The sequence below is a fragment of the Homo sapiens genome, chromosome 11 (assembly GCF_000001405.40).
Source record: "Homo sapiens chromosome 11, GRCh38.p14 Primary Assembly".
Taxonomy (NCBI): Eukaryota; Metazoa; Chordata; class Mammalia; order Primates; family Hominidae; genus Homo; species Homo sapiens.
In genome coordinates, this window is record NC_000011.10 from 92,122,120 (window position 1) to 93,275,552 (window position 1,153,433).

The 1,153,433-nt window shown below is 39.6% G+C and overlaps 4 protein-coding genes, 4 long non-coding RNA genes and 8 pseudogenes across 27 annotated transcripts, besides 30 other annotated features; 7 read left to right on the top strand and 9 right to left on the bottom strand.

Moving 5' to 3' along the window:
* Nucleotides 1,464-1,758: a silencer, noted in NCBI's record as "tiled region #15181; HepG2 Repressive non-DNase unmatched - State 24:Quies". NCBI's record gives its function as "represses a minimal TATA promoter and a strong SV40 promoter by Sharpr-MPRA in HepG2 cells {active_cell/tissue: HepG2}" and the evidence as "EXISTENCE:reporter gene assay evidence [ECO:0000049][PMID:27701403]".
* Nucleotides 1,464-1,791: a biological region, named in NCBI's record as "Sharpr-MPRA regulatory region 15181".
* Nucleotides 1,591-1,791: a silencer, noted in NCBI's record as "peak1395 fragment used in MPRA reporter construct". NCBI's record gives its function as "represses an SCP1 promoter by STARR-seq MPRAs in K562 erythroleukemia cells {active_cell/tissue: K562}" and the evidence as "EXISTENCE:reporter gene assay evidence [ECO:0000049][PMID:32103011]".
* Nucleotides 24,290-31,784, top strand: LOC105369429 (uncharacterized). Of its 3 annotated transcripts, none has more exons than XR_947892.1 (3): nt 24,290-24,774; nt 27,698-27,921; nt 31,452-31,784. It is a non-coding gene; the product is annotated as an uncharacterized LOC105369429 (long non-coding RNA). The 3 variants fall into 3 exon arrangements; XR_947893.1 differs by having other exon boundaries at nt 24,290-24,496; XR_947894.2 differs by lacking the exon at nt 24,290-24,774 and adding an exon at nt 27,129-27,204.
* Nucleotides 36,078-36,791: an enhancer, noted in NCBI's record as "NANOG-H3K27ac hESC enhancer chr11:91891363-91892076 (GRCh37/hg19 assembly coordinates)". NCBI's record gives its function as "activates a minimal SCP1, AML or CMV promoter by ChIP-STARR-seq in primed H9 embryonic stem cells {active_cell/tissue: H9 hESC(primed)}" and the evidence as "EXISTENCE:reporter gene assay evidence [ECO:0000049][PMID:30033119]".
* RPL7AP57 (ribosomal protein L7a pseudogene 57) lies at nt 38,962-39,828 on the top strand (annotated as a pseudogene).
* Nucleotides 46,757-47,956: an enhancer, noted in NCBI's record as "MED14-independent group 3 enhancer chr11:91902042-91903241 (GRCh37/hg19 assembly coordinates)". NCBI's record gives its function as "activates an origin of replication core promoter dependent on BRD2, BRD4, P300/CBP and CDK7 cofactors, and independent of MED14, by STARR-seq in HCT116 cells {active_cell/tissue: HCT116}" and the evidence as "EXISTENCE:reporter gene assay evidence [ECO:0000049][PMID:35650434]".
* FAT3 (FAT atypical cadherin 3) lies at nt 102,699-774,354 on the top strand. Of its 12 annotated transcripts, XM_017017179.3 has the most exons (30): nt 102,699-103,055; nt 187,485-187,706; nt 229,977-233,285; nt 402,515-402,829; nt 575,265-575,326; nt 639,737-640,051; nt 642,760-642,970; nt 643,388-643,456; nt 651,922-652,061; nt 667,824-668,099; nt 670,648-670,858; nt 675,717-679,790; nt 683,034-683,230; nt 684,243-684,396; nt 687,724-687,957; nt 709,503-709,892; nt 712,751-712,965; nt 714,447-714,584; nt 715,544-715,687; nt 718,443-718,640; nt 721,815-722,613; nt 735,095-735,229; nt 737,046-737,203; nt 744,622-745,090; nt 758,612-758,765; nt 760,619-761,274; nt 764,881-764,994; nt 767,070-767,129; nt 767,737-767,772; nt 768,372-774,354. In XM_017017179.3, exons 3-30 carry the CDS (start codon nt 229,994-229,996, stop codon nt 768,992-768,994), a joined length of 13,839 nt encoding a protein of 4,612 aa, XP_016872668.1. In that variant the 5' UTR covers nt 102,699-103,055; nt 187,485-187,706; nt 229,977-229,993; the 3' UTR covers nt 768,995-774,354. The 12 variants fall into 12 exon arrangements, with proteins under 12 accessions (XP_016872668.1, XP_016872667.1, XP_016872669.1 ...); XM_017017178.3 differs by lacking the exon at nt 187,485-187,706; XM_047426353.1 differs by lacking the exon at nt 102,699-103,055 and having other exon boundaries at nt 187,186-187,706.
* Nucleotides 104,258-105,115: an enhancer, noted in NCBI's record as "H3K4me1 hESC enhancer chr11:91959543-91960400 (GRCh37/hg19 assembly coordinates)". NCBI's record gives its function as "activates a minimal SCP1, AML or CMV promoter by ChIP-STARR-seq in naive H9 embryonic stem cells {active_cell/tissue: H9 hESC(naive)}" and the evidence as "EXISTENCE:reporter gene assay evidence [ECO:0000049][PMID:30033119]".
* Nucleotides 213,827-214,400, bottom strand: NDUFB11P1 (NADH:ubiquinone oxidoreductase subunit B11 pseudogene 1; annotated as a pseudogene).
* Nucleotides 244,180-245,169, bottom strand: PGAM1P9 (phosphoglycerate mutase 1 pseudogene 9; annotated as a pseudogene).
* Nucleotides 354,391-354,591: a silencer, noted in NCBI's record as "peak1397 fragment used in MPRA reporter construct". NCBI's record gives its function as "represses an SCP1 promoter by STARR-seq MPRAs in K562 erythroleukemia cells {active_cell/tissue: K562}" and the evidence as "EXISTENCE:reporter gene assay evidence [ECO:0000049][PMID:32103011]".
* On the bottom strand, nt 375,982-376,839 carry RPS3AP42 (RPS3A pseudogene 42; annotated as a pseudogene).
* Nucleotides 388,339-388,839: an enhancer, noted in NCBI's record as "NANOG-H3K27ac hESC enhancer chr11:92243624-92244124 (GRCh37/hg19 assembly coordinates)". NCBI's record gives its function as "activates a minimal SCP1, AML or CMV promoter by ChIP-STARR-seq in primed H9 embryonic stem cells {active_cell/tissue: H9 hESC(primed)}" and the evidence as "EXISTENCE:reporter gene assay evidence [ECO:0000049][PMID:30033119]".
* Nucleotides 388,840-389,340: an enhancer, noted in NCBI's record as "NANOG-H3K27ac hESC enhancer chr11:92244125-92244625 (GRCh37/hg19 assembly coordinates)". NCBI's record gives its function as "activates a minimal SCP1, AML or CMV promoter by ChIP-STARR-seq in primed H9 embryonic stem cells {active_cell/tissue: H9 hESC(primed)}" and the evidence as "EXISTENCE:reporter gene assay evidence [ECO:0000049][PMID:30033119]".
* Nucleotides 402,370-402,905: an enhancer, noted in NCBI's record as "OCT4-NANOG hESC enhancer chr11:92257655-92258190 (GRCh37/hg19 assembly coordinates)". NCBI's record gives its function as "activates a minimal SCP1, AML or CMV promoter by ChIP-STARR-seq in primed H9 embryonic stem cells {active_cell/tissue: H9 hESC(primed)}" and the evidence as "EXISTENCE:reporter gene assay evidence [ECO:0000049][PMID:30033119]".
* Nucleotides 428,047-428,621: an enhancer, noted in NCBI's record as "OCT4-NANOG hESC enhancer chr11:92283332-92283906 (GRCh37/hg19 assembly coordinates)". NCBI's record gives its function as "activates a minimal SCP1, AML or CMV promoter by ChIP-STARR-seq in naive and primed H9 embryonic stem cells {active_cell/tissue: H9 hESC(naive and primed)}" and the evidence as "EXISTENCE:reporter gene assay evidence [ECO:0000049][PMID:30033119]".
* Nucleotides 428,622-429,196: an enhancer, noted in NCBI's record as "OCT4-NANOG hESC enhancer chr11:92283907-92284481 (GRCh37/hg19 assembly coordinates)". NCBI's record gives its function as "activates a minimal SCP1, AML or CMV promoter by ChIP-STARR-seq in naive H9 embryonic stem cells {active_cell/tissue: H9 hESC(naive)}" and the evidence as "EXISTENCE:reporter gene assay evidence [ECO:0000049][PMID:30033119]".
* Nucleotides 504,914-506,113: an enhancer, noted in NCBI's record as "CDK7 strongly-dependent group 2 enhancer chr11:92360199-92361398 (GRCh37/hg19 assembly coordinates)". NCBI's record gives its function as "activates an origin of replication core promoter dependent on BRD2, BRD4, P300/CBP, MED14 and CDK7 cofactors, with strong dependence on CDK7, by STARR-seq in HCT116 cells {active_cell/tissue: HCT116}" and the evidence as "EXISTENCE:reporter gene assay evidence [ECO:0000049][PMID:35650434]".
* LOC124902732 (uncharacterized) lies at nt 526,036-537,220 on the bottom strand. The gene is made up of 3 exons (XR_007062837.1): nt 532,463-537,220; nt 526,248-526,340; nt 526,036-526,126 (listed from the first exon to the last, which is right to left on the bottom strand). It is a non-coding gene; the product is annotated as an uncharacterized LOC124902732 (long non-coding RNA).
* Nucleotides 545,279-545,851: an enhancer, noted in NCBI's record as "NANOG hESC enhancer chr11:92400564-92401136 (GRCh37/hg19 assembly coordinates)". NCBI's record gives its function as "activates a minimal SCP1, AML or CMV promoter by ChIP-STARR-seq in primed H9 embryonic stem cells {active_cell/tissue: H9 hESC(primed)}" and the evidence as "EXISTENCE:reporter gene assay evidence [ECO:0000049][PMID:30033119]".
* Nucleotides 549,808-550,018: a silencer, noted in NCBI's record as "fragment chr11:92405093-92405303 (GRCh37/hg19 assembly coordinates)". NCBI's record gives its function as "represses an EF-1alpha promoter that drives an FKBP-Casp9 reporter gene in an ReSE screen in K562 erythroleukemia cells {active_cell/tissue: K562}" and the evidence as "EXISTENCE:reporter gene assay evidence [ECO:0000049][PMID:32094911]".
* On the bottom strand, nt 607,211-607,296 carry LOC124902841 (uncharacterized; annotated as a pseudogene).
* Nucleotides 643,764-644,058: a silencer, noted in NCBI's record as "tiled region #7264; K562 Repressive non-DNase unmatched - State 24:Quies". NCBI's record gives its function as "represses a minimal TATA promoter and a strong SV40 promoter by Sharpr-MPRA in K562 cells {active_cell/tissue: K562}" and the evidence as "EXISTENCE:reporter gene assay evidence [ECO:0000049][PMID:27701403]".
* Nucleotides 670,970-671,585: an enhancer, noted in NCBI's record as "OCT4-NANOG-H3K4me1 hESC enhancer chr11:92526255-92526870 (GRCh37/hg19 assembly coordinates)". NCBI's record gives its function as "activates a minimal SCP1, AML or CMV promoter by ChIP-STARR-seq in naive and primed H9 embryonic stem cells {active_cell/tissue: H9 hESC(naive and primed)}" and the evidence as "EXISTENCE:reporter gene assay evidence [ECO:0000049][PMID:30033119]".
* Nucleotides 698,647-699,242: an enhancer, noted in NCBI's record as "OCT4-NANOG hESC enhancer chr11:92553932-92554527 (GRCh37/hg19 assembly coordinates)". NCBI's record gives its function as "activates a minimal SCP1, AML or CMV promoter by ChIP-STARR-seq in primed H9 embryonic stem cells {active_cell/tissue: H9 hESC(primed)}" and the evidence as "EXISTENCE:reporter gene assay evidence [ECO:0000049][PMID:30033119]".
* Nucleotides 716,665-717,165: an enhancer, noted in NCBI's record as "H3K27ac-H3K4me1 hESC enhancer chr11:92571950-92572450 (GRCh37/hg19 assembly coordinates)". NCBI's record gives its function as "activates a minimal SCP1, AML or CMV promoter by ChIP-STARR-seq in naive and primed H9 embryonic stem cells {active_cell/tissue: H9 hESC(naive and primed)}" and the evidence as "EXISTENCE:reporter gene assay evidence [ECO:0000049][PMID:30033119]".
* Nucleotides 731,685-732,185: an enhancer, noted in NCBI's record as "H3K4me1 hESC enhancer chr11:92586970-92587470 (GRCh37/hg19 assembly coordinates)". NCBI's record gives its function as "activates a minimal SCP1, AML or CMV promoter by ChIP-STARR-seq in naive H9 embryonic stem cells {active_cell/tissue: H9 hESC(naive)}" and the evidence as "EXISTENCE:reporter gene assay evidence [ECO:0000049][PMID:30033119]".
* Nucleotides 764,244-764,538: a silencer, noted in NCBI's record as "tiled region #9498; K562 Repressive DNase unmatched - State 12:CtcfO". NCBI's record gives its function as "represses a minimal TATA promoter and a strong SV40 promoter by Sharpr-MPRA in K562 cells {active_cell/tissue: K562}" and the evidence as "EXISTENCE:reporter gene assay evidence [ECO:0000049][PMID:27701403]".
* Nucleotides 766,365-767,564: an enhancer, noted in NCBI's record as "MED14-independent group 3 enhancer chr11:92621650-92622849 (GRCh37/hg19 assembly coordinates)". NCBI's record gives its function as "activates an origin of replication core promoter dependent on BRD2, BRD4, P300/CBP and CDK7 cofactors, and independent of MED14, by STARR-seq in HCT116 cells {active_cell/tissue: HCT116}" and the evidence as "EXISTENCE:reporter gene assay evidence [ECO:0000049][PMID:35650434]".
* On the bottom strand, nt 791,119-793,509 carry LINC02746 (long intergenic non-protein coding RNA 2746). Its single transcript, NR_135091.1, has 3 exons — nt 793,083-793,509; nt 792,904-793,002; nt 791,119-792,356 (listed from the first exon to the last, which is right to left on the bottom strand). It is a non-coding gene; the product is annotated as a long intergenic non-protein coding RNA 2746 (long non-coding RNA).
* Nucleotides 792,484-794,484, top strand: EEF1A1P49 (eukaryotic translation elongation factor 1 alpha 1 pseudogene 49; annotated as a pseudogene).
* Nucleotides 815,322-815,547, top strand: SNRPGP16 (small nuclear ribonucleoprotein polypeptide G pseudogene 16; annotated as a pseudogene).
* On the top strand, nt 843,578-846,796 carry LOC124902733 (uncharacterized). Its single transcript, XR_007062838.1, has 2 exons — nt 843,578-843,878; nt 844,420-846,796. It is a non-coding gene; the product is annotated as an uncharacterized LOC124902733 (long non-coding RNA).
* On the top strand, nt 847,532-862,841 carry MTNR1B (melatonin receptor 1B). Of its 3 annotated transcripts, none has more exons than XM_011542839.3 (3): nt 847,607-847,829; nt 859,328-860,604; nt 862,688-862,841. In XM_011542839.3, the coding sequence occupies exons 1-2, from the start codon at nt 847,607-847,609 to the stop codon at nt 860,191-860,193; spliced, it is 1,089 nt and encodes a 362-aa protein (XP_011541141.1). In that variant the 3' UTR covers nt 860,194-860,604; nt 862,688-862,841. The 3 variants fall into 3 exon arrangements, with proteins under 3 accessions (NP_005950.1, XP_011541141.1, XP_016873266.1); XM_017017777.2 differs by lacking the exon at nt 847,607-847,829 and adding an exon at nt 855,040-855,668; NM_005959.5 differs by lacking the exon at nt 862,688-862,841 and having other exon boundaries at nt 847,532-847,829; nt 859,328-860,663.
* Nucleotides 848,080-848,579: an enhancer, noted in NCBI's record as "H3K4me1 hESC enhancer chr11:92703365-92703864 (GRCh37/hg19 assembly coordinates)". NCBI's record gives its function as "activates a minimal SCP1, AML or CMV promoter by ChIP-STARR-seq in naive H9 embryonic stem cells {active_cell/tissue: H9 hESC(naive)}" and the evidence as "EXISTENCE:reporter gene assay evidence [ECO:0000049][PMID:30033119]".
* Nucleotides 898,124-898,418: an enhancer, noted in NCBI's record as "tiled region #15019; HepG2 Activating non-DNase unmatched - State 24:Quies". NCBI's record gives its function as "activates a minimal TATA promoter and a strong SV40 promoter by Sharpr-MPRA in HepG2 cells {active_cell/tissue: HepG2}" and the evidence as "EXISTENCE:reporter gene assay evidence [ECO:0000049][PMID:27701403]".
* Nucleotides 909,530-910,387: an enhancer, noted in NCBI's record as "H3K27ac hESC enhancer chr11:92764815-92765672 (GRCh37/hg19 assembly coordinates)". NCBI's record gives its function as "activates a minimal SCP1, AML or CMV promoter by ChIP-STARR-seq in naive H9 embryonic stem cells {active_cell/tissue: H9 hESC(naive)}" and the evidence as "EXISTENCE:reporter gene assay evidence [ECO:0000049][PMID:30033119]".
* RPL26P31 (ribosomal protein L26 pseudogene 31) lies at nt 930,259-930,748 on the bottom strand (annotated as a pseudogene).
* Nucleotides 932,228-933,427: an enhancer, noted in NCBI's record as "P300/CBP strongly-dependent group 1 enhancer chr11:92787513-92788712 (GRCh37/hg19 assembly coordinates)". NCBI's record gives its function as "activates an origin of replication core promoter dependent on BRD2, BRD4, P300/CBP, MED14 and CDK7 cofactors, with strong dependence on P300/CBP, by STARR-seq in HCT116 cells {active_cell/tissue: HCT116}" and the evidence as "EXISTENCE:reporter gene assay evidence [ECO:0000049][PMID:35650434]".
* Nucleotides 951,608-952,278: an enhancer, noted in NCBI's record as "NANOG hESC enhancer chr11:92806893-92807563 (GRCh37/hg19 assembly coordinates)". NCBI's record gives its function as "activates a minimal SCP1, AML or CMV promoter by ChIP-STARR-seq in naive H9 embryonic stem cells {active_cell/tissue: H9 hESC(naive)}" and the evidence as "EXISTENCE:reporter gene assay evidence [ECO:0000049][PMID:30033119]".
* Nucleotides 994,843-995,385: an enhancer, noted in NCBI's record as "NANOG-H3K27ac-H3K4me1 hESC enhancer chr11:92850128-92850670 (GRCh37/hg19 assembly coordinates)". NCBI's record gives its function as "activates a minimal SCP1, AML or CMV promoter by ChIP-STARR-seq in primed H9 embryonic stem cells {active_cell/tissue: H9 hESC(primed)}" and the evidence as "EXISTENCE:reporter gene assay evidence [ECO:0000049][PMID:30033119]".
* Nucleotides 1,009,624-1,009,918: a silencer, noted in NCBI's record as "tiled region #7617; HepG2 Repressive non-DNase unmatched - State 13:Ctcf". NCBI's record gives its function as "represses a minimal TATA promoter and a strong SV40 promoter by Sharpr-MPRA in HepG2 cells {active_cell/tissue: HepG2}" and the evidence as "EXISTENCE:reporter gene assay evidence [ECO:0000049][PMID:27701403]".
* Nucleotides 1,022,055-1,075,872, bottom strand: SLC36A4 (solute carrier family 36 member 4). 5 transcript variants are annotated; one of them, NM_152313.4, is made up of 11 exons: nt 1,075,659-1,075,872; nt 1,063,572-1,063,695; nt 1,062,311-1,062,401; nt 1,060,687-1,060,775; nt 1,059,572-1,059,667; nt 1,058,678-1,058,762; nt 1,045,825-1,046,052; nt 1,043,799-1,043,897; nt 1,040,587-1,040,756; nt 1,031,989-1,032,158; nt 1,022,055-1,026,725 (listed from the first exon to the last, which is right to left on the bottom strand). In NM_152313.4, exons 1-11 carry the CDS (start codon nt 1,075,711-1,075,713, stop codon nt 1,026,418-1,026,420), a joined length of 1,515 nt encoding a protein of 504 aa, NP_689526.2. In that variant the 5' UTR covers nt 1,075,714-1,075,872; the 3' UTR covers nt 1,022,055-1,026,417. The 5 variants fall into 5 exon arrangements, with proteins under 5 accessions (NP_689526.2, NP_001273068.1, XP_047282306.1 ...); NM_001286139.2 differs by lacking the exon at nt 1,075,659-1,075,872 and adding an exon at nt 1,075,073-1,075,307 and having other exon boundaries at nt 1,060,716-1,060,775; XM_047426350.1 differs by lacking the exon at nt 1,075,659-1,075,872 and adding an exon at nt 1,075,073-1,075,307.
* Nucleotides 1,075,634-1,076,013: a silencer, noted in NCBI's record as "silent region_3834". NCBI's record gives its function as "represses an Ori minimal core promoter by ATAC-STARR-seq in GM12878 lymphoblastoid cells {active_cell/tissue: GM12878}" and the evidence as "EXISTENCE:reporter gene assay evidence [ECO:0000049][PMID:35858748]".
* LOC112268080 (ATP synthase subunit ATP5MJ, mitochondrial-like) lies at nt 1,099,189-1,100,421 on the bottom strand. Its single transcript, XM_024448785.2, has one exon. The coding sequence runs from the start codon at nt 1,099,509-1,099,511 to the stop codon at nt 1,099,335-1,099,337; it is 177 nt and encodes a 58-aa protein (XP_024304553.1). The 5' UTR covers nt 1,099,512-1,100,421; the 3' UTR covers nt 1,099,189-1,099,334.
* Nucleotides 1,100,422-1,153,433: the final 53,012 nt, after the last annotated feature.

The window sequence follows — 1,153,433 nt, forward strand, 5'->3', positions numbered from 1 at the left end:
GGGAAGTTAATTATAATAATAATCACAATCATATAAACTAACATTTATTGGGTCCTTACTATGGTAAAGTGCTGAGGGCTTTACATGCATTATCTTCTTCATTATCACAGTAACCCTTTAAGTCAGGCACTTTCCTACCTTTAGTTCATGGCAGAGAAAGCCAAAGCACAAAGGAGTGAATTAGCTTTCCCAGGATCACACAGGAAGTTGATGATTCCACTTGCCTCAAAGTCTATTATCTCATTCATTAGGCTACACTGCTTCCTCTGCAAATGAAGAAACTGAGGCTTAGTTGTATTCATTTTTGCATGTCCAGAACTTTACAGTGTACATGGAAAACACTGAACATTTAGTAGCTACTAAGGGATAAAATAAAAGCTGGAGGAAAGAAAAGAAGGAGGGGAGCTCTTTGACTTAGAAAAAAAAATCAGCCAGGAAAGCAGAATAATACATTCATATAGTAAGTGGTAGTGGTAGGACTATCACCACCAGGAAGCAGTTGTTGAAGGGCAACATATTTGCAAATATTTAGAGTTCTGATTTATCTTGAAGAAGGCAGACTGTATACACAGCTGTATTCACACCTGGGTATTTGTTTGTTCTATAAATAATTGCAATGTGTTGTGTTGACAGTCCAGAGCTATGCAGAGAAACCACTCCTGGGTTACTCATCTCACCCCCAAACATCCCAGGATTCTGAGGCCAAGTCTTCATCACAAAGCAAGGGCTTTCTATTCTCTCGTCCTGGCCAGAGAGTCAGGGCAACACAGACACTTAATAGAGGAATGATCAAAGAGTTAGAAAATAGTAACAATGGTCAATTCTTGATTATCAATAAATAAAAAGTACATTAACTTCATAGATTCATAATTTATAATTATTTACAAACATGATTTGAACTTTTATGTCTTTCAGAAATGTTATAATGCTTTGATACTTTTCATTGCCTTTTTTAAAAAAACATACACTATTTAAGGTTATTCTGATATGTGTCTGTCTGATTCTGAATATACACACTTTATGAGCAAAGGCTACATCTTTGTGGCTTTTTAAAAATTTCTTTATCCGCAGTTCCTAGCATAAACATATAAAATGACACATAAAATTTCTCAGTAAATTACTGAGAAATTCATAATTAATCTGTAAATCTTCAGTTTCTCTGTATACCATCAAGAGATTGAGTGTTTTAGTCAGAAGAGAAAATAGGATTTCACCTGTTGTCAGCTTTCTCTGTCTTTTCCATTCCAGTTCATCCTATCTTCTACATCTACTTTCTGCTCATCCTTAAAAGCAGATTGGACTGCCTATTTTTTTAAAGCTGTGCTTTCCATTATGGTAGCCTCTAATCACAAATTTCTGTTTACATTTAAATTAGTTAACATTAAATTATGTTAAAAATTTGATACCTCATTCACACTTGCCACATTTCAAGTGCTCAATAGCCTCATGTGACTAGTGGCTACTGTACTGGATCCAAAGGTAAAAACCTTTCCCTCTTCTCACAAATTTTTGTTGGATAGTGCTGCTGAAACCACTTCCTTTTCTCCAGCTTTTAATGGAAAGATTTTATCAGGAGTCTGACTCAAGCTTCTCTCACCACACATCTATGCTTTTAAATGCACAAACATGACTGCTACAATTTTTCAGAATAATCTGGAGGCAAGCACAGAGCTTGTAGGAAATGTCTGGGGGGCTATTGGTGAAGGAGTAGACTGATGAAAGTGTCTGAGCTATGACCGTGTTCCACATGTGAATCAGCTTTCTCTAGGACCTGTGTTATTTGAGCAATTACATGTCTAAGGCTAGATTGTTTGCCTTCTGATAAAGTCGAGGGGTCAGGTCAAAAAATACCATATTGCTCCATTCTTTTCCTAGGATGTGAGGGAGTGAGTGTGAATCATTTATGTATTTCCTATAAATATTCATGGAAGATTATATATATGTATAGACATATGTATATATTTACTCTGTGTATGGTTAAAATTCATCTACATTATATTTGAAAGATCTGATGTTTACCATGCTAGAACAACTGTTGTACAACTAGAAATCACTTTGAAGGAAGAACAGTAAGGAGGATGCCCTTGCTAAGGAGGAGCATCCTGGAGTGGGCAGCTTGTGAGCAATATGCCTTTTCCCCAGGGATATTGTTTTCATCCTAATACTGCTGGTATAGAGCCCATTGCTGTGACATTACGGGCCTGGCTGTTTACTCTATCAGACGGTCTCTCCCATTGTCAAGCTGCTCTCTCCCACCCATTCCCACTATGGGAATGAGCCAAACCACTTCTTTTTATCCACTCATTTAAACACAACTGCAATGAGAAATTTTTTTGTTAAAAATGGTTGGTTTTCAACAAGCCTTTAATTTATTAATTTATTGAATGCTTACTGTATGTTGGGCCCATTATGGCCATTAGTTTATTTGATCATTGGTAATACCCTGTGAGTGCAATACCAGTAACATACCCATTTGACAGATGAGGAAAGATATATTGAAGCTGAGGGAAGTTAAGCATCTTTCCCAAGGTCACATAGCAGATAAATTTAGAGACTCTGATTCAACATGAAACACATCATTTCAAACAGTTGGAAAAGTGGGTGAATTAGGATAAAAGGAAGAGGATTTCATGTTGTATATTCTAGTGATTTATGTTTGCAACAGAGCTGCCACTGTCTAGGGATCCTTCCCTAATGTGGAAAGGCCATTCCTGCCCCAGACTTGACACTTACACTATAGTGTGCATTCTTGCTATATTATTTCCCCATGGACATGTTCATTTTCCAACTACAGTCTTCCTTCTCAGCCCTGAAACTGCACAGTTGCAGGCCAGCACACTAGGTTTTTAGATTGGTGAATTCCCTGTACACTTCCCTTAATTTCCTCAGCTTTCATTTTCACACCCGTAGAATGAGGCACTGACAGATACCCAGGCAGAGCAACCAAGCACAGCACCAGCTCTTGTTTCAGATAAGATTATTCACAAAGACAAAAGCCCGCAACATTTAACAAATGCAGGTACAAGCAGCCAGTTCAGCCTACCAGGGGCAAGGAAAATAGATTGCAGTGTCAACTTAATCAATGGTTCATCACTGTACTTTTTCAGTGCTTGAATCTTATTAGGATTGATGCTGCATTGCCCAGCTGAAAATCAATCTTGAATTTTTCAAATGGCTCCAAACTGCAGAAATACAATTGTAAATAATTTGGCAACTTTTCCAAATGCCTTGGAAAAATCCATGCAGAGCTAAATGAGGCTGGTACATGAATGTGCTTCTGACTGAGGTTTGGGGGCAGGAAAAGAAGATGAAGAGATCAGCAGAGTGCATGGTGGAGTTCCAAATCCAAGGCAAATTGACTAAATCCAGTAACTGAGGTCAATTTGGAAGATGCTGTGACTCAACACAGCAGTATGAGGGTTAGGATCTCTCAATACAGAAACTGACTGCAGGCTAAGATTGGAATAAAGATCCTATACTAGAATTATTGAGTTTTTCTTTGGAACCTGACTCAGCATGTAGAAATGGCTTCAGGAATAATATGGGTTACCAGGACAAAGGGAAAGATGCAAAGATACAGTGACACATTAGCTAACCTAAAGAGGTAAAGAGGGCATAAGGTGGAATCTTAGAGAACCTAAACAGGTCTATATGTACAGCCTCAAGTTGAGACTAAATATATGACAGATTAATGTTCAGTGCAGACATTAATAAAGAGTTTCTAAGTTATAGGACATAAAAAAATCCTAAAATAGCTAATAGACTCATGAATGTTAAAAAATTAAAAAAGAGAGTGAGCAAGAGAGAAATGTTTGCATTGTGATTAAGAATGTGGACTTTCAAAATTAGTGAGATCTAAATGAAATTCTGGCTCCACCATTTAGAATATGACCTGGTGTAAGGTACTCAACCTCCTTGAATCTCCACTGCACAGCTGTTAACAAGCCTAACACTTCCCACCTCTCACGGCTTGTTGAGAAGATTAAATGAAATAATTGAATGCTGAGCACTGTGATTGGCACATAATGCATGATTCCAAATGGTATAAGTTGATACTATCATAGTTAAAAAGAGAAAAAATAGGATTTTGGTCTTGGCCATTCTTATAGATTAATTGTATGACCCCTCAAAATGTTTGCTGAACTACTAACTCTTGATACCTGCAAATGTGACCTTATTTGGAAGCAGGGTCTTTGCAGCTGTAATCAAGTTAACATGAGGTCTTTAGCATGGTCCTTAATCCAATTTTCTTATATGATTTGCATCCTTATAAGACAATAAGAAACACAGAGATAGACATGCCAGAAGGAAAGATGATATGAAGACACACAGAAGATAGCCATGAATCCCGAGGCAGGGATTGGAGTTATACAGCCACAAGCCAAGGAGCACCTGGGGATACTAGAAGCTCTCTGGTGTATCCTCCAATAATGGCATTAATGGCATTGGACAAGGGTCTCACCTTCATGACCTCATCTGACAATTCTTACTTCCTAAAGGCCCATCTCCAAATACCATCAAGTTGTGGGTTAGGGTTTCAACACGTGAATTTTGGGGGGACACGAACATCCAGTCCATAACATATGTTTTAAACTAGTAAGGTATATATTATCATTTTTCTCTCCCAAATATATCATGAGATATGGTTAAATCAGTTCAAATGACATTTTGGGAGAAAGGGCAGAATATGCCCAGTGATGAGTAAGACTTAGTTTCTGCCCCCAAAGCATCTTACAGACTAATGGAAGAGATAGATTGGTAACAAGACATTCCAACACACTACGGTAAGTGCAGTGCTGGAGGTGAGCCTGATGGGTAGCTCTGGTTGAGAAAAATCTTCCTGCAGGTGACCCCTAAGCTAAGGAAAAATCATGTGTCTCATTCTTTTTCATCCATGAGAGCACCTAGCATACTGCAACTGATATAGTTGGCGCTTAATACATACTTCAATGAATGAATGAATTAATTAATCAATCATATTGCCACCAACCAGATCATCCAAAACCTTACCAAGTTCAAGGATGCTCTATGTTAGAATCTCATTATAATATTCTAAAATGTAAGTTGATATAATCTAGATAGTGCATAGGAAAGAAACACAGAATTTGGAATCTGAAGAATAATTTTTAGTCCTAACTTTGCCTTCACTTAGCCCTGGGACTTTGGATAAGAAAGAGATGGAGAAGGACACATCTAAGAGCAAAGGAAGTGGTTCAGCCTGTCAGCTCTAAAACTGTGATTCTGGGATTCCCTCTTTAGATCTCATCTATGGAGCATTATTTATAACATCCAGAGTGCTAAAAGGAGCTCATTGTTCTATATAAGGTAGTAATTCCTGAAAAGGGCCTAAAAATTCTAATAATAACCACAAAATAAATGTTTGTTGAATTGAAGGAGTAGTATAATGTAGAGGTTCCAATGAATTTTATTCATTCATTCAAAAGTATTATTTAACTACTACTAAGTGTCAGGCTAGGGGCCAGGTAATGATATATTGATATCTGTATTCAAAGGAACGTATACATGTATATATTTAATTTTTTAAAAGTTTAAATATATTTCTCCTAAGAACTTTCTAAAAGGCTTTTTAAACTTTTCAACCTAAGTGTTCTGTTGCCACAGTCTCGTGTTAGCAATGTTCTATGGAAAGGAATTCCATCTAATGCTTTTAGTGCTAGGCTCTTATATCTGAACCATGTGGTTATTGTAGTTGACAAAACCCAAAAATAGCTTTATAAAATGCAGCCTCTTTATTCCCCTTAGAATTTGAAATGTTTTAATATAGTTTATACTTCACTTCCAGCTTTGGGGAATGTAAGTATATTTTACAATTCTCTCTGAATTAAAGCCCATCTCTGTATCAATCCAGGTTTCCTTCTTAGCCTTTTCTACAGCCTAAAAGATAATAGAGTTCAAATATATAAAAGAATGTCAGTCCAAATCTCTCCTCTCTGCCTTGGCCTTAGTTTCCAAAGAATCATAGAATATAAACAGTAAAATGATCACAGCAGTGATTTAATCCAACTCGTTTATTTTACACATAAAGAATAAGGCCTAGAGGCATGAAGTGATTACCCAATGTCACCAGCTAATTACTAGTGGGGTTGAGACCATAACCCCAAGTCTCCCTCTGTGCCAACTACTCACCTCTGCGGTGGTAGTGCAAAAGCAGCCATAGACAATATATAAACAAAGAAATGTGCCTGTGTTTCAATAATACTTTGTTTACAAACACAGACAGTGGGTCAGATGTGGCCAGTGGGCCATAGTTTGCCAATTCCTGGTCTAGACTTGTATTTGCTATTCCTGATCCTAGAAACCCTCTTCCTCTGATTGTCAGGGTTGAGAATGAAAGCTACCATCCTTCTTCCCTTGTTGTAAGAACAACATCATGTGAATGCTATACATTCATTCCACAGATACCTACTAAACACCTACTTGATGGGAAAAAAAAAAACAATGTAACAAAATTAGCTGAAATAATAGTAACAGTGTATTTTATCTGTTGAGTACTTACTATGCCCAAATTACCAGGAAAAGTGCTTATATATGTGTGTATATGCCTCTCATTATTCTTATAAAACCCATGTTACTTCCAAGGAAAGCAAGGCCCAGTAGGGCTAGGAAACTCATGTAAAAGCACTCAGGCCAAAAGTCCTAGAGCTAGAGCTAGGATTTGAATCCAGATCTTCATGGCTCTTACCACTGCCATCTACTGACTTCCTGAGATTGGGGGTGTAGGAAGGAAAGTTATATCCCTGGGTTGCCTTCAGTTAGTACCAGGGATCCCTCTCTCTATTCCTGAACTTCTCTCTTGTTTGGCAGTAATTTGTATACACATAGACAACCAAGAATGATGCGGGTTATTGAATCAAAGTAATTACAGAAAATCACAGTGGTATATTAGTCTAGCTTTCAAAAGAAGGTTGAGAGCCAAACTATAGACATGTTTAAAAATAAGATAGCAATCAATCTCTCAATATGTATGATTCATGCAGTCTGACCAGCACAGTGCCAGGTACTGCTGCTCACACAAGCAAGATTTTCGAGCCCTGAGATTGAGGGTTGACTCTTCAGCTACTTAGCTGAAAGAATTTAGACCACTACCTCAGACTTCAATGGTTACATACTCTTTTAATAAAATAAGAACATTTTATTAAACTCTCACCAAGGCCCCTTCTGGCTCCAGCAGTCTAGTTAGTGAGTCTACCAGAAAGGTGAAGTGCAACACAAGCAGCCCGTCTGGGGTTGGAAAGGTCTTTAAAGAACTACCCCTGCTACATAAGGTTTTTGTGAAGGATCTTTCTAGGGAACAAAATTTAACAAGGAGCACCTGACTTTGATGCAAGGGTATGCAACTGCATTTGCATGAATACACATATGTGCATATTTGCCCAACACTATAATGTTGCTCCCTGAAAATGGAGGGTAAAAGTAGACTGAACAACAGGTCTTCTCCAGCTAAGACATAAGGAGGGAAAGAAATAGAGGTGAGTACATCAGGGGCACCATTGAATAATAAACTAAAACACCACTGATTATGGGAGAAATGTCAGATTCATATAAATTTTTAAAAGAAGATGAAATAGAATGGCTGTAAGCTCACTGTCCGTGGAAAGATTCAAATAGCAGCTGGACAATAACATTTTTGAAAATTATGTAAAGGAAATTCAGGTACCAGATAACAGTATAGCCAGATAGTAACCAAGATTCCTTCTGCCTCTGAAATTGTGTGACCTTAGGAAGTATGAAGAGATTTGTTGGCTCATTCCCTGCACTGACAAATCAAGTGTAGAAGCATTCCAGTGATCATCTGGGTTTAGCTCCCTCTCCCATGGAGTATCATGAGCACTTAACACAGCCTTTCTACAGTCCCAAAGGACATTTTCTCCTGCCTTAGGGCTTAGGCAGCTCTACAATTATTTATTTGTTCAACATGTGTGCAGTGACCTTGAACTCATTGTGTTTTTCACGTAAGATAGATAGTGCCTGAGAGCTACAAAGGTGGCTCCATGGAGTTCCCAGCCCAGTGCTCTCCAACTTCCTGTTCACAATCCACAAATCCTTTGATTGCCATTTGGAGTTTTCCTCTGAGTAATCAGAACCCTCAGTAAAATGACTTACCTCCCTTGTCACTGAAGTGTAAGAGGCGGATTAAATATTCTTTCACTCATTTAACAAATTGTATTGTACCTTCCATGTGACAGGCATGGTGCAAACCACTGGGAATACAGGAGCTACTTGCAATTAGCCTTACCTATCCTTGCTTCACAACATTAGTGTTGTGATTGATAATGCCTTGCATCTGGATCTCTGTGTACACAATGCCAGGACTCAGACATCATTCCAATATTCAACAGAGAGAAGTATCACTGCTGGAGCCAAGTGTGATGAGATGAAATGGAATGCAGTGTCAGCAGTAAGAGTCTGATCACAGGAATGATTTAATCCAACTCCTCTATTTTACAGATAAAGAATAAGGCCTAGAGGAATGAAGTGATTACCCGATGTCACTAGCTAACTACTAGTGGGGTTGAGTGAGACTATAACCCCGTGGGGGTTACACTCTCCTCCACCAGGTACATCTTTGTTTCTAACTCTTTTATTTAACTGCTTTCAGAGGCTTAGCAATAAGTTGCCCAACTTTATCTGTGACTAAGCTCTCAGATGTCTTTATTAAAGTCCATTGTTTGGACTCTATTTTGGAGCTTGTCCATTTCTCCATGCAGATTATCCAACTGAGCATCCAACTCGAAACTTTCTAGAAAGGCCATGATGCCCACCTCCAGTTATCATATGCTCTGACTTCTCTCTCAGTAGATTTCCCTTTACACAATTCCTAAAAGAATAAAGCTGGGGTGAAAACCACAATAATAGTAACAATAACAACAGCGGCACATATTGTCCATTGATACTCAACACATCATACCTGTACTTCTAAGCTGTCAACTCTACTGCAAGGGCCGAAAACCCAGAACCTGGTATTTTCCACATTTGCTTCCTCCAATATTTGTGTTTGATCAAGTGGGCACTTGCACAAGATTTATAAAACATAAAAGAAAAAGGAAACCATTATTTTCAGCTATGTGCAGGCAAGTGTGCGTTAACAGGTAGAGTGTTTTTCCAGAAGCTTTCTGGCATATACTTGATAATCACTCACTTCCATGATCCTGGCAGTCAAGACCACAGGCAGAGGCTCCTCTGTGATCCCTGGACATCTGTATATTCTGAAATCCAACAGTGATCTTCCTAAGTATCCTGTCCCAGGCTGTTCCAAGTTGTATAAGTCTCTCTCTCTGTTAAATCCCTTCCTTCCTGAATGTCCTAAGTGGCTTCAGTTTCCCTAACAGAACTGCATGGAAGATTATAACAACTAACTCACATAAGTAGATCATATTATTGAGTCATACTATTTGTCAGGTAGTCTTCTAAATGCTTTATGAGTATTTTCTTGCTTATTCTTCATGACTAATTATTAGCCTCATTTGTTGATGAAGAAATTGGGAACAGAGATGTGAAGCAACTTCCTCCACAAGGTCTCCCAGGAGCTGAATGGAAAAGCCGAGAGGAAGCAAAGGGCGTCTGAAATCTAGACAGAGCCAGAGTAGTCACCTAGACTGTCTGGGATGAACCATCCCTTGGAGAAGGTGCCGGGAGAAAGTCTAGGCAGGCAGACAGGACATAGGATCCAGAAAACTGTAGTCCAGGAAGAGGTACAAGGGTCAGTTTCAGAGGAGGTAAAACGGAAGATACAGATAGGCAAAGAGGCAGTTAGCATCAGTGAGGCCTGGCAACATGAAGCAAGACACCAATTGCTAAAATAGGACATAGGGCTGGGACTATAGATACCCGCAGGGCTCATCTAAACTATCAAAAGTGTAAGTCTTGAGGAAACTTCGGCACCAGGCCAGCTAGCCAAGCAGGGACTCAATACGGGTAATAAGACAATAATTTGAAGTGGAACATAGGGTCAGAGCAGAACAATGCCTACTGGAAGATAGGAAGCCTTCAAAATATAAAATGTGATGTCATGCCTTAGCATGTTCTTAGCTAGCTCTCCTTAAACCATTCTGAAATTAAACCAAATTGTTATCAGTGTCAAGTAAGAAAACGGGCTTAGAGGTGAATGTCAAGAGGTCTCTATTTTGGAGTTTATAAAAATGAAAGGATAGGAATTAGAGAACTTACTCCTGTATCATGCTACCTTACTCTTTTCCCTTATCTTCCCTTACCTTTTAGCCATTCTCTTGTCGTAGAAAGAACCATGGCTACACAAGACCTAAGGAGTGGAAGCTACAACGGGGTGTATTATGTGGGGTTCCTGCATATTCATTCAACTGCTTTACTCAGGAGGTGTATGCAGGAGAAGGAAGTGAGTGAAGTGGGATAAAGCAATGAGGGGAAAGCCAAATGGTCTCAACTAGAGACTACCTTCATTTTGGTGTCACAGAGAAGCTCCGAAGAACAAATTATACCACAGACTTAGTCCCACCTTGAAGTGAGTGGGCTGGACCTCTTCATCACTATACCAGTGAGTCTTTAGCTGAATGTTGTCCCTAAAGGAGTGAGGAGGGATAGCTTACAAGGTGAGGTGGGTTTTTTTTAGTCTAATACAATTCTACAAAGAAAGAGACAGCTGTAAATTATTTTCAGCTAATGTTCCCAGCAGGTGGGTTATGGATACACTGGTTAATTTAAAACATCTGAGCAACCTCAAGATTGTGGAGAAAAAAAAATGCTTTTAAACTGTTGGTGGGAGTGTGAATTAGTTCAACTGTTGTGGAAGGTAGTGTGGTGATTCCTCAAAGATCTCCAGGCAGAAATACCATTTGACCCAGCAATCCTATTATTGGACATATACCCAAAGGAATACAAATCATTATACTATAAAGACACATGCATGCATATGTTCACTGCAGCATTATTCACAGTAGCAAAGACATGGAATCAACCTAAATGCCCATCAATGATAGGCTGGATAAAGAAAATGTGGTACATATATACCATGGAATACTATGCAGCCATAAAAAGGAATGAGACCATGTCCTTTGCAGAGACATGGATGGAGTTGGCAGCCATTATCCTCAGCAAACTAATGCAGGAACAGAAACCAAACACTGCATGTTCTCACTTATAAGTGGGAGCTGAATGATGAGAACGCATGCACACATGGTGGAGAACAACACACACTGGGGCCTGTTCAGTGGTGGAGGGAGGGAGAGCATCAAAAGAATAGCTAATGCATGCTAGGTTTAAAACCTACGTGATGGGATGATCTTTGCAGCAAACCACCATGGTACATGTTTACCTATTTAACAAACCTGCACATCCTGCACATGTAGCCCTGAACTTAAAAATTGAAGAGAAAAAAATCTGAGCAAGGCAAGAGACCACTACATGATTGCAGCCACTACAATCGACCCCTTGCACCACTTAGATCCATTTGTTTCTTCCATTAAATTCACTCTATTGAGGTATAGCTTCTCCAGAATTCTGATGATCCCAATTTCTTTGGGATCGTTTACAAGAGGATAGTCAACTGGGATAAATTACAGCCTTTGCTGCTGCTGTTAAAGCATAACTGATATTAATTACCCCTAACTTCTAAAAACATTTTAAATTTCCCTCCCCTTGGGCCAGCACCTCTACCAGTCTAGGTGACTTGTCTGATGGGTTCCCCCAAATGTTTAGCCCTAGGGTGTCTGAAACCCTGGTTACTATGCTCTCATTAGGCCATGATTATTCTATTTTCCAATTTGCAGTTACAAATAGTCATGAGAGTATCAAGAGATGCCCAAGTGAATTATCTCTATGCTAAATATATTTCTCCTTGACTTCATTATGTAGGAGCAACTCTACAACCTCATGATAATCAGGGTTAAATATCCCCACCACTACAGCAACTCTTTTCTTTGGTTGATAGTCAACAGGGTTGAGGGTAGCTAGCACAAGGTGGAAGCCATAGCTTTACATTAGGAATACATTTACTGTGTCCCCTGGTGGAAGCATCCCCCTCTTGGACCTAAGACCTCTAAACCTGCAGCACAAACATTTTCAAAAATTAGATGTAAAAACATCATAATTTTTAAAATATTGGGAGTGAATATTAATGGTGCCACTTCTACTCTCACCCCTTGTTTCTGAGACTGATATATTCTACTTATTGGTTATTATCATGCTTAATGGTTTAAAATGTACACCGACAGCTCCTTATCTTTTCATGGTATCTTCTCAAAGCTAGTGCTTCAGCTGTGGCAGCAACAGGTTATTTCATTGCTCTACAATGTCATCAATTTCAGGATTAGGATGTGAGCTAGGACCAATGGATGCCACAGCAATTTGCTCACAACCACATCTCCTTTTCTGTAAAGTGGGCAATGTTATATGGGATTCCATGTTGTTAGATCAGTTATCCCATTTTTCCCACTTCATCGTTTGATTCACATGGCTCTTTCTCTGTACTTTTCGTCCCCAGGTGTCCAACCTTGCTCCTTCCAAAGTTTCAAGTCTGACCAACTAACTAAGCCATTTACCATTGCCCATAAGTCTATGTAGATCCTTAGTCCAAACCACTTTTCTGTACACAGAAAGTGGAAAATCAGGTTCAAGTACCTGAGCTCTTCCCATTGTCCCTATGGAATTGTGGCACTGTTGTTGCATGTATAGGCAACAGAAATCAATGGGAGGTTTGCCTGACTTTTTCAGTGGCATTTTAGGGCCTGCTTCTATTCTCTCTCTCTCTCTCTCTCTCTCTCTCTCTCTCTCTCTCTCTGTGTGTGTGTGTGTGTGTGTGTGTGTCTCTGCCATTTTCCTTCTCCCGCTTTATCTACTTTCATTCAAATACGTAAATGGAAAGGGTTTCCACTCCCCACTGTATTTTAGGGGCTCTCCTGAGTGAGGCTGTCATGCAGCAACAGCTCATGTGTGGTTCATATCCACATACCATGCCAGCCCATCCATTAACCAAATTCGACTTTTTCCCCCTTCATCAGCTGGTCATGGGGAGCCCCCAGCATGAGGGCCTACATGTGAGCCAAGGAAACAGCAGCAGTACAAGATGTGACATTGGGGTCTGGGTCTCCTGTTGTGTAGTTTACTTGTGCCCTTTGGGCCTTCTCAAGCCTGATGCTAGAGGCACCACTTCCATTTAATGACGAAGTATATCTGGGCTTTCTCATCTCAGCATCTCACACAGGACAGAACACATCTCTTGATCTATAGCTCTGGCCACACGATCCCTTGATAAATCATAGTCAGATAATCAATTTCAATCAGGTCCTAAAATCTTGTCAGGAGAAGTTTTAGAATGATATAGCTCTCTGCATATCTTTCTCAACTCTGCCCCCAACCAAAGCTAGAAATATAGGAGTATTTCCATGTTTGGAATATGCTACCTCCAAAATTCAAAGGGGACTCTGAAGTGCTCTGCTTCTTTCTTAGTGGAGAAGGAACAAGGTGAAATAATTTGTCCTTTACTTTCATAGAGATGTACTCGCATGCCTAGACCACTGGGTTCCTATAATCTTCTTCAATATGGCAGATCCTGAATCTTTGTAAGATTCAGCACCCATCTTCTTGGGTGCATGTTTCAATCCAAGGCATCCAAATTACTTGCTACTTACTGTTTATCAGGTCAAATTAACAAGGCATTATTAATTTTGTAGACTAATGTGATGTTTTCAATTGTCCAGACAGTTCAGGCCACATTGGAATAAATTATGGCAGAAAACATGAGAATTTAAAGCTCTGGAACTACATTGTAAATGTATATTTTTGTTTTTAATGATCGTTCTTGATTAGTATGGAAAAGAACACAACTGCCAGATCAATAGCTTCACACCATGCATCAAAGTCTGTGTTAATCTTCTCTAATAAATCTACCACATCAAATATAATAATTGCAATTGGGACTGCTTTTTGTTTACATAAAGATGGTTCACTGTTACCCGTCATGATATATTGGTTTTCATAGGGTCCAGGATGATGAAATAAAAAGGGATATGATGGGGACTGCCAACAAGGATGGCACTAAATGCTGTTATTCCAGGATGTGTTCCTATTTTTATTTACTTGAGGAGGCAGTTTTGGGACCTTCAACTTGACCTTTCTTTTAACAGTTCTTAGTTGTACAGAACACAGAACCAGTGTAGGGATTCTGTCAACTGCTAAATGCCTCTTCCAATTATATATTTGGGAAACAGTGTCCTGATCAGGTAAGCCTGTGGATCTCAGTGAATCTATTTGTTTTCTAACATCCACCACATGCCCATTCTATCAGAGGGACCATGACAGCAAATATCAATGTCAACTCAGAGTCTCTATCCGAAAGCTCTCGAAAGATCTAAACATTCCCCTTGTTCCACTATATTGTGTATACTCAAGTAAATAGCCGAAGAACTTCAGGAGTTATTACTGTGTACACTTGCCATTATGTTTCAGATTCTTTATCATGGGGACCCACCTATTCATCAACTGATTGTCTTGGAGCATGAGAACTATCCCAGGTGTCAAAAAAGAGACTATGACTTCTGTTGTGGCAGCCAATGTCAATCTTTTGCTCACCAATTTATGATCTCTTAATTTTATCTATTAAGCAATATATGTATTGGCTGACCTCCTTTCATGCCTTTGAAAACACCATGTTCTAGAACTCTCTCCACAGATACCTTTGGGATAGGTCTCCTATCGGCTTGTCCAATCTTGTTCTCCATGACAGCAATTACACCTACCTTGCTTCTGATTGCAGATGCTGTCACCTGCCTGTTATACTATGATCCTATCATCTCTGTTGCTACCACAGAGCTCAAATATATAACAGGATCATCTACTGTTTGTTCCTGTCTGCATAGAGCAGCCACTAGGAGGCTATCAGGGATGCTGGTGCCTCCCTCACCAGCACATTCCCTATCACCTGGTAAACAGCGTCCTCTGGGCTTTCATGAAGAACATGGTCAGCTATTGTAGTCTCCTGTAGTGTTCTATTTTAGCATACTCACTTAGCTGGACATTTTTATATTCCTGTTTCCACAGAGAGCAATAGCAGTTCTGGCATTCCTATTTTGTCTGACATGAACCACTGTTTACTTCCAAGATTTTTTAGCCATCCCCACACTCAGGGTTATTGCCAAGGTACTAAATACTGTGTCACAGTAAAGTGCCACACACACCCCCTGTCCTAACAAACTTTATATTGTATGCCCTTGATCTAGCTTCTTTAGGACCCACTCACAGATATGGTCTTTGATTCCCGGCCTATATATATTAGCATAGTCCTAAAGCTATTTTGGCATATAGTCTCTCTCCTACCTTAGTAAGAGAGTTGGGTTATACTGTAACTTAACTTCAGTTATGCACATAGCGACCAGAGGAGGTAGGGCAGATCATGAGGCATCTTGAAAGGCAGGCAGGGGGCCTCATTTATGGCATCTCACAGTATTTAAGTCAGGAGGCTGGGTAGCAGTACTCTATCGCCAACAAAGTGAAGAAAGCTATTTCTGCAGGGCCAGGGAGTTCAGGGGAATTGGGGGATTCAAAGTTCTCAAAGGCATCTACCAACTATCCCCATCCCAATTCTCAGAGTCCCACTCCTTCCCCATGAAGACGATTTTGGCATAGAAGACTTAGCTAGGCAGGGATTTCAGGCTTCTCTGAAGATCTGCTCTCTTCTAATTAAGTCCTGTTTTGACTCTCAGATGTACTTTCCCTCTGCAGGAGATGAGGGCTCGTTTTAAAAGCTTCCAAGGAAGTTTTCTGCCACTCACTTTGACTTAAATTGTTGTTATCTAGATCTGAAACTGTCATTATCTGTCTTACACGAATCAGTGTTGCTTAGGACAGCCACTTAATGCCATAGTCCTTAGAGTTGTTATTTACTGATACATCTCAAACACCCATCATGTTGCACTAGATAGCACATCCCTTCCACTTGGATCTATCCCACTTGACCTCAGGAGAACATCTTGGCAATTACACTGCTACTGCATGCCAGAGACTCTCAAGACTCCACTTAGCACAATGATGGGGTCCCCATTGCCATCCACCCAGTGGGGGATCTAATTTCAGAATACCATCTCAGCATTGTTTGTGGTACCAACTGCCCTATGTCCACAAGCAGAGCCTGAGAGGGGAAATGGAGTGCTCTCAAGAGAGGGAGAGCAAGGGAATCAGTGACAAGGACAGGACAAATGCTAAGCAAGTATCTGACTTTGGACACCACAGAATTAGTCCTTCCTTGAGGCAACTGGACTGGCCTTTTTTTGCCAGTCTGTCACCATCTGAAGTCTACAGTAGGTGAGGAGGGTAGCACATAGCAATTTCTGCTCTCATTTACCAATGTATAATTCCTTAGAGAGAGAACAGCTGTAAGTTGTAATCACCAGCACTCACAGTAACTTGGGAATGATGTGCAGCAGAGAAAGGGAATCTGGGCTGGGCATCAACAGTAACCACTATATAAGAAAGTAGGATTCTGTGCAACAAAATTTAAAAGCTTCTAATATAATTAATCAATTGGTTATTAATAAGTAATCATTAATGATTGATAAATAAAATAATAAATGTTTTAAAGTCAAATAAACAGCTGCTGGTATGGGATAAGTTCCTTGTCACTAGAAAAGTGCAATCAGCCCTGGCTGGTCATATGGAGCGGGCAAGAAGCAGGTTCAGTGGGCTTCAGGTCTCTTCCATGTCCAAGATGCTATTACTAAACTTCAGTTGCCAGGAAGAAAAATTAGGAAAAGGAGTGAGGAAATATGAAAAATTGAGAAGGGAAAAAAAAAAAACAAAATCAAAGCCCTAAAGAAGAGGGTATTTAGCTAAAGTCATTGGCCATGGACTAGGTTGGGGGTGTTTATAAACCCCGGAGATGTTATGCTAAACTGTGTATAAAGGGAACATGGGCCAGGCACAGTGGCTCATGCCTGTAATCTCAGCAATTTGGGAAGCCAAAGTGGGTAGATCATTTGAGCTCAGGAGTTCCAGACCACCTTGGGCAACATAGCAAGACCTTGCCTCTAAAAAAATAAAAACAAAAAATTGGTAAGGTGGCATGCACCCATGTTCCCAGCTACTCAGAAGGCTGAGTTGGGAGGATCCCTTGAGCTCAGGATGTTAAGGCTACAGTGAGCTGTGATTGCACCACTGCACTCCAGCCTGGGCAACAGAGCAAGACCCCATCTCAATAAAAGTGAGGGAGGGAGGAGTGTGCATTTTGGTAGAAAACCAACCCATAGTTTTCTTCATATCCACAGAAGTGCAATGTCTGTGCAATAATCAGACATTAAGGGCACAGTGAGAGAGGAGATCTCTCTTAGAGAAACAAAATTCTTCATTGGGAACTCCCCTCACTTTCCATACATCAGGGCTGAGCTTCCTTGCACTATTTGGAACATGTGTTGATTGAATTTCTATAAGAGAAGATTGAAATAAAAATGTCAGAGAATAAAGACTCCACCTGAAATTCTGCATATGGCTTACAAGTTTTAGACTGACATTTTGCAGGCCTAGTTTTCTAATGGAGAAAAGACCAAAGTGATTAAGGACACTTCATTTGTCCTAAATCTGAAATGAAGCCATTCTTGGTGACTGCCCCCAACCCCTGCTATAACCCATTCCCTTGCCACATACGTTTTGACTCTTACTGGAGTGAGAGAAAGTTCAAATTTGGGAATAAAATTATAAGGAAGAATTGCCACAGAGAAGATAAAATTTGTATTGTATAGATAACACATTTCTCTGGAATCCAATAAGCCCCAGCTCTGCGTCAACAGCACACAGAAAGAGGAAAAGATACTCAGTCCTTGTTACTTACTGAGCAGCTCCACTTCATGATTCATTGGTGAGCATGGGCCTGACCTGCAGGACATGCCCTTCTGTGATTTTTATTAGGACAACATTGATTTGGTCTATTGGATAGACTCATGGAAGGGATTTTATGGTTAATCTAAATGACTTCCTCGTTTTACCAATTAATAAGCTGAGACTCAGAGCAGAGAAGTGTCATGCTTGAAAATGGCAGAGGTGAACCTAGCCCTAGATAATATTGTATGGAACTAAGAGCAAAGAGTCTGCAACCAGATTGCCTGGAGCCAAATACCAACTGCCGTTTATTGGCTGCATGACCTGCAGCAAGCCAGTAACCTCACAGTTTACTCCCAGGTACAATGGAGATAATGTTATTGTAGACACAACTGAGTGCTTGGAATGGCTTAGCACAGGTATGGTACATGGTGAGGGCTAAGTTAATGTTAGCTTTATTGTTGTTATTTGGATAAAGGTCACCAAGCTCCAGATTCAGTATTTTGTTCAATAAAGAACACTGGATTCAAAATTCTGGATCTTTCACCTACTAGGTGGGACACTTTGGACATCTGACAATCTATACGAGCTCATTTTCTTATCTGGAGGGTGGAGGTAATAGATCCTACTTCATGGAACTGTGTAAGTACAAAAATACTGAGTGTCAAGCACCTCATATTGAGAAACACAAAATACTGCTTGTCCTGCCCAGCTATTCGTGACTTCTTTCCTAAGGGCCTTTATTTAGAACTTCATATTTGGAGAGAAGAAGGTAAACAGTAGAGATCTTACAGAAAATTAATGACTATATCATTTTTATACAGTCTATGCAATTTTACCTATGTAATCTTCATTATCCTCAATCCAAAACTGTGTCTACTATTAGCCCCATTTTACAGAGGGGGGAAGAGGGTCAGGAATATTAAAGACCTTCCTCAAGCCTACAGTGTTAATAAGCGCTAGATTAAGGATTCCAACGAAGGTGCCAGGATGCACCGCTCTTGCCATTCTCCTCCTCCGCTCTTGCAGGGTGGGCAACTAACATCACAGTCTTAAGCCACTCCCGTATGTAACTTTCTGTTCTAGTCTCTAAGGTGAATATAGATGTAGGAAAAGGAAGAGAAGAGTCATTTATTGGGTGCTCCTATATCCAGGCTCTCTGCTATTGCCTTTACTGATATTACCACAATTTAGCAAGACACGACATCCCATAAGCCTGGAAACCAACTTTAAAAAGAGAGTGCAGTGTTTTGTCTTGTCTTTCACCACTATTTGATTTTTTATTTCAATACTAAGATAAGCAACATCAGTGAAGAGGCCTGTGAGTCTGTCCACACAGGTGTTTACTCAGACACCTTTCTTCAAACAATTGCATTAAGTGAACTGCAAGTTGAGGAGCAGCCAAAATCAATTGCAGTAGCAGAGTCCATGTGGGTTGTTATCTGCACAAATATTAAAACACCTTCCATGAATTTAGAATTACTTCTAATCCAATAAAGAGTGGTGTCTGGAATTCATCAGCTGCTGGTCCAGAAGCTATCACTGTGGAAGCACCAGCGCTGACACAGACCTGGCTGTGGATAATTTGAGTTTAGGAAATCGGTTTATCTGAGCTGCGGGGTTGTTGCTGCCACTGTAGCCATTTCTTTCTTTCTTTTTTTTTTTTTTTTTTTTGAGACAGAGTTTTGCTCTTGTTGTCCAGGCTGGGTGCAGTGACATGATCCCGGCTCACCACAACCTCCGCTTCCCAGGTTCAAGCAATTCTCCTGCCTCAACCTCCCAGTAGCTGGGATTACAGGTGCCCGCCACCACACCTGGCTAATTTTTTTTTGTATTTTTAGTGGAGAGGGGGGTTTCACCATGTTGGCCAGGCTTGGTCTTAAACTCCTGACCTCAGGTGATCCACCTGCCTCAGCCTCCCAAAGAAACCACAGTTGTTAACAACTGTGATGATTAGGCTGACACATTCCTAGGAGCTCCTTTCTTATCTTTATTTACATATTGCCAACTCAGCATTTTAAAAACTTAAAAAGCATTATAACCAGACCATTGATGATAATTTTAGCTACACACATGGACATAACTGACTTATTACTATATTACTAATAATTAATATGGTATTAGTTTTTCCAAAGTGTATGTAAATATTTTCTTTTATGCTTACAAATCTGGGAAATGGGCTTGAATTATTATTATTGTTCCCAATTTACAGATGAGAAAATAAGAAAGCAGAGAAATTCAATGATTTTACCCAAGATTACACAGCTGAAAATTCAAGCATTCTTAGATAGTCCTGAGTGTTTTCACCTAAAAGATAGCTACTATCCCAAAAGGCCAGATGCTGAGGTTACATTAAATTAAGTCAAATCCTAGCTCTCCCATGTAAGAACTATGAGCCTTTGAATAAAGTACTAAACATGTTTAAACGTGTTAAGATTTTTAATCTGTAAACTAGATTTTTAATCTGTAAAACCTAAATAATATTACTTACATAATATTGTGAGAATTAAAAAAAATCATTCATGTAAATCACTTAGAACAGTACCAGGTATATTGCATGGATTTACTGAATTTTAAATGTCTTAACCTTTCATAGATAATAGACTAACAATATTTTAGCAATAGACTAAAATAACAATTTTGGAAATAGTGTTAAAAAGCACCAATATTCAAACCCTGACCTAATGCTTCCAACAACATAAGTTTGCGTAAGTGTCTAAATATAATATGTCATGTGGGACCAGGTTATTTTTGCCCTACCAACCCCACAGGATGCATGACAAAATATAAGTGGAAATACTTTGAAATTTGCAAAGTGCTTTGTAAATATCAGAAGTTGTTATGTTGGTGTAATACAAACTCTTCAGGCAACAAATAATACTAATGAACATAATATTGACTCACTGCACATATCCCATACGCAGTGTGCCCCATGGGTTTTTTCCCAAATGTATTCATGTATAATTGACAAATAAGAAATGTATAAACATAAGGTATACAACATAATATTTTGATAGATGTAAACATTGTAAAATGATTACCACAATCAAGCTAATTAGCATCTTCATCATCTCACATGGTTACCTTCGGAGGAGGTGAGAACACTCTAGTTCATAGCAAATTAAAGCTACACAGCATAATATTATTAAATAGTCACCATTCGGTACATTAAATCCCCAGAATTTATTCATCCTGCAAAACTGAAACTTTGTACCGTTGGATCATCATCTCCCCATTTCCCTTACCCTCTACCACCTGGCAACCACCATTCTACTCTCTTTGAGAAAGTATCATTCTATTATCTACTCTGCTTTTATGAGTTCATCTTCTTTAGATTGTGCATGTAAGTGATCATGAAGTACTGGTCTTGTCGATTTTGTTTATGTTTTGGAAAATACCAGCTCTTTGTTTTGTTGTTCTTTTCTATTGTTTTTCTTGCCCATTTCTCCACATATCTTTATCGTTTCCTCCTTCTGCTAGCTTTTGACTTAGTTTGTTCTTTTTTGTTTTAGTTCCTTGAGGTGTAAAGTTAGATTGTTTATTTGAAATCACTGTTCTTTTGTAATATATACAGTTATTGCCATAAATTTCCCCCTCTTATGTGCTTTTGCTGCATCCCATGAGTTTTGATATGTTGTGTTTCCATTTTCTAAAGATTTTATCTTATTTCTCTTTGATTTCTTCTTCGACCCATTGGTTGTTTAGGAGTGTATTGCTTACTTTCCACATATATGTGAGTTTTCCTATTCTCCTTAACATTGATTTCTAGTTTTATATTATTGTGGTTGGAAAATATACATGATATGATGTCAATCCTTGTAAATTTGTTTAAAATTGTTTTGTGGCCTAACATATGATCTCTCCTGTAAAATGCATGAGTATGCTTGAGAATGTGTATTCTTCTGCTGTCAGAGTGAACGTTCTGTAAATGACTGTCAGGTCTATTTGGTCCACAGATGATTCTTGGCTTTACAATGATTCAGCTTACAACTTTTTAATTTTATAATGGATTTATGGGGAAATAACCCGATCATAAGTCAAAGACCATCCATATGGTGTTGTCTAGTGTATGCTTTCCTTGCTGATTTCCTATCTGGATGATGTATACATTGTTGAAGTGGGGTCCCCTACTGTAATTGTATTGCTGTCTATTTCTCTATTTGTTTGTTAATATTTGCTTTATGTATTTAGTTGCCCCATCCTTGAGTGTATATATATTTATAATTGGTATATCCTCTTGATGAATTGACCCCTTTATCATTATAACTGCCTTCTTTTTCTCCTGTGACAGTTTTTGACTTAAAGTCTATATTGTCTGATGTAAATATAGCCACACATGCTCTCTTTTGGTTACCATTTATATGAAATATCCTTTACCATGCCTTCACTTTCAGCCTATGCATAATTTTAAAGCTAAAGTGAGTATTTTTGGACACAGCGTATAGTTGGATCTTGTTTTTATGTTTTATCCATTCGGCCACTCTTTATCTTTTGATTGGAGAATGTAATTCATTTATATATAAAGTGGTTATTGATAGCTAAGGGCTTGCTATTGCCATTTTGTTAATTGTTTTCTATTTTGTAGATTTTTATTCCTTTCTTTCTGTCTTCCTTTGTGATTTGATGATTTTCCTAGTAGTACACTTTGATACCTTTTTCTTTATCATTTGTGTATCTGCTAAAGGGATTTTTCTTTGTATTACCACAATGTTTACATAAAACATCTTACAACAGTTGATTTTAAGCTGATAATTTATTTTTGATTGCATATCCTCCCCACACTTTGTTATTGACGACACAATTTACATATTTTATATTGTATAGTCATTAACACATTATTATAGGAGAGTATTTTAATACCTTTGTCTTAAATTTTATGCTAGTGTTAAAATTGATTTATATGTCACCATTACAGTATTAAATGTTCTGAATTTGACTATTTTTTTTACCAGTGAATTTTATATCTTCACATGTTTTCATGTCCTGATTATTGTCCTTTCATTTGAACTTGAAGAACTCCCTTTAGAGTCTTGTAAGGCAGATCAGGAGATGAAGAACTTCCTTAGCTTTTGTGTGTCTGGGAAAGTCTTTATTTTGCCTTCATTTCTGAAAGACAGCTTTGCCAGGTTTAGTATTCTTGACTGGCAGGGTTTTTTCCTTCAGAACTTTGAATATATTATACTACTCTCCTGGCCTGCAAGGTCTCTGATAAGAAATCCATAGCTTTATGGAGGTTCCTTTATATGTCATGAGCAGGTTTTTTCTTGCCGTTTTGAAAATTCACTCTTGGCTTTTTACTTTTGATACTTTGATTATCATTTTTCTCAGGGTAATCTTTTTGGAGTTGATCCAGTTTAGGGACTTTTGAGATAAATGAAGCTGGATGGCTACATCTCTCCCAAGATGTAGGAGGCATTCAGCAGTTGTTTATCTAAATAGCCTTTCTGCCCTTTACTCTCTTTTCTTTTTTTTAAATAATCCTGTAATGCATACAGTGATTTTTTATGGTATTCTATAAGTCTTAGAGACTTTCTCTACTCTTTTTTATTCTTTTTCTTTATTCTCCTCTGATTGGATAATTTCAGATGACCTGCTTCTGAATTCTCAAATGTTTCCTTCTGCTTGATCAACTCTGCTATTGAAGTTCTCCACTGAAGTTTTCATTTCAAACAGCTCCAGAACTTTTTGGTTCCTTTTATGATTTTTATCTCTTTGTTCAACTTCCTGTTTTGCTCAGGTGTTGTTTTCCTGATTTCAATGAGCAGTCTGTGTTCTTTTATAACTCACCGAACTCCCTTAAAATAATTATTTCAAATTGTCAGGCAGTTTATAGATTTCTAATTTCGGGGGTTAAGTTACTGAACAATTACTGTGTTCTTTCAGTCATTGATTTTTCATGCTCCTTGAAGTCTCCTGCTGCAGTATTCACAGCTGAGGAAGCAGTCACCTCTTCCAGTTTTTTGTTTGTTTGTTTGTTTTGGTTTTTGTTTGACTGGCTTTGGGAGAAAAAGACTTTCATCAGTCAGACTGCCTGGGTATTCCTGTGGTCTTTCAGGATTTTTCTATGGATGTACCCTCTCCACTCCTTTTGTTACTTTTGGGAGGGGGAAGTCTTAGGATTGTGTGCTTTTTCTCAATTCCACAAAACTAGGCTGAGTGTGGAGAGTTTACCATTTCATTTCCCTAAGGTAGTATCTTGAAGTGGTCAAGGTTAAGCATCTTTTTTCAAGCCAGCATAGTTGGCGCTAGTTGTCTGTGTGTACACCTGCATGGTCTGCAGGGGCGTACTCACAATAGCTATGGTAAAAGGGGAGGGCACACAGAGCAGTGGGGCATGCATGGGTGTGTTGGTGGGAAAGATGCAGGTGATACATCCTACTAGATAAATGGGTAGGCCTCTTGTGAAGTCATAAGGCAGTTAGTAGAAACCATGGCCCTTTGTTGTATTCCATGCCTGGTTGCTGTGAGGCCCCACCCCATTTCCCTGCTCCTACCTGCCCCCAGACTATTCAGCCATGCTGATCCCCTCAGTATTCTGAGTGCAGAGAGAAAGAAGTGGGCCTTTGGGCAGGAAGCTGCATGGCTAGAGAAGCAGACACTCAACTACTCTCTCACTTTCCCCCGTGGATAAATTCATAAATTGAGAGGATCTGTATTGGCAATGAACTGTGCTACCTTCGGGAGGAGTGATGTGGGCAGGGTAAAACTGTTCTTATGCTCTTCAGTGTGCCTACTCACAAATTTGTTTCTTCCAATAGAATGCCAGGACATCTCTGCTTAACTCCTGGGCTCTTCTCCACGGATGGTTGTCAAAATCAGTGTTTCTGTCAGGATACAAAGGTTGAAAATTCTGATTCTGCCATCTTTCTGACATCCTCAAGGCCTTATATGCTGAATCATATGTCATTTTCACAAAGACCTTACGGGGCAAATATTAATATCCACATCCTATGGATGAATATAGTGAGGCTGAAAGCAGTAAGTAATTTGACCAAAGTCACTCACCTAGTAAGTGATGGATGGGATTTGACCCAAAATAAAATATAGGGAAATATAGCTGTTGAGCTTAAGCTCTTAAACACTAGAGTATAAAGATGAGCTAGTAAGCTGTGTAATGGCAAAGTAAGAACCAACAATAAAAGAATATTTTTTTTTTTGAGACGGAGTCTTGCTCTGTCACCCAGGCTGGAATGCAGTGGCCCCATCCTGGCTCACTGCAAGCTCTGCCTCCTGAGTTCATGCCATTCTCCTGCCTCAGCCTCCCGAGTAGCTGTGACTACAGGCGCCCGACACCACGCCCGGCTAATTTTTTGTATTTTTAGTAGAGATGGAGTTTCACCGTGTTAGCCAGGATGGTCTCGATCTCCTGACCTCGTGATCCGCCCACCCCGGCCTCCCAAAGTGCTGGGATTACAGGTGTGAGCCACCACGCCCAGCAAGAACATACTTTTATAAATGCAAATGCTTATGAGAAAATAATAAATTACCTCTAGCTTGTAGATTTTTCATCTTCATATATGGATACTGTCCATATATGAAGTATCCCAAGTGATGATGAATCCCAAGTGATCTCTAATCAAATATACTTAACTGTTTGTAACTGTTTCAGCTAGAATCCACCACTCAAAGAAAAAAAAAATAGAAAACCAGAAAGCATTTAAAGATAGTGACCCCCCACCCAAGGTATTCCAGGGAAGGAAATTGAAATGCCATTTCAATGGAAAAAAATTTGAATTTATAATCTTGAGTATTTCAATCTGTTATTTTGGAGCTTGACTGTATTACAAATTTATTTGCATCTTTTTAAAGGAAAATACTGTCAGAAATTTGATTGCATTTATTTTTACCTACTAAACCTATTTAGAAGAGGCCAATGTTGAAGGATATTTCTTTTCTTTAACTTAAAAACAGATCAAAATAATTTTTCATTCTTTTTCCCAAAAACAAAAAAAGTTTTCAATGCATTTTAATAAAACTCAAACTGTCTCTCTCTGTGCTTTCCCTCAAGTTATCCATTTTTAATTGTCTTCAGTTCTTGGCATTTTGATGCCATGGATAGGAATTGTGGCTCTTTCCAGTCTCCCCCACCCACTTCCTCGTATGTTCACTGAAATAGGCTTAGAAGCCATCTGCATCTCTGTGTGGAGGCACGCTAAATGTCAGTCTTCCCATTGGCTCCACACAGAAGAGGGCTCCAAAAGACCTGCTGGTCTCATGCCCAAACTGCTGTGACCCTTGCCTTGCTGGGTTTTTTTTTTTCTATTAATATTTTAACATGTGGGTTGCATGAGCTTGGGAAGCACTTTTGTCTCAGTAGGGAGTAGAAGACAAGCTCCAGTGCACAGATTTTTTTTTTTTTTCTCGGAGACAGACAGAGAACTGGTACTTAGGATCTGACTAAAGAGCACAGTCTCCACTACCTCTCTTTTTTGTAGGTTAGAGGGAGTAAGTGTTAATGTTAAACTTTAAGAAAGGCAAAGGAGAAAGAAGAGAAAAGTATAGGTTAGTTCAATATTGGATAGAAGAGAAGAATAGAAAAGAGGAAAAGGAGATGGTAAAGAAAAAGGCTAAAATAGAGAAAGCTGAGAAGGAAGGAAACATTAAGAGGAATGAAGAAAGAAAAAAATGTAAGTCCTATGCTTAGCACTGAGGTTGCAATGATAGGTAAATCTACAGTAGGAAGAAACTATTAAGAAGAGAAGATATGGAGGGAGAAAGGGAGAAATGAAGACTTCTCTAATGTCTACTGTGTACCAGCCATGTGGTAAAACTTTGATATCCACTATCTCATTCAGTCTTTACCACATTTGTATAAAGTGCATATAAAGAAAGTTAAGCTCAGAGTAATTTTGAAAGTTACATAAATTTCAAAGCTAATCACAGAATCCAATCTTCACTGGTCTTTACATTATAGAGTAAACCCTTTTTGAGCATCTTCTGAACAGGTGTCATATGCTGTGTCAGTTTTCCAGATGAGTGGTACAGTCTCTGCTTTTCAGAACCTCACAATAAATAAGAACAGACTTTTTTGACAACAAATGGAAGTCTAACCACAGGTCGATATGGCAGGGCTAAGAATCTGGAGAAGTCTATACAATACAAACCCATCTCTGGGTTTTAAGATCCAAATTAGAAGCTCAAGTTTATTCTAGCTTGGCTGGAATGATCCTAAACACTTTAGACTATTGGTGGAAACTCCTTGGATACAGAATTCAGTTTTACAACAGTTGGAGGAGTTTGCCTGAGGCAAATGCTTCCCACCTATAGTAGGATCAGTCTTGAAAAGATCTCAGTCTAGAATATGGTATGTGGAAGAACTGCAAGCACTAGACTTTAAGGATTGTCACGTGCCAGCAGAGAAACAAGTTCAGAATGACTGAATCTAAGGGAATAGGGAAGAATCAGAAGGTAAGCAAGGGTTATAAATTGGGCAAGGGTTTTAGATTTTATTTTCAGGGTGAAAAGAAGCCACAGAGGGTTTTAAGCAAAGGAATTAGTGTAATCTTATTATGTATTACAAGGATGATTTAGGGAGGGGATGAGAAGAGTAAGTGGACAACAAAGGAAGTGAGAGACCAGTTTGTAGATGAATTCAGTCATCTGGGTAATTAAAGATGATGACAAGAACTGGGTAGTAGCAGTGGAGATGAAGAGAAGAGAGTCAGATTCGAAATACATTGCAGCGACATGGTCGATGGGATTATCTGATCTATTCTATGTGGTAGGGAGGGCAGAATAGAGAAATGAGAAATGCCTCCTTTTTCCAGTTTGGGCAGCATATTGGAAAGTGATATATTTACGAAGACCTGGAAAACTGAGTAAAAAAGAATTTTTCATTGTGTTTGTTAAGTGGTATTGCCATACAGAAACAGCAGTTCTCTCTTGGGCTTTTTCGTTTTAGACGCATATTAAATACACAAGTGAAGCAGTCTGTAGATATACAGTCAAGTTTTAATGGAAGAATCAGGGGAAGAGGCACAAATTGGGCAGTCTCCAGCATATCCAAGAAACACAGCATAGAAGGAGAAAGGAAGAGACCAAGATCTAAGCCATTATGTATTCCAACATCTAATAGGCCAACCAAGAAGGAACCAGCTCAAAGGTGAAGAAGGAATGACCAATGAGGTAACAAGAAAACTGTGGGAGGGTGGTATCAAGAAAGACAAGAAAAGAGAGCATTTCCCTAAGAAGGGGATGGTCAGATTATCTAGATACTGCTTAGAAGTCCTGTACAATGAGAACAAGAAGTAGCCATTGAATTCAGCCAGATAGAGGTCGCTGGTGATCTTGAGAAGAGGAGTTTCAGTCGAGTGTTTAGTGTGGAAAACTGTATTGAGTGGTTTGAGCAAGGAAGGAGAAAAGAATTAGATGCAGGAAGACTGCAAAACTGTTGTGAAAGGGAGCAGAAAAATGGGGCAGTTCTTTGAGATGAACCAGGAATCAAGAGAGAATGCTTTTAGGTTAGGGTTTTCTGAGATGAGAATAAATACACAATGGAATTGGGGAACAGAATGGGACAAGAAGCAGCTCAGCAAAGGTGAGATCCCTGGCAAAATCCTGCTAAGAGTAGCTAGCTCCAGACTGAAGCCTTAAGGAAAGTTACTACCAGATTTCCCTTACCTTAAACAGTGAGATCTGGACTCTCACAATCCTGCCTCCTCCCCACTTAGGAAATAAATTCCAGGCACTTCTGGACTTCTGAGAGGACATGCGAAATGAAGTATAGTAAAAGGAAACATGGGGTATCTGAGTCAAACACCATCTAAGAGATTGATCTACTTTCCTGAAAGAGAAATTTTAGTAGAGACTTGACATATTTCTTTCGGGACACTTGTTTTTATTTTGCAGCACAGATTTTCCTTCAGAAGATCTTTACTGAGCACCTACTATGTGCTTGTACTGAATCTGTGCTGCTGTGTTATGTGGTTTGCAGCAAGGGATGGAATTTGGGCCTTTCTACACTAAGTTGTATGGTTCCTTTAATGGGTGTGAGTGTATATACAATCCAAAGATGAAAATGTGCAAATAATGAAGGTCTTTAATCATGCCTTCAATATCCATTTAACAATTACCTATTTCAAACTCAAAGCCTGAGTATTTACCTGAAGTGCAGTTTATAAAAACAAGTGGTTTTCATCCTGCCTCTGACCAGAAATAAAAATTTTACAATTCAAATTCTGATGACAATTTAGTGTTAACATGAGTGAGATAACAGATTCCTCCTCTCCCACTGTTCTGTTAATGGAAGAAGAATGTAGCTAATACCCACAAGTTGCATGAAAAAGACAAGAGTGTCATGTAATCTGATTTCATATACCCCCTGGCTCTAAGTTTTGTGGTTGACAACAAAAAAAAGCTTCTTCAATCTCCAGTGTAGTTCATCCTGTTAGTGTTGAGACGACAGAAATAAGTCACAGAGACACATCACCTGCTTTTGTAAAGCTATGCAAAATCCAAAGATAATACAGAAGATGCATGTAGTCCTAGCAAACATCGACCTGAAATGATTTGAATTTATCCCCATTTCTCTTCTATCCTGAAGGAATTGCTCATTAAAAATTTACTCTGGGCCGGGCACGGTGGCTCATGCCTGTAATCCCAGCACTTTGGGAGGCCGAGGCGGGTGGATCACTTTGAGGTCAGGAGTTTGAGACCAGCCTGGCCAACATGATAAAACCCCGTGCCTACTAAAAATATGAAAATTAGCTGGGCATGGTGGCGCAGGCCTGTAGTCCCAGCTATTCGCGAAGCTGAGGCAGGAGAATCGCTTGAACCCAGGAGGCAGAGGTGGTTGCAGTGAGCCAAGGTTGTGCTGCTGCACTCCAGCCTGGGCGACAGAGTGTGACCCTGTTTCAAATAAAAAAAAAAAAAGAAAGAAAAACAAATTTACTCTGAACAAGATTGTGACACAATTTCTTTCTTTTCTTTTATTTCTTTTTTCTTTTCTTTCTTTCTTTCTCTCTCTCTTTCTTTCTTCTTTAGAGACAGGGTCTTGCCATGTTGCCTAGGCTGGTCTCAAACTCCTGAGTTCAAGTAATCCTACTTTCTCAGCCTCCTGAGTAGCTGGAGCTATAGGCACATGCCATTGCACCCGACTTAAAGATTTTTTATTCTTTATTTTTGGTACCTCCTTCCTTCTTCATAGCCAGGACTACTGATTTGTTCAAAATCTCATTTCCTTGAACAAGCTGTTCAATAGAACAGTGGTAGTAAGCCCCAAAACAGTCCTAGCCTGACTTGAAACCCTTCTCTATAAATATTCCTCTTTTCTAGGGCACTTCAGAGTAAGTATGTTTCCTGAGCATGTGCAGATCTTCTCCCTTGGTCAGTTTCTAAAGACAGGCTCAAGACAACCATATGTGGCTGAGTGTTTCATTGCAAGGAGGTGTGTGGACATCAGTAGGTGAAAGAATGCGTCAATTTCCTAGGTAGTAGAAAAATACGACCCGGCATTGGTCCAAGCTGGGACCTGAAGACTTTATCGCTCAAGCACCATGGAGCTCCCGTAATAACTACTGTGGTGTGCCACCAGATGGCCTCACTTCAGGACTGCAGCACCGATGGCAGGCTGCTCAATGTGTTGGCAACTGCATTAGTTTCCCAGGACTACCCTAACGAAATACCACATATTGAGTGACTTAAATAACAAAAATGTGTTGTCTCACAGCTCTGGAGGATAGAAGTTCAAAATCAGGGTGTCAGCAGGGTTGGCTCCTTCTGAGGGATGGGAGGGCCGAAAATCTGTCACATGCTTTTCTCCTTGGCTTGTAGGTGGCATTCTCCCTTGTCTTCACATCATCCTCCCTCTACAGATGTATGTCTCTGTGTCCATTCTCCCCTTTTTTATTGGATTAGGGGACATCCTAATGACATCTTTATTTGATCACCTGCAAAAGCCTTATTTCCAAGTAAAGTCACATTCACAAGTTTCAGGGGTTAGGATTTCAATATCTTTTTAGGGAACACAATGTAGCCCACAATGGCAACTAAGAGCTCACAGATAAATCTCCTCCCAAGCTTGCCCTCAGCTGAAGAGAGCCACCTCTCCCAAGTCATTCCTTTTCCCTGTGTTAACCCACATCCTAAAACTGGTCACTGAGTGTGATATCAAGGCCTGAACACTCTACCCTGGTTCGGGACAATTCTGCAGGGATATCCCAGCTCCAAAATTTCATATAAGCTGGTACAGACATCTGTCTGGTCCTTCTTCTTTCACCTTCCCCATAGACATTACTGGAAAACATACCCCAATAAAGTTTCTGCAGGCAACTATCCAAATCAGAATCTGCTTCCTGAGTCACACCACTTGTAGTAGCACTTCTCTGAGCTTGCTCTGTGCCAGATACTGAAGACCAAAAACAACAAGACATATCCTAACCTCTGAAGCCTTCCACAATATCAGAAGACATTATTAAGTACAGAAAGAAAGGTTTTCGTCACACATAATCTGCCTTTGAAACCTTTATTTCCTATTGTATGACTTGTTTATCTTACTCCCTCCTCTCCCAAATCTTAACCAATAATCATATCCTCCATCTTCTTTTTGCAAAATCTGCTTCTTGAATGAAAAAATAAAGAGGACAAACTATTGTCAATTAAGCATAACTATGAGCTAGACATTTTGTATATGTGATCTCATTTAATTCTCTCAACAGCTCTATTGCCTTCACATTACAAATGGAGAAACGGAGATTCTATGAGGATCAATAAGGACTCAGCTCATCTGGCTTATAACAGACCCAGCAAGGATGAAAACCCCAGGGCTTTTGATTCCAGAGCGTGGGCTCTTTCTATCACACCAGTGGTTCCCAGACACATATGCCACAGGCCAATCAATTAAAAGCAAACAAAAAATTGGCAAACAGAAGTAGAGCTAACAACTTTGGATTTTGCCAGGAATATAAAAAAGTAAAAGCTTCAGTCTTCTACCACCACCATTTCATAATAAAATGAACACTTCAACCCAGAAAACTTTGCAAATATCAAATCTCAAAACAGAAGATTAGCACTTACAATTGAATTAATTCAGCTTCGTGAAAAATATACCACATTGCACTTCATTTTACTCATTTTGCAACAGACTTGTGAAATTTTTTTCAAGAACTGGTAGAGCTCTGGAAAGGAAAAAAAAAAAAAAATTGGACATCCCTAAAAGGTCTGGGTTTTATTCACACTAAAGTGTAAATGACCTCTTCAGGTTAGTTAGCAAAATATGTTGAATATCTAAGAAGATGTATCTAAGTCAGTGTTGATATGATCCAACATAACTAAAGACTACATGGGAATGCCATTATACTTTTCAAGAAACAAAGCAAAAGTTAAAAAAAAAATCGTATTTTTAACTTGGCTATTTTTTCCCCAGATTTCAGATCTCTCTTAGAAGTCAAAAGCTGGCAAGGGTCCAATTTCCAATGAGAAGGTTTTTCTTTGGCCATATCCATTCTCATTCAAATTCCCTATAAAAGTTACAGTCAACAATTTTTATTTTACCATCAGTTACCTTTGGTAGGGAAATAGTTAGAATTCACATGCTAATAACTGAAATCTTGTAAAATGCCAGCTCCGTGTTTGAAATGTACACATTTTAAAATGCTTGCTGCACATACTGTATAATTATTTGGGAGAGGTATAATGAGTTAATATATTCAGTAGTTGCAATGAATATGTGTTGAGCAGAAACCCTGACTTATATATTCAAGCATCCTTTATCCAGAAGGCTCCCAACGCACCGCATAGATGATCTAAAGATCAGCCACCCACCAGTGAAAGGCAGATGCCTTAGGTGAGGAAACGCTTGTGCCAGAGGTTTCAGTAGCACAGAGAGCATACTGCAGCATTACACAGGGTGAGGCCCTAATTCCCCAAGTATTACAGATTTAGAACTGATGTGAGGTATTTTGTTTGAAGAACAGAAGTATTTTAAGAAGGCTGAACACAATTTTGAAGTGGCAATCATTCCTTACAAGCAGCTTGTCACTGTCAAAAGAATGAAGTCTCGCAAGTTCATCAGAGCTAAGCTTGAATTCCAATTCCATTATTTATCCAGCTGGGTGACCCTGAACACAGCCCACTTCCTCCTTGTAAATGTGGAGGTGATAATGGTACCTCCTACAAGCTTGCTAAAAAATTGAATACGAGATTGCACTCAAGAAATGATAGTTTTTGTTATTATTTTATCTCTAAAATGGTAATATCTATGGATCTCAAACTGCTGTGAGAGTAATTTAAAAAAAAACTATAAAGAACATTTAGTGAGGAATTACGATGTGTCAGAGAATGTGCCTAGTGCTTTATATGTATTACCTCATTATGTCCTCACAATAATCATATTATTTTACAGATGTAGAAACTGAGTCACTTGAAGAGAAGGTAATTTGTCCAAGTTTGTCACACAGTTAACAAGTGGCAATATCCAAATTTGTAGTGTCTGAGTATATGGTTGGTACCAAACAAATGGTATTTAGTTGATCTCTTTAGAGAATGACCTGGAATGCCCAAGCCATTTCCCTACCTCCATTTATTTTTCCGAATGTACTCAAAGAAAAAGCTCACACTGTACCCCTTTAATCTACCTTCTCCCAGAAAACTCCTTCAATTCTATTCAATGCACAAAGCCATTAGGAAGCTCCTGAAGAAGGCAAAGACTCTTCTAGGTACTGCAAGCATACAAATGTTTTCAGGATGCAGGTCCGGTCCTGTCTTACAACAAGGCCACAATCACAACTAATTATCAAACAGATTAGTCTGTGATCAGCCTTATAAAAAAAGGATTAGCAAATTTTATGAACTCAAAGGAAAAAGTCACTAATTGCACTTAGGAGGAGAGAGCAATCTGCAAAGACGAAGGGCATCTGAGTGAGCCTCACAGTACTCTTTCTAGGCAATCTTTGATGGGGTGTCATTCCTTGGGTTAAGTAGCCCTCTTCTAAAATATAAACACTTCTTCCCAGAAGAGGAAGGCATTGCAGTTTTTACACAGTAATTTTTTAAGATCATTGTCAGCTGTGGCTGGCTGACCTTATAATGTTAGCATGCTGGGCCTTCAGAGAAAAGGAGCAGTAGGACAGGAAGGAAGCAGAAAGCAGTACACAGGTGAGATGCTCCGAGGACATGCTTCAGCTACCTCCCCATTGTGCAGGACTGTTGACCAGCTGTGTCATTGGCAGGAGCACACTGCCCTTCCCGAAAGGGATGGGCAGAAATATCAGAGAGAGGATTATAGTTACACACATGACAGGACATTTCCACACAGCACGTAAATGAACAGTTCTAGAGTCAGTTTCCAGTACTTTGACAGAGCCAGAGGCTAGGACAACGGATAGCTTGGGGGCTTCTCAGCCCTCTTCGTCTTATTCCATAAAGGTGGCTCTCTAAGAAATTCACTTTAATTCCAGAGGGTGACCAACATTTCCAGAGGAAGGAAGATAGCTTTTTATTTGAAAATCTATCTGAAGTTGTAATGATGTTGTAGAAAATATGAGTTTGGAAACCAAACAGATCTGAGAGTCTCTTACCTACAGCAAGACTACAAATTCCTAGCTGTCTAACCTCAAGCAAGTTAACCTTCCAATTTAATAAGGTTGATGTAAAATAACATGCCACACTAGAATATACATTGCATAACAGCAGGGATACTTTTTAATTTTAGCTGCTATGTCCCCAGTGCCTAGAACATTGCTTAGCATTTATTGAATGAATTTGTGAATAAGTGAGTAAATAATAAATCAACAATTATTTTCATTCAAAGCCTATTATGTGCTAGGTATTGTTCTAATAACTAGATTTCTATGAATACTAAATGAGATGCTGTCTACAAGCACTTGGTACACTAACTGCCTGACAGGTTCTTCCTGCCCACTGCACATATAAAAATTATCTTACCAAGATCATGTCATTGCAGTAAAGAAAGAGTTGACCCCCTCGCCCTCCCTCTCCCTCTCCCCACGGTCTCCCTCTCCCTCTCTTTCCACGGCTCCCTCTCCCTCTCCCCACGGTCTCCCTCTCTCTCTCTTTCCACAGTCTCCTTCTGATGCCGAGCCGAAGCTGGACTGTACTGCTGCCATCTCGGCTCACTGCAACCTCCCTGCCTGATTCTCCTGCCTCAGCCTGCCGAGTGCCTGCGATTGCAGGCGCACTGGTTTTCGTATTTTTTTGGTGGAGACGGGGTTTCGCTGTGTTGGCCGGGCTGGTCTCCAGCTCCTAACCGCGAGTGATCCGCCAGCCTCGGCCTCCCGAGGTGCCGGGATTGCAGACGGAGTCTGGTTCACTCAGTGCTCAATGGTGCCCAGGCTGGAGTGCAGTGGCGTGATCTCGGCTTGCCACAACCTCCACCTCCCAGCCGCCTGCCTTGGCCTCCCAAAGTGCTGAGATTGCAGCCTCTGCCCGACCGCCACCCCGTCTGGGAAGTGAGGAGCATCTCTGCCTGGCCGCCCATCATCTGGGAGTTGAGGAGCCCCTCTGCCTGGCTGCCCAGTCTGGAAAGTGAGGAGCGTCTCTGCCCTGCCGCCATCCCATCTAGGAAGTGAGGAGCGCCTCTTCCCGGCCACCATCCCATCTGGGAAGTGAGGAGCGTCTCTGCCCCGCCGCCCATCGTCTGAGATGTGGGGAGCGTCTCTGCCCCGCCGCCCCGTCTGGGATGTGAGGAGCACCTCTGCCCGGCCCGGCAACCCCGTCTGGGAGGTGAGGAGCGTCTCTGCCCGGCCGCCCCGTCTGAGAAGTGAGGAGCCCCTCCGCCCGTCAACCACCCCGTCTGGGAAGTGAGGAGCGTCTCCGCCCGGCAGCCGCCCCGTCCGGGAGGGAGGTGGGGGGGTCAGCCCCCCGCCCGGCCAGCCGCCCCGTCCGGGAGGTGAGGGGCGCCTCTGCCCAGCCGCCCCTACTGGGAAGTGAGGAGCCCCTCTGCCCGGCCAGCCGCCCCATACGGGAGGTGAGGGGCGCCTCTGCCCGGCCGCCCCTACTGGGAAGTGAGGAGCCCCTCTACCCGGCCAGCCATCCCGTCCGGGAGGGAGGTGGGGGGGTCAGCCCCCCGCCCGGCCAGCCGCCCCGTCCGGGAAGGAGGTGGGGGGGTCAGCCCCCTGCCCGGCCAGCCGCCCGGCCAGCCGCCCCGTCAGGGAGTTGAGGGGCGCCTCTGCCCGGCCGCCCCTACTGGGAAGTGAGGAGCCCCTCTGCCCAGCCAGCCGCCCCGTCCGGGAGGGAGGTGGGGGGGTCAGCCCCCCGCCCGGCCAGCCGCCCCATCTGGGAGGTAAGGGGCGACTCTGCCCAGCCGCCCCTACTGGGAAGTGAGGAGCCCCTCTGCCCGGCCAGCCGCCCCGTCCGGGAGCGAGGTGGGGCGTCAGTCCCCCGCCCGGCCAGCCGCCCCATCCAGGAGGGAGGTGGGGGGGTCAGCCCCCCGCCCGGCCAGCCGCCCCGTCTGGGAGGTGAGGGGCACCTCTGCCCGGCCGCCCCTACTGGGAAGTGAGGAGCCCCTCTGCCCAGCCACCACCCCGTCTGGGAGGTTTACCCAACAGCTCATTGAGAACGGGCCATGATGACAATGGCGGTTTTGTGGAATAGAAAGGGGGGAAAGGTGGGGAAAAGATTCAGAAATCGGATGGTTGCCTGTCTGTGTAGAAAGAAGTAGACATGGGAGTCTTTTCATTTTGTTCTGTACTAAGAAAAATTCTTCTGCCGTGGGATCCTGTGGATCTGTGACCTTACCCCCAACCCTGTGCTCTCTGAAACATGTGCTGTGTCCACTCAGGGTTAAATGGATTAAGGGCGGTGCAAGATGTGCTTTGTTAAACAGATGCTTGAAGGTAGCATGCTCCTTAAGAGTCATCACCACTCCCTAATCTCATGTACCCAGGGACACAAACACTGCGGAAGGCCGCAGGGTCCTCTGCCTAGGAAAACCAGAGACCTTTGTTCACTTATCTGCTGACCCTCCCTCCATTATTGTCCTATGACCCTGCCAAATCCCCCTCTGCGAGAAACACCCAAGAATGATCAATAAAAAAAAAAAAAAAAAGGCCAAAAAAAAAAAAAGAATAAAATCCCTCTGGGAATTCCTAGTTAAAAAAAAAAAAAAAAAAAAAAAAAAAAACAAGCCTGTACTTTTCAAAAATGTCAGTGTCATAAAAGATAAAGAAAGGCTCAGCAACGATTCCAGATGAAAAAGACCAAAGGGACAGAACCACTAAATGCATTGTGTGATTATGGATTGAGTCATCAGTTAAGGAAAATTTTGCCATAAAAGGCATTATTGGGACAACTGACAAAATTTGAATTTGTTTCTTGATTTTTGTAATCATCTCATGGTTATGTTCAAGCATGTACTTACGTTCATGTATTTGAGAGAAAAGGAACGTGATATTTACAGATTACTGTCAACTGGTTCAGAGAGAGAGAAAGGGAGAATGATAAAGGTAACATGCTAAAACATTAACAATGGTGAATCTGGGTAAAATGTATGTAGGAGTTCTTTGTACTTTTTTCTGCAGATTTTCTCTAAGTTTGAAATTATATCAAAATAAAAGGTTAAAAAAATAATAAAAAAAAAAAAAAAGAAAGAGTTGAATTAGGCTGAGCCCTGTGGCTCACACCTGTAATCCTAGCACTTTGGGAGGCCAAGATGGGAGGGTCACTTGAGGCCAGGAGTTTGAGACCAGCCTGGCCATCATGACAAAGCCCTATCTCTACTAAAAATACAAAATGTAGCCATGCATGGTGTCACACACCTGTAATCCCAGCTACTCAAGAGGTTGAAGCATGACAATCACTTGAACCCAGGAGACAGAGGTTGTAGTGAGCTGAGATCATGCCACTGCACTCCAGCCTGGGCAATCGAGCAAGACTCTGTCTCAGGAAAAAGAAAAAAAAAAAAAAGAGTAGAATTGACACAAGGCCATGCCATGGGAGACACAGAGTTATTACTCTAATCAATCTCCCCAAAGGCTCCGAGGTTAGCAGTTTTTCAAAAATAGTTTGGTAGTCAGGGGCTAGGGTAAGGGCCATGCTGATTGGCTGGGTCAAAGATGAAATCACAGAGAATCCAAACTGTCCTCTTGTGATGAGTTGGTTCCTGGGTGCAGGCCACAGGAAAGGTTGGCAGGTCTGGGTGGGGCTGTACAGTTGTCAGAAATGCAAAAACCTGAAAAGACATCTCCAAAGGCCAATCTTCCATTCTACAGTAGTAATGTTATCTGCAGGAGTAATTGGGGAAGTTGCAAATTTTATGACTTCCGGAATAATGGCTGGTAATTACTTAGAATTCAAACCCCTTTCATCCTCCTAACTTGGTGGTGTTTCATTAGTTTTAAGTTCAGTGTGGGGGAAATGCTGTTATTATTTAAACTATAAATTAAATTCTCCCAAAGTTAGCTTGGCCCACACCTAGGAAAGAGCAAAGATAGCCAACATATGAGGCCATAAGCAAGGTAGAGTTAGCCTTGTCAGATCTCTTACTGTCATAATTTTGCAAAGACAGTTTCAGTGCAATGCCAGTGCATAGTGTATGGGTAAATAAATATTGTTTCCTTTATGACATTTTAAACAAGAGCAGTGGACAACAGGGGAGAGAGTCAATCCAAGCATTACTAACCACTCATCAGTGGCCCTACACCCTCATACTGACATTCTGAGTTGATCTGAAGGAGCCTCTGTTACTCTGCTCCTTGCCATTAGTTTTTTCACCAGAAGCTGTGCTTTAACCACCAGCTTCAAATCCCCAGATCTTTCTAATTCAGAGACCATCAAGGTTGCAAATCAAAGTGAGCTTCACTTAAAGCAAATGCTAAACATCTAGTCCATAAAAGTCTTCCCCTAAAACAGCACTGGTTTTCTGCCAATGCATATTTTGAACACACATATATTTAAATCTCCTCAGGTATGTCTTTAAGTCTCCAGGGTCCATAAAGAATTTAGCAGTATTTTTCACACAATGGGTCCCCAGTGAGTAGAGTGTTTATTAGGTGAGAGAGAGAAGGCAGAGGAAGAAGAGCAAAATATGGAGAATGAAAGGAGGAGAAGAGGAAGGGAAGTAGAGAAAAGGGATCTTACCCTTGCTTCGTACCTGTCTGGTCCATTTAAGCATCCTTTAAGGTGGTGGGTTTTGAACACCAGTGCATAAAAGAATCATTAGGGGACTTGTTGAAAATGCAGATTCCTGCTCCCCACTCCAAAAGATTCTGACTTGCTCTCTCCTCCCACCACCCAAGATGCTGAAAGGAAAGAGGGGCAAGGGAAAGAAGGTGGCCTAGCCCCTGCTGTTGTGAAGAAGCATGAGGCAAAGAAAGGGGTGAATCCCTGTTTGAGAAAAGGTGAAGAATTTTGGCAATGGACAAGACATCCAGCACAAAAGGGGCCTCACCTGCTTTGTCAAATGGCCTCACTATATCACATTGCAGCTGGCAAAGAGCTAGCCTCTATAAGCAGCTGAAAGTGCCTCCTGCGATTAACCTGTTCACCCAGGCCCTGAACTGCCAAACAGCTACTGACTGCTTAAGCTGGCCCATGAGTACAGACCAGAGACAAAGTAAAAGAAACAGAGCCTGTTGGCCTGGACCGAGAAGAAAGCTGCCAGCGAAGGGGCTGTCCCCACTAAGAAACCACCTGTCCTTTGAGCAGGGGTTAAAACTGTCACCACCTTATTGGACAACAAGAAGTCTCAGCTGGTGGTGACTGCACACGAAGTGGATTCCATCAAGCTGATTGTCTTCCTGACTGTCCTGTGTTGTGAGATGAGGGTCCCTTACTGCATTACCAAGGGGAAGGCAAGAGTGGGATGTCTACTAGCCCACAGGAAGACCTGCACCACTGTTGCCTTCGGAAGAAGACAAAGGAGCTTTGGCTACGCTGGTAGAAGCCATCAGGACCAATTACAATGACAGATATGTTAAGAACCATCCTCACTGGGGAGGCAATGTCCTGGGTCCCAAATCTGTGGCTAGCATTGCCAGGTTGAAAAAGGCAAAGGCTAAAGAACTTGCTACTAAACTGGGTTAAATGTACACTGTTGAGTTTTCTGTACATAAAAATAACTAAAATTATACAATTTTTTTTCCAAAAAAAAAGCTGGGGGGATTCTGATTCAGTAGGGCCCTGGGAAGGTACATGTTAGCAAGTGTCCCCAGTCACTTCTGATACATAGGTAGCCTCTGCAAGCCCTTTTGAGAAACATTGCCCTAGGGAAATAATGATGAAGACTACTGCAAGGAAGGTTAAGTAGTTCAGGAAAAGGCCACCTACACACCGAATTCAAAATACTTTGAAATAAAGGAGTGGCCATTTTCTCTGAACTCTTATCATTGTAGGGAACAGGGTTATAATGTCACTTTTACCATGTTACACTCTTGCTAAACATCCCAACTAGTTCTCACTGCCAGCAAGACAGAGTCACAATGTCAGCAAGGCCTTTCATAAATGAATTCCACTTATTTTTTCCAACTTGGTCTCTTTACTCATGCATATAGCCTTCATTCCAAGCAAAATAATTTATGCATTGTCCCCAAGCACGCTATAAACATCGTCTCTACATCTATGGTGGAGTTTCTAAAAATCACCTAATTTCCACAACTTTGAGTGATCTAAAGCTTAATATTTCTTCAAATCCCAGGACTGATAGCACCTCCATCTTCCAGATGGCTCCTGCAAACCTGCTTCCTAGGTCCTCCAAGTTTGTTGTCCCCAGGTCTCCAAGCAAGACTCTTAAGAATTCCTGGCAGTTCCTAAAAGTCTTTGAATAAATTAGCTTTTTCTCAAGTTTTCAAGAGCATTTTTCTGTTGATTTGAGTTAAAGAATCCTAAGTCATATACAATTTTTTTTCTTTAACCTTTACTCTTCCTACCTTACATTGGGCACTTTACCTACATTGCCTTTTTCCATTTATTTTTCATGCATCTCTGTATTCTTTCCCCAACTAAATTGCAAGATCTTTTGGAGCATAGACTCTCTTATAAATTGTTTATGCATTTCTCCAAAGGCTTAGGACAGTGTCTTAAACAAAACATAAGTGGGTAGGGGTGGGGGTGGGTAATTGACTGCCCTCGGAGGTTCAAAGTCGCCTTTCTGGCCTCAGCATAAAGTGTTCTTAAAATTCTGATATCAAACTAGTTCTGGAATTTTCCAAATCATTACTAATCCTTTGCCAAACCAATCTAAACTGTGATGGACAGGAAGCATTCTTGTCTGTAACATTTCCCTGGTGCTGTTGTTTAATAAAGATTGCAGCCCTGTGAACATCTGCTTAAAAACAAAAACAAAATTCCTCCAGGGTAGCTTGATTTCTGATCTTCATCAGGAAACGTCTTACACTCTAGCACTCCTAAGAGCATTTGTAAATCCCACACTGTAATTACAGAATGCAAACCTACATTTTTCCCTGCGTTTAGAAGGTAAAGGTTGGGCTTCAGAGTCACAAGCCCTCCCTGTAGCTCACCAGGCTCCACTGTCTTGCCTCTTTCTTTCTAATTATCCAAAGTATATACTCTTCTGCACCAAGGCTGCTTTTCATGAGTGAAGGAACATTGCTCAATCAAGTGAATTTACTATGAATCTTGCCCTTTTAATTTCCACATGAAAAACACACAGAAAACATATTATGTAACTAAAATATTTTTAATTTGCTCATTGCAGTAATTTCATATATACTTTAAAAGTACCTATTCCTCAAAATAAGTTGAAATTTTGAAAAAACATGGTAAAAAGATTTAAGCAAGAGCATTTTTTTTTTGGTATTCTGTTCATATAGCTAAAAGCTTAAGAAATTTCTTTGCAGAAACTCAGGGATATACCAAGTAGGCACATAGACATTATCAGTGTACTCAGTCTTGAAAAATACTGTTGACCATTTTTAGTGTGTTTTCAGTATAAAAATAATCTCTTCTTCTCCTACTTCTAATCAGGCCACCTTTTAGTTTCTGGGGACTTGAAAGAAAAGTGATATATATGCAAATAGTAATAACCTTCAAGATTGACAAGAAAAATTATGCTCAAGTCTGAAGCAATCTCAAGAATATTTTCTACTTTCAGGTAACATTTCTTCTACGATAATCTAAGAGAATTCAGCCTGGGGTTACATTAAGAATAAACAAATTATCTTCTAAAGATCTTAATGCTAAAGCTCAGACAGTGAGTGACACAATTTAGATTTCACATGAAATCTGTCTCCATCAAGAATTCCTTAGACAACCAAGTACCACATTTAGAGCTCTTATTCTCTCCAACACAATTGAAAGTGTCACATGCAAAAGAAAGCCAAAGTTTTTTTAATCATAAGAAAACAATGTGACAATGTCTTGCCTTAGACTTCAACTGAATTCCTCACTGCTTATTACTATGATTATTGATAATAGGCATTTCTGTGCCATTGAAATATTCACAGGACTCCTTACCATCACTGTATCTACAAGCTGCTCCTCAACCCCTCCATGAGATGAATTAGTTATATTCTGACTTTTACTAAAAGTGAAACAAAGACCTCAAGTAAATAAGTAATCTGAGCCTTATAAAATGTTTTCACTTAACAGAAATCAGAATTCATAATTTTTTATTACACATCAACATTCTAAAACACTATGAGATGAAAACACACACACAAAATCCACCAACAATGGAGAGAATAATTTAAACAAAAATAGCTCAAAGGGAGCTCCATGAGTCTACAACTTCATTTTCTTTGCAGTTTCATCCAAGAAAGCATATATTAACCTTGTACCCAGTCTTAACTAATTCTTCCAAGCAATTGCCAGAAGCTTTCTTAGACGTGCTAGTTCTTGTTGTAATAGTTATGATATCTAAGTTAGTTCATGTGTGACAGAAACCTTGTTTTACTAAGAACAAGAGAGCATTCTAGTCATGAAACCCACTTTCTTGCCAATAAACTACCACAATACAGTCACCATACAGTTGCTTCCCTGGCCAGTCAGTAATGCATGAGGTACAATTTCAAACTAGGATATTTATCAGTTGTTTATTCCTAATGAAGCCCACAGTGCTACAAGCAGAACTACTGGGTTATTTTTCCTCTTTATAAATGTCAGCTCATATTTTCTTTAAGCACAGAACTTTGAAAGAAAGAGATAAGAAAATAAAGGAAGCAAGCTTTGTTTTGAATATCTCTTGCATAGCCAGTAATGACAAACACTTTACTCCAGCAAGAGGTAATGCATGGAAGCATTTAACACAGTGTATGCCTTACAGACAGTCCTTAGTAACTGATAATTAAAACTAAGATGAAAAACTCAGTGAGCCCTTCCTCTGATTGGCATTTACCTGATGGGAGATAAGCATTTCTTCTTGCCCTAGGAGTGATTATTTCTAGAAGAATCACAGAAAGCTCGATGTACCAGATTGAGTTATTAACAGACAATCTGTTGTCTCTAATTTATCAGAATGTTTCAAACAATGTAAGCAACACATCAAACATATTTCTTTTAAAAAGAGGAGTCTTATTATTTGAAGTTGTTTACAAAGAGGGGAGTTGCACCACCTCCATGGCCCCACAACCCTAGTCCTATTGCCAGCATTGAAAATCAGGGCTATCCCATGGCTACATTGTTCATGGCCCAACTCCTGGAACTCTCCAATGATCAGCAACGGGAGTGGCCCTGCCTGCAAGTTTGCCATATGGTAGCCCTGAAAGACTCTTCCTTAGGCATGTGGGCCCTCAGAATGAATATGGCTTAAAGCAGATGTAGATGTGATGACTCTTTCTGAACTGTGGTTCAGCTTTGGTGTCTGGCTTTTCCTATCCTAGGTAGAATAGATATGTAATGTTAGGTCTCAAGAGATCATTTTAGTGAATGTAGTGACAACTGCAGATAACAGTCCCAGGCTATGACAAGGGCTCAGACTTCATAAAGGGCTCAGTCATCACCTCCTAGCTTAGCTGGTCCCTGTACCCCAAGGCCATTGCCTCAGACATGAATGCTTTCCCTTGAAAGTTGTCTCCTTTGAAACCTGGGACAGAGGGTTAGGATCTTACTAGTATTGGCTCAACAGCTATTTCTTACTTAGCTAAAGAAATATAGTAAGCTAAGGCAGTCTTTTGACTGGGTCATGCTGATCAATATGAAAAAATCTCCTTCTTTTCTATTTATTTCAAGCCAAGACTCTAAATATGATCATTATGACTTGTGTTTTTCTTTGTTTCCAAGGAAAATCATAATAATAAATTTATAGGAAAATTTCCAATATACAGACTGATACCTACATTGTTTTTTCTCATCCTCCAAGTTTAAATACCTACAACAGAACCTTAAAAAAAATCTAAGAAAAATGTGTATATAACACTACATAGGAAACATTTATTCATTCAATACATAATAAACACTTTTGAAGTATCCCAGTGGTACACAAGATAGAGACAGCCACTGCCCTCAAGAAACAATCTGTCCCCAGGTTCTTAAAAGGACTAAAAGATTTCGCCAACACAAATGCCTTCTATAAGGAAAAAGCATCTCATCTAGTGTTATTCCCAAAGTAGGGGCTCAGCAGTGGTTAATTAATAATGATGAAGAACAATCAGTCCCTCATGAAACTGACTCAGTATTCCAGAAGTGTCACTATTTAAATGTGGCCTACATTTTCCCATCTTTTCTTATCAAAGTGACACTTTGTCTCAACACGTTGGCTGCAATGTGCATACAGGTACCTTACTGAAACTGTAAAAACACATCTCTCAGCGTGCTAGGGATGTAGATGCTGACATTTATTTTGCCTGTACTTTCAGGGTGGCATTACAGTTCCATAGAGAAGGAGAAACAAAGAAGTTTGGGCTTACTCTTGATGAATATAAGCTTACAAGTCATGAGCAACCGATAACCTACCAGTACTTAAGTTCATGACTGTACCTAAGTAAAAAGTGAGGAGGTCTCTACTGGGGTCTATGTGGGGCTTCAGCAGTCTCAGCTCCCAGATCCTTCACAGTCAGAAGTCTATTATAGCTTCATGTATTGCTCAATAAGTTATAACTTTATAACTTGACATTTTCCCTAGGCCTTCCAACAGGGCTGTAGGAGTTAAAATTCTTTGAGGCCCAACTGTTCAGTTGAAATTACCAAGGACAGGTCTATTGCTATCGTCAAATGCTCTATGCTCCTATAACACTTATCTTCTCAATACCCCATTCTCTCTTACACTTCAGGACTTTTAAACATGTTGGGTTCTACCAAACCCCATCCCCTCCCCACCACCATCGACACACACACACACACACACACACACACACACACAATTTCTTCACTGTGGAAAATTCTTAGTTATCCTTCAATGCTCAGACCAAAAATCCATTGTCCTATGTCAGTGTCATAGGGGCAGGACTCCTGTAGGATGGTGTTCATAATTCTGTTCTGAAATTTAACATAAATTGTAATACATCTATTTATATACAAGTTCCCAAGTTAATCAATGAAATCCTCAAGTATAGGGACTAAAACTTATTTACCTTTATCTTCACAGGATCCTTGGAACACATTAAAGTACTTATTAAATAGTTAAATTTGATTAAGTGCTTATTAGATGAATAAATACATGGATGAATGAAACAAACCCATCCCATCCAAGATTATTTCATAACCCCACCACCAAAGGTCTTTTGTCAGGACAACCATCCTCAAGTAGATCCAGGTTCACTTTAGATCTCAAGTTAATCCTTAGCGAGACATTCTGAGAACTTCTGACCCTCGGTGAGATTTACGCATGTTAGCAGAAGCCATAAGGTTTTTTTTTAATTACAGCTGAAAATATATATGAATATTAATAGTTATTACAAGAAGCTCTGGAGCTTTGGGAAAAAATATGTGGATTTCAAGGAAAAGAAATATTCTATCTCTGGCACAATTTCAAGTACCAAGAGCAGAGTCTTCTTAATGAAGTGTTAACGAAGTGTCAGCATAGACCAGAATGCTGCTGATTTGCATACTCCTTGGTTAATAATGTTAAAATAGGATTGTGTGGATGTTAAATCCTATGTATTTTATAGAGCTAAAACGCCTGTTAAGATTATTGATTCCTTGTGACAATTCTTAGTACAGAATAGTCTAGTAAATTAAAAGAGGATTCATTTGGTTACTCTGGAATGGTTATAATTCTAATTTTCAAGTAATGTATTTCTTTATTGTATTCACAAAGTAAAAGATTGTATGCCCTTGAATTTCACAGACAAACTCGTGGTCCTGAAAATCTAAGATTTTGTGTACTAGAGAAAGAGTTAATGATCACTAGGCTCATAGTTAATAAACCCAACCATTCACTCTCCTCCACAAAAGTATTGGAGGTAAGGCATAAGTGTCAATGACAAGATTGTATCACTGATTTTTGGAATATAGAGCAATTACTTTCTGAAATATATACCATCAGCAAAGCAGCTTAAATATATATACACACACACACAAAATATATATTTATAAATAAGTATATGTTAGTATATTTTAATATGTCTATATATTTAATACATAATGTATGAAATATAAATTAGTTTATATAAGCATAAGCAAAATTTATAATTATGTATATGTATATAAAAATAAATGATAAATACATTAATTTTAATAGTCATAATGCTTAATATATAAAATATATAATATAAAAATATATTTTATATTAATGTATATTTATGTATTAATTATATATGTATTATATATATAAAGTCATTTCAACTTGACCTTATAAATGTTTTCCAGAAAATATTTTGTTCTATTCCTAGTATGTTCCTGGTTTTAAATCCTTATTATTTGCCTTCTGGGCCACTCATGCAACTCCTTAAATTCAGTATTTTCTCTCTTAAATTCATCCTTCTATCAGCCACCATCATGATTTATCTAAAATCTAAATGTTTCTTTGGTTTAAAGCCCTTTAATGACCCACATTACTTACACTACAGGCTTGAGCTCCTTAACAAAGTAATAAAGAAGTAACTCCTGCTTATCTTTTAATCTCATCTCCAATAATTTCATGCCTTGCTTTTTAAACTGTGAAATACCTAAGTATAATAGTTTCACTCCTTTACATAGAACATAATGATGTTTGTTTGCTTGCTTGGGGTTTTGGGGATTTTTTAAAACCTCTATGGCTTATAATCAGAATTTTCTTCTCACCTTAGGCTTCAAGATTTCAAGACTAAGCTTGGGTGTCACCTTTTCCTTAAAGCTTTCTCTCATCTCCCAAGACGGTGGGAGTGCAGTAGTGCAATCATGACTCACTGCAGCTTTGAACTCCTGGGCTCAAAGGATCCTCCCACTTCAGCCTCCTGAGTAGCTGTGATTACAGGTGTGAGGTACTGCACTCAGCCCCATGCATTCTTTAATGCCTTCTCCTTAGATCTAGTCTTATTCTGAATATTTTGTTTTACATTTTTGTCTGTCCACTAGACAGTGTGCTCCATGAAGGCATGAACTATTTGTAGTTATCTGCCAATCTTAACACATTGCTTGGTGGATAGCTGTTGAATGGATGAAGGAATGGAGACATTCTGGATCACTTCTAACTGCTCTTAAGAAAAAAATGTGTTGGGCGGAGGAGCCAAGATGGCCGAATAGGAACAGCTCCGGTCTACAGCTCCCAGCGTCAGCGACACAGAAGACGGGTGATTTCTGCATTTCCATCTGAGGTACCGGGTTCATCTCACTAGGGAGTGCCAGACAGTGGGCACAGGCCAGTGGGTGCAGCACACCCTGCGCGAGCCGAAGCAGGGCGAGGCATTGACTCACTCGGGAAGTGCAAGGGGTCAGGGAGTTCCCTTTCCTAGTCAAAGAAAGGGGTGACAGACGGCACCTGGAAAATCGGGTCACTCCCACCCGAATACTGCGCTTTTCCGGCGGGCTTAAAAAATGGCGCACCAGGAGATTATATCCCGCACCTGGCTCAGAGGATCCTACGCCCACGGAGTCTCGCTGATTGCTAGCACAGCAGTCTGAGATCAAACTGCAAGGTGGCAGCGAGGCTGGGGGAGGGGCGCCCACCCATTGCCCAGGCTTGCTTAGGTAAACAAAGCAGCCGGAAAACTCCAACTGTGTGGAGCCCACCACAGCTCAAGGAGGCCTGCCTGCCTCTGTAGGCTCCACCTCTGGGGGCAGGGCACAGACAAACAAAAAGACAGCAGTAACTTCTGCAGACTTAAATGTCCCTGTCTGACAGCTTTGAAGAGAGCAGTGGTTCTCCCAGCACGCAGCTGGAGATCTGAGAACACAGGCAGACTGCCTCCTCAAGTGGGTCCCTGACCCCTGACCCCTGAGCAGCCTAACTGGGAGGCACCCCCCAGTAGGGGCAGACTGACACCTCACACGGCCGGGTACTCCTCTGAGACAAAACTTTCGGAGGAACGATCAGACAGCAGCATTCGTGGTTCACGGAAAACCACTGTTCTGCAGACACTGCTGCTGATACCCAGGCAAACAGGGTCTGGAGGGGACCTCTAGCAAACTCCAACAGATGAGCAGCTGAGGGTCCTGTCTGTTAGAAGGAAAACTAACAAACAGAAAGGACATCCACACCAAAAACCCATCTGTACATCACCATCATCAAAGACCAAAAGTAGATAAAACCACAAAGATGGGGAAAAAACAGAGCAGAAAAACTGGAAACTCTAAAAAGCAGAGCACCTCTCCTCCTCCAAAGGATCGCAGTTCCTCACCAGCAATGGAACAGAGCTGGACGGAGAATGACTTTGACAAGTTGAGAGAAGAAGTCTTCAGACGATCAAACTACGAGCTACAGGAGGAAATTCAAACCAAAGGCAAAGAAGTTAAAAACTCTGAAAAAAATTTAGACGAATGTATAACTAGAATAACCAATACAGAGAAGTGCTTAAAGGAGCTGATGGAACTGAAAACCAAGGCACGAGAACTACGTGAAGAATGCAGAAGCCCCAGGAGCTGATGCGATCAACTGGAAGAAAGGGTATCAGCGATGGAAGATGAAATGAATGAAATGAAGTGAGAAGGGAAGTTAACAGAAAAAAGAATAAAAAGAAATGAACAAAACCTCCAAGAAATATGAGACTATGTGAAAAGACCAAATCCACATCTGATTGGTGTACCTGAAAGTGACGAGGACAATGGAACAGAGGGAACATGCCGTTCCCTCTGTTGGAAAACACTCTGCAGGATATTATCCAGGAGAACTTCCTCAATCTAGCAAGGCAGGCCAACATTCAGATTCAGGAAATACAGAGAACGCCACAAAGATACTCCTTGAGAAGAGCAACTCCAAGACACATAATTGTCAGATTCACCAAAGTTGAAATGAAGGAAAAAATGTTAAGGGCAGCCAGAGAGAAAGGTCGGGTTACCCTCAAAGGGAAGCCCATCCGACTAACAGCGGATCTCTCGGCAGAAACTCTACAAGCCTGAAGAGAGTGGGGGCCAATATTCAACATTCTTAAAGAAAAGAATTTTCAACCCAGAATTTCATATCCAGCCAAACTAAGCTTCATAGGTGAAGGAGAAATAAAATCCTTTACAGACAAGCAAATGCTGAGAGATTTTGTCACCACCAGGCCTGCCCTAAAAGAGCTCCTGAAAGAAGCACTAAACATGGAAAGGAACAACCAGTAACAGCCACTGCAAAATCATGCCAAAATGTAAAGACCATCGAGACTAGGAAGAAACTGCATCAACTAACAAGCAAAATAACCAGCTAACATCATAATGACAGGTTCAAATTCACACATAACAATATAAGCTTTAAATGTAAAGGGACTAAATGCTCCAATTAAAAGACACAGACTGGCAAATTGGATAGAGTCAAGACCCATCAGTGTGTTGTATTCAGGAAACCCATCTCACATGCAGAGACACACATAGGCTCAAAATAAAAGGATGGAGGAAGATCTACCAAGCAAATGGAAAACAAAAAAAGGCAGGAGTTGCAATCCTAGTCTCTGATAAAACAGACTTTAAACCAACAAAGATCAAAAGAGACAAAGAAGGCCATTACATAATGGTAAAGGGATCAATTCAACAAGAAGAGCTAACTATCCTAAATATATATGCACCCAATACAGGAGCACCCAGATTCATAAAGCAAGTCCTGAGTGACCTACAAAGAGACTTAGACTCCCACACATTAATAATGGGAGACTTTAACACCCCACTGTCAACATTAGACAGATCAACGAGACAGAAACTCAACAAGGATACCCAGGAATTGAACTCAGCTCTGCACCAAGTGGACCTAATAGACATCTACAGAACTCTCCACCCCAAATCAACAGAATATACATTTTTTTCAGCACCACACCACACCTATGCCAAAATTGACCACATAGTTGGAAGTAAAGCTCTCCTCAGCAAATGTAAAAGAACAGAAATTATAACAAACTATCTCTCAGACCACAGTGCAATCAAACTAGAACTCAGGATGAAGAAACTCACTCAAAACCGCTCAACTACATGGAAACTGAACAACCTGCTCCTGAATGACGACTGGGTACATAACAAAATGAAGGCAGAAATAAAGATGTTCTTTGAAACCAACGAGAACAAAGACACAACATACCAGAATCTCTGGGACACAATCAAAGCAGTGTGTAGAGGGAAATTTATAGCACTAAATGCCCACAAGAGAAAGCAGGAAAGATCTAAAATTGACACCCTACCATCACAATTAAAAGAACTAGAAAAGCAAGAGCAAACACATTGAAAAGCTAGCAGAAGGCAAGAAATAACTAAAATCAGAGCAGAACTGAAGGAAATAGAGACACAAAAAGCCCTTCAAAAAATCAATGAATCCAGGAGCTGGTTTTTTGAAAGGATCAACAAAATTGATAGACTGCTAGCAAGACTAATAAAGAAGAAAAGAGAGAAGAATCAAATAGATGCAATAAAAAATGATAAAGGGGATATCACCACCGATCCCACAGAAATACAAACTACCATCAGAGAATACTACAAACACCTCTTCGCAAATAAACGAGAAAATCTAGAAGAAATGGATAAATTCCTCGACACATACACTCTCCCAAGACTAAACCAGGAAGAAGTTGAATCTCTGAATAGACCAATAACAGGAGCTGAAATTGTGGTAATAATCAATAGCTTACCAACCAAAAAGAGTCCAGGACCAGATGGATTCACAGCCAAATTCTACCAGAGGTACAAGGAGGAACTGGTACCATTCCTTCTGAAAATATTCCAATCAACAGAAAAAGAGGGAAGCCTCCCTAACTCATTTTATGAGGCCAGCATCATCCTGATACCAAAGCCGGGCAGAGAAACAACCAAAAAAGAGAATTTTAGACCAATATCCTTGATGAACATTGATGCAAAAATCCTCAATAAAATACTGGCAAACCGAATCCAGCAGCACATCAAAAAGCTTATCCACCATGATCAAGTGGGCTTCATCCCTGGGATGCAAGGCTGGTTCAATATATGCAAATCAATAAATGTAATCCAGCATATAAACAGAACCAAAGACAACAACCACATGATTATCTCAATAGATGCAGAAAAGGCTTTTGACAAAATTCAACAACGCTTCCTGCTAAAAACTCTCAATAAATTAGGTATTGATGAGATGTATCTCAAAATAATAAGAGCTATCTATGACAAACCCACAGCCAATATCATACTGAATGGGCAAAAACTGGAAGCATTCCCTTTGAAAACTGGCACAAGACAGGGATGCCCTCTCTTACCACTCCTATTCAACATAGTGTTGGAAGTTCTGGCTAGGGCAATAGGCAGGAGAAGGAAATAAAGGGTATTCAATTAGGAAAAGAGGAAGTCGAATTGTCCCTTTTTGCAGATGACATGATTGTATATCTAGAAAACCCCATCGTCTCAGCACAAAATCTCCTTAAGCTGATAAGCAACTTCAGCAAAGTCTCGGGATACAAAATCAATGTACACAAATCACAAGCATTCTTATACACCAATAACAGACAAACAGAGAGCCAAATCATGAGTGAACTCCCATTCACAATTGCTTCAAAGAGAATAAAATACCTAGGAATCCACCTTACAAGGGACGTGAAGGAACTCTTCAAGGAGAACTACAAACCACTGCTCAATGAAATAGAAGAGGATACAAACAAATGGAAGAACATTCCATGCTCATGGGTAGGAAGAATCAATATCGTGAAAATGGCCATACTGACCAAGGTAATTTATAGATTCAACGCCATCCCCATCAAGTTACCAATGACTTTCTTCACAGAATTGGAAAAAACTACTTTAAAGTTCATATGGAACCAAAAAAGAGCCCACATTGCCAAGTCAATCCTAACCCAAAAGAACAAAGCCGGAGGCATCATGCTACCTGACTTCAAACTATACTACAAGGCTACAGTAACCAAAACAGCATGGTACTGGTACCAAAACAGAGATATAGATCAATGGAACAGAACAGAGCCCTCAGAAATAACGCCGCATATCTACAACTATCTGATCTTTGACAAACCTGACAAAAACAAGTAATGGGGAAAGGATTTCCTATTTAATAAATGATTCTGGGAAAACTGGCTAGCCATATGTAGAAAGCTGAAACTGGATCCCTTCCTCACACCTTATACAAAAATCAATTCAAGATGGATTAAAGACTTACATGTTAGACCTAAAACCATAAAAACCCTAGAAGAAAACCTAGGCAATACCATTCAGGACATAGGCATGGGCAAGAACTTCATGTGTAAAACACCAAAAGCAATGGCAACAAAAGTCAAAATTGACAAATGGGATCTAATTAAACTAAAGAGCTTCTGCACAGCAAAAGCAACTACCATCAGAGTGAACAGGCACCCCACAAAATGGGAGAAAATTTTCGCTACCTACTCATCTGACAAAGGGCTAATATCCAGAATCTACAATGAACTCAAACAAATTTACAAGAGAAAAACAAACAACCCCATCAAAAAGTGGGCGAAGGACATGAACAGACACTTCTCAAAAGAAGACATTTATGCAGCCAAAAAACACATGAAAAAATGCTCACCATCACTGGCCATCAGAGAAATGCAAATCAAAACCACAATGAGATATCATCTCACACCAGTTAGAATGGCAATCATTAAAAGTCAGGAAACAACAGGTGCTGGAGAGGATGTGGAGAAATAGGAACACTGTTACACTGTTGGTGGGACTGTAAACTAGTTCAACCATTGTGGAAGTCAGTGTGGCGATTCCTCGGGGATCTAGAACTAGAAATACCATTTGACCCAGCCATCCCATTACTGGGTATATACCCAAAAGACTATAAATCATGCTGCTATAAAGACACATGCACCCGTATGTTTATTGCGGCACTATTCACAATAGCAAAGACTTGGAACCAACCCAAATGTCCAACAATGATAGACTGGATTAAGAAAATTTGGCACATATACACCATGGAATCGTATGCAGCCATAAAAAATGATGAGTTCATGTCCTTTATAGGGACATGGATGAAATTGGAAATCATCATTCTCAGTAAACTATCGCAAGAACAAAAAACCAAACACCGCATATTCTCACTCATAGGTGGGAATTGAATAATGAGAACACATGGACACAGGAAGGGGAACATCACACTCTGGGGACTGTTGTGGGGTGGGGGGAGGGGGGAGGGATAGCATTGGGAGATATACCTAATGCTAGATGAGGAGTTAGTGGGTGCAGCGCACCAGCATGTCACACGTATACATATGTAACTAACCTGCACATTGTGCACATGTACCCTAAAACTTAAAGTATAATAAGAAAAAAAGAAAAAAAGAAAAAAGTTTGTTAAGTTCTTAGGCAAGAGTGAATGAGCTAAAGTCCACTGACCTGCTCTTGCTTCATTCTTTTCTTCATTGTTCATTTACTTTACCAATTCCACTTTTCCCCTTTTTTAGAGTTTTTTAAACTAATTCTTCTTCAGAGGTTTTTTTTATTTTAGAGTTTTTAAAATTAATACCAGAAATTAATGATTTCAGGATGATCTTCATCACCTTTATTTCTATGGCTCCAAACATGCTTGTATTTAATTTTCTACTGGAAATGTCTGTGCAATGCAAGAACATAAGGGTTTCCTCTCCAATATAAACATGGTGAAATTGTTTGCTTTAATTTTCTGTCTTACTGTTATAAAATGGAAAGGGATAATAAATGCATCTTGGATTCTTGATCTTTTGATATAATTTCTAACTTTAATATTACCTTAAAAAATCATCCCCCACTGGACAGAAGAAATTACTTTAGCATTTCTTCTTGCATTACAATAATGCACAAGGAACTGAAATACAGTGAATAGGATCTAATCCTGTCCTCAAGAGGTTTATAGACTTGTAAAGAAATAAGACAAGAAACCAGTCAACTATAATTCAGTTGTGAAAAATGTTCTCTCACTAGAGAGTTACTTTTTGAGATCGGATCCCAAGCACACAGAGCTGGAGTGCAGGAGATCTCCTGAGAATTGGCATCCCCACCACTCTAATGCAGTGCCACAGCTCTGTCAATATGGGGAATGTCCGTCAGTGTTCTGGCAGGGATCAGCAGACACATTTTAGCTCTTCAACCGCAAAGCAAAATAAGCAAAATGTCAGCACTGTCTTAACAAGATTGCCTGTTAAAAGGGTGTTTAATTCTTGGGATAGAATTTCAGTTGACTCAAATGGCAGGCACACCCTCAAGTTCCCAAATGTCCATGTCTAGAAGAGTATCAGAATTATCATGCCCTGGTTCAATTTGGCACATAGCTCAGACAATAGCTCTCACAACCCCACTTATGAGTCAAATATGGGAATGGGTGGCTGACTTTAAACTTCCAAAGCCCATTCTGTTCTCCAAATCTTGGAATTATGGTGTCTTTCAAGAAAGACCATAAAAAGGCATGGAAATATTTGTAAGAGCAACATAAATAATGTGAAATCGATTTTTTAAATCAGGTCCACTCTACATGCATGACCAGGTCAAAGTATTTAAAAACATACATTGACATCATGGCAACTAGCTTAGTGTGAAAAATCTCATCTATGGAAACACACAGGTTTCTGTGACATGAAATGAGATTATTGACCATTTATGCTACAATGGATTGAACAAAAGGAATGGAAGAAGTAATATGCTAAATTAGAATCATGATTAACTTGTTTTACCAGCTTAGGCAACGCATACAACTGTAAACCACTCTGGTCCAGGAAATCAGATATAAGAGTTCTAGTGATGCCTGTCCTACTAACTGCAGCCTTAGGAAAGACCCTTCACCTCTCTAACATAAAGATGATACTTGTCCTTTATGCATTATAAGGCTCAGAACTTGAGGAGTGCAACCAAGGTTTTCTCACAAATGCTTGAGAAAAGTCAGAGCTCTTTTTTAAGGGAAATCACAACCCTAACCACATATGTTCCTGTTCCCCAAGCCTCTACTGAAATGGCTTGGCCCTCCAACTTGGCAAGAATGTGAGTAAAGCTCTTAACATTCATAACATAATGATAACTCTACCTCCCTCATGTCTGGTGTCTAAAGCACATGGCTTTCACATTAGCTAACATAAAAGAATAGCTGTTCCATGGGTAGTTGTAAGAGAGGCGTGAATTGTCTGTGAGCCTGCACCTGACAAAGACTAGCTTGAGACATCTGATATTTGAAAAAGACAGTCTAATGGATATGCTGAATATCCTTCCTTCTAGGTTCTAACATCTTGAGTTAGATCATCAGGAAGCAACGTACCTGGGTGAAATTATCTCAGTTATCCATAGAAATGCCTTCACTGACTAGTGATAAAGGATTTTTTCCTGAGCCTTTACTGAGGGTCGATATGAAAACTGGCTTATCAGTATTTCTATTGTTTTTGGAAAGCTGTTGCCAGGCAGTGTCCACTATGCCTGAAAATAACCAGTTTTGAAAGGGAGCACAGAAATTCACATTTAACTTAATTTCAAGAAGAGGTTAGTTTCTGTCTGTGAGTGTGTATGCTTTCTTTGGTGTGCAGTGAATATCAAGTAACTAATGAGCTTCCCTTTTTGCACAGGTATGAGAAAACTCACAGCTAAATTCATACATACCTTAGAAATTCACTTACTTTAGGTTATGGCACTTTATTCTTCATGGTTTTTAAAAATAGTCTTTCTTCTATTTTAATTATCAAATACCCATTTTACATGTTTGACTTGGGAGCTACTTTCTATATTTTTCAGATTTCAGAAGTATATAGCTGAGGGTAAGTAGGAAAGGAAATAAAACTCATGGAACATGACTCTGTTACAGGGAGTTTAAATACATAACCTTAGGTATTTAACAGCAACACCCTTTCCTAATTTAGAGATGAGGTTCAGATATATCAAATAACATAATCAACATTACAGAACTAGTAAGAGTCACAGCTGATATTTGAACCCAGTTTTTTCTGATTTTGTCCAAAGCCTATCTTCCTATTTATGATCTACTACATATATATTAAACATTCATTATTCATTATTATCATAAGTTAACTTGGGGCTTGGTTATTAAGTTGATTAATTAAATACCCATTCCCTTTTGTTGTATTGTTGTGAGGATAAAATAATACTAAATACATGAAAGCACTCTGAAAGAACTTTATTTTATTTTATTTTAATTTATTTATTTTAGATGGAGTCTTACTCTGTTGCCCTGGCTGGAGTGCAGCGGCACGATCTCGGCCCACTGCAACCTCTGCCTCCCGCATTTAAGTGATTCTCATGTTGCAGCCTCCCAAGTAGCTGGGATTACTGGCACCCACCACATGCCCAGCTAATTTTTGTATTTTTAGTAGAGACAGGGTTTCACCATGTTGGTCAGGCTAGTCTTGATCTCCTGACCTCAGGTCATCCACCTGCCTCGGCCTCCCATAGTGTTGGGATTACAGGCGTGAGCCATCAAGCCTGGCTCTGAAAGAATTTTAAAATGGTATACAACAGTATTGTATTATCTATTACTCTCATATTGATAATTATAAGTCTTGAATTATTATATCAAGATTTAAGGACTGTACGTGAGTATGTAATTCTAAATCTTGAGGGCTTCCTTGCTTACTCTATTAGTACTCAAGAATGATTTTTAACCAAGTGGTGTGCCAAGAAGAGTTTTGGTAAAAGTCCCTAGGATGTAAAATTCTTTACAGAAGTTCACCAACAAATGACATTCTAAAGTAAACTTCAGCTCATAAAATTGCTATTCTAGTAAAGAAATTATTCTGACACAATTCCATCTTCCTGAGCCATCTGAAGCCATCCATTTGAAAATCCTACAGTGGTTCTCTGACCTGCAAACAGGTATTTTCTATTTGTGAGTATGTCAAATAAAGAAGGATAAACTGTTTTTTTTCCTACAGACTGAGAAACAGCCTCAGACTTTAATGAAATGATCAACTGTCTCTAAAAACAGACAAGAACAGTCTCTGCACTCTTCATCTTAGCCCAAATCCTCAGCCAATATTAAAGTGCAACCTCATCATACTTGATCCTATTTCATTAATAAGTTTCACTCTCTCTTCTTATTCCAGCTCTTTATCCTTGCAATAAAAAAGACTTTTACTGCTTCAGCTTTTGAAACTAGTTATATTTTTCATTTTGTGTGTTACTATTTCCTTTAGCTTGTCAGTAAAATATATATATATGAACAAAACATTCTACATTAGAAAGCACAAATATTCTTCTAAGCCCCAACAGCAAGTATCACACAATGAAAACATCACTGTAATGGAAAGATTTCAGTGCCGCTTCATTATTAAAAAGATAAACAACTCAGGAAGTAGACTGCAGAACTTGGTGCTATTTAAATAAAGCTTAATTCCTTCGGTGAACATTTAGCAAACTGCTGACAAAATATTTTCTTTATCTTATTTTTAAATTAATGAATTGCAATAATACCCTCATGTAACCCTTGTCTAGACATTATCATTGCTGGTGGTTGGGGTGCATTTGTTTTAAGAGCCCAGAAATAAGCCCCTACATCTATGATCAATTGATTTTCTTTTTTCTTTTTCTTTTTTTTTTTTTTGACTTATGCTCTCACTGTGTTGCCCAGGTTAGAGTACAGTGGCATGACCATGACTCACTGCAGCCTCGACCTCCCAGGCATAGGACACTTGCTCACCTCTGCCTCCCAAAGTACTGGGATTACAGGCATGAGCCACCATGGCTGGCCGGGGTGCATGTTTTTTTCTTACTTTTATTTGAATTACCAAAGATCCTTGGACATTGACAAAAGCGTATAATGAGAAATGTCATCTAGGCTTCTGGTGCCCTATAAATGATAAAGACAGATGAGATAATAATAACGTGTGACCCTTGGAACCAACATAACAAAGACTGTTCCAGGCAGTCACAGAAACACTATTAGAGAAGTAGCCAAAAGAAAAACTGGGGGTTGCAGAGATAAGAAGTGTCATCCCTTCCTGAGAAGAGTAGCTCTGACCCAAAAGATCAACTGGGGGGAACTGCCCATGGAGCATCAGTACAGGAAGCTTCAGGGCTCCCTTAAAGCCAAGGCTAACACAGAAACAACAACAACAAAAAATCAGCATGGGAGTATTCTTTCAGGTTTCCTGGAAGCAGAGCCTGGTAGAGATTAGGCAAGCAATCTGTAAAGGAGGGAAGCAAGCAGAATAGAGAGGAGAGAGAATCAAGCAAGGATATAGTCAGTGATATCTAGCCTTGGCCTGATGCTTTCAGATAGGTGAGGCTCTAGACTAAGATTGGGCAAGCTTTTCATGTAAACAGCAGGATAGTGTGTCTTGCACCTACTCAATTCTGCCATTGTAGCATACAACCAACCACAGATAATAAAATAAATGAGTCCAGCCCTGTTCTAGTAAAATATTACTTACAAAAGCAGGCAGTGGGCTGGATTTGGCCAAGGGGCTGCAGTTTGTTGACTCTTTCTCTAGGGTATAAATCACACCATGGAGCTGCGACCTTCCCCCTACCCCAGAGGAAGGGAATTTGGCCTTTTGTACCCTGTAACAGTCATCAGCTGTGGCGGTGGGGTGAAGGTGGTGTCTGAACTCTCAGAACCGGTTCCCACCAGCCAGGACAGTGTTTTTCAATCCTCACTGTGAATCAGTATCACATGGAGGGCTCATTAAAACACAGATTTCTGGGCCCAACCCTAGAGTGTGTGACTCAGTAGTTCTGGGATGGAGCCCAAGAATTTATATTTCTAGCAAGTTTCTAGATGATGTTAATGCTGCTTGTTTGGGAGCCACTCTTTGATACCACATAGCTCAGACGGTTCCCCGGAGGAAGGGACAGCTGTGAGCCCTTTGCAATCAACACTCACAACAACTAGAGGCAAGACCAGTAAAGAGTGTCTCAGCAGGGCATCCACAGCACCCAGTACAATGCTATGTCCAACTGGCAGGGTAGAAATATACAGATTTTTAAAATATACCTCTGAATAAGAAAATATTTTTATTCATACTACACTCTGTTTTTGATGAGGCTGCTTATTCCTGAACTGTCCTTCTTGCCTAACCTACTCTGATCCAGCTACTTCTTAACACTCATTTACAACCTTCTGAATATCTATATGTATTTATATGTGTTTTCTACTATGTGTTTATTAATGCATTCACTGGTATTCATTGGCATACTAATCTTTGTTAGGTTCTAATCTCTTTGAAAGCACAGACCATGGTTTTTTTCCTAATTTTATAACTAACACTATCAAGGGAAGAGGATTCTATGCACGTCACAGCTGCTTTAAAACAATATTTCCCTAGGGAATATGAAACTAGTAGCATGTAGAAACTAAGAGTTCCTTCATTTAGTTCCTCTCATCACTCCTATCTTGTTCTTTTCCTGTATTTCTGATATCATAAAATATACTCCCAGCCAACTGACATTAAGGGCATAAATATTGAATCTTTCACTAAATTTGTCTTCATATGTATTACAGTCCCACCAATAATGCCTTTCCATGGGCACTCTAATCTTGGTTCATAGATTCATTTCAAAGAGACCAAAGCAGGAAGAAAAATTTTAATTTGTGCTTTATGAAGTCAGCTGTCTAAGACTCGTATAGTTTGAAGGCAAAAAAAAAAAAAAAAAAAAAGAAATAGATCACTTTTCCTGAACTGTGTATTTAAATCTTGACTTGATCTTTCTTCATACCCTTGAAAGCAAAAAAATGTGGGTTGTAGTTGTAACTAGTTAAATAATCAGGTCAATTTCTACAGTGAAATTAAATCTATCTAAATAATAATGACTGGCCAGGCATAGTAGCTCATGCCTGTAATCCCAAAACTCAGTGGGGACCAACGCAGGAGGATCTCTGGAGCCCAGGTGTCCAAGTCTGCAGTGAGTTTTGACTGTACTCCAATCTGAGTAACAGAGCAAGACTCTGTCTCAAACATACACACACACACACACACACACACACACACGGTTGATGGAGTGACTTTGACTTCAAGTGTTCAGATACTAATACACACACACATGCACACATATACATATACATATACATACACATACAGTAGGCCAAGGAAAAATACCTAGTCATTACACTGGCTCAATTGGCCCAAGCTTGAGATTGGAAACTGAGGGGATGAATAAAATGAGTGGAATTATATTCTATAGAGATCAAAGCAACACACACTCTAGTAGCAAGGCCAAGCCAATATAGTTTAGAAAGCACCGAGAGTCAAAAATCAGGCAAATAAAGTAATAACAGAAAGACCAGAGTGCAAGAGCTAGATCATAAGCCACATATGAATCCACAATCCAAACAAAAATCCAGGAGCAGTTCGGACATAAGAGATCATAAAAAATGGAAGGATAAACAGGTGATAACTGAAAGGAAAGAGGATAAACATATTTGATATGTTTGCTTTTTCTTTATTGCTCAAAAGGTGTGGAGGCATACATGAAAATTGAAAGCAAAGGCATTATTTTGTAATGTTGAACAATAGCATATTTATAATCCAACAATACCTCCTAGGTATGGAAGTTAGAAAAACTTACAAAGGCACACCAACAGCTATAAATAATAGTTCAAAGCAATGCTGTTCATAAAAATAAATAACTAGAAACTGCCCAAAAGCCTATTTATAGGAAATAAATAAATTGTGGTATATACACATAATAGAATATCATACATTGGGGTAATAAATAATCTTCAGCTACATGCAACAACATGAATGAATCTTAAAAATACAATGCTGTATCAAGAAAGTAAATCATACAAACCCTGCTTCCACTTGAACTATGGAAATCTAGAAGAGATTGTTGTTCCCATCCTAATAACAACAGCACATGTCAGATAATATATAAAATCAAAACTTTTATTGAACCTATCAGAGATCCAAAGTCATAAGGCAACCATGAGAAATAAATTCCAGAAACAGACAAATCCCTCCAAGGACAGACAAGATACAGGAATTGTTTACCCTTGTCAAGGCACAAGAGAAATAGGAAGGTCACGCTAGATGAAGGTAAGAAGAAATCAGCTAAAATTTTAATAAATTCGTAAAGGTCAAATATGGGCTAGCATATACATTTAGGATAACTAGTCACCCAGATACAAGAGTAGTTCATACACACAAGCTCTTCTCCATGGGCCTCCAACAGGTGCTCACTCTCAAGAAAAACTAGAGTTAGAACAGAAAACCAGAGAGATTGCCTTTTACTGGTGCAAGTATGCAAAAGGTGAACAGCTGCTTGGATTCAGGCCCCAAACACCACCCACTTCCCTGGACTCATCTCTCATAAAAAAAAGCAAAAGCCTTAAGCCACTTGGGGAGGGACAGCAAATCCTCTTGCCCCCAAGGTCCCTGGAGAAGGAACAGAAGCAAAATGTATCAGCCCTCTGGGGAAAGGGTATGGTACTCTCCTTCCTGCCATCAGAATCTTCTTGAAAGATAGAAACAAAGCTATTTTCTCCAAGGGAAGAAGAAAAAAAGTCTTTATGTCCCACCATTCTGCACCAATACAAAATGGAGGTCTGCTACCCTAGGGGAAGGTCAGAAAACCCTTCTACCCAAGACCTGCCAAAAGATACAGGGCGGTTTGGCTGCCATAAATGGAAATGGCAGGAACACCGAAAAAGCCCTCCTTCCAAGACCAAGGTGCGTAGGTCCTGGCTAAGAAGAAGGCTGGCCCAGGAGAACAAAGTTATCCCTTGTTTCTCACAACGAACCTAGCAGTAAGTAACAAACAATAGCAATCTACCTCTGGGGAAGGGGCAATCATACAGAGAGAGAACCTTGTGACACAGGCATACAGGGACTTCTGAAAGCTCCGGGTAGGGCATAAGCACAGACAAAAACCTCAGTACTCCAGGCCCCAAAACTGTTCACGGCTGGAGCAACTTACAGCCTGTGATACACTGAGAGTAACTTTAGCAACAAGAAAATCAAAACCTAGTTGAACTACTGACTAGGTGGACTCAACTTTACATGCTAGCAGACTGAAAAAAGAGGCATGCCCATTTCCAGGTATAAATGCTATTTACTTCAGTCTCTACTCTCCTTCTACAAATGATATCCCATACTCAATCAAAAATTGTGAGACTAGCAAAAAAGGCAAGAAAAAAAAAGAACCATTGTCAAGAGATAAAGCAATAAACAGAATCAGACTCGGAGATAATTCAGGTTTTAGGAGTATCAGGTAGAGACTTCAGAATAATTATGATGAATATGTTAAAGATTTTAGGAAAAAAATTGATAACATGCATAAACAGATGAGAAATTTCAGCAAAGACATTGAAACTATAAAAACAAAAAATAACAAAGCTAAAAATAAAAACTGGATATCAGAGATAAATAATTGTTTCAACAACTTAACAGTAAATTGCACATAGATGAAGGAAGAATCAGTGAATTTGGGGATAGGACATTAAAAATTAACCAATCTTAAAGACAAAAAGAAAAAGATTGAGCAATGTTGAGAGAGGAGAAAACAAAACCAATCAGAGAGTCCCAGACCTATGGTAACATCATCAAATCGTCGAAAATACCTGCAATTGGAGCTCCAAAATGAGAAAGACAGACTTCTCAACAGAAATTTTGTGAGCTGAAAGACAATGGAGTCTCACTGTTAAAGTGCTGAAAGAAAAATTCCCAATCCAGAGTTCTATACTCAGCAAGATTATTCACCAAAAACAAAGTTACAATAAAGACCTTACCAGAGAATCAAAAGCTGAAACAATTTACAGCCAGCTGACCTGGACTGCAAGCAGAAAGAGGATAATATCAGATTAAAATTTAGATTGAATGGAGAAATGGAGAGCAATAGAGATGATAGAAATGAGAGTAAATATTTAAATGTTTTAGAATTTTAAATAAATGTAAAAGGAAATTAGATATCCAAAATGAGAGTAAATATTTAAATGTTTTAGAATTTTAAATAAAAGTAAAAGGAAATTAGATATCTAAAGCAGGATTTATAACATACAAGAAAAATTTTGTGACAACAATAGTACAAAAGGTGAGAGGGAGGAAATGGAAGTATCCTGTTATAACATTCTAACATTACATATGAAGTGGTATAATATGATATAAAGTTAGACTATGATGAGTTAAAGACACATATTGTAAATCTTAGAGCAAGCACCTAAGAAATTAAAAAGATTTAACAAAAAAGGCAAGTGGGGGTAATAGAGAATCATAAAAAATGTTTAGTTAATCCAAAAGAAATGAGGAAAAGCAGAAAAAAAGGAAAAAAGAACAGATCATAGAAATAAAGGATAAGATGGTATGTTTCAATTCAACCATAACTAAAATACATTAAAGATAAATTGAACACCCTAATTTTTAAAATGATAATTCATGAAACTTAACTACAGTATAATAGCATTTTTATAAGCCTCAAAAATGAGCAAAACTGAACAATATCTTGCTTAAGGATGTGTGTTTATATAACTATTTGAAATCTGAATGATAAGATTCGCAGCCAGGATTACTTCTGCAAGGGAGATGAGAATGGCGGATTTAAAAGGAGCACAGCAATTTTAGTGATTTATTGTAATTCTGGTTTTTGAGTTGGATGTTGGGTATATGTTGCATTACTATGCTTTAATACTCATATATATATTACATAGATATTTTCTCTTAGATATTTAATACAATACTTCCAAAAACAAGATTGAATAAACAAGGACCTCACAATAAACTAGATTGATTTTCAAAAAGTAAAGGGAGAAATGGTTTCTAGAACTGCGAGATATTCCAAAAATTCTAGTTCAATAAAATTTATTGATTACATATTTTATGTATAAGATGCCAAGCTAAGCAGTGGATATAAAATTATGAAAAAGTCGCCATTTCTAACTTTGAATAGCATGGCAGACAAGTTTAATGTCAAATCTCTGTCTGAAAATAATGTTGCTTGGATTTGCTTTAAAATTACATAGTGATGGAGGGCACAAAGAGGGAGTAGGTGGAGATACAGGTGAAATAAAAGGGGCCATGTATTGATAATTTTTGAAGCTGTGTGGTTGGTACAAAGTGTTTATTATACTATTTTTCCACATTTGTATATGTTTTCAATTTTTCTTAACAAGAAATGGATGTGTTTCTTTTGTATAAACTATCTGGTATACTTTTTTCCAATTTTCTTATTTTTAATTTTTGTGGGTACATAGTAGGTGCATATTGGTTCAGTACTTCTAAATGAAAAATAGGAGGAGGAAATTGATGAAATTTGACAAACAATTAAAAAGCTAAGTGACAATTTCATGACCGAAAGTTTTTGACAAGCTAGAACAATGGGCTAAATAAAAAAAAGAAAAATACAATAGAGATGCAAGAAAAAGAAATGATAGACATAGGCATACTAATTGAAAAAGGAAGACAAAAACTGACTCTATTTGTAAATGACATTATTGTCTATGTAGAAAATCTCAAAGAGTCTACCAAAAGGCTATTACAACTATGCATAAAATGCATAAAAGTTTAAGAATACAAGGTCACTATATAAAATTTAATCATATTTCTATATACTAGAAATTTAATTTTTTAGTATCATTTTTGATAGCACCAACAAATGAAGCATTTAGGTAAAATCATATAAGCAGAAGATCTGTATACTAAAAACTGCAAAACCCTAATGAAAGAAAGAAAAGACAACATAAGTAAATGGAAATGTATACCAGTTCATGGATTGGGAGATATGATATTGTTAAGATATCAATGTTCTCAAACTGATCTGTGGATTCCCCATAACCCCAGTCAAAATCCCAGCAATTTTTTTTTTTTTTTAGAAATTAAGAAACTAATTCTAGAAAAGGCAAAGAAACTAAAATAGTGAAATCAGTTTTGAAGAAGGACAACAAAGTTGGAAGTTTTATATTACCTGATTTTCAAACTTACTATAAAGCTACAGAAGACAAAATAGCCTGGTGTTAGAAAAAGCACAGACATATAAATAAGTGAATAAGAATAGAGCATCTAGAAATAGACTACACATATGCTGTTAATTAAACTCTTATGAAAGTGTAAATGGAGAAGGAAAGTCTTTTCAACAAATGGTTCTGGGACAATTGTATAACAATGGAAAAAAAGTTAATAACCTTCAGTTCACCTCTCTTACTCTACACCAGTATTAATTCAGACTGGATCATTGACCTAAATGTAAAACCTGAAACTATAAAATTTCTAGAAGAAAATATAAGAGAAAAACCTTTGCATTCTTGAGTTAAATATAATTTCTTAGATATGATGCCACAACTGCAATCCATTAAAATTTTTGATGAATTGGTCTTCATCAAAACTAAAAATATCTCCTCTTCAAAAGACAATGTTGGTAGAATGAAAAGACAAGCCACAGAAAAGGAGAAAATATTTGCAAATCATATAGCTAAAAAAGAAATTATATCCAGATTATATAAGGAGCTCTCAAATGCAATAATAAAATAAACCAATTAAAAATGAAGAAGATGTCACTTCTGTAATCCCAGCACTTTGGGAGGCCGAGGAGGGTGGATCACCTGAGGTCATGAGTTGGAGACCAGCCTGGCCAACATGGTGAAACTCCATCTCTACTAAAAATACAAAAATTAGCTGGGCGTGGTGGCACCTGCCTGTAATCCCAGCTACTCGGGAGGCTGAGGCAGGAGAATCACTTGAACCCGGGAAGGAGAAGAGGTTACAGTGAGCCGAGATGGGGCCACTGCACTCCAGCCTGGGTAGCAGAGTAACACTCCGTCTCAAAATGAAGAAGATATTTGAACAGAAACTGTGTGAAAGAGATAGAAAGGTTAAGAATAAACACCTGAAAAGATGCTCAATATCAATAGTGACTACTGAAATGCAATTTAAAATTACAATAAGATATAACTGTATACTTATTACATGATAGAATAAATTTGTGAAAATTCATAGGAGTATACATCATAAAGAACACATTTTACTGTATGCAAAATTTACCTAGATTTTTTACGTGAAAAAAATCCTTCCCAAATCTAATAGAAATAATTATATAATACTTTATTTGGTTCACAAACTACACACATAGTTTAGTATGCACACATGTAGAAAAAGTATGAGAAATAATTATGAATTAAATACAGATAGACACTTTGGCATAGTTGACCAAAAAGCCAATTCAATCTTAATATATACACATAGAATTCAAAATAAAGGAGGCAAGAGTACCCTATTTTTCTTCTTCTTTTTTTTTTTTTTTTTAATGGAGATGGATTCTCGCTCGGTCACCCAGGCTGGAGCGCAGTGACATGACCTCGGCTCACTGCAACCTCTGCCCTCTGCCTCCAGGATTCAAGCCCCTATTATTCATTATTACTGGTACCATATATGAGGCAATAATTCATTTGGATCTGGGCCAGATACTAAGAAGGATATGAACCATGTACCACTCTCTGTAAATGGAGTAAGCTTTTTCCAGCCAGTATGAATTCACCTTCACTGAAGGCACTGAAGCAAAGAATATCAAAGTTAATTTTGAAGTGATGTAATGAAGTCAAAGTGTTAGGAATTGTTTTCTTCATCCAAAACAATATTAATAAAACACCTACTCTGGGCCAAAGATTATATAGACATGGGGATATGACAATGGAAAAGGTAGATGTGTATACAGCCTGGAAAAGACTTGGTTGAAGTTATAAAACTAAACATTATTTTCTCCAATCTGTAGAATCTATACTTAGAGAGATAGAAATGCAGAGAGCAAGATGTCCTGAGTTATTTTAATTATGCTCTGGAAACCCTCAGGTCACCATGATCATGAGTAATCAGTCAGATTCTAACTGACTGTTTCTACCTAGAATTCAGTTCTGTTCTGTTTTTGTATTTTGGATAATAAATCTGGACTTCCTCAGCCTTGTTGCTTGTTACCTTACCTTAAACCTCTCTCCAATTAGTATTTGAAATGATGCGAGTACAAAAACCAGAGACAAGCAATTCATCATACACCTCTGCTTTTACTGAGCTTCCATATCTGCTAGATGGTTTATAGAACACAAAGCTAATAATGGCCTTGCCCTATAGTTTGGTACTCTGGGCAGGAGTGTTTTCCACCTATGACCCATTCGTCATATTGTATATTAATATGTTTTATACATGTGGCTATGACTTTACCTTCGGAAATGTGCATACTCTCTTTAAGCAACTTCTTAATCACTTACAATTCGTTCACTCATTTACACTAATTAGCTCACCTGCATTTCCCAAGTGCCTACTATGTACCACTTAACCTGCTGGGCATTAGAGGTAAAAAAATGTTTTTTATAATTATCTCACTATAGTTTAATTTCATTTGGCTTTTATAGCTATCTGTGAACAAAGGAAAATAGCTTTCAAGCTGATAGCTTGTATTAGTATAATTCACACATCTCACCCAGTAACACATGTACACACAAGCACTTGCATACACATGACTAAAATGACTTGTTCTTCACATTGTCTTGTCAGAATCTGCTTTATTTTATAAATCACTTCATTCCTGAAGTTTTCTCTAACTCTCTTAGTTCGAAATGATCTTTCCTTTTATATTTTATTAGTATATTTTACCTTTTCTCATTTCTTGGAATACTTTAAAATATCATGTCTCTGACTATATTTGTGTGTGTGTACCTTCTTTTTTTCCTTCCTTTCTTTCTATTTTTTTTTTTTTTTTTTTTTTTGGTCAAGGTGGAGTCTGGCTCTGTCGCCCAGGCCAGAATGCAGTGGTGTGATCTCAGCTCACTGCAACCTCCGCCTCCCGGGTTCAAGCAATTCTCCTGCCTCTGCCTCCCGAGTAGCTGGGACTACTCCACCACGCCCAGCTGATTTCTTTCATATTTTAGTAGAGATTGGGTTTTACTGTGTTGCGCAGGCTGGTCTCGAACTCCTGACCTCAGGCAATCCTCCAACTTCAGCCTCCCAAAGCGCTAGGATTACAGGCGTGAGCCACCGTGTGTACCTTTTTTATTAAGTACCAAGATAATGTAACCGCATCACATAAGCACATAATAATGATAAAACATGCAGAACAAAAGAAATCATCTTGCAGAACAACAATGACTCCCTGTCTTGTCTCACCCCACCAACACCAAGGGGCCCCAAACTGATTACTCTCTTTGTAATCATCAGTAGATGTTAGTATTTGTAAGTATTCGCTATTTTTGAGTTGTAAATTGGGGGTATTATATCTTAGTTGCTACTCTTAAAGAATAAATTTCGGCTTATTTACCCTGGTTTCCATATTGCTGGTCACTCCCTCCTCACTTTTAGATTTCTGTTCACCTTGTTTCATCATCTTGGGAGTGGATGCTCTTCTTTGCTGGAGACAGTCATTTTAAAACAGCTCTGGCAGATTCTGTCTCTTGATTTGTCTACACCTGCTTCTCTGGCAACCTATCCTTTGCTCAGACAAACTTTCAGGGGTTCAGGCTTCCTGCACTGCCACCTCTCATCCCTCTGCAGTGAACGTGACTAATCAGCCATAGTCCCCAAACCTAACCTTTGTAGGTTTGGCCGAGGCCTTCAGAACAGAGCTCAATCTTTCACAATGGTTTCACTGAAGCTCCTCTCACTCAGCTTGGGAGGAATGTGGACAGAGTGGGTGGTGATATGAAAGAAAATGCCTCAACACTTCAACAACTTTTTCCATGTTAATTCTCTAATTGCCTCCTCTCAATTCTTTTATATGTGAATGTTGATTCAAGAGTATATTCAAGATTGATTGAAACTGGAGTTTGAAGCCTCTTTTGCAAATCCTGCCTAAGTGGCCTGGTACCTCACTGCATTGTACCAGAGCACTTGCACCTGCTGAGTTGGGGCCTCAGCCCAAACCAAGGCAGGAATAGTCTTTTGTAAAGATCCTGTAACCCTTAGTGATGACTCAATAAATGATAGTTCAGCAGCAGTTTTTGTGGGCAAAAGCTTTAATACCATATAAGATAAGCAGACACCATGGAATAAAGTGACAAAAAGATAAAAATCTAGTAAGATACAGGAAATAAGGATTTCAACAAATCTCTATCAGGGAAGACTTGATATAAGCAACAGAATGTCAAAACTTACCTTAGTGAATAAAATATTAATAGTTACCAGCTATTAAGTGTTTATTCTATTGCAAAGACAGTGTGAAACATTTTGTAAACAGGATCTCTTAATCCTCAAGCAACTATATTATTTAAGTATTATTGTCCCTACAATTCACATAAGGAAACCAAGGTTACAAGAGGCTAAACATCTTTTCCAAGTTTATACTGTATGACATTATGTGTAGTTTGCTGAATACCTATATAGTTGAACAGAAGTATTGGACGTCCTCCTATGTCTCCTGTGGAGAACATTTTAAGGTATTGTTAAAGAAAAGTATTTTAATTTGTAGGACCCAAATCGCAATCGTAACCAACGTTCTGGAGCCCACATTGCCCGGGTCAGGGACAAATCACCCGTAACCAGAGTAACTAAATCAGATCTCTTCATACATGTAGTGTCACAGTACAGACGATTCATTTTGTAGAAATGAAACTAAAAATACCTTTGTAACTTATTCAGAGACCTCATAACTCAGATCTTCTAAGATATAACTTCAATATAAGCTAAATCACTTACAAACAGATTTCTCCCCACATATGAAACTATTTAACCCCTAGCATCTTTTCTGGTTTAAGGAAAAGCCATTTTTAATAAGTAGGATGAAAATCACATACATGAAACTTACAAGCTTCCCATCTTTTTTTGCTAATAACTAGGTTGTCCTTACAGAATTTCATAATGTGGTATGTTTCCAATGACTCTTTGTGATTTGACAAAAACTCCTTTGATTTTCCTTCTCTCTTCCCTATAGTAGTTTCTAAGGTTCTTTTGTTTTTTGTATATCTTGTTGCCTATCATGTATTCTTTAATTTGCTCTCTGAGACTTTAAATTTAATTTTTATGTTAGTCATCAGAAAAGAAAATAAGTAGAGAGATAAACTTCATCTTACCATACTTTGAAGTACTAAATATGTTTAAATTAAAAAAAAAAAATGTAAAAAACCCTGAACCCTTGACATTCTATTGAGAAACACCCACCAATCCTTGAAGCCTGTTCCTCCTCCACTTTCTTATTTGAGCAAGAAATGTCTCTATCCACCTACATGCTCAACCCCCTCCATCAAGTCAGCTCCACATCCTGTAAGTTCTAACATCAACAGATATCTCCAAAGGCTCCACTTACCAATTCCATCACAGAAACTGCCCTGGTACAAACCACTAGCTTCTTCTCAGCCTCAGAAGTGATCCCCCTACTCTTGATCTTGCTCCCACCCCAACCACCCCAAGTTAACAGTCACAGAGAGCTTTTAAAAACGCAAACTGCATTTAATTACCTCTCTATTAAAAACCTTCAAAGGCTTCCTATTACTCTTGGAAAAAAATCTAATCTTAAAATGGCCTAAAAGATCCTTTATGATCTGCCTCTGCTAATTCCTCCAATCATATGGTGACCTTCCCCCCTCAAGCTTTTATCCCAATTTGTAAGTATTTGTGTGTTTGGTGTAATGTTTCTCTCCCTTATTGGACTGTGAGTTCCATGAAGTGGGGCCATGATAGTTTTATGCGTTGTTCACCAATTGCGTGTAGCAAAACACCTGGCATGTAGGTTCTCCATAAATTTTGTTAAATGAATAAATGAACTTGAGTAAAAATTACTATAATAAGTAGAAAGTATTTTATGTTATAAGCAGCCAGTAAAATGGAAATCACAAACATAATAGGAAAATGCTTATATATTATATGAGTGAAGCAAAATAGGAAATGTAAAATATAATGTACATAACATTTACAATATGATTACCATAACATTTACAATACGTACATGTTATAGATATATATAACATATACAGTGTGATTGAGCCTATTATAAAATAGAGTAGACATATATTTTTAAGACGCGATTCTGGTTTTTTAGGAGAGATCTATTTTAAGTTATAAGCAGGGTCTGTCTTGTAAGGTGAAAAACAGCGTTTGTCTTAGGAAGACAATCCCTGTGTCTGGAAGGGATGTTTTGGTGGCCCTTTGGTTATACTAGGTGAAGCAAAAACCCTCTCCACAATGCAAAGATATGTGGCATTTAACTATTCTGAATAACAGTAAGTTTGTCTTCAATGTAGGTAGAGTTGCACCTCTGTAGATATTGTTTCCTTTTTGAAAAATAGCCTGTGCCTCTTCTCCCTTTCCCCACTGTGGGTAGCAGTAGTAGACCGGGACTTTCAAGAAGCTTGGACTTGAACTCTGTGCAGGAAAAGCAAGGGGCAGGAAGTCCCATGCTGCAGACAGCTCATGACAACTCTTAAGACACAATTGCTAAATTTTCAGAAATTCTGTTGGATGATTGTTAAAGGCAAACATTATTTGAAAGTAAAATATTTAATATATACTTAAATAAATTTTATTAAAAGTAAAGGCAACAAGTATGCAAGACACATCACTTACTAATTATTTTATTATATTTTGCTATCATCTATGTTATGTCTCTTAAATCTGTAGGGCGGAATTTTTTTTTTTTTTTTCTCAGACGGAGTCTGGCTCTGTCATCAGGCTGGAGTGCAACGGCGTGATCTCAGCTCACGGCAAGCTCCGCCTCCCAGGTTCACGCCATTCTCCTGCCTCAGCCTCCCCAGTAGCTGGGACTACAGGCACCCGCCACCTCGCCTGGCTAATTTTTTGTATTTTTAGTAGAGACGGGGTTTCACCGTGTTAGCCAGGATGGTCTCGATATCCTGACCTCGTGATCTGCCCGCCTTGGCCTCCCAAAGTGCTGGGATTACAGGCGTGAGCCACCGCACCCTGCCAGTACTTTATATATCATTTAATCCTCACAATAATCCTATGAGATGCGGATGTGGTATTGATCTCATTTTGACACCAATTAGAGGTAACAAAAATAATGAGGGGGTAAAAGGCCACCTATTAAAATAACATATTCCTTGGTGAATTGCAATCCTTTTTTACCTATAGGAATGTCAATTTGACCCTATCTTCATCTAGCACAGCAATTATCTTTAAATATTATCATCGATTTATTTTATGTAAAGTTTTATGTGAGAAATCAAATCACAGTAGAAGAGATTTTCCAGATTATCAGGGGCAGCCTTAGGACCCCATATCATCTACTGATGTTTCTGAAAATGTTGCTTGTCACTTTTGGCTTTGCAAAATGAACAACTTTGCAACTCTGTTGCTATACAGTGCAAAGCATTTGATTTATAAGGTTGCCAGGATAGGAAATAAAACACTTTTTACAATTAACACTCTCATTAGAATATATTTCTTATTTTTCCAAGTTAATGGTGGAGATGCTGCTTAGGAGAATTAATGAAGAATTGTTCAGAGACAGATTATAGATATTTCATAATATCAGATTTGGTAAAGGATGTCAGCTGACCACCAAGGAAACAATACATTTAAGTACAGTTTAGCTTTACCTCTAGCATTTATATAATGTAGAGTGTTCTTTGCCCCATCTATCACTCTTTTAAGAAACTATGTTGTCAAACCACTGTATTACTTATTCCTCATTGCTACCTCGTGCACCAGGTTGCTATTTTACCCCTTGGAGATGAAAAACACAATCAATAAAGCCAAACTATTGAACCAGGTTTAGTTATAAATTGAGAGCTAGACTGCAGATCTTCTGAATTTGTGTAGTTCTTAATTTATTGAACTGAGCTGCTCTTTACAACCATGTATTTATTAGGTTTTAACTTTTTCAAAATAATAAAAAATATTGAAAATAAAGGTAAAGAGAATTGCTCCTAAGCACACCACTGTGACTATTTTTCATGGTGCCTATCACTCCCTAGCCCTTGTTTACATGCATGTATATTTCACATGTATGTAATATAGATGCACCCAACAGTCACAGGCTTCAGGAGTACTCTCGCTTTCTGTTCCATAATAGGAATAGTTCAAGTCCTCATCCTGCTCTGCTGCAGGAATGGCAGCCTGTTATTAGGCCCTCCTTCCCAAGAGTTTCTGTGTATCCCAAAGAAAGCTAAGTGTTTCACAAATTTCACTCTGCTACAGAAGTAGCCTAGACTTAGGGATGTGCTCATTCAATAGCTGGCTCTCTAGAAAGAAATGTGTAGTTTGAATCAGAGTAGGTGTGTGTATAATTAATTTTACTGATATAAAATATGTGTAACACAGAATTTACAATAATAATAAAATATACAATATTTTCATTATAAATTCCATATAGCAACTGATTTTCACAGACTCACAGACTGCTTTCATTGATTTTTGCCAAACTTAGTGTTCATGGACAACACATGGTTGCAATTGACAACAAGTACGGTCCTGACAAAAATGCTGTTTGATATTTGGTTTACATTATAGAATACAGTAAAAGTGAAACAACGAAACCATATGTCAGAACCTCACTCATTCATCAAGAGTAAGAGCAACTTTTCACTGAATCAAATAATCGTTTTTGAAGACTAGAAGTTTATTCCTGTTTTGCGTTATTTATAATGTAATAGACAGACATGACACATTTTAAGATTTAATCTGCATTATTAACATATTCCGCATCACTTTCTTAAATCTAGAAAATCAACAAAACAATAAATAGAGCCCTGTTTGGTAGCAGTTGCTGGTTTCAGTGATGTAAATACAACTGCCATGGCTGACTTCGAGCTATCACCATGACATCAAACATGGAGTTGGGAAGAGCTGTGCAGTAACATACTCTTATACAATATTTCTGGCCAGGCGTCGTGGCTCACGCCTGTAATCCCAGCACTTTGGGAGGCTGAGGTGGGCAAATCACCTGATGTCAGGCATTCGAGACCAGCCTGGCCAACATGGCAAAACCCCATCTCTACTATAAACACAAAAATTAGCTGGGTGTGGTGGCGGGTGCCTGTAATCCCAGCTACTTGGGAGGCTGAGACAGGAGAATCACTTGAATCCGGGAGGCAGAGGTTGCAGTGAGCTGAGATCACGCCGTTGCACTCCAGCCTGATGACAGAGCCAGACTCCGTCTGAGAAAAAAAAAAAAAAAAATTCCAGCCTGGGCAACAGAGCGAGACTCCGTCTCAAAAATAAATAAATAAATAAAATATATAAAGTACTTAGAATAGGCAAACAAGGCACACTATAGATATATTGGTATTATTATATTATATTATTATGCATGTTGGCTATGAAAATTTGATTTCAACTCTGTGCTTGCCTGGTGTAGTCCTATGGTACATTTTTGCTGTCTATCTCATAACTGACAGGGCATCTTCCTCAGTAATATTCACTTCTCTGATTTCTTTCTTGTAGTTTCATCCAGATTGCTCCAAGATTCTCTGGCCACCTCATAGAAATCAGAGACAGATAATTAATCTCACTAGAGGTGTAGAGGTAGCAGGTCTCCTAGGACTTTGTGTACTTAGATTCTTATAAAGCCCAATAGATGGACTGTGATTGCTTCTTAGGCTCTTGTCTCATGGTCACCTAGAGAATGTTATTCCTGGTAGTTTGTTTCTTGTTTTGTTTTTTTTTTAATTCATTCTTCCCAATACTGAGTATATAATATTGTTTCTACATGGTATATTTTTAGAACATATGACTAATCTTTTACAATTATGGAATTAAAGAATGGGAAGATTCTTTAAGTAGAAGCTCTCATTAAAAGTTGTATATAGCATTCCAAAACTTCCATCTTGAATCTCTCTCATCTCTCCACCATTGATATTTGTGTAATGGAAACCTTTTGGTGTTGTTGATGTTTTTCTTCTGTCTGCCCTTCCCACCATAGATAAGAGTGGTCAAGTGACACAGGCTGGTCATACGCCCTTAATATAAAATGACTGAATTTTCTTCCAATCATTACTTCAAAAAAATAAAAATAAAAAACATCCTCCCATCTAAATATACACACACAATAATAACCCTGTTTCTCCTGTCTTTATTCCCCTATCTTCTCTTCATGACACGAATTCTTCTCGACATTGCCTTGTCTATAACTCTGCTTACTGGGCTTTCCTGCCTTCTGCAGAGCACTGCTAAGCACATCCTAGTGGCATAAACCAGTGGAGACCTTTGCCCTGTCCCGCTCTGCAGCCCCAGACAAGCCCTGACCTTGGAGCCGGCGTACAGCAAGCCAGCAGCTTACACCAGATTTTCGCTTCCAAAGAGAAGGATCATTCTGTTTCCCCTGCCCAGAAAGCTCCTTTGAAAAGATATTTTCCAAAGGAGATTCTCAGAGCTCTATCTTACCTCCTTCAATATTTCATCCCATTTCAACATGATCATAAATGTCATTTCCCGGCCTCTCATTTTCTTAATCTGCTACTTTATAGTATTGAGGCCTTTCTTCTGTTCCCATAAGAGATTCAGAGTAGACTATGCAAGCAAAATATGTCCTAGCTCTCAGGGCCATACACATTTGCCCAAGGGCACTCTGGACCAGTGCTCCCTGTGCTAATCTTTCCTAAAAATCTTTCCCACCTACTAAAAATCCTTCCCACCTACTAAACTATAATTGGGTACTTTCCAGAAGTCAACCACTGGCTAAGTAATTGTGCTAAGTATACCATCTTGGGAGACCGTCAAAGTGATCTGATCACAGTTTTGGAATTTGCAGTTGAGGAATTGATGATTATAAAGAGAAGCAACTTTGGCAAGGTGCAGTGGTTCACGCCTGTAATTCCATCACTCTGGGAGGCCAGGGCAGGCTAATCACTTGAAGCCAGGAGTTCGAAACCAGCCTGGCCAACATGGTGAAATCCCATTTCTACTAAAAATACAAAAATTAGCTGGGCTTGGTGGCACACACCTGTAGTCTCAGCTACTCGGGAAGCTGAAGCACGAAAATTTCTTGAACCTGGGAGTTGGAGGCTGCAGTTGCTCCACTGCACTCCAGCCTAGACGGCAGAGAAAGACTGTTTCTCAAGAAAAAAAAAAACAGAAAGAAAAGCAATTTAATCTAGGTCACAGAGCAAGTGGCATTGTTTAGACTCAAATCTCAGACTGTCTGATTCCAAAGCCTGTAAGTTTTTTGTTTGTTTGTTTGTTTGTTTAAACTGTGCAGCTTACTGCTTTCCCAGGGAAAGACTAGAAATATGACATCAGAAGGCCTGAATTAACACCTCTGCTCAGCTGTTCATATGTGGACTTGGATGTCATTCACCTCCTCAATAACCACTCCCTCCTTCTGCAGGACCTGCAGGTCTCCAAGTCAGCCATGCCTTTGTTGACTTTGCTCCTTCTGTCTGGAATACCCCCACCTACACAGTGCTTGGCTAAGGACTACCTGCCCTTCAGCCCTCAGCTCCAATGTCCTTCCTGTAGGTGGTTTATCCTCCTCACAGATAAGCTCACATATGGCCCTGTGGTCACCTCTGTTAAGTGCCTCATCAGAATGCACTGTAAGCATCTGCTGTCTTGCACGGGCTCCATATTTATATAATACCAGCTTATCAGTGAACCATGCTTGGGTGTATGGAACCAATAAATGTATAGTTATTTATAGACATTTACAGTACTATATTTATGATATATGATGTATATTATAAATCATATAGAAAGATACAAAAATTTTAATATAATATGGTGTTTAAAAATGATACTCTTAATGTCTTGATAATTATAATGACTTGAGACTTTCATTACTGCTAATAGTGTAGAATACAATTTATACTTAGGGGAAAGCTTACTAAGAGGGTGGTGATAATCAATATTTCAAGTGGTCATCTTGATATATATTTTTATCTGACTTCTCTGCAGATCTGATTAGAATAACACTGTTTTTACCACATAATGTGGCTGACAAAAATTGTCTACCATTCTATACAATTTGTTTGTGGTTGTGTTACAAGCGTTACCTTCCATCCATTATTTCTTGGAAGGGAACTTTTTAAGCCATTTCTCCATGTTGCCAGAGCTAGTTATTTACAAATCCATTTAACAGAAACCTATAGGACACAGCAAACACAGAGAAGGGCAGGGAATGTGAAAAGAAGGAAATCTTCCTGCTCCCTTGTGGGTAGTAGAACTGCTACTCTCCTCAAATCATGCTTCACTCTCCCTAAGGGACAGAGAGCCCACAGACGCCCACACAGCAACTATTGTGATACCCTGATAATTTCCTTTATAAAGGTAAAAAACAAAAATAGATGAGATTTCTCGTCTTGATGATCTTGCTCAACCCGAGGGCACCTGCACCCAACTCTAGAGGACCACTGCTCTGGACAAGTTCATGGAGGGCAAGGATTACGTTTTCTTCATTTTCTCTGTTTAATTCAATCAGAAAGGCTCTTCCTTTTAATAACAGTAATAATAAATACCCATATACTGCTTAAGCATTTTACCTTCATTACTTAATCTTCATATGACACTATGAGGTGGATATTGTTATTACCTACAATTTGTAGATGACTAGAGCATCTGAGCCCATATTCTTCTCAGCGATTTTATTCTTCCTCATCTGAGGTGTGTATGTGTGTGTGTGTGCGTGTGTGTGTGAGTGTTTGTGTGTATGTGTGTGTGTGGTGTATCAGTAGGTAAATCTAATCATGTATCCATTCATTTACTCAATAAATATTTATTCAGCACCAAGCAGGGACAAGACACTGCTCTAGGCACCAAAGATACAGCAATGAATAAAATAGACTAGTCTTTATGAGATGCACTGGGGAGAGACAGAAAAAAAATTTAATACATAAGTGTGTTAAATTTTGTAATACGTTAGAAGGTGGTAAATGCTACAGGGAGAAAAAACAGGGAATTGAGGGTTGAGAGTATTGTGGGGTATAACTTTAAAGACAGTGGTCAGAGAAGGCCTTGCTGAATGGGGAACGTTTGAACAAAGACTCAAAGGATTTGAGGCAGGAGCATGTCCAGGATGCTGGAGGAACAGCCAGGAGGCAGCATCAGTACAGTGTGGTGCGTGTGATAGGGAGAGCAATGGCTCCCCAAAGATGTCTGCATCCTAATCCCATGAATTTGTAAATGTGTGACCTTACATGGCAGAAGGGACTTTGCAGATATGATTAAATTAAGCACCTTGAGATGGGAAGATTATCCTGGATTAGCTGGCGGGCCAGATGTAATCAAAAGAGTCCTTATAAGGGAAAGGACCAAGATTGTGAAGACAAAAGCAGAGGTCAGAGCCTCTGCTGGAAGAACAACATGAGACAAGAACTGTGGGAAGCTCCTAGAAGCTGGAAAAGACAAAGAATGGTTTCTTCCCTAGAGAATTCAGTAGGAAGGCAGCCCCACCAACACATTGCATTTAGCCCAGTGAGACTTCCCTCCTCTAAAACTGTAAGATGATAAGCTTCGTATTGTTTAAACCACTAAATTTGTGGTAATTTGTTACAGCAGCAAGAGAAAACTAATACAGTGAGGAAGAAGAAGAGCAGTAGGAAACACGGCCAAGGAAACAACTGGAGTCAGATCATGCAGGACTGTTTGGGCCATTCTAAAAACTTTGCCTTTTACTTCAAGTGAGATGGTAACCATTGGAGAGCTTTAAGCACAAAAGGAAATTGATGCGAATTACATTATGTTTTTGTTTTTTGAGAGGCGAGGTCTTACTCTGTCACCCAGGCTGGAGCAGTGTAATCATAGCCCATTGCAGCCTGGACCTCCTGGGCTCAAGTAATCCTCCTGCCTCAGACTTCTCGGTACCTAAGACCACAGATGTGTACCACCACACCTGGTTAATTTTTAATTTTTAATTTTTTTATTTTTATTTTTTGTGTGTGTGGAGCAGGGTCTCACTATGTTGCCCAGGCTGGTCTCAAACTCCTGGCCTCAAGTGATCCTCCTGCCCCAGCCTCCCAAAGCATTGAGATTACAGATGTGAGCCACTACAGCCAGCTGAATTTTTAAAAGGATTCTTATGCCTGATGTCTGGAGAAGGCCTGTGGCGTGGGGTGGGGGATAGAGTATGAGTGGCAGCATGTGAGAAGCAATGGCCATGTGGAAGCAGGAGACCACTTAGGAGACAATTGAAATCATCTGCAGAAGAAACCATGGTGGCTTGGCCCAGGACTATGGCAGTGAAGAAGGTGAGAAATAATCAGGTGCTGGAAATATTTTCAAAATAGAGTCCACAGGATTTGCTGATGGATTTGATGTGGAATGTGAGATACACGCCATCAAAGATTTCAAGGTTTGGCCTGAGCAACTGGAAGGACACAGTTGCCGTAAGTAAACTAAGGAATACCTTAGATTTTGGGTAGGATTGGGGGGTGAAGATCAGGAATTCAGTTTTAGATGTGTTAAATTTCTCATTTGAGAAGGCACTTAGAAATGTATCTATTTATATTTGTCATGATTTCTGATATAATTGAATTTATTCCTACCATCTTCTAGTTTTTGTAATTTTCATTTGCCATATATTTTTGTTGTTGCTGTTGTCGTTGTTGTTTTCCTAGCCTGCCTTATGTATGAAGTAATATATTTTGCTATATCCCTTTTTGAAATTTCCCTGATGGCCTGGAAGTTGTAGGTTAGACTTTTGTTCTTTACTGCTTAAATTTTTAGCATATATTTATAAATACTTGAAAGAATGTCTTATTTAAGGCCAGGCACGGTGGCTCACACCTGTAATCACAGCACTTTGGGAGGCCAAGGCTGGTGGATCACCTGAGGTCACGAGTTCAAACCAGCCTGGCCAACATGGTGAAACCCCGTTTCTACTAAAAATACAAAAATTAGCCAGGCATGGTGGCAGGCACCTGTAATCCCAGCTACTTCGGAGGTTGAGGCAGGAGAATTGTTTGAACCCAGGAGACGGAGGTTGCAGTGAGCCGAGATAGCACCACTGCACTCCAGCCTGGGTGACAGAGCAAGATTCTGTCTCGGAAAAATAATAATAATAATTAAAAAATATAATAATAATAATGTCTTATTTAGTATTTCTATTTCATTCCCAAACAACTTGAGACTCTTAGAATGTTTAACCTTTTAACTACACATTGAAGGTCTTCTCTCAACTTGTCCCCACTCATCTTCCTTATTAGAGTTAACTGGAGTTTTCATTTTAGTCTAAAAAAAAAACAAAACAAACAAAGTGAGTTTACCAAAAACTTAGCAAATTTCCCAACATTTTATCAGCTTCTGTGCCCACCAGGATTTCAGTCCTTCCCTCTTGTTTCACTGTTCTATTTTTTGGAATGTCTTATTAATGAGTCTGAGGGTGATAAACTCACAGTCTTTTTATATCTGAATATCTCATTTTTTTGCTGTTATTCTTAAATGATTGTTTATTTGGGTGTATAAATCAGGCTAGAGAGTGATTTTCCTTCAGAACTTTAAGTTACTTTTCCATTAGACTTCTGGCAAATAAGTTAGTTGCTGAATAGTCCTATTTTGGTTTGGTTATTGTTCCTCATATGGAATCTTTTTTCACTGATAGTTTCAAAGATACTCTCTTCATCCTTAGACTTGTGCCTACGTATGCATTTTTATTCATCCTTGTCACCGTTCAAACTATACTGCAAATCTGAGGGCCCCTATAATCTTTCTGTTATAGAAAATTTCTCGTCCTCTCCTCAAGTATTGGTTGTAAGGCATACATAGCTCAGGGCTTTCATTCCCCCTCTGGCTCCATTCACATTACACAATGTGAGTTCCAGAACACAGACTTATTTTTCTCCACTCTCTACTTCCTTTTTCTGAAATTTTTATGAAACATATTTTGGAGCCTCCCAGTCTGTTTTCTTTGTCCTCTATCTGCTTTCTTTTATTAATTTATTATTATAATATCATACATACAAAATAATTTTACCATTTATTAAGTATAATTACTGATACTCATGTCAAATAATCTGCTCAAGAAATTACACATAAACCTTTAAAACTTCTGCTATAGCTTTCCCCAGTTTTTGCCTACTTACCCATAAGAAATAACTAGTATTCTGAATTCTATGTATATAAGGGCCTTGTTTTTCATAACAGTTTTACTAAAGATTTATATATCCCTAAAATAGTTTGATTTTCTACATTTTTAAATGTATGTAAATGGTATGCCGGTATACCCTATGTATTCTTCTGTATTTTGTTTTTTCACTTAACATAATTATTTGTGACAATTATCCACATCAATGAGGGCATCATTAGTTCATTTATTGCTACTGCTGTACAATATTTCATTATTTAAATAAATCACAATTTGGGGCCAGGCCCAGTGACTCACACTGTAATGCCAACACTTTAGGAGGCCAAGGCAGGAGGATCGCTTGAGCCCTGGAGTTCAAGACCAGCCAGGGCAACACAGTGAGACCTCGACACTACAAAAAATAAATAAAACAAAATTAGCCAGGTGTGGTGGTGCTCACCTGTAGTCCCAGCTACTCCAGAGACTGAGGTGGGAGGATCACCTGAGCACAGGACTTGGCGCCACTGCACTCCAGCCTGAGTGACAGAGTGAGATCCTATCTCAAAAAATAAAAAAAATTTAAAAATCACAATTTACCCATTTTCCCATTAACGTACATTTGGGTTAATAATCTACTGCAAACAATGAACAATGCTGCTATAAATATTGTAAAAGTATGCTGGTGGACATGTGAAAGAATTTTTCTAAGATAAATATGTATACACATAGATGTAGATATAGATTTAGATTTAGATGTCTTTGAATTGCAATAGTCATAGCACTAGTATGTAAGAATTCCAGTTATTGATATCCTCACCCACACTTGGTATTCTAAGAACATTTTTAAACTTTTGTTAATATGGTGGGTGTGAAATCATATATTTAGCATTTCTCTGATTACTGGTGAGGTTGACATCTTTTCATATGCATGTTCTTCACAGATTGATTCTTTTGCGAAATGCCTGTTCAATGACTTCTGCCCATCTTTCTATTGGAGATTTTTAATTGATTTATAAGAGCTTTTATTGATTTGTAAGTGTTTGTTTTAAAATATTCTCAATTTTAGACCTTCATGGGTTTATTGCAAATATATTCTCTCAATACATAGTTTGTCTTTTCACTTTTAAATGCTATATTTTGATTCAAAAGATAAGTTTTTAATTCTAATACTTTTTCTCCAAATCTTATTTTGGTGGCTGTAATCTTTAATATTACGTGGAAAAGAATTTATTATAGTGAAATATCTTTTGTATTCTATATTTTTTAAATGTCCTTAATATTTTACTGTGAAGTATGATATTTGCTATAAATATTGTTCATATCTACTTATTTTTGTTTTATTTCTACTTTGTTTTAAAAATATTTCCTGATCTTTCCTATTTAATGGAAGTATTTGTTTCTCTAAAAACAATAAACATACTTATTATATACTCTTTACTCAAATTCTTCTATTTTATTTATTCTGTGGTACCTCATCCTCTGTTTATGGACTTTTTGGACTTCCTTATTATTTGTTCCTTTTAAGTGTACTTTGGATTTGGGGGTGCAGATTTACCTTGTTAGAACGGTTTCTCTGTTTCTCTCTTTCTCTTTCTTATTTCCTTCTTCTGCTCCCTAGCTTTTTTCCTTTCCCTCCTCTTTTTCCACCCCCTCCCCTTCAAACTTTTGAATTTGCTTTCACTCATCCTTTTGCAGAACTAGAAGCCAGTATGGTTCACTTCTCTGTCCTGAGGCTGGGACTATGCCCTCCAGCTTTCATAGCTCTATAGCTACATATCAACTCTAATCTAGAAGCCACTTGGCAATACCCTTTTTACACATCATTTCACCAGTGGGAATTGCAACCCTGGCACTAGTTTCAAGAAGTGAGCCTGGCTCAAGTCCACATCCCACTTGGGAAACACTTTCAGTCCAGTTATCTTGCGTAAACTCAACTCCTGGCTGACTTTGCCTATTTCTGAACAGGGACGGAGCCAGGAGACCAGCAGGACACCCTCTCAGGCTTGCTTTCTCTTTTGCATTTCTACTTCATCTGTGATCCAAGGAGATAATTGTCTTTTTTTGTCTGTTTGTTTTTTGAGTTGGAGTCTCACTCTGTCACCCAGGCTGGAGTGCAATGGCGTGATCTTGACTCACTGCACACTCCACCTCCTGGGTTCAAGTGATTCTCTTGCCTCACCCTCCCTAGTAGCTGGGATTACAGCTGTGTGCCTCCACACCTGACTAATTTTTGTATTTTTAGTAGAGACGGGGTTTCACCATGTTGGCCAGGCTGGTCTTGAACTACTGACCTCAGGTGATCCACCCACCTCGGCCTCCCAAATTGCTGGAATTACAGGCATGAGCCACCATGCCCAGCCAGTTTTCTTGTTTTAAAGCAGAGAAATCTCTTTTAAAATTTATCATTATATGTCTTTTCCTCTGGTGTGATGGGGTAGTACTTAAGCTCACAATTTACAACATTGTCTTAACATAAGGTCTCTTATCTTTGTATCCAGTAATGAGCACAGGTTATCCACAAATGCTTGATAAGTCAATGCAGACATAGACAACTTCATGCACAGAAATAATAATGCCTATCTTACAAGACTGTCTTGAGGCTTTGTTAAATAAAATGTATGGGGAGCCACTGTTTTGAACTGAACTCCTGCACTAGAACCCAATAGACCAAACCCCTTGATAGGGTTTGGCTATGTCCCCACCCAAATCTCATCTTAAATTGTAGCTCCCATGTGTTGTGGGATGGACCCGGTGGGAGATAACTGAATCATGGGGGCAATTTCCACTGTACTGTTCCTGTGGTAGTGAATAAGTCTCATGAGATCTGATGGTTTTATAAGGGGTTTCCCTTTTCACTTGCTTCTCATTCTCTCTTGTCTGCTGCCATGTAAGATGTGCCTTTTGCTTTCCACCATGATTATGAGGCCTCCCCAGCCACATGGAACTGTGAGTCCATTAAACCTCTTTTTCTTTATAAATTACACAGTCTCGGGTATGTCTTTATCAGCAGCATGAGAACGTACTAATACAACCTTCATACTAAGTACTACATGATAAAACTGAAACTACAAGGAAGAAGAAAAATCTTCCAACGGACCAGTTTTTCCTAAAAACAGGAGATTCAAAGACACCCATTGGGAAAGATCCAGTCAACCTGAGCCAGCATGATGTGAAAGTCCTCTGTGCTTTAATCATTACAAGGAAAGTAAACCGATATTAACCAATCTCCTTTTTTTGTTGTTTTATTCTGTTTTCTTGTTACTGCTCAAGCTATGTTATAACAAAAAACTCGTTCTGCCATGCCGAATGGAGCTCTCTGTAATTTTAGATGAGATGCTGCCTGATTCATGAATTACTAATAAAGCCCAATTCTATTTTTAAACTAAAGTTGTTGAGATTTTGTTAACAACTTTAAGTAGTCAGGTCTGACTCTTACTTTTTTTTTTTTTCCAGCTAGTTTTGTACTATCTCAGTTAATACCTTGAGGATCTCTGATTGTTATACAGGAGTTTGTGGTGGAAAGAACATTGCATAAAACTTTCAAAATCTGAAAGCCTTTCGCCTGAGGGCAGATTTGGGGAGGGGAGTGAAATAACTTCATAATTGGAAGGAAGGCATGAATGCTGGACTTACGAAGGAAGCCACTTGGCTCTGGATGGGAGAAGGTGATGTAAAGAGGCTAAAGCCAGATCTCTGGACTAGGATAAAATGAGATGTGGGATTTCACAGTCAGGAGAGACTTACTTAACCTCTTTTTAATCTGTTCTCCTCACACACAAATCAGGAAAAAATAGTTCTGTGCTTTCCATAACCCACAGCATGTGTTAAAAGTTGGCTAAGAATGTTAGCTTCCTGGAGGGGAAAAAGGGCAGCACTGTGTGTATTAATTTTTAAGTGTTTTTGTATTGATGTTATTAGCAAAAGAGTCAAAATATTCTTTTTATGAGCCCTTCTGATTTAGAGGTGTTTATTAGACATGCTGTACAATTCAGTTATTTATATTGCTTTTCCTTAACTTTATTTTTCTCATATGTAATTTAAACAATTTAATAGGAGAACTTGGTTAGGAAAGGCACTAAAACTCCCATTCTCTTTGTTACACACAGTAAAACTTAAATCTCCAAGTGGAAATACATTTTAAACATATTTGTATTCACCATAAGGCAAAAGCTCTATCTATTCCCTCTTTGAACCTGAGAAGAACCTCCATACAAGAACCTCCAACCTCCTTGGAGTTGGCCCTTTTGAATAAAGGTTGACCCAAGGCTGTAAGAAGAGGCATGTCAAATACCTGGCATACCTGCCAACCTATTACTGAATGTATATTTGGCTGCCAAAAAGTCTCTTCTAATAAATAAAAATAAATGTATAAATGAAGGAACCAGATGCTATGGAAATAATTTTGCTCAGTTTGAAGATGGTTTTCATGAACTGCAATTTTCAGAAATAACAATTTGCCTCTGAACAGACTTTAATAATGGAAATTGAAGCAGTTTTAAAGACAAAAGGAAGGTTGGTGTGTTTGAATAACCACAGAATGATTTATTTCCTAATATGAGGTGACAGGTATGAAATGAGACCACAAAATTGTTGGCATTTATAAACACATTATTTATATTCTTTTCTGAATCCAGATATCATACTTTGATTTTTTTTATCCAAAAGTTAAAAAGCTGTGAACCCAGATAAAATTTAACCAAGAGTTATTGTTCTTGTGTCATTACCAAAAAGGGACCTCTTTGATTGCTTGAGTGTAGAGTAAGTCCACTTTCATTTTAACCCTGGTGTCTGTAAGTTTTTCATCTGTAAAACTGTATAAAGGGTTGAAGTTGACATACATTCTTCAGAGTTGCAGGGTTTGCATCAATATTTTCTCTCCTTTAATGACTTTCACATATTTTACTGTGATTACTACAGGAAAAACAAGTTTGATCTGAAGATCAGAATCCTTTAATCACTTGCCTGTGTTGCAAAAGAGAGAACATTCCCATTCTGGGCTGAATTATCAATTGATTATACCTAAAGCAGGGAAGTTGACATTTCAGAACACATATTATGCACCAATCTTTTTCAGATAGTGTGTATTATCTGATCCTTGTAACAGCCTTATAAAGCAGAAAGCATCATTTCCATTTTTATAAATGAGGAAACAAAGTCTTAGAGAGGTAAAAGAACTTTCCAAAGGTCACACAGTAAGCAGGTGGAACAAGAGAAATTCCAACCTAAGTCTTCCTGGCTTCAAAGGCCCTGCTCATTTACATATTCCTCAAAAAGATCTTAATGCTCCAAAATGAGGGCTCTAAGTGGAGTGGTTGGAGGAGGCTTCCAGCTCTATTCATTCTTTTTCTTTAAGTTTATGAGCTTTCAAAGATGATAAGCAGATGTTAAGTATGTAGGCTCAAATCAGAAGTATCCTTATCTTGCATTTTTGCTGTGGAGAGAATTGGGTTCTACCTTCAGAATGAGCTTAAGTAGCTATGCATACTCTCCTTTCAGCCCGCCTCTTCCATCACCATGGAATACCTTCTTCTTACAGACACCAATGCCCTCTTGCCAGCAACAAGCTGTCTTCTGTCTACATCTCAGGTCTTTATTTCCAAAGCAACACCTCATCCTTCAAACCTCTTTGGTCAGTCAGCAAGCATTTCTCAAGGGCCTATATCAGCCCAATAGTAGAAATAAAGGATGTAAGTAGAAATAAATAATACACAGTTCTTGCCCTCCAAGAGTTTATAGTCTTGCAGGGAAAAAAGGCATCCAAAAAGCTAATTGTAGTACAATGTGATAAATACTATATATAATACATGGGACAAATACTCAGGTTTATTTACTGAAGCACAGAGGGAAAACACAGAAGGAGAAATTAACCCTGCCTGTGATATTTGGATCAGGCATCTCAGAGGAGATAAGCTTTCTGTGGTGTTTTGGAGATTGAATAGGAAGTTACATAGCTAAAGAAAAAAATAAAAAATAATTCCAGAAAAGGCAGATTGTATGTATAAGGGCCTGTAGGATTAAGTAAATGGCCGTGGGAGAGGCTTGGTATGACTCAGATAATAAGAAGAATTGTGAAGTGTATTAGTTTCTTGTGTCTGCCATAATAAAGTACCAAAAACTGGGTGGCTTCAAACAACAGAAATTTATTTTTTCACAGTTCTGGAGGCTAGACATCCAAAATCAAGGTTGACAAGGTCATGCTCTTCCTGACAGCTCTAGGAAAGAATCCTTCCTTGCCTCTTTCTGGCTTCTAGTGGTTACCAGAAGCAACCTTAGCATTTTGTGGCTTGTAGGTGCAACACTACAGCCACATGGCCACCTTCTCCAGTGTCTTCACTTTGTCTTCCATATATGTACATATGTCTCTGTGTCCAAATTTCACCTCTTTATAAGGACACCAGTCCTGTTCGAGTCCACCCTGATGACTTCATTTTAATTTGATGATGTCTGTAAAGATCCTACTTCCAAATACGTTTATATTCTGAGGTTCCAAAGGATAGGGCTTCCACATATCTTTTTTGAAAGACACACAGTGCAACTCAATAAGGAGTTAAACCGGGAAAGGTAGCTTGGGAACAATTGTGAGGAAACATTTATTCAAATGAATATTATAAATAAATCACATATCACATGACAAATATTTTGCTACTAAAAAAAGTTTTATAACATAAATAAATGGAAATGAATTTAGGATATAGAAAGAGAAACACTATTGTATCAATGCAGAGAAAGAGCTCTGCAATTAATCATTCTAAATTTAGTGGCTCGAAACAACCACTTGAAACAACCGATCATTATTCTGATTGTGTACCTATGGGTCAGCTGAAGCCCATCTGATCTAGTCCGCACTCGTCTGAGGAGGCTCAGCTTTAAGAATTGCTCATCCTCCTTGGATAACTGGGCCAGTTGGGGGCATGTTCTTATGACAGTGTCAAAAGGGCAGGAGAGTAAATGGAAGTAACTCAGGGCTATCACTTCAGCTCATATGTAATTAGTAAAAGCAAGACTTACGGCCGAGTTCAAAGTTTAGAGGGAGCAACTATAAAGTTACATGGCAAAGGGAACAAATACAGAGAGGAGTGATGAATTGGGAGCCATCTCCCTCTGAACTTTGCAGTCAAACAGATCTAAGGTAATGTGAGATACAAAGATAGATATTTAAAATTATTTTGTTACCTATTACATAACCCCTTTACTCTCTTTATAGCAGGCAATAGCTTGTTCCTGTAGAGTATCTGTAAAATTCTCTCTCTTCTTTACTCATTATCTTTTAACCTTCTCTTATTTTATGGTTAAAGAAGGAAACAGTCGATATTCAAGACAAAATGATAAGGACTAATAATGGTAGAATATAATATCTTCCCAGGAACACACTGAGGGACTCTGCCAAACCTAGGTAGGTTTTGCTTACTCCATCACAATGAGGTAAAAGTGGTGGAATTTCAGTTATATTCTGAGGTTTGGCACAATCTTCCCACTGTCCTTAGGTGATTAGGGGCATCCACCTAATTCAGCCATATGTAAAGTAATTGTGGTGCTAAAGGATACCAGAAAAGCCTCTCTGCCTGTTTCTCCTTATCAATCATCACCAATTGACAGTGATGCCAAGGGCTGTCAGGATGCCTCCTAGAAATGTGGATTAAATCTAGACCCTGAGACTGTGTCCAACTCTGTGGTCTGACAACACCTTTATGCTGTCAGTACTCAATCAGTGCTCTTCCCCTTCATCATTGTCAGTAATATCATCCTCCCACCAGTAAATGTGAACTCTGCCTCACAGCCATGGCAGCTCCCACAGACCTGAAGTGTGAACCCATCTCTGGGCTTCAGTTGGCAATTGAATTGCAGCAGAAACCATACCAACTCCTGATGTGTGAAAAAGACGAGGATCTGAATGGCACTGTGCTTTATCGGCCATAAACACACAGTTTATGAAGAAAAAAACTTAAAGGAAGGAATAAATGACTCTTTAGGTTCACTACTAATGGCTATTCTTTTTCTCTCTAATTTTAAAAGTAGAACGTGGTCATAGACAATTGGGAAAATTACAGAAAGGCATAAAGAGAAATACAAAAATGACCCATAACAGCACCACGCAGAGATAACCACAGTTAACATTTTATTGTTTCTCTTTCCTGTCACTCTTGCATACAGATAAATACATATTTTACATAAAAGTAGATCACAGAAAATAGATGACCCACTTTTTATTCATCTTTAATATTACGGGCACTAACCCAGATCATTTTCATTAAATATTATTCAGAAACATGATTTTTATACATTAGGGTAGTCCACTTTCACATTTCTCTCTGTCCTGTTTGGCATCCATGAGTCCAAAATAAGGACCTCATATTAAGGATAGTTGTTGCTAAAACGTTGACTTTCCATCCTCAATGTTTGTCATACACTGGGTCCTCTAGAAAGTGTCTGTGAGAGAGGGTATGTGGGCTATTAACTGATTGGAAACACAGTTGAAGGAAGCAGTAGCAGAGGATGAGGGGAGAGAGGCTGGGAAGGATGGAGAGTCAATACAATAAAGCATTTTCCAGCAGGTTGCCACAGGACTGCCTGGGAAGCTCTATAATCAGAATCGAAAGATCATCCATAGGAAGACGGAAGGAGACTATCCACATGCAACCATCTGCTGCTGGATGAAGATTCACTCCACAGAGTGCCAGTGTTCTTGCATTTCTGGGTTGCACATGCACGAACACCAGGTGGAGTCTCTTGCCATGGGCCTGAGGCAAAGCCCTGTCAGGCTGGAGCTGTGTGGAGTCATGGGAGCTGGTGCACAGCAGCAGCTGGAAAAGAAACAGGCGGGTCTGATGTACTGCAAAAAAGATGTCTGATTCAATGCCTTGTATACAACTTTATGGCTATTTTTAAAAAAAGAGACAAAAACCATAAATGTTTAAAAGAAATATTTCATTGTTATTTTGACAACGTTAGGCCACAAAGAGAGATAAGAGAGAATAAAACTGTAAAAGTTTTCTTTTACAGGAGAGCAGAGTTGGTGCATCTTATCCTAGTAGGACAGTCACAGGCACCTGCAATTCCTTTCCTTCAAAATCCTCCTAGTAACAACTGCTCTGGGATGTCTTTCTTTATTATTCCCCCTGAATGAGCATTGTCTAGTGCACCCATGGCATTTTTGTACTCTCTTCCCTCTGCAGTCACCATGACAGTATTGTAGGGTGGGTTCTCCACTTAACAGAGTAGAAATTGCTAAATACAACGGTTTAGCCTTTTGTATCTATGTATGTACTCAAAATTGTGAAGTAACTTCAGTCAGAATTTTAGAGGTAAGAACACTTTATTTAAACACATAAATAATATCAAATTCCCATTCTGTAAATAGCAATACTTTAGGCAAGTTCAGTGGACATGGAGATTAAATGAGGTATGTCAGTGAGGCTGCAGATAAGGTAGCACAAGTATACGAATGTCTTGTCCAACAAACACTGCTCAGTCACCCACTTATTCATGCCAAGCACGAATAAGAAGTAAAGAAGAATCAGATACAACCTTTTATTTATTTTACAGTTAAAAAAGGAGCACTTTATATTTGTTACAAGCTGAAAGTGCATTTTTGTATATATTAACTAGTTAGATGTTTATTCTAACCCTGGGGAATGGAAGTTAAGGCCCCAGGCTCTGGACTAAGAGAGGTGTCATTTCAAGTCTCACTTATGTATAAAACAAAAAGAATAATGATAATATGAACTTTACTGGGTTGCTGTGAGAATAAAATAAGATAATGCATATAAAGCACTTAGTACATTGCCAAGCATAAAGTAACTTAATAAATATTAGCTGTTTGTTATATTGTTCCAATTTCACAGTGAGTTTAAATGCATTGTTCAGGATCCCATGTCAGGGTGGAGTTAGAAGAACACTTGTTTTCTGTCTTCCAGGCTAGCAATATTTCTTTTGAGGTACAACACTGAGAAGCACAGTTGCTAGTTTCAGACCTCCTTCCCTAACACTCAGAGCAACTTTCTGCACTAATGGACAGTCAATAAACACGGTTGAATAACTAAGAGGTGGAAGACTGTAAGTCAAATTATATAGTTGCTAATGTATAAAAAAAACAAAACGTGTTTCAGTGCTTTGCTTGGCATTGCTGGGGAGAATATTAAAGATATCAAACATTATCGGTTCCTTTGGTCAACTGTCTGGTGAGAAAAGATTTAGTTGCTCAGCTCATGAACAAATCCTTCAGAGATAGGTTATGTTTTAGCAGAGTTGGCCTGAGCACTGAGCATCAAGATATTCAGGAGATAATTCAAGTTCTCATCATCTTGTCAGGTGAAAAGCAGGGCGTGGTGGTATTGACTGAGGAAAGGAAAGGCTTTTTGCTTCTCACACAGGAAAGACTGGGGGCAGAGACTTCCATGGCCCAGGCATCTCAGAAAGGAAAAGAGTTCTGGATCACCAAAGTCTAACTCAGTGTGTTTACATCAAGAATGTTAAGTGCATGCAGGCGTTGAAATGTTCAAGTTATTGAAGCCCAAGCAAACTGGAACAAAAGGACAGCAGTTGCATTGAGAAAGAGCCAGTGGGATGGAATCCACATCCTGAAATGTAAACCTGTGCTTGTTCTCCGGAGACTAAGGGCTTTGGAAAAGAATGTTGCAATTTTTCTATTTCATTACCTGACTATTACTACAGTAGACTTTCTAGTTACCATTTATTGAGCATCTACTATGTATCAGGAACATACATACATTAGCTCATTTAATTAGCTTCCAATTCTCCTATATCCATAAGGGATTGGAGCTCAGGGAAGGGGCTTTATTCATTTTGCTCACCTCCATATCCCCGTGCCTAAAATAGTGCCTAGCAGAGTAGGTTCTCAGTAGAAGAGGATAAATATTATTATCATCCAAACCTGAAACTCAGAAGGATTATATGGCTTACCTAAGCTAAGAAATGGAGGGGCTGAGTCTGGAATCCAGATCCATCTAACCCCAAGTCCTGCCCTCATCCCCTGCATTAGTTTCTCTTACCAGTTGCCCCACCTCTAGGTTTCTCCCTTTTCAAAGATCATGTCACCACATTTAGTCCCCTAAAACACTGTCCTTATGTTTTTCAACTGAAAATCCTCGAGGTCTCTCAGCTGCCTTAAGATGACATTCAAACTCCCTGGCCTAGCATTCCAGGCCCTATGAAATATGGTCTTTACATCACTAGTTTGCACTAAAGCTTGAGTGCAATATTCTTGCTCTTGCTTGAGTAGGTCTTGTGCACTTCTGCCCTCTATCTCTCTCCCTTTACATATGTCATTTGAAATGACCGATTGATTCCATCTGAATCCCTCCTACTCTTTAGAATTCAGCCCACATTGCACTTCTTCAATGATGCTTTTCTATCCCAGCATGTAATAATTTCTCATTTCCCAGAAATTTCAAATCTCTTATTATGTGCCCCATTCTCTAGTTCATTAGATAATATTTCTCACAATAACTGGTCTTCATTAGGGTATAAAACTTGTCTCCACAACTAGAATGTAAGCACATTGAGAGCAGTAATCATGGCCAGAACTAATTTGTAAAAGACAAACACTACATTTAGCATATAAAAATTATTGGTTGAATGATTAATGCAGTTAAGCATTTTGGGTTAGACTAGCTAGATGGCATATATTAAATACATGTGTGTGTGTGTGTATGTGTGTGCGTGCGTGCATGCATGTAATTATTGGTTTAGATACAAAAAAGTGCAAACACTAATATCTTGATACTGTAAGATGTCCCCTGCTTTTCCTCTTTCTTTGCTCTTTGGCCTTTGCTGTTGGCAGGATCCTTGTGTGTCTCTGTTACATGACAGAGACTGCCAATTCTGGGAGACATCCTGCTGAGAGATAAATCCAGAGTCACATCAGCCTGGCTGGGCTGGAGTTCAAAGATCCTGGCCAAGATTTCAAACTGGCTCTATTCAAGAGCCACGAAGTTTTGAGTGGCAGATTTTGCTGCAAGATTACTGCAAGATTGCTGATGGGGATTCTCAGTGACTTCAACAGGGACATGATCAAGTTCTACCCAAAATGCCAAGTCAAATTAGAGACTGGCACTGTGAAAAGCAAGAATTAGGAAAGATTATTATTTATTAACCCTTGTTAATGCAAAAAAAAAAAAACCACAATGATACACTTCTTAGCTTGGGAGTATCATTCAGACTAAACACTACTGTTCCTTGCAAATCAATCAGTTTTAAGGGAAATGCTCATTTACCTGACAAAATGTTTGCCATGTTAGAGTGGAGGTAGGAGAGAAGCTGTCTCCTTCCTGCACTGGCACATACCACCACAATAAAGAAATACAAAGCTGCCTAAGTCCATTCTCAAAAGGGCAGTTTCTAATCCTTTTAGGGTAAGAGAATGAATTTTACTGAGCAGTCTCCCATCAGTAGCTGTTCCTATTCTCAAAAGAATTCAGTTGTTCCCCCCCAAAAAAACCAACTACTATTTGGAACAATCCCCTGGGAACTATTGAGGAACCAGACTGGGGTCTCTACACCATGTGGAGCAAAGACAAAGATTTGAGCTCCTAGAAGCTGCTCTGGAAATATTATTCAAATAGTTGTTCACTTAAAAAAAATTGTTTCCTTTTCTCTGTACAATAGAAGCAGGTTGGGGGCTTAGAGGTATTCTGAAAGGGACAGCCACTCTGGAAAGGAAGCAAGTATATGTATTACACTAAATTACAATTACTATTGACTTGTCTTCCAGGGTACAATGGAGATAAGTAGAAGCAAGTAGAGAAGACTGAAAGCTCCTTGAGGCAGGAGCTGTCATGTTGACCTCTTGGCTCTCTGCTTCTGGAACATAATAAACACTCAGGAGTGTTTATGTGATTTACTTATGCTTGCACAAGTAAATAAATGGGCTAGGAAATGAATAAAAGTAGTGGGTTTCTTTTCTATCTTGGCTCTTATTGAGTGGATTATTCCCAGGTTATTAGAATATTACCATTTTTAAAACTTCTCTGCCATAAGTAACACCTAAATTTACAGTAATTAAAACCTAATGTTTCCTGAATTTTCTATAGCTTCCAAATATTTAAACCATAGTGGGCTAAAATATGCATATCCACTCAGAATGTTCCACTGGACACATGTCCCAGCTAAAAAACACTAAACATCAACTATGGTGTGATCTCTAAATGTCAGTATTGGGACTTGACCACCTTCCTTGACTCTGACCACTAATGAAAACACTCTGTGCTATGTTCCAGAGCTGCAGGATGCTTGACAGATTTGCTGGAAATTTTCACACTGCTCTGACCTCTCTACTAGCTTCCAGGAACACCGCTTCAATACCTTATAATGCCATTACTGTCACTCCCAAACAGGCTCAGAAATATGTGCTGAGAAATGAAATTTTCTTCAGACATTTCTTCACCTAAACCTTCCAACTCTGAAAGAGAGAAGACTCTATCAAGTGAGTCAATTTTGTCTTAAAGGCAAACAAAAAGTTATTGGTACCAGGTTTCAAATATTTAACAGAAAGTATACTTGAAGCATGGCTAAAAAAAAAAAAGTTACTGCTTTTAGGCGCAACTTGAAGAAAATGAAAATACTTTCTATGTCACTAGCTCCTGAAGCATTCTTTTATTTTTCAAGATGTGTAATCCTTGTAAATAATCTGATTATTTCTTAATACCAACAAGGATTGCTTGTAATTACTTGCCTCAAAATTCTCATCCCAGGTTTTCAGAAATAAAGTGTGTCCCCGTGACTATGATGGCAATAACATTCAAAAGGTGCACAAACTTCAATTTCAGTTCACATTCATGCAAAATGCCACTTAACAGGAAAATCAAAGCAGCTGAGACAATAGACAGCTGAACTTCCTCCAGTTACTTCCCTTCTTCTATTATGATTCCAACTATGGGGAGATGCTCCCCAAGTGTGCTTGACTATATGGGAAAGCACTTCCTTCTATGACTCACAGGCCAGACCTTAGTAGCATAAGATCAAAAGAACCAGGATGTAGAAGAAAGAAAATTGTTAACGTGGCCAAATAGGTGCAGATACTGGCTCTATTCTCTCGCCAAGTGGTTAATTCCCCCTCCTCAGCAGGTCTGTAGTTGGCTTCAACCTGAGGGGAAGAGGCTGGAACACCTTTAGGATACAGTGGATGCTATTACCTCCAGCTGTGCCTACCTAAGTGAAATAAATTGGCTAATTGAAGCAATTATTTGGGAATTCAATCCCAAACACCTCACCATCGGGGAGCAATGAGGATAATTTGGAGTTTTTGCCAAAGTAGGTTAACTAATGACTTTCTTTGCATAGATTTAAAAGTTGGGTTAAAGAAGTATGGTACTTCCATTTTTGAAGACATGGGATCAGGGTGCACCTGGGTTTACACTGAACTGTGAGCAGTGTGTGCATGTAAGGAGTGGGAAGATCTAGGTCAGTGGTTCTCAAATTTTAGCATGTATCAGAATCACCAGGAGAGCTTGTTGAAATGCAAATTGCTGGGCTGCACCCCCAGAATGTCTGCATCACTAAGTCTGGGGCCTGGGAATTTGCATTTCTAACAAGTTACAAATTGATGCAGATGTTGCTGGTCCAGGCACTACATTTTGAGAATCACTGATTTAGGCTTCACTCTTGAGAAATTTAAGACAGTGTAGATGTATGATAACCTCATTCTCTCTGATCTCTTGAAAATCCAAATATATAAGGTTGGCTAATATATTTATTCATTCAACAAAAAAATAGTTTGTTGAGCACTCAACACGTGAAGCTTACCTTGGTAATACAGAGATAAAAGATCAGCCTTTATCCCAAAGAGGCTCCTAGTCACTGGAGACACAAAAACAGATAAAAGATGAGGATGAAGCTGTGTGAGAAGTGATATCACAGAGGTAAAGACCAATTGCCAGGGAGAACACAGAAACTAGACCCAGACTGGCAGTCACCAGAAAATTTCCTAGGCCTGCAGGGTAGCAAAGAACGGAAAATAAAGGTAGTATGGTTGAAGAGATTATTGACATCCCTTAGAGCCAGTGTTCCTAAGCCCAAGTGCAGTGCTCCGTTCGTGGGTAAGCTTCTTGATGTCAAGAACCATTTATACCACAAAGCTGCCCAACACTGGCCACTAGGCACATAGTGGGTTTCAGTGTATGAATGATGTCAGCGCTCCATTAATACTAATGACTCCCCCAGTGGAAAATGTACTAAGAAAAGTACGTTGTTTCAAACTGACTCCTAAAACAGTACCAGAGGAAAAGAGCTATTAATCACCAAAAATCTGATTCAAATTTGGAAGAGCAAATGTTGAAGGGGAAAAAACTGAATCCTATTATCAACTCCTTGAACCCACTACTTCCTCCTAATCAGTAGTTGTTTCACTTTACTGAAAGTCAACCATATTTGATAACTAATTATTTACAGGTGAACAAAGTTACCAGATTTGAAAGAAGACGATGAGGGCCAGGTGCGGTGACTCAAGCCTGTAATCTCACACTTTGGGAGGCCAAGGTGGGCAGATCACCTGAGGTCGGAATTTCCAGACCAGCTTAGCCAACATGGCAAAACCCCATCTCTACTAAAAATACAAAAATGAGCCAGGCATGATGGCACATGCCGGCAATCCCCGCTACTCAGGAGGCTGAGGAAGGGGATTTGCTTGAACCTGAGAGGCGGAGGTTGCAGTGAGCTGTGATTGCACCACTGCACTCCAGCCTGGTGAACAGGGTGAGACTCTGTCAAAAAAAAAAAGAAAAAAAAAAAAGAAGAAGAAGAAAGAAAGAAAGAGAGAGAAAGAGAGAGAGAAAAGAAAAAGAAAGAAAGAAAAGAAAGGAAAATAGATGATGTTTTTGCAGTTTCTTTTTGACAACACAACTGCAGGCAGCAAGGTACTTGTTCACAGTGATTTTTTGTTATGCAAATAGTTTGATACAATTCACTTTTGGAAAATTACATTAACATTCATGGCTAACATTTGCCCTGGTGAAATGAAATGGGTATTAACTCGTTTAGCCAAAGTATTCAAAAATAAGAGTAAATAGCCCTTTTCATGAATTCAAAATGAAAAGGATGTTGATCTTCCTTAATTTGAGGCAACATGCCAACATTTATTCTTAATAGTACTTCCCTACTTTAATTAAGATCAGATAAAAAACAAACTGCTATAATTTACTCACCAACATTTTGGTAAGGCTTTTTTCCCTCTCTTTGGTTTTGGGGCTCCTTAGTTTAGATGTATTTCTTTCTAATTTTTCTTTTCTCCTTTAGTCAACGAATAAGGAAGAAGATTGTGTATTTTTTCCTTTTAGCAAGTAGACAAAAGTCTTCATTCTACACCTAGATTATTTTTGGAAGTGGACTAGAGAAGTAACTAGGGAAAAGAAATAGCAGCTATGATGTAGGCAAATCAAAAGGCAGTGAAATAGATAGATAAGCTTTATCTTCTTTTCTAACTCTAAGACTTCATGGTACCTATTGATACGGTTAGGTTTTGTGTCCCCACCCAAGTCTCATCTGATTTATACTCCCTATAATCCCCACATGTCAAAGGAGAGATGAGGTGGAGGTAATTGGATCATGGGGGCAGTTTCCCCCTGCTGTTCTTGTGATAGTGAGTTCTCACGAGATCTGAGTTTTTCAAGTGTTTGGCATTTCCTTCTGCATTCATTCTCCCTCCTGCTGCCTTATGAAGAACATGCCTTGCTTCCGCTTGCCTTCTGCCACGATTATAAGTTCCCTGAGGTCTTCCCAGCCTTGCAGAAATGTGAGTCAATTAAGCCTCTTCCCTTTATAAATTATCCAGTCTCAGTCAGTTCCCTATAGCAGTGTGAAAATGGACTAATACACCTATAATAAATTATCACCTCACTTTTAGATTACATTACAACTTCCCCTTTGATTGGTAAAGAAACATCTTCATTTGCAAACAAGTCATGTTTCAAAAGTCTGTAAGCCAGTTATTTTAAACATGGAAGGCTTTTGTTCCAGAAATATGTTATAAATGGCAATCAAAGTACATAAGCATATCTCATTCATAATATATCTATTGTACTAAAATATAGGGACACCAATAAGAAATCATAAATTACATGTAAGATTAAAACAGAGGTTTTGAATGAAAAACTCTAATATTCCATCCTCTAGACACTTGAAGAAAAGCAGGTTTAATCAGAGGCCAAGAGGGTGGATGAAAATTTTGCTAAAGATGATAAAGTGGGATCCTGGTACTATTAATAACTTGGTACTTGATAACATTTGCCCTTATTTATAACATTATGTCAAAACATATAACAGGTGTAACACTAAATATCCTTTATGCTCATTAGTCATTGTTCGTGTTGAACTTTAGCTTGTAAATAAATTAGAGAGATGAATAAAAATTCCCCCTCATTGGAACGGCAGTGGTGCTAACTAAACCACTTGAATCATGCAGTTGTAGCCCTTCTCACTTTTGCTTTTCTTTGTTTGATCATTTGATTAATGACTTCTCCACTGGCCCAAAGATCTATAAGGGTAGATATCTCATCAGTTTTTGCTAATCATTACATCCCCGACACTTAAAAGAGAGCCAAGTACACAGCTGCTCAAAAATAATTTTTGAACAGATGAATGGGTGAGTGAATGAACAAATGAGTAAGAAAGAGAAAAAGGAGTGGCCTAAAGAACATAGAATTATAGATGTGTTAAAAATGAGTCTCTGACATTACGTTTATTCTCTGTCTAGCCAAAGAGAAGAAAGCAGTAGCCAAAACAGGGGCATAGAAGGAGTTTCCCAAAGGATAAAGACAGTTAGTAGGACAATTTGCTTGCCGAAAATAGAGTACCTCAGTGTGTCCAAGTTTGGTTTGGTTGCTGTTCCAAAATAAGAGGGATTGAAATTGATCAGCCTTAGGATAGTTGAGTGGCAAAGAAGGCCACCTGCAAGTACAATTAGTGGTATACCAAGGGTGGGCCAGTAGGAGAGATCTGCACAGCAAGCAGGCAAACGGGTGGGTGGGAGCACTATCTGTAGAGAATTTAAAAAGAAAATCAGTCTTTTTTTTTAGTATTACTTTGTAGTTGCAATTCTAAAAAATGTCAGTGATAAAATATTCCTCTGTAACAAGATCATTTTGGTCTAAGTTCTAAAAAATTCCTGTAGTTACTGTTTTGAGTTTTAATTACATATATGTAAATTCAAAATTAGCATATTTTAATTACTTACTTTTTAATAAACCTTGCAGTCTAAGTTGAAATTGATTCAGAAAACTTCTAGTTGTACAACAGGTCCCCAACACAGGTGTCCTTGGGTACACGTTTGTTTAAAAGTAAAATCCTCATAGGGCAGTTTGAAAAATCATTTGGCCGTCCCTTGACGTAAGTATTTAGCATTAGTCGTAGGTGTTTTAGCCTGAGATTGCCAGAAAATAGAGCATGATACAAGGACTTGCTGAAAATATTTTATTTGGGAAGTGTGATCCCAGGAAGCATGTGAGGAACAGATGGGGAGAACCAGGGAAGGATGGAGCGCCAGTACAAGGATGTGTTATCAAGCTGGCCATTGCTTCAGGAGAATGGCTGCTTTGTTTAGCAAAGACCACCAGAGAAGCTCCATGGAACACATTTCTGAATCCTTTCCTTGCAGATGGAAAGAGGAGTATTTATCCATGGGCTCCCACCATAGGCTCTTTAATCTCTCATGCTTCTAGGTTTTGGTTCACATTGTAACTTCAACTAAAAAGCCCTGGGTGGGGGTAAGATGCAAGGGGAGCCCAGAGCAAAGCACTTTCAGATTATACCTGTGTGAAGCTGGTTAGAGCCCACTTAGAACTGGCTGTTCCTGTGGTGGCTAAAAGCAACAGGTAAGGCCCAGATGATCTGAAGTGGTGTATGGAGGCTGTGATACATGGCAAGTAATATGATTTTATTATAGATCTGCAATTTTTTATAGGTTCCTTTCCTATGAGGACTTCAATGTCCTACATACAATAATCATTGGGTCTGATAAAAAAATTCCCAAGTTTTCACCATTTGTTAATTATTTGAATATTTATTGAATATGTACTAATATTTATTGAGTGTGCCAGGCTTTATGCAGGGATAGAAATGTAAATATGACAGATTCTTGACTTTCATAAAGCTCACTGTTTTATCAACTCTATGCCTTCCACTGTAGTGACACAGTGGCACCCCTCCCCCGAGCCACATCACCTTTTTTTAAAGAAAGAGTCTTAATCCATCAGCCATGCTGGAGTGTAATGCGGCAATCATAGCTCACTGTAACCTGAAACTCCTGGGCTCAAGTGATTCTCCTGCTTCAGCCTCCCAAGTAGCTGAGTCTAAAGACATGAGACACTATATGTAGACACTACACTGGCCTAATTTTAATTTTTGAGGAGGTGGAGTCTTGATATGTTGCCTAGGCTGGTCTTGAACTCCTGACCCCAAGTGGTCATCCAGACTTGGCCTCCCAAAGTGCTAGGATTCCAGGCATGAGCCACTGTGTCTGGCTGGCACTTTAAAAAAAAAAATACAGTCCCCTTATACAATCAGAATTATTAGCACAATGAATAGTAAATGCTATGCAAATCTAAAATGACCAGAGGAGTGTCCCATTAGATAAACCACTCTACTATTTTTGCAGGAAGTCTCTTACCCACAGGCTATAATGGCTTATGTCAGCCCTGGGAGTAGAGACTGTTTACTTTATTATGTATGTACTGCCTAGGGATGGGGAGGCTGAAATTTAGACAGATTTCTCTACTTATCTCTAAGGCACCTCTGAGGCATTAAAGAACATTTGGGGAAGCTGAAATCCAGGAGCTACACCAGCAGCAGAAGTGGCCACTCCTCCAATCACCTGGCAGTCTTCCCAGGCAGAAGGTAGAAGATGCCTGGCCTCCTTGCCAGCACTCCTTCCTTGAGCATCCCAGTGGCCAAACCACCACCAGCCGACTCTACCCAAAGTGCCTGGTTGCAGGAGCCAGGCACTCAGGTGGGAAATACCTTGATTCTTTAAAACCTTTGATGCAAAGTTAGCTGCATTCTGTCACAAGGAAAATGCCATGCCAGGGACATATTTATATGACAATAAACTTTTAGTGCCTTAGAAAGTTGCTGAATAAAACTAAAATCAGAATAAAATTAATCAGATGCTAACATTTTGGAGAGCAGGTAAGTTTTCCTAGCTCTGTTAGTGGTTTCCTTCACTCCAGACCTATCTTCTGGCCTTCCGTGACAATGAAGCCCTTGGTAACATCATGCTTATTACCCCCGAATTAGCTGATGTATGAGGAGCTGTCACCGTTCCTTAGTATTCACATTAAAATCTCAGGGCGGAATGACCAGAGCATGCCGGGTGCTTTATGTGGCAGTCAAGGCAGCGAGGCTGCTGGAGGCTTTCAAGGGGAACTTTCCACCCGTGGGGCGTGGCGAGGCCTTTGTGTAACTGTGAACAGGGCAGAGGTCCCAGGCTGGGAGCGCGAAGGCCAGAAAGGTAAACTCAATCGGCATTTTAAAGCGCTTGCTCTAGTGATTGAGCACATAGCCCTCTAGAAGCAGCCCTACTTCGCCCTCCAAAGAGAATTTCGTGTTTCAAAAAAAAGTAACGATTTCCTCTGGGGAAGAGATCTGCAGTCCTGGGGTCCCTTTCTCCTGGTGCCAATGGTAGAGTTGGGGAGAAAGTTCCCGATAGAGAGCATAGGAGGAAATGCGCCAGCTGTGCTTGCCTTAGAGACATATGTGAGTTGAGCTCTCTCTCTCCTCTCTCTCTCTCTCTCTCTCTCTGTGTGTGTGTGTGTGTGTGTGTGTGTGTGTGTGTGTGTGTGTAGGTGGCGAGTGGAGAGGGTTAAGGCTGCTTCTTTGCTGGGGGGAAAAGAAAGGCAAAAGTGTGAGGATACACAGAGCAGGGAACGAGTGGAGTCCCCTCTCCACCGGGGCAGTGTGAGAACGGAGGGCGTGCAGTCAGGGGGTCCTAGGACTTGGGTGGGTGCTGCAGAAGTGACCAGGAGGGCTGACAGGGTGGAGATGCAATCATCAAGCTCCAAATCAATCATCCACCCCTTCAGAGTCCCTGTCCTCCATTAAGACAAAAAAATGTTTAAAACATATTGGGGGCAGAGGAAGAGTGAAGAGATTGGACCACGTTAGCTGCTTAGTCTAGTTCCCTCCTCCACAAGGCAATCGGATGACCCCAGGATCTCAATGTTTAGGAAAGTCGTAGGAGCCCTCACTGGGAGGCACATTTTTAGTCCAGAGGCACGACATTTGATGGTTTAATCTTCACACTACAAACTAGCCTTGGGACGTTATATAAACCATGTTAACCTCGATGTGCCTCAGTTTCCTCTTTGTCCCAGGAGAGTAACGCGTTCTCTGTCTTCACAGGGATGTGGTGCGGGTGAGACTCAATGCACTGTGCGAAAGCTCTCCCAAGCCAGCAAGCACCACGCTCTCCCCGCGGCAGGAAAGTACGTTGGTGTCATCCTAGAGCCCCAGAGGGCTGAGGGAAGACTCGAGCTCTAAAATTAGCCGCTTCCAGGCCCGGCGCCGGGAATGCCCTCCAGTTCGCCGCGCCTCCTCCGCCGCCCCCTCCCGCGCGCCCCCTCTCCCCTGCGCCACGCTCCTAGATCGCTAGTCATCCCCGCCGCCGAGGCTCCTCTCCCCCTCGCCCTTTTCGCTCGCGGTTTGGGAGGAGGAGACTGCGAGAGACAAGCGCGAGGGGGAGACTGGAGAGGGGCTTGGCCGTGCGTCGGCGTCGGCTGTGATGGGGAGCCCGGAGCAGCCAGGCGGCGAGCAGTAGCGGCGGCGGCTGCAGCTCGGAGCAGACAGGAGAGCCGGCGCTCCTCCCCGCAGGCTGCGCTGTGAACTGGCCTGCGGATTGGGATCTCGCGCCTCCCGTCCCTCTCCTCCCGCTGCTGTTCTCTTCATCTCGGCTCCCCTCCTCCGCTTGCGAACCCCCGGCGGCGGCGGCGGCGGCGTCCCGAGCGCAGAGCGCTTCTGCTCGCGGCCTCAGTCCCGGCTAGCGCGCGGTGGGCGCTGCGGCGGCAGCAGCCGGGGGACCGGCTCGCCCGGAGCAAGAGCGCCGAGCACCGGGTGAAGAAGACCACGGGGGAGGCGCCTCGTAGAGCCGTGGATCGCCAGCGGAGGCAAGGGTGCGTGGGGATTTGTAGCGTGATGATTTGGCTGCCTGGTGCACCGACTGGAGCGCGCCTGCCGGAGCACAGCCTCAGCTGCTGGGTGCAAATGGGCTGCGAGGTGGGCTGGGGAGGCGAGAGCCGACGAAGCGCGTGGGGGAAACTTTTCACCTTGTAAAGTTCCAACCTCCGCGCAGCCCCGAGCCGCCGTTGCTACCGCTGCAAACAGGAGAAGAGGGTGGCTTGGCCCCGCGGCGGGAGCCGGGAGGTTTACACGGAGAGTTGGCCAAGTTTGGGGCTGAGGATCTGGGGAGGGGTTGCGAGGGGGGTTGCGGATCAGTGCACCCATCCCCGGCTCCCAGCCGCCCCTGCAGGTGGATGAGAAGGTTCAGGTGGCGAGCCTGCTTGGCAGCCGGTGCCTCTCGGGCGCAGTGGGGGATGTTCAGATGCCGATGGATGATGCACTTAGGGGACCCCGAGGTGCAAGTTGGGTCATCGCTAGGCGAGGCGCGGCGCAGAGAGGGAGCCCAGCCTCCACTTTCGCTAGGAAAGGGAAAGGGTTACCAGTCTGCGGGTCCGTTCCCCACGCCTGACTCGGGCTTGCGGGGCTTGTGGTCAGGGTGAGATGTAGTGAACGGCGGCGGCGGCTCTTCGACTGGGGACGACATCCTTTACGGAGTGGTTGGGGACAGAGACTGTCCCTGCTATCTTGACAAGGAGAGGGAACCGGAATGCTTTGCGAGAGTGCATGATTTTTGGCGGGCGTGTGGGAAGGCTGCTTGTCTTTGAAAAGAAAGCAGCGCGGGTCTGACCATCCCCAGGAGTGCGGAGGAGCTGTCTCCGGATTGGGGGCGAGAACGCCAGGGGCACCAGCTCCGAGCTCAGGCCCCACTCCCGGGCGGTTCGGGACGAATCCCCTCTACAGGCCAGTGTGTGTGCAGGGCAAGTGTAGGGGGCTGAGGGGCGCTGGCGGGGAGGCAGTAGAGGTGGCCTGGACCATCTTGGCGCGGCGCGCGGTGAGCGCGAGGATTCCGCCAGTGGGAGTCGCTGAGCTAAAGTGCATCTGGCCCCCCGGCTTGCATGATGGCGAGCCCGGATATTTTTAGCTGTGCTGTGATCTGAATTCCCTCCTCTCCTCTCTCGTTGACTTTTGTCACATGTGCTTTCCGAGATGGTTTAACATTGAACATGATTGGGCTTTGCGGAAAGCAACTTTTATTCACTTTCCACCGTTCTCCTCTTGTGGGCGGGGGGTGGCGGGGGCGTGCTTGGGGCAAGGATGCAGGGGTGGCCGGAGTTTGGCTGCGAGCTAAGAGAGCCGCTTGGGTTGCTCGGGATGAGAGGAACAGGGGTGCTCCCGGGGTGTGGGTGTGCTGGCGGTGACATCCTGAGGCTGCAGCTCGCTGGAATAATGGGCTCAAACCAGGCGGTGGAGAGGGGTCCCCGGAATGGACGTCGGGGGCGGGGAGGCTGCGGAGACCCTGCGAGGTCTCCGTGAAGGACTAGGAGGGGCTCCCGGGAGGGAGTGGCGCCTGCGGCCCGGAGCGTGGGCGGCCGGTGGCTCTGGCACGCGGAATCTGGTGGACTCCTAGCGCCTCGGCCGGGAGCTCCAGCTCCATCCCGCCGCCGCCGCGCGCCCAATGGGACTCAGCTTCGGGTTTGGGCGAACCTGCAGCAGCCGCGGCGGGAGGGAGGGACGCTGGGACCGCGGTAATGATTGAAGTCTTTTTCCCCCCTCTCCCCTCCTCCCGCTCCTCTCCGCCCCCAGACTCTGGCGCGTTTGTTTTCCAAGTTGGATCCCACTTCCATTTACAAGTGTCAGACAAACCCGCGAGAACCTCCCCCAACCCGCCCCGGCCCCAGCCAGACTAGGGAGGGCGCCCAGGGGGAGGGGGCGAGCTGTCTGGGCAGTGCCTGGGGAGGTGCGACGCGCCCACCCGGGGCTTGAGCGGCTGGGGTTCCTGTGCGTGGGTCCTTAATGTTTAAAAGATACACATGAACAGCAACAAAACCCAAACCACTCGTGGCCACTTGTTTTCTGCCGCTTTTCTCCCACTTGCCTCGGACATATTAATTTTCTGGCCCCGACGCTAGTCTTTTCAAAGGCGAGTCCGGGGTAGTGGGAGGAAGGGGCGGGGGAGCAGGCCTACCAGTTCATCACGGTGGATTTGTGCTCCTGGCTTTGTTGCTAGGATTAGATTCTCTGATTGTGCCCAGGCTAAGTTAAAATAAAAGCAGAGAGACAGAGAAGCGGCCAGAAAGACTGCAGACGACTTTGCCTGGATCCAGGCGGCAAACTCAGGTGGTGGAAAGGGGAAGCCCGCCATCTAGGAATTGAGGACCGAGGTGCCCACATCTCAGTATCGATCAAACAGAGCCCAGATTTCTTCTCCACCAGCAGACACTGAACTTCTCTTCACATTTACTGAATGCTTGAATGATGTTCTGGTGTGACGTGGAGATTTGAATCTGAGAAGGAAAGGAAGGGAGGAGGGGATGGAGGAGAGAAGAGAGAAGAGATTTGAGAGACTGAGATTCTTCAGAATCCTAGAAATTGCACAAAGCCAACTGCTTCTGCTTTTTTTCTTTCTTCTTCTTTTTTTTTTTTTTCTTTATTCCTAAATTGGAGCAATTGAACAGTGAGAGAATAAGGAACAGCCAAGGAAACCAGGGCTCTAAGAGACAAAGACAAAAAAAAAGCATAATAACTTTAGCACTTTGATGTGCTTCTTATTTAATAGGGTTGGAGTGGGGGAAGTTTTTTTTATTTTTTTTTTAACATTTTACAAGGAGAAAAGTTGTCTCTTAGAATTAAACCGAATGTTGATATTCAATCATGAATCTCAGTTGTTGCCTTTTTGGAACTTGAACAATGAGTGATGCTGGGGCCAGTTTCTGTGCACAGTGCACTGGGATGAGAAAGTTCCCAGAACTGTCCAGTTATAATGTCTTCATATCATCTGAATCACACAGAGAACTCCACATGAAAGGCAGCTGGCTCAGAGATCAGAAATCAGTCAGCTGCTGGGCTGGCTCCATCTCTTGTGGCTGCAGGATTTTCACAGCCAGGGTTTGTTGACCAGCGACTGGCTCTCAAGCCTTTTAGAAATCTTTCTTTCAAATTTTATTTATTCTGGTCTCTGGCGGAGTCATTTTGGGGATTTTTTTAATAGGACCCAGTCTGTCTGTTAACTAGCAATTACAGTTGTGCTGAGCTACTCAAAAATGAAATGAGTAGCAATAAACAGTGGATACCCACTGACCTGTATGCTATACGGTTATTTTGCTAGCCCACAGCCTTTGTAAAGCTATGGCTCTTCAGGCTGCTCACAGAAGAACATTTTGATGTGTCAGGTTATGTTATCATCCCTGCTTTCTTCTTCATACGATCCTGAATGACCTTAGCTAATCTGGCTGATGAATTATGTCAAATAGAAAGAAGTAGGCAATTACCAGGCAGGAGAGGGTATTTAGTCATTACCAGCAGGTCTGAGGAGTGCTCCTGGTGGCTGTTGCGTTGTTATGCTATATTAATAGCTCACAAAGCATAAAGGACTATTGTGGCTTTATTTTACCAGTTGTGGCATTGGGGTATGGCATTCCTTCATAGCCCACATCTGTCCAGTTGCCTGGTGGGTTGGCTTTTTCCTCTAGGGCAAGAAGGAGAAAGATAGTAATGAGGATATTTGATTTTTTTTTCCATTGTGGGGTCATCCCCAGGTTTTTCTTTTTTTTCCTTCTGCAGGAGCCTTGAGTAGGGAATCATCTGATGGGAGCAGGTGGGCCTGTCCATTTGAATTGATTTCCTTTGATTGCTGAAGAAGGACTATTGATGAACCACTTCTTTGCTGATTGTGGCAAACATTAGAATTGGAATGGAAATTTAAAAGAAAGGGATCTGACAGACTTAGAGTGAAGGATTTGTGTTCTGCCCAATTCCTTCCTAGAGTTAGCAGAGCCTCTGATTTCTACAGATATGCATGGTCTTAAAAATATTAAAGGAAGCACAACTCCTGTGTATGCAGTTTTACTTATTGGTGAAATTTTCTGCAATGCTTTTTTGATCTCTAACTGTTGAATATGTCATTTTCATCATCTTTCTACCCAAATTGTGAGGAGTGGGTCTTTGTTTTTTAATATATCCTGACCTCTTGAGGATCACCACAGTGTGACAACTTTCTCTGGGAAGACTCAGAGAGTAAATATCTTTTCTGTGTTTTGGTCGATTTAATTCTACAGGCTTCTCAAACTTACTGAGTTTTCTGTCAATTGCAGGGTATCTACTCCTTTAATAAGCTTTATTCCTTTCCTTGTTTTCTTTTTTTGTTTTTTCGTGTTTTTTTTTTTTTTGTTTTTTGTTTTTTTTTACATTGCCTCCCTTTCTCCAAATTTCTAAGAATAATTTTCAGGAAAGACTGCCTTTCCTTGAAAAAGAAATTCAGCTTAATGACACAGACTGCATTTATTGAGAACATATTTGACACTTGTCTAGTGGCTTCAAGCCAGTTTCTGGTCTACCAAAATAGGCTATCAGTTACATGTAATAGTGACAAATGACCCATTCTAGCAGTTCTGAATTGGAATGGCATTTTCAGGTTAGTCTTAATTTTAGCATATTCCAGGACTTAGATTTTTTTTCTTTTTTTTTTTTTTTTTCTGCTAAGTGGAAGGGATGAAAATTTGAGAATGGATTAACTGGCATGATGATAGAAAATAGAAAACAGATTTCAGAACTTAATCAATTAAACTCTTCACATAAACAAAATATTACTTCCTTCACCAGATAGATATATATGAATGTGGAGAGCCTAGAGGAGGTGTGAGGAGGGCCACAGCATTGTCCTTCCTTGAACAATGCATTATTGAAGGTGTTGCCTACCGTGGGCGGAAAAGTCATACAGAGGACCCTGAGAGGAGTCCTTGAGCAGTTGTTAGTATTTCAACGTTCTGCTCTTCCAGGGTTCCAAAACTGTGAATTATAGACTCTTTAATAAAGGAAAGTTGTTTCTTTAACTTTTGCCTTTGTACATCTGAAATATATCCCTTTTTAAAATTCTGTAAAGTCACATGGAATTTAAAATAATTTTTTGTCTTTAAAAAATGTCTTGCTTTCTCCTCTATTTTCCCTATTTTATTTTTGTTATTTATTTATTTAGAAACAGAGTCTCGCTCCATTGCCCAGGCTGGAGTGCAGTGGCGTGTTCTTGGCTCACTGCAACCTCCGCCTCCTGGGTTCAAGTGATTCTCATGCCTCAGTCTCCCGAGTAACTGGGATTACAGGCGCACACCACCATGCCCTCTTAATTTTTATATTTTTAGTAGACAGGGTGTTTCACCATGTTGGCCAGGCTGGTCTCGAACTCCTGGCCTCAAGTGATCCACCCACCTCGGCCTCCCAAAGTGCTCGGATTAGAGGCATGAGCCACCGTCCTCAGCCCTGTTATTTATTTTTTAAAAAAATTATTTTAAAGTTCTTTTCAGCGATATTTACTGAATCTACCTCTTTCACAAGACAGTGGGCAAGATTCAAAGAATAGTAAAATATATCCATTGCTTCTGCTTCGTGCTGTTTATTGAGAAAATGAGAGATGCCTGTGTGTGTACACTAGAAGTCACATCTAAAAATGTTTATTAATTGACAAAAGAATGTCTATGAACAGGAGCCTCAAGGAGGAGGGAGAGATTAATGTGAGGTGGAGTAAACTTTTAAGAGGAGTGTAAGTTATTAAAGTGAATATAATTCCATTTAATAATTCTTACTACAGCCCTAATGTATGCAAGGCACTATGAAATAAATTAATTCCTTCATTTGTCAGGGGGCAGTGCAGAGCTCCTTTTTGGAAGAACGTATTCATGGGGCAGCCCAAATGGGCTGTCGGAATGTTAGTTAATATTTTGAGAAGACTTCAGAATTTATTCATGTCCTTTCTCCACTATCCCCTTGTGGTCTCCCACCCCCCAATTTCAAAGGTAACTTTTAGGATTTTTGAATGTGTCTGGGAGCCTGCATGCAGGTGCACATGGTGTATTCTTAGTCCTCTGTTTTCCTATGTTTGAGACTCAGTTATGAATCTCAAGGTTAACTTTGTCACAGAACACCTCAGAGTGTTCTGTCCTTTAGGTATTCATCATTTAGATCTGTTGCTTGGTTTTTTACCTTAAAAAAATTTGTAAAAAATGGCTTACAAAGTAACATTAGCTTCCAGAATGTGAGTGAAAAGGCAGACTTTTACCTTGGACGTTCTCTATGACTTGATCCTACTTGTACTTTTCAGAGCAGTTGCAAATAATATTTCAGTTAATTCTTTCTTTCTTTTCTTTTTTGAGATGTTGGAGATAAGCCCAGCTGTTGAATGAGGCACAGTTATGAAAGGTTAAGTGGAAGTTTAATTGTAACTTCAGGACTTCAACTAAATTAAATTCCAAACAATCTGAAAAAAATTGTAGCCTTTTCAGTACCATGGAAGGTCAAAAAGTGAGCACTCTGGAGCAGCTATTGATGTTTTATATTTTGAGATAAGCCCCAAATTATTAATGCTACTAAATATCATTGAACATTATTTGATAATTGTAAACATCTAAGAGTATGCCAGATGACACAGATTAAATTTAGTGACAAATGTGCTTAATGACAGTATAAATATCAGGGTTTTTTTTTTTTGTCAGATAAATTCTATGTAAGTCTGTGTGTGTTTTCTTTCAAAGCAAAATGAGGCTATATCTTGGTAGCAGGATCAGCTTGGTCTTTTTTGAAACCTAGAGCATTTATCACACATGACATTTTGTTGATTTTTTAAGTCTATGTGATCAATATTTTGGACCTCTGAAATCTATTTTTGATTGTGGTTTGAAATTCTCTGTTGGTTCTAAGTGGTGGCTTAATGATAGCAGTTGCTGTTGTGATTGGGTGAGCAGTGTGTTATGTGATTCATGTGGTACCGTCCCATGCTAGGGTGGATTTTGCAGCTAGGGTTTTCTCAGATTGGCCTGGCTATGGAGAACTTCACTGCAAAGAAATGTACACATGAAAGTGGGCCAAATGCAGATGACTTTAACATCGCCCATGTTATGGATAGAATGGGGTGTGAATCTTTCCCACACTTTCCACTTAAAAAAAAAACCTTTGCTAATAACAGTTTCAATCAAATGAATAAGAATTCAGAAGTGTGTGGTAATCTCTCTTGAGAATTTGGTACCTATCTGATAGGACTGTAAAGGCATTTCAGAATGTCAATTAAATGGAAAAATATGCCTGGAATTGAATATAATTAAGAAATGTTGAAGTCTGGTGTCTACATATTCAGACACTGTATAAGATGGTTTAATTAGTGAACAAGGATTTGGATTTATTGACAGAAGGTCTCTTTCTCATGGCATGTTTCACTCATTAAAAGCTCATAATGTCTTGGATCTTTTTAGCTGTTGGAACTTGACCATTTGTCATTTTGTGCTTCTTGACTTCAGTGATGTCGTTTTTTTTTTTTTTTTTTTTTTTTTTGTTTAACTGTGCAACTGATTAGGATGATGTTGCTTCTCTCATTGATGATTATTTCCATGGAGTGGACGCATGGTGTCTTGTAAACATTATGAAGCATCACCAAAGCACTAGGCAAAACTCAGTACCTCTGAAAAACAACAATTGGGAGGTAGAATTATTATTGTGGAATTTTTGGCCTAGCAACTTAGAAGTAATTAGAGTAACTTCCTCTTTATAACTACTAGCTTTATATTATATTTACCTGATGGCAGAATTTACATTTAAATTCACATTTCTCTACATCTCTCTCAGTTTTTCAGTTAATGGTTTATTAGTTTAAATCCTTTTTATTCCTGACTGTTGGGCTGAAACAGTTTCTAATCATACAGAAGACTGAAATTCTTTTTTAATATTCTTGTTGTTGGATATATTTCTTTTTGAACTGCATTTGATGATTATAAGTGCCTGAAAGAACTGCAGTTAGTAAAGAGAGAACTTGGGAATGTTGACAAGTGAGGTAGGGAGAAACATGGTTCAGTTAGTCCTTGAGGATTTTTCATTACCTGTTTATAACTTAGATTTTGGCTGTCTCCTATACTGGTACTAATGTGAACAGCTACTTTATAAGATTTTTTAATTCCTCATCTTCATAGGTATGTTCTCTAAGTCAGAGCTATTTAAAGTAATCTAGCGTTCCATCTTTCCTGTAGACATAGCAGATCATTCACAGTCTGGTTGAACTAAGTACACATTACATCGTTGGTCGTTTTGGTGGCATGTGCTGGGTTCTTCAGGCCCGTGTCATTGTTGGCAAAGTATACTAAGAGTGCTACTATTATCTTGGACTAATTTTTTCATGGAGCATATTAAATAAATGTGGTGTCTGACCCTTCAAAAGTTAGCTTCCTCACCTGAGTGATGTTCAGCTAAATAGGTATAAGTCGTAATGTATGTGTGATCCTAAGTCAGTAAGATGGTGAACTGAAGTGACATCATCTGCTTGGAAGTCCCTGGATTAACAATGGGACTTATATTTATATTCAGAAGACAACTGCTACAATGAGGAAATTGGGCAATCTAGGCAATTGAACAATTGAATGGGAAATGTAAGACAAAACATATTATATTGCCAGATCAATTCCCTAGATCTTGTTGAATTATACGATAATTAGATAATCTTCTTTTATTTGGAAGTGTACATTTTGTAAGTGTAATAACTTGCAATAATCACTTTATTCCTAAGTTGTATTCAGCAGTGCACATGTTGTGTTCAGTTTACATTCTGCATATTTTTGTTAAATAGGTAGTATTAATAACATATTTTACCTCATATCCAAAGAGAAAGAGGGAGATGCAGGTATTTTGAGATTTATCACTTTCATACAGCTCATCAGTGGTTACTATAATAATCCAAGTGAATAAACCTAGATTGTTCTTTATACAATAGATATGTTTTTAAACATTGAGTGTAAATGACATTTTTCAAAACAAATCACATCTTAAATGCTTTCAACTAGGGAAAATACACTCTTTATTTAAACAGATGTGGCAAATTATTTTTATAAAGTAAATAACAATTTGTCTCTCTTACATTTATCTGTTTTTTAAGTTTAGATTTTGTATATTAAATTTCTCAAAGAGATGCAAGAGTGTATACATATTGGAAATACGTTTTTGTTCAAATATATAATAAAATGAAAGAGTTTGACCTTCTCCCTCAGTACTGCTTTGACGAGAAGTGGCATCAGAGGGGAAAATAAAGGGAGAAGATGGAACTAGAATGAGAAAAAACAGAAATGTCCACCTAGTTTATGGAGATGTTGAGGAAATGTTAAAGTTTAAGAATTTCTGGGCCAGGAGTGGTGGCTCACGCCTGTAATCCCAGCACTTTGGGAGGCTGAGGCAGGCAGATCACCTGAGGTCAGCAGTTCGAGACCTGCCTGGCCAACATATAGTGAAACTCCGTCTCTACTAAAAAATACAAAAATTGCCAGGCACGGTGGCTCATGCCTGTAATCCCAGCATTTTGGGAGGCCGAGACCAGTGGATCACAAGGTCAGGAGTTCAAGATCAGCCTGACCAACATGGTGAAACCGTATCTCTACTAAAAATATAAAAATTAGCCAGGTGTGGTGGTGGGTGCCTGTAATCCCAGCTACTCAGGAGACTGAGACAGGAGAATCTCTTGAACCCAGGAGACGGAGGTTGCAATGAGCCGAGATTGTGCCATTGAACTCCAGCCTGGGTGACAACAGTGAGACTCCGTCTCAAAAAAAAAAAAAAAAAAATTAGCTGGGCGTGGTGGCACATGCCTGTAGTCCCAGCTACTTGGGAAGCTGAGGCAGGAGAATCGCTTCAACCTAGGAGGCAGAGGTTGCAGTGAGCTAAGATTGCGCCACTGCACTCCAGCCTGGGTGGCAGAGCAAGACTCCATCTCTCAAAAAAAAAAAAAAAATTCTGGACAGAAGGGCCAGGCCAGTCCAACCCAGAATCATACCTCTGACAATGTCAGTACTTTTGCTGACACTCCCATTTCTAGCCTTTGGAGCATCCAGAGAAGTTCCCCTCATCTCTCAGGGCCTCTTGTCTTCTGCAGCCCCTCTGCCTTTTTCTCTCTTTGGTACTTCTTGGCCCCTTTATCTCTCCCAACCCTCTCTAGTTCCTGTAGTCACTGGTTGCAGCTCCATGCCGTCCTGAAGGTATTGCTTACACCTGACCTCTTATATGGTCTCTTCATATCTCTGCACTCAGGTCCCCCTACACTTTGTGGTATTATTGCAGCACTGTTCACATGCCTTGTAATGAAATTACCTGCGCGGGTGTCTCTTTCTCCCATAGGCCATCATTCCCTGGGCTCAGTGGGATAACATATTAACCTTTGGTCTCCCACTCTTATTGCTATATCTTGCTGGTATTTAATATTTAAAATTGAATGACTCTATTTGTTTATGTTCAACTTGGTTAGTGATTATGGACTTCCACAATTGACCATCTATGACCAAATATTGAAAAATATCTCTTTGAGCTATTAAGACTGCGTTATGATTCTGGTACTGCAAAGATATATTACTTCTGAGGTCCACATTTCACAGTTGGAGGAAAGATCCTCTAGGCATAAATACACATGCTCTTTATTGGCTGATCTGCTCAAGCTCTGGATCTTTCCTGTATGTTCTAAGCAAGTGTTGGGAACACATCAAGAGGGCATGTTGGATGCATCCAGGTGTCCAGCCGCCTTTCAGTAGCATCACTTTGTCTTCAAGGAATGTATGATAAGGGTGTTATGTACCTAATAGTACATTTGCATGGCGTTTGATGTTCACAGTCGAAGGTAAAATAGACTGGGAGGTAGGAGCATATCTCAGTGCTGAGTTCTTTGTGTCTCAAGAAAGCATAGAACACATAAGTAAGAATGTTATTATTATAAGAATCCTTGGAGCCTTTCTCAATTCTATTTAAAAATTAAATTATTCATAAACACCTGTGCTGTAACTATTATTACACTAAGTTACAGTCAACACACCTCATAAGGGATTGAGTCTTTCCAGTATATTCTGAGGCCCAGATGCCCACTGGGGTATGGGTCACTCCATAGTGACCATTGTGGGCAAGAAGATCTTTCTTTAAAAGTTGGAGGTACAGTTTCTGGTACATAATAATGCTTGTCTATGTAAAGCGAATGTATGAAGTAATGTGACAGTTCATAATGGAATAGATAAAAATGCAAGTCTTGTAAAATTTAAATCCCCCTCTCCTTTTTTTTTGTTCAATTACACTGCACTATATTCATTATTTGAGGGGCAGGCTGGTGAAATCAACACGTGAGCAGGTGCGTGTCTTGGGAATGTCCTACTACAAAAAATATTCAATGACTATTTCCTGAATGAATAGAAATTGGAAAAGGCTGTGTCTGTCTTTTAGACACTTTGTTATTCTGTGAGTTTAACAAACAAAATCTCATTAACACCAAATCCACAGGAGCATGAGAAATGTGTAATGCTCTTAATTTCTTATTAAGTGATCTGTGTTTATTAAAAATTGGCTCGGAGGTACACTGCACATAATTCATAATATTGGAGTCTATATCCCTGAATCTTTCTTGTACTTAAAATTTGCTCACAGTTCAGTGTTGGGATCTTGGGTAGGAAAAGGGATATCTTATTTCTGGCGAGATTTACTGAAATGGGAAGATGACGAGTTAGACTTTGGAGATCCTTTTTTCATGCTCCCATGCCTTTTAGTTTTGTGTGATTGTTTTAGGCCTTTATTTCTCCAGGCATACTTTGTACATGTCTATAAGCAGATGAGAGGGAGCAAGGGCACATAGGGGCTGATAGAGGCAAATGTAAATCCCGTTTTTTCCCTATTAACTCATGAGGCCTGCTGGGTAGCAGCAGGCATTACCAGACATTTAATTGTGTGTAAGGTAAGGTTGGCACAATTCCAGCATCATGGTGGAGCAAGAATTATACTAATCAGCTGGGATATACTGCATATATTGATTAGAGTTGGATTTTGTTATGCAAAAGAAAAAATCCTTATAAATAGTGGGAAAGTAATTGAGAGTAATTAAAAAGGCAGAGAGTTAATTCACAGTTCTTTAGATGAAAGGGTATTTTGATCCTTTGCTTCCATGCAGATTTCCGGGCAGGCTGGAGCAGTCTGTGAGTGCTGAGTGTAAATGGTATGATCGATGTTACCATTCAACTGGATAGTAAACAGGCAAGCTGTGTAGATGATACACTGGTGACCAATTTCGAACAGTTTCTACTTGGTGACTCTCCTTTGTTTGGGACTAGGGACTTTTCCCTTATTTTTCTTGGACTTTTATATAACTTTTAATCATTATTAATATCCCTGATGAGAACTAAATGTGGACCCCAGTATCCTAGTGAACACTGGTGAGAATATTATACCACTTTGGAGTTACCTGGAATTCCAGCATGTTTTAATGTTGCTGCCCTCCTTCTTCCAAACGAGAAGGCTTTATAGCCTTTGGTGTCACAGAAGACCTGTCATCTGTGAATGGTGACCTGAAATAGTGTATTCACACACACTTTCTTGCCTCTTGAGCCCTTTCACTCATAGACAGTCCTTCCAAAAAATACTCAGTGAATACTGGTCCAATGAATGAATGAGATATTGTAGATTTTGGATGGTAGAATAATTTAGCATCTTGAAGAGAAATTATAGGTGGTATTTGGTGGAGTTCTGAGTATTACTATCTGAGATCCTGAATAAGATGTAGGAAATGGGAATGTGGTGTGGGGAAAGAAGAAAATAGCTATGATTTATTGAGTATCTACTTTATCATACTCTTTGCATACGCACTTTTGTTCTGGCATCACCCATGTCCTATGAAGTAGATATTAATATCATCATTTCACAGGTGACAAAGATAGGGTTAGGAGCAGAAACAAGGTCATAGGCCTTAATTGGCAGGGTTGGGATTTGAATCTAAAGCTCTTGTTGATAATAACATCAAGAGTAGCAGCCCCCATACTGGGAAAGGAGGAGGGTTTCATATTCTCAGAATCTGGGTGTGGGCCCAAAGATAGAACATGAGTATCAGGTGGATTTCTTTGAGGGCTGAGTATTTTTCTTCAAAAATTATGCTAATTTTACAGTCTGTTCCATAATGTGCTTGTTTAAATGTGAAACATATTAACTTACTTAGTCATCAAAGCACTTAAATTTTCTCCCCTAAATCTTTAAGTAAAATTGACCACCCAAAAGTTGCTCCCAGTATATACTCAGAGACACCTCTGGAATGTCCACATAGGGAATCGGAGGGGGCAATCTGGTTGGAAGAGGAACTGAGGGTATCTTGAAATTTCGTTTGTATAGCAAGCAGGTTTTGTTTGTTTGTTTTGTTTTTTGTTTTTGCTTAGATTGCATGCTTACTTAGGGTGGCCTGGGGCTGTTACAGATGGGGAAAGGGCTCATGCTCCAGATTTCATCTTTGTTTACCTAGGAACTTTAGGAATCATTATTGTAACTGCTGTCAATCCAAGTTTGAGAAGCCTGCACAGAACTATACTGCCCTAAATTATTTAAATAATAATAGTAATGAGAACAAATACTATGCATGTGTTTAATTATGAAGGGCTGTTTCTGTTATCTTATTTTTACCATAGAGATGATAAAGTTTATGTGGGAAACTTGAGAAAAAAAGAATGTGGATAAAGAATCCTGAAAAAAACAGAGTACTTCTAAACTTCCTGCTGGTCAGTTGGTATTGAATTGATAGTAGACTATCAAAAAAGAGTTCTTGACAATATTAATAACAGTAACGTGCATTCGTTTGTAACTTTGCCATTTGCAACTTTTCATTCATTTTTGCGTTTGTTAATAACAACTAACATTGCTGAGAGCTTTACATGTATTATCTCATTTATCCCCCAACAACTCTATGAGGCAAATACTATTATTATCTCTACCAAAAGAAATTGGTATTTCTCTACTAAAGAAATTGAGGCATAGAGCTTCTAAGTGACTTGCCCAAGGTAACATTGTTCAGGAGGTGTCAGAATAGGATCCTAACTCTACAACCTGTGCTCTTTACCCCTCTGCCTAAAAGAGCCCCCTGGGCCAACTGCTATTTATTTTCTTACTGGATTCTGGGTTTCTGGCCTGTCTTCAGCCTTACTCATAGTGATCCTATAGTGATCCTGGAGAATCATCCAGCTTCTCCAGGTTGTAGTACCCCTTCAAACATCTGCACGTGCATGGCAAATATGGTTTGAGTTTCTAAAACTTGAGTGTGCACCTAGGAAGCAGAAAGCAAATGGAGCATCTCCTGAGTCAACAGTGCAGATGCTCCCTCTTGAAAATGACTTTTCCTTTCCAGGCTCTCTGACTCCACAAAAGGAAGTGGAAAAGTTAACCAGTGCCCAATAAATGTGGGTTATTGCCCCCTGCCTGAGTAATTTATCACTTGCTGGAACTAACTTCAGAATTGCTTTGAGTCCATGTCATGTTACTCCTGGGAATGGGCTATTATAAGATTCTGAATGACTGTTATGCAGTTCCCTATGGCTGTGCTTGCACAGGAGAGGTTGAATTAGGAAGTTGGAAATCTACTGTTTTCTGATTTTGGCTTCTCAGCTGAATGTAAATAAAAAGATGGAAGATAAAATGTAGAAAACGGCATTAACTTGATTAGGGGTCTTATTTGCATAAAAGAGTCTTTGAATCACAATTACCCTCTGGCTTTGGACCCAGCTTTTCTTGCCTTTCCTATTATCTGGTCCAAGGTCATTACTAAAAGGCTTCCTGTTTCATGGAAGAGGACTTACTGAAATATTAATTTCATTGCCTGAAGTAGATTCATAATGTCTGGTGAATAACCTGAGGTTCTATCAGAATCACTAAGGTAAGAGTTATTTTTTATGCCTTTCGAAAGATGGTTCAGGAATTTGAGTAATAGGCAGCTAAAAGTTCACTTTCATTTTGCCTGTCTTTATGACAGAAATGAGCAGATATCTTTATGTCCTTTGGCAATTACTGCAGTGAAACAACTAACTGGATAAGGTGCATGTTCAAGGAGGTTTTTTAGTTTTACATTTTTTTCATTTAATTGTACTGTGACTGAGTTTGAATTTGATGTATAAGACTCTAGGAAAGAAGTGAACTTGTGACATTTAAAGCTTGGAAACATTTTCCTTTTCTTCTCCTTTTTTAAAAATACAGATAGAACTTGAATATTCAAGATTTTCTTGAATGTCTTTTCAGTTTGTAACTGCTTGTAACACAAAAGCTTGACTTACAATGCTGTTTTTTCTTGTTCTTTTGCAGCCATGGCTGTATGTGTAATTTAATCCAGTGTATTTAAAAGAAGTTGCATTCTTCCATGGTAGAGGTAAAAGCCCCCACTCTCCCTTAGTAGTAACTAATAGTAATACTTGCAAGCACAATTACTTGAAACAAAATGAAACCCCCCCAAAAAAAAAAAACCCAAAAAACCAAATCCCAAACTGTAATTGAAGGTTTTTGCATCAATGTAGACAACAGCCTATACAGCCTAAGGTTGTAACAGATACATTTTGAGTGAGTTTGGCTCATTTTATTGACATATTGTTTTGTCTGTTGTGAGTAGACATGCATTATTCTTGGCTCAAATAATACATATCCATTGACAAAAGCCAGCAACTTACTTACCTGGTCTCATTTTTGGAAATGTCCTGGGAAGTTATTATTTTATTGTTCTTTTCAGCTGGTTTTGCTCAGTTACTCAGTAGCTTTTTGCAGAACTGTTTTCCAGTCTATTTTATAATCCACATCCTTGTAGAATCCCCCCCATGCCCCCCTTCCTGCCACATTGCTGGAATCATTTCTGTTTTTACTTTGTAAAGCAGTTTGCTTAATGTCACAACAAAATAAAGCATGGATTAGAAACAGCATTGCAGTTTCAGACTTAATGCCTTTGTGACATCTCATTGCTATGCAAATGAGATTCAAGGAGGTCATCCCTTTAGCAGTTGCTCTAGCCCTGGTATCTACTTGATATTCGTTGGCCAAACTTACTAAGCATTCATTACTGAGCTATCCTGGGTGTTTAACTCTTTGTTAGCTTTGGACTTTCTATCTGAGGCTCCTGAGCTTAACAGCTCCTTCTTGGGAGCTCCTCCTTGTGAGTAAGGCTTTTCATTTCAGGATCTCCTTGCAACTCTCTTTTGCTTCTTAGCATTGCAGGCACCTCAGCAAATGGAGTACTCATATTTAAAAGATACACTTAATTATATGCCAAGACAGTATTGCAAAAGCTCATTTGTGATGTGTTTCTTTGCTGTTTCAAGTATTTTTATGATTGCAAAATACTCTGTTTTTAGATAGATATTTTATTTACCTGCATCTGTGATGAGTTCTTAAAGATATTTCACAGAAAATGGGTCTGTGCTGGTAAATGTTCATGTAATACTTATTTTAAAATTAAATTTTCTGTAATTCAAATTTGATTTCATCTGATTGAGCAGATGTATTAATAGTTACTGAAGGTGGAGGGGTCCAATTTTAATTCAGTAAGAATCAACTACCTTTAACGAATACAGAATGTTGCTGGTGTTTCATTTGCTTAGTTAAAGGGTATTATTTATTTATCAGTCATTAGTCTGATAGATGTTTTTATTTTAAAATATGCTTGTAAAAGTAAAATTAAAAAAAATCCCATTTGAATGAGCCTTTTGAAGTTTGAGAAACTTGCCATGTTTTAAATGGTTAACTAATTGAGTAATTATTCTCTTTATATTATTTTGGCACAGTGGAGTTATTTTTACACACCTGTAGATACAAAGCTGTCAAGACACTGAGTCTGCACTAAGAGTTTGGCTAAAATCACTGCTAACTCAAGGAAAGCACACTTTACACTCTTACACTTGATATAAGAAAGCTTAGGAACCAGAAAGAAGGACATTCATCTTACACCGTGATCTCCTACACATTAAGAAATAGAATGATGACATTGATGGCAAAGGTGATTTGAGCAACTATTGTGTTTAACATTGAGAACTCTAGGATGAGGATTTGACTCTTTTCAAGGATTAAGAACACAATCCTGGATTAAGGTATCGAATCAAACACAAAATTCTTTAAAGATGCTGCTTTAGACTTTTATAAAACAGACCTTTCCAAAGTGTCTTACCTGTCTACTGATGGTAAGGGACTCAGACATCTGATAAAGACAGGTTTTCTTGAATTCTGCTGAGAGGCATTAATCCTTCACAATCTTAATAAAGGACAACAGAAAACTACTAGTGGTTAAAATAGGGGAAAAATATTTGTATGGCAACTTAAGTGCAATTTTTAAAGTAAAAGCTTAGAACCACCTTTTTTTTGGTAGGATCTTTCATCTCCTATGCTGTTCTTCACTGACTCATAAATGTTCTCAGGAGCCTATTATACTGAGGCAGCTTGCTGGGTGCTAGGAGGTCAAGGAGATAAATAAATCACTGTTCTTGACCTCAAGGAGTTTAAGATCTGTGGATGAAATGAGACCTATAGGCAATTATCAAGAAAGAAAAATTGATATTGCTGTAGTTCATGTGTTCTGCTTGTTCATACATGAAAGTGTGTTTCTGAACTACCAGGGAATTGGTTTCGTATCTGAATCTTATGGTCACCCCTGGAAATAGGACTTATATTCAGTGCTGGCACATCCTGATATAGGAGCTGGGCATGGATTATTATTCAGTAACTACTACTTAAGGAGTCAGAGTTCTGAGCTTGATGCTCTTGATCTATCCTGGCAATTCGTATTTATCCAAGGAACAATTAGAAGGAAATGTTATTTTATTTAGTGGATGTGTTCCAGGGAAAAAAATGTGTACTTTTCGGAGGACTGTTTTTTTTTTAATTGTGGTAAAATCTTTCACTTAAACTTTGCAAGTTATTTTTTGTAAAGAAACAAGTATAATTTATGAGTTGTACATTTGGGATTATGAAACAATGCTAGAAATGTAAAATTGGGTAATAGTTGTATTGAATTTGTAGATTATCCTAGTGCCTGGCAGCTGCCTGTTTCCTATTGTCTTCTTTTTTCCACCTAAACAAGTGTTGAGTACAAGAGCTGTTGAATTGAAATCAACCAATATTGAATAAAATGAAAAGGGGAGACAAAGTTAAAGAGTATGTATTAGCTAAATTGAGATAAAGTCTGAATTTCATTTGTCTCTGCTGTCATTGTTTCCATTACCACAGATGATTCAATTGAATGTGTGCAGGCGTCGGTGAATTATAATAGCAGTTAAGTTTTCTTTTGGGGCTTTTGGGAAAAGTTTTAAAAATGAATTTCCTCAGAGTTAGATGGAAATGTTTTTTGTTGAAAGCCTTGATTTAAAAAAAAAAGACTTGCTTTATGTTTTAGAAACTTGTCTTTTTCCTAAATAGAAAACTTTCAGAAAACTTTAAAAAAATTAATAGGTTAAATATTTTGCATCCTGCCAAATTTATTGTTCTAGCAATCTGCTTTCTTGTTACAAAGCATACTGGTTAATAGAATGCTTCACACTGACTCTTGTCATCAGTGTTTGCAAATGTAATGTTAGAGTTCTCCCTGGATCCTTGTCCTGATAATAGGATAAAATGCTACCAGATGAGCCACAGTACTTTGGTTTGTGGTCTGGAGTTTGAACCATAAGCCAAGGACTTTAGTTTTAGATCCAGATTCCAAACCATGAAATTTTGATTTGGGTATCATTTTTAAACAATGGAACCAATCTTTATTAAAATATTTTAAAATAGAAAGCTTCAACTATGTTATTACTCTTTGCATATAACAATTGATAAAGATCAAAATTTAAGGAAAAGAACATCCGAATAAATTTAATGTCTTTCTTATTATTCATTATGATTCATATTCTAGTCCATTTCTTATATGCACGCCTGATTAGAATGTTACTCTCTGCCTTACCACTCTTTCCTCAACTCCAGAGTCAGAATCTCTTTTTTGTGTGGGTATTTAGAAGAGAACTTTGAAGTAGCTTAACTCACAAAGACCGTGCAGCTGTTAAATAACATCAGAACAGGGAGGTAAATTTTTGAAAGGTGAGATTTTGAGATTATCATATTTTCTTTTACTGTGTTTATGTCATTGGTTCCCTGGCTGAACTTTGTGCTTCTTTTGGGCAGAAACCCTTTCAGTCCTCCTTTTATAACCCTTTTATGGGATTGCTAGATTGAGTACATAAAAATCCGGACTCCCAGTTAAATTTGAAAAACAACAACTAATTCTTTAGCACAAGTATGTCCCAAATGTTGCACGAGACATATTTTATCTGGCAACTTGGCTCTTGCACAGATCACAGCTTACCCTATAAAAGGTATTGAGAAAGGTTTTGCTGAATGACTAAAAGAGCTTGCAGGTAGAAATATCTGGTAGTTGGAAATACTAATTTACAGCAAGCACAGTAGAGCTTTAATCAGGAGTCACCAGTGCATGCATCGGTGGTACCTAAAGTCCTGGGGATTGTCCAGGGTGATTGTATAGACCAGTAATTCTCAAACTTTAATGAGCATCAGAATCACTTGAAGCATTTGTTAAAACATAGATTCCTATACCTAGTCTCATAATTTCTGATTTAGTAGGCTTACGGTGGGGCTTAAAAATTGTATATCACATTGTGGTTTTGATTTGCATTTCTCTAATGACCAGTGATGATGAGCATCATCTCACACCAGTTAGAATAGCGATCATTAAAAAGTCAGGAAACAACAGATGTTGGAGAGGATGTGGAGAAATAGGAACGCTTTTACACTCTTGGTAGGAGTGTAAATTAGTTCAACCATTGTGGAAGACAGTGTGGTGATTCCTCAAGGATCTAGAACTAGAAATACCATCTGACCCAGTAATCCCATTACTGGGTATATACCCAAAGGATTATAAATCATTCTACTATAAAGATACATGCACACATGTGTTATTGCAGCACTGTTCACAATAGCAAAGACCTGGAACCAACCCAAATGCCCATGAATGATAGACTGTATAAAGAAAATGTGGCACATATACACCATGGAATACTATGCAGCCATAAAAAAAGGATGAGTTCATGTCCTTTTCAGGGAAATGGATGATGCTGGAAACCAGCATTCTCAGCAAACTAACACAAGAATAGAAAACCAAACATCGCATGTTCTCACTCATAAGTGGGAGTTGAATAATGAGAACACATGGACACAGGGAGGGGAATATCACATACCGGGGCCTGTCGGGGGGTGGCGGGCTAGGGGAGGAACAGCATTAGGAGAAATACCTAATGTAGATGGCAGGTTGATGGGTGCAGCAAACCACCATGGCACATGTATACCTATGTAACAAACCTGCACATTCTGCATATGTACCCCAGAACTTAAAGTATAATAAAAAAGAATGTATATCACACAAATTCCTAGATAATGTCAATGCTGCTGCTCTGGGACCACCCTTTGGGAGCCATTATGCAAGCTCTCTGGAGAGGGATTGTCCAACATTTTCTATAAAGGATCAGACAGTAAATATTTTAGCCTTTGTGGGCCACACTGTGTCTATTACAACTATTCAACTCTGCCTTTGTAGCTTGAAAGCAGCCATAAACAATATATGAATGAAGGGGCATGGTTATGTTTGAATAAAACTTTATTTGCAAAAACTGGCTACTGGCTGGATTTGGCCAGTGAGCTGTAGTTTGCAACCCCTGCTTTAGAGTAAGAAAAGATGATAGTTGAGGATAGAACTTGAACATTCAGGTTTAAGAAATGGGCAGAGGAAAAGGAATCAGAGAAAGAACCATCTGCGCAATGGGGGAAGACCCAGGGGAGGGGAGTGTCATGGAAGCCAAAGAATCAGATTTTCAAGAATGAAAGCATGCGTCACTCTCATCTCCTGTCAGCAGGGTGATTAAGGATGAGGAAGTGGATGAACGCTGAAAGAGGCCATTGGACTTGGCAGTTAGGATGCCATGACTGACTGTCGACTGAGCAATTTCAATGGATGTGGGGAGGGACCTCTGCCAGATGGCAGTGGATGGAGTGAAGAGGGAGGTGGAGGCAGCAAGTACTGAATACTCTTTTAAGAAGTTTGGCAGTAAAGGAAAGGGGAGGTGGTTGAAGTTGAAGCTTAAGGAGAAAGTTGGGCCCAGGAAGGTTTTTAAGAGGCTACGAGGAAAACAAATATGCATGTAGGCAGAGAGGAGAGGGCTGGTAGAAACAGGAGCCTGAGCTTCAGATGCATTGTCTCCTGAGTGGTGCCCCATGAGTTGTGCACCATGCACTGAAAAGGGAGCAGATGAAAATGTAGGAGAGGAGGGATAATTAAATGAGAAAAATTCTTCAAAGAAACAGGACAGGAAAAGGATTAAGACAGTGTGCAGCTGGTATACCTTGGACTGGAAAAGGGGAACTATTTGCTCTAAGACAAAGAGGGGATATGGATCATTTCAGCAGGGGGAGGAGGAGAAGAAGGAAGAAGGTGAGAGACTTTCCAACTGATTAAGTAGGCAGCTAGGCTAGACTGACATGATTGTGGAAAAGGTAGAGATTCTAAGGAAATTGATGAAGGTTTGGAGTAGACAATGTGGCAGCAAGTATGCCAAATGTAAGTACAAGGCTTACCAGGCAGCACCAGGGGCTGTGTTGGGGTTAGAGCTCATATATTAGAACACATACATCACACTGTTATATGGAACTTCCTGTAGTCCACAGCAACCTGGGTACTACAGAAAACAAAACATAGAGGTTACTGAGAGTTGCAGGTTGTCAAGAGATGTGAGTCAGAAGAACATGAAATGATGTAATTTAAGATGCTCATGAATAGGAATATTAAGGAAAACTAGGTGGAGAAAGAAATGAAACTAAGACTGATACATTTGTCACAGGTCAAAGGACTAGAACTCTTGGTGAAAGTGAACCAGTTTAGAGGGAGCTCTAAGGGAATTGGAGAGACAGAAGGATTGGAAATTACTAGAGAGGTTGGGATGTCTCAGTGATTCCAGCGACGTGGCAGTTCCAAGGAATGACAAGGGTCTGGGGTGTGGCTGTGGAATTAGGCTCCTAATGTGGAGCTGAATGAGTGTAGTCAGGAATATAGGTGAGTGTGTTGGGTAGGTTAGCAGGGTGGACCTTGAGCTCACACACAGTGGCAAAATATAGAAGGCTCTTGCCTTACCTGAACCTGTATCTGCCTTAACTTTGGGTACATGGCTGAGCCTTGAAACCATGTCTTTTTTTTTTTTTTACTTTTGTAGGGCTCCCGAATCCCTGCTCCTTTTTGTCCTCTTTTGCTCTTGCTTGGTGTGACATGCCTCTTCTGCAACTGCTGAAGTAATTCACCGCACGTTTTCACTCTTTCCTCATTTTTTCCACCTGGCAGAAGCGTGAAGAAAGATTACAGACACATGGGATACCTCTGTGTTGGTAACTTAAACTTCTGTGACTATCCCTTCCAAATCAGAAGGGAGTCATTTTTCAATTTCCTCTATAAAAGAGAGAGCAAGTCTGTCTTCCTACCAAGCATTACCAGTTGTTAGGCATTGACGAACATTTGCTGGCAAACTCAACTCTGTATTATGGCTGACTTCTTTGCGGAAGTCTGCCTATTGTAAGATGTTTAGGTTCACCTGTTTTTTTTTTTTTTTTTATATTCAAGCTTCTGATTTCAAGTTTCAGATTACCTCCTAAAAATGAACTAGATCCCTTTCCATTAAAAAATGCAAGTTCTTAGGGCATTGTGGCATGAGCCTGTTGTTGCAGCTACTCAGTAGGCTGACGCTAGAGAATCCCTTGAGTCCAGGAGTTTGAGGCTGTAGTGTGCTGTGCTCCTACCTGTGAATGGCTACTGTACTCTAGTCTGGGTAACACAGCAAGACCCTGTCTCAAAAAAAGCAAGTTCATGTAGATAATAACTTTAAAATTAAATAAGAATAACATTTAAATGAACATTTAAGAAGTATTTAAAAGAAATGATTAAAATGGTTTCCCCATAGAGGATTCATCTTTCAAAAGGAGTTATCTTCCTATTGCCCTCATCTTTCCTTTTTCCCTCAGTCTTACTATGCAAACATTTTCTTTCACCCACAGAAAAGAGAGCTATGTTTTAAATTCATCTTTGAAGACTATTTTTTGCAGGAATGGCTGCATTTATATCTCATACTCTCATGTATCAGTTGCAAAAATCAGATAAAATGAATTGGAAGAGTATATCATTTTTAGTATTTGAATCAACACATCTCACACTAGATTTCATGTCTCATACAGATGGCATTACCCTCTGCATACTTTTCCTCCAGTTTGGAATTGCCAAAAGAAAGATGTAAATACGAAAGGTAATGGATGTTGGAGAAAGATTACTAGAATAGCTGTCAGGTGTTATAAATACCATATCTGTATTGCTAGAATGCATGAAAGTTTACGCTTTGACTAAATCTGTGCAGAAAAATTTACCCTGTACTTGCCACCCATCAGCACTTTGAGAATGCAAACATTAAGAAAACAATTTTAAATTTATTTTAAAGTTACCCCCAATTTTCTTTGTTTATATTGTCATTGTAGAAAATAGTAGATATTGGAAAAAGAGAAAGAAGCAATTGATGGGAACAGTACTTGGAATTCAAACATAAGATTTCAAAACTTAATATATCAAAATGACACACTCACATGTATTTTAGTAAGGCATATAGTTTCTGTTAAAACTACCTGGCCCATACAGACAATTCCCAAGGGGCAGAATAAATTCCAAACACATAGCTACATTAATGATCCAAAAAAGATATAAGAATCATGGAACTTTAGGGCTGGAAGAAACTTTAGAATGAATCTGGTTTAATCTTACAGATAGATTGAGGTTCGGAGAAAGTGAATGGATTACCTACGATCACATAACTAAGTAGGGCTAGAATCCAATATTCTAACATCTGAATTCTGTGGTCCATCACAAATTGGCCATCTAAATTTCAGCATTTTAATATTTATAACATTTAAGGGTAAATTTTAAGGTTGGGGTGGCCATTTTAAAACACTTATTTGTTATTTAAAAGTAAGTTAAAGTACCTGCGTTTTGTTCATGAAATATGGTAACATTTTGACAGCTGCATCACTCTGGAAACAGACGTCATTACCTCAGATGAACTTGCAGGGAGTAATTGAGATGGCAACGATGATCAGAAGGAGAATGGAAGATTGTGATAAGGCAGCCTGTGTTTGTGTGTACAGACTCACCACCTGTGACTTAGGAGAAGGAAAACGCAGAGGCACGTGCAATCTGAAATATGTCTCTCACTCATCAATCAGTGTTTATCAGAATTGGAGGTCTTAGCAAGTGAACTGAATGCTTTCAATCCAGGCATGTCAGTGATTGCCATCGACCAAGCATTCTGTCACACCTGCCTGCTTTTCTTTCTTTTTCTCTTTACTTCATTACATATTGATTGACTTGGGTTTTACAAGTTCATAAATCACCCTCTTTTAAGAGGCTTCTTGGCTTTTGTGTGCGTAGACTTGAGAGTGCTGGGAAAGACTGATACTCGTATCACAGTAACAAAGAACTTCATATTCCCTCCTTCAGCTTCATATGCAAAAGTGAAGCATCAAAAGACAGTGTCATTATGAAGAAATAGATTTCAATACAGTGCAAACACCTTATAAAAACCTGAGGTGCCAGCAGCAAACCCTCCTCCATCTGATGGAAGCTCTTGTGTTGCACCCATGAAGTCATTGGAGAGAGCTTGAGAGACTTTACAACCAAGAAGAGGATTTAATATTAACTACATAATGAGATGCCACTCTTGTAAATAATTGCAGATATTATTACCTGATTGCAAATCTATAATTCTGGTGCAAGATAGAACAGACTTTCATCTGTCATAAAGTGCTTCCCTGTGGTAGAAAAATAGATGAGGTGATACGTATGATTTCTTTCACTCTTAAAATTTTCTGGTTGTAATAATTTTATGAGTTGAAGTCTTATTGTTATTATTTTTATTTAAAAAGATTAATTGCTCTCTGCCCCGGACATTTTAAATTCTTTTATAGATGAATCCTAAACCATTTGTTTCTTATTGTTTACAGATACGAAGTGGTACATAAATTCTGCAAGGATATTTTTCTATTTTTAGCATCTAAGTTTTTAATTGTAATATAAATCAGTTATATGACATTTTAAATTCTTGTTTGATAGGCAGATCTTAAAACATTCATTTCTTGCTGTTTACAGACACAAACTGGTATATGAACACTGAAGGGAGAGTATTCTAATTTTAACATCTAAGCATTTTTATTATAATATAAACCAGTAATAGAGTTTCTATTTTTTATGGAAAGGCCTATGCAGTTGTACAATATTAATGCCCAGCGTCCTCTTAAATAACAAGTCAGTCAACTTTGTAGGTTGGTAGTCCAGTATTAGCAACAAAAAATTATATTCCAAGCAGTGTTTAACAGCTGATTTAATTGGGAGGTATTTGGTTATTCCTTTCTGAATTAATTTCTGACAGCAAATTTAATACATCAGAAGGGAAAAAGAAAGCAAAACTGCATTCAAGAATGTCTGTAATTAATAGAGCTGACTTCTGAAGAGCTGCTAAACTCTTACATGTGAGAAGTGGCTTATTCTGGAGGGACAGTGCTTTGAAAGAGAAAAACAATTGAGGCTTGGGAAGGAGGTCTCTCAACCAATTTCCACTTCATTGCTTCAGAACCATTTTTTGTATTTTCTCTATAAGGGTAAGGCAGGAAGAGGACAAGAAATGTTCTGGGAATAGCTGTCGTTTCTTAGTGGAGTTTGCAAACAGAATTTGCAGGCATAAGTGTGTCTTTTGCACCAGTTTAGTAAAATGACATCCGCTCTTACAATGTTGCTACAGAAAGTCAAATCAATGGAGTGATGTGATAAAGATAGTCATATTTACTGTGGATCAGTCAAATTCTATGGTACATGTGGTGTTTTCTTAGGATACTTTTAGTAAATATACAGATTCAGAAAAGTTCCCTTTAAGCCAGAATAAAAACATTCAAGTCCTCCAGCAATAATAAGCATTACTATTAATTAAAAACTGACTATTCACCAGACACTGTGCTAGGTACTGTCTAGATAGTCTGATCAGTTTCATTGCTTCCGAGGTAGGTTCTGTCATCCATCTTTACAGATGAAGCCCTTGAACCTAAGGGAGGTTACCTCACTTGTTGGTGGGCTCACACAAGTGATAGAACCTAAATGTGTTTTAGATCCTTGTCTTCCTTAAAAACTATGGTGTAAGTAATGTTATATATAGTGCATCCAATTATTTGTCTTAATTTCTTTAGGAATATTTAGAATGTGACAGGCAAAAAAAGCAGGTACTTAATTCTTAAAACACTTGAAAATAATTGATGAAGTTACTGAAATAAAATTGCCTCATGATGATCTGATTGTAGATTTTTCTACAACCAGTTAGTTTTCCTATTCTAGTTTTCTTACCTTTCACTTCTCCAATAATATGCTTATAAACTTCAAATTTATTTTAGTATTAATTAAAGTAGAAATATAGTTTAAAAATCATCAGTTTACTGGGAAAAGACCCATGAGTTATATTTTTTAATTATGAATGACTTTTGTATTGATTGAATAAATAAGAAATTTGAGTGCCTACTGTGCCTACTTCTAGCCAGGCTTTCTCAAGCCCCAGGGGTATATGATGAACAAGACAGATAAGGTCTCACCCTCATGAAGCTTATTGTTTTTTGAGAAAAGAGATAATAAATGAGTAAGCAAGATCTTATTTACTTTTATCCATTATTGTAAGTTACCGATGATCCAGAAAGGCTCTATCAGCAAGCTGAGTGTATGTTGAAAATGCTATTAGTATGCTTGGGAAACCATATCTTTTCTTCTATTTTGCTTTAACAGGCCTGAAAATTCTACACAAGCCAACTTTTGGTTACTTTTAGAGATGTTTAGGTTATCTGGGCCTCTGTGTTACTCCATTTTCAACAGTTACCACGTCATGACTTAGCAAGGCTTGGAATGCCTTGAGCTGTTAAGAAATGTGTGAGGAATGGAAGCTGCTTGGCATGATGGAGCTTCTGCAGAGGTCCTCTGGAGTCAAAACCCACACATCAGAGAAGAATGAAGTGTCAGAAGGGAAAATGCAGAAAACTAATTTAGCAACTTTGCCTAACACTAGCTTTTTGCACAACCCTTGGAATTGAGAGCTCTTTCTATTAAGTTGTGTGTCTGCATGAAGCAAGGTCAATGGAATGGAATGAAAAGTGAAATCCTTTGGGTTTAACTACTTTTGTTTGTGTGCATCTCGACCACACTAACAAACCATACTGGTTAGTGTGACCAGTATGACATGGTTATACTGGCATGGTTAAACAGCTGTAGAGCTAGGACCATTATGACCATTTCATAGGAGTCCTATGCTTACGGTTCTTTGAGATGACATCAAAGAGAGAACAGTCTTTCTCTAAATCATGTCAACAGAGAACCTCAAAGAATTTACTTGGCTGCAAGCACTGTATTGGAACCATGTATCCTTTCCTTACATTTTCTTTTGTTTCATTTCCTTTTCTTTCTACTGTTGTGCCTTGGCCCTGTCCAGTCACTTGCTGGTGTGAAAGCTGTTTCCTAACACATAGTTCTCTATGCTGGCTGTGCATCAGAATCAGGGGAGCTCTAAAAGACAGATTCACAAATCCCACTGACTTAGGCCACTTACTTGGCAAAGAATAAGCAAGTAACTGCAGCTAAACCTTCCTCCAGTAGCAATATGATTAATTATTTCTCTATGAAGCCCCACCAGCAAAACTGCTGAAAAGGCATCTCTTCATCAGGCCCCCATCCTCCCCTCCTGCCCTCTAGAACTTTGGGTAGGGAGGAATACATTGCAGATATTCCATTTGGCTTTTCCTAGGCAGCTTGACTATCACACTGAGACCACTAGTAAAGCTTGGGTACCTCCTGCTCCTGTTACAATTATTGCCACCCCTTCCTTTTACTGCTGCCTTTTGCTTGAATCAGGCACTGTTTTGCAGGCTCACTTGCCTCTCTCCCATTGCCCAGGGTGCCTTGCAGTATGCCTTTTCTTTCCTTTGGGCAGTGCTGGGAGGCCCTAGGCAGGACCCTCACAAGTCTGGCCAAGTTTCTTGCTGTAATGCTGAAGCTGGTTCTCCCTTTTCCCTGTTTCTGAGTGGAGCTAAGAAATGCATCTACTCAGAGGCAGCAAAACAAGTTCATCACACCATGTACCCAACCTTCCACTCTTCCATCTCTGGGATGCCTTCTGCTCCCCTTGCTCTTACCAATGTACTTTAGATTTGAGCCCTCTTCTTTTTGGAGGTTCTCTTCAGTTGATCTATCGTCAACTTGGCATAATTAGTCATGTAAAACACTAACTTCCTAGTGATCAGCATTGCCCTTTGTTCTTAATATGATTTGCATATTTCCTGGGTTTCTGCTCTGAGCTGTTCCTCTGTGGAATGGGCCTTGGTGCTCTCACTTGCCAAGAACACCTAGGACATATTTATTGGCTCTTTGGAAAGGAAACCAACTGGGAAGCTTAAGTATGTGGGATTTATAGAGAGCATTTCTTCACAGTAACTCAGGTTTCTTTTAATATGAAGCAATACTATTTTTAGTCAAAATTGTGACTGTGGTTTAGTCATATTTTTTCTCCCTAGTACTTTTTTAAGAGGTGAGTTTTAAGAAAGTCAGATTTTGTGAGGAATTTGTTTACTGCAGAAACATCCAAGGTAAATGGTCCGGGATGAAAGCAGATTCAGAGTTATAGAATATTCAGTTGGAAAAGATCACATTGCAAATTCCTAGATCACTTGGAGATTTGATTCACTTGGATGTGGATACTTACTAATTCAAATCAGTTATCAGTAGTTTTCTAAACTTGTAAAGAAATGGCATCGTTTATTTGCATTGAAATCCTTCACAGAAGCTCCAAATTCAAAGCAGATAAAAGCAGAACTTCTCTGGTTGCAAGGAAAGGAATCACCACACTCTGATGGGCTCTGGGTTAAGAGTTCTTGCATCATCCTCTCGTTCTTTCTCCCCAGTATACTGTGCTCCCTAGAAGACAGAGGCCACATAGAAGCCCAGCAACGCTGCCTTCTGTCATCTATTGAAATTGTACACCCTCTTTCACACCAGGGGCTGTGTTCTCCACACCCAAATATGGACAATGAGACAAGATTTAAGAAATGTTGATATCCTGAGAAATCTCGCAGAAGGAGCCAAGATTCTGAATTAATCAGAGATAAGTTTTATTTTATTCACCAGACTGTTACAAAGATAAAAAGCTGTATTAATGCATTTTAGAAAGATTTTAAGGGGCAATGTGCGTAAAGAAGTTTCAAACAGTTTAAGATCCTGCTGGCTGGAAATATTAACCCTCTCCACTGAACATTTGAGAAAATTAGGACATTTTTATATATTAAAACTTTCAAATCATTAGGTAGTGGGGAGACTTGGATAAATTCCAAACTAATTTTTGATGTTAGGCTAGGAAGTAGAAAACTACTTATGGCATGTTACCCTATGGAAATTTTACTCCTAGGAGTCACACAGAGCCATGGTGAGGTCAGGGGAGGGTTGGTAGCCATCTTTCATTGTTATTATTATTATTATTTTTTGAGGTGGAGTTTCACTCTTGTCACCCAGGTTGGAGTGCAATGGCATGATCTCGGCTCACTGCAACCTCCCCCTCCCAGGTTGAAGAGTTTCTCCTGCCTCAGCCTCCCGAGTAGCTGGGGCTACAGGCACCTGCCACCATGCCCAGCTAATTTTTGTATTTTTAGTAGAGATCGGTTTTCACCGTGTTAGCCAGGCTGATCTTGAACTCCTGATCTCAGGTAATCTGCCTTACTCGGCCTCCCAAAGTGCTGGGATTACAGGTGTGAGCCACCTCACCCAGCCACTCATTGTTATTTTTTAACATCAGCAATTGGATCAACATTTCTACTGAGCAGGAAACATATCCAAAATTTATAGCAGCAAATATAATAGCTACTTTGCCTTTGCGGAAGCTACAGCTAAAGTTAACTCTGACTAATGTCCCTATGAAGAGCATGAGAGATCTGTACCCTGACCCTTCAGACCCAAGTGGCTACCTGTGCTGTGTCCCCTCACAGGCCCCTCCCTGGGTTTGTAGCAGTGATCCTAACTTTATTTAATAATTATTTGCATACTTTTAACTTTAGTTTAAAAATGTTTTAATTAATTAGATAATTTTTTATTTTAGGGTTTTTTTTTAAAAAAAAAAAAAAGGAAAAACTCTCAGTAGCTTACAAATACCTCGTGGGCAGATACAACATTTGTCTACCTCATTGGATACTCACTCCCTAGCACAGTCCTTGCCACAGAGTATGGACTCACTACATAAAAGCATATTAAATATATGAATGACTGATTGAATCACTGAGGAAACAAGCAGATTTCTACATTTTCACCAGTGGAGAGGAGCCATTATGGGCACTCTGAATATTAAGGAGGCATTCTAATAGAGTACTTAAGAACATATTGCTCTGAACTGGGTCCTCCTGTGCCAGTCTTCAGCTGCTGTGATGTTGGAATTTTCCTAACTTTTCTGTGCCTCGGTGTCCTCTGCAAAGAGGGGATAAGAGTAACACCTGCCCTATAGAATTTTATGGCAATGAAACAGAGTCTGGCGCAAGTGCTCAACATTTGAAGGAAAGGGTCTATATGAATGAACCTGCTCTAAAACTAAGTAAAGGAAAAATTCCATGTCATTCATATTTCACACTGTTGCGAATAGGTAACAGGGCCTTTGTTATGACAAAGATGTCAGGAGTGGCTGAAACCAGAAACAGCATTCATTGCCCAAAGAGTCGAAATGTGGAGGTGACATCTACCCCATGACACAGAAAATTAAGTAAAACTAGAGTGTTGCACTCTGCTGTAAATATCCTTAGCTTTTTGTGAAAAACTGTCCTAAAAAGCACAAAAATCTATCATTCTTTTCAAGATATTGAAGTCTGATAATAGAGAAAACTTGTTGCTGAGTCTAAATAACACTGAATATCTTTGGCTGTTTTTTTCAGCTCTCCTTTTATTGTTTCTCTTTGATTTAGGATCTATCTTTTGGCACAGTAAATAGGTCCTTTATGGAATAGGACATGGAGTTCCAGGAGGCAAATGGGTGTCCAGAGAAGATCGCCCTTAAACGAGTATACACTATTTAATCTACACACATTATTAAATGCTCCTGATTTCCCTCAGCAACAGAGGGAATGCTTTAAATATTTGGAATTTAAAGTTTAGGAATTTCCAGTGATCACAATTGTTTATATATATATATATGAAAAATATATGAAAAAATGTGACTCATTTATAGAGTTGATAAAACACTGTGGGTCATAAGATAAAATTCGAGTTATTAATATTATGAACAAATAAGGAGATAAATAAAAAAGAGATAGGGAATTAGAAAACCAAAGTGTGAAACCAAAAGAAAATCCATGTATCATTTGGCATGTGTAAACCAAGCCCTTTCTAAATGCAAGGTGCTGAGATTCTTTGAAGCTTAATCATAATTTAAAGGTTTGTATCACATTAATATTTATTATGGATTTACTCTGGGCCGTAGGATGTTTTGTGAAAAGCATCATGCATATGTTATGTTAAGCTCATCACAATTCTATGAGGTAGGTATTGTTAGGTTCATTTTTAAATTGAGAAAATAAGTTTAGAGACCTGACTGAATTTGTCTGAGATTATATAGCGAATAAGTTGTGCAGCCAGGATATGAATCCAGATCTTCCCTAATCCCAGTGCTGTGTACTCTTGACCACAATTAGGCTGTAAATCGTATAATCTCAGCTGTTGGGAAGCTTGGATTCCTTGTAATAGTAGCAACATGTCCTATGTTGATGAACAAACTTTGCTCCTCTTCCTTACTGAATTTTTGAGGGTTTTAGAACTCTGTAACCTGCTCTTGACCTTTCTGGTGTCAGCTTAAAAAAAAATATCCAAATAAACTCTTGTCCCTACCTCAGAGGTTGTCACTTCTTTTAAGAATGACAGAACCAAAAAATAAATTCCCATGTGCTAAGACTTGTGGGAGAACAGGTATGCTGAGGCTCATAAATGCATAAAAGCCTGATGTGATCTTTTCCATTTGTACCTAGGATTGTCTTGTCTCCTTGCAAAAAACAGAGATCCTGGTTTTAACGGCTGTTTGTAATTTCAGCTTGGGTCTTGTTATAAAGTTTACATTTAAAGCTTTGCAGTGGTACCAGGTTTAGGGTAAATTTGAAAGTAGCTGTGGGGGAGATGACTTTAACATTTCCCCAGGGAAGTAGACTGGAAAATTGCTGGAGAGTGAACTATAGGGAACAATCTTGAATTGGTCTCTTGGGTCGGACATAATTACCTAATGGATTTTCCATCTTTCAAAATTTTAGGCAGGAAAAAATTGCCTAAAAAAATATCGACAAAATGTGAAGCGTACAACCTGTTCCAGTTCTCTTCAAGACTGTAAACTCCTGGCCTTCTCTGGAACCTTTGAAAAATGGCAGTGTAGTGGAGTAAAGACAGGCAAGGGGAAGACATGTGGAAGAGAAGAAATCAGACTGATGCATGATTGGAAACTCAGAATTACATAACTCGATTTGTCCCTTTTAAGTCATTACTGACTGCTGATTCATCTCCATTCATGAATGTTTTGGGTGCAGTTAGAACTACATTTTAATGAACAATATAACCTAATTATGATTGAGCATTTTACTTTTCCATGGACTGTAAAGATATTTGTTGAGTGGCTTAGAGGTTTGCATACCAGAGTTTCCTGGTCAAAAGCGTGCATTATGCAATCAGTTTTTACCTCAAACATTCACATATGGATTCCCCTATCTTGCTTGGTTACTTTATTGGTACCAAGAACATGAAACCTCTTTCTTTCTTGCACCCCCAGGTATATCCCAATACATGTTCTGTTTTAATGTAATTTACTATTATTCACATTGCTTAAGGGATGACAAAGTATCTACTTGTTCTCAAGTTTTATTACTGGCTGATGTGTGTCAGACTAGACTTGGCTCTGTATATAAATATACTCCAGTAGAGAGACCCAGCCTCTGTGATCCCAAATACATTCATTGGAACAATAAGTGTGAGTGCTTGCTATGTGCCTAGCATGTTACAGCTGAGATGGACCCACAAGTGAAACAGACACTGCTGTGTTTCTTTCTTGAGTAGGAGAAGTAAGTCATGGACAGGAGAAACTAAAGCACTAGGTATACAAAGGCAAGAGCTCCAAGGGATCAAAGTGCTGTCATATTCAAACAAGGGGTCTGCCTTGAGGGATCGTGGGAGAGGGCATTTGCACTAGCTGCAGTCTTGATTGTGCCAAGAAGGAGATGTTCCAACTGGGTATAGGAGCATGAAAGAAGCCCACAGCTGGGGAACACAGAGATGCACTGGGAGGGAGCTGTGTATGGTTTCATTTGATTGGAGTTTTGGTTGTGTGGAGGATGGTAGTTGGAGATAAAATGGGGGCCAAATTTTCAAGATTCCTGGATGTTAGGAAGAGCACTAGAACTTTATTTGTTAGGCAGTTGTGCATCCCTAAAAAATGTGAGCATCTTAACATTATGATGAGAACCATGATTAGTGGAGAGTTACCTGGAGGCAGGCCGTGTACACAAGGAATTGGAGGCACATGGGGGTTAGAGAAAGAGATGCAGTAGAGGCTGGTGAGTTAGGAAGAGTTGTAATAAGGGATGGAGCAGGTGGAATGAAGACACAGAACTAGTGACCAAGGCCTTGTGGAAGAGCCAACACTTTAACCACTGATTCAGAGTGGGATGGAGAGGAAGATGAAGGATTAGGGGTTAGATGGCAAGGAGAAAGATGGTGGCATTAACAGAATTGGATAGGAAAGGAGGAATGTGGTTGGGCTGTGTGTGGGGGGCGGGGGTGGAAGTTGTTGGGCAGGAAAGAGCTATGGCCAAGCTAGTTTTCTTTCTAATCCTGATCTGACACTTCCTTAGCACTGCAATATTAAGTGGTTGTGCCCCTCTGAGCATGCTCCTGCATCTGTAAAATACACCTTTAATTCTTAGGATTCTTTATTTCAATTATTTAAGAGAATTAGAGAATGAAATGGTTCAAGCAGTTCTCAGAAAGTAAGAAAAGGAAAGAGCAGGAAATACAATATGGAAATATGAACTTTCTCCTGCTGCATAAGATTTAAACTCTTGACATTTAAAGCGGAAAAACACAATTTAAAGAATGACTGAAGGGTATGTTAATTATTTGTGAAGAGGCAGAAGATTCTTCTTTGACACTTAAGATGGCAATAATTTTGAGCAGCACATACATTGGCCATGTTTATAATTATGGCTAATTGTACAATGAGTAGTAAATAGGAAATGGATTGAAATTTCCAAAAAAAAGACATGAATGGACTTTAAATGAATATTACAAGCTAACAAAAAATAAATAAATAAAAATAAAAATAAATAAAAAAAGGAGAGCTGTACGAAGCCACAAGAAGAGTTCCACCTTGGATTGGTGGTATGGATGTGTTTGTGCTCAGAACTTAGAACTTCAAAAGAACAGAAGTCCTGCTCCACATCTAACAACTTGTAAATAATTATATGGCTTCTAAGTTACTTGAAATGTTATTGAATTGAAATAAATTGGAAGGAAACCAGACCTGCCATTGAAAACCAAAGGACCGAACTTTCCCCAGTGCTGGAGGGAACCTAAACAAAATCTCCAGCTTTTAAAGGAAGAGATTTTCAACCTGCTTTCATCTCCTCTTCCTTTTGGTGTTTTTCCTAGATGGGATGGAAAGCAGAAGATGTGGCTGGGGTGTTTTTAAGATGGAACTGAGTTTGCCCTCAAGTCTTTCAAAGATAAGACAGTTTTACTTACCAGGGAGAGGATCTATTACACCCTGAACAGCTGCTATTTTTGAGGCAGGAAAGTGAAGCTGAAGAGCTTTGTACAGCTGTCATGTAGAATTCTAAGCACCCATTTGATAAAACCTGTCAGCGTGACCCGGTTTCTTGGGCAGATGCAGCCCTTGGCTGTAGCCCCTTTCCTCTCTACCCCTTTCTGTTCGTCAGTTTTGTTTTTGTTTCCTGTTAGAAATATTCCAGATTTAGCAGCTTAAAGTGGTGTGTGTGTGTGAGTGTACAAGCGTGTGTGTGTTTTAAGAGCGGTCATTTGTATGATTGAACCCAAACTCGTATTTCTCTTTCAGGAGTTATATTAAAAAATATTTGACCCAAGGCTCTAGAAATTTTGCCCTATGGGGAAAAGGAAGAGAAGAAATCTTTATCAGCTTTCTTACTTGGTTATAGAAGTGGTAAGGCATGAAATTGGAACTGATGGCTTAATAATAGCTGGACTTACATCCCTTAGTTGAATTTTGCTGACAATTTCTTTAAAATCTTTATAAACTCCCACTTTTAATAGTTCTTTAAGGCTGTTAAGGCTCTGTGGGTAAATGCACCAGTGTAACAAGGCTTCATCCAGGTATGTTACAGGAAATGGGCCATGAACTAATTCAGGACTCATGATGTAGACCAGGAAGCCTATTTTATGTATCTGTAACAAATAGATTGTAAAGTTAATATTATCACCTGGTCCCTTGTCTATCTTGAAGTTTACACAGTGTCGTTACCATCTTAGGTTGTACCTGAGGGGGTATGTATAGTAGCCGGCCTCTCTTTAATAAGTCAAAGTGGACTTTAGAACATCCTTTAATACAAGAGTCGAGACAATTTTGAGAATTGCAAGCTGACTGAGTATGCCAACATGTAGGACATCAGACAGACAGTAAAAAAACTTAAGTGTGGGTATCCTGTTTGCTTTTTGTCCGCAGATGTTAAGCAGTTTCAATAGCTGGGGAAAAATTGTTGTGTCATTATCTGTGGGTAGTGTGCTGATAGTTTATTATAGGGCAGAGTTATTGAAAGAGAAAGAATTGTATCATTTATTCATATTTTAAAATGCTGTGACAATGTACTACTTCAGATGAGTGTTGTCCCCATAAATCATCCTAGATCCCTGTGCTCAGGAAATCTGTGAAAAGATAGTATTTTCAGAGGCAAAATTATTTCAGTTTCTTCACAGGAGGAATTTTAGAACATAAGGAGGAATTCATCCAAACAAGAAAGCCATCTACTGAGCTTACATCATTAAATAGGAAAGGTAAGGAGGGCTACACCCAGTTTAAAGATATCTTTAAGCTATTGTCTCCAACCTGGGGCCTTAGACCTCTGAGTAATTAGAGTATGTGACTGACATGCATTGTTTGTAGACTGAATGAATTAAAACTGGATTCCCCACTATACTTTGGGTACTAAAGGGGCCTCTTATGCAGAAGGATTGGAAACTGTGCTGTAGGGTAAGATATTTTAGGAACAATGCTTTAGTTTTCTCTTGCTCTTTTTGTCTTTTAACTTGGCTATTTTCTTATATATAGAATTTCTGTCCAAAAATCTAACTGTGTGATTTTTTAGCTCAGCTCAGAGTAGCACAACAAAATTACAGCCACCGGTTGGACCCAGTTCAGTACAGCATTCAATCTAAGGGCCTTGTAGCTTCCAAACGTTTGTATTATTCCAATCCCTGGGTGGCATTGTAACATATATTTATTCTTGATTGCTCCAGAGGTTTATTTTAAAAATCAGAATAATAACACAACTAGGTTAAGTGCAATGTACTTTGAAATTCCAAACCAGTAGTTCTTTAACCTATTCATGCTGGTTGGATGACAAGGCATTTTACCATTCTTTTTTATTTAAAATTACCCATATTTGTGGCTTTTAATTAATTATCTAATTAAATGTATTTTATTTTATTTTGCCTGCATTCCAGGTTTTCTTATTTCTATGTTGTTTCTCCTTTATACATATTTACTCTCTCTTTTTTTTTTAAATTCTGAGGTCTCTCGAACAATAAATGGACTCTAGCATTGTTCCCATGTGACCTAAAGAAACTACCATATTAGAAGAGGCTACCATATTAGATTAGCTTTCACTTAACACAGAGGGATCTGAAAAGATGGAATAGTGGTAAGAACCTCCTAAGAAGTGACATTTCATTGGAAATTGGAAATTCTATTGACTAAATCAGGAAATAGAAGGAGACCTCCTCAACTGCCCTTGATTGGTAATTACAGCTCATGGGTAGTTTTAATAGCCTTCAGAATTCCTCATCTTTCCTTCTCATATGTTTTCCTGTAAGTAGTGTCTTTTTCCAGAAGTTGCTTCAATGGTTCTTTTGAGGACTGAATAGAAAGAGCAAATGTGTAGTCACCTTTACTGAGTTCAAAGGAGTTATTTGACATATCAAGCTTTCCCATTGGCTGAAGAAACCTTAGCTCAGAGTTGGTAGACCCAATCCCTGAGCCATTATGAGATACCAGTGATCCTTGGCCTGGTCCCTCAGGTCAGAACTCAGAAAAGAGCAGCAGATACATCCAGAGTCTCAGGGAATTAGGCAAGTTTCTTTCCCCATCCAGTGGAGTTTTTGCTAGACCTCTCTGAAACAGGATACAGCATGATATATTTTTAGTAATTTACAGAAAGAAAATGGAAACAAGCTTTATTTTGATAATTATTTGATATTTTAGTACATATCTCTTGAGAAAACTAGAATGTCCCACATGGGACTGTGATAAGACCAGAGTTAGGAAACATTCTCAGAATACGGGATGGGTTGACAATGCCCATGTGTCTGAATTTACAACACTTGTCCAAAATGCAAGTGGTTGCAAATGGCTCTGAAGGATGCTTGCCAGTGCTGTCATATAAATAAAAGAATACAGAATCATAGAGGCAATTACTGTCGTCAAGGTGGCTACCGAAATGTAGGTATTTCTCTTTAGCCCCGGTTCCCTCATAATAATCTTTCAGTTTTCTCTCTTTTTTTTTTTATTCCTCATTACTTTGTAGCTGGATGCTATACCACATTGTTGATTCTAATAAATGACATGTTGATCTCATCTACCTGGGAATCCTTGGTTTCCAGTTTTCACAGCTTTGTTTCCAGTATTCACAGCTCAGTGCTGGAGAGTTGACCATTTGTGTAGTTCAGCATTTCTCTGTGTTAATCCTGTGAGGGTTGAGTGTTGTCGACAATTCTAGGCATTCTGTCCATCATTTTTTTTTTCTCGATTCACTTATTCTGGTTTTCCTCGGGGTTTTTATGTCATAGCAGAGTCTGGAATTTGGTCTGGAATATATATACACACACATATACACACACACACACCACACACACACATATTATATAATGTTTGCCCTTGTGTTACATTAGACAGTTGTATATAGAAAATTGATTTCTTGAAAAAGATTTCATATCAATGCTATGGGAGCAATATCTGTATCATTGCTTTATAAAGATTTTTAAGGATTTGTGAAAAACTTTTCTTCCTTCCTCTGAAATTTTCTTTCTGATGTGAAGATTACAGGAGATGTGAATATTGGATCTTCTGAGTAAAATTTCATTTATTCTAAAATGTTGAGTGATAAATGTGGTATTTGAATATAAGTGTGTGTGTGTGTGTGTGTATATATATATATATATAGAGAGAGATGCATATATATTTGCATGCTTATAATTTTAACTTTAATTCAAAATGATTAAAAATGAACAAATTATGAAGCATTTGCCCATTGTATCATGTCAGCATTGATCATGTCCTACTTTGTGTTGCTTTTAATTTTCTCCCTCCCTTTTTTCATCTTGATGTCTTTTGTTAGCCATATTTCTAGAAGCCCCAAGAGCAGGGATCTGCATTTGATATTAGCCCTTAGTGGAAAGAAAGCTGACATATACTGAACAACTACTGGGTTCCAGGCATTACGCTAGTGAGGCAGTGCTCTGAGAAGTGCTATAAAGTAGATAATCATTATGCCCATTTTACAGATTGAGAAATTAAGCTGCAGAGTAGTTAATTTACCTATAGACATGTAGTTATACTTGAGCTATTGACCAATCACTGCCAACCCCATCGTCTCACATCGACTCTATCTGTGTGCCTCTTCTACTTTGTGCATTCAAGGTCTCATTTTGTTGACTTTGGCTAATTTAATGATATAAATGATAAATAATAGAAATCAGAGTAATATAACATTTTCCTTGTCTCATGACAAACTAAGAGACATGAACACTGATACTAACAATTACTTCAGATGTGTATCTGGAATACTTTAAGACTCCAATTCTAAGGCTTGTTTTCTTGTTGTATATGTTTCAGGAGAGTAGGGGCTAACTGCATCAGTTTCCACATTTGAAGAAGAGATACAAAATAGTTATCTATAATGTAAGTGAAATGTGTATTGAAATGGTTAAATTGAAGAAACCAATCTTGGGTTGGTTTAAGGACACTAAGAGTCATCTCTACCCTTTGCCTTGTAGAGCAAACTGTGCATTTAGAGGGAGCTTAACTAGTAATTCAGAATAACCGCTATTGCATACCATGCATTTAAACTGTGGGGGAATCTAGGTTGCTATGACAATGGAAATATTTTCATTTTCTCCATTTTTAGAGTATAAACACATGAATCCTGAATATTGCTTTGGTTTGCACTTTATGTTTTCTGACTTCGTGAGAGAAGTGACAGAGACACTAGCCATGCTTCTTCCCAGTGATGCCATAGATTCTGTCTTTCACTCCAGGCTCCTTGTGGAGGTCCCAGAACTCGGCTTGGCCGTACCTGGGCTTCACTGACATCTTTTCTTTAGGGCGGTCACAGTGAGAGATAAGACACCTTTCCTACTGTTAATCATTCAAAGAATAACATGTATTTATTTCACCTTGGATTTGAAATCCACATCTCCTTGGGTAAAGAGGATTCCAAGTCAGAGACACCCCATGCCCACCTTTAAGATCATAAGGACTGAATTCTGTGAATATTCTGTTGGGGGTTTTTTAGCACTCAGTAAAGGAAAAAAAAGGTTGAAAAAAAAACCAAAATAATTGCTAAGCCGAGTCTAGAAATCACCACAGGTTCCCTGGAGCTTTTTATATTAGAGTATCTTCTTCAGGACTCAGTATGTGAATTAAGAGGACCACTGAAGAGTCAGCTGTAGCCAGTTCACTTATTTTTTAGTGACCTGGGCCCTGAAACTCTGTATTTGCGTGATAGAAAACACATTGCCTTCTGCTTGACTAGACTAGGAACAAAAATTGTTAAGGAAATTAAAAACAAATACTTTTATATATCCTCTCCTTCTATTACGCTGCCGTATGGTTTTTCTTCTCCCTCCCTTACCCTTCAGTATTGACTGCGTTCCAAGCATGGTGTTGGGAGCTGCAGATAAATTGGTGAATGGGGAAGACGTCTTTTTCTGTCTTCACAGCATCCCAGTCTCTGGGGAAGGCAAATGAGTAAACAGGAAATTATACTATGGTACTAAGCCTTCTCTTAGAGGGCAAGGGGAACACTTCTGGTGTGGGGTTGGGAGAATCTGGGGGATTACTAAGGTTGGGTGTCTTAGATCATTTGGGCTGCTATAACCAAAATACCATAAACTAAGTAGGCTATAAATAACAGAAATTTATTTCTCACAGTCCTGGAGGCTGGTAAGTCCAAGGTCAAGGCACTGGCAGATTCGTTATCTAGTGAGAGTCCATTTCCTAGCTCATGGACAATGTCATCTCCTTGTGTTTCTATATGGTAGAAGGGGCAAGGCAGCTCTCTGGTGCCTCTTTTGTAAGGCACTAACCCCACTCATGAGACTCTACCCTCATGATTTAATCACCTCCTAAAGGTCCCACCTGTTAGTACCACCTTGGGGTTAGATTCAACACATACATCTTTGGGGAAGACAAATATTCAGATCATAGCATTGGGGAAAGGGCAGGACGCTCCAGACCTCTTTTTCCCTTCCTTCCTTTCTACCTTGGCCTTTTCAAGTCCATCATTTCTTGATGTTTTTTGAACTTAACTTTAACATTTGTCCCAGCTAAAATTATGGCTTCAATAATTACTTTTTATTATTGAACATAGGATACAATTTGTAATATTTTCCTCCAAGACTTTGACTTGCAAGGAGATTTATCTTAGGTTCTAAATGCCTCTTTTAAAGGAATACCAACTAGTGTTTCATTAAGGGAAAAAGACATTTCTCTTCGAAATTCATTGAAGTAGCTCTCTGAGCCATTCATATGGTTTATTTCATTCTCTAGTTTGAGAACCTGGCCTCACTATGAAAAAGTGTCTAAATACCCTCGACAATGTATTTTCTCTTTAGTATGGGCAGGAGCTGAGGAAGTGTCTTCAGGACCAAAATGCTATTTATTCCGTGTTTGACACGTACAAATCCTCTTTGATAAAATGTCATTAGGGAGGCATATTGAGCTGTGTGGCCTCAGTTGATAGGTACTTTTCAGCTTTTATCACTGTCTGTGTCAGAAAATTAAGTGTAATCTAGGGTGTTTTCATTCCTTTTATTAATTCTAGCGGGTATATGTTATATTAGGGAATTTAGTAGAACATTTTGCCTTTGAGAAACACACGTCCCTTTCCACTCTAACAGCCTCAGCCTTCTCAGTCTGGAGTGTCTGTGGCTGAAAAAGCCTTTTTGCCCATCCTCGAGTAGCAAGCTCTCTGCTCAGGGATGGCAGAAATTGCAGAGACTAATTCCTTGTTCCATTTTGTAGAGAGAGTGTTTCTTCTGTTTGTTGGGATGGTGAATATTTGCCAGAAGTTTTATGGAAATGCCATTAGAAAATCTAGGCTTGGTTCTTGGGTGCCTTTTCCTGATTTCACCTGATGATCTTCATTCTCTGTGATTCATGCTCCATAATTCTCAGTTAACTCTGGCATATCACCCATGGAGTTACATTCTGTGAGCAAATGGCCCATTAGCATGTGTCTGTGTGCTGCTCTGGGCTGATATAAATCTTCTGAAAGAACTTTGGACTTTGCCACTGCTCCAGTCTGGTGTGGAAGGGCATTGAGAGGCTGCCTGCCTGACACTGCCTTGCCTGTCACGCGGGTGTAGCTTTCTCAATTCCCATCCTGCCGACTTTTGCACCAACTCGCTTATTGAAAATGCTTACTCAAAAAGAAGCCTATTTGGCATTCATGACTTTATCATGTTCTTTATTATTCAAGACAGAAAAAAATGGGGGCAAAGACAAGTTCTTATTTATTTGTATGTGCCTACATTTCTTAAAGATGGAAATGGTGTTGAGATTGCTAATTTTGGGCACATTCTTTCTTGTTCTTAAAGAATTTCTAAGTAAATGCTGAAACCTTTTCCCAGAAATCTAATTAGGTAATTAGTTCTGATTAGTTAACTTTAAGCATAAGAAGAGAATGATGGATATGTATTGACTCCGGACAAGGGGAAGGAGACCACAGAAGCTGGAGGTCTCCTTAGGAACCTGGAAAGAGCACAGAGTTTGGCGGAGGGTCCTTGGGCCAAGAGTGGCAGCTTGGGAACAGTAGCTTTTAGAAGGGAGCAGCTCCAGGGTTTGGAAGTATGAAAAGAAAAAAAAAAAAGTGGTGGTGGGAAATGATCCCAAAGAAAATGATCTACCAGTTAGACTTCTCACCTCCTATCCATTTTTTATATCCTCTGATTTAAGTTGCTGAAACATAGTTTTACCTAGAAGAATATTAAAGGAAAATAAAAAGAAATCTTTAATTCTGTTCTCATCGGAAGTTATTGCTTATCATTATTTATTTGCTGATACTCTTTTCCTAAGCTAACACCTTAAAATTAAGTAATTCAAATCTGTGAAAATCCTTTATGGAACTGCGTAAGGCTGTGTCCTTTGCAGGATGACATGTATTAACACTTATTTATTAGGCTCTGGGGAGTTGGTTTTCAGATTGAATGAAGTAGCGCTTTGTCTTGTAGGTGCACAAATTACTGAAAATTGAGGTTTTTCTTCCTTCAGTGTACATTACCAGCATTATAGGCTTTTAGAGTATTAAAGGAATTTAAGTTATCTGCCCTAAGTCCTTCAAAAAAAAAAAAAAAACCTAATCAGTTCAGAGAAGGAAAAGGAGAAAGAAAACAAACACTGGTCCCAACTCTGTGCTAATAGCTTTCAGTACCTTATCTCATTTAATCTTAGCCCTGACAGATAGCTATTATCCCCATTTCACATGTGGGGTAACTGATACTCAGAGAGGTTGAGGACCTTGCCCAGGGAAACACAGCAAGAGGCAGAGATAGGTTTTGAATTTAAGCCTTTGTACTGCCAATGCCCATACCTTTTCCACTACCCCACATTAAAGCCACTCAGCTCCTTAGTGATGAAGAGAATGGACCTAGCTGCCTTAACTTCCCTAAACAGAGATCTTTTCCATAGATTATATGACGTACTTTGGAAAAATCTGAACATGTTTGACAATTGTAACAGAAATTGGTATAGATTTCCTTTTTTTTTTTTAATTTTTAAAAGATAAAAATAATTTTCCTTGAGTCTGTAATTTCAAAATTAACCCCCAACCTTCCCCATTCTTTGTAAAAGTTTGGTTCCTTGCGTAGATAGAAGCTAATTGAGCTTTGAGACACATCACTAACTTAATTTTAATCTCTGGTTGCTCTTCTATATTTACTTCTTTTCCATTCAGATGATAATTATGCAACTGTGGTTACCCTGATTAATGTTTTACATATTTCCCCAGGCATTCATGGAGATTGACTAAAATATAAGTTACCATTGGCTTCAGAAAACTTCTGATTGGCATTTAGAAACATGTACAAAACATACCCCTTGGTAAGCAGTGTTCCAACTAACAATTTTCCTCCTTTTAAGGAAAGGGGAAGAAAAAAGAAACATTTTCAAGGGAGATTTTTGTTGCAGTAAAGGGAGACTATGGTTTGAAGCTATTATTTTTTTCCATTTCAGCCTTTTACTTTGTATGGGAAAAAATTTAAAATGGATGTATTCAGGTGTTTTTAACATGATGAGCTGGAATGGAATGCAGAATCAGCTCCTTTTCCCTCTTCATCTCAAAGGAAAAATATCACATATCTCAAATTGCCTTGGGTCACAACACTATTTATTGAATTATTCAATAGTTTGAACTGGTAGAATTAGAAGATTCATTAGACTGAAGGTCAAAAGTTAAGTTAAAAACATTTCCTCATAGTTATGATATGACTCGCAATGTTGACAGATTCCAGAAATGCCATAGAAGCTGAGAGATGCATAGTCTTAATGAGCTAGAAACATTCTTTCGCCTGGCCATTTAGATCCCTGACCACTCAGAAGTGCCCTGAATTCAAATCATTTAGGTCTGTGTTCACACCAGCAAGCAAGTATGTAGTGGGTCAGGTAGACACTGGTTCCTTTCACAAAGTATTTAGATGAAAGTGAAAATTATCCTATTGATTTAGTTTTATTCTTCTAGTTTTATCTACATCTCATGAAAAAGTGAAGCTGGGACATATACTTTGAACAAGCAGAACTTTTTTGCTTTTCAACTGATCTTTATGCTATCTGTTGGAAGAGCCTTGTAGTTTGAAGTTATAATATGGAAACTGTATTAAGAGGATTTCTCATTAGAAGTTATGGCAAAAGAAAGGGTAATAATAAAACCGTGCATGTCTAGAGTGCCAAGCTTTCCTGGGCAATACAATATTTACCTACCTTCTTTCTAATTTATTTTTATGTCATGAGTACTTAGTTTTGAGTATCACCATATTCGAAATGGGAGGAAATAATTTTCAGAATAAAGTCCCAAGAACTCCATTATCTTGACAGCAATGTAGCCACTGTACCCCACTTCCCCTTCCCATTCAGCAGCCCATCCAGAAAGTTGAGCTTTGAGAAGTTTTCTATTCTACATCCTCTAGGGCCACCCCAAAATTCATTTTCTTGCTGTCTGTTGAAGCTCACTTCTTTTTAAATGCGTTAAGTTATTAGTGTGGACACTTCAGAAATAATTGATGGTGAGGCATCTGAGGAATCAGATGTCTGCTTACTGTTTTGGCTGTGGTTCCTGTCCTCTCCATTAAGGCTCTCTTTCCAGGTGATTGATGACATCTTGTTGATCTGAACTTTAAGATGCTAAGCTGCCAGAGAGGGTGATGTCTCTCAGCAGCGTTTGGTACATATGACTACTTCCATCTTCTTAAAATACTTTATATTCTGGACTTCAATTATATTACCTTGCCCTGGTTTTCCTCCCACTTCACTGGCCTTTCTTTCTCAGTCTCCTTTATTGATCCTCCTACCACCCTCTAAATATTGAGAATGTTTCAGAGCTTGAACTTGGGTCTCCTTCCTTTTTGTCAACATTGTTCTCTCCCACTAGTGATATCATCTAGTCTACTGGTTTTAAATATCATCTACTGGGGCCAAGTGCAGTGGCTCACACCTGTAATCCCAGCATTTTGGGAGGCAGAGGCGGGTGTATCACCTGAGGTCAGGAGTTCAAGATCAGTCTGGCCAACATGGTGAAACCTCGTCTCTAATAAAAATACAAAAAAAAAAAAATTGCTGGGCATGGTGGCACATGCCTGTAATCCCAGCTACTCAGGAGGCTGAGACAGGAGAATCACTTGAACCCAGGAGGCAGAGGTTGCAGTGAGCCGAGATCGTGCCATTGCTCTACAGCCTGGGGGACAAGAGCAAAACTTCACCTCAATAAATAAATAAATAAATAAATATTATATATTGGCTATTCTTAAATCTATATATCCAATTGGACTCCCACTTAGATATTTGAGAAATATCATATACATACATGTCTAAACAGAACTAATGTTATTCCACTATACCCCTAAACCCACTTTTACCCCAGTCTTTCCAATCTCCATAAATGGCACCACCATCCATCCAATTTCTTAGGACCCAAAGTGAGGGGTCATCATCAATTCCTCTCTTTCCCTCATTTTTTACATCCAATCCATTAGCAAAGCCTGTCTGTTTGACTTCCAAAATATATCCCAAAGCAGGCCACTTCTCGTCATTTTTGTTATTATAACCCCTGTTCAAGCCATCAGGATCTCTCCCTTGTGTTCCTGCAGCAGCCTCCAAGCCCTGCCTCTAGACTCACACTCTACAGTCCATTCTGCATACTGAGCCAGAGTATTCATCAGGCTGCCTCACTTCCTTGTGCCATAACACCTTCCAGGGGCTTCCCATGAAGACCAGTGTGACATGTAGACTCCTTACTTTAGCCTCAAGATTCCATGCCTGCAACTCTGGTTTCATCTCTTTCCACTGAATCCCTAGTCTCTGGGCCACACTGGCCTTCCCTCTGGACCTTAACCCTCCCCAATATCCCTATGTGCTTCCTTGTCCTTCATGTCTTCCCTCTGCTGCTTTCTGTCTTCATTTACTCACTCCCCTCCAAGCAGCCATTCCTGACCACCTTAGCTAATGCTGTCCTTCCTCTGCCACTCCCCCTTAGGATGATCATATCTCATTTATTTCGTTTTCTTCACAGCATATTTTAGTACTTGAAATGGACTGTTTATATGTTGTATTCTCTGTCTTCTACTGCACAAGCTTAAGGTCCTTAAGGGTAGGAAATCTGTCTGTTTCACTGTTATCCCTCCAGTGCCCAGAACAGTGCTTGCAACATAGTTGTTGCAATAAATACTGATTGACTGAGTGACATTTAATATTCTTCATTTGTCTCTTCCCTTCTGTAGCTATTTTGATTTATGTTTTAAAGAGAGAGGTAACAATTTGCTTTGATATGCTGGGCTTAGTAAATTGGGTTTGCCCCATTCATCTGAAGAAGCTATGCTGCCAGATCCCATCAATCTTTTAAATGTGACTTTTCTTTTTCTGCCTTCTTCTACGTGCTGGAAGTGGATTTACTTTATGTTGCAAAACTGTTGTCCCATTTTTTAACCAGTATGTGACAACTCTTGGAATAAGTCTATACTGATTCCCTTCACTTCTTTCTTAGTTTGGGGGTAGTTTGTGTGAGACTGTACTCTTTTCATTATATGGCCCTATAAGAACTGAGACCAACTCTGTCAAGCAGTCGTTGTCCTCCATCTCCCTTCTCTGGGATTGCAGAAGGAAAAATCCCTAGCTTATGCATCAAGAAACTCTCTATTATTGATGTTGTAAAGTTCTGCACACATCAGATGGAGAGGTGATGGAAGGAGCAGCAAAGCTGCTGTAAAATCTTGAAGGGGAAATTGAGGAGGGGGTTACCAGTGTTCATTTTGCCCTGCTCCTTGGGAGTCACACCTGCATGGAAAGCTCCAAGCAGAGTAGAAATCAAGCACATAAGGCCGAGTGGGCTATGCCAATTTCTGGTTAAGGATTCTCTGTTCCAGCATAAACTTTGCATTCTCATGACAGAATTAAACTACTGTCTGAGTTCCTAGTAAATGCATGACATATTGTGAATTACTAAGTAGTGGTCTTGATAGGTTAGAGGACAGGATGGTCAGGGAGATAAATGAGACATGGATCCTATTGCTCAAGGAGCTTCTAATGAATAATATAATATAACCCACATAAAAGGGAGAATATGAGTTAGGCCAGTAGAAAGAAACAAGCAAAATGTGATGGATATTTAAAGGGGGGAAATCACAAGTAGGTTGAAGGGAGGATGGGAGAGAATGAAGAGGGAAAGCTGCATGGGAGAGGTGCCGTTTAAGGAGAACATGGGGTGTGGGGTGTGACAACCTGGGGAAAATGTGCCCCAAATGACTGAAATGTTACGGACAGGGATCCTCAGGCCATCCTTACTTCTGTTATGCAAGACTTTGAATAGGCCTGTTAAGGGAAGTATTGCCAAGGAAGCTTGCTAGACCTTTTGCAAAATTAAGAACTGTTGAGCAAAATAAAGTATTCATCTGCAAACCTGCTGTCCAGCTGACAGATGGAGCTCTGGCCAGGAGCCTTGCCCGGTGTTGTGTCTGTCAACAGGGAAACTGGGAGAAGCTTACTCCAAGGGGCCTGGAGGACTATGTTTTTTCATAAACAGATTTTTCCTAATAGCTCTTTCAACTAGGTTGGCCTTGCTGGGCATCCCCCATACCACTACTTACCTCACATTTTTCTATAAATCAATCCTCTATTTTACTTAAATGAATCTCGGCCTATTCTAACAATAGTATCTGTGAAATTATGAGTCTGATCCACCAGTTTTTATGTTTTCCCAAATTTTACACCCCCTGCCATTATCTCATGTATTTTATAAAAGTGATGCCAAATCTGTTTCTGGGGAACTTGTATCTCTGCCTTTAAAATAGCTTCAACTTTTGGGGAAAAGTAAAATTACTTCTTTAACATCCTTGTAGCAGTCCTATTAAGTCCTTCTGCCTCATCTCCCTCCTCCCTCCTATCCCTGCCCCTTTCTAGATTCTGTAACATTCTGAGCCTGCAGGGATTGTAGAGGACATAATAAAAAAGATCTTGGGTATTTTAGGATTTGAAGTGCAATAAAAGGAAATTACTGACACACTGAATTGCCATTTAATGGGAGATGGTGATATCGATCTGGTAATGTTTCCTGCGGTCCTAGTTGTAATAACTGTATAATATCATACACTTTATCAAAATAATTTAGAAGCTGGCAAATGAAGTTGTTACAGAGCCTCTGAGTAAAATGGAATGAAAGTCAGAGGGTCCAGAAGATGGTGAGGGAAGAAGAATGGAAAGGGCTACAGGACTAAATTAGAGGAAGACTATAAAGCTCTGGTCAGAATAGATTTCTGAGGATTAAGTTAATGTCTGCATGGGGCTCTAAGTCTCTTGGATCCTGTTATTCTACGAAGATACAAAATGATGTCCTTATCTCCTCATTTGCTTTAACCATTCTTCTTCTGAGCTGATGTAAGTTAGCATGTACACTTGCTTGATTTGTAGAATATGATTATGTTTATTAGAATATTTCTGATATAATAAACCAACTTTATGACGGGTTTGTTTATCAGCAGGTTGCAAGTTTAGTGCGGGGCTTAACACATTGGTTTTTATAGCGCATAATGAAATGTCTGCTGTTACCAAAAATTTAATGAAAATTATGATAGTATTCCTCAGCTTCCTTATTAAAAAATTAAGTCCTAATATTTCTGAAACTTTCATTATTACTTTAATCAGTTTGTATCCTCAATATCCTTTTTGAGCCCTAAGGTTCTTGAATTTTCAAATTTTCTTCTGTGTTCTTTCTTCACTGTTTTCTTCACATGAGTAATTTAGAACATGACAATAGAGAATTGGTTGAGCATAATTAAGGGAGATTTCTCTTTTTTTGAACAAATAAACCCCTACTTACTACTGAAATAATACATATTGTAAACCTTCTTGATTTGGTCTTCATTTAAAAATTTCTAGTAACTTGGAGAGTCACTGATATTTGATTTTGTATGAATGACAAAAGGGTGTTTTCTAAGAAATTAAATAGTATAAATATGTTTTAAATGGTAGCTTTAAATTTAAAGACCCAGGTTTTTTAGCACTTCAGAAGTATTAATTTTCTTGACCATTTCAGGTTTCTTTTCAACTCTTGTCTTCTGTAAATACAATATGTCAATTTTAAAGAATTTTCAAGTAATTAACCTATATGGGACCTCTTCTAGAAAACATCTTGGCCGAGAGTGTACAGATATTTTTAAACCTTTGAAAATATTTTACATTTAGTTAAAAGCTTTATATTTTTCTATTTCTGTGTTTTCTTTACTAGTTTAGGGACAGAGCTATATTATATTTATCTTAAATATCATCTTAATAGTCTCATTTTACCTTTTTTAAAGTGGAAAAGAAAATAGAACACTGAACTCTTGACCTTCTCTATGAGTCTGTGGGCACTTTTTCTTATATGTTTATTTTGCTGTGCTGTTTACTTCTACAGATGTTTACATAAAGAGCTTTTCACAGATTTTGGAAACTTTTAGGTTCCTATGAAAGCACGGCAACTTTGTAAATGGGGATGGTTAAGAGACAGTTCTAAAAGGTGGCCCTATTTGCACACATACACAGTAGTTACTTCGATATTTTAGCTATGTTTGTCAGGTATTTAGCGCAACATGCAAACCATAGCAGCAGTAACAGGGAACTTCTGTTGTAGTGTGTGCCATGAACGCCAAACCTTGATTCTCTAGTCTTCCCAGGTACCACACTGAAAGTAGGAGCCTCTCCATCCATCTCTTTGTCACGGGTGCCATAATCCTAGGCCAGACCCTCATCTTCTTGTCTCATGCTGGATTAGGGATGCAGCCCTCTCCAAGACGTTTATCTCTCTTTTCTTTCTCCCTAGCAATCCTTCCATGTTGCCAGAGTAATTTCCCACTTTTAGCCACTTACATTTAACACCTTTACCATATGAAATCCAAACTCCTGTGTCTGGATTTCTAATGCTGCAATAAATGGCTTCAACCTTATTCAACCTTATTTTTTTTTCTAAATGCGAACAGGCCTCTTGGCTCATCTTTGGTTCTACTGATTGGCAAACATAAGAATAAGCATGCTTATTCTTATTTCCATGACTTGATTTATGACACCCCTCCCCCAGCTTTTCTGGAATCTGTTTCCTTACTTTCTTTCATTTTATCCAACACCTATCTGCCCTTCAAAGTCCACCTTGATTGTTAGGTTCATCATGTTCACCATCTCACTACTCCTCTTCACTTCAGAAGACCACACTTAAGTCTCTACCAGCAATGTAACATGTAGCTACCAATTGATTGGTTTACTTTTCAGGAGCACATGAGTTGTGTAAAATAAGAAATACCTCTAAATGTTCATTTGGATGATAATGATTCTTAAATGCAAGACTTATGTACATTTATGCTTGCTTATAACCTTTTATTTTTCATAATTCCAGTTTTCTAGCAACTCTCCTAGGTTAAGAAATGAAGAAGTTGGATTAGGTATCTCATCTTTAGAATGTTTTCACCATTAAGATTTGAATAAATTTTCAGAGTGCATAGTTGATCACGTTTATGTGTGTGATACATATAAAGTAACAATATTTTTTAAAAAGAATCTCATATCTTATTAAATCAAGTACTGAATATGAAAAAGAGGCCACTTTGTTGACACATGACAGAATACTTTTTCTGCCAAATTGTAGTTCTTTGTGCTTGAATTTGCATGGGCAAATAGTCCCGAACCAAAATATTTTCTTTAGCACAAACTATTTTACAAAACAATGGCTAATACATTAACCCTTTTTTATTTGTATTAATATTGCCAATCAGCCTAGCAGTATAATACATTTTTATCAAATGAGTCACAAAATTGTAAAATCACAGAAGTTAGAGCCAAAAGTGACACTGAAAATTAGTTTTAAGCAGAATTTTACATATTTAGGACTGCGAGTAAGCATTTTATCTTGGTACATGAGGTGGAAAGTTGAAAATATTCACTTGCTTCCCCCATCTTCATGGGAGGAGTATATTTACTCACGCCAGGATCTTGACCTTGGCCTGTGACTTTCTTTGGCATCTAAGATGGTGGTGTCTACTACCTGTCCCTTGACTTCTGGTATGGCTGTGTGACTCCCTTTGGCCAATGGAATGTTAGCATTCGTGACACTAGGTTTAAAAGGTGTGTTGTGCTTTGCTATTGCCAGGGGAAGAACTTCCCCAGGTAGTTGCTGCATCTTCGGTCTGGGTGCCTCAACGAGTATGTATAGAGTAGACATAGCACAATCTGTAGTGGGGAGTCAAGCTCAGTTAGACCTACTGTTTGAAGCAGAGCCACTGGCCTACTTAGATCACAGCTGAGTTGGGAATCCAGGAGCATGAGAATAGAATGCTTATTGGCATATGCCGTTGAGTTTGGGGTAGTTTGTTATGTGGCATTACTGTGGCAATAGCTAACTGGTATAACCTCGTAGGACAATCTTATTTTTAATAACATAATTTCCATTTCTAGTACTAACTTTCTTAACTAACCCATTTACGTTCCTTTCTGGCTCCAAGACACACTGTTCCCACTCTAAAACAATCTGACTGATGCCTGTGACTCACTGATTGCTTGCAGCTGTAGCTTATTTTTTAGTGGGCCCACATACTTTTGCACCTAGCAGTTGCTAGGTGTTTACAAGAATCAATTTTTGTTGTTTTCAAACTTGCTGATACCAGTTGTACTTATATATTTTAATTAAATATTATGTAAATTAATGAAATGTGCCTGTGTAAAGGTTGCTTCTGGGAAACCAAGTTAAATGCCAGGAAAAAACTAGTTTCCAGAAAGTTTCTGCCAAGATATAACATCTAGAAGGTTGTTTTTTAAGTATTCCTAAGTTATTGCTTTATTTTTAGAGAATGCCTAAATGGAAATCACAGACAATTAACTCTATCTGCTGTTTCATGCAAGACAGAGCAGATCATTACTGGATATATACCCAAGGAAAAATAAACTGATCTATCAAAAAGAAACAAGCACTCAGATGTTTATTGCAGCACGATTCACAACAGCAAGACATGGAATCAACCTAGATGCACATCAGCGGTGGATTGAATAAAGGAAATGTGCATACACACCTTGGAAAACTACACAGTTATAAAAAAGAATGAAATCATGTCCTTTGCAGAAACATAGATGCAGCTGGAGGCCGTTGTCCTAAGTGAGATAACACAGGAGTAAAAAACCAAATACGGAATGTTCCCACTTGTAAGTGGTAGCATTGGGCATACATGGGCGTAAAGATGGCAACAATAGACACTGGGAATACTAGAGTGGAGAGAGAGAGAGGAGGGCAAGGGTTGAAAAGCTACCTGTTGCTTACTATGCATAGCACCTGAGTGACGGGGTCACTTGTACTCCAAACTCAGAATCACACCATATACATTTGTAACAAACCTGTACATGTAACCCCTGATTCTAAAAAGTCAATCTTTTTTTTTTTAAAAAAAAAAGGTAAACTTGGGCAACATGGCAAAACCCCACCTTTACTAAAAACAACAAAAAAATTAGCTGGGCCTGGTGGCACAAGCCTGTATTCCCAGCTCCTCAGGAGGCTGACTGATGGGAGAATCAGCTGAGCCTGGGAAGTCAAGGTGAGCTGTAATTGCACCACTGCACTCCAGCCTGGCTTATAGAGTCAGACCCTGTGTCAAAAAATAGAACACTAAAATTCTAACCCACAGAAATTCCTGAGGGGAGGAGGAGTGGCTGGGTAAGAGGGCTTGACCTTTCTGAAGCGATTGGTGAATGAGCTTATAGTTATGTATTTTATGTTAAAGTTACATGTTTAAGGTATGCATTAATCCTTTAATAAACTTTTATGAGTAATTAATCAACTATTAGGGAGTGGCTTTGTTAGGGATATCTCATTAGGGTTTGCTCCCTATAGAATGGTGTTGAGACAATCATAAAGAATCTTGACTTTGGTGCAAACATTTTCTCATTTTTATGCTTCGCCATGGTAGTTATTTTTATAGGTAGGCCTGTGTTTGGATGTTCTATACCTTTGAGTTTTGCTGGGCCTCTTTGGGTTTCCTAAGTGCAATTTTTGGATTGTATTTTTTGGTGGTTAAATCTAGAAATCTCCCTATGTAATATATAGTGATGGAAGTTGCATTGTGTAGACAACTATTTAAATATGTATTCTTTATGAAGTATATATTTTTATGAAGTTTATGTGTCTACATATATATATACACACACGTAATTTTCCTATATAAGAAAATTATAAGAACCTGTCAAAATAAATAGAAGAATAAAAACAAGTTGTGAGTCAATTCTTTAGTTCTTTAGTTTTGAATCCTATTTGCACATAGTTAATTTGGAACATGCAGCAATTCATCTTAGGTTTCCTGTCATTAGTAGCGATTAGTAAAGGTATGGAGCTAGAGGGAGGGATATTTCTCTGGAGACCAGCCCATCTCAGGAGACAGTGTACCTGGAGTAGGATATGGTCCATGCCTGTTGATCAAGTGTGTGCTGTTCACTCTGAGTTTACAGCATGAGTGGCTTCTCCTCCTCTGGTGGTGGGTGCTGTTGGATTCTAAGGACAGGAATGCCAAGAGAAGATGAGGAAATGAAAACAGTAACTCTTAAATAGGAAATGGCCATACCAAGTGGGTGAAATCCCAGCATGAGTAATGTAAATGTGGGTCCAAGGAAAAGAAATATTATTTTAAATTACATTACTAAACCTTTTATCTAAGACTTTATAAGCCCTGTGTGCTGTGCATACTATAATGACCTTAGGATATGCAGTTTTATTTAAATATCCATCAGGGCTCAGCTGCTTCTGTCCATGGAGTGATCAACCCCAGTGTGTGGCTCAGCCTCTCTCTTCACTGACTGCTGCTGCAGCTGTTATGCCACCCCTGCCTCTTATGTGGGAAGTTACAGGGGTTCTTTACTGTCTTTGGAATCAATCACCAAATCTTGTAGATTCAAGCAGCTTAATATCCTTTGTATGTATCCCTTTTCTGAATAATTATTATAATTATTTAATTTATTGAACACATGTTATGTATCATTCATTTACTTTTCTAAGTGCTTCACATGTATTAACTCAATTATCTTCACACATGTGTGAGTGCATGTGCACACACACACCCACCAAAAAAAGAGGTACTTTGTTCATCGATACATAATATTTTACATATTTATGGGGGCATGGGATATTTTGTTGCATGCATACAATGTGTAGTGATCAAGTCAGGGTATTTGGGACATTCATCACCTTGAGTCTTTATCATTTCTATGTGTTGAGAACATCTCAAGTTCTTTCTTCCGGCTACTTTGAAATATGCAATATGTTGCTGCTAACAAGTCACCCTACTCTACTACAGAACATTAGAACTTACACCTTCTGACTGTATATTTGTACCCATTGACCAACCTCACAAAAAGGAGGTACTTTTTAAAATCCCCACTAAAAGGATAAGATAACTGAGGTTCAGAATATTGCTCCAAGTCTCATGCTAGGTTAGTAGTGGAATAAGGATTTGAAGCCAGTCAGCCTTAAGCCATGATCTCAGTCACCTTGCTCTATTGAATCATTATTAATTGACTTAAGTTTCTCAAGCAAATGTGTTTTCTAGTAAAAATAAAGTTTTTCAACTAATCTTTTCCTACAAATCTAGTATAAAATCATAGGTATCCATAGATTACAACAACAACAAAAAAGACTATATTGTTGAACTAGTGCTAAAGTGTCCTTCCAAGGAAGAGGGAACATTAGTGACTTGCTCAAGAACGATCGAAGACATGAGCTGAGGTACTTTGACTCTCTGACTAGCTTTTCCATTTTATCATACAGATTTAATATGACAAAAGCCTGTTCTTATAGCAGCTATGAACATTGGGTATAGGAAAGAAAATGATTTGAGAGGCCTGGATGTAGGGGTTTGGAAAAAGTTTTTAAAAAATGCTCAGAAGATTTTGGAATTAATTGAAAAGGTGTACTTTGAAACTGGAAATTGACATTTAAGAAATACAGCAGTAAGTAATTAATGGGAATGAAAATGTTGAAAACACATATGTATTCCTTTTTGTGCATTACTGCTGTCCTGCTTAAGGTAATTTTTTCTTTGCTCCTGGATCGTTGCAGTAGCCCTCAAAAATATCTTTTCTGCCAGCTGCAGCTATCTGTCATTGCTGCAAGCATTACCTTTCTAAATCACAAACAGGATCATGAACCTCTTAAAATATTTCAGAGGTCCTCATAACTAACTCTGTGATCAGTTAGATCTCTATAATTCAGCTCCCAAGGCTGTTCATGCTTTATTGTCTGCCCATTTCTCCAGCTTCGTCTTTATTAGGCCACTCCCTCACCCAGCACACATATACCATTTGATCTAGCCTTACCAAATGACTTGAATTTCCTGAAACTTATCATGCTGTTTCATGAGAGACCTTCGTACATACAATTTCTTGTGTCAACCCTGTTCTTCCATTTCCTAGTATGTTATTTTTATTTGTTCTTCAAAACTCAAGCCAACTTCTTAAAATCTAGGTTCTCTTTGACTTAATAATTCCACCTCTAAGAATCTGTTTTAGTGAAATATATATTTATTGCAAATATGTTTATTGCTACTACTTATAATAGCAAAAAATACTGTATTTGAAGCAATTAAATATGCAGTAAGGGATTGATTTAATAACTACTGTGCAATATTACATAGCTATTAGCTTTGTATTGTCAAAAATTTTTTGATAAGATAAAACCTATAATATTAAATGACAAGAGTATGAAACACAAACACATGTATATGTCTTTCCATTTGTACATTACTCTCTGTATGTTAAGTGGGGAGTGGAAGAGAGATTGCAAAAGCTCACTGGAAGGAAATATCTTCAAATTAATAGAAGCTCTTTAGATGATAGGATTATAGGTGATTTTTATATCTTTATATTTATAATTTATTTTATTTTGCAAGTTTCTACAAGTATAGATGTATTTTGTAATCAAGAAAAGAACAATTTAATTACACACATGCAAATGAGTTCAAGGATCTGGCTACCTGGAAAGCCTTCCGCACACTCCCTTGCTGATCAGGATGCCTCTCTTCTGCATTTCCGCAGGGCCTGTGCTTAACTCCAGTTGTGCACCTGTGGCACTGAATGCCAATCACTGACTCATTCATCTCTCCCTGGTCCTAAACTATGATATTCTTAAGGGCAGGCATGAGTCTTAAGTGACTTTTCCTCAGAGCCTAGCATAGTAACTGCCAGATGGTGAGTGCTCAATCAAAGGTATTGAATCAATAAATGAGAAACAAAGGCTTCTCTGGATTTAGTCAGCCACCCTAATCGCTCACTGGTCCACTGCATGAGAACATTAGACCTGGATTTCAGTGGAACCTGGGAGAAATGATTGTATGTTTGGATTACTCCTTTTCCTAGTAGCTTAAACTAGAGTTCTCATATTCAAGGATCCTACTCTTCAAATCTCCATCCCCACCATCTGACTTGTGCAAACATTATCCCTTCTTTTTTTTTTGAGACACAGTCTCTCTCTCTTGCCCAGACTAGAGTGCAGTGGTGTGATCTTTGCTAACTGCAGCCTCCACCTCCTGGGTTCCAGCGATTCTCCTGCCTCAGTCTCCTGGGGAGCTAGGATTACAGGCACACACCACCATGCCCGACTAATTTTTGTATGTTTAGTAGAGATGGGGTTTCACCATGTTTGCCAGGCTGGCCTTAAACTCCTGACTTCAGGTGATCTGCCTGCCTCAGCCTCCCAAAGACATTGTCCCTTCTTTAAGGTCTGTTTCAAATGCCTGAAGCTCCTTGAGGACCTTCCTGATGTCCCTAGTCTGATCTGAAGATTTTAAATCACTTTATCAGGACTTATTGTCACCTGCCTTGTATTAGCCATTTTTTTCTGCATCTTATTCCCTTATGAGACTTTAAGGATTTAATAATTTCACAGTGTATTCATACATGAAAGCATGATGTTGGCCAGGCGCAGTGTCTCATGCCTATAATCTCAGCACTTTGGGAGGCCGAGGCGGATGGATCACCTGAGGTCAGGCGTTCGAGACCAGCCTGGCCAACATGGTGAAAACTCATCTCTACTAAAAAGTACAAAATCAGCTGGGTGTGGTGGAGCATGCCTGTAATCCCAGCTACTCGGGAGGCTGAGGCAGGAGAATCACTTGAACCTGGAGGCAGAAGTTGCAGTGAGCCAAGATCACACCATTGCATAAAGAGTGAAACTCTATCTCAAAAAATAAAAAAAAAAAAAAAGGATGTTGTAAATCACACATATATGTAATTTATGTCAATTAAAATTGTTTTTAAATGCTTTAAGGATCCTAAGTGTACGAAACATCTTGTTTTGATTTTAGTACTTGACAATGCCTAATAGTATTTTGGTACATAGCTTATGCTCTGTAAACGATTGTTTACTTATATCACCAATTCTGATTTATGCATTTTTTTCACTTGGGCCTTCCCTGACCAGGCAATTGAAAATTGAAAATTTTCTTTGCCCTTGAACAAAGAAAATCTGTGATCCTGTTTTTATTTTATTTTGCTCTATAGTAATCATCACCAACAGATATACTAAATTGTTCACTTATTTACTTATCTATAACCTTAAACAGATAGTAGAGATGATTATCTCTTTTGCCTGTGGCTGTATCCCCAAAGCCTATGACTGTGTCCAGCACTTAGTAGGTGTTCTGTGCTCTGTCTACAGCCCAGCCCGATTGTCTTAATCCTTGGAAAAATCTTCCTCCATAATCCTGGTGTTATCCTTCCAGAAAAGGTCATACTACTAACCATTTTATTTCCACTAAAACAAAATAAAATCTGAGACTTATTAGTCAGTGACAAGTTTTGCCCATGAGTGAAGAGGCATTCAGGTTTTTTACTTGACGTGTAGGTTGGAACATTATAAAGTTCATCAGTCAAAGTTTTTGACACCAAACCACCACCTTAAGAATTAAGCTTTAAATCATTTTCCAACACATCCTGGGTGCTGTGACAGTTAGGTAATCCTGGTTCTATCGGTACACTGGCTCTGTAACACCTCCTAGATTCTCTGCTCATTAGTTTTCATGGTTTGGGTTTCAGAGACTTTTGAGCTAGCAGCTCAGTGAATGCCCAAAGAGTTGAATCCAGTTTCTTTGGCAGCTTTTACAGTTAATGATGACCTGTTCACTTGAATGGCTTCTAGTTTCACCTTCAATTCAGGAACAACTAAAAGCTAAGTGATGTACTTGTCTTACCCCTTCTCAGTGAGACTGGAATAGCATGTCTTCATGTTTTCTGGAAGCATTTGTTAAAGTGGCCCGTGCATAAAGTGAGATCCACAGGGTGAATTTGATATGTCATTCATTCAAGCATGCATTGATTATTTTATTTTACAGTTTATTGTGTTAGTGCACCTTGAGATGCCGCACCAGACATTGACCTACCCTTCAAACACCTTAAATTTTAGAAGGGGTGATAAGTCCCTCTTCCTGACCCACCCAAGGAGGTGATATTGTATCTTTTGTGTCTTGGGACACAAAAGAATTCTGGGAACTTTATTAAATCTCTTATCTTTTTGTATTGCATTTCTATATTTATGTGTTTCTGCAAGTTTCCTGAGGGCTTGGAGCAAATTATATTCATTTATTTCTACATCCTCAGAACCAAGCACAGCATAGGATAAGCCTCAATAAATGTAGGGTGAATAGAAAAGAAAGCTAGGTGCAGAATAAAGTGCACCTTTATTCAGATGAAGGTGGTATAGGAGGAGACATTTGAGCTGACTTGATGGTTGGACACATAGAAAAGGGAGGGAAAACATTATGGCAATGGATGCAGCATGTCAAAGGTAGGAAAGTGTAAAAGGGTAACGCCTCCGAGAACTACAGGGAGTGTTTCCGTTTGGGTAGAGGGTGGGGTTCACAATGGGAGAAAAGTAAATTATGTCAGTAAAAGGCTTGGGATCTGATATGAGTATTGCAAAGGAGGCAGTGAATACCTAATGCCATTACTACTCACTAGTTTTTGTTCCAACTCTTAGGACTCCATCTATTAGATTTTAAGGTTAAAGAAAAGATAAAGGGGTCAGAAGGAGAATATTATGTTATAAGAGTCCTGGAGCACAGGACTCAGCAGGATTAGGGTGGGAAGATAGTCAGGGCTCTTGAAATGGGCCCCTCCCACCCTCAGGTTCTTGCATGTTGAATTCATTTGTCAACCTTAGGGCACACTGCGTTTGAAAACCCTGTGTTGGATTTTTTAGATGAACTTTGCAGAGGTTGAGTACTAAGAAGACTTTGTCGCTCTTGACCCTAGCTGTTTGCACATGCTTCCAACAGAGTACCTCACATAGTGCCCGGGGAATGCTGGCAGGTCAGCTTCTCTACAGGATGGCCAGACTGTCGCATGCTTCTTTGTTTCCCAGAGCCAAGTACAGTGCTGGCATGTGGAAGATCCTCTATAAATATCTTCTGGGTGAAATTGCATTGCTGAAATATAGCCAAAGATACTATTACCTCAGGGACATCAGAAACAGGAGTTTTCGTCTAGATTGAAGTTAGATGCTCATAGCTCATGGGTGATAGAATTTTCTATTAGGAAAATGACATTATAGGTATTATTTTTCTGGTTCCTTCCCTCAGTGGGAATGAGAGGTGAGTGGAAACACAGGAGGGCAGTGAATGTCATTAAATCAGTGAATATATCTAGAATATGAATTAGGGAGTGTTCAGAGAAGTTGAGGCTGCATGCTGAAGACAGAAGACTGATGTCTTCCATTTTTAATAGGGAGGAATGAGAGTGCAGAGTGTAAGAGTGCTCTGCAGACTCTGCTTATGTGTTGCATGTGCACAGCTAAGATTACAACTTCTAAAAACAGTTTTTCTAGTTAGACATACAATTGCATGTACATCTGATTTTTGGTAAGGACAAGCTATTACTTATTGATGTATTATTATTAATATTGTTATTATTTTGCTAAATGGTTAGTCGTTCTATTGTGGAAAAAAGCGAATATGCTGTGCAAGCTTTTATGTGTAGGAATGGGAAAGAGGATACTGGGAGAAGTAATGCACATTTCAGATGGTTAAGTGCTGAACATGTTCTATTGAGGGGAGTATCCCATTCTTACAACACTATTGTAGCTCATTTGAGGGGCAACACAAGTGGCTATTGATCATCTGTGTGATATTTTGGGAAAGACACTTAGGTCTCTGTTTCTATGAAATAATCTTAACCAACTTCTAATGTATTCCCTTTATGCTTAGGAAAAAACAGTTATCTTGGCAGAAGAATCATCTGTCTGGTTCCCTTGCGCATGTCCTGTTTTGTCTCATAAGAAGAGGCATTTGTATATTTTAAATTTGGTGCCAAAATTAAGAAGAAGTATCTGTAGTCCTTATGTATCTGTCTATATGTGTTGAATTAAGGTAGCAGAGGGTAGAAATGGCAATGTGGCTTATTTGGAGGATTGTATATTTTGTTTTCTAGAATGTTCCACCTTGTTTCCTACTTCTCCTCCAGGACGTGGGGTGTGGCCAGAAGGATGGCAGGCAGTGGGCACACAGCTTGGCAACAATCTTGAGTGCCACTGCTTGTGCTTTTCCCCGAGATGAGAGTGTCGGTAAAAACTGCTGCTTAAAACAGCGTGACTCCCTCTCTCTCCCTGGAGACTGACTGCCTTCCCTTTTCTGTTGACCTGAAGCTTTAGATCAGAAGACAGTTCCTAATGCGAAACTCTCCCCAGTTTTGGCAGTGGGGATACACATTGCCAGTGATGCTTTGTCATTCTGGCAGTTGATTTATTGCAGAGGTTCAGTATGCAGTGTCTGTGGATTGGAAAAATTCAGGGTTCAAGTCTTTTCTATCGACCTCTAGGCAATCACTGCCAGTGATAGGATCAGTCCAGGGTTTTTGATTATTCCAAATTTCATGTTGCAGAAGCCTGGATAATCGAGCAGTGCGTAATGGGATGTGAATGCCGAAGTCCTGGAAATAGCTTTGAGAACCTTCTTATATGCACGGAGGGAATGACTCCAACTTATCCCGTTTGTTCATTCAGTTCTCTATGTAATCTGCACATGGTAACTGAGTGGACTGGATGGTGTTATTCAAATATAGTATGTGCTTTTGGTGTAGTTGTTTTCCTGAAGGACCATGCTTGAGTTAGCAGTAGTCTCTGATAACTAGTTCACTTAGAAAAGCTTCACATTTCTCTTGTTTTAATAATACATAACACATTTAAGCCACAGTTAAGAGCATTTTACCATAGGATAGCATAGAAGAAAACTATAGCTGTTGCCAGCCATCTTTTGGTTATACACTAAGAGCTCATTTGCCTTTTGCTATTAACGCTTGTGGCATCTGTTAGAGAAAAGCGACTCCTGGTAGTTTAGACTGCATTAGGTGTGTAGCCTGAAGTATTCAATGCATCAAACTGACTTCAAGTTGACTCATTACTCCCTCTTGAACAAAAGACAGTATGTGTGGAATTCTGATTACAGCTTAGATCTTCAGCTTTAAGAAGCTGCCCTTTGAGCTTGCTCTGTAAATAGTGATTAGGTGCAAACCTTGGATTTTGGTCCTTCACCACCCAGAATGGTGCCTGGGTACTGAAGAAAAGAGCTTTTCCCATTGCAGAAGCACTTTAAACAGTAGATTCTTTAGCAGGGAAACTAAAATAGGTTTCCTGTTCTTCAAATGGGTATTTTAAGTGCTTTGCAGGTGTATCTTAGAGAACGGAGGTATTTATTTTTAATGAGAAGAACTGAAGAATAAAAACAATCACAGCCTTGGAGAATTGCAGATCAAAGCTTTTTTTTATAAAACAAATGAAGGCCTCCATCCTACGAGCTAGTAAATTCATTAATTTTTAATAGAGGAATAGGCTATAAATGGTAATTTAATTCTTTTGGCAGAAGATCGTTTAAGTGGTGTTTAAAAATCTACATACTTAGGTGGTTTGGAGTGAAAACCTGCTGTGATATCTAAGGCAGTAAATGTGCAGTGCAGCTGAAAAACTTGTTCAGAAGCACTATGGGTCCTTTATAACTGCTCTGTTTCTACCTAATGTACAGTATAATATTTTGTACTACAGCCATGTTTAGTTACTTTAGAGCTGGGTTTCCCATCTTGCTGTTTGGGTCAGAAATGCTACTGTCAAGAAGTAGAGTTGTAGGCAGCAATAATTAGAAAATCCCAAGCCTTTCAAATCTATTTCATGTTTCTCCTAATTGGTCAGGATCTCCCCTCACCATTCCAAATACTTGTGCTCCCCTCTTAAGTTATCCCTGTGGTTTCTTTCTTTTGCTCTTCAAATAGCAGCTGTAACATTTACCGAAGAAGCCAAGTTCAGCTCTCCAAATGATGGCTAGTTCCATGAGAGAGCCAGTCTGCTTGGAAGTGCCAGAGGTTCCCAGGTAGCAGCTCTTCTAGAACTGTGCTGCTGTGAAATGATCACATTGGAATGGTCATAGAACTCAGGGAAGCCACATTTGTTAAAGTGGCCTAAGTTTGGAGCCGTTTTGCAGGCACAGAAAAACTGCAGAGCAAATGAGTTGTCTATGATATAGGTGTGTGTATGGAGGCACGTCTTTGTAAAATGGAAGTTGTTGCTGGGCTGAGAAGTACCTTTGGGAAATAAGATAAATTGTGCAGTTGAAAAAGGTTAAGGCGTGTTCATCAATAAATGATTGGATAAAAAAACATGATATGTACGTACAGTAGAATACTATTCAGCCTGTAAAACAAAGGAGATTCTGCAATATATGACAACATGGATGAACCTGGAGGACATTATGCAAAGTAAAATAAGGAAGTCACAAAAAAACAAATCTAAAGTAGCCAAATTTATACAATCAGTGACATGATGGTTGGCAGGGTCTCAAGGGCAGGGAGAGTTTGAGAGTTACTAATCAAAGGACATAAAGTTTTAGTTGAGCAAGATGAGTAAATTCTAAAGATCTGCTCTACAGCATTGCACCAGTAGTCAACCATAGCAGGTCATCTGGGTCTATCCTCTGTTTTAGAGATGAGGAAACTGGCTCAAGGGATATCTCTTGAGCCTTAAACCAGTCAGTACCTGAGTCCCCTTGTTGCATCTCCTGTCGTTTAACTCTATATGCTGGCTTATTTATGCCTTTCCTCATCTTAAATCCTCTCCTGGAATACGGCAGTGTGTAAATAAATGGATGAATGTATGCCTTCTGCATTTTAACTGCTAATTCTTATCAATCTGTTTATCTGTATTATAAACTGACATGTGTTTGCCTATCTTGCTTGCCTTCCCTCCCCTACTCCTAAATTTAGAGTTGTATGAAGACAAGGATTTTGTTTAAACTAAAATAAACCTATGGTATCTAAAATTCTGTCATGTGTCAGTGAGTATTCAAAAAACATTGCTAAAAAGGAGTATCATAAATGAAACATTTGCATTTTTTAGTATTCTAGGCTGGCTGGACCACACTTGGTTGGTTCTTTGGTGATGGACAGTTAAACCTGATCCGGAAAAAAGAAAGGTTTCCCATTTCATTGCCTTCCCTTCTATTCCTTGTGAATGTGCTGACAACACCACCTCAGAACTGCTGGAGCCTAAACAATAATCTCCCCTGAGCTTCAGGCCCTGCTTGCGGGACTCACCATTGGCTGGGGGTCAGAGGACTAGGTTAGGCCTTAATGCACAGACTTGCAGGGCTGTGAAAAGAATCATAAATATCCCTTTTTTGGCTCATCTATGAGCAGGTGTTCTGTAAGTTATCTGTTTGGTGGTTTTAGTCACACATGTTGGCTGGCAGTTTAGAAATTTAGTTTTTGAAGGGTTAATCTCTTGGGTCGGATGATTCCAATTCATGTCCACATTAAGGTGAACAGTTTTCCTTCTCTCTAACCTATATTTTAGTACACTTATGCTCCAGAGCCTAATATATTCAGTGATTTTTCTCAGCATCCTGAATAGGATCTTTAAAGGGCATCTAAAATGTCACATGTCCAAGATGGATGTCCAGTTCTTTACCCCACACATTTGCTACTTCTGCCATCTTACTTGTCTCATCTCAATAAATGGTAGCTCCAACCTCCCAGCTTGGAGTCTCCATGATAGATACACACACACACACACACACACACACACACACACACATATATATGTGCACATTTTACATATATATGTGTAATCTTTTATTCAATTTGTCAGCAAATCCTGTTGGCCGTATCTTCAGAATATTTCCAGAATCTGACCACTTTTCATTGTTACTACCTTGGTCCAAGTCAAGAAGACAGGGTAAAAATGTTATAGATCACATCTTTAATGTTTGGGATGGTATCTAATCCCTAACCCTCAGCTTTGGGGCCCATTATCTGTCTGTAGGATTATTGCAGTAGCCTCTTTACTGGTCTCTTTGCTTCTGCCCTTCTTTGCTGTCATCTGTTTGCAACACATCAGCTCAGTAATGTTGAATATTGGTCAGATCCTATCCCTTCTCTGCTCAAAACACTAAGGGTTTCCTGTCTAACTGAGAGTAAACTTTGCAAAGACTCTACAGAATCTGACCCTTTGTTTTTCTGACTTTATTTTTTACCATTCTCTACTCACTGAGTTTTGACACACTGTCCCCTCTTGTTCCTTGAGTATACAAGGCCTGCTCCCACCTGATGGCCTTTGCTTTGGCCGTATCTTCAGCCTGCTGTGCTCTTCCCCATCATCTGCATGGCTCACTCCCTTACCTTCTTGTCTTTATTCAAATGTCCCTTTCTCAATGGGGCCTTATCTGAATACCCTATTGCCTGCCTATCCCTCTTTCCTGCCTTCTTTCTCTCTATAGTCCTTTGCATCATTTGACTTTATATATTACGGTTATTTTCTTTCTTTTCAGTCTCCCTCCTCTAGAATATAGCCCCTTGGGGGCAAAGATTATTGTCAGCTTTTTGTCTGAGCCTGTATCACTAGCTCCTTAATGGTGCCTGTCCCATAATAAGCCATCAGGATATTGAATAAATGAATGAATGCTTTCCAGCACAATCTGCTTTTTCATGGCCAAAAGGTTCTGTTTTCTGTGGCATTAACATTTAATAAGAGAGGCCAGGCGTAGTGGCTCATGCCTGTAATCCCAAAACTTTGGGAGGCTGAGGCAGGTGGATCACCAGCGGTTAGGAGATCGAGACCACCCTTTCCAACATGGCGAAACCCCATTTCCACACACACACAAAAATACAAAAATTAGCCGGTCTTGGTGGTGGGCACCTATAATCTAAGCTACTCAGGAGATTGAGGCAGGAGAATCGCTTGAACCTGGGAGGCAGAGGTTTCAGTGAGGCGAGATCATGCCACTACACTCCAGCCTGGGCGACAGAGTGAGACTCCATCTCAAAAAAAAAATAATAAATGAATAAAAATATATTTTAAAAGAGGTATTCTGAGAACACTAGCAGAAGGAGTAGATTGAGTTTATGTGGCTTTCTTTAGCTGCACACCAGCCACTTGTAGCACCAAGTTACTTCTCTAACTAATTGGAGAATTTCCACATAATTAGACTGGTGATATTTTAAATACTAATTTGAAAGGCTTGAGTTTGCAAATACATATGAGAAGCTAGAAGCCCCTTAGCTGTCCTCTTAAGGTGTCAACCATAGCAAAAATATCTAACACTCATTAAGCTCTTACTCTGCTAAATGCTTTTTATTCTACACACACACACACACACACACACACACACACACACATGCACGCGCGCAGAAGTAGGTGGGTATTTTCTCCATTTTTCAATTGAGGACTCTGAGGTTGAAAGAGCTTATGTAACTTGTCCAGTACAAAGATGTGTAGGCGGCAGAGTCAAGGTGCTGACCTGAGGTATCTCAAGCACTCTATCCTGTTGGAGGGGTTGATGCTTTAAACATGTTAATGAAAGGGATCTTTCTCTCCTTCTTCCTTCGGTGGGAGCTTGACACTTGTACTCATGAAATCAAGCCCAGCAAGGAGTGTAGAGAGAAGACAGGGTAAGAATGTTATAGATCACATTTTTAATGTTTGGGATGGTATCTAATTCATAACCCTCAGCTTTGGAGCCCAGCTCTGTGCTTCAGGATGTAGAGGGGAGGAACACTAGCTAGTTAGAAACTCAGTTGGAAAGAGGAGCCCAGAGTCTCTGTCTTTGCCTTACAGATATATAGTGTGTGCCTCCTTCCTCTGGACGAAGAGAGTTGGTCTAAATACACATTGTATTCTAGTGGCCAAAAGTTATTTCTGCTTTCCTAGGCCTGAGCCACAGATAAAATTCCAATCTACTCTGATCACCAAAATCAGAAGATTTCAGAGCTAGACTGGATTTTGGAGATTTGCAAAACTTTTCTCACCATTGGTGCTCCAGCCATTCAGAAAAGCATGCAAATTCTCCAACACATGATTTTCTTTATTGCCCTGGATCTTTGTGTGTTCTGCTTCCTGTCCTGTTAAAACTTGCCTTCCATGTTCCTCTGGCCAACTCCTTGTACTTTGGGATTCAGCCTAGAAGAGAGAACACAGTTAAAAATATTCAATTATTTTTTTCAAGGAAAAAATATCACTTTTAGCAATATCATGGTTTTTTTAGTGCTTGCAGTTTAGTCCCCCAAACAAAATATTTATTTGTGTAAGTAACAGTATATGTGGATGCTAGCATATGAAAGTTTGGCCTGTCCTTCAACCTCTTTTATCTAAAAAAATGGCAAAATTGAACCACGGATGTGAAATCCAAACAAGTGTATTTATTAATGGATATTGGTTGCCTGTAATCAAGGCACAGCATTTTGGTTAATCCTAGTCTTAGATTAATGATAAACAGAATAATAATTTTTAAAATATGCTAAGTGTATATCTTTAGCATAAGTATGTGACTACATTAAGTATGGGCTTATCATTATTAGCCTTAGTGAAAGAAGGCATTAAGTTATTTTTTAATGAATCCAGATGTCCAGAACTGTATTTTTCCTCAAATTTTAATGTACCTCCAGAGTAGTTTCAAAGCTAGAGTTGTTGAACATGACCATGGGGATGGGAAGTGAGGTGAGACAGCTGCTTTTGTTTGTGAGGAAACTTAATTTGTGTGACACTTGCCTTCTGTCTTCCAGAAAATTAGCATGTGTAGTTTTAAAACACAGAATGAGGATGCTACAGTGTTTATTAAGCAAATCCGGTTTATGTCCCTGCATATTTTTGTGATAGTGTATAAAAATTTGAGGTTATACTGCATATAGCAAATTCTCCCCACCTGGAATGACACTTCTATTTAAAAGAGGCATTTAGGTGTAAGGTTCAGTAGGCAGAGAGAGGATTGACATTTATTGAGAATCATCTGTGTGTCTGGCAGTGGGCTAGAAGCATGCATTGTGCAAATGCTGCATTTCCCACTGGACTCTGATATCACAGGTATTTTAAGAAGGGTAGAGTGATGAGGATGGGACATCCCAAACACTTCTGAATAAAATAAGCTCTCAGTTGGATTTGCTGGTTCTCGCTTGTAGTCACTGCTATTCAGGAGGTCAAGTCAGAAGGATTGCTTGAGCCTAGGAGTTGGAGGGTGTAGTGGACAATGATTGCACTTGTGAATAGCCACAGCCTGGACAACATGGCGAGACTCTGCAAAGGAAGGAAGGAAGGAAGGAAGGAAGGAAGGAAGGAAGGAAGGAAGGAAGGAAGGAAGGAAGGAAAGAAGGAAGGAAGGAAGGAAAGGAAGGAAGGCTGGCTCTCAATGACCTGAAGTGATAGAGGACAACAACAATGTGGGAACCTTAGCACGTAACCTCCCTGAGCCTTTTTGGTTTCCTATAAGAGGGTGGGAGCTAGAAGGCAGAAATGAAGGGGAGGCCATGGAGGGGGGATGAGCTTTCTTTTTACTCCAAGTGCTACTCTCTTACCTTCTGCTGGGGGTAGGGGCTTTCACTTGTGAGATTACCAGGCAGATCATCAGTCTTTTCTTCTTTTTCAACAGTTAAATTTTTCTTTTCCTTAGTATAAAAGTAATTCAATTATTTGCTGAACATTTAGAGTGTATGTCGATATAAAGAAGAAAATTATAATCATACTCATGATCACGTGACCCTGATATATAACCAGTTTTCAATTTGAAGCAGAACCTCAGATTATATATATATATATATATATATATATATATATATATATAAATAAAATATATTCCTTCCAATTTCAATATACAGTGCATATTCTTTTATTTAATATATTAGTGATCAGTTTTCCTAATTGAGCAATTAGACAATGATGGTCACATGGGTAGAGATGGGTCTCAAGAAAAGGATCAGGAGGTCTTCTAGCCCTCATAGCTACAGGAGACCCATGGTCAGAGCACATAGAAAAGGACTGCAGGTATGTTGATAGTAATAATACATCACAGCTTTGCTTTCATAAGGATCTTTTATTACTCAAAGGTACTCAGACCCTTACACTGCCACTAGGAGTAGAGAAAGGAAGTTTTATGTTACCCAGATTTGAGAAGAGGAAAGGCAGTATTGGGCTAAAGCCACTTGCGTGCAAGTACACAATTGGATAGAGATTCAGATTTCCAATGGGGCAGCTTTTCCACATTATTAAATCTGTCAGTTTCCTGCCATCTTAGTCATCTTGGGCTGCCATAACAAAATATCACAGACTGGGTGAACTAAACAATGGATATATTTTCTCACAGTTCTGGAGGCTGGGAAAATCCCAAATCAAGGTTTGGGCCTATTTGGTTTCTGATGAGGGCTCTCTTCCTGGCCTGTAGACAATTGCCTTCTTGCTTTGCCCTCAAATGGCTTTTCCTTGGTGCATGCATGCAGAAAGAAAGAAATAATTCTCTGGTGTGTTTCTTAAAAGGACACTAATCCTATTCAATCAAGGCCCCACCCTTATAACCCCATTTAACCTTAATTACTTCCATAAAGACCTCATCTCCAAATATAGCCACGCTGAGGATTAGGGCTTCGGCATATGAATTTGGGGGTGGAAGGGACACACACATTCAGTCCATACCACTTGTCCAACAAACACTGCTAGGTGCTGACTTTTGTTGTACTGCTAAGGAGCCTAAGCTACAGAGATGAGCCATTGCCAAGTCATACTATAGTGGAGATAAGTGTGGACCTATGTAGGACAAGCTAGAGAAGGTATCCATTGGGAAGTGATTTGTGAGCCTTGAGAGACAAGTATAGGTGTCATGCAGAAAAGAGGACAGCCATCAAGAGTTCATTCTATGTTGTTGTCTATTGCTAACACAAAGAAAAAGACAGAACCTGATTTTGCCTTTTTTTTTTTCTTATTTTGTTCTATTGAATATCATCATGCTGGATTATATGAGCCTTTTGTAAACCATGGAGATCCTTCACTCCATCCCTCTTTTTCTTTGGAAAGGTGGAAAATGAATAAATAAAATGAAATGTAGAACCTGGAGCCAGGTATTTGTCAGAATGTTAATTCCAGGCATGCATTCCTCTCTGTTTCTCTTTCAAGTCTTGTGTTTTTAAAGACATCATTGAAAGATTTAGTAGTGCTTGTGTAATCTCTGTCAATCCCTACTGATGTATCCTAGTGCAGTTTGCTTACTTTATTCACTGGCCATTGGAATGGTTTTTCCTTTAAAGGTCTTTCTGATCACCCTATCATGAGCAAACCTGAAATCTTAATTTGACTGCTAAGAAAAGGACATCAGAAAGCTGGAGGTTTTCTGTAAAATGCATTTCTCCTGTCATCATCTCATTTACTCATTCAGCTCACATCTACTGAGCATTTACTACTTGCCATAAACTCTTCTAGGTGGAACTATTGGGTACAAGACAGAATAAGATAATTCTTTACCCTGGAATGCATGTAGGTTCATGCAGGGATGAAAAATGTCGTTCAATTCAGCCATAGACTTGGTTCACAGAGCCTGCCAAGAGCACTTATGGAAGAGGTTTCTAAGACTGCATTTAAAGTGACTTGGCCAGGAGGCCGTGTTGGATTATTGGGAGTCACCATGGACTTTGGACAGGGAGTTGAGGAAAAGGAAGTAGTGACTTGCAAATTGCATATTTGCTATCCCGAGCTGTGCCGTGTCTGAATACAATTCTTTCACTGAATTATGGATGCAGGGTCAAAAATGCATTATCTTCAGTGGGATAAAAAATCAGCCTCCCACAATGATCAGTTATCTTGTATTTAAATTTTGTTAGAAATACATTTTAGTCTTCTAGAAATTTTTTTCTCCGTGGCTTTTCCTCTCTTTTCTCCCAAGACTTTAAGTTACAGTTGGGAAATTGTTCTCTTCTTAAGGGAATGATTCATCGTCGGCAGGCATTTATTAATGTTTTTCAGCAAAAGCCTGGGATGAAGCCAGCTGCTTTGCTGACTATGGAAAGAAGGGGCCTCAAACCCTTGACTTTTTCTTTTACACAACAATGTTCATTCTTGGATGCACAATAGAATCACCTTAGATGCTTTTTAAAAGCCCAGGACTCACCCTAAACTATAGAACTTCCAGGATGGGACCCAGACATCAGATTTCAATGTATAACCTTGGAGAACCAGTGTCTGACCAGGGCACATGCAGCCGCCACCAGGTTTTGGTCACTTGGATGGCTGGTCTGGCAGCTGTTCTGGTAATTGTGGAGATAGAAGCTAAGACTAGAGGGAGGAGGCCACCTTACAGGTTTCCCCTGGCTCAATGGTGTTTACTCTGGGCAAACTCAAGGTATACAGTTATGGTTGAGATATTCTGGTCCAACTCTGGACCCACAGTCTTTATGCTTCCCCCGAGGGTTAAAAATCTCAGAATTCCACTTCTAATTCCTACACGGTCTTTGGGAAGCAGTACACAGTTGTAGCTAAGAGTGTGTGGTTAAGACCACAGGCTTTGGAGTTGGAAAATACTGAAGTCAAATCCTGATCAAATGTGTGGCCTTAAGCAAGTAACATAACAGTATCATGACTCAGCTTCCATCTCTGGGAAGTGGTGGAATAATACATGCATTTAAGGATTGTTTAAGGGCTAAATGAGACAATGTACACAAAGAGGAAACACTTCATTATACTAGGTATAAAGGGAGGGCTCCAGAAACGTTGGCTGCCATGGTAGCTGCCAGTGTGAGAATCAACCATAGGTATGGGGCCACTGCTGGTCATCCATCTGCTGACCTAGGAGTAGGAAGCAAGTTCAGGAAGCTGCTGGTGGCCACGTGCATGTCAAGTTCAACTTGTTATGGCCTGTCTGTTTCATGGGTTTTTGACAATCAGTGGAATAAATGGATGAAATATTTAATAGATGTCTCAAAGCACTGTGAAAAGGCTCAGCGCGAAATGGAGCTGATCTCAGTGGTTAGCCTGCCTTTTCTATCTCATCCATGACCTCCCTGTTTGCGGATGGTGCCTGAAGTGATAGCCATTGCGCATGCTGCCTTAAATCATGGCAGTCCCTTTGCTCTAGCATTCCCCAGGCTCAGAACCTAGACAAGAGTACTGACTTTCTTCCTGGACTTGAATGTACCTTCTGTGCCATTTAAACAACATAGTGATCCAGAACAGTGAGTATTAAGTGATCTCTAGATTTCATTTTATTAATTAAAGCCTCTGTATGCATCCAATTACCTTTCAAATAAGCAGCAAAATTAGAGCTTGACTTTTAGTTATCTTGCTTCTACCTTACACTCTAGTAACAAGCAAAGCAATATGTAAGAGAAGGAGAAGGAACAACTGAAGAATTAGATGGTTCACAGCCCTGGAATATTGTAGTTGACTGTCAGGTTTAGTTCATCATTGGTAGTCCTTCTCTTTCATGAAGCCCTCCTTAAATTCCTGTTCTCCTCCAGTCAGCTTCAAGATCTTGTTTCCTCTGAATTTTCATAGTGTTTCATTGACTTTTTGGTGCCAATTTTTCTTTTATTAAAATTGTTTATGCAAATATTTTACAAGCTCCTTATGGGGAAGGCCTTGTATTAGTTAGTTTTATATCACCCCTAGTATCTAACACTGAGCCTTGTACCTAGTAAGTAAACATTTGTCAACTAAATGGTTACATACTTTGTAACAGTCACAAGAAAGAAATCCATACAATAAAGACTCATTATTATTCTGACCATCAAATGACAACTGTCATTTATTTTTCAGGTATTTATTGGTAACACGGATATTATGATCTTTCAGACTCCTTTTAAGAATATTTTGATGCCTTAATCCATTCTCCAGACAAAACTCATGACCAAGAGCAGTAAAGAGCTTCCACCATTAATTTTCCCCTCCAAATCTATGACAATTTTCTAAGCCTGCATTTGCAAACATATTGTTTCTGTGTTGCACGGTTTCCAAGTGAGCGTAGTTATCATTTAGAATTCTCCCACCTGCTTCCAGATGTCAAAGGAGTGGGGGATTGCTCCTGAGAGCTCATCAATTCTGCTTCAGTGGACTCTGTGAGGATGCAGAATGGATAAGTTTGCCTGTAAATTCTCTTTTGAAATCTTAAATTGTCCACAATCTGTGGCAACTCTTGTTTTATTTGAATATTTTGGGAAAGTGGGATGGCAGTAATTTGAAAGAGAAATTCTGTCCAGCATTAGCTGGACATAATAAACCAGCATTGGCCTGTCTGGTGGTAAGCTCTTTTTGGAAGAATAAGCTTGTTTCTGTGAGCACAACAAGGAAATGCGGGTGGTGAGGACATCCAGGATAAGACAAGTGGTGATTGACAGCCCAGCTGGTGGAGATGGGTAATTGGAAATTCATGGCACATAAATCTCCCAGTACTTATCTTGAAGCACAGGAAGAGAGGAGATCTGAGCAGGGGAACATTTAGCTCTTTCAAAGGGATCTAATAAGGTAGCAAATCTTTAAGTTCTTCATTTTAACTTTAATTAAATTATGGTTTTCTGTCTTGGAGAGATAAATGCATGCTGCTTAAGGAATGACTCTGTGCATAGAAAATGGAAATGTGCAGGACTATTGGAGGAGTTCTTTGTTTACACAGAATATGCAATCCTTTCCCATGGGTCCCATTCCTTTGGAGAGCAATTGTTTCTTTCTCTTGATGGGTTTCTGGTTTCCCTATGTACAGTCACATCTCCTTTATGTGTCTTAGCTTTCTAGTTTCCAAACTAATATTTAAAAAAAGAAGTGTTATTAGATCATTATGAAGTAACAATAATAGCAGCATAAAGGAAGAGATGTTCTTCCTATTTGTTGAAGTCTCATGCTTTCTGTGCTGGTTTGGGTCTTTGGTTCAGCATCTCTGAGTGGAAAGTCACCTTTCATTGTCTTCTTCATGATAACCCATCATATTAGTAAAGATGGTCGTTAATCAACTTCCAATTTTTTTTCCTCCAGGCCAGGCAACCTGTTCAGCCTAAATAACTAAGAGTTTTCAATCTCAACAAAGTTGAGTATTTTGAACTTGTCAGCATATGAGTGAGATTAGGACTCTCACTAAACCTGACAGATGGAGCTCCCTGGCTCCTTTCTGTAAGTTGGATGGATCTGCTGAAGGAATGGTTCTTTTTTTTCAGCCCAGCTTCCACTGCCTCTGCCTCATTGCTGTTGAAGTTCAGAACACTTATCTAATCTGAGTGCCCTGTGTGTGTGCAAAGATCTCTTTTTCTGGTTGGCAAAACATTTCATCTGTTGCAATGCCAGAGTTCCTGCTGGTGAGTGGAGCTACACAGAAGAGGGGTAGCTTTCTGTGGCTTTGGAGCTTCCATAAGCATCATGCCTAACATCTGGCTGAGGTCTGGAAAGGAAGAAGAGATTGTAGGGGTACACCAAAGTCCAGAGACAGAAGGAAAAGTACTTATAATGGTGGGGTACAAGATGGATTAATCAAACTGAGCAAATGCATTGAGCTTTGGAAGTGCTGAGCACTTGTATTAGGCATCCTGGAAGTACCCAAGAAAGACAAGATTTGCTTCCTGATGACCTGGAGTCAGGAAATTCACATTATCATCTGAGCTCTTCCAAGAGCCAATCTAGTTACCTGGGTTGGACTAGATCTTAAAGGTAAGATGAAAGAGTTAGTCTAGATAATAGGTGCAGTAAAGACAAAGATGACATAGACTTTCTTGCCCTTTCCAAAGGCCATTAAGGCTGCTTTATGCTTCTAATGTGTGCAGTATGTGTTTTCTCACTCCATGCTCCTTGCTGTGCACAGAGGAGGAAGACAATAAATACATATGAATTGACTGATCCGATGTCGAGCAAGGTAACAACAGAGGGGTGGGTCACAGAGAATGGGTGAAGACTTATATTTGACAATCACAGCAGGAAACCTTTAGTAGAAGTGATTATCAAGCTTTTACAACTATGTCTCATATCTTAAAAAGCACTGTAATTAATATATGTCTCTTCAGTGAAGGAAACAAAAAGCCATATCTTCATTTAAATAACATCAGTAGCAGCTGTCAGTACTACCAATATAGGTTTTGCAAAAGAAGCTTCCGGGTTCACTAGTAGGTTAAGTTCACTTTTGTCATCCTGAAGATTTGTTATGAATTGTAAAGCCTTCCATGGCCCCCATAGCTCCAGAAAGAAATCTATCTCTTCAGCAGGGCACATTCTGACTTTCACAAACTGACATTAACCTTTCTTTTTCCTCCTCATCTCATACATTCAACAAACATTATTAACTAAATCTCTGTGCCAGGTATTGATGCTAGATGCTCATGATTCAAAATGAGTAAGTCTCCTGTTGTCAAAGAGTGTGCATCCTAACAATTGGGGGAATCATGAAACCAATTAACACAATTAAGTGCATATGTGTTACAAGAGGAATTTCAACAGGGTACAAATGTAGGCCATAGACATGTCATGCACTTACATGTCATTATTCGTTGGCTCATTATATTTCCTGTGCTCAAGATTTTGTTTTTGCCAGGTCTTACAGCAAAGCACAGCCCTTCAATCAAATTCATGCTCTGAGGTCACTTTCATGGGCTGTTTCCATTTATGTTCCTGTGAGAGTTTGGGTGTGCATTTATCATGTTACTGTGTCTGTGTTTTCTGCTAGACCATGAGAACTTCAAAGGCTGGGGCTTTGTCTTACACACTTTTGTAACAAGTAGGTGCTCACTGAAACTTTACAGGAAGGCAGATAGGCTGTTATGTCAGACTGCAATTACTGTTTCCTCTGTCTGGAATACTTTTTCAGCAGATCTTTTAATTAATGACTTGCTTTCAGAGAGGCCTTCCTTAACAATCTTATCTAAAATAGACCCTTCTCTTTGTCTAAGTCTCTCTTGATCAGTTTGTCAAGGTATGCTGTCTTCATGGCATATGTCGCTATGTGAAATTTCATATTTGTTTTTGTCTGTTGCCACTAAATGCAAGCCCCCTGAGTAGAGATATTGTCTGTCTCATTCACTGCTGTATTAGCTGCAGCTAGAATAGCACATGGCTCATAGTAAAAAACCTTCAGTATATATTTGTCAAATACATGCATGACATTTAGTTTCTGGTATTTCCGGTCTAACACACCTTTATATTATTTTAAAAAATGAGCTCTTCAAAGTTTTTCATAGTGTTTTCTTCTCTCTCTGGGATTGTTTCGTTGTTCTGGTACCTTGAAGATAATGGCAGCAGGGTGGCATTTAACTTCTTCCACATTTGGCTTGGTGCCACTGACCTTTCATGGAGTTTTTCTCAGCAGATGCTGCACAGAAAATGAGCTCTTTCTCAATTATGGGGGCCTGAGGCCTCTCCTCATGTGCTTTTGGTGACGGGCAGCATGGGGTCAGACTTTGGCTTCTGATCTCCTCTTTCTCAGCTGTTTGTCTTCATCTAGATAGTCAGCTGGGCTACACTCACATAGGGGTTACATTTGAAAGGGAAGAGAGCCCAGTTGGTTTTTCTCTTCTTCATGATTGCTGACATTTCCAAATGTAGTAAGGACATACAGTTGAAGGAAGAGGATAGATAGGTGGCGAAAAAGAAAGGGCACTACAGTGGATAAGCTTGTGATTGGGAAGCCCTAGAGCTTCCACCACTTGAGTGCAGAGGGCCCTGCTCACTGGGATGGAGGTGGCTGGGGCAGCATTTCTCTCCCTTCCTCTGTAGGATCTGCTGCCCCTTCCGTTAGGAGGGAGGGGGATGGAACAGAATGCCTTATTTCTGGGCCCATAGCTCTCTGTCAACAAGTCACCTTTACACTTTGATTATCTTTTTCTATGTTGTCTGGGGAATGGCAAATGGGGGCAGAGCCAGCTTTGCTAGATGACAAGTGCAGCACCACTCTTTATTGGGGACACTTATACCCATTAGTCTCAACTTTGGGGATCACAACAGCCAGTTACATTATTATTATTGTTCCTTTATTCTGAGTGAGCTTGCAATTTGTTTCACAGTTATTCCAGGGGAATAGAGGGTCTCAATTATTGAAGGATCAAATGTCCAAACTAGATCATCTTGTGTGCCTCATAGTGGGTCTAGAGTGTTGTTGCTGTTGTTTGTTGTTTGTTTAGGTGCAACTGTAAGCACAAGAATCCATACGATTCCTCACCTCTTTCCAAAGGGCTTTGAGGGGCCCTGAATCATTCGGTATACAACCTAACTCTTCAGAATGTCCCAGAATTCTACTGACATCATACTAATGAAAGGGCAAGGAAGGGGTTAACTGCTGAAACTCTGCTTCAGGGATGAAAATGTGTATGCATACATGCATGCAGATACACACACACACACTCACACACACATATACATTCACATGGTAAATATGTATATACATACTCATGGTTATGGTATATGACCTACTCCACCATAAGGAGCACATGGTTGCCTTGTTTTGATTGGAGATTATTAGTGTAGGTGCTAGAAATGGCCTAAGAAAAGATGTAAAGTATTTCTTTGTAATGTTTTAAAATACTGCTAGGTAATAATATTCAAACCTCCCGGTGGTTTTACATTACAGAAACCGAAGTTCTAAGGAAAAAATAGGCTTTTTTTTTCTGTAACATGGCTACATAATGAGCTAGACTAGCATTTAGTCAGCTGAAAAACTGGCAGTTTATTGTGTCGATATAAATTGTAATTATCTACCTTTCCTTTTTTTCTCATGTTAAGCTTGCCATTCAAAAGGTTGTTTTATTTCCTAATTTTTTTTTTCTTTCAGCCTTGGCACCATTTATTTGTATATTAAGTTTAATTTAGGGAAAAGAAGAAAAAATTGCTAAAACCCATTGGTAGAAATCACCCATTTGTGGAATATTATCTAACCTCTATAGTGGCATAGAAGGCGATGCATTTACAAACAGTTTCTGCATTTATAAACATTTTTTTTTCATACTGGCAGAAAAATCCAAACAGAACTCATAGTCCTACTTTGAATGAGAAGTACTCTCAATTTGGAATTATTATAATCACTGTTTTTATTAATCATTTAACAATTGTATGGTGTTGATTAATTTTCTGGTAGTGTTATGTTAATAAGATTTCAAGGAAGGGAAATAAGTCATTTCATGTATGTGGGTTTAGTTTAATTTTATTCACCAAAATGGTATTTACTTAATAACAACTGTGGAAATAAGCACAGATTCAGGCTTTGTCATCTTCTATTTTAGTGCATAGCTAATGAACAGAGCGGGTGCCTGTGGAAAAATAGGTTGGTAGCACTATTCAGGGTATGAGTCACAGGGGCCTGCTCCGACCTCATTAGAGTTTTTTGCGGTGTGAATCAAAGATGTTTAGCATCTACCGAAGTAGGCACTAAATAGTGATGTATCCATGGATGTTTGGTTGATACAATTAATGAGGAGGGTTGAAAGCCTCTGTACAATTTTACAGTTTTAAATCTGTGCTCATTCATAAACTCAAGGAAAACTTTTAATTTTTCCAAAATTTCCTTGGGAAACCATTTTCCCAAGGAATTTATTTTTAAATTTGGAGGTACCATTTAGGATCGCTTTATTGGCACTAGTTTTTAAATTTTGTTGCATTGCTTCTCTTCCATTTCCCCTCTATTGCACATGATAAGCATTATTTTCTCATTTGTCAGGAAGGAAATTCCCATCACAATATCTAGCAGCTCTTGAGGCTGTGAATGTCTTATAATTTTAGAAGGTTCAGATCAGAAAACATACAGTTTCTGACTCTTAAAAGTACAACCTAGATATGTAACACATTGAAAGACTGACTAATCCAGTCTTGATCACTTAAGGATTTGAGGAGTCGAGTCCTGCACTTTCAACCAAGTGTCAGGCATTGCTTCAGTATTTAGCTCTTCTTGAGTCTAGAAGGTCTTTGAGATTCTGGCCATAAAAATGAACTTAAGAGCAATAAATGTATTGTTGTAGCTTAAAGTTCCAGGAGCACAGCTTAGGTGCTGAACTATCTTTTAAATTTTTTCCTTTGTGAAATGTTTGTAGCTTGGGATGGCTAGTCAGAGGAACAATGGTGTTATAAAAGAGGTGGGTTAGATTCGCCTCACCACCTGATCATTTCATTTTGGATGAAAATTTAGCAGCTGACATTGCAAACCTTGAGAAAGTGTTGACTGCCTATTCAAATGTAGTTTAGAGGGTTTTAGATTCTGATAGTAATAAGTGCAGAACCTTTTTTTCGCAATTGTGTGGTTACAAAAAGATTTCAGTTGATGGCCCATGAGATTTGACAACATATTCTGTTTGATATTTTAACGGTTTGAAAAAGGAGTTTTAGAATATGTATCTGGAAACTGTGTAATGCAGTTTTCAATCTACTGTGTAACCTTTCCATTACAAGACTTTTTCCCTCTTAATCCTGTCCAGTGGATTTCTGGTCCTCTGAGGAGTGTGCCTCAGTACACCTCTCCATGAGTGCTTAGGAAGGGCTTTAGGTGGCTCCTTTGTGGCCTCCAGCTTTCATTCTGCATAATGCATCAGGGTTCCTCCTGGGTCTGCATCTTACTTCCTGGAGTGGTTTCTCTGGGAAGTAATTGACTCAATGTATTGCTTCTTAGTCTTCCCCTTGCTCTTTATGGCAGGGTCTGATTGATACAGGTATAAACATCAGGGCTAGCAGCTGCTTTACAGTTTCAGGGAGGGATAACTGATGAAGACTTGTCCATTAGTTGGGAGTTGGGAAAGCCCCTGTTTTGGTAGCAGTGTGGTCATCTCCTCTGGAATGAATACTCATCCTTCCTCTCACAGAATCTCCTCTTGCTTGAGTTTATTGGCATTCATGTGATTTGCATGACAAATTTCGGTCTAATAGCTTATACTCAAACCACCTCTGCAGTTGTCTGTCAGTTGTTTGTAGATGTGAAGAGGCAAAAATGACTGGTCTCTGGGTCCTGTTCTAACTGGAAGGGCATTCTTTGATGTGTGAAAGTTAAGAGGACAACTTACACCTGGAATTCACGAAACTAGATCCTGCATTGACCTGGAGGAGGTGAGGTGAGACAGGGCACAAATGAAGCACAGGCATGGGGTCCAAGAATAAATGGGGAGCTGGTGGTAAGCAGGTGTGAGGTCTGGATTGTGGACCATCCTATGGGTCCTTTTGGGAGGGACAGTTGCATCATGCTGGGTGAGGATGATCCTTTAAATGGGTCAGACCAACCCAGGCATGAAAACTAAATGCTAAATTCTTTCTGAATTCAATTCTGGACCAGAACAAGGACATAAATGAGACCTGCTGGATATGTCTCCTTAATAGACATTTGTAACAAAAGTCACCCATTTGCTTCAAAGTTCTCTCATTATAAGCCATAGTTGCTGTTGGGAAGCTGATGCCATTTCTCAGTCCTCTCTTTGCTTCTGCCCTCCCCTTTGTTGCAGTAGATCTGCTGAAGAATCTTGAAATGCCAGCAGAAGGTTGAAAGGGAAGACCTTGGAGTTTTCACATTCTCAAAAAATAGGTGGCACTGAGAGGTCTTATTTTATAGATAAACCAGCTATGTTGGTTTCAGAGTAATTCAATTTTCATAGTTGTTTTTCTTTTAAAAGTCCCTATTCTAGAAGGTACACACCCTCCTTACCGTAGAATTCTAGTTAATAAATGTAGAAGAAAAGATGGGAAATGGAAAAGCACCATTTGGTAAACACCACGGCAATAATTGTTGCAAGCAAGAATCATCAATGGATGCTGAAAATAGTAGGTGAAAAGTATGATGAAACAGGATATTTACTTAGTCCCAAAGTATCTCCCCACAAGAAATTTATAAGCTAAAAGGAGAAAATAGTGGTTTTAAGGTGGAAAACCTAGCAAACACCAGCTTAAACAAGTGATCAAAGTTAGTATCATCAGCACTAATACATATCAATATTGTATACCTCTTGATATGATACAGGTGAAAGAACATCACTTCTATGGTATTCGTCCCAAAATGCACACCACAAACTAATAGTGAGGTGATATCAGATAAACCCAAATAGAAAGTCAGTCTGCAAAATTGCCAGCTAATACTCTTCAAATGTCAAGGTCACGGAAGACAAAGACAGACTAAGGAAATGTCCCGGATTGGAGGGGACTTAGTAGAAATGGCATCTAAATTCAGTGTGAGTTCCTGAATTGAATTCTAGACCAGCAGAAGGACATAAATGGAACAATTGGTAAAATTGAGTAGTCTGTTAACTAGTTAAGATTATAGTATCAATGTTAATTTCCTATCATTGTTATGTAGTTACGTAAAATGTTAATATCTGGAAAAGCTGAGTAAAGGGTATGTGGAAACTCTTTGAACAAATTTTTCAACTTTCAGTTTTTTTTGTAAATTTGAAATTATTTTTAAAAAGCAAATGTCTTTTTAGGAGATATTATGCTTTATTGAATTAATGGATTCATTAACTCCTTCATGCCCTGTCTATGTATAGCTAGTTACCCTTCTAAGAAAATGAAAGCCTGTGATAGATTTCCCTTTGCTGGTATCATTTTACTTCAATATTTAGACTAAATGTTTTTAGCTTCTCTAGGTGACTATCTCCTCCCATTACTACCAATGAGAAAATATATTCACAAATCTACTGTGGAATACTGGGGGTGCTCTTAGTAGAGTCCATAGTGGTGCTCTTAGTAGAGTCCTAGTGAAAGTAGAGGCCTATTTACTGTAAAGTTTTTGTAGCTTCAGTTTTAGTACCCTTCCCCCCATGAGCTTTTTCCAAGGCTCTCCACTTTATATATATATAAACTTATATATATATTTATATTATATATGTTATATATATTTATATTATATATGTTATATATATTTATATTATATATGTTATATATATTTATATTATATATTATATATATTTATATTATATATATTATATATTTATATTATATATTTATATTATATTTATATTATATATATTATATATATTATATATATATAAAGTGGAGAGCCTTGGAAGAGCCTTGGAAGAGGCTCATAAATATATATATTTATATATTATATATATATTTATATATAAATATATATAAATATATATATAAATAAATTATATATATATAAATTATATATATATAAATTTGAGATGAGTCTTGCTCTATTGCCCTTGCACTGCTGGAAGGCAGTGGTGTGATCATAGCTCACTGCATTTTCAGATTCCTGGGCTTAAGTGATTCTGCCTCCTTAGCCTCCTGAGTAGCTGGGACTACAGACCTGTGCCACCATGTCCGGCTATTTTTTTTTTAATTTTATTTGTAGTAGAGACAGTTTCTCTATGTTGCCCAGGCTGATCTCCAACTCTTGGGGTCAAGTTATCCTCCAACCTCAGCCTCCCAAAGTGCTGAGATTACAGACATGAGCCACTGTGCCTGGCTTTCCACTTAAGTATGAATTCATAAAGTTATATACTTAAAGGGAGTCCTCCACATGGAATCAGCTTCAGGCCCCCACCCCCACCCCATACCTGGATCTGTTCCTGCTTAATGGGAATACTTTGCCTGAGGCAGTTCCATACAAGATAACACAGCCCGTTTACATCCTGGCTCATTTTCAAAACAGCACAGAAGAAAACAACATCATGTTGAAGCTGGAATAGAATATTTCAAAAGTTTTCCTTTGTTTAATTTGGCTCACTACCTGGCTAGGCAGACATGCAATCAAATGAAACAAAAGTAAATGCAAATGGAAAGCATTCTTGTATGCAGACTGAAATTGAGCACATTTAGTCAGAAGATCAGATTTGCCTCATCCACAAGATCACTGTCCAGAGGAATACCCTTTGGTTACTTGGAAGTGTCATTGCTTAGACTTTGCCTTGAAGCTGCAGCTGTAAACAGCATCTAATACTTGGAACCATTGCTCCCAGCCCCTGCCACCAGTTCATCCCGCTTCATTGTATCTCTCAGATAAGCTCACAGCCCAAGGTTCTTCAACCTTGTACAAGACCTCACAAGAAGAGGCAAATTTTGCATATGTAGAAATCTGTGTTAAATAAAATACAGGATCAAGCCAAGGAGCATGAAATTTGGAGTTGGTGCTGACAGCCCCTCATTCCTGTCACTTATTAATTTTATTTCCCTCCTCAGCTTGTGTCATTGCCTAAAAATTATTTAAACACAGGTTTTCATATGCTGTGATTTAACTCTTTATAACCTTTAGTACCACATGGGAATTAGTAATCTCTTTCTTTATGAACATTTTTATTGAGCTTATTCTTATGGAAATTTGATCTTTAGTAATTTTATCAGAGGGATTTTTTTTTTCTTTTAACCAGATGTAAACCTAGCTCTAGTAGCCCTGAACTTAACAGCAACATTTTTTCCTGGTCACACAATTCTGAAATCAGAGGATTAGTAGTACAATATAAGAAACATGGCACTCACTTTGAAGTTGTCTTCCAGGTTTTCACAGGAGTGTGTGTGTATGTGAGTGTGTGTGCATGTGCCACATGAATGCGTGTGCTTTTTGGAAAGTTTTATTGCCATCTCTTTCTTTCACAGGTTGTTTGATTATCTGTGTTTTCAGAGTAAGCAGAGAACAGAATGTAGAAGTTGTTTGAAATTACAAATTAAACTAGTTGCACTAGGAATAAAATATTAGTGAATGAAGAGTTTGTTGGGAAAGCCTCACATGAGAATGGTTTCTTTTTTTAATTAATGAAATGCTGAAATATACCAATACTGCTTTGGATGTTGTTTTATCTCTGGGCTATGAAGAAAACCAGTTGTTTGATTGTGAAATGAAATCAAAACCAGAGAAAAAAATACTATTTTTAAGGAAGACTTACTATGAAAGTTATTGTGCAAACTAAGTCCTGTTTACCACAGGTTAGCTAACATGTATATGAGTCAATCATTTGCCAAAACACTAGAATTGTGTTATGAAGAACCTAGCAATCATTAGAGCCCCTTGTGAGTTAAGCCCAGAAAACCTCATGTGTGGAACAGCCCTCTGGTCATCAAATATCTGAGGATACAGAAGAGATTATTTAATTGACTTCAAAACTTTATTAGACCTAATGTTCTTAAATATGTTCAGCCAAGTCATGCCCTCTGTATCCTTTCTTAATGTCTTAAATGTGTGTGGCTTCTCTGCCCCACCCTCCCAATTTGGCTGTCAGTCTACAAAGGAAATAAAAAAAAAATAGCAGACCCAGTTTCCAGGCTGTTTTGTTTTATGGAGATGCTAAAAGGCAGCTTATTTCATATTGATCATACCAGGGAACTAGCCAAGTATGGTGTTAATTGGGTCCTCTGGAATTCTACGCCCCCGGGACCAAAAGCTTTCTAGTAAGGAGGGGAATAAACCCACAGGCTGCATAAAAATGAAATCCAGGAGCCCACCATGTCCCGATTGCTGATTACTGGTGATTTGGCCAGCTCGTTTTGTATCCAGTTGCTTATTTCAATTAGCTTGTTTTGTGTTATGTTTCCCCACACCCCCCTTTCCTGCAAAGCTGTGAAGCCTTGTTTTGAAAACTGCTGCCCCAGAGTGCACCGGCTTGGCGGTCCTGTCCTCATTGTTCTAATGCTCATTCCATATGTGGGTCACATCCTAGAGCTCTCCCCCCAGCCCTCCCCCTCACTTCTCCAGCCATCTCTCCTTCCCTTCCCTGTCCATACATTGGTGCTTGCACTCTCGCACTCTTTTACACACACGCATGCACACACACACACACACACACACACACACACACACTTTTCTCCTAAGAGGCAGAGGTAGGGCAGATTCTTCAGGAGCTTGCAAGTAGGATCGTTCAAACTTAAAACGCTGGTTGCTGTGCATTTAGTTTATGGCAAACACTTCACCTTCGGGAAAGTAATTATTCTGCTCCTCTCCCTGTTTCTTTCCCACCCCTTCCCTTTTCTCCTCTCTTCTTCAGGACAAAGGTTTTTAAGAAACTGAGATTGCCACTTCGTGAGGCCCTTCTTGTTACCCTGGTAGCTGGTATCTCAGACAGTGAATGAAGGATGGATCAGACAGGCTGGAGTTTTGATGCACAGTTCTTTGGGTACTGCAGGAGGAGCCCACTGAGAAATGTGCATGGCGGGCATGCCTGCTGAGTTTATTATGCTGGTTATCTGTCACTTACTCTGACTAAAAGGTAAGGGCTTCTGTAATTTGTTGCTGCAAAGAATTGGTACATTGTTCTCTTTCTAAGGCTTCCAACTAATTGGCTCTTGAGGGAAGATTGGAATGAGAGTTAGTGCTCGACTTCTGTAGCTTCTCCTGTTAGATCTCTGTTTTTTTTTTTTTAATATGTGAAGGAAAAATAACCTTGGCAATTTTTTGACTATTGGTGGAATGTCTATTCACTTGTTTTCAAAGAAAAACAACAAAAAACACCCTTTGATTCATGATGTTTATTTTAATTTAAAACTTTTCCTGGACTAGTAAAGAAATGTAGTGTATGTGTAGTCAATCTTTTCAATGATTTCTGTAAACTGTGGGAATAGGAGTTGTGATCTTATCCCAAGATAAGAATATTTTACTTTAACAGATTGCATTTTTACCGATTGAAAATTACAGTGCATTTTATTTAGTAATCAGAGTGAGGAAAGTTAGAGACTATTTAAATGAAGTACAATAGTAACATTTACATTAATTGGTCAGTTACTGTAGTGTGGGAATACACATGTTGATAAATATACATTACTAATTATGCTTCTTGTTTTCTGTATACTTAGAGGAAAGTTTTGTGTCTGTGCAGAATTGAAATATGTACTGAACCACAGGCAAAAGAATCTTAGTAATAAGAATTTTAGCAAAAGAATCTTAGTAGTAAGTACTTAGAAAACTATATAAATTTTTTATTTGTATAAATTTAAGAGATGCAAGTGTAGTTTTGTTACATGGATATAATGTGTATTGGTGAACTGTCAGCTTTTAGTGTATTCATTACCTGAAAAGTATGTGTGTATATACGTGTGTGTGTATATATATATGTGTATGTTTGTATATGTATATACATGTATATACACATATAAGTTTCTGTAGTTGACGGGTAACACATGACCTGAAAATAACCTTTTTAAAGTTTCCACGACAATATTTATTTGACATGCTAAGCATTTTTTCTGTATCATGACGAGTAGTTTCATGGATAAATTTAGGTAATAGCTATTGGAAATCATCTGATGCCACCAAGCAACTGTCTTGCAAGACCAGAGATGTTTTGAGCGTAGGGTACAACCAGATTTTTTTCCATTCTTTTTACTTTTATTTTTAAATTTTTATTTAAAAAACTTTTTTTGAGATGGAATCTCAGTCTTATATGTGTATGTATATATATACACATATATGTATATATATACATACACATATATATACACACACATATATGTGTACATATACACACACACATATATGTATATATCTTAAGGTTATGCTTTTAATCTGTCCTACTTAAAGTAATTAAAACTAGACTATCAGTTGATTGTTATCTCTCGGAAAAATGTACCTTTGGTTAAGAATCATTTCAAAAACAGATTGCCCATCACTATGGAATTTATGCAGTTGGAAACCAACTGAGCTTTATTGAAAAAAATGATTACGTCTTATTTTCTTAAGCACTAGTGATTTACAAGGACCGTTTGGTAGTAGCATAGGATGTATTTTATTGGGGACGGAGATCCCTTTAATGATATTTTCTTTATGGCTGCTGTACAACACTTGTGATGTGTGTTACAGTCTATCTCTATTTATCACTCTGTCTCATGAGCCATAAATGAAGGAAAGGTATATGTTGGGATACCCAATTTAAGTCACCTTATTTTATTTATTACGTTATAGAATTTGCTCCAAAGAGCATGTGGGAAGTGTTTTCTTCAAAAGGAAATATTGATGCATCCACTTAAACAACCTAGGGATATCAGCAAAACAAACTGGGTTTCTTTCATGTTAGACTTTGAGAAGAGACAAGAAGCAATCTGGGTGAAAGGAGGACACTATCAGTAAAAGAGAAGACTGTAATTTTCTTGACCTTGGCTCAAAGGTTTCTGTCAAGACTGCTGGAGGTTGAATAGGTAGAGTAGGGCCCAGATTTAAAGCTGGTGTCTCTCCCACACCTAACCCTCATCCCAGTCCCTCACTGTCCAGTGTCTTTGTCATTCAGTCTCCCCTGGTTTAATGTGTCAGCAGGAGGGCTTTATCTTCTTTTCAAAATCAAAAGGAGATGGCCCAGTGTGGCTCCTACATACCCATGAAAACCTTAAACATTTCCCCTTCCACATTTTATCCCAATCATCTACATTGAGTAAAAATAAACAAGGAAAAAAAAAACAAATACTTCGCCTTCATAATCAATTTTTCTTCTCTTCCAAGTTTTCGAACTTTGTTACTTAAAATGTCAACTGTATATATCCCTTACATAAAGCATAACAGTCTTAGGATACCTTTTCAGGTACAAAATCAGTGACTCTCAACCTGGGCGTATTCAAAGGACTCCCTTGTGGAGTGTTTGAATAATGCAGGCTCCAGCTACTGCCTACAGGAATTCGTGATTCTGTAGTCTTCATTAGTGCTTGGTATATGGGAGTTGTTTAGTAATAGTCACAGAATGTTACACAGTGAAATGTTTTCGCAGTAGTCTGACAGGACAGTGGATAAGTGCATTGCAAAATCTTTTCTGCTTCCTCTTTAGTTGAATTTGGAGAAGGGAAATTCCCTCCCTCTATTCTTCCTACATGTATATTAAGGAAAATGGGGCTTCTTTTGCAGAGGTTTCCAAGCCTCTGAAAGTAGATGAATCACCCTTAAAAGGCTAATAGGTCCCGCTAATCATTTTGCACCACACAAAACAAATAGTGACTTCTGTATCAGTAATACTAGTAAACAGCTGTCCTAGAAATGACTGTGAACATTAGTCCTAGGGCTCTCACAAACCTCAAAGTGATATATGGAGAGAACCCAGCAAATTGAAAACATTCTCTTTTTGTGAGTATATTTTAGGTGTATCTTGTCACTTGAGCCAGTAGGAGCGTGCTTCTTGGATAATAATATGGGTTTCCCAAACAACTCTTGAAGCACCTAGATCCATACATGTCGGATGCAAAACCATATCCATGGACCTGGAACTGGGCTGTGACCTAAGTGCTTGTTTTTCCCATCAAAGCGTCTTTCCTTTGGTACCTTCGCTAGTTTAGACTGGGTCTTGAAAATTTGTTAGTTTCCCTGAAGCTATACGGGCAAATTCTGGGGAAAACAAAACAAAACAAAACTCAAACAACATGCTGATATCTTAATATTATCTGTAATATGAGGACTTGAATTATGATAGCTGTTCTTTAAGTACTTCCCAGCTTTCTAATCTCTAAATTTTAATCTTTATGACTATAATCAATTCTTAGTAAAGTCAGTTCTGCTATCACACTTGTTTTGAAAAGGCAAATTTGTTCCAAAGCAATTGATATATTCAAGACAAGCATAAAACAAATGCTGTATTTGCTTATGTGTGATTTCCTCCCAGAGAAACACTAGGTAAATGCAGAAACTGTAGCCAGCTGAATGCCACATAGGAAAACCAAAAATGCACCCATGTTTTAGGAGCCCCACCCATCCACATCTGGGACTACCAACTTTCTGTCTGATTTCAGAATGCCCTTCTTCCACCACTTCACAATAACCCACAAGCCTCATTCCTTAACCACATTCACTTCCACAGTAAATCCCAGTTTTTTAATGTGATAATATGCCATGTTTATTGTTGTATTTGTATATTTCTCAACAATTTAACACATATAAAACTGTGCTACCATTTTTATTATGTTTCTGCTTCTTTTTAATGTGTTACTGACAATGTTTTTGATTGTTGTACCTCAAACCCATTTTTTGTTTTGTTTTGTTTTGTTTCGTTTTGAGACAGACTCTCACCCTGTCGCCCAGGCTAGAGTGCAGTGGTGCAATCTTGGCTCACTGCAACCTCCGCCTCCTGGGTTCAAGCAGTTCTCCTGCCTCAGCCTCCTGAGTAGCTTGGATTACAGGCATGCGCCAACATGCCTGGCTAATTTTTGTATTTTTAGTAGAGACGGGGTTTCACCATGTTGGTCAGGCCGGTCTTGAACTCCTGACCTAGTGATCTGCCGACCTCGGCCTCCCAAAGTGCTGGGATGACAGGCATGGGCCACCGCACCCGGCCTCAAACCTAATTTTTCCAGTAAGCCACTTGGTTTTTACTGTGCGATTTTGCAGAGCACAAAGAATTTCAGCAACACATACATTCTACTGGAGCAGAACTGACTGTATGGATTTTGATATGATAAAATTCTCAGAGGCTAAGTGCCAAGGATATTTTGCATGCTGTAGCATTGTTTGTTATGAATGTGGTCAACTTAGCCTGTTTTCTCCTACTGTATATTTTTTCAATGACTCTATAGAACTGCCTCAGAAAAACCATTTATCAAACCTTCAAACTTCAGGGAAAGTTGTGTGACATTCTCAAAAGTGAAGACTACAAAAGATGATTAGATACTTGGTCCAATCCTAGGAATGAAGTTTTGTGGTTTTGGCTAATTAATAATTAAGGTCATTGGATCATTTGATTTTTAACAGATTCTAAGGTTCAGATGAGAACATGGAGATGTATTTCTTCAGGTATGCAACTTAAACAAATACAAATTTGATAATTTTTACATTTGTAAAAAAACATATGAAGCCCCTCATTGCATGAAACAAGGAAAATGCTGGACTGGTTTGGTAGAAGGGAAAGAGAATTTTAATCTCCCGAAGCAGTAGAGGGGTAAGTATATACTGTAGGCTTTTTTGTTTGCTTTTATTGTCTGCTTATTGTGGGTCTGGAAATTGGAGTTTGGGTTTTTGTTTCTGATTCTCCTCAGGGTTCTGACTTTTGGCCACAAGCAGTTACAGGCTGCCAGTACTCTGAGTATCCTCTTGCCACTTCCTGCTGGGCTAATGTTTATTTCACCACTGAACTTGCCTTCCAGAACTTTGCAGAAATTCTCTAGGGAACTGAATGTCCCAAGACCTGAGTTTGAAGCCAGAATTGGGACCCTGGAGTTGTCCTAAGGCTCGTTTTTAGCTGTGTTATCTTGCAAACTACAGGGCCAAGCTTTTTTACCCTCAGTTGCCAAGTGGAGCTCTCCTCCCACTCCTTCACTAGAACTTTTCCTTTTAAAGTAGAACCATTTGAAACCTTTCTGGGCACAGCAGTGATAGTGAGGGAAGGTCACATGATCATGCTTTGAACTTGGCTGCTTGGGTGTGTAGCATGGTGCCTTGGGTATGTGGCATGGTACCTGGGTATGTCAGCTCAAGACTTTTTTACTCCTAAATATACATACAGCAGTTTAATTACAACCTTCACGGGCTTCTGGTTGAAGAGAGGAAACATAAGAAACATTGATACTGAAATACACAAACAAGTTGGCAAGGAGAATAAAAATGATAATCCTGTGAATAACCTTGAGATTTTCCTAAGCAGATCTTCAAGCTGACATGATCAGGGTCCTTCTATAGCACATCAGGTGTTAAAAATGTAAAAAACAGTGCCTACTAGATCCAATTTGGCTCTTTATTTACTGAGATTAAAAATTATTCATACTCACTCTATGGTTATTTGTTGAGAGACACTTGCAAATCAAAGCCTGAAACCATGAAAATTACAAAACAAAAGTAAGTTTTTTGAGGACATGATGCAAACATTCCACTATAAGGTCACAAAGTTTACTGTTAACACAATATTGGTTAGTCAAACCTCAGTGTGTGTGTGTATATATATGTGTGTGTGTGTGTGTGTGTGTGTATATATATATATATATATATATATATATATATAGAGAGAGAGAGAGAGAGAGAGAGAGAGAGAGAGAGAGAGAGACTGTGTTGCCCAGGCTGGAGTGCAGTGGCACGATATCAGCTCATTGCAACCACTGCCTTTTAGGCTCAAGTGATCCTCCCGCCTCAGCCTCCCGAGTAGCGGGGACTACAGACATGCATCACCACACCTGGATAATTTTTGTTTTTCATAGAGACAGGGTTTCTCCATGTTGCCCAGGCTGGTGTCAAACTTCCGGTCTCAAGTGATCCACCCACCTTGGCCTCCCAAAGTGCCAGGATTATAGACGTGAGCCACCATGCCTGATCCAATCATAATTTTTAAATAAAATAAATTTAAAGTAAATTGAACAGCATATATTACTTATTCAAAGGGGAAAGGTTGAAATTTGTCTTCATACATAATGAATATTATTAAAATTGTATTAAATGAACTTTCTGATAAAATCTTTAATAATGCATTGATCTCAAGTGAAATGCTTTATTTTAAATCTCTTATATACCATGCAAAAATGATGAAATCATTAAAAGATTTCCTAAGGGATTTCCAGTGATTATATGTTTTGGTGAAAAAAAGGATTCAAAAGTAAAAAATGAATAGAAAATACTAGGCTCAAATATCACCCAGGTCCTCTGTGGAGTCTACAGCTCTGACATGCCTTGAGCCAAGCAGAACTAGGGATAAAAAGAGAAATAGGGGGACCAGCTTACTTTGGAAGTGTAAAAAAGACACTCCACTTGAAGCGCAGTAAATACAGAAGGTTTCCTTTCACTGAAAAGGAGTGAGATTTCAGTACTCAGACGCAATCTGTGCCCTAAGATAACATGCTTGTTGGCAGGAGTATAACTGTTGGTTGTTGAAGAAATATATACAAAATGCATATTTAACAGTTGCTTTGATTAAAAAAAACTAATCTACGAGTCTGTTTTTGTATTGACAATGGTTCTCCTAATGGCATGCCAAAAATATACCCCCAGCTATCCATGCTTAACAAGTTGAATTGGAGATGGATTACCTCTTGAGTACTCTACAATTGACTGCTTCCGTTAGTCTTGGCAAATTATACAGCCAAATTGTCTATCTATTTTCTAATATGTCAGCAAAATTAAGCTGAAAAATGCATACAAGAATAAATTGCTGCTGGAATTGCATGATGCCCACCTTTTCTTTGTGTTGAGGAAAAAAAAATGATTAAATCACACTTTGGAATCATTCTATTTCAATCAACTCTATTTAGATCCTAGGTCTGGTTTAGGGAAGGTCTGTGAGACCTTTAGCTGCTGGGTATTGAGCTCAGTAAACTATTTAATAGCCACATTGTAGCTTTCAGTCAATGATTTTCCACATTCCAATCTTTCTCCACTTTGGAGCCAGCCTTTTTGGGAAAACGGAGACCCATGGTTTCATTTCAACAAAGAAGGAATAACCAATCATGGAACATATTGGCTGTGCCACCAAGGAGGTGGCAGATGAGGATTTGGGGACTTCAGGACTGATGATTCTGAATCTTGACATGTTATTAGACTCATTGCAATATGGCCAAAATTTTGAGTATCCTGGTTACTCAAGGCTACAGGCAAGAATTATTTTGAGTGCAGCTGTCAGAATTAAAAATAAAGGAAAGACTGAATGAATGAATGAATGAAGAAAACCAGGACATGGATGATTAAAATATTTCTCTTCTCTCCCTGCAAACATGTGGACAGGGAGATTCCATGTAAACTCTTTCTCTCTTTTAATCATATTCTTTTGTTCTAAGGAATATTTAGATTATTTTTTCTCCAGTGGAAGTTCTTTCAGTTTTACTTACTACAGCTCAGTGATTGCAGATTGCTAATTTTGCTTGAAAACCAAAGGATTTGGTTGTTTTCACTTCATTAGCATCAGAAAGGGGGATTGGCTAAAGTGCTGGCCAAGGTAGCCTTGCAGAAGGAGGCAGGGTTGGTTTGGTAGGGAGAAAAGATTGTTCTTTGGAAATGTATAGAACTGGCTGTGCAAAAAATAAATAAAGCCATTCTCTAAGGTATTGCTGAATATCAAGTTCTCTTTGCTGGGTTGGAGTGAAGTCTATTGCAGGTATCTATGGCTTTTTCATGGTTGTCAGTAAGTGTATGCCGGAGACTAAATAGTGATGCCTGGTGCTTTTTTAGCACTAATAACTTTTACAAAGGTGTTTTCTACCTCCAAACTCCTAGAATTACATAATGTGTAGGAGACATAGGGGAAGGAAGAGTTCTGGCCAGGATCAAAGTGGGGGCACTGGTGTAATCATTATTCTGAACCTGCTGGTCTTGAGCAGTTTTCCCCAAAGTGGCCTCAGCCCTATCAAGCTTTGAAATATAGTGCCTTGATGCTAATAGTCGTTATTTTTTTGTTTGCATTTATTCAGTACAAAAGTCTCCAGCTGTGATGGAACTTTGCCCACAGTGACAGGAGGGAGTTATTCTCAATCTTCTGCCACTTCTAGGTTGCTTTTTCTTTAGCAGAAATCATATGTCTTCACTCTGAAATTATATGTCTTTACTCTGAAAATATTTTGTAAAGTACTTCGTAAAGTATTTTGTAAAGTACTTTGCAGACTCCAACTCCATGGTGTAGAGGAGACACCATATCATAGTGTGGATTTCTAGAAAGGAGTAGACTGAGATATAGACAGGTGATGTAGCAGCCTTGATATCCTATCCCATAGAGACCTAGTGGTGAAGCAGGAAGCAATCAGCTTCACACTATTTGGAGAAGAGGAAAAGTTGTGATTTTCCTCTTCTGTGGGAAAAGACCCCCACAAAAGAAGATAGGACCATTTGTGCCTCCAATTTCTTTTTTCACGTAGTCATTTCAAAGCATTCTCTCATTTTTGTAGCTCATACAGTTCTGGGGGTTAGCAATGGCAGTATGTTTTGAAAATAAATGATACTCAGAAGGGAGAGGTAATAGGGAGAGTTCTAATTCCGTGAGATTTGTACTGTAAAGTATGTATGGTTCTAGCACCAGAATCCTCCTCCTTTTCAGATTATTTAGCCCTAATTACTTATTTCCCCTTTGCTTCCTAAACTCCTAGGAGATAAACTCCTTGAAGAAAAACTCCAGCTTATGGAAATAAATATTTTTGCTCAGAGAACACAGGAATCATAATTTTTTGGAATTGAAATACCCATAAGAGTAAAAGCATTGTTTTTCTTAAATATATTCAATACTACTGGCCAATCCAGAGGTCTTTCCTGAATTAACACAAACATTAAAAAGTTGAAGTTTAATGCTTGGGGAAGATACCAGGAGAACTGGTAGGCACAAATCTTGCTTTGAGACACTGGCCAAGGAGGGTGTTTTGGTAGATGGTACAGGCAGACCCTATGACACGAATGCTGGATTCTGCAACTGCATGTGCTGAGTGCAGCAAAGAGTCCATGTGCTGAATGTGGAATTCACTCATTCATTTGTTCTCAACTATTTATGGAGCATATTCTATGTGCAATAAACACAACAAACATCCTCTTCTCATGGAACCTTCTCGTGGGAGAGCTTTGATCAGTTGCTTATATGCATGCACTCATACACAATCTAAACAACAACAACAACAATAACAAAAAGCCCAGGTGATTATTGGACATCTCTATGAAAGGCACTGGGCAATAAAATGGCAAGCAAGAATCTTTTCCCCTAGAGTAATCAGCGTGTTTCACAATTAAGAGGTAAAATATCATAAAAGTCTTCCCCTACGTTTGTGTGTGGTTTTCTTTCGTTGTTCAAGTTGATCGGGATATAATTGGTTGATACTCTTGAATAAGTCAAGGTTGCAAGCAGTGGACAATATGTGTTCAACACTGAATGATGGGAAAAATACAAAGTGGTAGAATTCATATAACACTGAATGATAGGAAAAATACAAAGTGGTAGAATTCAAACATTTTTTGGTAGCCCAAGATTTAAGGCAACAATAAACCATTGTTTCTTCAACTCATGTTTTAAAAAGTCATTATAAACTACTTTAATCTCTCTGTGTGTTCAGTAAGTATAATAGTGTGAATATTCCTTCCATCAGCGCCAACAACATTGATGCATCTTATGTCCTGTGCAAAGTGTTGCTGATAGAAAAATGGGTGAGACATAGTTCCTACCCTTAAGGAGAATATAATATTGAGGATTTGAAATATTACGAGAATCTGCTTCTAAAAGTAATTTTTTCTTATACAGTTTTGTAGATGCATGTTTAGGAGATAAGGAAAACTGAGCTATGAATATAAAGTACCCAGTATAAACACAGGCAATCCTCTTGCCATTTCTAATCAAGTATATATAAAAATGACATTCTGAGAATGCTTGTACTAGTGTTTTTCAAACTGTATTCAGTGAAAACATGTTAATAGTTATGGGAGAGGAGTAGGGATGAGGAAGACAGAGGGAGTTTTTATGGTCAAATCAGTTTGTCAAACACGGGTAAAGGAAGTAAGCAAGTTTTTCTTATGCATGCTTCTCCCAAAACTTTAATTTGCTAGTGTGCATTGTGACACTCCAGGATGGGTTATTGCAGTAGTTCCCAAATTTAGCATCATAATCACAAAGTCCTGGGCTCCAGAGATTCACTGAAACAAAACTCTGGCAGGTGAGAACTGGGGATTTTCATTTATTAGGTTGGTGCAAAAGTAATTGCGATTTTTGCAATGAGTAATGGCAAAAGCTGCAGTTACTTTTGCATCAGCCTAATAAAACACATTTGGGAGATTACTTTTAGGTAGTCTTAGTTACTTTTAGGCAGAGTCAGTTTATTTCAGCACTGGTCCCATGTACCATTGACATGCAGGAAGGAGCCCTCCCTGATTTGCATAACAGCAGAACATCGTTTATCCAAGAAATGCATATTGACATTTATGGAACTAACAGTTTGGAAATGCTGGCCCATGCATTCTTTTACCAAAGGCCTAAAGAAAAAAAAAATTATAGGTAACAAGTTCACTAGTTTGGGACTTAGAGTTAATGTATATTTTGTGTGTGGTGGTTAAGATAGCACTAAGGATCAAATTCATTTTTTTGAACCCACATTGATGGTAATTTATTATTTTTAAAGTGGTGCTTATGGCTGGGTGCAGTGGCTCACGCCTGTAATCCCAGCACTTTGGGAGGCCAAGGCAGGTAGGTCACCTGAGGTCAGGAGTTTGAGACCAGCCTGACCAACATGGTGAAACCCCATCTCTACTAAATACAAAAAAAAATTAGCTGGTCATGGTGGCACATACCTGCAATCCCAGGTACTTGAGAGGCTGAGGCAGGAGAATCACTTGAACCCAGGAGGCAGAGGTTGCAGTGAGCTGAGATTGCGCCATTGCACTCCAGCCTGGGCAATGGAGCGAAACTCCATCTCAAAAAAAAAAAGGGGGGGGTACTTATTTATAATGTCCTTAGACCATTTTCCCCCTTTTTTCAGCTAATATTCTCACACAGTTTGAATTTAATTTATAGTAAACTTTGCTTTGTTCTGTCACTTTCCTAGAGAACAATGCTTAAAGTTGTTGGATATATAAAACTCAAATTCCTAGAGATAGGAAATTGTATAATTAGGGTAAATTTGATAAGGTGTTGGCATGAAATAAGATAACTCTTTAAAGAGAGAAGAGAATGAAGGATCTTATTTATATAACTAATTCTTGGCCGGGCACGGTGGCTCACTCCTGTAATCCCAGCACTTTGGGAGGCCAAGGCAGGCGGATCATGAGGTCAGGAGATCGAGACCATCCTGGCTAACACGGTGAAACCCCATCTCTACTAAAAATACAAAAAAAATAGCCAGGCGTGGTGGCGGGTGCCTGTAGTCCCAGCTCCTTGGGAGGCTGAGGCAGGAGAATGGCGTGAACCCGAGAGGCGGAGCTTGCAGTGAGCCGAGATCGCGCCACTGCACTCCAGCCTGAGCAACAGGGCGAGACTCCGTCTCAAAAAAAAAAAAAAATTCTTGGTTGTTTTTAGGTCTGTACTCTAGATTATTAATTTATTATTCTGAGAGGGGTTACAGTGGCATAATTAAGATGATCTAATTAGACAAAAAAATTTACTGGTCCTGAAAACAGATCACTTTCCTGAGAAAAAAAGAAAAAAAAATTGGAAAAACCTTCAAAGAGGTTTGCCTTTCTCTTCATAAACACTATTATGCAGCATTTCAGAGCAAGCTACGGAGCTGGGCTTGGGCAGTTAAATCCTGACTTTGTGGTTTTGTGTAGACTTGGGGGTGCAGCTGTATCTTGAGTGGAGATAATAACCACTAATGGTAACCCCAGACACAGCTATTAGTGTCAGATTAAATCTAAATGCAACCTTCTTTTCCTTTTGAATATTCTCTTTGGTAAAATGTTTTTCGTAAACTCCTATTTGAGTCTCTGCTCACTTACTTTGTTTCAAGAGAGTATAAACCAGATCAGGGTGATTGTTCAAGTAAAAGTGACTGAGGCTCAATGCCATGAACATTGAGATTATAGGTGTATGAAAGGGCTTTGAAAATTTGTGTATAGTCATCATTGAAAACCTTGATTGCTGAAAATCAGACTCTGGTTAGATGTAGGCCTTGTCCTAAGGTCCAAGAAGAAAACATGAATGTAAGATAATGAAATACCACACCAATACAGCCCTACCTTGGAGATAGTGTGGGTTCAGGTCCAGACTACCACAATAAAGTGAAAATAGAAATAAAGCAAATCATGCAAAATTTTTGGTTTCCCAGTGCATATGAAAGTAAGGTTTACACTGTAACCTATTAAGAATACAATAACATTATGCCTTAAAAAATATACATACCTTAATTTAAAAATACTTTATTGCTAAAAAAAAATGCTAAGGGTCATCTGAGCCTTCAGTGAGTCACAATGTTTTTGCTGGTGGAAGGTCTTGCCTCGATGTTGATGGCTGCTGCTGACTAATCAGAGTGATGTTTTCTGAAGTTTGTGGTGGCAGAGGCAGTTTCCTAAAATAGGACAACAATGAAATTGTCCTCATTGACTCTTCCTTTCACGAAAGATTCCTCTGTAGCATGCGATGCTGTTTGATAGCATTTAACCTACAGCAGAACTTTCAAAATTGGAGTCAGTCCTCTCAAACTCTGCTGCTGCTTTATTAACCAAGTTTATGGAATACTCCTAAGTCATTTGTTCTCATTTCAACAAAGTTCACAGCATCTTCACCAGGAATAGATTATATCGGAAGAAATCACTTTCTTTGGTCATACTTGAGAAATAACTTCTCATCTGTTCAAGTTTTATCATAGATTGCAGCAACTCAGTTACATCTTCAGGTTCCACTTGTGATTCTAGTTCTCTCGCTGTTCCCACCACATCTGCCGTGACTTCCTCCTCTGAAGTCTTGAGCCCCTTAAAATCATCCATGAGGGTTACAATTAACTTTTTCCAAACTCCTGTTAATGTTGATATTTTGACCTCCCCCCAAGAATCACAAATCATCTTAATGACCTCTAGAATGATGATTTTTTTCTCCAAAATGTTTCAATTTACTTTACCAGATTCATCAGAGGAATCATTATATATGGCAACTATAGCCATTTGAAATGAATTTCTTAAATAGTAAGACTTGAAGTTGATCCATGGGCTGCATAGTGGATGTTGTGTTAGCAGGCATGAAAACAGCATTAATCTCCTTGTATATCTCCATCAGAGCTCTTGAGTGACCAGGTACATTGTTAATGAGCAGTAATATATATATACATATACATACATATATATATGTGTGTGTGTGTGTATGTGTGTGTATATATATATTTGAAACAGGGTCTTGCTCTGTCACCCAGTTTGGAGTGCAATGGCGTGATCATGGCTCACTGCAGCCTCCGCCTCCTAGGTTCAAGCAGTCCTCCCACCACAGACTCCCAAGTAACTGGGACAGAAGTGCATGTCACCATGCCTGGATAATTTTTTAATTTTTATTTTTGTAGAAACAGGATCTTTCTATGTTGCCCAGGCTGGTCTCAAACTCCTAAGTTCAAGTGATCCCCCCATGTTGACCTCCAAAAGTACTGGGATTATAGGCATAAGCCACTGCACCTGGCACAGTTAATACTTTTAAGGGAATCTTTTTTTTTCTTTTTTTTTTTTTTTTCTGAGCAGTAGGTCTCAACAATGAGCTTAAAATATTCAGTAAACTATGCTATAAACAGATGTGCTGTCACCCAGCCTTTGTTCTATCGACAGTGAACAAGCAGAGTAGATTTAGCATAATTCTTAAGGGCCCTAGATTTTCAGAATGGTAAATGATCAGTGGCTTCAGCTTAAAGTCACCAGCTGCATCAGCCCCTAACAAGAGAGTTAGCTTGTCTTTTGAAGCTTTGAAGTCTGGCGTTGACTGTTTTCTAGCTATGAAAGCTTCTTCTTTCAATAGAAGTCTGTTTTGCCTACAGATGAAACTGATTTTCAAATCAGTTGCTTCAGCGCTTGCTGCCTCATCTTGCACTGTTATGTTATAGAGATGGCTTCTTTTCCTAAACCTCATGAATCAACTTCTGCTAGCTTCGGACTTTTCTTATGCAGCTTCCTCAACTCTGTCAGCCTTCATAGAATTGAAGAAAGTTAGGGCCTTGCTCTGGATTAGACTTTGGCTTAAGGGAATGTTGTGGCTGGTTTGGTCTGCTGTTCAGACCACTAAAACCTTTTCCATATCAGCAATAAGGCTGTTTTGCTTTCTTATCATTCTTGTGTTCACCAAAGTAGCACTTATAATTTCCTGCAAGAATTTTTTCTTTTCAGTCACAACTTGGCTAATTGATGCAAGAGGCCTAGCTTTCAGCACATCTTGGCTTTCAACATGCCTTCCTTACTAAGCTTAATCATTTCTAGCTTTTGATTTAAAATGAGAGATGTGTGACTCTTCCTTTCACTTGAACACTTAGAGGACATTGTAGGGTTATTAATTGGCTGAATTTCAATATTGCCATGTGTCAGGGAATAGGGAGGCCCGAGGAGAGGGAGAGAGATGGGGAATGGCTTATTGGTAGAGCAGTTAGACCACAGTATTTATCAATTAAGTTCACCTTCTTATATGGGTGTGGTTCGTGGGACCCCAAGACAATTACAATAGTAACATCAGAGATCACTGATCACAGACCACCCTAACAGATATAATATGAAAAAGTTTGAAATATCATATTCTGAAATGTGACATAGAGACATGATGTGAGAACATGCTGTTGGAAAAATGGCGCCGATAGACTTGCTCAAAGCAGGGTTGCTGCAGATCTTCAATTTATAAAAACATAATCTGCAGTGTGCAATACAGTGAAGTGCAATAACATGAGGTATGCCTGTCCATGAATAGTGGCATCTAATCTATTTCATGACTATTATCATTAATCTAAAGATACACTGATGAAAAGACCAATTACTGCTGACATTTCTGCAAGTTGGAACTCTGTATATTCACCAGAGGACTTAACTGAAGACTGACACCAGGAATTTGAGGATGGATTCTAGCAGAGATATTCTAGGAACCAGGACCTTTAATCTGATCACATTTAAAACCCGTTTCAAACATGCTAGTTAAATTATGTCAAGTCTCTGGGGAGATATCTCTGGAATCTGAACATTCTCTGGGGATTGTTGTTTGACAGGTGGAGCAGGTGAGACTCATACAGCATGTGAAGTCATTAAGGTACAATTATGACAAGCTTGACTTGATCCTTTCTGATTTGCCTGCCAGCCTTGACAGCTCCAAACAGTTGGTGGGGACCTGAAGACACCACTTCTCTGGTTCCTTACAGCACAAACAGGGAATATATTCTGCTTCCTTTGGCTAGAGCTACATGAAAGAAATTTTTGCTGAGAAAGTGTAGAAAGCCCTTAGGTTGATGGTTAAGTTAGAAACTTTGGCCCTATTATCAGTGACTCCCTAGGTGTACACAATGAGTATAACAGTTTTTTGTTGTTGTTGTTTGTTTTTTGTTTTTACCTTAGTCTTCTTCCTCTTCATTTTTTTAACTCCTTTTTAAACCTGTGCTTTAATTGCAGGTAGACATTTTCTCATTCTGACAGGCAACTCCTTACTTTAGCCCTCATTTGACGTGTGGCTAAAATTGTGTCTGTGCTTTGGAATGCAGGACTTTGGCATGTCTGCAGCAGCTTGAGTGACATAGATTAAGGGACATTCTTCTTTTTTTGAGATGAGTCTCGCTCTGTCACCAGGCTGGAGTGCAGTGGTATGATCTTGGCTCATTTCAACCTTCACCTCCTGAGTTCAATTGATTCTCCTGCCTCAGTCTGCTGAGTAGCTGGGACTACAGGCATGCATCACCACGCCCAGCTAATTTTTGTATTTTTAGTAGATACCGGGTTTCACCGTGTTGGCGAGCATGGTCTCGATCTCTTGACCTCGTGATCTGCCCGCCTGGGCCTCCCAAAGTGCTGGGATTACAGGCATGAGCCACCATACCTGGCCGGGCCATTCTTTATTTGTGGGGATGTGTATATTTCTTTTATGCATTACTAAGCCCTTTCAGCTTATGGTCTAGCTCTCAAGCCATATCCATGTTGGTGAGAAAGTTTAAAACACACAGTAATTCTTGGGTAGGCAACATAATATTGCAGACAACCAGTACTGAACACCAGAGTCATGGAGGCTCCATCATATACTAGCTATGTGATTCTGAGCAAGTAGTTTTTCTTTGAAGCTTCAGTTTACCTATCTGCTGAAATGTGAAAAGTGGCTAATTAAACCTACCTCATAGAGTTGTCGTAAGTGAAATGACATGGGGTTGGACATATTTGCTTTCTAAAGAAACGTGATGTTATTTCAGCAATACCAGGGTAATGAATATTGTGTAGGCAAAAACAATCCTGTACAATATTGCAGACTTCAGCCTAGTTTTTGTGCAAGCTGCTTTCTGAATTAAAGGAATTAAAAACCAGGGAAAGAGTTGATCCTAATCCTTCTAACCGCCTTCCATGTGAATTGAACACACTTAATGTCTGTATTACTTATTGGATGCGGTAGACAAAGAAGGAAACATTTCAACCAGCCATCTACCTGTCCGAAAGCCCAGCCTTTCCTTTAGGACAACATCTCTTCCTTTCATTGCCTCCATCAGGATGGTTGTAGTTGATGGTGGATATAATAGATGTGACCTTATTTGACCATGGCTGGCTCTCCACCAAAGGGCATCCAAATAAATAAGCATGAAGCCTGTTGCTCCTAACCCACTCTGCTGGGACCAGGCGCAGCCCGCTAGTGTATTTTCCTTGTACAGTCTGGAGGAACCCAGCCTCTATCCCTGCTTCATCAGAAACTGGAGTCTTATTTTCTATTGGCTATTTACTCTCAAGACTTAGAAATAGGGACCTATATTGACTCACTTCTTATTTAGATTACTGAGTAAAAGTATAATAATTCTTTAATAATTCTGGGAACTGAAGCTTTCTGGAGTCAGCATTCACTGGCCCAGTGCAAAGTAACTGCTTTTTTATCCTACTATTGCACTTGAGAGGCAACTTGAAGTTTCCTTTCCTTTACTCAGTCACTTTTCAAGGGGAAATAGGAATAATCAGAATTTTAAGATATTCTGTATGCAGTATAGGTGCATTTTAAATAATATTTATTAAAAGACATGGAGTTACTTTTGCTTATCATGCAACTTATTACTGAATTTTTCTTTTTTGTCTGTGTTGAAAAGAAAAAGGTGGAAGAAAAAGACTTATGTAGGCTTCCTATTAAAAGGCACCTAGACTGAATAGAAGATTCCCTTTTATTTTTTTTTCTACTTGCAAAGCCAAGAGTCAGAGCCATGGAATCAGAGAATTCAAGTTCTTTATAGTTCAAGCAGAATGAAGCAGGGAATGGACAGAAATAGGTCATATTGTGATCGCAAAACTAGGACAATGAGGAGTTTCTTGGAGGATTCAAGCTCTGATGGATTCTTACTTTGGGGCAGAGCATTTCAGAAAATTCAGAAGCCAAGAGATATAGTATATGGCAGCCTCTAAAATATTTTAAAAACGCTTACTAGTCTGCATATTCTTTTCTTGTAAAAAGAAGTTAAAAGATGCGTTTTCTTTAATCACTTGTCAAGACAGTGGCTTTCTCCAGGATTATAAGACAGTGGATTAAATGTATCTTTCCCATTGCTTGTGGCCCTTGAATGATTTTCAGACATCATTGACTCCACACATGTTTAAAACGGAGTCAGCAGCAGCAACCCTTTCAGTAGCTGAAAGCTCCGGGTCCCATCCACTGGGTCTGCAAGTAAGTAGCCATTTGGCAGTGACTCTGAGGAAGTCACTTAACCCAAGAGAGTTCTCACCAATAAAACAAGGGGGATAGTTTGCCTCTTTAACTTCTAAAACGAGTATGGTATTCTCACTTTGGAGTGCAGTTTCAAGGTAATCTTGGAATTCTTGAACTGTTGCTCTTGATCTAAACAGTTACAAAAAGATGGAGAGAGAAGAGGCAGAAATTTCCATGAGTCCCTGTGTCTACCTTTCTTTTTCTCTTTCCAACAAGAGGATAGGGTGGTGCCCATGAAGGCTATGATTTTCAGCCTTGCAGACAGCTCTGGGAGTTGTTTGGGCCCCAGTTCCTGTCTTGTTCCTGCTGCTCATCCATTTAGGATTTGAGTATCTCTCTCATTCCTTTTTCTTCTCAGTTCTGCCTGGACATTAAGTGCTTTTGACTCCCATACCTTACCCACTCTTGCCCTCCTGCTTCCAAATGCAACTCCCTACCTCCTGTCAACTCCTGCACTCTGAACACGAAATCATACTTAGCTAGTTGCCAGATTATTTGATTAAAGCAGTAGAAGCTAGGGTGACAAACGATGCTATACTTCAGGGATATTTGCATTTTTAACATCTGGTCCTCCTGAAAGGGATCTCCAGTTGGTGAAATATACACAGGAGATAAGAATAACTGAAATGCTTTTGTTCTATATAAAAGGCTTCATATTGATCATTGAGTTTTCTGTAATCATCGTACAAGGTAAATGAACTAAGTAGTGATATCCTCTGGGTATTTTATTTTATTTTACAGCTGAACCTCAGGGATTAATCAGAAATTGTTCAGGGTTATCTGCCTAGAAAGTAACAGAGAAAGAACTTGCACTCAAGTCTTCCCATCCAATGCTCTGGCTTCTGTAAGAGCCACTACTTCCCAAGTGCCACCTTACGAGGCACGTGACAGCCGTGTGTATAGGGGACATAATGACTTTAGAAGTTGACTGCTAAGTTAGATGTAATTCAAATCCATGTGCCCTCAGGTTTGCAGCCATAAAACATCGATTACCACCTTTTTGGCTTTCCACATATTTTAAAAAGTGGATTCATTGAAGACAGAGGTGATGAATTGTGTGGCATAGAGAAGTGGGGATATTTTTTAACTGTGACTTCAGCTGTTGTCCACCTGGGGAGGGAGGTGGGGTGATGTGACAGTGGGGTAAAGCACTAGGCCACCATCGACTTTGAGGCTTTAAAAGACTGTTTAAATTACCAGATTATAAATAATTACTTAAAAACCTTCAAACAATAAAGAAGAATATGAAATAAAATATACTATCTTTCTCTTTCACTATTCTAATCCCTCTTCTTTTATTTTTGAGTGTGTAATCATCCAGACTTTTTTTTTTTCAATACCATACAAAAATTGGTGCTATAGTTTCAGCATGCCTCTTTTGCTAGGTATTACATGTGGGGGTGCTATGGTCCACTCCAAACCTCATGTTGAAATTTGATCCTAATGTTGGAGGTGAGGCTTAATAGGAAACCTTTGGGTCATGGGGGTGGGTCCTTCTTGAAAAGATTAATGCCCTCCCTCCGAGATGAGTGAGTGTTTGCTCTGTTTGTTTCTAGGAGAGCTGGCTGTTAAAAAGAGCCTGGCATCTCCCCTTTTGCTCTCTTGCTTCCTCTCCTGCCACGTGATCTCTGCACATGCTGACTTCCCTTCCCCTTCCATAGTAAGTAGAAGCAGCCTGAGGCCCTCACCTGATACAGATGCCAACACCATGCTTCTTGTACAGCCTGCAGAACACTGAGCCAAATAAACTTCTTTCCTTTATAAATTACCCAGCCTCAGGTAGGCTGTTAATTAAGTTTATATTCTGCTAGTCACGTGGAATATGTACATCTTTTTATAGAATTTTTTTTTTCTCTTTGTGAAGACACACTACTGTGAAGGTGTAGTTCCTATCCTTGTCCCAAATTTTTAAAAACTATTTGTGTTCCACTTAGCTTTTATTTAATAAGAGCTCTTTATTTTTAGGGAAAAACCCCAAAACCGAAAACAAACAAAAAAACCCTCTCTCCAGTTCTAGCTTGTTAGCTTTTTCCAAACCTTTGGGAGCTTGCCTTACCAATCAATGAGTCAGAAACCTTGACAGTTTCTGCAGTAAGAAACTGTCGGGGAGGAATGAAGTTTGCACACTGGGTGATACCAGAGGAAGATTTGACCTGTGCTTAGTACACTTCAGCTTTATTTGAATGTTTTTCACAGTCATTAGAAATCAGGCAAGTTTTTAAAGTCAAACATTAAAATGACTACATTTTTAAAGTGAAGGTTGCAACACTTAGCATGAGAAGAAAGCTAACAGACAAACCCAAAAACAGTTGAAATGTAGTGGAAAGAGAACTGAAGCAAAAACATTCTCTTCCTAGAGATTGTTTAAGACCTTCAGATGCACTAAACATTGAAAGATGATAATGTGCCCATCTATGTAAGTCAAAACAAAATGAGACCTTTTTGAAATATTACAAAACTCCATGTATGTTGAAACTAAAATAGTGTGTTTCTAGATTTTATGATTGCAGAATTTGGCATTAATCCATGGAAGCTGCCCTATCCCCCTCTCTGCTTTATTCATGTCCTAACAGTTTGTCTGCCTGTTGGAGAATCTAGCAGAGCTATCTGTGTGCCCTCTGCCTTTTAACTCTGAGCAAGACATTTTCATTGTCTTGTCCTTGGCTTCCTCAGCGGTACAATGAAAGATAGTTTATACGTTAAATTTCAGGATGCTTTCAGGAACATGATTTTATAAATAGCTCTGTGAGGTTGGGGAGAAGGAGCAAAGTCAGAGAGTTTAAGTGTTTTGCCCAGGGTCCCAAGACAAACAGAAGTACAACTCAGGTCTTCATGTTCTGAGTGTAGTTCCTTCAGCTGTATTGCGTGGGTTTTGAGTTTTTAATAAACTCTAAGGGCATTGTGTTGGGTGATGGACAAAAATATGCAAATAAATGGAGTACTTTATTGCTTCATTATTATTTATTTGGGTAAATATTCATTTGAATGTTGCTATTATGCCTACAAAATGTGTAATTGTTTTATTTTTTAGAATATTAGCACTTTGGAAGGAAAGGCTTTAAATATCTGATAAACACAACAAATATTGAATAATGTGAAGTATTTTAATGAGTTCACATTGACTTTAGTTTGCAAATTATGGTAATGGAGTAAAGGAAGGGATTTCTTGTTAGGGAAATTGACAGGAGTAAAGGGTGTGTGTGTGTGTGTGTGTGTGTGTGTGTGTGTGTGTGAGAGAGAGAGAGAGAGAAACATTTACAGCTTTTCAGATGTTATTTAATGCTATACACAGTTGTTTAAATGTTAAGAAAATAAAACCTGTAATGAAATACTTTATCATGTCAGATAAAATATATAATTAGGAGGGCTGTTTGAGATAAATTTCAGCCTATCTTTAAGATGTGGTAGATCAAGAGTAATTTAACATGATTTAGCGCTGCTATTGCACAGTTAAGTATTGTCTGTGGTTGAATAGATAATGAAATGCAGTGCATATAAGGTATGTTTTATTTCTTCTTTTTTTTTTTTCAAAATGAGAGTTTCATGAAAACCTCTCTGAGGTATTAAAAGTCCTTTTCTGATCTGAATAAATATTTTCTCTTCAGGCAGGTCATATATTATAGTTTGTTTAACAAAATAAAGGCTTGTGGCAGAAGCACATGAAATGCAGATAATGGTAAAATGACACTAAACATAGCCCCTCAGGGCAGGTGTGGAGTGTTATTTTAGCAGTAAACCCCTTCTTATTAAAGTGTCTGTCATGGGTGTTTTGGAAGCAGCTGACCTTCTTTCTTACAAAGTGGCTATAAAACCACATCCTGACTTCTTTTCCTTTATCATGGACTTAGATACTCCAGAACTGAGGTACTAACCTTCTTGTCTTTGGCTTTGTGAATGTCCTAACACAATGTAGTCTAAAGTAAATGAAAAACTGAATTGGAACTCAGATTTTCTTGTTTTTTAAACGGAATTTTCTGGCCTATGTTCTTGATACCCACTCATTTAGAAAAGTTGTTGACTAAAAATAGTTTTGGCATATAATCATGGGGATTTGTAAGTGGAAAAATAATACATTAAACAGTAATACATATATAAAGTACTAAAGCTGGGATAAATTAACTTGACTAAAGGGCCATGATGTTTTCTTAAGATAGCCTTTTTCAGTTTAGGGTTCCTTATCAAATCCTTCTGCTTCTTATCTATCTACTCCCCTCAATTATATCTCACACATGTTAGCTACAAGAGCCATCATTTTCCTGAAGCAGCTCTTCCATCATGGTGCTAACCTGATCATTAAAGGAAAAAGCAGGTAGGGAGGGGGCTCCTGAAGTGCCCAAGTTTAAAGTTCATGGTCTTCATTTTGACATTTAGGGCTTGTGCTTTGTTCACCCTGTGTATGAGCTTCCTCCAGTTGAACTATACTGGGTCACTGATTCTTTCTCAGACAGTTCTTGCACTTTCCCACATCTGTGTTTTTACTTCCTCTGCTCCATCTGGATTTCGGGCCAAAAAGATTCCAGTTAATCATTAGAATTGTTTCTGTCTTCTGTGATCCACCTCAGATGAGAGCATAATAACATGGTGGGTAAGAGCCTAGGCATTGGAATTAAATACACTTAAGTTGGAATTATAGCTCTACCACATATGAATAAGAACATAAGCCAAATACCTTAATTAACCAAGCTTGTCTAACCTGCCTTATTTTGTTGTTGTTGTTCTGTTTTGTTTTGTTTTAGGCTTTTAGCAGCTTGAAGACATGGTTTTTGGGTTCTGTCTCTAGTGATAAGCAGAAGAGAGGGTTGAGGAAGGGGCTTTACTGGCCCAACCAGAAACAGAAACTAAAAACCCATGACTGTATTCTCTCCCTTGGGTACCCTTAAAACTCAGTTTTACCATCCATAAAATGGAGATAATGATACCCACCGAATTTATTGTGAGAATAAAATAAAATAATGTATTTAAGGCATACATGATCACAATATCTGGCAATTGGTAGGCACTTAGTAAGATACTATTTATTGCCTTCTATTCCATAGAGTTCCTCCATTTTCTTTCTCCTACACAGCAATTAGTCCCTGCTCTGTGTCCTCATAGCCCTTTGTTTCCTTGCTTTATAGTATTTGCTATGTTATGTTAGTATTTTCCCTCCCTTAAGTTCCTTGAAGTTGATCTCTGCTAGGTATTTCATAAATGTTGGCTGAATTAAATTGAGTTGCAGAACCAGTGTACTTAACAACAGTGGGGTTTAAGTGATCTCAGCGTTAAAAAACTAGAAATTTTAGATAATTGATGGCTCCAAGGTCAAGCCAAGAACCCAAGCACCATATTTTTATGTATAAAAACTGGACAGCAAGCTGAAAATCAGCAGAATAGAAGGCCAGATACTTATAAGTCCTACCCAAATGACTGGGGAGGAATGAAGAGGTCAAATAGCTGCCTTAGGTCATTCAACTGCTTTGCAATTCCACATGTGGAATCATGTTAATGGTATTTGGGCTTCAGCACCATTGGTCTGATCCTTTGTAAAGTTACAAATATTTATTATAATAGTGATTCCTGTGTGTTTCAGATTCTCCTTAAGTCATATTAGTAATTTAATTCTCTGACTTACCCTGGAATCATTGAAATTCTAGTATAAGAGAGTCAAGGATTCAAGTAAAGCAGCAGCTGGCCCCGGGACCTGGGACCAAGAGGGAGGTTTAGTAAGTCATCAGTGTCTGTCCAGCTGTCTCTCTGCACCTTGCCTTCTTCTCTTCTCTATACAAGTGTGTTTTCTCTCAGAATCCCCTTATTTGGTGGAGAATTTGAAGCTGCAAGTCCTGTAACATAATCAGAATTCTCCAGATTCTAGCCTTGATCAAAAACTAGAAAAACCATGGAAGTTTTTTTATAAGCTCTAATTATGTTCAAATTATCATTCTCTCTACTTCTGCCTCATAAATATACATCTTACCTTAAAAGTATTTTTTTTTTTCTCCATGAAAACAGTAGCAAGGCATTTTTGAAGGAAGGGTGGGATGTTTGGTACTCTCCTCAGTTATATCTCATACACAGGAGCTACAAAGCATTTATACTCTTCCTAAAACATCTCTTTAATCAAGGCCCTTCTTTGATTCCCCCTCCCCCCCAACAAAAGCTAAAAGGGAGAAAAACTTTTGCATTTTCTCCTCAGTTTAAATAGATTACAGTTAGTGAGAAAATTGAGGGTGAAAATTGAATTGGTAAGCAATGTAGTTAACCAGTATTCAAATATTTACATTTTGCCATGTCTTCTCATTTAAAGTGAGATCATGAAGAAGGGAGACTAATGACTTAAAGGGGGAGGTTGGGTGTGGTGGCTCACCCTGTAATCCCAGCACTTTGAGAGGCCGAGGCAGGTGGATTGCTTGAGCCCAGGAGTTTGAGATCAGCCTGGGCAACATGGCAAAACCCTGTGTCTACTAAAAATACGAAAATTAGCCAGGTGTGGTGGCATGCACCTGTGGTCCCAGCTACTCAGGAGGTGGAGGTGGGAGGACCCCTTGAGCCTGGGAGTCAAGGCTGCAGCCATCCATGATTGCACCACTGCACTCCAGCCTGGATGAAAGACTGAGACCCTGTCTCAATAAAAAGGGAGAATAACATCATTCCATTTGGTAGATCTTTAAAAGTAAGAGTAATGCATTTTTAATTTTAACAAAATTAAAATTTAATGAATTATGCCTTATGACTTGACAGGTTCCACTTCTATCAGGATCCATTTTATACCTTCTACAAAAGAGACTGATCTATTGCCTAGGGTTTTTTTTTTCTTTCTTTCTTTTTAATTTTAATCATCTATAGTGGGATTCCAGAAAATACTGTCAACAAAGAAGTGATTCTGCCCATGAGTTAGGAGGGCACACCCCACTTGCAAATAATGCCATTCATTCATTCATGTCTAGCTTATCATTCTTTCCCTGGTAGAATGTGGAAACACTACCTGGAGGAGAAAAGATAGCTGCCTCAATTATGGAAGATGCCAGTTGAAACAGCCCCAGGCCAGCATATGTGAAACCTGTTCAGAGTTTCTCTCTTCTATGGGTGAAGAGCTGACTCAGATAAGAATTGGCCCCAATTAAATTACGCTTACGTGAGGGAATGTCAGGCTGGAGGGACTGCCCTGCGTGTTCACCATTGATTATACCTGTGGAAATTCTTATCCAGAAGGGACTGGTGTCACCAGGATCTTGATGAGCTCTGCATATATTACAAAGGAGAAATGCTTACTACATTAAAAGTCTGATGATGTCGCCACAATGTTTGATGATGCCGCAGCAGGAACATTAGACATGAAACCATCTCTGTCCTCTGCTGACTTTGAGTATCTTTGGGAGTTACCTGTAGTCCATTTGTCCCCATCTTATGTGTTAGATCTATCTTCTGTTGGTCTACATGAGAAACCTAAACACTTGTTTTTGTTAAAAAAAAAAAAAAAGGAAAAATAATCCCCACCTATCTTTCCCTCCTGACTTAGACACCGAATGTATTCAAAATTCCTAAATGATTTCAAATTGAAGGTTTCACTCTTTGACTTGTTATTTAGGTTAAGTGGCTTTCTTGACAGGCAAGAGTTTTGCAATCGATTAGATGATGGACAGAAGGTGATGTATTGTAATTATTATGCATGTCCTTGGGTTTAAGTGAGGTAATTGTATGAAATTATGTAGTCAATAGCTACTCCCTCCCACTTCCATTCCAAAAATATTGTGGCTGTGCTGTAAAGCTCAGGTGTTCTGCACCTTATATAAAAAACCTTAAAAGTACCATCCCTAAAGAAGGCTTATTTAGAAACATATATATATTTTTTATTTTGAATTGTGTAAAAAAAGAAACATGTAAAATTGACCATCTTAGCCATTTTTAAGTGTACAGTTCAGTAATGTTAAGTATATGCACTTTTTTTTGCAGTTGTAGGTTAGTGGTTTTGAGGTGGCCCTAGTCTAGGATCAAGGGGACACTGTGTGTCACATCAATTATGAACATGTTATAAAAGGAAATTGAAAATGAAATTAAAATGGAATCAGTGGAGAAGGAAGAAGGAGATATATTAGGACAATCATTCCAAAATCAATCCCAAAATCAAACAGACACAACAAAGTCCAAAGTTTCAAAAACATCAGATTGGTATGCATTGACTCCTATGGATTTTTTTTTCAGACTTTCAGCCCCTTTAATTAGGTCAGAATGGCAGGCAAGGGGTGGGGAAGGTGGTGCTTCTTGAGCTCCACTCAGCAACTGGTCAGTTCTCATCCTCTGGCAACTGGATCGTGCTGGGGTTGAAGCAGTTGGATTCCATGATGGGAAGGTCTTTGGCCTCTCGGTATTTCACAAGCATCTCAGCTCTGCAGTGGGCCCACTCTCGCATCCTGTAATCAGGCAGATAGGCCACAAAGGTGCTGCCAAGGACCGGGACAATGGAGACGCCAAAGAAGAAGACAACTCACATGTTCCAGATGTCCAAAATGGGGTCCTTGTCATAGCAATGGGAGTCTGGGTTCTTCTCATAGAAGTTTTTGTCCTCAGGATCTGGGTCCTCCTGCCAATGTACGGTCAGTTCCGGGGGCTGTTTTCCCACCACAGCAGACAGGGCGACCACAGTCCTGGAGAAGCTGGATTCCCAGCGGAGGTGGGTGGCCAAGAGCCTTTGCATCACCACTGCCGCCAAAAGACTGGGAGCGCTCAAACTTAACAGCCCAACTGCCATGACAGATAGTCCTACAGGGTCTCCAACTCCTATAGACTCTATGTGGATTTTATAATACAGATGATAAAGATTTGATGCCTTTCCATGAACTGTAAAGGACAAAATTATACAAATAATTTATCTGCTTCATGTTTACTTAGTGGAGAGATCAATATTATGATGGCCTAGAACAGAACTGAATTTTTTGGCCATTTTTAATAAAACCAAATAACCAGAAGGTATTTGATTAACAAAATCAAATAATCTGAAACTATCAGATAATTTTTCTTGATGGTCTGGTAGTGAAATGTTGAATCCAAGTAAACTCGAGTAGGAGAAGTAGAGTCCTAGGCTATATGACTTTCATCTAAGATTCTGTGAGAGGATGGCAAATAAGCATGTTCTTTGGTCTTCCATTAAAACCCTTTTAAAATATAATAGTATTATAACCACTTACTTTTGGTCTGGGGCTTGGACCCTCATTTTATCGTTGCCATCCGCCAGCCTGTGTGACATATACTCAGCCCTCAGAAGCATTGTTTTACTTCCCTGGTGAGGCTGGTGCTGTAAACATCCGCTGAAGTTCCTGCCTCTTAACATCCCTGACTCTAGAAACACAAACCTTTAAGTTAGCTTAGATAACATAGCAATGATGTGTAAGATCTTGCAACCTGGTAAGAACTTATTCTGTGTTAGCTATTTGCTACACTGTTTCCCAATTCAACAAATATTTCTTTAATGCCTGGTACTTGATCTTGCAGAAATATGTGTGAGGCAAAGGGTAGTTGATGCCCGAATTTCTGGTTCAGGACATTTAGTCTAAGTAATTTTTTGCCAATTTTATCATTTGTTCTTTCTCCCAAAAACATAAAAGTAATGGAAGGATGGTATTGTTAAGCCACATAAGGCTGGGAGCTAACATTTTTCTTTTTGATCTGGAAAACAGTTTTTTTGTTTGTTTGTTTTTTGTTTTGAGATGGAATTTCCCTCTCATTGCCCAGGCTGGAGTGCAATGGTGAGATCTCAGCTCACTGCAACCTCTGCCTCCTGGGTTCAAGCCATCCTCCTGCCTCAGCCTCCTGAGTAGCTGAGATTACAGCTGCCTGCCACCACGCCCAGCTAATTTTTGTATTTTTAGTAGAGACAGGGTTTCGCCATGTTGGCCAGGCTGGTCTCGAACTCCTGACCTCAGGTGATCCATATGCCTCGGCCTCCCAAAGTGCTGGATTACAGGCGTAAGCCACCGCACTTGACGGAAAGTAGTTCTTGAAAACAATAGTATAGTCTATTGGATTATTCAAGTTCAAACCTCGAAGTACTTGTTGTACAAGCTTCTCTGTTGCTAAATTCCTTATTAATATCATTTACTCTTGTAACATTTGTTGCCAAATCATGGGCATTGAAAAGCACGTTTCTGGGCTTACATTTGTAATGGCTGAATGACATTTGTTCATAGTGGTCAAATCACTAGAGCCTCTTCTTTAGATTTTTTTTTAAAAAACGAGGAAATAGGAAAGGCATGTTAAACACAACAATAGAAATCTATTCTAAAAGAAAATTCAGATCTGAACTCCTTGGGTGGAATAGTTTGGTAAAGGTTAAACAAATTTTCCCTGACTCTTGTGGGACATTAAAATAAATTTCATCTAAATTCTTGTCAGCTTCCCTGTACAGCTGCCCTAAACATCTGCTGTGGATGCTCAAAATTGCTGCTTTCCCCATTTCACAGTTTACATATGCTGTGTAAACTATTTATTTGTATTACATAATTAGTGGCAACATGTACACTTGGTTTTTAACAACATATACTCAGGGGTGGCCTAGAAGAAAACTATCTACTTACCTACATGGAATGAGGCTTCTTAGTTTAAGGCTTATCAAAGCAATGATCCTATTTCCTTTGCAGAAGCTGTTGATATTAAGGAGAGGCATTTAAAATCTGTTTAGGTTATTGTAGCTTGGGGTAGAATTATGGGGATTGTGCTTGATTTCACAATGCGGGGCAGGATTTGACAGCCGCTGCCTCGTAAACCATGCTGCAGAGTAAAATGATTTCCTCAAAGCCATGGAAAAGTGAGGCCACTCGAAGGCCTGGGAGGCTGTGGTCTTGGTAGTCAAGCAGAGAAAATTATGCGAGCCTCTGGAGAGGTGGCCCTATGTTGACTTGAGAAGATTAGTCTTCTGGGGTCTTGATTTTGTTGGCAGAATAAATGCGTCTGTAAAGAGTGAGATACGAGTCAGGTTGGCCAAAAACTAGAGAACATTAGTCCTTGGGAACAAACGGGGATTCTAGCTGTCAAGGTGACTGATGGCCTTGCTACATGCGAACAGTTCCTGGAGAAATCTTGGTTCTACCACCAAGAGGTGATGGATCCTTAATTATCTGTTGTGGGTGGGGACCTCAGAACCCAGTCAGGTTTACATTGTAGGGATGGAAGTCATCCCAGCTCCAGTGGAAGGGAACCCAGTTTCTAACCTCAGCCATGCAGAGCTGACCTTGCATGGAACATGATCCCCAGAACCTCTCAATGGCAGCAGAAGAGCTCTATGCAGTGCCTCAGCTATGTAAAAATTCCTTTTGGGAGTTGTTTTTTTCTATTAATATATCATTGGCTCTATCCTTCCCAATATAGTTGAATTAGTTCCGCTAATCTAGGGTTTCTCAACTTCAACAGTATTGACATATTAGGCATGTAAGTTCTGTGTTTTGGGGGCTGTCCTGGGTAGGACATTTAGTAGCATCTCTGGCCTATACCCACTAGATGCCTGCAGCATCATTCTCATTGTGATAACAAAAAATGTCTGTAGAGATTGCCAAATGTCCCATGGGGGTCAAAATTGCCCCTTACTCTATGGGAAAACACTGATCTAATCCTATGTTTTCTTGGAGTTTCATAAGACATTTGTAGTTCATTAAACAACAAATATTTATTGAGCACCTACTATGTGCCCAGTAGTATGTACGTTTTGTGTGGGGTAACTGATGTCCAAAGAGAAAGTGCCTTTCTTCGTTCGGTTTATAGTCAAGTTGGAGTAACAGATATTAGTCAAATAGTCTTACTAAAATATATTTAGAATAATAGTAAGTATTGCAAATGAAATGTTCTGTGTGCTCTGAGGACACATGACAGGGGCCAGACCTAATTGTGGAGATGACATAAATCTGTCCTGAGGAATATGGAAGCTGCAGTGACTCTGTGCATGTTTTTATAATGGGAAATCAGGGCAGGGGAAGCCAGTTGAACTTGGGAAATGTGCAGACTCCTGAGGTGGGACCTGCTCTACTAGGATCAAAAAAAGGCCAGTGTCGCTGGAAAGCAGAGAGTGGTTTGAGATAAGCCAAACAGGAAGCCAGGGGCCAGGCGCGGTGGCTCAAGCCTGTAATTCCAGCACTTTGGGAGGCCAAGATGGGCGATCACGAGGTCAGGAGATCGAGACCATCCTGGCTAACACAGTGAAACCCCGTCTCTACTAAAAATACAAAAAATTAGCCAGGCGTGGTGGCGGGCCCCTGTAGTCCCAGCTACTCGGGAGGCTGAGGCAGGAGAATGGCGTGAACCTGGGAGGCAGAGCTTGCAGTGAGTGGAGATGTTGCCACTGCACTCCAGCCTGGGCAACAGAGCAAGACTCCATCTCAAAAAAAAAAAAAAAAAAAAAAAGCCAGGCTCAAATTTGGCGGAACCTTTTCAGCCACAGCCTTGTCAGTTTTGGTCTTTATTATCCTGAAAGCATGGGAAAGGCATTGAAGTGTTTCTGCAGGGCTAGGATTTGTGTAGGTTTCAGCTAAGTGGCTGGTTGGTTGTAGCAGGAGTCCTATGGAGGGGATGAGAGTGGAGATGTCAGACTGGTAAGCGGCTTAAGGCTGTAGGGTTGCTGTCATCTTTTGCACAGTCAACTGATACCTGGCCCCTTAGTTGTTCTCTCATTCACCTCATTGGCTGTGAAGTGTAATCTGCTGTGTCTCCACGGCCTTAACTGTATTTGAGCTCACTGAGTTCATATGCATTCATGTTCTGTTTGAACCGTCTGCATTGGATTGCTTTCTCACTCTGGCTTTCAGTTTCAAAAATGATACCAGGATCCCAAAGAGGGGATTGGAGGAGCAAAACAAGCTGATTGTCCTTGGTAACTTCATTTCAAGGATACAACATGTCCTAGGAAGTCACTTCATTGGCCATACCTTACCCACCCCGAGTTCTAATTCTTCCAAAGATCCACGTTGACCTGTTGTTAGGAATATTCTGTGGGTAGTCCCATGTGGTGATTGAAGGGGTGACCTTGGTCTCATTAGCACTGAGTACTAACTAATCCAGGCAATGTGGGCTTATATGCACCAGTCAATAATAAATAACTTTAATGGGGACTATGGGAGAGCTGAAGGAGCCAGATTTGCATTTTGCCTTCTTAGCTAAGACGCAGTTGTCAAAATTTGGGATGTGCAGCAGGATTTGCGGAGATCCGGAAGACTAGTTTTCTCTTAGGATGAGCTCCATCACCTGGCTTTGTCTTAGTCTCTGTGGCAGCACCTCTAGGGGGCAGCATTCTACTCAGGCCAACTCTGAAGGGCTGGGCGATGTCACATCTGGTCTATTTGTGGTTGCCTTGGGATAGTAACCCTGTCCTGGACCTAGAATGTTAGGCTGAGGTTGCTTATGCTGAAATAACTAGCTGGAGGTTCTTGGACACTTTCTTTAAGGCGTGTCTACAAAAATGTCTACAGATGTCCCGTCCCTGTAAGAAAATATGTTTTCTTAAGTGAGCATACAGGAAGAGGATCCCACTGACTCAGGATTCTGCAGCCTCGGGCTCTTTAGTGGAGATGGAGGGTAGTTGAGAGGTGTCCATGTTGACCTGTTCTTAGGAAGAAAGACTCTGTGGGTAGTCCCCTGTGGTCATTGAAGGGGTGACCTTGGTCTCATTAGCACTGAGTACTAATCCAGGCAATGTGGGCTTATATGCACCAGTCAATAATAAATAACCTTAATGGGGAATACGGGAGAGCCGAAGGAACAAGATTTGCATTTTGCCTTGTTTGCTAAGACACAGTTTTCAGTGATGGTAATATCAGGAGACAAGACTGACAAGATTTCTGGATTGTCAGCAAACTTTTGGATTGTATTCCTTGACCCACATGCAAGCTCTTTTAAATCCTTGGAATGCTTATTGCTGCCTATTTCCAGATAAGCTTCTTTTTCTCTTCCCATGCTATAATTTCTACCTCTCTGCAGTATGTTCATCCTTCTATTAATATATGTTAAGCTGTTTGGTTTCTTCTTTTCCTTTTTGAGTTCATTCAGATTGCTGCCTGAAATACTATTTTAGAGTCTCAGCCATTTCGTGATATATTGTTTCTTTATTTCTTGCATAATTATTTTCTCCCTTCTCCTCTCCTGATACTCATCTGCTCATATCCCAACCTTCATGAAGCCAGATATAGCTAATATTATCCCATTTTAGAGAGCTGAGTGTGTATCACTCTTCTCATTCAATTCATTTTAGCAAGTTTTCATTGTCTACCTACCATGGATGAACTCAGTGTTGCTGCCTTACATTCTTGGGGGACGTTTAGCCAAATAGACAAGCACTTACAAAACCACCTGCTTGAGCCTGTGTCTGCTTTGTCTAGGGCAAGAACTGGTCCCATGTGTAAACGTGGTAAGATTTGGAACTGAATTATTATTCTCTCATAAGTCCTCCACAAACTTCAGGATGTCTTATCATTTGTTACATCTTTTCTTGGCGTTTCCATTCTTTGGAAAATGGTCACGTGATGCCCCTTCACCTCAATGATGTATGGCAGCTCTACGTATGCCCAAGCCTCCCCTCCCCACCATCCACTGGCTTTCCCCTTGCCCTGCGTTACCATCTCTTTCTCAACAGGAAAGGGGTGCAACAAGGGAAGGTCCTCTATCTTCTGCTTTCGTATCTTCCGATTTTACTTTGTAGATTCTCTTTTCCTTGAAAGAGACTCACTTTTAAAGAGGAATGGCAATTGGGATGGCTAAAAAGATGTTAACTTTTGGAAATATAACAGATGGCAGGAACTTGGCAGAGCAGTAAAAATCCATTGTGTCAGACTGTAGCAATCAGAGGCTCTCCAAGCACTTTTTTTTCTGAACTACATTTTGCCCCCCGACTATTGGAATTAACACTATTTATTTGTCCCATTTGAAATGATTTGGCCCCTTTTCTCTTCCAAGCTGTTTTTCCAGAGTAAGTGCTATTACTAGAAAAGGTTTTCTTTTTTTTCTTTCTTTTTTAAAAATCGTAAGCATGAGAGAATACTAATATATTTACCCTTTGGTTTCTGTCAGCGAGGCCTACAAGAGAAAAAATGAAATCATGCATTTTTCTGGCACATTTTTTCAGACAGCCAAGCATAGGAGCAAATTATATCCTCTCCTTACTTTTTTTTTCTCTTATACCATGATGAATTTCTTTCTCCAGAGAGAGAAGTGATTTTTAAAAGGCTTGAACAACATGCTAATCTTTCCTTCTGATAGCCCCTGGTTGAATTACTCCTGAATTTGAAGCATTTACTGATGAAATGATACTTGACATTAACCAGTGTTGTATGGAAATATTTCTAGTACCTAGGGAGAAAATAAAGGAGGGTATTCGTAACACTGCCGCTGTGTGGCTGAATCTTCCATTTTTCTCAGAATCAACTTGAATTACTCTTGCTGCATGCTGACTGACTTCTTTCCTAAGAGACCACTCTTAGACAGGAAGATTTGCACCACTGGAAAAAGCTAGAATTTACAGTATTATTATGATGAAAAAGGTTGGGTTTTGGTCGTAGTCTACTTGGCTATTTGGCAGAACCAGCTGAAGGCTTTGGTTAGGGATTTTTTTTTCCCTTGTGCAGAATGACAAAGGTGATATCATATCCCTGTAAATAAAATACTCTTCTTGTTATAAAGCCATACTTAGACTTAGAGCTCAGGGTAGACAAGCAGAGTTTTCCACAGAGAGGTGAAATATGACCTTGGCTTTTGGTTTTGTATTTCAGGATATTTTTGACTTGGCTGACTACTTTTGGCCATTGACTAAGTAAAACTAGATAAGAAAAATTATGAAAATATATGGATGATTATTCAACCTTGAGAAGATTCTTCTCTTCGTGTTAGACCTTGTAGCTCACAGAACTGTGCAAATTCTCTATTTGCTTTTTTTCTAGTGGGAAAAAAGTTTAGCACAGCAAATTATGGAGCAGTTGTCTCATTCTTCAGTCGAAATGTGGGGATGTGTTTATATGACAAGTATTGGAACAGTTTCTTCAGGGATGACACTCAGCTTAGTTAACATGAGAATTTGTACCCTATGATATGGTGTAGGAGGAAGGAGAATAATGAAAGTCTTCAGAATCTTGGGATTGATTATACCTCACTTCCAAAGCTTTCCAGGCAGCTAGAGCCACAGTGTCTAGCTTAGACTCAATGTTGACCCAATTTTATTTCACAAAACACTCTTTCTTTAAGACTTTGCAGTATAGGTGTGGGGTATAGGGGGAAAGAAAGGAATTCATGATCAAATAGATTTTTGAAATTGTACATATTATATCCCTTGGGATCCCAAATTACATAGCATGATTGTGCATGTAACAAGTATTTACTGAATTCTGACTATGCACCATGGAACTTCATTTCTAATAGTAAAAGTAGACAATAGGTGCTGTAGTCCTCACTTATCCATGGTTTCACTTCCCAATGTCTCACTTATCCACTGCCAACCACTGTCCCAACATATCAAATGGAAAATTCCAAAAATAAACCATTCATAAGTTTTCAATTTCATTCCATTTTGAGTTACCTGATGAACTCTCAGTTCATCCCTCACTGTTCCTCCAACGTCCTGCTGGGATGAGAATCCTCCCTTTGTCCAGCGTGTCCATGCTGTGCATGTTTTCCGCCCCTTAGTCACTTAGTAGCCATTTTGTTATCAGATCACCAATCCTGGTATTGCAGTATTTGTGTTCAAGTCACCCTTACTGTACTTAATAATGGCCCCAAAGCTCAAGAGTAGTGATTCTGGCAATTTTAATATGCTGGAAAGAAACTGTACACTGCTTCCTTTAAGTGAAAAGGTGTAAGTTCCTGACTTTCATAAGAAAAGAAAAAAATGCTGAGATTGCTAAGACCTAGAGTAAGAGTGAATCTTCTATCCATGAAGTTGTGAAGAAGGAAGAAGAAATCTGTGCTGGTTTTGCTGTCACACCTGAAACTGCAAGAGTTACAGCCACAGTGTGTGATAAGTGCTTAGTTTAGATGGAAAAGGCATTAAGTTTGTGGGTGGAAAACATAAACGGTAACACATCCCGATTGATGGCAATCGGGTTTGGTTTCAGGCATTCACTGGGTGTCTTGAAACGTACCCCCCTCAGATAAGGCTGGGGGAGGGCACTATATCTACTGTGCTTTCATATGGAGATTAAAAAGCAGAGTAAATTTTTAGAGGTGACTCAGGATGGGAGATGAGGGAGGTTTATTTTGGAGCATATTAAAGGCTCCAGGAAGTTCTACTTTAAGAAACCTCTTTATCTTTGTTCAACTAGTGTTTCCTAAAGAGTATTTTAGTTGCCTACCTATACAGAATTAGTGTGTCATGGAACACAGTTTGGGAAATAGTGGGCTAGCTATTTCCACAGGGTCTCTATGTTTTATGATTATAATTCCTATTTGGACTGATGTTCATTTCATCTTCTCCCTGGAGCCTGCTGTAGAGTTAATGGTGTATGCTGACTAGCCCAGTCTCCCTCACCAAAAATTGATTCAATTTTTACCATTTCAAGGCTGTTTGTTAGATACTATAAGAAGAAATAAGGCCCATAACTTTTCTTCAAGGAGCTATGGTCCAATGTATACTTTAAAGATACACATAAGTAACTAATCTAAGGAAGACAGTACTATCAGAAAGGTAGGTAGAAATAAAATACAGACAATATTTAGAGCAGTGGTTCTCAAAGTGGGGTCCCAGGACCAGAATTTCTTCAGAACTTGTTAGAATTTTAAATTCTCAGGCCCCACCCCGGATCAACAGAGTCAGAAACTCTGCAGTGGTACCCCCAAATCTGAAATTTAACAAGCCTTATGATGGTTCTGATGGTCTCTAGAGTTTAAGAGTCATAGCTTTAGAAGAAGTGGTGCTCACATTTGAATGGGGAATCTCCAAAATAGCTTCATAGAATTGGTGGGTGGCATTTTATCTAAACCTTCTGAGTAAAACTTGTAGGTGCAGATGGGTAGAGACCTGCATTCCTAAAGGAGGCAAGAGCTGTCAGAGTCAAATTCACAGTGGAGATCTCAGGTCTAGTTTTAGCTTTCTAATAGGCAAGCTGTGTGACCTTGTTCAAATCACATAACCTGTCTCAATCTGTTTCCTCAATGGTTAAACTAGGGTGTTGGGGTAGATAAGCTTATGATCCCTTTGGCTATAAAACTCAGTGACTTTACATGGCTTTGGCTCAGTATTTCATTATATAATGTGAATAATGGCATAAGCTAAATTATTGTGATTCAAATACTTAGTATATTATCTTATACATTCTCTAGCTACAGTGGTTTGTATTTTAAAGAAATAACCCACATCAAACCCTTTTTCTTCTTTTCAGGCAGCCATTAGCACCAACCAGGGAGTAAAACTTTATTCCCAAGTATGTCATACGAGCAGTCTATAACTGATTTCAGGAGCAAGGACCCAGAACATAAAGTAGCGCCATGAGAATGGTAATTTGGGTGGTATCAGAATAGGCTGCTCTAGAAGATAGGGCTAAGCAGTATCTGGCTGTTCTGGGACTCATCATTGCAAGGAGAAATCTTGCTTGAACTCCCCAGGAATTAAATGCTAGCTCTAAGGAGTAGTTCCCTAACGCAGCTGTAGCTTTTGGAGTTTGAAAGTGCACACACGGGAATTGGAATCAATTACAGAGCTCTGGCAATAGCTTTTGGCCATGTCACCATGCACAGGACCTCTCTGTGGCATTGACTCTGACCCCTGGCACAAGTTTGTGATCTGTGAAAGGGTAGCTTTCATATTAGGTGTGGTCCCTCTCTGGACCCTTTATCCTTACCTCAGTTTTACTCGTTTTTTGTTTTGTATCCCTGCTTCTGAAAACCTTAATAATTATGTCAGTTAATATTCACGGAATATTTACTATGTGCCGGACACTATGTTAAGCCTTTTACCTGAGAGTGTGAACTCTTATACTCCCCATTTTAAAGATAGAGAAACTGAGATTTAATGAAGCTTTCAATATTAGCCCCAAAGTCACCCAGCCACTAGATGGCAAGTCCTGGATTCAACTCAGGTTTCTCTGACCTTTGAGGCTAACATAGTGTTCTTCCTTTGCTTTTAGTAAAGAAAGGACATTCTTTCCTTTACCTTTGATGGGTGTTTTTTTCTACTGGAAAATAAAACGTAGAGTAGGTTGTAAATTTTACTCCCTGTCTTGTGATTCCCAGATTTTGTCTTCTCTAAAATCTGCCTTTATTAATGATAATAGCTAACAATTATATACAATGTGCCATGAAGTGTTTTAAGTATTTTCCATTTATTAACTCAAATCCTATTCGGTAGGCATTATTGTTCTCATTTTATAGAAGAATAAACTGAGGTGCAGAGAGGTTCAATAGCTTGCCTGGGGTTGTAAAGCTAGTAAATGGCATAGATAGGATTCAAATGCAGGCAGTCAAGTGCCAAGGTGCATGTTCTGTAACCATTGCATGCTCTGCCTTTGTGTTGGCATTGGCTCTGGCACTGCATACACCAGAGCAGAGACTGATCTTCCATTTGCAGTTTGAACACGGGTCACCTTCCTCAAGGACTCCTGTCAAGGGGACTCTATATTGACTTTGTTCTTTGCTTTACAGCCTAACATAGCAAATTTCTTGAGTACCCTCCCGATTTGGCTAACAAAATCCCCTCAAAATAGAAAAGATAGGAAGAGAGGGAATGAAAATGAAATATATTTTTAAAATACCTTTGGTAGTGTTCAGAAGTCTCACCAATTTAAGCAGACCAGATTAATGTTGGCAGAAAACAGCTTTATCAGGTTACCAAAGCAAGCATAGGTACCCTACAGAGCCAAGGCTGTCCCAGAGAGGTAGTCTCTGTGATTGCTGTTCCCTGCCCCCAAGGTCTCTGGTATTTATTCATCCATGGAAAGAAAAATCTGCATGCCCTTCTGAGTCCCACAGTAAGATCCATCCTAACAGAGCAGAAGGGCAGGATGGGGAGGCACACCAGGAATGCCTCTGAAAAATAAATGTCTCAAAGATTGATGGCTTGATGATCTCTTTGGAGATTATATCAAAAATTATTGATTATGTTAGTAAGTCGTAGAAAATAGGCTCTGAGGTTGGGAACTAAGTGCTTTCTTTAAAATAATCTAGAAGCAGTAGAATAAATCAATGTGCAGAGCATCTAAAATACTGTATCATATTGGCTTCACAAATAGCTTGGCTTCAATGTGGAAAGGGCAATATTATTTTTAAAAAAAACTTCAACAGTTGTCTTGGCATGCTAAAAAGAAAAGAAGACAAAATTCAATTCTATTATTTGCTTTGCAAAATTTTACAACATTCCTAGCTTCTAGCATTCATTTATTTCCTAATCAGTGGGAAAACTGCAAGGCTTTTTAAAATAATTTGTGCCAGATAGGGCTTTTTTTTTTTCCTTTGCCACAATAAAGATACAAAAGCCTTAAAAGATATTTTGTTTTCAACAACTGAATTTGACAAACTTAGTCCTGCTCAGTTTTTTGGTGGTAGGTCTGAATTTCAGTATGTGATAATACTACTCCATTTATGCTTGTTTTGAAATATTTTCTATTTGCATTTAAGACCACCGATTCCGGTTTTTAAGAAAACAATTCCAGCAATGTATCTTGCTGAAAGAAAAACTCACTATGCAAAAGCACCAATTTTTGAATAGTTAAATTGAATGATACATTTTCATATTATGATAGCATTCTTTGCCTTGAAAGATTCACAGAAAGATTTGTAAAAAGTAACTATCCCCTTAGGGCACTTTAATGTTTATTTATAAACAGTTAACTACTTAGAGGAAGAAATAACACCAGGGAGAGTAATATGGTGTCAGAAAAGGAAGATGACTCCAAAATAATGATAAACCACAGCTCTAAAATTTTAATGTAACTTAATGAAAACTAATTCAATTGAAGCGTGTTTCAGTTTGGTATTAGCTCTGAACCTGGGAAACTTGAGTCCTGGCATTAGGGGAATCTCTTCATTTTATGGACCCTGGTTTCTTCATCTGTAAACTCAGGAGATTGGAACAGATGATCTTTAAGGCTCCTTTGAACCTGTATAATTTCTTGATTCAGTTTCCTGAAGTAAGATGTGCTTTTTGTTGGGGAATAGGAAACGGAGCATATTAAAGGCATCTGGGCCTCTGGTTACATTAGTACTTAGGGTTCTGTTCAACAAACCAGTGTTGTTTGCTTCCTGTGTGGTGGGTGCTGTACTGGATGCTGGGAATAGAGTGATGTACTTCCCATCAGGTTTCCTTAAGTAGAAGTTCAAAGTGTGAATGAGGGGGCAGACTCAGAAAAGTTCAGTTGAACTGTATTTTTCATGGGGGAAGTTTTCCTCTCTGATGACCATGGAGTCTAGACTCCTTGGGCTAAGGATCGGCAAAATTACTGTTACAGGAAGTCTTCTCAGCACAGGATAGTGAGTGGGAAATAAGGCAGAAACTTTATTTGTATTTCTCTGGAGCATTCTGGGAGTGATCCCAGTATTTCACCTTGAGAGAGTGTAACCTAACCTTCACATTCCCTTACGAGAGACTCGCTTACTTTACCGTGTTCACATGTCCACAGTGAGCCTAAAAATGTCTCCACTGCTTTGGAGCCTTTTGAGATGATGAAATAGAGACTCCTGAGGCATACAAAATACTATTAAAGCTTCTGCTAGTGTACTTCTGTGATCACTACAGAGAGGTTCTTTTGCTCCCATATTTCAGTTGACTGTGCTCTACAAAGTAGACACCCCAATCACACTGTGGGCTTCGCCACTCTGCTAGGTAGGACATTTGAACCTACTGCATCCAGAAAACCCCAAATGTATCATTTTCTTAATAAAGTTTCCTTTGAAATGACCAGCAGCCCAGTGATGTCTTTCTAGGAACTTACTGAGCAGGGTCACCAGCGGCCATCTGACTTGGTCCCTGCCCTAGTTACCAGAGCTGCTGTCCACAGGCTGCCTGTTCCACTTACTTAGCATATGCAATGTCTCTAAAGAACTGCATGTGAAATTAACTTCCTTTATAGACGCTTACTCCCTTTTTCAGCTTTTCATTTTTGCTGTCTATTAATGCCTGTAAAGTCCCTAAATTAAACTTGACTTTTTCTATCTGTAACTCCATGTTTTCTACGGGATACTTCAGCAAATGATAGCAGCAAGATATCTTACATTCCCAGGCAGAACCAGCATTTGCATGCTCAGGGTTTCACTTCAGGAGAGTCTCCTGTAAGGTGGAGCTGAAAAAAAAAAAAAAAGAAAAGCCTTGTGGGGTATGGAGAGAGCCTGAGCTCTAATCTAGAGTCTGCTAGACTCTATCAATGACTATTAAATTTAGACAGTTTCCACAGTTTCATGACTATGTGGGTTAAAAGGTAAAAACTTTTTCCTATTTTAGCCAGTAAAATTAATCAAGGAGAGGGGAGAAAGGAGGTATTCAACAAGAAAAAGTTAAGTCTATTTAGACTTAACTAATAAAGTCGAGATAGGAAAATGAGGTTTTATATTATCATTAACAAAAAGGTTATAATAATATGTGCCTTGCTAACCTTGGATATGAAAGGGTTTTATAAACCATACAATTTGTAATATTTTAATATGTTAAACTCCTGTAGGGATTTTTTTTTTTTTCAGTTTGCAGCCAATAACTAGAACTACATTAAAACCAGAGAGGAGATAACCAAAAAGATATGCTGGGGGCAGGGATGGGTTGTACTTTTTAAAATCAATGACATATGTTGACTATTTCATTAGAATTAAATTATGTCATATATGCTTCTAGGATCCTTAATTATTTCATTCTTGCTTGCAGGTAATTTTGAGAGAGTGATTGTGTGATGGGGAAAAGCATGGATTTTAGAGAAAGATTAAGGTCTGAGATCCTGCTTTACTACTTGCCGGCTGGGGAACATTGTTTGGGCAAATGTCTCAACTAAATAGATTAACTTCTCTGACCCTCAGTTTTCTAATATGTCATTGGGTAAAATAGTACCTATTACTTAGGATTATCATGAAGATTAAATACAACAAAGTGGAAAAATGACTGACACAGTGCCTACATCATTACATGCCTGCAAAGAAATTCATTTTCCATCTCCTCTCATCTTCACGTTCCCTGTAAAGGAAGAAAAGGAGAATGTCAAGGGCTTGCAGAGTATAAGACTGGATGGAAGAACTCATATTTGGGGGTTCTAAAAATCTGATCCTTTGGGTATGAATAGACTTAACTTTTTCTTGTTGAATACCTCCTTTCTCCCTTCTCCTTGATTGATTTTACTGGCTAAAATAGGAAAAAGTTTGTATCTTTTAACCCACATAGTCATGAAACTGTAGAAACTGTCCAAATTTAATAGTCATTGATGAAAGTAATTGGAAGTATCTCTTGTAATTTCTAAAGTTTTTCTTGCAAGTAATCACTCTTACCTCCCTTGTTCTGAATAGTTCTGGATATCACTCCAGTCATATAACTCCTTAGGGATTATTGTCTCTGCTTTGTAACTTGACACTTTGTTCATTCTCATGGCATTGCATTATTCATAAACCTTGATCAGTTTAAAAGTAAGCACAATAAAAGATGGTAATACCTTGAAGCATTTTAAAAAGATTATAATTATAAAAGTAATTATGTAACTATTGATGAACAATGTTCATTGAAGAAAAGTTAGAAAATGCAAATATGCCACCAAATCCCAAAACACAGTTAATCCTTTTTAAATATAAAAATTCATTTGCACATATAGGTGTTTATATAATAATAGAACTCATGCTATATATACTGTTTGATGACCTTTTTTCCTTAGCATTACATCTTACTGCATCTGAAAATGCACATCTTTTATGTCTCTATTTTTAATGACTGCATAATATTTTATTTTATGAATACACCATGAATTATTCAGTCCTCTATTGATAGGCATTTAGCATCTCTTCATTTTTTTTTTACTTTAAACTGTGCTATAACAGATAATTGTCTAAATGTTTCTATAGGATAATTACTGCAAAGGCAGTTCTAAGTCAAAGGTAAATGCACTTAAGGCTTCCAATATATCTCTAAATTGACCTTCAGAATGTAAGAAATCTTGTACCAATGAACAACGCTGTCAGTAGTATAAAAGTGTTATTTAAAACAAAGTGTCACTTGAAAACAATTCTTACAAGATTGGGCTAAATTCTAGTAATCTTAAGTTCCTTATTACCTAGTAGTGGCAAGGTTTCTAATTTTTTCTTATATTGCTGTTTTAGTAAAAAGATTTTGTGATAAAGTTTTAAAAAGCATGGCTTCCTAATAGTTATTTCCCACTCTCCCCCTTCTTCTAGGATGGTTAATTTATCTTTTCTCTCTCTCTTTCTTCCCTCCAGGATGGAAGTATGATGTGATGGATATAATTATGGGACACTGTGTGGGCACACGGCCTCCTGCTTGTTGCCTCATCCTCCTGCTTTTCAAGCTTTTGGCCACTGTCTCCCAGGGGCTGCCAGGGACTGGACCCCTGGGCTTCCACTTCACACATTCCATTTATAATGCTACCGTGTATGAGAACTCAGCAGCAAGGACCTACGTCAACAGCCAGAGTAGAATGGGCATCACCTTAATAGATCTATCCTGGGATATCAAATACAGAATAGTGTCCGGAGACGAGGAAGGCTTTTTCAAAGCAGAGGAAGTCATCATTGCAGATTTCTGTTTTCTCAGAATAAGAACTAAAGGTGGCAATTCTGCCATATTAAATAGGGAAATCCAGGATAATTATTTATTGATAGTAAAAGGTTCTGTCAGAGGAGAGGATTTGGAAGCATGGACCAAAGTGAATATACAGGTTTTAGATATGAATGATCTGAGACCTTTGTTTTCACCCACAACATACTCTGTTACCATAGCAGAAAGCACACCTCTAAGGACTAGTGTTGCCCAGGTGACTGCAACAGACGCAGATATTGGTTCCAATGGAGAATTCTACTACTACTTTAAAAATAAAGTTGATCTCTTTTCAGTTCACCCCACGAGTGGTGTCATCTCCTTAAGTGGTCGATTAAATTATGATGAAAAGAATAGGTATGATCTGGAAATTTTGGCTGTGGACCGGGGAATGAAACTGTATGGGAACAATGGAGTGAGCAGTACTGCAAAGCTTTATGTTCACATTGAGCGCATAAATGAACATGCCCCAACAATCCATGTAGTCACTCATGTTCCTTTCTCGTTGGAAAAAGAGCCAACATATGCAGTGGTGACAGTTGATGACTTAGATGATGGAGCGAATGGAGAGATCGAATCTGTTTCCATTGTGGCTGGGGATCCTTTAGATCAGTTCTTCCTGGCTAAGGAAGGAAAGTGGTTGAATGAGTACAAGATTAAGGAGAGGAAGCAGATTGACTGGGAGAGCTTTCCCTATGGCTACAATCTCACTCTTCAAGCAAAAGACAAGGGATCTCCTCAAAAATGTTCAGCATTAAAGGCAGTCTACATTGGCAACCCCACAAGAGACACTGTCCCCATTAGATTTGAAAAAGAAGTGTACGATGTGAGCATAAGTGAATTTTCCCCTCCTGGTGTCGTGGTTGCTATAGTAAAATTAAGTCCTGAACCGATAGATGTGGAATACAAATTATCTCCTGGTGAGGATGCAGTGTACTTTAAAATTAATCCTCGGTCGGGTCTGATTGTTACAGCACGGCCACTGAATACTGTTAAGAAGGAGGTTTATAAACTGGAGGTGACAAACAAGGAAGGAGATTTAAAAGCACAGGTCACCATCAGCATAGAAGATGCAAATGACCACACCCCAGAATTTCAGCAACCACTGTATGATGCTTATGTGAATGAAAGTGTCCCAGTGGGAACCAGCGTTCTAACAGTTTCAGCTTCTGATAAGGATAAAGGAGAAAATGGGTACATCACCTATAGTATCGCTAGCCTGAATTTGTTACCATTTGTCATTAATCAGTTTACAGGTGTTATTAGCACAACTGAAGAACTGGATTTTGAATCCTCCCCAGAAATTTACAGATTCATTGTTAGAGCCTCTGACTGGGGTTCACCATACCGCCATGAAAGTGAGGTCAATGTGACTATTCGAATAGGAAATGTCAACGACAACAGCCCTCTCTTTGAAAAAGTGGCTTGCCAGGGAGTTATTTCATATGACTTTCCAGTTGGTGGTCACATCACAGCAGTCTCAGCGATCGATATCGATGAACTTGAACTTGTAAAGTACAAAATCATTTCTGGAAATGAACTTGGCTTCTTTTATTTAAACCCAGATTCTGGTGTTTTACAGCTTAAAAAATCACTGACAAATTCTGGCATTAAAAATGGCAATTTTGCCCTCAGAATTACAGCAACTGATGGAGAGAATCTTGCAGACCCCATGTCTATTAACATTTCAGTCCTACATGGGAAAGTGTCTTCAAAGAGCTTCAGTTGCAGAGAAACTCGTGTGGCTCAAAAGCTGGCAGAGAAACTACTCATTAAGGCAAAAGCAAATGGGAAACTGAATCTGGAAGATGGATTTCTTGACTTTTATTCAATTAATAGACAGGGACCATATTTTGACAAGTCTTTTCCTTCTGATGTGGCTGTAAAGGAGGATCTGCCAGTTGGTGCTAACATTCTGAAGATTAAAGCCTATGATGCCGACTCTGGCTTCAATGGAAAAGTGCTATTTACAATATCAGATGGAAATACGGATAGTTGCTTTAATATTGATATGGAGACTGGGCAGCTTAAAGTCCTTATGCCCATGGATCGAGAACACACAGACCTCTATCTCCTTAATATCACCATCTATGACTTAGGTAATCCACAGAAATCGTCATGGAGACTGCTGACCATCAATGTGGAGGATGCTAATGACAATAGCCCAGTTTTTATTCAAGACAGTTACTCAGTTAACATTCTTGAAAGTTCAGGCATTGGTACTGAAATCATTCAAGTGGAAGCCAGAGACAAAGACTTAGGTTCTAATGGTGAAGTGACTTACTCAGTCTTGACAGATACACAGCAGTTTGCCATCAATAGCTCAACTGGAATCGTTTATGTAGCCGACCAGTTGGACCGGGAATCCAAAGCCAATTATTCTTTGAAAATAGAAGCCAGGGACAAGGCAGAGAGTGGTCAGCAGCTGTTTTCAGTTGTCACTCTTAAAGTTTTTTTAGATGATGTCAATGACTGCTCCCCAGCTTTCATTCCCAGTAGCTATAGTGTGAAGGTTCTTGAAGATCTCCCTGTTGGCACTGTCATTGCTTGGCTTGAGACCCATGATCCAGATCTTGGACTGGGGGGTCAAGTGCGCTATTCTTTGGTCAATGACTATAATGGGAGATTTGAAATAGATAAAGCAAGTGGTGCCATCCGCTTGAGCAAAGAGCTTGATTATGAGAAACAGCAGTTCTATAACCTTACTGTGCGGGCCAAAGACAAAGGGCGGCCTGTCTCTCTGTCATCTGTTTCCTTTGTTGAGGTGGAAGTGGTGGATGTCAATGAAAACCTCCACACTCCCTATTTCCCAGACTTTGCTGTTGTTGGATCTGTAAAGGAAAACTCACGCATTGGAACAAGCGTGCTGCAGGTGACTGCTCGAGATGAAGACTCCGGAAGGGATGGAGAGATCCAGTACTCCATCAGGGATGGCAGTGGTCTTGGAAGGTTCAGTATAGACGACGAGAGTGGTAAGTGTAATATTTTGTGCCAAGAGTGTTGTTTCACCTCTTTTAAATGGTCAACAGTGGAAAAGTAAAGGGATGTTAGGACACTAAAATAGAATGACAAATGAGGTTGCATTTGGTGCAGAGACGACGCACATAGATGCTTTTTCTTAGGATGTTCTGGTTTGTTAGAAGATCTGTTTATAAACTAACAGCTGTGGTTTCCAGTGGGAGTCCTGGTTTGTTTTGTTTTGTTATTTTCTTGCTCAGCACTATTGCTACCAGGTCATCTTTTGATAAGCCTAAGTAATTGTCACTTCTGTTGATTGTACTCCTGACCCTCTCTAAATGAAGGACTCTGATAAAGTAAATTACATTTGAATTGGCTTTAAGTTAGAAGTGTGAAATGGATTTTCAAATGGATCTTATATAGGAATCTTTCCCTTTACAGTAAGGCTTTGCAGAAGTGATATTGCATTAGTTGCTTGGTCTTTTATCTTTCATGGGTTCATCTGGTCCTTGAATGATGGGCATTTGCACTCTGTAGCTCCATTAATATAAGGAGGTGTGCTTCTACAAATGTTTTCTTAATGGAATAAATGAGTCTTGCTATGAATTTTATTTATAAAAATTGATTTTAAGAATTTATTTGTAAGGAGATATTTACAAAACATTAAAAAATATGGGGCAACATTGTTCCAGTATTTTCATCGCTTCTGACTTACTTTTTAAATTATTCATTCATAGATACAGATACAGGTTTTTTAAAATACTTGTTATTGTCGCTATTTGTCTTTAAAATGTTCATGTGCCTGGACACATGCATCTCTTTGTGTATGTGTGTGTTTCTGTTCCTTTGTTAGCACTGTGCATTTTTCTAGATTTTAGATTGTAGACATCTCAAGTGAGGGCCTGTGTCTTCCCTGTCTTGTTTAAATGGTAATATTAGCACCTTACCATTTTCAGAGCACATTTACATACATTAGATACTTGTCCACAATATTTGTAGAGTGCTTTTTTCCCCTTAGTCAGCTCAAGCTGCTATAGCAAAATACCACAGACTAGGTAGTTTAAACAACAGACATTTATTTCTCATAGTTCGGGAGGCTGGAAGTCCAAGATCAGGGCACCAGCACAGTCAAGATGAAGGCCTTCTTCTGGGCTTGCCAACTACCAACTTCTTTCCATGTCACATGGCAAAGAGAGCAGGCTTTGGTGCTTTTCTTCCCGTAAGGGCACTAATGCCATCATTAAGGCTGTACCCTCATGACCTCATCAAAACCTAACTTCCTCCCAAAGACTCTATCTCTATATAGCATCACATAGGGGGTTAGGGCTTCAGAGTATGAATTTGTAGGGGACACATACATTCAGTTCATAACAGTCCCAGTGATGATGATGATGATTAGAACAGGTGGTAGGAAGGTATCACTATAGACATACTAACTGTATATCCACAATACCAGAAAAAATGATTTAAGAAACTATATTAAATATTAGGTAGCAAGAAAGCTACATGTACCATCTCAAGTTTAAACTATAACTTTTGTATACATAGGCTCTAATTATGGCCAGTGTAAATTATAAAATTGGTCTCCGTGGCTATAGTAGATTAAAAAGTCTATATTAGGAAATTTCACCCCTGACTTTGCCACATACTGTATGTTATTATGTATTCCTTATAATTTAGTTGGAATATATTTCTGCCTTTTAAGCACAAAATGATAAAAGAGGGGAACTAGCCTTTACTGAGTGCCTACTCTGTACTAATACTTTACTACTAATAACAATGAGTTCATCGAGTACTTACAATGTGCCAGACACTGTACAGAGGGTTTTATAGACAGATCTTATTTAATTCTTCCAACAGCACCATGAGCTGGGGCTGATAATTACCAACTCATGAACTGAGGTTCAGAGAAGACATAGAATGTGGAGCCTATTTTCAAACTTAGCTTTGTGTAACTGCAGTATACCTTGCTCTCACACATCTAAAGATAAGTTGGAATTTCCCTGCATGTACCCAACTACACTGAAATTTGGTGTTGAGCTAAAATCTGTAAGTCAATAAAGTATTAAACAGGTTTCAAAATCCTTGCAACCCTGGACTTATTGACTAATGGTGCTGGTCATTGATTAACCTTCCTGTTTTCTTTATAGCCCCATTGTTTATATGGCTCTCCAGTGATGAACTTAGCTTTGAGACTCAGGTAAATGTGGATAGGTAGGTCATAGGAAAAGTATGAGCTGAATCATTCACCACTGCTATACAGATGACTACATCAAGCCATACTGAGGTTTTTTTCTTTTTTTTTTAAAATCAGGAAGTTGCATTTTGGTTTACCTGATACAGTGAAAAGTTGGAACAATTTGGTATTAGTGGCCTAGATTTTCCCACAGGTAACTTGCTACAGTGTTTCTACCTTGGGTGTTATTTAGAAAAGATACGTATCTGCATTTGCTCCATTGTATTCTGAATTATATATATATTAAAAAAACTTTTATTGGTCAGTCATGGTAGCCTATGCCTGTAATTCTAGCACTTTGGGAGGCCAAGGCAAGTGTATCTCTTGAGCTCAGGAGTCCCAGACTAGCTTGGTCAGTATGGTGGAATTCCTAAAAAAAAAAAAAAAATACAGAAAATTATCTGGGTGTGGTGGTGCACGCCTGTAGTCACAGTGACTCAGGAAGCTGAGGCAGGAAGGAGGATCACTTGAACCCAGGAGGTCAAGTCTGCAGTGAGTGGTGACCACACCACTGCACTCTAGCCTGGGTGACAGAGTGACACGCTGTCTTAAAAAAATAATAATTAAAAATAAAAATAAAAACTTTTGTCATCAATGATACTAATGCCACTTACATTTTGACATTGCTTTGTGACTTAAAAACCTCTTTCCTATAAACATTAACTCCTTTGAGTTGAAGAGTAGCTAAGTGAGTTTATAAGGTCACATAGGCTTTAAAGGATATAAGCTGTATCTTGAACCCACATCTCCTCAATCCTAATCCATTGCCCTTTCCTTTCAATTCTTTCATGTTTCTGATGTTTTTTCATAGTTTTAAAATTATAGTAGCAATGTCTTTCCTCCTTTATTATTTCATTCTGTTCCCTTCTCTTAGAAAACACAACTGGGTTTTTTCTCTGTATTACAGGAAAAAAGGTTTGGGCTTGTTGAGATTTTTTTTAAGAAGACTAGAGTGTCCATACAATCTTAACCATCTTTCTTTCTCTCCTCTCAGCACTTGTAGATTTTAGAATCTAAGCCCAAGGAGCTGATGAGGAGTGACCATCTGGATTTGTTTCCAGGTGGTGCTAACACTGAAGAGAAGTTTGGCAATTGTATGTTCAATAAGAGAAGGTGTCACCTTGGTGCCACTGAATTTTTACTACTGTTGAATGATCCATCAATTTTTTGCTTCCAAGTGCTAAAAAAAATATGGTTTGAGTTGCCAGCAGAATGAAAAGCTGTTTAGCCCTGTAGCCATTACTGAGTCTCAGGTCTAGACTCTGTTGTCTTTATTTAACCTGTGGGCATAGAATGGCCTAGACTTGCTTGGATTTAAGTCTTTTAAAACCTTTAAGTTGGCTGACAAAGATTACCCAAGTGTTTGCATTGGTTAGCAGCTCTCAAACTTAGAGTACACATGAGTCATCTACAGGGTTTGTTAACAAATGCAGATTCCCAGGCCAAATTCCCAATTATCGTCATTCAGTAGGTCTGGAGTGGGAGCCCGGGAATCTTCATTTAGGCTTTTCAAGCATTTCCTCCTCATGTGGTTTGCAAACACTACCCTAAATTTACTTGAGCTCCTCAGACAGTGGCTACCAGATTATATATATCTTTTCTGTAAAATATTTTTTCTTAGTTTTTTAAAAGGCAGATACTTGAGCTCATGTCTTAGATAAATTTCTTTTCTAGTCAAATTTTACAATTCAAATAATCTTTTATTATTTATTAGTGGTGATATTTTTCTGAATGCCTTCCGAATGGATAAAAATCTATTTCTATGCTTCAGTAATTGTAGTGCTTAATGTTTTGTGGAAGTGTGTATGCTGGGATTAGTTGATACATTTAGTAGTTTTATGTTCTTGACTTTCTTTTTTTTTATTATTATACTTTAAGTTTTAGGGTACATGTGCACATTGTGCAGGTTAGTTACATATGTATACATGTGCCATGCTGGTGCGCTGCACCCACTAACTCGTCATCTAGCCTTAGGTATATCTCCCAATGCTATCCCTCCCCGCTCCCCCCACCCCACCACAGTCCCCAGAGTGTGATATTCCCCTTCATGTGTCCATGTGATCTCATTGTTCAATTCCCACCTATGAGTGAGAATATGCGGTGTTTGGTTTTTTGTTCTTGCGATAGTTTACTGAGAATGATGATTTCCAATTTCATCCATGTCCCTACAAAGGACATGAACTCGTCATTTTTTATGGCTGCATAGTATTCCATGGTGTATATGTGCCACATTTTCTTAATCCAGTCTATCATTGTTGGACATTTGGGTTGGTTCCAAGTCTTTGCTATTGTGAATAATGCCGCAATAAACATACGTGTGCATGTGTCTTTATAGCAGCATGATTTATAGTCCTTTGGGTATATACCCAGTAATGGGATGGCTGGGTCAAATGGTATTTCTAGTTCTAGATCCCTGAGGAATCGCTACACTGACTTCCACAATGGTTGAACTAGTTTACAGTCCCACCAACAGTGTAAACCCCATCGTCTCAGCCCAAAATCTCCTTAAGCTGATAAGCAACTTCAGCAAAGTCTCAGGATACAAAATCAATGTACAAAAATCACAAGCATTCTTATACACCAGCAACAGACAAACAGAGAGCCAAATCATGAGTGAACTCCCATTCACAATTGCTTCAAAGAGAATGTTCTTGACTTTCTTAGAGCTCTGCGAATCAAACCATACCTTTGAAATTCTTTGCTATGCACAAGCATTTAATATATGTTTAATAATGTTCACAGTAAATGGATTAAATGGGGGCCTCCCCAACTATAGTGGATTTGATCACAATTTAAATCACTAGTCTGGAAGATGCAATTTAATCGTATTTTTCCTTCACAAAGAATGCATTCTTATTCTTTGACACAACAGGGATTCATATTTTTGACTACTCAGAGGTTTTACACCATTTTAGAAAGAGCACAGTATATATCTCAAAATGTAATTTTCTATAAATATTTTGGAAGGTACAAACTTGATCAATGGTTTCACCCTTTCTATTTATCTGGTTAATTAAAGAAATATTTAATTGAGATGAAAAATTTCCAATTGGCACTTTAATCATGGATAATTGGGAAGATATTTTGCCATCCTTTATTACTAATTGGATTATTTCTTCCAGTTATCAAGTACCTATTATGTGCCAGGCACTGTGCAAGGTACATTTTAGGTACTATTTGTAATTGTCACAGTAATGCAACAAGGTAGGGATCACTGAGGCTTGCCCAGACAGGGTCACACATCTGGTAGCTGTTCAGAGCTGAGATTTGAACTCTAGTGTAATGGACTCAAAATTTCATGTTATTGTCCTTCTTTTCCAGTCCAGCATGCCATCATAACCTTGTTACACATATGTATTTGTCAGATTTTTCTGGGTTATTGCTATATAACAAACAATTGTGAAACTTCACTGGCTTATGGAAATATTTTTTTCTTGCCCCAGACTCTGGGGGAACAGCTGAAACAGCACTGTGGCAGACTGGATTGACTTAGGATCTGATCCACATGTCTTTTCATTCCAGAACCCAGGCTGAAGGAGTACTCACTATCTGGGATATGATGTTCTCAAAGTGAGAGGCAGGAGCTCAAGAGGGCTGGTGCAAACTTGCAGTGCCTCTTAAAGTATCTATTCAAAACTGGCTCACTTTCCATTGGCCAAAGCAGGTCATGGGGCCAAACTCAGCACTGTGGAGCAGAAAAGAATATTCCTTGTTATGTCCTAAATGTTTGTGCACCCCTCCCCCACCCCTCATAGCTCATGTTAGAACCTAATAACAAATGTATAGTGTTAAGAGGTGGGGCTTTTGGGAAGGGATTGAATCACGAAGATTCCACCCTCGTGAATGGGATTAATGCCCTGATAAAACAGGCTCCAGCTAGCTCCCCTGCTCTTCTGCCATATGAGGACACCTAGCAGGCAGCATCTGTGAGGAGCAAGCCCTCTCCAAACACTGCTGGCACCTTGATGTTGGACTTCCCAGCTTCTAGAACTGTGAGCAATATATTTCTGTTGCTTACAAATTACCCAGTGTAAGGTTGTAAGGTTTTTTTTTTTATAGCAACTTAAACTGACTATGACACTCCTCCAACAGGGGAAAGGGAGAGAGGAGTGAATAATTACTGAACAATAGAATAGCATGACATAGCACGTGACAGCTCTCACAATTGTCTTCATAAGCTTACATTAATCGAGCACTGCCTATGTGTAAGGCACTGCACCAGGCACTAGTGACACAAACAGGCAGAAGTGTAAGAAATGGGTATCTGACAGGTCAGAATGCAGATGCAAGAGATGATGCTGGTAACAGTGGCAGCAGTGGTTAACATCTACTGAGCACCATCTGTTTGTGTGCCAAGTTCTGTGCACACTGCTTTAAACAGATGGTCTCATTCAGTCATCCCAGGAGGTATGGACAGTTATTTTCTTTTTTTTCTATATCTGGTGTTATGAGGAAAGACTCACAGGCCCGTGCCTATGCATTTACATTTACCTTTCTTTGCACTGAGGCTCTTGAAACATTTCTCCAGCATATCTGAGCACAGAATGCTCTTTATTCCAAATGTTTTGATAGACCTAGCAGAGACTTAGGAGACCTAATGTACACTTTGAATTCAGATAGACAAACCGAAAAGGTATTTGAGACACATTAATTACTGTCAAGCTAATTTCTATATATTGTGAACAGATTATTCCAATAATAAATAAGTATAACTTTATAATCGTGTTCAGAGTTGGGCTAACTCTCTCCCATTTGCCTCTCTGATCCATTCTCACTCTTCTTTCTGCTCTGTGCCCAGAGGCTTTTTGGCCAGTGGGCTCTTTTGCTGTCTGACATCTCTTGGTTCCACCAATGGGAACCTAAGAAAGAAGGAGAGCCAGGTCAGGATATTCATCCCTTTGACTCTTTCTACACTGGTTACTGTGGGCTGGATGCATCCCTCCACAGATGGGTGGAACAGTTCCTTGCTGTTACTAGCCCTAGATTACGACACTATTTTTGTTTTGTTTTGTTTTACTTCTTTAAACTCTGCCCACTCCTTTGTAAATAGTCTATTTATTAAATGTTCCTCATTACCCAGTTTGAGTGTGCCATCTGTTTTCTGCCAGGACCTTGACTGATAAAATATTTTTCTTATTTAAATATTTCTAAAACAGATTTTAAGTTTTAAAATATTTTGAATACTGATATTTTCTAGCAATCTCTACTGCAGTTTCTGTAATACTGCTTTGATGTGTTGGTACATTTCAGTACCAACAGTAGAGAGATAATAATTATCCAATGCTTTTTTAACAAGGTAAGAAAGTGAAACCAGAGGACTGTATCTTCCCATCTAACTTATGCTCTCCACATCTTTTCTACCATAAAAGAACAACTTTTGTTTTGCTAAAGAACCTGTGTCCTCAGACAGAAAAAAGAGGGGTTTGGCCGATGGTAGGGTACCAGGATCTTTCAAGCTCTCAAACATTGTGATGCTGTACTTTGATCTTCTAGAGGGAGAAGGATTTATTTCAGCTGGTGGCCAAGGAAAGAATAAAGGCAAACAATTGAGTAGCTTTTATTTATTTAGTTCAATTGAAGAACTGTTCACTAGCTGCCAGTGCTGAGTCTAATATTCTTTGTCCAAAGCCTCTAATCATCATAGTCAAGAGTGGGTGAGTGAAAACCAAGAAATGGAAGAGCTGTATTGTTTGAAAAAATGAGGAGCTCTTTGTCATTGAAGAAACCATTAGCTTCAGCCCAGATATTTAAAAGGGTGATTAATTCCTATAGTAGCATATCTCTTGCATAATGTAATATAATATAAACTTCCTTTGTCTCATATTCAGAAGCACCAGAAATCATATTTTATCTTATAGCTGGTTGTTAATCTTTCCAACTTCTTTTTCCCAAACTTGCCTGGCAACTTCTCTTTGACATGTTGAGGAATAAGACAGATGTTATTTGGTGGCTTTGGTTTAATTCATGACAAATCCAGACTAAATGGCATCCCTGTCCTCATTCTTTTTTTGAGATGATATTTTTACTCTCGCCCATCTAAATCAAAAGAGGCTTGTTGCATTTTGGCCCAGGCTTGCCCTTAAATTTTCCCCATGAGACCTGAGCAAGCAAGGGAGAGAAATGAAGTTATGATCAAGTGACAGCAGAAACTTTTCTTGGCTCTAGACTTTTTGACCATAATTATTTGAGAGAAAAAAAATAATGTTTCCCTGAGGAGTCCTGAACACTCCACAACATTCTGATGAACTTTGTAGTTGTCATGTAAGCCAGGTGGGAGAAAGGATTAGAAGCTTCTGGAAAATAATAAACAGCATGTTTTTATTACTCTTTTCAGCAGGTGTCTTCTTCTTGACCTTTTTTTAACTGTGGGCTGAGGGCAATTTAGGTTTTAATAGAGGACTGTTGGTTCAAATCTGTAATTATGTCTTCATTGTGTATCAGGCTTGAGCTGCTATTGTCTCTGTATAACTAGTAAATGATAAAAATAATGACAGTCATAAAGAGGTAATCCAAATAGGTTGGCAAACCTACAACCTGGAAACTTGTGTGGTCTTTTCTCTGTATGCAATCTTCCTTTTATATTTAATAATAGACATTTTCAATGGCTTACCGGCCCATCAGGTCAGGGTCCTCATTTCTCCAGTGCCAAGTGATGCTGTGTTATTTTTATTTCTTCAATTATCAAACAGTGAAATTTCAGAAGCCTAGTAAGCATAGATTACCAAAACTACGAGATGATTGCTTCATATATTTGTGACTCTCCAGAAGGCAGTGGGATAAATTTATTGCCCTTCATGACTTCAGATAGCTTGCATCTCATTTCAGTCTTCTAAGAATAGTTTTCTGCTAGTGTTTTGTACGCGCATTGAAAGATACTTTTATTTATCATTACAGTTGGAAGAATTATAGAGTTTGATAAATATTTATGTGATGCCACTACATTCACAATGTTTCGTTGAAAAGAAAATGAAATGAAAATTAAAATGGGCTGTAGTCTGTATTTTTCACTTGCCAGTTTTTATGAAAGCATGTCTTATCGACAGACAGAATCTACAAAGAGTTGTGTGTAGGATTCAGTTCAATTTATATTAAATTCTGGGCATTGGTATACAAGTTATTGAATATAATAGGACTCTCAAAATTTTCCCATTGGATGTTGTAGGACTTAGTGGCTCCTCTGGGCCACTCTTTGTGATTAAATTCACAGATTTTCATTTGCATAACATAGTTAATATTCTAGTTGGTTTTAAAAAGCAGTATACTGGTGAGAATAATACTGAGTAAGATAACAGATTGAATATGAAATGTCTTGAACTGAAAGTGATTAAAAGTTGAAAGAATTAAAATAAAAGGCCAAGCACAGCAGCTCATGCCTATAATCCTAGCTCTTTGGGAGGCCAAGGCAGGAGGATTGCTTGATTCCAGGAGTTCATGACTAGCCTGGGCAACAAAGTAAGATCCCATCTCTACCAACAAAATATAAAAATAAAAAATTTAGCTGGGCATGGTGGCATGCACCTGTGGTCCCAGCTACATGGGAGGCTGAGGTGGGAGGATCACTTGTGCCTAGGAGGTTGAGGGTGCAGTGAGCCATGTTTGCATGATTGCACTCCAGCTTGGGTGACAGAGTGAGACCCTGTATGAAAAACAAACAAATAAAAAATGAATTAAGATAAAAGTTTGAGGTACACACACATACCCTAAAAGATATGGCAAATGGTAAAAAAACAGACTTTGTAGTTACCTTCAAGATGTGTAAAACAGAGTTTAAATCATTTTTATGATTTTTTCTTCCACTTGCTTCCTTAAAAGCCTGCCTCTCTTCCTTTCCTCCTTCCTTTTTCCTTTTTCTTGACCTCTACTTCTTCCTTCTCTCATTTCCACATTTATCATGCACCTGTTCTCTGTTGTTATGGAGCTTTGCACTGAAGAGGATGTATAGATGATTTTTAATTGCATATCATTCCTTTATTATACTGATCTGGAAAAAGGATTTAGTACAGTTATGCTCAAATGAACACTGGGCCTGTGTGGCAGGGCCAAGCAACTAGAATATGATTCAGAAGTCAGTCAGTGAAAGACACACTTGGACAGGACCAAGAGGCATTTCACTGCCTTGAAACAAGGTGGGGGAGAGATTCTAAAATACACAGCAGGAGGCACTCCTACCCCTCATAGGTCAAGGAGCTTATCCCATATTGGTGTGAAGAATGGCTTATTTTCTGATGACCACATGTGGGGCTATTTCAACTGCCATGAGAAACCCCAGAAAGGTTAGTGTTTTGGATTATTTATATACACTATACTTCTATAAAAGTAAATGTAACACATACACTAAAGTCAGGATTGATCTCAACCTGCTAGAGCCAGCTCTCTGGGGTGAGGGAGGAAGGAGTTGTTTGTCACATCACCATGCAGGTTGCATTCATCTTCCACTGGAGTGACTAGAGCTCCCAGGCAATGGCCTGACTCTGAAAAGCACAGGACTGGCTCTAGGAGCAGATCGGCTCTCTTGCGTCTCCTTATTGGTCATGGCTTAGCATGGTTCCTCCCCACAAGTCCTTAGTAAACAAAGCACTGGCAAAAACCCAAGTCACTACCTTTCGACTCTCTTGGACAAGGAGAGCTTTTTCTCAGCTTGGACTGAGAACCTGTGCCCTAGAAGCATTATTCTGACTAGGTTGTAAAGAGAGAGGCTACAGGAGACAAAATGGCTAAAATGAAAATGGGAGCCACTGATCCCCATCTGCAGTTACAACTTAAGATGCTTACAGATGTGGTCAGTGTGACATGTCCAGGAGGGAGGTGCACAGGGGGATGTGACAGACAGGGAGGGTGCTCCTGGGGACAGTAGCTTGCCCGCCAGCCCTCACTTCTTGGCCTTACCCTCGGCAGCCGCAGCTTCCATGGCTTTACCGATCATCCCCCAAGAACTGCATGCGCCTGATGGGCTTCAAGTCCTTGTCCAATTCATAGACAATGGGAATAACCAGTTGACAGGTTCAGCTCCATGATAGCCTCTTCAGAGACCTTCCACATGCTTGACAATGGTTGGAAGGCTGTTTCCATGGGCTGCAATCAGTACTCATTTCCCCTCCTTGATCTGGGGAGCTATTTCTTCATTCCAAAAGAGTAGAGCTCTGGTGGTAGTGTCCTTCAGATGCTCACAGGAAGGTAGCTGATCTTCAGTGAGGTCTGCATACCTGCCATCCTTACTGATGTTGCTGTAGAAAGGATGGTTGGGCTTCATTAGAGGTGGTGGGACATCACAGGTGCACCTCCAGATCTTTACCTGGGCCTCGCCATGCTTTGCAGCAGTTTCTGCTTTATTGACTCTGGTCAGACACCCATAGTGCCCTTATTGAGGTGTCAAGTCCTCATTACTGGCAGCCACATCTGATCAATAACATCTAGCACTGTCCGGACGGTCCAGATCACTCTCTTCTGCACTGAGGTGAAGCAGGTGTCAAATTCAGAGCCAGCGTCTCCCAGTGCCTGCCTGTAGCACTTTGCCTTCTCGTGGCCTGCTGGGCTCAGGTTGGCATTGTACCACCCACTGAAGCAGTTCTCCAGGTTCCACATGCTCTCTCTGTGGTGGATCAGCACCAGCTTGTAGGCAGCCATGGTGGCTGTCTGGGCATGTGGTGCCAACTGGTACAGATGATTAAATGAAGAACTGGTAGTAGAGGCTGGGCATGGTGGTGCACACCTGTAATCCCAGCACTTTGGGAGGCCAAAACAGGAAGACTGCTTGAGCCCAGGCATTCAAGATCGACCTGGGCAATATAGTGAGACCCTCTGTCTAAAAATAAATAAATTAATTAAAAAATAAATAAAATAAATAAATAAGGTGGGCATGGTGGCACACTCACCTGCAGTCCCAGCTAGTGGGGCAGGGGAGGGCTAACATGGGAAGTTCACTTAAGCCTGGGAAATTGAGGCAGCAGTGAGCTATGATCATGCCACTACAATCCAGCTTGGATGACAGAGTGAGACCTTGCCTCCAAAAAAACAACAACAAAAAAAAACTGATAGTAGAGACAGAAAAGCATGTAATCTAATTGTACACCATGTGGTACAACATAAATGAGTGTCTTCTACTGATCATTCATCATGTTCCCTGTGGCCTTAGGCCCATCCTTCGGCATTGTGGGATGAGTTTTACAAATTCCAATTGGAGACATAACAGTATGAAGGATAACTAGAGCACTGAGGTGAGTTGATAATGCTATCTAAGCAAGGGTTAATTGTCAAGGAATGCCTAATCCCAGAAATGAATCCCAGTTTTGTGGGGCTTGAAGTTCATACTATTGCGAATGCCTGCTTTGAGAAAAAGAATAAGTTAGAAGAACAAAATTGTGTTTGTTTAGAACAAGGAAAACAATCACAGCAACTTAAAAGTTTGAAAGTCAACAAATATGACAGATACCACAAAACTCAGAAGAATAACATAGTATTTTTTTAAATGTCTGACACACCTCTCTAATGTTTTTTTTCTTACATTTTTGGGTTGAAATTTTGCTTGATTGCCTTTCCCTAGGATAACAATTTTGTAATCATTGCCATAGAAAATAAGAAAGATTATTTAATTTTTCTCCAGTGTGGTTGACTGAAATTTGTGTTTTTTATTATTGAGAGTTTAGAACCATTTCTCCAAAGTCACAACTTGTTATTTTTAATGACATGCCAATTTTTAACATTGTGTAAAATTTGGAAAAACTTCTATCAAGTTTCTTTTTCATATAAACTTTTACAGATACTCTTGCTATTAATAATACTGCTGCAAGTCTGTGTTCCATAAAGAACAACAACAAAAAAACTAGTAATTTCTGTGTCTGTGAGTTTTGTCAACAAAAGAAAAAACTTACAGTGCATTTTTAACTTGTATGCTGCATCATCCAGGAGAGAACTTTCATTTTGTCTCTGTATGCAAGAACCACATCTTCTAGTGACAAGTTTACATGTCTAATCATTTGGTAGTTTTCCACAGAGTAGCTTCTGGCTCTGTTCATTTTAGCCTAATTTCTCCTCCAAAACTGCTGTAATTCTAGTGCCACCCACCTCAGGTTATATTCATATGGTGGTACCAGTTTTTGTCTTAATTCCATGCTAAAATGCTGGGTGTCTCAGTGCAATGGATAGTGGGAGTGGTTTTGGAAGCCATTTCTACACTGGAATGGCTAACAACAGTATGTTTGTGTGTATACATATATATATATATACACACATACACATATATATATACACACATATACACATATATATACACACACACATATATATATACACATATATATATACACACATATATATATACTGTTGTTAGCCATTCCAGTATGTGTGTATGTGTATATATATGTATGGAATTGAAGATGAGTCATATAAATAATCCCACTAAATGAAAACTAAATGTATCCTCAACTTAATTCTCTTTTAGACAGATCTCTATACTGGCTGCAACCACTTCACCTAATGTGATGTAAAATGTAATCAAGGGGAAAGAGAATAGAAATTTTGAACTGATGCGGTTAAAATATATTTTGCAAAATTTATAAAAATGTAGGACAATGTGAATCATTGTTAGGATCCTCCCTGGGGCTTGGAAGTGTTGGCTTTAATAGCTTCATGTTAAATCTGCATCTGCCCAGCATTACTGGTAAATGAACATTTTTCTGAAAGAAGTCTTTAATGTTATTGCAGGAAGTGTTTGAGCTGGGCCAGGCCACAAAGTCTAGTCCTGATTTTAAGGTTGATGCCAAAGAAACCTGGTTAGACCAGGTTTTAGGTTGTCACTTCTCTTGTATGTTACTGAACCAACAGACAAATGTTGCAAAGGACATAGACCAAGTTTGTATGTGAGTGGATCTGGCTCTTTGGTGTCTCTGTATCGCTGGAGGAGGTGCCCTGGAAATTCTGTAGCCAAAGCAGCCTTTGAAGAATAAGAAATCTGCAAGGTCTTGGTAGGTCAAGGCGGGCAGATCATGAGGTCAAGGCAGGCAGATCATGAGGTCAAGAGATCGAGACCATCCTGGTCAACATGGTGAAACCCATCTGTACTAAAAATACAAAAATTAGCTAGGTATGGTAGCACACGCCTGTAGTCCCAGCTACTCGGGAGGCTGAGGCAGGAGAATCGCTTGAACCTGGGAGACAAAGGTTTCAGTGAGCCGAGATTGCGCCACTGCACTCCAGCCTGGTGACAGAGCAAAACTCTGTCTCAAAACAAAAAACAAACAAAAAAAACTGCAAGTTCAATAAGTATGGAGCTTTGGTCTCACTGCTTTTTCGGAGCAGTTGGCTGTTGAAAGAATTGCATTTTTTCTTGGGCCTACTCCTTCTCATAAAATATCTTTGGGAAATCACGAGTAACAATATACCAGTATCCAGGAAGCACACTAAAAGGGCTTTTGAGAGCTGCGCTAATAACTGTCCCAGAGTTCTTTCACTCAGACTCATTCTCCATATTCTAAAAGTGTAACTTGAGGGATTTCCCTAAATTATAAGAAGTTTCAATTAATCATAATATGCACATTATTGTTGTAATTTACTATAAATAATCTAACTTATAATCTCTATATTAGTAGCGTATCTTAGAATCCATAATTTCCATCCCTGTGGGCCATTGGTTTGGTGGGATGTTTCTGATTTCATTGACTAAACCCTAGATAAAGCACCATGATTCTTAAAAAGAAACATTATTTTGAGGTTGGCTTTGAAAGGAAATTCTTTACTCGGTCTATCCAAGTATGAGATCCGAGGTTGTGAATGGGGCTGTGAAGATGGAAAGTAAGGTTAGTCTCCTTCATGCGTGTTGGTCCTCTGTCCTCATACGTATCACACATCTCTCCCCGATACTGGGTAGAGTTAGGTATTTCTTTCTTACACCTTGAGGATACTTCTAATAGAATATTTGGTTAATAAAGGAATAATGATTAAACTGAATTAGCCTTGAAATAAAAACAGTTATTAAATATTGGATAACCATTTTATACAATACTGCTTTAGATGCTAAAATATCACATGTACTCTTTCTTTCATCTGACTGCTAATTTATCCTACACTGATATTTATCCTAGAAGGTAAACCATCAGAAATGGAGTGAGTTTGAGTTTGGTTTATGGTCACTAAATTCTTGTGTTTCACAACTGAGATACTGTAGGTGCTCAAGGGTGATTATGCTAACTCAAAATTCTGTATTCTGTAGGAATACAGCATGACTCAAACATAGATAATGATACTTTAGCTCATTTAGAACTTCATAATTTGGTAAAATATGTTCAAGAACCAGGATGTAAGCAATAATGGCTATTGGGAGCTTTCTACAGAGTTTGCACTAATATACATTAACTCTGTGGTTTTCATTCAGTCCCTACTTACTTTCACTTTGCACACAATTCTAATAAGATGGATTTCCTGATATGTAATCCTATAGCATTTTAGAAATTGCGAAGTGGAGATATTGCAAAAGATGGTCATACTTACAGCAGTGGGAAATAACCCCGTAAATCAGGCAGCAGGAGAAAGAGTTCACTAACTCTCATTGTGTGTTTTTCTGTGCCAGGTGTTAAATAAGTATTGACATATTTTCTTTTCATAAGGATTCTATGGGGTATGTACTCTGATTATCCACATATTATGGATGAGAAACAAAAGCTTGATTTTAAATTTCTTGTCCAAGGTTTCACAGCTTGTGGTGGAGCTGAGATTTGAATGAGGTAGGTCAGAACTAGAATCTGAAGGCTTAATCTTGGGACTTCAGACATTTTCAGGATAAACAGCCCTAAGTACCTCCTTAGGGGCTGTAAGCCCAGGCCAGGTAGTGGCTTATGCCTATAATCCCAGCACTTTGGGAAGCGAGGCGGGTGGATCACTTGAGTCCAGGAGTTTGAGACCAGCCTTGCCAACATGGTGAAACACCATCTCTACTAAAAAATACAAAAATCAGCCGAGTGTGGTGGCGCACACCTGTAATCCCAACTACTCAGGAGACTGAGGCAGGAAAATTGCTTGAACCCTGGAGGTGGAGGTTGCAGTAAGCAGAGATCGTGCCACTGTGCTCCAGCTTGGACAACAGAGCAGGACTCTGTACACCCCTCCCTGCCCCGCAAATGGAGGCTTTAAGCCCAAAGAGCTCTCATCACTTCATTCATTCCCATGCAGCATAATAGCTAGGTGATGATTGTAATGAAGTTGGGATCATTGTCAAGGCCCAGGTTCCCTAGAAAACAGAACCTAAAGGAAAAGTTACAGTACATGCTAATGTTTTACTAATCACAGGGGAGCAAGAGTGAGGAAAAAGAAGTCATATGGGATGAAATGGAGACCACATATAAATTCGTGTGTTTTTAAGTTGGTCACAGCTTCACAACAATACTCAGCCTGTTTTCAGTTGCTCTGCCTGTCTCCAGAGAGGGCACTGAGAACCACTCTATTTTGGACCATTTACCTGGAGTTGGAAGGAAGGGTAAGCAGTTTCTCTGCTGCCTCCTGCCCATTTCTGGCCTTTTATTGGTCAAATCTGCCACATAGACCATTAAGTCACAAAACTTCTGGGAAGTACTAGTGGGAAGCTAGTACTTCTGTGGGTACCATCTGGTCAGTGTTCACATTACTATCTGTCTTTTATCAATGAGTACTGGATTGGGGGGCTTCCTTATTCTGTGGTAGGAACAGAGAGTTCTTATCAGGGAGTAGGGTGAACAGTCGATGTTTAGGTGTCTGTGGTACAGGTTGGCCTGAGCAGATCTCGGTGTTGCACAAACTGGACCTGGAAAGAGAATTGTAATGCACTTTGGAAAGATTTTTTAAATCAAAAATAGAAAATTAAAAAAACAAAACAAAGCCCATAAAATTATGATGACCATCTGACAGGCTGCTCAACTACTTGGAAAACTGAAGTGTGCAAAATGACACATTTCCCAAGGGTTCTGGTTTATCAAGGTTTTGTGATCCCTCTGTCTCTGGAACCTGGACTGCTTAGAACTACAAAGAGGAAAAGTAGCAGCACTTTGCGTTCTTTGATTGACATGGGCAAACAATTTTTTTTTTTTCTGAGACGGAATCTCACTCTGTCACCCAGGCTGGTGTGCAGTGGCGCGATCTCGGCTCACTGCAAGCTCTGCCTCCCGGGTTCATGCCATTCTCCTGCCTCAGCCTCCTGAGAAGCTGGGACTACAGGCGCCTGCCACCACGCCCGGCTAATTTTTTGTATTTTTAGTAGAGATGGGATTTCATCGTGTTAGCCAGGATGGTCTGGATCTCCTGACCTTGTGATCCGCCTGCCTCAGCCTCCCGAAGTGCTGGGATTACAGGCATGAGCCACCGTGCCCGGCCAGCAAACGATTTTTTAAAAATTACCCATCCTTTCTTGCAAGTATCCGAAGTCAGAGTGCTATTTTATGGAATGTACGTGTATGAATTCATGAGCTGGAAATTGGGAGGGAAGTAGAGGGGCTGAAGTGAAGGAGTTTGGGAATTTAATCTGCTGGACTTATTTTTCCATCGTCCTTCCTAGTCACAATCATCTTTACTTCCTCTACCTTCTCCTCTTCCTTAGCACCATCACCACTATCGTCTAGTACTTACTGAGAGCATGCTATCTGCTAGATACTCTGTAAGTTGTTTAATGTACTTGAGCTCATTCATGCCTCACATTAAACTTATGAGGTAGGTACTCTTACTGCTCCAGATTTGTGGGCATGGGAACTGAAATTTAGAGAAATGAAATAATTTGCCCAAGTCCACAGAACTACTAACAGAGCCAAGGCTATAACTCAGCCTCGTCAAAATCCATGGTTCTATCTCTTGTCCCGACCACATACTCCTCTTGGAGTAGGTATGTTTGGATCTTTTTGTGCACATTTTTGTGTCTACCTTGTGCATTCTATTTTCTCATGTGCCTTTGTTGTTAGGAGCTTAAAGGGAATATCTGTAATATTCATGTATTCATTACAATATGTATTATATATTATGCAATATATAGTATATACTGTTATAATGAACGCGTGATGAACTCCTACAGTATTCTAGGCACTGAGTTAAAAGAGTGATCCAAACAGGCAAAAATCTTTATCCTCGTAACATTCTGTATTAGGCAGGGTTTCCAGAGAGACAGAACCAGTGGAGATATGTATGCACACACACACACACACACACACACACACACACACACACACACACACACAGAGACATAGATAGATATGGATATAGATGTATGAGAGGAGATTAATTAGGGGGATTGGCTCATGTGATAATGGAGGCTAAGTTCTATGAGAGTCCATCTGTAAGCTGGAGAAGGAGGGATGCCGGTAGCATGGGTCAATTCAAGTTCAAAAGCCTCAAAACCAGGGGAGACTATGGTATAACTCTCAGTCTGTGGCCAAAGGACTCTCAGACAGAGAGAGGGAGAGAGAGAGAGAGAGAGAGAGAGAGAATTTGCTTTCCTTCTGCCTTTTTGTTCTATCTGGGTCCCTCTCTAGGTGTATGGTGCCCACCCACATTGGATGAAGATTAATCTTCCTTACTTAGCCCACTGACTCAAATGTCAGTCTCTTCCGAAACACCCTCACTAACATACCCAGAAATAATGCTTTTTCACCTATCTGGGTATCTCTTAATCCAGTCAAGTTAGCACCTAAAATTAAGCATTGTATATTCTAGTGGGGATGTTGCACTTAAAACGGTCTAACATATCACACATTATGCATGTTTTCCTTGATTATTATCAAGTGCTAAGCAGAAAAATAATGCAATTGAAGGATCAATAAATTGTACAGGTGGTGGTGGGTTCCAAGAAGGCCTCACTAGGGAGAGACAACCTCTGGATAAAGTCCTGAAGGAATTTTAGTTTTGTTACCTGGTATTTTAACTTGCAGGAAGGCAAGAAAGATGGAGAATAAGTTTGACTGATTTGCCACAAACTCTGATAACTACTCTTTGTGATTTAAAAACCCACTATGAACTGTAGGAAGAATGTAATTTGAAGTACACAATTATAAATGCAGATTTGTTAAGCATAGAAGTAGCCTGTTTAAAACTATTTAAGAGTGAATCAAAAGTCGTGGTGTAAATGGACCCCATCTCAAACTTCCCTTCACTCCATCATGCCTGTACCATAAGAGGAAAAACACTACCTCCACCCTTTACTGTTGTTAATTGTATGCATATATCCCATCTTCCTTCTGAAATTCCATTTTTCTGAATACTGTCTTACAGCAGTTTTTTTTTTTAATTGTACAATGTAACATCCTTAAACATGACTTAAAATTGAACTGAAGAGCTGCTGTGTCAGGCATGTTGTCTGAATTGCTGGACATGGAGCTATCTCCCTGGTTTAGAGGAATTCCATTCTAGTTGGGAGCATAAAACATTCACGCAGAGAAAGTGGTAGTATGCTGACCTGTTTAATAAAACATGCGCACACACACACACACCATACCTAAATTAGTAATCGTCAAATAATTAGAGTAATTTAATATATATCCTGTTAAACTTATTATATAATTGGATTTTTCTGAGACAGGGTCACCCTGTCTCTGTCTCCCAAGATGCAGGCTGGAGTGCAGTTGTGGGGTCATAGCTTACAGCAGCCTCCAACTCCTGGGCTCAAGTGATCCTCCCACCTCAGTCTCCCAAGGAGCTGGGACTACAGATGCATGCCACCACCCTCAACTAATTTATTTTTATTTTTATCTTTGTAGAGATAGGGTCTTGCCATGTTTCCCAGGCTGGTCGTGAACTCCTAGGCTCAAGCTCTCCTCCTGCCTTGGACTCCCAAATAGCTGAGATTACAAGTGTCAGCCACCACACCCAGTCTAGAATTGGATTTTGTAAAAAGTGTTTAAGGATTCTTTGGAGGCTTGAGCTCATGCCCATGGTTGACATTTGAGGAAGATGAGACTTATTTTCCCTTAGCCCCAGGGATAGTCAGTGGCACAACTGACCCTTGAACCCAGGACTTGTAAACATGGGTACTATTTTGTTCAAGGCTGTCTTGATAATTTAGCAGGTGCATTTGAGGTCTTAGGTTTTCATTTTTAGCTGTATTTATTACTGAGACATGGAGTTACTGACATGGCTGTAAGTAAGCATCACCTTTTATTAGATGCCGATGCCAGAGTTGACTTTGTTTGCACTTTATACTTATATTGTGAGATGTTTGGTGACCATCCTTTATGGTATTTTACAACTTAGTAGTTCACATTTTGTTGTTTACTGACCTAAAAAAAATCATAGCTAACATCTGAAGCAAAGATGAAAGCACATTTTCTTTTATCACACATCTCTGCTTTTACTCACAGAACTCTTTAAATTAGGTCATTAACATATGCAAACACTTCTTTTCCCAAAGTGTTTTTCTACTCTGCAATTATTATGTTGTTTTTGGTAAGATAAATAAGCCCTACATTAAAACGCCAGATATTAAAATGAGAAACAGTAGCACTTTATAAAATATTAGAAAGCTTTGAAAAACACAAATAAATAGAAAGCATCCCCTTGTGGCTTCAGGTAGTGCATGTTAAAGAGTTTGTACCCCTGTACTCTGTCTTCCTGTGGGCTGAGTACTGGGATGTGGCAAAGTCTCCCCTGGAATTGACTGGCAGACCACTTTGCTGGGGGTGGATGGGGAAAGAGAGGCTTCTGCATTCTTTTGTCCTGATCAAACCAAAGCAGTTTCTCCAGCTGTGAGGTCAAGTTTCTAGCCTTTTAGTAAAATTAAATTGTTTGCTTTGTCTGATATCAGTTCTGGTTTCAGACAGAGGGAAATAACAGTGGGAAAGCAGCCTGTGTGGGGAACGCAAGCAAATGTGCTGTGGGCTCTCAGACGAATAGTGAATCATTCTGGGGATCTCACATGCTCACTTAACATGCAGAGCTTGGTAACCAGCTTAAGATAGATGACCTGTCACTTTCAAGAACATGTCAACTGTTTGTTGCAGGGGAATATTTCCTAGTCGGTTCATGGGATTCTTAATAAAGATGTTGGAACCAGCAGTCCTGCTGTGTTTCAGCTTCTAACCAGAAGCTGAATAAAGGTCAGAAGGGTTACTGCCCCTCTCAAATGGATCCCAGAATCCCTCACTTTGGATAGTGGTTGTGGTTTTATCTGCTTTGGTGTTTGTTGTTATTATTTTCTGTCTTCTTAGTGCTTCTGAGTTGCTCAGATTTGGCAAATTTTGAATAGACATATATATGAACCCCAAATAATTGTACTGAGAAATGCAGAAAATATTGAGCAAGACGCTGCTGAATTTCCATGAGTAAGCAAATATATTCTAAGAGCTCACAGGTGAAAATTTCTTTTTATTTAATATGTCATTTTTATTGGAAGGTAATGATTATGTCCAGGCCATAAATACAGTGTAAATTCTCTTCAATAGACATTAAAAAGATGACTTTCAATTGGAAGCAGCTTTTTAAAGGGCTTAAAGGATACTGAGGTATAAATTTTCAGACCTGTACAGTCTGTACGTGTAAGACTAGGAAGAAATGAGTGAAACCCAATACAGGCTCATGCATGGGAACACATGTTTATGACCATAAGCTGTAGTTTCACAAAACATGTTGAAGAAGGACATATAATGGACGTATAATGGCTAAGAGTTTTAAATGTATTGTTGTGTGTGTTAGTTTATAGTTATAATAAAAATATCCAATGGGTTATCAGCCCTATCATCATTTTTCAAATGAGGATACTGAGGTGTGGGATAATTTCTTAAAAATAGAGCTGTGCTTCACAAATACCCAGGAAATAAACACTTGTTCAGTCACTAAGTTCTGACTCCATGTTGTGTATTTTGTCTGTATTAAGATTCTGTTCAGCTGCCCAGATAAAAAGTGATAAAAGTTTTCTAGCTGATATTCCTACTATAAGATATCTTACTGTCTGTTTCCAACTAGCTCTGAAGGGTCAGCTAGTTTTATTAGAATTATTGAGCATGCCCAGGATGTGGTTGTATAGGCTCAGCTTAAATTTACATCAATTGGCAATACTTTCTCTTGGTTCAGGATCAGCTGTATATTCCTCTCATTCCTTATTTCTGCCTGATTGTAGGCTCCTTGAAGGCAGGATTTATTTCTGATGCACTATTGGGTCCTGTGTCTGGCTCAGTCAGAACCTGGCATATGATCACTGCTCAGTAGGTATTTTTGGAAGGAAAGGAAAAGAAAGAAGGGCTAGCTATGTAGATGCAACAGCAGCTCAGTGTCTATCTCTGATTCCTTTCCAAAGGTTAAATTAGATGAGGAAGACACGTTTTCTGGGCATCAGCTTTACCTCCGAGTACATGGGGGATCTGTTCCAGTATCTTTGTTCTTTTGTGGTTCAAAGCTTTGAATAATGTATGTTTTGATGAACAAAATGGACACTGTGGCTCTATGAAGAACTTAACTACAAATACTGCAGTTTGTGTCATTTTTTTCAGCCATTTAAGGTGGTGTCAAAAATTACAGTAGCTTACATTTTAAAAAATATTTGACTTTTAAATAATGTTCACTGTGTCATTGACCCTAGGAAGGATTTTAGCTTACATTTATGGCTTCTTACTGCTACTGCAATAGAGCCAACAACCACAGATCTGCCCATCACTTTCTTATAAATGTGGTTATTTCAGATTTCCAGTGTGTTCTGGTCACCTGGCTTGCTCTTCTCTTAAAATGTGTTTAATGCTCTCTTGGCCAGTGGTTAGGCTCATACTTCTTATATTTCTATTATCCAGGAGACTTTATCATCGAGATAGTTATAATCTTTCTTCTATTTTTCATTAAGGTCTTATAAGCCTATTATTGGTGCTGAAGCTCACCAAGACCTCCATACCCTTGCCTCTCTTCAGCAGGTGCTATCTCTTATACCCCAGTTGGAAATGTAGGTTCATTTCAGACAGCAGTTTTCACATAAGGCATTATATACTATTTTAACTATATCAAGGGCCTTGATTTTCACCATCCTCTTAAAGATTTTTAAAAATATCTTCATTCTGAAGTCTCCGAATTTTTATTTTATATGCATTGACTTCTTCTGTTATTTCCTTGCAAAAATACTTTGGTGTTTGTCTTAGTCCATTGGGATTGCTATAACAGAATACCATAAGCTGAGCAGCTTATAAATAACAGAAATGTATTTCTCACATTACTAGAGGCTTGGAAGTCTAAGTGCAAGGAGCCGACAGATTCAGTGTCTGGTGAGGACCTGCTTTCTGGTTCATGGATGGTGCTTTCTGGTTATGTTTTTACATGGTGGAAGGGATGAAGCATTTTTCTCAGGTTGCTTTTATAAGGGCACTAATCCCATTACTGAGGACTGCTGCCCTGTGATCTAATCACTTTCCAAAGGCCCTACTTCCTAATATTATCACCTTGGGGGTTACGAATTCAACATAGGAAATTTGGGTGCACAAAACGTTCAGACAATAGCAGTGTTTTTCCCATTTAGATCTTTGGCCTTGTCATCATACCCCCTGCCACTCCTCTCTCCATATGCTTTCTGTAAGAAACACTTTTCCAACCTCTTTAAAAATATTCTGTTTTCCTCCTTCAGCTTGGAAAACCAAGTTTTAAGCTTGTTCCACAAGTGATTTTGTGCTTTATAATAAGTGAGTTATTTTACATATAGCACAAAGCACATTGCCTAGATTCTTATATATTTATTTCACTTTTCTCGATCCAAAATACATTCATAAATTTGAACCACAAAAGCATTAAAGTGTCAAACATTTCTGTATTTGCCAAGCCATAGCTTTGTTTCTCTTCTGGAAGGTAGCAGAAGTTACTTTTGATGGAGTTATCTTTTTTGACTGGACCAGGAAAAAGGCCCCCATGATGATGAGCAGGAAAGCATCTTTTCTATCTATACCAGGCAGTTCTAAGGTAAGCCAGACCAAAGCAGATGATTCTGTCCCTGCCTCCACCAAAATCACTGTTGGATTGTAGATGAGAAGACAAAATGACTTAAACCTTGGACTGGGACAATTCATTTTCTGACAGCTGGAGGCTCTTATGAACAAGTGAGACCAATATTTGTGGGTTATCTTGGATTTGGCGTACTCATCTCTTCACAGTCAGGAGCAGTCTTCAGAGATGTGATCAAAAACATCATTAAGTACTAGGGTGAAAAATCCATCTTTTTACATTTGGGTTTGAACTTTATGTTTGTCACTGTTTCAGAATTGCTGAAATTACTAGAACAGGGTCTTTGGAGTGGAAGAATTTTGGTTTCTTCATTCTATCCAAATAAGTACAGAAGAAGGTCAACAAGGAATCAGGCCATAGTCTGGAAGACTGATATCCCAGAGTGGCTGTGAGGTAGATGAGGTAAAAAATCAACCTAAAGGGACTGGTTAGGTTCTGAGCTGGAAGAATGTTTGGAGGAAGTAACCGTGAGAGACAGGATGGATAGTTCTCTTGCTTGATGATGTCGTTGAGTCAGAATGCCATCATGCAAACTGATTCGTGTGTGTGTGTGTGTGTGTGTGTGTGTGTGTGTGTGTTCAATGAAGGATAATTGATGTTACGTTTTATAACAGGGATTTTGTGTGAGGAAGGTTAAATTTGAAAACGAATGCGAATGTACTCACCACATGACTGAGTGTCTCCCACCTTCAAGATTCCCATTTGCAGTTGACCTTTGACATTCCTTGTGCCTCTTGCTAATGCTTGGAGTGAACACTTTGGACCTCGTATGTGAAATTCCACTTGCTCTGTGGTTCTCAGTGCTTTGTGGTCTTTAATCAGTTCTGTATGCCTGCCCTGTCTTCCTCTTCCAAGACAACAAGACTTGGCTGTCAGCTTGATCTGTCCATTGTAGTTTATACAGATGTTTCTTTTGTTTTTGTTTGAACGCCCTCAAAGAAACCATGTTGACTGTGCTCCATCACATGAGGCGGTGCCCATGTGTCCTTCATAGTAACACTGTGAGGCATAATTATCCACACTTCAGAGATAATACACAGCCAACACAATTTAGCTTGCTTTATAGAGCTGAGGCAAATCATTTCCCCTCACCCTCAGGCCAGCTCTCTAGTGAGAGATTACCTCTTGGTGACACTTCAGTCTTTGGTTTAGCAGCTAGAATTCTTTTATAGTTTGGGAAGGATATGGGATCACATTTCTATGAGTGGGTGCTGGAATATAGACTCCCATTTTTCACCCTTATACCCTCAGTTAACTTCTCTATGTGAGTGAGCTTCTGATGGGATAAAGTCTTTGGAGAAACCTTAGAATTCTGGTTTTGTTTTTGTTCTATTAAGGTCAAACTCACATAGTATAAAATTCCCCATTTTAAAGTGTACCTTTCAGTGGCATTTATTACATTCACAGTGTTGTACAACTACTACCTCTATTTAGTTCCAAAACATTTTCATCACCCTACCATCACCCATACCCATTAAACTATCACTCCTCATTCTGCCTCCCCTCATTCCCTGGCAATGACCAGTCTGTTTCCTCTCTTTTGTTTTTGTTTTTATAAGAATAGATTATAGCCATATTAAGAATGAGATGCAACTTGACTCATTTATCCAATGACTCATTTATCCAGATGTTAAAAGAGAAAGTAAGAACTTAGGCACTGGAACTTCTTTTATATTCTTATATATCTAGGAGTTGGGCCAGGTGCAGTGGCTCACGCCTGTAATCCCAGCGTTTAGGGAGGCCGAGGCAGGTGGATCACTTGAGGTCGGTCAGGAGTTTGAGTCTAGCCTAGCCAACATGGTGAAACCCTGTCTCTCCTAAAATACAAAAATTAGCTGGGTATGGTGGCATATACCTGTACTCCTAGCTACTTGGGAGGCTGAGGCATGAGAATTGCTCGAACATGGGAGGCGGAGGTTGCAATGAGCCAAGATCACGCCATTGCACTCTAGCCTGGGTGACAAGAGTGAAATCTTTTTTCACCACTTTTTTTTCACCACTCCTTCCATGTGGTGGGTGCATTCACATTTGTTTTCAAATTTAGCCTGTTGTAAAACGTAACATTAATTATCCTTCCTTCCGAAACACCTTTGATCTGACTTTTAAGAAATAAATAGATATATTTTTGTTTAAGCAGGTATATAGGTAGTTAAAATATAATTATTCAATTAACTTTTTCATTTTAAAATTTGGGATTTTTTGGTGAATTATATTAACAGTCCAGGAAAAATGAAAAAATTATTAATTACTATCCTATTTTAAGTACTTCCTTTTTTTCTTAAAGGGAAATATTTTTGAAATGTTGATTGAATATTTATGAGACGATGAGTGTACCAGGTGTTAAAAAGAAAATGAAGGAAATATGAGATGTCTTTTTCTCAAACATTGGTGGGTAGTTTTTGTCCTTTCAGCAGGATTTTTGCTTCAAGAGTTTTTGTTGGTTCTTCATTGCTGCATTAAAGTTACTTTCAGAGGGCTAAATCTCATAAAATGCCAGGATATCAAGGAGAAAATTGAACTCTGGCTCAAATCAATTGCATATTATGTTAGGAGAGAGAGACCTCATGAAAATGCTTCATGTTAAGGGGCAGGAGCTGGATTTTCCTTTGATTCCGGATTTTAATATCAACTGTCAGTATTTAATAGTAAAAAGACATGGCTTCACATGTATTTTTAATTTCCTCAAATTTGAAAGTTGCGTGAGTCTTAAACTGGCCCTTAGAAGTGGATTTCAGAATTGGTGTTTAAAATATAAAATTCACAGAAACTCCTAGTGGGGGGTCAGCTGGAGTGTCATTTTCAGGAATAAGCAATATCTATATTGTTTTTTGTTCAATATTTTGTACAGTTTTCATTTGGTAAATCTGGTTGTTATTAAAGTGACAAAGCTAATGGAATCACCTGCTGAGGCGCTGTCTCCCAGGAAGGCACCTCTAACAAAACCTTTCCTTTCCTGACGGGAGATCATTATGAGATCCTGCCTCGTAAGAGGGACCCCTAAAGGTAGATCTGGAACATTCCTCCATCCTACCTGAGTGTCACTTGGCTTTAATCCTTCTGCCACCATCTAGATACCCATCAGCCTCCAGCTTGGATTCCTTTCAAAAGATACTTAGAAAAAAAAGAAACAACTTTCAGGTTTTGCTAATCTTGAGATATCTACAGTTCTATGACTTTTTCCATGTGTGTATAGAGAAGGATGTGATTGTGTTCCAGTTCAATCTGTCTTAAAGAGTGGTCCGCATGGAGTCAGCAGGTATGGGTAGGCCAGGCTTCTGCCTTTTTAAAATTTTTATTTTCTTCAAATTTTATTTTAAGTTCATGGGTACATGTGTGGGATGTGCAGGTTTGTTACATAGGTAAATGTGTGCCATGGTGGTTTGCTGCACAGATCATTCCATGACCTAAGTATTAAGCTCAGCATCCATTCGCTATTCTTCCCGATGCTCTCCCTACCCCCAGCCCCTGCCTACAAGCCTCAGTGTGTGTCGTTCCCCACCATGTGTCCATGTGTTCTCATTGTTCACCTCCTGCTTATAAGTGAGAATATGCAGTGTTTGGTTTTTTGTTCCTGCATTAGTTTGCTAAGGATAATGGCTTCTAACTCCATTGATGTCCCTGCACAGGACATGATCTCGTTCCATTTTATGGCTGCATGGGATTCCATGGTATATATGTACCACATTTTCTTTATCCAGTCTGTCACTGATGGACGTTTAGGTTGAATCTATGTCCTTGCTATTGTGAATACTGCTGCAATGAACATACATGTGTGTGTATCTTTATAATAGAATGAATTATACTCCTTTGGGTATATACCCAGTAATGGGACTGCTGGGTCAGGCACCAGCATTCCAGATGATTCTAATGTAGGTGATGTGCAGACCACAGTTTAAGAACCACTGTTCTAGCCCCTGAAATCATTTTGGGCCTGATTTTGTCCCACAGTGTATTTGTTTTCCCTCCCAGTTTTGAAGCATGTGAACATTTGGCTAGAAGGCCATGACCTAATCCCAGCCATTAGGAAAAATGTTGATGGATACAAGAGTGAATCAGAGCCCTGAGGCAAGCCACTGGAGACTTCTCTCCAAGTTGACACTCTGCCTTATGAATACTGAAATTCAATCCGTTTTAAACCCCTTTCTTTGGCTTGTCATTTGGCCCACATTTTTCCTGTCTTATCCTCCAGGATCTCATGAGAGATTTTGTCAAATGCCTTGCTGACATCCAGATATGCCAGATTTGCAGAATTACCCTGATGTACCAGTTCAGCAAACACATTTCATTTTTTTTAAAAGGAAAGAATTAAAAAGAGTGAGAGAGAGAGAAAGGAAAATAAAATTTAAAAAGGAAAAGAAAAATGAGATTTAATTTGGTGTGATATTCCTTTTCCTGCTAATCCAAAGATATAAATTTGAACCCACAATTTTTTTTTTGGTTATTTCATCTGGAATCCTGAGATTATAGGATATATTTCACAGTAGTCTCTAAAGCTCAGCAAAGAAATCCATGTGGATTTTCCAGGGAGGTTTCCCCTCCCCAAAGGAACATGTGCAGACTTAAGTGTGGTAAGTCATTAATACTAGCCTCCTTCTTTGTGTGATGGGAAGCGGGTGGTCATTCACCCTCAAGCAGTGATTTTTTTTGGGAGCAGTGCAGAGAGGGGCATTTCCCTGTATAAATCTGAAGGCTTCAAAGTGGTCACTTCATACCATCTCATTTTGAGTCAGACCACCCTCACTACTGCTAAGAAGCCTTAATAAGTGTGTCTGTTCTTCTTGTGTATTGGAGAGGAAACAGGTAGAGAGTTGTTACCCTAAAGAGAAGGGAAAATTCTTTGAGCACATTTGAATGACAAAATTATATTTCTCATCGAGTTTCTTTTTAGAAAAAGGGAAGAAAATAGATGTGTCTTGGAATTCTGTCCATGAGACCACAGAAAAGAACTTTGACTCATAACTTCTTTAAGCAAATTCCTCCCCCAGCCCTTTGCCCCATGATGTGTTGATTCATTGTGAAAATCTAAAGCAAACCAAATTTCAGCACATACAGAAGCCAGAGTAGTCAGCATCAGGGAGATCATGCACTGCTATCATCCCTGGAAGACTGATGTTTCAAAGGCTCAGCTAATGTGCTTCCTGATGTACGGGTTAAAAAAGTGGGAGAAGCAAATTAATTACATTCAAAAGGAATTTAAAGGAGACTAATCAGTGCAGTGGAAGAGACCAGGAGCTGTTTACAGATGTGCCAAGATGTAGAGAAATCAGTATTGGCTTTGTCTGGAAGAAGGAGTGGGGCTCCTCTTCTCTAGCTAATTAAAGCAAGCTTATCTGTAAATTTAGTTATTCATAAAGCTTGCTTCCACGGAGCTGCTGTTTTTCTAATAGGATGGGAAGGCTGGGTTTCTGTAAATGTGGGTCAGTCATGTGATTAAGTGACCCAGATTTCCGCAGACAACCAAAAGAAAGAGCAGAGAGAGGATGTGCCAGCTCCTGACTGCACAGCACAGCATGGGCACACCTAATGCCTCCTCCCTATGCTAAAGGCAGAGATTGAATGTGAATGTTTTCACTTGAAAATTGCATCATAGTATTACTCCTATAAGAAAGCAGCACCAAGCATCAGCTCTTTCTATTTCTTTTCAATTACTTCTCTTTCTACAGTCAGGAAGAGACCTTTTAAGCATTTAAATTACGGTACATCTTTAAATGCTGTAGCTATGTTTGAGTTATCTGGCATCCCAGGAAATGGGCTGGTGTTTCCAAGTGTCCGTAGGTAGAGAGTCTAGAAGTGGACTCATGCTGATTTTATTTCATTTTTGAGACAGAGTCTTATTTTATTTTATTTATTTTTGAGACAGAATCTTGCTCTGTTGCCCAGGCTGGGGTGCAGTGTCACAATCTTGGCTCACTGCAGTCTCTGCCTCCTGGGTTCTAGCGATTCTCGTGCCTCAGCCTCCCAAGTAGCTGGGATTACAGGCGTGTACCACCACACCCAGCTAATTTTTATATTTTCAGAAGAGATGGAGTTTTGCCATGTTTGCCAGGCTGGTCTTGAACTCCTGGCCTGAGGTGATCCACCTGCCTCGGCCTACCAAAGTGCTGGGATTATAGACATCAGCCACTGCGCTTGGCTACCTCTTGCTGATTTTAGACACCTCATCTCATCAGCATTTTCTTATCTGTTTTTACATTTTCATTATAATGTAGCAACTATTTTCATTGCATGGTCAGCCAGTTTTTTACCTCTTATAAATTATATTCAAGATTACATGGTTTACTGGAGGAAAAGTAGAAAACATGAATATGCAAAACACAAAAGAAAATAAAATTGGTCAGGTGCAGTGGCTCAGCCTGTAATCCCAGCACTTTGAGAGGCCAAGGTGGGCGGATCACTTGAGTCCAGGAGTTCAAGACCAGCCTGGGCAACGCGGTGACACCCCTTCTCTACTAAAAATACAAAACCATTAGCTAGGCATGGTGGTATGTGCCTGTAGTCCCAGCTACTCAGGAAGCTGAGGTGGAAGGATCGCTTGAGCCTGGGAATTTGAGGCTGCAGTGAGTGCCACTGCACTCCAGCCTATGCTGGAAAGAAAGAAAGAAAGGAAAGAAGTTAAAAGTGAGAAAATAAACTCATCCTTTCTACCACCACTCAGAAATAACCATTCTTATTATTTTGGGTCAACAACCAAGAGGCAGTTTTGTTATCTAGCTTGAAATCACAGCTCTGTCACTGTTCAGCTATGGGATTTGGGCAAATTACTTGATCTCTTTGTATTTCAGTTGCCTTGCTGATAAAATATGGACACCTACCTCAAGAAAATGCCTAGGAACATATACAAGACTTCAAACATAGTGAACATTCAATAAACGATTGTTGAAAAAGACATTGAATGAATGCATACATGAAACGTTTCCCATGTAGTATAAAGTTGTTCATGTATCTGGTCCCTAGTTCATTGCCTACTGCAATCATAAAAGCATAAAGGAACTTCACCCAGTGCGTGAGCAATAAGTACATTATAAATGTTAGTTATTATTATTGCCTGACACATCATTAATATTCATTAGATAGTTGTTGAATGAATGGATGTCAGTCACTGCCCTTGGGTAGTTTAAACTTGAGAGAAGACAAGAGAAGATTCATGAAACAATAAATACGTGGTGAGCCATTTGGTACTCAGTTTGAGGGGAGAGCTCCCCAGGGGCTGTTTTATTTGGGGATTTCCTTGGAATGTTCAGCTGATTAAACTGCTCCCATTACAGCTTGAGTGACACTGGGTAACAGATCTGGGACCGGATCCTACATCATCCCACCACGTAAGTGGACTATATCATGCCTTCATTCATTCATCTTTTCCCATTCCTTTTCAACAATGCTTACTGAGTGGCAGGAGCTGTGTGGGATTCTAGACAGCCAAAGACGTTTGCTGTTGCCACCGTCTTGTTAGGAGATCTGTGGCTCAGAGGGGATTCATAATGTACTGTGATAAATGCTATGAGCCAGCAATGCCCAAGGATTATGGGAGCTAGTGTGTGTGTGTGTGTGTGTGTGTGTGTGTGTGTGTGTGTGTGTGTGTAACAGAGGGAAGGAACGTCAGAGCGTCCTTTCCACAAGGAGGTCCAGTTGGAACCAGGTCCAAATAGAGAAATAGGTATTATTCTAAACCAGGAACACAAGAGTAGCATTTGCAAAGATTAGGCAGAGTGAGAGAACTGGGAGGTGCATACAGCATGGCTAGAGCTCTGAGCTGCAGAGAGGCACGAAGGTTCTTTCTTTTAGTGGTGAGTGGGAGTGGTTACATTAAATGGTTTTAAAGCTGGGAGTGACAAGATCAAATCTGCATTTTGGAAAACTAGCCAAAATCTGTGTGTGTTGCAGGGTGAAGGAAAAGGTGGTGGGATAGACTGGGGCCAGGAACACTAGTTGTTGGAAACCAGAAAGAAGGGACTGAAGTAAGGGTAGGGGAGAAGGGATGAATTGAAGCACCCAACTCAAGATATTAGGGAGGGACAGTTCACAGAATTTGTTAACCAGTGGTTGTGTCTGTGTCTGTGTGGCTGGATGTAGGGGTAAGTGACTAAGAAGGAATTAATGATGCTTCTCAAGTTTCTGGCTTGTTGTGGTGTGCATGGAATGGTGAGACCTTTTATCTAGATTAAAAATATAGGAGACAGAGAAAGGTTAAGGCGAGAAGATCCTGTATAAGTGGATTTTGATGAGCCATTGACACATCAGGCAGAGCTTCTGAATGGGAGTGGTGCTGAGGAGGAACAGCAGTGGAGGAGAAGCTGGGAAGCATGGATTTCTTCATGCAGATCATCTCCTACTTGGGTCAATAGATAGCTCTTGATTTTAAGTAGCTTCAGGAGCTAAGTTCTATCTTCTTAGAGTAATTGTCCTGTCAATACTGAACCATGGTATACTGTCCTTGTTCTAAATACAGTACAAAGATCTTTTCTGGCACAGGGACTTAATCTGAGCTACTAATTTCCATTTTGGGGCTTTTTGCCAGGCTATTTGAGGCAGCATTTAGAAGCAGAGAAAAGTAGATTAGCACTGACTATCATTTTTTATGTTTAGACTCCAAGCTGATAAAGCAATGACATTTTTATTATTTCAGCATGGTTTTGTGGATGTGTCACAATTATTTATATAGTTTTTTTTTAGGTAAAGGAAATTAAATTATTTGAGGAACTGTGCCCTCACCTTGTGGCTGAATCTATCTGGTGCTGCTCTTCCTTCTCCTTTCCCTCACTCCCTTACATGGTCAGGTCATTTTAAATATGTCCAGTCTTCAGAGGAGATGCCTCCTGATCTCCCAACTATCACTGAGGGGTGGAAGGTAGTGCTTATTCCTCATTTGTTTGATAGTGCTCAACACCTTGGGTTAAGATCTTTCCTGGAAGAGAAATGGTAGGGAAGCAATATGCAAAAGATGAAGACATGGCTATAATTTAATTCTTAATTGTTCTAAAGTGACGTATTTCAGACATAGCAGGATAAAGACTTGGGTACATGTTTCAACAGAATTTATTTAGGATTTAATATTTTATACCAGATGTTAGGATTTCCTTGTGGAGGGATAAGGGATTGCATGTATATAAGCAACAGGGCCTGGTAGTTCTGACCTGAAGAAGCTTATTCATTTCCTGGGGAAGATGGATTTTCAAAGAAATATATGCAAATCAATGAGAAAAGTACTATAATAAAAGAATATCCAAAATAGTATGGAGATTCAGAGCATAACTGCCTGGAAAATGCTAAGAAATTCTTTACAGAAGAATGCTTCGTGGGAAGTCTATAGGCTTGTCTGTCTTGTTTGGACCAGATGGCAGACTTGTTGAAGGTCATGTCCCTTTCCCTGAACTGGACTTTCTTTCCATTTTATCTGTGCTGCTTCAAATGCATTTGTTGCTTGGCTTTCTATGGCAGTTTCTTAGGCATAAGTCTTTTTCCTATACTCTCCTGGAACATCTTCAGGGCAAGACCCCTGTTTGTTCAGCTCTCCATCCCCTGCCATACCCAGTAGGTGCCATAGCAACACATGAAATCTTACATTTTGTTCTCAGAACAGCACTGTAACATTGATGTTATTATTAGCACCATTTTTAAAGGTAAGAAAACTAACACACAGAGCATTGAAAACTTTTCTCAAGGTGTCTCAGTCAGTTTGGGCTGCTTTAACAAAATGCCATAGACTGGGTGGCTTAAACAACAGAAAATGGATTTCTCACAGTTCTGGAAACTAGGAAGTCTAAGACCAGCTCGTAGATGAGTTTCTTGGGAACCTGGCTTTTGCCCATAACGGACCTAACAATGGTGACTACTGTTTTCTGTCCTGATGTCAGGCTAAGTATTCATAAACACCTTGACTTGATGTTTACAACTTCATAAGGTAGATTATTTGTATTCTTGTTTAAAGGTAAGAAAATAAGTTGGCAAATTTACAAGTATGGAGGAAAAGGCGTACATGCAAGGAAAGTTAAACAAAAATAGATTTAAATGGTAAAGACTAATGATATTAGAATATCTTAAGGCAGAACGGACCTAGTTGCCAGATGCCTGGTACTTAACAATAACTACCATTTATTGTGTTGTATGGATGTGGCTTATTTTTGGTGAAGCACTTTACAATAATCTTCACAGTAGCAGTTAGAAGTGAGGAAAATGGACTTTTCCTTTTACTGATAATAAAATAGAGGCACAGAGAAGGTAATTGCCGATGATCACATGAGTGTCAGGGTACGTGTCAGGTCTGTTTCCACTATTTATTCCCTTAAATACTATGGAATTAGAGCAACGTAACACACTGAGATGTTAAACTTGGAGTTTTTCTTTTTTACCCCGTCTTATGTATGGTCTCTGTCTAATCAACCAGTGTCTTCACATTACCTTGTGGAAAATCAGGGGCATTTTAGGCAGGAGCAGAGTAGGTGGGAGGCACGTCTGTAGAAAAGCAGTGGAAGCAAAAGAAAAAAGCCTGTTTTTTTTTTAAACTTTCAAAATAGACTCTTGAAGTCCACATCAAAAATGACAGTTTTAAAAGCAAAGTTTTTGATCTTAAGAGCTAAGTTTTGTTGAGAGAAGAAAGGGCTCCTGAAATAAAAAATAAAGTTCTTGTAAAGTCAGGAATAGAGTTTATGCCATAATAGATTAGGAAAAAGACTAAAGGAAGATCTAAAAGCTTTCCTCCCTATATAATCCTCCCAAGACTAGGATCCTTAGGCTGGTAGAAAAGGAGAGTTAGGTAGGACTTGAGTAGGGAGCAGTCTCTTGGGCTGCTGTGATGGGACTGGGCCTGGGCTAACCCACAGGGAGAGAAGCAAAGCAAGTATGGAGAGTTTGTCCAGCACTAGCCATGACCATCTCAGGGCACCCAGCCTAAACCTATTCTCCTTCACTTTTGAAATGAACATCTGAAGTCACTGGGGTCAAGGAGCCATAGTGGTTGCTCACCATCACTTACCATGCCTTCCGAGGATGGATGTCTGCCTGCTGCTAATGGATTGACCACTAGAATCCATAGTCCTCCCAGTGCCCCAAGATTGTGCTGAGCTTTGACGTGAACCACTAAGTTTGGGCATTCTCCTTTTTCTATAAGGAGAATGAGGAACAGGATTGCCCTGCAAGGAAAACCAGTTCTTGTCTGAGTGAGAATGACTATTCAAAAGGAGAAGTGAAGAATACTCTAATATGGCCTCCTGGAGCAGGAATGACCAAAACAGGACCTCCAGGAATGGGTAGAAGCTGGGAGGACTGAGGGTGAGAGGAGCCTGAGAGGTCTGGGAGCAGGGTGAGCAAAAATGTAGTCCTGGAGAAGCACAGTTAGAGTTGAACAAGTGCTTCTTCAATCTTGTGGTTCTGGATTGGGGCCACATTCTGGCAAAAGAGCCTTTGAATGGCAGATTAGGGTTTAGACATCAGCTTGTGTGCAGGGGGAAGCCATCAAAGCTGTCTTTTGTTTGCCTGTTGATTTGTGTGACTTGATAAAATTCTCTACTGAGCATTTCTCATAGTACCCACTTAATTTTTAAAAACAACTCCAGAGCAGTTAACAACTCCAAGTAGCCTAAGGCTGTGTAACTGAGAAGAGGTAGAAGTCAGCAGATTTGATTTTATATCCATGTGAGACAAAATTGTGTGCTTGTTCAAACCTTTCACTCTGTCTTCTGTTCCCTCCCCGATGTTTGATAATGCCAGAGCCCAGAGTGGACAGACTCTAAGTGGTATCTAGGGGACAGACCGTCGAAGACCCAGATGTGTTCCTGCAACCTTGCCAATAAGTATAAGTCCCTGACAGCCCCACCTCCCCAAGTGTTTCTAGCTTGTTTATTCCCAGGTTAGGTGTCCCCTTGTTCTCCTAATTTCTACCTCTCTGGGAAGCAAAATGAGTGTCAATCACCCCTAAGCCTTGGCCCCAATGCTGCAGGCAAATAGTTCTTTATCTCAACCTCTTAGTTCCTAGGTCTGTACTTTACACAGGATCAGTGTGTGTAATCTTTTGTTCTTTTGTCTTCACAGTAACTTAATTCCTGTGGTAAGGGAGGATCATGTGTATTCTTAAGTGTGGGTCCTTATTATTTGTATGTAGTTTGCATCTGTATTCTGTCAGCTCATTAGTTTGTCCACTTTTCATTCAGTTAATGACAAATGTGGAGTATGCAAATGTTTGACATTCAAAACAGACAGCTCTGCAGTTCTGTGCTTTTAGATCATTTACTCATTTCTTCTTAGAGATTTATCTAAATTAGCATGACAGTGGCCGTGTTTCCTCATAGTTGTACGTGTCCTTTATGGAGTTATATTTGGCACCCCAGAATTAGGAATGAGATCGTTAACATCAACAATTCATTGAGATAAACAGGACCAGTGTCCTTGTGCTCTTTTCATAGATGAGGAATCCACAATACCCAAGAGGTGCACTACTGTCTGGTGAGGTGGTGGTGATGGCTCAGAATGCTCACTTGTGTTCATTCCTTTGGCATTCAGCTTTACACTCAGGGTAGAAGCAGCTATGATTTCTCCCATAAGAACAGCCAGGTCTGTGCTGGTTTATCACATGCAGTTCTGTGCTTTTAGGTCATTTACTCATTGGCCAGTTCATGTCTCTGGGGAGACATGCACGCACGCACACACGTTATATTCCAGCCAAATCGAACCATGCTTATTTTCCAGAATGTTCCATACATTTTCCTACCTCTAAGTATCTGCAGACATTGTTGTTCTTGTTACTAGTATTACAAAATAATAATAATGATAAAAATAGCTATCAATTATTGAGTGCTAATATCTTAACTCACATTTTCTTATTTAGTGTTACTATTTTCATGTTTAAGAGATGAAGAAATAAGGTTTGGGGCATTTGGTGAGCCAGGACGTATTTCTGTCTCACTCTAAAGCTGCTCCCTCTGCCTCAGCGCTGCTTTCTTCCTGGTCACCTGGCTGACCGCAATTTATCCTTGGGACTCAGGGTATCTGTCTCTTGCTCTCTACCCCTCCCCACAAATCCCCAATCTATACTAAATGCTGCTCCCTTGAAGTGTCTACACCACCCTATACTGTAATGTAGCACATTGCACACTGCACTACATTGGATAGCTTATCTGGCTAACTCCTTTACTACAGAAAGGGACCACCACATCTGTCTGGTTTCCTGTTGTATCTCCAGGCTGAGTAGTGCTAGACTGTCATTGCTCAATAAAGGTGAAATAAGTGGCTGAAAATGACTTGGCAATTGTGGAAGGAGAAAGCTCCCCAGAACCCTTCAGCTATATAGAGATTGTTGCTCTTGAAGCCCCTCCTCTCCTAGCCCATAGCAGGTGATCAGCAAATATTTGTTGATTGACTGAATGAATCTGATGAAGAGGAGTCTGAGCAATTAGTGACAGGGAGCTTTGGGAATCTGGCAGTGCCTCAGTTGCGGGTTGGAGGAGTAGGAGGAACTAGGGGCAGTGGGACGGGTATGGGTGTGAGTGTCTGATCCCATCTCTGAGTTGCTAACAGGCCATCTTTTATTTGGTTTTTGTGAGTTTCTGTTTTCTAAGTGGAACCTAAATGTCAGTTATGTAGGCAAAGAACAAAATAATTCTCTAGCTGCTATTTCTTTTCCAGCTGGCTTTATACCTACCATTAGAGAGAGATGAAAGAGACCTATGGAAGGCAGATCTTACCTGGTTTTACATGCACATGTGTACCTGTGTGTGTGTGCCTGAGTGTGTGTATGCACACACACTCATGTGTGTCTCTCTGGGGACTGGGGAGAGGTTCTGTTTTGCCACCAGCCTCTCTTTGAAAGGCATTGCTGTCATCACAGTGAAACATGTGGCATCAAAGCAGCAGCAGCAATTATGCCACCATTTGGATGTCTGTGCTATGGCAGCATCTGTTGATGCTTTGAGACTCTTCTGCCAGGATTTCGCCGCCAAACCATCTGAACCATATGTTCTCATCAGCAGGAATACCAGCATCCCAAGTCTTTCAGGGGTGAGGCATCATAGATCAATGACCGACATCTCGATCTGGATAAGCACAGCTTGTGTTTGGCTTAGATAGCGGAGGGGAGGGGATGGGATGTTTTGCAATTTTGATTTTTGAAACAAAGGTATTAAAAATAATGTGGAATTTACTTATGATCCACAATAATTGGCAGTGTAATTAATGGATTAATTAATTACGAGTGCAGTATTTTTCCAAGACCTAATCTACTGGCTCGTTAGTGAGAAGAATCATTAAGCAGAATAGCATGAAGGGCTTCACTCAGAAGCAGTTGTTTTTGTAAGTGGCACTAGAGTTTCTTTAACTTCTGGTCAGGGAGGGTCTCACTTTCTGTTGACACTAACATGGGGATTTTATATGCTACTGACTTGTTATGTTGTAATATCTCAAGAATTGCTCTTGATTGCTTTCTAATTGTTACAGATGTACGTGTTCTATTATCTATCCCTCTTTTTCCTAAAGAAGAGAGATGCTTGTCAAGGGTGGGGACTGCATCTCCTATTCCTTTCCACTCCTAGAAACCCACCACAGCACTGGACATGTAGGAGGTGCTCAGTAATTCACTCAAGGAAAGAATAACATTGGCAAGTAAGACTTATTTAGGAGGCACTATAGTGTGGTTAAGTCACTGATAGATTATAAAAATTAAAACTTTTTAGGTCTGGCAGCGGCTCACACCTGTAATCTCAGTACTTTGGGAGGCCAATGCAGGCAGATCGCTTGAGCCCAGCAGTTAGAGACCAGCCTGGGCAACATGGCAAAACCCTGTCTCTATGAAAAGTACAAAAACAATTAGCTGAGGGTGGTGGCATGCACCTGTAGGTGGAAGGATTGCTCAAGCCTGGGAATTGGAGGCTGCAGAGAGCCGAGATTGTGCCACTGTGCTCCAGCCTATGCTGGAAAGAAAGAAAGAAAAGAAAAAAAATTAAAAGTGGGAATATAAACTCACCCTTTCCACCACCAGTTAGAAATAACCATTCTTATTATTTTGGGGCAACAAGCAAGAGGCAGTTTTGCTACCTAACGTGAAATCACAGCTCTGTCACTGCTCAGCTGTGGGATTTGGGCAAATTCCTTGATCTATTGGTATCTCAGTTTCCTGAGATACAAAAAAAGAAAAAAAAAACTTTATCAAAAAACTCTGTATCTTATTTATATATATAACAAAAATTTAAAGGAAAAAAACTCTCATTTTAAAATTGAATCTACAGTCTTTCCATTTTCTTGGACAATTTAAAATTAATAGGAAAAAATTTGTTATTATAGATGCCATAGAATATTCGTACTTACCAGTTATACAGATGAAGGCTATTGGAGTCTTTAAAACTGGTAAAAGTTTCTAGTTCTTTTCCTACACTGCCTAACTTTTAAAATTAAAGCACATTAAATGTATCCTCAGAATTCAGTTCCCATTAAGGCAGGGATGTCTGTTTTGTTTTCTGCCACACCCATTGGCTAGGAGAGTAACTGGTATATAGTAGGTGTTGAATATTTGCTGAATGAATGAATGAACCCAAGGTCCTTTCCAGCCCAGTTGAGAGTGAGTAGTATAAAATAACCATTTTCCTGCTTAATAACATTAGCTAAAATATTTTCAGGAGTACTAAAGACATTTTCCTCCAATTTTTCCAGATATATTCTCTTTTGGTCCTTTACCAATTTCTCACTTTGTCTTCCTGTAATGCTGAACGACTTGAGTTTAAATAGGTACTTGAATTGATTGACAGTATTGACATTGTTCAGCACTTAAGAGTCTCACCTATCATATATAGTGGGTGCTCATTAAGTATTTGTAGGAACAGTGCAGCTTGTCTGATTACCTATCAGGTCTCTTCTGTACATGGCCACCTTTTTGCTCATTAGTATTTATAAGCCAAGGCTGTATGCAATTATGCCCAGGTCTTTCATACCAGCCTCATCTCTTACCATGCCTGTCGAGAGTTCAGCACTACAGCCTCATCACAGTTCTCTCTGTTCTACAAGGATGCCCTTTTTTGCATGCCTTCTTTTTCCTCCTTGCTTTGCATCCCTATGACCCAGATTCAGTGTCACTTTTTTTTTTTTTTGAGATAGAGTCTCGCTCTGTCACCCAGGCCAGAGTGCAGTGGCACAATCTGAGATCACTGCAATCTCCACCTCCCAGTTTCAAGCTATTCTCCTGCCTCACCCTCCTGAGTAGCTGGGATTACAGGAGGCTGCAACCACACCTGACAAATTTTTGTATTTTTAATAGAGACAGGGTTTCACCATGTTGGCCAGGCTGGTCTCGAACTCCTGACCTCAGGTGATCCTCCCACCTTGGCCTCCCAAAGTGCTGGGATTACAGGCATCAGCCACCACGCCCGGCCCAGTGTCACCATTTTTGATGTCTTCCTTGGGCATCCTTGGCTCCTTTTTTCTCCTTCTATGTTAATATTTAGCCACTTGTACAGCAGTATAAATTCATTTGGGTGTCTTTTCCCTTAGGAGAAATTAGTGTTTTACCCTGTCTCCTCTCCCCTACAGCCACTTCACTCTAACATCCAGTCAGTCATGGGCACATCCAGACCCTGTCAATGTTTACAGAAGAAGATAATAGCTTCCTTCACCTACAAGCATAGGAGTAAATAGGTGTTACATCTAATAAATCTGAAGGGAATGGTGCACTTTCATGAGCCAGGCATTTTACAACTTTAATGCTCAAAAACTTTCCAAGATGAATATGATCATGAATCTACTTTGTTCTGAGGAAACAGACACTTGGAGCAGCTGAGTATGGTGTTAAAGTGTAACTAGTCCCAAACCAGGATTTGTTTACTTATCTAAACCTTGGTAGCTCTGCTTTCCTGGCTGCCTTTTTGTCTCATATACAGGTGTTTTATCTAAGCCAGAGGGGCAGAATTTACAAGTGCATACACTTACTCTCATACAGCCTGGCAATGGAAGATCCCGTCTACATGTATGGATAAAATCATGGAGTGGTTTATTGCCAGTAGGAATTGGGTATTGAGGTATGTGGTATGGATCAGTGGCCTCTCCTGGCCCATTGGTGGAGAACATCCAGGGACCCCGTGGAAGTGCAAGGCTGAGATGAGAAATCACAGCTCAGAAGTCAGCCATGGTGGGTCTCCCCATCTCATCATACCGTTCTTAGTAACAGAATAAGTCACTAAGTTGTGTTTTGTTGGCCCTTTGTTATTTATTTATTTTTTTTGAGATGGACTTTCATTCTTGTTGCTCAAGCTGGAGTGTGGTGGTGCAGTCTTAGCTCACTGCAACCTCCACCCTCGGGGTTGAAGCGATTCTCCTGCCTTAGCCTCCCAAGTAGCTGGGATTACAGGCACCCACCACCACACCCAGCTAATTTTTGTATTTCTAGTAGAGACAGGGTTTCACCATGTTGCCCAGGCTGGTCTTGAGCTCCTGACCTCTGTTAATCCGTCTACATCGGCCTCCCAAAATGCTGGGACTGCAGGCATGAGCCACCACGCCTTGGCCCTCTTTGTTACTTTCATGGGCCACACACCTTTATAAATAAATGAGATTTGGTGATAGTGCAGTTTTTATCAATTAATGATAGTACAATCCTATCTTACAGGAATTTCATGACACCTCACTTGTGCCACCAATGTGTGCTACACTAGACTGTAGTGGGGCTAAAACTGTTAACAAAATCCTTTTTGGTTTGGTCTTTATATATATAAAAAAAATTAACTGCGATTTTTGGGGGGAGTTGGGCACTAAGCAGTACATTTGCCCAGATGTTAAAAGTTAATTTCTAAGGGATGGGGAGATTTTGTTTATGGTATGGGAAGGAAGCTTAAAGGGAATTAGTTTAATTGTGTCAGAATATTAAGCAATCTTCTGCCATCTGCTGTCAGCAGCGCATGGGTCCCCTAAGGTTCGCTTTTCCATTACTCTGACTTTCTCCCCATCTAGATGGAGTTCCCAATATCATTAACATGCCTCACATAGTTTCTTTTGAAGCTTTGGCTGGGTTAAATCACTTTTACTTATGCAAAGTGGATTGACTAAAACCTTTTCCCCAAACACCTGCCAGACCAGCTATTTTTGTTTCCCCTTGCAATGGACTCATAGCAAGTCTCACGCATGCATCACCAGATCACCAGCTACTCCGTTTAATTGTGCTGCTCTTTCCACTCATCCTCAGAGAGAAGCTCGCTTTTTCCAGAAACTGCCTTCCATCCCCCGCTTGCGAACACGCCACCTCTTCTCCTTCCCAGAATTTTTTTTTTTTTTTTGCCTGCCTTCTGTCTTAAGGGGATTGCCCAGATAGATATCAGTGACACTCTATTTGCCTGTGTTATGGAATACTATTTTACAAACTTTTTTTGACTGTAATCTACAGTAGGAATTAGAGTTTACATTATGACCCATAATACACACAAATACACACATACATACATACTCATGTACACAAGGACCACCATAACAAAAACTGGGGGGCTTCAACAGCAGAAATGTATTGTCTGACAGTTCTGGAGGTAAGAAGCCTAAAATCAAGGTGTTGAGAGGGCCACACCCTCTCTGACTGTTCTAAGGGAGAATCCTTCCTTGTCTCTTGCTAGCTTCTGGTGGTTGCCAGCACTCCTTGGCTTTCCTTGGCTTATGGATGCATTACTTCAGTCACATGGCCATCTTCTCCCCCTGTCTTCACATTGTCTTCCCTCTGTGTGTGTCTGTCTCTGTCTAAATGTCACCTTTTCACACCTGTAATCCAAGCACTTTGGGAGGCTGAGGCGGGTGGATCACCTGAGGTCAGGAGTTCAAGACCAGCCTGGCCAACATGGCAAAACTCCGTCTCTACTAAAAGTACAAAAATTAGCCAGGCATGGTGGTGCATGCCTGTAATCCCAGCTACTTGGGAGGCTGAGGCAGGAGAATTGCTTGAACCTGGTAGGCGGAGGTTGCAGTGAGCTGGGATGATGCCATTGTACTCCAGCCTGGGAAAAAGAGTGTAACTCCGTCCCAAAAAAAAAAAAAAAAAAAAAAAGTCATCTTTTTATAAGGACACAAGTCATATTGAATTGGAGCCCACCCTATTAATTTTATTTTTAACTTGATTGCCTCTACTACAGACCTTATTTCCACATAAGGTCACATTCTGACATATACTTGGGTGGGGGATACCTACCCAGCTAGGGCTCCAACCTATTGTGTTTAGGGAGACACAATTCAACCGATAATAAATAACTCACCTTAAATAATGCCTTCATGTTCTGTTCTGTTCTAGTTTATTCTATTCCATTCCATTATTTTGTTTAGACATGTTTGTTGCTTTTCACTAACTTGATTTCACATTGATTTGAAAATACTGTTTGGGACAGTGTTCTGAGTCTGAATCCTGGCTTCTCTGATTTTCAGTTTCTTCACATAATAAACACAATCTTACTTCAGAGGATTGTAGTGAGAATGAAGGAGAAATAAGAGAAAGTACTTGGTAAGGTAAATACAGTAAAGACAAGTAAAAATGAGCAGGAAATCAGGAGCATTAATCTGTTCAATGAAACTATATAGAATCCTTTATATCTGATATGATCAGGACCTTGAGTTGTTTGTTAACCAAATAATTCAGTGAAAGTGTGGGATTATTAGCAATTACATACACATATATACACATATTAAGATGTAAATAGTTTATGAGTTCTCCAGCCTTTTAATGTAAGACTAAGAGTTTTGTGGTTTTGTTAAGAGTCCTGTGATTGATATCAGACATCATGTTTCTTGCATAAAGCCCATATCATCTACTGACCATTTCCTCTGGAGTTTCTTTATAATGGAGTGAAAATTTCAAAACACAAAATAACCTGAGGATAGAATTCGGACTAGAGATTCCTTTACCAGTAGAGGAAATAGTTAATGATATTCCTGTAAAATTTTAAGATTCTTTTGTCCACATCTAATTTGATGGGTGATTTTTAAAAAATTGATTCTCATTTAATTTTCTTTCTGTGCACACTCATATGAAATATTTAATTAAATTATAAAATGTTGTTAACAAAACTGGCAAACTAGTAAAACTAGTTTGGGGAACAAACTCAGTTGATTCTTGACACGCCCACAACTTGGTTGGTGGGAGCAGAAGAGGAAATATCCTACAGAAATGCCTATTTTCCATGACCCTTTATTCCAGCTATGGGCATGGGTTCGTATTTTACAGAGGAAATGGAGAGCAATGGTTGATTTGGTGAGCCCCTTAAGTGGCAGTGGATTAAGGGAGCTTTTACCTTTTAACAACCACTTACGCAAATCAGTTGTCAGCCACAGACAGCCTAGATGTTTTAGGAGACCCTTGTGTAAACCTTCTGTAGCACTAATATCCGTGTATTCACCAGGGATCCAGGGTATGTGATCAAAAGGCAGATCTGGCCAACAGGAGGTGCAATACAGACAGAGTTGAGTTGTTCACTAAGTGTTTTTCTTCCTGCCTGCTATACTTCAAGAGTCTGTTGGTGTGGGCTTGGGATGTATATATTCTTATTGAGGCACAGACTATTGGCTTTCCTTGGCTCTTGCCCAACACCTCTGAGATTGTCAGGAAGGGAAAATACACTTCGCAGTGGAGTAGCTTTCTCTATTAACGTGGGTGACTTTTTGCCTGTGTTAGTATTTTTATCTAGCAAAATGAGTTGAAGCTGAACTTTTAAAAAGACATATGCATAATTTCATCAGGTATTTATTATTAAATGTCAAGTGATGATATATTAACTTAGTGAGGTAATGCCAAAGAAATCCACAGAAGGCCTGAAGTCTGGCTGTAAATAGCTGAGAGCCATTTTCTTTGTAACTGTCTTAGGTTTGGATCACTTATCCACAAAATGTATAGGCTTTTGACTTTGATTGTGTCCTTCTAAGTGTTTTCTCTGCAGATCACAGTCCTCAAAAAATAGACCTAATATTCAGAAGATAAGGTTAATGAGAAATGGCGAGTATTGTAAATGGACCAAATTATGAAAGAAACCAAAATAAAGACAAAGATTTCTGAAGTTAAAAGTACTGTAGTTTGGCAATAAAAGGTCATATCATTGCATATTTGTGCATTACTTACTTCCTGTCAGATGCGCATTTTCTTATAAACAGCGCTATGAAGGAGGTACTTTCTATAAAGTTTTTTCTCCAAAGAAACAGACACTTGGACATTTAAATACTAGATAAGTAACAACAGGGTAAGCCACCTAAATAGAAGGGAGATAAATATCAAAATTAAATATAATACATAATAAAGTTATGAAGTAAGTTGATATGAACAGCAAATGAGAGGAAGCACAGATCAATAATATTCAAAAGAGTATATAATTTCATAATTAAAAGATTTATATAAGTATGTACAGATACTCACTAAGAGAATACCATAAAAACAATCTGCTGGTAATTTACAAAACCTAAATGAAATGGAAAAATCCTGGAACAAATATAGATTATTAAACTTGACCTAAGAACAAATAGAAAATCTGAAAAGATTAAAACCATAAAGAAGGAGACACCTTGTTTCAACCGTGACATATATAGAGTTTGGAAGTCCTTATTGCCATTCTTACAACAAGAGAAAAATGAACTAACTAGAAATTTACTTTTCTTGAGATTTGGTTACCTGGAGCAGAAACCACCAGATGCCATAAGCTGGCGGGGATACTTTACTAGTTATTTTGATGAATTGCTGGAAACTGAGTGCAGGCTAGTGGGAGATTAATAAGCTCCTGGGAGTTGCTGTCTAAGGGGATCTTCACACTTTCACAGGCTTTTCCCCCTGGAACTCTACCAGGTGCTCAGTAAGAGGACCCTCATGGCTCTGGGATAGGGGCTTGAAGGGGAGTAGCCTTCGTGAAACCCTTCCTGACTCTTCTCTCTAACAAAGACCTCATCTCTAGGAGGAAAGACTTCCCCACAGGGCAATTCTGAAAACTTATCCCAGCTGGGAGACGAGAATTTGGTCCAAAGAAATAAAAACCATAGTCAACAGGGGAGCTTCAAGGTAATAACCAGGAAAGGGACTAGAGCTGAAGGTTGGGCAGAAATAAAGCTCTACCTGTGAAGAGGGACAGAAACACATCTGAAATTCACACCCTTGAAACACAGCCTCACTGAAAGACTGAGGCTTAATTAAGAAGACTTGCAACACCATCCTCCCCTACACTCCACCACAATGACAAGGCTCCAGTAATAATAATAGGGGAGCCCAGCTGAAAAGCTGCAAGGAACAGACTCTCTGTGAGAATCAGTACAAAGGTAAGCCCCAAAGCTAGGAGGAGAGGAACAAAGAAGCCTGCTATAGGAATTTGAAGACTTTGGCACCAGTAGCTACAATAAACATTAAACACAGCTCATCTCAGATTAATAGAAATTCTCACACCAATGGCCTATTTACTTCAGTGCCTATTATCCTATAGAACATGTCTGGCTTTCAACAAAAATTTACAAGGCATGCCAAAAGGCAAAGAAACAAAAAACATCCAAAGACATAAAGCAAGCTTCAGAACCATACTCAGATATGACACAGATTTTGCAATTATCAAGTAATTTAAAATAATTATGTTTAATTTGTTAAAGGTTCTAATGGAAAAAGTATACAACATGCAAGCCTATATAGGTAATGTAAGCTGAGATATTAAAACTAAAAAAGAATAAAAGTAAATGAAATTAAAAATTAAAACCCACAATAATGGAAATAAAGAATGTTTTCAACAAGTTCATAGGTAGATAACACAACCACGGGAAAAAATATTGATGAACTTGAAGATAAGTTAATAAACCTTCCAAAACTGAAATGTAAACCAAGAAAGGATGGGGAAAAAAGAGACAGAAAATTCAAGAGCTGTGGGAAAGCATAAATGACGGATAATGTTTTCAGGGTGAGTCTTTGTTTATTTTCTGTCCTAGGGGAGAAAATAATTAGAGTAATATTACTCAAGAATTCTCGGTCTGGGTGCAGTGGCTCACACCTGTGATCCCAACACTTTGGGAGGCTGAGGCAGGCAGATCTTTTGATCTCAGGAGTTCCAGACCAGCCTAGGAAACATGGTGAAACCCTGTCTCCACAAAAAAATACAAAAAAATTAGCTGGACATGATGATGCGTGCCTGTAGTCCCAGCTACTTGAGAGGCTGAGGTGGGAGGATCACTTGACCTGGGAGGTTGAGATGGCAGATAGCTGAGATCACACCACAGCGCTCCAGCATAGGTGACAGAGTGAGACCCCCTCTCAAAAAAAAAAAGAAAGAAAGAAAAGAAAAAGAACTTTCCAACATTAATAATAGACACAAAACCATAAGTCCAAGAAGCTCAGGGAACACCAAGCAGAATAAGTATCAAAAACCAAAAAAAAAAAAGGCCAGCACCAAAAACCCCATAGCTAGACATGTCATATTTAAAACTGCAGAAAACCAAAGGCAAAGAGAAAAAACCTTAAAGGAAGGTGGGGGCAAGGGACATAAAGAAGTGGAATTAGAAATCAAAACTTGTCCACTCTCCCTTTCCACCTCCACCCAACCATGCCTCCTTCACTAACAAGATAGCAGGCCCATCAGTCTTACAGACAAGTTTACTTGCAAACTTGGTAGTACCATGGCCTCAGCTTACATACGCAGAGCTTGAGCTCCTCTCCACCATTCTGTCTCCAAAGAAAGAAAAATGAAGATGGATATGGGGGGACAAGTAGATGTAATGTCAACAAGAAGAAAAAGTCTGTGGTACCTGAGCAAGATGTCTGTTTACATTGATTTTGTATTTGAGGTTTTCTTTCTTCTTTTTACTTTACCCACTCTTCTAAGTTCCCACACTCAATGTCTTCTTAAATTGTTTAATTCAAGGATTTTTCACTTACTTGCTGTGTTTCCCTGAGCCAGTCTTATTTGCTTATTTTTCCCTAAAAAGGAATGTTCTTTGTAACATTGAGAAGGCTCCCAGAAACAGTGAGTTAAATAAAATTCATTGCAGTATGTGATTAAGTGCCAGGTGGATATTGCAAAATGTAAATGTGATAGGAGTTTAGAGATGAGAGCTGGAGGTACAATATAGGAAGATATAAAAGAGTTAGATTTGAGGTAGGCCTTAAAATTTGTGGTTGCTATTTACAGAGGTGGAGCTTATTTCCAGGGGTGTTCTAGGCCAGGACAACTGCACTACTAAAGGCCCAGGGCGGGGGAATGTGTAGGACAATGCACTGGCTCATTTGCTCCATCAGCAGAGAAAAGTTTATATTATGGAGTGTTACAAAACAAGTATGGGGGCCGGGTGCAGTGGTTCGCACCTGTAATCCAAACACTTTGGGAGGACAAGGTGGGAGGATCACGAGGTCAGGAGATGGAGACCATCCTGGCTAACATGGTGAAACCCCGTCTCTATGAAAAATACAAAATATTAGCTGGACATGGTGGTGGGTGCCTGTGGTCCCAGCTACTTGGGATGCTGAGGAAGGATAATTGCTTGAACCTGGGAGGCGGAGGTTGCATGAGCCAAGATTGTGCCACTGCACTCCAGCCTGGGCCACAGAACAAGAGTCCGTCAAGAAAAAAAAGGGAGAGAAAGAGAAAGAAAGGAGGGAGGGAGGGAAAAGTTGTATATCCTACCCTGAAGAGAAAAACAACTACAGGTTTTGGAACTTTCATCCATAAACTCATTCATTAGTTCCTCCATTCAACAAATATCAAGGATCTGTATATGTCAGTCCCTACACTACCACAGAGAGTACAAATATTAAAAAAGACATTATTCCTGCTTCCAAGGAGCTTTACTTCTAGAAAGACAGATGTGTTGATGGCTAAAACACACTGTGACAAGTGCTGTACTAGTGGAATGTATGCTGGGTACAGGATAGCCAGAAGAAGGAGTGATTAATTCTGTCAGGTAGGAAGAAGAAAATAAAAAGAACTGGGAGAATGGAATCCCAAGTAAACTACCCTGGATAACCTAGTAGCTAATCCACCTTTGTCAAATTCTCAACATTATTTCTCAGTGAGTGTTCATTTGACCTTTGAGGTCTTCTGCTTGTCTTTGGTCACAGCCTAACTCCATTGTTTGAAGACCATGTCACCATGGTACAATATGGCAGGTGGATGAAACTGACCTACTGGCAATTTCCCCAGGTACCTCTTACTTCCCATGATGGCTAATTTTATGTGTCCACTTGCTTGGGCCAAAGGATGCCCAGATAGCTGGTAAAACATTTCTACATTTGTTTGTGAGGATGCTTCTGAATAGCATTTGATTCAGTAGACTCAGTAAAGAATGCCCTCACCATTGTGGGTGAGTATCACTCAACCCAATCCATTGAGAGCTCATGTAGAACAAAAAGGCAGAAGAAGGGCCATTCACTCTCTTTGCCTGAGCTGGGACATCTATCTTCTCCTACCCTTAAACACAGATGCTCCCGGTTCTTGGGCCTTCAGACTCAGATGGTAACTTATACCATTGGCTTCCCTCGTTTGCAGACCTTTGGGTTTGGTATGGAATTATACCACCGACTTTCCTGGGCCTCCAGCTTGCAGACAGAACATCATGAGACTTCTCAGCCCCCATAATCATGCAAGCCAACTCCTCATAATAAATCTCTTTCTGTATGAACCCAGTTGGTTCATTTTTTTCTGAATAACACTGATTAATATACCACCCTATCCTGTGTTCTTCCTCATGACCATTTTCTCCCAAGCAGATCTCTCCTGTTTGACAGATGTTTCACTTTGGGGCATGGAGGTTGCTTCACTCTGATCATGGAGGATACTTTTCCAGTGCCTTCTCATGGTGCTCTAGAGGATCACAGGCATCATGGAGGGTGCACCTGGGAGCATCCTTACAACAGCATCTGCTGCAATATGAAATTCATTGTGGCACAACCTTTCTCAAGCCCTTCTCCAAAGAGGTTTATTATTCAGCAAGAACTTGCTGTAATATGATCTCATTTAATAATCTTTCCAGTGGCTTCTAAGGATGGCATTCAAACAAGGCTCCAGTTTATACATTAAGATTCATGCCTGTAATCCCAGCACGTGGGGAGGCCAAGGCGGTAGGATCACTTGAGCCCAAGAGTTTGAGACCAGCCTGGGCAACATAACAAGACCCCATCTCTACAAAATAAATTAGCTGGACATGATGGCATGTGCTTGTGGTCCCAGCTACTCAGGAGGCTGAAGTGGGAGGGTCACTTGGGACTAGGAGCTTGAAGCTGCAGTGAGCTGTGATTACACCACTGCACTCTAGCCTGGGTGACAGAAGCAAGACCCCGTCTCACAAGAACAACAACAATAAAAGATTCATTCAACATTTGGAGGACTTTTAGAAAAATATGTATTTGGAAAGGAGGCAATAAGAAGTTAGGGAATGAGAATGGCTAGAAATTTTGTGTCCTTAGGCAATTTGTAGAAATTTAAAATTTTCAGTGAGCAGTGAAATTCTGCTTTCTTTAGCAAAATTGTTTTGTTTTGAGCTTTCCCCCAACTTCCTAGTTAAAACTGTGAACATTTTGAAACTGTGAATATTTCAAGACATATTCTTGAAATTTGAAATGTGTCTTGTTATTGTAAAAGCTGAGAAAAATCTTCATTCCTTGGTTCATAAGTACGTGTGCTTGATTGATACAGTGTTCCTTATATATCCTTCCTAGTTTCCACTATGAGTTCAGTTTTTGTTTTGATTGATACAGTGTTCCTTATATATCCTTCCTAGTTTCCACTATGAGTTCAGTTTTTGTTTTTTAATCTGGCAGCAGCAGAATTTTTAAAAAGAGACTCTTTTACCATTTGAGCCATACTTTCTATCACATTGTCTTAACATTCCTATGGAGATTGTCTTGCTCTCTGGGAAATAAGCTATTTTAGGGGTTATTAGAGAACTAGATATACTTTATTTCTGATTCCTTGTGTTACCCCAGGCTCTGATAAAACTGTATTTTAGTAGCAGTTTATACACTTCCTCTCTGATTGTATTTTTAGCACATAAAGAGTCCTTAAAAATTCCTTTATAAGTAAGTGTTCCTTTCTTAAATAAATGCCTTAGTGCCTCCTAAACTGGAGTAACCAAGGGAACCAAGGTGTTCTCCTCTCCCTGAACTAATCTGATATCTTTGCTTCGTCACCTGGATTAATTTGCTGCCACGAAAGCTGTGCAGATGGTGGTAGACTTCCAGAATTGTTTCAGAAGGATGAGGTGACTCAGATTCTTCCAGTGAGGTGCTCTGTGTGCACTTGGCCTGGAGGAACATTTAGATTTCAACTCCTTTCCAGGAACCAGTAACAGCAAATCATACTAGTTACCCAATGTCCAGATTGCAGGTATCTCTGAAACCCAGGTGACTGAAATCTCCCAAGGTGGATCAGATAAAGGCATCCTAGCAGGCAAACACTAGACAGATCCAGGTTTCTACCCTCTTCCTGGCCAGATGAGGAATCCACTCTACAGAGCATGAAGGGGACTCTGTTTTTATCATGATACTGTCAAGTCAGTGCCTTTTAAGGTTTTCTTCTTAATATCTTAGAAGGGTTGACCCATAAAGACCACAACAGAAAGGGGCTATGAGAGGCTAAACTTGTTTTAAGGTGAAACTCAATTGTTCTAGCTGCCAGATACCAACCTTGTACTATCTCTGCTTAGGCTTAAAGCCAGGTGATTTTATTAGATAGGAAAATTCTTTAAGGAGGTACTACAAGAGGGTAGTGGGGGCAAACTATGTTAACAAGAGAAAGCCAGGGAGATGGAGATTGACTTTGAACAGTTACGGGATATTTTCGAGAGAATGAGTTTTTTTTATTCCCCATTGTGATGGAGGCTCCGGTATGCTAAAGACTGGAGCTGCAGTAGTGAGGGGGAAGGCAAGCACAGTTCTTGAAGAGATTCTTAGAATTATGCCTTTTCACTTCATACATCTCTTAAACACCGACAACACTGACTACAACATAGTAAGTGTTCTATAAATATTTGTTGAGGGGTAACATGAATAAATATTAAGAATGAATTTTCTAAGCTTTTCAGCACTTGTACCTTTGCTTCAGTTCATGCATTTACTGTAGTTTGCCTGTGTAACTTTGGGTTGATTTGAGAGGAAATGCCCTTGATTACATAAATGTAACTAGTCAAGACCGATCAGACTGAAATCTAATGTAGGCACCTAATTTAATGAGGAGAGAAAAAATTACCCAAACAAGAGCATGTGTAATTATGCTAAATTTCATGACTTTGGGGTCATAAATGGATTTTTCTTGATGTTCATCTGACACGTATTAATTCCAGTTGTTGCTGACTATTAAGCAGCGGCTTGTAGGGTCCTTTATAATAAGAGGACATTAATTCCTGTTAAATTATGATGAGCCTCCTGCAGCATCATACATTTCATTCATATGGATGTCACTAATAAGGAGACAATAAAAGACGAGGAGGATCAAAAGGAAGCTTTTGCTGCAGAAATTGATGGGGAATGAAACTTCCCAGCCCATGAGGCAAAGTGGTGGCAAAGAGCTTTAAAATGGGTGTGTCAGTCAGCTGGGCTGCTGTAACAGAATACCACAGAATGGGTGGCTTAAACAACAAACCTTTATTTTCTCATCATTCTAGAGGCTGGAGAGTTCAAGATAAAGATTCCAGCAGTGTTCAGTTTCTGGTGAGGGCTCTCCTTCTGGCTGCTAGATGGCTGCTTTGTCCTCATGTGGCCTTTCCACTGATCACATGCGAAGACCAGCATGAGAGATCTGAGGTGTCTCTTTTCCTAAGGACACTAATCCTATCAGACCAAGACCCCACTCTTATGACCTCATGTAACCTTAACTACCTCCTCATAATTCCAAATGTAGCCACAAAGTGGGGTTAGGGCTTCAACATATGAGTTTGGCAGGGGTGTAGGGAGGGTATCATTTGGTCCATAGCAGGGGGATAGCTTCGTGTTTGAACTCCAGTTCTTTCTCAACTCAGCTTCTTGACTCTGGCCTGTTGCTTAGGCTCTCCGAGCCTTAGTTCCCCCACCTGAAGCATGGGAGCAGTAATCACAGCCTGGGTTGGAAGATGACACTGAATTAAATAAGTGTATGAAACACCTCACTTAAGGCAGGGCACAGAGTGAACACTCACCAAATGCCAGCCCTCACTGGGATTTTGTCCTTCTTTGCCTGTTCAGGCTGGGTTCCAGGTTTGCAAGGACATTTCTGATGTTGGGACTCCTCTTAGTGATAAGTGGATCATATTCTGGGAGAGCAGAAAAATCTTCAGAAGCATGGATCAAATATGGAACATGTGCCTATGTGAATAAGTGGTGATGTTGAGAAAATGAGAGGATTAGAAAGCATATGAACTCCTATGGAAATTACGGCATAGCGATGCAAAGGAAGGCATTTTTAATGATTTGAGTAAATGAGAGAGTGACCTTGATTCTGTTCTTTCAAATTATAGGATTAGGTGAAGGGCTTGCTTTGATGAGAAAATAAAATGGAATAATTTTCGGCAAAAGTTCGTTTTAAAATTATGTCCATATTTAAATATTTTTCTTTAATAATCCTGTCAACTATTAATGAATTAAACATTACGTATAGAAGTGTTGTTTTTATTTCTTCTGCTGCAAATAAGTCTCATGAGGAAAGACTATACATCTTCTCTGGGCTTTCTTCTCGTGATATTTAAAATTAAGTTCCTCTAGCCAAGTGTTATATATAATTCTTATTCATGATTTTAGCACAGATGTTAATAAATGTCACCACAGTATATTTGCTTTCTTTGTTAACCTGAATCAATGAAGCTTTCGTGTGTGTGTGTGTGTCGTGTGTGTGTGTGTGTATGTGTGTATATAAACACACGAGTAGAGCCTGAACAGCAACACTTTTAAAGAGATAAGCATATTTTTCTCCCTTTGTACTTGAGAAAAAAGATGTCATCCTGTGTCGTTCCAGCTGCATTTCAATACATTTGTAAATTTTCGTTAAATACGCTGCTTGTGCCCTGTGTATTAAGCCTTCTAATGAGCTAATATCAGCCCTCCACTACAGTTTATCTGTGGAATTTCCTCAGCTCAGCAAATGCATAATCTTTCATTCATTCATCCTGTAGAGCACTTGTCAGTTGGTGCTATTTAATGTGACAGGAGGAGGAAAAAAAGCTGTGTTTTAAAGTGCTGTCAAATTATTATCATTTTTTTGGTCCCAGTCCTTGTATTTGGTATTCAAAAGAAACCCTTTATTTTAGGGCATTGAGCACAAAATTAGATCAGTTCCATAAGATAATGACCATATTTCACAGTTAGAAGCCAGCATGATTGCAGGGTAGTGCTTACAACTTAGAGTTGTTTCTTGTTGTTCCTAGAAGTGAACTTGTAGATTTATTTTTCTTTTGTGTTTTGCCAGCCTCAGACAGCATTCTATACAAGTGGTTGGGAAAACAGAACTTTAATTTTTCTGAATTCAGTGTAGTGGAGTGGACATAATCTTTTTGACTACTAAAGTGTCCTGATGTGTTGGGTTTTTTTGACTCATTTGTAAGAAGAAGTAAATAAGAAGTATACATTGTTCAATCCTGGGAAAAGAAAAAAATGCATGAGATGAACAAGGGTCAAAAATGTAAGGAATTTTAAAAAGAGTTTACTTTTTACATTTCTTTTACCTGAGGGTGTTTTTAGGATTATGACTATACCTGCTATGTGTGTGGTGGTTGGTGATTTTTTTTTAAATCATCAGATGTGCTGCAGCTGTGGAATTCTACAAATCCAGAAGTCCTTTGTGCTATTTTCTGCACTGCCTTTCTCACCTGCATGCTATGTAGCCACTTAAAAGTTCACTTGAATTTTTTTATAGGTGTGTGTGTGTGTATGTGTCTGTGTGTATGTGTGTGCACGCGAGTGAGAGAGACGGAGAGAGAGAGAGAGACCATAAAAATAAAATTCAAGTACAGTGGGGAGCGGGGAGAGAGAGTAATTACTCTGGGACCATTTTGGTTTGTGGAAGGGTGGAGCTTTAACCTTGCTTCTGAGACATCTGAGAGATTATGATGCGATGCCCTACTGCTGGACATATAATCTGACAATGTCTTTGTTGAGTCAACTTGAAGCCCAAGAGACATTCCCCAGTTTTTCCATTAGGGGGTCCTTATTTTTGCTGCTGTACATTGTTGTGTCCTTTTTTTTTGCTTTTTGTTTTTAGCTAACAAGTAAGCTTAGTAGCTAATGAGAAGAGGGAGTGAGTTTACGGAATAATTTTCCAGATCAGTTTCTGGCCCAGACTTCAACTGCAACCAGCATGATTTCAGAGATGCCAGGTCCTTATTTGCTCATTGACCTCCCTGGCCTCCCTGCCAGAACCAGGCAAAATAAACAATAAATAAAAAATATGGCTCCTTTCCTGCCATTTTCTTGGAATATAATCTTGGGGACATAAGCCAAAGCTCTAATAAGGAAAAATAAACCTTATGGGGTGGAAATTTTTATATATCATACTCAATTTTATTTTTATTTTGAACATTAGGTACTGTTGGTTTATGGGACAACTTCAAATGCATACATCAAAGGTCTTAAAGGTGTGGAGTCTCTTAGGCAAGGAAACAGGGTAAAATGTATATAATATATATATAAATATATATAAATATATGAGAACTATATAGATTATATATATTATATATAAAAATATATATATTTATATATTATATATTATATATATAAATTATATATATATAATATATATATAAATATATGAGAGATGATAAAATCAGTGAAGGCCTCTAGGCAAGTTAGACTGACCTTACTTTTCTAGGAAAAAAGTTAAAGGTAATGTTTTTTGAGCCCTGCCATGTTAGTGTCACCTGCTAGGCATTGTAGGAATTTCAAAGTCTCATTAGACCAAAATCTAGTAGGGAATTATGTAAAATACTATGGTGTAAGAGCAGTGTCGAGTGCCCAGAGAAGTACAGATGCATTTTCATGAGAGGTAAGTGTGGGGAGAGATTGTGTCTAGTTCATTGCTTCTGAAAGTGTGTCTACATACCCACCACTTGTAAGAAATACAATTTCACAGGGCTCACCTGAACCTTTTCTCAGGGCAAGACCCAGGAATCTGTATTTTGACAAGCCTTCTGGTGACACTGAAAAACACTGGCTGTGTTTCGCATGGAAGGAGAGAATCCAGGGATTCTCAGAGGAGGTGGTGATTAAGTTGGGTGGGAGGGGCCGACAGAATAGGAGTAGGCCCTGCAGGAAAGCAAAGTTCGCAAAGTCATTAAGTTGCCACCTATTTTAGTGCCTCCAACTCTTACAATGAAAGATTTATTTTTTCTGAATCTAAATTCATCGTGTCTTCTCAAAAGCCTGTTTCCTCTGTTTGCATTCTCGGTGGAATTGTGAATCATGGTGATCATATTTTGTATAATAGCCTTTGCCATATTTCAAGGAGGATATTAAGTTCCCCACAGTCTTTTCTTCCCCATGCTAATTAATCTTCATTCATCAGCCTTTTCTCTTACATTCCAACCCTTTCATCATTTTCATTGCTCTTGTCTGGGCTTTCCCTAAATTTTTCAGATTTCCCCAAAGATATAAAGAACCAAACTAAACCTGGTGCTGTGTTGATATCTTTACCTCTGCAGGAGTAGATGGGCATCTTATCCCCCACATGTTATTATTATTATTTATTATTTTTTGAGATGGAGTCTCGCTCTGTCGCCAGGCTGGAGCGTAGTGGTGTGATCTAGGCTCACTGCAATCTTTGCCTTCTGGGTTCAAGCAGTTCTCCTGCCTCATCCTCCTGAGTAGCTGGGATTACAGGTGCGTGCCACCACACCCAGCTAATTTTTGTATTTTTAGTAGAGACAGTGTTTCACCATGTTGGCCAGGATGGTCTCAATCTCCTGACCTCGTGATCCACCCACCTCAGCCTCCCAAAGTGCTGGGATTACAGGCATGAGCCACCAGACCCGGCCTATTTTTTTTTTTTTTTTTTTGAGAGTTTACCTAGTGAAGTCGCAGAATGTATAGTAGGATTTGTAACCTGTTACCCTTCAACTCATGGAAGATTGGAGATTGTTCACATTCACATGGGATTCTTAGATCTATATAGGTACCAACCATTGTCTGGAGACTCCATAACTATTATGATTCCCACATAGATACATTTTTTTCTAACATATTTAGCTGTAATAAGAATTAGCAAAATTCAAAATCTGTAATTTTATCTTCTTATGTTTTCTCAACAAAGAGTAAAAGTCCAACTATGATGGTGGTGATATATATATATATATATATATATATATATATATATATATATAAATATACATACATATATATATATTTAATGTAAGACTTTATATTTTTAGAGAAGTTCTGTGTTCACAGCAAAACAGAGAGGTAAGCAGAGATTTCCCATATACCCCCCTACACACACATGCACAGCCTTCCCTATAGTCGATATCCCCACCACCAGAGTGGTATGGTTATTAGAACTGACAAACCTACATTGACACATCATAGTCATCCAACTCCTACAGTTTCCATTAGGGCTCACCCTTGGTATTGGACATTCTGTGGGTTTGGACAAATGTATAGTGACATTTATCCACCATTATAGTATTCAGACTATTTTCACTGAGCTAAAAATCCTGTATTTGGCCTGTTCTTCCTTCTACACCCCAACCCCTGTCAATCACTGATCTTCTTACAGTTTCCATAATTTTGCCTTTTTCATATGTCATATGGATGAAATCATATTCTATACAATTTTTAATGTCAACAAAGGAACCCTTCTGTGTTTGAAAACATGTTTGTTGAAGCATCAGGCCAGACAAGTGGGGCCCATGATCATCTATAAAATAGGGAGAATAGCATTCCTCTTTCCTGAAATTTACTGTGCTGATAAGGTGTTATATATAAAAGAACGTAGTAGGTGTTTAGCAAATGGTGGTTATTATTTACATGTTGAGTATTCTGTCTCATATGTACCTTTTAATCATCATGATCATTTGTTCAAAGAGCCCTAGTTTATTTAGATAACACCTGTCAAATGGGGTCACATTTTTCTCCAACTACACCTCTGTGTTCTTATCATTTTCTTGTTTTTCTGTTTCTGTGGGAAGGGGATAAAGGAAAGGTTCAGTTTTGAGAGCTTCCTCTGTCTGAATTGGCTTTCCCTATGCTGGATCTTGCCATAAGAGGCCCCTTCATACTCAACTGAATGTCTAGAATTTCAGCTTTCCCTGCTTGAACGACAAGCCATAAAAAAGGAAATAGTATCGGGGTGGGTTTGCTGAACAGCACAAAGTTGAAAATTTAAGACACTTTTCTATATAATCATTTGAGCTTTCACCAAGAATATTATTTCCATATATGTTGACAGGCGGGAGAGGAAAGTTTCTTAGCAGAACTGAGATGAAGGCATGGCTGGTCTCAGTGAGTCCTCTCACGAAACAGACACAGTTTTATTGGTCCAATTCTGCCCCTAATTCTGGGATCTGTGCATGCATGTTGGTGATGCTGGCACAGGTTATCCTTCCAGGAGTTGCTATAGAAACAGGTAACAGCCACACCCACTTTCTCTGTCTGTTTTGCATTTTGCGTGTGGAGGTCTGGCGGTGCTGCCTTATGCGCCCTTCTTTGGTGGGTTGCTGCTTGGTTAATGATGCTCAGTCCTTAGGATTTTCTCTTGTTTGGCATACTGAGATATAATTTCCTATCCTTGTCACTTTTGGCTTCACTCCTTAGGCTTTGCTTTGAGTTATCTTGCTAACAAAATTCACATGTCTAAAAACAAGCTGAGAGAGATCACGGACACCTGCCCCTTATCCCCACCCAATTCATGATTGAGGAACTAGAACCTTTCATGAAACCACAACTGCTCCAGAAACTAGAGAACAATTGACAGTTTGATGCTTAAAAAGAGAACTAGAAAAATACCCCACGGATTTGGTGATCTGGTCAATACAGAGTACTTTAAGTCAATTAGAAAGTTATACTTCCTAGGTCATTCTTCTTTTGCCAAGCTCAGTCATTGGTGGCTTTCCATTGCAAAATAAAATGTAGTTACTTTTGTAAAATTTTAAATGTAGTCTGTCATTTCTTATTTTACTTTTTTAAAGCATTGCATTAGTTTTGTATTTCTCCACTACCTCTGCCTAGGAGAAATACAACACATGGGCTTGGATGATTTTCTTTCTTGGAAACATGGTTGACAAAGCTATACAATAAAAGGATAATTTTCTCAGCAGAACAAAACACACTACCCTCTTGTCGCTGGGCTTTTAAAAATCTGAAGAATAGGCCGGGCGTGGTGGCTCATGCCTGTAATCCCAGCACTTTGGGAGGCTGAGGCGGGCGGATCACGAGGTCGGGAGATCGGGATCATCCTGGCTAACACGGTGAAACCCTGTCTCTACTAAAAATACGAAAAGTTAGCCGGGCTTGGTGGCAGGCGCCTGTAGTCCCAGCTACTCCGGAGGCTGAGGCAGGAGAATGGCATGAACCCGGGAGGCGGAGCTTGCAGTGAGCTGAGATCCTGCCACTGCACTCCAGGCTGGGCAAGAGTGCAAGATTTCGTCAAAAAAAAAAAAAAAATTCTGAAGAATACACTTACTTAGATACATTTGGCTTGTATTTTAATATTTCTGCAGTGACATCGCTGCTTCAGGACCTTCTGAATTGAAAAATACCAAACTTTCTTGCCCTGATGTGCTGGGAAAAGAAAAATAGATTTTCCTGCCAATTTCAGTGTGGATAGCCATGGTGCTTGTTTAACTTGTTCTCTTTATAAGTTACAAACCTAGAATAATCCTGCCATTTCAGAAATTAAAATGTGTTCTCGTTTGATCTAGTTTATTCAGCAGTGAGTGCTGAGGACATTCCACAGATTGATCAGCCTCTTCATTTGTTATATGCCTTGGGTATTACATTCCTAGATGTTTGTGTGTTCTTGGCATGTCTGAATAAGGATGGGCATGGAGTCAGGATCCTTGGAGTGGGAACAGATGCTTCAGGCCATTAGCTAATCTGTCCTCCTGCATCACTGGAGCAGCAGGATTGCATTTGATTCACCTCATGTTGGCCATCGTTTCGGAAATGTGGGGCCTTATTAGACTGTACTCTACCTCTATGCTTCAGATGCCAGTGGCTGTGGTTTAAGAAGACACTAGATTGCTGTGGTTGGAAAAATAACATTTGTAGTGTTGGAAAGGACAGTAGGCATAAATCCATTTGCCAGCAGATGGTTCAAAGCATCTGACACCTAGGACTAATTTTGCAGGGTTTCCCTGTTACTAGCTTTGCAACGTGCAAATGGGGACCTGAAATGTACTTTATTATAGCTCCTACCACCCCAAAGTTGATAAATGTGTGAATAATTGTATTAGAAAAAGTACCAATCTTTTAGCATAAGCATTTTTGCTTTTTTTTTTTTTTTTTTTTTTTTAAGAGATTAGGTGTCTGTGTAGCCTAGGCTGACCTCAAACTTCTGGACTTAATGGATGTTGACTTCATCCTTAGCCTCCCAGGTAGCTGGACCTACAAGCAAGTGCCACCATGCCTGGCTATCTTTTGTTTTGTTTTAAACCCTGTTCCACGTGATTCAGAGCCAACCATCTCCACACAGGCAGTCTCCTGGAAGCCTAAAAAAAAAAAAAAAAAAAAAAAGTCCGGCATGGTGGCTGGTGCCTGTAATCCCAGCACTTTGGAAGGCTGAGGTGGGCAGATCACGAGGTCAGGAGTTCAAGACCAGCCTGGCCAACATGGTGAAACCCCATCTCTACTAAAGATACAAAAAAAAAAAAAAAATAGCCAGGTGTGGTGGCACGCACCTGTAACCCCAGCTACTCGGGAGGCTGAGGCAGGAGAATCACCTGAATCCAGGAAGCGGAGGTTGCAGTGAGGCGAGATCGCTCCATTGCACTCCAGCCTGGGCGACAGGGTGAGACTCCATCTCAAAAAAAAAAAAAAGAAAGAAAGAAAAAAAACCTTCCACGTTAACATCAATCAATGATAATTAATTTATATGACACTCAAGTTAGTGTATTTTATACATTGTTCTCTAATTGGGAAAATGGATAGTGTATTTTACACATTTTTCTCTAATTGGGAAAATGGATATGATGTTTTCTTAAGCGCATCTAAGAAACCACTTGAAGAGCCACTTGGTTCAGATTATTTCCAAACTCTGTCAGTGCTTTATCGACTAAACAGCTCTGACTTACTTGGGATGTGAAAACAGTTCAAATAGAAAGCCAGTCCTTGGAAAGCAGTTAACATCTAAGTAATGAGATTTTAGTGGGGCGTGAGGTCACCTGTGAGATGCCCTTGTGTAGCAGGTTCCAGTTAAGAGGGTGAACGCAGACAGAAATTGGTGGGACTCTTTGGATGGCTCCTCTAGCATCCTTTACAGATGCAGATCTGTCCACATCCTGCTGGGAAAGATTGATGCATTTGACCTTTGGTTGGAGCAGATGATGATGAGCACCAGGACAGATGTGGGAAGTTAGGCAGTATCCTAGGGCATTTCGCCAGGGCAGCTTGGATGTGTGCTTTGGAAAATACCAGTCAGACAGGACAAAATCAGGGCCAGAGTAGAAGAATAAAGGATAATGAAGGTATTGAGGCAACTGTTTGATTCTATAAGCTCTCCTTTTGGGTTTAGAGGTGAATTTCTACACGTCACTGTTTTTGCATAACCTGCTGTTTTGATAGTTCTTAAGAATCCATGGTGATTTTGTTGTGGTTCATTTCCTATTTTAAAAATGCTAACCTATTATGCAAGTTTTTTCTAAATCACAGCTGTGGGGAAGAGTTCACTGTCAACTGGTAACAGGGTTGTGTTTCTTATTAGATAACTAAACTCATTACAGGGAATCTATTTTAAATTGTACACACTCTCAAATTCAATATAATATGTATTGGATGCCTCTTAGGTGCATTGCTGAGTTATGGGGATAACAAAATGAGAAGATATGGTCTCTGTCCTCTTGAAACATATTATGTAGTCAGAAGGCAGGTGTATAAACCAATAAATACAAAGTAGTGTAATCAGTGATTGTAGCCACAGAAATATGCTTAAGGTAAATAATAAGCCTGGGAGAGGTCATTGTTTTCATTCCTAGAGAAGGAGTGTATGAATCAGGGAAATCTTCAGAGGGGAAGTGATATCTGAAGCCATTTGACAGGTGGATCAGAACTCAATAGAAAGGGAAAAAATACACAATGGAAAATATACTGGGCAGAGCCATAGCATGGGCAAAGTTTCATAGGTGGGAATTTTTTTAGTCTTAAACCACTCTTGATGAGAGAAAATTGACTAACCAAACATTTAAAAGTAAAACAAAACAACAAAACACATTAAGTAATAGACCCTGACTTTCCTGATTATTAACACAGAACCATTGCAGCTCACTGTGGATCTCCAAGTGATGGTTGTCCTTAAGCTCAGGTGAGAACTATTCTCCTTAAACTTAGGAGAGGACAATAGCAGTAGATATAGAAGGTGCTTTACCCCTAAACCAGCAGGTGCTTAATGAATTCCTGTTGAGTTAATGGGGGTGGAGGGGTAGCAGGGATGATTTTCAGGTGGGAATTCTAGTCTCCTCACTGATTGGGAATGTGAACTTAAGCAAGTCACTTGTTGAAGTCCCACTTGCCTCTTGATCAAAATGAGTTTTTGTATGTAGATTATCTAAATTCTCTTCCAACTCTATTCCATCAACAATCAAAACATCTTTTAATTGATTTCCGCAAATGAAGGAGAATAATTCATGTGTCTGGAAAATTTCCTTATACTGGATAACCGAGGTATTTCATGTCACTTAGCAAATCTCTTAGTAAATCCATCATTTAGTGAATGCATTTTAGGTAATGGTCCCCTTAGACCTTAAAGAAGCCAACTTTTGGTAGGCTAGAAAAAAATACTTTAAAAAATTATTATTTAGGAATAATTACAACAACAGCAACAAACTTCAGTGCAAAAGTTAAACACCCCCCCCACCCCCCCACACACACACAGAGAAAACAAAGATTTCATCATAACAATTTTTGGCATCGATTAGACTCTGTGCCTTGCTGTTGTCCTGGTTGTTATCCTCCAAATGTGACCCTGCTGCATGCCAAGTCATCAGAAGGCTATGAGCACCTTTGGTAAGGATGCTACTTACAGTGAGTCTGCCTCACTGTACTTGCCTCCCCAGGACCCATCTGAACTGCATATTGGCCCTACCACTCTGGGGACCATGCCAAGAGGGTGCATACCTGTGCGTGCTCATTTCTGTCTGCAGTAGTGACAGATGCATAAAGTAGTTTGCTTAGGGAATTTGCTTGGATTCTTTTCTGAATCAAAGCTGTTTCCAAAAGTTGGTTTTTATGGGCATATCTTGCTGGGAATTGCCTTGGTGCTGTTGGTAAATAACAAAGAGAGAGCCCTGTCCTTACAATGCTTGCAGTCTTTCCAAAACAAAATTGTGCCTATGATAGCTTTTAGGAAATCACTGGGCCTGGAGAGAAAACATTTTTATAGTATCTGGACCTCCAAGCCAAACAACAATCTGTCTTTTAAATATTACAGATGAAGCAAAAGAGTTTTCAAAAGGAACTTCAGTGTTTCCCTAACCCCCTCTCCACCAGACCCCTGACTTACATTCCCTGAGTGAAAGCTCTTGGGCACAGGCTCCTTGTTCTCCTACCCCCAATTCATATGCCATTCTCATTTATTAGTGCTCCTTTGGAAACCAGAGCTACTATGTGACCTCTGGATTTTATTTTCCTTATGTAAGTGATCAAATTATAAAACAGCTTTCTTAAAAGCTGAATGTTTGTGTTGCTATTAACTTTTAATGTTTCATGATGTGCTATGCTCCTATTTTCATCTTTGTGTAGCATTCTTAAATGTGGTTTAAAGGACTTCCACATTTCTAAATAGAAATGGCTTCTGGGGAACCTTGTAATAGGTTGCAGGTGAGAGGGATCTAATTAACTTGCATAGATCCAGACTATTCATGGGGCTCCAGTTTTTGTTAATTCTGGTATAGGATGCCTAGAACAGAGAGTTAGGGGCTTGAAAAAACTGAAGATTCCCATGAAGACTAATTGGAAGATACAGAGAAGAGATAGGGGAGTATCTTTATATTTCTTTTATACCTCAGCTTTCTTTAATCCTTAGGTGTGTTGTAATAGCGCTTATCTTCATGATTGGATTGGTATTTTGAATGTCCACTTTCTGCTTTTCCCATACTTTATATTGTTTACTGGTGTTACTGATTTATATTTCTTAACCTCCAGCTGTGTACCTGTCACTAAAGCCAGGGACCCTGACTAGTCTTAAAGGAGATAAATGAGAATCAGGATCTAGTGAGTCGATTTCAGATGGACTCCTTTTATCTGCAAGACTTCCTGCCATTTCTCAGGCTAAATGACAAAATCATAGCCTGTTGGCTCATAGGATACTTGCCATCTTGAGAGGATAACCTTTTAACCTCTTAGTGTCTTCGGGAAGATAGGAAATTTGGTTTATATAAGAAATCATTTCCTTAAGGATAACCAAGACAGGAGGAACACAGAGAGTCCGTTTAGATTTTATGCCCATTCTTATTTCTGTAGGTGATTATCAGAGCAAGGGTCAACAAAGTAAAGCCTGCCGGCTGGCTGCCTGATTTTGTAAATAAAGTTTTAACGGAACACAGGTTTTGTCATTCAAGGGCAGAGTCTAGTAGTTGGCACAGAGACCATCTGACACACAAAGCCCAAAATATTCACAATTTGACTCTTTACAGAAAAACTTTGCTGACTTCTGCCTTAGAATTTTACTGGTGTTTAATATTTATTAGGACCACTTATGGATGATAATTATAAATCATAAATGGAAAAGGTCTTTTTGATAAGTCCATACATCATGGTTTCTGCTTTCCCAAAAGTGGCCACACTTTTATAGATTGCTCCATGAGGATGCAGTGGTAGAAAAGGCTGAACCAAGTTTGCATGTGGATAGCTATGCTCAGTCTTAGTTCAGGGGGACATTCTATAACCCCTCTTCTTGTCTCCCACTCAACTTAGTATCGAGTGGGATTTCACATCAAAGTTCTTGTCCTGAAGGATTCAGCAGTTCCAGAAGACATGGCAAGAATCAGCTCTCAGTCAGCTTTTCAACTCCTTGATGGGGGGGTTAAGAGTAGAGAGAACTATCCATCATAACTAAATCTTTACTAATAATTTAAATTCTACAGATTCCAGGACTATGGCATCTTGACTCAGTAAATCTTTCTTGCCTTTCCTTTTTTTAAAACAAGGGAAAAATATACAAACAGATTAAAGTGCACTTACAAACCCAGCTGGCTTGTTTTAAGCTCCCAAAGGAACACTTGATTCCCAATTATACTATTTTTCCTTTTTATCAAATTGCTAAGAAACAGTAACTCAATTGATTTTAATGATTTCTATCACACATAGCCTTTAAGACTAGTAATAGGTTTATTATGCTCAGTCATAATGATGATATTTTACTTCTATGAATGGTATTTTTAGCAGGGCTCATAAAATACCCAGTTTGATTTTGTTTATTAACTTTCTCATTTTCCATTAGCGGATGTTTTCCTGTCTCAGATAATTCTCCTGCCTGTTGATATTACACTATTCAATAGAAATGTGTGTTTCAAAAGAACAGACCACATACTCTTTCAGGTTTGGATTGGATGCTTTTATTTAAATACTTCCCAAAGAATAATTCTTCAGTTTTTTGTCAAATACCACTTTTAATGTTGTAACTTGACTATCACTTGAATGTCACTTCGAATTTAACTCTTAATTTTGGTGGCTTGCTATTTAGTAGTTTCATATTGCTGAGAGCCTAAACATTAATAGGTAATTTTTTTCTATTTTTTGATAAGAAAATATTCAGTTTCCATTTATTCAGTTTTTATGGTCTGCAAAATTAGAGAAGATGTCTGGTTCTGTATTAGGAGGTTTTAATTTGTTGTTTAAATATCTATTGAGCCTCTTTCAGTCTGTTTGTGCAGTGATCTAAGCTTGCATAAGGCATCTGAATTATTTTTTCAGCTTCCCCCTGTTTTATTGGCAAGTGACCGTGTGTATGGTAATTGAGCAATTGTGTGCTTACATGGATTTATGAAATTTGCATGAGCAACTTTTAGAGATCTTACATTTTTGTCTCTAAGCAGACTTGAAGAGGAAGCTTTCTGAAATATTGTCTTTTGCTTAAAATTATATTTTTGCTTTTTATTGAGAGACAATCGACCTCAAAACATTGAAGATTTGTTTCCCTTTCCTCTTGGCTATATCTTCTGTTTTTGTTCTCTTGAGGACTGAGTCAACTCTCCGTCTCTAAGTGGGGTAGGTGAAATGCTAAGGCAAGGGATAGGTCATGGGCTCAGCCCCAGGTAGAGGAACAGGCAGCGAGCTGAGCCCTCATAGCTCCTCCTGATGCTCAGCTGCTATTTTTTCCTCCCTGTTTGACAAATGAAGACACTGACATTTAGACAGTGAGAGATCCTTTGTCTGAATCAGCCAACAAGTGTGATGGAACAAAGTTGCGAACGCAGGTCTGACTGGCATTACAGGCTGTGAGCTGTACCTGGTGCCCCTTTGTCTGTAAGTGAGCAAACCTTTAAGTAATGTATTACTGGGCTCTCTGGTCAACTTTTTTTGACTGTGCCATCAGGGAGACGCACATGTCTCAGGGAGTTTCCTTTGCCTATACTCCACAAGTCTTTGGAGTACATCTAGTTCTCCTTCCAATGACCAGTGAGAAAGACAAGTTTGCTTTCTTTATTTCACAACCTCTTTCCACAACAATTTTTCTCCTTGTTCAAGTTCCAACTCACTTATTCCTGAAATGGGCTCTACTAGCCCCTGGATGTTTTGCCTGCCACTTCAAATTCTATTTCTGCCCCTGTTTCTTGCTCATACTTCGCTGAGCCTCCTTCACTTTTTCAGTGCCTGGAGCAACTTTTGATGGAAAAGTGCTTGTGTTGAACTTGGGCCCCTCTAGGTTGAGCCAAACTCCATCTTGAAGCTATAGTTCCTTTTCAGTAACTGACAGCATCTGTGAAGGCCCTATGAAGGGAATGGGGTTAAAGGGCCTTTGAAGAGGAGAACTGTGGCAGGGCACATAGGATGGAGGAGACAGGAGAGAGTTCTTTCAAAGGAGGTGAGTGCTTGACCAGAGGCTGAGGGCAGGAAGCAAGGGTGTATAAGTGTCTATAAATGTTGTGTTGGGTGTAGAAGGGGGTGTAGTAAGAGGAACAAAAGGCTGAAAAGAAGGCTGAAGGTGGGATGTAGAGCCTGGAATGTGAACATGGCTTTGGACTTTCTTCTTTTTTTCAGCAAAGAGCTGCTGGGACTTGGTGGCAGGGAAGACTTTGCCTTGTATTGTGGCTGGCACAGTCTATCAGTAGATATTCGTTGCATGGCTAGTGGTCAAATCAGTTGTCTTGCAAGGGACGTTGACCAGACTAGAGGTAAATGACTGGAGGCAGCATCACTGAATAGGATATTAGTGTTATTCATTCTTCCCCCTTCTCTATGTCTGTCACTCAAAGGAAACTTGAGATTCACTAAAGGACAATGGCTCTGGAATCATATTTCTATTTGATGTGTTTACACTAAAAGCATTTCATTTATATTTAGGAGAAATAATAGCAAAGACTGTATGGAGTATAGGCAGAGGAAAATCTCTGAGACATGCCTATCTCTCTTCCTCTCTTCCTGTCTTTAGTGTGTCCTGAGACAATAATCAGCAAAATACACTGGACAGCCATGGATTCCTCCAAGTCAGTACTTTGCAAGCTGAGTTATGACCCTATACACGGATCATGCCATGAAGTTAGTCGGTTGCAAAGAGCATTGGAAATGACACATAATAAAATATAAAACAGCTCATTGCATTGCCATCATAAAGGTCAGTTTTGTGACATAAAATATATTTCTTATTGTGAGTCATGAAGAAGTTTGAAAAACAAGGGTGAAAGGAAAAGGATCTCATTACTTTGGAATACTATAAATCTATCTTTAGCTCTGCGTGTAAGGAGATCATGTAATTTATCATCCACGATGTGTTTCTGAGGGAAAGGGCTACCTCTTAATAATTATATCACAACAACTGGTGTAACCACACTGCCTCACGCTAATTAGGAAATATGGTCACTTTGCCTGTTTTAGTCAGGGTTCTCCAGAGAATATGAATATATTCTCAGCATCCGTATCTACCTATATCTGAATCTATGTCTGTAGAGAGAGGGTGGGGAGGGGGATTTAATTTAAAGAATTGGCTCACATGATTGTGGAGCTGGAGAAGCAGGCCAGCAGGCTGGCCAATCAGGTAAGAGTTTATGTTACAGTCTTGAGGATTCCTTCTTCTTTGGGAAACCTCAGTTGTTACTCTTAAGATCTTCAACTGATTAGATAAGGCCCACCTGCATTTTGAAAAACAATCTGCTTTACCCTTAGTCTACTGATTGTAAATATTAATCATGTCTAAAATATACCTTCACAGTAATATCTAGACTAGTGTTTGATCCAACAAGTGGGTCTCATGGCCTAGCCAAATTGTCATATAAAATTAACCATTAAACCATTTAAAGAGGACAAATGGAGGGTGGACACCTACAAAGGTTTTGTTTTGTTTTGTTTTGTTTTTTGCTTTGTTTTGTTTTTTTATTGTCCAAAGGCCTTTGCTGAAGCTGACCCATTCTTCCTGATTGCTTTGGCACTGTTTGCTTTCATTCATAGTAATAGCTATGAACTTGTTAAATATTGCTGTTGTGACCTTGTGGTTTCTTAAAATAATAATTAACAAAAAGGGGTTGATGTCTCACTTTGCTAATTTTGATAGTTTTTGAATTAGATGTGAATTATACCTGCTTATTTTTATTCAAAGCTGTTTTAATATTTTACATAATGTTTTTATGAAATGACTGGAGGAGAATGCTTCAGAATAGCTTGTCTGCCAAGGCTACAGTGGTTCTCCTATGGACCTTGCCACAACAATAACTTTATAATTACTCAACAACTTGCTATTTCTCTTGCTCCAGAATAAACCATGAAGGGTTTGTAAAATGGCCAGAGAATTTGTGAATGCTTTGATTCTTGGGAAGCTGCAAGGACTGACCACTGATCACTATTGCAGTCTAGTAGTAGACTGCAATAGAGTGGCTGCTATATCCCAGCAGAAATTTAATTTTGGCCTTGTGAAGATATTTGAAGAAGGAGGAAGAACTCTGCAAATTTCCATGCTGAAAAATGTCAAAGTGAAACATTTATCACTTCTTTTTTATTGACATGATATTCAACCTGATGTTCACCTCCTTACGTTTTGAATTTTTTTCTAATTTTGGAAGGATTACTTGCTGATTATAGAAACTATAACTTGGAAAACACTGAAGACATATGAAGGAGAATAAATTGAAAATGATGACTATGATCAGATTGTAATGTGATTATTAACTTTTTAGCATTTCCTTCCCCTCTCCTTTCTGTGATTTTTTTTAAGTAACAGAGATTGCATTGATTACATACTTTTATGTCTTGCATTTTTGTCAGGTGACTTAACAACACTTTCCAATGACAATAATCACCCTTTATAAATGTTATGTTTATTGTCTGTACAATATTTCATCATATGGATGTGTCACATTTAACTTGTTTTGAGTTATTTCTTTTTGGAATCTTTGGGTTTTTTTCCATTTCTTTTCCATTGTAGTAAATAATGCTGTAGTGAACAGCTCTGTGAATGAAGCTTTTCTGTTTCTTCAGAGTGATTTTTTAAAAAGGTATTTTTCTGGTCGCTTTTGAATTCTAGGATTATAGCATTTTCAATGGGCCCTACATGCTTTGGGTCCTGAGATTGGTCAGAGAGGGCCCAAAGATCAGCAAACCCTGAAGATCTTCACGGAAGGCTGAGCTACTTGCAAAGTAGCAACAAAAAGCCACTTCCTTTTTCTTATTTTTTTTAATTTTTATACTTAAGTTCTGGGATACACGTACAGAACGTGCAGGTTTGTTACATAGGTATACATGTGCCGTGGTGGTTTGCTGCACCCATCAACCCGTCATCTACATTAGGTATTTTTCCTAATGCTATCCCTCCCCTTGCCCCCACCCCCAACAGGCTCCAGTGTATGATATTCCCCTCTCTGTGCCTAGATGTTCTCATTGTTCAACTCCCACTTATTAGTGAGAACATGTGGTGTTTGGTTTTCTGTTCCTGTGTTAGTTTGCCGAGAATGGTGGTTTCCGACTTTATCTGTGTCCCTGCAAACGACATGAACTCTCTTTTGTATGGCTGCATTGTATTCCATGGTGTATATGTGCTACATTTTCTTTATTTGGTCTATCACTGATGGGCATTTGGGTTGATTCCAAGCCTTTGCTATTGTGAACAGTGCTCCAGTAAACATATGTGTGCATGTGTCTTTATAATAGAATGATTTATAATCCTTTGAGTATATACCTAGCAATGGTATTATTGTATCAAATGGTATTTCTAGTTCTAGATCCTTGAGGAATCACCACACTGTCTTCTACAATGGTTGAACTAATTTACACTCCCACCAACAATGTAAAAGCATTCCTGTTTCTCCACATCCTCTCCAGCATCTGTTGTTTCCTAACTTTTTAATGATCGCCATTCTAACTAGCGTGAGATGGAATCTCATTGTGGTTTTGATTTGGATTTCTCTAATGACCAGTGATGATGACCTTTTTTTCATATGTTTGTTGGCTGCATAAATGTTGTCTTTTGAGAAGTGTCTGTTAATATCCTTTGCCCACTTTTTGTTGGGGTTGTTTTTTTCTTGTAAATTTGTTTAAGTTCCTTGTAGATTCTGGATATTAGCCCTTTGTCAGATGGATAGATTGCAAAAATGTTCTCCAATTATGTAGGTTGCCTGTTCACTCTGATGATAGTTTCTTTTGCTGTGCAGAAGCTCTTAAATTAGACCCCATTTGTCAATTTTGGCATTTGTTGCAATTGTTTTTGGTGTTTTAGTCATGAAGTCTTTGCCCATGCCTATGTCCTGAAAGGTATTGCCTGTATTTTCTTCTAGCGTTTTTATGGTTTTAGGTCTTACTTTTAAATCTTCAATCCATCTTGAGTTAATTTTTGTATAAGGTGTAAGGAAGGGGTCAAGTTTCAGTTTTCTACATATGGCTAGCCAGTTTTCCCAACACCATTTATTAATTAGGGAATCCTTTCCCCATTGCTTGTTTTTGTCAGGTTTGTCAAAGATCAGATGGTTGTAGATATGTGGTGTTATTTCTGAGGCCTCTGTTCTGTTCCGTTGGTCTATATATCTGTTTTGGTACCAGTACCATGCTGTTTTGGTTACTGTAGCCTTGTACTATAGTTTGAAGTCAGGTAGCATGATGCCTCCAGCTTCGTTCTTTTTGCTTAGGGTTGTCTTGGCTATACAGGCTCTTGTTTGGTTCCATATGAAATTTAAAGTAGTTTTGTCTAATTCTGTGAAGAAAGTAAATGGTAGCTTAATGGGTATAGCATTGAACCTATAAATCACTTTGGGTAGTATGGCCATTTTCACGCTATTGATTCTTCCTATCCATGAGCATGCAATGTTTTTCCATTTGTTTGTGTCCTCTCTTATTTTCTTGAGTGGTGGTTTGTCATTCTCCTTGAAGAGATCCTTCTCATCCCTTGTAAGTTGTATTCCTAGGTATTTTATTCACTTTGTAGCAATTGTGAATGGGAGTTCACTCATGATTTGGCTCTCTGTCTATTATTAGCATATAGGAATGCTTGTGATTTTTACACATTGATTTTGTATCCTGAGACTTTGCTGAAGTTGCTTATCAGCTTAAGGAGTTTTTGGGCTAAGACGATGGAGTTTTCTAAATATACAATCCTGTCATCTGCAGAGACAATTTGACTTCCTCTCTTCCTATTTAAATACCCTTTATTTCTTTCCCTTGCCTGATTGCCCTGGCCAGAACTTCCAATACTATGTTGAATAGGAGTAGTGAGAGAGGGCATCCTTGTCTTGTGCCAGTTTTCAAAGGGAATGCTTCCAGCTTTCGCCCATTCAGTATGATATTGGCTGTGGATTTGTTTTATATGGCTCTTATTATTTTGAGATATGTTCTATCAATACCTAGTCTATTGAGAGTTTTTAGAATGAAGGGGTGTTGAATTTTATCAGAGGCCTTTGTTGCATCTATTGAGATAATCATGTGGTTTTTGTCTTTGGTTCTGTTTATGTGATAGCTTATGTTTATTGATTTGCATATACCGAACTAGCCTTGCATCCCAGGGATGAAGCAGACTTGATCATGGTGGATAAGCTTTTTAATGTACTCCTGGATTTGTTTTGCCAGTATTTTATTGAGGATTTTCACACTGATGTTCATCAGGAATATTGGCATGAAATTTTCTTTTTTTGTTGTGTCTCTGTCAGGTTTTGGTATCAGGATGATCTTGGCCTCATAAATGAGTTAGGGAGGAGTTTCTTCTTTTCTATTTCTTGGAATAGTTTTAGAAGGAATGGTATGAACTCCTCTTTGTACCTCTGGTAGAATTTGGCTGTGAATCCATCTGGTTGGTCCTAGTCTTTTTTTTTGGCTGGTAGGCTATTAGTTACTGCTTCAATTTCAGAACTTGTTATTTGTCTGTTCAGGGATTTGACTTCTTCCTGGTTTAGTCTTGGGAGGGTGTATGTGTCCAGGAATTTATACATTTCTTCTAGATTTTCTAGTTTATTTGCCTAGAAGTGTTTATAGTATTCTCGGATGGTAGTTTGTATTTCTGTGGGATCAGTGGTGATATCCCCTTTATCATTTTTATTGTGTCTATTTGATTCTTCTCTGTTTTCTTCTTTGTTAGTCTGGCTAGCAGTCTATCTATTTTGTTAATCTTTTCAAAAAAAAAAAAACAGCCCTTGGATTCATTGATTTTTTCCAAGGGTTCTTCATGCCTCTAACTCCTTCAGTTCTGCTCTGATCTTGGTTATTTCTTTTCTTCTGCTAGCTTTTGTACTTGTTTGCTCTTGCTTCTCTAGTTCTTTCAATTTTGTGATGTTAGGATGTCAATCTTAGATCTTCTGCACTTTCTCCTGTGGGCATTTAGTGCTGTAAATTTCCCTCTAAACACTGCTTTAGCTGTGTCCCAGAGATTCTGGTACATTCTGTCTTTGTTCTCATTGGTTTCAAAGAGCTTATTTATTTCTACCTCAATTTCATTATTTACTCAGTAGTCATTCAGCAGCAGATTGTTCAGTTTCCATATAGTTGTGCAGTTTTGAGTGAGTTTCTTAATCCTGAGTTCTAATTTGATTGCACCGTGGTCTGAGAGACTGTTATGATTTCTGTTCTTTTGCATTGCCGAGGAGTGTTGTACTTCCAATTATGTGGTCAATTTTAGAATAAAGTGCTATGTGGTGCTGAGATGAATGTATTTTCTGTTGATTCGGGGTGGAGAGTTCTGCAGATGTCTATTAGGTCCACTCGGTCGAGAGCTGAGTTCAAGTCCTGAATATCCTTGTTAATTTTCTGTCTTGTTGATCTGTCTAATAATGACAGTGGGGTGTTAAAGTCCCCACTATTATTGTGTGGGAGTCTAAGTCTCTTTGTAGGTCTCTAAGAACTTGCTTTATGAATCTGGGTGCTCCTTTATTGGATGCGTATATATTTAGGATAATTAGCTCTTCTTGCTGCATTGATCCCTTTACCATTATGTAGTGCCCTTCTTTGTCCTTTTTTATCTTTGCTGGTTTAAGGTCTGTTTTATCAGAGACTAGGATTGCAACCCTTGCTTTTTTTTTGCTTTCCATTTGTTTGGTAAATCTTCATCCATCCCTTTATTTTGAGCTTATGTGTGTCTTTGCAAGTGAGATGGGTCTCCTGAATACAGCAAAGGGATGGGACTTAACTCTTTATACAATTTGCCAGTCTGTGTCTTTTAATTGAGGAATTTAGCCCATTTACATTTGAGGTTAAGATTGTTATGTGTGAATTTGATCCTGTCATTGCATTGCTAGCTGATTATTTTGCCCATTAGTTGATGCAGTTTCTTCATAGTGTTGATGGTCTTTACATTTTGGTATGATTTTGCAGTTGCTGGTACTGGTTTTTCCTCTCCATATTTAGTGCTGCCTTCAGGAGCTCTTGTAAGGCAGGCCTGGTGGTAACAAGATCCCTCAGCATTAGCTTGTCTGTAAAGGATTTTATTTCTCCTTTATGTGTGAAGCTTTGTTTGGCTGGATATGAAATTCTGGGTGGAAAATTCTTTTAAGAATGTTGAATATTGGCCCTCACTCTCTTCTGGCTTGTAAGGTTTCTGCAGAGAGATCTGCTTTTAGTATGATGGGCTTCCCTTTGTGGGTAACCCAACCTTTCTCTCTGGCTGCCCTTAACATTTTTTCCTTCATTTCAATCTTGGTGAATCTGATGATTATGTGTTTTAGGGTTGCTCTTCTCAAGGAGTATCTTTGTGGTGTTCTCTCTATTTCCTGAATTTGAATGTTGGCCTGTCTTGCTAGGTTGGTGAAGTTCTCTGAGATAATATCCTGAAGTGTGTTTTCCAACTTGGTTCCATTCTCCCCATCACTTTCAGGTATACTAATCAAAGGTAGGTTTGGTCTTTTCACATAGTCCCATATTTCATGGAGGTTTTGTTCATTCCTTTTCATTCTTTATTCTCTAATCTTGTCTTCACACTTTATTTCATTAAGTTGATCTTCAATCTCTGATATTCTTTCTTCACTTGATCAATTCAGCTATTGATACTTGTGTGTGCTTCACAAAGTCCTCATGCTGTGTTTTGCAGCTCCCTCAGGTCATTTATGTTCTTCTCTAGACTGGTTATTCCAGTTAGCAGTTCTTGCAACCTCTTATCAATGTTCTTAGCTTCCTTGCATTGGGTTCTGAAGCCTACTTCTGTCAATTCGTCAAACTCATTCTCCACCTAGTTTTGTTCCCTTGCTGGCGAGGAGTTGTGATCCTTTGGAGGAGAAGAGGCATTCTGGTTTTTGGAATTTTCCGCCTTTTGCACTGTTTTTTCCTTATCTTCATGGATTTGTCTACCTTTGGTCTTTGATTTTGGTGGCCTTTGGATGGGGTTTTTTTTTAATATATACTTTAAGTTTTAGGGTACATGTGTACAACGTGCAGGTTAGTTACATATGTATACATGTGTCATGTTGGTGTGCTGCACCCATTAACTCATCATTTAACATCAGGTATATCTCCTAATGCTATGCTTCCCCGCTCCCCCCACCCTACAACAGGCCCTGGTGTGTGATGTTCCCTTTCCTGTGTCCATGTTTTCTCATTGTTCAATTCCCACCTATGAGTGAGAACATGCGATGTTTGGTTTTTTGTCCTTGCAATAGTTTGCTGAGAATGATGGTTTCCAGCCTCATCCATGTCCCTACAAGGGACATGAACTCATCATTTTTTATGGCTGCATAGTATTCCATGGTGTATATGTGCCACATTTTCTTAATCCAGTCTATCATTGTTGGACATTTGGGTTGGTTCCAAGTCTTTGCTTTTGTGAATAGTGCCGCAATAAACATACGTGTGCATGTGTCTTTATAGCAGCATGATTTATAATCCTTTGGGTATATACCCAGTAATGGGATTGCTGGGTCAAATGTTATTTCTAGTTCTAGATCCCTGAGGAATCGCCACACTGACTTCCACAATGGTTGAACTAGTTTACAGTCCCACCAACAGTGTAAAAGTGTTCCTATTTCTCCACATCCTCTCCAGCACCTGTTGTTTCCTGACTTTTTAGTGATTGTCATTCTAACTGGTGTGAGATGATATCTCATTGTGGTTTTGATTTGCATTTCTCTGACGGCCAGTGATGATGAGCATTTTTTCATGTGTCTTTTGGCTGCATAAATGTCTTCTTTTGAGAAGTGTCTGTTCATATCCTTCGCCCACTTTTTGATGGGGTTGTTTGTTTTTTTCTTGTAAATTTGTTTGAGTTCATTGTAGATTCTGGATATTAGCCCTTTGTCAGATCAGTAGATTGCAAAAATTTTCTCCTATTCTGTAGGTTGCCTGTTCACTCTGATGGTAGTTTCTTTTGCTGTGCAGAAGCTCTTTAATTTAATTAGATCCCATTTGTCAATTTTGGCTTTTGTTGCCATTGCTTTTGGTGTTTTAGACATGAAGTCCTTGCCCATGCCTATGTCCTGAATGGTATTGCCTAGGTTTTCTTCTAGGGTTTTTATGGTTTTAGGTCTAACATGTAAGTCTTTAATCCATCTTGAATTAATTTTTGTATAAGGTATAAGGAAGGGATCCGGTTTCAGCTTTCTACATATGGCTAGCACCATTTATTAAATAGGGAATCCTTTCCCCATTGCTTGTTTTTTTCAGGTTTGTCAAAGATCAGATGGTTGTAGATATGCGGAATTATTTCTGAGGGCTCTATTCTATTCCATTGGTCTACATCTCTGTTTTGGTACCAGTACCATGCTGTTTTGGTTACTGTGGCCTTGTAGTATAGTTTGAAGTCAGGTAGCATGATGCCTCCAGCTTTGTTCTTTTGACTTAGGATTGACTTGGCAATGCGGGCTCTTTTTTGGTTCCATATGAACTTTAAGTAGTTTTTTCCAATTCTGTGAAGAAAGTCATTGGTAGCTTGATGGGGATGGCATTGAATCTATAAATTACCTTGGGCAGTATGGCCATTTTCACAATATTGATTCTTCCTACCCATGAGCATGGAATGTTCTTCCATTTGTTTGTATCCTCTTTTATTTCGTTGAGCAGTGGTTTGTAGTTCTCCTTGAAGAGGTCCTTCACGTCCCTTGTAAGTTGGATTCCTAGGTATTTTATTCTCTTTGAAGCAATTGTGAATGGGAGTTCACTCATGATTTGGCTGTTTGTCTGTTATTGGTGTACAAGAATGCTTGTGATTTTTGCACATTGATTTTGTATCCTGAGACTGCTGAAGTTGCCTATCAGCTTAAGGAGATTTTGTGCTGAGACGATGGAGTTTTCTAGGTATACAATCATGTCATCAGATGGGGTTTTTGAGTGGTCCTCCTTTTTGTTGATGTTCATGCTATAGCTTTCTGTTTGTTAGTTTTTCTTCTAACAGTCAGGCCCCTCTTCTGCAGGTCTGCTGGAGTTTGCTGGAGGTGTACTCCAGACCCTGTTTGCCTGAGTGTCACCAGTGGAGGCTGCAGAACAGCAAAGAATGCTGCCTGCTCCTTCCTTTGGAAGATTTGTTCCAGAGGGTCACCTACCAGATGCCAGCCAGAGCTCTCCTGTATGAGGTGTCTCCCTGTCAGGAGGCACGGGGTCAGGGACCCACTTGAGGAGGCAGCCTGTCCCTTAGCTCGAGCACTGTGCTGGGAGATCTGCTGCCCTCTTCAGAGCCGGTAGGGAGGAACGTTTAAGTCTGCTGAAGCTGTGCCCATAGCTGCCCCTTTCCTCAGGTGCTCTGTCCCAGGGAGATAGGAGTTTTATCTATAAGCCCCTAACTGGGGCTGCTGCCTTTCTTTCAGAGATGCCCTGCCCAGAGAGGAGGAATCTAGAGAGGCAGTCTGGCTACAGAGGCTTTGCGGCACTACGTTGGGCTCTGTCCAGTCTGAACTTTGCAGCAGCTTTATTTACACCGTGAAGGGAAAACCACCTACTGAAGCCTCAGTAATGATGGATGCCCCTCCCTCCATCAAGCTCAAGTGTCCCGGGTGGACTTCAAACTGCTGTGCTGACAGCGAGAATTTCAAGGCAGTGGATCTTAGTTTGTTGGCCCCATGGGGGTAGGATCCACTGAACAAGACCACTTGGCTCCCTGGCTTCAGCTGCCTTTCCAGGGGAGTGAACGGTTCTGTCTCACTGGCATTCCAGGCACCACTGGGGTATGAAAAAAAACTCCTGCTGCTAACTCGGTGTCTGCCCAAATGGCCGCCCAGCTTTGTCTTGAAACCCAGGGCCCTAATGGTGTAGGCACCCAAGGGAACCTCCTGGTCTGCAGGTTGCAAAGACAGTGGGCAAAGCGTAGTATCTAGGCTGGATAGCTCTGTCCCTCATGGCACAGTCCCTCACGGCTTTCCTTGGCTAGGGGAGGGAGTTCCCTGACCCCTTCTACTTCCTGGGTGAGGCGATGCCCCACCCTACTTTTGCTCACCCTCCGTGGGCTGCACCCACTATGTAACCAGTCCCAATGAGATGAGCCAAATACCTCAGTTGGAAATGCAGAAATCACCCGCTTTATGCATTGGTCTCACCGGGAGCTGCAGACCAGAGCTGTTCTTATTCGGCCATCTTGCCCAGGAATCGAAAAGCCACTTCTTAAAAAGAGCCATCACTGGCTGGGTGTGGTGGCTCACGCCTGTAATCTCAGCAGTTTGGGAGGCCGAGGCAGGTGGATCATGAGGTCAGGAGATTGAGACCATTCTGGTTAACATGGTGAAACCCCATCTCTGCTTAAAAAAAAAATACAAAAAATTAGCTGGATGTGGTAGTGGGCACCTGTAGTCCCAGCTACTCAGGAGGCTGAGGCAGGATAATGGCGTGAACCCGGGAGGTGGAGTTTGCAGTAAGCCGAGATTGCGCCACTGCACTCCTGCCTGGGCGACAGAGGGAGACTCAGTCTCAAAAAAAAAAAAAAAGAAGAACCATCACTGTGGATTGAGAGGGTTGAACTTCAGAGGATGCTGATCAGAGGAGAAGAGTGTCTCATCTCATAATGGATTAACTATGGCTTAGTTAATCCACCATGAGGCTAGTGGATCCAGCACTCAAAGAACTCCTATTCCGGGAAAGTAAGGTAGTAGTGAAATGGAAATTGCCTTGCTTGGGGTGTTCATGTTCCTCATTGACAGTGACCCCTAGCAAGGAGGATGAAGGCAGACTGTTGCTATCTTAGAATCTCCCATGTACAGCTGTTTACATCATTTCTACTCACAGCCAAAGTATAAAAAGGGCGCATGTCTTACATAGTTCTGTTTACTCTTTAAAATAAATCAGTGGTAAATATGCTCTTCATCCATTAGTCTGAAGAATCCTCAGATTGCCATATTTCTGCATAAAATGTGGTGAGGCAAGCTTGTCCTCACCCCTGAGAGGTGTCATTACTCTAGAAACCTCTGATCAGGATGAAAGTGGGATTTAGGGGACTGAAATATCTCCTGCACCTGACATTTTCCAGTCTAGCAACTTTGGTGCTGGTTCAGTGTTGGTTCTAGAGCAGGCAGATCTCAACTGAAAGTCATCTGCCACTACTGATTAGCTGTGAGGACAGCTGCTTGACCTCACTAGGCCCATTTCCTCCTCTGTGGCATGGATATGTAATGCCTGCTTCACAGAGTTGTTTGAGGATTGGATAAAGATAATGTACTTATAGTAGTTTGCACATTACTTGACATGTAGCAAGTTTCATTAAATGCAGGTGTTTATTTTTATTAATGTATTGGGCCCATATGATCTGAAAATCAGTGTCCTCATATATGAAATTTCAGTGCAACATTGGGTGACTCTGTCATGCTGAATGTGTATCAACTCCAATGGGAATGGAACCACGTTCAGCTGGCTGAAGAAGAGACCTAAAGACATGGGATTTTATTAGGGGCTTGCATACAGTGGGAAGAGTTCCGTGGTGGCAGGCTGGGCAGAAAAACCACAACTGCTTGCAAACAGCATGGAGTTTATATAGCATTTTCACCTATATCCTCCCCCTTAATGACCTCCACCTGGCAAGAGTGATTTAATTCAAAACTCAGGACCTCAAGCCCCTGTGCAGCCTGTGTTCCATGGGACTGGACAGGGGCTCAGATGTTGCTCATAGACAAGGAATGGATCTCCTGATTCCCTAGCTCAGAACTCACATTCAGGGATGTCTGCCAGAGTCATTCTCAGGGTATGCTTAAGCTATTGCTATCAGGTGCATTTACCATACAGGCTTTTCCCTGATGTCTTTTCTGTGACCACTACTAACTGGTGTTAGAATAACAAGACACAGCTAGAGGTGATATGATAATACAGCTCTTAAAGACTTTATTCATTAGGACCCTCCCTCTCTTCTTATTTCTTCACATTTTCTTTTATTTATCCTTCCTTCCTTCCTTCCTTCCTTCCTTCCTTCCTTCCTTCCTTCCTTCCTTTCTCTTTCTTTCTTTCCCTTCCTTCCTTCCTTTCTTTATTCTTTCTCTTTTTTTTTTTTTTTGAAACAGTGTCTTGTTCTATTGCACAGGCTGGAGTACAGTGGTGCCATCTTGGCTCATTGCGACCTCTGCCCCTGGGTTCAAGCAATTCTCATGCCTCAGCCACTTGAGTAGCTGGAATTAAAGGTGTGTGCCACCACACCCAGCTCTAATTGTTGTATTTTTAGTAGAGAGGGTGTTTCACTGTGTTGGCCAAGCTGGTCTTGAACTCCCAACCTCAGGTGATCCACCTGCCTCGGCCTCCCAAAGTGCTGGGATTTCAGGTGTGAGCCACTGTGCCCAGCCTCTTCGCATTTTCATTACCTATTCTGTGTCTAGTACCCTGGTAAGTGCTGGAGATATTAAGTTAAACACCATTCGTAATGTTAAATCATCCATGTGGCCAATTAGTTGTCACGTTACTAACATATATACACATGAATTAAAGCACATGTGATGATGCTCTCTCATTCATCTGTGCACATCCTAACAATTCACAGGCCAGAAGGGCTCTTTATTCTCTCTTTAGGTTGTTTTTTATTTTCTTGCTTTTTTAAATTTTTCTTTTATTTTTTTGAAACAGAGTCTTGCTCTCTCACCCAGGCTGGAGCGTAGTGGCTCTGCTGGATCTGCTGGAGTGCAGATCACGGCTCACTGCAGCCTTGACCTCATGGGCTCAATCAGTACTCCCACGTCAGCCTCCCTATTAGCTGGGACTACAGACATGTGCCACCATGCCTGGCTAATTTTTAAAATTTTTTTCTAGGGACAGGGTTTTGCTATGTTTCCCAAGCTGGTCTCCAGCTCTTGGACTCAAGCGATCCACCTGCCTCAGTCTTTCAAAATGCTGGGATTACAGGCGTGAGCCACTGTGCTTGGCCTCTCCCTTTAGTTTGATACCCAAAGTCCTGTTTGCCTTGCTACAGATCCCTTTGTTAAGGGACAGGTTTCTACCCTGTAGACTTCAGACACTCAGCTCAGTATCATTCCAAGGACCTAGCTCTTCCACTGGTCCATAGCGCCAGTACCTAGCACTGTTTCTTCAGTGGTTTGGTTGGCATCAGGGACCACTCTTCTTATGTGCAAATATGAAAATCTTCATCTCAGATCCTAAAGCAAGGTCTCATCAAGACAAGCCTCTGGCTCGATGCCCTGTGCCAGCTTTGGGGTCCATCTGTTCCATTTTGAACTCTGAGTTTCCAATTTCTGACAGGCCCACTTTGATATTCTGGTTCCTGCTCTGTGTTGTTTTGCTTCCTGAGTACAAGCCAGGGTGGTGTGACGTGTTGCACAGCAGCCCCAGAAAGAAATATCAAGATAAGACATACTGATTTATTTTACACTTGCCATGGAAGCCTCTAGAAATTTTAGTCTTCCATGAAAAAGTTTTATGACATTTTCCTAGTGCTGTCTCAAGCCCTGTCTTTGGATGTTTAGTTAATATTTATGCTGGCATTCTCATCAATTGATTGATCCCTGAGTAGTAATAGCAATGACATTTATTCAATGTGTTGTGATTTTTTATTTCTGTCTCCAGTGAGACAGAAATAGGATGAAATCTTGAAATCTTATTTACCTAAATAATGTTCTAAGCAGGCAGCAAATAAACTCTCATCCTTCTTTTGAAGGATGCAAGGGGCTTGAAAAGCAACATGTGAAATATTTAAGCTACTCTTAACATCTTGTGGAATATCAGAGTTGAATATGTTTTGGTAGTAATTTAACCCACCTTCATTCATTTTAAATGTGAGAAAAGGCCAAGTTAGTTTTTGCCCAGTATTAATTACACAGTATTAATTGTCAGCAGAAGAGCCGAATTCAAATCCATCTCTCCTTATTCGCTGCATGACCTTGGGCAAGCTATTTAACTTCTCTAAGCTTATGTGTCCTCATCTGTATTAAAGGGGGAAATTATCTCAATCTAGTTTATAGAGCTATTTTAAGTAAACAAAATGAGGTTGCCAGTGATTAGTACACTTGAAATATACACTCAATAAACATTGTTATGATGGATTGTAGAGAAGGACATGGAGAAATCCACTCTGAGCTAGGCTTCAAAAAAGGAATCAATTTTCAACAGGTGTCAGTGATGGGTTAGGATATTCCAGTAAAGAAGAGACAGAGGCAGAGAATTGAGGGTCTTAATGGGAACACTGGGGGTAATCCAGCTTGGCTTTTCCGTGTAGTGCATGAATCGAAGTAGTAAGAGACGAGATCTCAAAAAGCAGTTGAAATTTGATCATGGTCAGTCTTGAATGCCAGAACATGGAAAGTAGATTTCAATCATTAGTCTGGGGATCAGCATGGGGGTCACTGATGGCTTTAATTGGTGGGAGAAAGAGAGACACAGTGACAGAGACAGAGACAGTTAGACCTGAGCTAAAGGAAGGGTAATTGGATGATGGCATACAAGAGAGAAAGGCCCTTGTTTTTAAAAGTGGATGTATGGAAGGTATTCTCACAGTTGATGCTGAAAACTTGAAAATGTGCCTGCCTCTGCTGTACTGGCAATTGTGATTTTAGAAAACTTTGCAGATATAATGATTAAAAAACAAGAATAATGTAAATATCTAAAAAGGGGGACTTGGTTAAGTAAATAAACACATGTTAAGTAAGAATTTAAAAATAAAATAAAGACATGTTAAATAATTTCATGTCATCTAGCCATTATGGATGATGTTATTTATCAACATAGATCCTTTGTGATCTATGATTTTAAGTCTAAAATATTAGAATAGTGTGATCTTATTTAAAAAATATGTGTACTTGAGAGGAGTTATTTCTTCATTCAAAGAAGTCCAGAAAGGGTATGAATCAAAATGTTAAACAATAGTTATCCTTGGGTGGTTGTGTCACAGAGGATTCTTTTTATTGTAGTAAAATATACATAGCATTACATTTACTATTTTAACCATTTTTAAATGTGCAATTCTGTAGTATTACGTACACTCACATTATTGTGCGACTATCACCAGTTTCCATCTCTAGAATATAGTTCTTTTTAAATTCATTTTTAATGTATTATTTGAATTTTATAATCAAATCAATTTCATAATCGAAACAATTTTGGTTAAATAATACAAAGTAGAGATTTGAGACTAGGATATTATTGCTGTGATGTGGGAAATTACATGCTAACTCAAGGTCAGGACAGTTGCAATAGAAATGGAGTGTAAGAAAAGAGAGAAGACCATGTTGTCTAATGTTTCTATTTACAATGTTTTATCCCCATGTAGTAGATGGTGCTTTTCCACAAGGTAAAGTTTGGACTCCAAGTTGAAAGTAACTGGATTTAAAAGTTATTGGGGACCTGTAGGCTTCTACTGTGCACCAGTAGATTGTAGTACCATGAAAGGTTTGGCTACACCACCAGATCCATGATCAGGTTTGGTGTTTACACAATCATTCCATCTCAGGCATCCAAGTGACACAGATCTGGTTAAGGTTACATGTGTGAGGAAAACATACAGGCAGAAATTCTTGTGTTGGCAGATCACTGACTATGGGAGAGGCTTACTTTGTTTTTGCAAAAGCATCAAGAATTTCAAAATCAATTTCATTCTGTGTATTATTGGATTCTCTGATGTCTAAATTCCTTCACTTACAGGAACCGTTGTTGCACAAATATTAACAGAAGGCCACAAAGTAATATAAAAAAACCCACAATTTTTAATGCTCTTTTAAAAAAACAGGCCAGTGCCTCTGATCTAAAACAGAGAATTGAGAATATTTTAGCATTTTCCTCTCATATGCCATGTCTTATTAGGTACACTTACTTTCATATTCCACAATATGAAAGCCAGAACTCTCCCTATAAGATAAGAAGAAAAATTCCTAAGGAAGCATCCTTCAATAAGAAACATGTGGTTTTATTTAGGGCTGTTTTTGAAGTTTACCTTTTTTCAGCAGACATTTAATGAATGTCTACCACAGAGAAGCACAGTTGCTCTGGTGAATGCAAGAATGGATATGACAGGGTGTCTGCCTTTCGGGAGCTCACAGTTTAGTCCCTGGATTGCAGTGGAAGTAAATATATTAATACATGTCACTATCCTCCTACTAGACCTGCTAAAGGCCAGGCATGGTGGCTTACACCTGTGATCTCAGCTCTTTGGGAGGTGGAGGCAGGAGGATCCATTGAGCCCAGGAGTTTGAGACCAACCTGGGCAATATAGGGAGACCCTGTCTCTACAAAAACTTCAAAAAGGAAAATTAGCCAGGCGTTTGTGCCTGTGGTTCTAGCTATTCAGGAGGCTGAGGCGGGAGGGTCACTTGAGCTCAGGATGTCGAGGCTGCTGTGAGCGTTGATCGCACCACTGCACTCCATCCTGGATGAGAGAGTGAGACCCTGTCTCAAAAAGAAAGAAAAAGAAAAGAAAGAAAAAAAAAAAACCTGCTGAAGCTGGCAGGTATCAAAGTGAAGCCTGCTATTAAAGAGATACACAACATTCTCCCTGGGGATTGGCTAAGGGTTACTGGTGGAGGGAAGGTTAGTATTGAGCACTGCAGGATGGGTAGTTTTGAGGAGGTGGATCTGAGTGAGAGGTGTGTTCTAGATGGAAAGTACCGAAGAGTAGGAGTATTGGAGATCTACAGGATGGTGTTGGGTCTTACCTTGGGTTCTGCCAGTTGCAGAGGCAAGGATTGGGTGCAATTAGTTTATTAGGGATGGTCCTGGAAGCATTAGTAGGGGAGTAAAGGAGCAAGGCAGGGAAAGGAAAGGAGTCAGTAAATTGTTTGTTATTAAGCCAATGACCACTGTGGGCAAGTGGAGCCAGTGCTGCTGGGAGCTCTGTAAACAGTTTGTAACATCCTGCAGATTTATCCCAACCAAGGGGCAAGAAAGCCACTGCCTGTAACTCTCAGATCATCGTTGGGTTGAGAACTACCTCTAGGAGCATTACTGTGGCCCTTCCAGAGTGCCCTGAATAGTCAGAGTGTGCTTCTGTGGCTAGAATTGCAAGCTCTCATATGTGGCGTACATAGTTAGAGCCTTCAGCCTATAGAGAAGAAAGGGAATAGAATGTTGAGGGCTGCTTCCATTCAATGCATGGTCAGTGGTGGAGATGTCAATCAAAGAAACCAAGAAGGAAGAGGACAGAGATAAAGTAGAATGCCATGAAGTGTTTTGGGAGGCGGTGAAAGGGAGAGTTTCAATAAGGAGGGAAAATTGAAACGAAGATAATATTTTACCAAAGGGTTAGTAATAATTGTGCTTTCCAACCCCAAACTTTTTAAACATGCATTAACCTGAGAAGTATAATGGAATAGGCTTGCCTTTGTAAGTTGGTTGTAGGGTCGTAGTTCTGGCTATGCTATTCACTAGCCATGTGCCCTCAGGTACATTCCTTAACCTGACTGGGTCTCAGCCTCCTGTGGCATAAAACAAAACCATTGTTTCCAATCTCTTGCAGCACTAAGATGCAATTCCTGTGAGTTCAAAGATGTGACATGACTCCTGTCTCACTACTTGTCATTTATTAAGTTCATAAGTGTATTGCATGTTAAACAGAGAAGTAATCTAATTTCACAGTTAAATATAATGCTGATTTAAATTACTTTTGAAATTAAAATGTTAATGGAATAAATAGGCTGTCCTCCCGGCTTCCCCCACATTCTTTGAATTCTCTACATTGTATCATCTCTGTCTGCTCCTGTTTCTCCACCTCATCTTAGACTCTAGAACTATTTTTATTTAGTGTTGGTTTACTTTTATCTGTGGCTGTTTTGGCAGCAGGAATTATATCCATTTGCCTGACACAGAGTTTTACGTGGATCATGTGTTTGAAAGATTAATATAAGCAGTTGCTTCTGAAACAATTTAATCTTGCTTTCCATAGTAATGAAAAATGAATAATCAAAAGCAGTAAATTGTGTCTGGAAGATAATAAATACTTCTTATAGCATTTTAGCACCGACTGTGAATTATAGCCGACCCGCAGATCGGGAGGGGTGAGTATGACCAACTGGAACTCCACAGTGTGTGCTGGCCTTTAATATCAGGCTTTAGCTGCTTGATTCATTTCATTGCTCTCTATCAATACCTGGAGAATCTGCTGTCTGTCCCACTGATTTAAAACTAAAAACAAAACAAAACAAAACAAAAAAACTAAACAATTAGAGGAGTCTCTGTTTAAAACACCACAAAACAGATTTTCTGTCTTTCTCTCAACCAACACACAAGCCTAAGTGGACCTAGGTAAGAATTTCAAACGTAAATAGTAACAACCTGAATTAATTCTAGATTCAGGCACTACAGGGAAGCTCCTAGGGATGGGTCTTACTCAGAACCTCATCAACTTCTTGCAAATGGTTGCTGCTTGAGTGAAATCTGGAAGGATACCCCCAAGACTTAGTCTTACCTTCAAATACCCACTTTCAGCAGACACGTTCACGACTCAGGAGCTACTCAAGAAGGGACAGCTTTTAAAAATTAGTGCATTTCTCTAATGAGGTCTCCTATTGAAGCCCTAAAATAAATGACTTCCTTTTTAAGTGCAAAACTTAAGAAATATATATTTTATATATATATATATATATATATATATATATTTTTTTTTTTTTTTTTTTTGAGATGGAGTCTCTCTCTGTTGCCCAGGCTGGAGTGCAGTGGCTTGATCTTGGCTCACTACAAGCTCTGCCTTCTGGGTTCACACCATTTCCCTGCCTCAGCCTCCTGAGTAGTTGGGACTACAGGCACCCGCCACCACGCCCGGCTAATTTTTTGTATTTTTAGTAGAGACGGGGTTTCACTGTGTTAGCTAGGATGGTCTCGATCTCCTGACCTTGTGATCTGCCTGCCTCGGCCTCCCAAAGTGCTGGGATTACAGGCATGAGCCACCGCGCCTGGCCAGGAAATATATTTGAGCATGGTATTCAGATTTCTAAATAGTAATAAAAATAATAAGTATATAAATAAATAAATAAACTAATAAATAAAATGCATCTATAGCCTCCCTGCTGTGATGAAACTTAAAAATTACTTTTCAAATGTAGACTTAATGTACTCTGTAAAGTAGCAGTCAGGCACAGACACCAAGAGTTTCCTTCAGAGCTGATGGCAAAGGGAATTCAGGTGTGACTTGTGCAGGTCCGGCTTCATCACTCTGTTTATCTGCCTGAATTGAATGTGCTTTAATGTGTTTATATTTGCCTGCTAGTCTGGTGTCCAAAGGACCATATCATCACAACCCCCAAACAGGACATTGTCTATGTCTTGTGTACTGAAAGGAACCCCAAATGACAGGTTCATTTTTTTTTATGCTACCTATTAGTTGAGATACATGAGCTAAGGTGCTTAACCTCACTGAGCCTCAGCATCCTCTAAAATGGTGATAAAGCTTCCCTTCTTTTCTATTTCTAAAATATGTTTTTAATAACAACTGAAACCGTGCATGATATATGTAAACCCCTTTAACAATTCGACACGATAAGCAAACACAAGGGGTGGTTAATCTACCTGACAAATGCTGATTTCTCTTATGTCTGTTTTGATTCTATTTTAATTACGAACATAACTATTTCAAATGTCTAGTCAAGAGATATTTTCGTGCCTTATACTTTTGCATGAGTTTGTGTTTTCAAACTTAGAGGTGCAATTAGGAAATCTAAGTCAATGAGAGAAAAATCAAGTGAGAAAACCAGTCTTTTGAGGGAGGAGAGATTCTTCCTAGTTTATTGTTTCTAAAAATAAGCTTTCCTAATTTAGCACAGCTGTTGAGGAGCAGCAATGGGATGTCAGTAGCTGAAAGTCCCCAAGCGCACACTGTACTGTATTGTCAAATCCTTGCAGAACTACTGAGAACATTCCTGGCATATGGGTTTTGTTCTAACAACTTAACACAGCTCAATTTTTAAAATCTGCTTTTATAGAAATGTTCAGGTTCTCCTGGATTCTTTTGAACTCTTGCCAGTAAGTGATTTAAGCCCTTGACTTGGCCATGAGAACAGAAGTTAAACACCAAAGATGAATAACCATGTGGTCTCTTACACATGAGAATTGTCCAGTTAATTTTTTAAGTCGCCAAGACTAGTCTGGCAGAAAGTATGTATTTTATTTTTGTCCTTAAACATTACATTTTGAGTTATCTCCTGAAGAGATTTTGCAAGAAACTGATCTATTCTGTGTGGAAAGATGGCTATTTCTCAGCGAGTACCTCACTTCAAATCATTTGTTCTGAAGTGTCATGGTGTAATGAAAATAATAAGAAGCATGAGGAGATGGTTACGAAGGAGGAGGTAGGAGGAGGAGTGAGGAGGAGGAGAAGAAGATAAATAAGAAGAGGAGGAAGAGGAGATCATAATGATGCCTTATAAATTGTTTATTTTTCATCATTTACAAAATGGCTTTATGTTTTAGAATCTAATTTAAAACTTAAAACACCCCAGTGGGAGAACTGATATCACAAGTGAGGAAACTCAGTTTCTTGGACAGTGTTTCCTATGCATCATATAGCTTAAAAGAGAGCTGGTATTTGAACTTCCAATTCAAAGTCTGACATTTTTTTCTACCAAAATTTGATTCCAAATCTTAATTCATATCTCTAAATGTATGAATAAAATATTGTGAACCATATAAATGAGAGTATCTTCTCTATAAACCTGGGGAGGGGTGGTGGTTGTGTTCCTTTCTCATCTGTTGTTTTCAAAGGCGAGTCATTTCCAGTTTTCCCTTCCAGAAGTGACATGCTCATTGGGGATTTACTCAATCCAGTTACCCAGTTAATCAAGAAGACTGAGCCCCCAGAGGTTAAGTCACATCATTATGAAGAAGAAGATCAGAAGATCTGAACCCCGGTCTCCTATCCTTTCATTTGTACTATTATATTGTCATGTAATTCACCTTTTCTCAACAAATGTGCAAGTGCTAAACAGTGTGAGTTTACATTATGAGCCTATTGATAAAACGTCTTGGACCAGTGTCCTGCGCAGAGTGAGTGCTATATAGAAATTTGATAAATGAAATAAATAAAAAATTGTGTTATGAGAAGAAAGAATGAAACATGGTAAGTTTATTTAGAGTCCATCTCAGACGTAGGAGGACATATCCACCAAGCTCCCAAGAAGGAAAATACTTTAATGATATTAATGGATATTACTGGGGGGGGGGGAAAACATACAGTTTATATTATTTTCTTAGAAGCACACTAATTTTTAGGACTAGATGGATCAGTTTTATAGCAGTCAGGACATCTGATTGTGGCAGCTGTCAATGCATATGACCTTCTCCTTCTTCAAGACACATCAACAGGAAGTTAGCAGAAACTACACATTTGAAATGTAATGACTACAACCCTTTCAATGGCTTCCGTCTTAGAAGAAAAAAGTTCTGTCATTTTGATGGCACACAATAAATTCCAAAGCCACAGTTTGTTAAAGTCCTAACCTCCAGTGCCTCCAAATGTGACTATATTTGGAGACAGGGTCTTTAAAGAGCAAATTAAATGAGGCCATTAGGGGAAAATTTGTGCTCAGGCACAGGATATGAAGACATGGGTAGAAGATAGCCAAGAAGAGAAGCCACAGAAGAAACGAAATCTGCTGACCTGACACTGTGATCTTGGACTTTTAACCTCCCAAACTATGAGAAAATAAAATACGTTATTTAAGAAACTCAGTCTATGGTACTTTGTTATGGCAGCCTAAGCAAACTAATACACTAATACACTGTTGTACGTCAGTAGCTCTCAAGCCCAGCTGTGTTTTAGAATCACTTTAGAATTTTTTTCAACAATGCTGATACAGCTCCATCCCAGAGCAGTGGAATCATGATCTCTGGGGATGGGGTTTGGGTGGCTGTGTTCTTCAATGCTCCCCAGGAGATTCCGATACTGTTTGGGTTGAGAATCACTGGTTTTCATTGTTCTCCCAGAAGAGTTCCCAACTGGTTCCTTTCAAGGAGGGGAAAAAAAATCTTCCATCCACTGTCTGGCTTGTTGAAGCACATTACTCAGAGAACAGAGGGAGCCAACCCATATGGATCAATAATGGTCCACTGTGACTCACCCTTAGAATCATCTGAGTATCTATGTTTAAGACAACCTATGAGTGATTCTAATGGTAATTTAGGTTAAGAAAGGCCTAATATTTGTTTTGCATATATGAGTGTATATATGTGTGTATGCATTGTCTTCAACAAGGAAAAATTACCTATAAGTCCATCAAGGAGCCTGTTCATTTTTGGGGGGGTGCAGGGGAGCAGGTGGTGGTCTGTGGTTGTTTCCTTGGGTCTTTTTTTCTTTATTATTCTCTTCAATGATGAGAGTGTTCAGGACACTGGGATTGATTTTAACAAGTAGGTGTGGAATTTCACAGTTTGGTGTTTTGTAGTTATGACCTCAGGTTAACCAGTATTTTCCCTTTCTAAAACCTGCTGTTAGAGCAAAAAGTCAGATGCTAACAAATTATGTTCACAATTGAAGTGAAAATTGGACTCTTAATTCGTTTGCTAATCACTCCTATTTATGAATATATTAATCAGCCTCCATGGGGAATTTATCTGTCATGTGCAGTCAAATATATATGCAATATTTCATTGACCTAAAGTCACTGATCCTCAGCCTAAACAAGTTAAGATCATGTTGGAAAAAAGAAACGCCTGTGGCATGTCAAACTAGATGTCAAGCTAATAACTACCACCTGTTGTGAATGATACTATGTGCTTACATGCACAATCACAAAATAGCCCTAGGTGATACTATTCCCTAGTATACATGGGAATGTGTTACTATTCCCATTTTACAGGTGAGGAAATTATGATCAGGTGAGAGATGCTGGGCAACTCAGTGATCCTGGACTGGCATGAAGGAAGAAGCCCTTTGACTCCTCAGCTCAAGCTCTTAACAATTATTACTCTCTGCTGAGCTATGGCATATCCACCAACTCCTCAATGAGATACTTCACAGATTGTTTTATTCTCTTTTGGTCCTAATAGCAAGTTTGGTTTTTGGATTTTCTAACCAATATCAAGTTAGAATAAGCTTCTCAATAAAAAAAAAAAATCAAAACCACAACTTATGAAATAAACATTTTTCAAGGTGATTGATTCCTTTACAAAATTTTATTTTCACTTAAAAGAAGACATACTACCATTTTCTTGAATATAAGGAGATTCTGTAATACATGTTTCCACGCATTAAATTGTAAAGATATCTATATGCCTATAGGCTATATTCGTAATCCCACCCTAATGGAAAAACAGGATCTTCTAGTTTTTGACCTGTTGGTGTCTTTGTATCATTGAAAGTGGAAATGAGTATTTTTAATATTAAGTTTTACACCAAGCAAAACTACTTTCTGTAGTTCCAGGTAGTTCTAGGTAGTCATCAGAGGAAATATCTGCAAATAGTCATTTGAGTTGATAGATTTGAACTTGCAGTTTTATATCTTTGTATTTCCAACACTGTCTACCTCTTAAAATTACCTGGATTATAAGCATTCTGAGGTTGATTACCCTGTCAAAAATTTACCTCTAAATCTGCAGGAGTTCACATACTACAGAACAAATTAGCCAAAAAGTGTTGATTGAATGTAGCCTAATAATTGTTATTAAATATCCTCTAAGTAACTGAAAATGATACACGTGTGTGCCATATGTGTGTATGTATGTGTACATATGTGTGTGTATATGTGTGTTCATATATATGTGTATGTATATGTGTGCGTGTGTGTGTGTGTGTGTGTGTGTGTGTGTGTGTACAGTGGTTTCAAGCACATTTTTCAGAGTTAGGCTGACTTAGACCAAAATTCTTGCTCCACTTTTCACTCCCTGAGTCACCTTGGGGAAGTTACTTAATCTGCTGGAGTCATACCTTTTTTTTTCCTGTAAGATGAGAACAGTAATGCCTACTTGGAGGTGGAGATTAATGACAGAATAAAGGTGGAGCACTTCAAGGTGTGCCATCCTGGCCCGCTGAATGTGTAGTAAGAGCTAAGCAATATTATAGTATTAAACAATTAAACACCATTCTAATGAATGTTTCATTTTCCCCAAACTGAACTACAGTAATTGTACAAAGTAAGGTAACACCTGTATATTTGAGGACAATGATGGTAACAGCACAAATGAAATTTCCCTGGTCTTACTTAGAAGCGCTTTTCTTTTGCTGAATCTTTGTGAGGTTCCCCTGTGTCCTGATGTGAGCAAGACCACCTACTGCTGTGCGCCAAGACCAGTAGTCAGGGATGTGGAAATGTTTTTGGAAGAAGAAGTGGAACGAGAAGAACCAGAATGGCTTCTTTTATCCAAGGCTAATCTTGTGAGCAGTAGGAGGGAAAGTCAGGCCTGTCCAAAGCAGCTTGAGCCTTTCTTTGCAGAAGGGTAGATGCTGAATAAAAACTTGCAAACACAGTGACAAGAAGGCAGGATCCAGAATTAGGTTCAAATTGACCCTAAGTTTTTAAAGGTCATTCTCTAGCTTGGGAGAGAACCTGGGAAAGGTGGCAGAGTGAAGTCACTCTGGGACCACATGGCCGGGACACTGATGGCTCAGCCCCTTACTAGCTGTGTGGCCTCGGACAAGTCTTTATGCTTTTCTGTGGCCAGTTCCCTTAATGTAAACTGTGATTAAAATCACACTTACCTTTTAGAGTTGTTGTGAAGATTGAGTAAATTAATTTATGAAAGTGCTTGGAACAACATAAGGCAAAAAATATAAGGATTCATTAACTGTTAGCTGTCATAATCTACGTATCTCAAAGGCTGAATGGTCAGTTTTTCTCTCTCCAACATTTTTCTCCCTCTTTTTTTCATGATTGCATCTGAACTTATGTGCATTTCTATTTAAGAGGTGACACTTGCCAGTGTGTGGTTTTCTGGGTGCAGACAAATGTATGGCATTATGATTGATAGGTCCTAAGACTGTTCTGTCATTAAATTGTGGTCATGGAAACAGTAACTTTTCATATTAAGACTGACTTATCATTCTTACTAATCTTTAAGATGCAAAATCTATATTATAATAAGCATGGGTTAGCACAGAACACATTTGCAGGCAGAGAACGAAAACATTTCTGAGGTTAGAGCATGAATTAGTTTTTAGAAAAGGTGTTTGCTCAGGATTCAAATAGCATTTCTTGTTCTCTGTGATAAACTTTTTGGAGTTTTTGATAGGTCTGGACTCCCCCACAGCCTTCATTAATTTATCTTCCTTGTTGCCTGCTGAAAGTGTGCTGGGAAAACAGAACTGGTGCTTTCACGTTTCCTTTCTCCCTGCTCTTTTGCATTCAGAATCTTAGGGATTTAACTTGTCACTAAGCCCCATTTAGAGCCACTGATCTCTGAATTCTGCTGTTTGGTTTTTCATGCTGCTATTCTAGAATATGCTACAAGGCTCACAGATGTTGTTATCCAGGAAATTCCAAAGGGCAGCATGGGGCTGCTCAGGTGCCAACCTCTGTCTCCAGTTGAGATGTGTGTGGCTGGCTGACATTTTATGCCAGGGCCTCTTGTGTTGCCGATTCAGCCAACATTTAGTGAAATCTCACACTGGCCCGGGCTCAATGCTAAGAAGTTGCAGATGCCTTCTCATTTACTCCTCACAATATCCTCATCCCTATTTTGCAGACTGCTGAGGAGCCCGAGCAATGCCAATAAAAAAGCATCACTCCTCTCAGCCTGAGTACTGAACAATTTGAGAAATAAAGTGAAAGAATACAGGCCAAAGAATTGTATTTATCAATTAGAAATGCTAAGTTGGTGGATGCAGGTTAGTGTCATAGCCAAATGAGCATGTGATGGCTGAATCTCAGAACTAGGCAGATGTACGCACCAGTCACACAGAAGTGGAAACTTCCTCACTTGGCCCCCTGACCCAAGCAGCATCTGAGCTCTGGGAGGGGCAGTGGAATCGGGTTCCCTATGAGTAGCTTAATCCCAAGACAAAGAAGTGTAGAGCTGAGTGCAGTATACCTGGTTATTCTTCCCAAATGCACTAACTCAATGAGTCACCCCTCTCCCTCCTTAGAAATGAATAGAATGGGTCAAGTGTTGGGGAGAGGCCAGGAGTGCATTTAGGGAACATACATCCTCATGAAAATCAGTGTAGGTTGTTCAGATGAGGAAACTGAAGCATGGAGAAGTTCAGTAACTTGCAAAGGTTACACACATCCTTAGCAGTGGAGCTCAAAGTTTAATACAGTCTTTGTACTTATGTACCTTATGCTGAATTGGGGCTTTTCTCAGAATTGAAAAAATTGGAATTATGACATAGGAAAGAACTGTGGAAAGTCATTCAGCCTCCAGAATTCAAAACGATATTTTATATAAATTATCCAAGAACAATAGGTGGGTATTTTCTCCCTTAGATTGGCTTCATCTTTACTTTCACTGTTAACTTTCTGTTGAAAGTTCTGGCTGCTTCCCCTTCCACAACATGGGCCACTTCCTTTTCTTGAAGTTACCATGGCCAACCATTGAACTTGCTTTTTCTGAAAGTGACTCTGACTTGGTACACTGAAGCTCATGTGTCCTTTCCCCATGCCTTGTCTTGTCTAACTCTAACTACCTCCTTAGCCAGAGGCCAATGCTGCCCCTGCACCAATCGGCTTTGACAACTGTGTATACGGCCCCTGCCTGACCTGCCTGTACTCAGCGTTGGCAGCCTCGTTGAGGTTTCATTCATTGCCTTCAGGCCCTGCTTCTAAAAATTTCTCCTTCTTTTAAATGTGGTTAACATGATGTTTAATATTTAAAATTAACAATTTTGCATTTTTAACCTTGACATTGGATGGCTGAACTGCATCCTCTTCAAGGACAGCTTGCACAGCCTTCTTGAAGGGTAGGACCCTACTTCAAATTGTGTTCAAGGTCAGGTGTCTGCTTTCCTGTGGCTGTGGGGGGTTGGGTAGGGTAGGGATTTATGGGTATGATTCCCATTAGGAGGCTTCTTGGAAGATCTTTATGAATGAGCTAGAGAGAGGGATTGAAGGAGACATAATGTCACAGCCTCTGGTTCCTACAAGGCCTTGGTTCCAACACAAGACTGGAAACAATTAGCAGCAGCAAGAATTTGCTGTTTATGGAGGAGTGGGAGGAATGAAGTAAATCTTGTATTTGGAATTAAACATGGGAATTTGGACCTGTATCTCAATCAGGTGAATCAGAAGATATGCTCCAGAAGCCATGAAATCCCTAAGTCTGTTTACATCTTGGGTGATAATTTTGGAAGCCTAAAATAGCCTTTGCCTTTGTGGCTATGCTAAACTGATACTATGGAACAGTTATAGATTATGTTCTCTTGATATTATTAACTAGATGAATTTGCATTGTTTAGAAACTAGGCTTTCAGTATGGCCCCTTTTAATTGCAATATTGAAAATCCTGGTAAACTTGGACTTCCAAACTTGGGTTTCTCTAGAAATCAAGAAGTTTTAAAACAGAATCCTGATCTTTACTGGTCAGGCTTGAAATTTAGTTTCAAGATAATTTTCCCAGAGACTATAGAACAGCTTTAGTTTAGAATTAGACAAGGTGATTCTTTTTTTTTCCCCTCTTTTCCTCTTTGCTGAACCTCCAATAGATGAGCAGAAAGGTTTAGGTGATTTTGCAAAGTGATTTTTCAAGCACTTGACTGAAAGCTGTAGCCTTGAGGGACCTTGGAAAGAGAATTGCCTTACTGCCTTCTTCACCAAGAGTTACCCACTCGCCTTGTGTGGTGAAGAAGGGTTTCTGATTTATGGCCAGGTTCATTGGTGGGTCACTCTGGTGGAGCTTGTCCTAAGCATTTTAATTTGGATGGTGGAGCTAGGGAAGCCTCAGCACAGCTCCGCGGATAAGGTTGTAACCAGCCTTCCATGACCTGTCTTGTCTCTGATTCCCTTGAGCGAGTGTTATTCTTTGGACTGTCAAATTGGCACCTTTGGATATTTCTCTGACCTTGAAAATTAGAATAATTAAGTTTCCTCTTGCACAGTGGGGTTTGATATGCGTAATTAACAGCAGCCAGCATTCCCCAGAGATCACATTTTGTAAAACATTAAGGGAGGAAAGACACAAACCTTCTTGAATGAAGGGATATGGACGTTAGTTACATATGACTGTGGCAGTATTTGGATGTTCCTTTTCATGTGACTGTAGATATTTCCATGAAATTTAGTAATGCACATTCCCTTTATTTATTTTTGGTAGCTCCTATCATGTGAAACAGAGGGAAGTGAATAATTGGCAACTGGATAATGAGTGGGGACAAGATCTGAAAAAGTCCTTTATAGTGAAGAAGAAAGTTAATTGTAGGCTACATTAACTTTGTTGCAGTAAAACCAATTTTTAGATCATAATAATTGTGTTTGTGCATTTCTGCATGTCATGGTCCCAAGCTATGATGGTGCCCCACATCAACTGGTCACATAGGAGTAGATGCCTAAACAAGTGCAATGCATGTTTTTGAGTCCTTGTCTTTTTAAAGACTTCTTCAAATAACTCTGATCCTTTATGGCACTATTTTCTCTGAAATTTTCTTTGGGCCTTTATACATAGATAGGCAGATAGACAGAGAGAAAGAACACAATCCATTAGGAAACAGTTCTGTCTGTTGATTGCTCTTAGAAATTAACTGTTTGCTTTCAGCCAATGGGAGTTAGAAGAACTAACTGTGGGTATACTGTCAACCAGTGAGCATTAGTGTTCCATACTGTGACTGCTCCCTGCTGCTGAGCTCTCCTAATTAACTCTGGATTCTGGACTCTGATTCTGGCCTTTATTTCATGGTGTGGGAACTGATGTCAAAAAGTATGCAAGTGATAGTATCGGACTGTTTATAAAGATTAAGAAAGAGCATCATTCTTGTTGCAAAAACGTGGATTTTACAGTAATTTTAGATAACTTCAAGGAAATGATCTGGTAATCCAGCAGCAGAGACCAATAGGCAATTAGAAATTAGTGGAGGTCCTTCGAAATTATGAAGGACATCATAATGTCTTGCCACTGGGGAGGGGTTGAGCAATAACTTAAGGGTGGTAGTTGGTAGAGAATATGGCAGAGAAGAAATTTCTGAAGCGCATAGAAAGGTTGTTAAAGTACTACAATGGGACCACATACCCTATAGGGATGGTGCTATTGTGACCTTATATACCGTGATTCAGTTAATGATAAATGGAACAAATGAATACTCACTCTTCGATAGAAAAGACTAAAAGGTGAGTGGGAGAGTGATTAAGTGTATCATAAGCATCTGTGACAGTGATCCTAATTTGGTATCCCTATTTTATTTATTTATATTTTTTGAGACAGTGTCTTGCTCTGTCACCCAGGCTAGAGTGCAGTGGTGAGATCACGGCTCACTGAAGCCTTGACCTTCTCCCCACAACCTGGTCTCAAGCAACCCTCCCACCTCTGCCTCCTGAGTAGCTGGGACTATAGGTGTGTGCTGCCATACCCAGCTAATTTTTGTATTTTTTGTAGAGATGGGGTTTCACCATGTTGCCCAGGCTGATCTTGAACTCCTGGGCTCAAGCAATTGGCCCACTACAGCCTCCCAAAGTGTTGGGATTACAGGTGTGACCCTCTACACCTAGCCTGATATCCCTGTTTTAATTACTGATTTTCACCCAACACCATTCATATCTTTGCCGATTAGCTCCACTTCTCTCAAAAAATAAGTCCGTATTGAAAGGATTTGAATGTTAAGAAAGTCTCCAAAAGCTGTTATCAGGGCCTGGAGTCAGTGAATGAGTCATAGCAAGACAGATTATTACTCAGATGCTGCTTTGCTTCCTATTCACCAGTAAAACCAAATGAGATCAGTTAAATGTTCATCATGTGCTGATACCAAGCTCGCTGCACTTTAAGCCAAGCAAAATGGTTGATTCCCCTTTCTTTGAGTCTTTTCCTTGTTTTAGTCAGCTTTCCAAGTTCTTTGGCCCCAAATAGAAGATTTTTTTTGTACCTATCCAGATTTCAAATTAAGACTAGAACCATTTTCCAATTTTTTTTTTTTGTAAAAAAGAAAGAAAAGAATAAAAGTCACGTGGGATCAAATGAGTCTAAGAATCAATGACCACTTTATTTTTTCTTTGAGAATCAAATTACATATAAGCATAGTCTAGCTCTGAGAAGTCCTTCACTAAAGAAATGTACTTTATTTAAACTCAAGCTTTTACTAACTATATTCAACAAGATAAAATAACTTTTATTAAGACTCTATTGTTTTTGGCATTATTTTATTGCCTACCCATCGTTTTTTCCCCCAAGTAACAACTGTTAATTGTCTAGGTGAAATGCAAAACTATCAAATAAATGTTCATATAAGAAAAACGCAGTGTTGTACAACCATATGTGACTTGTAGACCTCATGATCTAAATCAGTGCTATCTAATAAATATATAATGCCAGCCACATATGTAAGTTTTTTCAAGGAAATTCTTTTATTTGTTTTTTTGTTAACTGAAACACATTTAGATATACATATTTTCAGGTTACAGCCACATATGTAGTTTTATATTTTCCAGTAAAAAAGACAAAAAAGGTAAAAATAATTGTAATAAAATGTTCTATTTAACTCCCTATATCCAAATATTATTTCAACATGTAATGAAAATTAAAAGTTATTGGTAAGATACTTTACATTATTTGCCTACTAAGTCATGAAAATCCAGTGCAAATTTACACTTAAAGCACACCTCAATTTAGACTAGTTCCATTTCAAGAACTTGGTAGCCACACATGACTAATGGCTACCATTTGGGATGATGCAGGTCCAGAGTAAGCTGCAATGCAAAAAGTATGCAAGTGATAGTATCTGACTGTTCATGAAGATTAATAAAAAAGTATCATTCTAGTTGCAAAAACATGGATTTTATAGTAATTCTTCTTCCCACGAGTATAGTGCAACCAGCCTGATCTGGTCCCAACAACATCATCTGGAATTAGGCCAGCCTCTGGAAATCATTTGGTAAAAGACATATAGGAACTCAACATTTATATTTCTTTAATTTTTCTGTTTCATCCCACTCCATTGTCAAGTGTGCCCCCATGAGAAGTGAACACGATTGGTAGAAACCTTGATTACTTAATGGAAGTCAGCAGGAAGGGATTCAAAACCTCACTTAACTTTATCAGGATATATTTTAATTTTACTTATGGTAGGCCTTTGAGTTGATCTTCCATGTTTTAGAACTCTGATAGGCATTTGGATGTGGCTGAAAAATATTGAGACTTATTAAATGGAACCACTGGATTGGACTTTGAAGGGCCAGTGAAATTTTAAATGCAGTATCATTAGAGTAGACGTGTGTGCATGTGTTTATTAGGTAATAGATAATGAAAGTAATACTTAACATTTACTTTTTTTTTCCACGTGCCAAGCCCTATTTAATAGGCATCATCTGTTTTAATCCTTACAATTCCATGAATAGCCTCATTATACAGATAAAGAAAATAAGGCTTAGGCAGCTTAGGGAAATTTGACTGAGGTCCCACAGTTGTTGGCTATATTCAATGCCAGAGCCCATATGCTTATAGAACAGGGAGTTCCCATGTACTGTATTTCCAATAATCTGCAACCTTTGAGGATCAACCGAGATTGAGAAATCAGGATAGTAAGGCTGTAGACCAACCACTTTGCAAGAATGTGTCCTCTGGGGGAATATCCCTGAATATTTTTGACACTAGAATGGTGTTCACATAACTTTCCTCAATTCTATGATTGTGAAGATCATATAATTTCTATTTTAAAGATTGCAATTTGTCCTGGAGAGTCAAGATTATTCTCTGGGTACAGCTTTAGTTTATCCATGCCTTGCAATTTTAAACATGATGACTCTCTCTGTTCCCAGAAATTGTGGCTCTGACAAGCTCCTGCTGCAGTCACTTCATTAATCTTACTCTACCAGGGCACCTGTTCACTATTGTGCGGTGTCGGCTGATATCATATGGTAATTATGTTGTTAATTCATGGGCTGATGTTTTCCAGGCTGAAGCATGGCTTCTTACAGGTAGTGATCTGGGCAATCAAACTGAGCAGACAAGAAAAACACTGACAATTGTCTGCTTCTACTAGCTTGGTTGTATGACATGACTCTGGGTGGAACAATGGCCATTTGTTGAATATGGTCTTTTTCATGGGGCTGCTACTCAGCAGAAAGTCCCTTAGTTAAGTGGTGATATAAAGCACAAACTCTTGAGCAAGATTCAACTTGACCTGAATCCTAGCTCCACTCCTTACTTTTAGATCTTAAAGTTACTTAACCTCTCACTGTCCTTATTTACATGATGGGAATAATAAAAAAGCCAGTATCTGATGCAAACTATTAGCCCAATAAACACACAATAAATGTTCATTTCTATTATTGTTATTTGGCAAATATGTATTGATGCCTAACTTTTACTTAGCAACATGAAAAAGCTTCTTAGAGAAAATGGTACTCTAGTTCAGCTTTCCATAAATAAGACCAAATAAATAGGTTGAGATAAGATAGAAGGATGTTACAGATGGCAGCTTGTGTGGTCTGTTGTGGCTTGGGTTGTTGAACGCTGAGAATCTGCAATGAGATTTTTGCCTTTCAGTCTCATGTGATATAATTTCTGAAGGACTTAGACTACAATTTTGGCTTTACTACTTCTTAGCAGGGTGACTTGGGCAAGTTACTTGACTACTTCGTTTCTTCCAAAAGTGCAGGTAATAATGGTACCTACTTCATAAGGTCTCTCCTAGGATTAAATAAGTAAAGCCTATCAAACACCTAAACCAGTGTCTGGTCCATGGTAAATGTTCAGGAGCAATTAGCTATTGTTTATAATATTATTACTTATGGAGGTTATAGTTTCACTGGGGAGGCAGACTTAGCACATGAAATAATAAGTGACCTATGATTCATTGTCACATGTATAACATGTAGTCAAAGACAGTAGTTTTTAACCATTTCACCAATAAGAACCTCCTTATCATTCCCTCTTCCAGTGACTCTGTTAAAAAAATCACGCAAAACAGCACCACAGAAACTTTTGTTTTCTTATTATAAAAGCAGTGAATGGACATTGTAGACAAATTATAAAATATAGATGAACAAGGTGTGGTGGTGAAACCAGAACTATAATCACATTTCTCAGAGATAACAATTGCTAACACCTTGATATGTTAGCTTTTCATATCTTTGTGTGCACATATATATATTTTTAAAAAATAGAATTATACTATTCATACTATTTTTGTACTTAGTAAATTATGAGTATTTGTATCTATTAATAAATATTTATCAGCCATTTATTAATGATTAAATACTATTCCATTGATGAATGCACTGTCATTCTTTCAAGCAGTCTGTACCGTGGCATGTGTAAGGTCTTCCATTTTTGGGCATGTGTGCCATGGTGAACAGCGCTAGGATGAGACTGCCTTATGCCTACATGACCATGGATGCCTGGGTAAAGAGGATGATCATGGGTCTGTATCTTGGAGGTAAGGGCCTAGGCAGGCCTGTTGTCCACTTCTGGAGCAGGAGAGGACACAGGCAAGGCAGTCCCAAGTGGTGAATCCAAGACTGGAGGGGAGACAGAGTATAAAATGTGATTTATGAGAGCATAGCCAAGGTAAGCCAAAAAGGGCCTGTAGGTCCTGTGGATGAAGACCAGAAAGAGCCTCCAGTTAGCAGGAGAGGCCTTTTCTGGAACACCAGTCCCCTAAGCCTCTCTTTAATCGTGATTCTATGAATTTCTGCCCTACGAGGTCAGAGAAGGGCCAACAGCTCCATGAGATGGGGTAGTTAGAAAACCTCCCTGAAGCAGATGTTTTGGGTAATAAGTAAAAATGAATAGGCAGAGATACAATGGAAGCATGCTTCAGAAGGAAGAATTGCAGGTCTAGTGTGGTGTGGCTTGGAACCTGTGAGTTCTGAGAAGGTGGCAGTGCAGTTGCAGGCTTGTATTCACACTGGGGAGCCTCTGGTAGCTGCCCATGAGTTTCTGTGCAAAGAACCATGACTCATCTTTGTTGGCAGAAAAGTGGGGAAGAAAAACAAACCAATGAACATTAGTCGATATCCTGGCTTAAAAAAAATCTATTAAAAAATCACCATATCCAAATTAGCTTAATCTCCCAAAAACTGTATTTAATATAACCATACATGAAAGTAAATAAACTGAAATAGGCTGGGTGCTGTGGCTCACACCTGTAATCCTAGCACTTTGGGAGGCTGAGGCGGGCGGATCGCCTGAGGTCAGGAGTTCCACACCAGCCTGACCAATATGGTGAAACCCGTCTCTACTCAAGAGTACAAAAATTAGCCCGGTACGGTGGCGTGCACCTGTAGTCCCAGCCACTCAGGAGGCTGAGGCAGGAGAATTGCTTGAACCCAGGAGGGGGAGGTTGCAGTGAGCCAAAATCATGCCACTGCACTCCAGCCTGGGCTACAAAGCGAGACTCCATCTCAAAAAACAAAATAAATAAATAAATAAAAATAAACTGAAATATCTTGGACCACTGTGTCAGAATTATGCCAGCAGCTCTCCTGTCTGTTACCTGGCTGGTAGCTGAGCAGAAAGCATCATCTTCTTCTTTAAAGCCTACTGCTTATGCCCAGAAGAAAACTTCTAGTTTTCCCTAACATATTGCCTATTGTTAGGTTGTTTCCTTTCTTTCCTGCTATGGTAAACAGTGCTACGATGAGACTATGGTATTCCAGCTCAGTTATTTTAAATATTTTATCTAATGGAATTTTACTGTATTTTTGCCCTGGAGACTTGCAGCAGTGGGCAGAACCATGCAGGGCTAACTGATAAATAATAAATGTGATAATGCCCATTAATCTGTATTTGGAAGCAGTGTTTCCTCTGCTCTTTTCAGGTTTTGACATTTACTTGTACTGTTTGCCCTGTATGTGGAGGTTTATATAGTTACACTTTCCATGGAAACATCTTCTTTAAATTTCCAGAACCTGTAACATATATTTTTCTCTACTATTAACCCAGTAGGGAAGAATGTTCATATTAGAATGAGGTCAAGCTTGTTTTCTGTAATTTGCCATGAAACTCTGAGAAACCCAGTGTTCTTATCTGCACCCCCTTATTTCTGCTGTTCCCCTTCCCAGCCACCAGCAGAGTGACCTTTCTTTGTTTATATCTCTGACCTGCTCAGTTTCCATGGTGGTGTGGAGCATTGTGACTGTTTTAGAGATAAATGGCTTTTCACTGGCTTTTCCAATGACATTTTTACATGGTGAGCTTTTATAGCCTGTAATATACTATAGAGAAAAATGACAAGAGGCAGCACAATTTTGCTTGATCTTGGCCCTGAGCAGGCTGTGAGGCAGGGATGGGACCAGTCCTACAAACACCAGAGTCCTTGCTCTCTGATTTTGTGTCAGAGTTTTAATCCATTAACTTTATTCAGCAGAATTCACTAACCAGCATTGTACATGCCTTCCAGGGACCATGCACAGGCACTTGATAACTGTTTGGTAAATTTGAACTTAGGCAAAATTTGCAACTACTTATTATAATGTGTTAAGAAAATTGATTATATTTCTCCATATCAAAAAAGGCATTCACTGACAACTTTGAGATGCAGTTATGATCCTTTACCCCTACTGCATCATGGCCTGCTGGGGTGCAATCCTCATCCATCCTTTGGCAGTAGAAAGACCCTGTGAGTAACACAGTCCATGAAGGGTGGATGCCTGAATGGTGCAGCCCTGGGCACATGTGAGCATGGTACGATGGCCACCCTTCAGTGTGCTGTGAGAGAGCATGCTGCCAGAGAGCCTTGGAATCCATTTCAGACATTTAGAGGGCTTGATGCATCCTCTTACCTGCGGGGAGTTCCAGTTGGCCATTGGAGCTGCTCCTGTAGTGCCCAGGAGGTGAGAGAGCACAGAGTGGTGGAAAGAGTGAAGGAGCAGCTTTCAGTGCCTCATTACACTCCTTGGCAGCTTTGTAGCTTGGGTAAATCTCAACGTATCTCTGAGCCTAACAGTCCACTTCCATATTATTTTAACGGGCCTACTTGTGTACCTACCTTCCAGGTTATTGTCAGGTTCCATTAAATAAACTCCTCTGGTTCTTCACAACTCTCTCCAACTTCACTGCCTATGCCTGGAAGAAGAGGTGTTTGGAAGTATTTGATGATAGAATGAAAAGTATTGCACAGATAATTTTGGTCAAACCTTTTCAATTTTGGAGCAGATGGGGTCTCATTCACTTCCTGCTCATTGGAGGGTAGTGCAAATGCCTCAATTGCTTAATTGAGGGAACAGCCAACTGTGGTTTGATGTCATGATACATTCTATTGTGCCAGTCATCAAACCCACATTTCCTTGGGGCCCAAAATAGGAATCCGGTTGTTGTAGGACATGTATTTTTGCATTGTTTCAAATGCTAGTTGATCTTTAACTTTGCATGCCTTATATACATTCCTGGAGCTCTTTCAAAGTATAATATTAAGCAAGAGAAGCTATGGTTTGTGTATGGCACAAAAAAAAAATAAGAAAAAAGAAAATGTTTTCCTTTGTTTTGTCTTTGGCCCAGGGTTTATTGCTGCCAGGGACCTATTTATTAGCCAGCTTTAAAAAGCAGCTGTTCTCTGTCTTCTTTTTTCCTCCAATGATGCCTGCCTTGGATATTTGGGCATGGCTTAATGTTAGGCGATGCTCTGTAAAGCGAGTTCTGGGAAATGGATTTCATACCTCTTTCAGAGGGTAGAGAAATTGAAGCATAAATATTGAATCCACGTATTAAAGAGAAGGTAGATAATTAAGCTCTTGTCTGGTCCCTGGCAGCTTGTTGATGTGTTTTTATTTTCTAGTGAATGAGTGATATTCTTCAAAGAGAGGTGCCATCTGGGAAATCAGGTCTCTGCTGAAGCATAGCCATGATCCCTGCATTGCCATGTTCTGCACAGGTCCAGCTCTAACCCACAGGCGAACGGCAGGGCTGGACTAATTACGCAGCTGTCAGAATCACACAAATGAATGGACTGGGAGTTCTGCTTCCTTGTCTGTGACAGTGTGTATTGGTTTGGATTTCACTTTTCTAACAGTGGTATTTTAACAGGCAAGAGAGCATTTGTATGAAATTGAAAACTTTCTAAAAACAGTATTAAGAAGTGTATCTGTGCATGCTTGCAGCCCAGTGATACAGAGCTTGCTACCAGCACAAAGCCACCATTGCTTGTAAGACAAATAGATGAAATTTAGCATCCCACTGCAAGAGAGTGACTTTCATACCCTGCAGAAACATACTCACATGCACAACACATGCACCTAGTACCTCTACTCATTAGATATATGTTATGGACATTGTATAGCTGAAGTATAATTATGTTGTAGATATGTAACAGGAAGCTTTTTGATATAGAATGTTTCTCCTTGAATAGGGGAGGCAACTCCCTCTCCTGAATGAACCATCACCACTGCACTACAGACATGTTGTGAAATCATCCAGAAACCAAATAGAAGATCCCCTTTTTTTCTGTTCTGAGCTATGTGAACCAGGAAAATGTGTGAAGGGCCATGCCATGCCTAGCCATATTGGAGTCCATGGCTAAAGGAAAAATCACTAATACTGACTTTGTCTTTATACAAAATTTTGATATTTGGTTTATCATGGGTTGCATTAATTTTGATTTTTAAAAAAGTTTGCATTAAGATATTACTTAATAGGTTGGAACTCTTTGGGCAACCACTTAAACTTTATATCCCTAGTCCCAGCCCTGTTGAGGGTCCCTTTGCATTTCTCTGTGGATGAGAGGAGAGAGATAAGGGCTTCCCATGCTTTTTCTGCTGCCTATCACACTCTCCCCTCCTCCCTACCATATCTGGTTATGGGATAGCAACTGAATCAGGCATAGCCTTCATTCATGAAGTTAATGGTCTGGAAGTAATGATAGACAAAATCAGATTAAACACATTTATAAATATCAGAGTAAATACATTTATAAAAATTAGAGTTAACACATTTATAAATACATTTTTTACAAAGGGAGATGGAAAAAAATGAACATCATAATGTTGAAAACAAGGGTGGGTATGGTGATGAAGAATCTTACTTGAGCAGTTAGAACAGACACACAGATGAGCTGACATTTAAGTTCACACCTGATGAAAAGAAACCACAAGACAAGGTGTCGGGAGAGACCTCCAAGTAGAGGACACTGTGTGAAGACCTAAAGTTAAAAACAGATTGGCTGGTGTCAGCAAGTGTGTTAAGTAAGGCAGGAGGTGAGGCACAGGGAAGAGGGCCAGAGTCAGAGGCAGGGACCAGATGACATACAGTCCTTGAAGGTTAATGTTAGATGTTCAAATAGGGGAATGACGGTGTTTAGAAGACATCTCTGAGAAACTTCCTCTCACCCTCGCCTCGACTTGCTGTACCCACAGCAGCCTCTATCATGGTACTTATTGCAGTGTAGCAAATGCTTTGTTATATGTTTGAAGGTACTCCCACCCTTGATACTGCAGATAGCAGTCTGCTGAAAAAGAGCTTTGGAGATCAGGAAAGCTCTTCGCAGTATCCATTGGGAGTCTTAGGATCAGAATCTCGTACTCTGAATGCATGAATATTTTTTTGTGGTATACATTTTCTTCAGTTACTTCTCTGTCTCCTTAAAGAAAATACTGCCTCATCTCAGCTTTAAGGAATTATTATTTTGCTTTTTGAGGTTGTTTTTATTTTTATTTTTTCTTTCTAATTTTTATTTTAGGTTCAGGGAGTACATGTGCAAGTTTGTCTTATGAATAAATTGCATGTCATGGGGGTTTGATGTACAGATTATTTCATCATCCAGGGAGTAAGCATAGTATCTGATAGGTAGTTTTTCCATCCTCACTCTCCTCCCACCCTCCACCCTTGAGTATGTCCTGGTATCTATCGTTCCCTTCTCTGTGTCCATGTGTACTCGCTGTTTTGCTCCCACTTCTAAGTGAGAACATGTGGTATTTGGTTTTCTGTTCCTGCGTTAATTTGCTTAGGATAATGGCCTCCAGCAAGCTTTAAAGAAATTTTATCTAAAGTTTTAAGGAGAATCCAGTATCCTGCTGTTTCAAGAATCACAAAGGAAGGTAAAACCAAAGTGAGAAAATAGTAAAGGAAAGAGTGGAAGACCACCTAGAGAACTTCTTCCAAAGCAGAGACTCCTTTGTTTCTTATTATCTGCTAAAAACCATAGGATGTTTTAGGCCTTGTTTTACCAAGATTTATTTCTTTGCTCATGCCGAAGAATTTCAATATCTAATTTATTAATTAGCTTTCCATTTCAACAACTTGTTCAGTGACAGATTTTCCTTTGTTGATGTGTTTTAGGAATTGAAATTCCTACAATATATAAGAGGTTAATAAAAAAGTGTTTGTCTTATTCCCTGGCCAATAGAACTTCCAGTACTTCTTGTTCTCATCTGTCTCAGAGAGAAATCTCACTTTCCTGCAGTCAACTCTGTTGCCCATTGGCATTTTTTAAGTCCTTTATCCTCTCCTTCTGCAAACACACATTAGTGTCTGCTGCATGTGACTTGGCAATTGTGCAAAGAAACAAGATGCACAAGCCCCATGCTCAGCGTGGAGCAGCCTGCTTCTTGATGGTTTATGGGGTGACAGCATCATTTGATGTGCTTTGGAAGCATGCTAGAGTGAGAAGTTTATTTTGCTTTGCTATTACCTTCACAGAGGAGCAAATATTTATAACCAGACTCAAAAGATGTCTAATAATGTGTGGTATTGACCAATTTATATCATGTTCCTTGACTATAATTGCTGGCATGCTCTCATTTTGTATCAGTCTTGTCTGAACAAGTGAGAGGCAGATATTCTTTAGCAAATTATTGAATCGTTAGTGTGTTTCTTGGAGATAATGTAACATAGTGTTTAGAATTGCTGGTTCTGGAACAAGACTACCTGTCTACAAATTCCAGGTCTGCCAGCTGACAGCGTCTGTAACCCTGGGAAACATCCTGAAACCCTCCAAAGTTCATATTTCTTACCTGTAAAATGGGGTTGAATACTACTAGAATCTACCTCATACAGTTTCTGTGAAAATAAATGAAATAATCCTTGTAAAGCACTATTTAGCATAGTGACTAGCAACTAACAAACATCCAATCAATGGTACCTATTTTTATTGGCATCAGAATTGACTTGGGGAGTTTATTAAAAACACTGGCCCTTGGGTCCCACTGAGACTCACTGGATCAGCTGTTCAAGGTAATTTTTGGAATCTGTATTTCTAACAAGCACTCCAGGTTATTTACACTGGTAGTCTGGCACTCATATCTTACTGGGGCTTGTCAACTACAGAACTTCAAAGGGTAAATGCCTGGACATTAGTTAGAAAAGCCTGAGCTTGAATTGCAGTTCTCCGACCCCTTTCTGTCGGTGTGACATTGGATGTTTTACCTATTTTTCCTGACCTTCTGTTTCTTAACTTCTAAAATAGGGGTGATGTTTTTCTAGGTTTGTGATGAAACCACGTGAATGTGGTAAAATAATAAATGTTGGATACTAAGCACCTAGCACATGGTTAAGGGCTTTATAAAGCATGGCTTCTGGTCTCACGAGTGTGTGCCAGCCATGGTGTCAGATGCTGGGGATCCAAAGACAATAGACACCTTGAGGTTTGCAGCCAGAAGTGTAAAGGATGAGTGTTTTAATCAAGAATAACACCTAATGGTTGGGAGGGTCCCTAAAAATCACCTAGTCCAAACTGGTGGAGGGATTGTCCTTTAACATTCCCCACAAGTGGTGATCTTCTAAATGGCACACAACTCTGTCACAAGTTAGAGCAAACCACAGTGTGCCTCCTTGTGTATTCTAATTGTTGGTCCTGGCATGTAGGTCCCTCTGGGGGCCCACAGAGTAAGTTTCATCCTTGGATGCAGTTACCATCTTCAAATATCTGAAGGCAGATGTCATATTTCCCCTGCCTTTAATTTTTCAAATCACTATCTCCGATTACTTAAAGTGTTTCTCATATAGGGTAATTTGGGGCTTCCCCAGACCCACATTCTGCTCCCATTAGCAGGGTTTTCTTCAGCCTGAGGGAAGCTCAGGGAACAACTGTCGTGGCATGGATGCCTCAGCAGAAGGGCATATAGGGCCCCTTAAATGGTCTGCATGGGAACAGCATAGGAAATAATGCTGTTGCATGTGATAATCGTACATTAACTAGTTATGCCAAAGTGGGTGGATTTGATAACTGTGGAAGAACATTGGAAGGATAAGTCGGAAAAATAAGGGCTTCTTAGAATGTACCTAGAATATCCTGAGCTTTCATTTAAGCCCAGTGTCTGTTTGAAAGTTATTCTTTTGGAATGTTTAAGTATTTCTAGCACATTAAGCTTATCTGGCTTTGCTGTGCTTATAACAAATAAAAACGTTCTGGGACCTGTTTGAGAGGACCATGCCATTTAAACTCTGTGAGCTAATGAGAAGGCCAAAGCATACATTTGATAAGCTTTGTCATCTTTTTGTCTGCAGATCATAGACCTTGCATTTTAATTTACTATACATAATGCTTTCTTAATGAGTTCCAGTGGATGGCCATTGAAACATGCTGGAGCAGCTGCCGACGTGATTATGGGGGAGAAAAAGCATTTATTTGATTTACGTGATATGCAGTTAGGGTAACTAATATTTGCAGCCGGGGTACAATAATGGCAAGGAAAAAAATTTGCAGTATTACTGTGGACAGGAGAAAGGTGCTGAATCAATTTATTTTTCCCGTACATGTGAAAACTACTAATTGAAAGCTAATGGAATTGCATTTTAAATGTTGAGTATCTTGCTAGACATTGGTTAGCATTGTGCCAGAAAGTTCATATTAAGCCAATGCAATTATCAGAATTATTTTTTAAGTGAAAATTGAATTGAGTTTCCAGGGACTGATTTTGGCTATGTTATAAAACATTGCCCTTCACAATGGTTGAACTAGTTTACAGTCCCACCAACAGTGTAAAAGTGTTCCTGTTTCTCCACATCCTCTCCAGCACCTGTTGTTTCCTGACTTTTAATGATCGCCATTCTAACTGGTGTGAGATGGTATCTCATTGTGGTTTTGATTTGCATTTCTCTGATGGCCAGTGATGATGAGCATTTTTTCATGTGTGAAACCATCATTCTGAGCAAACTGCCACAAGGACAGAAAACCAAACACCGCATGTTCTCACTCATAGGTGGGAATTGAACAATGAGAACACTTGGACACAGGGTGGGGAACATCACACATCAGGGCCTGTCATGGGGTGGGGGGCAGGCAGAGGGATAGCATTCGGAGAAATACCTGATGTAAATGATGAGTTAATGGGTGCAGCACACCAACATGGCACATGTATACATATGTAACAAACCTGCACGTTGTAAAACTTAAAGTATAATAAAAAAAAATGCCTTTAAAAGTTAATTGTGGATTGGTGAAACAGGGAAAAAAAAAGATTGGAGATAATTCCTAAGAGTAAAACATCAACAAAGTCACAGATGTAATTACCATAGTCATAAATAGTAGCATTTAGTATTAATAAGTGTTGAAAAGCACTTTCATGTACATCACCTGATTTCATTATCTTAATTCTATACAGCAGGTACTATTGTCCTACCTTCCAGATGGGGAAATGGAGGCTTTAAAAGCTTAATTATGTATCCAAGGTAGGAATGATAGGAAGAATGGTAGGAATGATCAAATATGATGTGAGCTCTGACTCTTTGACTCTAAATTTTATTTCTAGGGATAATATCTGTTCTAATACCTTCAAACATTTTTGTCTCCAAATATATATTATGAAAGTATTAGTTAAATTGTAAATTACTATCTGTATGGATGTATGGGATGATTATTACTATTAACAATCTCAAATAGTTAAACCAGGAAGTGGAAACGGAAAATGGAAAACAAGCAATCAAAGACCCAAAATTGAAGGGTGTACTTAAAAAGACAAAAATGGCTTTTAGATATTGAGTTATTAGAGTTTTATGTCTTGTTTTCGAAGCCATGCTTCAAATCTATCACTTATGCACTCAGCATCCCCATTGTCTCTGTCCACTCGCCTGGCCAGGTAGCCAAAACTTTGCCTCCATTCCGCATATCTTTTTTTTTTAAATTTTTTAATTATTTTATTTTATTATTATTATACTTTAAGTTTTAGGGTACATGTACACAATGTGCAGGTTAATTACATATGTATACATGTGCCATGCTGGTGTGCTGCACCCATTAACTCGTCATTTAGCATTAGGTGTATCTCCTAATGCTATCCCTCCCCCCTCCCCCCACCCCACAACAGTCCCCAGAGTGTGATGTTCCGCTTCCTGTGTCCATGTGTTCTCATTGTTCAATTCCCACCTATGAGTGAGAACATGCGGTGTTTGGTTTTTTGTCTTTGCTATAGTTTACTGAGAATGATGATTTCCAATTTCATCCATGTCCCTACAAAGGACATGAACTCATCATTTTGTATGGCTGCATAGTATTCCATGGTGTATATGTGCCACATTTTCTTAATCCAGTCTATCATTGTTGGACATTTGGCTTGGTTCCAAGTCTTTGCTATTGTGAATAGTGCCGCAATAAACACGTGTGCATGTGTCTTTATAGCAGCATGATTTATAGTCTTTTGGGTATATACCCAGTAATGGGATGGCTGGGTCAAATGGTATTTCTAGTTCTAGATCCCTGAGGAATCTCCACACTGACTTCCACAATGGTTGAACTAGTTTACAGTCCCACCAACAGTGTAAAAGTGTTCCTATTTCTCCACATCCTCTCCAGCACCTGTTGTTTCCTGACTTTTTAATGATTGCCATTCTAACTGGTGTGAGATGGTATCTCGTTGTTTTGATTTGCATTTCTCTGATGGACAGTGATGGTGAGCATTTTTTCATGTGTTTTTTGGCTGCATAAATATCTTTTGACATATTTAGTAATTCTCCTCTTTTGTGAACACACAAACACACACTGGGGACTCTACTTATTATCTTGCCTTTTTTTGTTAGCCCTTCTTCAGTCCCTACTTTGTGTAAAGACAGAAACCCGTGATTAGCCCACTTGTCAGTACTCAAATGCCCTTATCCTTGGGCCTATACATAATTTAAATAGTTTTATCATGTCTGCATATGTCCAGGGCTTATTACTCACAATTTTGTTTCTTGGTGTTGGTCTGTCATGCATCCCCAGTCCCTTAAAGCTGTGCCTGTGCCACCTGCTCTGTATAGCACCCAGAACAAACCACTTACTTGATGATGGGTGTTGCTGAGGGCTGAGCTTATGCCATGTTCTTCTAATATGGAGGCAATAGCATTTCTGTTTTTGAACATTTTTTCTGAAGTGCCATTGTTTCTCCAATCCTAGGACTGCAGCATTAACTTCCTTCTTCTATCCTGTAAGAAGAAAGTAAAATACAAATATTAACACAGGTCCATAGCCCTATATCAAAACCACTGGGGTCAGATGTATTTTGGAATTCAGAATTTTAGAAAGGCAATTGGGAGTGAGCATATGACATAGGAGAAGTCACATATATAACATATGCATGACATTCTCTGTAGAGCCTAGGGCAGTGCCTTGTAATCAAATACTTTAAGATGTCAGCGGCAAAACATATGGAGAGTCACACCAGTGGGCTGAGTACAATAGCCTCACTTTGGGCCAGGTCGGGTTTAATCATTACATGGTTTCTGATTAGATCAGGTTTTGCAGTTAAATGAGTTTTCAGAGCTTTTGAGATTTTAGAATTGTGGATAGAGCATGGATTGTAGCCCTGTAATAACAGAAAAATCACTTTATGAAGTAACTCCCCTGCCATGCATCTTGTTATAAGAATTTGAGATTCCATTCTCTTAGACAAAAGGACACATTTTCATATAATAAAATGCATCAAATTGGAATATGGTTGGCCTAACATAGTGCTTAATAAACTTGATGGAAGAAGCCTTTGAAAGCTCCCTTGTCATATATAACCTTTTGTATAGCATCTTTAATGCACTGGCTTTTAGTATATTTTAAAGCCAGGTGTAGTGTAATTCTTCTTTTTTCTTCAGAGAAACTGTGGTAGGATCAGTGCAAAGCCAAGCAATGTTTGGAGGGTGTATTAGTCCATTCTCATGCTATTAATAAAGACATACCCAAGACTGGGTGATTTATAAAGGAGAGAGGTTTAACTGACTCACAGTTCAACATGGCTGGGGAGGCCTCAGGAAACTTACAGTCATGGTGGAAGAAGAAGCAAACATGTCCTTCTTCATCTGGCAGCAGCAAGGAGAAGTGCAGAGTGAAGGGGTGGGGAAACTCCCTTATATAACCATGAGATCTCTTGAGAACTCACTCACTATCATGAGAACACCATGGAGGTAAGCGCCCCCATGATGGGAACTACAGTTGAAGATGAGATTTGGGTGGGGACACAGCCATATCATATCAGAGGGTGTGGATAATTTTAGAAGCCCTGTGCCAATCTCTATAAATTATTATGATTTTTTGCTAATGATTTCTTTTTCTTGGATGTGAAGCCATAGCCAAACTTTCAAGGTGTCTTGTCATCTCAAAGTCATTTTCAAATGTATTCTGAATTTTGAGCCAAATCATAATTTCTCAGCATGGGTTCATTGTCTGTGAGGGTCATAACTTAACGAACCATAGGGCTGATCAAGGTCATTGTATATGTTACTGATGATTAAAAAATAAAAGGCAGGCATGTGGGATCTTGATTGTTTCATTCAAAAACCCAAAATTGTTCAGGAACTCATAAATTAGCCCTGTTTAATGTTTATGAAGACAATTAGGGAAAGATTGCTTCAAAGTAATAACTGTTATAAAAATGAGACCTTTTTAAAACCCTGATTTATAAAGCACTTATTTGCCTTCAAGAATTTTGGGGGCTGATTTATAAGCTGATTCGCCATCTGTCTCTTCTTGGCAAAACAAAGGAGAAATGGTTAGATACTATTTTCACAGCTACATTAAGATATTAATTGTGTATTTTACATGAGAAAGAAATAGAGCTAGGATTGGCCTCATCCTTCTTTTAAAGCTTATTTTAAAATGTTCTAATTTGTGATTTTTTTTTTTTGAGATGGAATCTCACCCTGTCACCCAGGCTGGAGTGCAGTGGTGCGATCTCGGCTCACTGCAACCTCAGTCTCCTGGGTTCAAATGATTCTCGTGCCTCAGCCTCCCGAGTAGCTGGGATTACAGGCACCTGCCACCATGCCTAGCTAATTTTTTTTTATTTTTAGTAGAGATGGGGTTTCATCATGTTGGTCAGGCTGGTCTCAAACTCCTGACCTCATGATCTGCCCACCTCAGCCTCCCAAAGTGCTGGGATTACAGGCATGAGCCACCGCACCTGGCCTAATTTGTGATTATTAAAGATAAAAAATATACACTAAACAGAAAAAGTAAAGCTTGAAGCCAAATAAATTGTGTTCCTATTAGACTTTTAATCAAGACTTTAGAGTTTTGTTTCATTTACATGTTGTAACAGTTAAATATCTGGAACATATTATCCAATCATGCTCCAATTCCAAGTGCAGAAGGAACACTATATTCCCATGATTAATATTTTCATGTCACATATAGTATTTATTTTCATTATCTCTAACGGTCCAGTGGTCATGCCACACTGATACTGTGTGATTATCTCCATTCTCATGAGAAAGAATTTGAGCCCTGAGAGATTTATTGCCCGAGGCAGAACCCAGACCTCTCTTACTCTGAAGGAAATTCTCTCTTCCATACTTGACCTTGATTCTTTCAAAATTTTGGATAATTATAAGCAAACGTTTCATAAACTAAAGACAATTATTCTAGTGGACTAGGCCATCAGACTTTGGGGTCAAGGTGTTTTTGAATCTGTTTTCTCATTCTGAGTTGGATGTCTTCCACCATCAGTTATATAATGTATACTTTTTATTTTGTAACTCTTACATCCAGTTTCAGCTATATTTTCTATTTAGATCTGGCTTAAATCTTCTTAAACCTGTCTTGAAATGTAAATATGAACATAGAAACCATATCCCCATTCCATGACTGGGGTACAAATTGCCTTTCCCATCTCTTGTCTGTTGATCTTAATTGTCTCATCTGTCTTTCTTAGATTGTAAGTCCTTTGGGAAACACCAAGCCCTGCTGTACATGGAACTCACAGAACTTCTTGGGTTATTATTTTTCATTAGGTTAGACAGCAGTGATCCAAGGGTGATCATTTTCTGTGGGTTTGGCTGAAATGCCTGGCTTTGGAAACCCAAGTCCTGCACACATGTACACACTGGTCCTATTTGTAGCTTTCAGTGCTACTTGTAATCTGGTACTTTTCAAAATTCTGTCTCTTAGATGCATTTTATCCTGATAGTCCAATTCTTAAAGAGTCATCCCATTATTTTTATATGACGACTTTAAAAAAATTATTTCATATCCTTCATAGAAATTTTAGAAAAAATAAGAATAAAAGGAAGGAAACATACTTGTAATCCCATAAACTAGCAATAGCTACATTTAGTATCATATTTTTCCTTGAGAATTTTTTGCAACCTGCTTTTTTCATTTGATATATTTTTAACATTCTTCTGTAACATTAGTTTTAATGTCTGCGTAGCAGTCTATTTGATAGATATGTCCATCCCTTTGTGTTGGAGAATTTCATATATTTACTTTTTATGACTATTATTTAAGATCAGTGCTTTTAATATTTTCCTATTATAAGCAATGCTTTGATAAGTATCCGAAGCCTAAATCTTTTAGCACACTTTTATTACTTCCTTAGTTTAAGTTAAATGAAGTGTAATTATTGGGGCAAAGGGTGAGAGCATCTTTAAGGGTCTTAATACATAGCACTAATTTGTTTCCTATAAAAACTCTTAACAAAATATTAGTGTTAACATATAAAAAAGAAATCCTACAATAAAGCAAATAGCTTAACAGAAAAATGGCAAATGTCTTAACTAAGCATTTTACGGAAGAGTAAACCAAAATGATCAGTAAACATGAAAAGATGCTCACCTTCATGTAATCAGGGAGACAAATTAAAATGACAAGAGCCATTTGATACCCTTCACGTTGGCAAAAATTAAATTTGGCTATAAATAAATGGTTTTGAGGCTGTGAAGCAATAGAAACTCATACATAGATGGGGATGGTGTAAATTGTTTCAGCAACTTTGGAGGACAACTTAGCCATATGCAAAGGACAGTTGAAAATGCATTTACGCTAATCAGTATCCAAGAAAACTCATCTACAAATGCAGGAAAGTTTATTCTAGCATTCCTTCTAATGGCAGGAAACTGGGAACAACTTAAAAGTCCATCTCTGAAAATATAGTGTGATACATTCATGCAGTTGAATATTATACATCTGTGAAATGAATAAACCAGAGCTACATTTAGTAGCATAAATAAATCTCAAAAAACATATTATTGAAAGGTAAAAGTCTTCAAAAGACCCTACTTTTCATATGCTATATATATATATATATATATATATATATATATATATATATTCTGTAAGTTACATACATAATTTATGTATGTATATTTATGTATGTAATTTATAGACTATTTTTAAAATGCAAAAGATTATTAGGTATTATTTTGGGAGTTCACATGGAATAAACATATCAAAAAGTGTGCATAACAGTGAGAAATATAGTGACACTGTGTGGAGCAGCTTTACAAGAGTTTCTGTTATATCTGAGTTTTAACTCTTAAGCTAAATGAGCAGTGTGTGGGTGTATATTTTTTCTCTACTCTTTTGAATGTTCTGAAATGCTATATTTAATAACAATCATATGAACAACTTTTACTTTTAGCAGTACTGTAAGTGGCTATCAGTTCCCCATACCCTGACCAACACTGACTGCCCCACTTCTGATGGCTCTTTGGTAACCTGGTTTCTGCAGCTTTATTTTGAATATTTTTTTCTACCAGTCATCATAGGTTTGACCTGGTGGACTGATCAACACTCTCTAGTTTAGTCTGTCTTGTGACAACCAGCAAGCATTTTGAGAATACAGACAAGAGATAAGGGTATATACTGAGGCATTGGGACGTAGTATTTGCAGTCAAAAAGAAAAATAAAACTGCCTAGCTCTGTGGACACCAAAGATGTTTCCAGCTAAGATAATAATTCAAGTCGACACATGTTTTTGACTGTCTTGTGTATATAGCATACAGTACCATGAGCTCTAAGTACAATGGAATATTCTACATAAAAACTGAACTACTAACACCCTCTCCATGTCTGAATTCACTTGTCAGTGTAAACACGACATAGCTGTCATGGCCTCCAGAGTGCCCACCACCCTGCTTTGCTTCCCCTTTATCCAGCTTATTAGTATCCTGCGATTAAACCCTTCTGGAGACAGTAGGCAATGTTCAGCACTTAGCTTGGCAGAAGAGGCCTTTTATGATCTAAGCCCCCTCTGCCCCCTTGCCCAGGAACCACTCTTATAGGCCAGTTTTTGGTTCTAAGAAGGCTGCTTGCTCTTCGTTTATCTGTGACTTCCAGTTTGTTCCTCCACATTTTTGGAATTTTCTTCTGCCCTGTATCTGCTTTGCAAACCTGCTTATCCTTTAAGCTTTAGCTTAAATGTAAACTTCTGGGAAAAGTCTCCACTGAGCTGCAGCCTCCCGTATGCTCCTGTGCCTCTGTACATATCACTATCTACACATGGCAGCCTTCACTTGTGACTCTGGGTTCACGTATCTATCTCTCTAATTAGGCTTATAAGTTTCTTAGAGTCAGAAACTATGTTCTTCATGTTTGTATACTTAATTGGCGCAGTACTTACCATAGAGCAGGCACTCAGTAAATGTTTGTTAATTTAATTGGAATTAGCAGTGTTCTCACTTGTGTGTGTGTGTTGGGTGGGGTTGTGCAGAGAGAGATGAAGGGATAGAGATATCAAATCCATCAGCCACCATCTTATTATATTTTCACACCTTCTATCTGTCTTTAGCATTTCATCTTTTTTCTTTGAGACCCTTTTTTAGTTGATTACAATTATTTTGAAATTTTATCATCATTGAGAGTATTTGGAACATCACCTCATTTAACTTCACCTGCAAATGTAGTAAGTACATCCTTGATTATCTCATCTTAAGGCGTCAATACAGACTGAAATAGATTGGATTTTAGGACATATTCCTGTGTGAATGTTTGATAAATCTCTCCCAATGTTTGTGAGACATTTGCTTTCTCTGCTTTTGGACTTAAGTTAAATACCAACTCTTAAAGCCAGGGTCCCAATCACCATGTACAGAAGAGGACTTTGGTCAGCAAACCCTCTCACAGAGAAAAAGACCTTGTGTACACAGGGACTAGCAAGAAACTCAGAATGCTTTTATTTTTCACATAGTTAAATGAAGATACTATTCCTACACTGCTAGCCCAGAATGATTTTGGCACTTCATGGGCCTTATGTGTGGAAAGATGACTAAAGTGACCTCCTCCGGCATTCCTAAGATCTGCTGTCACTCAAGGCTCTTTGTCAGGACACGTCTGCTGCCAGCCTTCCTATGGAGCTGAGAATTACAAACACCACATAGATGCCTTGTCATTAGGTAATGTCAAATCCAACTGGAGAACGTAACTTTTGATTGTCAGAAGATAAAGGAGCAGCCTGATCTTCCTTTGAGAGGAAAGAGATTCCCTTGCACTGCTCCAACAGCTTCTTATAAACCCTGTGCTGAGGCTCACTCCTCTGGTGGTTCCCATTTCAGATGCAGTGCCATTTTGCTTAATGGCAGCTCCTAGACCAGCTAATAAGAAAGAGTAATCCATCTGCTAATGAAGAGTGGTTGTGCCAAGGACATATTTCTTCATGAGAAATTTATTACCAGGAGTATATACATTAGAGGTGATATACAAATATGTTGCCTGGCCTGAAAAGAGTACATATGAAATACAAAGGGTAATGATGAACTCCTATAAAAAGCCTCAAGCCACTGCACCTAAAATAATTCTGGGCTTGGGAGTGGTAGGAAGGGCACAGACTCTACCTTAACTGGTTGTAATTCATGTATCAAATGTGTTCAGTGTGCTGGGCATACAGGAAGGGGAAGGGGATGGATGTCATTCCAGCCCTCAAGATGCTCAGGGTGCAGTGTAGGTGTCAAAAGGCCTTAGACAAGGGACCACAGGGAGATGAGGATCTCAATGAGAACAGGAGACTCCAGGAGCTCAGAGCCTGGGGTGACTAATGGAACCAGGGTCCTGGGAAAGCTCCCTGGAGATGGAAATCAGAAACTAGAAGGTGGAGTGGGAGTTACCAAGTAAAGAGGTGAAGGGAAGAGTGTTTCTTTGGATTTAGGTAATGCCAGGGGTATAGGCTGATGTCACGTTACTCCCAGGCCAGTGATAAAAGAGAATTAAGAAGGTGGACAGTGGGGAAAATACTAGAGATGGCTAAAAATGTGCTTGGCTATCTTTCTAATCTCTTTTCCTTCCTGATTGTATTCATGGCTTGTTCTATTTAGAAAAATGCAAGCAATAATGGCTTTCTGATGATCTGCACCTGGCAGGCCTCATGGGCACATTGCCCTTCCCACATGCCCACTGGTTTTAAATATTTCTCCTTTCTTCGTACCCACCTTGACACAATGGCGGTTTTGGTCTTATCATCCTGGGTCTTGATTAAAGGCTATTTTTGCATATGTGTGCCTCTTTTTCCGTCTTTTTCATGGGAAGGTCTTTGAGGGTGGGGATTGTGTCTCCTCTAGTTTCTAGGGTAACTGTCTTCTTTAGTTCTCTTGTCTGGGAAATTCTGGGATTCTCTGCATCTTTTTAAAAAATCCTTATGCTGTTTTTAATGATCTCTTCCAAGACATGTTTCTTATCTCCTGGCAGAGAACTTCATCCACATACCAGTAATGATCTGCTGACCATTTTGTTTGGGCTGTCTATTTTTTTGTCCTTGGGTCACTGATGAACAATAGATGTGGATATACTCTAGGATGCTACCCTGGCTTTTTTTCATTGTGGGATCCTAGGGTCAGAGGGAAGGTGAAACAGTTCAAAAGAACCTACATATGCTGTGAAAAGCTGGCTGTGGTTTCATGGCCCCCACAGAGACAAAGCCTTGAAACTCTCACTCTTATGTATGGAAGGCTTCAGTTTCTAACATTAGAAACTACTGACATTCTTTGTTAGTTCTTCAGCAATTACTTGTTTACCAGAGGAAGACTGGAAAAAAAAGAAATGCAAAATAACAAAAAGCAAAGAACCAAACAAAAAATTTCAGCTGATTGAGGAATATTTGAGAATATTCCAAATTTTTAAAAAGTTTTAATTATCATTGGTTCACATATTTATGAGTATGAATTTGGAGTGTGATATTTTAAATCTAAAGTTATAGACTAGAATCATGATCAAATATAAATTTAAATTTATTTGTAGGGAGTCACTTCCATACAAATCCTCATAAAAAGGCTTTATGGAGAGAGCAGGTCATAAAATCAAGTGAAAAGGAAGAAATTAAAGACCGAAGGTTAATGTGGAGCAAAGGAAGAAGGTTTAGTGATTTATGAGACAGCTCAAGTGAGAGATCACCTCCCTTTCAAGGTTCACATGTCTAATGGAGACACTGGGCTGGCCAGCAGTGAGTGTGTGAGTGTGTGTGTGTGTGCGTGTGTGTGTGTATACAAGTGTGTGCAGGGGAAGGGAGAGAGTGTCAGGGCTGGGTGGGTGGACAGTAAAGAGGTCTACCAAATACTGAGAAAATGACTTGGGATACGCATATCAAGAAAGCATCCTTTAACTTATTTTGGATTTGGCTAGATCACCATCTTTTTGTTGAAGCCACCTGAAAGCAATTGACCAGATGGAAATGTCAGACTGACAATAATATCTATTATTTGTATAACCTAGTTTCAAAACCATTTATATAAGCCATCTAAGTACATTTGGGTTGTAAGGAAAATTACAGCAAGTCAGGTTTGCTTCTGCCCATCCTAGGTTACTATCTCTTATCTTGGAGGCAGAAAGAGAGTTTAGAATTTCCTTGGTCTTATCAGCAGACCAGTACACACACCACCACCTTGTACACATACACATGCAGAAAGCACAAAATGAGGCAATAACATGAGATGCTGCAGAAAGCAGAGAGCAAATGAATACAGCCGTACTTGGGGGTGAATGGAAGACACATAAATGCATTGACTCTTATCAAAACCTAATAAATGGGCTGTGTGAAAAGTCCTGATCTCTGCAAGAACAAAAAGCTTTATAAACGAAGACACTCAGAGTGCTTGGGGAAAGAAATCAACATGGAGAGAAAAGGGAGCCTCACATTTACTTAAATGCAGTGGGTACTATGAATACTCTGTATTAGAGGATCAAGTTGAAGACAGTGGTACTGAGGAACTAAAAATTAACCACATTTTTTCTGGAAAATTACAAGAAGTTGCCCATATCAGGTATATTTCCTGTGACTTTCTCCTCTACTTGCATATTTGTTCTTCCACCATGACCACCACGTGAAGCTTTGATTTGTGTAGACAGTTGTTTAATTCCGTCCAGACTGCCAGAAGCCAATGGTGGTAATGGAAAACATAAATAGTGTCTTTTAATTGTGTTGGAAATTCCTCCATATGCTACCTTTTAGCTTCTGAATACCTGATGGTAAGTTCGTTAATGAACTTTAGTAGTGAATCCAACGGGACCATAAATGGTCTTTTGTTTATTATTTTTAATTGAGACTGTCTGACAGCTTTATTTAAAATACTTTCCCACAGAAAAGAATGGAGATTTCTATGGTAATGTGAGACTGCTTGTTTTATAGAACAGATGACAATGTAGATTTCACTATTTTGGAGTTTCTGGTGTGAAGTGTATTTTTGTCCACGGCCTCCTGCTTTGTGTAGGTGGCAAACAGGGCATTTTAAAAATACAAACTGTCAGACTTCTAATTTAGGGAATCAAGTAATAGGTACAAAATGATATATGCAATCTAAACACAAAAATTGAATATGTCTTTCCTTTCTTTTTGGATAATTATTGTTTCTGTCCTTTTATAAGTACTTGTTCTTATAGGCATGTCTTTAAATGTTCTCCAGTGTTCTTTCTCTGACCTTATCTATTATCTCACTGGAATCAACTGCTCACTCACATTTTATGTCTACATCTATTCTAGCACCTAATGTTTGCTAGTGTACTTATTTATTTTACTGTCTGTGTTCTGGCTTGAGTGTGAGCTTCTCAAAGACAGAAAATGTGTTATTTCTTTTTATAGCTCTTATACTTAACAACAGCTGGTACCTGACCCTAGAGCAGGTGCCGAGTAAATATCTAAGGTTGAATGTATTCAAGGTTCACTGATTTTTTCTATGTCTGTATTAGAACACAAGACCAGTTAGACAGCTCAGGCTATGCAAGTCATAATCAGACTTGACCTTGCTTAACTTACACAAGAGTGTGCTGCAGGAGTTCTGTCAACATGGCAGCATGGCACGGGGCTAGGAAACTGTGTGCATGTTAGAAGTCAGTAATACTGTCCCAGGTGATAGCCTTCAGTGTAGAAGCCAGAAGGCCTTGTATACCTGTGAGCAAGCTAGAGAGGCATATTACTTTCCTGACGTGTCCTTGGGGAAAAGATTCCAGCATAGAGAAGTTATTTAAGACAGCTAGCTATAGGTTAAACACTGGCTATGTGAGGCCAGGCAAATATTTTCCAAATAAAATGTTTTCCTAGGCCTTGAAAACACAGTTTCAAAGATCAAGATATTTATTTCAAAGAAACTGTCTTCAGCTGGTAACCGAATTCATCACCTTGCCCCTCTTGTAAGCCAGTTTTGCTCTTGAATTTAATCTTACTACGGATGACAACATCATTTTCCCAGTCACCCAGACTTAACATATTAGAGTCATTTTGTTCCCTTTTTGTAAAACTTCCTCCTGGACTTTGAAATTCTGTAGGTTTAACTTCAACATGAAGCTTGGTGTCCATCTCTTTCTTCCAGTTTTACCATCACTGCCCTTCAGCTCATTTGGCCTTGGCGACTACCAATTATTGCTTCCAACGAGTTCCTCACTCAGGAGATGATATAGGGTCTTCTAAGACTCTCAAAGGACTTGGGCATTGTCCTCATATATTAACAATTTTATTTCCCCAAACAACCTGACAACCTCCTGAGATAAACAGAAACGATGCACTTTCTATCTGATACATTTTTTTTTTTCTGAGACAGAGTCTCGCTCTGTCCCCGAGGCTAGAGTGCAGTGGCGTGATCTACGCTCACTGCCACCTCTGCCTCCTGGGTTCAAGTGATTCTCCTGCCTCAGCCTCCTGAGTAGCTGGGATTATAGGTTCCCACCACCACACTTGGCTACTAAAAATTTTTTGTATTTTTAGTAGAGATGGGGTTTCACCATGTTGGCCAGGCTGGTCTTGAACTCAAGTGATCCACCCACCTTGGCCTCCCAAAGTGCAGGGACTACAGGCATGAGCTACTGCGCCTGGCTGGCTTTCTTTCTTTCCTTCTCTTTCTTTCTTTCTTTCTTTTCTTTTCTTTTCTTTTCTTTTCTTTTCTTTTCTTTTCTTTGTTGTTGTTTTTTGTTTTTTTTTAGAGACAGGGTCTTGCACTTTTGCCCAGGCTGGAGTGCAGCGGGGTTATCTTGGTTCATTGCAACCTCTGCCTCCCAGGCTCAAACAATCCACCCATCTCAGCCTCTCTAGTAGCTGAGAACACAGGTGTGTATCACCACGGCCAGCTATTTTTTTTTTTTTTGTATTTTTTTGTAGCGACAGGATTTTTCCATGTTGTTCAGGCTGGTCTCGAACTCCTGGGCCCAAGCATCCTGCCCTCCTCAGCCTCCCAAAGTGCTGGGATTACAGGTATGAGCCACTGCACCCAGACTTAAACATTTTTTAATTGACTGAAATACAACTAAAATGTTCAGTGACTTGCCTAAGGTCATGGGCCAAATACAGCGACTCCAAAGTTTTAAAATGCTTCCATTTTCACAACATTTATTCAATGACTCATTTAGCAAGTATTTGTAAGTATTTACTATGTGCCTAGGGTGTAGGAACTAAAATTAAGGCTCAATATTACGTGCTGCCTTAAAATCTGATAAAATCATGCAGGCCTTGAATGGCCTAAATACAAGCTGTCCTTCCCATTCTGCCTCTGTAGATAAGGTCCCTTGGTCAAACACTCTTCTTTATCAAAGGGACTAAGTAAAATTTCTGCTTATTCCTCATTAGTATGCTTCAGTTCCCTGCCCTCCTGCAAAATTATTCAAACAAGCCAATCACATTGTCTCATGAGAACCAGGGGACACTCTACCCTCTTGGAACTACAAAGCTGGCCTTTCATAGTAGTTATTTGCTTTACTCCCAAGTGTAACTCCTATATGGCCCTGTGTGGTATCCTTCTCCCCTGGACTTTGTGTATACATGACTAATAAACTGCTGTCCATCTCGTCTATCCAGTGTGGGTGTCATGTGGTCAGCCAACCCTACAGTGCTACGGTGGGAATCCCTCCCTCACCAACAGGGTGAATAAGAAGCAATTAAAACAGTGCCAAGGCTGGGCGCGGTTGCTCTCACCTGTAATCCCAGCACTTTGGGAGGCTGAGGCAGGCGGATCACAAGGTCAGAAGATCGAGACCATCCTGGCTAACACGGTGAAACCCCATCTCTACTAAAAATACAAAAAATTAGCCGGGCGTGGTGGCGGGCGCCTGTAGTCCCAGCTACTCAGGAGGCTGAGGCAGGAGAATGGCATGAACCCAAGAGGCAGAGCTTACCGCGAGCCGAGATGGCACCACTGCACTCCAGCCTGGGCGACAGAGTGAGACTCTGTCTCAAAAAACAAAACAAAACAAAACAGTGCCAAGCATGCAAACTTTAAATTGGAGTAAGTTCAAAGACAGTATATTTTGGAGTCAAAGGCAGTATATTTTGGAGTCGGCCACCTCTGTGTACCTCAAATTATGGAAGAAACATATACCAGAGCTTTTACCCATGAATTAAGGAAAGCATTGGCATCAAGGTTCTCCCAGTACCACAACTGCATTGGTGAGTTTTTTTCTGGAATGCAACTCATAGGGTGAAAGGCAAGAGGAACAGCTGACTTTGTGTTCCACTACCCTAGTGAGCTTACATGAAACAAATCTTCTAGTTCTCTCTGACATTAGTAGCAAAATGTAATATGTCCATTCTCAGCAGCATTCTATGATGCATGTGGCTTTTCCTGGGAGATCAGAGAGGCTCCAGGGTTATGAAAGTGGAAGCAATGCACATTTTTTTTGTGTGACTGTAAGTGAACATCAGTGCTTAGTTATAAGCATTGGGGAGTTGTCCAGTTGCTGATTTTGGCTTTAGTGGAATACTTCCATTGGATGCTGCATGACCAGAAATGTCTAAATGAATCAATCGTATGGAGTGAAGTTATGATTTCATGAATGGGACAGTAAGAGAAGATACCTAAGGGGGTGCCCAGCAAACGTTTGTTGTGTGAGTGAAGCTTTAGCTGAGGAAAACTACTAATGTTATGTCCAGCCCCTTTTACTCATTCATATAAATGAAAAGGTATCGTTGCAAACTTAGAAGTTTCTGCCTCCAAAAAGATGATTAAGAGTGTACTTCATTTAAGAGAAACTGAACTGATGGTCAGGAAGGCAGAATTGAATTGTCAATATAATCATTGTGTTAATTCAGTATTTGTCCAATCTATGTCTCATATGTGAGTATGCATTGCAAGGAAAATGCTAAATCATTTCAATCAGTTAAAAGGAATTGTGCTGTTTCCACCTCTTGCCTATTCAAATAGAAATATCTGGGCAATGATGATATTTAAATTATATATAATTTGAAAAATATGTTTCTAAAGAATATCTACCTCTTTATATTATTTATTGGGATGCTAGTGATATTTCTAGCTTTGCATTATTCCCAAAATCAAATTCCAAAGCTTTTGGAAAAAAAAACTATTCAGGATAAGCTATATGGTTATAGGAAACATAAATTCAAGAAAATAGAGTATTACCTATATCAGTGAATATATGCATTAATCTAGTTTATTTTGTGTAGGAATTGTTTTGAAGAGGATTTCTAATTGAAGGTGGATTTGGATTTATTCTCTTGGTATTATTCAACAAAAACTAATATTGCATTGGTTCAGATAATTTCTCAGGATATTAAAAAGGAAACTAATGAAATAAATTGAGTCAACATCTAAAACATAAATGCTTTGTACTTGGTGTTCTAGTTCTCTTAATTACTGTACTTTATTTATTCTCTCCTTTGTGAGATTTCAGAGCAGTGAGGCTTTAAGTTGCTGTCTAGAAATTAGAAAAACACCAGATATTTGAGTTGTGTGGCCAGTGGGACACTGCAGCAAAAAGACTATTCGGAATAAGTTTATTTTTAAAAAGCACTGCTATCTTAAAATCTGCATCTTTAAAATGGTAATAAAAATTATTGTTATAAAATGGATCGATTTTTGTGAAAGCACACATAAAGTATAATTTAGAAAATTAAAGTTTCCTTTAATTTTACTCCATAGAGATAATCATTTTAATTACTTCATATGTATATTTTTTAGATTTTTAAAAAATAACATTTAACTTGCTTACCTAGAGAAATTGGGTAAGACTATATATATGTTCTTAAACGTGGTCTTTTTTTTACTTAACCATACATTTAGACATCTTCAATGTCAGTACACATAGATTTCATTCATTTTAATATAGTAAGAATGCTCTATACCATAAACCCTGCTTTTGTTAGTGAACACTATCAGATTGTTTTCCATTTATCATCATTTCCAACATTATTACAATGAATAGTCTTTTTCACTTATGAGAACACTTCTGTGAATTAAAATTCTTGGCATGGATATTATAGATTTAATAGTAATAGCAGTAGCCATTGGTAACTCTTGGGTCCTTATCACAGTGCCAGGTTTGCTGCTGAGCACATGCAGTGCTCAGCACTTTTTAATCCTTACAACAGTCCTGTTAGGAGGTGTATTTTTTATGTTTCTCCATTTTACCACTGAAGAAAATAAGGCTTAAAAAGATTAAATTGCTCCCCAAAGTCATCTAGCAGGTGAGAAACTAAATCCAGACTCCAACACAGGTCGTTCTGACTTTCCAGCCTATCACTGTCCTGGCCCCATCACATGCCAGCACCACAATTAGAATTGCTCCATCCACATGCTTTCTCTTTTCTCAGCTCCGCATCCCTCTCAGCTCTGCAGTTCTGGCAGCCCAATACAGTAACCTCTCAAAACCTCTTCCTTTGCCCTCATGCCTAGAGTCAGGCCTGAGCAGCCAGTCTCTCTCTCTCTTTTGTGCCGACACCCTTCCTCAACTACATATTCGCCTCCGTTCCTGACACTGCATTCCTGGCAAACAGTGCAGCATCCCTAAGTCTGAGAAAGCGAGAGGGAAAGTTCCTTCTAGGTTTCTGGGATTTATAACACCTTTGCTGTCAGCCAGCAGATTCCAGCTGACCAGCAGTCTCAGAAGCAGTCACAAAGAGCAGTTATCATCGTAAATCAAGAAGGGAAAGGCAAGAAAAATTACTGCATGTACAATATGAAAAGAGTCATAGGTGCTCTTTGGTGTTTTGAATTACACTGGCACAGCTAGTTATTGGGAGCAGCTAAATAAATAAACTGAGAGATGTTGGCATTGTCATTTGGTAAAATGCATCACAGAAAACCACCATAGTGCTGATGCTTGGACAAGCTAAGTGAACTAGAGTGTACAGGTAACACAGTATTTGCACAGGCCCTGGGCAATCTGGAAGGAGTGCATTTGTCTGGAATTTTGCACATGTCCATCATACCCTGACTGCTTTCATAATCTTTCTGTACTTCACCTATCAAACACATCTTTTTTTATCTGTTATTTCTTTTTTTTTTCTTTTCTTTTTCTTTTATTTTTTGAGGCAGAGTCTCGCTCTGTCTCCCAGGCTGGAGTGCAATGGCGCGATCTCAGCTCACTGCAACCTCTGCCTCCTGGGTTCAAGTGATTCTACTGCCTCAGCCTCCTGAGTAGCTGGGATTACAGGTTTTTCTGTTATTTCTAAGCAAAGCTGTTTTCTAACATATTTTTGTGTAGCTCTCTGTCTACTAGACTGTGAGATCTCTGTGGGTATGTATCCTATCTCATTTATCTTTTATCCTCACCTATATTTTCCTCTATCCTTTTTTCCATCCTTTCTTTTATCCCTGTTTATTAAACACCTCTTCTATGCCAAGCACTGCCAAACACATCATATCCCTGGAGGTACAATGATATGCGTGTAAGGTACAAACTCTCACTAGGTTTACAGTCTAATGAAAGTGTCAGATAACCTAGATCATTGCATAGTATCTGGCACAGAGAAGACACTCAGTAAATGCCCATTTATTGCATTTATGTATTAAATTCTTCAAAATAAGCAAACTGATTCTTAGGATTATTAACTGACTTGCTCAGTCACTGGTAGAACTCAAGTTGCAATTACCAGGTCTGCCATAATGCCATTTCCCACTAGATTGCCCACTAGTTATTATGATTGTGGTACACTCACATGAGGGTGCTATGTCACATGTCACAATCAGTGTTAATGATGATAAGAATTAGCCTGTGACACAAGTAAGTGGTCAAGGGCTGAGTCCCTTCAGTTTTCCAATGTGAGCATCTGCATGAATTTTCTAATCCATTATCCTTTGTCCAAAGGTATGTCTTCTTCTTGGCATAGGATCCGCAAATTGGCCTTCTGTCTATGCTATCTATGTAAATTATGAAAATAATTATTCCTATTTCACAAATTCCATGGTGCTGTTTTCCTCCTTAGCAGTTTTATGTTTTCTCTTATTTTATATTTTATTTACTTTCTTATGCTAGAATTGTTACCATAAAGCAAATTTTTCAGTTTAGGCACATTTAAATTATATTTAGACTATTTCCTAGTGTTTGACTATATTATAAGTAAAAGAAAAACCTCTGGGAGATACTGCTTAAAGAATGTCATTGATAAGAGTGCCCATTTGCACGAGGTGGATAAATGCAGGTACAGCGTGCAACTCAAAATCGTTCTGGGAAAGGGCGATGATGAAAAACTACTTCAGAACAATGGAATATAGCCTTCATTAGGCCTCCTCAGGGAAGGCAAAACAGAGCTTTAAAACATTGGATGATGGAAGATGATAATGACGATGCATCAGTTTTATCTTATGTAAATTACTGAAAAAAATCAAATCATTTAATCTTAAACCCACAGCTTATTGTTTGTAAGTTAGATGAGAAGGACTGAGTCACTCTTGCTTTCTCTCCACAGAGTAATAACTGTAAATCTCACTCTATATGTTCGCTTCTACGCTGCATCTTCAGCTAATAACCACCATTAATAATATTCTGCAATCAGGCTGCAGGGTTGTTAGATGGTTACTGTAGTGGGTCTGTAGGTGAACTGAATTTATTTTTTCATAAAGAAGTTAATTGGACAAGTAATTTTTGGGCGATGTCTTTGGAAATGTGTGCATTCTCAGAGTGTGTGAATGTATGTGGCACACATATGTATTTGTATAGCCTAGCAGTTTACTCAGTACACACTTTTTAGAAAACAAGATTTTTGGGTTAAAGAATATTGAGTTAAGCTTATGTGTGGGAACCTCTAAGGAAAAACAGGTCATTTTAAATATTTTGTTGACTTCAAATCAAACAGTTCTACAAATTAAAAAGAAGCTTGGCATGTGCCGTGGTAGACAATAATGTAATGAAAACAGGCCATTATTTAATTTAAACCCCTGGGAATTCTAGTATTGGTTTATATATGTGTCCAATACTTTCTCTCTGAAAATGGTGGCACAGTATAGGTGTTAAATAAATGCTGAAGATTAAAGACTTCTGCATATGTGCCCTCCGCCTCATTTGCTTATTGACAGATTTCATTTTAAAAGACCTTAGGGAGACTGAAGTGCCCCAAGCGCCCTGAACAAAGTCTGGAAGACAGTTGTCTGCAAAGTCATGCTTCTCTAGAGACAGGAAAGGACCAGACTATAGCTGTATTTAGACTATTGGAATAATTGGACTGCATATTGATAGAATGGCTTATTTTAATCATCTTAATGAGGTACCAAATCCAATAGATTACACAGAAACGAAAGGGCCTAAATACCAAGTTAGTGTCTGAACAGCTAATTCTATGGGGATGTATACATTATGTGAATGAAAATATTTGTCTGCATCTTTCTCATCACACACACAAACAAATACAGTTACAAATTCATATACACTAAATACCATAAGTCCCATGGGAATTATATCAGCTGCTAGAACAAACCAGAAAGGCATGGAAACAGTGCTCAATTGCAAAGAATGAAACACCAGCTTTTATGCAGCCTAAGAATTGTAGTATGTTAAAACAACCCCTAATGATTTGATGACAGGACTTCTGATTGGGCAACTGGGTAATTTGCAACCTTATCAAAACTCTGTGAATCTTTTTCTAGATTAATGCTGCTCATGAATAGATAATTCTGAGCATATTCTGCATGCAGGAAATAGAAAAGGGTAAAGCCATGAACCTAGATTTCATACAGAGAGCTATACATGAACAAAGGAATTTTTAGGTTGGCACTGTACACTATAGGTAGGAGATATGGGAAAAATATGAATAATTTCCATGAATTCCTCTAAGGACTCATATGTGAAATAGAGGAGAGGCTGCTGGGGTTTTTTTTTTTTTTTTTTTTTTTTTTTTGGTAGACTCATCTTTGTTTTGCTTTAATTTGCTCTCAGAATAAAACACAGCAGAATTGTCCTTTAGGGGGCTTTTACTATGGATTGGTTAGTTACTTTATTGACTGTGTATTAACACTCTCTGAACTACGTGTTCTGCCTGTTTTTTTACTAAATTATACTTTCCAATCTAGGCAGATGGTGGTGTCTGCTTTGGAGGCACATTTTGTTGTCCTTTTTTTTTACACGTGTCTGCTATTTCCTGGGGTCATGTCCATCTCATATTTTAGTAGTCAACAATGAAAGATTAAATTACAAAGTACAGGGAAAAGAATGTAGGATTTCATTTCGTTCATTTATTAATCCCTTAGTTAATTCTATAAAGCATTTATTTGTGTCAGATACTGTAATTAAGTGCAATTTTAAAAAATCCCAGATTTTTTATGCTCTCTCTTAGACCTGCCCAAATGATTCCATCCGTATCTCCAGAATTAGTTACTGCAATAAATTTGGTTTCCTCCAGACATTTCCTCATGTTTTTCTCTATTGTATCTTCCACTCTATTCTCTAAGTCTTTGTCTGGCTTTGCATGGCTAAAAGCCCATTCAAATGATTTTTCTGAACACAACAGCTTTCTTTTCACAGAGGTGAACTCTGATCCTTACCTTTCTGGGCACCAAGAATTAGAGGAGGGTTTGAAATTATTTTTCCCCTATATCCTGCCAAGATCTTGCTCAGTGTCCCACTCTCATCTGGTTCCTACTAGCAATCATTTCATTAAATGGAAAGCTTTTCTCAAATATTGGGGAGCCTAACCCTGATTGGATAAGGGAGAAAGAGGCATGAAAGAACAAGGGAGAGGAAAAGGCAGAGTTTAAAAGGGTCATTGTCTTTTTGCAGAAGAAACATCTTCTGCCCCTTATTCAGGACAGCTAAGAGCACTGGTTCCTCCAGAATGGGGTCCCCACTTAGTAATCGTTTAGAAGCAATCCTGAGGGTGTTGCTGTAGCTTGGTTTAATCTGTTTCATATTATTTTTTTCAAAGTAGGCAGATATAGGAACTGGGTCTCTGGAGGGTAATCCATGCCTTCCAAGAGGGCCATGCAGGTGATGTTTTTCTATCAAACCAAGGAGGTTGGTAGCTGCTCACTTCTAGCAGCACAGGAAATAAAACATTTGCAGGCTGGATGTTGCTATTACTATTCTAGATATCAGAGAAAAAGTTATAATCTTCTGAAAAGCATAATTTTTTATCTATTACATTTGAATTCTATAACTGAGTGCCTTACATATTGTCTGATCTAATCTCATTTTACGGAAAGAACTGAATCCCACAGATGTTAGCAGTAGCCTGTATTATTGAGCACGTCCTTAGCGTCAGACATACAGATATAATGTACTCTAGAGATCTTTTAACTCTCGCAACAACCCTAAACTCTAAAAAGTAGGTTCCTTGGGATTGCCATAATATATTGATAGATAAAGAGGCAAAAGCATAAGGTTAAGTAACTTGCACAAAGTCGTACAATCTAGAAAATGGCAGAGACTTGAACCTAGATCTTAATGGCTCCAAAGCCCATGCTCTTAACCTCAATGTTAAACTGTATAATCTAATAGGGTTATTATAGCTCCCAGTTCTTATGACCCTACCTTCTAATTCTCTCTCAAATCCATAGTCTGGACTAGTGATTCTCAAACATGAGCATGCACCACAGTCATCTGGAAGACTTGCCAAACACAGGGTACTGGGTCTGTGGTGGACAGACTCTAAGGTGGCCCCCACGATCCCTGTCCCTTGGTGTGCACACCTTGGTATAATCCCCTTCTCTTGTGCAAGGGATCTGTGTCTTGTTTCTAAGCAATAGAAAATAGCAAAGGTGATGGGGTGTCACCCTTACGATTACAATAGCTTATATAAGACTCTGACTTGCTAGCAGATTTATTTCAGAGAGTCTTTGCTGGATGGATGGAGTAAGTAGCCATGCTGAGCAAGCTCATGCAGCAAGGACCTGCAGGGCAGCCTCCAGATGACAGCCAGCAAGAAGCCAGGGATCACAGTCCTATAACCACAAGTGAATTAATTCTACCGGCAGCCTGAATAAGCTTGTAAGTGATTCTTCCCATGTTGAACTTCCAGAAGAGAACACAGCCTGTCTGACACTTTGATTGCAGCCCTATAGAACCCTGAGGAGAGGACTTAGCTAAGTGGTACCCAGACTCCTGGCCCATGGGAACTATGAAATGATAAATATTTTCTGTTTTAAGCTGCTAATTTTGTAGCAATTTGTTACACAGAAATAAATAACTAGCACCGCCCCCCCCCCCGCCCCCCAACCAGCCCTGAGTTTCTTACTCAGTAGACCTGGCACAATAATTTGTACTTATAAGAAGATTCCAGAGGTCAGTGATGCTACTGGTCCAGGGACCGCACTTTAAGAATCAGTTCCTAGATGTAGAGAATCCCATTATATCCTACTTGTCCTCCCTATACTTTCAAGTTTCCCTCCTCTGCCTAGAACCATCCCCCAGGCTCCTTTTGGATTAACTTCTGATCTCTCTTTAGATAAACTCATACTTACCTTTCAGTTTAAGTGTTATTTGCTCAGCAAAGCCTTCTCCCACCTCAGCCTGGATGAGGAGTCTTTGTTACACACTGACTAAAAGCACGGGCACTGAAATCCACCTGCCTGGGTTTGAATTTCAGCTCTGCCACTTACTAGCTGTAAAATCATGGGCAAATTTATTAACCTTTCTATGTCTCCATTTCCTCAACACTAAAGTGATAAGCACAGGTTACTTCATAAAACTAGGAAAGTTAATATCTTCCATATTAAAATTGGGTGATAGTAGTAGCTTACTCCATCCACCTAGGAGAGTCAAATAAGGTAAGTGCATAGTACTATGCCTGGTGAGTAAGTTCTCAGTAAATGGTGTTGGTGGTGGTTGCATTTTGTGTTGATGTTACTCTTGTGATCTCTCATAGACGCATTTACTTCACTGCTTAGAATTCTGCATTTGTTAATGTGAATGCTTATCTCACTTTCTAGATGATAAATTCCATGAGAATGAGAACCATGCCCACTCTTGCTTCTCATGTTAGCCCTAGCACTTAGGGCAGTACCTGGCAGAACAGGAATAGTAAAAAATTACAATATATATTTGATGAATGAATGAATACTCTCAGGGCTAGAGCCACACTCTGGAGGCCTATTCCCGATCATTATGCATTTTTTCCATCTGGTTGGAATGCACTTTCCTCTGTATTTAGTCCCCGAATGTACTTATCCTTTCGCCCTGCTCTTCACTCAATTGTGGTGAGATCTTATGGAGAGTCTGTTAGGTTGGTCCTTGGTCTGGGATTGCAGTGGCCTCTATACGATAGTTTGTTTTTGCCATGGAACATAGAGGAGAGTTGGTCATGGATAATTGTACTTGGGTACAAATTTTTAAAAAAGTACAAAAAAAAGCAAAACATCTTTGCTTTTTGAGATTTTCCTTCTTACTTTAATATCTTTCCAAATTTATAACACCTACCAGATGCTAATAGGACATCATTGCTCTATATCAAACTATATTAGTTCCTCTCTGAGATGAAGAAGGGTGTATCCAGAACTCAGCTACTGTTTGTCGGGCTGGACGGAGTAGGGGAAAATACATTATGACACAGCTCTCTGCAGAAGGCTGAAAAGTAGCTCAGTTCCATTCTTGATTCCAAAAAGTTAAATGAGTTTTCGTAGTTTTTTTCTTTTTCTTTTTTTTTTTTTTTACTTTCTCCCATGAGCAGCGAAAGAGGCAGCTCAGAAAACTAGTCTGCAGGGTTCTCTGGAGATGTTTTCCCTCCCTACCCCATTTCATTAACCTTTCTTCTGAAACTACTTTTGAATGTCTGGGTTTAATTAAGAGATTCTGCATGCAGTATGGAAAGAGCCCATCTCTCCTTTTGGCTTATTCCTTCATCTGATTTGGGTTGAAAATATACTTTTTTAAGAATTAGTTATAATTGTTTTTGACAAAAGAAATAGCTCTTTTTTATGTCTGCAAATCCTTAATGCTGGCTTATATGCAGCTAATGATGATAGCCATCGGCATAATCAGTTCTAATGGTCTCTACTGTCTTTCTAGCTTTGCATATAGGAATGTAATTCAAATTTCAGAAAGGCTGGGGCTGAATGGCTCTTTGTTCTGCATTTAAAATATTACTACAGTGTTCACTGGAAAGAGGTCTGTTATTACAAACTGGATTTGAGTCTCAACTTTACTTTGTAGCTCTGGGAACCTGGGTAGATTCTTGAGTTCTCTTAGGCTGTCTCCTCTCCTTTCAGATAACTTCCTGAGAAGTGGAGACTATCAAAAAACATTGTGTATGAAAGGATTTTGTATGCTGTAAAGTGGTGGGGTTTTTGTTTGTTTGTTTTGTTTGTCTGCTTGTTTTTTGCTGTTGTTGTTGCTTTTACCTAGAAGTGATTATTATTTCTAATTCAAATCATCCTCCCAAAGATTTTTTTTGAATTTCTTTGGATGTTGCATTGAAGGAAAAAAGCTCAATTTTTATCCTGAGTTTTAAAAAATTAGACAGTAAAACCTTAAATTGGTTAGCAGTTGCAGTTTATAAAGCATTCATAGAATTCATAAAACATTTTCTCACACATTAGCCTGTTCCCAGTCTTCTGGAGGAAAGGGGCTGCTGATCTTGCTAGGCAGCTTGATGTATATATTTCATTTAATCCAGAAACCTTACAAGATAGCTAAAATTAGCTTCACTTTTTAGATAGGAAAACTTAGGATCAAGGTCCAAGGTCATAAGGTTTGAACTCCCATCTTTATAATTCATCATTTCCTTGACCTCGGTGGCATAATTCTCTTCTGTGAAGAGGATTGTAAATAAAACAGTTAGGGGCCTTGAGTTTGCCTAGAGGACCATTATTGAAATTCTTCTTTCAAATCTTAACGTTTCCCTATGTTAGCAGAGAAAAATGGGATTAGGAAGGACCTTTAATGATTGATTCCTCTACTTAGATGTCAAGAAAGGCCATTGTAACCACAGCAAAGATTTAGCACTCAAGTACTCTAGCTTAGTGACTCTCAGCTGGTGCCAATTCTCCCTTCCTCCTGTCCCTAAGGGACATTGGCCTATATCTGGAGCCATTTATTTGCCACAACTGGCCAGGTACTATGGGTATCTAATGGATAGAGACCAGAGATGCTGCAAAACCTACTGCAATACACAGGAGAGCCCTACCTTTCACACAAAGAATTGTAAGTCCCAACATATTAATAGTGCTCAGCTGAGAAACCTTGTGGGAAGAATCAGGAAGGCTTCCTGGAGAATGGGGATACTACAACTGGGATTTTGAAGATAATTTAAAATTCTCCAAGCAGACAATGGAAGGAAAGGCATTCCAGACAAAGAGTATGGCATTTGAAAAAGTATAGAGGCCTGAAATAGTGCTGTATATGTAGGAATTTCTGGGCTCTTTGGCATTGCTGTAGCATTTCTGGGAGGAGCAGTAGGGGGATGACATTAGAGCAATGTGTTGAGTTTCTTTTCTCCAACAGTAATTCACATTAAGAGTAGAATTGTAAATTCGTTTTGTTCCTGAGGATAATTCTTTCTGCTAGACAACCTGTGACCATTGTCACCAGTTCTTAAGAGAGTCATGCAGAGACTACTCTTGATCGATGATACAGGTGGGTAGCCTGGCCATGGCTCTTGACAGACCTGTGCTTATTTTCTTTCAGTGGGCACCTATAAGGATTGAACCACAGGAAGGTGATGTACCACCCTGAGCTGAATACTTCCTCACTAGCTTTTTTGTATCCACAGCCCCTGTATCCATCTGCGTGGTCTATATTCCAAAGTAGTTTGATGGGGCAGCATGCAGAAGTGTGTTCTTATGCAGTAATATAGTGGTACTCAGTGTGTTCTTATGCAGTAATTGCTCTCCAGCCAAAGCAATTTGCTAGACCTAGGTGATTCTGAACTAATTTGTAATTATATATGTACTCCTATTACAGAAGATTGCCCTCCTTTGTGTTTTAACACAGCTTCAATTTGGTTAAAATAATCCTATTTAATGAATGCTATTCATCAACTATATATATATTTCCATCCATCCATCCATCCATCCATCCATCCATCCATCCATCCATCCATTCATCCATCCATCCATCCATGCTCACTAACCTTGGTTTGAGTTTGAGTCCTGGCTTTAGCATTTGCTTGCTGTGTGACTACTGGCAAATGCTTTAACCTCTCTAAGATGCAATTTCCACATCTTTAAAATGGAGATCATAATAATTAGCAAGGTTGTATTCTGTACCAGAGATAATACGTGAATAATCTAAAACAGTGATGTATTAGTAGTAGTAGATTTGCTAAATAAATGGTAGCTTTATTATTATTGCTACTATGACAATGATGATGACAGTGTCCAGAGCACTTTAATCTATGGTTTGGAAGATAGGAAGGTTGATAAATCCCTTCCTATCTTTTGGAGTTCATACTGGGAGCTTCCCCTCTCCAGCCCAACATAATTGATACCACATGGTCCCAACATCTAAATCTGGTACCAACCCTGTGGCAGCAACAGAAAGCCTGAGCTTTGTGACCTTGGGTAGGTTATTTAACTTCTCTGAGCATCACTTGGTAATTTGCAAGAATTAAATGAAATAAAACATTTAAAATTCTTGGCACTCAGTAGATGCTGAACAAATGCTGGTTCCCTTCTCCCTGAGGCAGTCATCATCAAGATGTTCTGTGGGTTTCACTGCTGGCAAAAACAAATGAGGTTAAATAAAAGTCAGAGGTGAAAATAAGAGGAGTTAACAGAGTTTCTGTTTTGTTTTTTCTTTACATTTTCTACAATTTACAGAGATTCTTCTCTCCCTCAAACTTAAGTAGATTTCAAACGACTTGTCATTCTCAAGGTGAAATTTATTTTTATGCTTTCTTCTCTAAGTCTAGTCAAGACGTTTCTCATAGATGGGTTTGACCTTTGATGGAGATGTCTCAAACCTGCCTGCACCATTCTCCAGAAATGAATATTTTTTCCCCAATCCTAGCTTGAATTCTCAGAATTTCTCCTCCAGATAAGTCACTTCTGCCCTGGCCTCTTGGTTTGTTTGCATTAGACCCTCAGATAATGGGCAGAAGTTTCCTCCCTATGCCCAGAGCTCTTGCCCTTTGGCTGTTGGCCTTACTCTGAGCTGCAGACACTGGCTCCTTACTGGTGGTGTTCCTGCCTTAAGTACTTAGAGTTCCCCTGGCCTGGACTGAACTCTGCCTAGAACTCAGATCTCTTAAATAAGCTTCCTCTCAATCTTTTGTTATTTTCACAGACACCTGCACGGCTTGCTGTGCTTTGAATACACTAACACTTCACTCATGCTGACTGGATGGGTCTTCCACACTCAAGGATGGGCTTGAATGTTCCTTCTAGGCCTCAACTGGGAGGACTCTGCTTCTTCCCATGTGTCACATAGCACTTGTAATACTTACAGTGTGTGTCCCCAGCAAGATTTTTGAGTTCCTAGGTGACAGGAGCTATGAAGAGTCAATCTGCTCTGAATCCTTTAGGATGTGGCCTAGTGCTTATAATTAAGGAGACAGAGAAGGAAGCAAAAGGGACTAACAGACGTGCTGAAGGCTAGTGGTAACAATGCAGCATGAGTTGATGGCTCAAACTTCATTCTATTAGTACCCCTGGGAATGAACCACATGGGAAGTGAAGACACCAGGAGATACAGGAGTTTCTGAGGCTGAACAGGAATCAGCAGTGGGCTGCAAGAATGACCTAGTGGAATGAGCAGAAGCTACACAGACCTGAGAGAAGTCTTAATTCTGTCATTTAACAGCTGTATGATCTCATGCAAATTGTGTAAGTTATCTGATTCTATTTTTTTTTTTTTTTTGGTAAAAATGTGATGTTTTGGTTTGTTTTCACACTGCTATAAAGAAATACCTGAGAATGGCAGGAGAGAGAGAGTGAGTGCAGGGGAAAACTTATATTTTAAACCATTAGATCTCATTGAGAACTCCCTCACTATCACGAGAACAACATGGAGGAAACTGCCCCCATGATCCAACCACCTCACACCAGGGTCCCTCCCTCAACATGTGGGGATTATAATTCCAGATGAGATTTGGTTGGGGACACAGAGCCAAACCGTATCATGTGGCTACTATCATCTACTTAGGGATAATGCATTTGGCCCATAATAGTCACTCAATAAAATATCATTATTGTTAATTTTGGAATGGAGGATGTACATACCCAAATATATGAGTGAATTTCATGTTGTCTCCAGCATATAAGTATTACATTGTCTGAGTACACTGTAGCTTCTACTTTTATAACTGTGATCACCATGTATAAACTACATGTAACAAACATGTAGTGTGTCAATCACTGTGTGGGTACTTTTATGCATCTTCTTATTTAATTTTTAATAACTGTAGCATAAGAGTTTCCGTTATCATACATATTATAGAGATGAGGAAATTATTACAATATTTAGGCAACTTGCCCAATATTTCTCATAATTAATAATTGGGATTTATAGCCAAGCCATCCTATTGCAGAACCTGCCCTCCTTGCCAGTATCCTAAATGCTGCTTCCAGTGTTGTCAGGAAACACTTAACAGAACATGTGGAAAATGTGATTCCTACCTTATAAAATCTTATATTTCAAGGCTCCCAATATTGACCATCAGGAACGGTTCATAGGACCAGGTAATCCCAACACATTAATAACCCTAATACATGAATTATTTGTTTGAATAATGAGACCACGAAACATTATATAGGGACAGCATGAAAACTGATTTAGGAAATGAATTTTTGATATTCTTCTTTAAAATGCTCAGGTTAGCAGATATACATACTGATTTGCAATAGAAAGAAAATCAACAACCATGTAGCGTGGTTTTTTTTCTTTCCTGCTAGTCCATAACCTTCTCAAGCATATGCAGCATCTTCTGTTTAATAATAAATTATTGTATTTGCCTAGCAAATTATACATTTCAAAGAGGTTTTGTAAACTTGTCTTATTTGATCCACATAGCAAAGCAGCGAGGTAGACAGAACAAGGGACAGTATTCTTTATGAGTAGATGAAATGGCTGAGGTTCTTAGCAAGGGTTAGTTATCCAAGGTCACACAGTTAATTAGTGACAGAGCTGGGGCTGGAATCCAGGTTTCTCTGCCCAGCGCGCATCTCCCAAATGCCTAGTTCAGTGGGATTGGACAGCTGCAACAATTTGTGTACAATGAAGTGTTCAACAAATGTTGACTGGCTTGTTTGGCTCAAAACAATTGAAGATATTTTTCACTATGATTTTCATTGTTTCTCTAAAGTAGCTTAGGAGCACATTATCTCTAGTTTGCTGGTGTGGAGGAGAGAAGCAGAAAGCAACCATTGATCAGCTTTGAAAGTTGTTTACTGAGACACCTAGAAAGTTTTCAGAGGAGAGAAGTTTGCTGTTTCAATCATTGACACATGGACTATCCTGTCTTCAGTCATAGCTGGGTATAATCTCCCTGTACCTAGTAAAATGGAGTTCAGCTTTACATTGCAGAGAACACCCATCCAACTCCAGTGATTTCTGAGACATAACATCCAAAACAAGATCCTCAGAGAGTAATAACACTATGTACACAGTGTACTGTTTTTTCAGACCCTTGATAGAGTAATTTAACAGAGCTGTGTAGTGTGAGCTACATGGGCTGGAGATGATTTTGATTCTTAATTCTCAGCTATTTGAACCCAAATCAGCTGGTTTAAATCAGAGTTGAAGAGACACTTCCAAGTGTTAGCTATTTATTTTGGTAACCTGCAAAATCTTTACTAGACATGCATTTTCTGTAGTGTTGATCCATCCAAAAGATGAGCACAACCAATTTTCAGTGTGTAAATTTGGAGACTGTTGATTGATTAAATCTGTTGTGCGCATTTGGGTGAGGTCTTCAGTTAGGGTCACTTGGCCAGCACATAACCACCCTTTCAACCGTCTTACCTACCGAATGGACAATTAATACAAGCTGCTGGGTTTCGTAACGTATGTAGCCTTTTGCTTAAAGAGTGTTCAGGCTAAATCGAGATTTTGCTCAATTCTACCCTCAGTGCCTAATGCATAAGAGTCAGTAAATATTTGTTGCATGAATACAATATAGTGTCATAAACCTTCTCCATCTGTGCCCCCTGCCTCTCCACCGCACCCTCTGCTGTTCCCCCTCCCTACTTCTAACCTGGGACCACACTTTTTATTGCTTCTTAGAAAATATCTTCTTCCATAGCCCCATCTCTTGCCTGGTGATCTTATTCATCCTGGGAACCCAGATTACATTTCCTTCCTCCGTGGGACATTCACACATGCCCAAATCAGAGTTCACAGTGACCCCCATGTGCCTCTTCTCCCCCTGCACTTATTGTCACCTATCTGGGATGGGGTTGCTCTATGTGCTGCTAGGTTGTAACCGTGACTGCGGTGAGCCTCTGTTTTATTCTCACTTGTAATTCTGTCTCTAGGGCAGTGGTGGGGACACTGTGGACACTTACTAATTCCTTGTTGGGTTGAAGGAAGGAAGGAATGATGCCTGCAGCCCCACGGTGTTAGATTTGCAAATCACTTTAGGAAAGGAGGAAAGGGGTTATGTTTTATAATATGAGAGTTGAGTTTTAAGAGACTCTCTGGTTTTATTGGAGAGTGCCAGAAGAGGCACTGAAGGCAACACCCCAGACCTGGGAAAGGTTAAAGATTCTGGTTTTCATTCACTGCAATGATCCTAAACATGACTCCCGTGCTATTTCCACTTTACAAGCTTCACAATGATGACTTCAACACTCAGTGCACCCCAGGCTGGCCCTTGTTTGGCCTCCTCACTTGGATCAAGTGTATTTCGAATGGAACCTGACTTAGGTGATGCGATTCAGTAGCATTTGTCTGGAGTTTGTCTGGAATTCTATAGCCTAGATTAGGTTTCTCTAGTACTAGTTTCCATAGACGCCTGGGCTTCCCCTTCCATACCTAATTTAGTGCCCAGCTAGTGTCACATTTCTGTCCCCTTAGCCTTCCATGGCACCAGAAAAGGGACCACAACCCCCTTTCTGCTGCCTGGCACTCACATTCTGAGCCCTTTTGTTAGATAATGAGTTTGTATCAAGAGGGTTACTTCTACAGAGAAGATACAAATTCAAGTTAATGTCTGTGCATTTTAAATGCCACCAACAGATGCGTAATGAAGAGCTCTTGGTTGGAAAAAATAATATTTTTTATGGAAAACTCTACACAAATAGAAGCTGAAGTTGATGCAGCTCTTGCACATACATTTTTCTCTTTTAATTTTCTTGACTCCCTTGTGAGGTGTCATTCTCATCTCCATCTTATAAAGAGGGAAACTGAGGCTGTGAGAAATGTAATAGTTGGCTGGAGGTCACACAGCTACTTAATGACAGAGTCACAACTTGACCCAAGCCTGTCTCCAGATTTATGATATGACATCATCTGATAATTATTGAGGTGACACAGTTTAAATTAGTCAGAAGCTATCTATCAATAGGACAAGGATACTATATGAAGGAATCCAGCTTGTGGTCAGTTTTGTAAGGTCTCACTTAAAAGCAAATTTGGAGGAGAGAGGGCTTTTCTAAGTCTCTTCTCTCTACAGCCCAGCAATTAGATGGAGCCTCGGATGAGGTGGTTTGTAATCTTTAATATCGGTAGCATACTTCTGGGGGAGACTTTTCTGCAAGCGAAACAGGCATAAACACAAGAGAATCTGGTTTTCAGATCCCTTTTATGTTGACTCAACAGATATTTATGATAGTCTTTGTTGTTCCAAATTCACATGCTGAGGCCTGGGGGTAGAGTGGTGTGGCAGGGACAGATGGACCTGCTCCTACTCTCAAAGAACTGACCATCTAACATTTTACTCACTGTTACTCTCTTGCTCTTATTTTTTTTTTCCACAAATGGGACTTTTTATCTACCACTATTAAAAGTCTGAACTTTAAAAAGATTTTTGGGCTGGTGATCCATATCCATCAGCTCATTCAACTTAGCACCACTTTCATTCCCAGTAGCTTTTCCAGAACTTCTGCCTTCTCCATGAAGCTCCATGAGTTTTCCCAATTCAAACTTGGGCTTCTTCAGCATTTTTACTTTTCTAACAAAAACATCATGAAGAGGATAAATAGATCGGCAAGCCTTTTCTTTGTCTTTTCCGATGCTGTCTGGAATCTATTTATTGACCATTTCTTTCAAATTATTTGTCTGTACCTCTCAGGTCATGACTTCCTTCAAATTTGGTGGACCTGTTGGTGCTGAGTGTAAGAGGTCCTCTGTCTCTGGTATCTGACCATTGCACATTTTTAGTAAAACTGACACAGAACAGACAAAGCAAATAACCATCTATAGTTTTAACAGCAACATGAGCTTCAATAATGATCTGCCACTTTTTGACCATGAAACACATTTTGTCATGGGCAAGATTCATGTCATGGAAGTTTTCAGGCAGTTTTTGCCCTGAACATCTTTAGTAATTGGCTTGAATTTTCTGAATGCAATTTCATCATTCTGCACATCACCAAGACTCACCTCAATCAGTCCACCCTTGAAGCCATCAGATACAAAATCGGTTCCATGAGTCCCTATGACCAGTGCCTTTCCAATATTTCTTATACTGAACATAGCAGGTGCTTTTACATTATACCAATATATCTTAGAAAATGAAGCAACCACTTTCTTCTCGGTTCCCTTTTTGCCACCTTTTGTATGGCACTTGTTCTTGCTAACCGTCATGGTGCTGCTCAGAGAGCCAAAAGGCTATCTTTCTCTTAAAAGTAACTTTAACCTTCATGTGTTTATAGAGATGTAAACTGCTATTCCTTTTATTTTTTCAATTTTATATTTTGTTATGTGTTATTTTGGTATCATTCATTTAGCAAGCATTTATTGAAGACCTACTCTGCACCCTACCTTGTGCTGGGTGCTGTTGATACAGAGGCAGTTACTACACAACCTCTGACCTTGAGTAGGTATGTCAAAAGGGAAGAGAATGGTAAGTGCTTTATTAATCGTACACAAAATTTGTTTTGGAAATACAGTGGATGAAGTTACTAATTCTGCTAAGGAGAGACAGGAAAGGAATTGGGAAAGTCTCTATATGGTGTGGGCTGGCCCAATTGTCTAAGTTCATTTCCTGAGTGCTGGCTTGGAATCATGTATTTTATTATATAAAGTGCAACTGCCATTTACTATTTAAAGATTAATTAAAAGTGATTACCTAATGAAATCTTAATAAATAGTACCCAGTAGAGTATGCCTTTAGTATTCATTGATTTAATATCAACGGTTTTGATTATTCAAGAACTACTTTGTAGGTGTTTGACATAGGCAGTCCTGATTTTGCTGAGAATCTAATTTTTATCACCTGGTTTTGGGATGCTGATAGCAAAAAAATTTGCAGAGACCCTGACCCTAGCTGACTGCCCAGCATCCACATCTGAGCTTGGCTATGTTGTTCACAGTGTCATCTTGAGTCATCTATGTGAACAAAGTCTTGATCTTGTGTGTGTGTATGTGTGTGTATGTGTGTGTGTGTGTGTGTGTGTGTGTGTGTGAAAAGTCACCATGATTAGAAAGAATAAACCCTCAGAAACTTACAAAGTCAGTTAGCTGGTGTTGGAAGTGGATACACAAGAAGTGTGACTTCCCTCAGGAAAGTGATAGAATAGAGCTAGAAGAGACTGTAACAGCATCAGAGCTTGGAGTATTAATTCTCAGGGTATCCATTCCCTTTACAAATGTCAGGGGTCTGATAGCTATAGAAATTTCTGATGTTCAGATTGGGACTGAAATCTAAGCAATATGCTAGTGATAGTAAGGGTAAATAATGTAAAATTTAAAATGTTTTCATTCCTCCTTGAGGTTTTACATTCTCCACTGGATCTGTAGACTGAGAAAATGCCTGTCATGTAGGAGATGCTTAATGAATATTTGTTGACTAAAATTTAGAAGGCTAGGCTCATTGACATTAAAATGCTAAGACCTGTCACACATATCATATATTTATTTTTCCCTTTAAGGATGAATTCCAAAAGATTGTATTGGACCATACAGTATTAAATTAGACTATGTTATTATGTAATTTAATTTAATTTAATTTCAGATATGGTCATAGATAATCTATCAAGTACTTTTATGATCTATAAGGTATTTTTTTCTTCTAGGAATGGTTTTGTGTTGGAGATTAAAAATACCTGTATTTATCAGGACAAGATTGATGCCCTAAAATGCTGGCTAACGTAATTAGGCTGATTGTAAAAGAAATTTGAAGGAGGAAAAATATGATGAAATGTTTCAAAATAGTGACATCTGTTACATCAGTGCCTAATGTGCATTTTTCCTTTATATATTTCTATCTCTCTCCCTGGAAACATCCTTCTTGGAAGTTTTCCCATTATCAGAACAAAGTGCGAAGAGGTAATTTTTTCAAGTCAGATGTGACAGAACACACATCAGCATTCAGGAATGAGGCTTTTGCAATAGGTAATAGTGTAATCGGTTTTGCCAGCAGCAGAATGTACAATCCTATTAGAGTTGTGGAAAAGGAAAAGTATCACCTTAATTTACCTCCAGGCAATACAGCAATAACTTGAGGTGCCTAGGGCTGCTGTGTAAAGATACTTTAATCACATAGTAAAAACAGTTTTAGTCTACTGCCTACTTTAGATGAGGGAAGACTCTCCTAAGTTAATAAATGAATTTTATCCAGCATACAGTCTGGCAATCATGATATGCTATTTTTAATCTTTTTCAACATTAAATCTGTTAAAGAAATTTATCAGGTTACAATGAGATCGATTTCCCCCTTACATTCCCTATGTTCATTGCAGGAAAATTGGATGACAGCTTTTGGATGAGACTGATAGTGCACAAGAAGGAATTGCTCCAAAATTAAGGGAAGTCAGAGTTTCATTCCACAAGCTTCAAATAGAAGCCGCTTTCTATTGTCTTGTACCTTTGGGACTGAACTCATTATAGTAACCATCAAACTAGAAAGTCTTCAGCTGGGGGTATTTCTCATGTTTGCTTTCTGGCTGTATGGGGAATGTGATCTTTAATTAGTTCAGGTTGTAAAATATTGCAGAGAATTTCCCAGGCACACTTTGCTTTGTGGTCTAGGTCAGCAAATGCAATTCTGTTTTAATTGTGGCTGAGCTATTGTCTTAGACTGGTATTCCTAGAGTGCCTTTTACCAATTAATGGTAATATACTACTGGGAAATCATGTTGCCTTGTGGAAGCCTGTAAATAGCAAAGCCCTAATAGGCTGTCTATTAATAGCAATACAGAGTCAGAGACCTAATGCCATTAAATGGCGGTATTCATGTGTGAAAGCCGTCTAGTAACTACTTTAAGGAATTTCAACAGTCATTTGTGTGTGTGGGAAGTGCGTGTGTGTGGGAAGTGTATGCATGTGCGCATGCCTGTTTTCCTCCTGTCTTTCTCTCTTCTTTGTCTTTTTGTTGGGCTTTTTTCTAATATGAATTTCCATTTTCTGTCAACTCTTTATGATGGATTGGGTTCAGGGAAGCAACATGTGCCAGTCGTTGCCTTTGAACCTGTACTTCAGATATGTGGCATTTTATTTTCTCTCCTGCCTCTTGGCTTATCATCAATTCTAGCAGTGAATTTTGACATGTGCAAATTAATAATCATTCAGTCCAAATGAATACAGTGACCTCTGTGCCCACATGATGTACTAAAAGGAGAGGATGCCATGCTTATGAACTCGAGGAGTTCACAACTTAATGAGAGGAGCAAAAATGCACGCGCGCGTGTGTGTGTATTTCCACCTGTCTCTAATAGGCTGTCAAGTTATAATAGTTTAATGTAATCACATGCTTTTTACATTTGTACGTGATAGACTCCTGAGAATAATAGTTAATTTTGTGAAAGAATTAAAAATTGAAGTGACCTGTCTAGTTTGGAAAGCTGGGCCGGCAGCAAGGCAAGAAAAAATTACAGGGATAAACATAAATCTTTCACCATAGAAATCAGTGTGGAGAGATGGTCTAAGAGTTCATTTAAAAAATGCCTTGATGTTTTAGGTGACCATAACCTGGAGATGAAGCAGAGGATAGGGTAGTTTGTTCCTATGAAGTCTAATGCAGTCTCTGAGGACAGTGATAGACAAGTGTGGGTTTTAGATGAACCAGTTCTCAGAATCTAGTTCTTTGTTCTGAGCAGGCCAATGCATCAGGAGTATTGCATTAGAAGATATTTTCACTCTGAATAACATCTAGGAGAAGATGAACAGCACTGGGGAAGGGATGAGTAACAGGCATCTTATAAGAGTGATGTCCAAAGACAACTAGCAATATTGAATCCAGAGGAGGAAAAGCAGAGAGAAGATAGATTCACTTAGTGTTTTAAGACATGTGAAGCAGAAGAGGCTGAATCTCTATTCTGCGCTGTTTCAATGGGTGGAAAGTGTAGGCAGGCAAATATATGGACAGGATATGAAAAAATATCTTCCTAACAATTGCAACTACTGCTGGAATGGCAAGGCTTGGGAAGTAGTGAGCTCAAGACTATTGGCCTTTCACCCAGACCAAAAGGATGCTAACCATTGAGGCTTTCCATAGATGGGCATTTGTATTTGATCATCATGATGTACTTATTGTGCTGAGGTTCTCAAGATGTGTGGAATGATCATGAATGCAAATCCTGCTTCTATCATTTGCGTGATGTAACCTTGAAAAGGTTACTAAAACTTTAAAATCTGTTTCCTCATTTCTAAAATGGGTTTAATATAATGCCTGTACGTACAGTGAAGTAAACACTCAAAGGTAGCCTATTGCTCTAATCTTATTAAAGCACCTATTTGGCCTTGTTGGCTTTAGTCTGAGAAGTGAACTTAATTAAGACTAGCTGGTGAAGTCCTGATGTAAGGTTCAGTTCACAGTCCCTTGGTGTTAGGGTTCCATTTTTCAGCTGAGTGTGAAGAGGCTGCTAGCAGTTTCAGAGTGTGGCAACAAGAAAATTTCCATCGACTTTGCTTACTTGTGTCCATAGATTTTGGAAAATAATGTTTGATTCTTGCATTTTAATAAAATACCTGATTATAATATGCATATTGCCTTACCAAAAAAAGTAGTAGTCATTTTAAAATAGTAATATTAGCAGCTATGATTAGTAATATTTAAAGAGTCCTTATTATGTGCCAGGCACTGTGCTAAGCAGTTTACATAGTAAATAGTGTTTACTATCATTAGTATTGTAACAGGTGGATTAAATGCATTATATTCTTTAAGTCTGAAGCAACTTTATGAGATAGTATTCCTATTTTATAGGTAAGGAAACAGGTACCTAGAAGAAGTTGTTACTTCCACAAGGGCATATCACTAATAAATGAAATAAATAAAATTAGGATCTTTCAGCTGAACTCTCATTGTGCCACCTGACTCTAGAATCAATCTCTCAACCTCTCTCTTTCTTTTGTTCTCACACAAACATAAGTTTTAAAAATTGCTATTTATTCTCATTACAGACAACACACTCTGATTTTTTTCATTTTACTAAAAAATACACATGTCTGGTCTATTACATTGATTCCCTATCTTAAGTTGATCATTACTAAATATAATTTAAAAAATAATGCACACTTGTTTCATTTTGTTCTTGTGGTAATACAAAGTTCTCTATACCTTAGATGGATTACAGTTCTCACATATGTAAAGGGATTTGCTTTGTGCTCTTTTGAGATGGTCCCTTGAAGCAGTGTCATTTTATAGTGGCAGAGGTTATGGTGAAGGAGAGGCACATTTTATGAATCACATTGTCCAAATAAATTACTGCTGTCATCTGAATTCAAAGAGATACATTGTTCCAAATCAGAGCCCTAAGTGACTTGAACATTTCCATCACAGATTGTGAATTATTATGTAATGGAAGCTAACTAGTTGTAGTTTTTCATTTTAGAGCAGCCATAACTGTCAGGTCCACATCATATGCCAAAAACAAGTTGTGCCATGGAAAACACAATGTGAGAGCCAGAAGACCACACAGATTCCATGAATGAGCCAGACTTCTTGGGAGGTCAGTACTCAGACCTGGGCATTAAAGGAGCAGCTCTAATTTGTTTTAGTAATTTTTCCACCCATCTTTTTTTCAATGGTTCCTAGCTACTACTATGCCTGTTTGTTTAAGTAGCATTTGAAACCTCTCTGGTCTCTGCTCAGCACTCAACTTTGATAGCAGAAACAGAAGGAAGGGTTTCCAAAAGACTGTTGGTCCTGAACAACTATTACTTAGGGGTTTAATATTGGTTCTCTGCAGGAAACATGCAAATGACTGATTACCCACTAAAAATAAAGCCTTTTATAGCTGATTTTAAAATCCTATGTTGCCTATGTCTTTGAAACACTCTTTAATTGCTTATGAATATATTATACTTTTGCCTCCTTTTCCTTGTTATAATTTCTCTTTCTACAAGAATAGCTATCTTGGTGGAATTTATTGATTTCCCCAACAAGATTTACCTGTTAGCATTTTCTCTGGCAGGACGTTCTTGTGACTGGCTGCAGTTCAGGAATGTTTCCCTTTCATTTGGTACACATTTGCCTAGTGATATGTGTATCAGGTACTGGGAGGACAGAAGACGAATAAGACATTGCTCTCCTGTAAAACACTCATTCAATAGTCAGACATAGAAAACTGCAGAATTGTGTATTAAATGCCAAAATAAGGGTAGGTTATAAGTATGGTGGTGAAATGAGTGCATGTCTGTTTTGGAATTAATGACATGACTTCATAAAGAAGGAAGTGTTCAGTTTGTGTCTTAAAGTGTGTGTATTATTGAGGGGTGGGGAGGTAGGTGGTTATTTCAGGCAGAACAATGCAATGCACTTTAGAAACATTCAGATGGTTCTGAGGTATCTGGAGTAGACAGGTGGATGGAGCAGTGAGTGGAGGGAGATGAGGTAGGACAGAAGAGAGGAAAGTTCCTGGAGGTGGTTGTGTGTGCCTACTAGAGACTGTCCAGGCCTGCCTGCTACCTCCGTTGAACCAATTCCTGATGCTGATGCAACCATCAGATCATGTATGGGCCAGCTTTTTCTGATTAAGGGCTCTTGAACTTCTGCTGGGGAGAATGGTTCTGACTGATGCTGCTTCCACAACTGTTGTTGGGCTTCTTTGAACTTTCCTGGACGACTAGATATTACACTTGATTCCTGGCTGTGGGTGTCTGTTTCCCTGGTCTGAGAGTCTGGCTGTGCAGCAGATGCATTTTGGAGGAGCTGAAGCTGAAAGTGCCAGTGTGGTGCTGGTGTGCATCACTGCCCTCTCTGGGATATCTCTGCAGCAGAGCAAGGTTACAGAGCTACATCTGCCGCAGCTTTCTGTGAGTTGTGTAAAAAGACTGTGCCAACCAGTGGGGAGCTTACATTTTCTTATATGGGATTCCTACTATTTTAATTAAATATTGCTTTTAGCAGCTCTTCCTATTTCTACCCTCCTGGGACTAACTAGGTGTTTGTTTGTTTGTTTGTTTTGCCTTACAACTCATCACCACATATAGGACATTGTTAATAGATGTGATAAATGATAATAATTCTCTGCTGGACTCTTCCTGCACAGTCAGGAGTCAAAGCCCCACTGGAAGAAGAAACATTATTCACTCATTCAACAAATATTTATTGTTCGTGTACTATGTGCAATAACTGTCAGGCACTCTGTAGGCGCTGGACTCCATGTTGAGTAAGACAGGAAGGATCCTCTCTGCCCTGGGGGATATTACAGTCTGTCTAGTTGCGGGGTGGGGGATAACTATAAACACCATAATTAAGGTCACGTGCAATGACATCTACTCCTCAGAAAGGCAGGACAGCATATCTGTGGCTACAGAGCATGCCTAAGATTTTGGGCAGGTAGCTGGTCAGAACTGACCTCAAAACCAAAAATTCCCCATAAAACACACAGTCCAGAATGGTCTCCTTGAACTCTAGGGCTGTTCCTAATTTCTCTTTTAACAGCACATTTTGCATTTTTGCAAACCTTTCTGTTGCAACCTCACATAGGTAACTGAAATTTCACTTCTGTTGAACTCAAACTCTAGATATGTGAAGAGAAGAAAGGTGGTTGTAGAATGGCCCCAAGATCCTCCTTTCTGGACGCCTTTCCTCTTTTCTCTTTGCTGCTAGCTTTTCCTTATTGTCTGACCTAAATTGAGCCAAAAGCTACAAATATTGAGGAATACCTCCACAATACCATTCTCATGCATTTTTGCTTCAGTGAGCCAGCTTTCCTTTGGATATTGGATATGTTATCAGTAATGTACATACAATATAACTATAACTAGCATCAGAATCCTTCATTTGAGCCATTCACACAATTTTTAAATAGTATGTTAATATAAGGTCAGAATATTTTTCATATTATCTTGAATTTTCACAGAAGTCCAGATTTCACACTATTATTGCCTTTTTCCAAGTTCCTAATATAGTTGTTTCTGATTATATGCATGTTATCTGCTTCACATTATGAGCAGTGCTTAAATAAATGTTCTTACAAAGGGGAAAAATTATCATGATTTTTCTTCCCCGGCTTGAAGAAACTGCATATCAATTTGTTTGCAAATCTCAATAATTTGTTCTAAAACTAACATTGACCTGTATTGGTATTTACACAGCTTACGATCACTAAGCACATTTAAATATAGAAATTTTTAAAGAACTAGTCTATCTGCAACATAAAGGCAGCATGGTGACAACAGGCTAATATTAAAAACAGCCTTCTCTTTTCTCCTCTTCTTTTCCCTTCTCACTGTGAGTCAACATCCATGCATTTAACAGATATTCAAGCTGTGTGCATATGCACACTGAATTCTGTTTTAAGGAATATAGAGGAGAATTCTTCTGTTTTCTTGTCAAAGCTGGTCTAACACAGTGAGTTAGTATTTATCGAAGTCTTGTCAGTGCCTCTGGTGCTGTCGACAGAGCAAGTGGGCACATTTCATCTCAATTACCAAAAGAAGATGAATACAAGGCGGGATGTGTGTGTCAGAGGTTAGAGCCATTTAATGGGATGAAATGTGAATGAAAATTGGAGAACAATCCAAGAAATCTATAGAAGATGAGAACTGGAGAAACTCAATTAGAGAAAACCATACACTTCCCTCCTTCTGGACCCTGGTTTCTTTGTGCTATTGTAGTTGCTTATTTGGTTATAAATAGGAAAGCAAAGAGTTTATTGTTTCCATTGTGAAGAAAAGGCAAGGTAGTTTTGAGGATTTCACTCATGTACTCTGATGCTTTTATATGTATATATATGTGTGGGGGTGTGTGTATATACACACATATATGTACACATATATATACACATGTATATATACACACATACATATATAGGGTGTATATATATACACACACATATCCTATATCTGTACACCCTATATAACATATATGTGTGTATATACGTATAGGAAAATTGGAGGAGATGTGGAATATATACATATATACACATATATGTACACATATGCACACATGTGTACATATACATGTATATATACAACATATACATGTATATGTACATATATAGGATACATACACACCCTATATATATACACACATATACACACATCCTATATAACATATGTGTATATGTGTGCATGTGTATATGCCCCTTATAACACACACGCACACCCTGTGTGTGTTTGCATGTGCGTGTATACCCCCTATAACCGAATCAACCAAACCTAATTACTGTACCAAAGTATGACATTGGCTATGTGATTGTGTCAACACTGGTCAAAGGAAAAGGCAGTTTGGTGAGATTTAACCTAAAAGGATGAAAGAAAATAGACATTCTGTAGGGCACTTTTCCCATCGTAGGCTTTTATAAACTTGTCATAATAAATGTAGTTATAAGTTTTTAAGTCACACAACATACATAGTTGAAGGAAGAAACAATAATACAAAACTAAGACCCCAATCTGTCTTCCTTTGCTTGTTTTGTGTTTCACTTCCATTACCTAGAATGTGTTTTCCAGGGGATTAAATTTTGCTATTTTGGTCAAAGTTGTCTCTGTGTCATATGTGCAGTTATCTTTGCAACCCCAGTAAAAATGTTTTCTTGGTAAACATAAAATCACCTGTGAAAGAGTGCATTCATTCACTTGAGAAAAGAATAAGTGAGCTATATGCTTTCATTATTTTATTGAGAAATTACTGAAGGCTGTTACTTTATAAGGGGTAGCAAGTATGAGATTTGTATCAGGGTTGATGTAGCTTTACTTACGTTTTTCAGATTCTGATACAGAAAAAATGAAAAAAAGTGTTCTTTTTGCCTTGGAGAAAAAGTTATCTGAAAAGGAAAATTTCCACAAAGTTTCAGCGTAAAAGGAGAGAAGTTCAAGTCCATTCATTACATTTTTAAGAGTATATTTTGTCCTGTCTGGCATATCTCACGGAGGAAATAGTTGGGCTTTTGAGAATATGTGGGTGTGGGCATATGCACCAAGGATTTGCCCAAGTCATTTCACTTTAGGGAACCTTTTTTCCAAGTGTAACTTCGTGAAAGAGAAAAGGCTTTTCTAAGCAAAACTCAAATTCTCAGCCCAAATGCTTAGAGACTCCAGATACTCTTTGTGCTAAGTTAGAGAGTCGGTATTAAATAAGTCTAAAAATTGGATTAAAGTATGGCTAATATCTGACAGCACATCCACCTGAAAATGTTCTTGCTTGAAGAGCTGAAGGTTATGTTCTGACATTTTATTTAAAAATCCCACAACACTTTTCAAGGCTGAAGAATTCAAAGTTTTGTGGACAAATTTTAATTTAAATTATGCCTCATGCAAAATCTTCTCAGCAGAATTTTCAGCACTATCTTTCTATCAACATCAACATCAATGATGTTTTATCTTACTAAACATCATGGAATTTTGTCCTTGAGTAAAATTATCAAAATACAAAAAGGAGCAGTTTAAGGATGTTAATTTATGAAATCAGTTATTATCTCTCTACATGGTAAATGATAGTATTTTTAATTTTTGTGTTTTTTCCCAACAAATAATGCAAATCTTATAACGATTTAATCAAAATGTGATCTGAAACTGCTGGTTAAAATATAATTGACACAATCTTTCTGGAAGGCAATTTAGTCAAATGCATTTAAAAATGTGTATCTCCTTTGACCTGTCAATTCTACTTTTGTGAACTTATCCTAAAGAGTAATTGAAAAAAGATAGGGATACAAGTTTATTCATCTAAACATGAGTTATAATAGTGAAAAATTTTAAAATGACCTAATAAGTGACCTAGCAAGAGTGGACTTCATTAAGTAAATGGTAAACATCACATGAATATTTCAGCCAATATTTATTGAGCACCTCATGTGTGTGTGCTAGACACTCTTCTAGGGTATATGGCAGTGATGGAGGAGAGAACATTCTTACACATAGTTTACATTTTAGTGTGTTATTGGACTAGTGGGCAAGTGGACATCACTACAGTCATTAAAAATGAGTCATAGAACTAAAGTTATTAATGCGGAAAGATGTTCCATGTACAATGGTGAGAATATATTAAGGAATGGTAAAAACTGCAGTTACTTTTGCACCTAAATAAAACTACAGATAAATATACTGCTTTGGGGTGAAAATAATATAGAACAAAGGCAATGCAACAAAGACACCAACAGTTATTATCTCTGGATCATGACATAATCAGCACTTTAAAAACATATTTATATTTCATATTTTCTTCTACAGTGAAGTGTTGATTTTTTAAATGCAGAGATTTGCCTAGTAATTAGTTTGAATGCTCCAAAAGTTTCTGCTGTTCAAAAGATTCATCTATCTTCTACCTATCTGCTTGTCTGTTTATCTATGTATCTATCTCTGAAGCAAGAATAGAAATAAACTTCAGCTTCCTTCAGATAGCTATTTCTGTGTTCACTGACCATTATCGTCAGAAAATATTTCTAGATATCTAACTGAAATCTGTTGTGCTGAAGTTTATGTCCATTTCTTCTTCTCAAGAAATAGAATCCAGTGACCACACTTCATGTTACAACCTCCACGTTTTCAGTCACTTCACACAAGCCATGTCTCGACTTCATTTCATATATTCTCTGAGGGTGTTTTTTCCATTGCTCTAGGTTTCAACCTTCCTTTCTTTCTGTGTGTATGAATCTATACCATTGTGCTGTGTATGGTGGTTATGCAAATTAGCACCCACCAGAGAAAGGATTTGAGGCTGGGAATCATCTAAGTTATAGGAGAGAAAAACAGAGTGCAAGCTGTACATGTCACTCCCAGCTTGGTACTCTTTTGGCTTCCTGTCTTCAAGCTGTTGGTGCCTGGTGCCAACTACACAGACAAGAGTTTTTATAGAGAGAAGAGGTGTGCATTTGGAATCCTATAAAAATGGGTCCTGAAAAGTTTATCTTGAAAACTTCAAGAAGCAAGTATGTGTTTTCTGAACCTACAGAACATCATGGCCAAGGAGGCTTTTGAGCATGCAGCTAAGTTTTAGAATTCCTGAGTCCCAAACAGACAAGGAGAGCTGTCCATTTTCATTAACTCCAAATAAAAGCTTGAATTCAGCCTGAAGCCCTTTGCCTTAATCTTCCTTGCAGCTCTCCAACTTACAGCCTTGAGAAGTAACAGGCACTGAAGGCGGCTTGCATTTCAGTGCATAATTGCTCTCAACAACTGTGTTGTGGGTTTTTCTTCTCCTTCTGCAAAGATGAAAGATGCCTAATCAATGGGCATCCTCATGAGGAGGAGGGAACAGAGTAGAACAAAAGTGTCCAGGGTGGAGGCAAATCTGTGGATGAGAGCCCATCTAGAGCGCCTTGCTGGCGCTTTATCTGGGGCCTGAAGGCACTGATTCTGGCAGCCTGCAGTGTGTACCTGTGGGCAGGGCACCATTTAAGTGCATGATAAAATCAGCTAATGCCTTCATCAAACTATGTCTTTGCTTCTAGGCTTGAGGATATTATCATGACTCCATTTGCGTTCTAGGTAGCAAAGGGAAAACCCAAAACTGGGCATAATTTTAAGAAAATTGTCTTATTACTTAGGATAATTCACAGATGGAGAGTTGAAATTCAGAGCTTGAATTATCACTTCTTCATATGCGTTAAAGAAGTCTGAAATTGACTATAAGCTTATTCTATCCACATTTTATTTTGTCCGGTGATCACAGGATAACAAAATATCTGGTTGACTCTTCTTTTTTTTTTGTTTCCAAATGCTCTTATTCATAGGGGGAGCTTGTCTTTAAAGAACCAGACATTCCAACTTGGCTAAATTTACCAAATGTTATGATGTTATCCTTCATTTACTTATTCCACATTTTTATAGTGTTCCAAATTTCTAGCCACCATCATAGGATAGAGAAAAGCAAATCAAAATGTTTCTTACTAGTGGGGAGCTCACAGTAGGATGGTAGAGGGACAGAAATAAAGTGCTAAGATAAAAGGCAGGAGGGGTCAGCCCCCACCCTGGATGGCTGGCTGGGTGACAGTGCTCTTTGAATCCTCCTTGAGGGTTGAGGAGCAAAGGAGGCCATTTGTGGAGATGGATTGAAGGAGCAGCCTGAGCAGATGTGCACAAAAGCAAAGGAGTGATGGATATTAAAGGAAGAGTTGGCCCTCCAATTTGCCTGGTTCCAGACCAATCCAACATCTGAAAATCTTCAGAGAACATATAATATTGAATTCAAAATAATACATTTCAGCAAATTTTAGAAATTGAGGAAAGTAATAAAATCATTGAATTTCCTATTACCAAAGAGCTGATACTAACCCACTGTGAGGAGCACAAGAACTTGGAATTGCCTTCTTTTTCATGATAATGGACACACGTGGATAGATCAGCAGCATACCTCATGTAATGAAAAGAATGTGTGACTTCTATTCAGTGTGCCACATTCCAGGCCTGACTTTGCCACTTGATTAGCTGGGCAATTCACTTAAAATCCCCAATTTAAAAAAAGTGCATTGAAGTATACATTTAAGTATGTTATATATCTTAATATGTGACATATAAAGTATATAAAAATATATGCACATATAATATAGACAGAGTTGCCAAAAGACAAAATCACAACAAATTTAAAGATCTTAACTGCCTTTTATTTGTGATTCTAGAATCAGGCACCACCTCATTCTCTAAAATAGAATGGGTGCTTTGATGAGCTGAGCAGAGGAGGGTGGCTTTATAGACAGAAAAGGGCTAAGGAGAACAGAACTGGAACAAAAAGCAGATTGATTGTTTCAAAATGACTTTCCTAGTAAAGGTTAAAGCAAAGGGGACTTTCTTATCATGCTAGCTAAAACTGCCCTGTTTTATATCTCAAAAAAAAATATATATAAATATATATAAATTATATTTTAAATTTATATATATAAATATATATAAATTATATTTTAAATTTTTATATATTAAATATGTTTTAATGTATAATATTAAAATATATATATTTAAAATATATATATATCTTGATTTCTTGGAAGGTCAGATAAACAACTTAGTGTTGGCTTGGTGGCATGGAACTTAACATGAGTGACTCCATTTTGGTTTGATCTTTTGGGCCTGGTGCAGGAACTCAGTCCAAACCAGTGACTTTCTGCAAATTGTATTTAACACACTAAAATGTATTTGAAGCATTATAAACATCTAAGTTAAGATTATCGGCCGGGCGCGGTGGCTCACGCCTGTAATCCCAGCACTTTGGGAGGCCGAGGCGGGCGGATCACGAGGTCAGGAGATCGAGACCATCCTGGCTAACACGGTGAAACCCCGTCTCTACTAAAAATACAAAAAATTAGCCGGGCGTGGTAGCGGGCGCCTGTAGTCCCAGCTACTCGGGAGGCTGAGGCAGGAGAATGGCGTGAACCCGGGAGGCGGAGCTTGCAGTGAGCCGAGATCGCGCCACTGCACTCCAGCCTGGGCGACAGAGCTAGACTCCGTCTCAAAAAAAAAAAAAAAAGATTATCTCCACCCACAATTTCTCTACTAATCTCTGTTCATGCCATTTCAATTTGTTTCAGCTGTGTCCATATATTTCAGACTGACAGCAATTACAGATATGACTATAGGAGTGAGTGGAGTGACCCTGGTTGGGCCTATGAGGATAAAATGCCCATTCTTCCTTAACTGTTACCACACACTGTGCTGAACAATGATTTCTGTGAAGGCATTAAGAATCTTATACAGGTCCAAGGATGAATAGAACAAGAAAGAAAAATAGTATCTGTATGATCTTGCTAGAGGCAGGCATGGGGTTGGCTAAAAGTGGTTATGGAGCCCATGAAAGAATTTCATGTGCTCTCAGAAATAAATCTAGTTTAAAGAGTTTGACTCTTGAAGAAATAAGCAATTTAAAAATGCACTGAGATGTTAATATTAGGAAAGATTAGGTAAACAGTGCAGGGAACTCTCTATATATTTCTTTGCACCTTCCTATGAATTTATAATTATTTCAGAATAAGAAGCTAAAAAATCTTTAATGCACTGAAAATTGAGAATTTACATTTTCAATAATTAGAAATAAGCGTTAAATGAATCATGCACAAGTGAACAGACTCTGTTAGAAGCATATACAACAGATATGCCATCAAGGTATTTTTTAAGATTGTTTTTAATGGCCTCAGAGTCTCTAATAATTATCCCAGCAGGATGATTTTTACCATGTTATAAACACATGACCCCCAAAGCATTCCCTGATCCATACGCTGATAGGTTGTTTGGAGCTGTTGTGTTTGGGTGTCATTCTTTTGGAGCAAGATGTCATTTTAGACTTGGCATGTGGCATATGGGGATATGGCTAGAAAGTAGATAAGGTAAACAACCTAGCATGTAATATTTATCTAATTATGAACAGCTTTATATATTTCCCCTTTCATCTCAAATATTTAGGACTGATTCAGTGAGCACAATGTACACATTTTTTTCTAATACTTGTTTGTGAATAAAAATTAATTAAAACAAATATGTGTTTCATGCTGGAATTAAATAATTAAAGTTCAGTCTGTGCACAGTTCTGCCAAAACAAACATACAAATAAATAAATACTTTCTGTGTATCTACTTATTCATTTAAATATTAAGATGCCCAGAGAATTTTGGGTCTGCTCCTGCCTTTATTATACAGCAAATAAAGATAAAAACAGAAAAGAACAATTTTGTAAACATAAGCATACCTCAAAAACAAAGAACATAAAAAATCCAAACTGTATTTCTAATGAATTTTGAAAATGACATTTTTATAAACATCAGGGTAAAATTTGAGCATCTCAACATAATCCACCTTGAGCATTTCAGTGATAGGTAAAAATGTGAGGGATAGGATACATTGCTGTCTGGGATATTCACTTGAGTCCTTTTCACTGAGCAGTACTACCTGAAACATGCTAGAAGCTCATTGTAGATGGTTTATTTTTTAAATGAGGTGTTCTTAATCACTCATTTCTACTCCCACTCAGCATGCACTTATGAATGGACAGAGGTCCTATCCTATTGAATCAGAGACAGAGATCAGAGTGAACAAAGAACCTATATGGCACACGAGGAAGGAATTCTTAGACTGGAGAAGAAAAGCCCAGCAAAGAAATCGTTATCTTTTGATACTGAAAGAGCTGTCACAGAAGAAAGATTGTTTGCAAAGTTGTTCTGTTTTATTCTGAAATGTGAATGGGAATATAGGTATAAATCGCTTTTGAAATTACAGAGACCAAATTTTTGTCTCAGTGTGAAGAAGTTTGTGTTAGCTAAAACTGCCCAGTAAATGGTGAGGATCCTATCACCTGATTTGGAACAGAGTCTGGGTTCTGGGTCAGAGATGTTGTGGAAGGGATGCTTTCATTAGGAGAATTGTATCTAGTGTTCTTTGAGGTCTCTTCCAGGTCTGAGGGAGGCTAATGAATCGCTTCATTGATATAAACTAGCCTACTGCTGAATCAGTGTCATGGACATACACTTATTGAGTGCCTACTATATGTCAGGCAGCCAGAAACTCTGCCATTATAGAACCCACTATGAACAGATAGATGGAAGGAGACCCCTTTCTGGGGATGAATACTCCAGGACTGTGTTGGGTAATGGGTTATGAATATGTCACAGACATTTATATTCTGCCTATCTTTATAAATAAAAACAGACTCTCTTTGAAGAGAGTCAGTAATGCTTTTTAAAAATATTTATATTCTACAAAGATATACCAAGATGTACCAAAAAGTATCTTTTTATGATTTCTACATTCGGTATGGAAAACATGAGTAAGAAAGTAAAATATTAATTAAATAATGTTTGCTTAGTAATGACACTTCTCTATCAGAGGGGAAAAATGTCTTTGGATATGATACTGTATCTGGGTTTTGTATAAATATTGATTAAATAGACAATATGGTTTTTGTTAACAACTGGTCTTGAGTCTGACAAACTAAAGTTTGAGAAGAGAATTTTATATTTACTGGATGAGTGATCACTGGCAAGTTGCTTAACCTATATCTGTTTCTTTATCTGTCAAATGGGGATAAATACAGTAACTGCCTCATGAGTGCTTACAGTAATAAATATTTGTTGAATGAATGAGGGATTTTAAAGAATTAATGAAGACTGAATTTATTGTACCTGTCAAAATACCAGGTGCACAATGATTAAATAGTGATGTGTGTGAAAGTCATGATAGTGATGATAGTGGTTGTAATACTGTCTCTGTTTGGAGATGATATGATCATCTATGTACAAAACTATGGAATTTATAAAAAATTGGTTAGAAGACTAAACCAGGAAGAAGTTGAATCCCTGAATAGACAAATAACAAGTTCTGAAATTGAGGCAGTAATTAATAGCCTACCAACCCAAAAAAGCCCAGGATCAGACAGATTCACAGTCAAATTCTACCAAAGGTACAAAGAGAAGCTGGTACCATTCCTTCTGAAATTATTCCAAACAATAGAAAAAGAGGGACTCTTCCCTAACTCATGTTATGAGGCCAGCATAATCCTGATACCAAAACCTGGCAGAGACACAACAAAAAAAGAAAATTTCAGGCCAATATCCCTGATGAACATCAATGTGAAAATCCTCAATAAAATACTGGCAAACTGAATCCAGCAGCACATCAAAAAGTGTATCCACCATGATCAAGTCGGCTTCATCCCTGGGATGCAAGGCTGGTTCAACATATGCAAATCAATAAACATAAGCCATCACATAAACAGAACCTACGACAAAAACCACATGGTTATCTCAATAGATGCAGAAAAGGCCTTCAATAAAATTAAACACCCCTTCATACTAAAAACACCCAATAAACTAGGTATTGAGGGAACATATCTCAAAATAATAAGAGCTATTTATGACAAGCCCATAGCCAATATCATACTGAATGGGCAAAAGCTAGAAGCATTCCCTTTGAAAACCCACACAAGACAAGGATGCCCTCTCTCACCACTCCTATTCAACATAGTATTGGAAGTTCTGGCCAGAGCAATCAGGCAAAAGAAAGAAGTAAAGGATATTCAAATAGGAAGAGAGGAAGTCAAATTGTCTCTGTTTGCAAATGACATGATTGTATATTTAGAAAACCCCGTCGTCTCAGCCCCAAATTTCCTTAAGCTGATAAGCAACTTCAGCAAAGTCTCAGGATACAAAGCCAATGTGCAAAAATCACAAGCATTCCTATACACCAATAGTAGACAAACAGAGAGCCAAATCATGAGTGAACATTCATTCACAATTACTACAAAGAGAATAAAATACACAACTGACAAGGGATGTGAAGGCCCTCTTCAAGGAGAAGTACACACCACTGCCCAAGGAAATAAGAGAGGATACAAACAAATGGAAAAACATTCCATGCTCATGGATAGGAAGAATAAATATCGTGAAAACGGCCATACTGCCCAAAGAAATTTATAGATTCAATGCTATCCCCATCAAGCTACCATTGACTTTCTTCAAAGAATTGGAAAAAACTACTTTAAATTTCATATGGAACCAAAAGAGAGCCCATATAGCCAAGACAACCCTAAGCAAAAAGAACAAAGCTGGAGGCATCACGCTACCTGACTTCAAACTATACTACAAGGCTACAGTAACCAAAACAGCATGGTACTGATACCAAAACAAATATATAGACCAAAGGGACAGAACAGAGGCCCCAGAAATAACCACACATTTACAACCATCTGATCTTTGATAAACCAGACAAAAACAAGTCATAGATTCCCTATGTAATAAATGGTGTTGGGAAAACTGGCTAGCCATATGCAGAAAACTGAAACTGGACCCCTTTCTTACATCTTGTACAAAAATTAACTCAAGATGAATTAAAGATTTAAATATAAGACCTAAAACCATAAAAACCCTAGAAGAAAACCTAGGCAATACCATTCAGGACATAGGCATGGGCAAAGACTTCATGACTAAAACACCAAAAACAGTGGCAACAAAAGCCAAAATTGACAAATGGGATCTAATTAAACTAAAGAGCTTCTGCACAGCAAAAGAAACTGTCGTCAGAGTGAACAGGCAACCTATAGAATGGGAGAAACTTTTTGCCATCTATCCATCTGACAAAGAGCTAATATCCAGAATCTACAAGGAACTTAAATTTACAAGGAAAAAAACAAACAGCCCCATCAAAAAGTGGGTGAAGGATATGAACAGACACTTCTCAAAAGAAGACATTTATATGGCAAACAAACATATGAAAACAAGCTCATCATCACTGGTCATTAGAGAAATGCAAATTAAAACCACAATGAGATACAGTCTCACACCAGTTAGAATGACAATCATTAAAAAGTCAGGAAATAACAGATGCTGGAGAGGATATGGAGAAATAGGAGTGCTTTTACACTGTTGGTGGGAGTGTAAATTAGTTCAACCATTGTGGAAGACAGTGTGGTGATTCCTCAAGGTTCTAGATCCAGTGAGCCAAATAATGCTAGAAATATTACTAAGAAATTTACTAGACATATACATTTTACCCAGCAATCCCATTACTGTGTATATACCCAAAGGATTATAAATAATTCTGGTATAAATACTCATGCACACGTATGTTTACTGCAGCACTATTCACAATAGCAAAGATTTGCAACCAACCCAAATGCCCATCAATGATAGACTGGTTAAAGAACGTGTGACACATATACACCATGGAATACTATGCAGCCATAAAAAGGATGAGTTCCTGTCTTTTGCAGAGATAGGATGAAGCTGGAAACCATCATTCTCAGCAAACTAACACAGAACAGAAAACCAGACCCTGCACGTTCTCACTCATAAGTGGGAATTGAACAATGAGAACACATGGACACAGGGAGGGTAACATCACACACCAGGGCCTGTCAAGGAGTGGGGGGCTAGGGGAGAGATAGCATTAGGTGAAATACCTAATGTAGATGACAGGTTAATGGGTGCAGCAAATCACCATGGCACATGTATACCTATGTAACAAACCTGCACGTTTTGCACATGTATCCCAGAACTTAAAGTATAACAATAAAAAAAAAAATTGGTTAGAACTAATAAGTAAGTTTAACAATGTTGTAGGATACAAGATTAACATACAAAAATCAACAGTAACTTATATACTAAAATTAAACAATTGACATTAAAATAAAAATAATGCATTTTATAATATGTCAAAAACATGAAATGTTTAGGGATAAATTTGACAAAAGATATGTAAGCTTTGTATACCGAAACTATAAAGCATTCCTTAGAGAAATGAAAGAAGACAAATACATAAAGATAAATACCATTTTTATGGATCAGTAGACTCAAAGCTGTCAAGATGCCAGTTCTTACCAAATTGATTTATAGGTTAAATCTAATTCCAATCAAAATCCTAGTGGGTTTCCTAAGTGTCTTATGGATTTTAAAGATGATTCTATAATTTATATAGAAATGCAAATCACCTGGGTTAGCCTAAACAATTGTGAAAAGAGCAAAGTTGGAAGACTTACACTTCCTGATTTCAAGATTTATAAAGCTACATTAATCAAGACAATGTGATATTGGCATAAAGGTAGTCAAACAGATTAATGGGACAGAATGGAGAGTCCAGAAATAGACCCATACATGTAGCAATTGATTTTTGACACAGGTGCAAAGGCAGTTCAGTGGAAAAAGAAGAGTCTTTTCAACACATGGGGCTGGAACAATGAACATCTACATACAAAAAATAAACTTAGATCTATATCTTTCACCATAAAGAAAACTCAAAATGGATCATAGATATAAATACAACACCTAAGACTATTAGACCAGAAGAAAACACAGGACAAAATTTTTATGACTTTGGATTAGGCAAGGATTTCTAAGATACAATACCAAAACATGACCTATAAAAGAAAAATTGATAAATTGTATATGAAAATATAAGATTTTTACCTTCAAACATTACTATTATAAGAGTGAAAAGCCACAGACTGGGGGGGAAGTTAGCAAATCACTTATCTGATAAAGACTCTTATCCAGAATATATAAAGAACTCTTGAAATTCAAGAAAACAACCCAAATTTAAAAATAGGCAAAACATTTGAACACTTAACCTACGATAACTTCTTTATCTTAGAGAAGATATTCAGGTGAAAAATAAGCACTTTTAAAGATGCTTAACATCATAAAGATGCAAATGAAAACTTCAATGAGATACCATTGTATACCCATTAGAATATCTACATTTGAGACACTGACCATGCCAAGTCAGCCACAAGTGGGGATGTGGAGCAACTGGAACCCTCCACATTCACTGCCAGTGGGAATGTGAAATGGTGCAAATATATGTCTATCCTATGATATAGTCATTCTTACCCCTAAGTTATTATTCAAGAGTAATGGAAGTATTCTTCCATATAAAACTTTTAGATGCATGTTCTTAGCAGCTTTATTTGTAATGGTTAAAAACTGAAAGCAACTCAAATATTCACCAATTGGTCAGTGGTTAAAAAAATAATGCTGTACCGACACAATGGAATATTACTAAGAAATGAAAAGGAATTAACTATTGTTATACACAAAATAACATGGATCAATCTCAAAATAATTACTGTGAGTGAACGAAAACAGAAAAACAGTACAGACTATATTATTTAAGTTCTATAAAATTCTAGAAAATACAAAGTTATTTATAATGACAGAAAGGTAATCTGTGGTTACCTGGGGGTAGAAAGAGTTGAGAGTAAGGGATTGAAAATGAGAAAGAGGCTACTTTGGAGGATGATGGATATGTTTGTTGTTTTGATTGTGGTGATGGTTTCATGAAAATCAAAACTTACCAATTGTTTGTTTTAGACATGGACAGGTTATTGTATTCCAAATACCTCAATTTTTAAAAAAAGTAATAAAGAATGCATTGTGGTTGTCACAATGTTAAGGGCCCTCAAGATGTGATTTTGGCATTCCTTGGTCAATCTTAAAAGTGAGATTTGATTGATAAAAGAGGTAATGTGGATTTACATTCTTAGCTGTGACTATGTTGACTATCATTAGCTATAAGAGGATAGGTATGCAGAAATGCTATCACTGGACATCAGTGGTGTTAGCATGATTAATATTGAGTCTTGGATGAAACTCAGTAATTAACACATTTCAGACTCAGTCCTTTTAAAATTTGTCCTCAAATTTTTGGATCATAAAATTGACATCTGAACATTGTGTTCCAAGATACTCATTCACACTTCTAGTTACTTGGTAAATATAGCCATATACATCTTTTATTTTAACAGGAGAGAATTCTAATTTTTAAGGAAAATGTCTGATCCTTCATTAAGAGTAAAATAAGGTAAAATCCCACCCTTGTATTTTGATTTGTATTAGTGAAGGCATTTCATCTAAGGACTTCTCAAAATCCTTTAATGTCCAAAGGCTGTGATATACCATCTTCCTGTTTGACAAGTGGAAGAAAATAATTTAGTGACTTCCAGGAATCGCAAAGCAATTTTGTGACTGCAAATCTCTATATGAAAGTGCTTTGGTGTGTGTGTGTGTGCGTGCACACACACATACGTGGAAATGTAGGCATGGCAGGTAGTCAGGCAAGGTGACAAATAAAACTGAAAAACTTCCTTGATTTTATTGCTTATTGAATTATGTTCTCTTTTTAGTGACCTTACTTTGATGTTCCCCAAAAAGGCCAGATACTTTCACACACAAAAAAATTATGTAATGGGCAAATCACAAAGACTGTGAGAATGGCACATGACCAGAGAAGAAAAAACATCTGGCATGACAATTCATCCCCAACTTCTTACCTTTCAAGATTATCCCCTGCTTTAGGGTGTGATTACCATTTAGAATGCCTATGGTATTGCTTTTGGTTCACATAGATTTAACACGTACTCAGCATGTGCTATGCCACACACGCATTTTGCCAAACTTTTGGTGTACATTTAATGATTACCACAACACTGAGAGATGGGTATGAAAACAAGATTCGCTTGGGTTGAACATCTTCTCTATGGTCAATTGGGTAGAAAGTGAAGGATTCCAGATTTGAAACTGGGTTATTCAAGGCAGACAGTCTAGGGTTCTTCTACATTTAGCTGTGGAGCCTTGGGCAAGTTACCAACATGGTGTCCTTATCTTTAAGAGATAATTATAAAGTTTATATTATAGAGAATTTGAATTACAGATCTCACAGCACATTATGGATCCTCAGTAAATGCTATTTCCCCTGCCTCCCATCCCCTTCTGGTTCTAGAGTCTTTGGTCTTCCTAGTATATCGGTCTAAACCAGATTAGCCCTTCTGGCTGTTGGGTATGCATTTATCCCCTCAGTACAGATCTCCTTAATAAAGATCTGTGTTCTCCAAAGGACTGGGAGTCTTTTGAGGACAGAGACCCTCTCATTATCTCTGTTCCTCCAATGGCAGCACAGGGTCCAGTGGATGCCTGTAAACTGAATGGACAGGTCTCATGGCAGTGAAGAGGTGCCTTGCAGAGACTGCAGAACATTTATTTTGTGTTACATTACCTGTATCCCTCACCCCAGCTCACACCTTTCTACTCTTAGTTTCCATCCCAGAGACAGCTTAGTTCCCTGTCACTTGTCTGTTCTATGACTTGCAGAGCTCCAGCCTACCTGGGTGGCACCTCATGGCACTGACTGCTATGAGAGTTCCACAAAACTGTCCATGGTGTCTGTGATGTGCTGGTGTCCTGTACTCACAGATGTGCTCACACCTGTTCAGGTATCCAACCCTCAGAGCCCTCCTTCTCTGGTTCTTAATGTCATATTGACAATTGACTCTGTCTGAGAGACCAAAATAGATGGTCCTTTATCAACTAAGATGAATCCTAAGGTTAAAAAACAGAGTAGCTTCTGGGTTGACGGTTCAGGGCCCAGCTGGCATGGCAGATTTCTAAATTCCTACAGGAAAAACCACACTCCTACTAGACTCTCTAACAATAAGTGCTACCAGGCAAATTGTCCTAACTTTGATTTACAACCCAGACCACTAAAACTCTGGTTGGACAGAGGATTTGTCTCACAAACATTACTTTCTGATAAGCTACTGCAGACCTAAGCCAGTATCAGCTGGCTTATGAAGCCTGTGCACAAACTGTCTTTGTGTCCTATAGTTCATCTTTTGATGTAAAGAGCCAAATTCCACCTCATTTTAATGCTAAAATCCTGCCCCAAAGTGAACATAGAATGTATGTTGCATGTATGTTTGCCCACTGCGAATATGGTCTTCTCATAAATATGTATGATGTTTCTCCCAAATCTGCTGAATATGTATGACTGCATTGTGTGCTATGGGCCCTATGAGGCATAAAACCAACCTGGCCTTCCCCTCTTGGAAAAGAGAGCACCTTCGGCACACACTGGACAACATCTCTTCCCAGTTTGCAAACCGATATTGGCTGCCAATAAAGTTCTCCTTTCCACTATTTAGTCATCCTGGTGGTCTTATAGATGGCAGTGTCAACCCAGTTTATAAAGCTGTCTTTATTCATTCAATCAGTGAACACACATCACTGCGTTTATAATAGCTTTTGTTGTTGTTGTTGCTTTTACTTCTCATTTTCTTCCTATTCTATTGTCTAGTACCTATTCCTCTAATGACAGATTGGCATTTCTCTTCTAACTACCAGATATCAGCCATATTCTATAGGAACCCATTGTTTTACATATTTCCATTTAGATTATTTGAGATTAACTTTTGTCCCATGGCCTACCACTATGCAGAGTTCTTTGGTGAATAACATAGCAGCTGAAATTTCAACATCAATCCGGTTATCACCCTTTAAATATTTTATCTGTCTTGAGTTTGAGGAAATTTTGAGTATTCCAGCCTAACTGTTTCTGGACAGATGCCCTCCTCTCTCCCCGTTGCTGTACTTGGCAGTTTGCTTATGCAGGGTCTATAGGCTAAGTTATATGCCTAATTTAGACAAAAGTTTAACAGGAATACAGAGGATAGAGAATTCAGGGCAGAACTGGAGAACTGTTTCTTGACTCTTTTCACAATGTCTTTTATAGTATAAGGATTTACATGAATTTCACGCTTTCTATGAGCCTCCTGACTACTTTTACAGTTTTTATACACTGAGCCCAGAGTTTTCCCATCACGATGGGCTCATGATCCTGTCCCTGTGGTAAGTTTCTGCAGCCTAGTGATTGGGTAAGTGTTGTAAAGATAGACAAGAGCACTGTGTTTTCTCTGGCTTTTTAGGCAGACATCTGATTTCCTGGTTGGCACTTGTTTCAACCATGAAATGGGAAAGACTGGGCATTTTGTGCTCCTAATTTAAAATGATTGTCCATGAGCATCTCTCAAAGTGGCTCAGAGTTTATTAGGGCCCTCTGTAGAGTTCTTAAGGGGGATGGAACTCGTTTGGAACGTGTTTATATGACCTCTTCTCTGATTATGTTGGAATAGCTGTGACATTTCATTTTCGGGGAAAAAGTAAGAAGGAGGGTTACACCTTTGCAGGCAAAATATTTTCCACTCTAACAGGCAAAAAAAGAATATTTGAAAGGTTTTTCTTCTTTCTGTAAATGAACAGATAAAATAATTTACCCTAGGAGAGCTTTTCATTGCATAAGAAGTCAATTCAATATCAGGTCAAATGGAGATATTGACCTGATACTATACTGATTTCCCATGAAACATGGGAAGTGCTTTGACCCCTGGCCCAACCTCTTCTCATTCCTCTATATCATCTATTCTGTGTGTGTGCATCTGAGCTCAGGTTTGTTTGAGAGATATCTATCTCCAAAATTCAAATAAAGTATTTGTAAATGTAATTATACTCTATAAACAGTAGAAGAACTATTTAATCTGGTCCTGCTGAAAATCATTTTCTTATGTAAAGAGTGACATCTTAATTTAACCTTATGTTATGGATTTGGGTGTTTTTCATATGCCAAGATTATTTAGTGTAGTCCTTTGGAATTTGAGATTATTTATTTAATGTCTTCCCTTTCTCTGTGACAGTAACACTTCTCTTTTTTGTCTCAGGGGTCATCACTGCCGCAGACATTCTTGATCGGGAGACAATGGGGTCATACTGGCTAACAGTGTATGCCACAGACAGGGGCGTTGTTCCACTCTACTCCACCATTGAGGTCTACATTGAAGTTGAAGATGTGAATGACAATGCCCCGCTGACCTCAGAACCTATATATTATCCTGTTGTCATGGAAAACTCTCCAAAGGACGTATCTGTCATTCAGATCCAGGCTGAAGATCCTGACTCCAGTTCCAATGAAAAACTGACATACAGGATTACAAGTGGAAATCCTCAGAATTTTTTTGCCATCAATATCAAAACAGGTAAGGGAATGCTTATATGACTTCTTTTTAGTTTGTAGTCCAGCCTTTAAATTCATCAGCCTGACACTTTCTGTACTCATTTACTTTATTTTCTAAAGAATAGCATCTTCCTTTCTGAGAATGGTTTCTGAAAAGGTGAGTGCCACTTCTGCCTATGTGGTATGTTTTAATTTCACTTGACACTGAGTGGGAGTGATCTAATCAAAATCAGAGGTTTTCACAAAAGGCCTTAGATTTGCTTTACTCATAATAATAAAATGTGGTTCCCAGGCCACTCAGAGAGCCAGCTGCTTCCTTCTCTTTCTTGAAAAGAGTAACCTGGCCTCTGCTGGATTCTATGAGCAAGCTGGCTTTGTGATGCCTCTACCTCTAGACACTTCTCCCTTGCTGATCTCCTTAAAGCCTTCACCTCAAACTCCAGATGTTTTTGCGATTCCTGTACTACCCATCAAGGAAGCATCCATGTTTAAAAGAACTTCCAGTGTCTCAATTTTTACATAAAATATGTATAACTTCAATTTTCTGGTCTTTTGCTCAAAACGTTTTTAGAGATTGTAATGAAAACTTAATTGGTTGAGTAAGGGTAAGAAAGGTCTAAGGATCGGGAGCAGGTGTGCATTTGGCTGAATGCATTCTGAGACAGGTATGTACGTTGGAAAAGTTTTTTGCAGATCTGAGAGGTTCATTGCTTTCTTGTGATTTGCCTCTTTTAGGTCTGAACAAAGGAGTAAAATAGTGAGAGTTGTGATGGATGGGGTTTTAATTCTTTGAAATTTAGAATAATTTAAATTAATTTCACCCTGGGCAAGTGAGTTGATATTGGTTCAAAAAGTTAGGCTTAGTTGAGATTTGTTGGTGTGAACAAACTCAGCTCTCCTAATGAACTACTAATCTAGTTGATGGTCGTTTCTCCTGCCTATGTTTGTTAAACAGAAACATGTAGCTGACCTCAAGTATTTTATAAATGTCAGACTCCCATTAATATAATGAAAGAGAATGTCAGGGTTTAAGAAAGAAAATTATTGATTTTCTCTAATTATGAGTGGATCAATCATTTTGTTAAGCAGACTTTTGCATTCTAACAGTGTTGAATCGGGATTTGACTTGTATTTTATTGTAAGACAAAGAGAGTAGTAATTATCAGTATCTGTTGAGGCCTGCTTGTACTTGCAGAAGAGGGCTCAGATTTGGAGCCTTGGCCCAACCTTTCAGAGCCCCATTAAGTAGATAAAATTCTCCATGCTTCTGCGGAACAGGCCTCCAACTTTCCTGGGAAGCCCTCCTGATTTACTTTTTGGTATGGCAAAGAGCTCCTTAGAACATAGCCACAGAGAAATGAATTCAATCACTTTGCAAATTTAAGAGTGAGGGTTGTGGTGGAGGGAGAGAGAGAACAAAAACAAAAACAAACAATGTCACAGTAAAGAAGTTGAGGCCACAGGTATCTTCACATTTCACAACCCAGTGGAGCCTGAAATACCCCAGTCAGATTCTGCTTCTTCCATCTTGATCCCATTGCTACTTGAGTCATTAATGGTAGGCCCAGCACCCTTTTTTTAAAGAATTTAATAAAAAGCTGCAAAAGGGAAGTTTTCTCTGTTCTCATCCTTTACTTAGGAATGAATAGAAAAAATAACTGTCACAGGGAAGAGGGAAGAATTTGGGTTGGATGTGAAGTTCAGAGAAGAACATGCTCATTCATGTAACTAAAGCTTTCTTTTATATGGCTTTTAAAAGTTTGAACATAATTTTTCAGAAAGCCCTGTTTTATCACTATTTGGCCTACGTTGCTAATAAGATCCTTAAGCATGTTCATAATTTCTCTCTTCTTGCCATAGATTTTTAAAAAGCATTTTTGCCAGGAATGACATTTTTGTCCAACTGATCTAATTGTCTAAAGAAATATATAGCATACCTTGTAGTTTCCAGACACATGATAAGAAAATACTGCTTTTTTATCCATTTATTCAATCACCAACCACTTATTGTACCTATTACTTTTCAAGTAAGATCTAATAAAGAGGGTTATAAACTTAAGATATGGTCCCAGCCTTAGGGACCCAAACTTATATGAACTTAACAAATACTTATGATATAGCTAAAGATATAAATGATTCCAGCAGGGGAGCTTCACTCAATATAGGGTTGGTGGGAGTGATGGTCAGGGAGGGCTTCATGGAGGAAGTCACATTTGGAGTTAGAAGTCCTGAGTTTCAAATGCTTGCTCTGTGCTTTCTAACTACGAAACACCATAGAACACAGTGGGGGAAACAGACTGTATTGCACAGTTTTCACCAGCTTCATGAACTTACCAGCTTCATGACCTTGGGGAAATTATTGAACCTCTCTTAAATGTAGTTTTTAGTGAGTAAAAATAGTTGCAAGGAATATAGGAGTCCTCACCAGAAATCCTTTGCACAGTGCCTGGTGCATTGAAATCCCACAAAAAAAGCTGATACCCCATTCTAACTACTTTACTGTAGTTACAGTCATTTAATCTCTTTGGACCTCACTTACTTATCTGGAAAATGAAAATGACCTTGCTTACTCTGCAAGGGTTGCTCATGAAGTCTGAATGTCATCATGATGTGTTTGAAGGCTGTTGGTAAACTACAGAGTTCTGTAAGAGTCATGTTATGCCTATTTCTAATGAGATTCACAGAACTCCAAGTCTGGTGAAATTCTTGTTAATGGTGTTGCTCTAAGTATCATGCTGCCTAGGGGGCAACCTTCAGCCAGCTCAAGGAACTCTCTAATAGAAGTCTTAATTTTTGGCATTTCTTCCTGACTCTAAAGTCATTTGTCTGAAATAGTTACATCAATATAACATTTTTCAGTAATGAAGCTGGATGTGTAGCTAACCAGTGTGTAGATAGATAGATAGATACATAGATAGATACATAGATACATAGACAGAGGCATACTAACCAGTATATTTAGGAAAGATTTATGCTTTAGATTTTTTTCTCAAATGGATGTTGACTCTAGTAAACTAAGCTTTCATTTCCTCCTCTGCTGTACAGTTGGAATTTTTAGAATTTGGTTTTGTTTTGGCAATGTGCTACATAATAAAGATTAAAATGATTAACGCCAACGCAAATAATGCCAAGATGTATGATATACAGCTTGTAGCAGATAACAGATGTTCCCAACCCCAAAATGGAGAGAGATTTCTTTATCGAACATCTGTTCTCTACACAAATAACTGGGTTTTTTTCTACCACATCTAGAATCACGTAGAATCAGTAGTCTGTGGACTTTCTTTAGTAATTCCTGTGGCTTAAGGAAAACAAAAGCTGTAATGCTGTGTGGTTTTTTCTGGCCGGTACAGAGAACTCTTGCTTAATTCCAGGCCAAGCAGTTAAATTCAATCAAATGCAGCCTACCCCCATGTCTGAGGTGGAGATACCATCAGGCCGGTGTTCACTTGCCTCTTTGGGTGAGCAGGAATGTTGCTTCCTTCCAGTTCGCTCAGTCGCCCAGGCTGGAGTGCATTGGCACGATCTCGGCTCACTGCAAGCTCCGCCTCCCGAGTTCACGCCATTCTCCTGCCTCAGCCTCCCGAGTAGCTGGGACTACAGGCGCCTGCCACCACACCCGGCTAATTTTTTGTATTTTTAGTAGAAACGGGGTTTCATCGTGTTAGCCAGGATGGTCTCGATTTCCTGACCTCATGATCCGCCCGCCTTGGCCTCCCAAAGTGCTGGATTACAGGCGTGAGCCACCGTGCCCGGCCTCCAGTTCTTTTGAGGGAGTCCAGGGTGGCCCTCATTGGTCATCCAGGCTGAAGTGGGGAGCAGGGGTGGAAATTTCTTCTAGGGCTTTGGAAGGTTTATTTTAGTCATGTTTACACCATGGAAACCCCATAGTACAGGGCTGACATGCCAGTGTTTAGTAGAGAACTCAATAAATGTTAACTATTACGATCATCATCATCATCCCGTATTTCCCCCTAGAAAAAAAGTCTGTGTAAGCTACAAGCACACTGCTCCTGGACCCCACTATCTTGAGGAAGACATTTCTGAAAGGCAGCCATGTCTTGCCTTAGCAATTGCTAGGTAGCACTGAAATCTTCAACTCAGTTTTATGAAGTGCATGACGTACCGTTGATCTAGACCCCAGGTGTCAGCAGGGTGGGAGACATAACAGAAATACATTGGAAGATACTTTCTGCACTCAGGGAATTTAGTCTCATAGGAAAAACAGAACCATCATACTTACCATTTAAGGCAGCTTATTTAAAACAAAAACAAAACAAAACAAAAAAAGAGTGGAGCTTTGTGGATTATAAGCTATGAACAGTGTAACATGTCAGAGCAGAGCTGAGTAACAGGGGATCTTTGCGGACCTGAAGGGGGCCTGAAGAATGGGCTGACCTGCAGAGACAGAGGCCAGATAACTATACAGGGAATATAAACAAGTGAAGCTTACCAGATAGCTTGAGAGGCATGATATTATTAGAAAGCGAATTTTAAGAGTCATAAATGTCAGGAAAGTGGTAAGATATTAGAAGTAGCAAATACATACATCTCTTTTCATTTGTTTCTGAGTTTGATAATAGTTAAATTTTAAAGGGCCTTGTTTTTTTTGTTTTGTTTTTTTTGTTTGTTTGTTTTTTCCAATCTTCCTTCTGAGAGACCTACTTCTTAAAGGAATTATTTTAAAGGGAAAAACACATACATAAAAGAGACCCCTTCATTCTTTCTTTTGTGTCTGTAAAACATAGATCCAGGATTAGCATATGCTGCATTGAGAGTCTGCCTGTGAAAGTGATTTTTGCTTAATCCAGATCTTTCAATGGTTCACTGTCCAGGGCATGGAATTTCTAAGTTTATTTCTGCAGTTGCTCTGTCTCCCTTTGACCCATGCTCCATTCACTGGCATCTCCACTTGTATTTGAGTAGAGGTGAAGTTCAGCTTTCTTTTGCTTTCTGTGAGCATCTTGAAATAAACCTGAGTAAAACATAGTTTATGTGTTGGTAGACTGGCTACCCCCACTTTAGGCGACTTAGGAGGAAGAAATCCTCTTCAAAAGTGTGTGTGCTGTAAGAATACCTCAAATTCTACCTTTAAGTATTGATTACTCCTAGGATAGACATTTCCTTTCTCTATTAAAATTGGAGGAGATAGCTTATTAAAATATTGGATGTCTTTAGTTTTTTAATCAGCTGCATATAACATCAGCATGCCTTTTGGTATATGGTATACAACATAGTGGATAAGAGAGGGGGTAACAGGGAGAGAAATCCAGACCACACTTCAACCTGAAAATTATTACCTGGTGAGCTTGCTAGACTATAGAGTCTTAGGCCAGAGCTTGATTATTTGCATTTTTAACAAGTTTCTAGGTGATGATGATGTTGCTCTCTCCTGAGAGCCTGATTAGCAAGGTTCTATATGAAACAAATGAGGGAGGTAACAAGGTGCCCAGAGACACCTGAGGACAAGACAGCAAACTTTATGAGTTACCCCAACATCTTACGGGGCTGAGGTTTGAGAGTTAATTCAGTCACCCACTCCCAAAATCAACTCCCATATCCTTACTTATACTTTCTCTTTTATCAAGTGGAGAAAAATGAAAATCCTGTCTCTAACTATCCATGAGCAAAATATCACATGGATTCCTAAGACTTGTAGTTAATAAAAAACCTGGGTCACGTAATGTTTGGATACACTTGTATTATTTCCAAATAGGTAGAATCAAGCAGAATTTGTTATTAAGTGGAGTTCAGACCTACTTTAATGAATCAACAAACATTATTGTATTTTAATATATGATTATAAAAAAGTGTTAGTTCATAAGATATGGATGTTCAAAAATAATTTGTTATCTTAGGTAAGTTAAGCCTTGTGTTTATGCACAGTTCCATGTGGTGGTAATCTGCTTAGAAAACCACCTTTTCTAGGAAAAGAGGAGGAAACCTTACTTTATTTACAAATATAGGGATTTAAAGAAAAAAAAAAAGGTGAGGTACAAGGGTCCAAATATTGGTGCTTGTTTTTCAGTGAACATTGCGGAAATCTATTGTTGTTTTTTGTTCTTTGTTTCTTTCGGGATGGCAGAGCCCCTCCTAATAAAAAGCTAAATTCTCCTGAATGGGTAGAAATGGCTGCCGGATGATGAGTTGATATTCATAACTACAGGCACAAGGCAGATAATGTAGCGAATGAGTATGTGTGAAACTGTAAATCACCCTTGCTCCTTCTTTCAGCCATGAAAGGAGCCCTTGTCCTATAGAACATTAAATTGTGTTCATTTAATCCAACAAGTCCAGTAGAACAAATCGGGCTTATGCAGATTTATCACGGGGGTTATTTAAATTCAGCGGTGACCTTTGCATCCACGTGAATGTGCTCCACATGAACAAGGACAAAGGGAACTTTTCTGCATTGTCATTATGTCCCCAGGGAAGCTGTGCAGTTCCCCACTTGATCAGCTCACAACTGTGGGTTGAGGGTGGGGGTCATGGGGTTCCAAGGATGTGGAGGGCTGGGTCAGGGTGGGCCATCAGGCATGGGAGAGTGTGGTGTATTATATAGCATAAGAAAAATGATGCTCTTGCCCTGGCTGGGACCTTATCCTGGGCAGAGGCAGCTCAGAGGTACTTCCTGGAACTACAGTTCATTCTGGGGGAATAATCGTGTTGCTCTGTGTTCCATGCTGCTTCATGTCTTGCTAACCCACTGAGAACAGGTAGCGATGGTGTGGTATTCCCAGATAACCAGCCTTCCTCTGGGGCTCAGCTGCATTGTGTAGCTGCTGTTGGAAATTAAGTCCAGAGTGTGGACTCGCTCTGCCTTCATATAGCTTCATTTTTTTTTTCATATACTTATTGTGAATGTAAGTACCAACTTCAGAGTTTCTCAACCTCGATACTGTGGATGTTTTTGGTCACATAATTCTTCGTCGTGGGGAGCTGTTCTATATGTTATATAAGATGTTCAGCAGTATCCCTGGCCTCTGCTAGATGCCAGGGTCACCCCTTGCTTCAGTTGTGACAACCAAAATATCACCAGACATTATCATACATTCTAGGGATGGGAGGAACTGCCCCCATTGAGAACCATTGCACTAACGTGGAATACTTTACAGAACCCCATTCCATATGGCCCCTAGCAAAGCACCCTGTGCAAAATGAAATGACTGACAATTGAGATGTGATGGCATATAACTATAACTATTATATGTAATACGTGTGTATGTATGTGTACATATATATGTACACATAAATATTATTAATAATAAAATGAAATACCTAGAGGGAAGGAATGTTACACAAAGAGGCCTTGCTAAGTTTCTCCCAGTTTATTACCATTAGGATGTACCCTCTTTGTCCAGTCATACTTCTACACAACTGACCATTCTTCATCAAACCTAAACACAAAAATACACAGTTTTCCCTTGGCTTTGGGTTTTCTTTTCTGAAGAATCTTCTGTCTTATGTAACTTCAGTTAAATACATTTGTATGTTTTTCTATTGTTAACCCGCCTTTTGTTACAAGTTTTTAAAAATTTAAAAGAGAAGAAATCCAAAGCTGCCTCTCACTTCCCTCTGACTCCAGGTTCTTTGTATTTTAAAGGCTCTATGAATACTTGAAATAGAATCCATTAGAGAAAAAATAATAATAATAACAAAACTTCAAACAGAATACATGTGAATTAAGTTATCATTTTCTCAACTCTTAATATTTGGAGAGGATTTGGCTGGTAACGAAATTCTCCTCAGAGCCCATTTTGAACAGCCTTCTCCAGAAAACATCATGAAGGGATTAATTTCAGAGTTTCAGGGTTTCTTCCCTTGAAATGCTTAAGCAGCTCCAAATCCTGTTCCTGCTTAATGCCAGCCTTCTGACGGATCAATATGTGGATTGTTTCATCATTGGAATGAAACAATCCACATTAGATGAATCCTAGATGAAAAGGGGGGAAGAAAAATCCTTGTGACCTCAGGTAGGGATTCTGCAGTCATGTATCTAGATTAAGGCTCTCTGAGGTGTTGGCATCCATATTAAGTATTCAGTGCCCATTTACAAGCCCCAGGGAACTGCAGATGCATAGGGACTTAGACCAGTGTCCCAGACCACTATCTGTTTGTTTTTTAAGAGACAGAGTCTCCCGCTGTTGCCCAGGCTGGAGTGCAGTAGCATGATCATAGCTTACTACAGCTTCAAACTCCTGGACTCAAGCAATTCTCTTAGCCTCCCAAGTAGCTGGGACTACAGGTATGTACCACCGTATCCAGTTATTATTATTATTATTTTAGAAATGGGGTCTCACTCTGTTGCCCAGGCTATTATTGAACTCCTGGCTTCAAGCAATCCTCCCATCTTCCCATGTGCTGGGATTGCAGGCATAAGCCACTACACATAGCCCCTGAGCCACGTGCTGGATCCCCATCTTCCAGTACGTCATAGGATTTTGAAGCCTTGGGCTAAGTGCGAACTAGTGCCACCATCCATGATAGGAAGTAATTTGACTCCCCAATTAAGTTAGATTCCAATGGACAGGGCAACAGCATGTGTTTTACCCCATTTATGAGAAGCAGATTTGGATCTTCGAGTTAACAGGATTGTTACTTGGAAAATGATTGCTCGATGCTGTTTCTTTATAAAACTGAATTACAGGCAGGGATAGGGAGCTTTAATAAAAGGAAGAGAGGAATCAGCAGTCATGAACTAAATGATAAGAGCATAAGAGAAATGATGCTCTTGACCTGGCTGGGACCTTCCCCAACGCAGGGGCAGCTCACAGGCACTTCCAAGAGCTATAGTTCATTCTAGGAGGAGAATTGTGTTGTTCCTTGTTCCATGCTGCTTCATGTCCTGCTAACCCACTGAGAAAAGGTAGTGATGGAGGTGGTAGTTCCTATAGCCAGCCTTACCCTGGGGCTCAGCTGCATGGTGTAGCTGCTGTTGGAAATTACTGAGAATTATTTGGGAGGGTGATAGAGTCATGTAAATAGAGCAGATGATGGAGCTGTATTTATGTGTTAAAAAAAAGAGAGATTGATTAAGGTCATAAATTTCTCTTTTATTTCTTCTATCTGGGCATTATTTCCACAGCAGTAATTTACTACATTGCTTTATTACTTTCTTCTGTTCTGTGGGAAACAGTGAATTTTAATTGAAACCACTGCCCGCCTCTCTCCATTCTTGGATGCCATTGTTAGGGAGACTCCTAGATACTGCTGGGCTGTGTGTCCCTTGTCTATCAAGTATGAAGGGATGGTGGAAAGAGGAGCCTTAACCCAGAGCACAGGTCTACTCACTGTCTCGAGCCATGCCAACATGTTCATGTATTAGCTCATTCAGCAATAACCACAGTCCTGGGGGGGGAGGGGAACAAAACTCTGGGCTCTGGGCACAAAAGTGGTTTGACCAGGGTCACCCAGCTGGTCAGTGCCGAGCTAGGATTGGTCTGATTGATGGACTTAATGCTAAAAATAAATGCTATTGAATTTGAAAAACATGAGCAAACTAAATAAATAATTAATGATCCTAGAACTTTGTGGGGAAAGTCTTTCAGATGATTAAGCACACATTCTTTGTTTTATAGGTGTGTTAGGGGTTGAATTGTTCCCCAAAAAGACACACAACTCCCAGCCCACACTTGTGAATGTGACCTTATTTGGTAAGGAAGATCTTTGTAGATGTTACCAAGTTAAAATAAATTCATATTGGATGTGTGTGGGCCCTAATTCAGTGACTGGTGTCCTCATAAACAGAGAGAAATTTGGACACAGAGACACAGACCCAGAAGGAAGACAACGTGCAGAGAAAAAGTAACATTTTCGTCACCGAAGACAAGATTCATGCCTGAAGTACCTGTAACAAAAGGCAGGCTAACAAGAGAAAAACATACAAATGTATTTAACTGAAGCCACATAAGACAGAGGAGTCTTCAGAAATGAAAACCCAAAGCCAAGAGAAAACCGTGTTATTTTTACGTTTAGGTTTGATGAAAAATGGACAGTTGTGTAGAAGTATGCTTGGACCAAGAGCGTATATCCTAATGGTAATAAGGGGCAATGTAGCAAGGCCTCTTTGTGTAGATTCCTCTTGGCATTTTTGTGTAACATTCCTTCCCTCTAGGTATAAGGCAGGACACCTGTCACATGAGGGTCTTTAAAAGAAATAAGAGGGTAAGGTCAGAGATACCTTTATGCTTCTGTAGTTTTCTCAGTTTCCTTTAGCTTAAAATACTCCGTATGCCAAGGTGCTGTACTTGAGGTTATTGTGTTGGAGGCCCCAACAACAGCCCTGAGAAGATGGAAGCAGAGACTGGAGTTAGAAGCAGAGATTGGAGTGATGGTGCCACAAGCCAAGGAATTCCAAGGATTGCCAGAAGCTAGGAAAAAACAGGGAAGGATGCTTCCCTAGGGTCCTGATAGGGACCATGAATCTGCCAACAACCTGATTGTGAACTTTCAGCCTTCAGAACTCTATGAGAATAAATATCTGTTCTTTTAAGCTACCCAGTTTGTGGTGCTTGGTTACAGCAGCCCTAGGAAGCTAACATGAGTGCAATTCAGAGAATAGCTGTGAAGGTGAGGTTCTCCTAAAGGAGGGAGGAAGACCCCATGGCAGAATGAAGGACCACTGACTCCTAGTGCAGTACTCTTTTCACTAGACAAAATGGTAAGAACTTTAGCAGTTTTTGAACCACTCAAGCTTGGTTTTAGCTAGATAGTTTTTTTGTTTGTTGTTGTAGTACTTATGATCTAGTTGAATTTAACTATCTGGGTTGTTCTAAAAGGGTAGAAGTTGGATGAGAGACTTCTAAGTCTCTCATTGTTTCTAAGTCATTGCATTACTATAGTCATTTCAAGACTTCTGAAAGATAACCCATGGATAACACCATCATTTCTTACAGGAGTGTTTTTACAGAAGGCCATGAGGTCACGTAGAAGTTAATATTGACTGGCATTCAGTGTGCTTCATAAATCAGGATCTCATCAGTTTAATTCATTTTGTCATTTCTCAGTCTTTTAAAGCAATTTTCTGAAAGCACTTTTTTAAAAAAGCATTGAAGTTGCTATCTGAATAGTTTCTATAGTTTGAACAGTAGTTTATCCATTGATTGTGAGAACTTAAAGTCCAGTTTTAGTATTGTTACCACTTTATATTCTGATCTTGTCCTTTTTTGTCATCTTTGAGTGATTTTGTTCTTAGCTTCTTGACGTTCTTATAAAAGTGTGTAAGTGTTTTAAAAATCCATAAACTTTATTAATATTGAGGTAGATTATTCTGGGAAAGCATATGGAACTTTAACAATAAAATTATAAAACCAACACATGTTGAGTTATTGATAGCAGTCCTGTTGCTCTGTAGTAGAAAGACACATTTGCTTTCTACTTTGCTGTACATAGTCATAGTTAGGCTTCATAATAACCTTGAGAGGGAAAGAAGCTAGATGGAGTAGTAATCATGAGCTTGGACATGAGAAATAAATGTCTTTGCATTTTGATCCCAGCTTCTTGGCCATGTGATGTTGGGCAAGTGACTTCTCTGAGCTTCAGTTTACTCTGTGAAGTGAATAATTATAGCAACTAATGAACTGGCTTGCTATTAACATTAAATGAGTTAAGATATGTAAAGTATTTTAAAGGGTATTTTGCATGTAGTATACTCTCAGTAAACGTTCAATATTATCTGCATATGGACGGAATTTGTTTTAGCTAATTCAATGTCCACATTGTATGATTAAGGCCTTAGACAGTTCGTCTTTTCAAATTATGAAGAACATTTTACCTGGGTTCATTACATTTCATCTTGTAAGATTGTGATCATCTGTTGATTTCTATATATGTGGTTCTCTAAATTAAGTTGTGCCTGATAAGTGGACTGTGATGGGGCTAAACAAAGGACCCTCTCTCAAACTCCTAGAAACCTCTCTCCTTGTCTTCAATATTTCAACTTCCCAAGAGTAAAATTATATGACACCTTGGAAAGTTCACTGGTAGTCATAGCTTATCCAGATTTTAGTCCAGACCCTATCACTATTATTAACAGTGGACAAGTTTACTTCATTTCTATAGGCCACAGAATCCTCACCTATAAATCAAGGAGTTTGAGCAACAATAAAACCATCAATACCTGCTGTGTGTACTGCTACAGCATTTCCTACTCCCACGTAGACATCATTAATCAATTATAATGGCCTTTCATACATGCTCATGCTTTGCATCCATTTCAACCTAACCCTGAGCGGGAGCTGGTTTTGCGAAATGACATTTATTTGCCATTGAGGGCCCTGAGACCGTCTCTATCTCTGACAGTCTTTGAGTCTATATATGAGAATGGTATTGAAGTGAAGGGAAAAAGGAGACTGGTGGGAGAGATGATAGAAATGCAGTTAATCAGGTCTTGGTGACTTGGAGAAGAGCTGAACATGAGAGGAGAAGACAGTCTCAAGGGTGTAGTGAAAAGGAGCAGCAGGTTTGAAACCTCACAGAGAAGATACCTTGCTGTAAATAACTCTGGTGATATCTGTATACCCCTTAGCAGCCTCCTTTCCTGTGTGTACTGACCCCCAGTCTTTCCCTCCTTGTCTCAGCCAGTTAGATTGGGGTAGACACTAGTTCCAGGATTCTCTCTTCCAGGAATTTATTATTGGGATTCAGAGATAATTTCTGGGTGTGGTGGAATTGTGGAGTTATAAACCTGAGAACTGTAGGGTGCCTATGTGCATGAAGCAACTGACAGACAGACAGACAACAGACAAACTCTGATAGGCATTACTGAAACTCAGCTATGCTCCTTGCATTTAAATTCCCTAATATACCCTTGTAATAATAATACGTAATTTTGCTGTCAACGTTTGAAATAGATTTCCCTTTATTTAAGAAAAATATCTTAACAGACTCTAACTGGATCCCCAGTCAGGAGAGAGGCTCAGGAAAGAAGAGCTATTCCCTGATGTCAGTTGCTGCACAATTTTGTTAAAGAGTGGAAGAAGGAAGCCTTTAGGTTGGGTAAGTGGGGGAGATATCAGGGAAAGATATTTATCTTTATAAGTCATGTTATTGCTGGGAGTTTTCATCGATGCTATTTGGATGTTGGCCATCACTTTTTATCTTTCATTTGTGAAATTTTGTGGATCAAAATCTAAAATGTCATGATCTCCAGCATGTATGTGAATTAAGCCCTGTCTCTCTTTATTAATAGTTCTTAGATGGATATTTGCTGGTTTAAATGTTATCTATAGTGTTCTATAAAAATTGCCAACAATTCTATTAAGTGTATTATTCTATTTTAGACAATTCTGCTTATCTTTAACCTGTTGAACAAGATCTGCATGATAAACACCTGTTTTCTCAGAATTTTACCCTGTGAAATTCACCAGTACACCCACAAGAAGGATGGAATCCTCTCAGTTGGAAGCCCATTTCATTCACATACTACCCATAAGGCAATAGCCAAGTTTCTTAACTTGGTATAGCTCAGGTTCCCTATCAAGAAAATGGGTATACTAACTGAGATGCTGAGGAAATTAGGCGGGCTACTGTATTTTATAAAGCACTTAGCTTAGCCTTGCACATACAAAGTGCTCAACAAATGTTAACTGTTATAGCTATTATTAAATGCATTGCTTGTAAAGAATCTTTTCTTGAAAATCGATGAATAATCAATCTGATTAAATGCCTTGAAAGTCTCTGATATATACTACATACTCATGTTTTGTGAGTGCCTGCTATAAACCAGGTACAATGCTAGGCACAGGGTGTACAAGGATGAATAAAACAAGGACTTTACCCCTTTAAGACCTCACAGTTCAGAATAATTTCACCATGCACTGACATTTATTGCTACTGCCACACAGCTTTAAAATGAAGAGATTAAGTAAATAATATTAAGGTTCTTATGGGACCTTTTTTTCTGGCAATAATGAATGGTTATAATATTTATTGGTTGTTTTAGGAAGGAAAGCCTCTGAGAACATGAGTGAGGAGATGTAAAATAAATCCATCACATTAGAAACAGACTATTAAAGGCAGAAAACGCTCAGCCTCTGCCAATGACCATTTTTAAATGTGTGGCCTTTGCAGATACATCAGTTAACCAAGACAAATCCAATTTTACCTCCCACCACTTAAGTAAATTTCTCTTCTTTGTAAAATTTCCTATTTTATAAAGACATGCTTCATCTTGACTATGTACATACTAAATTGTTCATTTTTTACTGAGTTAAATTGTTTTCTGTCATAGTGAGAAATGCATTCTTCTGAAGAAATGATATTCATGCCCGGGAAATGGGGATATTTATTAAAATGTTTTATTAGGAAACTAGATTTAGACATATTTCTATAATTTTCATATTTAAGTATTTTTATTGCCCAATGAAATGACTTTCAGTTTAAAATGGACTCAGATAATCAGTCTCCAAATTCTCACTTTTATACTTAATCAAATATAGTTGGTGGATTTATATTTGCCTGCATATGTTTAGAAATATTAGAGATGTTTTCAGTAGAACTCTATCAATCTTTTGCTGGGTTGTAATAGCTAGTAAATGACTTAAATTATTTTGTGCTTTCATCCAACTCTGATTTAATAAGCCTTTACGGATTTGGGATTGTGTACATAGGTGTGGGAGGAACACAAAAAACAGGAAACTTCTCAGGCCTAAAGAACGAACAGGCTGTTTACAAGACAAAAGCACCTCACAGTAAAAGAAAAACCTGTGTGTAAATGTGAATTTTTGGACTTGTTATTTAAGTTGCCTCTTGGAATTTTAGTCATATCTATTATTTCCAAAGTCAGAAGAATTATCTGTGCCCAGGGTTATTCCAGATAACTGATGTTTAACATTTTGAGTGGCATATAACACACACAAAAAAGATTATATTTCTGGACCACTTTTTAAAGTGTATTAATGTGTCTTTCAGTTTTCAAACATAATCTTTTGAACAAAGTGATAAAAGCAGGGCTGGCTTCATGGGCCTGCCATCTATGTCATCGCATAGGGCCCTGTGCTTAGAAGGGCCACATGCTTGGTGTCCTTCTGTCACTGTCTGGAAATTCTTCACAATTTTTGAACAAAGGGCTTGACATTTTTATTTTGCGCTGAGCCCTGCAAATCATGTAGCCCATCATGCATACAAGGTTTTCACTTGGACTGTTCATTATTGTCTAGGATATCTAGTGCAGTAATATTTGGGTCTCCTCCCTTGAGCTCAGCTTGCCAGCATACACTTCTGTTCTCAGGACGCCTCTTTCTTCCAGGGCTCTGCCTTCTAATTTGCTGCTTCTCATCTGCGGAGCCATCCCATAAATAAGGTATTAGAATAGTAAGTAGGCTGAGAATCACTAGGCTCTGAAGGGTGACCTTGAAGACTCCTCCCATAGAGTGAAAGTACCTCCACGTCAGTAGCCAAGCTTTACTGCATTTATTTCCGGGATCAGAGGCTCCTCTCCTGGATTGATTGCACTGGTGAAGTGGCCATCTCTGTATAAACACCAGGTGGGACCACACCATTCTGGCCCACTTTTATTAAAGGAAGATTGTTGTAAAAAAGCTATTTTAAAAGCCTACTTTTTTGGAAATTAATCATAGAGGGTAAGAAAGTAAGTGAGGCTTCTTTTCATGAGACTCCTGTTGGAGAAATCTTACAAATTACGAATGTTTCACTATTGACCATGACAGATCTCTTGGATTTCAGTAATTTCTGTGTCTTCAAGTTGTTCATATACCTTCAAAGTAGTGTTCATGCAAGTTGTTCATATACCTTCAAAGTAGTGTTCATGCTTGGTGCCCTTGTGCCTTGAGTCCTAAAGTGAACTATGGCATGTTTTTGTTTTGTTTTGTTTTGTTTTGTTTTGTTTTGTTTTTTTTGACACAGATCCCAGTTGCTAAGCTTTCCATATAATTACAGAACTATGTTTTTCACAATCTCCAGAGACCACTACCAGCTAAAGGAAAGTGGGTGGATTCTCTGTGCAATGATTTCTAGTTTTCTTCTGGTGCATTTTTCTAGTTTCTAATATTCAAGCTACAGGAAAAGGAAATAAAAAGGGGAAGCAAAGCCAACTGTTCTGTTGTTATTTTAGGCCATCCATAGCATAAGAAATATATTGGCAATTATGTTACAAGAAAATAAGATTTACCCAAATAGAGAAAAGAGTACTTCTTACTCATTTACTTACTCACTCATTCATTTATTCGCTCAACATTCAGTGTTATTTATTGAACACCTACTGTGTGCTAGGCACTGTGGTGTGTACCAGGGTGCAATGAAGGATAAGAAAATTATTATCCATTCCAAGGATGGAAGCATGTGTGTACTTTATACTCAACAGATGCTCTAAGGTAATACAGAATGAATGAATGAATAAATAAATGAATACATGCTTTGAATAATATGCATCACTGATACTGAGCAGGGATTTCTCAACTCATTTTTGTAGCAAAAGATTCTTATACCTTTCTGAAATTGAATGATGGCAGAAATTCTCCTAACTGCTTTTGTTTAAACTCCTGTTTGACATTTGAACTGTTTTCAAAATGTCATCTCTGGATTCACTTGCCTCTGAGGAATTGAAGGAAATTTTATATTGACATAGTCTGCAAGTTGTCAGAATTCACATAGTACTAGAAATTTCATAAGTATTCATAAAAGAAAATTAAGAGATCATTAATCTCTTTTTAAACTGGTTTACCCCACATTCTCAAAGTGCTTTGGGAATTGCAGTATCAAGTTTGTGCCAGGTCTTAAACATTAACTGAAATGGTTAAAGACTTGGGCATGGTTAACACAGTGCCATGGTGCCCTCCTACCTCTGTGAAACTGTCATTTTATTATGTTTGATTTTAATGCGATTTGATATGTGGGGGGAGAAAGCAGGTAATTATTTGGAAAATGCCCGTTACTTTTATAAATAGGAGAAATACGGGAGTTGGTCTTTGCTAATAGAAATCATAATAGTAATTGCAGTCATGATTATTATATGGTGCTTCACACTATTAAAACACTTTATCTATGATAGGTTTAGAATCACCTGTTTTACATGATGAAAGTCTACCTAGGGAAACTACAGAAAAGTTCTCTAAAGTTAGAATTTTGTACCTCAGAATGAAAAGCAACAGACATTATAACCAACTAAAATTTCAACGAAAATGCCAAGAACACACAATGGAGAAAGGACACCCTCTTAAGTACATGGCACTTGGAAAACTGAATATCCACATGCAAAAGAATGAAGCTAGACCCCTGTCTCTCACCATATACAAAAATAAACTCAGGATGGATTAAAGACTTAAATGTAAGACCCAAAATGATAAAAATACTGAAAGAAAACATAGGGAAAATGTTCATGGCATTGGTTTGGGCAAAGAATTTTTGGATAAGACCCTAAAACACAGGCAACAAAAACAAAACTAGACACATTGGATTATGTCAAACTAAAAGCTTCTGCACAGAAAAGGAGACAACAGAGTAAAAAGAAAACTTAAAGAATGTGAGAAAATATTTGTAAGCTATGCATCTAATAAGGGGCTAATAAATAGGGTATATTAGGAACTCAAATAATTCAACAGCAAAAAAAAAAGACATACATAACTCTGATTAGAAAATGGACAAAAGACCTGAAAAGACATTTCTCCAAAGAAGACATACGAATGGCCAACAGGTATATGAAAAAATACTCAACATTACTTATCATCAGAGAAATGCAAATTGAGATATCACCCCACCCCAATTAAAATGGCTATTATCAAAAAGACAAAAATAACAAATGCTGGCATGGATGTGGAGAAAGGGGAACTATTATGCACTGTTGATGAGAATATAAATTATTATAGCCATTATGGAAAACAGTATGAAGATTCCTGAAAAAAAAATAAAGTTACCATATGATCCAGCTATCCTACTACTGGATAGATATCCAAGAGAAATGAAATCGGTATATTGAAGAGATATTTACACTCTCATGTTTAATGCAGCACTTTTCACAATAGCCAAGATATGGAACCAACCTAAGTGTCCATCCGTGGGTAAATAGGTAAAGAAAATGTGGTGTGTATACAAAAAGGAATACCATTCAGCTGTAAAAAAGAATGAAATCCTGTCATTTGCAGCAACGTGGATGGACCTGGAGGATATTATGTTAAGTGAAATAAGCCAGGAACAGAAAGACAAATACCGCATGATCTCACTCACATGGTGAATCTAAAAAAGTTGATCCCATAGAAATAGAGAGTAGAATAGTGGTTGCCAGAGGCTTAGGATAATAGAGGAAAGGAGAGGATAGGAAGAGATTAATCAACATGTATAAAGTTACACTTAGATAGAAGCAATAAGTTCTAGTGTTTTATTGCACATTGGGGTGACTTTGGTTGCCAGTATTGCATTATATATTTCAAAATAGCTAGAAGACAGGATTTTGAGTGTTCTCACCACACAAAAAAGGTAAGTATATTATGTGATAGATATGCCAATTGCTCGATTTTATTTTTACACAATGTATTCTTGTATCAACACATCATACTGTTCCCACTAAATAGGTACAATTAATGTATGTAAGTTTCTTTTTAAGCAGCAGAGAAATCTAGGTGACTAAACCACCTGATGTAGATCCTTTATTTTTGATGGCAGCCAATCATTGTTTTAATAGTTAAAGGGAGAGGAGTGGTGGTAAAACTAGGGCTAGATGTCTGTAAACCTTATTATAAGCAAAATATTTGTAAAGCTATGCAAATAGTGCACATAGTGCACTGTATGCCTTATGGGTTTGATCTGTAACATGAACTCATCAGAAGTAAGCTAAATTCAACACTCTCCGACCTTTAATGAGTTGATGATATTGTTCTGCCTTGATTTGTATATTAATTATGGATGAATTAATTTAACAAATGGATATGAAAAACCTACTCTATGTCAGGCACTGTGTTAGGCCCTGGAAGCACAAAATGAGTAACACATCTTCCCTCAAGATAGGTAAGGTCTGTCTGTCAGAGCACACTTCTGCTGACTTATGTTCTGTTTTTGCAGTCCTTCATTTCACTTTTATTGATCACTACTGAACAATAGTTTCTTACCCTTTATAGCTTTAATTTTCCCTGCATTCTAGGTTATTTGTCAAGACAGTAATGATTGTAAAACAATACTTCTACGTACTAGGGAAGCTATTTTGTGTGAGATCCCTGTAGTCAGCCCTTGTGTAGAGAAGAATCTCAAATTATTGGTTCTGTTTTGGGGCATATAGTACCCAGTTAAATATTAAAATGTTTAAATTTCTAAAGTGATGTTAACTGGGAGAAGCTGATATCTTTTCAGAGATATATATTGAAGAGAGATTGATTAATGGTTACAAATATGCACTTAGATAGAAGAAATAAGACCTGGTGTTCGATAGATTGTAGGGTAACTATAGTTAACAGTAATCAATTGTACATTTCAAAATAGCTAGAAGGGAATAAGTCAAATGTTTCTAGTATAAAGAAAAGACAAATATTTCAGGTGATGGATATCCTAATTACCTTTACTTGATTATATGAATGCTTCAAATTATCTCATGTACTCTGAAAATATGTACATCTAATAAGTATCAATAAATATAAATAAACAAACAGAAGCAAGTGTTGAACTACCAGTTTGTTATAACTGCCAATCAAATGTGCCCTGGGACAAACTGTGTCTGCCATCACCTGCCACCCCCATTCCAAGTACTAAATTGCACTATAAAAGCAGGACTTTTAACAGGGTCAGCTGTAGCATGGGTGCCCCAGAGCCCTGCCCCCAGTCAGGAAAGCTCTCAGGATTCACAAAGACTCCAGATGCTTCCAGGGTTCAGCATTCTCCTCTGGGAACAGGGAAGGTATCGCCAACCGCTTCAGCCCTCAGGGAGCTCCTGGTTGAGAGGGAACAGCCTTTCCTATGGTTAGGTGCAATCACAAAGAAGATACTAGTGCTCTAACAGGTTTTGAGACTTATGTGTGCCAGACCCTGTGCTAAAGTCTTATTGACTCTTCATAGCTGTTGGAGGCATGTGTTGATAATGCTCACTGTTTTACAGATGCTTAAAGAAATTTGGTGTCTGTCAAAGCCTCTAAGGATAGGTCTTATCTGCTGCCTTCCTTCCTCCTCCGTGCAACCATTCATTACCTCTCTGTCCTCTTGCTCACTCCTCTTTGCCCTCCTCATGTCCCCAAGCACTCAGGCACACTCTTGCCCCAAGGCTGTTGCTGTTCCTGCTGCCTGAACCTCTCTTCTTCTTGATGTCCATGTAACTGGTCCCCTAGTTCTCTTCAAGGCCTTCCTCAGTGTCACCTCTAACAAGATCTTCCTTGGTTACCCAATCCAACATTGCAATTCTCATTTCTTCATGTGCCCCTTCCCTGCTTTATTTCTTTTTATCGCTCATCACTATCTAACAAGGTATATATGTGACCTATTTATTTTGTTGATCTTTTATTTTTTCACAGACTGGAAGAGCCAGGGATACAGAGTTTTTGTCCTTTTGTTCACCATTGGATATAGTTTCTTGAACTGTGACTAGCCAATAGTAGGTATTTACTAAATATTTGTTGAATGAATAAATGAATGAATAGCTAAATTAGTGATAGAATAAATTTGCTAGAATTTTCTCTCTCAAAGATAACAAGTAATGTGGTTCAAATGTATAGTCAGTCTACAGGCTATGCATTAATCTTCCAAGCCAAGGGCCAGGTAGTCGGTAAGATTTGCACTTGCTCTTTAAACATGATAGGTGTTGGTAAATTGCTCAAGGGTAGAAAAGGCAAGGCACTCATGAGGGCATGGAAGCAGAGAGACAGCCAGGCACATCCTTTTCTCTACTGTCCTGGTTTGCTTGGGAATTTGCCTTGCCAAGCATCTATTTAAGACAGCGTTATCCCATATCCAGTCATGGGTGTTTTATGCTATACAGCAAAGCCCTTTCAGAGCCACCTCTGGACATGTAGTTGCCTAGCAAATAACCTTTCCATCTTGAGTTCATAACTGATATTTGAATGTGACTGGGCATTTCTAAAATTAAGCTTTTGATCCTGGAAACATTCACAGCTCTACTAGAGAAATTGTCATTCTTTCTCTACTCCTCTCTCCACGTGCTTGTTAGATTTTTCCATACGTTGTTTATAATAACTTTTCCTTGTGGTTGAAGATAACAGATTTTTGCTTTTAATTCAAGAAATGTCGTCTGCTGTAATGTTTTGCAACATGATACTTTCCAAGTTTCAAAGCGAGCTTGTGTTGTGGGATTGTGTTTTTGCATCTGAAACTGTAGGGGTGGTGATAATATCCCGATCTACAGAGTGCAGATCCTCTGCCCTTCCATCCCTGTCAGTGTGTTTAAGGGAACGTAAAGGATTTTTCTGTCATTGTAATTTAAATTCAGAAGGAGTCTATTTGTATGGTAATCATGAGCTAAGGAAAACAGTGTTTCATTTCTCTCTGGGATTTGTTTTCTGACATCTTCACATTCTCTACTACTTTAACCTGGCAACAGCATATTAACAGCAATTCATACTCTGTATTTTAACATGTAGAACAGTACCCAGAAGATTAATACATGATGAGGAGAAAGAAGTAAGAAGGGAGGTTGAGGCCATAATTAATTTTGCTTTCATGCACCATATGCTGGTGTTTTCTGATCTTAACTGAAATTAGGGTCACCACTGAGTTTTCAATATTTAAAAAAATGACCGTACATAGTGAAGCACAAATAAAATTGCCCTTCTTTTGAATATTAAGCTTCCAACTTGGGGATGCAAATTATATTCTTGTTGTTTGGATTCATTATTTTTCAATGAGGCTCTTTTAGTGGGTGGGGAACGGGGGCTACCAGTGAGAACAATCAGAAAGAACTCCGCTAACTAACTGCTTGTTGGCCTGCCCTGAACAGTGGAAAGATGAATAGTTAAGAGGCTTCTCTCCCAATCTAAGTAATTACTGCATGTTCTTGTTTTAAATGAGAGAGTTGTGAGGCTAGGGGTTATATCTTCAATCACCCCAAATGACACCTCCTTGTTCACAAAACGAATTCAATTAGATTAATTTCCCCAGATGATCCTATTAGGTGAGACGATTCACATAATACGTAAGGTCTCTTTAGATCAAGGGTCTTATGCTCAGACCTTATGCTGCCTACATGAGCAGATAGGTAACATTAGGGAGTGAAATGTGGCTGGTCATCGAGCTGCTTCTCCCAAGAAAGCAGGGCATTGGCTTTGAAGTTCTGGCTGGAAGCTTTACTGTAAACCAATAAAGGTGGCCAAATAGCCAGTCTCACCCTGCCTAAAAGGGGGCAGCCGCTATTTAATCCCAACAGATGATTGACTCTGGAAGGTTGCCCTGAAGTTGCCATATTGCATTCTTCAAGAGACTCTACAAAGTACTGTTTTCTTGTGAAATCCCCTGATTATTATACATGTTAGTTCAAATTGAAAAGAAGCAATATTTTGTGCCAGCCAAGCAAAACATGCCTATAGCCTTAAAATTGGCAGGTCTGGGATCAAAAAGAGAATAAAGGGAGGCTACATACGGCAAGTGTAAAACTGTAAAATGTAATAAATAAAACTAATAAAATATGTTCTGTCTTCCAACTTTGACAGATGTTCAAACCTGAAAGACCAGGTTTGAAATTTTTAGTTGTTTCAGCCCTCTGAGTACCAGCACGAGGTAGAGGGAGGAGAGCAGGCCCTACCTCCCCTGCTTCTGCCCTCTCCCCTTCTCACCCCCAGCTGTGTACCACATGCATGTATGTAGAGACCCCAGGCCCACACTCTGCTCTGTCCCTCATCAACAGCCATCCTTCTGCCAACCTTCTGCCCTGGGTAGTATGAGGCACGGGCTGCCCTAGAGATAATGGATCATGTGAAGAGACCCACTTGGCCCTGAAACAGAGTAGGTGGGCATTTGAGCAGATAATTTCAGAATTCCTGGAACTAGAGTTTGGTCTAGAATCTAGATTTAGCTGATGTGTGGAGGGCTGTGCAGAGGCTCTGGGGGGCACATCTCCTTGGCTTCTTGGGCTCCTGGCCCTGTGTGGAGAGGCATGGTAAAGGAGACAGGTAGACATCTTCGGCCTTGGCTGGAATCTACAAGCAGTACTAGCTTGAGCACTTGATTTATAGAATATTTGTTCCAGATGAGACCTTAGAGTGTTTTATTAATCCCAAGGCCTCAGTATACGCAGAACGATCCTGTCTGATGAGAAATAGAAGAATTACAGGCTTTTTAGTCAGATATATCTGAACTTAATCCATAGTCCAGTCATTTACCATGTTGGTGACTTGTTACTTAGCTTCCCTAAGCCTTGTTGTGCCCCTCAGGAAAATGGAGATGAAGTGGATTTTATACTGTCGTATCAAGGGCTTTTATCACCCGTTATGCTCTTGAGACCTTTGAACAGTGGGTCATCCTGACAGAATACCCTCCCTAGGGAAGGTCTATTCCATGTGACTCTCTCTCAGGCACAGTTGTTTGCTTAAGCTCTTCTGATTAAATACAAGGACATTCTTAGGCTTCCCTTTCAGTCCTTGAATTATCTTTTTATTTTTCATAAGAAAAGGGAGCAGCAAAGAAAGGAAATTCGCAAAATGATGTTGCTTAAACCTCAAAAAGTTCATGCCTTTTCCCTGAACTGATGATGATAACTTTTCAAATTTTAGGGCACTTATAACAATTTTCAAAGCATTTTGTAATTTTAAAAATTAATTTGTACAAAGTACTTGGCACATAGATTATTGGCTAAGTTTCCCTAGAAACCTATAGCAGTGTAACTTTTATGAATCACCTCAGTAAAAGATCTTTCTGAAAAAGTCTTTTGTTTTGCTTTGTTTTTGACTTGGGAAGGTAGGGAAGAAGTGAGAGAGGGGGTATTTTCCTTACTAAGTGAAAAACATATTTTAAATGTAATTTAAACCAAAGCTTATCTGAAGTGATAAGACTGGTTATTTGTGTGGAATTTAAAATTTAATAAAGAAGTGAGAGAAGTTGGCATTTGCAGTTTTTATTGGCCAACAGTGTCAACCATGTATTGTTGGCATCAAGCTTATATTCTCTTATTTAGTATATTAAGTCAATTGATTAAAAGCAGAAAACCTGGCTAATTAGACTGCCAAGATCTTAATGTTAACTGTCAGATTCTAAAGCTATATAAGCCTGAAAACACCTTTATAGATTACTTCTTCTGGGTGCCAAATGGTTCTAAATGCTGAAAAATGTCATAATTGTCCCCCCTTCTTCTGAGAAAGGTAATAGATACTATTGGATATCCACTTCCTTACAGACTCATTCACATTTTTTCTTGTCCTGGATAGTATCCCCACTATCAGGGCGTTTTCATTTAGGGCCAGCAATAATCCGTATTTTGATTCAAGCAGAACTAGTTGTAGATTACAATATTTCAAGCCAAGGTTCCCATTCAAACTGTTTTCTGCTGCTTTAATCATAAAGGAATCATTTACTCTTACAATGCTGGAAATTAAGGATTTATTTTTCACTTACCACCATTTTCACTGGTATTTCAGCAGTCATTGAAGTACCTTTCTCTCCTCTTCGGTTACATGGCCCCATTGAGCTGGAAGATGGATTATGCAGTGAGACTCAGTTTATGGTAGAGGAAGACATATGACAATGTTATGACTTTGGCATTTACTTAAGGTACAGGTTGATGATGATGATGATAACTTATATCTTGGTTTATCTTTGCCAAACATACTTAGCATTCATTATTTAATGCTCACAATAACACACTGAAGTGATATTATATAATGTGGCATTATATAATCACTCCAAGTTTGTCATTGAAGAAATTAATGTTTAGAAATCTAACTTGCCAGAGTCAGTTAGTAAATAGAAGAATCAGGACCCAAGGCCAGATTCATTGACTCAAGATCCTGTTTTTTTGTACAATACACCGTGGATAGAGAGATTAATGATACCCAACATTTTTTAGTAATAGGAACGCTTTACATATATACTCTCATTTCATTTCATTCCAATAAGCCAGAGGAGGGCATTATGATTAGCTGCATTTTATAAACAAGGGTACTGAAGCTCAGAGAGTTTTAGAAATGGGCCATAATCACACAGCCTGTAAATGGAAGAGTTAGGATTAATCCCACTTCTGATATACTCTAGAGCTTGTAGAGTCTGCATTGTCTCTTGACCTGAAAAGGGAAAAACTTTCAAGAATTAAAAGCCAATTTTTGTTTTAAATCACTTTAAATGGTATTTCACAGATAATGCTAAGAAATTAGGCTGTAAAAGAAATGTCAAGGTGTATGTATTTGAGTTCCCCAAGCAAAATTTCCAAAAGGGGTCTTTTTTTCACATATATGAGCATTGTGTACTGTATTACCACTCAGTTTAAAGAAATAGAACACCAGCCAAGAGAGAAGAGCCAGGAAGCTGCTCACTGTGATGTTGTAAATGTTCAGTGATTAGAGTGGATAATTATTGATATTATTTTGTAATTTATTTTGCAGAGGATATATCTATCTGCAGATTTAAATATATATACTGGCTCAAGATGCAGAATCTTTTCCAGGGAAATTTTCATAGTTGTCCTCATTCTAAAACTGCTGTCTTGTGACTTCATTGCATTAGACTATGATGACCACTGGGAGTATTGGCCAAATCCTCCTCCCTGCTGACCTGAGTAGCCTCTCTGCAGAGTCCCCTGCTAAGACAGTCATTCACAAACAATAGGTGGCCATTGCCAGCAATTTGAGCACAGCAGTCCTCATACTTGGCAGCAGTTACCAGCAATTGGCAAGCTATTACCCAAATCTCCTGCCAAGTGAAAGCTAGGACTTTTAGAATTACCTTGTTCCTTTCACCTGGTTGCCACATTTATCTTTTTTTTTTTTTTTTAAAAGAGAGTGTTTTGTGTGCAAGTGTACTTCTTTATAGGCTTCATGCTAAAATGTCCCTGGCATGGGTATATTTGGGTCTTTAAAGTGCTTAGCAAAAGGAGTGCCCTTCCATATTGAAATGCAAATCTTTCCTTGGGTATTAAATTTGATTTGGAAGCCCTCTTCTTCTTGATTTATTGATATCACCTTGAAATCACACCATCCTCAGTCTTTAAGCATCGCCCAGTCCCCGTATTCTGAACTATCTGGCCAAGATGAGGCTGAGTCTCAGACAGAGTGTTGATACCTGTCCACCCATTATTCTTCACAGCCCTGATCTGATCCCTGTGAGGCAGGGCTGAGCTCCAAAGGTTAGTTAGAGACCAATTGGAGGTGAGCAAATACCTCAATTACAGCAGGTATCTGGATCCTGTCTGAATTTCACCTTCTGAAAGAACCTGTAGTAGAAATACAAGGTTCAAACTTGCATTCTCTAGGGCTTTCTAAATCTCTCTACTCTGGGAAAACTATTCTGTAAATGTCTATCCATCTTGGTTGCATTTAAAATATGGGGCCTCATTCTCCTCTGCCTTCCATCTGATTGCAACTTGGGCCTAGGTGATCTTGGTCCCATGTTTTTTTTGTTTTGTGTGTGTGTGTGTGTGTGTGTGTGTGTGTTTTCTCATCAATAAACTTTTCTTCAAGCCTTCTGCTGAAATTTGGATTAACTCAATTTTCATAGACCCTGCAGTTCAACCTTCTGTATTTTACAATGACTCCTGCTATTGTAGAAATAGAAGACAAGTGAGGAATCTTTCCTTTTACAATTCTGTATTATCTTAAAACATTCAAAGAAACCATTTCTTACTGAAACAGCTGTACTTGGTTATGTTATTAGAGGAGACACACTATGGACTTATTTTGACAGTGAAATATATTTAGACTAAAATTTTAAATTACTCATCTAGCTAAGGTGTGTTGCTATTCCATAATACTTCTCAAGTGTTTTGTGTTTCAACTTTCGGGTTTCTTTAAGAAAACAAAAACAAAAACAAAGAAAACTCCATCAAGTTAGAATAGAATGTGAGAAATTTGGTGTATAAGATAAATCTGTCTTTATGTTTCTCCAGGCAAATAATGTTTTATACTAGAGCAGGCTTCCTGCCTTTGGTATGCTCAGATAAATTAATTTGACTGTTTATGATGTTATTTAATTTTCAATAATTATTCAAGCATATATAACCACAGACATCTATGTAGTAGGCAGATGGATCAGCAATTGTGCATGTAATTAGAAATAATCCTTGAAATACAAAAGTAGATTTTAATATTCAGCATCTAAAAAATTGCTAACATTACAAATTGCCCATACCCCGTGGTTGCAGCCAGTGATGTAAAAATTTAAATACAAGAATTCAAATGAAAATTTCTGCCTTCTCAGCATCAAGCAGTTATTGAATAACAGTAGAAAATCATGGACAAGTCACTTAAAGAGACACATTCTTTCTCTCTTAAAATAAAGATTTGATGTGTTTTTAATGAATTACAATGTGAATAAATAAATTGTAAATAATTTAGATTGGAGTGCTCTTTGTAAAAGTCACATACTCACATGGAAAATATTAAATGGGAATTATATTAGTAAATACAAGCTCACTTTTCAAAATCTTATAGAGAAAGAAACAAAAAATATTCTATTTTTGGTTCTTAAAATGTATGCTAGAACTTATATTTACTATTGCCAATAAAATAGGGAATGTACTTTATTCATTTTCTGTTGAGAGAGAGGGAAAGATGAAAATGAGTTCATATGGTAAAATGAGTTATGATTTTTAGATTACTGAGTTCTGAATTCAAGTTCATGGTCTGCTATTTACAAGATAAATAACAAAGCCTTTAATCTTAAAGTCTCAGGATTTGTTGACATTTTTGCTGTAATGCCTACTGTTTATGTTTAGCACTATCTAACATGGTCCCTGACACTTTCATAATATCTTAAAAACTTACAGTAAAAAGAAAAAAAAAAAGAATTGTTAGCCAGGCATGATGGCACGTGCCTGTAATCCCAGCTACAGGGGAGTCTGAGGCAGGAGAATTGCTTGAACCCCAGAGGTGGAAGTTGCAGTGAGCCGAGATCGTGCCACTGCACTCCAGCCTGGGTGACAGAGTGAGACACGTTCAAACAAAAAAAAATAAAAGAAAAGAAAAAAGAATTGGAAATATGGAAGGAAATAGAGGAAATATGGAAGGAAATAGAGGAAGATAGAGACAGAAAGAAAAAAAAGAAATTGAGAGACAGAAAAACAAGAGCACTTTTCAGCTTCTTCTCATTCCTAAGCCAAAAAAACAAAACAGGTTTTTCAAGGAGTAATATCACCACCTTATGGCCTTTTACAATAATGCTGCGAAAAATTAATATTCCAGTTGTATTTTTGCAACTATAAACATCAATTCTTTACTCTTAGATCAAAGGTCACATCTTGTTCATATATAAGATATTTTCTATCTTTTCTTTTTGAAGTAATAATAAGCCCAATATCAGGTATCACAAATGTTTGCAGAGTTCCTGCTTAGTGCCAAAAGATGTATCTCACATCTCTACTTCATTAGATACAAAGATGAATAAGGCACAAGTATTAGCTTCAAAGAGCTTAGAGTTTGGAGGGCTGTTTCTTCCAGAAAGAAGGAATTCATGGCTAGTGTGTTCTGACATTGGGTTCTGTAGGTTACCGGGCATCTGTTCAACTTTAGAATGTGAGAAGGCTGGTAGTACACATTAAAACCAGATGTTTCTGTGCAAAACAATGAAGGAACCTGGGCCTTGGGCCCTTGGCCACACTGGGAGCAGACCTAAACTCTAGGGAGCATTGATGGGAAAATTGTAGACATAAATTCTAGAATCTCCGTCCCTTCCTTCCTTCCTTCCTTCCTTCCTTCCTTCCTTCCTTCCTTCCTTTTTCGTTGTTTCTTTCTTTCTCCCTTTCTCTCTCTCTTTCTCTCTTTCTTTCTCCTTCCTTCCTTCCTTCTTTCTTTTTTCTTTCTTTCTCTTTTTTTTGAGACAGAGTATCACTCTTGTTGCCCAGGCTGGAGTGCAGTGGTGCAATTTCGGCTCACTGCAAGCTCTGCCTACCAGGTTCAAGTGGTTCTCCTGCCTCAGCCTCCCAAGTAGCTGGAATTACAGGAGCCCACTTTTATGCCTGGATAATGTTTGTATCTTTAGTAGAGACGGGATTTCACCATGTTGGCCAGGCTGGTCTGGAACTCCTGACCTCAGGTGATCTGCCCACCTTAGACTCCCAAAGTGCTGGGATTACAGGTGTGAGCCACCGTGTCCAGCTCCCTGTTTCTTTGTTATTGTGAGATGCAGGGCAGGATAGGATTTGGTTCAGGGAAGAAAGAAAATGAATGGAGGAGGCCGGGCGCAGTGGCTCATGCCTGTAATCCCAGCACTGTGGGAGGCCGAGGCGGGCAGATCACAAAGTCAGGAGATCCACACCATCCTGGCTAACACGGTGAAACCCTGTCTCTACTAAAAATAGAAAAAATTAGCCAGGCGTGGTGGCAGGTGCCTGTAGTCACAGCTACTTGGGAGGCTAAGGCAGGAGAATGGCGTGAACCTGGGAGGCGGAGCTTGCAGTGAGCCGAGATTGCGCCACTGCACTCCAACCTGGGCGAAAGAGTGAGACTCCATCTCAAAAAAAAAAAAAAAAAAAAAAAAAAAAAAAAAAAAAGAATGGAGGAGTTGGCAGCATTAACTGTCTATTTCAAAGCCATTACTAGAGGGGATACTGTAGAAGTAGGGAGCAACCCCTGGCTTAGTGCATGAGATCAATGCTGGTAGCAGTTATAGCCTAACTCTAATACCAATTTTGATCTCACTTCTTCTAAACATAATGTAAAAGTCAGGAGTATATTCTCTGCCCCGCTTTTGTGCCAGGCCTTATATTGTCTATTGCCCATACATGCTGGTTACAGGCAAAGTCTCCTTTCCTTATGAAGAACCGTGTGCTATCTGTGTCATGGTGCGTTGTTGCCAGTCTCTTTGATGGCCATGTGCACTGCTGCGCTTGTCACTACAGAAGTGTGAAGCATCTTCTCTGCAGCTTCTGATCCTGCCGTGTCTGCTGCACTGAAGCTCATAATCTGCGAGAGAAGATGCCACTGGGGATTAAAGCGCCAGCAGCATCATTTTATTCATTTGTCTGACTGTGCTAATTTGCCAGTATCTTAGGAAGAAAATACTACTACAGAGCAATGGTTTTCAATCCTATGGTCATGACAAAAGCTTTGAGACCACACACACCCACTATACACACCAATCAACTCTTGTTTCAATTTTTTCCCATTATATCTAGGACTAGTTGGTGCTTTCAATTGAAAATTTGCAGGTACTGCAAACCCAGAGAAAAATGTTCTCTTCCTGGAATATGAGATAACTTGATGAGATGATGCTGCGATTCTGTGATTGTCACTACAATAATGTAATAGGGATTGTATTGCAGCATTAACGATTTCAATAGCTGAGTGGGAAATGAGAAAATATGTTTCCTTTGGTTACGGTTAGTAGTAATATTATGTAACTTTGCATTGGAAATAACTTAAACTGTGTGCCTTAAAATTAGTTTTAAATTGAAATGGGAAGCTGTGGTTATTTGAAGATGTTTTTCTTTTTTATTAAGCCAAGTGCCCTCTGGGATAACAGTTTGCGTACCTCTAACTCCTGGGCCAAATCTAGTTTTTCTTTAAGGCTTGTATTGGTTTGTTCATTCAGGTGTGTCTAGGCCACCTTCTGGTCATTTCCTTTTCAGCTAACACCCAGAGCCAAGCTCAGCAGAGAACTTGCTCTCTTATCACTGCCCCTTTGTGCCTTGTGTCTGAGCAGACAAGGAAAGCAGTGGCCTGTGTTGACTAATCCTGGCAGCTACTCTTCTTCCTCAAGACTGGGTCAGAGCCCTGCTCAGTCATTGGCAGAATCAGCAGGATTCACAGACTCATTCCAAGGCTTTTATGCAGTTCTGTGTTTTTAATGAAAAACACACAAACACACATAAAATTACCACACTCACCACAGACCTTACATTATGTCGTTCCTTTCTATAGCCTATTGGTTAAGAGTGTGATTTTGCATTTATATCCCAGCTCTGCCACTAGTGGCTTGTGACCAGGCAAGGTAAGCATAAACCTTAACAGCCTCGGTCTGCTCGGTTTAAAAATAGGACTGATAATAGTACTGTTTATTGTGGATTACGGTGAGTGTTATATGAGGTCATGAAGGAAACAGTGCTTAATTCAGCACCTGGGACATAATAAGTGCTCAACAAATGTTGGCTATGATGATTGTTTTATGAGTTTGCTCATAGCCAACTCAGTTTACTGTAGAGGGCTGCACTTTTCTGGAAACCATATCAAGTAAAGGCTATTCTCCTGTTCTGCATAACCTGGAGGAAGAGGATTCAAGGTGACTTATATCCAGGCTCTTCTTTTAAATTTTTGCTATTCTTTTAGCTGTTATCTACCAGACTCCTGGATGTTTTCCCACCAGTCACGTGCCCTGTGCCTTGCTTGCCGTCATCCTCTCTGTCCTTGCCCTCACCATTTGTCTCAGTGCCTACAATGCCTCCATGGGTCATTTCCATCTAAGTCATTTCTATTCTTCAGCCCATTTCCTTGGCAAAGATGGTATGTTTTTATCAAGTCCTATTCCTGACACTGAATTCTCATAATCCTTTGGTTCTCTTTTTCTGTTTACATGCCTCCCTACCCATTGAAAAGCTGTGGTGATTTGTTAATTAATTCATGTGTTCATCTTCTGATATCAGAAATATCTGTGAGGCCCTACACTGAGCGCGGTACTCTCCAAGGTGCTGGAATACTACAAGGAACCTTTGTTTCATGAACATGCTTAAGTTTCCACACGCAATTTATCATGCTGTAACTCTGGGTCCCTGCAGTCCTTGGTTGTAACTGCTCTTTTTAGGCTGCCAAGCCCACCACAGGAGAGAAAAAGGTCACAGAATTGCTAATCAGCTCCATTACATATTATTCCTCGAAAATGCTCCATGATTGCCCAATTACAACACTCATAACACCCTAAAATGTAACGTACCATTTACGTATCTGTCTCCCAGCTCTGCCCTGAGCTCCTGACACTGCCTCATTTGTTTATGCCCCTGATCTAAACCTGGCTTAGAGTAGGGATTCAATGAATATTTGTTGAATTCATATCAACTCATTCATATCTTGTTTTCAGCTTTGTAACTGGTCTCTAACTTCTGCTTGGCAAACCCATTTTTCATAGTTTTCATCTTTCTTTCGCTATCTATTGCATTCTTCCCTGTTTCTACTTGAAACTTTTCTACTTTCCTGTACAGCCCCTCCTCCATCTTCACCTTCTGCAGAATAACTTGGTTCGGATTTTATGGAGGATGTTGACTCCATCTGACGTAAGTTTCCTGGCCTTACCATTATGCTGCTTATTACCTTCACGGTACCTCACTACCACCCTGTTATAGGAGCCAGAGAAGTGACCTCAGGTCTTTCCGTCTCCCAGGATTCCCCTGCACCTGTGACTCCCACTGTGCCCGGGCTGATGACTTGTAATAAAGCAAAGACTTAAAGAGAGTTTGTTGAATCCCTTTCCAAGGAGCTGTTCAGATTACTTACCTTAGACTGACAAGATTTCGTGGTGCAGTGGCTCCATACATTGTATCGCCATGTCCCCACTGCTGTGACCAACTCTCAAGCCAGAAGTCAGCCAGATTTCTCTCCAGTTGAACCCCAGGCCACTGATCTCCTTAGCTCTGACCTTCCCAAGATGAGGTTGGTCCATTCTTGATAAATTCTGTATCAGATTCTGTGCCCCACCTGAATCCAGCCATGCTGCAGGTATAGACTGCAGCTCTCTGCCCCAGTCAGACTGTAGGATGCCTTTAAATTCCTGAGCATTAGTGGAGGTGATAAAACTTGCACTTTTGTCCTGATGTGGAAGGGAGGAAAATGAAATCCTGTGATGTCTTAAAATGTCCTGAAATCTTGGCCTATGATATACTAGGAACCTAGAAATGTTCTGAATTTAATAAGGAAAATAAAAGAGCCAATCCTCTATTCCTGAGGGCTAACTTATTTGGAGTGAAGATTCACCAGGATTGCCTTTGACAAAATGTGAGCCTGAAGGCTCTTGCCACATATTATATGAGCCTTATTTTGGAGTGGCTTCTTTTATTTGGCCAGGCTAGATATCTCCTGTTATCACATTCAGGCATTTGCTGCTGCCCCCTGGTTTGTGAGACATGCTTAGAGATATGAATCAGCCTATAAAGCGCATCTTTCTTTAGGAAAGTCCTGGGCTTGCCAGGCATGCAAAAGACTGTGATCCCCAGGAGAGCAGAGGGTACTTTCTGTCCTCACAGAGGCACTTAGTTGTCAGGATGCTTATTCCAGGAAGCTTAATTACAAACCACTGATAGGAATTTATTTTAGTAACTATAGAAAATGTTTATTTAGGTAAGAGGGAATTTTCCATTCCTGAAGATAAGCTCTTGCTTAAACTAGCATTCAATTACTTTTCAAGTGGTCTCAGAAGCCAAAGTGTGAGTGTGGTATGTGATAGATTCATATGTGCACGTGTTGTGTTTATGTGTGTGTGTGTGTGTGTGTATGCACGTGTGTGTTTAAGCTGCTGAGTACTTAAAACCTGCTTTAGTATTGTGATGGTTATTTCTAGTAGGAAATAAGGCTGTCCAATTTATCTCTGGCACTGAGCAAGCCCTATTTGTCTCTGGCATGAAGCAGGCTTAGCTCATCTGGTGCTGTCTCTGGTTATCATACTACTCAGCAGGGGTAATTTGTTTTGTTTTATTTCTGTCCCGAAAGGTAATTAATAATACAAGGACAAAATTGTTTGTGTAGTGTTTTTATATTTTTGATTACCCAAAGAAGTATTTTTCAGGAGCCTTTCCAAATAGCTGCTTTGCACCTGGCTGGAAAACTGTACTCCTCGGCGACAAAGAGCTAACTTTTGGAACCCTTCCAGGGGTCCAATTCTTTACCTTCATTCACCTCTGAGCCCCATTCAATGTGGGTCAAGGAGGATTTTTAGAGGGTATTAATATCAGTGAAAAGTCTTTGGTGCATAGTAACACTGAGCCAGAATGATTTTCTGGCTTCTGGCAGTGATTTAAAGAAATCCTTTGGAACGCTGTTACATGCTAGGTGTCCTGCTAAGTTCCTTCTATACATCTTACTTAATTGTCACAACAACCAATAAGGTTGCTATTACTATTCTCCATTTAAGAGGTGAGGAAATTGAGATTTATGATAATATAGTATTTAAAACATGCTTTTTGTTATTTGTGTGTGCATGTATTTTTTTGGTAACAGTTTAATTAGATGTCATTCACATACCATACAATTCACCTATTCAGATTGTTCAGTTCAATGGTTTTTAGATATATTCAGTTGTGCAACCTTCACCACAATGTATTTTAGAACACTTATATCACCTCAAAAAGAACCTTATACCCTTTAGCTCTCTTATGCCCTGAGCCCCAAGCAACAACTAACCTACTTTCTCTTTATATATATTTCTTATGCTGGGTGATTGTTTACTTATTTTCCTTTTTTTTTTTTTTTTTTTGAAACAGGGTCTTGCTCTGTTGCCCAGGCTGGAATGCAGTGGCATGATCATAGCTCACTGCAATCTCGAACTCCTGGATTCAAGGGATACCCCTGCCTCAGCCTCTTGAGTAGCTGGGACTATAGGCATGCACCGCCATGCCCAGCTACTTTTTTAAATAGTTGAGAGTCTCACTATGTTGCCCAAGCTGGTCTTGATCTCCTGGTCCCAAATGATCCTCTTCCTCTGCCTCCCAAGCACTGGAATTACAGGCATGAGCCACTGTGCCCAGCCCTTATGCTGGACATTTCATATGAATTTCATGTAAGTGGAATCACGTAACATATAGTCTTTTGTGACTGGTTTCTTTCACTTAGCATAATGTTTTTAAGGATCATTTGTGTTGTGTGTATCAGTATTTCATTTCTTTTTATGGCTGAATGTTGTATGCATACATCACCTTTTGTTTATCCATTCATCAGCTGATGGACGTTTGGATTGTTTCTGTCTTTTGACTATTAGAAACAAGGATATGAATATATATAAGTTTTGTATAGATATATATTTTCACTTTTCTTACAAATATATCAAGGAACAGAATTGTTGGAGCATATGGTTACTACTCCGTGTTTAATTTTTTGAGGAACCTCCCTACTGGTTTCCAAAGTGGCTGCACCATTATACATCCCACTATCAGTCTATGAGCATTTCAGTTTTTCCACACACTCCTTAAAACTCATCTGACTTTTTGTTTTTAGCCATCATACTGGATGTTAAGTGGTATCTTATTGTGATTTCGATTTACATTTGCCTAATGGCCAATGATGTTGAACATTTCATGTTCTTCTTAGGTCATTGGTATGTCTTCTTTGGAGAAATGTCTGTTTAAGTACTTCAAAATTGAGCTATTTTTCTTCTTATTAGTGAGTTGTAATAGTTATTTATATGTACTAGATAGAAGACCCGTGTCAGATATATGATTTACAAATATTTGGCTTGTCTTTTACTTTCTTGATAGGGGCATTTGAAGAACAATGGGTTTTCATTTTAATTTTAATAAAGTCTAGGTTTTTTTTTTATTTGTATTGCTTGTGATTTTGCTTTTGCGTCTAACAGCCCATTGCCAAATCCAAGGTCACAAAAATTTACCCCTGTGTTTTCCTTCTTACTTTTGTTGTTCTAAGATATATTTTTCTTTATATGGGCATATTCTCTGGTTGTAGAATCTTGGAATTTGATCACATGGCTATTTAAAACAATAAAAAGAAAAAGACTCTGTTTATGCTGTGTATGATCACAAAAACTTGTGTCATTCAGTTTTAGTGTTGGGCTTTCTAAATACCTCATTCTGCTCATCAGACATCATTTTTGTTCACTGTAGGTGCTGGCAGATCTCTGGTTGGAACTTTGTTGTTATTCATTGGTCAGTTTATGAATGAGTCAGATATTTCAGCTTCTGTGTTTTATCTGATCCTATACTTCTTTTCTGTTATTCCATTGTTCCCTCTAATTGGCCTTATAAAAGTATTTCTGCAGAAATACCAGAGTATTTACTGCAAAAACTTTTCATACTTTAAAAATGCCAAAAGAAGCTTTTAGAAAAGGAAGAATACCTGTCAATGTGGTACTCTCTTATATTAACAACTTTTTTGACAGAATGTTTAAAAAGTGATTTAAGGCTGGGTAGGCAGCACTTATCTGTGGGAAAGAAAATTTTCAGTTACTTAATAGCCTGTCTGAGGCACTTGCAAGGAAAATTCTCCAAATTTCAGACATTTTTGTCACCACAGTACCCTAGTGAATATAGCATGGCTGATACTTTTACAGCTATTCCTTCAGTATTGACAGTCTCTCAGATCCTTCTACTTCGTGTGTGTGTGTGTGTGTGTGTGTGTGTGTGTGTGTGTGTTTACCCAAAATGCTTCCATTATGATGCTTACCTACCTTATGTATTAATAATGTTCTGAGAGCTGTTTGAAGGAAAGTGTGACATTTATACAAAGAAAAGTCAATTATTTGTTTAATATTCATAAAATTTCCATAAAAGTCTAAGCATTTGAAAATACTTGAGAGTACTGAAATATATTTCTTTACATATAGGACTTTGTTCCCATAAAAAATCTTGTCTTTCGTACTTCTTGTGACTTCCTTCTTTCGTTTTCTCAGAGGGAGTATTGGTTTGTTTCAAACTGGCATCAACATTTTGATTCTTTTATTATCTATTTATTTATTTATCATTTATTTATTTATTTATTTATTTTTGAGACGGAGTCTCGCTCTGTCCCCCAGGCTGGAGTGCAGTGGCACAATCTTGGCTCACTGCAGCCTCCACCTCCAGGGTTCAAGCAATTCTCCTGCCTCAGCCTCCCAAGTATCTGGGATTGCAGGCGTGCACCACCACACCCAGCTAATTTTTGTATTTTTAGTAGAGACAGGGTTTCATCATGTTGGCCACGCTGATCTCGAACACCTGGCCTCAAGTGATCCACCCATCTCAGCCTCCCAAAGTGCTGGGATTACAGGCGTGAACCACCATGCCTGGCCTACCATTTGGATAATTTTAAACAATAAATAAGAACGTCTCCTGCTCATGAAGTAGGAGTATTTGTGTCTACATTTATTCATTAAAGTGGGTAATTAAATTCCCTGCCTAGGGTCATTGTTACTTTCTACCTCTTTGCTGTTTTCTGGATGGTTTCACCTCCCCACAGGCAGTATTCACTAATCCCTTTCCTGACTTTCCTTAACTCTGATTATCACTTTTAAGCCCTTCAGTAACAAACATTCAGTTTTTACATATATGAATCAGTACTTGGGTGTTTATATTCATATGCAATTTATATTTATATTCATATACAATACCTCCTATTTGTATCATATACAATACTTCCTACCATATAGAATGGGAAATTCCTTATGGAAGCTATCCTATCTTCTCTCTCTCTTTCTCTACATTCTGTTTCTCACGTATTTTCCCTTGCATATAGAAGGCCAAGATAAATACGTACGGATTTTATTTCATGTTCTCCCAGTTACTCTGATGTAAATTTCTTAACCTTGCTGAGCCTCAGTCTTCTTACCTGTAAAGTGGATATACTATCTCACAATGTGTATAGGTCAGGGTTCTCCAGAGAAACAGAATGAATAGTATATATATGAGGAGATTTATTATGGGAATTGGCTCACACAATGATGGAGGATAAGAAGTCCCATGATATGCTATCTGCAAGCTGGAAAACCAGGAAAGCTGATGGTGCAATTCAGTTAGAGTCAGAAGGCCTAAGAACTAGAGGGTGAAGGGCAGGGGCATAAGGGACTCTGTTATAATTCCTGGAGTTTGAAGGCCCAAGAACCATAAACTCTGATGTCTAAGGATAGGAGAAGATGTTGATGTTTCAGTTAAAGAAAATAGAGTGAGAGAAAATTTGCCTGGATTTTTCTTATATCTGGCCCTCAACAGATTGGATGCTGTCCACTCACACAGGTGAGGGTGGATTATTATTCAGTCTACTAATTAAAACGCTAATCTCTTCTAGAAACACCCTCACAGACACACCTAGAAATAATGTTTTTACCAGCTATCTGGGCACCCTTTAGCCCACTCAAGTTGATGCATAAAATTAACCATCATATAGTGCTATAGTACATATGAATTGAAAAAAATTTTTTGAACAGCTTTGAATTTGGGGCCAAATTTAGAAAGAGCTGGAGAATGTGGCTTCTGCCTGTTATTTCTTTGTTACGTTGTACCCATGGATTCTCCTCTTCCAAGTCCAGTATCATCTTTTGAGTAATTGCTCAGAAAATATTTTCTAATTGGCTTCTGGGTAGCTACTTCATTATCTGAACATAAAAATAATTCTCTGTGCATAATATGGACTATATATATAAGCAACAGCAAATATGTGAGTAAGAGGGAGGGACTGTAAGTAATGCTAGTGATTGACTAACACAGTGGCCTTCCAACTTTTTGATCATGTACTCTTATAAGTAAAACATTTTGAGCAGGCATTCCCCCAATATTTTGTGATTGACTGAAACATAGATTTATATTAGTCAACTTCAGACACTACCAGGTTATTCAAATATATTATTGTAATTACTACTAACAGTAATAAAAATTATCAGTGTTCTTTAAGTTTCAGTCAAGAGATATGAATGAGGATAGGCTCATGATAACTTACTCATTTTCACTGAGAAATTCAAGAAATTCTTGAGACTGAATTTCTCTCGACTTATCCTACTTCGAAACCCAGCTTAAAATTCATACCCTCAAAGGGAAGCCCATCAGACTAACAGCAGATCTCTCGGCAGAAACTCTACAAGCCAGAAGAGAGTGGGGGCCAAAATTCAACATTCTTAAGGAAAAGAATTTTCAACCCAGAATTTCATATCCAGCCAAAATAAGCTTCATAAATGAAGGAGAAATAAAATACTTTACAGACAAGCAATGCTGAGAGATTTTGTCACCACCAGGCCTGCCCTAAAAGAGCTCCTAAAGGAAGCACTAAACATGGAAAGGAACAACCGGTACCAGCCGCTGCAAAATCATGCCAAAATGTAAAGACCATCGAGACTAGGAAGAAACTGCATCAACTAACGAGCAAAATAACCAGCTAACATCATAATGACAAGATCAAATTCACACATAACAATATTAAATTTAAATGTAAATGGACTAAATGCTCCAATTAAAAGACACAGACTGGCAAGTTGGATAAAGAGTCAAGACCCATCAGTGTGCTGTATTCAGTAAACCCATCTCACATGCAGAGACACACATAGGCTCAAAATAAAAGGATGAAGGAAGATCTATCAAACAAATGGAAAACAAAAAAAGGCAGGGGTTGCAATCCTAGTCTCTGATAAAACAGACTTTAAACCAACAAAGATCAAAAGAGACAAAGAAGGCCATTACATAATGGTAAAGGGATCAATTCAACAAGAAGAGCTAACTATCCTAAATATATATGCACCCAATACAGGAGCACCCAGATTCATAAAGCAAGTCCTGAGTGACCTACAAAGAGACTTAGACTCCCACACATTAATAATGGGAGACTTTAACACCCCACTGTCAACATTAGACAGATCAACGAGACAGAAAGTCAACAAGGATACCCAGGAATTGAACTCAGCTCTGCACCAAGTTGACCTAATAGACATCTGCAGAACTCTCCACCCCAAATCAACAGAATATACATTTTTTTCAGCACCACACCACACCTATTCCAAAATTGACCACATAGTTGAAGTAAAGCTCTCCTCAGTAAATGTAAAAGAACAGAAGTTATAACAAACTATCTCTCAGACCACAGTGCAATCAAACTAGAACTCAGGATTAAGGAACTCACTCAAAACCACTCAACTACATGGAAACTGAACAACCTGCTCCTGAATGACTACTGGGTACATAACGAAATGAAGGCAGAAATAAAGATGTTCTTTGAAACCAACGAGAACAAAGACACAACATACCAGAATCTCTGGGACACATTCAAAGCAGTGTGTAGAGGGAAATTTATAGCACTAAATGCCCACAAGAGAAAGCAGGAAAGATCCAAAATTGACACCCTAACATCACAATTAAAAGAACTAGAGAAGCAAGAGCGAACACATTCAAAAGCTAGCAGAAGGCAAGAAATAACTAAAATCAGAGCAGAACTGAAGGAAATAGAGACACAATAAACCCTTCAAAAAATTAATGAATCCAGGAGCTGGTTTTTTGAAAGGATCAACAAAATTGATAGACCGCTAGCAAGACTAATAAAGAAAAAAAGAGAGAAGAATCAAATAGACACAATAAAAAATGATAAAGGGGATATCACCACCGATCCCACGGAAATACAAACTACCATCAGAGATTACTACAAACACCTCTACGCAAATAAACTAGAAAATCTAGAAGAAACGGATAAATTCCTCGACACATACACTCTCCCAAGACTAAACCAGGAAGAAGTTGCATCTCTGAATAGACCAATAACAGGATCTGAAATTGTGGCAATAATCAATAGCTTACCAACCAAAAAGAGTCCAGGACCAGATGGATTCACAGCCGAATTCTACCAGAGGTACAAGGAGGAACTGGTACCATTCCTTCTGAAACTATTCCAATCAATAGAAAAAGAGGGAATCCTCCCTAACTCATTTTATGAGGCCAGCATCATCCTGATACCAAAGCTGGGCAGAGAAACAACCAAAAAAGAGAATTTTAGACCAATATCCTTGATGAACATTGATGCAAAAATCCTCAATAAAATACTGGCAAACCGAATCCAGCAGCACATCAAAAAGCTTATCCACCATGATCAAGTGGGCTTCATCCCTGGGATGCAAGGCTGGTTCAATATACACAAATCAATAAATGTAATCCAGCATATAAACAGAGCCAAAGACAAAAACCACATGATATCTCAATAGATGCAGAAAAGGCCTTTGACAAAATTCAACAACCCTTCATTCTAAAAACTCTCAGTAAATTAGGTATTGATGGGACGTATCTCAAAATAATAAGAGCTATCTATGACAAAACCACAGCCAATATCGTACTGAATGGGCAAAAACTGGAAGCATTCCCTTTGAAAACTGGCACAAGACAGGGATGCCCTCTCTCACCACTCCTATTCAACATAGTCTTGGAAGTTCTGGCTAGGGCAATAGGCAGGAGAAGGAAATAAAGGGTATTCAATTAGGAAAAGAGGAAGTCGAATTGTCCCTGTTTGCAGATGACATGATTGTGTATCTAGAAAACCCCATTGTCTCAGTACAAAATCTCCTTAAGCTGATAAGCAACTTCAGCATAGTCTCAGGATACAAAATCAATGTACAAAAATCACAAGCATTCTTATACACCAATAACAGACAAACAGAGAGCTAAATCATGAGTGAACTCCCATTCACAATTGCTTCAAAGACAATAAAATACCTAGGAATCTACCTTACAAGGGACGTGAAGGAACTCTTCAAGGAGAACTACAAACCACTGCTCAATGAAATAGAAGAGGATACAAACAAATGGAAGAACATTCCATGCTCATGGGTAGGAAGAATCAATATCGTGAAAATGGCCATACTGCCCAAGGTAATTTATAGATTCAATGCCATCCCCATCAAGCTACCAATGACTTTCTTCACAGAATTGGAAAAAAACTACTTTAAAGTTCATATGGAACCAAAAAAGAGCCCGCATTGCCAAGTCAATCCTAAGCCAAAAGAACAAAGCTGGAGGCATCACACTACCTGACTTCAAACTATACTACAAGGCTACAGTAACCAAAACAGCATGGTACTGGTACCAAAACAGAGATACTGATCAATGGAACAGAACAGAGCCCTCAGAAATAACACCGTATATGTACAACTATCTGATCTTTGACAAACCTGAGAAAAACAAGCAATGGGAAAGGATTCCCTATTTAATAAATGGTGCTGGGAAAACTGGCTGGCCATATGTAGAAAGCTGAAACTGGATCCCTTCCACACACCTTATACAAAAATCAATTCAAGATGGATTAAAGACTTAAACGTTAGACCTAAAACCATAAAAACCGTAGAAGAAAACCTAGACATTTCCATTCAGGACATAGGCATGGACAAGGACTTCATGTCTAAAACACCAAAAGCAATGGCAACAAAAGCCAAAATTGACAAATGGGATCTAATTAAACTAAAGAGCTTCTGCACAGCAAAAGAAACTGCCATCAGAGTGAACAGGCAACCTTCAAAATAGGAGAAAATTTTCACAACCTACTCATCTGACAAAGGGCTAATATCCAGAATCTACAATGAACTCAAAGAAATTTACAAGAAAAAAACAAAACCCCATCAAAAAGTGGGCGAAGGACATGAACAGACACTTCTCAAAAGAAGACATTTATGCAGCCAAAAAACACATGAAAAAATGCTCACCATCACTGGCCATCAGAGAAATGCAAATCAAAACCACAATGAGATACCATCTCACACCAGTTAGAATGGCAATCATTAAAAAGTCAGGAATCAACAGGTGCTGGAGAGGATGTGGAGAAATAGGAACACTTTTACACTGTTGGTGGGACTGTAAACTAGTTCAACCATTGTGGAAGTCAGTGTGGCGATTCCTCAGGGATCTAGAACTAGAAATACCATTTGACCCAGCCATCCCATTACTGGGTATATACCCAAAGGACTATAGATCATGCTGCTATAAAGACACATGCACACGTATGTTTATTGCGGCACTATTCACAATAGCAAAGACTTGGAACCAACCTAAATGTCCAACAATGATAGACTGGATTAAGAAAATGTGGCACATATACACCATGGAATACTATGCAGCCATAAAAAATGATGAGTTCATGTTCTTTGTAGGGACATGGATGAAATTGGAAATCATCATTCTCAGTAAACTTTCGCAAGAGCAAAAAACCAAGCACCGCATATTCTCACTCATAGGTGGGAATTGAACAATGAGAACACATGGACACAGGAAGGGGAAGGGAACATCACACTCTGGGGACTGTTGTGGGGTTGGGGGAGGGGGGAGGGATAGCATTGGGAGATACACCTAATGCTAGATGATGAGCTAGTGGGTGCAGTGCACCCGCATGGCACATGTGTACATATGTAACTAACCTGCACATTGTGCACATGTACCCTAAAACTTAAAAGTATAATAATAATAAAAAAAAATTCATGCCATTCAGTCAATCCGCAAATATTTATTGAATGTCTCCTAGGCCACCTGACAGTATTCTAGGCACTGAGAATATACCAAGGAACAAATCAATAAGGTGTCTGTCATTATGCAAATCAACCTGTTAGTAGAGAATCAGCAGAGTGGAGGCAATCACAATGCATTTTGCAATTTCTAAATACGTTTAAGTTCCCCCAAGATAAGAAGAATTTAAATGTTACTGGTATTAATATGCATATTAACATGGATATTGTCCCTTTATCCATGAATTAGATAGTGACCTACCAGGTGCAATATTTGTAGTATCCCGATGGCATGATGAGATAGTGGAAGTAGACTAGTGAGTACATTTTTATATTGTGTGTATAACTTATAGTGAGGAAAAATCATTTATATATGACATTGCCTCACGGGGATTGATGCTAGCAATGGAAAGAACATGAAATTTGTTCCTCTTAGACCCTAGTACACAAAACTGTAAGAAAATCTCAGGCAACATTTAGAACATTTTGATTAGACTGATTATAATGTAGTCCTTCAAACCCTTGAATGTCATTCCATTGCTAACAGAATAAAGTCCATACTCCTTCACCTGGCATGCAAGATATTCACTCTCTGCCTCCTGCCTGCTTTGCTAGTCTTGTTAACTCCTTTTTCAGATTTGTACATGTCTTGAATGTCATCTTCACCCTATTTATCCAACAGTTTCCAACTCGTCCTTCAAAACTCTGCTGAAAGATCTTCCCCTCTGCAGTCTTCCCAGATGTTTCCAGACAGGTACTCACAGTGTGCTCTGACCTCAGGTGGTATCTTCATGTGGATACCTGTCAACCCTCTGGTCACTGTATTTTAATTATCTTTACCTCTCTCTTCCCCTCACTAGACTGTAAACTGGTAACACAAACCTGTCCTCATGAAAACGAAGGCAATTTTACTTTGGGAGGAATTTCAGATACAGCTTAATTTTGGGGGGTTGAAAGGTCTCTCCCAGTCAGCTGTCACATAACTGAACTTCACTGTGCTTATTTCCAAGCCCTCTGTTTGCAAGTAGAAGCTTCTCATGACTTCAGCATAGCCCAGTGGCTGAGACCAGGTGTCAGTCAGCCTGGAGCAATCCCTGCTCTACTGCATACTAGCTCCGTGATCTTATGTTACTTAACCTCTTTGTGCCTTCATTTCCTTCTCAGTAAAATGAAGATAACAAGCGTACCTATTTTATAGCATTGCTGTGAGGTGGGAATGATGTGGAAGTGCATGCAAAGCCCTCAGAATATTCAGTAAATGCTAGCTACTGTTGTTAAAATGCATAGTCTATGCAATCACACATAAGTATGCCTAGCCTTCAGCCAAAGTATAAATGACATATCAGGCTTTTGTTTGTTTTGAGGAAGCCTGATGAGGGGGACAGAGGGAAGGAATGTTAACTCAGAAAGAAAAGTAACGAAAGTTGAGAACAAGGCCTCAAAAACACTATTGCCTCAGTTTTCCCAAGAGAAATCGGTGAGTTTGGTAGATTTCCAGTTGTACTGGTGGGAAATTGAGCAGAAACACTGGCACTCATGTAATTTTTGTTCTTGTTCTTTCTATTGTTGTTTTCTCCAAGAGAAATTGTTAACTTTGCTATATATCCCACCGTATTCATGAGAAATGTAGTGGGAACCCCACTGCATTAATGTCCCCCCTTTACTTGTATCATTTTGCATATTTAGTAGAGCTAAGATGCTTGCTGCCTTCATTAGGAGCTTGCTGTATGCAGTGGGAATTGCAAGCCTCCACCATCTCAGTGGCTCATCTCAGTAATTGGTTGGAAAAGTGATTTCCAACAGCTCATGCTCTCTGGAGCTATGACTTTGAGCACTTCATCTCACCACAGGCCTCCTTGTCAGCCTGTGATATGTTATGGCTCTCTTTTGTCTGACCGTATGTATTCTTTCATTGTCTCTGACAGCAGGGTCTCTGAAATCCACAATTTTGGTTGGTGATGAGAACTGAGGTCAGTGTTTATTTGACAGTCATTTTGGTGCCATGTAGTAAAATTGAGCAATGGCTGTTGAGTAAAGAACACGGTGAATATGCAGCAATTGGCAAGTATGGAAAACTATAATTGATTTAAGTTGAATTCACTCCTGAGCCTCATTCCCTCACAGTGCTTTCCAGTGTCTGCCAAGTGGTAATAAGAGATTCAAACTTTGTATCTCTCCTCTAGACTGTGAGATTCTTGAAGACAAGCCAGTCCTTGGTCATCTTGTACTTGCACATAAAGCAGATTGAGCATATATGAAGTTCTCATCAAATGTCCAATGAAGGATTGTGTGTGAGACAGGATCTAAGCATGGTGTTGGATAATCATTAATGATGTCACCTTGAGAAATGTTCATGAAGTTTTGATTATGAAAATTTGAGAACATATGCACAAGGGAAGAGAACAGTGGAATGGGCCCTTGTATACCCATCCTCCAGTTTCAACAGCCATCCATCCTTAGCCACTCTTGTTTCATTTATACTGATTTTACCCATCAGAATATTCTAAAGAAAACCTATAGGTAAGATTTGGGTATTTATGTGCAGATAATTCCATATATTAAATAAATGCCCTGCTTAATTTACATTGCCAGCCTTCAAGGGATATTTGCTAAGAGCAAGCTCTATACAGCATTTTTCATGCCTCAGATTGAAAAAGGCACCATCCCTATCTGTTTGCACACTGTTTTGACCACAAAGAACCAGTCGTTTTCAGGGTTTCTCAAGATTCTCATTGCTTAGTAGCTTGTGGAACTAAACTATGAGCAAGATATGATTTCAGTGTCAAAGTGTGGAAGCTTGCTCATTTGTTCCTTCGTTCCTTCATTCAGTAAACATGTGTAAGAACATGTCTCCCCATGGAATTGCTGTGGGGATGAAATGCCTGTCATCTAATGAGTGGTCAGTAAAAGTTATTACCATTTTATGATTATTCTGTACCAAAGACCGTGCTGGGTCCTAAGATTAAAAATCAAAAACAAACAAACAAAAATTTAAAATCCAAACCTTTTCTTAGTCTTTTTCTAAAACTCTTTGTCTAGAAATATGATCATTTTAGAGATCCTAAAGAGAGCCTAAATATGAAGAATGAATTAGGAGGAAAGAGGTAAGGAATAGGAGCCTAGAAAAGGGAACTGGATGGACAAGATACATATGGTTAGAGTGAGGCTCTGGTGGGATTCCTTTCCCTGCTTCTTAAGGATGGCATGTACTCTCCCAAGCCCATACTATTCCATGCTGGGGCACAGGCAGCTAGGGGTGAGGGAAGGGTGGGCAAAGGATGCCTGCTGGCCTCAGAATTAGTGACAAGCAGCAGCTATCACCGCAGGACCTGCACCTCACACCCAACAGTCATCAGGATCCTAACTGCCCTAGTGGAGCACAGTTCAGCCTGTTAGCCCCAACTGGAAAGGTCACTTTTTCATAGTGTGACTTTCACCACCATCCATTAGCACCTCACTTCTCTTTGCAGTTTTTACTATGACTTAGTATACATTTTGTGAAACATCATCTTTGGCCTAAAATTTGGGTATGTGATTCCGTTGAATACTCACTTACGTGTCTTTTGCATAGGTCTGGTAAGACTCGCATAGCCACTCACATTTCTTCTTTCTCTCTGTATGTGTTTCTCTCTCTGCATCTCCTTTAGCACTTAGCTCTTCTTTCCTGGTTCTTAGTTTTCTTTATCTATATCTCCCTTCTCCTTTGTGGCTCCTTCCCAATTTTGACTTCCTTCTGCATTTGATTTCTTTCTTTACTCACTATCCCGTTTTTTCTCAGCTTTCTTCTTGGGTGCCTATGCAAGGGCATTCAGGGATGTAGCGTTTTTGCACTTCTGAAAACATCAGAGAACTTTAACATTTCACTGTCCCATATTTGGGGATAGAAAGAGAGCTTGAAGCCTCACCCTTAAATTGAGGTGTGGCTCTTACAGCCCTGACAGGTGCCTTACCATGTACTCTTTTGTTCATTTGGATGCTGGCAGCCGAGTGCTCCATGTGCCTGGCACTGGAGATTCCTGTGAGTGTGAAAAAGACATGGCCCCTGCCCTTATGGGGCTCACCATCCAGTGTACCTTATGGTGAAATGCTGTGCCCCTAAAAGACATTGAATGACAGCTCCAATTGAGTGATCTTACTGGGGGACCTATTATTTTCAAGATATGTACTATTTACTTAGGTTACAGTATCATTCTATCATCAAATTTCATGGGTAATTTTTATGTACAAAAGCTGATAGATTCTGAGATGAGATCCAGCCTGAAGCCAGTCAGGATGAAATGATAACCCTGAACATGTGATGATGAAAATCAAGTGAAATGAACACTATGGATAGTTCGATATTTTCTCACCCACACACTAAATGTCAAGGGATGTTTTAAAGAATGCTGTTCTCTGTGCAGCTAGAGTAGGTTTTTAATATCTGCCCATGCTTAACAAAAACTGTCAATATTGCAACCTTAATGATAGAGTGAAATGGAAGATCGCATGTAGCAATGCATTATTATAATCACTAACACATCAGGTGAGGTATACAAATTAACAATCTCACAGGAATGAAAGGATTAAAATGACTGTGTACATTGAGGTGCTTTTAACTAGTTAACTACTAATTGAAATAGCTAGCTGCTGAATGGGTAAGTTGTCCTTGTTCAGCCTATTGGGTTACCATGACAACAGAATCCTTCATCTTCCATAATATACACTGAATTTTTAGTACTTATAATTTAAGCATTTGATTTCCTCATGAGGTGACTGAAAACATGCAGTAGCTTGCTAACCAAATTTTAAAAACTGAGTCCATAAGAAGATGGTGCCTAGAATTCAAGTGAAAAAGAAAAGGCAGATTATTAGAAATATATCCATGTCAAAATTGAGAAATGCCATGGCTTGATTTAGGCAACAATGATTAATTGTACAAAATTGAAGGAAGCCATTTTATCTTCTATCTCCTATTCTATTTTCTTTAATTTTTCTCCACTTTCCCTGCAACTTCAACTGTGTTAATTTAGCAAATTACTGTGTTTTAGGACTTATGCAGGTGCTATCAGGACAGCAATGAGAAAGGATGCCCATTTCTCATAAGCCAACATACTAGTGGGGAAGCATCATTTAAATTACCATCTTGGGTAATAAATACTTAAATAGGTGTGCCGTGGGATGACCCTGAAGGAGTGACTAACTCTGCCTCTCTTTCCTGACTCCCTGAGGATGGCTATGCTGGTTGCGAATTATGGAGGCCTCTTGAAGAGATCACCCCACATCCCAGCAGGAAGACTCTCAGTGGCCCCTAGTAACATCCCTCTGCTTTCTGTTTTATTGGATGTGAACACAAACAACACAGTCATTACCGGTTGTAGCGGGCTGAATAGTGGCTTCAAAAAGATATGTCCAAGCTTCAACTCCTGGTGCCTGAGAATGTAACCTTATTTGGAATTAGGGTCTTTGCAGATGTAATTAAGCTAATGATCTTAAGATGATATCATCTTTGATTTAAGATGGGTTGTAAATCTAATGATGAGTGTCCTTATAAGGGACAGAAAAAGAGAAGACATAGAGCTACACAGAGAGAAGAAGGCCATGTGAAGATAGAGGCAGAGGTTAGAGCTATGCAGCCCCAAGCCACAGAATTCCAAGGGTAGCCAGCAGCTGCCAGAAGGTAGGAGAGAGTCATGGGACAGATTCTCCCTCAGAGCCTCCAGAGTGAACCAAACCTGCCAACACCTTGGTTTTGGGCTTCTGGCCTCCAGAACTGTGAGAAAAAAAATGTATGTTGTTTTAAGCCACTTGGTTTGTGGTAATTTGTAATGGCAGCCCCAGGAAACTAATACATTGGTCAATTTAAAAAAATGAATAAAGAAAATTGAAATCACCTAAATGAAGGTTTGCCATTCAGCCACAACTTGTAACTGGCGTGTTCCTCTGAAGGCAAATTGAATAAAAGAGCAAACACATATTTTGTCAAGGCTGACATGCATCGAAATATCACAAGGGCCTCAAGAGGGAAGAGAAATTTGATTTATGTCTTCATGCTAGTTGAAAATAGTGTAGCCATGGATGAAGCTGGTTGTCACAGTCAGCCCCACACATCTGTTTAGAAGCGTTATGGTCTTTGGTGGACAAAGTTAAATACAAATGTCTGTGAAAATACTGTAGCAACAGCTTCAGGAAATAAAAATCCCACCTTAAACTCCCCAACCCCACACCAAACATACAAGAGACTGAAATGTGTCCATGGTGCCTGCCAGAGATGACAGAAGTATCTTCTCCCATGAATCCACCCCCTCCAAATCTTTCTGTGGCTCCAAATGCCTTAACCTGGCAGCAGACTCTAGTGGAGGGAGCCCTGTGTCTTGTGTGGCCTCTGCTGTGTGCCTCTGAACCTGGGGCTTAACCTTGCAGGACTTCCATTTCTTCATTGATAAAATGGGAAATAATATGAATCACTATGGGAAATGTACTCACCAGTCCCCATAACAGGGGGAGGAAGCAGCTTTATTTCTCTTCCGTGGTTGCTTTGTTTTCTTCTGATACAACCTGTCAATTAGGAAACATCGTTTTGGCTCTTACCTTAATGGGTTTGAGGTCAAGCCAAATCATGGTGAGCTTCTAGTAAACATTCTGGACCTTTGACACTCATCTTCATGGACTATGTATTGATTGCTATTTTTAGTATTGATGGCTAATATTTGTGGAGCATTCCTGCACTGCAGGCACTGTACCAAGTATGTAATATATATTTTTGGCTGCATACCTTATAGCAACCCTGTGATGGGGGTAGTGATGCTCTCATTATCTGCACTTTGCACATAAGCAAACTGAGGCTTCCAGTGTTTCCCTCATTAACTCAAGGTTCCAGGATTATTAAGGAATAGGAATTAAAAGCTGCTAGCCTGCACTTAGATTCGGGTCTGATGGCTTCAGAGCTCAAGCTCTCAGCCACACAAAACATTATGCCTTATGTCTGACTTTTTAAATATGACTGTCCTTGTTATTTCCCCTTTACCTTGATTTTTTTTCCATTTGTTAGTTAGTTGTCCTGTTGTTTCACTAATATCTTTTAGGTATTTCATGAATTTGGGGGAACAATGCATAAAACTAAGTATAGGTGATGTAAGGATTATTGAGCTAATGTAGGTAGACGCCAACCCATTATCTGGCTCACTAAAGATACACAATCAATACGGTTCTCTTGGCTTCCTATGCAATGCTCACCATCCCCTGTCCCCAGTTGTTTTCTTCTGCTTCTCAGGCAATGACATGAATTGATTGTAAATGATTTCCCAGAAACCACAACAATAATAATACGTTGTATATGAGTGTTAGTTAAATGTATAAGATGAATCAAATTTGTATTAAAATTATTTCTGTATTAGGTCTTTTATAACTTCAACTTCATTATCTAAGTACAAAGTATATCAATCCTCTCTAAAAACCTTGTAAAAGAATTGTTTTGTGTGTGTGGAGTTCACCCTTTGACAATGTTAACATTTCCTTTAAGCCTCAGTTTCCTTATCTTTAAAATGGGGCTGATAATAGTTACTTCATGGATTTGTCGTTATAATTTAGTGATAAGCATATATATGAACTCCACACTTGACACTTCTAAATGAAGTGATAACGTGAATAAATATATACCTCTTTCCTTCTTCCCCTCCCTCTTCCCTGAGAGGGGGTCTTTTTTTTGTTTGTTTTTTTACAAATTGTTTTTAATCTAAATAAGTTAATAGGCAGAAGGAGGAAGGCTTTTCTTCAGGACTGTTTTCTATTTTTTGAGACTAGGAATAGAAAGGTGGAGCTTGGAATAAAAGAAGGTTATTTAAAAGTATCAGAGATGTTGCCTTTTAAGTTGTATTCAAATGTGCCATACTTAGTTTGAGGTTTACATACTAATTACTTTGATCTAATAATTAGCTGTCATATAATGAATTATAAATTGGGAGTTTAAAAATGTGTGCTGTGCTGATCTGAAGTATAATCTCTGCCAGTGTAGGCAATTGCTGAGGCCTGGGACTGGATTCTGAAACAGATGCACATTTTAAGAATAGCGTCTTAAGGGAGGACTTCAGGTCCATAAAGGCTAAACCCGAAGCAGGAGCAGTCTCTGTGTAGGTGCCAGCTTTGTCACCGAGCTGCATTCATTTTCTCTGGTGATTAGGGGCCTTCCCAAAGTTAACCTCTAGAGAATATTTAGTTACTTCGTTGGGTTTTAATTACTTATTGGTCTCAACCTTAACATGACCTTGACTGTGTCATTAAATAGCATCTTGCAATGAGGTCTTTGGGACATTTTTACAAACAGGTGGATTACATCACAAGTAAATTGATAAAACTTCAGTCCAAGAGGAGAGTTAATGTTTCTGTGTTACGGATCGTGTTCATTCCCAAGCAGGATGTGTATGCTGTTCTTACTTTAGTAAGTACAGTCCTTGGAACACTTTCCTACCATTTGGATAATCGATTCAAATTCTAGCCTCTGTGATAAAATGCTAACAATTACTGATTTGGGCAAAGCACACTGTTTACATACTCTGTGGAATACCTCCTCTGACAGCCAGCAGTAACTTAAAGGCAAAGGTTCCAATCAGTGGAGCTTTGTCACACAGAGAAGGGAGAAAGATAGAAAGGAGGATTCCACCTTGCTGCACATGGTAGAAAAAGAGATTTCTTTACAAAAGGAAAAAACAGAAAAACTTTCTTCTTTACCTTAGATTTGCTTTTTATAACTACAAAGAAGAGATTAAAGCAGTATACTTGTACACTGAAGCTATTTTTTTAAATATCAATGTATAATCACATAAGAGAGCTAGATGCCAAGAATGTTACAGCATACAGGCCAAGGAGTAAGACGTTATATTTAAGGTTCACTATGCTGTACACAGTTTATTTTTCTGTATATATTTGAATCATAGACTATTATACCACAAAATAGAATTCAAATCATTCATTCATTCATTCATTCATTCTTTTAGTATATATTGAAAATGTATTATGTGTCAGGCATTACCTTGTTTTTATTTTTTATTTTTATTTATTTATTTATTTTTGAGATGGAGTCTTGCTCTGTTGCCCAGGCTGTAGTGCAGTGACATGATCTTGGTTCTGCAACCTCCGCCTCCTGGGTTCAAGCGATTCTCCCATCTCAGCCTCCTGAGTAGCTGGGATTACAGGCGGTCGCCAACATGCCCCATTAATTTTTGCATTTTTAGTAGAGATGGGGTTTCACCATTTTGACCAGGCTGAACTCAAACTCCTGACCTCAGGTAATCCACCCACCTCACCTCCCAAAGTGCTGAGATCACAGGTATGAGCCACCACACCCAGCCTATTTTTTCTTTTTAAGTATTATTTTTAATTGACAAATAATAATTGTATATATTTATGGGGTACAATATGATGTTTTAATCCATGTATACATTGTGGAATGATCAAATCAGGGTAATTAGCATACACTTCACCTGAAATGTTTATCATTTATTTGTGGGAAAACATTCAAAATAATCTCTTCTAGCTATTTTCAAATATACAATATATTATTAACAGCAGTCACCTTACTGTGCAGTAAGACTTTTAATTTCCTCAAGAAAGGAAAGCTACTTTAGAAAAAATTAATATTGTGTCAGTGAGATTCCTGCAGGCCAGCAGCCTAGGGATCAGCAAAGAAATTTACGGGGCAGCAGTGTGCTGGGAGATACTTGGCCTATTCCAAAGGAAAAAAAATATCTATTTGTGATATGCAATTTTTTTCTTTTTGTGATATGTAATTTTTGATTGTTTTATTTCTTTCTATTATGCCTTGTGGGAAAAAAGGGAGAGAGAGATTGAGATAGAGAAAATAAAGATAGAGAGAGACAGATGGAGAGAGAGAAGAGGAGAAAAAACTGAACTAGAAAATACATACACTGAAAAGTGAATCACTTACAACTGATATATATTAGAAATAAGTCAACAAATATTTATAGTGTTCCTATAGTATGCACAGTATGACGGGACTCATAGCTAGTATGTAAACTCTACGTGTTGTGTTTAGAAAATATGTGCAGGCTAATAAATTATTAAAGAAATACTGAAATAGTTCCAGAAAGTAACAATTTGAGTTTTAAATGTTAAAGATCTTTTAAAATTGTATTTTGACCAACACTGATAATAATATTCACAGGATTACTTGGTTCTCTATATTAACAGATTGTGAGTGTGCTAAATCATTTTAAATAATTATACAATGCATTAAAAATTCAGGGTCTTGAGGGTGGTTTGCTTATTTTCAGTGACAGCTTCTATACCCAGTTTGGAAACACTAGTGTACTCCCTACTTGACCCTGTGGGTCATGTATTGTTATCCTGATCATTTTACCAAACAAAAACATAGGGAACATAAGTAATCTACTGGAAGTCACACATCTAAGAAGTGGTAACCTGTGTCTTCAGACTGTGTACCACGTGGGCATTCCACTGTGCCTTGTTGCCCACAACACAGATCTGCCAAAAAGATCTCCCTTTTGATAATGGACTGCAAATTTGAAAGAATTATTAAACAGTGCTATCTTCCAGCTGCATTAGGCAGCGAAGAGCGTGGAAAAAGCATCCCATTGCTAGTCCCTGAATCACCTGAATCATATAATCTTCCTAGGCCTCACTCTCCCTGTTTATAAAATAAGGGGTAATAAAACCTTCCATCTCTCACAGATGAGTGTTTTAGGGACACATTAGATCACTTATGAGAGAAGCTTTATGGTCTTTGCAAGAAAAGTACATGGCAAAATAACATTTTCCCCCATGATCGTCTAATATATCATAAAAAAAATGCTGGAAAGGTAATTAAGTATGTGGCTTTGACAGACGTGTTGAAAGGAATGAAAAACTGATGAAAATAAAGACAGTTGTTATCTTGGTGACTGGAATGGTATTACTTATAAGGACATTTCTAAGTTTCACTAAGACAGTTCATTATGAAAAACAAGATGGGTATCTATAGTTCCATTAATTGTGTTGTAAGCTAAAATCCAGATTAATCTAAAAGTAAAATTTGTACCATAAAAGATCAGTGGTTGGTTCTTATTAAACTGCTACATCAGGATCCTACAACAAATGAAATATTTGGGAAAGTCCAGGAATGGACCAGTGAAAATGATTCAAGAATTAGGAAGCAGAATCTGTTAAGGAAAGGTTGAAGGGACAAAATAAAGTAGAAGATAAAGCTGAAGGATGAGAGAAATATGGGAGGCAGATGGCAACTAGAGGATAGAATGAAAAGAAATTGGTTTAAATTATGACCAGAGGATTATAGGTAGTGCCCAAGGGAGACCGTGATGCTTCTGAGAGTTGTAAGCTACTGGAATGTACTATTGATTAAATTTATGAAATCTCTTTTTTTCTGGAGATATATTCAATAATAGGCCACCTTTCCATCTCAGCAAATTGCTGGAGGCTGTGGATAAAAGGGTACATTCTATCATATATTGTAGTTATGCCCTAAGATAATTAAATTTGGGGACAGAGTACTTCAATATGTGAAGTCTATCCCTAGAAGGGCTCCTTTATTTCAGGACCCCAATCAAATGCTACTGGGCATATTAATAGGCTCATGTTCCACTTTAAAGAAAAAAAATACCATTACTATTTTTCATAGCTCCAGAATTCTGGCTGCCTTAGCATTGACATCAGAGAAATCTCCCTATAATCAGCACCTGTTATGACAAAATATTAGAGGTTGTAGGATTAGCCACACTGTAGCACCTTATGAAACACCTATGCACCCCAAATGGTAAAGATAATTGAATGCCTCCTTTAAAATTATCAAAAGCTTATAAAATGCAGTAATTATATACTCTCTGAATATTTAAAAATGATTAATATGCTTTAAACACACCAATAGTTAGGGTAACCTAATAATTTGTCATAGGCTAGAATATTACATAAACACAGTTATTCAGGGTACATTATATGCTCGATGACTGCTTGAATTCTTTAAGGCATGTAAAGCATCCCAGCTTATAATCTTGCTTTTGTTATTTTTGTTAAATTAGCATGAAAAATATTTGAAAATATTAGTTTTTGTTGGTGTTAAGGAAAAGAATAGGTGAGTATGAATAATGCCCCATATCTCTTACTGAAGTTCTTACTCTTCATTTTAACCCCAGTTTTGCTTCTCTAGTCAACTCCAGAGCATCCTTACTTAGATGCCTCAATATATCCTGGACCCAATGTGATACCCAATGTCCCACTTTGTCTAGTGATGCTACCATGATTTTTTGACATTATGTATGTTTGAAATGTTCTTCCCCTAACACTAGCTGTGCCTGTCAAAAGTCTTACCCATATTTAAGCTCCAATTCAGAAAATCTTTCTCCAATCCTTTCCTCACCCACAATTTGGTAAGATAGTTTCCCACCTGAGCCACACCCATGTCAGCTTGCTAGTGCCCTCTTGTTGTCACTTATCAGAATCTGGCTGATGTTTTGGTTCTCTGTCTTATCTTTAATCCTTCTCCTTTTGATCAGAAGCACTTTGAAGATGTTGATGTCTTATTCTTGTCTTCTCTGCAAACCCTAGTTATCTTGCTTATGTTGGGTGCTTACTAAATATCTATTAAGTTGGCATCGCCTCCTGCCTCAGTTTTATCCATGTCGTTGGAGTCCTGTTTCATGTATTCAAACTGAATGTTTCTGGCTATCCCCACTTTTGCCATTGTGGTCTGGCCTTCTCTTGGGGATATGTGGCTGAATTCCTGCCCCAGCCACCTCATCTGAGCCTACATGGCCTCCTTGGCAGTTTCACCTTTTCCTGCCAAGCTTTGGAAGCCCTCTTTAAACACCAGAGTTACAATTTAGCAGCCCAGGAAATTTTTCCAACCATTGGTTTCATTCCATTCCCCCAAGTTTGATTTGGGGTTCCTAGATTCTTATTTGTTTACACATAGTTGGGTTTAGCCTCTCTGGCTAATTCCATCATTCATTGCCTGAGCTGGACAGCTGTTGGCTTCGTTTTCCACTTCCCTTCTGCCCAGGAACTGGTTCTTGGCTGTACTTCCCTTGCTTTTGTTACAGTCCAAATACAAGTCTGGCCCTCCCCATCCAGCATACTCCAGATCCTACTAGGGTTACAGAGCTTTGCTGTCCTCCTTAAAGGGAGAGGAATTATGGCCCCTGTGTAAGTAGCAAGTCACCTTCTTACACCAGTATCCAGAGCCTTCCATAACTTGCTCTCACCCTGTCTAGACAGCTTCTCTGCCATGTCCTGTCCAACGGCTCCCTCCTTGCAGTGAGGCTGTTCTTACTCTTGAGGACAACAGACTCAGACTGATCCCCCACTGGGGTTTTGCTTACACTGGGGTGGTCCCTCATTCAGAATATCCACCTCCTTACTCTCATTTTTTTTGTAACAGTTCCTTTAGGTCCTACTTCAAGATGTACTCTCTCTGTGATGCTTTCATGTGACAGTTCAGATCATCTGATTTTTACCCCTTCTTATGCACACATAGCACCTATGAATTTGGCCTTGACTCATTGTTATCCTCTGATTGTTCTAGGAATGGGTGTATCATCTTACCAGTTAGCTTATAAAGGTCTGCCAAGGGGGGGGATTATGCCATAAACTTCTTATTTGCCATTGCACCTTGCTCAGAAAATACATACATATACACGTGTGTGTGTGTATGTATACATACACATACATATATTGATATATGCCAGGCATGATGTAAAATGCTGTACATAAATTATTTAACCTACATAACTAGTGTTGCTGTTACAGGAAAGGGATCCAAATCCAGACTCACAGAGAGGGTTCTTAGATCTTGCACAAGAAAGAATTTAGGGTGAGTCCATAGAGTAAAGTGAAAGCAAGTTTATTAAGAAAGCAAAGGAATAAGAGAGTGGCTGCTTCATAGACAGAGCAGCCCTAAGGGCTCTTGGTTACCCATTTTTATGGTTATTTCCTGATGATATGCTAAACAAGGGGTGGATTATTCATGCCGCCCTTTTTTAGACCATATAGGGTAACTTCCTGACGTTGTCATGGCATCTGTTAACGGTCATGGCACTGGTGGGAGTATAACAGTGAGGACAACTAGAGGTCACTCTTGTCACCATCTTCGTCTTGGTGGGCTTTGGCTGGCTTCTTTATTGCAACCTGTTTTATCAGCAAGGTCTTTATGACCTGTATGTTGTGCCAACCTCCTATCTCATCCTGGGACTTAGAATGCTTTAACTGTCAGGGAATGCAGTCCAGTAGGTTTCAGCCTCATTTTACCCAGCTCCTATTCAAGATGGAGTTGCTCTGGTTCACGTGCCTCTGACACTGCTAGATAAAATATAGGATGCAAATAATACATCCTGTAATATCCTAAAATATTATCCTAAAAATTAATTTTTGTGTATCTGATATTCAAATTTAACTGAACCTCCTATATTTTAATTTGATAATTCTAGCAATCCTTCATATAACATTTCTGAGAGGTAGGTATTTCTTATATACAGAGTTTTATAGATAAGGAAACTGAGGCTCAGAGGCATTGGATAATTTTTCCAAAATTGGACTTCAGATGAAATCTGCTGGTCTGCAGAGGCATATGCTCTCTAAGCATTATTCCTGGCTTGGTGAATGTGAAGTAAGATGCTGCATACTGTGACATGGCATTCTTTGGGACAGCCTAGATTCTATCTGTTTAAAGGAGTGAATTACATGGCCTCTGGGTCATCTTCAGATCTGCTGCTCCTAAGATAAAAGTCCTATCCAATAGTTGGAAAATGCAATACTGTGAATATTATCTTAATGTAGGGATGGAACTCTTTTGAGCACAAAAGCAAAATCTGGGCCAAAAGCCTAGTCACTGTAAGTACTACTGGAAGCAGTGAAGATAAAATACATTGTGCACGATAAGGTACCTTTTAAATAATCTTTTAACAGTTTTTTGTTTTGCTTAATATACTCCCCTGTAAATATTGGTTTCCTTTATTAGACTATTATAGTAAAATTAAATTAGCACTTTGCAGAATATTTTTTTCAAAAAAAAAAACTACTCATTTCTTACAATAACATTAAATTTAATTCAGGCTCCCTTGTCTAAAAGAAAATATCTTTGCATTTAGTGGATCTAATTAGCATTACACAGACCTTTCCCATTAAGGGAGGGGACTTGGAATATTGTCTTTGAATAGAGAAATTCATTTACCTATTAATGAAGAAGAACAGGACGAAAGTCTAGGGAGCTTTACAAGATAGCTTTCTCCTTCTTTTGTCTTTCCCTCCTTTCTGTTGGGTTAAGGCAGGGATTTGGTGGAAAGCTTTGCATCATGTTGGTCTGTGGAAACCAGATCTAATGGGAGAAAATGGATCTGTAGCCTCTTAAAGTGAGATACCTATATATTATCTCAGATATAAGCAACCTAAGATAACATTCCTGACATAATCTGTCTCCAGGAACCTTAGCAAAACCGCAAAGTATAAATGATGTGGTTTTTTGGCCTCCTTGTCCCCCATTCTGAGCCTTGCCCCCTATTCTGCTGTTCTCTTTGCCAATAGTTCTCTTGATGAATTTTCATCACGAAAGTTTCCCGCTTTACCCAGCCCTGCCTCTAAAGCTCCAAAAGGAGCTCTTATACCCTTCAACCGCAGGACACACCCCCATTGTCACTATAGTTGATGTTGGTGGAGCTGATGTTCTGTTTGTTTAAAATTTGACTTCCTCCCAGACAACAGATGCATTGTTCGTTCATTTTAATTGGAAAAGATTTTAGGGATGAGGGTAGCTGACTCTACTCGCCTGCAGAATATGGTTTCACATAGCGTATTAAAACGAGAGAGGGAGCAGATGAAGTATTTGGATTGGGGCATCTAGGTTAGACATCTTAAATTTCTTTTGGTACTAAACGAAGAGAAGTGCATGTTCTGTGGCAATGCAAAGATTGTCCTTAGATAGAACAGCGCTTGAATTCTTTCCGGGTGACCTCAGGCAAGTTTCATAAACTCAACTCTTCTTTTCCTTGTCTAAAAGATTATGTTGAATACTGCTACCTTTCTGTGTTTTTGAGAAGATTAAGGGAAGTAACATGTCTTGGATCTTTTTGAATCTCCATAAATGACAGCTATTACTGTTGTACCTGTTATATGTGTTTGAGATCAGGTGCGCCGTTCATCCCATCAGCTGTTCGTACATAGCTTCAACTCCCCCAGGGCACAGCAACTTTGCTTTGGCAATAACATTGGTGACTGTAATGGTGCTTCTTGAATTCTGCAAAGATCTATTCTTCATATTTTTAATCATTTTTTAAAAAATGATTTATCCCTAATTCATAGAATTAATTGAAGTGGTTTTCATCGTACAGAAAGCTTTTGAGTTGGCATTTTAGCTAATTCTGCTCCTGAAAGGTTAAAGAAAAATATTTGACAGCTTTTTTTCCCCCCCTTTTCATCTTATTGTCCAAATGCCCCTTAACTCATTCATACAACCAAAGATGAGAGCATATGTTGAGTTAGTGTTTCACTTTGTGGCCATATTAGTACCATCTATTTTTGAAACAGGTATGTCCAGGAATATAAAATGGAGGTTGAAACACAGGTCTTCAAACAGGCTACTGACAAGATGATGGAGATGGTAGAAAAGGAGTGGGGAATGCATATATTTTAGTCCTTTGATAGTCTGTGATCTTCACTGAGGTCTGTGTGGTAACTATTTATAAATTAGAATATGTCTTCAGGGGCCACTTCATTTTCTAAACATGCTGAAGAACATCTTCAAGGATTGAAAAAAAGAAAGAAAAATTTAAAAAGAATGATTGGTAGAAAATTAAGTCATTATCTCAGCTGGAGGGCAGTATTTTGCCTTGAGCTGTGTTTTGAATAGCCTGTGGAATTTACTTAGATTATTTGAGCTAGAGATTTGTAATATAAAATGATATCCCTTTGTATTTATGTAGAAGCTTTCATTTTAGAAATGCTAACTGCTAAAAAAAAATGTAACATCCTGTGGCAAGAGAAAAGATAGAAATGATTAAAGCAGTCAAAGACAAGTTATTGAAAAATTAATTAATATTTGCAAATTCTTGATAACCAAGATGTCCCAGATTCTGTTGTATGATATGGACGTTGTATAGACGTGAAGGGTTGGGGGACAAGAAGGAGTTAGGGCTGGATATGATAATAAGTTTCATCTTCAATGTTTCAAATATTGGTGACTATCAATTTAATTTTACACTTTCTGTAGTTTGTATTATCAACATTCTTGCCAGGACATCTTAAGGTAAAAAGATGAAATGTACAAAGCCACACAACAGATTTCCCACTAGTGTGTTGGCCTGGATTGGTAGATATGAAAATATTCCTAAAAAGCCAAAAAGTTTGTCTAGGCTCACTAGTGTCTTAAAATAGTTGTCTCATCAGAGACATCTCTTGTAGTACTAGCTTAAAAAGAGAAATTATAAAGTTCCATAGATAAGTTAGAAAAGTAAACATTCAATTATTCCTACAAAGCACCGGTGCAGCTCCAAATGCTTTACATGTATGAACATGTTAATCCCTATAGCAGTCTCCTAAGATGGATACATGATTGTTGTTTTAAGATGGAGAAGCAGGAGCACAGAGAGGTTAAGTCAATTGGCTGTTTTTATAGCTAATAACAGTTTCAGGATTCAAACTCAGCAAGTCTGATTCCAGGTTCCATGCTCTTAGCCATTATTCTCTGCTATTTCTTTTCTCCTTTTCCCAGTTATTTTCCTCTTTCTCCTCCTCCTCCTTTGTTTGCTTTCCTGTTTTTTTTTTCCCCATTAAAGGCATGGTACTTATTCCTACCAAAAAAATCTAACAATCTGTCCTCCCTTGCTCCCTCCTTCCTTCCCTCCCTTCCTTCCTTCCAGTCAAAAATAAGCAGTCTCATGTGAAGGGAGAAGGTGGCTGGGTAGGGTTAGGTCTGAGCTGGAGGAAGGAAGCTACAGAGAGGAGCAAGGACTGGTCATGTCAGGAGATGACTGATGATATACTGAATAGTGGAAATGTTTTTCCCCATGAGAGGAGAAGGATGTTTCAGATAGAAAAGGTAAAGGCTTGATTGACTCTTGTGATACTGGGTTAGAATTAGAGGTACTGGTATATTCTCAAAGTATATATTCAGCCATAGAAATAAATATATAATAGATACAATGGTGTGTGCATATCTGTGTGTATTTATATAAAAGACATTTTATAGCTCTGCCCAGTGAGAAGTCCTGGGAGGAGTGGCACCTCAGTAGCAATGAGTATACCTATAGCACAGCCTGCAGTCTTAAAAAATACTAAGTCCATGAAAGTCAAAGAGGACTGAAGACTGTTTTCCTGATTGAAGAAAACTAAAGCCTTGTGACCACTCAGTGCCACAGATGATCTCAGGTTGGGTTCTTTTACTATAAAGGACCACTAGTCAAATTTTAAAAGGTGTCTCTGAGTGAAGGATATATGAGAGTTCTTTGGTATACCTCTTGCCATTTTTCTGTGAGTTTGAAAATATGTTCTAATAAAAACTAGAAGAAACAAATAATAATCATGGCCAGGGTAATAGAGTTGTTACCCTCTAGTTCTTTTTGTCAATAAATTTAAATTTTTGGAATTCAGCCAAATACCCAGAACCAAGGATTACTAAACTCTACTAATCATGATTAAAATGTGTCTCTGTTAATTGCAAATAATGAGTCTGAATAATGGTAATATTTTTCTACTCTTTTTGGGGGGAACATACTTTCATGCATTGAAATATCATGCTTTTAAGAAATGGGCTGTATTTCAGCAACCTGTTTCTCTGAACTGCTTTTGTTAAATAATGTTTCTGAATGATACTAACTGGAGAGGTTTTTAGAACATAGAGTCCAGGTAATTAAGGGAAAGGTGCTTTTCTTGCCTTGTAGTAATTTCAAATGTGAGAAGCATGGCAGAAATAAGATGTGCAAAGCCATATAAGAGATTTCTTATTAGTGTATGTTTACATATATAGTAGCTATAGGAATCTTCTTATAGCTGAATTTTCTTCTCGTCACTGACTTTCTTTTAGAGAAGGCCAAATACCATTACATTTCTTAAGGATTTTTAATTTTATATTAAATTGTGTGTACTTTTACAGTCCTCCTAAATTCAGATGAATTCAGTAAATTCTATTTAATATTCTCACACAGAAACCTCGATCTATAGAAAGAGAGGTATTTAATCATATTAACCTGGTTATTGGTGAAATTTCATTACAGTAGATCCCATGCACTACTTATTCTGTTGCCTAAAATATCCACTGTTGGACTGTTTTACACTTTTTACCATTATTTAAAAGGTGCTATGATCAATATTCTTGTAAACGAATCTGCTTTTACTTTTTTCCCCTTAGAACAAATTTCTAGAAGTAGACTTGCAGGTCAAAGGAATGCACATATTTTAGGCTTTTGATAAATGTCACCAAATTATTTGTAGTTGCACAGACTAAAATGTCCCCATCCATTTTAACTTTTTATTTTTAACATGAAAAAGGCTATAATGTAGCATATTTAGCATAACAAAATAAAACCTTGAGTTTGAGTATTTCATTCTGTTTTTAGAATGATGAGTTTATTGAATTCAGGCTGTACCATGGTGTCTTGAGAACATAGAATTTCTCATCCTCAGGGTGGTTTCAGAGTATATGGAATTGTAAGTGCTGGCCCCTGAATCATGTGCTAAAGGGCTAATATGGAACGTGTTCCTCCTTCCTTTAAGAAATGTTTGGTCCTTCCTGCCAATTATTTGCATTTTTGAGGGACAGGACAAAAATTGGAGGCAAAATTTCACTTTTTCCCCATGTTAAGCCTTTTCCTGCCCTATCTAAAGCCAAATCTAAACAAAGGACAAATTTGTTCATTGTTCCTTAATAGTGGAATAAAAACAAGTTTGGCCAGCAGTGATAATAACCCTCCATTTTACTCAAAGTCTGCTGTAAATCCCTCACCACTTCTCTGAGTCTTCTAAAGACTTTCAGGTCTTTAGGTAGTCTGCCTCCCACCTTGCTTCATCCTCAAGAGGTTGACTGTATAGGTCTAAGGATCTCCAAGTTCTGACCTTTACCAATAAGTTTATGCTGTAGACTTGGAGAGCATGCATACTTTCAACAGTGGTGTCTCTTTTCTACCATTTACCTTGGATTTTTTTTTTAGACCAACAGTGTTCCTAATGCTAGCTTCTATTGCTGCTCCTTTTTGATGTCATTTTGTCATGACAATTTTTTGTTTGCTTTTTACAATAAGTTGCTGTTCCAGGGCAGAGATGAATTTTTTTTTCAGTAAGTCATGAGTGTGGTACATCCACTAAATCCAGTTACACATGTAACAGAATGTACTATTATTATTGGCAGTGACCTCATTGATTAATTACAGCCTGACCCTCTTGGCAACTTCCTACTGATTTTACTTCTTGAGTGATTAGTTCCAACATTGCTTATGCAGTTGAAGTAAAGGAGGCTTACAATAATAGTCCTACTTTGGAACACTCTCTGCCCTACTGACATTAATTAACAAAACACTCCACAGAGGAAAATGGGTATTTATTCTGCCTTAGATGAAAAGAGTAAGAGACTTGGTGCAGACCATTCATCAGATTGGATGAGAACAAAATCAACCATTCTTCTGTTAGACATCAGCCAGATGGGTTTGGGTGGAGAGAAGGTAGCCAAAGATCTACAAAAAAGCAAATAGTATGTGACACATTTCCTACAAAATATGCTTATCTATAGCCAGTCCACATTCTGAATTTAGATGGGAAGGTGAATTGCAGCCAAGCCTCCCTCCAACAGTTTGGGGGAAGATTTCTCTTAGGGAATTAATGAGGAATTATATTAATTAGGGTAAAAATTAAGCTGTCGTAACAAAGACACTCCCAAAATGCAGCGGCATAATGAAGACAGACAGTTTATTTCTCATTAATGTGATAGGTCTGAGGTGAGAGTACATGTTGATTGGGTGGCACTATTCTGAATAATTAATCAGAGACAATGATTTCTTTATGGTGAGCCCCACTATCTCACTGGGTATTATCTTTGTCTCTGTAGTTGTAGTTGATGCTGGGTCATAGGCATGTCCATGTTCCAGCTAATAAAAAAGGAAAGAAAGGAACTCCAGGGCACATGGCTTGACTTTTACATTGGAAGTGACCTGGAAGTCACATTCCTTTGGCCTGAAGTAGCCATACCCATTTGTAAAAAAAGGCTGGAAAATGTGTGTGGTTTCCAGTGGGATGACCATGATTTCCCATTATCATGAAAGAAGAAAACAGATATGGGTGAGCAAGTGGCAGTCTTCACCACAGATCCATGTGTTATGGCCCTTCTTTACTACTGAAAATTTTGTCAAAGGACACATGACTAGCACTTAAAGCCACTCCATATATATGTGTTGAATGAGTTGCTTCAAGTATGAAGAAATAGAGCAAATTTCAGTTTACAAATACCAAGTCCTGACTGTATGTAAATACACACTAAACAGTTTTTCCTCCTAATTTAATCATGCTGCTTACTTAAGCCTGAGTTTGTTCACTTGCTCAGCAAAGTGGATATATCATATTTGCTTTACTCAACTAAGCTTTTTTCTTGATTGAGTTTCGGTGGTGTTTCTCTCTCGCTCTCCCCCACACCCCGCCACCACACACACAACATAAATAGCATTCTTTCCCTTCAGATCTCAATAACAGAGATATGACACACATAACTGAAGCCTAATTGAGGCTGTTCATATTGTGAGGCTGCTGTCTACTTCTATATCAAGCACTGTTTGTCATAAAGGGATGCTTAAATACAGGAAATCAATCTTGTACCCACAGCAAGTACACAGAACACTAGGCTGCTACTCATGTAATGAGTAAACCAATGTAAATGGATGTCCAGATGCTCATCTTTAGCCAAAACAGCCTAAATTAAATTTCAGTAGATTTTTAAGTTGGAACAAATTTCTCTCCTTATAGAACTTCACCTTTTTCCTCACTGTATTCTTTTGGTGTCACTGAATGTCATTCCAATAAGTTTTCTCCACGAAACTGCTAGAATTCAAGTTCTATGCGTGATTCAAGTACTCAGTAGGTAAAGGCTGACACAGAGAATTTTCCTAGTCCAGGGAAGTTACTCATAAGTGGTATAATCATGGTATAAGCAGTATACTGTAGAAATATAGGGGAGGCACAGATTAATTCAAAATGAGTAAGTCTGGAAAAGGCTACTTGAGAGAAGGAAGATTTGAACTTGGCCTTTCAAACTTTAGTTGGACTCAACAATTGCAGGAAGGCTGCGTCTGACAGAAAGAAGGGCTGAGCTACAGAGATGGAGAAGTTTAGGAAAACAGCACCTGGCTGTGTTTGGAAAGGGTGGGAGGGTAAGTAAGAATAAACAACATGAGTAGGTAGAGGCCAAATTGTGGGTGGACCAAAAAGCATCTGAGAAATTATGTGAAAGGAAGAGGTCAGGCTCTCAAAAATACAGTTTCTCATAATAAAAGCAAACTCAGATTTTAGTTAATTATCACTACCTCTGTCAAACCCTAAAAATAGCTGACCAAATGTAAAGAGGCTAGAGAAACAAGTACTTAAAAACTAATGTTTATTGATTCATAGAAAAATCCTCTACTTTGTAATCTAGTTGAGTCAGGTACAAGTGTTTCAGTAAGCAAGGGTTTATTGCCTATTCATTATATGCTGGGCATAGTTTGCTGATGCTGAGGAACAGAAAAGAAGGAGATATGTGTAGCAGGCATTTGTTATTTTTGCCTACATTTTTTACTTTTCCTCATTTTTTGTAAACAACTCTCTGTCTCAGTATTTGTGGTCAGATGAGCTGAGATTTTAACACAAAGCCTAAACTGTACTAAGTCGATTACAAGAAAAAATGGATTAGAAATGGATGAGCCAACACAGACCCATTTTCACCACTGGACAGACAATTCAAACACAAGCCTGATCAGTCTGACCTCTGTGTGTGTTCTCAGTCAAATAAAAAATAGGGCAAACTAATGGCCTGGAGGGTTTATGATGGGGTCTCAAAAATGCTAGCTCAAATAAAGGACTCTTTGAAATAATTCTATTTCCAAGCCAAATATAAATTTACCTGCCTTAGGAACAAAGCAATAAAACCCATTTAAAGTACTTAAGATGGCCCTCTGGCTTTGAAAATGTGGCTTTGGTGACCTCATCTCCTCTTAGGCTGAAGTTTAATATCCCTCTTCTCTGAAGTAAGACCAGGATAGCTGATGGTTCTTAATGGGTCCCTGCATCTGCCACAAATGAGCTTTCTGCATTGGATTGGTTTCCTCGGTACAGTCCTTACTTATATGTAGCACTGTGAGAAAAGAACACTGAGGGAGAGATGATTTTGGAAGTATTTAGGAACACTGTGGGATGTATTTATATATTTCTGTTAATCCAAAGAGTATATTAGTTTAACATAAACAACCACATCACTCACAGCAGAACCATAGCAAATAGGACACTTAGTGTGTTAATTACTAAACTCTTAATCTCCTTATTTTACCTGTAATGTTTTCTTTCAGAAAATGTTTTCATGTCTAATGCAGTTTCACTATTGCAGAGACTAGGAGGAATACCAAGTCAATTTTTGCTGAACTATAAGCATACCAGCTATTTTACAAAGCTCATGACAGAAGCTTAAAATATTTTTACTCCCAAAAAGGCATAGAATTTTATCATTTTAGCTGCAGGCAGAATAGCAAGAATCTAGCTTTTGACATACGAATTGTTGCAAAGAAAAATGAACATTTTCTATCTTTATTTCTTTGGATCTGTCTTGTTTCAACAGTAGTTAAACTGAAAGGGCCGACTACCTAGGCATTTATTCAGTATTCATTCTTGAGTTTGAGGGATATAGAATAAATAAGACACATAGTGGATACATGACTTTGTGCATTTGTCAAAACCCAAAACACTGTATAACACGAAGAATGAACTCTAATGTAAACCATGGACTTTAGTTAAAAATAATATATCAATATTGGTTCATAGTTGTGACACATGTTAATAAAACGAGAAACGATGAGGTGGGGGTGGTGGATGGAGTATATAGGAACTCTGTAACTTATGCTCAGTTTTTCTGTAAACCTAGAAGTGTTCTCAAAAATGAGGGATAGTATTAGGGGAATGAAAAAAAGGCACAGTCTCATTAGGTTTGCAAACATGTAACAGTTTTAAACTTATCTAATCACTAACTCTTTTGTAAACAAAGATGTTGCCCAACAATGTATAGGAAATCTCCTAATTGTCTTTTTTTTTTTTTTTTTTTTTGAGATAGAGTCTCGCTCTGTCACCCAGGCTGGAATGCCATGGCACAATCTTGGCTTACTGCAACCTCCACCTCCCAGGTTCAAGCAATTCTCCTGCCTCAGCCTCCTGAGTAGCTAGGATTACAAGCGCGTGCCACCACAGCTGGCTAATATTTGTATTTTTAGTAGAGATGGGATTTCACCGTGTTGGTCAGGCTGGTCTCAAATTCCTGACCTCATGATCTGCCTGGCTCGCCCTCCCAAAGTGCTGGGATTACAGGCGTGAGCCACCACACCTGGCCCTAATTGTCTTTTTAGGAGTATAAATCACTTTTTGATACTGACTAAAACAAACTATGTTTAAAAACATTTATTACATTTATAAGATAACTGAAAATTTGAGCACTAATGGATAGTTGATGATATTAAGGAATTCTATTTCTTTAGGTATTTAAAGATATGGTGCATATTTTATTTCTATTGACTTTATTTTTTCAATTGTGGTAAAATCCATAACATAAAATTTACCATTTTAACCATTTTAAGTATAAAATTCAGTAGTATTACGTATATTCACATTGTTGTACAATCTTCAGAACTGTTTTCATTTTGCAAAACTGAAACCCTATACTCGTTAAACAGCTCCCCATTCTTCCCTCCCCCAGGCCCCTGACAACTTTCTTTTTCTATGAATTTGAATTTGACTGTCCTAAGTACCCCATGTTAGTGGACTCATACAGCATTTGTCTTTTTGTAGCTAGCTTATTTCTGTTAGCATAATGTCCTCAAGGTTTATCCATGTTGTATGTGTCGGAATTTCCTTCCTTTTAAAGATTGACTAGTATTCCATTGTGTGTGTGCATACCACATTTTTTTTTATCCATTCATCTGTCCATAGACACTTGGGTTGCTTCTACATTTTGATTATTGTGAATAATGCTGCTGTGAACATGGGTGAAATCTCTTTGAGTCTCTGCTTCTAATTCTTTTGGGCATATACCCAGAGTGGAGTTTCTGGATCATATGGTAATTTTATTGAGGAATTACCATATTTTTTTCTATAGCAGCTGTGCCATTTTACATTCCTATCTGCAGTGCACGTAACAGTTGTCACATGCCATTTTCTTTTTTTTTTTTAATATTAGCCATCCTAATGAATGTGAGGTGGTCTAATCCCATTTTTGGAGGACCTACTGATTGAAAGATCCTGAGCTAAGCTGTACTGGGCTCTGAGAGTATTTTCCTTATAGTCAGTTGGCTGGTCAATAATTATCCATGGCATCAACTAATAATCAAGTGCCCCCTATATCTTCTACCTTCTAGAAGGGTAACTAACATAAATCTAAGAGTCTGCAGCACTGACCTTGTTGCAAAATATAGTACTCTGTTTCACAAGACTTCACATGAAAGGAGTCCCAAGATTATGAGCAGATACTATTTAAAATGTATTTGCTAATCTCTTATCGGAATGCATGCCAATATAACATATGATTCCATTGCCTGGCTAGGCCAGGAAAGTCTATTGAAACAAAAAATTATAATGAGGTATGGCAAATTTTTGTTATAAAGCGTTATTTCAGTCACATATGTTCCCACTTCTTGTTTGGGGTGCCAGAAACACAGTATCTCTACTCTACACTGCACACATGCTTGCAACAAAACATGAGAAGCAAGGACCCCTTCTCCCTGACCCTCCTTTTTCCCATCTGTAAACAGGGACATGTGTCATGGTGGGAGGTGTGGCACCAGAACCAGAGTCAGGACTTAAGGGGCTGCAGGTGAGAGTGCAAGACCTTGTGATATCCATCCTGTAACGTACACTGCTGCATAAGAGAATAATTTGATGGCTGGGCAGTGGTGCATGCCTGTAATCCCAGTACTTTGGGAGGCCGAGGCCGGCAGATCACCCAAGGTCAGGAGTTCGAGAGCAGCCTGGGCAACATGGAGAAACCCTGTCTCTACTAAAATTACAAAAATTATCTGGACATGCTGGTGGGCTCCTGTAATCCCAGCTACTCAGGAGGCTAAGGCAGGAGAATCACTGAACCCAGGAGGTGGATGTTGCAGTGAGCCAAGATTGCACCACTGCATACCACCCTGAGTGACAGAGTGAGACTGCATCTCAAAACAAAAACAAAGAGAAGAACTTGATGTAGGCTCCTTTGTTCCACAGTCTTCTGAACCATGAAACAAAGGCCATTTTTCATTCCAGTGTATGACCTTAGTCATTCATTTATTTATTCAATCAGCCTGCTAGACTTTTATTGAACACATCTTTTCAGTACCTAGTATGTGTCAAGCACTGTGCTGGATACAGGGGATACAATGGTGAAAAGCACAATTTAGTCTCTGAACTCATGACACTTAGGGTCTGTTGGTATTTATTAATTATTCGTAACTCGGAGGCCTTTAGTCAAAAGACTGCCTATATGTTTTGCAGTAGTACCGTTGTAAAATCCAGCACCCACCCCCATTTCCTACCCTTGATATTTGCTGCCAAAATCCACAATATGTTTCAGAATGCTTTCTATTTTAGTAGTACATCTAAATGGGCATGAGGTAGATTGCTTACGGGAGAAAAAAATGTATAGTATGGTTAGCTTAAAATAAAGTATTAGAAAAATTGTACCTATTAAGGTGCTCATTCATATATATGAATACATATAGACTCATGAATAAATGTGTGTGTGTGTGTGTGTGTGTGTGTGTATCCTTTGGAGCTAGGAATAAGAATAATCATGATGCCCATGTGTACTCCACACAAACCATGTGCATGCCTTATTTTTCACTACCTCCTTTTCCTTTGTAAGATGAAAGCTTCTGTTTGGCAGGGATAATGGGATTTCAGATTGATGTGAGCCTCTCAGCTGAATCTGACTTCAACACCACATGAGTTCAGGAGAGGATGATGGAGGCAGAGTCTCTTGTGAAGCAAGTATGGAGGAGGAGTCCACATCCCCATCAAGGCTTCTCAGAGAGTCCTCCCCTCCCCAGCCTGTGTGTCCTCTTGGCTTCACCTTAGATTGCATTTCTGAGAAGGCTGGAATCTGTTGAATTGAGCACAGGGATGTGGGCAACGGAACAAAAAGTGTTTTATTTATTTCCTGACAGGCTTTTAACAGGCTGTGGTTATAATGGGAGAGAAATGTATTCTGTCCACAACACAAATTGCTTTTCTTCCCGAACATTATGGTAGTACTTCCTGGCCCAGGATTTCCCCACTTGTTGAATTTGGTCTTTCTTTGATTGGTCTATGAACTAAGAAAGAAAAGAACAAGACCTTTGTAACTCACATAATGAAGTAATAATTAAGTCCTTTATAAAGGCAAGCTTATTCCCACATCTTATTCCAAGGTACAGGACATGCTTTCTCATTAGGAAATATTTTAAGTATTCATTGGTAGTGTATCAGGCATTAGACAGAATAAATAAATATGACCTCATTTATATGGAGTTTCACCTTCACAACTGACACCTGATAGGCATGTTCTCCAGTGCCATTCATGTTTTGCGGGAATAGTGTTGGTCAGGTGCCTGAGACTAACTCTCCCAACCTTCTGTCGTGCTGTCATGCTTGGGATCCGGGTTCCTGGGACAGAAAGGGTAATTGACACCTTTTCTTGACTAACCTGGAACAAGAGAGTACATTGGGCAATGTTTGTGAGTATGGCTCGTACAAGTTTGGAGGGGATTGGAGTGACAGAGAGCTAGTTGGATCAAGAAAGTTTATGAAAGTGATGTTTCCAAGGTCATCCTTATCAATAAATAACTCACTCAGGACAACCACTTTTTTGGTTAAGAAATACACTACATTTTTGCATATGTTTTCCTTTTAAGAATTCTTGGGGCGAGCCTACTCGTGTTGGGTAGGCACCCCATTTTTGAGGGCTTCACCATTGCGTTATCTGTAGACTCTGACTACCCAGTCCCACTTTCTGAAGAACCCTGACATCAGCTCCAGAATTTCTATATAGGATGAGTTCAGAGAAGCAGTCTGATTAGAAGGGACTCCAGGGAGCTGTCTTGAAGCCACATTTGTAGAGTCAACACAATTTTATGTTCTGATGGTTGGTACATTCAAGGACACTCCTGGGGCTGATGGAGGTTATGGGTGCTGTACTCTGGTGAAGGTCTCTTTCAGATCAAGTGGCCTGCAGATACAGTGCTCCAGGCCACCACCATTCTCCCTTTGATGACAGAGAGAACTATCTCTCTGTTGACCATCTCATGCACAGACAATGCAAGAGAGTAAACCATGGGTACAGTGAGAATGAGCATTTTTCTCCATTCTGTTGAAGCAGATAGCAGGCTCATTGTTATCCAATTATAAGAACAACAAACCTCCTTCATACTGGCTGTGTTTATTAAAAAAGTTTTGACTAAATAATCTCTGTCAGGCTTCAATTTTGGCAGACACCGTCTATCATAGTACCACCAAGTGCTGGTTTCCTGCTTCTCTCAGTAAGGCCAATGGAATTCTGGTGAGCTTAAATGCAGTTACTGTGTAGCTCTCTCATAGTGGGTCCACCCAGTGTTACTAAGAGTTTGTGAATTTCTTTTCTACTTGAATGACCAGCATTCCTGTGGATTTTGTTCTCTTTCCTTTCTAGTTTAACTCTTCTTTTCTTCTCTGTACCTATCTCTTATTTCATCCCTTTCATCATCTCCACAGACCCCACCCTCAATATCCTTTCTCCATATCCCTGTCTCATTGTATTCTCCTTCATGTACTAATGGCTTGCACACTGTATTAATGAATTAGCCCAATTGTTGAAAATGTGTCTGATGTCACAAATAACTGAGTCATTTATAGGTCATATTCTGGTTGGAAACAACTCTAGGGGAATTTTCTTATGACTGTATTAGCTGTAGCTTAACTGATATCCTTGACATAATTATCTGTCACATCTTTTCAAAGTAAATGAGTACTCCTACCTTGTTTTTTGGCCAACATTTTTTGTGTACCTTACAAGTGACAGGCATTTTCTAATTCTCATAGCAACCCATAGGACATCATTATTCTTGATTCATAGCTGAGGAAATGGAAAATCAGAGTTTAGATCTTTTGCCCAGATTCAGAGAACCAATGAACGGACAGTCACGATGTAAACTTCAGGCTCTGTGGCTCCAGCCAAGCTCTACCATGTGCATTATTCAGGCCCCTTCATGGCTGGGGAGCTCTTGGCTCTTGGAGCCTTAGACCATTTCTCAGGCAGCTCTTCTTTGGCTGCTTGTGTGGAGAGCAGCAGTAAGAGGTTTGCCATATTCCTTGCCTCCCTGGGAGGGTGCAGAAAATGTTGACCACAGGTACATTCTGAAAAATGTAGGCTTTTCTCTGGAACTGGCTTCTATTACATATTATTAATAACAGTATACAAAATGAAATGACCCAGGGATGCATGACTAGTCTCGAGTTTATAACTAAGTTCAACATCCAGACTGATATGAATCAAAATTAGAAAAGCCTTTGGGAAAATTTTGAAATAGCAGAGTAGAAAAATGCATCAGTAATCCATGGGAATACAAAAGTTCTCATTCATTTAAAAGATCTGTATTTCATTTTAAGTTTCTTAAGAGAACAGTCTCTGCAGGATATCTTTTTCTTTGAAGCTTATGGTTGGAGAATAATTTTGAAATCCATATTGAAGATTCTGATGGGGATTGGGGAATGATCAAACATGAACTTGTGGTATACAATGTTGCTGGCTTTTTCTTTTTTAAAATGGTTTTCTTAGGTATGAGAAGAACATGATTTTGTCTGTACCAGGTGGGTGTTCACCCAGAAGTCATGTGCATAATCAGACACATAGTACTTAACTTTGTATATCACATAAAAGCATAAAAGTTTCCACAGGATTTTAAAAATTTATTTTCATGTATATAAATATATATGTATACATATATATATATATATTTTTTTTTTTTTTGAGACAAAGTCTCACTCTGTCACTCAGGCTGGAGTACAGTGTCACAATCTCAGCTTATTTCAGCCTTGTATCCTGGGCTCAAGCAATCTTCCTGCCTCAGTCTCCCAATTAGCTGGGACTATAGGTGCATGCCACCATGCCCAGCTAATTAACAAATTTTTTTAGAGATGAGGTCTCACTATGTTGCCCGGGCTGATCCCGAATTCCTGGTCCCACCTTGGCCTCTCAAAGTGTTTGGATTACAGGTATGAGCCTTCATGCCCAGCTTCCACAGAGTTTTGAAGGTATCATTTGAGCCTCACAGAATTTTATGAGTGAGAGAGTATGGATGCATTTATCCTCATTTTATAAATGTGAATACCAAGGCTCAGAAAGGTTATGTAACTTGTAAGATATTCAGCTAGAAAGTGGCAGGAACAATGGAAGCCTGATCTTTAGAGGCTTTAGAGGATTATACACAGTGTAATTGGCAAGTTGGACTTTGGAGTTAGTCTGTAGTTGAGGCCTGGCTCTTTTATTTACTAACTGGATATCATTGGTCAGGTAGAAGCTTTCTGTCCCTCAGTTTCTCCTATGTGATGATGACAATGATAATGATTAAGACCTGCTATAACTGTTCTTAAGATTAAGTGAGGTAGTGGCCAAAAGTGCTCAGCACAGATCCTAGTGCAAAAATAAATACTCAATGAATGTCAGCTCCTCTCATAATCGTTTTGACTCCCAGCTTGTGCCCTTTGCTCCATGCTACCCTGCTCTGCTGGTCATAGAAGAAGCTTCTGAGAATACAGCCTGTCTGGACTGCATCAGATCTGGGGATAAGAACAGCTCTCTGCTATTTCTCAGCCTCTCTAATGAGTGTTACTATTCAGGGGAGTACACTTCTTGCTCAAGGGAATTGTATTAGTCCATTTCATGCTGCTGATAAAGACATACCCAAGACTGAGTAATTTATGAAGAAAGAGGTTTAATTGACTCACAGTTTTGCATGGCTGGGGAGGCCTCAGGAAACTTACAATCATTGTGGAAGGAAGCAAACACGTCCTTCTTCACATGGTGGCAGCAAGGAGAAGTACAGAATGAAGTGGGGGGTGGGGGAACCCCTTATAAAACCACCAGATCTTGGGAGAACTATCATGAGAACAACATGGAGGTAACTGCCCTCATGATTCAATGACCTCCTACTAGGTTCCTCCCACGACATGAGAGGATTATGGGAACTACAGTTCAAGACGACATTTAGGCAGAGACACAGCCAAACCATATCAGACACAGCCAAGCCATATCAGAAATTGTCTCACATCCTAGGAAGAAAGATGAGTGGGAGGATCAGACATTCCAAGCACCAACCCCCATCATTATCCCAGCCAAATATCCAATCAAACTGTTGTTTGTAACATGAATTAATGATTGCAGAGATTAAAGTTCACATTCTAGACTGGTTTCCTAAGAAAATAGTTTCATCAGTAAAAATTATATCTTAATTATACAGCCAGAATATCTTATTTACTTGACCTCACCAGAGAGGAGGTACTCCATACATAGGGGAGTTGTCTAGACAACCAAAATGTACACCTTTTAGGAGCTTAGACTTCAAAGTACTTCTTTTGATTATAAGCTTATAATACTCCCTATGCCTTTTAAAACTGATCACAATTAAATTGAAAGGTTTAGTGATGACTGCAGGTTATCATATAAAAGATCTATGATCACACAGTGCTGTAATGAAGTGTCTTTTGTGACACTTTAGGCACAGTTGAGGGAGATAGGTTGTTGGCTGTCACCATTAAATGCTCTCTATATGTCTATACATGCTCTCTTTGCATCCCCTCTATGATCTGTGCCTTTTGATTTCTTGTATCTGTTTTTTTCTTTGTATAGCTGTCCTCTTTATCTCTTATTCTTAGTTATCACTTACTGTAGTCAGAACCTGCTTCTGGCACTCCCATGCAATCCACTGTTGTGAATGGAGAAGCTGTAAAATCATAGTTGCTAAAATTATGCCTTAAAAAAGTGTATAGAGACCCCTAGTGAGGCCCAGTCAGCCTTTCCTCTGAGTTAAGTGCATAAACTTCTAATTACTCCTGATTTACAGCTACATTTGAGATGGTTGCTGCCCTCAAGGAAGTTAAAAATCAGTTGGGGAGAGAAGACTTACGTTTCTACAAATGAAAAAGGACAAGTATGTTTATAATAAAGTGCTTAGTCCTGATAGTAAGTGCAATAGGAATTTAGATTAAGTGAAGTCATTAGAGAAGCTTCATAGAATAAGAGCAACTTACACTAGAACTCAAAGAAATGCTTAGAATTGTACATTAACTCATTTATTCATTCATTTGTTCATTTGTTAATTGAGTGTCTACTATTTGCCAGGATGTGTTGTAAGTGCAGAAGATACAATAAATAAGCCAATCAAGGTTTGTGCTTTGATGGAACATGTATTGTAGTAAGGGTAGTAAGATCATAGACAAGAAAATTTTAAAAAGAAATAATAACATTTCAGAGAGTGAAAACTCCTGGAAAAAAAATAAGACAGAAAAGTAGGAAAAAGAATGATAGAGACTAGTTGATTGAGGGCATCAGTGACTACTTTAGAGAAGATGGTTGGGGAAGGCACCTTCTCTAAAGATTAAAGGTAAGATTTCAGTTGAAATTGAATGGTGAGAAGGATCTAGCTCTGGGAAGAATGGAGGAACAGAGATCCAGTAAAAGGAACAGAAATGCAAAGGTCTTGAGGCTGGAGCAAACTTACGGACCAGAGCAAAGGCCTCTGAGACAGGAGTCGGGGGAGAGATGTCATCAGAGAAGGAGGAAGGGATGGAGCATATGGGAGTTTAGATTTTATTATAAGAGCAACAAGAAGCCAGAAGAAGGTTTTTTTTTTTTAAGTGGGGAGTGATATGAGTCAACTGTTTTTTAAAAGATTATCTAGCTGCTATGGGAGGAGGAAGTGAAGGTGCAGGCAGGAGTGGAGATGAGAGTAAAAACAGGCAAAAAACATTCCATACAGGCATCATCAAATTAAAAAGCATAGGCTGCCAGGTGCAGTGACTCACCCCTGTAATCCCGGCACTTTGCGAAGCTGAGGCGGGCAGATCACCTGAGGTCAGGAGTTTGAGACCAGCCTGGTCAACATGGTGAAACACTGTCTCTACTAAAAAATACAAAAATACGAATATACTGTCTCTACTAAAAGTACAAAAATTAGCTGAGTGTGGTGGCAGGTGCCTGTAATCCCAGCTACTTGGGAGGCTGAGGCAGGAGAATCACTTCAACCCAGGAGATGGAGGTTGCAGTGAGCCGAGGTCGCACACCACTGCACTCCAGCCTGGATGACCGAGTAAGACTGTGTCTCAAAAACCAAAGCATACACTACAAGGCATGCGTGTGGTAGGGAGGTAGTCTGACTAGGAGGAGGGGATTGATGAAGGACATAAAGTTGGAGGTAGAGGCATAAATGTGTGGAATTTTAGAATGGAACCTATTATATACAGAATAAGCTTTGTAGCTCAGAGGTCTACTTCTCCGTTTGTCCTTCTGCACCAGAGTTTAGGGTTGAAATAAACATCATTCGTTCCAAGGCTTGATTCCCTCTGAAAGTTCACATTAAAAAAAATAGCAGTGCAGCCAGGTCCTGATTTCAAAATGGCTAGTACTTAACATTTACTGCCGTGTGCCTTTTGTGTATTTGGGGCTTTGGAAGACTGATGTTCCAGCCAGGTGTTTAGAACATACTTGAATCTGCCTCTCCCTCCGTAAGAGGAAGGTGACATTTATTGATTTTACATTGTGGGCACGGCATAGTCCTAACTACTTACGTGTATTACCTTAATTAATTTTTTTTTTTTTGAGATGGAGTTTAGCTCTTGTCATCCAGGCCAGAGTGCAATGGCGCAATCTCGGCTCACTGCAACCTCCGCCTCCAGGGTTCAAGCAGTTCTCCTGCCTCAGCCTCCTGAGTAGCTGGGATTACAGGTGTCTGCCACCACGCCCGGCTAATTTTTGTATTTTTAGTAGAAGGTTTAGGGTTTTCAGTAGAGGGTTTACTTCAGAGTTTCACCATGTTGGCCAGGCTGGTCTTGAACTTCTGACCTCAGGTGATCCGCCCACCTGGGCCTACCAGAGTGCTGGGATTACAGGTGTGAGCCACATCACCTGGCCTACCTTATTTAATTTTTACATCTATTTTTGTCCCAATTTTGCTGATGGGGAGACAGGAACAGATTGGCCGGTTAGCCTGTTCAAGATGACAGATGATGAGAAGTGGTGCCAGAATTTGAACCCAGGCAGTTTGACTTTTGAGTCTATGCTACTAAGTGTTCTATCTCCCTGCAGCTTCATTGGCTGATGCCATGTTCCTGAAAGAATCTTTAGGGATACAAATGTGGCTGAAGCATGCAGCAGGTCACAGAGGCACTGATGATCCACCTACTCAGTGCTTCCTGAAAGGACTTACCCTTCTGCCTGTTTGCTTTGTTGTTAAACAGCTACTGTAATCCACTCCAGCCTGAAAGTGGCTGCTTCATTGATATCTAGATAGTAGATGTGTATTACGTATTAGGTTTATTCCAAGAAGAATAAAGTAGGGCAAGCTTTTTGTGTCCTGTGAACAAAGAATTTGGTGGAATCAGGATTGGTAAATTTTTATTTCATGTATTTGTTAGGCCTACCAGATATCAGCCAAAAACTAAAGTAGTCATCCTCACAGCTTCTACATGCTTCTCAACAAAGATTTAATAGCCTCATGCATATGGAAGGTTCATATTGCAAAGACTTCATTACTTTCAGTATGCATACTGTGAGATAGGGTGATAAATCATTTAACCCAAACTTTACTAATCAGAATAAATGTACAGAAGTCATGTGGTGATGGCTTATGTTTTCTCAGTAATTCCTGAAGTTTGGTAAGCTTCACTGGGCTTCCAAGTCATTAGAGAGAATTACAGAATTTCTTCAACTCTCTGCCACTGCCCCCTCTACACTGTGGCTGCTATTCCTGTCATGTGTTGCCCTAAGAAAAGCATTTCTAGGGGCGTGCAATTTCATAGTAACTTCTGCTTCTTTTGGAGAAACTAGATTGTATATGAATAAGGCCAAAAGCCTTAACTCACCAAAGCATAGATGAGGGAAGAATAATGAATTGTGTTCATCTGTAATTCTCAAGATTAATTGCTTGATTATTTCAATAAAAGATTTTTGCTTTTAATTAAAGCCCTATGAAACAAAATTATGCCTTGATTTCAGCAAGGTACTGGAATTTCACAAGTTCCACATGTCTCACAATTTCGATTTTGAAATTTAGATTTCATTTCAATCATTAGATATTTGGTTTTATGTCTTTGTCTTCTGTCAGAGCCCTCACTTGGGTGTGCTTCTGACCCATTTAATTCTTTATGCTTCCATGTCTTGCTTCATCTTTGGATGGTCACAACACTTAATATCAGGCTTTGTATAGAGTAGGTGTCTATTACATGTTCGTGAAATTGAAAAGCTGTAAACAGTCCACCAGATTGCTCTTAAGTAACTAGCATTGGAAATATAGTACCAAAAACCAAAAAGAACAACAACTTGTGCTTTTAAAATACGTTCTTCTTCTCTGACTTTTAGCCATTCCAGGATCTCTGTTTTCACTGGGACTGGAGTCTTATGTTCTGGATCCTGAAAACAAACTGGGATACATATTTTATCTTTCCCTTCATGCTCAGTCCAAAATACCCTACCAACTACTTATATTCAAAATGCTGTAATGTGCACCATAATTTTCCTGTGAAGCGGGCACCAACACAGCTTTCATTTGCACTGAAATGGATGTCACATGCATATTCTTGAGGTCCTCCTCAACATTTGGATGTGTTCAAGGGTTCTGTTTTCTTTTGTGAGTGCCCATCAGCTATGCTAATTAGTTTTCTGTATTACCAAACAGGAGGGAACTTCTTGAAAGTTTACCCATAGTAATACTGCTGAGCAGATAGCAAAATATGCAAAAGGTGCTTTGTAAAAGGTAGATACTAATATATATGGACCAGTTTGCTGAGTAGAGATTATTTTCTTCTTTTTAATTATGACTTTGTACTCAGGGAATATGGAATAACCTTATAAACTTAATTATATTTAATTAGTCCTTACTTCCTTCTACGTCTACAGTAGTAGGCTGTGAATTGTGAAGAAATAAATGACACAAGGATTATCTTTTCTGCAGGTGATTAGTTGATAATCCTCCCTGGGTAGTCTCCAGTCTCACAGATTATCCCCTAGGCCAACTCATGCTATCCTGCATGACCACATTACTCTTCCAAATACAGAATTTCCTTCCCTTAAACTAGATATGGGTATTTTGGCACTCACTGCTTTTAGTAATTGACCCTAATGTCTATACACATCCTGCGTCACCTTACTCTGTCTATACTCATCCTGTATCACTTTGCCCTGTATATACCCATCCTGTATCACTTTGCCCTGCTCCCAACAGCAGCTTTGGCTTCCAAGAGGGCTGGTCTTTGCTCCTCTGAGCCCCTTCCTGGCATGGCACAGCTACATCTCAGCCAAACCAAGGAAGGAGTGATATTTAGTAATGACTGGAGAAAAGAATTCAAGATCAGGCAGGTCTGGGTTCATCTGTGGGCTCTGCTAGGCATTAGCTAAGTGCCCATGAACAAATTATTTAACCATTTTGAGTTATGTTTCCTCATCTGTAAATATAATGCCTTCTGCGTGATGCTTATGAAGATAAAAACAAGATATGTACAGGAAGCATTAGGCAGTGCCTGGCCTAGGACAGGTGCTGTTCTCAGTGTATAAATCTAAAACAGATTTGTGTCCTGATGAAGCCTTCCCCAGTAACTGCACCATCATTACTGTGTCCCTCCTCCTGCACTTAGAATCTCAGTCACAGACTTCCTACCAGGCAGGAGCATGGATTTCATCTTCTTTTGAATTCCTACACACTACCTACTCTGACAGACAAGAAGGACTTGACAAATCCTTATTGTCTCTTGTGCAAGTGTCAAACGCAACCTTCCCTCTTATCATTGAGGCTATAAATGGGCAGCACATGTGTCAGAGGAGGCCATGATGGAGCCTCACCCTGGATGACGATCCTTCTGTCACTTCCAGGTGGGCTGCAGTGTGATGGGGCCAATGGGCATTTATCCCACAGGCACCCACTCTAACTCAGCCATGAACATAGAAGAACAGTGATTTGCAAGACAGACATGACCTCTGCCCTAGGATAAGTAATTATTTGGTGGGGAAAAGGTCCTTATATAAGCATACACATTAGTATATAATGGGGAAAACAAGGGGCTTCCATAAGAAAGAGTTAAGGAGAGAGAGGACTAATATGGTTTAGAAATTCAGGGAAATTTCCTCTGAGAGGGACAAATGGAATAATAATAGTTAAAATCACTTACAGATTACTTTGTGTACTCTTACAGATATCACAAAATTAAACCTCAAGATAATGCAATAAAATAGCTATGTTTTTTTTTTTTTTTTTTTTTTTTACAAATGAGATTTGGGGAGAGTAATTCTTCCCCAAGTCAATCCCTATTTATTGGCAGAGACTGGTCTGCTGCCAAAAATGTTCCCAGTCTTCTGCCCCTGGTTCAGTGACGGATGTGTAATACTCCTGGCGAGGGCCCCTTTGCCAGATTGCTTGCAAGCATCTGATTTCAGAATGGGTGACCAGTCAGAAAATGTGCTTGAATGTGGCAGACAGCAAATTCAGTGAGCACAGAATGTCATCCTTTAACCAAAAACTCATGTTCTCTCCTCATTTGCAAGCTGGGCAAGTTAGGGTATTATAAAGCTTCTGTGTTTTTCCATCATTAGACAGAGTGTCAACAATTGGTGAGTGAGCCCTAGTCTTTGACTCCCTCCTGATTTATATTATACTATTTCTGTTAAGTCAGGAAACTATGCCAGTGTTTTCTCCATCAAACTAGATATGCATTTTCTGTTACGGCAGTGTTTGTGCCTAATGCTTCTGTCACAGGAGTTTCCTTATGGGGTTTTACTTCTAAAGAATTACTAGGGAGAAAATTCTGTTGTCATTTGGCATGAAGCCACACCATCCCTTCCAGGTTGTTGGTTTGCAAGCATCCCTCCTTCTGCCTGAAGGAGAGTGCAGCATGCATGACCTTCTAGGAGAATGGAGACTTCCCCAGGTTAGGGAGCTGGCACCCTTTAGACAGTACCTGGGCTTTGCCTGCAGCTCAGGCATGCTGGAGAGGTGGGCTGCTTTGGGGCTGCTTCTGCTCTCCCACCTCGTCTTTCCAGCTCACCGATTAGCAAATGTCTTCACTTGCTGAAGATGGTAATAGCAATGATAAAAGCACTCTCATTTGTTGAGTGCTGTCTCAGTGTCAGTCATTCTGCTAACTTTTTTATGTGTGTGGTTTCATTTAGTCCTCACCACTATTTTCTGAGGTCGCTATAATTAAATCACATCTTAGAATTCAGGAAGCTGAGACAAAATGGCCAACTGACTTGTTCAAGGCACAAAATCAGTAAACTGTGGAACTAGCACTTAAAGCTGGTTCTGTCAAAATCACAAGCCTGTTTCTTAACTACTTTGTATAGGCTTTGGAGCAGATGAGGGTAGGAAGTGCCCACACCTCACTTCCATTTTGTATCATCTGACCCACTATGGGTCCCCTGCCCAAGACAGTGAAGGTGGCTGAGGGGCAATGGTCATTACCATGACTCTGACATTTGGATAGATTTCAGAGGAGCTTTAGTGCCTCCCTGCATCTTCATCTTCTCTGTTCCACACCACCTCGCCATTAGCCATGAATAGATATCACTAACCATCACAACTCGTGGATGTCCTTAGTGTTCACCTAAATAGCCTATCCTAATGTTTGTACCCTTGATTGAAAGATTCCAGTTGGAAAACCAACTCATATTTTGGTAGATTTAAGTCTTCTATGATGGTTTGAAATTTTCATTGGTGATCAGTGAAAATATTCACTGGAATCTACCTTATGATATGATTTCCCTTGTAGCCTCTCATCTCTTCATGCATCACCCTGATAGGTAAAGTAGCCTGGCTGCTGAAAGAGGAGACTAAGGAAGGGGGGTGGGGGGAAATGACTTGCCCAAAGTCATGCAGTTAGTGGACTTCATCTGTAATCCATCTGATTAAAGAAACATGACAACAATTACATTGATTTTTTTAAATGAACTTTTAGACAAATTTTAATATAGCATTTGGTTAATAACAGAAAATTTTGCCTTCTGAGGGGACTTTATCTGCCTTCCCTCACTGCTTTAAACTAGCTTTAAAGCAAATGTTTGGCAGTTTCTTAAATATATGAAGGGATAATTGTTGTTTTGCTGTTCAGTTGTAAAACAAATTAACCAAGTAGAACTATACTTTAAACGTGTATTTTGTAGTAGGATAAACAATTCAAATGCTGAGCATCCTTGTGAATACCATGTAATTAAAATTGTCCCCATATTTTATGTGCTATATGATATTATAATCTGTTCTTTCCACATGAGTCACATTATTTAGTCATAAAATTACTACCAATTTCTCATTTACCTTTAAAACGGAAAAGGCAACACTTTACTTTTCTTGCTGATTTATTTTGAGGCCAGTTTTCTATATACCTTTAATATTACCACTTTCCCCTTTCTATAACCCTTTCCAATTTCCTTTGTCCCGATAAGACTTTGAGCTGGCATCTATCATATCTACCTAAATTTCCTTAGATTTGTGATCAAGTAAATAGAGTACCTTCCATTTCTTGAACTTTTTTTTTTAATCTTAAAATGAAATACTACAAATACCATGACATCTAACACTGTGGTTGAGGGTTTAAGTATGTTCAGGAAATTAAAAGCTAGGATCCCTGCAGGAACCATAAGATTATGATACACGGATAAGTGTAACAAGTTTCACATGTATCTGAAAGAGCTGAGTCATCACTGCCTTTTTGTTGTGAACAAGTATCAATTCTCTAACCTTAGAATCTTCAAACATTAATTTAATGCATTTTATTTCCATTTCTAGTGAGTTGTTTGAGGCAATATTACACACATGAGTTCTGATGGGTTTTATGTTACGAGGATATTGATACTTGTCAATGCTCAGGTAATTTACTTTTCGTTTTCAACTCCTTATGGAATGTTATGCTGTTAGTTGTTACTTTTCAACCTTGTGTTCATGCTTTCATATTGCAATTACTCAGTTTTTAATATAAAACTAAATGGAAAAACCTGCTTGGGTGTGAAATATGTGAGTTTGCAGGTTATATATTTTCTGCTTGTTTCTTCTTCTTGCATCATGCTCCAGAATTTCTTCAGGCACTCTTTCTCAACCGCACAATGAAACAAGATATAGCTTTTAGAATGGGCTACCTGATTGTATATTAGTATTCCTGGGTAATTATGCCTATGAGAATCAGAGAACTGATAAAAACCTAATAAATAGTGAGATAATATTCTCCATGAAAATATAGTCCTGAATTCAGCAATAATAATAATAATAATAATAATACTCCTCACATGCAACACAGCAATATTCCACTGCAGCCATCAATGCCTAGGGAACAGCATCTCTGTCTGGAAGGTTGGAAGGAACTTCAAGGAGTCACCAGGAAACATTGAGAACCTCCCTTTGCAGGGGCCTGCTGGGAAGACTTAGGAAGCATACTGGTGCCATGCCCAGGCTTCTGGAGGCTACAGTATCATGGCACAGAGCAAGAAAGAGAGAACCTTTGGATAAACAGGAGTCTTTCTCAGAGATACTCCCGAATTTTGCATTTCTGTGGCCATGGTTTATGAATGCTGCTGTTTATGAATGCAGCTGTTTCAAACGCTCTTTACATAAATTTTGATTATTATACTCTTGAGCATTTACAAAGCAAAGAGGTGATTTCTTTTTTACTGATATTTATTCATGATTTCTGAATAATTAACTGTGGGTGGTTCAGTTGTCAGAACTCTAGTGAACTTGGACACTTTTGCTCCATTGTGTCTCTGTGCCACTTCTGTAGCAGAAGCAAACTTTTAAGTCATTCCTTGATAACAGCAAAGTGCTTACAGAGGCTCAAAATGGAGGAGGGGAGTCTCTGACTAGTATTTAGTATGAATGTGGGTTAAAACCTGTTTAGAATTTGCAAGTGGCTATATCTAATTTTCTGGTGTCTTTGACAGTCTGTGTATATTTGATGTAATGCACATTAGTTTGCATGTTAGCCTATGTTTTAAATGTGTACTATACAAATCCCTGGTGGAATTTGAATTTGGATTCAGTTTTTGAATTTATGAAAAACAAGTATACCAAAAGCTCATTGTAGCTCAGGTATTGTCTAAGCTGAATTAAGTGCTCAGCAAAATAATGTATTTTGGTATCAAAGCAAGTTTTGCTATTAAAAATAACCTAAAGATCAAATATGAAAGTGAAAACCAACAACTATCAACCTGCAAATAAAATAATTTTCATCTTGTGAATAAGAGAGTAAACTAGAAGGATATAATATGAAAGTGTGTGTGTGTGTCTATGATTTAAGCATATCATTTCTTATTGATGTAGTTTCAGTTATAGTCTACAAATAGGCTTGGAAGCTGTATCATATATTAGCATTTTGTGGAGTTCAGACATTGGATAATTTACATAAAACTACTTGAAATAGGCAGACTAAAACTATTTTTTGTTAGTAAGTAAAATTAAGATTTATTTATTAAGTTTGAAACTTCGTCAATAATTCTAGAAATAAATTCCCATTCAGGCTTCTCATTTTTGTACATTGATACTGCACAAAGCATTTTTAAGCAGATTCCTTTTGAGTTTTTTTTCTTCATAATACAAACTTAAGTAAGTCGATATTATGTGAAAATTTAAGGTAATTTAATTTTGATTAAGGTGACATTTACTAGTGCACTTGTAAAAGGGATTTGCTAACTGAATTAAATGATTAAACTAAATTAGCAATAAAATTCACATGAGAAGGGGTGTTTCAGTTACCCTTGCAGAAAATTTTTATTGAGCATCTAGCCGATGTATAGCTTTCAGTCATATGCAAATTTTTCTTAAGGACATTTATTTCTTTTTAAATTTTTTAGACACAACCAGGACTTTGTCAAGTAATTCTAATAAATTCTACACAGGCCTTCAAACAGGTTTGTGTTTTATCTGAAAATTCTTTGATAATGTTTATTTATGTTGTAATACTCATTTTTAAAGTATTAAGCTGTACTCCTTAAAAACTGTCTTTAAGTTGAACCAGTTGTATAGTTTAGACCAATATTTAGGCCCAACTTCCTTTTTTAGACTTTCAAGTGTCTTTTTTCATTTTCTCCTTCGAAGTTACAGGCTTCAGAGATCCCTCCTTTTACCTTCAAAATCTCAGTTTAAGCCTCTTGTCCTCAGGGGAGCTTTCTCTGGCATCTCAGATCAGCTTGGGTTCCTTTTTATATGATCCCAAAGCATCCACCGTTTCTTTTTTGCACTTATCATAATTGAAATGATATAGTTTAAATATTTCTTTAGTGTTTTCTTCCCCTCACTCCTACAAGCTTCACAGAATAAAGACCATGTTCATCCTGCTCACTTACAGTGCCTGGCACACAGTAGGCACTTAGACATTTGTGGAAGGGATGATTGAGTGCATAAAGACTGCAGCAGGCTGAAGCCTCTGCCTCCTCCCTGTGAGATGCTTTTGTCTGAACCCATTTAGTGTTTATAGGAGAATATCCCTAAGCCCAAGATTAAGGATGAATTAAACCCAGTTTCTTTCTTTGACCTTGAATCTTTCATTTGTCCTATTCTGCTGGCCGTTTTATTGTCTCTGATCTTCAAAAACATTTTTCCCTAGTTCAGGGAAAAATGAGTAAACAGCCATACAAGAAGATTATTAAGTGACTATCTTCTCTCTATTTATTTATTTATTTAAGAGACAGAGTCTCACTCTGTCACCCAGGCTGGAGTGCAGTGACAATCATAGCTCACTGCAGCCTTGACCTCCTGGGCTCAAGTGATCCTCCATCCTCAGCCTCCTGAGTACCTGGGACTGCACCATCTTGCCTGGCTAATTTCTTTTTTTCTTACAGAGACAGGGTCTCGTGATGTCACCCAAGCTGATCTCAAACTACTGAGCTCAAGCTCCTCCTTCCTCTGACTCCTCCTTCCAAATTGTTGGGATTGCAGGCATGAGCCACTATGCCCAGCATTTTTTGAAACAGGGTTTTGCTTTGTCTCCCAGGCTAGAATACAGTGGTGTGACCTTGGCCCACTGCAACCTCCACCTCCCGGGTTCAAGCGATTCTTGTGCCTCAGCATCCCAAGTTGGTGGAACTACGGGCCCAGCTAACTTTTGTATTTTTAGTAGAGACAGGGTTTTGCCATGTTAGCCAGGCTGGTCTTGAACTCCTGGCCTCAAGAGATCCGTCTGCTTTAAACTCCCAAAGTGCTGGGATTGCAGGCATGAACCACTGTACCCTGGCCCACCCTTCTATTTCTTGATATACTCCAGTGGTATAGGAATTATAGGGGGAGAGAGGAAATCAAATTGCAATGATCTCAATGGAGGTTATTCAGAAAATATTCTAAAAAGGCCAAAAAGGCCAAACATCTATACAACTTATAAGAAAGAAGAATGGAGAAGTTAGTTGATACTGTGGAAGAAAACTTGACAAGCACATTTGTTTTCACCGCATACCCCTTTAGTAAGTTTCTTAACCTTTTTGTGCTTCAGTTTCTTGACCTTCCAAATGAGGGGAGAACAGTAGGACCTACCTAATAGCAACCCCATTAGGATTAAAGGAGACAATAAGATAATACATAAACAGTGCTTAATTAATGTAGTACTAGGCACATTGGGAACATTTAATAACTATTTTATTGTCTCCCTATATTTAGAGTTAACCCAGAGTGATAGCATCTCTGTGTTTTTCTTTCCTTTTTTTACTTGTAATAGTGTTTTTCCATACAAAGCCATTTCAGTTTTATACTACACATTTTGTCTCTTTGTCCCAGAATAACTACAGAAATGACAATTGGTCACTTTTCTCTCCACCTCACCCCTGCGAAAATCTCCCACTTTGCAAACTGACTCAGGGCCCATGCCCAATAATGAGAATGAGAAGAAATCATTTTATCAGTTTTGCTGGTAGATTTTTTTCTCAATTAGAAGAATAAGAGAATGTTGGAGAATTCAGCAGGACTTAGAATGCTGGTTCATTGGGGAACATAGATACAGCAGAGTAAGAAAAATTGGAAGAAATAAGAACTGGGACTTCTTTATCTGAATAAAGCCAGGATTTCTATGCAATTCAATCAGAAGACCATTTTTTAAAATGTGGGGAATTGAATTGATAAAGATTGATTGAATAGAAGTAACACAAATTGTGCTGGAGAAAAATGATGGTGTTCTCTCTGCTGGAGCCAAACCTCTTGCTCACTTAAATTCTAGTGTGGGGACAGTTTATACTGTACTGCAACATATAATTAAATAAAATACGTTTCAAGGAAGTGCTGTGTGAAGTTTGCAGGTGGGAACGATGGCAGTGGATGGAGGAATCAGGAGAAGCTTCCTGAAAGATAGTGGCATTCAGGACAGGTCTGGAAGGATGGATGCAGTTTTGACATGTGGAGGTAGAACCCTGAAAGGATACTTCAGGCACAGGGAATGGGGTGAGCAAAGGCACAAGGGTGGGAAGATGTGTGGGAAATGGTGATAGCTAATTCAGTATGCATGTGTGCTATGCCAGTGTTGGGAGGAAAAGACTGAGTAATGCAGCATAATAGGTAGGACGGGATCGTAGAGTAACCCTTCTTTTTCTACCTCACTGAAAATGTATCCTAAATTTGGAATCATTTAAGTTCTTTAAAACCTTCTTGGATTCTAAGATCAGAGTTTCCTATAGATCATGTTCAAGTATTCAATGGGCTCCATATGTGCAGCTTTTTCATTCTGTCCATCCTAATATTGTTTAGAATAATGCCTCTTTCCCTCCTTTGGTCGAGAAGACTTTGGAACTCACCAGATGAGGCCATTCACAGGTGTGACTTCCAGCCTCTTGCTTCTCCTCATTTGTAGAAATACAAATCACTCTACCTTCTATTTAGGACTTAAGAAAAATAGAGTTCATTTTAAAATGTCATTTTTGAGAATGAGACTATTGAGTTCAAAAGTAATTAAATATTTTTTTTAAAAAAAACTAAGTTTAAAAATAACACAATTAGCCTCTAAACCAAATTCAGATTAATTTAAAAGTGATTAGAACGAAAACTGGTTCTGACACTTGTTTTAATCGCTGTTTTTAAGTATTTATTTTTAAAATCACATGAGCATATATGTATGCATATTTAATAACCCACCAACTCTCTTCTCTCTTTATTCCTCTGGGATTACCCTCCAAACCCCATCTTCTAGCCTCTGTTTTGGAGCTGGCCTAGGAAAATGAGGAAGCTGAATCCCTAAGAGCTCTCCTCATCACGGTATCAGGCAACTGTACTGGGAAGCTGATCATTGGTGTTTTGGGAGTAAAATAAGTGATAGAGGATGTGTGTTGTTCATTTGCTTGCCTTTTAAAGTGTACAGTTCAGTGATTTTTAGTTTATTCACAGAATTGTGCATCTGTCACCACAATTTTAGGACATGTTATAGCCCCAAAAGCAAACATTTTACCCATTATCAGTCACTTCCCATTTTCCTTTAATCCCCCCAGACTTCAGCAACCATATGTCTATTTTCTGTCTCTGTACATTTGCCTACTGTGGACATTTCATATAAATGGAATCATGTAATATATAATCTTATATGACCAGCTTCTTTTACTTAGCATGTTTTCAAGGGTCATTAATATTGCAGAGTGTATCGGTATTTCATTCTTTCATATTGTAGAATAATATTCCATGGTATAGATATACCATGTTTTATTTATTAATTCATCAGTTAATGGATATTGGGACTGTTTCCATGTTTTTTTGGCTATGATAAATAATACTGCTATGAACATTCATGTACAAGTTTTTGTGTGAATACATATTTTCATTTGTCTTAGGAATATACATAGGTATGGAATTGCTAGGTCATATAGTTATACTATATTAACATTCTAAGTAACTGCCAGACTATTTTGCAAAGGTGCTGGACCTTCTTGCATTTCCTGAGCAATGTACGAGGGTTCCATTTCCCAACATTTTTATCAACACTTGTCATTATCTGTTTATTTTGATTCTAGCCATCCTACTATGTTCAATGTGTTCTTATTTTGGTTTTGATTTTGATTTCTCACATGGCTAATGGTGTTGTGTATCTTTTCATGTGCTATTCACATCCTTTGCCCACTTTTTGATTAGGTTGTTTGTCATTTTATTATTAAGATATAGCCGCTCATTTGGTATTCTGGATAGAAATTCTTCGTATGATTTATGATTTCCAAATTATTTCTCCTGATCAATGCATTGTCTTTTCACTTTCTTGATGATCTTATTTGAAGAAAAAAAGTTTTACAATTGTGATGAAATCCAATTTATCTTCTTTCTTTTCTCACGTGTGTTTTTTGTGTCATACCTAAGAAGTCTTTGCTTCTAACTCAAGGTCACAAAGATTTAATCTTATATTTTCTTCTAAAAGTTACATCGTTCTTACATTTAGATCTATGATTCATTTTGAATCAATTATTTTGTATAATATGAGTAGAGATCCAACTTCATTCATTTTTTTATGGCTATCCAGTTGTCCTAGCACTATATGTTATGTCTGTACAATATATTCCATTCCTGCTGAATTGTCTTAGCACCTTTGTTGAAATCATGTGACTATAAATGTAAGCATTTATTTCTAAAGTCTGTCTCATTGGACTATGTGTCTATTCTAGTGCTAGTACAAAATTGTTTGGATTATTGTAGCTTTACTGTAAGTTTTGAAATCAAAATGAATGACTCAATCAACTTTATTCTTTTTTAAGATTGTTTGGGCTATTTTGTTCCTTGCATTTTCATGTGAATTTTAGAATCAACTTGTTAATTTCTTTTCTTCTTATTATTTTTATTTACTTAATTTTTTTGAGACAGAGTTTCGGTCTTGTTGCCCAGGCTGGAGTGCAGTGGCACGATCTTCGCTCACTGCAACCTCCGCCTCCTGGGTTCAAGCAATTCTCCCGCCTCAGCCTCCCAAGTAGCTGGGGTTACAGGCACCCACCACCACGCCTGGCTAATTTTTGTATTTTTAGTGGAGACAGGGTTTCACCATGTTGGCCAGGCTGGTCTGGAACACCTGACCTCAGGTGATCCACCCACCTCAGCCTCCCGAAGTGCTGGGATTACAGGCGTAAGCCACCGCGCCTGACCTAGTTCTTTTAGTTATGATGTTAGGTTGTCAATTTTAGATCTTTCCTGCTTTCTCTTGTGGGCATTTAGTGCTATAAATTTCCCTCTATGCACTGCTTTAAATGTGTGCCAGAGATTCTGGTATGTTGTGTCTTTGTTCTCATTGGTTTCAAAGAACATCTTTATTTCTGCCTTCATTTCATTATGTACCCAGTAGTCATTCAGGAGCAGGTTGTTCAGTTTCCATGTAGTTGAGTGGTTTTGAGTGAGTTTCTTAATCATGAGTTCTAGTTTGATTGCACTGTGGTCTGAGAGACAGTTTGTTATAATTTCTTTTCTTTTACATTTGCTGAGGAGTGCTTTACTTCCAACTACGTGGTCAATTTTGGAATAAGTGTGATGTGGTGCTGAGAAGAATGTATATTCTGTTGATTTGGGGTGGAGAGTTCTGTAGATGTCTATTAGGTCCACTTGGTGCAGAGCTGAGTTCAATTCCTGGGTATCCTTGTTAACTTTCTGTCTCATTGATCTGTCTAATGTTGACAGTGGGGTGTTAAAATCTCCCATTGTTATTGTGTGAGAGTCTAAGTCTCTTTGTAGGTCTCTAAAGACTTGCTTTATGAATCTGGGTGCTCCTGTATTGGGTGCATATATATTTAGGATAGTTAGCTCTTCTTGTTGAATTGATCCCTTTACCATTATGTAATGGCCTTCTTTGTCTCTTTTGATCTTTGTTGGTTTAAAGTTTGTTTTATCAGAGACTGGGATTGGAACCCCTGCTTTTTTTTTGTTTTCCATTTGCTTGGTACATCTTCCTCCGTCCCTTTATTTTGAGCCTGTGTGTGTCTCTGCAGTGAGATGGGTCTCCTGAATACGGGACACTGATGGGTCTTGACTCTTTATCCAATTTGCCAGTCTGTGTCCTTTAATTGGAGCATTTAGCCCATTTACATTTAAGGTTAATATTGTTATGTGTGAATTTGATCCATCATTATGATGTTAGCTGGTTATTTTGCTCGTTAGTTGATGCAGTTTCTTCCTAGAATCGATGGTCTTTACAATTTGGCATGTTTTTGCAGTAGCTGGTACCGGTTGTTCCTTTCCATGTTTAGTGCTTCCTTCAGGAGCTCTTGTAAGGCAGGCCTGGTGGTGACAAAATCTCTCAGCATTTGTTTTTCTGTAAAGGATTTTATTTCTCCTTCACTTGTGAGCTTATTTTGGCTGGATATGAAATTCTGGGTTGAAAATTCTTTTCTTTAAGAATGTTGAATATTGGGCCTCACTCTCTACTGGCTTGTAGAGTTTCTGCCGAGAGATCTGCTGTTAGTCTGATGGGCTTCCGTTTGTCGGTAACCCCCACCTTTCTCTCTGGCTGCCCTTAACATTTTTTCCTTCATTTCAACTTTGGTGAATCTGACAATTATGTATCTTGGGGTTGCTCTTCTTGAGGAGTATCTTTGTGGCATTCTCTGTATTTCCTGAATTTGAATGTTGGCCTGCCTTGCTAGGTTGGGGAAGTTCTCCTGGATAATATCCTGTAGAGTGTTTTCCAACTTGGTTCCATTTTCCTTGTCACTTTCAGGTACACCAGTCAGACGTATATTTGGTCTTTTCACATAGTCTTATATTTCTTGGAGGCTTTGTTCATTTCTTTTTACTCTTTTTTCTCTAAACTTCTCTTCTCGTTTCATTTCATTCATTTGATCTTCCATCACTGATACCCTTTCTTCCACTTGATCAAATTAGCTACTGAAGCTCATGCATTCATCACGTAGTTCTCATGCCATGGTTTTCAGCTCCATCTGGTCATTTAAGGTCTTCTGTACGCTGTTTATTCTAGTTAGCCATTCGTCTAATCTTTCTTCAAGGTTTTTAGCTTCTTTGAGATGGGTTCGAACTTCCCCCTTTAGCTTGGAGAAGTTTGTTATTACCAATCGTCTGAAGCCTTCTTCTCTCAACTCGTCAAAGTCATTCTCTGTCCCACTTTGTTCCGTTGCTGGAGGAGCTGTGTTTCTTTGGAGGAGAAGAGGCACTCTGATTTTTAGAATTATCAGGTTTTCTGCTCTGGTTTCTCCCCATCTTTATGGTTTTATCTACCTTTGGTCTTTGATGATGGTGACGTACAGATGGGGTTTTGGTGTGGATGTCCTTTCTGTTTGTTAGTTTTCCTTCTAACTGTCAGGACCTTCAGCTGCAGGTCTGTTGGAGTTTGCTGGAGGACCACTCCAGACCTTGTTTGCCCGGGTGTCACCAGCGGAGCCTGCAGAACAGCAAATATTGCAGAAAGGCAAATGTTGCTGCCCAATCCTTCCTCTGGATGCTTCATCTCAGAGGGGCACCCGGCTCTATGAGGTGTCAGTCAGCCCCTACTGGGGGGTGTCTCCCAGTTAGGCTACTCGGGCATCAGGGCCCACTTGAGGAGGCAGTCTGTCCGTTCTCAGATCTCAAACTCCATGCTGGGAGAACCACTACTCTCTTCAAAGCTATCAGACAAGGACGTTTAAGTCTGCAGAAGTTTCTGCTGCCTTTTGTTCAGCTATGCCCTGCCCCCAGAGGTGGAGTCTGCAGAAGCAGGCAGGCCTCCATGAGCTGCGGTGGGCTCCACCCAGTTCGAGCTTCCCAGCCACTTTGTTTACCTACTCAAGCCTCAGCAATGGTGGATGCCCCTCCCCCAGCCTTGCTGCCTTGCAGTTTGATCTCAGACTGCTGTGCTAGCGGTGAGCGAGGCGCCATGGGTGTAGAACCCTCTGAGCCAGGCGCGGGATACAATCTCCTGGTGTGCCATTTGCTAAGACCGTTGGAAAAGTGCAGTATTAGGGGTGGGAGTGTCCCGATTTTCCAGATACCATCTGTCATGGCTTTCCTTGGCTAGGAAAGGGAATTCCCTGACCCCTTGCACTTCCAGGGTGAGGCAATGCCCCGCCCTGCTTCGGCTCACACTCTGTGGGCTGCACCCACTGTCCGACAAGCCCCAGTGAGATGAACCCAGTACCTCAGCTGGAAATGCAGAAATCACCCGTCTTTTGCGTGACTCACGCTTGGAGCTGTAGACTGGAGCTGTTCCTATTCGGCCATCTTGGAACCCCCTCTGGAATGGCTCTTTAAATTTTATTTTTGGATGTTTCATTGCTAATGCATATAAATACATTTATTTTTTATACTTTGAGCTCATACCCTGCAACCTTGCTGAACCCATTTATTAGCTCCAACATTTCTTTGTGTATTCCTAAGGGTCTTCTATATACAAAATCATGTTATCTACACATGGAAATAGTGCTAGTTTTTCCTTTCCAACTTGATTTTTTTTTTCTTTTTCTTATTTAATTGCCCTAGATAGAACTTCCAATAGAAATCTGAGTCAAAGCAGCAAGAGCATACACCCTTTTCTTATTCTTGATCTCAGGAACAATGGATTAAGTATTTTACCACTAAGTATAATTTAGCTGTGCGTTTTTTATGGATGCCCTTTTTCAAGTTGAGAAAGTTCTCTTCTATTCTGATTTGTTTCATGTTTTAATCCTGAAAGGGTTGTTAGATTTCATCAAACTTTTTCTGAGTCTATCAGGATGGTCATGCGGTTTTGTCTTTTATTCTATTGAAATCATGCATCATATTAATTGATTTGTAGATGTTAAGCCAACTTTGTATTTGTGGGAGAAAGCCCAATTAACCATGTTGTATAACCTTTTTTATTCTTTGCTGGATTCAGTTTGCTAGTATTTGTTGATAACTTTTGCATATATATTCATAAGAGATATAACTTTTGCATATATATTCATAAGAGATATTGATCTTTGGTTTTCCTTTCTTGTGATGATTTTGGTATCAGGATAAAACTGTCCTTATAGAATGAATTGAGAAATGTTCTCTTCTCCCCTATATTTTGGAAGAGTTTGTGAAGAATTGGTATTAATTCATTTGTAAATTTGTTCCAATTCACCAGCGAAGCCACCTGGAATTGGTCTTTTATCTGTGGGAAGATTTTTTGTTTTGCTTTTAATTATTAATTCATTCTCTGTACTTCCAATATGCCTATTCAGATTTACTGTTTCTCCCTGAGTCAAGTTTGGTATTTTCCTTCTAGGATTTTTTTCATTTTTTCTAAGTTATCCAATTTGTTGTAATATAGTTATTCATAATATGTCCCTATGATCTCTTTTATTTTTGTAAAGTTAATAGTCGTTTCTCATTTCTGATTTTAGCAATTTGAGTCCCCTCTCTTCTTTTTCTTGATCACTCTAGCTCAATTTTGTCAAATTTGTTGAGCTTTTTAAAAAAAACACTTTTAGTTTTGTTGACTTCTTTTTTTCTATTTCATTGATTTCCACCACCACCTTTCTTCTACTTGCTTTAGGTTTAATTTGCTCTTCCTTTTTCACTGGAAGTTTAGGTTATTGATTTGGTTTTTATAATACATTTTATAAATTTATAGCTATTAAAAAAGTCATTTATAGCTATCAGTTTTCCTCTAAGCATTGCTTTACTGCATCTCATAAGTTGTGGGGTACATCTATGTTATGCTTTTATTTTCATTTATTTCAAAGTATTTCTAATTTCTCTTAGTATTTCTACCTACATTGACCCATTGATTATTTAGGAGTGTGTTGTTTAATTTTCACATATATGAGATTTTTAAAAATGTACTTTTGCTATTAATTTCTAATTTTATTCCACTGTTACAAGGGAACACACTCTGTATAATTCCAATCTTTTTAAATTTATTAAGGATTGTTCTATGGCCTAATAGATGGTCTATCCTGAAGAATGTTCCATGTGCACTTGAGAAAAATACGTGCTCTGTTGCCACTGAATATAGTGTTATGTATTTTTGTCTTTGGTCTAGTTGGCTTAGAGCATTGTTCAAGTCTTCTATTTTATGGTTGATCTTTTGCATAGTTGTTCCATGGCACATGTACTTTCATGTAGAAATATCAATAGTATAAATCTTGTGCTGATTTAAGCCCTGTGCTTGAAAACATTTTACCTTTCTCCCCAGTAGCTAACTGTAGCAATAATCTTGATTTTTTTTAACCAAATTTCAGTCAAACCGTCTTCTAAGCTAATTAGGGAAACTTGTTTTAATTTATTAAGTACATTCTCATTCACACTTATTCTTCCATTATTAAAAAAAATTATATTTTTAATTGATGATTAAGACTACTGGGCTTATTCCTATCAAAGACTCTTTTATTTGATTTTTTTAAAGTTATTTCTTTTATGATTATCTTAATTCAGACTGCTGTAACGGAATACTCTGATGTGGGTGACTTAAGCAACATTTATTTCTCACCATTTAAGGCTGGAAGAGTCTGGGAATTCTAAAGTCAAGGAGCCAGCAGATCTGGTGTCTGGAAGGGGCACTTTTCCTGGATTGCAGAGAGCTGTCTTTTTGTTATGTCCTCACATGACAGAGCAGAGAGAGAAGAAGCAAGCTCTCTCATGTCTCTTCTTATATCAGCACTAATCCCATCATGCAGGCTCCACTCTAATTACCTCCCAGAGGCCTCATTTTAAACTATCATGGTATTAAAGATTAGAGTTTCAACATACAAATTTTGGGGTTGGGAGGGACACAAACATGCAATCCATACAATCACCATCCCAAATCAAGGCTGATCTTGAAAACTCCCTCCTTAAATTTTGATTCCAAAATGTAACTCTGCCTTTATCGTGATCACGTGTCTCCTTCCCAGTCAGCCAAGGGGAAATAGTTACATATGCTCTGGGTTGATCAATGAATCAAGAGTATCCAAACAGATAAATTGAAGGAGTAGGAGAATTATTTATATTATGCAGAAGGTGGGGAGAAGGAAAAAAGAGTTTTAAGAAGGTCTTTGCAAAACAACTATTTCCAGATGGACAAAATCGCTAGCACTTTTTGCTTATCCTTAAGGCTTGTATTTCATCCCCAGCTCCTCCTCCTTGAGATGTTAAAGCTTATTCAACTAGATCAATTTTTTGGAGGAGTTGGAGAAAATCAAGTGCCCCACAAAGATGCTTGGCATAAACTTCACTGTGTGATCTGGCTCACTTCTTCCAATGCCAAATGCTGCTGCAACATCACTAGGTTCCACAGCACATGCAGCTCATGGCCATCTTGTTTCTTTTAGCATTAATGATCAGGATTGTTCTTCTACTTGTTATTTTATTGTAAAGTCTTGTTCTTGTAATCCGTTCTGTTCTTTGAATGTTGTGATTCCTAAGGCCTGTTATTTGAATTGCTTGAATTCGTATATTAAGAATGGCATTAAAATTGTATATGCTTGTAATAAAAGCCAACCTCAATCAATGAATATTCACAGTGTTGTTTTTCACGCCACGATCAGCGGAGCCCTTTATCAGAAACCCCTAGGATGCGTGTTTAAAAATCAGATTTTGGCACAGTGGCTGTAGATAGTGGCTCAGGAATCTACATTTTAACAACCCACGTAATTCGAATGCATTGACATGTTTAGATCCACTGATTTAGGGGCTTGTTAAGTAGGTAGTCCATTGTAGATGCAAATTCTTATCCATTAGCCCCTAGGTAATTTTCCCCCAGCACCTTAAAAAATGTGGTGAACTGGCCTAGCCAACATGGTGAAACCCCGTCTCTACTAAAAATACAAAAATTATCCAGGCATGGTGGTGCGCCTGTAATCCCAGCTAGTCGGGAGACTGAGGCAGAAGAATCGCTTGAATCTAGGAAATGAAGGTTGCAGTGAGCCCATATCATGCCACTGGACTCCAGCATAGGCAAGAGCAAGACTCCATCTCAAAAAAAAAAATGGTGGAACATAATTATGAAAGACTTCCCAAGATTAATGCAGTTAATTCTCTTAGTAATAAAATTATTTTTGTACTAAATAGTATTTATTGATTATAAACAATAATCCCAATAATACCTTGCTAAGTAATTCTTTGGAGGCAGTAAAGTGCATACAATACTGTGTTTGTACAAGCAAATAGAGAGACAGAGGGTGAGATCATTGTTGAGTAAGATTTGATTGTGAATCCATCATTGCTGCTTCCTCAGCCTTGACTTCTGGGGAGCATCTGAGGTTTTCCCTTATGATAAGAAACAAGATTGCTATGTATATTTATATATCAACTGTCTAGCTGAAGCGTCACACATCAGAAGTCATGCATGACCTGTTTTCATGACATTTTAGGAAGAAGTAGTGGAAAACCAGCTAAAAGATTAGGAAAGAGGGCTTTTCAATTGCACGGTCACAGAGAGTTCTCATTTGTGCTCTAGTACTTTCTTCGTAAAGCCCCAAAAGTTAATTAAAAAGAATTTAAATCTTCTGCCTGAAATGATGCTCTTCTTCCCTGAGACTCCCTATAAGACACTTGGCTGCCAAAGGAGCCTCATGTCTACCTATGCTGTGTGAACAAGCTTCCTCTTAAAGAATTATGACCCTACTCCTGGGTGGTTCCATGACAATATATCAGCCCCTGACCACGAGATCCCCCAGAGAAGCATCCCAGCAAGCTTGGATTCAAGGCACTTCCCATAACAAGGCTGACTCCAGTGATGTCTCTGAATGTCTTTTACCCTCTGCTCTTGAAATCCTTGGCGTTCATCTCTGATGTTGTCTTAAAAGCTTAGAAAATAAACCAAATGCAAACACTTTCTATCATGCTGACCTGCCATAGTCCCATGTTGCTACATGTTGCTACATGTTGCTACATTAGTCAAATCTGACTAAATGTTGTAGATGAAGAAGGTATGCTTCCCCCAGTGACCTGTGAGCTTACTGAAGACAAGGGCCATGTCTTACTCATTTTAGCATTTTCAGTCTTCCTCACACCACTTGCTTTTCTCACTCTCCTCTCTTGCCTCCTCTAATATCTTAATGTTCAACACATAGCAGTACTCATACTATCTATATGCTATTAAGTTAGAATTGCATTGAATTGACTTGAGGAACTGGTCTTAAATCAGTTAGATTAGCGGAGGATATGTCAACTCGAGTTTTTGTTATATATACTGAAAAGAGAATGGAAATATGCATGTTGATGTTATATGAAAGCAAGATAGTTCATATTTTTATTTGCTGCCTTAGAAAGAATACTAAATGGTGTGGGTTTTTTAATTATAACATTTAGGGTGTAACAGAATTTGTATTGCCTGCTTTAAAATATTTAAACAGTGGCTGGGCATGGTGTCTCATACCTGTAATCCCAGCACTTTGGGAGGCCAAGGCGGGTGGATCACGAGGTCAGGAGATCGAGACCATCCTGGCTAACATGGTGAAACCCCGTCTCTACTAAAAATACAAAAAATTAGCTGGGCATTGAGGCGGGTGCCTGTAGTCCCAGCTACTCGGGAGGCTGAGGCAGGAGAATGGCGTGAACCCGGGAGGCAGAGCTTGCGGTGAGCTGAGATCGCACCACTGCACTCCAACCTGGATGACAAAGCGAGACTCTGCCTCAAAGAAAAAAAAAATTAAAATCGCTTACCCCGTATAACAGATATTTATGAAACTATTTTTTTGTGGCCAGCATTATGCTAGATACAAATACAAATGGATACATAGACAAACAAAATATGACCTCTGCTCCCAGGGAACTCAGAGGCAAAAAGCTATTACAATGCAAAGACAGTTTTGGAATCATGCACACTACTATGGGAGCAGTTCAAGAAAGTAACTAAGCCCTACTGGAGTCAGGGAAAGCTTCTCAGAGAAGCCCTTGAAAGTGATGACACCTGCCTGTGGTTGTGTAGTATTTTGCCGGATGAAGAGCAAGAAGAAAAACATTCCTTTGCAGAGGTAGGTACATGAACACAGAGATGGGTGATGTCTGACGGACTTAGGAAGCCGGTTAAAGTTGGAACCATGGATTTGACAGTGGAGAAATTAGCAGGAAAAAAACTTAGAACTTGTCTGGGTCAGATCCTAAAGGGCCTGGCATGTTTAGACTAAGGACACTTTTCTCTACTCTGATGCTAGGAGGGGTGCACTGAATGTTTGAAAATGGACTTGCAATACAGAAAGACAACCTTGGCAAATGTGAGAATTGGCAGGTGGCGAAATTCAAGGGCCTTTGCTAGTGATCCATGTGGAAGGCAATGGTGGCCTGAATTAAAGTCTAATAAGGTGGTAGAGAGAAATAACTCCAAAAATAGCAATTAGATACAATCAGTGGGACCATAGACTGCTGGGCTGTGGATTTAGAGAGAGAGGAAATGTCAGAGTCTGGCTTGGGGGTGTTTTAGTTTGCTGGGGCTGCTACAAAAAGCACCACAAACTGAGTGACTTAAACAGCAGAAATTTGTTGTCTTACAGTTCTGGAGGCCAGAATTCTGAAATCAATGTTTTGGCAGGGTGGCCTTCTTCTGAGGACTCTGAGAGACGATCTGTTCAAAGCTGCTCTTCTTGGCTTGAAGATTTCTATTGTTATCGTATGTCTCTTCACATCACCTTCCTCTATGCATTTCTGTCTCTGTATCCAGATTTTCCCCTTTTATTAGAACACCAGTAATATTGGATTAGAGCCTACCCTAATGACCTCATTTTAATTTGATAACCTCTGTAGAGACCATGTCTCCAAATAAGACACAATTTAACCCATCATGGTGGGTGTAGGGCCATTCCCTGAGACAGAGAACACGAGAAAAGGAGATTTGATGGATGCTGGGGCAAGAGGATGAAATTGGTTTCATGCTATGCTGCCCATGCCACATTTTTGTTAAATTTATTATAGTATTATGGCCCAATAACTGCTTGCTTTTGTGACTTTTATGTTATGCCTATGCAACAACTCTCTCTCTGGGTTCCTCTTGCTTTATTGGTTTAGTCTTCTGACAGTGCCTGGAGGAGTGGGGCTCTGAAGAAACCATGGGCTGTCCATCTTATACACTGGCTGTCAGATCCTATAGCCTGGAAGGCATTCTGTTTGGATGACATTAATCCATGTTTCAACTCCCCCTGCCCAAGACAGTGGTTGTTATCATCAAGAATGACACCTGAGGCCTGCAACACCAGCCTCTAGAAGCTCTCCACAATCATACTGTCAGCTGGAGCACCCAACAAAGCTCACACCGATGGCCCAGAGAGCAAAGATGTTACTGTCAAATTTAGCAGCTACATACACACAGATGCCACACTGATGACTCTTTATTTCCCCAAAGTTGTCATTGGCTATGGCTATTTGATGTTTTATGGGGTGAGGTAGGGTGGGCAGATTGTCAGCCCCCAAATCAGGAAACCAAGTATCTGTCCTTCAACTTTTTTTTTTTTTTGAACAGGATAGTCAATATTGGCCAAGTGCTAAGACACACTTAGCTAACCCCAGGCCTGAGATTTCTCTCATTTGTCACTTTGAAACACTGGGTCCTATTGAAGGCAAAGATGAATTGTGACCCAGAGAGGAGAATCACATTGGACAGGGTGACTTCCTGGGTTTAATTAAAGTACTGAAATTAATGAGTATTGTAAGTGACTTGCCAAATTGCCTGACAAAATTATTTCCACAGATAACTCCTTGTTTTCAGAAAAATGCAAGAGAGTAGCCAGAACTTTGAAGTGAACCAAACAAATGACATCCTAATGGAGGATTAGCTGGAGGATGCCTCAGGTTTGGAACGTGACCAAGTATTACTCTGGAAAACTCCCTTTATTGCAGCCCCTGGAGCAGCCCCAAAGCCTGAGTGAATTTATCTAAGGTTGTTTTTCTCCTCAGTTTAAGAAAGGCACTGGAATTATATTTGTCTAAATTATTATTGTTGAAAGTTAATTTTAAAGAAAGATAATTGAGATAATAGTTTCAAAAGTTGAGATTTACTTTGCTAGCCTGATTTAATTCCCTGATTTAATCAGGGGATTTAGAGATAACCACCTGGGACTTTTTAGGTGAGAGAGATCCAAAAAATAATTTAATGTACCAATTTTTTAGCTAAGCAGAAAGACTATTTTTTTAGATCAAGAAAAAGGGAATTTGAAATTGGCGTAGCGTATCTCTTTTTTTTTTTTTCCCTTCAAAAAATAACCTTGATGCTTTTCTTAGTGAGTTCATTTATAAAAGAGCCCAGTGGCATCTCTTCCTGATAGTTGCATGGGTCTTTTCGGGGGGCACTTATTGTGTTCCAGAAGACACTCAAGTGTATCCAGAATGAACTGGGGGAGTAATCTTAGAATTTTGTCTTGATGGAGAAATGGAGAGGGTTTTCATGAGAAACTTGAATAATTGTGGAGAGGTTTAGATTTTCTCCCTAAACCAACAAAGAGTTAAGGAAAGCCTAGAGTAAGTGAGATGGCTGTCACAGGGCTGTCAGGGCAGATATCCTCCGCTCCATTGGATCTGCCAGCTATTAAGCTTGCTTATTCCACTTCTCATGAACTATGCATGGTGCTTGTTCTGCTATGGAGGGAGCCCCCATCATTAATACTCTCCAACCCAGTAAGAGCCATTTGATATAATGACACTGAATTTACCCAGTGATATCCTTAAGAAAAAATGAGTGAATTCTATTAATGGAGCTGTAACATTGTTGAAATAGGCATAGACTTCCTCATTCTGTGAATTTTAATCAGCCTACAAATCCCCATTTATTAGTTATGAGTAATCTATGAATGTCTTACTTTTTAAAGGCCTTCAGAGAAAATTAAATGTTGTCTAATACTTGGGGTCTTCTTTGATATGTGTGTAACTCATGTTAATATTAATGAATGTTCGTCGCTGATTAATAAGAGGGAGACCTCTTTATATAAAGGTTAGTAAGAAAGACACAGAGCAGTGATTTCAGTGTCTCTCTATGAGCAAATAAGGTCAATAGCTTGATTCATAGGTGAAGGTTCTATCGCATCAGGGAAGATAAATACAATCTAAGGATGTATGACTTTATGACGGGCTGGGGAAGGATGGATAAAGGCAGCTGCCTCCTCTGAAGTTCTCCTTATTTAACAGTTCATAGAGTGGAAGGCAGTCTTTTGTGAAAGTGTTTCCTGGGATTTAAACTTTTATCATATAATATGGCTCCTAAATCTTTTGGAATTTATAGTTGGATGGGGTAGAGAGAGGGGAAGGGAGAGGGATAGAGATGTCCCCTTAGGAAAATAATTTATTAATAATAAATAAAAGGATGAAGTCATAAAAGATGTGAGCTGAGGAGAAGCTGTGGTTTGAGAGCCAGGGAAAGACAGTGATTCTAGTCTCACCTTTGTAAAAGGAATTTACTCTCTTTAGACGTTCCTTAGCAATAACATGAGACACTTGGGCAGGTTCCCTTGAAAGGCCCACTTCCTCTAACAGTCAGTGATTACCGTGTAGAAAGCAGAGTGCATGCCATTGATAAATAGGGTGATGGCATTAAAAGGATGAGTTGACATTAATCATGAAGGGATTACAGGAAAAGGTACAATATGAACATCTTTGTGAGTGAGCAAGGCTGTGCAGAGGTGACAGAGCCCATGACTGGAGCGTGGGGCTTTGAAGCCAGGAGACAGGTCTGAGTCAGAGCTTGACACCTACTGTGCGACCTCAGAAATGTTGACTCGCCCAGCCACCATTTCCTCATTTGACACACAGGTCAGTATAGTCTTCCTCACTGGGTTGTTTTATGGGATAGTTCAGATACCGGATGCCTAAGACATAGCATGATGTCTGACCATAATGGGCCATGAGCGACAGGGCCTTTACTACTGAGTAATGCACATGTGCACTGACCCTTTGGTATATTTAGCAAATAGTTCCTGAAATCATTGTTTAAGTAACTTTTAGAATGTAAATTTTGTCTTATGTTCACTAGGGGAGCTTGCTATTTCAAAGGAATCTTACTTGACTCTCTTCATAAGGCCTTTTTATAATGTTAATTACCTCCTTATAATTTATCTGGTTTATTAAGTTTAGCTTCTGTTCTTCGTGTTTTCCTAAAGTGGAGCAAACCTGAAAGCTTACTAATATCTTACTCCATTCACATTTGCCCTTTTTTGTGAGCAGCTATGATAATATGTGATGACTGACTTCAAGAAAAATGCTCTGCCCTCCTCTCTTGAAACATTAAACTAGGGGAAGCTTTTCTTCCAGCTATTATTCTCATAGGTTGAATGGTCTTTAAATTGCAATTGACAGAGTGCTTAGTGAAATGCTATATTTAGGAACTATTGTGTACCTATGTCTATTATCTGTGTTTCCTTTTCTTTTCCAAAAGGCGGTGTTTCCATGGAAAAAGCGCATTTGTTGCTTAGGAGATTGTCCACTCTTGTCTTTTTGCTTATCCTTCCCATTTAGCCCCAGACAGGTTTGTAATATCATTCACAGTTGCTGTGGAGACTATTATGATGTCATGTGTGGGGAGCTATTATTTAAGGTGATGACTTGGCAGCTGGATCTTCTGAAAGAAGAAGGGTGCATGCACGTGTGTGCACAGGCACACGTGCACTCATGCACACACACACACTCACACACACACACTGCAGGACTTCTTCCTTGAAATGACCCTATCACAGACTTTTTGAAGGGAGTAGTGCATTAAGCTTTCTTTTCATAATGTGGTAGAACTTATCTTCTGCTCTTAAGCAGCCCAGCTTTTCAGTCATTCATGATTAAAACAGTGACAAGAGAAAGAAGGAAGTACAACCTTTCTTATATGAGATACCAACTAAAACTGCAGCACTCTCTAGCAGGGCCAACTAACTCATAGTATACACTGAGATCTTTCCCTGCAAGTTGATCATTCTTTATTAATCAGTGCAACTGGAAATAAATCAAGATATAGTAGCAGTGGGAAAATTCAGTTACTCATAACTAAGCTAGAAATATCATTTTACTAAAGGGAAACTGAAAGAAGAAGAGGTGACTGACATTTTATCAAGCTCTTTCTATGTGCTAAGCAGTGGATATCTCTGCCTGGGATCATCTGCCTCTTCTCTGTTGGCACTATTACCTCTCCTTCCCCTACCTTTTTTTTTTTTTTTTTTTCTTTTTAAGAGACTAGGTCTCACACTGTTCACCCAGGCTGCTAGGCTGGAGTATGGCCTCAAACTCCTGGGCTCAAGCAATCCTCCTGCCTCGCCTCAGCCTTCCAAGTAGCTAGGACTATAGGCACGTGCCACCACATCCAGATAATTTTTAAATTCTTTGTAGAGATTGATTCTCACTATGTTGCCCAGGCTGGTCTCAAACTCTTGGTCTCAAGCAATCCTCCTGCCTCAGCCTCCCAAAGTTCTGGGATTATAGGTGTGAGCCAATGTGTCCAACCTCCTTCCCCTTCTTCAGCACCAACCTATAAATATGCCTGTCTCTCCTACTATGCTTGCTTCCCACCATCATCTAAATCAGACTCCTGCCCCATGTCTCTCATTCCATTTTGTGCCAAGTGTCTTGAAATAATAGTCTACTGTTCCCAAACAACATGTACATCAGAATTCACCAGAGGAGCCTATTAAAATACATATTTGTAGGTCTCCATTCAGAGGGGTTGATTCAGAAGATTCAGGGTGTGACCCAAATCTTTGTTTTTTTTAGCAAGCTCTCTGGGTGATTCTGGTGTGCGCTCAGATATTGGACAGTAATTGGTACTCATTTCTTAATTCCTCTCATCTTAATCACTCATCAGTCCTTCTCCATCTGGCTTCTACCTCTCTTGTGTGGGTGAAAATGCTTTTGCCAGGATCGCATGGCCCTCCCTACCTGCTGAATGAAATGGCATGTGTGTTCACTGTAGAACACTAGATGTGGCTGGCCACTCCCACTTTGGAATTCCTTGCCCCTTGATGCCTGTGACACTGTGCTCTCTTAATCAGCCCTTTGGTCTCTTTGATGATTCCAATTCCTCATCCTACTCTGTAACTGTTGGTTTTCCCCAGGATACCATGCTCGGCCCTCTAATTTTATTTCCCTACAGACCAAGCAATTTCATCCATTCCTGTAGCTTAACTACCACATATCTGTTGATGGCACCCACAGGTACTTACAACTTTGACTGTGTCTTACCTAAGCTTCAGATTCATAGATATCTCTGTGTGCTGAGTATATGTGTGTCTGGATGCCCTGTCAGCTCCTTAGGCTCAGCTTGTCCAAAACCAAACTTGTTGTCTTCTCACTAAACCTTCCACAGTATGTTTTCCCCCAACGGAGATCCCACTGTCAACCAAGCTAAAAACCTGAAGCCATCCTCCTCTAATTTTTCTCACTTCCAACATCAAAGAATTATCAAACCCTTCCAATTTTCCTCCTAAATATTTCTTGGATGTGTTTTCTCCTCTGTGTCTCAGCTTCAGATCCTCATCACCCCTTGTGACAGCCTTCTGGCAGGTTCTCCCAGGTATATAGCAGTAATTTATGTTCTCACCCACCCCTATTGAATGCTTAACTCCATGAATTTAGAAAGTATGGCTTCTTCATGCCATATTCTCAGCTAGTAGCAGCATTCATGGTAGGTGATCAATAGAGTTAGATAAATGAAAGCATGAACCATCTAGCTCACAGCTTTTTTGGAAATTATTATTTACAAATACAACATATAAAGCAGTGAGCTTAAGGGCTAACATGTTTAAAATGTGAATTGCCAGCAACCATATTGGTATTGGTATTAAGTCAAGAATTTTGATATTTATTTCCCTCCTTCAGGTCTTCAGCACCAAACTAGGTCAGCTGGAATCTTCTCTCACACTGAGAGGGTGGCTATTTTGTTTAAAAGTGATCTAGCTCTAGTTTTACTGCTATAAATTTGAACTTTACAGTGAGTTCCTCAGACTTGTGTATTCTCCCCTGACCCATTCAGGTTATTGGTGAATTATAGGCATTGTCAGCATGGTTTGATTCTTCTCTGTCAAAAAGGGTCACCATGACAGTCTTCTCACTGAGTCTCTGATTTGTCTTTTGGATCTTTCAGAATGGAGGGTGATATGGTTTGGCTGTGTGTTCCCACCCAGATCTCATCTAGAACTGTAATCCCCAGGTGTTGAGGGAGGGAGCTGGTGGGAGGTGTTTGGATCATGGGGGTGGTTTTTCCCATGCCTTTCTCATGATAGTGAGTGAGTTCTCATGACATCTGATGGTTTTATAAAGGGCTCTTCCCCCTTTGCTTTCTGTCTCTCCTGCTACCATGTAAGACGTGCCTTTCTTCCCCTTCGCCTTCTGCCATGATCACAAGTTTCCTGAGGTCTCCCCAGCCATGCAGAACTGTGAGTCAATTAAACCCGTTTTCTTTATAAATTACCCAGTGTCAGGTATTTCTTTATAGCAATGCCAAAATGAACTAATACAGAGGATTAATTGCTACAATAAAATATGAGGAAATTAAAACCTATAATTCTTTTTTTCCTCAGTAAACCAGAGACAAGCAGAAAGTGGAGCTCAGAGCACTGAGCGCCTTGTCCAGTGAGCCAGTGACTTGGGAAAATGGAGAGCTTCTGTGTTCTTCGATATTATGGAAGCCACTGAGCTTCCCTTTGCCTCTATGTCTCCCTCTGTAAAGCTGCCAGCTTTTCTGGCCCTTCACTGGATAGCTGTACAATGTATAAAGAGCATTTGTAGTTTCTTGGAGGAAATATGTCAGCTTAAATAAGTGGTTCTTGATGTAGCCAGGGTGATAGGTAACATTTGGAAGTCTGTGTTTACAGTTACTGTTTTAAGGATTATATTTGTAGTATTTTTCTTTGCTTCAGCCACTCCTTCTAAAAGATCATCAACACAGAACATCTGTGAAGACTTGTGGGATAGTTTGCTGCACAACCTGCCACATACTAAATACAGCCATTCTAGCAAGACCTTGCCTATCCATGCTAATGAGGACTAGGCACAGTATGGATAATTTAAATCTGCAGGAAAATATAAAAATCTAGAGTCACTCAGTATTTTTTATCTTTCCTGCTGTCAAACCAGCAGTCATTTAAATTTCACATCCCCTTGTTTCCCAGGATGCTTTCATGAAAGGCACTAATGAGAGGCAAAATGGCCGAGAGGCAGACGGGTTACTGGAAAAGGAGCTGTATGCAGTGAGGGGATGAGCAAGGCAACAACTGGATAATCACCACCTGAAAATCGGCTTCAAAAAGCATTTGTTGAACTCGACCTGACTGCTCCTGAAGATTAGGCAGTCACTTCTCTTCTGCAGGCAGAAGGTGAGGCCTCCTTGGGGCCAGGTCCTGTTCAGAGGCATATGAAAGGAGAGGAGTTAAGAAGGTAAACAAGGCAAGGCAGTACACACATTCCCACAGTGGAACTCAGCCCCTGACCAGTTCCTAAGGGAAGTTCCGTGTGCTGCAGGTTCAATGGCAGGAGGCAGAGAGGCATTGATGGAATTCCACCTTCTGGCTAGTAAATTTGCTTGTCCAGATGTCACCTGAGATGTATCATCAGAGGTTAATTCCTGTTGCAGCCTTAGGTCAGAAGGGAAGTGCCTCTCTTCACTCCTCAGTCTTTGGAGAAACACATCTTAGAGTGTGAGTTACAGTCACTGCCCCTAACAAAGTGGCTCATGTGCTATGGAACATTGCCCCTGATCCTTGTTCTCATCACAGTTCTCCTTATTTTGTACCTGCTACCTTTGTGGATAATAATTAACTACAATCATGGTGTTATAATTTACTGTGTTTATTTGATAAGTGGTATGTTCCTGGTTCTTGATTTTTCTTTTATTCTCTAATGCTCTATGACATAGGTGTGGGTTGACTGTCACCAACTCTGTTTATTTATGCATAAATGGCTTTGCAAACAAAAGGAACTTTTCACTTACAAGAGGACTTCAACTGAGGAACTTTGAATCTCTTGTGAGTCAGTAATTTTTTAAATAGAAAAGACAGCTTTCACAGCCTTGATATAAGGGAGTCCTAGTTTCACTTGGGCTCAGTCTTTTTTTTTTATCTGATGGATGTCCCCAGATAACAGAAAATGTGATGGTTATGTCTTCCAGGCCAGCATCAGCCAAATGTGTTGTCAGAGAGTGACTTTAAGAACATTATTTTGTTTGCCAACATCCTAAAAATTAGGACGATGATGTGAACTTTACAAATGTCAATAAGTGGGGGTCAGCATAATCTAGTAGACTGTTGACTAGTTCCACAGTGTGTCCTTCATTCTCTGTGTCCTCAAATTCAGAGGACTGACACGGGGATTGGGATAAAAAAGCAAATTTTTTAGCATATGGATGACAAACAGTCAACACCTCTTTTTAAACAGTACATTGATCAACAAACCGTGTCTACCAGGCTCTTGCTCATCCTGCCACTTATGGGTCAATTGGAGGCAAAGGATAGAAGGAGAAATGTATCACTTCATAAATATGAATCTGATCATTGTCAACCCCCTTTACAATGATGTTGTTTTAAAAGTGATTTTCAATAAGTGAAGTTAACAGAAAAAGTAAAATTGAGCATGTCAGGGTTCAGTTAGGTTCATCTTCTGCCTGCCTGTCATTATTTTTACTTGAGGATAGAAAGATTAATGTATCTGTTGTCTCTATGTACTGAGAACTGTGCTAAGTGCTGTGGATACAGATATTAAATGAACAGTTCCAAGCACAGACTGATACATGAGTATGTGCTGATCATGGTATGCACATAACTTTTCAGTCCTTATGACAAGGAAGTGAGACACCTCTGTCCACTGCTGACTAGAAGGTTATGTTATAAGCAGCGATCTTCTAGACTACAGCAGCCCTACACAGAGATTCAGAAATGCAGAGATTTTTGCAGTGAGTTATTAAATGGGTAGCATCCCAAACACAACAGACAGGAACTAACATGATAGACTCTGTGTTGAGGTTCTGACCTACCAGGATTTCTTCTGGCCATTTTGGATCCCAGCCTATTCTTTATAGCTTTTGGGAACCCAAATCCCCCTTTTGTTTTCTATTTCCCTATCTCTGAATCCTCATGGTCAGTAGAAAAATTTGTATTGTCAAGGAGTTTCCCAGTGTTGTAGCTTCATCCTATTTTCTCCTGACTAGAATAAGGAACAGCCAGACAGGATTTTGTTCATAGTATCTCCTCCTATACTGAAGATTGTTAAGTCCTCTCCATCTTCACTCAGCTGGACAATTCTTGTTCTTGACTGCTTCTAATAAATCTTATTTTCTTATCTTTGAATCATGATTACTGCTCATCTATTCCAAAGAGTAGAGCGCAGGGCTTCTTGCAGACTTCAGCAAGCAGAGGTACTGAGATCCTCTGCAGGAGTTCCTCAGCTGGGGCCAGTTATGCACACTTTGAGGACCTGGCTCTCCACACAGCACAGGAACATATGAGCATTGCTCAGGAATCAATGAGCACTGTACAAGAATGAGATAAGTAGTGTTATGGACTGAACATTTGTGTTCCCCAAAAATTCATATGCTGAAGCCGAGCCCCCAGTGTGGCTGTATTTGGAGAAGGAGCCTCTAAGGAAGTAATTAAGGTTTAGTGAGGTCATAAAAATGGACCCCTGATCCAGTAGGATTAGTGTGTCCTTATAGGAGGAGACCACACAGCGTTCTCTCTTTCCACCATCCCTCTTTCCCTCTGAGCACCCACAGCGGAAAGGCCTTGTGAAGACATACCAACCATAAAGAGAGCCCTTATTAGAAACTGGCCATGCTGATACCTTGATATCGGACTTCTAGCTCCAAGATGGTGAGAAACGATATGCCTATTGTTTAGACTATCCAGTCTGTGGTCTTTGGTGATGGCAGCCTGGACACACTTACATAAGCAGCTCTGGGGCAGTCCTTGTGCTGCTCCCCTGTTCCTCTATCATCATGAGGTCTGTGCATTCTTGAGCATACTATGATGCTTAGATTCAGATTTTTTTTTTCTTTTTATCACTCTGACCTACTCTCCTACAGAATATTTAAGACAAAATTTTCAGCAGGACATTTTTGTGTTACTGATATGGAGAAACCCATTTCATAGAAGAGTTTGTTGAACCAGGCTTCTTCTACATGCTATAGTTAGTTTTCCACTGGAATTGATTTAATCTCTAGTACAATGAAATATATTTGATAATAAGCCATATCATGAAGGCCTTCTACTTTGTTATTAAAATATCAGGAATCACTGTCTGATGAGTTCTTACGCATTATGTTTTAATTATATGGAGAAGAAGAGTTCTTAGGCTTCAACTCAGGGTGTGATTTTTTTAAAATTATTTAAATTGACTTTGAAGCACCTTCCAGCCATTTGTTCAACAGTTAAATTCCCCAGAATGCCTGCTGTTTTCTGTCTAATTTTTGACATTATTATCTTTCTGGAAACAGAGCTGCTATTTAACTCAGCTAGCACTGAACAGAAACTGATTATTCTCTTTCAATGTAACTGGAGTGACTTAAATACTTACAATCTTTTTGTTAAGGGAAGATTAAAGCATAGGAGAAAAGTGTTCTGTCTTGCAACTCAAAATAAATATTTCAATAAGAAGTAGCCATAATTTCCTTATGAAAACTATATTGGGTCATTGGGTGTTCAGTAACAAAGTATTAGAAATAGATGTAAGCAGTTCCTACAAGGTCTTCTTTTTTGTTTTGTTTTGTTTTGTTTTGTTTTTGTTTTTTTGAGACAGGGTCTCACTCTGTCGCCCAGACTCGAATGCAGTGGTGCCATCTTGGCTCACTGCAACCTCTGCCACCCAGGCTCAAGCAGTCCTCCCACCTCAGCCTCCCGAGTAACTGGGACTACAGGTGGGTGCAACCACGCCTGGCTATTTTTGTATTTTTAGTAGAGATGGAGTTTTACCATGTTGGCCAGGCTGGTCTCAAACTCCTGACCTCAAGTGATGCACCCACTCTGCCTCCCAAAATGCTGGGATTACAGATGTGAGCCACTGCACCCTGCAGGTCTTCTATTCTTAAAAGATTCAGAGATTTCCTTTGACTTTGGCCGTGATATGTGATTGGGCAGGAAAAAAGAAAAGCTAAGGCTAAGTTATACTAGGGACTCTTCTTTCTATAAATCAGAGACTTGTCATTACCTTATCCTTAATCCATATTCCAGTCAGAGTTCTTCAGAAATTACATTCCTTTCAGTTACATCTTCTTAAAGGACTTACTGGGTCAGGGACACATGTGGTAGAATTTAGACAAATTAGATCATCTTAATTGTTGGGCAGTGAGTTTTAGTAGCTCTTAAAAAAACATTTTTAGGCAGTGAGAAACAAAGATCCAACAATAAAGAAGAAATCAATCTGTGATAAAAAAGTAAAGTCAGCAAGATTCATGACAGCTATTGGGCTTTCTATTGAGTAGCACAGTTTGGAATTTACTGAAGACTCTGCTTTCACTGGGCTTCAGGCTTCAGAACTCTCTCTTTTGTTTAGGCGAGTAGTGTAGACTATATTGCTCAGGAAGCCTGTTTCTGTCAAAGGAACCATGACAATCCAGCTGTGTTCTTTTCATCATTAGCCTCAGCTGTGTCATTTTTCAAATAACTTAATGACACATCCAAAGCAAAATTAAGTTATCTTGGCTACAAATGTCAATATCACCCATGACATCAGTGCTGGTCTTACATAGCCTCTCTACTTGGACCTCTGGCCATCACTGCAGATGCAGCTGTGAGTGGTTCCTTCATCCTCCTCCAACTTGCCCGTTTCTGTCAGCATTCAAAGGATCGGTCATTCAACAACAGCAGACCTTTAATGAACAAATGTTCAGTGCCAGGCATTAGGCTGGGAGAGTCAGTCAGGATCAAAATGACAAGGGAAATACAAAGATACACAAAAGGGAAAAGACATTTCCTCTCTCACAAAGCTGATAGCCTGTTGAGAATTAGTGTAAGTGAGAGAAGGAATGACTGGAAACCCACTGCCCCATTGAGTATTGGTTAGAGAAGAAGCATGAGACTTCTTGCATACTCTTTCTTCTCAGAGCCCCAGATGTGATTTACAGGTGTCTAGCCCTATTGTCCTGTTATCTTAGAAGAGAGGATGGCTCAAAAGAGAGAATGGCTAAGAGGGGGTCAGGAAGGATGAATTTTCATTTTTGCACCATTTGTTTCAGTAACAAAATAAAGACAATGTAAACTGCCTCCAGCTTGTTGAAAAGATTAAATTCTCTCACTTTTGCAATGAATCATTCCAAAGAATGGCAATAACTGCAGAATCTCTCTGTCATTAATGGCACTGAAGTCACAAATGCCTTTCTCAGAGAAGGGCTTGGCAAATAGCAATGCACCTTTCATTTCCACTAAGTAGTCAGCTAACCTACAGGCTGACAGGAACATACGTTAAGAACTATAGTAACTTCATGACTGTGTGCCTCTGTGTGGTTATGAAGATCTCCCAAGGAAATAAGAGCAAGGTAACTATGAATAATGGGGTTTGTCTTTCCTTGCTGAGCTTTTGAATATGTATCCTATATACTATGTAAATGATTCTGACTCTATCATATTCTAAATAATGACATCCCTTATTATACATGAGGCTTTGGTTTTCAAAATAAATGAACCAGCCTGTCAGGCATATGGAGTTCCTGGAAATAAATTAGAATCTCAGCAAAAGCCGCATGCTGTTTGGATATTGCGTTTTTTACCTTAATATACTGCATATCCCTCCTTCAGGTGACAGATACTCTTGAGGTTTGGGAGGTCCATGTACTTCATGTTATGTTTGGTGCATACTCTGGGATGGATCACAGTCATGTGGAAGTCTGAATGTCACTATATGCATTTTATTGACTTTACCTTCAATAAATAGAACTCTGTCAGATGCCTTTCAGAAAGGTTGAGAGGTACTCATTGGACTGGGTGATAGGGTGACCATTTGCATATTAAATTTAAGCTACATTAAGTAATGTGGAGAGCAGACAGGCATGTATATGCAAGTATGTATCTAACCCTGAACTCATACGTCTTTTCATAATCTATTGAACGTGATCTTGAACCAAATGCAGTAAAGCAGTCAGAGGCCTTTTAGGACCTTTGTGTCTTGGGCATTCTTTACTCTTGTTTCCACATGAGTTTGCCTTAGCTAAGATCTCCAGTGTATTCCACTGTGATTGTCGATTTTTATAGCATCTCTCTTATTCTTTATTTACCTGTAAGTGAATTAAAATAAGCTGTATTGTGAATTTGGACTTTTGGAGCCCAGATTTCATAAATGGGGAAAGCATTGCTTGGAGTTGTATTTAAATCTAAATGAATACGAGTTCTGAAATGTGGTTCCCCTACTTTTTGCTACACATCTGGACCCACTGAATTTTACAATTGAATTGGACACTTGAAGCACGTCTCATAGGAAATGTCAGCACCAATAATTTTCAGAAGTCATGAAGACATTCCGATGTAAATTTTGCTATCCTGGGTTGTGCACGTGAAGGAGTATGTGAAACTTGGCCAATTGTGCTGAGCATACTTGATTTCCAATACCTGTTAATCCCTTCTTGTGAACTGTCAGTGTTTTTAAAGGAACCCAATGACGATTGGTCTGGTAGTGATATTAGTCATGTTTCAGACTATAAGAGTGCTTATTCACTGATTGATTATTAACTTCTTGGAGCCCCTACTAATCTCATATAAGCCATGTCTGACTAAGAAAATTCAGATTCCATGCCTACAAGCATAATCAGCCCATTTTATTCTCCCATTTACCCACATTTCTCTAGGTTAATGCATTAATTAGTTGTTATAATATTATGAGTATATTAATGCTAACAGCTAGAGGCACAGACACAAATGAATTAAGCCAGGCTGACTTCCAGACCAAATCTTCTCTTGGTCAGGAATCAACCATCTAGCCCTTTCCATCTGAATCAGTACCTGCATGATGGATGGGAGATTAATGAGTGTAACACCTTCTAGGATCTCCAGGGCTTCATCATTAGTATCTGCCACTCTAGAGCAAACGTCCCCAGAAACTACCTTTAATGCTGTCTGCCATCTTTTTTATGTTGGGGAGCAACTAATTTTTCTAAGTCTAATAAATTATACTATGAGAACCATGCATACTCAAGAGCTGGGTGCCTCTCTCCATAGTTCAGGGAGCATCACAGAGTCCTGTAGTTCTTTACAAACAGCACTGCAATGTGGTTGTGAAAAAAATCAAGATCACTTCTCTCTTTCTCTCTCTCTCAATCTCTCTTTCTCTCCTCCCCCATGCCCCATCTCTCTCTGAGGTCCCTAACTTACCTGGCCTGCCCACTTTGCTGGGAACCATTTAATGTCTGAGCATGGTGCTTGAAAAGATACCTGAGCATAGAAATGATTCTGCAACAGAAATGCCTGAGTTGTGTGAGTCTACTCAGCCAGTGAGGAGGATGTATTTGAGGGGCCTGCTGGTTCTATTCATTGTATTGTGATTTTCATCCTTTACTAGTCAGTGGCAGTGTTTATTTATAGGTAGACTCTGTTTTTGAGAATCACCACTTAGCATTATGGGCTATCTGGGTTGTAGTCACACCTAGCCACTTTACAAGTGTGTTTTCTGCAGTGGAAATATAATTTATATAATCACCTTACAGGAAAGGGCCGGAGCTACATTGGTTCATGAGTTTGATGTCGGCGACGTCCATGGACAATGCCAGGCCAGTTTCCCTAATGGCTTATACATGCCACCTCCATATCGTTCCTCCTCAGAACATCGATTTCCCCTACTGTCCTTGGCCAGACCCTACTTATCATTTTAATACCTTTCAGTTCCTGGCAGTCTTCATTTTAGTATTCTGATTTTTTTTGCCCTTTTTTTCTTTAAATATATTGGAACAGGGAGTTTAGAGAGGCTACATCAGGGTCCTCTAACTGATTCTGAAGACACAAGAGAATCTCAGGACAGATTTTAGGTTCTCCCTGCCCTCAAGCCTGCTGTATACTGCTTGGAGTCAGGAGCTTTTGGGCCAAGCAGCTGTGGGACAGGAGCCTCTCACTCCTGCCAACTGTGAGAACCACCAGCCAGGGTGAGGTGCTTCATCCTGCTGAACATGATGTTTGCTTTTAAATCTAAAAACAGATATGATAGTACATTCCTCAGAGGAACTCTATGGATTTGTTAAATGAAATAATGCACATAAACAGCTTAGCCTGGTGCCTGAGTCCTAAGTGCTCAGTAATTATTAATTACTGCCATTATGACTATTATTTTATTGTTATTAATAGAACAGGTTAGAAACATGAGAAAGTTTTAGTGTAAATGCATACACATAAAAGTAAGGACACAGAGTCATAAAATAGTTTATATGAATCATTGCTGTAAGTTTCATGCCAGATAGTCCTTTAAATATTGAGCACACTGCACTTTCACCTTTTAATACTTATTTTATGAATGCAGTTAGTATGAACTCTTTCAGGTAGGCCAACTGTATAGAGTATTTAATGAATCATTTTGAGTAAAAGGTAGCCCTGTATTGTTTTCTTTCTCAATTCCCATTTTATGGGCCCCAATGTTGTGTCACTGTTTCTTTCCCCAACATAAGGCACAGTTGGTGAATGTGAATGTGGCTTCCTGTCCATCATTCAACCCAGGATGATGAAGGAATTTAGATACTACGTGATAGAAAAACAGTGTTCTGGTCTGGGCATGGTGGCTCACACCTGCAATCCCAGCACTTTGGAAGGTGGATTGTTTGAGTTCAGGAGTTTGAGACCAGCCAGGGCAACATGGTGAAACCCTGTCTCAACAAAACATACAGAATTAGCCAGGCATGATAGCATGCACCTGTAGTCCCAGCTACTCGGGAGGCTGAGGTGGGAGGATCCCTTAAGCCCAGGGATCAAGGCTGCAGTGAGCCAAGATTGTACCACTGCACTCCAGCATGGATGACAGAGAGAGACCCTGTCCCCTACCACACACAAAAAATGTTCACCATATACTATGCATTCTCTCTCAATATATCTCTCTCTCCCCAGATACATAATATGTATTTATATATTTATTTAACATATATGCTAAATATCTGCATAATTATAAATGTACTCTAATAGCTTTTTAGTTTCCTAGGGCCAATATGACAAGTTACCAGAAACTTCATGGCTTAAAACATCAGGCATTTATTCTCTCACAGTCCTGGATGCCAGAAGTCTGAAATCAAGGTTTCCGCAAGGCCATGCCCTCTCTGAAGGCTCTAGGGAAGCATTCTTCCCTGCTTCCTCCAGCTTCCAGTGGCTCCAGGTATTCCTTGGCTTGAGGCTGCGTCACTCCAATCTCGGCCTCTGTCTTCACATTGCTTTCCACTCCATGTTCCATATCCCCCTCTGCCTTTCTCTTATAAGGATATCTGTCATTGGATTTAGGGTCTACCCAGGTAATCTAGGATGATCTCATCTTGAAGTCTTTAACCTAATTATATCTACAAAGATCCTTTTTCCAAATAGCATCACATTCACGTATTCCAAGGGCTAGAATAGATATGTCTTTTGGGGGTACCCCCTGCAAACATGCTATAATCATTTTGTCACTTTATCATTTATGTTAAGTTTAGAAACAAAGTTTATTGCTATAACTGTAAAACTCAAGCAAACAAAAACAATGGTTCTTAATAGCTGAAAAAGTATATACCAATACCAAATGCTACTGGAATGTTGAGATCTCTGCAACATGAGGTTGAAGGGAGGCACAATGCACACTTGTAGAAGCCGTTTGAGGAAGTCTGAATTTTCATGAAAGCCATTGATCCAACCTGGACCACATGTCCATTCTTCCAAATGGGAACAGCTGTGGCAGGTCATGAAATGCATGTATCTGAAAAGGGGGGCTGTGGATCTTCCTTTGTGTTCTGCCTTTCAGAACCTGAGGAACTGATCCAAGCCAGCCATGGATGCTGGTAGAGGAAAAGTTTCTGCCAGATCTGCCTGGGCTTTAAGCCTCATCCTCTTTTCCCATCTTCACCCTGTGCTGTGATTGCCTTTGGGTTCTCCAGTGCCATGACTCAGAGATGCCCTCATGTGGGAACATGGCCAGTTCACTGCTTTAGTTGTCATCCTCAGAACCCAGTAAGCTGGCAGGATGAATCAACATCAGACATAGAACTGATACAATTTGATATTTTAACCTCCAGTGCAAAACTGGACTGTCATCTCAATTATTTTCTGGGCCCCACACAACCATTTGACTGGCAGGAAGCCCATTCTGCTAAGTGGATATGGAAGGTATTTTGGATTTCATCCTGACCAGAGAATTCACAGACTATATTTAAATCAGCAAGAAATGCTTATGAAAATGCAGACATGGTTGCTATTGTTTTTGCCTTTAATTTCCATCATTAAACAAGGCAGATAGTGATGCATTACTGCCCATTTGAGGATTGGCTGAGCATTTCTAGAGAGCATTGAGACAGGGCTTCTTACCCTTTACTTACTGGGAGACAGCAGACTATGTCATGACTGACACTTCCCTCCAGCTGCCTTGCTGACATTTAGCCAGCAAAAAGGCTTTCTCTAGATGCCTAGAGTCCTGGGGCATTCCCATGATGGGAACTCTTAAGCATATCCTTCTCTCCTTTGCAGAGTAAAACAAAACCCACAGAAAATCTGACAGAAAATGGAACAGAGCTAACCCTTACTCTGCCATGCACTGTACCTGGGCTTTGTCCATGCCATCTCATTCAATTATCCTAGTGACCCTGTGAGGTAATATGAATGAATAAATGAAGCAGAATACATTATTTCAGCCTCAGGATGCTTATCTTTTGCTTTAAATTGCTACACAACACAGACATGATTTCTTATAACGAAGCCAAATCCCAAAGAGATTAAATTACTTCATGGAGCTCATGTGGACCAAGCTGAGCCTTGAACCTGAACCTACTAACTGAAAATCTTTGTTCTTTCTATTACATCAGGTTGCAAATTAATGCAGATACTGTGGTCTTGCCCTAATTCAAATTTCCCCTGGGCTTTGGACCTGCACCGTCAGAAGCAAAGGGGCATTTAAGATGCCAAGCAGCCTAAGTCACCTAAACAAGCTGCCCAGACAGCCCTGCAGTGAGCTGCCCTGACACCCAACTTCTGCTCAGAGGCTTCAGGAAAAACCCTCATCAGCCAGTGCAGTGTCCAGAAAGTTTGTAGGTTTTTCATGTAGTGAGAAAACCTGCATGTGAGTCCTGCTTAGGATTCTTACTGCTGCATAGCTTTGGGCAAGTCCCTTAATGTCTCCCATCCATCTTGTCCATCTGTGAAATTGGGATAAGATCACTTGTTATGCTTCCAACAAGGAGGATGATGAGGGTAAAGATACACTGTAAACTATAAAAATGACTGTACAAATATTAAGGTGCTGTTACAAGGAGATATATACACTCAGAGATAGATGAAGACAGTCCCTGGCATTATGAATTCCCCAATTGTGATCACTGCCCATAAACACCCCAGGCTCTCACAGAAGCCTAAGATGCAAAAACTTTACCACTGCTTGTGTGCAAACACACCAAGCCACCTAAGCACTTTTGTTCTCATACGGTATTGGGTAGGGGACTTTTATGATTGGAACCTGACAATATTTCCAAGGCCAATGTTTTGTTGACATCTGAACTTGCACAAATTGCCTCATGTGATTTATCACACTAAGTAGATGCCTAGTAAATATTTGTTGAATGGATAAAAGAATGGCTACATGCCTTCTAGATTCTTTTCAGTGCATTGCAAAGGTTACTGTCATCATATCAGGGAGAATAAAGTGCTGACCTTGCAGCCATCCTTGTCAATGCCTGGGTGCCTCTGCTGCTGCCTGCGAGGGCAGCCCAGGGCAGTCTCCAGGGCCGGGGGCCAAGGTGGCAGCCCCAGAGCCATCCTTTTGTCAGGCAGGCCAGGGGTGGGGGTGCCTCTGAAGCCTGCATTGACATATAGCATCTCTTTTTAGTAAAAGTGCCTCCCTAGTGCCAAGTACCCTGCTCAGTTGCAGGTCATGGGTTTTCTCTCTATCAATTATGTTCATGAGTTGCAGGTCTGAGGGTTCCCTCTATCAATTATTTTTGGATTTTGACCCCTGGATCAGTAATCATAATGCTAAATTTTGAGATGTCAAGCCAACATCCTGAATATTCCTGACTTCCTCACTGGGTGATGCTGAGGAAGAAGTAGTTTCTGATACCTGTCACTGTGTTTTGTTCTATCGAGGAAGACACACATACCACCCCGCCCCCCCGATAACTCTGATCCTTGGCCTTGTGCCTAAAATAAAATGTTCACTTCCTAACACCCCTTTTCACATACTTCTCACTGGAGATAGACTTTTATGAATTTTCTATTATGAGTTCACGGACACATGTGATTACGTCCCCTTTGCTTTGCAATACAGAGATGTTACCACGTGACTTGACTGTCCTGAGGCCAAAAAACCCATAAAGATGACATACCAGGCTTGTTATGCGCACTGCTGCCTTTTCATAGCTCATTGCTGGCCCAGGTATTGCACTTTGGGGGCAGAGTCAGAAGTTAATTGAAGCGGCTGCCACATCGCATCTCACAGAGAATCCTTTCTCTAACATGCGTGACTGGTTATGTCTCCATGTAGTGATTCTTCTCTTTTGCTGTGCAAAGCATAACTGGAAATATAAAGTCTTGGGGAAGAGGGACTTTCTTCTTGATTGGAGTGAAAATATGACAGAGGCGGGACTTGTTGAGGAAGTGCTTGCTTCCATGGCTGTCAGCACTTTCCTCTAACAGAGTGAGCCATTTTTTCCAAAAAGTGTTTTTTTGATAATCTTCCTGCATTTTATATACTTCAGTCCATGTTAAGAAGTTTTCTGAGTAGATGGCAAAGAACAATTCTTAAAATGTGCGAATACCAAATGTAAGATAAAAAACATAATTGCAGTTTAGACTTCAGATTTATTTGAAAAGGGGATAATGATAGTAATTACCCAGTTTGAGTTTTGTAGAAGGCTAATTAGATCCCCAAAGCATTTGTATGCACAAGGAAAACCATAAATACAAAAGACCATCTGGTCCTTATCAGCTTACAACACTAATACTGTCTGTAATTATTTTTTCTATACTGTTTTGATGTTGACATTTTATGGAGCAATACATTCTACGCTGGTTAGGGAATAACCTACATTTCTGAAAAGCTGGGGGTTTGCCCCCTTTTTTCCTAATAAAAGTTTTAGGACTCCAAAGGCAAAGAAGACACTGCTTTTCAGAAAAAAAAAAAAAACAGGTAAACATCTTTTCATTATACCCATTTGTACTAGAAATGTGTTGTTTATAAACCTCTCTGGCTTATCTGACTTGTCTTGTTAGTAACTTAGTCTACTAAATGCTTGGATTCAGTTAAGTTTCTTTGTTTGCTTTTTTTTAGGTAAAGTTGGGAATGACACATTTAGCTGTGTTGTGTGTGCATAGAAATGCAGCCTTCATTAGTCACTACTTTCTATAGTTAGCGCTGTCCCTGGCAATTTGGATATTACAAAAGTATTTAATAACATTATTTGTTTTCATGTTCATTCTTTGTCTCCCCTACTAGTGTGACAGAGATATTTGTCTCATTCATTTCATTTTATCTCCAGCTCCTACAACATTGCCTTGTACATGGTGGGTATTCCACAGCTCTGTGTTGAAGTGAATGGGTAAATGAAGTAAAATACATGATTTAGATTTACATCATGTATTCTACTTCATTTATCCAATCGCTTCAACAAATAGCCTCTGGATGCTTATGACTGATTTGCTATCAATTGTTACATAACAAATAATCCCAAGATTTAATGTCTTACAACAATCAACATTTCATTCGATTTCAAGATTCTATAGGAATTCAGGCAGGAATTGGATGAGAATTCTTTAGTTCCGGATGGCATTGATGGAGGTCACTTGGTGGTGGTCAGCTGGTTGATGGACTGTCTAGAGAGCCCAGGACAGCTTCAGCATAGGCCTAGTTCATAAAATAGATGGATGGAAGGCTAGGCTCAGTTGCGACTGTTAACAAAAGTACCTGCATGTGGCTTTTTCTCATGGCTTAGAATTTCTACAACATGGCACATCAGGGTTCTAAGAAGTCCAGAGAGAATGTGCTAGTTGTCTGAGAAGATAAGCCTGAATTGCCATGACATTACTTCTACCATATTCTATTGGTCAAGCAAGTCACCAAGGCCAGCCCAGATTCAATGGGAGGATAATTAGACTCTTCTTCTCCATGAGAGAAGTACAAAAGAAATTGCAGCCATCTTTAATGTTTCATACCAGCTAGTTGAAGGGAAAGGCATACTTACTGAGCAACTCTAAAACAATGTTTAAACAAAAACACTAAGTTCCGTATGCAGAACTCTCACATTAATGCAGAGTAAGAAAATCAACATGAGGAAGGAAGTCTTCATGGAGGTCAGGTTTGAGTTTTGGGCTGAGCCTGGAAGAATAGATAAGGTTCAAATCATGAAGGTACTGGAGAAGAGTATTCCCAAAAAAGGAACATTTTGCTTAAACACAGATGTGCACCCAGAGTTGTCAACACTGATAACATTTATCTAGCAGCTGTTAGTTTGCAGTACATTAGTGATAAAAGGACATGGCCATCACCATTTTTGGAAGGACTTGTAGGAAACAGCATACACAATTTCTAAATGTATTTTCTGTGAAATGCTAATTGCATCCCTCATTACAGAATCCCTTGTGAGAATCATACTAGGCATAGCTTTTTTAGACCTGTTCTGCTTGCTTCTTTCTGATAAGAACTAGGACAATTCCTATTTTCTTTTACCCATTGGCTTTTAGGATGCTCAGACCCAAGATTGAAACTGAATCAATAATGTTGAGCCTTCCATTTGGCATTTTTTGCAATATCCCCTTTTCTTTGATCTTAATACTTTAATTATCTTTCGTTTTGCTCTTTTGTAGCATGAATGGTTTGCTTTAATCTCTCTCAAAAACTTTCCACAAACTCAGTTGAGCAACTTAGAAAAAGATATATAAAGATGAATAAATAAAAGTTTGATCTTTATTTTAAAAGAACATATAGTTTAGGTAGGATTCATATACAGGAGGATGTTATGGACAACAGAACATTTGAGGAATGGACTCCAAATGACATAATTGCTCAAAATAAGATGAACAAGGTGAATTGTGGACACTGGATTGAGTCTTTGAAAGCTAGGATGAAGAGTCTAGTCATAACTGGAAAAACTCTACATCAATATTACATAGTATTTTAAACTGATACAGCATGCACTTTTCTGCAGAAGTTAAATATTTCAAGGATATTCTGAACTCTTCTTCATCTAGGAAACAGATGATAATTCTTATAACATTTTTCAGCCCAATAGCATTGAGGGCTCAACATGAACAGCAGCTTCTACCAGGGGCTCTGGGAGATGTCAAGTCCAGTAAGATACATTTCCTACTTCCAATGAGCTTATAGTTTTGCAACCAATAAACTATCAATTAAATGGAATTTCCTCAATCATGTTTCTGGATCTTAATACCTCTGGCCCTCTAAACAAGGAACGCAGGAAACAGTAGACATTTGCTTCATGTTTGGTTGGAGAAATAGATTGCTCCAGGATAAGCAGGGTTTTAAAATAAATGTTAAAAGTACAGAACAGGAAATTATCAAGCAGAATATGTGCCTGTCTTCATGCTGTATGTTCATCCAGTGAAAAAATATGCCTAGTTTTATTTCACTAGTAGACCTGGATTTCAGTAGGTTGATTTCATCTGTTAGGGATAGAAGAGCCGGAAAGAGGATTTCAGTAGGAATTCACCTGACCATGAGGAAAGTGGTCAAGGAATGAAGACATTGGAGGCATAAGGTCTTCTTCTCTTCCTTCTGGAGATTTGGTCTCTCATGCTCTATTCCTATGACAGTAGTGGTAGGTAGGGTAGGGAAGATGGCAGAGTTCTTTCTGGGATGAAGAGAGCAGATGAATTGCATTGCCATGTTTTAGTTTGGAGGAATGAGGCTTTCTGCAAAGAATGTATATGAAGATGATTACTTGAAGAAAAACTATAGTCATTGACCCCACTGAAAATCAGAGGAAGTGCTTTAATAGTTTTGCATATAAGTGGCACCTTTGACCACTCTTACCTTTGGGGGTGTGCTGTGCAGGCCCCTCCAGGACTAAGTCACCAATTCCTCCTGCTTCTGGAAGTTTTGGCAGTTGATGACTCTCAGCTGATTCTAGGAATAGCGTTCAGGTGAAGAGAGCCCCTTTGCCCTCTCCAGGGATAGGTCCAAATGCCTGGCCTGCCTCCCTCAGAGCAGAACAACACTGCAGTACCTTCCCAGCTCCAGAGCTCCTCCTGGATCCACTAATGCCTTCTGTCATTCGTTTTCTGCCTCTGCCCAATCCTACTCCCTTTACAGCCCCACAGCTGTTGACACTTTAAGCTACATGCTCATCTCCACCTCAGTTTGCTTCCTGGAGGATCTGAGCCCAAGACATGGACCATCTATAAAATTGTGTCCCAGAACCAGGATTCAACAAACCATTGTGACGGCCATGCTCATTGCCTTGGACTGGTGCCAGGCATGAAGATCCACATTTAAATAAGGCCTGTGAAGACACTGCAGTCGGAAGCTGTCCAGAAACGAGTATGGATCACACCGGAATACTGCAAAGTATCTCTGGATTACTTCCTCCAGAACTGAACACTGACTCCCCTCTCCTTCTGCTCTCCCTTCTGTTTTCATCTCTTGTTTCTACAGCCCTGTTCTGAGTCCCACCTGCTCCATTTATCTTTATAATTTAGCTTCAAAATGCACCTGCCCAGTGAGGCATAAATGGTGATATTTGTCTCTCATATTCAGTGTGTGGAAAAGTGTCGGGGCACGTGAAGAAACAGATCTCACCCTGGATTGTGATGAAGACTGGCATTTCTCCTAATTATAAAGAATATAGGATTCCTGGATCTATTGATTTCCATTAAACTTGTGTAGAGTTATGAATCTTAAAATGGAAGTTTACAACTATAGATACCTTAGGATAGCGTTTTATAGCAAGCAGGACTCTAGAGAGCACCATACAAATCAGCATTTGATGCTTGTCTTAGGGTTTTATGATTTAAAGAATTGCTTGTACTTTATCTGCAACTATATCCCAGCTATCCCTTGTAATTCTGGCCTGAGTGAGGGAAAAAGCTATTGCCAAGGTGAAGGCAGAGCTCTAGACCTCTCCTGAAATTGGTTATTTTCTTCCTTCACTCCCTTTTCCTTTTAGCTGCTGTTGAGGACTTGTTCCTTATCATGTTGCCAGTGGGTCCCTGCTCTGGATGTCCATCACTCATGATTTGGAAAGATTCTCCCCAAAGTTGCATAGCAGGAGTTTTGATTGTGCCTCAGCGCTTTGTTAGCCAGACCCTCATCACTGTGGGCTACACACATCGCCATGGAATGCAGGGATGTCAGAAAAATGAAACTGGGCCTTCCATCCTAATTTAAAGCCAGATGGGTCTGCCTTAGGTACGTTCTTATGTCAGCGATCTAGATATTAGATGGTGAGAGATCAAAGTGAAATCATAAGTGAATCCTCCTTTCTTCATTATCTTTTCTTATTCTTTAAGCGAGCATTTGTTAAACACCCACTTTGTATGTTCATATATATATATATATATATATATATATATATATATATATATGCACCTTCTTTCTCTTTCTCTCCATTTTCTTTCTCCTTTTCACTTTATTTCTGTAGGAAATAATTGAAGTCATACCCAAAGAGAGTGCTGGGTGCTAACCTTTGTATACGGTGAAGAAAAGTTTCACCTGTCCACCTAAGAGTTATAAAACATTAGAGAACTGATGAATAGGTCTATAGGAGCTGATTGAAATGCCATTTTTTTTTTGCCATTATGATTGGATGTATACCTTGCATCCTACCAGAATGCTGGTGTCTGTTCTTCCTTCCAGGAACCAGAGAGGGGACACTGGCTGCTCTTGAGGGTTATTTGTTCTAGCCTCTGGTGGAGATTGATGAACTATTCTTCCTTCTGCTTTACAAGATCTTAACTTCCTGATGACATGAGTCTTCCAGATATTGTATTTGTCCCCTGTATGCTGGGGATTCTTGACAAATCTTAATATTCACAGCCTCGCTACATACCTATCCTTCTGTTTGCACTCATTAATACGCACTGTCCTTCTTATTTCAACATTCAGCTATTGCTGAGTTCATGTGCTATTATTTTTCAAGTACACAGGGAGTAGTGGTTCCTTAGCACAGAGTCTTTGGAATCAGACAGCCCTAGGCAGTGGACATGCTGATAAGAATTGGCTCTTTAACAACAAAAAAGCCCTGATTGGTAATGCTTGCTGATTTTTGTGGTGTAAATACTCCCATTGCAGCCAATTTCAAGCTACCAAAGTGAAGTCATTGAACATGGAATTGAGGAAGATGAAAGCACAGTTGGTTGTCATGAGCTGGTGCCAGACACCGTCATCCCTAAGACTGAGCCCAAGATCACCCCTTGCTAGTTCTGGAGATCATTACTTAGCTCCTCTCAGTCTCACCTTCCTCATTTATGAAAGGGGGTTAATATGAAAATACTTACCTTAAAGGGATATTGTGAGGATTAAATGATATTTCATGAATAGCACTTAGTTTAGCAGGAGGAACATATTAATAACAATCATTCAGTAATGGATAGCTAGTTAGCTAGGTATGCTAGGTACCTTAACCTCATCAGTAATGCAGCTTGCTCTCTGGAGTAAGCATTCCTTCGGATGAAGTTTTCAGTATAAACCAACTCAGTTCATGATGTTGGTTTCAGTTGTGGAAAGGGGTTGGCCTCCTTTGGTTTGTGGATATACTTAACAAAGTAAGGCTGGTAGCCCTGCTCATCTCCTATAGTTCCAGCATCTTCTTTACTTTACAGCCAATTGTCAAATGGCTACTGTTCACAAAAGAGTCTGCTGTGCTAGATGTTGGGAGGAGAAATGCCTGAGTGTACCTAGACCTTGCTCAGGCAGTTTGTGGTTTAGTGGAAGAAGACAGGAATGTGTGCAGGTAACGTGGAATTGTGAAGATGGCTGGGCTGAAGGGAGTCAGGGAAACAAGCACCTTTGATGCTGCAGGCTACTTCCCATGAGGGCCCGTTTGGGCTTGGTCAATGCACTCAGCTTCAGGAATAGGCACAGTATGGAACATGCTTTCCTGGTGTGTGAATCATTCCCAAGTGTGGAGTAGAAAAGGCTTGTTGCTCCTCTAATCCCTTCTGGAACTATGTGTTCCTTCAGATTAGAGTCTCCATGGGGACATCTGTGTCTTCTAATAGGAGTTGAGACACTTTTTTTTGTCTTAAAATAAATCCACCTGTCCCTACTGCATTCTTTCTCAGTCAGTCTGAGTCAAGGGTGCACAATAAATTCTTTGAAATTGTATTCATGATGAGAGCAGACACCTCTGCCAAAATGGTCAGTCCCCTGCACACTTCCAGATTTCCAGTTTTTCCTCCAGTCTATTTTCTTCCCCCAGATTGTGTAGGGAATGCGAATCCACCAGGTCACCATTTGTCTCTGTTAGACCATGCCAAAGCTATAGTTGTCAAAATTTTATTCCCCAGCTCTTGAACTTCTAAGTGTTTGACGTTGTGTCTAACAACATCAAACATCTAAGCATCTAGGGGATGCTTTTCCTTAAAGAAATGAAAATCAATTTGATCACTTGCATAAACTATTCATTTCCATTGTCCATCTTTTCCTCTGGGTGTAAACACTTTGAAGGTAAAGGATTCACTTTTATATACCTAGCCCCACAGAGAGCTGACAGTGTGGAACACATAGATTCACTTGCAATCATCTCAGCAACCCCAGGAAGGAGGTATTGTTTTATGTCTTTTATATACATATTGAAACACAGGGTTTAGTAACAACCCCCCTCTGCAGTCGTGGGATGTAACCAGGGCTGACTCCAAAGCCTCTGCTCCCAGGCCTTGGCAGCCAACACCCCACTTTTATCCGCTGGGCACAAGGCGCTACCCCTGGCCACACAAATCCATCTGGAAAAGACCTCCATTCTCATTGAAACCACAGGCCATACACATACATTGGTCTGGCTAGTTAAGAAGGTTAGATATTCAAATAACATAATTTTAAAATATTTAATTTCACTGTTCTTTTAAGGCCATAAAACTGACTTGCTTTTAAGAATTTACAAAGACACTTTGAAGAGATAAATTTACGGAAAAATCTGGCCCACATTTTCCAATAAAACTGGTCCTGTGTTCCTCAGAGCTACAAACAAGGCTTTGATGAAAACACAGAAATCAGTAGCTTGCCTAGGATGAAGAACATGAGGCTTCTCCTACTCATTCTCAGTTCCCCAGAGACCATCTTCTTCCCATGGATATTTCCCTTTGCTTTAACTGCTCCTCAGAAACCGGCGAATGGGAGGAAAGGAGTCTAAAGACACCGGGGCTGGGAAACGATAGCTGTTCTTTGGTATGTGTATGTGTGTATCCCTGTAATAATTTCCCCTTTAAATATAGAAGCTGGGAAGATGCTTCCTGAAGGTGCTACCACCTCTTCCAGCCCTGGCTTCTTCCTCATTTCCCTTTGCTTCTGTCCTGCATTTGGGCTCACACTCTGTTTAAAATCCCCTTCTCAGACAGGCACAGTGGCTCACGCCTGTAATCCCAGCAGTTTGGGAAGCCGAGGCGGGTAGATCACCTGAGGTCAGGAGTTCGAGACCAGACTGGCCAACATGGTGAAACCCCGTCTCTACTATACACAAATTAGCTGGGCATGGTGGCACATGCCTGTAACCTCAGCTACTTGATAGCCTGAGGCAGGAGACTCTCTTGAACCCAGGAGGCAGAGGTTGCAGTGAGCTGAGATTGTGCCATTGCACTCCAGCTTAGGCAACAGAGCAAAACTCTGTCTAAAAAATAAATAAATAAAATTAAATCCCCTTCTCTGCTTGACAAAAGTGTATGTGTGTGTGCTCGCATGCGTGTGCACACGTGTGCATGTCCTTCGGTATCCAATTAAAATGTTCCTCCTCCATAAGACCTATTTGAATGCCCGAGCCAGAATTCGTGGAACCTACTTCTGTGTCCTGGTGGCACTTTCTGTCATGCCAGTGGCCCACATCTGCTGCCTTGTGGTATTAGCAATTATGGCTGTGCCTGGTTTCAGAATATTGCTCGAAGCTGATAGATAAGCTCCTTGAGATGGGGCCTGAATCATCCATGCAGGTTACCTTCCTACCAAGATGCTCTGTATACTGCAGTGTTCAGTAAAGGCTACCAAATCATATCTGCTTTCCAAAAATTTACTAAAATATAAATATTCTGGGGACACCCAGAACTCCCTTTACTAAAGCAATTGGTTGCTCTAGCAGTATTAAGAGACAATGGGGTTTGTTTCACAATAGAGCTTAAATCATTACATTAATTGTTTCCATATGTTGCAGTTGGAAAGTCCAGTTCCTTGTTATTCTTCCTACTGTGATCCTAATAAATTACATTGTCTCTTCTTGGCTGCTGGAGCCTAATTAGCATTAATTCTTCAGTGAATTTTAAATATATTCACTATCCTTTCCTATTTTTCACTAGAATAGATTATTTGTGCTGTCACTAAAGCAGGGTCTCTCGTGGTTCTAGAAAAGCCATTTCTACACACATTACCTGCCACTTCTCACAGCTCTCCATAAATCCCATAGCAATACCAAAATATTTCTAAGCTTTTCCATCTTTAGTTTTAAATTTTGCTTTCAAATTTTTAAATTACCCCATTATAAGGTATTGTTTATTTCTTTTTCTGTAGCATATTTTCAAATTAGCTTAACTATCTTTCTTTGCAAATAGTGGCAAAAATCCACTCAGTCAAAGGACTTTAGCTATATTGTACCCCGCTGCAGCATTCAGGAGATAAACTGATGAGAAACTAGTTCATTACACATTTCCCTCAGAATCCCAACCCACCTTTCAATCTGGTTTCCCATTAATTCTTTTCAGTTCTGTAAGTTCCAGCCAGAATGGGTACAGTTTGGAAATCAGAGAGACTAGCATCTGGAGCATCTATACATGGATGATTCACCAAAATGGACCTCTTGCCTATATGTCCAATTTTCTTCTGAACACACACATTCAGATGGCTAACAGATTTGTCCAGCTTAAGAGGAATATAACAGAATTCTTGATTTCTCTCTACCGGGTCCTCTTACCTGTATTACCAAAACCTGCTGCTTCTTGCTGCTTTTCCATCTCCATAAATGGTGCTACCGTCTGCCTAGCTATGCAGGCCAAAAACCAAAGCACAACAATGAAAGATAAAACAAAATAGAAATAAAAAATGTAACTCACCCATTATTTATCTCTCTCTTTTTCTTACTCTTCACTTCCAAGGTGTCAGTAAGTCCTATTGGCCTGTCCCTAACCCAACCACCACTACTATATTTACTGCTGAAACCCTGGCACAACTATCATCTTCTCACCCAGATTACTGCAAAGCACAACAGGTCCGTCTGCTTTTATTCCTGTTTCCTTTGCTCCAGTTCCACATAGCAGCTAAAGTAATCTTTTTGAAAGAACAAGTCAGATCATATCAGTTCCTTATTTATCACCCAACAACAACTTCCTCCTGAAAAAAATAAGATTCAAGTTCCATAATATCCTACATGACCTCACCAAGTCATCTCCTTTTCCTCTCTTCTTGTAGCAGCTTCCATGGCCTGCTTTCATTCCCTCCTGTAAGTTCCTACCTCAAGGCATTTGTAGCCCCATGGGCCTATAATGACCTCTTCCAGGTTTCTGAAAGGTTATTGCTTTCTGATAATTCAGGTCTCAGTTCATATAACACCTCCTCAGTCAGGCCTTCCATATCCCTCTTACTAAAGTAGTCACTCTCCCACTCAACACTATTCACCCAACATGTATTAGTTATCATGTGGCATTCTCCTTCTGGCCTGTATCACTATCTAGGATAGGTAAATGAATGAATGAATGAATGAATGAATGAGATGGGTTACTTGTCTCTTCTCAGGAGAACACAATATCTTGGAGGACAGCAACAGGGTCAGTTTTGATACACTCTGTATTTCCAGCACCTAGAACAATTTTTGGCATTGTGAGGACAATAAATATTGAATGAATTAATGACTGATTGAATGAATTCAGGAATACTGGACCTATCACTTTGGGACCATGGACAAATCACTTAATTCCTCTACATTTGTTTCTTCATCTATAAATTGGTTTTGTTGGCAGGACAGAAGGTAATCATTACATAAAACTCTCAGTAAAATAAGCAATAATCATTGTTCATTGTGACTGTTGTTGTTTCTCTGTATATTTCTTTTCTCATCATCCCATCTACTTACTCCTGACTCTTTGTGCTTGGTTCCCCTTGAGGTACGCCACAAACCTTCCCTGGCCCTCCCAGCTAGAAGTGCCCTCTTCTGACTCCAACTTCCCAGTGTGTTTGCCTTGAATATGGCTCTTACCCAACCCTCTCTGCCTGTATTCAGCTATTCAACGTTCCTTTATTGCCGTCAATGGACCAAACATTTATGCTGGGTGCAAGCATTTATTTTTTGGTCTATTTCTGAAGCTTGCTTAGAAGCTTCTTGAGAGCAGATCTATGTCTGATTAGCTTTGTAACCTTGCATTGTCCAGAATTACGTCTTCATTTAGTCCTCATTTCATAAATATGCAATGAATTACTGTAACTGAAACTTAAGCTACTGGATGCATTAAATCCATCCCATTTTGTCCATTGCCACATTTCACAGGGAAACAAGAGGGATGGGGCTGTGAGATACTTGAAATATTTGCCCATCTCGCTGCCAGAGGCCCACAGAGTTTTGGGGTTATGAGCCCCTAGAACTAGGTTGCCTGGCTCCAAATTTGATTCAAACTATCGGCTCTGCTCTTTTTGACATACGTTCCTACTAGGAACTTTGATTACCAAGTCATCTTGGATATAGAAACAAAATTATACAGTGTTCAGTGGTATAAAGATGGGGGTTGGTTGTTGACTTTCCCTTTGTCACAGCTAGAATACAGCCAGTCAGCACTTGATTAATTTCCTTTGTTCCATTAAAATCTACCATAGTGCTGATCTAGTGACCTAGGGGCTCACAAGTGAATCCTTGCCCTGGGCAAGGTCCATCAGCCTCCAATGTATAGATGCTTTTACTACTTTACTTTCCACTTCATTCTCAAAAACAAATATGTAGGAAGTTTTTATAATTCAAGCCACCTGCTCATTGCATGTAGACATCTTCTTGATGTAATGGCACAACCAAACCACCAGACACCAACATAAACTTTCCACTACAATGGCTTAGACCACCATTAGTTCTGCTTTTTTTTGCCATCCCAGTAATGGGTTGTTAAGTTTAAATTTACTTTCTAATTCACAGCAACTGTAGTTTTGTTAATTACTTTAAATGGTTTCTGTGTAAAAAATACTTAGCATTAATGGCATTCTTTGGATTTTTAAGAGTGAGTTACTTTCATTAATTAGCCAGTTAATATAGCATATCTGGGTAGAGGACTTTATCAGCTTGGATTTCATTTTATTGATGGAAGAACTAAAGCAGATTGATGCAGACTCGACCCTTGGAACTCTTCATAAAATGTCTTTTACCATTTATTTCTTTACCACTTTCTCCTCTGCTTATTTTACCACATCTTCCCACCCCCTAAACACCTGGCTTACAGACTGGAGTATGTGTGTTAGGGGAGGGGGTGCAGGGGTAAGGTGGGGTGGGGAGAAACAGCTGTGGCACAAAAGAAAATGTACCAGTACCAGGGAGTAAGCTAGAGAAGACCCTGTTCTACAGGAAGAGTGTTGGTTGAAGCAGGGGTTTATATTTCCACAGGAAAGTCACATTGGTAAGCATTTTTCAGATCTCTTTGTATAAAGCATGCCCGTTTTCCAGTGGTATTACCAAAGACCCCAACCCCAACCCCAGAATGGGATTGGGCTGATCCCCTATTACTCCAAGTGGTTGGTCATCCCCAAAATATATCTCCAGTAGTACATCCAGCCATCTGCCCAGTAAACTAAAGTGAGTAAATTTTGCTGAACAAAGATAATCATGAAAGGGTAAATGTAGTCATTTCATGCTTCCTGGGCAATAATTTTGCTGGCAGAAGTTCAGTCAACAGCATTTGATTATTCTCTGCATTGTGGGCATGTAGACAGGAAGTAGTGGGCACAGCCCCGGACTCTGAGGTAGCCAAGTTTATGTGAGGGCTGTGAAATTAACATGTAAAGTACAGATGAGTGCCTTCGATGGGCACTGTGAAAGGAGACATCTTTACTTTTACAAATGATGGGATGTTGGAGTGTGCTGTGGAATTCACAAATCTTTGAAGCCCTCCCAGATGAGTTACACAGCATTTTGTCATTTGAACAACTAGGAATATTTATCAAATTTTCAGAGGACATAAAGATAAAAGGGACAGTGAATACTTTCAAATATTTCATCCAGATTCAGGAAGACCTCAGATGCTAAGAACGGGTTGATGAAATCTAAATTAGTAGAAACTGGATTGAAATTCAGTTCATGGCTCTAAAGCCTGGGACATGTTAGACCCAACTAATCCATTACAAAGGATAGGATACTCCTAGCACATTTTTAGTGGTCTGACAATATCTGAAATTTCACGTCCAATTCTGCATTATATAGACCAGCGCTGTTCAATGGAAAAGCAATAGGAGCCATATATGTAATTTTAAATTTTCTACTTGCCACATTAAAAAAGTGAAAAAAAGGCTAAAATAATTTAACAACATATTTTATTTAGCTCAGTATACAGGAAACATTATAATTTTGATATTTAATGAATATTAAGCATGAATAAGATATTTTACATTTTTATACTAAGTCGTCAAAATCCAATGTGCATTTTACGCTAACAGCACATTTCAATATGAATGTTATGTTTTCCTCAGAAATACTTCATCTGTATTTAGATTTCATGAAATTTACAGTTGGAAAAATAAGCTCACTTAAACAAGTTGTTCCAAATATATTTGAGAAGTGTCCAAAAGTGGAATTAAATATAAGTTTTTAAATTTAAGTTTGAACTATTTAAAATTAAGTGAAATTTACAAGTCGTCTTCTCAGTTACACTGGCCGCATTTCATGTGTTCATGTGAAGATGTTAGCTACCATATTGCACAGCACAGGTTCAGACTCAGCATCATTCACAGCATGGTGAGTGGGGTGAGGCAGGGTCTCAATCAGAAACAGTAGGCAAGACAGGGCTTGCTTGGTATCTATCAGAGACACAGGGGAGGAGGCTGGACTGAATGACCTCTACCTTGCTCTGAGTTCATCCAGTTTTTCAGAATCCAGCCCCAGCGATCTTGCCCTTTTGCCTTGCTGCCTCCCTAGAGGCTGCTGACTCCGTACTGACTTAAGTAAACAAGGCCTGAGCAGTTTTAGTCTTTCAGATATTTGCTATGCCACGTGTTTTCTCAAGTTCTTCTCTAAAAGTAGAGATGCTTGTAGCTCCTTGAGGGCCCATCACATTTTCTGAATGGATAAACTCTCCTTTAGAAAGACAGCTGGTTCAGCATGCCCCATCAGCTCAGCATAAGCCCTGTTCAATGAGCTGTCAGTGCCTTATGGATAAAGGGTGTAAAAAATGGTTGTCCTCAATGACTCGCCTATTGTCATCATCGTCATTATCATCATCATCATCATCATCATCATCATCAATATCAACATCAACATTGCCATCATTTTCCTGGCCCCTTTTCAGTTCATCAAATCCTCACTATCTAACTGCAGGCTCCTGTTTGGGGATAGGGGACACTAAATTCTTGTACTACATGTCAAGCTGTGTAGGTTATGGAAAAGAGAAAAGAAAAGAAAATGTGGTAGGCATTTTTATGTAACCTTGCCAGAGGGAAGGTGGGCTAGCTCTTCCTACCTCTTTCTAACAGTTGAAAATACTAAAATTCACAGAGGCTAACCAGCTTGCCGCAGCTCACATGAGTGGGGCTTAGATGTAAATCCAAGTAGGGATTGATTCCCAAGTTCTTGTTATTTCTGTTATTCATTCCTACTGAAGAATAGAACTCAGGGAATAAAATAATACAGGTCCCCATTGTAATATGATTTTGTTGTACATTGAGTTTCTACAACCAAATGAAGGTGCAGTCGTTAGCCTAGAAAGCTGATGGGAAAATTACTTTTTTACTGCTTTGTTATCAGTTCATGGACCTAAACTTCAAATAAGGATTCTACTTCCACTTTTTCCTTCTATGCATGCTCACAAATATTATCTTACACCTTTTCTCACACTTCTTCATAATTATCCCTATTTTGCAGATGAAAAATTCAGGAAGTCTCTGAGAGGAAAAGTAGGTGTTTCAGGTAAAAACATTGGTTTCTTGTGAAATAATATCTCAGGAGGGATGCTACCTAGGTTCAGACCCTCTAGAGCATAAAAGAAAAAGGGTGAGAAGCTGATGGTAGAAGATGGCCTTGTTTCTGTATCGTGAGTTATGAGTGCTGATTGTCAGTGATGAAGACACATTGCAGGAAGTAGCCAAGTGGGAGAGGTGGAGGTGGGTTGCCAAGAGCATCTCAGGAAACTCAGACTGGAACTCCTGCAATTGTGGACACCAACCCTGTGAATGTGTTGTTTTTACACAGTAACTCTCTGAGGGAAGTTGAAAAGGTACTAGGAAAAAATGGCTGAAGCATCAGCCAAGATTTAGAGCCCTTTCTTGTGGTTTTCGCTTAGCCAAATGTTGAGAATATGGCTGTACATTCCAGGCAGCATAGAGGAGAAACTCGAGAGTAAAACCACGGCAGACTTAGTGCAGCAATGATACACACCACTTAGTATTCTTTTTTTTTTCTTAAGCTAGTGAACTAGCAAGAGTTCTACATAATAACAATCCAAATAACTCATTGAATTTCTAGCAACATTTGTTTATTATTTATTATTATTATTGGCAAACTGAACATCTAACCTGAGAGTAAAATGCTGATACGAAACACATGACCATTTGTGCTGCTGGGACAAGGTGGGGGTGGGGAGTTTATAAAGGTGCCTTTAAATGCATGAAATAGATGCTTTTCCTACATTGACACTAGCGTCCCAACAGAAGGATGACACCAAGAGAGTCTCAGTGTCTTTTATAATGTCCTAGAAAGTGATGAAGGCTGGGGTAGGGGTGCCAGGGATCAGCAGGGGCTGGGCAATGAGATAAAAAGGTCTTTTAAGGCTTAGAGCAGAGGTGTGTCTGCTGAGATGTCCAAGAGCAATAACCAAACAGTCATCCTAGGTCCAGATTGCATCCTGCTCTTGCCAGTGGAATCTTGTCTTAAGCATGATGGAGTGGTGTTCCATGGTCAAGACTTTTGAGAATGGTTGAAATTAGTATAAGAGCTAGTATGATGTCAAAAAGAAAACAGGAAACAAGAACTCTGGGTCTCTCATGCTGTGATTTCAATCGTGGTCTTAAACTGTGGACATGGCCTTTTCTTGTTCTGGATTTTATGGCTTTGAGACAAAGGTAAACCACAGAGTCAGCCATTACTGACTTCATGGGCTGAAGGGCTTTCATCATATAGCTGTCACTTAGAATCTTCTCTACAATCATAAGCACATAAAATATGTCTTATTCTAGATTATGTCTTAAACAGCAACAGCTGTCTTCAAGGTGGTGATTTATCAGCATTTAGGTCCAATGGCAATAAGAGTTGTATCAGCAGACCTAGTGAAAGTTAATCATTGAAAAAATATTATTCTACCTCTACATCTACACATAAGTATTTTAATCTGGGCAGTTCACTAGGTGAGTATTTGATTATGAAGTAACAATAGTCACAGGAGTAAGCAAAATAAATGTATTTGGTAGTGTTGGAAATGGCTCAAAAACCCAACAGTAGCCAGTAGAGCTGGGAGGCAAGGCAGGGGTGAGCCAGCAGAAGAAGGGTGGCTTTCCAGGGAAGGCCCATGTGGTCAGCTGTTCAGACACTGACTGTCCAAGTGCACATCAAACACACAATTACATCTGAGGCAAGGATACACAGAAATATTCAGGGGATAACCTTGATTAAAGATGGTCACATGAAGCCGACAGAAAGGTGTGTGGTCTTTTGAACCCTGGCAGTCATCCATGATATATCTAGAACTGCCCCACAGCTCTGAGAGGAGATTCCATTACCATATGTGGTGAACCCTTGAAATAAATTCAATTCCAAGATCCACATCCTGCCTCTGAGGACGCCCTAGCATCCATAAAGACAGTTTCACATGTGGAATCTGAGGTGTAACGGATGGGCATTAATGTGTGTGGTGTGGAGTGCTTTTTTTTTTGCATTCTGCTATAATGCACTGGTGTCTTCTTTTTTTAAGAATATGTTGACACATGCCCATTCAAATAAATAAATGGTCCCGTTTCTACCGATCTGTTTGGAAGCATCAAGAAATTCATGTGGGGGAAAAAACTCATTTCTCTTTAGAAATTGCAAAGAGGAATGTTTCAGAAAGAACTGAAGAGGAGAGGCATTTAACAAATTATCAATAAATCAGCATCTAATTTTTTCCTAATATAAGCCCTGGTTATTTATATAGTTCAGGTGGAGATTGTGAGAAAGGAATTATAAGATGGAGAAATACAAAGAATCTTTGTGTTTTGTTGGAGAGCCAGAAGAGCTTCAAGCAGATGTAAGATGCATGCCTTACACATCTGTGAATGTGGGTGATTATTATGTGGAAAAGTGACTCTCTTGGTAGCCAAGCAGAAGAACTCTATTTTTTTCTACCTCTATATTAATATTATTACGACTGTTATTACAATTATCAGAATGAGATTAACATACCAGACCAGACCAGTATAGATACAGAAGGAGTTGTGTTTTATTACCAGAGTCTAAGGACATATCCATTCCTATTGGCACTCAAAATCCAAGTTACTAGTACTGTGTCAGCTAATGTGAAATAAGAACAGGGCATATTATGCCAGGAGCCATTATCAGGAGCAGGCACAAGTAAGATGTCAGCCATGGAAGCATAGAAGAAACTAGAGGTGGCATTTGGGCCTGGGGAGCATTTTCCTACTTGTTTCTGCATTTCTAATTCTTGAGTGATGAGAGAATTAACAAAGAAGAGGATGCCTCTTCTTTGAGGTCCACTTCTCATTACTCTGCTTCCTTTCATGGAGTAACTGTGTTAAAATGGCTCAGAGGTTGAGCCATGTTGTTTTCCTGGAAGATATTAAACTGCTGACAACTGAGGTTACAGCCTGGATTTAGCCATAGTCAGAGTCACAGATGCCTGTGTTTTCATGCAAGTAGCAAAAATCACTAAAAACATCTAATGAGTACATAAACATCAAAACCTCACAATTAAATTGCCAAAGAAAACACATTTTCCCTCTTCTTGTGTTCTGTTCATGGAAGTCTTGACACTTTGGGCTATGCAGGAAGGGTCATGATACGTAGAGAAGCCGGATGAACACCAGAGAAAAAGGAAGGTCTAATCTTTGCAATTTTGTCAGCTCACTAAGTCATTTGTCATGTTTCATCACATCATCTTGAATTCTTTATTCCCCACTGGGAACTGACTGATCAGCCCTGAAGCTTTTAGCTGGCAATGTGATAAGAAGTCTCTGTGCTCCCATGAGCACAGCAAAGAATGTTGTATGCTGTAAGCCCAAGGAGCCATTCCACTCAGCACTCCTTTAGTTAGGATGTCCTGTGGGAATGGCCCGGTTCCTCACAGACTCCAGTTCATTGCTGGAGACTGGCTTAGGAAGACTGTGATGGGGTAGGCTGGAAGACATAAGACCATGCACCAGGGGTGGGAAGCACGTGTTCCGGAAGCCCAGAGGAAGCGGAAATTTTTTAGAACTAAGAGAGTTTGGGGGAACACTTTAAGGCCAAGCTAGTTGAAACCTGAGACAGTTCAGATTTCAGCACCTGGAGTGAGTCTGGGTAGAAAGGGAATTCCAAGCTTTGGAAATAAGAGCAAGTATGATGAGTTGTATTGCAGGAAGGTTGAGTGGTTTTTCTGTCTTGAGCATTCAGGTTGAAGGAGTTAAGGGTGGGAGAAGAGATTGAGACTAGGTCACAGTGTGCATTGAAGACCAAGATGAGTTTGCACCTGATACCACAGGCAATGGAGAAGCTAACGGAGATTACTAAGCAGAATCAGACCTGCAGTTTAGGGAGAGTATAGTTGCTGATGGACTGAAAAATATAACCATCCCTCTCCTGAGCTTGAGACTTAAATAGCAACTGCCTCTTGAGCAGCGACTCTGTCTGGATTTTATGTGTAAAATCTTACATCTGGCATGTCCCAAAGTTCTACCAATGTAAACTTACTCCTCCTTGTCAAGAAGTAGCACATACACCTGCTCAGTTGGTCAAACTGAAAAGCACATTAAAAAAAGTTATCGCCCTTAAATGCTGTCTCTATCTTCCCACATCACACTTGTCGTCATATCTGATAGATCCAAATTCCCTCTTCATGAATCTGCTCATTTCCTCTTACTCATTGCCACCACTTTGGCTTAAAGAAGACCCACACCAGCCAATTCCATTCATTTTTTATCTTCCCAGTCCAGCTTTCATGTGACTGCCAGTTATTGTTTGAAAATAGAGATGAGCTTATGTAACTTTTAGCATCTTTTGAGATTCTAAAAATCACCACTGGTTCTCTTCTACCAAAGGCTAAAACCCTGCTCCTTAGAATATCATAAAAGAACCTTCATAATTTGCCTTTCTCTACCTTTTCTGTCTTCAATCTTGACACGACCCACCCTCCCCCAAACACACACACACAAAACCGTGAGTGGTCTTGTGTTTTCCAGGTGTATATGCTCATTCTCATCATCACTCTTTTACACAAAATACATGTTCAGCATGGCATGTCCTTTTCTTACTTGGCAAACTCCTACTCACCCTCAGAAATCCAACTGGATTCTTTCCTTTGTTGCCCCTTCAAAGTGATTGGCTTACTACTCTGTGCTCCAGTAATTGAAAGTACATAAAGTGACTAGTTTAGCATTACTAATCTATTGTATTGTAATGAGCTATTTTACCATTTAGGCTTCTTCCACTAGGGTATGAGCTGCTTGAAGGCAGTGATGGTCTCATTGATCTTAGTTCTTCTTATGTCATCTGATACTCAGGAGATGGTCCTCAATATCTGTGGATTAAATGAAGGACAGAGATGACTACAATCTCACATTTTGGTGTGAGATTGATTATTGATGTGCTGTTTCTTAACTAGGCTCTCAAATCTCCTTTAAGTTTGCCTTTTGTTATTCTATAAAATGAGTTACCAGAGATAAAACATCTAACACAATATCTGTGGTTGGCAAATGTGTCACTCCTACCAACACACACATGCACACTTTTTAAAGAGATCATTTATGACTCTTTAAAGAAAAATAATTACCAGTGTAGCTTATGAAAGAGATCATGAACTAGGTAATAAATTTGATACATGCTTTCATCCCAGAATTTTAAACATTAAATTAACTCCTGATCCTTTAGAAAAACATCTTTCTTATGCAATATAGTCAAATTTTACATTGATTGTTTACTTCTTTGCAATTTGAAGTGGATGCTTTTATGAATTCCTCACTTTCTATTTAGTGCTTCTTCCCATCCCCACTCCCAACAAGGGTGGATGGGTTATTTGTTTTGGATTTTGTTTGCGGATTACATTTAATAAAGAAGGAACACTTGTAATTTGGTCATATGTTTGGTCTGAAATATCCACCCTAAAAATCCTCAGCAAGGGGCCACATTTGTCTCATTTGTCATCCATGACAGTTGCAGTGCTGATCTGCACTCACGTTCCTCCAAGAGCTTGTTAGGTCATTTTTATCCAATTCTGTTCTACAGTCAAAATCATTTTAATATTGTAAGATGGAAGAGGTTAGAAGAATCTCTGTTTGCCTCAAAAATAAAGATTCCTTCAGAACCTCCCACAAATGCACGTTGGCATTTGGTTTGAATGCTACTGCCCCGAGTTATCTGACCTCAGTTCGTCTCTGCTGTGCACTTGCCAGAGACGAACGGTTGACCAGATGCCTCTCACAACATGATGTTGTCAAGTACAGAAAAATGACTCCAGTAAAAATAACAGATTTTTGAAAATTTAACAAGCACCAACTGTAGTCATGTTCATCTGGTTCTGTTGACAGCAAGGTTTCTCTTTCTAATTAATAAAAGAGAGAAGAAACAAAATATTCAAAATAGGAAAGACTAGTAATAGCAAGAATTATATTTTTCAGAAGTCTCCTAGAGGTAGTTCTTCTAGAGTTTTTGTAACTTCCCTGAATTGAATTGTAAAGAAATTGGTGTCATCTCAGTGGCTGATCACTGAAACCCTAAAAATTATGGGAATGACCACAGATCAGTCACATGTGAACTCTTCTTTTTCATTTTAGTGGTCTCAGCTCCAAACTCTGGGAGGAAAATGGTCTATTTGCCCATGTTCTCCTGTCTAAATTGTTAGAGTCCTCCCCTCCTCTCTTCTTCATGATACTTCAAGAACTTTTATGTTCATATTATCATGTAGCCATGGTGTTACAATGACAGTGACATTTCCTGTGGTGGAAAGATACCGGTTCCTCTAATTTGGTCTTCCTTCTCTTCTACTTAGAACTTGCTTGCAATAGGCCAGACATAGTGGCTCATGCCTGTAATCTCAGTGCTTTGGGAGACTGAAGCAGGAGGATCACTTGAGGCCAGAAGTTTAAGACCAGCCTGGACAACATAGCAAGACCACATCTCTAAAAAATTTTTTTAAATAAAGGCAAAAATAAAAAACTGCACTCTAAGCTTATATTTTTCTCTATTTAGCACTCTGTTCATAAACACCTTAACCATCTCACTTGATACAAATTTTGTGACATTACCTGTTGGCAGCTTGCTGCTAAAAAGTGGCTCAAAAAAAGGGTTCAGTTATAAAAGTAGTAAAAGTAGTAAACTAGGAACATCAAGCTTGAGAGGAGTCAAGATAAAACATATCCATTTGATGATTTAATTGATAAAGGTGTTAATTTGGCTGAGGAGCAGCTAATACTTGATAGGTTAATATTATTTTAATTTCTAATCCATAATTATGAATCAATTTGAAGGATTTTTTTTTTTTTTTTGAGACGGAATCTCGCTCTGTTGCCTAGGCTGGAGTGCAGTGGCCTGATCTCTGCTCACTGCAAGCTCTGCCTCCCGGGTTCACGCCATTCTCCTGCCTCAGCCTCCCGAGTAGCTGGGACTACAGACAACCGCCACCACGCCCAGCTATTTTTTTTTTTTTTTTGTATCTTTAGTAGAGACGGGGTTTCACCATGTTAGCCAGGATGGTCTCGATCTCCTGACCTCGTGATCCGCCTGCCTCGGCCTCCCAAAGTGCTGAGATTACAGGCATGAGCCACTGTGCCCAGCATTGAAGGACATTTAAGACACATTCTTAAGGGGTAGGTTTCTGGTGTGAATTGTTCTGCTAAAGTGAGAGATAGCAACATGGCATAGCACTGTGGTGGGTGAAAGGGAAGGTAGGAGAGCTGAGCTATAGTCCAGCCATATTGCCGCAAGACAGTAGAAGGGGAAAGAGCATGAAGCAAGGGCATGGGAGCTTATCCTGGACCAGCCTGAGCACACATCCCATCTCCTCACACTCCATTGGTTGGAGTCATTCACATGGTTGTGCCTATGCTGCAAGGCATAATCATGTGAGTAACCCCAGCCAATGGGGTCTAGTCGTGAGGAGATGGGAAGTCTAGTCCAGCTTTGTTTCCAGGAAGAAGCGGAAACCAGCTACACCGAGAGCTAGGTATCTCTTGCCAGCACAGACCAGACAAAGACAGATAATTTCTGGGCCTCAGTTTACTCACCTGTAAGATGAAGGAGTGATGCCTAAGGTTCTACTTGTAACTTTCATATCTGTGATGCCAACTTGGTATTAGATCTGATTTAGCTACACATGTGCATTTAATTCTTAAAGGAACTGTCCACCATTTAAAACATTTTTATAAGCTAGTGAGACGTGGCAGCATCCGTTTTGTTCAAAAGATGTGTCGTGTGGAGTTCTTTCCTGTGCCTGGCAAGTGGGATGAGGTAGGTGCTTCTTGCCCTTCTCCACACCTTCTTGTACCCTTTCCCCTCTTACTTAACCCCAGCAGGCTCATAAACAAAACACAACGGAAACAAAAAACCAAGAGAACATCACCACACCATCATCACCCCTCCCGTCCAAGGTAATTTTGAACATGGGCCAATTTCCTTTAGGATAAAGGCCATGCATTCTGGCAGATCCCTTTGGAAGTTTGAAGCCAGAGTGCTGACAGTCAAGATCTTATTGAATGGGGCTGCCTGCAGAGGAGCCAGTGCTGATTAACGACACACACACACAAGCCGCCCAAAGAATGTTGGCTCTTGCTGGGTCACTGATGTCATCCCTAGCAACAGGTGGCAGCCCCCTTTCTCTGAGCCCTCCTCGAGGAGGTCCTAGTGTTCCCAGTCATGAATGAGGAACAATGAGGCATCCACGGGGTTAACTGCCACTTTCACTCACTCCTTTGTGGAGCTGGGGCTTTTCCCATAGAAATGTCATTGGCCTGAACTGATTTCTTTTTTTCTACTGCCCAAATGTCAGACTCTCATATAAAAGTGGATCATGTGCATCTTTTGCCACCAAGGCCTTTTCAATAGCAGCATAATGATGTGTGTGCTTTCCTTGTGCAAATAGAGGTGAGCCTGTCTCAGGGAAGGGTAACAGGATGTGAGCCTGCCTTGGGCTCTCCATTAGGAAAGATCATCAGAGCAGCATGAAAGCTGCATTGCTTGTTGAGCTCATATTTTACCTTTATTTTTGTCTCCTCTGGTTTGGGAGCAGAGCGTGTCTTTATGACTGGAAGGCAAGATACCAAAGTTGCAAGAACTTATCCAGAGTTCTTATCAGAAGTTGCCAAATGAATACAAATGAAATACAGTAGAGAATTATCAGGATAGTGGTTGGCCAAATATGACATCAATTAATAGGGCTCAATTCTGTTACAGCAGTAAGGTAGCCTTTTTGCAAATACACATCTTCAATACCTTCTATGTATTCTGCACATAAAATAGAAGACACAAAGAAGAATAAGACATGGTCTTTACCCATAGGAGATTCAGGATAGGATATCAGAGTGGGCATGGAAATCTCTATTTCTCCAATAATCCAGATGGTTCCAATTCACATGGGCCTAACACTGTGTCACATCTTAGTAGAAAGAGAGATTGCCATGGGGATGGAGAAATAAGACTGGGTGTTGGACTCACAAATATGGGCTTGTATCTAGACTCCATCACCTGCAAGCTGCGTGACCTTGATCAAGTTATTTAACTTTCCTGAACCTCACTTTTCATTATTTGTAAAATGAAAAAATAATACCTTCCTGCAGGACCTTCATGAGATTTAGAATAAATGTATGTCAAATTCCTAGCACCATGGATGACATAATTTAAATTACTTAGCAAATGGATCTGTTTTTACACTAGGCCTCAGCTACTTCGATCTCTTATATGTAAAATGTGAGGATTGGATCAGATAACTTCTGAGCACCTTCTAAGCTTTAATATTCTGTGGTGCCACTTCAGCATTGGTGTAAACTTTCAGGATCGGTTGTATCGAGCAGCATTTAAGTTCCCCAACAAGGGAAGGAATCTCTTTCTTAGGGATTGGGTAAAATGTGGAAGTCATGAGCTACTCAGGGCACTTAGACAATAGCACCAAAGGATACCTGTGGGTAGACATAGCTGTTTTCAGTTATTTTAATTTACAAGATTACAGGGGGTCCTGTGAAGCATCCCTGGTTTTCCAAGACACCTTCGAAAGTACCATCAACTTTGACTTTTCTAGATCTTTTTTCATCTTACTTGTGGTTTCACCCTGTTCCATGCTCTAGGATAAAGCATCTAAGTTAACTCTTGCAACCTCAAGTAATATGTTCTTTTTACCTGGAGAATTAATTCTTTCACCCTTGAAGGCTTGGGCTTGGCTTCAGACAGATCCCGGCTCCAAAGTTTTCTAGCTTTGTGATCTCACAAAGTCCCTTAATGCATGTAGAGTGATGACTGCAAAATGCATACTACACAGCTATAGTGCAAATTGAATGAAATAACTGGTGCCTCTGCAAGCACATAGGGGAGTCCTCAATACTCAACAGCTCCCTTTTATTATTTCATAGGCAAGCCTGTGTGCATTGCGTTTATGCCTTCATGAATATGCAGATATTGACAACATCCCTCTTATGCCTCTTGATCCCAGATCTGGTCTGTCCTACCCAGAATTTATGCTTTAAAGACAATACCAGTTCCTCAGCACTTTGCCTGTCTTTGTTCTGACCCCATATGAACAAAAAGCCAGTTTTTGCATTCTGGGTTAGGGTAAGAGGGGTTGGCCAGTATATCCAGAGGTGGGGTGGTAATTAACAGTGGTTAAGAACATGTGCTTTCAGGACAGGCAATCCTAGTTTCCAATTCCAGCCCAATCACTTCTAGCCACAGGCCCTGGGACCAATCATGTACTGTCTGAACTGCTGCTCCTAATCCATAAAATGGGAATAATCATACCAACCTTGCAGTGTGATTGTGAAGATTATATGAGAGCATGGAAATTAATCGCTAGACAGCTGTTACTACTATTATTCAAAATAGGCAGCATGGACTGCAGAAGGAAAATTAATCGGAAGTCCAAGACCTAATTTTGCCACCAGTTGGCCACATGACTTCAGAGAAGCCATTTAACCCCTTTGTGTCAGTTTTCTAAGCTGTCAAATGGCACAAAAATTATTCTTGTATGGGTACCACAGTGGTGTTTTCTGGCTAGAAGATAACATAAAAGTGCTGTTAATATTTTTATTAATGCTCTAATTTTTTCTTTTTGCTGCTGCCCGGAGATGGCTGCTGTTCCTGGTGACTTGGCATTTGCTTTATAAACATACTTTTGAAGCACAGGCAGCCTCTTGTTTCTCTTAAGCCAGTATGTTTGTGATAGGGAGGTTTTATTGCTTTTTGTTGAAATAACTGTTTTCCATTCTGGAGCATTCCTTAAAAGCAGACTTCACACTCACAAATTTCAGATCCTCCATGCCCATCAGCACAAAACTAGAGCCTATCCCTATCCAATTATACAAAATCACTGTGCAGCCTTTTCCAGATAGGGATCTGCAACTGCGTTACATGTTTCTTTATTAATGAAATGCTGCAAATAGCATCCTTTTAGAGGATACTCAAATTACCTCTGGGAGGAAGCACTTTGTTAATGTGTCGAACTGCCTTGTTTGGGGGGATGAGTTGTGTTGACATATCAGGTATCCTTTTGAGCCAGCTCGCAAGTGCCTGGGAATTGGGGCCAGACTTTTTCATGACACAAGTTTCCTGAATTCCATTGCCTGAAATTTTCTGTAGCAGAGTGGAAGCTAGATTATTTACCTTGTGATAACATCTGCAAAAGAAATGGCTTGAGTTTCAAAAGAGAAAAAGCATTTTATAAATGGGTCACACCTGTGGCAGGGAAGTGAGACAGGTTAGGGTGAACATATTGTCTGGACATAAAAACACTCTGTGTCTAGCTGGAGCTTATTCACAGGCTAGGGGAAGGCTCAGGAAGCCTCTGAATCCCAGGCTGACAATCAGTCATGTCACTCCTTTCCTCAAAAACCCTTAAGTAGCTTTCCATTGCTATAAAACTAAATTTTTAAAAAATCCCAAGCCTGACATTCAAAGCCCCTGCATGCCCTCCAGCCTCATCTGACACCATCACTCCTTGGCTCACGGTTTTTGTTTTTTGTTTTTTGTTTTTTTTTTAAGACAGAGTCTCGCTCTGTCATCCAGGCTGGAGTGCGGTGGTGCAATCTCTGCTCACTACAACCTCCGCTTCCTGGGTTCAAGTGATTCTTGTGCCTCAGCCTCCTGAGCAGCTGGGATTACATGCATGCACCACCATGCCCAGCTAATTTTCGTATTTTTAGTAGGAACGGGGTTTCGTCATGTTGGTCAGGCTGGTCTGGAACTCCTGGCCTCAAGTGAACCACCCACTCAGTCTCTCAAAGTGCTGGAATTACAGGTGTGTTGACTCACACTTTGAAGCCACACTAGCCTTCTTTCCGTTTCACTAGTTCATCAAGTTTTTTCTTTACTCACCAATTTGTCACCATAATTCATTCATTAATTCATTCCAGAAATTATTTAATAATGGAAACATGCTGGTTACTGCCTAGAACATTTGCCCCCGTCCTCAGCTTGACTAAATTGTGTCCTTCTCCCAGGACTCACCTTTAAGGTCTCTTGATCAAATGGGCCTTCCCTGTACACTGAAATCTAAGTTTGGTCCTCTCATCCTTTTTATTGCATTCACTAGTTTTCCTTCAAAGCATTTATTGTTTCCAATCCCATATTTGTGCACTTATTTGTTTAACATGTGTCTTTCCTGCTAGACTGTACATTCCATGAAGGCATGCATCGGATCTGTTTTGCTCTTCATTATATCCCTTTACATTTGAGTAAGGTGCTTAGATAATAGTAGTGGCTTATTAAATAACTTCTGGAATGAATGAATGAATGAATGTGGCTGGGTGCAGTGGCTTACGCCTGTAATCCCAGCACTTTGGGAGGCCAAGGCAGGTGGATCATCTGAAGTCAGGAGTTCGAGACCAGCCTGGACAATATGGTGAAACCCAGTCTCTACTAAAAATACAAAAAATAATAATAATATTTACCTGGGCGTGGTGGTGGGTGCCTGTAATCCCAGCTATTCAGGAGGCTGAGGCAGGAGAATCGCTTGAACCTGGGAGGCGGAGGTTGCATTGAGCCAAGATCATGCCACTGCACTACAGCCTGGGCAACAAAAGCAAAACTCTGTCTCAAATAAATAAATAAATAAATATTTTTTAAATAACGAATGAATGTGATTTCTACCATGTTTAACTGCTAACCAAACAGAAAAAAATATTCAGTAGGTACCTTCTCATCCCCAGACCTACTCATCAAATCACATTTCACAGGACTTGGTATTCTCACATCATGATCACATTTGAAAGACCCTTTTAGAGTCAGGCATCCATCCACATGCTCTGCAGCCTGCCCATTGTCAGATGGGCAGGAAAATCTAGAAGAAATATCTTTATAGCAGAAATGGACTTTGCAGTGTTTCCAGACATTGAAAATGTTGAAGTAAATATTGCTGAAGACCCTTCCCTTTGTTTTAAATGGTTGTCTCTTAGAATGGAAAGTCTCTGGAAACCATATTGTTGTTTAGGCCCTGGTGACAAACAAAGTAGCAGAATGAGGGCAGGTCTTTGTGCCAATTAGAATTGCCAAAAAAATATATCAGTCAGCATAGTGGTCCCCACCCCTTTGCCTCTTTGGGTGATACACAGATACACAGATTAAGGAGCATATTTAGAGGCAGGTGACCATGATGGAACATGAACTGAAATATTTGAATCTGAGAGAGGAACTGGGACATAACAATTATCTTTGGAAGACAAAGGAGAGGTCAGTGTTTGTCATCACATATTCCAAGAGGTGCCAAGCAGAACAGGAGTAGATTTTCTTTTGTTTTGCTGGAAGGCGGAACTCAGTTAATATTATAGGAATCCATCTTTCAGTCACTGTGAGGAGGAATTTATGATTCCTCTTTTGGATTCCGAAGTAAAGGGTAACCTGTCATAAAGCTGTAAGGAGAATTCAGGTAGAGGTTGGTTGACCATCTGGTAGTGATATTGCAGAAAGGATTCATGTATTGATTCTGAGATCAACTCTAAAATTTTCCAACTCTAACAGTTAATAATTCTTATTCTGTTTTGGATTATTACTAAAAACCACTCATCAGTTTGATTTAGCTTTTAATTTAGGCTACTTTACTATAGACCTTGGGTTCAGAAGGTCAAGCTAATTTTTCATATTGATTTTAAAAAGGGAATTAAATTGAAATTAGGTTATTTCCTCAATTTTATAAGACCAGCTCATATTTGGGGCTCCGCAAAGAAGTCATAAACTACAAACATTTTTCTAAGTGTCATTTTTATTTATACTTTAACTTAAGTATCCAATTATGTTCAATTCAATAAACACTAGTGAACATCCACTATATGTATTCATCCAACGAAACTCTATTGCATATTTATCATGGGCTACATTGTATTAGATAGTGAGAATATAGCTGTTTTAGATAACTCATGGTAGAGTTCAGGCAAGTACATCAGCAATAACAGGTGTTTTGATATGGCAGTATACGAGTGCAAAGAAGACTGTATAAGCCATCCTGGGTGACAATAAGGGGTTGGGGAGACTTCCTAGTGGGGGTTAACTGATAGGCACTCAGATGCAAAGATGGTTGCCTCCAAAAGTTTACAATTAAGTTGGTATTTTGGTGTTCAGAAGATGCCTCAATGGTGCTATGCTATGTTAGTTTTTTATGGTGCACTGTTTTCTTAGCTATGACATGATCTCTATGCATTACTTTTCAAACTAGTCTGGACTCCAATCCTGCAATTTAAAAAAATTTTCAGGAGTCTGGAATGGAGATGGTCCCAAATCTGAACATTGGTAGGAAACCAGGTGAGTGAGGAATCCTCCTAGACTTCCAGGAGGATAAGATTGATAAGTTTCTATGTACTTATCAATAGAAACACTTGTTTTGGGCCAGGTATGGTGGTTCATGCCTATAATCCTAGCATTTTGGAAGGCCAAAGTGGTTGGATCACTTGAGGTCAGGAGTTCGAGACCAGCCTGGCCAACATGGTGAAACCATGTTTCTACTAAAAATACAAAAATTAGCCGGGTGTGGTGGCACGTGCCTGTAATCCCAGCTACTCTGGAAGCTGAGGCAGGAGAATTGCTTCAACCCTGGAGGTGGGGGTTGCAGTGAGCTGAGATCATGCCATTGCACTTCAGCCTGGTTGACAGAGTGAGACTCCATCTCAAAATAATAATAATAATAATAATAATAATAATAATAATAAAGAGACACTTGTTAAGACAAATACTGGGTGTGATGGAGAAAGAAGGAGTTTGGAGATGTGGAGGATGGACCACTGTGATATTGGTTCCTCTAAGGAGCTCCTGAGCTTTAGGACAAGGAGAAAGAAAGAGATTTATGGGTGTATACTATGATGCACAGGAAAGCATGGATTTTAGTGCTCTGAGAAACATTGAGACCCTGGAGTCAGTAAGTTAACTACTCCCTCTTTTCCCCCTACTCACTCTAACCCTGCTTATTGGTTCTGAATTATGTTACTTTACCTTACTCCTTATTTTAATATTAATTTAATTAATTTTTTTTAATGCAGAGTCTCACTCTGTTGCCCAAGCTGGAGTGCAGTGGCGTGACCAGAGCTCCCTGCAGCCTTGAACTCCAGGGCTCAAGTGATTCTCCCACCTCAGCCTCCCAAGTAACTAGGACTACAGGCATGCTCCACCATGCCCAGCTAATTTTTGTATTTTGTGTGTGTGTGGAGACGGGGTCTCGCTATGTTGCTCAGCCTGGCCTCAAGCTCCCATGCTCAAGCGATCTTCCCACTTCGGCCTCCCAAAGTGCTAGGATTACAGGCATAAGCCACTAGCTCAGCCTCTTTATCTTACTTCTTCAAGGCATAAAATGATCTAGAAAAAAATGCACATAATGAGGATTTTGGAAGGAGCACGATAAATGAGTTCTGTTCATTAGGATGTCTTCATAATTAGGCCCTCCTCTGAGAATTAGAACTGCTAGGTTTTATTCCTTGTTCCTCCTCTGAAATTGATCTTCCTCTGTCTCAGTTTTCTTATCATTTTAGTAGGATGAGAATGCTTGTTACCCTCATGATTTAAAAAGGTGCCCTGAGGATTCATTTCCTACAGCTTCAGTAGTTGAGAAATCTAATTCTCAAGCAGGAAGCATGAGTATTATTCTCTTTGTGGTCCTTGAGAAACATTTATCGTCTGTTTGCTCTACCAAGAAGCCAAACTAACAGTGAGAAAAACTTGTCTTCTTAGTTTTAGAGAGCATCTCATCTGTGCAATTGGAAAAAGAAAACAGTTCCTAAATGTATAGCTTGGTCATTTGAGAATCTGTTCTTTGCAACTATATAGTGGTGAACTTCACAGTATAGGAGAAGGACCTAAAGTTCATCTTAACAACACTTAAACTTAAAACTCAATGGGCAGCAATTAGGAGAAATTTAAAGCATACCCAAGAGGCTCCAAAAGTAAATATTTCTCTGGGCAGATGTGTTATAGCTGAATTAACTGGGTGTTTGTGCAACTGCAATGAATTGGAGAGATAACAGTCTTTATTGCCTGTAGATGTAGCCTGTGATTTCAAAATACAAGCGGTGTTAAATGTTCCCAGTAGAGGTTCAGGCAGTTTGCTAAGCAAACCATTGCTGCTGCCAGGTTATAATCATACTGTCTTAGGTTATTTGTCCAATTCTAAGTAATGAGGTTCCCATCACCCTCCATTTGAGGTGCGTTTATCTTACAAGAACTTGGGTCAAATTGAACTTAAATTTAACTTGATCATATTCTCCGCTAAGAACCATTCGGAGAAAAGTGAAACACAAGATTCATTTCTCTTGTATTATTTCTTGTTTAAAGGTTTTGCAGGAGAAAAAAATCATCTCCCCTTTTAGGTTGATTGGGTAATTTTGGGTGATCACTCCAGTCTCTCACTTTAGCAAGTGAGAAAACTATAAAGAGGATGCTGCTGCCTGGATGTTCTGGTCTTTTGTTTTCATCCTGAGACTGTTGACAGGAGCAACCTTCTGTGAGATCCCTGCCAACATCTAATAATAGGAGAGGGTGGCAATGAGCATAGAGATGGAGGCCACAGAGATAAGAAAAAAGAAAGTACGGATGCTTTTAAAGCAGCGAGCAGCAAATATCTGTTCTGGCTTACAATAATTGTTGTTACGTCTACTGTAATATAATACATTTAACCAAAATGAAAACTATTCCAAATGGAAACTGGTTTAGTTTGGGCCCAGCAGAGGACAGGATAAGGCAGTTATTCGCATGTGCTTGTCACCTATAATGCTTCAGGCTTCATGCTAGATGCTTTATATGTATGATCATAATTTATATTTCTAATAAGCACATACAGTTGGTCTTATTCCTCACCTAACAAATAAGGAAATAGAGTCTGCTCAGTGTCACACAGAAATCAAAATAGTAAAGTTTGGACTGAAATCCAGTCTGCCTGGTTCTGGTTATCTTAAAATACAGCTAAGCCCCTCATGATTGTCACTCAGAGGTAAGAAATGGCAGGTCTTATATCCAAAGGGCCACACCTGGAAACCTCCTGAAAGAGGTAAAATTACCTGGTGCCCGGCCTGAAACCGTTCCATTTCAATACATTTTTGTTGAGTGAATCAAAGAATGAGATGAAATTTAAACTGGACTCTGAAATAAGTAAGATTGAGAAGAAGTGGATCTTAGTCAAAGTGAGATTGTTCAATTACGGGATGGCTGGAGAACTTATTATTGTGTATTATTTCTTATTCATAGCTATATATTTAGGCCTGAAAGAGGAGAGACTTTAATTGCTGTTTCATTTTAGCTGAAAATACTTTCTATTTGAAACAGATTATTTAAAGTTGTCTTATTTGGACTCTCTCATTTATATCCATTCTCTCAACTGGCACTTATTAAAGTACTAAGTACAGGCACAGTGCAAAGGAGAGTTAGAACTGGAAAGAAAGGCTGGGATCTGGTCATAATGTGCTCTGAATATCAGGTTGAGTTGGGACTTTAGGCTACTAAAGACACAGTTGTTGAAATGTCATGGATGATGGTAAATGGATGAGCTACGTGGTTAAACTAGGTTATTATTATCCCTGTTACAGGCGAGATACTGGGTCACAGAGTGCTTGTGTGACTTGCATAAGATCATAAATTATCTAAGGCAGAAACTTAGATGTTTAGCCTTGTTCTCTGCGCTCTAGAGCTTTTTCCATTTTCTTTTGGTGCAGCCTCTCTTACCAAAAGCCACAAAGTCCTTTACCAAAAACAGTGACATGATAGAAGAAAAGAGATACAGAACTGCCCCATTTATACAGGAAGAATACACCTGGGTAAAAGGGATATGTAAGTAAGAGATCCTTGCCCGGAGGAGCAGAGAGTTGCTCTGATAGTCTCATTTGCAAGAGGCTAAAATGAACTCTGAGATTTGAATCCAGTCCATTGATACAAATGAGATTAGATATTTTAACCTTCACACTGACCTCTTTTGTCTGATGGCAGCAGTTACATCCATCTCCCTGGAATTTTCTGCCAGCAGGATTATCTTTTGTGCTCCTATAACAGAATACCTGAGAATAGGTAATTTATAAAGAAAAGAGCTTTATTTCTTGCAGCTTTGGAGGATGGAAAGTCCAAGGTCAAGAGGTTTGCATCTGATGAGGGCCTTCTTTGCTGTCTCATCCCATGGAAGAAAGCAGAAGGGTAAGAGAGCAAGAACTCACAGCCTCAAGACCTTTTGTAATGTTACTGATGGAAGGTCTTGACTGCTGATCGTCCAGGTTATTGGTGTTTTGAACAAATAATTGGACAAAACACACAAACGATGCAATGACAGAATGAAGCAACAAAAGCACACATTTATTGAAATGAAAGTACACTCCACACAGTGGGAGTGGGCTCCAGCAAGTGGCTCAAGAGTGCTGGTTACAGAATTTTATGGGGTTTAAATGCTTTCTAGAGGCTCCTCATTGGTTACTTGGTTACACCCTATGTAAATGAAGGAGTGGTCCCAACCAGACTGATTGACTGTGGGAGGTGACCAATCAGAGGCTGAAGTGAAGTTACAAAGTTCGCTTTGTGACTTCAAAGTTAATTACAATTTGTAACTACAAATGTGTAACTACAAATCACCCTGTGCAAATGTCTGGTTGCAAGAGGGAAACAATCAGAGGCTGAAGTGAAATTAGAGTTACACCCTATGTACATGTTTGATTGGTTTTGGGAGGGGATCAATCAGAGGCTGAGGTGGAATTACAAAGTTACACCCTTTGCACATGAAGACTGGTTGCAAGAGGGGACCAGTCAGAGGTACTTCTCATTTTTCATCTGGGAGGCAGTGCAAAGGGAGTAGCCTCTTAGCCTTTTGTTATTTGGGTGTGGAGAGGTGGAGTTTTCCTTTTGATTCAGTTCTAGGAACTCAGTGTGAATCGGCCTTAGGCTCTTTACCTCCAGACCCTATTCTCCAGCCTCATTAATTAGCATCAATCCATGCATGGAGGTGGAGCCCTCATGATCTAAACACTTCCCATTAGGCCTCCCAGTGCTGTTGCACTGGGGATTAAGTTTCCCACACGTGCCTTTTGGGAGAAACTTTCAACTGATAGCAAGAATGCTGATCTTGAGGCATTGCTATGAGACCAAACTTCTAATAATGACTTTTTTTAATAGTTGGCCCCTTAAGACTCCGAGTTTTTTAAATAAAACAGAGCTCTAAGGCTTTCTTAAATATATTCCAAGCTCTCCATGTTCAATTAATAATTTAATTGCTTAGTAATTTACATCTGGGTAATTATGTGAAATTATAGAAGTTAAATATACTTTTTTAACTTTTTTAAATTTGCACAAATTTATGTGGTACATGTGCAATTTTATTACATGCATAGATTGCATAGTGGTCAAATCATGGCTTTTAGGGTCTATCCATCACCCAAATAACATACATTGTATCCATTAACTAATTTTTCATTATCCTAGCTTTCTCATCACCCTTCTGAGTCTTCATTTTTTATCATTTCACTCTCTACATCCATGTGTACACATTTTTTAGCACTCATTTAATCGTGCAAACATGTGATATTTGACATTCTTTGGCTGGCTTGTTTCACTTAAGGTAATGACCTCCAGTTCCATCCATGTCGCTGCAAGAGACATGATTTCATTCCTTTTATGGCTGAATAGTATTCCATTGTGTATATATACATTTTCTTCATACATTCGTCTGTTGATTCCTTAGGTTGATCCTATAGCTTTGTTATTGTGAGTAGTGCTACAATAAACATATGAGTACAAGTATTTTTTTTTTGGTTTATTTATTTATTTATTTATTTATTGGAAGATAACCAGTAGTGGGATTGCTAGATCAAATAGTAGTTCTATTTTTAGGTATTTGAGAATTCCCCATACTGTTTTCTATAATGGCTAAACTAATATACATTCCCTCCAGTAGCATTTATGAGTTCCCTTTTCTCCACGTCCTCATCAACACCTAGTATTTTTTGTTTTTTTAATAATAGCCATTCTAACTGAGGTAAGATAATATCTTACTGTGGTTTAAATTGCACTTCTTTGGTGATTAATAATGTTGAGGCCAGGCACGGTGGCTCACGCCTGTAATCCCAGAACTTTGGGAGTCCGAGGTGGGCGGATCATGAGGTCAAGAGATCAAGACCATCCAGGCTAACATGGTGAAACCCCATCTCTACTAAAAATACAAAAAATTAGCCAGGCGTGGTGGCAAGCACCTGTAGTCCCAGCTACTTGGGAGGCTGAGGCAGGAGAATGGCATGAACCCGGGAGGCGGAGTTTGCAGTGAGCCGAGATTGTGCCACTACACTCCAGCCTGGGCGACAGAGCGAGACTCCATCTCAAAAAAAAAAAAAAAAAAAAAAAAAAAGTTGAACGTTTTTTCAAATACCTGTTAGCCATTTGTATATTTTCTTTTGAAAAATGTCTATTCATGTCCTTTACTCAAGTTTTAATGGGATTTTTTTGTTGCTGTTGTTGTTTCTTGTATATTCTGAATATTTGTCCCTTGTTTGATAAATAGTTTGCAAGCAATTTTTCCCATTCAACAAGTTGTCCATTCACTCCATTTATTACTTATTTTGCTGTGCAGAAATTTTTTAGTGTGATTAAGTCTCATTTTTCTATTTTTGGTTTTTTTTTTTCATCTATGCTTTTGAGATCTTGGCCATAATATCTTTGCCTCAACCAATACCCAGAAGAGTTTTCTTTAGGTTTTCTTCTAGTATTTTTATAATTTCAGATCTTCCATTTAAGTCTTTACTCCATCTTGAGTTGATTTTAATATAGAGTGAGAAACAGTGGTCCAGTTTCATTCTGCATATGGCAATCCAATTTTCCCAACACCATTTATTTTCTGAAGAAGCTATCCTTTCTCAATGTATGTTCTTGTCAACTTTGTCAAAGATAAGTTGGCAATAAATGTGTGACTTTATTTCTGGGTTCTCTATTCTGGTCCATTGATCTATGTGCCTATTTTTATACCAGTACCATGTGGTTTGGTTTACTATAACCTTGTAATATAATTTGAAGTTAGACAATATGATGCTTCCAGCTTTGTTCTTTTTGCTTAGGATTGCTTTAGCTTTTGGGGATCTTTGTTGGTTCCATATGAATTTTACGGTTTTTTTTCCTAAAAAATTAAATGTACTTAATAACTATATAAGGGAAGGGCAAGGACCACATTGAGTACTTGTTGCATTGCAAGTGCTTGCAACACATCTCATCTCAATTCATATTCACTCTTCTTCCCATGAGGTAGATACAAACTTTTTCATTGTTTGGGTAAAAAAGCTTAAGCTCACAGAGTTTAAAATCACTTGCCCAAGGTCATTTAACTGGGCAGCAGGGAGGCTTGGTACTGAGCCTGGATCCTTCTGACTCCCATTCACTGTCCTTCTTGCTAGTTCCCTGATGGGAAACATCTAGAAACTTTTAGTGGTAGAGTCAAAAATGGTACTAAAAACATTCAATATGAAAATTCAAATAGGACAAAAAGCATGCAGAATATTTAAATGCAAGGACAGGAGGGCTTCAGCAATGTTTGGAAGTATTTTTTATATAGACATTCATTCTTTCATTCAAGAGTCATTTAGTGAGGGCCTAGTATGTGCCACAGCACTCCTAGCTGCCATGTATATGACAATGCATACAAAAGATCGAGATGAAATGCCTTTTTGTACCTTACATTCTAGAGAAGGAGCTAGACAATAGATAAGTGAACAAATATGCCCACAGGATGACTTCAGACAGATAGGGATGGATGAAAGTAACACAAAGCAGGGGAGACTTTAGGTGATGTAAGCAGAGAAGGGAAGGATTCTCTTGGGAGGTGACATTTGAACTGGGATCTGTTTGAAAAAGAAAGAATTAGCCATGCAGACATCTGGGTAAGAGAGGAGGACAGGAGAAGGGTGTTGCCAAGGGAAGGTCAAGGGCAAAGGCTTATGGCAGAAATGAGCTTTATGTGGTCAAGGAACACGAAGAATTTCAGGGCAGCTGGAACCTGGTAATAAATTTGCAATGCTTTGGTGAATTTAGTAGAATGTATTTGAGGTGTAAAGACTTTGCTTTCAGAAGAAAGAGGTTAGCAAGTGGGAGAGCTGGAAAAGCCCATAACCTAAGAGCAGAAGCCCTCAGAAGGAAGTAGCAGAAATCTAAATGGTGAAGGTGCTGCAGAGCTCTTAAGAGAAGCATGGCATTTGAATCCCTTTAGGGTCTCCTTCAGCTAATGGGACACCACATGACATTTAATTGGATTGCTCCTATAAGAGCTCAACGGCTTAAGACAGAAAACACTGCCAGCACATCAAATTTGCACTTTTCTGAAGCAGTATCAGTGTGGGAGGGAGGAGGAGGGGGGCCCAAACTCACTGGACAATGCAAAGCAAGCTTAGCTTCTTATCTGAAGATGCCTTTCCAGTGAATGAAAGAATGAGACAGAATAGAAATAAAGTGTGAAAATGGGGAAACCATCCCTGTGCACTTTCACATATTGTGGTTACATGGTGGAGTAATTCTACAGAAATAGTGAAAGATAAAATTTAAAAAGGAGTCCTGTGTCTTTGTGGTTAAGAATAAGGATTCTGGAGTCAGACAACTTGAGTTTCAAATCTCTTCTCACCTACTCATTGCAAAACCTTAGGCAAGTTACACGGTCTTGCTAAGATTCAATCTCCTCAACTACAAAATGGGGGTAAGAATAGTATTTAGCAACTTATAGTAATTTAGAATTGTTATGAGGATTCAGTGAAATTTTGCATGTAAAGTACTCAGCATACTGCCTGCCACATAGGGAATACTCAGACAATTTAATTGGTTGTTAACTATGTCAGGGAAAAGCTGTGAGTTTTTAGAAGCATGTGATTATGTGAGAAAGAAAAAAAATCATAAAGCAGTTCTGAGTGTTTTTGAGCAGGCGCATTACCTAATTGGAGCTAAGCATTGTTTGAATGAATCTAAGTCACTGCTCCTAGCTGGGCCTTACTTTCCTCACCTGCAAAACATTGGATGCAGAGCCAACGTAATAATCGCTCTCACTCATGTTGGTTCAGCCTTGACAATCTACCATTTGGGAAGTTAATCACAAATACTTGGCATTCAGTTGCGAACTGAAACTAGGGTGATCAACCATCTTAGTTTCCTTGATATTGAGGGATTTCTTGGGAAGTAGTACTGAAACTTTTCATGCTAAAACCAGAACAGTCTTGGGCAAACGGGGATGGTTGGTCACCCAACAAATGTGTTCTGAGAGGAGGACAAGGGAATGGGGAGGAAGTGCTATTTAAATGGTATCTGGGCCAGGTGCGGTGGCTCAGTCCTGTAATCCTAGCACTTTGGGAAGCCGAGGTGGGCAGATCACCTGAGGTCAGGAGTTTGAGACCAGCCTGGCCAACATGGCAAAACCCAGTCTCTACTAAAAATACAAAAATTAGCCAGGCATGGTGGTGCATGCCTCTCATCCCAGCTACTTGGGAGGCCAAGGCAGGAGAATTGCTTGAACCCAGGAGGCGGAGGTTGCAGTGAGCTGAGATCATGCCATTGTACTCCAGCCTGGGTGACACAGCAAGACTCTAAAAAAAAAAAAAAGTGGTATCTGACTGGCACTCTCCAGCATTTCCTGCCTGTTTTATTGTGAGGGTTATTTACTTGCTTTCTAATGTGGTCTTGGTCCCTTTATTCTGAGGATGACAGGAATGGAGTGGGGAATTTTCCCATTGTTGCCCACAATGCTGTTTCATAATGTATGAAGACACTTCCACACTGAAAGTTAAGAGAGCTGACTGATTGCATGCCCCTAAAGGAAAGGATATTTCTTTTCTTCCATTTCCAACAATATGTAAAACAAAATTCTAGGGTTTCCCCTAAGGTCTCCTGAGGTAACTTGGGGTTGGGACCAGGGTTCTTCTTCCCTGTATGATTTTCCTTTCCCATCAGAGTATGGTAAAAGTACTCCTTTTCTAACTGGAAAACTTCTACTCATCCCAACCCAAGAGATCCCTTCCTGGGAAGCCTTTTCTTGCACCCCCAGCTGTTGTTAAGGCTTCACCCCTCTGTCCCCCATGTTAACTTTTTGCATAATTTCACCCGATCCTCTAACCACATGTCTCTATTTATTCAATTCCCATTTCCCCTTATTCTCAGCATCCGTTGAAAGCCAACCACCCCAGTGCCTAGCCAGTGGTAGGGCTGGCATTGTAGTACATATGATATTTTAAAACCTAAGCCCAAAATGGCCTATGAGACTATGGAATGCAGCTTCAGTTCGTTAATACAGAAACCTTCCAACAACTTTCTTTTTCCTGGAAAACATGAAATACATTAATATAATTTCAAACCTTAGTTGAACTAGCTAGTCCCAGATTTTCTAGTGCCAAGGCATTAATGTGATTCAAAAGAATTAAAATCACAGCAAAATTAAATAATCTTGTTGAGTGGATGCTAAACCCGGCACGAGTTCCATGACATGTAGCATCGACATGTACAAGTACTAATTATCCACTAATTACAACCACAGTAGCATTGAGCTGGTTTTCCCTAAGAATGAAGGACTGACACAGAGCTGTGAATGGTTTAAAAATCCACTCTCAGGCTCAATGCACAGCCATTTGTTCAGAAGATACTGAATTTTTCAGAGTGCGAACAAAGAAGATGAAAATGTCTTTTAATCTGGGTGGCATGTTCATTTGACTAGTTGGTTTTTAAATGGGTACCTCTTGTGTACCTACCCATTACAAACCCTTAGTCCCAAAGAAAGACTGCTAAATGGCTGAAAATGTAGAAGAAACATTTTGCACCTATTCTCCTGGGACCATTGCTGAACTGCATGGGTGGAATGGAGATCAATCTTGGGATGAAAAGTAATGGTGAAAGGAAAGAAAGTCCCGGGACCCTGGACATGAGTGCCCAGCAGACCCACTGCCAGTTGCAGCTCTTAATTTTAAATTTGCCATGGGGTGTGCACATTTCAGGTCTGCCACCACTGTTCTTGTTTCTGAAACAGGAGGAAAATCTGAACAACCTTCTTCCACTTCTACCAAGGGAACCAGTAAAGCCAAGCAAATACTGTAATTACAGTATACCAGTTCAGGGCACAAATTTAGGAGTCGAACAGATCTAGCTACTTAGTGATGTAACACTCAACAAATGATATGTAGTTATATTTATCCTGTGGATAACTATGGAATAAACAAGCTAGATATAGATGCTTATGGCAGTCTTTGGTGCTTCCTGCCTCTCCCCACACCCCCATACTAGCCCCTATCCCATAGAGCCGGTATTTGCAGCTATCTGATTCTTCCTGACTCTTTCAATGATTCTCTCATTTGATTTACATTTCTTTTTCTTTTCTGAACAAGAAACTAAAATGCCACCTAGCTCATCTTTTCTATAAGACATGGATGATATATGCCTTTAGCACATTTCTTGCTAGATTCTTAGTAGAGTTTTGGAAGGATTAACTCATCAAACTCCAGCCAGGGAGTGTGATCCTACAGGGCGCTTTGTCTTATCCTCCATCTTGATATGTATCGTGGGGTGCTTGGTGGACCTACAGAAATCAGAGACTGACTATTTTTTGTAACCTCTCTTTTCCTTTTTTAAAATGTTTTTTGAGAAATGAAACATGGGCTGAGCCCTCTCTGATAGGTTATCAATCCCTACTTACACATGACAGATTCTTGTTTAAATAACATAATTTAGTTAAACAAAAAGTAAAAACAAAAGAGGAATAAAATACATATCAAAAAGAATCAAGATAAACTCATTAGCACTGGCAATCTGCCATTTCCCTCCATTAACCTCAATTAACCAAACAGACTGCAGACTCTGACATGACACCAAAAAACATGGCTTTTTATGAACCTGTAACATTTTATGTTAAAAACCCATAGCAATAATCATCGCAGCACATAATTCGTTCTGAATTTGGAAACTTTTCCCAAAAAGTCTTTACAAGCCATAATATAAATGCTAAATGAATATTCCCATATGTATAGACCATTACCTGCTTTGGATGGAAGCATGTGTGTGTGTGCACACGCGTACATACACATTTCATTATTATATATTTATTTGATTGTGTTTACTATATATTATATATTTAATTATTTATTATTATTATTATAGTTTATTTAGTCAATAGACCAATATTTATTGATGCCCTTCATATGCCAGGCCCTGTGCTAAGCACAAAAGATACAATGAGTAGCCTGGGCTCTTAAAAGGTATTCCTTTAATGAACATTAAGTGAATAAAAATATGGTTGCCCTGGAGAAGTCACAGTCTATTGACAGAAAAAAACATGTAAACAGAATACAAAATGGTATAAAGGAATTGTTTATGAAGTCCCCTGCTAAAGAGCAGAGGGAAAATACAAGGCTTCTTCCCTGACTTATTCAGCATTTCTTCCAAGGAGTTATAAAGCAGTTATAAATAATACTAATCTCTCCTTTGTTTCCACTTAAGTTTATATGGGAAAAATATCATATGTTACCCCTAGTGATGAAGAGATTATTTGCTCCTCCATAAAATAATTGCTGTGTTACAGAGGAAGAAACTGAGGTGCACATTTTTAAAGACTTGCCCAAAGTTGTATTGGTAAATGATTAAGCACAAATTGTATCATTCTTATGAGAGATGGTACTTCCTCCCTGAGAACAGAAAGACAGTGAAATGCCACTGATTCAGACTCTGAGGAGCACGTTGTAGCAGCTGAAAATGTGGATTTCTAGAATATTTCAGGAAACACATATTTACTGCTCTCAAATAAACACATAAGGTTAATGCTAATATTAGCATAGTGTTGCCAAACAAAAGACCTGCTTGGACAGATTCTAATGAATAGTTACATAGGCTGTTTGCAATTACAACATCAAAATGGTGGTTGTTAAAATTGAAGTGCTCTGCAAATGGTTTATCTTGAGTACAATAAATATTCCCCTGAGACCTCTTCATCCTGTTAATTTACCTAGGTAGTGCAAAGGTAAACTCCAACCAGCTTTGGAACTGTTATATATTCTCAGACAGGTGAAATGAAAACTAATGGGGTTTTACAATGTAAATATAAATTTAAGACAAAAGGGCAAGTTTGAATTAAGTGAAAATTAACTGGAAAATATGTGGGTTTTTTTAAAAAAAAGCATTATCAGTCTTCTGACAGCATTCAAAGCTTTCCATACGAGTGATATTTTTTCCAGGTTTTTAAAATTGAGTTTCAAAACATCACTCCTACCTAAGGGGTCTTGTATAAATTATAGAGCAAAGATGATCTTAAAGGATTGCATGCCTACAAAGCACACATGCATTTTCAAGACTTTGCACATTCTCTGAGTAATTTGCACTTTATCCATCCTCCTGATTTTATCTGTCAGATGAAAACATGTAGAAACAAATCATTTACAGTGACATGATTTCTAAGGGGAGTGCAGTGGCTGTTTTCACACCTCAAGTGTGTCAGGAATTACAGAACTTTAGAGTGTTCATCTGAACAAAAAGAAACTTCAACTTTTAGTTTCCTGGTTATTAAATTTTCAGACATTTTGGGGGTTGAACAATCCAGATACAATAAGGTTTTCCTTTTTAATATAGGCTAGAAATAGCACCCCAGGGCTATTAGGGTTTTTAATAAAAATAAAATATAATACACTGCTTTTTGTAGATACTGTGCCTGCTTTTTAAACAGCATCTGAGTACAAGCCACTGTGCCAAGCACCTCAGCTTTATTGTTTCTAACCGAGCCTCTGAGGAACCTAGTATTGTCCCCATTTCAGAGATGACAAGACTGCGATCAGAGAAGTTATGTAAGTTTCCTTGTCCATACAGCTAAAAAATAGCAGAGCCAGGACTTAGACCCAAGTTTACCGTTTTTGTTAAGCTTCTGTCTCGTTAATCTTAAATGGAGATTGGACATTTTGACTTTTCACAACTTCTCTGTCAGATTCTTATTAAACATTAAAGGCCCAGTACAAACACAGCTCATTCCTTTATGTTTTCTGATTGTACAATTCAGCATTAATCTTTCCTTCTTAGGGACACTCAAAGTTGTCTAGGGTGTGTGTTAGATCTTGCCTTGTACTGTAGTGATTCTTATATGTGTCTACCTCTCTCACTGGATTGTTAGTTTGATGAAGGAAAATATAGAGACTTATTGTTGTATCTTTTTATCTTTTGCCTTGTGTCCAAATGTGTTTTTGTGGGGAAGAGAAAGCATCTGTATGGAGGTGGTGTTCCACCTCTGCTAGGGAGATCTTGGTGGCCAGATGGGGCTAGGCAGTGTGTAACGCTATAGGCGGTAAAAGAAAGTATGCCTGAATGCAGAAGTGAAATTGTAGCTGATGGAAGCCAGTATAGTATGGGAAGGCAGGGCTTCCTGTCTTCCTTGCTAGGCATGCCTAGCATGCCTCAGATCTAAAGTCAAAACAGGCTGGGCAAGGTGACTCACACGTAGAATCCCAGCACTTTGGGAGGCTGAGGCCAGAGGCTCACCTTGAGGCCAGGAATTTGAGACCAGGAATTAGAGACCACATCTCTACCAAAAAAAAAAAAAAATTTTTTTAACTAGCTGGGGATGATGGTGCACCGGTAGTCTCAGCTACTTGGGAGGCTGAGTGAGGAGTATTGCCTGAGCCCAGGAATTTCAGCCTGTAGAGCTATGATCATGCCACTGCACTCAGCCTGGATGACAGAGCGAGACCCTGTCTTTAAATATTAATTAATTAATTAATAAGTAAAGTCAAAACAAACATGGTAACCACATAGTTTAGTCCTTTGCTGGAAGGATTCGGATCAGAACGTTGTGGAATTCAGATGATGACATACGGGAGGCTGTTCCTGGTGCCTCTATTTTATTGTCCTGTAAATTATTTTATTTCATAAAGTTGAGTGTTGTTCATGTTAGAAAAACTAGATATTTAGATAAGCCAATAAAAGTAATTACTATAACCCCATCATCCAGAAGATAACAACTAGATATACAGTCATTCTCACCCCTAGCTGAACATTAGAATCACCTAGGAGAATTCTTTAAAAATACCTATGCCTAGGCTCCACCACATACCAAATAATTCATAATCTCTGGGTGTGGGACCCTGACGTGAGTATTTTTTAAAACTCCCCAGGTGATTCCAGGGCACAGCCAAGTTTGAAAACCAACCATGGTCTAGAGCCAGTCATCTTAAAATTCCTGTGCATACATTATCTAGGTCTGGGGGGAGCCTACAAGTCTGCATTTCTAACCAGCTCCCAAGTAGCACTCATGATGCTAATGCATGCTATGCTTCAAGTAGCAAGAGTATTATATATTATCCTCTCAAAAAAATGTAACCATGCATGGATAAAGGGATTTTTTAAATCAGTAAGTCTTTGAACAGGTTACTTATACTGTAAGCCTCAATTTCCTTATCTGTCAGATGACAGAGTGAGTATTAAATGTTTTAGAACTTTTGCTGCCCAAATATTTAGGTGGGAAGGAAGCAAAGTTAAACCATTGAACACATATGATACTCCACACACTGTTCTTAGAGCTGATAATAAGAATAGTATTATTTGGGCATGTAGTATGTGCCAGGAACCATGCTAAGCATTTTTAATTATTTAATTTAGTAAGCTTCATTTTATAGATGAGGAAGCTAAGTAACCTGCCCAAGGACATGCAGCTGCCTAGAGGTAGAACTGGGATGGGAAATCAGGCAGTCTGATGCCAGAGCCTGAGTACTGCTAGCCAGTATACTACAATGCTTCCTGGACTAGATAATCTCTAGGATTCATCTATATAGTGGAATTTAGATTGCCAGTCACTTAGGCTTCTTTATTTTGATTATCCAATATTCAGAATTATGAAAAAAATCTTGGCAGAAAGGGAAAGGGGGAGAAGTGCGCCATATTGCACATCTAAGCATGCACATCAGTGGTATGTAAATAGCACCTAAAGATGGCATCATTTCATACGACATCCTTAGTATTGGTTCGCCATCTGTGGCTTAATTTCTCTGAAGAAATCCAATATGGCATTCAAGGTTTAACTTAATAGCCTAGAGACTTCTTCAGGTGCATAAGTGCATCCTCATCTAGGCAGAATCGGAAGGCAGAACCGGAGGGCTCTGTGCAGTTGGGAGGAAGAACCATGAAGACTGGTGATGAGGAGAGGAATTGATGGAAGAACAGATGGGAGTGGGAAGTATCCAGGTATTCTGGTAAAATTAGGCATGTACACAGCATCTCTGGTTCTAACTGTATGAATGTGTGCACATGCATGCATGCATGTGTGCATGAGGATGGCAAGACCACTGGGTACAGGAGAGGATTATACAGAGGAGGAGGACTTTGGAAGTATTGTCTATCATACAAGATCATCTTCACTACTCCCTCCCTTGTTGGCCCCACCTTACCCTTCACTCTGATGACAAGTGGACTTGACCCAAATGCTTCTAATCAATCTAGTGTAGCAGTAGAGTTAGGAAGCAGGGCTTGCCTGAACCTTAGAACTCTCCGTCCAGGCTGTGGGCAACTCCATCTGTCAACTAGGCCTGAAGGGAAGTTGCCAGGTCTGTGCCAGCCTCTACAGTTTTCCTCTGCAGGATGGCTTGTTCCCTTTGCTACCTGTAGCGGCTACAGAATCCTGAATCCAAAGGGAAAATATTTCTGGCAGAAAAATACTGCCTGGGATTTCCCTGCTGCTAAGGCAGAATTCAGAAATGCCATCCATTGGCTTGCAAAGAAAGAAATGAAATGTATCTGTTACAGAAAACCAACAGCCATAAACCATGTTTGACCCACAGCATCTTCATACTTTGGTTTAAAATGTACCCTCACTTTTACAGTTTTAAAGCTTCTATTAGCATCTCAGAAATCTCTATTTATGAAGAGAAGTCCAACTTGCAGGCTTAAGCTCCATGGGTGATTTCCCCTTCAACTTTTCTTAAGAAAATTTAATAGCAGCACCATGTGCTCAATTGAGCAATTCCAAGTCTTTACAAACCTGATGAAACAACCCTTACTTAAGAAGCATATCTCGTGGGGGTAGTTTCCAGAATCCTTTTTTTAACCCCCTTATAACTGATGTTGTAGCTCTTGTATATATATTTTTTTCTTTCTGGTATTTTTTCTTTTCAAATAAATATCATCCAGTCTGAAAATACATATTACTTAGTTGTTTATTTTTTAAGGAAATGTGATACAACTCTTCTCTCCAACTTTAATTTTTCCTCTACTCCTGAAAGTTGAATTTACTATGCATGCATTTCATTTCTCTCCAAATTAAGTGCACAGCCTGATGTCCATATGTAAATACTGCAGGGAATATTTTAATGCTTCTTAATGGGCTGAAGGGAAAGAGGTGGAAATAGGGGTTCTAGAAGTCAGAATCTTATAGAAGACATCATAAATGTGGGAATAACCAGTGTGTGTATTTTCCCTATTTAAAAGCACGTACTTAACTGATATTTTTACTTTCCTCCTTTTGAGAAATATGCATAGGATGTTTAATTTCATGTCAATTCTGTGGATAAATAAAAACTATAACACAGCATGTATTGTTCCCGATTGGGTGACCCACCCAGGTCCTGCACTGCCGGGCACAGAACCATTGAGAAGAAAGTGTGCTCAGGGAATAAAGCAGGGAAGGAAGAAGACTAATGATCTTCTTGTAATATTCCTTATATTACTGTACATTCTTCACACTGAAAAGATGCATTACGACTTTCCTAGATGAAGAAACTGAGGCCTAGAGAAGGAATATGATTTCCTGTGATCTTATGACCAGTTATTGACAGAGCCGATTCTGGTACCCAGGTCTCCTGGCCCCTAGACAGATGACTTTGCCAATGCTCCACATCTTCTGCTAGGGAGATAAAAAGGAAACACTGAAGAAGCTCCAGAGTTAGTTTTATTTTTGGTTTACGAGGTTTCTTTTTTTTTAAAGAAAGAGTCCTCTCTCTCTCACCCAGGCTGTAGTGCAGTGACGTAATCATAGCTCAGTGTAACCTCAAACTCCTGGGCTCAAGCCATCCTCCCACTTCAGCCTCCCAAGTAGCTGGAACTATAGGTGCCTGTCTAATTATTATTATTAAAGAGATAGGGTCTTACCATGTTACCCAGGCTGGTCTCATACTCCTGGCCTCAAGCAATCCTCCTGCCTTGGCCTCTCAAAGCATTGGGATTATAGGCATAAGACACCACACCTGGCCAAGAGTTGCTGGGTTTGAATTGTGGTATAGTCATAAATCACAAATTAACCTCGGGCAAGTTTATTTAACTGTTTCCTCCTACAAATGGAGTCAAAATAATTCCTATTTCTCTGAAATTTCAGAGTTAGAGGAAAAATTAAAGTTGTGGTAAAGACATGTATTAGGTCTGTTTTTTAAAAAAGCAACCATGTAATGTATATTCTTAGACTATATGATATCTGAACTATTGTGAGATAAAATGAGATTATGTATATGAACTGTTTAATATGGTGCCTGGCACATATTCAGTACTCAATAAATATTGGATACAACTATATTATTATTATCCTATTTTTCTCCCTAAATTAGGTAGAAATCAGGATGGGAGAGAACAATGGAATGGCCACAAATCCTTTGTGCATAAGATTAAAGATTAAAAATATTTAATCAGCTGCTGAAAAAAATTTTTAAAAGGCTATCAGGAATTGCTCTGATGACCTCCAAAAAACAGGAAAACATTAAAGTTATTCAAAGGATGGAGGAGAGCATTCAGACAGCTTTAACACCCATGCATTGGAACCATTATGGCCACTCTGTATAATAAAATAACATTGAGAGTTCTGGAAGACTACATCCACATCACCTTCATTCAGATAAATTTTGCTTGGTACCTACAATGTGCCAGTTTCTGTGTTAAACACCAGGAATACAACATGAATAAGATTTATTCACCACCCTTTTGCTTGTGCCCTATTAGGGAAGACTGACTGTTTGGAAAATAATTAGAGCAAAATGTTGTGTGCTGCAAAAGTAGTATTTTATTCAAAAAATTGAGGAGGCATTGATCTAAGTTGTGGGCTTAGTTGTGTTTAAAGACCCAAAGCCTTTGCCTTTTGCAGCTGTAGTCTAGATGGAGATTCAGATGATAAATGAATTAATTACATGCAACATGCCAGGTAAGGAAAGGTCCGAGAGGGCTTCACATAGAAAGTAACAACTCAACTGTCTGAAAGGATGGTGAAGGGTTTACCAGATAGCTGGGTACAGACATGAAGAAGTGAGAAGCATAGGGGATGGGATGTGAAGAACACAGAGGAAAGAATTAATTGTCGCTCACAAAGCTGATAATTCTAGTTGTATTTTTAAAATACCAAACCCAGCTTCCAACAGTCTTGGAGAATTATGCTGAAACAGCTAAGACCTGCATTTCTTCAAGTAGCACTTAAAGAAAATGTGAATGTCATGGCAGCAGATTACACAGCTGCGACCCAGGACACCCACAGGCAGAAAAATCAGGGAAAAGAAGTCATCCTTACAAGTATCACTTCTCTGACCATAACTACTTAGAACATTTTGAATTCTGTTTGGAACAGGCAGCCACATTTTCATGCTCAGGCTGTTTCTCAGAGAGAGGTCATTAGATTCTTCCATCTCCATAACAAAAAATCAAAAGCAGCCATTTTAAAAGTAATTGCACAGTTCCAGCCATATGTCTCCCCCACCTCCTTATTGAGTATCATTCACTTAGGACTGGCATACTTCCCCTCCTAAATTGGAGGTTTGCATATGTAATTATATCAAATGATGTGTTTGTTTATATCTCCAAACCACATTCAAAAGCTTGCCTATGATTTATCTTTGAAATTCAGTTTCATCATGTCAGTCCCCAATTTACTGTGCCCAGTGGGTCTACAGTTACATGTGTAATGCACACACCTCTCTCGTATAGATTACAGAATGGGGTTGCCTTCCCCAGTGATGAGTCAGAGTGGTTGAGGAGGGAGGTTGCTCTGTTTTGTCTTGTTCTCTATTCTCTGTATTTTTTCTTGTTCTCTATTGTCTTGTTGTCTTATTCTCTATTTGTTCCAAATGCATTCAGCTACAACAAAGTTATTATAAATGAAGAGGTAGCACTGGTCATTTTAACTAATTCCTCTGGGCCAGGAAGGATGGCTCACTGCATTCTTTTCTGACTGTAAAAAATGGCAGTGCTGCTGAGGTGCCGTAGCTCATCGTAAGTAGGTACTTTGAGCAGGAGGAAAGCTTTTACACCTTAGTGGTTTAGCTGACCCTGGCTTGATAAAAAGATTTATTTTATCAAGATTTTGATAACAAGATGTATTTATTTATTTTCAACTGCAAATAACTACCAGTTGTTGCTGTAACCGTAAAATTTCAATGTTTCCATGTTCCAGATTCCCATGGACAAGCCCAATCAGCTCTATTCATTTCAACCCTTCTTCATGCCTGAGGCCTAAACTAACTAACCTATTCATTCATTCATTCATTCATGTAAATATTTTTAAGAGCCTACCTTTTCCAAACATAAAAGACTTATTAAAACCTTAAAGTCAGGGTTTATGATTTTCTAGTGATTTTTCTAACAGCTTTATTAGCATATAATTTACATGCAATAAACTTCACCTATTCAAAGGATACAATTTAATTGTTTTCAGAATATTTACAGAATTATGCAACCATCACCATAGTCTGTAATTTTAGAACATTTTCATCCCTTCAAAAAGAAACCTTGTACCCATTAGCAGACACTCCCTATCCCCATACCACCTCATCTGATTTCCTACCGATTTCCACTTTTAAGTTACATTTTATTTCTTGCCTTTTATTTCATATCTATGAAAATAAAGGTGGTAGAAGCCAAGAGAACTGTAACCTGCAGAGGCTTTCCTGTGTCTTTTTACTCCAGGAACAGAAACTGCTTGTCTTCCTCACAGCTCCAAGTTCACTGTTGTGTATGTTGTTTCAGACTTTTCAGGAAGCCTGTCTCTCTCTGTTGGCTGATCAATATGTGAGAAACACATCCAGGTGAAGGTATGAAGGTGAAGGGGACCCTGCAGCTCTCCCAGTTACATGTAGGCATTGTGAAAACAAGTGAATGTCCTAAAGAATCGCCCTGAGAATCATCAGGAGAGGAAGCTGACCTCTTCCCTGTGCACAGCCACACCACAATGGGCTGTGGCCATGTGACCCTGGGCAAGGAGCACCTGTGATGATAGAGAGTCCCCAGGGGAACAGAGGGCAAAGGGGTCCTGGTCTTTTGTGGCCGGAAGAGCAGCAGGGTGAAGGCCAACAGCCCTTTGACTCATTTATAGCCTCAATATAACAAGCATGTCTCATTCCTATTGTGGACTCTAATAGAGGAGCCCACACACAGGAGAGGGGAGGCTCCATGAAAGCTTCCCCTGCCTTGTGAGAAGAAAGTTACTCCCCACTTTGAAAGAGCCTCTGTGACATATGACCTTGTCCAATAGAATGGCCCAAAAATGAAGGTGTCAGATATGTGTGTTAGACATCCACTGGGGTGACCACACAGACCCTCTGTCAATGTGACTCAGAGCGATGTGCTGCCCTTTATTCCTCTCCTCACTTCCCCACAGCAGGCACTCACAGGCTATCTCCATCACCCCACCCCACACCCACACCCACTGAGCCCAATGCTCTGATCTAGATGCTAGAGCAGCTCAGTGTATTTCATTCTTGGGCCTGTCTGGTCAGAAGAAGTAAGGTCAATAAAAAGTCACAGTGAGATTCAGTGAAAGATAGTGGAATTGGATAGTACTTTACTCTTAGAATCAGAGGACCGTCACAGGCCTCACCCCAAGAGATTCTGATACAGTAAATGAGGGATGGAGCAGGGAGACAAAAATCCATGTTTTTTACGTTTCCCTGGTGATTCCGATGGTCAGCTAAGGAAGGAAAGTTACTCATCCTCCTTGACCTTCTTGGTGGCAGTCTTTCCTCCTTAATCTCAGACAGTAGCTCTTTACATCCAAGAGTGCCTAGTATTGCTCATTCACACAGAGGAACTCTGCAAACTTTATGAGTACACATGTCACACAAGCCTTTCCCACCCACAAATACACCCTCCACACACAAAACAATACCCTCCTAAACAAACACATTCCAAGTCTGTAGCAAAACTGAAGAATAGAATACAGCAGATCTCTTCCAGAGCAACTTTTCATTAACTAAGCATTAATGAGTTCCTATTCTTTGTTCTAGGTGAGGAACTAGGTAGGCATCAGAGTTTCCGAATCAAAAGACAGGCCCATCCCATGAAGTAACTCTGTCAATTTGTCTAGCGAGGAAATACTGACATGTGAACAAAGGATTCTAGTATAAGGCAGAGATCAATAATGGAGAGCACTGGTTATATGAGGGCAGAGCAGATGGCCACCTAACCCTGTTAAACAGGGTCAGCAAAGGCTAACATCTGAGCTAAACTTAAAAAATCTAGCTCAGTGTAGTAACGTACAGCTTGGGTGAATATAGTTAATAATAGTGTATTGTACATTTCAAAATTGCTAATAAATTTCAAATGTCCTCACCACAAAAAAATGATAAGTATTGTAGGTGATGGATATGTTAATTCACTTGATTTAATTATTTCACATGGTATGCTTGAATCATAAGCTCATTTTTTACTATATATATATATACCATGTGTATATATATATATACCTACAACTTGTCAGTTTACAATGAAAAAGATAAAGAAAAAACTCTGTGGGGCACATTCCAGAATGAATTCATGGAAAGTTAGATCATTTATACACTGGAAACACAGGTTTTCCTCCTGTGGGCAGTGTGGAGGTGGAGAGGAGGGGCTAGCTTGTAAACAGCCATGTTACTCTGAGTGGGATATTATTCTGAAGGCCGTGGGGAGCCATTTAATTTCCTGTGGTATCTTCTTGGCTTTCTCTAAAATCTGTGTGCTCCCACCCACCACTTCTGTATAAGACAGAAGCTTGAGGTCAAGGGCTCTTTCACAGCCCCTGGAAATACCTTTCCACATTGCACCTACCTCACCAGCACTGGGATCACGCTTTTCATATGATTTTTCTCTGTTCCTCCATTGTCCATCAGCATATACCAGGAAAACAGCCCACACCATATTCTCTTTAGGGACATTGTGGAATCAAGAAATGGAACATAAATTTGACCTCCTAATTGCCATTTGACAAAAGGAATAATAAAACCTGCAAAAGACAAATTGGTGCAATAAGCTGAGAGGCCTTGAAGGTTTTGTCTTCTCATTTTCTTTTCTTTGTCTTTATACTCAAAGGGGTGATTCACTTATGAGAAACACCATTGGAAGAAAAGGTAGATATTTTTCATGTGGAACTTGTTTTGTATAAAGATTCAAACACATAAAACAAAATGATAAAATTACAGTATGAAATCTTTTGTGTGTAAGTTATTAAATATGAAATAATTATGTGTACAAGTAGCGATTACAACATTCTTTGTCAAGTATAACAAAAATTATATGTGCATATAAAAGTTAAGTAAGAAAGTACTGTTTCATAGTCTGAATCTAATCAGCATAAACAACCTATTAATTGTTCAGGAACTCTAAAATCTTTAATGAGGTTTCTACTGTAGAATTTCAGTCATATGCAAATGAATCATTGGAATTCTTCATTATCTTAAAAACAGAAGTTTTTTTAGTGATTTTTTACATCCCCAAAGTGGGATGTACCCCAACTGTGGTAGACAGGCTGAAACAATTTTTCAGGTTTTCTTTGTAAATTTTACTTTCTTTTAAGAATAATTCTTGAGACCATTCTGATTGTCATGGGGGATTGGAAAGTTACAGTTCCATACCACTTTTGCTTTTCCTTTAACTGGACTTGTTTCCCCACACTCAGTAAGCTGTTTGCCCCAGATATTTAAAAGTCAAATATTCTCATTTCTACACAGGTCTGATTACAACAACTTCAAGGAAATTGGATCGAGAACAGCAGGCAGAACATTTTCTGGAGGTAAGCGCATAGAGGGAACTGAAATTCATTAAAACTGACTTTCACTAAACTTCTTTAACCTTCAACATAAACTACACCTTCAATATATTTGAACAGTGGATATCAAAGTGAAGATATTTCTCTTGGGCTGCTATGTTCTGAATTTAGGGATTTCTAGTGTGTTCTTCCCAACATGCTCCTGTGTGCTGAGCCAGGGTGGTAGGGCAGCCTTTGCCTTTTGCTGAAGGCAATGGTGTATCACCGTCTCTGCCTTGACTTCAGGCCCTCGTGTCAATAATCAGAAAAGAAAGTTCAGGAGCAGAGCCCTGTGAGCCACGGGGGCCACAGACGTAAAAAGAGAAAGAGCGTCAGTGTACCATTTATGAGGAAGCTTTGCTTTCCTCTTTTCTTTTCGTGGGGAGAGAGTTGAGAAAAAGAAAGCTGCTGGTTGAGTCACTGCCAGAGATGACTATTGCTGAAACCATAAAATGGACTCCTTTAATTCATTAAGACAGAAACTACAGCAAAATCAACTCTAAAAGTGTTATTTCTGGAGAGAGAATAAAAAGCTATGAGATGAGAAAATAAATATGAAAGAGCTTTGCAGCACATTCTTTCTTTAAGCATCGAGTGTCTTTATTGGGAAGCTTGAAGCCTGGGTAGTTTGTATGACACCGTGATTTAATTGTGACTGTGTGATATGAAACAGATGACGATGCTTAGAACTCAAGGCTCTGTTAAGGTTTTATAATGTGTCTACGCTTCTAAAATAATCTTTTAGTTCCTAAGAATCACTTTCTGGAATCCACTACCCCTCCTAACACATACACAAACACACATACACACACACACACGTGCACATGCACACAAACACACCTTTCAAATCTGATGATAGAATCTCTTCTGGTCTACTCCTTTAAATTAGCTCACCAGTCATGATTTATTTAAAGAACACCGGACTAGGAATCAGGCTACCTGGGTCTTGAAGCTGCCCTGCTGTGAATAGCTTGAAGCTATTTAATTGCCTTGAACCTTAGTTTCCCCTACTATGAAATTTGGCAAACAATTACAATCCTTTATACCTCAAAAGATCACTCTTAGGATCAAACCTTCTGTTTTGTATCAACGTATTTTTAAAACTCTTAAAGCATTGGATATAATAAAGGATTATTATTATTATTATCATCATCATACAATACTATGATAATCCTTTTAAAACATTACTATCATCTCATAAAGATAAAAGGCTCCAGGCTGCCAAAAAAAATAATTATAGTAATTCTTTTTTCAAAATCCTTTTAACAGGATGCAGTACCTACCTGGTCCAGAACTTAAATACATTTGCCAGAAAAATAAGACCTTATATTATATTCATGGGCTTCTTTCCTTTCCAGAAGACAGTCCAGGACACCTGGAAAGGCTGTGTTCTTAGATAGTTGAACCCATTACTTCCCAGAAGGAAGCAGGAAGGGTGTCTCATTATCTGAGGAGTCTGGCTGAGATCACTTATGGCCCAGTCCCTTGCAAGGTCGTCTCTGTCATCAGGAGGTTTGTGGTGCAGTGTGACTGTCACAGGACGGATCTATAGCAGAGCAAAGAGGAAGAGTATTTTCCAAGCATTTGAATTCACTCCCCAAAGAACCCTGAATGGATTCACATCCTCTACAGACTTACATAAATACTGAGTAATGTTTTAGTACCTTGGACTAACACAGATTGGGGTCTGGAATATCATTGATTAGTACAAGTTGAGTCTCCACTTATCCAAAATGCTTGGGAAGGGGTGGGAAGTATGAAGAGAAGTTAATAAATTAGTACAAACATATGGTGTGATACAAGACATAAGACTCAGTATTAAATAGATCATTAGGGTGACTAGAGTTTATAATAATGTATTGCATATTTCAAAATAGCTAGAAGAGAAGAATTAGAATGGTTCTAGCATAAAGAAGTAACAAATGTTTAAGATGATAGATAACCTAAGTACACTGATTTGACCTTTACAAGTACATGAATGTATTAAATTATCACATGTACCTTGAAACTATGTACATCTATTATGCATTGTTATAAAAAAATTTTTTAAATGCTTGGGATTCGAAATGTTTAGTATTTTGGAATATTTTCGGTATTCTTAGTTGAGCATCCCTAATTCAAAAATTCAAAATTCAAAATGTTCCATTCAACATTTCCTTCGAGCATCATGTTGGCACTCAAGAAGTTTCAGATTTTTGAGCATTTTGGAATTTGGGTTTTCACATTAGGGATATTCAACTTGTATCTGGTATCATCTGCAGAGGGAAGTAGGACAGCATAGCAATTAACAACTTTATAGGGTTGTTGGGAGATTAAACTATAAAATACATGTAAAACATCCAGTCCAGTGGTGCTAAGTAGGTGCTTAGTAAAGTGTGGTTATCATTGTTGATTGTTGTGGTTTTAAGTATTATCACATGATGACATAATATCAGAAGCTTTCTAAAGATTTAACAGCACCTCCCCACTCCAGGAAAGGTAGAAGCTCCAGACCACTGAAATGCAGAAGGAGCCCCAGGTAGCAAGCCCTGGACTCACCTGGTGTACCAGGGACTGCCCTAAGTCCTGGGGACACAAAGTGAGCAGGAAGGATGGGGAAGCACATGGAAATGAATAAATGCTGTAACTTCAGAAAGAAGCTCTCTGAAGCCACTAAAAGAAAGTTCCATGATAGTGCCTGAAAGCGGGGGGTGACAGGCAACATTCAGTAGACTAGTAGACTTGTTTGACATGGCATTTGATGACATGATGCCAAGACTCTGTTCAAGAAATAGAATCAAGACCACTGTGATGAAGAGTGTAAAGGCAGAGTGGGGATGGGAGCGGAGGTTATAGGAAAGCAGATTGGAAAGGCAAACAGAGGGGACTATGGTAAGGATTTTGAATTTTTCCTGAGTGCAGTGGAAAGCCTTTAAGCAGGGGTGACATGATGTGACTGCCATCATAAGTGATGGCGGGCTGCCCTGCTGGTCAGAGACCGGCTTGGGGTGGGGGCTGAGGGTGACCAGTGGCAGCAGGGAAATGTGGAAAGCTTCTATAGAGATCCAGGTGAGAGATGAGGGTGGTTTGAATGAGGGTAAGGGCAGTGGATCAAGTAGGTCTAACACAAATCCTATCATGATTTCAGCTAGCAACAGCACACTGGCTTTTCTGTGATCTTTGGAGTGAAGATTTTTAAACCACAGGTAATCAGAATCATACCAACTTGCCCTCCAGCAACCTCGTTGCCCTATCCAGCTTCCAAGCTCGCCACACACACCATTTCATTTAATAAATCTGCTAAGGCTTTCAGAAACCAGTTCAATATCAATCTCTCTCTCCCTTTGTCCTCTCTCTCTTTTTCTCTCTCTTATGCACACTGTCTCACTCTCACTCCCTAAAATTGTACAATTTTGGCCACATTTTTTCTTCTATATGACATTGCTGCAGGAGTTTGAACATTTCTTTTTTTTCCCTAAATAGACCATAGAAGGAACATTACTTTAACTTAGTCCTGCAGAAAATAAGTGAAATGGTATCATTGAGAATGTAGAATAGAGTTGTCTGTTATACACAAAATTTTGAAACTGCTGATATATTTTGTGACTTGTAAGGCCTAGGTGTGGGTAATTAACCTCCTGGAGAGTGTTTAATTGCCGAGATAACCTTATGCTCCTCTTAAACTCATATTAACCTTCTGGCTCTATTTCATATCTGTCCTTCCCAATAAAATAAAATTGACTCTTCTTGAAAGGACCCATTTAGAAGCTGACCTGGCAGGTACACTGCTGAATAGATAACCAGGAGGACATTAATGATTTCTTGGTAGTTTGCTATCCCCATGGTAGAAAGCACTTTAGTTGTATACTGCTGACACTCCATCTATACATTGGTTTAAGATATTTAGCTTGATGGTGTATGGGCTGCAAGGGTTTTTCAGTCTGTAGAGCATTTGCCTAAAATCTGTTACTATAAAAGGAGGGTTGTCATTATCAGAATCCAAAGACTTGCTAAAGCAACAAAAGCAGCAAAGAACTGTAGGCAAATTCACAAGTACAGCTTATACTTCTTCAGTGAATTCTAAGTGTTAACTCTTGCCTGGTTTGGAAGTCTGTTATGTGAAAATATTGGCCTGATCTTCTCTTCCTACCATAAAATGCAAAAATGTAGAATTTTTAGCTCATTTGTTCAAAGTCGTATACCTTCCTTGATACCCAGTTATGATTATAGTGGAGATAGAAGACTAATTCCAGCATACAGATGCCAAGAGTTGATAATGGACACGTAAATGAAACAGTGAATTAACGTTTTAGTTTTTTGGTTGTGACTTTAGCTCTGATTACTTCATTATCAGAGAAGGCAGCTGTGAAACAGGAAATAAATGCACTAACTCTGTCTTATTATATAATCACTTGTATGGATTGTGTTTTTTTGTTGTTTTGGGTGGGTGTTTTTGGTTTTCTTTCCTTGTTTTTTACCTATGAGATGTTTAAGCTCCCTGTGGGCATGCAACTTGATTTATCAAGACAGTGAATTAAGGTAGTGTGGGAAAGCTCAGATGTTAAATTCAGGTGTGCCTGTGATTGTATTTTGGTACTGTTCACAGAGCTTAGATGGGCTATTGAACCTCTCTGGATCCCCTTTCTCTCATCTGTGAAGTGGGGATAACAATTCCTACCATAGGGTTGGTATAAAGAGTAGATTAAATGACAGGTGAAGCATGCTCAGGACGCTGTCTGTTAGACAGTACATGTTCCATGAATGGTAGCCATGGTCAGCATGGAATGTCTTAGTCATCTCTGTATACAAGCATCTGTTTGGCACTCAGGAAACAAGGGACGCTTAATAAGTGTGTGAATGAATGCTTACATTAAGAGACGTTATTTCACTCCTCAATGAGACCTTGAAGGGGAGAGAATTAACATGCAAGACAGAGCATGGATGTAGAGACAGGAAGAAGGCATGCTCGGCTTCTTTTCGTCTGCATGAGCGTTGCCACGTTAAATTAACTTTGATCCTCCTTTTCTTCATCTGGAAAATGGGGTTAATAAACTTGCCTCACAGATAAACTGCATGGAAGGCCTGGCACACAGAGATGCTGGTAACCTATTGCTTGCCCTTTCCCTCTTTTCCATCTACTTCCTCCTCCCCTTGTCCTCCACAAACACACTGCCAGTTCCCTTTCTTTTCCTGGACTGGCTCCAGCAGTTTGAAAAGCTTATAGCACTTCGATTATTCTTGAAAGATACATCTACTTAAATAATCCTATAGTCCTGGCTTAATTATGTGTGAATCTTTATCTTGCTTGCTGAAGAGTATTATTTGCCTCCCTTTTGATCTTGAAATGCTTCTGTGTTCAGGGCTGGATGGTTCTGATAAAAGTCTCCCAAAGAGAACACAGAGAGTGTTTTTTATTTGCAAATCAAAAAAAAATTAAAAAGAAGATGACAAGGCCCAGTAACCAGTGTAAAGACAGTGGATGAGCAATTATGTCATATGTATGCATAGAATTTGGAACAGCCCAGAGAATGTGGTTAAATGTAATAGTGAAGTCAGTATGAATAACAGATTACAGAGGAATAGACTAGATCCATAGGAATGTATATTATTTAGTATCTGTCTTTTTTAACAAACTCATCCATTGTCCTCTGTAACATACAACTCATGTGAATAATTTTTCTTCCTGTCTGAAGTTCTCATCCCTTTTTATAGTTTTATTTTCTGAGGGAAAAAAATATTGTTCTTTATTAAGTTTTTATAACATTTTCTCTTGCCTTAGGATGCAAATTGATTTCTTTGCTGAGAGCACACCCTTAACAGCTTCTTCCTTTGGTAAAGCATCTGCTAAGCATCTGCTTTTAAAATGATGATAATTTCTGGTAGAGAAGAACTGCAGGCTCATTTCAACCCATTAAACAGTCCACAGTTTCATAATTTAACTTCAAGAAAAATGGAAGTTTCTCTTCTTAGGCATCTCTTTCTGCCACCTTCAGAGAACTCTACAGGAAGTATCCATGGGCCCTCAAAAAATGGCATGTCTGTGCATAAAAATAGCAGCATGGAGCAGGCATCAGCGTCAGAAGGAGAGTTGATGACACCTTCTGTGCTCCAGAGCTCCCAGGAGGCACCACACACAATTAATGCCCTGTGACACAGCTGCTGACCTCTTTCCACTCATTCCTTCCATTCTCTCATTTGTTCACATTCTTATTCTTATTGTATCAACCTCGATAGTTAATAGATATGCACTCTTTCTGTTTTTACTTCCTTTCATAAAAGCTTTATCGAATGACTGTTCAAGGCCTGGCATTGGGCCAAGTACTAAGGTTTTCTTCTTAGAATTAGTGTGGTTTTCCCACTGGACATTTTTTCCTTTGACTTTCACAGTAAGGTCTCCTAGAGTACTAAACTGCAGATCAAGTAGGGAGCTACTTTCATTAGCTGCTGTCTTGGCATCAAGAAACTGTTATTAATTCGTATATTCCTAACTGTGCTCTCACGTTATATAGATACAGAAACTGAGACCTAGAAAAGAGGAGAGTGATCCAAGGTCATACAACTACTTCATGGCAGTACCCAGGATAGGTCTTTCTCTCTTTATGGAACAAATATGGCTACCAATATCCATCAGCTTATTGAAATGTGGCAAATTGAATCATCTTTTCTCGCTCTCATTTTGTAATAATGGATTGACCCAGGTGTCAAGTTAACCCAGCCTCAAGGATCAGTCTCTATGCATCTGAAGAGCAGGTTTTCTCTCATACTCTGGTTGTCCATCCACCACCCCCTCAGCTAATCCTCAGAGCCCGATACTCTGGCCTGCCCCATCCACCCAGCTCTGGACAAGGCTCACTCTGCTGCTGGGCTGTGCCCTGAGCTCCAAGACCAAGCCCATCTGAGAGGATGCTGTGTCCACATGGTGGGTACCAGCTTGGACTCAGCAGAGGAGTAACTGCAAAGCACGTATTATGGGCTGAATTGTGCACCACCTCCCACCACCAAAATCCATGTGTTAAAATCCTAACCTCCAGTAACTCAGAATGTGACTGGATTTGGAAAGAAGAGTCTTTAAAGAGGTCATTAAATGAAAATGAGGTCACTGGGAAGAGCCCTAATCCAATATGGCTGACTAATGTCCTTATAAGAAGAGGAAATTTGGACACAGATATGTACAGAGGGAAGGCCATTTGAAGAGAGAGGGAAAAGACAGCTGTCTGTACAAGCCAAGGAGAGAGGTGTTGTAAGAAACCAAGCCCTGTCATTACCTTCTCAGATTCCTAGCCTCCAGAACTGTGAAAAAACAAATTTCTGTCATTTCAGGCACTTTAGTCTATGTTCCTCGGTTATGCAGCCCTAGCAGACCAGTAAGCAGCCAGATTTCATCAACTGGCCTGTCCCTGCCCCTCCTCACACCACCACCTCACAAGGCTACACAAATGCATCAGACTTTATTAGGGACTGCAGCAACTACAATACAGTAGAAAAACCTCTGTCTAAATTTGAGGGTTCCCGTGCTTCATGCTCCATATTCCAAGGGAGAATTATCCTCCAAGTTAAAACTCTCCACAGAAGGCCCTCTTGTGGCATACATGGGTTCCTAACTCCTTCCCTGCCTTCAAGTTTCTAGCTTCCTGAGTGCCTCCTTCCTCCATTCTTCTCAGTGAGTGTTGCCAGCGTACCTTTCTCAGAAATCCCAGTGTTTTACCCACAAGAATGCTTCTTGCCCAGGAACAAACCCCTCCTAAGCAGATTTTTTAAAATTCATGTCATTCTTAAATAATCCCCCCAAAAGGTTTTAGTAGGCTAGTTAGGGATGGCCATTGACATTCCAAGTCTAGCTAAACAAGGAGTGGTGATGGTGGTGGTGTGATGATGGTGGTGATGGTGGTGGTGTGATGGTGGTGGTGATGATGGTAGTGTGATGGTGTTGGTGATGGTGTTGGTGGTGGTGGTGGTGATGGTGGTGGTGGTGATGGTGGTAGTGGTGGTGGTGGTGATGGTGGTGGTGTGATGGTGGTGTGATGGTGGTGGTGGTGTGATAGTGGTGTGATGGTGGTGGTGATGGTGGTGGTGTGATAGTGGTGTTGGTGGTGGTGTGATGGTGTGATGGTGGTGGTGTGATGGTGGTGGTGGTGGTGATGGTGGTGGTGTGATGTGGTGGTGTGATGTGGTGGTGGTGGTGTGATGGTGGTGTGTGATGGTGGTTGGTGGTGTGATGGTGGTGTGATGGTGTAGTGATCGTGGTGGTGTGATGGTGGTGTGATCGTGGTGGTGGTGGTGGTGGTGTGATGGTGTGATGGTGGTGGGTGATGGTGCTGTGATGGTGTGATGGTGGTGGTGATGGTGGTGGTGTGATGGTGTTGGTGTTGGTGGTGGTGTGATGGTGGTGGTGATGGTGGTGGTGTGATGGTGGTAGTGATGGTGGTGGTGTGATGGTGGTGGTGGTGGTGTGATGGTGGTGGTGATGGTGGTGGTTTGATGGTGGTGGTGTGATGGTGGTGATTGTGGTGTGGTGGTTGTGATGGTGATGGTAGTGGCAGTGATGGTGATGGTGGTGGTGGTGGTGGAGGAGATGACAGTTGTGACTATAGTGGTGGCAGTGGTGATGATGGAGATGAGGGTGGTAGTGACGACTGTGATGGTGGAGATGGTGTTAATGGTGGTGGTGGTAGTAATGGTGGCATGCTTATGAGATGGGAGTGAGGTTTACTATTCCTAATTTTACAGAACTGTCCAGGTTAGTATGGGCCCTTAAGAATAATCCTTTCTGAGATCTTCCCACCAGTATAAATTGCAGATGTACCACTTAAATTTCCCTATTATCTGAAGAGTAAATATTGAATCTGATGCAGAAAAACAAACCTTTCAGAGCAAATATTAATTCTCAGAGCTAGTACATTCAAAACAGAGATTACAAGATGCCATGGGTCTGGGTAGGTCAGTAATTCAGAGAAGCAGCATGTGTGGGAGCGGTGGGGATGTGGACGGGGAGGAACAGTGGATTCTACCTGCCCCTTCTCCTAAAAAGGCACTGCCAGCAGCAGGTGTGGAAGCAGGTAGGCCCAGTATCAGCAGGAAGTCTTAATTTGTTTCCCAAAAAAAAAATCACATTTACATTCCACATCTCTCTATATTACATGTTGACAACTCCATCATTTTTTTTAAAACACTGTCAGCCAACGAACCCCTGTTTTGCAACAGTTGATAGAAAGGAAGACTTCTTACTTGCCTCATAATTTGTAATCCTCTCAGAATGAAGTAAGTAATTCACATATTTTGTGGGATGTAATTAGTTTCTTATCTTCCCTTCACCTCATGTCTTTAAAAATGTACCCATCTTTTAAAATGTGCATATAAAAATAAATAAGAAATGAGCCTATGGCTGAGTCTTAAGAGACTCTGTTGACATTGGAAATTACCACATATGAAGACTTGGTTGGGATCTCAGCTGAACATTGTCCGCACAGGCATTTCTATCTGAGCCAAGGAACGGAAGGGTGCTGTGGATCTTTGGGGTACCTCAAGTTGTGTGAGCATGTCATCTGGCAGTAGCTCTTCACTTTTTAACTTTGCTTTTCTGTGCTCCTGGTTGACCTACTCATTAATAAGCTGCAGGCAAACACTTATATATATTGGGAGAGTTGTCTGGAATAAGTCTTTGATTCCATAAATAGCCACCTCTAATTTACCTGTTTGTGAAAGGTTGTGTTTATTTTGTTTCTCCTTAAACCTGAACACTAATTAGTAGAGCAGCGGTAGATGAAACCAGTTCACTTGGATCTAGGGAGGTCCTTCCACCCAGTGGCTCCGCCTGGCAATGGAAATGAGCCAGTTTTGACTGCTCTGCTCACCCATGGTGCACAGGCAGATAATTGCTTTGGGCAGGTCACAGCTTGTTGAGCTGTGCACACAGGCCTTAGGGAGCTGAGACTCTGCTTTGTTTTCACTTGTGGATGGGAACGTGGTGCTATGTTGCTGCTTCCTTTTAGTCTTCTGAGCCAAGCAGCTGTAATAGCCTCAACCTCTGGCTGAGTTCTGGGGGTTGGTGGGAGGGAGCCTATTACCCTGAAGGGTTGGTATTGCACAACTGGCTTCTACCTTCTTGGAGAAGAGGTTAGGAGTTTCCTGCATGGCTCTGAACAATCATGAGAACTCCTGACTGTGAATCCCCCATCCTAGGAGCCCAGACTGGCTTCTTCCCCGTAGTGCAATGATGGTAAATTGACTCTCTGCCCTTTACTTCCATAGCTCCTTTTCCTTCTTTCCTTTGTGTTGCTTTCCTAGTTTATTTTATGACACACACTCTCTGAGCTACAGAATGATCTGTCCAGTCTAATTTTATCGAGGCCTTCAGAAACCACTGAAGCTCATGCCTAATGTCAGATGTGTTTGACCCAGTTGAGGACTTCATATCTGTCTGTGGGAAAATTTAAAATGTAATGACAGCAAGTTTAAAATATGGAATTCAACTCAAGTGCTTCTATTAATAATCAGGAAAAACTACTTTGGCATGCTTCCTGCCTGCAGCAGACAGCTTTGTTCAAATGAGCTGTTGTTTCAAGACCTTTCAAGTGCCTTGCTTTTGTGGCAAATTGGGAGCTACCAACCTCATCTATTTTGTGGCAATACTGGTTTACTGAAATACCAAGAGAGTTGTCAGCGTAAGGATGTAGAACATTGTCATGAAAATAAGTCAGGAGAGCCCTGCACGTCAGAGCCAAGGAAAATAGTTTAGAATCTTGGAACAATACCAGCCTTCAAAATGGGGAAAACCTATAATAAGTTTGGTTGTTTAATTTTTGGGAGTGTAGAACTGTAAGGATGTTACACAATTATTCAATCAAACAGTGAAAAAAATCTCTTATAAGACACTGTCCTAATTGTGATCATCCCTTTACATTTATATCAAACTAATATATTATAAATGTAGATAGAGATGGTTAATGCACAAGATATGGAGACAGACATAGTAACTCACTAGCTGTGTGACCTACAGCCAAATTACTTAATCTAAACCTCCGTCTCTTTACCTATAAAATTGGGACAATAATAATACCTTTATAAGATTTGGTGAGGATATTTACACTGCACATGCATTGCACATGTTAAGTGTTTAATATGTTAGCTATTATAATTAGAAGCTTTAAAATTTTCCCTGTGATTCCTGAAGCAGTCATCTTGTGACAAAATTCAGAACACTTAAGGCCTTGTATTATGCATTGTATTTATAGCTTGGTTCATAGTTGTTGAATATACTTATGATACTTTAATAAGATAGCATCTATGAATGAGCCTACAGAAGTTCCTGGCACATGGTATGCACTCAAAAATATATTAATTTTTTTGGCCCTTTTCTGAAGAAAATCCCAAAAGCTTAGAGATTTATCAGCTTCCGCTGGCCACCATCCACTTAAATAAGCTGTAAACATGTAAGTTGCAATAGCTTATTCTCCTAAGACAGGCTAATGAGTCAACCGTGGGTCTGGCATGGCTATGATGAAGGTCATTAGATCTCTACTATTGGATCCACAGTCTTTCCCTCTGGCTTTCTAAACCAGTATCCAATAGGTAGACCGAGGCACCCAAGCTCCAATAATAGAGCAGTAGCATTTCCAAGCATCCAGGAGCTCCATAAATTAGTCTTACGACTAGGATGGGACAAATAACTAATTTCCCCCGGCCAGCCATGTTCAGGCCTGTCCAGCCTTATCACTAACCCCTAAGCTTTCTCCCGGAATCATAACCCCTTTAAGGTCTTAAATTGTGTTTATTTGTTAATGCAGTCAATGTGTTTAACATTTAGACATCTAATGGGAATTTTTTTATGTTTCATTCAAATGTCAAAACCTCAATCGTGTAGAAATACGAAACTGGATGTGACTGTTTAGGAGATGTTCGATGGAGGTAGCCCACAGCATGGTTAATATTCAGCAGCAGATATCATCATTTGAAAATCATTGCCCTGGGTAGTTTCAAACTCCGCCTCTCCTTTAGGCTATTCTTAGCTTCATTAGCAAGCTGCAAGATGAGCTCCACTGAGATTTCTAATCCTCTGTCTTCCTGGCCCTACCTTTAGTGAAGGTCACCCGTAGGAGGAAGGGTCAGATTACTCCGCTTTGTACCCCAGCACCTAAAACAATGCCAGGGATGTAATAGGCACTTGATGAATGTTGGCTGAGTGGAAGTTTAGGGCTCCAGGTAATCCACAACCCAGGTAATCCATGCTTTGCAGGATATAGTGATATGTACTGTCCAGAGATCCACAAAATATACACTAAGCACACAGAGGAGGCACCTAGGTGGGAAGTTTGAGGAGCCCTTGGGGTGCCAGCTGATATGCAGAACAGGGAAGGGCTTTCTCCCACCGCATCCCAGTCTGTACTGAGGTGGCTTGCCAACCCCAGCTCCTGTTTGGAGCCTAAAAGCAGTTCCTAAATCACATTACCTCCGATCATCCTTGGGAGATCATAAATACATAATTCAGAAGAAAGATCTTAGATTTTTCATGATGTACCCATTATAATTCCTGGCATGCCACTCTAGAGTTTTAAAGATGCTGATAAGTCTTGAAATTAGATGTAGGGCTAAGCTCCAGGCTAACGTATACCTTGCTGTTATGTAATTGAAATAAAATCTACTTTTAGGTGACTACTTTCAAATAAAATAGAAAAATGTCAATATTTTAAAAAATGCATAAGTACTCATTAGTAGCCCTCTTAAGAAGCTTCACAAAGACAAAGCACTTTAAACTAAGCAACCAGTACTACAAAGTAGACTGAGCGATCCAGTGTTCTGACTTTCCCCATATTGAGAGAGGCTTAATTTGTTCTTGCTTTGTTTTTGAATTGAAGGCTATGAAAGCAAATTTTGATCCCATAGGATACCAAATGACTGAGATTTTCTCTTCATGGTATATGGCATTCTTCTTGTCACTGCAAATAACTTTGGCAAAGTCTCAACTTTGCATGTCCCATCTTTGCCCTCCAAGGCCTAAGAACCTCTTCTCATTAGGTGAGAAAGTCAGAAAGGCTGCAGTCAAATTTAAAGCAATATTACAGCCTTGTTGGCAGGGAGACATAACCGCAGCAGACAGACTCTTGAGGTATGCAGGAATTAGAGATGCGCTTGTTTGGTATCAGCCAGAACAGAATGGGATTTTTTATTTAGCATTTTTTACAACAGAAGGTGTTGTTCTGTCTCTATCAGCAGTAGCCAGGGCATGCTTGCTTCATCTCTGAATGAAGAATTACAAATATCTCTGCGCAAGGCCGTGACAGACCCATGATGTGTGCTTTGATACATGCACAAAACCATTTACCCGTCTTCAAAAATGATGCTTCCAGAAGCAATTCATTTAAAAGTTCCTGTCATGCCACAAGGGCATCAACATGTAAGGAAGAGTGAACTCAGTTTCTCATGGTGTAAAGCAAGTACACACCTAGGTGAAAGGGAGAAAAAGCCTATTCCAAAACTCCTCTTTTAGAAATTACATAGTGCCTATGGTAGGATTTTTAAAAATACAATTATTTCCGATTATAGAAATATGAGAATCATGTAACTATGATCATATATGATACATGTTCATTGTAAGAAAATTTAACAAAAACAGAGAAGACAAAGATAAATGAATAAAAACATTTAATAATATTCATAGTTTTTCCATAAATTGATGATTGTGTTTTAAATTTTGGTAAATAATCTTTCAGAACTTTCTTTTACATTTATGTATATATGTATACACATATATTTCATATAATCCTACATAAAATTTGTGAAGAAATCTAATAAATACTTTATATAGTTTCATATCCTTGCTTATTTGTTATGGACATTTTTCTATATTAATATATTTACATTCAATATGTTACTTTTTTCCATTGCATGGGATCTCATTAAATAGCAATCTAGGGTAGAGTTGCCAATGACCTTAAGTAGGAACCATCTATCACTTTTTCTAGAATATTGCATGAATATAGCCCAGCCCCCCAGGAGGCCCTAGTGATACTTCTGTAGTGTTGGTTTGGTGCCCAGTTTCAAGCCATTTACTAGCCTTCACTTCTGCCTGTGGATCAGCTAAAGGAAAGACTCTGGACATCATCTAATGTAATTTGGCAGATTATTTCCAATACTTGATCAGCTTGCACGCAAATATGAACAAAAATCTATCCCTTGGCTGGATCTGTAATACTCTACCTTATAGCATTTACCTACTGAAGGAAAAATTATACAGTGTAAGAAATGTTTATGTAAATATCTTTGAAACATTTGGAAAAGAGTACTGCATATTAATTCATGTCCTTTGAAAAATTATATCAAGAACCTAAACATGTAACCTAAATATGTAACTTTAGACATCTAAACAGGTTACCCACAAATATCAGCTACTCTCCTTTCTTCCAGTATAGTTTGATATTCTACCTTACAACATTTTGTCATTGAAGACAAAATGATATATTGTAAGCACCTTTTCACAAAAGTACAAATAAATCCCACAGAATCATAAAATTTCAGAGCTAAATAGTACCTTAGAAATCATCTGCTTGATGATGGATTATTTAAATCCCAAACTAAAGATCTGGATAAACATTTGCCAAATGTGGGCATGCAAGCGACATTCGCATTTGGCATAGCTGTCTGCATTCTCTACTGGTGACAAATTGTAGTGTAAAAAGAGGGAAAGGATCCAAACCAAACTGTAGCTGAGGCTTGACATGTCTCTGAGAGGGCACATATGCCTTCTCATGTTTAAAAGCAAAATCCCTTCAGATGATGCAGGTAGAATAAGGAGAAAGAAGAGCAGCCCCTGTCTCCCGCCACACATCCCCCATCAGTTCCAACTTGGAGCTATTAAGAAAAAGGGACTCTGGAAAGACTCTTACGTGCATGCCAAGAATAAGTCATCTCTGCACTCAGAGAAACCCCACTTTCAGACAACCTTGAAATGTGGTTTTCACGGAGGGAGGGCATGAAAAATAATATGCTTCTATAAAACATCCCTTTTTGAGAGTAAAAATGTAAAGAAATATATAATTCATGAATATGAGTCTGTTGTGAAACCATAGATTACAAGGTCCTTAATGACTGTTTTTGTTTTCTTCCTGGTACTGACTTTGTACTTATTAGACTCTAAGTAAATATTAGCTGAATTAAAATGAAAAAAAATATATTCTTACCTTCTCTTTTCATTGTGTTTAGACAGAGGAAATAGAAAACTAATCTCACCTCAACTTTACAATTAGTTCTTACCTGAGAGGAGCTTTAGCTATCTAGGCTTTTGCCCAGATATTTCCAAAGGCATAAATGTGTAACTATAAATGCCTAACAAATGACAAGGGCAGTTCCGAAACTGTAGCAGAAAACACCATCTATAAGGTTGCCAGTTGGTAACACAAATATTTCTGAACCACCTACAGTTTAACTTAATTATGTTTTCCACAGTAGGGTTACTTGCTCCTGGAAGGACAGAATGCATGAGGCTGAAGTTGCTTAATAAATGGTGTTATCTGGAGATGTGTACATTTCCAAAGCCCAGCCCCAGCTTGCAAGCTTGAAATCAGCACTCTGACCAATACATAAAAGACACTGCACACTGCTTACCACCTCACACAGGTGTTCAGGCTTAAAGTCTGACATAAGAGATTAAGAAGGCAAGTTGGTGAAAAATACAGCTTCTGGAAGCTATAAGTAGACCCAGAGATGGACCCAGGGATCTTAGAAATCATACGTGAAACTTTGAGAAGGAAGTTGCCCTTGACTACCACAACTGAGGTTTGGAGTAAGAGTTCAAAACTGCAAAGAATGATAAGCAAAGGGAAAAGCATTGTTCTCACTGCTTTTCTGTTCTCTCCTTGATTGTCATGCATTTCAATGGCATCCAGATGTTCTATTATTTTAGCTACCAACTTGGGAAATTACATTGTAGTTACTTTCAAAGTTGTCAGAACACTAAACTCAACAATGACAGTTTATAACCCATTTTCTCTAAAGTGCTCAATTTTTTTTCTTAACCCTGATGGGCTGGCATTTAAATAAAGTAAGCCAGGATTCTGAAACTCAATTAGTTTCTGGATATGCAAAGTTATTCTTTGTGCTCATCCACATGCATATTGGTTCTTACATCTTGGGTACCCTGTACTTTAATTTTTTCTCTATTTGTATCTAGATTTGTTTAAAAATAGGAAATTCACTTCATGCTTTAACTTTCAATAGTTTTCAGTCTTTAAAACTAAACTATTTAAATTCTTTTGGCTTTCAAATTTGCATTTTTCAGAAAATTGAAGGCTAGTTAAAAAGACCAATATTATTAAATTTGAAAATGCGTATTTTCCCAGTTGAATCAAAAACATAATAGTATGTATATCATATTTTACAACTGATTTCTTTAAGATTTCCCAGAAAACTCAGTTCATAATTTTCTGTTGCAAAGGGATGAAGTTCTCTTCAGTTTAATGCCTGCAGCATTCTTATGGTAATTTTGAAATTGGGAGACTTGGTCACATTCATAAATGGTAACTGTAGAAAACTGACTACCTTCAAATCAAATAAAAGCATAAAGAACCTTGAGGATACTTTTGAAAAGAGGAGACTCTCTAACAAGTCTAGTTACAGCGTCTATTCCTAGGGCAGATGAATGAGAGAGTTCTTATAAGACTACTGCTGTGGTTTCTTTTTCTTTATTTTTTTTATAGACTGTTTGTATTATCTGTCTGTACAGTACTTAGCACCCTGTTGAACTCAATAAATATGCAGTGGTGATAATATTGCTCCGAATTCACTTAGCACTTTCACATCTTTTGAGTGTCACAATGTTCTGCCTACTAGGTGCAGGGAATTTTAATTTAATGCTCATTCTGAGGCTTAAAGCTTGGAAGTGCAATGACCCATGTAAGATAATCCTCCACTCCAGTAGCACATTTTTGGAGCAAAGCCATTAGGTTGTACAAGAATTCATTAAAAAGCAGAAAAACTGTACTTCCCACACTAAAACACTGATGAGGCTCAGTACACTGTTGTTTCTAATCTCTACCCTGGAAGCCATCCACATCATATTCCCCCAAAGCACAAAAAAGGAAAAAAAAAATTTGAAAACTATGATGATTAAACAGTTCTGACCAACCTCAATCAAACTTTGATCCATGGCAGAAATTAGGAAAGAAATCAAAAGGTCCTGGAACAAGTTCTTCATCAGAACAATACAGTTTGTCCCTCAACCTAATTCAGCTATTACTAGATTGTGGAATACCTAGCAGTTTCCACGTATTTTCTCCTATGAAGTTGCATTTTTCTCTTGGCTTTTTAGAAACTATCTACAGGTAGTTTTAATACCAATAAAATCAATGGTATCTTTAGCACTAACACAGTTTCTAGCATCTAATAAGCACCCTGGAACTATTTAGTTGAATGAATGAATGAATGAATGAGTGAATGATCCATGAAGGGAAATACCAAATTGTTCTGAAAACCCTGGTCTCGGTTATTTTATTGCTTCATTAAAAAGAAAAGACTGTTGGGGTTACCTGACAGAATCTTTAACTTTTTAAAACATTCCAGTAGTTTATGGGGTATGGGTTGTTTTTTGTTACATGGATTTGGGACTTATGAGGACAACTAGCCTCCTCCAAAAAAAAAAAGACTAAAAGTTATCATAAATGTAATAAATGTTCTGGGAATATTAAAATTAAATTGGCCGGGTGCGTTGGCTCACACCTGTAATCCCAGCACTTTGGGAGGCCGAGGTAGGCGGATCATGAGGTCAGGAGATCGAGACCATCCTGGCTAACACGGTGAAAGCCCGTCTCCACTAAAAAAAAAAAAAAAAAATAGCTGGGTGTGGTGGCAGGAGCCTGTAGTCCCAGCTACTCAGGAGGCTGAGGCAGGAGAATGGTGTGAACCCGGGAGGCAGAGCTTGCAGTGAACCAAGATCGCACCACTGCACTGCAGCCTGGGTGACAGTGCAAGACTCTGTCTCAAAAAAATAAAAAAATAAATAAAAATAAAAAATTAATTAATTAATGTTAAATTGATATAAATTATCACTCATGAGAATACACAGATATTTGGTGTGAGATTTAATTGACAGTCCACAATTGATAATTAACCATAAACACACTCATGTATGTGCATGCACACACACATACACACACACGTACTTCCAGCATATAAAACATAATTATACCCAAAGTTACCCTAACACAGTTGAGGATACCAGAATAACACAGGTGAAGTACTTATGAACTGTAGGACAGCACATGATAAAATTTTATACCCAACTTTGAGAAACAACTTGTATGTGCTATAAAGTTAATGGCTGCACTTATCAGGGAGGACTTCACAGAAGAGGGGAGACTTGACCTGGGCCTTGGATAAGAAGAAGATCAACGTAAAAGAAGAGAACACTGATGATTCAAGCAGAAGATATAAAGAGGGATGCATATGGCACCCTTGGGAGACTATGACAGGAGTAGCCTACCTGCCAGTGGAAGTAGGAATTGGAGAGCAGTAGAGGAGGGAAATTGAAGTAGTTTCGACTAGATACTTGATGAAATACAGAACCATAAAAGGTTTTTGAGCAGGATGGTGGCATGATCAACGTCATATACAAAGACAGTTTATCTGGGAAAAGAGGACTTTGGAGTTAGAAGGAGTCTGGGATCAGACCAGCTGGTTAAGAGGAGGCAGATCGAGGTGTGAGGGGATTGCTATCCAACTGCAGGTAGTGGTAGCAGTAAGATAAAAGATACCTGGATAAATGGGCAAAACTCAGTGATTGAATAGGAAGGAGTGAAGGAAGGAACAAGGATAGTTCTTCCTCATGGATGTCAGAAGCTGGTGTTCAGTAGCAGGCATGTATAGACATCATAAGTTTGGTTGGCTTCATTTGTGTTTCTTCCCTTTAAATGAAGTGAGGTGGTCATCCTGCTAGCAACTGACTGCCTAATTAGCTCTTTCTCATTCGCCATCAGTATATGAGCTGAGGACTGATCTACTCTTGACTTGTGCTTTGAGTTTCCAGTGCAGAAAAAAAAAAGGCTTCCATAAGAGTTTTCTGGAAAAAAATATACAAAAATTATCTTTTTACTTTTACAGAAAATTTGCATATATCTTAGTTTTACTCATTTCCATAAGGTTCTTAACTCTGCCTGTTGAAGTAATCACTATGGCAACTGCAGTGTTTCTGGCACAGGTGAGTTGGACTTAGGGTCCATATATTTTAATTTTCTTTTTACTTGCATGTGTACTTGGGGTTGACATGAAGGATTAGGCAATTCACTCACCAGGGTCACTTTGATGAATACATCATCCCAGCCTAATTGCTATGATGTAGAAATGGAATCTAAAGAGAGATTCATTTGGGAAAAGGAGGGAGGTTTCCCTTTATGATTGTAGTAGAGATTTAATGTTGTTACAGTGAATAACAACTGATAGAACATTTGCATAGCTGGAAGAAACCCATTGTTGCAGGATGATGTTAAGCCATATTGGTGGAAAGAGGCTGGGTGTAGGTTCAGGCAGACCAAGGTTTGAATCAAGATTCTGCCATATATTTGCTGAATGATCTAGAGCAAATTCTTACTCTGTGATAGTCTCAGTATCCTCAATTGTAAAATGAAGATAATAACAACCACCTTATCGGGTTGTTTTATGTGTTGTGTAGAAAGCATGTGTGGAGAGACTAACAGAATGTCTTGCGTACAGTAATATATCAACTGTATCAACTGTTAGTTTCCTTCTTCACGTCAAAAAATCCTCCATGTTTCTTTGTCCCCAGTACCTAGCACAGTTTCAACATATTCAATAACTATTTTGCTCAATAGATGCAAATGCAGAAGGGCATTTTGAGGACTAGGAAAAGTAGCAATATCCCTTGTTAAATAGACATGTTTGCTTTCCAATGGGGGTCCTAATTCAGCGCTTCAGCTAAAGGGCATATATACAATTGTGGGTGTGTGCATTGTACTTCCAAAGATGAGCAGTTGTATCCTCTCACAGCTCTGTCAGGAAGCTCATCATGACTCACCCTCCTACAGATCAGGTGGTTAATTATGTTATTAAACTGTCAGAATTATCCAGAATGGCTTTGTCATCCACCTGACAAGAGACCTCAGTTTGATACCACTGTGTTCAAATGGCTGAAAAATGTGAATGTGTTGTGAGATAATGTATGAACATATATGGAAGATTTTTTTCAAAATGTTTTATGCAAGATTTTTTTCCTTTAATTCCTGTGCTTTAGCTATTACATTGTTCTTAACTTAAAATTGATTTTAGTTCACTTCTACAGCTATCTTTCAGAGCCTAAGATATGCAGGTTCTGTGGTCAATGTGATGGGGACAAAGATGAGTAAGATTTGGCTCATTGGGACCACAACCCTCACTTCTTAAAAAAGAAGAGAAGACCTTCATCAGAATAAAAATCACCAGCCATGATCTTTATTATGATATTTTTACTCATCGTGAAATGAGTAAACTGGATGGTAGCAAGCTAGATTCAGCTAAATAGTCATGGTGGATTGCAAAAAATGGCCACAAATTCTTGCAACTCTTTCTTTCAAGAGCTGGAGGCTATTTCCATGCCCCCTTGGGTCTGGGCTGGCTTGGTGACTTGCTGTGACCAGTAGCTTATAGTAGAAGTGATGCCGAACTTTCAGAAGCTCAGCCCCAAGAGACCTGGCTTCTCTTCTTATTGTGCCTATAATCCTGAGACATTGACCAGTTTTCATGATGTGGTCACTCCCTAGTGGCAAGATAGACCCTTCAACTAAACTTTGGTTGGAAAGTCAAGACCATGATGCCACACACACACCAAAAGTATATGTAAAGGTTTATTACTTGCATATGAGCTTTCTGGGGAGAACAGGGTGGGCTTCCAAACTGGTCCACAAATGGCTTCTGAAAGTAGGAAATGGAGATGAGCTTGGGGTTATATGGTGGGTGGGGGTAGGACTAGGTGAGGGTTCCTGCGCTCAAGCTGGGGTCCACGTGGTTTGACCTTCCAGCTAGCACCAAAGGAGGAAGTACCTGGGGTTTCTTAATGTGCCCACATGTGGAGCAGACAGGGACAGGATTGTGATGGGACAGAAGGCTGTCAGCAGTCAAAATGAAAAATGGCATCAATCTTGTTATTACTCTTTCTTACTAGTGTCTTCCTAGTATATAGCATCTGAAATTATTATTTAAAAATATTTATTCTTTATTTCTCTACCCTCTCCATCCTCTACAGTAAGCTCAGTAATGACTGAAACCAAGCATACATTGTTCTCCTCCAAATCTCTGGCTTCTAGATTAGTGTTTGGTACATAGAAAGTGATCAGTAAATATATATGAATGAATTTCTACAAGTGAACATTAGTTTTGCTGTATCCAGTCCTGATGCTTACAGTCTCATTACAGAATGAATGCACTCTAAGTCTAATGATCTTGAGTTTTTAATCCTAATAATCTTAAATTTTAATGACCTGCTCTGCATCTCCTAACAGTTGATACCTCTAAAGAAACGGGTAAGAAATGTTAGCCTTTGGTTCTTCTCTATGCTTTGAGCTATGTCCTTGTATCAAGTCCCATCACCAGAACACCATGTACCTGGATTAGGTTTCTCCAGCTTTCCATGGAAATATTTTTACAGTATTAGGTTCCTGATATTTATTGAAGCTATAGTACACAGCCATATACACCTATCTCTGAATATTTTATAAAGGTACTGCTCAGCACATGGCTATCTATTTTAGTCACTGTTTCCTAGGACAGACCCATGCAGCAGGCATCTCAGAGTTTAGAGCTGGGCCAGTTAGCATTTCCTCCTCTATTAGATGAGGAGTTCAGCCAACTTATAGAAGGAAACTGTTGTGTTAAACTGTAGGAGGTTCCCTTACCCTAGATTTTCTCACATTATTATCTACCAGTTCTTGTCTTTTTATCTTTCTTTTAATTTTATATGTATAGTCGTCTCTCAATATCCGTGGAGGATTGGTTCCAAGAACCCCCTCAGATACCAAAATCAATGTATACTCAAGTCCCTTACATAAAATGATGTAGTATTTGCATATAAACTATGAACTATGAAACCTGTATTCTTTAAGTCATCTGTAGATTACTGATAATACCTAATACAGTGTAAATACCATGTAAATAGTTTTTATACTATATTACTTAGGAAACAAAGACAAGAAAAAACAGTCTGTACATACATGTTCAGTACAGATGTTTTTTTCTTCTCCAAATATTTTTTATCCAAGTTTGGTTGAATCCAGGACACAGAACCCATGGATACAGGAGAACCAACTCTGTGTGTGTGTGTGTGTGTGTGTGTGTGTGTGTGTGTGTGTGTGTGTGTGTATAATTTTCTGTAAATCTCCACAAACTTTCTTTGTAAGTAGATATGGTATTAATAATTAATAAATGGATGCTTGCACACTGGAAAATATTCAAGTAAGACTGTTCCGTTGCCCTTCCCCTGTTTGGGGAAACCTGGTGTTTGGGAAAAAGCAAGGAGTAATGCTGTCTGGTTGCTCCAGCAGAAGTGGCGTGTTCTTTACCTTTATGTCTCCTGTAGCACGTTTAAAGGGATCAAGAAATGTTTGTCACATTAAACTTCCTGGATTTTTTTCTATACCACAGGGGCAGGGGCTTGATTAACGTCATTTATGACCGGAACTCATAGGATATAGGGATCTAGAATTTGAAATACATCTGCTTTCCAGAGATATCCTGAAGGATCTTTTTAAAGTAGAGTAAGAGGTTGATTTTCATCTATATTTTCTCCTTAACATAGTGCCTAACCCTGAGGCTTTAAGCACTGCTGTGGAATAATTACCAATTGATCTTCACGAGCACTTTAATATCTTTGAATCTCTGGGATTGATTCTCTTCTTTTACCTAAAGCTTGATACAGTAAAAATGAAACAATAAGTCATTGCTAATACCATTGCTTTAGTCTATAATTTAAAATGCTTTAAAAATATAATTAGGTTAACCTTTTCTCAGGGAATAGATGGATACACATAAAGAGAGCTACATAGTTCGTTTCTATAAAATGAATCTGTTTTCCTGCCATTTTTGCCATACAGTTGGAGATGTGCTTTCATTGAAAAACATGTCTTAACATAGTGAACTGTTTAGCATTTGGTGAAGGACTTTTGACAGTATTCCACATTGGACGAAAGTGTGGTGAAAAGTGTTTTCTAACACTTTTAGAAATGTGCCACGTACCCTCAACTGTTTTCATTTATCTTTCTCCTCATCCTTATTTCCAGATTTCATGCTGCAGTTTCTGTAATTTAACTCTTCTTCATCTTTTCTAATAGCAATTTGAAGTGTAGCCATCTAAATTTGCTTGTTTTCATTTTTAAAAATGACTTATTATTAAACTATACCTGTGCTTCAAATTCAAAATATGGTAAATAAGGTCCCTTAATGTAAATGATATTTGAACTCAGTGTTTTTTATCCCTTTAGGATTTTTGTGTGATAGTCCAGGATTCCAAATGTTATAGCATTCATTTCTTTTGTTTTTCAACTTTTATTTAAGTTCAGTGGTACATGTGCAGGATGTTACATAGGTAAACATGTGCCATGGTGGTTTATTGCACACATCATCCCATCACCCAGGTATTAAGCCCAGCAGCCATCAGATATTCTTCTTGATGTTCTCCCTCCCCCAATCCCTACAACAGGTGCCCAGTGTGTATTGTCCCCCAATACCATGTGTCCAATAGCATGTTTGTTTAGCAACAATGTACACTGCCTGTGTTGCAATATGGCAAATCAGGATAATGCAAGAAATAGGTTATTATAAAATTAAATGAAAGGTTAAAGGGCCTTATTAGCTATTAGTAATAGAAAAAATGAAGTGAAAATCTGTGTCCTCTGAGGATATTGAAAATATTCTAAAATTTGATTATCATGGTGTGAGTGCCCAACTCTGTAAATATATAAAAACAATTTAATTGTACACATTAAACAGGTGAACTTTATGGTATATAAATTGTATCTCAGTAAAGCTAATTTTTTTAAACAGCTCTGTCCTGGTGAAGGAATGAAATAATGGATTAATTTACATACACTTACATAAACAATAATGATCCTAATAAATCCTCAGTTGAAACAAATTGCAATTGCAATATTAAAGGCGCAAACCTCAACTGCCTAAGGAATTTTTCTAAAAGTCAAATCTTGTCTGTGGCTGTGGGTGCATCTTATGAGATACAAATGTTGTATCCTTGATGCTCATGCCAATTGTATTAAGTCCATTTTCATGCTGCTGATAAAGACATAACTGAGACTGGGCAATTTACAAAAGAAAGAGATTTACTGGACTCACAGTTCCATGTGGCAGGAGAGACCTCACAATCATGGCAGAAGATGAAAGGCATATCTTATGTGCCAGCAGACAAGAGAAGTGAGCTTGTGCAGGGAAACTCCTCTTTTTAAAACAATCAGATCCCATGAAACTTATTCACTATTATGAGAACAGCACAGGAAAAACCCACCTCCATGATTTAAGTACCTCCCACTGGATCCCTCACACAACACGTGGGAATTCAATATGAGATTTGGGTGGGGACAGGGCCAAACCATATCATTCTCCCCTGGCCCCTCCCAAATCTCACATTTCAAAACCAATTATGACTTCTCAACAGTCCCCCAAAGTCAACTCATTTCAGCATTAACTCAAAAGTCCACAGTCCAAGGTCTCATCTGAAACAAAGCAAGTCCCTTCCACCTATGAGCCTGTAAAATCAAAAACAAATTAGTTACTTTCTAGATATAATGGCAGTATACCCATTGGGTAAATACAGCCATTCCAAATGGGAGAAATTGGCCAAAACAAAGGGGTTACAGGCCCCCTGCAAGTCCAGAATCCAGTGGAACAGTCAAATCTTAAAGCTCCAAAATGATCTCCTTTGACTCCATGTCTCATATCCAGGTCATGCTGATACAAGGGGTGGGCTCCCATGGCCCTGGGCAGCTCTGCCTCTGTGGCTTTGCAGGGTACAGCCTCCCTCCAAGCTGCTTTTATGGGCTGGCATTGAGTATCTGCAGCTTTTCCAGACACACAGTGCAAGCTGTCAGTGGATCTACCATTCTGGGGCCTGGAGAACAGTGGCCCTCTTCTCACAGCTCCACTAGGTGGTACCCCAGTAGGGACTGTGTGGTGGCTCTGACCTCACATTTCCCTTTCACACTGCCCTAGCAGAGGTTCTCCATGAGAGCCCCACCCCTGCAGCAAACTTCTGCCTGGACACCCAGGCATTTCTCTATATCTTCTGAAATCTAGGTGGATGTTCCCAAACCTCAATAATTTACTTCTGTGCACTCACAGGCTCAATACCACATGGAAGCTGCTAAGGCTTGGGGCTTGCACCCTCTGAAGCCATGGCCTGAGCTCTATGTTGGCCCCTTTCAGCCATGGCTAGGGTGGCTAGGATGCAAGACACCAAGTCCCTAGGCTGCACACAGCATGGGGACCCTGGGCCTGGCCTACGAAAACATCTTTTCCTCCTAGTTCTCTGGGCCTGTGATGGGGGAGGGACTGCCTTGAAGACCTCTGACATGCCCTGGTGATATTTTCCCCATTACCTTGGGGATTAACATTCAGCTCCTTGTTGCTTGTGCAAATTTCTGCAGACGGCTTGAATTTCTCCTCAGAAAATGGGATTTTCTTTTCTATTGCATTGTCAAGCTGCAAATTTTCCAAACTTTTATGCTGTTTCCCTTATAAAACTGAATGCCTTTAACAGCATCCAAGTCACCTCTTGAACGTTTTGCTGCTTAGTAATTTCTTCCACCAGATACCCTAAATCATCTCTCTCAAGTTCAAAGTTCCACATATCTTTAGGGCAGGGGCAAAATTCCACCAGACTCTTTGCTAAAACATAACAAGAGTCACCTTTGCTCCAGTTGCCAACAAGTTCCTCATCTCCATCTCAGACCACTTCAGCCTGGATTTCATTGTCCATATTATTATTAGCATTTTTGTCAAAGCCATTAAACAAGTCTCTAGGAAGTTCCAAACTTTCCCATATTTTCCTGTCTTCTTCTGAGACCTCCAAATTGTTCCAACCTCTGCCTGTTAGCCAGTTCCAAATTCACTTCCACATTTTCAGGTATCTTTTCAGCAGGGCTTCACTCTCGGTACCAATTTACTGTATTAGTCTGTTTTCACACTGTTAATAAAAACATACTCAAGACTGGGCAATTTACAAAAGAAAGAGGTTTATTGGACTTACAGTTTCACGTGGCTGGGGAGGCCTATCTATCATGGCAGAAGGTGAAAGGCACATCTTATGTGGTGGCAGACAAGAGAAGGGAGCTTGTGCAGGGAAACTCCCCTTTTTAAAACCATCAGATCCCATGAGACTTACTCACTATCACGAGAACAGCACGGGAAAGACCAGCCCACATGATTCAAGTACCTCCCACCAGGTCCCTCCCACAACACGTGGGAATTCAAGATGAGATTTGGGTGGGGATGCAGCCAAACCATATCACCAATCATCAGGTATTTATTGAGTTCCATTGTGATAGAGGCTGCTCTTGGAGAGTCAAAGGTATAAAATACAAAACCAGCTGTATTACTTGCTATTGCTGTTTAACAAAACATAGTGGCTTAAAACAACACCATTTTATTTAGCTCACAGTGTTGTGGGTGGGTTGTTGGTGGGTTGTGTTGTTCTTGTCTGAGCTGGCTCAGCTGATCTCTGCTGGGATTTTTCAAGAAACTGTGGTGAACTGGTGAGAGGGCTAACTGGTGATCTAGGATAGACCCACTCACATGTCTGGCAGTTGGCAGGCTATCTTCTGAGGCACTTGGTTGTCCTCCATGTGGCCCCTCATCCTTTAGGTTGGCCACATAGTACTTTCAGGTTTCCAAGTACAGCAAGAGCAGCAACTATAAAACCTCTTGAGGTTCAGGATCTGGACTTGCACCATGTCACTTAGACTGTATTTTACTGGTCAAAGCAAGTTACTAAGCCATCCCAGATTCAGAGGATAGGGAAATAAAATTCACCTATTGATAGGAGGAGCTGCAAGATTTGATGGATATTTTTAGAGTCAATTTCATAGTCAATCAATTACTAAAATAAGGCTGCTTTCTAGACCTCCATCCAAGTCACTTCAACACTACAGCAATGTAGCTAAATCTGGTTTTGTGCTATCCAGTTTATCCCTTCCGTTTAAGTAAACTAAGTCTCATTATGAAGATGATTTGGGTATGTTAAGTACACACTCACAGTATTCATGTGTATTAAATGTTGAATTAATTACCCCCACTAGAAGTGGGCAGGGATAACAGCAGCTCTTGCTAAAACTGTTTAAATTTTGCTTCAAACTGTTGCCATAGATTTACCTAACATAAAGATTGTTTTGATTTCCTAAAGTACACACCATTAAATGGGTCCAAAGCCAGAGGAGCAGGAGACCACAAGATGGGAATAAAATTACAGTGGCGTGGTTACTTCACATTGAGTAATTAAGAAGCAACTATATTATAATATCTATTTTAATTCTGGCCATTTGCCAGCTATAACTTCTCTCACAGCAATAAGAAAAGTTGAGGAGCAAACCAAAATATTCACCTGAATACAATGAGAAACACACAAGACAAGAATGGAAAAAAAAACCCTAAATCCAATTGACTAATGTTAGAGAAGAAATTTATAAAATTCAACGTATCTGGTAAGCTACCTACCAAAAGGAAAATCAGGAGCAGGTAGTGAGAAATCACCCAATATAGTCTCACAACCTTGTTAAAACTGTGAGATCATTATCCCATTGCCAGTTGTTCCCAAGAAATGGGCCTCTTCTTAAATATGGGGGACTGAATGCTGAGGGCCAGCCAGGGAAAACACTCCCAGCTCCACTGACATCTGACATGAATCACATCAGAACCTAAGACCTTTGCCCACAGCCATTAAAAATTGTGACAGTTCAACTGTGAAAATCTTCAGGTTCAAGCTTGGGTCTCAGACAGAAAAATCCATCTCCCAACTACCTCATCAAAGTGTAGTGTTCAGCTTGACTTTTCCTATCCCTAGGCATCCGCTTTCTATAAACACAGCTCCCAGCATGATGGTGTCAATTAAATACCCACTTTCAATTACCTAATAGAAGAAAAAAAAGAAAAAAAGATCTTGTTACTTAGGAAGTTTTTTTTTTAACCAATTCTATGGATGTAGAAGTCTAGCATCTTAAAAGACACCTTAAATGACCATTTGCTTTCTATAAGCTGTTGCCTCAGATACAGTTGAGATTTATAAAAGTCCTAGGCAAGCTTCTTAGAAGCATACTAACATCAGCTGATAAAGAGTGTTTCTATTTTCCTTTGAATTAGACATCCCTTTCTCTGCTATAATCCTCTTTATATAGAGACTCCTTTTCTATTGAGCCAAGAGTGGAATAATTGCAAAAGCCTTGTCAGGGTGCCATACTGGAGAGACTTTCCATGTCTCCATTATCCCTCTACAAGTAGACAGTTTATTTTTTTTTAGTTTTTAAAAATTTATCATTTAAAAGCATGTTTAATCAGTTACTCAAATAATGCTGCTTTCTAAGTCACTTCATCAAATTTACTAAGGAAAAAATAATTATTTAAGGTGATGGATATCTCAATGACACTGATTTGGTCTTCACAAATAATATAAGTATATTAAATTAGGACATGTCCCCTGAAAACATGTACATCAATTATATACCAATAAAACATACAAAATTAAAAAACTTTAATAAAAGATCAACTATAAGATGGAATTGTTTAATAGCTATGACAATTTCTAGAAAGTTCTACTGCAGAGTTTTCCTTTTCTATATTTATAGAAGCATTTCAAGGAATAATCAACTTCTTAAAAACTATGGATATAAGTGGTTTAATTGTTTTATTATATGTTTAATATTCAGAAAAGCATATTTATAGTCAACAGTTGCAATTTCAAGTATCCTATATATTCATCAAAAATATGAATTTGCTGAGAAAAGACACAGAACAACCATAACAATGGGAACTGGTGAAATTGTGGTTACGATGTTTTAGAAATACAAATTTTAAGCTGATATACTCTTTGAATGGTTAGTAAAAGAATGATAAAATGCCTAAAATTCAAAATATTTTAAATGACATTCAGAAGATGGAAAGATACTCAGATGCTTGAAATGACCCCTTCACACGTGACATGATAAAATTTAACATGTTGCCAGAAGCACCAAATTGTGGCTAAGTCACTCTGGTTGTTAAAGAATGGTTAAACTAAAAAATAATAGAAAGTGACCTTAAAAACAGCTAAAGAAATCTGAAATGGCCAAAATCATCCTATGTCAGCTAATTTGTTATTATCTAGTATCTGGGACATGTATTAAGTGAGATTTGTCAACTCAGTAGCAGTGGGCTGACAGATTCAACATGAAAAGCAAAAACTGTCCAAAACAATGGAAAGGAAATAAGCAATGGAAAGGAAATAAGAGAACAGGACACTATCACATTTACCTTACAGTTAAATCTATTCAATAGAAGTCCACATCTCCCTAGGATTCTTAAATCTCAATAAAATGAACATTTACTAAAATACTGCTCTTATGACAAAATGAAAAAATTGTCATCTAAAGCTTCCCTAAAATATTCAAAAGCTTTTAAAACCACTCAATCTACTATGAATTTCGATTAACTTCATAAACAGCTACAAGAAAACAATGTTTTGGTAAATTTAGCACATTGATTTTTGGCAAGTTGGCTTCTGGCAAACTGGTCGTTTTATATATTGTTTATTTCAGCATATTGATTTTTAGCAATTTGGCTTCTTTCTGATACCTGGTGCCCTCAGAGAACAAGCTGGATAATCAAAGACTTATTTTTAGAAATATATCAAGTGCCAAGAGTCACTAGTTAGGAGACTGAGTATACATGGTGATTGAGACAGACATTGCCACCGACTTCATGGGAGATACAGCCTGTCAGGGAAGACAGACATTAAGTAAAAGTGACATAAATAATTATTTAGCTAGAATTTTAATAATGCTTAAAAAAAAACATGGTATGAAATGAGAGTGTCTGAGAGGAAGACCTGGTAGATAACCTTTTATTTTTAATTGATTTGTAATTAAAAATTATATAATAGAAAATGCAGTCTGGCCTGGTGAAACAGACAGGAGGACCAGTGCTGAGCATCATCATCAGTCAGGTGTGGGTGGCGTGGTAGGTTTGCAGAACCGACATAGACCATGGGCAGCACGCACTGCCTAAGGAGCAGTGACTGGCATCCATTAATGTCTCCAGTGTTCATCTTGTGCAGGGTCCTTTATGTTTTCCTCACATGCCTTAGAGTGGTCTTTGTCTTTAAAGTGACAGGCTCCACTTTCCATGTGCTTCTCTCTCACGGCTTACCTGCAGGCTCCAGTCTTCTCTCAGCCTGCAGCTTGCAACCCCCGTTGCCATTTGCCATGCCGCCACTGAGGCTGGCCTCCCCAGATCCTTTTCCTTGGCTGCTTTTTATTTTTATTCTTACACTTCTTTGTTGCTGGCTGTTCTTCTCAGGGTTCTCCGGGCTTTGAGAGAGCATGCTGGCCAGTGGTGGCACTCCTGTGCCTCTGCACAAGTGTACTGAACAACTGGGTCTCTGACACCTCCCAGGGAGTGGTTTTACATAGCTCTGGTGGTCTAGAGCTTCTCATCCCAAATACCATCTTCATTAGAAATCTAAGGATTCTCGGAGGCTATTTCTGAAATCATCAATGTTTTACCTTAACTAATACCAGAAAACGAGTTGTCCATATTATTAAGAGGAGTTCTAAATAGTTAGAATTTGTTTTCTGTTTTTTGTTTGTTTGTTTGTTTAACTAGTCCTTGTGGAGCAGGGCTACCCCACAGGCAGTGTGCCTTTGTTTAAAAAAGATAAATGAAAGACGGGAGGAAACTATGTATGCCCTGTGATTAAGATGTATCTAAACAATATGTAAATAGCTGTGTTAAAAAAGCAGTCAATAGCACTAAGAGACAAAAATGTTTTTGCTTGCAGTGTTTACAAAGAAGTTTAGACTTCAGCAGAACTGGACTGCTGGAATAAAAGACACAGTCCAGGTTTTGGTGGGGTTTTTTGTTTGTTTTTTTAAAAATCGGCATATTTGTTTTCTGGGGCTGCTATAAAACAAATTACCACAAGCTTGTTGGCTTAAAACAACAAGAATTTATTCTCTCAGAGTTTTAGAGGCTGGAAGTTCAACGTCAATTTCAGGAAGATCAATGTCAATTTCACTCACCTGAAATGAAGGTGTCAGCAGGGCCAGGCACCCTCTGGAGGTTCTGGGGAAGAATCCTTCCTTGCTTCTTGGAGCTTCAAGTAGCTGGCAGCATCCCTGACTTGTGGCCACATCCCTCTAATCTCTGTTTCTTCCTCTTCCGAGTGTAACCTCATCTGCCTGTGTCTCCTTTACAAGGACATTAGTGATGTCATCTATGGCCCACCAGGTTAATCCAGGATGATCTCCTCATCTCAAGATCCTTAACTTAATCGCATTTGCAAAGACCCCTTTTTCAAATTAGCTGACATTTACAGGTTCTAGAGATTAGGATTTGATATATTTGGTTTCATCATTCAACTCACTACACAGGGGTTACATTGTTTCTGTTGAGAATCACAATTCACAGAAAGGGGCCCAAGTCTTTGCTTATCCTGAAGGTAGGGTGATTTGTTCTATGTGTTTCTTTCCAGATATAAAGTTGTTTTTTCCCGACTCTGCTACTGGTGCACTTGATCATCCTGGTAGAGGACAAGGTGCCAGCGCTGCTTTCTCAGTTGTGTGCTTGCAAACAAACTGACTGACAAACGCAGAGCACTCGATAAATGTCATTGTTATTATTGGTGTGGCTACATGCAGGAAAACAGCCTGAAATTTTATTATTTTTTCACATCAGATGGGTAATAAGATTTGAGGGAGACACATCTCTCACGTGTGGGAAAACCCAGTCATCACACTTATGAACTGCAAATGGACCCCAGACTGAATTTTTTTTTTTTTTTTTTGAGATGGAGTCTCGCTCTGTCACCCAGGCTGGAGTGCAGTGGCGTGATCTCGGCTCACTGCACCCTCTGCCTCCCGGGTTCAAGCAATTCTCCTGCCTCAGCCTCCCAAGTAGCTGGGATTACAGGAGCGTGCCCCCGTGCCTGGCTAATTTTTTGTATTTTAGTAGAGACTGGGTTTCACCATGTTGGCCAGGATGGTCTCGATCTCCTGACCTCGTGATCCACCCACCTCGGCCTCCCAAAGTGCTGGGATTATAGGCGTGAGCCACTGCACCTGGCCCCCAGACTGAAATTTTAAAAAAGAAAACACTAACATGATAATGGTAGTTAGTGAATGGAAGGATCAGGGGGTCATACTGCTTTAAAAAATTACGTTGAAATTTAATTTAAAAAAAACATTTTTAAACATTCATTTAATCTGAATACTCTTGAGACTACAAGACTACTCTAAAATTTACTTAGTAAATTCTATGCTCAGAATCTATGAGAGTCTAGTGGTTATCTCTGGGTAATGGGATCATGAGTGATTTTTTAAAAATATTTTACTTTCCTGTTTTCATAATTTTGCTACATAAAACATACATAACATATATAAAAATTGATTAAAATTAATGTATTTGGGCCAGGTAGATCATGTGTGTAATCCCAGCATTTTGGGAGGCCGAGGTGGGAGAATCACTTGAGGCCTAGAGACCAGCCTTGGCAACATACTGAGACCCCCATCTCTACAAAAACCTTTAATAATTGGCCAGTCATGGTGGCTCATGCCTGTAGTCCTAGCTACTCAGAAGGCTGATGAGGGAGGATCGCTTGAGCCCAGGAGTTCAAGGCTGCAGTGAGCCATGATCACACCACTGTACTTCAGTCTGAGAGACAGAGTGAGATCGTGTCTCAAAAAGAAAAATTAATATATCAAAATTTTGATATATAAACTCTGAGCTTTAGAGTTTGCAATTAGTTTTATGTACATTATCACATTTACAGCTCCATGAGGTTTGACATTATTTGGCTATTTGGAAGGTGAGGACGTGAGCTGTACAGGGATCCAATCCAAGGCTGATGTAGCAAGGAAAGGAACAGGACCATAGTCCTTTTTATCTTGACTCCAAGTCTAGTGGTTTATACAGAATTTAAGTTACTGTGAAGTTAATGATACTCCTTATAAAATGTATGTTTGCCTGCTTTTGAATTTGCGCTAGAAGAAAATTTTGCTCATCCAACCCCAGTCTCCATGTGGGATTCCTAGAAGTTTTCAAACCTGTTTATTAATGTATTTTTAACATGTGTCAAAATTCTGCTTAGTTCCACAATCAATCATTATTTCTTGTAATTTCTGAAAAATGCCCATTTATGTCTTGAGACTATTCCATTCAAATCTCAAAAAAGACTATTTTTAATCATGTAGTTTTTAAAATTTTTTTTTCATCCCCCTGCCTTTATCATAGGTCTTCTTATGCCTAAGAACTAAAGCAATTTCTTTAAAATGAGCAGAGCAGGTTCTTTCCATGATAGCTGACCCTTCATTATGAAATCGGGGGCTAAGTCAAATTCGGTTTTGTGTTGTCTTCCCTATCACCCACCCCTTCACCCACCAACTTGCATTTATTGAAGCAAAATGTTTCACAATATTTGTGGTGCTATTAGAATGTCCTTCAGTCCAACACCCTTTATCCTCCTCCTAAAGCTCAGCATTTTGCTATTGAATATGTAGATGTATGTAAGGAAGTTCATTGATGTTTTGCTTTCCAGTTACTCTCAAACCTGTAAATATTTTTGAAGCCTTGAATAGATCATTTGTTCATTATTGGTGCCAGTTTTACCTCCAGGGGACATTTAGAAATGCCTGGAGACAGTTTTTGGTTGTCACAATAGCAGAGAGCAGGTACCTAGTCAGTAGGGAAAAGGATGGTGCCAGCCATCCTACAGGACAGCCCCCACAACAAAATTATATGACCCCAAATGTTCAATACTGCCCTTGTTGAGAAATATGGACCTAGATCAACACCACCCATCTTTCAATTCCATCTTATAGATGTTCACCTCCCCCAGAATACCACAGAGATACAGACTTTACAAAACATGCACTTAAACAAGGAGTGGCAGCATCATTCAGCTGATCCAGGTTCCACCCTTACTTTTTCTTGGTGACCTATGCATAGCAAATGGCTTTCATATCATCTAAAGTCTAGGATAATGATAGTGTCTTACTCTCTGGTGGCTGAAGGATTTCTGTGAGGCCTTAGGTTCATTCTCTTGGGAAAAAAAAAAGCCCTTAAGGCAGTAAGAAGACCCCCCAAGGGCACAGTTAGCTATGCCTTCGTCTGTATCCTCTCTTTATATCTCTAACACAAAAGTTTGTTTGTTTGCTTGGTTTTTCTTTTTTAATAATTTAAGGGAGGTGCTTTAGTCTCCTCAGTAAATTATATTGTGTCATAATGCTAGTACCTAACATAATGACAACACATAAAAATTGCTTAATCAATGTTTGTTGAATGAATGACTTTAATTGTTCAGAGTTTCATGTTCAGTTATAGATCATGAATTCCAATTGCCTATAGTCTCCTGTCACCTTCTTCAGATTTACTCTGTATTCTAACTTCTGTTTTACTTTTTCCACTGGTTTTATTTTTGCCCTTGGGGGATATTTTTTTATTCATTAAATTTACTAATTTACTCACATCAATTTACTAATTGTTTCTTACGCTAGGTACTGTTAGCATTGTCAGAAATGTTTAAGGGGTGAGGAAGCAAAGATGAGTAAAGACAATGTACAATTTAATTATAATACAGAGAGTGACTGAATGCTATTAGAATCTATTTATAGAAAGATCAAAATAAAATTTGAGACATAGAGGAAAAGCTTATAGAAGCGATATAACAATCAATGCTCCTGGAAGTGGGATGAGGTTTGAACAGGCATTTTTTTCATCCACTACTCACTCACTCACCTACTCATTAATCCTGTAAGCATATTTTGAGTGCCTGCTCTGTGGCTAAGGACACAAAAATGAATAAGATATTGCTTATACCCTCAATGCATTTATGGTTTAATATTTGAAAAAATTAATGATAAACCTCTTCACAGCAAGCCATCATCTGACAGTAGAGAATCAGAGAAAAACATTGCTTCTAGATCAGATGGGTTTGCCATGAGAATCCTGGTTTCTCCATTGTTTCTGAGCTATACAACCTTGGGCAAATTTAAATTATGTCTCAATGTCCATATTTGTTACATGGGAATAGCAATATCTACCTCACAGAGATTTTACTAGAATTAAAAGAAATAACATGTTAATTATTCAATAAACATTTATAGAGAACCCATTACTTTCCAGATACTAGGTTAAGCACTAGAGGTTAAGCACTGGGGATACAAAAACAAATGACCCTCCACCTGTCTTCCAAGGGACAGTTTGATAAGTGCTTTGGGAGACATCACAGAGCAGGTGTGCTTCACTTGGACGGTGGAAAGGTGATAAAGGACCACTTCCCTGTGGGATAACCACTGAGTTTGATGTTAAAAAACACTGGAAGTTAGACCCAGGAAAAAACTTCACCGCACAGGATGTTCCAGAAGTAAGAACAGCAGGCTTGCTGAGGGGCAGGTAGCTGACTGGAGCCTAGAGAGGAGGGAAGATGTGGAGTAGGGGAGACAGGGGCAGTGGTTACACAAGGGTAGCAAAGACTGAGGCACAAGGCTGGATGTCAGAAGGCTACGTATGCCTTGTTAGACAGTGTGGATCCAACTGGGAGCCACTCTGGAAGAAACAGGCTCAGTAACCACTTAATACATGAGTAAAACAAGTCTACATTCTGGAAGGTTTGGGGGAAGACTCAAGTGAACTGGGCACATTCTGATGTTACTAGCTGAAGCCTTGTACATGAAAGTTTAGGAAATCAATTTGAATAGGTAATATGAGGCAAGACTGTGATAGAATTTGGTGTCTTGGTGGTCTCTTGTCTACAAAATGATTGATTGTTTTAGCACCATGTGTACAATGTCCTAGATGAGGAAAAGACTTGAGGCTTGAATACCAGATATGAGATTGTGACTTAGTTATCAAATTATAGGGTCCAGGTCTAGGGTAGAGCAATCGAAGCATACATGCAGAGTTGGACAGCAGTCTTCTGAGAAGCATCATCAGTATGAGACAGAGAGGGTAGAGCCCACAGCTCTATAAGCTTAAGTAAATGAAAGCATGGTGGTCCCTAGGTTGAAAGGCCGATGTGACTTGAGAGAGAAGATATGAGTTGAGTTTGGCACGTTATGTTTTAGATGCAAGGGGGGCAAAAAAGTGAAACTTCCTATTGAGACCTTAGATATATGGGATGAAATCTTGTGCAGGAAACTGAAGCTGTAGGTACAGATTTGGGAATCCTCACAATAGAGATGATTGTTTAGGGGTATATAAATACTTCTTGATATTCTTTATTTCCATTTTTGAAAGGTTTTCTAATATTAATTAGGAGCTTTAGTCTGATATTCAATTAACAGAGCAGTGCTTTTAAGTACACTTTCCTTTGCTGCAAAGCATCTGTTTAATATGTGCTACTACCTAATATGCCAGGAAGCTCTGGTTCCCCAATAACTCTGTTATGATAAATTGGCACCTTTGGAAGTTATAGGAAGTTTTCCAGCCTCCAAAGTCCTCTCTGAGTATCTGATGTTTTAATTCAGAGGAGTACATTACTGGTTTAATTGTGGTAAGAATTCTTAATAACCAAACCCTGAGTATGGAGGTCTACCTGCTTCTTCTGGAAAAAGGATTGTCTCTGGAAGGGAGAGAGAAGCAAGCTGTGGTTCAGTTTATGTCACCTGTGTCAGTGCGATACCACATGTTTGAGAACCTAATGTGTATCCAGCACTGGCTTAGACACTAAGGATACAGCAAGTTCTTTTTGTTCCAAGTCCAGCAAACAAGCACAAGATGTGTAGAGAAGGGATTACATAGATGTCTGTTCCAAAGGCTGTTAAGCACTAGAAGAAGCAGAGGCTGACCTTGTCCAGGGCAGTAGGATTTTTTAAAATCGCAGTATAATGGCATGTTAACTGAACGCTAAAGTCTAAGTAACATTTACTCTGGAAGTTAAATGAGATAATGTCGGTTGGTTATCATAATAATAATGCACTAGAAAATAAAGTCAATTAATTTGTTTTAAAAAAGCAATGCTCTTATTTGCTTGGAACACTATAAGTACTCAAAAATGAAGAAAAAGAAAAGTAGACATTTGCCAGGTAGTCAGGGAGAAAAAGGAACAATGTATATATTCCAGAGAGAAGGAACAAGGTGTGTGTAACAAAACCAGACAGACAGGAAGAGTAGGCACAGCGTGTATGTTTGTTGGGAGAGCATACTGAAAATATTGGTAAACAAATTATCATATTTGCTTTACAAAATGATCCCTGAGCCTGCAAAAAGGAGCATGGCTTGTGGATAGAGGAAGATCGGATAAAAGGAGACCAGTCAGGAGGCTATAGACCAGGTCTAGATAAGAATGAATGGGGATCTGAACTAAGGTAGGGGATGGAGAAGAGAGGATAGATTTTAGATAGTTCTAGGTGGTAGAATTAATAGAACTTGGTGGCTAATTAAATGTGATAATAAACAGGCAAAGAGGATTCTAGAACACCTCCCTGCAGGAACTCCCGGTAAAGTTTGAGCATGTCATGTCTGACTTAGGGCATGCATATCTGAAACCACCTGTGCTGAATGACAAGCCTGATTTTTCCAGCACCAATGCTCTTCTTGATTGTTTGCTTGACACTTTGGGAAGTAGCATTAACACTCTCAGGTCACTAGGGGGCTAATCATAGCCATTTTCATGATTGCAATTCTGAATTGGAGTTTTCAGAGAATAATCATGGCAGTTCACATAAGGGTCTTTCCTGGAAGAGGCTCTCACTGTCTTTGGACAATGTCATTTGCATTAAGACCATTCCATGAGGCTAGTGTCATAAAAATCATTACTTATATAGCTTTTGCTCTCAAATCTTTAGTCATTCCAGAGGTCTACTGAATACTAAATTATTTGTTCATTCCAGCTGTAAATGTGTTAAGCTGATGGACACAAACTATTCACAAGTGAATGACTAGAAGGATGGATGGATGAGCATAGATAGATAGATAGATAGATAGATAGATAGATAGATAGATAGAAATTAATGACAGCAGTTAGTGCTCTATTTGCATGAACATGTTAACAATTTTAAAGAAAAATTAATTTACAATGATTTAGTAAAACCATAAACCTGCGTTTAAAACCTATATTGGCTAAACGTAAAACACTGTGTTGGACTATTACATACTAGATTCAGCCTTTAGAAGACATAGGTGGAGGGTTATTTATGTTTGTATATCCAGTGCTTAACCTCTAGTGCTTAACCTAGTATCTGAAAGTAATGGGTTCTCTATATATGTTTGTTGAATAATTAACATGTTATTTCATTTAATTCTAGTAACATCTCTGTGAGGTAGATATTGCTATTCCCATGTAACAAATATGGATATTGAGACATAATTTATATTTGCTCAAGGTTGTACAGCTCAGAAGCAGTGGAAAAACCAGCATTCTTATGGCAAACCTGTCTGATCCAGAAGCAATGTTTTTCTCTTACTCTCTACTGTTGTGAAGATGGCTCTTTGAAGGCACTGTCTGATCCTTCTTGAGCTTCTGCACAGTTCCTAGTTGGGAGCTGAGTTACTCTTTCAGATCATAGAGAAGTCTCATTCTTGGCAACCAAACTGTTGTGCTGACCCAGACATTTTATATCTGGAGCTGCCATTTGAGAGTCGCCAGCAGAGGGTTCAAGTTCAGGTAAGCCACAGCCTACCAGTTTTGGGAAATGATAAGGATAATGACATTCCTGACCCCAGCCTTCCAAGATGCTCACCAAGCCCAAATGTGCACCTGTTCAGAGCAAGCCATAATTCCTCACCTCAGACCACGAACCATGTTCAGGTAATCATGAAGATGATTCCCATTGATTCAGTAGGACCCAATTACACTGCAAAAGAGTGAAATTGAGTAGAAGAATGGCATTTGGGGACAGAATTGTTAAGTAACGAAAAAGAAGTAATGGCAATTGACCCTTGAGGTGTCTGATCAGACCCACACAAGACTGCTAGGAAAATAAATTAGTTGTAAGGGATCTATACCTTCTCTGTGAACCCCAGGCCATTAGCATTGTCCTTTCAATTTCTCCAGAAAGTTCTCAGGCTTCATTTAGCTACTGATACTGTAGAAATTTCATTTTTAGGAAGAAAGTCATAAATATAGCAACACCTATACTCTTTTGAAAAGGAAAGATTCCTAGTATCTGGGCAATAAAGTGAGAATTTGATTCATTTATTTAAAAGATCTCTCAGGTACAAATTCAGTCACTTCTAGGGTGGTCTTTTATTTTTTTCCTTTTATGTCTGTAAAAAGAGATATGATCCTCCCACTCCTGCCCATCTCACTGATGTCTTTAGAAAGCTGGAACCAGAGTCTGATTACAGACATTTGTTGCCATGAAGACACAACGGAACGTGGTTAAGGGAGAAGAAAGAGCCTTAACTATGAATTATTTTCCTGTGATGGCTAATTTTTTTTCTCTTATACCTTTCCAAAAAGGTGGCAAGGTGACATCTATTTAGAATGTATTTAATTGCAACTTTCAGAAGACTGAAACAGTAATATCTCACAGAATCCTCAGTCACAATTCAAAATGTTTGGAAAAGCAGAAGATGAAGTGTACTCTCAGCAGAGGGGAAAGAAATTGAAATTTCAAGTAATCTGCCTAGTCTGCTGATTACACTGTGTGACGGAGGATATACCAGCCCTTGATTTTTGTCTCTGATTTCCATTCATCTGAGGTCCTTTCCTTATGATCAGGGACTCTGTGGGTAGCCATGGTACTTAAAATCTAAGGAATAGCAAAGAGAATTTTCTTCTATTATAAAGTGGTGGTGTCAGATGAAGTAATTGGATCCTAATCCCTATTTACAGCAATTCAAAGACAGATTAAAAACCTCACCCAAAGCATCTTCCTAAACCACAGTCAAATGGTGTGTGTATATATACATCACTGTGTACGTGTGTGTGTGTGTGTCTGTGTGTGTGAGAGAGAGAGAGAGGAATGTTTATTCATAAAGAAACACACAATAAAGTCATGAGGATTATAAAAATTGATGACATAGTCATTAGATAAGAATCAACCTTGTTTAATTTTTACATAGAATTACTAAAAATAAGCAGTCAGAATTTTCCATGTATTTCAGTTAGATTTTTTTTTAATTCAGTGGAATTAATTACTGTAATTTGGGAAGAACGAACTTTGTTTTAGTTCAGAAAATGTATTACTCACATAATGGATCCCAGGAGCCATACAGTGTCAAGAATTGTTCAATTGTGTAACAGTGTTATCAAGAAACCTCATTCCTCCTCCCTGCCATCCTTGGAATCAGGCCTCACAGAATCTGCCCCCTGATTGCTTCAAAAAAGATACCAGAAACAAATACAGCTACCGATTTTTCATTGTTCTCATTGAGACAGGGCATCAGAGTGGTAGGGAGAATTGGGGCAAATAAACTTTCCTATAAACCTTTACTTCTTACATTTCAAAAGGTTGTGTAAAACCTGTGATCTTTTCTTCTATAGCATTTCATGAGAATTAAAGGTCTTAAGGTTAAGCAGGACATTGAGGAATCCTCTAGGAAGCCCTCTGAAATAATACAAATACATCATCACTCCAGATAGATTTTAAACATCCCATTTTATGAGGAAGAATTCCGTAATCACCTTATGAGAAGAGAACTCAATAATATAGATTTTTACTGCAGGGACATTTAATTCCCCAAAAGTAAAGGGCATTTATTTAAAACACCAGGTTCCCCAAGATACTAGAGTAACATTTAAAATGGTACCAAAACATTGATGATCCCACTGGGAATTTTTAGCCTGACTACTTTTGCACACAGCCTACATACAGAGCTTTGTCTCGCTTCCGCATCCCTTTGTGATTTGTAATCATGGCTGTCATCTCCTCCAGATGGGAAGCTCCTGTGGCGCAAGGACCATGTTTTTGTTCATCATCATCTCTCTCCCACAGTGCTTTTACATTGCAGGTCCTCAAGGAGTAATTACTGAACACATAATACATAGTACAGATCAGGAATAGTGAATTCAAAGTACTCTGATATAAACAATACGATTCTTTGATGAAGACATGCTACTTCCCCATTTATGCAACAAATATGTTTAGTTAATTTTTCCTGGAAAAGTATGTACATTTTTTTGTGTTATCCACCTGGATTTCACAACATGCTGAGTCTTGTATGGCTATGCTGTCACCTATAAGCTGAGTGACTCTGGGCAAAGCATTGGATCTTGCTGGATTCTTCATCCATTATCAAGTGGGGTTAATATTTCTTCACCAACTTTCCTAGTCAAGTCGTTGGGAAAATCAAATGTGTTCACAGATATTAAAGTGCTTGGAAGTAGTATGAATGAAGGGGCCTCAATATTATTGTTGCTACTGAAGACTCAGAACATGATGAGTCCCTGTCACACTATAGCTTTCAATAATAAATTACCCTGGCAGCTGACCCACAAACTCAAAAGCACCAAGATAGAGCACTGAGACTTGGGCCAACCTAGGGATCCTAAGTCTGTCTAAGGCAAAGCTACATAAAAGGACAGATGGATCTCACCCTAAGCCTTTCCTGGATTGCAGTGATATGTCTTAGGACTCTGATTATCTGATTTCAAAACCAAAGGGACCAGAACTTGGACAACAGCCATACATCTTTGCCAAGTAGCCTTCAGCTGCTGGTGATGCAATGACCTGATACCTCATGCAATCTTTTTGTTTTTTGTAATTTCTGGAGATTTCCAGGGAAGACTGTGAGCCTGCATGTTATGGTAATGGTCCTATCCACTGAAGCATGCAAACAGATAACTCTTTATGATCAATAGACATTCCTATTGCCTTAAAGCCTATTCAAGTATCATTTTTATTGTAAGCTTTCTGATGGAATTTTTAATGTAGCAAAATTCTAATCAGTTTGGAAGTTTCATAAACTGATTCCTCTTACTGTTATATGACAAGACTTCGCAGAACATTCTCTACATATTTTGGTGAATTATTTCTTCCTAGTTTGGCTGGATATTAGAATCCCTGACATACTCTTTTCACAAAGCCAGAAGGAAAAGAAAGATGCTTATTCACAAAGTTACATGTTTAAGCATAGAATGAGATTTTTCAGGACAGTTGGAGCAAATAACCTTCCGTGAGTGTGCACTGTGGTGTTAAACTCTCTACATGCTTGGCAATCTCTGCTGCCTGTCACATACTCTGAAACATGGTTTGGGAATATTTCTCCCAAAATGCTTTTGCCATAAAATAGAAACAGCTTTGGCTCCCCACTAAATAAAGCTCTTATGAAGAGACATTCATTATTCATTGCTCACTTTTCTCCAGTTCTGTCCACCAGAAATCTCAGGACCTTTCACACATAGGTACTTGTGGGCCTGATCTTCTGAGAACGTTCTGGGAGAAAGTACAACTATCTGGGCAATGTCATGCCCTGCTTCACTAAATGAGCAGTGAGAATATATCCATTAAGCACGAGTATGACTCCGGCCTGAATTAATTTAGCTTCTAGTAGGGAGTTAACTTTGATCATGATAATAACACTCTGAGAGTAATGTCCAAGATTGTAAATCATCATCTGTAAAAACTACTTGTATTCTACTTTCACTCAGCAAAACAACTGAGTACTTATTGGAAGTCTTTCTTTTGAAATGCCTTTTCAATGTTTTTGGCTGGGCAAAAAGACTATTTCTAGAATTTACAGATACACAACTGAGTTACACATTTTTAATTGACTCCAGAGGCAGTGTGACTCTCCTTTATCTTTCATTATTTAACACATTTAATCTGTTTGGCTTTTGACATCCGCAGAAAGTTCACCAGCCACTGTTTTCACATTACTTAGACTTCATGATAGGGGCTGCCTGAGGCGGAATGACTAGAACATTCTTCCTTAGCTGTCTGCCTCCCCTGTTGAAAAGTAAAAGTGAAGAATCATTGGAGTCTTTAAATGGAACTTAAGCAGATGAATGTTAACTGGGAGTGGAGTGGAAGTTTTAGGCTTTAAAAAAAATTCTTTTAGGAGAGTATTATTCATTCTCTTAAATTATTGGATTTCTGAATCCATGTGATTTCATGGTCAAAAGATAATTGCTTTTTCCCCTTATCTCAGGGAAAGAGGATTTTTAAAATCATGTAAGTACTTAAAAAGCATTTCAAATTTTCAAGAATTTATAATGAAAGAGATATTAGAACACTCATGTGATTTTATTTAAACACTCTTTACTACAGTAGTAACATTTCCAGACTTTTCATTTGATTGGTCAGTTTTATATTTTATATTTGTGATTGGTTTCATTTTCTGGATACATTGAGTTATTTCTCTGCCAATATTTTTCATGTCTGAGTTTTTCTGTCTTTGGCAATTTACCTCTTCCATACATTTCCTTTACTTATCCTGCCCTAGGCACCAGGAATAGAAAAATGAAAGACACAACGTCTGCCCTCAGAGAACTCAGAAAGATATATATATATTTTTTTGAGACAGAGTCTCACTCTGTCACCCAGGCTGGAGTGCAGTGGCACATATCATAGCTCACTGCAGCCTGCACTTTTTGTGCTCAAGCAATCCTTCCACCTTAGCCTCCCCAGTAACTGGGACCAAAGGTGCACACCACCACATCCGGTTAATTTTTTAATTTTCGTGGAGACAAAGTCTCACCATGTTCCCCGAGCTGATCTTGAACTCCTGGGTTCAGGCAATCCTCCCACCACCACCTCACAAATTGCTGGTGTTGAACTACCACATAGGCATGAACTACCACACCTGGCCATATACATACTTTTGGAAGAGACAGACAAAGTGGTTATAATACAGGTGCATAAGTGATTTGATGGAAATGAGCATAAATTCTGAAGGAACACAGAAGAGGAACTTCATTTAGACCTGGGACTAAACATGTGTGTCTCACATTCTCCTGGAAAGCAAGAACTGGTGACTATAAATCTATGTATAATAAATGTGCTGAATATACATACATGAAAAATACTTCCTAAATATTAGTTATTAATGACAGTAGTCACCTTGAATTTATCTGTTTGAACCTATTTAAGTCTACGGAGTTGATCTTTATTTAAAATTTACATGTACTCCCTTTCGTCTTGTGGAAGTAATTAAAATACTTTATCCAAGATGAACCATCTTTCTGTTTTAGTAGCTGTATCCTGAGACCCATTTCCCCAGGGACTTGAATTTTATTATGTGTAAAGAAAAAATACTACCTGTTGTGTGTTGAGTACAAGAGTACACAGGGTTTTTAATAGCTCTGTTAATAGGATAATGAATAATGTTTGTTTCCAACCAACAGGATATCTACCTAATTTATTAACAATCAAAGATCCAACTCAAAATTAAAATAGCATGCTATTAGAAGTAGGAAAACAAAACAGAATAATTTCTTCACCAATGCAAGGCCTTGTTCCTGATGCCTCTTATGAAAACCAAAAGGAACTGATATTAGCTCGGCATCCGTTATGTGTCAGGACATGTGCTGGATGCTGCCAGTACAATGGATGATATGGCATTGTCTTATCCCTCAGAGAGCTTACAAGCTAACTGAATGCAGGGGTGTGAAAGAAGACAGATATGCAACAATTAGATATGGAATTGGGGACGTGTTAGCATCTGAACAAAGTCAAGTGAAACATACAAAGGAGTCATTCTATCTGAATGTGGTCTCTGAGAAGGCATCATAAAGGGACAAACAGTACAGCAGGCCTTAGAGGATTTTATAAGAACTACAGGAGTAGGGAGTAAGGGGGATACCATGCAGTGGGAACCCCAATCAAAGCAGCAAGGGCCTTGGAAGTATATTCTCCATGTTGGAAGAACAAATGGACTGTGAATTCCCTGAAGGAAAGAAGCCCATATTGCTTTACCACTGTTTACCTAGTGCTGTGGTTTGGATGTGTCCGCCAAAGTTTATGTGTTGGAAACAATCCCCAATGCAACCATGTCGGAGGTAGAACCTACAAGAGGTGATTAGGTTAGAGGGCTGTGCCTTCGTGGATGGATTGAAGCTCTTATCTCAGGAGTGGGTTCTGGATAAAAAGGATAAGCTATGCCTTCTTCCTCTCTTGCTTTTGTCCTTCCACCTTCCACCATGGAATGATGCAGCAAGAAGATCCTGGCCACATGATGGCACCTTGATGTTGGACTTCCCAGGCTCCAGAACTGTGAGCCAAATAAACTTCTATTGTTTATCCATTTCCCAGTCTCAGATATTCTGTTATAGCAACACAAATCAGACTAAGACACCCAGTGTCTAAAACACTGCACATTGGAGGCACTGTAAATTTATGTTGAATTAAGTGATCTGATTGTGTGATTAAAACTGTAGGTGTAGCGGTGTTAGACACTGGAGGCTAAGAATAGCACAGTGGATAGATGGTGTCAATACTACAGGATCTTGTATGTTAATACTGAAGAGTATGCACTTAATCCAGTAATTAAGCACTTCTTAAAGTATGTTCCTTGAAATATCAGACCTACAGCCCTCAGAATTCTGCCATCAAATATGTTTCGGAAACACTGGTTTAAATGGTTAAGCAGTTTCTTTTGCTTAGACTCCCTTGGTCTTTACTCCAATCATGTACATTGTAAAGCTCCAAGAGGGGTTTATAATATTCTTCAAACTTCTAGGATCCTGGCCCCTCTTTTAAGGGGAGCACCTTGTGGCCTTGGTGTTCTCCATGACACCATTTATGAAATCTGCTGTAAGCAATAAGGAGCCAGTAAAGACCTTTCAGCAGGAGATTGACATGCTTGGAATTTCAGTCTTCTAGAGAATGGCATTGGGTGAGGCAATATTGGAGTCAGGGAGACAAAGTTGAAGAGAGATGCAATGGTTTAGGCAGGAGATAATGAGAGCTTGACACCAAGGGTAGAGAAGGGACCAAGAAATATAACTGACATTTAAGAAGTAGCACTTTAGGGACATTGTTATATTGTATAGCTTGTGCCCTATGCAGGGACACCTGGCCAAATGGGCCCCAGGGCACTGAATCCAGCCCACATTCACTGTTGCCAAGCTGTGCATCCAGGCAGAGGGCCGCATGTGTCCTAAGGAGGACAGCTTGCTATGGTTTGAATATTTGCTTCCTTCAAAACTCATGTTGAAGTTTAATCCCCAATGTGGCAGTATTGGATGACGAGGCCTTGAAGAAATGATTGGATCATGAGGGCTCTGCTATGAATGGATTTATTGGGTTAATAGATTAATGGGTTATCATAACAGGGGAACTGGGGGCTTTGTAAGAGGAAGAGAGACCTGAGCTAGCAAGTTAGTACATACAGCCCCCTTCCTATGTGATGATGCCCTGCACCACCTCACAACTCTCCAGAGTCCCACCAGGAAGAAGGCTCCTACCAGATGCATCCCTCAACCTTGGACTTCTCAGCCTCTATAACTGTAAGAAGCGAGTTTCCTTTCTTTATAAAATGCCCAGGTTCAGGTATTATGTTGTAAGCAATAGAAAGCGACTGAGAGACTGCCAGTATATAATTCACAGCCAGCTATGTCCCTAGTCAATGACTGATGAGATGTTGGGAGGAACAAGGAATTGTCTAAGATGACTCATATTTCTGTTCTAAACTATGATATGGATAAAGATGATTTAATTTCTTATTCTAATTTCTTTTGATTCTTCTAAAACTATACTATCTGAAATCATAATACCTAGAGAAGGAATGATGAATGTGCACCTCTGCTGCTCTGAATGTTCTCTTCCAAGAGTTACAGTTTTATCTTTACCACGCATTAAAGTGTACATACTGTCATTGCAGAGAGATTGTTATCAAGACCTCAAACCAAGGGTTACAAACTCAAATGCCCACAGAACCCATCAAACATAATAAATGGGTGATATATGTAGCAGACCATTTACATATTAAATGTTTTTCATTTACAATAAGAAATATACTCTCTTCATTTGTCTAAACATGCAGTGTTCCCCATTTATATTTTATAACCATTTTTTTATAGGAACATGAGTAGTGAGAAGTACTTTTCTATTCTAAGAAAATCTTCTGCACAACCGTGATGATGAATGATAACTGACATTGCTGTAGTATTAGGGACACAGTAGAGACTGGTGGGCCAGTTTTTTTTAATTTTTAGGAGAATCTGGGAATTTGAATTTTTATATGAAATCTCTCTCATTTTAAATATTGGCAGAAATTTTTACAATACACTGTATGGGCCAAAAAAAAGAAAGCATATTTCTGGGCCACCAGTTCATGATCTCTACCTTAGTCTATTTTATACATACACATAAGCCTAATTTCTGTAAATTGATCTATTTAAAATTCATATATTTAGGTAGGCAAGGTGTTAAATTACCTGCTAAATCGCCCAGAAATCCCTGTTGAATTGCTGAGAGGAGAAAGCAGTGTTTGCTCAGCTAGTAATTAGAGCCGTGTCCTTATTTTTGCATTAAGCCTTTACTGTGGAAAGAAAAGCCAAAAATCTGGTGCTTGGTGGAAGAGTTAGTGCTTAAATCCAAATAACATCATCAGTGGAGCTAAAGCATGAGAATCTGCCAAGACAAAAGTAACTTAAAGCATGAAGTCCAGCACTATGAAATAGAAGGGAAGCTACCAATATATACTTTCTGTTGTAATTTATATCTGGTGGATTCTGTTTCATGGAGAGGGGAATGTGGAATAGTATATCGACTAAGGCCTTGATGTCAGGGGAGTTGTGAACTAGTGCAGAGGGATTTAGATCTGCGGCTAATATGATGTCACATCTTGGTTCATGGCAGAAGTTTCTTAACGGCCCACATGTGAGCACATAGATTGGACTCATCTGTTTGAAAGGGGGAGTGAGCACATGGGTGGTAGTCACCATTGTACTAAAGAAACTTTGAGGAGGTGTTTAGTTCCTGCTGATAGGGAAGATTAGAATCAAGCAAGTTTTATGAATAGAAAATGATGAGCAGATGAGCCTGGAAGGAAATGGAAATGTGATGAGATTAGTAGCTGATGCATACCTCTCTGCAGGGAAAAAAAAAAAAAAAAAGCTTTAAGAGATGTCAGGATGGGAAATACTTTATTTCCTAAAGTGCAAAGAAAAGATTTGGACAAAGCTGTAATATCAGCAGCTGCTGCCAAAGTGAATTGGTCAAGGATCTTTCTGAAAAAGCTGCCATTTAGCAGTTGTTGGGTTTAAACACAGGGAAGAAAAGATACCTTCATTGTCCTGAAATGCAAGGTCCATGCATGCATGCATTCAACCAACAAATATTTGTTGAGAACCAACTATGTGTAGTCCTGTGGTAGGCCCTGGAGTGGCTCACACACCTGTAGGAATCAGTGCCCTGCAGAAGACAGATCATGGGTACCTGGAAAGGGTGGATTATGAGCTGACTTTCTCCTGGTGCTTCCCAATAATGCAATGTCTTTGGACAAAGAGAAAGCTCACCAAAATGAGTAACGTGATTCACTGGCCCCAAGGCCTAGGTTCCCTTGGTTCCATGGATCAGAGCATTTTCAGTTTGAGCATTTTCAAATTGTATTCTTTCCTAAAAGCACAACTTTTTAGGCAAAATGTAAGTTATTAAAGGCAGTTCAGAGAAAACTCTGTATTAGTCTGTTCTCATGCTGCTAATAAAGGCGTAACTGAAGCTCAGTAATTTATAAAGGAAAGAGGTTTAATTAAGTCAAGTTCCACATGGCTGGGGAGAGGTCTCACAATCATGGTGGAAGGCAAATGAGGAGCAAAGCCATGTCTTACATGGCAGCAGGCTAGAGGCTTGTGCAGGGGAACTCTCATTTATAAAACCATCAGATCCCATGAAACTTATTCACTACTGGGAGAACAATATATGAGAAACCGCGCCCATGATTCATTTATCGCCACCTGGTCCCACCGTTGATATGTGGGGATTATTACAATTCAAGGTGAGATTTGGGTGGGGATATGGCCAAATCATATCATTCCACTTCTGGGCCCTCCCAAATCTCATGTCCTCACATTTCAAAACCAGTCATGCATTTCTGAAAGTCCCCCAAAGTCTTAATTCATTTCAGAATTAACTCAAAAGTCCACAGTCCAAAGTCTCATCTGAGACAAGGCAAGTCCCTTCACCTATGAGCCTGTAAAATCAAAAGCAAGTTAGCTACTTCCCAGATACAATGGGGGTACAGGTATTAGGTAAATATACCCATTCCAAATGGGAGAAATTGGCCAAAACATAGGGGCTACAGGCCCCATGCAAGTCCAAAATCCAATAGGGTAGTCATTAAATCTTAAAGTTCCAAAATGATCTTCTTTGACTCCATGTCCCACATCCAGGTCATGCTGATACAAGAGGTGGGCTCCCATGGCCTTGAGTAGCTCCACTCCTGTGGCTTTGCAGGGTACAGCCTCCCTCCTGACTGCTTTCATGGACTGACATTGTGTCTGCAGCTTTTCCAGGTGCACAGTGCAAGCTGTTGGTGGATCTACCATTCTGGGGTTTGGAGGACAGTGGCCCTCTTCTCACAGTTCCACTAGGCAGTGCCCCAGTGGGTAGTCTGTGTGGGGGCTCCAACCCCACATTTTCCTTCTGAACTGCCCTAGCAGAGGTTCTCCATGAGAGCCCTGCCCCTGCAGCAAACTTCTGCCTGGACATCCAGGCATTTCCATACATCCTCTGAAATCTAGGCAGAAGATTCCAAACCTCAGTTCTTGACTTCTGTGCACCCACAGGCCCAACACCACATATAAGCTGCCAAAGCTTAAGGCTTGCACCCTCTGAAGCAATGGCCTGAGCTGTATGTTGGCCCCTTTTAGCCATGGCTGGCACTGAAGCGGTTGGGATGCAGGGCACCATGTCCTGAGGCTGCACAGAGCAGGGGGACCCTGGGCCCAGCCCACAAAACCATTTTTTCCTCCTAGGCCTCCAGGAAGCCTGTGATGGAAGGGGCTGCCTTGAAGGCCTCTGACATGCCCTTAGAGGCGTTTTCCCATTGTCTTGGTGATTAACATTTGGGTCCTCATTACTTGTGCAAATTTCTGCAGCTGGCTTGAATTTCTTCCCAAAAACTGGGTTTTTCTTTTCTATCGCATTGTTAGGCTGCAAAATTTCCAAACATTTATGCTCTGCTTCCTCTGGAATGTTTTGCTGCTTAGAAATTTCTTCTTCCAGATGCCCTAAATCACCTCTTTCAAGTTTAAAGTTCCACAGACATCTAGGGCAGGGACAAAATGCCACCAGTCTCTTTGCATAGCAAGAGTGACTTCTACTCCAGTTTCCAAAAAGTCCCTCATCTCCATCTGAGACAACCTCAGCCTGGACTTTATTGTCCATATCGCCATCAGCATTTTGGTCAAACCCATTCAGCAAGTCTTTAGGAAGTTCCAAACTTTCCCACATTGTTCTCTCTTCTTCTGAGCCCTCCAAACTGTTCCAACCTTTGCCTGTTACTGAGTTCCAAAGTCACTTCCACATTTTTTGGTATCCTTACAGCAGCATCCCACTACCTGGCATCAATTTATTGTATTAGTCTGTTTTCATGCTGCTAATGAAGACATACTCAAGGCTGGGTAATTTATAAAGGAAAGAGGTTTAATTGACTCACAGTTCCATATGGCTGGGGCAGTCTCACAATCATGGTGGAAGGTGAATGAGGAGTAAATCCGTGTCTTCCATGGCAGCAGGCTAGAGGCTTGTGCAGGGGAACTTCCATTTATAAAACCATCAGATCCCATAAGACTTACTCACTACCAGGAGAACAGTATGGGGAAAACCACCCCCATGATTCAGTTACCTCCACCTGGCCCCACCCTTGACATGTGGGGATTATTACAATTCAAGGTGAGATTTGGGTGGGGATAAAGCCAAACCATATGACTCTTTAATTCTGTTTTTCTCTTTTTCTTTCTTCCTTAATTCTCTTCCTTTCTCCTTTCTTCTCCTTCCTTCCTTTCTTTCCTTTGAACCCTCATTCTTTCTTTTCCTTATTTCTGATATTATTTCTGATGAAAACTTTCCCTTATAAACCATTCCACAAGTTTATTCAACATAGTAAGTATACATCTCCTGAAATAATTGATTTACTGAGATTGGAAATAGCAGAGACATGTGTTGAAGCATCACAGAATGAGGAAAGCAGAGTGGGGAGTGACTGGAACACCTATCCATCTCTGGTTTATTTCTTAATACCAAATCATAGGTCAAATAAGAGAAACCACATGTAATGACATTAAGGGCAGACAGTTTAATACTGCCTTCTTTTGCTTTTTCTCCGTGGGTGATAGCGCAAGTTAAGTTTAGTTCAATGACTTCACCTTTCAGAAAGTTTATCTTCAAGAGTTGCTGTTCCTTTGAGATCTACCCTTTAATTTACTGTTTGTGTATACTTTTCTTTCCAGAAATGGCAGGAAGCACTTGTCTTCCCAGGAATGCAGTAGTCTGAGACCATAGACAAAAAGGTCTGAATTCCAGCCTCAACCTTTATAACAGCTCCTGAGTATTCTTTGAGAAGGTCATTTCTCTATTTCTCCACCTGTAAAGAGGAGATAAAGTTTCTTTCAACCTTTTTACTATCTTGAAAGGTTTAAGTATTTAAGGTTTGTGAAACATTTTGAAGATAAAAAGTGGAGCGTAAACATTACATCTACTTTAAATGCAGTTCTTCTCTTTTTTATTATTTTTAAGAGCTCAGCATTCTGGAAAACACCTAAATTAAAACTTCTGCAATATCGAGTTAACACACATACACAAATAGGCACACACACACACAGATACACACACACACATACACACACACATAGATGACAATTTATGAATGCAAGCCTTGTTTGAGGCTCAAAAGCCAGCTTGGAACTAATCTCTTAGAAAGATTGAGGTTATTTCTAATAAGATGATATTAGGCTAAGAAGTACATCTGTCTGGACCTCAGTTTCCTCATCTGTAAAACAAATGGATTGAACGAGAATGATACCTAAGCTCTCATTTACTCTTGAGTTCTCTTAACATCTAGTGACTCTATGCTTTCCTGAGTATAACAGAAGTAAGGAAAGGCAGTTTCCCTTTATCCTGGGGTTCTTTGGGACATATGAGACTATGACGGAGGTAGGAAAATACTCAACGATGGGTACCTTCGTACATTTCTCTACCTATGTGGTGACCAGTAAGTAGAGACAGCCAAGCACACATAACTGGTGATTTACAGGGTCTTGTCAATAAATAGTGAAAATAGATAAGCATCTTTACTACAATTAATTTTCAACAGCCACAACATTAAATTCCTACCCATAGAGACTGTGCTCCTAGGGTCCAGTGACCTCTCTAGGCATATTGTTTTAAATCAATCAGATCCAAGAGAAGGGTAACATATTATTAGTAATTTATCACAGGGCGTCCTAACATTTTACCCATTAGGATACATACAGAAAATGATAATATTTGTATAATATCTTTAGGTAAAGGGAAAAGCTAATCCCAGCCAGAGATGACCAGCCTATGTAGATGAGTTCACATTCGTTCACCTGAGAGCTGAGAGGGTCAATGTGGCAGCACATTGGAAGCCTTCTTGCTGCGTGTGGTTGGATATTCTGCCTTAGTTTAAAAGACTTCATCTTTAGATTTCTTCCCAGCCCAGAACCTGTCAGCTTGGCCCTGAGACTTTTGATAATGAGAGGGGGAGGGAGAAATAAAACTCTTTTGAGCTCTGTCTTCTACCTTAGAAGAGTATCAAGTGCTAAAATAGCTCGCAGCAATCAGGAGAATCAGAGTGAAGGAAGGTGCAGAGTACTATGGAAGAAGTCGGGGGATGGTCAGGATAGGGGGAAGGTATGCAGTGTTGACTGACAAAATTACAACAAATTTAGTTTAAAGATTTTAGTTGGCTTTTATTTGTGATTCTAGAATCTGGCAACATATTATTCCATAAAATAGAATGAATGTTCTGATGAGCTGAGCAGAGGAGCTTGGCTTTATAGACAGAAAATGGCTGAGGAAAGCAGAAACAACAGAAAGCAGATCAGTCATTTCGAAGTTACAAAGGTTAAAGCAAAGGGACTTTCTTATTGTTACAGTTAAACCTGACCTGTCTGGGGATTTGGCTGTTCTCTCTCTCTCTCTCTCTCTCTCTCCTGATTTCTCTGAAGGTCAGATAAACAACTTAATACTGGCTTGGTAGCATGGAACGTTAGCATGCGTGACTCCATTTTGGTTTGGTTTGGTTTGTTGATCCTGGTGCAGGCATTCAGTTCAAGCCAATGGCCTCTTATACATTTTATTTACTAAAGGCAACCCCAGTATGAATGTAAAAATACGTGCTATTTGGGTTGTTTCACCTAGAACAAGAAGTACGCCTAGACAGTGGCAGATTGATTGGTAGTGACAGCTGTCTGGAAAGCTCCATCTCGGAAGAGTCTGAGACCACGTTCCACCTTTGGAATGAACAGTGAATTGTTCACGTTTCCTGTGGCCTCCAGGTGCAGCTGGCAGGATAGAGCAGCCAAAGCCCACATGCTGTATAATTGCCATCCCTGCACAGGACATGCTGAAACTGTGGTGCTGAGGCCAGGGAAAGGACATGTTTGAACTGTGTTCAGAGGAAAGAAAAGGTGGCCATGCCCATGGGGTGGGGCAAGCATTTAGATGAAAGGCAGCATAATGTGATGGTTAGGAGCACAGACCCCAAAGCAGATTGGATCCTACTATGCTTCACCCTTCTGTGCCCTGTTTCTAATCTGTCGTGTGGGGATAATAATCGCATCTTACTCCAAGACTGATAAAAGGATCCATGAGTTAATATTTGTTAAGCATTTGGAAGAGTGCCTACATGTGGTTAACACGGAGTGCCTGATAAATAAGACGTAGAGAGAAACCAAGACCACCCAGGCCCTCCCTCTCGTCTCCATGATCAGGGAGAATAATTTTTGTGCAAAGAAAGGTAGAACAAATTTTGTGAGAGGGAGCTGATGATGTAACCATGTAACAAGATAGTAAGAGAGGATCTAATTGCACAAAATAAGGTTCTCAAGTCTTGAGTGCTGAAAGAAGTTGCAGCCATACCCCACAACCCAGTGGCAGTTTTTAAGCATTGAGGACAGAAAGGTGCCAAAAGACTGGAGCCAGTCAAAGATGGTCCCTATTATCAAAGGAGGAAAAGGAGGCTTGATTCTAGAAGCACATCGAAGTGCTCAATGTTGATCCAAAGGCACACGTGGGAAGGGAATTTTGAACAGATGGTTAACAGATGCTTCTACATGGGCTGCGCAGGGTAGGGAAAAGAGCACGTGCTGCCACGCCAAACAGACTTGGGCGCAAACCCGTGTTCTGTCACTTTCCGGCTGAATGGCCTTGAGAATATTCTTAACGTCTAAGCCTCACCGTCTCCAGCTGCAGAATAGAAATGGCAATGCCTACAGGATTCCTGTGAAAAAGTGACAATCGTAGGTAAATGATCAAGCAGAGGACTGAGCAAAGCAGGCGTGCAATAAGTGCTATCAGTATAACCAAAGAGGCAGCAGCACATAATGTTTTAGACCAGGAGTCAGCAAACTTATTCTGTTAAGGGCACTTAACAGACTTTGTGGGCCATACAGTCTCAGCCTCAACTACTCAACCATGCCTTTGTAGCAGGAAAGCAGCCATAGATAATATGTTATTGCAGCATGGCTGCATTCCAATAAAACTTTATTTACCAAAACAAGCAAACAGATTTTGCCCTTGGGCTATAGTTTGCTGATCCCTGGCTTAGAACCAAAACTGCCAGGTTTAAAACAAGGCTCTGCCACTTGAGAATAGTGTGACCTTTGACTATACAAGGCTCTGCCACTTAAGAATAGTGTGACCTTTAACCAGTTCATAATTCAGTTTCCTTATTGGTTAAATTGGTGTAAAAACAGTATCTATCTTGTGAGATTGTTGTAACAAAGGAGATCGTGCAGGGCTCTGCATCTCACAGTGAGTACTTGATGCATAGCAAGCTTTTAATGCATGTTACCTGTTATCATTATGATTATCCCAACAGCCTAGGGTAGGGAGCCAAAGTTTCTAGTAACATGAAATTTAGTAGAGACAAATATAAAATCTTGCACTTATACCTGCAAAAGGAAACCACACACTTACAGGTGTGATTATATTATATATTGCTTTTTCTAGGAAAAGACCTAAATGCTTTAATTCATTGATATCACAGTGCTGTGTGACATGGCTGCTACCCAAAATAAGCATAGTCATCGACTGAAGAAATAGGTGTGAGATTGTCTCTAGGATAACAGAGGGGCTTTGCACAGTTCTGAGTAAGTTTAATATGCGATCGCTCTATCCTGGCCATCGTATTTTAAGAAGGAAGCTGGTATATGGGAAAACATCTTGAAAGATGTAAACAATATAATAAATAAGGACTCATTATATATAATAAATCATCTGAGAGATAATTATACAAATTAGTTTTTCAACCTGGGTTGAGATTTCTCAAATATATTTAAGTATTTTTATAAGGATGGCAGTTTTAAAACATAGCCTCCCAAATTATTTGACCCTCCTCCCATCTAGAGGTGGGGTTTATGTCCCCACCTCCTAAATCTGGACTCTGAGACTCTTGGTCAGTAGAATGTGGTACAAGTGATGCTGTGCCAGTTTTTGAGCCAAGGCCTTAAGAAACTGATGGCTGCCACTTTCCTTCAGGCCAGTTGCTCTTAGAACCCAGCTGAGGTCCCAGCTAATAGCCATCATCAACCAGCAGATATGTCAGATGACTACAACCCCAGCTACCTATGACATCAATTGCATGAGAGGCTCCAAATAAGAACCGCCCCCATTCAACCCCCAGAACCATGAAAAACAATAAAAAGATTCCAGTTATTTTAAGTCACATAATTTTCTGTTACACAACAATAGGTTGCTGGGGCAACGTGGAAGAGGAATTTGACTTTTTCTGTATAGCTACAACAAGTAAAACTAGTCTATAGGAAGCTCCAAGCACTCTAGGATAGTAAGTACAGGCAGTTAGATTTCGGTTTAATGTTAAGAAAAGCTTTGTGTAAAGTGTTGGGAGGATATGGAAAAAAGGAATCCCTTGTACACTGTTTTCCCAGTGTAAATTAGGACAGCCATAATGGAAAATAGTATGGAGGTTCCTCAAAAACTAAAAATGGAACTACCATATGAACCAGCAATCCAACCTCTGGGTCTACATGCAAAGGAAATAAAATCAGTATATTGAAAAGAAGTCTTGGATAAAGAAACTGTGGTGTGTGTGTGTGTGTGTGTGTGTGTATATATATATGGTGGAATACTACTCAGCCATGAAAATGAATGCATTTGCAGCAACCTGGATGAGATTGAAGACTATTATTCTAAGTAAAGTAACTCAGGAATGGAAAACCAAACATTGTATATTCTCACTGATATGTGGGAGCTAAGCTATGAAGATGCAAAGGCATACAATGTATTTGGAGGACTTGGGGGAAGGTGGAGGAGGGATAAAATACTACAAATATGGTGCAATGTATACTGCTCAGGTGAGGGGTGCACCAACATCCCACAAGTCACCACTAAAGAACTTAATCATGTAGCCAAATACCACCTGTACCCCAATAACATATGGAAATATAATACTAAAAAATATATTTAAAAAATAAAGACAATATTTTCCTATATAAAAACAAGAAAAGAAGTATGCATTTCCATGCTCATTGCAGCACTATTCACAACACTTGAGATATGGAAACAACGTAACTGTCCATCAACAGATGCATGAAGACTATGTTTGTATATATACACAATGGAATACTATTCAGCCTTTAAAAAGAAGGAAATCGGCCGGGCGCGATGGCTCACGCCTGTAATACCAGCAGTTTGGGAGGCCGAGGCGGGCGGATCACGAGGTCAGGAGATCGAGACCATCCTGGCTAACACAGTGAAACCCCGTCTGTACTAAAAATACAAAAAAAAATTAGCCAGGCATGGTGGCGGGTGCCTGTAGTCCCAGCTACTCGGGAGGCTGAGGCAGGAGAATGGCGTGAACCTGGGAGGTGGAGTTTGCAGTGAGCCAAGATAGCACCATTGCACTCCAGCCTGGGCGACAGAGGAAGACTCTGCCTCAAAAAAAAAAAAAAAAAAGGAGATAGAGACCATCCTGGCCAACATGGTGAAAACCCGTCTCTACTAAAAATACAAAAAAAAAAAAAAAAAATTAGCTGGGCGTGGTGGTGTGCACTTGTAATCCCAGCTACTCCGGAAGCTGAGGCAGGAGAATCATTTGAATCTGAGAGGGGGAGGTTGCAGTGAGTGGAGATTGCGCCACCGCATTCCAGCCTGGCAACAGAGCGAGACTTGATCTAAAAAATAATAATAATAATAAAGAAGGAAATCCTGTCATTTGTGACAACATGGAAACGTGGATATACTTGAAGAACATTATGTTAACTCAAATAGAAAGATAAATGCCACATGATCTCACAAATATGTGGAATGTAAAAAAGTCAAATTTATAAGAGCAGAGAATAGAATAGTGGTTACTAGAGGTGATAGAGGAGACAGGAGGGATTGGTAATGGGGAGATGTTGATCAAAGGATACGAAATTTCAGTTAGGCAGGAGGCAAGTTGAAGAGGTCTGTTTTACATCATGGTGATTATACTAATGGTAATAACAATATATTGTATACTTTAAAATTGCTAAGAGAGTAGTTTTTGTTTGTTTGTTTGTTTGTTTTTGAGGTAGAATCTCACTCTGTTGCCCAGGCTGGAGTGCAGTGGTGTGATCTTGGCTCACTGCAACCACTGCCTCCTGGGTTCAAGTGATTCTTCTGCCTCAGCCTCCCGAGTATCTGGGATTACAGGCACGCACCACCATGCCCAGCTAATTTTTTGTATTTTTAGTAGAGACAGGGTCTCACCATGTTGGCCAGCCTGGTATCGAACTCCTGACCTCTGGTGATCCACCTGCCTTCACCTCCCAAAGTGCTGGGATTACAGGCATGAACCACTACACCCTGCCAGAGAGTAGATTTTAAGTCTTCTCACCACAAAAAAAGTTACATGAGGTAATATATACGTTAATTAACCTGTTTTAGCCATTCCGAGGTGTATACATATATCAAAACGTCATGTTGTATATCATAAGTATTTGCAATTTTTATTTGTCAACTAAAAAAATTAGGTAGAGCTTTCTGAAAATTGAATCTATCAAACCACAAATGGGCTGCTAAACAGGGCACTGAGTTCCTCTTACCAAATATACCAAAATTGAGGCCATGTGATTGCAGGTCCCAGATATTACAGAGGATTTAGGTCATGGGGGATTGTGAATTTGGTCAGAATCTGTGTTCGTCGGTTGGTTATTTGGTTGATCTCCCAGTTTGCCTAAAAAAGAGTTTGTTACCTAAAAGGTACTGGATAAATATTTCATTTATTCATTCAACAAATATTTATGGAATTCTTACTACATTCTAGGCACTGTTGTAGATGCTAGGAATATGTCTGAACAAAATAGATGAAAATTCATTCTCTGTGGAGCTCAGGTTCTAGTAAAAGCAGATATGTGATAACCACGTAAGTGAAATATATAACATATTAGGTAACGATAAAGTGTCAAGGACCAATAAAGTAGTTGCCCCTTTTCCATAGGGGATATGTTCCAAGATCCCCAGTGGATGCCTGAAACTCTGCAGATAATACCAAACCCTATATATGCTATCGTTTTTCTTGTACATACATACCTATGACAAAGCTTAATTTATAAATTAGGCACAGTAAGAGTTCAATGACAATGATGATGTAGAAGAGTTATAACAATATACTGTCATAAAAGTTATGTGATTGATCTCTGTCTCACAAAATAGCTTATTGTGCTGAACCACAGGTAACTGAAGTTGTGGAAAGTAAATCCAAAGATAGGAGCAGACCACTGTATAAAACAGGGGAGGGGGATATGTAATATCTGAAGAATGATTTTCCATTATAAATACAATAGCCTGGAAATAATCATTTGTGGTGAATTAATGGATAAGGAAAATGCCAGAGTTTAACTCTTCGGCTTAAAAATATTGAATATATTCTTAGACACTCTTGTAATCACTGGGAACAAGGCAGTAGACAAGATCCAAGATCTCCGCTTTTAGGCAGTTTATATACTTATCTTCTACTTGGGGAAAGGAGACAACAAAAATAAATTCATCAGGCAATTTCAGTGAGTGAGAAGTGTGCCCTCCCACCAGCTTCCATAACTTCAAAATTCTCAGTGTCTGACCATTTTTGGTCCTACGAAGCTCTTGTTTCTTCCAGGAATAGACTTAAAGACATGTTTCTTGTTGTAATTGTCCTGTTTTGTAATTGTCCTGCCTCCTGGCTCTGCCTGGCATTCACAGACCAATGAACTATTTGTGGCTCCATTTTTTTTTTTTTTTTTTTTTTTTTTAGACAGAGGTTTGCTCTTGTTGCCCAGGCTGGAGTGCAGTGGCGCGATCTCAGCTCACTGCAACCTCCGCCTCCCGGGTTCAAGCAATTCTCCTGCCTCAGCCTCCTGAGTAGCTGGAATTACAAGCATGTGCCACCATGCCCAGCTAATTTTGCACTTTTAGTAGAGACAGGGTTTCTCCATGTTGGTCAGGCTGGTCTCGAACTCCCGACCTCAGGTGATCCGCCCACCTCGGCCTCCCAAAGTGCCAGGATTACAGGCATGAGCCACTGCACCCGGCCTATTTGTGGCTCCTTTTATTAGGTGATAGCTGTTATCATCTAAAGAAATTAATCTTTCAGGCTTTGGATTAATTGCCAGCACCACTGATTATTGATTGGCAATAAGAGCAGAAAATCTAGGTGAGGATGGTTCTCTGTTCTTTTGTGAGGCTGTAGCAGAGCGAGAGTACACACGGGTCACTTCTAAACAATGGTGCGTTTCTTGCATCCTTAATAAGAAATGATGCAGAAGAGGAGATGATGGGGATTTATCTCAGCTAGTTTTGCTTTGATCTTCACTGCTGCTACTCCTTTCATATGGGCTAATTCGAAGGGAGGTTTCAGGCCTAACGTATTATGAAGTCTGAAGTCTGAGAATCTGATGGAATGATTGATGATGCCATTGATGATTCCATTAATCATTGTTGATTAATATTCCAGGCACAAATGTGGCAGGGCAGATGAATGGGTCCAGAGAAATAATAATGAAAATTCAGACTTTGAGGTTAGCAGTGTAGTTCAGTTCAGCAAACATTTATCCAGAGGACACTAGGTTTCAGAAAAGGATGAAAAAGACAAGGTTCCTGCTTTTGAGTAGCTCACAGTGCACTGAAGGAGACAGACATGGGAATAAATCATTTCAGGAGACTGGATGAATGTCCACAAAAGTGAGCACAGTTTGAGGAGTGGCTAAAAATCATTCTGCATTATCTTCATAATCTTTAGATTGGTAGTGTTCTCAGTTATGTAAACTGGGTATGAACCTCAGAGTGCATGGTTAAAACTGTCCACCTCTAGCTGACCCCCCATGAGTAGAATCATAACACTAGAAGCACTTGGGAGATTATATGTTAATTTTCATACAGAGACCCTCAGTGTCTGAATGTTCTTTTCACTTATTATCATAGGGAAGAGTTGTAGGTAAGTGAATTCTTGATTTCATAGAATATTTGTCACTTAGAGCTGTACCAGGTGCCAGAACATAACAATGAATAAGAGACAGTTCTCTTGACCTCAAATTGCTCACAGTCTAGAAGGATTGAATGGAGATCAACAAGCAAATAGACACTTAAAATGCAGGATGATAATTAGTGTCCTAGAACTATACACATAGTGGCATAGAAACATACTAAGGGCACCTACATAGGTCTGCAGGAGGCAGGGAATGGCTTTACAGGAATGTTTGGATTGAGGCTTCTAGAATGAGTCAGGTATATTCCCAGGAGAGGGCATTCCATGAAGACAAATGGCTGTGCAAAGGAATGGAGCTATAAGAGCATGGCATGCTCAGGACCTCCCAAGCTCACCATGTAACTGAGCATAGAGATGAGAAAGAGGCAGACAGTACAGGCTGATCAACAAAGCCAGATGCAGAGAGAATCCAGCCAGATCTTTGTCCTCAAGGAGCCCCTGAAGAGTATTACGCAAATCAGCGACATGATCAGATTTTTGAAGAAGAAATATCACTCTACAACAAAGGCAAAGGCTGAAGGCAGGGAGGCCAGGAGGCTACTGTGGCCATCCAAGCAAGATGCAAGGGGGGTCTGTAATAGGGCAGTGTGACAGAAGAGTTGGCATGGGGTGAGGGGTGTGTGTGAGATACCTGTTGGTCCCCAAGTTCAATTGGATATAGATAGTTAGACAGAGGGATGCCTAGGATTCTAGTGTGCACCAGTGTGTGAGTAGATAGGGGTGCCATTTATTAAGACAATGGACATAGGAAAAGGAGGAGGTTTGAGGGTATTGATTTCAGTTTGTGACTTTTGGGGTGCTAGGATCCAGAAAGTAGATTACTAGTAAATAGTTGATCATGTTGGTTTGGTGATCAGGAAATAGGCTTAGGCACAAGAGATACACATTGGAGAATTAGCAGCATGTAGGTAGTAGATGAAACCATGGGTAAGGAGATGGAGGAGTAATTGGCAAAAAGGCAGGAAAAGCAGATTGGAGCTATGTTGTTAAGGCCCTTGAACCATCTCAGAAGGTTTTGCAAGGTGAGACTGATTTGGCTAAAGAGACTGTTCAAGTAGGACCTGCATTAGAGCCTCATTTATTAAATAAGCATGAATGGAGCGTGTTCTGTGGCTTGACACAGGGGTGAGAGCAGTGAGAAAACAAGCACAGTCTGTCTTTGCCCTTATGCAGTTTATCCACTTAAGTGGAGAATCATGTATTTAATTAATTTCCACAATGGTAAGTGCTACAAAAGAAAAGCATAGGGTGATTTAACAGTACAGAATGAGGGGGCGGGAAAGCTGGCACTTGGTCTGTGGGGTCAGAGAAGGTAGCCTTAAGGAAGTGACATTTCAGCTGGACTTAAAGGGTGAGTAGGCAAGCTCCACAGAAAGGATAGGGACAGCTCTCCAAAGAAAAGAGGACCTGAAGGATGCCCTTATGGCCTGAGGGAGCTGGGTGCTTGCAGTAACATGATGACGAGTGACCCGCTATGCGTAGCACTCCTGAGAGATTCTTCAAGGGCTGTGCAGCTACCACACTTCCCGCCTGTAGGTAGACACCTCAAGGATTTGGGTTTGTAAATCCAGGTCCGTTTCAAAGAAAAACATTTTATAGCAGCAGCATCCTCTAGTGAGCAGCGAACTGTTGCCAAGAGGGGCTCCTTTCCCTGGCAGCCACCTGTCCCTGAAGCAGCTCCAGAACACTGTCTCAGAGCCCATTGCAGGGCATTAATTGACAAGGAGGTGATTTTGTGCACGATGAAGACATTGAGAGTTGTCTGAATTTGGACAGGCTTCTCAAGCAGAAAAGAGAGGCAGAGTAGTTGAGCAGCCAAGAAATCAATATGTTTGGTCAACACAGGTCACCTGGGAGTGTAACATTTGCGTTCACCAGCAGCAGCAGAATGTGCCTCTTCAGAACTGGCATGTCAAGGAATTAGCTCAAGAGTCAAAATCCAACCTTGGCACATTTTGGTCCCAATGTGGTTCTTTTGTGAAACACAACAAAGCAATTGGGAAAATAACCTTGGAAGGAAACTTGATTGATTTTTCAAAGAAAGCGAGAACTTGTGTGAAAATTTATCTTAAGTCTATTAAAGCTATCCTCCTAGGCAGCTTGTAAGAGAAACTAAACTAGATTGCAATTCCATTTTGCAAAAAGGCTTTAATGTGTTTTCCCACATTTTTGGCCTTTGTTTCAGTTATACCTGTCAGGTTGTTTTATTAGGTGAAAAAATAGCTGACCAGCTGCTTTGATTCACTGTTGTTTTTCTCCTATTGATGTTGAGCGCATCTTTATGTTCCTTCCAGCCTCCAAGTACATATATGGAAGTAATAATCTGTTTCATTCAAGCTAATGATTTAAAGATTAAATATGGGTTCTTCCTTTTTTTGTTAAACAGAACATTAACAATTTCCAAAAGTTTAATACCTAGCTTTACCACTTATTAACAATGATCTGTTTTGAGCCTCTGTTTTCTCAATTGTGAAATGGGAATAAATAAACCTGCTTCACTTACTGAAGAGGATATTTTGGAAAGTGAATGAGATAATGCATGAAAGAGTGCGTTATAAACTGTGCCACACTATCGACATGTTAGGTGTTAATATCATACTGATTATCACTATGACTAATAAGAAAATTATTTACACTAGGATGCAAAGTCTATATATTCTGTGAAAATTATGTATGTGCTCTTCATTACTCTTTTCTATCTCAATTTTCACAGGCACACATGAGAACAGCATCATAGTGACATGGAGAGAGGTGTACATCCCCCTCCCATTTTCCAGAGAGAAATAGAAAAATATTTTGCAATTGTTAAAGACATTGTAATGTACTTAAAATCAGACATCAAACAGTGGAACATATATCATAGTTTTCCTTTTGTTCAATGACAATGTAAAAATCAAATCTTAACATGGAGATGTGTCTTAGTCTGCTCTGGTTGCTGTAATAAAATACCATAGGCTGGATGGCTTAAATAACAGAAATTTATTGTTCACAATTCTGGAAGCTGGGAAGTCTAAAATCAAGGCACTAGCAGATTCAGTGTCTAGTGATAGCTTGTTCCTCCTAGATGGTGCCTTCTGGTCATGTCCTCATATGGTGGAAGGGAAAAGCAAGCCTTCACAGCCTCTTTCGAAGGGCACTAATCCCATTCATGAGGGTTTGATCCTCATGATCTAATCACCACCTAAAGGCCCCACCTCCTAATACTATTGCATTGGAAATTAGGTTTTAACATATGAATTTTGAAGGGTTACATTCAGACTATAGCATGAAGACTGGAAAGTCCAAGGTCAACATTCCAGCAGGGCTCATTTTGTGGTGTGGGCTCTCTTCCTGGCTTGCAGACAGCTACCTTCTTTTGTGTGTTCACATGGCAGAGAGAGATTGGGATCTCTAGTGTTTCTTTGTCTTTTATAGGGACATGAGTTCTGTCAGATCAGGACTCAATCCTTATGATCTCATTTAACCTTAATAACCACATATGGGCAGTTAGAGCATCAATATATGAATTTTAAGGGGGACACAATTCAATCTATAGAAAGATGAAAAAAGAGAAGAAAATGAATACTAAAAGAATTTGGATAGGATAGCATTGTCCGTGCATTAGAAGAAACACCCATAGGTTAACATGTAATAGCAAGAATAATTTTCTCCTTTCTGATCACATCATACTCTCTTTTTCAGGTGACTGTGACAGATGGTGGTCCCTCTCCAAAACAGTCAACCATTTGGGTGGTGGTTCAGGTTCTAGATGAAAATGACAACAAGCCCCAGTTCCCAGAGAAGGTCTACCAGATCAAGCTGCCAGAACGTGACCGAAAGAAGAGAGGAGAACCGATTTACAGGGCTTTTGCATTTGATAGAGATGAGGGCCCCAACGCAGAAATCTCCTACAGTATTGTGGATGGGAATGATGACGGAAAGTTCTTTATTGACCCTAAAACTGGGATGGTTTCTTCTAGAAAGCAGTTTACAGCAGGCAGTTATGACATCCTAACGGTAAGATCTTCCAAACTCCAGCAGCACAGCAGATGGGGGGAAGTGGTTATGTTCTTATTCAAGTATACTCCTTTGAGCAATAAATCTTTAGAGTAAAAAGTGAAGCCACACAGCTGTGGAAGGGTTCTTTCTGGGAGGCAAGTGCAGGTGAGAACTCTTGCCTGTTTCATTGATATTCTTAAATGACGAGACAATTTCCTTTGGTTGTGTCCTGTCAGCATTTTCCCCCATTCCCAGGCCACAGCCTGTTTCACCACATACTCAACCACTCTTTCTGCAGCCCTAAATCATCCTCAAAGTGCTGAACATAGATGCAAACTAGCGGTAGGGGAACAGCAGGGCAACACATCCTACCCACCACTGAACATATCTCTCAACATGTCCCCGAGACTTCCCATAGAAAACAACTTTTGAAATTATCAACAATGTGATAGAGCATGGATATAGCTGTGTAAATTGTGAGACACAAATCACAATGATGTTTATTCCATAAAAACTGAAAAAACTCAAGTATAAAGTGACTGAATTTTTTATTAAATTAGAAAAGTAAAAACAAGCACGGGCACCATGTCATGTAGAAACTTAAAGCTCCTGTATCTACAGTGCCAGTGTGCTCCCCTGATCCCAACCACTTTAGCCAGGTAGTACCTATTCCAGAAAGGCAGCTGGTATCCTTACGAGCAATGAGCATGGTCCAGGGTCCCAACAAAGTCACGGTGGTTCATGCCTGTAATCCCAGCACTTTGGGAGGCCGAGGCAGGCGGATCACTTGAGGTCAGGAGTTTGAGACCAGCCTGGCCAACATGGTAAAACCCCGTCTCTACCAAAAATATAAAAAATTAGCTGGGCATGGTGGTGTGTGCCTGTAATCCCAGCTGCTCAGGAGGCTGAAGCAGGAGAAACGCTTGAACCCGGGAGGCAGAGGTTGCAGTGAGCCAAGACCACGCCACTGCACTCCAGCCCGGGTGACAGAGCAAGACTCTGTCTCAAAAAAAAAAAAGGCACCATCCACCACTCTTTTCTTTGTCTTTATCCTTCTCTGCTAGGTCTGTCCTTTATTATTTTAAACGATGGCCTGAGTCCCTTGATTTATCCTTTCTCTCCTGTGGTCTAGACGTGGGCTCCTTGCTGTGCTCGGTTATGTGTCCAGAACAGTGGGCAGAGAAAAAAAATATAGTAAAACACCAGCTCTGTATCTACTGTTAGAAGCTCTGATGTGCTGTGTGCCATTGCAGCTATGTGAGACTTGCAGTTTGGGAATCTGAGGACTGGATAGATTCAAGTGGATACTGTTGGTGTCCTGCCCCAATCCCATTCTCAGACTGCAAGTATTGGCTGTCAATGGCTCACAGCTGCCCTGTTCTCCAGAGAATCATCCTTGGATGATTCTTGGTGAAAGAGAGTCTACATTCCCAGCCTCCAGTCTAGCAGCCCACAGCCACTGGCTGACTGACACCCAGATGCAAAAGTCCAATCCCCTTGCCTCAAAGTGGATTCAATTCTGGTGCAATTAATGGTTCAGAGCTCCCCATGGGATCCCTCTGGTCAGCCAGGACCACATCCTGGTTTAACTCCTACCCTGCCCACCCTGATCTCTATTCTCTTTCTCCTGAGAGCACTTCCCCACCAAAAAAAACCATTTGTACTCAAATGCCTGTCTTAGCTCCTGGGGGAACCTGGCTTAAGACATGTATCCTCAAGTTTTCTCACCCCGCAGGGAGTTTCTAGGGCAAAGCAATCATCCATGAACACATAGCATGAGGGTGCTATGCATTGTCACTGTTTCGAAGGGCTATAGCTATCAGTTATGTTCCTATAAATGTTATTTTTTAAATGTAATACTTGAAAGTCCTTTTAAAAATTTATTTTTATTTTTGTTTTGCTTTGGCTTTTGCTTCTTGAAGCTTTTGACCCTCCCATTTGAGTCCAGGGTTCACCTGGACTCTTCACCCTGCCCAGCTGGGGAGGGAGACTTGCTTCCTCAGCCCTTATATCAGCTAATTGTGACCACAGAGGAGAGTCATTAGCCCTGTCTTCCCTTCCACGCTGCCTCCAGGGACTGTGCTATCGAGAGAGTTCTCTGTTACCTTTTTGCAGGTGGCAAAACTGAAGGGCCTCAAGGCAGCTAGCTCCAGGCTGCTCCCTTTCCCAGCCCACTCTATCTTGCTCCTGGGATCCTGTGCTGCTATCAATCACATATAGCAGAAGGGAGGAGCTGCGAAACACAACCACACACTGCAAAACACAACCACACACATACACATGCACACACACACTTCTGCACGTATCATTCACACATATATAAGGTTTCACAATGCACTTTCTTCCCTTTCACATATCACCACCAGAGGTGAGGCTTAGGATCATGCTCTCAGGAATCAAATTAGCTATTTCTATTCATATAACTATTATTCAGGCCCACAAATCACCACAAACTGTAAGTGCAGCATTTGTCTTTCAAGGTCTCAATATCTGTAAAGTTGACTGTGGTCCAGAGAGCCTCTGGCAAACATGGTGCAAGGTCTGCACATGACTGGGTTGTTCCCCTCCATTCCCAAGTCTTTACTCCCCAGACCTCTGCTCCTTTCTTCCCCTTGCTGACACTGTGTTGAAGATGGACTCTTGGCCCAGCAACATGAGTGACAGATCCAAACTCTACAACAATCAGAGGTCTGAGACATCTTTCTCTTCTCTCCCTGTGTGAGTAGATAAAGGCAGTGGACAATGGGCGCCCACAGAAATCCTCCACGGCCCGCCTCCACATTGAATGGATTAAGAAACCACCCCCTTCACCTATACCATTGACCTTCGATGAGCCGTTTTATAACTTCACAGTCATGGAAAGTGATAGAGTGACTGAAATTGTAGGGGTGGTGTCTGTGCAGCCAGCTAACACCCCTCTGTGGTTTGACATAGTTGGTAAGTTCGAGTCTTACAGAGCAGTATCATGCAATGTAATAATTGACTGAAGCAACTAGGAAAAAAAAAAAAAAGAAAGAAAGCAAAAAACTAACAATTAGTGCCAAGATTAAAAGATGTATAGTGCTGGAATGCAAAAGAGCCAGTAAAGTGAATAATCGACCTGTGCTTTCGTTCCAACTCTGTAGCTAAGCTGAACCGAAAGTGCTCTCTGGCTGGATTTTCCATAGTACGTTATTTACTGCAATCTTAATGTCTTTCTGTGTGTCATTTAAATTCTATTGTCACACTTGGCTAATCTCATTTCTAAATGTATTGATGGTACTAGACTTGCTGTCCTTCATTTCTCTCTTTTTCTTCACCTTTTTTCTGCATTCTGTTCTTTTTTTTTTCTGCTCCCGACTGCCCTGCTTCAAGGTGGCAAGCATGCTCGAGAGATGTTCTATATTCTACAGACAGCTTGTGGGCAGAACTGTTCAACAGAAGGTACCCTTAGTGCAAACACATTTGCTAAAATACAGCTATCCAATCTGCCTTTTACGGTTTTTTTTTAAAGCAAATTGAATTACATCTTTCATAACTGCCTGTGACAGGCTGAAGTGCAGCCCACAGATTTCATATATGCCTCTAACAACTATTGCATTACTCGTATCCAATGACTTCTTTGTTTGAGGTTTGATAGGGTTTGGATTTTTTTTGAGGGGGGGGTTGTTTTGACTTTTATTTCTTTGCTTTTGAGGTATGTGGGCTTTTTGTTGTTTTGTTTTTATCTTTTTGTAGGTTGGTTTATTTAACTGGGCCTTTTCCAATGGAAAAAGAAATTAAAATGTATTTCAGCCCCTCTGTTTTGCAGCGGTAGTACCATTCATGCACCAAAAGCCCCATCAGGAGAGTCCCCTGGCTGTCGTCCATAAGAGGAAGGGCAGGAAATGGAACCTAGATATATAGCCAGTCAGCCTCCCCCGCAAGCCGAATAGAGGAAGCAGATGGAAGCATGCAGGATAGACCCTGGGAGCCAACCTTTAAATTCCTTGAAAGAAAGCAAGCAAGCACGCCAGGCTGCAAAAGGAAAGGGCAAAACAGCCCTATGGCCCTTGACAAACCAGCAGGGAGAGGCGCTGGAGAGGAAATGAGTGCCGAGGACCAGGAAACAAAACAGGCTGTTGCTAAAACAGAGGGGAGAGTGTGTGTCGCCCAATCCGACACTGGGTTGAGCTAAAGCTGACTTCCCACGCTTCTCTGTGGGAGGCAGGGGATCCAGGAGAGAGTCGGTCTGGGGGAATCATTTCCTTCCCCATGGCACTGCCTGGATAGGATGGGCAGGAACCTGCCTCTCCCCCCCAGGAATGGCTGTACTTGGGAAAAGCATTTAGAAAGTTCCACAGCGGTTTTAACAAGGCACAGAAAAAGAACGCCCCATGGCCCGCAGTCAAACCTCTATAGAGAGTCCTCTGAACTTCCAAAAAAGCAAAGAGCTGTTTTCTACGTGTTTCATTTGATGAAATGATGGTGGAACATTTTTGTTTTACTTACTTGGTATTAATCATGCCATCGTGTACATGGGCATCCTCACAGCAAGCTTTCACTTCTTTCTTCATTGCTACTCAACATATTTGAAATGAAACTTCTTCTGATCCATGAAAGGGGTCTCCATTTCTTTATCTTCTTAGTAATTTTCAGCTCATTAAGATATTATCTGATGCAGTTTCTTCTTTCTTGGCACCACAAAGGGTTGCACGTAGTCATGGTCTGGTTTTCTGTACAGTCACCTTTAATGATTTCTTCACTTCCACCCCCAGAGTCACAGAAAGTGCAATTCAGTTCTTACACGTGCCCTTAGTGCCAGGTGTCCAGAGACATGTGCAATAGTGATTTTTAGCCGGGCACAGTGGCTCACGCCTGTAATCTCAACACTTGGGGAGGCTGAGGTGGGTGGATCACTTGAGGTCAGAAGTTCGAGACCAACGTGTCCAACATGGCGAAACCCCATCTCTACTAAAAATACAAAAATTAGCTGGGCATGATGGCGGGCGCCTGTAATCCCAGCTACTGGGGAGGCTGAGGCAGGAGAATTGCTTGAACCCGGGAGGTGGAGGTTGCAGTGAGCCAAGATTGCATCACTGTACTCCAGCAGCCTGGGCAACAGAGCAAGACTCTGTCTCAAAAAAAAAAAAAAAAAGCCTAAAGGAGAATGCAGCAGAAACCGAATAGGCAACAGAATGTCTAGTGTGCTGTCCTGAGATTAGATGAGTTGCCCTTTCTCATCAGCCACTGATTTTTCTCCCTCCTCCTTGAACACTCCAGTGTCCAAGCACCTCTACAGCCTGACAGTGTCACATCTCTCCCTGGCATGATCCATGCACTCAACCTGCTGACCCGTAGTACATCCCACCTACCACCCATGTGCCCTGGGATGCCCTCACTTGTACTCTGCTTTTGAAATCCTACTGGCATGCCTTTCTGTAATGGTCAGTCTCACCAGCTGCCTGACCCTAGTTATCCAGGTCAGGCTTGCAACTCTTCATCATTCCTGCATGTGTGTGTGTGACTGTCTGTAGGTAAGCATACCTAGCAGTACTGCATGTAACCTGATTTGCAAGTTTCTCATGTCAGCATGATGAGTGCTGCTGTATGTTTTCATTTGTGCTTATCCTGTCTCCACTCTTAACCCCTATGGTTAAGGCCCATGTGTCCTCATTCCTTCCTCCTGCCAAAACCTCTGTTGCTACCAACCCAGGATGAGTGGAATAAACTATGGTGAATGATGGAGATACCCCAGGCAGCCACTATGCTAACCCTACTGATGCCTCCTGGAACCTACTCAGAGTCAGTGTGACCTTCCACTGTGCTACTGGCCACGGCAACCTACACACTATGCACCTTTGACAAAATAGAAACATCATTGGTCCAAGAAGAGAGAGGCAGTTTACAGATGAGAGCTCTCCCTGGAAGGAGTCCCTTTAAGCTACCTTAAATATAGACCCAGGATCCATCATCAAGAACATGGCATCAGTTTTCATGTTTCTTCATTGGTGTATTTCTAAATGCTATACTTTTCCTAGAGACTGCCTTCAGTTTCAGTGCACTTGTAGGTCTCTGAATGAGGACCTACAGGGTTGTCCCTCTGGTCTGGATGCTTCCATCACAGAGATTTCACTGTAAATCAGGTAACATCTAGCCAAGCTTCTTTTCCAAATTGAACTTACTGGGCCAGATGCCCAAACAGAACATGATTTTATTTCCATCCCCACATCCAGCCAACAACATCTTGAAACACCAAATCTTTATTTCAGCGCAGAAGTAAAATCCTTTTCCCAGGTGCTGGTTACTTCAGTATTGATATGGTCCACGTTCCACCAAATCCTCCTTTTGAAAATCTTTCTAATCCATCAGAGTCATTTTTTCTCAATCTGCTGACAACATCTTTCCCCTTCTTTAAATACCTATTGTTTCCTTTATCATATTCAGATGTTTTAGTCTCGCTCTCAAGATTTCCTGCTTATTTATCTTCAGCCATGGAAACTCTCATCTCTCTGTTCCCTTCCTCCTTACGTAAGCATCTTTTTTGGCCAAGCTAACATACAGAGGAAAGAGGGAACAATGCGCCTCAATGCTTAAGAAACATAGCAGTGAATGCCTGGAATAGGCACTAGGTATGTAATATCAGCATGGATCTGAAATGAGGTCTCAGATATAAGTATGGGCCTTGCCTAGGTAAATACTCTATGACTCTTCCAAGGGAGTGAGAATTTGGCTCCATTAATAGACCCAGTGCTTGCAGACACCTAAAGAGACACTGAGTTACAGAGAAGACATCATCTTGGCATGACACTTACAGCTTACTAATGCTATAACTAATAAATTCTCATTAAGTGAGCAGAAATAGTGTTTCAGCATGCTTTTCCCCTGAGAGTAAAGTCGCCCCATTTCTGCATTTCCAAATCTAGCCAATTCTTGCTTAACTGCATTTCTTTGTCTCCCACCATGATATGAATTCACAAAAGCTGGGTAGCAAGCAAGATTTTGTTCCAAGCCTGGACCCTTGCATCGAGGATCTGTCACACACTTTCTTGTGCCTCCAAGGAGACCACTGCTTACAATATTATGCAGTGAGACTTTTCAGCTTCCAGAAACAGAAGCCCTACTTGTAACTGAGTTAAGAAAGCTGTAATTAAAAGGAAACATAATAAAGTTCAGCTGTTCTGTGTTTAAACAGCCCAACGCACAGCATGTTCCTTCTCTGTGTTAAAAGGGAAAGAAAGTGAAGGGAACACAAATAACCCATAATCCTTTGTGGCTTTATCACATATCTTCACACTTCTCAGGGGACTATGATTTCAACTCCACAGCTCCTTGATTTACAGACTCTCTAATGTGCATGCAATCTGGTTCACAGTTCAGTCCCTGTATCTTTATTCTGTTGGCAAATATTTCAATAGAGAAGGCCACCTTTATTACACACCTCAGACAGTTCCTCTTTACCTGCAGATGGATGGGGGGTGCTGTCACCCATTTTTTAGCTTTTCACCTGACTTAGGGGAGAAAAATAGTTTTCTTTGTAAATAGTAAGCACCTAAAATATCTTTCTTTATCTCGCCTACTGTAAGGCTGCTCTTTGAAAATGTTTCTCTGTTGGTGAGTGATAGAACGTAGTTCCAACTCCAGTTGAAATGTCTTTCTGTGTTGCAGGAAGGCTGCTTTGACCCTTCATTTGTCATAGGTTCCTTCAAACTTTGGGCTCCAGGCTGCTGCTGTGTCATAAGCTTTTGCCTGTCTTTCTTGAACCTTGTCCCCAGTGGAGCCATCGCTTATTTAGAGATGAATGAAGTAGGCCCATTGAAGTCTCTGGTAGGACTAGCAGCAGCCTTGTTCTTCAACTAGAGCTTGGACACCTCTGGGTCTTCCCTAATCAGGTGGCTGTATTTCTCTAGCGAAAGACTCTTACCCAGTGATATGGAGAGAAACCATATTCATACGTCATTTCTATTACAGCTGCTCCTTCATCAGGGTGACCCTTGCTCCAAGTCATTCAACTGACATCAAACACTTCATTTCCCCTATTCTGCCCCTTTTCCCTAATTTGATCCCAAATAAGCCTCTCATTTTTCCATAGCAACAGTCTGGTCCATAGGAGCACATCTGTAGAAACTTCAGGAAAATAAGAAGAAGCCTAGAAACACTTCATATACTATTAATAGTTTTAAGAAAATGAATCCTAAACTCGATTCTAGAAGAGATTTTCTTTCCAGCCACTTTTTCCTGACCTCCACCTGGTGTCCCCTGTCTTCCAAGTAAATATCCTTTTCAGCCAGGTACTGTGCTTGCTTTCATTTCAAGGCAGAAAATTAGGGGAAAATGATAATTGGTGTTTAGCATTTTCAAGATCAAATTGTAACTGGTGTTTAGCATTTTTTCTTAAGTTCGGTGTACATGCGGAACCTGAATCAACAGCTTGTGCACAACTCCCTGAATTCATTGAGGTTCGGCAGCTCCGTGTTCTGGAAGCTGCTCACATAACACCTTCCCCTTGGTGACAACTAGATGTGGGTTGGTATTTTTACAATTATATGTGGAGTGGAAAAGAATCATATGCTAGGGGAGGGACCTGGAAGCTCTCTAAAGGGGAAGCTGTGTGATTCTCACCATTGGGTGTCTTTACGGAGGGACAGAGGTGCTTCGTACCCTTCTTTAAAGAAAAACTAGACTGAATCACGGCCCAGTGCTCCAATGCCCAGCATATTTAAGCAGTAGCTGCTGGCTCAAAATATTTCCATTTATGTCCCATCTTTAAAGCCTTTTGGGACATTCCTACTTGGGATGTTTAACTTTAGAATCCAATAGAAATCCATTGTGCCTCATCTGCTCTTTGTTTACTCTATTACACCTGTCTTGACCGAAAATGGTCAAAGAGACACATCCCTGATGTGAATTATCTGTTATGTGGGCTGTTCACAACCTCGCTTTTAACCATCTCTGCCGCACACCCCTGCAGCAACGCTCAGGCTGTGGCTTTTCTAATTTCCCATTTTGTTGAAACTCAGACCAGCTCTGCGGTGTCCTCCCTCCTCCCCACCTTTTGTTGAGCCTAACGCTGCTGCACTGAACACACTCTGGCTTTGCATGTTCTGTTACTGGCTCTGAGGAAGCACACCTTGTTTAAGCGGAATGCTGCTAGTGAAAATGGACTCCTTGCATTTGATATTCTCACCCTGGACGATTTGGACGTGGTTTCCTATGAAACTGAAATCACTTTCAGGCTAAAAGGGAGCCTGAAAAATGAGACCTGGGGGAGAGATATGGAGTCGTTTATGAAATGGGATGCTTAAGTGGTAGGTTATTAAATTGTGTGAGGGTTGATGGTAAACTGCTGGTCTGGATTCTGTGTCCCTTGTCAGAAATTCATTTTAAAACTCATGGAAGATTTTGTTTTACATTAAATCTTAGTTTAACTAGGAGCAAATGTCCTGGAAATGAGTGTCCGAGGCTGCTAGCTATATTGGTAAGCTGAGAGACATAGTTTGTAGGCTCTCCTTCAAATGCTCTTGGCTCTGCTCTTGGTCTGTCTCCCCTGTCCCTTTAGAGGTTTCTGTTCTAAAGAATTTGAGGGAGATATACACATACACATACACATACAAATACATATATGAACACACACAGGAAGAGAGAGAACTGTAAAAAAAAAAAAAACATAAAATTAGCCAAAAATGGTATTTGATATGAAAAACGACTAAGAAAAAGCACACACTCTATATGCCATATGTAAATGTTATACCACTAAGCACGTGCGATGATTATGTATTTTTATACAGGGCCCTGGGGAAAATGTGAGTCAAATTCAGTGAGAGAGAGCAAATTGGACTGCCCCATTTAAACAGTAACTCAAACTGGAATCTATGCTTGCTGGTTCTCTAAATTTTATTTTTAATCATCTTTAAACTGGAGCAAACTAAAGTTTTATAATTTGCATAATCTTTATTTTGACTTGACTCACACATTTTCACATTTTAAAATGATCAACATTAGAGGATGACTCCTTCCCCCACCTCCAAATAATATCATGACCCAAAGATTTAAGAAAGTTAACATTTTGGTAAAGAAAACATTCTAAATGTGATTTAAAATGGGATTTAATACCCACTAGAAACAACCTGAGAAGTTACATTCTCATCTTTCCTTCCATACAGGACTTATGAGGCAATTTTATGTCCTTTCTTTGAAAGTTTCCATGGCAAATTTTTTCTCAGAATGTACCGCTTAATAGCAAATGATCATGTTTTTTTTCTCTTTTGCTCATGAAGATGGTTTTTCAAGACACTCAAATCAGCCTTCCATTTTATTTCATGTTGTTATCAACATGAAACATTCCCTTTGAATAAGAAATGGTGACCTAAGGCTTGCTTCCCTTTTCAGCCTAGACTCCCCCCTCTCTCCTTATCCTATCTTCAAACAATTTTTTTGGAGTTAATATTTAGTGCTCCTCATCAAATCAATTAAAGATATTAATTGGAAGATGAGTCTCTTTTTAGATGAAATTTTTTAAAAAGTATATAATCTCCAAGCAATTCTCTGATACTCTCGTATCTCCGTAACTTTAATTAAATGTCAAGGGCAATTATATTCTCTCTTGCAATTAAATAATCTTAAGTGTATATGACAGCTGCAAGCAATAAGTATTTGAAATATATATATGACCAGGTTTTTTTTAAGTAAACCATATTATTTATTCCATGTCATTGTACATCAGATTCTAGTAATTCAGGTAAAATTCTCCTTCCCTTAACTGACTATTCGTAACTGTTATATAAAAGTAATATATTGTTCATTGATCAGCAAAATGAAATGCAAAGATGTGGAATGTAAAAATAAACCAAAGTTAGTTTTCTAAAATATGAAATTCAATAAATACATTGCCCTATATGCTGTAGTTAAATAAAATTACTGTCTGAGAACAAAATCAACACCATGAAATTTCAGGCCAAAAGAAATAGAGCTTGTGAACATACACTCATGCTTAATTAAAATTGTTCCCACATACATACCATTATTTTTCTCCCCCTCAAAAAAATCTTTCATTTTGGGAAGATCATAAACCACACTTTGGTTCCCAGAGGTAGAAACATCAGCAGTGATTTCAACAATGGCAGTGTTGTCTTAAGCAAATCACTCACAGACTGTGAGTTATATGTGGCCAGGGGGTTGAGAGGAAAGTAAAGTTTTCTAAACTTCCATGTAAATTGTTTTGTAATTTGGTGTTATATAAGCTGATGTTTTCTTCTACTTCTTTCCCAATTTTATTTTGTGACTTTCCCTAGGCTTTCTGCCTTTTTAGGAGAAAAATAATTTACACTACCAAGATGGCAAAATAAGTATTTCTATAAATATCCCAGCTTGCAGATATAGAATTTTTAATATGAAATTTTTTTGCTTTTTTTTACTGTTTAGAATTCATAATTTTATTTCTGACGTTTAATTAAGGGAATCTGAATTCTAGCAGCCAAATGTTTACCATCAATCCTGGAATAGATTTTAAATGTCTACTCATTCTATTAATAATAATTGGACTATTTATTTACTTGGAATTTAATCTACTTTGGAAAAAACAAAAAGATCTACAAATTTCTAATGCAGAAGCCACAAGAAGTTGAAGGGCCTTTAGGTTTCTAAATATTTAATGGAGTCAGTTTATGCTTCACTACTCTAACATTACTGCTGAGGTTTTTCTTTGCACTACATTCCTTTTTTGTGACATTTGTTATGCATTGTAGAGGCTGTGTTTTGAACTATGAATCAAGTTAGAAATAAAGAGGTCCCATTTAAGATGTACAAAATTGAGCCATAGGGATGCCTGTCAAAAAAAATTTCTGTATAAGAGCTCCCTTTAAAGATATATGATATAATGCATGTAACAAGTTATCAGATTTGCTAATTTCATGTTTCTGTGAAATCATCAGGGGGGAATTTTGACAGCGCTTTTGATGCAGAGAAGGGTGTTGGGACAATTGTCATCGCAAAACCTTTGGATGCAGAGCAGAGGTCCATCTATAATATGAGTGTGGAAGTCACCGATGGGACAAATGTTGCTGTTACTCAGGTGAGATGTTAAATTACTGAATAGCAGGAATGCTGAAAGAGCTGCCAAAGTCAGGGGTGCAAGCAATGAAAAAAAAATGTAATGGAAGTAGTAAATTATGTCGACGGTTTTCTAGTGTTTAAAAAAATCATTTTCAAGAACAAGTGAGAAAAGGGATTCTATAGATGATATCATAGGACTTAGCTGCCGCTTTCAAGAAGTTGTGATTGATCATGCATGGAAAAATAATGCGTGTTTCTTTCCTGATCATCTACTGTAGATTTATCTGTTTGACAATAAAGTCAACTTTCCTTGAATTTACAAAGAGGAGGACATCTATATTGCTTGAGTTAACACACCATGTTATTCTTTACCTCCTCATTTTTTTTAGTCACAGAAAGTTATAGCTAAAGAATACCTAAGAGTCCAAATTCATTTATAGACTTAGATAAGCTAAGTGATGTATCCAAGGTCACACAGCCTTAGTAAAGAAAAAGGACTGGGATCTAGGTGTCCTGACTCTCTTCTGCCATTCTAGCCTCTTTGTCCTTGCTGTCTGTATAGTAGAACCCCCTGGTTGTGGGGAGAGGTTAAAAGCACCCGTGGCTGGACCCCAGCCACAGAAATCCTGTGTGATTCTGACATGCAGCCAGGGTCGAGGACCGCTCCTTATACTTTGCAACCTAAGCGCATGTGAAAGGGCATTGAGAGCAGGAGGAAAAGAAAATCTTTGGGCTTCTCATGTGGCTTAGTACATCTTTCTGAGACTAGCACAATGTTAGATAACAATATGGGGCAGACCTGTACTAAATATGAGAAGATTTTTTTTTCTTATTTTTTAGCACCAGAGACCTAAGCCAGTTATGGCAGAGAGCTGGCACACATGCATATGCTGTAACCCCTCTCTTAGTCCCTACTGCGCTCTGAGATTCCCCTAACCCCAGAAGGCATCACTAATTCATCAAGGCCCATTTTTCTGCTGAGCCCAGATATGTCCTTAGAGTGTTTCTGAACACAGTGCTTCAGGTGGTGAAGGTGAAATTTTTGCCAACCCTGAAGCAAGCAAGTCTTGATTCATCTTAAATATGATGTAAGCATTTGCAACTATGTTGTTTTATAAAGGAGAGAGGATGAATATTTCATGTGTTTGCCTAGCCAGCTGCCTCTTAGTTTGAGACTATTTGAAAAATATAATGCAACTCTTTTCTTTGAATCTGTTTATAATCATAGAATGGTAGAATTTGAAGAAAACAATAGGGTTCACTTTAGTACAACTCCTTTACTTTTCATTTGAATAAACTGAAACCTTAGAAAGGGGAAGTGACTTGCATATAATACGGGAGCCAGTGTGAGACAATTTCTGATCCTCCAACCTGTGTCCTTTCCCAGTAACTAGGATGATCATATGACTCTGTTTGCCTTAAAGAGTCCCATTTATGTCTGTGGAATTGGCATAATTATTCTCCTTCCCTTAACTGACTATTAATAATTGTTATATAAAAGTAATATATTGTTCATTGATCAGCAAAATGAAATGCAAAGAATGTGGAATGTAAAAATAAACCAAAATTAGTTTTCTAAAATATGAAATTCAGTAAATACAGCCACAGAAATCCTATGTGATTCTGACATGCAGCCAGGGTCGAGGACCCCATTAACTCTCAAAATTGCCCCATTTGGGATGATAAATTATATGGTCACCCTATCGAAAATCATACTGTTTCCGGGTATTTTCAAGGCTGAAATATAGACACATGGAAAGAACCCATGGCTGAGGTGTTACGAGAACCACACAGTCCAAAAGCGCACCCCCAAAGACTAATACAAAACAACCCACCTGCTGTATTGCTGTCTTAAGTGTTAATTCATTATAAATGTGAATTTAAGTTTTAAAAATTAGCCTTGTCTTAGCATATTCAACCTTGACTTCTTAGTGCCACTTAAAAACATGACATATTTGAGTAAAATACAAATAAAGCATGAAACCGTATTCATTTCCAGACTTTTCTCCAGAGTTTCATACCAGTTGAATTAAATGGTATTCAGTGTGCCCAGAATACAATTATGGATATTTTAAAAATTGAATATTTTTAGAACAAGTGAATGAATAGTAGATACATATTCAGCAGAGTCTATGCAGCAGATATGCTGGATCTCCAAAGCACAAAACTGATTCATGTTAAAAACAACAACAAAAATTATCAATGATACTTTTACTTTAGAATTTTATTAGAACCAGATGAGAAATCATTTAACAGCGTTTGTTCCACAAATATCTTTAGAGTTCACACCATAGGCTAGGAGCAGTTCTAGATGCTAAGTACTAAGGTCACAGTGATTCACAGTTTTAAATCCAGGTGACTGACATGCATTCATTTTTTTCAAGTTAATATGGAAACATGTATTACAAGACTTTGAATGTACACACTCTTTGAGTCCTGTTTTTGTTTATTTTATTTGTGGCTAGTATACAGTTAGGCTTATCTCCAGGGCTGTTTAGAATTAGTTAGAGAATTAGGTGAACTTTGAGGCACCTTTTGGTAGGGCCAAGATAAGGAAGTTAATGAAGGGTGCCAAGAGATTTTCTTGTCTAAAGTATTCAAGTCACTCTGTGTCTCCAGAGTCATGACCTTTTTATGAAGTGGGAACTAAGAGTTTCCAAAGTACATACTTGTATGTCATTGGTATTGCCATCAGGAAGTCATTACTCTGTCTGCTGAGCTATCTTAGGGCCTGACCACCTCACCAGCCCCTGCCAATCCAGGCCTCTCTCACACTTACCACGGCTTTCCCAGCAGTGGTGGCAGGAATGCTTCTCTGAATTAGTCAGCACCCTCCGTGTCAAGAACACTTTTACAAAAGGACATTTTGGGAAATAAAAGGCATTCTGAATTTCTTTTGGAAACCATGAAAGCATGTTCCCATGCATGACGCTGGGCAACTTAATGATTCTACCATCAAACAGATAACCTTCACCATATAACTAAATAAATGTCCTGTAGCCCCAAAACACCTGTTTAGTTTTCCTTTGGGAACTTTTCTCTGCTTTGTTCATTTGGAATCATAAAACATGATATGACATGGGGTTCAAGTCATCCATAAACAACATGTTGAACTTGGCTTCACAAATGTCAAATAAATCAGATCCTCAGTGATTCTGTATCTACATGAAAACCCTTCCCTCACCTTCAGTTTTGTCCTATTCTCCCAACTCTCACAGGATTCATGTGCCTCAGAGCTACAATATCTAATGACACACATCCTTTTCTTTCCTGAGATTCCTTAGGGTGAGCACAAAACATAAGAAGGTCCTGTGGGTTTTAAGTTGTAAAGATTCCAATGAACTAAACGCAAGAACAAAGCATCCCAACACTGACAAAAACCTCCTAGCAAGATGGACAAGGGCCTCTGCATAAACTAGTTCTTTATTTTGTAAGGGATATTATTATACTTTTTATAATACAATGTTAGTATTTGGCAACATGGGCTTTGTAGCAGGTAATTTTGCATCCCAATCTCAACTCTGTCACGAAACAGATGAGTCACCTCAAGCAAGCCACCTAACTTCTCCGCACCCTAGTCTTCTTGTTTGGAGGTGCCAATACCTACAACATGGCAGTTGCTATGAGGATTACATGAGTTTATGAATGCAGAGTATCAGCATGAGGTCTAACTGTAGTAAGAATTCAGTTAATATTAGCTACTGCTGCTATTATTATTATTCCTATCATCTGTTAGCTTCTCTGAGGCAAACATGGGGTTTGCCTCACATGTTGCTGTGAGAAATGAGTCTATGTTGGATCTTCCACTTCATCAGAGACATCAGAGCCCTGTCTCTGATGAAGTGGAAGATCCAGTGGCTGCATCCCCATCCTTTAGTGAGGACTATTCTGGATACTTTCTGACTTATCCTGGGGTGGAAAGTGCAAGACAGTGCCTTAAGGCACCCTCGGTGCACATGAGGTAGAATTTGTCAAGGGCTCTGTGGCCACACCAGGCCAAAGGTATCTTAGTGGGTTTTTCCCAGTTCCTCATGTGCCATCCCAGGATGGCCGCCTTTAGTGGCTCTTTGATAGTCTTCTCTTTGCCTAAAACCAACTGGCATTTTTTAGTGCTTGCCATGTCCCAAGAATTATCCCAAGTTTTAAAAGCTTACCCATTCTCTACACTACTAATGTTGTGGAATGATAGCAGATAGTCCATTAACTGACACCAGAATTAGCATTTCCCTGGACTAAAGAATGACTAATGTTCACTGGAGTGATTTTAAACCAGCACCCTGATGCCTTCTTATCCAGACCCCTGCCCCACTTCAAATCCTGCTGTCTCTAACAAACCCGTGCAAATCAGGACCTAATTGTACAAACAACTTAAACCTTCCAAAACAGTTTGAGTTCCTAAGAGGTCCTTGAAGCCCATGAACTTGTTAATAAATTTTGGCATGTGTATATGTTTTTCTAGAGAGAAAGTCCATAATTTTCATCAGATGTTCAAATGGGTATGTGATCTAAAAATGGTTAAGATAAACTAACTCCTTAACACTTTTTTTTCAGCCAGTAACTCTAGTTAAAAATTTCAGCATGCAGCCCCCGACACTCCCTGGGAAACATATGCACACACCTGGGGGGATCATTGTCCTCTGAAGGCTCCCCAGCTCTGTCACCGGGCTGCCATGGTGTTTCAAAGCACTATTGTTCTGGGTTAAGAAAGACTGTCCACCAAAGCCTTGGACAGCAAACAGGAGATTCACTCTCTTTGAGAATTTTTTTTAAAAAATAGGAAGATTCTGTGGGAGAAAGGGGTACTACCAGTCTTAAACATTACAGAAGTGTTCCTCATGTTAATGTCTTAGAAGCTCAGAGATGAGTGAGGATGTCTGAAGGGTTTCTGGCACAGGGGGATGAAAAGGTTGAAGGAATCGGTACTGTATCTGCTTGGAAAAGAGTTGAGGAATCACAAGGAGCATTGGCTGTTATGAGCAAGGGAGGAATAGAGAGTATCCAGGTAGAAACAGAGACCCATAAGGAGCAGGAATAATGAAATGCCTAGGAGGATGGGGTTATCGTCCCTCCAAACATAAAGTAGCACTACGAAGCCATTTTAAGAGGAATTCTACCCATAGTGCCCAGACTGTGGTATTTACATACCGTTTACCTTGGAAAGGAGTCAGGATTCCTCATAGAAATGGATAATTGCAGGTTTGGGGCAGGAGCCTAGGGCATCTTTTCCTGCCAGAAAAGCCTACTGGAATCATGGTAAAGCATGACAAGAGGAGACTTAAATGGATTTCCACTGATCAAAGATGGGATAATATGAACATCAAAAAGAATAATGGGATGAGTATAACAGACTGAAACACATGAAATAGATTAAAAAAAACCCAAGTGTTTACATATATTTATCCTCAAAAATAAAATCATTTAACTCTTACAGTTACTCAGTGAAGCAGGTGCTATTTGTGGTAGGCAACAGAGCTCTCCTTCACTTCCCCAAGAAGATGTTCATGTTCTAATCTTTGGATTTGTGAATATGTTATGTTACATGGCAAATGGGACTTCGCAGATGTGATTAGGGTATAAATCTTAAGACACAGAGAGGATCCTGGAGTATCCAGTTAGGCCCAGTCGAATCACATGAGCCCTTAAGCAGAAGAAGAGAGGCAGCAAAAGGGTAAGTAAGAGATTCAAAATGTGAGAAGGACTTGAGACATCATTTCTAATTTGAATATGAAAGCAGCAACATGACAAGGAATTAACGCAGCCTTAAGGAGCTGAGAGAGACTCCCAGCTGACAGCCAGCAGGGAAACCAGGGGCCTCCGTTCTACAACCACAAGGAACTATATTCGGTCAAACAACCTGAATGATTTTGGGGCAGTCATCCCCAGAGCTTCCAGAAAGAAACACATCCATGCCAACCCTTGATTTCGGCCTTGAGTCCTCACCTACACAACTATGAGATAATCAGTGTTTTAAGCTTCTAAGTTTATGGTAACTTTTTTTTTTCTTTTTTTTTTTTTTCCAGGACAGGGTCTCACTCTGTCACCCTGGCTGGAGTGCAGTGGCACAATCACGACTCACGGTAGCCTGGACTTCCTGGGCTCAAACAATCCTCCCACCTCAAGCCTCCCAAGTAGCTGACACTATAGGCATGTACCACCACACCCAGATAATTTTTGTATTTTTTGTAGAGGTGGGTTTTTACCACGTTGCCCAAGCTGGTCTTGAACTCTTGGGCTTTAGTGACCTGCCTGCCTTGGCCTCCCAAAGTGCTAGGATTATAGATAGGCGTGAGGCACTGCACCCAGCCTATAGTAACTTTTTATGATACAAATAGAAAAATAACGTACTACTGTCATGCCCGTTTTACAGATAAGGAAAGAGAGGCAAAGCAAGGTTAAATAACTAGAGTAGATCAGGGTTTATATCCAGGTTCCAGATCCTGTTCTCTTAACCACTACACAATGCTGTCTCTTAAAAGCAAGATGAAAATTTTGATATCTGTTCTAATGCAGGAAAAGAAACTCACCTGGCCCTACTAGTTATGAAGGAGACACTCTTAAGATGGTGGCTTAGGGAACATGATGCCACCTGTGGCTGTCAGATTGTCTTATAGTCAGCCATTCAAAGAAGAGAGCAAAATACTTCAGCCTTCTCATAGCTCTAACTTCAACCCACTGAGCTTTTGGGCCCCAGAGACACACATTACCAAAAATGAGAAATTATGAATTTTAGCACCTTTCCCCATACATCTGCCAAATCAATCTGAGTTACTGCATCATCAGAGCAAGTTTAAATGAAACTAGAACATGGCTCTTTCAAAGAGTTAATGGATGAAAATACATAGTAATATATGATACCTGGTATTTATATAATAATTATTTAAGTAATAAGGTTCTTTTTTTTCTTTTCTTTATTCTTTTTTTTTTTTTTTTTGAGACAGAGTCTCACTCTGTCGCCCAGGCTGGAGTACAGTGGCACAATCTCGTCTCACTGCAACCTCCACCTCCCAGGTTCAAGCAATTCTCCTGCCCTCCTGCCTCAGGCTCCAGAGTAGCTGGGACTACAGGTGCATGCCACCACGCCCGGCTAGTTTTGTATTTTTAGTAGAGATGGGATTATCCCCATGTTGGCCAGGCTGGTCTCAAACTCCTGATCTCAAGTGATCCACCCGCCTTGGCCTCCCACCGAGCCACCGCGCCCGGCCATAAGGCTCATTCTTAAGCTTATTTTCCCTATAACTCTGGGATACTTAAATCAGGTGTTATCATTACACTCATTTCCAGTGAGAAATTGAGGCACAGACTGCTTAGGTGGCCTGCTTAGGTATACATAGGTAAAGAGATATAAACCTGCTTCTTCTCAAAATCATATACGAGTCCAGGAACATTTCCTACACATTTATATATATGAAATACACAATTTAACTCATTATTGAAATCATCTGGTATAATGAAAGGAGCACCAACTCAGAATTAGGCAACCCAAGTTCAAGTCAGCACTTAACCAACTGCTGTCTGTGTAACTACAGAAGGCAGTTCAGTCACTTTGAGACTCAGTTTCTTCAGCATAAAGAGAATAAAACTTTACATGCCTCATAAATTTTAAGATGAAATACGCTATTACAAGAAGATTCTTGGAATCTGTGATATGCTAGACACATACAGACTTTATTAATGTTTGTTTCTCAACTTAAAATTAGCTATAAAATATGTGTATGGCTATTATTGTTATTTATGAAAGACAGCAGAGACAGCCATGTCCAAATTATAATCTAAAAGTTACATTGATTTGATTCAGGGACTCATGTGATTTTGTGGTTTTAATGTTTTTCTTATTCAAGTAATCCTTTAGACTTATAAGGATAGGAAGGCCAGGCATGGTGGCTCACATATGAATCCCAACATTTTGGGAGGCTGAGACGGGAGGATCACTTGAGGCCAGGAATTCAACACTAGCCTGAATAACACAGCGAGAACTTATTTCTGCAATAATAATAATAATAATAATTTTTTAATTAGCCAGATGTGGTGGTCACGTGCATCTATAGTTTCAGCTACTCAAGTGGCTGAGGCAGAAGGATCACTTGAGCCCAAAGGTTCAAGGTTATAATAAGCTATGATCATGCCCTGAGACCCTGTCTCTAAAAAAATTAAAAGGCTGGGTACAGGGGTCATGCTTATAATCCCAACACTTTGGGAGGTCAAGGCAAGAGGATTGCTTGAGCCCAGGTGTTCCAGACCAGCCCAGTATTTACAAAAAATAAAAAAAACCAGACAGGTATGGTGGCACACACCTATAGTCCCAGCTACTTGGATGGCAGGATGATCCCCTGAGCCTGGGAGGTCGAGGCTGCAGTGAGCCATGATCACACCACTATACTCCAAAGACCCTGTCTCAAAAAGTAATTAATTAATTAAAATAAAATTTAAAAGATAGGAAAATCAGCTTGTATCTCTATGCTCCACAGCCAAACTTGAGATTAAAAAGCTCTTTCAGATAATCTCCAAAATTCTAAAGCCTCACAAAGGCAATTAATGAAATTGGCCAGTCTTTCTGCAAAACGACCTTCATGTATTGGGGCTGGGAGGGCTGTGACCTGAATTCCTAAGGTTAGTCTTGACCTTCAATGCTTTGAGGAGTTCATTCTTCCTCTCTCATCTCTAACTGCTGTGTTTGGAGTTTCTAATTGGCCTGCTTCCTTTAAAAGTAGGTTTTTACCTTGAAGATGTGGACTTTGTTTTATGGCCTCCCTTCATCCTGAACCTACTTAAAAGTGGAGAAGAAACAAATCACTTTTGCCAAAGCTGCTCTATGATTCACTAGAACAACAGACTCCCACAGGGCATCTCCCTCATCAGGGTTTTTCTTTCGTCTCCTTTTGTGTCATCTGCCTCTTGGCAGTGAAAAAGGCAGTGGCTTGCCGGGTGCAATGGCTCACGCCTGTAATCCCAACACTTAGGGAGGCCAAGGTGGGGAGATCACGAGGTCAGGAGTTCGAGACCAGCCTGGCCAACATAGTGAAACCCCTTCTCTACTAAAAATACAAAAATTAGCTGGGTGTGGTGGAATGCGCCTGTAGTGCCAGCTACTTGGGAGGCTGAGGTGAGAGAATCACTTGAATCTGGGAGGCAGAGGTTGCAGTAAGCCAAGACCACGCCATTGCACTCCAGCCTGGGTGACAGAGCAAGACTCCATCTCAAAAAAAAAAAAAAAAAAAAAAAGGCAGTGGCCTATACTTCCCTTGTGTATTTAGATTAGGAAAATGCTGGAACAACTACAAATGTATATAGATAAAATAAGGCAGCAAGCCAAATCTTAAAATGTAAGACTTTCTTTTTTAATTAAAAAAAAAAAAAAAAAGACACAGCAAGGTGTGGCAGCTTATGCCTGTAATCCCAACACTTTGGGAGGCCAAGGTGGAAGGATCACTTGAGGCTAGGAGTTTGAGACCAGCCTGGGTAACATAGCGAGGACTCATCTCTACAAAACAAAAAATTAGCCGGGCCTGGTGGTGCAGTCCAATTGTCCCAGCTACTTGGGAGGCTGAGGTGTGAGTCTGAAACTGCAGTGAGCCATGATTGTGCCACTGCGCTCCAGCCTAGGAGACAAAGGAAAACCCTGTCTCATAAAATAATAAAAATGAAATTTTACTGTATGTATAGATCTGGGCTTAACAACTTATGAGGAGATCAATTTTTGAAAATAGATTCTAATTTTAAAGGGACCAGGGATCTTTATATTTAAAATAACCTCATAATGAATGTTCATGAAAAGAGAATGGAATCAGTTATCTATTTTGTAAATTAGGATTTCTCTATAGCAAAGTACATAATATCTGTACACATTGTATGTATAAATGTTAACATGCATTTACTTTTAATGTGTGTGTAACTTAATGCACACGGAAATGATAGGATGGGGTGAATACAGAATTAGCTCTGTAATACCTGGGGTTGAGTCTGGCCTTGACATAGGACTTTAGGCATATCTTTTAACTTCTCTAATTCTCATTTTCCCCACTGGTAAACCAGAAATAATAAAGTCTAGGAAATGAATGTGATACAGATTTATAAACTGTAAAACAAGTACAAGCTGATGTGATTTTTCTACTTATACATTCAAAAAGAAAACTTACAAGCTTGAGGAGAATACAAGGGGCTTCACCCTTGAAATCACAACTATAGAATGTTTTAAATACGGTTTTGAAATGCCAGCAGAGGCAGAAGAGAATTTCAGTAATTCAGGACTTAATTGGTTCTAATAAAAGACAGTGCCTTCACCCTACTGCTCGCCCCATGGACACTTTATACCATGAGCCTTTGTGAAGCAGAGCTTGGCATCTACCCAGACTTAGCTTAGAAGAGCCTGCAAAACCCGAAGTGTTTGTGGTGGGCAGCATTGAAACCAGCTCTGAAGAGATTTCCTATATTCGGGTTTCCTCCTGCTTTGATTTCATTGTACTTCTTTAGGCATTTCAATTACCATTTTGAACACAACATCTTTGAGAGTTACTTTGCTTTGTTTGTTAGTTCGGGAGCTCACAAATGGCCCCGACTGTGGGAAATAAAAAGTAAATGAGGAGAAGGAAGTCTTTTACTGAGAAACACTTGTTCTGACTGTAGATTAGGCGTAAGACAAAGCAAGCAAAAAGAGGCAAGCTTTTCAAGAGCACATCAACTTTGAAACTTCATGAAGGTCAGGGCAGGCTTGCTGGCCGGAAAGGCTTTTTCCTCCCATTAATATAACTGAACACAAATATTTTAGCATCTTGACTAAGTTAACTTGAACTTTCTGAATGAAAGAATTGGCATTCAAAGAATCTAGTATGGTTCTGCAAATACAGTGGAGATAAGAACAATACCCAAAACTTTACTGGCACACTTTTTAACCCTTTTTCTACCACAAAGTACTATAGGGCAAAGCTTGTCCCATGTCCAGCTGACTCTGAATGGCAAGTTATCCCGGCATAGAGGTGGTAGCACCACCATTTGTCTCTCCCTCAAAAAAGGCATATTTGTACCAAAGTGAGTGATAGTGCAGCCATTTATGCAAATAGCCATAATCTGGTTGCATTTATTTTTAAAAGTAAATAATGTTCTGGAATACAGCCAAACACTAGGATAATATTTAATGGAGAATAACTAGAGGATTTTTTTTCTATTAGTCAGGAATCAGACAGGGACATCACTATATTCAGTACTATTTACTGTCATGCTGTAATAGCCAATGCAATTAGACAAGATAAACCAGTTTGTGTCATAAAGAAAAAGGTAAAACTATCTCTGTTTGCATGTAATATAATTATATATCTGAAAAACTCAAAAGACTGAAAGGAAAAACTTCTATAAGTGATAGGAAAATAACAGGTTAAAAATTTAATATACAAAAATCAATAGCCTACATATATATAACCAAAAAAAACAGTGAAATATATATTGGAAGAGAAGACTCTATTTAGGGTAGTACATATATAAACTTTAAAAAGTGTTCAAAACCTATTTAAGGAAAACTAAATGTTCCCAGAAAAGTAAAACAGTAGATTGAACAAATGAAAAAAGACAAACCATATTCTTGGATAGGAAGACTACATTAGAAAGAAGTCAGTTTTCCTTTATTAACCTGTCATTATAGCATAATTGCAATTAAAAATACTATCCAGTTTCTATCAGGTGCTATACAGGTTTATTTAGAAGAACAAGTGAGAATAGCAAGGAAAACCATGAGAAAGAAGAAAAAGAGAGCCTAGCCTTTCCAAACATTAAAATGTACTATAAAGCCTCTATAATTAAAACATGTTGGTACTGATACATGAGAAGTCAGATAAACCAATGGAACAGAATAGAAAATCCAGAAATATGCTAACTGCATGTGTAAATATAGAGTACAATAAAGGTGGCTTCTCAAATCAGTGGGAAGTGATGGTCTTTTAAAGAGTGGCATTGAGATAAATGGAGAGCCATATGGAAAATAATCGCAGTATGCCAGGAAAAATTGCAACTCGATTAGCGATGTAAATGAAAGAAAAGAAAACATACAAATGCATGTTTTAAAATGAATGTGTTCATTTATAACCTGAAAGCTCAAAAAATATTCTAAACTGTGAATTAACATCCAGAAACAATAAGGAAAAAGATTGATGTATTCACTTTTGCATGGCAAAAAAAAACACCATAAGCAAAATAAAAATACATGACAAAATTGAAAGCGTATTTGCAATTTATATCACCAAACTTCCAAAAATAAAGAATGAGAGGCCATCTAACCTATAGAAGAATGAGATGAGATACAAATAATTTAACAAAAAAAGAAATGCAAATGGATCTTAAATATATGAAAAGTTTCTCCAACCTCACTCAAAAATAAGAGAAAGGTAAATGAAAACTATACCGAAATGCCGTTTCTCATCTATCAGATTGGCAAAAAATCTAGAAGTCTTACTACATATTATGTTGGCAAGGTTGTGAGAAACAAACATTCTTATATATTATTATGGGAATGCAAAATGATAAAACCTTTGAGTAGGGGAAATATGGAAACATATATAATAATAAAACTATATAAGCACCTGTACTTTGATCCAACCATCCCAATTCTAGAACCAAATATATGCTAGCAAAAAATATTTTAAAAATGGGCACAAGGCTCTTCCTTGCACACTGTTTCTAAGAACAAAAATTGGAGACATCTTAAATGAACACCAATAGAAAACTAGTTGAATTAACTGATTCATCTACTCACTGGAAGAGTATCTCTGTACTTCTGTGGCATTATCTTCAGGATATAATGCAGGGTTTCTCCACAGCAACACTACTGACATTTTGGGTCAGATGATTCTTTCTTGCGGGGGCTGTCCTGTGCATTGTAGGATGTTTAGCGGCATCCCTGGCCTGTACTACTGGATGTCAGTAACAGCCCTCCTCCAAGTGTTACAACCAAAAATGCCTCCAGACACTACTAAATGTCCCCCGGAAGACAAAACCCTCCCCAGTTGAGAACTGATGTTAATGTTATGTTAACTGTAACTGTAATGTTAAATGAAACAGCATGGCAGGGAAGAGTGTATATAGTATGTTTATATTAACAGAATGTTTGATGAGTAAACCATACATATTTTTAAAGTTATCTGTAGGAGAAGGGAATAGAGTGTAGGGGGAAGGTATAGAAGCTGAACTGCTTTGAATATATCTCTTTTGTAAATTTGACTTTGGTACCTTTATATATAATATTAAATTAAATATTTAAAAAGCAAGTCTAAAATTTGAACACAAGTGGAAACAAATGATGTTAGATGCATATCTAGTTGGTGGCACATCTACACAGAGAAGAACTATTCTAAGTGACTTTAAACATGCTGGTTTGACTTTATATTCCTAGTTGGATAAATTCCTGGTTATTCTTGCTTGTTCTTCTTAAACCTGTATAGCACCTGATAGAAAGTAGATAGTATTTTAAATTGCAATTATGCTATAATAATTGCAATTATTTATCCAACTAGGAATAAATTATAATTTATTTTATTATTATAATGATATAAATACATAATTATAAAATAAAAAGAACTACAAAATAATATTAAAATTATTTTTAATGATCATAGTTATAATATAATAAGAATGTTGGAATTATTCTGAGATTTTTGTGCATGTGGTTCAAATAAAGCAATGAATAATTTTGATGATGTCATTAAGCATGAGAAATTTCAGCATGAGAAAAAGGAGATACCAATGTAAAAATAATGAGATTAAGTAAAAACCTTGATGCTCTAATTTTGAATAGGAAGTAGCAATATGAACTCGTGCAATATTTACTTTTAAAAAACCACAGACCTTTCCTGACTCTGTCCATTGAATGAAACCGAAGCATAATAGCCAATCCAGTAGCAATAAGTATTCCTAGCAGCGGATCATGGTCTCTAAATTCTAACTAAAAAGAAAACAAGCCATTCTGGAGAAATGGATAATGGGAAAATGCACAAGATAACACTGGAAAAAATTACTGGTAGCAATTATCAGAAAGCAAGGAAGCTATCAAAGAATACTAGAGTTATGTCAAAAGATGTCAAGAACTAACTGGAAGAGGCTCCTACAGGCCAAGGTAGGGCTATTTATCATCATTAATATAATAACTACAATAGAGAGAAACAAATCAGATGTGATTAAATTCATGAGTTCATAATAATGGTTAAAAAAGAGTACCTCATTGGTCACTTTGGGAGGAGCTAAGGAACCAACTCACTATTTCAAAAGAATAAAGGGAAAGAATTATTTATCCTAACTTTCCTATATGAAATGTACTTCACAGTAACCAAATAGTTGAGAAGTTTCTTTTTAGAGAACTATTCCAGCTAATAAATGAGGAAGAAAATAATAGAATTAGAACATTATCAATCTGAAATTTTTAATGAATTATCTGTATAATGATTGCCAGTGTCTGCTAATATCACAGAACAAGAGAGAGAACCAGATATTATGTATCTCCAGATGGAAGTACACTAAATCACTCATGAAGGATTTTTGTCAAAGAAAAAGAAACAGAAAAAAGGAAATTGAACCTTAGCAAGCCTTTTAAATCAAACAATTTATAAGAAATACAGGGTACAGAGGGACATGTAAAACAAAACCACAGCGATGCTATGAGCAAAATTCAGACTGTGGAAACTAAACAGAAAATGGCTCAGTTTCTTCAATAACAACAATAACACCATAAAAATTGCAGGGAAATAGTAAGAGAAGAGTTTGAAGGAGAACCTATAAATTAAAATATAATTAACCCATTTATGGATGTATTAACCAAATGCAATGTTTGGACCTTATTTGCATATCTTGGTTAAAAGATTATGAATATATATATGTGTGTATATGTGATAAACAAACAAAACATACTTAAAAAACAATTAGAGAAGTATGAACACCAAATGGGCTGTTTGATGATATTAAGGAACTACTCTTTTCTCTGTTTAGGTGCAGCAATGGTATTGTGTGTGTTTGTGTTTATTCTAAGAGTTCTGTCTTTTAAAGATGCATACCGAAATTACATGATGGGTGGGATTTGCTTTAAAATAACGTGGGAATAGGCAGGGATGAGTGGGAGTTTGATGAAACCAGATTAGCAATTGATTATTATTAAAGCTGAGTGATACATACTTGAGTGTTCATTACACTATTTTATATTTGTCTGAAAATTTACGTAACAAAATGCTTTATGAAAGAAAACAATTAGAAAACTTATTGGGAAACTTCGTACCTTAGCTATCATTAGCGCCACGTTCTTTGCTGGACCCCTACTATCAGGACAACCACAGGGCATGGACACTGCCACTGAGAAGCTGTGACTGCTCTGAGTCCACCTCATTGGCTCCTTTGCCTCTTCTGTACTCCTTTTCCCATTCTGTCACTGCCTCCACAGAGGTCCACCAAGAGAAACACATAATAAGAACTTAAGATAATGGCAACTTAACAAACTAAGGTCATCTTGTGATCATATACATTGTGCATCAAAGAATTCCACAGAATTATCACCTTCAAGTGGTTGTCTCAGCTGTTCAATTAATAGTGAGAATATTGGTCAGCTCATAGTTTATGTTCCTGCTAATATAAACTACTGGTTTATTGTCAACCTCTAATTACAGAATGTTTTTATTAGTGAGTTTCCTCTGTGTTGCAAGAGCTACTAGAAGCTAGGATCCAAGGACGGGGAAGCGGGGAGAAAAAGAGGGAGGGCATACTTTTATTAGCAGTGAGCAAATTGGCATTAGTCATCATTCTTTTCTTCTTTTAACTACAGGTATTTATCAAAGTGCTGGATAATAATGATAATGGCCCAGAATTCTCTCAGCCGAATTACGATGTGACAATTTCCGAGGATGTGCTTCCAGACACGGAGATCCTGCAGATTGAAGCCACAGATAGAGATGAGAAGCACAAGCTGAGCTACACTGTTCATAGCAGCATCGACTCCATCAGCATGAGAAAATTCCGGATTGACCCTAGCACTGGCGTGCTCTATACTGCCGAGAGGCTGGACCATGAGGCCCAGGACAAGCACATTCTCAACATAATGGTAGGACCAAAATCCTAATTAGCACTCCTACAGAACCACTGACTGTTCAGGCCACACACATTAGCCTTCAGAAGTATAGGGCCCCTAAATTTTATAAGTAGTTGTAAATTTAGTCTTTTCACAGAGAGATTGCATTCATTTTTGCCTTTTTATTTCAATGAAGAATTACTGTTGTTAGATAGCAACTCTACATTTTTGCCAAACGAAAATATTAGATAAGTTCTGCAGCAATGGCTGCTCAGTAAATGCTCCAAACAGACTGACTTGAGAGGGAAGGAACAGGTCATGTTCCCAGGCTCTGGGGTTGGTTTGCACCCAGAAGATTTCATAGAAAAATTGAAAAGACATTCCTTAAGAAGTTAATCACAAGGGTAATCATTTACTCAGCCTATGCAATGCTCAGTCCTTGGAAGGATTTACAAAACCAATTTATTATTTATTGTACTGGCACTGGACCTAGTAGTAAATACTGGCACACAAAAGAGATCTCAATACATGCTCAAGCCTACAGAGAGTATAAATCTGAGTTTGTGTTCATGGGGCCTCCAAATTATGTAGGAGATATTGCTTTACTTTTAAAGTAGTGTTTAGCTAGTTCACATAATTGGGAAGTAGAGATGAATGAGAAACATCGTTGATTAATTTATGGCCTGAAGTCTATCTCTTCAACCACCCAAGAATCTCTGCGGCATTGCACAGCCACTTCCTGTCAGAGCCCCCACTGTGTTCCTTTAAGACCAGGTAGAAGGACAGACTTAATCTTCTGCACTGATTGGCTTTAAAATACTACACTAAGACAGTACAAATTCCTAAGCAGCTGAAAGTAATGTTCCACTAAGTGCTACTTTCCTTTCATAAGACTAGAAACCTTCCCCAACAAGAGGAAGCTTGAGTGTCATGCACTTAGCTATGGTTTCCAGCTAAGACTCCAGGAAACAGATGGGGTTACTTATAGAGGTCTTCCAGTCATCACTATGGCCCTTCATTCATTCATTTAACAAATATTTCTCAACCACTTACTGTGCACCAAACTTTCTTCTAGGCACTGAAGATACAAAAAAGACAAAGTTCCTGCACCCTAGGAGCTTACACTAAATTGGAACTGACCTAGATTTCAACAATCCCCAAATAGAGTTCAGCTTGGTCCTTGGGTATGGCAGACCAGTCTGCAGACAGGGAAATTCAGCATATTCACTGAGCTAATTCTGCATGTGTTTTCTCCAAGGGCAGAAACCTTGTGCTAGTGACTAACTCCATTCTCATGATTCTTTAAGTCATTTCTGTTCATTCTTTCTTTAACAAACTCAGAAATCAGTTTGGTCACCCTCTACCATTTATCACTTACATAATTGAATATTTACAGCAAACAAGTGCTTTACACTGCCTTTTTCCTAGCTAAGCCTTTTAGTCATTTTGCTTATTCCTCCTAGGTACTATTTCTGAAAACCCCTTTCTCTTTGATGGCTCTTCTTGGTATATTTTCTAATTTCTTCACATCTCTCTGCAGGTATGGAGTTTAAAATTGAAAAAGCCAAGTGCACATATTTGATTAGTGCTACATCAAATGATAGCAAAACCTTGTGGTTAAAGAAATGATTATTTTCAAACTTCTGCCATATGCAAACTAAAGGAAACTTTAAAACTGCCAAGCAAGGTTTTTTGGTGAAATCAGAAAGGAGGTGCTTCAGCACTTTGAAGAAAATGACAAATGGTTGTGTAAAGTGTGACATTTTATTTAACATTTCTCTAAGTAAGAAATTAAGATTTGATTCATATTCCCGATGGTCAGGGTTCTCTCAGCTCTAGGCTTTTGTATATATTGGCTTTTTTGCCTGAAAATGCCACACACTACTACCACCACCATTTTACCACTCCTACTTGTTCTTGTTACCTTTTTCAGCAAGCTAAATGCTAGGTTAGTTTCTTCTCACTATTCTGCGAGCATCTTTAGTGCATCCCGTGAGAATACTTAGCCCTGAGCATTATACCTATCTATTGTTTGTATTCCCACTTGACTCTAAGCTTCTTGAGGGCAGGAACTGTATCCAATTCACTGCTGAACCACCAGTGCAAAGCCAGGGACTTGAACAGATAGGTGACAATAAATGTTAGTTGAATGGATGAGTGAAAATGCCTACATTGTGTTCATTAATTCCAGTCTTTAATTGCTCCTGCAGAGGAGCCTCTACCCACTATTCTGTTATCAGCTGTGTACACAAATAAGGGGGAGGCCACTATATGGGGAGAGCCAGAGCACAGTGCTGTGTTTGTGATATCAAGGCATCAGTTCTACACACACAGACTGAGCACAGACCACAGGCCAGACATTAGGCTGAGCAGTAAAGGTGTTGTAAACCCTGCTCACGATTTGCTCACAATGTTTCCTCACTTCATGATACTACCATTTACTGAGCACCTACTAGAAGCCTGGAACTGGGTCAAGCACTTTGCGTGCATTATTTCATTTTGTTTTCACCCCAAACATAGCCATGTGAGTTCTTTGCAATTTAAAATTTGAGTCCCACCACTTCTTGTATTTTGCCTAAAGGTCAGAGATCAGGAGTTTCCTTATCGAAGAAACTTGGCCCGAGTCATTGTGAATGTGGAGGATGCTAATGATCACAGTCCTTATTTTACCAACCCACTGTATGAAGCGTCTGTGTTTGAATCTGCTGCTCTGGGATCAGCTGTTCTGCAAGTGACGGCTCTGGACAAAGACAAAGGAGAAAATGCAGAACTCATATATACCATAGAAGCAGGTGAGAGCTGTTGCACTGCACAGATTTCAGCATAATGCAAGGCATTCGACCCTCAGTAGTATTTATCACCATGTAAAATTCAGATCATTAACAGTGGAACATCTCTAAATGAACTTTTTTGGCCAAGCCGCTGTCCTATTTGGGAGATGATGGTGGATAACGTTCTTGATGTTTCAGTAATAGGTTTTCCATCATTAATAGCAAGGAAAATTTCCTTTGTTGTGTTTGATCTTGGATTTTTCTTGGATAGAGAAGAGAAAATAAATACGTAATAAATTTAGTGGCTTTTACCTGTGGACCAACAAGCCAGGGCCTCAGACTAAAATAACAAAAGCCGCCCGCCGATCATCTGAGGCCTGCCAGGGTGTTCTGTGAATTGAATCTTAACAAGTCTTTGTTTACTTGTGAATAGGTGGTCTGTGGGCTTCAGAAATTCCTTCACCCTCATAGTTAGCACAAATTCACATCATTGGAGGCAACCTGAGTAGCAGAGTAGATGGTAGATATGGAGTCTGAACTGCTTGCTGAACCTGACAAATAAATACAGGCTCTTGTTTTGTTAAATTTGAGATGTTTTAAAATTAATTTTAACATCTATAAGGTAAGATCATAGTTTACTGATGGTTTGAAGACTGATAGCTAGAAAGCTTTTATGACTGAGAGATGAATGGCTAAGCAAGAAATAACCTAAAAATGACAAATATCCTTTATCTGCTCTATGTTCTCCTCCCCATTCCATCTTTTTTGAATATTCAAGCCACCTATTTTCAAAATGTTCTGCAACTTATGTCTGTCGTGAATAATGCCAAATGCAATATCCTTTCATGCCAGGGATGGAAAGACTTCTCTCCTTTCATTTAAATGTAGAGCATTTTTGAGAGGAGTTGAATTAAAATATGAATGCTAGAATGACAGTTTTGGACTAGAAATTTTAGAAAAAGAAAAGCCAACAACCTTCTAAAAAAAAAAAGTTCTTTCATTGAATGATAACTTAGAACTATTTCTTGTATTAGGCACCCACATTTTACATGGGTCTGTGCTAAGCTCTACTTAAAAAAAGAAAAAGAAAAGACATGAGTTCATAATAGCAAAGTTTCCGGAGAGAATTTACCTATTTTTTTTCTAGGTTTCCATGGAATTTCCTTTCAATCTAAAGCCTGACCAGTGTTTTTTTAGAAATGCTATTTTACATCTTTTATTTTTCACAGGACATTTTTATTACTTAATTATATAATCTTTGTTCTTTGGGTTCCACAAATAATATAAGGAAACTTTTCCAAAAAATGAATATTTAAATCACATCCCAGAAAATGTCACCTAACCCAACAACTCTTTTTATTCTTTCTATGGTTTTTTCCAATGTTGTGTTTTTTTCTTTTCCCCGTATTCATTCATGCATATACATTGTTTCATGTCACTGTAATTATTTAGATATAGGGTTTTATTTCTACTTTTCTTACCATGTTCTAAACATTAGCTGTGTGTCTCTACCTGCTTTTTATATTTGTCATTAAGCCTGCTACTTATACTCCTTTTAGATAGCCAGATAATGTTTCAACCAGTTTGGAGTTTCTTAAGGAGTAATTTAACTTACCATCCAACCGAAAAGACTGCTCTGCTTATCTTTTGACCTCTACAGACTACAGCATGGTGCCCAGTCGTTTCTTTAACTGACTAAAACAAGACAGAACAGTTATTTCCTTAAAACATCTTTCATAAAGAAAACCCAAACTTCCAGAAAACCATGGGAACAATTGATATCGCAAAAAAAATGACCTTTGATTGTATGTAAGAAACTATTGAGGATTACAATGTTCACAATAAATCTCAAATGACCAGCAGGGCTCTTCACAGACAGACAGACAAACCCACACTGGTCCGCACTGGTCCTAGAGGAGCAAGTTTCTTCCCAGTTGAGGGTGGGAGACAGGCAGATCCCAGATGCTTCAGCACTTTGAAGCAAATGACAAATGGCTGTGTAAAGTATTATGTTTTATTTAACTTTTCTCACACACATCAGATAAGCAAGATTTCACTCTGTTTATTGGTGGGCTATAAATTTCCTGTCTCCTGCCTGTCCTCTAAAGTAACTACGGAAGCTTTTTATTTTGGCCTGAAGGACTGAGGCAGAATTTGAGTGCAGAGCTTCAGGTCTTATATCTAGTTTGAGTTTTGTGTTTGGTGTCAATGGTGAGTCTGAGGCAGGATTGTACAAGAGAGACTGGGACTGAGTTGAGTTCGGGTGAGGGCATATGGATCCCAAGATGCATATGAATAGAGAGTTTAAAATATTTTTTTTAGATTTACCTCTCCTCTCAATCATTCAACAAATATTAAGCAACTTCTTTGTAGCAGATGCTGTGTTGTGTACTAGATAAGGAATGATAAGAAAAGCACAGCTTTTATTCAATTGCCAAAAATCTACAAGAGGCCATAGATTCCAAAAAACAAACAGAGGCCAATTTTTCAGGATTCAAGTGTAGCAGGAAAGAATAAGCAGGAAGTGGATTCCAAGAGAATGGGTCAGTGTGTCAAAGAGGGAAAGAGGAGAAGGGCCCACTTTGGACCTGATGTATCAGCACACCATTCTGGAAGCGTGTCACAAGCAGATCAGCGGCCATGGGATAGCAGGATTATGAATTTCTACTTGAGGCCAGGCACAGTGGCTCGTGCCTGTAATCCCAGCATTTTTGGAGGCCAAGGCAGGTGGATCACTTGAGGTCAGAAGTCTGAGACCAGCCTGACCAACGTGGCAAAACCCCGTCTCTACAAACATGAAAATTAGCCAGGTGTAGTGGTGCCTGCCTGCAGTCCCAGCTACTCTGGAGGCTGAGGCAGGAGAATCACCTGAACCCAGGAGACAGAGGTTGCAGTGAGCCAAGATTGCACCACTGCACTCCAGCCTGGATGACAGAGCGAGACTCCATCTCAAAAAAAAACAAAAAATTATATTTGAGGTCAAAAGCTGGCTCCCTGCCATCCCCACCATAATCTATCTTTCTGGGCATGAAGAAATCTGCCGGGTGTGGAGTGAGGGAGGACTTACCTAGAAACTCTGCAGTCGGGCACCATAATCAGTGAACACCGAGATCCCTGGCTCCAGTAGCATTCATCAGTCAGGGTTGCATGTTGGTGCCATCACTGGAAGGTGACCATTGCTTAGGTGAAGTGATTTCCCCTTATAAAGTTCTGTGGATCACCTGTTGGATTCACACTCAATTCTATGACACTATTCATTGCAAGCTTGAACGTTTACTCATAAGATCATTGAACTTTTTATTATTGTCATCACAAAATGGCCATGTTTAGGTGGCAAAGTAATAAATCATGCCGACATCAAAGACAACATTGTTTAATATTCACATTTGGGGGGGCTGGAATCAAAATGACCTCTTTATTAGATATACTTTGTCTTTTAAAATAAGCAAGTATCTTCTTGAAATAGATGTTACATGAACATGACCATTTTGTGTTCAGACATGGAAAACTTTATATAATTAGCATGTAGGAAGAGGTATGTAGACACATCTCATAACTGCCCTGAAAATCCTGGTCCCTATTTTAATGATTTTAACATTTAAATTATATACCTATCATACTACAATACTCAGAAAGAAAAGTCCAGATAGAGTTGAATAACCAAGATCTTTAACTTTTGATTGGAAAGGATCTCAACACAGAAGTATATGTGTTCTTTGAGAAGTATGAGAAAGCCTGATAAGAGAAGCAAAAAGCAACTTGGTGAGGGATGCAACTTCACACTACCCACTGCCTTTCAGCTCTGTCACCACCTACCTTCTTTACATACTCCACATTGTGTCTTCCCCATTTTTTATTCCTCTGTTATTTCTCTCATTCTCAACAATCCCAGATTTCGAACCACAACATGTTTCTGAAGCAGAGCTGTAAACTACTACAGTGTCATGGCCAGAGCCCTTCCCCTGCCAGCTCTATCAAAGTGGGGTGCCCAGGTTTCAGTTTCACAAGGATTATGTCTCAGGTTCTTGGTTGCAGTGCTGGTTCAGATTCCCAACAGTTTCTTGGTACACTAGAAACACCTCAAATGCTTGGTGAATAGAATGGTTACAGATTGAGCAACTGCCCTATAACTTTTTATGTTTACTTTTATGTCTAGATGTGTGCATGTGTGTGTTCAGAAGCATGAGAGAGGGGTAGAGCATGAGTGGAGAATAGAAGAGAAGTCAGGAAAATTCATCACACTTACAAGGCAAATAATGACTTGCCAAGAATTCTCCACACCTGACTGAACAAACCCCTTCACCAAAGTAGTGTTTTGGATAAAGTCATTTTTGATAGGGTGAAATAATACCAATTCCATGTAGCGAAGTTTGCTTTTGGGATAATCAGAAAACAACTGACTACTTTATAATGCTCTGAAACTATTCCCACAACCCTCTTTCTTTAAACCTAGAACAGAAAATATGACACTGCTACCTAAACCAGTGGCATTCATATGTGGGCTTCCCAATCTATCTGTCTTCTCACAAGGCTGGAAATAAGGAAGTCCTATACATTCTTAGCAGAAAGATCTCTCCTTCGGGCTCTCTTATTTCCCAACTTGAATGCACATAAGACTGTGTCATTGTCATTGTGTTTTTAACCTGGATCTAGAAGTTACTGATCTGAAATTTACTATAATACTGGGAAACTCATTTTGGTTCCTTTTCAGTACCCCTGAAAGAGAAGCCTCTCATTTTATTTCAGAATGACACAGATGAGTACTATAATTGCTTTCTACTTGCCACATTGCAGTAAGGTACCTATAGATAAAGAGTTAATCAAAAAGATTTCAGTGACCCACATGTAACTCATTTCACCATTGATTTCTGTATTTTAGGGAACACTGGGAACATGTTTAAGATCGAACCGGTCCTAGGCATCATCACCATTTGCAAAGAACCAGACATGACGACGATGGGTCAGTTTGTCCTATCCATCAAAGTCACAGATCAGGGATCCCCGCCAATGTCTGCTACTGCAATTGTGCGCATTTCCGTCACCATGTCTGACAATTCTCACCCCAAGTTCATTCACAAAGACTACCAAGCAGAAGTAAATGAAAATGTTGACATTGGAACATCAGTCATTCTAATCTCTGCCATCAGTCAATCTACCCTCATTTATGAAGTCAAAGATGGAGACATTAATGGGATCTTTACCATAAATCCATATTCTGGAGTCATCACCACTCAGAAGGCCCTGGATTATGAGCGCACATCCTCTTATCAACTCATCATTCAGGCCACCAATATGGCAGGAATGGCTTCCAATGCTACAGTCAATATTCAGATTGTTGATGAAAATGATAATGCCCCAGTTTTTCTCTTTTCTCAATACTCAGGCAGCCTAAGTGAGGCTGCCCCAATTAATAGCATTGTCAGGAGCTTGGATAACAGCCCACTGGTGATTCGAGCCACAGATGCTGACAGCAACCGGAATGCTCTGCTTGTGTATCAGATTGTGGAGTCAACAGCAAAAAAGTTTTTCACGGTGGACTCCAGTACAGGTGCAATCAGAACAATTGCCAACCTGGACCATGAAACCATTGCCCATTTCCATTTTCATGTGCATGTGAGAGACAGTGGTAGCCCCCAACTGACTGCAGAGAGTCCCGTTGAAGTCAACATTGAGGTGACAGATGTGAATGATAACCCACCTGTTTTTACTCAGGCTGTGTTTGAGACTATCTTACTTCTACCTACCTATGTTGGAGTGGAGGTTCTGAAAGTTAGTGCCACAGATCCTGACTCTGAGGTACCCCCTGAACTGACATACAGCCTAATGGAAGGCAGTTTGGATCATTTTTTAATTGACTCAAACAGTGGAGTACTTACCATAAAAAACAACAACCTCTCCAAGGATCACTACATGCTGATAGTTAAGGTGTCTGATGGAAAGTTCTACAGTACCTCCATGGTCACCATCATGGTTAAAGAAGCCATGGACAGCGGCCTCCACTTTACACAAAGCTTCTATTCCACCTCAATCTCAGAGAACAACACTAACATAACCAAAGTTGCTATTGTCAATGCAGTTGGAAATCGCCTTAATGAGCCCTTAAAATACAGCATCTTAAACCCAGGAAATAAGTTCAAGATAAAATCTACCTCAGGGGTCATTCAGACGACTGGAGTCCCCTTTGACCGTGAAGAACAAGAGTTATATGAGCTGGTGGTAGAAGCCAGCCGTGAGCTGGACCATCTGCGTGTGGCCAGAGTGGTGGTCAGGGTTAACATTGAAGACATAAATGACAATTCTCCAGTCTTTGTGGGCCTCCCATACTATGCTGCTGTTCAAGTGGATGCGGAACCCGGGACTCTGATTTATCAGGTGACAGCCATTGACAAAGATAAAGGTCCAAATGGAGAAGTGACCTATGTCCTGCAGGATGACTATGGCCACTTTGAAATTAACCCTAATTCAGGGAATGTTATTTTAAAGGAAGCATTCAACTCTGACTTGTCCAACATTGAGTATGGAGTCACCATCCTAGCCAAGGATGGCGGAAAACCTTCTTTGTCTACATCTGTGGAGCTTCCCATCACTATTGTCAACAAAGCAATGCCTGTGTTTGATAAGCCCTTTTATACAGCATCTGTCAATGAAGACATCAGAATGAACACACCCATCCTAAGCATCAATGCCACCAGTCCAGAAGGCCAAGGCATCATATATATCATTATCGATGGGGACCCTTTTAAACAGTTTAACATTGACTTTGACACTGGGGTCCTGAAAGTTGTTAGCCCTTTGGATTATGAAGTTACATCTGCTTACAAGCTGACAATAAGAGCCAGCGACGCCCTTACTGGTGCTAGGGCTGAAGTCACTGTTGACTTGCTAGTTAATGATGTAAATGACAACCCCCCTATTTTCGATCAGCCTACATACAATACAACACTATCAGAAGCATCTCTTATTGGGACACCTGTTTTACAAGTTGTCTCTATTGATGCAGACTCAGAAAACAATAAAATGGTACATTATCAGATTGTCCAGGATACCTACAATAGCACAGATTATTTTCACATAGATAGCTCAAGTGGCTTAATCCTGACAGCACGAATGCTGGACCATGAGTTAGTACAACACTGCACTTTGAAAGTCAGATCAATAGATAGTGGCTTCCCATCACTGAGCAGTGAGGTTCTCGTTCATATCTACATCTCTGATGTAAATGACAACCCTCCAGTTTTTAATCAGCTCATTTATGAGTCATATGTGAGTGAATTAGCCCCCCGGGGCCATTTTGTAACCTGTGTACAAGCCTCTGATGCAGACAGCTCTGATTTTGACCGGTTGGAATATAGCATTTTATCTGGGAATGACCGGACGAGCTTTCTGATGGACAGCAAGAGTGGAGTTATCACATTGTCCAACCATCGGAAGCAGCGGATGGAGCCTCTGTACAGTCTCAATGTGTCTGTCTCTGATGGGTTGTTCACCAGCACTGCACAGGTGCATATTAGGGTACTTGGGGCTAACTTGTACAGCCCTGCCTTTTCACAAAGCACATACGTAGCTGAGGTGAGAGAGAACGTGGCTGCAGGAACAAAGGTAATTCATGTTCGAGCCACAGATGGTGATCCAGGGACTTATGGGCAGATCAGCTATGCCATCATCAATGACTTTGCCAAGGATCGATTCCTCATAGACAGCAATGGGCAGGTCATCACCACAGAAAGGCTAGACCGGGAAAACCCTCTAGAAGGGGATGTTAGTATTTTTGTGAGGGCCCTTGATGGTGGAGGGAGAACAACTTTCTGCACTGTGAGAGTGATTGTTGTGGATGAAAATGACAATGCTCCCCAGTTCATGACAGTGGAATATAGAGCCAGTGTCAGGGCAGATGTTGGAAGGGGCCACTTGGTCACTCAAGTTCAAGCCATAGATCCCGATGATGGAGCAAATTCAAGGATTACTTATTCCCTCTATAGCGAGGCCTCTGTTTCAGTGGCCGACCTCCTGGAAATCGATCCTGACAATGGCTGGATGGTCACAAAGGGTAATTTTAACCAGCTGAAAAATACAGTGCTTTCGTTCTTTGTCAAAGCAGTAGATGGGGGCATCCCAGTAAAGCACTCCCTCATTCCTGTCTATATCCACGTCTTGCCCCCTGAAACGTTCTTGCCATCATTCACCCAGTCTCAGTATTCCTTTACCATTGCAGAAGATACAGCCATTGGGAGTACAGTGGACACCCTGAGGATTTTGCCCAGTCAGAATGTCTGGTTCAGCACAGTTAATGGGGAACGGCCAGAAAATAACAAAGGGGGCATATTCGTCATAGAACAGGAAACAGGCACTATTAAGCTTGACAAACGCCTTGACCGTGAAACCAGCCCAGCTTTCCACTTTAAAGTAGCAGCCACTATACCCCTGGACAAAGTAGACATTGTGTTTACTGTGGATGTAGATATCAAGGTATTGGATTTGAATGACAACAAGCCAGTCTTTGAAACTTCAAGCTATGACACCATTATAATGGAAGGGATGCCTGTTGGCACCAAACTCACACAAGTGAGAGCTATTGATATGGACTGGGGAGCCAATGGACAAGTCACTTACTCCCTCCACTCGGATTCCCAGCCCGAAAAGGTAATGGAAGCATTCAATATTGACAGCAACACGGGCTGGATCAGTACCTTGAAGGACCTAGATCACGAGACAGACCCCACATTCACCTTCTCTGTGGTGGCCTCTGACCTTGGAGAGGCATTCTCTCTTTCCTCCACGGCCTTGGTCTCTGTCAGAGTGACAGATATAAATGACAATGCACCAGTCTTCGCGCAGGAAGTGTACCGAGGGAATGTGAAGGAGAGCGACCCACCGGGCGAGGTGGTAGCCGTCCTCAGCACCTGGGACAGAGACACATCCGACGTTAATCGCCAAGTGAGCTACCATATTACAGGTGAGTAAATACCCCCAGTTTTCATTATGTGCACTGCTTTATAAAGAAAGATGGAAGATGGCGGGGAGAAGAGTAAGAGAGAAGGAAGATGGGATAAGGAGTCCAGTGTAATGAAGCCTCTCTGGAGCTGAGTAAAGGATCTCTGAGCAGACTGCGTTTTTTGCTTGTTGGCTGTTGCTAACTCAGCCTTAGTTTGGAGTTCACAGGTTTGCTGTAAATGTGTTAACCATATTGGTAACTAGTCTTTGTGTCACCTCTTCCTATTTAAAAAGGAGTCCAGCCAAATATCTCAGTTGAAGGAATGAAAATAACAACTTTTTGGTGGAGAGGTTCTGTTTTTAAGCATGTTCCTTTTTTCTACCTTTTGCAATGCTGAGCAAAACAAATAGCTTGATCACAGTAAGCTTCACATGCACACTTCCCCTGGCCATGGCAACACCTGTGCACACATGTACACACATTAGATGGAATGGTTTGATCCTTCCCTGAGAAATCCTAAATTATCACTACAAATCAAGGGGTATTTCTTCTGACAACCAAAATTTTTTGGATTTCTTTTCTGTCTTTCAGAATAGCAAGTAGCAATTCAAGAGGAAAGCCAAGATAGACAAAGTCAGTCATTAGGAAGGCACAGAAAATGTCACTGTTGCCCTGAGAGGCTAAGGATTTCATGTCAGAGTGGTTTCCTGGGGGGCAGGCGACCTTTAACTGAAAGAGGAGAGGGTTGACAGTGTGGGAAGGTTCTTCCTAAAAACTATTTGGGGGGTGGGTTAAAGCTAATATTTTGATGTCGTCACATTCAAAGGCAGAACATAAACAAAGTGCCAAAAGATTGTAAAGAATCATCAATACTTGTAGTCAGGTGGCTTCCGTTTAGAAAAACTACATCATTCAGAGTGAAAAATGAATTAATTAGACTGCCCTTAGGACATAGAATCTGCTTGAGTATGTTAGTAGGAAAGTTAATTAATCACTGCAGAATAAGATCCACAGTAGAGCAAATGTGTCAATGCTTGGGGTTGCCACACTTTTCAGCATGATTCCCTTCCTTTTTCTTCATGGGACTGTTCTCTTGGTGAAGTTTTCCCCTTGAAACACTTTATGATCTATCTGAGACCTCTTTTTTGATTAAAATATGTATTTCTGCAGTTAAAACATGAAAGATAGAAGAAAGAGGTGAGTGAAGCATGACTTTAATTCATTTGCATTTATTTTCAGGAAAAAAAAAGCTTCTTAGGCATTCTGAAGGGTCCTTTTCTATTTGGAGAAACTGTAAAATACTCAGCCTTAATTATTTATAGATAGCCTCTGAATTGTCAATGGATGATTTAAAGGGACTATCCCATCGACTTTACCAAAGTAATGAGTACAGAGTAGCTTAAAGCTACTGTTACTATTAGCAGTGCCAACCACCAACTGATTTTAATTAGATTTAACTTTTGCTCTTGATGTAACACAACTTGGCTGTGCTGCCTCCAATTAACAAAGGACCATTAATCATTTTATGTAACAAAAGAACACTGTGGGCCTGCACTGAAAGCATTTAATAGAGAGGTTAAGTTTGTGTGCACTGAAATAATATTCAACTAAAGCATAATTGAATCCTGGCCAGTGGTGAAGGAAAGTGATATCCCAGGGAGGACCCTGAAGCTCCCTAGAGCAGGGTTGCTCAGCCACACCGCTATTGACATATGGGGCCAGATCATTCTTTGCTGAGGAAGGCTGTCCTGTGCACTGTAGGATGTGTGGCAGCATCCCTGGCCTCTACCCACTAAATGCCAGTAGCACATACCACCACCATCACTTCCCTCCCACCAATGTGACAAGCAAAAATGTCTCCAGACATATGTAATGTCAATACACATATCCCCACAGAGGGGAAGGGCACAGTTGTCCCCAGTTGAGAACCACTGCCCCAGAGGAATAGGCAGCTCTCACCTTTTCTGCACTGTCTGGCTGATTTGGTTTCATTGTATTCCACTGTGGCTTGCCCCCACTCCCAGTGCTGAGGCCCTCAGACTGAGCAGCCCCTTGCATTATAAGCAAGAATGCAGTCTGGCACTCAGAATCCCACCCCTTCCCACTCAGTCTCTTCAGTAGGACCCCGATATTTGCCCTCTGCTTTTTAAAGATTCATTGTAAGTGTGAGATATGGCTCCAAGTTTTCAATGAAGTAGCAGTTGGCATGCAGTATACTTTCCTTACTTGTTTATTTTCAGTCTTTCCCTCCAGAATGTGATCTCTGCTGAGACAGCAGATATTTTTGCTGGTTTTGTCCACTGATGTAGCCCTGCTGCCTAGAACAATGCCTGGCCCAGGGTATATGATAAATACTTGAATGCCCAAATAAATGAAATAGTGATCATCAAACCTGACTCCTGACTTACCGCCAGTGGTCTTCTCAGTCTTTCTCGGTGTCTGAAATGACATTTTTCCCTTCTTACGGATTACATCAAGGTCATCATCTTCTTCCTTCCTCCTCCTATCTTGTTCCCCAAGCTGCTTTTGCCCCCATGTAGCTTAATGATGTGGAAAAGTCATATTGCTGGGACCACTGTCCATGCTTCAGCATCTTAGAAAGCTGTTCCACTTCATCTGTTTTCTTTTCTTCCATGTTCCCCAGCTTCACTCTGATACATTTGGTCTAATTGCAGTGCTTATCTTTGAACTGCTTTTTAAATGACCCCTCGTTAGGGCTATTTAACACTAATGGGCCCTCCTCTGTCGTGAAAACTTTTCTCCGCCAAACTCCAGTTCTTATGAGAAGAGCGCAGCTGTATGATAAAGGCTTCATTAAAAGATTCCTTAATAGAACTAACTGCCTTTCCTTGACTGCATAATCAACGGCTAATGAAATTGTCTTGGTAACAAGAGCTAGAGTGTATTACATCCTCTCTTGAGACTAAGTGGAAAGACGATTGTGTCAGCCTGAGAAGACGATTGATTGTTCACAGTTTGAATTTGATTGTTCTTAAGGGGAACTAAACAAGAGATCATCTCCAGCTTCTCTAAGTGGATTTTATTATCTTGGAAAGTTACTGTTTTGCTTTCCACAGAAGCCAAGCATATAAATATCATGCTTTGTTGCCCAAGAATCAAAGGGAGTCTCAGTATCTTTGTAGTATCCTAAATGATACAGTTTAAGGAGTACCTGGATGACTCCACATGCACCTCTCAAGGTAGATGTAGATTAAGACATTTCATTGCACATCTTCAAAAGCTCTTTTGTTTTTTTAACTGCAGGAGGAAACCCTCGAGGAAGGTTTGCTCTGGGCCTGGTGCAAAGTGAGTGGAAGGTCTATGTGAAGAGGCCTCTAGACAGAGAAGAACAGGACATTTACTTTCTCAATATCACTGCCACTGATGGGCTTTTTGTCACACAGGCCATGGTGGAAGTGAGCGTCAGTGATGTGAATGACAATAGCCCAGTGTGTGATCAGGTGAGATTTGGGGATAGGGTTCTGCTTTTACTCTGCTTCTCCAAAATAAAATAAAAACCCATTTCACTTTTCTTCTTAAGGCCAGGCAAACTTCTGCTCTTATCTGCAATTGGGTGTGGGTATAAGAGGGTAGGAGGTGAAGTTTAGGAAGAAATATTGAAAACATGAAAAGAGTATAGGTAGCAAGATCAGATACCTAATTTTGTACCCTGCCCCCAACAAAAAAAAAAAAAAGAAAGAAACCAATGTCTTAAATAATTTTTTGAGTAATTCATAAAGGACTTTAGGACTTATTCTGTTTAAATCACTGATATCATAAAAGAGAAATGGACCACTCTACAGGATGTTAACTTGTTTATATAAGTTTACACATTTGGTTAGTGGCAATGTTGGTGCTGAACACTGGTCTCCAGGCTCCTTATGAAGTGGCCTTTCTACTACTATATAAAATATAATGCCATTGCAAGGTACAAGTACTAGATTTTATTTTCTCTCATACTGAAATTAAATCACTATTTATTCTTTTCTATCATGTGGACCAAGAGACAATATTGGTGTCCTATAGATTAGAAAAGTATTGCAAATAGATTTAATCTCTCATACTAATGCCAAATGCTGGTAGTGGCTCTTTAAAGAGTTGAAGAGAATTCCTAGGACTTACTGGGGCTCAAGAGAAAAACAGACAGCCATGGTCAATGTGTGGTGTGTGTTATGGTTCCACAAGAGTGGGGATGTTCCTCTGTTTTCTTTGCCGTGGTACTCTTAGTGCTTAGAATGGTACATATAGTGGATGCTCAATAAATATTTGTTAAATGAATAAGCATGGGAGTGGAAGAGCAGCAGATATACTGTGTTTCATAATATATTGAAATATGTTTCTGTAGTGAAGGAAAAAAATAACAAAAGCTAAATTATATAAATGAATTTTTAAAGAAATCCTATATAATGCTAAATATGGCAATTGCCCCCACAAATACTAATGATTTTATTACCTTTCTTCACCTTTGTCCAGGTTGCATATACAGCATTACTTCCTGAAGACATTCCATCAAATAAAATCATCCTGAAAGTCAGTGCAAAGGATGCTGATATTGGATCCAATGGATATATACGATACTCACTCTATGGATCTGGAAACAGTGAATTTTTTCTAGATCCAGAAAGTGGTAAGCTAAAATTTATTATTGAGATAAATGTCATTGTTAATTCATGAGAGAAGTTAAACTTATGTGGTCTCATCACTAGTAAATAGTTAGTAGTATACTTACTCTTATAGGGATGGAGGGAAATTTTCCCTTCCATCCTTTCTGAATGTTTGCTGAAATGAACTGACCACAGACAGATTAACAGGAGAAAAGGCATATGGATTTACTTATGTGAACGTGGGTAACACAGCCCCAAAAATAAGAGACCCAAAGAAAAGCCAGATGGTTAAGGCTGTTGCTAGGGGAGAGGGAAGTTGGGGGACTGTAGGCAATTTTAGAGGAGTAGTCAATGATTTTTAGGGGAAATGAATAATCTGGAGGGCATCCATTATTTTGTAAATAATTCTCCTAGGAAACTCAATGGAACTGGAAAATGTGGGGAGGTGACGGATTGAACTGACTGTGAACAAAGGTTATCTAGTTATGCAGATAAAGTCTCCCAGTTAATCTCTAGGAGCTTCCCTCAGAAGAAGAGATGAAAAATCTGTCTGGACATGGTGATGACTTTTAGTCTCTTTTCTCTTCTCTGGTGGTGAATCTTTCCCAGTTATTTGATGAGATTTCTATGGAGGGGGATCTTAAGACAAATGCATTTCTTTTGGAAAGAAGTTTTCTTAGTCAGATGAGGAAATTTCAAAGAGAGTCTTCACCTGCACTTGAGAGAGATGAGGGAAATAAGAGAAAGTTTGAAAGTTCTTGGTTCTAAGGCAGCTTTAAGGCCTTCCAAATTTTTTTTAATTCAAGGTGCTCAGCATGTCAAAGCACCATACTTTGGGGTATCATTCTCTGTACCCCAAGAATATGATGCTCAGTATCTTGGGCTCTAAGAAATTGTAGGGACATATCCAAATATGGGTACTCTGGACCACAGAAACTTTTTATTTTCTTTGTAAAACTTGCCCAGACTTTACCTACATTTATTAGCATCAAGTAAGCGGACATCTCTGTTTGCTTCTCTTGTTTCTCGTATCTGTAAGTTTTAAGGTATATGCTCGTAACAGGTATAAATGAAGTTGTATCACAAATGCAGGTTGCCACGAAAACCAGACAGCAATTTATAGGAAGGAGAATTTTTCTCACTTTGAAATGGCTTTAGGGTCCTTTTCTGATTCTTATTAACACAGTTGTCTAGTTTTTATTAAACTTTCTTGCCTAGTTTCTCCAAACCTATAAGCCCTCAGATTTGCTTGGTTGTATATTCAGGTAAAACTGACAAGGTGCAAGGTTATGTAAGCTAAAGGCAGATGCCTGCATTGAAGGCCAGAGCTAATGGAAAAACCTTTTATATGGTAGCAAATTATTTTAGTTTTGTAGATTAGATGACCCATCCAATGACATTTTAAATTTAAGCGTAAAGATTGGCTGGCTTGCATATTTCCAGTGTTGTGTTGGTTCTAGTGAACAATAACTGACTATTGAGTCTCCAGAAAGGTAGTGGCTCCTCCCTGCCCCAGTCTTGTAAGAGGTTGCATCCTACAAGGAAGCACTGACTTAGCTACATGGGAATATACTACTCAGCTATATGGGCCTGGTGATTATTTATTCAAAAGGTAACATTTATTGAGTAGCCAGTAGACATAAAAGTATTTTATGGGATATTTGTGGTAGACTCCAAGATAAACAAAATAAATCATGCCCAGGGGATATTGTAATCCAGTAGGGAAGACAGGCAAGTTAACCAATAATAACAATCAAGGCACAATGAAATGAGTGTTCAGGAGAAACATAAGGGGAGCTATATCTGGGCACAGATGAAGATGTAACTAATATTCTGATAAGAGGAAAAAGGAAACTGCTTAAAGGAAGAACTAGCATTTGAACTCAGCCAGGATTCTCAGTGGCTTAAACAGGACACTGCAAGTTATAGGAACAGCATGAGCAGAGAGCATAGCGCATCCAGGTAATGTCATATACAAAAGTGGAGGGAAAACTACTTTAGGCCAGATTGTGGAGTGTCTTGAATGTCCCAATGAAAATCCCTGGATGCTTTTTGAGTAGGAGAGGGAAATGATCCAACCTGTATCTGAGAACTGGCTGGCCATAGCCAGGAAGCTAAAAGATGAACTGCCTTAATAAATATAGGTAGCTTTGGCCAGCACGGTGGCTCACATCTGTAATCCCCGCACTTTGGGAGGCCGAGGTGGGTGGATCACAAAGTCAGGAGATCAAGACCATCCTGGTTAACACAGTGAAACCCCGTCTCCACTAAAAATACAAAAAAATTAGCCAGGCATGGTGGCGGGCACCTGTAGTCCCAGCTACTTGGGAGGCTGAGGCAGGAGAATGGCGTGAACCCAGGAGGCAGAGCTTGCAGTGAGCCGAGATCATGCCACTGCACTCCAGCCTGGGCGACAGAGCAAGACTCAGTCTCAAAAAAATAAATAAATAAAATAAATAAATAAATGAATATAGGTAGCTTCATCCAAATAATATCTACTAATTTTATTTAAGATTGATAATATTTCATGAGTCATACTTTCCACCAAATAACATTTATTCAGGTTTGTCACTGTGCTTGTTGTCATTATCTTATGAAACTTAAACAACAAAAATATCTCCACAAAAGCTGGTTTCCAGCACCAATGCAGCTATTCCAGTGGTTAAAATATAGACATAACATTACTCCACGCGGGATGCTAAGGAACTGCTTTTCCATGCTCCTCAAGTTTTCTCCGACTTGACTCCTCCCCAAGCAATGTCAGGCCCTTCCACAATCCAGCAAGTTAAGGGTTAACCCTTACACAATAGGGGTCCTTCAAGACCCTGCCCCGCTAAAGCCAGCTTCTGTTTTCATTACCTGTTTTCCTGTAAATGATAGAGCAAAAAGTTGAGTATCTGGAGGCAAAGAGACTGCCTTTCTGGGTCTATGGGTTGTTGACAATATTGACCATCAGAGAACCAGATATACCAGTCCATTCTCTGTGTGTTTTCTGGACATATAGCAGAAATCCAGAGACTGATCTCCAGAGTAGATCTTGAGAGGTTTAAAGAGGTTTGAAGCTTCTCCGTGTAGCCAAAAGAAAGAGCCCCTTATACCAGCGGTTTCAAAAAGGGATTAATTAATTTGAAGGTCACACAGCTGTTTTGTTTTTGCATCTAGAATCCCATACATTTTTCCCTGACACATAAACTGTTGAATTTGCTACATTTTTAAAGTATGGGACACTTGGGCCAAATGATGTTAGTCCTTCCTATGTTGAGAATTGTTTGTATAATTGGTCCTCTGCTCTCCAAAGAAAGACAGTTTTTAAAAACTCAGACCAATCATGCTGCCATTTATTTTCACAGGCGAGTTAAAAACCTTGGCTCTGTTGGACCGGGAGAGGATCCCCGTGTACAGCCTGATGGCCAAGGCCACTGACGGGGGTGGCAGGTTCTGCCAGTCCAACATCCACCTAATCCTGGAGGATGTGAATGATAACCCCCCTGTGTTTTCTTCTGACCACTACAACACCTGTGTCTATGAGAACACAGCCACCAAGGCTCTGTTGACCAGAGTTCAAGCCGTGGACCCCGACATTGGTAAGTCAGTTGCAGGCATCTCCCTGTCACACAGTGGACACTTTGTCTTCAGGTGCTGCCATTCCTTTAGTTTTATAAGAACCTTAATCAACCCCCTTGGTTCTTTACCACGAGAACATGTACATTAAACCCCATTTCAGCTATTCAGCTAATACACTTCATATGCATGAGAAAAGTCTGCAAGTTGGCCCTCCTCTTTCTCGAGTTTGAAGAAGAGATACTAAGAAGTCTTTTACCTTTTAGCAAAGGAGTTTGGGTTGGTTTGTTTGGGTTTTGTTTTGTTGTTTTTAGATTTTGACCTTTTGAATAAAAATGATAGATTTCCTCATTGTCTTTTCCTCCTAAACATAGTCAAAAGGCTATGTTGTGAAGCAAGGAGAATTTGATTTGTTTCCATGTCTATGAAGAACTCGGTCACATGCTTTAGCTGAAATATGACAATCTCGATTTAATATAGTGCCCCGTAGTGCAAAGACTAATTACTAAATGTGCTGCCAGTCCAACGTGGATTTTTTAAACTGCCATTTTACAAAGCATTTTTGTCACATATAAACTGACATTGTTTGACAGAGTGGGGGTGGGGGAGATAAGGAATTAGAATTGAAAGTTGCTAATAAAGTTTATGCTCAGATCCACTTTACATAATGAGATGGTGAGTTAGAAAAGACTGGAGTTAATTGCTAGGTAGACCTTCTGAGAATGCATAAGTTATTGAGGTGACTGCATGATGGAATATAAATACAAAAGGGCATATAGACAGCTTCTCGGTTGTGCATTTTAAGAGCTGTAAATCAGAGTACTAGGAAATGATGAGGTGTGTCTGCTATGCTAAACAGACCTTTATATAATTCAGTGTCATATTGCTTAATTCTGAATTGAAAGAAAAATTATTGGACTAATGGAAAAGTAAATACATGATAATTAGTTGAAAACAAACGTAGAGCCTGGGGCCTCTGCATATTTTCCCTTAGAGAAATTAGTGGCTACAATTTGAATTATTGCTGTTACCTCATTAGCATAATTTTCAAGGCTGAGAACCAACCCTTTAAAAGTCTACATATTAAAGAGCTTTGTGAAAAATGGTAAACAAGAAAGACCTCTTATTGATATATATTTATGTAATACCTACAAATAGTCTCTTTTTTAAAGGAGGATTAGAAAACATTCTCTGGACTCTTATTAGCAGATGACTTTGGGGAAAGAGAACAGAATTAATGGAAATGAATCACTTAATCATTTTAAATTTGATTTTGAGAATGTATAATTAGGCCATAGATGATATTTTAAAAGCTGAAAGATTGGAATTTTTCTCCACACTCCATGAAGGAATTGAGTGTACCCAGGCTACTAGACTGGACATGGACGTCTGATTAGTGCACATGGTGTTTTTTGAAACATGAGGGGGTGGAGTGGGGTGTTACTGACTCACAGACGGTGTGCTTGGAGCTGTTTTGCAAGTTGTGAAGAACATACTATGTCCTCCTTTCACTTATTTTGAGTCAGATGGCCAGGTTGGGAGTTGGGGAGGAAGGAATGTCTAGATTCTAGGCATTTAACAGGGCAGAGATGATAAAGACTTTAAGGAACCAAAACTGGAATGAGGATCTTACCAGTACCTTGATCTACTCATTTTTTGCTAATGAGTAAGAGCTTATATTCAAAGCTTCAAATAGAGACAGAGATTATAGGGGTGCTGCTGGCATCTATGTATAAAGTATACTCACCAGGCCATTGCATCAGCCACAGGAAAACTGTGGCATAAGATACCAGATTTTAGTTCATTTTCTCAGTTTTTGTAGATTTCTTTTAGCTTTAAAATGTAAAAGAACTAAGACAGCTGAGGAAGAACCAATGAATATTTCTAACAACACAGACTGAGCACCTACTGTGCCTTAGCCAGCATACTGACGAAGTGGTTGTGAAGGTCTTGGTCAGAGTAGACAGGAGATTCCAGTTGCAGCAGCGTCAGTCTGAGCTGCAATCAAATGAATGCTGACATTCTTCAGAATCCCTGGGTATCAATGATTGGTACACTAATTTTCATTAGTGGCCTGATCAGAACACTTACTGCCTCAAAAGTGACAATTTCTCCGTTTCCTAAGAGATTACAAACCAGTGTGAGCTGTGCACTAAGATTACCAGGTTGTTGAAGGTAGAATTTATCTTGGAGCCAAACTGAACCTCTGTCTGGAAGCTGAGTTTGCACATCAATAGCCATTGCACACAAATCTGGCTTTCTAGTTTGGCCTCTATAGTGTTCAAAAGAGAGGCCGAAGTGGGCGGATCACGAGGTCAGGAGTTCATGACCAGCCCGGCCAATATGGTGAAACCCCATCTCTACTAAAAATACAAAAATTAGCCAGGCATGGTGGTACTACGCCTGTAGTCCCAGCTACTCGGGAAGCTGAGGCAGAAGAATTGCTTGAACCCGGGAGGCGGAGGTTGCAGTGAGCCAATATTGTGCCAGTGCACTCCAGCCTGGGCAACAGAGCAAGACTCCATCTCAAAAAAAAAAAAGAAAGAAGGAAACAAGGAAAGAAAAAAAAACTTATAATAGCTGTTAATATTTAAAAGTCAGAATTTTATTAGAAATTTAGATTTCCAGCATTTTATAAAAACAACAGCACTCAGAAGGCCCTGCAATTCCAGGTACACAGGTCCCACATGGCAGGAGCTAAAGAGCAACTGCATCCTTGACACTGGCCACAGCACTAACCTTGCCTCCTGCTAGCCACTTTACTTGCTTATTGATATGGTTTGGCTGTGACCCCACCCAAATCATATCTTGAATTGTAGTTTCCATAATCCCCATGTGTCGTGGGAGACACCTGGTGGGAGGTAATTTAATCATGGGGGCGGTTATCCTCATGCTGTTCTCATGATAGTGAGTGAGTTCTCATGAGACCTGATGGTTTTATGAGGGGCTTTTCCCCCTTTTGTTTGGCACTTCCCCTTTCTGCCATCATGTGAAAAAGGATGTGTTTGCTTCCCTTTGACCTTCTGCTGTGATTGTAAGTTTCCTGAGGCCTCTCTAGCCATGCAGAACTGTGAGTCAATTAAACCTTTTCCCTTTATAAATTACCCAGTCTCCGGTATATCTTTATTAGCAGCATGAGAACGGACTAATATACTTGTGTTACCTCCTGACCTCGTTTGCAGATCCTTCTCTAGAATGACAAGGAAAGGTCTTATTTTTAAGCTTTTTATTTTGAAATAATTACAGGTTCACAGGAAGTTGCAAAATAATATATAGGGAATTCAAGTGCCCCTTCACCCAGCCCTTCTCCCACTGGTAACATCTTGCTTAACTATAGTAAACCATCAGAGCTAGGAAATTGATCTTGGTACAATCCACAGAGTTTATTCAAATTTCAGGGTGTTTGCCTGTATATATTTCTATGCAATGTTATCACCTGTGCAGCTTCATTTAAGCACCACATTCATACATCACACGCCTCCCACTTGCTGCCCCTTTGGAGCCACACCCACCCACTCCCTGCACCTGCTTCCCAATCCCTAACCCCTGACAACCACTGACTTCCATATCTATAATTCTCTTATTTCAAAAATGCTATTTAAGTTAAATTATATAGTTTGTAACCTTTTGAGATTGGTCTTATTTTTTCACTCAGCATAATTCTCTTAAGATTCATCCAAGTTGTCTAATTGGTTTTTGATCCTGCTGAAGATCATTGGCTACATTTGTGTAAATGACAGGCATATTTGATTCATGAAACTTCTTTGGTTAAGCACATTGCTTTACCAGAAGTTGTAAATTATTCCACCAGTGCTATGATCTGAAATTTGTGTCCCTCTAAAATTCATACGTTGGAACCTAATTCCTCATGTGTCCATATTAAGAGATGCATCCTTTGGGAGGTGATTAGGTCCTGAGGGCTCTTCAGTGCCCTTATAAAAGAGGCTTCAGGGAGCCTGTTCTTCTCTTCTGTCATGCAAGAACATCTAGTGTCTGGTGGAGGCCCATTTCAAATAGAACGTGCCCCCACCAACACCAAATCTGCTGGTGCCTTGATCTTGGACTTCCCAGCCTCCAGAACTATGAGCAATAAATTTCTGTTGTTTATAAATTACGAAGTCTCAGGTATTTTTTATAGCCCAAACAGATTAAGACAGCCAGCGATTGACTACAAAATATACCGTTCATTATGAATTGCAGAGAAAAGACAAGGATATAATCTGAAATCTGACTCTGTGACTTGCTAAACCTTCATATCCTGATTTAAGAAATTTAAAATATATTATTGCTTTTAGCCAAACAACTCTTTTTCTATGAATCACTTATAATGAACTAACATTATTGTTAGAGTCATTGCCTGGGTCAGGAATAAAATAAAAACAGAAGAGGACAAGATAATTTTACACCTATTTTATGAGTTCTAAGAAATACCGTGGCAACTCTCTAGATTTTAGCATGAAGTTCTTAGTTTTCCTGTCAATTGGAAATATCTTTGCCCCCATAAACTGGTGACATGACTTCATGACCCAACATTTATAAAAAAAGGGAAGTTAAAGGGTGAATAGTAGTAAAATGAATAGTTGTTAAAGGGAACACACATACCGTTAATAACACATGGACACAGGGAGGGGAACATTACACACTGGGGCCTGTTGGAGTGTAGGGGACAAGGGGAGGAAGAACATCAGGACAAATACCTAATGCATGTGGGAATTGAAAGCTAGATGATGGGTTGATAGGTGCAGCAAACCACCATGGCACATATATACCTGTGTAACAAACCTACACGTTCTGCACATGTATCCCAGAACTTAAAGTAAAATTTTAAAAGAGCAAATTTCCCAGAATGAATAGGATTTCCACAGTCAGGGGTAGGAACACATTCAGGAAGATAGGAGCCAGGAAGTTGGGAAAGTGTGGACCCAACTAAATAGTTGAGAGAACATCATGTAGTCCAAGAGGGAGGAGAGATTAATGAGATAGGAAAAGTAGACCGGGCCTGATTGTGGTTGTTTGTGAAGGCCACTTAATTAAACAGATGGAAATGAACCATTGAGCACATTTGAGAAAAGAAATAATGAATTTGGAGTTTGGGGGATGCTAATCTGATAGGAGCTTCTGAAATGAATTGGAACAAGGAAAACCAGGGACTAGGAAAGCTCCTAGGAGTGTATTAAGAAAAACAATAAGGGCCAAAATGAGAGTGGTGGCTTTGAGATTTAAAAATAAGGAGCTGGTGGGCTGGGCACGGTGGCTCACACCTGTAATCCCAGCACTTTGGAGGCTGAGGAGGGCAGATCACAAGGTCAGGAGATCGAGACCATCCTGGCTAACACAGTGAAACCCTGTCTCTACTAAAAATACAAAAAATTCGCCGGGCGTGGCAGTGGGCACCTGTAGTCCCAGCTACTTGGGAGGCTGAGGCAGGAGAATGGCATGAACCCAGAAGGCAGAGCTTGCTGTGAGCAGAGATCACGCCACCGCACTCCAGCCTGGGAGACAGAGCGAGACTCCATCTCAAAAAAAAACCAAGTAAATAAATAAATAAGGAGCTGGTGAAAGCCAGATTGAGATTTCAGATGTGAAATCTGTAGATTTTGGCAACTGACTAGACTAAAAGCAAGGTAGGCTATTTAGTCAAAATTTCAAACATGGGCACCAGGTGAAGGTGCTGCATGAGCAGAAGTAGCATAGACGGTCAACAGTACCACCTGGCATGGAGAGGAAGATGAAACATGGGGACACATTGGGAATTCAAGTGTGAACCTCCAGAAGGAAGTCAGGAATAAAGACATGTTTGCTCATCGTGACAGTCTTGCCTTCAAGGGGTTTACAGTCATAGGGAGAAACAGATTTGCACAACAAGATTCCAAGAAAACAATGAAGAATGTGGTAATAAAGTCACATCTGTAAAACTAATGATTTTGTAAGGATTGGTCAGATAGCACATGTAAAATGCTACATAGGTCCATGTGGGAACATTACAATGTAAGCAATGAATTTTCAACTGGGACAACTCAGGAAGGATTCACCAAATGGTATTAGCACTTACCAAAATGCTAAGAGTTGGGACTTGAACTTGGATGGAGATAGACAGAGGAGTGAGACAGAGAGACAGATAGATGGAAAGATGAGTGTTAGCCAGGACAGGCTTGGCAAGACTGAGATCATTTGTAGGAAGTCTGAGTGGCTTAGCAAAGCAAAAGCTTATTTCTTGCCCAGGTGAAGGACAGGTCAGTGCGAGTCTATCTAGTGACTCAGAAATCTGGTCCCTCCATCCTGTCATCTCCACCTTCTGACCTTTGGCTTCCAAGGTCACAGCAGAGGGGAAGAGAGAGATGAAGGCAGCATGCCAGCTGTCAGCTGCCTCAGCCTGGGAGAGACCACATCACTCCACCACTATCCACTGCCCAGAAGGAGTCCCTCAGGCTGGCCCACCTGCACAGGAGCAGGGACACATAGGGGAGGACTGGGGAGACTTGGTGAGCACTCATTACCTCTGCTGCAATGATGAAAGCAGGAAAGAACAACTGCCACAGTGGGTCCCAAAGAGGTCAGAGAAGGTGACATCACTCATGAGCAGGGAAAGTTAGCCTCAAGGGTGTGGAGGGACCACTTGGCTTTAGAAGTAAAAGGAAAGAGCTGGGTGTGGTGGCTCATGCCTGTAATCCCAGCACTTTGGGAGGCGGAGGCGGGCAGATCACTTCAGGTCAGTAGTTCAAGACCAGCCTGACCAACATGGTAAAACCCCATCTCTACTAAAAATACAAAAATTAGCCAGGTGTGGTGACGTGCGCCTGTAATCCCAGCTACTCGGGAGGCTGAGGCAGGAGAATCACTTGAGCCAAGGAGGTGGAGGTTGCAGTGAGCCGAGATCACCCCACTGCATTCCAGCCCAGGTGACAGAGTGAGACTCCATCTCAAAAAAAATCAAAACAAAAATAAAAAAGAAGTAAAAGGAAAGAGAGGCAGAAAGGGAAAATTGAAACACAAAGGAAGATGCTCAAAGGGAGATGCTAAGGAAACCCACTGAGAGGCACACACATGCCCTCGGATGTCTCTATACAGGAAGGGACTGCCATCTGAGATAAGCAGGGCAGCAGCTGGGCTGAGTGCCCTGAGGAGATGCAGGAGTTTGTTTCAGGGTGAGGGGAAAGGTGAGCGGGAGTCAGTAAGAAATGAAGAAGAGAACATCTCACCCAGTGAGGGCTCTGTAGGTGCCAGATTATTTAATACATGAATGGGCAGTGGTCCCAATCAGTAAATTGCATTAATAGAAAATATGAAAAATTCTGAGTCTTCCAGAATACTGCCTTTCCCCTAAAGTTAATAGTTTGATCCTCATATTAACAGAAAATTGGAAAGACACTAAGAGAACTTATCTTTTGATAGAGCTTCCCTGTTTTGCCCCGAGTGTGTATCTCAGCTGTCCTCAGCTTCCTCCATTTTGTGCTGGCATTCACTAATAATGGTGTAAGCTTGCTGTCTATGTTGGGAATTTGTTTAGTGAGTATTTCATGAGAGAGATAGCGTCTTGAACCCTGCACTTTGCTCTCAGAGGGAAGATACTGGAATGAACTGGGTTTTCCAAAGCAAAGCTCTTTTCAGAGGAAGTACAGGGCTGGCCCAGGGTCATGGGGCACCATTTGCCCTGACAGCATAGCTGCCTATGAAGGAGGAATGTATTTATTTGAGAGGAATGTGCATGAAAGTGACCACTAACGATTGTTAGATGGAGATTTTTCTGACCAAACCACCTTCAGTGAATCTCTCCAGTGGTTTTCCTGCCTCTTCTGACACATCTCGCCTTTTTTGTCTGCCACTTTTTGAGAGCCATTAACCGAGACTTAGGAAGAAAAGCTTGGAGGTGACAAAAGTCCACTGGAAATGTGGACGAGATGCTGCAACTCTAGTGGAAAAGCATCTCACATGCCCTGGGTTCTCAGTTTCCTGTATCTTCTTGGGACAGAGTCTGAGGAAGTGTTGCTCAAACCAATCTGTAAGAATCAAAAATGCTTGTCTATACCTGCAGCCCTAGACACTCCACTTTAAATTTGATAGCCAAAGCAAAGTTCCAACTCTCTGTGATGGTGTTTGATGTCAAATCTTCTATCGTCAGCCTTCTGATTTCCCGAAGGAAAACAAACAAGGAAAACAATATACATTCAGCATTTACTCTCTAAAACTCCAGTCTATAAGGGACTTTACTAAATATACTACCTTTGCACTGTGCCTCAAAAGCAAAAAAAAAAAGAGGCACATCTGACAGAAGAGGTGAATCCTGAAGCATCCTTTTTCACTGGCATCAGTATGTGAGTGTGTGGGACAGAGAGAAGGGGCAGTCTGTGGCATCTGGAAGAAACTGGCTCTGTCCGTGTCTTCCATAGTGGAGGCATGCAAACATCCTGCCATTTCTCCCTTTTAGGATTTTCTAAGTAGACAGCTTCCTCGCAGCCTCATCCCTCAGCTGAGACAGCACCCCTGGGTTTCTCCAGACCCTGGAGATCAGGTCACAGGGATATCCCCAAATGTACCCAAGAAACACATCTAGTAACTGGATTGATCAAGAGCTCACAAGAGCATGGGGAAAGCTCTGATGATTAGTGACCTGGGGCAAGTCTTCAGCTTCTCCGAGCCTTTAGTTTCCTCTTCTGTAATGTAAGAATGACAGTAATGTTCCCTTTGCCGACCTCAAAGCATCAGTGTGAGATTGGCCCAAGACTGAATGAAAAGCACTTTGAACTTGTAAGGCCACATTTTCCTTCTCTGGAGTTAGACCTCCCTGTTCTGAGCTCCTGCGCATGTCCTGATTATCCCGACAGAGAGCTGCATGCACGTTTCTTCTCTACTAGTCTTGGACCCTCCTAGGCAAGCTCAGTTACTTAATAAGAATTTTAAATGATAATCATAATATGGCTAATAACATCTGCTTTCAGAGCTTCTGCTCCACTTCAGGCACTGCGCCAAGTGCCTTAGATACATTATTCCCATTTCTCATAATAGCCCTGCAAGTTAGCGTACTTTTTCATTCTATTTAATATATGAATAAACTCTGAGGGGTTAAGTAACTTGCCCTGAGCCACAGCTAGTTAGTTGCAGGGCTGCAGACAACATGATAGGGGCCACAGGAGGGTTGGTTAACAGACATTCAATTAATAGTGATGCTATAGTCAAGGGTAGGACAGTGGTACTCAAAAAGTCTGGACCAACAGTCTCAGTATCACCTGGGAGCTTGTGGAAAATGCAATTTCTGAATAAGACTCTAGATCAGTGGTTCTCAAACTTCAGTGAGCATAAGAGCCACCTCGAGGGTGTATTTGAACAGATTGCTGGGTCCCTCCGCCAGAGTTTCTGACTCAGTAGGTCAGGGAAGGAACCTCCTGATAATTTGCGTTTCAGACTAGTTCCCAGGTGATGTTGATGCTGCTGTTCCCAGAACCACACTTTGAATATCACTTGCTTAGGGATTCTTAATATTTTTGTGTCACAAACGCCTTAACAGTTTGGTAATACCTGTGGATCACCTCTCAGAATAATATTTTACATCTCATAAAATAAAATACAAAAAGTTACAAATAAAATAGTTTTGTCCAAGCATTTTTTAAGTTGTTGTATAGTAATGTGAATTTCTTTTTATATATTAAATAACAAAATCTAGTGCAGTAGGTCTAATAACTCCCATATTTCAAAGTAGTGGTAAGTAGAGGCAGGTACAACAACCATAAAATAATAAGAAAATATCTGATTTATACTGGTTACAAAACCACAGGTGCTGTTCATACCACAGTGACTTGTTGCCTACATTTATTGTAGAATGTGACACTAAAGCCAGTTAGAGGTTAATGAAAATAAAGATGCCAATATTCCTCCGTTATGGTAGCAGCCTCTAAGATAACCCCAGTGATTCCCCACTTCCTGATATTCACACCCCTTCCCTTGAGAGTGGGCTGGACTTACTGACTCACATCTAATGAACAGGATATAGCAGAAGTGATGATATCACTTCAGAGATTAGGTTATAAGAAGACTGTGGCATCCATCTTGACAATGCTTTCTGTATTAGTCTGCTCAGACTGCCATAACGAAGTACCTGAGACTGGATGACTTAAACAACAAACATTTACTTTCTCACAGTTCTGGAGTCTGGGAATTTAAGTTCAGGGTGTCAGCATTGGTCAGGTTTTGTCCAGGGCTCTCTCCTTGGTTTGTAGACAGCTCCTTCTCCCATTGTGTTCACATGGCCTTTCCTAGGTGCACCTGGATGTAGAGAGATCTGTCTTTCTTCTCTTCTTATGGGTCACTAATCCTATCACATTAGGACCCCACCCTTAAGACCTCATTTAACATTAATTGCCTCCTAAAAGCCTTATCTCCAAAGCAGTCTCAGTGGAGATTAGGGCCTCAACATATGAATTTTGGGAGATCACAATTCAGTCTATAACACTCTTTCCTACTGTCTGTGGGATCACTTGCCCCAGGGGAAGACAGCTGTGGTATTGTGAGGCAGCCCTGAGAGAGGCTCACATGGTGAGGGGTCAAGGTCTATCAACAACTGCTCTTGAAAATGGACCCACCCTCCAACCTCCATTTGAGCTTCCAGATGAGACTGCAGCCCTGCCTGACAGCTTGACTGCAACCTCAAGAGAAATGCTGAGCCATAGATAACCAGCTAAAAAATGCCTGGATTCCTGATCCATAGAAACCATGAAATAATAAATATTTGTTTTGTTATGCTGTTAAGTTCTGGGGCAATTTAGCATGGAACAAGAGAGAACTAGTATACTAATGCAAGTTCATGGGCATCTTCAAGTCTATCCACACATCCTTAAGATTCCCTGATCATAGCCATTATCTTTTCACAGGTTCTACTCTCCAAGGAACAAGGGCTCTTGTGCAGATCAATGGCAATTAAAACAGGGCCCACCTTGGGAAGGAGCAGTGCATCTGTGTTGGGAGCACAGCTATTTGACATAGGCAGGGATGAGTGATGGTGGAAAGCTATTGGCTGCTCCTTGTTGCTATTCTCATGGATTCATGGGCCTTCCATGGGGCACTAGGTCCACTTCTTATGGAAATGCCATCCTATTAGATCTTAGGATGTTACCACTGAAAAGACCCTGAGACAAAATCCAGTCAAATCCTGAGGTCCAGAGACAAAGAGACTTTCCCAAGATGACTTAATTAGTGGCAAAGCTGGATTGAAAAGGAGATTATCATCACTTCAGCCTAATGCTTTTTTGTATACTCCAGTAATTTCTACAAGAAAATGTTTTGAAAGAGATTGATTCTATTCTGATTTCAGCCTGTTTTCTCTTAAGTAGCATCTATTCTTTGTTTTTCCTACTGCCTTAGATATTGTTATTTCTAACCTGCATAGGTCACTGATTTAATGTATTTTACCCCCTTCCCCAAAGCTGTTATTCTCCGAAGTGTTGAATCTTTGAAGGTGGCTAAGGGACTATTAAAATGTCAGTAAAAATTAAATAATCCTCCCTACAGACTGAAAAACATAAGTCATTTTCTGGAGTACACTGTGGTCAAAGCCTTTTGTCTGTTGTAGATATCAAAAATATCATCTTCTGTTTTAAGTCTTTCTCTAGAAAGCTCCAAAAACACGCATGTGATGTTACCAGGGAATGAACAGATCTGGATGCTCCCACCTATAGATGGAGAAATTAAGGTTCAAAAACGTTAAGTGGCCCCTCCCAAGGCATCTGTTAAATGGAGTGATCTGAGCAAAGGGCTCTGGGCTCCATAAACCCCTCCCTGAATTATTTACCTCCTACCAGTGTTAGGACACCTTCTACAGTGTCTGCAACCAGATGCAGGGCCATGACACTCTACGATTTCTGTGTCAGAATCCTCTGGAGAGTTTTTAAAAATAAACAGGCTAAACAAACAAACAAGCAAGGGCTCCATCTCCAGAACCTGATTTAGAAAGTCTGGGAGAGAGCTGGACATTTTTTTTTTCTCTGCAGTTGATTATAATGCCTTTCCCTATTTAGAAGTTTTTGCCTTTGACACACGTAAGTTCTTGTTATCATTACCCTTTTAAACATCCAGTTTCTTCCAAACAGGGATCAAAACACTAGCTGTCAAAGGAAACAGCTAATTCCTTCCAAAAAGGAGGTATCTTAAGCAAGTGTTTTAGCACAGTCCCCCATTAGCAGGGAATTCTGACCCATATCAGTTGATCATAGTGGTTCTTTCGCAGAAGCTCCCTCACTCATGTGCTACCTCATTTGTAGACGCCACAGGTTGGTTAAAAAAAAAAAAAGCCTCTGAACTGCTAATTTGGATCAGTCTGGATCGAACACTCGGCAATGCAGAGGACGGATTTAAGGCAGTACTAATATAGCTAGGAAAATCTCCATCCACCCCTGGGCATTTTCTGCAGAAAATCCAAGGACCCCAAGCTTTGACTCCCTGCCTCTCCAGGGCATGTTGAGGCTTTGTGAAATGTGCTTATCAGCTTTGCTGCAGGATACATCCTACCACTTCACCTTGTGAGGCCTCCTTGACAGGCACGATTATGTTGTCCATCATCTGCTCGTAAGCTCTTTTAATAACTTCTCACATATTACAAAACACTTTCCACCCACGCATCCTCTCCACCTTGCTCCTTCCAATCTTTCTTTTTCTCTTTCTGCTAATTTATCCATTAACTTAGGCCCAGTTTCTAGTTTATGCTAACTATAATTGGTTATAACACCTCTGGTAACTTGCAGTTGCCTCTGAAAATAGACAGTTTCAGCTTCTACTGTTGTAAACTTAGGGATTTAACAATGCTGAACCATTTATCCTTCTCTGAGTATACCTTGCAATTTCAGCATTGTTAACTTCACACATGTTCTCACCATTTGTAATGCCCTTTCTTCTTGTCACTCTTCCACCTTATTTTGCTACTGACAACTCCTATCTTTCCTTCAGGACTCAATCCATTTGTTTTCTTCTCTGAGAAACTTCCCTTGACCACCCCTCTCCAACAATCAACTCTATACATGCTTGTCTCCTGAGAAATGAGAGCCGTTTGAGAGCACATAAGTGGTGGGAGCCATCCTTCTTTGTATCCCCAGTGCCTGCCATGCAGCAGGAGTTAAGTATTTCTTGGATGAATGAATGAATGGATCCAGTGGTCACACTTAGTGGCCCATATAGAAAACCCGTTGCATGATCGTTGGGTAGCTATCCAGCACAGACATTCCATGTACCAATAAACATGGAGTTTTGAGTATTTAGTTGATGAATTAGTTTACTTACACTTAATCATCCCAGGTGTAGCTTCATGCCAAGCCATAGATAGTTGAAAAAGTTTAACCCAGATAAGCTGCAGCTTTTTAGGTATCACAGAAGGTATAACTATAGTCTTATCCAGCAATGGGGCCAGTTTTATAGGTGTGCAGTCAAACAGAACTCCTTGCTTAGAAGGGCCCTGTGTTTCACTTAGTGCTCTCTTCTGGCTTGTGTTGAGTGTCTTAATACTGTTTAAACAAGAGTCCCTGTATTTTTATTTTGCATGGGAGCCCACAATCATGTTGTTGCTCCTACCCAGCAGAGCTACAGCCAGCCCAATTGGGAAGTCCTCAACAGATTTTTGGTGCAGTCATCAGGGTCTCCTGGACTCTGTGACTGATGTTACCTTCTGTGTTTTTTGACTTCAAAAAACCGAGGGGCTACTGACTGACCCCAGGAGCTGGTATTCTGCCCATGGGAATGTGCCAGTTTTAGTCATCACCCAATGAAGAACTTTTAAAAGGCACTTAAAACAGAAGTAATTAGGGAGTCTATTTAAAATTAATTGCCAACTGAAAAAGTAATTGCTAATTCCATGGGCCTCTTCATGGCAACTTCCTGTTTTATTTCATATTATCCACAGGCATATTTCAAACAGAGGAAAAAGGAGCCATTAATTTAAGCTGTTTCATTGTAGTGGGATTTTATTTGCCTTCCACAGAGAATGAGAGAAGAATTTTAGGCTAGCCATTTTGTTTGCTTAATTTAAGTATGAAAATCATTTTTAAGGCTGGGTGTGGTGGCTCACCCCTGTAATCCCAACACTTTGGGAGGCTGAGGTGGGTGGATCACCTGAGGTCAGGAGTTTGAGACCAGCCTGGCCAACATAGTGAAACCCCATCTCTACTAAAAATACAAAAATTAGCCGGGCATGGTGGTGTGTGCCTGTAATCCCAGCTACTCCGGAGGCTGAGGCAGGAGAAACGCTTGAACCCAGGAGGCAGAGGTTTCAGTGAGCTGAGATCACACCACTGCACTCCAGCCTGGGTGACAGAGTGAGACTCTGTCTCAAAAAAAAGAAAGAAAGAAAGAAAATCATTTTTAAATCACATTTCTTTAAATAACTTTATAATGAGACCTTGACAAAAGTGATTTTCTAAGTAAAGCCAGTGTCTTTCTGAAGACAAACTATAATGGAGAATAGAAATATCCAGAAAAAGTAGCCTATACAATATGTATCTTTTCTGCATTTTCGAGTGGTATGGATGTTGACAATTAAACTGGCCTGCAAAATAAATTGAGTATTTGATTGCACTCCAAAATTGATATTAAAGAATTATTTCTCATGTACATAATTTTTATAATAGTTCTTTTATTTATTACAAACATAGTGTGTGTTTACAAACATGCTCTTAACCTAGAAGGGTAAACAAAAAAGAAAACAAGTCATTTTTAACCATGGTTACCACTTTGATAGAAATCCCTTCTGCCTTTTTTTTTTCCACAAAACTAGGCTCATAAACTAGATATTATTTTGTAACTTGCTTTTTTGATGACCTGCAACTATATTTCTATGCCATTATATATTCTTTTACATCTTTATTGTGACATTGTACATAGTATTCTATATACATCATATGACCGTGGGATGATGGATTCAACCAGTCCTCATTGTTGGAAAATTGGGTAAGTACCAGTTTTTTTTCACAAATGCAAACATCTATTTAGCAGAAGCTTTGTGTATGTATATGAATGTTTTATATACATTGTTAAATATTAAAAAACTAAATGTTCCTTAATAAAAGAAAGCAGTTTTTTCCACATTGTCCTTTTTCAAGGTTATTTAATTCTTTCAGCACATGCATTTGCAATGGACATATATGTGTACTGTGTGCATCACCTGCATATGTTATGTTAGCAGGAACGTATACTTGCTTTGGTCCCCTAGTTGTTTCTTCTGCGGTTCAACATTCATTGCTCTCTATGTGCCAGGGTCTGTGCTCAGTATTGGGGTTCAAAGATAATAAGACACAGTTCCTTTACCTAAAAGGTACATTAATCTACTGGGAGAGGGGATATGCATATAACTAATGATAATGCAAAAAATAGAGGCAAAAATAACATTAAGGGAACACAGAGGAGGAAATAACTGAGGAAATTAAGGAAGCTGTTCCAGAGGAGACCCTGCAAAGCATATGTAGGATTTTGACAAGAGAAAGAGGTAAGAGAACATTCGGAGAAGAGGGCAAAGCACAAATGCAGACCAGGGAAGGAGATGTGTGGGGGGCCTTCAGGCAGCACTGGGGTAGACAGTACAGGATGGAAGTGGAGCTGGAAATGACACTGGAAAGGGGGGTTGGGACCAGATTGCAAAGGACTAGAATGCCATTCTCAAAAGTTTTTGCTTCTGTTTGTAGGAAGTTGGAAGTCAGTTACTGTCTGAGAAGCTGGGGCAAGCCTGGATCCAGAATTTTAGAAACTTAACACTGGTTAAGTTTAGAGGACAGGGTATCAACTCTGCTGCAGTTTGCAATTAGGAGTCCCTTAAGGCAGTCTAGGCAAGAGAGAATGAGAGCCTCACCTGGCCACAAGACATTCAAGAGATATCTCAGAGGCAGAATCAAAACAACCCAGCATTCCAATTTATGTGAGAGAGGAAGTTAGAAGGTGACATGCAGAAAAGTAAACCTCTAAACTACTATGTCCAGTTCAAATAATTCTTCACCAAGTTGCTAAGCTTCCAGAGTTAGGGATCATGTCTTTGGGACTCCACTTACTCTCAAGTCAATGCCTAGAGTAGTCAAGCAGACAGGTGGCACTTGGCAAGTCCTTATTAAATGGAAGTGTCATAGCCTGTGTCTCCTGCAAGAAAGACAGAAACCTTCCACTTCTCAAAAGAAACAAAACACTGTCTTTTAAGAATAAGGCCATGGCAAAGGAATGCAGTGACATAGTCAAGAACCCAAGCTTTGTTGATCATTTTTCTTCAAAGGATAATTCTTACAGTTTAAATAAGAGCATGAGTTAATCACCAAGCCTGGGTCATAAAGACTGAAATCTAAACATACTTGTGGTATTTCAAGCACTGATGAATACGTATTAATAAAGCCAGGAGAAAGTGTTGGCTCAAAACCAACTTATTAGATAGCCTGCAGCATGGGATTGAGAAACTAACTGCAACAGGACAAGAAGGAACCTAAACAGGGATTGAAATGTTCTAGATCTTGATGAGGGCAGTGGATCCATGAAGGTAGACATTTGTCAGAATGTATGAGGTAGAGACTTAAAATGTACTAATGTTATGATATGTGATTATGACACCTCAATAAAGTTAATATAAAAATTAGAGATTAGAACCCACATTAAAAGTGTTACTAAAATATGATTGTTGAAATTGCTTCACATTATTTCTTCCCAAGATACTTGCTCCTTTGAAGTTTAAATCCCTTTGTAAAAACCAGTTTACTGCAACTTAGTGCAACCCACATTTTTTGTGTGCCACCTGCAGGCTAGATCCCGTGCAGGCAATGAGAGACATAGGAGTGAATGTCAGAGACAAGACCCTGCAGAGAAGTCAGGGCAGCTGCCAGCACAAGACACCAAACCAGGCAGAACATAGCTCTTTCTGGTTCCTTAAGTTTAGGGATCCTGATCTTAGGAGGAGGAGAGAAAATACTTTTTAAAGACCAGATCAAAAACAGCTCAGTGTATATGCTGTGTTGGTGACTCTTGCCATTTGGTTTCAGTGCTGATTTTAACACCTTTAGCAATCTCAGATTTAAAACTAAGTTATTCTGGCACCTGGTAGGTTAGATCCCCAGGGATGATCCTCTCACTGGGGGTTATTTCTCACTGAAGTGTAAGGACCTGTATAACTGTAAGCTGTATGTGTGAATTCTGAGCATTTAACCGAATGGTATGAATCTGCTGTGTTAACTTTTCCTTCCATCCTGAAGATTCTAATAGCTTGTCATGATCCAGCTGAATGTGGATTTTTCCTTTGTTGATTCTGGCCCACTTAGGCCCAGGTCCAGCAACTTAATGAGCAGTTGCAGGGAGCATCCACTGGAAATAGAAATGAAACCAACTCCCTTTATTTAACTTGGAAAGGAGTCATAGTGCTGGAAAATAATCTTAGACCTCAACTGACCAGGGTTCTGCCACTCTAGAAATGCAGACCCAGGGAAACGAAGTGACTTGCCCAAGGACACTTGTGTAGTTTGGGCAGGCTGTGGCCTAGAGGTAAAGTCCCCTGTCTTCCAGTACTAGACCACATTGCCTTCATTTTAATGCATTTTAAACTGACTTTTATGTACAGTCCCACGTCCAAAAAGTCCAACTTTCCATTTGGCCCATTGAGAGGAACATGGACTCCATTTATAAACCTTCCGAGAGGCAGAATATAGATGTCTTTCACAACCCATTCCTGAATTTCACAGCCTTCCCTACTAGGAATTTGTATGTGCTATTTTCTTTCTCCTATCCCACTCCACAAATTGCCACTACCTATTACTTTCTTTGAGCAAAAGGGATTTTAATCATTCTCCTTTTCCTTGATTTCAATTCTCTGAAGGCCTGTCTGCTCCATTTGCCACAGATAACATGCAGAAACCTCACTTGCAATGAAAGTCACACTTCTCTTGGTAACCTGGCATTTCAGCATTTAAAGAAGCTAAGTATCTCCATCCTCATTAAATTAGGCTCAAATTGGAGAAGAGAATTACATAGTTAAAAACACAGAGGCAAAATGATGGATTAATGTTATACCTTAATGTAACACATCATGACATGCAGTAGGAGCATTAGACCAATTAGCAAGCAAGTCTTCTGCTTGGGTTCATCATTTCTGCTGTGTATGTAGAAAGGGATAGCAATTTGAAGGATGGCATTTATCAAATCCCTTTGGATAAAAAGTGTCCACTTTAGCAACATGACCTGCATTCCTTATAAAGATGGCACCCCATTGCCCAGGAACATGGCAAAGACCCAAATGCTATCCCAAAAATACTATTTCCAAATTGGCGACTATGCTTCTGACTTTATTTCTAAAACTTATTGAAATCCATTGCAATTGTGTCTAAATTGGAGGTTTAATATGCTACAAAAATATATCCTGCTCTTTTCTTGAGAGGTAGCAAATCCTAAGTGATGCCATTTAGCAGGTTTTTTGTCCTGGGTCTCCCCCACCCCTTTCTGGTTATGCTTCCTTATCAGTCTGATTGGTAACAGAAAGAAGAGAGGAACAATATATCTTCCAGTTCCTCCTGGTGTGAATGCCCAAGATATTGTCAGAAGGAAAATGTATGAGGAGGTGGGGGGAGTGTGGGTCAGCAACTTGCAGGGGGAAGGGATGGTTTTCTGCTATGGTAAAGCAGAAAAACCCTGTCATGGAGTTAAAATTAACAGAATCTGCCCGGAGGGGAGCCATGGTCTTTGTGTGGCTGATTAATGTCAGTCCTGTAAACGCAGCACTCCAACAACAGGGCTAGTCAGCTGAGCAGGAAGCTTGGAGAATGCAGAATCTCCTGCCTAGGGGATCAGAGCCCAGATGAGTGCCTCTAAACAGGGCTGAAGAGAAGGCTGCAGGCCTGGAACAGAGGTGATAGAATTAGATTTCAGCTTTGTGTCTCAGTGAAGGAAACACAGGCATCCATTAAAAGCACCTTCCCTTCTGGCCTTGCTGCTGCGGAGAGCGGCAGCGTGCAAATCCAGCCCCTACCTCTCCTCACTCATCTGTTCACAGCACTGTGGCCTTCAGAACAGTGTGTCAGAAATTACCTTCTTCCATAACTGATCTTCAGGCCTGAAAAGGAAAAATTTCCAAGCATAGATCTCCTGAAATCCCTAAGGAGATTGGGCAAAGAGCCTAAGGAAAACAGGACTTTGCATGTTGTTCCTCATGCCTACCTAAAAATGCTGGTTGCACCAGGCAAGTCCTTGGTTAATGCATCAGTGAAATGGATTTTGTAGTTCCCAGCACATGCACTAATGGAAGTCCCTGCATGAATTTCATGCCTGCACTTCTTATTGGCAAGAGCAGCGTACCATATGCTGGAGGTGGAAGTTAATTCTGTAGGGAATGTGTGTGATTTGAAAACCTGTGTGCTGTATTTATGTCAATCGCTGATGTGTTTCCATAAATGCATTTTTGTGACTTGGAGAGGCATCCTGAGACCACTGAATCAGTGAAGGCAGCTTCCGGGGCACACAACCTATTCTGACACCCAGACAGGGCCATTGTTTTCCAGGTGCAAGCTTGATCACCTATGCAACCCGTGTGTGTATTCACCTCAGGAATTCATGTTGAAGAATTTAATCTTGCAGCCACTCCAACAATAGCCAGAAAGCACCCCTAAATGTCTGCTCTGAAGCCTTATTTCAAGGAGACAGCAAGAGAAGAGGAAAGCTTTCTTATTTTTAATCCCAGCATCAATAAAATCACAGGTTGATGTGTATACATCACAGGGCAGTTGTTTTGAAAAAGAAATAAAAGTAAATGATGAAACTTTGGAAAAAATGGACTCTCTGGAATGGAACCAAGAACAGGCTCTCAGTGTTGACCTTTTGGTTAAAGCCACATAATGCAATTTATGTCATCCCTCAAGATATATGATTTTATTGGTTTGCTGGGAACTTGGGCTTAAGGGAAATTGTACATTGGGAAAGTAAAATGTTTAGCTCTTATTATTGCCAAATGAGGTGTTATAATAAGAAAAAAAAAATGTCTAAGCCCTCCCCTCTAAGAGCTTATATTCTATGGTTCCACAATTCTCAAAAGACATTTTCAGATGGTTGTCATAACTAAAGACCTCTGACTAATGACCGTCTTCTTTAAGGGTATTTAGGATCAGAATGGTGCTTTTTCAGCCCACAAAGCTGTTACAATTTACTTCTTATAAATCCTAACAAACAACTAAAGTGAACATGAGGTTTCTAAACTGTTTTGAAGTGCTGAAATCCTCTAATGAAACCAGTTAAATCAATATTCAGAAGTAGAAGTCAATCCAACCGTTATTCAATAATTAATTGGTTGTTAATAGACATTTCCTAGTTTGTATGTTTTAGCTTTAGTACATAGTAACATAAAATGGTATTTTGGTAACTAGGTACATTTCTTGAAATCGTAGAGCAGGAGAGCACCCTTGGACTAGATCCTCTCCCTTCCTTGATGGAGTATTCCAGGCTCACTGACCCTTAGATTTCTTTTTTTCCCTCTATAATCCCTTATGACCTCATTCATTTGCATGGCTTTGCATGACATCTGTACACCAATGACACTCAAATTTATGGCTCCAGCTTGGCCCTCTCCTCTGAACTGCAGCCTCTTCTATCTAACTTCCTGCTTGACATCTGCACTTGAATATCAAATGCACATCTCACACTTAATCTGTCCAGAATAGGGCTTCTGCATTCAAAACCTAGTCTTTCTGCAGCCCTCCCCATCTCAGCTAATGACAACCCCCTCTTTCCAATTGCTCAGGCCAAAACCTAAGGGTCATTCTAGAAGCCTCTGTTTCTCTCACATCCTGTATCCTGCCAGCTCCACAATCAGAAAACACTCTCGCCACCTCCAAGTTCAGAATACATCCAGGAACCCTTCATTTCTCACCACCTGGGTGCTTAGAATAGATGTGGAACCTGACCCCTTCTCACCACTTCCGACACCATCTGCCTTGTTCAGGCCGCCAAGATCACGTGCTTATGTTGCTGTAGGAGGCTGCTGACTGGTCTCCCTCCTTCCTCTCTGGCTGCCCTTCCATCTGTTCAGGAGCAGAAGCCAGAGGGATCCTGTTAAAATCTACATCACATCTCATGACTCCCATCTCACAGCTCACCAGTGGCTTCCCCCTCACCACCACTACAGCCCCACTATAATGTAAAATCTCTTCAAGAAATGTTGGACTTGCCCATTGCTAGACCCTCAAGCCCCTAGAAAGTGCCTGGTAGATTCTAAATACATCTGTGTTGAAGTAATTAATTAATTAATTGGTTTTGGTTGGTTTCTATTTCTCTTTCTGTGCCACATCTTTACCCCTGCATCTATTAGCCTCACAGTTTTTCTTAAAGATTTGTGGGGGGCGAGTTGTATATTAAGAATATCCAACTATTTCTGATATTTGTTGCCAGTATTTTCCCAGTTTCTTTGCCTTTTAATTCCATTGTCTTTTTTTTCCCATAAACTGAAATTTACATTTTTGTAGAGCCACAGCTGTCTGTTTCTGTAATAACTATTTTTCTTGTTGTGGCCCTTCAAAAGTCTGCAAAGCTGTAACATTCTAGTGCAGATCATCTGGCCATGTTCTTGCCCACTCATTTTCCTGTGTCTCTCCCACAGGCATCAATAGGAAGGTCGTGTACTCCCTGGCAGACTCAGCTGGTGGGGTCTTCTCCATTGACAGCTCATCTGGCATCATCATCCTGGAGCAGCCACTGGACCGTGAGCAGCAGTCTTCGTACAACATCAGCGTGCGGGCCACTGACCAGAGTCCTGGACAGTCCCTGTCCTCTCTCACTACTGTCACCATCACCGTTCTGGACATTAATGACAACCCCCCTGTGTTTGAGAGGAGGGACTACCTGGTGACGGTGCCTGAGGACACCTCCCCTGGCACCCAAGTCCTTGCTGTTTTTGCCACCAGCAAAGATATTGGCACAAATGCTGAGATCACTTATCTCATCCGGTCTGGGAACGAACAAGGGAAATTTAAGATCAACCCCAAGACAGGTGGGTAAATAGCACTGTACTTAGAATACAGAGCTTCAGCTTGGCACGGTGGCTCACACCTGTAAACCTAGCACTTTGGGAGGCTGAGGCAAGAAGATCGAGTGAGTCCAGGAGTTCAGGACTAGCCTGGACAACAGAGTGAGACCCTGTCTCTACAAAAATTTAAAAAAATATATTAGCCAAGCATGGTGGTATGCACCTGTGGTCCCTACTGCTTGGGACGTTGAGATGGGAGAATTACTTGAGCCCAGGAGCTAGAGGCTCTAGTGAGCAACATTCCTGCCATTGCACTGCAGCCTGGGCAGCAGGGGAAGACTGTGTCCAAAAAAAATAATAATAGTAAGAATGCAGGACTTCACTATATCCTGCTTCTCCCGAAAACACTCTGCCAGCCCTTCTTGGTGGACTCTTTTTCCTCCTCCTACCTCCTTCACAGAGGAAACAAATCTGTTAGCAGGGCCCACATTCAGACCACAGAGTGCCCTCCAGCTTCTAAAGATGGCTCCTGCTAAATTTTAAGCTCCTTGTTGTGGGCTTACTTAGCAAATATCTGACCCCCAGGTTGGCTCCAGGATTTCTAGGTGGGAGGGCTCAGGGGCAGCAATGTGGTTTCTCAATGGAGAGAGGAAATAGTATTTGTATTCCAAGAACAAGAGTTTGTTTGATTTTCTCTCTTTTCTGTTTGATGTTGTTGGGTTTTTTAAACTTAAGTCATATGTGCACATGTTGGAAAATGTTCATGGGGATGAGCCTCCGTGTGCAACTGTCCACACTTGGACTACCACTCCTTCATCACATGCACAGGCAGACACTGATAAGTGATCTGCATGGTGATATGCAGCCTTCTCAACCCAGCACCCCAAGTAGACTCCATCGGTGAGCTGGAACTGGTGCTCTGTTTGAACCCAGTTCACAATTCATGGTCAGAACACTCATTTCTCACCACATCCTTTTCCAACTCTGGGGAACATGTAGCATCACCTAGGAAATAAAAAGGTGCTTCGAAATAAAGCAACAGAATAAGAGAGAACCCTGGGGCTTTCTCTTCACCAGCGAGTTAATAAGTATTAGACGTGCTTCAGGCAAATAAAGGTCGTAATTCTAGAAAACAAGCTTGGATGTTCTTTGAAGACTAAACATACTCATCCTTGTATTTTCATAGACTGTATGGATTTCTATCCCAAAGCCCTTTGGTGAATATTCTCACTTATTTCCCAATTCCCCTATGAATAGTCAAGGAAGTTCCCATTTTGCAGAGAACAAAGGTGAGTCTCTCACCTTCCAGCCTTTGCACATAGTTCCCTCATCACTCAAGGAGTATGCACCTGTTGAACAAGGTGGCAAAGGAGGTCCATTTTCCTTTGGGTAGTCCAGTAAATATAAACAAGAAATCATTATAATTAGCAATGTTTATTTAACATGGCAAATATACCAGGCTCTTACTAAGTACAAAACAGAATTTCAGAGAAGTTAAATAATTACCGCAGTGTCCACTGTTAATAAGTGGTTTATCCAACATTCGAACTCAGATCTTTCTGACTCTAGAATGCGTATTCTAATATAATATAATATAACACTGCTATACTGTAGGGATACCAAAAATGTAAGAAATACAGTCCTGGCCCGTGGTAAGTATTGGAAGGTGAAAATATTGATGGAGGAATTGCATCACAGTCTCTCCTGGCAGTAACTGTTTATTAAGGTCATTATCTCAAATAAAATGTATGGGGGTTTCCCTCATTTAAATATGTGTTGTCCCTAGCCTGTCTAGTTATGACCATTGTATATAAACACCATGGGGAAATGGCTAAGTACTATTTAAATTTAGCACTAGTTAGCAAGACTGGGATGCAAAATAAGCACTAGGGGTGGTAAGTTCCAGAAAACTTAATTATGGGGAGAAAGAGGCTCTTGTTACAGGTATGATTTCTGTGTTTTGCCTTAGGTAGAAGGAGCCTATTGGCAGTCTTAGCAACTAGAGAAGTTGCCTGTCTGGAAATGTGAATGGTCATGACCTTCTCACCAGTCCTCATGATTGTTTACTAGGTGGGAGGAAAATAAATGCCCTTGAGAAGTGTTCTGCAGGCAATACAATGACTGCAGAATGCAGGATTGGGTTACCTCCCAAGAAAGGGCTAGGATGGGAAGGATATAGCACCAACACCCAGCTAGCTGCTTTCACATGTTCTACTTATTTAAGCAATTCTGTGACATGGACATTATCATCTCTCTTCTGTAGTTGTGGGCACTAAACTCAATATGTGGCTGCTGGGCTGTTTGATTTCCAGGTAGTTCCTTTTCTATTCTGTCACTATACCTTGAGATTTCTGAGATCTTTGCCCTCTTTGTGCCACAATTGTTTTAGATAAGTGCATTTTAACTTGGCAAGGCACCTTTGTGGTTAATTCAATTCAGTGAAGTCTGCAAGTATTTACTTGCTGACAAGAATGAGGTCATACCATCACATCCCCAAATCTCAGCTCATTCTTGGTCTTCCTCTGTCCACCTGAGGAATCAGAAGACACCTATCAGGGATGCTTGTTTCTGTTCCTACTCGTTAGTTGTGTGAGAGTGAAGATGCCAGAGATTTTCAAGCTGCCTGAGAGATGTTCATAAACTGTTACAGAAACATGTAAAGACTTTTCATTTCTTCAGTGTTATGTTTGATGGATAGCTATGCTCTCACTGACAGCATTAATCAGACGTCTGTAATACTTTCAGTAAGGCATTAAATAAACAAATTCCTGAATGTTTAAATTCTTGGCTGGAGAGGATGTTAGAAATATTACCATGATTATAGAATTGCTGACCAGTGTTTTTTCCTAATGAAATATAAAGCTCCCCATTTTTCTTCAAAGGGGGTATTTCTGTCTCTGAAGTCCTGGACTATGAATTATGCAAAAGGTTTTACCTGGTAGTGGAAGCCAAAGATGGGGGCACCCCAGCTCTCAGCGCTGTGGCCACTGTCAACATCAACCTCACAGATGTTAATGACAACCCTCCCAAGTTCAGCCAAGACGTCTACAGTGCGGTTATCAGTGAAGACGCCTTGGTGGGAGACTCTGTCATTTTGGTAGGTACCTGGGGTTGGGGATGGTTCTAGATGTTTGGGACTAGTCATCCACAATAAAGTGAAGAAGAAAGCAAAGTCCGTCTTGGGTTTTCTTCACACTTCCCCCTTTCAGTGTCCATTTGTCCCCAAGAATAGGAGCCATCTTTCTATGGCTCCTTCTGTAATTTGTATATTAGGAAGAGTCTGATAGATTAATTTATATCAAGGTGTTAGTGATTGATAATCACTTATTTCCCAGGAGCATATCTTTTTTGAGAAAATAAAACAGACCATGGGATGAATTTTTAATGATGGCCCCCTATGTAGATGTGAACTTATATGACAGGTTATTAGGTGGCTAGGAGGAATATATTCTTTTTTTCTTTTTTTTGAGATCTGTTGCACAGCATGATGAATATAGTTAATAGTGGTATATTGTACATTTCAAAACGGCTAAGAGTAAGTTTCAAATGTTCTTACCACAAAAAATGCTAGGTTTTTGAGATGGTTCATGTGTTAATTAGCTTGATTTAATTATTCCACATTGTATTCATAAATCATAACATCACTTTGTACCCCATAAATATATGCAACTATGATTTGTCAATTTACAATTTAAAATTATTAGATTGCTGAGGATCAAATAAAATCCCTGTCCCCCTTTCCCCCTACACACACAGACACACAGAGTTGGGCAGCTACAATTTGGAGCAAACCTAAGATTGACTAGCCACTCTTAAAGGAGACTTTTCCAGGGGGAACTCTGTCTAACAGTAAGAACAAGCCATGTATCCTGAGAACACAGATTCTGTTAGACCGCAAATTACATTTTGGAACAAAGAGTCCCCTCCTCACCATCCTTCCCCATCCCTTGGCTGGCAGGTCCCTTCCATCCAAGTCATCTCATTGCAGGATGAGGGTGGAGCCGCTCTCTGCTGGAGGACAGTACATTTCTTATACATCAGAAGTGCACCCCTCAGGCCCACTCTGCTTCCTGGAAAGTACATGACTGTTTCCATACATATAAATTTCAACATCATCAACCTGGAGCAATAGACAGAGGGGCGGTATATTTGCTGTGTGGGAAGGGGAACTTTCTTGGCTTCCTTAACATGGAAATGCATAGGCCTAGAGAATCCCTCACTCAATGGCAGAGACCATTACTTGCAGGATTGGGAAGAAATCAAAGCGTTCCTGTCCATTAGCTTTGGGCTCTAACCATACTGTCTCAAACCCTGAGGAAAATCAGGCCTAACAGGCATCAGGCTGTGGGCAGGTAAAAAATTAACATAAAAATAAAATGGCAGCTGCGGGCCTGGTGCCACCCTCCTTCAGCTGATTAATCATCTCTTCTGCTGGGGGCGTGGTCACTAACATTAGAGAGCAGAGCTCCCGAGAAAACTGTCACAGCTGCACCCATTTAAACAGACCTGGGACCCTAAGAATCAACCTTTGCTGCCTTATGTCATGTCTTTTCTTTGTTTTGCTTGTTTTCCATGAAGCTAATAGCAGAAGATGTAGACAGCCAGCCCAACGGACAGATTCATTTTTCCATTGTGAATGGAGATCGGGACAATGAATTTACTGTAGATCCTGTCTTGGGACTTGTGAAAGTTAAGAAGAAATTGGACCGGGAACGGGTAAGCTAGTTTAGGACAGTTTCCTTCCCATCCACATCCACCACTTTCCTAGAATCAGGGGCACAAGCTCCACGGGTGTAAATAGGAAAGTTCTCCATTCTAAGTAATGAGAGTAAATAAGGATGGGCTAAAATGCAGCATGAAATATTAGGGTTAGACCTTTGATAGAATTTTCTACCTATAATAGATGCTGGTTATGGAGGTTTTAAAGAAAAGATAAATATGTATCTTTCTAGGTGGTTTGAATTTTAGCCCTTCCTAGAGCAAAGGGACAGAAAAATACTTTCAGGGTGTTGGGACCCTGTGATCCTGACTTTATGAGCAACTTTAGCCCTCGGTGAGCAGGTACAAAAAGATCACCTGAAGGCATCTAGGTCAGAAAAAATAGTCCAAAAAATTTCTCTGTCCAAGGTTAAGTGAAGTTTCTAAACATTGTCTTTCTTGACCAAAAAATATTCATCTTCGAAGGGAAATTAAATATGGAAAAGGATGACATGGCAATGATGCTAAAAAGCAGATAGACTCTACTGGGTGATACATGCTCATAACCCCAGAAATATTAACATTGATAAATAAGACAGATCAGCAGTGACAACTATTGCACTGAGCAAAGGCCCAGAGCCTGGGTACTAACCAGGGTGGTTTTGTCCCCCAGGGACGTTTGGCAACGTTTGGAGACATTTTTGGCTGTCATAACTGGGCAGGGGGTGATACTGCCTCCCACTTGACAGAAGTCAGGGTTGCTGTTAAACATCCTAAAATGCACAGGTCAGCCCCCAACAACAAAGAATTATCCAGACCCAAATGTCAGTGGTGCCAAGAATCACCCGGTCTGGAAAATCAAACTAAAGATGGTTGCTCTTTAACAAAGCACAGCCTGTAGCTCCAGTTCCTCTGTGTGTGCACAGAAGGAAGGAAGCGCTACACCTCTTTACTGTCACCTCTTTGTACCTTGGCAGGTGTCTGGATACTCTCTGCTTGTCCAGGCCGTAGACAGTGGCATTCCTGCAATGTCATCAACTGCAACTGTCAACATTGATATTTCTGATGTGAATGACAACAGCCCGGTGTTTACACCTGCCAACTATACTGCTGTGATTCAGGTGAGAAAATCTTGCCTGCCAAGCACTTGTCCCTTTGCATTCAGCTTTCTTCCTCTGCTGTGGTTTACTCATTGTGGTTTATTGCTACTATTACTTAATGTCATCTCATCCCTTCATAGGGCAGGTATGAAAAAGAACCTAGTTCTTCTACCACAGATGATTAATAAATGTGAGTAAGAGCTATTGAGGGGTGGATTTTTTTCAACTGTCAGGTGCTTTATGCACTCTGTCTCTCCCCACAACAACACTGTGAAGAGGGATGGTGGATTGGTCCCCACTTTATAATGGAAAGAGCTAAGGATCTGTGAGGTTAAGTAATTCACCAAAGATCATGCAGCTGGTAAGTGGCAGAGTCAGGATTTGAACTTGGGGCTGTCTTCTGCAAAAGAATTCTCTTTCCCCAGTGGCAGGCTACCTTTAAGCAACTTTATGCTATTCTGGCAGATGACAGAGATTGATACGCATTGTCTCATCAGTCAAAGACAGATTGGGCATCAGGATAGAGCTGGTACTCATTAAAATTAATCTTCCATAAGCAATTTGTTTAACACTTTAAATCCACCTGCTCTTTAAAATCAGACTGCAGGATAGAGTAACTTACTGCTGGTATTCTGCTATAAGAGAGAGTGACTCTTCTTCCCATCTATTTTTTATTCCACGGGCACAGTGCTAGGTACTGAGCGTCCTCTACTTCTCAGTATTTCTAGGAGCTGAAAGCCCAACTTTAGGAGGATCAGGAAATCTAGCCCAGGAAAACTGTCAGTGTAGAGGACTTAGAGAAGACAGAGTGATATGCATGACTTGGAGGGCCACAGGTATTCTAGAGAATTAGTTCTTGCATGATCCAGTTTGGCCTCAGAATCACCCCAAAGGAGTCCCAGGGCTTTGTGGGTGGAAGGTGAAATGTGAGTGGGCCAGCTCTTGAGGGTCCCCTTTGGAATAACATTCAAGAATTTGAGCCTGACCATCCATAGCTGGCCTCCTCAGACCCCAGGGCCACTGAGCTGTCCAGCAATCAGACTGGGAGGCAGCCTTGAAGGAAGCAGCTGTCTGCTGGTTCCCACCCCTTTGTCAGCGAAATCTGATTCCTTCCCTGGTGGTGTTTTGGTTTTCTCCTCCTCTCTGATGCTTTTTCCAGCAGCTCTGCATTCTCACCACACTCCTGCTTCCCCAGAGCTTCGCCCAGAGTCCACACCTTCCTCCATTTCTCTTTCTCTCAGCTCACTCTTCTCCATGACTGTTGCTCACAAGGGTGCTCTCTGCCCTCATGGCCTCTGTTTGCTAACCCCAAAACAAAGTGGGTTTCTCCTACTCAACATTCAGTTTTATGACACACATCAATCAGCTTGACAGACTGTTTTCAAATGCGCAACAGGAGGTCAACAGTGAAAGCACGGAGAGGCTCAGCCCATGAGTGATGGTGGGGCCCCTATCCGCAGGGCAGGCATGTCTATGTTACCTTATACCCTTCTTCTCAGATGCTGACCCTGAGGGCCACATTGTCTCTCTCCCTCTCTTCTATGCAGGAAGCGGCCTTTAGAGAGTAAGCAAACAAATCAGTCAGTGTGAAATAGTAAATATATGTGGGGCTATGGTGGTCCCACGACTGATTCCAGAGGGAGACACTGTCTAGTTTTTGATGACCAAAAGGACACTTGTGAAAAGGAGCAAAATAAGAGGTCTATGCAGTCCTTTTCTCTTTCTTCTTCAAAAAATATGCCTCCTTTTTCCCAACCCTGAATGACGTTCTTATTTCCACACATGGTTTTCATAAGACTAATTCAACACATAAAACTTGACTGGGCCTGCCCTCCAAACTGTAGTGTATCATCGTCTCCATCTCTGCAACCCAAACTGGTTTAATCCTTAGGTCGATGGCATCAGGAGGCCTGAGCTGATACAACTGATTTCAGGCCCAAGCTGTGGTATTGCTGAAGTCTAAACAGAGTAGGGGAAAGGACAGCAATACCTGAGCTACAGAGGATTTAATTTGCCGTTTTCAACGTGAGGATGACCTTTGACCCAAGAAGGAGCTTTGCATTCCCATTTGGGGAAAAAAGCAGAGAAGTTCTGCAAAATAATGCTTATGTAATAGAATCAGGACTTCCAAGAATTCTGACAAAATTAAGGATTCCTGTTCTGTTCATTGTCAAATGGAGGAATGTTTTACCCCGATTCGCTTCCCTAAAGGAACATGGCAAAACCGTGTTCTAGAGAATTAGGTAAGGTATAAAGCCCCATTTTCCACCAGGAATATGCCTTTGTATATTGACTAGGAAGTTGCCAGGATGTCCCCCCAAAAAATCTAATGCTGTGACATTGTATCTAGTGTTGGGCCTCAGCATAATTGTGTTGTGACATGTGTGTGTGAGGAAGTGCCTCCCCATCCCAGTGGAGCTCTTCAGGTCAGCTCGGGCATTGCCAGCTAACCCAGGACAAGGTGCACCCAGCACCATGCTCGGAACCTGTAAACCCAGGCAGCTCCAAGTCCTTGTGTTCACACCAGTAGAGGATTGTCCCATAGGTGGTTGTGGGAAGCAGCCAAAGATAAGGAACATGACACTTACAGACACCAACATGTTTTCAGAAGACAAGGTAATGTCACAGGGAATCCCTTCTGCTGAAAGCCCTGTTTTCTAGCTCAGCACTCTCAGCCTGAAATGATGGTATTTTTGATTTGTTTTGTTTTGTTTTAATGAATGTGAAGAGAAGTGTAATTTTTATCTTCATTTTTACTATATACTCTTTTATGCAGGAAAATAAGCCAGTGGGCACCAGCATCTTGCAGCTGGTGGTGACAGACAGAGACTCCTTTCACAATGGGCCTCCCTTTTCATTCTCTATTTTGTCGGGAAATGAAGAGGAGGAGTTTGTGTTGGACCCTCATGGGATCTTGCGGTCGGCTGTGGTCTTCCAGCACACAGAGTCTCTGGAATACGTGTTGTGTGTCCAGGTATGGCATCGCACTCTGTCTCCGTCGTGCTGTCTTTCTTTCTCATGCTTGTTTCTGTCCCCTTTGGTGGATTTTTTTCTTTGCTGAGTAAGTCAACATAATTCATTACCATGCGGGAATGTTCCCCCTTTTAATCTCAAATTCAATTTCACACCAGTAAAAGCTGCCTCTGTGTGTGAAACTGAACAGGAAGGAAGGGAAGCATCATTGTTCAGGAAGGACATTCCTGTAGAGTATGCCCAACAGATGGTCACTGGGCTTAAATCTGCATTCTAAAAACTCCTGCTGCTTTATGCTATTGCCCATCACATTACCCCACTTGGGACAGCTACCAATCCCTGTCATAAGGGGACTTAGCCATTTCATGCCTCTGCTTGATAGGCCTTCCCCAGTGAGGCAGGAGGGGACCAAGGACTCAGCTGGCAGTGGCCCCCAGCATGTCAGTTCCTCATGTTCATTGGCCTGTGTGACGTAAAATGGGCCAAAGAGGCAAACGTGGCAGGTATGCAGAGTATAGAAGGAGCAGGAAATGAGAGGGCCTCCGAAAGTTCCCATGTATGATTTCTGCAAATACCAAGATTTGGATCCCATCAGGGAAACTGAGTGACTTTTTCTATCCACTGTTGCTTACAGAGGGCAACCTAGACTCATTATTAATGGTGACAATAATAGCAATAGTAATTATTGGTATTGGTATAGCATTGGCTTAAATATACATTGTCTCTTTGGATAAATTACACCTTACTTTACTCCATGAAACCTTCTAAATTAATGACTGCCAGCTCCAAGCACATCAATGAACTCTTCAATTGCCATCTGCTCCTCCAACAATATTGTGTAAATAATTTTATATCACAGGGTAGTACTCAAGGCAAGAAGAGCTTTTCAGTGCCTTCTCACAGAAACTAGGACAGTTTGCCTATCCTCTCCGGATATGGAGCAGATTTCACATCTCAGGTTTTAGAATCTTTGTAAAAGGCTCCCTCCCCCAGTCCCTTGTATTAAACTACCACTGAGTCCTGTGTTTTCTTCCTTTCTTCAGTCACATTCCCATTGCCACTGCCTCACTGTATTCTGCACAGCCCCTTCATCATGCTACTGTGGCAGGAGCCTCCTGGGTGCTTCCTCTGGCTTCAGCTTCATTCTCTTCTGACCCAACTCTTCACCCCTCCCATATTAATCATTCCACTTAGAGTACATCATTTCCCTTAGTCAGGGACCAGCAAACTACAGCCCTTAGACCAAATCCTGCCCTCAGCCTGTTTTTAGCATTGAAGTTTTACTGGCACACAGCCTCCTTCATTCAGGTATGCTCCGTGACTGCTTCCTTGCATAGGACAGCCTGGCATGGTTGTGATAAAGGCTGTAAAACCCACAAAGCTGAAAATATTTATTATCCAGTGCTTTACAGAAAATGATTGCTGATCACTGCCATAAAGTAAAACTATCTGTTGGTTTTCTAGTGTTTGAAAACTTAGGCCCTGCAGGCTGAATTCTGCCCCAGACTTTCAGATTTTGAATTTCAGGACCTTTTGACAGGCAGCACTCTCCAGTCCTTCTCTGGCCACAGGTCCATTCCTCTCTCACCTTATACCCAGCAGCTTCATGCCTTTCTTTCATCTTTCTGGCCTCTGACATGTGAACGGGCAACCTCTGGCCTATAAAGTCTAAACTTGTCACTCTCCTTTGAAGCACTCCACAGTTTGACTTCAAGTTCAGTCTCATCTGCTAAAGTTATATCCTTCTCCATGAATTTTACATTCCAGCATCTCTTGTTCACATCATCCATCAAATAAAGCATGTGATGATGGCAATAATAAAAATAACAACAGATGGACACAGTGGCTCACACCTGTAATCCCAGTACTTTGGTAGGCCAAGGCAGGAGGATTGCTTGTGCTCAAGAGTTCAAGACCAGCCTTGGCAACATAGTGAGGCCTCATCTCTACAAAAACAAAAACAAAAAAAAAGTAGCCTGGTGTGGTGGTGCACACCTATATTCCCAGCTACTCAGGAGGCTGAGGTGGGAGGATCACTTGAGCTCAGGAGGTTGAGGCTGCAGTGAGCTGTGATTGTACCACCACTGCACTGCAGCCTAGGTGGCAGGACGAGACCATGCCTCTAAATAAACAAAACAAATAAACAAATAAAAATAACAATCACATGAAACATCAAGTACTAAGTGTGTCTATGGATTAGCCTTGGGTTTAGTGCTTTGCACTGACTCTCTTTTAATCCCCACAATAGAAGGACCCTGTGAAGTTGATGCTGCTATTTTACTCATATTAAAAATACAAAAACTGAGGCTTAGAGAAGTTAACTAACATACTCAAAGCCAGATATGTAGTGGGTGACAGAGACAAGATTCAAACTCAGGTCTGTGTGATGCCCAGGCACCGGCTCTTTCACTGGCTTCCACATACAAGGACACATCTCTCCCCAGATCCCACCTGGTCTGCAGGGTTCACTGCAGCTCCACATCTTCAGATACCTGCTCCATAAACCCAGCCCATGGGAATCTGCCCTTCTCCTGAAGCTCTGCACTACTGAATACCTCCACCTTGCATGCGATGGGTGTTCAGTAAAGACCTGTTGCCAGAGTGGATGTTCTGTTCATTCTTACACATGGAAGGAAGAGAAAAAGGGTTTTTATCAAGCTACTTAGCTTTTCTTTTCAGTGTATTATATTTTATTTGAAACCTTACCATGATATAATTCCCACTTAAACTATGTCATTTCTTAAATATGCAGAAAGGTGCTATCTGGGTCCAGTCAAAAGGAAATAATCCAACAGAAAACAGAAATTTCTCCTCCAAGTGGAAAGACCACTTTATGAGGTTTCCCCTGTGGTTGCTGCATACAATTAAAACAAGCTCAGCCTGTTGTGGGCATGTTGAGTCTTGTAGCCCTCTGTCCTCCTTCTCTCTTCACCCCAGCCGGCTTTATTGTGTTGATACATTTTATTGTCCATAACAGAGTGTACATATGGGGATAGAAGGTGATAAATCACTCCTCTTACTTAAACGCACATCCTCAGCATTTTTCAGAATAGTGGCAAGGAATGAAGGAAGAAGCAAACGTAAAGGTACAGACGTCTTCTATCTGCGGGTTTTTAAAAACTTACTATGATTAGTTTTCTTCCTTTGTTGCCTTTTCACCTCTTGGTTGTTTTAGGCAAAGGATTCAGGCAAACCCCAGCAAGTTTCTCACACTTACATCCGCGTGCGAGTCATTGAGGAAAGCACCCACAAGCCCACAGCCATTCCCCTGGAAATTTTCATTGTCACCATGGAGGATGACTTTCCTGGTGGGGTCATTGGGAAGATTCATGCCACAGATCAAGACATGTATGATGTGCTCACATTTGCCCTGAAATCGGAGCAGAAAAGCTTATTTAAAGTGAACAGTCACGATGGGAAAATCATCGCCCTGGGAGGCCTGGACAGCGGCAAGTATGTCCTGAATGTGTCTGTGAGTGATGGTCGCTTCCAGGTACCCATTGATGTGGTCGTGCATGTGGAGCAGTTGGTGCATGAGATGCTGCAGAACACTGTCACCATCCGCTTTGAAAATGTGTCCCCTGAGGACTTCGTGGGGCTGCACATGCATGGGTTCCGGCGCACCCTGCGGAATGCAGTCCTCACCCAGAAGCAGGACAGCCTGCGCATCATCAGCATCCAGCCCGTGGCAGGCACCAACCAACTGGACATGCTGTTTGCGGTGGAGATGCACAGCAGCGAGTTCTACAAGCCAGCCTACCTGATCCAGAAGCTGTCCAATGCTAGAAGACACCTGGAGAATATCATGCGCATCTCAGCCATCTTGGAGAAGAACTGCTCAGGGCTGGACTGTCAGGAACAGCATTGTGAGCAAGGCTTGTCACTCGATTCCCACGCGCTCATGACCTACAGCACGGCTCGCATCAGCTTTGTGTGTCCGCGTTTCTACAGGAACGTGCGTTGCACCTGCAATGGTGAGTGCAGTTTTGAGTGTTCCCTCTCAACTCCTGAGATTGTAGGAGTAGAATGAGTTACCATTCCAGCATGCCTGCATTCAATCATTCGTTCAACTAAATATTAAATGATCAATTACTGTGTGCCCAAAAGCCATGATAGATGCTGGGGCTGCAGGAGGTACAGTCCCATGTAGCTGTGCCTAAGTGAGCAGCACAGACAGACAAACAGGCGAGCCTATTTTATACATATTGTCAAGAAACATACAAAGTCCTGTGGAGGACCCAGCCGATAGGGATTTCCCCAAAGGGAGTATCCTCTAGGTAGAGATAAGGGTCAAGTAGGAATCAGGGTAGGGGAGGGAGAGCCTTCTAGGCAAGGGGCAGCTTGCATGAGGAAGGCTTAGGGGCATAAGAGGAACCTACACTGGGGATGGAAAGAGCTTTCCTCTGGCTGCAATAAGCAGGGCTGGGATGTGAAATAAGGCTTGAGAGCAGGCCCAGTCATCACACAAGGGCCATTAGCCAAGATGAAGAGTTTAGAAATTATCCCAAGGCAGTGAGAGCCATTGGCTGATGAGAAGCGAAGAAATGGCAGGATCAGATCTGTCTTTCACAGAGGGTGTGCTGATTGCAGAGGGGAATGGATTAGAGGAGGCCAGGCCAGAGGCAGGGAAACAAGTTAGGAAGCTGTTGCCAAGGGTAAGGGCAGTTCGATTTGCTTCAGTGAGAAACAGAGGCCAGATGTCCAGGAGCACAGTCAAGGGATGGATTCAGCCCTCAGAGTGGCAGGGAAGGAATGGTTCATGTTTGTTGATGTAACTGGAGTCACTGAACTTTGACCTTTACTAGTCAAAGCCATAGCTGCACAGAGTCACATGCCCGTAGTGATCGATGAGAAGCATTGCCCTCTCTCTCTTTTCCTCCGTCTGACATGTGGAGCCATAAATTCACTGCCCCCTTCTAAGAAAATTGCAGCCAGAGTTTTTCTAGCCAGTGTGAATTTGGTCCAAAGGGACCATGGCCAGAGGGAGGCCATTTGTAAAACATCCTTTAGGTAATTGGGGACAGGCAGGGCCCCGGCCTCTTCCCTTGCAGAAAGTTCTTGGTTGCAGTTTGGAGAATGAGCTCATCACAGGGAGGCCCTAGGGGTCATAACTCCCTCTGAGAGACACTTTGACAGGCTCCAAGCAGCCCATCAGTGTGCCAGCTGCTCTCTGTGGTATCCAGTGAATTCTGTTTGTGATTGCATCAGGTAGAAGCAGGGATGTCCAGACTTGTTTAATATGTAAATTAGCTGCAAAGTAACTCAAAGCATGCATGCTAGGTGAAATGCATTTCTGGCAGATGTCACCAACATGCAGAATTTATGAATGCCAGCTGTCTGGGCCTTATCTAGATTTCCTTTGTTGACAAACTGATACACCAAAGCTCTGCTAGGGTCTGTATGCGGTGATTCACACCAGGGTTCAAAACGGGTTCAGGACAGGACAGGGTAGACCCTGAAGACGAAACTATACCAGCTAATTAATCCTTGTACTCTGAGAACTCATTTATTTCTGAAAAAAATCTGTGAAGGCAGCAATGTCCTAGGCACTAAAGATTCAAAGCAAAAAAGATACAGTTACTGCCCTTAGGAGCTGACAATTGTAAAGTCAGCTTGCAAGCACCTACTTGCTGTAACAGTGCTACAGTAAATGCTAGGGCATGGAAGGGACAGAATCCCTTCTATGGTCAAAGGAAAGCTGTCTGCAGTATCTGTACACAGAGACCACCAATGTGCTAGGTCTTCAGGGATGACTTCATCAAGAAGAGACTGGGGTGGGAGCAGGGAGCAGACTGAATAATTCTTTAAAAGAAGGATTTAGAGGAGTGGTTTTGATGGAGATAGAGGGGTTGCTCTTGATTTTACATAAGACACTAATGTCTTAAATGCAATATGTTTCAAAGTGATGTTTTGGCCCTGTTCTCTAGTCTCCATAAACCTTTCTACTCCCAGTAAATTTAGAATGCCAGAAGGTTTTGTGAGTCAGGCCCCAGCCATCCCAAGAGGAGGCCTTCTGGGTTTGAAAAGCCAGCATTTGCTCAAGAAGAGCTTTGTGCAGAGTCAGGCCAAGCTCTCAGCCTTTTCTCACCTTCAAGTCACTCTTATAATTAAGCTATAAAATGAAATTCTAGATTTTAGTGGTAAAGGAGCTCCAAAGGTCATCTAGCCCAGCCCTATCTTCAGCAGGTGATACATGATAATCTTTGTTTTATAGATGTGGTAGCTTTGTGCCTTGCCCAGGGCCATACAGCTGATGAGAGTAGCATACTGATTCAAGAAAGGGCCCTCTTGGGCCCCTACTTTATTATCTGCATCTTAAGAACAGGGACTCTTCCTTTTTAAATGTGAATCATAACCTCAGTGCTATGTACTGTATAAGAATCCTCAAATATAGTCATGCATGGCATAACAACGTTTCATCAACAAGGGACCATGTATACAGTGGTAGTCCCATACGATTATAATACCATATTTTTATTATGCCTTTTCTATGTTTAGATTTGTTTAGATATAAAAATACTTACCATTGTGTTACAATTGCTTACAGTGTTCAGTACAGTAGCATGCTGTACAAGCCTGTAGCCTAGGAGCCATAGGCTGTACCATATAGCCTGGGTGCATAGTAGGCTGTGCTATCTAGGTTTGTGTAAGCGCACTCTATGATGTTTGCACAATGACGAAATAGCCCAACGATGCATTTCACAGAATATATCCCCATTATTAAGCAATTCATGACCGTAATGTGATTTTCCTAGCAGAATGATCGCCAGCCTCACAATACAATCCCAGTAAGGCAGAAGTTCTCTCAGACTCCTGTGTGCATGGGGCTTACTAAATGCCCATTGCTGAGCCCCACACTTAGATATGGACAGTTGGGGTGGAGCCTAGGATTCTACACATGTAGCCTGGATGACTCTAATGTTACTGGTCAGGAAACCAAACTTTGAGAAATCACACAGCAAGATAAAGAGGAAAGCGTTTCCTCCAGGGGCAGGAGCAGGCTCTTTGTTTTAATAGCAATAGCTTTCTCACTTCTAGAATTATCTTTCAAATAAAAATACAACCATGAATTGTTAAGGTAAGCGTTAGGCATTTTTAGGCATTTTCTTGTTTATTGGAAAGGAAAAATAATTGAATTCAATAAATGCCCCTCCCCCCAAACACACACACACACACACACACAGACGTGCACCCACAGGTGCACACACTCACATGCAATTAGTATTGGCTGCTCTTCTGTTTACTCTAGGAGGTCGGCAGATTCATTAGATGGAGTTTCCCACCACTTGGTGGAATAATTAGCATGATAAATAGAGGTAACTGTCCACTCTGGGCTGTGTAGTAATGTATAGACAAATTTGGCCTCAATATTCTATCCTCCTCCCAACTTCCAGCTCATCTTTTTCTCATACAGAGAGTTTTTGGTCCAATTATCATCATTAGCATCTTGAACCAAAATGCTGAGTTGTTTTAACAAAATGAAAGCAGACTTGAATTTTGGTGCCAAATAAGCTTATTAGACTCCAGCTACAAACAAGCATCGTGTCTGAACAAACTTCAAGAGATACAAAGGTCTGATGTTGTGAGGTGGTTCCTGGTGAACTTCAGAGGTGCAATGAACATTATCACTTCAGTAAGAAAGACTGACACCAACTTAAATTAATTGAGGATGATAGATGTCCTCGAGCCCGTATAGGAGATGTGCAAGAGAAAGGGGTGTCACGGCAGCCTATGGGGCCTTGTTGATTGTCCATTTTTGAAAAATTGCATTCAAAAATCTAATACATAAATATATCAAAAAGGACACACTTGTCCAGTTGGATGGACTGCCAGTGAGACCATCAGAGTTTACAACCAGTGTGTTTATGGGTGTGGTGGAAGAAGTGGATGCCTGATTTGTCAAGTCTTTATTAAGAAATGTAATATAGAATGGAACCTAGTGCTCCAAATGAAATGGATGGAGTGTTTGCCATGGGCGAAGCCCTGCGATGTACAGAAATGAGTCAGACACCAGCCATGCCCTCAACCAGTGGGGGATGGCACTGTCATAGGGTTTGCTCAGTGTATAAAGAGGAATCACTGGAGGTGGTGCTGCCTGAGCAAGGTCTGAAAGGATGCCTGGAATTATCTAGGTGACCAGGATAGGGGATTCCAAACCAAAGGGCATGAGAGCCAAGGCATGGAGTTAAGAACTGGTGTGCAATTCAGTGCACGGATCGAGGTACGGACAGAGAGAACAGATAATGTTTATCAAGCCATGACCAGTTCGCATGCTGTTTTTCACATACATGTAATTGCATTTAACTCTTACTATAATCCTAAAGAGTAGGTCTCATTAACTTTTTTCAAAAATTAAGGAAACCAAAACTTGGAAAGGTCAATTGACTCACTCAGAATCACAGAGCTACAGAGCTAGTCAATGACAGAGCCAGGATTCATCCTTGACTCTCTTATTCAAAGCATTTTTTAACCACAGCAGCTTACCACTTCTGCACAGATTTGAAAGAAACTCAGAAGTTTCCTAATCCAAACTCCCACCCACAGCAGACATCCTATTTTCTATATTCCTGGCATAGTAATTCAGCCAAAGTTTGAGCACCAGTACTGGGAGCTCACAAGGCAGCACTGAGATGATCTTCTGCCTTATAGCACACCAGGACCTCTCTCCTTGTCACATCATCTAGCTGTATCCCTCAGAGCCACGCAGACCCAACCTGGCTAACCCTGCTTCTACAAGCTGCCCTCTGGATAACTAAGGATAATTGTTATGACCCTTTGAATCCTCTTCCTAGCCAAACACAAGAAGTTCCTTTGCTCCTTGACTGTAAACAAATATGTGCTGTAAAAAGTTATAGATGGTGTTATTGGGGCACGGAGGAAGCATAAAGGAGGGAGTTATCAGCTCTACTTGGAGGAGTACAAGAAAGACATTGGAAGCAATGAAGCATGTCACAATAGGTCTTTACCAGGTAGAGGATGCATTTTAAGCATCCTTTTGTTTACTTATTCTCTCAGCAGTTAATTGAATACTGTTTTGCACCAGGCCCTGGGTGGGGTGCTGGAGATACAGTGGTGAAAGAGGCTGATGTGATCCCCATTCCCATGGAGCATGAAACAGCATCATGCATTGGGCAAATGACAGAGAGCTCAGTGGGGTGGGTGGTAAGAAGTCAGGACAGTCCTTCGGAGGGATAAGGTAGGATAGGTAAAGCAGGCCTGCTGACAGGTGGCCACTGCACTTCTAATAAGCACTGTAAAATAAAATGATGACAGCTTCTGTGAGGTAGTCAGACACTTAAAACATGTTCGTGATGTGTTTTTATATAGCAGAGAAGAATCTGAAATTGGGTTTGCACTTTGGCCGGGGTTTGCTAATGCTAATTTTCTAAGGAGAGAGCCAATCCCAGTGGCTTTGAGTAACCCTCAGTGTTGTCTATTAATCTTAACAGGTTAACTCCCTACAAACTGGGAAGTTTCTATTTTTCATTCATAAGAAATACACCTCGGCAGATCCCTCATCTCCAGTACGCATGAGTCCCACATTGCCAGGAGAGGTGTGGAGGTCCCCATCCTGGTGGTGATACCAGCTTCTCAGTGTATGTGTATTCCTTTCTATAGTCCACCCATACACAGCTGCCCCAGAGAGGAGGTCTTGAATGAAATTGCACTTGGCCTTTAGTGAAATCATACAGAAAATATGGCTGAGTCAAGCAAACACCATCTGGAGGATTCTCTGCTTCCGAGAGAACCATAAGAAATGACTTCAAAGTTGAGACTTCCGTTTTTTAAAACTTCTCACAGGCCATGAATTAAGAAGGGAGCTTATTGACTTATGTGGCATTTGCCAGGACATGGCATGTGGGTAAAGCACGTGAATTCAGGGCATGGGATGTTTACCATTAGTTATTGGATTATTCAATGTATGAGGCAGCAACATAAATCAAGAGGTTGAATCAGCTTAAAGTGGCAGCATAATAATCACAGCTAGATACTGAAATATTGGCTAAAAGCAGAGACTTAATCCAGGGGGCTGCGGGAATGCTGGGGAGATAGGAGAGGAGAGTCATAAATATGGTAGCGAAACCTTATAAAACTTCCAGAGGATCACCCTTCTCCTCCCTGCATGTTCCAAAGCTTTGATGCTTCTGCTGAAGTGAATTGCCTGTTGTCACCTCTACAGAAAGTGACCTAAATTTCCACCTGAGCAAAAAATCAGGAGGTGGAAAACCTTTCAGGGAATGGTCACATGGTGTGCGTGTTTCTCCTGGTGGACAAGGTGCATGAAAAAACACCTGCACCTGAGATGGAGAAGGTGGTGATGGGGTCAACACAGGTGCATGTTCCTGTGACGCGGATGAGTAACAAGCCCCAGGCTTTATTCTGTGCCTACAGTGCACACAGAATTTCATATTTCGTATCACCTACTGCGGACTTACAAATCATGAATCTGATCAAAAAAGGACAACAAGGGAAAAGTTACACCTGAGTTCAGGTCTCTGCCATGTTGCTGGGTCAAATTAGTGTTTCTGGTTTTGAGACCCTGTAGTAATTTGTTTTTATAATAAATGTTTTTCTTTACAAGTTGCTTTCACATACACTAGCCCATTTCATTCTCACAGCACTATAAAGAATCATTATCTTAATTTTTCAGAAAAGGAAATCGAGACCTAGAAAAGACAAGTGAGTAGTTCAAGGCCACACAGTGACTAAATTAAAAAAATTAGCCAGGGCCAAAATCCAGGTCTGCGTCTATGTCAATGCAGTATTGTTTACTTATCTTACTACCCCACCTTCCCAAGAGAAACTGGGAATGGGGAACAGAGCTTACTCTGCCATTTTTGTGACAGGAGCTAAACACATCTGATCCTGCCCTGACATACCATAAATGGCGTCAGTTGGTTTGATGAAGTGGGACCCTTCCCCCTTCATGCTTACTGTGGTACCAAATTGATGGATGTCGAAGATGCAGAGCATGTCAGCCTATGAGCCCACATCCCCCAAGCTGTCACCAAACACAGCACAAGTTAATTAAATCTGCATTACTTCATGATAGCTAATAAGATAAACTTTCTCCCAGAAGCCAGCAGGAGTTGATACTGCCTTCTCTTAACTGGTACTCTGAAGCCAATGGAGCAGTGTTTGCCACCAGAGAGGGGGTCTTTAAGGCTCTTAACAATAACAGGTGTATACACTTCCTGAAAAGGAGATGACAGAAACATGTGATTTCTAAAAGCGAGTTAACCCTTCAGCATCCATTTAAAGCTTACTAGCTTCTATTTAGATAAAGATTGTAGGGCTTTGGCTGGAAAGAGGGTTGCTATCCCCAGAAAAGTGTTTCCTGGACCCAGACATGGGTATATCTGAGACCAAGGGGACACATAACATTGTTCAGGGTTGGCATACAAAGGTTAAGTCTCTCTAACAATATATATTTCATAAAGGACTTAATTTTTTACAATAGTTCATAGAGAGGAAAGAACTGCAATGTGGCATATGGGTGTTATTTCCTTTTGAGGAATCTGTTTTTCAAAAACTAAAAGTTTTTCTAGGCATACACTGCAGTTTGCACACATGATCACATCTGTCCCCTGCTAAGGAGGATGTTACATTTACACTGGCCTGCAGATTCTAATCTGCCTTCATACTTCCTTGAGCCACAAGAGAGTGGGCCCATGAGCAAAGCAAACAGACAACAGCAGCCAGAGCCCAAATGTTTATGGCTGAGCATTTCCAGGCTGGAACTCAGGGAGGAGTCCCCAGAGGATTTTTAAAACATCAAGAGGTACAAAAACTATCCTTGCCAAAAACTATCCCCTTAATCCTAAAGAACCTATTAAAAACAGAAAGAAAGAAAAGGAACCTAGAAAAGTCATTGCTGCTGGAATGAATGTAAATACTCATGATTATATATCTAATATTTATATTGATATTATTCATCTTAGAATGTACTTATAATATTTATATTTGAGTATTTTTTTACACATCCTCAAACTACAGTTTTCACAGTGGGGACTGGATCTAACATAATCCATTAATTAATGACCATGATTTAATTACATGTCATGCTATGGGTTATGACAGAAGGAAATAAGAAAAAGAGCTATGAGGCTGAGCTCCAGTTGCTGGTCTAATTACCTCTGTGCTTTAATCTAAAACAGGAGATATGGGTAAGAAAGTGAGGAACCCTGTTGTCACAGGATCCTTGGGGTGTTGCTTCTCCAGCTGAAAACCTCTATGGCTGGTGACACCTTTTGCCTGAGTATTTCTCACACCCACTGGGCTTATTCTGCCCACTCAGCCCAGCAGACTGCACTTGACTCACACTACTGGCCCAGATCCCACACCTGCCAAGGGCGAGCCAGGCGTGGAGTAGTGAGGGGTGTGTGGGCCACTGCGCACAGCCAGGCATGCTGGCACATGAGCAAGCATGGGGTTCGGCCACTGTGCACAGCAAGGCACGCCCACTGCTATGGCAGGGCAGGCAGCTCCAGGCGCCAGCTCAGGTACCAGCTCTGTGTGAGGCTGCAGCTGGACCAGATGTACCACACATGGCTTCTGCTGCAGGCACTTGCATCCGGACATGCAGAATGCAGTGGTGCCCAGAAGCTTGGAGATACCAGGAACCACAGAACCTCAAAGAGAGTGTCACAGCCCTGACTTGGGGATCCCCTAGGTCTGGGCTTTTCTCTCCTTCTTGTCGCCCGCAATGTGGAGAGCAGGGGAGGTGTTTTTCAGCCCTGTTTGTGTTACAGCTCTTTCAGTCCCACCATTCGTCAGGTCCTGAGTTTTTGTCCTGTGTCCAGGAAGAATGAATCACACAGACAAGTGGAAGGTGAGCAAGGTGGAGAGGAGCTTCACTGAGTGACAGAACAGCTCTCAGGAGCCCCGCGGTGGGTAGCCCCTTACTGCAGGCAGGTTGTCCCAAGGAGTATCCAGCTCTCAGCAGAAAGGAGACCCACAGTGGGTAGCTCCTCTCTGCAGCTGCTAGTCTGGATATCTGTTTGAGTCTGGCAGGATCCAGGGTTTTTATGGGCTCAGAAGAGAGGACATGCATGCTGATTGGTCCATGGCTGGCCATGGCAGACCCAGAAAAAGCACCATAAGTTCTCACTCCAGTCTGTGGAATACCTGGAACTGACAGCCCAGCCCCCAGGCTTCAGATAGTCCCTGGCTTGAAGGTGGGGCATCACTGGGGACCTGCCCTTTTCTGTCCAGGAGCCCATCTGCCTCCTGCCACCATCAACATGTCATCCACCGTATCCAGGCTGTTCATTTTCTGAAGGGCGCCTGCAGGCTTGTGCTGAGCCACCCTCAGCACCCCCGCAGCTTCCCTCCCGTGCTCATCTATGCACAAAGTTGAGATGGGCCCAAGGTGGCAGCGGGACTGATGTGTTAGCACCACCCTGAATGCATGCATATCCATCCAGGTTGCGACAGAACCCAGGTTTGGCCACAACTTCGCTTCAAAATTGGAGTGGGTGCTGGGAGCAGGGAGAGGTCAAGGAGCAGGAGCAGGCACTTCTGAGCTTGCAGGGGAAAGGGGTGGGGCTTCCTGGGCATCCAAGAGTGCAGGGATGCCCAGGTCCAGAGCTGTGGCTGGGCAGCTGTGGCTGTGCCCAGGAGTGCAGGGTTCACACTTGCCAACTCAGTAGGGGGGTGGGGCTCCCACCAGCCCCGTGGAGCATGCAACCCCAGCCACGCCTTCCCTGCTGCAGCTGGCATCTTCACAGTGGCCATTCCAGACAGGCTATCGCTACCATCACTGTGCTAATTACCAGGGTGGGACTGATGGTAAAAGAAAGGGCCAAAACATGTGAATAAAAGGTAGAAGTACCCAAACGCTAGATTTGTTCTGAAATACAGAGTTTAATTTTTATTGTATTCACTTATAGCTGTTTTTTAAAAATGTTACCATTATTCCTATAGGGATAAATATCTTTGCTATCATGCATCTGAAATTATCTGGCCCTTTTTTCCCCCTTTGGAACAGTGGCTTTTAAGCTGGATTTCTGATGATTCAAGGTTTCTTTGCAATGCAGCCATTACATTAGAACAGAACAGCCTATTAATGTAATATCTATAGCTGTATCTCAGAAACACAGAAGCTTATAAAGAGGTTTAGACTTAGACTGGCTGAAATAGAAGGGAAAGGGCATGTCCACAGAATAGAAAGTAACAGATTTCTTAAATACATAAGCTGCTGTTTCCATACGTACTTGAAAGGTAATGCCCAAGTAACTCAGAAGTTACATCTATTTGATGGGATGCATGTTGTGATTCATATGTGTACATTGCCACCTCCATGTGGCTGAGGTTAGCATTGGGCTCAATTTGCATTTTAAGCATAGACTACTGGTCAATATTTAGGAGCTAGCTAGACGTGTGCAGGCTGTCAGAGACTGAGATGAAGTCACATGTGAAAACAGCAGAGTCAGCTGGTAGGGTTGTGAACTTATTATGAATAAACATTAAGGCAGGCCTGAGGTTAAGCTACTAGCTGTGGTTAGCTCGTTCCTTTGTTACTTAAAGGATCTCACCCTTCATGCCTGAGTTAAAATATTCCCTTCCTTTGGGAAGACTTCTGACATTCTCCCAGGAGACAGAATTTTTCCTCCTCTGGTCCCTCCATTGTGCTCACCTACCTGCCAAAGCAGTTATCTTATTATATTATCATCATGTGTTTTCATGTTGTTTCTTGAGGTGAGAGAAAGGAGGCATCATATCCTTTCATCTTTACATTCCCAGGCCTTATACCTCTTTGGCCCCAAACAATTATTTGTTGAATAAATGCACCAAAAGTTATTTAAAAACTAGTTTTCAAAAGTTTCTTGAAATAGATCATGAGATGGTCACACAGGTGTTTTAAGTTCCATGAATATTGATTAATACATGGCAGGACTACAGATTTGGTTGGGGAGGAAAATAGGAAGATGTATTTCAGGGCATTTAAGTATTATAGAACCATTTGTACAGCCCTTTCCAAATTTTCAGTTAAAAACGCCTTCATCTTCTAAGACTTTGTAAGCTGGATCAGTGCCAAGAGTGTCTTTTATGACTGAGCTGTAAACCAGTGGAAAATGGGATTTATGAATTCTGAGTTTGCTGGTGCTACTTATATTGCTCCTGTCAAGGATTACAGATTTTTTAATGTTTATAAGTAGTTAGCATTAAATTCCTGCTTTCTTCTGCACAAAGAAATGACTGTACCTTGGGACAATATGCTTTTTTTTTTTTTTTTTTGAGACAGGGTCTTGTTCTGTTGCCCAGGCTAGTGTGCAGTGGCATAATCATAGCTCACTGTAACCTCAAATTTCTGACCTTAAGTGATCCTCCAACCTTGGCCTCCTGAAGTGCTGGGATTACAGGCATGAACCACTGCACTTGGCTGGGACAATATGCTTAATGATAAGGAAAGACTTAGGATGAAAAGGAGCATGATCATGGGCCAGATCTGGCTGAGGAATGAGCTGCTGGTATGCTACACATTCTCAGTTCACGGGGAAAGGGCACTCCTTTAGGCTATGCCTAACTGATTTAGGAAACCACTGTTTCAGTTGTGGGTTTTTTTAAATTTGTGTCTCCTTTTTTATAATTCTTTTACCACTGAAAGTCTTACCAGATTAAAAGCAGCCTAATTACATGTGAAATACTCAGGACCTTTGGAAAATGTGCTTCCTTCAGTGGGTTCATATTTGCACAGTTCTTAAATAACTCACTTGGGTCCTGAATTCTGCCTTAATCAGTTAATCTGCTTTCCAGGATTTCCCTTCTGAGGGATTAACCTTTCATCTTACTGTGCTGTGAACATCGAACAGGTAGAAGGGAAGCCTTCCCTTGCCAAGGATAATTCTGCTGTTTTTTTGATAGCTGGTAGGGCACATTTACAGCTAATCAATAACATAGCATGTAGTAGAAGGGATTAGGAAACAATGTGAGTTGTGTTTCAACAATTTAAAATTAGTCATACTTTTCTTTAGAAATGTCTTTTTTTTTTCCCCTCTGAAATCAACCTCCAAGTTCTTGAGGGCAGGAGGGAGGTGCAGAAGAAATCTAAACTCAAGTGATACATTCAAATAGCCTCCAATCTGCAGAAACCCCACTCCAATAAATACTACAAGCCCTTGCATTGTGATCTTTCTTCAGCTGAAGTTGGTCCAGATGTAACTTAACATATTTTAGCCTAAAACAAGGAGCTCTGTTTACTCTTTGTACCTAATCTGCACCAGTCTGGCAGTGAAATTTGGCAGATGTAGGGAAATTGGATGGACACCCACACCAGGTGAAGCCCATTCAGGTGTGCCTACTTCTGAGTGGCATCTTTGTGACTCAGCTCAGAGCCCACATATCCCAGCTCTTGAGCCATTTGTGTGTTCCCTTTGAACCTTTTCTATCTTCCCTGGAGTGCAGGGTGAATCCCTTTGTGTACTGATCATGCATATTCCACCTTTGTCACAGGAGGACTGTGTCCGGGGTCCAACGATCCTTGTGTGGAGAAGCCGTGTCCAGGGGACATGCAGTGTGTCAGTTATGAAGCCAGCAGGAGACCGTTCCTCTGCCAGTGTCCACCAGGGAAGCTCGGAGAGTGCTCAGGTGCAGAGTGGAGTGGAATGATGCAGATCTAATTTCATATTCCTGAAACACTTGCCCTTGAGTAAATTACACCATCCAAGTCCTCCCAGAAAACGTTTCTTTATGCATGCAACCTTTTCCTTTAGAATGGACCACAGCTAACATCCACACTCACATTTACTTAGGATTTATCACAGCTGCAGCTTGTGCTAAGGGAGCATGTAAAGACTATGGGCTTCTTACATAATGGAGAGACTGCAACATGTGTTTTTTATCATGTCTCATGGCTGTTAAGGGTGTGAAATTGTGGAAAATAAAAGGCTGTTGGTTGGGCAGAGGAATCTGAGGATCTGTGGCATGGCCTTTGATGCTCAGGGTGCTGCACAAATCCACAGCCGCAAAACCAAGATCCACAGAAGGCATAGCTAAGCCAATCCTGTTGACCTTCCTTAGAGTCATCCCCATCTGGTGAACCAAGTAAGCAGACTCCCTACTGGAAATGTTTAACTAACTTCATGTTCCAGCTGGAGAGGTGCTCACCTCTGCATCTTAAGGAAAAAAAAATCAGTATTTAAGTTATTTTAATCTAAATGATCCTGTTTCTGATCTTCATTCAATTTCTATACTTCATTTGATTCATATATTCTCTGCCACTTCTTTACTCAGAAAAGAATATTTTTCATTTTGGGTACCAATAGAATCCTCTTTAGGTATATTTAAAATATAGGCACATTGATAACAATTTTGGGATCCAATAAATAGTTGGAATAAAAAAATAACCATGCCTAGTATGTGCAAGGAACTTTGCAAGCATTGAGTTCTAGAAATTCAGCCTTTGCAAAGAGAAGCACTGTTCCTAAAAGTAGAAACCAAAGCTCCTTCATAGCTGATTTCAAGAATGGAGCTGCAATTAAGTAAAGGGACCACCTGGATGCTTACCTAAGTCATGTAAGGCTTAGAATTACAGGAAAATTATGCTGTCTCCTGTTTCTACATATGCACTGTGCACATAGCAGGTGGATGGGTAGGGGGATCATAAAGCCAAATCTTCTAAGTTCTGGAGTCACTTCCTGCTGACTTTTCTCCTTTCTATCTAGAAAACTTCTGATTGTCTATAATTATTGTCCATTTGGTATATTTCCACATATTCCACCTTTCCCCCCAGCAAGGCAGCTTTTCAGCCATTACTTTTCTTGTTAAAACATAAAGTTGAAGGCAATTTAAAAAAAAGAGTAAACTCAGAATTGAGCAATCGAGTTGGACAAAATTTAAGGGGAGCCTCGAAATTAATGGCCAGAAAGTGAAAGTGTGACTACATGAATTTCCTTTATATCAGTTATCTTTTTGCAACATTAGTACAAATGACATACATTAGCTATTAGGCATTAGGATACTTGGGGAACATGGATATCATTTGGAAATGGTTTTGTTTTCTTTGTTTCATGGAGCTGAAAGTTCTCGAATGCCTAAGTGATTGGGGGTTGGGGGAGGAATGAAGGGGTATCTTTTAATAATGCTCATTTTAGAAAGTGGGAGTTGGAAATTTAGTAACATTAAGAAAATCCAAGTTGTGGAATTTACCAAGTGGCTCTTGGCATGAGGCAAATAAGATGATTTGGTGGCTGACTGGTTAATATTTTTTTCACTCTGAAATTAGAGTGTGATGTGAAATGGAAAACTGGTTTTTAATCAAAAATGATTTCTCCTCATTGCCTTCATTAACTTCTCATGCATGGTCTTTAATCAACTTGGTTGGTGGTTGTTGGGTGATTTCATGTGTCTCTGTTCCTTTCTGGATGTTAAAAATATATATGTCTTCTCATAACGGTCTTTTCAGGGCACACTTCTCTCAGCTTTGCTGGAAACAGTTACATCAAATATCGGCTTTCTGAAAATAGCAAAGAAGAGGATTTCAAACTAGCTCTGCGTCTTCGAACACTGCAAAGCAATGGGATTATAATGTACACCAGAGCAAATCCCTGCATAATTCTGAAGGTAATTAAAATGGGTTATCTTTTTCTGCAGTCAGTTCTCATGTTAGTGTTTTGGCTCTTGGATTGGGGAACGGCTGAAATCATTTTGTCTTTTAAGTTCAGAAGACCAGAAGCAGACTTCTGGGCAAAGGGGAGCAGCGGCAGAACTGGGAAGGGAGCCAACATCCCATTTCCTTTTGAACATTCAGCTTCAAAATTGGCTCTTGGTACATGGGGCATCTCTCTTGAGAGCGGGTTCAAGGGCTGGCTTCCTTTGAGCTGTAATCGCTCAACAGTTCATTAGAATGTGTCTCCTAATCAATTCCACAACAGGGGTGGTCCTTTAAAAGGATTGGCTGTATCGTTTTCTACCACATGGGTCTATCCCCACTGACTTTTGAAGGCAATTTCTGTTCTTGCTCAGGGAGGAAATTGGAGACAGGGGGTATAGGAGATTTCGTATGTCCTATCATGACCCAAGTAGCCCAATTTTTCAGTCATTTCCTAGCCTCAGAAATGCTCCTAAAGCAGCCAGATTTATTTTAGAGCAAGTCTGACATCTATATTCACCTCAAGGATTCTGGTGCCTTTGTGAAAACAACAATAATAATGGTAATGGGCCAGGTGTGGTGGCTCACACCTGTAATCCCAACACTTTGGGAAGCTGAGGCAGGTGCATCACATGAGGTCAGGAGTTCGAGTTCCAGCCTGGCCAACATGGTGAAACCCTGTCTCTACTAAAAATACAAAAATTAGCTAGGCATGGTAGTCGGCACCTATAATCCCAGCTACTTGGGAGGCTGAGGCCACTGCACAGTAATCTGGGTGACAGAGACTCTTTCTCAAAACAAACAAACAAAAACAAGCAAACAAGATAACAGCTTTTTGTGCATCATTTATTTTTATTATACAGCTAATATGATAAGTTTGTTTCATGTTATCCCCATTTGATCAAGAGGAGGACAGTGGTTCAGAGAGGTTAAGTTATTTACCCAAAGTTGCACATCTAATAAGTGATGAGGCCTGGATCCCACACTCTAGTCTCTCTCACTCCATGCCGTTAATCTCCATACTATCCCTCACTCTCCATCTTGCTACTACAACTCATTTATTAAAAATCACATTCTGGGCATCTGTAGACCAGATTCAGCCTTCTAGTATGGAGGAGAGAAGGCAGGAGAAGGAGGGAGACGTGTTTCATCTCATGCTATTCTCACCAGGTTGCTATGTCAGCCTGTTGTAAATGCTCTTCAGAAACATTCAGAGTCCGTCCAGTGGAAAATGCCTTTTCACCTGGAAATGGCAAGAAATCTTTTTCTTCCCAAGGTTTCAGCTTGAAGAGTACATGGTGGACCTTTCCAGCTTCTGCCCTTTGATTGTTTGATATGTCAGATCCAAGTTGATTAGGTGGCCCAGGCTTTAGTTCTAAAGGCAGGTGAGGAAGGAGAGAAATAGAGAACATTAAATGCCAGTGGGCTTCTCTTAATGATCACATAGGGCTTTACTTACCCACGTCTGGTATTGCCAGGTATTATTTGATGGCCATAGTTGAGTGAGCAGGGAGTCGAAGTTTAAAAGTTGGTTACTTTTGTAAGCAGTCTCCCACTCTCCTTATTCATTCAACTCAGAATTCTAATTTAAGATCCAGAAAGGAAAGCAATATTTTTAAAAGAAAATAAGAAAAGTACTTTGATTGCACAGTTTTAGAGAACGATGCATTCAAATCAGATATTCATGGTGAAAGAAGAAAAACTCAAAAACCTAAGTCCTGCCTTTATTTTCTTCTGGCCCCGGAAGCAGCATGCCTTGGGTCAGTAGATCATTTTCTAAATAGCCCTGAGAGTTGAGGTTTTGTATAATTGCTGGGAAAGTGTTTGGAGCATTCAGAGCTACCAGCTCTTAGGGCTCTACGTGGGCCTCACTGACCTTTCTGTCTCCTCCTTCATGCTCTAACAGGGCTGGTGGTTGAAAATAGTTTCTATTAGTAAATCTCTTATAGAGCATTAAATTTGAGAGAGAACAAAAATATTGAACCTGAATGGCTTGATCCTAAAATGGAGCTTGTGATTTGACACTTCACTGGCAAAAGTCTAAAATGTGCAGATCCCAGAGGATACGAAAGAAGAATAATTAAGCCTTTTAGGCAGCTCCAGCTCCTAAGGTATATTGCATTTCATGAAACAAGCATGTTTCTGAAAGTTGTGTAAATTGAATCTTGGTAAATGGAATTCTAATAAACTAGAGATGGATGCTATTTGAAGGAACCCTTCCATTAATCCCTTTGTGATGTGAATAATCACTCCCAATCTGTCTGTTCTGTAAGTTTGCTTTTCATATGTTGGGTTTGCCTAAAGCAGGACACAGCTGTACTAAACTATTGCAGTTATTCTCCTACAGTCGCCAGGAATATCCACTAAGGGGATTTGAATCTGTTTGCTTAACATTTTCAGCCTCATGCAAGATTTAATTTCCTTGGCTTTAGGTACAGTATGTGCCTTGCACTTTGGTTCAACAACTAAGCTGAAATGCTTTGTTTAAATTGCACCTCTTGGTTGTTTATATTTTCCCAGTCAGAGCACATTCTCTAAAAAGTACTTAAAGTACTCAGTGGGGTGAAGGGCGCCCCTTACAGACAATTAAAGAATTGCACAGAGACCTCGAGAAGTGAAAATGCTCATGGACAAAGAATATCACTGTCTCTCAGCAATAATAAAAGGCACTCATTCTTCTGTTTACCATTGATACCCTATCTTCTTCCAAAAGAAATTCAAGGCTTACCATAAGCATCCAAATGCAATAAAATTAAAGTACCATTAAGATGAAAATACAAGGTTAAGAGCCAACCAGTGAAGTTGGGTAGAGTAGAATATCATTATGAGAAAGTCTAGACCGAGGTGAACTACTTCAGTAGAGCCCAAACCATAACTGAGGTTCCTGGCAGCCAAAGCAACAATGAAAATGGTCAGATAGGCTCTGTGACTTTCCTCACACCTATAAAAGAAACATGGCATTCTTTTTCAAAGGGAGATCTGGAAAAGATTTTTTAAAAAGAAGAAAGAAACATGACAAACCACCAGAAGAGATGTAAGGAGAAATCAGTAGGAGAACACTTTATCTCTGTGTCAGTCTTCCATCTCCAGTATCATGGCAAAAGCACAAGGAGAATATGGTTGTTAATCTATAACTATCACACATTTTATTTTCGGGGGAAGTTATAAATGATTCATTGCTACATTCTGATGATTCTCAGACATGGCTAGCTTCAGACCCCTAAACTGAAAGGAGGATAGGGAAAGCTCATTTGGTTTGTAAAACAGCCCACTTGGCATGGCCAGATCTTTCCAATATAGATCAAAAGAGTAACAAGGAAGCTCCCTACAAGATTTGAGAGTTTCAATGATCTATTTAAGAATGTCACCAAAAAATAAGTTAACCTTAATTACATTTTGTAGTAATAATAAGATAACTAAGAGTTTACAAAGTACTTTCACATACATGTAATTTCGACTCTCATTCCCCTTGCATGTAGGTATGAGTGTCTACTTTTTTTGCCTGTGAGGAAACTAAGGCTCAGAGAAAATTGAATGACTTGCTCAAAGTGACAGCCAGTCAATATCACTTTGGTTCTAGGCCTATGAAAGAGGAGAGCAAGTTGGGAGTTAGATATCTCTTGATAAACTACAGGAGTTTATCAAAAGAAGAAATTCAGAGGGCTGGGATGATTATGCATTCATTTACTCATTTAAAATACTTAATGTATACCAAATGGCTATTAATGGCAGCCTTAAAAATAGGTTTTTGTATTTTTGTTTGTGGGTTTTTTTGTTTTTTGAGATGAGATCTCACCATGTTCCCCAGGCTGGTCTCAAACTGATCACTTGATCCTCCTGCCTCAGCCTCCCAAGTAGCTAGGACTACAGGCACATGCTACTGTGCCCAACTCAGGGAAAACATAAAAAGTTTTTAAAACATCCCCTTTTCAAAGAATATTGAATAATCCTCTTACAAGTTCCATGATTATTATGCATTTGCTATAACCACATGCCAAGAATCTGAAGCAGTAAGACTTCATGCCATAATTTACATTTTTTACTCAAAATCCTACTTTCCTGCAAAAGTAGGACTTCTTAGAACTCTGATTTCTTGTCTTCCAAGCCCCAAGCTACTAAAAATCCAGGGGAAAGCACATCACTGATTTCAAATGATCCTGAGAATCTAAATATTTTATAACATTAGGGCAACACTCTCTCAATTATGTATTTCATTGAACAAATTACCTAGCTACACCCCTAACCCTAGCAAATCATTTCAGTATCGTTGCTATAGACATTTCTTACAGTTTCATGCACACCTCAATTTCTATTAAAATAGCTTCTCCTCTGATTTGAGAAAGCTTCATTCTCTTAAAGAAGATACTTAAAACTAGGTGAACCCAACTCTGAAGACAGAGAAGAATTAAATATGATCAGAATATATTTTCCAGTATAAGAGAACATAGACATGAAAAGACAGTGTTCTTTTCTCTCTCTGGAATAATATAACTGTGCAATAGCAAAAGATTATTAACTTTTCACAAGGTAACTTTTGGCATCAGTGTTCTAGTTTGTCATATAAACAAAGCTGGTAATTTCAAAGTCCTAGGATTTTGACAATCCAAATGATTTTTGTTTGTAAAAGGCTAAGAATCGTGTAGGCATCTGGCTTCCTTCATTCAGCAATGTTGCTGCTGTTATTTTTGCAACAAAAATAAAAATAAAAAGCAAGCTTAACCGTGCCGTGTTAGTATGAGATAATTTTATGTTCTTCAGTTATAGAACTCTGATATATTTGAGTACATCAGAGTCCTGTCATTTCTCCCTGGTGAATATGTAACTTGGTGATTATTCAAAGAGGTAGGAGGTGGGGGTGAGAGAGGAGAATGAACCAAGTAATATGTTAATTGAACATCTTTTTACAAAAACTTAGATAAATTGCACTCTCACCACCAATTTTTCATAATAGACTGAGGACACCAGTTTGTAGCCACAGAGTTAAAAACAGCAGGTGGACTGTGCCAGAAAAAGATACTCCCCAAAGTCACATTTGATGATTTATTACTTACATTAAAATACAAATATGGAAATTATCCAGGAGTTGCCATAGAGCAAGTATTCTGGTATGATTTACAATATCTACTCATTCAATTTTGTGGAACCGAATAAAATGACAAAGATGATAGCATAAGATTACACGTGAGGCTGAGTGCGGTGGCCCACACCTGTAATCCCAGCACTTTGAGAGGCCGAGGCAGGCAGATCACACGGTCAGGAGATCAAGACCATCCTGGCCAACCTGGTGAAACCCTGTCTCTACTGAAAATAGAAAAAATTAGCTGGGCATGGTGGCGCTTGCCTGTAATCCCAGCTACTCGGGAGGCTGAGGCAGGAGAATCCCTTGAACCAGGGAGTTGGATGTTGCAGTGAGCCGAGATCATGCCACTGCACTCCAGCCTGGTGACACAGTGAGACTCCATCTAAAAAAAAAGAAGAAGAAAGAAAGATTACACTTGAAAGCTCTCAGAGAACATAAACATTTGTCTTCAGTCTTTTTACATTTGCACATTTGCATGACAGAGCAAAGTATGTATGTTCTAACTGTGTATGATGTGGCTAACCATTCTGCAGTGGACAGAGTAGCCTTGTAAAATAAGCCATAGCAGTTCTCTCTGCTCTCCAGACCCAAACCCAGAGGGGCCAGACCATTCTCTCCAGGGTACCTGAGTGGTACATGACAAAGCCTGAATTTGATTCAGCATTCCAAAATTCCCACACCTCTGTGTGCTTCTTAAAGCCCCCTGACTTCTAGATACACATGTTTATGTGGCATGACCTACGAAATTTTATGCAGGATGAAGAACATGGAGCTACAAAGGCAGAAATGAGAGTCCCTAAGAATTCAGTTGTCTGTACTGAAGCATAGAGAAATACGTGACGTGTGAGAATGAGAGATGCTCTGATAATCCCGAATAGGTCTATTATGAGTTAAACACGTTTCACAAGGACTGCTTCAGTCTATTTCTGTGAATTCATTTTCTCTGTACCTCCTTGGCTGTTTGTGACCTGGAAGCTCTGTATTGTCCTGTCATTTCCTTTCCTTTTCTTTTTCTTTTCTTTCCTGACAAGTATCTGTTCTCTGCACAGAACTATGAATGCCAACAGACTAGTGTTAGTTGCATGACTCAGACGCTGGCCTCCACAAGGTCCTCTTGCTGGGTCATAGACATAGGCCAGAAAAGAAGCTTTTATTTCACAATTTTTGGCTGTGAATCCCTTCATGACCAAATGTACACTTGTCTAGACAAGGGTGCAGCCCTCATTCCCTGGATCCCAAAGCCACCTTGCATTTCTGAGAAATGTAGAACAAGGTGGACGACACAGGGGATTCAAAGACATGTTTTCTTTGCAGCAGTTGAGCCTGGGGCTCCATGGAGGGCCAATCCCTGCTCTGCAGCTCTCTGCCAGCAAGGATCCTCCATAGCACATGCTTTCTTCCTGTGTGTGATGTCTCCTGGGATTAGCCTCCCGGGCGCAGTGATGCCCTTGCTACACCAATGCACTCACAGCAGCAGGCTGGTCTCTGTTGTCGCACCCCAAACCATGGCTGGGAGCATTCATGAGGGCCAGGTGTCACAAACGATCCAGATATTCTAAGCAAATGGCCAAGCCCTGAGCACCTTGGAAGATAACCTTTACCTAAACCATGAGCATCATCCTAAAGGCCTATTTTAAGAATATGCTAGTGTTTAATATAGAGCAGCTTTTAAATCTTAAATGTAGACAAAGCTGAGAACTAGGAAATTTTTCATTTCTACCAGGCCTCTTTCTTTCCCCTGTGGAGCACTCATATAAATGTATTCAAGGAACATATATGTATTTGTGTGATTATTTGATTAATGGCCACCTACCCTACAGACTGTCAGCCACATGAGGGCAGAGATGATAACTCTATTCACTCAGATGATCTCCTTGGCACTTAGTACACTGCTTACCGTATAGTAGATGTTCAATAAATGCTAATGAGTTCCCGGAATTCATTCCTGTGGTGGTAATGACTAAGAAGGGTGCAGAGAATAAACAGACCCCTAAACCAGATATTGCTGGGAATTTTAAAAGGTAAAGACCCAAGGAGTAGAAACATTCTTAAATATAATTGTGGATATATGAAGGTGTGCCCATATTACTAATCACAAGATTTGTGAAATATAAGGCATGCATTTTCATGGCAGGTAAGGGGGAGGCACAGTGGTTAAAAATCAAACCACAACAGATTTATGAGTAGAGCAAAAGTCATGTCCACATTCCAGCTTTCTTGTGAAGCCCCCGGGCCGGCCAGGAGCAGGGTGTAGGGAACATATTCCCAGTTGCATGTTGAAAAGTGCTGCACTGTTCCTTCCCCACGCAGATTGTGGATGGCAAGCTGTGGTTCCAGCTGGACTGCGGCAGCGGCCCTGGAATCTTGGGCATCTCGGGCCGTGCTGTCAACGACGGGAGCTGGCACTCGGTCTTCCTGGAGCTCAACCGCAATTTCACGAGCCTGTCCCTGGATGACAGCTACGTGGAGCGGCGCCGGGCGCCCCTCTACTTCCAGACGCTGAGCACTGAGAGTAGCATCTACTTCGGCGCCCTGGTGCAAGCGGATAACATCCGCAGCCTGACTGACACGCGGGTCACGCAGGTGCTCAGCGGCTTCCAGGGCTGCCTGGACTCGGTGATACTGAATAACAATGAGCTGCCGCTGCAGAACAAGCGCAGCAGCTTCGCGGAGGTGGTGGGCCTGACGGAGCTGAAGCTGGGCTGCGTGCTCTATCCCGACGCCTGCAAGCGCAGCCCGTGCCAGCACGGGGGCAGCTGCACTGGCCTGCCATCGGGGGGTGAGTGTGGCTACGCAGTGGGCACTGGCCTGGGGGTTTGAGGGGAGAGTGAATGAACTGCAGGGGGATCCCTGCCCTCCCAACGCAAGGACTCTACTAGAGAGGAGTATTCACACCCAAGATGCTCGCCAACCTTCTTAATCTGCTTTAGGGAAGTCTCAGCTCTTGACAATTACAGGAGTGTCCAGTTTTGCCAATCGTTTGCAGCTTCCCATAGGTGCAGTGCAGTGGCACAGGGGCCCAGAGAGGCCATCAACTCTGCCCACTCCCCTGTCCAACCCCTGGCCTTTCAAGCCAGAGGAGGTTGGGCGAATGGAACCCCCTTTTAAATATGCCCTCATGAGCCACCTGCATGTCACTGCAGAATGATAGTAGCACTATGAGTTATGATGCCCATGCACATGAAATTGCTGACCAGACGTAGACATAAAACCTTACTAGAAGCTAAGACTTACAACCTTACTAGAAGCTAAAGCTTACTAGAAGCTGTCCCCCAGGAATAGGAGATCTTGGAACATACTTTTGCAATGTGTATATTAAAAATAAGTCTAGTTACAGCTTTACAAAGGAGTAGAAAGTCAAGAATAAGGAGAAGGGAATTTACTAAAATCTCAGGACAAATAAGCAGGCAATGAAGGCATGATCTTTACTCTAATATTTTTTTCCCACAAGGTACATCATGAAAGAGGAGAGTAGGCATTAAAAAAAAGCAAAAGATTTATAGAGAGTTTCTTTTGTTTGAGGGGAAAGCCAAGATTATTTAAGTCCTAGGAGTCTAGAGATAAAAGAATCCCTGACTTTACCAAGATGCAGTGTCTGTGTTAATGTAAACTAGGTCAGACATGCTCCCGGTTGAAGGCTTGCCACCTCGCAACAGCCCAACCACTGATTCCACTTCAGTCCCTTTGCAGAGTCGCTCAGCAGTCGTGTCATTAGGAAATTTAAACCTTCCTCACAAATCACTTAGAGATTCTGCTGTGCACATTACCATCTAATGTTCGTGAAATCCAACTCCAAATTTAGAGTCCATTTTATTATTAGAATGTTATAAACTGTCCATGAAATGATGCACTATCGAAATACAGACACCAAAGTTGTTTAGACTTGCATATGTTACTACCACAATGAGGGCCAAGTACCCTGGGGGGAAATTTCTGTCGTCTCGATTTAAGAAATCTATTTGCTGTTTTTACTGTCTCAGCAGTGTATGTAAATAAAGGGTTGTTATGGTGCCATAATTCCCAAATGATGGGCAGTAACTATACTTCAGTGGTTCTATAAACCAGCCCATTATGACAAGTCATGGCTAGTTTTTCACCAGGCAAAACAATTCTGCTAGTGTGAGCCATCTACGATATATAAAAGGAGCATATAATTAAATTGGGTTGAAATAGAACACCACTCCATGTCAAATGCTGGGTACATAGCCACAAATTGTAACATACTTTTAACGATGGCAGGACGTTGTTTTTGCTGGCAGGGCTATGGGCTTCCACAATGGATTATCTTTAAAATAATAATAATAATCACTGTATGAGGGAAAGAGACTAGGGAATCTTGCTTTGCAGTGTGCATTTTAATTTTTAAAAAAATTTCATGAAATCCTTAAGCTAAGTATTCAGTGGAACTATGTTAATTAAATGGCTACGACCCACATGGGGAATAGCAATTTTCTCTATTTTTAAATCTCTTCATTTAACCATATTTCAGCACTGATGACCCACTTGCCATATACTTTTCATATAACCTAGAGAACTTGTCTTGCCCTCCCTAGGGCCCCAGCCTTGCCTATAGAGCACACTCTCCAATCTACCTCTTTGTCTTCCTGTTCCCTTCTTCCTTCTGTGATTGGGCATTGGATCAGGATTCTACAACAGGTATTCTTTCTTCCAAGGAGAAATAGCCTCTTATCAGTTCAAGTTTCTCTTTTGTCTGGGGGGACTTACGTTTTCCTAAAATGAAGATGGTATCTTTCCTCACCTTCATCTACACAGTTCCCTTCTCACAGGCCTACTACCTCTGTTCTCTGTTCCGTTGAGGGAGCCCTGCAGGAGCATCCCGCACCAAGGCTACTCCCAAGCCTAGCCAATGGGTTCTTATCTCAGTAGACACCCGGACGTGTCCCAGGTGGGGAAATTTGGGACTCTCATGCACAGCAGTGCTGGGCCCAAGGCTAGCAAACTCCTTGCCACTCACCAGGAGATCCAAGAAATCCAGGACTTCTGTTGCTTTCCTGGGGAGCCAAGGGCATGAGATTCCTCTTCTGATGTGTGAGGGGGTATCTACCTCTTCCTGGCTATAGGGATGAAGCCTTGGCTTCTAAGAAAAGCAGAAAGAGAACCCATTTTCTTGCCCCTATTGTCTATACCAATAGTATATCAATAGAGGAAGTTTTGCTAGAGCCTATATCCTATCTGCAAATTCCTTAAATTCGTGCCAAACAGGGGAGAGAAAAAAGGGAAGAAAAGAAAGAATCAAAATTTGGCCTTTACTTCATATCTATGAAACTATGTAGCTAATTAAAAGGTTACTTAAAAGAAAAATCCTCTGAGCTGTGAGTGATAGTTTAAAAAGAACAATAAGACTGAGTCTTTAATGAAAGAATATTTATGCCTTCAAGAATTCCCTCTGGCTGCCAGGGAAGTCTAATCACAGGAAGAGACAGTGTTGTGCCCCCAGATCAAAGACTAGGCTGCGTGAAGTGTTCAAAGGGGAAATTTGGGCTAGAGATAGTAGAAGGAGGAGCTTGAAATGAGACTGCTTGCACATGAGGCTGATAACAAAACTTAATTGTTTGAACATTTTCTGTTGTTTGGACCCTCTGCTATGTGTTGCTCTAAAATTTCAGGACACATATTTTAGCATAAGCATCCCCTTGACCACTGAAGAATTCTGGAGTATTGGTCATCGGTTCTCCTGGCGGCAGACTCCACTCTCAAACTGAGGCTATCTTAGTACATTCAGAATTGTTAAAGCAGGCAACACACAACAAGAAGCATTTTTCTTTTAGGGATACAGGATTCTGCCCCAACCATCTCTAAGCCCAATCAAACCCTTGGCGTGAAAGTCAGGGAAGCCACAATTACTAGCTTGGAATGACACAGTCAGCAGGTTTGATCAGCATTATAACTCTTGCTGTCCCAGGAGCAGGCCATAGGAACCTCAGGGGAGTCAGATTCCAGAACACTGACTTGTAATGAGAGTATAAATATGACTCTATAAACCAACCACAGAGAGAAGGCTCTCTCTCGGTAAAGCCTTAAAATTATATGTATTTCATAAACATGAACTGGAAATAGCAACCACTGTGGAGAAGCCATGACTAGGTCCCATTGTGATCCCTGCATTTCCAGATGCAGTGGGCAGGGATCAGCCCAATGTCTGAATGTAATATGTCAACACCCACAGTCTGAATAAGGAGTCCTCAGTCCTCCACGCCTTATCATGCTTAGCTCAAGCCCATTAATGGAAAACACATTTGAAGCCAGGCAGTCACCATGCCATAAATAGTCATTCAGGCAGCATGGCATGAAACCAGAAGCCTAACTCCTGAGCTCCTGAGATGGAAACTTGGGGAGATTCTTAATGGTAAGAGCTACCGCTTGTTAGACTCTTACTATGTGCTTGGTACTGTGATAAGTGCTTACCTTGAAAGTGCTTATGCCCTGGGACATTTAATTCTCACCACAGTACTCTGAGGTCAATACTATTCTTCTCTCCCACCTACCCACCCTCATTTTACAGATAAAGAAATAGGCCAGAGGGGCTAAGTCGGTAGCCTAGTATCACATAGCTAGTAAAGTGGTGAAAGCACACTGGCTGGGTGCAGTGGCTCACACCTGTAATCCCAGAGATTTGGGAGGCCAGGAGTTCAAGGTTATAGTGAGCTATGACCATACCACTGCACTTCAGCCTGAATGACAGAGCAAGACCTTTTCTCTAAACAAAAAACAAAAATTAGTTTCCCAAAACAGTGTGTAGTGGTATTGGTTTATATTTTTTTCCTTGAAAATGCAATGGTTAAAAAGAAAACCAAAAAATATTTAAAAAGTGGGAAAGGTGGGATTTGACCCAGGTTTGTAGACCCCTTCCCCACCAGCCTGTACCCTTAACCCTTGCTACTCAAAGTGTTCCAGGGACCAACAGCATTGGCATCACTGGGAATGTTGGAAAGGCAGTATCTCAGATCCCACCCCAAATCCACTGAATCGGAATCTGTATTTTAACAAGATCCCTAGGTGCTATAGTGATTTATCTCCCTGTCTCTGAACTGCCCTGAATCCTGGGGAAACTTTGACTCTTTTTTTCTTACATTGTATGTAGTGTTCTCAAACTCTAAGATGCATCAGCATCACCTAAGGACCTTGTTTAAATGACACCTTGTTATAGAAGACCCATTTGATTGCTATTTACTTGCCTCCAGTATTTGCTGTCCACATCAGGAACTTTCTGCTAGGTCACTGAATCATATTTGCACATTTCTGAACTTTCCTACCGAGAAAATTTATCAGTTGGAAGTTAAGGGGAAACAAACAAACAAACATACAGAATCTGAATTGGCAAGAGTGGAATTCAAGCATCTCTATTTTTAACAAGCCTCCAAGGAGTTTCTATGCACACCCATTGTTTAAGAACCACTGACATTTGGGAATCCTGAAAACTCTATATTTGAAGAAATGCAAGTCAGTGGATTCCAGGAAAGGTAAACAGACATAGGACATTCAGGAATTGAGAGTCGGATGCGCAGCCTGCACTTAAAAAAAAAAATTAGTATAAAGGTGGAGCTTTGTACCCCAGTCAGGAGATTTTGGTAACTCTGAGCTCCCCTTCAAAGATAAGAGTAATAGTGTCTGCCACTCCCTCTAGGCAATTGTGAGTATTCTGCCTGTCAAGTTGGATGAAACAAGTTCTTGGATGTTGCAAATAGTTTGCATAAAACTGTTTTCAGTAGCACTTTGGGGCCACTTTGGATATGTTTTGCTGAATACTTTGTGTTCCTAACTTGTAAGAATCGAGATAAATTTAGTCCATCAAACTTTAATTAAGTACCTCCTTGGTGCTGAGCTCTGTGTTGAATTCTGGGTCTCATTGCTTTCTCTGTGACCAATGGATGCCACTGGTGTGGCCTCCCTCTCCTCACAGCTGGTTTAAGGGAACTGAACAGGGTTCCCCTACATGCTCCACCCACTGGCTTACTGAGCTTCGAGAAGGGAGATGTCAAACTCCCAGTAAATATGCTGTGGACATAATTTGGCTGAGCTTTTCAGCTTATGGAAAAAAATTTTTCTGGGTGACTGTCTTCTAAATGCTGACTTACTCTTATATTTTTGGTACCTTGGAAAAAAACCTCATGGTAACAGCATTAATAATTATAGACACTAATAGAAAAGCTCAAACCCTAAAGTAGGTTATGTGCAGATACATACTAGAAGGTGAGAATTTACTGTGTGGATAATGTTAACACATTAAAGGTTTCCAGATCCTCAAAGAAAATATTAGAGGCTTGGCCCAATATACAATATATAAAATGTGAGCCAGCTTTCCTAGGGAAAAAGTCTCACCTTCAAATTTTTATTTTACAAGGTCTAAAGGTTTTGAATGTACCCTGTTTGGTGAAAGAGAAGAATCGGAATGACTGAAAGTTGAAATGGCAAAGTAACTTCAACTGTAACAGAGCTCATCCTCACTCATAATTAGAATCTCACATGATAACCTATCCACCAGTTTTCTCATACTAATTGAGGCTCACATGGACTAGAGGTTTGGATGTTTCCCAGTCTTCAGCCTAAACATCAGAATAAAAAAACTCCCATGATTTCCAGTTGTTTGGTTTATGAGCAATATAGAGAGGAAGCTGATTTCAGGATCTATAGTAATTACAATAATTACAACAATAAAGCACCTAATGTTGTGTGCTGCATTGTGGTTTATGAATCCAGAAACCTTATTGTTCCCGATGAAGTGAGTATTAGTGAGTCTCATTTATCAGATAAAATAAGGAAGTTCCTAGAGGTCAGGCCATGGTCACACCCAGGTAGTGGGTAACAGCCAGAATCTAAACTTGTACCCAGTGCCTCACCACCACATCACAGCCACTTCCCCGAGCCATGTAAGTTCTTGGAGTTTGTAAATGAAATCCATAACTCAGCAAGCAGAGTGGCTGATGCTGACTTCAGATCCCAGGTGCTACTTACACATTTGTCATTATTTCCACCTTTGTGCAGCAGGCAGATCTTTCCTTATCAAGGCAGCCAAACCTGATCAGAATGATGTTTACCTACACTGGCAAGCAGGGTAGAGCGTTTAAGCCATAACCTGGATGAATCAGGTTGGAAAATGACTACTAAGTCAAAGGAATAAGACAGGAATTATCTTGATTATTTGCCTACACAGCCCAAATTAATGCTATAATTGCTTATACCATTTCCATTTTTGCATTTAATATGTTTTGCAATGCTCTTCTTTGAGCAAGGAAAGGAGGATTCATTTTAAGTTGGTCTGGATGCAGATTTCAAAACCATCTGCATCTGCTATAACTAGAAGGATTGTAAACAGAAACACAGCTTTGAGGCAAGGCTTAAAAATACACTTCTCATTTTGCCAGGATTTGAGGGGAAAGAAGCTATGACTTTTCGGTACATGTATCTCCACACTAGTAGGACCATTTCCTTTCTAAAATCTGAGAACTGGCATGAAGTGCATCTGCCACTCATTGACTGTGTAACCTCGTGAAACCCATCTTATTGACGCTTCAGTTTTCTCATTTGTAAAATAACTATAATAACAATACTTATGGCATAGGGTTGTTGTAAGAATTAAATGAGACAGAATGCACAGAAAGTTCTTAGAATTTTTCACATCACATAAGCTATTGTTCTTGCTAATTATTTCCTTATTTGATATTCTCCCCTCTGAACAAGAAAAAAAATCAATTTTTTAAGAATACGTTGAGATCAACCATTGATATTTTTCTTTCACATTTACAAAAGTGGTAAATATTATTTGTGATCAAAAAATCCCTAGATATCTCTTAGAATTTTGTTCACTTTATTTGTGTTTTATAACAACATATGGTAATGCTTGGGAAGAGTAGAAACTTTTTATTCTATTATCTTTATTATTTAATGATGATTGGATTCCCAGAAGGAGTTTCTAAAATTGTCCATCTCACTGTATCTTATCTGCTTCCCAGAGACTGATGGGAAGTAACAACAAGCTCTTCTTTCTTATCCCTAGAAACTAATGAGCTTGGGCTCAGTGATAAGTTCTAATACAGTCTTGTAGAAAGATTTGAGAATCAGAAAGCCTAGAGTCAAGTTTAAACTCAATCTCTTACTAATGTATGTTGAGATGGAGTTTCGCTCTTGTTGCCTAGGCTGAAGTGCAATGGCGTGATCTCGGCTCACCACAACCTCCGCCTCCTGGATTCAAGTGATTCTCCTGCCTCAGCCTCCCAAGTAGCTGGGATTATAGGCATGCACCACCATGCCCGGCTAATTTTGTATTTTTAGTAGAGACGGGGTTTCACCATATTGGTCAGGCTGGTCTCAAACCCCCGAACTCAGGTGATCCGCCCACCTTGGCCTCCTAAAATGCTGGCATTACAGGCATGAGCCACCACACCCGGCCTAGTATACGCTCTTGAACAAACAGCTTAACCTCTCCAGCAGCCCCAGGAGTTGAGATGTTAATGAGACCTCTTCTTTTTCCTTCATAGGATCACTGTGATCCTTCAGAGAATGAAAGTGATTTAAAAACACTAAAGCATTAGATTACTTAGTATCATTATGGCTACTAATGAATGATAATAATCATTATTGATATTTTTGAAAGTATTAATAATAGGGCTAATACCAGGATAATGAGATTATAAATAATATTTTGTGAGAACAGGTTAATTTTCATAAACAAGCCTTTTCACAGAGGCTGAACAATAGATATCACTCTTCTTTCACTAAAAAAAAAATCTGACCACTTTTAAAAAATTCCAATTGCTTTTCCCTCTCATTGTGTTAACATAAAACTCCTCCGAATTTAAAGTTCTAAAAGCAAGACTTCTTCCAAAAGGCTCTGCCTCCTATGCCCCAAGGGTTTGCAATCATAAGATCCTAGACAGTTTGCTGCTCTTTCTGATAAACAGAATGGGTAATGAAGTGTGGTTGTTAGAAATACAGTTCAGGACTGCAGGAGCCAGACTTCCTGGGTTCAAATCCACACCCACTTTGTGACCATGACAAAGCAATCAGCTTCTCTGTACCTCAGCTGCCTCTTCTATAGCGTGCTTCTAAATGGAGTTTTTCTGTCTTTGTATCCCCAGTGCTTGCCACAGTCCCTATTCCAGGGGTGTGCTGGTAAACCAGTTCTCTAAAAATAAAAGCCCTGATTTGTAGCATTTGCTGATGACTGCAGTGTAAGTACTTCCACCATGGCTGATGTCAGGCTACCCGTGGTTTAACAACTGACCTGCCAAATTCCTGAATATTTAACAGTTACCTCTTGGGACCCTGTATGAGTTGGCACCAGCCACACCACCATCTATGACTTAGGCACTCAGTCGATGTGGATATGTTAATCAGCCAAGCTAGCTGCTGCATCAAGTAGTGCTAGATACTCCACAAAAGATGATGAAAACGGCAAAATTCAGAAGGAACTGTGTATAAGTAAAATTGTGCTCTAGAGGTAGTGTCTTATTTTAAATTCTGATTTTCCAAGGCACAGAGACATCAAATTGCTTCTCTGCCATCAGATCAAAAATCAGTCCCATGACCTGAGTTAGAATCCAGTTTCCATGATAGTGATTTAAATGTCCCTCAGATCTGGACCGCCCCTCCTTGACCCTCCCCTGCCCCCAGGTGCTTCTGATGTAGTTTTATTTAAGAAACTGTCAGAGGCTTGCCAAAGAGGAGCTGGAGAGGGAGTTTTCGCCAAGTTTACCTACCTTGCCTTGGACTCCCCCCATTCCTGACTTCCCTCCCCATCATTGATGTGCTTTTCAGAGTCCTGTACTGTGGTTGTCTAAGATTATATTCTAAAAAAGAATCTAATTCCTCCTCCCAAGTTACTGTTTGTCTAAAGACATGCCATCATAGCCAACAACTAGCCAGGTGACACAAAGAAGCGTTTTTCCCAATCCCAGCTGCCTTCAACAATTTTCAACTCTATTAAAGTGAGCAATTTCCCAAAATGAAAAAAATAACCCCAAGTCAACATAACTTCAAGCAAGCATACCTCAGACTTCTGCCTCTACCCAGAGACCTCAGGCTGGCCTTCTGTAGACATAGCTGGCATCAACAATGGCCTTTCCTTAGGAGCTCCTTGGTCTTTCCTTGGCTTTGCGTTTAAGGGCATTCTTTTTCTAATATCTATGTGTCACTCTCTGAGTCTCAGTCTCTTTCCCTCTGTGTTTCTTGCTGCCAGGAAGGCTGGGGCTGCATAGTCTCCTCCACTTGGAAATATATAGATTGCTCTCTTGGCTCCTGCATCTGTCTCTTGAAGATAAGATTTTCTCTCTGTGAACCTATGAACACACAATCATTCTTCCTTCTGTACCTGGGAGTTATCTGTAATGGGTATTCAGCAAAACATCCATAAGAGCATATGTTCATTTCAAACTATTCATTTTTAACTATCTTTTATCTGTAGAGATCAAGCTTTATAATCCCAACATCAGTCACTGACAAATTTGAAGAGGAGAAACCCAAGAGTCCTTCAAGTAAGAGTGAGAATGGTTCCTTGCAGTAGTTACAAAAGGTCTTAGATATGGGGAAAGCCTTTTTGGCCACTTCAGGGTAAGGGTGGCAGCTTGCTGTTACAACCCCACTGCTATGGAATTAAAGTTATTTTTAAATGAGTCATAAGCCCATAGAAGTGAGGAGAATAGGGAAGTAGACAACACCAACACAGGTTTGGAGGTGGAAGGCAGAGAGACAGGTGGTAAGGAAGAGAGAGAGAAAAGAAGCTCTTAGAGACCTAAATTCCAGCTGGTAGAAGGGACCGAATTCCCAAAAACTCGGGGGACTGAATCCCCAAAAACTCAGGAACTGGAGGCACCAGTCACTTCTGAAGGGGGAGAGATGGGGAAAAGAGCTTAAAATAAGAATTGCTCAAAACGGTTTAGAGGCAGTCAGGATTCAATCTGGATTCCCACCTTCCCTCTGCACAACCAGGCAATTGTTCCCCCAATGCTGTGACGAGGCCTGCAGGTGATGTTGAAATGCAGGGTCTCAGGACTGGAGCATGCCAGACACTGTGCTGTACAGGGGTTAAAGTAAATATGATGTGCTTATTGGATGCTGAAACTCACAACCACCCCTCCTCTGCCACCACCCAACCTCCCAGTATTAGAAACCAGGCCTTTACCTTCCCTCTGAACAGACGATAAGATGAGCTGTTGCTAGGGAAACTGACCATGACAAAGCTACTGACTCAGTTTTACAGTTGCTGAGCCCCATTAATGTGCTCAGAGCTTCTCATCAGATTTCTAGTTTTCTATTGCTATACTCTTCAATGTGAACTAATAAGCAATGGTTACAAGTAAAGAAATCATCTCATTTGGAAGATAGAAAATGTATTAGAGTTCTTCAGAGAAGCAGAACCAATAGGAGATATATGCAGCTACTCCTCAACTTATGATGGGGTTACATCTCAATAAACTCATCATAAGTTGGAAATACCTTAAGTAAAAAATGCATCTAATACACCTAACCTACCAAACATTATAGCTTAGCCTAGCCTACCTGAAACACATTTCTACTGAGTATATATTGCTTTCACACCTTCATAAAGTCAAAAAATCATAAGTTGAACAATCATAAGGCAGAGACCATTTGTGTATATACATGAGCATGTGCACATACATGTATGTGGAGAGAGACTGATTTCAAAGAATTGGCTTATGACTGAGCAGGCTGGCTGGTTGAAAATTCATGTAAGAGTTGATTTTGCAGTCTTGAATTCAAAATCTGCAGAGTAAGCCAGCAGGCTGGAAATTTGGGTAAAATTTATTCTATGTTACAGTCTTGAGGCAGGATTCTTTCTTCATAAGGCCTTGAACTGAATAATGAGGCCCACCCATATTATGGAGAGTAATATGTTTCATTTTAAGGTAACTGATTATACATTTTGTCATACCCAAGTGAGACTCACAGCTAAAAATAGAAATAAATAAATAAATTGATAACATCCACAAATACCCAAATACCTTCACTGCAACATCTAGACTAGTGTTTGACCCAACATCTGGCTACCAATAGGCTACCCAAGTTGACACATAAGGTTAAATATCACAGAGACCAAAACAAAGAAACAGAGAAAAGCAACTTGGAAAAAACTGCAGGGAGAAAACTTCATAAAAGTATTATTAATATCCTCAGACAGATAAGAGAAGATACTATAACCACAACACAGGAGCAGGATGTTATGTGTTAAAAAAAAAAAAAAAAAAAAAAAAAAAAAAAAAGCTCCGCACAAAAAAAGTTCTTGGAAAATGACAAATTAATGAAATCTCAATAAAAGTGAAGGAGATAAGAAACTGTCATAAAAAGTAAAGCAAAACCTCATAGAGATGTAACATAAGAGAGAAAAAATAAAGTTAGAGGAAGGTCCAGGAGATCTGAGATCCAAAAAATAGAAGTTCCATAAAAATAGAATAGAGAAAACAGAGGAAAATAAATTACCAAAGAAATAATAAAAGAAATTTTCCTAAAGTGAAAACACAAAAATTTCCAGATTGCAAGAGCCCACTGAGTATCCAGTATTGGCTGAAAATAAACCCATATAAAGTACATCACTGCAAAATCTCAGAAAATTGGAGGCAAAAAGATCCTCCAAGATGTTAAAGAGAGGGGAAAAAAAAAACAAGTTACATACAAACTCCAAGAGCCAAAATGACTTTGGATTTCTCAAAAGCGACATGGAGGGATTGCTTATAATTTTTTACACAACCTGTCAAAGAGGTATCAGGGTGAAGTAAAGACATGTTCAGCTATGCAAAGTCTCACAAGATTTCCTTCCTATAAACCCTTTTGGAGGAAGTAACTGTGGAATGCGTTCTAGTGAAATGAGAGAGTAAACCAAGAAATAGGCAGACAGGTGATACAGGAATCACCAGATCCAACACAGGACAGCAGGAAAGCAGGGCCAGAGGACAACATTCAGGGTGAAGCCAGTCAGAGGGCCTCAGGAGAGACTAATTCAGGGGATGAAAATACAGGGAAGCAGAGGCAACTAAACTCGGAGAGACCGGGTTGGTGAAGAGTTTCTAGTTAAATTAACAATCAATATTCAGAAATAAGCAAGCAAAAACACTGGACATTTTTTAACTCCAGGGAAAACCAGTTATGCATGAATATAAAAATACAATCGAGCTTACTACATGGCTTAGCTGCAAATAACGTTTCATTGTCATCATAATGCAAACACTGCATTGACTTAACCAAAATTATAATACTATAATATATTGTGAGATAGGGGCATCACAAGAGGTGTTCCTATGTGGTGAGGCTGAAGGTTTGAAATAAAAAAAAGCATAGTGGAAAGCTAATAGAAAATGCCTAACACTAAAATAATCACAAAAATAGTCAAATACTATGGAAGGAAATATTGAAATACCAAAAGGGATACCCAGGTTGCTTCGGAGGAAGTGTAAATGGGAGAGAAGACTGCTAGTGGACAAAATAAAACTTGTAGAACTGCCTTCCTCTTTACTATGTGCATGTATATCTGTAATTTAAAAAAACAAATCTTACGGTTTTTTTTAAAGGAGGGAAGAAAGAACACCCTTACTAGTTATTCATCCCTTCCATCTCAAGAGATAATGCATCTCAAGAGGTCGATAATGCCTCTTTCCACATCTGATATTTCATATTCTCTGTAGTGAGGATATTATATTACTACCAATTTCTGCATGATGGGCTTATGAGGGGAGAAAGTGAAAAAAATGCAAAAATCAGGATCGGACCAGGGGAGCTGGGCAAAGGCTGGAATTCCTTCCATTTCCCTGTGCCTTTGCCAATCTGGGGTTCATTTGAGTTGACAAATATCCTTTTACCTGCTCTCCCCTCATTCCCTCTCTGGGTGGGATTTCAGTACTTGGCTAAGGAGAAGGGGCACACGAGATAGGACAGTGACTCAGGAAAAGAGGTAGCATGGTATCAATAGTAAACCACTCCTGTCTGGAGGCATCTGCCTTGTGCAGTAATAGTGCCGGGGAGAAAACATCTTCCTCCCCATCTTGGGTTCTGCTCTTGAAATCTGTCCCTTGGGTGGGTCTTACAGTTCTCACTAGCATTCATGTATGTGGTTAATTAGGTGAATTTTTGTGGGCTAGCAGGAAATCCCAACTGTAACTTGGCATTTTTGTGGCAAGATGTTTCAAGCAATCAATTTGCTAACCACCTTTGGAATTTGGGCCCTTCCTATTATACGGTTCAACAAAGAATTAGGAGGACATGTTATAGCTGAGTCCAAGCACTCAGCCCTAGCAGTGGCATCCATGGCTCATGAGGTCCTCTGTTTCCCCAGGCTATCAGTGTACCTGTCTCTCACAGTTTACGGGGAGAAACTGTGAATCTGAGATTACAGCCTGCTTCCCAAACCCCTGCCGGAATGGAGGATCCTGCGATCCAATAGGAAACACTTTCATCTGCAATTGTAAAGCTGGGCTCACTGGAGTCACGTAAGTGAGATTACATAAGTGTCTTTCTCTACACTGTTCTTTATTGCTACAACAAACCAGTAAACAACTAATGAGGGTAAAATATTTACCACTAATAGTACAGGCAAAGGGTTAACATCTGCACGATACGTATAAGGAGTGCTTACAGGTGACTAAAATGTTAATAGGAATTATCTCTGGGTAGTAGGGTCATGAGTAATTCATATTTTCTACTTTATGTTTCCCTATACCTTCAAAATTGTGTATGATTACTATGTAGTCTGTAACTAGGGAGAAAAGAAAGTCATCTAGGCCACCTAATATTTCTATTATAATTCGGAGGCAGACATACTACCCATTTCCGCAGAATCCATTAACTGGACTCTACGGCCTATTGTTTTTTGATCATTCTGAGATACTGAAACTTACCTTCCCTTTGCAAACCTTTCTTTCATAAGAAAGAAACAAAATTAAATATTTGCCAAAAGGAAAGAGACCGTTTTAAATTCCTAGTAAAATGCCACTTTCAGCCATCCTTGATCGTTTTAGAAGTATATGTATGTAATCTCAAGCAAGTGATATTCTAATTACAGATCAGTCTTACTTATTCATTAGAGCAAATCTCCCGAGGACTTTACCAGGAAATACTTAACTGATTTTGAATCGTTGGATGTAATTTAAAGTAATAAAGCGGCATTTATTTTTAAATACTCTGTGATTCTGACTAATTTCCGGCTGTCCTCACCTCTATCTGTTCAAATTAGGTTTCGTTTGGCTACATTTTAAAAGGTAGATTACCAAAAATATAGGTGATTGGACCTTTTAAATATCAGAAAAATTGCTGAAATAGAGAAAAGTGAAAAAGAAGGTCTATGTTCTCAAATAATACTAAGCTAAGAAAGAATAAGACTGAAACACTTGCCTTATAATTATACTCAAAGTGAGTCATGGATTGCTTTAAAGAGAATAAAATTGATTTAATTATTTTTCATTAGAATGCTTTAGTCATTCTTCCTGAAAATCTACATGAGTATTAGCCTTTAACATAAGCACAGAATGTTGAAGACATGTAGCCCTTCACCCACCCACCTGCAGCCCCCAGCTTCCCAGAGGGACCAAAAATTACTGTAGCCATTAGAGGAAAATGTCAGAACCAAAGACTTTCCTCTGGGGAAAACCTATAACCGATATATAGATTCACAGCTCTTTGTCTGCAATTCTACAATCCCAAAAGCTCTGAGAACTTAAAGGGTTTGGAGTATGTTAGTGGCAAACTAATTTGGTGGCAAAACCTGTTCAAAACTGTTTTGAGGCTCTTTCTACTCTTTATTTCTCTCATTTAGTGTGAATATCCATATGTTTCACTGCAGAAACACTGGTATTTTTGATTATGGGATACTACGGCCAGCACCAATTTCTGTGAGGGGGAGGAGTATTTTACATAATGTGAAAGATATGTGCTGCATGTCCTTGCTAAAACTGCACAATTTTAAATTCTGAGATGCATCTGCTCCCGCGGATTTGGAGTCCAGTACCTTTTCAATAGCATCTGTTATTCTTTCTCTTTCTCCTCCTCTCCTCTCCCACCTCAGTCTCTTCCTTTCCCCCAACCCAGGTAGGAAAGGAAGACCTGGGAGAGATTGGGTTGGGAGGAACACCTTAAGGCAAGGTGATGACTTGGGGACCACAGTGGCCACAGAAATGCCTAAATTAACTCCCCCTCCCCCCCCCCACCAACCATCTTTGTCCTGCTTCATCTGTACCCTTTAGGTGCATCGTTTTCTTTTAAAGATGTCTGTGTTTTCTCGAGTTCCCGTATACCAACGTGTGTGCACTGGTCCTGACGGTGGGGAGGGGCTTCTGTGTCGCCGCAGGTGTGAGGAGGACATCAATGAGTGCGAACGAGAGGAGTGTGAGAACGGAGGCTCCTGCGTGAACGTGTTCGGCTCCTTCCTCTGCAACTGCACGCCGGGCTACGTGGGCCAGTACTGCGGGCTGCGCCCCGTGGTGGTACCCAATATCCAGGCTGGCCACTCCTACGTGGGGAAGGAGGAGCTCATCGGCATCGCCGTGGTCCTCTTCGTCATCTTCATCCTGGTGGTTCTCTTCATAGTCTTCCGCAAGAAGGTCTTCCGCAAGAACTACTCCCGCAACAACATCACGCTAGTGCAGGACCCGGCCACCGCCGCCCTGCTTAACAAGAGCAATGGCATCCCGTTCCGGAACCTGCGCGGCAGTGGGGACGGCCGCAACGTCTACCAGGAGGTGGGGCCCCCGCAGGTCCCCGTGCGCCCCATGGCCTACACACCCTGCTTCCAGAGTGACTCCAGGAGCAACCTGGATAAGATCGTGGACGGGCTGGGAGGCGAGCACCAGGAAATGACCACGTTTCACCCTGAGTCGCCCCGCATCCTGACAGCCCGGCGGGGCGTGGTCGTGTGCAGTGTGGCCCCCAACCTCCCCGCCGTGTCACCCTGCCGCTCCGACTGCGACTCCATCCGGAAGAATGGCTGGGACGCGGGAACTGAGAGTGAGTAGGAAGTGGTAATGCTCACCCCTCGGTGCTTACAGGGAACCTGCAGGGGCGCTGTGCGAGGACGCTACGGGAAGGGAGAGAGACCCCGCATGCAGAGCATTCGCTATGACATGTGCTGATGTCGAATGTGCACACCAGCTCTGGAAAATTGTCCTGGTTCTGGTTCCCATTTACAGATGGGAGAAATGAAGCTCAGAGAGGGTAACATCATGAGCCCAAGGTGAGGCAGCTAGTAAGAGGCAGTCAGTACCCCAACTCAAGTCTTCCAGGCTCCAAAACCCATCCTCTTCTCACAATAGCGGGCCACTGGTCAAAGTGCAAAAGAAAAGAAGAAAGTATACTAGTTATTGTGTATAAATTATAATAGTGTGTGTGTGTCTGGGCCTATGTACAAAGTGCAAAAAGCCACTTGAGTGATGTCCAGAAGTGTGCTCTGGAAGGCTGGAAGAAGAGAGTATTTCCAGTCTTAGAATGAAGACTTGAGAGAAGCAGAGGGACACTTCAATTGGACCATGATGAGTTAAAGAGTCTGGGGAAAGGAGGATATTCCACCGTAGGGGGACCCATGTGATCAGAAGAAAAGCAAGTCATTTCTTCTTGGCTGGAATGTAGAGACCATGAAACAAGAGGGGGATCCACAAGGCAGAAAGGTGGTCTGGGCCAGATGGAGGTGTTTGCCTCTTCACTTGGCCTCACACAGCAACATTCTAGGCACAGGGAAGAGCCACAGGTGCAAAAGTCCTGGGGTGGGAAGGAGCTTGGTGTGTAGAAGAACACAGAGGAGGTCGGTGCAGTTGGAGCTTGCTGAGCACCAGAGAACGGATACATTTTAACAGCAGCACTATTGCAGGTTTTTAAGTAAGTGACTGGCATGATAATTTACATTTTTTAAAGCTGGCTCTGGCTGATCCTAGGAGAAGAAATTGAACAGGCTTTCTTCCCAAAAAGGGAAGAAAGCAGAGGGCCAGTAAGGTACTCTCTGTGAACATCTCTGTGAGAGATTGTTTTCCCTGCTGTAGTGTCCATCACAAGGAGACTAAAGGAAGCTTTGCTGTAACCTATAACTTCATCAGGACAAATGGCTTTGTATCGCAGTAGCAGCTGTGTCCTAGGTAGCCTAGAAGGCTATGGTTATAGCACTGTGGCATATGCTGAGGGAGAAGGAGGAAACAGGAAGTTTTCAGATGGAGCTAGAGACCATGGGCAGCCAGGGAGATAAAGGTTTTCTTCATGGAGGAAGGGGATATTCCTACTGATATCTTTAAGCATGAGTAAGATTTCAGTAGGACACTTTGGAGATGCCCTCCCAGGAACAGGAAGCAGCTCAGTGTAGAGGACAAGTAAAGGGTTACCCGAGAGATGTCTGGCTCTGTTGTTCAGGTGAGAGGTCAAGGTTAGAAGTGAAAGTTTGAACAACATCTGCATGTAGGATGGTGGACTCTGTAGGAGGGTGAACTCACCAAGGGAACAAGAACAGAGAGGATGGTCAAACCAGGCCTCCAAAAGAACCCTGGAGATGACTACATGTGGGCTTTGGGCAGAAGGGGAGAAGCCAGGCAAGGAGACAAACACTTGCCAACAAAGAAAGAGGAGGGAAAAGGAGAGGACCCTTGTGCAGAAGCCAAGAGAATGTCAGTAAGGTCATCAGTGTTGAATGCTGTGAAACCGCCAAGGAGGACACAGGCTAAAATAGATGTATAGTGAGCCTGATGACGAGAGGAGTCAGCATCTCAAGAGCTTCTCAGTAGAGCCATCAAGGCAGAAGCCAGAATGCAAGGGTTGAGAACCAAGAGGTTTGATGAGAAAGTCAGGGCAGCAGGTGAATGTGAAGCACACTGCTGTGTGTTGCATCATCTCCTTAAACCATCATAGTGCCCCCATGTTGGTACCATTACCAGGCCATCATTCCACGGAGGAAAAAACTCCCTTCAATGGGTGAAATACGCACCTGAAGGCACCTAACTAGCAAAAGGAGAAGTTAGGATTAAAACCTGTGCTCTTACCAGCACTGTTCTTGGGAGCTTTGGCAGGAAGGAGGGTGAGCGGTATTAGAGGAAGAGGATTTCTTGGTGATAACAGAGGGCCAAGAATGAATTCTTTCTATTCTAGTGCTGCCCCAACTTGCTATCTGCTGATTGTCTTTCTGTAGACACATGTATTTTAAGCAGTTGCCCTTGAATTTCAGCCATAAATATACTCCCTCTCAAATTATCTGTTGAGTTAGACTCCACTATAATCTTGCCAATCCACTAGCTAATAGGCTCTTTTTTATTTAGCAATAAAAAAGGGGGGAGTTAATAAATGAAGGAGTGGAGAAAGGAGTTTTATGCTCAGCACTTCATTCACCAGAGTGGATTATTTGTCATTTCCTTCCTTGTGTTCAGGGCTAAGCTTGTGCACACCTTGTGGTTTTCTGAAGCTCATCGTCATATTTTCTGCAACATGGCTGTTAGGAGGTGAATGTCTCCCTGGCATATCTCTCCACTTACATCGGTCGTTTAGCCAACTCCTGTGGCCTCAGCCTCTGACAGCAGATGCAGAGCCACCATGCCTGTTCCTGACACCACCCTTTTTGGAAGAAACGTGATTTCTGTGGCCACGGAGAGGAACAAATGTTCCTTTAATCACAAGTCTGTATCTCTTTGTACCATTGCGTTACATGATGATTTGCAGCTCTTCCTGGTGATCACTGCCCTCACTCCTTGCTGATGTGACAGCTTTATTTCCAGAATTCACCTCAGGCCAAAACTCACATTTCCCCCCAAAGTATTGTTGGGTTGTATTGAATACATTTCCTTCTTTGTTAAGCAAGGCAGAGTTAGCTGGTGAGACAATTTCTGGGCTACTAATTCATTTTGCACTTGGCAACCTCAAGATATAGGCTGTTTTTATTGCTTCCTTTAGTCCATCAAATAAGAAAGTAGCCCTGGTGTGTGTGTGTGTGTGTGTGTGCACGCATGTGCATCTGTGTGTTTCTGACTGTCTTTGTACGGTAAAGAAGGAGGACATATGTGGTTAAGGGCATATCCACACCACTGCCAGCCCTCCTACCTGACACAGGGTGCAGAACATGGTCACTCCCAAAAATGATACAATGCTGCCCTCTAGGAGGCAAAGCTGAAAATTCCACTTACTGTCCAGAGATGGAAGTTAGGATAAATGTAAAGGCATTCTTGCCTATAAAATATTTATACCCCATTTTAAAAGTTATCTCATTTAACCTGGTGTTGACACCTCATCAGTTCATGTAAATGATGTAAATTAACTCTGAATGGCAAAGAGCAATGCAGCCACTTCATCCTCATTTCACTCTTCACTCAGTTGCTTCACTTCGAGGAAGAAACAGCCACTTTTGGCTGTCAGCTGTTTGGAAGCTCATTTACTATGGGCTAAGGGTTTCGAATCCATAATGTAAATCACTTGATTGACAGAACTTTGCCCCCAGTGGCACAGTCAATTTTCTACTGTGGAGCTAAATTATTTTCTCTAAGCAAATGAAAGTGCCTCGAGAAGTGAACTAGCTGAGAGGGGTGGGTGGGACTGGAAATAGGCACAAGGTAACCAGTGTAATTTCTGCTTTCTCTTTCACTGTCCATGAAGACAAAGGGGTTGATGACCCGGGAGAAGTGACCTGCTTTGCAGGTAGTAATAAAGGCAGCAACTCTGAAGTTCAGTCCCTCAGCTCCTTCCAGTCAGATTCTGGTGACGACAATGGTAAGAAGTCATCAGATTTGTTCGGAGCGGGTGGGTTCTGCTTCCTGTTCTGGAAGACCATGGTTGGGAGGAGGGTGGTGCAACTGGCTTTGTTTCTCAACCTGTTCATGGGCTTTTGAGCGTGTTCACCAGGTCCCTGGTTTACTCCATTGTTGGGTGTCATTGCCAAAGGAGCCCCCATTGAGCTGTAGCTGTGAGCAGGCCCAGAGATCTGTATCAGGGGTTGATGTAGTTACCCTGGGCCTCCAGTAGTGAGTCCTCTTTTATTTGGTTTGTGGTGGAACTACTTCATCCCAAATGATATTCTCTAGCAGACAGAGTAATTTCTTTCTTTTTTTATTTTACCAATGATCTCTTCCCTCTTCACTGTACATCCAACATCCCCGTCATTAGAAATTAGTTCAGAGACAAAAACCTTCTTATAGAACCAGTGGAATCTTCATTCAATTGAATCCCCCTTGTAATCATTTGGGTTATGGGCTGTTGGAGAATTTATTAAAAACTGTGAAGCAGCTCCTTAGAAAAATGCACATACACCCAAAATGTTGCATGCAATTTCTCGTGGTTCACAGACTTTGTTGACACTCCAAAGCTGCTACCTCTACCTCTTGTGAACTTATGCTTATGGAGAGGGTGCTAATGTTGGACTGGGTTTTCTGAGCTGAGGAACCAGCTTCGGAGGATGGGTTGTTCTCCCCAGGGCAGGGGAGGGAAGCAGGAACAGTCATAAAACAGTGAGTGTTTTCAACGTGCTGGGTAAACTAAGAATAATTTCAAACAGTCATCCACAGAGACAAGCAGCCTTACCTTAGGTCATTTTCCCATTTGTCAGCAACTAGCAACAAATGGATACTTATTAATTTATGTAATCATTCAATCTATAAATCCTTGCTGAATTTTTTGCATGTGCTGAGTCCTTTTCCCAGAGTACAAAATGAGAAAGGCATAGCCCTTGTCTTCAAGGCAAATACAGAAACAGGTGAGCTCCAAGACCATAGAAGCAATCATGGAAGTAAAAGAGCCTATTTTCATCACCACTTTCAAATGATGGCACTTCTGAGAAGTGCAGATGCCTTCAGTGTATCTATCTACTGGGACAACAAATCACCTAACAGTGGACTTTTTCTGACCATTATCGGAAGGTCAAAGACACACTCCCAGATCTGTCTGCCTTGATGTATCCTCTTTTCCTCCTCCCTAGCCAGAAGAAAAGCTGTGGCTAGTTTGCACTTTATATAGAAATACCTAAGAATATAGAGTCCAGAGTCCAGGCAGCAGCTCCAACAATGATGCCTGGTTAACTGTTCTCATGGGCTCTGCTGTGTGCACCCTGAGGATCACACTCTTGCCCTTTTAGGGTTAACCTTCCAAGTTGGTCCCAAATGAGGCAGGTGGTGTTAGGAACTTTCATCAAATTGGTTTTAAGCCTGATCACCTCTCCACAAGCCTTTGTACTGAGCATTAAGGCAACCCATATAGACCACAGATATCTCCTTCTCTATTCTAATTATTCGAGAGGCCAAATGCTGACTTCTGTCCACACTTTACTGGTGGGAGCTAGGCCTTGGGTCGTTCTGGGCTGTCAGTGGCATTATGTGACCGTGAAGCCATCAACCCTGCAAAGGTTATCCTCTATCACTGGCATTTGGTTCAGAGCAGCATGACTGACCAACAAATAATTATCCCCGGAAATAGTGAGGTCTTCCTCTGAGAGCCTTTGGGAGTTGTTAACGATAAATTAGCAAGAGCTTGATGAGCCACTGCCTTCCTAAATTGATTTTGCTGAGTCATGAGGGGTGACTTTATGACTCAGCAATCATGACCTATCCTGCCTTTCAGGAGGACTGGCATTGGATTTGCTGCCATTTATCTTCCATTCCACAAATCCCGGGACCCTCTAGATAAAGGTGTCCACTGATACACTTCCTAACAGATTGTGGGGAGGCTTTGGGTGTTTGCATGCCGCACCTTCATTGTTGCTGTTGTTGTTGTTGTTAAAATAAGGTGTGTTTAAAATATACAACTAACCTGAAGCTGTCCTTCCCCTACCTCCGACTTCTTTTCCTGACCACAAGCCTCCATAGTGACTGTCATTCAGCTTGTCAACAATGTAGTTGACACTATAGAGAATGAAGGTATTTACTTTTTTTCTTCCATAGCATTTCTTGAAATTTTGCTTCCTTGTTACTTTGGACTAGGAGTGATTTTAATGGATTGGCCACAGAGGGGGCAATAAACAGCTGGTTTCTGATGAGATGTGGGATATTTATGGATCTGTTTTAAAATTTTGAAAAAAAAAAAACCCAGTTCATAATTTGTAAAAAATATATAAGGTACCCTCTTTATAAAATCCCTTTCAAGAAAAGAGCACCCAATTAGTTGCAATCCAGATTAATACTAAATTTATCTTTATATTCAACATGTGTTCATTGAGCACCTATTATGAGCTGGGAATCCTTAAGAAATCATTCACAGCTGCAATATTATGGATACTTATTTCAACCACGTAACTTTTATTAGTAACTTAATAAAATTAGGGCCTGGCATAAATGTGATTTATCTGTTTTGTTTTGCTTTGTTTTTTCCCTAAATAACAATGGGAAGAAATAAAAAAGGCTAAACTTAGTCGTAGCCCACAGGCCTTTAGGAGTATGTTTTTAAAAGTCATCTCAAATGTTCTGTTTTATCCCTCTTCACATGGTTTGGACTGTCAGTTTTACTTTTCACTTTGTATTTAAACAGTGTCTGTCATGGACCAAGGACAGAACTACAACCGAGGTGACTGTGCCGCAACCCTAGCATAACTTTTTGTGTGTTTGTTTTGAATTGCTGAGTTCATTCTTACCCTGTTCCTGTGCCTCTGCCCTGATCTGAATTTTGCATGTCTCAGGTGTCTCGTGCGCTCAGTATTGGAGGTGAAAGCTCCACCAGCATTCCCCTCCTAGCCTCATCCTCTGTGCGTGTGTTTCACCCATTTGCCTGCACGCCTTCCTGCCTCCTGTGGTCCACAGCACAGCTGATGGACCTCTCTGCAAGCATGTTGCCAGTCTGGCTCTGCAATAGCATGTGTCTAGGAAGAGGGAGTGGGGACAGTACTCAGGGGTCCTGGAACTGTCTCCTCGGCGTGCCCTCGCTCTTCGTCTCATGGCATGGCTGAGTGTGAGGCTCTGCAGCAACCAGGCATCAACCTGTCAGAGTTGCCATCACCTTGTTGTCCGCAGGCCAAAGCATGGCTGGCCCCATAGACCCTTGTAATAAGCTTCTTAGGGTTTCTTGGATGCTAAAAATTGCATGTCAGGTCCCTTCCCTGCTCCTTTCCCAGCAAAGCACCAACTCCAGTCTAGAGGAAATTAACTGTCATGGTTTTTCTCTTGCAGCCTATCACTGGGACACCTCTGATTGGATGCCAGGGGCCCGCCTGTCGGACATAGAGGAAGTGCCCAACTATGAGAACCAGGATGGAGGGTCTGCACACCAGGGGAGCACACGGGAGCTGGAGAGCGATTACTACCTGGGTGGTTATGACATTGACAGTGAATACCCACCCCCTCATGAAGAGGAGTTCTTGAGTCAGGACCAGCTGCCTCCTCCTCTCCCGGAGGACTTCCCAGACCAATATGAGGCCCTGCCACCCTCCCAGCCTGTCTCCCTGGCCAGCACACTGAGCCCAGACTGCAGGAGAAGGCCCCAGTTTCATCCTAGCCAGTATCTCCCTCCTCACCCATTCCCCAACGAAACGGATTTGGTGGGCCCGCCTGCCAGCTGTGAATTTAGTACTTTTGCTGTGAGCATGAACCAGGGCACAGAGCCCACAGGCCCAGCAGACAGCGTGTCTCTGTCCTTGCACAATTCCAGAGGCACCTCATCCTCGGATGTGTCTGCCAACTGCGGCTTTGACGATTCCGAAGTAGCCATGAGTGACTACGAGAGCGTGGGAGAGCTCAGCCTCGCCAGCCTTCACATTCCCTTTGTGGAGACTCAGCATCAGACTCAAGTGTAGACATCACATCTTGGGTACTTCACCCTGTTTGTTACAGAAAAGTGGAAGCAGATTGGCTGGGCTTCTGTCCCAGTGGAGCATTGTCTGTGGAATGAGAAGGGAATACTGTATTTTTCCACTAGAAACTTCTTCACAAGTCATACTGTCCCAACAAGCAAGCTTGATTCCAGTTGGGTGAAAATGAAAGGCTCAGAAATTGTTTTTGAGAGGTGACTGGTAATCCTTGATGTAGGTACCTATGTTCACAGCTAAAAATGCAAAGAGGGAAAAATTATTTCACCCACTAAGTTATACAGCCAGTCTTGTATGGCTTTGTGCAGTATTGTGCCCTGGAAAGTGTTACAGCATCAGTCCTTGCAGTATTAAAAACTGGCAACAATCAAAGAGGCATTGTTGCATGTAATTTTGAGCCAATGAAATGAAAATAGTAGTAATGATTGTTGGAAAAGTTAGTCTCTTAGGCGAAAGAGAAGAGAAACAAATATTATTAAACAAACCAGAAAATGGGCTGAAGCCTTTTAAATCAACTCTATTTTTTTGATAAGCTGCCCAATTTTCAGCTATAAAATTAGGCTTGAATAACATGTTTAGTATGCTCAGTTATTTCTGTTTGTTTGTGTTAAGCATCCAATCTAATATAGTTGGGTTTTATGATCTTCAAGAAAGGTATCAATGAAGAGCAACATGAGGCTTTTTGGGTTCCATTTGGTGGGTGGGGGAGGAAGTTAAAGTTGTTTGAACATTAGAAAGAATGTGATTATCTGGTTGGTTTTGTGTTTTCTGGTAAATATTCCAGTTGGTAAATCTAACATTGCTACAGAAGTTGGCTTTGTTCATATAGCTTCTCTACAATTAGATATTTTTAGAAGTTTAAGCAAAACTCACAAATTCAGGGGGGAAAAAAGAAAAAACGATACCTTCAAAGTTTGCGGCCTAGATAATCACAATTCTTCATAATGCAGAGGAAAGGTGTCTGTTATTCTAAATCGGTAGCATCACCATTATAAATACAATTATGTTAAGAAAAGAGGAAAGTAGACTAGTTATTGTGTATAAATTATAATAGTGTGTGTGTGTCTGGGCCTATGTACAAATATGTGCTTGCACTCAGTAAGGCTGCTCTTGAGGAAAGCTAATGTGAAGGTTTTGGGAAATGGACCATGTTGAAAATTCTGCCGGCGAGCATGGCATACCTTTCAATTTCTCTGATCTCTATGGTGTTAGAGAAACATCAAATGCCATATTTTACTCTGGTTCAGTTAACTTTATTTTGGTACTGCCAATAAAGCAAAATTGTGCTTTTTTTTTTTTTTCTCAAGACAGAGTCTTGCTCTGTCACCCAGGCTAGAGTGCAATGGCATGATCTCAGCTCACTGCAATCTCCACCTCCTGGGTTCAAGCGATTCTCCTGCCTCAGCCTCCCAGGTTGCTGGGGTTACAGGTGTGTGCCACCACGCCTGGCTAATTTTTTGTATTTTTAGTAGAGATGGGGTTTCACCATGTTGGCCAGGCTGGTCTCAAACTCCTGACCTCGTAATCCACCTGCCGTGGCCTCCCAAAGTGCTGGGATTACAGGCATGAGCCACCGTGCCCAGCCCAAAACTGTGCTTTTTAAAAACAGTATTTTGTTATAATTTTCCAGAACTTACCTCTGTTTTAAAAGTGTGTAATGTTTGATTACACCCTGGGATTCCCTTCTCATCTGTGGGCTTTGGCCATGATTTCCAAAATTAACAGGAGAATCATTCCACTGGAAATATAACAATCCAGTCCTCAAAACTGAAAGTTGACAGGTTGAGGGACTTTCCTTTTTTGCTTCAATCAGATTACGGCCGCCTGTGCAGTGGCCATGGTAAATATATGCATATTTGCACTATCTGCTTAATGAGCAAATCTGTGTCCACAGTTTCTGATGACATATGGCATTGGTGTGTAAATTGTACTGTCCCTAGTCTGTGCATTATTCACTCAGACATATTTTTAGTTATTTCAATTGCGTTTAATCCACTTCTTTTTTATGAGTCAGTGTTTCTGAATGTTTATGCAAAAAAAAAAATCCTTTTTCATTCCCAAACTTTCTAAGTAAGTGGATACACTACACTTCACAAGTTTTCCAGCCTTTCTCTTCCTGTCTCTTGGTCAGACCTACTCATGGAGGTATTATCCACACTGTGATCTTGAAATAAATGAATTTCACTAAGGCTGCTTTCGAGAACAAAGTCTTTGGTATTTTTCTTATGTAAGAAGCACATTTGCAAGAATCATGGAAAAAAATGACAAACTAATGGCCTAGAATAGAGTGACTGCTACACTTTAAGTAATGCAATGACATAAAAACCATCAAAGTAAAACCAACATGTCATTTCCTGCCCCCAGGAAATATTAGAATGAGATTAATGCTGATGAGTCCCTACTGCTTACACAGCATCTCTTTGAGGGAGAATGCCTGACTGACACAGTAATGAAAGAATAAATAGATCCTAATGCAGTCATGAAGCCACTGAAGAAAATTGTGCCCACCCTTTGCTGTGACCTATATAAAATATCTCTTTCTTTGGGATATCATCCCCTGATTTTCTGCAGAATAGCTCTGCAGCTAAATATATACCAGGCAAGCATGTATTGTGTTTTGATTTATTATCTTTAAACACATGATATCTCTTCACTTTTTGGAAAGTTAGATTTCTCTGTAGATTATGAAATGCTTTGCAGTCAGGCCAAGATGCTACTAGGTGGGGATGATCACTAATTCAAAAAAGCTGGAAGAATCCTATTTGCTAGTCCAAACTCCTTATTTTATCAAAGAGGAAACATACCCAGAGTGGGAAAGAGACTTGCCCAAGCCCACAGAGGAAGTTAATTCGCTTAACAAGGAGTAGAACCCATCCATCTAGCCAATATTCTTTTTACATCATATTGTTCACCCCTACACTGCCTTGAGCATGGGAGTCACCTGGTTCTGATGGACCCTCTGACTTCCACCATTCCTTCTTTGGAATATGCTATAAAAGAAAATTCATGGAGAATATTTTTCTGAAAGCCTCATGATCTTATGTTTCCTTGCAGTCCCCCTAGGGAGAGGGGTTATAGAATTCATACATTTCTGTAGACATTCATCGAAATGCTGCTTTTGCCAAATGAATGTTTGTATAATAGGGATGAAATGATAATTACAGAGTTCAGCTCAGACCAGTCATCAGTTGTAGTGAAACTTTGATTATACTGTTACCTACTGGTTGCATTTTTGGTTTTGGTTTTGCATTTTTTTCTTCCCACAAACACTGGCTACTCTTTGTCCTACCCCCTCCACCATGATGAACCATGTGGAAACTATTTAAATCAATTAATGTCTTTCTCATTTTTCGAACATGTATGTGCCACCTCCTGGAAGCCATTTCCCATAATCTGTTGTAGGCACTTTACTAGTATTGCACACATTCTGGTTAGGTTGAGAATAGCTAGACTCTTGGTGCTCGTCATATAGTAAGCAAGAACTTGGGAGTAATAAAAGGTGAATAAAATGCATGCTTCATTTATTCCCTTTCCTCTATGAATATTTTGCTGCTGCATTCTAGTCTATGCCAGCTTTCCATGTACCCTTGGCCTGCCTATTCATGAAATGCCATATAAAAGACTTAGGAACATGAGTAGGTGGTCCATGCTTTGAGGTTCATCCAATTAGGGAATAAATGTGAAAGGCTGGAAAGGGAACTAGTTTCTGGGATTTGCCTGGAACTTCCCTTGGACATTACTAGCACATTCTGGAAAAAAAGCAAGTTGAACATATCTACCATCAGTCCTCTCCTACTTACTTCCCACCCCACCCTATCCACTACCCCCACTGATGCTATGTTTGCATCATCAAAGTCAGGGGAATTGAGAAAAGAGATTATCAAAATAAATTATTAAAATCCAGAAAACAGTTTTATGTGAAGTAATTCAGGAAGATCTAGTGTTCATTTTGCATGGATTGTCCAGATAATTGGCTCTTCACTCCGCTGCCTTCCCAGTGCACAGGTATTGCTAAAGTGGTTAGGCTTTAATGTTTTATGTTTTTAGTTTCAAACTATGGGAAATGGAGATTTGAAGAGGCATTTATTCCTTGTCATCATTTTGTGTGCTCTGTGAGAAGGTGGTTATATGTTTTTGCTGGTTTGTGTCCCACAGTGTTCAACTGCACATTATTCTGATGAAAATCCACAATGTCTTTGAGCTTCTGGTTGTGTAATGCTGGGGTTTAAAGTCACCATTTGTGGGTTTGGCATCAATTAATATTTAGCCAGCTGGCTAAGAGATAGGAAAAGAATATGATATTTCTTTCCTTATGTAATAATGAAAAGCAATAATTACAAGTAGGTAATAATACACAAAGGCCATAATTAGTCTCTTCTAGTGTTTAGAATGCACTTGAGAATCGTAGAGTCATTTGGAGCGTGTTTGGACCAATTAGTATGTACTGTAGTACCCTTCTGGCAAACAAATAACTGAATTGCTACTATTTAACAATCTTATGAGCCCACACTACTGCATTTTGGGAGTGGCAAATGTGTTTGGAAATGGAAGCAGTTCTTTTTAAGCACTGTATCAGAGAGATTGTCTTGTACGTTTGCCTGTTGCAAACAGGCTGGTTTGTAAAAGATGTATGTTTTGGTGTTTGAAATGTTTATAAAATTGTATATAAATGGTTTCAATTTTCCAGGCTTTTGTAGATACTATATTTGATGCCTATCAGGATGCTTTAATTTGGGGGGTCGAATATAATTGTAAGTCATCCACGCTGTTGGTCTGCAAACTTTTGAGGTAACTACACACACACACACACACACAAGGATTTTAGATTTGAAAATGATGTTTTTTACTCATTTCAAAATGTACTGTAACCTTTCTTTGGTTCTTACTGTTTTCATTTAACTTTCTCTGTTTTCAAGAAAAATTGTCTTTATTGACATTTGTAAAAAAGAATGTGTTTTGCCCAGTTATTAAGTATTTTATTTTTATGCAATTTCAGAATCACAATGAGGTATGCCATTTCTTCATATACATGCACATTCACCTCAACTTGCACACACATCACACACCAAACCTTATGCAAAGGGGAAAGCTAACACTTAGAGTGGATTTTGTCCCTTAAGGAAATGGATTGTTCCTGCATATATTGCTGGTGGCAGTATTCAGTCTTGTGTTCTTTTTCTAAAAAAAAAGAAAAGAAAAGAAAAAAAAAACAAAAGCAAACAAAAAAAAAGACAGCCAAAAAAAAGAAACAACAACAACAAAAAAAAACACAACAGTGTACAGGTTTGTAACTGCCAAAATTTGATGGTTAAAACAAGTTTTCAAGTAAAAAGAAAAAAATGAAACTAGCAATTGTGTTGACTCTTTTTAAGTGTTTCCTTTTCTTTGTCTTTAGTTCATTGCTCGCATGGTATTTAGAGGTGTATTCCACAGGGCATGGTAGAAAGACGTGGTACAGAGCAAAAAAGCTCTTTAGCCCTAGTCTACCTCTCAAAGAGAGGGGTCTCTGGTCTGACAGGGACATTTTAGTTTTGTTGTGTTAGTGTGGCTTCCCCAACCCCCTGAGACTTTTTACCTCCAGAAAAACTTCTATCTGTCCTGGTACACATGTTGAAATCTTATGTAACTTCTTACTGAGCACACGCCTTGTGAGATTTTTTCCCTGGTGGGAAAATTGAAAAGAGTGCTGGAGGCTTGAACAAATAAAGATCATCGAGTCCTACATCTGTGGAAATCTAAGCACATCCCCACCTCTTCTAGACAGCAGCTCCAGCACTCCTCTCCCTCAAAAATAAATAAATAAATAAATAAGGTTTTTTCCAAAAGTTTTCCAAAGGTTTGGGGCACAATTGAGTTTTCCTCCAAAAAGCTCCCGAAAATGTTCCATATGGAGTGAAGGTCTGTTAAAATATACACAGAAGAGGTTACAGACAGGGAGTAGGGCTCAAATTGATACAGCTGACCTTGAGCAAGGGAGGTTTGAACTGCACAGGTACACTTAAGCGCAGATTTTCTTCTGCCTCTGCCCACCCCCCCCCGAGACAGCAAGACCATCCACTCCTTTTCCTCCTCCTCTTCTGTCCACTCAATGTGAAGACGATGATGAAGAACTTTATAGTGATCAACTTCCACTGAATAAATAGTAAATATGTTTTCTCTTATGATTTTCTTAATAACATTTTCTTTTCTCTGGCTTACTTCATTGTAAGAATATGGAAAATAATACATGTAACATACAAAATATGTGTTAATCAACTGTTTATGGTACTGGTCAGGCTTCTAATCAACAGTGGGCTATCAGTAGTTAAGTTTTGGAGTCAAAAGTTATGCATGGGTTTTTACTATGAGTGGGTTGGCACCCCTAACACCCATGCTGTGCAAGAGTTAATTGTAATTTGCAGAAGTGACATCACAAGGAGTTAGCGTGGGACCAGGAAGAACTCCAGAAAGGGAGGAATGCCCTCTGCCTTGCCTCTGCAGTCTGCGCACAAGCAAGGAAAGGCCCCTCTATGGACCTCGCTGGCCGCCACCACAGTGTGTCCCTACCTGCGCCAGCAGCAGAGCTCACCTGCCCCACCCAACCAGGATCCTGGAACTGTGAGGCCACTCCCTGGGGAATGGCCCCTAGCTACATATTCACCTACTCTTTGCTTGAAATCTATGTTGATTTCCAGAGCTCATCTTTGGCAGTACTCACCGCACTGCAGTTCTCTGGATGCTTGTCTGTTCCTCCAGGTAAATGTTTCACAAACTTCTGAAAGAGGAAGAGCACCAATCTGTTGCCTCTGCCAATTTCCATTGTATAAATACTCCGATCATGGCTGATTTCAGGCTACCAAAGTAATAGGAACTAGTTCACAAAATTCCTGACAGTCTAACAGTCAGCTCTCACAAGCCAGTGTGAGCTGACTCCAGCACACCCAGGCTCCCCCATACACTAGTAGCCGTTTGAGATGGAGTCATGTCTTTTCTTTTTATGCCAGATTCCCACTACCTATGTGGTCTTCGTTTTTAATTGAAAAACTAATCAATGATGTCTCCAGATAAATTTCCTTGTCCTCTTAAAACCTACCTAATTTTAGTAAATTTGGCAACTTCAGTGAGAAGGATTTAGAGGGGCAAGTGGAAGTCTCCTGCCTTTCAACCTCACACCACAGTGATGTGTTCATAAATTAAGCATCAGGAAAATATTGATGACTATGTCTATCATGTGGCCATCCTTAGCAGAAAGAGAATTATCGTAAATCTCCATCCATGCCTCAGAACTGATAGAGCAATTCAGAGGTGTCAGTTAAGAAATAGCATTGATTGGCTGGGTGCAGTGGCTCACGCCTGTAATCCCAACACTTTGGGAGGCCAAGGCAGGAGGATCACTTGAGGCCAGGAGTTAAATCAGCCAGAGCAACACAGCAAGACCCCATGTCTGCAAAAACTTTAAAAAAAAATTAGCCAGGTACGGTGGCATATGCTTGTAGTCCTAGCTACTCAGAAGGCTGAGGTGGGAGGATTGCTTGAGCACAGGAATTCAAGGCTGCAGTTAGCCATGTTCATGCCACTGCATTCTAGCCTGGTTGACAGAGCAAGACCCTGTCTAAAAAAAAAAAAAAAAAAAAAAAAAATTAAATAGTATTGATCTCTTGTGGGGAGAGGAAAAAAAAACATTTTATGTCTATCTTCATTCTCTGTTGGTTCATTAGGTTAAAAGGGCTGGCTCCTAGCTTGGAAATAATTATCTAAAGAAAGGTCACTTTTTTCTTCTGTCCCTGGGTCGGGGTCCCCAAGACTATTCCTAGTTTTAGTGATTCACTAGGATGATTTACAAGACTCAGAACATAGTCGTACTCACAGATATGATTTAGTAAAATGAAAGGAAACCAAGAAAATCAGCAAAAAGAAAGGCACATACTATGCGAAGTCCAAGGGGAACAAGTTTCCAAGGGTCCTGTCTCAGTGGAGTCACACAGGACATGCTTAATCCACCCCCAGCAACAAGTTGTGACAACATGTGAAATGTTGCCAACCAGGGAAGCTCATTAGAAACTCAACACCCAGGGCTGGGCACAGTGGCTCATGCCTGTAATCCCAGCACTTTAGGAGGCTGAGGCTGACAAATCACCTGAGGTCAGGAGTTCGAGACCAGCCTGGCCAACATGGTGAAACCCCATCTCTACCAAAAATACAAAAATCAGCCAAGCATGGTGGCGGGTGCCTGTAATTTCAGCTACTTGGGAGGCTGAGGCACGAGAATCACTTGAACTCAGGAGGTGGAGGTTGCAGTGAGCCAAGATGGCACCACTGCACTGCAGCCTAGGTGACAGAGTGAGACTCTGTCTCAAAAAAGAAAGAAAAAGAAAAAGAAAACCCTCAGCACTCAGGGTTTTTACTGGGGGCTGGTCACATGGCAGCCTCTGCCTGGGATGTACTAAATTTCTAGACTCCTAGAAGGAAATTAGGTGTTCAGCATGAACAATATTGTTTGCACAGTTTAGGAATAGTGAACCCCTCTTGTTATTCTAGAAACAACAGGAACCCTCCTGAAGTCCAAGTTCCCAGATGCCAGCCAAAGGCCCACCTTGTAAGCAGGCCTTCCAAAGGATAGCAGTCAGACATGCTATGTGAACTCCTTCATGTACAGTCCTTCTGACTTGTCTACCAAATTGACACTCCTCTGTTGTCCAAACTCTTGGCAATTAACAAGCTCCATTTTCCACAATATCTATTTTGAGAAGTTGAGGCCATGTAGCCCACATGGGGCTGCTCTTCCAATCTTCACCTGTCCTTTTCTGCTGGAGCAAAGGATCTGGCCAACACAATTCTATCAAAACTATCATGGGTGAATGCAAGCTGGTCGATAGAATGACTCTGTCAAATCAGTGAGTCAAGGGAAAATTATCATTTTTGGTGATGAGTTTTGAATAACTGGTAGTTTGGGTGTACAACAGATCAGTTTTCCAACCTACATATGCAGCTTGAAGCAGTTTGGTCTATTTCTCAAAATCCTTCCATTTTGGTCTACATTCTTTTGCTTTTAAAATTCTAATTAATTTTCAGTCAGTTATGCCTACTGTATAATGTTTGTGATAAAGAGAATTTGGAACAACGTGACTATCTAATAATAAGTGATAACTTGGAACTGTCACTAAATTAAGACAGCCTAACAAGCCAAACAGGAACAAGCGGCTTAAAAATGAAAAATTCTTAAACTTTAAAAAAAAAAAAAGGTTCCTTTAATTTTTTTGTACTGTTACTCGAGAAGTTGGCAGTCTTCAACCTGCTAGGGGGCCCTCACCGGAGCCCCACCATGCTGGAGCCAAACTTCCAACTTCTAGAACTGTGAAAAATAAATTTCTGCTGTTTATAAAGAACTTAGTCTATGGTACATTGTTATAGCAGCCCGAACTTATTAAAACAATGTACAAATACACATAGGTAGATGAGAGTTATATAATATATATTTTATATTAAAATATGCTATGTTTTATATATATATAAATGTGCTATATTTTATATGTTGCTCTGAAACTTGCTGTGTTTACTTAGTAGTATGTCTGGGACATCTTCATGGATCAATGCCATATCCTTTTTAATGGCTATATTTCTTACCATGTAATGGTCATTCCATAATTTATTGAATCACACTCTTATTGATGGACTGTTTTATGTTTTGCTATTACAGATCTTCCTATGAACATCTTTGTGCAGATGTGCACAAGTGTTAGGATTTTTGAAGGATAGAGTTCTGGAAGCAGAATTTTTAGGTCAAAGGGAATGTCCGTTTTTAAGTCTGAGAGTTTCTCCCCATTTTTCCTCTTATTTTGTTGAGTTTTTAATTTTTGTAAATGGAGGAAAGCCTTAATGGTTTTCCCAGATAATAATCCCACCAAGTTACACACACTAGGCAGCAATCTATGTAGCTCACTGTCTTCCCAAGGGTGTGGAGCTGGCCCAGTGGACTGGAAGCCACACTGCTGCTGTAGATTCCCAGGTGACCCTGGGCTTGGGACTACCATGGCACCTTGATGCCACCATGAGGACTGGCTCTCTGTCTCAACTTCTATGAACATTATCACCTGTGCTACTCCTCTCTGCCTGTCCAGGGACAGGTGCGCAGAGGAGAGCCAGATAGCAGAACCCCTTCTCTGAAGCACCAAATGCCAGGCTCCCAGGCCGTGCATTTGGATAGGAAGGTCCAGGAAAGATAGATGCTATCCAGAAAAACTTAAGCAATTCTCCAGAGCCTAAATGCTGAGCTCTACTCATAACATCAGGCCATGTATGGATGGTCATAATTCTATAACCTTGAGATTGTTTATCTCTATCATGTAGAAAAACATAAAGGAATTCTTAAAGCATGACTTTCCCTATGAGGTTCATCAGGAGCAATTGTACTACTTAGGCTGTAGAGTTAAGGTCTCCACCTATTTCCTCAAATTGTGGTCCACAGACCAGCAGCATTAGCCTTACTAGGGGGTTTGCTGGAAATACAGAATGCCAGACCCACTGAATCAGAATCTGCATGTCAACAGGTTCTCCAGGAGATCCGTATGCACTTTAACATCTGGGAAGCACTGCTTTAGATTTTTCACTTGGAACAGACACTGAATAGTTGTGTGAACTTGGATGAGTTAATCACTCTGTTGCTCATTTGCTGCATCTGCAAGACAGGATGATTACAAGAAGACAATGATGCAGCACATACAAAGAGCTTAGTACAGTGTCTGACAGTAATAAGCATGTAAATAGTTACTACATGTTATTTTTCTTAATTTTCATTCAGCTTCCACTGTGTAGAATGGGCTTTAATCATTTCCAGGCGTCGCATCTAGCCTGGCTGCTGGAGAAACAGTTCAGTTCATAATGATTTTAAAAATTTATAAAAAAGAAAAATCCTTTGACTTAAAGCTCAGGTAATCTCTGGAGCCATAATTTCTGAGAAAATTATTTGGAGCATTATCCAACATCTTTAAATAAAAGTGTTTTATGCAGATAGGAGTTCCAGGGCTTTGATGCAGTTGTGTATCTGTATTGAGGCTCATCACCCCTCTCACCCAGTGATTTTCTGATGAAGCCAAGGCTCTGATCAATTTCAGGAGCTGCTTCTTAAAGTGGAGACTTAAGACTGTATCATTTCTGTGACCCAGAAAGAAACAGCATTTAACTAGGTCACAAGAGAATTCAGTGACAGGTGAAGGGATCTTGGTGTATGAGAAAGCTAGCAGTTTGGATGCTTGTTGTAAATTGTAGGAAGTTGACTTTGAGAGGAATGGGATTTAAATGACCAAAAAGGACAGCAACTTGAAGGACAAAACTGAAATTCAGTGATAAGATTTACTGTGTACGTAATTCACCTAGCACAGAAAAGTCTTAGAATGGGCTCTAAACACAAAGGGACTTTTACATGTCTCAGAATATAATTAATTAAGAATTCAGGATACAAGGTAATTAGAGAAACCATAACCTGGAGGCATACTGCTGAATTATTCTGATCATTTTTAACAATGAGAAAATCTAATTTTCTGGTCATGTGCCATAGATTTTAAATTTAGATAATGTGAAGAGCAATGTTCATACAGTGCAGTCAGCAAATTAAATTATTTATTTTGATTTTGACTTTCCAGCAAAAATCAGGATCAAATGATTAAATCTAAGTCATGAAAATTATTGTGGAACTGAAAAAATACTTGAGAGAAAAATGTAGAAATTGCAATTGAATCTCATGTCATCCTTAACATAAAGCTGCCAGTGTTGCTCCCTTTGTAATAACTGTGCACATGTGTGCGTGTGTGTGTGTAAATCTATTTCACTATCTGATGTTATACACTGGGGCAACGGAAAATGAATGAACTATTTCTGTATATAATGGAGGTGATGTTGAGTTACTGATGAATTACGCCAGCTTCTCCAGACAGGAAGAGGTTGTACATTTTTTTATCTCCAATTAGTGCTCATTGAGTTAAAAATTAAAAACTAAATTCACTTTTTGATGAACCCAATATTCACAGATGTGCTCCAATCTACTGTAATTACTGAATTACCCATTTTTACATTATTTCAGGCATTGCTTATAGAAATATTTCCAAGTATCTTTGTGATGCTTTGTATTAATTAGTTGTCTAGCATGCATTTTCAAGACTGCTAGAATGATTTTACAATCATCTAACCTCATTTTGTATCTGTAAATTCCTATTTTAATTGCACTATCAAGATTTCCCAGTGCCCCACTGAGAGCTTTGGTTTCAGAGAGACCTAGATTTGACTCTCCCTGCTGTGGGTTACATTGTATTCTCCAAAAAAGACATGTTGAGGTCCCAGCCCCCAGTGTCAGTGGATGTGATCTTATTTGGAAAGAGGGTATTTGCAAATGTATTATAGTTAAAAATGAGATCATATTATATTAAGGAGTTCCCAATCCAAAATGACCATTATCATTATAAGAAGAAGGAAGGAGACATAAACACACAGATGGAGATGGGGGCAATGCCATGTGAAGATGGAGACAGAGATCGAACAGATGTGTCTGCAGGACAAGGAATACCAAAGACTCCAGACTCTAGGAGAGAAGCACAGAACAGTTTCTCCCTCAGACCCTCCAGAAGGAACCAACCGTGCTGACATCTTGATTTTGGAATTCTAGCCTCCAGAACTGTGAAAGAATCAATTTACATTGTTTTAAAACCACCCAGTTTGTGGTATTTTGTAATGGCAGCTCTAGAAAATGGATACACCTTCTGGCCAGGTCTGAGACCTTGCAAGAGTTTTTTTTTTTTTTTTTTTTTGAGACAGAGTCTCGCTCTGTCACCCAGGCTGGAGTGCAGTGGCGCTATCTCAGCTCACTGCAAGCTCTGCCTCCCGGGTTCATGCCATTCTCCTGCCTCAGCCTCCTGAGTACCTGGGACTACAGGTGCCCGCCACCATGCCCGGCTAATTTTTTTTTGTATTTTTAGTAGAGACAGGGTTTCACCATGTTAGCCAGGGTGGTCTCGATCTCCTGACCTCGTGATCCACCCGCCTTGGCCTCCCAAATTGCTGGGATTGCAGGCATGAACCACCACGCCCGGCCGCAAGAGTATTTTTAACTTCTCTGGATTTCTGATTTCTTTTTTTTTCTTTCTCTTTTTTTCATTGTTATTGTTGAATTTCTCTTCAGAATACTGAGTTTGACAACCAAAACTATATCTACCTTACAGAATCAGAATGGTGGTTAAATTAGATGAGGTTTATATGAGTGCTTAGCACTGTGCCTGGCACATGCTGTGCTGTGATTCTAGTTTCTCCTCAGTTCAAGAAGCCTGGAGATAAGAAATACAGCCCAATAGTGAGCCAGCTCGGTCAGTCCATTCTGCATCGCTATAAAGGAATACCTGACACTGGGTAATTCGTAAAGAAAAGAGGTTTATTAAGACTCATGGTTCTGCAGGCTATAAAGGAAGCAGGGCACCAGCATCTGCTCCTGATGAGGGCCTCAGGAATCCTACAATCATGGCAAAAGGTAGAGGAGAGTCAATGAGTCACATGGTGAGAGAAGAAGCAAGAGAGAGACGCAGAGGAGCCAGGCTCCTTTAAACAACCAGCTCTCTTGTAAACTAACAGAGTGAGAACTCATTATTATTCCTCACAAGGAATATATTCTATTTTTTATTGTGTATATTTTAAATAATTTTCTTGAGCTTACAAAGTCATCATAACCAAGTTTTAATGATTTGGCTTCTTTATATTTGAAAGCCATGGATAAGTTTATGGAAGTTGAAGCTTTCAAGATGGAGAGCTGAGGGGAAGTGGTGGTAAGGAGAATCCTTAACCTTCTAAAACTGGCATCAAGGAGGACTTCTGTCCCTTTACCTGGGACATCCCTGGATCATTGGCCTGTCCACTGGGGTAGGGGCTTGTGCTCAAGAATGAGAGCCTTTGGAGATGTGGATGCTGCCAAGGGGCCATGGGAGACCTTCAGGCCAGGGCCTAGCACCTTACTGGTCACAAGGAATGGGAACTTCCCAAAACTTCATACTTTGTTCAGAGGCAACTTCCTCGAATTTCTATGAGGGCTTTCTTGAAGCCGCTTTGGTAGGGCCAACACCTTCTCGGGGTTCATGTTTGTTTGGGGTGGCTGAAGGAGATCATGGAGCTCTAGCCCCTCCCCCAACCAAGTCACCCGTTGGCGTGCCCACTAATAACATGCTTAGTCTCAGGGGACACTCAGAAGAACCACTCCTCTCCTCTCCCTGATGTGTCACTACACAACTAAACCCCAAGCTTCTTATATTAGTCAGGGTTCTCCAAAGAAACAGAACCAATGTATATATACATATATATATGTAGAGAGAGGGAGAGAGAGAGAGACGGAGAGAGAGAGAGACAGAGAGAGACAGAGAGAGATTTAGTCTAAGGAATTTGCACAAGTGATTGTGGGGAAGTTTGGTGAGTCCAAAATCCAGTGGGGTAGGCCCACAGGCTGGAGACTCCAGCAAGAGTTGTGATGCAGTCTGTCGGCAGAATTCCTTCTTGCTCAGGGGAGCTCCTCAGTCTTTGTCTTACTAAGGCCTTCATTTGACTGGATGAGACCCACCCATATTATGAAGGATAATTTGCTTTACTCAAAGCCCACCAATTTAAATGTGAGCCTCATCTAAAAACATTTTCACAGAATAATGTTTCACCAAATATCTGCCAAGCTGGTACAAAAAGTTAATCATCACACTCCTCAAAAGCAGGAAACCCCACTCTCCTAGTAGCCTGAGGCTGGGGGGATGATCCATATTCTTTCTATACAGTTGACCCTCGAACAAGGTCGAGTTTAGGGACACACATTTCCTCAAAGTCAAAAATTCACACATGACTTCTGACTCTCCCCAAAATTAATTACTAATAGCCTATTGTTGACCACAAGCCTTACCAATAGCATAAACAGTCTATTAACACATATTTTGTGTACATATATAAAATATATATATACACACATATATATAAATTATAGTGTATTCTTACAATAAACTAGTGAAAAATGTTATTAAGAAAATTATAAGGAAGAGAAAATATACTTACTATTTATTAAGTAGAAGTGGGTCATTATAAAGGTCTTCATCCTCGTTGCCTTCACATTGAGTAGGCTGAGGAGGAAAAGGAAGAGGAGGAGGGGTTGGTCTTGCTGTCTCATGGGTGGAGAGGTGAAAGAAGTAGAGGAGGTGGAAGGGGAGGCAGGTACATTTGGTGTAACTTTTATTGATTAAAATCCACTAAAGATGAACCCAAGCACTTCAAACCCATATTGTTCAAGAGTCAAATGTATTTTTATTTAACTATAAAAGTAATCTATACAAATTTTAAATCAGAAGACAAATAAAGAAGAAAACAAAAGTCTTTGCTATCCCCAACTTACTCCCAAGAGGCACCCCAGATACTGCTTTGATGCATATCCTTCCTGTCATTTTTCTTCTGTATGTGTGAAATTTGTTTTACAAATATGGGATCCAACTGTACACATTATTCTGAAACTTGCCTTTTTAACCTGGTGGGAGTCTCTGGACATCATTCCATTCTTATCACATTCTTTTAGCAGCTGCATAATATCCCACCAGATGAATGCACCCTAATTTATTTAATAGCCCCCACTTATTTATATACATTTTTCATTATTTTCAGTTTGGGACAATCACAAACAATACTGCAATGAATATCATTCAACATATTTTAGCAATCCTATTCCAGTATGTTGTACAATGAAGATCTAATAATAAACTTGTTATATCAATGAGTATAACTATTTTAAATGTTGCTAGATATTGTCAAGTTAATAGGTGCTTAAGAAATGCGTGTTGAATTGATTTGAAAAGACACATAGTTCTAAAGCCACGATAGAAGAGGGGGAAAGGATAGTGACATGGAAAGGGAAGGAAAGAATCCAGAAAGTTGAGAATATTTCGATCCCAATTTGCATCTTGCTCTGCTGATGCTATAGACAGTACATTGTACCTTTCAGGCCTCTGATGGTTGTGCAAAATTACTCCAATTAGGGAAGCTTCATAAAGGCAGAGCTCCATTTTGTCATTAATGTAACTCAATCTCCTAGAACAGAACCTAATACAAAGATGTTAGATAAATATTTGTTAAATAAATAAATGCATGAAAACCAGGAACCTTGGAGGTTAACTTAAAGAGGATATGCAAACTATCTTGCATGTCATATGCACTGAGTGCATCTTCTAATTATAAGGGTATCATGGTACCTACCCTTATACTAGCAGATGCTGAATTGCACCATCAGTATTAGAACAGTGAGTAAATCCCAGCTTGCTGCCTGCAAAGCACGTACCTTCTTCCCACTGCCACATTTGTAGTGCCCTTGGCTAAGAGACTGCATCTGGAAGTAGGATTCAGGCTCCAGGCATAGGCTGAAATTCACACAAGGACAGGGTCAAATAACTGACAGCAGCACAGTTTGGCATAAGCAAGACAAGGGTTCCTGCAAGATTTAAGCCTGGCCTAGGGCTACATTTTTCACCGAGCCTCTGGTTGCTTGCTGTGTGGGGCATGAGGGGAGGGAATATGCATGTTTTCTTCTGCAGAATTTCCTCTTGCAATGTACAGACCGGTTTTCATCATGGCACTGAAAAAGGTGGCAAGAACATGGTGTAGGTTCTGCCACACACCCTGTAACTGTGGCAATTATACCATTTTGGATAATTGCCTTGTAATTGCTGCTGTGAGTTAAAATCTAATGTTATCCTCCAATTGTTCTGATGTCTTTTCATGAATAATGCAATCACCCCGTGAGCCCTCTGCCAGTTTCTCGTTTAGATTGGCCCTGTGTTTGAGTTATGCACCATTATCCTACTCACCATTGTCTCACAAAACAAATGCGGCAGAGACAATACAGGAAATAATTGGGACTTGGCTGATTATGGAAAATGGGAATGTGAGTGAGTAAGATGTGAAGTTTTTCTGTGGAAATATTTCCAAACCCCAGTTGACCCTACAGGTATACAGGATGGAGAGGGGCAGGTTTTTCTTCATGGGTCTTAGTCTGCTGCTGTCTATGTATGCTGGACACACTTGTTCTGGCTGATGCAGTGGGACTTTTCTTAGAACAGAAGGAAAACATATTTTTCCATAGGGCGATTTTCTCAGTTATACTGTTGTCATCATCAAATGTAAACAGCTCTGTAAACATAAGCTGGTGTGTCTCCCTGCAAGGCCAAAATACCAATTGTTCAATGAATGGGCAATGGCAGCTGGGATTTCTGTTTCCAGTGTCTGGAACTTGGTTTAATATGACAAAAAGAAGTCAACTGCGTTCAGAAGAATGGCAATAGAGTCATTTTAAAATTTCAATTTAGCTTCTACCCAGAAAAGGGACAACCTCAGGTGGTAGAGTATTGCTTAGTTATTTCTATGCCAGTGAAACTGATGCCATCATTACTGGGCCTTCTGAGGCCTAATGAAAGTGGACAGAGGTACCCCGGCAGCCAATGGAGCTTTCAGGTCAGGTCTAGTCTTGATGTTCTTTTTGCATAAGGGCCCAAGTTAAGTTTCTGAGAAAGCTCAAAGCCTGCACTTCTCATTTAAAGGAAAGGCACCCACCTGAGCACCCTATGACTCCTCTCTGCCCTCAGCACTAAGCCTAGATGCCATAGCTTGGCATCAAGGGCCTTCAAGAACTTGGCCGGGCACAGTAGCTCACACCTGTAATCCCCTTTGGGAGGCCGAGGTGGGAGAATCACGAGGTCAAGAATTTGAGACCAGCCTGGACCGAGAGACAGAGAAACCCTGTCTCTACCAAAAAAAATACAAAAATTAGCTGGGCACAGTTGCGGGCACCTGTAATCCCAGCTACTCGGGAGGCTAAGGCAGGAGAATCGCTTGAACCTGGGAGGTGGAGGTTGCAGTGAGCCGAGATCATGCCACTGCACTCCAGCCCTGGAGACAAAGTGAGACTTTGTTTCAAAGAACAAACAAACAAGGAACTTGGCCTTCTGTTCATGTTACCAACCTGCAGTCAGAGCCAGCCATACTGGCCTCCCTGCTGAGTCCTGTATGGGCCATTCTACATGTTTTTTTAGAGGTTGACTTTTTTACCTCTAGAATCAGTTTTCTCTGATTCCTCGAGCTTCACTGTGGCCCCTGTTATGTTCTTCCATAGCCTCCTGAAGTTAGCCCTATCACGGCATTTCTAACATCACATTATAATTTTCAGAATACTTATTTGTCTTCTTTGCCAGACAGTGAGACCTAGGTGGGCAAGACAGTGTTCAACGCAGCTCAACCACAGTTTTCATCAATGAAATCTGGTAAAAGAGGAAGTGAATGAATGAATGGATAGGTGACACCCCATCCTCCTTGCTTTAGTTGGGTGGAGTAAGCCGGGTGCCCGCTGTGAGTCTGAAGGATCAGGAGCCATAAGTGCTAGCCTGGGGTGCCAAGTGGCTGGTGCTGGTGAGGTCTGTGTGTCTTCCCAGGGCAAGGTCCCTTCCCACAGGCATAGACCACCCCAGGGAGTCAGGTGTGAGCTGCACAGCCTCCCAAACTGGCTTGAGGAGATGGGTTTAGAGTCAGCCAGAAAGAAACTTTGTTCGAGCTCTGGAGTCTGACAGGGACAAACAAAAATCTGATTGCCAGAGCATTTTCTCTTGGGTCTGAGATAATTCAGGTAAGCTCTGCAGCCAGGGGCTGCCGGGAAGAGAGGAAACTATAGGGCGCAGCAGGCTGTCACCAGAGAAGGTGATGGGAGGAGAGCCAGGGAGCTCCCCCACTGCTGACCCATGACTGGCAGGAAAGCTCATGCCAGGAAAGTAAATCTGGGCTTCTGGGAAGTGGGCTGGCTATGTTGGGGGCAGCATGACCTCTCAGAGAAGAGTGCATCCAAGGACTTCGAATGCAGTGTCCCCATGAGATATGTGGTCTGCAAGATAGTTTTATTCTAGACCATAGGGGTGGTTGTTTAACATTTGAAGCACCATAATTGGGAACACACACTCTAGAGGTGGTTATGTAGCATGTGACAGAGTAATCAGAAGCCCCCACTCCAGGAGCTTTATTACCGCAAGCCTCAGACAAGCTCAACCTTATTTATCTCCAGTCAGCACCAGATGGTTTGTTGTTTGTCATATTGGATATTAGAAAAGATTTTGTGTTGGTGAAATGAGCGGAGTTCAAGACCTGTAGATTAACTAGAACTATTGTACAGGTGTCTCTGTGGATAAACAGGTGAGCCCAGTAGCCCTGACCCTTTGAACTGGCAGCCAAGACCTAAGGACTCCATCCTGCTGAGAGCCATTTCCAGAGGATTGTCCCCACCCGAAGGCCAGCTGAAGCCTGCTGCCAGGATCCGGTCACACCTGCATGCAAAATGCTCATCAGAGACTGAAAGGGTAGGATGCCGAGACTTCAAACCACACAACAGACATGTGATTGTTTTGTACCTGCTAATTCAGTCTGAGACGTGTTTCATTGTGCTACCTGGTGGCAGGGGTGGGGTGAGGAGGATCTAGCAAGCGATGGCCTCCAATATCTGTCAGAAAAGAACCTAATAATTGTAACTGGCCAATATGGCTTGTATCCATTTCCCACATTACAAAGAGGCCCTGGACCAGCAGGCACTGGAGTTGTGGCCTAAGATGACTACAAAGTTTTTTCTCAGATAAAAAGTCAGAACTCTTACGTCCTAGTGTACATTGCTGTAGCTACAGTTTGGTACAAAACTTTGGCCAGTTCTGCGGCGCTATGCTTGCAGTGCTGCACAGAAGTGTTCTTGGAGTTTCTAATGAGATGACATTCCCCACTTACCAGTATTTTCTGTTATGTTCATTCTACTAGGTGTTTTGAGGCTCCCCCTTCTTCCTGAGCAGTGAGAAATGACAGAGTAGAGAATATGACACTTGGGCTAGGTATAGTGTCTCATGCTTGTAATCCCAGCACTTTGGGAGGCTGAGGCGGGAGAATCCCTTGAATCCAGGAGTTCAAGACCAGCCCCTGGGCAACAAAATGAGACCCCCTATCGATAAATAAAAAAGTAATTAAATTAAAATAATGTTAAAAATAATATGGCACTTGGAGGATTAACCCTGATAGTTTTAGTTTTCTTTTTAAATTAAATTGTTATGATATCCTTAAGAAACAAGCACTAAAACCATGATTATTCTTGAGAACTAAGAGTAAATTGACATTCAGTCATTCACTTGCTTTAGCACATATATAGTGACATTCATTCCCTACTGAGCAAATGTTCATTGAGTACATATTAGAGACCCAGACACTGATAGGTTATATGTTTAGCTCCCCAGTCATTTTTAGCAAAGCTGTAGTTGTGATTTGTAGAAGACAAAATAAAGTGTTCTGGACAAAAAAGACTGTATTGAACAGGCCCGGGAAGGAAGTGAGGAATACAACAGGTGAGCATTCTGCATTCTGTCCCTGCACAGCTCCTGCACCTGCCTGGCTCTCCCGTGCAGGCTGAATGGCCTTTGATGACATTGACAGGCTTGAGGTGTTCCAAAGCTTGGTCCAGCTCCCATTAGGCACTGATTCATGCTGATAACAGCTGGAATTTTGACAGGCTTCCCAGCACTGAAGACAGGTGAGCTTCTTAATGCCTGGCCTAGTGACAGCTCTGATATGTCATCCTGCTATTATTTCCAGGTTTGTGCTGGGTCTCAGGTTTCCCAAGAGATTTGCACTTGAGAGGGAAGCAACATGACAGACAGGAACAGGTAAGGTTATAGTTATTGATCAGTGAGAGAAATAGCCCACTGCACTCCTAGTCTAACCCTGGGACACCAGAATCTCAGGAATGGGCAGGAAATGATGGCATTCCCAATCTGACCCAGAAAGGACTCCAACAGTCCTCCTGGGAATAAAACCATTTTCATAGTCAGCATTCTCAATGTTTGAAGCTTAATTGTTTTCCCAATCATAAAACAGATCACAATCATGCAGTTGATTAATTTCCCTTTCCAGGTGGAACAGAATCTATGTGCACATCCTAGCACCTCCTAGCAGATGCTTAGGAACAAAAGATACTCTTTCCATGTAGAATTGCTCCCCTGATTATGTCATCCCTTTATTCCAGACCATTTCTAACCACCCCAGCATCTCTAATAACAGGCAATGCATCCCCACATCTCATCGGGCAAACTCCATTCTTCTAATTCCTCAGGCCAAAGACCTGGATGTCACTCTGGACTTCCCTTCCTCATACCCCACATCCAATCTTTAGAGATTTCTGTCAGCTCCACCTAAAAAATATATTCAGAACCACCTCTCACCATTTAACTCCATGACTACTCCTCTGGTCCAAGTCATCATCTTGCTTGGATTATTGTTGTAGACTCCATTTGTCTCCATAATTTCCATTCTTCATGGTCTGCTCCCCATCTCTACTATTTTCTTTGCTTATTTTCTTCATGCACTATCACCTGATATTTGCCTTCTGTCTCCACCCACTCAATAAGTACATGGGATCAGAACAGCATCTGGTGCATGGTAAGTGCCAATATTTGATGGACGAATGGGTTAAGAACACATTGCTGGCAGACCCTGGGTCCTGTCTCCCAGGATATGCTGAATGAGCACATAATTTAGCTTAGTAAGCTCCATGAAAAGTTATCCTGTTGCACCCATTAATTGACAACAACAAGATCAAAGATTGTAAGAACTGCAACTGTTCATTCCTTACCCTCTAGGCATATTAACCTAACTTAAATTTAACATGTTGGGCACCAGCTTCTGAGCCCAAGTTCTAAATGAGCTAGTTAGAGTCTCCACCTCACTGCATTAGCTGAATAACCTTCAGCACTGAATGATGGTTATACCAAAAATCATACAATAGAGTTGGACCAATCTATTGGCACTAAGATCCTACCCCAGTGTTGTTATGAGTATGCTTTTCACACCTCAAAACCATCCACCTACTTTATAGGGAGGAGACACCACAGAGGGAACGAAATGGGAGAGAGGTTGGAATGATACCCTGGGTATGAGAATAAGGTAGACAACCCTGAATTGTTTTATGACCCTGGGAAGCCTATGGGCTTTAAATAATAATTATCCTGCCTAGAAGTTCTCCATCTACCCATGCTTTCTTCTTTGAAAGAAACCAGGGCAGCTAGTCAAGTTTTATCCACTTTATTTAGGAAATACATACATTCATTGAATGTTTAGTTATTGGGGGGGAAGGAGGAGCTGAGGACACTGCAGAGAGGAGGGTGGGCTTCATTTCTTGCTGGCTTTTGCTGCAAACTTGGTGACCTTGCCAGCAGTGGAGGACTTCTTGGGGATTCAATTAAGGATCAATTCCAGAATCCCTAACAGAGTAGTCTACCCTCAGCCCCACTCAGGCCTGGGTCACCTCCCATCTTGCACACATCTTGTAGGGGCAGCCTCCTACCACCGCTCCTGCATTGCCTCTTCCCACTTCGGTGCCTAGCTCAGAGCCAGGGACATGAAAGGTTAAACTGAAAAGTAAAACTGATTTGCCCAGGCTCACATCTCCTGGACTAATTCCTTGGCTATATCGGGTACTTCCAAGCAGTCCTGACCCTGACCTTTCTCCTGCATTGGCCATCCCCTGACCACTGGGAGCTTAGACAGCCCCTGTTCATCCAATCAACTTCTATCCCCCCACCTCTGACCCATTTCTAGTACAAGAGATCCTGACCCTCTGTAGTCTGCAGCTTGCTCCTTTAAGTCCTACTTCTAAAAAAGAAGCAGCAGAACTGATCCAGAGATCAACAAGAACCACAACAACTGTCAACAGAGTGAACTCTTTGCCTCCTGCTTTTATGAGCCCAGCCCTACCTGCACTGCCCCTCCTTCTGGTTCTCACCAAATCTGAAATGAGAACCTGTTCAGCTTAAAAAATGCCACTCCTTACCCTTAGGCCCAATGTCAGAGACTTCTTCCTTGACTGGGTGATTGGATAAAGGGAGGGTGGGTGAGGCTGAATATACTTTTTTTGCCCAAATCTTGCAGAATTAAGCAGAACCCCCTTTTTTTTTTTTTTTTTTTTTTTTTTTTACTTTTTTGATACAGTGTTTCACTCTGTCACCCAGAATGGAGTGCAGTCATGTGATCTTGGCACACTGCAACCTCTGCTTCCCAGGCTCAAGTGATTCTCCCACTTCAGCCCCCTCAGGTGCACACTACTGTGCCTGGCTAATTTTTCTTTTCTCTATTTTTAATTTTTTGTAGAGATGGGTTAAATCATATTGCCCAGGCTGGCCTTCTTTTCCTAAGTTCAAGTGATCCTCCTGCTTCAGGCTCCCAAAGTGCTGAGATTACAGGCGTGAGCAACTGTGCCCAGCCCACTGTAATTTTATGGGGACCAAACTTCTGGACATGTGGAGACGGGAAGGAAAAGGATCTGAAAATAAGATAAAAAACATAAATTAATTATTCAGTAAGAGGGAATAGAAGAAGACAGGCCTGGAATAATCTAGTCTCACCACCTGGCTGTCTTGACCAGCAGTTATTCTAGTAAACCTACTGCCATGAGCAAAGAGAAGGCCTTTATCAATATCATCATCATTGGCCATGTGGACTCTGGCAAGTCCACCACCACTGGGCCTCTCACAAATGTGAGGGCATTGACAAGAGAATCATTGAGAAGTTTGAAAAGGAGCCGGCAGAGGTAAGGCTCCCTCTGTGTCTGGAAGTGTGTGGAGGGGAAGCCTCTTTCTTGTGGGTAGTTCTAGCTACAGAGTACAGAAAACCATGCACTCTGCAAGCCTAAAATGCTGCTGTTTGAGGTAGATTTATCTGCTGTCCATCAGTGCATTTATTCTCCCACCCCTTCCCAGGTGGGCGAGGGCTCCTTCAAGTATGCCTGGGTGTTGGACAAGCTGAGGGCAGAAAGAGAACGCAGGATCACCATTGATATCTCCCTGTGGAAGTTCAAGACTAGCACATACTACAGCATTATCATCGATGCTCCAGGCCACAGAGACTTCATCATGACCATGATCAGGGGCACTTCCCAGGTAAAGCAGTCCATGCCTTCAGAAACATTCCTATAGAGGGGGAAACTCAAGATTTATTTCTGAAGCTTGGAGAAGGAAGGTATCATAAGGCTTGTAAGCCTTTTCCTCACCTATGGCCATCATCCATCAATCCTGAAAGAATTAGGGAGGACAGGACTGAAAGTCCCATCACTCTCATGAAGCTCAGATCCTGTTGTCCTGGGGGGGCCTAGAGGGACCAGGTTTTCTTACACTCAGACTAGTAGATCAGTTGGTCCAGAAAGAAGGGACTAAAAGCTGATTTAGATGAGATTAAATGAGAGGAACTGGGAAGCAGGACCCCCATGCACCGCATCTAGGGTGGTCCATGAATCCCATTTGGCCATCTGAGTTCTGGAGGGCATTCCCCAGCTTTACAATGGGATTCGGAACCTCCCAAAGTCAGTCCGATGCCCCCTCCCGCAACCCGGTGTGTTTGTGTATCCCCGCGGTGCAGGCCGACTGCGCGGTGCTCTTCGTGGCAGGCGGCTGGGCGGAGGCCGGCATCTTCAAGAACCCGCAGACCCACGAGCTCGCGCTGCTGGCCAACTGGCGGGACGTCACGCAGCTCATCGTGATCTTCAACGAAATTGACTCCACCGAGCCCGCCTACAGCGGCTCGCGCCTCCAGGTGATCACCAAGGAAGTAAGCGCCTGCATCAAGAAGATCGGCTACAACTGGCTGCCTGGCCTTCAGTCCATCTCGAGCTGGCACGGCGACAGCATGCTGGAGCCCAGCACTGACGCGAGTGTGGCGCGGGTCGGCAGGGACAGCCGGGGTGGAGGCGAGCGGACCACACCCCGGACTCACCTCCCCTCGACATCCCGAAGATGCCCTGGTTCAAGTGCTGGAAGGTAGAGTGGAAGGAGGGGAACGCCATGGGGGTGACTCTGCTGGAAGCTTTGAACTCCATCCTCCCAACAACGCGCAGGGTCGACAATCCCCTGAGGCTGCCCCTGCAAGATGTGTACAAGATGGGAGGTGACCCAGGCCTGAGTGGAGCTGAGGGTAGACTACTCTGTTAGGGATTCTGGAGTTGATCCTTAATTGAATCCCCGAGGGAGTCCACAGGTGTATGATTGCCAGGGTTCAAATCCTGACTCCACCTCTTCCCTGAGCAAGGATAAAGTGGAAAAGCACCTAGCATTTCCAAGCTATCCACTACACAGTTTTAAACAGTCAGAGATCCATCTAGTGCTTTCTACCAATTCCACAGGTGGTCCTTTGTCCTTGAACTCAAAAGCCAAGGGGCCTCCCAGGAAGCCAGTTCTCACTGGGTGTGTCTGGGACTGACTTCCCTTCCTGGGTTGAACAGGCATTGGCAGTGTGCCAGTGGGCCGTGTGGAGGGTGGCTTTTTCAAATTCGGGATAGTGGTCACATTTGCCCCCAGCAATGTCACCACTAAGGTTAAATCTGTGGAGATGCACCATGAGGTCCTGGCGGAAGCCCTGTGGTTAACAATGTAGGATTCCATGTGAAGAATGCAACCACTGCTTGGCTCTGCCCTGGGAACTGTGGATGCAAATATGAGTGACACAGCGCCTGTCTTTGAGGGGGCTCCCACTCTGGTAGGGGAAACAGATGACTACAAAGGAGCTATTTCCGTGTAATGAACGAGGGCTGCAAAGGGGGCACACTGGGGAGATTCCCATGTGTATGGGGAGGTGAGGACACCTTCAGAGAGGAGAAGCTGTATCTGGTCTTCAAGATGAGACAGCACCTCAGGGCCCACATGGGAGGAGGTGCTTGCCAGGCAGAAGAATCGGAGGTGGAGTCCTGTGCTCTTTTTGCCTGGAGGGCAGGAAATGGTGGGAGAAAGTATTGGCTAAAGAGGTGAGGGGAAAAGGGAGGATCATAATGCATGAACTCCTCAGGTTTAATTTTCCTACACTGTAAATCTAATTATATAATCCCTTTGCTTAAATTTTCTGATTACTCTTTTTATTTATTTATTCATTTATTTGGAGATAGGGTCTCGCTTTGTTGCCAAAATGCAGTGGCATGATCATAGCTCACTGTAGCCTTGGCCTCCCAAATCGCTAGGATTATAGGCATGAGCCACCTCTCCAGGCCTCTTGATTACTAGTACTGCCCACAGGGGTAAATTGTAATCTCTTGGCTGTATGGTAAGGAGCTCAGTGGCAACTGAGACTGGAGGCAGGGATCCCTTTAGGGGCCCATGCAGGAGTCCTGGAGGGAGGTGATGGAGCCTGAGCCAGGCAGAACAGTTGAGTGCATTGGACATATTTAGAAAGGGCGATGGGAAGAGAGGGAGGCAAGGCCACGGTGCTAACTAGAGCACATAGCCATGAGGATGGGGAACACTCCTCTGTCAAGATATTCTCCCTTCTCCCAAAGCCAGGCTTGAGCCCCTCCCTGCAGCTCCCAGAAGACTTCGTTGTTCAAATCTAGGTTCCTTCCTTATTCTGCAGCCTATCTGCATGGTAGAAATTAGCTGGTCACTGTCCTCTCTGGGACTAAAATTCCCCAGTTTTACCATGACATTATACAGTAATCCCCATTTATCTGAGATTTTGTTTTCTCTGATTTCAGTTACCTGCAGCATAATACAATAGGATATTTTGAAAGAGACAGAGAGAACATATTTATATAACTTTTATTATAGCATATTGTTTAAATTGTTCTATTTTGTTAATTGTTGTTATTAATATTACTGTACCTAATTTATAAATTAAACTCTATCATAGGTACATATGTAGAGAACAATACAGTACATATAATGCATAGGGTTGGTAACTGTGCCATCCAAGGTTTCAGACATCCACTGGAGGTCTTGGACATATCCCCCACGTATAAGGGGGAACTACTGGAATACCATGCAGAGTTTCAGCCCCTGAAACAGCAGAAAGGCAAATTAAATACAGTATATAAGACAAGTTCACTTTCAAGTCAGATAGACCTAGGTCTAAATCTTGCTTTCTCTACTTACTAACTGTGTGAACTTAGTAACTCTGAACTTCCTCTGCAAACTAGGAATGAAACTGACTTCCTGCTTAGCATAAGAATTAGATGAGGTCATGCAGGCACAGGGCTTAGCACATGGTAATGATCAATAACTGGTATCTACTATTGTAGATACTACTATTTTCTCTACTGTCTTGTATTGCTGGATTGCACTCACTGGGACGTAAAGTACTCACACATAGACAAAATGATTTGCTCAAGGTTATAGAATAAGTTAATGAAGAAATAATATGATACCTCTCAGTACATAGGTTTCCAGCCTTCTGAGCCAGGCTGTCTCCTCATTAAGAATTATTATTATACTTATTCTATTTAAGTTATAGTATGTAGTATCTCTGTGGTGTTGGCTGACTCAGAACTGAAGGAATAATCAGAATTAGAGGTTTCCTGACATTGAAATAAGCTAAAGGGTAACTGTTCCCGATAGAATGACATTCTCTGTCTAGTGCAATTGGCTGTTGCTAGGGAAATATCCCCATTATTTACAAATTTGAAGGGTCAATTCTTTATCATTTTATTAGAAATAATATTCACAATTCATAAATGTAAAGTCATCAGAGTTTCTGGAATGGGATGGTTAAGAGTTAGAAATGAATCTATAGTGACTGTAATGCAGGCTTCAGATGGTTACGATGAAATAAAATCATTTGGAATGAAAAGCACAATGCACTGAGGAGTCACCGAGATAAAACAAGTTACATGATTAAGATGTGCTCATTGGGAAACTGCATAAATACAAGAAAAGGTCATTTTCCAGTGAAAACCAAGGAGGGAGGGTTAATTCCTAAATGACTAGATGATGTAGCCACTATTGGCATAGGGACTAAACACACCTATTAATTAATTTATCGATCTGGAGAACTACTAACCAAAGCCCTTTGTCAGTTATAGTTAGTGAGCAGCAGTGTAGCTACTGGATTCCTCGCATTATCCAAGTTTCTAGACACAGAGAACCCATTGCAGACATAGATTGAGTCTGCATAATAGCACCAGTGTATTTTAGAAATAGCAAAACATAACAAAGTGAAGATGGTGATGGGGAATTTTAAAGGTGAAGTTTTAACACAATATTAAGAAGAGCCACAGCCCTTTGTTAGGACAAGCACAAAAATTTGTTTTTGTTAAGCTATGCAAATAGAACTAATTTACACAAAGTGATGAAATTACTGCATGGTACACATGACTTTTGTGTCCTTGGTAGGGATAAAATCTTTCCATTTGGGGAAAGTTTGGATTCTGGTTGTCTCCTGGGAGGGAAGTGATGGAGGTGGATATGTGGAGGGCCTTTTCTCTGATTCCTCTACTAACCAGGTGTCACCTATCCAATTTGGAAAATAGAATGTTTACAGTTAAAGAATTATTTGACTTAGTTTGCTCCAGTTTCAAGTGTGGGAACATGCAGGGACAGGCAATTTTCCCAGAATCTGCTGCCTGAATAAGGAGATACTCAGTTTGCAGACCTGCAGAAATAAGAAATCAAGTCCTAAGTAGGAAGGAGATGTTTCCTTGCAACAAATACTTATGAAGCATCTTTCATGTGGCAGTCTTGGAGCACAAAAACAGACCATAATATCTGCCCTCCCTGAGTAAATAGCCTATGGGGGAAAATAAGGGCAGATTCACCCGCACCGCACCTCAGAAGCTAGTCATAGCATTGGAGGAGACAAAGGACTTAATAATTTGGTGATTTTATAGTAATGATTTTCTGCTCAAATAACTCTTGCTTGGGGAATGGAGGCAGAGAGAGCCTTTTCGTTTATGTTCCACAGCTTGACAACCTTCAGGAGCCATGGCAGTGTGGGGAGTTCTGGTAAAGCCCTTTTAGAATGGAAAGCTTTTCTTCTGAGCCATCCAAGTATCATTCATCAGCAAATATTTCCTGAGCACTTTCTCTGTGTTACTGAATCTCCACCCCAATGCTATAGACGGGCGTTTTCCCCTGAGCTCCATTTTGCAGATGGGTTGGAGAAGTAAAATGTAGGCAATGGAGGTGGAATTTTAATTTTAAATTTTAAAGCAAGAAATTTAACAAGATGTGTTTTTTTCTAAACCCCTTCTAAAGACAACATTCTTACTCCAGCCTAGACATGCTGCCTCTTTAGAAGTCCCCTAGGCATCATTCTAGTAAAGCATCTTCATCTTAGATGTGGAAACTGAGACCCAGGCAAGTCAGATTATGTCTGATTTGAGTCCAAAAATATTTATATGCCAAGAACAATGCCAAAAGAATCCCTGCCAAGCCAGCTGGGTTGCACACTCACACCCACATACAGTAGGCTATTATAACCCAGAGGTCTGCACACACGTGGTGAGAGCACAGGCCCACAACAGATCCTAAAGATTGATTTGACCAAGTGCCCTCTACTAAGCAGTCATCCAATGAAGGAAGCCCCCAGTAATATTTACATAATCATTTTTCTCCTCTAATGCTTTGGAGGCAACATCTTTTCTGCCAGGACTGCAGAGTTAATTTTAAGGGTCCTAATCTCCACTCACTTTGGATCACGAGCCAGATAGGGATATAAATCTAAAAATAATTGGATTCTGAACCTCAGCCCAGAGCCAGGACAAGGCAGCAGATGGAGACTGAGAGTGTAAAGGCTGCCCCTCTCTCAATGCCAGGGTTTGTTCAAGGAAGTGTCTGAAGGAAGAACCAGGACTCCTTTCCTCTGGTTTGAAGAGAAGGAGAATAAAGAAGCAGGATGAGGAGGTGGTGAGGATGATAAAGGCACAGTTAAAGTTGAATGTCCCAGGGCTTTTTTTGGGTGAGGGAGGAGTCTGATAAGTCAGTGGAGAATGTCATCAAAGAACTTTCTATTCATTAATTCATTCATGGAGCAATGGGAAAAATATACGCAGATGTTCCTTGACTAACCATGGTGTTACATCCCAATAAACCTATTGTAAGTTGAAATATCATAAGTGGAAAGTGCATTTAATATACTTAACTTATCTAACTTCATAGCTTACCTAGTCTGCCTCAAACATGCCCAGGACACTTACATTAGCCTATAGATGGGCAAAATCATGTAACACTGATATGGTTTGGCTGTGTCCCAACTCAAGTTTTATCTTGAATTGTAGTTCCCATAATCCCCATGTGTAATGGGAGGGACCAGGTGGAGATAATTGAATCATGGGGGTGGTTTCCCCATCCTGTTCTCATGATAGTGTGTTAGTTCTCATGAGATCTGATGGTTTTATAGGGGCTTCCCCCTTCCCTGGGCACTCATTCTTCTCTTTTCTGCCACCTTGTGAATAAAGACATGTTTGCTCCCCTTCTGCCATGATTGTAAGTTTTCTGAGTACTCCGAAGCCCTGAGGAACTGTGAGTCAATTAAACCTCTTTCTTTTATAAATTATGCAGTCTTGGGTATGTCCTGATAGCAGCATGAGAATGGACTAATACAAACACAAAGCCTATTTTATAATAAAGTGTTGAATATTTCATGTGATTTATTGAATATTGTACTAGAAGTGAAAAACAGAATTGTTGTATGGGTACTTGAATTAGGTTTCTACTGAATGCATGGGACTTTTGGAACATCATAAAGTTGAGTCATCTTAAGTTGAGGACCATCTGTATTTCCAGTTTTAATTTTTTTAGTTGCAAAGTCTGTAATGTAGAGGAAATCATATTATAGATATATCCCATATTTGTAAGCACCCTTCCCTCCCTCATTTCTAGAAATCTGAGTTCAGGTTCTATCTCCTGTTTATTTTGTGTGACTTTGAATAAGCCATTGATACCGTAACTTTTAAGCTCTTCACCTGTAGGACTGATAACCACTCCTGCCTTGCTCCTGTACCAGTCTTTAGAACAATCAATAATGGGTTGGAAATAAAACCACAGACTCCGTGAGGAAACCACAGAGCAACTACACTCAAAGTGAGTAGAGGTTGGGAGCCCTAAATTTCACTCTGCAGTGATGGTGAATATAGATGTTACTTCCAGAGCACTGGAGGAGAAAAGAGATTATGTAAATATTACCAGGGACTAACTTTGTTGCATTGATGCTGAAAGATCATGACTGACTCATTGATTGCTGTTTCCAAGGTGCCATTCACAGTGCTTTGCAAAGAGTAGACCAATTCTATTGGTGAAGGATAGAATGAAATGCTCAGATATCTATGGAGTGTTCATTTATTAGTATTTAAAACACCTTGTACATTTGAACTCACATTGTTAGCCTGTGAACACATACATGCTTTGTGACTATCTTGTCAGACACAGAAAAAAATCAAAGGGTAAAACAGGAGATGCTTCTAACGTAAGTGCACACTCCCTCTTCCCTCCCCAGACACACATCTGTCCTAATCCAGATGTTAATGATTCAGAGTTGACTACATCAATCAGGTGAGCAACTAAAATATTATCCTGAGAAATGTCAGATTCTATTGCATTGTCTTTGCAATTTAACTGTTATTTACCATTTATGAATAACATATACACTTGCAAATTATTTCACAATCATTTTTATAGCTGCTCTGTGAGAGATAATTAAAGCAAAACCACTTTAAATGAAGCTGCTCAAAGGGACAAAGTTGTTGTGCCAATAATGTGCTATATAAATGCAAATTATCAGGATTCATATTATAGTGAAAACTGCTGGTATCATTTTTCATGAGACCAACATGTAAATATTATAATACTCCTCTGATTTATAGAGCACTTTTCTTCCTAAAAGATAAACATGCCTAGCCATGTATTATTTAACAGATATTTCCAACTCTGAGGGATGAGTAAAACCATTCATTCACTAATCCTTTCACTAAGATACTACAACAATGCACAACTTAAAATAGGTACTCAATGTTTGACAGCTGAATGAATGAGGTGGCATTTAACACAGCACATACACATCAGTAGCCTTCGTGCAGAGAATGAGGGGTGTGGTGGAGCAGGGTATGGTCAATAGAAATGGTGGAAACATTTAGGGAAGTACTGAGGAATTCAAAAGACTCAACCAAAGTAGAAGGGAAAGAATGGAAGCAACAAGGGATAAGGTTGGACAGGTGAACTGAGGCTATCATCAGTATGTGGAAGACATCTAGTTTTCTACCTCTCAGAAAATAAAACTGTGAAAAAGAAGAAATGATGGGAAAATTTACTTGTAATTGGTGAGGTTAATGTTCTGGAGAAATAACCCCAACGGAGCCATAATCTGTACATTTTAAGTGCCTGAGAAGCCAATAAAAATGTAATCTCAAGAGAGCTGTGTCTTCATTAGCATGGATAAAGCAGCAGCCTCATCAGTGGTATCAGCAGAGCAATCCACACTTTGTATTTCACAGGAACCCTGGTTCATAGAAAGAAAAGTCAGAGTTCACCACATGGATTTGACTGGGGAATGCTTTTTTAGAGTCACATTATTAAGCACTCATGGAAATAATGTACTGAGGAATAGTTTTGGAAAATACTGGTTTATAGCACAGAAAAATAGGACAGAAGATAGCTGGGCATGGTGGTGTGTGCCTGTAGTCCCAGCTACTCGGGAGTCTGAGGCAGGAGAATTGCTTGAACCCAGGAGGCGGAGGTTGCAGTGAGCCAAGATTGCACCACTACACTCCAGCCTGGCGACAGAGCAAGACTCCATGTCAAAAAAAAAAAGAAGGAAAGAAAAATAGGACAGAAGAGCAGCCCTCTTGCCCTTCTACCAACCCTTAGAAGAATTAGATAATGGTCATATTTCTTGTAAAAAAAAAATCACATCCTGTTTATCTTTGGCACTAATCACAAGTGATGCCCCCAAACCTTCTCAAATCCCCAGATTTCTGAATACCACCTACAGCATATCAACTTCTGTGTAAATTGTACTGGGAATATAACTGAGATGTTTAAATGATTGCATTAGCCATTGTTGATTCTATAAACATGGGAATAATCTTTTCATTAAATTTACTGATGTCATTTTTTCATATCATTAAAACACAAAATTGTCCTCTGCCTGCAACCACTGGAAACAAGTAGGCTATATCTGGGCAGATCTGTGAGGCCCACACACCATGTAGCCATCTTGGGCCTGGACTGGGAAAATAAATGGCTCATGCTTCTGATTAATTGATATGGTTTAAACTTGTGCTCCTGCCCAAATCTCATGTCTAATTGTAATCCCCAATGTTGGAGGAGGAGCCTGGTGAGAGGTGATTGGATCATGGGGGCAGACTTCCCCTTTGCTGCACTCATGATAGTGAGTGTGTTCCCGTGATAGTGCATGAGTTCTCATGAGATCTTGTTCTTTAAAAGTGTATGACACACACCCCCCCAACTCTCTTTCCTTCTGCTCTGGCCATGTAAGATGTGTCTACTTCCTCTTTGCTTTCCACCATGACTGTAAGTTTCCTGAGACCTCCTCAGCCATGGTTCCTGTATAGCCTGTGGAACTGTAAGCCAATTAAACCTGCTTTCTTTATAAATTACCCAGTCTCAGGTAGTTCTTTATAGCAATGTGAGAATGGACTAATACAGAAAATTAGTACCTAGGAGTGGGGCACTGCTGTAAAGATACCTGAAAATGTGGAAGCAACTTTGGAACTGAGTAAGAGGTAGAAGTTGGAACAGTTTGGAAAGCTCAGAAGACAGGAAGATGAGGGAAAGTTTGGAACTTTCTAGAGACTTGTTAAATTGTTGTGACCAAAATGCTGATAGTGACATGGACAATGAAGTCCAGGCTGAGGTGGTCTCAGATGGAGATGAGGAACTTATTGGGAAATGAAATAAAGGTCACTCTTACTATGCTTTAGCAAAGTGACTGGCAGCATTATGTCCCTGCCCTAGAGATCTGTGGAACGCTAAACTTGACAGAGATTAGGCTATCTAGCAGAAAAAGTTTCTAAGCAGCAAAGCATTGAAGACATGGCTTGGCGGCTTCTAACAGCATATGCTCATATGGATGAGCAAAGATATTATCTACAACTGGAACTTACATTTAAAAGGGAAGCAGAGCAAAAAAGTTTGGAAAATTTGTAGCCTGATAATGTGGTAAAAAAGTAAAACCCATTTTCTTGGAAAGAATTAAAGTCAGCTGCAGAAATTTACTGCATAAGTAAAGAGGAGCCAAATGTTAATAGCCAAGACAATGGGAAAAATGCCTCAAAGGCATTTCAGAGACCTTCATGGCATCCCCTCCCATACAGGCCCAGAGGCCTAGGAGGGAAAAATGCTTTCATATGTCAGGCCCAGGGTCCTGCTGCCCTGTGCAACCTTGGGACACTGATCCCTGCATCCCAGCCACCCTAGCTCCAGTTATGGCTAAAAGGGCCCCAGATATGTCACAGGCTGCTGCTCCAGAGGGTACAAGCCTTAAGCCTTGGCAGCTTCCACATGGTAATAAGCATGTATGTGCACAGAAGGCAAGAGTTGAGGTTTGGGAGCCTCTGCATAGATTTCAGAGGCAGTACAGAAATGCCTGGATGTCCAGGAAGAAGTCTGCTGCAGGGATGGAGCCCTCATGAAGAACCTCTACCAGGGCAATGCAGAGGGGAAACACAGAGTCCCCACTGGGGCACTGCCTAGTGGAGCTGTGAGAAGATTGCCACCATCCTCCAGACCCCAGAATGGTAGATCCACCAACAGCTTGCACCATGTACCTGGAAAAGCCACGGCACTCAACATTTGCCCATGAAAGCAGCTGAGGGGGCATTGTACCCTGCATAGCCACAAGGGCGGAGATGCCTAGGGCCTTGGGAGCCCACCTTTTGCATCAGTGTGGCCTGGATGTGAGACATGGAGTCAAAGGAGATTATTTTGGAGCTTTAAGATTTAATGACTGCCCTGCTGGGTTTTGAACTTGCATGGGGCCTGTAGCCCCTTTGTTTTGGCTGATTTCTCCTTTTGGGAATTGGGCATTTACCCAATGCCTGTACCCCCATTATATCTTGCAAGTAACTAAATTATTTTTTATTTCACAGGCTCATAGGCAGCAGGGACTTGACTTGTCTCAGATGAGACTTTGGACTGTGGACTTTTGAGTTAATGCTGAAATGAGTTAAGACTCGGGGAACTGTGGAAAAGTGATGATTGTATTTTGCAATGAGAGAAGGACATAAAATTTTGGAGGTGCCAGGGGCAGAATGATATGATTTGCATTTGTGCGCTTGCCCAAATCTCATGTTGGATTGTATACCCATTGTTGGAGGAGGGTCCTGATAGCAGGTGACTGGATCATGGGGATGGACTTCCCCCTTACTGTTCTCATGATAGTGAGTGAGTTTTCATGAGACTTGGTTGTTTAAAAGTGTGTGGCACATCCCTCCTCTCTCTCTCTTTTCTTCTGCTCTTACTGTGTAAGGGTTGCCTACTTCCCCTTAGCCCTCTGCCATGATTGAAAGTTTCCTGAGGCCTCCCCAGCCATGCTTCCTGTGCAGCCTGCAGAGCTGTGAGTCAATTAAACCTTTTTTCTTTATAAATTACCCAGTCTCAGGTAGTTCTTTATAGCAGTGCAAAAATGGACTAATACACCAATTTTGATGATGGACTTTGTAAAATTGCAAAGATCATTACTGCAGTTGCCACTTCTAAGATTTGGTTACTTGTAAAACAGCAACAATTATTAAGAGCATGTTGACTTTCCCCATGCCTGACATATTTGGGGGCACTTTTCATGTACTGCTTTATTTCGCCCTCACTATAGCCCTATGAGCTGGGCACTGTTGCAATCCCTCTTTCACAACTGTGGCTGCTGAGATACAGAAACCTCATTTGAATATTGCTTTCCTGATACAACGCAAATGCATTTCATTATCCCCAGGTCTTCATGGCATAAGTGGCATTTAACCTAGCCTCAGGAGAGAACATTGGATATTTTTAAATGTAAGAAATAGGCTGAGATCCTAAGCAAAGAGCTTTAAAAGATCCTCTGAACTTGAAATGAAGGTCACCAGGTCAACTGTTGAAACCTTAATAGTCCTTTCCCCTCCAATAATTTTATCAACTGGTGCCACAGGATAGATAAAATTACTGCAGCTTTCAAGTTCAAGGTAATAAAGGAGATGGGGAAGATGCCATGGTGATGGTGGGAGAAATACAGACTTTTCAATGAATAGGGAAGACTACAGAAATAGAAAAATAACATAAAGGGCTTGATGCCTGGAATCCCAGCACTTTGGGAGGCTGAGCCTGACGTGGGAGCATTGTTTGAAGCCAAGAGTTTGAGAGCAGCCTGAGAAACACAGTGAGACTCCACCTCTACCAAAAAAATTAAACAATTAGCTGGGCATGATGGCACGTGCCTGTAGTACTGGCTACTCAGGAGGATGCAGTGAGATGATTGTCTGAGCCCAGGAGTTTGAGGCTGCAATGAGCTATGATCATGACACTACACTCCAGCCTGGGTGACAGAGCGAGGCCCCGTCTCCAAAAATAAATAACATAAAGGAAGGTGGTGAGAAGACCCAGCAAGTACTTCAGAATGGTGATAGTAAAATGTCAAAATGCACTCATGGCTTTAAAATTTTGGGGCAGAATTATTAGAAGTTAGGAGGAGGCTCAGAATCAGACTGCCTAGGTCAAAACTTCACTCTACTATTTTCTAGCTAAATTACTGAAACAGTTAGTTAGCTTTCTTTCTTTCTTTCTTTCTTTCTTTCCTTTTATTTATTTATTTATATTTTTTGAGACGGAGTCTCACTCTGTCACTAAGGCTGGAGCTGGAGTGCAGAGGCACTATCTCTGCTCACTGCAACCTCCGCTTCCTGGGTTCAAGCATTCTCCTGCCTCAGCTTCCAGCATAGCTAGGATTATAGGCACACACCACCACACCCAGCTAATTTTTGTATTTTTAGTAGAGACGAGGTTTCACCATGTTGACCAGGCTGGTCTTGAACTCCTGACCTCAAATGATATGCCTGCCTCCCAAAGTGCTGGGATTATAGCGCTTTGATTATAGGTGTGAGCCACCATGCCCAGCCAAGTTAGTTGGCTTTCATAAGCCTTGGTTTGCACCAAAAATTGAAGTAATAATATTATCTACTCCAATGGAAGAATTCATAAAATGGTGCCTTATATATGTTAAACTCTCAATAAATGATAGTTTATTATAGTCTCCATCTCAAAAAAATCTATTCATACAGATTTGGATGAAAAATGGTCTTTACAAACCTTCCTATGTTAAATAGGTCTTGAAAAAGGAAGAAGCCAATCTTAGTGATGGATACCTCAATTCTACTTCAAAATCATTTCATAAATGAGATAAGATATGAAAAATTTCTTAGAATAATGTTGAACACATAGTAAGTGCTCCATAAATGGCAGATATTATAATATGAATTATTATTTATGATTGCACAATGGATATTTATGTATGTGGATGGCTGATTTGGGGCTACACCAGCTCTTACCCCAATTCTAAACCAAATTGCATGTCCAAAGAATGTCAGAACCTTTGTAACCCTTATTCTGTGAAAGCATGGACAGCTCACATGTGACCCCCTGTTGGGAAGATGACCAGTGTGGTGAGGGCCAGCCCAGGCACCCCAGGGGTAGGAAGGCCACAGAGCCTTTGTTGGGACAGAGTGAGGGGAAGGCAGTGGATCACATTCTCAGAAGGACAGAGCGGCAGGTGAAAAGTGGAGATTCTCTGTGACTGTGAGAGACATAGGCATGATGTCACACACTTGACACATATCATTATCTAAAATGTGAAAGTAAAGAGATCATGGGCAATCTCAATAATATCTGTAATAAAACCAATATCTAGGCTGGGCATGGTGGCTCATGCCTATAATCCTAGCACTTTGGGAGGCTGAGGCAGGAGGATCGCTTGAGGCCAGGAATTTGAGGCCAGCCTGGGCAACATAGTGAGACCCTGTCTCTACAAAATAAATAAGTAAATAATGTGTAATGTCTATCATATATATATATATATTTGTTTTTTAAAAAATCAATATTTACTATTACTTTGGTGCAGGAATTGGCAAACTATGGCCTGAAGGCCAAAATCTGGCTCTCCTCTAGCTTTTGTACAGCCCATGTGCAAAGAATGGTTTTTATATTTTGATGTGGTTGAAAAAAATCAAAGGAGGAATGATAGTTTATGATGTGTGAAAATCAAATGATATTCAAATTTAAGTGTCCATAAATAAAATTTCATTGGAATACAGCCACACTCATTCATTTATGTATGTGGATGGCTGATTTGGGGCTACACCAGCAGAGTTGAGTAGTTACAACAGCCCCGCAAATCCTGAAACACTAACTCTATTAATCATCTGTACCTTTACAGAAGAAGTTTACCCTGATCTAGGGCATTGTGCAATTCGGTGTCTTCTCATTCATTCACTCATTTAACAAATATTTTGTCCAGGCACCAAGGAGACTGAGATCCAAAGAGGCAGGGAAGAGAAATGAAACTGAGTTATAGCATCCATAGTGCTTCAACAGAGATAAATACATGCCAAAGACAGCAGTGCCATGAGGGAGTGGCTAGCTGATGGGGAGGGTTGCAAGGGTTTAGTCAAGGTTTCAGAAATGAAATAACAGTTCACCGGGTTCTCAAACATACAACACACAATGGGCAGTAGCCAGACAGTCTGCTGTCCCAATTTTGCAGATGAGAATACAGGAGCGCAGAAAGGCCAATGGCATCCTTAAGGTTAACTGGTAAAGCAGGATCAGGGCAAGGTCAGAACCTCCAGCCTTCCCACTCCAGGCCCTTGTGCACTCCAGAAGCAGGCTGTGTGACAACCAGGGAAGAACCCTCTATGCAAGGGTGGGAAGCCAGCAGAGGGGAAAGACAAGATGACTAACACAAGGCATAGATCAGATTTGGTCACGGAGACTGTTACCAGCAGCAAATTCATATGGGTATGAGTCTGCAGACACCACAATTCTTGCCTCCTTAGAAAAAAGAATTCAAAAGCCGGGCGCGGTGGCTCACGCCTGTAATCCTAGCACTTTGGGAGGCCGAGGCGGGCGGATCTCGGGGTCAGGAGATCGAGACCATCCTGGCTAACATGGTGAAACCCCGTCTCTACTAAAAATACAAAAAAAATCAGCCGGGCATGGTAGCGGGTGCCTGTAGTCCCAGCTACTTGGGAGGCTGAGGCAGGAGAATGGCGTGAACCCAGGAGGCGGAGCTTGCAGTGAGCCGAGATTGCGCCATTGCACTCCAGCCTGGGCTAGAGCAAGACTCCGTCTCAAAAAAAAAAAAAAAAAAAAAAGAATTCAACTGGAAGGTCGTAAGGCAGAAGGAGAAACCAAGGCAAGTTTTAGAAAGTTTATTAAAAAGCTTTAGAGCAGAAATGAAAAGAAGTAAAGTACACTTGGAAGAAGGCCAAGCAGGCAACTTGAAAGATCAAGTGTGCATTCTGGCCATTTGACTTGGGGTTTTATATGTTGGCATACTTCTGGGGTCTCCTGTTACCTCTCCCCTGATTCTTCCCTTGGGGTGGGCTCTCCACATGTGCAGTGGCCTGCTAGCACTTGGGAGGGGAGCACATGCAGGGTGTATATTGGAGTTGTATGCATGCTCACCTGAGGCTTCTTCCCCCACCAGTCTAGTTTTCCTAGAGGAAGGTCATATGCCAGTTAAACTTTGCCATTTTGCCTCCTGATGCATGCGCTTAAGCCCACTTGCTCAACTCCTGAGATCTTATCAGGAAGCTGTTGATCACCAGTTTCAGGTTTTTCTATCTATTGGGAAACTGCCTTTCCCTAGCCCCAACTGTAACCAATTATTATTTGAAAGAGACAGTTAACAACCACCTGACCATCACCTGATGGTCAGCTGACATTCCTGGTTTGTGTGGGGGGGTGTTGAAGGTATCTCTCTTCTCCCCTACTCATCCCTAACTAGCTACGTACTATAACAGATACAACCACTGGCAGTGGAAGCTCAAAGTGCATGCTGGTGCAGGACAAGTGGACCTTCCAAATGACCACCTGAGAACATGAGCAATTGCTTTATGGACTGTAAGTTACTATTCTGAGTACTTTATGCTGTTTGTGTTTTAGGAGAACTGATGCCAAAGCCTGCATTTTGTTACCTTCTTTGGAATCATTGGGAATATCCCAAGTTTGAAGTCTGATTTGTTTCTATTGCTCTGGTTTGGGACACATCCATGGAAGCCTAGAAGAGGAGAGGATTATCCTTTTAAATTTAGCCATTTTCCAACCTTTTTTTTAAATTTGCTTTGTTTTGTTTTCTTTCAGCAAATGTGTTAAATGCCTACCATGTGTTAGGAATTTTTACATTATGTCATTTCAATAAATTATGGTTACTAGTAAATGGCAATTGTGCTGAACATATAAATGTTTTATTTTATTTTATTGTATTATCAAAACAGTCCTATGAAATACAGGTTTGTAAATTTGGAAGTGGAAGATCAGAATGAGTGAAAAAGGAAAAACAAACTGACGTTATTTCAGTGCCAGTGACAAAATTCAAAAGGCATGTCATTTTTTTTTTGCTATCATAAATAAGGCAGCAGAGAATAACACTGAAATAAAGAAAAAACTTTTTATTATGCAAAAAATTATATCCAAATTTTTAATTAACATTGATGCTGCCTGATACTCCAGTGGCTACTGATTACCCCTGGAGATGGACATTTGTTAATGTGATATTGAACTTTCCCCTCACACAGAGGAGACCCTGAGTATCTGCTGAAAATGTGCAGTTGGGGATGTAAGGACTCTCGGGGCTCCATAATCTTGAATCTATGCTCAGTCCTTCCTCCCATCTTTCTCCCTCATCCTTGTTCTCTCCATCTCTGGTCCTCATCTGGCTTAGACTATCTCTGGGGGTCCTTCTTAGAGCTGCTGCTGGTGATCCTACAGCTGGAGAGCAGGAAGGGGATACTTAGCTTTCCTATTTTAACAACAGTAATCCACTCAGGTGGAACGAGAGCATTTGCAGGCTGTTAATGTTCTTACTAATTAAAGTTTACAGCATGTGAGAAATTCACCTTTAAGGAGTTACAATTTATTTTCCCATTCACAACCCTTGGTATCATGACCAGTAAATGAAAATCTAATAACTTTCTTTATCATGAGATGCTCTTTGTCTTTTCTTTGTTTTCTTCTAAAGCTGTAGGAGGAAATTGAAGTAAAAATTGGATGAACTGCTTCCCTGTGGGGGTATTAGTCATCCTGCTGACTGAACTCCAGATTTAATCCCTTATCATTTCTCACCCATTACAAAGGCAACTCGGCCATTAGAGAGTATGGCCCTGACACCCATAGATCCTGGCTCAGACTCCAAGAGACCCTGGGTATTGATAACAAGGGGGAGACACAGGAGGACTTTAACTTCTGCAAATACCGTAGCATAATGTATGCAGCACAGGCTGCCTGGGAACTTAGCTCTAGCTTTGTAATTTACTAGCTGTGTGACCTAGAGTAAGTTACTCTCGGGTCTTCATAACCTTGAATCTATGCTCAGTCCTTCCTCCCTTCTTTCTCCCTCATCCTTGTTCTCTCCATCTCTGGTCCTCATCTGGCTTTATGAGCCTCAGTTTCCTCATCTGTCAAATGGGAATGATAATAGCACCTGCCTCATAGAATTGTGAGTATTTAGTTAATCTATATGGTGGGCTTAAAACCGTCCTGAACATAGAGCCCACTAAATGTTCACTATTATTACTTATACTTGTCACTGGCTTATAAAATGGAAGCATCCAAGTCAGAGCTGCCCTGAGAAAAAATATTTCAACCTAGGTAGACAGATTAATTCTCTTGGCAGCTGCATTTGCCTTTGTGGGGATTTATTTGCATGAAGCATTCATTCATTTTTTTCATCCAGTCACTACAAATGGCAAATGGTGAGATCCAGGAATAAACCTATTCATTTATTTATTCATTCAATAAATACTCATTATCAGGTTTTGATGTCCACATAGCAAGTGTATAGATATTTCACAATTACAAATCTAGGTAACAAATCATTATATAAAATGTTTTATACTACTTTGACCCATTCACTTTCAAGATGACCTGAAAAACTAGGTTTGAATATAGAATTCTTGGAACGCTCACAGTTCTGTGCTCAAATGTGACAGTGCGAGGATTGCTGGCCCTAGCCCTCCAACCATGGCCTGACAACTTTTTTCCCACCCAAGCTGAGTTCTGTACCATGTATCCTTGCACACAGGTGTGTGGATGCTCTACCTTGCATGTCCAAGCTGCACACACAGCTTCACCCACCACTCCATGGACATGCCTCAGGCCTAAAGGCACTCATTCTAATGGCATCATCCACCTTCCTGAGAATAGGCCCAGGTAAGAGGCACATAGAGACCATGGACGTGGGTCCTGGGCCTTTGGGGTAGAAATTTTAGAGTCCTGGGCACTTAGAAGGAGGATGTAGCCTTGGGTGGACAATTCCCCTTGGACCTATAGACTTTTTACCTCACACAGCTGGAGGAGGGCAGGAGCAGGATTCAGGCAAAGGCCTCCTTGTTTGGATCTAAGGGCATCATCATTTAGTAAGCCCCTCTGTGTGCACGCACTGTCCTCAAAACTGGAGATACCATGGTGAGAAGATAGACGTGGTATAGAGCTTATAAGATGGAAAAACATTCACCAACCCTTGATATAAACAATACATTCTAATTGTGATGACACCATGAAAAAGAAATCCAAGGTGGTGTGAGCTTGTGGAGAGAGACAGCTCTAATCTCATCTGGGGTTGCACATGCTTTCCTGGGAAAGCTACATAAGCTGAGACCTGGAGGAGACAGAAGGTAAAGAGGGTGTGAGGGAGCCTTCTAAGCACAGGGAGCATCACGTGCAAAGGTACTGCAGTGGAAAGGACCCAAAGAAAGTTAATACTTCTGGAGTGAATAGAAAGACTGGGCTGGGCGCGGTGGCTCACGCCTGTAATCCCAGCACTTTGGGAGGCCAAGGCGGGCGGATCACAAGGTCAGGAGATTGAGACCATCCTGGCAAACACGGTGAAACCCCGTCTCCACTAAAAAATACAAAAAAAATAGCCAGGCGTGGTGGCAGGCACCTGTAGTCCCAGCTACTGGGGAGGCTGAGGCAGGAGAACGGCGTGAACCTGGGAGGCGTAGCTTGCAGTGAGCCGAGATCACGCTACTGCACCCCAGCCTGGGCGACGGAGAGAGACTCGTCTCAAAAAAAAGAAAGAAAGACTGACAGGGTATAGAATATGACTAGGGATGAAGGAAAGGGTAAGATACTTCAGGGTGGGATGGGGATTTTGTTTTGTAAGGACTTTGGTATTTATCTAGGAGCAATGGGAAGGCATTTAAAGATTTTAATCAGGGGTGTAATCTGATGAGATCTGAATTTTTAAAGGTTCTCTTTGCCTGCAGCTTAGAGAAGGGACTGGGGAGAAAGGGCACAGGAGTGGACATCATGAGTCCAGTTGGGAGACTAATGCAAACACAGTGGTGGCTTAGAAAGGATGTGGAGAGAAATGGTGGATGAATAAAACCATTCATTTAGTGCAGAGCTAAATGAATGTGGAGGTGAAGTGCGGGGAAGTATCGCAGATAAACTTCCAAGTGTCTGGCTTAGCACTGGGTGGCTTGTGGGGCATGTTTGGTGGGGACAAGATAGGCTGTGTTTGAGGTGATGGTGAGAAAGCCAAATGGAAACAATGACAGGGAGCTCGGAGAAGATGCCTGGGTTGGACTTGGCAATGAGTAGAAGGCGACTGGCATCACGGGAGGAGATGGGGTCACATAAGCAACGTCTCACTGCAGGACTCTCACCTCAGGGAGAAGAGACCAGGGGCGGCTGAGCCCTCAGGAGTTCCACAATTTCCTGTTGGACTCAATGACTTCCATCATCCTGGTCCAAGCCGCAGTCCTCCCTGTTCCCACGTGGCAGTCAGACTGATCCTTATAGAAAACATGTCAGATGAGCTTAAAACCTTCTCCTCAGCCTAAAACCCTCCAGCAGCCCCCAGTCACTCAGGAGAAAAGCCAGAAACCTCACAGAGGAGCATAAGGCCTTGCAGAATTCAGCACATACACTACTTCCCCCGTTAACTCTCTGACATGATTGTCAAGTGCTCACCCTCTCATCCCTGCACCAGGGCGTTTGCACTGATGTTCCCTCTGCCTGAAATGCTTTTCCCTCTCGTGTTACATGGCTCACTTCCTTAGCTCCATGTGACCTTTTCAGGTTCCTGCTAAACAGTGAGCTTCATGAGGACAAGAGTTTTTCTCTCTCCCTTCATTGCTATTTTCTAGCACCTAGAAAAGTGACTAACACATACTCTGTCTTCAACAAAAATTTGTTGGATGAAAAAAATGAATGAAAAAATTTTAAAAAGTCTGTGTGAGACAAAGTAGCAAACTTAAGAAGCCAAATTTGCTCATTTCTGCTTAAACTTCTGACTCTGTGACACCATGCAGCTCTCTGAAAGATAGTTTGAGGACAAAACAGGAGATAGCACATGGCCCCCATGTCTCTTGCCTGAGTCAACATAATTCCTTAAAAGGATAAATGATCCTGGCCCTTGGCTTTTCTTACACATAAGATGTCTGACCGGGTTAGTGATCATACTTTTACAATCTATAACCAAAAGTACTTTAGTAATCTATGACCAGATGTACTCTTACACTGAAGCCTTGATTTGATTCTGCTATAATACAACTTCTGAGCCAGTTTGATGTGATTTTGCATGTACTGAACCTCCACCACCTGTATCTAAACAGTGGGCTGAAGCCCTGTGTCACAGCGGTCTGACAGAACCTCTGACAGAGCAGAAGGGCTGTTCCTGGGCTGTCGGCCTCTGTCTATAATCCTCAGGAAGCCTTCTGAATAAAACTAACTTTAATTATTTAAAAGTTTTGCCAGGCGTGGTGGCTCATGCCTGTAATCCCAGCACTTTGGGAGTCCAAGGCAGGCGGATCACCTTAAGTCAGGAGTTCGAGACCAGCCTGGCCAACATAGTGAAACCCTGTCTCTACTAAAAATACAAAAATTAGCTGGGTGTGGTGGTGTGTGTTTGTAATCCCAGCTACTCAGGAGGCTCAGGCAGGAGAATCGCTTGAACCCGGGAGGAGGAGGTTGCAATGAGCCGAGATGGTGCCACTGCATTCCAGCCTGGGCCAGAGAGTGAGACTCTGTTAAGAAAAAAAAAAAAAAAAAGGCTGGGCGCGGTGGCTCACGCCTGTAATCCCAGCACTTTGGGAGCCTGAGGAGGGTGGATCACGAGGTCAGGAGATCGAGATCAACCTGGCTAACACGGTGAAACCCCGTCTCTACTAAAAATAAAAAAAAATTAGCCGGGCTTGGTGGCGGGTGCCTGCAGTCCCAGCTACTCAGGAGGCTGAGGCAGGACAATGGTGTGAACTCAGGAGGCGGAGCTTGCAGTGAGCTGAGATCGCACCACTGCACTCCAGCCTGGGCAACAGAGCGAGACTCCGTCTCAAAAAAAAAAAAAAAAAAAAAAAAGCTGCAACTGTTACTATAGGGGGGAAGCTCTTCTCCAGTTCAAGCTGGTTGAGACCACTGATCCTTCAACTGGGCCTGTGCAGGTGACCAAAGAATGACCTTTCAATGTCAGAGAGCCAAAAACTCCACCCTCAGATCATGCTAACACTGCCATTTTCTGCACACATGTCATGTGATGAACTGTGTAGCTCAATTATGCTTGCAGAAATCCCAACAACCTCACCTTTCCTACCCGCCAATCATCTTTTCCAACTCTTTAGACCATCCTGCTTTCTTTCTCATAAGCATCTCCAAGCTCTATTTTTGGGGAGGCCTGCTGGAGATTTGTTCTTCTGCTTCCTTGCATTACAGTGTTGTGAATACAATTTTTCCTCTTAGGCAGAAATCCATCATCACAGTGATTGGATTGCTGTGTGATGGCAGAATGAACCTGGTCACTAACAAAAGAGGTAAAGAAGTAGCTAAAGGGGGATATGAGATCAAGGAGGGTTTTTATTAGGTTTTTAAGAGGGAGAGGTGGAAACTTGCCCAAATGCTTATTGGAAGGAGCCAGGAGAGTCTGAGATACAGATTTACGAGAGAACAGATAAAATTAATATAGTGTAAGCTCCTCAAGAAGGCAGGCTGAGACCCAGACATTGCCTAGGAAGAGAGCCTCTCTTCTCCAGGAACAGGACAGATTGAGGGGTTGACACAGTAGAAGGTGAGTCTGTGGAAGCAATGAGCATTTCCTATGATAGCTTCTGTTTTCTCTGTGTAGTAGGAAGGGGGTCATGGGCTTGGAGAAAGCAAGGGAGGAGGGAAGCTTGGAGGTTTGCAGGCAAAGGAGAAGACTTGAAATTTTGGACACAGGCCCACGATCAATTGGCTAATAGAATGAGTGACATCAGACACTAAACACTGGGCCTATCTGTGAAGTGTGATGGAGGCCATAAATTCCATTTCAGTGCATCTCTGAGCCTGCTCAGTAGACACCATGAACAAAGCTCACTCTCTCAAGTTGAAAAAACTTATGGACAAGTTGTCACTGAAATTAAATGGTGGTAGATGTGTCCAAGGAATACTGTGGGGATTCAGTCATTTTATGAATCTTATGATAGATGAATGTGTGAAGATGGCAATTAGTGGGCAACAGAACAATATTAGAACAGTGGAAATAGGAGGAAACAGTATCATCACGTTAAAAGCCTTGGAACAAGTCTAAATAATGGCTATCCAGCAGAGGAATTCATGTCCCCTCTCCAAAGGGTCTGTTCTCTATGATGTAAAAATTAGATCGTGTACATTTTCATATTAAACTTTTTATTAAATAAACTTTTGTAATAGTCAAAAAAGTTGGACACAGAATGACAGAGGGTAGGTGGTAGTGTTAAATAGGTGGGTGTGATATTGCTATGTACTAAGAAATATACAATTTTATTTTCATCCTCCCCTAAAACCCTTGGAATCATTCCTAAAATCCTTGGAGTCTCCAAAGGGATAAATGTCTCTTTGCATGCAAATAAAATTATTTTTGGCTACGGTGTCCTATAGTGTCTGCGAGTGGGGGTTGGTTGGCAGGGAAACCAACCATGTGATTAGAAGGTTGGAACTTTCAGCCCCCTGTCTCCAGGGAGGGTAAAAAAACTGAAGGTTGAGTTGATCACCAGTGGCCAATTATTTAATCAATCGGCACTACATAAATGAAGCCTCCATAAAAACTCAGAAGGACAGATTCTGAGAGCTTCCAGGTTGCTGAACACATGGAGATACCTGGAGCATGGTGCATCCTGGGAGGGTATGGAAGATCTGTAGCCTTCCCACATACCTCTTATGTACCTCTTCATCTGGCAGTTCATCTACATCCTCCATAACTTTATTTATTTATTTATTTATTTATTTGTTTATTTATTTTTATTTATTTATTTTTGAGACGGAGTCTGACCCTGTCGCCCTGGCTGGAGTGCAGTGGCGCGATCTTGACTCACAGCAGGCTCTGCCTCCCAGGTTCACGCCATTCTCCTGCCTCAGCCCCCGGAGTAGCTGGACTACAGGTGCCCGCCACCACGCCCGGCTAATTTTTTTGTATTTTTAGTAGAGACGGGGTTTCGCCGTATTAGCCAGGATGGTCTCCATCTCCTGACCTCGTGATCCACCTGCCTCGGCCTCCCAAAGTGCTGGGATTACAGGCGTGAGCCACCATGTCTTGCCCATGCTCCATAACTTTGTAACAAACTGGTAAACATAAGTATTTCTCTGAGTTCTGTGAGCTATTCTAGCAAATGGTTAAACCCAAGGAGGAGGTCATGGGAACCGTTGATTTATGGCTAGTTGCTCAGAAGTACAGGTAACAACCTTGTGCTTGCAATTGGTATCTGAAGTTGGGGGCCATCTCGTGGGGCTGAGCCCGTTAGTGGTGGGGTCTGTGCTAACTCTCAGAATTAAATTGTAAGACACCCAGTTAATGCCTACAGAGGATTGGAGAATTGTTGATGTGAAAAACCCACACATCTGGTGTCAAAAGTGAAGTAACTGAGTAAAGAAAAACAGTTTGTTTTTCCCTTTTGAGTGGGGGAGGATGCATGGTGGGGCCCAAATGAGGAAGCCTCTGGTTATTAAATAGAATAGATCAAACAAATATAGCTTGTAGGTCAAGGGGTCTAAGAGCCATAGACCTCAATTTCCTTATTATTTGGAGAAAATAATTATGAGACGAAGTAGCAAACATCTGCCTCTGGCCAGTCTCACAGCCAGCCCTTGCAGTGAAGAAGCCATGCCTCAGGTTTTCATGTCTCTTACCTGAATCACTGTGTTTTTTAGAAAAGATAAGCTCAATGATCTCAGCCCTTGCCTTTTCTTGTACGTAACGTCTGACAGTATTAATGATTTTCCCTCTGCAATCTATAATCAGATGTGCTCTCACACCCAGGCTTTGATGAGATTTTGCTTTAATGTAACTTCTGAGCACATGTAGAACCTCCACCATCTAATACGTAAGTTATGGGTTCATACACTGCTTTGGAGCAGTCTAACCAAAACTGAAAGATTCACCTGGATTGCCATCTGAGGGAAGACTCAGTGAAACTAACTTTAATTCTGTAAAAGCCTAGGTTTCTCTTTCATTGACACAATCTGTGATCTCTCACAGTTTTTACATTTTACAACTCTGCTGGGCCCATATAGTATCAGGATAATGTTGGCTTCTTCTAACATCTTAAGGTAACTGAGAAGGTTGCTTCATCTCCGACAGAAATTCCATTAGAGTCACGGGGCACAGAGGTTTTTTTCTATTCTCCGACCTCTCCAGGAAGCAATAATGCATTATTTCATGAACTAGAAGTAAGTAACCTGAGAATCTCTGCTATTCATATTTGGCATCACTGTGTGGGCATTGACCTCTATGTGTGTGCCCGAGTGATTCAAGGCTTGCAGTGGAAGATAAACTACTATAGGACGTGCAACCCCCACTCCTGTGTGGGGCATGGTGAAAAAGACCACTGGTTCTGGAATCAGGGAATCTGGGTTCAAATACTAGATCTTCCACTTGGGGAAGAGAAGTCATGTTGATGGAGGAGAACCTCTCTAAGCCTCTGGTTTCCTAACCAAAGAGGCCAATGATAAGGCCAGCCAACTGTGCACAGGTACTTACTGGAATACTCAACATTCTGAGCCAGCAGCTATTGTGAGTGTGTCTTATAGTAACTCATTTTATCTTCGCAACTTTCTAAGAAGGTACTATTTTCATCCTTATTTAACAGGTAAAAGAAACTGAGACACAAAGATGTTAAGTGATTTGCCCAAGGACACCCAGTTAGTGAGAGTCAAGCCTGTCTGACTTGGGTTGGTGTTCTCACCCACTCACAGCAGCTGCTCCAGGCACTAGTGAGATGTGCCACTTACTGAAGCCTGCACACCTTATGTGTGTTTAGTTATCACAATAACCCACAGCGTCATTATGACACCTCTTTCATGAATAAGGCTGTGGAAGCTCACAAAAGTTACTCCATTTGCCCAAGACCAACAGAGCCACTCTGGCAAAGCCAAGATTAACTGGCTTCCAGATCTGCTCTCTTCCTATGAAAATAAGGTAACACATGGAAAATGCTTGGTAACTTGTAAAACTCTGTATTGACAATGGTATTACCATTCTCAGTGGTCCTTACTCTCTCTAGAGCTCACAACTTTGTGTTGCTTTTACAGATAAGAAAATTGAGTTCCAGGGCAGTAAGTTAATTTGCTAGCATTCCACAGACAGAGTTGGGTTTGGAACCAGGTCTGTGCTTCTCAAAATGGAGGCTCTTAGGCCCAGGGGTAATGGATAAGGTGTTCTGCATAAAGGTGGTGTATCCTTCTACAGAATTTATTTTATTCAGATATTTGGGTAAAAATATCATTTTTATGTTAAGCATAGTGATATATTAGTGCCTCAGAATGCAACACTCATATTGGTTTTTATAGTAAAATATGAGACTTCAATTCTGCTTTTCCTCCTGCAGCATAGGACTATCTCCTCAGGTCCCTGAGATATGGATTAGCCCCTTTGGTCAGGAGGGGTACTTGGGCGGATGTTGGAGAAGCTTCTGCTACACTGGGCAGCCTCTCGCTGTGCCATGTGCCTCTGCTCCCCTCACCCACAGAGGATGCTTCTAGATGAATCCTGCCTGAACTCAGGGAGGCAGAAAAGACAGTCTCATAAGAAGTCTGTGAGTCCCTGAGAGTACTTTGCTTTTTAACCAAAAGATATAATTACTTCTCTTTACCTGATTCATTCGCCAGTTGATGAAATTGATGTATTAAAATATGTTCGCTCACTAGGTTTCTAACTTTCCCAAAATGCTTCCAGACAGACAGCTTTGTGCCCACAGCTGTGAGTGTCTTGACATTTATCTCTAGCTGGGACGCTGGGATCTAGTCTAGAGTCTGTTGTGTCTTCTTCTGTGACCTCAGGCCGGGCACATTACCTCAGTGGGCTTCAGTAACCTCACTTACAGGGGACAGGAGTTGGAGAATCACTAAGATTTCTTTCCATTTGGGCAGGTTTTGGGACCCAGGGGTTAAGTAAAGACAAGAACATGAGGTTCAGTAGCTGGGAATGTAAGTTCCCTGAGAGCAAGGCCTTTTTTGTTCATTGCCTGAAACAATGCAGGACATACAGTAGACAGTGAGTTACTATTTGTTAAATGAAATGAATAAATCTCCTCAACTTCTTGCCTGGCAGAATCAGTAAATACAAAGGAGGGGACATCCAGACAGATGACCTGAACAGAGTGGGCAGCTGGCTCACCTTTGCTCCACTCCACTCAATGCTAGCCCAGAGCCTGGCATAGGTGGCTGCTCATGGATTGAGCTTTTAAACAGCACTGAGGGTGTTCGGCAGGCAGGAGTAGGGGTGGTCTCAGTGGATTGTGGTCATTAACAGTCCTTAAGCTCCAAGAGGCCAAGGGCAAGATGAGGGAACAACATGACACTTATAGCTTCTGGCTGTGTTTGTACTGGTGGAGGTGACTATTGCTACCTGACTTAGATGTGAATAAAACTGCGGAGGATAAGGGATGAGAGGTGGAAGTGTTTTCTTATTTGTGTGTGTTGTTTTAGCCCCCTAGAGACATTGTTTTGCATTTGTAGTGTAAGCAAAGGCTCCGGAGAGCTGGTGAAAGATGCTTCCTTCCCTTCTCTCCTACCCCGACATCACTGAATGTATTTTCCCTTCTCTACCACTGGGAGTCGCAAGTGCCCACAATAATGCTCCGTTTCTTTTTAATAAAACAAACGGGAAGTATCTTTTTTGTGAAGATTTGTCCTTCACTGATGCACTGCCCTTTGGTTGATGAATATTCAGAAAAGGGGTAAGGGCAGGGGATATTGTGAAGGGTAGAACAGAGGAATAATACGGGGCAAAGCTTGGAGTCTGTTTCCAAAGAGCAAAAGAACGGATCTCCTCCCCAGGTAAGCTGTCACCTCCCAACTGTGGTGGGCATAAGTACATGGTAAAGCAAGTGTGGGGTGGGAGAACGGGATGCCCGGTGTCAACCACATCCCCTACATCTCCAGGTTAAATAGTCTCCCAAGGTGACGCCATCAGGCAGTCAAAGTCAAAAACCATGAGTTTAGGATGAGGCCATATTTTAAAGGTCCATCACTTTAAAGAAAAACATTGAGTTAGAAAAGATTTAAGAAGCCCATGTACATGGCCAAAACAGCGAGTGGCTGAAGCTTGGAAAACGTTATTTTACTGGACCTTTCTTCTCCACTGGGCTGCAAACCTCAGTGTTCATAAGCTTTGCATTCCCAATGCCTGGTGTAGCTCCCGGGCCACTGTAGACTTACAGTAAGCCCTGGAAGGAAGAAGAGAGAATGAGGAAGGAAGGGAAGAGGTAAGGAAGGAAAGAATGGAAGGTGTGCGTAGTAAGAAGGTAAATGTGGCAGATGGCCCCAATGACTCCTGCCCTCTGGTGTTCATGCCTTTGCGTGATCCCTCCGCCGGGAGGTATGGGCTGGACCTAGTGACTGCCGCCCAATAGAGACTACTTCAATAGTGATGGTATCTTACTTACCAGCTTGCAAAAAGGCTGTCACTTCTGTCTTCAGCACCTTTCTCACTCTCTTACTCTTTTGTTTTGAAGAAAGCCAGCTGTCAAGTTGTGAGCTGCCAACAACCAGGTGAGTGAGCTTGGAAGCTTGGAAGAGGGTTTTCCCCCATGTGTCTTGGGATGGCCGCAGCCCCATCCAACATCTTGATTACAGCCTTGTGAGAAACCCTGAGCCAGAGACATCAGCTAACCACACTCAGATTCTGGCCCCACAGAAACTGTGAGATAGTAAGTGTTTCTTCTTTTCAGATGCTAATTTTATGATGACAGTCTTAGGCAGCAATAGGTACCTAATACAGATTTTGGTACCTAGAAGTGATATCTAGAAATGTAGGAGTGTAGGCAGTGGATGGAACCTGGAAGGGTTTTGAAGAGAGGGTTAGAGAAAGCCTAAATTGCCACAGACTTTTTATAGAAATCTGGGTTTTGAAATCACTGCTCTTAATTATTATAACTTCCATGCATCTCAAAAAATGCAGATACTCTGCACATAGAGAAAAAACTTTAGGCAAATACTTGTGTTCCTCTTTAGCTATTGCGGGATCTGGCCAGCAGCCCGCAATGCAATGGGGCTCTCTCTTTGTTCCCAGGCAGATCAGCAGGTTGAGAAATAATAGACACACACAAGATAGTGAAAGCTGGGTCCAGGGGGGGTCACTGCCTTCTGGTCCCACGGTGCCAACGATGCACTGGATATGCCAGCATTTATTATTAAGTTTAGTGAGGAGGGGGTAGGTTAGTGAGGGATTTAGGGTCATTTGATTATGAGGTGAGATGGTCACATGGGGATGAAGTAATTCTTTAACATAACATTTGTATGTAGAAGTACAGTACATTTGTATGTAGAAGTACAGTATACAGAGATAAGAATTTACAATATAGTGTGTGCATCAGTAATTTCTAACAGAGGCTTAAAACAGAAACACAATCTTTCCATAACCTATGATTAGCAAGATATTAATCAGCAGTAACAGTTGCAACAAAAGCTGGTTACAAACAATCCATAGAAACAGGACATGAAGCTAGACAACCGGTTAGACCAGAAATTCTCAGAAGGGAGTATGCCTTAACCCTCAAGAGGCCTAGAAGAGCCGTGGCAAGATGAGGGCATTTATAGCCCTATCTTATCCATATGGACAGGCACCCCCCATGCATCCGTTTATAGGCTCTCCACAAAGGTCGCATTCCATTCCTAGAGCTATGAACATCTGCTTTTCTGGGATAGGAATCTTGATGATGTGAAACCTCCCTGACTGCACGTCCATTCATAGGCTCTCTGCAGGGGGAAGCACATCACATGCTGTTGGCTCATTCTGGCAGTCCAACCTGGCATTGTCTTTACACAATCCTGCATGCAATTTTTTATTTACAATAATCAGGAGCATTTCATCTTTTATTCCATAGCAATAGTTTCAGGGGGTCTCCCTACATCTCCCCCTTTTCTCTGATTTAAATGAACCATAGCAATCATAGCTTGGTGCTGATCACAATTGGATTGAAGAATATTTTTTCCAATTTTACACATGAACAATAAACCAATAGCACAAATTATATACAAAACAAAATTAACGATAGTGGATCCTCCCAAAGATTTTACCTATTGAATGGGGTTGAGATTAGATAATCCCTCAGAGATACCACCTAAAACTTCAGCACCAGGTAAAGCAGTTAAGTGTGCTTGTGAGGCCTCAAAAATCTGTTCTTTTAGCTTGCTTATGTCTAAACTTAAATTATCTTCACTTCCTTGTAAATGACAGTTTACTGATTCCCTATTGTAAACAGACTCATTTTATTGAAACGGAGTTGTACAAAAATTAGAAGTATTCCAATCACATTGCATTTGTAATCTATGTTCTAAACTCATAATTTTATCTCCCATCCATGTAACAGTTTGTCTTAGGTCATTAATTTGGTTAGCCAATTTTTTATCAATACCTGACTGAGAATTCCATATCTGAGTAGAATTTTTTTGCCATTTATCCACAAAATGAACAGTTTGAATAGATTGATGTAATGCAACTCCAGCAGTAGCAGCAGTCGCAGTTACAGCAATCAAGCCCATTATTATTGCAATTAATGTAAAAATAAATCATTTACTCCTTTTAAGAATTTTCTGTAGAATATTGTTAATAACATGGATAGAGGGGGAAGATTCCCAAGGCCCATGTAAGGCTACAGGGAGCCAAATACCTTCTCTGGCTCTGACTATTAAAATACTATGATATTGATTAAAGGATGAGTCAATACAAATACACAAGTAACAATTAACACAGGTAATTATGTTGGTTTCTGAACTATCATGCATCTTTCCTACTAATAACGTATATGGTAGTTTAACACAACTTTTAAGTGATATAGTTTTGTTGGACTCCATATAGATAGTATATATATTTTGAGGTGACAAGGTGGATTTACTTATAACACTTTCTCCAGCCCAAACTCTCATACCAGTCATAGCTATTGTTAATCTCCATAATTCTGAATGTTCAGGTTCTAAGTGCAGAACAATGAGCCTTGGCTTTGGAGGGGCAACCCCTGCCCCTTTCCACTTAAGAGGAAAAAAGGAGTTAAATCTACGATATAACAGGGGAGGGTTGTCACTACTTTTTTGATAAGTAATATCATAGAGAAAATGTTGACAATCTTTGTGACCTTGAGAGCAATCATTAGTAATATGACCTTTGGGAGCCCAGTCAACAATGGTGTACTGAGAAGAATTAAATAACACAGTTCCTTCTGAGCTAACACAATCTTTCCATATTAATTTGTCAGCATTTGAAGACAAGTTGAGAGATCATGCAGGTCCTAAAGGCTTATATTGGGTTGTGTGAATATATTCAGTGATTTCTGTTTTGATCTGCCTTAGAGGTTTTAATGAGAGCCCTGATACCAAGTGTCCCAAAGGAGGGACAGAGTGACCAGATGGTAGTGTGACCGCCCAAGTTTGAATATCTAATGAGAGACATCCATTAGTGGGTCCCAGGCACAAAGGTGGACACCTAAAACCTAAAGTGATATTGAAAGGGATTCCTTCTTCTGAAGGTTGGGCAGGACAACGATCATCTACAGAACCAGGCATCCAAATACTATCATTAACATAGACCTCGATAGGAGCGTCCATCTATGTCATGGCTCGAATAAGAGGAGGAAAAGGAATATAGGCCCAATGTGTATAGTTTTTAACAGTCTGTGGGGCAACAGAGGGTAGAAGGATCAGTGTCATCAGGAGGAGGCAGAGGTTGAGCCAGACCTGGATCTCTGGAGACAAGTTGTTCAGGAAGGCTGACTGGATTGTCTGTTGTAAAGGAGTTAGCGTGGTCATTTTCTTCTTTTTGACGATTGGATGTGTTAGTTGTTTCTTGCTGTGGTGCTTTTTCAGCAAATTTCTCTGTCTCGTTGTTGTATGCATTTTCAGGACACAATTTCATGTGTCTAGCAGGAATCCAAACAGGAGATTGATGTTCACCTGGGGAAACACAAGCATAACCTCTTCCCCACGTTAAAATAGAATTTTTTGACCATATATTAGATTGAACATCTTTCCACCATACTTCTCTTCCTTGGTTTACTGTAGGACGGTTACCAGAGAAATGTTTTTCTGGCATTAGTATAAGTGAGTTGATGAAATTGTTCTGCATCTGTAATGGCTAGAGAAACTAGAGTATCAACTTTATGATTACCACTGGATAAAGGTCCAGGCAAATTAGTATGAGAACGAATGTGAGTGAAGAAAAAAGAGTGGTTTCGGTTTTTTGTAACAAAGACAGTTTTTTGTAACAAAGAGAAAAAGGAAAACAGATTAGTGTCAGTAATATTTTTGATGGTAGCTGTTTCTATTGCCTTAGTGGCATGCACTACATATGCTGAGTCAGAGAAAATATTAAGAGACTGATCAAAATCCTGTAATGCAGAGATAACAGCAAACAACTCAGCTTTTTGAGCAGAATTGTATGGAGTAGAAATGACTTTATCTTTTGGTCCTACATACCCTGCCTTTCCATTACTGGATCCATCACTAAAAATGGTAATGGCTGTCTCTAGTGGTGATGAACGAGTAAGTTTTGGTAGAATCCAGGAAGTATTTCTTAGAAATTGAAAGAATTTTGACTTAGGCAAATGATCATCAATAGTGCCAATGAAGTCAGCCAGATTAGTCTGCCAGCACAAGGATGTAGAAAAGGCATTTTTAACTTCATTTTTTGACAAAGGGACTACAATAATGTTTGGATCAAAGCTGGAAACTTTAGTGATATGTTGACATCCTAACCCAATCAAAGTGGCTATTTGATCAAGATATATTGAAAGAGTTTTAAAGGCTGAATTAGGAAGAAATACCCATTCAACTAGAGAATCATTTTGTACTATAAGTCCCGTAGGAGAGTGGATGGAAGGAAAAACTAAAAATTGTAAAGTCAAATTTGGGTCAATATGAGAGACTTGTGCCTCTCTCACTCTTTGTTTTACAAAAGACAACTCTTGTTTTGCTGGCTCAGATAGAGAGCAAGGACTGTTTAAATCTGTATCTCCTGATAAAGTGGCAAATAGATGAAATAATGCATAAGTAGGGATGCCTAGGGTTGGTCTGAGATAATTGATGTCACCTCGTAATGTTTGAAAATCATTTAAGGTGTTTAAATTGTCAGTATGAAGTTGGACTTTTTGGGGCTTAATGGAGTGAGCTTCTAGCTGCATTCCTAAGTACAGAAAAGGAGTGGCTTGTTGAATTTTATCAGGAGCAATGTGGAGTCCTGCATTGGCATCAGCTAATTTTAAAGAGGTAAAACATTGAATTAATTCATCTTTAGTGGAGGCAGCAATTAGTATATCATCCATATAATGAAGAATGTAATTATTTTTAAAAGTCTGTTGGATAGGTTGTAACACAGTACCGACAAACAACTGACAAATAGTAGGACTGTTAATCATTCCTTGAGGTAAAACTTTCCATTGATATCTAGCTGCGGGAGCTGAATTGTTAATGGAAGGTATAGTGAAAGCAAATTTTTCACAGTCTGACTTGTCTAAAGGAATATGGAAAAAGCAGTCTTTAAGGTCAATGATAATTAAAGGCCATTCCTTAGGAATCATGGAGGGGGAGGGCATACCGGGTTGTAACACCCCCATAGGTTTAATAACTGCATTAGCAGCTCTTAAGTCTGTTACCATCCTCCATTTTCCTGACTTTTTTTGTACAACAAACACAGGAGAGTTCCATGAAGACAATGAGGGCTCAGTAGTGTTTGCTTGTAGTAAATCATTAACAATTTCAATTAAAGCCTCCAACTTGTGTTTGGACAGTGGCCACTGCTCTACCTAAACAGGTGACTCACGCATCCATTGTGCAGGGACAGAGGAAGAGAAGGAGAGTGAGGGCGCTGGGATGCGGACTGAGGGGAAGCAGGGTTCCAAGCCTCTGAAAGAAGGGGTCCCGGAGCATCAAAAGAAACAGTGGGCTTAGAAAAGGGGAGAGGTCCAAAAGGACAAGAGGAACGAGAAACAGACCATTCAGAAGAATGCCGCATGTCCTCCTCTGGCAGAGGGGGCAACAGCTTAGTAGAAGAAGAGTTAACATATACAGTTTCCATGATAGGAGGCGGAGGGAGGGGATCATCACCAGGTTCCTCCTCTTGGGGAGAAAACAAGGAGAGATCGAATTCTTCTTCATCATCAGAAAGAGGACTAGTAGGGGGGTCAGCTACCCGAGGTAAAGGGAGCAGTTCACCATCTGCATTAACTTCTGGCAGTTGAAGAGGACCACCAGACTGAAAAGGAAGTAAAGCAACACAAATGAGAGCCCAGTCAGTACAAACAGAAATAGGAAGTAAAACACCATTCTCTCTTGAGTTGGCAGAGTGTGGCACCAACTCGATCCCAGTCTAACAGGTCCATAGAACCTTTGTCAGGAAACCAAGGACAATGTTTTTCAATAGTCTGAAATAAGAGAATAAAGTTATTGGAATCAGCCTTGATTCCACCCTGTTTAAGAAGAAGTTTAATAAAAGACAGATAAGGCTGGTGTTTAAACTGTGATTGTCCCATAATAAGCCTGGAATATTACTGGTCAACAAACCTGAGAAGAGGGGAGAGTCGGAAAAACCATACCCGGAGACCTTACCGTTGAGACTGAAGACTAGTCATCACAAACTGCACTCAGAGTGCACTGCGCCGAGGAACAAAGAAGGCCATGTTGGGTGCCAGATATTGCGGGATCTGGCCAGCAGCCCGCAATGCAATGGGGCTCTCTCTTTGTTCCCAGGCAGATCAGCAGGTTGAGAAATAATAGACACACACAAGATAGTGAAAGCTGGGTCCAGGGGGTCACCGCCTTCTGGTCCCGCAGTGCCAACAATGCACTGGTTATGTCCAGCATGTATTATTAAGTTTAGTGAGGAGGGGGTAGGTTAGTGAGGGATTTAGGGTCATTTGATTATGAGGTGAGATGGTCACATGGGGATGAAGTAATTCTTTAACATAACATTTGTATGTAGAAGTACAGTACATTAGTATGTAGAAGTACAGTATACAGAGATAAGAATTTACGATATAGTGTGTGCATCAGTAATTTCTAACAGAGGCTTAAAACAGAAACACAATCTTTCCATAACCTATGATTAGCAAGATATTAATCAGCAGTAACAGTTGCAACAAAAGCTGGTTACAAACAATCCATGGAAACAGGACGTGAAGCTAGACAACCGGTTAGACCAGAAATTCTCAGAAGGGAGTATGCCTTAACCCTCAAGAGGCCTAGAAGAGCCGTGGCAAGATGAGGGCATTTATAGCCCTATCTTATCCCTATGGACAGGCACCCCACCATGCGTCCGTTTATAGGCTCTCCACAAAGGTCGCATTCCATTCCTAGAGCTATGAACATCTGCTTTTCTGGGATAGGAATCTTGGTGATGTGAAACCTCCCTGATTGCACGTCCATTCATAGGCTCTCTGCAGGGGGAAGCACATCACGTGCTGTTGGCTCGTTCTGGCAGTCCAACCTGGCATTGTCTTTACACAATCCTGCATGCAATTTTTTATTTACAATAATCAGGAGCATTTCATCTTTTATTCCATAGAAGTAGTTTCAGGGGGTCTCCCTACATTTAGCAACATGAGAGAATTTACTACTTTTTATATTTTTAAACATGAGTGTGCTATCACTGTTATTATCTAGCAGATAGTGCTAGATACGTGCCAGGCACCATGCCAGGCGCTGGCAAGACAAAGGTGTATAAATAATATTTGCCCTTGAGAATATAGGTAAATGTTTTTTGTTTGTTTTTATTTTTGTTTTAAAACTGGACCCTGCGTTGAGAAGTTCTTGCATCTTAGAGTTGTAGGTATTCATTTTATTGACAGCAATGATCATTTCAGCTGCTCTAAATTCAGGATGTTATCTGATTCGAGCCAAGTTTGTACACACAAAAGCTCTTTTTTTGTTTCTTTCTCCCTCCCTCCCTTCCTTCCTTCCTTCTTTCCTCCCTCCCTCCCTTCCTTCCTCCCTCCCTCTCTCTCACTTTCTCTCTCTTCTTTCTTTCTTTTCTTTCTTTCTTTCTCTTTCTTTCTTTCTCTTTCTTTCTTTCTTTCTTTCTTTCTTTCTTTCTTTCTTTTCCTTCTTTCCTTCCTTCCTTACTTCCTTCCTTCCTTCCTTCCTTCCTTTCTTTCTTTCTCTCTTTCTTTCTTTCAGAACAGGGTCTTGCTCTGTCACCCAAGCTGGAGTGCAGTGGCATGATCATAGCTCACTGTAACCTCAAACTCTTGGGCTCAGGTGTTCCCCCTACCTCAGCTTCCCAAGTAGCTGAGACTATTGGGGCACACCACTATGCCCAGCTAATTGTATTATTATTGTTGTTGTTGTTGTAGAGATGGAGGTCTTGCTATGTTGCCCAGGCTGAGGAGCTCTTTTCGTAGTAATCATTGCCTCCCTCTTGGTGCCATAATGTAATGTCAGCATGGTGAGTTCTAAACAATATGTTGAAGGCATCATAATGGAACAGATTCACTGAAAAATCTCAGATGTGTTTCATGAACTTCATTTGACTCAAGGGCAATTTATTAAAATGTGCAGAATCTGGAGGAAAGAGAACTGGGATGAGAGTCAGGAGACAGATGTTTAAGACTTGTCTGTGCCTTTGACTGAATGATTTGGGCTAATCACTTGGATTTTCTGTCCTTCAGGAGGATCAATAAAAATGGAGAGACAGGCTGGGCATGGTGGCTCATGCCTGTAATCCCAGCACTTTGCATGGCCAGTGTGGAAGTATTGCTTGAGGCCAGGAGCTCAAGACCAGCCTGGGAAACATAGGGAGATCCTGTCTCAGGAATAGATAAAATAAAATATATAAATGGAGAAACATGCCAACATGGTTTTTGTGAATATTACATACGATAATACAGGTGAAAATGCTTTGAAAAAAAATTTCTTCCTCATATACATGGTGGTGATCTTGCAATATTTATGGAGAACAAATTATAATTTATCTTCTTTTATGCTGGCAACAGTTTCCTGTGTTCTGAAAACCTTCCCATGGGTATTTTACAGAAAAGCACCAGCAGCCAATAAAATGTTCCAGATTGAGCAATAAGCTTATAACATTGATAAAAGTAAATGAAATGCCTCTTGTCCATCTCTTCACTGTAGAGTCATGCAGGGCACAGCATGCTCACTTGCTTTACAGGTGTCAAATTGAAAGGAATAAGCTGAAGCAAATTTAATATAAGTAGAGAGCGTATTTGAGCCAAGCTTGAGGATTGCAGCTCAGGAACATAGATTCAAGTTGCTCTGAAATACACTTCAATCAGCAGCAGTTACATGTGGATAAGCTGTTAATTGTCTATACATTGTTCTTTGTATCACAAATTCCAAGAATATGAAGATAATGGGTAAGACAGCTAGTCAGGAACAAAATGAGTTGAAACAATTGTCCCCAGGTATATGTGCTGGGGGCATGACTGAAGTCCCATACTCATGCCTGTCTGCACCTGAAAAATTTTGCAAACCTCACATAGCTCAGATTTCTCTGAGCCATTTCTCTCTTCTCACAGGTCCTTCCTCCTCTCCCCATTTCCAACTTTTCCTCTGTCCTCCTCCCCTTCTTCGCCTGAAGAAGAGGGGAAGTATAATTCGTTATAAAACAGATAATGCTTAAAGATAGAAAGGAAATAGCAAAAAAAGACACTGCCATACTATGTTGTTTAAACTAAAAATTGATATAGTCCTTTAAGAGCACCAAATGGCTGTATGTATCAAAATTTAAATGTTTATATTCTTTGACCAACCCACCCCATGAGCAAAGTCCACTTCCAGGAATTATTTCTACAGAAATTACTAACATATATGTGTATTATACATAAAGATAGATGATCAACACAATGCTGTTTGAAATATTGCAAAATAGCAAAGAATATAAATACCATGGGGTGTTTATTATGGTACACTAATACTATGCAGCCTTCAAAAGAATTCAGTATATATATATATACTGGCATGGGAAGAAGTCTAAGACATTATAAGCCAGAAAACAAGCTTACTCACTCATTTTACTCACTGAACATAGAAGTCAATATTTATTGGTTTATGATATATCAAGCACTGGCACAGGTGCAAGGAATATAGCAGTGAACAATTCAGGCAAAATTCCTGCCCTTATTCTAGAATGCCCTGCATTCTAATTGAAGATTAATGTTTAAAGTATAAATCATTGAGGTTAAAAAGAACAATATACATATATATTTATAAATGTATAGGAAATGATTTGAATGATATAAGGATGAATCCAACTAGGAGTCCCTGTTTTTTCTGGGCTTTCAGTGAGAAGGAAGGATGCTCTTTGTGAGAGCAAAAGCATGAGCTCAGAGACAGGGACATGGGGGTAGACGGGCACAGCCTGTGTGACCAGATCACAGGGAAATATGGTAAAAGTGTGGATCAGGCAGCTATGGACTGGTAGAAAGAGTATTGGATGATTAGCTTTCTCTTTATATACGGGTGACCCGTGAATAATATGGGAGTCGGGTACTGACCCCTATACAGTTGAAAATGTGTGTGTAACTTTTGACTTTTCAAAAATTTAATGACTAGTAGCCTACTGTTGACTGGAAGCCTCGCTGATACCAAAAACAGCTGATGAACACATATGTTGTATGCTATATGTATTACATGCTATATTCTTACAATAAAGTGAGCTAGAGAAAATAAAATGTTATTAAGAAAATCATAAAGAAGAGAAGCTGGGGGCACTGGCTCACGTCTCTAATTGCAGCACTTTGGGAAACCAAGGTGGGAGGATCACTTAAAGCCAGGAGTTAGAGACCAGCCTGGGCAACACAGGGAGACCCCATATCTACCAAAGAGAGAAAATATATTTACTATTCATTAAGTGGATATGGATCATCATAAAGGTCTTCATCCTCATTGCCTTCAGCTTGAGTAGCTGAGGAGGAGGAGGAAGAGGAGCAGTTGGTCTTGCCGTCTCAGGAGTGGCAGAGGCAGAAAGGAGTGGAGGTGGAGGGAGAGACAGGAGAGGCAGACACACTCACCATAACTTTTATTGAAAAAATCCACATATAAGTGGACCTGTGCAGTTCAAACCTGTGTTGCTCAAAGATCCATTGTACAAATACTATGTTATCATTGAAAAGATCCAATAATCCACAAAGAACTCTACAACCTCACAGCCCCATCTTATGTTAGGGTGGCATGTGCTCCAAATGTCTTGAAGAATAATGAATCTTTGGGGCCCCGAACTTAGATGCTTCCTGGAGCCAGGCGGGAATGATGCACAAGTGAATCAGCTTAGGCAGGGCTGCAGGCATAGGCCTTCCTCAGAGGGCAGCTGCCATGCCGCCCAGCCAATGGTGGCCATGCTGGGAGAGAGGCCATGGCTATCAGAGCTTCTGATGTTTAAAGAGGAGCCACATAGACTGTGGACATTTGTAAATGTTGCCTCAAAACTTTGTTTCATGCTATGTGGATCCAAAGATCACAGGTGCCAGCAGCACCTGGCCCACAGGCCTCCAGTTTGTGACCCATTAGTCTTTACTGCAGATAAAAAGAGCCCTGAGGGAATGAACACAGCAAGCTTTCCTACAGGCCTCCAGAAGTGGCTCCCGGCTGAGCGGTGCACACCCGACCACTGCTAAAATCTCTCCCTCCCAGTCTCCTGGCCCTGCCAGACCACCCGCAGGGAAGTATACTTTACCACCTACCCTGGCAGCTTTGCTGAAAGAAACAGCCCTCCTGGGAGTCAAGTGAATTCTCAAGTGAAATTCTCTACCTCATAGTTTTTAAATAATACAGAAGAATCCAGAAAAGATGCGAATAATCTAATTCACTCTGTTTGCTCCCACCCCACCCACCTCCAACCAAGTCCCTTTCCCTTTCATTAACTCCTCATTCTTAAAAATATATTTTTAATTGATATATAATAGTTGTACATATTTTGGGGGATACACATGATATTTTAATACCGGTATACAATGTGTAATGATTAAATCAGAGTAATTGGGATATCCGTCACCTCAAATAATTATCTTCTCCTTTTCATTTCCTTTTACTTTTTCTTCCTTTCTTATTTATTTATTTATTTTTTAGACAAGGTCTCACTATGTTGCCCAGGCTGAAGTGCAGTGACTATTCACAGGCGTGATCATGGTGCATTATAGCCTCAAACTCCTAATTTCAAGTGATCCTTCTGCCTCAGCCTCCAAAGTAAGAACTACAGGCACAGTCACTATGCCTGAAACATTTATCTTTTCTTTGTGTTGGGAACATTATAATTCTTCTCTTCTAGTTATTTTGAAATATACAATAAATTATTGTTAACCATCATTTCCTTATCAAATGCTAGAACTTATTCCTTCTATCTGACTGTACTTTTATACCCCTTAACCAGTTTCTTTTCATTCTTCCTTCTTTCTTTCCGGCCTCTGGTAATCACCATTCTACTCTCTACCTCCAGGAGTCCACACTTTTAGTTCCAACATATGAGTGAGAAAATGCAATATTTGTCTTTCTATGCTTGAATTACTTCACTTAACATGATGTCCTCCAGTTCCATCCATGTTGCTGCAAATGAAAGGATTTCATTCTTTTTTATGGCTGAAGAGGATTGTATCAAGCTGAAAAACTTATGTACAGCAAAGGAAACAATAAGTGAAGAGACAGCCTACAGAATGGAAGAAAATATTTGCAAACTCTTCATCTGGCAAGGGATTAATTACCAGAATTTACAAGGAGCTCAAACACCTCAATAGCAAAAACTCAAAAACAAGAACAAAACAAAATGAACAAAAACTGAAACAAGCCCAATTTTAAAATGGGCAAAAGATTTGAGTAGACATTTCTCAAAAGAAGACCTAGAAATGTCCAAGAAGTATATGAAACAATGCTCGACATTAGTAATCAGTGGTGTTGGGCATTGTTGAGCATCAGGGAAATGCAAATCAAAACCACAATGAGATATCATCTCACCCCAGTTAGAATGGCTATTATAAAAAAAGACCAAAAATAACAAATGTTAACATGGATATGGAGAAAGGGGAATGCTTATATACTGTTGGTGAGAATGTGAAGTAGTATAGCCACTATGGAAAACAGTATGGAAGTTCCTCAAAAAACTGCAAATAGAGCTACCATATGATGCAGCAATTTGATTGCTGGGTATCTATCTAAAAAAAAAGGAAATCAGTATATGGAAGAGAGATCTGCCCTCCTATATTGGTTGCAGCACTATTTACAATAGCCAAGATATGGAATCAACCTAAGTGTCCATCAACAGATGAATGAATAAAGAAAATTTGTATATAACTTCTTGTCTTAAGAGCACTGAATTCTGGCCTAAGCTCTATCACTTACCAGCTTTTTAATTTGGAGTTTTTGAGTTTCAGTTTCTTTGGCATAAAATGGGGAAATAAACCTCTGCCTCAAAGGGCCATAGAGATTATATCAAATGACATATGTGAGAGAGCTTTGCCATCTATAAGACATTATGAAATTATAAAATATGCCTATTACTCACATGGGGTCAGACTGAGGAACCAGTAAAAGTTTTCAAGCAGGTTTCAGCATGCTTTGGAAAGTCCCTGGTAGAATTTACAGTATGCTGTTGGGAGGAGAAGGCTGGCAGCAGAGAAAGCAGTCAGGGACTGTTGCAACAGTAGAGGTGAGAGGTGATAAAAGGCATTGATATTGGGGAGGGCTAGAGGTACCACTGTGAGAGAGGATGTGGAGAAGGGGGCAGCAGTTATGGCTCTGAAGGTGTAGTTCGAATGACCGGGATGATAACAAGGCCATTAACCAAAATGGGCAATTTAGCTATTTTATAATGTTTATGGAGTACTGATTATTCCTAGTAGCTGGTTTGGGGACTGGGAATAATCAGGCACTCAATGACCACTACACATTAAGTTCCCTGTTCTCATGGGGTTACATTCTGGAGGGGCATTGTGGATCTTTGCCTGCTGCTAAAATGAGATGTTTACAGTCCAATACAAGGATGAGTTGAGTCTGCATGATCTAAAATGTGTGTCAGAGCCTTGATATGTCTAGGATAGGCATCTGGAAATGTTGTAAGGATATTTTTCTTTCTTACTTTTTTATTATGAAAAATTTCAAACACATGCAAAAGTGGAACGATTAGTAAAATGAATGCCCACGCATGAATCACCCACCTTTAGTAATTACTAACTTATAGCCAATTCACCAACACGCCTACCCATTTTCATTCCCCATTGCCCTGCCCTGATTTATTCTGAAGCCGATCTCAGACATCATATCATTTTATCTATAAGTATTAAATATCTTAGCATGTATCTCTGAAAGATCAAGACTTTTTAGATACATAACCGCCATACCATTGGTCACACCTAAAAAATTAACAATACTTTTCTTTTTCTTTTCTTTTTTTTTTTTTTTGGTAGAGACCAGGTCTTGCTCTGTCACCCAGACTGGAATATAGTGGCTCAATCATAGCTCACTGCATTATCAAACTCCTGGGTTCAAGTGGTCCTCCTGCCTCAGCCTCCTGAGTAACTAAAATTACAGGTGTGCACCACCACCTGGCTATTTTTTTTATGTTTTTTTTGTAGAGATGGGGTCTTGCTATATTGCCCAGGCTGGTCTTGAACTCCTGTCCTCAAGTGATCCTCCCGTCAGCCTCCCAAAGTGCTGAGATTACAGGTGTGAGCCACCATGCCTGGCCAATAATAATTCTTTCATCTTTTTGTTGACCAAACCTAACTACTCTGAGGTTTCTGGTATTAATCTTTAAAGAGTTTAGGTATACAACTATAGCTTATAGGAATCCTCTCAACAAAGGAGAGGATCAACCCAGAACAATGTATCTGCAAGTATGTGTGCTGTTTGTACCTTGTTATAAGGGGGAACAAACAAAAAACAAGTAAAGAAATAAGTGAAGTAGATAAATGCAGTTAATACTAACTGCCAGAAGGAAAATGAAGCAGGGTGGCATGACAATGCTTAGGGTGGTGGGGGTATTATAATTCCTCTGGCCGTAACTTCATTTCTTAGGAAGGAGACAGTCAGGGCTGAGCAGGGAAGTGGATCATTTCAGAGAGGAGAGGCAACAGAAACAAAGATCCTGTTTCAGGAGGCCGGTGAGCTGGAATAAAGGGAGAAGACGGAACACTGGCAGAAGAGAAGGGCAGATCGTGCAGCCATGGGAAGGAGCCTGGAGTTTTTCTTCTAAGTGTGAAGGAAACCACTGGAGGATTCTGAGCAAAGGAGTTGTCTGGCTTATACTTTTAAAAAATATCCCTGTTGGCCTGGTGCAGTGGCTCACACCTGTAATCCCAGCACTTTGGGAGGCCGAGGGGCAGATCACCTGAGGTCAGGAGTTTGAGACCAGCCTGGCCAGCATAGTGGAACCCTGTCTCTACTAAAACTACAAAAATTAGCCTGGTGTGGTGGCGTTTACCTGTAATCCCAGCTACTCAGGAGGCTGAGGCAGGAAAATCGCTTGAACTTGGAAGGCGGAGGCTGCAGTGAGCAGAGGTTGCACCACTACACTCCAGACTGGGCAACAGAGCAAGACTCCATCAAAAAAAAAAAAAAAGCCCTGTGTTCTGCATGAAAAAGAGGTTGGAGGCAGGCAAGGCAGGAGGAAGGAGACTAATCAGAGGCTCTTGCAGTTGTCATCTTACACCCTATAGGAGAGTTGCAGCAAAATGGGAAGAAGTTGATGAATATGGGAATATTTAGAAGGAAATGAAAGAGCACCTGCAGGTTTGGGGATGGCTATGGTAAATTCATTTTTATAGCATAAGAATGAGGTACTGGTGGACTGGTTTGAGGTGTGGTGTGAGGCCATTTGACAGTGTCCACAAAAAAAGCTAGGTTGGTCCTGCTCTGTGAGCAGCATGCTGTACATTCAGGGGCCTGATCTGCAGCAGGCTGCCACTTCTGTGAGCCCACACCAATAGCACATGCCAGGCAATAATGCTGCAATGATGCCTATCCATGCCCCACTGTTTTCATAGAGGGGAGAGCCCTGCCTGCCAAGAAAAATATGCCATAGATACTGCCGGGGGGAAACAAATCCTCCTTGTGAGTGTTCAACTGGGGGAAATAAATCTTTTTAAAATTTTCTGTAGAGACAGGGTCTCCCTGTGTTGTCCAGGCTGGTCTCAAACTCCTAGCTTCAAGTGATACTTCTGTCTTGGCCTCCCAAAGACTTGGGATTTACAAGCGTGAGCCACTGTGCCCAGCTGGGAAATAAGTCTTCTTTATGAGTCTTCCAGATTTAGGATTAAATGGGCAGGACTTGAAGTGGGAAACCTGGAGGCAGATTTCGCCCCAGCTTCTTCCTTCCAAAGTCCCGATTCACTCAGAGTCTCCCTCGGTGCTGAGGAGGCAAGCAAGGAGAAAGAGCTGTGAGAGGGGACAGAGTGATGGAAGGTGATTCAGAGAGTTTTCACTCAGTGGGAAAACATTTTCATTCATTCAAAAAGCATTTTTAAGCACTTGGTGCATGTGTGGTACTACGGCAGGTGCTAATGAGATTAGAAAAGTCAAAAGAAGGTACAGCCCATCTTCAAACTGTTTTGGTCTAATTGAGGAAGAGAATATACATTAATTAGAGGCCAGGAGGGAGCCAACAATGGTAGAGAATAAAGGTGAAGTAGCCTATAGAAAGAGGCAGGTATAAATAAGAAATGAAGTTTCATCGACCCTAACTTTACCCCTTCATCTTAGCCTCAGAATTATCTTTCTCCAGGAAGCATCAGTTTTGCTGGGAAAGAAGCTATATAGTTGTTTTTTTTTGTTTGTTTGTTTTTTTTTTTTTTTTTGGACTAGTGACAATTTCCTTTTCTTTTTATTTTAATGTAAGTCCTGGGATACACGTGCAGCTATATAGTTTTAACTCCCACATTTTCTACAGCAAAACGTCTAGACAGATGGTGTGACAATGAATTCCCTTCTCCCTCATTCTTAAAATTATTTATATGAAAAGACTGACAAAGACATAAGAGTTAGATCACATTTGATTATCCAATTAGCCTATTGTGTGTTATTTTTTAACAATTTTTGTAGAGACAGGATTTCACCATGTTGCCCAGGCTGGTCTCAAATTCCTGGCCTCAAGTGATCTCCTGCCTCGGTCTCTCAAAATGCTGGGATTACAGGTGTGAGTCACTGTGCCTGGTCATCCAATTGTCTCCATTGAAAAAGGTGCTGTTAGGAATACTGGAAAATCTGCCGCAGATGTTCTCTATTCACTGTTCTCACAGAGCAGTGAATTCACTGCTCTGTCAATGCTGTTCCTTTTCCTGGACCTGATTGCCAAAACCTGACCTCTTCTCTTTGAGAAAGGAGACCCAAACTCAGTGATTTAATAGATTATAAATCAATTTGGGGCTACAGAACTGTGAATTATTCATTTCTAACACAGACTTGGCATATAACAAACTAGCTACTGAGAGTCTTCTGCCATGATTTATTGATAGAGCCCTGCTAAGATAGATAATTTTGAAATATTTCCCTTGTTTTCATGGTCACTGATGTTTCAAAAGATTTGGGACTAAGTAGGGCAAAAGGACACTGAGGTTTTCCAGGCATTGAGAAAGGGCTACTTTTCCCCAGGCCACAGCAAGGAAGAGGAAAGGAGAGGAGAGGCAAGCAGTAGAGCAAACAAACAGTGAAGCTTTCTGATTTTTTTTTTTTCCATTCATTCCAGTTCATCAGGAATTGTAGGATACCTGCCAAATATCCAGCAGCACCAGCACCATGGGAAGTACAAAAGAAGCACTCAGTAAAATGGGCTCTCGCATGCCAATGCGTACAGGGACCTGGCGGGTAAGACCAACGAACCAGTGGGTAGGAACAAGAAGCATGGAACACTCTAGGTCTCTTATTTACCTATGTTTAAAATATTTAAACTTTTCTATTTACTGTAAGGAAATAATGTAAGCATGATGATAGATAGCAATTGATTCTACTTCGTTATCAAGAACACAGTGGGGAGTGGTGGGTACTACGATGTCCTGCAGAACCAGGACCCCATCTAAGGTGGGTGGGACTGGCATCCTTTATTAGGTTCTGGCTATAGTCAGGATAGGCATACCAGATCTTCAATTTTTCAAGAGAAGCCAGACATCAATATTTTTATTTTTATGAGATCTTTATATTTCCAATTGTTGGCATCTAATGAAAATATTTAGACATTACCATAGCAGCCATAATTCTGTGGTCAAACAGAATTGGCATAATTCCCTGAAGAAATGGACACTGACCTTATGTAAGTTGCCATCTGCCTGAATGTATAAGACATACATACTAACTTGAGTACAAAATGAAAATATATCTGGCATGTACTTAATATATGTTCAACCTCTTCCTCTTTTTCCCATTATAAAACAGTATTTGTGTGATAGAAAACAAAAGTCAGCAATAGGCATTTCATATCTTTCCTACTTCTTTCTAAGAAGGGTCAATTTCCTTCCTCCAGTTGGGGAAGAAGAGAGACCAAGAAAATCAGCATCAAGCATTCGTTTTGCCAACAAGGTTGATGGGTAAGGAGGTCAGTAGAGGGCTACATTTCTCTACTCAAAGATGGACTCACAGACAAACAGTCTGGAGAGGAAGAGAAAGACTGGGGCAAAGGGGAGAAAAAGCAGAAGATAGAGATTCAGGGCAGGTGCTGATGGGCTAGGAACTTTAGGAAAAGAGAGAGGAAAGTTTAAAGGGGGGGTCCTTAAAATATTTTGCCATGTGATATATACATGACACTCTGCCCTGTATACCCAAGACATTTAAAATAAAATCCACAGTGCTCTTTAATGCATCCATAGTCATATTTGCATTTGCTTTAAGGTGAGAATGAGACAGCCAGGTGGGCTACCTGAGACTGTGCCCCAGTGAGTGGTCATGGCTAAGGAGGATAAAGGAGTGCTGACTGCACTTAACCAACTGAAAACCAAGGAACCCAAGGTCTGACAACAGAATAAGACATCTGACCATAAAGAGATTCCATGCAAAATCCTGGTCCTAGAGCTGGATATTGTAGCAAGAAGAGAAAGCTCATTGAGAGGCGAGGGCGGAGCATGGGCAGAGGTGAGGGTGTGCTTGGTGTATCCTAGCCTGGCAGGTATATGGAGCCACTGTGGTGAGCAGAGGTTTTATGTTCAGAATATGGCTCCTTTTCATGTTAGAAGGGGGATCCTCTGATATCCTCAACTGTAGCTTAGCTTTCAGTTCTGGTCAAATATATAAGCTTGCTTCTCCACCCTCAGTGTGTCAAAGCCCTGCAGGGAAGACCCACAACATCATGTTCTTAGAGACCAGACTGTCAGACATAGCAGCACCAGGTTTTGAATTTTAGAAATAATTTTTATGTGTGTGATGGGCATTTGTAGTTACACTGGCTATGCATGGGCTTTTTCAGGCCTGTGGAACGTGGGTCCAAGACACTGAATTCAGGAGCTAGCTAGTACTGCCGAGGCAGTTTCATGTGTGAGCTGGACACACAGCAAACTGTCAGTTGAGGTTGATCTGAAGGAGATTTGTTCTTTTATTTTTCTGAGACAGTCTTGCTCTGTTGCCTAGACTGCAGTGCAATGGCACAATCTAGGCTCACTGCAACCTCCGCCTCCCAGGTTCAAGTGATTCTCCTGACTCAGCCTCCCAAGTAACTAGGATTACAGGCGTGCACCACCACATCCAAAAAATACAATTTTTTTGTAGAGAAAGGGTTTTGCCACATTGTCCAGGCTCGTCTCGAACTCCTGGCCTCAAATGATCCACCTGCCTCAGCCTCTCAAAGTGCTGGGATTACAAGTGTGAGTCACTGTGCCTGGCCGATGGAGATATGTTCTAACGAAGGGTGGGCCACTTAGCTCAGTGTGTTCGCAAGAGTAAGAGAGAACAGAGGTGGATTAGAGGGGTTGGCAAGCCTGGTTCCAGCTCTGGCTTCCACAGAGGCTATAGAGCCCTTGGCAGGGCAATTAACCTCCAGGGACCTCAGTGTAAAATGAGAACATTTCTATATTAGCTCTTTGAGAAATCTCTATACTATTTTCCATAGTGACTGTGAGAAATCTCTATGCTATTTTCCATAGTGACTGTACTAATGAATATACCTATCAACAGTGTGTGAATTCTGTTTTTTCTGAGTCCTCACCAACATTTTTTTTTTTTAGTCTTTTAAATAATAGTTACCGTAACTGGGGTAAGATGATATCTCATTGTGGTTTTGATTTGCATTTCCCTGATGATAAGTGATGTTGAACACTTTTTCTTTTATTTTTGTGGTACTTTGTTATGTCAGAACATTTTTTCATATACTTTACTTGTTGGCCATTGGTATGTTTTTTTTTTTTTTTTGAGAAATATCTATGTATGATTCAGAAATCTCACTACTGGTATTTATCCAAAAGAAAGGAAATCAATATATCAAAGGGATACCTGCATGCTCATGTTTATTGCAGCTGTATTCACAATTGCAAAGATATGGACTCAACCTAAGTGTTCATCACTGGATGAATGGATAAAGAAAATGTGGTATATACACACAATGGAATATTATTCATCCATATAAAAGAATAAAATCCTGTCATTTGCAGCAACATGGATGGCACTGGAGGTTATTATGCTAAGTGAAATAAACCAGGGACAGAAAGACAAATATTGCATGTTCTTACTCATATGTGGGAGCTAAAAGAGTTGATTTCATGCAGCTAGAAAATAGGATGATAGATACCAGAGGCTAGACTCTGGGAAGGGTGTGTGTGTTTGTGTGTGTGTGTGGCGGGTGGTGGTATAGAGGTTGGTTAATGGGTACAAATATACAGTTGGATAGAAGGTGTAACTTCTAATGTTTAATAGCAAAGTAGAGTGACTATAGTTTATCAACAACGTGTAGTGTATTTCAAAATCAGCTACAATAGAAGATTTGAAATGTTCTCAGCATATAGAAATGATAAATACTAGAGGTGATGCATATCTTGAATATCCTGACTTGATCATTACACATTCTATGCATGTAACAAACTATCACATGTACCATGTACTGTGTAAATATGTTCAAATATTTGTGAACCAAAAAATTTTTAATGAAAACATTCTGGTTCTGCACTTGAGGATTAAATAAGACACAAATCTGAAAGTTCTGGAAAATGTAACAGTAATAGCTAATGTTTACCAGTGCTAATTATGAGCCAGGCATCTCATTTATTCCTCATAACATCCTTGTGATGTAGGTATACTTATCCCAATTTTTACAGATGTCCAAACTGAGGTACAGAGAGGTTATACAGCTCATCCAGGGTCACAGCTAGATCTGGACTTAACTTCCTTTGGTATAATACAAAAATATATTTGGTCTTTGTCCCAGGTTCCTGACCCAGAGCTCCTAAAACCCTTGGAATTTCCCGAGTAATAGGTATGTCTTTTGTTATTCATAAGGAGGAGATTCTTTTGATCACCCCTGAGTTTATCCTAATGAAGTGACTTAGGGTATGGCCCCTAGACAGCTTAGGATGGGGCTATTCACTAGAAATAACAAGTCATTAGAGGATTGGAACTTTCAGCTCTGTCCACAGACCTCCAGGATGTGTTTGCATTGGGTGGTACGGGGATGTTGGGGAGCACTGGAGATTGAGCTCCATAAAAACTCTTGAACCAGGATACCTGGAGAGCTTCCATGTTGGTGAACAGATCAAGGTGCCAGGTAATGGTGTGCCTCTAAAGAAGCTCTGCACACCACACACACACACACACACACACACACACACACACACCTTGCCCTGTGTAGCTATTCCTTTTGGCTGTTCCTGAGTTGTAGACTCTAGAATAAACTGGCAAACATTGAATTATACATAATTCATATGTAGATATATTTATATATTTAAATATGTATGTATTTATTTGCTAAACAATCGATTCTGGGCAGTGGGTGATAATAGAGAAACACTGACCGAGCTTACTTAGGGTCTCTGTATCCCGAGGGAAGGGTCAGACCCTTCCGCTTGAACATTGAGCTGTTAGATTAGATTCAAATCTGAAATAACCGGCACAGCAACTCCCATTCTGATTCCTCTGAAGGGAACGAAAAAGTCAGGAAAGGTAAAGATCATGCAACCAGCAGCAGAGAGAACATGCCTGCTCTGACCCCGCCCAGCCTGGCTCAACTACAGGATCGTCCGACTGGTTTCTGCCACAGGCATGTGCTGGGAAATATGAGGGAGGCTGCCCAGAAGGTGGTGGCTTTGTAGTTGTGTCTTGTTTAAACTCTTTTATTGTAGAGCATCCTTCTTTCCAGGCCATTCTTCACCTGAGGGAAAGATTAGGGCAGCTTCACGATGCTAGGCAGTGGTATATTTTTTTAGTGATCTGTATAAACCATTTTTTTTTCAAAGCTGACAGCAAGAACATCTGGAGTCTTACTCTATTTTCTCTCAGGGTTCAATCTACTCAACATTGTTGAGTTTCCCTATCTTTCTTGTGAGGTAACAAGGGTCTGTATATTTTAATATATCCCACTGCAAGAGTAAAATGGCCCCAGGTTCTAGGATCGGGCAGCCTAGGTTGCAATCCTAGCTCTGAAACCACTAGCTCAGCAACCTTGGGTAGGTTTCTTAACCTGTGTAAATCTCAGTTTCTTCACAGTACACAGTAATATGTTACATAGAGATGAGAGGATTAAACAAAAGAATGCAGATGTCCCCTATGTGTAATGCAGAGCAATTACTAGATATTAGCTGTGTGCTAGTTACTCTTTATAGCATTATTAAAAGTGCTTGTCAGCCATGCTACAAGCTGATTACCAAAAGAAAATTTTGCTTATTTTCTTTGTATATTTCATACTGAAGGAGTAAAAGCTGTCACACTTTATTTATTTATTTATTTATTTATTTATTTATTTATTTAGTGACAGGGTTTCACTGAGTTGCCCAGACTAGAGTGCCCTGGCATGATCACAGCTCGTTCAGCCTAGACCTCCCAGGCTCAAGCAACCCTCCTGCCTCAGCCTTCTGGGTAGCTAGGACCACAGGTGCATGCCATCGTGCCTGCTAATTATTTTATTTTTTGTACAGACAAGGTTTCACTTTGTTGCCTAGCCTCAACTCCTGGCCTCAAGTGATCCTCTGGCCTCAGCCTCCCAAAGTGTTGGGATTACAGGTGTGAGCCACTGTACCTGGACCTCATTACACACTTAATAAAATAAATAGATTGCATAATGCCACTGGTCACTCATCAGCCACCAACCTTGGCAATTCACTTCTCTGACAGTCTGTTTCCTTCTTTTCTAGCTGGGCCAATCACTGCTATCTCCCAAGATACCCTGGTTGAAAGATGTTTGGGAAAGGTTTCAAGTACTATCTGGAGTAAAAGGTGTTACTGTTGGGATACATGACAATGAGCTTCTACGGTCAGATATTCATTTGAGTTTGAACTTGGGATACGTGTTGAGAAAACCAGTTCTGCTCAATTTTTAAATCCTAGGACACTCGGTAAGCATTCAAAATGTTGATTTATTTCTTTGAGAAAACATCTAGTAATCTTGAAACTCTCTTGTCTTTTTTCCCTCTCCTTCTCCAGAGTTTGATTTTCTTCCCATAAAATTTCATTATACTGTTGGCAGCAACTATTATTTTTGCCTTTTGTACAAATAATCTTTTTAGTTTATATTCAGGCACAGCAGTATCTGCGATGCTATAGTTTACATTACAGTTCACTCTTGGTGTTGTACATTCTTTGGGTTTTGACAAATGTATAATGACATGTATTACCCATTATAGTATCATATGAAACAGTTCCTCTGCCTTAAAAATCCTCCGTGCTCAACCTATTCATCTTTCCCTCACCCCAAACTCTTGGCAACCACTAATCTTTTTACTGTATCCATAATTTTGCCTTTTCCAGAATGTCATATAATTGGAATCAAGAAACAGTATGTAGCCCTTTCAGACTGGCTTATTTCACTTAGTAATATGCATTTACAGTTCCTCCATGAGTGTTCATGGCATCATGGCTCATTTCTTTTTAACACAGAATAATATTCCATTGTCTGGATGTGCCACACAGTTTGTTTATTTATTCACCTATTGAAAGACATCTTGGTTGCTTCCAAGTTTGGGAATTATAAGTAAAATTGCTGTAAACATCGGTGTGCAGGTCTTTCTGTGGACATATATTTTCAACTCACTTGGGTAAGTACTAAGGAATACAATTGCTCGATGCGATGGTAAGGGTATGTGTTGTTTTGCAGTGCATCACCAAACTGCCTTCCAAAGTGGCTGTATCATTCCCCCACCATTTTAAGGCACAGCCTGGCCAGCCATGCCAGGATGTAGCATTGACTTCTTAGATAGGTGAACATCCCAATTCTTTGTGCCTATCTTGAGATATGCTATTATGGACAATCACATTCCAAGGCAGCATAGGGCAAATTCCTATGTTTCATGCTCAGTTTAACAAATGTGTGTTATTAGAGGGTGTGTCTGGATGGAGGTAACTTATACTGTGTCCAACTCACCTATTGCTATGTTGGCGTGTGAAAGTTGAGAAGTGCCACGATGTGTTTGCACCTGTAAGACAGGGAAGGCGTGGCTGTCTCTTCTTCCTGAAAAAGCCTCTTGGCTTTGACACTGCCCATTGGTGTCTCTTTCCCCTTTGCTGTTGCTCTCCTGAGGACATGTTGGTCATTCCTCCTCATTCACTGGGGATTCGCCTCCTGACTCATAGTTTTCCTTTTCTTACCCCACCATAATATCCACCCCCGACTTCTCAGTTCCTTTACCTTCTCATCTCTAACAACATTTTTCTCACCTTCCACCAGCAACCCACTACCCATAATCACCCTCAGAGCCTTCACAGCAACAGAATCTACATGCCTCAGACATCTCAGTTTCAAACAACTCACCCTTTCAGCACCACAACTTACATTTTCTGATTCACTCACCACAATTCCTTGAAGTCACAGGGCCTGCAATCTCTTGACTTTTCCTTTGTCTCACAGCCCATCAGCCCCTCTGTTTTCTCATCACCCCTCATTAATGTAAACCCCAGGATCCATCTTCTCACCAGGCCCCTGAACTTTCTTCTGTTATTTGCTCCTACCCAGCAGACCCCAATCCTGACTGAAATTCACTCTGCCTTCTCCATGCCTGTCCTGAGTAGCTCCAAGTTGCTGATTAACAACCACTGGCCAGGCTGAGTGGCATCATTTGAAGCCATCATCTCAAGCTGCAGGGGGACATTCATGCTCCTGACACGCCTGTTATACTTTACTAGTTAATGTTTCCACTTTCTGAAGTGCTCCTTCATATCTTTTTTTTGTCTTCAAATCTCCTACACTGTTCCCCTGAATCCTGGCTAATGGGTAGCCTCTATCTCCCTGAGAATACAGAAGCCAGACAAGAGTTCTCTTCTTTCCTCACACCAGTTTAGAAGTGCATCTGAATTTGCATCTGGCTTCTGATTCCTTTCTACTACAAGAAAGAAAGCCTCCCTCTCCTAACAAATAATATTTCTTCCTTGGGTTTTGGATGAGCTCACTTTAAGGAGTTCTGGATTAGCTCACTTCAAGGATGAGCTCACTTCACCTCTCCCTTCCCTCTCCCTTCCCTTCAACATCCACTCATGCCTCTGCATCATCAGCCCCTCCGTCTCCACTGCATCCTTCCTTCTTTTTTTCCCCCCTTTAAAGGAGAGGGGCAATATAACTTACGTAAAATAACATATGTAAAAATAACAATCCAGAAATTTTTTGGTGTTTGTTTCTCAATACCCACCCTCAAATGTAACCACTTTTCTGATTTCTATTAGAAAATAGATTAATTTTCCCTGATTTTGGACTTCCTATAACTGGAATAATATGGTATATATTTTTTGGTATCTGGCTTCTTTTGTTCAATACAACATATTTGTGATTAATCCATGCTGTTGTGTAGGTCAATCATCTTTATTGCTGAGTAGTATTCCATTGCAAGGTCATACCATAATTTGCTTATCCATTCTTCTGTTGGTGGAAATTGCAGGTGTTACCAGATTTGAGCTCCTATAAACAAGGCTGCTCTGGACATTCTTGTACAGGTCTTTTGGTGGAAATATACTTTCCTTTTCATTTGGAACTTCTGGTCATAGAATAGGTGTATATTTAACTTTATTAGGAGCTAACAGACAGCTCTTCAAAGTGGCTATACCATTTTGCATTCTCATAAAAGCAGTGTATGAGGGTTCTGGTTGCTTAACTTCCTCCACAAATATAGGATAATCAGTCATTTTGATTTTAGTGATTCTAATGGGTGTGAAAAGTGCTTTGGGGTCATAAGATTAGCCCCCATTAGAAGTTATCTATTATTATTATCACCAGATCACGACTCAAACATTTTTAATAAAGGGCACCTGAGTTCCTTCTTTATTGTAATCATGCCTCAATCTTCTTCTTGTCCTAACCCCTCCAAAAACCACATCATAACCCCCAATATTGGCCATACATCTATTTAAGTATTATGTGTAAATATATGTTGGTAAATATGTTAAAGTATTGGCTTTATAAAGAGGACCCAGTAGAGACATCATCAATGCCCCCCACAATACCCAGCGAGTGCTTGGAAAATGGCTAGGTTCGTATTTTTCTGCAGCTCCCTAGAATATAACAGTCTACCCTACTTTGTTCTGGGCTCTGTCCCCACATCTTAGGAGTTGCATTCTCTTTCGGGCTGCACAGCCCTATGGGACGTCAAACCTTGCCTTTCTTGACAACTGATGGGAGGTCCCTACCATCAGCACCTTCTCCAGTCTATCAACCTGGGTTGGACGTCCCTACCTAGACACAGCTTCTCTTGGGGACGCTGTGGAGGAAATCGGGGTCTCGGGTGTGGCTATATACTCAGGGACAGAAGCTAGACGCGCTCCGCAGCCTGAGGTGGGCCAGGCACCTGCTGGGCTCGGGGTGGCAGAGACAGCTGTGCGGTCCCAGCTGTTCCTGAGCGCACCGCTGAGGGACGCACTCCCTTCTACAACGGCTGCACCCCAAGTCCTCCTCCCATTCCTATATTTTTCTCCATCCCCTGCCCACGCTTAATTAGTTATCTCCTCCAGACCCCTCCCCACTGGCCTCCTCCCTTGCACACGCGAGCTGGGCAGGGAAGAGAGCGCCCGGCTCAGTACTGCGCGCGCCCTGCGGCTGTCCGGGGCCGCGCGGTGGCCAAAGCACAGCGCGGGAGAGTCTGCGATGTCAGAGAACGGCTCCTTCGCCAACTGCTGCGAGGCGGGCGGGTGGGCAGTGCGCCCGGGCTGGTCGGGGGCTGGCAGCGCGCGGCCCTCCAGGACCCCTCGACCTCCCTGGGTGGCTCCAGCGCTGTCCGCGGTGCTCATCGTCACCACCGCCGTGGACGTCGTGGGCAACCTCCTGGTGATCCTCTCCGTGCTCAGGAACCGCAAGCTCCGGAACGCAGGTGAGCACCATTCCTGATGCTGGGTGCTGGCATCGGGCCCTTCCTTGTCTTCTGATCTTGTCCCTGACCCCGGGATATGCGCTGCCTTTTCCCTCCTCAGCCCGGGCTCCCCTTTCCCTTCACTCTAACCTATTCCTTAAGTTTGACTCTGCACTCAAAAGTTAGGGTGAGTTTTGCCCCTCCGAAGTGCGGCTGCCCAGGACGCGCTTGGCACAGAGGGAATTGCGGAAAGTTTTACTGGCGCGCTTTTTGGCCGGGCGCCGGCGCTGTGGGAACCCACGCTGCTGGATGCCATCGCTACCCCGTCGCGCTCCAATGCGTGTCTTTCCAGAGGTGCCCACATCAGGCCACAGAAATCTCACCACCTGTACTTGACATCCCACTTCCTTCCTTGCCAAGCACTGTAGCTTTATGTAGTAGTCGCTTAGAAAATCCTTGCTGAAAAAATGAGTTAATCAATGGAAGCATTTCAGTAGGTTTTGTGTCAAAAACTTATCTCCAGGTCATCTGAAGACCCAATTCCAGTTGACGGAGAGTAAATGCAGAAATTGCAGATTCTGCTTGGACTGAACTAAATTGCTTTGAAATATTGTGGTCTTTTCCGAAGACTGGGAATTCCTGGGATTAACTGTGAAAATTAAAGCAATGATTTGGCTAAATCGTGTTGTAATCCTGAAAATATTTTTCCTATTTCAATCCACTCTCATTTCAATATTCCCCTAGTCAGGTCTTCAAAGAAACAAAACCAGAGTGGGGGGCAGTATCTGAACTCTAGCCCTCACAGGTCATGGGGCATGATGACCACTTCAGCTTAGGAAGGAGCTCAGTCACCTGTTTGTTAATTTTGCAGTTTCTTCAAGTTGGGCCTTGGGAGCAAATTCAAATATTAGAGTGAATTAAAATGGAAAGATAGCAGCAGTAAAACAACCATATAGCTTAAAAATGCTTTTCTAAGGAGTCAGACCATTTTTAGCAAATAGTAATATGTATTTGGTGTGGCCTGTGACTCTAGAAATTTTTTTTTTTTGAGATGGAGTCTCTCACTCTGTCACCCAGGCTGGAGTGCAGTGGCATGGTCTAGGCTCACTGCAACCTCTGCCTCCCAGGTTCAAGGGATTCTCTTGCCTCAGCCTCCCGAGTAGCTGGGATTACAGGCGCTCGCCACTACACCCAGGTAATTTTTTATATTTTTGGTAGACACAGTATTTCACCATGTTGGCCAGGCTGGTCTCGAACTCCTGACCTCAAGTGATCCACCCGCCTCGGCCTCCCAAAGTGCTGGAATTACAGGCATGAGCCACTGCGCCCGGCCAACTCTAGGATTTTTAGCTAAAAAAACAAACAAGAAACTCCTCCAACTGTGAGTATCCAGCCATCATATGGGAAACATAACATTATTAAGAAGAAGTAAACTTTCTAACTCACTTCAGTAGTGGTGGCTGTTTTCTGGAATACATTGTTCAAAATATTGTGTCCTTTGAAGAAAAGCTTATATATTAGGGAAAAACAGGTTATGATTAGAAAACTGCATTTAATATTTTTGACACATTGTCCCTTGCAGCCATCATAAACATTCATTTCCAGCACAGGGAAGCAAAAGGGAGACAACTCCTGGCTCTATGGGGGAGAAATGGGTCCTCCTGGTTCTGACATTGGCCCCTTCTGTCCCTGACTTATTGAGTATTTAGAGCAGGTCTGTCAGGCCATGGCTCCCTGCTCAGTAATTTGGATTGCCCACCATGAGAAAGGTGGTTGAGGGAAGTAGGAGTTGCTTCCTTTTGCTGGAAGGAGAAAAGCACCCCTCCCCTCCTGCATCCTACAGAGGGCTGGCCTTTTCTGTGATCCTGGCAGGGTCTGCAGAAACCTAACCAGTTTAAGAGCATCACTGGGGAGGGTCATGAGCATGTTAAATTGCTGGCATATCCTCTGTTCTATCTTTCCTACCTCCTGATGTGTCCGCTACAGCCCAGCACCCGAACAAAAAAAAATAATAATAACACTATATCTAAATGACATCAATTCCTGCCACTGCTGCAGTCTTGCAATTTAACCAGTTCTTATGTGACCTCTGGCTTTATTGGTGACAGTCACAAACAATTGTAGTACTGACTTGAACTAAATGATCTCAGCAGAGTGAGATTTCAAAAGGCGCTTAAAACCTACAGCTCTTTGAATAGTTAGCACACATTCTACTCTTAATCAGGCCTTGTCTTACTGAAGAGTTTGGATTTAATTTAAGAAACGCTTCTTCAGACCTTTCTGTACTTAAGTCTGGCTCCTTAAATCATTGGTATTAAAAAATTAAGTCTGTAACAATGAGAATACATATATTTCCAATAACCAAGATACATAGCCCATATTGAGGTCACAGCATGTTTCCCAGGAGACACCAGTATCCTTTACTTGCCTATCACAAACCCAGTTCCTCTATGGAGCAGATCTGTATCATTCCTAACAGTGCCGCTCCTGATGGCAGGGTGAGTGGTTAGATTAATTGTCTTTTTTTTTTCAGGGATATCCTATCTGTAGTGTCTGTTGCTGCATGTGGTGGGTTGACTTCAGAGATAGCACCAGAGAAAGGCAGACAGGGAGGAGTGGAGGCAAGGTGGGAGGTAGGGTCAGGGCACCGACCCAACTTAAAAGGTAAGGCCAAGTGTGTTCACTCTTTGCTACATTCTCAGAGTCTTGCACAGCCCATGGCACTGGGTTGGCACCTCACGCCTGTCAGATTGTGCTTCCCAGGGACTTGCCACACTTTTGACTCTACTGAGAGCCGTTGAGAACTTTCCCTCCTGGGCTCACCACTGCTGCCCTGACCCTTGAGCTACACCTCGCTAATATTTATCTCTTGCATTTTTGAGCTCTTCCTTTCTCTCTTCTGGAAACTTCCTCCATGTTACACACACACACGATACACAAAGTCTCCTGTTTTAAAAGAACAAAAGACTCTTTTCTTGACTTCATGTCCTCCTAACTTCATCACTACCTCTCTCCCTCCCTTTTCAGCCAGACATTTTAATGTAGTTGTGGACATCTACTGGTTCTACCCCATTGCTTCCCGTCCTTCCTCAGTCCTCTGGGCGCCATTCTCTGGAAATGTTCCTCTGTGCTGTGTGTGACACTGAGGGCCACTCCCTCTGTGGGACCTTTCATTCCCTCGGCTAACCTGGTGCTAGTTTTTGGATCTCCTTTTTCTCTTCATCTCCCGGATACCTGTGCCCTGAAAGTCATCTTTGGTTCCTCCTACTCTTTCATTCCACATGTCCTAATGATTTTACCTTCCACTATTTCTCAATTTCTCCCTTTCCTGCCTCCTTATTCTTACTGCCCCACTTCATGCCTTCATCATCTCTTGAGCAAACACTATCCATAGTGCTTGAGAGCTTTTCCTGCTCCCTCCCCCAGCCACTGTTACCACTGCCAAGAGTTTCCCTGTCTTCAGTGGCTGCCCTCCATCTCCAGAACAGTGTCCAACTCCAGAGCACAGCTCCCACGGCCATTTGCGGCTGGCCTAGCCCACCTAACTTACAGCCTCATTGCCCTCCTCTCACCAGTGTCACAGTGAGCTGCTGCTACTTCCCAAAGGGTCTGCACTCCCTGATGTACTTTCTCTACCTCTTCTGCCCAGTCAACAGCTGCTCCTCCTTCAACTCCTTCCCCAACTCCCCTGAAGGATTATCAATGTTGATTATTAATACCATGAAGGGGATAGTAAGTGTCTCCCTTGTTGGGCTTCTAAGATACCTGTGCCCTCCCCAGTACAGCATCCCCCTCACTGTACTATTGTTCTTTGTCTCTCCCCGCTGGACCGTGTACCTGCTGAGAGCAGACACTTTCATTCAGTTTCTGTCCACAGAGCCAGACACATAGTAAGAACAGAACACATCTCTGATTAAATTGGAAATGGATAAGACACCAGGTAGTGGGGGAAAATTAATTGATTTTGCTCCATGAGCTGGGATAGACCTCAGTTACAGTACTCAGCACTGCATAAGTAATCAATACAGGTTTTCATGAAACTGAACTGCTTTGAGAACAGCCCAAAGTATATCTCATGTTAAGCTGACTATTGGCACCTTCTGCATGAAGGCATGCTTGTTCTGTGATTCTCCTGTGTGAGTAAAGTTGCTCAGCAGTTTCCAGCCATGCCATGGTTGTACCCTACTGATTCCTCTTGGGGAGTTTGCCCCTGATATGCTTTGGCTGTGTCCCTACCCATGTCTCATCTTGAATTCCCACATGTTGTGGGAGGGACCTGGTGGGAGGTAATTGAATCATGAGAGCAAGTCTTTCCCATGCTGTTCTCACAATAGTGAATAAGTCTCATGAGATCTGATGGAAAAAGAGAAACTCCCCTGCACAAGCTCTCTCTCTTTGCCTGCTGCCAGCCACATAAGACATGACTTGCTCTTCCTTGCCTTCCACCATGATTGGGAGGCTTCCCCAGCCATGTAGAACTGTAAGCCCAATGAAACCTTTCTTTTGTAAGTTGTACAGCCTTGGGTATGTCTTTTGTTGTTGTTGTTTTTTGTGAGACAGAGTTTCACTCTTGTTGCCCAGGCTGGAGTGCAATGGCATGATCTCGGCTTACTGCAACCTCTCCTGCCTCAGCCTCCTGAGTAGCTGGGATTACAGGCATGAGCCACCACACCTGGCTAATTTTTTTTTTTTCTGAGACAGAGTCTTGCTGTCGCCCAGGCTGGAGTGCAGTAGCGCAATCTCGGCTCACTGCAAGCTCCGCCCCCTGGGGTTCATGCCATTCTCTTGCCTCAGCCTCCCGAGTAGCTGGGACTACAGGCGACCGCCACCTCGCCCGGCTAATTTTTTGTATTTTTAGTAGAGACAGGGTTTCACCGTGTTAGCCAGGATGGTCTCGATCTCCTGACCTCGTGATCCGCCCGCCTTGGCCTCCCAAAGTGCTGGGATTACAGGCGTGAGCCACCGCGCCCGGCCTAATTTTGTATTTTTTAGTAGAGATGGTGTTTCTCCATGTTGGTCAGGCTGGTCTCAAACTCCTGACCTCAGGTGATCCACCCACCTCAGCCTCCCAAAGTGCTGGGATGACAGGTGTGAGCCACTGTGCCCGGCCTTGGGTATGTCTTTATCAGCAGCGTGAAAACAGACTAATACAGCCCCTTTCTTGGTCTGGCCCGAGGTGGCCACTTTTAAGCTGCCTGTAATATGCTGGCCATATAAGAGAGCTGAGAGAACCATGTCCTCACTGTAACACCCAAGTACTCTCCACTATCAGAGAGGAAGTCATAACAACACCAGTTATTCCTGGCTCCATAGGCACAGCCACCTTAATTTTCCAAGTAGCAGTCAGAAGCTGTGGTCTGACAATGGATTTTTGTGCTGCAAATGGGTTAAAGAGGCTGTCTGGGAGGTTTAGTGAGTGCACGAATTGGCATTTCTGGGGTACGTTGATGATTGGTAAAGCAGAAATATATGAACTATTTGATGTTAAGATTGCCTAGGAAAACATGGAGGATTTGCTTGCTGAACACACAGATCTTTGTCCAAGGTCACTCTGTCTATGCTGGCAAAGCTGCCCCTCCTCCAGGCCCCCAGTGATGCTAAGAATTCACACCATCTCCTATCCAGAACCAGTAACTGCCTGGGAGGTTCCTGATGGGAATATTCTGCCTATGCAGGTGCTTTGCTTCCCCGGTTAGATTAGAAAACAGTCTGCACTGTGGCCCCTGTTCCTTGCCTCCTCTCTTCCAACTTGTTGACTGAGACAGCAAATGATGCTTAATAAGCAGCATGGTTCTGAACAAAGGCTCTGGAAGGCCTAGAGTGAAATGCTTAATAGGCCCACAGCCCCTACCCTCCAAGTTATAGAATGAAGTGGAGCCCACTCCATCAAGGCTTCTATCCTACCACCGACCACTCATTGAGATGTCACTTGGCATCAGGTGTCTTTTGACTTGCTCAGCCTGCAATGTTTAGAGTGCCATTATCAGCCCAAGACCAAACTGGGTAACCTTGGACTCCTTCCTGAATGTTTCTTAAGCTGTCCAACTTTGCATTTCAGCTGTGAATACCTTATTGCCTCTTCACTGAGCAAAAATGAACAGTTTTTAAATCCCATAATTATGTCTTTAGCTGAATAATCAGGAAAGCTAATAATCCTCTTTAATTCCTCCCATGTAACTTTCAGTAGCTCAAGGGTATAAAGACTTTAATGTTTGCCTGTCTTTATCTCCAGAAAGCTGGATTCTGCATTCGGATATGATATACCACAAAATTCAGAGAATACTGAAAGCTCCTACTGGCTCTTTCAATTTAAAATACTTACTGCTGGAGGAGTAGAGATAGAGAATTGGGAAGTAAAGCCCCAGTTCTTAGGGAGTTTGCCATCTAGAAGGAATGTCCTACTTTCTTCATCTTCATGTCCTTACTACTTCTCACATCTTATCTCACAGGGATCCCAGTCCAACCTTATGAGCCTCTTTCTTGATCTGTCAGTACAGCTAATAATATAAAACAGTAATAACAAATAATAGCTAATATTACTAGTGCTTGTTATATGCCAGATTCAAGTCTCTTTCCTTTAAGAGAGAAAGAAAAGGCAAAAAAAGCCCTCCACTGTCCCCTATCAAAGGGATATTCCTTCCTAAGCGCCACTCTCTATCTCCTTCTTTTGAAGGCAACACTGATAGAGCAATCTCCAGGGCAAAACTGGATCCCCAAGCTCTCAACAGAATTTGTTCTTGTTAATGTCACTACTGCCTTCCTAACTACCAAGTCCAATGAGCACTTTTCTGTCCTTTCTCACTTTTGTAGATGACCAAGAAACTCTCTACACCCTTTCTCTTAATTCCCTTGATATTTCTTTTCTTTGGTTTTCTCCTCTTCTTGTTCTTTCTCAATCCTTCTGTGTTATGGCTATGAGCAATTCACACAAACTGGGTGTCTGTTTCTTTATCTATAAAACAGAAATCATGCTGTCAACCTTAAGGAATTCTTGTGAAAAACAATGGAGTCCATTTATGTAAAACTATACTATCAACTTCACCATGTTATATCAATGGTTGTTTTGTTGCTATTAAGTGTAAAGTAATAAAATGTTACCTATCAGAATTTCAAAATGATCTCTTTTGATGGTTATTGAAGAATATTTTGTAAAGCATCTTAGTTATGTTTTTAAATGGATGCTTATGTTCTTAAATATATTTTCTTCTTTTAAGTGGTTGAAATACCCCCATATATATCTGTGTACACTATTGATTAGCCAGTTTTTGTTTTCTAATTAAATCAAAGTTAGATTTCAACTCAGCTCTTGTATGATTCATCCACACATCCTAAGATTTTCATAAATATGTGACTTTGGAAGAAAAAAATATCTGCTCTCAAGAGATTTGGGAATCTAATTACAAGCTTACAATAAATGCATTGTTTTAGTGTTTGTTTGAAAATCAAGTTGTGAATAAATTATATGGTCAATTATTTCAAATGCCCATCCCCAGAACATAATAAGAATATCTCACATTAATTTGGTGATTATTGTTATTTCTCATGACCTTTCCCATACAACATCTTATTTGAGGTAAACAGCCATTCTGGGAGTTAGGAGTTCTGTTGCAAAAGTCTTGGTAATTTTGTGTAGCTCCTTGGTGAATTGTCGTGCCTGACCAACCCCATATCCTGCCATTGTCCCCAGTCCCAAGTTGACTCACAAATTCCCCACTGTTCCCACCACCTTGTTCTGGCCTTTCTTCCAGCTCTCACCTAATTGAATGGCTACTGTTTTCTTTTGTTTCCCTAACAGTTCCATGGGCATCTCAATGGCAGGGGCCATGTCTTTCATCCATCACTGCGTCTTACTTGAATGTGGTAGGCACTCAATAAATATATTACACATTTAAACAGATGGAAGAGTGGAAGAAGACCTCAAGGCACAGAAAGTTTAACACTGTTAGAAAACATAGATCATTTGTTGACTTCCCCAACATATCCCTCTTGGCACCTTGTTTTTATTTGTTTAATGGTCTTCCCTAAGAGACCATAAACTTTATAAGGGGAGGTAGCCTGTCCATCTGGCATAGTCAAAGGCAGAACCTAGTATATACTCAGCAATATTTGTCACATAAATGACTTGATGATTCTCTCTTTCTATCTTGTCTTTTAGCTCAATGACCAAGGAGAATTTATGTCTAACCAAATTTTTCTTCTGAGCATGGAGGGTGAGCACAGAGGAGGGGGGCAAGGGTTACAGGGAGCTTTACCTTCCAGAATTCTCCTATCTGACGAATATTAGATAGCTCAGCACTGGCTGGCTCTTTCCTAGATTACCAGATCTCCATTAAGAAATACATTTTCCAGAAAGAAAGAGAGAGGAAGAGAAGAGGGAGGAGACTGTGATGGTTGTGTGTGTGAAAGGATGCGCTCTGCGTATGAATCCTGAAGGGGATTCCATGTTAGTAAACAAAGCCCTCTTGTCAAAGCCTCTCTCCACTAATACACCCTATCTGCTGGAGGCAGATGGAAACGAGTCACGCCAGGACCCATGACATAAATATTCATTATGCACACGGTGACTGCAGTGCTGTGTGCATACTGAGTGATTTCTCACCTGTCTGGGGAAGAAATGGATGGAGAACTGGATCTCCCCTTGACTATCATCCACATAGGACCTGGCTTCTTACAGATGGAAGACAAAACACAAATTTTATTCATCTAATTTGGAATTGTGCCAAGAAAGCCTGGAGACAGTGGGATGTCTGGGCAGATGAATCTATAGCAGGAAGTGGTTGATTTCAGCCTTTTAGGAACAGCCAGAGTAATAGGGGATAGTAATTGAATCACTTTCCACATGGAGTTGAATGTGTTCTTCTTACTATTTACAAGCTGTTTGCCAGCCTCTGGGGCATTATTAGGGGATAAGCCACATTAACACAGCAGAACTTGACTCTGCCTTCACAGGGAAACAGCTGGCAGAGCTGGCACCGGCTCCCAGCAGCTCTTGACTTTCTCTGCTCAGCTTGCAAGTGCCAAGAGCTTGTGTGTTGCTGGGCCAGGTGCCCAGCGGGTCCTATGGAGACTCATCTTCCTGTGCTGGAGAGAAGTGATTCTCTTCACAGAACCAACCCTATGAGTGTGCAGGGGGAAGTGATGGCAGAGCTCTGAAAGAAAAGAAAGGAGCTCATGTAGGAATAGTCACCAAGAAAGGAACTCGGGAACTCGCCCAAATTCATTCAACCATAAAGTGGCAGGACTCAGATTATCCCAGATTTCTCTGACTTCAGCACAACCCTCCAGATTTCAAAAGGACACATAAAATTCTCAGGAGACAAGGGTTCCTGATTCAGCTGAAGACAAGCAATGTGAGAGAGGGAATCCCTCATGTTCTTGGAACCAAGTGAGGTCTGTGTAGATGAGTCAGAGATGGAGATCCAGCAGTGGAGACAGCCAGCGGGCTGAGAATTAAATTAAAAGGCACAAAACCCCTCCACATCCCAAGCAGGTCCTTGTTGCACATTTTTTGCCTTGCTGTACCAACCAGAAAGGAAATGAGGTCATTTTTAACCCATGAAGTAAATAAATCTGTGAATAGTAGAGTAGGTAGGAATCCAGCAGTTCAGTTGAGTCATGATTCTCCTTTGCCATCCAACTTGCTGGACAATCTTGAGACAGGGAAACTCACTACCTCACAAGCGCTCTAATTGTCCAGACAATCTCCTTTCTATTCAGTTACATCCTGTCTCCCTGGTTTCCTAACCTAGCTGTGGACACAGTAGTATTATAGTTAGGTCTTGAGAACTCCCAGGACTCCAGTAGACTTGTGTGGGTTCTCAGTGGGGTTGACCCCATTCCTCTGAGGTCAAAATAGGCCCTTCATGAAGGCTTCCTGAGGGTCTTTCAAGTTCCCATCCCCATTCGGACCATGCTATGGGGAATCTTCTTTGAGATGGGGTGAATGTGGGAAGGCTGGAGGCAGTCCTTTTCCTACCCTTGTGGGTGAATAAGTCCAGGTGTGCCATCTACTTCACTTGAAGGGCTGACTCAGGTGAAATCCCAGCTGGGCGGCTCTCAGCCTCCCTTTTTCTGTACCCCGTGGAATCCACACAGAGCCTGGCCTCTCCAATTGCTGTGCTTTGGGGGCTCTTTCCACCTGCCTGACCCTCTAGACCCCCAAAGCCACCACAGCCTCTGTGGCAATGGGACAGACACATGGTGGCTGTGGAGTTTCCATGTCTGTGTCTTTGCTGACTTGGGAGTTCCTCCTGCACACCATCCCAGCCGCCCTCTGCATTCCGCCACCCTAAGGCTGGAGGCTTCACCATGTGGCAAGAGACCAGAAAATTTAAAATACCATGCCCAGTGCACATTGCATCACTCAGGGACCCTGCTGGAGGGAGAGTCTGTTATCTTTTGAGCATACAGTAGGTATTCAAAAAGTACAACACTTGGTGAATGAGAAGATTGGCATTAGTGATGGAACTGCTCACACTATGAGCTTTGTATTGCCCAAACGTTTAGGTTCTTGGTGCTCTATTCGTGAGTCAGTGTTGGTTTTAGAACGCAAACACTTGAGGAGCAGAGATTGTGTTCTTTTAGAGTAAGCCCTGCCTCTGCCCTGGGACTCCAGCTTAGAACATGCCTGAAGCATATTAATTGATGGGTGTATCATTTCCTGAGGCTCTCTCTGGTTGACCAAGCTTGGTGATGTTGGATAAGGCTCCATTCAAAGGATAAATGCCTAGATAGTCCAGGAAGGCCACCATGGTGCAGGCAAAGCAGGGAGGCCCCCCAGAGGCTGTGAGCTTAGGAGTGCTGACAGCCCTTTCTCACCCCACAGGGCTGGGGCTCTGTGCCGCTACTGCAAGTGTCTGTCAACATGGCCACAAGGCTGGGAGTACTGGACCCAGACAGGGCACAAATGGGAATACCAGAAACACATGGTTCCCACTCTCAACACCTTTCTTCTAGTCCAGCTGCAAAATGCAATTCACATTTACAAAACCCATGTAAAGACACTTAGAAAGTAGCCTGTTAACCAGTGGGGAGAAAATGCAAAAGGAGACAACCAGAGAGATGTGCGAGGAGGTGAGGGAATGTGAGGGAGCGATGATAGTGATGAGAAATCCACACTCCTGACTTTCAGACTCTCCTCCTCCGAAATCTTTGCTGGAGCTTAAATGGTGCAAAGCCCGTGAGCATCTGTGCCTATCATGGAAACAGTTAGCATGTGTCAGCACCTGTTAAATCCCTGAGCACTTTGTATCATTAATTCTTACAGCTATACTATGAGGTAGGTATCACTGCCCCTAGTTCACAAATGAGGAAAATGGGGCTCTGAGAGCCTAAACAGCTTGCCTCAGTCATATAGCTAGTGAGTGGCAGAAATGCAATCTGAGTCTTCAGTTCTGTGCCTCTAAGAGCCACTTGGTTTCCACTCACATTGCCAAAAGTAACTTCGTGGAGGGTAGGATGTTCTACAGAATCTAAGTCGTGGGGTCTCGTGCTGACTGTTGCTCTGTTTGCTGCTTCAGGTAATTTGTTCTTGGTGAGTCTGGCATTGGCTGACCTGGTGGTGGCCTTCTACCCCTACCCGCTAATCCTCGTGGCCATCTTCTATGACGGCTGGGCCCTGGGGGAGGAGCACTGCAAGGCCAGCGCCTTTGTGATGGGCCTGAGCGTCATCGGCTCTGTCTTCAATATCACTGCCATCGCCATTAACCGCTACTGCTACATCTGCCACAGCATGGCCTACCACCGAATCTACCGGCGCTGGCACACCCCTCTGCACATCTGCCTCATCTGGCTCCTCACCGTGGTGGCCTTGCTGCCCAACTTCTTTGTGGGGTCCCTGGAGTACGACCCACGCATCTATTCCTGCACCTTCATCCAGACCGCCAGCACCCAGTACACGGCGGCAGTGGTGGTCATCCACTTCCTCCTCCCTATCGCTGTCGTGTCCTTCTGCTACCTGCGCATCTGGGTGCTGGTGCTTCAGGCCCGCAGGAAAGCCAAGCCAGAGAGCAGGCTGTGCCTGAAGCCCAGCGACTTGCGGAGCTTTCTAACCATGTTTGTGGTGTTTGTGATCTTTGCCATCTGCTGGGCTCCACTTAACTGCATCGGCCTCGCTGTGGCCATCAACCCCCAAGAAATGGCTCCCCAGATCCCTGAGGGGCTATTTGTCACTAGCTACTTACTGGCTTATTTCAACAGCTGCCTGAATGCCATTGTCTATGGGCTCTTGAACCAAAACTTCCGCAGGGAATACAAGAGGATCCTCTTGGCCCTTTGGAACCCACGGCACTGCATTCAAGATGCTTCCAAGGGCAGCCACGCGGAGGGGCTGCAGAGCCCAGCTCCACCCATCATTGGTGTGCAGCACCAGGCAGATGCTCTCTAGCCTGGATCTGAGGCACACCAGCAGCATGACAAACTCATGAAATGGTGGGAGAGAGTCTGCTGCAAGGGTGAGACCAGGCAGCCTGCTGGGCCACACTGTCCTGTTGGCATCACAGCCCCAAGGCTGGGGGAACTTCATGCTGGGACAAGCAGCCCATCAACGCCATGGGTTCAGGCTGATCCAGGAGATGCTCACAGGCCACAGGACCTGGAAAACACTCTTGGTGGTGTCTTGGGGATTTGGTGCACACAAGACCAAGGAAAGGACAGAATGAGGAAAGGCCTGGGGCAGAAGAGCCCAACTCCTTCTCATAGCTGACCCTCATCCTCCTGCCTTGGCCTCCTGGCTGCTTTCTCCCCTTCCCCCCAGCGTGGCAGGATCTCTTCCTGTTAGCAAGGATGAAAGAGAGAGGTCAGTAGGACTGGAACTTGGTAACTGCAAGGGCCTCAGGTGGGGCAGGTGCAGAGGGCAAGCATTCCACACTCCGCCATTGACCTTCCCTACACACACACAATCACAACCACACATGCATCACACCACAGACACACCACACTATGCACACATACACTGTGTACACATACATATGTTACACACACATAGCCACCACATCACAAACACACTGCACCCCCCCCCCCCACACACACACACACAGTCACACTGCTCCAGCATCTGGAGCACAAAGTCCGCTTGGCCTCCTTTTCTGGTTCCATCATGTTCAGGTTGTGTGACTTGGGGAAAGTCTCCTAACCTCCCTGTTCCTCAGTTTACTCATCTTAAAGTGAAGATCATGCCGTAGTCAGCCTCCCAGGTTGTTGTGAGGATTCTCTGGGATAACACATCTGCAGAGCTGAGGACAGTGCCTGACATGTGGCTAGCAGGCAGTAATCATTAGCTTTTGTTATTATTATAACTACATAAAATGAAGGAGAAAAGTCATATACAAAGAAAGGAAGGGCTATCACCGGATGCGGTGCCTCACCCCTGCCTCAGCTTGAACCCAGGAGTTCAAGACCAGCCTAAGCAACATGGCAAAACCCTGTCTCTACAAAAATTAGCTGGGCATGGTGGCCCATTCCTGTGGTCCTAACTACTCAGGAGGCTGAGGTGGGAGGATCACTTCAGCTCAGCAGGTTGAGGCTACAGTGAGCTGAGATTGTGCCACTGTACCCCAGACTGGGTGACAAAGTGAGAGCAAGACCCTGTCTCAGAAAAAAAAAAAAAAAGAAGAAGAAGTAGAAGGACAGGAAGGGAAGGGGAGAAAATGGGGTAGGGGACATGGAAGTGGGGAAAGGGCAGCTGCACCCCAATTCATTTCTATGGTTATGTATTTGTGGACTTTATATTCGTAGAAATCTCAGATCTTTGTTTAGCGCCAACAGAATTAATAGCTTTCTTCAGTTCCACAAACACTGAGTGCCCTCTGTGGGCCAGGACTGGTTTGTTGCCTGCCCTCTGCAAGGTCACAGTCTGTTGATAAATTAGTATCAAGTAATATCCATTGGTGCTTTCTATGTACCAGGCATTGTGGTAAGGGCTTGATATGCATTATGTCATTTAATCCCCACAAAACTCTTGGAAAAAGATACTATGATCAATTTTCATAGTAAGAAACTGAAACTCAAAAATGTGGAATGATTGCCAGAATTCAGATAGCTATGTTCAGAGCTAGATGTGGAGCTCAAGTCTGTCTGATGACAGCACCCTACTTCTATCCCCCATCATCCCACCTCGGAATATGTGGCAGGGACAAAGTGCAGTGGGCTAAGTACTGCATGTCCACAATGTGCCTGGGGTCCTCAGCCACCCAGCGGCTTTCCTGAATGAAGAACCCAGGATTTTCTTGGTGTGCTGACCTCTTAGCATTATGCTGGATCCTCTTTCTGGCCTTGCAATGTGAGGAATCTAGGCTGGGTGCTGTGCTTAGTCCCCTAGCCACCTGGGAGCTTGCTTAAAAATGCAAATCTTCTGGGCTCTGACAACAAGGTTTTGTGGGGCAGGTCTAGGAATCTGATTCCAATACTTGAGGTCCTTGACCTAACTGTTGGGAATGAAGATGTCTTAGTCCTGATGATGGCAATGGTAGTGTGCTCCACCCAGGGAGACCTCTCAGTCCACACCTCAGTCCCAGAGAGGTGCAGAAGAGTCCTAAGGATTCTCAGCCACTTTTCCTGGCTCTGGGCAAAGTTTGCAGCGACCTGGTCAGGCATGTATTGTTTTCTGTTCTTGCTGCTTCCCCTCCCCCTAGACACAAACTACAGAGATTTGCCCTTTATTCCTAATTTGGAGGAGAAGGAGGCATCAATTTCTTGGCAACAGCATGTCCACACTTCCTCTCCTTATCCCTATCTTTCAGTGCTGAGTTGAATGCATGGCACGTGCTCAGTAAATATGGATTGAAGGCTGTCTTCAGTTTCCTGGGCCCATAGCTGTTACCTGGTTTGCCAGGGTTCGGCACTGACAATCCACTAATTGGAATTTTTTCTTGGATCCATAGGTTTTTGGTGATAAACCAGGAGCTGAGAGAATCAAAAAGAATGGTAAAGCCCAGGCCCAGGACATCAAGCAATGTACATATTTGGAATGACCTCATGCTGTGGGCCCTGATTGTAAATAAAAATGCTTTTGCGGAAACAGCAAAATTTGGGGAAGCCTGTCTTCCACCTCCTTGACTGAAAAGTCTGGTCAGAGGTGCCACCTGGCTACTTCCTCCTCATCCTTCTAGGACCTTCCTCTGGACCCCTCAGTTCTGAGCCCTCCATGAAACCCTCAGCCATCAAGGGGACTCGAATCGGGTCCAGATTTCTGCCTGGGTTGACATCTGGGGTGAACCAACACCTGGACTCACACATCAGCCACACTGGATCAAGCCCAAAGACAACGCAGACACACACACTATTTGTGCCGTCCTCTATCATCTTTTTACCATCCACTCATTTCTTCCCAGTCCCCTTTGTCCACTTCTGAAATGCTGTACTTGTTTGTGAAACTTCTTCTAGGGTCACTTTTTGCTCCATATGAGTGGCTTTCCCCTAGGGATATATATCAAGATAAGATTTTAGAGAATAAACACTACAGAATCACAGCCTATGAGGGCCGGGGTTGCGAACCCCATGTACTTTGAAAATGCTCCTCAGGTGCTTCTCATCTGTAGACCTGGTTGAGGACCCTGCTCTGTGAATGCTTCTCGGATGCTCACCTTCATCCCCATGGTGACAACGGCTGTCTCTACCTGTGGATCTCCAACTGCCTGCCACACATCTCCACCTAGCATGGACTAAGTGCTCACTATATGCCAGGCACTGTTCTAAGGACTTTATGTGGATTAATTATCATATTTAAGCCCCAAAACAATCCTGAGAGGGAGGTACTATTATTTTCTTCAATTTATAGATGAGGAAATTGAGGCACAGGGAAGTTATGTACTTTGCTGAAGGTCACATAGCTAGTAAGTTGTTAAACCAGGTTCTGAAACCAGATAATTTGACTATAGAGCCTGTATCCTTAGCCACTGGCTATATTACCTCCTTCAAACTCACATATTCACAAACGGGATTTCTGGGTCCTATGGTAGTTCCATTTTTAGTATTTTGAGGACCTTCCATACTGTTTTCCATAATGGCTGCAGTGTTTACATGCCCACCAATAGAGCGCAAGTGTTCCAATTTCTCCACATCCTAGCCAACGCTTGTTATAGGATTTGTTTTTGTAATGGCCATTGTAACAGGTATTCGGTGATATCTCATTGTGGTTTTGATTTGCATTTCCCTGGTGATTATTGACGTTGAATGTCTTTTCATATACCTGTTGTCTATATGTATGTCTTCTTTGGAGAAATGTTTATTTACATCTCCTATAGATTGAATGTTTTTGTCTCCCTAAAATTCATATGTTGAAACCTGTATTAGTCAGGGTTCTCTAGAGCGACAGAGCTAAGGAAAATATATATAGTTATAGGTCTAGAAGCAAACAGAGGTGCTGGGGGTGGCTCCTGAGGAGAATCAACATTATCTTGCCTGGCAACTGCCTCAGGAGAGGCCATCACTGTTGCCTTAGGCAGCACAGGGTTTATTTCCTCAGACAAAGGTGGAAGGGCTGATAGCAGCATGGGTTGGGGAGGGGATGTTGCCACTACTGGGGATGTGGAAGGGGAAGCTGTTTCTTCTGGCAAAAAAGGTTCATCAGAGTTTACAAACTCCGTGTCCCGAGCTTCATCAGGGTCATCCCACACATCCCCATTCCAAGTTGCAGGGTCCTATTCTTTTCTAAGCAATACCCTCACTTTAACAGTAGACACCTGGCGAGGCTGTGCATGCACCTTTGATTGCATGTCAGCCACTTGCATGATAAGAACTCGTGTCTATTTTTCCACAATTTCAACTCTTCCTCTACAGGAGATAAGACTGTCACTCTGGGCAATCTTAGCAGATTTGAGATTCAGTATCTGCTTCTGAAGCTGGGAGATAGAATTGCTGAGTTCATCATTTTCTTTCATCACTTTGTCCATGGAACTTAGCAGCAACCAACCAGCTTCATTATGTTCCTTGGTTCTCCACATATGGTCAAAGGTATTATGTATAGAGTCACTAAACTTCTTGCCTCTCATGAGTAATGAATCAGGCGTGTCAAATGCATTTATTTTGCATAACTCTCTAAACAATTCACACCAAGGACTATCAGTGTTCTCCATACTATTAGAAGTAGAGTCCTTAGCATTTTGAAGTCCTAATCATAGTAAACAGCCAACTGCAAAAACCCTAAAACCAATTAAAGAACTCCATCCTTAATATTCTGTTCCTCTAGAACGACTCTTGGTACCAAAATCTGTATTAGTCAGGGTTCTCTAGAGGGACAGAACTAATGGAATATGTATATATATATGTGTGTGTGTGTGTGTGTGTATGTGTGTGTGTGTGTGTGTTTATTAAGTATTAACTCACATGAATTGACAAGGTCCCACATGATGTCACATGATGACAAGGTCCCACAATAGGCCATCTGCAGGCTAAGGAGCAAGGAGAGCCAGTCCAAGTTCCAAAACTGAAGAACTTGGAGTCTGATGTTCAAGGGCAGGAAGCATTCAGCATAGGAGAAAGATGTAGCCTGGGAGGCTAGGCCAGTCTCTCTTTTTACATTTTTCTGCCTGCTTATATTCTGGCCAGGTGGGCAGCTTATTAGATTATGCCCACCCAGATTAAGGGAGGGTCTGCCTTTCCTGGCCCACTGACTCAAATGTTAATCTCCTTTGGCAACACACCTGCACAGACACACTCAGGATCAATACTTTGTATCCTTCAATTCAATCAAGTTGACATTCTATATTAACCATCATAAACCTTAATCCCCAATGTGATGGTGTTTAGAAATGGGAACTTTGGGAGGAGATTGGATCATAAGGATACAGTCCTCATGAATGGGATTAGTGCTTTAATAAAAGGGGCCCTGCAGAGCTCACTGTCCCTTTCACCATGTGAGATTACAATGAGAAGATTGCCATTTATGAACCAGGAAGTGTGCCCTTACCAGACATCTAATCTGCTGGCGCCTTGATCTTGAACTTCCCAGGCTTGAGGATATGAAAAATAAAATTTTGTTGTTTAAAAGCCACTCAGTCTAAGGTATTTTGTTATATCAGCCAAAATGAACTAAGACAAAGTCCTCTGTCTATTTTTTAAAATTGAGTTATTTGTGTTTTTTTTGCTGTTAAGTTGTAAAAGTTATTTATACATTATAGCAATTAACCTCTTATCAGATATGTGGTTTAAAAATATTAATATTTTCTCCCATCCCGTAGGTTGCCTTTTCCCTCTGATGAGTTTTTTCCTTTGCTGTGCATTTCCTTCGCTGGGTGTATTTAAATTTGATGTAATCCTTCTTCTCTATTTTTGCTTTTGTTTTCTGTGCTTTCTGATGTCATATCCAAGAAATGATTGCTAAGATCAATGTCATGAAGCTTTCTCCCCAAGTTTTCTTCTAAGAGTTTTACAGTGTCAAGTCTTATGTTTAAGTCCTTAACCCATTTTGAGTTGGTTTTCTATATGGTGTAAAATGGGCTCCAATTTTATCTTTTTTGCATATGCCTACTTGGTTTTCCCAAAACCACTGAAGACATTGTCCTTTCCCCATTATGTATTCTTGGCACTCTTATCAAATTAGAAATAAACTAATAGAAGGAAATTGCTTCAACTTAATAAAGCCCATATATGAAAAGCTCACATCTAACAGCATCACACTCAATGGTGAAAAACTGAAAGCTTTTTCTCTAAGATTAGGACCAAGACAATGGTGACCACTCTGGCCACTTCTACCCAAGATAATACTGGAAGTCCTAGACAGAGCAATCTGTAAGATAAAGAAATAAAAGGCATCCAAATTAGAAAGGAAGGAGTAAAATTGTCTGTTCACAGATGACATGATCTTACTTATGTCTTAGAAAATTCTAAAGATTCTTTAACAAAACTTGTTAGAATTAATAAGTAAATCCAGTAAGTTTCAGGATACAAAAAAAATCAATATACAAAAGTCAATTGCATTTTCATACACTAACAACAAATAATATGAAAATGAAATTAAGAAAATAATTATATTTATAATAGCATCAAAAAGAATAGGAGTAAACATAACTAAGGAGATGAAAGACTTGTACACTGAAAACTACAAAACATTGCTGAAATAAACATAAAAAGTCACAATTAAATAGATAGACATTCCATGTTCATGTATTGGAAGACTTAATATTGTTAAAATGTCCATACTACCCAAAGGAATATACAGATTCAATCTAATCCCTGTGTAAATCCCAATGACATTTTTTATAGAAATAGAAAAAACAATCCTAAAGTGTGTATAGAACCCACAGGACCCTGAATACTCAAAGCAATCTTGAGAAAGAACAAAGCTCGAGGCCTCACACTTCCTTTCAAAACATATTACAAAATGACAGTAATCAAAACAGTATGATACTGACATAAAGGGACATATAGACCAATAGAAAAGATTAGAACACCCAGAAATAAACCTACACATATACAGTCAATGGATCTTTGACAAGGGTATCAAGAATACACAATGGAAATGGAACTTTTAGTGACCGCGTATTACATGAGAAATTAGAATCTAAACAAACCTCAGCCATAGGGTGAGTTAGTGCTTACCTGCCAGTCCCTTCCTGTGGGCACTTACTAATGCATGAGTGTAGTACACCAAAGGCTGAGACTAAGATAAGACAGCTGAGAGAGGACCCCTGAGGCATAGCCTTCCCATAACCAGATGATGACTGAGGGAAGAGTAATAGAACACTAGGATAAGTCCTACCATGGCACTCCTTCATGGAAAGTTCTGCAGCTACACTCCAAGAAATGGGACAGGGCAGCAGAAAAGAGAGAGATTACTGAAGCATGGAAAGCAACAGTGGCACTGCGAAAAAAAGAGAACTTGACAGCTACCCAGAACCTGGCAGCTGAGCTATGAAGCAGATACAGATTTCTCATGGTTGAGAAAGCTGGTGGCTAGGATATAAAGTATAAAGCAATCTCCAGTCTCATCAATGTTCTCTCATCAAGAGAAAGTTATGTTCCCACCTTCAATATGTTTGAAGCTAACATTTTTAATTTTAATTTTATTTTTTATATTTTTTATAGAGATAGGGTCTCGCTATGCTGCCCAAGCTGTTCTCCAATTCCTGGTCTCAAGCTATCCTCTTGCCTCCACCTGCCATAGTGCTGGGATTATAGGGGTGAGCCACTGCATCAGTGGCTAGCATTAAATAGACCCTAACTAAAGCTGCAACAAAGCCTAGACCCTGGTAACTACAGATTATATTAACTCAGATCCCCACACTTGAGGCCTAACAGGAGACTGAGTGTGCCCTAGGTCCAGTCTGCTTTATATTACTTTACTTTCCTCCTCCTTATTCATAAATAAATGTAAAAGAGAAAATACAAACGTTTACCTAGACAAAGCAAAACATGTCCTCATCTCTTAAAAAAAGACAGTAGGGCTGGTGCAGTGGGCATGGTGGCTCACATCTGTAATCCTAGCACTTTGGGAGGCCAAAGCAGGTGGATCATTTGAGGTAAGGAGTTCAAGATCAGCCTGGCCAACATGGTGAAACCCCATCTCTACTAAAAGTACAAAAATTAGCCAGGCGTGGTGGCAGGCACCTATAATCCCAGCTGCTCAGGAGGCTGAGGCAGGAGAATCCCTTGAACCCCGGAGGCAGATGTTGCAGTGAGCTGAGATTGCAACACTGCACTCCAGCCTGGGCACAGAGCAAGACTCTATCTCAAAAAAAAAAAAAAAAAAACAAAGACAGTGGGAAAGGTGAACAATGAGTGTGATAGAGAATTTTAGCATATAAATGAAAACTATATTTAAAAATGGAATGTTAAAGTGAAAAAAATATTATATGAGAGGTGAAAAGTTTATTTGAAAGACAACAGAAAATTGGGCACAGCAAAGGAAATGGCACAAAACAAAATCAGGAAGGGGAAAAGGAGCATGGAGCAAAACCTGGAGAAAACAGTCATAAGTTTCCAAGAGTCCTTTCCTAGTGGAGTCATAGAGTCATACAGGAAATAATTACTTCAGCAATGAATTGTGACAACACTTGTGTGAAATGTTGTCTACCAGGGAAGCTGGCCTGGGCCTAGATGTCCAGGGTTTTTATTGGGAGATCACTCACATAGGCATCCTCTACCTACCACGGACCCAAATTCCAGAACCCAGAAAGAAAGCAGATACTTATCACAAAGCACTTATTTGTATAAAGTATAGATATAGTGAGCCACTCTTATCAGTTACAGAATGGTGGAACCCTCCTGAAAACTAAGTTCCCAGATAACAGCCAAGGGCCAATCTTGTAAGCAGACCTTTCTAGAGATAGCAGTCTCAAGCCTGCCATGTTAACTATTTCTGCACAACCCCTAATTGCAAATTAAGTATACACTTCTTCATATGTCAAAGAAAAATGATAAGGAAAATAAAATATTTTGAACTGGATCATAATGTAAAAATAGTGTATTAAAATTTGTGGGAGGCAGCTAAAGCAACACTTAGAGGGAAATTCATGACTTTCAATGCCTATATTATAAAATAAAAAAGATGTAAAATTAATAATCTAAGTTTCCACTCCAAGAAAGACTAAGAACGAATGAAAGAGAGACAGAACCCAGAAAGAAAGCAGGTACTTATCACAAAGCACTTATCTGTTTAGAGATATAGTGAGCCACTCTTATCAGTTACAGAATGGTGGAACCCTCCTGAAAACTAAGTTCCCAGATAACAGTCAAGGGCCAGTCTTGTAAGCAGACCTTTCCAGAGACAGCAGTCTCAAGCCTGCCATGTTAACTATTTCTGCACAACCCCTAATTGCAAATTAAGTATACACTTCTTCATATGTCAAAGAAAAATGATAAGGAAAATAAAATATTTTGAACTGGATCATAATGTAAAAATAGTGTATTAAAATTTGTGGGATGCAGCTAAAGCAACACTTAGAGTGAAATTCATGACTTTCAATGCCTATATTATAAAATAAAAAAGATGTAAAATTAATAATCTAAGTTTCCACTCCAAGAAAGACTAAGAATGAGTGAAAGAGAGACAGAACCCAGAAAGAAAGCAGGTACTTATCACAAAGCACTTATCTGTATAGAGATATAGTGAGCCACTCTTATCAGTTACAGAATGGTGGAACCCTCCTGAAAACTAAGTTCCCAGATAACAGCCAAGGGCCAATCTTGTAAGCAGACCTTTCTAGAGATAGCAGTCTCAAGCCTGCCATGTTACAAGATACAAATATCAGGAATAAAGAGAGTATCACTGGAAACCCTAAAGACATTACAACATAAGAGAATATCATGAACAACTTTATGCCAATGAATTTAATAACTTAGACAAAAAGGAAAAAATTCATGAAAGCCATGGATTAACAAAACTGACAAAAAGTAAAATAGAAAAAAATATGAATTTTCCCATATTTATTTTAAAAGTTGAATTTTATTTTAACCTTTATTTTAAGTTCAGGGGTACATGTGCAGTGTTGTTACGTGGGTAAAGTTGTGTCATGGGGGTTTGTTGTACAGATTATTTCCTCACCCAGGTATTAAGCCTAGTACCCATTAGTTATTTTTCCTGCTTCTCTCCCTCCTCTCATCCTTCACCCTCCCGGGGCTCCATTGTGTGTTGTTCCCCTCTATGTGTCCACATGTTCTCATCGTTTAGCTCTCCCTTATAAGTGAGAACATGGAGTATTTGATTTTCTGTTCCTGTGTTAGTTTGCTAAGGATAATGGCCTCCAGCTCCACCCGTGTCCCTGCAAAGGACACGATCTCATTAAAAAGTTGAATTTCTAATAAAAAAATCTTTCCACAAAAAAATTATCAGTCCACATTGTTTCACTTGTGAATTCTATCAAGCATTTAAGAAAGAATAATACTAACCTTATGCATACAGTCAGAAAATAGAGAAAGCACTTCCCAATACATTTTGTGTAATTAGCGTAACACGGTATTATAATAACAGGACAATAAAAATTACAAGCCAATATTTCTCATGAACAAAGATGCAAAAACCCATAATAGTATATTAATAAATTGGTCCCAGCAATATATAAAAAGGACAATATATCATGACCAAAAAAGAGATTTTTCCAGGAATGTGAGGTTTGTTTTGTATTTGAAAATTAATTAATGTAATTTATCATATTAGCAGAAAAAAAGAGAAATCTTATCTCATTAGATTCAAAATAAGTTATTTTACACAACTCAACATTGATTCATGACAAAACTTTTGGAAAACTATAATAGAAGGAATTTCCTCAATTTGATAAAAGATATCTTCAAAAGATCTATAATTAATACCATACTTAATGGTGAAACCACAAATGTTTTCTCCTTAAGACAGGGAACAAGCATGTCCACTCTCACTTTAATTCAATATGAAAGTATTTCAATAAGGCAAGAAAAAGAAATAAAAGGCATGCATATTATAAAGGAAATGCAGAACAGTTTTTTATTCTCAGATTACCTGATTGTGTGTGTAGAAAACTCCATGGAATCTTTTTTTTTCCTTCAACTTTTATTTTAAGTTCAGGGGTACATGTGCAGTTTTGTTACATAGGTAAATGTGTGCCATGGTGATTTGCTGCACAGATCATCCCATCACCTAGGTATTAAGCCCAGCATCCATTAGCTATTCTTCATGATGCTCTCCCTCTCCCCACAGCCCCCTAATAGGCCCCAGTGTGTGTTGTTTCCCTCCATGTGTCCATGTGTTCTCATCTTTCAGCTCCCACTTACAAGCAAGAACATGTGGTGTTTGGTTTTCTGTTCCTGCATTAGTTTGCTGAAGATAATGGCTTCCAACTCCATCCATGTCCCTGCAAAGAACATGACCACGTTCGTTTTTATAGCTGCATAGTATTCTGTGTTGTATATCTATCACATTTTCTCTTATCCAGTCTATCACTGATGGGCATTTAGGTTGATTCCATGTCTTTGCTATTGTGAATGGAATATCAAAAAACAACTGCTAGACCTAGTAAGTGAATTTAGTGAGGTCACAGAGTACAGGGTAAATTTACAAAAATCTATAGTGTTTCTATATACTCACGATGATTAATTGAAAATAAAATTTACCAACAATACCATCTGCAGTACAATAAAACAAGCAAATACAGAATTAATCGAATGAGAGATGTATAAAATCTCTACCCTTAACACTATAAAACACTGCTGAGAGAAATTAAGGAAGACCTGAATAAAAGAAAAAATACACCATATTCATGGATTAGAACAATATTGTTAAAATATCTATTCTCCTAAATTTGCTGACAGATTCAATGAAATCCCAATCAATATCCTAACAAGATTTTAAGAAGAAATTGACAATTTGATTCTATAATTTATATAGAAATGCAGAGGATGTGGAATAATTGAAACAATTTTGAAAAAGAAGAATAAAGTTGGAGGACTAACATAATAAACTGATTTCAAGATGTATTGTAAACTTACAGGAATAAAGGTAGTGTAGTTTTGGCATAGGGATAAGCACATAGGTCAACCGAACAGAATAGAGTCATGAAATAAACCCATGGTCAACTAATTTTGAACCAAATCACTAAGTCAACTCAATAGGAAAGTAAATCCTTTTTAATAAATGGTGCTGGAAAAACTGGAATCTGTGTGGAAAAAAGCAAATCCAAAATAAAAACCAAAACTTCAATTCCCTCCTTACCTCATACATAAAAATAATATAAGATAGGGCATGGCCCTAAATGTAATAGACAGAATCATAAAAATTCAAGACTACTTAGGAGAATATCTTCATGCCTTTTGGATAGAAAAAGATTTCTTAGCTGGGACACAAAAGAACTAATTGTAAGCTTCATCATGATACATTAGACTTCATCAAAATTAAAAATGTATGTTCATTGAGTAGATGGATGGTTACCAGAGGCTGGGAAGGGTAGTGGGGGGTGAGAGGGGAGGTAAGGATAATTAATGGGTACAAAAAAATAGAAAGAATGAATAAGACCTATTATTTAATAGTACAATAGTCAGACTACAGTCAATAATAACTTAATTGTGCATTTTAAAATAATTTAAAGAGTGTAATTGGATTATTTGTAACTCAAAGGATAAATGCTGAGGGGATGAATACCCCATTCCCCATGATGTGCTTATTTCACATTGCATGCCTGTGCAAAAAAAATCTCATGTACCCCATAAATATATACACCTACTATGTATCCATAAAATTTTTTTAAATTAAAAAAAATCTGCTCATTAAAAGAGACTATTAAGAAGATAAAGGCAACTAATGGCATTGGAAATTTTTTAAAAAAAGAAAGTACACAAACCACTTGTATCCAGAACATATAAAGAACACCTACAGTTTAACAATAAAAAGACAAACAACCCAATAAAAAAAGGGCAAAAAATAATGATTTTTGACCTAAATATCACTCCTTATATAAAAGTTAAGTCAAAATGGGTCACAAACCTAAATGTAAAATGTAAAAGTACAAAACTTTTAGAAAAATATAGAAGAAAATATTTAAGATACAAGGCTGTGCAAAGAGTTCTTAGGCTTCACACCAAAAGTGCAATCCCCAAAAAGAAAAACTGATAAACTAGATCTCATCAAAATTAAAAAGTTTTGCTCTATGAAAGACCTTTTTAAGAGGAAGAAAAGACATGCTATGAACTGAAAGAAAATATCTGAAGACCCACATACCCAACAAAAGACAAATAACTAGAACATACTAAAGAGTTTTCATACAACGTGGATGACCCTTGAGGAACCTTGAGGACATTATGTTAAGTGAAATAAGTCAGTCACAAAAAAGGAAATACTGTATGAGTCCACTAATGTGAAATATCTAGAATAGTTAGATTCATAGAAACAGCAAGTAGAATGTTGGTTGTCAGGGACTGGGGGAAGGAGCAAATGAAGAATTGTTTAATGTATATAGAATTTCAGTTTTGCAAGAAGAAAAAATTCTGGAGATTGGTTACATAACAATGTGAATATACTTAACACTACTGAACTTTACACTTAGAAATGGTTAACATGTTAAATTTTATATTATGTGTTTTTACCACAATAAAAATTATTTATTTACTATTTATTTATTTATTTATTTTTTGAGACAGACTCTCACTCTGTCGCCCAGGCTGGAGTGCAGTGGCACCATCTTGGCTCATTGCAACCTCCGCCTCCTGGGTTCAAGCAATTCTCATGCCTTGGTCTCCCAAGTGAGCCAGTTAACTTTGTATTTTTAGTAGGGATGGGATTTCACCATGTTAGCCAGGCTGGTCTCAAACTCCTGGTCTCTCAAGCAATCCATCCCCGCTTGGCCTCCCAAAGTGCTGGGACTACAGGCATGAGCCATGGCTCCTGGCCATTTTTTATTTTTTATTTTAATTTTTTACTGGTTTATTTTCATGATGTTTTCTGACAGAGGGTTGATATGATCTTGTTTTAAAAATGTATTATTTATGTTAAGTTCCAGGGTACATGTGCAGGATGTGCAGGTTTGTTACATAGGTAAATGTGTGTCTTGGTGGTTTGTTGCACCTATCAACCCATCATGTAGGTATTAAGCCTAGCATGCATTAGCTCTTTTCCCTAATGCTCTCCTACCTCCCCATACTCCCCCAACAGGCCCCAGTGAGTGTTGTTCCCCTCCCTGTGTTTATGCATTCTCATTGTTCAGCTCCCACTTATAAGTGATAATATGCGGTATTTGGTTTTCTGTTCCTGCATTAGTTTGCTGAGGATAATGGCTTCCAACTTCATCCATGTTCCTGCAAAGGACATGATTTCATTAGTTTTTATGGCTGCATACCATTCCATGGTGTATATGTATCACATTTTCTTTATCCAGTCTATCATTGATGGGCATTTGAGTTGATTCCACTTCTTTGCTATTGTGAATAGTGCTGCAATGAACATATGAGTGCATGTATCTTTATAATAGTATGATTTATATTCCTTTGGGTATATACTCAGTAATGGAATTGCTGGGTCAAATGGTATTTCCAGTTCTAAATCTTTGAGGAATCTCCATACTGTCTTCCCCATGGTTGATCTAGTTTGCTTTCCCACCAACAGTGTAAAATCGTTCCTATTTCTCTGCAACCTCGCCAGAATAGAGAACTCAGAAATAAAACCGTGCATCCACAACAATCTGTTCTTTGACAAACCTGAAAAAACCAAGCAATGGGGAAAGGATTCCCTATTTAATAAATGGTGCTGGGAAAACTGGCTAGCCATATGCACAAAATTGAAACTGGACCCCTTCCTTACACCATATACAAAAATTAACTCAAGATGGATTAAAGACTAAAATGTAAAACTCAAAATTGTAAAAACCTCAGAAGAAAATCTAGGCAATACCAATTAGGAAATAGGCACAGGCAAAGATTTTATGATGAAGATGCCAAAATCAATTGCAACAAAAGCAAAAATTGACAAATGGGATCTAATTAAACTAAAGAGCTTCTGCACAGCAAAAGAAACTATCATCAGAGTAAACAGACAACCTATAGAAAGGGAGAAAATTTTTGCAATCTATCCTTCTGACAAAGGTCTAATATCCAGAATCTACAAGGAACTTAAGCAAATTTACAAGAAAAAAAAACCCATTAAGAAGTAGACAAAGAATATGAACAGACATTTCTCAAAAAAAGACATACATGTGGCCAAGAAACATGAAACAAAGCTCAACATCACTGATCATTAGAGAAATGCAAATCAAAACCACAATGAGATACCATATCTCACCAGTCAGAATGGCGATTATTAAAGAGTCATTTTTTATTTTTTTTGAAGACAGGGTCTCACTCTGTCACCCAGGCTGGAGGGAGGTGGTGCAATCATAGTTCACTGTGCTCTCATTCTCCTGGCCTCAAGTAATCCTCCCAGCTCAGCCTCCCAAAGCACTGGTATTATAGGACTGAGCCATTGCCTTCAGCTGAAAACAATTTTAAAAATAAAATAATAAAGAACTTCCAAATCTTACAGCAAAAAGCCAATTAATACCTCCAATTAGAACAGGAGCAAATTCGACCCCTAATTAGAATATGGGCAAAAGAAACAGAGATTTTACCAAAGAGATGTACAAAAGGCAAATAAAAACATTAAAAGACAGTCAACATTATTACCCATTTGGGAAATGGAAATTAAAACTCCAATGAGATATCAATGCATATCTATCAGAATAACTAAAACGGTAACACCAAATGTTGGTGAGTATGCAGAGAAACTGGATCACTCATATATTGCTGGTAGAAATGTAAAATGGTACACCTACTCTGGAAAACAGTTTGGCAGTTTCTTATGACTCAGCAATTGCACTCTTGGGCATTTTATCCCAAAGAAATGAGAAACCAATGTTCACACAAAACCCAAATGATCATAGTACTTTTATTCATAATAGTGAAAAACTGGAAACAATCCAGATGTTCTTCAGTGGATGAATGGTTAAACAAACTAAGGTACATCCACACCACGGAATGCTGCTCAGCAATAAGAAGGAACAAACTACTGATACACGCAACTATTTGAATGAATCTCCAGGGAATTATGCTGAGGAAAAATAGCCAATCCCAAAAGGTGACATAGTTTATGATTCCATTTATGTAACTATTTAAAAATTGTGGTTTAAAAATGTGTAACATAAAATTTAACATCTTAATTATTTCTAAATGTACAATTCCATACTGTTACATATACTAATTTTTTTATTTTTTATTTTTATTTTATTTATTTATTTATTTATTTATTTATTTATTGAGACAAATTCTTGCTCTGTCACCCAGGCTGGAGTGCAGTGGTGCAATCTCAGCTCACTGCAACCTCCGCCTCCTGAGTTCAAGTGATTCTCCTACTTCAGCCTCCCAAGTTGCTGGGACCACAGGCACATGCCACTATGCCTGACTAATTTTGGGGGTTTTTTTGTTTGTTTGTTTTGAGACAGAGTTTCGCTCTTGTTGCCCAGGCTGGAGTGCAATGGCACTATCTGGGCTCACCACAACCTCCGCCTCCCAGGTTCAAGCGATTCTCCTGCCTCAGCCTCCCGAGTAGCTGGGATTACAGGCATGTGCCACCACACCCAGCTGATGTATTTTTAGTAGAGACAGGGTTTCTCCATGTTGGTCAGGCTGGTCTCGAACTCCCAACCTCAGGTGATCCACCCTCCTCGGCCTCCCAAAGTGCTAGGATTACAGGCATGAGCCACTGAGCCTGGCCTAATTTTTGTATTTTTTGTAGAGACAGGGTTTCACCATGTTGCCCAGACTGGTCTCAAACTCCTGGCCTCAACTGATCCACCCACCTCAGCCTCCCACAGTGCTGGGATTACAGGCATAAGCCACCATGCCCTGCCCCTATATTCACATTTTTATACGACCAATCTCCAGAACTTTTTCTTGCAAAATCGACATTCCACATCCATTAAACAACTCATCATTTTTCCCCAGCCTCTGGCAACCACCATCCTATTTTCTGTTCTATGAATTTTCTATTCTAGATACTTCACATAAATGAAATCATACAGTGTTTATATTTTTGTGACTGGCTTATTTCGCTCAGCATAGTAGCCTCAAGTTGCATCCATGTTGTCACAAATGACAGCATGTTCTTCCCTTTTAAGGCTGAAAAATATGTCATTGTATGTATATGCCACATTTTTGTATCCACTCATCTACTTTAATAGCCTTTTTTAAATGACAAAATTTTAGAAATGGAGAATAGATTTGTGGTTGAAGAGTTTATGAGAAGGGTCAGAAGGTAGTAGATATGGTAATAAAAGAGCAACATGAGGGGTCCTCGTGGTGATGGAACTGTCCTGTATTTTGACTGTGGTGATGGATACGGAAACCTGCATGTGTTATAAAATTGTATAAAACTAAACACGAGTTTACATAAACGAAGAAAATCTAAATGAGTTGTGGACTGTATCATGGTCAACATCCTGGTTGTGATATTGTACTACATAGTTTTGCAAGATGTTATTGTCAAGGTAAACTAAGTGTTCATAGATGTCTTTTTAAAAAATTTTCTTACAATTACATTAGAATCTACAATTATCTGAAATTTTTTTTTTTTTTTTTTTTGAGAAGGAGTCTTGCTCTGTCGCCCAGGCTGGAGTGCAGTGGCGCGATCTTGGCTCACTGCAAGCTCTGCCTCCCGGATTCACGCCATTCTCCTGCCTCAGCCTCCCGAGTAGCTGGGACTACAGGCGCCCACCACCATGCCTGGCTAATTTTTTGTTTTTTTTTAGTAGAGACAGGGTTTCACCATGTTAGCCAGGATGGTCTCGATCTCCTGACCTTGTGATCTGCCCGCCTCGGCCTCCAAAAGTGCTGGGATTACAGGCATGAGCCACCGCACCCAGCCTATCTGAAACATTTTTTAAAGTTTATAGGCAATAGGCTTGGACAGGCACTTCACCAAAGAAGATATCTAAATTGGCTATAAAAATGAGAAAAGATGCCAAATATTTAATTTTATAAATGGGCTATAAAACAAGAAAACATGCCCAATATTTCATTTTACCCACTCTTTTAGACTGGCTAAAATTAAATGTCCTGATATCACTGATAAAGAGGACACTGTTAGAGCATAAAATTACAGATAATAGTCCCTTCTTTTTTCTCTTTATTTTCGTTTTAATTTTTTTCTAAACCATTTCACATTTCTGAAGTAGTTCTCCTCTTATTCACAGTTTCAGTTACCCATGGTCAACCTTGGTCTAAAAATATTAAATGGAAAATTTCAGATATAAACAATTTGTAAGTTTTAAATTGTACACCATTCTGAGTAATGTGGTGAAATCTCCTGCCACCCTGCCCAGGATGTGACTCATTCCTTTGTCCAGCATGTCCATGCTGTAGATGCTTCTTGCCTGTTAATCACTTAGTAGCCCTCAGGGTTATCAGACTGTTGCAGTATCTCAGTGCTTGTGTTCAAGTCATCCTTACATTAGTAAATAATGGCCCCAGAGTGCAAGAGTAGAGATGCTGGCAATTTGGGTATGACACAGAGAAGCCATAAAATTCTTCCTTTAAGTGAAAAGATGAAAGTTCTTAAGTTAATAAGGAAAGAAATAAGGTTGCTAAGATCTATGATGAAAACGAATGTTCTGCCTGTAAATTGTGAAGAAGGAAAAAGAAATTCATGCGTAGTATATATAGGGCCTGGTACTATCCTTGGTTTCAGCTATCTCCTGGGGCTCTTAAAACATGTGTCCCCCCTTGGATACTGTACTGTAATCATTTTAGAGAACTATTTGACAGTCTGTTATAAATACACATTCTTAAAAAAAATTCTTTTTAAGAGATAGTGTCTCACTCTGTCACCCAGGCTGGAGTGCAATGACTCAATCACATCTCTCTGCAGTGTCCAACTCCTGTCCTCAAGCAATCCTCCCATCTTGGCCTCCCAAAGTGCTGGCATTACAGGCATAAAACACCACACTCAGCCTGAAACATACATTCTTATAAACAGCTGAGTCATGGCTCAGCTCTTTCCCTCCTAGATATTCATGCAAGAGAAATAAAAAAAAATATTTTCATGAAAGACTTGCACACAAATGTACATAGCAGCTTTTTTCATAATTACCAAAAACTTAACAACCCAGATGTTCATTAATAAGAGAATAAATGAACAACTTTGTATTTTTAAAAAGGCTTTGTACTTTTCTAAATGGTTTCCCTGGGAAGGTACATACTTATTCTAACAATAAGATCTCCTGGTTCAGAAAAATTTTGGAGCTGATTTTGGAACCTGTAGCATATTTTCTTGATGTACATTTTCAAAGGTATTAAATTTCCGCCTTTTGATAATAGGTTTAAATTTTGGAAACAGGCCAAAATTATTCAAAGAGGACCAGGCTCAGTGGCTCACACTTGTAATCCCAGTAATTTAGGAGGCCAAGGCAGGAGGATCACCTGAGATCAGGAGTTTGAGACTAGCTTGAGCAACATAGCAAGACCTTGTCTCTACAAAAAATTTTTAAAAGTTAGTCAGATGTGGTGGAGTGCACCTGTAGTCCCAGCTACTCAAGATGCTGAAATGGGAGGATATCTTGAGCCCAGGAGTTGGAGACTGCAGTGAGCTATGATTGCACAACTATACTCCAGCCTTGGTGAAGAGCAAGACTTTGTCTCAAAAAAAAAAAAATATTCAATGAGAAATTGGGTGTATCTATTGGTTAAAGAAAGAGGTGTGGTTCTCAATCTTTGCCACACATTAGTATGACCTGAAAAACCTGAAAAATTAGAATGCCCAGGTATTGTGACTTAACTGGTTTAGGGTGGGCCAGTTGTTGGTATTTTGTTAAAGCTCCCCAAATGATTCCAATAAAACCAAGTCCTAATCTTTTTAGTTGCTCACTTCTTGTTAATTTTTTTTAACCCACACAGCTGAAAGCGATACTACACTACCATGTACTGTAACTTAGCCTTCACTAGCTTCCTTATAGCTAACACCTCTGATGTATATATTACCGTGGTAATAAATGCCTAAGTTGTTTTTCAGGATCTTGGGGTCAGCCCTTGTCCAGTTTGAGTGCAGTTGAGATCACTGACCCTTAAACTGAGCCTGTGCAGATGCCGAAGAGGTGACCTTTTGGCATCAGAGGACCATAAACTCCTCTCTCAGATCATGCTAATGCCATTATTTCCTGAATACATATCCTATGAAAAGCCATGAACCCTGACTATGCTTGTGCAAATCATCAATTACGTCATTTTTCCCCACTGCCAATCACCTTTCCCCATGCCTTAGATCACCCCACTTCTTTACCCCATAAATATCACTGAGCCCTAACTTTCTGGCAGTAGATTGGAGAACTGTTCTCCCATCTCCTCACTGGGCTGCCCTGTGAAAAAATCTTTCTCTACTGCAAAACTCATCACCTCAGTGATTGGCTTCGGCACCACAGGCAGAACAAGCCTGGTTCAGTATTGCTAATATGCAGCCAAGGTTGAAAACCATGGCTGGGAGCTGACGTTAATTTTCTTCTATGGTTTATAAACTGACTTCTAAAGGCAGGTCCTAAAAAGGGGTCTCCTCACATTCTCTGAGACTACGGCATTGTAGGAACAAATGTACAGTCTCCCAAGACAGCTGTTTTGAAGAACAATTCCCATTTGGATGTATAAATTCTAGTGTGTTTTCAAACAAACGTTTGCCTCTTTATCTTACAGATGTGCTAAAGGGACAATAAATGTAAAAGATCTAGTTGACTCTCCTACTTCCCTTCAAATACATTCAGATGATTAAATATATAATTTTCAAAAATACATTTATATCTTTCTAAGGCAAACTTACTAAAATTATTCTTTATTATTTCAGTTTGTGGTGATGAATAAGGTACAAAGATATATATATTAAATAGTTATAAAGGATATACATATTAAAGGTATAGTTTGCTAATGAAAAAATATAAAAGACAGATATAGATATACAGATTAAAAGGTATAGTTATGAAGAACATATATATAAGATGTAGTTATAAAGAAAAAATATGTATATATGTGTAAAAGATAAAGTTGTAAAGAATAACTATTAATAATAACACAATTTAGTCATGAAGTCTTTGCCCATGCCTATGTCCTGAATGGTATTGCCTAGGTTTTCTTCTAGGGTTTTTATGGTTTTAGGTCTTACATTTAAGTCTTTAATCCATCTTGAGTTAATTTTTGTGTATGGTGTAAGGAAGTGGTGCAGTTTTAGTTTTCTGCATATGGCTAGCCAGTTTTCCCAATACCACTTATTAAATAGGGAATTCTTTCCCCATTGCTTGTTTTTGTCAGGTTTGTCAAAGACCAAATGGTTGTAGATGTGTGGTGTTATTTCTGATGCATCTGTTCTGTTCTCTTGGTCTATATATCTGTTTTGGTACCAGGACCATGTTGTTTTGGTTACTGTAGCCTTGTAGTATAGTTTGAAGTCAGGTAGCATGATGCCTCCAGCTTTGTTCTTTTTGCTTAGGATTGTCTTGGTAATGCGGGCTCTTTTTTTGTTCCATATGAAATTTAAAGTCGTTTTTTCTAATTCTGAGAAGAAAGTCAATAGTAGCTTCATGGGGATAGCACTGAATCTATAAATTACTATGGGCAGAATGGCCATTTTCACGATATTGATTCTTCCTATCCATGAGCATGGAATGTTTTTCCATTTGTTTGTGTCCTCTCTTATTTCCCTGAACAGTGGTAAAAGTCAAAATTGACAAATGGGTTCTAATTAAACTGCAGCGCTTCTGCACAGCAAAAGAAACTATCATTAGAGTGAACAGGCAACCTACAGAATGGGAGAAAATTTTTGCAATCTATCCATCTGACAAAGGGCTAATATCCACAATCTACAAAGAGCTTAAACAAATTTACAAGAAAAAAACAACCCCATCAAAAAGTGGGCAAAGGATATAAACAGACACTTCTCAAAAGAAGACATTTATGCAGCCAACAAAGATATGAAAGAAAGCTCATCATCACTGGTCATTAGGGAAATGCAAATCAAAACCGCAATGAGATACCATCTCATGCCAGTTAGAATGGTGATCATTAAAAAGTCAGGAAACAACAGATGCTGGAGAGGATGTGGAGAAATGGGAACACTTTCACACTGTTGGTGGGGGTATAAACTAGTTCAACCATTGTGGAAGACAGTGTGGCAACTCCTCAAGGATCTAGAACCACAAATACCATTTGAGCCAGCAATCCCAATACTGGGTATATACCCAAAGGATTATAAATCATTCTACTATAAAGACACATGCACAAATATGTTTATTGTGGTACTGTTCACAATAGCAAAGACTTGGAACCAACCCAAATGCCCATCGATGATAGACTGATTAAAGAAAATGTGGTACATATACACCATGGAATACTATGCAGCCATAAAAAAGGATCAGTTCATGTCCTTTGCATGGACATGGATGAAGCTGGAAACCATCATTCTGAGCAAACTATTGCAAGAACAGAAAACCAAACACCGCATTTGCTCACTCATAAGTGGGAGTTGACCAAAGAGAACACGTGGACACAGGGAGGGGAACATCACACACCAGGGCCTGTTGGGGATTGGGGGGCAAGGGGATGGATAGCATTAGGAGAAATACCTAATGTAGATGACAGGTTGATGGGTGCAGCAAACCACCATGGCACGTGTATACCTATGTAACAAACCTGCATGTTCTGCACATGTATCCCTGAACTTAAAGTATAATAAAAAATTTTTTTAATAAAAATAAAAATCACATTATTAATCATAAAATAATAATAATAATACAATTATCTGTTTTGTCTCTTTAGAAAATTCCATACTGACAAATTGCAGTCAGATCTGAAGCACTTTCATAGTGCATCAGTACAATTTCTTTCATGATAATAAGTTGCAAGCTTGGAAATTGATGAGCTACTTGAAATGCCCTTGGGTCAGGCCAAAATGTGCATGCTGGCTGACCCCCCTGAAGCTAGGTCAAAAAAGGGCCTGGGGAAATGAAGCAGTCTTTGATGACCTACTTCAGGCAGCCAGTGTGCAGAGCCAAACAACAGGCCAGATTTGAGAGATCAATTTTCAACAGCTGCTGCAGGAATGCAGTGCTGATCTGCCCACGCCAAGTCAGCTGCCACATCTGCCTCACCTGTGCTCAGTACCATGCATGGTATTTGGCATGGAGAAGGATGAGTCACATATGTTTCTGCCCTCCAAGCTGCTCCCAGTCCTCTGGGAAGGGACTTGAAAAGCAGGGAGAAAACCTTCCTTTTTGAGGCTTTCTTACTAGATCCCTGACTATTTTGGTCTCCAGCCACGTCCATGGGAGACAGAGGCAGTAATGATGGCAGTGATCATGAGGAAGAAGAGGAGGAGGACCACATGATAGCCACAAGGTTATTTATCATTGATTGAGTGCCTGGTGTGGGTTGGGCCCTGTAAAGTGCTTTAAAGCTGAGGACTAAGCTCTGATTTTTTTTTTATCTTGCCCAAATTTCTATCTAAGTGGTCTGGGGAGTCATGCCCCACAAACTGTAAGTTCTCATCAGATGGTTTTTATTTAACCATATGTATTGTGACTTACTTTCCAATCTGACTCTGGCATAACAGTACATGACAAAAAAGAAAATCAAAATACTTTACCCTAAATACATGTTTCTTTGCCATATTTTGAAATGGTCCTGCAAAGCTGTCCTTTGTGGGGGAAAATGTGCATCTGTAAAGAATCTCTATTAACATAGCTAGATCTTTTGCTTCCAGGCTCTCCCAATCACGAAGAAGAGATTAAGTAAGAGTCTAGCGCCTTTTAAAGGTCTAAAGAGGAAATATTTGTCATCTATTGTCTCTAAGGGCAGCCACTACAAGACTTCAAAAGAGCCTTGGTCTCCACAATCTTTTATCTTAACCTAATCATTTCTTTTCTATTGATCCCAGGTCTTTAGATGAACTCAACCAATTGTCAATCAGAAAATGTTTAAATTTACCTATAGCCTGGAAGTCCCCACTTTGAGTTGTCCTGCCTTTCTGGACCAAACCAATGTATTTCTTAAATGTAGTTGATATCTCATGGCTCCCTAAAATGTATAAAACCAAGCTGCACCCCGACCACCTTGGGCACATGCTCTCAGGACCTCCTGAGTGCTGTGTCGCAGGCTATGGTCACCCATATTTGGCTCAGAATAAATCTCTTTAATTATTTTACAGAGTTCGACTCTTTTCTTGACAAAGCCATTACTACCTTTATTGTTTCCATGGGTTAGTTATTAGTACCACCATTTTACACATGAAGAAACAGAAGCTCAAGTTAAGTAACTTGGCTACATTTATACATGGATCCAACCTGAGTTCACATGGGAGAATCTAGGGCTAACTCCAAGTCTCAGTTTTCACATCTCTATTAGTCCGTTGTCAAGCTGCTGATAAAGACATACCTGAGACTGGGTAATTTATAAAGAAAAAGAGGTTTAACGGACTCACAGTTCCACATGGCTGGGGAGGTCTCACAATCATGGTGGAAGGTGAAGGGCACGTCTTACATGGTGGACGAGAGAATGAGAACCAAGTGAAAGGGGTTTCCTCTTAAAAAAACATCAGATCTCATAAGACTTATTTACTACCATAAGAACAGCATGGAGGAAACCATCCCCATGATTCAATTATCTCCCACTGGGTCCCTCCCACAACATGTGGGAACTCTGGGAGCTAAAATTCAAGGTGAGATTTGGGTGGGGACACAGCCAAATCATATCAACATCTATAAAACAAAAATCACATCTGCCCACCACTGCAAAATTGGTATGAGGCTTCAAGATACCCTTAACTTTGCTATATTATTGAATAAGAGTATCTCAGGGGGGCTCTATACTCCCAGGAACCCCCTAATCAGGGGTTAATTGCTCTTTAACAGCTGAAGTTGCTCAATGTTTTTCTAACTGCACATCGAAGTTAAAAAAAAAAAAAAAACCCAGAACCTTCTTAATGTTTGACCAAGTTGCAATCACCAAATCAAGTTCTGAGCAGCCATCACCCCATCAACTGAGCCTCCACACTTGTTGATGATGAATACATTCTAAAGGCTTTACAATACAGAAGGAAAATTAATCTTTTTTTGTACTATACCCTTATCAGGCCAGGAAAATTGATCTTAATATGGACATAAAAATTCCCCAACCCTTGTGTTTCTTTGGCTATTTATTTCCCTTAGTATAAATTTCAAATTGCATCATTTTCTTCTCCATCCTGTGAAGAAAAATTATAGCCCAATTCTGGGCTAGTGCAACCCAGTAAGTATGGAAGTAGCCACAGTACGTATGCACCAAGCATGTTCATGTGAACAAAGCTCCCCACCTGGGCCAGGAGAAGGAAACAGATGAGATCCATGACCACTGCAAAGATGCCTGGCAGGCAGGGCTTTCTGACAGCAGTTTGGGATTAAAGGCTTCAGTGAGCCATGCATCCTTGCAAAACACTTGCTGTTTTCCCTCAGCTAAAATGGCAGATTTACTAAGGTAACCAGATACTTTTGGGAATGAAAGATGGCTCTGTTAGTCATGTAAGAACAATAGGTGGCCGGGCGCGGTGGCTCACGCCTGTAATCCCAGCACTTTGGGAGGCCGAGGCGGGCGGATCACGAGGTCAGGAGATCGAGACCATCCTGGCTAACACGGTGAAACCCCGTCTCTACTAAAAATACAAAAAATTAGCCGGGCGTGGTGGCGGGCGCCTGTAGTCCCAGCTACTCGGGAGGCTGAGGCAGGAGAATGGCGTGAACCCAGGAGGCGGAGCTTGCAGTGAGCCGAGATCGCGCCACTGCACTCCAGCCTGGGCGACAGAGCGAGACTCCGTCTCAAAAAAAAAAAAAAAAAAGAACAATAGGTGCAAACTAGACTGTCCCAGTGCCATAATTTTTCTGTGTCCCCACCCAAATCTCAACTTGAATTATATCTCCCAGAATTCCCACATGCTGTGGGAGGAATTGGACTATAAGTCCAATTAAACCTCTTTTTCTTCCCAGTCTCAGGTATGTCTTTATCAGCAGCGTGAAAACAGATTAATATACCCAGATAAACTGGACATGTGGTCTCCTTAGGTTTAGGAAAATACCACTGATACAAGGTGCAATGGACTGAAATTTTGCATCAACTCAAAATTCATATGTTGAAACCCTAATCCCAATGTGATCATATGCGAAGGTAGAGTTTTTGGGAAGTAATTAGTTCATGAAGTTAGGGTCCTCATTAATGGAATTAGTGCCCTTTTAAAAAGAGATCAGAGAGTGAACTAGCTCTCCATTGGCCATATGGAGGGTATAGTGAGAAGACAGCCATATGGAAACCAGGAATTGGGCCCTCACCAGACACTGTATCTGCCAGCACCTTGATCTTGAACATCCTATCTTGCAGAACCCTGCGAGATTTACGTTGTTTAAGCCACCTACTTCATGGTCTTTTGTTTTAGCTGACTAAGACACAAGAGAAGGCTGCAAGAAAATGTTGAGATGGCAGATCTGGCAGAACCAGGAACAAATATGCTAGCTTCTGTTTATATGAAGACAAATTCTTGCAAAAAAAAAAAAAATGGAAGAATTCAACTAACAGTTTAAACTAAAATACTTTTCTAAATGCCTCCACCCTCCACCCTCACAAGGCATGCTGAGAGGACCTGTAATAATGTTTATAGAGCACTGAGATGTGCCCGACCAGAGAGTGTACTCATTAACATTAGCCAAAAATATTATTAGAGGGAGGAGTGAGAACAGTATCAGTAGTAGCATAAGTCATGGCAAGAATAATAGCAGTAGTCATAGTGGCATCACACTGTGGGAGAGGGGTATAAGCGGAAGGCCTTTCCGAGAGATCACAGCTGGTCAACATGAGCAACCCAGTCACCTGGGGAAGGAGCAGGAATGCGAGGGCGGGAGCAGGCTGCAACAGAGTGGAGGTGGGATGCAGTGGGGGATCCTTTGCAGTTTGGGTTTGCAAACTTAGCCTTCAAGAGGCAACATGAAATGGGCATCCAACAGATCTGGAATTAAAGACTGACCTGTCACCAACTAGCAGTGAGAACTTGGCCTTGTTATCTGAATTCCCTGACCCCTGGGCTCCTCATCCATGAAATGTGAAGGATAATGGGCACTTCCTATGGTTGCAGAGAGGATTAAATGACTGCATGTAGTCAAGTGCCTGGCACAAAGGAATTGTTCAGCAAAGTACTGTCCCATCCCTGGAATTTTATATATAACGAGGAGAAAACTGTGGGAGGCACAATTGAGAGAAAACTCATGTACTGTGCACTCTTTTTTGAAACCATGGTATTTTTTTTAACTACACTGAGCACACAGCTTAGAAAGCCACTTTTAAAGAAAACAAAATCTAAAGTACATTAAACCATAGACATCATACATTAATTTCTACTTTAGTCTTAATCAAAGGCTTTGGTAGGGTTTGCCTTTGTAAATCCAACACTTCCTCCTCACTTGGAGGCCAAACCCTGCCCATAGCATCCTCTCAGCTCTGCACGCTCCCCATGTGTTAAGGCCTGATCAGACCTCAGGGTACAAGGCACAGCTGGTTCTCATGGACACACAGGATAGTATGGGGGCTGGAAATGGGTGGGGAGAGCTAGAATCTAGTAGAAGGCTTACTGATCAACAATGTTTGGGGACCCAAGTTAGATGCTGGCAAGATTAATCTGAGAGCAGCAGGTAGGATGGGTGGAAGGGAGAGAGACCAGAGGGTAGGGAGACACATAGGAGATTCCAATTCCAGTAAAAGTACAGAGAAAAATCTACCTGGAGTGGTAGCTCTGTGAATAGAAAGCAGGTGGCAAAGCTAGTAACACTGCAGTGATAAAATCTACAGATTTCAAATAGGTTATAGCAAGCTATTGATTCATTCCGTTACCTGGCACTTCAGTCACTGTGGCTTAGAACAACCCACCCTCAGGCTTCATCTCTCCTCACCTCCCAACCTATCCTAAGTGCCAACCTGAGAACTGAGAACTCCAGCACCCTCACTGCTTAACTATCAAAACAGAAATGAGACCACTTGTATCAATATGACTTAGTTATTTGTTCCATGAAAATTTTTGCCGAAGAAGTTAAGGTTTTATGCCAATAACTAATTTCACTTTTTGTTTCAGGAAATCTTTATAAACCAATAGGTTCTGACAAAGAGTTTGTTCATCTAGGCAAACAGCTCTGCTATTAGAATAATAGATATTGTTCACCTGGGAAAACAGCTTCTTAGTAGACAAGTTTATTTATCAAGACTCACTAATGCTAGATTATTATGTCACAAACCTTGCCCAATACCAATTAGTTACCCATAGTGGAAGACCTGCCTTAAACCATTTGAGCCCAGACCCCAAATATCCACACCCCTTCCAAGATATGTGGTGTCATCCCTTACTGCAGAGGTTTAATAAACTTAACTTTGATCAGAAGGCTTTCTGGTGAATTTCTGCAGAGTTGACAAGCATCAGTGCAAACCTGACAACTGAATGTACAAACATGAACTATTCCAACAGTTTTGCCCATGCACAGGAAGCCCATTCTTGCTTGAACCCTGATGTTCTGAGAGACCATGATGACTGACACAACACCTTCCTCTGGGAACATTTTTTGTTTCCCTCACTCTGTGGGGCCTCTTCCTTCTCTGAACTCACCATACACACTCTTGGTGTTGTTTCCTTTTTTTTTGCTTCATATTAGAGCTCTCTATGCATTTGTATTATTGTTGTTTCTGGACTATGAGCTCCCAGGGGTAGAGATTGCGGTGGTCAATTGTATTTCATGTGACGATCCCAACACTGTGCCTTGCCCATCACTGGGGCATAACAAGCTTACTCTAAAGATGCTCTTAAAGATTCCCAAAGCATTTAAGGAGAACAAATCAAAGGAAATGTTTTATTATTATTATTATTATAATTTAAGTTTTAGGGTACATTTGCACAATGTGCAGGTTTGTTACATATGTATACATGTGCCATGTTGGTGTGCTGCACCCATTAACTCGTCATTTAACATTAGGCATATCTCCTAATGCTACCCCTCCCCCTGCCCCCCACCCCACAACAGGCCCCGGTGTGTGATGTTCCCCTTCCTGTGTCCATGTGTTCTCATTGTTCAATTCCCACCTATGAGTGAGAACATGCGGTATTTGGTTTTTTGTCCTTGTGATAGTTTTGTCCTTTGTAGGGACATGGATGAAGCTGGAAACCATCATTCTCAGCAAACTATTGCAAGGAAATGTTAAATTCTTATTTTTTTCTCTTTAAGGCAAAATTTTAAAAATAAGATCTCTCTGTTATAATCAAGAATTGTATTTGGCTTTTCAAAATAGGCTCTTTCCAAAAAGGATCTTCCTTTAAAGTGCTTGATGATCATTTTTGTCTCTTTACAAACATGCACACGTGAGTTCCACACGTCCATGCACACCAGTTTAGGAATCCGGGGATAGTCCTTCCCTAGTGTTACACCTGACTTCTTTCTCAGTTCTGTCTTTTGTACCTTTGGTTTGGTGTTCTGAAATATCTACCTACTCCTCTCCCTCTCTGTGGATTCTGTAAAATATAGGAACTTGCTTAGCACTGTGGTAGAAATTTAAAATTTGGTAAAGACCATCAGAAGAGGCTGGCGGAAATGCTACAGAAGTTTATGTTCCCAATAACTAAAGTGATGACTAACCTAGGAAAACATTTTTCTTGATGAGAAAAAAATTGACATGGTGTGTACTTCTCTCTTCCTTTGCTTTTAGGTTTCAAATCTCATTTCATTCTGGTATTAGTACGTAAGATTCAAAAAGCCCCTTCTCTTCCACATTGCTGTTTCCAATCTGCTACAACTTAGGAAACAATTTCCCAATATCAGGATAGGTTCTATATTAAGTAAGAGCTAACCTGCCAGGCTCCCTTGTCACTGGGGGTGGACATGAACTCAATTCTGCCCAAAAATAAGTAAGCGAAAGTGGCTGGGTAGGGTTTCCAGAAAAATTTTTGAAGGTAGCCCAGTTGGCTGGTATGTGCTGCTTTGCTTTTACTAGTTGCTCTTCCTTGTCTATTTCCTCTTTGTCTGGAACATGTTTGTGAGGCCGGAAGTAGAGAAACCATCTTGCATCCCTGAGGTGAAAAGTGCTAAGAACGGCAGAGAGAAAAATAGAAGGACATTCTTGAGGACATCTTTGAGAGCTGGCCTGCCGAAACTGCCTTCATGTGGACTTCACATTAGCTGAGGAAAATAAACCCTTACTTAAACCAATGTTAACTGAATTTTGTGGCTGTAATTAGAGTGATCAACCCTCCCAGTCTGCCTAGGACTCAAGTGTTTCTGGGGACTCAGGACTTTCAGTGTTAAAACTGGGAAAGTCCAGAAAACAAACGGGAACTCTTGGTCTCCCTAGATGTTGATATTAATGATGACATTGGGCTTTTTTAAAACTTTTAAGTTCCGAGGTACAAATGCAGATTTGTTACATAGCTAAACTTGAGTCGCTGGGGTTTTCTTTCCTCACTCAGGTATTAAGCCTAGTACCCATTAGTTATTTTTCCTGATCTTCTCCCTCCTCCCATCTGTTACAGCTGGATCACAATACCAACTGATACACTTCCAATTAGCTGGGTAAACTTCAGAAGGCTAAATATTCCTGAGACACATTGCTTGTTTGAAATTCCAATTTTTGACTTCCTTTCAACCATCAGTTACCACTCTTTTTTAAATTTTTAATTGATACGGAATAATTGAACCTATTTATGGAGTACAGTGTGACGTTTCCATACATGTATGCATTTTGTAACAATCATATCAGGGTAATTAGCATATTTGTCACCTCAAACATTTGTCTTTCATGATAAAAACTTCAAAATCTTCTAGCTATTTTGAAATACACATTATTACTAACTGTACTCCCTCTACTGTGCACACCAAAGTTATTCTTCCCAACTGTAACTTTGTACCATCAGTTACCATTCTTGAAAAGTTGAATGTTTAGCTTTGAATGTTTCAGCCACAAAGATCCATGTTATAAGCATTTATATCAAATCTGACAGAAGCAACAAATATGTCACAATTATTATAAACACAGATTCAACTTTTAAAACATTGGAAACTTGCTAATTGCTGTGTCTTTCAGGATTTTAGGGCCAAAAGGTCTCTACTTAGATGACCTATAGATATCTAAAAATCAAATGCCCCAAACTAAATCGTTTATCCTCCATCTTATTTAGCCTCTCCTCCATTATTGTCTCTATTCCTTCTCTTGGTATTTGACATCATTCATCACGTCACTCAAGAAACTTCATCCTCTACTCCTTATGCTTGTTCTCCCTCCCCTCCACTCCTTTCCCCAGACTTCCCTGTCTATGTGGCCACATGATCCTATATGTTCTACCTCCTAGAGGTCTCTGTTCTCCTTCTCTCCGTCCCCCTTGCCCTTCCACCCTCTCAATAGGGCTTCTATGTTTCACCCAGTCTCTTCAATAATCACCAGGCCAGTCTGCCTGCCTCCAGACTGGTCCCACAAAATTCATCTTCCAAGTATTACCAAAGTACTTACTATCTGAAATAAACAAACTGATTGTGTCATGCTTAAGAATGTTTCTTTTTAAAAAAACTCATTGAGGTGAAATTCACATAACAAAATAAAATTTAAAGTGAAAAATTCAGTGACATTGAGTACATTCCCAATGTTGTACAACCACCACCTCTATCTATTTCCAAAACATTGCCGTCACTTCAAAATAAAACCCAGCTATCCATTAAGCAGTTTTTTCCATTCTCCCCTTTTCCAGCCTCTGGCAACCAAAAATCTGTGTTCTATCTCTGCAAATTTACCTATTCTATTTTATATATATGTAATAATATAATATATCACCTTTTGTGTCCAGCTTTTCTCACTCAGCATAATATTTTTCAGGGCCATCCATGTGGTTTTTTTTTTGTTTGTTTTTGTTTTTTTTGTTTTTTTTTTTTGAGACGGAGTCTCGCTGTGTTACCCAGGCTGGAGTGCGGTGGTGCGATCTCGGCTCACTGCAAGCTCCGCCTCCCGGGTTCACGCCATTCTCCTGCCTCAGCCTCCCGAGTATCTGGGACTACAGGTGCCCGCCACCATGCCTGGCTAATTTTTTGTATTTTTTAGTAGAGACAGGGTTTCACCATGTTAGCCAGGATGGTCTCGATCTCCTGACCTCGTGATCCACCCGCCTCAGCCTCCCAAAGTGCTGGGATTACAGTCGTGAGCCACTGCGCCAGGCCAGCATGTATTATTTTTATGGTTGCATAATATTCCATTGCACATATGTACCAAAATTTGTTTTTCCATTCAGCCATTGATGAACATTTTCATTGTTTTCACATTTTGGCTATTGTGAATAGTGCTGCTATGAACATACATGTACATGTATTTGAGGACAAGTTTTTCAGTTCTTTTGGGTATATACTTCGGAGTGGAAATGCTCCTATAGTAATTCTATGTTTAACTTTTTTAAGAACTACCAAACCATCAAAGAATATTCTTTTGACTTCTTTAATGTAGTCCATGCTCAAATATTTTTATTTCATATCATTTTCTGAACACGTGTCATCTTCTCTTTTTTTATTTTTTGTAGTGACAGGGTCTCACCATGTGCCCAGGCTGGTCTCAAACTCCTGGGCTCAGGCAATCCTCCCACTTCAGCCTCCCAAAGTGCTGAGATTACAGGTGTTATCCACTGTGCCTGGACTTGTGCCATCTTCTCTCATGCCTCCATGATATTTATTTTGCCCCCTTGCATAGCCTGTCTTTCCCTGCCTTTATGAGTGAGTATGGATGTCTGCATTTCTGTGACACATTTGCTCTTTCTTTCTTCCTGGATAGAATGCCTCTATTGATCCTCCTTTTACAGTTTCATATTTTGTGTCTGCTTGTCCATCTCTATTAAAAAATTGTCAATTCCAGGGCAGAGGCCACATTTTATTAATCTTTGTATTACCATTGCCCACTGTGTCTGGTGCACTGTAAGTACTCAAGATGTATTTCTGAGTAAGCAAATAAAATAATAATAATGTCACTGGTATGTAGCAGGAGTTATGGGGTACAAACATAAAGTCACTTTTATTGTTGTCTTTCACTGTCCTCTTAACCCCCACTCCAAAGGTTGCCATCTTAAGCAGGATCTCTAAAAAAATAACGCAGAGTGGCCTAGAGTGGTGGCTCCCACCTGTAATCCCAGCACTTCAGGAGGCTGAGGCAGGCAGATTACTTGAAGCCAGAAGTTTGAGAGCAGCCTGGCTGACATGGTGAAACCCTGTCACTACTAAAAATACAACAATTATCCAGGTGTGGCTGCACACAGCTTTAATCCCAGCTATTCAGGAGGCTGAGGCAGAAGAATCGCTTGTGCCCAGTAGGCAGAGGTTGCAGTGAGCCAAGATCGTGCCACTGAACTCCAGCCTGGGCAACAGAAGAAGACTCTCTCTCAAAAAAAAATTAAAAAAAAAAATAACTCAGAGACAATATCCTTATCATAGGTTCTTCATCTTTTCCTTGAGATCATGTACCATTGCCCATCATCAAAGGGGAGGACAATTGTTCCCCAGATGCAGTAGCAACTCTCCTTTGCTCTGCCAAAATCTCCATTTCTTCTCTTTTGCCTTCTGGAATTCCCAGATTGGAAGTAGTCCACTGTGACCCTCTAACTGTGAGGTCATATGTTAACCTCTCCAGAGATTGTTCTAGGAGTCACTTTCCCAATCTTGTCTCTTTCTTGGAGGTGGGAGAAGAGTTTTTCTGGTTCTCAAAGCAGTGTTCACTCCAAAATTCTTCCTCACCAAATTCTCTTCACTCCTTCCTCTAGACCCTTTGTATCCTTCTTGTAGTTAAGAGGTCTTCAAGGTCATGCTACAGATTTTCAAATTATTTCTTGTGAAAATATGCATCTTGATAGTCTACTGAAAGTTTATAATGTATTTGATAAACATTTGTTGTGGCACCTCAATCAAAATTTCCAAATTAGTATATTGTTGCAGAGGAAATTCTACATTGAGAGATAACTTGTACTTTCGAATATCCTCAGAAAGGGAATCCATTAAGTCCAGGAAGAGGAAAGAAAAGGAGAAAAAAACCTGAAGATTCATTACCATCCACTGCGTCCTGGGCACTGTGCTCGGTGTTCTAAGCATGCAGTGGGAATCATGCCTGCATGGAGCTCAGGTTTGGGTATGCTGCTGAGGGAAAACAGGTGACAGATACTCTACTACACAGGGGCTCTATTTGTAATTAAAGCATAGGCATGGTCTTAGTCTGTTTTTGGTTGCTATACCAAAATACCTGAGGCTGAGTCATTTATAAAGAAAAGAGGTTTTTACATAAGCATAAAATGCAAAAGAGAAAAGTAAAAAAGAAAAAAAAGAGGTTTATTTGGCTCATGATTCTAGAGGCTGGGCAGTCCGAGAAGCATGGCACCAGCATCTGCTCTGCTTCTGGTGAGGGCCTCCTGCTGCTTCACAATGTGGCAGAAAAGCAGAAGGGGAAGTGGGTATGTGAGAAAAAGGGATGAAACACAAGGAGCAGCCTCACTTTATACCAACTCACTCTCACAGTAATTAATCCAATACTGCAAGAGTGAGAACTTTATTAATCCATTTACAACAGCAGAGCCTCCATGACCCAAACACTTCTTAGAGGCTCCACCACCCATCAATACCATTCTTTTAAAAAACTTTTTTTTGAGACAGGGTCTCACTCTGTCACCTGAGCTGGAGTACAGTGGCATAATTATGGTTCACTGAAGCTTTGACCTCCTGGACTCAAGTGATCCTCCCACCTCAGCCTCTTGAGAAGCTAGGAACACAGGCATATGCTACCACACCCAGGCTTTTTGTTTTGTGGAGATGGGGTCTCACTATGTTGCCCAGGCTGGTCTCAAACTCCTAGGCTCAAGTGATCCTCCTGCATCTGCCTCCCAAAGTGTTGGGATTATAGGTGTGAGCCACCATGCCCAGTCTGTGTTATTTTTCTATATTTTTTAGAGATAGGGTCTTGCTCTGTTGCCTGGCTGGAGTGCAATGGCACAATCATAGCTCACTGTCCTTCCAACTCCTGGCCTCAAGCAATTCTCCCACCTTGGCCTCACAAAATGCTGAGATTACAGGTACAAGCCAGTGAGCCTGGCCTGTCAGTATTATTACATTGGCAATTAAATTTCAACATGAGTTTTAGCAGAGCCAAATTGAGCCATGGTATTGCCCCTGACCCTCCAAACCTCATGTTCTCCCAATGCAAAATACATTCATCTCATCCCAATAGTCTCAAAGTCTTAACTTGTTTCAGAACCAACTCAAAAGTCCAAAGTTCATAGTCTCATTTGTGACTCAAGGTAAACTCCTTCTAGCTGTGAGCCTGTAAATTTTAAAAAGTTATCTACTTCCAAGATACAAACAATGGTGGGACAGACATAGGGTACACATTTTCATTCCAAAAGGGAGAGATACGAAAAAATAAAAATAAAAAGTTGTAATCTGCCCAAAGTCTAAAACCCAGCAAGGCAGATAATAAATCTTAAAGCTCCAGGATAATCTACTTCATGAGCCATCTCGTGGATAAACTGGGGCAGGGACTGGGCTCTCAAGGCTTCAGGCAGCACTGCCCCCATGGTTTTGCTGGGTGCAGCTCACTTGGCTGTTCTCCCAGTTGGGAGTCCAGTGCCTGTAGCTCTCTCAGATGAGTGTTTCATGCTTCCGGTGGCTCTGTCCTTCTGGAGTTCTGGCAGTAGCCCCACTCTTTTGGCTCCATTAGGCATTGCTCTGGTAGGGACTGTCTGTGGCGGCTTCACCCCTGTGGCAGGTTTTTCCACGGGCCTGCAAGCTGTTTGATACATCTTTTGAAATCTAAATGAAAGTTGCCATGACCCCAAAGCCCACGCACTCTCTATACCTTCAGAGTCAGCACCACGTGGACCACTGCCAAGGCATATGTCTGGTGCCTTCTGGAGCAGTGTCATGAGCAACCTCTGGACCTGCTTGAGCCATGGTTTGTCGCTGCCAAGGTTTACAGTTTATACCTTTTTGATGAACAGGCTGAGTTGCACCTGGGGCCATTTGAGCAACAGATGAGGTGACTGAGTGCTGTACTGGAATTTGGGGAGCAGACATACAAGGAGCAGACACTTGAGGCAGTATAGGACAGCAAGCAGGGAGCTCTTTCTGCCCTCCAGGCCCTCACATTCTCAGCCTATGATGAGAGGGCCAACCTCAAAGATCTGAAATGCCTTTGGGGCCATTCCGTCATTGTCCTAGGATTAGCACCTGGCTTCCTTTTAGCCATGCTAGTTTCTTAACAAATTGTCTGTGGGTTATACCTTCTCCAGAAAACGCTCTTACATTCTCCACCACATGGCCAGGAAATTTTCTAAATCTTTTTGCTCTGTTTCCCTTTTCTCTAGCAGCTCACTGTAAGCAGTTAAAAGTAAGCATGCAGAAGCCTGAGTGCTTTGCTGCTTAGAAATTTCTTCCACAAGATATGTTATTCTGTCACTCATAAGTTTAGCCTTTCACAAAGTCCTAGGATATGAACATGATGCAGCCATGTTCTTTGCTACTGTGTAACAAAGATGAATTTACTCCAGTTCCCAGTAAGATAGCCTTCATTTCTGAGACATCATCAAAGTGGTCTTTACTGTCTGCATTTTTATCAGCATCCTGGTTATGACCACTTAACCAACATTTAAGAAGTTCCAGACTTTGTCAGTCTTCTCATCTTCTGAGCTCTCACTAGAAGTGCCCTTAATGACCTGTTTATGGCAATATAGGCTTTTTCCTTTTTTTTTTTTTTTGAGACGGAGTCTCCCTCTGTCACCCAGCCTGGAGTGCAATGGTGCAATCTCGGCTCACTACAACCTCCGCCACCCCTGGGCTCAAGCGATTCTCCAGCCTCAGCCTCCTGAGTAGCTGGGATTACAGGCATGCGCCACCATACCCAGCTAATTTTTGTATTTTTAGTAGAGACAGGGATTTACCATGTTGGCCAGGCTGGTCTTGAACTCCTGACCTCAAGTGTCAGGAGTTCAGCCTGCCTCAGCCTCCCAAAGTGTTGGGATTACAGGCGTGAGCCACCATGCCTGGCCAATATAGGCTTTTTCTAGCCTGCCTTTCCAAATTATTCCAGCCTCTACCTATCACCTCCGAAACTGCTTATACATTTTCACATTTTCAGGTATCTTTATAGCAATGTCATAGCAATGATCTCATTTCTTGGTACCAATTTTCTTAGTCCGTTTTGCATTGCTATAACACAATACCACAAACTGGGTAATTCATAAAGAAGTTAAATTTATTTCCTACAGTTCTGAAGGCTAGAGAGTCCATGGTCAAAGGACTGCATCTGATGAGGGCCTTATTGCTGCATCAAAACGTGGCAGAAGGCATCACATGGTGAAAGGGTAACAGCATGCCAGCTCAGGTCTCTCTTCCTCTTATAAAGACAACAGTCCCATCATGGAGGGGGGCATCCTAATAACTTTAATTCTAATTACCTCCCAAAGGCCCCACCTCCTATCAACATATCAATTTGGGGGTTAAATTGCCAGCACATGAAATTCAGGGGACACATTCAAACCACAGCAGACATAAATAGACAAAGATTGATGGATTACCAGAGTGGTATGAGAGAAGCAAAATTGCATCAGAGGATAACAGAAATTTTGAGAGAAAAATTATTAAACACGAACAAAATTGGTCAGACACAATGAGATGGACTTAGCAACAATGCCTGAGGACACTGGAGGGATACTGAGGCACAGGAGGACAGGAAACAATCCTAGATCTTCTTGGCCTCATTACGGCAGCAGGCTATGGATGCCTTAAGACTGAAGCAGAGCTAAATAAGTACAAACAAACATACCCAAAACTCTTTTACCTTGCTGCATTTCACTCTTTCATCATAGTTCACCCTCTCTACTCCCTGCTCTTCCTCTCCCTGTCACCATAACAACCACGTCCTGTAACAAGTGGCAGAGCCATTATCAGGAAAAATAGAAAAAGCAAGCCTGCCCAATGACTTGCCCATTCAATTTAGCCTCAGATTTCTTGTTCTCATTCTCCCCATGAGCTTTCAGTATCTTGAGATGGATGACACCTGCCTATGAATCACTGGAAGGTTTCCAGCTGGATTTGGGTTTTGTTCTACATGTTAGGACAAGATCAGGAGTGTTTCTTGGACTCCTTTCAAGTATAAACTTGGCTAAAAATGGTGAAAATTTTTAAGACAAAAGGAAAGGCACATGTTCTTTTTTAGTCCATAAGGAAATGCAGAAGGGCAGTGGGTTGTATCCTGGGAGGCACAGTGAGAAGAAAATAGTTTTCTAAGTGCATTGGCCTCCAGACCCTTGCTGCTTAGGTGGGGACCCTCTCCCCACTCTCCTTCTGACTGGAGACACTTTTCAAGAGTACTGCCATCTCTAGAAGGATCACGAACCCTGGAGTTCAAGAACAGCCTGGGCAACATAATGAAACCCTGTCTGTTCCACAAAAAAGAAAAAGAAAGAAAAAAAGGAAACAGTACTGCCGCCCCTGGTCTGCTTCGCATGCCAATTATCCCCATACCAAGTGTGAGTCATTGTGAACTGGCTGGACCTAAAGCCTTTTTTTAGACCCTGAAAAGGCAAGATTTAGAGATGCCCCCGCTCTAAATTTCAGTCAGGGAAAAGATTAAGTTGGAAGGAATTTAAAATGTAGCCTGAAATTAAGTCTCTTTTATTTTAATAACTTAGAAAATCTTTCTAGGGGTTTTATTTGTAAGCAAATTTTATTACCCAATGTTCTGTTCATACTTACTCTGTTACCTGGTTTCCCTATTGCCAGTAAAAATCTGGTAATAGGCTATCAGTGTATGTGTGAATCAATTATCTTGCTCATTAAATGATAAATCATTAATGCAGCTTGAAGGGAAAACGATACAGCTATTTAATCTATTAAATGTAAAAATGGTAATTTCACCCTCCTGTGAAAATCATTCTGTTGTCTCTTCACATTTATGAAGTTCAAAAGCCCTTCATAATTTCATCTTTGCTTGTCTCTCCACCTGCATCATCAGCCACTACCCCTGCTGCCTGGAGCCTCTGAGCTTCAGGCTGACTCCCAGCCTGTGCCTCTGTCAGCATTGGCTCTGCTGGATCCCCTAGCCTGCCTTCCTTCATGGGGTGAGCCCAGTATTTGTCCTTTAGGACCCTGCTATGTATCTGCTCTCTTTCCCTGACTATCTATCCCCACTTTGGGTCACCACTCTGTCTTGTTCTTACTTTCACCATACCTTTTTAAACTGATGCTTGTTTATATTTCTGTGTCCCATAATGAGGATACAAGTTGTCTGGGGCAACATCTGAGTCTTAATTATTTTTTTCTTTCCCGTGCTTAATACAGTACAGTTGACTCTTGAACAACACAGGTTTGAACTGCATGGGTCCACTTATACATACATTTTTTTCAACTAAATGTGGATCAAAAATACAGCATTCTTGGGATGCGAAACTCAAGCATACAAAGGGCCCACTTTTCCTATACTCGGTTCTGCAGGGCCGACTGCAGGACTTGAGTATGCATGGATTTTGATATACACAGGGTCCTGATACCGGTCGTCTCTGTATATTGAGGGACAACTGTCTATACAACAGATAGTAAGGAAGTATGAAATAAATGTAAACTGAAGGAATGATGAACAGACAACCCTTGTGGGTCGTTTGATGGGCTGTAGAGAATGGAATCAGGAGAATGGATCTCTTAAATTGTTCTCAATTTTCAGATTCACATAATCTCTTTTCCTTATGCTTCTACTAAAGCTAGTGTATATCCAAATGGACTAATGTCCAAAATTCTCTTTTAAAAATGTTCACAGAGTACTAAACTTGTATTCATCAGTATGATACTGTTAAAAAACAAGGTTACAACACATTTAGCTTAAAGATCTTAATTAGCTTTTATTTGCAATTCTAGAATCAGGCAACATCTCGTTCCATAAAATAGAATGGGTCTTCTGATGAACTGAGCAGAGGAGCTTGGCTTTATAGACAGAAGAAGGCTCAGGAAAGCAGAAACAGAGAACAAAACGCGGATTGATCATTTCAAAGTTGTTTTCCTTGTAAAGGTTAAAGCAGAAGGGACTTCCTTATCATGCCAGCTAAATCTGGCTTGTTTGGGGATTTGGGTATTATCGTGCACTATCTCATTTTCTCAGAAGTTCAGATAAACCAGCTGAGTGTTGGTGGCATGGAACTTCAGCATATGTGACTCCATTTTGGTTTGGTCTGTTGGACCTAGTGCAGGAATTCGGTCCAAATCGACAGCCTTTAAATTTTATTTTACAATACAAATAAAAATAAAGGTTAACCATGCTTTCTTAACATAGAATGAGCTATTTAATCCCAGGCTCACATAAAGCACACTGCAGTAATACACAAGCAGATCAGTGGAACAGAAACAAGCCCAAAGACAGTATATTCCATACATATTGGGACAATTCCATATACAATGGAAATTTAGTATTTAAAAACTGTTATTACAAATCAGTGAGGAAAGAAAAGAGTGTTCAATAAATAATCCTTGGATATCTGTCTCTCTATTTTGGAAAAAGTGAAAGATAATTTACTAATAACATACATAAATATGAATTACAGAACTAAACATATAAAATGAAACTATGAGAGTATTAGAAAAAAATACAGAACATTTGTGTACTCCTAGGGTGGGGAAGGCCTTTCTAAGTGGGGCATGACATCGAGAGGCCTTAAAGGAAAAAATTGACAGATTTGACTATGTAAAAATTTAAAACCATTACGTAGCAAAATGTGTTATGAATAAATTTTTAAAAAATGAATAACAGATTAGGAGAAAATGTTTGCAACACATATAACAAAAAAGTAATAATATCTAAATTACAGTTTATGAAAAGTTTTTATAATATAAAAACATTTTAAAAAGTTAAACAGAAAATGTACAGAGAAAAAAATAAGTGACTATTAAACATTGAAAAGCTACTCAACTAAAAATCAAAGAAATGCTACTTAATGTGATATTATTTTTCATTCACCAGAATTGGCAAGCTAATACAAGATTAATCACATTCAATGTTGGCAAGGATATGAGCATTGTCATTTGCTATTGTAGAAATGCAAATTTCATAAAGTGTTTGGACAATAATTTGCTTAGCATTTATCAAAATTTTAAATGTATATACCTAGAAATTTAACTTGTGGAAATATTTGTACCATTTAGTACAAGAATTTATATCCCCTCATTATGTGAAGTGCTGAAAAACTGGATTCAATTTAAGAACATATTAACAGAGTGAAGGTAAATAGAAAACAGTATATAAATGCAATGGAATACTACTCAGGTGTTCAAAAGCATAACACAAGTTGATATACTAACATGGAATTTTGTCCACTATATAGAGTTAAATGAAAACAAAAACAGTTTGAAGATCATATACAGTAAATGGTACTATTTTCCCCCTAAAAATTGTATCTCCTATATATGTTCATTTATTTATAATATGTGTATACATAATAAAAAGTCTGAAGGTATATTACTAAATTTTTACCTTTGGAAAAAGGGATGGACTGTGCTTGGAGGGAGAAGTCTTCATTTTTTACTTGATATACTTCTTTTTCTTTTTTTTTTAAGTTGAGCATATCTTCTTATTTTTGTAAATAAGATACTTTTTAAAAAATGTATACATTTAGCTAGGCCTATTGTCTATTATGATATCACCAGAGAAGAATGGCTTAACCACAGGAAAAGGGGACAGAGCAGGGTCCAGATGAACTCTCTGGGTCTACAAGTGCTAAAAGAGGGGCAGAGGGAGGCAGAAGATGTTACATTAATGAGACAGGGAAGAAGGACGTCCAGCACCTAGAACCAGGTGTTCAGGGACAATGGTGAGAAGTGACAGGTCAAGACAAGCTGCCAGTGTCCATGGTCCCAGAGATTTACAGGACATCTTCACTCCCAAGTGGCTGATGAGGAAAGTTGGCTGAAATATGGTTGATGGCAGCAAGAATCAGAAGCCCATCCAAAAGCTTCAAGTGCAGGGGATGAGCCTCAGTGCATAAGGTGGAGCAGAGGGAGATGGCACTGACAAAGAGAACCTTCTGAGGACACATAACCTCGAGTCAGGGAGAATGACAGGTCCACAGCTATAGGCCCATAAAGAACAAGGCAGACTCCAGTTTTAGAACAGTGGTGAGACATCCATTCATGCATAACATGACTACTAGCCAGTGTGTGGAGCAGGGCCAAGTCTACATTTGAGGGTCAGGAATTCTTGACTCTGGGTCAAGAAGGAGGAAAAGCAGGCAGGCTGGCAGGCATTGGTGTCATTCAGGGCAACTGAAGAAACTACAGGCCTTGGCCTCTTGGCTGGCTCTCCAAAGCTGTATAGCTCAGAATATGTTTGGTCTAGACTGTGGATTTAAAAAAAATCCACAACACATTCTAAAGAAGTACTAGAAATAGCAGTGCCTCAAAGTGAGGGCTTCTAGAATTTCTGATATATATTCCTTGGAATAGACTTCTTATTTTGAGGGTCATAAAGAATTGAGAGACTAGCCATGGTTGCACACACTCCACATTAGGTCTGAGCTCATCAGTCTTGATGGTTCTCTCTCCTGAACTCTCGTGAAGGCAATATCTACTTGTAGTTGATGGAGTATCAGGCAAAACAAAGTGCTGTCTTAGATTTATGAACTCCTTTATCACTCAAGGTAAGGAGATTCCAGAATTCAGAATACTATATTTTTATCTCATGCCTGGGACTAGATTAAATGTTGAAGTACATGATAGATGAAGCTGGAATTAATTAGTGTCAGTCTCATATAAATTGCTTATGCTAAGTAACAGTGAAATCAAGGTAAGTAGATGTGATACATTACCATTCCTCTTCATTTAACCCAGCTGCGAGGTGGGACAGGAGGAAAACGCACTGCATATGCAAGAAAAATGGCAGCGTTGGTGATAGATTTACATTCATTTCCTTTTCAGAATGTTCAGGAGATGCTCTCAGGAATCCAAAATTCATATTCACTGTATAAATCAGCTCTATGCTTTCATTGAAAAGCATTATCTGGTTTGTTCTATTTAGCAATAATATAACCCTTTATTTTAGCAATGCAAACTTGCAAGGAAAATTGGGAAATTTTCAACGATTGAAATATTAAAGTGATAACACCTTTCTAGCTAAGTTTTGAGTGAGATGAGCTTCCTCAGAGCCTGGCACACATGACAGGAGGGAGGAGTCAGTGTTCTTTTTGACTTTGCTCATATGCATTCAGAAGTCAAAGCCAGGCTATCCCCAGGATGTACAGAGTCAGATCTGATGATCAACTCCAAAATCTTTTCTGAGTCACCACGTCCCTGTTCTCTGCAAGGAATGAGGACTCAGTGACAAAGCAGAGAATGGTCCTGACCTACAGAGGTTCCAATCTGGCAGAGCACCACTCAAGTGTGTCAAAGAGGACAAAGTGCAGGAGAGGGATTGGGAAAGGAGAAACTGCAAAAATCTAGTTTGCTAATTTTACCACCCACCTAAATGTAATGAAAGCACTTTTTAAATTTATTAAACGAACACATATATGCTAGGCTTGGGGTTAAATGCTAAGGACACCAGGTGAATGTCAAGAACCCTTCCCTGGAGAAATTAGTTGGAGAGATAGACACATAAACAAATAATGTGGAAGGTACAACAATAGAGAAAGGACAAAATATTATGGGAGTGCTTGCAGGAATTGCGATGTCCTCATCATGACATGACCCTGGGCTAGGTCTCAGAGTAGAGAAAAGGTCACCCTTCAGAGGGGGAAGGGTGTATGAGACAGAGGGAACTGCAAAAGCAAAGGCATAGTAGCCTGAAATATATGGTCAGAATTTTTACCTATCTGATTGTCAATAATTTTAAAATGTAAATAATATTGTATGGACACTCATGTTGAAAACAAACCCTTTCCTGTGCTGCTGATTGGAGTGTAAATTGGTATGAACCCTTACTCAGGATAATTTGGCAAATTTCTCATGATTACAAAGGCACCTACATTTACTCTAGCAATTCCTCTTTTAGGAAGTTGTCCTAGAGGTACACTCACCCTGGCGCAAATTGTGCTAAGTTAATGATGACGGCACTGTTTTTGAGAGCAAAATACTGGAAATAACTTAAGTGTATGTCACAGGGAACTGGAAAAATAGACTTTGATGCAGTCCTGCACCAGAATAAATGGCACCACGAAAGAATGAGAAGCCACCTTATGATTGGATATGAAATTATCTCTAAGATATATGATTCAGGAAAAGCAGAAGGTACAGAACGACAGTATGGAAGATACTATTTGTGTAAATAAAGTGAACAAAATAGAACAAACATAAATATTTTGTAACTGTGATGGTTAATTTTAGATGTCAACTTGTCTGGGTTAAGGGGTACCCAGATAGCCGGCAAAGCATTATTTTGAGTGTGTCTGTGATGGTGTTCCTGGAGAATTAAGCATGTGAATCAACAGATTAAGGAAGATCTGCCCTCACCAGTGCAGGGTATCATCCAATCTGTTGAGGGCTTGAATAGAACAAAAAGGCAGAGGAAGGGAAAATTTGCTCTCTCTTCTGCTGCTGAGGCATCCATATTCTCCTGTCCTCAGACATCAGAACTCCAGGTTCTTGGGCCTTTAGACTCTGCAGCTTACACCAGTGTCTCTCTGATTTCTCAGGCTTTTGACCTCAGACTGAGTTGCCCCATCAGCTCCCCTGGTTCTTAGGCCTTTGCACTCAGGATGAATGACACCAGTTTCCCTGGTTTTCCATCTTTTCTTTCTTTTGTCTTTTTTGTTGAATCAATTGTAGTATATTTTAAATAAGTCAACTTAAGCCTACATGTATCAACATGGACAAGTCCCCCAAAACTCATGTTAATGGAGGAACTTGTACAATTATATTAAAGTATAATACTGCTTATATCATGTTTTAAAACATCATAGTAACCTGTATATTCCATCAGTTATATACATGCAACAATATTATTAAAATAGTAAATAAGAAACTATTATTTAGCCAAATAATGCTCACCAAATTGAACATAGTGATTTCTGTAATAGTCAGGATAGAATAGGCCATGGTGTGGCAATAAGCTTATCCCCAAATTACAGTGGCTTATAAAGAAAAGATGGCCAGGTGCAGTTGTGGGCACCTGTAGTCCCAGCTACTCAGGAGACTGAAGTGGGAGGATCGCTTGAGACCAGAAGTTTGAAGCTGTAATGCACATGATTGCGCCTATGAAAATAACTGCTGCACTCCAGCCTGGAAAACATACCAAGACCTCATCTCAAATAAAATAAAGGTAAGTCAAGAGAAAAATAAAGACAAGACATATTCGTCACTCATCTGATGTGAGTCAGGCAGCCCTCATCTCTTGACACTTGGGACAAATGGTCTCCAAGATACATCCTGGTTTTCCATCTTGCAGATGTCATATGGCAGGACTTCTTGGCTCCATAATTGCATGAGCCAATTCCCATAATGAAGGTCCTCTTTATCTCTGTATCTATCTGTCCATCCACCCATCCATCCTATTGGTTATGTTTCTCTGAAGAACCCTGACTAATAAGTAATGTATGCACAAAATGTTGCTGAAAAGACACAAGAAACTTATAAATGTGTTTCCTCAGAAGAAGAAGACATCTGGGAGGTGGGGTACAAGAGTGGACAGGAGAATGTGCACTATATGCCTCTTGAATGTAGCCATATAATGTGGTTTGGATTGTGCCCCTGCCCAAATCTCACGTTGAATTGGAGAAGGGGCCTGATCGGAGGTGATTGGATCATGTGGGTGGATTTCCCCCTTTCTGTTCTCATGATAGTGAGTGAGTTCTCACAAGATCTGATGGTTTAAAAGTGTGTGGCACTTCCCCCATCTCTCTCCTGCTACCATGTGAAGAAGGTGCTTACTGTCCATCACAATTGTAAGTTTCCTGAGGTCTCCCAGTCATGCTTCCTGTTAAGCCTGTGGAACTGTGAGTCAATGAAATCTCTTTTCTTCATAAATTTCCCAGTCTCAGGTAGCTGTTTATAGCAATGGGAGAACAGACTAATATACCATATTACCTGTCAAACATAATTAGATGCCTTTTTAAAATGTGTGGTTTGTTTGGAGAATAGTCTACTGTGACTGCAATTAAGGATGTGTATGAATGTATTGGCAAGTGGAGCTGTGGAAGATAAGCCTCAAACGGTTGGAGGTGAAGGGCTTTTTATCCCAGCTTAAGATGAGAGGCCCACTGTTATGGTAGTGTGGTGTTCCGAGCACTGTCTTCGGTGGTGAAAAGATGTTGCTCTAGACTTCCACCTCCGCCGTGTCCTGATTGCCTGTGGCCTTGGGAAAGCCACTGATGTTCTTCAGTCCAAATCTGCCTCTCAGGTGAGGTAGCTTGTGGGACAATGCCTGGCCTTGTTTCAAGGCATAGTAGGCTCTCAGTTTAATCTCTCTACCACCCTCCTTTCTTTTCCTTTCTTTATTCTCCTATGCTCTGGGCTGCTCAGTTCTTGCATTTATATATATGAATCAGAGAAAGAAAATGTCTGAGCAGGTCATTCTCCACTGACCCAGTTCACCTGGGTAACAGGGAGTTCACTAAGGCTAGAAGAGGGGGGCATCTAATTGTTTGGTACCCATGCTTTCGCATGTCCTCTTTTTTATAATAAAAAGGCAGTTATAAAATAAGTCTCCTTGTCTTAATTATTTTATTCACCAAGGGACACATTACCACAGTTCCATGCAACTCAGAGGGCGGTCTGATGAATCAGGACAGCACGAAGAAAACAAATTGAAAATGAAATTGAATGTGAAAGCATAATTCTGAACACAGAAGTGTACTCAAATTAGCTCAGGCAATTCCATTTAATGTGCTCTTGCCATTAGGAAAATATCATTACTCTGTAGTTTACTTTCTTCCTGGAGTGACTGAGTGGTTGAATAAGGCTCAAGACGTCACATGAGCTATTTATAAGCATGATAGAGAAAGTAAAAGGTGCGTTTAGAATGCAATGTGCTGCCTAAGGAACCCTGGAGACTGGACATTTGTATTCTCAGGACCCACACCCTTTGTGGTGACAGGACCTGAAGAGAATAGGGATGAGAGCCCCTAAAACCATCCTAATACGGGAATGGAAGTGGATGAGGTTTCCAGGGACTATTTATTTTGGTGAAAGGTAATATTCTGGTTTCTAGATTTCTATAAACGGGAAAGTGTCTTTCTACTTCTCCCAGATTCTTCCCTGTTTTGTTTGTTCTTGTATTTATTCAACACACATTTGCTAAGTGCCTATTATTTGTCTAACATTATATAACACAGTCGGAAGGCAAAGAAAAATAAGACAGTTTCTGTTATCAGAGAGTTCATTCCATGGTGTACCCCTTTACCTCTTCTCTATTAAATTTGCCTTCTTCAATTCATAATGCCTGTGAATATCAACATCAAACACACAGACACATGCACACACAGAGCAGGTTGTTGCCAAAAGGTTGGTAATGTGAAAAATGCATTAGGACACTTTTTATATTTCTGTGGACAAATCAGGCCTGGCATTGGCATGTGAATTTGATGCTTCAGCCAAAGAAACAGTCAAGAAAGTTATGGTGAACCAAAGACCTAGTGTGCTTACAATGCCCCCTCAACTAAGTATCCAATCTTAGCATGACCAGAAACAGAATGAACTGAAATTATGCACATCTTGATGTAATACAATGGGAAATACACAACATTCACTGAATCTAGTTAGGAGAAAATAATCACAGAAATCCAGAACATGTGGTACTCTACAAGACAACTGACCCCGACTTAAAAAATGTCCCTGTCATATGTGGTAGCCACCTACCAAGATGGCCCCTGGTGATACTAGCCTCCTAGTATTCATGCTCTCAGGCAGTCCCTTCACACACTGAATAGGGCTGACCCATGTAAATAACAGGGTATTTCAGAATTGACTGTGGATGGCTAGGATAAATTCTTAGAAGAATTAGAAGAATTTATCTTAGTGATATAATTAAAGGTAAGCACAAAGATTTAAATACAAGACTTATCATATTTTAATAGTAGTCAAAATGCAACTTTCACATGGATATTTTCGAACTATTCTTTATATTTTAGGTCTATTTTAAATATGCCCCAAACTTTAAAAAAATTCAATTGTCAGCTATATAAATATTCAACCAATAGAAGAATCATTAAGTTACATCAATATTGTATAATAGTAATGATTCTAGCATTGAAAATTATATTGAAGATGAGTTGTTATTGAGATTTTTAAAAACCTATTTCAAGTGAATAAAAGACATAACAGTTCATCAGGAATAGTATGATCTTATTTGTAGAAAATATATGGGTATAAAAACATCTGGAAGGGTAATTCCACCAAAGTTTCCACCAAGGGATTGACTATCTCTGGGTCAAAGGAAAATGGGTACTTTCACCTTCTTTTTACTTGTCTGCATCTTTAAATTATCTTCAATGAATATACAGTAAACTTGCTATAAGTAAATTTTTTTAAAAGGTTATTCTTGTTTTTAAAATATGGGGATGCTGTTTTGTTTTAATGACATATGCTTGTATCCAAATTGACTGTTACCCTACCTATCCCCAGAATTAGGTTAACTTCTTTCATGTGGAAGACATGAATTATAGAGATAAAGTGAATCTTGGTGAAGTTAAAACGATCCCGTTTCCCCAAGTTAACGTACAAGTGACTCCTAACCAACCCTGATGAACAGAGTGTCTTCTCTGCGGTTAATTTGGATGGTCCAATCTGAACCATCAGTCATTCGTCTCCCCTTGCCCTGAACTACTGCCCCGATGCTGCTGTGTCTCAGAGGCCTCCTTCTGTGAGTCCCCATTGGCTCATCGGTCCACCCCACTCTCACACTCTCTGTAGCTGCTCCAGGAAGGCAGTACTGGCTGCCCTAATTCTGGCGTCCCCTCACTGGGACCACTGTAATTGCTAGGGGCTCCTCCTGGTTTTGCCCACTGCTTTTGTCAGTACCACTGGCTCTCACTGCTGCTACTGCTACTCTCTTTCCCAAAGATGACAGGGCCCTCTCTTCCCCCTTTCTGTCTTTCGCAAAAAGGAGAAAAAGCCCACACTGCCCGCAAGGCTCCTACTCATACCTGGATCTCACCAGCAATTTCCCAACTTCTTAGCTCAGGAGCTTAGAAAAGAAGGACTCTGAGTCACAACTTCCTGTTCCCATACAGAGCTATACCAGGGTGGGCGGGAGTGGGGAACATCTAAACCCTCAGGTTCTCAGAAACCAAAGCATTCCTCACTTCGACTAATTCACAGTCGACTCCACGGGGGAGCTTGCCTTTCTATTCCAAATTGTGACGTGAGGTTCCAGTTACTCAGGGCACTTGCAAATTCCCTGAAGTCAACCACTCTCACCACATGTGTGCAGTTGCGGCCTGAGGGATTAGGAGTTTTCAAAATGCCTTCCCATACACCTTCACATGTGATTATCACAAGTTCCGTGAGGTCAGGTATTCCCATTTGAGACTGATGTTCCTGGGGTCAGCATGGAAAGGGTGGGAATGGGACTGCTCTAAAGAGGCTGCTGGAGTAGAAGGCAGATGGTAGCCTTCTCAAGGACTAGGGAGTGAGAAAGGGCAAACCTCAGTGGATCTGCCAACATGCAAGGCCATCTCTCACACTGGCTCATTCCACAGCCAGCACAGCTCAAAGGCCTTCTCACACACCCCAAGAGACCCTCAAGAGTAGAGCTGGTAGGCTCTCTGAATTTTCCTTGTGAAATAATCTATACAAATGCACAGTGATTTAATGCTGGTGTGGATGGTATCCCAGGACATGAATGGGATAGAAAGCCTGTGGCACCCTGCTTGCCTTCAGCCAGGTCATCTGATGGATGACAAGCCTATGTCTGCTTCAAAGCCAACCTGGCCTGGAGAAGGTAGACCTGGGTGCAAATCCTGACCTTGCTGCTTATTAACCATACGGCAGTGGCCAAGTTACTTAATTTCTCTGAGTCTCAGTTTCTTTATTGGTAAAATGGAGATAAAAGTCACTTTTGGGGTTATGATGAAGAGCAAAGTACTGGAAAATAGTTGGTGCTCAATATATTTTAGTTTTCATCTTGCAGTCCAGAGGTCTTCTGGCTACATTATATATTTTCTCTTAATACAAACACCCAGGTCTCCTCAAGTGTGGGGAATAACACTCTCATTTTTTTTTTCTAAAAGGAAGATAGGGCAAGGAATACACTCTGATTTTTGATGAGGTGGGCAAATGACAGAAAAGAAAAGTTCATTGCTGTGCTACACAGTCACAATTTGAGCTCCTGTGAGGGGCTCCTGCATTCTGACATGAACATATGCTGCTTCAACTTTCTCACAGCAGAAGTCACCCGGAAGCCAGGGGCCCAGCTGTTTGAAGCATTAGTTAGTTAAGCTGCCAAGCTGTGGGATGTGGAGAGCACAGGCCAGGTTGGCTTTGAAGCAGGCATAGGCTTGTCATCCATCAGACGACCTGGCTGAAGGCAAGCAGGATGCCACAGGCTTTCTATCCCATTCAGGTCCTGGAATACCATTCATGCCAGCATTAAATCACTGTGCATTTGTGTAGATTATTTCACAAGGAAAATTCAGAGAGCCCACCAGCTCTACTCTTGAGGGTCTCTTGGGGTGTGTGAGAAGACCTTTGAGCTGTGCTGGCTGTGGAATGGGCTAGTGTGAAAGATGGCCCTGCAAGTTGACAGATCCACTGAGGTTTGCCCTTTCTCACTCCCCAAGTGGTGAAGGCCTGGAGGAGGCTGCTAACTAAACCTGCCATGACCCAGGTTTGAGTCCAACTTGCCTGTGGCAATGGGGCATGGAGTTGGGGGATGGTCACCAGATGCAGCCTTCTGTGGGGTTCTGGGACAGAGCGAAGATAACAGTCTAAGATATAAATCAAACCAGAAAAGATGACTTACAAAGCAAGCAGATCAGGGATTCTGGAGAAGTGATGTGTGATGACAGCTCAGCAGATGGAGGGAAGATGAGCTTGGAGGGATTGAGCCACCATTCAGGGAAGAGCAGTAACTTTTTAAGGGATGTCTGTAGCCACTGGTGTGTTTGAGCCATGACCAGTGAAGAGGGCCAAGAAGAGAGCATTATTCATTTTAATGTTCCTAATGCAGTGCTTGACACAGGATAGCCACTCATCAAATATTTCTATTGGATGAATGGATAAGTTTAGTGGAGCCAAAGCATAAAAGTCAGCTTTACCCTTTTCCTCAGACCTGGTGAACAGGACTGCTATAGAAAAACCCTTGTCCCTCCTAGCCCATTCAAGCATAAAGAAAGAAATTTAAGGGATTAATGTTATTTTTTCTCTGTGAATTGGGAGCTTTTATTAAACTTTCCAGAGATTATTTTTAAATTTTTTTAATTGACAAATATAAATTGTATATATTTATGGTGTACATGATGTCTTGATAATATGTATACATGGTGAAATAGCTAATCAAGTTAATTAACATATGCATTACCCCACACACTTATGTTTTGTTGTGAGAACACTTAAAATTCTACCCTCTTAGCAATTTTTCAGTAAACAATATATTGTTATTAACTATAGGCCAGATAAAATATTAATCCAGAATATCTCTGGGCCTTGCCAACAGTAATTCTACCTCTGAATTCTAAAGAGGACCAGAGCTTTCCTAGGATGTGCTCTAGGGAGTGAAGTGGTGGGTTCAGGGAAACACAGGGTTAAAGATGCAACTTAGCAAATGCTTTCCAGTTTCTGCACTGTGGGCTGAAAACTACTGGGGTAGGATCTACAGGCTTCACTGCTGGAGAATTGCCACGCAGAGACTGCTAGGAGAGAAAAACCACAAGCTCACATTGTTGGTCAGTGCAAAGTCTCATGATTGACGAAGGAGAGTTTGCTTTTGACTAAAATCAATTCTCACAGGGTTTATTTTGGCTAAAAGGTTTACAGAGTCCAATACAGAGAGTGAACCTGTCAGAGTCCAGGGCAGACAGGTTTGTAGAAAGAGCTTATTCCTTTAGCTTCTCTTCCCTGGACTTTCGCAATTTATTTTGTTTTATTATTTTTTGTTTTGAACCAAATTCAAAATTATAAGATAAAACTACTACATGTTATTTTATTAGATTTGATTCCTCTCTTGAGGCTGCCTAATCTTTTCAGATCCTAATTATGCAGTCAAATATATTCAACATTTATGGAGTATCTACTCCATGCCAGGTGCTTTGTATATTGCCTCTAATTTGCATAATAAGCCTGAGGGTAAGTGTCTTAGTCTGTTTTCTACAGCTATAACAGAATACCACAGACTGGATAATTTATAAAGAACAGAAGTCCATTTGGCTCACAGTTCCAGAGGCTGGGATGTCCTAGAGCATGGCACTGGCATCTGAAGAGGGTCACCTCATGGAAAAAGGCATCCCGTGGCAAGTAAACACATGAGATAGAGAGGGAATGGGGGCTGAACTTACCCTTTTATCAGGATGCCACTCCTATGATAACTACCCCATTCCCTGAATCATGCCATTAATGCATTCATGAGGGTGGAGCCCTCATGACCTTAGCCCCACCTCCCAATACCATTACATCATCTGTCAAATTTCAACATGAGTTTTGGAGGGGACATTGAAACCATAGAAGTAAGTATTATTATTATCTCCAATTTATAGGTTGCAGGGTTAAGGCTCATCAATAACTTGCCCGAAGTAACATGCTAATATATGGGAAGAAGTAGGATTTGAACCCAGCATTGTTTTTTCATTCCCAAGCCCAAGACTTGGTCAGATTATTATATACTGCATTAGCAGCTTTGATGAGGATGGTCTCTAGGTCTTCACCCAGTCACTGATAAAAATACTAAGCCTGATACCAGGGCCTGGACCCAGGCACTAGTCCTGCCACTCAGAAGCTGCCTCTGGTCACCTTCTTGGCTTAAGGGCACATAGTCTGAATCTCCTGGTGCTTTGCTATTAGTATAGATTTCTCCATGCTCACCAGAAGGGTATCCTGGGACTTCATTGTAGGACCTTGCCCAAACAGGGGGACCTATGCCTCCATCTTCCTTATCTATGGTCCAATCTTACTTTTATTAAAGAAAAAGTTAGATTTGTCCACCATGAGTTTTTACTTAAAGAAACCATGCTAAAAACTGCGGTCAGATTTGTATCTCTTGCCTTCTTTTCTCACCTTCCCCTTCCCTTCCTGCTGTCCTTATGTTGTTTTACTAAGGATTTGAGAAGTCTTATAGGAAAAAAATCATACAAAATAATGGTAAGCCACAAATAAACACTACTAAGCAGGACCAATGAGTTTAAATCAGAACAGGACAACTAACCAGGGGCAGAAAATAGGATCCAATTATCCAGACTGTAAAGGTTTTCATAGTTGATATAGTCAAGCCTGAAGCTGTTTCTAGCAGCTTATAGCAAAATTTGAAACAGTACGTTACATAATTCTTATCAAAATTGAAGAAAAGAAAGTTTGTGCTGGTTACACAGCAGGAAAAAAAAAAGCTTTGCCTTCTATTTAGTTCTAAAAAAAATGTTCCCATCCTGTTTTATTATGAGTACTAAAATCAAATCTATATGCTCATAATCAACCCTTCCCAGAATCCTGCTTAGAATTCATCTAATCCTAACCTGTCTATTGCTTGCAAAATCCACTTTCTTTCTCTGTGTGAGAAGTGAAATTAATTCATCTCTGGTTTCTAGTACTTTCAACAACTTTTACAAGTCCCCAGGGAGGCTCCAGGTGATACTGAAAACCAACGGGGAAATTTCCTGGAAGAATAAAAGAGAGTCTTACTCAAAATAATTGCATGTGTGGGATATGCATTAATTTAACAGACTTGAGCACCTACTATACATGGAATTAAATGATAAGCTCAAACTTTGAATCCTTCTTTTTACAAAAATAAGATGAACTGTGTTGCCATGATATTTCATAGACAAAAATAATTTTGTTGAAATAAGTATTTAGAGAATTCAAGCATTAGGCTACTTATTTTCCTTCTCAGCAAATAAAAAAGAGAAAGTCAGGGAATATTTACATTTTGGTGGCCACAAGACTACTATGAAAATGGAGCAGCATTAGGAGCCTAGGCAAGTGTGGCAAGAGTCTTCCTTAAATTTAAAACATTGCATACTCTACTGCTTTTTCATCTATGAAATATGACATACAACATGGTTCATAAAGTCTACATGGATGATTTAGAGAATAACTATAAAGCAAATACCCATGTAACTCCTACTCTAGTCAAGAAAGAATATTGCCAGCACCTCAGAAGCCCCCTTGTGCCCCTTCCCCATCACAAACCTCTTTACCCCAAATAGTTAACCGCTATCCTGAATTTTGTGATCATCATTTTCTTGCTTTTCATTTCTATTTCTGACCACTGTATACAACCTAAATCATATCATTTTGTTTTGCCTGGTTTTCAATTTGATATAAAGAAATCACACAGTGTGTATTCTTGTATACTCTGCACATGCATATATCCTGGTATACATGTGCACCTGTTTTGCTACAGAATATTCCTAGGAATGGAACATTGAGTCTTAGGATATATGTATTTTCAAATTTGCTGAATAATGCCCAGTTGTTTTTCAAAGTGGTGGTACCAACTTACAATCCCTATCTTGGCCACCATATGGTAGTGTAAGATGTTTCAGTTTCACCAGTCAGGAGGATATTTAATGTTACCTCCTTAATTTTCATTTTCCTTGTGCTTAATAATGTTGAACACTTTTTTTTTCTTATGCGTTTTGTGCATTTGGATATCCTCTTGCAAAGTGCTTGTTCAACATTTTTTGTCTATTGGGTTATTGTCTATTGTTTCTTATTGATTTGTGGGAGTTCATCATAAATTCTGGATTCTAGTAATTTGTGGGAGTTCATCATAAATTCTGGATTCTAGTACTTTTTTGGTTGTGTGTGATGCAAACATCTTTTCCCTCTCTACAGCTTGTCTTTTTATTTTCTTGACAGTGTTTTTTGAAGGATAGAATTTCTTAATTTAATGTGGTCCAATTTATCAAACTTTTTATTATTAATATTTTTAACCTTTTTAAAAGAATTATCCTCTAGTCTTAATAATCTTATCGTCCACATGGAATTGGCTTTGTGTATGATGTAAAGGACAACAGTTTTATTTTTATTTATATCAATAATCCAGTATTCTCAGCACCTTTTATTGCAAATACTGATCTTACTACATTAATCTACAGTGCCACTTCCATCGTGTTTCAGTGCCCATGTGTTAATAGATTTATTTCAGAGCTCTCTACTCTGCTTCTGATGGATTTATCCCTTCACTAAACCACATTGTCTGTCTTAATTACCATAGCTTTAAAATTAGCCTTGATTTCTGGTAGACAAAACTCTCCCCACCCCATTTCTTGGGGGGAAATTTACATTTTAACAACATTGAGTCTTTGAACCTATGATCATAGCATACTTCTCAATTTATTTAGGTCTGCTTTAATTTCTTTTAGTAGTATTTTATTCATTTCTCTGTAAGGTCTTAAACATATTTTATTAGATTTATTCAAGATATTTTATATTTTTGTGGTAGGTAATCCAAAAAATTCTGTTCTCCAGTATCCTTCACTGCTGCAACAGACACATGTGGCCTGGGTCTCACCAGTCAGATCCACCCACATAAGATTTTAATTACAAAGTGAGCAACTTGAGGAAAGTGGCCCCACACAGAAAAGAGTTTGCTGGAGGGTGCTGTGGCAGAACTCTGGCTGAGTTCCAGAGCAGAATGGGCATCACTAGGGCAGTCATGGTTGAATTCATCCCTTTTTTAGTTACAGCATGGCTTTAACCACTGTTCCTGATAGCTTAGCATCCATACAAGCTACCCAATATCCAGAGTCAGTGCTGTTGTTTGCAACTGATAACACTGATCCTGTTGGACATACAACATTTTTTAAATGTAATTTCTTTAGCATTTTCTTGCTAATATGTAGAAATACAACTCAATTTTATATATTGCTTTTTTATTCAGCAATTTTCTCAATTCTTTTATCAACTTCATTTATATTTTTAAAATACATGTATTATCTTCAAATTGTGACAATTCTATTTCTTCTTTTCCAGTCCTTATACCCAACTGCCCCCTTTCCTTCCTCCTCCTTCTCCTCATCTTCCACTTATTTCTTTCTCTTCCCTTCTCCTTCCTTCTCTTTCTTTAAATATCAGATCGAATTTGCATTTAGAATCAGATGGAGCTTGAGTTTTCTGTGTGGAAATTTTTTTGCTACCTGATTCAATGTGTTAAATGATTTTTCACTCTATTTTTTTAAGTGATCTTCTTGCCTCCCCTGCACCCAGCCCACTCTATTCATTTTCAAAGTTTCTTAGTCATCAGTTCTGACATATTGCATGTTTCATATAAACTTTCAAATTTACTGCCCTAAAATTAGTCATAATATCTTCTTACTCTATTTTAATATCTGTGGCATCTATAACGATGTTCCTTTCTATTATTGGCCACCTCCTCTCTTTTTATGAATCTTGCTAAGAATTTGTCAGTTTTATTAGTTTACAAAGAACCTTTCTGTTATATGTTTGTTTTCTACTTTATTAAAATTTTATTATTTTCTTCTTTAATATTTCCTTGCTGTATGAATGCTTACCTCTTTAATTTTTTATTTTGCTGTTTGAATGCTTAATTCTTTAATTTTTTTCAGTCTTTTTCCTTTGCTAATATAGACATTGAATGGATAAATTTGTTTGAGTCCTGCTTGAGCTGCATCTCAAGTTTGGTATGTCATATTTTGTTAATTATCAGCATAAAATATTTTCTAATTTCTTTTATGATTCTTTTTTGATCTCATGTTATATAAAGTATTTATAATTTCCAAAAATATAGAGATTTTCTTGTTATATTTTTGATATATATTTTTAGCTTTATTGCATTATGGTCAGGGAGAATGCACTCTGAATGAGTGCAATTTATTGAAATGTATTGGTCATACATGGTGGCCCTACTGGTCAATTTACAAAAACATTCTATGTATGTTAGAAAATAATATGTATTCTGCATTTGTCAGTTAGAGCACTGTATTCATATCCAGCAGGTTACAATTGTTACTTGCGTTGCTAAAGTTTTGTATGTATATGGACATAAAGATGGGAACAATAGACACTAGGGATTCCAAAAGAGGGGAGGGATGGGGGCAAGGATTAAAAAACTACCTATTGAGTACTATGTTCATGTGATGGTTAGCATTGAGTGTCAACTTGGTTGCATTGATGGATGCAAAGTATTGTTCCTGGGTATGTCTGTGAGGGTGTTGCCAAAGGAGATTAACATTTGAGTCAGTGGACTGGGAGAGACAGACTCACCCTCAGTCTGGGTGGACACCATCTAATCAGCTGCCTTCAGGGCCAGAATAAAGCAGGCAGAAGAAAGAGTAGAATGAACTAGCTTGCTGAGTCTTCCAGCCTTCATCTTTCTCCTGTGCTGGATGCTTTCTGCCCTAGAACATCAGATTCCAAGTTCTTCAGCTTTTGGACTCTTGGATTTATACCAATGATTTCCCAGGGGCTTTCAGGCCTTTGGCCACAGACTGAAGGCTGCACTGTTGGCTTTCCTACTTTTGAGGTTTTGGGACTTGGACTGGCTTCCTTGCGCCTCAGCTTAGAGAGAGCTTGTTGTGGGATTTCACCTTGTGATCATGAGTCAATTCTCCCTAAGAAACTTCCCTTCATATATACTTCTATCTTATTAGTTCTGTCCCTTTACACAACCCTGACTAATACAGTTTACTATTTGGGTGACGGGTTCAGTTGAAGCCTGAACCTCAGCATCATGTAATATACCCATGCAACAAACCTGCACATGTTCCCCCAAATCTAAAATTTAACAACAACAAAAAAGTGTATACTTCAGACTCATTTGTCTGCTTCTTGTACCAATGACTAAAAGAATTATGTTAAATTTGTTGCCATGATTTTACATTGATTTGTCCTTGTATTAACAACTTTCAATTTATATATTTTTGAGGTCATATTATTGGATGAATAAAATAGTAGAGTTGTTACATGTTTTCTGGTAAACTGAATGTCTTGTCATTAAAAAGTGATCTTATCATTAGCAAAGGTTTTGCTCTAAAGCTATTTTAATTAATACTAATATAGCCATATTGACTTTCTTTTGGTTAACATTCACATTGTGTATCTTTTCTTTTTATTTCGACCTTTCCATATACTCCAATAAGCAGGATTATTCCCCTAGTTTCTCAGATTTTAAGTTTTTTTAGCTGAGATATCTAATATGTTTACATTTAATGCAATTACTGATATACTGTTAGTACTAGTGGATTTAAATCTACCAATATGATATGTGCCTCCTATTTGTCCCACTAAGCCTATATTTATTTTCTCTTCTTTCTTGCCCTCTTTTTGATGGATTTTTAAAAATTCCATTAGCTCAGAAGTGTCTATGCTTTTAGTGGCTACCCTAGAAATTAAAACATGCATATTTAACAAACCCGTTAGAATTAATCAATTCCTTCCAGACAACACAAGGACATTGGAGCACTTTATTTTATTTATACCTCTGATAATTTATATATTACTATGTTTCTTCATTCTATTTTTTAATCACACAAATTATTAATATTGTTGTATAGTCCATGTTCATTTCACATTACTCACATATCTACCTTTTCTTTCTTCCCCAATTTTGTACCTCAGGCTGTCATCTGTTATTATCGCCTATCTATTTGAAGTTCATCCTTTAGAATTTCTTTCTAATCAGGACTCATTTTGGTAAGCTCTTTTCATGTTGGTTTGCCTGAAAAAAAAATTATTAATTTTATGCTCATTTTAAAGTTATGTTTTATAGGTTTTGGAGTATGGGTTAGCACTGCATTGCAGATAACATTCTCCTGTTTTCTGGCTTCCATAATGTTCTTTATTTATTTTTTTAATAGTTGGATTATTGCTATGTTGCCCAGGCTGGTGCACCATGGCTCTTCACAGGTGCGATCACTGAATGCTGCAGCCTCAAATTCCTGGGCTCAAGAGAGCCTCCAGCCTCAGCAGGTGTGCACCACTGCACCTGGCCAGCACTGATGTTCTTGAGCAGTCATTTGTCAGTGTAACTATTGTTCTTTTGAAGGTAAGCTTTTTTACTCTAGCTGCTTTTAAGATTTATTATTTGTATGCCAAAACTGTATATAGTTTGGTGGGACTTGTTTTTGTTTATCCTACTTGGGAATCACAATTCTAAATCTATGAATTGCTGTTTTTCATCAGTCCTGGAAAATTTTTAACCATTATCTAACCCAGTATTGCCTCTGCCCCATCTACTTTTCTTTCTAGCACTCTAAATATATATATATAATATATATATGCATATATATTAAAGTATATTAAATATATATTATATATATTAAATATACATTAGAACTTGTCATTCTGTCCTTCATGTTTCTTAGCTTCACTTTCATGTTTTCTATATTTCTATCTCTCTATGCTGCATTCTATCTAACTTTTTCTGGCCTATTTTCCATTTCCATAAATCTCTCTTCAGCTATGTATAATTGGCTCTTAAATCTGTCTGATGGGTCTTATATTTTGGAAACTACATTTTTAATGTTTAGCTCTAGTTGATTCTTTGTGTAATCTCCCAGATCATGTTCAATTATTTCCTCCTTCCCTGCAGTTACTTTCAAATTTGTATTCATTTATGTAAACAAAATAAGCCTTTAAAAAAATACACAGCTGACAATTCTAATATCCGAAGTCCTCGTGGCTCTCTGTCTGCCAATGTTTGTTGTTGTTGTTTTTGTTGTTGCTGTTGTTGCTTTGTTTGGCTGATTCCCAATTAAAGTGCTTTGCTTCCTTGTGTACTTAGTAAAAGTTATGTAGGCTGATCACCATCCTTGAAATATTATTTGTGTTGTTCTTTAGGATAAAAGATCTTTTCTCTAGGAAGAATTTGTGTTTTCTTCTGTAAGGCATCTAAGAGGCATTTCCAGGCTAGTACCATCAGGTGTTGTGATGTGAATTTGAACTATAAGTCCATAAGAGGGCTGATTTTTTGTTTCGATTTCACAAGAATGAGGTTTTTTTATTTCTTGTTTGTTTGTTTGCTTGCTTACTTGCTTGTTTTTATTCCTTCTTGGCTCTATTTAATGTTAAAGTAACTTTCCTTGAAATCCTTTGGGCAGAGAATGAGTTTCCTTTTAATTCACCCTTATTCTGATATATAGGCTTTTTGGGATCCAGCTTAGCTTGTCAGGGGTCTCATTTGGTAATTGCCAGACTTTGATGTCTATCTGCAGCACTACAAGACCATCAAAACCAAGTTCAGGTTTTCCCAGATCAGCAACTGCCTTCAGGGTAAAAGCAGATTCTATTTACTCTATTCTTCTTAAGCCCTCTGAATTCACACTCTCCTTTACAATTTAGTTTGATAACTTCTCACAATCTTAATATATATGTCAGAAGAAACTAGGGTATGCTAAGGTAACAAAACTGCCCAATACTAGTGACTTAAAACAATAGAAAAGCATTCCTTTAAAAAAAATGAGAGAGAGAGTGGAGCCAAGATGGCCGAATAGGAACAGCTCCAGTCCACAGCTCCCAGCGTGAGCGATGCAGAAGACAGGTGATTTCTGCATTTCCAACTGAGGTACCAGGTTCATCTCACTGGGGAGTGCCAGACAGTGGGTGCAGGACAGTGGGTGCAGCGCACCATGCGTGAGCCGAAGCAGGGCGAGGCATCGCCTCACCCGGGAAGTGCAAGGGGTCAAGGAATTCCCTTTCCTAGTCAAAGAAAGGGGTGACAGACGGCACCTGGAAAATCGGGTCACTCCCACCCTAATACTGCACTCTTCCAACGGGCTTAACAAATGGCACACCAGGAGATTATATCCTGCACCTGGTTCGGAGGATCATATGCCCACAGAGCCTCACTCATTGCTAGCACAGCAGTCTGAGATCAAACTGCAAGGCAGCAGCGAGGCTGGGGGAGGGGTGCCCGCCACTGCCGAGGCTTGAGTAGGTAAACAAAGCAGCCTGCAAGCTCGAACTGGGTGGAGCCCACCACAGCTCAAGAAGGCCTGCCTGTCTCTGTAGGCTCCACCTCTGGGGGCAGGGCACAGACAAACAAAAGGCAGCAGTAACCTCTGCAGACTTAAATGTCCCTGTCTGACAGCTTTGAAGAGAGTAGTGGTTCTCCTAGCATGCAGCTTGAGATCTGAGAATGGAAAGACTGCCTCCTCAAGTGGGTCCCTGACCCCCAAGTAGCCTAACTGGGAGGCACCCCCCAGTAGGGGTGGACTGACACCTCACATGGCCGGGTACTCCTCTGAGACAAAACTTCCAGAGGAACGATCAGGCAGCAGCATTTGCGGTTCACCAATATCCACTGTTCTGCAGCCACTGCTGCTGATACCCAGGCAAACAGGGTCTCAAGTGAAACTCCAGCAAACTCCAACAGACCTGCAGCTGAGGGTCCTGACTGTTAGAAGGAAAACTAACAAATAGAAAGGACATTCACACCAAAAACCCATCTGTACGTCACCATCATCAAAGACCAAAGGTAGATAAAACCACAAAGACGGGGAAAAAACAGAGCAGAAAAACCGGAAACTCTAAAAATCAGAACGCCTCTCCTCCTCCAAAGGAACGCAGCTCCTTACCAGCAATGGAGCAAAGCTGGACGGAGAATGACTTTGACGAGTTGAGAGAAGAAGGCTTCAGAAGATCAAACTACTCCGAGCTAAAGGAGGAAGTTCAAACCAATGGCAAAGAAGTTAAAAACCTTGAAAAAAAATTAAATGCATGGATAACTAGAATAACCAATGCAGAGAAGTCCTTAAAGGACCTGATGGAGCTGAAAACCACAGCACAAGAACTACGTGACAAATGCAAAAGCCTCAGGAGCCGACGCGATCAACTGGAAGAAAGGGTATCAGTGATGGAAGACGAAATGAATGAAATGAAGCGTGAAGAGAAGTTTAGAGAAAAAAGAATAAAAAGAAACGAACAAAGCCTCCAAGAAATATGGGGCTATGTGAAAAGACCAAATCTACGTCTGATTGGCCTACCTGAAAGTGACAGGGAGAATGGAACCAAGTTGGAAAACACTCTGCAGGATATTATCCAGGAGAACTTCCCCAATCTAAAAAGGGAGGCCAACATTCAGATTCAGGAAATACAGAGAAGGCCACAAAGAAACTCCTCGAGAAGAGCAACTCCAAGACACATAATTGTCAGATTCACCAAAGTTGAAATGAAGGAAAAAATGTTAAGGGCAGCCAGAGAGAAAGGTCGGGTTACCCACAAACGGAAGCCCATCAGACTAACAGCTGATCTCTCGGCAGAAATTCTACAAGACAGAAGAGAGTGAGGGCCAATATTCAACATTCTTAAAGAAAAGAATTTTCAACCCAGAATTTCATATCCAGCCAAACTAAGCTTCATAAGTGAAGGAGAAATAAAATACTTTACAGACAAGCAAATGCTGAGAGATTTTGTCACCACCAGGCCTGCCCTAAAAGAGCTCCTGAAGGAAGCACTAAACATGGAAAGGAACAACCAGTACCAGCCACTGCAAAAACATGCCAAATTGTAAAGACCATCGAGACTAGGAAGAAACTGCATCAACTAACGAGCAAAATAAGCAGCTAATATTAATTCACACATAACACTACTAAACTTAAATGTAAATGGGCTAAATGCTCCAATTAAAAGACACAGACTGGCAAATTGGATAAAGAGTCAAGACCCATCAGTGTGATGTATTCAGGAAACCCATCTCATGTGCAGAGACACACATAGGCTCAAAATAAAAGGATGGAGGAAGATCTACCAAGCAAATGGAAAACAAAAAAAGGCAGGGGTTGCAATCCTAGTCTCTGATAAAACAGACTTTAAACCAACAAAGATCAAAAGAGACAAAGAAGGCCATTACATAATGGTAAAGGGATCAATTCAACAAGAAAAACTAACTATCCTAAATATATATGCACGCAATACAGGAGTACCCAGATTCATAAAGCAAGTCCTTAGTGACCTACAAAGAGACTTAGACTCCCACACAATAACAATGGGAGACTTTAACACCCCACTGTCAACATTAGACAGATCAACGAGACAGAAAGTTACCAAGGATATACAGGAATTGAACTCAGCTCTGCACCAAGCAGACCTAATAGACATCTACAGAACTCTCCACCCCAAATCAACAGAATATACATTCTTTTCAGCACCACACCACACCTATTCCAAAATTGACCACATAGTTGGAAGTAAAGCACTCCTCAGCAAATGTAAAAGAACAGAAATTGTAACAAACTGTCTCTCAGACCACAGTGCAATGAAACTAGAACTCAGGATTAAGAAACTCACTCAAAACCGCTCAACTACATGGAAACTGAACAACCTGCTCCTGAATGACTACTGGGTACATAACAAAATGAAGGCAGAAATAAAGATGTTCTTTGAAACCAACGATAACAAAGACACAACATACCAGAACCTCTGGGACACATTCAAAAAAGTGTGTAGAGGGAAATTTATAGCACTAAATGCCCACAAGAGAAAGCAGGAAAGATCTAAAATTGACACCCTAACATCACAATTAAAAGAACTAGAGAAGCAAGAGCAAACACATTCAAAAGCTAGCAGAAGGCAAGAAATAACTAAGATCAGAGCACAACTGAAGGAGACAGAGACACAAAAAACTCTTCAAAAAATCGATGAATCCAGGAGCTGGTTTTTTGAAAAGATCAACAAAATTGATAGACTGCTAGCAAGACTAATAAAGAGGAAAAGAGAGAAGAATCAAAAAGACACAATAAAAAATGACAAAGAGGATATCACCACTGATACCACAGAAATATAAACTACCATCAGAGAATACTATAAACACCTCTACGCAAGTAAACTAGAAAATCTAGAAGAAATGGATAAATTCCTCAACACATACACCCTCCCAAGAGTAACCAGGAAGAAGTTGAATCTCTGAATAGACCAATAACAGGATCTGAAATTGAGGCAATAATTAATAGCTTACCAACCAAAAAAAGTCCAGGACCAGACGGATTCACAGCCAAATTCTACCAGAGGTACAAGGAGAAGCTGGTACCATTCCTTCTGAAAGTATTCCAATCAATAGAAAAAGAGGGAATCCTCCCTAACTCATTTTATGAAGCCAGCATCATCCTGATACCAAAGCCTGGCAGAGACACAACCAAAAAAGAGAATTTTAGACCAATATCCTTGATGAACATTGATGCAAAAATCCTCAATAAAATACTGGCAAACCGAATCCAGCAGCACATCAAAAAGCTTATCCACCATGATCAAGTGGGCTTCATCCCTGGGATGCAAGGCTGGTTGAACATACGCAAATCAATAAATGTAATCCAGCATATAAACAGAACCAAAGACAAAAACCACATGATTATTTCAATAGCTGCAGAAAAGGCCTTTGACAAAATTCAACAACCCTTCATGCTGAAAACTCTCAATAAATTAGGTATTGATGGGACGTATCTCAAAATAATAAGAGCTATCTATGACAAACCCACAGCCAATATCATACTCAATGGACAAAAACTGGAAGCATTCCCTTTGAAAACTGGCACAAGACAGGGATGCCCTCTCTCACCACTCCTATTCAACATAGTGTTGGAAGTTCTGGCCAGGGCAATCAGGCAGGAGAAGGAAATAAAGGGCATTCAATTAGGAAAAGAGGAAGTCATATTGTCCCTGTTTGCAGATGACATGATTGTGTATCTAGAAAACCCCATCATCTCAGCACAAAATCTCCTTAAGCTGAGAAGCAATTTCAGCAAAGTCTCAGGATACAAAATCAGTGTGCAAAAATCACAAGCATTCTTATACACCAATAACAGACAAACAGAGAACCAAATCATGAGTGAACTTCCATTCACAGTTGCTTCAAAGAGAATAGAATACCTAGAAATCCAACTTACAAGGGATGTGAAGGACCTCTTCAAGGAGAACTGCAAACCACTGCTCAATGAAATAAAAGAGGATACAAACAAATGGAAGAACATTCCATGCTCATGGGTAGGAAGAATCAATATCGTGAAAATGGCCATACTGCCCAAGGAAATTTATAGATTCAATGCCATCCCCATCAAGCTACCAATGACTTTCTTCACAGAATTGGAAAAAACTACTTTAAAGTTCATATGGAACCAAAAAAGAGCCTGCATTGCCAAGTCAATCCTAAGCCAAAAGAACAAAGCTGGAGGCATCACGCTACCTGACTTCAAACTATACTACGAGGCTACAGTAACCAAAACAGCATGGTACTGGTACCAAAACAGAGATATAGACCAATGGAACAGAACAGAGCCCTCAGAATTAATGCCGCACATCTACAACTATCTGATCTTTGACAAACCTGACAAAAACAAGCAATGGGGAAAGGATTCCCTATTTAATAAATGGTGCTGGGAAAACTGGCTAGCCATATGTAGAAAGCTGAAACTGGATCCCTTCCTTACACCTTATATAAAAATTAATTCAAGGTGGATTAAAGACTTACATGTTAGACCTAAAACCATAAAAACCCTAAAAGAAAACCTAGGCAATACCATTCAGGACATAGGCATGGGCAAGGACTTCATGTCTAAAACACCAAAAGCCAATGGCAACAAAAGCCAATTCACATAGGTGAGAATGGAACAATGAGAACACATGGACCCAGTAAAGGGAACATCACACACCGGGGACTGTTGTGGGGTGGGGGGAGGGGAGAGGGATAGCATTAGGAGATATACCTAATGCTAAGTGATGAGTTAATGGGTGAAGCGCACCAACATGGCACATGTATACATATGTAACAAACCTGCACATTGTGCACATGTACCCTAAAACTTAAAGTATAATAATAATAAAATTTAAAAAAAAATGAGAGAGACAGTCTCCCTGTGTGGCACAGCCTGGCCTCAAACACCTGGGCTCAAGCCATCCTCCTGCCTCAACCTCCCTAGTAGCTGAGACTAGAGGCACACACCACCGCGCCTGGCTAGAAATGTATTCTTAATAACAAAACTCTTATGTCAAGTTGGCAGATGGTGTGCTCCCCATTTTCCTCACTCAGGGAGCCATGATTACCATGGCACAGGGAATGGTGAATCACACATTGACCTTAAATGACTGCAAAGAAATAACACAAATCAGTTACCTCTGCTCATATTTTACTGTCCAAAGCAAGTCACATGGCCACACCAACTTCAAGAGGGTGGGGAGGAACAATGCTGAGCACATGAGTGCTCAGAGAACTTGAAATGACGGTAAACATCCCTAATGACTAACACACTTGTCAATTATTCAATACTTTCAAGGATATATTTTTTAAAATATATTTGCCATATTTGTGATTGTTTTTAAAAGGAAAATTGGCTCAAATCATTGTTTTTCTATAATTATATCCTCCCTTTTAATGCCCACTGACATACAATGAGTCTCGGTCAAATACATCTTGGGTATATATGTCTCTCTTCCCCACCAGTAGTCCCAAGGTATTGAAAAGCAAGTTGATGGTTCTCGAAGATATTCAGCTATTCAACTAGAAAAATTTTATTTACTTTCACAGGACTGTAAACTGCACCATATATTTGTTATACAACAAAGATTTTTAAAGTTATTTTAGGAAACTTTATTTGTTCACTTAGGCTGTTAAATATATTTGTTAAAGAAATTGATTTTGCTTACAAGCCTTAAATGCATTCACCAAGCCTTGAGTTAATTAATCCATAAGTCTCTTTTACTCACAAGCCTAATAGTAATTAACTCCCTACTTTATACATACTGAGTGCTTTCTTTCATTAGCAAGAAAGCACCAGATTCTAGTGAAGATTTTTCTCTCTGCAGTCTGCTTGAAATAAAAAGCTCCTCTCGCAGATTCAGATTTAAACACAATATGAAGATACTTTCTTTTCTTTGAAGGTCAAGTACTATTGAACACATAGGAGATACAGAATGAAGAAGACAGAAAGGGCCCCTGATATCATGGACTTGACATTCTAAAGAAGAGGCTGGCAAACTATAGGCTGCAGGCCAAATTTACTCTCTCTGCCTTTGTCAGCTGCCTGGGTATCCATGCCCAGAATGACCGTGGCACCCACATGCAAAAAATGGCATCTCTCAGCCCAGTTGGTTGAATGACAAAAAGGACACAGAGACATCCCTGCCATGAATAAGAGGCAAAATTCTACTTAATTAATCATTCATATTTCAGCAATATGGATACATATAGGGTTATGGATGATGGATGAACTGAAGATACACTGAGATAGACACAGAGGAGAAGCAGCAGCAAGGACAGGTTTTGCAGAAAGCATAACGAATATGTATGAAATACTGGGTCTAGTAGATAGCTGGATTGACCTACCTAGGCTCAGGTGAGAGTTCCTGGCTGGAGAGAATAGACCTGAAGTTGCCATTATTCTAAAGGTAATTAAAACTATTTCTAGATAGGATGGCTCACAAAGCAATGGAACACTTATGTTCTATCTAGGCACAAAGCTAATGTCAAAGTCTCATTCTGGTGTCCTAGGTCTGTAATTGTGAAAGAGTTATCTACTCTGAAGAGTGCTTTTTATTGCCCTATGAACTGTATGAGATGGCACATACCTCTTTTGGAAACATGGAGTGATTTCTTCCTTTCATTACCAGTCCCTGAAGCAAACTGGTGAAAGGGTGGCCTCTGACTCCGTTTCCTAGTGAGTGAATACTAATGAGAACAACTGCCCTTCAAACAACAGAAGATGCAATCAGCAAGCAACTAGCTATGCTGCAGGACCGACAGAGGGAATCTGGTTAAGGATTTGGCCAAATTTCTGAAAACGTTCTTCTCCCTGGAGGAATTCTGTCATTAGGATGAATGACACTGTCAGTTAAACAAAATTTTCTGATTAATGTAATTTGGGCTTTTTGTTTGTTTTGACATGTGAATTTGCGAGAAGGATGAGTGGTGTTAGGAATTACTACTGTGCATATTCCTCTATCTTAAATTCATTTACATCCCTCCATTTAAGTTGCCATAGAGGTTGCTATGGAGAGCTTTATGTCCAGTGACATAAATGAACCCCAAAATACATGTGTTACAAATGCACCTACCCCAATTTTGTATTCAGTGATTGTTAAATTATTTTGAAAATATGAGTAGCCTCTGGTAATTAGAGAATACAGAGGCTACAGAATTCTTTACCTCCAATATTGCTCTCAGGTGTTAAATTTCAATAAAAGCAAATCCCTTACAAATTTTGCCGTAGGTATAATATTTATTCTCATGTTGGCACAGAACAGTCTCATAGCTTGCTTCTGTAAGCATGATAAAGTCCTGCTCTCTGTTTGTATGCATTTCAACAAGTATCTGCCTGGAAATTTCAATTTGAGACTGGTGCCATGATATCCTAAAGGCTTCTAGTTAGATGGGGAAAACATGGTCCTTTATTAATTCAGGAAAAACAGGAACAAAGGGAATTCTAGATTTCAGCCACCCCTCTGAAGGTGTTGGACTGCAAGGCTTACTGAATTCTTGTATCTCCCTTATGTGAAATCTTTCTCAACCACATATCTAGAACACCACTCATTCATTAATAACAAATTATTTCTAGCATGCCTTACTTCTGGTGTACATTTACATAACAATATTTGAAGTGTCCGCCGTTTATATCTGCTGTGTGAATTCTGCTGATTAGTTTTCTCCAAATGCCAACTAACCTCTCTTAATGTGTAGATCAAGTTTACCCTGCACATGGATTTATACCATACTATTCATAGTATTTTTAAATAAATTACCAAACAGAAAATTCTAAATACTTTATTTTTAAAAGTACAAAAACCTCACAGAGTCATATTCAAAGTTTCCACCAAAATGGATAACATTGACCATTTTTGGCAGTACAAAAATGCACCTCCCCCATCCCATACACTAAAAGATATAATATCTAAGAGATGATGCCTAAAACAGGACACTTCGCAAGCATGCATGCCATTCATTTTACACACAGTCTCCCAGGGAAAGGACTTGAAACTACAGATCCTGGCCAGGATTCCACCGACTTGTTCCTCATCTCCCAGAGACTATTGCTGGGAAGGGCTAGAATAACTCCACAGAGACTCATTTCTGCTATAGCATAGCACTATTTTTTTATCCACTAATTTGGGAGTGGACAGTAATTTATATTAGCATGTCTTGTCAACAATATGTAGGGGTTCCTTGTCAGTATGTGAGAATAGCACCCTTTAATTAAATAAAGGTTTGACAGCACAGCCATGGGTAGGATAGATCCAAAAGTATGTCCTATTCACCACTTAATAAGGAAATAAACTTATTATCAGGAAAGTATGTTGTGTATAACAGTCAGATAGTATAATGTTCATCTCCTCTATAGTATGTAATAAAAAAGCTTTTGGCCAGGTTGGGTGGCTCATGCCTGTCATCTCAGCATGTTGGGAGACTGAGTTGGGAGGATCATTTGAGGCCCAGAGTTGGAGACCAGCCTGTACAACATAGTGGAACCCTGTCTCTACAAAAAAAAAAAAAAGAAAGAAAGAAAGAAAGAAAGAATTAGAAGGGTGTGGTGGTGACATGCACCTATAGACCTAGATACTCAGGAGGCTGAAGCAGGAGGATGAGGATAGCTTGAGCCTAGAGTTTGAGGTTATAGTGAGGACTATGATGGCACCACTGCACTCCAGCCAGGGTGACAGAGAAAGACCTTGCCTCAAAAGAAAAAAAAAAAAAGAGGAAAGATTGAAAGGAAAAACCTTTTCGGGTTTTGGGGTGGGATGTCTCTGGACCTGCAGTACAACTGAAATAGGATTCAAGGCTCCAGAAAGAAAACAGACCCCTGAGGGAAGGGGGTGATGATCTTCTTTTGAGATATTAGAATGAGGTGGGTTTTGATGGCTTGAAGGGCACAGATACTTCCTTATTCCTCAGGCCATGGTTGAGGAGCCTTTTCCTAATAATCTAGAACAGACTCGGAGATATAGACTATTTGTAAATAAGATTACTTTATTCCTGCATCTTGATTGTTTCTTCCTTATATTTTCCCTTTCCCTTTCCCACTTGGCAAGAATTGGCTTTCTGTTCAAGGATCTTTTTGCATCTTTGTCCAGCTTTAGCCTGGTGATAACTGCCCTGCTGCGGTGAATGCCCACATGGGTGGTTTTGCAATTAGCTTTTTTTCCACCGCACCTGTTCAATGTAGATGACATATTTCATCCTGTAAACCTGGATTACTTTGCCAATTTGCTGACCTTTATAGTGTCCTCACACAACTGAACTTCATCATCCTTTCAGATGGGCATGGATTGAACATCGTACTCTGTCTTAGCTCTTTGGAAAGAAGGGAAAATGTAATCCTCCTGAGAATGTGGGAAGGCTTATTGAAATGTCCTTTATGGTTCTTGATTCAGTCTATAGTGATAAATGGATTGAATTTCATTTTGGTCACTGCCACTTCGGCGATGGCCACAAAAAAAGAGATGACTATTTTTATAGTAATTAGTCTGGTTATCCGAAGGTGAGAGATGCCTCTCAATTCATGTTTCATTTTTTGCCTATGGATGTGGGGCGGTAACTTTAGCCCATTCCTTTCTTCTCCACATTAGGGGCTGAATGGATGGCCCACCCAATAACCCCATCAGTTCACCCAGATAGGTCCCTGAGCCTCACTTTTGCAAACCTCAGATTTGCTTACAGCAATCTGAAGCAAATAGTTTGGGGGCGACTATGAGGCAGTTCTTACATGTTTCAATAATGCTTGGTGGAATTTTGTTGTACCCCTTCCACCCATGTGTCCAATTATACCATACAGGACAAGGTGAATGAAGATGTTTTATTTTCAAGGTTCAGTAGGGAAGTATGTTTGAAATTGGTTGAGGACTCTAAGCTCTTTCCCCCCGCCAACAAAAAAAAATATTTCTGGGAAATATATTTCTGTCTTCTATATAATGATCATGGCTGTTTGTTGTATGAATGTGACAGAAGCTGCAAGAAAAATGAGTAATCAGATGCCAATACCACCTCTGACACCCCTAGATCAGCAAAAAAGTGCAAGTGGTTTGTCTGCTAATAGCTGGAAATTGTGCTACAAGTATGTGTTGTCGGAAACTTTAAAATCACAAATATGTATGTTTAAATATTAGTATGTAGATAGATGATAATACTGCTGTAGTTGGCTGAAAGGGAAAGAAAAGTCACCATGATGTTAACACAGCAAAGCTATCATCCATCATGAAGGAAATGCTTAGATGCTCACAATAAAAGAATTGAAGTTAGAAACACGGATTATTATGAATACAGCAGATGATGTTAAGGTACAGTGTTTAGGGAGAATGTATCCGACAGCCCCAAGGATTTGGTTGAGACAGAGCTGCTGGCTATTTCTTTATATTTTTTGTTGTTGTTTTGCTGCCATAGAAGCCTCAGTCCCTAGGATAGAGAGGGCATCTCTGTTGTCAGCCTGTGATACAAGCTTTAGCAGCACCAAACTGCCACGGGGCTGCCCCCAGCTTTCCTGAGATACAGTGGGGAGATGCTTTGTGCAGTTCCCCCACACAATGCATCAGAAACATGGGCTCTGGGGCTCTGGGGACCACACAGGAGCTATGGGGAAGGAGGCTGAAGTAGCCAAGAGTAATGATGGGGAGGTTTTATTTATTTATTTATTTATTTATTTATTTATTTATTTATTTATTTTCAGAAACCGAGAATTCCTATGTGAAATTGTTATTGTGCTGAATATGACCCCACATTTTCTTTTGGAAATCCAAACCAGACACTATCTTATACAGACCCCTGACATGTGAGGTGATCATCAGGAGTTTGCAGAGACTTATGGTCAGTGCAAGACCCAGAGGTTTTCATTCCAGCTCCCATTATCAAGAGAAGGTGTAAATAGCCCATCGTCCTCACCCATTTCTGTGCTGTGGAATCCCTGGTTGCAGAGTATTTCAAAGTATACTGATCATAGGTTGATAGCGGTAAAGGATAAAATTGGGAGTGTACATGAAAAGGTAAAATCTGTTCTTCCTACTCAGATGATTCATTGTAGTAATCAGCATCGGGTGGATTCTCATCACTTGGAGACTCACTCATGTCTTGCCGGAGCTCTTACAAAGTGTTGCTAAGGTAGGACACTGCTGGTGCAGGTGGGGATAGTTCACAAGGCTCAGGGTCTTTCTTTCAGAAAAAAAGATACAGAGGAGAGATGTTTCTTTTTTCTTTTTTTTTCCAGCACATGGTTGTTACCCAAAGTTATTTTACTGAATTAGTTTAATTTTTTTTTTTGATGGAAACTAATGAGGTGGTGGCATTCATATAAGAAATTCACTTTTTTGAGTATACTTATGACTGTATATGTACTTCCATCTCTTTGTTACCAGAGAAAATATAAAAACGCAAATACATGACAATGCTATAAATACTGTAATAACCTGGAATCACATCTAATCTACAAAATAATTTTTAATTAAAAAGTAAATCATCTGAAAATAAAGAGATGTTTCTATTAATGTGGCCATGGTGGATGGGAAAGCTCTGTTTCTGAGAGGTCATCAACGCCCCCAAATGGTTTTTGTACTTTCATACTCTGATTATTATTACAAGATGACAAATATGAGGATGCTCCTGGGTTGACTCATATCTGTGGCAAACACCATGTAACTTGTAGTAATAAACACCCATGCAATTGCACACATTCAGGATGATTCAGCTGTCTGTCATCACAGCATGAAAAGTGGCCTACACTGTTTCTCCCTCCTCTGGGCCTCTTCAGATTGGCACAGTGGAAAAACACCACCACAGAGATTAGCTTTCAAGAGAGACACGGAGTGGTGAGTGCTTTTGGTGCACTTCCTCAAAGACACAGGAATGAAAGTTTTGTCAAAAAAATCAGATCAGATTTAAAAATTGTAAGAGTTTATTGTGCACTCAAAAGAATAGCTGGGGAACTGGGAGGCTTCAAACCAGAAGAGGTAAGAAGCTCTGCTTATGGCCAGGCGTGGTGGCTCACGCCTGTAATCCCAGCACTTTGGGAGGCCAAGGCAGGTGGATCATGAGGTCAGGAGATCAAGACCATCCTGGCTAACATGGTGAAACCCTGTCTCTACTAAAAATACAAAACATTAGCCGGGCATGGTAGCGGGCGCCTGTAGTCCCAGCTACTCGGGAGGCTGAGGCAGGAGAATGGGGTGAACCTGGGAGGCGGAGTTTGCAGTGAGCCGAGATGGCGCCACTGCACTCCAGCATGGGCGACAGAGTGAGACTCTGTCTCAAAAAAAAAAAAAAAAAAAAAGAAGCTCTGCTTACAACAGTTACTGTGCAGTTTATAAAGCATTAAGGAGGAAGTATTGTGACCTTTTTTGTAATTGGTTGTTACACATTAACATTCTTTTAGGGCAAGTAGAGCTGTTTAAGCTGATCTGACTTTTGCTGATTAGTTTACTTTTACCGAATCCTGCTGGCAAAAACGTAAAGCTTTTATTTTGTGTTTCATTTATGATTAGGGCTACCATTTCTGAAAAATTAGGATGACTTCAGCTTTGGCTACCTGGCTATGGGCAATTGGCCTTGGATTATATCTAAACTATGACCTCCATTTTTTTTTTTAACCATTGCTTTCTTCCAGTGATTCTCTCAGCTGAACTCAGAGTGTGACCAACTACCTATCATTACTCTTGGTCATCACATTTTCTTTTCTGTAGACCTTTGTAGGAGCAAACTAGAATCTCATTAGATTCTGTGATTCTTGTCCAGGTAGTTTCTGTTGTTTAATCCTCATGGAGATAATCTGAAGAGTTCATGGCTGCTGAGAAGCATTTAAGACTAGAAAGATTATAATACACAAGGGATATTATCAATATGACTAACGGGGAGCTAATACCAAGAATTTGAAAAAGACCCTGAGTATTAATTGGAATATGTGGAGGGCTTTTTTGAAGGATAAGTATCTTTGGTTTTGGACCCCCAAAATACTCTGAACGTGTACAAGAAACAAGGCTACACACCTCATATTAAATTATGCAGCACTCATGTTCAAGTGAAGTTAGAGGGAGAGCTTGGGGACCAATTTTAATAATATTTAAATGCATTTATTGCTACTGATTTTCAAGACTGTTTACAACCACAATTCAAAGTCTTAGGATGAGTACATTACAGTAGACAGTTACTTAGTGAGAGATTGCTCTGAACCTGATGCCTCGGGAAGGATGTCAATATCCACAGAGCCCCACTCTCCTGACTGCATTTTTTTTACTTTTATTTTAGGTTCAAGGGTACATGTGCAAGATGTGAACGTTTGTTACATAGATAAACATGTATCTTTGGGGGTGTGTTATTCAGATTATTTCCTCACCCTGGTATTAAGCCTAATATCCATTGGTTATTTTTCCTGATCCTCTCCCTCCTCCCACCCTTCACTCTCCGATAGGCTCCAGTGTGTGTCATTCCCCTCTAGGCTTCCATGTATTCTCATCATTTAGCTCCCACTTATAACTGAGAATATGTAGTATTTGGTTTTCTGTTTCTGTTTCTGCATTAGTTTGCGGAAGATAATGGCCTCCAGCTCCATCCATGTCCCTGCAAAGGATATGATCTTGTTTGTTTGTTTTTGGTTTTTTTTTTTTTTTTTTTTTTTGAGACAGAGTTTCACTCTTCTTGCCCAGGCTGGAGTGCAATGGTGCAATCTTGGCTCACTGCAACCTCCGCCTCCCGGGTACAAGTGATTCTCCTGCTTCAGCCACCTGAGTAGCTGGGATTACAGATGCCTGCCACCAGGCCCGGCTAATTTTTTTGTATTTTTAGCAGAGACGAGTTTCACCACATTGGCCAGGCTGGTCTCGAACTCCTGATCTCAGGTGATCCACCCACCTCACCTCCCAAAGTGCTGGGATTACAGGCATAAGCCACCATGCCCGGCTGATATTCTTTTTTATGGCTGCATAGTATTCCATGGTGTATACGTACCACATTTTCTTTGTCCTTTCTATCACTGATTGACATTCAGGTTGATTCCATGTCTTTGCTATTGTGAATAGCAATATAATGAACATATGCATGCATGTGTCTTTAGAATAGAATGATTTATATGGGGGGGGGGTATATATAATCCCAGTAATGGGATTGCTGGGTCGAATGGTATTTCTATATTTGGGTCTTTGAGAAATCTTCACAAAGTTTTCACAATGTTTGTACTAATTTATGCTCCTGCCAACAGTGTATAAGTGTTCCTTTTTCTCCACAACTTTGCCAGCATCTGTAGCCCTGACTGCATTTTTATTCCCTGAAGCTAAACACATTTCCACAGGCCTTGAGTTTTCTGGGGAATATGGGACACGTTCCCCACTTAAAAAAAAAAAGTTTCAAAATCAGAAATATGTAGGTATCATGACAGTTCTGAAATATTATAGCTGTCAGATGATACTAGCTGACAGAGGAAAGATTTCCCAGTGATATGAAAAGAATAAGTTGTTTCATCAGTAGACAAAGTTATGGCATTACAATAAGAATATATAGATTCTGAATACAGCTGGTATTCTATAATGTAAAGTCATTACTTAGACGACTTGTAATGAAAGATACAAAATATATCTTTCAAATATATGTGCAGTGAGGGTGAGTCTCTAGTGAAGCATGCTGTCCTCTCTCTCTCTATTCTACCTGGCTTCTATGTTTGTGTGTGTGAGTCTATCCTCTTACTCCATGCATGCTGGCTTTTTTACTCCCACATGGCCTCCTCTGCTTGGAAGGATCATTTCATCCTAGTTTTCCAAGGACTGAGGTTTCTAGCAAGAAATGCCACGATGACATTTCCATATGACATGCCTACATGATCAATGGAGTGTCAACCTAAGTAACAAACAGAGAGAGGCTCTCTAAAAGAAAAATGATATTTATTCAAGAATAGGGCATTGCAATGGGAATATCTGTGACATGGTAAACTATGTGCATATTCAAGGAGGTAAAGGCAGATGAAGGGTTTTAAAGAAAAAGTTGGGGGGAATTACATAATTGTTTTGAGATAATTATTCTTGGCTACAAGGATCAATAACAAAAGTGGCACCAGATCAGGCTGGCTGGCAGTTTCTAGGGAGATGTCCTTGCAGGAGTATTTTTTGTGTGTGAGGTTGCAATGGCCTTTGTGCAAGGTTGTGGTTTTTTGTTATCAGCCATTTGTGCATGAGAGCTCTCTCTTCATGGCCTTCCCTGGTTCTGTTTGTCAGGGTTCTTAACACAAGTGACCCTGTTTTGATTCTGACAACTTTCACAAGAGGCACAATGGCCTGGGAATGTAATGGTTATTATCTTCTAGGGCTTCTATTATCTTCACCTGTTTCAAAGAGGGGAGCCAGAGTGCTGGGATTGGATTTAAACAACCTGGGAGGTGATTTATACCAGGACTATGGTCAATTCCATTCTCTTCGGGATTGGTTTTCTAAGTCGGCATGAATTAGTCTTGCCTCTGGAACCCAAGGATTCCTGTTTGTGGGGGCATTGAATAAATGCTATCTGCTTACACTAATGGTTCAAAGACTGGAGAGATGATGCCTGATGTTCACAGCACAAGTTTCTATTACTTTCAGGAAAAAGAGGAAGAACACTCACATATTAATAATGGTAATTCTGCAGACACTGAAAAACATCATTTTGATCTTGGAAAGGCCAAATTGTATTCACTCTAATGGACAGGTTTGTCTGCCCTGCTCTCAAGTGTTGGTGGAAAGCTAATATTTATGCTCTACTGCACACAGGCAAAGATCTGTCAGCAGACTCCTCTATGTTTATAAAGCCATAGTGGGGACTTGCTGTGCTTTAAGAGTAAATGTAGTCTGCAAGTGGCTGATAACATTCCTGAGATTTGTGAAGTTTGGCGTTTTAAAGACATTCCCACAGAGCTTTTGGTGATTATGTTCACCAACTCAACTGTAAGCAGGAAGCTTTTTTCCTAGCTGCACTGAGATTATCAGACTGTAAACAGAATATTTTGAGGGTTATTGCTTTAAAGAGTGGTTGCTTTGAACCCGCGAAGTATTAGTAAAATTGCTGCTGGAGGGGGAAGGTTGAGCTATGGTCAGATCTTTCCGATATGACTTTAGTGAGAAGTCTGGAAGTTTGCAACTATCAGTTTTCACCTTCTTAGCGTATGTCCTCTTGAAAAATTCAATTCAGAGATGATGATGTGGCTTTAGTTTGTGGAAGGATGCCAAAAACTCCACATGAACTCTAGCAAGTATCTTCAGAGCCTGCTTAACTGCAGCATACATTACAGAACAGGAGTCTTTAGCATGCCTGGCCCCGAGACTGTCAGCATCACAGAGGAGGATTGGCACCCATCTCTAGGTAATTACCCAGGTGAACACTCTAGTGAATTGTCACCTAGGCATCACACTGAGAGTTATTTCTGCACACCCCAAGTATTATAGCTCTATGACATAATGGTTCTCAAGATAATGGTGTCACACTGAACACTGGGAAAGGGCAGCAAAGCCAGTTTTGACAAGTTAAAGACCCCTGGGTCTGATTATTTCAAAAAGAGGGAGAATGAAGCCTCCAGCTTTGTTGTGCAGCAGCAGGCCATGGTTTGTGATAAAGACAGCAAGGGATGAAGAAAAAGGTGAAAAAGAAACTCTGCAAGGTGGCCCTATCTGTGTGATTATTATGACTGTAAAGCGTGCTCTTCTGGCTGCTGAATCCTTTGGAAGGCAGTGATATACTAGCCAAGCTCTTTAATTCTGGAATCAGCTTTGTGGGTGTGTATGTGTGTAAGGCAAACCTAATGGGAAATAGAGATAAGGTGTTATCAGAGATTTGTTTCTAAAGAAAATTATCTGGTGCTACCAGTCTTTATAGGCAAGCTATATCTAATCTATGGAGGACTTCCTGCGATATTTAATCGTGCAGGGCAGTGAATTTATGAACAGGTTGGTGTAGACAATTGTTAAAATCAAAACAGGACTTCATCAATTATGTCATGCCAACAACGTCATGATCCTTAGCCATATTCTTTTTTATTATTATTATATGTGAAGTTCTGGGATACATGTGCAGAACATGCAGGTTTGTTACATAGGCATACATGTGCCATGGTAGTTTGCTGCACCCATCAACCCGTCATCTACATTAGGTATTTCTCCTAATGCTACCCCTCCCCTTATCCCCCAACCCCCAACAGGCCCTGGTGTGTGATGTTCCCCTCCCTGTGCCCATATGTTTTCACTGGGTGGACTCCCACTTATGAATAAGAACATGCGGCGTTTGGTTTTCTGTTCCTGTATTAGGTTGCTGAGAATTATGGTTTCCAGCTTTATCTATGTCCCTGCAAAGGACATGAACTCATCCTTTTCTATGGCTGCACAGTATTCCATGGTGTATATGTGTCACATTTTCTTTATCCAGTCTAACATTGACGGACATTTGGGTTGGTTCCAAGTCTTTGCTATTGTGAATAGTGCTGCAATAAACATACGTGTGCATGTGTCTTTATAGTAGAATGATTTATAATCCTTTGGGTATATACCCAGTAATGGGATGGCTGGGTCAAATGGTATTTCTAGTTCTAGATCCTTGAGGAATTGCCACACTGTCTTCCACGATGGTTGAACTAATTTATACTCCCAGCAACAGTGTAAAAGCGTTCCTATTTCTCTACATCCTCTCCAGCATCTATTGTTTCCTGACTTTTTAATGATCACCATTCTAACTGGCATGAGATGGTATCTCATTGTGGTTTTGATTTGCATTGCTCTAATGACCAGTGAGGATGAGCTTTTTTTCATATGTTTGTTGGCTGCATAAACATCTTCTTTTGAAAAGTGTCTGTTCAGATCCTTTGCCCACTTTTTGATGGGGTTGTTTTTTTCTTATAAATTTGTTTAAGTTCCTCGTAGATTCTGGATATTAGCCCTTTGTCAGATGAGTAGATTGCAAAAATTTTCTCCCATTCTGTAGGTTGCCTACTCACTCTGATGGTAGTTTCTTTTGCTGTGCAGAAGTTCTTTAGTTAAATTAGATCCCATTTGTCAACTTTGGCTTTTGTTGCCATTGCTTTTGGTGTTTTAGTCATGAAGTCTCTGTCCATGCCTATGTCCTGAATGGTATTGCCTAGGTTTTCTTCTAGGGTTTTTATGGTTTTAGGTCTTACGTTTAAATCTTTAACCCATCTTGAGTTAATTTTTGTATAAGGTGTAAGGAAGGGGTCCAGTTTCAGTTTTCTGCATATGTCCTTAGTCATATTCTAAATGTATTCCGGCCATGGCAAGGAAAACCTCACTATCAATGTAATCACAAAATACACAATTCTTTTTAATGTCTGCCTAAGACAAATTCCAGATATCTGCATAGGTCAGATAAATATACTCCATTCACGCATGCTTCCTCTGGAAGCTTTCCATGGTGGCTCCTAGTTGCCCCTGCACAGACCTCCAGGTAAATTAAATATACTGGAGATTCCTTGACATATTGATTCCTTGGCAAACTCCCATGGAAAGCAGGTGTCTTTGAGCCCAACTGGCTGGCTCTGAGTGTCTCAAGGAAGTGTTCATTCTGGGAAGCTGAAAGGAAGGAAACGTTCCAGCAGTCTGTGGCCACATACCTTCGCATGGTGCAGACTCAGCAATGTCTGATGATGTGCTAAGGAATCTGGATTTATTGAAGTTACTTATGCGAGCATCCACAAAACAAAGTAAAGCTATAATTAATCTAAATTCTGTAATCTCAGGGATTGCTCCTGACACACCGTAGGGTAAAAGCTATCAACCAAAGCCAGGTCTGCATTTTAAAAACTGATACATAATAGATGTACATATTTGGGCATGCATGTGATATTTCATACATTTATATAATGTGTAAAGATCAAATCAGGGAAATTGGGATATCTATCACCTTAACTATTTATCTTCTCTTTGTACTAGGAGCATTTGATTTATTCCCTTCTTGCTATTCTGAAATGTATAAGGTATTAATGTTAACTATAGTCACCCTACTGTCAATCAGCACTTTAAACAAAGGTTGGCACTGACTAAAAGTTTGGTGAGACAGTAGGATTCCTCAAATATTAGCAAGTTCTAGTGTCCCTGTGTTTCTCAGACTTCTGACCACTTGTTAGTGGAATATAACAAGTTGTATCTGGTGAAGAAACTGTCATCAGGTAGAACAAATAAGAACACACAACTACTTCCTCTACAAAGGAAAATATGATTACTTTGACCCACAATCTAGATCTGTGCTGTTCAATGCAGCAGCCACTAGACATACAGAGCCACCAAGCACTTGAAATGTGACTTGTCCAAAGTGAGATGTACTCTGAGTATAAAATACACACCGGAATTCAATAGCATTAAAAAAGAATGTAAAATATTCCATTCATGATTTTTTATTTTGATTACATATGGAAATAATCTTTTTGTATATTTGATTGATAAAAATATATCATTACATTTAATTTCTCCTGTTTCTTTTCACTTTTTAAGTATGGCTACTAGAAAAATTTCAATTACCTTTGTGGCTTGCATTTGTGACTCACATTATATTTTTAGTGGATAGCACTTGATTGAGAAATTTCATCCTGCTCTGTTTTAAATAGAGTGGGAAAGATAAAGTCTACAGTTTTGCTTAACATCAACTCTTGGTTAGTAGTGTGGTCAAACAGAGGAGATGCTTAGATTTGTCTTTCCTGAAAGTCAGTGTATACCACCTGCCCATACTACATTCTGGGAGCACCAAACTTGATCTGCATCTGCAGAAATCTTGGACAGTGTAAATTGATGCTACAGAGAAAACCCAAGACTGCTACTGAACAAGATGCAGCCATACAACCAAATGGCTGTCAGGTCAGTGGAGGGATGTGTCCAGTGTGTTATTGTTGACCTGGATTGCTTTGTCATGCAAGCTGGCACAGGCAAGTACTAGCCCAGGGAGGGACACATCCATCATGGCTTAACCATGCTCACAGGCTTCACTGAGCAGAGAAAACATACGCAGTAGAGGCATGAATGAATGTGCAGCTTCCCAAACATGCTCATCTGGTGTCTCTGGGAAAGTAAAAGATGATCCCAGCTGCTAAGAGGGAAAAGCTTGGGTTTTTATTTTTTAAGGAAAGATCATTTTTATGCATTCTGCTTTTCTTCTTTTAAAACAAAATGAAATAAATTTCTTAATTTATTAGTGTGGGAGAAGGTATGAGTTTGAGGAAAAGGTGAAAAATTGCTCATAAGGAAACAAAATAAAATGCTATGAGTGCATTTATGACTGACAGATTATAATCTTCGTTATTACAACAATTGATGGAACTCCTGTTGGGGGATACATTTCTTTGAGAGTGGAAGATTGGCAGGAGCAGTCTATTATTGCTGCAGCATTGGTTGTTTCATTTATAAAATAAAATGACCATCCTGTTATTTAGACAGAGGAAGTTAAAATACATTTTGCCTTCTGGCTAAGACAAAAATCTTGCCAATATTTTCATAAGAAATGAACGTTTAAAAACCACTGTAATATAACTATGTGTTATGGAATGTGGAATATTCTTATTCTGAAATCTTTTATTTATTTTTATTATTTTATTTTCCAGAGAATAAATGTAATACCTGCTGTTCTGAAATGTTACTGTTATTTTACTTTAAAAGAGATTATGAAGTATTATTTTTTAGCAAAGTATCCAAAGAAGAAAAAAAAACAGTTGTTTTATAGGAATGAGCTTGAAGAAGCCAAAATTTGTAATAATTTAAATATCAAGCTGAAATAATAACAAACCAAGTAAACTGAAGTCCACAAGCCATAGTGATCCTCAAAAAGGGGAGGGGAGGGATAAGACAAAGCTCTTTTCTCCTCCCTTCAGGTTGCCAGTTCACACAATATAAAGCTCTTTTTTACAGAAGAATACTAGTTGATGAATGTAGAAGGACTAATGGAATTAGAGTCACTATTTTCAAATGTTTAATATAATAATGGATCCAGGCATGCATTATCAATGGTTGTTAAAATCAGTAACTGAAAGTTGGTTGCAAAAGACGATATTTTCATGGTGCCAAAGTCTCAGCTTATAGATTTTTGACAAATGTAAAAGCAAAACTATACCTTTGTAATGAAGGAAACTGATGCTTACTCCCTTAATCCAGTGATAAAACTCAGATCACTAACTGGGGTCACATGACATCCTGGGCCTCCTGATGAAGCATACAACTTTGTCTATGAAATGTTCTTGCCAAAAATGTTTATTCTGATTCTAATCAAGCCTAGAAACTACACTATTCAATACAGGAATGTAAGGGAGAAAGGTTTTCCACAACCCTATTTGGGTCCCTGGCTGGGTCTGGAAATAGAGCTGGCAGACACATTAACAGGAGAAGAGCAAACACATGTTGTATTAGTCCGTTTTTATGCTGCCGATAAAGACATATCTGAGACTGGGAAGAAAAGGAGGTTTAATCTGACTTCCAGTTCCACATGGCTGAGGAGGTCTCAATCATGGCAGCGAGCAAAAGGCACTTCTTACATGGCAGCGGCTTCTTCCTCATTTTTGCAGCAAATGGCAGCAGCAAGAGAGAAAACATGAGGAAAAAGCCCTAATAAACCCATCAGATCACTGGACACTTATTCACTATCACGAGAATAGCACGGGAAGGACCATCCCCACGATTCAATTACCTCCCCCTGGGTCCCTCCCACAACACGTGAGAATTCTGGAGATAAAATTCAAGTTGAGATTTCAGTGGAGACATGGCCAAGCCATGTTATTCCACCCCTGGCCCCTCCAAATCTCATGTCCTCACATTTCAAAATCAATCATGCCTTTTCAACAGTCCCCCAAAGTCTTAACTCATTTCAGCACTAACCCAAAAGTCTATAGTCCAAAGTCTCATCTGAGACAAGGCAAGTCCCTTCCGCCTATGAGCCTGTAAACTGAAAAGCAAGCTAGCTACTTCCTAGACAAAATGGGGTTATAGGTATTGGGTAAATGCAGCCATTCCAAATGAGAAAAAATTTGCCAAAACCAAAGGGTTACAGGGCCCATGCAAGTCCAAAATTCAGCAGAGCAGTCAAATCTTAAAGCTCCACAATGATCTCCTTTGACTCCAGGTCTCACATCCAGGTCATTCTGATGCAAGAGCTGGGTTCACATGGTCTTGGGCAGCTCCACCCTGTGGCTTTGCAGGGTACAGCCTCCCTTCTGGCTGCTTTCACGGGCTGGCACTGAGTGTCTGCAGCTTTTCCAGACACACAGTGGAAGCTGTCAGTGGATCTATCATTCTGGGGTCTGAAGGATGGTGGCCCTTTTCTCACAGTTCCACTAGGCAGTGCCCCAGTAGGGATTCTGTGTGGGGGCTCCCATTCCACATTTCCCTTCCACACTGCCCTAGCAGAGGTTCTCCATGAGAGCCCCGCCCCTGCAGCAAACTTTTGCCTGGGCATCCAGGCATTTCCATATATCTTCTGAAATCTAAGTGTATGTTCCCAAACCTCAGTTCTTGACTTCTGTGCACCCGCAGGCTCAAGACCAAATGGAAGCTGACAAGTTTGGGACTTCCACCCTCTGCAGCCATGGCCGGAGCTCTGTGTTGGCCCCTTTCAACCACAGCTGGAGTGGCTGGGACACAGGGCACCAAGTCACTAGGCTGCACATAGTATGGGGACCCTGGGCCCAGCCCACAAAACCGTGTTTTCTTCCTGGGCCTCCAGACCTGTGATGCGAGGGGCTGCTGGGAAGTTCTTTGACATGGCCTGGAGACATTTTCCCCATGGTCTTGGGGATTAACGTTAGGCTCCTTGCTACTTATGCAAATGTCTGCAGCTGGCTTGAATTTCTCCCAGAAAATGGGTTTTTGTTTTCTATCACATAGTCAGGCTGCAAATTTTCCAAACTTTTATGCTCTGCTTCCCTTATAAAACCAAATGCCTTTAACAGCACCCAAGTTACCTCTTGAATACTTTGCTGCTTAGAAATTTCTTTCTCCAGATATTCTAAATCATCTGTCTCAAGTTAAAGTTCCATAAATCTCTAGGGCAGGGGCAAAATGCTGCCAGTCTGTTTGCTAAAACATAATAAGAGTGACCTTTGCTCCACTTCCCAACAAGTTCCTCATCACCATCAGAGACCGCCTCAGCCTGAATTTTATTGTCCATATCACTATCAGCATTTTGGTCAAAGCCATTCAACAAATCTCTAGGAGGTTCCCAACTACCCCACATTTTCCTGTCTTCTTCTGAGCCCTCCAAACTGTTCCAACCTCTGCCTGTTACCCAATTCCAAAGTTGCTTCCACATTTTCAGGTATCTTTTCAGCAACACCCCACTCTACTGGTACCAATTTACTGTATTAGTTAATTTTCATGCTGCCGATAAAGACATACCCGAGACTGGGAAGAAAGGAGGTTTAATTTGACTTAACTTCCACATGGCTGGGGAGGTCTCATAATCATGGCAGAAGGTGAAAGGCACTTCTTACGTGGTAGCAGCAAGAGAGCAAAAATGAGGAAAAAGCAAAAGCAGAAACCCCTAATAAACCCATCAGATCTCCTGAGATTTATTCACTATCATGAGAATAGCACAGGAAAAGACCAGCCCCCGTGATTCAATTACCTTCCCCTGGGTCCCTCCCACAACACGTGGGAATTCTGGGAGATACAATTCAAGGTGAGATTTCAGTGGGGACACAGCCAAACCATATTACATGTATTTGAGAAATTTTACATGATATGGGAGGCTTCATAAGGAAATGTAGATGCAATGAAACAGGGAAATCTGCATACGTTGTAAGCTAAGTGTGATGAAGAAAAGGATAGTTGTAGAGAAACGTGATTGGACAAAAAGAGATATGATCTAATGACAATAAACTGGGGAAAATTCAGCAAGGCCTGCTTGTCTCCGATTGTTTTCTGTGTCTCTGTGTCTTCAGAGATGAGGGCATTCCTTTCCTCCTGGTATGAGGAGGACCCCTCTAGAATGAGAATTTATGACCTATTTTCAGGGAAAAGTCACATATGGCTTGCTTCGTGGGAAAAGGGGCAAGGGAAATCCAGTTTCTAAGGCCTGCCTCAGGAGAGGATGGGGGGAAGGTCAAAGAGACCTACTCTTCTGTGGTTTTCTCAGTTTCCTTCAGCTTAAAATCCTCAGCATGCCAAGGTGCCATATTTTGGGATAGTAGGTTCTATGTCCTGGCAGTAGCTACTGGTTATATGTGGCTATTGAGCAATTAGAATGAGGCTTGCTTGAATTGAGATGTGGTAAAGTGTAAAATACTGGACTTTGATATCTTACTATGAGAAAAAAAGAATGTAAAAATACCTCAAGTTAATTACATGTCAAAATGATAATGTTTTGGATAGGTTGGGTAAAATGAAACATATTATTAAAGTTAATTTTACCTGTTTCATTTTACTTTCTAAAGCCTTAAAGTTTTAACAGCTGTATCACATTTCAGGATTTCAAGAGTCTTAATTGATTGAAGATAGAAGAAATTGGCATTTGCATCACTCTCCCCAGCTGTACCTTCACAGACCTGGACATATATGGTCACTGTAATTAAGTGACAACTCATAAATGTCCCTTAAGGGTGGGAAGTGTTGATCTGGCTGACAGGACAGACTCACATTTAGTTAGGAGATGGGTTATTGAAATTTAACATAGTTAGGAGATGGGTTATTGAAATTTAACACAGTTAGGAGATGGGTTATTGAAATTTAACATAGTTAGGAGATGGGTTATTGAAATTTAACATAGTTAGGAGATAGGTTATTGAGATTTAACATAGCTAGGAGACAGGTTATTGAAATTTAACATAGGAGATAGGTTATTGAGATTCAACACAGTTAGGAGATGGGTTATTGAAATTTAACAGGGCTACAGCAGTCCCTCCATTAGGACCTTCCTTCCTCATCTTACAAGATGAGAAGAATAGATACTTATTACAGATATCATCATTACTAGTTACACACAATGCAGGAAAGGAGGATCAGATACTCCTGGAGGCTGTTCTTCATCACACCTGCTTTTCTCAATGCATGTATATGTGTGTTATATGAGTTATCTCAAACAGTTCCACCTCTGACTTGGTTTGTTCTTTGAGCTGTAATGTATTTAAAAGTCACTGTCACTATTTGTGGGGGGGATGTGTGTGTGTGTTTGAAACATTCTGAGAAAAATCTGTATAGTGATGATATGTGCCTTTATGGGCATCTTGTAATGTTGACTGGTGACTTTTTGTTTTTCTGATGCTTTTTATCTCTGAGATTTTTACTTTTTTTAATAAAATTATCTCCTGGGTTTCCTCTTACATTTACATTCTGCAGAAGTCTTAGTCCCTTTTTGATCAATTTCTTTATTGAACAGTCTTTTACCATTCCTCAACGCATCCAGAGTCACACTTGATAACTCATGTGAGGCCTAAAAACATCAGACTTTCTTTCAGAAGAGACATAGGCTTTCAAAATAAGCTCCAGAGCTGCTTCTCATTCTTGACCCAGTCGTCACTGAAGTTCCATGAAGTATTAATCCCAAACCAACATGAGCCTTTTTCAACCTTGCAACAGCTTCCAATTTCTGTCTTAGAAAACCATGTGTTCCTCTTAAATATTCATCTCTCTCAGAATGCAAAAGTGCACCTTCACAATGAGAACTAGGGAAAAAAATTTATCTATTCAGCATTGACCTGAGGGTTCTGGCCACTGCTATCAGGCAAGGGAAATAAACACAAGGTATAAAGATCCAAAAGAAATATTCACAGATAAAGTCACTGTTTATAGAAAAAAAAATCCAAAATACACTTCTACAGACAAATTATTACAACAAAAGAGTGATTTTAACATGGTCATTGAATCATTGAATACAAGGACATTATATAAAAACTGTTTTTCTGTGTACTAGCAATCAACAATTTGTAAATGAAGTAAAAAAAATCAGTTAAGATAGTATTAAAAAAACTGAAGAATAAATCTGACAAAAGATGTGTAATACCTTTATGCTGAAAATTATTGAACAATATTGAGAGAAATCTCAACTCCTAAATCAGTGGAAAGATATAGTATGTTCACAGTCTGGAAGATTCAATATTTTTGTGATGTCAATTATGTACAAATTAATCTACATATTCAGTACAATCTCAATCAAAATTCAAGCAGGTTTTTCATTGGAGATTAAAAAGTTGATTTTAAAATATTTATATTCAGGGATCTAGAACTGCCAAGAATACTTTGGATTAAAAAAAAAAGTTCAAGGACTTAACTAAAACCTCACTATAAAGCTATAATAATTAAAAGTTCATGTTGGTGCAAGAAAAGACAAACAGACCGATGGAATGGAACCGAGAGCCCAGAAACAGATCTATACTTATACAGTCACTTTATTTATATAAAACTACTGCAATTATAGGGAGAAAGGATGGTCTTTTAAATACATGATGCTGGAACAAATGCATATTTCTATATTTTAAAAAAATAACCTGGGCTGTTCTTCACAGTGTCCACAAAATTAATTTCATATGAATCATAGTCGTAAATGCTAAAGGGAAAACAATACAAATTTTAGAAGAAAATATCATCATGCCCTTGGGGTAGGCAAAGCTTTCTTAAATAATACACAGAGAATCCTAATCATAAAAGGGAAGTTTTATCGATAAAACTTCATTAAAATTAAGAACTCTGTTCCTTAAACAACACCATTTAAAAAGTGAAAAGGCAGCCATTTACTTGGATAAAATATTTATAATAATTATATTTAAGAAAAGAATCATATCCAGAATACACAAAGAACTCCTACAAATCAATAAGGAAAAGACAAACAATTCAGTATAACCAATGGGCAAGCTCTTCACAAAAGAAGATATCCAAATAGACAATAAACATATGAAAAGAGGTTCCACCTCATGACTTTTCAGAAAAATGCAAATTAAAACCACAACAAGTTGCCATAGTTTTCCAACTACAAGTCCACCTCAATAACTAAAGCCAAAAAGACTGACAATTTCAAGTGTCAGTGAAGATAAGCGCAACTGGAACCCTCATACATTCCTGGAGCAAGTGTAAATAGATAAACCATTTGAAAAACATTTCTATCATATTTTTAATACCTAATAACCAAGAGAAATAAGTACACATGTTCATCAAAATGCTAAAGCAACCTTTGTTTGCCAAGCCTCTAGTTTTATAAAACATGACGAGAGGGACTCCATCTTGAAGTAAATAGCTAGGCACTCTCAAGACACCTATAAAGTTAATGCTTATGATCTTAAAACAGCCACATTCTAAGCTGACCACCAATTATAATTACAAAATATTTATGGCGATAAAGAACATTTCCCACCAAGCCTACAGATGCCCAGATGTCCTAAGTGTGCAGCCCACTTTACTTAAAAATAAAATCAATGAGCAGGCTTAGGTTAAAGATTAATGGTCATTATAGCAGCAATGGCCCCTACCTTTAGTGAGCACATCTGCACATTCCATGTTTAATTAACTCCTAAAAGCGTTTTAAAAGTAGAGATACTAACAAAGGATGTAGCATTTTTCTTCCTGCTTTCTGAAAATGCCCTACTCTGTAATGGAGTAGTTTTCAATAAACTTGCTGCTTTCACTGTGCTCTGTGACTCCTCTCAAATTATTTTCTGTGCAAGATCCAAGAACCGTTTTTGGGGTCTGGATCGGGATGCTCTTTTTCCAGCAACAAAAAAGACATACACAAGGATGTTAACAGCAGCTTTATTCATAATTTTCCCAAACTTAAAACAATATAAATGTTTATTTTCAGGAAAGAGAAATTGTGTGTGTGTGTGTATACACACATGTATATGCACACTTTTTCATGTATATATAAGTATTCACATATATACTTACATATATTCATCTAATGGAATACCATACAGTGATGAAAAAGAAAGGACTACTATACACAACAACTTGGATGAATTTCACACACATTTTGTTGAGTGACACAAACCTAACACAAAACAGTATATACAAATACAATTCCGTTTATATAAAGCTCAAGAAGAGGCAAAATTAATAAATGATTATAAAAGCCAGAATAATAGTTACCATTTTAGGGTGGGCGTTAACAGGGGAATGTGCTAGAAATGTTTTTCTTTAGTTTTTTTAACATGCACAAGGAGGCTGCATAGAAATGCTTTATATCTTTTTTTTCTTTATTTCTTTTTCTATAACCTCAGAAGGGAAGAAATGTTTTATATCTTGATCTGGGTAGTGGTTACATGAGCATTCACATGTGGAAAAATTCAATAAGCTCTACACTTAAGATTGATACATTTTATGGTATATATTTAAACCTCAAATTTATAAACTTTTTCAAAAAATTAATAAGTTATTATGTAGTAGGGTTGGCACCTATTAAAAGAAATTTTGGGAAACACAGAATCAGGGTTTTTCCTTATTTTGCCAGAATTGTCCAGAAACATAATTCCTCCAAGTCAGAACAGACTCATCTGTTTTTAAAACAGAATTAAACCTCATGGCCAACTAATTGGACTCTTTCCCAAAGAGAGATATACCTCACACAAACAGCTGTGTCTTAAAGATCAAGTTTTTGTTATAGCCTACAAGCTATGGAAAATTCTGCCAGATGATTTGGAGACATTCATTTCTCCTTTATTTCTTGCTAGCAGAGCCACACTTTTGTTCAGGGTCCACCAGTTCTCCACCCGACCTCTAGGAAGGTGACTCTACCCATAGGTCCGAGGTAAGGCCTGATTCAGATATAGGGGGAAGAAAAAATAGTTTTTCCTCTACCCTTCTAAGTTCTAAACTGGAGCCTCTTTAACAGAAGACAGATTAACAAGAGAAAAACAAAGAGAAGTGTATTAACATGTATATCCCATATATACATGGGAGATGCCCAGGGAAATGAGTATCTCTCAGAGAGTTGGCTTAGAATTCAGGTTTAAATACTATCTGCAGCTAAAAACAAAGTCATGAGGGTGATCAGGAAAAGTACAGTAAATGAGAGAAAGGGTTTGTTATGCAGATTTTACTCAGTGCCTCCTCCCTTGCTAAAGAGTCTCTTGTTTAGAGTCTTCATTCTCTCCTGGCATAGAGAGAAAGTCACGCTTACAAATGCAGAGTCCCCTCATAAAGTACATTTCCCTTACAAAAGGGCAGTGTATTTATTCTGTTCAAGGAGCTTCTCCTGTATCTGCTGTGTCTCAAAATAGTCAGCTCAAAATAATCCTGACACCAAAGGGGCATATTTTGGGATTTGGGGGTGGCATATTCTTCTGATCCCACAGAGTAAATTATAGTGATTTCTGTTCCCTTGGCTGGGAATGGTCTAGGGGTGAGCATGTGACACAGTTCTGTTAAGTCACATGGAAAGAGATCTGCTGTTGACATTCTCTTTGCAAAAATTATAACAGTGAGAAAATTGTGTCAGTGGGGGAGATCTTATCTAGCCAACCCCACCTCTTGCCTTTAGCCTTCAGGCTGCCTTTAATTATTTCTGGGCTTAGGCCAAACTAACTTTGGCAGACATTTAGTTTACAGTTTAAATGATAATAGCCTTTCCCCAAAATTCAGCCACCTTTGTAAAGCTAATAAGAGAGCACCAGGCTAGGAGGATAGAGGATCCTGAATTCTGCTAGGTAGAAGTAAACTTATGACTGCCAGCCATTCTTCCAGGGGGTCACAAGATATGCAGCTCCCCAGTTACTCCTGCAGAGAACATCACAATTGTAGAACCTAAGATTGGCCTTTTGAGATATCTTTTCAGGTGTTTTACCTGTCTGAGAACCAGTGGCTCCACCTGGACCTGCCAATTACTCTTGTAGCCCCACCCAGAAATGACTCAACTCAGATCCAACCAATCAGCACTCCCCATACCCCAGTCCCTGCCCACCAAACTATCTTCGAAAAACTCCTAATCTCTGAGCCTTCAAGGAGATTGATTTGAGTGATAACTCCGTCTCCCACTTAGCATGGCTGGCCTCACATCAACTGAAATGCCATGGTCTCTGTTAATTGATTTTGTTTGTGCAGCAGTCAGGAGGAACCTGTCAGGAGGTTACACTGTGCATGCACATGTGTGTGTGTGTGTGTGTGTGCGCGCGCACACGCACATACATGTTGCAGAGGTGTTTCTGGCAAATGCTTGTCATTCCTAAGCAGGAGATACCAGAACAGAAGTTTATTCCTGCCTCTGCCTGCTGCTACCTCTGAACTTCTGCTAAGGTGACTGAGGCTCTTTTCTTACTTGCAGCCAAAGATGCCCTAGTTGATACTGAGATCATTACCTGCTTTTTTAGATTAGTCACTCTAAATCTTCCTCATTTGATTCCAGGCAAATCAGACATTTTAAATTTCTCCAACTTATTTTTTTTCTCTCCCTCTCACCTCAGGACCTTTGCATGTGCTTTGCCCTTTACCCATAATATTCTCCACCCTCCTTCACCCACTTTACTACTCAGCAGCTATTCATTTCCTCAAAGAAAGAGTCCATATACTCCTCAGACTGAGTCAGGCTTCCTCTTCCTTTCTCTCTGAGACAGAGCAGGGATCCCCTCTTAGGGGCCTGCTGGGCTCCCCCATCCCTTCAGTGTAGAAATAAAAGATTTTGAGTTCTTCAAAAGAAATTCCAGGCACTCAGCCCCACAACCAGCAAGTAGGCGACTGAATGAATGACCTGCTAAAGATAACAATGACTTAAACAATAGCCACTCAAGTATGCCAGGGTCACAAGACGTTTGGTTCCCTGTAGAAACTAAAGATAACATTTTGACAAATGTCCTTGAGTTGTTTTTCAGAAACGAGGACCCCCAACTGATGGAAAATGCCAATGGCTGTCACACAGACCTAAGACAGACTGGAACCAGAAAATAGATAAGGAAGTTTCAGAAATTCCTTAGCCCCTAACTCACTTCGGAAGACCCCTCACTGCTGCCTTTGAAAATCCTTGCTTGTAAGCCATCAGGGAGTTCAGGTCTGAAGCATTAGCTGCCTGTCCTCCTTGCTTGGTGTCCTGCAATAAATGGCTTTCTCTCTCACCGCAAATCCCAGTGTCAGAGTTTGCCTTTTTCTGCACGCTGGAAGAGTAGATCCAAGTCTGGTTCAGTAACATCTAGTACCCTGTACAGTTCTTCATACCCCAATATCATATCTACGTTTTGAGACAGGAGATTGCATTTCAGAGCATATAAGCCTTATTCAGCCTGCGATTGTGCATATAAAGGGTTGTGTCCTGGCCGGGCGTGGTGGCTCATGCCTAATCCCAGCACTTTGGGAGGCCGAGGTGGGTGGATCATTTGAGGTCAGGAGTTTCAAAACAGCCTGACCAACATGCTCAAACCCCGCCTCTACTAAAAATACAAAAAAAAAAAAAAAAATGAGCCAGGCATGGTGGCGCATGCCTGTAGTCCCAGCTACTCGGGAGGCTGAGGCAGGAGAATCGCTTGAACCCAGGAGATGGAGGTTGCAGTGAGCCAAGATCATGCCATTGCACTCCAGCCTGGGTGACAGAGTGAGACTCTGTCTCAAAAAAAAAAAAAAAAAAAAAAAGAGTTGTGTCCTTTGGGTGAACCATAATGTGTCCAGCGAGATTATGTTCTCTTCATATTTGACCTTTCTTCTCATCCTCAGATTGTTCCATTCATACTCAAAGGTTGAAATAAGTTTTGTCGGTGACCTCACAGATACTAAGACATTCATTTCTAGCGCCCTTGATATTGTTACAGGAATCACTATGTGGTGGAGGTGTTTTGATGGCACACGAACATGAATTCTTTGTAGCTTTGGGCCATTTTACCAAGAATCTACCTGACCTTGACATCTACCTAGAGGCTCACCCCAGACTGTTGCCAAAAGGACCACTACTGCTGAGGCACTTTGATGGGTGGTGTGGTCTGAATGAGACACCCCAAAATCCATATGTGGAAATCCTATCCCCCAAGATGATAGTATTAGGAGGTGGGGCCTTTGGGAGGGAAGAGCCCTCATGATTAGGACGAGTGCCCTCATAAAAGAGACCCCAAAAAGCTAAGCTAGTTAGTCCCTTCCACTGTGTAAGGGCACAGCAAGAAGGTGCCATCTCTGAGGAAGTGGGCCCTTACCAGACACTGAACCTGCTAGTGCCCTGAACTTAGACTTCCCAGCCTCCAGACTGTGGGAAATAAATTTCTGCTGTGTATAAGCCACCCAGTTGATGAGATTTTGTTATAGCAATCAGAATGGATTAAGACTGTGGGATTAGCATTGTGAGTTTTGTTTACTGGTCTAAGGCTACACACCAATAAATGGAGCTGTCATGTTGACAGAGCTTTGCATCTGTGGAGGGGCTCCCATCCACAGGTGGAAGGATAGTTCCATGAGTCCCTCCAAGATAGACAGGACAGCATTCTCCGTCTTTTCAACTTGCTACATGATTTCCTCAATTCATAACTTTCAACTCCATTCTATCTTAGCTACCTCCTCTCAGGTCACACCTCCATTTTCTCCTGAAATTTTCTTTCTCTAACATTTCAGGCTGTATCATCTTCCCAACTGAGCACAACTTCTTATCTCCCCACACTCTTGTTCTCTTCCTCCCTCAAAGCTCTCCTAGGCTCACACGAACTCTCATTCCTCAACCAGTCCGCTTTCTGCCCATCTAGCAGCTCCCTGCTGCCTGCCAAGATTTCCTTCCTCTTCCCACTCTCTTGGTGTCTGTGAAATGTGTGGATTGAGAGGTTTATCTCCAGATGTGACTTGTGGATTGAGACTGACTTGCTGATTTAAAAACAAAACGACCCTAGTCAGTTCTTTCTTAAAATGGTCAAACCAGTTTCTACGTGGAGAACATTTCTAATTGTGGTTTCTAGGTAGATAAGTGCTCTTTCTGGTGCAGGAATAAATAGCTGAAAATGGAATGCTGAGATTTGAAGGACTTGATTCAAAGGGCCAACAGGCACTTGCAAGTTCATCAGCTGTGTAAGAATTATATTCTATGCAAAGGCGAAGATGGAGAAGCAGCTAATGCCAGATAAGTACATCAAAGATCAATCTGCTTTTAGCTTTTGAAGTATCTGGAGAGACTATGGGTTAGAAGGAATAATAAAATATGCATTCTACATTTGTCCTTGTAGGAAAAGGCTGTATAAGCAAATTACATCAATTTCCTTATTGGTACTCAGAGCCTGCATTTCAGTCATTTTAAAAAGAAAGGAAGTTTGGTTGTGTTTACAGATGAAGGAAATGTTCTTGTCTCCGGAACCCCAGAGCCTATTATTTAAAAGATAAATTCCCAATCTAGTAAAGAGAAACGACACCTTGGGTCAAGATAAGGAATATCTTTTCTGAATAATGCACAACATAAACTTCTTTACTTCTGACTTTGGTCCCAAGACTGCTTTATTTCTTCCTAGGCTTAAGTGCTATTTGTTCTCTAGGGGAGTTTTTGCTCTACGCTCCTAAAGATACTTTCAACCTGATGCTTTCTTGGGTCCTGGGGTTCCCTTGAGGAATCAACCATTGAACTAAGATCTCCCCAGAACCCTGAACTTCAGGGAGACAGAAAATCTGAGTTCTATCCCTGGTTTTGCACCAGATATGGCTTTCATCTGGTCTCTGCCCTCCAGCTTGTCTCTGCACTCTCTGAACTTGCTTTCTTTGCCATAGAATGATAGTGATAATACTTACTCTGCCTACCATGTGGGCTGTTGAATAGGAAAAAGGGCTTTATTAAATATGAAATCCAGTGCAAACACAGATGTTCCTGTAGTCTTATTGCACAGGAATATTGCTGGGGGTAATTTGAATACCTGGAAATGCTGTGATTTGTATGCCACAAAACTGCTGATGTTCTCAGTTCCTTTTCTGCTTTTTATAAAGAGTTCTAGTCACTATTCTGTGGCTGTTTTCCCCCTTTAAAATCCCGCAAGGCTGCCGGGTGTGGTGGCTCATGCCTGTAATCCCAGCACTTTGGGAGGCCGAGGTGGGCGGATCACGAGGTCAGGAGATTGAGACCATCCTGGCTAACATGGTGAAACCCCGTCTCTACTAAAAATACAAAAAATTAGCCAGGCATGGTGGCAGCCACCTGTAGTCCCAGCTACTCGGGAGGCTGAGGCAGGAGAATGGCGTGAACCCGGGAGGCGGAGCTTGCAGTGAGCCGAGATTGCACCACTGCACTCCAGCCTGGGCAAGAGTGAGACTCTGTTTCAAAAAAAAAAAAAATCCCGCAAGGGTAAGTGTGGTAACTACTGTATTACAGAGGCTGGGGGATACATTACATGACTCCTGTCTTCAAGGAGCCAACGGTTGAGCTGAAGGAAGAAGACACACACACGAAAGTTTTACAGAAAGCAGGTTCATCTCTTTGCCTGGTTTTTAACTGTTGGAATATCTCAGGGCTCTGCCTTCTTTGCTTCTCCATGTTGACTCCTTCATTGTATGATCTTAGTCCCTCTGTGACTTTCAATACCAGCTTTATGCTGATGACATCCATAGCTGGATCCTTAGCCCTGACTCCACCCTGAGCTCTAGAATCTGTATAGAAATTGTCCAAATGCACCTTGCTCCTCAGATGTCTACTAGGCATCTGAAACTGAACCTCTCTAAAACTAAGCCCTTACTCATCGACCTCCTCTCCCTGTTTTCGCTCATCTGTTAGTCTCCCTCATCCCTGGAAGTGGTACTCCTCACCAGTCAGTCACTCTTGTCTTGCTTCTTCCCTGTATTCATGGATCTTATTCCATCTGAAGTTGTTTTTGTTTCCTTATGTGCTTTTTGCCTGACTCTCTGAGCTAGAATGCCTGACACCTCATAGGCACTTAGTATTTGTTCGAGTAAATTGTCAAAAACAGTAACATAGAGGGAAAGCAGATAGACAGGGAGATTTTTGTGAGCTGGGGAAGTAAAGGTAGGCTCCATGCAGTGGGTTGCTAGAGCTGGCTTGTACCAGCTTGCAAGAGCCGACTGTCATATTTTCAGGATAAGCAAGTTGTTAAATACAGCCATCATTAAGAATTAAATTAAATAAACACAATTAAGTAAACTATGTTACAGATAAAGGTAATAAATACTCAACTCACTATTTCTTATTTACTATTTTATTATTACTTGTGCTCTTGAGATAAATTTTATTTTATCTGAGGATAGAAATACTTTCCAACGGTGGCTACTGCTCATGTCTTTTTTTTTTTTTTTTTTTTTTGAGACGGAGTCTCACTCTGTCATCCAGACTAGAGTGCAGTGGCACGATCTCGGCTCACTGCAAGCTCCACCTCCCAGGTTCATGCCATTCTCCTGTCTCAGCCTCCTGAGTAGCTGGGACTACAGGCGGCTGCCACCACACCCAGCTAATTTTTTGTATTTTTAGTAGAGACAGGGTTTCACCATATTAGCCAGGATGGTCTCGATCTCCTGACCTCGTGATTCACTCAACTCAGCCTCCCAAAGTGCTGGGATTACAGGTGTGAGCCACCACACCTGGCCAATGTCTTCCTAACTCTATGTTCAGTTACATCACCTTGATTGAAAATGACTGTAGTGGGAGTATTTACTTTATGAAAATCAACAAATGCTATAATACAAATCAGCTTGCTTGTTTTCTGGAGACCTAGTTGGGAAATATTTACCAGCACACTACACAGTCCATGTAAAATGTGTCTTTGAAGGATGGTGGGAGTTCATATACATAAGAATGGGAGGAGGATTCTGGGCAGTTGCCACAGAATAAGCAAAGTCCAAAGGAAGGAATAGCATTCATATATGGAGTGTGTGTGTGTTTGTGTGTCTGTCTGTCTGCTTGTGTGTGTGTTGGTGGAAATTGGGGAGGAGGGGTAACAGACTAAGTGTAGCAGGGCCTGGAACATTAGGCTGAGAAGTTTGAATTTTATTCTACAGGCAATAGAACACCACTGAAAAATGTTCTGCAGCCATGTGATATGATGGAAGCATATATTAATAGTAAATGCTCAGTGAACACCTGAGGAATGAAATGAAAGGAAATACTTTTGGTACAGCAAAGACTGTTCATAGTTCTTTGTAAGCTTTAGCAAGTCTGTAAAGAACCTATACAATCACTCTGAATGTGTGAACTGAAGATGCTCATCAGGGAGAAAAACTGTTCTTTCAGCTAAAACTTACTCCGCCAGATTTTTGTGAACTGCATGAAATTAGATTGAGACTGCATCTAAGATGTAGATTTGAAATCCCTCCCTGAATAGAGAAAACTCATGGAAAAGCTAGAGCCAAAGCATGGAGTAAGGATGATCAGTCTGATGGAAGATCAACATGATTGACTGAATCCCTAGGAAAAGTGACCACGACTTTTACTACCAAAAAACCTGTTAACATACCCTCTCCACTGACCTGAAAATGTGAGTGAATGTAGTTTTCAGTAAATTTACCAAAGGGTGTGTTTCTGGCCACGAAGCTCATTAGTAGCAGCTGAAAGTAATTAGAGGGTTAATTAAAACACAGTAATGAGGTAGCTCTGCACTAATGATACCATACTCCTTGTTATCCATTCAGTGGTCCTCTTTGTGTCTTATGTGTGTCAGGGGAAGAGTGTGTGCTCTGCTAAATACACATGGGTCTTGCTGTTTGTAAAAGCATCACAATTATGAATGTAGAAATAGAGTCTTAGAGACTCTTAGAGATACTTGCCACCTCTCCCAAAGAGTGAACAGTAAGTCCAACAATGTGAGTGGTATCTGGACCCTAATGATCTTCTGTCCTTCTTGATATGAAGACAGGTATATATGGTGTCAGGTCCACAACTATGCCAAATGTCACGCTTGGGGTCAGGTTCTAGCCCCTGCTGAGGTCCGAGGAGAGTGGGTAGATGAGCAGATAGCTGAAAGAACACTCGGGGGGCCGTAAGCAGGTGAAATGTAGTTTTATTCAGCAGCTCTCTCATCAGCAGCTTACTCAAAACAGCTCTTTTATTAGCAATTCTCTTACAAGCAGCTTTCTCTCACTGTCTGCTCTGTTTCGGCTACTTGAGCCTGCTGCTACCACACACAGCTGTGAGGCTGGCTCTCCCTTCGGGGTCAGCAACTTAATTCTCTCTCTCTCTTTGTGCACAAGCCAGGTCCTGGCTCCCCACTGCCTACCTGCAAGATAGACAGCTTTGGTTCTCTCTCTCTCTCTTTCTCCAGGCACCAGTGCCTGCACAAGAGCCATGTCAAGCCATGCCCAAGAGCCTGTACAGTATTGGCAGGGCAGTTATACCTTCTACAGCTTCTACAGACAATAGTGGCATAGAGCCAAGTATGAGCGTCCACAAACAGGTATATAACAAGTGAAGTATGCACCTGTACCCTAAACTCGCTGAGTCACTCTGGCCTGGATGTCCACCTTGGCCTATTCCTTGACCAAAGCACATCCATGTGCCTTACATATGGAGAGATAGCAACTTAAATGGTAAAGGGACAGTGAAGAGACCTTGACAATAATGTCAAAGTATTTCCTAAAGGAAAAGGAAAACACAAGGCTTTAATAAGCAAAATGTGAGTCCCTTTGTCCAGAAGAACATGTTCAGTCTCAAAATAATAAGATATTGAGAAACTTTTTTTTCATCATTTTTTTCTTGAACCCATTTGGTAACATTGGCATTGCTTGGTAGAAAATGACTATATTGAAAATGTTATATTTCCTGAAGTGAGAAGTGTGAAAGTTGTCAGAATCAAAATGAAGTCACTAATGTTAACAAAATCCTGACAAATAATGCTGAGGAAGGCCATGAAGAGAAGGTGCTCATACTTGTATGCATACAATGAAAAAGACTCTACAAAAACTACAGTCTTGCACAAAGGCCATTTCAGCCTCACAAACACAAAAATACTTCTGGGAGGACATGTGCCCAGCAACTGCCTGTTTGACCTTGGACTGGTGCCACCCTTGTCATTGATCCTTGCATTTAAGGATAATCATTTCAAAGCACATATGTAATCCTCCTCGTTTTTTCCTTTAAAAATATTTGTCTTCCTTTACCTCTCTGAATATGCACATAGTTTACCATGGCACATGCATTTCAATGGTAATACTCTATTCCCAAATAAATATCTTTTCTTTTAGAGAGCCTCTTCATTATTTTGGTTGACAGAAGTCTAGTAGAGAAAATTATGCCATTAGTCAATGTTCAAAACAAGTATTTGCCTGTACACTCATATAAAAGCCTGCAGAATAATTTGATAAGAATGCCTTATTGAAATTTCCAACAAAATTTATGAAATGTGATCTAAATACAGAAACCTGCCTGTTTTAAGACTGATTCAAAACCAGTCAACTAATTACAAATAAGAAACTCTTAGTGGAAATTCTAGTATCTCATTTGAGTTTGACATAATATATAATCTATAGCAGAATAATTAATCTATTACAAGGTGTTTTGAGTCTTGAAGATCTTAAGAACTTTATTTACTGTCTTTGAAAATAGATAAACCCCTGGTGGTTAGTTTAGAAGCTCTAATGGATTAAAGAGATTTTGATCTGATCCCTCTGCCCCATCCTTCTTGCCACAGGCAGACCTTGTGCCTAATCAACTGCTGCCTTGCATTCAGCCCCAGTCATGCTCCCCACTGCTACCAAGAAAAGCTTTGTGATGCTGCAGTCTGTCATGTCACTATCCTTTGGTTGCTCCCACGCCAGCAGGCACACAAAGCTCTCCCCAGTTTGGTGTCAGTCCTTGTGGATTATCTCTTGATGTCTGCCCCTTGCATCTTCTACCCAGCTGTAGCCAAACTACCTGCAATTCTGAAAAGAACCTGCCTCTTCCATGCTCTCCAACCCTGTTGCATGTCTGATACTCTGTTCAGAAAAGCCTTCTCCCTTGCTTCCCCCACTCACAAACTCCTACTTATACTACAAGATTTAGCTCAAGTAACATCTATTTAAGCTTTTATTTATCCTCTCTCTAAATTCTCAGTTATCGTTCTGCTTCTTTCTCTTTGTTTTTTGTCTCCACCCCTAGACCCCGAGATATTTAAGATCATTCAACATTCAACAAAGATTTATTGAGGGCCCACTATGTGACAGGAACTACTCTAGGTGCTGAGAATATAGCCATGAACAAAGGAAATCCCCTGCCTCTGTGGAGTCTCCACTCTATCAGGGACAGGGAGGTTTCGAAAAACAAACAACGACAACAACAACAAAAGAACAAAAACAACCCAAATTACATGGGGTTTCCTAACAGTAGTAGAGAAGACCTGGGAATCTTAGATTCTGAAAAGAAAGAACCAAGATAAAATCTTACTGAATTAACTGAGCAAGCATTTGGCATTATTTTCAGTCTGAGGAAACCTAAGGCAAACACATGTGCACGGATTTATTCAAGGAAAGTTGCAGGGTTTATTGGTAGCTGAGCTGAATCCCTAGCCTCATCTCCTGACACCTCATTGAATGTTCTCTCCATCCTTCTAAAACATGGCAGCTCTCAGGCAAATTCATGTATGTTCCAGCCTTGACTGTGATCAAGGTCTTTTTTTTATAGTAACTGCATAAGGTTATCTGAATGAGGTCAACTATGGCATACAAAGCCCAGATGATTTGCCAAGCTATCTACGGTTTAGCCAAAATGACTGGCTTGCTATGAAAGCCATTACTCTGTCAGGTCATTAAGTTCCTGGAGGAAGACTCTGCAAAGGTAGTAGCATTTGCTGTGTGCCCCATCACGATCTGAGGTTATTTTGACTGTGTAAAGGGTTGATTGGCAGGATGGAGAAGACAAGGATATGTCCGGCAGAGGCAGCTTCTTCTTTTCATGATGACAGATGGTTGTGAGATTTCAATTACAAGCCACCTGAAAGGAGACTCATATTTGGCATTCCCTTTCTGAGTCAGTGATTCACAGCGTCCCTGTATGGTTTGGGATGTGCAACTGAATCATAAAAGTTTAGAAAAAGACAAGGTCCCACCTTCAAGCCTTTGCTCATGTCATCCTCTGCCCGGTACGTTCTCTTTACTCCACTGTCCAAATCCACTCATCCTTCCACGCACTCCTCCTCCATGGCGTGCTCAGACTACTCTAGTCTTCACTGAACTCTCCTCCCTCTGACTTAATGTTTCTTTGTAGTTCTTAGAACACAGTTTTTGTTTTTATTTAAGCCAGGGTTTCTTAACTTCTGCACTGTTGACATTTTGGTCCAGATAATTATTTGTTGTCGTGTGCATTGTAGAATGTTTTGCAGCATCCCTGGCCTCTACCTGCTAGATGCCAGTAGCACTGCCCTCAAGTCATGACAATCAAAAATATCTGCAGGCATTGCCAAATTATCCCCTGGGGGATAAAATCACCCTGGGTCAAAAGCCATTGATTTAAATTCTCATGCATTTATTAACAGCAAAAGCAAGCATAGTGCACTGGGCTTATATACTAGGTAATTTTCTAGGCACTTTACACAGACTGTCACAGATAAGGGACACTAGCCCTATTTTATGTATGGGAAAACACGAGGCTAGCAATGATTAAGTAATGTGCCCAAGGTCACAGAGCTAGAAAATGGCAGAGCTGGGATATGAAGCAGTTCTCCTAACTTGAGCTGGTTCTTCTAACCACTATTCTGCATAGTCTCACCTCCCTTCACAGATTTCTGCCAGTGTCACCCAGCAACTTGTCTTCCTTTCCCTACCAGTGGCAGTTCTCCCCAGAAGCAGCAGCTTTTCCAACATTCACCGAGGCAGGCTTATTGTACTACACTTAGATCTCTAAGGGGTATGGGGTGTGCTACTCAGCTGATTGGGGCATTTCTGTACTTGGCAGAGAGACTCTAAGGACCTGAGACCCAGTCCTCTGACGAGGGGCCACCAACTATCTGGTGAAGTCTCTAAGTTATATCTTGTCAGAGTTCTTCTTCAAGCTTTTAGGTTTTAGTGATTTCAACCTCCTCCCTTCCCCCCCAGCCTCCCTGGCTCCCCGCCCAGGTAGGGGCTGCTTTCTGCATTTGCTACTTCTTGAAAACTTATTGTTCCCTTTTGATTTTTTAGTTACCTAGTTAGCATTTATTAATACCTAGATAACAATCCTTTATATTAAATTCTGTCTCTTATAAAATAACTGGCATGGTTTTTGTCTTTTGGCTGGCCCCTGACGAATATATATACTCTTTAGCACTTATGTAGGCTCATTGGTAACACCCTCAAAGGCAAAGGAGAGAACGGAACATATTTATTACATATAACTCAGGCAATTATTATATCTATTCAGAACTTTGAAAGTGTCTCCTAGGAACTGTGATGCTTATCAAGAATGTTAACATATCTGATCTTTTGCTTATGATGAAATTGTGGAGGAAAATAAAATACAGATTATGGTACAAGTGATGATGGAGATGATTTATCCTCTGATTGCAATTCTACTTTTCATGGCAGGGGTGCCTCTGAACATGCAGGCAACAAGCAAACAGAATGCATTGGAAAGACCAATAGAATCTGTATGAAATGAACCTTTAAAAAATGTACATTTAATATGGCACTAAAATGTTGGAAGGAAATTAAATTGAAATAGAAGAATGGGAGTTCCTTGGAGGAACTTTGGATCTGTACTCTAGGGGATTTCTTCCAGAAAAGAAATCAATAGGGAACAGAGTCTAGGATGATAAATCCCACTGGTCCATTTTGATTAACAGTCTTTTTTCTTCCAATTCATAGGATGTGAACAGTAATGAGTTTTAATCACAGGGCAAACACACTTCATGCTTGTAACCCCAGCATGGCAGTTTTAATATCTTTTCCAGGTACTGTTCTGATGAGTACATTCTGCCTTCAAAATGTCTGAGAGCTATCAGTCACATACTTCTTTTTGTAATAATCCCCCCTTTGATTCAAAAGGCTAATCTTATGTCCAAAACATCCTAAATTTTTGAGACATTTCTAGAATTCTCCCAAGAGTTTCTATAAGCTCCTTCCAGGGCTAGAAATCACATGCAACATAACTTGATTCTTACGAAGAGAGCCAGCTTCCTGATGCATAACCCAGTCCCTCTGACTTGAGTCACAGGATGTCTATGGCCCTGGCAGAGACTGTACTCCCATCAGGGGCTCCTTACTTCAGTAACCACTCAGACTCTCACAGAGATTCTGATTCTCTGAAAAATGACAGCTTCTAGGTGAATTAACCAAGGTTTCCCCATAAGATCTCTATACGCCTATAATATTTCTTCTTTTCCTGTAGATTGTGACATTCATTAGGTTTCAACATTTACAACTTCACAATTCTCAGGGCTATGTATAGGGTTCTATATTAAGAACTTTCAGAAGTCCATGCCAACTTGACATTTCTGCATAAATCCTAATAAGATATATAAAATAAGTACACACAAGTTGTGATCTAGTGGAAAGTACCTGGAATTATTACACTGATTCTACTACCAGTAAGCTCTGGAAATGGAAATGTGTGACAACACTGTTAATTGCACACCCAATATCCATTCTTTCTTTCCTTCTTCCTTACCAACACCCAATTCTGTTTGGGATGTCAAGTTACCCAGTTAAAAGTACTTTCTTCTCCAGGCTCCTTTGTCATTAGGAGTGGCCATGTGACTAAGTTACAGCTCATAAGAGACACAGGAATGTCGAGCTCTTGGAAAGCTTGTTAAAAAGCCCTACATTCTTTTTTTTTTTTTTTTTTTTTTTTTTTTTTTTTTTTTTTTGAGACAGAGTCTTGCCCTATCACCAGGCTGGAGTGCAGTGGCGCAATCTTGGCTCACTGCAACCTCCGCCTCCCGGGTTCGATTCCCCTGCCTCAGCCTCCTGAGTAGCTGGGACTACAGGCGTGCACCACCATGCCTGGCTAATTTTTTTTTATTTTAGTAGAGATGGGCTTTCACCATGTTGGCCAGGATGGTCTCGATCTCCTGACCTCCCGATCTGCCCACCTCGGCCTCCCAAGATGCTGAGATTACAGGCGTGAGCCACCGGGCCCCGCCAAAAATCCCTACATTCTTTTATCTTTCATGCTTTGCCCGGAACACAGACACATGCCTGCAGAAGAAGTATCCAGCTTTCAAAGGGGACAAGAAGCCACACACTAAGGATGGTGGAACAAAAGCAAAAAAGCCGAGATTCCTATTGTCATTATGAAGCTGCCTGACCCATTCTCTGCCCAGCTCCAGATCCCCTTTCATGTGAAAAAATGATAATAATTCTAAACCTTTTGGGGGGTGTGGGAATTAAGGGAGATGGGATAAGTTGTATTCCTGTTACATGCAACCAGAAGTGTTGGCCAAAATGATACAGGCTGGTTCTAATCACATCAAAGCAACTGGTCAACTCACTTTAGCCAAAACAAAACCAAGAAATCTTCAACTAAAGGGACAAAACAAATCTGTTGTGAGGCCATTGCATTAAGAAGTTACATGATGCCTTTTTATGTCCATCTTCGGCTGGCTGTGCTGTGGCCCAATGGCATGGGGATGGCTGGGAGTCAGGATCACAAGGGCTTAATTTTTCTTTCCTAGTTTTATCAGTGGATAAAAAGATGTAGCAGAGAGTACCATGCAATCATCAGCGGCTCGAAAAAGCCCCACTCCTCAAGACTTACACAGGCTTGCAAAACGACTTTCTTTCTGATGAGACTCCCTTTTTGCCTGGGCTTCCAGGAAGTTTACAACAAAACTGTATGCTAAATACATTAACCCTGCTATTTCTGAGAATGGTAGTGGTCTTTTTCCTACATCATCTTCTTTCTATTCTGATTTTATTTTTATTTTTGAAAGCCCTTTATTATGAGCTACTTTAAAATCCTTTTAAGATGTAGATGGAATATAAATACATATTTTCATACATATATAGTTTGGTTAAGATTACATAATAAGTTGAGATGGCTGCGGTCCTTTCTGAAGGACTAATTCAAAATAAAAGGAATTATTATTCTGTGGAACTTCTTTGTATGCCATCTATTCTTTCATGTTTGTAACTCAGGAGACAACCTTGCAAACTTCTCCAGAAGTGATGAAAGAGAGATGCTTGGATGGCTCCCTGCGGAGCTACAGAGTTGTGTGCTCCAAGGTTTTTGTGTGATTTTTCTAGAGAACAAATGTGCACCAGCATTAATAAATGGCATTTATTTTCCCAAGTCAGGAATGAATCAAATGCATTGCTGTTTTTGATGACCAAACTGTCAAATACCATTTCAAATACCTCTTGGTCCTCGTCTGTGTTTTCTCTTTTTAAATTCACTGTTTTATTCTTTGAAAATAAGACTATGAAAATTAGGCTTTGAAAATGTCCAAGGGCCTTGACATAGCCAACTGACTTTAAAAAAAACAAGATAGAGAAGTGAAAGGAAACATTTCTCCAGGAAACAAAAAAGAACTGAAAGCGAAAATTAAATCATCTCTATTTTCCTTCTGATAGAAAGTTAATGTTTTGGTTTTTCAGGAAGTATAATAATTGTAGGATCTATTTTTTTTTATTGCCAGCCACTGTGCTAGGAACTTTACATACACTGTCTTATTTAATCCCTATAACAACCCCATGAAGTATAAAAGAGAATAAAATAAGGCCTCTCTTTGAAGAAGAAAAATATGTGATCTAAAATAGCAATGTCCCATGAAGAAGGGAATCAGCTAAGTACTCCTGAAAGCACTTAGTTTATACAGATGCTATACTGTAAAGGCCAGGGCGGACAAAGTAGCTGAATCTAAAGCTAGAGATTTAGAATCCATTTGCTGACCCCAAGTAGGATTAAATTGGTTACGCTATCTTCTCTATCAATTTTTCCTGGCTGTGATGTTTTCCTCCTGGTCAAGGCAAACCAATGAAAACTCTCGTAATGTTCAATTGTTTTATTTTAAAAATCTGCCCTTATCTATGTTTGACTAGGCATCAAGGCTTGTAAAATATATTTTAATAATTGTAGGAAGTCACTAATAAGTTATATGTATTATCAATAGATATAACTGAACTTAAGATGAATTTATTGGGCTTTCTTTTCTCTCTCTCTCTGTACGTCTTTGTCTGTCTATCTCTATCTTTCTCTCTCATTCCCTACCTAAAGCTAAACTCATTCTTTAACACTATAACAAACTCAAAGTAATTCTGGTATTTTAGATAATAGTCATTTTGTCATCTTCCATCTGTACTAGTTCAAAATAAATATGCTAGGGCAATCTTCAAAACTCCGAAAGGACACAAAACTTTGTTTATTCTTAAACAGAATTAAAATCCCCCAGTGGAGGAAAGCAAGACCTAGAGAAGTCTGCAAATGTTACACAGCTAGTAGGTGTGTACTAGTGACAGAACAGAACTGCAATTCAAACCCGGGCCTACCTGATTTGAAAGCCTCTGTTTCTGGCTAAAAAAGGCAAAAATGTATATTTTGCAGGCTTTGTCACCTGCAAAATGAGATCATAGCAATAAATAATAATACCGAGAGCTAATCTTTATTATAAGACAGGACTGTTTAAATGATTTAAATGTGTTAACTCATTTAATTTTCATAACAACCACATGAGATAGACACTATTATTATAATCTCCATTATGCAGATAAAGTAAATGGGCACAAGACTGAGATTAAACTCCTTGTCCAAGGTCACAGAGTAAAGGGTGAGATTGCAGACAGTGTGGTTCTAAAGCCCATGCTTTAACCGCAATGTTATACAACTTACAACAATTAATAACATTCCTCTTTACAAGCAACAAGCAACTGGAAAATGCTACAACAGAGATAAAACTATAGTCTCAAGGAATTAATCTAAGAAAGAATTGACAAGATATCTATGGCAAAAATTCCTTGACAATAATTCTATTTAAAAATAAACTTAAAAAATGACTAAAATGAGAAATGTTTATGAATGCTATTTCTCAATGCTGTTGTAAAGATTGAATTAGTCAGTACATGTAAATGCATGTATGAATGAGTTACAAGAAATGCTCCATAATATTACCTATTATTATTTTTAAAATTAGACTCACCATTTACTGGTAGTATGACTTTGAACAAGGTCAAATTTTTCTCTCTGAGCTTTGATGTCCTCATCCATAAGAATCAGATTAATAACAAATGTTTGGAGGCTGCTATGGAAATTAGATGAGATGACAAGTAAAACCAAATCTTGCCGAGTGCCTGGTATGTGGCAGGGACTGCATTGAGGTTGACCGATTTCCTTCTTGAAAAATAGGACTATCTTATTTTTCTTTAGAAGCTGCTTATCTGGTGGTCCCCAGACTTGAAGATTTCAGGCACCAACAGTGTTTCTTCTTTGTCTATTAGTTTCTTAGGGCTGCCGTAGCAAAGCGCCACAAACTGGGTGGCTTAAGCAACAGACATCTATTGTCTCCCAGTTCTGTAGCCTGGAAGTGTGAAACTGATGTGTCAGCAGGGTTGGTTCCTTCTGAAGGCAGTGAGAGAGAATCTGTTCCATGCCTCTCTCCTAGTTTCCAATAGTCTCAGGCACTTTCTGGCCTGTAGATGGCAACCTCTCTGTGTCTTCACATAGCTTTCCTTCCCCGTGTGTCTCTCTATATCCAAATTGCCCCATTTTGTTAGAACACAGTCATGTTGGATAGGACCCACCCAAATAACCTCATTTTAGTTTGATTACCTCTGTGAAGGCCCTATTTCCATATAAGGTCATATTCTGAATTACTGAGAATCAGGACTTCAGCATCTTTTTGAGAGTGACACAACTCGACCTATAACAGTTTGGCTGCTTTTTTTTTTTTTTTTGAGAAATGATATATAGTTGCCAATTTTCTGTTTTGTTTTATGCCAATCCAAACCTTAAAAACAAAATAACTGCCATCTATTTATTCCATCATTTCATTTAAAACATTTTAGGCTAGGTGCGGTGGCTCACACTGTAATCTCAGAACTTTGGGAGGCCAAGGCAGAAGGATTGCTTAAGCCCAGGAGTTTGAAACTAGCCTGGACAACATAGCAAGACCCAGTATTTCTTTACTTTTCTTTCTTTTTTCTTTTTTCTTTTTTTTTTTTTTTTGAGACAAGGTCTCACTCCTGTTGCCCAGGCTAGAGTGCAGTGGTGCAATCACAGCTCACTGCAGCCTTGACCTCCCAGGCTCAGGTGATCCTCCCGCCTCAACCTTCTGTGTAGCTGGGACTACAGGCACACACCATTATACCCAGCTAATTTGGGGGGAATTTTTTAGTAGAGATGGGGTTTCACTATATTGCCCAGGCTGATCTCAAATTCCTGGGCTCAAGCGATCCACCCACTTTGGCCTCCCAAAGTGCTAGGATTACAGGCATGACCCACCACACACAGCCAAGACCCTATCTCTTCAAAAAAAAATTAGCTAGGTGCAGTAGCATGTGCCTATAGTCTCTGCTACTCAAGAGGTTGAGGCAGAGGATCACTTAAGGCCAGGAGCTTGAAGCTGCAGTGAGCTATGACTGTATCATCACATGCCTCCAGCCTAGACGACAAAGTGAGACCCCGTTTCTAAAAAAATAAAATAAAAGTTTTTAAAAGTAAGCATTTTTAATGCTTATTTTAAAACAACAACAACAGCAAAGCATTTCTTGACTGCCACTGCTCTAGGGTAGTTGCAAAAACCTCACTAAATTACTTTTGAATAATTTGTCTTACATGCTTATATCATGCTGTTCATGTATTAGAAACCCAAAAGCAAAATTCTCTTCTTACTTCCTTGCCAATGCATTTGTAATGTCAGTACACCCTGCTTGGTCCATTCCTTCCATGATTGTCAATTTTTTCTTCCAGTGAAGTAATTTCAGGTACTTCAAATTTATCACTTGGGAAATGTATTGGAAGGCTGAATTTCAGTTTATTCTCTGTGTTGTCTAAACTGCTGTGCAATTTCTAGGTCATCTCCACATCAGGAATTGAGGGCTTAATAGTTAGATTTTCTATACCAAAGAAAGCATTCATCACCTGTGCATCTCTTCCTACCCCCTTGCCTTTTCTCCTTCTCTCTCTGTACTTTATACTAGACTGTTATAGATGGATGTTTGTGTGTCCTGAAAACTAGTATGTTGAAATTCTAACCCTCCAGTGTGATAATGTGATGGTATTAGGAGGTGAAATCTTTAGGTGGTAATTAAGTAATAAGTGTGGAACCCTCATGAATGGAATTAGCGCCTTTATAAGAAGAGACACTAGAGCTTGCTCCCTCTCTCTCTCTCTCTTCCCTTTGCCACACAAGGGTACAATGACAAGACAGCTGTCTGTAAAGCAAAAAGTGGGCCCTCACCAGATCCGCCGCCACCTTGATCTTAGACTTCCCAGTCTCCAGAACTGTGAGAAATTAATGTTTGCTGCTTAAGCCATCAAGTCTAGGGTAATTTGTTGTAGTAGTCTGAACTAGTGGGCTTTGACACTCTCCAACAAACTCTCCAGCAAACAGCTATGTCATTTGACTATCATTTCAGGCTGACAGTTTTATAGACAAACATTGTTCACATCTTTCACCCTCAAAAATAAGTGACAGCTCCCTTCTCTCCCACTTTTTGTTCTTCTTTCTGCCAGTATCTATTTTTTGTTTATGCTCTATTTGAGTTTTCTTCACCCAGAGAAGACATCAGTTACTTGATACCATGAAGCAGCTGGTTTAAGAAATCTATTTACTGTCCTTTGATATTAGTGATATTGCTAGCTTTATGGTAGAAAATGTGTATTTTAATAGTTTCTGTAGCATTTAATTAAGAAATAAAGTGTAATGAGATGTGGTTTATGGGATTCATTAACTATGCTCTAGAGAGTCTAGTTGGTCCTCTGATATGTATTTTCACCTCACAGTATGCGTCCTTTTAATGAACTCCAGCCTTAGAAGATATTTGCCAAAAACCTATTTTTTTAAATTTAAGCATCTAATGAAATAGGATTTCATTAAATTATTATATTCTTGAAACAATGCCAACATTTTCTCCATCTGATCTCGTCACAGAATACAGGCATGCTTTGTATTCCAAAATAACTGAGATATTATAATGCTAGAAATGTTAAGCAGGCTTTGTGCTTTAGTGAACTTTGTGTCTCAGCTTGGTTTGAAAATTTAGGTCTGAATCTTAGCTTCAACGTATAAGGGTTTGATCATGGGAATTCATTTAGACTCTGAGTTTCAGTTATCTTACATATAAAAGGAAGATAAAAATACCCATCTTACAGAGCTGTAGTAAATATTATATTATGTACAAAAGTGAACTAAAAATGGATCACAGACCTAAATATAACAGCTAAAATTATAAAACTCTTAGGACTATATCAAAATTTTAAAATTTCATGTTTGTAGAAAACAGTACCATCAAGAAAGTGAAAAGACAACCCAGAGAATGGGAAAAAATAATTGCTAGCTAGTAAGTCTAATAAAGGACTCATATCTAGAATAAATAAAGAACCCTTGCAATTTGAGAAATAAAAACATATATCTACAAAAAGTTAGACACGAATGTTCATAGCAGCATTATTTATAATGGCTGAAAAGTAGAAACAAGGTAATTTCTATTAACTGATGAATAGAAAAACAAAATGTGGTATATCCATATTTTGGAATATTATTCAGCCACATAAAGGAATAAAGTACTGATATGTACCACAACATAGATGAATCTCAAAAACATTACGCTAAGTGAAAGAAGGCAGTCACAAAAGACCACCTGTGGTAAGATTCATTTTATATGAAATTTTTAAAAAAGGCAAATTTATAGAGAAAAAGTAGATGAGTGGTTGCCATGGGCTGGGCAGAGAAGGGGAGAGTAAATGAGAATGGGGAGTGACTACCTAGGAGTATAGGGTTCCTTTGTGAGGATGAAAATGTTCTAAAGTTAGATTGTGATTATGGTTGCACAACCCTGTGTGTGTATTTTTGTTTTTGTTTGTTTGTTTGTTTGTTTGTTTGTTTTTTGAGACAGAGTCTCACTCTGTCACCCCGGCTGGAGTGCAGTGGCGCAATCTCGGCTCACTACAACCTCTGCCTCCCAGGTTCAAGCAATTCTCCTGCCTCAGCCTCCCAAGTAGCTGGGATTACAGGCATCCATCACTATACCCGGCTAATTTTTTATATTTTTAGTAGAGGTGGGGTTTCACCATGTTGGCCAGGCTGGTCTGGAACTCCTGACCTCATGATTCACCCGCCTCAGCCTCTTAAAGTGCTGGGATTACAGGTGTGAGCCACCGCGCCTGGCCTGAATTGTACACTTTAAATCAGTGAACTTTATGGTATGTGAATTGTATCTCAATAAAGAAATTAAAAATAATTAAATTAGAGAGCATTTTTTAAAGTCCTAGCAGACCAAATATTTAGCAAGTTTTAAGTCCTTTCCCTCTGGGCTGTCAGAAAACATGTTGGCTTTGTTGACTTGTACTTTTTTTCTATTTCATTAATTTCTGTTCTTGTCATTATTTCCTTTCTTCTACTTTTTAAATATTTCATTTGCAGTTCCTTTATAACTTTTTTAGATGAATGCTGAGCTCATTAATTTGTAGCTTTTCATCTTCTCAAATACATGCACTTAAAAGCAAACACTATTCTTTGAGCATGCTTTTACTATATTCCAATGTTTCGATACGTACAATTTTTATTATGCATTTCAAAATTTGACACCTTAAAAATTTAGAAATATATTAAAAATATAAAAGAACTATCTAGTTATATTTTATTAATGATTTCTAGCTTAATTAAATTGTTGTAAAAAGTATGCTGTGTGATTCCCACTCTTTGAGGTTTGTGGCAGCTTGCTTTACAACTCATTAGAAAGTCTATCTACAGCTGTCATGGTGCAATGTTCTAGATATGTTCATTATGTTAAGTTTATCATGTTCTTTAAATCTTCCATAGCCTTAATGATTGGTGTCTGTTCTATCTGTTAATGAGAGAGGTATGCTAAGTTTCCCACTGTAATTATTAATTTGTCAGCTCCTCTTTGTAGTTCAGTCAATGTTTGCTTTATACATTTAGAAGCCATGTTATTTCATCCACGTAAATTTAGAATTGCTATATTATCCTGGTGAGTTGAACCTTCTGTCATTATGAAGTGCCTCTTTCATCTCTAATAATGCCTTCAGCCATAAAATCTATTTTGTCTGATACTGGTATAGCCACGTCTTTTTCTATTCTTTTACATTCAACCTTCTGTGTCTATATATTTGATGTGTGTCATTTGTAAGCAGCATGTGCTTGGATTCTGGTTTTTTTTTAATGTCTAAAATTTTTTGGCCCTCTAATTGATCAATTAAGGTAGTTGCATTAAAAATAATTACTGATACACATGGATTTATATGTATTCAGTATTTATTTGTACATACATGTGTATGTACTTCCTGTTTGCCCTCCCTATTCTATGTTCCTTTCTTTTTCTTTTTTGCCTTTTTTGGGGGGATTGATTAGTTCTTATAATTTCTGTTGTTTTTCTGTGTTCATTTGAAAGTGATAGGCTCTTTTACTAGTCTCTACAATATGAATTCTTGAATTACTAAAATCAAATATGAATTGATATTTTTACCCTTTTCCTTAATAAAGCAAGGAGCTTAACATAACTTTACTCTCTCAACTTTTATGCTTCTGCTGAAGTATAAAATTATACTTCATATTAAAATTCTATATTAAAATTCTCTCTCTTCCTCCTCCTTCTCTGCCTCCTCCTTTTTCTTCCTCCCTTCTTCCTTTTTTCCCTCTCTTTCTGCCTTCCTCTCTACTAACATATGGATCTATGTCACAATATATTATTATTATTGTTGTCTCGTAAAAGCACTATTCATGTAGATTTACTGATATATTTGCCTTTTTTCACTGTTCATTTTTTATTCCAGTATCCATAAGCTTCTTTCAGGGATAATATTCCTTTTGCCTGAGGAACAGCCTTTAAAGTCTATTGCTGATTAATTCTCTCAATTGTGTATATCTTAAATGTCTTTTGTTTCACTTCCATTCTTGGAGGAAATTTTTGTTAGGTATGAAAATCCAGGCTGACAGTTATTTTCTTTCTGCAAAATCTCCCTATTTTGACTTTGAATTGTTTTTCTTGAAAAGGCAACTTTCAGTCTAATAGTTGATCCTTTAAAGGTGACCTTTTTTACTTCTAATTTTGGATTTTCTACTTGTCTTGGAATTTTGCCAGTTTCATTTTGAGGTGTCTTTTTATTTACCATACTTGAGTTTGTGGAACTTATTTTTATCTGTGAATTGAAGTCACTCATCTGTTTGGGAGATTCACAGCCATTATCATTTCAAATATTGCATCTGTCCTGTGGGGTTTTTTTCTCATTTATCCTTCTGGAAATTTATTTAAGCATATAGTAGTATACCTTCTCACTGTCTCTGCTGTGTCTCTTATCCTTTGTTTTGTATTGTTCATCCTTTTCTATTTTCATATTTTACTCTGTATAATTTCTTCTGAACTGTCTTCTAGTTCTTTAATTTTCTATTCAGCTGTGTCTAATCTATTGTCAAACATAACCACTGAATTTTCAATCTTTCTTACCATAAAGTACAGAAATTTAATTTAGTGTTTTTATAATATTTTTAGTTCTAGAATTTTGATTTAATTTTTCTTATATTTCAATTATTTAATAACATTTTCAGCCTTTCTTTTTCTCCCTTTCTTCACACACACACACACACACACACACACACACACACGCATAAATAAATCAGGTTCCTTTTTAAATCCTTGTTGGCTAACTCAGATATTTTGACCATTTGTGGACCTGTTTCTCTTGGTTTTTAGACATAGGACCCTATCTTTGACCTGCCTAATAATTTTTTTTTTATTGCCAGACATGGTATATATAACTGTGTTGAAGCTTCAGAACCTTCTCTAGAAAGGATTTATCCCTCCACTGGGCACATGGAGAGGTTGTTTATCACTTTAATCCAATTAGGAACACCTGCCTTTGGCTTTCTAGGCTTTTCAGCTAACAGCTTTGGGTATTTTTAGCAATTTTATAAGACAAGGTTAGAGTTGGAGTGGTCTCCTTATCTTACAAAATTGCTGAAAAACTATCCTCTATATTTCAAAAGTTTTCCCACTTAAGTTTGTAGGCTTCTACTACATGTATCCCTAGTATTCAGCAAATGTCTTGAAGGAAAAACTAGTATGTGCTTGAGGACATCTCTCTGCTGGTTTCTTTCTTTCCTTGCAACAACCCTCACGAATTGCACATCAAATGCTCAGAATTAACACATGCCTCTAGGATAAAAGTGGCTGCAGAAGCCGCCTCAGCTAAGGTTTTTCCTTCAGCTAAGGTTTTTCCTTCCTGCAGTCTGAGTCCCACTAATTCTCATAGTCTCAGCAGCTTTCCACTGCCTTGAAGAGATGTTTTTTAAATTATACCCAAGTTTTCTAGGTAGGAATTGTTCTAGGTGGGAGTGCTGGTCTGCTGCCAGTTATTTCATCCTACCCAAAAGCAGAAGTCCTTTCAAAATGTTTATGTCACTTTTTGTAGTTTCCAAGCTTTTGGTTGAAACTTTCAAACTTGCTTTTTATCTTCATAAATGTAATAAGCATAATTTATTTTAAAATTTGTGTCAAATAATTCTAGCGTTTGGAGCCTCTGCCAGTCTATCAGTATTATCTATTGTTTCTATTGATGATTGTTCTTGTTATCTCATGTTTGAGAATAGCTGGTTATCATTGCTTATGTATCAGACATAAAATTTGAAAAAAATATATTTTGAATAATATTTTAATGCCTACAATGACTTTACCTTCCTCCAGAGATAATTTTTGTTTGTGTTTTCTGAAAACATGCCAAGTGACACTAGTAATCAAGATCACCTTAACAGCTTCATGGATTAGGAGATCCTTGATCAACCAGTTGATTTTGATCTGATTGTCAGTCTCTACAAGGGTCGTTTTTCTTCTAATTTACCCTTAGACTTGTGGAATTTTTCTAACTGGATTTAGAAATCAAGACAAACGTTTTTCAGCAAAGCAAATGATAACATATAAAACCCCAAAGCTATCAGTAGCTGTATTTCCTGCTATGTGGGAAAAAAACAGAAAATGAGATTGACATGAAGTCAGAAACAGAAATAATAATAATAATAATAATAATAGCTAATACTTATATAAGGCTTGCTCTGTAATTGTCTGTTTTAAGCAGTATTTACATCAACTCATTTATTCTCACCACAACCTTGAGACAAATAGAGTTAAGTCCTGTTGTCGTTTGAGTCCCTGGCTTCAGTTCTTCCTAATACTCAGCCAAAACACTGCCGTTCTTGCGACAGACAGAGTGACTGAAATGTGAGGTTTCTCACCTTGCAGCCTGTGTTTGCTCAGATTTTATAAGCTGCCTCAGGAAAGACCTGCCTTTTTCCAGCTCCAGGTCTTAGGGCTGCCAGGTCTGTCTTTTTCATAAATAATGGCATCGCATGGCTTGACAACTTTTTCATTTCTATTCATCAGACTAGCTGTTACTGACTGACAGAAACTGCTGCAAACCTTTTCCCATGTAGACTGCACAAAATATATTTTTTGAACAAACAGTACAGATCCCTACAATGCCCCCCAAAATGTATTTTATAATTTATAGTTATTACACATAAAATATTATATTAACCATAAATGAAATTACAGAGAAAAAATCCCTCACAATTCCATTACCTTAAGAGTTCTTACATTTTCTTTGTAATTCTTAGCCATATTTTTAAAGAACATGGTTGCCATCACTCCTAGATACATTATTAAGTGCATTTAATAATTCATTAGTATTTATCAGGGTATTGATTAGAAGCCCCCAGAAAAAATAATGGGTTAGACATAGGTATTGTTCATTATATAAGGGTAGATTAGAGCAAGGGGTAGGTGCAGCTTGCAATAGAACTAAAAATTACTGAGTACTATGGTTTGAACATCCCCTCTAAAACTCATGTTGAAATTTAATTGCCAATGTAAGGATATTGGGACGTGGGACCTATAAGAGTTCATAAGGTCAAGAAGTCATAATGCCATTACCTCTGGAGTGGGTTAATTATCTCAAGGGTGGGTTTCTGATAAAAGGATGTAGTTCAGCCCCTGTTTCTCTGTCTCACACACTCACTTGCCCTTGTACCAAGCCATGATGGGGCACAGAGGCCCTCATCAGATGCCGGCACCATGCTCTTGGACTTCCCAGTCTCCAGAACCATGAGCCAACTAAATCTCTTTCTTTAGAAATTATCCACTATGTGGTATTCTGTTATAGCAGCAGAAAACAGACTAAACTGAATCTTAACTGTTTTTAAGGAGCCTTCTTTATTTTACCTGATAGGATCTTTAATCTGGAGCCCTGTAGGGTCAGATTTGTAACATACTCATATGACCTTTGTTATTCACTACTACATTTCCTATTGTTTTTCTGGAGCAAAGCAGGATGTAAATGATTGTCTTATTTAATTATTTCTATTTAATAAAATAATTATTCCCATTTAGAAACTAACACTCAGAAGATTACATGATTCACACTCATTATAAATGGTAAAGCTGACATTTGAGTCCTGGAGTAAAAGACAAAAATAACACTGTTTAATCACTATCACTTCCTTGGCCCCTGTAGCAGACTCCTTTGGAGTACCCCATGTAAGTTTGCCAGGAATAAGAAATAAAAATATAGACCATGTAGCAAAATTTGAGTTTCAGGTAAATAAGAAATTAGTTTTGGGTATATGTATGCCTCAAATATTGGATACCTTCCCCACATATCCATACTAAAGAAATGGGCCTAAGTGGCCACTCCTAACACCTCCCTTCTCCCCCTTCTCTCTTGCACTCGCTCTCTCTCTCTCTCTCCTAACTTAAAGGCACAGAAAGTATACTCAGAGGGCTTTAGCATTGGAGCTGTAAAGTCTTGTCAAGCTGAAATCAAAACCAGTACCATGGTATGCCAAGCCACATGCATGCAGAATGTATGGGACAGTAGAGAAAACTGCTTGCAGAGAGGAGACTGGAGCAAAGTGCAGGAATGACCCAAAGCAGAAAAAGAAGCTGCATGACAGCTTCCCCTGCCCCAGAAAGCACAGCCATACATGCTACAATGAGGTCCAGAAGATTATCCTGTATCTCTACTGACTTGACAGAGTTCTTCCTTATAGTACCTCCTCCAGGCATTAGTGGGAGGTCATGGCTGGTGGCATAGTTGAACTTTCTGGCTGCGTTTGGAGAGGCAGGCCCATTCACTGGCTTTGTGGTGACATGCAGTGGGCACTGTGCTTATGTGGGCAGCATGTAATCAATGCATCAGTTCCCTTCCTGCTCACCCTGCTAGGAACTTCATGTCCAAGTGACTCAGACCTTAAGACCAGATTCTTCAGACAGACAGAGAGGAGGACTAAGGGGTCAGGAAGATTTCTGGAACATCCCTAGAGGTAATCTCTTAAGAAGCCATTTTTTGATCCATCTCTACTGGTCCAATCATCACACACACACACATACACACACACACACACACACATGCCTGTATGTGCTCCAATCATTCTTTCCTCTCCTTTCCATCACATTTATTATCATACCTGCTCCCCAGCTCCTCTTTGAAACTCAGGTATAATGTGTTAAATCATTCTCCAGGTATGGAGTGGCTCAAAGCAGAGAAGTGAACTCTGCAGGGTAGAGGCCTAAGCTTCTCTAAAGGATGCCTTCCCCAAGGTCGAGACTTTCTTTTCCAAAGTCAGGATATTGCCAGACACAGCATCATCACTTTCTGACTGCTGAGAACTTCTTATGAGCTTCTTTGCTCCAAAGCAGCAGAATCTCAAGTTCTTTGATGTCTGCCTTGGGAATGCAAATTAGTCAACACAGACAGCATCAAAGACAGTACTGACCCTGAGTGAGCAAAGCATTCTTTTCCTCCTTAATCAGCCAAGTTGCCTAAAGCTCAGGAGAAAACTACCCAGCGAAAGGAAGAGTTCATACTCAGCCAGGGCACAATTTCAGCTCTGACTCCTAAAAATAAAGATTGTTCTCTCTAACTGAAAACCTCATCATGTAGGGGCTACACTTAGCTCTAGAGAGAAATGCTCACAAAATTCATAGCCAATATTATTCTACTTCTATTGTTTCATTAAATCACTCCCAGCTCAATGATCTCACTTGACTTCACAGTTCCCATACAGCACCCAAAGGATGACTCAGTGGTCATTTATAGTGTCTACCCAGCACCCATGGCTTACAGTACCAAGGTTTCCACCCTCCCCATGCAGGCCCTGTGCTTGGGGAGACTGGCCTCACCCTCAGGCCCACGGGAGCCTGGATAAGCAAAGCCAAGCAGCCTGTGTGACTGTCTTCACCACAATCATGTTCTTGAGACTTTGCCCATGATCTAATCTAGCTCAATCATGATTCCTGCTGAATGCTGGGACGGAAGCTGTGCCTTTTCTTCTGCAAGCCTTGAACTAGAAGTCAGGCACCATCCAATCTGCTGGAACCCACTTGTAAATTGAGCCAACACTCTGGGAGGCAGAACAGAAAAAAACATGTAAGAAAGTGCAACCTTGATAATAGCACAGTTGAGCTGCTGATTCAGGCACACTGATGTCTGTTCTTCTTCTGGACTTTCCAGGCACACAGATGAACAAATCTTTCTTGTTTATTCCAATTTTGAATTACATTTTCTATTATGTGCAACTAAAGACAAGTACAACAAATAGTGAATATTTTAATGAGTAATGAGACAGTGGCTGTTCCAAAATTGCTTGTGTGTGTGTATGGTGCCTTCTAACACTCTGCAGTGTGCAACCTGCACAACTACACTGTGTGGGCTCTGGCATAGGAGCAAGTATTTATCTTAGAGCTGCATTTACAAAGCAAACATAAAGTTTACATCTAGACTGATTGCACATTTGGGTGATTTGAAGAAGTGAACTAACAGAGATTATGCCCCCTCATTCATTCGTTCAATTATTTATTAATACAAAAATATTACTGAATGCCTAATACATGCCAGGCCCTGATAGAGAAGTGAACAAGACAAGGTACTTGTCCTCATATGTTATAATCGGGGAGAATGATAATAAACAAATCAGTATGTAATGTAAGAACAAACAATGATGTGTTATGAATAAAAATAAATCAAGGCAAAGAGATAGTGCAGGGAGTGACAGGAATTATTTAAATAGAGTAAATTAAACAAGGTCCCTCTGTGAGGCAACATGTGAGAGGAATGCTGAATGAAGTAATGAGGCAAGTTGTGTGAAGATAGAAGGAGAATTCCAGGCAAAGAGAACAGCCAATGCAAAGAAACTGAGGCAGAAACAATGTTGGCATGTTTGAGAAACAAGAAAGGCAGTGTAACCAGAGCAGAACAAACGAAGACGAGAATATAGGCAATGAGATAAGAAAAGCAAGCAAGGGCCAGTTGCGTAGGTAGGGCCTTCTGAGACCAGAAAGGAGACTGGATTTACAGTCATCTCTCAGTATACAAGGGTTGGTTCCAGGATTCTGTGTATACTCAAATCTGTGACACAAGTCCCACAGTGGCTTCTGCGGAACCCACATAAAAGAAAAGTCAGCTCTTGACCAGGCGTGGTGGCTCATGCCTGTAATCCCAGCACTTTGGGAGGTCGAGGTGGGTGGATCACTTGAGGCCAGGAGTTTGAGACCCGCCTGGCCAATATGGCACAACCCATCTCTACTAAAAATACAAAAATTAGCCAGGTGTGGTGGTGTGCGCCTGTAATCTCAGCTACTCAGGAGGTTGAGGCACGATAATCACTTGAACCTTGGAGGCGGAGGTTGCAGTGAACTGAGATCATGCCACTGCACTCCACCCTGGGCAACAGAGCGAGTCACTGTCTCAGAAAAGAAAAGTAAAGAAAAGAAAAGTCAGTTCTTTGCATACTTGGGTTTACCCTGAATATTGTATTTTTGATCTGCATTTGGTTGAAAAAAAAAATCCATATCTAAATCCACCGCACTTCAAACTCTTGTTGTTCGCGGGCTAATTGTAATTCTATTTTATTTTATTTTACTTTAAGTTCCGGGATACATGTGCAGAGTGTGCAGGTTTGTTACATAGGTATACATGTGCCATGGTGGTTTGCTGCACCTATCAACCCATCATCTGGGTTTTAAGCCCCACATGCATAAGGTATTTGTCCTAATGCTCTCCTTCCCCTTGCCCCCCACCCCTAAAAACCCCAGTGTGTGTTGTTCCCCTCCCTGTGTCCATGTGTTCTCATTGTTCAACTCCTGCTTATGAGTGAGAACATGTGGTGTTTGGTTGTCAGTTCCTGTGTTAGTCTGCTGAGGATGATGGCTTCCAGCTTCATCTATTTCCCTGCAAAAGATATTATCTCATTCCTTTTTACAGCTGCATAGTATTCCATGGTGTATATGTGCCACATTTTCTTTATCCAGTCTATCATTGATGGGCATTTGGGTTGGTTCCATGTCTTTGCTATTATAAATAGTGCTACAATAAAACATGTGTACATGTGTCTTTATAGTAGAATGATTTATATTCCTTTTGGAATGATCTAGAACTAGAAATACCATTTGACCCAGCAATCCTATTACTGGGTATATACCCAAAAGGAATATAAATCATTATACTACATTCAATGTAAAAGTGTTCCTATTTCTCCACAGCTTCACCAGCATCTGTTGTTTCCTGACTTTCTAATAATCGGCATTCTTACTGGTGTGAGATGGTATTTCATTGTGGTTTTGATGTGCATTTCTCTAATGACCAGTGATGACGAGTTTTTTTTTTTCCATGTGTTTGTTGACCACATAAATGTCTTCTTTTGAGAAGTGTCTGTTCATATCCTTTGCCCACTTTTTGATGGGGTTGTTTGGTTTTTTTTCTTGTAAATTTGTTTAAGTTCCTTGTAGATTCTGGATATTAGACCTTTGTCAGATGGGTAGATTGCAAAAAATTTTCTCCTCTTCTGTAAGTTGCCTGTTCACTCTGATGCTAGTTTCTTTTGCTGTGCAGAAGCTCTTTCGTTTAACTTGATCCCATTTGTCAGTTTTGGCTTTTTTTGCAATTGCTTTAGGTGTTTTAGTCATGAAGTATTTGCCCATGCCTATGTCCTGAATGGTATTGCCTAGGTTTTATTCTATGGTTTTTATGGTTTTGGGTTTTATATTTTAGTCTTTCATCCATCTTGCATTAATTTTTATATAAGGTGTAAGGGAGGGGTCCAGTTTCAGTTTTCTCCATATGGCTAGCCTGTTTTCCCAGCACCATTTATTAAATAGGTACTCCTTTCCCCATTGCTGGTTTTTGTCAGGTTTGTTGAAGATCATATGATTGTAGATGTGTGGTGTTATATCTGAGCTCTCTGTTCTGTTCCATTGGTCTATATGTCTGTTTTGGTACCAGTACTGCAGCAGGAAAAGCTGCAGACAAAACCTCGCTGACACTGAGTTAAAGAAGGAAGAGCTTTACTTGGCCAGGCACTTTGGCAAGACTCATGTCTCCAACAACCAAGCTCCCCGAGTGAGCAATTCCTGTCCCTCTTAAGGGCTTACAATTCTAAGAGGGTCCGCATGAGAGGGTTGTGATTGATTGAGCAAGCAGGGGGTACATGACTGGGGGCTGCATGCACCGATAATTAGAACGGAACAGAACAGGACAGGGATTTTCACAGTGCTTTTCTATACAATGTCTGGAATCTATAGATAACATAACTGATCAGGTCAGGGGTCGATCTTTAACTACCAGGCCCAGGGTGTGGTGCTGGGCTGTCTGCCTGTGGATTTCATTTCTGCCTTTTAGTTTTTACTTCTTCTTTCTTTGAAGGCAGAATTTGGGCATAAGACAATATGAGGGGTAGTCTCCTCCCTTATTCCCCCACTTTGAGAACTTCACTTGTTAGTGGGAGTTCTCACTTTCATTCTCACTACCAATGTCTTCTTGCAAGACAGATCGACAGTGGTTCATATAGTACACTTGTGCTGAAGCATTTTGGTGAACTAAGGTAGCGATGAAGCTTTTTATCATTTGAAGAAGTACAGGTAGCAAACAAGGGAGCAGTAAGCAGGTTTCTATTACTATTATAACTCCTATTATAAGGGTTTTAAATCTTTTTAGTGCTGGGAACCATTTTCTAAACATGGCCCTAGGATCAAACCCATGCCTCACTTGCATGGGCACATGTGCCAGTTTTATCTTATCTCTAACTATGTCTTCAACTACTTACCCTTGATCAACTATGTGTAGACAGCAATTAGTAAGGTTAAATTTCCTACAGACCCCTCCTTCAGCTGCTAGCAAGTAGTCGAGAGCCAATCTATTTTGACAGACAGCATTTCTCATCTGAGTTTCTTGCTGGGCCAGAATAGTCAAGGCTCTGCCAGTCTTATTAGTGATTATTTCTAAGACAGCTTGTAACCGTATGATTCAATTGAGCATGTAAATGGGGGTCTGGTATCCTCACAAGCCATCTTGTGCCCAAGTACCAGGCCCATAATATTGTATGATTCTCTCAGGGGGCCATTCATCATCTTTCCAATTTCCTATAGCTATGATTCTCTTTTCACAGGAAGCATAGACAGGAAAGCCTAGAGTTCACCTGTCTTTATGGGCAGTAGGACGAAAGATGGTTTAATAGTGCCAATAACATAACTTACCTGCCCACTGGTCGGGTAATTTGGTGTAAGCTCTATGCCCACATATCCAGTATAATCCAGTGGGGGCTGTCCAGTCCTGGTGGGACTCCGGGTGGGTCCACACGGTTTGCAACTTTGGGAATTTACTAAATGGATTTTTCTTAGCATGGTTTGGACTTCACTAGATGGCTGTTTTTGTAGTACTATTATACAGTTTTTGCCCAAGGCAGCAGAGTCTTCCTACAAGAAGGGTGAAGTTCTTCCTCACTCTTGCTATACAGTATTATCTAATGATTGAGGCTTTTAAGACCCAGAAGTTATCAGGGTGATTCTTTTGAGCTGGGAATTCATCAGGAACTGGGTCTGTAGGTACTAATTCTTGGGCTTCCCATGGCCATTGATATCCCACTACAGTTTCTCTACATACATAACATGAAGTGACATTGAGAGACTGGGCTACATGCTCAGCTAATTGCAAAAACAAATTTCTTGTTTTTCCTGGAATTTCTGGTACTGTCACATTCAGTTCATCATAGAAGGTTTGAAATACTGGCTCAGGAGAGCGTTTATAAACTTCTCCTCAAACCACAATATTTACTCGAGGATCTAGTCCAGCCCCATCGATTTCTATGGTTACACGCTCCCCTTTTTTCCAGCGAGGATCAAGGGGGTTGGTTATTACTAGTTCTAAGGGGTTACACTGACCACTGGTACAGGAAAAGCCACTTTTCCTTTTCTGAAGGTGGACAGGATTCTTTCCATTTTTTATCTAAGTAGCCTAAATGACACAAGACCAGTATCCACATTCATTTCCACACAGTCCTAATTCATGACAAATGTACTTATTTTCTGCCATATAGCCTCTTTCCTAATTAAGAGACCCACATCCTATTCTTAACTTATTACTATTAATGACAGCACAGGCATCAAACTTCAAGGTGACTTGTTTGGGCACCCCTTTTTCTTTTGTTTTGGCTAACACTTTACTCATATCGTTTATGAGCCCCCACCAGTCCTCAGTCCTTAATCTTATTTCAAAAACTGTGGTCATGGGAGGCTCAGATGGGTCATAACACACATCAGGTTGGTCATTTCCTGGGCTACATACCTTGTATAGAATAGCATCATACAAACAAGTTCTTTTTAGAGTCTCGGTACACTTATAATAACCATAAAATAATAGGACTGTAGCAACTTTTTGTCCTACTATACACTGGGAACAGTCCTTAGTCTGAGGAAGGTCAGTTGAGGTCCTTGCTGTACAAGTCCAAATTTTAAGGAAAATGAGTCCCGCGATGAGTTTTCTCATGCTTCGGTCATATGTGGACCAGTCAGCTTCCGGGTGTGACTGGAGCAGGGCTTGTCATCTTCCTCAGAGTCACTTTGCAGGGGTTGGTGAAGCTGCTCCTGCCCATGTACAGCTCACAGTCTACTGATGTTCAAAGATGGTCTCAGAGGTTGGGCCCACTAGAGTAAACTGAGTCCAAAACCTCTACACAATTATGTTCAACTGTGCTCTCTGATACCAGGAGCAAGGTGGCGTGGTTTAGGGTGTTGCAAACTTCAATGATTACACGGGAAGTTTCACATAGCAAGCTTTGGTACTTGGTTAATCCAGCATTTGTTAGCCAATGATGTCCTTTGGTATTCATCAAAGTTACCACAGCATGGGGGGCCTTTATATTCAGGTTTTGCCTAAGGGTTAGTTTATCTGCTTCTTGTGCTAACAGGGCTGTTGCTGCCAGGGCCCTTAGACATGGGGGCCAGCCTTTGGAAACCCCGTCTAGCTGTTTTGAGAGATAGGCCACTGGCCTTGGCCAGGGCCCCACAGTCTGGGTTAAAACTCCAACTGCCATTTTTTCTCTTTCTGACTCATAGAATGTAAAGGGTTTTGTCAGGTCAGGTAGCCCCAGGGCTAGGGCTGACATGAGTTTTTCTTTTAACTCATGAAAAGCTCGTTGCTGTTGGTTGTAATAGATGTAGTTTATCCAATTTACATTTTTATTAACTATGACCTACCAAAATATTGACTCAAATCCTGTAGCTATTTGATTTCAAGCTGTAAATTGACCTGGTATTCCCCATGGGACTCCAATTGCGTCTAAATAGACGTGAGAGTCGAAAGACCCGTAAGGGACTTCTCTCGCTTTATGATGTCTTATTTTTTCTCCCTCTGGTTGATGAAATGCCAGGGTGAAAGGGATAGCCAATTGGACTAAAGTATAAGTGCCACTCCACTTATTCGGCAGAGGGCCCAGTAAAGGTCCACCACAATACCACCACACATCCACTCGGGGATGAACAAGGGCTGACTGATTGATAAGCTCTTGAAAATTCTTAAGCTCACTGAATCCCTTCAGGTCTCCAAGGAACGCTGTTTCCTCCCTGTCATGAGAGACATGAAGCAAACTTAGTGCTGAGAGACAGAAGCTGGATGGCCCTCGGGGGCTGACCCACAGGGTGCCGGACTTTGGGATATAGCAGAGAGAGCTTGGCACGACTTATTATTCCAGACTGTAGAATCCTGGAAAAGAGCTACCATGCAGCCCATGCCTGGTCAACTGAAGGACCACCTTAGTGGAAAGGGGACAATCTGGGCCTCTGGCCTGCCATGTGCACAAGCATAACAATTGCTTTTGTTTAACGTGTGGATGGAATATTTGACTATTCCAACCAGGCATTTGCATCTTGGTATCCTGTCTTAATTGCCAAAGTTTGTTTTAAGTCTTTAACTTCTATGATGATCTAGTAAAATGAATGTATGATTTTAGGAAATTGTAAAAACCAGTTGGGGCAGTCCATCCTTGCTCTTTAGTGGTCCACAGAACATTGGACCAACAACGGCATAAAAGCTCTACATCGGGGGGCAAGAATCCTCGTTGACACTGGAGTCTTTATCAAAATTTCCCCAGATTAAACAGTCCTAATTTACTAATGCCCAGTCTGAGGAGAGTCAGGAGGGACAGAGATACTTTTCTGAAGTAGAGAGCTGTCTTTGACTTGGCAAGTCCCCACGGGGTATAACAAGGCAAGCATTAAATGCAATAGTTTGAGGCAAAATTGACTTGGTTATGTTAATAACTAGATGGTCAGCAATAGAGTGAGGAAAGAAGAAAGAGTAATAGAATAGACGAAACAGTTAAATTTTTCTTAGCTTTAGTTTGGTAGGGTTTTCCCCCTGGGACTATGGCCCACGACTCTGGAAGGGGAGGCACTTTCTTGACTCGGTTGTGATGAGTCCATCCTTTTTTAGCTGTATGAACAGTAGTCTCGGTGGTTAGCAGCACAAGGTAGGGTCCTTCCTAGGCTGGCTTGAGTTTCCTTTCTTTTCATCCTTTGATGAGAACGTGATCCTCAGGCTGGTGCTGGTTTGCCGGAAATTCTAGGGGTGGTACATGTGCTAAAAGACTTTTAGTTTTGAGAGAAAGGAAAGTGGAAGACAAACCAAGTATATAATTTCTAAGAAATTGACCTTTTGTTTTAAATGTGGGGACATCAGCTGTGGACTCTGTAGTCCTTGGTGCCTGTCTGAGAAATTTCCTTTAGCACCTATTATTTATTAGTTTTCAGACCAAAGAAGCCAAACACCATTTTATATCTGACAATGCTTCCTGTATGATTTTTATACCAGCTAAGCTAAATTTCACCTTTATATTACTGTGCTATTAATGTTAAACTTAGTTTTAATAAAACTTTGTAGACATATTTATTCAATTTTTAATGTCGGATCATAAGGTAAGATTTTTATAGACTCTTTTTAACCTTTTATAATCTTTGTTAAAGAGCAGGTTAGTGCTTTAAGAAAAACTCGTTGTGTTTTTACTTTAATGTCAGTTCACAGAAAAACCGGATGATACCCCTTTAACTTTAGCCAATATGTTTACACACAGAATTTTCTTTATCATTAAGTTTTAAAACTTGCTTAAACCCTCAAAACAATAATTTTTTAAACCTTTTAATGTAGGTAAAAATTTATATTCTTATGCCTTTTTATAATCCTTTTACCAAAGGTATATTTTACTTTCCTTATACACCTTGCACATAAACTGTTATTTTCAATAGTTTTACATTCAGGAGGCCTAGTTACTTTTAAATTCTACAACAATTCTTGCATAAATTCTTTTTTTATAACTTTTTTTTTCTTTTTTCCTTCAATTACCTGGGAGGAACCATCTATCGTCCTGTCCTGAAGGGAATTCCTCCTAGGTCTGGTGGGACCTTTGTATGGTAATTAAGATTTAGATCCCCTGTTAGGAAACCTGCTGGGTTAAGGGAATTTTCAGTGGTTAATGTTAAATCATCTTTTTTTTTTCTTAGGATACTTCTGAACTGGTGAGGTGTGCTCACAATGAACTCACCAGTTCAGAAGTATCCTCTAAAAGTTATTTTTCTACTTTCTTCTGTCAGCAAAGCCGTTGCCACTACAGATTGAATGCATTTGGGCCATTCACAGATTACTAGGTTAAGGATTTTTGATAGGAAGGCTACACAGGTTGTTGGTGGCCTCAGTGCTTTCAGGCTACGCCCTTGTTTACACTGAAAACAAAGTGGTATTGGAGTGTTACAGGGTTATGGAGAATACCTTTAATTATCAATTATAGGTTTTAAATTTACCTTGGCTTTTAAAGGAATAGGGTACTCTTTTTTTTTTTTTAACTACTTGTATATCTCTCTTCTTCTCTCTTCTTGACTCCCTCTTTGTCTCTCTGTCTCTTCCTCTCTGTCTCTTACTCTCTCTCTCTACCTCTTTTCCTCTCTGTCTCTTTTCTCTCTCTCTCTCTCTGCTGGTTTTTCCTTGCCTCTGCCAGCCACTTATGCTGCTGTTCTCTCAACCACTGTGTGGGGCGGGAGGGTCTAAAACCAGTTGTAACCAAGTGTCTATGTACGGGAACTGGTCTGGGGGCCCTGGCTTACAGGTTACCTTGTGCCATACCTTTGTAACAAGGGACCTGTCCAGGCTTCCTTCTGATGGCCAACCCACCTCTAATGCTGGCCAGTCTATGTCACACAAAGTTCTAAGTTTTCCTGGTGTCATAGTACCACTGTAATCTCCCTTAAATCCTTTCTTGAAATTTTTCAACATAGTTCCTAGTGGGGTGGGCTTACTTTGTGCCTGACCCATGCTTCCTCAAGAAAAAACACCACACTCACACCACACACACACCACAAAAGAAAGAATGGGTAAAAAGGGCACACACACACTTTTACAGTTTACACCAAACCAGAATCAAAACCAAAATCAGAGTATCAGGAAATCCAAACCAGGTTGAAACCACAACCAAAGTATCAAGCAATCCAAGTCAAGTCAAAAACAAAAACCAAAGTGCCAGTACAGGCACACCGTGGGTGATCAGGCCACACTTCCACTCAAATGGAGTGTGCAAGTTCCAAAGACTAGTCTTACCAAGTTTCAGATGTCCGGACTCTAAGTGCCAGTTCCTTCCTGGTGTTCAGCCACTGCATTGATCCTTCATGGGGGCCTGCCACGCACTGCTCTGGTGAGGCATTCCACTGGGGCAATTGCCTACCTAGGAGCACTCTCAGGATCCGCATCACTCAAGCTGGCCAGAGTGCCCCACAGGGATGCTCCACAGGGCAGGCCTAAGCCGCCTAAGGGGCTGCCTCAACCATCCGTTAATCACCTCGCTTCCCTGTCAGGGAACCAAGAAATGTAGCAGGAGAAGCCATAGACAAAACCCTTCCAACACTGAGTTAAAGAAGGCAGGGCTTTATTTGGCTGGGAGCTTTGGCAAGACTCAGGTCTCCAACAACCGAGCTCCCTGAGTGAGCAATTCCTGTCCCTCGTAAGGGCTTACAACTCTAAGGGGGTCCATGTGAGAGGGTCGTGATCAATTGAGCAAGCAGGGGGTATGTGACTGGGGGCTGCATGCACCAGTAATTAGAATGGAACAGAACAGGACAGGAATTTTCACAGTGCTTTTCTATACAATGTCTGTAATCTATAGATAACATAACCGATTAGATCAGGGGTCGATCTACCAGGCCCAGGGTGTGGCGCCGGGCTGTCTGCCTGTAGAGAGTTTTTACCTCTTTCTTTGGAGGCAAAAATCAGGCATAAGACAATATGAGGGGTCGTCTCCTCCCTTAGTACCATGCTGTTTTGGTTACTGTAGCCTTTTAGTATAGTTTGAAGTCAGTTAGCATGATGCCTCCAGCATCATGATCAAGTTGGCTTCACCCCTGGGATGCAAAGCTATTTCAACATATACAAACCAATCAACGTAATCCATCACATAAACAGAACCAATTATAAAAATCACATGATTATCTCAATAGACGCAGAAAAGGCCTTCAATAAAATTCAACATCCCTTCATTCTAAAAACTCTCAATAAACTAGGTATTGATGGAACATATCTCAAAATAATAACAGCTATTTATGACAAACCCATAGCTAATATCATACTGCATGAGCAAAAGCTGGAAGCATTCACTTTGAAAACAGGCACAAGACAAGGATGCTCTATCTCACCACTCTTATTCACACTGTATTGGAAGTTCTGGCCAGGGGCAATCAGGCAAGAGAAAGAAATAAAGGATATTCAGATAGGAAAAGAGGAAGTCAAGTTGTCTCTGTTTGCAGATGGCATGATTCTATATTTAGAAAACCCCAGTGTCTCAGCCCAAAAACTCCTTAAGCTGATAAGCAACTTCAGCAAATTCTCAGGATACAAAATCAATGTGCAAAAATCCCAAGCATTTCTATACACCAACAATAGACAAGCAGAGAGCCAAATCATGAATGAACTCCCATTCACAATTGCTACAAAGAGAATAAAATACCTAGGAATACACGGATGTGAAGGACCTCTTTAAGAACTACAAACCACTGCTCAAGGAAATAAGGGAGGACACAAACAAATGGAAAAATATTCCATGCTCCTGGATAGGAAGAATCAATATTGTGAAAATGGCCATACTTCCCAAAGTAATTTACATATTCATTGCTATTCCCAAACTATCATTGACTTTCTTCACAGAATTAGAAAAAACTACTTTAAATTTCATATGCAACCAAAAAAAGAGCTCATGTAGCCAAGACAATACTAAGCAAAAAGAACAAGGTTAACAGTAATTCTTAAGTGTGATTGGCAGCTGTTAAAGGCTTTTGTGCAGATGAACAACAATCTGATTTAAGTTTTAAGATGCCTCAACACAGACGGACTCAGGAACAATGTTGAAAAAAGAAGCAAGTCAAAGAATTAATGAGTCCAAAACAATACTAATCAATATATTATTTAAGGATACAATTTTATTTTTAAAAAATGAAAAGCAAGAAAATGATAAACACGAAATTCAGGATGTGAATTACCTCTCAGGGGAGGCAGGAGAATGCAATTTGTGAGAAAATCCAGGGGATATCTAGAGTATTGTAAATTCTATTTCTTAAGCTGGGGGGTGGCCATGGGGTGTTAATTTTATTATTATTATCTAAATCAAATTAAATTATTATTTAAATTTGTTTCCTAGACATGATATATTTGATAATAAAAATATTTAAATCAAATTAAATTATTATTTAAATTTGTTTCCTAGACATGATATATTTGATAATAAAAATATTTAAATAAAATTAAATTATTATTTAAATTTGTTTCCTAGACATGATATATTTGATAATAAAAAAATACTCCAGCTATAGTGGATGATTGACTACAGGCAGGCAAAATTAATACAGGTGAGACTCGTGATAAAGCTGTTGTTAGAATCCATCTGAGTGGAGATGGTGGCATGGCTAGTGTGTGGCAGTGAGTGAGAATGGATCAGATGTGGCTATATTTTGAAAGTGGAGCTAATAGGAATTGAATATGCATTGGATGTGGGATGTGAGTGGAAAAAGGAGATGGGAAAAGAAGTAGAGAGGAGCAGCCTAGGGGACAAACACCAGACCTCATCTTTCCAGACCTTTCTAGCTCTCGTGAGCCTATGACCCAAGGTTCTAAGAGGTCTTGGTGAAGATCTTCAACAAAAGCCCAGAAAACACCTGTTATTGGTGGCCAGCAAAGAAGCCTAGACCCCTCCATGCCCATTTCCACGGGAGCTTCCCCAGGCCCTCTCAGAGCTCATAAGCCTGCTCCCTGTGGGACGGGACTTCAGCTCTGACTGCTTGTTCCAGGGGCACTGGAGCGGAAACAAAGAAAAAAAATGAAGATTTAAGAGTGAGGGGGGGGAAATGAATCTCTTGTTGTTTTTCCAATAAAGTAATTCACTAGATAATGGCTTTTGAGCAGTCTAAGCAGAGAAAATGAATGAGAATAAAAATTAAAACAAAACCCCAAAAATTAACATAACTAAATAGCATGGATGATCCCAGAGGAGGAAGGGAAGCAAAGTCAGGACAGGGGCTGCCTCACTTCCTTGGAAACTCTGCCAAGTTGAGATTGAAGCCCCTCCAAGCAGGGCCACCTGAGGTTAGCTTGACCCCTGCCCAGGCTACAGGGCCAGTTCTGCCAATCTGGCTGGTGCAGTGGAGCCATATGAGGGGCAGGGAGGTCTTTGTCAGACCTCTAACTCCATGCATCCACCCAACAATTCCTAAGAAGAAGGAGGCACCCTCACCACTGTGCACCCCCTCTTTCCCTCTTACCTTGGGGCAGCCAGAAGGATTCATTATAAGCCACAATGCTGGGGGCTGGATGATGCGAGGGCACTAATTTAAAGCCAGAGACAACCATGGTTCTTTGTTGAGATCATTTCCAAAAAATTAGTGTATGCATGTGAGGACTGAGATTTTGAAGCTCTCTCTTCCTCCCTGCCCCTTATTTTCTCCCTTCCTGTTCCTGAATCAGGCTAAAATAATACTATGAACTATAATAATGATAGCTACTTCTCCTCTCTACCATTTATTGTTCACCATATATCTGCCAGGCACACTGCTAAGTGGTTTCCTTGCATTAACTCATTTTATCATCAATAGCCACCTTGTGAGATAGATATTATTATCTGCACTTCACACCTGATAATGTTAGCTCACATTTATCCAAATCATTCCATCTGCCAGACACTGTGCAAAGAATTGGTGTTGTGTCATTATACGGAAGGTACTACTCTCATCCCCATATCACAGAGGAGGAAATTCACTCAGAGAAGCAAGGTAACTTGCTCAAGGTTTTACACCCTGTCAGGAGCAGGCCTGAGATGTCCGGGCAAGATTTCCTCAGAAGGGATCATAGCCTGGGAAGGCCCAGCCATCATTGTAGGCCAATTCAAGCTACTAAGGAAGCCCCCTATAGGCACTCTCAGTAACAGCTTTACTGAGATATCTGTGTTCTCTTTGCTCACAACACCGCTGGCCCCAAATGCAGGGGGTTTTCCACCTGCCAGCCAACTCTCCAGCTCTCCAGACACCAAGTGGGTGTTCTGCAATTCAATTCAGTTCTGACAATAGCTACCCATAGTTAGCGCAGGCCTCACAGGTTAAGGGCTCAGTGCTACAAGACTCCCTTCACTGCAGATGCTAATTGCAAGTCTGAGCCTTCCAGATGGACCAGCTATAAACTAGGGGTTCCCAGGACCCCCCTCCTTGAGTTTTATAATTTGCTTGAATGGCTCACAGAACTGAGAAAGAACTTTACCGTTACCAGTTTATTGTACAGGACACAACTCAGGAACAGCCAAATGGAAGAGATGCAGGGGGCAAGGTATGGGAGCAGGGCCACATCACCCTTCCAGCATCCCTGATGTGTTCACCAACCCGGGAGCTCTCTGAACTACTTCATTTAGGAGGTTTTAATGGAGGCTCCATTCACAGGCATGACTGATTACATCATTGGCCACAGGTGGTTAACTCATCTTCAGCTTCTCTCTCTGCCTGGAGGTCTGTGAGTGGAGCTGATAGTTCCAAATCTCTAATCACTTGTAGGTTTTTCTGGTGAACAGCCCCCACCTGAAGCTGTCTAGGGACCGTCCCCCCTAGCCGCCCCCCACCCACCAGCCACCCATCATCTCATTAGCATACAAACAGTACCCTTATGCCTCTAGAGATTTTAAGGGATTTAGGAACTGTGTGCCAGAATCCTCCAGAAACCTAAGACAAAGACCAAATGCACCATGAGCCCTCTGCCCTCTACATCTGTAAATTCAATGCAAATTCAATGAAAATATTTGGAAAACATAATACGTAACATAAACATAACAAACATAAATAAAAAATAATACAACAATTTAAAATAACACAAATTTTAAAAATATAGTGTAACAACAATTTACATAGCATTACATTGTAATAAGAATCTAGAGATGATTTAAAGTACATGGGAGGCAGTGTATAGGTTATATGCAAATACCACACCATGTTATATAAGGTACTTGAGCATCATAGATTTAATTTCTGAGGGGGGATTCCAGAACCAATCCCCCACAGATATTGAAGGATGACTGTATATTTCTTATTGTTACCACTGGCAAATCCATATGGGTCTACATCAACCTGAATTCTTGCCTCCTCAGAAGACTGAGGGGGTATAAGGCAGAGTGAGAGACCAAGGCAAGTTTTAGAGCAGGAGTGAAAGTTTGTTAAAAAGCTTTAGAGCAGGAATGAAGGGAAGTAAAGTACACTCGGAAGAGGGCCAAGCGGGCAACTTGAGAGATCAAGCGTACGGTTTAACCTTTCGACTTGGGGTTTTATATGTTGGCATTCTTCCGGGGTCTTGCACTACTTCTCCCCTGATTCTTCCCTTGGGGCGGGCTGTCCACATGTACAGTGGCCTGCTAGCACTTGGGAGGGGCCGCATGCACAGTGTGCATGCTCACTTGAGGCATTTTCCCCTTACCAATCCAGTGTTCCTAAACAAAGGTCATCTGCCACTTTCCCTCTTAGTGCGCATGCTTGAGCCCACTTGCCCAACTCCTGAGAGCTTATTGGGAAGCTGCTGATCATCAGTTTTAGATGTTTCTATCTGTTGGGAGGCTGCCGTTCCCTGGCACCGGCTGCAACCAATTATTATTTTAGAGAGATAGCTTAACAACTGCCTGACCATCACCTGACGGTCGCCTGACATTCCTGGTGGGGGTTGGGGGAAGCTCTCTCCTGCCCTGCTCATGTTTGACTAGCTACCTACGGTAACATTACTTCACAAATCATCTAATTCACACATTTAAAGTATATGATTAAATGGTTTTAATATATTCAGACTTGTGCAACTATCACCACAAGTTAGAACATTTGAATCACCTCAAAAAGAAATCTCTCATACCTTAGTTATCATCCCCAACTCTCCATTCTCACAGCTCTAGGCAACCGCTAATCTACTTCCTTTTTCAGTGAATTTGCCTATTCTGGACATTTCATATAAATAGAGTCATGCAATACATGACTTTTATGACTGTCTTCTTTTACTTAACATGATGTTTTCAAGGTTCATCTTTGTATATATCATGCTTTAGTACTTCATTTCTTTTTATTGCCAAATAATATTCCATTGCAGCGCTATATCATACTTTATCCATTCGTCTGTTGGTAGACATATGGGTGGTTTCCACTTTGGAGACATTATGAATAATGCCACTATCAACACTCAAGTAAAAGTTTTTGTGTGGATATAAGTTTTCATTTCCTTTTGGCATTTTTCTACAGGCCTCTGAGATAGTGTTAAAGACAAACATTTGAAAGTGAACTTTAATGAAGTCCAGAAGAGTGAGCTGCACTATCTTCAGCTTTCTGTGCCACTAATTTAATCCACATAACAACCTTGTGAAATAGATTTTTTTAATTCATATTTTAGAGTCAGATAAATAAAATCTATCTCTGTCCTCCAAACCCATGCTCTTAAGCACTATGCAATACAGCCTACCACTCAAATTGGGGGAAAGGGATGTTATTCCCATTTCTGCACATAATATGGTGTGGCTTAGCAGTCTAACAAGTTCTGGAGAAAACTGTTGAAACTGCTAGGTGGGAAGGGCTCCCTGGCAAAACTCCAACCAGCCTATGCACTGGGAGGAGTGCACACCTGGGTGGAGCCACAGAAGTTTGTGCTGTTTGTAGTGGGGAGGAGACTGGCCCCTCCTCTTCCTTTGTGGAACCTGGGAACTGAGAGGCTGGAAGCGCACTAGCAGGGACTCTGGCTTTGCAGAGGGTCCCTGTTTCCCTTTTTTCCTTTTCACCCAATAAACCCTGCCCTGCTCACCCTTCAAATTGCGACCCTAAATTTTGTGGCCGTGTGACAAGGACCTCACCTTTAGCTGAACTAAGGAAAAGTCCCACAACACTGTGAAAGGAAACTAAAAATCTGGGACCCCAAACTCATTATGCCACAGGGAAAAGTCAAGCTTGAAAACTGAGTTATGCAAAACTGCCTTCCATTTTGTTCCTAAATAGATTGATAGAAAGAAGGTTACTGACCTCCCCAAGGGTCCTGCCTCACAATTTGCTTACAAGGAAATTCCTTGTGGGCCCCAAGATCTTTACCCTAAAACAATTCTGTTGAATTTCACCCAAACAATGTAAATTAACAGATTATCTTCACAGGTATGGGACAAAGACAGGATTAGGAGTCATCCTTCCCTCACTTAAGACAAATGCATGTTTGACTGCGTTATCTACTGTTTATTTTACGTAAAAATGTAGATTAACCACACACCAGATGAATGCATAATTGACTCTTCCTCTACCCGCTTCTTTCACATGTAAAATATGGATTCAGTGACTGCTGATCAAAGCTTCAAAAGAATGCAATTGCTTTTCTCTTTTATTTACCCTACCCCCTTTTCTTTCCACTTTCCCTTACTGCCTGCTCTTTCCCCTTTAAATACAAAAGTTCTCAAACCCTGTTTGGAAAAAGCACGGATCACAGATGTTCCTGTGATTTTGTGTTCCTTTTTGCCAGGCACATGCTCAATTTTGGCAAAATAAACCTGTAAAATGATTGAGACTTACCTCCGTCACGTCGTTTGATTTACAGAACACATTGTCATTTGGCATCTCAAGGGTGTTGTGACTTTCGGAGTGTCTGAAGCTTGCTTCCTGGGCTGGGCAGTATTTATTTCATGAAGGACAACAGCAGTCACAGCAGAGGAAAAGCATTTTCCTTAAGTGGCTTGTGGGTGATAGACACCAACTAGGAAGGTGGAGCAGAGGAACAGAAGACCATTATTGCGTGCGTGTAAGACATCTCTAGAGACATCTGAAAATAAGTGAAAAGCATAGGCAGAGAACTAAGATGAGCCATTGAAATGAGGGAATTAATGCTAATGTGAACCTATTTGTACCAGTTACAGGTTGTGGGGAGTTAAAGAAACCTATGTTAAACATACCAGCCATTTTAGGGCTTTTTCCTCTTACTGCCCCCTCTGTCTGGACACCTTCACCACCACCACCACCACGTTGCCAAAGTGGGAATATGCTAAAATGTGGTGCACCTGGAGTTACGCAGTAACTTTGCAATAGAGATAACAGAGTATCCCAATTACTGACCCTAGTCAGGGTTGTTGACTCTAATCACACTTGAAAGCTGTTTTAGTCTGTTTGTGCTGGTATAACAGAATTTCTGGGACTGGGTATTTTATAGAAGAGAAATTTACTTTCTTATAATTCTGGAGGCTGTGAAATCCAAGATCAAGAGACCAGCAGGTTCAGCTTCTCTAGTGAAGGATGCATCCTACTTGCAAGATGGCACCTTAATGTTGGATTCTCCAGAGGGGAGGAGTGTTGTGTCCTCACATGGCAAAAGGCAGAAGGATAAAAGGGAGGAGCTCCCTCTCTCAAGGCCCTTTATATGGGAACTGAATCCTATTCATGAGGGAGGAGTCTTCATAGCCTAATCACCTCTTAAAGCCCCACCTCTTGATAGTGTCACATTGGCAACACCTGAATTTGGGAGAGGACACATTCAAGCAGTTACACTTGGATTTTCTTTGAAGTTTGTTTTTGTTTTTGTTTTTTTGAGACAGGATCTTACTCTATCACCCAGGCTGGAGTGCAGTGGTGTGATTATAGCTCACCATAACACTCAAACCCGTGGGCTCAAGCGATCCTCCTGCCTCAGGCACTAGGATTGCAGCTGTACCACTACACCTGGCTAATTTTATAATTTCTTGTAGAGACAGGGTCTCACTATGTTTTCCTAGCTAATCTCAAACTCCTGCCTCAAGCAATTCTCCAGTCTCGGCCTCCCACAGCATTGGAATTACAGGCATGAGCCACCTTGCCTGGCCCTCTCAGAAGTCCTCTTTCACCTGTACTCCAATGAGAATACGTCATTTTCTCTGGATTTCTGGGTGCAAGGATTTTTTTCCTAGACCACTTTGTTGGTTCTGTTTTGTCTTTCAGAAAGCAAAAAATAAAGATCCCATTCTAGATGCTAAGTGCTTGAAAAACAGTGATCATTTATATTCTTACAGTAAGTTGAAAGATTAATAAAAAAGATCATTCCCTTGGAGTCTTCTTTTCTCACCTCCTGCCTAGGAAACCAGCATCAACACAGTGTTTGAAAGGTTAGTAGTGCTTTTATTGTATTCTACCATCCACATGACTTTCAAGTGTAGAGTTTTCTGGAGTTTGAGCATATCAAGGTTGATCCTATAGGTAGTGATAAAGGCAAATAGTGCTAGAAGCAACCATAATAGATGGGAGAGTGAGAGATTTTTTAGGGATTTTCTTCATCCCCAGACCAGGGATGGAGGCCAGGGTTTGGAGGCTTCACCTATGCCCTTTTCCATATAGAGGGTCCTGAAAGTTTGTTTTCCATTTGTGCTGGCAAATGATGGTCGTGTTTCTGAGGAAGAGAGAAAGGATGGTGGTGTACACTGAAATCTAAGTTATTGGTAGTCATGGGAAGAGATTCCTATGCCTGAATATGTCTGAGAAGTAGGGAGGCTACTTTCTGTCATCAATCCAGAAGAAGCATATCAACCATGACAGTGGACTGAAGGTCAAAAAGATTGTACTCAGTGGTCTGGATTTGGTCTGGATTGTGCAAGACATCTGGCTTGGAGGAGGTAGAGAAGGCACCACGTAGATATATGTAGAGCTGTTAGGAGATGAAGGCAGGAGTCTGGGTGTGATGGTGGGGAACTCTCATCTAGAGAGTCTTCAGGGGGCAGCAGGGCATTATGGTTGAGAACCTTGGCTTTTGTGTTAAGACATACCAGAATTCAAATCCTGGCTCTATCACTTAATACTGATGATGTGACCTTGAGTTAGATGCTTCACCACTGTGAGTCTTTGTTTTCTCATCCATAAAATCCTACTTCATAGGTTGTTGTAGGGATTAAATCAGATAATGTCTATGAAATACTAACAAGTGTAGTTCAAAAGCTTAGATGCCAATGAACATGAGGTCCTTAATGTTTCTAAACTGAAACTAAAATTTTTATTTTTAATGTCATTCTGCCAAAAATGGCCCAAAATTTTAACCAACTTTAATGTGTACACCCTTCTCCTGGAAATTTTGTTAAAATGGAGACTATAATTAGTAGGTCTGTGGTGGGGCCTGAGAGTCTGCATTTGTAACAAGCTCCCGGGTGATACTGATGATGCTGCAGGTCTCAGGACCACAGTTTGAATAGCAAGCATCTAAAGGCATACAGAGCTGACACCTGCTTAATTTACGAGGAAAAAATAAGACAGAAGAAAATAGAGGACCATTGCAACTTAAAAGTGCCAGCCCAGTACATACTGCAGTAGCCACTCAATAAATGATAACTGTTGCCATTAATCTTTGAGAACTGAAATTATCTATACCCACAGGGCTTATTGTCTACATTAACATGACTTTATTATCCATTGTCTTCATCAATATTATTTATTATTCCAGGACACTCTTGCCATGGAAGATAAAGTTGCAAATAACTTTATTATCCATTTCAAGAATATCCTGAAAATTTATTTAAATAAACATTAGACTATTCATAGTCCATGTCTACTACAATATAGTCTCAAACAATGGTTTACAGTCCAAGACTGTCTTCAAAACCCTTGCCTCATTCTGTCCACTAACCCTAATATGTCACAAGATTACCCGATTCTAATCAAGTCCCCTGAAACAAAAGGCCTGACTCAAACTACACTCCAAAACCTCATAAATATCCTGCCTTTGCCTTGCCTGCTTTGAGATGATACTAAGAATCTGCCCATTCATCTTTTGAAAGACATCTTGATGTGAGATTCAGCATTTTTCATGTCATGTACCTTCCCACCCAAGAGAGAAACAAATGGGAGTGGGTGCTGCCTTGAGGGACATTGAGAAGGAGGGGGAGGAGGCCTGAGAAATCCCATGTGGTGTTTCCCTCATCAGTGACATTGAAGGCAAGGCTGCCCATGAAATGCAAATGAAAAATCCAGTTCAGTTCTGCTCATAGAAAAAGGGGCCCCTTTCCCAGCAGGTCCAACCCCTGCTCTTCAAAGTAAATGGCCTTCCCCCAATCCAGGTTCCAGAGACTCGGTCCCTCACACAAACCCTGAGAACCCTGGTTTCTGCACTGGCCTCTGTGGCACTCCCAGGTTGGAGGATGGGGTTGACAAGCAACCATGAAACTTTCTTTCATCAGTGCTAGACCCAGGTTTCCCAAAGGAGAAATGGCTCCCCATCAGTTCCCTAGCAAGTAGGTAAGCAGCAGACCTATGAAGGAAGAAGATTGTCCCTAGCACCTAGAACACCTAGCAAGTAGTAGGTACTCAAAATGTTTGTTGACTAAATGGTTAAAAGGAAGAAGAAATAACAAGTTTAAAAAAATGAACAATTTGAGATTTGTTATCAAATATCTTTTATAAAAATTCAAACCTCTCAGAAAGGATCAGAAGATCATCAATTGGACTAATGCCAAAGGATTCCTTTCTAATACCTGGTGCAATCAAAAGGGCACTGGAAATTTTGATAAAGAGCTCAGGGAAGGATGGAGATGTCATTGCTGAGCTTGGACAGGAAGGAAAAGATGGTGCTAGAAGCAGAGAGAGGCAGAGATAGAGGAGTGGTAACAGAAGAAGCATAGCTTATTAGATCTTGATGCTCTGTGAAACCCTGAGTCCAAGAAGTAAGCAATCACCAGCCCTGCCCTACCCACTTTCCTTTCTTGCCAGCTGAGATCAAAAGCTGTGCCTTGATCTTAGCTCCTGCCACCCCTCCACTCATGGTTGAAGCCTAGGGAATACCTGACTGCAATTAGATTTGTAATAATAGCATTGTTTTTACAGTATTGAATGATAGACGATAATATTAGCATGGTTCTGGGCATATAGCAAGAACATATAATAAATGCTGCTGGACATACTACTGTTTGAAAATTAAAATGCATTGGACTTGCATTGAATAAAAAAGAATAAATTAATCCTAAAGCAAATAAGTTAACAGTCTAAGGAAATTGCTTCTCAGACTCCTTTGAATATCATATTTAAGCTGTTTACATTAAACCAGAACAGCCTCTCTTCCCCATTCATCTTCCTAGACTTCTCTTGTTTGACTCACTAACCTGGCAGTGTATTTTTGTTGTTGTTAAAGGAGGAAAGAACTGATTGGATTAATTTCACATCTTTAAAAAAATCTATTTTGATTTGACAGAGTGTATACTCTTTGTGCATAAACAAAAGACATATTTACTATGAGTGTCCATTTTGACTTTAGTTAATAGTTGTTACATTTCCATTTGTTATCTTAGATAATGACAGTGAGGTAATATCTACAGACTCCTCATGATTATTAATAGTTATGTTTTCATTATTCTGTCAATGTATTTAAAAAAAAACTAAGCATAAGTCGTAAAAGATATGTGATTTCTTTCTGTGTGGTGTTAATAAGTATCTTCCTTATTCTGCCTTCCATAACTGAGCTAAGGCAGAATTATCACTTTTATCACTGCAAAGAAAAATATAAGACTTTAAAATGAGGAAAAGAGATTATTGGATATCCTTTCAATGAAAGGCTGAAGGCCCCAGGAATTATTTAATTCCATCTAGGGGTGACTTTGACTAGGCTCTTTTACAATTCTGTAGAGACAGAAGTTAAATTGCAGCACACTGACAGCAGTGCAAACAATTCTTGTCTGTAAGAATGTAAATTAGGTGTGTCTAGTTGGGATAAAACTGACTATTGCTCTATGGATAGAACACTTTGTTTTTGCAAATTCATTTTAATATTTCTTTACTGCATCAAAATTTACACATATGAGTTAAATAAAAACTTTGACATGTGTTCATTTTATGTCTGAAAGTCATAATTTCTATCATTTTTTGAAAATTATTCTTTGACATCACATTTAATTTTAGTCACGAATTTTCAGTTAATTAGTAACTTGCACTGACTTGTTGTTTCAGTAATGATGTGGCGTTCTGCCATTTTGGTCAGCACAGCAAGATGGGACAAAATACTTACAACTTAAGAACAACAAGATCCTGGCCTAAAATCCAATCCAAGTAGAAACCAGTTCCTTTCACCCAAATTTCCAATTCATTTGATAGTAACTCACATGCATGTTGGCTAAACTTATTGACAGTGGTTTCAACAGAGATGGTAATAGCCAAAGTAGTCAGCAACTGTCATGGGGAACTGGAAGGGCCTTCCATATTTAAAAGATTCACTGTGAATGACGCTGGGATTTTGGTTAATGGTTAAAGTACAAAGCTTTGTAAAAAACAAAAAACCAAAAACAAAAACCAACCATTAGTAAGCTGGGCTATGGAAAATTTCATGTCTTTACAATAAAATTGCTTTACAATAAAGAAAATTTATCGCACTTCAAAAAGCAATACTAAGAAAGGCCAACTATGACCTCACCAGATTTACAGCAGGCTGTACAATGATAAGCTTACGTGGGCCAGTGCCAAGACGAGCTACTTCCCAGAAGAGTAGAACACACTACATGGACTGCCAGACAACAGCCTTCAATGGAGAAATCTCTCTGTAAAACAGCACTTACCGATATGTGGGTCAGAGTAAGGGAACAGTAGCTACTTATTGAATGAATGAGCAAATGAATGAACCAGTGAGCATCCTCAGAAGTCAGAGAGTTAGTTATGTCATGGAATCAGCAAACCATGGTATGCAACAAATGCTGCTTGGAAGGCTGAGGAAAATATTCCATATATCTACTCATGCCTGCCAGTTCCCAAGGTAATTGTGGCAACACAAACAAATTTATCAAAAGCACCATTAAATGTATTGCAGTTTTTTGCTATTTGTATTGGTTCCTGTGGATACAAATTAAAATTATGGCATTTATGGTGGAAAGGTCTCTGAAATTTTTCAATGTTTTAAATGGGAATGTCTTGCTCAAAAAAGTTTGAATTATCTTTTCAAATTCTCCAAGCCCTACTCTTTTTCTCCTCTCCTTCTGGCTCTCTGATTATACAAGTGTTAGATCTATTGAGATAGTTCTACAGGTCCCTGAGGTTCATTTCTTTTTCGTCTAATTTATCCTGTTTTTCAAATTGGGTCATTTCTGTTGGCCCACATTCAAGTTAACTGGTTCTTTCCTCTGTTGTATTTATTATTCTATTGAGTCCATCCAGTGAATCTTTTATATCTGTTATTACATTTTTTCAGTTCTAAAATTTTTATTTTGTTCTCCTCATATCTTCTATTTCTTTGCTGAGACTTTTTGTTTTACCTCTTGTTTGAAATGCAGTCATAATTGCTTGTTTCGTGGTGGCTGGGGTAAAATCCTTGTTAGATAATGCCAACATCTATGCCATCACAGTGCTGGCATCTGCTGATTGTCATTTCTTATTCAAATTGCGATTCTTGAGGCTCTTGAAATGGCAAGTGATGTCTTTATTGTATCCTATACAGTTTGATATTATGTTGTGAGGCCCTGGATCCTATTTACTCTTCTTTTTTGCAGGCAGTCACCATTTTTAGGTATAGTGTACAAGTCTAGATGTGGATGAAAGTTCAGCTTCCATTCTGGCCCCACTGGTGAATCTACTTCCTGCTGAATCTGGAGCATCCATTTACACTGCCTCATTGCCATTGAGTGAGAGGGGAGGTTCTGCTCTTGCCTGATGGAGACAAGGGAGGAGGAATCAGGAATGCCAATGAGCACCACATCACTATTTGGTATCCGTTGAATTTCCAGATACATTTTAGGATCAGCTTGTCAATTTCTGCAAAGCAGAAGCTGCAATTCTGGTAGGAATTATGTTGACTCTGTAGATCAATTTGTGGAGTATTGTCATTCAGCAATATTCAGTTTTTTGATCGATGAACATGAGATGTCTTTTAATTTATTTGTCTTATGTAATTTCTTTCAACAATGTTTTATAGTTTTCAGAGTATACGCTCTGCACTTCTTTTGTTAAATTTACTCTTAAGTATTTTATTATTTTTGATGTGATTATAAGTGGAATTGTTTTCTTAATTACAATTTTTTATGGTAAAAATACATATATAACATAAAAGTATCATTTTAATCATTTTTAAGTGCACAGTCGTATTAAATACATTCAGATTGCTGTGCAACCATCACCATGATCCATCTCCAGAACTTTTCACCACCCCAAACTGAAAATCTGTACCCATTAAACAATAACTCTTCATTTCTCCCTCCCCCCAGCCCCTGGAAACCACTATTCTGCCTTCTGTTTCTATGAATTTGACTACTCTAGATACCTCATATAAGTGGAATCATACAGTATTTATCTGAATTATTTCATTTAGCATAAGGTCTTCAAGGTTCACCCATGTTGTAAGCATGTGCCAAATTTCTTCCTTTTTAAGACTGAATAATATTCCATTATATGTATATACCACATTTTGTTTATTCATCTGTCAATGGACATTGGAGTTGTTTCCACATTTTGGTTATTGTGAATAATGCTGTAATTTTCATTTTGGATTGTTCATTGCAACTCTATTGAAATATAATTGATTTTTGAATATTAATATTGTATCCAGCAGTTCATTTATTGGTTCCAACAGTAATTTGTTAGATTCCTTAGGATTTTCTACATTCTAGGTCATGTTATCTGCAAATGAAGATCCTTTTACTTCTTTCATTTCAATCTGAATGTCTTTTATTTCGTTTTATTTCTATCTCAGTCAGTTAGCCCTACTATAACAGAATACTGTAGAGTGGGTAGCTTAAATAACAGACATTTATTTCCCACAGTTTCGGAGGATTGGAAGTCCAAGATCAAGGCAACAGTATGGTCAGGTTCTTGGTGAATGCCATTTTTCTGGTTCACAGATAGCTGTCTTCTGTTGTATGGTGACAAGAGAGAGAGAGCTTTGGTCTCTGTCTCCTGTAAGGGCACTAATCCCATTCATGAGGGCTCCACCTTTGTGACCTAATTACCTCTAAAAAGCCCCAATTCCAAATACCATCACGCTGGGAATTTAGGCTTCCACATATGAATTTGGGAGGTGAGGGGATACAAGCAAACATTCGTCTACAGCACTTGTCCAATTGCCTTGGCTAGAACTTCCAGCACAATGCTAAATAGAAGTGGTAAGAATGAGCAACTTTATCTTCTTCCTGATCTTAAGGGGAAAGCATTCATTTTTTGGCCATTAAGCATGATGTCAGTTATAGATTTTTTTTGCAGGTGTGCTTTATCACATTTCTGATATGTTGAGAATTTTTATCATAAAAGGATATATAATTTTGTCGAGTGCTTTTTCTGAATCTGTTAACTATAGTTTTCATTTTTTAGTCTATCAATATGGTGTATCATGTTAATTGATTTTTGGATATTAAAACAACCTTGCCTTCCTGAGATAAATCTCACTTCGTTATGGCGTATAACTTTTTTACATGTTGTGGGATTCAGTTTTCTAGCATTTTGTTGAGTATTTTGTGTCTATATCCGTAAGGGATATTGGTTTGTAGTTTCCTTCTTTTTGTGATGTCTTTATTTGGTTTTAGTATAAGGTATTTGGTGTCTGGCATCATTGCATCAGTTTGGACATATTATCTGCTCTTCTATTTCTTTGAAATAATTTGTAAAGGATTTTGTGTTAATTCTTTAAAGCTAGCTCAGCTTTTAGAATTGGGGAGTGGGGTGAATGGGCATAGTTTTTCCATGGATAGACCTATGATTAATTTCCCTGTATCTCACTTCTAGCTTCCATATCTGTAGGTCTGGGGCTCACTGCTCCCCAGAGTTCAGCTGAGAGGATTGGCTCCCATTCCCACAGTAGCCCCTTCATGCTCACTCTGTTTATTTGCATACTTTCAATGGTTTATTTCAGGAATCTTTTATTTGCTGATGACTCTCCTGCAATTCTCTTTGCTAAAATGCATTTATTCCCTTTAATATCTCTACTGCTATTTCAAAGGGGACTCACGAAAGAGAAGAGGCAAATGTGTGCTGAACCCACCATTTATCATGAGATGAAAGCTCAGCACTTAACGTAGAGATTAACAATTTGTAGCAGCTCCCACAATGTTTGTGAGGTTGAAATGAGTTAAATCCATTGTATTGGGACTTTAGAAACTATATTATGTTATTTGTAGTACTGCTTTAAGTTTTTTCATATTTACAAAATTGAAATATCATTTGATTTGCTTTTATATCTCTGAACATGCAACTCATATAATCATTACATTTTTAGAAGTTTTCATTTAAATGATATATATATTCTTTGGAAGGATTTTAATGATATATGTGTACACGCATACATACACACACACATATATATCCAAAATATTGTAGTCATATTGAATTGACATTGAAATTCTCATTGTACGGTGACTTTTTATTCTTATTTGGGGGTCTTAATTGCAATAGAATGTTATCAAAATCTAAATTGTCTAAATAATTCTTACATTCAGGGAGATTTGGGATTGTTTGGTTTTTCCTTATTATAACTGCCACATTTTAGACATCTGGATTTTGTTTCAGAATTTTTCTTAATAATGAAAACCCTTAAAGACTTTCAGAAGTAATTTAGCCAATTCATCTTGCCCTGAGCTGAAATCTTTAAATCTCTTGCAGGCGTCTCAAGATAACGTACTCCATCTCTCAGTAAAACATTTCCATACTTATTGTACTCTTGAGAAATTCTTTTTTACATCTGTCCTGTTCCAATTTGAGCTTGTCTCCTTTCTTTTACCCTCTGACATTTTTAAGGCGACTAGAACATCCTGGAAGCAGTCACATAATCACCCAAAGAATTTACTGCTTCATCGTCTGACTTTTGAAAAATGCCAAGAGCTGTTATTGTTAAAGTTAAATAATGCCATAGGATGATAATTAATTTGATCCTTAACTGTTCAGTGTCATCTCCCCGCACAGAGAAACAGTGAAATATAATAAGTAATAAATTGGTTAAGGGCATGGGATTTAGTGTTGGTCGTACTTTGATTTCTATCCTGGCTTCTCCACTTACCAGCATATCTCCATACTTTCTTCAGTCTCAGTTTCCTCTTCTGTAAATTGGGATCATAATGCTGCTTCCCTCATATAGTAAGTAAGACTTCAACAAGATACTATGTATAAAGGGCCCCACCCATCTAAAGGGCACCCATAGAGCCCTATAATTATTTGTTTTTATTGTTTATTATCTGTAGCAGATCCACTCTATTAAAGGAAAGCAATGAGATACCATGTAATAGATAACTGTCCTTATGAATTATCTAGGAGATAATCTGCCATTCTATTGCTCTATGAAGCCAAATTTGAGGTAATAATGGGAGTTTTGTTTTTAAAAATGTTTCCTTAAGTCCAAAAGAAGAGGGAAGACACTGAAACTCCTTATAAACTTTAAAGAAATTTTATTCTTAATTACTTTTGGTTTTGCTCATTTTCACAGAAGTCAAGTGTCCTTAAGTCTTGCTGAGCTTCTTAAAGTCCTGTAGATAATGATGCTTGGGTGGCAACTCTCAGCAACCATTGGCAGAGTAGCTATTGGACATATTTGGAATAATTCTTAGATTATTTTATTCTGTGCATTGGACCTCCATTAATGGAGACCAATAGAGAGGAAAGGGAACAGGATGAAATTAACAAGAAAGATACAAAAGAGAAGGATGAGACAGCATTTTAAAACTTAGGCCGCCAAAGGAGGCAAATTCTCCGCTGGGAGAAGCTAATGGAAGCGAGCATGAGTATCACCATTTCATTCTGCTAGTGCCACCCTGTGCTCCCACAGAGAAGGGTCATTAATTTAAGACAATGACAACTACCCAGCTTGGAAACCATAGGCTGAAACTGGAAAACTCCAGAAATAAGGGAGCATAATTGATGGGAACTAAAATGATCATGGAATCACCACCTAAGTTTGATGCTTTTTAAGTGTGAGCAGGTAACTAAGCTAAAGCAGCAATTGATGTTGAAATTGAGCACAAAGGAATAGGGCTTCATCTGTGATTTGGAGGGATCTGCACCCTATTCTAAAGGTTTTGTTGCTTTCATTTTTACCCATTATGTCCAGAGATATTTATTCTAATATTGTATTAGACTATGTGTTTTACTTAAAAATATGAAACTTATAGTAACTGTTTACTTACAGCTATATCATAATTACATTTTTTTTTCTGTAGAGATGAGGTCTGCGTTGCCCAGTCTGGTCTTGAGCTTCTGGCCTCAAGAGATCCTCCTCCCTCGGCTTCATAAATTGCTGGGATAAAAGACATGAGGCACTGTGCCTGGCCCGTAATTAAATAATGGTATTTCAACTTCCAGAAATTAAGTCTCTTTGAGTATGGAAACTCAAGACAGTAAGTTTAATGACGGACTTAATCCTTTTATTTTTTTTTTTTTAGACACAGTCTCACTCTGTTGCCCAGGCTGGAGTATAGTGGCACAATCTCAGCTCACTGCAGCCTCCACCTCCCAGGTTCAAGCAATTCTTCTGCCTCAGCCTCCAGAGTAACTGGGATTACAGGCACCTGCCATTATGCCTGGCTAATTTTTGTATTTTTAACAGAGATGGGGTTTCACCATGTTGGCCAGGCTGGTCTCTTGACCTTTAGTGAGCCACCCACCTTGGCCTCCCAAAGTGCTGAGATTACTGGCATGAGCCACTGCGCCCAGCCTGACTTTATCCTTTTAATGAAAAATGATAAAGTGCTGTACTCAGAAGCTGTCAGTACTGCACTATTATTCTTTGCATCTGTTCCTCAATTCATCAAATGTTTATTGGCACCTTGCTGTGCTTTGAAGGACCTTTTTAAATTTATTTCCATGGCTGCACTTCCTGTATGATGCTTGCTTAATTTTGTCAATTAAAGTTTGAAGACAAAAAGTGCATGCAAATTTCGGTATCAAAATACATGTGAGACATCATTTCATATTCCTCTCCATTGCCAAAGTTTCTCCTTTCTTTTTTCAAATGTTAAAAGCTGAACGGACTGAATTCCTTCCACCTTAAAAGAATTTTTTCAATTGACAAATAATAATTTTACATACTTATGGGGTACATAGAGATTTTGATATATATTCTCTCTAGTGATCAGATTAGGTAGATTAGCATATCCATCATCTCAAACACTTATTGGTTCTTTGTGTTGGGAATGCTCAATACCCTTCTAGGTATTTGAAAATACATAATATGTTGCTGTTAACTATAATCATCCTACAGTGGTATATAGCCCTAGAACTTATTTCTCCTATCTGTAACTTTGTATCCTTTAACAAATATCTCCCTATCCCTCCCTTCTCCCTACCATTCCCAGCCTCTAATATCCTCTGTCCTACTTTTTACTTCTATGGTATCACCTTTTTTAGCTTCCACATATGAGTGAGAACATGTGGTGTTTAATTTTCTGTTCCTGGCTTATTTCACTTAACATAATGTCTTTCGGTTCCATCCAAGTTGCCTCAAATGACAGGATTTCCTTCTATCTTTTTAATAATATAATGTAGTCCTCAATTACTGTCTCTTTTTAGGTTCCCATATTGAGGCTGCTTGGTTTGGATCACAGCGCTAATAAGATCAGCATCTCATCTGTTTCAGTCTTCATGAGTCATTTTCTTCATTGAGGGAATGACGGGAGGGAATGTGTGAGAAGAAATTTCATTGTCTGTTAATTGTGTACCTGATTCTGGCTCTCTAATGTTGATGACTGAAAATGTGTGAACAGCTCGGTTTGAGCCCATCGCTACTAATTTCTCAAACTTCTTTACCAAAGATGCCTCTTAGGATGGCAGAGTGCAAATGTGGGTTCTCAGGATTCTATAGTATAACTTCAGCTGGAATCCTTAAACTCAAAAGTTTCTTTGAAGTATTAAAATTCACATGCTTTTTGGATCTTAAGCAATAGCATAATTGATTTTTAATATAAAATAATATTTCCTCTTTCTGGGCACACAGACTCTATTTCCCAGTCTCCCTTGGAATTAATAACATAGGGCCATGTGATTAGGCTCTAGGTAACCGGAAGTGGGTAGAAGTGATGTACCCTTCTTCTAGGCCTAGCCATAAGAGCTCATGCATGATTGCCTGTGCTTTTTCATCGTCTTCTATGCGGACCCCAGAGGCCACGTGTTCAGTATGGTAGTGACACAGGTGTAAAGAGCCAGGATCCCGCATCCCTATGTGGAGGCAAGGAGCTTGATAATACAGCACATTGTGACATAAGAAAAAAATAAACTTTTATTATGTTAAGCCACTAGGATTTTAGGGGTGGTTTGTTGCAGCAGCTATATTAATTGTCATGATTAATACACCATGAGAACAATTTTTTTCCTATCAGCCTTATTCATCAAGATGCAATTTCATTAATTAATTTTGAAAATGGGGCTGAATTGAAGAATGCTGAACAGACTTAGTGTCTAGGAAACTTCTCTCCTGTTTCTTGCTGTTGAAATATCTCCAGCCCCAGACTTACAAAAATATGTGGATACCAAAAATAGGGTTTTTTTTTCCATTTCTTTCTTTTTTCACAAATATCAATGAACTCTATCAGGGTAACCATTGAGAGAATATGCCCTGAATACCACGGGGGAAAATGCAATATTTTAAGTTTGGGTTGAAATTTTGGCAAGTGAATCTTCTTGTCAAAAATAAAAATTATTTGCATCCTTCTGCAGATTTAGAAGGTTTCTGACCTACTGCCCTTCTGTCTCAATATTAAAACATGACTGATGATGTAATTTATTTAACACCAATGTAATCATTTCTATTACTCACATATTAAGTCTCAAAAGATTAATCTTCCTCATATTTGTTTTCACCAAATGCAAATCCTAGGACATGTAACACTGCCACTCATGCACCTGTTCTCAACACATTTCCAGCGTCCCTAGACACAACCAGGAAAAACCATTTGAGGGCGATCTTTCACCACATTCAGGCATTGTGTAGCCTAGACAATTCCCAGACTCATTCATTCCACCAACAATCTCTCATCAGCACCAACCTCTCATATTTTTGTTATCCCCAAACCACTTAGTACTTGTTAAGTGGACTCTTGGACCATTAAGTGAACAGAAAGATATATGATATGTATTTAAATTATAAAAACTGAAGGTAATATTAAAGGTAAGAATAATTATTTCGTGTCAGTTGAAGATGGCTGATCTCACTGTTAACCTTTCACTAGGTTTTTGGCTCAATAATTGAAGCAGTAGGTTCTACATGCAGTATGTTTCTTTCCTGCCTCTTTATTGCTACTAAGTTAAATAATTCAAAATTACAATGATAGGTCATTAGGAATGTCAGCAAGTGATTGAGGGCTTCATCTGATAATTCTGTTATCAGAATGTTACCTCAGTCCAGCTCAAACATGGACAGGGAATGAATGGAGAGATTTATGAGTGAGTAGTACCTGGAAAACTCTTAAGTCCACAACGGAATCAAAACCTGGAAGTTTGGTTTTACTTGGGCTTAGTGACAAATTCCTAATCTACTCTCATTACATTCCACTCTGTAGAGCATGGGTCCCATGGCCCATTAGGAACAGGCCACACAGCAGAAGGTGAGCAGTTGGCAAGCGTTACCACCTGAGCTCCGCCTCATGTCAGATCAGCAGCAGCATTAGATTCTCATAGGAGCGGGGACCCTATCATGAACTGCACATGCAAGGGATGTAGGCTGTGCGCCTCTTACTAGATCTGATAATGCCTGATGATCTGAAGTAGAACAGTTTCACTCCAAAACCAACCCTCCGCCCTCATCTGTGGAAAAATCGTCTTCCACAAAACTGGTCCCTAGTGCCAGAAAGGTTGGGGACCACGCTGTAGAGCAATTCTTATGTTCTATTGTGGCATCTTGATGTATTTTTTAAGCATCCCCAAGATTTCATTGTTTTGTTTTCTCTAATGAGAAAGAAAATAATCAAATACTGGGGATAAGTTGAATTCCTAATGACTGAGGCATTTGTTCCACAGCTTGTTTTGTTTTGTTTTAATCCTGACCCTTTATCCTCTTCATTGGAAATTGGCAAAAGTTCATCCCCAAAGTGATAAGTTCTGGCTTGTCAAGATAATTAAGGCTATTGCTGAGATACACCACATTTGAAGTGATAGAAACGGTCCTTATTGGCATTATCAGTGTCATGGAGATATTTTCCCATCTGTGATTTTTCAGGTCCTAGGATGTTTCCCTCTGGCAACCAACATTTTTTTTCAGAGAGGAAAAAATGTATCTGTAGTCACTGCCCATCTTCTGGCAGAATGTGTTGAAAGGTGTACACTCAAGAGCTGCAAGACGATCCATATTATTACTTTCACTATTTCCTTGAACATCATATTTCAGTCAGGAGGTACTATGGTAGACTGCTAGTTAACCTCTGAAAACCAATTAGTGTGTGGATTTGCATTTAGGGGCTACTCTCCTAACCTTGTAATAATCTGGGCCTCTGTCAGAATTGAGTACAACACATCTTTTCCCATCTATGTAGTGCCTCCAAAGCAATTTTAATTTTAGAAAATATCTTCTCCTATGGTTTGGGTTTTCTGTATCATAATAACCAGAAGTCATTAAGCAGTTTACATCTATACAGCAGTGGCTAAAAAGCGGAATCTCTGCCAGTATGCATTTGATGAGCATCACTGATTATGTGTGATTTCCAGCAGTTCGTTTCAGTATAATACCAGCCATTAACACTGGGTGGCTAGTTTTCCAAGTGTATCCTAAAAAGTGTGATCCAGATCTGTTTTTGTTGTGCAAAGTGTAATATTGATGCCTCGTCTTCTGCCAGTGGCAAAATGTATCTGTTTTATACTGAAAAGTACTAATGCTGGTTGAGGTTTTCTTTTTTTCTTTCTTTCTTTTTCCCCCCCACAGAGCACACTCTGCTGTATGTGCAAACAACATACTTGAGCAATGTCTCATGAAAGGCAATGCGCTGGAGCAAATGCATTTTCAGTTACATAATTCCCATTTCCAGATATTGTGATTCTTGTTTGTTACTTTTTGAGCCATTTCTATACAATGGCCACCTTGGCCAGGCCACATTTCCCAACACATAGAGATTCTCATTCTTGCTTTGCATTGAGTTGGATTCTGTTTATGATATATACCAGAATGCACTCAGACAATAGGTAGGCTCTCAGAACAGCCAGAGAATGCCCTCTTTTGTGAGAAGATCCACAAAAAACTACTGAATAGATGATTCTTTTACAAGCAGGGAACCTTTAGGCATCAAAAGTTTAGAAACATAGCTCTGGGTGTTAGGCTTTTGTCTTCTTAAGACAGAAAGGATCACTTGCAGTCCAGGTTACATCTAATTTTACAAAGAATGAGTAGAAAGTATAACTGATTTATTTCCAAAATTTAATCTGCTCATGTAAAATATAAAAACAGAAAGGGCTGTGAGGGTTTTTAATCTTTTCCTTCTTACAGACTTCACCTACATTACTTGTGAATATGTTTTTAAGATTTGTCTGATTCATATGATTTTCCATAAGACACTCAGATGTGGATGTCTTTGCTTTACAGTATTGTAGCCTGCTGAACTAGCATACAAAGTGGAAAAGGTCGGCCACATTCATTCAACAAAAAGACACAGGGGCAGAGGACAGACAGCACAGAAAGCATGGCTTTGCCCCTGCACCTGGCGATTTTTAAGTATCAGAGCTCTAATATGGGTTTTTCTGTCAATTCATTCATTCATTCAACAAAATTTTTTGAGTGTCTGCTATGTGCCTGACATCCTTCTAGGCACTGTATTTTCAGAATTGAACATAATTGATCAAACTACCTTACTCATAGAGCTCATAGTGTCTAGGGAAGGGCAGAGAAGAAATGAAAAAAATGAAGGAATATATAACTCACTCCAGGTACAGGTAAGGTTGTATGTGAAGGCTTCCTAGTAGAAGAGCCTCCTAAACTGAATCTTAACTAAGAATTGACCAGGAAAAAAATGGAGGAGCGAGAAGGAAATCATTTTAGTATGAGAAGGTTCTGGAGTCATGCAGATGAAACAGAGTGTGTAGTGTGCTTGTGGTGCTGGCAGCAGTTTGGTGTTGCTGTAACTTTTGGGGTGAGACAGGGAGTGAGGCCAGCTATGGTACCACATTAAAGAGCTCGGTCTTTGTACAGCCAAGACTGGAGAAGACAATAGATTTAAGAAAGTGACAAGATCAGATTTTCAAGCACTTATTCTGTGCTCTTGTGTGGTACTGCTGGGTGTGGGAACTACAAAGATAGGAAGACACTACAGGTCCATGATCTGAAGTGCTCACTTCTGCACTGCCCACCCACCTCTTTTTTTCTTTTTGGTCTACTTTACTTTCTTATTCAACTCTAGACCTGCTCTCCCTCAATCCACGCCCAGCACACCCTTCCTATCCCTTAAGTGCAAGTTGGGCATTTGGTAGCCAGTCCCTGTCCTTTTGCACAGAGATCCAGCATGGAGAATAACAAAACTATTTCATAACTCCTCGGCAAGGCTGACATATTAGCTTTAGTTTCTATCATCAATACCTGCTAGTCCCATGATTCATGGCACCAGAAAACTGACGACCAAAAGACCCAATTCCCTCACATTTTAAGCCATCAAACAAATCTACCTTTACAAGGAAACTTGAAACGGTATCTGTTCTTTAAAAACCAATGCACAACAGACACATAAACCAATGGAACAGAATAGAAAACACAGAAACAACACCACACGTCTACAACCATCTGATCTTTGACAAACCTGACAAAAACAAGCAGTGGGGAAAGGACTCCTTATTCAGTAAATGGTACTTGGAGAACTGGCTAGCCATATGCAGAAAACTGAAAGTGAACCCCTTCCTTACACCATATACAAAAATTAACTCAAGATGGATTAAAGACTTAAATGTTAACACCCAAAACTATAAAAACCCTAGAAGGAAATCTAGGCAATACCAGTCAGGACATAGGCACAGGCAAAGATTTCATGACGAAATTGCCAAGAGCAATTGCAGCAAAAGCAAAAAATGACAAATGGGATCTAATTAAACTAAAGAGCTTATGCACAGCAAAAGAAACTAGCATCAGAGTGAACAGGCAACCTACAGAGCAGGAGAAAATTTTTGCAATCTATCCATCTGACAAAGGACTAATATCCAAAATCTACAAAGAACTTAAACAAATTTACAGGAAAAAAACAACCGCATTAAAAAGTGGGCAAAGGATATGAACAGACACTTCTCAAAAGAAGACATTCATGCAGCCAACAAACATGGAAAAGAGCTCATCATCACTGATCATTAGAAAAATGCAAATCAAAACCACAATGAGATACCATCTTATGCCAGTCAGAATGGCAATTATTAAAAAGTCAAGAAATAAAAGATACTGGTGAGGTTGCAGAGAAGTAGGAATGCTTTTACACTGTCGGTGGGAATGTAAATTAGGTCAACTATTGTGGAAGACAGTGTGCAATTCCTCAAAGATCTAGAACCAGAAATACGATTTGACCCAGCAATCCCATTACTGGGTAAATACCCAAAAGAATATAAATCATTCTATTATAGAGATACATGCATGAGTATGTTCAGTGCAGCACACTTCACAATAGCAAAGACATGGAATCAACACAACTGCCCATCAATGATAGACTAAAGAAAACGTGGTACATGGGGGAGGAGCCAAGATGGCCGAATAGGAACAGCTCCGGTCTACAGCTCCCAGCGTGAGCGACGCAGAAGACGGTGATTTCTGCATTTCCATCTGAGGTACCGGGTTCATCTCACTAGGGAGTGCCAGACAGTGGGCGCAGGCCAGTGTGTGTGCGCACCGTGCGCGAGCCGAAGCAGGGCGAGGCATTGCCTCACCTGGGAAGCGCAAGGGGTCAGGGAGTTCCCTTTCTGAGTCAAAGAAAGGGGTGACGGTCGCACCTGGAAAATCGGGTCACTCCCACCCGAATATTGCGCTTTTCAGACCGGCTTAAGAAACGGCGCACCACGAGACTATATCCCACACCTGGCTCGGAGGGTCCTACGCCCACGGAATCTCGCTGATTGCTAGCACAGCAGTCTGAGATCAAACTGCAAGGCGGCAACGAGGCTGGGGGAGGGGCGCCCGCCATTGCCCAGGCTTGCTTAGGTAAACAAAGCAGCCGGGAAGCTCGAACTGGGTGGAGCCCACCACAGCTCAAGGAGGCCTGCCTGCCTCTGTAGGCTCCACCTCTGGGGGCAGGGCACAGACAAACAAAAAGACAGCAGTAACCTCTGCAGACTTAAGTGTCCCTGTCTGACAGCTTTGAAGAGAGCAGTGGTTCTCCCAGCACGCAGCTGGAGATCTGAGAACGGGCAGACAGACTGCCTCCTCAAGTGGGTCCCTGACTCCTGACCCCCGAGCAGCCTAACTGGGAGGCACCCCCCAGCAGGGGCACACTGACACCTCACATGGCAGGGTATTCCAACAGACCTGCAGCTGAGGGTCCTGTCTGTTAGAAGGAAAACTAACAACCAGAAAGGACATCTACACCGAAAACCCATCTGTACATCACCATCATCAAAGACCAAAAGTAGATAAAACCACAAAGATGGGGAAAAAACAGAACAGAAAAACTGGAAACTCTAAAACGCAGAGCGCCTCTCCTCCTCCAAAGGAACGCAGTTCCTCACCAGCAACAGAACAAAGCTGGATGGAGAATGATTTTGACGAGCTGAGAGAAGAAGGCTTCAGACGATCAAATTACTCTGAGCTACGGGAGGACATTCAAACCAAAGGCAAAGAAGTTGAAAACTTTGAAAAAAATTTAGAAGAATGTATAACTAGAATAACCAATACAGAGAAGTGCTTAAAGGAGCTGATGGAGCTGAAAACCAAGGCTCGAGAACTACGTGAAGAATGCAGAAGCCTCAGGAGCCGATGCGATCAACTGGAAGAAAGGGTATCAGCAATGGAAGATGAAATGAATGAAATGAAGCGAGAAGGGAAGTTTAGAGAAAAAAGAATAAAAAGAAATGAGCAAAGCCTCCAAGAAATATGGGACTATGTGAAAAGACCAAATCTACGTCTGACTGGTGTACCTGAAAGTGATGTGGAGAATGGAACCAAGTTGGAAAACACTCTGCAGGATATTATCCAGGAGAACTTCCCCAATCTAGCAAGGCAGGCCAACGTTCAGATTCAGGAAATACAGAGAACGCCACAAAGATACTCCTCGAGAAGAGCAACTCCAAGACACATAATTGTCAGATTCACCAAAGTTGAAATGAAGGAAAAAATGTTAAGGGCAGCCAGAGAGAAAGGTCGGGTTACCCTCAAAGGAAAGCCCATCAGACTAACAGTGGATCTCTCGGCAGAAACCCTACAAGCCAGAAGAGAGTGGGGGCCAATATTCAACATTCTTAAAGAAAAGAATTTTCAACCCAGAATTTCATATCCAGCCAAACTAAGCTTCATAAGTGAAGGAGAAATAAAATACTTTATAGACAAGCAAATGTTGAGAGATTTTGTCACCACCAGGCCTGCCCTAAAAGAGCTCCTGAAGGAAGCGCTAAACATGGAAAGGAACAACCGGTACCAGCCGCTGCAAAATCATGCCAAAATGTAAAGACCATCGAGACTAGGAAGAAACTGCATCAACTAATGAGCAAAATCACCAGCTAACATCATAATGACAGGATCAAATTCACACATAACAATATTAACTTTAAATATAAATGGACTAAATTCTGCAATTAAAAGACACAGACTGGCAAGTTGGATAAAGAGTCAAGACCCATCAGTGTGCTGTATTCAGGAAACCCATCTCACGTGCAGAGACACACATAGGCTCAAAATAAAAGGATGGAGGAAGATCTACCAAGCCAATGGAAAACAAAAAAAGGCAGGGGTTGCAATCCTAGTCTCTGATAAAACAGACTTTAAACCAACAAAGATCAAAAGAGACAAAGAAGGCCATTACATAATGGTAAAGGGATCAATTCAACAAGAGGAGCTAACTATCCTAAATATTTATGCACCCAATACAGGAGCACCCAGATTCATAAAGCAAGTCCTCAGTGACCTACAAAGAGACTTAGACTCCCACACATTAATAATGGGAGACTTTAACACCCCACTGTCAACATTAGACAGATCAACGAGACAGAAAGTCAACAAGGATACCCAGGAATTGAACTCAGCTCTGCACCAAGCAGACCTAATAGACATCTACAGAACTCTCCACCCCAAATCAACAGAATATACCTTTTTTTCAGCACCACACCACACCTATTCCAAAATTGACCACATAGTTGGAAGTAAAGCTCTCCTCAGCAAATGTAAAAGAACAGAAATTATAACAAACTATCTCTCAGACCACAGTGCAATCAAACTAGAACTCAGGATTAAGAATCTCACTCAAAGCCGCTCAACTACATGGAAACTGAACAACCTGCTCCTGAATGACTACTGGGTACATAACGAAATGAAGGCAGAAATAAAGATGTTCTTTGAAACCAACGAGAACAAAGACACCACATACCAGAATCTCTGGGACGCATTCAAAGCAGTGTGTAGAGGGAAATTTATAGCACTAAATGCCTACAAGAGAAAGCAGGAAAGATCCAAAATTGACACCCTAACATCACAATTAAAAGAACTAGAAAAGCAAGAGCAAACACATTCAAAAGCTAGCAGAAGGCAAGAAATAACTAAAATCAGAGCAGAACTGAAGGAAATAGAGACACAAAAAACCCTTCAAAAAATCAATGAATCCAGGAGCTGGTTTTTTGAAAGGATCAACAAAATTGATAGACCGCTAGCAAGACTAATAAAGAAAAAAAGAGAGAAGAATCAAATAGACACAATAAAAAATGATAAAGGGGATATCACCACCGATCCCACAGAAATACAAACTACCATCAGAGAATACTACAAACACCTCTACGCAAATAAACTAGAAAATCTAGAAGAAATGGATACATTCCTCGACACATACACTCTCCCAGGACTAAACCAGGAAGAAGTTGAATCTCTGAATAGACCAATAACAGGCTCTGAAATTGTGGCAATAATCAATAGTTTACCAACCAAAAAGAGTCCAGGACCAGATGGATTCACAGCCGAATTCTACCAGAGGTACATGGAGGAACTGGTACCATTCCTTCTGAAACTATTCCAATCAATAGAAAAAGAGGGAATCCTCCCTAACTCATTTTATGAGGCCAGCATCATTCTGATACCAAAGCCGGGCAGAGACACAACCAAAAAAGAGAATTTTAGACCAATATCCTTGATGAACATTGATGCAAAAATCCTCAATAAAATACTGGCAAACCGAATCCAGCAGCACATCAAAAAGCTTATCCACCATGATCAAGTGGGCTTCATCCCTGGGATGCAAGGCTGGTTCAATATACGCAAATCAATAAATGTAATCCAGCATATAAACAGAGCCAAAGACAAAAACCACATGATTATCTCAATAGATGCAGAAAAAGCCTTTGACAAAATTCAACAACCCTTCATGCTAAAAACTCTCAATAAATTAGGTATTGATGGGACGTATTTCAAAATAATAAGAGCTATCTATGACAAACCCACAGCCAATATCATACTGAATGGGCAAAAACTGGAAGCATTCCCTTTGAAAACCGGCACAAGACAGGGATGCCCTCTCTCACCGCTCCTATTCAACATAGTGTTGGAAGTTCTGGCCAGGGCAATCAGGCAGGAGAAGGAAATAAAGGGTATTCAATTAGGAAAAGAGGAAGTCAAATTGTCCCTGTTTGCAGACGACATGATTGTATATCTAGAAAACCCCATCGTCTCAGCCCAAAATCTCCTTAAGCTGATAAGCAACTTCAGCAAAGTCTCAGGATACAAAATCAATGTACAAAAATCACAAGCATTCTTATACACCAACAACAGACAAACAGAGAGCCAAATCATGGGTGAACTCCCATTCGTAATTGCTTCAAAGAGAATAAAATACCTAGGAATCCAACTTACAAGGGATGTGAAGGACCTCTTCAAGGAGAACTACAAACCACTGCTCAAGGAAATAAAAGAGGACACAAACAAATGGAAGAACATTCCATGCTCATGGGTAGGAAGAATCAATATCGTGAAAATGGCCATACTGCCCAAGGTAATTTACAGATTCAATGCCATCCCCATCAAGCTACCAATGACTTTCTTCACAGAATTGGAAAAAACTACTTTAAAGTTCATATGGAACCAAAAAAGAGCCCGCATTGCCAAGTCAATCCTAAGCCAAAAGAACAAAGCTGGAGGCATCACACTACCTGACTTCAAACTATACTACAAGGCTACAGTAACCAAAACAGCATGGTACTGGTACCAAAACAGAGATATAGATCAATGGAACAGAACAGAGCCCTCAGAAATAATGCCGCATATCTACAACTATCTGATCTTTGACAAACCTGAGAAAAACAAGCAATGGGGAAAGGATTCCCTATTTAATAAATGGTGCTGGGAAAACTGGCTAGCCATATGTAGAAAGCTGAAACTGGATCCCTTCCTTACACCTTATACAAAAATCAATTCAAGATGGATTAAAGATTTAAACGTTAAACCTAAAACCATAAAAACCCTAGAAGAAAACCTAGGCATTACCATTCAGGACATAGGCGTGGGCAAGGACTTCATGTCCAAAACACCAAAAGCAATGGCAACAAAAGACAAAATTGACAAATGGGATCTAATTAAACTAAAGAGCTTCTGCACAGCAAAAGAAACTACCATCAGAGTGAACAGGCAACCTACAACATGGGAGAAAATTTTCGCAACCTACTCATCTGACAAAGGGCTAATATCCAGAATCTACAATGAACTCAAACAAATTTACAAGAAAAAAACAAACAACCCCATCAAAAAGTGGGCAAAGGACATGAACAGACACTTCTCAAAAGAAGACATTTATGCAGCCAAAAAACACATGAAGAAATGCTCATCATCACTGGCCATCAGAGAAATGCAAATCAAAACCACTATGAGATATCATCTCACACCAGTTAGAATGGCAATCATTAAAAAGTCAGGAAACAACAGGTGCTGGAGAGGATGCGGAGAAATAGGAACACTTTTACACTGTTGGTGGGACTGTAAACTAGTTCAACCATTGTGGAAGTCAGTGTGGAGATTCCTCAGGGATCTAGAACTAGAAATACCATTTGACCCAGCCATCCCATTACTGGGTATATACCCAAATGAGTATAAATCATGCTGCTATAAAGACACATGCACACGTATGTTTATTGCGGCACTATTCACAATAGCAAAGACTTGGAACCAACCCAAATGTCCAACAATGATAGACTGGATTAAGAAAATGTGGCACATATACACCATGGAATACTATGCAGCCATAAAAAATGATGAGTTCATATCCTTTGTAGGGACATGGATGAAATTGGAAACCATCATTCTCAGTAAACTATCGCAAGAACAAAAAACCAAACACCGCATATTCTCACTCATAGGTGGGAATTGAACAATGAGATCACATGGACACAGGAAGGGGAATATCACACTCTGGGGACTGTGGTGGGGTCGGGGGAGGGGGGAGGGATAGCATTGGGAGATATACCTAATGCTAGATGACACATTAGTGGGTGCAGCGCACCAGCATGGCACATGTATACATATGTAACTAACCTGCACAATGTGCACATGTACCCTAAAACTTAGAGTATAATAAAAAAAAAAAAAAAAAAAAAAAAAAAGAAAACGTGGTACATATACATAACGGAATACTGTGAAGCCATAAAAAGGAATACCACCATGGAATACTATGCAGCCATAAAAAGGAACAAGATCATGTCCTTTGTAGGGACATGGATGGAACTGGAAGCCATTATCCTCAGCAAACTAATAAAGGGGACACAAAACCAAACACCGCATGTTCTCACTTATAAGTGGGAGCTGAACAATGAGAACATATGGACACAGGGAGGGGAACAACACACACTGGGGCCTGTTTGGGGGTGGGGTGGGAGGAGGGAGAGCATTAGGAAAAATAGCTAATGCATGCTGGGTTTAATACCTAGGTGATGGGTTGACAGGTGCAGCAAATCACCATGGCACGTTTACCTATGTAACAAACCTGCATATCCTGCACATGTACCCTGGAACTTAAAATAAAACAATGCACAACCTTTCCCAAAGAAAGTTTTCTTCCAGAATTCATAAAGAAAGGTTTCTTTGGGAAATGTTGTGCATTGGTATTTAAATAACAGAGTAGTACCTTGTTCTACCAATTAAAGTAGTACCAACCATCTTTATTTTCCTCCATCAAGTACCCCACAGGGCTTTTCATTGCAATTCACATGCAGCTAGTCCTATCCCTAATTTGGGGTGTGTGTGTGTGTGTGTGTTTTGCCTTTGTGTTCTTTCTGTTGCTTGCCAGAAGCACATACCACTACTAAGGCTTTATAAACTTCCTGTCCCCAAAACCATTTCTCTCACATTCCTCCTTTCACTAGTCATTTAAAAACAGTAAAACCCATTTCTTTATCCTGACACTATGGTTCCATTTTCCACAAATCTCCTTGTCTTGGCCCAGAAGCATATTTTGTAGACCTGCAATTAAAATTTACTTATTTTTTAATTTCCCAACTTATCAGTCTTCAGTATACGTTTGTTGTAATATAATCTTCATTGTATTCTAGGTTATCGTAATTTATGATCCCCCTCTTGCTGAACATGTAGGTTGTTTCCAATTTTTCACATTAAAACATAATGCTGTAACACACCTTTAGGCATAGCATCTCTCTTCTGTGAACTATGTCTTTATGCTAAGTTCACAAGAGCAGGATTACTGATGTGAAGGTATAAATATCTTTATGATCTTTTACTACAGGATTGGCATAATGCTTTCCTAAAGCATTAATTTTGTAATGCAAACAAAATGATTGATATATATTCTTGACCTTACAAAAGCAGTAAATCATGAATGCAGCATCTGCAGATGGCTCATCCTGCATTCATGCTGCAGGAAGTTCAGGTCACAGTTTTGAGTGTGTCCTTTCATTTTTAATCAACTTCTGCTCTTAAAACTTAGAAGTATACAATATCAACTTCCAGCATAACAGAATTAACCACAAAGACTGCTTAAAATGTTATTATGAGAATATTATACTAGTGCCATTTTTAGCTTATGACACTTATCAATGTCATTTAACCTTAGAAAAATGTTATCTAAAAGGCAACTGCAAGCAAAATATTTTATTGAAAATTCAGAAAAGTTACAACACTTTAAGACAGCGTTTTTCATATTCTGTTATAAAGAAAAATGTTAAAAGAATTGACTTGAATGTTATATTTAGGTTTCATTCAAACTAACAAAATCATTTTGAAAAACAAAAATCCACCCACAGCTGAATTTATTCAGGGTGTAAACATATATTTTCCTATTTGTTATCAAGAAAACGCTAATGAAATATTTTTAGTGTTCTTTTCAAAACAGCATCTTTCTGGACCCAATTTAAATAGTAATTTAGTATTAGTATCTAGTTCACATAGATTACTGATTTGTGTGTGTGTCTGCATATACTTGTGCACGCATGCATGTAGGAACTAGCTAATTTTAATATGAAATTTTAAGAATCAAGAGTGATTTGCTATTTCACTTATCATAGGGCAATAAATAGCATTTCTAGCCATTTCTTAGGCATGTTTCCTTATCTCATAGGTCAAAACCAATCAGTTTCAGAAAGTTTAGCCTAGTAAGTGCCAATGGCATAAACAAGACTAACCATAATGCTGCCAAAGTATTAACTATTACAGCCAGGAATTTAATGTTAGGAAGTACAACTACACTTTTCAGATCCAAGTTTCTCAAATTTTCTTATTAAGGGAAGCTAGGTGAGCCAAAAAGATCAGACTCATTTTTTAAAAAGTCATTATTGTATATTATCGATGTTCTGTATGTTAACCAAATTATTTTATTCCTCAACAGATGGTATTGAGCCACTGATGCTATTTAAATAATTTTATTTATTATTTACACTAGCTCTATTTCAAATCTTCTCCTTTTAAATGAAGAAAGAAGTGAGGTCAAGACCTAGTTTGTGTATACTGTCAGTAAACAGATCCACTACTCAGATGCTGTACTGAAATCTATGAGAAGACATAAGTAAGCTATAGTAAGACTTGTGCCTTGCCACAGCTAGAAATGGCACTAATACTTTAATATTTCAAGTAATATTTTATAGTATTTTGCAGTTAAAGAGATTTTACATAACTACTATGAAACTACTAAGATTAGACACTGTTAGGAAATTCAAAACATGCACATTGACATACAACGCTTGTAAATATGTAAGTGCATTTTCCAGGCAAGATGCAGAAATCATTTTAATAACGGAGAATTTAGTGAGAATACGACTAAATATAATGTGGCATTTGCTAATACAGACTTGTTTTCATTTGGTAACATCATCTAAACTGGTTTTTAACCAAGAATACGCTGTAGCTCTTATTTTCTTAATTGTAAAGAAATCTGGCCATGTGGGGAAAAGAAGTCCCTCTGAAAAAAACGTCTGAGAACCAGTGTTTTGACAAGTTGACTCTGATACTGATGAAACTCTTGGGTGTAAGGGAACAGTGATTAACTGACTTGGAACGGAGCTCATTAGAGGTAAATAAAGCTTTCCTTTCTTTCCCCTCAGTAGCAGAAAAGTCTCTCAGGCAACTGATTAACTTTCAGGGAATAGTTCTTCACTGTGGTGGCCAACAAAATGCTGAAGTCATTTTAGTCACAGTGTGATGATCCAAAAGTGATGAGATACAAAATTTGACAGGTGCAATCACTCTCATTTCTCCAGGCTCCCAAAATAAAAGCAAGAGCTGGTATAATCGAAATATCGTCTCCAAAATCTTTAGGAAATTTTACGACTTATTAAAGCTAAATTTTCAGAGAAAAAATTACCCACTGGTTATTTTTGCAAATAAAATGCATCATCAAATACCCTTAATAAGAATACATTTAAGCTTTCCATCTAAATAGTGTTTCTTGTTGAGAATTAAAACTTTCTTCCTTTTTAGCCCCTCTTCTTTTCTGCAATTCAACTTTTTCTTGTATTTAAAGTATTCATCATTTATTGAATTTAGTACTGGATGTTGATTCACCATTCTTATTGCTAAAGGAAGCCTGATTGATAATATACTCAAGATGAGTTTGTGCTGAATTTAAAAATTATTTATTGCTATGATCAATTTTATTCAAATTTCATTGCATTTGATGAATTCCTTAAGGAAAATAAACAATGGGCCAAAGTGTAAAAATTAAATAACATACATAGACTAGAAATATTATCTGAAAACAGGTGACAAAAATCTAATGCTGCTTCCTATTAAATAATAATTTTCAACTCATTTTATATCAAGCTATAAAGTTTTTTAAACATCTAATTCAAGATTATATAATACTAGTTTCAGTGAAGATTCGTTTTCCTATAACTTCTTCTGCATTCTCTTAGTATGACTAAAGGCTCAGTGTAACAGAATTGATATAAAAGTATCTCAAACAATTACTGTTGATACCTAATGTGAATGGTTAAAAAAGTTTTGATTCTTATGACTTTGTACCAAAATAAAGCTTCTGATATATCTTTAGGATTGTATTTGATGATCAGTTAACGATACAAGCAAAAAATACTTGAACTAAGTTAACATTTACATATAAAAATAGAGAATATATACAACTATAGTGATCTTGATGATATCTTCAAGTATGGTATACTAACAAACTAGAGTATCACCAGCCTGAGTAAACAGTTCATGTTTTAAAGTCTAAATTGTTTTTAAAGTCAGAAGACAATTCTATTCTTAATAATTTTCATTTTCCCCACTAACTGAGAGATTCTTTATCTTGGTTAATAACTTGAAAAATATGGAATAATTAGAAGTTATTTGTCTGAAAGAAGCCTGGAGTGTCTCAATATTTAGAAGGGAGTTTATGGATTTTTTCTAAGCATGAATCCCTTTATGTTATGATTCTTGTATATATTTATTGTTGTTTTAGTTTTTAAGAGTTGGGATCTCCCTCTGTAACTCAGGCTGGTGTGCAGTGGCACAGTCATAGCTTACCACAGCCTGAAACTTTTGTGCTCGAGGGATCCTCCTGCTTCAGCCTCCTCAGTAGCTGGGACTACAGGTACACGCCACATCAGGCTAATTTTTTTTTAAATTTTTATGTTTTATAGAGTCGAGGTCTCACTATGCTGCCCAGGCTGGTCTCAAGCTCCTGGCCTCTCAAGTGATCCTCCCAACTTATCCTCCAGAGTAGCTGGGATTATAAGCACAGACCACCACACCTAGCTGATTCTTTTATTCTGCTCATAATAAATAAAAGGCTGTGATAAGAAAAGCCACAGGGCTGGAAAGAGTCCACAAATCCTCCGTTTTCTGAGGTGTCTATTTTCTGCCATTCAGGAATGTGGTGCCTACAAAACTCAGGAAAGGAAGGTAATAATTAAAAAAGCTCAAGCCACAAATAGTATAGCTAGACACACATCTTACTAGCCAGGAGTTTCACCAGCAAGCGGTCTCTATTCTGTTTTAAAAGAACATAGCTTCTTTCTCTTGCTGAGGTTTATATGGCCACAGTGTAGGCTTCTTGGAGTTCCCTGATTTTCTGCTCAGGTCACATATACTATTAAAAATCACACATTCATTTTCAAAGTATTAAAATATAATCAAATAGATTCAACACTAAAATTAAGCTGAACATAATTTATTCTTTTTCTTGGACATGATGTGAGAAATAAAACATCCTGGCCTGGGAGTCAGAAGATTAGGTTTTCTTGATCTCAAGGCTGAGTGGTCTCGACCAAGTTACTTAACCTTTCTAGGCCTCCTTTTCCTCTGACGAAAAACAAGGGAGTTGCACTGGATAAGTTTTAAAGTCCCTTTTCAAATTTCATTGAAACACTAAGTCATGATCTTGAACAGTGCCTCTTGACTATGAAGATCAACTACCATTAGAGTGTAAAATTAATTCTAGTGTTTGCAATTTTCTGATGCTTATATTATGTTAATGGGAGTTTTCTATACTTCCAGGAGCCAATCATTAGAATTTGGCTAATAAAAACATAACTGAGATTTTTTTTTTTTACACTGTACATAAAGTTTACTTTGGCATTCACAGGGATGATCTGGAGAGAGCTTTTTGTTATACATGTTCTTATTTTATTCTCTTATTGTTGAAATCCTATTCTGTTCTCAAGTGAGTGGCAAAAGAGTAGCATAAAAGAGAGATAACTTGGTTAAGGTATTTCTTACTGAGATAAAAGAATAATAGAAGTATTTTTATTCTTTAATTTTTTTACATTTTAATTTTTTCAATTTTCAGAACTTAATTTTTTGAACTATTGCTAACACTTAAAAGCAAGGATTTTTCATAGGTTTACCACTACTGGTAAAGAGTTATGATTACTTCCAAAATATTAATATCGTGCCAAAGAAAACAGAGTTTGTTACCATTTTTATGTATATAGCAATGTATTTTACTAGTTATCTTGATAATTTTCAGAAATGGGACAAAAATAGAAGACTCATGATTCTGCTTTTACTATTTCAAACCAGATGTTAAGCATGTTGAATTCAAATTTAGAAAAGGACTCTGTGGAGTGCCAGCTACAACTTTGGGAGTAGGATAAATAATTTCTTCAACAGTTATATATGTACCTAATAAGAAGCCAACAACTCCAGTGAATGCTATAGAAATATTTTTCAGGACCATCCATATATTATAATGTTCCTTCGAAAATGTAAGAATTTCAACCAAAGGTGGCAGGATTAGGGCCAATGTGCTGCTGCTCACAGCTCCAACGAAGGAAATCACAATGTCTAAACGAGGAATAAGAATTGCTCCGGCACCTAGAAAATGAAAATACATTTATTTTTCTTATTTAAATGTTTGTTACTTACATGAATATTAACAGTAAGTATTTTCAATACTGAAAGTAATTACTAGAAATAATTAATGAAAGTTGAACTACTAAACTATTGCTTGTGAAAAAAATCTGCCATATTTTGTTCTAAGCTAGAGAGAGACAGAAAGACCAAAATAGTGAGTGACATGTCCTAGACTTACACTTGTCAACAGTTTCTTATGTAAACAACTTTTAATTTTTTGCTTTAAAATTCTGGGCAAAGAAGTTTTGATAGTTTATTTCCAGAGCATTTGCATTACTTTGTCTGCCCATACAGCTCAATAACGCACAAGACATAGAGTGGTGGGACATAAATAAATGAGAGAGAAGAGATAGCTATTCCTTAAAGTAGAATTCCAATTAATCAAAATAGAAGGAACAATGGAAACAGAAAAGCATTAAGCAAATACCACAATAATCACAGGATAGGAAGAGTCACTGATGAATGCTGAAATTAGTGGGCAAAAACTGGATGAGATCAGAGTTTCAAAATATCTTCCTTCAAGATACTTATTAATTATAAAAGGAGAACTAGTAGCTTTACAGTGGAGAAATAAGTCAACAGACCACCTTAGCCAAGTAAACAAAATTAACATCACCAATAAGACACTGATACTATGATGTGATACACTGAGAAGTGCACAGCATCACTTCTGTGGGATTCTTGTTAAAAATGCTTAACTTCAACCTAATCATGAGAAAGCATCAGAAAAATTCAAATTGAAAGAAATTCTACACAATTACTGACATTTCGAAAGTGTGAAGGTCAAGAAAGACAAAGAAAGTCAAGGACAGTCAAGATTGGAAGACACAAATGAGTATGACAGCTAAATTCAAGTGGGACCATGGCTTATGTCCTGGACCAGAAAAGGATCTTAGTGGGAAAACTGGCAAGATTATCATAAGGTCTATAAAGTAGTTAATAGCATTGTATCCATGCTAATTTCTTGGTTTTAATAACTGTACTGTGATTATGGAAGCTGTGAACATCAGAGGAAGCTGAGTAGAGGTTTATGGTAACTACTTTCTTTTACACCCTTTCTGTCTAAATTACTTCAAAATGAAAAGTTTAAAAAAAATAGTACTCCACTATTGTCAGCAGATTTCCAAACTGTTGATGAGTTTTCTGCAAGTTCTGGTCTGGCGCTTTCTTGATCTTATCAAAATGCATCAACAGAAGATTTGCAAAAACCAAGACTCATATTCCTTCTTTATTTGTCCTTAACGGTTTTGTTAAATGATTTGTTGAGGGTCTGGAGTTGCCACCAGAAATAACACCTGTGTTTGCTCATATACAGGCTGTGACAAGTACATCACCACTGCCATCGATGACGATTATATCACCACATTTCCTCTTTGGGGACTCCAATTATGGCATGTGTTGGAGACACATATATTCCTGTTAGTAATTTAGTTTTCAGCTTGCAGTACAATGGTTTCTCTACTTCTTAATTTTCAATTTATGACGTTTTATTTTTTCCTTTTTCTATTCTTTCTGTGGCTTTCAATATTTTCCAGGAGGTTGTGGGATCAACTTGGAACTAAGTTCCCACCATGTTCCTCATATAACCAGAAGTTATTATTTATCATTCTGTATTCAAATTATTATGAAAGCTAAAGCCCTAAAAACTGTTTTGAAATTATAAACGTAGCTTTACATCTATAGGGCTGAAGTGGCATAACCCTTTATAAATGAAATAATTGACTCTAAAGAAGTAGAAATAACTAGCTCTAAAGACCTCGAAAGTAGAAATACTTTATAAAGTAGATTATTCGTCTAATAGATGCTTGTTACATATATAGCCTTTTAACTTTGCTCTCTAGGGAGCTATAGAGCATAACTCTCAAACATAGTTAGGACCTCTCAAAATTCATTGAACATAATCATTTGTGGAGACATGTTTGTTTCACCTACTTATAGTAAGTAGTAGTATAAAAGTGAGGCCAGACAAATATGACCAGAATCTTGCCACCTGAAGAGGCTTTCAATTTGGAATCCATTTTTCTTTGTTTATCTATAATCCAAGCTGTCACTAGTAAATCAAGTGAAATATTGTTGGAAAACTATGTGGGGGAATACTATAGCACTTTAGAATTTATAGACAAAATTTCCATCTAGCAAACACTTTTAAATCATGAAGTATAATTCTCATCTAAAATCTGTTTAAAGTCAGATTTTAAACATTATATTACCAAAAGATATTTGCTTGTAAAAATGGTTTGAAATATGCTATTGGTAATGTTATTAGTAGACAAAGAAGACAAGTATACATACTTTTAGCCAAATCCAACATATATTAATAAAAACTCAAAGCAGAGTTTAAAATAAGGATAGTTTTATTCATTACAAATACTATGTCATTTACAGACAGCTATTATGAATAGATCTATTAAGTACTAATCACACTTATTCAGTATTTACCAAAACTATATATAGCAAGAAAAAGAATGTATCCTTAGAGCATAAAGTTCCCTCTGATATTAAAATAAAAGCCTATTTAGGTCCATTATTTGCATCTGAAGGGTAAATGCAGATACATCAGAACACAAAACAAAGCACTTGATATTACAGCACCAAAAACAAAAATGTGGAAAATAACTTAGCACATTCATTTTAATTATACAAATAGTTAATGGTGCTCTCCACATACCGACTCTAAGACAGGATATCAGGAAACAGAATGGTACTTTTCTAGTCTGCAGAGGCAACTAACTTAAATGAAGGATTTTAGTGGGTTTTCTCTACAAACTACTAAAGATTTATAGGTTTTGATACTTATAAAGTCATAGTCTACTATAGATTATAAAAACAAGGACTTTTAAAAAATTACAAACAGTAGAAGGATCAACAAATTAGAGAGTAACAGAAGTAAATAGTACTTAGTATATTTTGTTGATTCAATTCATACACAGAATTGAAACACTGGTCTCAGTGTTTATTATAATACATTTAAAAATGTAATGGCTCATAGTACAGGTTTACTCTTAAAAGGTATTTATGTCCATGGTGACCTTTGGCTGGTTTCTACCGTCCCTCCTCCCTCACTTGTGAGGTGCCTATATACCAGGTAAGCACCTAAAGGGAACACGCAGGAGGAGTCTGAATCATTTCTAAAGTTTTTGAATTTCACTAAGAAGATATTTTGAGATCATGATTCAAATGCTAAATGGATACTTGGACACAACCAACATAATCCAAGCTGATAAGTCCACTTCTTTAAGGACTAATACAACAAACATGGATTCAGTACTTGGAAAGGATTATGGAACATTGAAAGACATTCAATTTTCAATGCAAATCAGGCTGAGCCTCCACTCTCATTGCTAGTGCTGCTGCACAGCCTACTCTACAAACATGACAAAGTCCCATCAACTGTCTACACACATTTATCAGTAAAGTGTACGCCCCCAAATCTTTTCAAGTGCTTTGGAAAACAGAATTAAAAAGCAGTTTTGCCATGAATATCAGTTGGCTTTTACTTTAATTTGGAAGGATATGTGCCAAAGACACAAATGAAGTTCAGGTTCAGTGTCCAGTGATGTGTCCCAATATAGCAGAAGGAAATATTACAGTTTTTGTTCCCTTTCTCCAAGGCATATCCCATATATGGATGAGAAGCTTTAATGACTTTTAACTAAAAGAAAGCAGCAGCCAAGAAAAGGCTGCAGTTCTCTGTGCTATGAACTAAGCCCCTGGCTTCTGGAAACAAACTCATGGAAGCAGATGTGGCGTGGTCTGTGCCTCAGCTGATTCATAACTTCAATACAACAATGCCAGCCAATATACAGAAATGGGTGAAGTTATAAAAAAATCCTAGACCCCTTTTCCCATTGCCCTCAAACTCCTTTACCTGAATTTCCATTACCAACTTTAAAAGACGATATACTTTCAGAATAGAATTGTCTTACATCTATTGATAAAAACACTTTTACTGAAATTAGTCTTTTTATTTAGTCATTACCAAAATGTCAATAAAATAAATGTATAAAAATACTTCAAAATGTCTTAAAATATCTTTTTCCTACTGAATGTTTTTTCATTTGTCATCAGAGTATGGGCTTATTGACTTCATTTGTTAATATGATTTCTCTTATTAGTGATATAATTCATTTAAGTAATTACTTCGAAAAATACATTTTATCTACTTTTTCAGCTTTGCATTTCCCATTTCAAACAAAATATAATACACTCAATTCTTTAAATCTAGGCATGAGCTCCATGGCAGGCTGCTCAAATCAATTTATTGAGTTGCCCCGAATTTCTAGCTCTACTATTCTAAATAGTGCAAGATGTTTATTAATATCTTACACAAGGAATTTCCAAAGCTGCTTGTTCCCCAGAACACTAGTAATCTGGTCCCTGGTATCATTTTAGGCAATCCCAGTTTAGTTTGGTGATGTAATCATCTGTATATTTGTAGTTACAGTAATGGTTACAATAATGATCATAACTTCCAGCTATTAATACTTTGTTAATATTATTTCTAACCCCATCAAAATGCCATAAGGAAGTTTTATCTTCATTTCACAGTTGAGGAAAGAGGGGCTCAACAATGGCATGTAACTTGCCTAAAGACACCACCGAGTAAGTGATAGGCTTGACTTTGAATTCCCAGATCTGTCTGACTCCAAAACTTACACTCTTTCCACTATACTGAACTCAAGCTCCCTTTCCATGAGTCTCTATTATGAATGCTACCTTGAGAAGGCATTTTATGATGAAGAGTCTTAATAAAAGATTATATACACTTCTTCAAATAATAAGAAAATAAGACACTAAAATTATGAAAGACCAATACAAGTAAAATTAAACACTTTCCTGTAGGTAGTTATGAAGAAGTAAACTGTTAAAATATACAAAAACAGGAATGAAAAACCTGAGAAAAACTAGAACCAAAATAAAATGTGTATCAGAAATGGAAGGGGTCCCATGTACACATTATTTTAATCACCAGTAATGTAATTTTCAAAATAACTTCATTAGTTATTTTAAGTGTGATAGGATCTGGTTTGTGTTTTTCTTATGTAGTAGTAGAAAAATTGAATTTTAACCTGAAAAGTAACCCAGCTGGGTGAATAAAATTGTTTTAAAAATATTGAAAAATACATCTTATGTAGCTTTCATTTTAAGAAATTACATCTTATATAGCTTTCAAGAAATTGAACAATAAAAAATTATTATGATATAAATATATAATGATACTTACAAGTAATACTAACCAAGAAGGATCTTATCCCAAATTCACAGATTTGCTTCCATTTAGTATGAAATTTGGATGTGATCCCAGGGATAATGATCTCTGCTGGAACATAGAACTGAATTGAATATGTCACAAAAATGCCAAAGGAATATAGAATTTTCACTGATTGATATAACCTGTTGAAAAAAATTTTCAAAATTTAGTCATTTTTAATGTGAATTTAGTTTTCCTCCTTTATTTTTAATATTAAGATAAATAAGAAATCCAGAATACCAAATTAGGCCAGAACCTTACTAACTAAAAATGCTTGTTTGTAAAAAAGGCAAATTGATCTCTAACTAAATTTCTAGATGATACAAGAACAATTCATTTTCACAAGACTGGAAAGCTTGAACATGCATGCCAGGGTTTAGGGTATAGTGGTAAAAAGATTTCACTTTGGGATAAGCCAATATTCTGAAGGTTAGACTCAGCCCCTCAAAGAGCTAAAGTTTTCTCAACTTTCTTTTTAAAAACTGAGCCTACTATATGTCTTAAATCCTGAGTCATACCCTCGTTGATCTTTACATAGAAGAAAAACTCACATTAAACTTAAGTATAGTTCTTGGGTGAAAATCTTTGGAGGTATGTCATCAGTTGCAGAAATGTCATCCATCTTAAGTCTAAAAGCAGACATCTAAACGGTTTCAACTTGCTAAGTTCTCTAAATTACACATACAATCTATTGTTTAAAATTACATTAAATAAGAGACATACAGTTGCTGGGTAAGGTTGTTGTTATTCTTTTGGGCAAATTAACTTATCTCTTTGATATACAGTGCTTCAAAACAGCACAGCAATTTTCAGTTTTATAAATATCTTTAGATTTCTACATTATGGATAACCTCCTGTCAAAACTTCGCATGCATGTCTTGATAAAGACTTCAGTAACTTTCTTAAGCCCAGAAAAAGAAGACTTTTTAAACGTTAATGACATGAAGAGAAAACAGAATTGTAGGACCTAGAGGAAGAAACATTACAGAATCCACTCTTTAGGGTTGCAGAATAATAAAATTAATATGCTGTATTTAAAAAAACATTTTAATATTTTATAAAATTCAAAAGAAAAACCCAACCATCTTGCATTTTTTAAGTAACAAAGCAGAGAAAACACTGTGGGTTCAGTGTGCTGCAACTTCGGGGCAGTGATTAACACATATGTCCTCTTTCAGCAGAAACATCTTCCCACGGTTTTCTCATTTAAGAGTTCTACTTTCCCACCTAAAATTCCCATGCACAGGGAAGAGTGTTTTCTTTCTTACAAAAAAATGCAATCATTTTAAAAGGATTATATTCTACTTTTGGTATATAATGTCAAGGTATATAAACCTTGACATTAATGAAGCTTTAAGTATAAATGTACTTAATATATAAGTATATAAATGTCGACATTAATGGAGCTTTATTTCTGATGTCTTAAGACTTAAAGTAGTAAGGATTTTTTAATTTGACTTTTAAAGTTCAGGGGTACATGTGCAGGTTATATAGGTAAATTTGTGTCATGGGGGCTTGTTGTACAGATTATTTCATCACTCAGGTATTAAGCCTAGTACCCATTGGTTATTTTTTCTGATCCTCTCCCTCCTCACACCCTTCACCCTCAATAGGCCCCAGTGTGTGTTGTTCCCCTCCATGTGTCCGCGTTTTCATCATTTAGCTCCCACTTATAAGTAAGAATATGTGGTATTTGGTTTTCTGTTCCCATGTTAGTTTGCTAAGGGTAATGACCTCCAGCTCCATCCATGTTCCTACAAAGAACATTATCTCATTCTTTTTTATGGCTGCATAGTATTCCATGATGTATATGTACCACATCTTCTTTATCCAATCTATCACTGACAGGCATTTAGGTTAATTCCGTATCTTTGCTATTGTGAAAAGTGCTGCAATGAACAAAGGTATTTATGTGTTTTTCTAATAGAATGATTTATATTTCTTTGGGTATAAACCCAGTAATGGGACTACTGGATCAAATGACATTTCTGTTTTAAGGTCTTTGAGGCATCGCCACACTGTCTTCCACAATGTCTTGAACTAACTTATACTCCCATCAACAGTTTATAATAAGTGTTGTTCCTTTTTCTCCATAAGCTCACTAGCATGTTATTTTTCGACTTTTTAGTAATAGCCATTCTGACAAGTGTGGGATGGTATCACACTGTGGTTTTGATTTGCATTTCTCTAATGATCAGTAATGTTGAGCATTTTTTTTTCATATGACTGTTGGCGGCATGTATGTCTTCTTTTGAGAAGTGTCTGTTCACGTCCTTTGCCCACTTTTTTTTTTCTTTTTTTTTGGGGTGGAGTCTCACTCTGTTGCCCAGGCTGGAGTGCAGCAGCTCAATCTTAGCTCACTGCAACCTCCACCTCCCCAGTTCAAGCGATTCTCCTGCCTCAACCTCCCAAGTAGCTGGGACTACAGGCGCCTGCCACCACACCTGGCTAATTTTTGTATTTTTAGTAGAGATGGGGTTTCACCATATTGGCCAGGCTGGTCTCAAACTCCTAACCTTGTGATCTGCCCGCCTTGGCCTCCCAAGCCCTTTGCCCACTTTTTAATGAGATTCTTTTCTTATAAATTTCTTGAAGTTCCTTTAAATGCTGGATATTAGACCTTTGTTCAATGCATAGTTTGCAAAAATTTTCTTCCATTCTGTAGGTTGCCTGTTCACTCTGTTGATAGTTTTCTGTGCTGTGCAGAAGCTCTTTAGTTTAATTAGATCCCATTTGTCAATTTTCACTTTTGTTGCAATTGCTTTTGGAGTCTTCATCATAAAATCTTTGCCCATTCCTATGTCCAGAATGGTATTTTCTTCCAGGGTTTTTATAGTCTGGGGTTTCACATTTAAGCCTTTACTCCATCTTGAGTTAATTTTTTGTATATGGTGTAAGGAAGGGGTCCAGTTCAGTCTATCCCATATGGCTGGCTGGTTATCCTAGCACCATTTATTGAATAGCGAATCCTTTCCCCATTGCTTGTTTTTGTCAGGTTTTTCAAAGATCAAATAGTTGCAGGTGTGTGGCCTTACTTCTGGGCTCTCTATTCTGTTCCATTGGTCTATGTGTCTGTTTTTGTTCCAGTACAATGCTGTTTTGGTTACTACAGCCCTCTCGTATAGTTTAGAGTTGGGTAGTGTGATGCCTCCAGCTTTGTTCTTTTTGCTGAGGACTGCCTTGACCCTTCAGGCTCATTTCTGGTTCCACATGAATTTTAAAATAGTTTTTTCTAGTTCTGTGAAGAATGTCAATGGCAGTTTAATAGGAATAGCATTAAAACTATAAATTGCTTTGGGCAGTGTGGCTATTTTTATGATATTGATTCTTCCTATCCATGAGCATGGAATGTTTTTCCATTTGTTTGTGTCATCTCTGATTTCTCTGAGCAGTGTTTTGTAATTCTTGTTGTAGAGATCTTTCACATCCCTGGTTAGCTGTATCCCTAGGTATTTTATTCTTTATGTGGCAATTGTGAATTGTGGCAACACAATACCATTCACAATTGCCACATAAAGATTTGGCTCTCAGCTTGACTGTTATTGGTGTATAGAAATGTTGATGTTTTTTGCACATTGATTTTGCAGCTTGAGACTTTGCTGAAGTTGCTTATCAGCTTAAGAAGCCTTTGGGCTTACTATGGGGTTTTCGAGATATAGGATCATGTCATCTGAAAACAGGGATAGTTTGCAGATCTTGCAGTTCTTCCTATTTGGATGCCCTTTGTTTCTTTCTCTTGCCTGATTGCTCTGGCCAGGACTTCCAATACTATGTTGAACAGAAGTGGTGAGAGTAATAAGGATTATAAACAGCCTGTAAACTATGGCCAAGCAAGAAGAGATTCAATAGTATTCTGCTATAACATATTTATCATACAAGAGTAAGAAGAAATTTAAGAGCTGAATAAAAACAGATTTGAAGATACACATCACAATTAGGAAGGAAAGAACTCCTTAGAGCTAACAACATTTAAAACTTAATTTTAAAAATTAGCTAAGGATGTATTTCTCAGCTTGAGGCTTAAAGGTTACACATAAATGGTCAAGTTACCAAATATATACCACATAACTGAAAGACACGTGTTTCCTATACTCTGATATGTAACTGTGGATAATTAAACAAATATTCTTGTTAGTTAATTAGTTTAACAGGACATTCCTTTTTCTAATTAATTATCTTTTCACTTATGTATTTTTAAAATGTGGTAATAATATATTTAACATTTTTTAAAATAAAAATACATCATTTTGCATGTAAGTACTATTACTTTTTTATTGACAAAGTCACATCGGCTAAGAATCTGGTTATTATTAATATCGTTAATTATATGCAAATATTACTATTTGGTGTTACAAAGAGTAAAAATGGGAAATAAAATGGTGTGGATCTTTTAGAAGTTGGTATATCTACTAATCAACAAAAGAATAGTTATATAGAAACAAGAGGGCATCTTTAAAAAGTGCCACAGTTTAATATGAACTGTTTCACTCCTACTCCTTTTCTGTTTCAAGAACCCACTTATTTCTATGTTTGGAATCTATATTTTCAATCACTTTAAACTATTTTTCTCTACAACTTTTGTATAGCTATTATCACAACCTTTTCTTCATTTTGGTTTTAAGCAGCATCTATTGTAAGGCTTCTTTTGTACTACGTTTTAGAAATGAAGAACATTGAAAGGAAAAATCTACCCAGTAAACCCTCTTTCTAAAGAATAATAAACTTTCTTAAAGTCACAGGAATTTGTTTTGAGGGTACAAAAAACATCAAACAACTTTAAACAACATTTAGTGTACATTAAAAGGTCTTTTAAAACTCCTCGCTGCCAAAGCTCCTGAGAGTTACAGACTAATTCTTCTCTGTATATCCCTTCAATGCACTTAGTATTAATAGGTGATTGATACTTATTAAATATTAATTATCAAAATAGATATGGATAGGTAATTCTTAGAAACTACAACCATTCAACATGAAAAATATTAATAGCACTTCAAAGAATAAAATGATTTATGCTTGGAAACAAAATCTATTATAATGATAGTAAAGAATTTAATACCTTAGTAAAGGACAGAAATGTATTTTTAATAATTATTTTTCAGCCAATATATTGAATCAGATTATAGGGAGAAAACAACTTAATGTTCCAGTGAAAATATTAGTTTTGAAAACATAGAATATCAAAATTTATAATGCTTTTATTCTTTTCCCCACATTGGCTAATAAGTCAACCTTCAGGTATGAATAACTTAAAATTTTTTAAAAACCAACTTGGGAAATAAGTTGGTGACTGCTTCTCTGTCTCTCAAGGTTGAATACAGAAGCTACCGTTAGAAATAACCTGGTAAGGCACTTTCCCTCTTGGATCCTTCATGATGCTCAGGCTGAGAATCTTGAGGATTTAGCTCTGTCAAGAAGTCATCTTAATTGAGAACTATCTGCAATCCTTGCCAAGAGCCTCATCTCATTCTAGGCTAAAAACTAAGACAACTATGGTTATGTAGCATTTATCACTAGATTGAATGCCTTGAACTAGTAAAACCTTTAAAATACATTCTTTACTTCAAAAGCTAAATGCAATACATGTACAGTATTACTCATAACTAATTTTCAAAGATGACAGTTCAGAAAGATTAAGGGTAATAATAACTTGGAGCTTCTCTAATCCATACTTGCTTTATCCTATGGCCTCTTTCTAATTCAATCTTTTCTTGCAGAAATAACCCTAATATACTCTGAGACTTTGCCAATCTGTACCAAAAGCCCTTTACAGCTTTTCATAGCTAGTAGCCATTAGTTCTCTAGGATACTCTTGTAACAGTCATTGGCTTTCATACTCTGCCAATAGAGTACACTGCACAATCTCTAACTTTCGAGGCCTCTTGTGTGAAGCACAGGAAAGAAGTGAAAGAGAGACTCGTATATAGTATATTAAGAAAGAAATCTTAAATGTAATCCCATGATTATTCTAGTCCAAACTTCTCACTTTACAGAATGCCATGACTGTAAAAAGACAAGCAACTCTTCTCTTGTATTCCTCAGTTGTGACTATTATTTTAATTGTCCCACAACTGCAGAGTCCACACAGAAACAGACTATAGGCTGCATAGGGCATATCTCCACAGTGCAAAGGCATTAACCAATGCAAATTCTCTAAAGGGAAATATGTGTCTTGACTGGCTTTCCTGTTTTTTCCAGATTTTTGTTGTTTCTTAGGATACTTGTACTAGGGTTTCCTCTAATGAAAGGTGGTGTCTAGCTAGACTTCCTTGAATAGAAACTATGATCTAATGGTCCCTTTTAAATCAAGAGTCTCAACTAGTTCCATTCTAATTGGAAAGTCACAGCAATTAGGAATAAGGTCAGATGTAGAAAGGGGCTGTGGGAAAAGGGAAGGATTAATTGGAGCTACTGCAGGGACAGTGTCACCCTCCAAGATTGAGTTGTGAATACCAAAAGCATTCTGTCTTATTCTCGCCCACTATTTCTACACCACATTCTTATGTGCCTGGTAATACAAACCTTTCAATGTGAATGTGTGCACACTCCCACTTTGGAAACTTCCCCCCTAAAATATTCCTTACATGCTTTTGTAAATAAGACCGGGAAAGAATTTTGACATTATTTCCATGTACCTTTTACATTTGGCATTAAAAATAGTTGTCAATTTCTGAAATGATTATTTTTAAGACCTAGTCAAAATATTATTGTTATTATTAATATTATTGAGACAAAATGTCTCTCTGTTTCCCAGGCTGGAGTGCAGTGGTACCATCACAGCTCACTGTATAATCAACCTCCCAGGCTCAAGTGATCCTCCCACTCAGCCTCCCAAATAGCTGCAATTACAGACTTGTGCCACCATGCCTGGCTAATTTTTAAATTCTGTGTAGATTTGGAGTTTCACTATGTTATGCAGGCTAGTCTCAAACTTCTGGCCTCAAGTGATCCTCCCACCTTTTCCTCCCAAAGCACTGGGATTCCAGACATAAGCCACCATACCCGGCTCAAAATATTCTTCTAAATGAGGAAAAAATATCATTCTATTTTCCAAACATTGTACAGTATTTGAAAAGATGAACTTACTACCATATTTTTAGCTTGATTCTCTTATACTAAGCTGTTTAAGCTTGAAACCAAAAAGCACATTTGAAGGCAATAAAATTATATAATTAACTATAAAGAGTTAATAAAATAAATGCTAAATAACCATATATCTTATTTGTAATAATAACTCCACCTTGAAATATATTTGTAACATTTGAGACATGTTTCCATTTTGAAATACATTTATGTTAGCTGAAGTTAAATTGTAATTTAAAAATACAGACACACCACATGTATGCTCCTTGTGCAATGTGGAAACTATCCTAGGTCCATTTGCTCTGTCATAAATGGCTTCCTACAAACATTTGTCCTAGCAACATTTTTGACTCCAATAAATGCCCAGGATTCAAATGACTATTAAATGACAGACAAATTCTCACCAGGAGGCCAGTCAGAAGATATAATTTCTGCTGTTGTTGCTTTTTCACTAATATAGTAAGACATTTAAGATTACACAGATTTTTTTAATCCAAGTAGCTAAAGTAGTAGTGTGACAATAATTCAATCAGCGATTCCAAATTTATTCTTTGCGTATGTGAAAACTAAGGAGTTACCTTCCATCTTGTAAATAAGGAAGTAAGTCTGCATGGTAATCACTGCCACTATCTTTGAAAATTTTCCAAAGACAAACCTCTGGAAAAAGGAAAAATCATATACATATGATGCTTCATTTAGCAGGATATGGTCCCAATATGAAAGAGAACATTAAGATGATGCACCATTTTGTTTTATTATTTATAATGTGTCCCAACTGTGTTCTGAAAGGACTTGGAAAATATACACTATGAAGCTGACCAAAATAGCAAGGACCATAAATGATGTAATCTATTATTTTATTAGGAAGCGTGAGTGTTTGGCTTTTTTGGCAATAAGGACAAGTATTAATTTTTTTATTAAAACGTGTCCATATTAAAATAATCCCTGTTCTACTCTTATACTTGACTTGGATTTGGAAAAAACTCCAATTTTAAATATTTTTTTAAAAATCCCACAAGAACCCTAAGTTCATATTTGGTCTCCTACGAAGATTATGAAAAAATTCCAGATTGCACAAATAAATAAATCACAGTAATTTTTTTTTTGTTTTGAGACGGAGTTTCGCTCTTGTCACCCAGGCTGGATTGCAATGGTGTGATCTCAGCTCACTGCAACCTCCGCCTCCCGGGTTCAAGCGATTCTCCTGCCTCAGCCTCCTGAGTAGCTGGGATTATAGGCACCCGCCACCACGCCTGGCTAATTTTTGTATTTTTAGTACAGATGGGGTTTCATTATGTTGGCCAGGCTGGTCTTGAACTCCCGACCTCAGGTGATCCGCCCACCTCTGCCTCCCAAAGTGATGGGATTCCAGGAAATCACAGTAAAAATTTTAAATGTTTAAACCATAAATCCAAGAACACGACTTTATCATCAAACAGTGGTACATTATAAAATATATAAACTAATATTGACAAATTCATATACACCTACCATACATCTTGGGGAAGATTTAAAGTTATGCTGCCTTTGATTTCATCATGGAAACACATATATCCTAAAGTAGCTAATGTTACATACAAAGTTGTAACAATCCCCATGCCAATATTCAACGCTTGAGGGAAACGCTTTGATTCTTTCATTTGGTTTTCCAGTGGAAGGACCTAAGAAAAGAATACAATACTTTTTTTTAAGGGAATACAAGTATTTAAAAATAACAGTGTCTCTTATACATACAAATTGGTTGTTTATAGCCTATATGCAAATTTTTTTCCTTTAAAACACATATAATTGTTGAAGTACACTTCCATTGCTATATATTTATACTACCTATTTTAAACTTCTTAAAAAGATTTAAACTCATCTCTTGGCAGGCAAACCTGTTAGTTTTTTTTTTAAATAACCTTTTTATTTTGGGATAATTTTAGATTTACAGAAAAGTTACAAAGATAACACAGAGATCTCCCATATACCCCTCACCCAGTTTCTCCTACCATTAACTTTTTATATTACGATAGTACATTTGCGACAACTAAAAACCAATATTGGTACATCACTATTAACTAAACTGCAAATTTCATTTGGATTTCATTAGTTTTTCCATTAATATCCTTTTTCTGTCCCAGAGCTCCATCCAGGATACCCACAGTGCATTTTGTCACCATGCCTCCTGTCTGATCGTTTCTCAATCCTTGCTTGTTGTTCATTATCTTGCCAGTTTTAAGGAGTACTGGTTTGGTATTTTACATAAAACCCCTCCATTTAGGTTTTTCTGAGGTTTTTCTCATGACTGGACTGGTATTGTAGGTTTTAGAGAAGGATAACCTAGAGGTGAAGTGCCTGTCTCATCACACGTTATTAACATGGTTTATCACTGGTGAAGTTAATTTTCATCATTTGGTTAAGGTAGTGTTTGCCAGGTTTCTCTATTGTACAGTTACTTTTATTCCCTCTCATCATACTCTGTTTATTGAAAGCCAAGTCCCTAAATCCAGCTCCTTCTCTGGGGAGTAGGAGGGGGATTAGTTCTATCGCCTGGAGGGAGGAGGGTTTCTAGGATTCTCATGTATGTATGTATGTATGTATGTATGTATATTAGCATGACCCTATGTATTTTTTTTTAAATATTGAATTACAATCCAAAATTCTGTTATTTGTTTTGTTACTCATATTATTCCACTTTTGCCCATTGTAAATTCCATCAGGTTGGCTTCTGTGGTCCTTTGACTTGCCTCCATTCTTTTGTTTCTTGAACATATTCTTACCTTCTGACACTACAAGATGCTTTAGCCTCATCTTGCATTTCCTTGCTTCAGCCCTAAAATCAGCCATTTCTCCAAAGAACTTTGATTCTCTTGTAGAATGGTAATTAGAAATGAAGATCTGGTATTTGGAAATCAAGATCTGGGTGTGTGCTTGTTGATACTGGGGTATCACTACTTGCAGCCTCTCTCAGGAGACAGAACTAGGAAGTATATGCATGTATACTAACCCATGTATACTCACATACGTGTAACTGGTTTTACATCTACCCACCTGTATCTACTGTCTGTCAAATTCAGTAAAACTAATAATTTTTATTTTATTGAAAAAGAACCTTTAAAGAAAATAAGAAAAGGCTGACTGAAAAACCAAGTTTTTAAGGCAAATCTTCAGAGATTGTAACCATAAAATTAGGCCATACAGTCAAAGACCTAAGTAACAATAATAGCAAGTATTTACTGGAGTGTTTATGATATGCCAGGTATGATTCTAAAAGCTTTGCATGCAGCATTTTATGCAATCCTCACAATAACTCTATGAGATGATAAATCTAGTATTTTTTCCACTTTTCATATAAGTCAGTCAGTTCCATATGGAAACATGAACTGTTAATAGCAGCAAGAGGGCAGAGAACAGTTTGGATGCTATGGAGATAATCCAGAGCAGAAATACAGGCAGTGGCCAAGAATGGTGGCAGTGCAGCAAGGGAGAAAGAGAAAGAAATGAACATTTCCTGAGGCCTTCTGTGTCACGCAGCATTATAGGTGTTTTATGTATAGTCTCCTTTATGGAATGAATTTGAGAAATATAAAAGAAAAGTCAACATGCCTTAATTATTGATTGAAATAGAGAACCAAGGACAAAGTAAAAGGAATCACTCCAGTGTTTCAAGCTTAAGCAACTGAAGATAAAACAGAAAGAAAAAGGAAAATGAGAAAGTAAAGCTGGTTTTAGATGAGAAAATACATGTCAGACTTTGGAATTGTTGAATTTGAGATCCTAAGGAAATGTCAACAGTTAACTAGTGCTCATGAGTTAAAGACAAACATGAAAATCTGTAGTTACGTTTACAACAGCAATAATTGTAGCTGTGAAAATTTGTAAGAATTTGGGAGAATTATCTAAAGGAGAATTCACAGAGAGCAGAAACCCAAGTAAAATGTTATAAAATTTTATTTTAGATCTATTTTGTCTGGGGTTAGTATAAATAGATGTTTACAAATGGTTTTGCTCCCATACCAGATCATCAGACTATGAAACATAAACTATGGAGCAAAGCAGACAGCAAGATTCTATTTTCCCCAAGTCTACAAATGTTAGGCATTAAATAAACTGGGAGCTACCTGAATGGCAATATTTAATATCTTAGAATCCTCAGAATCTTTGGAGTCTCTCTTGGTATTAGCTTTATAACACTGTTTCTCAAAACAAACATTATATTCATAAAACTATAGGGAGAATTTACATCCAACTTTTTATATAGCAGTGATTCTGCAACTATTCTGATTACCTTCAGATAATCTCATCTATAAAATATGCTTCAGATGTGCCTGAGTATGTGGGATATAGATTTTTTTTAAACTGGCCTTGAGTTAATAATTTTTGAAGCCAGGTGATGTTTACATAGTTCATTATACTACTCTCTAAATTTTGTATAGGTTTGAAATTTTCCATAATAAAATGTTAAAAATGATCTGGCTAATTTCTTCATTTTATAGATAAATAAAAAGAGAAGTAGAGAGCCTAAGTGGTATGTCTAACATTAAGTTCTTTGTTAATGGAAGGACTAAACTATAATTCTAATCTATCACACCAAATTGGAAATCATGTAAAGAAAATTGAAATAAAAAAGAAAAATATGCAATTTTAAATACAGGTAGGCTATATAAATCATTGTGCTGAATTAAGATTTTAAAAAATAATAATAAAGACTAAATTCTTACCACTCCTATGCCTTCAAAAGCAAATACAGCAGTACCAAAAAAGAGTGGGTATTTCTTCCAACCAGCCACTATTGGAAGGTTGTGGGGATCTGGCATGTTCTAAAGAAAGGAAGAAAAAAAGAAGACCAGTTACATCTTTACTTATTCTAAATAATTAAAAAATGTAAGAAAAATCATATAATTTTGAGCTTCACAACAGCAAATGTGTTATAAAATTGAATAATTGTTTCAACAAACACTTAAAGCATCCTCTGTTAAATGTAGCCAAGCTGTTAGGATTTCACTGCCAAAAGCAATTGTTTCCCTCATGCCCATACATTCCATCTGAGCAAAATGCTCCTGATTACCTGCTTCCACCTGCAAGTCCCAGGCTGTGAACACTAGGTATGGCTCCTGCCACAACAGGAAATACATAAGCACACTCAAGGCCTAAGCTGAGAGCCATATAGTCAAGTTATCAACCACTGCTGCTGGTGCCTAGCAGAAATTCATTCTCCACTCTATTTTTATTGCTCTTTCAGTTCTCTAAGATACCTGGTTCCTGACACTGGCTTTCTACCTTATAGCTCTGCTGCTGCCCAAAACAGGTTTCCTTCTTGCTTCAGTGCTTACTATTTGATTTGATGGTTGTCATTACCCTTATTATTTGAATATATATGTCCTGACTCTGGCTTTGATTGCTTGGTCCTGACTCACAGGCTTATTCCAAATCTCACCATCCGGACAAAGTACACATTGGCTCTAAATGGCCACTTCTTCCAGATACCCCAAGTCTGGTCCCTACTCTTCTCACCATCTTACATTCTCTGCTTTGCCTGATTGGAAGCAGAATTCAAGGCCAAGTAAAAAGAATGAACAAAGCAACTGAAGTGTGAAAGCTCTAGGATAATTTGGGGAATAGAGAGATCTAGAATATCTGAAGCATAGATAGAACTGTGTGATATACTGGTGATACATGTCTAAAACCATATACTGGGTTTAGAATGAAAGGGTATTACAATGTTTGGCTCATTCAATGCTAAACTATTATTTAAGGCAAGCAGGATGCTATTTCACTTCTCCCAACAGCAGCTCACGCTGTTCCTTCTATTTTGGAAACCTCCTTTTCTGCTTAACTGACTCTTACATGTTTAGCTAAGGGGTCATGAACTCCGGAAAGCCTATATGAACTTCCTGTCTGTTTCCTCCCACTCAGTGCTATAAGAGAAACTACAACTTTTGAAAATCAAAGAGGAGGGAAATGAAACACAGATCCATAATAAGAATTTTTAATAAATTGCTAATGAAGATTTTACAACAATTACCTTGGAAATAATATATAAGATTAATTAGATCAGGAGTGACTAGAACAGGGATTCTCAACCTTTTTTGTGTCTTTGACACCTTTGCAAGATGAAAGCTATACAACTGCTCAACAGCAAAACACATACATACATACAGAAATACTAAATCTTGCAAACTATTTTAAGGGATTTGAAGAATCCCTGAATCCCATCAATAGATTATTTTATGGAAACTGGGTTAAGAATCCCCAGACTATGGACAATGAAATCAGTTGATGTTATTGCATATACTTCAGGTAAAGGGATTACAGACTAGTGTAGTGGCAGTGGACTGAAGCAGTGGCAGCAAATAAAAGTTCAGAAGTGAAAGGAAATTATGGAATTGCATATATATATATTAATGAGTACCTGGTTTCATGTTTGGCACTGTACTAAGAACACAATCCTAAGTCTCATAACTCTAATAGGGTAGGCATTACTATCTTCTGAAGCACTGTCACAAAGCCCAGAGGCGTTATTTACCAAGATTCAAGATCTGACCACAAAGCCTGTTTAATCTCTATGTCATATACTTTTCTAACTCAGCAGCATCCCCCTAAAAGAAACCAACATTTACTGATTGCACACTGTGTGCCACATATGAAGTAGGGGTCTTTGCATATCATTACTTTTACCTCCACAGTAAACAAAATTTTACTTACATAAGAAAGATAAGAACTTAGTTAAAAACTTTTTATACTTACCCTGACAACATACTGGTAAATTATCACAAGACTGACAGCCATGGAAACGTTGGCAAGGAATGAAAGTACAAATAGATTCTTTAGTTCACGAATGAAGACCAAAAGAATTATAAATGGAAGAAAGCAAAGCATATATATCCTTAGGTCAACACTTCTTCTCTCACAAGGGTTTGATGAATTGGTACTATTTGAAATAAACACTTTACTCTCCAGGAATCCTTCATGAACCTACATAGGATTACCAGGAGAATAAAGAAGGGGGAAAAACTTCCATCAACTTACAATCATAAAACACATGTACAAAGAAAATCACAACATATACACTCTACAATAAATTCCTATGATATATTTTAAAATATTTACATTTACATTTTTTCAAGATACTCTGGTTTCCTAGAAACATATGTATCAAATATAAGGATAACTGACGTAAGATAATCTTGAAAGGTAATTTCTTTTATCATACTGTAAATATAAAGTTCATTAGAAAATTATAATGATAGATTTGCTAATGTATTCTGAAGCTTTGTGACTATCATGCTCATGATACCTCCAAAGGCTCAAGTATCTCTTTTTGAGATCATCAAATTTGGAACCATGCTTGTACCTAGGATGGCCACTGAGTATTCTCCTCTAGCTTATTTTCTTCAGATAGGAAACAAGCTCCAATTATCTCTTAGAAATATAGTCAGAGCAAAATTTTAAAATTATAGCCTAACCTTAAAACTCTTATAAAGCAATTATTTATAAATTATCATCACTATCAATAAATATTTATTAAAAATCCACTACATTCATGCATGGCCATATGGTAGACAGTACATAAATTTTTGCTAGAGCAAAAACCTTCACAAGATAAATCAACCTTATATTAAAACTTATTCAGCCATTCCTATAACCCAATTTTCAGATTTCAAAACAAATATGATTTACAAATATGATTTACAGTCTCCATATATTAAAAACTATCTCTGATCCAATTAATCACATAACACTACTTACTAAAATAGAAATGAAATTATAGAGGACTTTAGAAACAGTCTTAAAAATTTATAGCAGATGCAGATAATACTATAACTAGAATACCAGTGAAAACTTATTTGCCCCAAAACAGTGTACCCTCCTTCAAACACATCAATATTGTCGAGTCTCTGGATACACACACTCTAAAAATTCTTAAGACCTTGTAATAATAATAGCTAGTGTTTTTTGAGTAATTTCTTTGTATCAGGTACTGAACTACATGCTTTATATACAACATCTCACTTAATCCTCAAAATGACTCTCTAAAGTAGATGGTAATATTAATCCCAATTTATAGTTGAGGAACCTGAGGCTTAGAGAAATATTTTTTTTAAATCTTGCGTAATATCAAGCCAGTAAGTGGTGGTTCTAGGATTCAAACCTAAGCCTGTGACTCTAGAATTAGCCTGACCAAAATACTGCAACCCAGAAAGGAGGGCCCTGCCCAAGCGGTCACCTGGCCTCCACTTTTACATATCTCTCTCTAAATGTAGTAATTAAGAGGCCAACAAATCAGAAGATTAAAACACATTTCTGAAATAACAATTTAAGTGTTTCTTCTACTTTAATCTTACATGTATAATCTACCATACACAATGTTTAGTGTCAGTATAAATGTACACATCATCTTAGACTGCAGAGAATATATCTATTAGATTTTTGCCCTATACAGGCAATTTATAACTCATACTGGACTAACAGACTCTCAAGTTGCACCATTTAAGAAATGCACAGCTCATGACTATGTTGTAACTGACCATCAAAACTTTACATTTTATTTTCTATAATTTGAAATAAAAACAAAATTGGGGATTTACATTCCTTGGTTTTTACAAACATATTTGATTGTTGATTTAACATTCTAGTAACTAAATTACTTAGAGCCAAATACTTCTTATGAAAGCAGTATCTCCAATAATTAGATTAGATAATGATCAAAGTAAAGCTCTAACAAGGATAACTGGCAAGAGAAAAGCAGTAATATAACCAATATTTTAAAGGGCTGTTTTAATTATTATTAGGTGCTTGGGAATTTAAAATTAATTCTATCACAAATATAGTATTTTAGCATTTTTGGCAGAAAAGTGGTTATAAAAATTCTGAGGATTAAAAAATAAAATAAAATAAAAATGTAGATACATACCTAGAGCAAGATTCAGGTAAACATTTGAGTCCTTTGGTGCCCTCTAGAGACAGAGATTGGCTATCTAATAGGACTTCCTACGATCTCACATGTTTACCAAAATGTAAAACACTGAAATAAACATTATAAAATAAAATTACTAAATTCAGTTGTTTCCATTTGAGCTCAAATTTACTAAAATCCACCACTTATTAACTTTTCAATGATTCTGTAATTTAACAATTAAAATTCCAACAGCAGATTATGTTCGTCAGTAAAGCCAAATGCAGAATTAAAGTTATAGTACCCTACATTTGTATCTTTTACATTTTACAAAGGCTTTCATAAACCTTTTGTCAGCTGAGCCTCACAATAAGTTTATGAGAAACAAGGGGATATTTTGTTACTATTCCCATTTTACAAATAAGGAAACTGATGCTAGACCAGGGATAAGGGGGGTTTGCCCAATGTGTGAGTTAAAACTGAGAAAGCAGAGATTTGAACTCCTATCTTCTGATTCTACAATCAATGATCTTTGATATTGCTACATTTTTTATTTGTAATACTGTATTCCTTCCCATTCTCCATGCCTACATACCACTATTTTATCTGCATGAGATTTTCTAGAGTATCTTAGAGTAAGAACAGAGAGGAACAACTGTAACCACTATGGACTAGACTTATCAGAAGCACTAGGATTCTTTATCCCCTACTGATTGTACATAAAGACTTAATGGGACCAAGAATAGTCATGTGGCAGTTACATAGCAGGTTTCTACATTTGTGTGGCAACTAAACCCTTAATTTTGGGGGTTAATAAGATACATTTCAATTTCATGTAGACTAAGGGGAGGGTAACAATCCTATGGTTTTTAACTATAACAGTAAATAGCAATTGGTAAGGTTTAATCAACTAGTGTGTCTACTATTGTATAATGCTATCAAATGTAAAAGAACACCTCTGTAGAGTGAAAATCTCTGATTGCATGCTGCTTCAGTGACCATCTCAACTACTTTCTCAAGCCTGACTGCCTTTTTTTTTTTCCATGTTACTCTTTATGATTCAAAAGGACTTTTACCTTTCTATCTACAGCAGGCATTCTCCTTACCTCCAGAGAATCACTTTTTCTACCTGATCTTCTTAGGACATGTGCAAAGTTAAACTTTTCCATTCAACCTCAGAAGCATCTGATAATATTTCATAGGAGAAAGTCACCAATTCTAAGCTTATAAGCATTTATTTTATCGACCTTATCTACTCTTTATGTCATACAAACACACTCACAACTAAAATCTGACAAGACAATGTCCCATGGGGTGATTAACAATTAACATATTGGAAGTGACAGAGATCTACGTTTCAACCTAATTCCATATGACTTAGGGCACACTACTCATGTTTTGTGAGACTGCGTTCTCATCCATAAAATGAGCATAGTACTTACTTTACAGAGTAGTTATAAACATTAAATAATGTATATCATGGTTTCTAAATATAAAATTATAAGGCATTATTAACATTATTCTTAAATTCAAATAGAGCTTGTAACTCCTTGAGAAGATAGGTATTCAAATAGATACAGTACTACCATGTTACACGACCCTAGAAAGGCATAATTTCCATCATATTATATATAAATAACTGGTAAGATGGTATGTCTTATCAGTTCTTGTTAATAAAAAGCCTCTTAATGGAGTTAGGAGTCCTAGGAATATGCAATTTGTAGAATTAAATATTTGTAAAATCAAAAGGACATCATCTATAACAAGTAATGCTAATGGAAGGACTGATGCTTTATTTTGATAAACAAAAGAATATAAACAGGACTCTAATTAACTCTAATTACTGTTACTCTTTTCTATGTCCTCTACATCTCCCATGGCTACTTGCTCTCGCTAAGACCTTTCACTCTATTCTGTAGTCACAGCACATATGAGGGAACACCTGTGTCTGATGGTTTACAGATTTTTCTGCCAGAAAATGTGTATAAGAACTTAATTATTTGCAAATATCTAGTAAAAGTTAGAAGAAATAGTTTAAAACTAGGATATTTTGAAAAAAATAATAAAATGAGGGTAGAAAGAAAAACTACAGGCTGGCTAAAACTGTCAGCAGTTACAACACTAATCTCTTGACACCATTCCCTTTTTTAAAAACATTTTATTATTTTATTTTTCCATAAATTATTGGGGTACAGGTGGTATTTAGTTACATGAGTAAGTTCTTTAGTGGTGATTTGTGAGATCCTGGTGCACCCATCAATGAAGCAGTATACACTGCACCATATTTGTTGTCTTTTATCCCTTGTCCCCTCCCACTCTTCCCCCCAAGTCCCCAAAGTCCACTGTATCATTCTTTTTTTTTTTTAATTATACTTTAAGTTTTAGGGTACATGTGCACATTGTGCAGCTTAGTTACATATTTATACATGTGCCATGCTGGTGCGCTGCACCCACTAACTCGTCATCTAGCATTAGGTATATCTCCCAATGCTATCCCTCCCCATCCCCCCACCCCACCACAGTCCCCAGAGTGTGATATTCCCCTTCCTGTGTCCATGTGATCTCATTGTTCAATTCCCACCTATGAGTGAGAATATGCGGTGTTTGGTTTTTTGTTCTTGCGATAGTTTACTGAGAATGATGATTTCCAATTTCATCCATGTCCCTACAAAGGACATGAACTCATCATTTTTTATGGCTGCATAGTATTCCATGGTGTATATGTGCCACATTTTCTTAATCCAGTCTATCATTGTTGGACATTTGGGTTGGTTCCAAGTCTTTGCTATTGTGAATAATGCTGCAATAAACATATGTGTGCATGTGTCTTTATAGCAGCATGATTTATAGTCCTTTGGGTATATACTCAGTAATGGGATGGCTGGGTCAAATGGTATTTCCAGTTCTAGATCCCTGAGGAATCGCCACACTGACTTCCACAATGGTTGAACTAGTTTACAGTCCCACCAACAGTGTAAAAGTGTTCCTATTTCTCCACATCCTCTCCAGCACCTGTTGTTTCCTGACTTTTTAATGATTGCCATTCTAACTGGTGTGAGATGGTATCTCATTGTGGTTTTGATTTGCATTTCTCTGATGGCCAGTGATGATGAGCATTTTTTCATGTGTTTTTTGGCTGCATAAATGTCTTCTTTTGAGAAGTGTCCGTTCATGTCCTTCGCCCACTTTTTGATGGGGTTGTTTGTTTTTTTCTTGTAAATTTGTTTGAGTTCATTGTAGATTCTGGATATCAGCCCTTTGTCAGATGAGTAGGTTGCGAAAATTTTCTCCCATTTTGTAGGTTGCCTGTTCACTCTGATGGTAGTTTCTTTTGCTGTGCAGAAGCTCTTTAGTTTAATTAGATCCCATTTGTCAATTTTGTCTTTTGTTGCCATTGCTTTTGGTGTTTTGGACATGAAGTCCTTGCACATGCCTATGTCCTGAACGGTAATGCCTAGGTTTTCTTCTAGGGTTTTTATGGTTTTAGGTCTAACGTTTGAATCTTTAATCCATCTTGAATTGATTTTTGTATAAGGTGTAAGGAAGGGATCCAGTTTCAGCTTTCTACATATGGCTAGCCAGTTTTCCCAGCACCATTTATTAAATAGGGAATCCTTTCCCCATTGCTTGTTTTTCTCAGGTTTGTCAAAGATCAGATAGTTGTAGGTATGCGGCATTATTTCTGAGGGCTCTGTTCTGTTCCATTGATCTATATCTCTGTTTTGGTACCAGTACCATGCTGTTTTGGTTACTGTAGCCTTGTAGTATAGTTTGAAGTCAGGTAGTGTGATGCCTCCAGCTTAGTTCTTTTGGCTTAGGATTGACTTGGCGATGCGGGCTCTTTTTTGGTTCCATATGAACTTTAAAGTAGTTTTTTCCAATTCTGTGAAGAAAGTCATTGGTAGCTTGATGGGGATGGCATTGAATCTGTAAATTACCTTGGGCAGTATAGCCATTTTCATGATATTGATTCTTCCTACCCATGAGCATGGAATGTTCTTCCATTTGTTTGTATCCTCTTTTATTTCATTGAGCAGTGGTTTGTAGTTCTCCTTGAAGAGGTCCTTCACATCCCTTGTAAGTTGGATTCCTAGGTATTTTATTCTCTTGGAAGCAATTGTGAATGGGAGTTCACTCATGATTTCGCTCTCTGTTTGTCTGTTGTTGGTGTATAAGAATGCTTGTGATTTTTGTACATTGATTTTGTATCCTGAGACTTTGCTGAAGTTGCTTATCAGCTTAAGGAGATTTTGGGCTGAGACAATGGGGTTTTCTCGATATACAGTCATGTCATCTGCAAACAGGGACAATTTGACTTCCTCTTTTCCTAATTGAATACCCTTTATTTCCTTCTCCTGCCTAATTGCCCTGGCCAGAACTTCCAACACTATGTTGAATAGGAGTGGTGAGAGAGGACATCCCTGTCTTGTGCCAGTTTTCAAAGGGAATGCTTCCAGTTTTTGCCCATTCAGTATGATGTTGGCTGTGGGTTTGTCATAGATAGCTCTTATTATTTTGAAATACGTCCCATCAATACCTAATTTATTGAGAGTTTTTAGCATGAAGGGTTGTTGAATTTTGTCAAAGGCTTTTTCTGCATCTATTGAGATAATCATGTGGTTTTTGTCTTTGGCTCTGTTTATATGCTGGATTACATTTATTGATTTGCATATATTGAACCAGCCTTGCATCCCAGGGTTGAAGCCCACTTGATCATGGTCGATAAGCTTTTTGATGTGCTGCTGGATTTGGTTTGCCAGTATTTTATGAGGATTTTTGCATCAATGTTCATCAAGGATATTGGTCTAAAATTCTCTTTTTTGGTTGTGTCTCTGCCCGGCTTTGGTATCGGAATGATGCTGGCCTCATAAAATGAGTTAGGGAGGATTCCCTCTTTTTCTATTGATTGGAATACTTTCAGAAGGAATGGTACCAGTTCCTCCTTGTACCTCTGGTAGAATTCGGCTGTGAATCCATCTGGTCCTGGACTCTTTTTGGTTGGTAAACTATTGATTATTGCTACAATTTCAGCTCCTGTTATTGGTCTATTCAGAGATTCAACTTCTTCCTGGTTTAGTCTTGGGAGAGTGTATGTGTCGAGGAATTTATCCATTTCTTCTAGATTTTCTAGTTTATTTGCGTAGAGGTGTTTGTAGTATTCTCTGATGGTAGTTTGTATTTCTGTGGGATCGGTGATGATATCCCCTTTATCATTTTTTATTGCGTCTATTTGATTCTTCTCTCTTTTTTTCTTTATTAGTCTTGCTAGCGGTCTATCAATTTTGTTGATCCTTTCAAAAAACCAGCTCCTGGATTCATTGATTTTTTGAAGGGTTTTTTGTGTCTCTATTTCCTTCAGTTCTGCTGTGATTTTAGTTATTTCTTGCCTTCTGCTAGCTTTTGAATGTGTTCGCTCTTGCTTTTCTAGTTCTTTTAATTGTGATGTTAGGGTGTCAATTTTGGATCTTTCCTGCTTTCTCTTGTGGGCATTTAGTGCTATACATTTCCCTCTACACACTGCTTTGAATGCGTCCCAGAGATTCTGGTATGTTGTGTCTTTGTTCTCGTTGGTTTCAAAGAACATCTTTATTTCTGCCTTCATTTCGTTATGTACCCAGTAGTCATTCAGGAGCAGGTTGTTCAGTTTCCATGTAGTTGAGCGGCTTTGAGTGAGATTCTTAATCCTGAGTTCTAGTTTGATTGCACTGTGGTCTGAGAGATAGTTTGTTATAATTTCTGTTCTTTTACATTTGCTGAGGAGAGCTTTACTTCCAACTATGTGGTCAATTTTGGAATAGGTGTGGTGTGGTGCTGAAAAAAATGTATATTCTGTTGATTTGGGGTGGAGAGTTCTGTAAATGTCTATTAGGTCCGCTTGGTGCAGAGCTGAGTTCAATTCCTGGGTATCCTTGTTGACTTTCTGTCTCGTTGATCTGTCTAATGTTGACAGTGGGGTGTTAAAGTCTCCCATTATTAATGTGTGGGAGTCTAAGTCTCTTTGTAGGTCACTCAGGACTTGCTTTATGAATCTGGGTGCTCCTGTATTGGGTGCATATATATTTAGGATAGTTAGCTCTTCTTGTTGAATTGATCCATTTACCACTATGTAATGGCCTTCTTTGTCTCTTTTGATCTTTGTTGGTTTAAAGTCTGTTTTATCAGAGACTAGGATTGCAACCCCTGCCTTTTTTTGTTTTCCATTTGCTTGGTAGATCTTCCTCCATCCTTTTATTTTGAGCCTATGTGTGTCTCTGCATGTGAGATGGGTTTCCTGAATACAGCACACTGATGGGTCCTGACTCTTTATCCAATTTGCCAGTCTATGTCTTTTAATTGGAGAATTTAGTCCATTTACATTTAAAGTTAATATTGTTATGTGTGAATTTGATCCTGTCATTATGATGTTAGCTGGTGATTTTGCTCATTAGTTGATGCAGTTTCTTCCTAGTCTCGATGGTCTTTACATTTTGGCATGATTTTGCAGCAGCTGGTACCGGTTGTTCCTTTCCATGTTTAGCGCTTCCTTCAGGAGCTCTTTTAGGGCAGGCCTGGTAGTGACAAAATCTCTCAGCATTTGCTTGTCTGTAAAGTATTTTATTTCTCCTTCACTTATGAAGCTTAGTTTGGCTGGATATGAAATTCTGGGTTGAAAATTCTTTTCTTTCAGAATGTTGAATATTGGACCCCACTCTCTTCTGGCTTGTGGAGTTTCTGCCGAGAGATCCACTGTTAAGTCTGATGGGCTTCCCTTTGCAGGTAACCTGACCTTTCTCTCTGGCTGCCCTTAATATGTTTTCCTTCATTTCAACTTTGGTGAATCTGACAATTTATGTGTCTTGGAGTTGCTCTTCTCGAGGTGTTACCTTTGTGGCGTTCTCTGTATTTCCTGAATTTGAATGTTGGCCTGTCTTGGTAGGTTGGGGAAGTTCTCCTGGATAATATCCTGAAGAGTGTTTTCCAAGTTGTCTCCATTCTCCCCAACACTTTCAGGTATACCAAATCAGACGTAGATTTGGTCTTTTCACATAGTTCCATATTTCTTGGAGGCTTTGTTCGTTTCTTTTTATTCTTTTTTCTCTAAACTTTTCACTTCATTTCATTCATTTGATCTTCAATCACTGATACCCTTTCTTCCACTTGATTGAATCAGCTACTGAAGCTTGTGAATGTGTCACGTAGTTCCCATGCCATGGTTTTCAGCTCCATCAGGTCATTTAAGGTCTTCTCTTCACTATTTATTCCAGTTAGCCATTTGTGTAATCTTTTTTCAAGGTTTTTAGCTTCTCTGCGAAGGGTTCGAACATCCTCCTTTAGCTTGAAGAAGTTTGTTACTACCGATCGTCTGAAGCCTTCTTCTCTCAACTCGTCAAAGTCATTCTCTGTCCAGCTTTGTTCCGTTGCTGGCGAGGAGCTGCGTTCCTTTGGCCTTTGAGGATGGTAACGTACAGATGGGGTTTTGGTGTGGATGTCCTTTCTGTTCGTTAGTTTTTCTTCTGACAGTCAGGACCCTCAGCTGCAGGTCTGTTGGAGTTTGCTGGAGGTCCACTCCAGATGCTGTTTGCCTGGGTATCACCAGCAAAGGCTGCAGAAGAGCTAATATTGCAGAACGGCAAACGTTCCTGCCTGATCCTTCCTCTGGAAGCTTCGTCTCAGAGGGGGACCCGGCTGTATGAGATATCAGTTGGCCCCTACTGGGAGGCGTCTCCCAGTTAGGCTACTCCGGGGTCAGGGACCCACATGAGGAGGCAGTCTGTCCGTTCTCAGATCTCAAACTCTGCACTCGGAGAACCACTATTCTATTCAAAGCTGTCAGAGAGGAATGTTTAAGTCTGCAGAAGTTTCTGCTGCCTTTTGTTTAGCTATGCCCTGCCCCCAGAGGTGGAGTCTACAGAGGCAGACAGGCCTCCTTGAGCTGCGGTGGGCTCCACCCAGTTCGAGCTTCCCGGCCACTTTGTTTACCTACTCAAGCCTCAGCAATGGCGGACGCCCCTCCACCAGCCTCGCTGCCGCCTTGCAGTTCGATCTCAGACTGCTGTGCTAGTGAGCACTGCTAGCTCACTGTGCTAGCAGTGAGCGAGGCTTTGTTGGCGTGGGACCCTCTGAGCCAGCGCAGGATATAATCTCTTGGTGTGCCATTTGCTAAGACCGTTGGAAAAGCGCATTATTAGGGTGGGAGTGTCCCAATTTTCCAGGTACCATCTGTCATGGCTTCCCTTGGCTAGGAAAGGGAATTCCCCAACCCCTTGTGCTTCCCTGGTGAGATGATGCCCTGCCCTGCTTTGGCTCACACTCCATGGGCTGCACCCACTGTCCAACAAGCCCCAGTGAGATGAACCCAGTACCTCAGTTGGAAATGCAAAAATCACCCGTCTTCTGTGTCGCTCAAGCTTGGAGCTGTAGACTGGCGCTGTTCCTATTGGTCATCTTGGAACCGGCGAGTAGTTTAATTTTTTTTTGCAGCTTTTGTAAAAGGAAAAGGGGTTAAGTTCTTGATTTGATTCTCCACTTGGTCACTGTTGGTGTATAAGAGCTACTCATTTGTGTACATTAATCTTGTATCCAGAAACTTTGCTGAATTATTTTATCAGTCACGGGACATACTGTAATGTAATAAAAGCCATCTATGACAAACCCACAGCCAACATAATACTGAATGGGGAAAAGTTTAAAGCATTCCCTCTGAGAACTGGAGCAAGACAAGGATGCCCACTCTCACCACTCCTCTTCAACATAGTACTGGAAGTCCTAGCCAGAGCAATCAGACAAGAGAAAGAAATAAAGGGCATCCAAATTGGTAAAGAGGAAGTCAAACTGTCCCTGTTTGTTGATGATATGTTTACCTTCAAAACCCTAAGGTTACCATTCCTTTTATAGAGATAGGAAAACAGCTGTGAAGTGAGAAACCAAGCTAAAACAATCATGTAGGGGCTGAAAGAGAAGAGTTCACAGAGAAAATGGGAAAAATGGGTGTTTGCACAGGATGGGAGCAAGGAAAGTGGCAGAGACCATCAATACGGAAATCAAACAAAAGGATTAAACCCTTTCAGTCCAGAAAGTTTTACTGACACTTGTGCTATCAACCAGGTACAGTACTAGGTCTGAGAAATAAAGACATGAAAAAGGTATAATCTCTCCCAGTCCAGTGAGTTCATTTTCCTTCAGAGCCAATAACCATACTGGGTACTGATAAGCCAGACACTCTTAGATGCTAGTTTACGGTGATGAACACAAGAGATATGGGAGTCCCTTCCTTCATAAGGCTTGCTGTCTAGTGGTGAAAAATAACTTGTAGATTAACTTCAGTACAGCATGATCAAGGCTATTTTAAAAAGTTATACAGAAGCCAGGACAAAAACCAATAAATTCTGGCTAGAGATAAAGAAAAGGAAGACATGGAAGGAACAGTTAAGAAAGGTTTCACAGAACAGGTGACATTTAAGTTTCCAGACATTTAAGGTTCCAGATATAAACAAAACTTTTCTAGATGCTGAGACATGGTACACTGGAAAAAAAACTGACCAGAAATCCAAGCCCTAATTCCTAACTAGCTATGAACTCTTTTATAAAAGAGAGTTTGACTCAATGACTTCTTCCAATACTAAAAATCTAAGTGAATGGCTCAAATATAGCATACAGGGATAGTCTAAATCAGGGGTTAAAAAACTATGGTCTGCAGACCACCTATTTTTGCAAATAAAATTTTACCTAAATACAGCCATATCTATTTGTTTACATATTGTTGCCTATGGCTGAACTCAGTAGTTACAACAGAGACCATATGGCCTGCAAAGCAGAAAATACTTATTAACTGGCCCTCTACAGAAACAGTTTGCCAATTCTCAGTGAAATGAAGCATAGTCTATACTTAGAAAAGAGACTCAAATACACAAATGCACAAGAACCTACACACAGGTTCTTTAGAAAACATACACACTCCATCATTTTGCATAAAAATATCTACAAGACAATCCTATATATTACTATGTAAAATGTTTACTGTACCATGGACATGTGGATAATTAATAAATATTATTGATTAAAATAATGATTAAAGAAGAGCAGGGGATAATGTAGGAATAATGATACCAGTCATAAAAGTGCTTTATAGTATTGTTTTGATGGAGGGATTTTTTATTTCATTGCTTTCCATATTTGTCCAAATACACTGTCAATCTCTTCCAAGACTGCAAACCACTTCTTCTTAAAGCAAACCTTCATAATATGAGAAAGTTTCTCAAAAAACTACAGAAAACTGTTCATTTTTGGACACAGTGTCTTTTTACACAATGGCTATAATTACCAGATTTTAATAATGAATGCTCACTATTTTTACTTGATTTTTTAGCCTACTGGCTAAAGCCTTATATAGTTCTTTAAACAATGTCAATGTAAAGAATATGCTTCCAAAGCATCTATGTATATGCTTTTGAGATCTAAGTTTCAAGTAGCTAAGAATCAGTAAATTATGTCATATTCTGATCTGAAAAAACAAGCATTATCAGTATTATAGCAAAACAGTGAAATCAACAATTACAGCAGAAATCCAACTTGCAAGAAAAAAGACTAAAGGAAAATTTATAAAGGAAGATCATTTATGAAAGGAACACATTTTCAAATTCAACTGTGGCTTCCACAGAAGATATATGAAGCCATAACTAGGGCTTTAGAAGAAAATGATTTCACTAACTGGAGAAAAATACTCACTTGTTTCACATTTTCAGCTAAGAAGACAATATAAACACTACAGAATCCCAGCTGTGTTATCACCAGAAAAAAGTCAACCACACTCCTGAAAAAAGATATCCACAAATGAGTATCCAGGAGAGCTACTGAAATGTCAATATATTTTATTTCTCTTTTCAAGAGTTTTAAAACATTTTATTATAGCATATATTCTCCTACTCAGTATGTCAGGAACTCAGAGCAGTTCATGCCAAATCTAACTTCCTGAAAATCTCCAGAAAGGCCACACTTAACTATAAACTACTCTACTAACACTGTTCTTCTTTTAATTCCCATCTCACATGTCATCTTTACAACAGGTAGCACTTTGCTGACTGCTTATGCTTCCTTATTTTTCTAGTCCTGTATTCATCTTACTTTGATTTGCCAGAGCCACCAATAATAAAGTTACATTTAAGTAACAAGACAATAAAATAAGGTTATGCTAAAATATAGCCATACCTCAGATAAGCATACAAATACTACAAATTTATTTGAAATAATGAGACTGCAACATTTTTCTTGTTTTCCTTTATTTAAAAAATTAATGAACACGATTATGTCATCATTTGACCAGGTCATGCTTTATAAATATCATTTTACTTCATCTACCATAATGATCCTGTGAAATGGGTATTACTGTAAACTCATTTCATACTGAGAAAAACAAACCACAATGATAAATAATTTGATCAAGGTCAGAAAGCTGAAAAATGGTCAAGTTGAGATTAGAATCTAAGTCTGTTTAACTCTAAGGGTTACATATGTTTATTCCCCAACTTTATCATATTTTTATTTATATATATTGTTAGGTTAAAATACTTAAAATTAACATAATTTTAACAATCATATATTAATAACAGAGTAAGTACTTACCGCCCCCATGCTGCTTGCTTCTGAAGACAACTCCAAGGACTCACTTCCATAGCAAAGCTCACAGTGTCACTATAACCTAATGTTGACTTTTTAAACCTGTAATTTAATGACATACATACAAAGGAAAAAAGAAAAATTTTAAGGTGGTCCATAAAACCACCTCTTGAAATAAACATAAAATAAATGGGAATTAATAAATGCAAGGCTATGAACTGACAAATGAGTTACCAAAATGTCAAGATCTGCATACTTCTAAAGCATGCCTCATAAAGTTTTAAATGTTTAAATCTGTCCTTTTTACCAGTACATTAATTTTATCTACTGCTAAAGTTTATGTAAGTGCAGAACTCATGTAACTTAATATTTGTACTTTATTAATTTAAATATTTCAAATGCCTAAAACATCAACTACATTATTCATGTCTAAATTATTCCATTCTTAGAACAGCATTATTTAATAATACATCTGTGCAAGGCTGCACAATACATTTTCACATAAACTATCTCATTTAATCTTCCCATGAGGTAGGTATTATTTCTCCATTCTCTCTTTTTTTTTCCCAAGTATACATTGTTCTATAAAGCTCATAAATGATTTGCCCAAAGTTTTAAGAGTATATAACAACAACAAAAAAGAGTCAAGACTTGATATTAGGCTACTAGAATACATATGGTCTACTGTCCAGTAGAAGTATTTCATGATACAAAAATAAAGACAAATAATATTGTGTTGTTGACTATCTACTAACTCATACATCAGCAGAGAGCACCAAAGGCATTATAATCAAAACAGAATTACTAACACATTGAAGACTATTATGCTATAGCTAAAAATCACACCACTGTCTCCATTGCCTCTATATATCTTTTCTAATTTTTTCCATTTATACTAAGAGAAACCATACTATTTCACTAATAAGGCTACCTTTTAAAAATAAATAGATTCCAACCAGATTTAAATTATATGAAATGCTACCTTCTTCCATATTCATTACCTTAGATTTATCTACGTAAAAGCTTAAACGAAATACAAAGCACAGTAGAATATAAGACTATCTGATGCTGTAAATAAAAGATAGCTTTAAAATAAATAGGCTTAACAAATCCACATTTACCTCAGACATAGAAAGTGACTGCAACGTACCAATATGTGCATACAGTGAACAGAAATAATTCCTATAAACACAAGGCTGATTGGTCCAAGCTGTGGGGAAAAAAAATTTATAAGGTTTAAATATTTAACAGAAATTGAGTAATCTTATAAGCAATGAATCAATGGATTATTCACGTGCAGTGAATAAATATTTGTTGAGCAAAATGATTAGTCATTGCATAAGGGAAAACTAATAAACTTGATGCAGAAGGAATTTCGAGTAATATTTAAGACAACCATGTATAATTCCATCTTATTAACATAGCTACTCAAACCTACGAATATGGAGTATAGACAACAAAGTAGGATAGAACACAAGATCATATTTAACATCAGATGGCAAGTCTACAACTATCAGTGACCCACCATTATAATTATATGCAACCATGCATCATTATCTAAATCCCGAAAACGCACAATATCAAACGGAGACTGTGAGCAATTTATTTCTTCTACAGACTGCTTCTTGGGTACTTACTATGTGTCAGAAACCATGCTTATAAAATAATTATTTCAAAAAGTAGTAAATAAAATACTTTAAATATTTATTTACTAAAATTAAAGCAATGCTAGTAATTACCCAGATACAACCAAAATATTGCCAAAGTTTATTTTTATAATCAAAAGTTTTTATCATCTAAATTAGGGGAACAAAACAGTCAAATGCAGGGATAGTTAAAACTGTTTTTAGAAAGTGGTCTATTCAAAAAAGTTAAATATTATTTTATTACCTCATAAATGGGTTTCTCCCCTATCAAGGTTCTCTGCAATTATAATAATTACAATAACTGCCTCTAACAATGCTTTACATATTGGTTTTTAAAAGTTATTGTTATTACTTTTCTTTTATTTATTTATTTATTTTTTTTTTTGAGACAGAGTCTTGCTCTGTCGCCCAGGCTGGAGTGCAGTGGCGCAATCTCAGCTCAATGCAAACTCCACCTCCTGGGTTCACGCCATTCTCCTGCCTCAGCCTCCCGAGTAGCTGGGACTACAGGCATCCGCCACCACGCCCGGCTAATTTTTTGCATTTTTTAGTAGAGACGGGGTTTCACCGTGTTAGCCAGGATGGTCTCAATCTCCTGACCTCGTGATCTGCCCACCTCGGCCTCCCAGAGTGCTGGGATTACAGGCATGGGCTACCGCACCCGGCCAACTTTTCTTAACTGTTATTTAAATTCTGAAAACTGTATATTTGACTCTAAAAAAACTATACAATGTCACGTTACCAATAATCTGCTCTATAAATATATTTGTTGCTGTGATTACACTGCTAAATTCAATTCCTGAAAATCTAAAATAATAATAAGATATAACTATACCTGGAAAAATCAAAGACTGTTTTAGGTTTGTGGCTTTTTTTTGGCTAAATATTACAAATAAGTAATGAAGTAGAAATGAATAAAGTAATTATTATTTTTTGTTAAATATCATTATCACAGTTGACACAATTTTATCAAGACAACATCTAAATGATCATCTAAATGTCACCTTACCAGGTTATATTTGACTAGGCCAGATATTAGGTTGCTATAAATGAGACTGAGAACTGCATCTTAACTGGTGATTACAAAGATAAGTCTTACCACTATGCCTGCATTTTTTATTGCCAATGGAAGTCCTAAAAGGCCAGTTCCAATATTTCCTTTAAGAAGGTGCATAAGAGTTTGTACAAATCTGAAAAGTAAAAGTTGTAAGACTTAAATATTTTAGAACAAAATCTATTATAACATGATCATGGTTTTAGTACTAGAAGGGAACTGAAAATTAATCTAGGCAAGGAACCAAATAACATTTCCATCCCACCACTGGGCCAGAAGTCATACTTGGTTCAAGTCCTATCTTTGCTAATTAAAAGTGGAATAACAAGAGTTATTGTGGATATTAAATGACATAGTTAAGTGAAATATCCGCCAAACAAGATACTAAAAAATTAAATTAAAAAAGACTAAAGGCATTCTCTTTACAGTGTGGTTTTGTACACAGTGAAGCAATAAATTTTTTTTAAAAAGTAATTTTCTCATAAGATATTTTGCTGTTATGATTTTCAAAGCAATGTTGAGTATTTGGTTGGTAACACAGCAATGTATTGACACTACCTATGTAACCATGATACTAAACACATTTGATCTATCATTGTCAACCTAAGAAGTTAATTTAAAAAAAATACAAGTTTTAAAACTATATGAATCAACAGGTAAGATAAACACGAATCAATTTTTAGATACTATGAATTCTGTAAGGGATTTGACCTAAGAGTAGTTTTCAGAAGCATGTGAAGGAAGTATCTTCATCAGGAAGAAATAAGTTGAAATGAAAATGAAGAGCAAAAAGTGTAAACTTAAGAAACAAAAATGTTTACCTAAATATTTTTTCAGTTTATATTCTTCTTTTCTGATCAATTGCATATTACTTTGCTGAACCATTAAACTATTATTAGAATGAGAAGTTACTCAAATCTATTAACGATGACAAAATGTCAAAAAAGGTTTTCAAAAGTTACAATGCATTTCTACCTCCACGACTTTGTTTCAGTATAAAGAAGCATGTACTACCTCCTGATCATTTCAGACATCACTTCTCTTAACATTCCTGTTCCACTTAATCAGATCTCCCTTCTTTCAAGATCCCTAGCATTTGTTACGCATCATCACTCCAGTAATTCCTATACACTGCTCTGTGATTTAAACGCATTTCTTTCCCAAATAGACTATAAACTCATTGAAGGTGGAGACTATGTCTTATATTTGTGTCTTGTAATGTAATAGAATGTCTTGCCTGTAGAAGAAGATTACAAAATACATACTGAATTAAAAGAAAAGGAGACTTATAAACCATAACACTTACGAAATGCCCTCTTGATCATCAAGTTGGTAATGCTTCTGAACAGGCAGAAGCTCTTGCTCATGTTCTTCATCTGATGTCCCATCAAAATTCTGCTCATTTATCAAGGGCCTCATTACATCCATATCTTTAAAAAAGAAAAACAAAGTACTTCACTATTGCTTAAAAAAGTTGGATAAAGCTGGTATAAATGAATTTCAAAATATTAGGAAACACCATTTGTACTCATCTTTACTATTTCCATCCTAAGTTAGTTCATACTAATACCCTGAGTTTTAGTACATTTAAAAAGAAACAACTAAATTTATTTGCTGGATATTCTGTTTGGAATATGCAGTGCAAGGTGAAAGCTTAAATATTAAATGCAAAACTTTTTCTGCTTTATCCACAAGAGGTTTATAGTAAATGATCATAGAATTACACCATGAGAAATGTAAAGAAATGATCAAATATATTTTCATCGCTGCTTAGCTTCAAATCATACTGTACAGGTAAATAGTAATCACGTTTTTAAATACTTGATGAAAATTACAAAGTGATTCCAATATTTAAAATTTCAGTATCAAAATTTGCCCTTTACCACTTTATCAGTGTGTATTTCCTGAGAACAAGGATATTCTCTTAAATATTCATATTATCAAATTCAGGTTAACATTGATGCAATACTCTATTTAATCTACATTCCATATTCCACTTTCATCAGTTATACCAATAAATTCCTCTTAGCAATTTTTTCCTCCGTCCAGGATTATATATTGCATTTAATTGAGTTGTTCTAGTGGTTTCTTTGCCATTATATTTTTTATGATGCCTTTAATCATCTTTTTTTCTTACTTAATTTTTTACTATCTTGTTTGACTGTTTTAAGTGGTACTCTCTGACTTCTACCTATTACCTATACAACAATTAATAATTTAATTCTAGTTTTTCCTGTCTCTGTTCCTTAGTTTCTCATGTTTAGTTGTATTCTTTCTACTTTGACAATACATATGATGTTTTTCATACTGTCCTTCAAATTATGTCTCTACTCATTTCTTAGACATGTATCTACAATCAATATCAATATCCACTATCAGTTCTCTGCCAAAGTTTCCTCAATCTTCCCTTGGCTGGAAGAAGTACATCTTCTTAAAAGGTATGCATCAGAATGGCCTGCAGGGCTTGCTAAAACACACAATAATGGACTCCATCCCAAAGTTTCCCACTCAGTAAGTCTGGGGTGGGCCTGAAAATATGCATTTCTAACAAGTTCCCCAGTGCTGCTGATGTTGCTGGTCTGGGGACCACACTTTGAGGACCACTGCTCTAACTGATTCCTCAGGAGGGTCTCATGGGCACAGTGTTCCCTGAGTTTTTACACGTTTCACACTGTTTTTCTTTATAGCCTGGATACTTGAGGAACAACTAGATATAAAATCCTTGGCTCACACTTTCATTCCTCGAGTTTCTTGAAAATGCTGTTCCACTTTTGCCTTGCTTTTATATGCTACTTTTGAGAAATCTGATGGCAGACTAATTTTCTCAGCCATTAAGTAACTTGTTCTTTTTCCTAGAGTTCCTGAAGATATTTTCTTTGTCTTTAAAGTCTAGTAACTTTACTACATGTCTTGGGGTTGACCATGCTAAGTCAGTTTTCCCAGGGCTACAGTGGGCCCCTTTTGATATGTTGATTTAGGTTTTTTCTTATTTCTACTATAAAGTTTTCTTGGATAATAGCTTTAAATATGTATTTGGTTCAAATACTTCTTCTTTAGATATTTCAATTACATGCATGTTGGGTCTTCTTTGCCTGTCTTCCATTCAACCACTTTATATCTCTGACCCTTCTGATGTCTGTCTTTACCTCATTCTCATTCATATCTGCCTTAAGTGACACATTAAATTTTCATTTCAATACATTCTCCCTTACATCTTGTAATTTATTTCTTATTTGTGATTTTTCCTATTTCTAAGTATTTCATACACAGGAATCCTAGTTCAAGAGTGTTCCCTCTGTCACTATAGTGAAGTTCAGTTTATTTCAAAGACAATGTTGAGCTGTTAGGGGTGAGCAAAAGCAGCTGGCATGTCTTCTAGTTCTCTTTCATTTCTGCAGGACCACCAATTTTCCCCATTACTTTGTTCTTTCCCTCCCTTGCCATCTGAGGGGCATCTCCACTGCTCTATTTATCTCTCACCTCCAGAAGCAATGTTTTGTCAAGGCTTCCCCCTTCAGTCCTGCTCAAATTCACATTCCTGTACTCAGTGCTATGAATTACTAACTTCTAGACCTGACCTCTGTTTAGACGTTTAACAGTTTAAATTAGACTTTCTCTTTCTGAAGGAGATTTTCATGGTGCTTGATCCAGTTTCCTGCTCCCCGCTCTTCTTTTCCAACGAAATACTAAAGACTCCCCTCCCCCACTCTCCATGCTTGTAGCAGCAACAAAAATTTTCTGTTTTTATACTTATAGATAATTTGAGGTTCATGGTATCCTTGATCTCCTCGCAATGCTAAAAGAGTAATTTCATGAATGGTTTACTTGTGCTTCAAGTTGAATTCACAGGTTTTAGGGGAGGATGTGTTGAGAGATCAGGATTTTAGCAGGCTCCATTAGCCCAGTGCCAACTGGAATTCAGCATATTCATTCTTAATAAGAGTAAAGTGATGCCTTAAGATACTGGAAGATGCTTGAAAACAGTCTATAAAATTATTTACATATTCTTCTTCTAATAACGTAACTAATATGTGTAGAGTAAAATTCACAGAATTATCAGTTCCAAATTCCTGAAGTCAAAACTGATGAGGATTTTCTATAATTCAAAGTTCCCAACTTTTCTTTTGGCTGGTTTTTCTAACCCTTTAATCTTTAGGACATTCTCCATACATTGTTTTGTAGGATTTCCTTGTTTCTTGTTTTCCAGTTTCAAAGGTGGCACGGTCTAGAACTATACACAGTAAAAATTGTTTCCCCAGTATTAGGTCTACTGGGATATCTACTATCTCACATTTACTCTAGAAATTTATTATGTTCACCTTCTGTTTGGATAAAGCCTATATCCTTTTCTGTTATACTCTATACAAAATACACTGGTACTCTTGTAAACCTATCACATTGGTTTCCTAGGGCTCTCATAATCAAGTACTACAAGAGAATTTATTGCCTCAAAGTTCTAGAGGCTATTAGTCTGAAAAAGTGCTGGGAGGGTTGGTTCCTTCTAAAGGCTGGGAGGGAAAGCTCTGTTCCAGGCAGGCCTCTCTCCTTGGTTTATGGACAGTCATCTTCAAGTTCACATGACATTCTCTCTGTAATCATGTCTGTGTTTAAATTTCCCCTTTTTATAAGGACACCAGTCATATTGGATTAGGGACCCTCCCTACTCCAGCAAAGCCTCACCTTTTTTTTTTTTTTAGACAAGAGTTTTGCTCTTGTTGACCAGGCTGGAGTACAATGGTGCGATCTTGGCTCACTGCAATCTCTGCCCCGCCAAGTTCAAGCAATTCTCCTGCCTCAGCCTCCAGAGTAGCTGGGATAACAGGTGTGCACCACCACGCCCAGCTAATTTTTGTATTTTTAGTAGAGACAGGGTTTCACCATGTTGGTCATGCTGGTCTCGAACTCCTAACCTCAGGTGCCTCAGCCTCCCAAAGTGCTGGGATTACAGGCATCAGCCACTGCTCCTGGCCATGGTCTCATCTTAACTAATTACAGCTACAATTACCCTATTTCTAAATAAGGTCACATCCTGAGGTATGCAAGGCTATGACAACATATAAATTGAGGGGTGGGGGGACTATTTAATCCATAACAACCATCATTATTAGTTGTATGAACTTCAGTTTCAACCATCAGTATGTTAATATTTTTATTCCTAAATGTACTCCACTGCCCTTGCTGACTAGAGTTCATTTGCTTTTATTCATTTAGCTTATCCAAATTATCAGTTATTTGACCTTTCTGATTTCTTTCTGTCAGGGAGTGTGCAGTATGTTCTGTGCTGTACTAAGCATACTATCTGTCCTCAATAAAGATAGTTATCACTACCAATATTTCAAAAACTGAACAATCTGTTATTTAAAGCACACTGCCCAAGAGATCACAGCAGTAAGGAAAGTACGGAAAATGGTAAGTTTTTTCATATCTTTAACAACAATATGAACTCTAAATGATGTTTATTTGTAATGGCATTATTGAAGAGTTTATTTTTAATATCATTTAAAATAAACCTGGAAATCTAGAATTGTTAAAATTACCTATAAATACTAGTTTTGTAATTCACAGAATTAAGTTTTTAAAAATAGTATTACAATGTTCAGAATCCGAAGTAAAAATTAGTTGGGACCTCCGTCACTCTGAACAAACTCACATTGTTTAGCAGCTATCATATTTATTTAACTTTGTTCAACAGTGTGATCCCTATTATTACACTTTTCCTTACTTCTTAAAGTCATTAATTTTCAATGTTACATTTTCTAGAAAACATTAAACATGACTTACTGTGAAAAATAGCTTTTCATATATATATTTGCTTTAAATTCATCTCATCCTTCACGTTTAAAACCTTAACAAAAATTTAATTATTCCTGGGTACAAAAAATACAGATAGGTAGGAGGAATAAGATCTAATGTTCTATAGCACAATACGGCAACGGTAGTTAACAATAATTTGTTATGTATTTCAAAATAACTAGAGAAATGGATTTGAAATGTTCCCAACACACACAAAAAAAGGATAAATATTTGAGATAATGGATATCCCAATTATCCTGATTTGATCATTACATATTGTATGCTTATATCAAAATATCTTATGTACTCCACAAATACGTACAATTACTTGCCCACAAAAATTTTTTTTATTGAATTATTCCAGGAAACTCCTTTAACTCTCTTATAATGAGATTAAAGTAAGTTAATTTTTCGAAGTTTAAATAATTTGAGATTAAAATACTTCTTAATAGTGTTAGGAATTTAAGAAGTACATATTTATTTACTATTTTGATTCTACCATTAAAGAACCATGCAATGTGACGTTACTAGCTAAGTTCTAACTATGCGCTTAAATACATTTTTCTTTTTTTTGAGACAGAGTCTCACTCTGTCACCCAGGCTGGAGTGCAAGGGCGTGGTCTTGCCTCACTGCAACCTCCGCCTCCCAGTAAATACATTTTTCTAACTACATCTGAAAAATCTCTAAGACTTTCCCTCCAGTTTTAGTATACAGAGAGGTAACATTACATACTAAAAAATGTTTATCTGTTAAACTAAGTAAACTAAGAAAAGGTAAAGCAATCAGGTTTTAAGACTGAGCATATCAACTTGAATGATATAAAACAGCTCTTAAATCTAAAGAGTAAATTGAAAGACACCTAACTAGAAATATCTAGGAAATACTTAGTACCCAAGAAGTTGCATCTTTAAATGGTAAGAGCCTATATAAACCTAGATCTCTGAACATTAGATTAATAAATAGAGTCAACTAGTCATTTATAACTTTTAGAAGCTCCAGGTAATACTATATATAACATGCTAAATTGTATTTTTGTTTCCAATTTAGGTATACACTATAGAAAAATGCAGTAATATGATTTCCTTACACTTAACTCTAATTTTTTAGGAGAGCTTTTAGCCCTGGCATTGGTCACAAGGCTGAGTGGGGCATTCCAGGCTTGAATACAATTGCGTGCTTGAGAAACTTTAGGTTGGTTTAATGTCACTGAAACTGAAGGTAAATGTATATGGCAGAAGATTAAGCTGGAAAGCTTGATAAGTTTTCTAATCAGTGTTGTCGAGAATCGCGTCCCTTTCCTATGGAAGGTTTCTGGCTCAGATTCAAGAAAGATGGCACCCATCACTACCACCATATCCTCCCCTTGGTTATTTCACACTGTGATGTCAGATGAAAAGCAGTGAGGTATGAGGTAAAGAATTAGCATTCATACTCTCTCTGGGAACTGCCTGTGGAATTCCCTGAAAGACATATATATGAAAGTGGTTACCAGGAGTTGTTTTTCCTGGCACAATAGACTCTCATGGCTTACCTTTTAGTTTGCTAGTGAAAAGGATGTCAAAGACTATGATGGCTTTTATGCACAACAGCATTATAGGCGAACACATTAAGGAAGCTGATGCAAAGAGGAATAAGCCCTCTCACAAAATTTACTGGTTTCTGGCCCTTCTCAAAAACCCCTATTAATAGAATGTCATCCTCACTAATATCCACTAATAGTCCCTCAACACAAAAGCTCTCTGCCTCATAACTGAATGTATTCAATTAAATAGGTTACAATGGTTTCCTATTCAATTTCACAAATATTAATGAGGCCCTAATATATGTTAAACACCATTAGATGCTGAGAATAATTACTAAAACTCAAAAAAAAATCCTGCCTTCATGGAGCTCAAATTTTAGTGAAGGAAAGAGACAATAAGATAATAAGTAAAACAGAGATAAGTTGGATAGTGTTAAGTGCTAAGGAGAAACACAAGGATTGAGACAGCCTCTAATTTTGGAGAGACAGCCAAAGGAGGCCTCACTGAGAAAGTGGCATTTCAAAGAAGTCCTGACGAAGGAGCAGGAGTGAGCAGCGTGGATATCCTGTGGGAGGGAGAGTAATCTAGGCAGCAGGAACAAAGGCAAAGGCCCTCAGGATGGGAGTCTGGTGTGCTTAAGGAACAAGGAGGGCAGGGTAGCCAGAGAGGAATGAGTGCGGGGGAGGAGTAGGGGATGAGATCAGATCAGAGGTGACAGAAAGCAGACTGCACATAGCCTTGTAGACCATTCTACGTGACATGAAAAGCCACTAGAGCAGTGCCTTCCAGTAGGAATGCAATGTAATATAAATGTAAATTTACGTTACACAAATTTTTTGTAGTAACTTTTTTACAAAGAAAAAAGGAACAGGTGAAATTAATTTTAATATTTTATTTAACTTACCTAAAATATCATTTCAACATGTAATCAACAGTAAAAAATTAAGATATTTTGGATTCTATTTTTCATACTAAGTCTTTGAAATGCAGCATGTATTTTACACTTACAGCACATTTCAGTTTGAACACACCACGTTTCAAGCGCTCAATAACCATATAACTAAAGGCTATTGCACTGAACAGCACAGCACTAGAGAGTTTTGGGCCTTGGAGTGATATCATCTGATTTACATTTTAACCAGATTCCTCTGGGCCTATTTTCTCATATGTACAATGAAAATAATAACTTCTATTACATAGGAGTTTTGTGATGTCATCACAAATGATAATGTATATGAAGTTATTATATATATTACATATATGTTACATAGATAGAATATGAAGAATGAAATAATGTATATGAAGCACACAGCCTAGACCCTGGCACATAAATAAGTAATCAATAAACACTTTTTTTGTCTTCCTCCATATATTAGAAGCATATTAAGCTCTATGGGATTTTTAAATGCCAATCTTTGACAAAAATTAGAAATAATTTGATAATAATTAATACTTCTGAGCATTTATGACCTATAAACTGTGCTGTAAGATTGAGTATGCAAAGATGGGCAAAACATGTTATATCTGCCAGAAGGAAATAGAGATTAGTGAGGGAGATAAACACTTAACAACTCAACATAGTAAACAGAGTTAAGAATATATGAAATAAAAACTGACACCCCAAAGGAATTAAAGATTATAGAACCCAATTTACATTACACATAATGTCTATTATTTTCGCCCAATGTTTTGCTGTAATTTTTGGCTAAGTACTAAATTGGGCAGCTCTGGAAAATGCTGTGATTATTATTGTAAAAATTAATGATGCCTTATAAACTAAAACACTATTAAGGAATAGGTGTGCTATCTATTTATGAGTGGAGAAATTATATATAAATAAGAAACACTAGCTTGATTCAATATTATACAACATTTATTATACACCATATATCTGATGTTAGGTGTATTACATAGTACACCATAGGGATACATTAATGGTGCATACAAATGGAACATTCTTAAATTAGGCAGTGCTTGTATGCTCTCTTATTTGCCAAGAAAATTGTTTGAATCTCAATTTTCAAGCCTAAAACCAATATAAATTTCAAGTTGTAGACAGAATGTTCTAAAATCACATTAATTTAGCAATATCCTATGTATTAAAGTCTTAAAAATGTTTATTTCTTTCACCTAGTAATTCTACTTCTGGCAAGCTAGTGTATGCAGAAGAGGATTTTGCACAAGAATGTTCATTAAAACATTACTGACGTTGAAAATTGCGAAACAACCTAAATGTACAGCAATCAGGAAATTACTAAATTAACTAAGGCACAGTTACTTTATGAAATATTGCACTGACATTAAATTATGGTTGTGAGGTCTGAGTAAAACAGGGAAAAGTGTATCATATGCTAAGTGGGAAAAGTTGAATATCTGCAATATGATTACAATCATGTTTTTAAAAATTAAGTAGAAATAAGGGGAAGTAAATATATCAAAATGTGAGCAAGTTTACCAGAATATAGACGGACAATTGGATCATTAGTGTGCTTTTCCTTCTCTGGAAAATGTAAAAAAATATAAAAATAAAAAAAATTTAAAAAAGTAGTTGTAGCAAACTTGCATTACTTTTATAATAAAATTTAAAAATCACTTGTATTTTGGCAATAGAAAAACTAAAAGAAAGTAGAAATAGTTTCATTTTTTAAAATAACATAATATTGTCACCCGAATAAAGTACTCTCTAGATATAAAATAAGAACCATTACTATTTTGTTCATTTCTGAGGTGGAAGAAATATACACAGCAAGAAACTTTCCAGAGGTCCCTATGGGATATGAAATAAAGTGCAGACCTTAAGCTATTTACATACCTTACGAGAACCTGTATCTTAACATCTCTACCAGTGCTTTTTACATAAATACCCATTTTTGGAAATTCTTTTTTTAAATTAAATAACACTTGGTCATTGTAGAAAATCAGAAAATATATAAACATTTTTGAAATTAAAAATTACTTCATTACCCACAAATTACTACTGTTAACATTTTAGAGTACATGTTCACAGGCACACACACATACACACAAACAACTCTCATTATGTTCTCATTCTGTCTCCTAGCTTTAAATACTATCTATATGCTGATAACATCCAAATTTACATTTCCAGACCAGACCTTTCACTAATGCTAGACATAAAATCCAATTGCCTACTTGACATGTGCACTTTGATATCTAATGGACATCTCAAACTTAACATGCCCCAAACTGAACTGGTCTTCACCAGCAAGCCTGCTATTCCTGCAACTTTACCCATTTGTATTAGTTATCTATTGCTGTATAACAATTTATGGCTATTGTCCGGAGCCCTCAGTTTTGTGCAACATGGAGCTTTCCTTAGGGCTGCTTGAGTCTCCTCACAACATGACAGCTGGCTTCCCTTCAAGTGAGTGATTCAAAAAGAGAAGGCAAGGAGGAAGGCACAATGCACTTTATTATCTAGTATTGAAGTCATACATCATCACTTCTACCATAATCTATTCATTAGACACAAGTTACTAAGTCCAGCCCCCACTTGAAGAGAAGGAAATTAAGTTTCTCCTACTTAAGAGAAAAACATCAAAGACTCTGTAGGTATATTACAAAACCACCATAATATCCCAGTTAATAACAATTTCATTCTTCTAGATACTCAGGTCCCTGGAGTCTTCCATGTCTCCTCCGTTTTACTCTCTAACCCTCACCCATTCTGTCAGGAAATCACACTGGTTCTTTCAAAATATACCTAGAGACTAACTATGTCTATTCACCTCCACTGCCACTACCATACTGCTCTGAAGGACACCCATATCTTTCCTGAATTACTGAAATATTCTTCTGCTTTTACTTTTGCCCCCTTACAGTTTATTCGTCACATGGCAGTCAATGCAATCCTTTTAAAACAAGGCAGATCATGACACTCCTCTGTTCAAACCCTGCATTGTTCTCCCCTTCCCTCAGGGTAAAAGTCACAGTTTACATTACCTACAAGACCCTACATAATTTGGCCCCATCGCCACCTCCATCACTCTGCTTCAGCCACTTTGTCCTCCTTGCTATTCCTTTAGTTATTCTTTCTGCCTGGAGTAGTCGTTCCCCAGATATCCATTTGGCTAATTTCCTTACCTCTTCCAGGTCTTTACTCAAATTGTACCTTTTCAATAAGGCCCATCCCAACCATTTTATAAAATACTGTAAACTGCCTAGCCCCCACCCTCATTCCTGATTTCCCTTACCCTGCTCTTGTTTTCCATAGCACTTTTCACCTAACATACTATATAATTAACTGGTTATTGTCTTTACTGCTTACTCTCTGCTTCCCATTACTAAATACAAGCTCCATTAAGAACAGGAATTTTTATCTGTTTTGCTCACGATGTATCTCAAGTGCCTAGGGGAAGCTCAATGAATATGTGTTGAATTAATGAAAATATAAAACTTAAAAAAACTGAAATAATTTGAAACTTTTTTTCAGTTAAAGAAAATGTACATGCTGAACATCTTTCCACATCACTTTTAATGGTAGGCAATGTAAAACTATACCACAATTTAACCAATTTCCTTTCATTGTACTTTAGTTAACAGCTTTTCTCTATATACTATAATGAAAACCTCTTGATATAAGTATGGGTTACATTACTTATTTCCTCGGGAAATATTCTGAAGGAGAATTGCTGGGTCAAACGATAAGCACTTTTTTTTTTTGAGACAGAGTCTCGCTCTGTTGCCCAGGCTGGAGTGCAGTGGCACGATCTCGGCTCACGGCAAGCTCCGCCTCCCGGGTTCACGCCATTCTCCTGCCTCAGCCACCCGAGTAGCTGGGACTACAGGCGCCCGCCACCACGCCCGGCTAATTTTTTGTGTTTTTAGTAGAGACGGGGTTTCACCGTGTTAGCCAGGATGGTCTCCATCTCCTGACCTTGTGATGATCCGGCCGCCTCAGCCTCCCAAAGTGCTGGGATTACAGGCGTGAGCCACCGCGCCAGGCCGATATGTACATTTTTAAGGCTAAATATATTATCCCTTTCCTGCCAGCAATGCATGAGAATACCCATTTCTCCATATCCTCACTAAGACAGGTTATTAATGAATGAAACCTGAGTTCACATTTGGGTTCTGCCATTAATAAGCTTAAAATTACTGTATCTATAAAATGGAAATCATGATAGCACCTATCTCAGTTGCTGTGAGGATTAAAGACAATGCATAGGTAAAGCACTTAGCACAGTGTTTGCACACAGTAAGCACGCAATAAAATGTTAAGTTTATTGTTTCTACCATTATTACGGCCTGAAAACAATTCCATTGCAAAGTGCCCTGCAGGCTATTAGAGGAATAACAACAACCTATCAGTTACTTATAATACGGTATTTTTTAAAGTTCAACGGTTTTCTTGAAGATTCCATTTAGATTTAATTTTTTAATTACATTTAATCAGCATCGAATGAAAAATACTCCCAAGTACAGTACGTATAACTGGGAGAGCGATCATTTTACCACCCTGATCCTTACTTTTTTATTTTGGACAGCGGGAAACCGTAAACAAACACGCCCTGTCGCCAAGAAACAAGATGGGAGGAAAGCAGCAAAAAACAAACAAACTTTGCCAAGTGAGCAAGCTACAGGTATCTCCTGTTCATTCTGGTCAGCACGACCTGTTCGAAACTCTGGGATAACAAGGAGTAAAATGAGGATTCATCTGGAGATTCCGAATGGGGCTGCAGCATTTGAAAAGCAGAACAATGATAACTTCCTTAAAGCATCATTGGGAAAAAAACCGTGAGTCACGGCGCAGGCTCTTGCGTCTTTGACGTGTACCCACAGGGCCCCGCCCCACTCAACACACACACTCACCCACACGCGCGCGCGCAAACACACACACACATATTTTAACGCCCTATTCAGGCCTGGGCTTCGTCTGACCAAGTTCTCGGGGTCAGATAACCGGTTCCTTTGCGGATGCTGACCACGGGGTCAGTTAGCAATCGGGCCTCAACTCAGGCCAAGCGCGGGGCCCCTGGAGGTGTGGGCGCACCCGACTCCCGCACAGACCCCCGCCCACGTCAGCCCCGGCTCCCTGCCCACGCACAACACCGACCTAGCTCCTCGCGCCTCGCCGCCCCGGCAGCCGCCGGCGTCGCCGCCGCTTCCATCTCTCGCGGGTCTCCAGGACGCCGCCGCCCGAGTGCTCACTCTCCCGCCGCTGCGTGGCCGGCGTCAGGCCCAGGCCTACCTCCCCTGCCCGGAGGGACCCGCGCCTGGTGCCCGCCTCCCTGCCCCGGCGCTCCCCAACCGCGCGGCGAGGAGCATGCGCAGTGGGACAGCCCGGCTCGGCGGGCACCGCCGGCGAGGGGCGGGAGGGGCCGAAGACCCGAGGACTGCTGCGAGGCCGGGTTGGGTAACCCGAGAGGAGGGTTGGGTAACCTGAGATCAGCGAGGGTGGGACCTTAGAGCTAGCCGAGACCCGGGCCCATAGCTCCCTGGGGGTTTTAAAGATGACGGCGAACTTAAATTTGGGGCGCCTGTCCGTATGCAAGGCGTTAGCGTTCTGTAAGTCACCTTGGAGAATGCGAAGAAGGACGGGATTTGTCCCCTACCCATGCTGAGGTTCTGACTACTCTGGTTATTCGTCTCCCTGTTTCTATAGTTAGAGTTACAGGAGACACTTAAATAGAATTTAATTAAGTCATATACAATTTCACTTTCAGGATATTTCAATGTCCTTCCAGATATTTGACGTTGACCGTGGTGCTGAAAGAAAATTAAGGTAAAGACTAAGTGTACTGATGTAGTTTCAAGTACTCCTAAGCACCATACATACATTATCTTTAATTCTGACTACAATTTGTGAGATAATTCTAATATTTACATTAACGCTAAAGATGAAGGGATTAAGGCACGGAGGTAAGTAACGTGTCTGGGGACAGGAAGCTTGTACATGGCAGAAGTAGAATCCTTCTGCCTTCAGAGCTGGAGCTCTCGAAAAATATGCAAAGCTGGCCTCCCAGATGGGTACCAATGAATATTCGATGAATCAATGGATGAAGCAAGCTTTTGGTTTAAAAGGAAAATATTTATTTTAATTTTAAAATCGCTTTCTTTTTTTTTTCACTTCATAGTTCTTGGAAGTCAGTACACCAGACAATCCTTTTTATTTGTGTCCGTTTCATTCAGTGGGGTTGCTTTAGGAAAGGGTTTTTTTGGGGGGGAGTGGGTCTGATTAACAGTCACTGATGTAACTATATGGCAATGGTGTTAAATATTTAAAATTCTGAGATTAAAAAGGTACGCAGTTACATACTATCTACATCTTTCCTCCTGTTGCATCCTCTGTAGGCTTTCACTAGATAACTAGTGATAATGACAGTTTGCCAACCCCCTTTCTTTTCCTTTAAGTGAACCCAATTTGTTCACATACATACACATGCAAATCCCAAAAGAAGGTTTTATTTGAAGTGTTCCTGACAAATAAAGGGGTAAAGGAGATTTTTTTTAAAAAAGAAGAAGAAGAAGAAATCTATTCTGGAACATAGCTAGAGCAATGTTCCCTAACCTGTGTTGGGGTGGATCACCTGGTTAAAGATCAGCAGGAGAGAAGATAGGCATCAGACAGAAATTATAGGACCAAGGTAATTTTCCATAAACCACTCATTATAATGAGAACATGTGGGACAGCATCTTAAAAGAACATTATCCTTTGAGAGTTAAAAGGGATCAAAAGTCATTGTCCCCTAATCTCAGCTTCAGGGAAAGCAGATCTGGCAATATGGAAGGAAGAAAAGTTTGACTTGTAGTATAGGCCTGAAATCTTTTGAAGAGGGTTGGGCTGAGGTAGGAGGCCCAATGTCTTTACAGTGATGTGGAGATAAAGCAAGTGATAACAATGATCATAAGATTCAAGAGAAATATGTTTTTCATGCATCTCTACTTGAGAACATATTTACTAGGACTTCTACTCCAGGTCTTATAAATTAGAAGCAGATATAAAGTACAGCTGTATCAAAATAGAGACATTATACAGAATGTGACAATTTGAACCCTGGAAATTCATTTCTTTTCCTGACTTTAACTTCTTGCATCACATCTTAACTACTTCCTTCTTTGCAACTGCAGCACTTTGTTCGTATCTCTGTTACAACACTTCTCCACTTATAATTATTCCTCTTTCTGGGCTTTATACTATGCTGTATACTATTATGTGCAAGGCACTGTGCTAGGCCTGTTGAGGAATTAACTGTATTTGTCTTTGTCCAAACAGGCCTAGCACAGTGACTTACAAATACCAGTCACTCAATGAACAGTTGTTGAAAGTTACTGAATATAGCCTCATAGGTATATGAAAGGAAACATTTAGAAGTCTTTAATGTATTCAAGCACATTTTACGGAGCACCTTCCATATATCAGGAAGTATGCTAGATGCTGGGGCTAGAAGGGCAAATAATGTTGGTATGGTCCCTACTGTCATGGAGTTCATAGTATATAGCATGTGACAGAACAGAACAAAACAAAATACTAAATATGTCATTACAATTGTTGGTTAGGAAAATAACAGGGTACCACCACGGAACCTACTTTAGATTGAGAAGGTGGGATAGTCTTATCTGAAGACACTTAAGCTGACACATGAAGGTAAGAAGGAGTTGGCTTGGTGTGTGTAGAGGGAAGAGCATTTCCAGCAGTGAATCTAGCCTTTCCTCTTTTACAGATGGAGAAATGGTTCTGTTTTAGACACCTGTGGAACATCTAGATAGAGTTGTCTATTATATAATAGTTAGATCTCTAAAGTTTTCTTATGTGAAAAATAATGTCACCAACCTTACAAGTTGTGAAGATTTAATGAGATAAAATATATAAAGCATTAACACATTGCCTGATTCACAGGAAGCATCAAATAAAGTGAGCATATTAGCTATAGTTTTTTTTTTTTAATTGCAATACAGAGGACAATTCAAACTAGCTTAAGCCAAAAGAGGAATTTAATGAGGACACTGAGATTGCTAGAACAGAGATGAGACTGGGCTCAGGACAACTGATTCTTATGCCTCTGAGACTCTCTTCTTCAGTGATCGCTTTTCTCTGTGCATCTGCTTGTGTGTCTGTGCAGGTTTCCACTGCAGAACTCCTCTGCTTCTCAGGTTCACCTGGTAGGAAACATGTTTCCTAAAAGCTCTCAATTCTTTTATCTTAGAGTTTGAATGATCAGAAACATACTGGTCTCTTTTTCTCGGTTTCAGTTTTAAACATTTCCTAGGGAAGAGCTGTGATTGAGTCATTTTGGATCAGATTCCCATCCCTGGACTAGTTAAGTAAGTGAGTGTTGGACAAAGTCATATATTGTGGTAGTTCCTGATACAACCATGTAGATGACATTGTGGAGAAGGAAACAGTTTTCCAAAGGAACAGCTGAGCAGACCAAATCCTATGTATCCTCTCTATTTGATTCCCCTCTGTGGAAAATATTACTCATTTTGTATCCTAAGGCTGTTGTATCCTTCTCTGTTTTCAGTGGAAATAGAGACAAGCTTCTCACCATCTTCTCATTAATATCTGGCTTAATGACTTCTCTATTCTGTTAATGAACCTAGGAAACATGCTGATCAGCACTGGTTCTCTTAAGAGGTTCTTTGTTGGAGTAATTGTTCCTGACAACCTTACTTTTATTAAGAATAACTTGATTTTATTTAACTCTTTATGACAGATTTAGCAAATTGAAAAAAACTGAAAACTAAGTGCCTGGAAAAGAGAAATGATGCAGATAGCAGAAGTTTAACTTCTTAACAAGCCTCTGCAATATTCTCAAGTAGATTTTTAAAAAAGATATTGCATCTATGAGACAGGAATAGACCGCCATAAAAAAAAAGGAATAATCAGGGAACAGAAAGTAGAGCCAAAGGACCAAAAAAAAAGAGCAAAGTGAAAAAAATAAAATGAAAGGATCCATCCAGCAATTCCAATATCTTAATCCAGAAAGAGATTAAAGAGAGAAGGAAAAAAATCAAAGTAATAATGTAACAGAATTTCTCAAAATTGAAGAACATTTGTTTCCAGATTTGAAGAATTCACTGAATGCCCAATACAACAAATGCAAACAGACCTAAGTCAAGATATATCACTGAAAAGTTTTTAGAACATTTGAGAATAATAGGAAGATTCTAAAAGCTTCCCCAGATTAAAAAAAAATGGGGGTGAAGGCAATCACATTCAATTGGAATCACATCTACTACTCAGTAGTAACATCATAAGCTAGCTAGAGGGAAATGGAGCATAGCATTCCAACTTCTGAAGGAAAACACACCCAACTTGGAATTCTATACCTAACCAAAATATCAATCAAATGAAACAGTAAAATAAATACATTTTAATATGCATAAAAGCTCAATGTGTACTTCCCATGTGCCCTTTCTTAGAAAGCACTGGAGAAATGCTCCACCAAAATTAAGGAATAAACTTAGAAAGAAGGAGACATGGGATTCAGGAAACCAGGAATTCAGCAAAGGAGAGAGGAACTCCCAAGAGGATGCCAAAAGGAAGTTCCAGTATCACAGTTTTGCACTGGGCCTAGAGAGCTACCAGTCCAAATTGGGTCAAGAAGATAGAAGGCACCAGGAACAGCTATCCCCAAGGACAAAAGAAACAGTGAAACTGATTGATAATCTGAAAAGGATGCAGAATTGGACAAAGAGACATTATTGAGAGCTGTAGGGAGGGTGAGAAAACTTAGCCACAGATGTGAAGAAAGCCAAGCAGATGAAAAAAAAAAAAAAAGGCAACTAACTCCAGTTAACATAATAATCATAAAAGAAACAAAAGTATAGTATACCATTTTGCCTTGGCAGTGAATAATACATGCAAAGGCATAATAATAAAAATGTGAATATGGTGGAGAATGTATTATAACTCTCTGAAGATATGCGTGGAGTGAGGAGAAATTATCTGTATGAAGGATTATGTAAAAGAGCTAAATTCTCACTTTTCATAGTTGTGAAAAAATAGTATCTAAAATTGAAAAAATTAATAGTGCTATAAGCATGTCATTTAGAAATATGAAGGCAAATACCAAATGGAATTACCAAAAGAGTTCAAAATATTTGCCTCTTGAAAAAGGAAATTGTAGCAAGATATAAGGCAAAAATTTATTTCGTATTATGTTTTATTTGATTATTTAAGGTAATGCATAATAAAAATAAATGTAAATTTCCAAAAAGAAAAAGTCATAGTCTCCACCAAATACTAATTTTTATTAAGACAAATATCCAACAAAGTCATCGATAATATTTATTGTTTTTTAAAGTCATGTATTTTCCTGCTCTGTAGTTGATTTCAAGCTCTTTATCTTTAATGCCAATCATCCCTATGACAGAGGACATAGCAGTTTTAGATTCTAAATTTTTAATGACTGGGCAAGACTATGAAGAAAGTGAATTTTCTGAAAAGTCCTTTGAAATTTCATGGTCAAAATGAGAGAGAACCTTTTGGTTAAAGACTATTGACCCATAAGAAATTGGTTTAAAATAATACTAATTTACCCAACTGCTAATACATTTTCTTTTAAAGTTTTTACATGTAAAAATTTATCACCAACTATAAATTATGTTTTTTTTTTCATTTGGGTTGGGACAGGGTAAATTTTTTAGATGATGTGGAAGTTTTTTTAGATATTGAATGAAACACTAGTTGTTTCACTAACTGACCTAAGAAAGTTTCCCTAGAAAAGTGTGACACTCTAGAGAAAAAGGAAATCTAAATTGAAAAACCAATTAACAGAATTTACATTCTTTTCACAGAATTTTCCAACAATATTCAAGTTTATAATCATGATACAGAAAACTAAGCATATAACACATGTTATTGGAAAAAATCCTCTCAACAATAAACAATCTAAAACATATTGCTGAAATGTTCATAAAATTTACATTTATAGAACTTTGGACATTTCTGAAAAGCTCTTGAATTATCCACTGCCCACCCCCAAAAGGTGGAGCTATAATCTGAAACCTAGTCTGTGTATACTTTTCTTTATTGTAATTATTATGACTGTAGTTGACCTCTGAACAATGTGGGTTTGAACTGCATGGGTCCACTTACATGCAGATTTTTTTGAATAAATGTATTGAAAAATTTTTTGGAGCTTTATGACAATTTGAAAAAACTCACAGATGAACTGTATAACCTAGAAATATTGAAAAATTAAGAAAAAGTTATGTCATTAATGCATAAATATATGTAGATACTAGCCTATTTTATTATTTACTACCATAAAAATATACACAGATTTATAAAAAGTTAATCGAAATTTACATGCACAAACACAGACTGTACCTGGCACATTTCACAGTCAAGAAATGTAAACATACATGAAGATGCAGCATTAAATCATAATTTCTTAAACTTACTTTTAATACATATGGTAATACCGTAATAATTTCATAGCCACCTCCTGTTACTATTGGCAGTGAGCTCAAGAATTGCGAGTATCCACTTAAAATGCTCTGTGATGCTAATCATTGCTATGTGAGCAATTTCTCTCTCTAGTAAATTGCCTATTGCTATAAAAAGTGATCTCTCATGGTTCTTGCCTGTTTTTCACCACGTTTAAGGCAATACTATAAACCTTGAATAACACCATGGAACCCATACAAAATGCCACTAGTGATGCTGAAAGTGCCCCCAAGAAACAGACAAAAGTCATGACATTATAAGAAAAAGTCAAATTGCTTAATATGTACTATAGATTGAGGTCTGCAGCTGTAGTTGCCCACCATTTCAGACAGATGATTCATCTCATAAACAACAGAAACTTATAGTATCGACAAATACAGTATAGTACTGCAGATGTGTTTTCTCTTTTTATTATTTTCTTAATAACATTTTCTTTTCTCTAGATTAAGCATATAGTATAGAATACATATAACATATGTCATATGTATTTTTATGTTCTCATCAAGGCTTCTAGTCAACAGTAGGCTATTAGTAGTTAAGTTTGATAGGAGTCAAAAGTTAAACACAGATTTTCTTTTTTTTTTTTTTGAAACGGAGTCTCTCTCTGTCAGGCCAGCTGGAGTGCATTGGTGCAATCTTGGCTCACTGCACCCTCCGCCTCCCAGGTTCAAGCAATTCTCCTGCCTTATCCTCCCGAGTAGCTGGGACTACAGGTGCATGCCACCATACCTGGCTAATTTTTGTATTTTTAGTAGAGACGGGGTTTTGCCATGTTGGCCAGGCTGGTCTTAAACTCCTGACCTCAGGTGATCCACCTGCCTCGGCCTCCCAAAGTGCTGGGGTTACAGGCGTGAGCCACCATGCCCAGCCTTAAATACAGAATTTTGCTGCACAGGGGTTGATGTCCCTAACCTATGCATTAAGGGTCAACTGTACTATCTGTATCAGGAAACATATTAAGTACCTTATAACCTTCTCCAATCATCTTCCATTTTTTACCTCCAGGTTCACTTTCCTTTCTTTTCTGTGTTGCTGTGTGCCCTGGAAAACTATCCTATATAGAGTGCTTCAGTAGGTTTCTTGAGCTCTGGCTTCCAATTAGGTTTGACCGTTAGAGGTACGGGAGGGAGATCATAGGACAGAGGTGAAATAAGTTAGAAATTCATTTCCCTAGTGCTCTCCTTACCGAATCACTCACTACAGGTTGGCTGCATCCCTCTCTGAAGGTCACAGATTCTGTCAGGCAGCCCTCTCCTTCCTGTTGCTGTCCAGATCTAGAAGGAGGAGTGCTCCTCCTCTCCATTGCCTGCCCTAAGATACTACATCTTTCCTTGTGGATATTTCTAAAAACCTGGTGTCTTAGTCAGTTTGGGCTGTTATAACAAAGTACCATAGATTGGGTGGCTTATAAATGAAATTTACTATAGTTCTTTTTTTTTTTTTTTTTTTTTTTTTGAGATGGAGTTTCAATCTTGTTGCCCAGGCTGGAGTGCAATGGTGCTATCTCGGCTCACCGCAACCTCCGCCTCCTGGGTTCAAGCGATTCTCCTGCCTCAGCCTCCCTAATAAGTGGGATTACAGGCATGTACCACCATGCCCGGCTAATTTTGTATTTTAAGTAGAGATGGGGTTTCTCTGTATTGGTCAGGCTAGTCTCGAACTCCCAACCTCAGGTGATCCGTCCACTTCAGCCTCCCAAAGTGCTGGGATTACAGGCGTGAGCCACTGTGCCCGGCTTTTTTTAATTTTTATTTTATTTTATTTTATTTTTTTTTTGAGACCGAGTCTCGCTTTTTCACCCAGGCTGGAGTGCAGTGGCGCAGTCCCGGCTCACTGCAAGCTCCGCCTCCCGGGTTCACACCATTCTCCTGCCTCCCGAGTAGCTGGGACTACAGGCACCTGCCACCACGCCCGGCTAATTTTTCATATTTTTAGTAGAGACGGAGTTTCACTGCCCACCTCAGCCTCCCAAAGTGGTGGGATTACAGGCATTAGCCACCGCGCCTGGCCTGATTTACTGTACTTCTGTAGTAACAAAGTACCATAGATTGGGTGGCTTATAAATGAAATTTATTTACTATAGTTCTGTAGGCTGGAAGTCTGAGACTAGAATGCCAGCATGGTGGGTTTCTGGTGGGCCCTCTTATAGACTGCCAACTTCTCATTTTATCCTCACATGGTGGAAAGAGGGTGAGAGAGCTTTCTGGGGTCTCGTCTACAAGAGTTCTAATCCCATTCATAAGGGCTCCACTCTCATGACCTAATTACTTCCCAAAGACCCCGTTTCCTAATACAATCACTTTAGAGGTTAGCACTTCAACATATGAATTTAGGAGGGACACACACAGATTATTGCACCTGCCCATACCATTGTAAATAGTTCCAACTCTAATTAGCAGTTTGTTTATGTGGGCCATCTGTTTCCTAGCAAGATCCTTATAAATGCACATACATAATCTCTTTGATTTATCAAAAAATTTTCAAGTATTATCTCCATTTTACAAATTAAGAAACTTAGATTAAGAGAAGCAATTTGCTCAAAATCCAATAGTAAAGCCAAGATTCTAACCCAGGTCTAAATGACTGTTGTCTCCTCTATCACATAGTCTCTAGAAACATTTATTCAGACAGTAGATAATCACATTCCCATCCCAAAAAGTTCTCAAAATTTGGATTCTTATGGGCTTTCATTACCCTCTCAATAACTTTTCTGGGGATACTGATATATACAGGCCAATAATTGTCAGGTAGGAGTACAGCAGTTACTAAAGTAGCTGTTTTCTTGATTTTGACCCCTATAAACCCTGACACCAGGCCTACTTCAGTCACAGGGAGGGCCCTGAGAACTCAAGCTAAAAGCTCATTCCCTTGCCAGGGCAGCCTCTGACCAAAGGAAATAAATCATGCTGCATAGAGTGGTACATAGGTGCCAAGTGAGGGCTCTTTCTCAGATGCCATGAATTCTCCTTATCATCCATCTATCATCTCTAGCTTTTTCTCATTTCTTCAGGGCATTTTTTTTTTGGAAACAAGATCTCACTCTGTCACCCAAGCTGGAGTGCAATGGCACAAAAATGACTCACTGCAGCCTTGACCTCCTGGGCTCAAGTGATCTTCCTGTCTCAGCCTCCCAGGTGGCTGGGACTGCAGGTGTGTGTCAGCACATTTGGCTAATTTTTTAATTTTTCGTAGAGATGGGATCTCACTTTGTTGCACAGGCTGATTTTGAACTCCTGCGCTCAAGCTGTCCTCCTGCCTCGACCTCCCAAAGCACTGGGATTACATGCATCTGCCATCGCACCCGCCCTCTTCAGGGCTTTTAAATTGCAGCAGAATTTCCTGAAATCTCCTCCTCTCTTCTCCTTTACCCTTCTTCCTGGCCAGTCTCAGGAGGGCCCCACTGAGGAAATACTGTCCCAAGACTGGGCCATCAGATTGTAGGTTATCCTGGAAAAATTGTTCACGGAGGCTCCATTTTTCTGCCTTTTGGAAGTGGGGCAGGAATGTGGGCAAAAAACAAGGTAGAATAAACAGAGTGATGTTTCTTCAGATTAGTACTGTTAATTAGATTCTTGCTCTTTCTCTTTTCTTCTGCTAGTCATATCTAAAAGGTAATAAAAGTGGGAGTCCTCATATCACAATGGTCTAATTAATTTTGTCAAAAGTATTAACAATAATAAATATAACAACAAAATCTAATTTGTATTGAGTAAGGCCCCATGCTAAGTGCTTTTCAGCTTTACCTAATTTATCCTGTACAACAGTAATATAAGCAGGTGTAACAGTCCTTCATTTTTAGATGAAAAAGTTGAGGTTTAGGTTTATCAGCATGACAGCAGGATTGTGGAACTTCCAGGACTTGTCTCTTCCCAGAAACATCAATTTGAATAACTGTCCACTCACAAAAATACCTTCATAAGAACCAATAAATCCAGATGGGCAACTATAGCACTTGGGTAAAGCACAGAAATAAGAAAAGATGAAGAGCATAGGAAGGATAATTTCACATTGCCTTCATCCCTTCTCCCACAAGCCCTAGCAGCACAGCATGAAGACAGAAACCCTCTGCATGGAGGAAGTAGAGTGAAGTGAGCACCCAACTTTTCCACAGACACCAGTGCCAGCCCTGCCTCCATGAACCAGCCCCCAGAGTCCCAGGCTCCAGTCCTAGCCCAATCACAGGCTGGCCCCTGCAAACTCAGGCTCGAGGCCCATCCCCAGTGCCAGGGAAGCCTCTGTGGATTCAGGCTCCTCCCAATGAACCCAGGCTCCAAGCCCACCCACCCACTGACCTAGGCACCAGGCCAGCCCATCAACAACTCTGCCAGTCAGTTCACACAGAATCTATAGACCGACTGAGTGGTGAAGGGCTTTCCCTGCCAAAGTTAATCAGTAAAGTTTGGAGAAGGTGCCTATGTCTTCCAATGTGTAGATACCAACACAAGGCCACAAGGATCAAGAATAATCGGGTAAGCATGACACTACCATTAAAACAAAATGAAGTATCAGTAACTGACCCTAAAGAAATGGAAAGCTACTAACTGTCTGACAAAGAAGTCAAAATAATCATCTTAAAGAGGTTCAGTGAACTACATGTGAATACAGATAAACAACTAAATGACATCAGGAAGATAACATGTGAACAAAATTTAAAGTTCAAAAAAGAACTAGAAACCATAAAAATGAACCAAACAGAAGAACCAACCAGGAATTCTGAAGCTGAAGAACACAATGACTGAACTGAAATATTCAATAGAGAGCTTTCATAGCAGATTCAATTAAGCAGAAGAAAGACTCAGTGAGCTCAAAACAGGTCATTTGAAATAGCCCAGCCAGAGAAAGAATAATAAACAACAAAAGGAATAACATAGAGTGAAGAAAGCCTACAGGACTTATTGGGACACCATCAAGTGAACTAATATATGCATTATGGGCATTCCAGAAGGAACAGAAAAAGAGAAAGGAACAGAAAACTTATTTAAATAAATGACAGAAAACTTAACAATTCTGGAAAGGGAAGCAGACGTCCAAATCCATGAAGCCCAAAGAACTCCAAATAGTTTGACCAGAAAGAGGTCTTCAGCAAGTCACATTATAATCAATTTGTCAAAAATCAAACAGAGAATTTTGTAAGCAACAACAGGAAAACAACTTGTCACGTAAAAAGGAACCCCCACACGACTTATCAGTGGATTTCTTAGCGGAAACCTTGTAAGCTGGGAAAGAGAGTGGTGATATATTCAGAGTGCTGAAAGAAAAAAACATCCAAGAACATTGTACCTGGCAAGGCTGTCCTTCAATAATGGAGAGAGAAGGATTTGCCCAGACAAACGAAAACTGTGAGAGTTTATCACCACTAGACTTACCTTACAAGAAAGGCTAAAGGGAGTTCTTTATGCTGAAATAAAAAGACACTTTAGTGAATCATAATTTTATATTTCCTCAGCATCCATTTTAAATATAAGTTGAAGTTTCTTATACCAGAAGCAGGGCTTAGTCACCCTTAACACGTAGTTTGCAGTTCTCTGCCGTCTCTTAGTTCCTCAGTGTGGTTCATCCAGTTATCTGTCTTATGCAATTGCTTCTTAGTGACCACTTCCATATGGAACAGCTATTAATAGATGCAACTTATCTGACTTATCCTACTGACCCTCCCACCCCATAGGAACTGCTCACATATGCTGCAGTGACCACCTCTCAGTCACAGCATCACTCCATGGAACACTTATCTACTTGCTCCAAACTCAGCAATTAGAACTCCTCATGGAAAACCTGGTTAGGTAGTGCCCCACACCCTGGTAAAGGCTTTGGCCCACAGTTCCCTCTCTTTCTTTTGCTCCCCACTCACTGCTTGAGTGAGAATTTCCTCAACAGCCCTCTCCTTCCCATTGGCCTGGATTTGTAAGTAATACACTGCTTCCATCATTTCATGGGTTTTGTGGAATTGCCTCCTCTGTGTCTTACTTGATTGGTGCACCTGAAGCATAAATTTTTTTCTGTTCAGGGCTTTCCTAGAGAGCGGCTATCTTAGTAGAAATAAACAGGACACAGGTCACAAGAGCCATAAGGGTGTCTGCCTGTATAAAAAAGTTTCCTAGGAGAGAGACACATGATCACAGGTAGGACACTTAAGCATTAGGTCATCCACCAGAATAAAGAAGTATCACATGAAAGACACACTGTTAGCATCCATAACCAAATCCCCTGGACCCTCACGGCAGGGCTAGAGTTTATAGCCACTCTCACAAAAGACCTCAAGACCAACCTAGAAAGAAAAAAATACAAGTTTTTTTATAGATGCTAATTAGTAACATGAAAACATGTAAAAGTATAAAACTCATTGGTAAAAGTGAGTATATTGTCAAATCCAGAATACTCTGATACTGTAACAGTGGTATATAAATCATTTATAACTCTAGTATAAAGGCTAAAAGACAAAAATAGTAAAATAACTACAATAATTAGTTAACTGATATACAATGTAAAAAGATGCCAATTTGTGACATCAAAAGCAAAAAAGGTAGATAGGGAGTAGACGTGTAGAGTTTTTGCATGTAATTGAAGTTATTATCAGCTTAAAATAGATTGTTATAACTATAAGGTATTTTATGCAAACCTCATAGTAACTGTAAGACAGAAACCTATAGTTGATACACAAAAGATAAAGAGAATGGAATCAAAGCATACCATTATAGAAAATAACCAAATTACAAAGAAAGACAGTAAGAGAAGAAAGGGACAAAAGATCTACGAAACAGCCAGAAAACAGGTAACAAAATGGCAATAGTAAGTCTTTACCTATCAATAATTAGCTTGAGTATAAATTGATTAAATGCTTCAATCAAAAGACAAAGGGCAGCTGAATGGATGAAAAACAAGACCAAACTGTATGCTGCCCACAAAAGACTCACTCACCTTTAAGGACACACATATACTGAAAGTGAAGTGAGGGAAAAAGATATTTCATGCAAATGGAAACCAAAAGAAAGCAGGGATAACTATACTTATAGCAGACAAAATAGACTTTAAGTCAAAAACTGTAAAACAGAGACAAAAAGGTCACTACATAATGATAAAGGGGTCATTTCTTCAAAATAATATAACAATTTTAAACACATATGCATCTGATATCAGAGCACCTAAATATGTAAAGTACATATTAATAGATCCAAAGGGAGAAAGAGCAATGCAATAATAGTATGGGACTTCAATACCCCACATTTTACAATGGACAGGTAACCAAATAGAAATATAAGGAAATACTGGACTTGAACTATAACTTAGACCAAATGGGCCTAACAGATATACAAAACATTTCTCCCAACAGCAGCAGAATACACATTTTTCTCAAGTGCAGGTGAGATACTCTCCAGGATAGATCGTATGTCAGGCTACAAACCAAGTCTTAACACATACAAGAATTTGAAATCATATCAAGCATCTCTTCTGACCACAGTGGTATGAAACTAGAAATCAGTAACAGGAGGAAAATTGGAAAATTCATAAATTTGTAGAAATTAAACAGCATGCTCCTGAACAACCAAAGGGTCAAAAAAATCTAAATGGAAATGTTAAGATATCTTGAGACAAACAAAAATGGAAACACAGCATACCAAAATTTATTGGACACACCAGAAGCATTTCTAAGAGTGAGGTTTATAACAATAAATGCCTAGATTAAGAAAAAGATCTCAAATAAACAACCTAACTTTATACCTCAAGGAAATAGAAAAAGAACAAAGCCTAAATTCAGTAGAAAGAAGGAAACAGCAAAGATCAGAGCAAAAATAAATGAAATAGAAGCTGAAAAGAACAACAGAAAAGATCAGTGAAACTAAGATATTAAAAATTAAACTTAAAAACAGAACTAGCACATGATGCCGCAGCCCCACTGTTGGGCATATATCCAAAAGAAATTAAATCAGTATATAGAAGAAATAGCTGTACTGTCATGTTCCTTCCAGCATTATTCACAATAATAAGATGTGTCCATTGATGGGTAAATGGATAAAGAAAACGTGGTATATAATATGTATATGTACACACAATGGTATTTTATTCAGCCTTAAAAAAGAATGAAATCCCGTCATTTCTAACAATATGAATGAACCTAGAGGCCACTTTGCTAAGTGAAATAAGCCAGGCATAGAAGAAAAATGCTGCATCATCTTACTTACATTGGGATCTTAAGAAGTTGAACTCATAGATGCAGAGAGTAGAACGGTAGTTGCTAAGAGCTGGGGGTGGAGGAAATAGGGAGATATTGGTGAAAGAGTACAAAGTCTCAGTTATGCAGCATGATGACTGCAGGTAATAATTCTCGAGTTTATACTTGAAATTTGCTGAGAGTAGATCTTAAATGTTCTCTCCACACATTCAGCAATAAAGATAACTATGCAAGGTGAGGGATATGTTCATTAGCTTAATATTGGTCATCATTTTCACAATGTATGCATATAACAAAAGATCATATTGGACACTGTAAATATATATAGTTTTCATCAATTATGCCTCAGTAAAATTAGAAATGGAAAGAAAGAAAAGACAAGCTTAGACAGACTCAGAGACTTACCCAAAATTTCACAGATCAAAACCAAATCTAATTTCAACTTTAGGACATATACTATTATCCACTCTGCCTCATAGCTTCTTGAGATCCTAAGCAGCTAAGCTGACAGGTTGTGAGAGCCACTCACAGTTCTGACCATTGGTCAGTGGTGTGATTTAGTCATTACAACATTGTACATTTCTGTCTATCCATTTTCATATAGCTAATGAAAGATTCAGAAGATCAGCCTGAAATCAGGTAACTGAGCTTCACTGATGGCGGTTAATTCCAACATAAATGCCACAACCAACATATTAAGCATTGTCTTCTGAAAATACTACTCTTTGAAGGACAATAAAAAAGTGACTTGGCCGGGCACAATGGCTTACGCCTATAATCTCAGCACTTTGGGAGGCCGAGGTGGGTGGATCACGAAGTCAGGAGATTGAGACCATCCTGGCTAACACGGTGAAACCCTGTCTCTACCAAAAACACAAAAAATTAGCCATAGTGGCATGCGCCTGTAGTCCCAGCTACTCAGGAGGCTGAGGCAGGAGAATCGCTTGAACCTGGGAGGCAGAGGTTGCAGTGAGCTGAAATCATGCCACTGCACTCCAGCCTGAGGGACAGAGCGAGACTCCGTCTCACAAAAAAAAAAAAAAAAAAAGTGACTTATGGTGAGTGCTGGAAAGGACACTTTTATTTTCCCACATGTAAGTTATTCCCTTTGGTATTTAACATGACTGGTAAAAGGCTTTAAAGCTTATAATAAATCTCAAGTGTACTCCCGAAGGCTCAAAAGAAAAAGGGTGCTTTACGAAATTTGCTTCTTTCCATTCTAAGCATTATGTATTGGTTAGACATTAACTTGCAAGGAAATTATTTCACTTGTGTTGTCTTCAAATAAAACTATTATCATGCCGAGTACAAAAGTCTGGGTTTTCTCTTGATGCTAAGGACTCATGATCCTCACATGTAAATTTAACTTGATAAGTCCTCTCTATTTCAGGATTTTAACATCAAGGTCTAGTTTGGGATTTAATTTGACAGGCTGTACCTGTCAGTTTTTGTATAGTTTACTTTCATCACAGTTCAAAAGGAGTGTGTGAAAGACTTACTTGTGGTAAGTAGGTCACCTGAGACACATGTTATGCATGAGGAATCCTGGAATTCCTGCTACCTGGGACACTTTTCATGATTATTCAAGGAGCTTGCTCACAATTTAATAACCTTGTTGACAATACCAACCACATTGGGAAAGAATAGTTCCATACTCATTTGGGAAATCTGCTTAAGAGATATAGATTCCCCATAGAACTGATCAGAGAAAATAAACACCAACATATATGTGCTTTTTGGTAATAAAAATAAGTGGCATGGAAGTTAGAAAGCTTCCATTCAGGAAAAAGGAGAAGTTCCAGTTGGAGGACTGCATTCTAGCCCATGCCCTCAGAAGATTTTGAGATAAGAGGTCCTTGGAAAAAGGTACCATTTAAGAAAATGTCACCAACCCATTTTCTTTAAGACCAGGCTGGTAGCCAATCACATTATGCTTCATTTATAGGATACTGTTCCTGTTAATTTTGTTTTTTAGTGATAACACACAATTGTTCCTCATCTGATTTTTCCCTCATAAAACAGCTAAGCATTTTGATCTGACTTTCTCAATAGACTGCATTCATTGTATAATAAATTAGATCAATGATTGATTACTTAATAATAGGCCATTGTATTAAGTCAAAGAAGTGAGAAATTGACCAAGAACAGTTCATTTTGTGTATTATAAATGGATACTAATCCATCCATCCTCTATTTAGGTCTTTGGGTTCCATTACTTATGTCAAGAGGCTATTTACAATCTAACAAGTTTGACCTTATCTCCATTGGTGATCTTTCAAATGTGGCTCTATAAGGAAACCAAAATACCTAGAATTACAGGATTTGGCATACTCCAAAACAACATCAGTGACCCATTCAGATTGAGAATTATTTAACATTCACTGTTCTAGGCATCATGCTTAGTGTTTTCTTATACGTTATCTCATTTAATCTTCACAATAACCCTACAGAAATAAATATTATGATCAATATTTTACAAATGAACAAACTGAGGTTCAGAGAAGAAGTAAATTCTAAGGCTTAGTAGTCACAAGAACCAAACCCAGGATCCCAATTCCAATCTGATGAATTTTTTTTTTTCCCCCTGAGACAGAGTTGCCCAGGCTGGAGTGTAGTGGTGTGATCTCAGCTCACTGCAACCTTCACTTCCCAGGTTCAAGCGATTCTCCTGCCTCAGCCTCCTGAGTAGCTGGGATTACAGGCACACGCCACCATGCCCTGCTAATTTTTTTTTTTTTTTTTTTTTTTTTGAGACGGAGTCTCGCTCTGTCGCCCAGGCTGGAGTGCAGTGGCGGGATCTCGGCTCACTGCAAGCTCCGCCTCCCGGGTTCACGCCATTCTCCTGCCTCAGCCTCCCAAGTAGCTGGGACTACAGGCGCCCGCCACTACGCCCGGCTAATTTTTTGTATATTTTTAGTAGAGACGGGGTTTCACCGTTTTAGCCGGGATGGTCTCGATCTCCTGACCTCGTGATCCGCCCGCCTCGGCCTCCCAAAGTGCTGGGATTACAGGCACAAGCCACTGTGCCTGGCCCTTCTGTGGATTTTAACACTTCTATTCATCTTACCACTTCTGCTGTGTACTTTAGGCTTCTAGCATCACCCTTGTGAGTTAAAATATTAATTCATCTCCCAATTCCTCCAAGAAGTCTGATGTAAATTCCAGATTAGGAGGAATTTTTTTTTTTTTTTTTTTTTGGTGATATGGTCAGAAATGAAGGGAAAGTGCAGGTACATTTTGGTAACATAAATAGCTCGTCTATTCAGAACAAAACCAAGATGGTTCAACATACAAAATAAGATTTTCAAAATCAATCAATAAATATTCATCGATAATTGAGTAATGCGGATGAAGGAAGAACAATAATATATGACTTATATTCTCAATCAATTTGGGAAGACAAAACAGTCCAGGTAAAAAGAACAAGTAACAGTGCAAGGCTATGTATCACAAGGGCAAAGGGGACTCAACAACTCAATGCTAGAGGGATTCACAATAAGTAAAGATTCCTTTGAGGTAGGTTGGTAATGATTTTCAGCGGGGCTGTATAAATGTAAGTCACAACTTCGGTAGTAGAGAGGGTGTATCAGTTCTAAGGAAGGAGAAAGCAATGGGATTGGAGGACGGTGAGAATACCAACAGAGACATTCCTCGCTCAGTGAGCCTCGAAGGTAAGGTAGGACTTGGAGAGGGCTTCGCTGGACAGTCCAGAAAACAATGGATGCAATCAATAAGACTCTTAAGTTCAGACATCAGCCTCTGTATTCAGGCAAAGTCCATACCTGCCCCTCATCACACTGTGGTATTTAGAGGAGAGGCCTAACTTTCCTCAGAAGCCCCCAATGTGTGATTCGCTCTTTCAACTAAGAAGCCTGCTCTAACATTAGGCTGCAGTGCAGAGATTTATCAAATTCACCCCTTAGCTTTGTTCAGTCACTTCAGGATGAATCCTGCACATCCAGAGGATCTTTATACTTACTCTCAGGGTTCACACTCTCTCTTTTAGCACTTTATCTGGAGTTGAAAGAAGCAGCTGTCACTGACTCCATGCCCAGCGTGGAGGTGATCTGTGCTTTAATAGCTGAGGTCCCAGTTTGCCTGGAATAGTCCCAAAGGATTCTGTTGTGCTGAGCATCCACTGTTTTAACAATAAGTTATATAGCCACCCGTGTTATAGTCCTAACTACCATTCAACATGAAGCATGGGCTCAAAGAACCACTTTAGTCCCTTATCTCACAAAACAGATCTACATTTCTGCTGCTGTTCACAGGGACATCATGCCATGGGCCAAAAATCCCCACTTCTCCTAGGAGTATGGATTTGAGGAAGGCCTAAAATTATGGGAAACTCATGCTCAATCTAAAACCATTTAAACAGCCACCTGGCTGATGGTAACAGCAAATTATCCAGACAGTCTGACACTTAACCGTACATCATACTTTTCAAAGAGCACCACTAACACGTCAGTTACTCAGGATTGAGTGCCTGGCATTGCCACCCAGTGAACCGTTTCCTCTTTACAATGCTCAGAAACGACTTGAAAGGCACATTAAGCAAATATCAGACATAAATGTTACCTTAAGCAAACAATGGGAGGGAAGAATACAGAATAGGTCAGAAGCAGCCTCCTGCTACACAGCTGTTCCAAGGGCAAACACACTGCAGTGTTCTGGCAGAGTATGCACTCAACAAATGTTAACGTCTCCTTTGCCCAGGCTCTAATTGAAAATTCTTTTGCCACTTAAATACATGTTTAATTTAAAGGGCTCTGAGTCAGGTTTCTCCCCTGCTCAGCTCAGAGACAAAACATGCTGGACAAACAGGCAGGAAGTCCCGCTGAACATCTGTTTCTGGCTGGGGTGACAGTTCAAATAGATCATTTAGAACTCAATTTAAAATAGTAAAAATGTATTGAGCAACTGCCATGTTTTGAATATGATTTAGTACCTGACCAAGATAGAGTTCACCAACAAGGTTTCACTTCACCAGGAAAGGGAAGACAGGTACAAAAAGCAAAACAGAATCTAGCAGATACCCTAAAAGGAATAGAAACAAAGTGCAATGGAAACACAAAAGAAGGAAAGACTAGTTCTGATTTAGGGGGTGGTAAGGACTTCATGGAAGTATAAGGTATTATTTATCATTATCATCATCATAACAACATTAACTGCTATTACAGAGGGTTTATTATGACCCCATAACTACTCTAAATACTTTAAGTGTATTTTACTCTAAATTAGTCAAACTTGACCTTGAAGGAGGGTGTAATTGAGAGAAATAGAAATGGAGAAGAAAGGATATTCCAAGTGGCAAGAGCAGACTAATGAAAGGCATGATGTCAGGAGGCATTCAGGAAATAGTAACTACTGTGATCACTGTTTGTCAGACTTTGGAATATGTAAGGAATTAAAGGAGACAAGGCTTGAAGCAGAAGTTGGTGCCCTAAATATCACAGTGAGAAATTTGAGATCTGTTCAGTAGGCATTGAGGTTCCATTAAAGCAATGACACTTAATTGTAGGTCTATATCAAAATCCCTGGGTGGGGGTGGGGGGGTGAGTTTCTCAAAATGCCCATGCCTTATTTCTGGAAACTGACTGAGGAAGTCTTATTTGCAGCCCAAGAATCTTCACTTTTTCAGAACTCCTCAGCAATTTTTATGAACATCCCTTGGAGAACCATTGAAAGGCTTCTCTTCTGGGAACTGTCATGATTAAATCTGAGTTTTAAAAGACTTAAGCAGCCATGTAGAGGATGACTGGGTAGGGCACAGCCAGATAGTTGGGCACTGAGTTAGTAAACCCCTGCAGCAGGAAGGGAAATGTAAGGAGACTTGACGGGGGGTGCCTGTGGGCGTGTTCTGCTGAGGTGAATGTGTGTCAGGGTCAGAATCAGCAGGGCCTGTGCATTGACCAGATGTGAAGAGGGAATAAGAGATGACTCTGCTATTTAAGCTTATGCTGGGAGGATGGTACTGTTATTGATTGAGATTAGAAAGATAGAAAAAGGATCATATTTGAGGGCAAAAATAATGAGTCTAGTTTTAAGCATATTAAATTTGAGATGGTAATAGGTGATCTTAGGTGAGTTGAATCAGAAATATACATTTAGATAACCAGAAATGTACATCTAGAACTTGGATGTCTTGTTGCTTGACTATGCCAATAGAATATGACCATATATATAGTCATGTTCTCTAGACTATGTCTTCAAAATATTCTGAATTGAGGTGGAGTGTCTGGCTCATTCAAATTTTGTTTTGTTGATTTGAATAAGTGAGAATGTAAAAAAGATTCTCACAAATAATATTTTAGGAAGGGCCGGGCGATGGCTCATGCCTGTGATTCTAGCACTTTGGGAAGCCGAGGCAGGCGGATCACCTGAGATCAGGAGTTCAAGGCCAGCCTGGCCAACATGGTGAAACCCTGTCTCTACTAAAAAATATAAAAATTAGCTGGGCATGGTGGCATACACCTGTAATCCCAGCTACTCAGGAGGTTGAGACAGGAGAACCACTTGAACCCGGGAGGTGGAGCCTGCAGTGAGCCAAGATCATGCCACTGCACTCCAGCCTGGGTGACAGAGTGAGACTGTCTCAAAGCAAAACAAAAAAATTTTTAAAACATTTTAGGAAGCAAAACAAAAAAAATTTTAAAACATTTTAGGAAGTCTTTCATTCAAGGGTGAGGGAAAGAAGAGGAGTGACAGTGGGGCCTGAGAAAATGCTGCAGGACAAGGAGCCACAAGAATGCACAGGCAGCAAAGACACAGAAAAACAATTTCAGCAGGGAAGGGGATTCTTCAGTGTTCAATGCTTCTGAATTGTTAAAAAGGGTAAGAGAATTAACTGGTTAAGAATTAACCGGTTAATTAGGTTGTAAAGGGTAGAAGCTGACTGTCACTAGCTTAGACAGAAAGAAAAAAAGGAATTTAACGGCAGTGCCTAAAGGAGGATTCTAGGAGAGCTCACAGAGAGTCAGCGGAGGAGATGAACAACCAAGGTTCGGGAAGGGTAGGAACCAGGGCAGCTCTGGGGGCCTCCTAGGAATCTATGACCCCTCTCCCAGGTGGTGCAGCCATTAATACAACTCTGCTCCAGAAAATTCTGCACCTCTCCAGTCCATGCTCCATATCCTACGAGAGGGAAGTAACCTAGCTTGAGTGTGTGTCCCTATTTTAACTATGGCCAGGGAAAATGTCAGCAAAGCAAGGCATTCACTCCTTTCGGGGGCTAGCACTAGACCCCAGGGAGAAGAGGTCACTGAAGGTTAGCTCTACTCCAAGAAGCAAGTTCCACTGGAGTGTGGAACTTGTAGGAACCAGTTTGCAAGGTGTGTTCATACATGCAAGAGGGCAATGATGCATGACAGTGCTGTTTCCAGTCCCTCGACCATGAAAGGAAAGTAGCCTGAGAGTTGCAGACTTGAGGGCAGGGTTTTGGGGGCAGTGGAGACTTGACTATATTTGTAGACTGAAGCTGGATCCAGTGGAGTAATAAATTAACATACAAGAAATAAAGGAGGTAATTAATGGCACAGAGACCTAGGTGATGACCAAAGACTTCAGTCAACAATATACTGAATAGAAGGGATCCTGAGGAACTTCATGGAATTACCTATGTATTATATACAAGATAAGAGGAATGTCAAAAAGCAGGGAGATTGGATAGTTGCTCTCTGTATATAGGGGTGTCAGTGAAGTGGTCAGAAGAACTTGAGATGCTTGCACAAGGAGAAACAGTGAAATCAACAGGCTACAAAATCAAAGCAGAGATACACAAAAACTCTTTAGAGATGAAAAACTGGCCTGTGGGCTTGCAAAAGTTTGCTATAACCAAGGTAGATATATTAACTTGACTAAGCAAATAATACATACATTAAAAAGTGATTTTTGTGACTTGGGCACAGAAAAAGCAGGAAAAGTCACTGAAGCCAATGTTAGTAATTTCCATCTTAGCACTGTCCTAGAGAGGCTGTGACCTGGCCAGTATTTCCAGTTCTGTGGGCCAGAAACTTTCTTACCCTGAAGCCATTAAACAGTCAACTTTCTTAGCTTGTATTCTGCATTCAGGACAACCTTCCTCTTGATTATGGTTAAGCTAATCTCTTAAGGAAGACTGTGTTTGTCAGATAAACCTATGCAGTAATTTCTTCTGAAGGAATAAATTAATGGTTTCTGATTTTGATTGGACTTTTCATGGCACTTGGCACTGATCATAAGGACTCCAGAATTCTTATAGTAATTTATTATTGAAAATTAATAAACTGATGCCATGGTTGGAGCAGACACTGCTAATTGCCTATCCAATATCTGTGTTTAGTAACACACTATCACCAGTGGCCCATACATGGCCCTCTTTTATTGATTGATTGTATTAAATTATTGAAAAATAAAAACAATAAAAATTTAAAACTACAAATAACAGATACACTGGTTTGTATTCACTCTTGTAAGTTTGATTATTGTGCAGAACTAACACCTGAGATAAGTGTTTCTTCCTATGGATGAATAAAATTACAGTTCCTGGCCTGCATGGGTAATTTCAGGTCATGATGCTACCTTGGGAGGCCTGTGAGAGGTCATTAGTGGTCTCTTCCTGGTATATGTGCCCTTGGCATCATTGTTTGTTCTCTAGCCACTGTAGAAGAATGCTGATCTTTCTATACTGGCCATTTGGATCAAAGGAAATTGTTGGTGGAACAAACACAACTTGCACAACTTTTATTCCCAGTAAAGAAATTCATTTTTTGACTTTTGTTCACCGGCTTCTATACTAGAGGAAATTAGTTGATTAGCTTTCAAAGGTGCAAAAACTAAAAATAAGTGATAGTAAGCTTTAACTATGTGCCATGTAAGAACTCTGTATCTATGTGCATTATCTCATTGAAGCCACAATAACTGTCCAGCATCTAGTAAGAATAAAATCCCAGTGCCTCAGCCATGTCTCTGTCCTGTGTACTAAATCTTTTGAGTTTACCCAGCAATGACCTCTGTTTCCACCGTACTCCCGATCTTGATCTCTCTTTTTTTTTTCAGTGAATTTCACAGATCCATTTATTCATGCCATGAAGTAAGCGATACTTAAACAAGTGTACAGTCTAACACAGCTTACTTAAATTTACAAGCTGACTGATGTTTCATTTCATGTGTACTCCAGGTAAAGCTGGTTAGTGATGACTGTGAGCAGGCACCGGAGATTTCAAAGCTTTACTTCTTTTATTAGCACTCTGGATTTTATAAATGATGAGGCTCATCAGCCCCATTCCTACCCAAATATCCTGGTAAACTTGAGTATAGTAGAGCTTCATGGGGATCCACACATTTTTAATAATACTTTGAAGCATCTATACCTTTTGCCCACACCTGCCTGTACCTTGCCTCGTGCTCTGTGCACAGCAGCGCCATAGCCCAGGGCGTGTCCCCCTCGGCTGTAATTACTTGATGCTTCCATGTCCTCCTGGGCTATAATTACTCCCACTTGTCACAGCATTCTGGGTGATGACTCAGCCAGGTTCAGGCCAGAGCACAGGTGGGTAGCAACTATCCTGGCAACAGCCCACAAAGCCAGCATCCCCTCCAGGCTTGCCCCAAACTTTCTAGAGGGGAATCACCTCTCTCTTGCACCTCTTCCTGTTACTCTCACACCCAGTGTGGGTCTATGTCCACACTTCCTTCTGTAGATCAGGAGCACCAGATTTGTAGTATCTGAACTATGTCAAGCACCCCAGCTTCTCTTTTCTTCCTCCTGCCCCATTGGAATAGCTACTTTCTTAGTGCTTGCTTACCATCCAAAGAGTAAATCTTTTGTGAAAATCATCCCAGTAGTGTTTGTCTTGGTTTGCTAGAAATTTCCTTAGAAAGATATTTAGTTTCCTTCTAAATATGGCTTATTATTACAGTATTATTATTATTACTAAAATGATGATGGTGATGTCAGTTCATCAGCAGGCCTTTAATAATTTTCTTTGAATGCTATTTTTGTCTTCTGGAGGAGCCTACCTGATCAGATGAAAACAGGAAAGGAGTCAAATATCACCATGATCTAGGTGACCAACTTGTCCCAATTTACCCAGGACTTCTCTGGTTTTAGCACCGAAAGTCCTTCATCCTGGGACACTCCCCTATCCAGAACAAACTGGAACAGTTGGGCATTCTACCACCTCTAAAGAAAAGACCACAGTGAACTTAAGATAATCCTAGAATCACCACTGTCATTAACTGAAAAGTCTTTTCTAAGGAGATTTTTCACTCTCTTATTATTACATGTGATATATTTTATATCTATATCTCCAATAGGATCAGAGAGTGAAATATATATATTATAACAGCTATAATAATACACTTATTGAGTGCTTGCTACATTCTAGGCAATAAGTTAATGCAGCAACTCTGTGAAGTCAGTATTTTTAATTCTAATTTTCAGATAAAGAAAGTGAAATTCAGAATAGTTAGCAAGGTCCCACAACTAGACTTAAACCCATGCACTTAATGATTTATGGATTTAATATTTTATTGTAGGTAAAAAGAGAAAGAGCTGCAACAGTTGGATATCTGAGTAAAGCAAAGGTATAGTTCCATTGCCATTTATCTGGACAAAACAAAGATCAAGATACTGACAATTTATTCTATAAGTTACAACCAAAGTAATTATTTTGGTAAGCTTAAGAGGATACTCCCTTCACACAAAGTCCAACCTTAAATCACATCATTTTAAGGGTGAAATACTAGAAGCATTCTATTAAAGTCGGCAAGAAGACATGCTTGCTATCATTGTTATTCAATTATATCCTAGAAGTTTTAGGCTCTAAAATAAAAAGTTTCAAAATGTTAAATAAATAAATATTAGGTGTCAGTATAATTATTACTTGCAAATCATGATTGTTTACCCAGAAAAAACTTTTAAAGTCTGCTGAAAAACAGCTAGAACTAATAAAAGACTACATACATATCCAGAAGAATATGCTTCCAAAATTATTAACCTCTGGAAATTTCCAGTTATTGTAGGAGGATTTTGTTTTCCTTTTTTTCCTCATGAAAATGACATGCTAGGGATTAGAGAGGGGCCAAAATAAATATCCTGAGATGTTTATTACGTATCTCAGTGGTAAACTACATTTGAGCTATTGAGCATCGGGCTCATTGGGGAAAAGAGGCATAAGCATTTAGGGTATCCAATCCTCCGAAGGGTGGCTGGGGAGTTCTGTTGCCTGAACTGGAGGTAGAATTGGCCCTTTTGTGCCCCAGAAACAGGAGACTGTTAGACCCAGAAGAGGTCCTAGGGAAAGAAAATGGTTGCAGCTTTGGGTCTGAAAGATGGTAGACACCTGACCCACCCTAACTCCATAATTGGTCCAGCACCCTGGAGGAGTGGCACGGGGGAAGATGATGCACAGGGGAACTGTATTTAGAGAGATCATGTACTTTATTGACAAACTTGGGACAGTTCTTGAGATTGGAAAAGGACCCTTTTAACAATTATCCCAGGTATAAACTGAGGTGGTCCTGGGTCAACCAGCACACATGCTCACCCTTGTGAATGCACCTGGGGCCAGTGTCAGGGGCTGGGTCATGGCTTGCCTAGGCTGGCTGCCACTCTGCAATGGTTGCTGCCTCTCGTGGCTCAGCTGACATTGTTGGATAAGATTGCTGGTGACCTTAGGAGTGTCAATTTCTATCTTCTGGAGGCATTGTTTTCTGGTTCTTGGGTTGCTACGAGACTTGGAGACTGGGGCTTGGGCTCCATATTGCAGGAAAAACTGTTTATATATACATATATATACGTGTATATACACGTATATATAATTATATATATACGTATATATAATTATATATATACGTATATATAGTTATATATATACACATATACATATATATGTGTATATATACGTATCGTGTATATATACCCACGTATATATACTTATATATGTGCATATATGTATATAAGAAATATATATACGTATATAAGTACATATATATACGTATACATGTATACATATATACGTATATAAGTACGTATATATATACTTATATATACCTATATAAATATGTATATACATATATATACGTATATATATATACTTAAATAATGAGATATACTTATCTTTATTTTTTAACTTTCATCTGAGAACATATTTCAATAATAATAGTACACAACTTCCCCAGGCAACACCAGCCTGTGGGTGCAAATAAGGCCATCTTGTTATGAATTCCTAAGGTTTCCTGGCTTATTTTCCCACACGCCATGTGCCCCTAGTCCCTGAGCCTCATCAGGAGGTGTCACATGTGCTTAACTCACTCCGCAATCTGAGCTACTCCTAACTGCTCCCCCCATCAGCAGCCAGCATCCCTACCACTGTCCTGCAAGCATGGAATCCCCAGGCTGCTGAGGCTGAACATTACTGGAAACTGGTAACTATGAGAACCAGTGGTTTCCTATGGGGAACAGGTGTGGGAAGTAAAACTTACTTTTTAACTGTGTGCTCTGTTGCACCTTTGGAAATTTCATCTCATGCATTTATAGCATACTTTCAGAGATAGTAATAATTAAAAAGAAAAGAAAAGCAGTATGGGTAGCCGTAGAGGAGCCAGCTATGTAGCTCCCTGGTTTTTATGTTATATTCTGATTGAAGAAAACAAACTAAGCAGGGCTGCCTGTGAATTAGTGTGTTCCAGAAACAGCCCTGCCATTTTACTTCTCAGTCCTTTCTCTGCTTAGAACCAAGGCAAGCATTCAGGAGCCAGGGGCCAGGGGACAGAGTCAAATACCAGCAATGCCCCCATAATTCCCACTTCCTTCTGATGGTTAAAGGCTTTGTACCATGATGAGTCAAGCTCACTCTGCCTGGGGTCTCCGCCTTAGACCCTAAAAAAAAAGACTCCAATAGGTTACCGCAAACTCAACACAGTCCCAAGATGAATGAGCCACCAACATGGAACCCAATGAAGGGTTAGCATAGGTCTAAGAGGGGGAAAGTTATTTTTAAAAAAGATAAATGCTCTGAGAAATACCAATTATAACTGAAAATTGTTCATAAAACCCTGTAAAGGGCTCTTGACTAAATCATTAATATGCATAACCAAACTCCTCCTCTCCTGGGCAGGGTAGTTCAGCCACAAGCATGTATTTATGTAATTAGTGTTATGGTTACAGAAGTGGCCCAGGGAAGACTTAGTTCTTTATTAAAAGAGGGGACTTGTGGTCCCTGTGAAACCTCTGAGAGGTTGGGTAGTATCAAGAGCCATGCGCATTTATAAGAGTGCCTGGCACACAGCAAATGGTTAACACATATTAGCTTTTTAAATTATTGTTATAGTTGTTTCTATAAATTCAAGTGACTTAGAATGTCAAACACTAAAATTGGTTTTTTTAAAACTGGAGTTATTTATCTCAGAAGAGTAATGACAATATCTCGAGGCCATATGTCATAATTTTAGCAATAATTACTCTCTCCAGAATGGCAGGATCTGCTGCTTTTGGAAGATTCTCAAACACTATTTATTCAAGAAGAACAATGATTTAGATCATATTATGGGCTTTGCTGTCACCTAGTGGAAATTTGATTATTATAAACAATTCTCAATAACAAACTCATTCTGAGCTACCGAACCCCCAAGTTTCAGTGATTGCCAGCTGGCTTCCATTGGCTTGCATTCTACAGTTAATTATATTACCAAACCTCTGGTGACAGTCCATCTCTCTGTGGATGCACTTATTTTTAAATCCAAGACAGCAAATCCTGTGTGAGCTGCCTCATTAGAAGCCAGCAGTTGCAGAGAACATTCTTGGCAACTTCCAGATCTCCTGGTCACTGGAATATTGCCAGATCCTAAGAGCAGAGGGACAAACAAACAAACAAACAAACACCTCAAAAAAGCTACCTAATCGCAAGTCCCTTTCTAAAGTGTTTTCATATATTGTCCTACTTTATTACATGGAGTACATTTTTTTCATTTTAAAGATGAGGACATTGCTGCTCAGAAAGGATAACACAGTCAGGAAGTCAAGCAAAAAACAAGAAATTAAAGCTGTCTTCCCACTCCAAATTCAGAACTCTACCTAAGTCAATACCCTGCCTACCAGGATCCTGTGGTTGGCTCATCAGAAATATTAGGAAAGAGGCTAACAGTTTGGTTTCTTTTGAGACAGATCAAGACAGAAGACAAGGCCCTAGGGTTCATAGGCCACTGGGTGGGAAGATACATTCTTTCCCTACTCAGGTTAGTTCCACCACTCTACCCCTGATCTCCTGCCCTCTGGTTCCTCTGGGCTCTTGCTAATGTAACTATCCCCCTTTCCAATTCTCTAACCTCCCCCTCTCCATGGGCAAATCCCTTCCAGCTCTAAAGACCAAATCCAAAAATCTGCCTTCATCTATATTTCTCTCCTGCCCTTCCAAATAGGCTTATCCAAATACTCTTATCACATTTCACCTCCACAATTACTTTTTGTTTTTGTTTTTGTTTTTGAGACAGTGTCTAGCTCTGTTGCCCAGGCTGGAATGCAGTGGCACAACCACAGCTCACTGCAACCTCCGCCTCCCAGGCTCAAGAGATTTTCCCACCTCAGCCTCTCAAGTAGCTGGGACTGCAGACACACACCACCACCAGACATGGCTAATTTTTTTGTATTTTTAGTAGAGATGGGGTTTTGCCATGTTGCCCATGCTGGTCTTGAACTCCTGAGCTCAAAGATATCCGCCTGCCTCAGCCTCCCAAAGTGCTGGGATTACAGGCCTCAACCACTGTGCCCGGCCTACACAATTACTTTTTTTTTTTTTTTTAAAGACAGAGTCTTGCTGTGTTGCCCAGGTTGGACTGCAGTGGCACGATCTCAGCTCAGTGCAACTTCCACCTCCTGGGTTCAAGAGATTCTCCTGCCTCAGCCTCCTGAGCTGTAGCTGGGACTACACGTGCCTGCCACGACGCCTGGCTAATTTTTGTATTTTTAGTAGAGACGGGGTTTTACCATGTTGGCGAGGCTTGTCTCAAACTGCTAACCTCAAGTGATCTGCCTACCTCGGCCTCCCAAAGTGGTGGGATTACAGGCATGAGCTACCACACTTGGCCACACGATTACTCTTTAATGCACCCTGGTGTGGTTTCACCCAATCCCACTCCTCAACTCCCTCCCCTATGGAAGTCATTCAGGTTACCAAGGACCACCTACTTGCCAAATCCAGGGGACTTTACAGTTGTCTGCTTTACTCCTTGGGACATTTCAGGCTATGGACCATGGTCTCCATATGAAATGTATCCTTCCACAGCTGCTGAACCATGGCTCCCCTTGGTTCTCCCACCATTCACTCTTAGTCTCCTTTACAGTTGCCACTCTTATTCTCCAAGCTCCCTCCAGGAGAACTCTCAAGGGACTAATATCACCTGATTCCATGTCTTTGGCTGGGACCTCTTCCCTGAGCTCCTATCACATTGGATCTCTCGAGACACATTGGATCTCAAAGACACTGTGTCAAATTGCACCCATCACCTTCACCCAAACCTGCTTCTCCATCAGCTGCCTGTAAGAAGTAACTAAAACTTATCAACAGGAAAATGTAATAGTGACAAAATTAGTGGAAAATCCCTGGGCTTAAAGGGAGGATAATTTTTTTATGCCATTTAGTTGGGGAGAGAGATTCACCTAAAGATTTTCAAATTTGTTTTATCTTTTTATTTTGTAAAAGTTTCACATTTATAGAAATGTTGCTAAATTAGGACAATAAACTGTCATATATCCTTCACCGAGATTTGCCAATTGTTAATACTTTACCACGCTGGCTTTATATCTTTCCACCTATAACTATGTTATTGTTGTTGCTCTTAAAAGATAAATACTAAAGTATTTAGGGCCTAGTGAAAGGGCCTAGAAGTAATGCAACCTGAGCTACAATGAAGACACCTAGCACCTAGATCTTGATGCCTACATATAATTCCCCTTTAAAAATAGCTGATTCAAAAATACAACTGAAGCACATTCACTCCTAATACTTTAGTATTTGTATTTTAAGAACAGGGACATTGTTTTACATGGAGCAATGACTGTTCAAAAAATTTAATGATGATACAATAATACTACTATGGAATATGCAATCTCTGTCCAAATTCTATCAGTTGTCCTAGCAATATCCCTAATAGCAATGTGTTTATTTTTTTTTCTCATCAGACATTCAGTAACGAACCATGCTTTTCATTTAGTTGTAATCATTTTTTAATGACTTTTAATCTAGAATGGCTCCACAGCCTTTCTTTCTTTCTTTATTTCTTTTTTTTTGAGAGGAGTTTCATTCTTGTTGCCCAGGCTGGAGTACAATGGCATGATCTCGGCTCACCACAACCTCAGCCTCCCAGGTTCAAAAGATTCTCCTGCCTCAGCCTCCCAAGTAGCTGGGATTACAGGCATGCGCCACCATGCCCTGCTAATTTTCTATTTTTAGTAGAGACGGGGTTTCTCCATGTTGGCTAGGCTGGTCTCGAACTCCTGACCTTGTAATCTGTCCACCTTGGCCTCCCAAAGTGCTGGGATTACAGGCTTGAGCCACCATGCCTGGCCTTTCTTTTTCTCTTCTGACATTGATATTTTTGAAACATTCAGACCAGTTGCCTTGTGGCTTATCCTTCAATTTGAGATTGACTGGTGGTTTCCTCATAATTAAGTTCAGGTTATACATTTTTGGCAGGAATGTTACATAAGTGATGTTGTATTCTTAGCCTTTCTTATCAGGAATCATAAGATATCAGTTTGTCCCATTGTTGGTGGTCACTTAGCTACAGTGTTATCTGTTATGTAGAAATACTTTTTTCCTCTTGTAGTTAATGAATAATCTGTGAGGAGAAATTTTCATGCTGTGTAAATATACTCATTCCCAACAAACTTTCACGCAATGGTTTTAATATTCCTGGATGATTCTTATCTAAACAAAATATTACTATGATGGGTGCAAAATCGTGATTTTCTGTGTTATTCCTTCCACATTTACTAGTTGATGTTCTATTATAAAGAAAAGCTCTCCTGTTATTCTTATTATTTGTTTTTCTCTTTGTTTAGTATCATTAAGGGCACTGGTGGATTCTTAGGTTTTTTTCCACAGTGTTATAATCCAGTAGTGTCAGGATTCTTTGGGATCTTTTTTTTTTTTTTTTTTTTTTTTTTTTTGAGACGGAGTCTCGCTCTGTTGCCCAGGCTGGAGTGTAGTGGCACGATCTCGGCTCACTACCAGCTCCGCCTCCTGGGTTCACGCCATTCTCCTGCTTCAGACTCCTGAGTTGCTGGGACTAGAGGCACCCGCCACCATGCCCAGCTAATTTTTGTGTTTTTAGTACAGACCAGGTTTCACTGTGTTGGCCAGGCTGGTCTCAAACTCCTGATCTCAGGTGATCTGCCTGCCTCGGCCTCTCAAAGTGTTGGGATTACAGGCGTGAGCCCCTGCGCCCAGCCGTCTTTGTTCTTTTATTTGTTTTGTTTTTGATCATTGATTTGGCTAGAGGTCTCTTTGAGATTCTTCCTCTTTGTAACATCCTTGGGCCTTTTTATTTTTCAAATAATTTCTTTATTTTCTACTACAACAAAATATTCTAGTCTTATCTTGTATTTATGTTGTATTTTAGAATCAGCTATTTTTAAAGGGGAATTATCTTTAGACACCAAGATCTAGGTGCTAGGAGTGCTCATTGTAACTAGAGTAGCATTACTTCTAGGCCCTTTCAGCAGAAAGAGCTAGGAAAGATATATACATTTTTATTATTTTTTATTTCTTAGAAAAAACATGATTTTATGCTGACACCTCTAAATTTTCCGCATTCCATAAATTATATCACCTCTCTCTCATAGTGGGAAACCTGGCTACCAGAAACATTAGTATATTTACTAATTTACTCAGTCCTAAAATGCTCACCAAATAATTTCAAAATTGCTACACCCATATCACTAACAAAACAATATTTGTTTGAACTTCTTTTTGTTTTTAGACTGAGGGTGTATATCTAAGTATTGTGTTCAAAGTGACTTGGATTCGGCCAGGCGCATTGGCTCACATCTGTAATGCCAGCACTTTGGGAGGCCGAGGCGGGCGGAGATCAAGACCATCCTGGCTAACACGGTGAAACCCTGTCTCTACTAAAAATACAAAAAATTAGCTGGGCGTGGTGGCGGGCGCCTGTAGTCCCAGCTACTCCGGAGGCTGAGGCAGGAGAATGGTGTGAACTCGGGAGGCGGAGCTCGCAGTGAGCCCAGATGGCGCCACTGCACTCCAGCCTGGGTGACAGAGCGAGGCTCCGTCTCAAAAAAAAAAAAAAAGAAACAAAAACCAAAGTGACTTAGATTCATTCAATTTTTTTCCCTTTCATGCAGTTCTGTCATCTATTTGATATACTCTTAATTTTGTATTTTTAATTCAATTCTAGGCTTCTTTCCTCAGACTTGATTTAATGTTTTAAATATGAAAACACTAGCATGCTTCCAACAGTCAAAACTATATATATATTTATAGAAAAAAAATGGCATAATCAGAGAAGTTTGTCACTCTTTTTCCTGTTCTTTCTACCCTATCCTATGTAAACAATTCTATCAGTTTCTGGTTTATCTTTCCTAAGTTTTTTGTTTGTTCGTTTGTTTTGGGTTTTTTTTTTTTTTTTTGCAACAACAAAACATGGATATACATGTTTATATTCTTTATTTCCTTTTCTTTGTTACCAAATAGTCAGCATAATAAATTCTTTTTTGCCTATGTAATTTGATCCAGAAAAGCTCTGTAACAAGTATAATTTGAGGGCGTGGCACAGTGGCTGACGCCTGTAATCTCAGCCCTTCGGGAGGCCAAGGCTGAAGGATTGCTTGAGGCTAGGAGTTCAAGACCAGCCTGGGCAATATGGTGAGATCTCATCTCTACCAAAAAAAAAAAAAGTATAATTTGAAGCTTCTACCTGTTTCTAAGGGTGGGAAGCCAAGAAAAACAACTTAATGGAACTTTTTGAGAATGGAAAACATGGTCTAGGCCAGTGGTTCTCAAAGTGTGATCATTGAACCAGCTTCATCACAGTACTTGGGAACTCGTTAGAAATGCAAATTTTCTGTCTCCATCCCAGACCTATTGAATCAGAAACTCTGGGTCCCAGCAACCTGACATTTAATAAGACTTTTAGATAATTCTGATATGTGCTAAAGTTTGAGAATCACTGGTCTAGGGTAGTGTAGGAAGGAGGAAGTAGAGAGAATAATACCTACATTTCATTGAGTGTTTACTTTGTATAGGACAGATGTAAGCATCTTATTTATTTGTATTTATCATATAATCCTCACAAGGGCCCCAGCCAGTAGGGGCTACAACCATTCCAAGTTTACAGATGGGGAAACTGGTACGGAGAGGATGAGCAACTTCTTAAAACCACACAGCTAGTAAGCAATGAAGGCTAGATTTGAACCAAGGTAGGCTGGTTTTAAAATCCATGAGCTTAACCATTGCTGTATGCTAATTCTACCTTAGCATCTGATAAAAAGGAGCTAAATTTCCCTTCATAATAGAATTACAGGTTAGCTACCTGCAGGGGGGCGGTAGGGACAGTAAATGAGTGTCTCTGAACTGAGAAAGTTGACAGAAGTGTTTGGCTAGAAGGAAATAAAACAAGTCCCAGGAAATGATGGCTTTGTGAGAAAGTTGGGAATGTCACCAGCAAGACCGTCACTGTGGTAGAGACAGCTGAGGGCCTTTGGCCAGTGCCTTCTGTTATTTGATTTAGTTGTTTCCCATCTTTTTTATTTATTTATTTATTTATTTATTTATTGATGCAGCCCCTCATCATCATCCCCTAACCTTCAGTAAGAGTTTGTTACACATAACAGCAATGTGTTATGGTGCTTTGAGACTTGCAGGTAGAGGGATGGGGTCCTGGTGTATGGACAGCAGTGTGGATAAATCTCAGTAGCTGCAAGAAGCCGGGCAGTGAGCAGGGATAAAGAATTCACTGGGCAAAGGAACTTAGATCCAAGTCTTCCTGGAGGGTATTTAGTGAAGCCACGAGACTCGCCAAAGGTATGATGAGACAGGTATCATGCAGATATCATTTCCCAGGCCTGAGCACTGGCAGACAGAGGCAAAGGCAGAGAGCAAGAGGAAAACAGGGTGTGGGGGTCCCCATATTTCTCATCTGGACTGTACTGGGAACAACTCACTAGGTTGGTAAAAGATTTACAGCCCTTGCTCATTTTGGTCTCTGGGGCAGCTCTCACAGATCTAATGGTGTGGTGTGGTCCAGCAGAGAGAGGCCCTGAGGTTTAGCTTTTCTGAGTCCCTTCAGTTCACAAGTTGAATAGGTGTGGAGTAGAAAGTCAGTAGCTCTGCTACTGGCTCAGCCATTGCAGAGTGAGGTGACTCTCACAGTAGAGGTTAGGAGTAGATTGTCAAGCCAACAGACTGGAGAGCAAATGTGGTAGAGACCTAGGTTTTGCAGCTGGCAGATGCAGGCAGGGGACCAAGCCAGCCAAGGGTCAATCCCAGGATCTGACAGAGCCAAGACAGGGTCTGAGTGACACTAGCACAGACTTTACCAGCACATAGGAGGACAAGAGGCACTTCTCTGGAGACCAGAAGACAGAGAGGACACATTAGAGGACCCCAACTCTTCCCCTGTGCCTCATGTCCTGGAAATGACACCTCCTCCCTGCAACCCCCTACTATCCCCCCATAAACCGAGATGCTAGTTTCGGAACCAAAACAGAAGGAGGGGAGGGCAACCTGAAAAGCTGAACATTTTGCTGGGGATTCTGAGCATTGCCTGATTGAGAATTGTATAAAATATTGGATTGAATGGAGTTTAATGACATTGGACATTAGTTAATTTTCCCACTAGCAGTTGAGGGTTCATGAGGACAAGAGTATAACAACAATATTAAACATTTTCTTTTTTCCTGTGTTCTTAACGAGAGTTTAATGTTGCCACATACACACTGTATTAGTCCACTCTCGCACTGCTATAAAGAACTATCTGAGACTGGGGAATTTATGAAGAAAAGATATTTAATTGACTCACAGTTCCACAGGCTGTACAGGAGGCATGGCTGGGGAGGCCTCAGGATACTTACAATTATGGCAGAAAGCACCTTCTTCACATGGTGGCAGAAGAGAAAAAGAGTGAAGGGGGAAGTGCTACACACTTTCAAACAACCAGATATCTTGAGAATTCACTCACTATCATGAGAACAGCAAGGGAACATCTGCCCCCATGATTCAATCACCTCCCACCAGGTCCCTCACCCAATATTGGGAATTACAACTGGACATGAGATTTGGGTGGGGACAGAGCCAAACCATATCACACACACATAGTTATTCATATGATTAGTTTTAAAATTCCTACCTTCCTCATTAGACTGTAAACTCCTAAGTGCAGGGACTGCCATTTTACTCCCTGCTCTAGCCCCAGTGCAGGAAAGCAGGGATATATCTGCCTTAATATCCGTGGTATCTCCAGCACTGAGAACAGTTCCTGGCATATTGTAGGCACTCAATCAATATTTTTGATGTTGAATTTTGCTCATAACTGCTTTTTGAATGAATTAATCAGTGAAAGAAATGAGACAATCAAGTGAAAGGAATACTAGTCAGTGGTTTCCCTGGATTAACAACGAGAGACAGTGAGGATTTCACAACATAAAAGTACATTTCTATGGAATCATTATTTTATACATTTCCAGACATATTGGACATAATAATACTTTACACGTGTGTAGTGCTTGCAGGTTCACAAAGGGCATTCCGCATATTGTACCATTTGATTCTTCAACAGCCCTGTAAGATAGGTCAGGTATATTAATATTTATTTTGTAGATCAGCTAACTGAGGTTCAAAGAGATTAATCAACTAACCAAAGGTGTAACGCATAGGAATCAGCAAACCCAGGGTTATAATCTAGATTTTCTTGCCCCCAGTTCATTGAGCCACACAGTAACAGCCAGACAGAAGTTTGGGGGACTGGCTAGGAGACAAGTGAGGAAGGTGCCCTGGGTGCTAGTTCATTATTCCCTTCCAGGATGCTGATCAGAATTCACCAGCATTTAAAGCTCCCTGGAGAGAAGTAGGGTCACTAAAGAGGGGAATATTTCAGCTAAAGCATTTCCCTCCTGTGCTGAGGTGAGTGTGCAGGCTTCATGCTTACCCCAGGGGGTCATGCTTACCCCAGGTGGCTCTTCCAGGGCAATGGGAGGGGTGGGGTAGGAACTGGATTCCTCCTCTCCAACCCACACACAAGGAAAAGAATGTGACTCAATTCCTCTGTGTCCCCAAAATTGTGCCATGAAAGTGAGGTTCGGTTTCCTTAGCCAGCCTGCACTTTTAAGAGAAGACTTCATGCCCTTACTTTGCAGTAGGGACTGAGGGCTGCCTGAGCAAGGACTGTGACAGCGTTGAGAGACCTTTCCTTCAAAGAGGAGGCTGCATTGCTAGTGCTTTCACCAGCCTGAAGCTGAGAACCAAAGCGGACATCAGTGTCCTGTCCAATCCTGGCACTACCCAGACTGCCCTCAGAGTGGCAGTGTAGCCTTAATTAGCGGATGCTCAGCAACTGGCTGCCTGGAGGACACAGTAGTGACACTGCTTAACTAGAATGCAGCATCCAGCCTGCACCCTTTACAGATGAACACTGGCATTTCTACTATATAATGCAATTAGGTCTCCCATCATTCATCATTTATTCATTCTTTCAATTTTTGTGTCACTTAGCAGCTATGCATTGAAAGCCTACTAAGTGTAGGAGCTCTACCAGAGGTGCTGAGGATACAAAGATTTTTTTTTTTTTAATAATTTACATGATGCTGTAAGACCTCTGGGAGCTCAATGCTTAGTGAGAGAGAGATTTGAAAATAGCAAATACTATGTAACTGGGGTAAGTGCTTAGCATAGCAGTGGTGGGAAGGAAGTGTTGTGCGATGCAGGACAGAATCCTTCAGGTCTCAGCTTAACTGTGACTTCTGCAGGGATGCTGTCTTTGTCTCCTAGACTAGGTTATGTAACCTCTTTTTTTCTGGTGTCTCAGATCCCTGTCTTTCTCCTGTTCTAACACTCAGCACTCTGTCTGGTTATTCCTTGTTTAATTGTCTATCTGTCCATTATAGATGTAACAAGCTACTCAAAAACAAGATCCATTTCTTTATTATTCTCCCCTATATCCCCAACACCTACTAGAAAGTCTGGCTCATAGTAAGTGCTCAATAAATGCTTGTTGAATGAAGATTAACAGATGTACAATCATTCCATGACATCTCAAGTATAAGAAACATTGTATGTCTTTATTTTTCTATATCAAATCAAATCTTAATTTGCCAAGATTAGTGACAATTCCAATATTCGCTTTTTAAATTTGCTTCCATCTCCTATGGATCATACTAAAATCCCAGTAGGTAAGCAGTTGAGGAAAATGGAAGTGAAAGGTCTCTGTCCCTTACATCTGCCTCTTGGGAAGCACAGGCTGAGATCTAGTCTATTGCTACCAGTCAGGCTTCTTGCGCCAGGCGGGTTATAGTTATACCTCTCACAGCAATCGCTCTACCCCTACGAGCACCACCACCCTCATCTAAGTTGTGTCCTCTTGTGATGCTTGCAAGCGGTGCACAGGTGCAAAGTGAGACCCAGAACACACTGAACATCCCAGCCTTCCCAGTCCCTGGGAAGTCACCTCCAGGATGGGGCCACTCCCCACTTTCCCACCAAGCATCATCCTCCTTCCCCTTGGAAAACTGTCCAAAGCACCTTGGTGGCTCTCCTTGCTATTATCTTGGAAGGAGGAGGTAAAGACACTTTCCAAGTTAATACTGATAAATTCACAGCTTTGAAAAGACAATATATCATTTAATTCTCAACAACTCTCCCTGTTACTACATAAATGAATATGTTATTTTGTGGAGGAATCTTTTAAAGGACATTCCATCTCCCTGTTAGAGGTAATGGAACTTCATACATCAACGAGCATCCATTATTTCTGAGCTAGTAACTTCCTTTGAGTCCCAGAAAAGAATACCTATGTGCTTGTGAGAATTAATGGAGATAATGTCTGACTGCACTTTCAGAACTAGAAGTACTACACAAACGTAGAGTATTGTTGTCATCAGCTAGTGATTTCTATATTCTGCAGCCAGCAGAGAGACGACATGATAAATGACCTCCTTGGGGTCTGTTCCAATTATCCCATGACAGCTTTCCCCCCCTCCCCCCAAACGGTCCTTCAGCCATCCATTATTCTAGAATGCTTTTAACTCCCTAAAAAATCCATGTGTCACTGTTGCTTTCTCTTTCTCTCTTTCTTACTGATTCCTAATTCAAACCTGAGACTGAGGTACTCAAGCCCAAACCACTTGTAAGGGGAATAGACTTTACTGGTCCCTTTTAATTCTAAAATTCCTTGACTTCTCAAAGCTCCTATATGTGAATGAAAGCAAATCCGTTGTCTCTCCTCTTTTCATTCATTCACTCATTTGGATAATATTTATTTAGCACCTATTCTGTGTAAGGCACCATTCTATGCATTTCTCATGTTTATAATTGCCTACACACACACCTATTTGACATTTCTACTAACGCCTGAAATTTAGCACAGTGTTTGAGCTTGCAGTGCTCTCCCACAACCACCACTGTCAATTCTTCCCTCCGAGCCCCACCTACTGGCTACTTCATGTTTTTCTCTGCTTTATCTTGGTGTCCTTGGATGCCTTACCGCTAGTGTGTCTCCACTTCTATGTCAAGGTTCTTGTCTGTTACGGTGTTTATTGTGTTTACATTGTTTGTTCAAGGAGAACATTCAGAAACCCTGAGATAAAATAGTGAGAAACAGAGCATTGAGATAAGTGATGGGATTAAAAACCCAGTGAGATACAAAATTAAATTAAATGTTTATCTCAGAAAGTGGGACCTGCTTTGTTTTATTTCTAGCCAAAGAAATACCAGTCATGACTTATCGAAGCAGAGAGTTAAATCTGGGGCAAATACTCAGGCTTAACGTACACTTCTACATTGTGTGTATAAAGGCACAGTTTCATTCATTTTGAAGAAAGGCGGACCCACCAATATGCTATTTGTACTGTACTCCTCTTGATATCATTCAAATCACTCCTCGCTTGTTTGTCTGGAAACTGACCTGCCCCTTTTGTTGAACGTCTGACTCCCAATTCACATGGTTTGGTGGGAGTGGTCATTTTATAGAATGTGATCCTGTTCTCTAGTCATAGCTTTTATGGACAGGAAAGGTATCTGGCCTGGGAACTTTGGAACTAGGACTAGGAAGGAAGAGAATGGTTTCCCCTGCTTTCCTATAAAACATGTGAGCAGTGGACAGCCATGCTCTGGTATATAGATTGTGAGAGCAGAAAATGATGCAGATGTAGTCGTTGACACATGTTGAGCCCCCAGCATGGGACAAGCACAGCTGGGAGTGCTTGACAAGTATTACATTTTGACTTCTCAGGTGCATTTCACAGAAGAGGGCCTGAGGCACAGAGAGGTTCAGGAAGCTGCCCAAAGTAAAACAGAAGTTAATGGATTTGAGAAATCAACCCAGGGATTCTGGCTCCAGCATCTCTGCATATAACCACTGTGCCCCATAACCTCTGGTCCCCAGATACCAGCTTTCTGGGGCTTGATCCCACCAGTCTCTGGCCAATTTTTCATCATCTGATTATGGCCTCACTTTGCTTGGAACTGTCTTTCTTCTTCAAACTTTGGCTTTTCCCATTTGGAGTGTGATTTTGTCCCTCCCCACATATACATTAACACAATCTCCAGCTACCCAGGGAGAAAAACCTTCCTGGTTCCACATGACCCCCAGGAATGGTGAGGAGCAACTCCCTTGTGAAAGTGGGACCTAAATAAAACCTTGGTAAATGCAGCAAATGGATAACTTTTATTAAGAAAAACTCTTTTTCATGAAAATGGTGCATAAATCCTAAGTGTATAGTTCAATATATATCACAAAATGAACATAGCTGTGAAACCAAGTCAAGATATAGAATGCTACCAGCCCCTCAAAAGACCCCCTCATGCCCTCTGCCAAACACTCTCCCTCTCTCCCATCCTAAAGTGAACCACTTCAAAACTCTGCATTAACTTTGTCTAGTTTTGAACTTTATGTAAATGGAACCCATTATGCATTCTTGCTTATCTGGATTCTTGTGCTCATTGTTAGCTTGTGAGATTCATCCAAGTGGTTCCGTGTAGCTGTGTTTTGTCAGCTTTCATAATGTACAGCATCCTGTTGTAGGAATATACCACAATATATTGATCCATTCTCCTGTTGATGGACATTTAGGTTGTTTCCAATTTGAAGCTATTACGAATGGCGCTACCATGAATGTTATCCTCCATGTCTTTTGGTGAACAAGCGCGTAATTCGTGTTGGGTATATACCTGGGAGTATAAAAGGAGAACTTTTAACCTACAGAACAGGGATTTATGCAGGGATGGTGAATGGGATATACTTGATAGTGGGATCATAGTGAAAACAATTTCTGACAAAGGAGGATATCTTCAGGCTATTGCTCCAAAGAGAGATGTTTTTTTCTTCCATTTAATTCAGGGAAGCTTATAAAAGCCCCTTTGGAAAAAAATGATCTTTGCAGAAGGTGTTCATGAGCAGAGAGCATTTTCTTTCAGAGTACACTCATACTTGAGGGACACTATACCTGCCATTATGTGGGTTTCTCTCATAGTGAATAGGAACAGAAATAAAGGAATAGAAGTGCATGTGATGGAATGCGTGTGGTTACCATGCAAAGGTGTGAAATTTCAGCCATCTTAAGTCTGAGAACTCTGCAAACCAGCCTAATCACAGGGAAGCAATTCATCTGCAGTGGAATGCTGAGGACTAAGCTAGAGCAGCACTTTGAGTGAAACAAAGAAGTGTAACATCTAACAGCAGGATAGGAGAAATGAAAAATTCCAGACAAGTACCAGCACAGGCAGAATGCTAGACATTCTGGCTAAGGCATTCACCAGGTTTCGCTCATCAGAATGCAATGTCCATGAAGGCAGGGACTTTCTCTCTCCAATCAACATGGTATCCCCAGCATTTAGTCAGGGCTTGGTGTAGAATGGGAGCTTAATATTTATTGAGTGAAACATGAATAGTATGTTGGTTCAGAAGGGATGATTATACCAAAACCATAGCTAATCACTTGCAGTGCATGTCTTTATGCTTAAGTATTAGTAAGTACTCTATAATTCATTTTGAAGGATAAAATGAATATGCCAATGATTGATACTTGTTATATTAGGTAGGTTACTAACTCAACTAGCAGAAAACTTCTGAATCTGCTTCTTTCTATCAGACTCTGTGTAATCTTCTAAAGGTAGACGACTTTGAATAGCTGGGTTGTTGTCTTTTCCTTTTGTGGTTTATAAATAACTGATTGCTCCTGAATAGCACTGTTAGTTTCAACATTTCCTGATTGGAACCACTTCCACTGATAAGGGAAAACCAGAAGAACTTTCTTCTGAAAACTTAATTTTTAGTCATAGAATCTTGAGTGATTAAAGAAAATAAAAGGCCCTGGATAATATAATTTTTATAATGTTGTTTTTCTTCTTTTTGCTTTTTTACTTTCATTCTTTTGGTGAAGGGGTATATATTAGGGAGAATATATGGCTGTTTGGAAGAGATTGGAAATAGTATAATTTTGTATCCTGTAAAATTTTTCAGTATTCCTCTGGCAAGATGATCTCTGCCAGACTCTCTCTATATATTTTTAAATTATCTCAGTGTTCTAGGTGTTATAGGTCAGAGGAATGTGTTCTTATGACATAGATACTTCATTCTCCAATGAGGGGCTGCTATCTTTCTTCTGGGATTCTCACACTGTTTGAATATAAATCTGTACTAGTCAGGGATATTGCTGCCATCACATGGATATGATCTCACTGAGAATGAAACTAACGTAGAAGAAAGCAAAGATAAGAGAGGGGAGAGCAAGCGCACAAGAGGTATTGTGTATGTAGTGCTATTCAGCCATAAAAAAAAAAAGATGACATTCAGTCATTTGAAATAATAGAAATTGAACTGGAGATCATTGCGTTTAGTGAAATAAGCCAGACACAGAAAGACAAACATCTCAGGTTCTCACTTACTTGTGGGATCTAAAAATCAAAACAATTGAACTCATGGACATGGAAAGTAGAAGGACAGTTACCAGATGCTGGGGAGGATAGTGGCAGGCTGGCAGGGAGGTGGGATAGTTAATGAACACACACACACAAAAAAATGAATGAATATGACCTACTATTTGATAGCACAAATGGATGACTATAGTCAATAACTTAGTTGTACATTTTAAAATAACTTAAAGAGTGTAATTGGATTATTTGTAACTCAAAGGATAAATGGTTGAGGCAATGGATACCCCAATTTCCGTAATGTGCTTACTTCACATTGCATGCCTGTATCAAAACATCTCATGTACCCTATAAATACATATACCAACTATGTACCCACAAAAATTTTAAAAACTTAAAAAAAGTTAAAATAAAAAAAGTAGTATTGATTGACATCCTAGATGAAGCTACACCTGGATTCAGCTGTGTCTGTTCCTCCTCAACTTACCAGTTTCATGTGCAAAACAGTTTGAACTAGGTTTCCTGATGCTTGTCTGCAAAAGATTATTCACTGATATCGAGAGAGATGTTACTTGTTGAAGTAAAGAGTGAAGATTTGTTCTACATCCTATTCTCTTACCTCCTGTGCTGCACTGAAGGAAGGAGCAGAGCTGAAAATGAACTTGATAAAATACACAAGATTAAAATTATTATACAAAAATAAAATAGATTTGAGAACCAGAGCAATGTCCAATGCTTGTGATGAATCTTAGATAAATAATGGCTGCTAGACAAATAAAAAGGACAATATTCTGAAAGAAAAATGTCATTTTATTCCTTCTATGTGTACACCGACATCGCTTTGCATCACAGCCTTTTTCATCTAATGTGGCAAAATCTGTGTCTCTCTAATGTATTTGTGTGAAGTTCTCAGCATAGAGACATTACTATGGCCAGGTGATATAAATCAATGATTCTTAACTTGGGTACTGTATACTATGCAGAGAGGGCTTAAAAATGTTGCCTGGAGTTGACCGGGTGAGGTGGCTCATGCCGGTAATCCCAGCACTTTGTGAGGCCGAGACGGGCGGATCACGAGGTCAGGAGATCGAGACCATCCTGGCTAACATGGTGAAACCCCGTCTCTACTAAAAATACAAAAAATTAGCCGGGCATGGTGGCAGGCACCTGTAGTCCTAGCCACTCAGGAGGCTGAGGCAGGAGAATGGCGTGAACCCGGGAGATGGAGCTTGCAGTAAGCCAAGATCGCGCCACTGCACTCCAGCCCAGGCGACAGAGAGAGACTCCGTTTCAAAAAAAAAAAAAAAAAATTGTCTGGAGTCTATGAACCAATAGGCATCGTGTCAGGCTAGAAGTAGATCTCAATAAAGCTTTGTGATTCAATGAATGAATATACACATAAGGCATTACCAATGACATTACAAATGAAATACTTGACACATACGGATACATTCTTTTGTTTTACAAGTAGAAAGATGTGTTGTAATTAATAAAATAATAAAATAAAAATTCATTAAAGAACCTTACTGATTTAATAAAAGCTTCTCCCGTCTCAATTAATAGACACTCAAGTAATAGCTACCAAAATAATTGCTGGTGTTTGACACTTTTCATGTTAAAAATGCAACATCAAACTTGAAAAGTTTGGAAACCACCATACCGATTATAAGTTTCTTGAAGTCAGAAACACATCCCCCAGCACTCCTACTATAGTGTTTTGCGTGTACTCAAAATTATATAATACACAGAATACAAGGCTGACAATAAATCATATTACAGGAGAATACTCACTTCCCCTACCATTTTAAATTTATGATTGAAAACATCATTTTATTATTAAATATAATCTATATTCATGTACATTTTTACATATATTTATAAAGTGGACATCATAGTGTCATTTGCAGGATAAAAAATAGAACATTGCCAGTTCCAAAGCCTCTGACCAAACGTGTCTTGCCCTGATCACAAACCTTCCTTTTTCCCAAAGGTAACTGTTATCCTATCTTTAACGATAATGGTATCATTGCTTTTAAAATCGTTTAACCATTTATATATGCAACCCTAAATGAGGTAGTTTAGTTTTGCCCACTTTTGAACTCTATTTAAATGGAATGTATTATATGCATTCTTTTGTGTCCTGTTTTTGCTTAGTATTTTTTGTTTGATTCATTCATGCTGTTGTATATGGCTACAGTTTGTTGTGTTTTATTATATTTGCAGTAATATTCCATTGTATTTCTATGCTACGATGTATCCATTCTACTGTAGATAGACATTTCGGTAGTTTTCACTTTGGACTAACAGTTTTACCAGAAGCATTAAGTTACATTTCATGTAACCAGCAGTATGTTTCATTTTAAATTTATCAGCTGATTTTGTGCTTCCATGTGTCCTACCTATCCTCTTTATTATTCCCCTTTGTCTTTTTTTGGATTATTTTTTATCATTCTATTTTTCCTTCTACTAGTTTAGAATATATACCTGCTATTCCTTTCCTTTAGTGGTTCCTTAAATTATAACATTATGCTTAAGTTATCAAATCCCCAAATTAATCAATACTTTGCTGCACCATGGACAATGTTAGAACCTTAGAACATTTAACTCAATTTTCTCACCCAATCAATTTACATGTTATTATTGTCATGTATTTTAATGTATGAGTACTATTTGAATATACTCGTTTATCACTTTATTTGTTCTTAATTTCTTCTTGCTTCTCAGACCTTCCATTTGATATTGCTTCTCTTCTGCCTGAAGTATATTGTTTAGAATTTCCTTTCATGAGAGTCTGGTTGTGTTAAACACTAACAGATTTTCGGCCGGGCGCGGTGGCTCACGCCTGTAATCCCAGCACTTTGGGAGGCCGAGGCGGGCGGATCACGAGGTCAGGAGATCGAGACCATCCCGGCTAAAACGGTGAAACCCCGTCTCTACTAAAAATACAAAAAAATTAGCCGGGCGTAGTGGCGGGCGCCTGTAGTCCCAGCTACTTGGGAGGCTGAGGCAGGAGAATGGCGTGAACCCGGGAGGCGGAGCTTGCAGTGAGCCGAGATCCCGCCACTGCACTCCAGCCTGGGCGACAGAGCGAGACTCCGTCTCAAAAAAAAAAAAAAAAAAAAAAAAAAAAAAAAAAAAAAAAAAAAAAAAAAAAAACACTAACAGATTTTCTTAGTTAAAAATATCTGTTTTCTCTTCATTTTAAAAACCAAATATTAACTGGGTATAATATCTAGATTGGAAGTTATTTTCAACACATTGAAGAAATTCTGTCTCCCATTTTTGTGGCTAGAAGTCACCTTTTGGTCCAATTGTTTCTCTTTTAAAGGTAATACTTTATCTCTGTCTGCTTTTAAGATTTTTTTTCCTATCTCTGGTACTCCATTGTTTCAGTGTGATTTGTCTATGATGAAATTTTTTTTATCTTTCTCGAGATTGTTTATGCTTCTTGCAAGTGTGTATTATTTTCTTTAGTTTTAAAAAATAACTCTAGCTATTAACTCTTTAAATATTGCTCATGGCCCCGCTTTCTGGCTCCTTTTTCTAGGACTTTAACTAAATGTGTCTTAGACTTTCTTACTCTACTCTTCATGTCTCTCAACCTCTTTTTTATGTTTTCTATCTTTTTGTCTCTGTATGCTTTATCCTCATTAATTTCTTCAAATTATCTTCCAGTTTACAAATGTCATCTTCAACTGTTTTCAATCTGTTGTGAAATCCACACATTGAGTTTCTAATATCAGTTATTAGACTATTTTTTCTAGAAGTTCTATTTAGTTCTTGTTCAAATATGTTACATCACTCTTCATAGTTTCTGCTCCCTAAGATGTTTTCAAACTTGCCCTTGTATTTCTTCAAAAATGGTTAGCATGGTTTTGTGATCTCTGTCTGATAAGTTCAATATCTGAAATCTGTGTGGGTATGTTTCCCTCTGCTGCATCTAACTCACAGGGCCTTGTTTCCTTAGATACCAATTTTTTTTTACTCTATGCTGATCATTCTTCTTGAAAAATTATTTGTGGGGATTCTTTGAGACTAGGATAAAGACGTCTTCCTCCAGAGAATATGTGAAATTGCTCTTTCCTGGTGGCTAGGGATTTACTAGCACGGGACCACTTTTATTTTTTATGGCTAAATCATAGTTATAAATATTTATGGGGTATAATATGATATTTTGATATATGTATACAAAGTTGCATTATTAAATCAAGCTAATTAACATATCTATTACCTTGCTTACCTATCACTGTTTTATAGTGCGATATTTCAAATTTATTCTCTTTGTTATTTTAAAATACATTACATTATTATTGACTATAGTCACCCTGGAGTGAAATAAATCTCAAAATCTATTCCTCCTGTATCTGAAACTTTGTACCCTTTGATTAACAACTTCTCATTCCTCTGTCTATCTGAAACTTTGTACCCTTTGATCAGCAACTCCTGATTTCCTCCCTCCTCAGCCTCCCTCTCCACCCACCCCCCCAGCCTTTGGTAACTATCATTCTACTCTCTACTTCCATGAGTTTAACTTTACTAGATCCCACATGTAAGTGATCATGTGGTATTTGTCTTTCTGCGCACACCTCATTTCACTTGGCATAATGGCCTTCAGATTCATTTATGTTGTTGCAAATGACAGGATTTCCTTCCTTTTAAGGCTGAATACTATTCCACTGTGTACATATACCACATTTTCTTTATCCATTTATTCACTGATGGACACATATTGTTTCCACATCTTGGCTATTGTGAATAATGCTACAATGAACATGGGAATGCAGATATCTCTTTGATATAAGTATTTCAATTCCTCTGGATATATAGCCAGAAGTGGATTACTGGGTCATATGGTAGTTGCAGTTTTAGCTTTTTAAAGAACCTCTATACCATTTTCCACAATGGCTTATATTATTTTACATCCCCACCAGCAATATATAAGAGTTCCCTTCTCAAGTATTCAGACAGGAAAGGAGGAAGTCAAGTTGTCTCTGTTTGCAGATGACATGATTGTATATTTAGAAAACATTTCATCTCAAACCATCTCAGCCCAGAATCTCTTTAACCTGATAAGCAATTTCGGCAAAGTCTCAGGATACAAAATCAATGTGCAAAAATCACAAGCATTCCTATACACCAATAACAGACAAACAGAGAGCCAAATCAGGAGTGAACTCCCATTTACAATTGCTACAAAGAGAATAAAATACCTAGGAATACAACTTATAAGGGATGTGAAGGACCTCTTCAAGGAGAACTACAAATCACTGCTCAAGGAAATAAGAGATGACACAAATAAATGGAAAAACATTCCATGCTCATGGATAGGAAGAATCAATATCGTGAAAATGGCCATACTGCTCAAAGTAATTTATAGATTCAATGCTATCCTGATCAAGTTACCATTGACTTTCTTCACAGAATTGGAAAAAGCTACTTTAAACTTCATATGGAACCAAAAGAAAAAAAAAAAAAGCCCACATAGCCAAAACAATTCTAAGCAAAAAGAACAAAGCTGGAGGCATCATGCTATACTATACCTGCCTTCAAACTATACCACAAGGCTACAGTAACCAAAACAACATGGTATTGGTACCAAAACAGACATATTGACCAATGGAACAGAACAGAGGACTAAGAAATAACACTGCACATCTATAACCATCTGATCTTTGACAAACCTGACAAAAACAAGCAATGGGGAAAGGATTCCCTATTTAATAAATGGTGTTTGAAAAACTGACTAGCCATATACAGAAAACTGAAACTGGACCCCTTCCTTACACCCTATACAAAAATTAACTCAAGATGGATTAAAGACTTAAGCATAAGACCTAAAACCATAAAAATCCTAGAAGAAAACCTAGGCATTACCATTCAGGACATAGGCATGTGTAAAGACTTCAGGTCTAAAACACCAAAAGCAATCGCAACAAAAGCCAAAATTGACAAATGGGATCTAATTTAACTAAAGAGCCTCCGCACAGCAAAAGAAACTAGCATCAGAGTGAGCAGTCAACCTACAGAATGGGAGAAAATTTTTGCAATCTACCCATCTGACAAAGGGCTAATATCTAGAATCTACAAAGAACTTAAGCAAATTTACAAGAAAAAAAACAACCCCATCAAAAAGCGGGCAAAGGATATGAACAGACACTTCTCAAAAGAAGACATTTATGCAGCCAACAAACATATGAAAAAAATGCTCATCACCACTGGTCATTAGAGAAATGCAAATCAAAACCACAATGAGATACTATCTCACACCAGTTAGAATGGCAATCATTAAAAAGTCAGGAAACAACAGATGCTGGCATGGATGTGGATAAATAGGCATGCTTTTACATTGTTGGTGGGAGTGTAAATTTGTTCAACCATTATGGAAGACAGTGTGGCAATTCCTCAAGGATCTAGAACTGGAAATACCATTTGTCCCAGCAATCCCATTACTAGGTATATACTGAAAGGAATTTAAATCATTCTACCATAAAGACACACACACACTTAGGTTTATTGCAGCACTATTCACAACAGCAAAGACTTGGAACCAACCCAAATGTCCATCAATGAGAGACTGGATGAAGAAAATGTGGCACGTATACACCATGGAATACTATGCAGCCATAAAAAAGGATGAGTTCATGTACTTCCCAGGGACATGGATGAAGCTGGAAACCATCATTCTCAGCAAACTAACACAAGAACAGAAAACCAAACACTGCATGTTCTCACTCATAAGTTGGAGTTGAACAACGTGAACACATGGACACAGGGAGGGGAACATCACACACTGGGGCCTGTTCGGGGTGGGGAGCTAGGGGAGGGATAGCATTAGGAGAAATACCTAATGTAGATGACAGGTTGATGGGTGCAGCAAACCACCAGGGCACGTGTATACCTATATAGCAAAACTGCACGTTCTGCACATGTACCCCAGAACTTAAAGTGTATTTAAAAAAGAGTCCCCTTTTCTTCACATCCTTTCTAACACTTGTCTTTCCTTTTCTTTCCTTTCTTTTTTCTTTTTTTTTGATAACAGCCATTTTAATAGGTGTGAGATGATATCTAATTGTGGTTTTAATTTGCATTTCCCTAATTATTAATGATAACTGAGCATTTTCATGTACCTATTAGCCATTTGTATGTTCTCTTTTGAGTAATGTCTATTTAGTCTTTTGCCTGTTTTTTTTAAATCAGGTTGTTTTCTTGCTATTGAGTCATTTGAGTTCCTTACCTATTTTGAATATTAAGCCTTATCAAATGTATGGTTTGCAAATATTTCTTCCCATTCTGTGGGTTGTCTCTTTACTTTGTTAGTTGTTTCCTTTGCTTAGTTTCATACCATCCCATTGGTCTATTTTTGTTTTGTTGCCTGTGGTTTTGGGAGTCTGGGACTACTTTAAATTAAATTCATGTGTTGCGGGTATTTTGTACCTCCTAGTTGAAATAAATTTGGGCTGCAAAACTGTTTGAAGGCCAATTACTCTGGGACTAATTTCTCCTCCCTTCTACCACATATTCACATTCTGATCAGCACCAAGGCAGCCTTCTTTGTAGTCCACAGGGAAAGTGATGAGGATGAATTTGCTGTGGTTCACTCTTATTTTGAAAGTATAAACCTTTGGCATTCCAACTTAATGTTGGAGCAGGTTCCCTTTAAATCCCACATTTTAGGTAGGCTCTGGGCTTTTATTTCTGTTTTCTTCACTCCGTGATACATTAAAAGCAAAGGTCACATTTTTCTGGATTGCCAAAAATACTTAAGATAGAAGTGGCTTCCATGTTCTGCCAAACTCTCTGGGTTCCTGTTTTCTCATAGGTTTTTGTCTGGTAATTTTTTATAATCTGGTCAACTCTTTAATTAATTTAAATAACATTTAGCAAGCCATATCTAGCATTTTTATTTTCAATAGTAAGATTAGTATGAGTAATTTATTCACTGTAAGAGGTTTCAAACATCACGACAAATTTTTTGCAATCTATGGAAGCCCCTTTTTAATATGTATTTGTCAATTTTCCCATCAGGAAATGAAGTCTATTATTCTACACCTTGAATCTAGGCTTGGCTATGTGGTTTGCTTTGGCCAATGGAATATAAGCAAAAGAAATGGAAGCAGAGACTTGAGAAGGACTTCTGCATTGGGACTTTCCCCCTCTTGGTTCTCTTGGGGACTCTTTGATCACTACCATGTAAATAAGCCTAAGCTAACCTGCTGGATTTTGAGTTACTTCCAACACCCCTGCCAACAGACAACCATCATCAGATATTTTAGTGAAGAGGCAACCCAGCCAATACCATGTGGAGAACAGACAAGCCATCCCACCTGAGCCCTGACTGCCAACCCATAGAATTGGGAGCAAATAAGTAATGTAAGTTGCTTAGTTTTAAGATGAGTTGTTATGGAGCAAAAGCTAACTGATATGCCCTCTAGTGTCTGAAAGGGAAGTTCCTACTCATAATTTTTTAAAGTGTTCAATAAGAACCACATTACTACCATAGAAAAATTGAATACATCACAAGAAAATGTTAAGCATATCTAAAGTCCTACTACCCAGAAGTAACCACGTTGATGTTTTGGCCTATCAGTCTGAGTCTCTACATGCACTCTACAGTTGGCCCAAGCCCCATCTACTCTCTATTGTCTTCCTTACTTGGAAGCTCAGTCTCTGAGGCTGTGTGATATTTCACTCAATTGCTTCCTGCACCTATTTTTGCCTATTGGATTCTATATTCATCTTACCTGGAATCTCTTGGTCTAAATGTTTGTTTAATTAGTAAATAGAACCATAGCCAGCTGTTTGGTACCCCAATCCCTCATTCCTCAGGCTGCATCTTTCTCTTTGAGGGTTGCTTCTTCTTTTTTCTCTCTTTGAAAGCTAAAATTCACAGTTCCTTTCATCTAGATTTCAATGGCATGAAAATGTGGGCTGTGGAGAGGCCCACATACTGTGGTTTACTCTGAGAGACCTGAACCTTTAAGAGACAGCCCTGTCATTTTTTTTGATGACTTCTTGGGGATTTATATTATCCCTTGCACATGCCAACAGTGTTACATGGGTCTGGTAGGCATCTTCCCAAAATAAAGAAAACTAAGAGAGTAATTTTTTTTTAACTTTGATATTTACTTCATGTGATCTTTATTTAGGCCATTATACACTCCAGGTAATTCTGTTAAAAGAAATCTGACTCTGACACCCTGCTTGTTCCTTGACCACTGATGAATCACAAGAGTGGGATTCAGCTTTGTACATGTTACTATTTTAGAACCGGGAAAATATTTCTTAAGCTTCCTTCCATCTGGGCATATTGTTGGGCAAGGCAACACAATCACCATAAAACAGTCCCCTGACCTCTGGCTTTGAAGTTGTGTATAGGACGCCAGAAAATACAGAGCTGTTTTTCCTCTGCATTTGTATATTCAATTTGAATCATATTATTATAGTCTAAGTACATAATCTATTATTTTCTTTTGCATTCAAGTTGCTTCATCATTGCATGTTTTATTTTCCTCCTGTGACTAGCAGCTGCATAGTAGAAAGCACAGTTACAGACCATTGGTTTTTCTCAGGACTCTGTGAAAGACCGAAGTGAGAGAAACCTGAGGGGTCACTGGCAGGAGACTATTGTAATAGTCGAGGTTCGCAGAGTCATAAAGATAGGCCAGGCTTAGAGCAGTGGGAGTGAAAAGAAAGGCAAACATCTATTACGTAATTGAAGGGCAATCAATTAGAAAAATGTTTGAAAGCTGGAAGCCAAGAGGAATTCCTTCAAGCATTGAAAGAGCCTCAGCCAAAGTTTGTTCTCTAGAATCATAGTTTCTTAAAATACGAAACATTTTGGAAATACTGAATTTAGGAAACAGATTGTTGTACTGTAAGTCTTTTCTGAGATTTCAATATGTTCCTGTGTTTTGTGAGTCTGCAAGAGTGAGATAAATTATGCCACATTTCCCAAGTTTGTTTGACTATGGAATTCTTTTAGGGGGAACAACTCTTAGCATTACTGTTCTAATACTAAATGGAGTGAAACGCATTTTGAGAAAAAGGAAGACAGTCAAGATGCTGAGGACTTGCTAATGAGGTGCTAGCCTGGACACTGAGAAGAGAATTTTCAGACGATACTTAAGTGCCTCCAGAGAATGAGCTGTTGATACTGTATTAGATGCCATGAGACAACACCCAGATGCTCCTTCAAGATCAAGGAACCCCCCAGCTTTGGGTAGTGTCGCCAGCTGACAGCTTGCCAGCCTTCTCCAGAAATTGCACTCAGTTGAAGGTAGCTGCCTTGCTCAAATGTATGCCCCCACCGCACTCAGAAGTAGCCTGTATCTAGTCACTATGGGGGTACAAAGGCCTGGTGTCTTGCTTTTATTCATATCATCTCTGAAAGGCCATTCTAGTTCACAGCCAATTTTCAGTCAAGGAACCTACTGAATGAAAGAGAGACCAAGTCCCCATAAGGAAAAAACTTGCAACACTATGGCAAGTATATGAAGGTAATCAGTCTCTCAGCCCTTCCTCAAAGTGACCTATAGCCATTTAGTCATATACTGAAAGGACAATATCCAGATGTTTCAAAGATTGTTGAACACTGAATCTATGTTGACACTGATACCCATATGATCCACTGAAGCCTCTGTTGCAACTATAACACCATGGCTCCTTCATTAGATGGGGTCATAAGGGGATAAAGTATAAATGGAGTCATGCTCCAGGTCCTCGTTCATTGTGTGTTCACTGGCTCCATGGACCCACCCAGTGGTCATTTCCCCAGTCCCTGAATATAGAATTGAAATTAGTATCCTTGGTAATTGCTTGAACCTTCACATTTGTTCTTTTCTCTGTGAGGTAACAGCTATTGTGGTGGGGAAAGCCAAATAGGAGCCTTTGAAACTTCCTTTCTCCCCACCTAAGATTGTAAAATCAAAACAATATCAGTTGATGAGGGGAATGGCAGAGATTAGTGCTACCCTTAAAGACCTACAGGATACAGAGCTCTCCATCATATCCTCATTCATTTAATTCACTAGTCTGGTCCCTATAAAAAACAAACAGATCCTGGAGAATGAAAGCAGATTACTACAAACTCAACCAAGTAGCACTGGTTGACATATATTCTTGGAATGGGGTTACCCTTCCTGCCTGCTTGGCTTCAGCAAGCACCACTATCTGAGGGCATGGAGTGAACTGACCTGTTGACATGGGCTCCTAAATAATGTTGCAATTGACCAAGGGACCCATTGTATAATAAAGGGATATATATCATGGGACCTATTGGTCCTATTTCATATTGCCGCACCCAGAAGATGTTGGCCTGATACAGCAACAGAATTGCTCTTTGAAGGCACAATTAGGCACTAGATTAGAGATGATGCTGTATGCGTATAGGGCTCCATCCTTAGGGCCCAGTATATACCCTAAACCAGTGACTATTATACAGTGTTATATCTCCAATATGCAGACCGCATGGGTCCAAAAAACAAGGAAGGGCGACAAAAGTAGTCCACTTATCATCACTCCTCGTGACCCACATGGATAATTTATTCTTCCATTTCCACAACTCTAGGCTCTACATGACTACAAGTTCTGATTCCCAGATGTAAAATGTTTCCACCATGGAACGAACAAGAGTGCCAATGAAGTTCAAGCTATGGATGTCACCTACTCTCTTCAGGCTCCTTTGCTAAGGCCAGTAGGCAAGATAAGGAGTTGCCAGCCTGGAGGTAATTCACCCTCACCAACAGGAGGCAGGAGGACTGCTCTTACACAGCAAATGATCATCACAGCATGCCAGAGGACCTTTGTGCTTCAGTGGCTAAGGGAGTGATAAGATTTCAAAGATAAACTTTGACTTCTTTCTCTAAAAGGAATTACAGGCTCTTGGAGAAAAAACTGTAAGTCTTAAATTTCACTTTTTATTGATATATAATGGTTGCACATATTTATAGGGTATGTGTGATATTTTGATACATGTGAACAATGTGTAATGACCAAATCAGGGTAACTGGGTTATTCATCACCTCAAATAATGATCATTTCTTTGTGTTTAGAATGTTCCAAAGATTCTCTTCTAGCTATTTTGAATTATACAATTAATTGTTTTTAACTATAGTCTCCCTACTGTGTGTGCCATTGAACACGGGTACTTCTTCCTCCTATCTAACTGTATTTTTGTATCCATTAACCAACATCTCTTAATTCCCTATTTTTCCTACCCTTCCCAGACTCTAGTAACCACCACTCTACTCTCCACCTCCCCAAGACCACTCCCACATATGAGTGAGAACATGGAATATTTGTCTTTCTGTGCTTCACTTATTTAACTTAACATAATGTCTTCCAGTTTCATCCATGTTGCTGCAAATGATAGGATTTCATTCATTTTATGACTTAATAATATTTTATTGTGTATATATAGCATTTTTTATCCATTCAGCCTAATCATCAGGGAAATGCAAATCAAAACCATAGTGAGATACAGTTAAAATAGCTATTACCAAAAAGACAGAAAATGCTGGCAAGGATGTGGAGAAAGGAGAATGCTCACACACTGTTTGTGGGAATGTAAATTAGTATGGCTGTTCTACTTTATATTTTTTAATTATTATGTTAGTTTACTACTTTTAAACCTGACTTGGCTAAAGATTATGTATTTTTGAGTATCTTAAATGTGCAGAACTCTGATCCTAACTAAAAAAATCCCATTAGCCAGCAATTTCATCTTTGGTAAACACTCCTTTACAAACTCTAGTATATATTGTGAAAGTTATCAGAATCAAAGTGTAGTCACTAATGTTAAGAAAACTCTGACACATATAGCCAGAGAAGGCCATGAAGAGAAGATTCTCATGATTGTATGCCTAACAATGAAAAAGACTCCACAAAAACTACAGCATTGCACAAAAGCCATTGCAATCTTAGATCAAAAATACTTCTGCAAGGACATCTGCCTGGCAATGGCTTATTCAACCTTGGACTGATGTCAGTCTTGCTATTAATCTTTGTAGCTAAGAATAATTATTTCAAAACAGTTATGTAATCTTCCTCATTTTTTCCCTTTAAAAACCTTTGTCTTCCTTTACCTCCCTGAATATACACATTGTTCACTATGACATACGTATTCCCATTGCAATACTATATTCCCAAACAAACATATTTTCTTTTAGAGAGCCTCTTCTTGTTTGTTATTTAGGCTGACAATATGAAAGAATATTCATATAGCAGCATTGTTCACATATTGAAACTTTGAAGCAGTACAGGTGTCCATTAAGAGAAAAATAGATGAATATTCATATAATAGAACATTGTTATATTCAGCAACAGAATATAGCAGTTGGACTGAATGAAACTACAATGAAATGCAAAAAATATGGATGAATCTAGCATTATAATATTCACTGAAAAGTAAGCACCAAACGATTATACACTTTATTCTTTCATCTTTATGATGGTAGAGATTAACTAAAATAAATAGTCTGTAAGAATACTTAGAGATGCAATAAAACATGAAATTCAGGGTGATGCCATCATTCTTCACAGAACTAGAAGAAACAATCCTAAAATTCATCTGGAACCAAAACAGAGCCTGCATAGCCAAAGCAAGACTAAGCAAAAAGAACAAATCTGGAGACATCACATTACCAAACTTCAAACTATATCATAAGACTATAGTCACCAAAACAGCATGGTACTAGTATAAAAATAGGCACCTAGACCAATGGAACACAATAGAGAACGCAGAAATAAAGCCAAATACTTACAGCCAACTGATCTTCAACAAAGCAAACGAAAATATAAAGTGGGAAAGGACACCCTGTTCAACAAATGGTGCTGGAATAATTGGTAAGCCACGTGGAGAAGAATGAAACTGGATCCTCATCTCTCACCTTATATGAAAATCAACTCAAGATGGATAAAGGACTTAAATCTAAGACCTGAAACCATAAAATTTCTAGAAGATAACATTGGAAAAACCCTTCTAGACATTGGCATAGGCAAAGATTTTTATGACCAAGAACTCGAAAGCAAATGCAACAAAAACAAAGATAAATAGATGGGACTTGATTAAACTAAAAAGCTTATGCATGGCAAAATAAAAAATTAGCAGAGTAAACAGACAACCCACAGAGTGGGAGAAAATCTTTGCTGTCTATACATCTGACAATGGACTAATAAACAGAATCTACACGGAACTCAAACAAATCAGCAAGAAAAAAAAACAAATAAACAATCCCATCAAAAAGTGAGCTAAGGACATGAACAGGCAATTCTCAAAAGAAGATATACAAATGGCCAACAAACATAGGAAAGAATGCTCAACATCACTAATGATCAGGGAAATGCAAATCAAAACCACAATGCAATATCACGTTACTCCTGCAAGAATGGCCATAATCAAAAAAATAAAAAAATTTTACATGTTGGTATGGATGTGGTGAAAAGGGAACACTTTTACACTGCTGATGGGAATGTAAACTAATACAACCACTATGGAATATAGTGCGGAAATTCCTTAAAGAACTAAAATCTACCATTTGATCCAGCAATCCCATTACTAGGTATCTACCCAGAGGAAAAGAAGTCATTATACGAAAAAGATACTTGCACACACATGTTCATAGCAGCACAATTCGCAATTGCAAAAATGTGGAACCAGCCCAAATGCCCATCATTAATTGACGAGTGGATAAAGAAATTGTGGTATACATATACACACCATGGAATACTACGCAGACATAAAAAGGAATGAAATAATGACATTCACAGCAACCTGAATGGAATTGGAGACCATTATTCTAAGTGAAGTTACTCAGTAATGGAAAACCAAACATTGTATGTTCTCACTTAAGTGGGAGCTAAGCTATGAGGATGCAAAGACATAAAAATGATACAATGGACCTTGGGAACTCTGGGGAAAGGGTGGGAGAAGGTGAGGGATAAGAGACTACACATTGGGTACAGTGTATACTGCTTAGGTGATGGGTGCACCAAAATCTCAGAAATTACCACTAAAGAACATATTCACCTGCTCCCCAAAAACCAATTGAAATAAAAAATAAAGCAATTTCCTTTGGAAAAAAAATAATAAATTTTGTTATCTCTTCTTTCCTAAAAAAAAATTCAGGGTGATGTTTCCTAGGGCAGTGGATATATGGGGAAGTTGTATTAGCTATAGGTTATTGTCAAGGACCTAACTTTTATTTTAGTGATGGGTGGTCCATGATGTTTATTATATTATTAATTAATTAATTTGGTGGCCATATGTCAATCAATGGTACAAGAATTTTATTAACCAAAGACTATACTTAATGTAATTCCTGTCCTGAAAGGGCAAAAAAAATTAAACGCAGCAAAATAACCATATCTGATTTTAACGTTACTCAAGCTTTCAGTATTATCCAGTTACATATCCATGGTAAATACTCTAAATTAACTCATTCGGCCCTATCCTGGCTCCCTTTTAGCAGGCAGAGGCCAGAAAGCTAAAAACTATACTTCTCAGACTCCTTGCAGCTAATGTTGCCCCAGGTGTAATCAAATGACACTTTGATTTAGAACTAAGCAGCATGGGAAGAGGGACAGGATGTCACACCATTTTGCTGGTGTGGACAGTAGCATTGGCAAAGAGACAGTGTGGCTCAGGAGCAGATGGTTGGCATATCAGCTTCCTGAATCTTCAGTCTCTTGACCATTGCAGAAGCAACCGCTCCTTTGACTCAGTTCCACACACTGGTTTTAGAAGTTGTTTTTAGAAGGTCAGCCTAGAGGGCAATTCTTTGCCTTCCAATGGTACAATAAACCATACAATACCTTTTAATAAATTCATTTCTCTTGAACTTGCTGAATAGATGCTGTTCATTACAACTTAACTCCAGCTGATACAATATCCATAATAGAATATTTCCTATTTCTCAATTAGTTAGATAATCTTAAGAAACAACTGTCATTGATTAATTTTTATTTTTTGCTCAAAAGCTTTCTTCTGATCAAGAAAGGGCTGAAGCTTTGCTGTTCTTCTATTTAAACAGGAGTGATACACATGTAACTTGAAAGTATGACAGATAAAGGGTTTTATTTCTCAGAGTTCATCTTATTTGAGATAGAGAATATATGTTTTAGTAATACCAAATTGCTATACACCCATCATATTTCTTTATAGTGAAACAATATTGTGCTTATTGAGTATTAAAATTCTACAAATGTAGAAAGGCTTGTGACAATGTGATAATTAAATAAAGTTCAACTTACTATTAAAGTCACATCTACTCAAATGTTCCTAATACATAATCATTAATGAAGAAGGCTTATTACAATTCTGAAGTGACATGAAATGTATGTGATGTGGATACTTACACAGATAGGTCACACATCCTGCAAAAAGGACTCAGCAGGGTATCTGTTCATCTTTAGAGAATAGCTTAGTCTCTAGGCAGGAGTCCTGCCTGATTATGTAATGTGGCTCTTCACTGAGAGATGCCTAAATTGCATATAGTTTCTGCAAATGGCATTTCCCAGGGAAGAGGCTTCTGTTTCCCACATGTTGCATATGCAGCAAGATGACAATCAAGAGAATGAGAAATTATAATGATGTAATTATAGTAAGGCTACTACTTGCTGCTAAGTTTATTCTTCCTATTATTGTATTCTGCCCTGTGTGTAATAGACTCCTATTAAAGCTACATAGTAGAAGACGTTTCATCAGCTGCCCCACCACATCTTGCAGAAGGGTCAGGGCCTGCAAGGGTATTAGGGAGAGGGAAAGATTTTGCTACAGCTAATTGGATGTATGTTGAACACCTGACTAGAGGATGCTGTAGCAAATGCTTACGAGAGAATTTAAACTCAAAGCCACAAAGATTGAACATCAGTGGTAGATCTGATGCTGAGTGAAGGCTGGGGACTATTGGGCCGTGTGCAAGAGATAAGCAAGTAAAAGAAGTTATGGAGAAAAAGAGCCAGAGTGAAACAAACAGAAAGAAAGAAGCATACACAGGAAAAGGCTGTCAGTCTCGATTTCCATTCTGCTAAAAGAATATAATCTATTATAAACAATACCTCAAAAACATGCATAAACACACAACAAACAACCTTCACAAAGCACCTGCTTAGGTACTGACAAATCACCATGTTGAATCAATAATTATTCCCAGGGCCCCATTATGACTTTCATGGCACTTTGCCTTCATGGGTCCCTTCTTTCATTAAAAAATTTATTAATTATATTTTAAAACTGCAATGACATAAAGCAGGTATAGTCCAAGCTGGATTCATTATTATACATTCACTATTATTCATTTTTCTTCTGCTTTTAAAAGAAACTAAAATTAAGACATCTTCATGGGCCCGGAAAGTATTGTGAGCCATATGTACATAGGAACACTGTGTTATGTACCTAAACGGGTAAGTCAATTCTGTGAATTTCTAATACCTCAGAGGATTAGGCATAAGGAACTTTTGTCAAGCAAATGGTGAGGGTTCACCTTTTAACCCTCACCATTTCTTTTACGAGCTTTTCAATTTTCTTAATGTGGGCTTTATATTCTTCATGTACATTGTTTTAAAAATGCTTGACTTCGTTGTCAGCTGGTATTTCCCATTCCAAGTACATCTGCAATTTGCCTGTCAGTTTTAAGTGGTCATCATTCCCATCCTAAAAATTGATGCATTTTACTGTCCTGTCTCTCTTAGGGAAGTACATGACTTTGAACTGATTCACCTTAGGGACATGATTAGCTTTCCAAAATGGGCTGCCTTCTCAGAGCATCAACAGAGGAGTATCAGAGAAAACATGGAGAGTACAAGAGAGGAGACTGCAAAGGACTCAGTGCAAAACTTACAGGGAAAATGGAATATATGTGACCAATTTATTCCAGAGCTGACAGATTTGGATGAAGTGGCTTGACCCCTTTTCCTGCTATCCTTTAGAAAGCCAACTTCCTTGTGAGTTCCATTCCAAGGCCTGGAGTCAAATAAGCAAAGGCCACTTAGCACTATTTACAGAATGGATAGATAGTAAATATCAATGTGACTATATCTTGGAATCCTGTATATTAATAAAATAATTATAATTTTTATTTGTTTGATAATACTTTTTAATGTTAATTTTAAGCTATATTCAGTAGTTTAACTTTCCTTTCCTGCTCCTTGACAGACCTCCTTGCTCTGTCAGGCAGAGTTTCTTAATATTTTGAGAGTCACAGATCCCTTTCAGAATCTGAGATAACCATGAACTCTCTTCCTATAAAAAGGCACACACAGATCTCCTGAAGTTTGCCCATGGATTATCCATTTGAAAGCCTTAAAACAAAGAAGATAAATAATTTAATTAATGTGGTAATGTAATAAGTATATACAGTATGTAGAATTCTGCCCTATGAAAATGTAAATATTGCATTTTTCCTTTTTGTGTACTCACAGAAATATTTAAAGAAATTGATCATATAGTGAGCCACAAAGAAAATCTTAATAAATTCCAAAAAGAAAAATAAACAGAAAACTTGCCATCGATATTTTCTGATTACCATAATATAGAGGTAGAAATTACTAACAGAAGTATAAACAAAAGAATCCAACTTCCTGAAAATGTCAAAACTTTCTCCTAAGTAATTTAGATCAAAGGGAAAATCAAACAGTAATTACAGACTACTTAGAAAATAGTGATAATAACAATATACATCAAACATTTGACATATGGCCAAAGTCACACTCAAAGGCAAATGTGTATTTTTAAGTTATTTCATTGTTAAATAATAATGAATGGAAATAGATGAATAAAACACTCAACCTAAGAAATTATAAAAAAGAGCAAAATAAACTTCAGGGAAACATAAGAATGGAATTAATAAATATTTTAAAATAAATTAAGAATTATGAAACAATTAGCAGAATTAATATTTAATTTGCATAATTCGTGCATATTCAGTGAACATTAGGGAATTGCTTTGACTGCTATCATCTTTACTATGTTTCTGAATATTTATCTTTTTCTTGTTTCTGTTAGTACTGAATGAAATTATGGTTTACATTTTGAAGCCAATAAAAATATTACGTAGTATTTTTAAGCACTTCAGTGATTCACAAAGCACTTTTTTTTAAAGAGATGGAGTCTTCTTGTGTCAAAGCGGCTGGAGTATAGTGGTGTGATCATAGTTCATTGCTGCCTCAAACTTCTGGGCTGAGAAGATCCTCTTGCCTCAGCCTCTCAAGTCACTGGGACTACAGGTATACACCATCAGTCCTGACTTACAAAGCAATTTTATATGCATTTTCTCATTGAACATTTATAACAACTCTGGGGGTAAATGTCAGCATTATTAGTTATTCCCACTGTAAAGGTGAGAAAATCGAGATTGAGAAAAGCTAACAGACTTTCTGTATAGAGTATTTCTTTACGTTTCATTTGTGATTATCTAACCTTAGAAAATGAGGAAAGGTAAAAACAGGTGTGAGTCAATGTTTGGGAATTTCACTATGCCTAACATTATTTTATACATTACCCCTGGAAAGGAGAATAAAATGCATGCTATCATATTTAGAATTCAGACAGTAAGTATGTTTGAGTTTAAAACCTGTTAAGAACCAGGTCACTCAAGTCAACCAGGGGAATGATATGCTTTATTGGCTTTGACTTCCTGAAAAGTTAAAAAAAAAACTGTGAGCCTGTAAAAATTAGACCTTTGCTTTTTTGGTTGGGCATAAGGAGAAATACACCAATGATAACTGTGCCTCTACTTATGATATTGCAGTTGTGCAAGACGGGGACCAGTGAGAGGTTACGCTGAATCTGGTGGTTAATACCTGGCCAGGCATGGTGGGAGGAGAGCGCCGCAGAAGCTCAGCAGTTGTTCTTTTCACATCCATCTTGTTCTGAAGATATCCTGAGACACAGGCTGGCCTATTTCTGCAGCTCTTGTGGAATGGGAAAGTTGGGTTTCAACCTAGTTCTGGAGGAATTATTACATCCATTTCCATCCATCTCAAAAAAAAAGTGTACCCTAGAGACAGGAGTGGAAATATACATCACTTGGCAATTAGTCCCCTCTCTGTTTATTCCTTTTGTTCATATCACCCAAATAAGAAAACATACTCTCTTTCCTTTTTTAAAGTGTCTTCTCTACAGAGGGCTTACTGTAGTGACAGCATGGGGGTGGGCTAAATGAAAATTTAAAAGTATATCTGAAAATGATTTGCACGAGACCAGAAGATATTCTGTCCACTTACCAGTGATCATACTGTTAACAAAAAGGTGTCCTGATTCTGAATCAGACGTTCCTTTCACTCTTCTCCTATCCCACTACTTGAATAACTTTAGCCCAGATTCAATGCTGATCTTACTGTACTCTGAGTCCCAGCTTCCTGCTATCCCTCTCAAATTTCTCATCACCGGTGCTACATAAAGGATATTAGAGATGCTCTTGCCATTGCTTCACCCGTGAGACACACCCTTCTATAGAAGTAAAATTGCCTTGCTGAGAAAATTAATGTTCGAATGCTATTTCTTTCGTGGCACTGAAAATTTATTTCTGACAAATTTGGGGGCCCATCCAGAATTCCCATTCTCCTCTGGGGAGGGTCTAGACCTCTCCCGTGAGGAGGCGCACCCAGTTGCCTCATTGCAGTGGCCTCAGGGGTAAGGAATTGAGACCCACCCAGTGTGATGGATAAACCCGGACTCAGCAACGCAGGAAGAAACAGGCCAGCAGCTTGGGAAAGGATTTTCATGTACCGTGGTGACCAGGTAACTCTGTGCACAGACCAATGTAACAAACGTAGCAAAAGCGGCAAAGTATTTCCTTGGTGGTTGGGACCAAGGTAAGAAAAGCCACAGAGGAGGTGAAGTATTTCTTGGTCAGGACCAAGGTAAGAAAAATCACAGGGGCAGTGAAGTATTCCTTGGTCAGGAAATACCGAGGCAAGAAAAGCCACGGTGGTGGTGAAGCATTCCTTGGTCGGGGTGTCTTGGAGGTTAAAAAGAGGTGAGGAATCTCCACTGGGGGGGATTGAGCCTCACACAAACCTCCAGTAGTAGGGAAGGTGAGAAATTTCCAGTAAGGGAAATTGAGCCTCACCTCAAAACCATCAAGATGGGAAATACCCCAAGTAAGGTAAGAGATAAAAAGAATAAAGCTAGCAACAATAATATTCCCCCTAATAATCCCCTAGGCCTAATGTTAAAATATTAGAAGGAAAAAACCAAAAACAAGAAAAAGCAGCTGCAGTCCCAGACCCTTCTCTTGTCCCTGTTGTCCCCCTCCTTATAATCCTGCTTCTTGGGAATCATCCCAAGAGCCCACTCACTACCAGCCTAAGTACCCTTCCCTAAAAGGACTTCAACATGAGATAGAGCAGTGTAAAAAGGATATCCAGAACTTCCCTTTCCCCTCTTCTCAGGGGGAAGAAAGAGGCATGATCTGTAGAGCTGCTATGGGAGCCTAGGAACGTGAACACCCTCCTGGCCAAAATGTTCCTACAGCAGATCAAAAATATCCCACCCAAGACCCCCGGTGGGATAATAACAATGCAGCCTACCAAGAAAATATGCAGGACCTTAGGGAATTAATAAAGGGGCTTAAATAATCAGTACCCCGAACCCAGAATCTTACCCAAACATTTGATATACAGCAAGGGAAAGATGAAGGATCTATAGAATTTTTAGACAGATTAAAGGAACAAATGAGAAAATAGGCTGGTCTAGGTCTCGAGGATCCTCTTGGGCAGGGAATGTTAAAACTTCACTTTGTCACTAAGTTGGCCAGATATTAACAAGAAATTACAAAAGACAGAGAACTAGAAAGATAAACCTATAGAAGAGCTTATAAGAGAAGCCCAACAAGTATTTGTAAGAAGAGATGAAGAAAAACAAAAGCAGAAGGCAAAAATTCTGCTGTCCACCATACAATAAAGTACCCAGGGGGCCAGAACCTATAAAAAAAAGCCTAGACCCCCACTCTCCAGGCAATATAAAGGGTACAAAAGAGTAAAGCCAGGAGACTCAAAGGTAGAGAAAAAAATTCTAAGAGGAGAGAGAAAGACTGACAGAGGGAACAGAGAGAGTCACAGAGACAGAGAGTCAAAGAGAGAGAAGGAAAGAGAGAGAGAGAAAGAGACAGAGAGGCAAAGAGGGAGTCAGAGAGAGAGAGAAAGAGAGAGACAGAGAGAGAGAGAGAGGCAGAGAGAGAGAGAGAAAGAGACAGAGAGGCAAAGAGAGAGGGAGAGGCAAAGGGAAAGAAAGAGGACAAAACAAATGTTTCAAATTAAAAATAGGCCACTTCAAAAGAGAATGTCCCAAATGGGAAAAAGAACAAAAGTCATACATAAAAGCAAATCAGCTAATATTAAATTTCTGTTAATTCCGGTAGCAGGGGGAAGAGATTTAATGCTAAAATTAAGCTTAGGCCTCCAAATCAATCATGGAAAATTCCTCCCCTCCCTAAACTTGCTCACCACTGCAGACGAAGAACACATTCATCCCGAGATACGGCCAAAAGACGGGAATCAAGGAAAGTTACAGATTCCTCTGATTCATGTTAAATTAAAAACCCCTGGGGAAATAGTAAAGAGAAAGCAATGTACCTTATTCCTTTAAAAGCTAGGGTAAATTTAAAACCTATAATTGATAATTGAAGGTCTTCTCCGTGATGGGCTCCTTAAACCCTGTATGTCTCCCTATAACATTCCAATACTGCCTGTAAAGAAGCCAGATTGGTCATACTGGTTAGTGCAAGACCTTAGAGCTATTAATCAAATAGTCCAAACTACACACCCTGTTGTTCCCAATTCTTATAGTATTATCAGTAAGATCCCAAGCTGTCACCAGTGGTTTACAGTAATAGATTTAAAAGATGCCTTCTGGGCTTGTCCGTTAGCAGAGGACAGCCAGGATGTATTTGCCTTTGAGTGAGAAGACCCTCAGTCCGGTCGAAAATAGCAATGCCGATAGCCTTACCCCCAAGGGTTTACAGTCTCCAAATTTATTTAGTCAAATATTAGAACAAGTCATTTAATTAGCAAAGGTAAATGGAAAATTGAGCTTGAACGGATTGAAGGCATCATATCCTTGCCTCTGCCAGAGACTAAACAAGAACTTAGAAAAGTTTAGGATTAGTCGGGTACTGTCATCTTATGGATAGACTCTTATGCCCTAAAAACAAAACCCTGATACAAAAAGCTCACGCAAGATGGGCCAAAACCCCTCATTTGGCAATTACCAGAAATCCAACAGGTAGAAAGGTTAAAACATCTGTTAGTAACTGCCCCTGTCCTAGCTTTACCCTCCTTAAGCAGCCATTCCATCTTATTGTCACTGTAAACAAGAGTGTAGCCTTAGAAGTACTTACCCAAAAGCACGGAGGCCACTGACAACCCGTAGCCTTCCTATCAAAAATCTTTAACCCAGTAACCCACGGATGGCCCAAATGCATTCAATCTGTAGCGGCAACTGCTTTGCTAACAGAATAAAGTAGAAAAATAACTTTTGGAGGAAACCTCGTTGTGAGCACACCTCACCAGGTCAGAACTATCCTAAGTCGGAAAGCAAAAAGGTAGCTTACTGACTCAAGAATCTTAAAGTATGAGGCTATTCTGTTAGAAAAAAGATGCTTTAACATTAACCACTGATAATTTGCTTAACCCAGCAAGTTTCCAAACAGGGGATCCAAATCTAAAGAGAGAGCACACATGTTTAGATTTAACTGATTATCATACAATGGTCCAACTAGACCTAGGAGAAACTCGCTTCAGGATGGAATGACACTTATTTATAAATGGTTCCTCCCAGGTGGTTGAGGGAAAAAGACACAATGGGTATTAAGTAATTGATAGAGAAACTCTTACAGAAATAGAGTTAGGAAAATTGCCTAACAATTGGTCTGCTCAAACGTGTGAGCTGTTTGCATTCAGCCAAGCCCTAAAGTACTTACAGAACCAGGAAGGAACCATCTATACCGATTCTAAGTACACCTTTGGAGTGGCTCATACATTTGGAAAAATTTGGACTGAATGAGGTCTTATTAATAGCAAAGGCCAAGACCTGGTCCGCAAGGAATTAATCACCCAAGTATTACATAACTTTCAATTGCCAAAAGAAATAGCTATTGTCCATGTTCCCAGACACTAGAAAAGCCTTCCTTTTGAAAGTCGAGGAAATAACCTAGTAGATCAGATAGCCAAACAGGCTACTGTTTCTTAGCTGTACAACTGGCCTGCTTTGCAGCTAGGACACATGGAGTTAAATGCTACAATAAGCCAGACCTTATCCGAACTTCTGTTAGGTCCTAGGCTCTACACCTAGCACATAATTAAAATCCCAAACTTACAAGGTTTTCAACAAAAGTAAAGTTTGCTAAAGTTTGTTACAGTGTAACATGTATTATCTTAACTTCTAATCTTGGGGCCTTAGGCAGTCTAGTCCACAGACATGAAGGAAGTTTGCTTTGGGAAAGAATGTTTATCATCTTTGACATTAAAAAAGGAGAATTTATGTAAAAAGAATTTTATATGGTAAATTCTTGTCCTAAAGTAAATTAACTGTTGTTTAAAGAAAGGAATGTTTACAACAAGTCAGAAAGTTAAGACATGTCAAAGATTGTCTGTGAAAGTCGTGAAAAATGTTATAAAAGGGAATTTATGCAAGAAATGTTCTATAATTTAAAAGTAATTAGGTCTCCTGAATGTAAAACTATTGAAGAAATAGTTTATGTGCAAGGTGTGTAAGGAAAGTAAAATATACTTTTGGTAACAGCATTATAAGGAGGCATAAGAATGTGGATTTTTACCTACATTAAAAGGTTAAAAAATTGTTTTGAAGGTTTAAGCAAGTTTTGAAACGTTAATTGTAAAGAAAATTCTGTGTGTAAACATATTGGCTAAAGTTAAAAGGATATCATCCAGTTTTTCTGTAAACCGGACATTAAAATAAAAGCACAACTGGTTTTTCTTAAAGCACTAACCTGATCTTTAACAAAAATGATAAAGGGTTAAAAAGAGTCTATAAAAATCTTACCTTATGGTCAGACATTAAAATTGGATAAATGTGTCTACAAGGTTTTATTAAAATTGAGTTTAACATTAATAGCACACTTATATAAAGGTGAAATTTAGCTTATCTGGTATAAAATCATACAGGAAGCACTGTCAAATATAAAATGGTGTTTGGCTTTCTTTGGTCTAACAACTAGTAAAAACAGGTGCTAAAGAGAATTCAGAAGGAAAATGGATATTGCCAGACCAGAGAGAAATGTTATCCAAATCCCTTATAAGGGAAATCTTGTTCCAGCTGCATCAAGAGACCCTTTGGGGGCCCCAAGCCATGTGTGACGGAGTCCTCAGAGTTTATGCGTGCATAGAAATTTATACCCTGGCCAAAGGGGTTACAGACAGTTTGCTCAGTATGTAAGAAAACCAATAAACAAACTTAAAAAGATTATCCCTTGGGAGAAGGAGTCCAGACTTAAGGCCATTCCAAAGTATCCAGATTGATTACACAGAGATGACTCCAATTGGTCATCCAAAGTATTTATTAGTAATAGTAGATCATCTTACTCACTGGGTAGAAGCTATTCCCTTTTCAAGTACAACCGCTAATAATGTAGTCAAGGCATTAGTTGAAAATATTATACCCAGGTTTAGATTGATAGAAAACATTGATTCAGATAATAGGACTCATTTCAGTGCACATGTCATTAAGAAATTAGCCCAGGTACTGGAAATAACATGGGAATATCATACTCCCTGGCACCCACCTTCATCAGGAAGAGTGGAAAGAACGAACCAAACTATAAAAAAGCCACCTAACCGAATTAGTCTTAGAGACTCAGTTGCCATGGACTAGATGCCTCCCCATTGCCCTGTTGAGAGTCCGAACTACTCCTCGGAGAGATGTTGGTTTATCCCCTTATGAAATGTTGTATAGGTTCCCTGTTTGCTCTCCACTGCTGACATTCCCATGTTCAACACAAAAGATCAGTTTCTCAGAAATTATATACTTGGTTTATCTTCCACCTTCTCTTCCCTCAGAACTAAAGGTCTTTTAGCACAGGCGCCACCCCTAGCGTTTCCAGTACACAAACATCAGCCTGAGGACCACATCCTCGTCAAAAGTTGGAGGCAAGGAAAACTCAAACCTGCTTGGGAAGGACCCTACCTAGTGATTCTAACCACCGAGACTGCAGTTAGAACAGCAGAAAGAGGATGGACTCATCACACCTGGCTCAAAAGAGCACCACCCCCTCCAGAATCATGGACAGCTATTCTAGGGCCAACTCCAACCACGCTAAAGCTAAAATGGGGTTTGATCCCCTTATATTGCATCTTTTTCTTTTCCCCTTCCATTGCTAGTCCTCTCATTATTAATGTAACTAGGTCAAGTTCACCCCAAACTATTACTTTTGATGTCTGCCTTGTGATGCCCTGTGGAGATTTGCCAAATCAGAGGCAACTCTCCACTTCAGAAAAGTATCTTTATCCTTCCTAGCTCTCCTCAGACTGGAAATCTGTTAACTGGGATAAGTTAGTTTGGGAAGAGTTTGACGAAGATTCCAGTATAAACTGCAAATCTTGTCCTCCTAGAGCAGAGCTTCTCTGCTGAAGTTGGTCCAATGATCTACAAAATACTAAAGAGCAAGGATGGACCACCCCAACAAGTACCTGCAGTTTCTTAAAACCATATATTCATTTCACTAAAGGAGTTACCCATCCCCATGGTCAGCTGAACCAATGTAATCCAGTACAGATGACCATCTCTGCTCTCCAGAGTTCTTCCCCTTCATTAAGCCATTTCTATGGTCTAGCAGCAGAAGTCTCAGGGAAGGACCCCATAGGATCCTTTGAAATGCACTTCATTGACTCCTCACTTCCTGCATCCCCTTCTCCCTCTCCTAAGTTCTCTGCTAACCAGATCTTCTCTCATTATATACCCAATGATAAAACCAAAGTAGCTGTTGTAGAGGTTAAAGATCTAAAACAAACTATAGCAATTGGAACAGGGTATAAGGACACAAATGCTTGGCTGGAATGGATTAAATATTCTGTTTGCACACTTAACAAAAGCAACAGTTACGCTTGTGTGACAGGCAGGCCAGAGACCCAAACTGTCCCCTTTCCACTTGGGTAGTCCTCTCATGGACCGGGCATGAGCTGTATGGTAGCTCTCTTCCAGAACCCCACAGCCTGTGGCGATGAGTCATGCAAGATTCTTTCACTGCTGTTCCCTGAGGTCAAGAGCCCTGCAGATCAGCCCCTGAGGGCCATCCAGCCTCTAGCCTCCGATGTTAACTTCACCTCTTGCCTTTCATGGCAGGGGGAAATGTTAGCATTCCTTGGAGACTTAACAAGGTGCAGTGAAACCAAGCCTTTTCAAGAGCTTGCCAATCAATCTGCCCTTGTTCATTCCTGAGCAGATGTGTGGTGGTATTGCGGGGGACTACTTCTGGGTACTCTGCTAAGTAATTAGAGCAGCACTCGTGCTCTAATCCAATTGGCCATCCCTTTCACCCTAGCATTCCGTCAACAAGATAAAAAATAAAATCATAAAAGAAGTAGTGCGTCACGTGGGTCGTTTGACCCCCATGTTTATATAAACACTATTGGAGTTCCACAAGGAGTACCAGATGAATTTAACGCCCGAGATCAAATAGCTGCAGGATTTAAGTCAATATTTTAGTGGGTGACAATTAATAAAAACGTAGATTGGATAAATTACATCAATTATAATCAGCAGCAGTTTATTAATTACACCAGGGATGCTGTCAAAGGGATAGCAGAATAATTGGGGCCCACTCGCTAGATGGCCTGGGAAAACAGAATGGCCCTAGATATGATATTAGCTGCAAAAGGTGGTGTTTGTGTTATGATTAAAACTCAGTGTTGTACCTTTATCCCAAACAACACTGCCCTGACTAGGAGTATAACAAGGGCCTTACAAAGACTTACTGCTTTATCCAATGAACTAGCTAAAATTCTGGAGTTGGAAACCCTTTCTCAGAGTGGCTAGAAAGGTGGTTTGGTAAGTGGAAAGAAATCATAGCCTCAAGTCTTACTTCTCTTGTAGCCGTAATAGGTGTACTCATTCTTGTTGGGTGTTGTGTCATACCATGCATCCGTGGGCTAGTACAAAGACATATAGAAGCAACACTTACTAAAACTTCCTTTAGCTCTCCTCCACCCTATTCAGATCAGCTTTTTCTTGTAGAGGATTAAGTCAAGCAGCAGAGCCAAGACATGTTTAAAAAGTTTGAAGAGGAAGTACTCTGAAAATTGAAAGGGGGGAAATCGTAGGATACAATAAATTCGTCTTCAAAGGTTTTAGCCTGTTAAGTACAATGAGTTTTGAGATCCTCTCCAAAGAACCAATGTATCAGTATATTCAGCTCCCCTATTCTTTGTTCTTCATTTTAAAGTTTAACTTCCTTGTTCTTTACATCTCCTTGCCCCTAGTTTCAGTAAACAACTACCTCCTAGCCCCTACCACCTGCTCTGACCTTAGTCATCCTTGGTCACCTGCTCTGTTCTTAGTCATCCTGAGTCACCTGTTCTGTAACCGTCCTTCCCACCAAACTACTCACCCTGACACTCTGGCTCGTACCCCTGCTCTCTTTAAAACAGCCAATCAGAATTAGCTTAGACTGTGCAGTCCAACCCTAGCCAATAGGGGAATGACACAGCAGTAGGGACTACCTGTGTCAGGGCTAAGAACCCCTTCCCCTCCCTTGTTCAGGTGTGCTCTCACCATTGTTCCACCGGTGAGATGCACCCTTCTATAGAAGTAATATTGCCTTGCTGAGAAAATGTTTTTAAAAAAGGATACTAGAAAGGCTTCCTGTTCCCAAAACATCTCCTCCATTCTCTTCCTAAAATGCCACAGCTAGAGTCATTTAGATGAGGCAGTTGGGATCTAATTTTGACTCTTGAAACATCAGAAAATTGTATAATGGGGAGGAGATGGATATGATGAAATACAGAAATAAATAATTGCATAACAGAGACAACAAAATGAGAATAAAACAGAAAGAATGTGAAAACAGTTAAATAAAACAGACACAAAAAATTAAGGTCTGCACTTAGTCTGATGGGATAGTTAATATAGTAATCAAATTACTATAGTTTTAGAAGGTAACCTGCCCATATCTACTAAGATCCATCATACATTCATAATAACAAGTAACAATGATTTAAATTCTATACGATCACAGCACAGAGAAGTCAAGAAAGCTGCCCCAAACCACACAGCCAGCTGGGATTGATCCCAGGTGGTCTGTTTCCAGAGCCCATGCTCAGCATCTATACTCTGTGCTTTTGATGGTCTTTGACCTAATAATGCTACCCTTAGAGATTTATTTCAAGAAATAAATCCAAACCTAAAACAAAAAAAGCCAATGGTTCACACCAGCATATCTGAAACAAACAAGCAAAAAACTAGTTATAAACTAGATATAAAAGGAACTATGAAGTATTAATAATAACCACCCCTATTCACTGAGCACATATCCTTTCATACTGGGCACTGTTCCTTATGTATACCTGTTTATCTCATCCTCACAGCAGATGATCTTCCACACATTATCAATGAAGAAATGAAGGCTCAGGAAGGTTAAGTCACCTGCCGAGGTTCATAGAGCAAGTAAGTGACAGAGCAAGAATTGAATTCAGGCTAATTCTAAACACTCTGTTTTCAACCTTCACTTGTCTTGTCTGTAAGAGCACTGAAGAGTGTTCCCATCTTTCCCAATCTTGGCCTAGTGGTAACTGACTAAAAATACCTTAAGCAGAAAATTTAGACAGGTAGGGCTTTGGGCAAAACAGAATTACAACCAGTCCTTGCAGGTCACTTCCACTCTCCAGAGGCAGAGTTATGGACATTCCCCTGTGTCCCAGCAGGGCTTTCCTGTACTTTTCTGCAACTATGTACAGGGAATTTTCTGTGTCAGCAGGTATGGAGAACGGTAACGTTTGCAGTGAAAATCCCTGGTGGATAGCAAGAACAGGGCTGAATCAAATAATCAAGAGGAGAATAGAAGAGAAAAGAAGAGAAAAGAGAAGAGAAGAGAAGAGGCATCTACCCTTCTGATCCTTAAGGAGAGCCATGTTTTTCCAGTCTCTGTCATTCTGAATGTATGGGGAGAACTTAGCAAAGGGTTGCCAGATCTAGCAATTAAAAAAACAGGAGGCCCAGCTAAATTTGAATTTCAGATAAACAATGATTTTTTTTTTAGTATAAGTACATCCCATGCAACATTTTATCTGGCAATCCTAAGTGGACACTGTTTTTATTTTGTAAAAATGGGACTTCCACTTTCAGGTCATTTGTCTCCATGACAGTGCCCTGTGATATTTAGCTTTCAAGCCTGATTTCCTCATTCAAAGGGCAGGGGTGATGTCTTACTCCTTAACTTCACCTCTGTGCCTAGCAAAGGGCCTGACACACAATATGCATTCACTAAATTCATTTCAACCCTAAATATATGTCAAAATGAATGAATGACAGAGAAATGTACAATGTACAATTATAGAGTGGATTATGTATAGATAGATAATGTATTATTTCAACATCTCTCGGAAAGATGATGTCCTCTAGGAAAACTTCCCATATCTGTATTAGAGTTCTTCAGAGAAACAGACCAATAGGATGGAGAGATATATGAACACACACACACACACACACACACACACACACACACACACACACGATGGACGATGGGTGGGGCGGGGGGGTATCTATTATAAGAAATTGGCTGACATGGCCAGGCTCAGTGGCTCATGCCTGTAATCCCAGCACTTTTGGAGGCTGAGGTGGGAGGATTGCTTAAGCTCAGGAGTTTGAGACCAGCCTGAGAAACATAGTGAGACGTTGACTATAAAAAAGTAAAAATTTAGCTGGGCATGGTGATGCATGTTTGTGGTCCCAACTACTTGGGAGGCTGAGGTGGGAGGACTGCTTGAGCCTGGGAGGTTGAGGCTACAGGGAGCCCTGATTGCACCACTCCAAGCCTGGGCAACAGAGCGAGACACTGTCTCAAAAAAAGAAGAAGAAAAGGAAATTGGCTGACGTGATTTTGGAGATTGACAAGTTCCAAGATCTGCAGTAAGCAAGCTGGAGACTCAGAAAAGCCACTGATAGTTTTAGTCCAAGTCTGAAGGTTCAAGATCCAGGAGAGCCAGTGGTGTAGTTCCAGCCAAAAGGTCAGCAGGCTTGAGACCCAGAAACAGCCAATACTTCATTTGGAGTCTGAAGGCAAGAAAAAAACAATGTACCAGCTCAAAAGCAGTCCAACAAGAGAAATCCCCTCTTGTTCGTGGAGGGTCAGCCTTTTTGTTTTATTAAGGCTTCAATGGATTGCGTGGAGTCCACCCACAATAGGGAGGCCAATCTGCTTTATTCAGTCAAATGCTATTCTCATTCGAAAACATCCTCCCAGACACACACAAAATAATGTTTAACCAAATATCTGAGCACCCTATGGCCCAGTCAGGTTGACGCATAAAATTAACCATCACACCATCCTCAAACAGAATTAGTCATTCCATGTGGGCTCACGTAAAAGGGCTTATATTTAAGGATAGATATGAGGCACTGGTCTAAGCACTTTAAAGTTATTAGCAGCAATTTCAGTTTGGCTATCATTATTCTTCTACTTTAAGGCTCTTCCAGTCTTTTTGACCCTTCTGCATGCTCCTATGATGGCTACAAGTCTATGCCACACCTTACTGTAAGCACCTCCAAAACAGAAATGTAGTGCCTGGCATGAAATAAAGCCTCAACTAAGAATTATTTTAAAAAATTTTTTTGTTTATCCTCTTTTCTGAGCATTGCTTTTGTAGATAGGATGCATTTGGTTCAGCTATCCTGTTAGAATTTACAAATGTGTTCTCCTGAACATAAAGAACAGACAGAATGCCCCGAAGACATGCCAGTTCTCTGAGTGGCAGAGGAGAATCATGGTCTGGAAACCTCAGTCTGTGCAAGTGGCTGCCAGATCCTGCCACTGGAATGGAAAATCATTGTCCTTATTTCATAGATGTGACTTCTAAAATGATACACCCCAACCTTCTTGGTACCTGCAAAGATGTCTTCATTCATGGGAGACTGTATATGGTAATTTGGACCTTTGCTTTCCTCTCTCTAAAACCCTCCTCCATGACCCACAATAGGGCTTGAATTCTAATCAACAATCACACATTAATGACTGGAGGTGTAATCCATGAACCACCTAAGTCTGAAAATCTGAGGGATTATTAAAAATACGGATACATAGGCTCAAACCCAAAAATGTCATATCAAAATGTCTGAGGAAGGAAATCTTCATTTTACAAGCTCCCAAGTGATTCTTACGTCCTCTAAGGTCTGAGATTCAGAGCTTTAGAATTTTTAAAATGCCTTCATATTATTATATATATTATCCCTTTTAATCCTCACGTCAATGCTTATATTAGCCTTGCTATTATTAGCTTCATTTTACAGATTAAGAAAATAGAGACATTGTATTAATTTCCTAATTATAACAAACGTAGTGGGTTAAAACAATAATCATATTCTCTTACAAGTCTGGAGGCCAGACATCTAAAATCAGTCATTCAGGGCTAAAATCAAGGTATTAGTAGGACTGGTTCCTTCTGGAGACCTCAGAGGAGAATCTACTCTTTGCTTCTTTCAACTTCTAGAGACTGACCTGGCTTGTGGCTACATCACTCCAATCTGCTTCCTTCTTCACATGGCCTCCCTCTTATAAGCATTCCTGTGATTACATTGGGCACACATACATAATCCATGATGATTCCCCCATCTCAAGATCCTGCTGTTATCACATCGGCAAAGTCCCTTTTGCCATATAAGATAATATTTACAGGTTCTGGGAATAAGAATGTGAGTATCTTTGGAAATCATCTATTCAGCCTACCATAGGCACTAAGTGACTTGATGAGATCCATAGTTGGTGAATGGCAGAGCAAGAATATGAACTAAGAACTTTTGTTTTCAAATTGAAATTAACATGTTAAATCCTATTGTTCATTGACATTATTGAGCAGTGACTGGTTTCTCAAATTGCCTTCTGTCAACTAATTCAATCAGGAACTTGAATTGATTGGATGCACGACAGGATAATTCAGAGCATAAAGAAAGGCTATACCTAGGTGGAATACTACAGTGAGAACCCTTGGCTTTCACAGGGCACCTTGCAGAGCACATCTGGAAGGATGAAGAGAACGGAGAACTACTGAAACCTTTGGCTAATCTGAGGCAGGACTCAAATGCAATGCTGCCAGCCTGTAGAACTTTTGCAATTACTGGAGATAAGCCCTATTCAAACTCCCAGTTGGAGCATTTATGGATACCCAGGGCTACACAAGAGGGCTTATATTCTTGCTACTCAAACTGTGGGCCCAGAACAGTAGCACCAGCAGCACCTTGTTAGAATGCAGGACCTCAGGCCCTGCCCCAGACCAGCTGAATCAGAATCCCCATTTTAACAAGATCCCCAGGTGATTTGCATACACATTAAATCTTGCAACATCTCGGCCTTATCACAGCCTACTGCCTCCATGTACATGGGACAGTGGAGCTGCTTTTACATCCAGGCCCACGGAACCATTCTCAAAGGGATCCTGTAAACTCTGAACAACCTGACTGAGGTAAAACATAGAGCAAAGCTCTGAGACAAAATGACCTCAAGGTTATTTGCTATACAGAATTGGGGTAGATACTAGTTCATGAAAAGAAACAATTCCAAGCCAGAGAGGACAAGAGTCAAGGCCATCCTTTGAATATAACTTCCATTCAATTTAAGAAACCTGGAAAACATCCAAGTATGATCTTAGGGCTATAGTCATGAAATGCTAAAAGCCACTGCTGGGTCAGAATAAACTGAAAAGAAGCATAAATGTCACCTGAATAGAATATAAGAATGTATGTCATCCAGAGGTTAGTATATTAATGGAATTGAAGATGTAAAGTACAAGAAGTCATTATGGTACTTTATTCAATTATTTTTAGAAAAATCGGTTACTAAAGCCAAAGCAGAAAAAGTTGTATATGAATTGTGTTTTGATTTGGTTAAGCCAGACTTGGATACATTTATTATTCAATAAGGCAAACATTTATTGAATCCTCCTGTGTGCCAGGTACAGTGGGTATAAAAATAAATAAGACATAATATTTGTTCTCAAGAAATTCACAGAAGAAACACACACACACACACACACACACACACACACACTTTATGCTTTTTTAAATGGCGCAATACAGGATAATGAGACAAAATCTGTTACAGAGACAAAGAGAAAGAAGCAACCACATTGATGAGTAGAATGAATTGAAAATTCAGAAAATACAAAGAGCAGAGAGAAGAAAATAAAAAGCATATATAGTCCCATCACAGACTTTCCCAGTTAAAATTTTGCCATATGCCCTTTGAGACTTTTTCCCATGTACATATCTCTATCTTGTATTTATTTCTGATTTATCAATTGAAGCAACTGGAATTGCTCATTTTGCAGGTTAAACATGACTAATGACAACTTCAGATGGTTCAACCTAACACTTCTGAAAATGTCTGGGGATAACTTATAATAGTAAAATATATAAAACAGGTCATTTTTTTAAAAAATAAAAACAAACATCTTGACAACAGCAGTCATATAAATGGTCCCAGGCATCTGAGATCCATTAGTTGCTGCCTTTGCTCTTTATACTGTAGCTATGAGATTCCTGGCAGCTAGGAAAATACAGAAAAGCTATTCTGTTATTAAAATCATCTTTATATTGAAAGGAATCATATGTTGTTTACTTGGAAAAATAGATTTTTTCCTCCCTGTGAAATGAAAGGGATTTATTATTTTAAATGATGTTCTTTAAATGACTCTCCATTAGAGCAAAAACTGTAATACTAAATCTTTACTCAACGATGACCTAATTTAATGCTGGGAGAGGATTTCAAGAAGATGAAAACTAACAAGTTTCTCAGAGTCACTCTCAGATACTGCTTCAAGTAAGCTTTTAGCAGGTACTCACTCACAATCAGATTAGCTCCTAAATTCTCTTGAAGTGCTGATAATATTTGTCCTTAAGAGCACTCCATGTGTTGTTGGTTCTAGAAATGTTGTCAGAGTTAACTTTCTGCTATGGCAATTAATTTACTAACATGATCCTTCCCCAAACAAAAGATCCCTTCTGTGTTAGTTTTGCTCAAAGAGTGAGGG

Excerpts from the sequence above, each read along its gene's own strand:
- MTNR1B (NM_005959.5), top strand. The coding sequence starts at position 847,607 with ATGTCAGAGAACGGCTCCTTCGCCAACTGCTGCGAGGCGGGCGGGTGG. Across the intron at positions 847,830-859,327 it reads CCGCAAGCTCCGGAACGCAG|GTAATTTGTTCTTGGTGAGT; the intron begins GTGAGCACCATT and ends TTGCTGCTTCAG.
- FAT3 (XM_017017179.3), top strand. The coding sequence starts at position 229,994 with ATGGATATAATTATGGGACACTGTGTGGGCACACGGCCTCCTGCTTGT. Across the intron at positions 652,062-667,823 it reads CAAATGTTGCTGTTACTCAG|GTATTTATCAAAGTGCTGGA; the intron begins GTGAGATGTTAA and ends TTTTAACTACAG. Across the intron at positions 709,893-712,750 it reads TAAGATCAACCCCAAGACAG|GGGGTATTTCTGTCTCTGAA; the intron begins GTGGGTAAATAG and ends TTTTCTTCAAAG.
- LOC112268080 (XM_024448785.2), bottom strand. The coding sequence starts at position 1,099,511 with ATGCTTCAAAGTATTATTAAAAATGTGTGGATCCCCATGAAGCTCTAC.
- SLC36A4 (NM_152313.4), bottom strand. The coding sequence starts at position 1,075,713 with ATGGAAGCGGCGGCGACGCCGGCGGCTGCCGGGGCGGCGAGGCGCGAG. Across the intron at positions 1,062,402-1,063,571 it reads GATGATCAAGAGGGCATTTC|ATTTGTACAAACTCTTATGC; the intron begins GTAAGTGTTATG and ends TTTACTTTTCAG. Across the intron at positions 1,058,763-1,059,571 it reads AAGCAAGCAGCATGGGGGCG|GAGTGTGGTTGACTTTTTTC; the intron begins GTAAGTACTTAC and ends ATCTTTTTTCAG.